General features: G+C 43.8%; 2 protein-coding genes across 7 annotated transcripts; both read right to left on the minus strand.

The window, feature by feature from the left end:
- Positions 1 to 162,707: 162,707 nt before the first annotated feature.
- Positions 162,708 to 868,365, minus strand: LOC137369572 (peroxidasin homolog). The gene is made up of 23 exons (XM_068030861.1): positions 868,187 to 868,365; positions 672,033 to 672,104; positions 501,301 to 501,372; positions 496,458 to 496,529; positions 476,823 to 476,894; positions 470,019 to 470,090; positions 468,354 to 468,523; positions 413,189 to 413,306; positions 374,418 to 374,587; positions 366,072 to 366,344; positions 293,167 to 293,283; positions 288,929 to 289,087; positions 277,125 to 277,237; positions 274,200 to 274,356; positions 273,506 to 273,614; positions 261,198 to 261,355; positions 253,734 to 255,237; positions 231,375 to 231,509; positions 210,698 to 210,906; positions 201,597 to 201,726; positions 197,595 to 197,718; positions 176,092 to 176,205; positions 162,708 to 164,557 (listed from the first exon to the last, which is right to left on the minus strand). Exons 1-23 carry the CDS (start codon positions 868,342 to 868,344, stop codon positions 164,444 to 164,446), a joined length of 4,392 nt encoding a protein of 1,463 aa, XP_067886962.1. The 5' UTR covers positions 868,345 to 868,365; the 3' UTR covers positions 162,708 to 164,443.
- Positions 868,366 to 897,212: 28,847 nt separating this feature from the next.
- pcmtd1 (protein-L-isoaspartate (D-aspartate) O-methyltransferase domain containing 1) lies at positions 897,213 to 996,429 on the minus strand. Of its 6 annotated transcripts, none has more exons than XM_068031822.1 (9): positions 996,314 to 996,429; positions 993,712 to 993,794; positions 993,420 to 993,519; positions 984,714 to 984,904; positions 962,252 to 962,721; positions 935,619 to 935,721; positions 921,680 to 921,851; positions 917,539 to 917,662; positions 897,213 to 899,239 (listed from the first exon to the last, which is right to left on the minus strand). In XM_068031822.1, exons 5-9 carry the CDS (start codon positions 962,556 to 962,558, stop codon positions 898,869 to 898,871), a joined length of 1,077 nt encoding a protein of 358 aa, XP_067887923.1. In that variant the 5' UTR covers positions 962,559 to 962,721; positions 984,714 to 984,904; positions 993,420 to 993,519; positions 993,712 to 993,794; positions 996,314 to 996,429; the 3' UTR covers positions 897,213 to 898,868. The 6 variants fall into 6 exon arrangements, with proteins under 6 accessions (XP_067887923.1, XP_067887921.1, XP_067887924.1 ...); XM_068031820.1 differs by having other exon boundaries at positions 993,712 to 993,815; XM_068031823.1 differs by lacking the exon at positions 993,420 to 993,519 and having other exon boundaries at positions 993,712 to 993,815.
- Between the last annotated feature and the right edge of the window lie 157,004 nt (positions 996,430 to 1,153,433).

Consider the following 1,153,433-nt stretch of genomic DNA (forward strand, 5'->3'; position numbering starts at 1 on the left):
ATTAGTCGGCCAGTCTTGAGACATAATGAGTATCGGGCAAGAAAAGAGTGTTCTTCATTAACTGCAAGTAAAGGTTCCAAAATCTTTTGAAAAGTATTTTTCAAAAAGACATGTTACAGAACTATTTACTACCAAAATACATTGATTTTCTGTGTCGAAAACATGATAAAGGCTGAAAAATATGATTTATTTCTAGTGTACGGACATTATGATTTGTACCCATGATAAAAGAAAGACAGTAATGCTAACAGTCATTGCTGTTTTGGGGAATTTGTTGTGTGCAAATTGGTTGCTGCATTTGTTAAGTTACAACTGTGACTACACTTCTAAATTCCTTCATTTTTGTTACGCCAATGTGTTTTGATGAATGATAATTTTCTTTGGTCCACTGGCTGAAGATCTGAATTTGTATTTAAAAAAAAAAGACATTTTAAAAATACAAGCTGCCAGCAAATAATTCCTTTCAGTTTAAGATGATCATCTAATTTGCAACACTGTAACACTGTAAGCAACACCGCAATGCTTTTGAAGAGAGAAACAAAATGTTTATGCATTTCCCAGCAAAAACCAAGACCCAGGAAGTTTAAAGGAACTACCTGTTCTCTCAGCAAGAGGAGAAATACTGCTAACTGCTATTTTTGAATCACTGAATGACTGTCATGTGACAAGCCCCTCCCCATCTGTGGTTTTAAGCTGGTGATTTTCTCTGCAGCAGAGGCGAAGCAACTGGAATCTGACATGAGCAGACCCTAAGTAGAGGTTTTTCTCTCTGTCTCTCTTCATTCCAGCTTGAAAGCTTTCAAATCCTGCTTGTTGACTGACTACCTTTGCATACTCCGGCTACAATCAGAAACCCCATTGGAGGAAATCATCCGCACTGCTATCTCCAAGAGACTTGCCAAACCAGTCATCTACCTCTTCAAACTAAAATCCTCAGGACCACTGAATTCAGCTAGAAGCCAGACGAATCAACAAACTTCCATTTTTTTTCTATGGTATCAAACACAACCAATCTCCCTTCCTTTAATCTGTAACCTATTTGTGTGTGTGTAAACCTCGAGTCTGTGTGTGAGAGTGAAAGTTAGCGCATTGTTTATTATTTTATTAATTCGGTTTAGGTACAATAAAGTTAACCTCTTTCTTTGTTAACTCAAGACAACCTGTCCGATTGGTTCTTCTTATGATCATAGCGAGTAAGTAATCAAACACCTATTGAATTGGCCAGTACATCCACTTTAAGAAAGAATTAAAACTGTTGTGGTAAAACAAGGAGAGGGAAAAGAGGGAAGTCCTTCGACCCCCTCCTCACTTGACCATAACAATTTTTTGTAAAGCATTTTGGGGCGTCCTGAATTTGTGAAAGTCACTGTATAAATGCAAGTTTTTTTTTCTTTCTTTAATGGCATTATTCAGAATAAGGCTTTTATATAATACAGATTGGGGAAAATGAACTGACAAAAATGTCCTTGCTAAGGATTGAATTATGAAAGTAGAAGTGATCCCACGTAATTTCTTCTCTCATGGGATGTTGGCAATATTCTATTTTTGTATGAAGACTGAATCAATAGTCCAAAACACTTTCATATATTTTAGACATTGTTTCCCAGTGTACACAATTCAGTCAAAATAAATTATGTCCCAAAGATTTTTCATTTTAGAAGCTTATGTTTTTGTCTTTTCACAACTTTAGTAGAAAATGCACATGCACACGTAAAGCAGAGAGCATCATTTACACACACATCAATTTTTCTTGCTAAAAATAGCAGATGTAGGAAATATATTCCATAGTTTTTTTTGCAGGGAGAGTGTGGTCAGATTTTTGCAGCAACAGATGATTGTATTGGTTGTACATAAACATGTTTAAGAGATTGGATTGACTGAGTCCTGGCTGATTTATCTTAAACTTAAATTAAGAATAAAAGGATAGATTAAGTAAAATAGGGTATATTTGTTAGAAAGAAAAGTGAAAGTACATTTAAATAAAACAAAAATAGGAGAAAAATTAAAAAATTGAAAGAAAAAGTTAAAGTTGAATAAGAAGTCATATTTAGCTCTTTACATTGATTTTAAAAGTTTATTGTTGTAAGATGAGAAGAATGTTATAGAAATACTAGTCCTCTTGACATCTCAGAAGCTTTCTTACTGTAGTATTAGAAATTTGTTTTCACATCAGTGGGTAAATTTTATTTTTAATAATTGATGAATCCAATGAGATTAAAATTTCCCAGATCTGTCAGCAGTTTTAGGGTTAAGAGATTTGTGGGATGTATTTGGATCTTGTCATCAATATATAGACTCTGAAGTCTGGATGCATCTTAAAGTGATTGTTAATATATTAATTAAATAGTAATGATCATAACAAAGAATTCTAATGGACTCAGTGCGGAATTTTAAGCAAAGATCTACTGAGACTGAGTGATCCGCTCCTTTTACTGGTGTACAAATGCCAACTTGGCAGGTGGTCACCATACGTGTTGCATAGTGCTGGGGCTAGATTTATTGCCAAATCAGCCAATGAGCAAAACCTAGCTACACTTTAAAAAAGGATTTCTGCCCCTGAATTTTCTCTTAATATCATATAGATAACTGCAGTGGCTTAAGAAGGTGACTGACCACCACCTTCTCAAGGGAAAATAAAATGGGCAATAAGTGCTGGCCTTACCAGCAATGTCCAAATTCCAAGAATGAATAACAAAAAAGATGTATGATTGAGAAATGCTTCAAAACTGTATCTTTCATCCTGGCTCTGTTTTTATAAGCATCTGCCTGGATGATATATCAGACCTATTGGCGGGAAATAAGCCTGTACCTCACAACAGCCTACATCACAACTACACACAGCGCGGGCACAAGTTCAAGTACATCCAACCCAGGGATTTGATGTCAAGATGAGGAGGGATCACAGAGTGAAGCACTGGGCATGAATAAGGAAACACAAGTAAAGGTGCACCAACAGTAAAATAGAAACCAATTGGCCAGAAAGACAGGTCAAAACCTTGCTCAGCTGCTAATATCAGGGACTGTCACCTCGCAGGCCTTGCGTATAAAGGAAGGCATGAATAAGAGCATGAATGCTTCATGCAACCACATGTGAATGTGTATAGCACCTGGTAATGTCTGGCAATGAGTGTAAAATTTACTACACACATGTGCAGCCGTGTATGACTATCTTATTGGACTGCAGACTATTAAGATACATGTGACAATGGCGTGGCCATTTGTAGCAGAGTCCCTGGTGACAGTGGGCCTGAGTCCAGTCATAATTTTTCTCTTGATTGCTGTGGTTGAGGCTATTGAGATTGTAAGCTCCAATGTGCAGCAGTCGCTTAAGATAGGATTCAAAATGTTGGGGATTGAATTAAGAGAAAGTTAACACAGGGCTTCGCACACACACCTCACTGCTGGTCAGCAGTCCATTACCAAACATATCACTGGCTATGCGGAGGGAGTACCTGGCAGATAGGGCATGGCATAAATAAAGAATTGCCTTTATATTCCACCTTCACCATCCTGAGGATATCACAAAGTGCATCACAGCCAATGAATTACTTTTATTTTGTTTTTTATTGTTTTTTAGACATATTGAGGCTGCTGCCTCTCAGGATGATGCCACATCCATTCCATAAAATAGATCTTCACAAATGGCAAAATATATGTCAGTGTGCAGGTGCAGGAAACCATAGCAGTATTAGGTGTGCCACTAGCAACTGTAAGTTGTTGGAGGGTATCAAGTTCATCTCAAGAAACATCCACAGACAACCAGCAGCCAGTCAAGATACTTCCTCCAAGCGCTGGGGTAACAGCAAAAGGAGCATTGTATTGGACTGCAAAAGACACACACCTTATAGTATTACTAGTGGAAATCACAAAGGTAAAAATCATGTACTGTTCATTTGTAGGAAATGTTTTCACTTTATTTTAGCTTTGTTCAGAGAATTAATTTCTGATGGGGTGAATAAAGCAACAATAAACAGAATGATGGATGTTCATTATAGTAGAGGTAGGGTAGATGATTATGATTGGCATGGTATTTATTCCACTACAGCATGATCTGCAAATAGATGGCTGTGCATTGAGCAGCTTTACTACTTAGGGAAATGCATTCTCAATGTAAGGCTGGCACACTTGTATTTCTGGCTGCACTTATTCAGCCTTATTCTCATTATCCTTCTCTGCTAGGTTTTCTTGTCCTCTTATTACAAGATAGCTCCTTTCTATATGGTGAAATTGTTCATAGTATGATGCACTGCTTTCAATTTGAAGATCTTAACTGGGCCAAACTGCAGGAAACCATTGATTTATTCAAGCGTAACCTCTGCTTTAACAAGTCAAATATATTTTCAACAAGCATTCCGGAGTGTGCATGTGACTCATTATATCAGTGCCCTCCTGTTGTTCATGAATATCTTAAAGGGGCTATCATACAGGACTCTAGATGATATTCACAGTCCCCAAGGAGCCATCTGTCCATTATCCCTCCTCGATCTGGTAATGGTAGCACAATTAATTGCCATAAACTATAAGTATCTTAACTGCCACCAGAGTACTGGGTATTGAATTGCACTATTACATACTCATGATCACAGACATTGAAGCCTCTTTTTCTGTCCTTGCCCAGCTTTCCTGCAACTCCATGTTTGAACCTCTCCCATTTGTTTTCCGTCATGCCACAACACTAACATATCCCTAATCAAAGTCACAAATGATATCCTTTGTTACTGTGACTGTGATGTAGTATCTCTCCTCAACCTTCCTGATCTGCCTCTGGCCTTTATCACCGTTGACCACATCATCTTCCCCCCAACATCTCTCCCCCATTGTTCAGTTGACTGGGACTGCGTCCAAATAGTAGCATTCTTAGCAGTCCAGAGAATCTTCTGAAATGGTTTCCCTTCCCACCCCCACACCATTACCTTTGGGAGACCCTAAGGGTCTATTCCTGGCCCCTCCTATTTCTCATCTACATGCTGCCCCATGGCGATATCATCTAAAAACATATTAGGTTCCACACATACGCAGAAAACACACAGCTCTACTTTACCACCACCTCTCTTGATTCCTTCACCACCTTTGCATCATCAAACTGCTTGTGTGACATCTAGTCATGGGTGAACCACAATTTCCTCCAATTAAACATTGGGAAGACTAAAGCCATTGTCTTTGGTCCCTGCCAAAAACTCCGCTCCCTAGTTATTGATTCCATCATTGTCCCAGGCCACGTCTCAGGGTGTCCACAACCTCAGCATCCTAATTGGCCCTCAGCTGAACTTCCAACCTCATATCCTTTCCATCACAATGACCGCCTACCTCCACCTCTGTAATATTGCCCATCTCTGCCCCTGCCTCAGCCCTTCTGCTGCTCAAACCCTCATCCATGCTTTTGTTACCCCCAGGCTAGACTATTCCAATGCTTTTCATTCCGTCTTCTCCTCTTCCATGATTCATAAACTTAAACTCATCAAAAACCCTCCTGCCCACATTGTCATGTGCTCCAAATCCATTTCACGCATGACCCCTGTGCCCACTGACCTACATTAACTCCCGGTCCAGTAAACTTTATTCAAAAATTTCAAAATATTCTTCATGTTCAAATCCCTCCATGGCATTGCGCCTCCTTATCCCAGTGACCTCCTCCAGGCCTACAACCATTCAAGAACTCTGTGTTCCTTCAACTTGGGTCTCTTGTGCATCTCCTGTTTCCTCTGCTCCACCACTGGTAGTCATGTTTTCAATCACCGAGCCCCTAAGGTTTGTGGTAACGACCTATTTGGCCACATTCAAGTCATCTATAATGCGCTACACTTCACGAAAATCTTCCATCAGCAAAAATGCTTTATCCTCATGTGCTGCTGGTACTTTTCCATGGGGAAACTGATGAAAAGATCTTCATCATCATAAATTAGAAGGAGACTGTTTGGCCCGTTGTGCTTTGCTGACTCTCTGAAAGAGCTATCCAAATAGTTCCAATGCTCTGTTCTTTCCCCATAACCCTGATTTTCCTGGCAATCAGCTTTTCTGTGAGCTGCTTGATGCATTGGCACAGAGCAGACTGAGATTTAGAAAATATAACAGATAATGGCTAGGTCACATAGAAATTCAAAGTTGTAATCACTTTCTCAGCCACTACCAGAGCTGTCTATAGAATTAATACTGTCTGAAGGGCCACATTAAGGAAACAGCATAACTCAACTATTGGATCCTCCCAAAGCATAGGTGGTAAGGGCAGGTCTCCTCTTGCATGACCAGGTAGATTTGTTTGGGTCTATAAGCCCACCAAATCTCTTGGGTGCAAGATGAGTATCTCAGATATTTGGTTGCTGCAAACAAAACAGTAGCTGGCAGCAGTACTGTCATTGTAAAAGCATGTGGGAATCACGGAGGGAAAAATCAAGAAAGAACTAAACAAAAAGTAATGCTTTAGCAAAAATGTAGCAAAAGGCATCTAAAAATGTGGTAATACCAACTCCAACAGTAAAATGTACAGCACTCCTTTAAGAATCCAACTTTCAAAAGCCAGAAAAAGTCTTCCCTTCAGCATTCATTTTACATGGGTTTGCAAATCTCTCGGCATATTCCTAGTAAAATAAAACACGAGAAATCACACTTATAAGCACGGACATTAACTTACATTGTAATTAAGTCTTTAATGAGTATCTTGCAGATTTCATATTGGAGCACTCCACTGCAACCAGAAAATAGTGCACCATGTGACCTACTCATCCAATTCTCCAAGCCCAGCTCATTCATGGGTGCCTGTGCTACCAGTGCATTGACCTGAATTTCAGGGCTTTTTCCAAATCTAGTTGCCGATTCAAGATTTCCAAGACAGTCTTGTGGAAGAGTTTCTTTCTGGTTGCCAACTCTAATTTTTGATATCAAGAATTTCCTGTCTTTCCCTATTCTTCCAAACTTTTCAGCTATAACAGGCTGTGCTCACTATCCTATTACTGGCTTGGTTCAGTGCTCTCCAGTCAGATTTCTTCTGTGATCTGGACTAATGGGGCGTGATTTTCGATGGCTCGTTCAGGTGTTAAAGAGCCTCCAAGGTGGCCAAGCTGGGATGTTCAGCTGAAACGAAAACGGAAGATGCTGGAAATACTCAGCAAGTCAGGTAACAATTGTGGGGAGAAAAATAGAATTAATGTTGATAGTCTGTGACCTTTCATCAGAATTCTAATGAAAAATCAAAGACCTGAAACATTGGGCTGGATTTTAACACCCCTCCACCGTCGGGGTCAGTGCCGGGGGGGGCAATGAAGATCGGTGCGGTGGAGGCCCGCCACCGAACCCAATGGCAGCAGACCCCGTGCTGATCTCAGCGGTGGCGGCAAGGCCTTGTGGTGGCCGCCCCACCACTCGGCAACGGGACCCACATTTAAATATGTAAACTAATTTACATTCCTGATTAAATGAGGGTCCTGTCGCCTCCATAATCGCCGTACCGATCTTCATTCGGGCGGCCGACAATGCCGTGCCTTTGAAATGAGGCACGACACCTGTGGGAATGGGAAGGAGCATTTTTCTCTATGCGGGGTGTGGAGGGGAACGGGGTAACAACGATGTGGATTAGTGGGGGGGGGGGGGGTGATGGGCAGGGGTAAAGGGCAAATTTGCCTAACAATTTGGCGGGGGGTGGGGTGCAGGTGTAGGTCAAATTCACAATATTCGAATACCTGTGGGGAAAAAGGGCATGAGTATCTGGCAATGCCATTGGGGCAGGGGAGAGGGAGGGTAGGAAAATGCATTTAAAGGTCATTTATTTGTGTTTTGTGGAAATCTAACTTACCAGGCCCTTTAATTATTAAATCTCCATTGAGGGCTGTGAGCCCTTTAAAAATGGCACCTGCGCATTGGCACCAGACGCCATTGCCGGCAACGGCTCACCCGCCCTTTCCACGTCAGCGCAAGGGGGAGGCTCCGCAGCCATGCAAATGAGCCACCGCGATTTCAATCGCGGCGGCTCCGTGCCGCGGTGCCCATGCGGGCAGGGTGCATTTTTTTTACATCCACTGCCTACTTCGGCAGTGGACTCTTAAAATGCAGCCCATGAACTCAGTTTTTCTCTCCACAGATGCTGCCTGAGTATTTCCAACATTTTCTGTTTTTGTTTCAGATTTCCAGTATCCACAGTATTTTGTTTTGTCTTCAGCTGAAATATTGGTTTAGCCTGTGTTTCACGCAAGACAACATTTTGGTAAAGGAGTTGAAGCTGATTGCCACTTAAATTGCCTGCTAGCGCTCATTAACGAGACTGCACAGCATTTTGGTGGCTAGTGGCAAACCTAATGCCCTCTTGTGACAGCAACTATCTGATTGAAAGTCAACTTATAGGTATATCATCTTTTACTGTTCAGTTGCTGCTGGAGGTGTGAAAGAACTTTTGAAACACATCAGAAGGCCCTCTCCTATCAACACCTTTACTTTTGTTATCTCTTGCCCCACCCCCACTTTATTTGCTTAAAACCTATTACATTTCTAACCTTTGCCAGTTCTGATGGTCACTGACCTGAAACGTTGACTTTGCTTCTCTCTCCACAGATGCTGCCAGACCTGTTGTGTATATCCAGCACTTTCTGTTTTATTTCAGATTTCCAGCATCCGCAGTATTTTGCTTTTATTATTATAGGATATTTCCTGGGACAGTTTTGTCAAGACTTCACCAACGCTCTAGCAACATTTATGCTGGAAATTTCCTGAGGACGTCACATAAAAAGTGCAGTGGTAGTTTACCTTATTGGACACCGTATAAGTTACAAGGAGAAAGGGAGTGCTTGGTCATGGGCATCTTGCTAGAGGAGCCCCCTTGGGCTGCAGGACAGATGGGAGGAGATGAGGCCAGGCAGAGCAGCATCAGCTGCTGCAGGAGAAAGGGACAGCAAGGCAAGATGAGCTCCTTCCACACACCCCCCAACCACCCCACTGTGGGTACAGGACATCCCTCCTCCACTGAACCTCCTCCACCAGGACCTCCAGTACTACATCTGAGAGCCTATGTGCCCTCTCCCTCAGACCCTGAATGTCACTGTATGTCAGTCAGCCCACTCCAAACCATCAGTGGAAATGGATGCATGGAGCCTGCATATACTACTCCATGAAAATTGGGTCAAATTAGCGCTTGAGTGCTAAACCTGCAGGCATCTGTTTTGGCACCTCCAGGCAAGTACAAATTATGGTAATCAGCAATTAGTACTAAAATTTCAGGCTAAAATCAGACTTTCAAACACAGATGTCTTATTAGCACAGCACTCATTTAGTCCCTGTTTTCAACCTTTCACCAAAATAACCCCATGGACTTAAAAAAAAAAGCAGATAGTAATGTGGCAAAGCTATGAATTGGGAGAGACATTTTTTTCTTCCTTCTTTAAAATACTTTCTACACAATCTGGTCATCAGTTAGTTTGTGAACTTTATTTCAATTTCATGGTTTCTCTCTTTCATTTCCCTCTTCATCCCAATGATCAGTGTACATTTGTGGTCTGCATAAGGAGACGGATGAATTTACATATGAGCCAAATTACTATATTTTGGAATATCTCTCAGAGGGGACAGTGCTACCACTGATTCAAGTTGAGATCATCATGGGAAAACCATAAAATAGAATGCCGGAACTGTGTAGTTAGACAGATCTGGCAGAAGCAAGGGACAGAAGATAAAATTTTTTAAAATGGACAGCTGCTTGAAAGTTCTTTTTCTAGCTTCCAATGGTCAGAAGCTATAATCAAGTACATACAAACATACGAATTAGGAGTCAAATACCTTTGCAGTTATTCCCCTATACTAGGTCATAGTAAACTACACATTCTTAATGTCTAAGCATTTTTCTTTCCAGTTTGATTCTTTTATCTCATGGACTTGAATATTTCTCCAAGTCAGGATGGTGTGTGGCTTGGAGGGTAACTTGCAGGTGGTGGTGTTCCTGCACGTCTACTGCCTTTGTCCTTCTAGATGGTAGAGGTTGCGGGTTTGGAAGGTGCTGTCGAAGGAGCCTTGGTGTGTTGTTGCGGTGCATCTCGTAAATGGTACACACTGCTCCACAGTGCATTGGTGGTGGAGGGAGTAAATGTTTGTGGATGGGGTGTCAATCAAGTCGGCTGCTTTCTCCTGGATGGTATCGAGTTTCTTGAGTGTTGTTGGAGCTGCACCCATCCAGGCAAGTGGAGAGTATTCCATCACACTCCTGACTTGTGCCTTGTAGATGGTGGACAGTCTTTGGGAAGACAGCAGGTGAGTTACTCGCTGCAGGATTCCTAGTCTCTGACCTGCTCTTGTAATCACAGTATTTATATGGCTACTCCAGTTCAGTTTCTGGTCAATGATACCCCCTAGGATGTTGATAGTGGGGGATTCAGTGATCGTAATGCCATTGAATGTCAAGGGGAAATGGTTAGATTCTCCCTTGTTGGAGATGGTCATTGCCTGGCATTTGTGTGGCACAAACGTTACTTGCCACTTATCAGCTCAAGCCTGGATATTGTCCAGGTCTTGCTGCATTCCTACACGGACTGCTTCAGTATCTGAGGAGTCACGAATGGTGCTGAACATTGTGCAATCATCAGCGAATATCCCCACTTCTGACCTTATGATTGAAGGAAGGTCATTGATGAAGCAGCTGAAGATGGTTGGGCCTAGGACACTACCCTGAGGAACTCCTGCAGTGATGTCCTGGAGCTGAGATGATTGACCTCCAACAGCCACGACCATCTTTCTTTGCGCTAGGTATGACTCCAACCAGCGGAGAGTTTTCCCCCTGATTCCCATTGACTCCAGTTTTGCTAGGGCTCCTTGATTCCATACTCAGTCAAATGCTGCCTTGATGTCAAGGGCAATCACTCTCACCTCACCTCTTGAGTTCAGCTCTTTTGTCCATGTTTGAACCAAGGCTGTAATTAGGTCAGGAGCTGAGTGGCCCTGGCAGAAGCCAAACAGAGCATCAGTGAGCAGGTTATTGCTAAGCAAATGCCACTGGATAGCACTGTTGAGAATCCCTTCCATCACTTTGCTGATGATTGAGAGTAGACTGATGGGGCAGTAATTGGCCTGGTTGGATTTGTCCTGCTTTTTGTATACAGTACATACCTGGGGCAATTTTCCGCATTGCCTAGTAGATGCCAGTGTTGTAGCGATACTGGAACAGCTTGGCTAGGGGCACGGGAAGTTCTGGAGCACAGGTCTTCAGTACTATTGCTTGAATGTTGTCTCAACTTGCTCACCTCAGCAATCAATTTACTTAGACATGATACAGATTTGCAATACTTCTAGTACCTCTGCAGTTTCCCTGAGAAATGCACAAGTTGAAGCCCAGGGGAAAAGTGGTTGAACTGCTGCCAGATTCCATAAATGGGAATCTGAGACAGTCATCAGCAGATATATGACTCTGCCCTGGGCACAACTCATCCTCTGACTTTCTTCATCCTGTGAAGAAGTACCTGCCTGCTCTTCAGTGCCTTGTTATGGTAGGACAACTAAGGTTAGGAACTCAATCATACAGGAGACTGACCAGCATTTTTCACTCCTATGATGCTGTGTGCTAATTCTATTTTACTCTGTGCTACAACACCCATAACACAGCTATTTATTATGAACAAAAGCAAGTTACAATATATGCATCATAAAAAAAGATGAACTGGAAGAATATTTACAGTGGGGGGTTGTGGTGTTTGGTTGGCTTGGGCTTGTTTGTGGTGTGGATTGCTGTCCAAATCAATTCAAAACTCCATGCAAAATGCAAACTTGGACAGTCGTGTGAAATTACTGTTATATTCAGCTGCACATCTTCAAGGTAAATTTGAAACACAAAAGAAATGCTGTCACAAAGGCTCAGTGTAATTTAAAGCTTCAGAAATCCTACCTGCAGGCCTTTTTTTTGTAGTTCATTTCTTAGTATGTGCACCAGACGTATATCAACAGGGTCATAAATCAGGTATACAGTGTCTGACTGAAAACGAATTGTCCGTGCTCGAATATGCCAGCTTTCCTAGAGACAGACAATTGATTTTAAACAAAATGCATTTGAATGTGTTGTCACATAGTCACATACAGAATAATGTTCACAAGTGAAATGATAAAGCATTTACCTTAAAATAGAGATTAAAAGAAAAAGAATGCAAATGCCAAAAACAAGAACTGAACTGTAAAAATAGATAACATGTCAGAAAAGCATCGGAAAAGAGGATAACATTTTGGGTTAAGACTCTGTTGGAGCTTTACTCTAAAAGATCAAGGAATGTTACACTGAAGATTGTATCAAGCAATCTTTTCACCCCACAGAATTCAAATACCACTATTCAATATACTGTCACCCATCATTTCCTTTATTAATAGGGAAGATAGTGAAGGAAAAAAAGGGGAGGGGAGAACATTGAGCAAATAAACTCCCTTAGAAGGTGAGACTGGTGAATTAATAATAGGAAATGAGGAAATGACAGAGGCTTTGAACAAGTATTTTGTATCTGTCTTCACAGTAGAAGACACAAAAAGCATTCCAAGAATTGTAGAAAATCAGGAGGCAAAAGGTAGGGAGGAACTTAGAACTATCACTATCACTGGAGAAAAAGTAATGGGAATACTAATGGGACTCAAGGCTGACAAGTCCCCTGGACCTGATGCCCTGCATACAAGAGTCTTAAAGGATGTGGCTGCAGAGATAGTGTTTGCATTGGTTGTAATCTTCCAAAATTCCCTAGATTCTGGAAAGGTCCCAGCGGTTTGGAAAACTGCAAATATAACACATCTGTTGAAGAAAGCTGGAAACTATCTGTCAAATATCTGTCATTGGGAAAATGCTAGAATCCATTATTAAAGAGGTAGTAGTAGGACAGTTAGAAAATCACAATACAATTAGGCAGAGTCAACATGGTTTTGTGAAAGGGAAATCATGTTTGACAAATTTATTAGAGTTGAGGATGTAGAAAGCAGGGCAGATAGGGTAGATGCAGTTTATTTGGATTTCCAAAAGGCATTCAATAAGGTGCCACATAAAAGGTTACTACACAAGATAAGAGCTCATTGTGTTAGGGGTGCTATATTAGCATGAATAGAGGATTGGCTAACTAACAGAAAACAGAGAGTTGGGATAAATGGGTCATTTTCAGAATGGCAAACTGTAACTAGTGGAGTGCCACAGGGATCAGTGCTGGAGCCTCAGCTATTTACAATCTATATTAATGACTTGGATGAAGTAGCCAAATTTGCTGATGATGTGAAGATAGGTAGGAAAGCAAGTTGTGAGGAGGATACAAAGAGTATGCAAAGGGATATAGATAGGTTGAGTGAGCGAGCAAAAATTTGGCAGATGGAAGTATAATGTGGGAAAATGTGAGGTTGTCCACTTTGGCAGGAAGAATAGAAAAGCAGAATATTATTTAAATAGAGAAAGACTACAGAATGTTGCGATACAGAGGGACCTGGGAGTCCTTGCACATGAATCACAAAAAGTCAGCGTGCAGGTACAGCCTGTAATTAGGAAGGCAAATGGAATGGACCTACATTTGTCTTCACTAATCTTTTTCTCTTCACATAATTTATAGAAGCTTTTACAGTCAGCTTTTATGTTCCCTGCAAGTTTACTCTCACACTCTATTTTCCCCCACTTAATCAACCTCTTTGTCCTCCTTTGCTGAATTCTAAACTGCTCCCAATCCTCAGATTTGCTGCTTTCTCTGGCAATTTTATATGCCTCCTCTTTGGATCTAATACTATCCCTAATTTCTTTTGGAAGCCACAGTTGAGCCACCTTTCTGGTTTTATTTTTGCGCCAGACAGGAATGAATAATTGTTGTAATTCATGCACACGTTCTTTAAATATTATACATTGCCTATCCGCCATCAACCATTTTAGTAAAGTTCCCTAATCTACCATAGCCAACTCATGCCTCATACCTTTGTAGTTTCCTTTATTTAGAATCAGGACCCTAGTTTTGGATTCAACCACTTCACTCTCCATCTTAATGAAGAATTCTATCATGTTATGGTTGCTCCTCCCCAAGGGACCCCGCACACATGATTGTTAATTAATCCTTTCCCATTGCACTATACCCAGTCTAGGATAGCCTGTTCTCTAGTTGGTTCATCAACATATTGGTCTAAAAAACCATCATGTACACACTCCAGGAAATCCTCCTCCATGGTATTATTGCTAATTTAATTTGGTTTGACCAATCTATATGCTGATTACAGTTGTACCCTTATTGCATGCATCTATAATTTCCTGTTTAATGCCATCCCTTACATTTACACTACTGTTTGGGGGCCTATAGACAACCCCCACCAATGTTTATTGTCCCTTGGTGTTTCTTAGCTCCACCCATACAGATTCCACATCATGATTCTCTGAGACAATATCCTTCCTCATTATTGCATTGATTTCCTCCTTTACTAACAACGCTACCCCTCCTCCTTTCCCTTTTTGCCTGTCCTTCCTAAATATTGAATACCCCTCGATGTTCAGTTCCCATCCTTGGTCACCTTGCAGCCATGTCTCCGTAATCACAACTATATCATAACCGTTAATATCTATTTGCGCTGTTAATTCATCTACCTTATTGCGAATGCTTCATGCATTAAGACACAATGCCTTTAGGCTTGTCTTTTTAACATTGTTAGTCATCTTAGCTTTATTTTGCACTATGGCCCCATTTGTTTCTCGCTGTTGTAACTAGTAGAATAGATAAGGGAGAACCAGTGGATGTGGTGTATTTGGATTTTCAGAAGGCTTTTGAGAAAGACCCACATAAGAGATTAGTGTGCAAGATTAAAGCACATGGAATTGGGGGTAATATACTGGCATGGATTGAGAATTGGTTGACAGGCAGGAAACAGAGAGTATGAATAAATGGGTCTTTTTCCGGGTGGCAGGCAGTGACTAGTGGGGTATGGCAGGGATCAGTGCTTGGGCCCCAGCAATTCACAATATTTATTAATAACTTGGGTGAGGGAACTAAATGTAACATTTCCAAGTTTGCAAATGACACAAAGCTGGGGGAATGTGAGCTGTGAGGAGGATACAAAGAGGCTCCAATGTGACTTGGACAAGTTGGGTGAGTGGGCAAATGCATGGCAGATGCAGTATAACATGAATAAATGTGAGGTTGTAAAAACAGAAAGGCAGATATATATCTAAATGGTGATAGATTGGGAAAGGGGGAGGTGCAACGAGATCTGGGTGTCCTTGTACACCAGTCGCTGAAAGCAAGCATTCAGGTGCAGCAAGCAATTAGGAAGGTGAATGGTATGTTGGTCTTCATTGCAAGAGGATTTGAGTGCAGGAGCAAGGATGTCTTACTGCAGTTATACAGGGCCTTGGTGAGACCATATCTGGAGCATTGTGTGCAGTTTTGTTCTCCTTATCTGAGGAAGGATGTTCTTGCCTTGGAGGGTATGTAAAGAAGATTTACTTGGCTGATTCCTGGGATGGCAGGATTGACGTATGAGGAGAGATTGGGTCGACCAGGCCTATATTCACTAGAGTTTAGAAGAATGAGAGGGGATCTCATAGAAACCTGTAAAATTCTAACAGGACTAGGTGGACTAGATGCAGCTAGGATGGTCCCGATGGCTGGGGAGTCCAGAACCAGGGGTCACAGTCTCAGGATACAGGGTATGCCATTTAGAACCGAGATGAGGAGAAATTTCTTCACTCAGAGGGTGGTGAACTTGTGGAATTCTCTACTGCAGAAGGCAGTGGAGGCCAAGTCATTAAATATATTCAAGAAGGAGATAGATATATTTCTTAATGCCAAAGGGATCAAGGGATATGGGGAGAAAGCGAGAACAGGGTACTGAATTAGACAATCAGTCATGATCTTTTTTGAATGGCGGAGTAGGTCCGAAGGGCCGAATGGCCTACTCCTGCTCCTATTTTCTATGTTTCTATGTATAGCCATCCTAATGCCATTAAAACACAATCTGATTTAAAATGCATTTCTCCCTATTTAGTGAGATACCTGGCATTGTGTTTGCTTGCAGAAGTAGTCAATGGCTGCCCGCACACTTGATGTAGCGATTTGGAGAATCCAGACAGATGTTTCTCTCCCCTCTCACTCTCTTTCTCCCTCCCTGTGTCAATCCCTATCCCCTCTCTGTGTCCATCTCTCACCCCTCTCTCTCTCTCTCTCCCCCCCTTTGTGTCCATTTCTCTCCCTGTGTCCAACCCTCTTCCACTCACTCCCCCCTCTCTCTCTCCCCCTCTTTCTCTCCCTCCCCTCTGCCCTTTGTCTCTCCCATCTCTCTCTCCCCCACTCTCTCTCCCTCCGTCTTTCTCTCTCTTCTCTCTCCCCCTCTCTTACCCCCCTCTCTCTCTCTCCTCCCCCCTCTCTATTCCCCCCCACCCCTCTCTCTGTGACCATTGCTGAGAGCGGGAACAGCAGTTTCTGAACTTTAGACAGATTCGGGGTTTACCAGCGGGCTTTTAAAAAAAATTTGGAACCCACCGGAAAACCGTGAAATTGTGCAGCTGACCGTGCAATTTGTTTTTACAGCCGTTCTGGTCAGAAAGAAGAAGCCAATGGGAAATTTCTCATCCCTGAAATTACCAGTCACGGACCTCAAAATCTTTTACCACACACTGTTGACCCCTGGGACAGTGGCAGTGAGGATATAAAGTTGACTAAGGTACAGACTGCAGAGTAGTGGTGAACGTTTGTTTCTCTGGGATGTATACAGCGGTGTCCTCCAGGGATTGGTGTTAGGACCAGTGCTATTTTTGATGCATATTAATGATCTGGGCTGAGTATACAGGGCATAATTTCAAAGTTTGCAAATGACACAAAACTCAGAAATGTAGTAAACAATCAGGAGGATAGCAACAGACTTCAGGAGGGCATAGATAGACTGGTGAAATGGGCGGGCACATGACAGATGAAATTTAATACAGAGGAGTGTGAAGTGATACATTTTAGTAGGAATAATGAAGTGGAGCAATGTAAACTAAATAATATTATTTGAAAGGGGGTACAGGAGAGACCTGGGGGTGTATGTACACAAATCTATGAAGGTGGCAGAACAAGTTGAGAAAGCTGTTAAAAAAGTATATGGGATCCTTGGCTTTATTAAGAAAGGAATAGAGTACAAAAGCAAGGAAGTTCTTCTATACCTTTATGAAACACTGGTTAGGCTTCAGCTGGAGTGTTCAATTCTGGGCACCACACTTCAGGAAGGATGTCAAGGCCTTTGAGAGGGTGGAGAAAGATGTACTAGAATTGTACCAGATGTGGGACTTCAGTGACATGGAGACACTGGAAAAACTGGGGTTCTCTTTACAGCAGAGAAGATTAAGAGGAGATTTGGTAGAGGTGTTCGAAATCATGAACAGTTTTAATCAAGTAAGTAAGAAGAAACTGTTTTCTGTTGCAGAAGGGTCAATAACCAGAGGACACAGATTTAAGATGATTTGCAAAAAGAACAGACCCAACATGAGGAAACATTTTTTACATAACTAATTGGTATAATCTGGAATGCATTGCTTGAGAGGATGGTGGAGGCAGATTCAATAACAACTTTCAAAAGGGAATTGGATAAATACTTGAATGAAAAACATTTTCAGAGCTATGGGGAAAGAGCAAGGGAGTGGGACTAGACTCGACCAAAGAGCCACCACAAGCATGATGGGCCAAATAGCTGCCTTTTGTGCTCTATCATTCTATGGTTAAAGATAAACGTGCATAAAAAAAGCAGAGTATAATGCTCATTATTTTGACATACCTAGACTATTCTGCTTGGAATAGCTGGAAAGATTATTTTGGGAAGTCATTAAGCTTGAAATTATAATAAGAAAGTGCTGTTTGATTATATATTCTACCAGTTGATTCCCGTAGTGTTCCTCACAGACAAAATATTCCATCTGTAATTCTTTTTGCTTTCTTCCATCTCTATTTTATTTTTTCTTTCTCTCTATGTTTCTTGCACACTTTTGTTTCCATCTCATTTGTTTGTGAGTTTTCCCTTAACTTTCTTTAACATTCCCCTTTCTTCTGACTCTCCATTTTGACTCCCAATATCTGAATGTTTTTCATGTTTTTTCTCTCTCTCTGTCCATTTCTGTGCTTATATGCTCTCTCCCTCATTTACTTACTTTTTAAATAGCCAACTGTAATCAGAATAGGTAGTCTCATACCAATACTACAATATGCAACTCATATATGTTAAAATTAATGTGATAAAATTTAATATTAGAGATTAATTCAGTCAACTTTATCTTTCATGGAGATGTACCCACACAGTTGAGTGATAGCAGCACTCAAGAAAGCACTTTTTCAGAATTGAACCAATGATAACACCTAATCCCAGGTGAGACATAACACAGGTCTGATAGAATGCAAACATACGCTTAGCACTGTGCCTAAATCACAGATACAGAAAGGCACCTGCAGTGCTTAGTGCAGCAATATCATTTCTCAGACTTCTTATCTGTATGTTTCTTATCACCAAATTAGTGACTACAGTGCAAAATAGTAAGGCAGGTTTTTTTTTGCTGTAGTTCAAAATCCACTGGAAACTACACTGAAATGGCAAAATTTCATTTCCAAGGATAATAAAACTTAAATGGTAGATAGCATCAATTTAGGTAAAGTACCAAGGTCACATGTCATTAATTTATCTTTTCATTTTCACAACAGAATTTCAGGTAACCCTCCAGCGCTCATCACTCATGTATCAGTTACTGCACAAAAGGCAAACCTGTTTGGAACTCCATAATCCCATATTTTATTTTATTTTTTAAAATTTTATTTAGAGATGCAGCACTGAAACAGGCCCTTCAGCCCACCGAGTCTGTGCTGACCAACAACCACCCATTTATACTAACCCTACAGTAATCCCATATGTTACATACTTTTGTGTATGCCCATAAAAGAAATGCATAAGAGACAAAGAAAAGAGGACATATACATACAGGAATACAGCAGGGCAGCTAACACTAATTTATTGTCCCAAAATTTGCTGCAGTCTTGATACTGACAACAAATCCTTTGAGTTAAGCCATTGTGCTCCCCGATCTACCAGTGGCGAATTCACATCAAAATTTATTTGGTACGCAACTAGAATACGCCGCAGCAAGCATAGTAATAGATCAAAAGCAGCATGACCAATGGCCAAAATAAACACACATTGCAATGTGATGCTACTCAGGCCCAAAAGTGTTTAAAATTTGCAAAGGTACAATGGGCTGAATTGATTTCTTCTGTTCTATAAGATTCTTATGATTCTATGAATTGATATTTGAACTGATGGACAGAAAGGAGCATGAATTCAAATTATAGAGAGCTAGTTCACCTTAAGGATTGCTTTTATATCTGTCTGGTTAGTTCATTAAATAGAACAATGACCTCACCCTTCCTATTGGGTTTGAGCGAGAAACACAGAAACCAGAGGATAGAACATAGAACATTACAGCGCAGTACAGGCCCTTCGGCCCTCGATGTTGCGCCGACCTGTGAAACCATCTGACCTACACTATTCCATTTTCATCCATATGTCTATCCAATGACCACTTAAATGCCCTTAAAGTTGGCGAGTCTACTACTGTTGAAGGCAGGGCATTCCACGCCCCTACTACTCTCTGAGTAAAGAAACTACCTCTGACATCTGTCCTATATCTATCACCCCTCAACTTAAAGCTATGTCCCCTCGCGTTTGCCATCACCATCCGAGGAAAAAGACTCTCACTATCCACCCTATCTAACCCTCTGATTATCTTATATGTCTCTATTAAGTCACATCTCCTCCTCCTTCTCTCTAACGAAAACAACCTCAAGTCCCTCAGCCTTTCCTGGGAAGACCTTCCCTCCATACCAGGCAACATCCTAGTAAATCTCCTCTGCACCCTTTCCAAAGCTTCCACATCCTTCCTATAATGCGGTGACCAGAACTGCACGCAATACTCCAGGTGCGGCCTCACCAGAGTTTTGTACAGCTGCAGCATGACCTCGTGGCTCCGAAACTCGATCCCCTTACTAATAAAAGCTAACACACCATATGCCTTTTTAACAGCCCTATTAACCTGGGTGGCAACTTTCAGGGATTTATGTACCTGGACACCAAGATCTCTCTGCTCATCTACACTACCAAGAATCTTCCCATTAGCCCAGTACTCTGCATTCCTGTTACTCCTTCCAAAGTGAATCACCTCACACTTTTCCGCATTAAACTCCATTTGCCATCTCTCAGCCCAGCTCTGCAGCCTATCTATGTCCCTCTGTAACCTACAACATCCTTCGGCACTATCCACAACTCCACCGACCTTCGTGTCATCCGCAAATTTACTAACCCACCCTTCTACACCCTCATCCAGGTCATTTATAAAAATGACAAACAGCAGTGGCCCCAAAACAGATCCTTGCGGTACACCACTAGTAACTAAACTCCAGGATGAACATTTGCCATCAACCACCACCCTCTGTCTTCTTTCAGCTAGCCAATTTCTGATCCAAAGCACTAAATCACCTTCAATCCCATACTTCCGTATTTTCTGCAATAGCCTACCGTGGGGAACCTTATCAAACGCCTTACTGAAATCCATATACACCACATCCACGGCTTCCGACAACTTCCTCCCTGCCTGACAGGTACATACTTATCAAGGACACGCAGTAGCTGCTCCTTGAATAAGCTCCACATTTCGATTGTGCCCATCCCCTACAGTTTCCTTCCCCATCCTACGCATCCTAAATCTTGCCTAATCGCATCATAATTTCCTTTCCCCCAGCTATAATTCTTGCCCTGCGGTATATACCTGTCCCTGCCCATCGCTAAGGTAAACCTAACCGAATTGTGATCACTATCACCAAAGTGCTCACCTACATCTAAATCTAACAGCTGGATGTTGGTCTTGAACTGCTTAAGGAGTCTTTAATTTGAATGCTATTTTTGATTTACTGCTTGTATTTAAATAAGGTGTAAAAGGCTTACTGTGATCACTTATGAGCACATTCATAATGCATAGAATTAATGATCCAAAGTATTTTTTTAAAAAGTCATATTCAGATGTAGTTTAAGGCTGGGAATCAGCAACACACACACACAAGGGAATGGATTTTGTTCTCCCTCAGGCACGGGTTCCGTGGCAGGAGGGCCTGAAGATGGCTCCAGATAAGGCCTGCCACAGCCCGATCCTCCCGACGGCAGCGGGGCTCTGTGGCGACCCCCCTCACCCCACCCCACCCCCACTCTTGCTGGCCAAAGGGACCTCAATTAAAAGATACAAATAAATTAAATGAATACATTTAAATAGACCTAATAGCGATCTTGAGGGCCCACCGTGATTTAAATGAGCCACCATTTAAATGAACCAACCCAAGATATACATAATTTCTGTTACAACAGTGTCATTGACTTTCAAATGTTCCCCTCACCATCCTCCAAAGCACCACCCTACATAAACACCCGTTGCACACTATGTCCCAGTTCCCTATTATCCCCAACTTCACCAACCTCCATTGTCTCCCTATCCCCAGATGAAATCAAGGTCTTTGTTCATGTCTACAAATCCAACCATGGTTTTGCATCCTTAACTCTGCAACTTTCTCCAGCACTATGAGTCAGTAAGTTCTCTCTCTTCTTCTGACTCCCACAGATCTATTTTCAATGACTGTCCGCCTTGGCCTCACATTCTGAGGGCTGAATTTTATCAGCCCATCACGGGATCTGGCGACAGCACTGGATGAGGGTGGTGTTGCTGCACGTCACTTGTGTAGCTGGCCGACTGCGATCACATGGCAGCTGGCCCATTTGAAAGCAGGAGGCGTGGGGATCGTCGCATTGAAGGTCAGGGATGGACGACAAGACGGCAATGACATCAACAGCTGAGATGAACACAGGTGCTGGCGCCAGAGTTAAAGCGCTGCCAACCCTGCTTGAACTGTTGCGTCTCTTGGTGAGTTTGCTGCTGCTTTTCCTTTGTGCGTCTGTAGCTGCTGTGCGGCTGACTGGAGACCCTGTGCTGCTGTTCTCCCTGGCTTGAGTCCCTGTGCTGCTGATCTCCCTGGCTTGAGTCCCTGTGCTGCTGACACCCTTGGCTGGATTCCCTGTGCTGCTGACCTGCCTGGCTGGAGTCCCTGTGCTGCTATGCTGTTTGTCCCCGCTCACTGCAGTCCCTGTGCTGCTCTGATTTTGACCCCCACCCCGCCCCCCACCCCCCCCCACCCCCATCTGGAGTCCCTGTGCTGCTGTGCTGCTGACCAAGGCCTCATATGGCCGAGCTGACCAGAGATCAAGACGAACCATGTCAGGGTGGAAGACACTGGGTGGCCTCAGACTTCAGCAGTCCCTCCCTGCGGATTTTCCTCCAGGCTATAAGGGAAAGGCGGGAGCTCCTCTTGCTAAGGAATGGCACGAAGAGACCCACCCGCCTGACCAAGCAAGCGATGGAGGTTGCAGAGGAGGTCAAAAGCCATTGGGTCACCTTCCGAAACTGGGTCCAGTGCCACAAGAGGGTCAATGAGCTCCTTCGCCGTGCCAAGGTGAATCCACCATACATATCTCATCATTGGGCATGCATATGGTCACCCAGGAGGGCGAGCGACATGGTCAAGGCATAGATGCAAAGTGGGTGAAAGATCACAGACCTGAAATTTTAACTCTGCTCATCTCTTCACAGATGCTGCCAGATCTGCTGAGTATTTCCAGCACCTTTTGTTTTTATTACACCTGTATTTATACTAGCTAGAATTCTGCAGAGCTGAGTCATGCACTGCTGGCTAGAGAAACCAGCTCTAAATAGCTACCCAATGAACTATCTGCTTGCTTTTCCAGTAGGAAGCTTGTTTAACAAAGAAAAAAGAACAAAGAACAGTACAGCACAGGAACAGGCCATTCAGCCCTCCAAGCCTGCACCGATCTTGATGCCTGTCTAAACTAAATCCTTCTGCACTTCCGGGGACCGTATCCCTCTAATCCCATCCTATTCATGTATTTGTCAAGATGCCTCTTAAACGTCGCTATCGTACCTGCTTCCATCACCTCCCTGGCAGCAAGTTCCAGGCACTCACCAACCTCTGTGTAAAGAACTTGCCTCACACATCCCCTCTAAACTTTGCCCCTCGCACCTTAAACCTATGTCCCCGAGTAACTGACTCTTCCACCCTGGAAAAAAGGTTCTGACTATCCACTCTGTCCATGCCACTCATAACTTTGTAACCCTCGATCATGTCGCCCCTCCACCTCCGTCGTTCCAGTGAAAACAATCCGTGTTTATCCAACCTCTCCTCATAGCTAATGCCCTCCAGACCAGGCAACATCCTGGTAAACCTCTTCTGTACCCTCTCCAAAGCCTCCACGTCCTTCTGGTAGTGTGGCGACCAGAATTGCACGCAATATTCCAAGTGTGGCCTAACTAAAGTTCTGTACAGCTGCAGCATGACTTGCCAATTTTTATACTCTATGCCCCGACCAATGAAGGTAAGCATGCCGTATGCCTTCTTGACTACATTATCCACCTACGTTGCCACTTACCTCACATTTGTCCAGATTAAACTCCATCTGCCATTTCTCCGCCCAAGTCTCCAACCGATCTATATCCTGCTGTATCCTCTGACAATCCTCATCACTATCCGTAACTCCACCAACCTTTGTGTCGTCCGCAAACTAACTAATCAGACCAGCTACATTTTCCTCCAAATCATTTATATATACTATAAACAGCAGAGTCCCAGCACTGATCCCTGCGGAACACCACTAGTCACAGCCCTCCATTCAGAAAAGCACCCTTCCACTGCTACCCTCTGTCTTCTATGACCGAGCCAGTTCTGTATCCATCTTGCCAGCTCACCTCTGATCCCATGTGATTTCACCTTTTGTACCAGTCTGCCATGAGGGACCTTGTCAAAGGCTTTACTGAAGTCCATATAGACAACATCCACTGCCCTTCCTTCATCAATCATCTTTGTCACTTCCTCAAAAAACTCAATCAAGTTAGTGAGACACGACCTCCCCTTCACAAAACCATGCTGCCTCTCTCTTTACTCCTGCCTCAGACTGAAAGAAGCTTGACCATAACAGTAAATAGTAGTTAAATGCTTTTAGAAAGAGTTTAACCCTTAAAATTAGCCCTTAAAATTCCCGCACTTACCAAATTCCCAAGTTCGCACTCTGTGCTGAATTTAATGGGATCCCTGAGATGGGTTTGGAGGAGGGGGCCCAAGGAATTGTGATAGGAGGTGGGGGGCAGAAGGCCCGTCATCTCCCTTTTGCAATGCAATTTTGTCAGGGGCGGGATAGGCCGAAGAAGGTCTTCCCACCCAGTGACCTATTGAGGCCTTTAAGTGGTCTATTAATGGCCACTTAAGGACCTCTTTCTGCCACTACTGGGATTTAACCAGTGGCAGTGGGAGAGGGGGCCTCTACCAAACAGGCAGGTCGCTCACTAAAACAAGGTGGCCTCCCTGCTGGCTTGAGTGCGGGGGAGGGGAGTTGCCCTCCTCTGTGGGCAATCTGTGACCCACGGAGGGCCCCCACCAGGAAATACTGCACCTTCCTGAACCACCCTCTCCCTGCAATAAACTCGCAACCCCCCTCCCCCACCATGGCCTGCCGGTGTGGCGCCAGTGAGCCCACCTCACTTATCTCGGATCCGGGTTTAGTGTTGGGCTCCAGTCCAAGGCCTTTTGCAGTACTGTCAGTGGCCACTGCTCCTGGTGTTGCTGATACTCTGACCTGCCAGTCCCATGATTGGCTGGCAGCTCTTGAAGGTGGAATCCCCGTCTTTATGGGATCGGGATCCCAGTACCAGGCTATTAATTGGCTCAGCGCCATAGAATCGGTCTAGGGGAGGGGGTTGGGCCTCCAGCTGGCCGAAGCGTGATTCCCCCTGCCTTTTCGGCCTGCTGCCAGTAGCCTGCCATGGGCACAAAATCCAACCCTCTGTGTTTCGCTGCACTCAGTTACAAACTGCTACCATTGTGCCTGCTTCGTGATCTGGGCAGAGGAGGAGGCCCTGGAACTAGCGAGCTCCCAGGGCAACCATTCCATAGCAGATGGAGGGACTGGATTGTTCACCCAAGAGAGTGAGGAAGCATTGTGTTCTGTTCTGTACAGCTGCCGCATGACTTGTCAATTTTTATACTCTATGCCCCGACCAATGAAGGCAAGCATGCTGTATGCCTTCTTGACTACCTTATTCACCTTATCCACCTGCGTTGCCACTTTCAGACCTGTGGACCTGTACGGCCAGATCTCTCTGCCTGTCAATACTCCTAAGAGTTCTGCCATTTACTGTATACTTCCCACCTGCATTAGACCTTCCAAAATGCATTACCTCACATTTGTCCGGATTAAACTCCATCTGCCATTTCTCCGCCCAAGTCTCCTCAAAAAACTCAATCAAATTAGTGAGACACGACCTCCCCTTCACAAATCCATGCTGCCTCTCGCTAATAAGTTTATTTGTTTCCAAATGGGAGTAAATCCTGTCCCGTAGAATCCTCTCTAATAATTTCCCTACCACTGACGTAAGGCTCACCAGCCTATAATTTCCTGGATTATCCTTGCTACCCTTCTTAAACAAAGGAACGACATTGGCTATTCTCCAGGACTGCAGCCAGGACTACAGGTAAGTTAGGGTTGCCTCGCCGGGGTGATCAGTCGCGACCCGACGAGGCAAGGGTAGGCGTGCGGGCGGAAGGGAGGGCATCTCGGGTCCTGGGGGTGGTTCAGGAAGCAGGGGCTGTCCTCAATTGGGCACCCTGTGCCCATTTGTCAGGGCCCCCCCATCCCCATAGGGTGCAGAAACGCTGCCAGCTTTCACTGGGCTGCTTTTCACGTCTCCCGGATGCCCACTTGCCGCAGGTAAAACCCCTGTGGAGGTAGGCGAAGGCCCTAAGTGGCCGTTAAGTGGCCACTTATGGGCCTTGATTGGCCTGGGGTGGGCAGCCCATTTCTTGCCCTGCCCGGTCCATGTAAAGTGAGATTAAGGCGGGAGCGGGTTGGGAAGGCCTCCTATTCAATTTTACGCCATCCCCCCGCCACCATCTGGCTCGCTGGGCTCCAGCCATTGACTTTGAAAGAGGCAACCTCCTCCAAGTGTGGATGGACACCATGGGGCATAAAACACCTTAAATTTCATTAGAAGATTCCAGGAAAAACCTCATTAAAAACAAAGGGGTTTGATAGAACCATGTGACTGCTTATGCAGCTCTGAAGAGTCTGTGAGTTTTGACACAGACAGCAGACAGGCAGTAACTGAAAATACAGCAACGAAGCAGGCAACTGTCTCCCCAGAAAATATCAAGGAAAGAGCCGGCTGCAACTGGGAACCGCCCCAAGCCTACAGACCACTACAACCAGCAACCAGGGGAAGGGAAGAGAATCAACCACCCATTCTGCTTTCAGGAGCCGTGAGCAAAGCCAGCCAACCACAGTGCATGCGGCCCAGCGAGGACTTTAAGACGACAACCTCAGCTGAGGGCTATAGGACTTACATACTGTATTTAAATTCCATTTATCGTGGACTTTAAACCAACAACCAAATCTGTTTCCCTCTGTAATCTCTTTGTGTGTGTGTGACTCTCATGTGAATGTGTGTGTGAATGTGTAGTGTATTTTTAGTATTTTAAATCGGGTTAGAGTATACCTCTTTCTTGTTTAAACACAAAAAACCCTGTCTGATTGGTTCTTTTGCAATTACATTAGAGGAACCAGGTCAAGCAATCACAGAGGTGATAAGCACAACCACTGTTTTAAAAAAGGAATAAACCCTGCTGCGGTCAAATGAGAGGAAGGGTGAAAGGGAAGCCTGAGACCCCCCTCCTCACCTGGATGTAACAATAAAAATGTAAATAAACAGAGTTTCTTTTTGATCTACTTACAGGTAGTTTCCTTTCGTTTTCGACAACAGCTAAGATTTGACGCAAGATCTTCCACCTCACAGCACGATTATCAATACCTATAAGATACAGCAAGTTAGTATTTTAAGTAAACTGCACTGAACAATGTAGACCTGAAATGATAAAATTCCACTCCCAGCATGGAATCTAACTTGATGGGAGCACTGTCCAGAGATGCGTGTGCTTGAGACCAGCTTGCCTGACTTGTGGCATTCCCGATTTTCTACCCATTAAAATCAATGGACAAAAAAATTGTGATAAACATAAATTAAAAGTGTTGACCTCTGAGCATGATCCTCAATTCCAAAACTGGAAAGAGTGTTTCAGAATAATATGTTTTGTTTCAAAACAGTCAGGTTCCTTTGATTTATTATTGTGTTGTTCTTTACTAAGTGATATTATGACCTCAGTAGAGACTGTTAACTTTAAAACAAGAGATATGAACTCCCAGACCGATTAAAGAATTACACCTCAAGATTTCACTTTTAAAGATTTTTACTATCACATCAAAACTAAAAATCAACATTAACTGAACAGTACTTAGTAGGTAGCTAATACACGAAATCACAGAGAAAGGTATTTCCCATTAACACACTTGAAAACCCCACACCACATTTATACGTTACACAGTGTTCTCATTGAAAAGGTACCCTTGCAGTTACAAGTCCCAAACTCCTCCCAGCTGCAATGGGTTGGATCTCCCAGTCCTTCTCAAAACTAGTTTCCTCTTCGCTCACTTCTCCCAAGGACAGTCAACTGGTCTTCTGTTAATAAGACGATCTCTGGTGACCCTAGTGGTCTTTTCTCCTCCACAAGCCTAAACTTTCAAATCAGGTTCAAGTTGTAGCAGCCTTTTACTGTATTGGTGATCTGAGAGCAGCTGTTTCTTTCTCTCTCTCTCTTTTGAGGCTGCTGGTGACTGCTTGCTGGTCTTCCTTTCTTCCTTACAGCCTGCCAAATCTCGGAAAGCATGCTAAATGTATTCAGATCAAAAGTCAATCGTCTTTTACCTTCTACAATTCTCAGAGTCCATAAGTCTGACCGTAGCAAAACCTCGGATCACTGCATAGAAGCTTCCCTTGAAAATGAGTGTGATCCTGGATCCCTTATCACTTTGCTGCTGATTAATATGGAGGTGTCTATGCCCAATCTACAGCCTTTTGATATGCATTCAGAGCCACCATCCATATCCCCAGTTTGGCAAAAGTGGCTGCAACGTTTCAAAGGCACGATGGCAGGCTTTGCAATCACAGATGACACAAAGAACAAGGCTTTACTTCTACACTATGGAGATGAAGAATTAGAACATATCTTTCAGTCACTTACTCTGGAGCAAAATGACTACAACTCAGCACAAAAATGCACTAATGACCTCCTTCAAGCTTCAGAAAAACAGCAAATACAAAACTATTGTCTTCTGACACAGTAAGCAAGAAGCAAGCAAGAGAATTGACCAATACTGCATGTGATTGAGGCAACTAGCAACCAGATGTGACTTTGGTGATGTTAAACATGTCGAACAGGAAATCAAAACACAAATAGTCGAAGACTGTCTCTCCAGTCAACTATGCCGAAAAGCACTCGAGAAAGTCAGAAAGCTGTCAGAGCTGCTGGAGTTAGCAAGATCATTATCACTCGCAGAGTCTAGAGCTACTGAAGTTGATGCTGGTAACAGTGACTACCACACCCCAAGTTCAACTTCTGTGAGCACTCATCATCACTCATGTGTCATGAAGTAACAACAGCTATCTCACAAAAGGAGTTGTGACTTATCCAAAGAATGTTTCCACTGTGGCGGTGCCTACCCACACCTGACAAAGTGTCCTGCTACTGGTAAACCATGTAAAGCTTGTGGAAAACCCAACCATTTTGCTTGTGTTTGTCGCTCATCAGCAAAATCAACTAATAAGACCAATACCAACAGAAGGATGTCATGTGTGTGTACCACAGCAAAAAAGCGAGACAGCGTAGCCAAAGTAGAGGCAGACGACCCTGAACATACTTTTGTCCCCTCTCACAGACACAGCAAACAGCCATGTGTGACAGTGACCATCGACTGCTCAGACATAGATGCTCTCATAGACACAGGAGCGTCTGTCAATGTCATGGGAGACAAACTTCAGGATTGCTCCATTCTCTGCAAACTAGGGCATACAAAAATGTTCTCTTACGACAAACCACTGAAATTCTCAGAGCTTTTTAAATGCCAGTTTCATTCAAAGACACTACAACAAATGCTCTATTCTGTGTCAAGATCTGGAGAATATGACACGCTTACCAGTTTCCACACAGCAATATGATTGCAGTCACATACACGATCCCTTTGCATAACAAAAACATTCTCAAACTGTGTGCTGACTGCTTCACTGGTATTGATAAGCTGAAATGTGTGACATGTTCCCCCAGTTGCATATCAATGGCGACGAATACCATTTCATGTCATGAAGCAGACAGAGAAGGAACTTCAGTGCCTACTTGACCTTGACATTATTGAGAAAGTTGGGAATGAGCCAAGCCCTTGGATCTCACCAATACAAGTCATCAAGAAACCCAAGAATGAGAGCCAGATTCGAATCTGCATTGATATGTAATCACCAAACCAAGCCATACAATGAGAAAGACATTTAACACCGACAATCGAAGGCATCAGAGAGTGAATGGTTCTAAACACTTCGCTAAACTTGACCTCATTGCAGAATACCAACAAATCGAGCTTGCAGAAGAATTGAGATATCTAGTGTATACTCTATTCACACCAGACTTTTCCAATACAAGAGGCTCAACTTTGGAGTCAGCTCTGCAGCTGAGGTTTTTCAGCATTTGATTCAGTCTGCAATTCAAGGACTAAAGGCACGCTGAATATCAGTAATGACATTCTCATCTAACTAAAAAGGAACTTGAGACATGTCTACATGCATGCCTACAATGTCTCAGAGAAAGTAACCTCACCTTGAACAAAGACTAGTGCTTGTTCAATGAAAGATAAATTGAATTTTTTGGTCATCTGTTCAGTGGTGAAGGAGTATCATCAGATCCACGGAAAGTTGAAGCCATTGCAAATGCTGCTGATCCTACAAACATGCAAGAAGTCCAGAGTCTGCTAGAACTCATCACATACTGCAGTCACTTCATTCCTGATCTCGCTATGCTATCTGGCCCTTATGCAAGCTGACAAAACAGACCACCAATTGGAAATGGATTAAATCACACAAACAGGCGGTAAACTAGATCAAACAACAATTGTCAGTAGGTTGCACAAATGCCTTTCTCAAACCTGAGAAAACCACCCAGCAAGTCATGGGTGCAAGCCCGGTTGGCTTAGGCACAGTTCGTGTACAGAAAGATAAGACAGGTAACCCATCAATCATTGTGATGGCACGCAAATCATTAATGCCTATAGAGCAACGCTATTCGCAAACAGAGAGATGCACTCTCAATCATATGGGGTATCTTACACGTTCATCTCTACCTATATGGAAGCGGACTTAAAGTAATAACCAATCAAGTGAGCTTCTTCAACAATCGACATAGCAAACCACCCACTTGAATAGAACGTTGGATACTCAAACTACATGAATACAAGTTCCAAGTTGAATATCAGCCAGGCAAACTCAATCCAGTGGACTATCTTTCATGACATCCGTTGCTGACTGTCAGTCATACTAGTCGTGAGGTAAAGGTTGCTGAACAACATCTTAACTATGTAAGCATAAATGCAGTGCCAAAGTCACTAAAACTAGCCGACATCAAAGCAGCAACGAAACAAGATGAGACTTTGCGAATACGTATGGAGGCTATGGAATCACAAAACTGGAAAGATGTGATCGAGAGAGTGTCAACTAATGATATCGCTCACATACTACAAGGTCTTCACAATGTTGGAAATGAGCTAAAAGTTAGAACCACATTTGATCTTGTATTATGAAACAACTGTATTGTCATTCCACACACATTGAGGGAATGTGTTGTCGACATAGCATATGAAGAACACCAAGAAATTGTCAAAACCAAAAAGCTCCTTAGGGAAAAGATATGGTTCCCAGGAATTGACCGCATGATAGAGCACAAAATCAATCAGTGTTTGCCATGTCAAGCAACTACAATGTCAAATCTTCATGATCCTCTCAAGTGTCCAAACTATCTGCAGGACCATGGATTGAAGTTAGCGTAGATTTCACAGATTTGCCCACAGCTGAACACCTACTTGTTGTCACTGATGACTACAGCAGATTCCCAATCATGGAATTAGTTATGTTAACTTCAACAAAAGCAGTCATCCCAAAGCTTGACTAGATATTTGCCTTGTTTGGAATCCCTCAAATGGTAAGAAGTGACAATGGATCCCCATTCAACAGTGATGAGTTCAGTAAATTTGCGAACTACCTAGGTTCACTCATAGGAAAATCACACCACTTTGGCCAAGAGCTAATGGAGAAGTCAAGAGATTTATGCAAACTTGAAAAAAGTGATGCGTATAGCTACAGCTGAGGACAAGTCATGGAACAAAAGCTACATCACTTTCTTCACAATTACAGAGTGACTCCTTACTCGACTACAGGAAAACCTCCAGCTACCCTCATCTTTGCACATCCTATGTGCACACGTCTATCTGAGCTACCCTGTGGAACTAAGATTAACATGTACCTGAATGCAATCGAGAACAGAAGGATCTAATGAAAGAGAATGCAGAGCAAAGCTTGAAATTAGATAAAGTAGTTGTGAAATGTGATGGTCATATTGAAAAGCAGACAATCCCTAATGACATCCAACCATTTGTTGTGACCAACATAAAAGGATCCATGATCACTGCTAAGCGCGATTCACAAGTCATCATAAAAAAAAGTCATTCTTCAAAGCACTGAAAACACCACTCGCAAGCTTTGAATCCAATTCCGATATCGAGCTCTCAGATGAAAAACGTGATTTAAATGAGACTAGACTTGATGTCAGACGATATCCTACTCATGAGAGAAAACACCCACAATAATTAAGTGACTATGTTACAAGATGAACTATTTATCATTTGTTGTTTACAGTTTTGGAAACAAACCATTGAAACATATTATGACTCTCATTTACTAAGAAGGGGAGGGATGTAGTGTTTTGAAATTCCAATTGTATTGTGCACTGTATACTCTAGAGGCTGCTCTAGAGCACACATGCTAGCAAAGGGAAACTAAAACAGGCAGAATAAAGGAGAATTCTTTGTTTTTCTGTCTTTGCTTCATATCCTATACCAAACTCAGGTAAACCTCACTCAAGTCCTAAGGAGGTGTTACAACCTTGCATCCTGCTTTGATCTGGGTTCTTTATGTTCGTGGTAACCAAATCCCTGGCTTGTCTCTGGGCAGAATTGATGTGAGGTCACATGTCTCCTCCGAATCCACTTTACACTGCATTAAATATCACAGTTTTTAAAACATAACCATACTACAAAGTCCAGCATTCATAACAATGATGCCATGTTAGGACTTGATAAATGAGTTAATAAATTTAACAAATGTAAGAGTTACTCTTTTTAACCTCTGAAACCTAGGGCAGGATTTTCTGACAGGCTTCAGGACCGTGTCATCAGGACCAAATGGGGGCTCTCAGCCCATACATCACGGTAGCAAGTGCGGCATTGTAATATTCCCAGAGATGGCCTCCTAACTGGCCTCCTTCATGCTCGCTGTCCTATGAAGCTCTGGAGCTTCAGCATCCCCACCAGGAGAGGTGGGTACTGCTGAGGTAGGTTGAAGAGCATGAGGGCACCTCAACATGGTGGTGCCCATGCTGGGCTGCACAGCATTCAATAAAGAACCCAGATTTAGACCAGTAGGTCAAGCAGGGGGGAGGAGAAAGCTCGCCGCTGGATTGTTATCAGCTGCTACTATGGCCCTTTATAAACGCAGCCTGCTCGGTGTGACATGAAGTCTCCAACTCCGATGACCCCCCCCCCACTCCACCGCCCAGCCTGCTACAGGGAGGGTGCCTTCAGTGAGCTGGCAGCCTGCCCACGAGTGTCACTCTGCCACCAGCAAAATGCTAGCAAGCCCAAAAAAATCTCCTCCATTACCTTGAAGCCAAGGGATCAATCCAGGTTCAATGAAGAGTGCAGAAGGGCATGTCAGGAGCAGCACCAGCCATACTTAAAAATGAGGTGACAACACAGGACTTCTTGCATGCCAAACAATGGAAGCAGATGCCATAGACAGAGCCAAGTGATCTCACAACCAATGGATCAGATCAAAACTCTGCAGTCCTGCCACATCCAGTCATGAATGGTGGTGCACAATTAAACAGCTAACAGGAGGAGGACACTCCACAATATCCCCATTCTTAATGATGGGGCAGCCCAGCACATCAGTGCAAAAAAAAACCTGAAGCATTTTCAACCATCTTCAGCCAGAAGTGCCAAATGGATGATCCATCCTGGCCTCCTCCTGAGATCCCCAGCACCACACATGCCAATCTTCAGCCAATTTGATTCACTCCACGTGATGCCAAGAATTGGCTAAAGGCCATGGGTTCTGACAACATCCTGGCTGTAGTACTGAAGACTTGTGCTCCAGAACTAGCAACGCCACTAGCCAAGCTGTTCCAGTACAGCTACAACACTGGCTTCTACCCAACAATGTTGACAATTTTCCCATGTTTGTCCTGTCCACAAAAAGCAGGATAAATCCAATCCAGCCAATTATCACCTTATCAGTCTACTGTCAATCATCAGCAAAGTGATGGAAGGTGTCATTGACCGTGATATCAAGTGCCACTTAAACAGCAACAAGCTGCTCACTGACGCTCAGTCGCAGCTCTACCAGTGTCACTCAACTCCTTACCTCGTTATAGCCTAAGTCCAAATATGGACAAAAGAGCTGAACTTAAGAGGAGCGGTGAGAGCAATTGCCCTGGATATTAAGGCAACATTTGACCGAGTGTGGCATCAAAGAGCCCTAACCAAATTGAAGTCAATGGGAATCAGGGGGAAAATGGTTAGTCATACCTAGCATGAAGGAAGACAGTTGTGTTTGTTGGAGGCCAATTATCTCAGCCCCAGGACATTGCTGCAGGAATTCCCCAGGCTAGTGTGCTAGGCCCAACCACATTCAGTTGCTTCATCAAGGACCTTCCCTCCATCATAAGGTGAGAAGTGGGGATGTTCGCTAATGATTGTATGATGGTTCAGTTCCATTCGCAACTCCTCAGATACTGAAGCAGTCCGTGCCCATATGCAGCAAGACCTGGACAACATTCAGGCTTGGGCTGATAAGTGGCAAATAACATTCACGCCACACAATGACAATCTCCAACAAGACAGAATCTAACCATCTCCACTTGACATTTAACGACATTACCATCGCTGAATCCCTTCGAGCTGTCATGAGTTTCTTTGTGTTATCTGAAGCAATATGATGAGATACATGGATTCCAGTTCCTTGAAGATCTCTATAAGGTTTATTAACAGATATACAATACAGAACAAACTATATACAGAACCTTTGCCCAGGATGTTACAGTGCAGACTGAAAATGGCTTCTAGTCACATGACTACATACTGGTACTTCTCATTAGCATACTGAGTTCTTAAAGGAACATCACTCTTAAAGCAATCATACAACATCCCCTTTCTTTCCAAAGATAAATCTTGTACGCTGCAAGTAAAAACACATAAAATTGGATAACATCAAAATTAGTTATACAGGGATAGAGATTCTAAAATTTACAAGTATAAGGATAGGGATTGTGAAATTTACAAGTGCAGAAGCTTAATAGTCCATATGTCGTTTTGGTGGTTTGACAACTCTTCCAGATCTTGTTACGGTATAAGCTTCAGGGGATGTGGATATCACCCTTGGCTGTCCTTGGCTGGCAGATGTGTTGTTAATGTGTTGGTTGTTGTCCTGTTGTTCCGCCACATCCTCATTTCGGAGTGTGTTCTTTTGAGTCTGCTCTGCTCAATTGGAGTATTGCACAATTCTCTCAATTGGCTTTGGTTCCTCCTCAACATTGCTCCATTAGATGTTGTAACCTTGTAGGATGTAGGCTCACTGCATACTTTGGATACCTCTGCGGGTAACCATGTTCTCGTTGTGGGGTGTATAACCCTAACCTTTTGTCCAACGTTTAGCTGAGGTAGTTCCACCCCTGCATGTTGGTCATGCACCATCTTCATTCTCCCTTGTTTTTCGAGCACTGTCTCCTGCATCTCGGAGAATTTGGACAGATGATGGCTTAGCAGAATCGTTCTCACTTATCTGCCAAACATGATCTCTGCTGGTGACAATAAGCCCATATCCATAGGTGTAGCTCTGAGATGTAACAAGGCAACACAAAAATATTGTTTCATTGTCTTACACTTCAGAATAAGTGATTTAACTGTGCGAACCATTCGCTCGGCAAGACCATTAGATCTAGGGTAATGTGGCGAGGATGTCACATGGTTTATGCCCCATTTGGCGCACATATCCCTGAAAGGTTTGCCCATATGCTGTGGCCCATTGTCAGAAATAATTTCTTCAGATACACTGAATAGACTGAATATGGCACTCAATGTGTCTGTGGTGACCATGCCTTTTATCTGATAATTGGAAATTTGAAGAAATAATTGGTGACTCAGATAAAGTCATCTCCATTCACGGAAAATAGATCAGTGGTGATTTTGGAACAAGGGACTAACGGAACCTTGTGAGGTTGTAGAGGTTGTTTACGTTGTTGTGGCTGGTGGCGCTGGCATGTCTCACACATCCTCATTAACTTTTCGATGTCACTGTTGATCTTTGGCCAATAAACAGTGTCTCGTGCCAGTCATCTCATTCGCTCTATGCCCATATGGCCTTGAAGTTGTAACATGATGTCCTGTTGGAGAGCTTTGGGAACAATCACTTCTTATCCTTTGAAGGTTATGCCTCTCGAGATACCGAGTTCATCTCTATAAGGCCAACAGCATCTGAAGGTTTCTGGCACCTCTTTTATCAAATCAAGCCATCCTTCTATGGTGACTCTCTACATTGCCTTCAGTTCTGGGTCATTGGCTGTTTCTGATTGCAATTGGGCACATTTGTGCTGACCAAAATGCAATAAAATTGATTTTGAGCACATCTTCCACCTCGATGTCCATGCAGTCCAGTTGTAGATCCAGTGGGATTTCATTCTCATTCAGATTTGGCAATCTGCTCAGCATATCCAAGGTGACCATTTTGGTACCTGGTTTGTAGAAGACGTTGAAGTCGTACCCCTGTATTTTCACTAAAAGTCACTGTAGTCGCGGTGGTGTGCTTGTCAATGGTTTGCGCCAGATAACCTCCAATGGTTTGTGGTCAGTTTTCACAGTGAACTGCTTACCGAACAGGTAGGTGTGGAACCCTATCACCCCATACACCAAAGCAAGTGTTTCATGCTCTATGTTTAAGTAATTGGATTGTGCTGAGGATAGATATTTGGATCCATTTGCAATTGGTTTGTTATCCTGCAGGATGCCTGCTCCTAGCCCTTTCTGTGAGGCATCAACTTCCAGGATTGTCTTCTTCCTTGGAACGTAGTACTACAGGGTAAAGGTTTCTGCTGACAATGCTTGTTTGAGAGACTCAAACATATACTGATGGTCCTCCTGCCATACATATTGTGTGTCTTTCTGTAAGAGCTCTCTCAATGATGATGCTTTGTCAGAAAAACTTGGAATGTATGGTGCCAAGAAGTTGAAAAACCTAAGACATATGCACTGAGTGTGAAGAAGGGAATTTGGTAAGTGAATGAATTTTAAGGGCGGCACAGTGGCGCAGTGGTTAGCATCGCAGCCTGACAGCTCCAGGGACCCGGGTTCGATTCCGGGTACTGCCTGTGTGGAGTTTGCAAGTTCTCCCTGTGTCTGCGTGGGTTTTCTCCGGGTGCTCCGGTTTCCTCCCACAAGCCAAAAGACTTGCAGGTTGATAGGTAAATTGGCCATTATAAATTGTCACTAGTATAGGTAGGTGGTAGGGAAATATAGGGACAGGTGGGGATGTTTGGTAGGAATATGGGATTAGTGTAGGATTAGTATAAATGGGTGGTTGATGTTCGGCACAGACTCGGTGGGCCGAAGGGCCTGTTTCAGTGCTGTATCTCCAATCTAATCTAAAAAAAAAGGGTAAATCCCTCAAGACCAGTTCTTGTTTTGATTACATCTAACATTTAATTGAAATCCCTGTTTCAGTTAAGAGGTAAGTTAGGCTTCTTGAAGTTTTCAACAGGGTATACTAACACTCTGAGAGTAGCTGTAGAGAGTTAATTAGGTAGCCAGCTTAAACTGGTTTCTGAGCTCTAGCAGAGTTTACACAGCATTGTTTTCAGAGTATAAATTCAGGGGACTCGCAATGCTGCTTGTCTGCATTGAGTGCCGCTGGAAGGCACAGAGTGTTAAAAAGGGAGTTTGGTAATTGAGGGAGTTCGGTAAGGAGGGGATCTATAAATTAAGATGAAAATAAATTTGAGTGCACAGAGTGTAAGGTGGGAGTTTGGTACGTGTGGGAGGGTCTCCTTTCTTTCTTTCTTTCTTCTAACTTTTTTCAACCTCCAGTAGCTGCCTCTCTCAGGCACAGGGGAAGAGGTTGATTGGTGAGTAACTGGGAAGCTATGTTACTTCTCATTTTAATAAAACATTTTTAAAGTTATGTTATGGCAGATCAGCTCGGCCAAGTGGAAAGTATGTCCTGCAGTATGTGAGAAGTCATGGACATACCACGTGTCCTGGACAACCACAGCTGCAGGAAGTGTTACAGGCAGCAGAGGCTTGTGCTCACTGTTGTGCATCCATGAGGCAGAAGACTACATGGATAACATATTAAGGGAGGTGGTCACACCGTCGGTTAGCAGCATGCAGGCAGAGAGGGAATAGGTGACCACCAAGCAGTCTAAGAGAACCAGGCAGGCAGTGCAGGAGTCCCCTGAGTCTATCTTGCTAGCTAATCAGTTTTCCATTTTGGAAACTGGTGAGGGCGATGGTTCCTCAGGGGAATGCAGCCAGAGCAAAGTCCATGGCACTACGGGTGGCTCAGCTGCACAGGAGAGGAGGAAGAAGAGTGGAAGAGCAATAGTGATAGGGGATTCGATAGTCAGGGGATCAGACAGGCATTTCTGCAGCAGTAAACATGACTCCAGGATAGTGTGTTGCCTCACTGGTGCCAGGGTCAAGGATGTCACGGAGCGGCTGCAGGGGGAGGGTGACAGCCAGAGGTTGTGATCCACATTGTTACCAATGACATAGGTGGGAAGAGGGATGAGGTCCTGAAAGCAGATTTTAGGGAGTTAGGAAGGAAATTAAAAAGCAGGACCTCAAAAGCAGTAATCTCAGGATTACTCCAGTGCCACGTGTCAGTGAGCATAGAAATAGGAGGATTGATCGATTGAACACGTGGCTGGAGAATTGGTGTAGGAGGGAGGGCATCAGATTTCTGATGCATTGGGACTGGTTCTGGGGCAGGTGGGACCTGTACAAGATGGACGGGCTACACCTTAACAGATCGGAACTAATATCCTCACAGGGAGATTTGCTAGTTCTGTTGGGGAGGGTTTAAACTAGCTTGTCAAAGGGATGGGATCCTGAGGGGTAGCTCAAATTGGAAGGAAGTAAAGCTGGTAACAGGAGGTAGAAAAGTAGCAAGTGACATTAGATGGCAGGCAAAACAAAGGCAAGCATTAACTAGGTTTAGAATGCAGAGTAATGTCAAGAAGACAAGGTTAAGGGCACTCTACCTGAATGCACGCAGCATTCACAACAAGGTAGATGATTTAAAGGCACAAATGGAGGAAAATGGATATGATCTAATTGCCATAACAGAAATGGGGCTACAGGGTGACCAAGACTGGGAACTGACATTTCGGAAGGACAGGTAAAAAGGAAAAGTAGGTGGTGTTGCACTGATAATAAGGAATGGGATCAGTACATTAGTAAGGGAGGATCTCAGATCTGAAGAACAAAATTAAGGTCATGATAGGAATATAGAAACATAGGAGTAGGAGAAGGCCATTCAGCCCATCGAGCCTGCTCCTCCGTTCAATACAATCATGGCTTTTTCACACACTATCCCCATATCCCTTTATGTCATTTGTTTTTAGAAAGCTGGAAATCTTTACCTTAAACATACTCAATGACTGAGCTTCCACAGCCCTCTGGGGTAGAGAATTCCAAAGATTCACAACCCTCTGAGTAAAGAAATTTCTCCTCATCTCTGTCCTCAGTGGCTTCTGCCTTATTTTGAAGTTGTGACACTTCCTGCAGATGCATTCATGACTTCCCACATATTGCAGGATGTACATTCCACTTGGCTGAGCTGACCTGCCATAAAGAAACTTTAAAAACTATTTATTACAATTGGAAGTAGAACTTACCAGTTACTCACCAATTGGCTTCCTCCCCTGTACCAAAGAGACAGGCAGCTGCTGAAGGCTGAAAAAAGGAAGAAAAAGAAAGGAGCCCCTCCCTCACTGAATTCCCTCACACACCAACTCCCACTTTACATTTTGTGCACTCAAAGTAACTCTCAGTGAAGACAAATGTATTTTTCTAATTAATTTATAGTTCCCCTCCTTATGGAACTCCCTCACTTACCAAACTCCCTTCTTCACACTCTGTGCCCTCCAGCAACACTCAGTGATGTTGATTCAATCATCCACAATAAATTCATGGATGCCAAGGGTCTTGTTCACAAGTGAATGAACATTCTGGAGGGAGTGGCTTGGAGGGTAGCGAGAGCTGATCTGCTGGCAGTGTCCACAGGTTCAGCAGTGGGAGGGGTGAGTTGGACTGGATGAAGATTGGTCAGATTAGCCCTCAGTGCACAGCAGGAAGTTCGGCAAGAGAGTAGGATAGGGCAATTTGAGTTATTGCTTGTAATGAGCTAGTGCCAAGTGCCTCGATGAGCCCTTCGGAGGATGCCAAGAAAGGCAGAGAGGAAAGCTGTAGGCTTAGCTAAAACGGAGTCAAGTCCAGAACGGTGGCAGTAGACCAGAAAGGTTGAGGAGTACTGAAGGGTTGGGGTATGGAATTGGGAGGGCAGAGGGCCTGAGAGGGGAGAATTGAAAGGAGACATGATATTTGAAAATAGTGGTCTAGGAGGGGTAAAGAGAAAATAAGTTAAAGAAAGAGAAAAAAAGTGGAAATAGAAGTGATGGGCTCAGATCTGGAGCAGCAGCCAAAATACCCATGTGAATGGACACAAGGAAATCTCAAGTTACATAGACCAGATTACATAAAAATTAGGTTGCATAAAATCGTGATAGTAAATGGGAACTATATAGGAAATAATAGGAAGGGCTGCATCTTTTATTTAAAGTTTTCAGGCCTTTCAAAGGCCCTTCATATTATTTTGGTGGACTGTTATTTTCTTGCTGGAACTTAAATGTTCAAGAGCCTTTGTGCCAGTTGTCATTTTTTTTTTTGCCATGGCTTCCAGTATTGGCACCAGAAAATATTTCAGTATCATAGAATGATACAGCACCGAAGGAAGCACTTCAGCCTATTGTACCTGTGCCAGCTCTTTGAAAGAGCTATCCAGTTAGTCCCACTGCACTACTTTTTCCCCAACAGTGCTGTGGGAGTTCTCTAGTCCTGATCAATGGGATGGTGATGTACTCTCCTCACAATTATTGCATGCAGCATCACTTTGATTCGAACAGCCATCAAAGGTCAGGGGATGTGTCAGCAGTCAGCTACAGACTCATGTCTTTCCCTTCATCTTGGCCTAGCACATCTCAATTCCCTACCACTGATGGGTTGCGATGCATTTTAAGGTTCTTGCAAGCTTCCTGAATTTTGTTCTCCAGAGCAAAATTCCCCTTTAATTCTCCTTTTAAGGTAGACTTGCATAAAATGTTCCTCTCCGACTAGTGTTGCCATTCCTGTAATAAAAGCAAAATATTGCGGATGCTAGAAATCTGAAATAAAAACAAGAAATGCTGGAACCACTCAGCAGGTCTGGTAGCATCTGTGGAAAGAGAAGCAGAGTTAACGTTTCGGGTCAGTGACCCTTCTTCGGAACTAGCAAATATTAGAAATGTCAAAGGTTATAAGCAAGTGAGCCGGGGGTGGGGAAAGAGATAACAAAGGAGAAGGTGTAGATTGGACAAGGCCACGTAGCTGACCAAAATGTTATTTGGGGAGTTAGGGAGTTATTAGGAATAACTATAGCTTAAGCGCTTAATTAAAGTTTATGCCTTTTGCCTGTGTTAACACTGTCAATGTGTTAAAACTGTATTTAGAATGAATGCTGGAGCCAGAGAGAAATTCTCTCCTGACAAGAAAACTGTAATCTGGTTGAACACAGTCTTAGTAGGCCCATGATCACACTATTCTTGACAACCTTCCTGAAAAGAGAGAGGGCTGAATTTTACTGGTCCCCCAATGTTGGGGGGTCATGGCGGGAGGTCCGGAAAATGCCTCAGGGAGAGGCCCGCCATGGGCCTCGACTCCGGGAAGGCCTTGCCCGATATTACTGGTGCAGCTCACAGAATCACAGAATAATACAGTGCAGAAGAGACCCTTCGGCCCATCGAGTCTGCACCGATGCATTAAAGACACCTGACCTGTTACCTAATCCCATTTGTCAGCACTGGGCCCATAGCCTTGAATGTTATGACGTGCCAAGTGCTCATCCAGGTACTGTTTAAAGGATATGAGGCAACCCGCCTCAACCACCCTCCCAAGCAGAGCATTCCAGACCGTCACCACCCTCTGGATAAAAAGGTTTTTCCTCAAATCCCCCTTAAACCTCCATGCCCCTCACCTTAAACTTGTGTCCCGTCGAAACTGACCCTTCAACTCAGGGGAACAGCTGCTCCCTATTCACCCTGTCCATGCCCCTCATAATCTTGTACACCTCGATCAGGTCACCCCTCAGTCTTCTCTGCTCCAGCGAAAAAAACCCAAGCCCATCCAACCTCTTTTCATAGCTTAAATGTTCCATCGCAGACAACATCCTGGTGAATCGCCTCTGCACCCACTCCAGTGCAATCACATCCTTCCTATAATGTGGCGACCAGAATTGCACACAGTACTCCAGTTGTGGCCTTACCAAAGTTCTATACAACTCCAACATGACCTCCCTGCTTTTGTAATCTATGCCTCGATTGATAAAGGCAAGTGTCCCATATGCCTTTTTCACGACCCTATTAACCTGCCCTTCTGCCTTCAGAGATCTATGGACAAACACGCCAAGGTCCCTTTGTTCCTCGGAACTTCCCAGTATCAGGCCATTCATTGAATACTTCCGTGTCACATTACTCCTTCCAAAGTGTATCACCTCACACTTTTCAGCGTTAAATTCCATCTGCCACTTTTCTGCCCATTTGACCATCCTGTCTATATCTTCCTGTAACCTACGACACTCAACCTCACTGTTAACCACTCGGCTAATCTTCGTGTCATCTGCGAACTTACTGATCCCACCCCCCACATAGTCATCTATGTCGTTTATATAAATGACAAACAATAGGGGACCCAGCACAGATCCCTGTGGTACGCCACCGGACACTGGCTTCCAGTCACTAAAACAGCCGTCTGTCAACACTCTCTGTCTCCTACAGCTAAGCCAATTTTGAATCCACCTTATCAAGTTACCCTGTATCCCATGTGCATTTGCTTTCTTGATAAGTCTCCCATGCGGGACCTTGTCAAAGGCTTTGCTGAAATCCATGTAAACTACATCAACTGCACTACCCTCATCTACACACCTGGTCACATGCTCAAAAAATTGAATCAAATTTGTTAGGCATGACCTCTCTCTGACAAAGCCATGCTGACTATTCCTAATCAAATTTTGCCTCTCCAAGTGGAGATAGATTCTCTCCTTCAGAATTTTCTCCAATAGTTTCCCCACTGGTCTGTAGTTCCCTGGCTTATCTCTACAACCTTTCTTAAATAAAGGGACCACATTAGCTGTTCTCCAGTCCTCTGGCACCTCCCCTGTGGCCAGAGAGGAATTAAAAATTTGGGTCATAGCCCCTGCAATCTCCACCCTCGCCACCCACAACATCCTGGGATACAAATCGTCCGAACCTGGAGATTTGTCCACTTTTAAGCCTGCCAAAACCTCCAATACCTTGTCACTCCCTATGACAATTTGCTCAAGAACCTCACAGTCTCTCTCTCCGAGTTCCATATCTACATCCTCATTCTCTTGGGTGAAGACAGATGTGAAGTATTCGTTCAACACCCTACCAATGTCCTCTGGCTCCACCCACAGATTTCCCCCTTGGTCCCTAATGGGTCCTACTCTTTCTCTGGTTATCCTCTTCCCATTGATATAACTTATAGAATATCTTGGGATTTTCCCTACTTTTACCAGCCAGAGCTTTCTCATATCCCCTCTTTGCACTCCTAATTGCTTTCTTAAGCTCCATCCTACACTTTCTGCACTCCACTAATGCTTCCGTTGATTTGCTTTCCTTGCATTTGCTAAAAGCCTCTCTTTTCCTTCTCATCGTACCCTGAATGTTTCTGGTCATCCATGGTTCTCTGGGCTTGTTGCTCCTACCTATTACCCTAGAGGGAACATGTTGGGTCTGTACCCTCCCCATTTCCTTTTTGAATGCCCCCCACTGCTCTTCTGTAGATCTCCCGACAAGTAACTCTTTCCAGTCTACCTTGGCCAGATCCTGCTTTATTTTACTAAAATTCACTCTCCCTCAATCCAAAACCTTTTTTTGCAACTTGTCTATTTCTTTCTCCATAACAATCTTAAATTGTACCATGTTGTGGTCGCTATCACCAAAATGCACCCCCACCAACACATCAAACACCTGTCCGGCTTCATTCCCCAGAATTAAGTCCAGCACTGCACCCTCCCTTGTTGGATCCTCTACATATTCAGCTAAAAAGATCTCCTGTATACATTTTAAGAACTCCACTCCATCTAAGCCCTTAACACGATGACTATCCCAATTAATGTTGGGAAAGTTGAAATCACCGAATATAATTACCCTATTATTATTTTTACACACCTCTGCGAACTGCGCACATATTTGCTCCTCAATTTCCCAGTGACTATCTGGGGGTCTATAATAAACACCTAGCAATGTAGCTGTCCTTTTTTTATTCCTAAACTGCACCCATAAAGCTTCATTTGATGCTCCCTCCAATATATAATCTCTCCTTACTGCAGTAACTGACTCCTTAACTAATATTGCAATGCCCCCTCCTCTTTTACCCCCTCCTCTGTCTCGCTTGAAGATTCTATATCACAGGATATTGAGCTGCCAATCCTGCCCCTCCCTCAACCATGTCTCCGTGATGGCTACTATATCACAATTCCACGTGTCAATCCTTTCCCTTAACTCATCTGTTTTACCTGTAATACTCCTGGCATTAAAGTAGAGGCCATCCATCCTGGTCTTACTCCCTTGAAACTTACTTCTGCTGTATTCCCTCTGACTTGTTTGCTTTCCTGTGTTTAGCTGTGTCCCTATTCTACTCGGAGTCTGCGTCCCCTCCCCCTGCCAAATTAGTTTAAACTCCTCCCAACAGCACTAGCAAACCCGCCAGCAAGGATGTTAGTTCCCCCTTTGGTTCAGATGTAGACCGTCCCGCTTGTACAGGTCCCGCCTTCCCCAGAAACGGTCCCAGTGGTCCAGGAATCTAAAACCCTCCCTCTTGCACCAACTCTAGAGCCACGCATTCATCTGTGCTATTTTCCTAATTCTATACTTGCTAGCACGTGGCACTGGGAGTAATCCAGAGATTACAACCAAAGAGGTCCTGCTTTTTAGTCTACTGCCTAACTCCCTGAATTCTTGATGCAAGACCTCATCCCTCTTTCTACCTATGTCACTAGTACCAACATGTACCATGACCTCTGCCTTATCACCCTCCCCCTTCAGGATGCCCTGCAGCCGTTCAGTGACATCCCGGACCCTGGCACCAGGGAGGCAACACACCATCCTGGAGTCACGTTGACGGCCACAGTAGTGTCTATCTGTTCCCGACTATAGAATTCCCTATTACTAATGCTCTTCCTCTCTTTCCCCCTTCCTGTGCAGACAGGCTGCTTGTAGTGCCAGAGGCTTGGCTCTGTCCGCACTCCCTGGAGGAACCAGCCTCGTCAGCCTCCAAAATAGAATACTGATTTGCAAGCGGGACCCCAGGGGACTCCTGAACTACCTGCCTGATTCTCTTGGACTGCCTGGTGGTCATCCATTCCCTTCCTTCCTCAAGTCCCTTCAGCTGCGGTGTGACCACCTCTCTAAACGTGCTATCCACGATGCTCTCAGACTCGCGGATGCTCCACAGTGTTTCCAGCCGCCGTTCCAGCTCTGAAACCCGAGCTTCCAGGAGCTGCAGTTGGACACATTTCTTGCACACATGCTGGTCCCGGGGACTGGAAATGTTCCCGGATTCCCACATGCAGCAAAAGGAGCAAACCATGGCTTTAGGCTCTCCTGCCATGACTAAACCCTTTAGATCTAAAACTTTAGAAGACTATTATAATAAAAAAAAAACTAAGTCTTGCTAAAACAATGACTTCCAATTCAATCCAGTTTGAAAAATACCCACCAGGACTTACTCACCAGTCAGCTGTGCTCTTTGGAAACTCTCGGCTCCCCTCACGCTCTTTGAGGATAGGTAGGAAATGAAAGGAGCTCCTCACTCCCTCCTCACTGAACTCCCTCAGTGACAAAACTCCTACTTTTGCACTCCAGTGCAAATGAAGTCAGCACTGTAAGATGGCCCACTTTTATACTGTCTGACTCTGGCCCCTGAAAACTGGTTCAGCCAGTTATCTAATTAACAAGGTGCAGCTGCAAGCAGAGCCTGAGTGAACTCTGTTTAAAGCTGGTCTAAAACTCACCTTCTCCAACTCAAACAGCAACTGTTAAGTTAATTGGCTAAATAAAAGAAAGACTCGACTTGAGATAAAACTAGCCCTTCATTACCCTCAGTCACAAAACTCCCACTTTAGCACTCTAATGCAGCCCCAAGTCAGCACTCCAGTGCAAACGAAGTCAGCACTGTAAGATGGCCCACTTTTATACTGTCTGACTCTGGCCCCTGAAAACTGGTTTAAGCCAGTCGACAGGACATCCATTTGAAAATGTTAAAACATAAAAATGAAGGAATAATGACTTACCTCGTCCCGATGACCATCCGCTTCGATATTATGGTCGGTGCCCAGCACTCCCACGCTGTCGAACCGGAGATCTGATGCGGGACACAAGGTGGGGAGGAGGGAAGTATTTTAGTGTGGGAGGGGGGACCAGAGTCAAACTTGCCTGATTGGTCAAGAGGGTGATGAGAAGGGGTAAAGTTAAATGTTCTTGAAATTTGTGGGGGGGGGAGGTCAGGTACTGAAAGTAAGTATTTTGCGGAGGAGAGGGCAGGAATGACATGGAAGGCTATTGGAGGAGGGGAGAGGGGCTGGAAAGATTTCAAAATTATTTTTAGTACTTTTAAATGCACTGCTTCTTTAAAAAATGTAAATTTCCATTTAGGGCTCTAAGCCCTTTAAAAATGGTGCCGGCGCCTGTGCAGTGATGGCGGATGCCATTGCCAGGGACAGAGCGCCTGCCCCCTCCACGGGGAGGGGGGGGGCGTGGAGGAGGTGTAGTCCGCCCCGGCCATGTAAATGAGCTGCCACATTTAATATCGCAGCGACTTCGTGGAGCAAACCCCGCGCATGCGCCCCGTCATCTTTGAAGCTAATAAAATTCAGCCGTCTCTAGAGTTGCATTGCCCAGCTTCATCCTAAGCGCTGAGGGCAGAATCAGAAATTTTGGAATGTACAATAAATAGGATATTGCAGAGAGGAGGGGACTTTCGGAGAGAGGTAAGTTATATTTGTGGATTACTTTCCATGGATAGTTTGTACTAAACAAATATTTCTGACTTTGTGAACTAGTACAGAGACACAAAATCAAGCTCAGCATGTTTTTTGGCGGTGTTGTGGCGAGTTCCTGAATTTGGCAGGGACTATTGCTGCATCCTGACAGGGAGAGCAAAGGAAAGAAAGGATGGAAGGAAGGACGGAAAGAAGGACAGTGAAGGTCATTAGGCTATTTGATTTTATGATGAATTTCAACAAACCCAACACTGTCCTTAGCTGCCAATCACACATGCACACTTCCAGCAGATGTCACTGGATAGCAATCAGATTTTTTTCCTCCTTAACCCAGCAGTGCGAAGGCCAATACAACTGTGCCAGCTAGGGTCAGCCAGCTCAGCACAGATCAGGAATATACAATTTGATTACTCACTACCTTAACCAGCCAAACCATAGTAGGAAACATTAAAGACTAAGACAGAATGGTTCGTTGCAGTGATTCTTTTTCTAAAAAAAAAGAGTAAGTAAAATCCAAGACTTACTTTGAATATTTTTCAAAGTATTATGCAATCAGTTACTCACAATTTAATTGCTGAGCATTCAGTATGTTAGGCCAAGCTCTCTTACAAAGTGAACAATATTAAATTGCTTACTATATATAATTATTTTTCATTTTCAGGCTTCTAGTGACATATGAAACTAGATAGACATTGTCCCTGAGCATGTTTGGACAGACACAGCAATACTGTAAAGAAACCAGTTACTATAGTGATGGAAAATAATCCTTGGCAAGCAAGCATCAGTTGTTCACTTCTGTGAAGCTAATGGTTACTGACAAAGACATTTAATCCACTGATTTTTGAACATATCTACAAACAGAATAATCTTACAAGAATTATTTCTGTAATATAACTATGCAAATGAAATGTGTTAGAGAAGAAAATAGAACAACATTCCGATATATGGGTTCTTCGTTGTCAGCATTTTCAATTGTAATTTCAGCTTCGACTGAATGCCAACATAAAAAATGTATTCAAAGCAACACTCCCTAATTTTGCAACAGAGAACTGAAAACACAGTGATTAAGAAGGTGAACGAAGAGTTTAAATAAAACTCCCTAAAGAATTATATTGTTTTATCGCAGAGAAATACTTTACTAAATATTACATATACTGTGCATATTAGACAGAAATTATACCAATTTGCAATTTGCCATGTCAATATTATTTAAAATTTCTATTAGCTATGAGATGTTAATTGTATGTTAATTGTGTTTAATTGTATGCAGGTGGTGGGCATTGTGGGAATATGGGTTCACACTACCCATGTATTTCAATGTATCTCATTGTTTGTGGAATCAGCACACAATGAGTTAAACAGCTTTCAGTTCTGCTGAACAGAGATGTTTTGGTAAGATTGAGGAGCTGAAGGAATGGGAAGAGTACTTATCCATGTCTTGAAGATCTGGGACCTGTTGCTTGGTCACTGTTTACAGTAATAAAGAGTGATTGAAGTGCTTATGTGAACCATATAACCATGGTAACAGAATCATTGAAAGAAATTGATGAACATGACTGTATCTTCTTGGCTCCATGTTATCTGAATTCTGCTTTGTCTGTCTTTTAACATATTGCAGTTTAGTGTTGGTATACATGGAATGTAGAGCTCAAAGGTAGAATTGGTACAAGTCTTTTGAACAACTCATTGCTGCTGTAGACAGCTGGAATTGTGAAGCTTGGTGCCTGAGTTCTTATAATGAATTGTGAACTCAATAATAAAGAATCATGTAATCAAATGTTTGATTTGATTGAGTACTCATGTTGGACTGTATAACATGAGCTCATTAAATACAAGGATCTGATTCTGTGTTTATTACAACTGATGTCTGTGGTAAAGTAACAAATGAAAATAGAACTGGAAAGCAGTCCTATAGGAATTAACTGGGGATTCACTTGAGCCCCTATAAATAGACATAGACTAAAACTGTGGTTGTTGGGTTAGGAGGTGTATGCTTGCAATGTGTAACTCTGTAAATAAATGAAGAAGTGTGTAAAGATTGTCCCCAGTTCTAACCTTCACCAACTGGATTTCTGGAATAGAACATGGAAGCAAAGGATGGTTGCCTAAAGGTGAAGGTTAGAAGCTGAGAAAAAAAAATCAGAGAGAAAACTACAATCCTAGTAGCCATTGTGAAAACTGGCAGAAAGCAAGTGTAAAATGTCAGTGTATGATTACCCTTCAATGTTCTTGGAGTCTAAACCATATGACCAGTGGAAGAATGAAGTGTATATGTGGACATGGGTTACAACCCAATCAAAGAGGAAACAAGGTATCACCTTGGTTTTGTTGCTTCCTACCAGAAGTAAAATCAGAAGTGAAGTATTTTTGAGCTGTATGTCCATCAGTTGGATAATGATGAATGATTGGACCTTCTATTAGAGTTCTTGGATGAAATTTACAAGAAAGATGATCTGTTAAATGCCTATGAGGCATAGTCAGATTTTGATAGATTTTGGAAAACAGATGGTCATTCTAGGGAGTAGTATATCATGGACTTTAAAAATTTTACAAAAGATTGAAAAAATTCAATTTGTGGATTGTCAGATCAGTACGAGTGTATATTTTTTAGATTGTGTTAAGGTGTCTCATATGGACAGGCTCCTGGCTCTAACTGGCGTTTGGTTTTCAGAGAGGGAGAACCTGTTGGATCAGATGTCCGCTTCCTTAAAAAATTCCTGGAGAACAGTCATTTCCTTCAGTCTTTGTGGAATAAAATTGAATGTTCCATGGTGAAACAAAAAATAGAGGACTCAGTGATGGTCGAGATACTGACGCAGGCATTAATACAATGGAAGGGTTAAAGACAAACAGTGTGAGGATGAAAGTGCCTTTAGCAGACCTGGCTATTACAGCAGGGGATGGCATTGGAACAGCAAAATTAGATGTATGAATCTCAGGAATGTCCAAGGAACAGTTAATAGGTGCTTCAGGTGTGACTCAAAGTATTATTATGTGGTAAACTGCCCAAAGCAAAGAGGCAGGATCTTTGAAATGACACATGATGCAGAGAATTCTGGGGAAGAGGATGAAGATAATGATGAATCTGAACAAATTATAGTGATCACTAGGAGTTTTAGTCCTGTGATGAATGTGTTGGTTGCAGACTCGTTTAATTATGGTGTTATACAGAGCTTGCATTTCGAAAGTATGTGGACCAGATTTGTTAAAATGTTACCTTGATTCACTAAGTAATGAGGATCAATGCAAGGTTAAAGAATATAAAAGTAACTTGCTTTAGGTTTGGTGATGACAACACATTGAGGTCACCAAAGAGAGTTGTAATTCCATGTCAAATAGCTGGAGTGAGCCATTTTATAAATACTGATGTAATCTCCAGTGAGATATCTTTGCTGTTGAGTAAACCTTCCATGGAAATGAAACTTGACATGGAGTATGTTAAGGCAATTATTTTGGGAAGTCAGTGGATCTGCAATTTACCCAGTCAGGGGATTATTGTATCCCCTTAACAAAACCTGATGTTTCTCATCCAGGTATTAAACAAGTATTAATGGCATCAGGTGATGAGAATCAGACAGGAAAAAAAGAGCAAATTGTCTAAAAAAGCTAATTGCCTTAAAGTTACTGTTACAACCTGGTGAGGAAGGTGTCTAGAGGTCTCTCTCAGCCTTCACCTGGTCTTACCATACCAGGGTTTAATTTTAAACACACTGTTTTTAGCTCCCCCTTGGTGAATCCTTGTTCACTGCTTTCCAATTATAAGGCAAAGAAATCAGCACAAACAGGTTTTCTTAGGTTTAAAGAAGAAAAGCTGGAATTTATTAAACTTGAACTTAAACTCTAATTTAGTTGAAACCCATGGATACACGATGCACCCACGCTAGCATGCAGATGCGATACACACATGCAAATAGAGACAGAAAAGAGTCGAAAAAAAAATAAAGTGGAAATGTCTGAGGCAATATCTGAAGAGTTTTGTTACGGTTCTTCGAGCTCACTGTAGAGTCGTTGATTGTATTTTGATCTTGCTTTTTGTTGGGGCCCAGTATTCTTCTTATTCTCCTCCCTTCCCCTGTCAGCATTACGAAGGGATCATTCCCTCCGCGACACCCTGGTCCACTCCTCCATTACCCCCACCACCTCGTCCCCGTCCCATGGCACCTTCCCCTGCAATCGCAGGAGGTGTAATACCTGTCCATTTACCTCCTCTCTCCTCACTATCCCAGGCCCCAAACACTCCTTTCAGGTGAAGCAGCGATTTACTTGTACTTCTTTCAATGTAGTATACTGTATTCGCTGCTCACAATGTGGTCTCCTCTACATTGGGGAGACCAAACGCAGACTGGGTGACTGCTTTGCAGAACACCTCCGCTCAGTCCGCAAGCAGGACCCTGAGCTTCCGGTTGCTTGCCATTTCAACATTCCCCCCTGCTCTCATGCTCACATCTCTATCCTGGGCTTGCCGCAGTGTTCCACTGAACATCAACGCAAGCTCGAGGAACAGCATCTCATTTTCCGATTAGGCACACTACAGCCTGCCGGACTGAACATTGAGTTCAATAATTTCAGAGCATGACAGGCCCTCCATTTTACTTTTATTTTTAGTTATTTTTTCTTTTTCCTTTTTACATTTTTTACAAATTTTTTTCTTTGTTTATTTCATTTCATTGCAGTTTGTTCAGTTTGCTTACCCACTGTTTTTTTAAAGTTTGTACTTGCTGCTGCTTAATCTTCAGTTCGTTAACACCCTATCTGTACTAATGCTTTGTCTTTCAACACACCATTAACATATTGTTTGCCTTTGCTCCATGACCTCTTGGTCAGCTATTGGGCCTTGTCCAATCTACACCTTATCCTTTGTTATCTCTTGCCCCAGCCCCGGCTCACTTGCTTAGAACCTTTGACATTTCTAATATTTGCTAGTTCCGAAGAAGGGTCACTGACCCGAAACGTTAACTCTGCTTCTCTTTCCACAGATGTTGCCAGACCTGCTGAGTGGTTCCAGCATTTCTTGTTTTTATTTCAGATTTCCAGCATCCGCAGTATTTTGCTTTTATTCTTCTTAAACATTGTTCACTGTAGGAGACTTTTCTCTCTTGGGGTTCATGTGTCTTCAGTGGATTCAGAGGCTTGTGAGAATGAGATGGGAGCAGACTGGAGAGATATTCTCAGTCCAGGAGCAAAAAGTCTTTCTGAGTTAAAACTCTCTGTGGCCAGTTCACAGGAAAACCCTGAAACAGCCAGTTAGTCATGTGACCAGCTGGCCTAACCAGTCCTGGCCCTTGTGGATTGTATCCTCTTTAGCAGGCCCTGGAATGCACTTCCTTACCTTCGATGTCTGACAGTATGTAAATGTTTTTTTCCAGCCATGCCTGATCTGTTTAACAAGGCATTTCCTCATTCCAACAACAGTTAAAAATCAATGTTCATGACAAAATTGATGTGCCTCATTCTTGGCAGGTGAGGGCTTTGCATGACATTGCATAGACAATTTGCCCATCCTACTTGTCAAAAGTTAAAAATCCTGCTAAAAGATGTAGGTGTGGTTGACAAAGTGTATATGAGGCTAACGGAAGAGATTGGTGAGAATTGTGAAATCTGTAAAAAGTATTGGAGAGTGCTGCCACATCCTATTGTCAGTCTTCCCTTAGCACACGACTTTAACAAAGCAGTTCCCATGGATCTAAAGATAGAAATATTTTCAATTAACATTTTGTAGGCCTGGCAACCAGATATTTTAGTCTTTATGCAATAATATTTAATAAGGACAAAAGGAAAACAAAATCATGGAGAAATGAATAGGGACTGAACTTGGGGCACCAGCAAAGTTTCTGACTGATAATGGAGGGGAATTTGCCAATGACGAGTTCAGAGACATGTGTGAAAACATGAACATTATGGTCATGAATACTGCAGCTGAAAGTCCTTTCAGGAATGGACTCTGTGAAAGGAATCCTGCAGTGATTGATGAAATGCTGCGTAAAATTTTAGCTGATCAACCAGACTGCAAGTTGACAACTGCCCTGGAATGGGCAGTTCATGCAAAAAGTTAACTCCAGATGGTTGGAGACTATAGTTGTTATAAATTAGTATATGGGCAAAATCCCAAATTGTCTTTTGTGCTGTGTGATGGTCCTTCTGTTTTAGAAGGTACGACAATTAGTTCAATTTTTTCCTGTAAATTTGAATGCTTTATATGCAGGAAGATAAGCTTTCATCAAGGCTGAGGTCTCAGAGAAGATTCAGAGAGTTCCAAGGAATCATATAAGATCATTCGAGACAGAACTTAATTCAGGAGATTTTGTGTATTGTAAAAGAGAAGGTCATAGGAATGGAAAGGCCCTGGTCAGGTAATAGATCATGATGGCAAGATAGCACTTATTAAAAATGGCAGTCAAAGTGTTCAGGTTCATTCCTCATGATTAACTGGAATTAATTATAAAATCTCAGACTCTGAGCAGCTGATAGAAGTAATGATGCACCTTGTTCCTCAAGTGCTCAGATGTTTTGTGATGAAGGTCCTAAGTAACAGAACAACGCATATCAAGGGCTGGATAGTGGTTATGTGTGTGATCATGGTACACAGGATACAGCTATCACATCCAAAGGTCAATTGCCCAGAGTGGGTACTCGGGTGACATATATTCCAGAAGGGTCTAATGAATGGAGCAATGCGACAATTGTAGGACGTTCAGGAAAAGTTACTGGCGAGTTTAAATATTGGTTGAATGTTCAGGATGATGGCCTACAAACGAGGTTCATGGAGTGGCAGAATGGGATGAATGAGTGTAGAGTAGGAAAATGCAGTGCAAGTCCTGATAGTGGGTCCAGAAGTGACGCTTGTGTCAGAAAACAATCACGTACCAGAGGAAGAACTTCCAACAGTGCATGAGGGCGATCTCGTAGTTGCAGCCCCAACAGATGTAAAAGTGCAAGTAGAAGTCATAGTTTGAATAGATTAGACAATGAAATGAAGGCCACAGAACAATCTTGGAACAGAAATAGAAGCTGAAGTCCTCATGATCATAAAGCTTTAGTGGCTGTTAATAAACTTAAGGATAAACTAATAAGATTGGCAAAATGGGGAATTAGATAGTTGGAGAGAATTGGAGTTTATTCTGAGGTATCCAATAAATGCAACCAGCTTTCTCATAGGTGGATTTGACAGAAAATGTCCTTGCTGATAGCACTTATAAGGCTAAAGAGAGGTTATTTGCTAGGTGTTTTGAAGAGCGACTGGGTGATACATAACAGTATAAGAAATAGGAGCAGATGTAGGCCATATGGCCCCATGAGCTATACAACAGGATCATGGCTGATCTGATCTTGGCCTCAACTCCAATTTCCTGCCTGCTCCCCATAACCCTTGACTTCCATATAGTTTAAAAATATGTCTATCTCATGAATATGTAACTTTTATGTTTCATGTATGAGGGCACCCAGATTGCTCTGTTCTGCAGCAGTCTGTAGACTCTCTCCATTTAAATAATACTTTGATTTTTTTTATTCTTCTTCACAAAGTGGATAAGCTCACATTTTCCCTGATTATACTCCATCTACCAAATTTTTGCCCACTCACTTAATCGATCCATGTCCCTCTACAGACTTTTTGTGTCCTCCTCACAACTTGCTTTTCCACCTATCTTTGTATCGTCAGTAAATTTGCCTACAATACACTCAGTCCCTTCATCCAAGTCATTAACATAGATTATAAATGGTTGAGGTCCCAGCACTGATCCCTGTGGCACTCCACTAGTTATAGTTTGCAAATATGAAAATGACTCATTTATCCTGACTCTCTGTTTTCTTTTAGTTAGCCAATCCTCTATCCATGCTAATGTATTACTCCCAACATCATGAGCCCTTATTTTGTGCAGTGACCCTTTATGTGGCACTTTATCGAATGCTTTTGGAAATCCAAATACACTATAACTATTGGTTCCCTTTTATCTACCCTGACTGTTACACCCTCAAAGAACAATAGTAAATTTATAAAACACAATTTCCCTATCATAAAACCATGTTGACTCTGCTTGATTGTCTTATGACTTTCTTAATAATGGATTCTAGCAATTTCCCAATGCCAGATTTTAGACTGACTAGCCTACAGTTTCTTGCTTTCTGTCTCCCTCCGTTCTTGGATAGGGGTGTTACATTTGCAGTTATTCAATTCACTAGGACCTTTCCAGAATCTAGGGAACTTTGGAAGATTATAACCAATGTATTCACTAACTCTGCAGCCCCTTCTTTTAAAACCCTAAAATGGAGGCCATCAAGGGGGTCCAGTTGTTAGAGTGGACTCTCCCATTGCTGGAAAAGTAATCTTGAAAATCCTTTTAGTTCTTTGGGCCACACATTCAAGGAAGTGTAGATCAATCAAAAAAATCCATGTTTCTGCAGGGTGATACTTTTCAGAGAGAAGTGTTTCTGAAAACATCCAAAGAAGCAGCAGATGCAAAAGGAAAACTATGGAAATACATGAATGTGTCTCTGGCCTGAATGAGGCTTCTGGGGTGTCATGTTTTCTGAGACATCTGTTTTGCTGAAAATAGGTTGTGTTCAACTAAAAGCAGATCCCACGATGTTTTATTGAGTTTTTGAGAACAGGAGTAGAGAAGTTTTGCTGCAATTGTATAGAGCCTTGGTTTGACCGCATCTGGAGTATTATGTACAGTTTTGGTCTCATCTAAGAAAGGACATACTTGCCATAGAGGGAGTGTAAGGGAGGTTCACCAGACTAATCCCTGGGATGGTGGGATTGTCTTATGAGGAGAGAGTGCAGAAGTTGGACCTATATTCTCTAGAGTTCCGAAGAATGAGAGGTGATCTCATTGAAACTTACAAAATTCTTACAGGGCGTGACAGAGTGGACGTAGATAGGATGCTTCTCCTGGGTGGTGAGCCTAGAACTAGGGGACATAGTCTCAGAATAAGAGGTAGGCCATTTAAGACTGACATGAGGAGGAATTTCTTCACTCAGAGGGTGGTGAATCTTTGGAATTCTCTACCCCAGAGCGCTGTGGAAGCTCAACCATTGAGCATGTTCAAGACAGAAATTGATTAGATATCTGGATACTCATGACATCAAGGGATATGGGCTAGCATGGGAAAGTGGTGTTGAGGTAGATGATCAGCCATGATCTAATTGAATGATGGAGCAGGCTCGATGGGCTGAATGGCCTACTCATGCTCCTATGTTCCTATACAGGTAAACTTTCAGGTATCTTCATGATGCATGTTAATAATTTCTTATGGGGTAGTACTGCGAAATTTGAGAAATGTGATATTAATAAGATTAGAGCAGAATTTAAAATTGGAAGTCAGGCTTGTGGTGCTTTTAAATATATTGATTTAGATATTAAGCCGATTAGGTCTGGAATAACTGTAAATCAATACTCTCGCTAGAGATTGTTACTCCTATCCCGGTTAATCATACTAGGTCATCACAGAAAGATATATTACATCTAAAGAAGAGACAGAGCAATTGGAAAGTTTGATTGGTCAATTGAACTGTTTGGCTACTCAGACTAGATCAGATGCTAATTTTGATTAATTGGAATTAAATACTACAACAAAACACCCTCAATTTGAGAATATTTTAAGGGCAAACAAAATATTAAAAATTTTGGGCGGTAATTATACTCTCCCCCATGGTGAGTTTGGAGGCGGGGAGGGAATTTAATCGGCAGGATAGTGGCAAGAAGGGACCGTGCCACCTTCCCACCTCCATCCCGATTAATTCTGTGGTGGGATGGCCCATGGACGCCCTGCTGCTGATTGAGGTCCTTAAGTGGCAATTAATGCTCAATTAAGGGCCTCTTCCTACTGCCACTGGTATTGGCCCAGCGGTGAGCTGGCCTATTGTCACGCGGGGAGCATGACATGCAAACTCATGCAGGGTTGCTTATGGTCTTCTGGGGGCTCCCTCGTTCAAAGGTACTGAGTGTCTGATTGAGGGACCTGGCATCGGGAAGTGGAAGGGGGTGCCTGCTGAGATTCACCCACCAGCCCTTAGCCAACCAACCCCCCATACACCCCTGCCACATGATCCCAACCCCACAAAACTCCTCCTGCCATCACTTATCTGTGGCCAGAGTTGCTCCTGGGCCTCTGCTGGGTGCCATTCCACTGCCTCTCCGGTGACGCTGCCTGATTGGCTCTTGATACAGCGGCCAAGACTCCCGTCATCTCCATAAAATCCCCCCCTCATTATTTCTGGAGAAATGCGTACATAAGTTCCCATTCTTAGGTGACCCAAATAATATGAGACTAGTCCTTTTTAGCAATGCTTCATATGCTAAACTTCCTGATGGATACTCTAGTACAGTAGGTTTCATACTATTTCTTTTGGGTGAAAATGAGAAATGCTGTCCTTAACTTGGGAAATTAAGAAAATAAAAAGCATTTTTAAAAGCACGTCAGCTGTTGAAACACTGACTCTTGTGGAGACAGTGGATATGGGATTCTATTTGTCAAATATATTAAGTGAGATTCTGTACAAGGGGAGTACTGAAGACAGTATACCCATTGCATGTTTTGTAAATAATCATTCATTGTGACATAATGTACATTTTACAAAAAGTGGGAGTGAGAAAAGATTACGGATTAATGGTATTAGCTTGTAACAAACACTGGACAGAAAGGATATATGTAAAAAGAAAGGGACATATGAAAGTCATGAACCATCTGATGATCATTTTACAAAAAGCAATGCTTGTATGAAGAAATTATTGGGGTCCTAGAGGAGGGGTGTCTTGCACTGTAATGCTTTGTACAGAATATGGAGGTTTTTGATTACATTTGTTTTGATACTTGTTTTGAAATTTTTAGTTGCACACATTAACTCTAACTTTTATTTAAAGAGAGAGAAGGAAATTTGTTAATTGTATGTAGGTGGTGGTCATTAAGTGGGGATTTACTTAACACCTATAAATAGACACAGACTAAAACTGTGGTTAATTTGTTAGGTGGTTTATGCTTATAATGTATAACTCTGTAAATAAATATAAAAAGTGTGTAAAAATTGGCTCCAATTCTATCCTTCCCTGACTGGCTTTCTGGAGGTGAACATTAGATTCTTACTTTACTTCAGCAGTTTTTTTTTCAATTCAATGAAAATCCTTTATTTTAATCAAGAGGAAAGAGCAACATTTTGGTAGATTAGTACGTGACCAGGTTTGAAATGCAATTGTGAGAGGACCTTTTATTGGTAACTCAATTAGCTCTAATGGAGAGGTACAGATGGTCAAGAGTTGACTGGAAATATTGTCAAGGAGATGATAATTACCATGGCAGCATAAAAATATTTTTATCCTAGTTATGTGGAAAACACTAATTAGCAAGAAAATGATTTTACAGAAAAATTAGTTTTAAGGTACTAAATCAAAATGATTTAAAAAAAAAAATACTTACGGGAAGATTTTCAGACAACATATTTCCATTTAAAATACTGTATAACCTAAAAGAACCCAGTAATGCAGTTGGTCAACTTCATTTTTATGTACAATTGAAGGCAATAGTACAAGGTAATCTTTATATTCCATTTTATATTTCTCACAAAATGATTATTGTTGACATTCTGCTACATGCAACTATTACAACTATAACTTATAGAATACAAGGCATAATAGATAACTACAGGTCGCCATATACTAGAGAGCTTCAGATTATATCATGAACCATTAAAGACTTGAAATTTGCACTGTTTATCTTATGCCTGAAAACACTATGAAATATGTTTCAATTTGTAAATACCATTTTCCACTGCAGTGATTCACAGGTGTAAAACAATTATTTTCGTCCTCTGTTGAAAGATCTAACTGGTTCATTGGAACAACATAGCTATCAAAACCGAATTCTGATTGGTCACAGATTTCCTCTTGTGATTCAGCAAGTCCAGAATGACTTGTATGTAAAATAGAAATGTTGCATCACTGCAGTTCAAGGTTTCTTCCAATACTGGAGCTTTGGGGCTGGATTTTTGTCACGGATTGGGAAACAGGAGCCAGGTCTGGTTTTGGTCAGAAACCCGCCTCCAGTGGGAAAATGATTCAGGTTCAGATTTTCAAATGGGGAAGCCCTTAATTGGTCTGGAGATAGGTTTCATGTCCACTTATAGCCTGTGGGGACAGGAATGGAGGTGAGGTCAGATGAAGTATGGGACTCATTTAGACTCCCCACAGCAGGCACCACTGAGGCTGCTGGTTGTCCTGAGGGAGAGATCTGCAGTTTGTGCCAAAGCCTTCCACTGCACCAGAGGGAAGCGAGATGTCATAGGGGAGCCAGAGGCCCGGCAGGGCAGATCCTCGCTTCATTGATACTGACCTGAATTTAATGCTGGAGGCTGTGAGGGAGAGGAGGGTGGTCCTCTTCCCAGAAGGTGGCAGGAGGAGGCCACCCCGTTGTGCAGCAGGGGCACCTCTCTGTTCAGTATTATCTCCCTCCACCTCCCTTCCTCCTCCTCCTCTCCTACCTCCTGCTCCTCCCCCAATGAGTTGTCTTTTTCCAGGCCCTCACTGTCCTCAAGGTCCACACCTCTCTGTAGGGCCATGTTATGGAGAGTGCAGCAAACCACCATAATGACAGAGATCCTTGCAGGATGGTATTGGAGGGCACCACCCAACAAGACCAGGCATTGGAATTGCTTCTTCAGAAGCCCGAGGGCCAGCTCAATGGTTGTCCTGCTGATCATGTAGAATTGTTTGTATCATCTCCGTGCCTCTGTCTGGCGCTCCCATTGAGGGGTCAGTAGCCATGTCTTCAAGGTATTTCCCTTGTCCCCTTGAATTCATCCACACACTTCGGGGGTTGGAGTGAAATCCAAGGCAGCCTGGACTGGAAGAGGATGGAGGAGAGTCATAGCAATAGTCAGGAAAGTGAGCGCACACATAGAAAAAGTTCTTGTTGTGGTCATGGACCAGTTGGACGTTGAGGGAGTGGAAGCCCTTCCTGTTGATGGATCTCACTGGCCAATCGCTGGGTGCCTTGATGGTCACATGGGCACAAGCAATGATGTCCTGAACCTGGGGGAATCCAACAATGAAGGTAAATACCCAATGCCCTCTGTGCCTGTGCAGGCCCATCTGTGTCAAAGTGGATATAGTCCCCCACCCTCCTGAATATAGCATCTGTGATCTGCCAATGGCATGATCAGCTGATCCCTAGAACAGCCCGGTTGCATAGGAATTCAAGGTGATGGAGACCTTGATTCCCAAGGAAAGGAACAGCCATAGGGGACGCGAGGCCTCAGGTCACTGTGGATCACAGCATAAATGTCCAAGGCCATCTGCCTGGATCAGCTCAGCCTCTTATGGCACAGGCACTCTGTCATTTTCAGGTAGCTGACTCTTAGGCTGTGCACCCACTGTCTTGGGTAGCGCCTTCTTCACCTTGCAGCCTCTGACTGTGCTCCTTTGGCCTTGTACTGTCCAGTAGGTTACATCTGATGAAGCTTATCCTGGCTGCTCTGTCTAATGTCAGAGTACCTGTTTCCATCTGAACTCCCTCAGTTGGACTTTGTGCATTCACCAGGCCTTCCCCTGCCAACCCCAGCTGCCCCAGTGATGCCAGCAGGATTGCATCCCTCTTCAGATTCCTACCACTCAACACTGAGGAAACCAAGCCTTACAGCTCCAGCAATGGCTATTCTGTGGCACTTTTAAGCAGCTGAGCTTTATTCTTGGACCTCTGCATTATGTTAATCAGCCCTTCCCATAGCCCTCATGGCCCTCCACTTGTTCAGGTCTTTTACACCCTGCCATGCTCCAGGCATGGCATTCTCTTGGTGCCCTCCCTTTGAAAATCCCAAACTGCTGCGACAAGCCTGTTAATGAACGCTACAATGAGCTCAACAGGTGTTAGTTGGAGGCATGCAGACTTACAGTTACCTCCATCCCAGCATCCCTTTAAAAATAGCTTGGCATTCTGGAGGTGGGGGGACACTGTGTTGACCTCCGAGAACACAATCTTCAAATCGCACATGCACCTACTTCCACTCCCAACAGGCTTTGAAAATCTGGCCCTTGGTTCTTGTTTCAGGAAAAGGGAGGCTTTTCTAAGCCATCACTGACTAGACGTCTGAAATATACTATCCTATTAAGAAGTAAAATTTACCCCTACTTATACCACTCTTTGAAAAAGACAGTAAATTAATTTTACCTTAAATTTCAAAGCACCCAATTCTAAATGTGAACCTAGACAATGGATATTCACCCCTGAAAGTCTCTAACTGTGGGTTTGGAAGGTGCTGTCAAAGGAGCCTTGGTGAGTTGCTGCAGTGCATCTTATATATGGTACACACTGCTGCCAATGTGCATTGGTGGAGAAGGGAGTAAATGTTGAAGGTGGTGGACAGGGTACCAATCAAGTGCTTTGTCCTGAATGGTGTCGAGCTTCTTGAGTGTTGTTGGAGCTGCACACATCCAGGCAAGTGAAGAGTATTTCATCACGCTCCTGACTTGTGACTTGTCGATGGTGGATAGGCATTGGGGAGACAGGAGGTGAATTACTTGCTGCAGAATTCCTATTCCGAGTCTTTGACCTGCTCTTGTAGCCACAGCATTTATGTGGCTGGTCCAGTTCAGTTTCTGGTCAATGGTAAGCCCCAGGATGTTGATAGTGGGGGAATTCAGCGATGGTAATACCCTTGAACATCAAGGAGAGATGGTTAGATTCTCTCTTGCTTGAGATTGTCATTGCCTGGCACATGTGTGGCGCGAATGTTGCCCGTCACTTATCAGCCCAAGCCTGGATGTTGTCCAGATCTTCCTGCATCTGGACACGGGCTGCTTCAGTATCTGAGGAGTCGCAAATGGTGCTGAACATTGTGCAATCATCAGCGAACATCCCCACTTCTGACCTTATGATGGAGGGAAGGTAATTGATGAAGCAGCTGAATATGGTTGGGCCTAGACTGCATATAACTCATGGTTAAAATTAAAAAGAACACGGGACAAAATCATTGCAATCCTAAAAGTGAATGTTAATAGCATGAAGAATGCAACTTCCTAAGTTATCAGCTGTTGGCACAAAGTACACTGAGGTCTCAAAGATACAGCAAATAACTATTTCTATGACAATAGTGATGCCTTTCATAAATTATTCAAGCTTGCCTGTATATAAGTAGGCTATGCTCAACAAACGTTTTCTGTACAAGTGGAGCTATATTTAAGGATGGGAACTTGCAAATCTTAATTCCTGTTCAGCTTCCTCTCTGTCCATTCCTTGACTCACTGGTTAGTGATGATGTTTTGAGAGCTAGCTTTATCTTTCTCACTTCCTCCCTCTTATGAAACCAGTGTTTATAGGTCTTAAAATAAAAGCAGATAAAACTGGAACTATGCAACATGTCAGTCAGCACATTAAAGAGAAAGACAGGTTAAAGTTTTGCATAAGAACCTCTATCAGGCGGTTACAACATAAACTTTCTAATCTCAATGTTTTATGGGTGTATAATGAGTGCAATGACGCCAAATTATGGGGATTAAATTTCTATGCCTCAAGAATGCCAGAGAAACATTCAAGCCAATATTGGGTCAGATCATATTTTAGGGATCTGGGTGTGGCCACCTAAAACAAGCATTAGGCCCTTTTCATATAATAAAGAAGGGCCTAACTCCTTAAATAACATTGCAACATTTAGTCATCTCCATCCATGTTGCTCTGGTGTCCTGCTCCTCTGTATAAGGTGACAATGTGGTGGGGAATCTCCTGCAGCAGGATCTCTAATGTAAGATTGCTCAGTCCTGCCATTCTGCCCCCAACTATTTTTTTGGCTCCAAGCACAAGCACTACCTTAAGAACAGCCAGCAGCCCTGAAAGAGTTTCTGGCATAGAAAATCCTATAGGCATCGGCCCTTGCCAGCCTTGGCACATCATTAAGTTATGCAAATGAGCTGGCGCCACATTGTAGTCTGACATAAGCCTGTTGGCCCATCCGCCCCTATAAAGCTTATATACATTTAAGGTTTGCATCCAAGTGCAAATATATTTGGTTTGACTGTAAGTTATAAAGAGCAATTTCACTCGAGACTTGGCATTGCATATTCTGTTTGAAAAAGACCATGAAATAAGATGACCATCATTTACACAATTTTGTTGGCATATCTCAAATAAAAATGAAGTCGGTTTATACTAAGTATTACTAGTCAGTTTGGGGAGTTGCAGAAATTATGCCATGTCTTCAATTGCTTATGAATGTCTCTGCATTCACAAGATGCAAAGAAATTATTCATTTGTAGTACTGATTAATTTAACATTTTAATGCTTTGGAATTATGTATCATTTGTAACTTAGTACATAGATGCAATACTGCCATCAAAATTTATTTTCTTTTGTTTTGGAGACTAAGAGACAGGCAGCTATGTACAAGTTTAACTCCCATCTTGTCTGAATGGCATCTTGTATTCTAGTACTACTGGCTTGTTTTCTTCCTTCCTTTCCTTTCCTGAAGGCATTGTGGGTGATTTTCCTTGGATACTTTAGCAATGAAGAGCCTCCAAGGTGACCAAGATGGGGCCTTAAAGCTGAAACATCAGTTTAGTCTGCATTTAGTGCCAAACGCCATGTTGGTAAAAGAGTTGAAGCGCTGCTAGGAAGAGCTGGCCAAAGGATCTTTAACTTAAATTGCCTGCGAGTTCTCATTAAAGAGGCTGCATGGCATTTTGGTGGCTAGTGCTGCACCTAACACCTTCTCCTGGCAGCAACAGTTGTGAGTAAACTAGTTGTTGCAGAGAATTTCAAGCGATACTTAGAGGTATATTCCTTTTACTGTTCACTTATTACTGGAGGTTTGAAGAGATCTTTAAACATATTGAGAGACTTTTGGGACACTTTTTCAAAACTTTACCAACACTGCATCAACATTTATTTTGGAAATTCTCTGAGGACTTCACCTGAAAAGTATAAGGGCTATGCTACTCTACCTTAAAAGAGTCACCAGAAGAAAAGTCATCGACATCTTGCTAGGGGTCTCCCTTGGTCTGCAGGAGGAATGGGAGAAGGATATGAAGCCAGGCAAAGCAGCACCAACTGCTGCAGGAGAAAGGGACAGGGCAACAAGCTGCACACTTTCCCACCTGTGGGTAGAGGACATCGTTTCTCATTTGGACCTCCTCCATCAGGACCTCCAGGGCCGGATCTAAGAACCCGTGTGCCCTCTCACTCAGTCCCTGAACCATCCTGAAATTTGCCATTGTGTGTCAGCCAGCACCTTCAGTGGAAGTTGGTGCATGGAGACCATACACATGGCTTCTTGAAAATTGTATCTTATCAGTGCTTAATTGCTAAATCTGAAGGTTGCTTTAGCAACTCTCGGGCAATTCAAAATATGGTAATCAGCAACTAGGACCAAAATTGTGTGCTAAAATGGACTTTCAAACAGCTTAGTCTTATTAGCAAAGCATTCATTTAGTGGCTATTTTAACCCTTTCACCAAACTAATTCCCATTGATTTTTTGCTGTGTTGCAGTTCTCATGAGAGATCCACGCCTAAAACAAAAAAAGCTTTGCATTTATCTGGCACCTTTTACAAACTCAGGACATCCCAAGGTGATTTACAGTCAATGAGATACATTTGAAGTGTAGAAAACATGGCAGCCAAACTGTGCACTGCAAACCCCACACAAAAAGCACTGTAATAATGACCAGATAATCTGTTCTTATGATGTTGATTGAGGAATAAATATTGGCTAGAACACTGGGGATAATTCCAATGCTTTTCCTCAAAATAATGCCATAGAATCTTTAATCTCCACCTGAAACATTAGACAGGGCCTCTGTTTAATGTGTTATCTGAAAGACGGCACCTGCCAACAGTGCAGCTCGCCCTTAGTCCAGCACTGGAGTATCAGACTATAATATTGTGCTCAAGTCCAGAAGTGGGGACCGTTTTTTATTCAATCATGGGATGTGGGCATCGCTGGCTAGGCCAGTATTTATTGCCCATCCCTAATTGCCCTTGAGAAGGTGGTGGTGAACTGCCTTCTTCAACCACTGCAGTCCATGTGAGGTAGGTATACCCACAGTGCTGTTAGGGAGGGAGTTATTAGCGAGAGACAGCATGGTTTTGTGAAGGGGAGGTCGTGTCTTACTAATTTGATTGCGTTTTTTGAGGAAGTGACGAAGATGATTGATGAAGGAAGGGCAGTGGATGTTATCTATATGGACTTCAGTAAAGCCTTTGACAAGGTCCCTCATGGCAGACTGGTACAAAAGGTGAAGTCACACGGGATCAGAGGTGAGCTGGCAAGATGGATACAGAACTGGCTCGGTCATAGAAGACAGAGGGTAGCAATGGAAGGGTGCTTTTCTGAATGGAGGAATGTGACTAGTGGTGTTCCGCAGGGATCAGTGCTGGGACCTTTGCTCTTTGTAGCATAAATAAATGATTTGAAGGAAAATGTCGCTGTTCTGATTAGTAAGTGTGTGGAGTTGCGGATAGTGATGAGGATTGTCAGAGGATACAGCAGGATATAGATCGGTTGGAGACTTGGGAAGGAGAAATGGCAGATGGAGTTTAATCCGGACAAATGTGAGGTAATGTATTTTGGAAGGTCTAATGCAGGTGGGAGGTATACAGTAAATGGCAGAACCCTTAGGAGTATTGACAGGCAGAGAGATCTGGCCGTACAGGTCCACAGGTCACTGAAAGTGGCAACGCAGGTGGATAAGCTAGTCAAGAAGGCATACGGCATGCTTGCCTTCATCGGTCGGGGCATAGAGTATAAAAATTGGCAAGTTATGTTGCAGCTGTACAGAACCTTAGTTAGGCCACACTTAGAATAATGTGTGGAATTCTGGTCGCCACACTACCAGAAGGACATGGAGGCTTTGGAGAGGGTTCAGAGGAGGTTTACCAGGATGTTGCCTGGTCTGGAGGGCATTAGCTATGAGGAGAGGTTGGAAAAACTCGGATTGTTTTCACTGGAACGACGGAGGTGGAGGGGCGACATGATAGAGGTTTACAAAGTTATGAGTGGCATGGACAGAGTGGATAGTCAGAAGCTTTTTCCCAGGGTGGAAGAGTCAGTTACTAGGGGACACAGGTTTAAGGTGTGAGGGGCAAAGTTTAGAGGGGATGTGCGAGGCAAGTTTTTTACACAGAGGTTGGTGAGTGCCTGGAACTTGCTGCCAGGGGAAGTGGTGGAAGCAGATACGATAGCGACGTTTAAGAGACATCTTGACATATACATGAATAGGAAGGGAATAGAGGGATATGGGCCCCGGAAGTGCAGAAGGTTTTAGCTTAGGCAGGCATAAAGATCGGCGCAGGCTTGGAGGGCCGAATGGCCTGTTCCTGTGCTGTGCTGTTCTTTGTTCTTTGATTTTGACCCAGCGACAGTGAAGGAACGGCAATATAGTTGCAAGTCAGGATGGTGTGTGTCTTGGAGGGTAACTTGAAGGTGGTGGTGTTCCCATGCATTTGCTGCCCTTGTCCTTCTTGTTGGTAGAGGCCACGGGTTTGGAAGGTGCTGTCTAAGGAGCCTTGGGGTGTTGCTGCAGTGCATCTTGTAGATGGTACACACTGCTGCCACTGCATATCGGTGGTGGAGTAAGTGAATGTTTGTGCATGGGCTGCCAATCAAACGGGCTGCTTTGTCCTGGATGGTGTTGAGCTTCTTGAGTGTTGTTGGTGCTGCACCCATCCAGGCAAGTGGAGAGTGTTCCATCACACTCCTGACTTGTGCCTTGTAGATGGTGGACAAGCTTTGGGGAGTCAGGAGATGAGTTACTCGCTGCAGGATTCCTAGCCCCTGACCTGCTCTTATAGCCACAGTATTTATATGGCTACTCCAGTTCAGTTTCCGGTCAACGGCAGCCCCTAGGATGCTGATAATGGGGGATTCAGCAATCATAATACCATGGAATGTCAAGGGGAGATGGTTAGATTCTCTCTTGTTGGAGATGGTCATTGCCTGGCACTTGTGTGGCGCGAATGTTACTTGCCACTTATCAGCCCAAGCCTGGATATTGTCCAGGTCTTGCTGCATTTCTACACGGACTGCTTCAGTATTTCAGGAGTTGCGAATGGTGCTGAACATTGTACAATGATCAGCGAATATCCCCACTTCTGACCTTATGATTGAAGGAAGGTCATTGATGAAGCAGTTGAAGATGGTTGGGCCAAGGACACTACCCTGAGGAACTCCTGCAGTGATGTCCTGCAGCTGAAATGATTGACCTCCAACACCCACAACCATCTTCCTTTGTGCCAGGTATTATTCCAACCAGCCGAGAGTTTTCCCCCTGATTCCCACTGACTCCAGTTTTGCTAGAGCTCCTTGATGCCATACTCAGTCAAATGTTGCCTTGATGTCAAGGGCAGTCACTCTCAACTCACCTCTTGAGTTCAGCTCTTTTGTCCATGTTTGAACCAAGGCTGTAATGAGGTCAGGAGATGAGTGGCCCTGGCAGAACCCAAACTGAGCGTCACTGAGCAGGCTATTGCTAAGCAAGTGCTGCTTGATAGCACTGTTGATGACACCTTCCATCACTTTACTGATGATTGAGAGTAGATTGATGGGGCGGTAATTGGCTGGGTTGGACTTGTGTAGCTTTTTGGGCACAGGACATACCTGGGCATTTTTCCACATTGCCGTGTAGATGTCAGTGTCGCAGCTGTACTGGAACAGCTTGGCTAGCGGCAGGGCAAGTTCTGGAGCACAGGTCTTCAGTACTATTGCCGGAATATTGTCAGGGCCCATTGCCTTTGCAGTATCCAGTGCCTTCATTCATTTTTTGATATCACACGGAGTGAATCGAATTGGCTGAAGTCTGGCATCTGTGATGTCGAGTGGTCCTGCATTGTAGCTTCACCAGGTTGACACCTCATTTTGAGGTATGCCTGGTGCTGCTCCTGGCATGCCCTCCTGCACTCTTCATTGAACCAGGGTTGGTCTCCTGGTTTGATGGTAATTGTAGAGTGGGGGATATGCTGGGACATGAGGTTACAGATTGTGGTTGAGTACAATTCTGCTGCTGCTGATGGCCCACAGCACCTCACGGATGCCCAGTTTTGCATTTCTAGATCTGTTCAAAATCTATCCCATTTAGCATGGTGGTAGTGTCACACAACACAATGGAGGGTATCCTCAATGTGAAGGCAGTACTTCGTCTCCACAAGGGCTATGTGGTGGTCACTCCTACCAATACTGTCATGGACAGATGCATCTGTGGCAGACAGATTGGTGAGGATGAGGTTGAGTATGTTTTTCCCTCTTGTTGGTTCCCTCACCACTTGCCGCATACCAGTCTATCTACCACCAGTCTAGCAGCTATGTCCTTTAAGACTAGGCCAGCTCGGTTAGTAGTTGGATTGCATCACTTCCTGTGATGATGTATACTAAAAGGTGACAGTAACTGCCCTTGACATCAAAACAGCATTTGACCGAGTATGGCATCAAGGAGCCCTAGCAAAACTGACGTCAATGGGAATCGGGGGAAACTTTCCATTGGTTGGAGTCATAGCTAGAGTAAAGGAAGATGGTTGTGGTTGTTGGAGGTCAATCATCTCAGCTTCAGGACATCAGTGCAGGAGTTCCACAGGGTAGTGTTCTCGGCCCAACCGTCTTCAGCTGCTTCATTAATGACCTTCCATCAATCATAAGGTCAGAAGTGGAGATGTTCACTGATGGTTGCACAATATTCAGCATCATTCGCGACTCCTCAGATACTGAAGCAGTCCGTGTCGAAATGCAGCAAGACCTGGACAATATCCAGGCTTGGGCTGATAAATGGCAAGTAACATTCACACCACACAAGTGCCAGGCAATGGCCATCTCCAACAAGAGAAAAGTTAACCATCTCCTCTTTACATTCAATAAGAACATAAGAACATAAGAAATAGGAGCAAGAGTAGGCCATTCAGCCCCTCAAGACTGCCCCGCCATTCAATAAGTTCAAGGCTGATCTGTCCCAGGCCTCAACTCCTCCTTCGGGCCTGCTCCACATAATCCTCGACTCCCCGAGATTTCAAAAATCTGTCTAGCTCCTCCTTAAATACATTTAGTGACCTAGCCTCCACAACTCTCTGAGGCAGAGAATTCCAGAGATTCACCACCCTCTGAGAGAAGAAATTCCTTCGCATCTCAGTTTTAATTGTGTGACCCGTTATTCTGTAACTATGTCCCCTTGTTCAAGATTCCCCCACCAGTGGAAACATGTTCTCAACATCTACCCTGTCAATCGCCCTTAGAATCTTATATGTTTCAATAAGATCACCTCTCATTCTTCCAAACTCCAATGAATAAAGGCCTAACCCGTTTAGCCATTCTTGATAAGACAACCCCTTCATCCCAGGAATCAGCTTAGTGAACCTTTTCTGAACTGCCTCCAATGCTAGTATATCCTTCCTTAAATATGGGGACCAAAACTGTTTGCAGTACTCCAGGTGTGGCCTCACCAACATCCTGTACAGTTGTAACAGGACTTCCCTATTTTTAAACTCTAACCCCCTCACAATAAAGTCCAAAATTCCATTGCCTTCCTAATTACTTGCTGCACCTGCATGCTAACTTTTTGTGTTTCATATACAAGAACACCCAGAACCAGTGGATGACCTCATGCTTTCCCACAGTGAACTCCATCGGCCAAATTTTTGCCCACTCACTTAACCTATCTATATTCCTTTGCAGGTTCTTTGTGTCCTCATCATAACATGCCTTCCTACTTATTTTTTTATCGTCAGCAAATTTGGATACTCTGCACTCTGTCCCTTTCTCCAAGTCATTAATATAAATAGTAAATAGTTGAGGCCCTAGGACCAATCCTTGTGGCACCCCACTAGTTACGGCTTTCAAACCTGAAAAAGACCCATTGATCCTGACTCTCTACCTTCTGTGTGTTAGCCAATCCTCAATCCATGCCAACACATTACCCCCAATACCGTGAGCTCCTAACTTGTGCAATGACCTTTTATGTGGCACCTTATCGAACGCTTTCTGAAAATCCAAATACACTACATATAACAATTCCCCTTTATCCACTTTGCTTGTTATATCTCAAAGAACTCTAACAAATTTGTCAAACACAATTTCCCTTTCATAAAACCATGTTGACTCTGTTTGATTGCATTATGTTTTTCTAAACATCCTGCTATTTCTTCTTTAATAATGGACTCTAGCATTTTCCCAATTACAGGTGTTAAGCTAACTGGTGTATAGTTTCCTACTTTCTGTCTCCCTTCTTTCTTGAATAGAGGCGCCACATTCGTGGTTTTCCAATCCACTGCTACCCTACCAGTGAGTTTTGGTAAATTACAACCAATGCCTCCACTATCTCTGCAGCTACTTCTTTCAAAACACTTGGATGCAAGCCATCAGGTCCTGGCAACTTGTCTGCCTTTAGTCCCACCCGCTTGTCAAGCACCTTTTCCCTCGTGATAGAGATTGTTACAAGTTCCTTCCTCCCATTTACACCTTGTTCATCTATTATTGTTGGGATGTTTTTAGTGTCCTCCACCGTGAAGACTGATGCAAAATATTCATTTAAATTGTCTGTCATTTCCCTGTTTCCTGTTATTAATTCCCCAGTCTCATACTCTAAGGGCCCCACACTTACTTTCGCTACTCTCTTCCTTTTTATATACTTGTAGAAGCTCTTACTGTATGTTTTTATATTACTTGTCAATTTACTCTCATAATCAATTTTCTCCCTCTTTAGTAGTTTTTCCGTCATCCGCTGCTGGTTTCTAAAAAATTCCCAATGCTCTGGCCTACCACTAGTTTTTGCCGCTTTGTACGCCTTTGTTTTTGTTTTGATACTCTCCTTAACTTTCTTTTTTATCCACGGGTGATTCATCATTCTCATCGACTCCTTCCTTCTGACTGGAATAAATGTTTGCTGAATGTTATGAGGTATCTACCTAAAAGTCTGCCACTGCTCATCTACTGACTTTCCCTTTAGTCTATCTTCCCAGCCCGCTTTAGACAACTCTTTCTTCATACCTCTGTAATTGCCTTTGTTTAAGTTGAAGACACTGGGTTGAGACTCAAGTTGCTCATTCTCAAACTGAATTTGAAATTCTACCATGCTATGATCACTTCCTCCTAGAGGATCCTTAACTACGAGATCTCGTATTAATCCTACCTCATTACACAATACCAAATCTAAAATAGCCTGTTCCCGGGCAGGTTCTGCAACGTATTGTTCTAAGAAACCATTCCTGATGCACTCTATAAATTTGTCTTCCATGTTACCCTTGCCAATTTGATTTGTCCAGCATTACGATCACTGAATCCCCCACTATCAACATCCTCGGGGTTACCATTGACAAGAAACTGAACTGGAGTCGTCATATAAATACCGTGGCTACAAGAGCAGGTCAGAGGCTAGGAATCCTGTGGCGAGTAACTCACCTCCTGACTCACCAAAGCCTGTCCACCATCTACAAGACACAAGTCAGGACTTGCCTGGATGGGTGCAGCTACAACAACACTCAAGGAGCTCAACACCATCCAGAACAAAGCAGTCTGCTTGATTGGCACCCCATGCACAAACATTCACTTCCTCCATCACCAACGCTCAGTGGCAGGAGTGTGTACCATCTACAAGATGCACTGCAGCAACACACCAAGGCTCCTTAGCCAGCACCTTCCAAACCTGTGACCTCTACCAACATGACGGACAAGGACAGCAAATTCATGGGAACACCACCACCTGCAAGTTCCCATCCAAGTCACACACCATCCTGGCTTGGAATTATATCGCCGTTCCTTCACTGTCGCTGGGTCAAAATCCTGGAACTCTCTTCCTAACAGCACTGTGGCTGTATCTACCTCAAATGGACTGCAGCGATTCAAGAAGGCAGCTCACCACCACCTTCTCAAGGGTAATTAGGTTTGGGCAATAAATGCTGGCCTAGCCAGCAACGCCCACATCCCAGGAATGAATTTAAAAAAATCAGTGATATGTTAACTCATTTAAAAGCCATTAAAGCAAAATCACAACATCCCCCTTTCCTTAAATGGAAATTTACATAAGTTATAATCTATATACATACTGAAATAGGATAATTGTGAACAGTATTTACACATGTATGAACTCTTACATTCAGTAGTCAAGTGTCTCTGAAAATATAGGTGGTTGGCTGACTCAACCTGATCTGGTCACAGTGAAACTTTGCTGAGATCTGGAATTATCAATTCTTTTCTCTTGACTTATAGGTTTAGACAGACAATTATCTTGCACTTGAGTGTTGCATGTGTCATTTTTCTGTACTTCATTCTCAGAACTTGAATGTGAACATGTTCTTGATGCTACAGGAGTGTCAGGTATGATGCTGATGTATAACTCTCAGCTGACATCTATTTGTTCTCAACATCACTCCATTTGGGCTGTGTACCTCATATGACCATGGATCATAACAGATCTTCGACACTTCTGCAGGGAACCATATCTTCTCTTGCAGGTGGATCACACTGACCTTCTGTCCAACCTGCAGAGGAGGCAACTCCACACTTGATTGTTTGTACTGTGTGACTTTCATTTTCTCTTGTCTTACCAATCGTTTATCTTGGACTGATAACAATCTGATCCAATGATGACTTGGAAGAGTTGTCCTGACTTGACTTCCAAACATGATCTCTGCTGGAGATGGTAACCCTTTATCTAGGGGTTGCTCATAAATGCAACATTGCTATTTGGATGTCTTGATTGGTCTCCTTACACTTCAAAATTTATGGCTTTACCATCTGCACTATCCTTTCTGCTAGTTCATTCAATCTTGGATAGTGTGAAGATGACATAGCATGATTTATAGCCGACTTTTGCACATTTCTTGGAATACCATACTGTGGACTGTTATCTGACATTGTCTCCTCCAGGGAACCAGAAACACTGAAAATTGCACTCATCATGTTTGCTATCAATACACTTGATGTATCCCTCAGTTGCTGAATAATCGGAAATTTGGAGAAGCAGTTAGTAATTAGTAAAAGATTATCACCTTTAAAAGCAAATAAGTCAGTAGCTATTTTTGACCATGGATGTGATGGAACATCATGAGGATGGAGTGGCTCTCTGTGTTGACTCATTTGATGAACTTGACATGTATTGCACATCCTCATTGCTCATTCTATGTTATTATTGATCCCTGGCCAATAAACTGTCTCACCTGCAAGTTATCTTGACCTTTCAATGCCCATGTGACCTTGATGTAATTGTGTAAGGATATCGTCACAAAGTGTTTTTGGTATCAACACTTGTCTGTCTTTAAAAATGACTCCACTTGAGGTCTGTGGGAACCTTTTGCATTGGATCTGGCCACCCACTGATGATCAGCAGCCAGAATGCCCTTAGGACAGGATCTATGGAAATCTCTTCCTGGAGCTCTTCACATTTCTTCTGTCCAAAATGCATTGTTCAATATTGTACACGTCTTCTCGCTCTACATCTATTACATCTACTTGGACATCTAATGGTACATCTTCTGTCTTCTTGGGGTTGGATAATCTGCTCAATGTGTCAGACATAGCCATGCGTTTTCCAGGTAGATATCAAACCTCGCAATTGTACCCCTATACTTTAATTAGTAGTCTTTGAAGTCGAGGTGGCGAACTGGTGAGTGTTTTTAACCAAATCATTGCAAACGATTTGTTATCAGACTCGGCAACAAAGTGTTTGCTAAATAGGTAGGAATGGAATCTGGTGATACTGAATACTAATGCTAATGTTTCTCATTCAATGCTTGAATAGTTCACCAGAATGGGTGAAAAACTTTTGGAACTGAATGCCATTGATCTATCTTCCTGTAACAGACATACTCTGAGATCTTTTTGTGAAGCATCTACTTCGAGTGCAGTTTCTTTCCTTGGGTCATAATATTGTAAATATGTTTCAGCAGAAGGTAACTGTTTTAATGAATCGAATGCGTGTTGATGATCTTCGTGCTACAAGAATGGCGTATCTTCTTGAGAAGTTCATGCAGTGATGATGTTTTCTTAGAAAAATTCAAGATATATGATGCTAAACTGTTAAATAGGCCCATACATCTCTGTAAATGTTCCTTGTCTTGAGAGTTGGCATTAATTGTACATCTTCAACTTTAATGTGATCCGGTCATATTCCAATGTCAGAATAAATTGAATTTTAAAAAATTGATCTGTCTCACATTGATAGCACATTTTTTTCTATTAAACACGAGGACTTCTCTTCTAGCCATCTCCATTAGAATGTGAAGATTCTTGTCATGCTGTTCTTTGTTACTTCCCATGATTGCTATGCAAATATAGCAAGGAACACTCTCAGTAATGCGATCCATTTGCTGTTGGATCAGGTCTTGACTTACTGACAGACCAGATGGTAACCATAGAAAGCAATACCTCTCAAATGGTATTCTGTAAAAGGTGAACTGACCAGTATCCATATTTTGCATCCAATTTTGAGAAGAACTTGGCTTTAGCAAACCTTGGGTTAAGCTCTTCTAAAGTAGGAATCTTGTGAGGACATCTTTTGAGTGCTCAATTCAATCTTTTTGGACCCAGGCATGCTCTAATGGTACCATCTTTCTTAATTACAGTGGTTATAGTGTGTTGCTGAACACGGTGAATAATCCCTTGTCGTTGCTTCGTGTCAAGCTCAACCTTTAGCTTGTCATTTATGTGGACACTGCACTTCAGTGGTGGATTTATGGAGGGAACTGTGTCGCCTTTCAGATGGAGAACAGCATCTCCTATAAAACTGCCCACGGTGTCAAATCTATCCAGGTATTTTTTACAAATCTTGAATAGACCCAATAGGGTCACATTTGTCTCGATTATCTAGCATTGATGCTTTACTGATCTCGTGAATCATCACAATCTGGAGTTCACTGCAAGATGGTAGTCCTACTACCACTGGACCATTGGTGTCAACAGCATAGAAGATTTGTGGTGACCATGCAGAACTTCCATATCTGCTCTTCAATGTCAATGCTCCCAAGCAGCAGATTGGTGAACCATTAAATGCGGTGAGTCTCGCTCTTGTTGGCTGTAACACAGACTCCTCCTTCACTAGGTATGTGTCTTTGAGTATCAGCAGTGGTAAAATGTTGGCACAAGCTCTAGTATCAATCTTCAGTCATTGTTTGTGCTTGCCACTTTTGCTAGGACATATGACTTCTATTGTGATGAAGGCTTCCAGTTGCGTCCACTGCATCCATGTGCTGTATGACTGTCACTGTATGGAAAGCTTGTTCACCTACCGTGCCTTCTTTGCTGTCCAGGTCCTTGCCTACCTCCTGGACATGCCTGTGCTTGAACAGGCACTTGAAAAACCTGTTTTTATTCTTGCCACTAGGTGGCGTGTTTTTTATTGAGCTATGGCTTCTGACTACTTCTTGGCTGCCAGATTTTCTACACAGTCTTGCCCAGTGTCCCTTTAAACCATACGCCTTGCAGGTATCACTGAATACAGGCCAGTTAGCAGAGACAAATCTCCTCCTTTTGATGTCTTATGTTCTCTCGGAGTACCGATTCTTAAGGGTGGTTTTCAAATTCGGCCTTACATTGTGCTACCACTGTTTCTTCCAGCTATTTTCAGTGTTGTGCCAGGCTTTTATGGCTTCATACAGGAGAAGCCATTATTCACGATGTTGCGCTTGTGATCGCTTTCACTGTGTTGAACGTTGCTTCTAACTGTTACGATCAGTGAGGAGGGGTCACAAGGCTCCCCTCTTGTCCTTCCTCTTATTCAATCACAACAGGGTCTATTCCTTTTTAAACAGTGGATGTGCTTATCACTTCAGTGAGGGTTTACCGTTTACCTTTGTTGTGAGCGTATAGGTTTTCTTGAGTTTAAACAGGAAAGCAGTGAATTTATTTATTTAACAATTTAAACCTGATCTTAAAAAAAAAGTAAAACTACGCTACAGATTCACGCAAACACTCACATGAAAATCACACATGCACAAATAGATTTGAGTGATGAGGGGTAGATTTGTGGTTGGATTAGAGTCCAGAGCAAATAAAAATGAATAGTCTGTGGTGTTGGATGATTCTGTTGTTTTCTGTCTGAAGTTGTGTTCCTGAAGTCTTTGGCTGGTAAATGTGCAGTTTGTGGCTGGCCCATCTGGTTCAACCTTTACTTGTCGGCAGAATTGTAGGTGGCCTCCTTCCCCTGGTGTCTTTGTCTTGGATTCAGAAACCAGTAAGTAGGCTTTCCACACCCCCCCACAAGGTCTTCTGGAAAAAGAGACCTTCTGGCTTCTGCCCAGAATCAGTCACTGGCTTGTCTGCTTTGTCCAAGGGAAAACTCCCAGCTTTCACAGAGATGGACAGACAGTCACATGACTGCCTCAGTGTATTGTCTGGAACCTTCTAATGAGATTCAAGTTTAGGAATTTCAGTCCCTTAGGCCTCAGGATGTTAATGTTTATACCTGGAAAGGTTGGCCCTTTCAAGGTTAATGTGCCACGATGGCTTTGAATGTCCCGCTAATGAATACAATCTCCTGTGGTTCACTCAATATCGCAAGCCATTGTCTTGGGTACCGGCTCATCAGACATGTGTCTCCTCTTTGAGGCTTTAGAATCTGTAGCGTGTTCAGATGCAAATTGTGGTGGCCAACTTGGCTGCTAACTTTTTTTTAAAAAGTTAACTGTAGAATTCCAGTTCTTTCTGTTTCATTAAAAGTTTTGTGTAGGTTTCCAATTGATGAATTAAAAAAATTCCCCTTTGGCATAGCAAGTTTTCTTGACATAGCACATTGCACACCTCTGCATTGCTGCTAATCTATTGTGCTCCACTGCCACCATACTGTGTTGTTGGGTTCTTTAATACAGAATAACAGAATTACAGGAGAGCTCTTCAATACACATGTTTCCTGCTGAATAACACTTTTCCAACTATTGTATTACATGTTGGCTTGCATCACTTCCTGTGATGTATACTAAACTATTTACATATCCAGTCGTATGTTAACTAGTGTTAAAACAGTTAAGGCAATATCACAACAGAATCTAGGTCGATTTTTTTCCCCCTTTCTATCCAAGGGGTCAGTTCTCCTTGTAGGGAATTGTGAGTTAGGCTAACAACACACTTGTGTAAAAAGGGTCTTTGTTAGAGAAACAACCCAGAGAACAAATTGCTGGCCATAAAATAGTGAAACATACAAACATATGAACATACAAATTAGGAGCAGGAGGAGGCCACTCAACCCTAGAGCCTGTTCGGCCATTCAACAAGATCATGGCTAATCTGATTGTAACCTGAACTCCACATTCCCGCCTACCCCCGGTTAACCTTTCACCCCCTTACTTGTCAAGAATCTATCTACCACTGCCTTAAAAATATTCAAAGACTCTGCTTCCAACACCTTTTGAGGAAGAGAGTCCAAAGACTTACAACGCTCCAGGAGAAATAATTTCTCCTCATCTCTGTTTTAAATGGGCGACTCTTTATTTTTAAACAGTGACCCCTAGATCTAGGTTCTCCCACAAGCGGAAACATCCTTTCCACATCCACCCTGTCAAGAGCCCTCAGGATCTTATATGTTTCAATCAACTTGCCTCTAAACTCCAGCGGATACAAGCCTAGGCTGTCCAACTTCTTCATAAAACAATTTGCGAATTCTAGGTATTAGTCTAGTAAACCTTCTCTGAACTGCTTCCAAAGCATTTATATCCTTCCATAAATAAGGAGACCAATCTGGATGTGGTCTCACCAATGCCCTGTATAGCTGAAGCACAACCTCCCGACCTTTGTATTTAATTCCCCTCGCAATGATAACATTCTATTAACTTTCCTAATTACGTGCTGTACCTGCAGACTAAGCTTTTGCAATTCATGCACTAGAACATCCAGATTCCTCTGCTTATCAGAGTTCTGCAATCTCTCACCATTTAGATCATATGCTTCTTTTTTATTCTTCCTGCCAAAATGGACAATTTCACATTTTCCCACATTATACTCCATTTGCCAGATCTTTGCCCATTCACTTAACCTATCAATATCCCTTTGTAGCCTCTTTATGTCCTCTTCACACCATACTTTCCTACCTATCTTTGTGTCATCAGCAAATTTAGCAACCATACCTTCATCCAAGTCATTTAGATAAATTGTAAAAAGTTGAGGCCCCAGCAGTACACCACTCGTGACATCTTGCCAACCAGAAAATGACCCATTTATGCCTACTCTTTGTTTCCTGTTAGCTAGCCAATCTTCTATGCATGCCACTATGTTACCCTCTACACCACGTGCTTGTATTTTCTGCAATAATCTTTGATGTGGTACCTTATCAAATGTCTTCTAGAAATCTAAGTACAGTACATCCACTGGTTCCCCTTTATCCACAGCACATGCTATCTCTTTAAAGAACTCCAATAAATTGGTTAAACATGATTTCTCTTTCACAAAATCATGTTTCCCCAGCCTGATTACGTTAAATTTTTCTAAATGCCCTGCCATAACATTTTTAATAATAGCTTCTAATATTTTCCCTATGATAAATGTTAAACTAACAGGCCTGTAGTTTCCTGCTTTCTGTCTCCCTCCCTTTTTGAATAAAGGAGTTATATTGGCTATTTTCCAATCTAATGGAACCTTCCCTGAATCTAGGGAATTCTGGAAAATTAAAAACAATGTATCAAATCTTTCACGACCCACTTCCTTTAAGACCCTGGATAAAGTCCATCAGGACCCAGGGACTTGTCAGCCCGCAGCTCCAGCAATTTGCTCAGTACCACTTCCATGGTGATTGTAATTTTCTTGAGTTCCTCCCTCCCTTCCATTTCCTGATTTACAGTCATTTCTGAGATGTTATTTGTATCTTGTATAGTGAAAACCAATGCAAAATATCTGTTCAATTCATCTGCCATCTCCTTATTTTCCATTATTAATTCCCCAGAGACACTTTCCACGGGACTAACACTCACTTTGTTAACTCTTCTTTTTTTATATACTTATAGAAACTCTTACTGTCTGTTTTTATATTTCTAGCTAGCTTTCTCACATACTCTAATTTTTCCCTCTTTATCAATCTTTTAGTCATTCTTTGCTTTTTTTTATATTCTGTCCAATCTTCTGACCTGCCACCCATCTTAATGCAATGAAATGCTTTTTCTTTAAGTTTGATGCTATCTTTAACTTTTTTAGTTAACCACGAGTGGTGGATCCTCCCCTTGGTATTTTTCTTTATAGTTGGAATGTATCTATTCTGTGCATTCTGAAATATCCCCTGAAATGTCTGCCAATGCATCTCTATTGACCTATCCCTTAATCTAATTTGCCAGTTCACTTCAGAAATGGGTTGCCTCATATGCCATTAGGCATGGAAGAGAGGAAGAACCATGGGGCACTGAGGCTACAACTGTCTGAGATCAGTTAATTCAGCACATACAGTGGAACAAACCTGGGACCTCCCTAGTCTGCACAATACAGTTACACACTGTCTAAGTTATCACTAGAGCTCCGATAATCATAACTTGGCTGACCCAATATCGAGTATCGTGCTCTAATAACCAAATCTACAGTTTATAGCAATCACATTAGTGATTTAGGGTTAGTAGAAAATAATGTTATGTGAAATATTGTCATTTCCTTATTAATATTGCATATTTTGTTAATTCTTTCAAAAATTTGCCACATCTGTACATTTGTCCTAAGGAAAATCCAGAATAATTCAAATATTTTCAATGTACCAAAATAAAAATGATTTCCTAATCCAGTTTATTAAAATTATATAAATCTTCTTTGAAGTAATATGATTTGCTTATTATAAGTATACAAATTATAACAAGTGGAAACTAACACGTCATACATTAGATCATTACAATAGTAAAAACCATTACTGCAGTCATTTTCTTTATTTTTGTATCAATAATTAACAAATTAATGAGTTTTGTTAGGTAAGATTTCAATCTTAAACATTATGCTTTTAAACAACTGTTCCAAGGTGAAGCAACATCTAAACTCAAGAATGCGCTAAATATCTACCTCATAAACAGTTCCCAGGAGTACTGTTTAAACTGCACTTTTACATTTTATTGCACTTTTTCCACAAAGATTCATCACCAGCTCCACTAATTACAACAGCACACTTGACAGGTTGTAAAAATGTTCTCAGGCAAAGGCCTTTGTAAGCATGCCACAAATCAGAACACAAAGAGGAAAAAAGATATTTCCCAAGGATAAGAAGGTGTACAGGAGAAACTTAGGCCCATTTTTAGATGCAGAATAGGCAGTATGCTTGTAGTGTGTATCTAATCACATGGGAGCAAGGAAATCACCAAATTTCCACCTTCCTCCTTAGCCTAGAGCAGATGGGATGCCAGTGCTACTCTCACTGTTTTTAAAAATTCATTCATGGGATGTGGGCGACGCTGGCTAGGCCAGCATTTATTGCCCATCCCTGATTGCCCTTGAGAAGGTGGTGGTGGTGAGCTGCCTTCTTGAACCGCTGCATTCCAGTTCACCTCATGAGGGCGGGAATATAGGGCATCTTTGAGGCCATTTACAGGGGAGGTGCAATTTGGCTACAATTATCTCCAAGCACTGATTAAAAATGGCCCCTCATTTTTTGAACACAGCATTGGAGGTGCTGGTGGAAAAGGAGTGCTGGATCAGGGATATCCTATCTCCTTCCAGCGGCAGCAGGCTATCCAAGCAAGCATCTCTGCAAACAGTCTGAGGTGGCAGAGCAGATAATTGCATAAAGCATTACACCCAAGACATATCTCCAATGTGGAAAGAAATCCAATGATTTGACAAGCGCTGCTAAGGCAAGGCTTTTAATTTATACCTCTCATTACTCTCTACTTAACCCTGCGCTACCTATAGCAGTAGCACTCAGAGCCCTTCTCAACCCAGATACACATCACTGTTTTCCAGCCACTACCACACATGTCCCACAACCTACTTTTGCTACTACTGCAACACTCTACACATGTAATAAAAAATAGAAAGTGCTGGAAATACTCAGCAGGTCAGTCAGCATCTGTGGCGAGAGAAGCAGAGTTAATGCTTCAGGTCAGTGACCTTTCATCAGAACTGGCAAAGGTTAGAAAAGATTTAGGTTTACGCAAGTGAAGGGGTGGGGGGGCAGGATGGTGGGGAAGAGTACATGTCCGACCCATTTCCCGCACTTCTGCCCTCACCCCCTTCCCCTCCCTCCCAGGACCGCACATGGGTCCCCTTGTCCTCACCTTCCACCCCACCAACCTCCACATACAAAGGATCATCCTCCACCATTTCTGCCACCTCCAAACATATCTTCCTTTCCCCTCCCCTGTCAGCATTCCAAAGGGTTTGTTCCTTCCGTGAAACCCTGGTCTACTCCTCCAACACCGCGACACCTCGTCCCCTTCCCATAGCACCTTCCCATGCAATCGCAGGAGGTGTAACACCTGCCATTTTACCTCCTCTCTCCTCACCATCCAAAGCCCCAAACACTCCTTCCAGGTGAAGCAGTGATTTACTTGTACTTCCTTCAATTTAGTATACTGTAGTCACCCCTCACAATGCAGTTTCCTCTATATTGGGGAGACCAAACACAGATTGGGGGACTGCTTTGCGGAACAGCTCTGCTCAGTCTGAAAGCATGACCCTGAGCTTCCGGTCGTTTGCCATTTCAACACCAACTACCCCTCCATCCCCCCTGCTCTCATGCCAACATTTCTGTCTCTGGCCTGCTCAAGTGTTCCAGTGAACATCAACGCAAGCTCGAGGAGCAGCACCTGATCTTTAGATTAGGCACTGTACAGCCTTATGGACTGAGCATTGAGTTCAATAACTTCAGAGCATAACTGGCCTTTTGTTAATATTTTTACATTTTTTATTTTATTTTACTTTTATTTTTTAACATGTGCCTGTTTTTCATGTAGACAGAGCTCCTCATTATTCCACTATTAACACTCTCTCTGGATTCATGCTTCGTCTTTCACCACAAGCATTAACACACTCTTTTCCTTTGCCCCAGGACAGCTTTGATATTTAATCTCTCCTGCTCTCTGCCTTATCACACACCTCCCCTTTGGTTCTTTTCCCCACCATCAGCCCCACCCGCCCCCCCACCCCCTTCACTTGTTTAAAACCTAATTCTTTTCTAATCTTTGTCAGTTCTGATGAAAGGTCACTGACCTGAAATGTTAATTCTGTTTCTCTCTCCACAGATGCTGCCTGACCTGTTGTGTATTTCCAGCACTTTCTGTCTTTATTTCAGATTTCCAGCATAGTGTCATAGAGTCATTTACAGTACAAAAGGACACCATTCAGGCCATTGAGTCCATGCCAACTCTTCACAGAGCAATCCAGTTAGTCCCACTCCCCTGCTCAATCCCCATTTATTTCCTTCAAGTGGCCATCCAATTTGTTTTTGAAATCATTGTTTTCATTCTGCAGTATTTTGCTTTTACTCTACACATGCACCTCTCCTCATTATTACTCCCCTCACATCCACACATCTTTGCGATCTTTCATACATCTCGATACTACTCTATCCTGATACATATCTCCTTAATACATCGCATTCGGCTACTACTAACAAATTGCCTTCACCACACTGTCTTCCTTCTTGCAGGAGGAGCTGGCATGCAATATGAGGCAACATATGAGGACAGGAGGAGAGTGTGGGTTCATCCATGTGCTTTCTCCACTGAAAAACCAAGGATTAGTGGAGATGGGCGTTAAGAGTCTGCTGACTGACAAGGCTGCAGGACATGTGCTACAGCATTTTGCACCATCTTACCCTTGTTCATTCCTCACTGAAATATAACCTTCACAAATGATGCATGACTAAGAGCTGCTGCTTTGAGCAGCCACTCATCTGTTTCTGTTCATAGTTGCCTCTAAATGCTAACCGTGTCCCTCTCTTCCATTTCTAGTCCAGCAGTTCAACATGGAACTGAGGGAACAAAGGAAAAAGAGGGCAGAAACACTAGAAGATGTTGACCACTTGAACTTATCCTTGCAAGCACCAGCCCAGAGTTTGGTACTCCATGAAGATCAGAAGGTAGGCTAGAACAGTCTGCACTGGGAAATGCACAGGAGCAAGGAAATGGCTGAGGAAGCATCTCTCTGGAGTGGGAGCTTGTAGTCTAGCCTTGCTGCAGGGTCCCCAGCTTCAGCTTCTGGCCCAATTCCCACTCCAAGCCAGATAGTGAATCTTAGCGGGTGTCAGGCGGAAGCCAGGGAAATTTTATTTAAATGGCCTCCACATCCTCAACCTGTTCCGGTGTGCCACCTGCTAACTGGCTCATGTACTCCTTTCCCACTCCCACTAGCCCCCCACTCCCTTTTCTCCTCCATAAAAATTGAGGCCTTAGGCACCACTCGGCTACTTAGTGGCAAAACTGAGATCAGCCACTTCAGAACTAGGAATCACTGACAAAGTCAGCATCTACTATTCTGTGACACAGCGTATCAGAGCATTAATATTCTACTTCACCACACCAACTAATCATTAATGATCAACGGTAATTAAGTCAGCTTAATAGCAGATTAACAACATTGTCCAGAATGTCAGAAGTGCAGTCGAGGGCTATTAAAGATCACTAGCAACAAGACAAATCACAATTCCCTTTTACAGAATAATCATATTTCCCATAATCCTCAGAGTTACTGGCTGAAATATGACAAATTGACACTTCTACACACTATATCATCAATGTCCAGCTTTCTTGGAAGCTCAAAGATATCATTAAGCATAATAATTCCATGCAATCCTGTCCATTTTCCTTCTTTCTGTCACAATCAGTTGAAGGAATACTGGACAGAGGAATTTCAGGAGAATGCAGTAAACTTTCTACACTGATATTTAACAAGCTTAATTTAAATGTCTCTGCATGAGAGATACACAAACGTGCACTGAAGGATTCCTCTCAATGTTTACTTACTTACACAAAAGATACTTAAACTATATTCTCAATAGGTTCATCCACAAATTGATCTCAGGATGAATGTTTGCTTTGCCAGATCTAGTGTGAAGTGGCACTCTCAGTTACCCAACCGATAATATCTTTTTTGATCATCTTATGTTGACCAGAAAATATCTCTGTAGAGTTGCTGTGATAGATTAACTTCTTGCATCTGTTTTTTGTTTTTCTGGTAAGCACAAAGACTGAGACTCATCTATCAATACAGCCTCGTGGTATGAAGACTCTGATTGCCAGTAAGTAGGTGAAAGGCTGGTAAGCTCAGAACCTAGCTATTAATTGCACAAAAAAGGCAATGCAGGTTTGAATCTGAATATATGGCACAGAATATTTGGCTTTATTGATGCTTGAAAGGTCTAAAATGTGTATTTATTTACTAGTTATGTCCTTGAAGTTTATTTGGAACTCTTAAAGAAAATGGAAGAATTCTGCATAAGAGTTCACAGAAGCAAATCTATGAAAAGAATAAATTCATCCCATATAAATTCATCCAAATGCACACCAAAAATTGCTTTACCAAATACACCATAGACAACAGAGTACAGTACGGCTCCTTTTCAGCATCCTAGATCCCTTTTGTAATTCATCATACCAATTAGTTGTTGAATAATTTTCTGCTTGCAACATCGAATTTTCCAGATGCACCTATCTATTTTGCACTTAATTATTTAGTGCATCTTTAACTACACATCTATTCATGCTGTTTGGTAACCAAAATGTGCTTGAGTTAATGCTATTGAATCAGCTAAGGTATTTAGTCTAGCGGAAGCTTAACCTTTTCCCTAAGATTCAATTTGCTACTTCTTTCAGAGACACAATCATGCCCAGACGACCATTACAACAAATACACAGGGGTTCATTAAGTGAGATCATTCTTCAGCTGCATCTTCGAGTCATCCACATTTCCATCACAGACATTATAATTTATAAGGGACAATCTTTGTTTCTTTTTCCCATCAGTAAGAGCTTTTAAAATTCCAATTACAGGAAACATTGAGCATTAATACCTCATACTTCAGAACAGTTGATGCATCACTGGACTGATGATCTATATTAGGTTCCTTAGCAATTAAATGTACATATTCCCTCAATTCCAAAACCACTTGAGATGACATAGATATCTTTTGACTTTCCCATTGAGACTGAACATTAAAACATATTTAGAAGACTATGAGTCAACAGACAATTGCCACCTGTTTACGAGCATGCACTACCCTATACAAGACTGCATTGATTCCCAAGATTGGCAGACGCTGAAATTGGTAAAAATCAGAAACCCTAGGCCTGACTGTTTAGTCGCAGATATAACGCCATTACTCCCTACGGACCCACAGGGAACAGACTTATATAGCACTGTTAACAGAATTAAAGTCTCAAGGCACTTTATAAAAAAGATCAGAGACATAGGAACAAACTTCGGAGGGAGGATCAGGGAAGAGGACTGAAGGTGCAGTTGAAGACGTAGGTTTTGGGAGGCTTTTGAAAGTGAGGAAAGATATTCAGAAGAGAACTACAACATGCTGAGGTGGGACATAAATACTGAAGGCTGTGACATTGATGGTGCAACAGAGGATGCATATAACTAAAGGCAATAAAGCAGAAGTGTAAGCTGGAACTTAGGGCTGAAGGAGGTTGCAGAGGTTGCATGCAGCAAGTTCTTGGAACAGTACCATAATCAGCACCTTGGTAGATTTTACTGTGTTAATGTCTCAATAAAACTTCTTGTCTTTTCCCTGTAGGTCAGTATACAGACAGTGCAGCAAAGACAGAGGTAATGCATCAATGCAATTCAATATGACATAAGATGTGGACAGCAGAATCTTAAATGAATTAGAATTTGTGAAGGGTGGAGCTAGAGAGGTCAACAGGAAACTAGTGAAGTCCCAACCTTGGATATGAAGTCACAGAGCCACTCATTATACCAGGAGAATGACAGGGCTGCAAGACCTTGTGGGGCCAACAGCAAAGATCCTGATGAGCAGCTTCATGGTGGAAGTATTGTTGCAATAGGCGATGGACTAAAAAAGATACATACCCAAACTTAGTTTGTCAAGGATTATAATCTTCAAACTAAACCATAAGGGATCAAATAAATATACATTTGTAGATTGTCATGCTCGGAAGGAGCTGTGATGAAATAAACAATGAACTAGAGAAATTGTGAAATACAAAATCAACTGTTAAACTGAACCACAGGAAAATGGGCACATTTGTAGCACAGACAAAATGGTGTAGAGGTCAGGTGATCCCTCCCTCTTGTACTGGCAATAAGCAAGCCTGTCTGCAAAGACAAAACTCATTAACTGCATATGAATTAGCTCTGGGGAGATCCTATTGAAATTGAAAGGAGTCCATTTCATGTCAATGGCTCCTACCTACAGGAATGGGACTAACAAAGGTTCTGTAAAACAACTGACTCCACAGCCCAAACTAAAATTAATAGATGTGAAGTAGCAGCATTGTAATAGAATGGTCCCAATCCAGACGCCATCTGATAGCAATTGTTTCCATATCTTGGACCATTGTGTGGTCACTTCAGGTGAGAGGGCCCTGTGTCACCTGATGAAGACTCAAATGTGATGGATTTTTATCTTAAAAGGTAGCCCTCTAGAGAGAGAGAGAGAGGGGAGATCAAGCAAAGACCACAAAACGTCAGGTCCAGCCCAGAGTTTGTGAGATTCAGTCCAGCCAAGGAAGAAGCCCTATTATACTTCAACTTGCTGCAATCGAGAACTTAAAAAAGTGACCACCACCTCCAGACTGAAATTTTAACCACTAGAAATCTGCAACACCTCCGCGACTTCATGACTGCACACAACCAGGCCTCGACCCTTGGCAAAGACTTCCCTCCCGAGAGGATTCAAAAGGTTTCTGTGAACCACGAAGCCTTACATCACTTTGGAATCCGTCTGTCCGTCCATTCTTGTGTATGCATATGCGTGTGTGAATGCGTGAATGGGTGAAGGTTGCGACCAATTCGGGTTTTGCTGTTTAAATAAAAATTTAACCTTCCTTTTTTAAACATATGAGAAAACCTGTCATTTGTCTGATTATTTGACCTAAAGAACACTCAGGACTCAATTTTACCAGCCCCTCAACGTCGGGGGTCGTGGTGGGGGGGGGCCATAAAATTCTGCTGGGAGAGGCCCGCCTTGACCCCCGATGACGAGAAGGCCCTGCCACTCCCCTATTGTCCACTCAAAACTGCGCACAGCCTGTGGCATCTCTGCCAACTCCAGTATGCTATGTCCTGCCAACAACCGAGGGTCAGCAGTAGCCTGGGTCTCAGCATGGGCCTGGCGACTCACAGTCCTCCAACTGTCAGAGGCCTGCTCAGACACATGTGCAGCGCTCTCACCAGATTATGATTCACACTCTAATTCTGAACAGATACCCACCGAGGTGACTGTATCTGCACTGGTGTAAGGTGCGTTAGTGTCATGTGATGCTGCTTCCTCGGAGAATGGCTCTTCCTCCGAGGTGTGGGAGGCCACCCACACAGCTCATAGCTTGCATCTAGAAGACATAATGGGAATAGGACATTATTCTCGTCTTGATGGAGAATGTTTCACAATTAGAACAGCGCTGCATCGCAGAACCGAAATTCAACATTGATCATCGTTCATATCAATTGGAAGTTTGTTCACCATGGACCCTGATGTCCAATTGACTAAATGAGCAGGGCAACTGGCTTGCTGCTAACTCAGGGCCTCCTCCTCAGCATCTGTGAGCCTTTGTATGTCTGTTGTACCTCCACCGGTGCGGGTAGCCTCCCTCGAATTGTGGGCCCTCTTCGCCTAGAGGAGCAAGGAGGCAGATATTAAGGATGGTGTTTCAACAGCACAACACATGTCAAAAGAGGGGTGCTGGCCACAAAGGTGTTCAGCCTTTGTGGACACCGGCCCCTCCACCCCTCTGCCTATGAGTCAAGCTCCAGCAGCCGCGACGTCTGAGGACAGTTCTGTGATGACGCAGGATTCCCCCAGCCAGCAGGGCCCTCCAGGCCTTGTACGTCCAGAGGACGACCACTGAAGCCATCCACAGCCAAAGAGCAATCAGATCAGCAGCCTTCCTCCAGTCAAGCTGCTGGCGCTGAAGTTGCACCGATAAGGGACACTCGCAAGCGTATAAAGAAAACACACTGAGTGATCCATTCATGTAGATGCCATTCTGAGCACCAGGCAAGGGTGCGTTCTGTCATATACACTGCACCATTCATGTCACTTCTTTACTCCCAGCCCAATATCCCTTTCTCCGGCATGGCAGTGTCATTGGAGTATCATAGGGTACATCCAGTTTCAGTGGAGCCCTGATGTGAACTGATACTTATTCTTGTGGCTCTTAGCAGGTCGGTCACCCTTTTATGGCACTGCACCCAGTACAAAAGCAAAGAGGTTATGATGAACCTGTATAAAACACTGGTTCAGCCTCAACTAGAGGACTGTGTCAATTCTGGAAGGATATGAAGGCATTAGAGAGTGTGCAGAAATGATTCACGAAATAGTTCCAGGGAAAAGGGGACTTCAGATAGATTGGAGAAGCTGGGGCTGTTCTCCCTGGAGATTGAAAGATTAGGAGGATATTTGACAGAGGTGTTCAAAATCATGAGTGATCTAGTCAGAGCAGATCGGGCGAAACTGTTCCCATTGGCAGAAGGGTCGAGAACCAGAGGACACCAATTTAAGGTGATTGGCAAAAGAAGCAATGGTGACATGAGGAAAAGCTTTTTTTATGCAGCAAGTGGTTGGGATCTGAAATGCACTGCCTGAGAGTATGGTGGAGGCAGATTCAATTGAGGCTTTCAAAAGAGAATTGGATAATTATGAGGAGAAACAATTTGCAGAACTATGGGGAAAAGACGGGGAAGTGCGACTAGATGAGTTGTTCTTGCAGAGAGATGGCACAGACACAATGGGCTGAATGGCCTCCTTCTGCATTGTAACCATTCTATGATTCTATTATTTATTTGTTTTAAGGATTACAAGTGTCTCCAAGCACTATATAGACTGAATTTAAGTTCAGGTGGTCAAAAATAAATTTACTAAACCTATACAACCTGAGGCTTCAATTTGATTTCACATTCATCTCTACTACAAGATACATGTACATTTTTTCCAATTTCCCTTTCCTGCCCTCTTTCTTGAACACAATGGCTCATACTGAAGTGTGGTAAGGAAATGTCCACAGCCTTCCAGTAACTTGCACACGTGACCATTGTTCAAAGATATTTGAACTCACAGAAATCCTTCTGAGCAAAATGTATTGATAGTGAAGGTGGAAATTATTTAAAAGTGAATTAAGAAAAATGAGTGGAAAATTCTGTTACGACCAGGTGCGAAATGTGTCTAGGGGTCTTTGGCTGACTTTACCTGGTCTTATTGTAACAGGGTTTTATTTTTAAACACACCGTGTTTTGAGCTCTCTCTTTGTGAATTCTTGTTCACAAATTTTCACTTATAAGGCAAAGAAGTGAGCACAAACAGGCTTTCTTTGGTTTAAAGAAGAAAGATTAAATTTATTAAACCTTAAACTTAAACTCTAATACGGTTCATGTCTACGGATATACGACATGCCCACACTAGCATGCACATATGATATAAACATGCAGATAGGGACAGAAAAGAGCAGAAGAAAAGATAAGTAGAACAGTTTGAGGCAATATCTTGTTACTGTTTCTCGAGCTCGCTGTAGTCCTTGATTGAAGATATGGTGTTGCGTTTCATTGGGGCCCAGTAGTCTTCTTAAAACCTTGTTCACGTAGGAAAACTTTCTCTCTTTGAGTTTCACATGTTTTCACAAGATTCAGTTCCGTGGCAAAAGATGAAGGCAGGCAGACAGGAGAGGAGATATTCTCAGTTCATGAGCACACAGTGTTCTGTGTTCCAATTCCTTTGTCAGGAGTTCAAATTCAAAAAAAATTCCCAGCTTGTCCAACAGGTTAGTCATGTGACTAGCTCCTTATATGAAACAGTCTGTTCAAAATCTTTTGTTGGAAGTTCAAATTCTCTGCAACAGCCAGTTAATCATGTGACTAAAATGGGTCTGATCACTTCTGTGTATTGGGGAAATAACTGCTGGGTCTCTTTTATTCCAACACTGCTAGTTCTATGCAAATTTCCTTCCAGTCAGGATCTTGCAATTTTAAGTTTTAATGATCATGTTGTGAAATCATGTGTGCCTCAGTCTTGGCAGGTGGGGGGTTTCCCTGACACCTCCACACCCAGGGGAATGAAATGCAATTTGAAGAAAAACGGCGCATTTCATTACAGAGTTTGAGAGAAATATAAGATACAGAAAGAAACCATGCATTTCTCTCATTCATTTTCATTCATTCACCAATCTTAAGCTTATTAAAAATGGTCTTTTCTGGATACCAGGGTTGCTTTAATTTCCCTTTTTTTTCCCTCAGGAGAGTTAGTAGGGGGCTGGGTCTATCCTGAACTCCCTGATTCATGTAAAGACTTTTGGCTTTGGGGGATGGGTGGTTCCCTGTTCCTTTGACTGTGGAGCAGGAGTCTCTGTTGCTCTCCCCTTTGTTCTCTGGGACACTCCTACCTGCAGGTATTTGTGCAGACTTAACTGCATTCTCCTGTGACACTTCGACTAGGTGAGGCATTACCTTCATGGTTTCTCTGCCCCCTAGAGGTCTCTCTTTGTCTCCGCAGGTTCCTGTAAATGCTGTTAGCAAATCTGGTGGGGTGCTTCTTGAGTCTGCATTTACATAGGAGGTTATGGGGTCTAACGTTTCACATTTTTCTGCGTTGGTTGACCGGTTGGTAGGGGTTTTCATCCGGGATTCTTCGCGGACTTCCTTTAACCTGACCTCTTGTACACTTTTTCCCCGTCTCTTTCTAAACGTTTGCCAGCCCATGTGCCTGCCTGTCCCCTTTTCTTCTCAGTGGGGGTCCCTTACAGTTCACCAGCCCTCTGCTGGAGGGTCCTCCTAACACCTGTACAGGACTTAGGGGTGCAGATTTCACTGTAAATTGGGGTTTCCCCTCAACCTGGCATATGTGGCAATTCCTGCAGTACTCCACCACATCCTTGTGGAGATTTGGACAGTGAAACTGCTGTCTCATGCAGGTTTTGGTCTTTTGTATACCGGCATGGACAGCCACTGCAGTCTCGTGGGCCCTTCTTAATATTTCTCCCCAGTACCTCTGTGGCACCACTTACTGGTGAACTACTGTCCACTCCTGGCCCTCAGGTCTGTGAGGAGAACTCCATTTCCTCATCAGTACCTCATTCTTTAAGAAGTAGCAGTCAGCGACTCCCTCTGCTTCACTTTCAGATTGGGCAGCCTGTGTTAACTCTCGCAATGCTAGGTCGGCTCGCTGAGCCTCAGTTAGGGAAAATCCATTTAATTCATTCCCTGGGCCTCCTAACTTTCCAACGAAAGTCTCGGACAGGCAGACCTCATGGTCATTTGCCTGCAGTGTCAATGCTGTCTGCTCTGGGGGAGCTGTTTTGATCATGGACTGATCCATTACACATTCAGAGAAACTGCAGAGGAACGTCTCCTGTCACTGCCCTGTCTCTCTGACCTGCTGCGGTCTTTCTTTCACTGGTGGGAAGGCTACCACATTCACCCCTGCCAGATCATTACCTAGGAGCAAGTCAACCTCGTCCACAGGCAAACTAGGGACAATCCCTACGGTCATCAGTCCCAAAACAAGATCGCACTCCAGGTGCACCCAGGTGTACAGGTACAGGCATACACTCCCCTCCAATACCATTCACCACTATTCTGGTGTTCAATGCACTCTCTGGGGAATAGGTCAGGCCTTTTCCCAGTAAAAGGGATTTAGTGGCGCCTGTGTCCCTGAGAATCACTATGGGCTTGCTTGCCCCACTTGAGGGATATGGGGTTACTTTCCCTTCAGATACAAAATCCTGATAACCTTCAGGAATCCTATTAACTTTTCCTGCACTGGCCGTAGTAAGCTTCCTGAATTGCACCCTTACTACAGTCAAAGCCACAGCCCGTTCCATGTTTTCCATCAGGCCCTCGTCTTCACTGAGCGGGTGTGCCCTGATTAACCTACCGGTTTACCATTTAGTTTCCAGCAGTCAGCTTCTAAATGCCCTGCCTTGTTACAATGAAAGCACACAGGTCCCCAGGTCTCACTTTTGCTCACAGCACCTTCCTTTTTGGCTTGAGGAGGGCCCTCTGTGTCTCCTGCTTTCCTTTCTCTTCTAGGACTGCCTGGGCTTCTATCACCTTCCCACCCATTGTCCTTTTCAGATTTGTGGGGATTAGGAAAGGTTCTCCCATGGGAAACCGACTTACAAATTAAAGCAAACTCATCGGCCAGAATGGCCACTTGCCGGGCTCCCTGAACCCACTGCTCCTCGACATGAATTTTTATTGTGAATTGCACAAAGTTTTAAAATTCCTCTAACAGGATTACTTCTCTGAGAGTCTTAAAGCCCTCAGCCACTGGTCAAAAGCCAGCTGCTTACTTTTTTCAAGCTCCAGATACGTTTGATTGGCTTGTTTTTTAAGGGTTCCAAACTTTTGGCGATAGGCTTCGGGTATTCATATGCCCCGAGGATAGCATTTTTGGTCAGTTCATAATTTGATGAACTCTCATCTGGCAACAAGGAATAAACCTCATGGGCTTTTCCAGTTAGTTTGCTTGCAGTAAAAGAGACCAGGTCTCAGCTGCCCATTTTAACTGCCTTGCCAGTTTGTTGAAGGGCACAAAAAAAGCTTCCACATCTTCCTCTTGAATTTTGGAATTAGTTGGGCAAGTTTTAGCAATCTTGTACCCAGTCCTGAATTCTGATCCTCCATATTGGCCATGCTTTCACTAGGGTTACTCTGTCGCCCCCTAGCTAACTCAAACCGCTTCAGCCTTCGCTCTTCGGATTCTTTCTGGAATATTCTTTCTCTCTCTCTTCTCCTCTCTCTCTCTTTCCTTCTCCTGTCTTTTTCTCTCTCTCTCCTGACTTTCACTTTCTTCATGTTCCTTTTGGAAGGCCCTCTCTTTCTCTTCCCGTTCCTTCTGGAAGGTTCCCTCTTTCTCCCTCTCCCTTTCCTCAAATGCAAGTTTCCTTTGTTCCAATTGTATCTTTGCTAACAATACCCTGTCGGACTTTGCTTCTCAGCCTGTTTCTGCCTCTTCAGATTCAAGGGAAAAATGGTTGGCCACTAGCCTTAGGAGTTCAGACTTCCTAGCCTTGCCACGTACAGTGATCCCACACTGCTCAGCCATTTTCCTCAACTCCTCCATAGACAGTGATTTTAACTTACCCCAAGTTACTTCACCCTGGTTTGGAGAGCTATGAGCTTCAGTTGCAGACATGTTAGTATTCAATCACACACAACCACAAGAAAACTTGTATTGATTTGCTTTTTTTGATTGGGAATAATTTGGCTTCCCACTTCAATTTTCACTCATTTGTCTGTGGGTAACAATCCAGATGCTAGCATGCAAAGTGTGTCGAGGGGTCTTTGGCTGTCTTCACCTGGTCTTATTATACCACGGTTATATTTTTAAACACACTATGTTTTGAGCTCCCCCTTTGTGAATCCTTGTTCACAAACTTCCAATTAGAAGGCAAAGAAATGAGCACAAACAGGCTTTCTTTGGTTTAAAGAAGAAAGATTAAATTTATTAAACCGTAACAAACTCTAATATGGTTCACGCCTACAGATACATGATGCACCCACGCTAGCATGCACACACGATATAAACATGCAGATAGGGACTGAAAAGAGCAGAAAAAAAGATAAGTAGAACAGTTTGAGGCATTATCTTGATTCTGTTTCTCTGTTCCATGTTGAACACCACTTGGAGGAAGCACTAAGGATGGCAAGGGTACAGAATGTAATCTGGGTTGGGGACTTCAATGTCCATCACCAAGAGTGGCTCAGTAGCACCATTACTGAGCTGGCTGAGTCCTAAGGGACATAGCTGCTAGACTGGGTCTGCGGCAGGTAGTGAGGGAAGCAACAAGAGGGAAAAACATACTTGACCTCGTCCTCACCAATCTACCTGCCGCAGATGCATCTGTCCATGACAGTATTGGTAGGAGTGACTAATGCACAGTCCTTGTGGAGATGAGCTCCTGCCTTCACAAGGAGGATACCCTCCATCGTGTTGTGTGGCACTACCACCATGCTAAATGGGATAGATTTCAAACAGAATTGTACTCAACGACAATCTGTGACCTCATGACCCGGCATATCCCCCACTCTACCATTACTATCAAGCCAGGAGACCAACCCTGGTTCAATGAAGAGTGCAGGAGGGCATGCCAGGAGCAGCACCAGACAAACCTCAAAATGAGGTGTCAACCTGGTGAAGCTACAAACCAGGACTGCTTGTGTGCCAAACTGTGTAAGCAGCATGCTATAGAGCTAAGCGATCCCACAACCAACGGATCAGATCTAAGCTCTGCATTCCTGCCACATCCTGCCATGAATGGTGGTGGACAATTAAACAACTAACTGGAGGAGGTGGCTTCACAAATATCCCCATCCTCAATGATGGAGGAGCCCAGCATATCAATGCAAAAGATAAGGCTGAAGCATTTGCAACAATCTTCAGCCAGAGTGCTGAGTGGATAATCCATCTCTGCCTCCTCCTGATGTCCCCAGCATCACAGATGCCAGTCTTCAGCCAATTCAATTCACTCCGCGTGATATCAAGTAAAGGATGAAGGCACTGGATACTGTAAAGGCTATGGGCCCTGACAACATTCCGGCAATAGTACTGAAGATCTGTGTTCCAGAACTTGCCGCGCCTCTAGCCAAGCTGTTCCTGTACAGCTACAACACTGGTATCTACCAGGCAATGTGGAAAATGGCCCAGGTATGTCTTGTACACAACAAGCAGGACAAGTCCAATTACCACCCATTCAGTCTACTCTCAATCATCAGTAAAGTAATGGAAGGTGTCATCGACAGTGCTATCAAGCAGCACTTGATTAGCAATAACCTGCTCAGTGACGCTCAGTTTGGGTTCCGTCAGGGCCACTCTGCTCCTGACCTCATTACAGCCTTGGTTCAAACATGGACAAAAGAGCTGAACTCAAGAGTTGAGGTTAGACTGACTGCCCTTGACATCAAGGCAGCATTTGACCAAGCATGGCATCAAGGAGCCCTAGCAAAACTAAGGTCAATGGGAATCGGGAGAAAACCCTCTGCTGGTTGAAGTCATGCCTAGTGCAAAGGGAGATGGTTCTGGTTGTTGGAGGCCAATCATTTCAGCTGCAGGAAATCACTGCAGGAGTTCCTCAGGGTAGTGTCCTAGGCCCAACCATCTTCAGCTGCTTCATCAATGACCTTCCTTCAATCATAAGGTCAGAAGTGGGGATGTTCGCTGATGATTGCACAATGTTCAGCACCACTCGCGACTCCTCATATACTGAAGCAGTCTGTGTCGAAATGCAGCTAGACTTGGACAACACAGTGGGTGGCACAGTGGCGCAGTGGTTAGCACCGCCGCCTCACAGCTCCAGCGACCCGGGTTCAGTTCTGGGTACTGCCTGTGTGGAGTTTGCAAGTTCTCCCTGTGTCTGCGTGGGTTTCCTCCGGGTGCTCCGATTTCCTCCCACAGTCAAAAGACTTGCAGGTTGATAGGTAAATTGGTCATTATAAATTGCCCCTAGTATAGGTAGGTGGTAGGGGAATATAGGGCCAGGTGAGGATGTGGTAGGAATATGGGATTAGTGTAGGATTAGTATAAATGGGTGGTTAATGGTCAGCACAGACTCGGTGGGCCGAAGGGCCTGTTTCAGTGCTGTATCTCTAAATCTCTAAAAATCTCTAAAATCCAGGCTTGGGCTGATAAGTGGCAAGTAACCTTCATGCCTCACAAGTGCCAGGCAATGATCATCTCCAGCAAGAATGAATTTAATCATCTCCCATTGACGTTCAATGGCATTACGATCGCTGAATCCCCCACCATCAACAGGCTGGGGGGTTACCATTGACCAGAAACTGAACTGGAGTAGCCATAAAGATACCATGGTTACCAGAGCAGGTCAGAGGCTAGGAATCCTGTGGCGAGTAACTCACCTCCTGACTCCCCAAAGCCTGTCCACCACTTACATGGCACATGTCAGGAGTGTGATGGAATACTCTCCACTTGCCTGAATGGGGGCAGCTCCAACAACACTCAAGAAGCTCGACATCGTCCAGGACAAAGCATCCTGCTTGATTGGCATCCCATCACAGTCATTCATTCCCTCCACCACCGACGTACAGTGGCAGCAGTGTGTACCATCTACAAGATGCACTGCAGCAACGCACCAAGGTTCCTTAGACAGCAGCTTCCATACTTGCAACCTCTACCACCTAGATGGACAAGGGCAGCAAATGGATGGGAACACCACCTCCTGCAAATTCCCCTCCATCCTGATTTGGAACTGTATCGCCGTTCCTTCACTGTCGATGGGTCAAAATCCTGGAACTCCCTTCCTAACAACACTGTAGGTGTCCCTACCCCATATGGACTGCAGTGGTTCAAGAAGGCAGCTCACCACCACCTTCTCAAGGGCAATTAGGGATGGGCTTAGCCAGCGACGCCCACATCCCATGAATGATACTTTTAAAAAAGAGCTCGTTGTAGTCCTTGATTGAAGATATGGTGTTGCGTTTCGTTGGGGCCCAGTAGTCTTCTTCAAACCTTGTTCAGGTCGGAAACCTTTCTCTTTTTGAGTTTGACATCTTTTCACGAGATTCAGTTCCGTGGGAAAAGATGAAGGCAGAGAAAAGGACACACATGTTGGTGAGGAACATTTCGTGAAAGACGTATTTACATTGCTGTGGCACCCATGCATTCCCATTTGTGTCAGTGTGTTCTCTGTAAACTTCTGTAATACATTTTATGGTCTATTTAAGTCTCACGTCCTGGAATGTGCAAAATTATGATTATTCACCCAGGTGCGACACGCCTCCAAGAAGGAATGTTACACTTGAGTGGGAGAAAAGTATCGCAACTTCACAGGACACTGGCTCACAGAGCAGGATAAGTATGTGGCAGCAAAGCGGAAAGTGCTGGGGTCACTCAGCAGGTTAGGAAGCATTTGTGGAGGGCTAAGGTAAAAAGGGAACTTTTATATTTCACTAGGTGGCAGTGAACGGGCACATGTGCAAATGCAGCCTTTGCCACTAAAACGTTACAGACTGTGACATTCAGGCAGCTGCCAGGACTAAAGATGCCGCTGCTCAAATAATCACACAAAGGCAAAGTAAACACATGGCAGCACACATTGGCCAGAGAGAGAGAGTGAACGAGCAGGCAGGAGGAGAGAGCAAGCGAGCTTGGGTGGAGGGGGGAGAGAGCGAGCAAGTGGGCAGGCGGGCAGGGGCGGAGAGTGGCCGGGCGGACGGTGGGGAGAGCAGGCGGGCGGGCGGTGGAGGGAGAGGAAGCAGGCTGTGGGGGGACGCTGAGCAGGAGGGGGGAAGGAGAGTGAGCAGGCTGGGGGTGGGGGAAGGAGGGGGAGAGCACCCCCGCACCCGCTACCACCAAGGTCTTCAGCCGCTCTCCCACCCACATCCCCCGCGCTTCCCCACATAACGCGATGATGTCATCTGCGCATGCACCAACCAGTCCTGGCAATCCGGAACACAGCGCACGTGCAGAGAGCAGGAGTCCGTTTGCGCATGTGCACATCTTGGTGCAGTCCAATGACGTCAGCAGCTGGCTGCATTGTCAAGAATCACTTTGGTTGTGGAGAGAGAAGCAGAGTTAACTTTCAGGTCTGTGAACTTGGACAAGTTAACTCCGTTTCTCTCTCCACAGATGCTGCCTGACCTGCTCGATTTCTGCAGCATTTTCTGCTTTGCTGCCAGATTGATAGCAGCCCCACTCTTCAGCAGTCAGGTAAGTATTTCTTTGACAGCTGTCAGGAAGCAGGTGCTGGAGTGCTCAAAATAGGGCCCCAGCACCTTATGCACAACTGTCAAAGACTCTCTGACTGCGCCGAATGTCCCGCCTCACCCCACATAATATGGGGAGGGCGGCTCGCCCCCGCGATTAATATCACAGGGGCTCAGCGGTGGCCGGCGAATGCGAGCACCCCGCCGAGTTCAGTGTGCCGCCGCAAACGGCGGCGCCCCAGTAAAATTCAGCCCATTGTCTTTGGTTTTGCTTTGGACAGTGAGTTGGGATATGGACAATGGTTTGAAAAGACAGTTGGAGAAAACTTACCAAGGGAACAACATCCAGCTCAGTCTATTCCAGCTCTTTGAAAAAAACTTTCTAGTTTTCCATCTCTTGAAAAGCTGTGAAGCAAGTGTCAGAAACTGCCTGAAACCCCGGTTACTGCATTTTCCCTGGAAAGCTTGCCCAAACTGATCTTCAAGGTAACCTATCTAGAACTGTTCTAGGAAGATCCTAGTGACCTCTGTCTATACGTAATTGAGGCACCAAACCAGAAAAGGACTTTTGACATCTTTTCATATCTTCCCTTTTTTCCTTCAAGAATTAGTAAGTATTTTGGCAAATGTATTATTTTAGGGTTTTTTTTGTACTAGAGCTCTAAAGAGTAAATCTCTTTATTTTTTCAGTTAACCAGTGTATGGGTGTGTGTGTGTGTGAGGGGCTAAGGTAAAAAGGGAACTTTTATATTTCAATCTGTGTGTTTATGCTTTGCCACATTAATGGTTAAGACTTGGTTTATAATAAATTGATAAATTTGTTGTTTATTAAAGAAACCTGGTTGGTGTGTTTTATTCTGGGATAAAAATAGAGTCAATGATTAATCACATTAGTAAGTGGGAAAAAGTTTAAATGTATGCTCTGACCTGTGAAGAAGTGGAACTAGAATAAATCGTGCATCCTTCCTGCCTCGGTCATATCAGTATTCTGGCCTTTCCCTGCACCTTGAAGCACATATTACCCTCTTTGTCCTTAATAGGCCCCATTACACCTTTCACTACCCGCTTACTATTTACATACAGGTAGAGGATTTTTGGGTTCCCTTTTATGTTAACTGTCATTCTATTCTCATGTTCTCTCTTTGCCAGTCTTAACTTCCTCTTCACCTCCTCTCTCAACGTATTGCATTTCCCCTGCTTTTCATTTGAAGAGTTCACCTTACATGCATCATACATCCTCTTTTTTGATTCATCATAATCTCTCCCCTGTCATCCAAGGATCCCTGTTTTTAGTTCCCCTACCTTCTGCCCGTTTTGGAATGTACCTAGCCTCTACCTGAAGCATCTCTTCCTTAAAGATAACCCATTGTTGCATTCCAGTTTTTCCAGTCAGTCTCTGGTTCCATTTTACCCTGGTTAGATCCCTTCTCATTGCATTGAAATTAGCCCTCTTCCAATCTAGATATTCTACCTTATCTTGTATTAATACAAAATCTTAGTTATTGTAGTACTGGGTTAAGCAATAAGTAAAATCATCTGCTGTGTGTGCATTGCATTGTTGAAAACCTTCTCAATTAGTAGTGAGAGGAATTTGGTACGTGGATATTAAACATTCAGACAATAACAATACCAATTGTAATTTCTACCCTTACCAGTTGAAGCACACTTGATGTTCATGATGGATTAGTTACCATGTTATTAAAGCATCGACAACTGTTAATCTCCATTCTAGTGGTTCATTAAATTTTCAGGCTATGACACTAATATTTATCACAATCTTAGTAAATTTCAAAATGGCTTTTGATTTCACAGAAGCTGGATCCTAAATTTTTAACTTGCCTTCTTTTTTGTACTATATTTGTACTAATGGGTTGAAAGATGCATCAATAATTCATTGCCACATTCCACTATACTGGAGTCACCATTTGAAGTTCAGTGGCAGGCAGCCTTGATATTTTAAAGTTTGATGTTGAGTATCTGCTTTGGGCACAATCAGGAAATCGCACTCAAAACACGCTGTAACTTGTGCTGGTTAGATTACAATTCAAATTTCCACTAAAATTAACTTGCATAATCACAAATGTAAAATCATCCATGAGCAGGCACAATCGGGCATATAATGTTTCCTCCATTAAAAGGGATCCTTGATGTATTTAAGAGAGATATCTTCGTGCAGTTTTATTAATACAACTGAACGTCGTATCCATTGGGTCTCCTGATTTAAAAATCACTGAATGAAATGTCTTCCAAAGGTATACCGAACCATTTAATCGTTTCATTGGTGTACACCAGTCAATTTTTTAGTAATATAAATATTCTTTATGAATTAGTGTTTAAGACGTACCCCCTTGTGCCTATGCGCCAAAGAAAATAAGCACAATTTATAAAGCTTTCCCCAACCAGCAATCGAATTTCACAGTTTCAACCTGGAGCCATAGTCAGTTTTGAGGGCAGGGCCTGCTCTGGGTAGAATCTTGAACCAGTGTAAAAGATCAGGGAAAACACTAATGTAAGTGGTTTTAGATGTAACTCACTTCCGTTTGAAATTACTCCATCTTTTGCATTGGTTCAACCAATGCTACCTTAACTGCACTGATATTATTAGCATAAACAGGTGGAAACTCTACCCCCTGGTCTTTATGTACAATAGGCGTATACTTAAATTGCTACTGCAGATAAATGCACACGACACATCCATCGTTCATAGGCTGTACTGAGGCAACATTTGTTTTAAAATATGCTTTTATAAAAGCTTCATTTTACTAAGGCTGCCTTTTGGTCAACATTTCAACCTTTTAAAAAAAGTTTTGTCAAGGCTGAGGCTTAACCCTTTTGAAGAACTGTGAATCTTGACTTAATTATTGGAAAGGCGATAATTTTGTTGGAGCTGCTTTCACTCCACCGTAACAAGCACTGGGCAGGCAGGACGGAAGCAGCTCCAAGGAAACTGTCCAAATAAATTATCGGAAAGACTATATGTATCTCGATGTAGAAATATAAACCACGGTATCACATGATATTTCGTCAGCACCTAGGCAATAGAGCAATCCCATGCGCCTTCACTGATCCCGCTAGGTCAATTTGTAGCAAACGTGGTGTCAGGAATGTAAAGTTTCGATATATACATGCTGTGAAATGTGAGTAATTGGACCTCACATGAAAAGGTGTTGGATAAACATTCTTGACTTTGTTTATAAACATATGATACAATCATGTAAATCATGTTGAAACATGTTGCGCTGGTTTTCCTGTAATGCCAATGAGGAAAATGTATTGTGTTACAAAATCATAAACTAATTGGAAGAACGGGTTTATGATTTCCTTACACAATGCACAGAGCAAATATTCTTCCATTGCGGCCAAAGTAATTTGGATTTTTGGATCTGTTTCCTCTTGAAATAAAATTAAAATCTTGGAGATAGTTGTCCTCTAATTATTAAAATATTACCTAGATATTGTGAAAGATCTTCATCTGTAATGGACAGGAGAAGAAAGCCATCCACCATGTACTCTGCAAGTGGCATTCGGTAGAACTCCTTGATGCCCAGATGGTGTAGCCATTCCTGGACATCACTAACTGTCCAACCGCATAATCTCTTCATCTTAAACTGCGTGTTGAATTCCAAAAGTGGTGTTCGGCTGGTTCGGAAAGATACTTTAATCAGAGAATAATCTTCCATCGTTTCACTCAGATTGCCAATCACTAGTGAACTCTTCTCGGCCAAGCTGTTCCTGGCTACCATTGCACCCGTCAGATCCACAACTCCATCCAATAACTGTGCCAGGCCTTTGGGGACCTTCACAGTATTGTACAGGACAGGGAAAATCTTAACAGCTTTCTCCGATGATCTTAGTCTCTCTAATAATATTTTACCCTCCATCAGAGAGACGGGGCATTCAAAGTAACTTTCTGACAAGAAAATGACGGCGGCCTTACACTTCTCAATGGCTTCAACCCGTTGAGGCAAGCAGAGAGGGGAAGCTACGTCCACTTCATCCTTGTCAAACCAGGTGTCCTCCCTTAAACTGGTTTCCTTTAGTTGTTTCACAGTTTCGCAGACAAACTTTCGCTCCAGAAAGCTTGCATCGGGTGAGTAAGAAATGTAAATGGGCTTTGGAGCCTTTCTGCTCGTCAGTTGTCTGGGAGTGAACTGACTGGATGATACCTGCTCACCATTTGGTCCTTCTTTACTCGGACCAGGAGAATCAGTTCGGACATGGTCCGGCAGCCCCTCATTCACACACACAGCGGCTTTGGGGATCCCGTTATTGCCAACAATGGTTTCGTTCGTTTCTGCTGACTTTGGGGTTCGAGTTTTGATTGCTGGTCTGATTTCGACGCGAATGGGACTCATTCGCAGATCAAGCGTCGTTTCCTCCATGGTGGTGCGCTTCCAATATCTGAAATTGCATCGTCCTCAACCAACACCCCAGGTTCAGCTTTAGTTTCACACAAATTAAACTTCGAGTCAGCTGTAAAACTATTGTTTCATAACAGCTGTACCACTGCAATCAAATGCAGGAATTGTAGTCAACAACGAATGGGTAAAACTGACCTTTCTACAAAACTGACCTTCTGCTTGATCTGTAGAAAGCTTGAATCTTTGATCATGCTACTGTATATATCTATTGATCTGTCACTGTTGGGCTGCGCAAATATGTTCCTAGGCATTGAAGAGGTAACGTGATGCTTAGTTACTAAGTGGCGAAGTAAATAAAGTGACAGCTGAACAGCCTCCTCAAAGTCCATAGTGTATTTGATTATACCCTGTGCTGAGATCATGTTAACCTGTGGCAGGATCTCTGCCTTATGCTGTCAGGTTGGTGTTCATCCTTGATTGCTACATTGGACAGACTTGTTCTTAATGCTGTATGGCTTTTAGTACTGTGCTGCATTTATACCTTCTCCTTTTCCTTCCTTTATGGCCTCTTTGTCTCAAGAGACAATGGGTAAGCGCCTAGAGGTGGTCAGTGGTTTGTGGAGCAGTGCCTGGAGTGGCTATAAAGGCCAATTCTAGAGTGACAGACTCTTCCACAGGCGCTGCAGGTTAAGTTGGTTGTCAGGGCTGTTACACAGTTGGATCTCTCCTTATACTTCTGTCTCTTTTCCCGCCAACTGCTGAGTCTCTTCGACACGCCTCTCTTTAGCCCCACCTTTATGGGTGTCCGCCAGCTCTATCAATTGCTGGCAACTGGCTCCTACGACTTGTGGTCAATGTCGCAAGACTTCATGTCGCGTCTGCAGATGTCTTTAAAGTGGAGACATGGACGGCCAGTGGGTCTGATACCAGTGATGAGCTCACTGTACAATACGTCCTTGGGCATCCTGCCATCTTCCATGCGGCCAAGCCATCATAAGCGCCGCTGGCTCAGCAGGGTATATATGCTGGGGATGTTGGCTGCCTCAAGGACTTCTGCATTGGAGATATAGTCCGGCCACCTGATGCCAAGTATTATCTGGAGACAGCGAAAATAGAATGCTTTGAGACGTCACTCTTGGCTGACATACGTTGTTCAGGCCTCGCTGCCGTAGGGTAAGGTATTGAGGACACAGGCTTGAAACACTCGGACTTGTAAACCGTGGCGCAGAGTCAACTCCCCCTTGTCCCCTTTATTCCCAATACCCAATTGATCCTGGCCATCACGTGGGACTGAAGTCCTCTTAATTCAGGCTCAGGCTGGGTGTTTGGGATATCAGGTTACAAGAGAGCTACCCTCCAGCTTAATCCACAGCTACAGTTAATGGCTTAGTAGAAAGAGGAGGAAACTCAGTCCTTTCTTTAACTATCAACTTACTTTATTCACCTTGTTGTACAATGTAAGAATAAGGCTTATACACTTAGTTAGACAAAAGCATGCAACTCCAACTGAGTTATACAGTTAATAACAAAACTAGCTAGAATTCATAAGCACACCCATTAGGTTCCTCTGACCTTTCCCTGACCGAGTCATAGAAAACTTAAGCATGATACCCGAAAAAGGGAGAGTTAACACTGGCCAGGCGTTCCATTCTCTCTCTCTTCTATGTCGTCGCTGCGTTGCTCACGCAGGGTCTTCCACTTCCACGATTGTTGGTCTCCGGAGTTTTTGCTGGCTCTATGCCCAAAAAGCTCTATTCTTATCCTCACTCTTATCTCTCCAAATCTGAGCTGTGTCTTTCTGGTTGGTTTAAGCTTGCTCACCTCGTTCACATCTCTTAATTGGCCCAGGCCCAAACACCCCAGTATCACACTGTGTCCAAATAAGACTGTTTTCCTGTGAACAATCCTTTGTCTTGTCTCATAAAGTAATTAGTTCAAACTGGTTTTTACCAGCACAGGCCAGTGTCCGAGCTCCAGGTTACTGCAGGTCAAACAATCCCAGCAGTTTGTAACTGATTCTGTGTTTCTTACAGCCCCTGGCCAACATCTCCCCCCTCATGATCCAAAGATACTTATCCTAGGTTCATCAAGTTTCCCTGCTCCGTGAACCATTCCTGAGAACGTCATTGTCCCCCAATGGGTGTGCAATACTGTTACATATAAAAAGATACGTTATAAAACTTAATATATACAGTTGTGTTTTCTTTTACGGTTTTTGTTTATATTGATAACCGTTCCTTCTGTTTCATTATAGTCCCATCATCCAATCTTCGCAAAATTTCAGTTTTCCACCTTCTAAGCTGATATACATTGAGTATAACAATTATTAGCGCACATAGAATCACTATGACAGCAATATGTGATGCAATTCTGACCCATGGATTTATTTGAACATTAGATCCCCAATTCCAAAACTTACTCCAAAACCTTGGGTCACGCAACAGTTCATTTGCCTTGGCGGCATGAGTTCTAATTGTTTTAGTGTGCTTGTTCGATTGATGAATTATCTCTTTTGCCGCTTCTGTTATTTGTTCCCAATCCTCTGTTAGGTGTGGGATGGGTGGTAATTCGGTGGCAATATATTCCCGTACCTCTTGATCTGTATCAGTACATTGGACCGTGAGATTTTCCTTTATCACTATCCTCTTTATTGGCTTAGGCAGTACTTGTCCACCAACAACCAAGTCCGAGGTAACATTGTGAATGGCTACATTGTGTCCCTCCAGAGGGCACTGTTTCCATCCCTTGTTGTAGTTCATAGCAGCCATGGCTATGTAATACATTTGCCCCACAAGGGCATATTGTAAAAAGCTCTGGTTATTCGCAGGCAAAATGGACAATGAACAATTTTCATAGGTGCGGAGCCCGCAATTTGTAAGTTTCTGTCTCGTTGTCTCTTCCGGACAGGCCCAGTGATTCCCCCCTTGATGACAGTTTGACAAATCTACCCCTTTCTCAACACCATCCATTACAATAGCATGAGATGGTGGGTTACTTAAAGAAATCCAAATACCCTCTTGGTACTTGCCCACGTTATGGACTCTCTTTAAAGGGTACGTCAAATTGCTCCCATGTCGGGGAATATGAAACACTGCCCCAACTTCCTCTATCCTCGTCACAGATACCTAACACTCTGTTAGTTAAGGTTAAACTTTTATTCCCTCCAGTATACCCAATGTTTTTCCCGGGCACGCCAACCCATCTACTCCTGCATAATACAAATTTAAATCTTCTCGCTGTCCTTTGTTGGTTTGAACTATCTTGATCTGCCGAGCAAAGTTGTTTCTGGCCATGGGATAGTCTTCCCGCATCGACACTGCTTCAGGCGTGTTCATTCGTCGTGATAGCTCTGATGCGGGTTCACCTATAGTCCCAAATATGGTCAATCCAATTGCAATACAATGTATCACCCTCTTTATTGTGGGCTGGACCTGTAATATACAAGTGTAATTTCTGCTCTTATTTACAGTTTCTTTCTTATCGTATTTTAAGTCCAGTCTCTCCATACACTGAGCCAGACTGTCTATATCTTGTTCCCAATTTGTTCTGATTCTAACCTTCCATTTCTTCTGGCCCACTTACTTCCCCTGTTTTCTTTATTTTTCTTTTGTTTTTTCCCTCTATTTCCCTCTGTATGTGGATGTACAACTTCAGGTTATCTTTCATACACTTCCGCTTGGATCCGCAGTTGATCCTGCTCTTGATCTCCCTGAACTTCGATCGGAACATCGGTAGCATCAAGCATCACATGCCAACTGTGATTATCTTGTTTTTCTCCTACTAACTTTAACTGATTAATGTGATACCAGCCACTCTTATCCGGTGATGTCAATACTTTGTATACAGATGGACTAGCTTTATCTACTATCTCACAGGCGAACTCTGGACTCAAAAATGAGGTGGGCTGGTATATTCTGATCATTACCCTTTGTCCGGGGCTCAACTCTATTAGGCTGGCTTTCACATCGAAATAAGCCTTGCTTTGCTGTCTCTTCTTTCCTTGTTGGTGAGCTGCCACGTAATTTGCTTCCCTCACTGTTTCTACTAGTTGTTGTACCCATTTTTCTGATATAATACTGTCCACCTCGGGTTCGGACAAATCCAAACCTACCAATCCCTCCATTCCTCTCATGTCCCTTCCCGTCATGAGTTTGTAGGGAGTATAACCTGTTGATGAAGCTACGGTATTCCTGATTACCATCAACACATAGGGCAGAACGACCTGCCAGGTCGTCTTGTGCTGCTGTACCATTTTAGCTATCATGTTTTTCAATGTCCGATTCATCCTTTCCACAATTCCACTAGACTGTGGTCTATAGGATATGTGGAATTTCTGTTTAACCCCAAAGAGGGTCATGACATTTTGCAATGTGTTCCCTGATCTGATTCTATGCTTCGGGGTAAACCCCACTGAGTGAATACCCTTTCTAACAGAATGTTCGCGGTGACTTTGGCTGTATTTGTTCTGGTTGGGAAAGCTTCCACCCATTTGGTAAACGTATCTACTATTACTAGAATGTATTTAAACCCTCCTGGAGTGGGGGGTAAGGGTCCTACATAGTCTATCTGTAAATTAGTCCAAGGCCCTTCCACTGGTCTAGTATGTCGGAGGGCCCCTTTCTTGACATTCCTATCGGGGTTGTGTTGTGCACAGATCAAACAATTCTTGACATAGTGTTCCACGTTACCTTTCATTCCAGGCCACCAGCACACCTCCTTTATCCTTTCCAGGGCACTCTCTGTCCCTGTATGTCCCCATAAGTCATGGTACCAGTGGATTATCCGGTTTTGTCCACAACAAATTTTCCTTCACATAAAACCACTCCGTCCTGAATATATATCCCCTTGTACTCTTTGTATGTGTCTGACTCTACTCCTTCTATCAGTTTTTTCAATTCTCCATTTTGCTTCTGCTCCTCTGTTAAATCCATTACCTTAACCTGTTTTCCCTTCTGTACCCCAATGTCCTCAATCGGTGGCTGCCATTCCTGCCCACTAACAGCACCTTGTTTGGCTAGCTCATCTGCTTTCCTGTTCCCTTCCGGAGTAAGTTTTGAATGAGATTTTACCTTCGTGATCCCATATCCTTTCCCCTGTGCTCCTTCAAAGATGTATCTTAATAATGGAGCCGATGGAAGGGGCTTCCCATCCGCTGACAAAACCTCTCGCCTCCCATAACGGCAAATGTTCCGTGAGGCTATTACAGACATACATGCTATCAGAATACATAACTGATCTGGGTGGGAAGTATTTTGGGTGGCCAACCACATATGTGACGGCTGCCAATTCTGCCGCCTGCGCGCTCATGGTTTTAGGCAATTTTAAGGCTGCGCTAAACTTTTCCTGACCATGTTCGTCTTCTACATATATCCCACACCAAGTCCTCCTCTCACCATCCTGTACTGATGAGGAACCATCCACAAAAATTTTTAAGTGGGGTTCTTCTTTTCCCTTTGCATCGTTGCTTTCGGTCCCTGTTGCTTTCTCCAATCCACTCCTACCGCCTCCTTTCTGTTTTGATACAAATGGTCCCTTGGGATCATTTGCTATCATGACTTGACACTCGTGTTTCTCTCCTTGATGCACTAGGTTGTCTGCCAACATAGTGGTAGTTTTTACTCCTTTTACGCTTATGTTTCTTCTCTGCAACACCTAGCAATTCGGTTCTGACTTACTGACCCATCTTTGATCCTACCGTCTAATAGTAACTGTACGGGGGTATGTTCTGTCAATATTGTAAGTGGGTTCAGTCCCACTATGTAAGTAAAATACAGTACTGCCCAAAAAACTGCTAACAAATGTTTCTCGCATGTTATATACCCCTGCTCTACTGGTGAAAGCATACGCGAGGCATACGCTACTGGTCTCAATTTCCCGTGTGTCTCCTGTAACAGAACTGCTGAGAGGATGGTGTCTGTGGTAGCTACCTCCAATGAAAACGGCTCAGTTGGATTTGGGGTTTTCAGAGCAGGCACAGCAGCTAGTGCCTGCTTTAAATCTGAAATGGCCTGTGTGTGTTCAGTTTTCCACTCCCACACCACATTCTTTTTCAATAATTCCATTAATGGGGCTGCTTTCGTAGCGAATCCATCAATGTGGTCCCTGCAATATCCCACCAAACCCAAGAAAGATCTCAACCCTTTTACATCCCTCGGGACAGGGAGTCTGCCAACCGCTACTACCCTTCGTTGGTCAATTTCTCTCTTTCCTGGTGTCAAGATCATTCCCAAGTAAGTAACCTTCTGTTTCATAATCTGCGCTTTTTTAGGGTTTACTTTTAGTCCCAATTCGTGTAACAATTGTAGTAATTCACTTAGTAACTGATAATGTTCCATTTTCCGTTTCAGTTTGTAGCAGTAAGCCGTCTACATACTGCACCAAACATTCAGGCTTTGAGAACCTTTTTAACCCTTCCCTTAAACGTTGGCGAAATATAGACGGGGAATTATGAAATTATGGAAGGTAAACGCAAATTTATATTGGCATTCTTTCTCCAGTGGAATAAACCAAAAACCGTTACTTATATCTAAAACAGTGAACCACTGTGCGTCCTCATGTTGTTTAACTACCGTCTCTGGGCTAGTTGCTACGGTAGGGGCCATTAACGGGGTTACCTTATTTAATTCTCGATAGTCTATCGTTAGTCACCAGCTACCATCCGGTTTCCTCACCGGCCAAATAGGTGAGCTGTTAGTGGAGGCTATCAGTCTTAATATCCCTTGTAGCAACAAACTCTGTATCACCTTTCCCACCCCCTCTTCTGCCTGTTTCTGAAAACCATACTGCTTCTGTGGTTTGGGGTCTGGGCCCTGTATACACACACTCCCAGTCATTTTCCCACAATCATGTTTATGTCGAGCAAATACTACTGAATTCCGTGTGATAATTTGTTGTACTTCACTATCGCTACTCATTTCTTCTGGTCTTGTCCACAGTTCCCCGAACGTGCATATCCTATCCTGGTATTCCCCCACCGGGACGGGTGTGTGATCTATACTATCCATGCCCAAGGGCCAAGGGCATTTGCCAAATCGCGCAATTAACAGGGTCAAAACAGAGTCCCGCTTTAGCCATGTAATCACCCCCTAATATATGTTCTTGTTCTCTGGGTAACTGAATGAGAAGCACTGAGTGCTCTATTGCTACGTCCCCCACACTAACTTCCAATGGTACGCTCACATATCCCACTTGTGAATGTCCTGTAAATCTACGTAAAACAAGTTTACTTTGAATTTTCCAAACTATTTTACTAACATTGGTGGTGTTTATGGTGGTTCGGGATCCTCCAGTGTCCCAAAGGAATGTGACAGGGCGGCCTCCAACCCTACCATTCACTCGGGGTCTCCCTGTGTTATCCCACCACGTGTCACACATCCATAACGGAGAGGCCTGCGATCGTCATTGTGGTTCGGGGTACAGCCCCGAAGACGGTGCTATCTCTATTATATAACATTGAGGATTTGACCTATAGGGTAGGCTCTGGCGTTTGTTCTGGCCTCCTCCCCGACCTACATTTTCTCGTCTCAGGTTTGGGCATTCTCTTTTGAAATGTCCCTCCTGGCCACAGTTAAAGCAGTGGGTCGGCCCGCCCGGAGTTCTCCCTGTTCCTGGGACGGATCCTCTCCCAATACCTCAACCCCTTCCTCCTGTCTGAAAGGCTGGGTGGGGTGCCCCTTGTGCAGTTCCCCTCCCTTCATTTCTCCAGGTTATTGTCTGATCTTTTACAGGCATCGCCTTTCCCCCAGGGGCCTTGGAGAATTTTGTTGTTTCCTTCTCCCATGCTCTAACCATCCTCCTGAGTACCCAAGCCTCTGTGTGCGTGTCATCAGAGGGATCAAATTGATCTAGTGCCCTTCTTGACTCCTCAGTGCCATGCGACACCAGCGTTCTCAGCCATCGGTTTCTAATCTCTGCCGTTGAATTGGCTCTATCTAGGTTCGCGCCATATACCCCTTGAAACACTGCTCAGATGCGAGCCGCAAACGCGACAGGGTGTTCACCTTTTCTTTGATAGCATTTTGTTAGCGCCTTCACTGGGTCCCCTCTGTTAGCACCCATGACATTTAATACTTGTTCTTTTAAATCCTCATTTGTGCCTCTACCGAGTTTTTGTTCCTCCGGTAGGGCGGAGTGTATGTGTTGGTGTAGGCACATTATAATTAATTTTCTTTCTTCAGCATCATCTAAGCCGTGTATTCCTCTCTGTTGACTGACCGCTTGGAACAGCTCCCTAGGATCATCCCCAGGTGCACACGTCCCAATATCTTTTGCAATATCCCTCAATTGCTGTACCCCCATTGGAGTGGAATATGTCATACGTGGGCCAGCTGCCACCTGGCCATCTGCCCCGATCGCTGCCCTAGTGGTCACAAGGGGGGCCATGGGGACCAATGACTCCTTTGGCTCTGGCTCATATGCTGGCGGAGGATCCTCGGGTAGAGGGTCTCCGTCATCATGGCCGTATCTAGCCGCTTCATCTGCGAATTCATTCCAATCTATGCCCCCTTCACCATTCTCCTCACTTCCTTCGGGTGCAAAAGCACAGATTATACCTCTCCGCATGGCTAGCTGCTCTTACAGTCTCGCTATGTATTTTTGACACTTTGTGTGATCACCTGAATTACTTCTCTTTTCCTGAGCTGCTCTCTGAATCACATTCATGGCAGTTTTTAAATCACTACATTGCTGTTTCCATCCTTCCACCTCAGCTTTAGCTGCTTGGGCTTCTCCCTCTCGCCTACTTTTTTCCGTAACTAGTTTTTCACACTGTAACTGATATTGGTTCATATGCATCAAATCCGCACTTCTCTGTCTCTGCAAATCAGTTACTTTTTCACTGAGGTGGGCTGCCTCCTTACGGAGTTTTTAAATCTCTTCCTCTGGTCTGTTCTGCTCATTTTTAGCCTGCTGTTGGCATTCTATCCATTCCTCAAGTAAACAGCCGATAGCTACTGACCTCTATATCTTTTTAAATTTCCTAGCTGACATCTTTGCCTGTGCAATCTTCCAAAGGGCTTCCCCTACGGGTTTTCTTTTATCGCTAGTGTGACCGGCATATTCTCTATATTGTGACCACTTCGCTATTACGTATTTTTGGAGGAATCCCTTCCAATCAAAACAATCCGAGTCTCCAAGGTTTGGAGATTCCCTTTGTTTCGTCATCTTATGTTAGTAGCTACAAATTAACCCCTAAGTTCCTGTTCTCTCTGTACTTTGCCAATTCGGTTCGGCTTGAGTCTCCCGCTGATTCAACGGAGAGATTTATCCTTGAGCCCACCCAGGGACGCCAATTATGTAAACCGTGGCGCAGAGTCAACTCCCCCTTGTCCCCTTTATTCCCTATACCCACTTTATCCTGGCCATCACGTGGGACTGAAGTCCTCTTAATTCAGGCTCAGGCTGGGTGTTTGGGATATCAGGTTACAAGAGAGCTACCCTCCAGCTTAATCCACAGCTACAGTTAATGGCTTAGTACAAAGAGGAGGAAACTCAGTCCTTTCTTTAACTATCAACTTACTTTATTCACCTTGTTGTACAATGTAAGAATAAGGCTTATACACTTAGTTAGACAAAAGCATACAACTCCAACTGAGTTATACAGTTAATAACAAAACTAGCTAGAATTCATAAGCACACCCATTAGGTTCCTCTGACCTTTCCCTGACTGAGTCACAGAAAACTTAAGGATGATACCTGAAAAAGGGAAAGTTAACACTGGCCAGGTGTTCCGTTCTCTCTCTCTTCTACGTCGTCGCTGCGTTGCTCACGCAGGGTCTTCCACTTCCACGATGATTGATCTCCAGAGTTTTCGCTGGCTCTATGGCCAAAAAGCTCTCTTCTTATCCTCACTCTCATCTCTCCAAATCTGAGCTGTGTCTTTCCGGTTGGTTTAAGCTTGATCACCTCGTTCACATCTTCTCTTAATGGCCCCAGGCCCAAACACCCCGGTATCACACTGTGTCCAAATAAGACTGTTTTCCTGTGAACAATCCTTTGTCTTGTCTCATAAAGTAATTAGTTCAAACTGGTTTTTACCAGCACAGGCCAGTGTCCAAGCTCCAGGTTACTACAGGTCAAACAACCCCAGCAGTTTGTAACTGATTCTGTATTTCTTGCAGCCCCTGGCCAACAGACTTTTGTGTTCTGTGTCAGTGCGCCATTTTCCCACACCCTCTTGGCCAGTCTGGACATAGCAGCGGACGCCTTTCCCATGCGCTTGTTGATTGCTGCATCAAGAGACAGGTTGCTGGTGGTGGTTGAGCCTAGGTAGTTGAACTCTTGAACCACTTCCAGAGCATGGCCGCCGATATTGATGGATGGAGCTTTTCTGACGTCCTGTCCCATGATGTTCGTTTTCTTGAAACTGATGGTTAGGCCAAATTCATTACAGGCAGCTGCAAGCCTGTTGATGAGTCTCTGCAGACACTCTTCTGTGTGGGATGTTAATGCAGCATTGTCAGCAAGGAGGAGTACCGTGATGAGGACTTTCCATACTTTGGTCTTCGCTCTAAAACAGGCGAGGTTGAACAACCTGCCATCTACTCTTGTGTGGAAGAAAATTCCGTCTGAAGACTTGAACGCATATGAGAGCAGCAGAGAGAAGAAGATCCCAAACAGTGCAGGTACGAGAACACAGCCCTGTTTCACACCACTCAGGCACCGTTATGTTGAATTGTGCCTTTCATATTGTCATGGAATGAGGTGATGATGCTTAGTAGCTTTGGTGGGCATCCAATCTTTGCTAGTAGTCGGAAGAGACCACGTCTGCTGACGAGGTCAAAGGCTTTGGTGCGATCTATGAAAGCAACGTAGAGGGGCATCTGTTGTTCGTTGCATTTTTCCTGTAGCTGGCGAAGGGAGAACAGCATATCAATAGTGGATCTCTGCTCGAAAGCCGCACTGTGCCTCAGGGTAGATACGCTCAGCCAGCTTCTGGAGTCTGTTTAAAATGACTCAAGTGAAGGCTTTCCCCACTGTGCTGAGCAGAGAGATTCCACAGTAGTTGTTGCAGTCACCACAGTCACCCTTGTTCTTATAGAGGGTGATGATATTGGCATCGCGCATGTCCTGTGGTACTGCTCCCTCATCCCAGCACAGGCAAAGCAGTTCATGGAGTGCTGAGAGCAGAGCAAGCTTGGCACACTTGATTATTTCAGGGGTAATGCTGTCCTTTTCAGGGACTTTTCTGCTGGCTAGAGAATCAATGACTTTACTGAGCTCTGATTTTTTTGGCTGTTTGTCCGGCTCATCCATGACTGGCAGAGACTGGCCTGCATTGAGGGCGGTATTAGTGGCATCAATTTCCCTGGAATACAGTTTTAGGTAGTGCTCCACCCAACGGTCCATTTGCTTGAGGTGGGCGATCTTCTTGATGGTTGGCCCAAAAGCTCTCTTAATGCTATCATACATTCCTCTGATGCTTCTGGTGTCGGAGGCCAGCTGAATACAACTGCACTTATACACACTGCCATTTATCACATATGGCACCAAATCATATTCACTTGTGATAAGCTCACAGTAGACTGCGGTGAAAGCATGCTTTGCCAACGATTGCTCACACTCTTTTAATTGTAATAGATTTTTTTATATATTGGCAGCATTTTTACTTTGCCAGCTTTTGGTAGATTGAAGAATAGCAGAGACATGTAGCTTGACTTCTAACATTACAGCCACCTAATTTGCACACATGCCAACTAGAAGAATGTCAACTTCAAAAGGTATTCAGATCAATTAAGTGGATGCATTAAGGAATGGAAAATGGATTTAACTGTAGGTATATATAAGGTTATGTATTTTGGATAATCGTGAAATGGTGTACACAATGAATGCGTTATTTTTGCAGTAGGCCAATAGATTTGGGGATTGTAATTAGGATACTTCATCAGTGTTCTCCTTCACAAAGAGGGCATTAGGAAAACAGGAAATAATTAGCTATTCCAAACCAACTTTAAGAAAACAAAAATAAATAAGTTTAGATGGTAAGGAAGGGGAAGAAAAAAACAAAGATTGCATGGAAAATGTGATATATTTGGGTGGGACTAACAGTCAAGATGGACACCAAAAATGGCCAGTTCAAGGAAATATTTATTGAAATCATATCATTAACATAGTATATGAATACATTACACTGCTTCTTGTTTCAAAAGAAAAATATTTTTCACTACCATTAACAATATTTACAAACCAAGTTTAATAAGAGGTTTACAAAGTCTTTCTGATCTCCATACAAGTTTTGGTGTAGAGTCTGATTTTGGCTTGCTTGGTTTTGGTTCAGTAATTAGAGAAGATCTTGTTTTTTTTCATAAAAATTGTTACTTCAGACACTGAAGTTTGAACTGGTTCAAACTCTGGCACGAACTCATGATCAAGTGGTTTGTGCTCATGTTTTGGTTCATCCCTTGCTGGGATCATGTGATCTACATTATCAGCATCCTGAGGGTTACCATTGACCAGAAATTGAACTGGACCAGCCATATAAATACTGTGGCTCCAAGAGCGGGTCAGAGACTGGGAATTCTGCAGTGAGTAACCACACCAGGTGGACGGCATTGGTTCATGAATGCGACTCACCACCACCTTTTCAAGGGCAATTAGGGATGGGCAATAAATGTTGGCCTTGCCTGTGAGGCCTGGATGGTTAAGAGGAGTGAGGATATGTTTGATACCATTTTGCTTCATGAAATTTTGGAACGGAGTAGAATGAAATTGAGGACCATTATCTGAGACAAGCTTCTCTGGTAAACCATGGCAAGCAAAAATAGACCTTAACTCGTCTATTGTCCGTTCACCATTGGTGTTTTGACACGTGCTTGACTTTGATTCACTTCGAGTGCCTATCAATGAGTACTAAGAAATTATCATTTCCCTTCTCACAAAAGTCTATATGAGCTCTTTAAAATGATCGCATCGAGCATGACCACAATTGCAAAGGAGTTTTAGGTGGCTTGTTTTATAGTTTTGGCAGATAGTACGTTTGCTAACCAATGATTCTGGGTCACTGTCTAGACCAGGTTACTGAACAAAACCTTTAGTTATGGACTTTATACTGACACTTATGTGTTCAGTGTGGAGTTCTACCAGAATCCTAACTCTCAAAGAACTCAGTGCTACCACTCCATGATTCCACTTACTGCAGTCCTGTTCATGTGACTCCTTGTATCCTGTGGGACAGCATTTATTTCCCATCCCTAATTGCCCCTGAGAAGATAGTGGTGAGTTGCCTTCTTGAACGGCTGCAGACCTTGTGGTGTAGGTATACCCACAATGCTGTTTCAGAGGGTATTCCAGGATTTTGAACCAGTAACAGTGAAGGAATGGCAATATATTTCCAAGTCAGGATGGTGTGTGGCTTGGAGGGGAACTTGCTTCCCCTTGACATCAAGGCAGCATTTGTATGAGTGTGGCATCAATGGGCCCTAGCAAAATTGAAGTCAATGGGAATCAGGGGAAAACTCTCTGTTGGTTGTAGTCATACCTAGCAAAAAGGAAGATGGCTTAGTTGTTGTAGACCAATCATGCAGTTCCCACACATCTGCTATCTTTGTCCTTCTAGGTGGAAGAGGTCACAGGTTTGGAAGATGCTGTCGAAGGAGGTGTGGTGAGTTGCTGCAGTGCATCAGCCAATATGGGCTGGTGGTGAAAAGAGTGAATGTTTAAAGTGGTAGATGGGGTGCCAATCAAGTGGGCAGCTTTGTTCTGGATTGTGTCGAGCTTCCTGAGTGTTGTTGGAGCCGCACTTATCCAATCAAATAGAGAGTATTTCATCACTTACCTGACTTGTGCCTTATAGATGGTGGACAGGCTTCAGGGGGTCAGGAAGTGAGTTACTCACCACAGAATTCCCAGCCTCTGACCTGCTTTTGTTGTCACAGCATTTATGTGGCTGGTCCAATTAAGTTTCTGGTCATTGGTGACCCCCAGGATGTTGATGGTGGGGGAATTCAGCAATGATAATGTCGTTGAATGTCAAGGGGAGATGGTTAAATTCTCTCTTGTTGGAGGTGGTCATTGCCTGACACTTGTGTGGCGTGGATGTTACTTGCCACTTATCAGCCCAAGCCGGAATGCTGTCCAGGTCTTGTCGCAGGCAATATCTGCGAAGTTGCGAATGGTACTGAACACTGTGTAATTTTCAGCAAACATCCCCACTTCTGACCTTAAGATAGAGGGAGGGTCATTAATTAAGCAGCTGAAGATGGTTGGGCCTCAGACAATACCCTGAGGAATTCCTGCAGAGTGGCCTGGGGTTGATATGATCCGCTAATTGGTCTACAACAACCACAGCCATCTTCCTTTTTGCTAGATGTGACTCCAACCAGCGAAGAGTTTTCCCTCGATTTCCATTGACTTCAATTTTGCTAGGGTTCCTTGATCCCACACAGATTCTAGTGTTGCCTTGATGTCAAGGGCAGTCACTCTCATCTCACCTCTGGAATTTCGCTTCTTTGCCCATGTTTGGACCAAGGCTGTAATAAAGTCAGAAGCTGAGTGGCCCTGGCAGAACCCAGGCATCAGTGAGCAGGTTATTGCTGAGTAAGTGCCACTTGATTGCACTCTTGCGACACCTTCCATCACGTTGCTGATGATTGAGAATCAGCTGATGGGGCGGTAATTGGCCAGATTTGATTTGTCCTGCTTTTTGTCGAGAGGACATAGCTGGGTAATTTTGCACATTGTTAAGTCGATGCCAGTGTTGTAGCTGTACTGGAACAGCTTGGCAAGGGGCATGGCTTGTTCTGGAGCACGAGTCTTCAGTACTACAACTGAGATGACATCAGGGCCCATAGCCTTTGCTGCGTTCAGTGCCTTCAGCCATTTCCTGATATCACATGGAGTGAACCAAATTGGTTGAAGGCTGGGAACTGTGATGTTGGTAACCTCAGGAGAAGGCCAAGAAGGAACTTGGCACATTTGGCTGCAGATGGTTGCAAATGCTTCAGCCTTGTCTTTGCACTGATATGCTGGGCTCCCCCATCATTGAGGACAAAATGACAAAAGGGATGATGGTGCTAGGCAAAAAGGGATGGTAATAGTAAAGAAAGATGGGTATAGAGGATGTGTAAATGGAACATCAGAATCATTACCAGCAGCTGCTGTCTGAAAAAATTTGAGTGGTGGTTACGGTCTGAAATTTTTGAACACCCGCTGTTGAGTCAGGAAGGCTGTAAAGTGCCTAACTGAAAGATGAGATGCTGTTCCTTAAACTTCCATTAAGCTTTATTGGAACAGTGTAGGAGGCCAAAGACAAAGAATTCAGAGTGGACGCCAGTGAAGAATTAAAATGACAGGCAACCAGAAGCTCAGGGTCAAGCTTGAATGGATGTGAGCAGTGAACCTAGCATACTAAACTGTAGGAAGTACAACAAATTTCTCACTGGAAGGAGGTTTGGGTCCCTGGACAGCAGGAAGAGAGGATGTAAAAGGGCTGTAAAACATATCGGAAGCACTGGTATGGAAGGTGGCATTGTCAGAATAGATGTAATGGAAATTAAGAAATAGGGAGGATGGAATAGAGTTCTTACAGAAAAGTGAGTGGGAGGAAGTGTAGGAGTCAGTGGTATTGTAACAGATATTGGTCAATAGCCTATCCCAATAGATGGAGATAGAGAAGTCAAGGAAGGGAAGGGAAGAGTTCGAGGGGGGACCATGTGAAGGCGAGAGAAAGGTAGAACTTGGAAGCAAATTTTTCAAGCATCTGTCGTATTTCATTTTTATATTGTCTCACCACAGATGCTGCCTGACCTACTGAGTATTTCCAGCATTTTATGTTTCTATTTCAGATTTCCAGCAGCTGCGGTATTTTTTTTGTATTCATTTATCCTGTCCCTGGACCCATCTTTTGTTACTTTACTTGTCCCATTATCATCCTGTTTTGACTTGCACCATTATCCCTTTTGTCATTTAATCTTTTATCTTTTAGGTTTAGATTTAGGATCTGGATCGGCGCAGGCTTGGAGGGCCGAAGGGCCTGTTCCTGTGCTGTAATTTTCTTTGTTCTTTGTATGCCTCCCATCCTATCACAGAGCTTCTCTTTTGTTCTTTCCTCCCCTCCCTGCCCTTTCCCCTATCTCTTTGCTTATTTAAAACCTGTTACATTTCTAACTTTTGTTAGATCTGATAAAATAGCATTGACCTGAACCATTAACTTTTTTTTCTCTCTCTACAGATGCTGCCTGACCTGCTGAGTATTTCCAACATTTTCTATTTTTATTGCAGATTTCCAGCATCTGGAGTATTTTGGTTTTGTATTCAGCCCTCCTTCCAATCTCATCCTTTGCCGTGCTTTCACCACCACCTCTGATCTTCCCCTTTCTGACTCTGAACATTCAGTCTTCAGCAAAGGCCTCAGTTTCACTCCCTTACGCACCCACCTCAATGAATTTGGAGCTCAGCACGATGCTGAGTTCTTCTTCTGTCACCTTCTCCTCTGTGCACACTCCTTTGGCCAGAAGTCTTCTCCCTGCACAGTAGATCTTTTCTTCCATCTTCAGAATTCTTATTCCACCGCTTCCCTCCTTCTGGCCTCCTACACTCACTAAATCATTTTATTGGGAACCCTGGTGTTACATTGGCCATCTCAATTTTTCTACACTGCTCATACATTCTAACTTACCTTCACTGGACTTGCAGCACTCCATTCTCTCAGATCCAGCCCAGCATTTACTTTAAACTTACTGACGAGGATTATGTTGTTGTTTTTTGCTGAACCAACCTCTATGTTGTGGAGGCTGAGCACCAACTGTATGATACCTCCTCCTACTTCCCCCTGGACCATGACCCCACTACCAAACATCAAACCATTGTTTCTAAGACTGTCACCAACCTCATATTCTCTGGAGACCTTCCCTCCACAACCTCCAACCTCACAGTCCCCCAATGTCACACAGCCCACTTCCACCTCCTTCCCAAGATCCACAAACAGGTAGATCCTAGTAAACCCGTCATTTCAGCACTGATCTGATTTCTTCCTATCTTGTCTCTTTTTTCCCCCTTGGTCAGTCCCTTTCCACCTATACCTATGACTCTTCTAATGCTCTCCACCCCTTTAACAGTTTCTATTTCCTTGCCCTAACCATCTTCATTTCACCATGGATGTCCAATCCCTCCAAACCTTCAACCCCACCAGAATGGTCTGAGTGCTCTTCACTTATTCCATGAACAGAGGTCCAACCAGTCCCAATTCACCAGCACCCTCCTCTGCCTGACTGAACTTGTTCTTACATTGAACAACTTCTTCTGTGACGCCACTCACTTCCTCCAAGTAAAAAAGTGCTGCTATGGCAATCCATATGGGTCCTAGCTTCCTTTTTGTGGGATATGTGGAATACTCTTGGGTACCTCGCTCACCTCTTTTTCCGGTACATTTATGACTGTATCAGTGCTGTTTCCTGCTCTCGCTCCAAACTGGAAAATTTCATCAGTCTTGCTTCCAATTTCCATCATTCCCTCACCTTCACATGATCCATCTTTGACTCTTCCCTTCCCTTCCTTGGCTTATCCTTCTCCATCTATGAGGGGAGACTGTTGACCAATATTTACTATAAACCCACAGCAACTCAACTACACTTACTCCCACTCAACTTCCTATAAGCACTCTACTCCATTTTCCCAGTTCCTCCATCTCCTATGCATCTGTTCTGATGATGCCACCTTTCATACTATTGCTTCCGATATGTCTTCCTTTTTTCTCAACCGAGGAATGCCGCCCTCACTGTGGTTGACAGGGCTCTGGACCATGTCTGTCCCATTTTCTACAATTCTGATCTCATCCCTTCCCCTCCCTCCCTTATCCTTACCATCCAGATCAAAGGATCATCCTCTGCCATTTCTGCCATCTCCAGTGCAATGCTACCACCAAAAAAACTCCCCCTCCTCTTTCAGCATTCTGAAGGGGCCATTCCCTCCACAATACCCTGGTCCACTCCTCAAGCACTCATAACACCCCCTCCCCTTCCCACAGCACCTTCTCATGAAAGCGCAGTAATACAACACCTGCCCTTTTACTTCCTGACTCACTGTCCAAGGCCCTAAAACACTACTTCCAGGTGAAACAGCCATTTACTTGCACTTCTTTAAATTTAGCATGCTGTTTTTGCTGCTCATGATGTGGTCTCCTCTATACTGAAGGTAGTCGGTGGCGTAGTGGTATTATCACTGGACGAGTAACCCAGAGACCCAGGGTATTTCTCTGGGGACATGGGTTCGAATCCGACCACATCAGAAGGTGGAATTTGAATTTAATTAATAAATCTGGAATTATAAGCTAGTCTAATGCTGGCCATGAAAACATTGTCGATTGTTGTGAAACCCTATCTGGTTCACTAATGTCCATTAGGGAAGGAAATCTGCTGCCCTTACCTGGTCTGGCCTACATGTGACTCCAGACCCACAGCAATGTTGTTAACTCTTACATGCCCTCTGAAATGGCCTAGCAAGCCACTCAGTTGTACCGAGCTGTGACGAATGTTAATAAAAAGGAATGAAACCGGACATCAACCGAGGCAGCGGAAACGATAATGGCAAACCCAGCCCTGTCGACCCTGCAAAGTCCTCCTTACTAACATCTGGGGGCTTGTGCCAAAGTTAGGAGAGCTGTCCCACAGACTAGTCAAGCAACAGCCTGACATAGTCATACTCACGGAATCATACCTTACAGACAATGTCCCAGAAACTGCAATCACTATCCCTTGGTATGTCCTGTCCCACCGGCAGGACAGACCCAGCAGAGGTGGTGGCACAGTGGTATACAGTAGGGAGGGAGTTGCCCTGGGAGTCCTTAACATCGACTCCGAACCCCATGACGTCTCATGGCATCAGGTCAAACATGGGCAAGGTAACCTCCTACTGATTACCACCTACCGCCCTCCCTCAGCTGATGAGTCAGTACTCCTCCATGTTGAACACCACTTGGAGGAAGCACTGAGGGTGGCAAGGGCACAAAATGTACACTGGGTGGGGGACTTCAATGTCCATCACCAAGAGTGGCTCGGTAGCACCACTACTGACCGAGCTGGCCGAGTCCTAAAGGACATATCTGCTAGACTGAGTCTGCGGCAGGTGGTGGGGGAACCAACATGAGGGAAAAACATACTTGATCTTGTCCTCACCAATCTGCTGCTGCAGATGCTTCTGTCCATGACTGTATTGGTAGGAGTGACCACCGCAAAGTTATTGTGGAGACGAGGTCTCACCTTCACATTGAGGATACCATCCATCGTGTTGTGTGGCACTATCACCGTGCTAAATGGGATAGATTTCGAACAGATCTAGCAATGCAAAACTGGGCATCCATGAGGCGCTGTGGGCCATCAGCAGCAGCAGAATTGTACTCAACCACAATCTGTAACCTCATGGCCCGGCATATCCCCCACTCTACCATCACAATCAGGCCAGGAGACCAACCCTGGTTCAATGAAGAGTGCAGGAGGGCATGCCAGGAGCAGCACCAGGCATACCTCAAAATGAGGTGTCAACCTGGTGAAGCCAGAACACAGGACTATCTGCGTGCCAAACTGCGTAAGCAGCATACGATAGAAGAGCTAAGCAATCTCATAACCAACGGATCAGATCTAAGCTCTGCAGTCCTGCCACATCCAACCATGAATGGTGGTGGACAATTAAACAACTAACTGGAGGAGGTGGCTCCACAAATATCCCCATCCTCAATGATGGGGGAGCCCAGCACATCAGTGCAAAAGATAAGGCTGAAGCATTTGCAACAATCTTCAGCCAGAAGTGCCGAGTTGATGATCCATCTCGGCCTCATCCTGAAGTCACTAGCATCACAGATGCCAGACTTCAGCCAATTCGATTCACTCCGCGTGATATCAAGAAATGACTGAAGGCACTGGATACTGCAAAAGCTATGGGCCCTGACAATATTCCGGCAAACGTACTGAAGACCTGTGCTCCAGAAATTGCTGCACCCCTAAACAAGCTGGCATCTACCCTGCAACGTGGAAAATTGCCCAGGTATGTCCTGTACACAAAAAGCAGGACAAATCCAACCCGGCCAATTACCGCCCCATCAGCCTACTCTCTATAATCAGGAAAGTGATGGAAGGTGTCATCAACAGTGCCATCAAGCAGCACTTGCTTAGTAATAACCTGCTCAGTGACGCTCAGGTTGGGTTCCGCCAGGGCCACTCAGCTCCTGACCTCACTACAGCCTTGGTTCAAACATGGACAAAAGAGCTGAACTCAAGAGGTGAGGTGAGAGTGACTGCCCTTGACATCAAGGCAGCATTTGACCGAGCATGGCATCAAGGAGCCCTAGCAAAACTAAGGTCAATGGGAATCGGGAGAAAACCCTCTGCTGGCTGGAGTCATGCCTAGTGCAAAGGGAGATGGTTGTGGTTGTTGGAGGCCAATCATCTGAACTCCAGGGCATCACTGCAGGAGTTCCTCAGGGTAGTGTCCTTGGCCCAACCATCTTCAGCTGCTTCATCAATGACCTTCCTTCAATCATAAGGTCAGAAGTGGGGATGTTCGCTAATGGTTGCACAATGTTCAGCACCATTTGTGACTCCTCAGATACAGAAGCAGTCCGTGTAGAAATGCAGCAAGACCTGGACAATATCCAGGCTTGGGCTGATAAGTGGCAAGTAACATTCGCGCCACACAAGTGCCAGGCAATGACCATCTCCAACAAGAGAGAATCTAGCCATCTCCCCTTGACATTCAACGGCATTACCATCGCTGAATCCCCCACTATCAACATCCTAAGGGCTACCATTGACCAGAAACTGAACTGGAGTAGCTATATAAATACCGTGGCTACAAGAGCAGGTCAGAGGCTAGGAATCCTGAGGCGAGTAACTCACCTCCTGACTCCCCAAAGCCTCTCCACCATCTACAAGGCACAAGTCAGGAGTGTGATGGAATATTCTCCACTTGCCTGGATGGGTGCATCTCCAACAACACTCAAGAAGCTCGACACCATCCAGGACAAAGCAGCCGCTTGATTGGCACCCCATCTACAATCATTCATTCCCTCCACCACCGACGCACAGTGGCAGCAGTGTGCACCAGCTACAAGATGCACTGCAGCAATGCACCAAGGCTCCTCAGACAGCACCTTCCAAACCAGCGAGCTCCACCAACTAGAAGGGCAAGGGCAGCAAATGCATGGGAACACCACCACCTGCAAATTCCCCTCCAAGTCACACACCATCCTGACTTGGAACTATATCGCCATTCCTTCACTGTCACTGGGTCAAAATCCTGGAACTCCCTTCCCAACAGCACTGTGGGTATACCTACCCCAAATGGACTGCAGCGGTTCAGGAAGGCAGCTCACCACCACCTTCTCAAGGGCAATTAGGGATGGGCAATAAATGCTGGCCTGGCCAGCGTCGCCCACATCCCATGAATGAATTTTAAAAAAACATAGATCGGGTGACCGCTTTGCGGAGCACCTCCATTCAGTTCACAAGCATGACCCTGAGTTTCCAGTTGCCTGTCATTTTATTTATCTGTTTAATTCCTGCACTGAACTCTCTGTCCTTGGCCTCCAACACAATTCTAATGAAGATCAATGAAGGCTCAAGGAATAGCATCTCATCTTTCAATTCGGCACTTTGGAGCCTTCCAGAAACATCATTGAGTTCAGATTATAACTACAGCTCCCATTTTGTTCCAGACGGCAGCTGTTGGTAATGATTCTGCTGTTACATTTACACCTCCTCTAGGCTCATCTTTTGTTTCTTTACTTGTCCCATTACCATCCCCTCTTGCCTTCCACCATCATCCCTTTTCGCATTTAATCTCTCCTGCCTTCCAACCTACCCTTTTGATTTTTGTTTGCTCTTACCACCTTTTTCCCTACCTCTGTACTTGCTTAAAACCTGTTACATCTCCAAATTTTTCCAGTTTTTATAAAAGGTAATTGTCCTGAAACATTGGCTGGAATTTTGCATTGGGGCAGAAGCCCCTCCCACCGGCTTAAAAGTTGGAGGCGAACTCACCTCCGCCAGGCCTGGGAGCCACACAGAGATTTTATGTGGCCCAGGCCTTTAACTGGCCTCAGGCAGGACTTCCACCCCTCTGAGGCAGAAAGTCCCGCCTATGTGAGCTGCTGGCTGATCACCGGGCCTGGTACGAAAATGGTAAGTGAGGTTTCGGGCCTCGCCTAGGACAATCAACTGGGCCCCAGTGAGGGGATCGAACAGGAGTGAAGGGGAGGTGCAGCATTGGGGATGGCAGGAGCTGCTAGGGGCCTTTCCATGGGGTACAGCGTGCCTGATCAGGAGGCCCCACCTCTTGGGCCCGCAAGGAGGCCACCAGGTATTACTAGGTGGCCTCCACAGCTGACAATGTGCCTGTCCACTGCTAGTAATATATCAGTGGCGGCAGCGGGAGGAGGCCCTTAAGTGGAAATTGATTGGCCACTTAAGGGCCTCAATTGGCCTGGGGCAGGCAGGCCATTTATCACCTCCAAGCTACTCTTAAAATTGCAGCCTGGGTGGGAAGGCGATGGTAATGTCACCCCCACATCCCACACAATTTTTTACCCCTTTCCCCGCCTCCTGCCTCCATCCTGTTCCCGCGGCGGGCATAAAATTCCAGCCATTAACTTTGTTTCTCTCTTCACAGAGTCTTCCAGTTACCAAAAATGTCCAGCTAGCCATTGTGTATTGTTGACACAATTCTATTTCACAATGGGCCAGTTGTCGGTATGGATGTGCATCTCCTGTGGTCCATGCTCTGGTTCTCTCAGGTGTACAGCAATGGCATCACGTCAGTGCTTCAATGAATCAGAATTTGTAGGATGGCATGACATCTCCTGATGATGTTCACTCTACAGAGAGCCTGAGCCTCCTACTTTCCCAGCAGAAACCTGGAGTAAGTGCAAATTGGGTGCAATACCTGGGAAATGTAGTTTACCATCTACTGTGAACTCAGGAGAAGAATTTCCTCCCCAGTATAAATGTAGTGTAGATATCATGTCATTTCTGTTATTTCTTTAATAGATGAATTTCTAAAGTATACATTTACTGGTGCTAACCTACTAGTTATCATCGATATACAAAGGTACTGATAGGAGTCAGGAACTTCAGCCTAATGGCAACTGAACAAGTGTGTAAAAGATGAATAGCCAAATTCACACCTTTTCCTTATTTCTTTTTTCTGCTTAAACCTTTTTTTTTTACAATGACATAGAAAAATATTTTTGCTCTTACTAAATCTAGGAAACAGTTACAGTGTCTTAATACTGCAATAGCCAGTGTGGTTGTTTCTGTGACTGGGCACAAGGAAATCAACGGACCCTTTCTCGTTTCAGCTGCACTGGTCCAAGCAAATGGATTTACCATTTAGGTCTCATTGCAAGTAATAAACCTAGAAATTATTGATGGCATTAGATCAAATGCATGTCTTAACTGAGGACTGTATGTGGTGTGCAGTGTAGTGCACAGTTCCCATCAGTTTATTTTGACCTGTCAAATTTCAAGTTGGAGGGTGTGATGTCTGATGCTATTCCTGAACTCATGTGTCAGACAATTAAGCTTATTTTGCCAGCATGATAAAAAAGGTGAAAAGCACATTGTTGGAATATTTTAAAGTGTTTTAACTGGTTAAAATATCCCAGCATGCTTTGGCATTGTGGCCAGAGAGTGAATGTGAAGAAAAAAGGAGGCTTTTCATTTCTGTGTGAACAAAATGAGCTGAGCGATGAGAAATAGACACAGAGATAAAGGGGCTGTTGCTAAGATACCACATATCACACCATAGCACTGAGATACTGCGAAGGCAGTCAGAACTATGAAGGCTTGCAAGACCATTTGGCCCAAGCTTTTACAGTACAACAAACAAAGCTTTTAGAAGAGAGGAAGTCTGATAAGATTAGAAATGAGGTAAGCGTTTCAAGCATGATGTCAGTTGGGTGGAATATTGCTATGCAGCCTCAGGTAGCCAAATAGTATAAGGTAGGACATGCTCCCTCGCAAAAGTTAGAGTGCTCTTGGAACAGTCAGAAGTCCACTCACCATAAAGGTGACCAACCAAAGATAAAAAGCCTGATCAGCTTGAAAGGGACTTCATGAAGAAAACAGGTGTATTAATTGCTCGCCATTTAATGTAATAATGTAGAACAGTAGTATAATAAACAATACACTTAGTGGTCAATGTATATTAAAGCTAATTGTTTAAAACCACTCGGGCCTGAATCACACAGAGGTTATTGTTGGAAATATAGCCATGGTAAATCCGCTAACCCACATCTTATTCCAAGACAAAATGCCCGTGCAATAATTAGCTCTCACATGAAACCAGCATTGCTGAAGACGCTGCATTTTGCCTAAGAGTTCTGATGTGCAAGCTAAAATGTACAGGTTTTGTATAGAGAGCCATTAGATTTACTGGCCCAGTAGCAATCTAATTAGTAAAGGTGGGTCAGAAAGAGCTCTCCCAATATGGCAGATGGCACACAGGTACAGCTTTCTAGAAACAATGAATGAAGGGCAACAAAAGAGGCTAAGGTTTAGCAAGTTCAGGAAGACCTTCAGAAAGATTCTTAGACAGAGGAAGCATTAATACTGCACTGACAGTGACTGTCAAAGTCAACCTGGCAAACAATTTTTATCAAAGGCCCTTCCTAGCAGGAGGTTTGCTGTCCACAGATGTATAAAGTTGTCAATGAAGCATCATTCATCACATTCAACATCTTCATCACTGACCAACAATATTTCAGATATGCCAGTTTTCTGAGAATGAAGGTAATTGATTGCAATAAGAACCTGCTTCCTCTGTGCAGCATCTGCAACAATGCCAGTTTCATGTGAGAGTTAATTATTGTGTGGGCAATGTGTCTTGGAATAAGATGTGTAATAGTGGATTTTCCATGGTTATGTTTGCAACAATAACCTTTGTGTGATTTGAACACTATCCTTAACTTCATTACTTAGCCACATATACACATATTATTCTTCTCAAAAAATCTTTCTTTCTCACTGGGATAAATCTTTGCTGAGAGTAAAATATCTCCTTAAAAGTCTGCCACTGCTTCTCCACTGTCCTACCTTTTAACCTAGTTTCCTGGTTCACTTTAGCTACTTCTGCCTTCATACCCTTGTAATTACCTTTATTTAGTTTTTAAAAGTTAGTCTTAGACCCACACTTCTCACCCTCAAACCAAACGTGAAATTATATCATGTTAAAAATACTGTTGTTGAGAGGCTCCTTTACTATGAGGTCATTAATTAATCCTGTCTTATTACACATTACCAGGTCTAGAATAGCTTGATCCCTAGTTGGCTCTAAAATGTAATGCTCTAAGAAATTGTCCTGAATACACTCAATGAACTCATTTTCCAGGCTACCTTTGCCAATCTAATTCGCCCAATTTACATGTAGATTAAAATCACCCATGGCTATTGTGGTACCATTCTTACACACCCTGTTTATTTCTTCCTGTATAGTCTGTCCTACAATGTAGCAAATAATAGGGGGCCTATAAACTACTCCCACATGTGACCTCTTACATTTCTTATTTCTTATCTCTACCCAAACTGTTTCTACATCTTGCTCTTCCGAGCTAAGGTCATCTCACGCTACTGTACTAATGACATCCTTAATTAACAAAGCTACCCCACCATTTTCCCTAGCTTCCTGTCTTTTGCTAGCGTCACTCAGGAGGGTTTAAACTAGTGTGGGAGGGGGGGTGGGAACCAGAGCAGTAGGTCAGCAGGTGAAATAACTGAGGGGGAACTAGTAAATAAGGCCAGTAAGATTAAGAAGAAGAGCAGGCAGGGAGATGTTGCTGAGCACAGCGGGACTGGTGGTCTGAAGTGCATTTGTGACAATGCGAGAAGTATAACAGGCAAGGCAGATGAACTTAGAGCTTGGATTAGTACTTGGAACTATGATGTTGCTGCTATTACAGAGACTTGGTTGAGGGAAGGACAGGATTGACAGCTAAATGTTCCAGGATTTAGAAGCTTCAGGCAGGATAGAGGGGGATGTAAAAGAGGTGGGGGAGTTGCATTACTGGTTAAGGAGAATATCACAGCTGTACTGCGGGAGGACACCTCGGAGGGGTCATGCAGCGAGGCAATATGGGTAGAGCTCAGGAATAGGAAGGGTGCAGTCTCAATGTTGGGTGTTTACTACAGGCCTACCAACAGCCAGCATGAGGTAGAGGAGCTGATAGGTAGACAGATTTTGGAAAGGTGTTTTTTTTTTATTCATTCATGGGATGTGGGCGACGCTGGCCAGGCCAGCATTTATTGCCCATCCCTAATTGCCCCTGAGAAGGTGGTGGTGAACTGCCTTCTTGAACAGCTGCAGTCCATTTGGGGTAGGTATACCCACAGTGCTGTTAGGAAGGGAGTTCCAGGATTTTGACCCAGCAACAGTGAAGGAACGGCAATATAGTTCCAAGTCAGGATGGTGTGTGACTTGGAGGGGAACTTGCAGGTCGTGGTGTTCCCATGTATTTGCTGCTCTTGTCCTTCTAGTTGGTAGAGGTCGCTGGTTTGGAAGGTGCTGTCTGAGGAGCCTTGGTGCATTGCTGCAGTGCATCTTGTAATTGGTACACACTGCTGCCACAGTGCATCGGTGGTGGAGGGAGTGAATGTTTGTAGATGGGGTGTCAATCAAGCGGGCTGCTTTGTCCTGGATGGTGTCGAGCTTCTTGAGTGCTGTTGGAGCTGCACCCATCCAAGCAAGTGGAGAGTATTCCATCACACTCCTGACTTGTGCCTTGTAGATGTTGGACAGGCTTTGGGGAGTCAGGAGGTGAGTTACTCGCCTCAGGATTCCTAGCCTCTGACGTGCTCTTGTAACCGCGGTATTTATATGGCTACTCCAGTTCAGTATCTGGTCAATGGTAGCCCCTAGGATGTTGATAGTGGGGGATTCAGCAATGGTAATGCTGTTGAATGTCAAGGGGAGATGGTTAGATTCTCTCTTGTTGGAGATGGTCATTGCCTGGCACTTATGTGGCGCGAATGTTACTTGCCACTTATCAGCCCAAGCCTGGATATTGTCAGGTCATGCTGCATCTCTACACGGACTGCTTCTGTATCTGAGGAGTCACGAATGATGCTGAACATTGTGCAATCATCAGTGAATATCCCCACTTCTGACCTTATGATTGAAGGAAGGTCATTGATGAAGCAGCTGAAGATGGTTGGGCCCAGGACACTACCCTAAGGAACTTCTGCAGTGATGTCCTGGAGCTCAGATGATTGCCCTCTAACAACCACAACCATCTTCCTTTGTGCTAGGTATGACTCCAGCCAGCGAAGGGTTTTCCCCCTGATTCCCATTGACCACAGTTTTGCCAGGGCTCCTTGATGCCATACTCAGTCAAATGCTGCCTTGCTGTCAAGGGCAGTCACTCACACCTCACCTCTTGAGTTCAGCTCTTTTGTCCATGTTTGAAACAAGGTTGTAATGAGGTAAGGAGCTGAGTGGCCCCGGCGGAACCCAAACTGAGCGTCACTGAGCAGGTTATTGCTAAGCAAGTGCCGCTTAATGGCACTGTTGATGGCACCTTCCATCACTTTACTGATGATTGAAAGTAAGCTGATGGGGTGGTAATTGTCCGGGTTGTTCTTGTCCTGCTTTTTGTGTACAGGATATGCCTGGGCAATGTTCCACGTTGCAGGGTAGATGCCAGTGTAGTAGCTGTATTGAAATGGCTTGGCTAGGGTCGCGGCAAGTTCTGAAGCACAAGTCTTCAGTACTATTGCCCGAATATTGTCAGGGCCCATAACCTTTGCAGTATCCAGTGCCTTCAGGCATTTCTTGATATCATGAGGAGTTAATCGAATTGGCTGAAGTCTGGTATCTGTGATGCTGGGGAACTCAGGATGAGGCCGAGATGGATCATGAACTCGGCACTTATGGCTGGAGGATGTTGCAAATGCTTCAGCCTTATCTTTTGCACTGATGTGCTGGGCTCCCCCATTGTTGAGGATGGGGACAATTGTGGAGCCATCTCCTCCAGTTAGTTGTTTAATTGTCCGCCACCATTCCTGGCTGGATGTGGCAGGACTGCAGAGCTTAGATCTGATCCGTTGGTTATGGGATCACTTAGCTCTGTCTTTCACATGCTGCTTGTGCAGTTTGGCACGCAAGTAGTCGTGTGTTGTAGCTTCACAGGTTGACACCTCATTTTGAGGTATGCCTGGTGCTGCTCCTGGCATGCCCTCCAGCACTCTTCTTTGGACTAGAGTTGGTCTCCTGGCTTGATGGTAATGGTAGAGTGGGGGATATGCCGGGCCATGAGGTTACAGATTGTGACTGAGTACATTTCTGCTGCTGCTGATGGCCCACAACCCCTCAAGGATGCCCCGTTTTGCATTGCAAGATCTGTTTGAAATCTATCCCATTTAGCACGGTGGTAGTGCCACTCAACACGATGCAGGGTATCCTCAATGTGAAGGCGGGACTTCGTCTCCACAAGGACTGTGCGTTGGTCACTCCTACCAGTACTGTCTGGGCAGATGCATCTGCGGCAGGCAGATTAGTGAGGATGAGGTAAAGTATGTTTTTCCCTCGTGTTTCTTCCCTCACCATTTGCCGCAGACCCAGTCTAGCAGCTATGTCCTTCAGGACTCAGCCAGCTCGATCAGTAGTAGTGCTACCGAGCCACTCGGTGATGAACATTCAAGTCCCCCACCCAGAGTACATTCTGTGCCCTTGCCACCCTCTGTCCTTCCTCCAAGTGGTGTTCAACATGGAGGAGTACTGACTCATCAGCTGAGGGAGGTTTCCTTGCCTATATTTTACCTGATGCCATGAGACTTCATGGGGTCCGGAGTCAATGTTTAGGACTCCCAGGGCAACTCGGTCCCAACACTATACCACTGTGCCACCACCTCTGCTGGGTCTGTCCTGCCGGTGGGACAGGACATATCCAGGGATGGCAATGGTCGTGTCCGGGACCTTGTCTATAAGGTATGATTCAGTGAGTTTGACTTTGTCAGGCTGCTGCTTGACTAGTCTGTGGGACAGCTCTTCCAACTTTGGCACAAGCCAGGGTTTACAGGGCTGGGTTTGCTGTTGTCATTTCTGGTGCCTAGGTTAATGCCGGGTGGTCCGTCCGGTTTCATTCTTTTTTATTGACTTTGTAGTGGTTGGATACAACTGAGTGGCTTGCTAGGCTATTTCAGAGGGCATGTAAGAGTCAACCACACTGTTGAGCGTCTGGAGTCACATGTAGGCCAGACTAGGTAAGGACAGCAGATTTCCTTCCCTAAATGACTAGCTTTTAATTCCAAATTTTAGTAATTCTATTAAAATTCCATCTTCTGCCGTGGTGGGATTCAAACCCATGTCCCCAGAGCAATACCCTGGATCTCTGGGTACTGACACTTTAGGTATAAACCCATTCTCAACTGAAAATATTATGGCGAAATCACAATTAAGAAGGAACAGACAAGGGCACAAATGAACTTATGAAACAGATGGCGGGAAAAGAACAGCTGACCACCAAGCCTGTCCCATACTATGATGTCCGCAGCACCATGACTAAACAATTCTTCCCTCTCTTCTGCCCCTTTTCCTCCCATTTTCCCTCACTCTGCAGCCCTGTAATAACCTGGTAAAGGCAAAATAAAACAACAAAAAGACCTGGGGCCAATAAGCGAACAAGCACTCTGGAAAAAAATTCTCTAATCTCTCACTCAGGAAAAGACATAGAATGACCTGTGGAGTGGTACGGTGGGGATTAGGAAATGGTTAAAGGGTAGAAGTGATATGTGCATCGAGTCAAAGAAGGCCTAACATGAGAGAAATTTTAAAAAATATAAGTGCTTACGAGACACTGAGAGTGTGAAAAATAAACTAATGAGGAATAGATAAGTGGAACTGGAAGCATGAAAAATTGGCAAAGTGGAGCAGTTTCCAGAAGCCTAGGAGTCTGGCAGAAGAAAAAAAATTAGGTTGCTATCAAGGTTTAAATCAAAAAGATCATACATACATAGCAGGCTCATCCAAGCAGCTGAACATTAAATCAGTTCACATCCCTGATTAAATGCGATATACTGCATCATTAGTCAAAAAGCAGAAATGCACCAACACAGTGTTCCAATGGATGGGGTTCCCACCCCTATAAACTACTCATTTGCCTTCTTGAGCCATGAAAATGCTGGAACACCCATCTACATTGCCAGCATCTACTGCCAAAGAGAAAATAGGAGCAGTGGTTAAGGTCTGAAATTATTAAGCTCGATAATTCAAGCTAGAGGGTTGCCTGTTCCTCCAGCTGGACCAGTGCAGAAAGCCAAAGACAGAGGTCAGAGTGAGAGTGGGAGTGAGACAGAGAATTGAAGTAGCAAGTGACAGGAAGTTCAGGATCGCTATGGCAGACAGAATAGATATTATGCAAAATTATACCAAACTGTAAGAGTCAAAATCAGATCCTGATAAGTACAGACAAGTGTTCCAATGCTTCATGTGAAAGTTCATAGAAGTCATAGCAATTGAGACACTATTACCACATTCCAATCACAAGCTGCAGTGTTGATTCTGTGATCGCATGCACCTCATTCTAATAGGGATTAAGGACAGGATAGCGCCTAATTTTTTCCCACTGAGGTGTTAAAAACAATTATATCTCAATGACCAACAACCAAAGTGGAATGAATTAACTCAGCACAGATCAGAGATCAAACTTGCATTCTTCCTGATCCAAATGGCCATGTTCTATGCTGGGCAGTGTATTTTCTAACTAAAACCAGTAGATTAACTTTCTCAGCTGCAGTCCAAGTGCATCAGGGTAACAAGAGAATGGGGAACAAATGAAAGCTTTTCCTTATCTTAGACTGTTAAGTTGTACCTTTGCCTAAAGTTTAGTTTAGTTTAGTTTAGAGATACAGCACTGAAACAGGCCCTTCGGCCCACCGAGTCTGTGCCGACCATCAACCACCCATTTTTTTTTATACTAATCCTACACTAAGCCCATATTCCTACCACATCCCCACCTGTCCCTATATATTTCCCTACCACCTACCTATACTAGGGGCAATTTATAATGGCCAATTAACCTATCAACCTGCAAGTCTTTGGCATGTGGGAGGAAACCGGAGCACCCGGAGGAAACCCACGCAGACACAGGGAGAACTTGCAAACTCCGCACAGGCAGTACCCAGAATCGAACCCGGGTCCCTGGAGCTGTGAGGCTGCGGTGCTAACCACTGCGCCACTGTGCCGCCCCTTTAGAAAGTACTTAGTATATTTTTCATTTATTCTGGGGATATGGGCGTCATTAACAAGGCCAGCATTTATTGCCGAAGCCCTGTTACCCTTGAGAAGGTGGTGGAGTTTTGCCTTCTTGAGCCACTGCTGTCCATTTGGTCAAGGTGCTCCCAAAGTGTTGTTAGGTCGGGAGTTCCAGGATTTTGACCCAGTGACCTTGAATACATGATAATATATGTCCAAGTCGGGATGGTCTATAAATCGGAGAGAAATTCGGAGAGGATGGTGTTCCAATTTTGAGCATCCAAGAACAGAGTTATAATTTAAGTGAAGTCCGATGTATGATCAAATATGTAACTGAAAATAATGACTGAACAATTCCGCGACTCTGCTGCCATTAGCTTGTCAGAAGGCAGCGGAAACCCCGTTTATGCATGCAAACGAGGTATCTGATGCACCTCCGGCGAAGTAATGCTGGAGGAGTAGGAGCAAAGGTGAGGAATTCCCCACTTATTATATACCTTCATTTTTAGATAGCTAAGGCTGACTTTTTTTTTTAGCACTTTACACCAAAAAGGGCAATAAAACTATGCTGTGGGAGTGTAGCATGTTTGGGAGGTAAAGGGTGACATTGGACCAGACCTTCGAATATTACCTGTAGTGATATGTGGATGGAACTTGCGGTCTTTAAACATCCTCCGTTGTGTGCTTGTGCATGCTTTACTACTAATGCTTTCTGTTCAGGTTACACTTGTAAGCTATTGTATCAGCCACTTCAATCTACAGCAGAAGTATCCAGCTCATGTTAGCAGACTGCCAATTGAATTGCCACCAGCTGTGTAAACAGGGTAAGTGAGTCAGTTTTTGGATGCTTGGTTGTGGGAGAATTTTTCCCTGTCGTTGCAGAACTCCATGCTGTCTTGTTGGCAAGCATTCGATCATTCTATAAAAATGTCAGCATTTCTTTGGATGAAAAAATGATATTTTAATTAGAGAAAAATAAGATTTGTATTCAGATTGCGGCTTTCTCAGCAGTGTCACGAGATTCTTTCACTCAAAATCTGAGCATATTAAGATATGTTTTGCCTGAATAAAAATGTGGATTATCTTCAGAAAATTAAAGAATTAGCATGGGACGTTATTTTGATGGCTTACTACAGTTGTAACGCTACCTTTGTAAGTAACTTTAATTAATAAATATCACAAAATTCATTTAGATAAAATAAGCAAAAATTGTTTCTCAACTTCTTTTCATGAAAATGGTTATTTTATAACCAGTAAATAGAATCATAGAACGTTTATGTCACATAAAGAGGCCACTTGGCCCATTGTGTCTGCACCAGCTGAAAAATGAGCCACCCAGCCTAATCCCCCTTTCCAACATTTGGCCATAGCCCTGCAGGTTATGGCACTTCAGGTGCACATCCAGGCACCTTTTAAATGAGTTGAGGGTTGGTTTCTGCCTCTACCACCCTTTCAGTCAGCAGGTTCCAGACCCCCCCCACCCTCCAGGTGAAAAGATGTTTCCTCATCTCCCCTCTAATCCACCGATCACTTTAAATCTATGCCCTCTAGTCACTGACCCCTCTGCGAAGGTAAGTAGGCCCTTCCCATCCACTCTATCCAGGTCCCTCACAATTTTGTACATCTCAATCAAATCTCTCCTCAGCCTCCTCCATTCCAAGGAGAACAAGCCCAGCCTATCCAATCTTTCCTCATATCTGCAATTTTCCAGTCCTGGCAACATCCTTGTAAATCTCCTCTGTACCCTCTCTAATGCAATTACATCCCTTCTGTAATGAAATGATCAGAACTACACACAATACTCAAGTTGTGACCTAACCAATGTTTTATATAGTTCCAGCATAACCTCTCTGCTCTTATATTCTGTGCCTTGGCCAATAAAGGAAAGGATTCCATATGTCATCTTACTGCCTTATTGACCTGTCCTGCTATCTTCAAGGATCTATGGTCATTCACTCCAAATTCCCTCACTTCCTCTACACCTCTCAGTATCCTCCTGTTTATTGTGTATTCCTTTGCCTTGTTTGACCTCCCAAATGCATCATCTTACACTTCTCTGGGTTGAATTCCATTTGCCACTATTCTGCCCACCTGACCAGTCCATTGATATCTTCCTGCAGACTATAGCTATCCTCCTCGCTATCAACCACGTGGACAATTTCTGTGTCATCTGCAAATGTCCTGATCATTCCCTCTACATTTATGTTCAAATCGTTAATATATACCACAAAATGCAGGGTATTCAGCATTCAGTCCTGTGGAACCTCACAAGAAACAGCCTTCCAGTTGCAAAAACACCCGTCAACAATTACCCTTTGTTTCCTGCCACTGAGCCAATTTTGTATCCAGCTTGCTACATTCCTGTGGACCCCATGGGCTTTTATTTTCTTAACCAGTCTGCCATGTGGGACCTTGTCAAAAGCCTTGCTGAAATCCATGTAGACCACATCAACTGCACTACCTCCATCAATCCTCCCTCAAAAATTCAATCAAGTTAGTCAGAAACGACCTTCCTTAACAAATCCACACTGACTATCCCTGATTAACCCGTGCCTTTCTAGCTGCCTCTCAGAATTGATTCCAATGATTTGCCTACTACAGTGGTTAGACTGACTGGCCTGTAGTTATTTGGTCTATTCCTTGCTTCTTTTTTAGACAAAGGTACAACATTAGCAGAACTCCAATCCTCCGGCTCCACACCTGTATCCAGTGAGGATTGGAAAATGATAGTCAGACCTTCTGCTATCTCCTCTCTGGCTTCTTTTAACAGCCTGGGGTACATTTCATCCGGCCCTGGAGATTTATTCATTTCAATGATGCTAATCACCTTAGTACTTCCTCTCTCCCTATGTTTATCACATCCAATACTTCACACTCCTCCACCTAACTACAATGTCTGCATCTCCCCCTCTTTTGTGAAGACAGATGCAAAGTACTCATTAAGAACCATACCCACATCTTCCACCTCCACACATAGGTTACCTTTTTGGTCTTTTATGGGTCCTACTCTTTCCTTAGTTATCCTCTTATTCTTAATGTATTGATAAAACATCTTTGGGTTCACCTTGATTTTGCTTTCCAATATTCTTTCATGCCCTCTCTTTGCTTTCCTAATTTCCTTTTTCATTTCACCCTCCACTTTCTATATTGTGAACTCGGTGTCTGGCATAAGATTTCCTTTTCTGCCTTATCATACCCTGTTAGCACCTTGACATCCAATCTGACTGTAGTAGTGGACAACACTTTGTTTGAGCTATACTTCTCGCCTTGAAAGTTTCTCTATGCTGTAGTAATAATTCTTAACAAAGCCAATGCAATCAGTTTAAGTGATTCTGATTTATTCATATATGGCATAGTGTGTAATTTGCAATTCAATTTTTATGAGGTCACCCTTTATATGTTGTATAATACTTCTCAAAGGACTAACTAAATTACATTGCAATACTATATGCCACCATTGTGTCAATAAATCAAAACAAGAGTGGCATTGGCCCAATGGCAAAGTGCATTGGTGTTTAACACTGTGGTAGAGTGTAGATGATCACAAGGGAAATACAGAGGAGTTCTGAAAAGTGAGAAGGTAAAGAATTTGCATTTACATCAGAATGAAAAGGTGTCAATAAACAGCTGTACATTTGCTTGCACTAGCTCAAGAATAACGGTGTAGTATAAAGTTACCAATTCACTTTCTCAGACAGTTAATATTGTGTGCTACAAGGGTCCTGGAAAATAGGAGAATGATGAAAAACAACTTGAAGTACCATGAAAATGTAGTTAAGAACCAGAAAATAAAGGTTTTATGTGGAGAAAAAGAGGTTAGATCAATAGAATTCATCCATAAATGCCATTTAGTTTTCATACCACAAGCAACAAATCATCACAAAAGTACATTGCAAGACTGGGTATTGTACTGAATGTGTATGGACACCTGCTTGTAATTTTTATTATTACAACTGTTACATGGTTTGATGAATGTCATATATTTTTATTGCAATATTAAAGACAATTATTAAGGATATATGGAAATGAAAGAATGTGAAGGAGGTTGCCAGGTGAGATGAAGTGGCAGAAGGCGATCTCAAAAACTTAAATAAAAGGATAGCATGACAGGTTTCTGTTAACATAATTTAGGGCAATAACATTTCAACCATTTTAAGATTGGAATAGCTAACAAATGCTGCTGCCATCACGCCTTTTACTCAGATTCATCTTTTATCAGTAATCTAAAGCATCATTTATACTTTGATAGAGTGATCCAGAGTGTAAATAACTCTCAAAATTCTAGTTTATTCATCTTAGTAAAAGTTCTTGGGTGGAAGATCAGGCTTGGTAGTGCCTATTTTCTGGATACTACAACTGCCCTTAGGTCTAGAAAATGGCATCTGCAGTACTTGTGGGCACTTGTGTACACATAGTGCACCGGACACCATATCGGTACAGGTATTAGCACATGTGCAATGAATGTCTGCTGGAAGTATGCAGAACAGGGAAATCATGATGTCAGTTAGCATGCAGTGCTGATTTGATGCCAGCGCTGTCATTTTGGAGATCAACACTTCAGCTGACACCTTCTCTTAAGCTCATATTGCTGAACATGGGTTAAGGAATGTAATATATTCAGGTGAAAATGGTCACTGAGCATGGCAAGGCCAAGGAAGTGTTTATTTAAATCATTTACTTTATCACATCATTACATTATCACATCATTACATCATTAACATACTATACAAATAAATTACATTGCTTCCCCTTTCAAAGGAAAAGTATTTTTCATCTTGTTTCTCTTCAATGAACTATATCTACAAATCAAGTTTTGTAACTGGTTTACGAAGTCTCTCTGATCTTCTCTCAGGTTTTGGTGTAGAGTCAGGTTTTGGACTGCATGGTTTTGATTCAGTGCTTATCGAAGATCGTGTTTCTTTCTCAGAAATTGATATTTCAGACACTGAAGTCCGAATGCGTTCAAACTCTGGCATGAGCTGCGATCAAATAGATTGTGCTCATGTTTTGGTTCATCTCTTGCTGGGATTATGTGACCTACATGAACGTTCCTCACCTTTCCATCAATTTCCACCAAGTATCTTTTGGTTCCACTCACATCCACGACCTTTCCAACACCACACTTGTGTGACTTGTGAGGGGGAACTCAAACCTCTAACACGCTCATTTTGCCTGAAACGGCATTCTCTTTTTTGTGTAATACTGACGTTTTTGACTGAACTGTTTGTGTTCACCTTTAGCAGTCAAGTTTGGTGGGACCATACTCAAATGTAACCTTAACCTTCTCTTCATCAAAAGCTGAGCAGGTGTAAACCATGTAGTAGAGTGTGGGGTTATACTATACTTGAGCAGGAAATTGGCCAACCACTGTTTCATACTGAAATTTGAACATCCATGCAGCACTTGTTTCTTGAGTGTTTCTTTAACTATCCTCACGGCTCTTTCAGCTGCTCCATTTGATGTTGGAAGTTAGAGCAGTGAGGGTATGTTTGATACCATTTTGCTTCATAAAATTTTGGAACGGAGCAGAATGAAATTGAGGATCATTATCTGAGACAATCTCCTCTGTAAACCATGACAAGCAAAAATAGACCTTAACTCATCTATTGTTCCTTTAGCATTGGCGTTTTGACACATGTGCTTGATTTTGATCCAGTTTGAGTGGCTATCAATCATGTGCCGGCTGGCCAATTAAGGAAGGGGAGGCATGGGGCTTTTACAATCTAGGGTCTGAGGCAGGGAAGGGGACAACGATGGCACCATCATTGCATGCAGTTAAATACTGGCACCATATTTAAAGGGTAGCCAGCCCGGCATTCATTCCTGCCTGGATGGGAAACAAAGCTTTCAGAGTGCCCTCTGTTCCCCTTGGACCTTGACTGGTGCCTGTACAGCCCCTGGACCTTGGCTGCTGCCTTTGCTGCTTACTAGGCAAGGCGCTGATCGCGAGCCTGCACAGGCCATGGCTGAATGAAGACCCCGGGTGGCCCCGCGGGTTAGTGATGCCTCCCTGCAGATTCTCCTCCAGGCTGCAAGGGCAAGGTGGGACGTCCTCTTCCCATGGATGGGAGGAGGAGACTTGCCCACGTGACCAAGCAAGCCTGGATAGAGATTGTGGAGGAGATCATTAGCCGTGGGGTCACCTCCAGGACACTAATCCAGTGCAGGAAGTGGATCAATGACCTTATTAATGCTGCTAAGGTGATAATTTCCAACATTTTGGACCCTTTGGGCATTGCATGTGGCTCAGCGAGAGGGAACAGTTGTTTTTAAGGGAGTGGCTACCCAGTTATATTAATTGGGGAAGAGCATGAGGACATGATGCCTGTGGCTGGGCTGCATCTCGGCAAGGGGCGCACATCAGTCATTACTAGACCATACACAGTCTCTCTAGAAGGCCCGCATGCAGGAGGCATATGTGTGCCACCATCATGACCCGCTGGACTATCACCATCAGAGCTTGGGGCTTTTTCCCGTTGGGAGACTAAGTTTATCCATAAATGTGTCTGCAGAAGAAGGTAACCCACAACAGGAAGGAGCCTGCCAAGACCAGTAGTACAGTGCCTTATCCCCATGTCCTCATTCTGGTGGAGGAGGCCATGGAATTGGCAGGGCAACAAGGCGGCTGCTCCATAGCTGACGGTACCTGCCCAAGAGAGTGAGTGAACATCTCCTGGGGCACAAGTGTGTATCTGGTACCAAAGAGCCATGCTGTGCATGTGATCACCACTTCATCAATGAAGCTGCACAGTTGGGATGGTTGGAATGTCATGACGGGCAGACCCTAATTCTTCAATGTCTATGATTTCTCATGCAAGTCAAGATGAATGACAAGGAAAAGGAGCTGAAGAGGTTGAGGGACAGGTGGCCACCTCTCAGGAGGAGGAGGAGGCCTCAGAGGGTGCACCGTCACATCATTCCCCCGCACCCTCAACCAGCACAGATACTCTCATGTCGGTGGGTATTCGCACACATTTAGATTCGGACACAGAATCTGGTGAGCACATCACTGACGCACCAGGGCAGCTGACAGAGGCTGTAACTGCCCAGGCCACTGGCAGTCGGAGGACTGTGAGAGGCCCAGGCTGATGATGTGCCTCTTGTGTGGGTGGAAATATGGGAAATGCTGCAGCTACGGCGAGAGGTCAGGCAACATCTGGTAGAGATGCCAGAGGATTTGCGTACACAAGCTCAGACGATGGAGGAATCCATCCAGGCCTTGGGTTCTGCACTGTCTCTGCTGATTGGTTACTCTCATGGAGAACCACATCCAGCAGACCAATCTATGGCTGATATGCGCACAGACCTGCACAACATCACTATGTCCATGAGCTCCATTCAGCGGTGGCAAGGCAAGAGGGGGAAGGAGGCACCTGGAGTCTCCATCAGGTCCACATGCCTCTTAGGTTAGCTGGGAGGTACAAGTGTGCTTTATAAGGGGGGGAGGAATGGCTGCCTGCTGCATCTGGGGTTCCTCTCAGTGTGCTCCTGGTGTGGACAGGAGCTCCAAAGCCCCTCTGCCAGTGACAGCAGCGCCTCCATCGTCCCCGCTGACTGAGGTTGTCCCTGTACCTCAGGCAGCCAGAGGACGGCCGCCAAGGTCATCCCAAGCCAGTGGGCAGCAAGGGGGCACACATATGCCTCCTGCATGCAGGCCCTCTAGAGAGACTGTATATGGTCTAGTAATGACTGACGTGCGTCCCTCGCCGAGATGCAGCCCAGCCACAGAAATCATGTCCTAATGCTCTTCCCCAATTAATGTAACTAGGTGGCCACTCCCTTAAAAACAACTGTTCCCTCAGCTGACAGTACAGGGGGAGCACCAGGCAGGAGCACCCAGAAAAGATTTAAGAAGAGCACATAGATGCACTTTTGTGATCGCAGGTGAAGCTGCATTTGAATTTGGTAGTAGTGCGTTTGGTGTGACACGGATTAAAATAACGATGTTCATTCAACACATCTTCTTTCTTTTGTTAATTCCCTTCAGGAATTTAAACCCTTCCTCCCAAGGGCTGGAAACGAGCGGCCAAGCCCTGAGCGCTCAATGCTTCAGCCTTGCCACTGTGCGAAGTGCACTTGGGTGCTGCAGTACAGAAGGATGGAGGCAACAACAGGGCTGCTTAAATGTAAGGTTTTATTGGTGCGGTTCCAGAAGGTGGTAAGGGTCAAAGGAGACGTGAATGTTTAAGGGTGTCTCGTGCCTCCCTTGGGCGTATCTCATGGCGCCTTTCCTGCTGTGCCTGGGGTCCTTCATCTGGCACTGCCTTGGGCAACATCCTCCTCTGCATCTTCATCATCGGAGGAGGCATCGCACTGCATGATATCCTCACTGGTCAATGCCTCCCCTCGCTGTAGTACCATGTTGTGCAGGGCACAGCAAACTACTACGATACGCGAGACCCTCACTGGGGCATACTGCAGGGGTCCACTGGACCGGTCTAGGCAACTAAATCTCTTCTTGAGTAGACCTATGACCTGCTCAATCGTGGTTCGGGTTGACCCATAGCAAGTCTTGTACCTCTCCTCTGGATCCATGCGTGGGTTCCTGACAAGCGTAAGTAGCCATGTCTTTAGTCGTTAGCCCCAAGGATCCTCCCTGATGGCACGCGGGAGCACAGAAAAGGTCTGGTACCTGGGACTGCTGCCTTAGTAAGTAGGTGTTGTGGCTGCTTCCCGAGAATTGTGCACATACCTGAAAAATCGGTTTGTAGTGGTCGCAGACCAATTGCACATTGAATGAGTGGAAGCCCTTCTGGTTAATATAGACAGCAGACCAATCTGTGGGAGCCTTGATGGCCACATGTGTGCAGTCAATGACACCCTGTACCTGGGGGAATACAGCAATGCCCCGAATCCTAAAATCATATCAGCTTGGCTGTTTGGATCGGTGCAGAAGTGCACGTAGTCACCGGCCCTCCTGAACAGAGCATTGGTTATCTCCTTGATGCAGCAATGCACCACAGACTGGGAGATTCCAAACATGTCTCCAGTGGACCAGTGCCATGATGATCTTCAGTGCCACTGACATCGGGTGCCCATCAAGTCCCGTGGGACTCAGTTCATCCTGCATCACGGTACATAGATCATTGACTGCCTCCCTGGAGAGGGGCAGTCTTTGGACACATTGTTGTTTGGACATCTGCAGGTGGTTGAGCCTCGGCCGGTAGACCCATTCTGGAGGATAGATTCTTTTGCACACAGGAGGCAGCTGGTGTGCCCCTCTGCATCCTTCTCCAGCCTCCTGTGCCCGAGGCTGGCCCTCCTGTGTGCCCCCAAATGGAGGTGGTGCCCTTGCTGGTTCATGCTGTTCCCTCCCTCTCTGCTGCCCCTCCTTAAAGGAGGCCTCGAAGCCAAGGTGAATGAGGCCCATAAGAGATTGCCTCTCCCTGACCACAAGACCTTCAAGCCAAACAGATCCTCCCCCTTCCCTTTACTTGTGACCTCCAATGAGGTGGCACTGGCCCAATGGCTCTTCCGCGGTGCTGGTCCCATTCCTGAGAGTGTTTCCCAATGACCCCCACTTCCTTACCTAATGGCTTCCCACTGAAGCTTACATTGAGCTCCCATCTCCTTGTTGCCCCCTTTTCTCCAGGAGAGGCCCTGAAGCTCCGTGGTTCCTGTGCTCCATCAGATAAATTCAAAACAGATTATAAAATTGCAGTGTATTGTGATGTTAAATACCTTAATTAGCTTCCCGCCTTGTGAATGTGTGAGGTCCACCCTCCATGTTGGCCGTCGAGAGTAAAATCCAGCAAAGGCATCATGACATCAGACTTCCTTTCTGGCGTCTTCTGTCTCTATATTATGCCCACCAAACCACTCCCCCCACCCTCCCAGCCTCTGTTCCCATCTCAAACGATCCCTTAAAATTCAGCCCCATTTGTCCACACATTTCTAACACTAACATCAGAGTAGATTTTCAAGTGGACTGTGCTCTCATTTAGAGGTACATCACTGAATTTGTACATATCTCTACTCTACAGTCATATCGCTGCACATGTTGATGTACTGTTAATTTACCTTTGTACAAAAGTCTCTGTCATTTGAGTGATTGCTAATGACAGAAATGCTGTACATCCCTAGCTCCTCTTCACTTAGGCACTCTGGATTCACTTCAAGATTGTGAACTCCACCCTTGTGATGTTACTGTTTTCCATTACCACTGGAATGCGATCCCTTTCCAGCTTTGGCCTTCACTCGGCAAGCTGTTACAATGTTGCCTATTTTTGGCAAATAAAACATGGAATTTCTGTACTGACAAAGATAACAAGACACCAAATCACTATCATCAGCTATCTTCTGACTAGGTGTCTCCACATCAGGTTTGGCGAAAACCTTCTGATAGTGGACAGAAGCTGTACTAGTCACTAGCATAGGATGAAATTCCCAAGCTTTCTTTGATTCGATCTCCATAGAAAGAGCAATTTTACATGCGAGCTCAAATGTAAGATTTTGTGTGTTTAGTAACTTCGATTAGATTCTTTCATCCACCAATCCACACTAATTCCTGTCCTGTAATGCATGGTCTAAGAGTGTGCCAAAGTTGCAATGTAGTGATAAATTCTTTAGTGCCACAATGTACTCACCAACTGTTTGACTATTTTTCAGTTTTCTGGTTCCAGATTTGTATATTTCTTCTACCCCTAGTGGCTTGGAGTTGAAATGTTCCTCCAACTTGGCGATTGTTTTGTCACATCTTTTGCCTTGTTTGGAGCAAGAAGGTTTGTTAGTGTGCCATATACTTCCAGGTCAACTTCTGTTAGCAAAATTGCTTTTATACATTGAAGAATTGCCTAATTCTGAGTCTTGACCTCTTCACTATCACCTTCAAGCTCCAGAATGCTTTTAGCTCTGAAAAACATTTCCATTCTTTCAATATATGAACTAAATGGTTCTCAAGCCCTCTCATATGTTCCTAGCCTTCTGATGTATCCCCTGAGTACAGCCATATTGTCCCGTTTCCAAATTCACAGCTGTCTGTAACTGTGAGACGTAAAACCAGTCTAGTTGGTGGTTGAAAACATTCTCTTAGCCAATAGAATCCAATGCACAGTAGGACCCTGTGGCACCCAATCAATTGAAGAGACAGTTTGAGGCTCAGTCTTCGCATAATCCAGCCAAAATCCACACCATCTGAGCAGGTAGTTCACCTGGAGCTGGCTGATCTTGCTCACTGCAGTCCCTGCTGCTATTTGCTGCCCATATTTACAGATTTTGATCTCATCTTCATGGCCATATAATTTAATATATTCGTACTAGCAGAGAAAATGGATGACCAGTTAAAGGAAGTGTTTATGTCATTATATCATCATGTAATTATCTGATCATATCGTTATGTCATTAGCATAATATACTAATACATTACAAGCAGCTCCCCACCAGCACATTTAAAGGGACTAGCAACTAATTACAGGTTAGTTGTTCATTGATTTCTTCTGGCTGTTGCTACAATTTTACAAATACTTGATGCTTTCTATAGTTGTTTCAAGTTTCAAAAGTCTCCAGGCTCTGGTGTGGCAGATGGCGAAGTACCTTTGGTGACTTCTTAGGCTTTTGCACAAATCAATTACACCCAGATGTCGGGTCACTTGTCGGCATTAAACTTGGAATACAGCATGACTTGGAGAATGAGCAGGCCACACAGAGCAGGACAAGCTGCTGGAAGAGGAAGGGGAGGAGGAAGGTGTTCCATATGGTGTATTAAATGGCGACTAGCTGAAGCCTTTTTTTAGATATCATGACATCAGAGGTCACATGTGTACGGCAAGCCAAAGTATACAAAATTATTTATCCAAACATCCCCCTTTTCATGAAAAAATCTATTCTTTCTTGTCCTTTCAAATTTGTCTGTCTCAACACACATGTTTCACACACAATCTTTAAAGTGTTCGGGTCATTTTATAGCACACATGTGATTCTTTATTAGCTGTTTGTCTGCTAGTTCGTTGGATAACGTTGCTGTTCTTTGTCTGGGGAATGGTGTTTCTGTAATGATTGTTGCTGCTCATATGTTGTGCAGGTCGGATTACAGTTGACCTCTGGGACTGATGGTCATTCAGTTTCTTGTTCAGTTGGTGAACTCAGATCTGTCTTGTCAGCTGTTTGCTGTGAAGGAGCAGCTGCTCCGATTGAGTGTGGATGTCTGCAGTTGCGATGATAGATCTGGCCTCGACCTTTCCATTCTACTGGGGATAGTGTGAAGATGACGTGTAGTGCTGAATTTTCCAATTGTTCATGAAGCGTCTGAATTCTTCACTTGTGAACTGAGGGCTATTGTCACTCAGCACAATTTAGGGAATGCCACTGGTAGTTGTTGATGTCAGCTGGCCTAACTCCCAGTGATCTGAATAGTAGTTAACTCTGACAAGATAATCAGTTTCAATGAGAGTGAAGAGGTCTACTCCAAGCTTCATCTCTCTGGAATATCATGATTCATGAGAGGCTCTTTAGCTTGCTCAGCTTGATGTTCATTGCAAGCACTGCACTGGCTGATGTTGTCCTTAATCTCATTGCTTATGGTTGGTCTATAGAGCACTTATTTTGCCTTTCTCAGACTAGACTCGATGCCTTGATGGCTTGCATGGATGCGTTTCAGAATCTCTTTTCTTATCTTTTTTGGGATAATGACCCTAGTTCCTTTGTACAAGATGTCATCTGGGGCAGTCACTGCATCTCTGTATGCCGAATACTCTCTTACAGCAACAAGTGTGTCCTTGATGGTTTCAGGCCATTCTTTCATCTAAACTTCTTGTAGCACTTGAAGAGTTGCATCTCATTGTGTAGTTTGCTTGATCTGAGCAAGATCCTTGACTGTCAGAGTCAATGTTTCTGCTGGGTTGATGACTTCCAGAGCATGTTGTGCTGTTGTTTCTTGTTGAATCTGGAAGATTTTGCACTCTTTACTAGCATCATCAACTTCCTTCAAAGGGAGCGTAGCTCTCAACAGCATGTTGGTGATGTACATCTGCTTCCCTTGCTTGTACTTCACTTCCAAATGATATCTCTGCAAACAAAGTAACGTCCTTTGCAAAAGCTTTGGAGAAGATAGAAGTAGTTTGAGAAATATGCTTTGAAGTGGCTTGTGATCAGACTCTACCATCACTTTCTCTCTCCCAAACACGTACTTGTGAAACGCTCACAAGCAAAGACAATAGCCAGACAATCTTTCTCGATAACGTTGCTCAGTTTGCATTAACGCTGTAGATGCAAATGCAACTGGTTCTCCTTGCTGCATGAAGGTAGCTCCAAATCCTGTTTCACTGGCATTACACTGCAGGGTACTCCCTTGTTGACATCATAGTACCTCAGCACTGGTGTTGTCGTTACCAGTTGTACGATGCGAGTGAAAGCTGCTTCTTGTTCCGTGCCCCAATACTACTGAACATGCTTTGCAGTGAGTTTGCATAGAGTTTCACACACGGATGACAGATTGGGCAAGAACTTGCTAGGTAGTTCACAAATGCAACTATTTGTTGTAAAGTGGATTATAATACTAGCCCCTTTTTGGGACAAATCCAGATCAGGCATACTCCCCAGATGATCACTCTCACATAAGGTTGAGAAAGTCAGATCTCACACACTTGAATGGGTCTGAAGAACTGATTTAACTCTCCCCGAAGGAAAGAAACCTGTTGAGAATATTACTGTCTTCCAGGTAGCCTTTTTAAACAAGATTTAGCCAGATTATAACAACCTAGATTCTGTAAGTGTCTGGGCATCTATCATGCAGGCCCCCATCTGCCAGAAATGAGGCACACATTATTTCGCCACATGAACATTAAAACTTAAAGTTGCTGTTGGGAAGAAAAGAGGGCTTATCACAAAGAATTGCCAGGCCCCTCACCAGAAAGACCATTTTGGCATGCTGGCAGACAGTGTTGGAACAAAGAACCCAGTCCCTGCTTTTCCAACACACAGAAGACCTGGTCAGACCAGTTTCGTCACAAGACTAACTGGCTGTTTGAATCTGAACTTGCCACAGAGTGTTTGAAACTCAAAAAGCTGTTTTCTCCTGGACTGAGTACGCCTCTCTCCCGTCTGCTCCCATCTCTTTCTCACGGAACTGAAGACCCATTGAAGACATGTAAACCCCAAGAGAGAAAAGTCTCTTAGAGTGAACAAGGTTTAAGAAGAATACTGGGCCCCAATGAAAAGCATACCTAAAATCAAAGACTACAGCGAGTTCGAAGTACACTAAAAACCCCTCTTCAGAGATTGTCTCAAACCTCTCCATTTTATTTTTCTTCTGCTCTTTTCTGTCCCTATTTGCATGTGCGTATTGCGTATGCATTCTAGCGGGGGGCACGGCGTGTATCCATAGGTGTTAACGGAATTTGAGTTTAAGTTTAAGTTTGAATAAATTTCACTTTTCTTCTTTAAACCTGAGAACACCTGGTTGCGCTCATTTCTTTGCCTTATAATTGGAAAGTGGTGAACAAGGATTCACCAAAGGGGAACTCAAAACACAGTATGTTTAAAATTAAACCCTGTTACAGTAAGGCCAGGTGAAGACAGTAAAAGACCCTTAGACACCTTTCTCACCTGTTTGTAACAGCATCTCTCCTCAATAATGTACCTCTCCAATAAAGAGTGTACAGAGATGGGTTCTCGAGTTTGTGATACAGTTTAATCGTGCATCGCAAGCCACATGCCCATTTTCAGGGAATCTAATTTAGCCCCCCTGGAAATTTGCTCTAGTTAATACTAACTACACATTTAGTAGATTGTTCTTTTTGTAAATCTGATTACCTACATCAATCTACATCAATTTATAGTAGTCTTGCATCGAACATAAGCCCATCATAATTTATGTTATGTTCAGCATTTGATAGAGAAAAGAAATATTAATATTTTCTGTAGAAACTATATCTCAGAGTATTGAAAGAATGGAATTGTGGTTTGGATGAGTTCTCACTTTAGCAGATTTTAAAATTCTATTCTCGATTAATTAGACTTGTTCAGGGTAATGGATTTATTTTATTTGTTGTGCTGAGATATGGCTCACTAATTTTAAAACAACTGATTAACTGTCTCTACAATTAATAAATAAAATACTTTCACTGGAATTTTTCTGAGATGGCAGAAGTCCCACCGCCGGGGCTGAAAGTGGGAGGTGAGCCCGCTTTGGCAGGTGGCAGGACCCGAAGCTGCATTTTACCAGTGGCAGCCAGTTGACTGTCGCTGGGGCTGCTGTCCTATAAAGGACAGTGGTCCACCCCCAAAAGCCGCCAGCCTAATCAGAGGACCAGCAGCCTCAGCAGTGCCACAGCGAGTGGTGGCTGTTGCTGAGGCTGCAGCTGCAAGATAAGGGCGCCTCAATGGCCAAGCACTCTTGAAGAGGAATAAGTGGGGTTGAGGGTAGCCGGGGCCTGGCAGGCAAGTAGCGTGATCGGGAAGGGTGGTATTGGGAGGAGTCGCTGAGGGCAGGTGATACCATTGCCACAGGGTGGCCATTGCTGCTAGGGGACCCCTCTGTGGGCCATTGAGAGCCCCTAAAGGAGGGCCCCTGGAATCCACTTGGAGACTGCCAGCTTTCACTGGATGGTCGCCCCATGCTGGTGCAGGCCTTCCCGACGTGGGAAAAAGTGCTCACGGAGGCGGGAAGTGGCCCTAAATTGATCACATAAGTGGCTCCATTGGCCTTCCAGCAGACAACTGATCTGCCAGCTTTCCTGCCGCTGGCAAAATGGCATGGTGACAAGAAGACATTGGGCACCCCTGATACCTTCCCATGCCATTTTTCCAGCCTTCCTGCCACCCAGCCTGTCCCCAAAGGACTGGTAAATTTCAGCCCTTTATCTCCACTCAGCTAGCTAGGTGGAGTTCTGACCATTGCTGTAAAATAGCAACTGCATCTTTTGAAAACACACATGGATGGAAATATCTTTTGTGCTGCACATTAACAGGGCAAGGGCGCAGAATGTACTCTGGGTGGGGGACTGCAATGTCAATCACCAAGAGTGGCTCGGTAGCACCACCACTGACCGAGGTGGCCGTGTCCTAAAGGACATAGCTGCTAGACTGGGTCTGCGGCAGGTGGTGAGGGAACCAACAAGAGTGAAAAACATACTTTACCTCATCCTCACCAATCTGCCTGCCGCAGATGCATCTGTCCATGACAGTATTATTAGGAGTGACCGCCACACAGTCCTTGTGGAGACGACGTCCCACCTTCACATTAAGAATACCGTCCATCGTGTTGTGTGGCACTATCACCATGCTAAATGGGATAGATTTCGAACAGATCTAGCAATGCAAAACTGGGCGTCCATGAGGCGCTGTAGGCCATCAGCAGCAGCAGAATTGTACTCAACTTCCAGAAGGCATTTGATAAAGTCCCATATAAGTGACTGTTAACTAAGGTAGAAGCCCATGAAGTTGAGGGCAAATTATTGACATGGTTAGAAAGTTGGTTGAGTGGTTGGCAACAGAGAGTGGGGATAATGGGTAAGTACTCCAATTGGCAGGATGTGACTAGTGATGTCTCCCAGGGATCTGTGTTGGGGCCTCAATTATTCACATTATTCATTAACGACTTGGATGATGGCATAGTAAGTCATATATCCAAATTTGCTGATGATACAAAGTTAGGCAGCATTGTAGGCAGTCTAGATGATAGCATAACATTGCAAAGAGATATTGACAGACTAGGTGAGTGGGCAAAACTGTGGCAGATGGATTTCAATGCGGGCAAGTGTGAGGTTATCCATTTTGGACCATAAAAGGATAGAGCAGGGTACTTTCTAAATGGGAAGAGGTTAAGTACAGTGGATGTCCAAAGAGACTTGGGGGTTCAGGTGCATAGATCTTTAAAATGCCACGAGCAAGTGCAGAAAATAATCAAAAAGGCTAATGGAATGCTAGCCTTTATATCTAGAGGACTGGAGTATAAAGACACAGAGGTTATGCTGCAGCTGTACAAAACCCTGGTTAGACCCCATTTGGAGTACTGTGAGCAGCTCTGGACACCGCACCTTAGGAAGGATATATTGGCCTTGGAGGGAGTGCAACGTAGTTTTACAAGAATGATATCTGGACTACAGGGGTTAAGTTACGAGGAGAGATTACACAAATTAGGCCTGTTTTCGCTACAATTTCGAAGGTTAAGGGATGATCTGATTGAAGTTTTCAAGATATTAACAGGAAAAGACAGGCGAGATAAAGATAAACTATTTCCACTGGTTGGAGATTCTAAACTAGGGGGATAGTCCAAAAATTAGGACCAGACCGTTCAGGAGAGATATTAGGAAGCACTTCTTCACGCAAAGTGGGATAGAGGTTTGGAACTCTCTCCCACAAACAACAGTTGAAGCTGGAATAGTTGTTAATTTTAAATCTGAGATAGAAAGATTTTTGTTAAGCAAAGATATTAAGGGATATGGGCCAAAGGCAGGTATATGGAGTTAAGCCGTGGATCAGCCATGATCTCATTGAATGGCAGGACAGGCTCGAGGGGTTGAATGGCCTACTGCTGTTCCTATCTTCCTAGAACCACAATCTGTGACCTCATGGCCTGGCATGCCCCCACTCTACTATTACCATCAAGCCAGGACACCAACCCTGGTTCAATGAAGAGTGCTGGAGGGCATGCCAGGAGCAGCACCAGGCATACCTCAAAATGAGGTGTCAACCTGGTGAAGCTACAACAGAGGACTACTTGCTTGCCAAACTGCATAAGCAGCGCGCGATAGACAGAGCTAAGCGATCCCATAACCAATGGATCAGATCTAAGCTCTGCAGACCTGCCACATCCAGCTGTGAATGGTGGTGGACAATTAAACAACTAACTGGAGGAGGTGGCTCCACAAATATCCCCATCCTCAATGATGGGGTAGCCCAGCACATCATAGAGAGATACAGCACTGAAACAGTCCCTTCGGCCCACCGAGTCTATGCCGACCAACAACCACCCATTTATACTAAACCTACATTATGGGGCAGGACGTCAGAAATGCTCCATCCATCAATATTGGCGACCACGCTCTGGAAGTGGTTCAAGAGTTCACCTACCTAGGCTCAACTATCACCAGTAACCTGTCTCTAGATGCAGAAATCAACAAGCGCATGGGAAAGGCTTCCACTGCTATGTCCAGACTGGCCAAGAGAGTGTGGTTAAATGGCGCACTGACACGGAACACAAAAGTCCGAGTGTATCAGGCCTGTGTCCTCAGTACCTTGCTCTATGGCAGCGAGGCCTGGACAACGTATGTCAGCCAAGAGCGACGTCTCAATTCATTCCATCTTCGCTGCCTCCAGAGAATACTTGGCATCAGGTGGCAGGACCGTATCTCCAACACAGAAGTCCTCGAGGCGGCCAACATCCCCAGCTTGTACACACTACTGAGTCAGCGGCGCTTGAGATGGCTTGGCCATGTGAGCCGCATGGAAGATGGCAGGATCCCCAAAGACACATTGTACAGCGAGCTCGCCACTGGTATCAGACCCACCGGCCATCCATGTCTCCGCTATAAAGACGTCTGCAAACGCGACATGAAATCCTGTGACATTGATCACAAGTCGTGGGAGTCAGTTGCCAGCATTCGCCAGAGCTGGCGGGCAGCCATAAAGACGGGGCTAAAATGTGGCGAGTCGAAGAGACTTAGTAGTTGGCAGGAAAAAAGACAGAGGTGCAAGGGGAGAGCCAACTGTGCAACAGCCCCGACAAACAAATTTCTCTGCAGCACCTGTGGAAGAGCCTGTCACTCTAAAATTGGCCTTTATAGCCACTCCAGGCGCTGCTTCACAAACCACTGACCACCTCCAGGCGCGTATCCATTGTCTCTCGAGATAAGGAGGCCCAAAAGAAAAGAAAAGACATTAATCCCATATTCCCTACCACATCCCCACAATTCTCCTACCACCTACCTACACTAGGGGCAATATACCATGGCCAATTTACCTATCAACCTGCAAGTCTTTGGCTGTGGGAGAAAACCGGAGCACCCGGCAGAAACCCATGCGGTCAGAGGGAGAACTTACAAACACCTCTGCCCAGAACTGAACTGGGGTCACTGGAGCTGTGAGTCTGCAGTGCTAACCACTGCACCACTCTCAGTGCAAAAGATAAGGCAGAAACATTTGCAACAATCTTCAGCCAGAAGTGCCGAGTTGATGATCCATTTTGGCCTCCTTCTGAAGTCCCCACCATCACTGATGCCAGACTTCAGCCAATTCGATTCACTCCACATGATATCAAGAAATGACTGAAGGCACTGGATACTGCAAAGGCTATAGGTCCTGACAATATTCCAGCAGTAGTACTGAAGACCTGTGCTCCAGAACTTGCTGCGCCCCTAGCCAAGCTGTTCCACTACAGCTACAACACTGGCATCTTCCTGGCAATGTGGAAAATTGCCCAGGTATGTCCTGTACACAAAAAGCAGGACATGTCCAACCTGGCCAATTACTGCCCCATTGGTCTACTCTCAATTATGAGTAAAGTAATGGAAGGTGTCATCAAGCAACACTTGATTAGCAATTAACCAGGGCCACTCAGCTCTTGACTTCATAACAGTCTTGGTTCAAACATGGACAAAAGAGCTGAACTCAAGAGATGAGGTGAGAGTGACTGCCCTTGACATCAAGGCAGCATTTGACCGAGTAAGGCATCAAGGAGCCCTAGCAAAACAGAAGTCAATGGGAATCGGGGGAAAACCCTCCACTGGTTGGAGTCATACCGAGCACAAAGGAAGATGGTTGTTGTTGTTGGAGGTCAATCTTCTGAGCTCCAGGACATCACAGCAGGAGTTCCTCAGGATAGTGTCCTGGGCCCAACCATCTTCAGATATTTCATCAATGACCTTCCTTCAATCATAAGCTCAGAAGTGGTGATATTCTCTGATGATTGCACAATGTTCAGCATCATTCGCGACTCCTCAGATACTGAAGCAGTCCTTGTAGAAATGCAGCAAGACCTGGACAATATCCAGGCTCGGGCTGATAAGTGGCAAGTAACATTAGCGCCACACAAGTGCCAGGCAATGACCATCTCCAACAAGAGAGAATCTAACCATCTCCCCTTGTCATTCAATGGCATTACCATTGCTGAATCCCCCACTATCAACATCCTCAGGGCTGCCATTGACCAGAAACTGAACTGGAGTAGCCATATAAATACTGTGGCTACAAGAGCAGGTCAGAGGCTAGAAATCCTGCAGCGAGTAACTCACCTTCTGTCTCTGCAAAGCCTGTCACAAGTTAGGAGTGTGATGGAATACTCTTCACTTGCCTGGATGAGTGCAGCTCCAACAACACTCAAGAAGCTTGATACCTTCCGGGAGAAAGCAACCCACTAGATTGGCACCCATCTACAAACATTCACTCTCTCCACCACTGACGCACAGTACCGTCTACGAGATGCACTGCAGCAAAGCACCAAGGCTCCTTAGACAGCACCTTCCAAACCCACGACCTCTACCAACTAGAAGGACAAGGACAGCAAATGTATGGGAACACCACCACTTGCAAGTTCCCCTCCAAGCCATACACCATCCTGACTTGGAACTATATTGCCGTTCCTTCACTGTTGCTGGGTCAAAATCCTGGAACTCCCTTCCTAACAGCACTGTTGGTGTACCTACGTCACATGGACTGCAGCAGTTCAAGAAGGCAGCTCACCACCACCTTCTCAAGGGCAATTAGGGATGGGCAATAAATGGTGGCCTAGCCACCGATGACCACATCCCATGAATGAATAAAACAAAAGCAAATATTGGGGCTGAGAGTCTATGCGCTTAGTGGCACCCTCATGCCATAAATCTTCTGGGAATATGGTGCAACTTGGGACAGAAATTGGGCCAGGACCCAGCTTACCCATGTATGTTTAGTATAATCAGGACTTTTTAAAACTTTCCTTACCAGTGGTGGCAGGTGAAAAACTAGAGGCGAACCAGCACTACGTTACCTGACCCCCACTTCTGCCAAATGTCTAAGTTTCACCCAGAGTGATGCATGGACTACAGGCAGTATGAAAAAATAGTGACTGCCCCTGAATCCAAATGCAGTTCCATCGAGAGTGAAGATCAGCAGCAGATGTTCCCAGCAGTTACGCCAGCAACATATTTCCATGGATTTTCAGGGCCACAGTATTAAATTATGCAGTGAAAACAACAGAATACGAGTCAGAGATAAATCACCAGCCAATAAATTATTCACACTTTTCTTTCTAAGCTCCTCATTGTTGCCATCTACAACTCAATCTTGTGTTTCAATCAGACCAGTAAAATGGCTTCACGGCAGATTCCTCTGCAGTTTCAACAATGTTGCTTTATATCTGCTGACAGGACTTGCATTTCTCTTCCTGTCTCTTCTGACTTTTTGAAGTGAGATACCTCTTGTGCAATGTTCCATCCAGTGGATCCAATTCAAGCAGAAAAAGCAAAATTTCACTTTGTGAAAGCACGACAGCTAAAATAACATTTGAGGATGCATATTCTCAGCTCTTTGAGTTGAGACTTGTAATGCACTGCTCAATTATGAAACCCATCTGGCTGTTTAAATTAACATTTTGGCTTAGCTTCTTTTCTCTAAGCTGTAGTTTTGGCAGAGTGGTAATTCAACCCACCCCTCCATGTCTGCTTCAGTGGAGACTTCACTGTTGCACCAGAAGATCCGATGAACAACTTAAAGGGGCAGAAGCACCCTGAAGACTGAAATAAGGCCTCTGACTAAAGAATCCAGCAGGAGGAAGAGGAGGACTCCACAAAGTTTTGTCCCTCTATTTGGATATTTATCACAAATTTCTGGGCACTACTGCCACCTTCATGACAGACCTGGGAAGTGTGGTAAGTGTGGCAGAGAGCAGATAAGTCCATTGGGACCTCTGACTCAGCTACTATTTGTGTGTGATGGGTGGAGGAGTGGGAAATGGCAGTCCCAGCCGAAGGGGCAGTGAGGGTTTGGGGCACAGAATCTTATTCAGGCAGTAAGGCAAATGTAGGCCTTACAGTACAAATATTCCAACAGTCTCCACTGTGATCACATCTGATTCACCACATTATATTTGATGAACATATTTTGTTGTTTGCAAAGGGAACATAGGTATCTGTATAATGCATTACATCCACACTTCTATACTTTTGACTGCGGATACATGACCTTCAAAATCACAGGTGTCAATCTATGACAGCTGATTATAATTTTTAAAGTCCATTCTCCCCCCTTAAAAACCTCAACATGATTATTTGTTTGTAAATTTCTTTTTATTCATTCATGTGGGCATCACAGGCAAGGCCAGCATTTGTTGCCCATCCCTAATTGCTTTAGAGAAGGAAATGGTGAGCCGCCTTCTTGAACACCTCAGTCCATGTAGTGCAGGTACGTCCACAGTGCTGTTAGCAAGGTAGTGCAATGATTTTGACCAAACGACAGTGAAGGAATAGCATTATATTTCCAAGTCAGACTAGGGTGCAACTTGGAGGGGAACTTGCAGGTGGTGGTGTTCCTATGCTTCTGCTGCCCTTCTCCTTCTGGGTGGTAGAGCTCCTGGCTTTGGAAGGTGCTGTCAAAGGAGCTTTGGCGAGTTGCTACAATTCATTTTGTATATGGTACGCACTGCTGCCACTGTGCTCCCATGGTGGAGGGAGTGGATGTTTAAGCTTGTGGATGGGGTGCCAATCAGGCAGCTGTCATGGCTACAGATACCAATGTTCAAAGGGGCTTGCAGGGTGTCACAGCAGTCCAGCAATCTGTCCTCCAGCAGATTACTAGGATTGCTGAGGCACCACCCCAGGGTGTGGAAGTGGCTCCATGTAGCACAAACCTCTCTCAGGATGACAGCATTCGTCCTCCCACCACTGCCACTTCGCCAGTACCCTTGTGGTTGTCTGTTAGCCAGCAGCCCAATCTGCTGCTGCCAATCGCAAGATGATGCAGTCCAAAGAAAGGCCTCCTAGGGCTAGAACTGCTTGTGGATGTCCTTCAAGGTCACTAGTCTCCTCCTCTGAAAATCAGCAGCCTTCCACCAGCCATGCTGAAGTCACTGGGGTAACACTGCATAGGAGCATGAGGACAGGAAAAGGCACACGGAACATAGGCTGTAAGGGAATGCACATGGGTGATTAGTTTACAATAGTATGCAATGTGGTATTGTTTGATTTAAAATTTGGTTTGGAATGTTAATTTTGTGATGGTTTTTATTTTTGCATTGTGGCCAGGAGGACACTGTGATGATCAATAACAGAGGGAACATAAGCTTTGGAACTGTTGGTGACTGGGGAATTGAATTGTGTTTATTGCTACTGCAGTCGAATGACTCGATCATGAACAGCGCAGCTGGAAAGGTGTTGACTGCCTCTTCCCTTCCCCTTCCTCTTTCTCTTCCTCCTGCTCAGCTGCTTGCTGTGGCAAAATGTGTGCCCTCTGAAGGTGAGGTTGTGAAGCATGCAGCAGACCACCACAAAAGTCTTGATATGCACTCAGAGCCATCCAGGCAGCTGAAGCATGGCCCATGTATGTGTGGGTTGCTCACGTGAACAGGAGCCATGTCGTCAAAGGACAAGCCTGCTGCCCAGTAGCCACCTTCTGGTTTTTCATGGTGTTTCAAATGCAGATGGCACATCCAACTGGCACAGAATGAAGATATTATGGCTGCTGCCAGGATACCCAGCATTGACCAGCATGATACACTGAGTACAGTCACACAATAGCTGAATGTTGAGGGAATGGGATTCCTTTTGTTTGTGGTACATCTCAAAATTGACATGTGGCACCCAGAAAGTGACATGCATGCAACAATGGCACCCTGCACCATGGAGAAGCCTGCAATCCTCCTGAAGATGTGTGCTCGCACCATCTGCTTCTTAGTCTGGGAAGAGAGAATGAAATGTATTCAGCTCTCCTAGAATAAAGAGCCTTAGTGGAACAAATGGAAAAATGGATTGCAAACTGGGAGATTTTGCAAATATTGCCAGCTGCAGCCTGGAAGGAGACAGGCACATGAAAGTTCATCACTACAGTCACCTTCACAGCCACTGGCAATGCCGTCCTTGCCCTGCTCTGAGGCTGAAATTGTGGCTGTAGCAGGTGGCAGATTTCAGTGAGGACTTCCTTAGTGAAGTGGAGACGTCTAACACACTGGGCTGAATTCTCCCAACGTAATCTTTTTCGGTTGTCGGGACCATTTTCACATCACTAATACGATTGCTTTAGCAGCGGGCTTCCAGTTGGTCTTTGCCAGAGTAAACCAATTAAGAGCCCACCACTGGGCTTCCTGACCAATTAGGGAGGACAGGCAGGATGATTTGGCTGTTTTGTCAGAGGATGGATTTCTAATTAAAGGAATCACAGCATGCTGCTGAGGAGCTCATCAGGACTAAGATTTTCTAGGCTGCAGCAACTACAGGAATGGTGAGGATACCCAGGAAGGCTGGCCCCCAGGACACCCACTCTTTTGAGGAATTCCACCTAAGGGAGCTGAGGGGCTACAGCGAGAAAGCTCTCCTAAGAGCAGGAGGCAGAGGACAGGTTTTTCAACCAAGAAGGCATGGTTGAAAGTGGCCCCTCTAACCTGGAGACAGTGGAGCAGGAGAATCTAGGACCTTTGGATGTGAGAATAACTGACAAGGCCAGCATTTATTGTCCATCCCTAATTGCCCTTGAGCAGGTGGTAGTGAGCCGCCTTCTTGAACTTTTGCAGTCGCTGATCAGATGTTCAGATTGTTGGCCCCACTATCAACATCCCGGGGATTACCATTGATCAGAAACTGAACTGGAGTAGCCATATAAATACCATGGCTACAAGAGCAGGTCAGAGGCTAGGAATCCTGTGGCAAGTAACTCACCTCATGATTCCCCAAAGCATGTCCACCATCTACAAGGCACAAGTCAGGAGTGTGATGGAATACTCTCCACTAGCCTGGATAGGTGCAGCTCCAACAACATCAAGAAGCTCGAGACCATCCAGGACAAAGCAGCCTGCTTGATTGTTACCCTGTCCACAAACATTCACTCCCTCCACCACCGACGCACAATGGCAGCAATGTGTACCATCTATAAGATGCACTGCAGCAATGCACCAAGGCTACTCCTTCTAAACCCGCGACCTCTGCCATCTAGAAGGACAAGGGCAGCAGATGCATGGGAACACCACCACCTGTACGTTCCCCTCCAAGCCACACACCATCCTGACTTGTAACTATATCATCGTTCCTTCACTGCCACTTGGTCAAAATCCTGGAACTCCCCTCCTAATAGGACCTAGTACCCATATGGACTGCTCACCACCACCTTCTCATGGGCAATTAGTGATGGGCAATAAATGCTGGCCTGGCCAGCGATGCCCACATCCCATAAAACAAATTTTTAAAAGTCCAACCAGTGTGGGTACAGCCACAGTGTTGTTAGGGAGGAGTTCCAGGATTTTGACCCAGTATCAGTGAAGGAAGGGTGATATATTTTCAAGTCTGGATGGTGTGTACCTTGGAGGGGAACTTGCAGGTGGTGGTGTTCCCATATGTCTGTTGCCCTTGTTCTTCTGGGTGGTAGAGATTGTGGGTTTGAAAGGTGCTGTAGAAGGAGCCTTAGCGAGTTGCTGCAGTGCATCTTGCAGATGGTACACACTGCTACCACTCTGTGATGGTGGTGGTAAATGGGGTGCCGATCAAGTGTGCTGCTTTATCCTGGATGGTGTCACGTTTCTTGAGTATTGTTGGAGCTGTACTTATCCAGGCAAGTGGAGAGTATTCCATCACTCACCTGACTTGTGCCTTGCAGATGGTGGACCAGCTTTGGGGAGTCAGGAGGTGAGTTACTCATTGCAGAATTCCCAGCCTCTTACCTGCTTTTTCTAACCACAGTATATATATATGGCTACTCCAGTTCAGTTTCTGGTCAATGGTAGCACCCAGGATGTTGATGGTGGGGGATTCAGTGATGGTACTGCTGTTGAATGTCAAGGGGAGATGGTTAGATTCTCTCTTGTTGGAGATCATCATTGCCTGGCACTTGTGTGGTGCGAATGTTACTTGCCACTTATCAGCCCGAGCCTGAATGTTGTTCAGGTCTTGCTGCATGTGTACACAACCTGCTTCAGTGTCTGAAGAGTTGCGAATGGTACTGAACACTGTGAAATCATCAACAACGATCCCCACTTCTGACCTTTGGATGGAGAGAAGGTCATTGATGAAGCAGCTGAAGATGGTTGGGCCTAGAACATTACCCTGAGGAACTCCTGCAGTGATGTCCTGGGGCTGAGATAATTGGCCTCCAACAACCAATCTTCCTTTGTGCTAGGTATGACTCTAACCAGTGGAGAGTTTACCGCTGATTCCCATTGACTTCAATTTTGCTAGTGTTCCTTGATACCACGCTCGGTCAAATGCTGCCTTGATGTCAAGAGCAGTCACTGTCACCTCACCTTTTGAATTCAGCTCTTCTTTCCATGTTTGTACCAAGTCTATAATGAGGTCTGGAGTTGAGTGGCCCTGGAGGAACCAAAACTGTGCATCGGTGAGCAGATTATTGCTGAGTAAGTGCACCTTGATAACACTGTCGATGACACCTTCCATTACTTTGTTGATGATTGAGAGTAGAGTGATGGGGCAGTAATTGTCGGAATGGATTTCTACTGCTTTTCGTGGACAGAACATACCTAATCAATTTTTCACTTTGTTGAGTAGATGCTCGTGTTGTACTGGAACAGCTTGACCAGGGACACAGGTAGTTCTGGAGCACAAATCTTCAATACTACAGCCAGAATGTTGTCAGGCCCCATAGCCTTTGCTGTATCCAGTGCCTTTCAGCCATTTCTTCATATCATGTGGAGTGACTCAAACTGTCTGAAAACTGGCATCTATGATGGAAGGGACCTCAGGAGGAGGCTGAGATGGATCACCTACTCAGCACTTCTGGCTGAAGATGGTGGAAAATGCGTGAGCCTTGTTTTTTGTACTGACATGTTGGGCTCCCATCAATGAAGATGGAAATGTTTGCGGAACCTGCTCCACCACTAGTTGTTTAATTGTCCACCACCATTGATGACTGGATGTGGCAAGACTCTCGCGCTTGGATATGATCTGTTGGTTGCAGGATCGCTTAGTTCTGTCTATAGCATGCTACCTCCAGTGTGTAGCAAAAATGTAGTCCTGTGTTGTAACTGCACCAGGTTGGCACCTCATTTTTAGGTATGGCTGGTGTTGATCCTGGCATGCTCTCCTACACTCCTAATTGCACCAGGGTTAGACCCCTGGCTTGATAGTCATAGTAGAGTGAGGGATATGCGGCGCCATGAGGTTACAGATTGTTGCTGAATACAATTCTGTTGCAGCTGATGGCTCACAGAGCCTCGTGGATGCCTAGTTTTGAGCTGCTAGATTTGTTCTGAGTCCATTTCATATAGCATAGTGATAGTGCCTCACAACACCATGGAGGATGTCCTCAATGTGAAGATGAGACTTTGTCTCCGCAAAGACTGTGCAGTGGTCGCCCCTACCAATACTGCCATGGACAGATATGCCTGCGACAGCTGATTGGTGAGGATGAGGTCATGTCAGTTTTTCTCTCTTCTCGGTTCTCTCACCACTTCTCTTAGGAGTCTGGAAGCTATGCTCTTCAGGGTAAGGCCAACTTGGCCAGTTGTAGTGCTACTAAGCTACTCTTAGTGATGGGCATTGAAATCCCCCACTCAGATTCTGTGTCTTTGCTACCCTCGGTGCCTCTTGCAAGTGGTGTTCCACATGGAGGTACACGGATTCATCAGCTGATTGAAGATAGTAGGTGGTAATCAGCAGGAGGTTTCCACGTCTGTGTTCGACCAGATGCCATGGGTCCAGAGTCAATGTTCAGAACACCTAGAGCCAGTCACTCAGTTTTGGCACAAGTCCCCAGGTCCCTTTGAGGAGGACTTTGCAGGGTTGACTGGGCAGGGTGTGTCTTTGTCATTTGCGGTGCCTCAGTCAATGCCAAGTGGCTTCATTCTTATTCAACTTTTCTGTAGCAGTTTAATACAACTGAAGCGGCTTGTTAGACTATTTCAGAGGATAATTAAGACTCAACCAAATTGCTTAGAGTCATGTGTAGGCCAGACCAGATAAGGACGACAGATTTCATCCCCTGAAGAACTTTAGTGAACCGGATGGGTTTTTACGACAATCGTTTCATGATCATTATTGAGACTAGCTTTTTTTATTCCAGATTTATTTATTAATTAAATTGAAATTTCCCCAGCTGCTGTGGTGGGATTTGAACTCATGTCTGTGGAGTATTAGTCCATTATTAATTGACAGGCTGAGCCTCATGAGGCACTGAAAACCAGGCACTACAAGGCTGAATTTCACAGGCCTATGATTCTATTCTGTGATTCTATATAACCTCATATAAATACAAACATTGGGGGACGTGTTTTTGTATCAGTACTGTTACTGCTTTGGTCACAGGAAGTGAAAATAAGAACTTACCTGCATCGTAAATTATTGAGGTACAGATATTCAGCTTTATTTATAATAGTAATGTGTTGCATTTTAATGTGATGCTTCAAAAATAGTGGCTCAATCAAAAACTGCTTGTTTTTCAAATGTTCCCAAGAAAGCACTACAGCTGCTTCACATTAAAATTGTTTAATGGTCTCCATTTTGCTGACACTACAGACAAAATGCAATCACTGAAATGTACTTAGACCAAGTATAATTTTCAAAGACAACATCAGTGTCATAGTACCATTGTACCTTTATAAAAAGTTGCATAAATCTAACAGTATACTTTGTTGTACACTACAGCCATAGCTGGAATGCAGAGGACTTCTACATTATGCAAAAAAAAACTCCCAAAGCAAGTGTTTTGCCAATGGCACACATCACTGAAATGAAACGGCACAGATTAACCCTTTAATTCTGAATGTTTTTTGGAACTTGTACATTTGTTAACTGCCAAAATTGAAAAATATACACAAATGTTATTACATAGAATTAACAACATAGAAACAAGCTATTCAGCCCAACAAGTGTATGCTTCACATGAGCTTCCTCCTACTTCACCTAATCCTATTGGCATATCCTTCTATTCCTTTCTCCCTCGTGTTTATCTAGCTTCCTCTTAAATGCAACAATGAGGAGAGACTTGAGATACTGGGATTACTATCAGTGGAGCAGAGAAGGCTAAAAGGAGAATTAATAAAAGGCATCAGCTGTGGGAGCACTCTCACCACTGAGTCAGAAGGTTGTGGGCTGGAGTTTCACTCCAGAGACTTGAGCACAAAAAAAGGTGGACATATCCCATGGCACTGTTTCAATGAAGAACAGGGGCATTCTTCCCAGTGTCCTGGCTAATACTTATCCATCGACCAACATCGAATGGTGAAGCAGAAAATGTTCTGTATTCGATACTGTTTATATCTGTATGATTACTGACATTAATTTTTTTTAAAACACATTTGAAAATATGAACACCATATACTCTAAGGGGGTTACATCAATGTCTGATAACGCTTTTTCAGATCTTGATTTTTATTTGGTTGTGTGCATTAAAAGTTATAAATAAAATTACTATTTAAAATACAATCATTCATGAATATATAAAGATGATTATAATTTTCAACATATTTCACCTACAATGAAAGCACAAAAAGAATTAAATCTGGTGTATAAATGGCTTTCACTGCTGATAACTGCTGATACCAAATATCAACAAATACTGAAATTCTTAAAGCACCAAGATCTCCTATACCACTATGCCCATAAACTTAGAACTCTTTAAAATATCAATTATTCTTCAAGAAAGAACTAGACTGTTCTGTAGCTGTAAATTGCACTTGTGTGCAGCACCATAGGTCACATAAAACATGTTATTAGTGTTTGTGAAATATAGGTATATTGATGTATTTTAGTGACATTTTAAATATTCACTATACAATGTTTAAAATTCTAATGTAAAGATTTGTTATTTAATTACCTTAGTAGGCTTTATAATTGAGCATCTCAAATGTTACATCAAATCAGTGTTATATTTGGTACTATGGTTGAATTGTTACAAAACTTAATACAAAATTAGAAAATAAAAATATAATCCAACAATAATTAATTTTTGAGGCATAATGATCAGCACCGTATTTGTGCACAATACATCCCTGGCTTTGTGAAGGTGTGAGGTACATTTGGTAGAATGAAGACAATGGGTCTTTACACAATCACCATCATGGCTTTTGAAACTTCGTCAAACAATACAATGAGTACACAGTTGGAAAATACAGTTGGACAGTGTATGTGAAGACGACATAATCACTTCTCAGTGAAATTTATCTTAATATTTATCACTGCTTCAAAAAATAAATTAATCAAAAATGCAAACCATAACTGCAGTATCTATGTAATGAGTTTTTAAATGATAAGATGTCTTGACACAATGATAAAGAATGATGCTTTTCAGAAAAAAATCACTGCTCCTTTATGCAAAAGCAAAATACTGCGATGCTGGAAATCTCAAATAAAAACACAAAATGCTGGGGGTACTCAGCAGAACAGGGATCATCTGTGGAGAGAGAAACAAAGGTCATGGCCCATATTTTGCAGCAGTAATGACAGTGAAACTATCAGCATTCACTGTCATTAATCCTAGGAAACTGACAGCAACTTCTGGAGTATGCATGTATGCAGTTAAATGTGGAAATCCTGAGGTTGCTGTAAGTGATTCTCCGCTACTCCATTGGGTATGGTGTTGAAGTCCCCGTAGACTGCAATCAATTAGAAATCGTTGAACTGTGAAGAACTTTTCCTTTTACTCAATTGGACAAGTGAAATAACACTTGAAAATTTTACACCTAGATGAATGAGGTGTGACTAGGTTTTTAAATGGCGTACTAAGTTTATAATTACTGCCTGAAAACCTCTCTCGCCCTGAAAAACTAATTTTATATTTTTAGAATGTCAAATTTCTTCATAATGATAAAAAAAATTCACATTTTTATAATAATTATTTTTTAAAAGTTTGTTTGTTTCAGCTTTTCCTTAATCCCATGTGCAAGTCCCAATCATTTAGTTCAGCCTCTATAAAATGTAATTAAAAGTGAAGGACAATCAATGCATTTTACTTCCTGATTTGCTGCCTGTGGGAATACTTCAATGTGATTGGCTGCTTACTCTGCTTGATGACATCACTGTTGCTGGATGTCTGGAGATTTTCTTGACTTGGCACCAGATTCAAAATAACATTGGGAAATTGGAAATCCAGAGAATGCTAGATCTTGTGGGCAGCTTCCATCCAGATCAGAAGCAAGTGCCATCGCTTTGCTGCAATATCCGGCCAGCATTTTAGACTCTGTTCCCCTATCTCTAACGAAAAGTCATCGACCTGAAATGTTAACTTCGATTCTCTCACCACAGATGCTGCCTGACCTGCTGAGTACTTCTAGCATTTTCAGTTTTTATTTTATACTACATTCTTGTAGTGTGAGCAGTTAAATACTTGAACTGCAAGTAATTTTAGTTTCATAAATTCATTACTGAGGGCCACCTTAGTACTTTGAGTAAACGGACTCATTCTCTCAAATGAAACATTGCTTAAAGTGAGAAAAGGGACTAGTGCCGAGTGCCAGCAATTGCCAAAATGTGACCAGAAAGCTTTTTCCCCATCTGTATTTGTTATCCAGACATCAGTAGACGATGCAAGAGTACTTTTTTTTTCCAAGTGCTGCTTTCTTTTTCCCAAAACCACACCAAAGTTCATTTTCTGCTTGGTGACTTCATGCAGACAGGACAACATCTCCCTTTCTTTTTGGTAGATTTGGTGCACTTGAGAAGGGAGCATTTCTCCACATAGCAGGTCACCTGGCCATTCTAGAGAACAAAGAATCAGCAGGATAAGCGCAAAGACTTTCCAACAGTTATATTAACTCTCAACACCTATTGGACATTCCTTTGAGAAAATAGCATTTCAGTCACATGGCCTAGTTGTCAATTTTCATTCTTCAAATGAGTTCCACAGTGGGAATTTATTCATGGCTACTTTTCAATGTATTTTTACCAAGTGTATATTGAACCTGAATTATTAGTTAGCCAGATTAATTCTTCATTAACTGATTTCAAAGGGACTATGTTCTCCTGTCTCTGGAGATTTTATGAGCATGCTAGCTGTCTAGAATAAACTACACCGTTAACCATAGACAAAGGATGGGGGTTAGTGGGGGGGACAGGGGGAAATTTTGATTGCTAGCTGCCCATTTCTTGTCTGAAAAATTGTCAGCCAGCAATTGAAAATTGAGGGTGGGAGAGTGTAGTTCAGCTTGCCAGCACAAGACACGTGTAATACAATTTTAGAGATGCCTGTAAACAAACAGCTGTTCAAATATGCAAATTGGGATCTTATGCCATCGTAAGACCTCACCTATAATTTTGAAGTACAAATGGGCACAGCATGAACTGCCCGTTGGTAGCAGGTGGTAAGCAGATTAATCAGCAGTTCATTAAAGGGCTGTAGGTGGTCGCTACACAAAAAGATACCAAACTGCTGACCATCTCAGTGTGGTAGCCAATTGATTTCCCACCCTTCTACAGTCGCAAATTGTAGTGGAGTGTCCACAACACCTCAGAAACGTTCAAATGCAAATCACGCCTGAAAATGGCTACAAACAGTAGTGTATGTTGTTTGTCCATTGATTCCGCTGATCTTCCACCAATGTTATAGCAGTTGATCGGAAGACCCTTGGAGAATTTCAGGGTGACTATTTTCGTACATAGGTGAGACAGTTGTCCTGTCCACCATGCAAAGTCCCATTATCAATGATAGAAACGGAAAATGGAACTGAAAGCTGGTCTCAAAAGAACAATGAACTGAAGGTGGGTTGGAAATGCAAGTCTTGGTGTTAAATGATGTTAAATTTGACACCCTGCAAGCTGCATTGCCCTCCAGCCTTTGGAACTCTGGTAGGGCAGGCAAAGCCTCTGCATGCCCACGTGATATTGACAAAACCGATCACATTTTCCAGTCAGAAACCAGGTGGGCATGGGTTCCACCCTGTAGGTGAACTGCCTGGGTTTTGCCCTCTCCCACCCCAGGAATTTTGGTCTCATCAAATTTATCTGCAGTAGGTTTTTAAATTTGATGGGTGGAATTTTCAACTGATGGTCCCTGCTGAAATGACCAGCGGGATTTGCTGTGGCTCTTTAACTGACCGACAGCATTAGCATCTGCCTTCAGGTTCCCTGACTAATCAGAGAGGGCAGGCAGGATGACACACCAGATCTGTCAAAGGAAGCATTTCTAATTAAAGGGACCCCAGCCTGGGTTGGAAAGGTTCGACTATACATTGATTTTTGAAGCTGGAGCAGCCACAGAAATGGACAGGAGAACTGGGAAGGCTGCCCCTGGGTGTCTCACTTTTCCCTGGAGGTCCTGCTGTGGGATCTGAGGGCCTAAAGTGAGGTGATTTTTCCTAAGGATGGGAGGACGAGGCCAACCTTTCCAACCAAGCAGGCATGCATGGATGTGGCCAAGGAAGCCAGCAGCAGGAGTGTGCTCCCTCCAAACTGGAGACAGTGCATCAAGATGATCCAGAACCTCAGAGGGTAGGAAAGGGGAGTGGCCAAGCCTCTCACTGTGACTTTCCCAGAATTCTTCTGCACTTCACTGCTCAGTCAGAACAAAGCTTGCAGCTGCACCAGCAACACCTTATATCCCCATCTCAACAGCAACACACTGTTACGACCAAGTGAGAAGGGGTCTAGGGGTTCCATCTCAGCCTTTGCCTGGTTTAACTGTAACAGGGTTTAATTTTAGAAACACCGTGTTTTTAGCTTCCCCTTCAGTGAATCCTTGTTCACTGCTCCAATTGTAATGCAAATAAATCAGACAGGTTTCCTTAGATTTAAACAAGGGGTAAGTTTATTCATCTTAATCTCTAATCAGGTTAACGACTACGAATATGCGATGTGACCATGCTAGCATGCATATGTGATAAACACACATGCAGATAGAGACAGAAAAAGCAGAGAAGAATAAAGGGGAAAAGTTTGAGGCAATATCGGGATTATAATTATAGTCCTTTAAGTTCAATGTGGAGTCTTTGAATGCCGGTAAGTCCTTCAATTTGTTGGGGCCCAGTGCACGCTTCAACTTGTTTCGATGTCGGAGTCTTTTCTCTCTTGAGATTTATGTGTCTTCTGTGGGTCTGGTGGCCTGGGAGAAAGCGAGAGAGAGACAGCCAGGAGAGAGGCTTTCTTGTTCTAGCTTCAGTTGCAAACTGCCTTCCCAATTCAAACTGTCCTTTGTCTCATTCAAAAGCCTGGATCAACCGGGCAGTTATGTGACCAGCTGGTTTAACCAGTCCTGCCTTTGCGGATTTCAAAGCTCTCAGTGTAGGGCTGTCTCTTACCAACAAGATGTGGAACCATTTCCCAGACCAATCTCTGTTAATAGTATCAATGAGCAATTCTTTTGTCTCCCCAAGCACTGTCTCTTAGTATACAAATGTTCTTCCAGTCAAGTATCTGGTCATCTTCAAACAAGTCATTTCATCACTCCAGCAACAGTTTAAAATTAATGTTCATATGGCAGGTGGGGTTCTGCATTACACCTCCACACCCAGCAGAATGAAATGTGATTTTTTAAAAGAGCATTTTAGTAAAAGGGACTAGAGAGAAGATAAGGACAGGAAAACACACATGCATCTCTCTCATTCATTCAGAACCCTACCAATTGTTACAGCCTGTCTTTTCTTGGTAGCAGTGCTGCTTTAACAGCCCTTTTTGGCATCCCAATAAATATGTGGCTTTTGGGGAAGTTTTTTCAGTTTGCACATTTCCATGATTGCCTAGGGTCTCTTTGTTCTTGTTGAGGTCTGCAGGGGGAGGGTTAGATTTAATTAGCCCTAGGTTGGAGTTCTGCTCAGGGGCAGCGGCAGTGGGCGGTTCCACTCTGAACTCTCCTTCAGTGCTTTGATGAGTCATGCAAGGGCTTTTTACCTCAGGGGATGGCTGGTTCCCCTTTTTCCTGACTGCACCTTTTGAGAAACTGACAAGGCAGTTAAAGTGGTCAACTGAGTTTTGGACTCTGCTGATACAGAGCACATTAGTAGGAAAAGCTCATGAGGATTATTCCGTGTTACCAAATGAAAGTTCATCAGATTATGAACTGACAAAAAATGCTATCCTCGGGGCATATGAATTAGTACCTATCGCCAAGTTTAGAACCCTCAAGAACCAAGCTGATCAAACTTATCTGGAGTTTGAGAGAAGTAAGCAGCTGGCTTTTGACCAGTGGCTGAGGGCTGTTAAAGTACAGCTTAGCTTTAAAAATCTCAGAAAAGTAAATTTGTTAGAGGAATTTAAAAACTCTCTCCCACTCTCCATAAAAAGGAAGGCTCTCTCACACCAATGTCTCAGTGACCTTCCACAAATTCCCTCCTCTCTACACAATCCATTTCTAATACTCGCATCTGTATGCTTTCTCTCCTTGCAGAAGAGAGTGCACAACTTCAGGGAAAAGCAGAGACCTGGGGGGTTGGGAGGGTGGGTGGTGGTGTGGGGGCTGGTGCGGCGGTAGCAGTGGAAAGGTGGCAATCCAGTTTCAGGCAACTTGACAGCCACTGACAATGTATACCCACCTGGTACAATGGGAAGGAGGCCTTGTTCTGGGAGACTGCAGAGATCAGCAATGCCCTGTTGTGAGAAACTGAGCCTCCAACGGCAGTGTTCCTCAGAAATATTAAGAGAGCTGATCTACTGCCTGTAGACCCGGTGTTGCACATCTCTCCTCTTTGGAGCTGGATCTCTGTGTCCATCCCCTCTACCCTGTGGAGGAACATACGGCTAAGGCTAAGGCAGCTGGTGCTGTTGCTCCTGCTGTTCTTGATGCTGTTGGTGTTCCTCTTGATCTTCATCAGAGGTGCAAGGTGGAGCTGTATAGGTTGCTCCCATGCTGTGTTGAAGGCTGAAGCAGGGAAGTGCAGCTGAAGGTGAGTGAAGTGCAAGACAGGTGAAGTGACTTCCAAGAAGTTAGCAATCACCTGTCAAGCACTGAAAGCACTCTATGAGAAGGAGTGCTGTGAGCAGCAACCTCTCAACTGGCCATGGCTGGACCTCTTCAGTGTAACTGATCAAAGGCTTTCCAGCCTGTCAGTTTCACTGAAAAAGCACTCCCTGCTGTGCACTCACCTTAGGGACCCTGGTAAGTTACTGAAAGTTCAGGATATAAGTGCGCTGGCTATTAAAGTCAAATCCTTGTTTAAGACAGTACTTAATTCCTTATTACAATATTTAAATACCTGACAGCTGTATGGGGGAATCCTTACTTGCCTTCAAACCCAGTCAGCTGAAACCCGGATGTGGACGGGTTGAATTCGGATCCCAACCCAATGTCACTTTGAGGGAATTTAACTTGCCACATGTACCCAAATCTGCCTCCCAATGCCTGGGAAAATTCCATCCCCCATATGTTGATAGCTGGATAAGGGACAGCCATCAAGCCAAAGAAAAATTTGCTTGCACAGAATGGTTGAATTAGAAATAATGAATTTGGCAACTTAAATGAGATTGCAAACTCTTCTACATCTATTTCAAAAGAGAATGACCCAGATATTCAGTAACCTTCTGACAAATAATTTCTGAATACTAGCAACATTAACAAAGAAAACCCTCTTGGACAGATGGTGCGGGATATTATTCAATGCAAGGGTGGGAATGGGCGGGTCACTTCAAACTGCCCCTTGGGTCAGTGTGCCAATATCCCAATGTGAAACTGACATACACAAATTTTAAAAGGCTCCACTGAGAGCCAGAGGAGCCAACTCATCCCAGGTCAATAAATAACCAGTTAAGCCACATAACAAGCTTGTTCGCTCATTAAGGGCTAGTTTTGAATTTTCATTCGGAGGCACGTAGGGTGCGAACCATGACAGGGAGGAGGAGGCGTAAGCAAAGTAGGAAGCCACTCAGAATGGCATGAAAGCAGCAAGAGGCTGCATTAAAGATGGAAGGCTCAGGAAAGGCCCTCATTCACAGTTGTACAGGGAAATTATCTGTCATAATTCCACACTTTTGACAGGGGCATTTTGTGGGGAAGGGCTTGGGGGGTTCGATGAGTCCTTCTGCTTATAGGCTTCATAGGTTCATGAGAGTGTGGTTCAGAAAGACTGCACATTCCCATGAAGGGAAGGAAGGACATAACAGGGAATGGGATTAAATCACTCTGAGATAGGATCATCTAAGTGAAGAGGAGCAGCATCTCCAGGAGCAGAGGAAGACGCCTGGGAAACAGGAGCACAGGATTGAGAAACAAGGGGCAGGAAGGCAACATAAATGATACCTTCAGCATTGTGTCTATTGCCAAAAAAGCTACCTGGAGCATCAGTGCCGCAGAAGGCTGCACCTGTCCAGCTAGATGGTTGCTCATTGTGCGTCTTTGTTAAGGGTCATCCGAGGGTTCGCAAGAAGCATTGCCATGGCCTTCCAGTGGTTGTAAAGGTCACAAGGGCCTTGCAATTTTTGCAACCAGGTCCTTCCAAAGAGCGGACATTGGTGGCATCTCGCAGGCAGCAGCGCATCATGACATCATGGAGGAAATGGATTATCTGTTCGAGAGGGCAAGGGATTACATTTAATTCAAGGTTGTTAGCGGCACTCAAGCTCAAAGGGCAGTGGGATTTGCCTCAGTCACCAGATTCCACCAGGTGCAAGGGATCATTGATTGCACCCATGTGGCACCAACTGACCAACCAGGAGGTTCCTCAACAGGAAGGGATTCCACTCCCTAAACATTCAGCTGGTATGCGAACATAGCAAGAGCTTTATGCAGGTGCGTGTATGCTATCCTGGAAGCTGTCATAATGCCCTCATCCTTCTGCAATCACAGGTGCTGCAGCTCTTCATAGAGCCATTGAAAATCCATGGATGGCTGTTAGCGGATAAGGCTTATCCCTTGAAGAATACAGCTGATGACTCTGCTGCATTACCCAGGCACGGAGGCTGAGAGACACTACAACCAACACCACCTGAGCACAAGGGTCATCACTGAATAGGCCATCGGCCTCTTGAAGATGAGGTGTGAAGGAATCCGGTCATGATACGGGGTTATAATGTTAAAAGAGTTATTCTCCTATGAATTAGGGATTAAAAATTAAAAGCAGAACTTCATCTGCCTGGAAGGGTAGAAGGGGTCCAAATCAAACATGTTCAAGGACATCAACATCCTGTGGCATGTTAACTTTACCTCCTCATACAAAGGCAGTTTCTGAAAAACAGGAACTCACTTCTAAAAAACATAACCATATCTACTTCAGAGGAGTACTGACAATACATGTCTTAAGTAATCCTTGTAATTTACCACAATCTAACAATGGATGATATTATTTTCTACAGAAGTAGTTAACTCACCAGTCAATTGAATCTAGGAAACTGAATTATTATCTTAAAACACTATTATGTAGTTAGGAAGTGCACCATTAAGTGAAACCTTCACTATCCTACTAGCTTTAAAGGTATTGACCTACATCTGTGCTCACAGCTTCCTGCTAACTCAGCCTTTCCTTAGAAATTAAATAATGTGGATTTCAACTAGAATTTGACAATTATACAGACTTATTTGAGAAATAGAAGGGAATTAACTTACTTGCAGGAGAGGTAACACTCTCATACGTAAAAAAAAAAATACTAGTTATGCAGCTTAGAAACAGTAAAACTATTGGAACCACACAGTTGATCGTTAGAATTGTTGGATTCATTCCAGCCTTTCTCACGGTAAAGGTACGAGCTACCTCCTACAGCGATGATAGTTCTCCCCTTAATTGGGATAGAGGTATCTCACTAAACTCTGTAGCTTTCTACTTAGGGCTTTAAGGTAAATGTTGCTTTAAATATTGATGGATATCTTAAATCTTTTACTGTAATATTAGTTATACTTAAGACTTGGATTTTCTACAAGGAATAAGATTATACTTTATTTTCCTAGAACTATTAAGGTTGTGATTGTTTTATCCATCAAAGTGTGAATTGCATTTTCGGTTCCTGAATAAACTTTTATATAATTTAGAAAATATATTGTCTCATATTGACTGAGTCAGCGGCGCTTGAGATGGCTTGGCCATGTGAGCCGCATGGAAGATGGCAGGATCCCCAAAGACACATTGTACAGCGAGCTCGCCACTGGTATCAGACCCACCGGCCGTCCATGTCTCCGTTATAAAGACGTCTGCAAACGTGACATGAAATCGTGTGACATTGATCACAAGTCGTGGGAGTCAGTTGCCAGCATTCGCCAGAGCTGGCGGGCAGCCATAAAGACAGGGCTAAATTGTGGCGAGTCGAAGAGACTTAGTAGTTGGCAGGAAAAAAGACAGAGGCGCAAGGGGAGAGCCAACTGTGCAACAGCCCCAACAAACAAATTTCTCTGCAGCACCTGTGGAAGAGCCTGTCACTCCAGAATTGGCCTTTATAGCCACTCCAGGCGCTGCTTCACAAACCACTGACCACCTCCAGGCGCGTATCCATTGTCTCTCGAGATAAGGAGGCCCAAAAGAAAGAATTATCTCATATAGTCTTCTGTATCTCAACTCAAGAGCCAATCTCCATTCACTCTTCAGTGGGAGGTATATTATTGAAGAGAGATGCCTGGACCTTCATAATATCTGTGGTTGTTAAAATCTGACTAAAACTTGTTAAAAAGTCTATCTGGAGGACGGTAATATCTTCAGCTGGTTCCTTTCCTTTGGAGAAAGTTAGATCAGTTCTTCAGACCCATTCAAGTGTCTGTAGAATCTGTCTCTCTCAACCTTAACGTAGAGTGATCATCTGTGGAGTACACCTGATCCGAATGGTCCCAAAACGGGGCTAGGCTTATCACTTCAAAAGTTCAGGTGCCTTGACCGGTCAGGTGATGTCCTCCAGTACACTACCCAGAGGCTCTTGCACATTCAGCAGTCTGCTGTGTGCTCCATAACATGGCTCTCCAGTATGATGTGGACCTTGAGGAGGTAGAACTGTTGGAACAGTATAGCTCCTCAGAGGAGGAAAAGGAGGAGGCTGAAGCAGAACTGGAGAATGGTCATCATACTTTGTAAGGATGTCACCATGGTAGGCTCAGGAGGTGGTGTGCTCATCAGGACAGCAGGGAAACATGAACAACTCTGATCCAGACACCTTTCACCTGAGTAATTCTCAAGTCTACAGGATATTTGGAGAGGAGAGTCTCCTCCATCTGAGTGAGAGCAAGTGTCTGTTGAGAGTAAAAGTCAGCAACCTTTCAAAGGCACAATCACTGCAAGGCTCCAGATTCTCCACCTGGCATGCTCTTCTTTTCTGATGCTGATTTCCCCTTCCCCTGCCTTTCACCATGATGAAATGAAGACATACGAGTCTGCCTTAGTGCAACAACATGCCCAGTGCTTTATCAAATTACAGTTCAATATTAATTATAACAGACACGTGCAAGTGACCCACAAATCAACATCACCGAGGCGGTGGCCTCCGCTCATGGCCACTCCTACAAGTTGCTCTCCTTGTGGCTGAGGATGAGGTGGAGACAGACTACTTAATAGTGGCTGTCTAGGACTGAGACGACTGTGGCCCACAGCCTTGGCGTGGAGGTGCTGGGTGGCGGGGACTGGGGGGTGGTGGGGGGTGGTGTGGGGCACCTACAAATGCTGCTGCACTGGCATCACTGCAGAAGAAGCCTCTGTCACGGGGCATAACTCTACAGATGTTTGACTGTCGGAGGGGCCATGGAGGCAGATGATAATGATGGAGCTCCATGCGGCCTGGCCCCCTCATCACCATCTGTCGCCACCTCAGCCCTTTCATGAAGTCCTTAATTGCGAGAGACAACCATCAGCTGGGGTACAGATGGCAACCAGTCCATGTCCCACTGAATGGTCAATGCTACAGACTACAATATGCATTCTGTGCATGTCAGTGCGCTGTTCTTGCATCCACTCTGAGTGATGCCACATATGACTCTCCATGAGGTTGGCCACTCTCTCAATGGAGAAGCTCATGTGCTCAAAGCACTGAGACATTGTGGACCGCAAGGTGAATGAACTCCTCCATTCTCATTCCATGATTCCACAGTGCCTCAGGTTACTGTGACATGTGGGTACGCATCTCGCACTGGTTTTCCAGGTAGAGCTGCCTGTTTTGTGACTTCCAAAGCTCTGCATCTCTGCCCTGCTGAGCAGGGCTGCGCTTGTCCTCCATCCTCCAAGGGGGACCGGCCACAGCTGACCCTGCCTCCCCATATCCTACTGCTGTAAGGTGATGTGTGCTTCACCATGTACCACCTTCTCTAATAACATGCAGGGGCCCACAAAGGTGGGGGCATCTGCACTGGTGGAGGGTGTAAGATGTGAGGATACAGGCTCCGAGGTGTTTTCGGTCCACTGACTCCTTGGACTATGTTGTTGTGTTGTGGACTCCTGCACCTCTGCAGCTGGCCCTGTAGGAGACATAAAAGAAGGTGGTAATGAGAGATTGGCACAGTCAATAGATGCTTCTGCTACTTAAAATGATAAGGTGACTGCTTATGCATTGACAGATCATTGCACAGGCAGCATTGCCATGCAGCCCCTGTACCTGGAGATGCTGATATCGTTTCGCGTCTATTGTGGACTCCCATTTCTCTGTCTCCAGGGTCCTTATGGCTTGTCATTCTGGCCAGATGGACCAGCTCCTCAAAATATGTCAGTGCCCCGAGCCAGGGCACCCCACCATCCAGATGTGTCATCTCGTTCTCTCTGGCATTCATTTCCTGTTTGACCTGCAAGGTGAAGAAAGATGCTGTTCGGACTCTGCCTCTCTCCCTCACCACTTGTCGCTTTTCATTCGGATAAGATATTGCCATCTGCACTCCAGCCTCCTGTCCAACAGCATTACAGTTCTGACCTATGCTTATGGGTCATCACGGCTGCTCAGCACACATCTCTCCCATGGTCAGAACTATTGAGCCCTCAGGATGCCCCTCACTTTTGCATTCTGGCGACTGGTGACCAGGAGGGATGCCATCTGGGTCTATCTTTGGACTCACCTTACCAGACCTAAGCAACTTATTGAAACATTTTCTGCACTGGACCCAGTTTCTTATCACATTAAATTCCAGTTGTCATTCTTAAGTTTAATTATTCCCAATCCATTTGAATGCAGAGGATTTCTCTACATGAATTATATGGCTACACAAATTAGTGTCATTGGCAAACACAGGGGCCGGAATTTTACATGGGTGGAAGGCCACGTCCACCGGCCAAAAAGTTGGGGGCGAGCTCGTCTCTGTCGGGCTTGGGGAGCCAAGCTGGGATTTTATGCTCCCCAGGCCCTTAATTGGCCTTGGGCAGCACTTCCACCTCTGAGGCAGGAAGTCCTGCCTAATGGAGCTGTTGGTCACTCAACAGGCTGGCAGCTCTTAGTCCCAGCAGTGCCACCGCTGACTCGGACTGCACCCTGCCACAGCGGCAAGAGGGACAATGGCACTAGAAACAATCCGCTGGGCCCCAGGGGACGGTTGGGGGTGGGGGGAGGGGTGGCTTTATTTCAGTTGGGGCAGTTGGGACTTCGGGGGGGGGGGGGGGGCCTCTGTGGGGCACGGGGTGCCTGATCAGGAGGGACCCCCAGCCTGCCAGGAAGCTGACAGGTTTTACCTGGCGGCCTTCTGGGGGCCTGAGCCACCTGTCCACTGCTGGTAAAATACCAACGGCAGTGGGAGGAGGCCCTTAAGCGGTAGCTAGTTGGCCACTAAGGGCCTTGATTGGCCTGGGGTGGCCGGGCCATTTCTCATCACTGTCACCCCTCATAAAATTGTAGAAGTTGCAGGAAGGCGTCAGGAGTGGACCCCTGCCTGCCTCCCACTCAATTTTACAGTCATCCCGCCACTAGCCCGATCCTGTGGGGCGGTGAGGGGGGGGCGGGGGGGGGTTAAATTCCAGAAAGAGGTACTAAACTGTAAGCAGAGAGCCTAAGACAAAGTCCCCAGTAAATCTAGTAACTAATTCAGGAGAAACTACCTTACTCAGAGAGTGGTCATAATGTAGAACTTGCAATCACATGGAGTAATTGAGATGCATTTAAGGAGAAGCTAGAATAGTACTTGAAGAAAGGAATAGAAGGGTGGAGCATAGGCATTAGCATAGACCTGTTGGGCCGAAAGGCTAGTTTCTGTGCTGTAAATCCTATGTAATACTATATAATATGAAAGACAGATATTGTGAAAATTTACAGTCTTGAATAACTGAACAGCATTATTTTAACTCTGTCATTAACAGGTTTGAAATGATTGAGTTAATGTCAGCTGTAAAGTAACGCTGGCTGAAATATCTAGGATTACTACTCTGTGAATTGATAATACTTCAAATGCTCTGCATTAGGCAACTGAAGTTTACCTGTCGCCTTATACATACCTTACAGTGACACGTAGTGCAGTCTTCCTTTTCCCAATGATCATTTTCATTCATATGATTTCCCTTTTCATCTGTGCAGCCATTTTGCTTCAGACTTGACTCCAGTTGGTTGATCTTTAAGGAAAGTTGTGATACATAAACATGATATAGGCTAACTGGACTTCATTGAATTGTTAATGGTCATTATATACATCAGAAATGGTTAATACTATAAGAATTCTTGAGACTTGTAATCCTCTCACAAATCAGTCTATGTCTACATAAGTTTTTTTTTAAAAAACAGCAGCATTGCTGCAAGGATATAATTTCTGAAACACTGTGGAGACTGAGCAGTTCTATTAGTTCTTCAGCTTTTATTTCAAATTAAAAAAGAATTCTGCATGTTTTTTCTCTATTTCTGCTAATTGAACTTGCCTTACAAAATAAATAGGAACAATTTTGCAACGATGTGACCCTCAGCACATTGCAAAACAACGTTTCCGTGACAGTATTCTGCACTATAGAGAAAGCAAAACTTTAATTACTTTTCCAACAGTGACAACTTCTCTCCTACCTCTTGCACCTGGCTGGTAAATATTCATATCCCTTTAGCAATGTTTATTGATTCATTATCTGGAACTTGAAATTATTGCTATGATATTGATAGGAAGGGAGTGGGGGAGGCAAAAAGCTGGGGATGTGGTGGTCCTGCCAAATCTAACAGCAAGACCTCATTATCACTATTTGATTCAGTTTCCCACCGGGCAGCTGGCCAAATTGACAGGCTTGAGATCCCGAAGGCTTCCTTGATGGGCCAGGGAGCATTCTGGCAGCAATTAAATTTAAATTAAGTTGTACTATGGGAGCCGAACCTAAATATGATAATGAAGTGCCCCACCTCTTCAAGTCAGGACACTCACTTGCCTCGCTACCCACTGGCCTAGAAAATGGCAGAAGGTGCATAAGTGTCGGCTTGGGGTCATGTTTTACATTTTTAGTGTTTAACCCCACCCTGACTACCTCCCGCCCTACATGGAGGTTAATATTGAGGCTCAGAAGTTCGCTGAAAATAGCTTTGCTTTATTTCATATTTCATTAAATAAGTAAACATTGGGAGGGAATATTAAAACATCAACCACAATATAACCATAATTTGTTATATATGCAGGTTAACAGCTCAGTGTCAGATGGTTTTCTGTGTTATTTGTGACACCAATTAATAACGGCTAATGATAGTATAATTAAGTAGACCATAATAATGTAATTAACCTGTCTAGATTAAATTTCAAAGCTGACAAATTAGGTATTAGGTAAGCAGTTCTGATGAAAGTTCACAAACCTGAAACGTTAACTCTGCTTCTCTCTCCACAGATGCTGCCTGACCTGCTGAGTATTTCCAGCATTTTTTTGTTTTTATTTTATATTAGGCATTAACTACCAGTATTAAGTACTATAGACTTTCAAAATTGGGTAAAGTCAATTATTTAGAGAATATCAAAAAATTCTCTTGCAAAAAAACATGATTCAAGCATAGGCCATTTATGTCTGCTATTATGTAGGACACACATCTAATTGATTTGATACTGCACAGCACCAGAACTATTCTTTAATCCATTATTTATAAGTCTCTGTCCTACAATGTTTCTTTCACACCACTTGTTTATGTGTCACTACGTAGTGTCAGACCATATTGGACTCTTAGGTCAAGAAATTGGTTGATGTCACAGGCATAAAACAACCACCAATGTGTCCAATATGGTAGATATCATATGTGCGCACATTCCCCCTTGGAATACGCTGTTTCTTATTAGGGTAAAGACAGAAAAAGAGATGTCCAGGGAATTAACCACTTTTCACATTCCACTAGCAGCCTAACATCTGTATGAAGATTCTTTTGAAAAATAGGGCTGCCTTTGACACAGCTGGCACTGATTTGGCTGCATTCATGAAAATGTAGTCGACATGCAGCCTAACCAGCAGTCCTCAAAAGAAGGGCTGACAAAAATTTGTTTACAAATACTTACCTTAATGTGGAACCAGGAGGAGCAGGAGTGAAGTTCATGAGTTCCTAGATGCTACACTGATATCGCTGTGCCATTACCCTATTGATGTTCATGCAATTTGCAGCAAACATATACTGCAATGTTAACAGTGAGCTAAAAAGTACAATTAACATTAATCACCATGATTTCTGCCATTGCAGCAACTTCTGTCGCATAACATAATGAGCTGATTTTTCTAAGGCCTCTGGCGTCGGGGGCCGTGGCGGGGAGAGCCTGGAAAATTCTTCCGGGAGAGGCCCTTCACAACCCCTGACACCAAGAAGGGCCCGCCGCATTTTACTGGCGGCGGTGGCGAGGCCTCAGTGTGGCGCCCCCACATCCAAGCGGCGGGACCTACATTTACATATTAAAATCAATGGAAATAAATTTAAATCAAATTACCTTGTCCTGGTGGCCATCCCACTCCGATCTTACGGCCACCGGCTGGAAGTCCCGCGCCTTCGGAACTCCATTCGGAGCTCCGAGGCGTGACACTGGTGGGGAAGGGGGAGGAGGAAGGAGTGAAAATTTCAGGATGGTGGGGTGGGAGGGGAGAACTACTGTAATTGGTTGGTGGGAAGGGGTTGAGGGTCAAAGTTGCTGAAGGTGGTGGGGTGAAAGGTGAGCATATTAAATAGCGGTTTCACGGGGGAGAGGTCATTTCATTTATGATGAACTCAGTGGGGAGGGGGGGTGAGGGGTGTGAAAGAGGATTCAAAGTTTAAATAAAAGTTTATGTTCAATTTTCGTCCAGCGCGACCGTGAACATTTTAAATTAAACTGCAGGGCTTGAAGCCCTTTTAAAATGGCGCCGGCGCTTGTGAGGTGGCGCCAGACACCAATGCTGGAGATGGAACGACCGCCTTCTCTACATCATCGGGGGCGGCCGCTTCACCCCCTCCATTTAAAAGTGCCCCAGCGCAAAATATCACCGGGGCTCAGCGACGGCGCATCCACGCCAGAAGGCTGCCGACTTCAAAGCATGCTGCTGCGATTTGCGACGTGCGAATAAAATTCAGCCCAATATGTTTTTGCTATTTGTTGGGCTGTAATTGATGGCATTCGTGTATTTATGAATGTTAACAGGTAGGGCGGCACAGTGGCGCAGTGGTTAGCACTGCAGCCTCATGGCTCCAGTGACCCGGGTTCAATTCTGGGTACTGCCTGTGTGGAGTTTGCAAGTTCTCCCTGTGTCTGCGTGGGTTTTCTCCGGGTGCTCCGGTTTCCTCCCACAAGCCAAAAGACTTGCAGGTTGGTAGGTAAATTGGCCATTATAAATTGTCACTAGTATAGGTAGGTGGTAGGGAAATATAGGGACAGGTGGGGATGTTTGGTAGGAATATGGGATTAGTGTAGGATTAGTATAAATGGGTGGTTGATGGTCGGCACAGACTTGGTGGGCCAAAGGGCCTGTTTCAGTGCTGTATCTCTTTAAAAAAAAAGCACCCCCTTACATGAATTGTCAGGAGCATTACTGTATATTAAGACTGGTTGAAATTATTTTAAAAAAGCACCTGGGAATGAGAGAGAGAAACAGACACGGGAGTAAAATTTGTTTTCAATGGTAGCACAAAATAGGTGATAGTGAATCGGCAGCTATTTTACAACTCGCTCAATTTCCTTTTCCATTGACTCTTACCGAAACTCAAATAAAATGGACCCGAAATTCTGCAGAGGGTCTACCAGTCTCCCACTTGGGAGAGGAACAGAACCACGATAGAATTCCAGGGCCAACAACTTCAAAGAATTTTAAAGAGGTGTAACAAGGGAAATGACTGCAGCAGAGTGAGACTGTCAGTGATGCTTTACAAGAGAGAATTATTTTCCTACAGTATTGTTACGACTTATTTTGTTTCTTTCTTGGCTCTTAAAGCAATAAAGAAGTCAAAACTATTTTCTCAGCATACTCCTTACTTGCTACTATAGAAAGATGACCTAACCAAATTGGATTTTGTTTGTGAACTTAAGAATTTGGAAATTACCAGGGAAACTGCAAGTATTGTTGCTGTGGAATTGTCCAATTAAATGCTTACATAATTCTCAAGCTGTTGAAACATTGTGAGAAGAGACCTCTTCATATATCGGGCTGATTTTCCTAGCTCTAGTGCCAGAGGGGCACCTGTAAAAGAAATATGATCAACTGAAAATATGGGCAGAGATTTGCAATGCCGGGCATCTGATCCAAAAGCACTTCACATGAACCACCTAAAAACATAGAAAATTTACAGCACAGTAGGAGGCCATTTGGCCCATCCTGCCTGTGCAAACTAGAAAACAGCTATGCAGCCTAATCCCACTTTCCAGCTCTTAGTCCATAGCCCTGTAGGCTACAGTACCTCAAGCGCATACCCAAGTATTTTTTTTAATGCAGTGAGGATTTCTACCTCTACCAGCCTTTCAGGCAGTGAGTTCCAGACACCCTCCCCCCACCCTCTGGGTGAAAAAAATTCTCCTCAACTCCCCTCTAATCTTTCTACCAATTACTTTAAATCTATGCCTGCTGGTTATGGATCTCTCTGCTAAGGGAAATAGATCCGTCCCATCCACTCTATCTAGGCCCCTCATAATTTTATACACCTCAATTAAATCTTCCCTCAGCCTCCTCTGTTCCAAAGAGAACAACCCCAGCCTATCCAATCTTTTGTCAGAGCTAAAATTCTCCATTCCTGGCAACATACTTGTAAATCTCCTCTGTACCCTTTCTCGTGCAATCACATCTTTCCTGAAATGCGGTGACTAGAACTGTACGCAATACTCTAGCTGTGCCCTAAATAGTGTTTTGTATAGTTCTAGCATAATCTCCCTGTTCTTATATTCTGTGCCTCAGTTAATAAAGGAAAGTATCCCGTAAACCTTCTTAACCACTTCATCTTTCTGTTCTGCTATCTTTGGGGATCGGTGGGCACGCACTCCAAGGTCCCTCTGTTTCTCTACATTTCTTAGTATTCCACTATTTATTGTGTAATCCCTCGCTTGTTTGCCTTCCCAAATGCAATACTTACACTTCTCTGGATTGAATTCCATTTCCACTTTTTTTCCCATCTGACCAGCCCGTTGATATTTCCCTGCAGTCTTCCTCACTATCAGCCACACTACCAATTTTTGTATCATCTGCAAATTTCTTAATTATTCAAGTCCAAATCATTGATGTATACCACAAAAAGCAAGGGACCCGGTACTGAGCCCTGTTGAACTCCACTGGTAACAGCCTTCCGTTCACAAAGAAACCCATCGAAAATTACTCTTTGCTTCCTGTCACTGAGTCAGTTTTGGATCCAACATGCCGCTTGTCCTTGGATTACATGGGCTCTTACTTTTCTGACCTTGTCAAAGTCTTGCTAAAATCCATATAGACTACATCAAACACACTACTCTCATCTATCCTCCTCAAAATATTTCCATCAAGTTAATCAGACACAACCTTCCCTTAAATCCTTTCTGACTGTCCTTGATTCATTCATGCCTTTCTAATTGACAATTTATACTGCCCCTCAGGATATTTTTCCATTTATTTACCCACCACCGAGGTGAGACTGACTGGTCTGTAATTACTTGGTATATCCCTTCCTTGCTTTTTAAACAACAGTACAATGGTAGCAGTCCTCCAGTCCTCTGGCACATCTGTAGTCATTGATACTGACAGTGTCCATAATGCTGTGGCTCAGGGAAATGCAGTAATGAACATCAGGAAGCTTTCATCATGTTTATGATACCATAGGAAGTTGTGCCCTGACTTGCAGGCACAGCAGCAGTTGTGGGCAAGGCGTTCCCGAGAAGAGGGTGTATTGTTAAAAGACTATTAGGGTGTTGGAAGGCCTGACAGGAGATTTGGGAAGGTAAAGCAAGTCATTTGATCTTGTGGTTTGTGTTGCTGCTTAAAGAGGCATTCATTGGTGATAGTTTGTCCTGCTATTTATTGCACAAGAAAATATGTTTCAATGACTGAAGAGTTCATGAAGATTGTTTTTTTCATTGCATGTCTGACGAATGACCATTGTGAGGGTATAACATTGAAACGGAATAAATGGAAATTAAAATTCTGAGGTTTATTCTTGATCTATGCCTTTTTTTTAGTGCTTCAAAATTTATTGCATTGTAAATTACCTGCACAATATACTTTACTAATTGGCTTGTGGCAACTGCTACAAAGAAAGTCCTGCTTCTCTATTGAGCACAAAGTTCCACTTAAAGTATCCAAGTACCTGTTAAATTTTAATGCTGGTCACACTGGCTCTCAGTAAACTGTGAGAATGCATTTTATAAAGTTTCTAGGTAGTCTGGATAGAAATTATTAAATGTAATGGAACAGACTTACCAGAATTCAAAGGTCCTACTCACACAAGGCCTCACATCAATCCATTATCAAGAACAGTTGATTGAGCTATCGGCTGGAATTTTATGACCTCCCCCACCCCGGGAGTGGGTTGAAGGTGGGGGTCACGTAAAATCGAGTGGGAAGTGGCGGGTGTTGTTCCTAGTACCGACCCACCCCACTGGCATTTTACCTGCAGCGAGGGAGGTTAAAAACGTCCTGCACGCCCCAGGCCATTTGAGGCCCTTAAGTGGCCAATTACTTGCCACTTAAGAGCCTCCTCCCACTGCCGCTGGTATTTTACCTGAAACTACAGTGCCTATGGAGGCCGCCTGGTAAAACCAGGTGGCCTCCTTGTGGGCCCAACGGGGTTTTGGATGGGGGGGGGGGGGGGGAAATGGGCACCCTCCTGATTGGGCACCCTGTGCCCCACAGAGGGCCTCCCCGGCAGCACAGCTGTCCCTAATGGAGCACCATGCCCTGCCCTCCTGAACAACCCCCACCACCCTCTCTGGGGCCCAGCCAATTGTCCCTGGTGAGGCCCAAAACCCCACTCACCTTTATGGAGGCTGACATCCATGGTCCTCTTCTGGCTGGGTGCAGTCCTAGCAGTGGCTACCGCTCCTGGTGGAACTCCTGGGACTGAAGAGCTGCTGGACTACTTATTGGATGGCAGCTCTTGGAGGTGGGACTTTCTGCCTCAGAGGGGTAGAAGTCCCGCCGAAGTCCAAATCAGGGCCTGGACCACGCAAAGTCGCTGCGTGTCTTCCAGGCCCAATGGAGGCAGGCTCGCCCCCAAGTTTTAAAGCAGTGGATCTAGTCTCCACCGCTACGTAAAATTCCAGCCATCCTGACCAGTACCCCATGATTCCTCCCCACACCCCTCCCCCAACGCCCCTTCCCCCACTTTTGTTGAAATTGGACACCCAACAGACTTACATGAGACAACCTGGATAGACCTCACATTTTAAAAACCACTATTCCACCAATGACTCTAATGGCAACTGTCTAAGATTGAGAACACAGCACGGACTATGGATCAAATCGAATGACAAATAAAGATTTACAAAATGCAAATGTCACATGCATACAAAATGATCTCACAGTCATGCTATGTGCCAACATTTCTTCAAAATACCCTTTAATTACCTGAGACAGCAGTATCAATGCTCACCAAATATAGACCTGGATTTAGCAGTCAGTGTCAAAGTGACGGTGCTTGCAGCTGACCTCAAAGAAAGCTGCCCATAAAGAGCTGTGGCGGGGATTTCACCTTTCCTAAAGCAAATTTGAATCTGACACCAAGTCAAAGGGATCTCCAGGGTTAGGCATCCACTTGTTTCTTAAATTCTATGGTTCGTCTCCACCACTCTGTTCAGTAGTACATTCCAATTGTTCATCGCTCTCTGCATGAAGAAGGGCTTCCTAATTTCAGTCCTAAAATGATCTTTTACTAGTTTGAACTTGTGCCCACTTGTCCTAGTCCTACTCTGACTGCATAACATAAAAGAGGATTAGGATTAACCATTTCCATTCCATTTATTGTCTTATCTACCCCTATATGATCATCTTTAAAATGCCTCTCATTCTGGTTGAAAAGCCCAAATCTTTTCAGTCTCTATCAGAACTCATACCAACAAAAATGTTATCATCAAGTAGAGTAAGAAGCCAATCACATTGAAGTATTCTCATATACAGCAAATCAGGAAGTAAAAAGAACTGATTATCCTTCACTTTCAAAACATTTTACAGAGAGCGAAATAAAGGTTAGATTTATACATGGGATTAAGGCAGAAACAGAAATATCATAAACAAACTCTAAAAAAAGTGGAATTTTTTTTATCATAATGAGGAAATTTCACATTCCACAAAAGGCGTCATGAAAAGTCACTGGCAAACAGGATTAAAGAGCAAGAGGGTAACCAGGGAAAGGGTTGGCCCACTCAAGGACAGAGAAGGGAATCTATGTGTGGAGCCAGAGGAAATGGGCGAGGTGCTAAATGAATACTTTGCATCAGTATTCACCAAAGAGAAGGACTTGGTGGATGATGAGCCGAGGGAAGGGAGTGCAGATAGTCTCAGTCATCTCATTATCAAAAAGGAGGTGGTGTTGGGTGTCTTGCAAAGCATTGTACTGCGCTGTAATGTTCTAATTCTAATTCATTAAGGTAGATAAGTCCCCAGGGCCTGATGGGATCGACCCTAGAATACTGAGGGAGGCAAGGGAGGAAATTGCTGGGGCCTTGACAAAAATCTTTGCATCCTCATTGGCTACAGGTGAGGTCCCAGAGGATTGGAGAATAGGCAATGTTGTTCCTTTGTTTAAGAAGGGTGGCAAGGATAATCCAGGAAATTATAGGCCGGTGAGCCTTACATCAGTGGTAGGGAAACTATGAGAGAGGATTATTCGGGACAGGATTTACTCCCATTTGGAAACAAACGAACTTTGTGCCCACAGAGACAGCATGGTTTTGTGAAGGGGAGGTCGTGTCTTACTAATTTGATTGAGTTTTTTTAGGAAGTGACGAAGATGATTGATGAAGGAAGGGCAGTGGATGTTATCTATATGGACTTCAGTAAAGCCTTTGACAAGGTCCCGCATGGCAGACTAGTACAAAAGGTGAAGTCACATGGGATCAGAGGTGAGCTGGCAAGATGGATACAGAACTGGCTCGGTCATAGACGACAGAGGGTATCAGTGGATGGGTGTTTTTCTGAATGGAGGGATGTGACTAGTGGTGTTCTGCAGGGATCAGTGCTGGGACATTTGCTGTTTGTAGTACATATAAATGATTTGGAGGAAAATGTAGCTGGTCTGATTAGTAAGTTTGCAGACGACACAAAGGTTGGTGGAGTTGCGGATAATGATGAGGATTGTCAGAGGATACAGATCGGTTGGAGACTTGGGCGGAGAAATGGCAGATGGAGGTTAATCCGGACAAATGTGAGGTAATGCATTTTGGAAGGTCTAATGCAGGTGGGAGGTATACAGTAAATGGCAGAACCCTTAGGAGTATTGACAAGCAGAGAGATCTGGACATACAGGTCCACAGGTCACTGAAAGTAGCAACGCAGGTGGATAAGGTAGTCAAGAAGGCATACGGCATGCTTGCCTTCATCAGTCGGGGCATAGAGTATAAAAATTGGCAAATCATGTTGCAGCTGTACAGAACCTTAGTTAGGCCACACTTAGAATATTGCGTGCAATTCTGGTCGCCACACTACCAGAAGGACATAGAGGCTTTGGAGAGGGTACAGAGGAGGTTTACCAGGATGTTGCCTGGTCTGGAGGGCATTAGCTATGAGGAGAGGTTGGAAAAACTCGGATTGTTTTAACTGGAACTACGGAGGTGGAGGGGCGACCTGATAGAGGTTTACAAAGTTATGAACGGCATGGACAGAGTGGATAGTCAGAAGCTTTTTCCCAGGGTGGAAGAGTCAGTTACTAGGGGGACATAGGTTTAAAGTGCGAGGGGCAAAGTTTAGAGGGGATGTGCGAGGCAAGTTTTTTTTTTACACAGAGGGTGGTGAGTGCCTGGAACTTGCTGCCAGGGGAAGTGGTGGAAGCAGATACGATAGCGACGTTTAAGAGACATCTTGACAAATACATGAATAGGAAGGGAATAGAGGGATATGGGCCCCGGAAGTGCAGAAGGTGTTAGTTTCGGCAGGCATCAAGATCGGCGCAGGCTTGGAGGGCCGAATGGCCTGTTCCTGTGCTGTACTGTTCTTTGTTCTTTGTATAACATTCGTTTTTCAGGACGAGAGAGTTTGTTCATCAATAATTATGAACTTGGCATGCTGTTAAAAATCCAGTTACACCTAATTTAACAAGATGTAATTTTTTTCAAGGGTTTTTGCAGTCAGATTAATTGTATTGAAGTGAACGTTCTCTCATCAGTTCAGTGATTTCTAATTGATTACAGTCTGAGGGACTTCAACAGCACAGTCTGTGAAGAAGTGTAGAATCACTGACAGCAACTTCTGGATTTCCGCATTTAACATGGTGCAGACTCCAAAAGCTGCTGTCACTTTCAGAGGAATAACAACGGTGAATGCTGACAGGTTTACTATCATTACTACCGCAAAATTCGGGCCTAGTTTTTTTTTTAAAAAAGAGATACAGCACTGAAACAAGCCCTTCGGCCCACCGAGTCTGTGCCGACCAACAACCACCCATTTATACTAATCCAACATTAACCCCATATTCCTCACCACATCCCCACCATTCTCCTACCACCTACTTACACTAGGGGCAATTTTTGGCTGTGGGAGGAAACCGGAGCACCCGACGGAAACCCACGCAGACAGAGGGAGAACTTGCAAACTCCGCACAGGCAGTACCCAGAACTGAACCCGGGTCACTGGAGCTGTGAGGCTGCGGTGCTAACCACTGTGCCGCCCACTGTGTTATGATCAAACTATATACTGCTCTGATCAGATTGAAACTTGAGTACTGGCCGGAACCTTTCGTTGGGTGGGGCGACCCCGTCCACCAGCCAAAAAGTCGGTAGCCAGCCCGCCTCCACCGGACCTGGGGAGCCAGACCAGATTTTATGCTCCCCAGGCCCTTAACTGGTCTTGGGTGGGCCTTCCACCTCTTTGATGCCTCAGCTGCCCACCTGCCAAGCGTAAAATACCCATGGCGATGGGCGGAGACTGTTTAGTCGCAGTTAATTGGCCACTTAAGGGCCTTGATTGGCCTGGGTTGGGTGGGCGGTTTCTTGCCGCCGCATCTTCGCATAAATTTGCAGCGGAGGTGGGAGGGGTTTGGGAAGGCCCCACCCCCACTCCATTTTACGCTCCCCTTGCCACCAATCTGCTTGTTTTGGGGGTGTAAAATTCCAGCCATTGTGTACGGTTCTGGTCGCTGAGAAATAAGGGAGATATTCAAGTGCCAAAGGCAGTGCAGAAAAGAGCTTCGCGGCTGATCTCTAGTATCACAAGTATGAGTTCTGATAGAGACTGAAGAGATTTGGGTTTTTCAACCTGAATGAGAGGCATCTGAGAGATGATCATATAGGGGTAGATAAGACAATAAATGGAATGGAAATGGTTAATCCTAATAGTATTTTGTGTTATACAGTCGGCATAGGACTAGGACAAGTGGGCACAAGTTCAAGCTAATAAAAGATCATTTTAGGACTGAAATTAGGAAGTTCTTCTTCATGCGGAGAGCGATGAACTGTTGGAATGTACTTCTGAGCAGAGTGGTGGAGGCGAACCGTGGAAATGAAGAAACAAGCATAAGCACATCAGAAATAGGAGCAGGGGTAGCACATATGGCCTCTCGAGCCTACTGCTCTTCATGGCTGATCTTCTGCCTCAACTCTACTTGCCCACCTCTCCCCATATCCCTTGATTGCCTAAAAGATCAAAAATCTATCTATCCCAGCCTTGAATATATGGAGAATCTACAACCCTCTCGGGTAGACAATACCAAAGATTCACAACCCTCTGAGTTGAGACATTTCTCCTCATCTTAGTCATAAATGATCGATCCTTTATCCTAAGTCTGTGCCCCCATTTTCTAGATTCCCCAGCCAGGGAAAACAATCTTTCAGTGTCTACCCTTTCAAACCCCTTCAGAATCCTGTATGTTTCAATGAGATCACCTCATTCTTCTGAAGTCCAGAGAGTATAGGCCCAATTTACTCAGCTTCTCGTCATAAGACAACCCTCTCATCTCAGGAACCAATCTAGTGAACCTTCACTGTACTGCCTCCAAGACAAGTATATCCTTCCTTAGGTATGGAGAACAGAACTGTGCACAGTACTCCACATGTGGTCTCACGAAAGCCTATACAGTTATAGCAAGAATTCCTTATTCTTGTACTCTAATCTCCTTGCAATAAAGGCCAACATGCCATTTGCCTTCCCAATTGCTTGCTGTACCTGCATGCTAACTTTTCATATTCCTTGTATGAGTACACCCAAGTCTCTCTGAACACCAACATTTAGAAGTTTCATGACTTTTAAAAATATTTTGTTCTGTTCTTATTACCAAAGTGAATAACCTCACTCTTCCCCACATTATATCTTTCTCCATCTGTCACCTTGCTGCACACTCACTTAACCTGTCTATATCTCTTTGCAGTTTCTTTGTTTCCTCCTCACAGCTTACATTCCCAACTAACTTTGTATCATCAGCAAACATGGATACATTACTCTCAGTCTCTTTGTCCAAGTCATTAATACAGATAATAAATAGCTGTGGCCCCATCCTTGAAGCACTCCACGAGTTAGAGCCTGCCAACTTGAAAATGCCCCATTTATCCCCACTCTCTGCATCCATTAACCAGTCCTCTATCCATGCTACTATATTACCCCTAACTCCATGTGCACTTATCTTGTGTATTAAACTTTTGTGTGGCACCTTACCAAATGCCTTTTGGAAATCCAAGTATACAACATCTACTGGCTCCCTTTTATCTACCCTACTTACATCCTCAAAAAACTTTAATAAATTTGTCACATAATTTTCCTTTTGTAAAATCATTTTGACTCTGTCTGATCATACCATGATTTTCTAAGTGCATTGTTAAGGCTTCCTTAATAATAGATTATAGCATTTTTGAGGTGACTGATGTCAGGCTAACTGGCCTGTAGCTCTGTTTTCTCTCTCCCTTTTTTCTTGGATAGAGGTGTTACATTTGCTGGGATTGTTAAAATCTAGGAAATTTTGTAAAATCATAACCAGTGCACCCATTATCCCTGCAGCTGTCTCTTTTAGAACGCTAGGTCCTGGGAATTTTAGTTCCTTAAGTTTCTCCAATACTTTTTCTCTGCTGACATCAATTACTTTAAGTTTCTTTCAGTGCAGAAATGTGTCTGGGGTGGGGGGTGGAGGTGTATGCTCCTCTGTTCCTATGTGTAGGGTTGTTTTGGATGGATGAATTAAGAAGAACCAAATGGCCTTCCTCATTCATAAGTATTTTATGATCAAGCATGCTTAAATGTCAGTTTGGTTCATTGCTGCGAATTTTGCTTCTGAACCTGAAAGTTTAGGACTTGATCACAATCTAAACTGATATTCCAAAGCAGCACTGAATGAGTGTTGGTGATGCAATCCTTCAGACGAGATGCCAAACCAAGCCTCCATCTGCCTCTTTTTTTGGCTCAAAGATCCCACACCACTATGTGACGGAAACATATTAATTTTGGCATATGGAACATTAGTTTTGAACTGTTACTGGACTTGAAATAACTTGTTTAAAAAAGACCACAACAGTGGCTGAAAACATGGCTGCATGTTTGCATTCTAAAAGACAGTTGCATGAAGAAGTCAATGGGAGATTCTCCCTGATTCAATTAGCCAGATGGATTTTTGTCAATGGTGATGATCAAGACACATTGAAAGCCATTGAGCCAGCATTCACCCCCCCCACCCCCCCCACCCCCACTGAGAGTGTCTGGAGCTTGAAGGAATCCACAAAATCTCACAGGCAAGGCTGCTGTAAATAAGGAGCTAGTCGACAAAGCTGCTGGCAACCTGGAGGTTGTTTGAATTGTGCCACACAGCAAGGAACAGACTGCAATTTGAAGACAAAAGAGAAGGAAGGTCTCTCCCTGTCTCTTTCTCTCTCTCTTATGCAAAGTTCCAGGGACCCACGGAAGTAACTCAAGCTTCAAGACAGAAGACCAGCAAAACAAATGAAAGTGTGTACTGGGCCCCAACGAGAACTGCAAGACTTAACTGCAATCAAAGACAGTGCAGTGGCTAGCACCACAGCCTTACAGCTCCAGCGACCTGGGTTCGGTTCTGGATACTGCCTGTGCGGAGTTTGCAAGTTCTCCCTGTGACCTGCGTGGGTTTCCTCCGAGTGCTCTGGTTTCCTCCCACGTGCGGGTTGATAGGTAAATTGGCCATTGTAAATTGCCCCTAGTGTAGGTAGGTGGTAGGAGAATTGAGGGAAAGTGGGAATGTGAGAGGGAAATGGGATTAATGTAGGATTAGTATAAATGGGTGGTTGATGGTCAGCACAGACTTGGTGAGCCGAAGGGCCTGTTTCAGTGCTGTATCTCTCTATGACTCTATGAAGACTTTACATCCCATCCAAAACCAATAACTGAACTCCAGCTTTTACTTCAAACCTTCCCCCCCTTTACTTCTTTCTCCTCCTCTGTCTCTATTTGCATGTGTGTTTATCGCATATGCATGCTAGCATAGTCATGTCACGTATTTCTAATAGTTTTAACTGAATTAGACTTTTAAGGATAATAAACTTACACCTTTCTTGTTTAAATCTGAGAAAACCTGCCTGGTTGATTTCTTTGCCATTACAATTAGAGAGCAGTGAGCAAGGACTCACTGAGAGGGAAGCTAAAACAGTGTTTTTAAAATTAAACCCTGTTACAACCAAACAAGGAAAAGGCTGAGAGGGAGCCCTAGACCCCTGCCTCACCTGGTCGTAACAGCTATTTGAAACAGAAGGGCATTCTTTCAGTGTCCCAATTTCCCCTCCCAGAATAAGCACCACCAAAAACAGATTAACTGGTTATTCATCTCATTGGGTTTTGTGGGATTGTGCTGTAATTGCTTGTATAAAATTTGCTTTATTTCAAAGTATGTATGTAAAGCACTTTGAGAATTTTCAGAGATGTGATACAGCACTGTATAAATGAAATGCTGTAAACATAAAATCAAATGGATAAGAGTGTTATTAAAGTTTTTGCCTGGAGTTTCACTTAAAACGTGGAAAGTCATAGCATAGATAAAATAAAAGTGTTTCAACATTTAATGATGATGACAGCTGCCTATATAGTTACATTATGCTAATTACAATACAATGTGTTTTTCATTGCATTACAGTTTGGCCACCACTTTAAAGGGAACAAAACTCCATTAAATCAAAACATTACCTGTGAAGAAGCAGACATCATTGCTTTTTTTATTGTAAACATTGTATTTTAACAGAAAGGCAGTTAGAATAAGATGAGGGGGAGGAAAATTGTTATAATTGGAAAAGCAAGACAACTTTTTTGTTATGTTAACTCTGCTGAATTAATTCAACCAAAAGGAAACGCTTTATTGTGCTACAAACTCCTAAGGATAGATCTGCATACTTTATGGCTTCTGACGCATTCTGTCTAGACAATGTGGTGATGCAATTAAAATGCCAATAAAATACAGGAATATAGCCAGAAGAGTGGAATACAGGTTTACCGAGGTTATGCCTAAAGCTGTACAATGCAATGACTAGACTAGACTACATTTGGGATATTGCATGCATTTCTGGTTGCCATGCTGTAAAAGGAATGTTAGAGCATTGAAGAAGGTACTAAGAAGTGAAACAAGCAGATAAGAGCAAAATGAATGATTCAACATGGAAGTGAGAATGAGTGACCAGAGAATGTTTAAAAGCTCATTACAGCATAGGAAGATGATGGGGATGACCAGGGAAATCTCTTTGAGGTATAAATATTATAAAATGCTTGAAGTAAGGTAAATCCTGACCATTACTTTAAAGTTAGATGGGCGAAGAGAACCAGCTATAATTATAAATTAGTGAAGAGTAAAATTTATATCCTTAAGAAAAGAGTGGTGAATGTCTAGAATAAGCTGTCAGGTAGGGTAGAATAGATCCAGATTTTTGCAGTATTTAACAGTTAGAAGCCTGTCTGGGAGTGTTAGGTACTAGATGGCACAGCTTCAGTGGCCAGATTACTTTTTCTCTCCTTTCACTTTTCTAATGTTCATGTGTTAGAAATCCTCATGCCAAAATTTTTACCAAAAAAGTTAATGTGGTCTAAAACCCCTCAGATAATTGCACTAGTAATTCTACTTTTCTTCTATTGATGTAATCTATTATCTGCAATGGAAACATTACTCTGAGAGAAGATAATTAATTTTGGACCAACCTGCCATGTATAACTGAACTGTGGTTCAACATCTTTCCTGAACCTATATAGGGATATTTAATTAAGTTGTGTGCCCAGAAGAAATTTCATTTTAAAAATTAACTAAGACACAATTCAATGTCAGTGATAAAAATGACTGAACTTAAAATTAATATATCAGGAACAGAAAGTCCTTAATATGATCCAAATAAATAAAATAATGATAAGAAGTGATTTTACAATTAATCACTTGCAAGGAGTGTATCTCAGGAAATGTGCAGCCCATGATTTTCCTTTCCAAATAGTGAATAGAAAATCATGAGTTGTGAATCTCCAATTGCCCAAGGTATGCTCCCTGGGAGCTCTGAATTGCCAAATCACCCCTATGCACTTAAGAATTTAATTCACTCTGTGCACTATTTTGAGCACACTGGCTAATTAATTTGTGAGACTGCTGCACTCATAGTACACAGTGAGCCAGCAGTGGAAAAAGCTGACCTTGCATCATTTCAAGAGATCAGTTTGCTTGAATAATAGCATGCTACTTCCAAAGATAGATCACTTGATGCTCAGGAAATTTGCTGGGCTGAATGGACACGATATCTGACAACAGCAGTTATTAAAATACTGTTGTTTCTCTGCTAAAGTTGGCATGTACATTATGAATTTTCTTTTCCAGATTGCAATTGGCAATGGCTGCAAGGAAGATGTGCAGCACGGTTATTTTTGAGGAAGCAGTTTTGGACATCTTGCTCCATGCCGTCCTTCATAGAAGGGTGGTCCTCTTAGTAACTGAGTGGCAGCTTCTGGTAATGACAAATGTCTAATTCTTGGGTCAGGAGGCAGAGCATGTCATCCACACACATAACTCATGAGGAAGAAATTTTCAGGATTCAGGAAAGTTGCCAATGTAAGTGCACTCACACTTTAAGTAATTTTAGCATATGGCCGTATGATGAATGTAAACTACAGTCCACTTTCACCTTGGTGCAATATCACAGAAGCAAAATGCACAGTATTTGACCACTGCCCACATTGCATAAGGTCACACTTTGTTGCTGTCATAGAAATATGCTTCTAAGGTTGTACATAAATTTTGAAAAATAGGAGCACTAAGCATACTATCACTCATGGTAGCATTCTTGCCTTTGATCAGAAGGTTACGGGTTCAAGTACTAAGTCATAGATTTGAACACAAAATCTCGGCTGACAATTTAGTCCTGTATTGAGGGAGTGCTGCACTTTTGGAACAGCCGTTAAACTGAGGCCAGGTCTGCCCTCTCAGGTGGACTTAAAAGATCCCATGGAATTATTTCCAAGAGCAGCAGGGGAGTGCTCCCCAATGTTCTGGTCAATATTCAGCCATCAACCAATATTGTTAAAGTAGATTTTCGGGTTGTACGCATTTTGTCTGCTGTTTTTCTTACATTACAAGAGTGAGGTGCATTTTAAAAGTACTTAATTGGCTGTAAAGCACTTTGGGAATCCCCAGGTGCTGTATAAAAATGTTCAAGACTTTTGGAAATCCTACCATTCAAAAAATAAATTAAGTCTCTGTTCTTTGTTCTGTTTCTTATGGCAGAAGCGATAACTTCTTGAATATTGCGAAAAAGAGACACATGTTGCTGAAACTTTTCATCTTGCAGTCATCAGGACAAACACAACAATGCCAAATTTCAAATGATCACAACAATTTATACTACAGGAGAAAAGTGTGCTGATTGGTTGGCAAGTTGACTATAATTGGCTGAGGCATTGAAATTTGGCATTCTAGCGTTTGTCCTGATGAGTGCAAGATGAAAAGCTTTGGGCAACATGTCTCTCTTTTCAGCAATATTCAACTTCTGTATTACAAAGCGACTGTTTGATAACTTCTTGCTTGCCAAACAATGCATATGTCACCTGTTTTATACAGCGATGCATTGCAAACTGATTTTCCTGATGTCCCCTGTGGCTCCCTGGAAAGCATTTCTTAGAAATCACAACACAAAAACAGGCTGTTCAGCCCAACTGGAATAACCTCAAAGCAAACATTTTCTAAGGCAGCTGTTAACGTCACTGCCATTAGCAGCTCTGTATATGCCCTGGAATTCAACTGAGGGTCCTCCTGCAGCAAGTTACACAACTCTTCATTGCTTCCATGGGGAATTGGAGCTTTCAAAGGCACAACTCCTCTACTAGAGCCAGATAATTCCTTTGTGGCCAGTATATTCTGTTGTCAGAGTAACAGCAAGTAGAAGTTTTGCTTCTGCAATGTTGTAGCACTTCATTCACATCCAAAAGTTCTTATTTTATGATTTATTTCCTCCTTTCTTTTTTAAGGATCTTTTGTCACCACTATGTTTAGCTTCTTGGCTTCTGCTAATAACGTATTTGAACCGGCCATCAGAATTTATATCCTGGCTTTCACTGAGAATACATTTTTAATTCTTTAAAATAGAAAAGAAAGATTTTAATATTGAAAATATTATCAGATCTCTTGCATTAGTGACTTCGAATGTAAAGTAGACTGTAGTTTGCCATGAAATCTTAGTGAATATGACAGCTGTTAAATACACACTTGTGGGAGGGTAGGAAGTGCAAGGGAAGGGAAACATTTTTAACCTAACCCACCTGGCCTTAGATTGCTGCCTGTTGTACACCCAGGGAAATGTTACTTTTCATTGACTCTAATGGAAGGTTGAGTTAAAATTATCCACTTGCTTTTTCAACAACAACTTATATTTATATAGCACTTTGTAATAAGACATCCCAAGGTGCTTCACAGCAGCTATACAATAAAGTATAACACTGAGCCACAAAGGGAAATATTGGGCTGGATTTTACCTTAGGCGGATGGGAATTCGCCACCAACGTAAAAGTCAGTGGCAAACCTGCTTCCGCCTAGCCCGGGGATCCATCCCGCATTTTACGGGTCCCTGGGCTTTAATTGTCCCGAGGCAGGAATTCCACCCGCTTGAGGGAGGCGGTCCCGCCTCAGTGAGTTGCCGGCCAATCAGTGGGCCGGCAGCTCTTAATCCCAGCAGCGTCACCGGGAGCGGTGGCCACTGCTGGGACAGTAGCCCAGCCGACCAGATGGATCCATGAGGGAAGATCAGTTGGGCATGCCTCACCAGGGAGATCAGTCCTCCCCTGGTGAGGCTGGGGTGGTCGTTTGGGGGGGGGGGGGGGGGGAGGGAAGGAGGACATCCTTGGTCCCGGGGGTGGGTTGGGAGGTGGGGGCAGCCCTCAATCAGGCACCCTGTGCCCGACTGCCATGGCCCCCCCCCCACCCCAGGGCACGAAAAGGCCGGCAGCTATCGCTGGAAGGCCTTTCACATCCCCAGCGCGGCCACTTGCCACAGGTAAAATACCTGTAGAGGTGGACGAGGGCCCTTAAGTGGCCGTTAAGTGGCCTCCCAGAGCCTCACGCTCAATTTTACGCCACCCCCATGCCACCATCCGACCCCCTGGGGCGGCGTAAAATTCAGCCCATTAGGTCAGATGACCAAAAGCTTAGTCAAAGAGGTAGGTTTTACAGAGTCTCTTAAAGGAGAAAAGCAAGGTGCAGAGGTGTAGGGAGGATATTCCAGAGCTTGGGGCCGAGGCGACTGAAGGCACAGCCACCAATGGTGAAGCAATTAAAATCAGGGATGCACAAGAGGCCATAAGTAGAGTCGTCCAGATATCTTGGAGGGTTGTGGGCTGGAGGGGATTATAGAGATAGAAAGGGGTCAAGACGTGGAGGGAATTCAAGACAAGGATGAGAATTTTCAAATCAAGACGTTGCTTGATCGGGAACCAATGTAGGTCAGAGAGTACAGGGGTGATGGGGGAACTGGACTAGGGTGAGTTAAGACATGGGTAGCAGAATATCCTCAAGTTTACAGAGAGTAGAATGTGGGAGGCCAGCCAGGAGTGTGTTGGAATTGTCAGGTCTAGAGGAAACAAAGGCATGAATAAGGGTTTCAGCAGCAGATGCAGGGGTGAAGTTGGGCAATGTTATGGAGGTGGAAATAGGCAGTCTTAGTGATTGCACGAATATGTGGTCAGAAGCTCATCTCAGGGTTAAATGTGACATTAAGGTTGTAAACAGACTGGCTTAATCTCAGACTGTTGCCAAGGGGAGGAATGGAGTTGGTAGCTAGGGAATGGAGTTTGAAGTGGGGATCAAAAATAATGGCATCAGTCTTCCCAATATTTAATTGGAGGAAACTTCTGCTCACCAGTACTGGATGTTGGAGAAGCAGTCTGATAATTTAGCAACAGTGGAGAAGTGGAGAGAAGTGGTGGTGAGGTAGAGGCGAGTGTCATCAGCATACATATGAAAACTAATGCTGTGCTTTTGGATGATATCACCGAGGGAAAGCATGTAGATGAGAAATAGGAGGATGCCAAGGATCTATCCTTGCGGGACAGCAGAGGTAATTGTGTGGGAGCAGGAGGAGAAGCCATTGCAGGTGTTTCTCTGGCTACGATTAGAAAGATAAGAATGGAAGCAGGAAAGAGCAGTCTGACCCAGCTGGACAAAAGTGGAGGGGCTTTGGAGGAGGAGGATGTGGTTAACTATATCAAAGGCTGCAGAAAGATCAAGGAGGACAAGGAGGGAAAGTTTATCTTTCTCACAATCACATAGGATGTCATTTGTGACTTTGGTAAGAGCTGTTTCGGTACTGTGGTGGGGCAGAAACCTGATTGGAGGGATTCAAACATGGAGTTCCAGGAAATATGGGAACGTATTTGGGGGACAACATGTTCAAGGACTTTGGAGAGTAAAGGGAGTTTGGTGATTGGATGGTAGTTTGCAAGGGCAGTGGGGTCAAGGGTCATTTTTTGAGGAGAAGGGTGATGACAGCAGATTTAAAGGAGACAGGGACAACACCTGAAGAGAGAGAACTGTTAACAATATCAGCTAAGATGGTGACCAGGAGGGGAAGTTGGCCGGAGTTGGCCTAGTCTGGCCTACATGTGACTCCAGACCCACAGCAATGGGGTTGACTCTTAATGGCCCTCTGAAATGGCCTAGCAAGCCACTCAGTTATGAAGGGCAATTGGGGATGGGCAACAAATGCTGGCTTTGCCAGCGATACCCAGATCCCATGAAAGAATTAAAAAAGTTTTGTAGGAGTAGGATTGAGGGAACACAAGATGAGTCTCATGGACAAGATGAGCTCAAAGAGGGCATAAAGGGAGATAGGAGAGAAACTAGAGGAAGATGCGAAAGTATTTGTCAGCAAAATATGTGTCTCCCTCAATCAGGTATATATATGTCTGGGATTATCTACAAGTCTACCACTATCCATATCTAAATACACTGACATCATAACTGCGCTTCAGATTATTCTTCAAACCTGATTCCGAAGGGAAGCAATAGTCTTTTGCACTTCAGCCACAAAGCTGTTGAAATCCTGAGGAGCCGCATGATTATTGGGGAAAAATGTTGAGTTCACAAATTCATTGAAGTCTTGCTTGTACCTGGTATTCATAAAAAGAGTTCATCTTTTAACATACAAATAATCAGTTATAGTCCTGAACAGATGAAATAGATATACTATAGTCAGTAAATTCTTCAACTGATATCTAGGTTTTTTTGAAATACAGTTTCTCAGATCAATTAACAACATAAGAAAATAGTAATGCTGTTTTTCTTCTGATAAACCCCAAAACAAATAGACACATAGATACACCTTTATTGAAAGAGATAAAATATTTACTTTTTGCGTGGATCTTTTTTAAACTGACTCAACAACTTATTTTTTCCTTTTCTTCCTTATCCACCTCTTCTCTCCTGAAGGCGGTGACTTATTCAGTGCTATGCTGTGATAACCATGGGATGCCTGCAGGCCTACAGTGTGTGTGAGAATCTCAACAGCAATGTTCTGCTTTTAGGGGCATCCAAATTCAGCTTGGTGTGGTAGTGGGGATGTTATAGTTGGCCTCAGCATCTTACTGCTAGGCAGGCAGAAACCCAGCTTGCTGGAAGATCATATTTAGGGACATCAGCTATGAGCAAATGCTGAAGAGATATAAAGATATGGTTGGGGCAGTGGGGAAGGGTGGGATTTGAATTTTCATCACCAGGCAAAAAATGAGCAATGGCAAATCAGTGATCATTTTTACACCACCCCCAATTTTCATTTCCATTGTCTTCACTGGAAATTATAATCAGGTACAGTGTAGTACAGCGAGTTGATTTGCCTTCACCTATTTTTTGCCTGGTGATAAAAAAAAATAATTACCCCCTCCTTACTACACTAATCTTTAGCAAAATATACATTCTAACCATTTTCTCATTAATAAGCAACTAGTCAAGAATCTGTGTTTTAGGTCTGCCTACAATCTTTTACTGCTCATTCCAAAGATAAAATGTTAATTATGGATGAGGAAGGACACTCAGTACATCTTAATGCATCCATCTAGAGAGATCCCAGCATCGCCTCATTTTAGCATCCAATTGTTTCTTAAAGAGTTCCAGGATTTGTGCCTGCATGTCTCTATCTGGAAGTTTATTCGTACAATGATCATTGTGTGAAAAATAATTTCCTGACATCAATCCTAAACTTAGTTTTTTTACCAACTAGAATATGTGCCTACTTACCCTGGAGTCACAATTTAATTTAAATTAATATTCCAGACTAATCTGTTCCATTGTTTTAAACTTATATTTTAAATAGCTTTATACGATCACTTCTCACACTTTTTAGGTCGGAAAAAAGAGTGGGTCATTATTTTTTTTTGATCAATGGGCAAAAAATATCTAAAGGCGAATCAACCGTCAGTATTACACTGTACCCGATTATAATTTCCAGTGAAGACAATGGAAATGAAAATTGGCTGTGGTGTCAAAATGGCCATTGATTCATTATTGCCCATTTTTTGCATGGTGATAAAAATTAAAATTCCACACCAGAGCAGGGAGGTTATGATGGAGCTATATAAAATGCTAGTTAGGCCACAGCTGGAGTACTGTGTACAGTTCTGGTCACCACACTATAGGAAGGATGTGATTGCACTCGAGAGGGTGCAGAGGAGATTCACCAGGATGTTGCCTGGGCTGGAGCATTTCAGCTATGAAGAGAGACTGAAAAGGCTAGTGTTGTTTTCCTTGGAGCAGAGAAGGCTGAGGGGGGACATGATTGAGGTGTACAAGATTATGAGGGGCATTGATAGGTTAGTTAGGAGGAAACTTTTTCCCTTAGCGGAGGGGGTCAAGAACCAGGGGGCATAGATTTAGGGTAAGGGGCAGGAGGTTTAGGGGAGATTTGAGGAAACATTTTTTCACCCAGAGGGTGGTTGAAATCTGGAACACACTGCCTGAAGAGGTGGTGGAGGCAGGAACCCTCACAACATTTAAGAAGTATTTAGATGAGCACTTGAAACACCATAGCATACAGAACTATGGGCAAAGTGCAGAAATATGGGATTAGAATAGTTGGGTACTGTATGGCCAGCATCGACATGATGGGCCAAATGGCCTGTTTCTGTGCTGCATAACTCTATGACTCTATGACCAACACCACCTCCTCACCCTCCACCCGACCATATCTTTATATCTCTTCAGCCTTTGCTAGACTCTGAACTGCTCTCTGAATTAGCCTTTCACACTATTTAGTTCTGGGCAACGAGGAATGGGTAATAAGTGCTGGTCTTTCTAGTGACGTCTACATTTCAAGAATAGATATCAACCCTATGGCTTTCTCTCCACTGGCTGAAGCATTTGAATGTCATTCTTGTGTCTTGATGACCAGAACTGGACACAATACTTAAGGTGCAGTCTGACCAAAGCACTATACATTTTGGTTACGACTTCCTCTGACTTGTATTAGCTATGCTGTTCAATATTCTATTGGCTTTATTGATTGTTGCTCTGCATTGATTGGATATGTTGGACATCAAGTCTGCTAAGACTCCTAAGCCCCTTTCAACATCCTTCATAGCTTTTTATTGTCATTCATAGATTATATGTATAATTTTTCTTCTCAAATGCTGTATTTTATATTTGTCTGCATTACATGTCATCTGCCTTTGTTCCACCCACTTACATATTTTATCCCACTCACTGTCATTTCTGAGTGGACTCCTCCTAACCACTATCCCTTTCAGTGTGGTATCATTTGCAAATTTGACTTTTTTGCATTTGGTTTCCGTAGATGTAAATTAGAAACAATAGTAGCCCCTGCATCAAAACCTAGTGGGACCTCGCTCAGTATTTTCCAACACCCCAAAATAAATTCTTTAATGAGTAGTCATTGCTTAATAACTTTCAGCCAAATTCTTATTCATTACTGGCATTTACCCTGAATTCCTAATAGTCTTTCATGCAGAAGCTATTTACCTCATATTCAGATTACCATTCACTCCAATACTAGGTACCAACACAATCTTCAGGCTTATTATAATTTAATGTAGCTACCGAAAATATTTTGTTGCAGTTCATCACAAAATCAGGTCACCTCATCAGTGTGAGTGGGCCACAAAATCTAAGGCCGGATTTTGTATTCTTGCCGCTGGGAGCGGCGGTGGGCACGGAACATGGTGGCCGTCCCCCATGGGACTGTATCGCCACACTGACGCGATTACAGAGTGGTTGGCCATTTTATATATTCACAGCGGCTGACCCCTCCCCCAATCCCGTGGTGGGGGCAGCCTTGGCAACACCGTTCAGTGTCACCAGTTGAAGCAGCAGGTGTTGACGCCATTTTTAAAAGGTTGCCAGCCCTGTAAACAGTACACCATAATGCAGAGTTCACCCCTCCCCCCCCCCACCTATCAGAGTACAGAGTTCACCCACTCCACCCCTACCCTCCCCATCAGAGTTCACCCCTTCCCCACCTCGGTGGCACCAGCTTTCCCTGGACGGGAAAGTGAATGTGCGTGAATGCCGCTCGTGGCGCTGAGGATCAGGAACTGAAGGCAAGATCGCTGCGGTTTATATTTTAATTCAAGCAAATATGTTATTTAAATATGCTAAGTCAGGTTCTGTTGCAGAGTGATGGAGGGGCCGCCACGGAACCTTCCCGCTGCTGGGAAGATTGGGCCCGACAATCCCGGTATCGGTTTCTGAGGTGGCCGCTGCCACTCCAATATTCCGGCCCTTACCCCCGCCCCACCCCACCATGGAACCTGACATAGGGCTGGGAACAAATTTCAGCTCTTAGTGTAAGGTTCACAATTTGCAACTGGCATGAGTAAATTGCTGGTGATTGAACTTTATTTTATCCAATTTGGGGTTACTTTTTGGTTCAAAACCATGATATGGAATCAGAGCATTGGCTGGCTGGTACTTCATTGTTTAATTTGATTACATCCCCTCAAATACCATCTTTCAGAACCTCCATCCGTAACCTGCATACCTTCCTTGTCGCTTATCAGATGTGGCTTCAGCATCCCTTGTACGCTTATCTTCTGGATAACTGAACTCAGGTGAACGTTTGCTACGGAACTGGTGTGAAAGAGCAATAAACTGTCCTCGTGTTCTACAATCTGCACAAACAAAGAGAGTTCATTTTGAAGCACTGCAAGACATCAACCATCAGCACATGTTTATCTCGCCATACCAGGGATCTGTACTAACCACACAGCAACAGTACATCCCTTTCGTACTGTCATGAATATCATATTTCTATATTTGGACTAAGCCAAATATTTCACACAAAATTTACTGTATTATGCAAAGATCACCTCACACTTGGGGCTGAAATTTAGAGACCCCCCCCCCCCCCACAATGTTGGGGGTCATGGCATGAGGGGTGGTTGGAAAGTGCCTCCAGGAGACCCCACCATGGACCTTGATGCCCATATTGCTGGCAGCGGCAAGGCCTTGTGGCGGACCCCCCACCACTGCTCAGTGACGGATGCCCAATTTAAATATGTAAATTAATTTAAATAAATGAATTAAATACTGTCATGCTCCCGCCGTCCATCCTGGAGTGATATTGGTGCCGATGGCCGGCACTCCCACACCTTCGGATCCCTGTCCGGTTGGCGGGGGAGGTGGCTCAAAATTATCTGATTGGTGTGGGGGATGGTGGGAAGGGTTACAGTGCACAGTTTATGAACTTTGTCGGAGGGATGATCAGGTGCACAAGTATTTTGGGGGAGGGGAGAGAGGGCAAGGAATTAATTCTATGGTTATTGGGGTGGGTGGGTGGGAGAGATAAATTTATTTTAATTTTAAAAAAAATCAATCTAGCTTTAAATGGTTAAATTGAAATGTAGAGCTCAAAGCCCTTTAAAAATGGCATCAGTGCCTGAGCAAAGGCGACTGACGCCCTGGCCAGGGATGGACAGCCTGCCCTCTCCACGTCATCCGGGTGGGCGGTCCGCCCTTGCTATTTAAATGAGCCGCCGCACTTAATATCGCGGCAGCTCCACTATGTGCAGCCCGCACAGGCGGGCCGCCATGGTTTACATCCACCGCCATATTTCAGCCCTTGTTTTCCTGGTATCTAAGTGTATCAAATATGTGATGCACTTTGCAAATTAGGTAGATTTCTTTGCATACCAAGAAATTTGAAAAGCATTGCTATGCAGCTTTTATTTAATAAGTGGCACATTGAGACCAAAACAAGGAGAAATTCACCCTCTGAAGGCATAGTCTCTCATTCTATTCATAAGACTGGGAAGTTCCTTGGAGCTGCTCCTGCTCTGCTGCCATAACTTCATCAGAAGTGTATTGGAAACCCCATTTACACATGATCAAGGGGCTTCCACTGCACTTCCCGTAAAGTTATGGCGGTGGAGTGCGAACAGCTCTGAGGAAACTTTGGGCTTATTCACAGGCCAGTGGAGGGTACAGATAATAACATTGTAACCTTGCAGAGAATTTTAGAACTTTTAAAAATAAAAAAAGTGAAAGGGTCAGAATGTCTGATTATCTGCTCCATGCAAAGAACTGTTTCTATCAGTCTCTTAAGGTTCCAAGGGCCCAAGATCCTGCTGCTTGTAAACAAAATTATAAAACAGATGTTACTGTTAATATGTTACTTGTCTTTCAATTGTTTGATTATATGCAGGTGGAGGGTGTTAATTGGGGTCTTACCTGCACACTAGAAAGCAAACACTTACTGAGATTAGTGGAGAGTTTTGAGTGAGGAGCTACATGTTTGTAATCCTTTTATTCTGTACAATAAATGTGAAACTGAATTTAAAAAAAAATTAGCTTCATGTTCTTTGGGTCACCCAAGAATGGGAACTTCAGTATACAGTTTCTAGATATATATTTTAATCTCTGAAGTTACGCAACTGCTGTTTTGCCTTTAAATGAATTGCCCTGCTGAACAGGAACATAAAAATCACAAGCAAGATCAGCTTTTCACTTACCTGACATCTCGGCTGCAGACCGTGGTGAAATTTTCTGTAGTCAGCCTCATTATTCTAATGTTGATAGGTTCCCAGTTGTAGGACAAAGTGTGTGTGATTGTGGGGGTGGGGGTGGGAGGGGGATTGGGGGAGGTGTGCCAACTGCATCTGGGTTGCTGTAAAGGAGGGCCAGATTATGAAGAATTTTGAAATGTCATTGGGTACAGGAATCTAATTGATAACCCTATCACTGATTGTATTCAATTCGGCAGCCTTTAAATGTTTATACTTCTCTGCTAAAGCAATGCCAACGTCTGCACCAAGTTGTCGTTTATCCATCCAGTCTTGCTATGGCATGAATGATGGAAAGGATGTTGTGTGATGTCATTCTGTCGTTACCACACAATTTCAATATGTCAATCCATATTTGGGAAGATGTATACAACAGTCACTGTCACTTCAAGGGGAAAATAGCAAAATAGTAGAATCGTTCCCGGGCGAAACTCCCCCCCCGCCCCCAGATTCTGATGAAAGGTCACAGGCCTGAAATATTAACTGTTTTTTTCCTCCGCAGATGCTGCCTGACCTGCTGAGTATTTCCAGCATTTTCTATTTTTGCTCCAGATTTCCAGCATCTGCAGTATTTTGCTTTTGTGTTTGTGTCACCGCACCCCCAGATTTGCCTGATTTTGGCTTGACATTGCATGAGACCCATACTAGTGCTGCAGGCTTCCTGAAATGCAACTCTTGTGAAGCCAGCTGCAAACCAAATGTACACATGATAAGATTTGCAAAACTGGTGGCCTGAAAGTGTTGATGATTGCTGATCTTACAGTGGTTTTACATTTGACTTGCAGCTAGATATCTGTGCAAGCCCTACATTTGTGGAACACAATGATATGAGTATGGATCTCTCAGTAGGGGCAATCCATCTGGACTTGTAAGCAAGGTCCCTTTGGCGTCAAGGTGGTTCCAAGATCACAGGTCTGTGAGTAGATGGTGGGAATCAAGCCAACCCTCTTGGCAGACTCAGTAATCTGATACCTGATTCAGGCAAATCTGCAGTACTCCAGGGCACTTTTGTAGGTTTACCAACCAGTCTGGTTAACTAAGGGAATCTGAAGGGATACATCTTTCACTAAGGATTGGTATTCTTCCCAGTTGGCTCCCTACAACCAGTGCTATGGCAGAGGATGTTCAAATTGTGACCAATGAGCTCCTTTTATCCAACCTATAGTTCTTTTCTTTGCAAATATTCCCACAATGCCAGATTTCAGCTTTAGCTGTTTCAACTTCACCAGCCTGGAGAAGTAGAAAAAGTTATTCCCTGATTGGTAGGAGCAACCTTTTGTGCAACATTCAAGAAGCAAACTTTACCATCGTCCACGCCCTGAAAGTTGAAAGGGCTAAAGTGACAACTTCCAAATTAACAATGGGTATGTCGGCAGTGATGGGAAAGGCAATGGCAGCCAGAAAGAAAGGCACTGAGTGACATTCATCATATTGGCTGGCAGTAGGTCAAGCCATAGAAGAATCATTACCAGTACCTGCTGTCCAAAAAAAACAGATCATAACCACTGGTCCCTTTTTTTATGCTGTGGCCCTCTACACCTCCTATAGACTCACCTTTTGTTTCTGTACTTGTCCCATTACCACCCATTTTTCCTTGCACCACTAACCCTTCGGTAATTTCATCATTCCTGCCTTCTACCCTATCATAGACCTTGCCCCCCCCCCCCCCCCACAACAACCCCCTCCCCACCTTTTCCCATCTCTGGACTTGCTTAAAGCCTATTACATCTCTAATTTTTCTAGTTCTGATGAAAGGTTAATGACTTCAAACGTTAACTCTGTTTCTCTCTCCGCAGATGTTGCCAAATCTGAATATTTCCAGCTTCTGCTTTGAGATTTAATTATGTTAAAGATAATCTAAGCATAAAATTAAATTCAAAACTCAGTCTTGAATGAAAATATTGATTTTCATACTGTAATCTCCATCAATGGAATATAGACAAGAGTGAAATCAGCCTTCGAAAACAAGCACAGACAAGATGAATTCAACACGGACAGACAGCTGAAGATACAGGCATGCATTTTAGTGAAAAGGCTTCATGTTAAATTGATTTTTAACTGTAGTCTGTACATTAAGCTTATTTTGTTGCACAGTCTGAAAAATTACTTTACAAATGGCTGTTTTGCTATCAGATGAAACAGATTTAGAATTATCTCTAAACTGCTCACTTTTAATCAGAAGATTCAGCTTCATCAATGTCTGAATATACTATCTGAACATTACTGTTTTAAAGTATTTAACATTAGCCTTGATGTTGATTTGCTCTTCAATAAATAAATGTTGATATATATCAATGCTGTATGCAAAAGGAACATAATCAGAATTTAATCAGTTTATATTTCATACTTGCTTTTTAACAGAAAGTGTTACTTTCTAGCCTATTCTAGACTTGTAAAAGATTGCTCACAATTAACTCTTTGCCAACAACAGCAGTCAGAAAGTGATATTTTCAGCAAAAACTGAAAAGCAGTTATTGTTTTTTTTGAAAGGATTGAAGATGCAGTTCAATAATAATCATGTAAGCCTGACAGAAATATATTCAATATATTTCAATGTGTTCTGCATTGAAGTAAATCTTTGATTTCCATATCAAAGATGTCTGACAGGGAACTGAAATGCTTCTGGATAATATTGTTTTTATATATTTGCATTTGTTCCCTTTGATAAAATGCATGAATATTGAAATATATTTTTTAATCATTTTTTTTAAAAAAGACTCGCCTCGAACAACAGGTTTTGATACTATCTCCTCGAGATAAGTCACCAGCCTAGACAGTCTTATGAGTTGCTGACGCATATGGTAAAATGGCTCCCGCAAACCTGGAAATGCAAATGAATCAAGTGAACTGCACAGCTTTACTGTACACATTTAGCAATCAATTCATTGAAGGAAAGATTTTCATTGCTACATTAAGCTTGAATATGTCTAGAGTAGTCTTTAAATTTCTTTGTGCATGTTCTTTTTGCATCCTTGAATTGCAAGTCTTGAAAATATTAATTCTCCCTCAAAGTATGAAATAGAATTTTGGGCATTGAACTATGAGGAATTCATTCCACTTAGGGGGTAGAGGTTATATGTTAGAAACCTCAACAGTTTATCTGCAGCAGTTTCCAGATATCATCTAAAGCTTGAGATGGGATTATTACCTTTGTAGACCCTGATAATTATCTTTGTACCTTGCCAAATATATTTATTCGAAATAGTTAAAATCTCTTTTAAGTATGTGGCATTTCTAGAAATGCTTTTAGAAGTTTAGTGAAAATTTGTGTGATGAAACAGCCTTTTTTTCCTATCTATTTTAGGATGTGGTTATTGCCAGCAAGGGCAGCATTTATTTCCCATCCCTAGTTGCCCTGATATGGTGGTGGTGGGCCTGCTTGAAATGCTGCAATTCACTTTGTAGCGGTTACTGTGCCATCTCAAAGAGCAGTTAAGCGTCAACCCCTCTAATGTGGGACTGGAGTCACATATAGGCCAGATCAGGTAAGGACGGCAGATTACCTTCACGAGAGAAATCGTGCAGGCACAATTGGGTAAAGTATCAATGAAATTTACCTCATGAGTAACAGCACCACAGGAACAATATTGCAGTATGACAACAATGAGTGGGTAATTTTCACCATCACAGCTTGAGTGGTAAACCAGCCAAGTGGAAGTTAATGGAAAGGAAAAGGGTTCGGTTTGTATAATGGATAAGTAATCCTCTCCACCAGTTCACAGCCCGAGCAGCAAAGGTGAAAATTAGCCTGGGCTTTTTGGTAGGTTGTCACAGTATAACAGCAAAATACCTTAGATCTCAAAATATTTGAATTTTGACATGTTTTGTTGTATACCCTTGATGCTTTACTGTGTTATTCTTAACTGAACCAAGCATCATAACAATGTTCACCTCTCCACCCTGTAAACTTTATACTAGTTGGAAATTTTACAGAAACTCGCCTCTCTTCTTGTAATTACGAACACGGTGGTAGACACGATTGTAGCGCTGGATAAGCAGTGATGTGCGATTATGGAAATCACGAACTTTAGAGACAAGACCTGAAAGAAGAGCTTACAACAAATAAATAAGGTAACGGAAGGAGAAACAGACAGAAAACATGGAATTCTTGTCACAATAGCGTAAAGACAAAGCAAAAGAAGGCACATACAATAGACATGAACATGACTCTCAAAATATGCATACAAACAGATGAAGGACATCAATGATCACAAAAATGCAGGGTAGTACATGACAGTATTTTAGGAAAGTAAGTATAAATCTTTATGAAAACAGACGAACAAAACATTTTTCAAGGAGGAAAATCAACTGGAAGAATTGTTCATCATTTTGATACAATGTTATCATGGAGACTTTTTTTAACTCGCTTCAGTGCAATTCAATAGATCTCAGATTTCATAAATTATCGAAAATCTTTAGAAGTAGGTTTTGTTTGTCATTCCTAATTTCTCCAACATATGTGCGCTGAAGAATTATCATACTTACTTTTGCAGAGGTTTACATTCTTAGTTTTACTTTAGAAGATTATAATTAATCATAGAAATTATTTCAAATAGGATGAATTTCCTTTTTTTCAGCGATATTGATTTTGTGCTCTCTCTGGCAGTGTACTTCTCCATACTTCTGCTACGTTCAGACTCAGCTAATAAAATGCTCTCCTAGCTGGCTTCCATAAACTCAATCTCATCCAAAACTTGGTGTGAGTTTGGATGCACAAAGCCAAGTTCCATTCACTCATCACCCATGTGCTTGTTGACCTAAATTATATCCTGGTCCAGCAAAGCCATGATTTAAAAACTCTCATCCTCGTGTTCAAATCTCATATTAGCCTCACCCTTTCTTGTCACTCTAACGTCTTCCATTCCTACAACCTTTCAGAATGCTCCATTCCTTCAATTTTGACCTCTTCTGCATCCCCCATTTCATTTGCCATACTGTTGCTGGCTATGCCTTCAGGCATCTAAGCCCTATGCTCTGTAATTCCCACCCTAAACCTCTCCACCTTTCTACCTCTCTCTCCTCCTTTAAGACAGCTCTTAGAACTTTCCTATTTGGTCAAGCATTTGTTCACCTGTCCTAATGTCTCTTTCTTTGACTTGGGGTCAATTTTTGTCTGATTATGGTCCTGTGAAGCAACTTGGGGCATTTTACTACATTAACGTGCTATATAAATTCAAGTTGTTGTTGTAGTATTGTCAACATTGGTCCTTTTTTGCACATCGTCACACCATGCAATCCAAACTTATGAACTATAAAATGAACTTATGAAGTAAACCCAAAACAGACACTTTCCTTGTAAACAAAACGGAGTGAGGTCAGGTGATCTTTCCCTTCCTGCCAATACATATAGAACTACAAAACCCTGAGCTAATTTTCATGTCTGGAGAAGTCTTGGAGAAACCATTAAAATGCAAATGACCTTTCTGGACACATCCCTGAGAAATCATTAAATTGCACATGACCCTTTCTGTGGCAATTGCTGCTTCTCTACAACTGATTGGGTTGACAGTACTGTCACAGATTTTTGGACTCTAAACTCAAATTCCAAAGAATGGGTGTGAAAGGCCCTACTTTATCAAGGTAAGATGAGGATGAATGATACCCAGACTCCAGTATCTAACAATGGCCTAACCATCAGAAAACATTTATGAGGACAATGAAAAGAGAAATCATGGTCACATGACAGAAACTAGGTTTCTGATAAGGATCTTTGATAAAGGTATATTCTGGGCTGACAAAGGAGATCCATCTATGACATCGAAGAGAAAGGACCCTGCCTGAGATTACCAGTTTTGAATTACTTGAAGGCAGAGATGGGAATTGGCCTTGAACTCTCTACCTGAGAAATCGTACCATGACTTCGCCATTGACCTTTGACTGGAATATAACAAGAGCAGTCTGCAACAGCATGTCCGTCTTCCTGAACGTCCCAAATCTTTCTTCAGTGAACAAGGAAAAAGATTATAGGCCTGCACCATTTCATTTCTTCATCCCAGGGAAAAGCAAGTTTAACAGAGAAATCTTTAAAAACGTCAGATCTAAATATATCTTTATAATCTTTATCTTTTCTTGAGTGTGTGTGTATTTGTAGGAGTATGAGAGTGGGTGTCGTTGTGTATATTTCGGGTGTTGTTTAATAAACATTTATCTTTTAACCGTACAAGAAAACCTGTCATTTGTCTGTTCTTGACAAATAAAGCACTCAGTGGTTAAAAAGCACCGTTTTCTTTTTAAAGTACATTGTCTTCGGTCAGTTGAGAAACCATCCCTATCATCTCTCACCTGCCCAGAACAACGTGTAGGGCTCGTTTTCAATCTTTTACCTGGGGTAGAAAATCAACTAATTTTGACAACAGGTCTCTTGATATTTTGAAAGGAATTAAGCAAAAAAACTGATATTTCATTATGAAACACACTAAGAATGACTTGCATTTATATAATGCCTTCCATGACCTTAGGATGTCCCAATGTGCTCGATAGCCAAAAAAGTATTTTTGAAATGTAGTCTTACATCACAATGTAGGAATAAAGGAATGCCTCAGTGCCACTGAGGTAATTAATATCCTGTCATTCTAAGGCAAATCCCAGATTGCAATGCAGTATAAAAGGTTCCATTAAACTTTGGGTCTCTGCTATCAATAATCCATGAGATCAAGACAGATACATTTCCATGCATTAGACATTTTGGTACTAGTCATTCAAAACTAAATATTGGTAATGCCACTGAGCTGTATATGTTTCACAATATAGCTTTTAAGAAGTTCAAAAACTCCCTAGCAAAGCCAATTGGATTTGTATATTTTTAGTAAAATGCTTAATGCTGTAAAAAAAAGGTCTTTAATCTTTACTTTATTTGAAAAACTTCCAAGGTCATAATAGCCCTGGTTTCTAAGAAAGGAAAAAAAAATAGTATATGAGTAAATCTTAGAAAATCCAAAGACATTAGGCAGTATTCCTTATGAAAGTCAATTTTGCTTTCTTTTCCTGTTCTACACAACAACAATGATCCAACATTAATTGAAATGAATCAATTGTTAGAAGCAGTACAAGCTACATTAATTTATACCAGGATTGAGCTGACCTTCACAACAATCTTGCCATATGCGCAAATCAATTTTAGGAATTTCATCACAGGTTACGTATCCTTGAGGGTACTTTGCTTTTAAAAAGACATCCGGCTGGACCTGCTGAATGTCGTCACCATTGTTGCAAAGCACACTTGCTAGAGAACTTTGCTTCAGCTGTATTACTTGAGCTGGGGTAAATACCCCTGGATTCTCATACCAGAACCTAAGGTGATACATAAAAAGATCTATGTGTTACTTTATTTTCACATTAAGTATAACATTTAATCAAATTAAACATTATTTGAATCAAATATCTGCAGTATAAAATGTTAAAAGCTGCAGCTTAACAGTCCTTGGCCTGCTCCAGTGTTCCTGTGAACATCAACGCAAGCTCGAGGAGCAGCACCTGATCTTTCAATTAGGCACTCTACAGTCTTGCAGACTGAACATTGAGTTCAATAATTTCAGAGCAGGACTGGTCTTTTTTTTTTTAAAAACAGTTTTATATTTTTTATTTTATTTTTTACCATGTGCCTGTTTTTCATGTAGACAGAGCTCCTCATTATTCTACTATTAACACTCTGTCTGGACGAATGCTTTGTCTTTCACCAGAAGCATTAACACACTCTTTGCCTTTGTCCCAGGACAGCTTTGTTATTTAACTCTCCTGTGCTCTGCCCTATCACACACCTTCCCTTTTGTTCTCTCCCCCACCAACGCCACCCCCCACCCCCCCACCACTTCACTTGCTTAAAACCTAATTCTTTTCTAACCTTGGTCAGTTCTGATGACAGGTCACTGACCTGAAACGTTTACTCTGCTTCTCTCTCTACAGATGCTGCCTGACCTGCTGAGTACTTGCAGCACTTTCTGTTTTTATTGCAGCTTAACAGGGCTTTGTTTTGGAGTCTTGCTTTACTCTAAATCATTTTGTTCATTTTCAGGGACTGGAGGCTAGGATCCCCAGTCATTTGGGAATTCTATGTCACAAAAGTGATTTTGAGCCTACTTCTAATTAAATTCGACTCAGGAAAAATATTTGCAGTAGAATAAAACACAATGTAAAAACAATCTCACAAAAGTAAGGAGACATGGTTTGGAAATTAACAGAGGTGGGTTACATAGATTGTGGGGGGAGGGATGGGTGATTGAATTTCGGATGGGAAAACCAGAAGTTTGGGTTTACCTGCATGCAGTTTTAACTCCACAGAATGAATCATATGCCCTTGACAGATTCCCCACCCAGAAGTCAGCCTGATTGGCAGGCTTGACTTACAGTTGGGTGTGGAGCAGTACGGAGCAGGCCTCAGCACCAGGCATGTCCGATCTACTACCTGGAGGTGGGGTTCAATCTGATTCCTGACCTTGCAGGCTTTTGTACAGTGGGAGTAGCTTGTGAGACCAGGGAGAAGCACTCGTCCTCCTTCCTGCCCACAAATAGTGCTGCAAAAGCACTTACTTTCCTCACCTCTCTATAGATGCTGGGTTTCCCCAGGTCCCGGTTAAATCAGAGGCTGCCAGCCTCAAAGTATTTAAATTGCCAACCCATCTCCTGGAAGCAGGTTGACTGTCCAACCGTTGTCCTGTCTCCATTAAACTGGAAAGTCGATGAGTTGGAGTCAGGTTTGAGATTTTTAAAATTTTAATCTCTGACCTAATCCCAGCCCACCTGTTTTTGGGCATTAAAATTCAGCCCAGTCTCCATGCACAAGTCTTTCTGCAAAACTTCTCGTTTGTTTACTTACATATGACAGAATTATCTGGTAGAAAATAATTCGTGGATTAGGTACATACAGCAACTATAGTTAATTCCCAGGTACTTCTCTTACAGTACCCACCTACCTCATCATTCTGGTGTGTTCTTCCTATAACCAGCCCTTAGCTATCTGTGCTGACTCCCCCTTTCCTCATACTCATTCAAGACTCACCATTGCTGTTTTCTTGAATTACACATAAAGCCCTATAATCCTGATTTTATGAGGCTTCGCTGTCAGCATGAAGGCTTGTGGGGGCAAAAGAAGCTCATAAAATCAGAAGCTTGGCTTCAGTGCCCAATTCCATCCCCAGCAGGCTGGATGTTGAGACTATCAATTTTAGGGAGAGTCACTGGCAAGTGCAAGTCTCATTTCTGTGAAATATGTCATCAAGTGAGGTTCCAGGCCAAATTTCACCAAGTTTACATAAGTTGTGCCCTGGCATTCACCTTGCCTATGATAAATGGGCACATAACTGACCCAAAGGCCTTGTCACCTTTAGAGTATCTTGGTTTATTGGATAATTAAGCAAAGAATTACTTACTTTACAACTTTTCATTTGATTCCGAGTGAATTTTGTAATTAGCATTCATTTGTTGCCTCTGCAAATTTCCCGTGCCCAGCAAATGGCACTGCTGGTTAAGTTCCCTGCAGCTGGTTTTCCTACATAGCAAGCGTATTACAAGCAGCAGGAGGGCTTGCCTCATAGAACATAGTAAGGTCAGTTCTCCTTATTCCCAGCGCATGTACAGACGTGAATAGCTTGAATTTTTTGGAGCCTTAAAATCAGAGCTAAACTTCATATCATAACTTATCCTATATCTGCCTTTCTAAAAGAAATGGTTTGATAAATGATCTTCCTGAGAACTAGTTAGAAAGCCATCAGTTTCGAGATACTGATAGTTTCCTGGTTTCTGTACAGTGATCCAACTCTATTTTGTAAAGGAATTTGCATTTTTATAGATTCTGCAATACAGGAGGCTGGCAGTTGAAAATCTGGCACCATAGCCACTCCACTGATGCTCAGTGCCTGCCTGATGCAATTTTCACATAGGCCTGTAAATGGGTGAGCAACACACCTGCCTGTTTCCAAGAGGAGAATGCTCAAATATGCAAACTGGGACCTACACTGGTTGCAATCATTAGGTACAAATCAGTGGAGCATGCACAGCCCATTGTACCAGTGAATGAGCAGCCTAACCAGTGGTCTTTATATGGACTGCTGGAGGCCACTCAAAAACAGCTGCTGAAATTTGCAATTGTTCATTTTTATTGTTGTGGACCCCAACCCCCACCAAGCCTGAACAGCCGACTGACTTAATAAATAAATTGACCAATTTCCCAGCCTCCCAAAACACTGTGATACAGTGTGGCACCTGCTTTGCACCTGGAGTTCGCCAGTGACATTTAAATGAGGCCCATAGCTGAAAATGGTTTGTGTGTCTGCTGATGTTGGCTTCATGCTTGTTTCGGGCTGAGGTCTAAAATCATCCCCATTATCTCACCTGAAAGACGACATCACTGACAGTGCAGTGCAAATTATGCACTCAAGTCTTGGAGTGTGGCCTCAACTCACAACCCCATGAACCAAAGGCAAGAGCGTTACCAACTGAGCAAGCCTGAAACTTTTTGTTCCTTCCCTCCTTGTCTTGTTCAATTCTCACAGTTTTCGGTTCTGATGGAAATATCTGCATCTGAAATATTAACTCATCTCTTCTTATTTTAGATGCTGATTAACCTTCTAATTATTTGTAGCTTTCCCCATTCATAATTCTGTTATCTCATGACAGCCAAATGTACTGCTATTGCTCACAAAGTAGCTTTTGGTTAATTGCGTGATTTCTATATATTAAACAAGATTACCTACAGTCAGGAGATCTTTATCTCTTTTAAATTTAAACAATTTCACTATTCTGCTCTGGCAGAACAATAAGAATCATAGATATGGCTCTATTTCATCTCCTCTGTGTAGCTGGGTGATTTTTTTCCAAGTGGCTTGTTTAAGGCTGGGAACCATATACTTCAGTCAATTCAATCTCTATTTTCTAATGTTCTAATCTCTTCCATATATTTTGTTGAAAATTTCATGGTGCATTATGAGTATGTTTTAAAAGTAACCCATCTGAAACCATGGCCAGAATTTTACGCCGCCCCAAAGAGCGGGAAGGTGGCGGGGGGTGGGGACGGCAGTGTAAAATGGAGCATGAGGCTCGGGGGCCCTTCCCGACCCGCTGCAGCTCCCGCTTCCGCCGCCACTTAACGGCCACTTAAGGGCCTCCGCCCGCCGTCATGGGGATTTTACCCATGGCTAGTCGGGTGGGCCAGGCTTGAGAGAAGCTGCCTGACAAAAGCAGGCAGTTCTCTGATGGCCTGGGTGGGGGGTGGGGGGGGAAGGGGGGGCGCTCATGATTGGGCACCCTGTGCCTGACAGAGGGCCGTCTTCGCTGCTCCAACCACCCCCAACATCCAACAAGCCCCCCCCCCCCCCAATCGACCACCCCTGCCCCACCGGAGCCCGACTGATCACCCCCCATGAGGCAACAAAAACTTACCTTTGTTCCGGGCTACCTGACATCATCTTCACGAAGCTGGGCTGCAGTCCCAGCAGTAGCCACTGCTCCTGATGGCGCTGCTGGGACTAAGAGCTGCCAGCCCGCTGATTGGCCAGCAGCTCCATAAGGCGGGACTTCCTGCCTCAAACAGGTGGAAGTCCCACCTCAGAACAATTAAAGGCCGGGGAACCGCAAAATGCGGGTCGGATTCCCAGGCCAGGCGGAAGCGGGTTCACCACTGTCTTTTCAGTTGGTGGACAGCTCCCGTCCGCCAAGGGAAAAATCCCGGCCCATAATTTTCTCTGCCATATCCCCAGTATAGCTTGAGTCTGGCATCCAGCTTTGATTTTTCTTGCTATTCCTGTGTACATTTACCATGATCAGATTACAAATCTCACCCTCTTGATATCTATTCCTTAGCTCCAGATGCTGATTTGTAGCAGCCAGAATGATTTGAAAATATCACATATGAGTTTGTCTCTGTTTGAAAGCTACATTTTAACTTTGACAAGAAAACTAGTGGTTATTCTGTCCCAAGGGCACATGAAAAATTGCATAGAAGAGTCTCAAAGCACAAAGGTAAAATCTTTTTATTCTATGAGGCATTTGTCAATATCTTAAGCTTCAGATGAGGCATATGGTATAAATGTGGAAAGAGTTTCTAATACGATGCATGTGAAATCTCTCAGGCAATCATAAATCATAATCCTCTTTCATTCATACCTTCCTTCAAAGGTACTCATTGATCATGAGGCATATGCTGCTGCTAGCCATTGTCCTTGCAGAACCTCTGTAGTCGGGAAGTCTCTAGTTCTTATTAGAGAACACAGCTTTGTCTCCAGGGACCTATATCATCTGTATGGTACTTAGGAAGTAATTTGGTGATCAAATTGGAAAGCTGTGCTTGAAGGGAGCACAAGTCAAAGATAGACGAACATTTGGAAATTCTTGGTGATTAGTACTTCATATCCGGTTTTGCTTTTAATCATGAGGTCCCACAAAGGAGAATTTTTCTTTTCTACCATTCTCAGGAAATTGCAAAACTCACTCATATTTATAGGTGGAGGCCTCTTCAAGATAGCCTGAGTTTTGTCCAGGTCCAAACATCTCCAGAATATTTTACTAACATCAACAGTACATTCTTTGAGTTGTTTTTTCACAGGGTCAGTGCCCAGTTGTGAGGAAAACCTAGCCATGGTGAGTATACTTGTGCTATTGGAAAAGTGTGTTGACCCTACTAGATTCTGCCAGATTCACTAATTAAAATATTTTAAGCACACTCGCTGCACAACTGGAGCCTTGCACATGGACCATTTTGAAGGGAGGCCTGTGGAATCAGAAGCATTTGACCTTTAATAGGAATTCTGCTTAAAATTAAAAATTATTGACTGCATTTGTGGGAATTTTTTGTGTTGCAAAGTTTAAAACTAAAGGCAACAGTTTTGAGCCAAAGGCTGTAGGTACAGGGGAAAAGAATGGCGTGTATGTGTCCAGAAAGATAGGCAGTATGGGCTGAACTTTACAGCCCCCTGATGTCAGGGGTCATGGTGGGACAGCCGGAAAATGCCTCCAGCAGAGGCCGCCATGGGCCTCAATGCCGGGAAGGCCCAGCCCTATATTGCCGGCGGCGGCCAGGCCTCGTGGCGGCAACACCCCAGCTCCTTGGCCGTTCGGGGACAGGAGCAAAATTTGCATATTTATTAAAATAAATGAATTGATTACTTACCTGCTCCCACCATCCGTCTCGGTGTGATACTGGTGTTGGTGGCCGGCACTCCCACACTTCGGATACCCGTCCGCGAATCCGAGGCGGAACACTGGTGGAGAGGTGGTAGCAGGTAAGTTTTCAGTGCGGGAGAGGTGGGAGCGGGGTCAAACTAATCTGATTGGTGTAAGGGTGGTGGGAAGGGGTAAAGTTTAGTTTATGCATTTTGGTGGGGGGTGGGGGAGGTCAGGAGCACAAATGTTTTTGTGGTGAGAGCGAAAGTAATGAATTTTATGGTTATGGGGGAGTGGTGGGAGTGGGTCAGGATCACTTAATTAAATTTTTTAAAGTCTGAATTTCTTTAAATATTGTAATTGCAATGTAGGGCTCGAAGCACTTTAAAAATGGCGTCAGTACCAGTGTAAAGGCTGCTGACGCCATTGCCGGGGATGGACCACCCGCCCCTCCACCCTTCAGGGGGAGAGCCGACCCGGCCATTCTAATGAGCCGCTGTGTTTAATATCACAAAGTATGGCTTGCGCGTGCGGGCGGCAATGCAACATCCAGCCCTATAATATGGAGACACAAGATAGGGTCTGTGAGCAAGTGACAAAGTGGTGCTTCCCCACTTCACAACCATCCACATTTAATGGATCATGGGGTGACTCATTCTATTGCTTAAGAGGTTGTGAAGAACCTTGTCCTTTGGAATTCCAGGCAAGTCTCCACCAAAGATGGCAATGTACCATACTTAGTAGGTGATGCTGACTACAATTAATCTATAGTATCTGGAAACAGATGTGGGTTTCGGCAGCACAGTTTTAAAAAAATCTGGAAAGCCAAGGTAACTAGCAGTATCTTAGACGAGAAAAATGGCAGACATTGGCAAAGGCATTACCTGTTCCACCTTTACTCATGTACATGCAAACCTTTCACACAATCTTATAATTGTTATGCACAGTCAACTGCAACATAGTTTTGACACATTTATATCTTTCAAGGGCTTCAGATTGGATACATCATATCATTGACACCCTACACTTTGAGAAATGCACCAATGTGGTGATATTGGCCATGGTTATTGGAAAGGAGATAAAAAGGCTCTCTATGCTGAACAACAGCTTTTTGAGGCATACATGGCCTATATATGACCTAATGTTTCAGTAATAAACAGGAATGAACCATAGGTATAATATTTAAGGATTTTGCCAACCAATGGCCCCAATGTTGGAAGTTTCCTGCCAGTGTCTTTGCTCTGTCCTGCTAACTGGTAGCACGTTGAGAAATGTACTTGGTTTTCATTTAAATGTTTTTACATTAAAGCTAAAACTATAATGACACTCATATAGGAAATGGCATGAGCACTTTAGCTCAGTAATAACAAGCACAGAGAATTGCAGCTCAGAAAGATTTTGGCTCAGGGATTTAATTCCTTCTGCTTCAGTTGTACCAACACTCTCCCAAATCAGGACTGCTATACAGTTGCTACTTGTGGGAACATCTACACGATAAAAAGAATGGCACAGGCTAGGTAAGCTGCATCTAAATCAAATATGAACAGAGACTCCTGAGGAATATTGATGCAGCAATTAAAAAAAAGGTGAGGAGGGGCAAGGATCATAAAATGGAACAGTCATAGGGTGGAAGGTAGTCAACAGATAGACATAGGGCTGAACTTTATGGGGCCCGCAGGAGCGGGACAGGAAGCCGCGGTGGGGAAAGAGGAACCGAAAAATTAGGAGGGAGGACAGAGGTGGCATGCCCGTTCTTCCTACTGCCATGGCACTTTTCCAGCAGTGGGGAAGGTGAAGGACTGCCCTCCTGCCCAGCCGCCAATTGTACCATTTAAGTGTCCAATTAAGGGGCACTTCCTGCCACTGCTGGCATTGTACCAGTGGCAGGTGGGCCCTCTGCCATGTGGAAAGACTGCCTGGTGGACCCTGGTGTCCTCCCAGTAGGCTCGGGGGCGGGGGGGTGGGGGAACCTCCTAATCAGGCACCCTGTGTCCACAGAGGGAGCCCTCACCGGCACTGACCACCCCGCAGCAAAATCTCCCCACCCCCAGACCTCACCATCTCCCCCCACCCCCACCTTCACTCCTACCCCTTGCCTGGGCCCGCCTGACTGGCCCCAGCAACCCCAACCCCACTTGTCCTCTTTTGAAGGCGGTGTCCATGCTGCTTCTCCCAACTGGATGCAGTCCCAGCAGTGGCCACCCTTCAATTGGACGGCTGCTATTGGAGGCAGGCTATTGTGCCTTAAAGGAACAGCAGAACTGACGGCAGCTCATTAGCTACTAGATTGCCATAGAATCTGGTTGGGGGTCCCCCAAAGAGCTGAGGTGGGGTTGCCCCCAGCTTTCCAGCCCATCATCAGGGTCACCACTTCCCTGACAGAATGCAGCCCATAGAGTCATTACATCACAGAAGGAGGATCTGTCCCTGCACACTTTTTAGAACTATGCCATTGTCTATATTGCCTCTCCCTATCCCTTCTGCCAAAATACATCACCTCACACTTCTCTGTATTAAATTCCATCTGCCACTTGTCTGCCCATTCTGCTAGCCTATCTATGTCCAGTTGCAGTCAATTGGTATCATCTTCACTTTTTACCACACCTCTAACTTTGGTATCGTCAGCAGATTTTGAAATTTTGTTCTGTATTCTAATATCCTAGTCATTTATATATAAAATAATGGTCCGAATACTGACCCTTGGAGAACACCACTGTCTATCATCTTCCAGTCTGAAAACCAATCATTTACCACCACTCAGTGTTTTCTGTCCTTAAGCCAATTTTTTATCTAAGCTGACACTGACCGTCCGATTCCTTGAGTTTCAATTTTATTAACCAGCCTTTTATGCAGTACTTTATTAAAAACTTTATTAAAATCCATATAAACGACATCCACTATATTTCCTGCATGGTCACAGTAACCTAATGTAACATACATGTACAAGTGCTCAGGGAAAAGCAGATACTGGGGACATAAAAGGCAGCAAATCTACATTAGGAAACTTACATGAGTAGCAGATGCATTAGAAATAAGATGACAGAAATGGAGGCTGGTATGACAGGAGAAAACCATGATGCACTAGGAATATCAGAAACATGGCTAAATGTAGAGAATGGAAATTAATTTTATATTCAGGGAGTTTCAGTGGTCAGGAAGAACAGAAGGGATAGAAAAGCAATTGGTGAAACTATAGACATAAGGGACAACAAGTAGGCAAATAAAGTTAATCCTCTGGGAGTGGGTAAACTATATAAAGAATTACTCTAGACAGAAACCTCTAATATGAAAAAATCCAATCTAACACAAAGGGTATGTTACAAACCCTCAGGTTAACACAAAAAGCAGGAGTATTTGCTCTGGACAAATAAGATGGGTTTGTGTAAACAGAAAAATTGTTTTAGTGGGAAACTTCAACCAATCAAATATAAATTGGGAAAACCAAAGTGGCTTAAAGTCAGAGTTGTTAAATGTAATGCATGGGTGCTTTATGACTTAATGCCTAAGGGAAATCACGAAAGGTAGGGATCACTTTTATCTGGTATTTATAAAAGAAATTGAAGCTATAGCAATCCTAGGGGATTGTGACCCCAGAATGATCAAGTTTTACATGATCTGGGATTTATTTGTACCAAAGATGAGGACAAGTTTTAAAACTGAAAAGGACTAAACTTAAAGAAATAAGGGATGATTAAAATAGATGCATTGCAGTAGAATGTTTCAGTAGAAGGCAAATGAATGCCTTTAAAAGAATAACAACAACCTAGTAAACAGCAGTCAATATAGTTTTAGAAGAGAAAGATCCCTTCTGACTAATCCTGGTTGATTTTTTTTTGGAGTAAATTTACACCAAAGTAAATGGCAGTAAACCCTATGATGTTGTTTAGTAAGGGGGTGAATTTCCATTGGGGTTCTCCCACTTGCCTGCCAGACTTCCAAAAGGTGTTTTGATACAGTTCCATATGAAAGGTTACTAGTTAGGCTGAATGTTTTGGTATTCACAGAAAAACTTTGCAATGGATAAGAAATTGGCTAAAGGTTAGAAAGCAGCAGGTACTAGTTAGAGGTTTAATGTCAGGATGGGAGATAATTATTGAGCAGTGTCCCAGAGCTCCTTGCTGGGAGCATGACTGTTTCTAATGTACAGCAATAGCTTAAGGGGGGAATTTTAACTCCTTTCACCTGGCAGAAATCAAGGAGTTGCAATGACAAAAACTACTTGCATTTATATGGCACCATTAACATGGTAAAATGTCCCAAGATAGTTAAGATGGAAGCAGTATAGTGACTGTACGATTCCTGCCCTTGATCATTTTAACATTTTTTTTTCCTACGAGTGGCACCCATCTGAGTCAGGCAGGAACTTCATAATTTGATGCAAATTGGGCTTCTATCATTTAGATTGAGTCCTGATGCATTTTTAAGGTCATGCTGAGTGCAGCAGTTGCCATGGCACCACATTTGGTGTGTAGAAAGTAGAAGTCCTGTCAGATAAGTTTTAAAATTTTCTTTGTGGGTCAGGAGGAGCAGTATAGGTTGGTTGTTGGTATCTCCTCTGGCAGGCAAATCCAGAGCAAGGGGTCATAATCTTAAAATTAAAGCTAGACTAGTTGGAGGTGAAATCAGGAAGAATTCTTTTATAAACCCGGCATTCACTCACCTATATGGTGTGAATGCTGGGTCAATTGAAATCTTCAAAGCTGAGATTTTATAAGGTATGGGTATCAAGGGATATGGAGCAATGTCAGGTAAATGGAGTTGAAGTACAGCTCAGCCATGATCTGATTGAGTGGTGAAACTGGTTCGAGTGCTGAATAGGCTACTCCTGTTCCTATATTCCATTCACATAGTCTGAGAGTGAAGTGAGTAAAATTCAAGGCAAGTGCACACTGAGACAGAAGTGAGAATAACTGTAGACATTTTAGCCTGTGACTGAAGTCAATGGAATAGATAGGTAACAAAATAACCTATTTTAAATCTTTGCTCATAAGCAATATCTCAGAAGATGAACTTGTATGGTGTAGGGGATTTCTTGGGGTGTAAAAAATGTGTTCAACTTGACAAATTTAAACTCAAACTGACCTATACATTTGTAACAGAAGTGAACACATGAGATGTCTAATATGTGTGACTCTTATGCTGACTATTAAGAGGCCCTTTAAGTAACTGTGTTTGTTTCCAAGCAACAGGACTAGTGCTACAATAAATACTTTGAAAAGATTTGTTTTGAATATTTAGTCACAAATGTATTCAATAAAAATTAGCATGGATCAAGGCCAAAATACAAAGCTGATTTGAATTTAGCTGGGTCAGCCAAGCCAAAACAAAACACTGAAACTAAATTTCATGAGAGTTCACTATTTTATATTCAAGATAAAATGTTATTTAGATAAGGGAGGTGGAGAAAGCAAAGTAGACAGAGGCTAGAATAGGAGAAGGTCTGAACAGGGATAGGTACTGGATGAAGTTGCAGAGCAAGAAAACAGTGAGGCTGTGGAGAGATTTATAGACAAGAATACTGATTTTGACTTTGTGATGAGAGATGGGCAGTGAAGGTTTGCAATCATAGGGGTTCTACATGAGCAGGACTTGTGTAGGTGTTTGCAAAGGGTGTAATGCAGGAGACCAATGAAGACAGTATTGGGATAGTCGAGTCTAGGGTGAAAGACATAAATGAGGGTTTCAGCAATGAAAGTGGGGAGGGAAGCAGATGAAATTTCAGAGGTGAGAGGCATGTTAATGATGCACTGAATGTGGGTTTGAACAGGAGATCAATCTTGGCAGTATCTGGTTGAGCTGAAGCAGGCATCCAGGAAGGAGAATGGAATCATAGGCTAGAGTATGAAATTTCTGATGAACTAAACAAGATGGCTTCAGTCTTGCCATGTTCTGGCTCATCCATAATTGGATTAGGCAATCAGGCAGCACAGCGATGGTCATAGAATCAAAGGGTGATCAAGGGGAGGTAAAACTGAGTATAAAAAAAGAACTCAGCGCATCCCAAAGTTGTTACGGCCAGGTCGGTGATGGCATAGCTTGTTCCCACTGATCATAGCAAATGTTTTGGTTGCTAGGGTTTTAACCTCTTCTATTTTATTTGTCAAATAAACAGACTGTGACAGGTTTTCTTGTAGGTTTAAAACAGAAGATTAACTTTATTGAACAATATTCATTCCCTAAATGGTCGCAACCGCACCCACACATGCACAAGCGGATAGCGAGGAAAAGGGTAAGTGGTTTAAAGTGTAGTAGGTGTTTGGGGTTCACGGTTAACCTGTTGAATCTTCTTGGAGGACAGTTTCTTTAAAGTTGCAGGCCTGGGTGTTTGTAGTTTTCTGGCGGTTAAGACTTTGGATTGGAGGCGGTTGTCACTTCCTGTTCTCTGCTGCAGTTGAAGTGTAGACTTCACAACAGGCCTTCTTTCTTGTTTTGGCTGGCCTTTCCACAGCCACTGGCTGGAACTCCTTTTTGTGATGTTCCTGTGTGTGTCCTTCTCTCCCTTTTTAAGGTAAAAATCTTTCACATTAGCTTCTGCTGGGAGACGCATGGTCCAGGATGTCGCTACTTCACACTATCTTTGTTTCAGAATAACCCATTCAATTCAGGAATGTCTCTTGATGGTTTCAGGATGGGTGTAATTGACACCTCCTAGCCTGGAATGTATCCTTTTGTCCTTAACAGACAGTGAGACAGTTTGAATATACAGGCCAAATCAGTCTGAACTTCAGTAGCTATTTTGCAGCTGTCATGAAGATGCCCTACCTGCTAATAATGAGGCATATTAATTTCATCATATGAACATTATCTTTAAACTGTTGTTGGAGTAAAGCGATGACTTGTTTAAAGAGGTCACCAGACATTGGCGGCACAGTGGTGCAAGGGTGGCACAGTGGTGAGCACTGCAGCCTCACAGCTCCAGGGACCCGGGTTCGATTCCGGGTACTGCCTGTGTGAAGTTTGCAAGTTCTCCCTGTGTCTGCGTGGGTTTTCTCCGGGTGCTCCGGTTTCCTCCCACATGCCAAAGACTTGCAGGTTGGTAGGTAAATTGGCCATTATAAATTGTCACTAGTATAGGTAGGTGGTAGGGAAATATAGGGACAGGTGGGGATGTTTGGTAGGAATGTAGGATTAGTATAAATGGGTGGTTGATGTTCGGCACAGACTCGGTGGGCCGAAGGGCTTGTTTCAGTGCTGTATCTCTAATCTAATTTGGCTGGAGGATATTTGCATACTAAGAGATAGTTGCCTAGGAAAAGACAATGGGAATGCTCACTGATTCATTTAACAGAGATTGGTCTGGGCAATGGTGATCCACATCTTGTTGGTGTAAGAGACAGCACTACACCACCCCACCCCACCGAGAACTTTGAAATCCACAAACCGCAGGAGCGGCTGTTCCAAATAAGGGGTTAGTCACACGATTAACCTGCTGGCCAACTTGGAGTTTTGAAGACAGTTTGAAGCCAGATGGCAGATTGCAACTGAACCTGGAACAAGAAAGCCTCTCTCCCGGCTGGCTCTCTCTTGCTTTCTCACAAATCTCCGGACCCACTGAAGTCGCTTAAACCTCAAGAGAGAAAAGACTCCTACATCGAAACAAGTTAAAGCGTGCACTGGGCCCCAATGAACAGCAAGACTTACCAGCAACCAAAGACTCCACATTGAACTCAAGGGACTGTAAATACATCCAGCTATTGCCTCAAACTTTTCCCCTTTATTCTTTCTACTTTTTCTGTCTCTATCTGTGTGTGTTTATCACGTATGCATGGTCGCATCGTGTACTCATAGTTGTTAACAGAATTAGAGTTTAAGGTTAATAAACTTCCATCTTTCTTATTTAAATCTAGGAAAACCTGTCTGATTTGATTTCTTTGCCTTGCAATTGGAAAGCAGTGAACAATGATTCACTGAGGGGGAGCTAAAAACATGGTGTTGGTAAATTAAACTCCGTTATGGTTAAACCAGGCAAAGGCTGAGAGGGAATTCCTAGACCCCTTTCTTACCTGGTCGTAACACAGCACATTGTCCACTTTTTAAAAGGAAAAATCACTTTTTATCACTCTTCAGTTTGGATTTTTATTTTCATCGCTGCACTTTTAGTGACCGTGACAAAGTGCGTTCCTTCCAATGAAGTTTAGTCACTGTAGTGATGTAGGATATGTGACAACCACTTTGCTGTTTTTGGGAGCTTGTTGTGCACAATGAGAGAATGACCAAATGATCTGTTTTAGTGATGTTAGTTGAGAGATAGATATTGGCCAGGAGAACTCCCCTATTCTTCAAAAGAGTGCCATGGGATCTTATACGTCCACTTGAGAGGACAGGCAGGGCCTCAATTTAACATCTGGTCTGAAGAATGCCCCCTCCTTCAGTGCAACATTTTCCTAGTAATACAATAGAGTGTTAGCTGAGATTGTCGCTCTGTATGTAAATGAAAGCTAAACTCATATTTGGAGATAAATTTGAGATGCAGCATATCTGAGAAATAGCATAAGGATAAAAATGGAACTTTAGGACACACTAGAGCTGGCTGTGTGGTTAATTAGAAATGGAATCATGTATGGGAAGTATCACAGAAGAGGACCTGAGGGGAGGTAATGGAGGAGGATAGTGTAGGTGACTGTTCAATGCTGCAGAGTTGAGGAGGAGGAATGATACCATACAGTGGTGAAGTCACAGAGAGTATCACTGGTAATTTTGACTGGGGTGGTCTCAATGCTGCGGGCATTTTGGAAACCAAGTTAAAAGAATTTGAAGGGGGAAATGGTGAGAGAGGTATGTAGTGAATTGGTTGGGAGGCACATGTTCCAGGATCTTACAGAGGAAAGGAAGATTTAATTGGTGTAATAGCTGGAAAGAACAGAGGCTGAAGGGGGAAGAATTCTTTTTGAAGCAGGGTGATTATAGCAGTTTCAAGTTTTGAAAAGGAGTGGGGGACAAGCAGTAGCTGAAGTGAGGGAACAGTTGATAATGTTGGGGATTATTGGTCTGATGAGGAGCAGTTTAGTATTTGAGAGCTGAGTCAGGAAGGGATAAGGGAGGACAAGTTGGATCAGACTCAGATGATGAATCTGTTAAAGGTTACAATAGAGATGAGCTCAGATTAGGAGTGAAGAGTGGCCTGTGTGTGGTCAGGCAGAGTAGAGAGACTGTAGGAGGCTGAGGCAGCTAAGTGGATAGCATCAATATTTTAGAGAAAGAAATGCATCAGCTCCTTGCATCTGGGATCTAGAAAGACCAGGGGAGAGAGCACAAAAGCAGCAATTTGTTGGGGATAAGGAGTTTTGGATTTCTTTTGCCTGTTTGGATCAGCCTAGAGTAATAGGATGAATTGACTTTGCAGAAGCAATTATTTTTTCAGTTTTTTTGAGTTGGTCCCATGATGGCTGATCAGGCAAGTCATGTGCTATGTTGGTCACGCCTACAGCTGTCAGGTTTGTGGATGTGAAAGTAACAATGAAGATTCTGGCCTTGGTTAATGGAAATTGGACTGAATCAAATCTCTGCAGTTGGTCAAAGTAATCACTATTATTCAAAATGCATCATGCATACTTGCTGTTCAAAGCTTCAGGTCTGCCTTTGATATTGCTTTCTCTCTCTGAAGAATGCCTATAATGCCCAAATTCTAATAATAAAATAGCATAACCCAGGGGTATAATGATAGGACATCTTTGCAATCTAAATTGGATATTGTCTTCGACACATACCCTTAATGTGCACTTATTCAAAAATAGATTGAAAGAGAGCTGATGAGATGAGGCCATATATTTCACAGAAAGCAAGTTACCACACAGAGTAATAGTCAAATCCATGTATTTAGCTCAATCTCTCAAGAAAAACACATGGCCCTGCATTTTTTATGGATAGAAGTACATTTGTAAAGTATACAAAAATTGAAAAATACAAAAAAAAAATACAAAAAAGAAAGAGACGAATTTCTAACTGTAAAATCTGATCTCCTATAATTTTAGCTTCCAACTCCAGGCCTGCACTTGTAGTCACTTGTTTAAAACCTGACAATCCATGTATTGATAGAAATCACAATCAGCAATTTTTTATAACTGGAAGCTGAACCATAACCCCCGTTTTAAACCTGGGATGCAAGGTGGAAATTTACCCCAATATTTATTAAGTTCATTTTGTCTGAGAGTTAATTAAGATAGCTAAGATTCTGTCCATATCCACTGTCAAAAGCAAGGCACATTTCCATCCACCACAAGAAATCAAGAAAAACAATTCTCTGTTTAATAAAGCCAAAAAATGGCAAAATAACCTTTTTATATGCAATTTTTGTCCTTTTGACTAATTCTTAACTAGAGAGTTGCACATCTACTATATTGGAGGTACAGATATTTGATACAGCTGAACATAGTGTGTACATTAATTTGTAGGGTTCTATTACTTGTTTTCAAAGCAAAAGACTGTCATACAGGCCCCCACCTGCCAAGAATGAGGCACATTAATTTCACCACATGGACATTAAACTTCAAATTGTTGCTGGGAAGAAAAGAGGGCCTATAATAAGGAATTGCTAGGCCCCTAGCCAGAAAGACATTTTTGTATACTAGTAGACAGTGTTGGAACAAAGGAACCAGACCCTGCTCCCAATACACAGAACGGACATGGTCAGACCAGTTTAGTCACATGACTACCTGGCTGTTGCAGAGTTTTGAAGTGAGAGTTTTAAATTGGAGAAACTGTGTGATTGAAGACAGAAAGCTACTGGCTCCTGAATTGAGAACATCTCTCTCCTGTCTGCTCCCATCTCCTTCTCACCAGCTTTGGAATCCCTTGAAGACATATGAACCCCAAGAGAATAAAGTCTCCTACGGTGAACAAGGTTTAAGAAGAATACTGGGCTCCAACGAAAAGCAAGAATTACATACAAGCAAGAACTACCTACAAAAGGACTCTACAGTGAACTCAAAGCACAGTAACAAGAAACTCTTCAGATATTGCCTCAAACCTCTCCACTTTATTTTTCTTCTGCTCTTTTTTGTCCCTATCTGCATGTATCGTGTATGCATGCTTGTGTGGGTGCATTGTGTATCTGTAGGATTTAACTGAATTAGAGTTTAAGTTTTAATAAATTTCACTTTTCTTCTTTAAAACTAAGAAAGCCTGTTTGTGCTCTTTTCTTTGCCTTATAATTGGAAAGAAGTGAACAAGGATTCACCAAGGGAAAGCTCAAAACACGGTGTGTTTAAAATTAAACCCTGTTATAGTAAGACTAGGTGAAGGCTGAAAGGGACCCCTACACACCTTTCTCAACTGGTCGTAACACAGACATTTTAAGCTTCAACCCAGTCTGTATTTTGATTATTGTGTATTATGATATCTTGGGCTGAATTTAATAGAGCCCCCAACATTGGGAACAGTGGTGGGGGGGCATGAAGATTGCTCTGGATGAGGCCCGCCACCAACCTCAAAGCCGGCAGGGTCCATCCCAATCTCGGTGGTAGCGGTGAGCCCTCGTGTCAGCACCTTTCCCCCCCCCACTGACGGGACCCGCATTACAATATGCAGATGAGAACTTACCATTCATTAACATTCCGGCCACTGCAATTCAGATAGCAGGTTGAGATCTTCATCCTGGCGGCTGGCATCGTGCACCTTTGGATCCCCATCTGGGGAAACGAGGCATGACTCCTCCGGGGGAGAGGGAGGAGGCACTTTTTTCAGTGCGGGAGGGGGAGAGCGGGGTCAAACTTTTGGATTGGTTGGAGGGATGATGGGAAGGGATTGAGGGTTAGAGTTTATGAACTTGGGGGGGAAATCATGTACTCAATTAAGTATTTTGGGGGGGGTGAGTGGGCAAGGATTAAATATAAGGTTATGGGGGGGGGCCGTTGGTGGGAGAGGGGATGGAAAGATTTTTAAAATTATTTTTAAGACTTTTAAATTAAATGTGCCTTTAAGATTTGAAACGGTCATTTGGGGCTCTAAGACCTTTAAAAATTACGTCAACACCTGCGCAGTAGCGATGGACACAGTTGCTGGGGACGGCTTGCCCGCCCCCTCCACATCATCGGGGGACGGGCGTCCCGGGCATGTTAACGAGCCGCCGTGTTTAAGATTATGGCAGCTCTGCGACGTGCAGCCAGAGTCTGTGGGCCGCCAGTTTTTTCGCCTGCTGCCTATTTCGGCGGTGGACCTATAGAATGCAGCCCTTTCTAAGTCGTTAAGAAATAAATTTCTATTGTTGAGATATCTGGTGCCTATGACCAGTCACAATGATCTCTTCAGTTACATGGTGTCTTACCTCAGGATGTACTTCGTTACTCTTGAGGCTGGATTTTACCAGCCCTTTGGGGATGGGCTGGGAGGTGGGAAGGTGAGTGGCATGCCTGTCATCTTACTGCCATGCCATCTTGCCAGCAGCAGGAAAGGTGGCAGATGGGCTGCTTGCCCAGAGCTCAATTTAGACACTTAAGTGGCCAATGAAGGGCCTTATCCCACTTCTGGCATTTTACCAGAGCTTGGGGCGGGAGGTGGGGGGGGATGTTGGGGGCAGACCTTCATGTGGGGAGATCACCACGTAAACCCTGGCAGCCTTCCAATGGGCTCTGGGGGTGAGGGGTCTCCTTTTCAGGAACGCTATCCCCCCCAGAGTGGCCCCTGGCAACAAGGCCCCCCCACCTCTCAAGGGGCCACCTGCCCTCAGTGACCGACCACCCTCCACCTACTTCGTGTAGCCAGTCTACCTGTCTGACTGGCCCTGGCCCCCACCCAGATCCCACTTAATCGATTTTGAGGATGCACTACCATTGATACACCCTCATCCTCCAAGTACAGCTCCAAGCTCCAGTAGTGGCCACTGCTAGCTGTGGTGCTGCTGAGCTGCCGCCCCTTTAACTGGCCAGCTGCTCTTGGGGTGGGCCACCATCCTTAATTGGGACAGCATCCTTGGTGGCAGCTGCTTAATGGGCTGCCACCGACAAGATACAGCCCCAGGTTCTGCTGACTGCTGAAACAGGGTCGCCTTCCACTTTCAGCCCAGCAGCAGGATCCCTGCCGCCTCCATAAAATCCAGCCCATAGTTTCACTTACCCTGGCCAAGTTAAAATGTTTATGACATTGTATTGCCATTTGTGGAGTAGTTATGCCTTCCTGCCTTGTCTTCCAAACAACTCTGCAGATGTTGCTTTTATCTCTGATCATCATCTTTCTGGAAGCCAACAAGAATTTTGAGCCCTGACCACAAAAGACATCCCTGATGCTGGTCCACCTTCTGCCATCTCCCTCCGTCCCTATCTTAACAATTAACATTCAGCAGTGAGATTCCCAATCTAATCTCCCCTCAAGAAAATAAAGTTGGATGCTGGCAACATCACATGGGTGGACACTAGTCCTAACTTGCCATATTTCCAACTGACAAAGGAACATCCACTCCCAATTGTTTCTTTCTGTAATGCGTACTTTAAAGGCCCTGTTCTGCTCCCACCAAAACTTCAAATCAGTAGCTGCAGCTGTGCACTTGCGGTAAATTGGGGATTCAATTCCATTTGAATTTTTTAATAATTTGTGCCCAAGCTATTGCCAAACACTTAATATCTGGGCTGACTGTGTTTTAACTGTCCTGACTAAAGTTATCAAACTTCAATGGGTTGAAAGCATTCTGTGTGATAATAAGATCATCAGAGTAAACACCAAAATTATTTCATATAAATGCATTAATAAATTTCATAACATCTTAATTCTTCACTAATGCCGTGATTTCTGATCAAAAGAAATAGCTGTAAACAGAAAGTAAAAACCAACTAATATGCGATCAGCAGCGCACGAGAAATACTTCAACTCAGTGGTTATCAATACAACTGATTTACTGGGCTGAATTTTATCAGCGCGCCGCACTCCGCGATGGTGCGCTTTGAAGTCAGAGGCCTTCCGACACAGTGCGGGGGGCTTATTTAAATGGACGGGGCGGAACTGGCCGCCCCTGATGACATAAAGGGGACAGCTGCCACGTCCCCGGCCATCACGTCCGGCGTCATTTTTAAAAGTGCTTCAAGCCCTCAGAAAAAATGTACATGTTTAAAGGTACCTCTTTGTTTCAGGGATGTATTTATAATCTGTGCACACCTGCAATCCCCTCTCCCACCATCCCCCCGCCAATGAATGAAAATTTAATTTTATGTCCCATCCACCAAAAAAATTATTTCTCATTTACGACCTTTCTCCCCCAAACTTTAATCCATTTGACCCTAAACCCTTTCCCACCATCCCCACAGTCAATAAGGATTGTTTAGCCTGCTTCCCCACCCACCCGCCCAGATAATTTGACTCCTTCCCCCTCCCCACCAGTGTCTCGCCTCAGAACTCCATACAGAGCTCCGAAGGCAAGCGGGTTGCAGCTGGCGGCTGTAAAATCGGCGTAGGACAACCGCCGTGGCCAGGTTAGTTCATTTCAATATTTATTCAGCTTATTTTAATATTGAGATGAAAGCCCCGCTGCTTGGTGGCGGTGGGGGGGGGGTGGGTGAGGCCACACCAAGGCCTCGGGCCTTCTCGGCGTTGTGGTTGTTGGCGGGCCTCTCCCGCAAGTATTTTACGGGCCTCCCCGCCACGATCCCCGACATTGAGAGGTTGGTAAAATCCAGCCCACTGACTTTGTTACCTACCATTGATACATGACATATCTTCTATTCATTTTAGAAGTGTCCTACCTGTCACCATCCCTCAGTCTTTTGAACTGAGTTACAAACAGACACATGAGGGTGGGTCCCACTCTTGTACCAGGAATTATATCTTCAACCATCAGTGCTGGCCACAGATCAATATTCTGTGGTGTACCATACAACCTGAAAAAATAAAATATTTGACATTGAACAGTGTAACGCATAAATGTTTCATGATATATCACATGATTTAAAGTCTTACAACTGGCATGCTTTCAGAGGCATCATACCTCAGTTCAAGATGTCATACATTCCTTGGACAAAAATGAACAATTAGCAGCAAAAATCAGCAATGAGATTAAATAAATAAATTACCAATTAAATAGGTTTGAATAAACCCGAACAAATTGAAAGCAGTTCAATTCAATAACTAGTGATGGATTTCACAGGCTATACAATCACCCTTAACACCCATTCTTTCCCCATTTGAATAACTACAGATTCAATTTCAATTTGCACAATATTATCTAATATGCTAAAATTGAGCATTTTCTTCACAATTACGAATCCTGAACTGATTGGTCAAATCAAATAATTTTCTGACATTGATTTGAGCTGCCATTTTGCAGCTGAATTTTGAAGCTAGCTATCATATATCCACATAAGCAATATTATACAATATAAGAATTCCATACAAATTCAACAAATTAGCTTATCTTTTTTACTCTGCATTATCTGTATATTGTAAATACTTAAACATTCTCTTGCAGAGGACTACTCTTACATTGAACCTGGAGCTCAAATTGAAATACTTACTGTGCACCCATCAATATCATGTTTGCTTATCTATCAACAGTGACTGTATTTCAAAAGTAATTTACTGATTATGGAATGCTTTGGAACTCCTTGTGATGTGGGCTGGTTTTGGGGGTATGGAAGTAAGGCAGCAGTAGTGATGCATCTCCAGTGAAAGAATTTGGAAAGAAGTTTAAGACTGCTACAGAGAGTCAATGAAGAAAGTGTTTGAATGATCAGTATAAACAAAATAATGTGATGGTGTTTTCATTATCAGTCTGTCTTTCTGTCCCCTTCTTTCAGCAACATCTCCCTCTCAAGAAAAATAAATATTGAAACTTTAACCTAAATGGAGGAAATACTCAGCAGGGCACGAGGCATCCGTGGAGAGAGAAGCAGAGTTAACATTTTAGGTCTGTGACCTTTCATCAGAACTGCACCTGGACCCCTCCTTCTGGCCTGTTACCTACACTTGATCTTTTCCTTGAGAACTGTTGGTGTGACATCAGCCCTCTCAATTTCTCCACTCCTCTCGCTCACTCTAACCTGTCTCCCTCCAAATTTGCTGCATTTCGTTCTCAGGTCTAATCCCAGTACTGATGAAAGATCACAGACCTGAACCATTAACTCTGCTTCTCTCTCCACAGATGCTGCCTGACCTGAATGTTTCCAGCATTTTGTGTTTTGATTTCAGGTTTCCAGTATCTGCAGTATTTCACTTTTAACCTAAGTGGAGGAATCATTTTACAAGTTTTTTTTTCAAAAACTATTTCCAGTTTCCAAAAAGACTCATGCTGGGAGATTCTCCACAACGCAAACCTCCAATATCCTAGGAATGGCAGCCAGAGTTGTTGTGGATAACTACCTATAGCTGACAGTGCAATGTCTTTTGGAAGACGACCCAGGTTTTTGAGAGAAGCTGAGGCCTCGATATGAAAACATTAATAAAGATGTACAAAGCAAAAAGTTATGGTATGATGAAGTATATGTCTTTATTACACAATTTGACTCCTGGATAGGAGTTGTGGGAAAGAAAAATGAGTAATGAAAAACATTTTGTGCAGTTGGATTGATTCAGTTTTTTTTGGCTTAGTAGATTTTCCTGACTTGCCATAGTTACTGTGTTCTGGTCAGTTTGACAAAATTCTACCTAAGTAGCAGAATAAAAGATTTTGTTACATGACATAATGCACCTATCATAAAATAACAGTCCAAGTGATTTACTGGCCAGGCCAAGCTTTTGGCAAAGCTGGTGCACTGGTAGACCTTAGGTGTGCACCACTTTCACTCACTAAACATGTGCACTACTGACACAAAGATTCTGGGGACAGTTAATTTGCAGATCGGTGGACTCCATCAGATATTTGCCAGGAATGCAAAGGAGGGGCAGATATTCATGGTTGGGGATACCATTCAAAGGACTGAGTGCAGAACAACAGAAGCCAAAAGGGTCAGATGGAGAAAATCAAGGCAGTTTGAAGGAGGTCTGTAAATTACACTTGATGTGGGGTGGAGATGTACTGCAGCAAGTGAGCAGAAGAAAGGAGATCTTATCCAGCACCATACAATCTTGTGCATATTTGTGCTTCCTCATGTCTGCTTCTAATTCTCCAGTATGAGAGCCAGTGGATAGCCCAGACTACTGTGAACATCACAGGACATCTGGTATTTATAATTTTCATAAATAAATTATATCATATCCAGACAATTGGAAATTGATGCAAATCTCCTTATACAAATTTCTCACTTTGTCAGAATTTTAGTTGTATGTTACGCAAGACACTGGCCCACATTTTGCATTGAATGCAACAGGGAGGCTCTCAGCATTCACCATTATTATGAAGCAAATCAGATAGCAACTGTACTTACCCACCAGTTACCCACTAAACACAGCAGAAAAATTAGGATTTGTACATTCAGGAAGTGAATTTTTAACGGCATTGTAAATCATAATGACTGCCAAACAACTTCTCTGGTATTAGAAATTTAGTTTTAGAAGTGTGGAGTCTCATTCCTTTAGAATTGAATTAGTGTTGCAGATTAAAAAAAAACACTTTTTCAATTAGTCTTTATATCTCTCTCTCTCTCTCTCCCAATCCCATCTTTCCTTCCCAATCTTGATTTCATTTTCTGTACATGATTTAAATCTAATTCATACTTCCTGGGTTAGACTCTGCGGGCTGAATTTTACCAGCCACTAGACATCAGGGGCCGTGGCAGGGGGGCCCGTAAAATACTTGTGGGAGCGGCCCGCCATGACCCCCGACGCCGAGAAGGCCTCATCACATCTTACTGGCAATGGCGAGGCCTCGGTGCGGGCCCCCTGCCGCTAGGCAGCAATCCTTCATTTTCATATTTCAATTAATTGAAACAAAATGCAAATTAACTTATCTGGTCCCAGCGGCCATCCCATGCTGATTTTACGGCTGCCAGCCACACCTCACGTGCCTTTGGAAAGCTAGTCAGCGTTCCAAGATGAGACACTAGTGGGGAGGGAGAGAGGAGGAGTGAAATTATCAGGGTGGGAAGAGGGGAGTGCAGGGAAAACACTTTTTATTGGTTGTGGGGATGGAGGGAAGGGGTTGAAGGGCAAATGCGAGAAGGTTGCAGGGGGAAGTTTGGGTTGTAAATAAAATAAATTTTCTGAATATAGGGCAATGAAAAACTCATGGGGGGCGGGGGTTGTGAAAGGGCCTCCAAATTCTAATTATTTTGTATAAGCAGATGAAAAGTCATATACCTTTAAAAATTAAAATTTTTGCTGAGGGCTTGAAGCCCTTTAAAAATGGTGCCAACGCCTGCGCGGTGGCACCAGACGCGATTGATGGGGACGGTGTGGCCCCCCCCTCTACGTCATCGGGGGAGGCTGTTCCGCCTCCTCCATTTAAAGGAGCCCCTTTGCGAAATATCGCGGGGGCTCAGCGGCGGCGCTATTGTGTCGGATGGCTGCCGAGTTCAAAGCGCACTGCCGCGACGTGCAACACGCTGATCAAATTCAGCCCTGCGTGTCTCAGTGTGGATTCTTCACTGTGGTTGAAGAGCCCCACTGTTTTTTGACCTGCCCACCAGATGCCGGAGATGGCCTGCAGAGGGTGTTGCGCTTGACCTGATGACATCAACTTTCCTCTCAAAAGCCTGTGAAAACTGTGTGGGCAGTCATCAGTGCAGTAAACAGTGAGTGCTGTTCCTTCGTCACTCATCCCAAAATCTAAGCCACTGTCAACTGTGCTCCTGCTTGGGTGAAGTGCTTGTCTCCTGCTCTAACCTTAGAAGAATGTCCTGTGATAAAGAAAATAATCAATATCTTCCTCTCTCAATCAGTTTGAGGCATTTATAACAAAAGGTTGCCATATGAAGTGTCAAATTCCAGAATGTTGACTTCACATCACATGTTGGACAATACTTTATATAGGGAATGTAAGAGACTGTTCATGATGGGAAAATAGACTAGCATTTAGGGGTCAAACGACACACATTTCTCTCTGTAATTCCTTGAAATGGGATTGTGGCAGAAATGGCAGGAAAGTGGACAGAAAAGCCTGCGGTTGCCCTCATATGTAAACTCTATTTGCCTTCTCTCATTCCCCACTCCTGACAGGACCACGGCTCCACTGGCAGCCGCTTAACTTGCCTCCCACATACAGAGGAACATGAGGAGTAAACCATTCAGTCCTTTGAGCCTGCTTTGTCATTTGAATAAATCATGGCTGATGTGTACCTCAACTCCATTTACCTGTCTTAGCTTCGAACACCTGATACCCTTAACTAACAAAAATCTGTTTATCTCAGTTATGGAAACTCCAATTTTCCAAGCTTCCAGTCATTTGGAAGAGAGAATTCCAGGTTACGACGACCCTTTGTAGTATAATGTACATAAGCTGTTGCTGGGTAGATTATGTATATAGACCTTAAGCACCATGTGATGTCACGACTCTGAACCTCGTGTGACTCTTTTTTTAATTTCCAAAATATACTTTATTCATAAAAATCTGTAAAAAAATACATTACCAGTTTCAAAGAGCACCAAGTCAAAAATTACAAACAGTGCAAAGGTGATCAGTTTACTTCAATACAATCATGAGTTGCCTCACAACCCTTCCATCTCATTTGTCATGCCATTAACATTTTTACATTTAACAGCAAATGAAAATTTTTCCGATACAGTTCGAGGGGTTTCCCATGGATCCAGCCCCTCCGTTCAGCTTGGTGGGGGGACCTTACACAGTGGTCTTTCCCGATTGGGCCTTTGCTGTGGCTGCCCCAAGCTTTAGTGCTTCCCTCAGCACGTAGTCCTGGACCTTGGAATGTGCCAGTCTGCAACATTCAGTCGTGGAAAACTCTTTGCGCTGGAAGACCAGCAAGTTTCAGGCAGACCAAAGGACATCTTTCACCGAGTTGATAGTCCTCCAGCAGCAGTTGATGTTTGTCTCAGTGTGTGTCCCTGGGAACAGCCCGTAGAGCACAGAGCCCGTGTTACAGAGCTGCTTGGGATGAACTTCGACAAAAACCACTGCATCTCTTTCCACACCTGCTTTGCAAAGACACATTCTAGGAGGAGGTGGACAACTGTCTCTTCCCCACCACAGCCACCACAGGGGCATTGTGCGGAGGGGGCGAGACTTCGGGTGTGCAGGAAGTATCTGACGGGGAGGGCTCTTCTCACCACCAGCCAAGCTACATCCTGGTGCTTGTTTGAAAGTTCTGGTGATGAGGCATTCTGCCAAATGACTTTGGCGGTCTGCTCGGGGAACCATCCGACAGGATCCACCATCTCCTTTTCCATCAGGGCCTTGAGGACATTCCGTGCAGACCACTGTCTGATGGATCGGTGGTCAAAGGTGTTTTCCCGCAGAAACTGCTCCATGAAGGTTAGGTGGTACGGCACAGTCCAACTGCATGGAGTGTTCCGCGGCAATGTTTCGCAACACCGTGGACAGATAGAACCTCAGCACATAGTGACACTTGGAGTTTGCGTACTGGAGGTCTACACACAGCTTGATGCAGCCGCACACGAAGGTGGTCATCAGGATGAGGGCGACGTTGGGTACACTTTTCCCGCCCTTATCCAGAGGTTTGAACATCGTGTCCCTCCGGACCTGGTCCATTTTGGATCCCCAGATGAAGCGGAAAATGGCTCGGGTGACTGTCACAGCACAGGAGTGGGGTATGGGCCAGACCTGCGCCACGTACAGCAACAACGTGAGCACCTCGCACCTGATGACCAGGTTCTTACCCACAATGGAGAGAGATCGCTGCCCCCACATGCTCAACTTTTGTTGTACCTTGGCTACTCGCTCCTCCCAGGTTTTGGTGCACGCCCCGGCCCTTCCGAACCATATCCCCAGCACCTTCAGGTAGTCTGACCTGACGGTGAAGGGGACAAAGGATCGGTTAGCCCAGTTCCCAAAGAACATGGCCTCGCTCTTGCCGTGGTTAACTTTGGCTCCCGAGGCCAGTTTGAACTGGTCGCAGATGCTCATCAGTCTGCGCACGGACAGCGGATCTGAGCAGAAGACGGCGACGTCATCCATGTACAGAGAGATTTTAACCTGAGTGTCTCCACTGCCTGGGATTGTCACCCCTCTTATGCTCGCATCCTTCCTAATAGACTCAGCAAAGGGTTCAATACAGCAAACAAACAAGACCGGGGAGAGAAGACAGACCTGTCGGACTCCAGATTGGATCGGGAAACTTTCCGATTCACCACGTGTGACTCAGTGTTAATGTAGATCCCTTAGAAATCAGAACCCTATAAATAAACTCCTGTTACTTTGACCCAAAGTCTACTGTCTCATTTAATATTAACAGCACACTGACCAGTATAGGGCATCCTTTGTATGAAAAAGTGCTTCAGACTTCCCTCCGAAATAGCTCATCTATAATTTAAAGATAATGTCCCCTCATTCTTGATTTTCCCCCAGCAGAAATTATGGTTTCTCTGCATCCACCCTAACAATCTTTTTAATATTTTAAAAACCACAATCAGTTCACCCCTCAATCTTCTATACCGAAGGGAATACAAGCCATGTTTCTGCAACCTGTCCTCAGAATTTAACCGTTTTAGCTTTATCATTCTGGTGAATCTGCACTGCATCTCCTTCAAAGCCAATATATCCTTCCTCAGAACTGAACACAGTGGCCGGAATTTTATGCCCCCTTCCTCCAATGGAGCAGACTGGAGTCGGGAGGGAAACGTACAATTGAGTGGGAAGCGATGGGGGTGTAGGGGGTGCTGTTTCTGTCGCCTACCCAACCCCATTTTACCAGCAGCAGGGTGGGGGGGGGGGGGGGGGAGGGGAAAGTTGAAAATGGCCCGCCCTCCTCAGGCCAATTGAGGCTCTTAAGTGGCCAGTTCATTGCCATTTAAGGGCCTCCTCTTCGTTGGTATCTTACCAATGGCGGCTGGGCACTTTGCCACATGGAAAGGCCTCCTTGCGGGCTTGGTGGGGGGGATGCCCTGCTGTTCAGGCAGCTTATGCCTAATGGAGGGCCGCATCCACGGCACAAGGCACCCCCACTGAAGCACCTCCCCCCTGCCCTTCAAACTGACTCCCACCCCTCTCACTGGAGCCCAGCCTGAAACCCCACTCACCTTTCCATGATGGTGTCCATGGTCCTGGCTGCTCCCAGTGGCGCTCCTGGGACTGTGAAGCTGCCAGCCTGCTAATTGTCAGACAGCTCCTGGAGGTGGGACATCCTGCCTCAGAAGGGTGGAAGTCCCACCGAGGGTCTTTAAAAACGAAGAAAGCCCGTTTGTGCTCATTTCTTTGCCTTATAATTGGAAAGTGGTGAACAAGGATTCACCAAGGGGGAGCTCAAAACACTGTTTAAAAACAAAACCCTGTTACTGTAAGACCAGGTGAAGGCTGAAAGGGAACCCTAGACACTTTGCTCACCTGTTCGTAATAGAAATTTGAGTGTTAGCATCTGGGATTTTACCCACAGACAAATGAGAGAAACTGTAAGTGAGAAGCCAAATTGTTCCCAATCAAAAAAAAAAGTGCAAAATTAAAACAGGTTTTCTTGTGGTTGTGTGTGATTGAATATTAACATGTCTGCAACTGAAGCGAGTAGCTCTCCAAGCCAGGGTGAACTAACTTGGGATAAGTTAAAAGCACTGTCTATGGAGGAGTTGAGAAAAATGGCTAAACAGTGTGGGATCACTGTATGTGACAAGGCGAGGAAGTTTGAACTCCTAAGACTAGTGGCCAATCATTTTTCCCTTGAATTTGAAGAAGCAAAAGGCAATAGTAGAAGTAGACCCAGACAGGGTACTGTTAGCAAAGATACAATTGGAACAAAAGAAACTTGAATTAGAAGACAGGGAAAGAGAAAGAGAGCGAGAGAGAAACAGGAGAGGGAGAAAGAGAGAGCATTTCACAAGGAACGGGAAGAAAATGAAAGGCAGGATAGTGAGAGAAAAAGACAGGAGAAGGAACGACAGAGAGCGAGAGAGGGAGAGAGAGAGAACAAATATTCCAGAAAGAATCTGAAGAAAGAGCTGAAACAGCTTGAGTTAACTAGGGGGCGACAGAGCAACCCCAGTGAAAGCATAGCCAATATGGAGGAGCAGAATTTAGGGCTGGGTACAAAATTGCTGAAATTCACTCAAATGATTCCAAAATTCAATGAGGAAGATGTGGAAGATTTTTTGTGTCTATAGAGAAACTGGCAAGGCAGCTAAAATGGCCATCTGAGACCTGGTTCTTTTAGTACAAAGCAAGCTAACTGGAAAAGCCCATAAGGTTTATTCCTTGTTACCAGATGAGAGTTCATCAAATTATGAACTGCCCAAAAATGCTATCTTCGGGGCATATGAATTAGTACCCAAAGTCTATCGCCAAAAGTTTAGAACTCTCAAAAGCAAGCCAAACTTAGCTGGAGTTTGAAAGAAGTGAGCAGCTGACCAGTGGCTGAGGGCTCTAAAAAAACAGCTCAGCTATGAGACTCTCAGAGAAGTACTTCTGTTAGAGGAATTTAAAAACTCTCTCCCAGTCTCAATAAAGACCCATGTAGAGGAACAGCGGGTTCAGGGAGCCCAGCAAGCAGGCATTCTGGCTGATGAGTTTGCTTTAATTTATAAGTCAGTTTCCCAGGGGAGAACCTTTCCTAATCACCTCCACAAGTCTGAAAAGGACAAAGGGTGGGAAGGTGATATCAGCCCAGGCAGTCTTGGGAGAGAAAGGAAAGCAGGAGACACAGGTGGCCTTCCTCCAGCCAAAAAGGAAGATGTTGTGAGCAAGAGTGAGACCCAGAGACCTGTGTGCTTCCATTTAAAAGCTGACTGCTGGAAACTAAAGGGAAAATCGGTAGGGTTAATCAGGCCACACCCGCTCAGTGAAGGCGGGGACCTGATGGAAAGCACAGAGAAAGCTATGGCTTTAACTGCAGTAAGAATGCAACCCAGGAAGCTGACTACAGCCAGTGCAGGAAAAGTTAATAGAATTCCTGAAGGTTATCAGGGTTTTGTGTCTGAAAGGAAAGTAACCCCATACCCTCGAGTGGGGCAAGCAAGCCCATAGTAATTCTCAGACACAGGGGCCACTAGATCCCTTTTACTGGAAAAAGGCCTGACCTTTCCCCCAGAGAGTGCAGTGAACACCAATATGGTGGTGAATGGTTTTGGAGGGTAGTGTATGCCTGTACCTGTACACCAGGTGCACCTGGAGTGCAACCTAGTTTTGGGACCGGTGACCGTAGGGATTGTCCCGAGTTTGCCTGTGGACAGGGTTGACCTGCTCCGAGGCAATGATCTGGCGGGGGTGAAGGTGGTAGCCTCCCCAGTAGTGAAAGAAAGACTGCAGGAGGTCAGAGAGACAGGGCGGTGGCAGGAGACAGTCCCCTGCAGTTTCCTTGAATGTGTAGTGGATCAGGCCATGATCAAACCAGCTCCCCCAGAGGAGACTGCATTGGCACTGCAGGCAGATGACCATGAGGTCTGCCTGTCCGAGACTTTCTTTGGAAAGTTAGGAGATCCAGGGAATGAACTGAATGGATTTTCCCTAGCTGAGGCTCAGCGAGCTGACCTCGTATTATGAGAGTTAGCACAGCTGCCCAGTCTGAAAGTGAAGCAGAGGGAGTCCCTGATTAGTAGCTCATTCTTTAAATAGTATCAATGAGGAAATGGAGTTCCCCTCACAGACCTGAGAGCAAGGAGTGGACAGCAGTTTACCTGTTAGTGGTGCCGCAGAGGAACCGGAGAGAAATATCAAGAAGGGTCCATGAAACTACAGTGGCTGTACATGCTAGTATACAAAAGGCCAAAGCCCGCATAAGACAGCAGTTTGACTGGCCAAAACTCCACAAAGATGTGGTGGAGTACTGCAGGAGTTGCCACATGTGCCAGGTTGAGGGGAAACACCAACCTACAATGAAACTTGCATCCCTAAGTCCTGTACCAGTGTTAGGAGGACCCTCCAGCAGAGGGCAGGTGAACTGTAAGGGATCTCCGCCGAGAACAAAAGGGGACAGGCAGGCACACGGCTGGCAAAGGTTTAGAAAGAGAAGGAGAAAATGTGACCAAGAGGGCAGGTTAAATGAAGTCCGGGAGGAATCCCGGATGAAAACTCCTACTGTCCAGTCACCCAACCCCAAAAAATGTGAAAAGTTAGACCCCCCATCCTCCTATGTAAATGCAGACTCTAGAAGCACCCCATCAGAGTGCATTTACAGGAATCTACAGAGACAAAGAGAGACCTCTAGAGTACGCAGAAACCATGAAGGTGATGCCTCATCTAGTCTAAGTGCCACAGGCGAGTGCAGTCAAGTTTGCACACATATCTGCAGGCAGGAATGTCCCAGAGAACAAAGGGGAGATTAACAAAGAATCCTCCCCCACTGACCTCCTTGGAAGTGGATAAATCGCCAGGGCCGGATGGATTGCATCGCAAATTGTTAAAAGAAGCCAGGGAGGAAATAGCGGATGTGCTGAGGATCATCTTCAAATCCTCACTAGATACAGGAGAGGTACCAGATGATTAGAGGTCTGCGAATGTTGTACCATTGCTTAAAAAGGGTGCGAGTGATAGGCCAAATAATTATAGGCCAGTCAGTCTGACCTCGGTGGTGGGTAAACTGTTAGAATCTATTCTGAGGGACAGGATAAACTGCACTCAGAAAGGCACAGATTAATCAGGAATAGTCAGCATGGATTTGTTAAGGGAAGGTCAGTCTTATCAATTTGATTGAGTTTTTTGAGGAAGTAACAAGAAGAATTGATGAGGGTAGTGCAGTGGATCTGGTCTACATGGACTTTAGTAAGACATATGACAAGGTCCCACATAGCAGACTGGTCAGTAAAATAAAAGCCCATGGGATACAGGGCAATGTGGCAGGTTGGATCCTGAATTGGCTCAGGGAAAGGAAACAAAGGGTAGTAGTTGACAGATGTTTTTGTAAATGGAAAGCTGTTTCCAGTGGCATTCCATAGGGTTCAGAGTTGGGTCCCTTGTTGTTTGTGGTATATATTAATGATTTGGACTTAAATGTGGGAGGCATGATTGGGAAATTTGCTGACGACACAAAAGTTGGTCGGGTAGTTGATAATGAAGAAGATAGCCGTTGACTTCAGAATGATATCAATGGTTTGGTCGTGTGGGCGGAAAAGTAGCAAATGGAATTCAATTCAGAGACCTGTGAGGTAATGCATTTGGGGAGGGCAAATAAAGTGAGGGAATACACAATTAACAGGAGAATATTGAGAGGGGTAGCCTTGTATGCTATGGATTATGAGAGTAAATTGGCAAGAAATATAAAAATAAACAGTAAGAGCTTCTACAGGTATATAAAAAGGAAGAGAGTAGCGAAAGTAAGTGTGAGACCTTAGAGGATGAGACTGGGGAATTAATAACAGGGAAATGGCAGACAATTTAAATCAATATTTTGCATCGGTTTTCATGTTGGAGGACACTATAAACATCCCAACTATAATAGATGAGCAAGGTGTCAATAGGAGGGAGGAACTTGTAACAATCTCTATCACGAGGGAAAAGGTGCTTGTCAAACTGATGGGACTAAAGGCAAACAAGTCACCAGGACCTGATGGCCTGCATCCAAGGGTTTTAAAGAAGTGGCTGCCGAAATAGTGGAGGCATTGGTCGTAATTTACCAAAACTCATTGGATTCTGGTAGGGTACCAGCAGACTGGAAAACCGCTAATGTGACACCCCTATTCAAGAAAGGAGGGAGACAGAAAGCAGGAAACTATAGACCAGTTAGCTTAACATCTGTCATTGGGGAAAATGCTAGAGTCCATTATTAAGGAAGAAATAGCAGGACATTTAGAAAAACATAATGCAATCAAACAGAGTCAACATGGTTTTATGAAAGAGAAATCATGTTTGACAAATTTGTTAGAGTTCTTTGAGGATATAACAAGCAGAGTGGATAAAGGGGAACTGGTAGTTGTAGTGTATTTGGATTTTCAGAAGGCGTTTGATAAGGTGTCACATAAAAGGTTATTGCACAAAATAAGAGCTCAGGGTATTGGGGGTAAGGTGTTGGCATGGATTGAGGATTGGCTAACACACAGAAGGTAGAGAGTCGGGATTAATGGGATTTTTCAAGTTGGAAACTAGTGGGGTGCCACAAGGATCGGTCCTAGGGCCTCAACTATTTACTATCTATATTAATGACTTGGAGGAAGGGACAGAGTGTAGCGTATCCAAATTTGCTGATGATACAAAAATAGGTGGGAAGGCATGTTGTGATGAGGACACAAAGAATCTGCAAAGGGATATATATAGGTTAAGTGAGTGGGCAAAACCTTGGCAGATGGAGTTCAATGTGGGAAGGTGTGAGGTCATCCACTTTGGTAGGAAGAATAAAAAGGCAGATTATTTAGATGGAGAAAACTACAAAATACTGCAGTACAGAGGGATCTGGGTGCTCTTGTACAAAAAGTTAGCATGCAGGTGCAGCAGGTAATTAGGAAGGCAAATGGAATTTTGGCCTTTATTTCAAGGGGGTTAGAGTTTAAAAATAGGAAAGTCTTGTTACATCTGTACAAGGTGTTGGTGAGGCCACACCTGGAGTACTGCATACAGTTTTGGTCCCTGTATTTAAGGAAGGATATATTGGCATTGGAGGCAGTTCAGAAAAGGTTCACTAGGCTGATTCCTGGGATGAAGGGGTTGTCTTATCAAGAACGGTTAAACAGGTTAGACCTTTATTCATTGGAGTTTAGAAGAATGAGAGGTGATCTTAGTCATAAGTCATAGAGTCATACAGCATAGAAACAGGCCCTTCGGGCCCACCTCGTCCATGCCGACCATAATGCTTATCTATACTAATCCCACCTGCCTGCATTAATTCCATATCCCTCTATGCCTTGCTCATTCAAGTACCTGTCCAGATGCCTCTTAAACGTTGCTACTGTTCCTGTCTCCACCACCTCCTCTGGCAGCTCATTCCAGATACCCACTATTCATTGTGTGAAAAATTTACCCCTTTGATCCCCTTTAAACCTCCTCCCTCTCACCTTAAATCTATGCGCTCTAGTTTTAGTGACCCCTACCAAGGGAAACAGAGTCTGGCTATCTACCCTATCCATGCCTCTCATCATTTTATATACCTCCATCATGTCCCCTCTCGGCCTCCTTTGCTCCAGGGAAAACAGACCCAGCCTATCCAATCTCTCCTTACAACTCAAGCCCTCCAAACCAAGCAATATCCTTGTGAATCTTTTCTACACCCTCTCTAGCTTAATCACATCTTTCCTGTAGTGTGGCGACCAGAACAGCACACAGTACTCCAAATGCGGCCTAACCAACGTTATGGACAACTGTAGTATGACGTCCTAACTCTTGAACTCAATGCCATGGCCGATGAAGGCAAGCATGCCATATGCCTTCTTCACCACTCTGTCAACCTGTGTTGCCACTTTCAGGGAACTATGTACTTGCACCCGAAGGTCTCTCTGCTCAACAACACTCCCAGGGCCCTACCATTCACTGTATATGTACTGCCCTGGTTTAACTTCCCAAAATGCATCACTTCACACTTGTCTGCGTTAAATTCCATTTGCCAATCCCTTGCCCACTTTCCCAGTTGATCTATATCCTGTTGTAACGTTAGACAACCTTCTTCACTGTCCACTATACCACCAATTTTGGTGTCATCTGCAAACTTACTAATCATGCCCCCTACATTCACATCCAAGTCATTAATATATATGACAAACAACAGAGGGCCCAGCACAGATCCCTGCAGCACACCACTGGTCACCGGCCTCCAATCTGAAAAATGACCCTCCACCCCGACCCTCTGCCTCCTATCACCAAGCCAATTTTGTATCCAATTGGCTAGCTCACCCTGGATCCCATGTGTTCGCACCTTCTGGACCAGCCTACCATGCAGGACCTTGTCAAAGGCCTTGCTGAAGTCCATGTAGACAACGTCCATCGCCCTGCCCTCGTCAATCCTCTTGGTCACCTCCTCAAAAAACTCAGTCAAATTCGTGAGACATGATTTCCCACGGACAAAGCCATGCTGACTATCCCTAATCAGACCTTGGCTTTCCAAATGCATATCTTATTGAAACATACAAGATTCTAAGGGGGCTTGACAGAGTAGATGTTGAGAATATGTTTCCACTGGTGGGGGAATCTCGACCTAGGGGACATAGTTACAGAATAAGGGGTCACACATTTAAAACGGAGATGCAGAGGAATTTCTTCTCTCGGAGGGTGGTGAATCTCTGGAATTCTCTACCTCAGAGTTGTGGAGGCTGGGTCACTAAATGTATTTAAGGAGGTGGTGGAGAGATTTTTGAAATCTCGGGGAGTCGAGGGTTATGTGGAGCAGGTCCGAAAGAGGAGTTGAGGCCTGGGACAGATCAGCCATGATCTTATTAAATGGAGGGGCAGGCTTGAGGGGCTGAATGGCCTACTCCTGCTCCTATTTCTTATGTTCCTATGTAACAAGGATTCACCAAGAGGGAGCTCAAAACACAGTGTTTAAAAACAAAACCCTGTTACAGTAAGACCAGGTGAAGGCTGAAAGGGACCCCCAGAGTCCTGTCTCACCTGGTCATAACAGTACCATTCCTCTTAATTTAGTTCTGATCTTTAATAAAGTTCTATTCATTCATCTAAGTCATTAATAAATATGGTGAAAAGTTGAAGCCCCAGAACGGATCCCTGGGGAACACCATTTTTCACAGCCTTCCAATTTGAGTATGTATCTTGTATTCCCACTCTGTCTTCTATCTTATAACTATTTTCAAAACCAAGTCAAAAGACCACCTCCAATTCTGTGCGATCTAATTTTTATCAATAATCTTTTATGTGGAACAATATGGAATGTGTTCTGGAAGTTGATATAGATAACATCCTTGTATACTTTATTACTAACTGCCTCAAAAAGATTCAACTAGATTAATCAGATATGACTTACCTTTAACAAAGCCACAGCCTCTCTGATCAGCTCATGGGCCAACGGGGAAGCAGGGCCCAGGTTTGTGGCAAATTTTCCTTCCATCCACTCCACTTACTACCAGTCCCTGGGACTGCTTGGAGTAAGAAGGCAGTCGGCCAGAGTAAGATGGCAGTAGGCCGGAGTAGTGGTGATCATGGCTCCAATGTCTCCTGATGGAGAAAGAAACTTGGTAGAAGTCACCTCCCCCTGCAATTTAGCCTTCAGCACTTACATTTATAATCTTCCATCTCTGCCGAGGCCTAAAAAACCTGCAGGTTTCTGTCATCTGGCAAGTAGTTCTGTCCTTTTAAGGTCTCCTGCTGCCTCTTCTGGTTTTGCAGGATAATGGATCTGGGTCAGGGCAGGGTTGGAGGGCTTAGCAGAAGTCCTGCCATGGCATTACCCAGCCCCAGAGGGCAAATCCAATCCAAAAATATAGAACAGTCCAAGATTGCCACTTAATTAAATATATTTCTAGCCACTGAATAGCATATACTTTTATATGGCACCATAAACACATGCATTTTTCACATCCACAGATTTTACACATGAACCAAACAACTCTCTCTTCTCAAACAGTATGGTGTGAAAAGCTGGTAAAGTCTTTGCTCATTTTCATTAAAAAATTCAAGTTTTGAAACTTTTGATCATTCATTGTTTGCTGACAGATAAATCATCTTCAAAAGCTTTTAAAAAGACACTTTTTTTGAACTAGAGTAATTCATCTTTAAGTAGAATTGAAAAGTCAGCAGGTTGCTGTGACCTCAGAATGGGTAACCAGTACAATCCATTTTCATTTCAATATTTCCACATTACAGTTTGCTGGATGGAATCAGAAACTATTTGTGTCTATTTTCACTGGTCAGCTGGAATTTTAGATCGTGTAGACAAACAATTGGTGATTTAATTTGCATGTTATTTTTCTAGTTGTATAAACAGAGAAGCACAAATCACTTAACTGGTAATTTGAATAATTGTGCCATATCACTAAATTAACTCTTAAAAATATTTAGGTGTATTTTTATAAATTCTATCATAAAAGCCAAATCAACATAGGCTGTGGTACATCAAGTTAAATTAAGACTATGGGACAATGGGAAAGAAGTATAATCTATTTAAAGGCATATGCAGGAATCATGTCAGGAAGTACTTTGTTGTGATTAATACCTAAAGCAGGCAAAACTACACTCAAGACAAGGTTTGAGCTAGATGAGCCAAACAACCTCTCTTACCTATACTTGACTTAGTGATACTGCAGCAGGAGAGCAATGTTCGGCTGCAGTTGTGCCTCAGAGTCATTGCGGGGGGAGTGAATTTGGTTGGCTGGGACACTGGCTGACTGGTAAAGCCAGGAAAGTGCAATTGAGATGAAGCTAATTGGTGGCTGACAGACTCCTGCAATTTCAACATGGACTCAGCAGGAGCAGAAGCGCTTCTCCTGCCTCTGTTAAGATAAAAATTATTAGTTTTTAAAAACTTACCTTTTTCGTGGCCACTTCCAGCAAACCCTGTTTAGGCTGATCATATTTAGAGCATGTAATCCTGAATGCAGTAGGCCCAATGCTATGTTCAGGGTAAACTGTTTGATGATTTGAGTCTTAAAACAGGTGTTTGATCCCTCTGTAGTTTTTTTTCAATGAGCCTAACAACTGTTTTATCAGCTACCAGTGACGCCCTAAAATGGCCAAATTATATAATCATAGAATGGCTTCCTGCTGTGCTATAACCATTCAGCTCATCATGTCCGTGTTGGCTCTCTGTAAGAGCTAGTCCCACTTCCCTGCCTTCCCCCCTCCCCTGTACCCTTGCAAATGTTTTCTCTTCAGATAACTATCCAATTTCCTTTTGAAAGCCATGATTGAATTTGCCTCCACCACACTCTCAGGCAGTACATTCCTGATCCTAACCACTCAATACATAAAAAAAGTTTTTCCTCATGTTGCCTCTATTAATTTGCCAATCACCTTAAATTGGTGTCCTCTGGTTCTCGACCATTCTGCCAATGGGAACAGTTTCTTCCTATCTTCTCTGTCCAGACCCCTCATGATTTTCAACACCTCGATCAAATCTCCTCTCAACCTTTTCTTCTCTAAGGAGGACAGCCCCAGCTTCTCCAATCTCTCCATTTAACTGAAGTCCTTCATCCCTGGATCTATTCTCACAACTCTTTTCTGTACCCTCTTGAATGTCTTCACATCCTTCCTAAAGTGTGGTGCCCAGAATTGGATACAAAACTCCAGTTGAGACCGAACCAGTGTTTTATAAAGGTTCACCATAACTTCCTTGCTTTTGAACTCTATGCCTCTATTTAAAAAGCCAAGGATCCCATATGACTTATTAACCACTTTCTTAACCTTCCCTGCTACCTTCAACGAATTCTGTCCCACTGCTCCTGCACCCCCTTTAGAATTGTATCCTTTATTTTATGTTGCCTCTCCTCATTCTTCCTACCAAAATTATTACTTCACACATCTAATATGGTATTGGATATGTTTCCGACGTTGTTCAGATACAAGAAGTTGACTTTCTAAATTAGGCTTTTTCCACCCATTTTTCGCCTGGAAAACAGGCACAATGAGGTCCAATTTCACCTCTGAGTCTTTTGATTAAGCTTTTCCAGGAACTGATGTTACCCAAAGAATTCCTCCAAACCACATGATGGCCCTTTAAAGGAAACATTAATCTAAGTCAGAACTTTTATTGTATTGTTCATTTTGCTCTCCATTTAGTTTATAACATTTGTCAGCTGTTTCCTATTACTCTTGTCAGAACAGTCTATAATGATTTATTTAGACCCCCTAGGTTGTCATATCTTTCTTCCTGTTTAGAATGTGGCATAAATTACTTCAATGAAGTCTTACAGGCCACTCCCTAAATGTATTACCATCTAAGTAATGAAAAACTAGAGGGTTGATTTATACAGGAACTGTGCTTCACTGGGGGCATCATTTATCCTTAATTCAACATGCAATAATGGCAATCCACATGGCCTAAATAAAGTAATTACAGATGGAATTCTGTGATCCAAATGAATAAGAAACAGCTGAGAAAGATACGCCATAACTAAATAGAGAAAAAAATAAGAATCCTGTTTGAATGTAATGACTTCATCACTGTAGGTTTAGTTCCCTTTAAGATAACATTTTCCACATCCGTTTCTAAGTTTGAAACAGCATTTACATTTTGCGACACAGAGCTTTAAAGTTACTGCAAATTAGTTTTATCAGCAATCATTTTCCTGAGACTGAAACTATGGGTCAGATTATCCTTGTTACATTTGGATCAAGACCCCCACAATTCTTTGTTTTTGTTTCACATAAGATTTCTGTTCTCTCACAAGCCGCAAGTATTAACGAGGGACACAAAGGCTTACACAACACTTAGGTTTTTAGATCCAGAATGAATATGTAATGTTTGTACTCCTTTTCTACCCATAAATTATTTTTGACAGAAACTTCAGATTTAGATATTAAGAAATATTTGCATAACCTCCAGATTGAGGCAATTTCTTTTAAAGCCATGCTTTATGAGGAGTTTGCAGCTTGCAAGCCTAAAACTGTCATTCATGAAATTATGATGTACAGAGCACCTGATTACCGTTCTGGGAGACAACAGGGCTGAACATGCATTGTACGCATTCCGTTCAATTTTACCTTTTGGTACAATGACTATTATATAGCATCTTTAACATAGTTAAAAAGTCCCAAGGTGCTTCAAAGGAGTGTTATCGAACAAAATTTGACACCAAGCCACATAAAATACTAGGGCTGATGACTAAAAGCTTGGTCAAAAAGGTAGGTTTTAAGGCATGTCTTAATGAAGGAGGGAGAGGTAGAGAGGCTGAGGGGTTTAGGGAAGAAATTCCAGAATTTAGGGCCTAGGCAACTGAAGGCAGGAGCACCAATGGTGGAGCGATTGAAATAGGAACGCGCAAGAGACCAGAATTGGAGGAGCACAGAGATCTTGGAGGCTAGTAGGACAGAAGGAGATTACATATATAGGAAGGGGCGAGGCCATGAAGGGATTAGAAAACAAGAATGAGCATTATAAAATTGAGGTGTTGCCAGACCACGAGGCAATGTAAATCAGCGAGCATAGGGATATGTGTGAATGGAACTTGGTGCAATTTAGGGTACAACCAGCAAAGTTTTGGATGAGCTCAGTTTATGGAAGGTGGAAGATCGGAGGCTGGCCAGGAGAGCATTGATCAGTCAAGAGGTAACAAATGCATGGATGAGGATTTCAGCAGCAGATGAGTTGAGGTGGGGCGCAGTCGAGCTATGTTGCGGAGATGGAAGGTCTTGGTAATGAAGCAGATGTTTGGTCAGAAGCTCATCTCAGGGTCAAATACAACACCAAGAATGTGAAAGTCTGCTTGAGTCTTAGACTGTTGCCAGAGAAGGATGGAGTCAATGACTAGGGAACAGAGATTATGGCAGGGACCGAAGGTGACAGAAAATGATAAGTTTAAAATTATTTTCGTGAGGCCAGAGAAGCTGGAATGCTGCTCTGAGATCGACAAGAATAATGTGGGCTGCTGCTGCCCCAGTTTGCTCCGTTCCCCAGCTCCACTTCCCCCATGTCTCTGGATCTACCTTGCTGATATAATGCTGCACTAGAGATGGCTAGCTGCAAGGAGCGTCCATTTGGTGCCTGCATCCACTGGCAACATGAGGCTGAAACCTCCCACTGACAATATCAGGTGGACAGCCGACAAGCTTTACCCATCAATGACTCAATAGTTACAATTAAGCCCCACATTTTATTTTGCATAAGCACCTAGAAAGGAAAAAATATTGGAGTAATCCTGCTCCTCTTGGTACTCAAGGAAACCTTTAAAAAAATAAAAATAGCTGATCTTTTCATCTACACCAGGATCTCCCTCCTTTCTTCATCACCTCAGCCTGGGCTTCCAACTCTGCATCACAGAATCTGAGTGCCCTCTCTAAACCTTTTTCAGACATTTGTACATTTCTGAAGTTGTCTGCAGCCACAATGCACCTCCCCTGTAAGAGTGAAACCTAATTTCCTGCCCCCTCCAAACGGTCGCATAGCCAACAAGTAGCACTGATTGTTGCGTGATCCATTATAGTAAGCTCCCAGCATGAACTTCATATTGTCCCATTCACATTGAGTGGTTTGAGACATGACATGGGGTCAGTGTAACATGTTTGGGGGGAAGCAGTGCATCTGGACCTATGGTTCCCAAAGCTCTCCACCACTGTTGTGTTCCTTATGTTATAACTGTTTTTTTTTAACTAATTGGTAGAGATTGATTACCATCAACAGCTCCATTATCATTGTATCATGTGAGTACCAGGACAGTAGAAGGCAAATTAGATGGAACATGGTCCTTTTTAGTTTAACATTTTCCATGTTCCTATGTCCCATCACCCACATGAACAGATGCATGCACACCTGTTTTCAGGCACGATTGAATTTCTAAACCCAATGGTATCACGCTTTCACTATTTATGACATTTTTACACAGGGTTGGGGAAGGTTTCCTGTGTACCGCATTTCTATCAAAATTATAAACATGAATATGAAGACTGGGTTTAAGATTTCATTACAAATAGTGAACAGAAGAGATCTTTCCCCAATGACTAATTTGTTTCTTTGAGAGGAACTTAAAGTTTTGCAACAGAAAATATGCCAGCAGACATTTGTTTTGGTACTGACAATCTAAATAATAAAAGGGGCTCATAATTTAACTGAATAAAAATCATACCTAAAAGCATTAAAATCACTGGATCAGTTTTGTGGTAATCTTCACCATTTCAAGAGACCAACACCATAGGCCCAGTAGAGTGCTGCAGCAGAACCTGCCCAGAAATTAGTCTTGTTCCTTCCAAAGGAAGATGTGACCTCCAGTATATTAAACTTTTATGTTCCTCAAATTTTCTTCATTAAGTTTAGGAAGGTTTTTTGAGTTTATTTTACTTGTGTACTGCTTTAAAAAAAAACAGTTTTTGCCAGGAGTATTTGCAAGCCCTGCACAATTGATGCCAAACTGCTCTGTAAAAAATAAATAACCCAAACTAGGATGTATGGCATGTGTGCTGTATTGTGCCATACTGTAATTGTGACAAAACTAGCAAGTACATAATTTGAATAGCAGCTTTGGTGTCAGTTAGTCCCATGAGCTGCAGATTTGTACATGGCACTTACATTAAATCTGCCCCAACACCATTTTGGCACAGTCTGGAATATAAACAAACATTCACTCCTGCCACTCTCATTTGACTCTCGCATTCCATGATAGTGTTAACAACTTATTTACATAGCTTCCAATAAAAGACACAGAATCCTAGAATCATAGTAAGTTTAAGGCACAGAAAGAGGCCACTTGACCCATCATATTTGTGCCAGCCGAAAAACGATCCACCTATTCTAATCCCACCTTCCAGCATTTGGTCCGTAGCCCGGCAGATTACGGCACTTGAGGTGCAGATCCAGACTCCTTTTGAGTGAGTTGAGGGTTTCTGCCTCAACTATCCTTTCAGACAGTGAGTTCCAAACCCCCACGTCTGGGTGAAAAAGTATTTCCTCATCTCTCCTTTAATTTTTCTACCAATCACTTTAAAGCTTTGCCCTCTCGTCACTGACCTCTCTGCTAAGGTGAATAGACCCTTCATCTCCACTCTATCCAGGTCCCTCAAAATTTTGTACATTTCAATCAGATCTCCCCTCAGCCTTCTCTGTTACAAGGAGAACAACCCCAGAATATCCAATCTTTCCTTCGTAAAACTCCTCTGCACCCTCTATTGCAATTACATCCTTTCTGTAATGAGATGACCAGAACTGCACACAGTACTCAAGTTGTGGCCTAACCAATGATTTATACAGTTCCAGCATAACCTCCCTGCTCTTATATTCTACACCTTGACTAATAAAGGAAAGGATTCCATATGCCTTAACCACCTTATCGACCTGTCCTGCTATCTTCAGGGATCTGTGGACATTCACTCCAAGGTCCCTCAATGGCTCTACACTTTTCAGCGTTTTCCCATTAATCATGTATTCCTTTGCCTTGTTTGACCTCCCCAAATGCATCACCTCACACTTCTCCAGGTTGAATTCCATTTGCCACTTTTCTGCCCATCTGACATATTCTTACACGTTTGAACATTTCAGTAAAGGAAATAGCCTTTCCCCTCCCCCATTCCTGTATTTTTACAATAGGATAGAACTCACCTTTTAAGTTTGTCTCTAACTGTTGGATTCTTGATTTCATTTTGTAAGTCCTCAAAGTTCTGGACAGTACTCATATTACAAAAAACTCTGTAGTCAGTATATGAAGGGATGCCATGATCACGACCTCTCTGGATATTCATTGCTGCCAAGTCTAAAGCTACAGCGTGAGCCATGGAAAAGAGCCTTTCCGTCAGTTCCAAATTGAGAACCTCTGAAGGGACTCGCATTTTCCCTGCAGAAGCAAACAGACCACGGAGAAGTGGATCAATGCCCCCTTCTTGAATAAGTCTGAAGGGAGAGAAGAAAGCCTTGTGAAGAGGAAGGTGTCCTTCTGGAATTGGTTGAAAAGAACTGTTCAGTCGATGGAGAATAGGATTGATTAAAGTGTGACCAAACCGAAAGGCTGCTGTGGCAAAAGCATTAAAAATTGCACCATTTACATTTGGATTGTAGCTGTTATATGGTCCCATCATTGTCATCCCGACATCTCCCAGGATTTTTGGGAGCCAGTGGTTGTATGTGATGTGCTGCATCTGTGCTCCAACAATTTTTCGTGCTTCATGATAAACGGTGTCCCCATCCCAGTGAGGATTCAATCTCAGTAGTTCAGAGGCAATACGATTATGTTCACGGAACCACAAGGTATGCATGGCTGTGAGTGCAACCTGCTCATTCGCCCTATGATCTCCTGCAAGGAAGCAAGGGATTGGGCTTTCATTCTCATCCCTCAAGCATTCTATTGATTGTCCTGTGGCAAAAGGCAACATGCGTTTACCAGATCTTGGCACAACTTCACCTTCTTTTAGCAGACCATGCTGATTTGTAAGGTCTCTAACTTCCATGGATTCATGATCAGTACTACCATATACATTAGATGCATCTATATATGATGTTAGGTGATTAATCTGCTCTCTGGCATACACTGACTTCATCAGTAAGGAAGTCATACCGCTGCCACAAACTGGACTGGAGCGAACAAAAAACATGCATCTAGCATTTCTTGCTCGAGGATCATTTTCTGGAATCATAATTGGAAAGCAAGGGGGATCATTGTTGCATGTGGAGCTGCAAGACTGTCCATCAGAAAACCGTGACATACTGAGAGCTGGCACAGTTAGATCCAAATCATGGTCCAAGAACTGGCCCCACTGCATGAGAATGTGTGTAAATCTGTCATCTGGAGTTATTGTCTCTGTCCCAATCATTGTTGTTGAAACAAGGCGAGGGAGGGGTAAGGGATGGCCACTGTATAAATGATTGGATTCAGTACCTCTGGGGAGGCTAAAACCATTTTCATAAACTGGTTTTAGAATTCTCTCAAAAGCTGTGAGTGATGCTCCCCACATTGGATGCTGGAGATTGTTACATGTGCCATCATGACTTCGATATTTTTGGTGATAACATATGTCTGAGCAGTTCGGGAACCGCCTATGAGCTGTACACCCAGAGAGATTAGCTATTAAGTCCAGATAATGTGGAGAAACAAGATCATTGTAGCGGAAGTCTGAAAGAAATAAAAGAACAAAGATGGTTAGCATAAGCTACTGAAGCATGGAGATTAATTTCTCTCAATAATTTTGACATTTTCTCTTTCTTGACCCAATGTCTTCCCCCTATCATTTAAAATAGAAAACCTGTGCATGCAAAAAAGTGTGGAAGCAGCAAAATAAGTGCATTTTCTTACAGGTAGAAAAAAGTCCTAAATTAAAAGAAAAATGAACTGAGATCCTATAACTCATTCCAACTGGTTTTCCAATCAAGAGCAGCCATAAGTACCCATAATTCCCAATGTATTCAGTGGAAATTACTAACATATTCTGGAAGCTGTTTGGACACAGCTCAATTTCAAATGGCTGAATATTTTCCCTTTGGTATTAAACTGTCCAAGATTATTTTCTAAATAGCAAACAAATCTGGTAACAATAAGCTGCTGAAGTCATCATTTCTTAGCCCAGTACATGATTTGGTGGAGAAAAGAATCAGACAACACTGCAAGAACTGGAAGGAAGGCATAATGACTCAGTTCACCTATCAGGTGATGCTGGCAATTCTAACCTGGCTGGAACGTTTCCAGATGAAGAAGTGGATCACAAGTCAGTAGAAATGCAAAATGTTTAACATTATTGAAACTAATTCTTCCTTGAGAAATTCATATAAAGAGAATATTCAAAATAAAAATTATAAATCCACACCTCTTAACAATTTACTCACACTGCACCAAACTGCACTGGAACTAAACCACAAAACATTAAACCCATCTCTTTGGCTAACTTAACCAAAGTGCATGATCAAACTCATGGGACATGACTTTGGCACTAACTCAATGGTGACAACTCAGTCCAATTGTGCAATTTAGATCATATCTCAAAAATCATTACAACCTACCTTTATCAAGTGCCAGGTAAAACACCATGGCATAATTATATTTGTAATAACTAATAATTTATAAGTCATCTACTAATACATATCCCCAGAGTTTTCCCAGATGTTTCCGATAAGGAATGTCTTCTGAAATGTAACAGTACATGGCATTGAGAGAACTAAAACTGTATGATCTAATTGCTAACTTATGAAGGATTAATTGGTATCCTTTGCTGTATTTGCTATGTTCAGCAGAAAAAATTGGCTTCAGTGCAAAACAGATTCCCTGCTTTATAGTCCTGATTGATTTCACCGTCTTTAATAAATAGATGAACTTATAGCCCACTATTCAATATATTTTATATTTGATGTGAGGAGCTTTGCTGAGAATTTTGAACAAGTTCCCTTACAGTTTTCAACAAATTTATTTTCCCTTCGTATCAAGCTAGGATAATTATCTGGAATAACACAGAAACAACATTAGCATTTCTAATAGGTTTTCGTCATTGAACGTGAGAGTTACATTAAGTATATAATGTGGTGCATTTCTGAAGAACATTTCACCCACAATGATCAACAGAAAGCCATTCTGCAATAAATCATTGTGTTGGTTGACATGCCATGAAAATTCTCTTGCCAAGTTTTGAGGCCATAGAAAACATTTGCTAATTGTGGAGAAAGTAAACCTTAGCAGTAACTATTGTTTAATACAAACAGCATCATGGCACCCATTAGTTACTGCCATTAACTATTTTTCTCCCTACATCACTACCCAAAAATGCAAATCAAAATTAAACTTTCAACTCACCAGAGTTATGCCAGGATGCTAACATCAACTGTCAGCAGAGCCATGAGCCACGGCTCTGTGACATCTCATTGCTGGCTTTCATGAAATGTATTTAAGGTCTAAGCACCTGGAAAAGAAGAGCAAAGTGAATGGCTGAATATTTTAGCCTGGAAATTACGCAATAAAAATTGCATATGTTGAACGTAATTATGGTGTGGATTGGGAAAAGTTGGAAAAGCAGCTAAAACCTGGACCTGCCAGGATTTTAACATCCCCCTCCCTAAAAAGTTGCACTTATTTTGAGGTGATGGGGGGTGGGGGGGGATGGGGGGGTGGGGAGGTGGAGCGTGGAAGGCAATGGTACATCTTCTGCCCACCCTTCTGTCCATTGTAGGAGCAGTTTGAGGGCATCTCTGGATCTATTCCTGGGTTACTTTGAGAATTCTGACAAAAATGTTCTTGGTAGGCACAGTGGCACTTTAATCTGCTGAGAGGAGTCAAACATCTGATTCTGAGCCTAAAATTGGGTTTGAACTGGAAAAGACAAACAGAAATCAATCCCATAAGGATCATTTGCTGTTGCTATAGATGCTCAATGGATCTGAAAGATAAAATACAAAAATCTTGGCTCTTTTTCTTCAGCCTTATCTGGGATTAGAGTGTATCACTCATAGTCCTATTACTTCCTTGGGACAAGCGCTTGTACTGTGCTGCTACAGGCATGGGCATCTGCTCCCAATCTTTAAATAACCTTGTCCTTGGAATATTGGAGGTTGTCAGGGTGAGGTGGCAACAGCAGGCAGAAGCCTTTAGCCATTTGTTCTTAAAAGTCGTTTAAAAATGAAAAGAGAAAAAGTGATAACTTTAAAACTGAAATAAGTTGTAAAAAGCTGTGAGAGAAAAATACCCATAAGAAAAATAAACTATGGGAACCGGGAGCACCAACCAAAACAAACACTAGTTATTTAATTACACTTTAATACTCAGATCCCAAACTTATGAGAATCCAAAAGCAGACCCAATGCTCAGCTGGTCAGGTGAGCATAAAAGAAAACTCCAGAACCATACTGAAAGCAAAAATCACTTAGGTAGATCCTCATAAAGTATGTACCCAAGAATAAAAGTATAATGATTTATAAGTGTTTTATTGGATCTCTGGTACAGGTTACCTTTGGTGATTTGACAGGTAGTTCTCTCAGTAAATTCTTACCAGTCATTTCAAATTTAAACTAATGTCTTCTGCCCATTCCATTTTTAGCTAAACCTCCTTAAAAAAAGACCAGAAAAATTCAGCCATTTATTTTTTCTTCTTTTTCAGTTAATACTTAGCTTTCCTCCTGGGAGCCAGCAATGATATATCTTCAAGCTACTACCCTCCTGGATCTAGTAACATTTGAAAGGAGAATCTAGACAAAACTTTCATTTGAATGGTGTTTTCTGGTTATGTGGTGAAATAATAGCAATGAGACTCCCTTAAACTTGACGTTTATTCACACAGACTACAAATTACAAAACAGAGTAACTTGCCTATTTTATTGTCTGGAAAAAAAAATTCCCCTTTCTGATTTGATTTCAAAATTTGTACCTAATAATATAAGCAACCAACCATTGACTCACCAGACATTTTTCTTCCTGAGGAAGGGACCTACTCTCCACTTGTTATTCTCTTCAACTGAATAGTCAAGTTTGGGACCTCACATGGTTCAGAGTTGCAGGCCCACAAAACTATGATCTTCCATTTTGTGGCATAAAATATTGGAATGGTAATATGCTACACTGCTGTAGTTTCATATTTCATAGCTGTGAGATTATCTAATTCTAATACAAGGTTATAAATCCATTAAAAAGAAAATAAAGACTTGCATTTATATAAGTGCCTTATCATGTTTCAAAGGACTTTACACAACTTACTTTAGAAATGTTTTGATGTATATCAAATGTAGCAGTCAAATTGTACATTGCAAGATTCCACAAACAGCATTGAGATAAATGCCCAAATAATCCGACTTGGTGCTGTTGGTTCGCATAAGTCTATTAGCCAGGCTATCAAAAATCTCCTTGCTCTTCTTTGAATCATGCCATGGGATATTTTAGTTCAATCTGAACTATACCAATTGAGCCATGCTGACAAGCCATGTGCAATGTCAAAAAAAATGTCATGAAGGTAAGTGCTGAGAGAGTGTAAATTAAGGGGAAGTCAGTGGTGACCGGAAGGGACTGATTATAGGAAGAAAACATCTAACTGGGAGTACAGATAGAAACTAAGAGAAGCAGCTGGGATAAAGTAAATATTCCAAGATGCTCCAGGCTCAAACTAATGAAAGGCAAATTCAGGACTGATGTCACAAAAGGGATTGTTTTAATTTTTATCGCCGGGACAAAAAAGAATTGGATGAGGTGTAAAATAGGTTGCCAATTTGCTATCATTTTTACCTGGTGATAAAAGTTAAAATGGCACCTAATGAATGATAAACATGGGGAAAGGAATTTTGGGTAGGTCACTTAGATCATTTAAGAAACAATTGCTGTGATCAGGGATCATAGAGTTTTTTGGATGGATGACTTAGAATGTGTTGAGTGGGTTCCTCATCTATATCTGCTTAGTAATCATGAAATAGTTTATTTTTCACTTTAATACATATGCTTAATATTTGGTGAATATGATTTTTAACATAACTTCAGAGGAAATCATGATTGGTTCAAACATTAATGATCAAAAAAGCAAAATGTTGTTTTAATAATTGTAAATGTAAAAATAATCCTCATTGGTGATGTATTTTATCATTTTGGACATCTCAGCTATGTTTGGCAACCTCTCATTACTTTGGCTCAGATTTTGCAGTTCTAATGTTGGCCAAACTGTTGGCATTCACTGTCATTACTGCACTAAAATTGTCAGCAACTTTAGGACACTCACGAGCACAGAATATCACAGAAATCCATAAGTTGCTGTCTGTGATTCTACAGGCTGAATTTTCCCAGCCCTATGGTGATGGACTGGTAATATAGTGGGGGAAAGAATTGGGAAGGGAGTTCGATGCCTTCCCACCGCCAGGGCATATTTCCAGTGGTGGGAACATCGGTGGTGCAGCTGTCCACCAGGCGGCCAACTGACCCACTTAAGCATCCAATTAAGGGCCACTTTCTGCCCCCATCAGCATTATGCCTGCGCTGGGAGGGCCAGCTGCAGTGTGTGGAGACCACTAGGTAAACCCTGGCATCCTCCCAGCGGGTTCTGGGGGGACCCTCCTTTAATGCCGCTCCAAGGTCCATGGAGGGGGCCCCCACCAGCGGCAATGGCCGCCACCCCCCTGGCTATGGCGCTGCTGCTGGAATATGCCCCACCCACCCCAGATTGCCAGGGCCTGGGTGCTCAACGAAACTTACCTGGTCTTCGAGGGTGCCTTGGCATTGAGGCATCCTTTCTTACATGCTGCAGCCTCAACAGTGGTCACCACTAGCAGTGGCACTGGCAAGGCTGCTGAGCTGACGGTCTTCTGATTGGACCAGAAGCTCTTGGGGGGTGGGACAGCAGCCTGGGCAGTGGCCTGTTTTTTTGGCTGCCACTGGTAAAATAACACCCCAGGGGTCCCGTTGCCCACCAGCATAGGACTGGCTTCTGCTTTCAGTTCCAGCAACAGAACTTCACAACTTGTGAGAAAATACAGTCCTATGATTCTCCAGAGGTGGCACTGTTGAAGTCCCCTCAGACTGCAAACAAGGGGAAATCTTTAAATTGATGAGAACATCTAGTCATAAGCTGTTAGTCTCGCTGTAAAAACCCTTAAAAAAATTACACCTTGTTGAATGAGGTGTAACTAGGTTTTTAATGGTGTACTAAGATTGTAATTACTGTTAAACACCCTCACTGGCTCTGAAAAGCTAATTTTATTTTTGTGACATGTCAAATTTCTCCATTTTGATAACCATTCACATTTCTAAATTTTTTTTAAAGTTTCATTATCTTTGATTTCAGATAGAAGCTAAAATAATCATAATCTTTTATTTTGCTATATCAAATTTTAAATTAAAAGCAAAGGGATTTAGTGCCTTTAACTTCCTGGTTTGCTGTTTGTGAGAATACTTCAATGTGATTGGCTGCTTATCCTGCTGTCCAACATCACTGTTGAGGAATGCCTGGAGACCCCTTTGACTTGTTGCCAGATTTAAACTGCCATCGGGAAAAGGGACGTCTACACCACAAAAATTGCTAGATCTTTATGGGCAGCTTTGTTTGAGGTCAGCAGCAAGCTCCATTGCTTCGCTGCTGACCGCGATATCCAGGCCTATGCTTCTCTTTTAACATGGGACCATACCTATGTCATTGAAGTCCACAGTTAAGCCTTGCTTGACATGGTTCTGTATAAGCTGCAAAGTCCGCTCAAAGATCTCTCCTGCTCTTGCTGTCTCCACAGTGAAGGGATCCCGTGGATAACGGAACAAAGCCAGCAGGTCATTTGGACTAAGTGGTCGTCTAGAAAGAAAATGTACAAGAAAAGTCAGGCAGTGTCTCAATGCAATGCAGATAGAACTGTCTAATTATTAATACTATTTAAACCATGTAATTCCTTTAGAACTGCAGTTTTTCAGATTTTAAATACAGTAAAAGGCATTTTTGATCCATTTGCCTCAAATCAATTACAGTCCAGCAACAATGTAATGACAGGATTCACTTCACAATTCGGCATCAAAACTACACCTGTGGCTATCAAATTTGGATTTTCTCAGCTTTTTTTAATTCTTTCATGGGATGTGGGCATCGTTGGCAAGGCCAGCATTTGTTGCCCATCCCTAATTGCCCTTGACAACTGAGTGGCTTGCTAGGCCATTTCAGAGGGAAGTTAAGAACCAACCACATTGCTATGGGTCTGGAGTCACATGTAGGCCAGACCAGTTGAAGACAGCAGACTTCCTTCCTTAAAGGACATTGGTGAACCAAATGTGTTTTAACAACAATTGAAGATAGTTTTATGGTGCCATTACTGAGACTAGCTCTCAATTCTAGACTTATTTTTTAGCAATTAATTGAATTTAAATTCCAGCAGCTGCCATGGTGGATTTGAACCAGTGTCCCCATTGCATTAGCCTGGGCTGTTCGATTACTAGTTCAGTGACTTTACCACTATGCTACTGCCTCCCCGGGATGTGTACTTTTCTAACCTTTTTTCTTTGCTTTGCAAATATGGGTGTTTTGAAAAGCTCAACAAAGCAATTTTTCAAAAAAGCTTAGCACACTATTAATAAAATTCTATTAATTAGGAACCAAAATTATCGACCTGATTATAACCCTACCTGCCCAGGTGCGTAAGCCTTTAAAATTGCAAAAATTGATTTGCCGACCCATGGGAAACAGGCGTATGCCTAATAAATACATGCAAATCAGGGTCCCATGATTTACTTTTTGTTCGATAAAGGTATCAAGTAATATCGATTAATGATGTGTAAATGAAGTGGAAGTACAGATCAGCCATGATCTGACTAAATGGCAGAACAGGTTCGAGTGGCTGAATGGCCTACTCTTGTTCATATGTTCCATTTAGTTATTTTAACTGGGCATAATTATCAGACAACTCACTCAGTAAAAGCTCAAGGGATTGGTCTCAGAAACTGACAGACAATAGTTTAGTTTAGTTTAGTGATACAGCACTGAAACAGGCCCTTCGGCCCACCAAGTCTATGCTGACCATCAACCACCCACTTATACTAATCCTACACTAATTCCATATTCCTACCACATCCCCACCTGTCCCTATATTTTCCCTACCACCAACCTATACTAGGGGCAATTTCTAATGGCCAATTTACCTATCAACCTGCAAGTCTTCGGCATGTGGGAGGAAACCCACGCAGACACAGGGAGAACTTGCAAACTCCACACAGGCAGTACCTGGAATTGAACCCAGGTCGCTGGAGCTACGAGGCTGCGGTGCTAACCACTGCCCCACTGTGCCGCCCTATAGTTGCTAAAGACTTTAAAGGGGAACTTACCTGAAGCCAGAAGTTTACCGAGATGCTTGTGCTGCACAACTTATTGAATTTCCGAACATTGGTAAGCTGCTACATGATATTGTTCCTACTTTTTGCTTTTACTCACTCTGACTAAGAACTCTGCTAGTTGTGACTCCCAATATTGCTTATGTACTCTGGTTGAAGTAACAGTTGGAGGAAGAGGAGCAACAGCCTCACCAACCAGACTGAGGAGCGTCTCAGCCTGTTAGAGCACTAAAGGTGACGTAGCAGCTAGAGAGGCCGGGAATCAGTTAATACATAAGCCCTGTTTTTAATGTTCTCAATCCACTAGACTGAAATGTGACAAAAAAAACCCTCTGTTTTAATAATTGTTGTTGTCTCCTTCCCCACTCCCTTCATTCTGCATTAAAGAACAGAGAAACTATTCTGCCAACCTCTATCAGTGACATTCTGGGCTGAATTTTATGAGCCCTCTGGTGTTGGGGCTCGTGGCAGGGGGACCTGGAAAATTCTTCCGATGAGACCCGCCACGTCCTGAGAAGACTCGTCGTATTTTACTGGCGGCAGCAAGGCCTCGGTGCGGTCCCTTCATTTTAATATTAAAATTAAGTTTAATAAATGCAAATTAACTTACCTTGTCCCAGCTTCCGTCCCACACAGATATTCCAGCCGCCACCCATAACTCCTGTGACTTCAGAACTCTGTATGGAGTTCCAAGGGGTGACACTGGTGGGGAGGGGGGAGCAGTGAGATTATCAGTGCAGGAGGGGGGAGGGAGCAGGAAAAAAAAAAGTTTTTGGCTGTGGAGAATAGTGGGAAGGGGTTAAAGGCCAAATGTTACGAGGTTGGGGGGGCAAGTTTGAGTTGGGAATAAAGTTCATTTTGTTGATATTGCCCCTAAAACAAACATTGGGGCAGGGGGGTGGGGGGGGGGGGGGGGGGGGGTGGTGGTTGGGTGGTGGAGGGGGTTGCTGGGAAAGGGCCTCCAGTATTTACTTAAATTTGTACAAACAATGCACCACAATATAACTTTCAAAATTAACATTTCTTCTAAGGGCTTGAAGGCCTTTAAAAATGGGCCACCCCCGATGATGTTATTGGGGGTGGCCATTCCGCTCCCTTCATTTAAATGAGCCCTCAATCGAAATATCGTGGGGGCTCAGCAGCGGCAAGATCCGTGTGCGCCGTGCCTTCTTTTAAGCTCGCTGCTGAGTACGGTGGTGAGCTTATAAATTTCAGCCCTCTGAATACAGACCAGCTCCAATGAAAAGAGACTAGACAGCAAATTTCCAAAAGTGAAAAGGGCAATGAATTTATTTACAAACAGAAGATTGAACTAAAATCTTTTGACACTTAAGTGCTCAACCCGTAGTACTTTTCTTGCATAATAATATTTAAAAAAATAGGAGCAGGAGTAGGTTACTGTGCGGCCATGCAGTTTGGAGGGAATATTGCTCACAACCCTCTGAGTGACGAAATTTCTCCTCAGCTATGTCCAACATGGCTGTCCCTTTATCCAGAGCTAAGCCCCCTAGTTCTCGACTCTCTAGCCACAGGAAACATCCTCTCAGTAACTACTCTGTCAAACCTGCTCAGAATCTTATATGTTGCAATGGGATTACCTCTCATTCTTCTAAATTCCAGAGAATATAGGCCCATTCCACTCAATCGCTCCTCATAGGACAACCCCCCCACCCCCTCATCTGAGTAATCAATGTAAAGAACCTTCCTTGCCCCACCTCTAAGGGGCGGCACAGTGGCGCAGTGGTTAGCACCGCAGCCTCACAGCTCCAGCAACCCGGGTTCAATTCTGGGTACTGCCTGTGTGGAGTTTGCAAGTTCTCCCTGTGTCTGCGTGGGTTTCCTCCGGGTGCTCCGGTTTCCTCCCACATGCCAAAGACTTGCAGGTTGATAGGTAAATTGTATATTATAAATTGCCCCTAGTATAGGTAGGTGGTAGGGAAATATAGGGACAGGTGGGGATGTGGTAGGAATATGGAATTAGTGTAGGATTAGTATAAATGGGTGGTTGATGGTCGGCACATTCGGTGGGCCGAAGGGCCTGTTTCAGTGCTGTATCTCTAAACTAAACCAAACTAAGTAGATCCTTCCTTAGGTACGGAGACCAAAACTGTACAGTCACAGATCTGTACAATTGCATCAAGATTTCCTTGTTCTTGTACTCCAGTTCCCTTGCAATAAAAGGACAATATGCCATTTGTCTTCCTAGTTGCTTGCTGTACCTGCATAATAACTTTCTGTGTTTCCTGTACCAGGACACCCAAATCTCTCTGAGTTCAGATGCAAGGTTGTTGACCTGAAATGTTAATTCTGTCTCTCTCTCCACAGATGCTGCCAGACCTGTTGAGTATTTCCCGCTTTTTCTGTTTCAATTTCAAATTTCCAGCATTCGCAGTACCTTGCTCTTGTAACAACATTTCATAGTTCCACACCATTTAAAACAAAATTCTGTTTTTCTATTCTTCCTGCCAAACTGAATAACCTCACATTTCCCCACACTATAATCCATCTGCCACCTTTTTACCCACTCACTTAACCAGTCTATATCCCTTTGCAGACTCTTTGGCTGGATTTTCAAATTGGGGTTGGAACTCTTGCCCGGATAATTTCAGGTTCCTGATCTTGCGTCCCACCAGTATCCCTGATGAGATGCGTTTTTAAATTCAAAGTTGGCCTTGGGTCAAGTTCGATGCCCAACCAGCAGCGTTGGGAGCAACTTGGAGGTAGGGCATGGATCTGGAGGACCCTTTCAAGAGGCATGTGTCAGCCATGACTGGGCTTGCTGTCTGGTGAGGACATCTCACAGGAGAGTGCTGAATGGGCTGGCATCCACGGGCAGCACCAAAGCTTTCCAATGCCTCTCTTGAGGCGTTGGTGGAGGCAGTTGCCATGAGGCGAGAAATTCTCTTCACGGCTTCCAGTAGAAGAAAGGCACCTCAGGAGACCAAAAGGACCTGGATGGATGTCTCCATAGAGGTCAGCAGTAGAGCTGGATATGACTGGATGTGGAAAGGATATTTCCTCTTGTGGGTGAGTCCAGGACTAGGGGGCACTGTTTTAAAATTAGGGGTCGCCCTTTTAGGACAGAGATGAGGAGAAATAATTTCTCTCTGACGGTTGTGCGACTTTGGAACTCTCTGCCTCAGAAGATGGTGGAAGCAGTGACATTGAATATTTTTAAGGCAGAGGTAGATATATTCTTGTTAGGCAAAGGAATCAAGGGTTATCCGGGGTAGATGGGAGTGTGGAATTCGAAACACAAACAGATTAGCCAAGATCTAATTGAATGGCGGAGCAGGCTCGAGGGGCCGAATGGCCTACTTCTGCTCCTAATTTGTATGTTCGCATGAAACTAAAATTCACCTGCTGAAAATTGGCCTGGAGTAAAAATCATGGCCTAGATCTAGAAAGCCTGAATGGTGGCACTTTGCTTATCTGCTGAATTGGAGGCTTCCTTCCTCCCACCTCCCCCACCACCCCCCCAGTGGATAACAGAGATTGGCAGTTAATCAGTGTTTCACTGGAATGGAGCAGCTGTATACAGCAAGAAAAAGGAATGCACAGATCAGCTGTTCAGAGACACTGGAGGACACGTGTGCATTGTGCTCTTATAAATAATTTGTCAGTTCAAAAATAACTCAATATAATGGGTGGAAATAAAATGTAAGGAGAGTATAATGCAAAAGGCTCCTCTTCTCCCTCCAGAAAAGCTGATCACTGTGCTCCTCTCTTTCACAGCTCTTTACTGTACTGTAACTTGTTCTCCTTAACTATAAACACCAAGAAAACCGTGGTCATGGGACAAGATGTTGCATCTCTGCCCCTGATCACACTAAATAACACCCCACTGGAAGTGGTTAGCAAATTCTGCTATCTTGGGTCCACGGTGACAGACAATCTATCCCTTGATGCACAGCTCGATACATGTATAGGGAAAGCAGCTACCACCGTTGCCCGACTCGTGAAACGTGCATGGGATAACACCAAGCTGACCCTTAGAACCAAGCTGATATTTTAAAAAGCCTATGTTTTCAGCACTTTGCTATATGGCTGTAAAACATGGACAACTTACATCTACCAGGAATAAAAGCTCAATAATTTCCATCCTTGCTGTTTGCGGTGCTGTCATGCAGGCCCCCACCTGCCAAGGCTGAGGCACACATTATTTCGCCACATGAACATTAAAACTTAAAATTGTGGCTGGGAAGAAAAGAGCATCTATCACAAGGAATTGCCAAGCCCCTGACTGGAAAGACATTTGCATGCTAGCAGACAGTGTTGGAACAAGGGACCCTTGTCCTTGCTTACCCAATACACAAAATAAGTGGTCAGACTAGTTTTAGTCACATGACTAACTGACTGTTGGAGTTTTTTTAATTTTAACTTGCTGAAAGAAAGAAATTCAGAAAGCTCTTGGTTCCTGGACTGAAAAGACCTTTCTCCTGTCTGCTCTCATCTCACTCTCACCAGCTTCGGAAACGATTGAAGACATATGAACCCCAAGAGAGAAAAGTCTCCGACAGTGAACAAGGTTTAAGAAGAATACTGGGCTCCAATCAAAAGCAAGACTACCTACAATCACGGACTACAGCGAACTCGAAGCACAGTAAAAACCCCTCTTCAGAGATTGCCTCAAATTATTTTACTTTATTTTCTCTTCTCTTTTCTGTCCCTATTTGCATGTGCATATCATGTATGCATGCTAGCGTGGGACACAACGTGTATCCGTAGGCTTTTACCATATTAGAGTTTAAGCTTACGTTTTAATAAATTTCACTTTTCTTCTTTAAACCTGATGTGATCATTTCTTTGCGTTATAATTGGAAAAAGGTGAACAAGGATTCACCAAGGGGGAACTCAAAACACAGCGTGGTTAAAAATTAAACACTGTTACAATAAGACCAGGTGAAGACAATAAAAGACCCCTAGACACCTTTTTCACCTGGTCATAACAGGCGTATTATGGGTATATCCTGGCAGGACAAAATCACAAATGCAGCAGTCCTCTCAAAGGCAGAGTTCCCAAGTGTGTTGGCACTAATCAAACAGAGGAGACTTTGGTGGACTGGACAAGTCTGCAGGATAGAAGATGGCTGCATACCCAAGGACCTTCTGTGTGATGAGGTAGCCAGGGCCAGACAACCAGTGGGGCGCACTAAGCTTCGCTTCAAGCATGCTTGCAAGCATGACATAAAGGCACTAAATATCAACTATCTCACCTGGGAATTACTAGCTGGCGAAAGAAGGAAATGGTGGCACATCCTGTGGACTGGTCTGCACTACCACAATGACCAGTTGCTACAGCAGCTTGGCAACAGGTGCCACTGTCCAAAACAACAACTCACAACGTCACTTGGCAGCTTCATGTTCAGCACTTGTGGCAGAACCTGCCTCTCAAGGATTGGCCTTCACAGCCATCAGCAAAGGTGCACCAAGAGAAGACTAATCTAAATGGTTTATTTGCTGCGTGTCCATCATCTTTCATAGATGGAAGGATGCCAACCATTATTAACTACTGTGCAATCTGCTGATCTCCTGCCTCCCCAGAAAATTCTCAAAAATAAATAAGAATGTATTTAGTTGGGGTGCAGATAATCAATATTATACTATACCTTATTTACCTTTCGAGAGTCCCGCTATAGTTATATCTGATGGGCATCAAATGTAACAGAAAGCAGTCATGAAAAGTGCACACATGATTAAAGAGAGGCTAATCTCTGAGTCACAGTTATATAAGTTTTGTCAGCTTGGCTGCTGGCAGATTGCCTCATGATAGTCAACTAATTAAAATTCACCTCACCTCATTATAAATAGGTCCCTGGCTGATTGCTTAAAGATTCAGGTCTGGAAATTTCTGTGTAGGCAAATCCCAGAAGTCGGACTCAAAATTACATGCATTTCTGTGCCTATTGTGTCGATGTCAAGTTACACTGAAATTATCTTCCAATCCTATTAACATATGCTCGAAATGTGAAATGAATGCAAATCAGTGTAACTAGCCAGCATGGTTTGAATGCAATTGGAGCAGAAGCAATGGAGACTCAAGATGTTCGGGTGAAGAACTACAAAAGTGGGGGATTCTTTTTCCCTTCGAGTAAAACTGGAGGGTGCAAAATAAATAGCACACAACTCTCTGTCATAAAGGTTATAATTAATTCATGTTACGATCAGGTGAGGAGAGGTCGAAAGGCTCCCCACTTGTTCCTCTCCTTGTTTGATTGCAACAGGCTTTATTTCTTTTAAGCAGTGGATGTGCTTGCCAATTCAGTGAGCATTTAACCCTTTTAGGTGCTATGACCTGAAAATAACCAATCAAACAGGTTTTCTTGAGTTTAAACAAGAAAGAGGCTAGTTTCTTGTACTTCCAATCAAAACCCAAACTAAGTAAAAATAATAAACTGCACTCCAACTTTCACACACACACACACATGAGAATCATACACACACACAAATAGGTTACAGAATGATGAAGAGTAGATTGGTTGGATTAGAGTCCAGAACAAACAAAAGAATATATGATATGTGGAGTCTGGTAATTCAGTGGTCTTCCAACTGAACTCATAGTCCTGAAGTTTCTGGCTGGTAGAGGTGGCCACATGGTTCAGGATTTTCTTGGAGACAGTGATATAGAAGGCTTTATCCTCAGAGCCTCTGTCTGCAGCAAAGATAGACTTGGATGTTATGCAGCCTGCAGACAGGGTTCAAACTTACTGCAGTGCCTGGAGAGAGAGAGAGAGAGAAAGAGAGAGAAACCATTGGGTCCTGCACTGGATAAAACTCGGAAACTTGTCTGATGTGTCCAAACGAAACGTCAAGTTTTCACCTAAATGGAGAGACTGTCACATGATTGTCCCAGTGTATTCTATTTTGCAATTTAATGAGAGGCAAGTCTAGGAATTCCAATCTCTCTCAGGTCTTATTGTTTGAATGATTACCCTTTGAGGTTCATCTCCACTAGTGTTAATGTCCAAGATAGCTTTGAATGTCTTGTTAACGAATGTGATACCAGATAGCTCTTTCAAACTGCTCAAGCCATTGTTGTGGATGAGGGTTATTCAGACGTGCGTCTCCACCTTAATACATTGGAATGTGAGGTATTTCAATGCAAATTGTGCTGGCCATCTTAGCTGCTTCCTTTTTAAATGTTGAATTTAGGTTTCCAACTTTCTTTTTAAAAGTCCAATTTAGGTTTTCAACCAATGAATTAAAAATCATCATTCAACACAGCACGTTCATGACATCATTTACATTGCTTTGTAAAGAGACTCCAAATTCTTCTGAAGTCTGCAGGAAGAGGGCCTTCAACTTTGCAGAAGACAACCTGCTGGATATGATGAAAGGAAAACAGGATGGGATGTGCAGCTCCCCCAATTCTAAGCCCTCACATGCGATTAGGAGACAAGTAAGAAAGGATATGGCACAGACATTGAGTGCCACATCCATAGCATACAGGATAGTGGAGAAATGCTGTAAAACATTTAACTATCTGATCAGAGCAGGAAAGGTAAGACACATGCAGAGAGACATGGACAACATTTGGACTCGGGCTGAGAAGTGGCAAGTAACATTAACATTGATACTGTGGCTACAAGAGCAGGTCAGAGGCCGGGTATTCTCCTGACTCCCCAAAGCCTCTGTACCATCTACAAGGCATAAGTCAGGAGTATGATGGAATACTCTCCAGTTGCATGGATGAGTGAAGCTCCAACAATACTCAAAAAACTCAACACCATCCAGGCCAAAGCAGCCCACTTGATTAGCCCTCCATGCACCACTTTAAATATTCACTCCTTCCACCACTGGCACGCTGTGGCTGCAGGGTGTTCCATCTACAGGATGCACTGCAGTAACTCACCAAGGTATCTTCAACAGAACCTCCCAAACCAACAACCTCTATTGCCTAGAAGGACAAGGGTAGCAGGCACATGGGAGCAACACCACCTGCAAGTCTGCTCCAAGCTACATACCATCCTGACTTGGAAATATATTGTCGTTTCTTCTTCATGGCTGGGTCAAAATCCTGGAACTCCCTCGCTAACATCATTATCCGTGTACCTTCACCATATGGACATCAGTGGTTCGTGAAGGCAGCTCACCACTACCTTCTCAAGGGCAATTAGGAATGGACAATAAATATTGGTCTTTCCAGCAATGCCACAGCCCATGAATGAATTTAAAAAATCTCATGATGCTCTCCCTTTATTCTTCTCTCACTGTGTGAACCAGACTCACATCTTTGAGGCAGAATTAGTTGATCAATGACCTTGCAGCTGAACCTCCTGGAAAAATGAATACTAGTAGCACCTTCAATTGCTCTTGTTTTCAAATCCCTCCATGGCCTGGCCCCTCCGTATCTCTATAATCTCCTCCATCCCTACAACTCTCTGAGATTTCAGCACTCCTCCAATTCCTGCTTCTCGTACATCCTGATTTTAATCACTCCACATCTGGTGGCCATGCCTTAAGCTGTCTAGGCCCTAAGCTCTGGAATACCCTCCCTATATCTCTCTGCCTCTCTACTTCTCTTTCCTCTTTAAGATGCTCCTTAAAACCTATCCCTTTAACCAAGCTTTTAGTCATCTACCCTCCTTATATGGCTCGGTGTCAAATTTTGTTTGATAACACTTATGTAATACCTTGGGACATTTTACTACATTAAAGGTGATATATAAATACAAGTTGTTGTTGTTCCACATATTTGAATGGCGGCAAGTCCACTTTTTTTCTAGGTGCAGAGGATCATTGCCCATGTTTTGTCATCTACAACCCAATGAGTTACTTGACTACTTTCCTTGAAGAGTACCGGAAAGGAATAATTCCTGAGGATGAAGGCATCAAGCCAACTTCTAGGAGATGTGGCACTGATGTTTATTACAACTGGTCACACACAGTTTAGACATTCAATAGCTGGGACCTTTTTTTTTAATTAAGAAAGTTAAAGGAGTTTGCTGTAAGAGCTTAAAATGCAACATACACACCATTAATTGCACCCTGTGATTTGGACAATCCAACTGGATGGGCTTATCACACTATTGCCTTGCTGTCTTTCCAAACTGTATGAATTCCTCACCACTCCTCAAAAATGTGTCACTTATCTGATGCATCCATGCTGGCTGGCAACCTGGTTGATAGTAACATAGTTCCCTGTGACTGCCTGAAATGAACAAGTTGCGTAAAAGTTGAGTGCCACGGCAACATTTACTGTCACAGGCTGAGCTGTGATTTTGGCTGATGATTTTGGCTGGAGGTCTTGATGTAGAAACTATTAGAATTCTCCTTTCACTTCTCTGATGAAATGTCCTCTTCTCATACATCACTGAGTTCTTCATATGATGTGTATGGCTTGTAAATTCTTTGGGGAAAGGATAAGGCCTTGTAGGGCACTTTCCCCTTAAAAAGGTGCCTCGTGCTGCTTTCCTCCATCCTATTCGGCTACTCCTGCTCCATTAAAATAGAGAACAAGTGAATATCCATTAGGAATACAAGAGCTCTTATGCAGAACCGCTCACTGGCTTACTGCAGGCAAAGGGAAACAATATCCCAATGGTCGCACAGGCTATCAGGTTGTCAGAGGCAAGGATAGCCTAGTCCAGATGCAATTCAAAAAAACAAGAGCTCAAAAATCTCTTCTGTAACTCAAGTAATCACTCTTCAAAGCTTCTTCAGGTTGCAGGTTCCAAACAAAGCACATCTGCCAGTATGAGCCTACATCACTTTAATTTAATTCTACATTCCATTTGGTGTATTGATGACACAAGACATGGGCTTTATCCACTTCTACGCTGTTCTTTTTTATTTATTAAAATGAATGCTGGGCAGTATTGGCACATAAATTACAGTGTGTTGCAGACCCACCTGGAAATAGCCGTGCAGCCATTAGGGGTCAAAACATGCATTAAGGGGTCCAGCCCAATATTTAGATCTCAAAATGTTAAAGCTTGATTTCAGTGCCAATGAAAAGCTGGAAGTGGCATGTAAAATCAGGACACATAAACCTCTGACTGATATCTACCGCCAGCCTTCCAGAATCTCTCTGTGTATCAAAATCACTTCATCAGTGAAGCAGAGATTAGTAAAGTTGTCAAATATTAATAACATCCAATTTACATACACAGTACAAGAAGCTCATTCATAGATACAACTTATGTCAACTAGATGCACCTCAAATAGTAATATATTTTATAGCAGTATTTTATTTTTCCAACTCGTTTTGAGTTTAATTGCACAGACTTTCATCAAATTACTTTCATTTATCCAGTGATCAGCTGAGCTGTGCAGACCAAGGTTTGATCTCTGGTCAATGCTGAGTTAGTTGCTCTCAGCCAGGACACCAGTAAGGATGCTACAATTGGCCTCAATGCCTTAGATTAAGAAAAGTAAAAAATAGCCATAGTTCCCAATTCTAATAGTTATCCAATGACTGCTGCTGGAAACTTGTATGTGTGGTTGTCATGCCGAGAATAGGATCAGGTTCACCTGTGATATCTGCCACAGTTAAATAGCCTGCTGATACTCACCATCATTGCACAGCTGGTGTCCATCATCTATGGAATCATACCCAACAAGTAATCAACACCTCAAGAAAATGAGGAGAGGGAGTGGGAAGAAAATTGGTGAAAGAAAAATAGCCTACTTGTTAAATAATTTCTTGCGTGTGGAATTAATTGCACTGTCAATGCTATTAATAGCTTCACGAATGGAAGACTCAACAAAGTTGTCACCAGTCCGACCCCTCTCCGGAACTGTGAGGGAAAAAAAACAAGTCGGAAAGAAATGAAGCATTCATACATACAAAAGGGCTCAGATATTTCAATCATTGTATGTGGAAGAAGTACTCCTGATAGTAACACTTCACACAGTAATGTCAAGGTGATAAGAGAAATCCACAATGCTGCTGTTTACCATGACCCTGGATAAGGCAACAATCCATGAGACTCATACAAAGAAATGAGATTTCAGTTACACTAACCATTTACCTGATACTCTAGCTTCTACTAGGAAAAGATAAAGCCAGATAGAAGCTCTTATTATCTCCACAATGACAAAATAGTCTGCTCAGGGCACTGTAACTATAGGTATCCAACCATACTTGGGAGGAAAAGAAAACCAAAAGTAAACTTTCCAAAGATCTTTATCCCATGCAGAAACTGAAAACCTCATTGCATAGATAAATAATCACCAAAAGTCCATAGTACATACTCACATATGTTTGCAGTTATTCTCAACAGACTCATATGGCACAATTATAATCAATAACATTAAAACAATAAAGAAAATGAATTAATCTGAGATCAAATAGATGCACTATTGAAAAAGAAAACACTTACCAGTCACTCTTAGCAGCATATTTGTTGTTGCTTGGCCAATCATGTTCCGTGCAGCACACTCATACCTTCCTTCATCTGCTTGCCCAATATCCCTGATATCAAGTGTCCCTTCTGCATGAACATGGAACTTCCCACTTTCTGTAATTTGAACTCCATCCTGTTCAATAAACATATTTATTTCTAAGATACTGGCAAACCCTATTTCTGCAACAAATGTTATATTTTCATTGAACACTTTTCCCTGTAGAACATCAATTTTTCCTTCACAAAATTAAGTTCCATAAAGGAAGGAAAAAGTTCATCTTCTACCAAGAATAGCTGCCAGCAACAAGTTCATTTGTATGTGAAAACAAACAAGGAACAAAACATTTATAACCATTAATTTCTGAAGCAGCAATAAATAGACACTCTTTGGAACCCATTAAAAGGGAAACCATGGATATGTTATCTCCCATGGAGTTCCTGTTTGGTGGTAAATATTGGGCTGGATTTTCCTCCATTCTACCACACAAGGCTGTGTGCTACAGCAGAGGATAATCAGACTGGCAAGCCTACTGGTACATCGCATTCTTTATATTCACTGACATGAAGTTCCTTCACTCCACTTCTGTGGGTAGTAGGACACCTGAGCTCAGACTGCCTCAGGAGGTGGATTACCTGCTGCAGAATTCCCTGTCTCTGACCTACTCTTGTAGCCACAGTATTTATGTGGCAGCTCCAGTTACATTTCTGGTCAATGTTAACCCCCAGGACGTTGATATAAAGGATGTAAAGGTTATTAGGGAGGCAGGACTTGGATACCTAATTTTCCTCTCTGTCACGGCCATTGCCAAGTCCAATGACCACCAGGAAAGTGGTGATAGTACATGCTGCTGCAGCAGCGACAAACCCTCTCTAAGAACGTTGGAGGAAACTGCCTTAGAGTGGGCTGTTCTGTTTCACTTCAGGCACTTTAGCTCTTTGGTGTGGGCCCTTTGCTCATGGAAAGCCTTGTTTGAAATTTTAGAAATGAATCTTAAGGGATCTCCTGGTCCTTTATATGTGGCTCACTCACAATTGTGGTGCCATGGTGGGTGTCTCACTGCAGTAGTGCAGAATTTTGCTTTCTGACAGCAGTGAGCTTCCTCTTGGCAATAAAGATCCCACCCTGCATAGATAATCATCCCAGGCACAGGAAAATGGCTGTGTGACATGGCCAGATTGTATTGGCAGATGCATGTCCCAACCTGACCCTTATCTGCAGGGAAACTGCCAAAAGGAAAATTCAGCCTATTCCCAAGATTCTCTTCAAGTACTAGCAGATCTTTCATGGTATTGTTCATGGGTGATTTAAGTCTGAAGCATGGTTGTGATTAATTACTAAACTAGCCTGTCTCTTTAAGGCCAGTACTCAGATACTTCCTGTGGGGAAGTATCTAAATGGGACCTGAAGTCAATCAAAGTTTAATTGATCTTTGGGAGGGGAAGCGTGCAAACTGTCAAGCACTTGTAAATTTCTGGGTTAAAGCCAAAACAAAGTTGCATGCCTTTCCTTTTATGAATACTTTTGAACTTTGAACTATGAAATCTGGTGTGGGATAGATGCGCACTAGATACAAGATCATATGGGGCCGACTTTCCTGTAGAATGCATCTAGGGAACACTTATTCTCAGGCACAAAGTACAGGAAATTCTGATTGTTATTCTGATGGCATGCTACTGAAAGCTTATTTAAATATTAAGGTTAGTGAAGAGGACTCTCAAAGTCATAGGAAGTTGAGTATTACCTTTGAGAGTGACCTAAAATGCAAAATCCACAAAATCTAAAGCAAGAGAAATAAAGATCTTCAAAATATAACAGTGATCCTGTAAGGAATTTTTATACTGAATGTTTGAAGAATTACAGATAGTGAGGGACTATGAGTCTTTCAAAGTGTTCACCAAAATAAACTTATTTTCAGGCCTAAATTTTATGCGACCTTTGGGGTTGGGCTCGGAGGCAGAAAGGCTGGTCAGTGACGGGAAAGGTGGCAGACAGGCTGCCTGCCCGGAACCCTATTGAGCCACAGACAGTCCTCTTCCTGTCTGCACTGGCACTTTACGTTCCACTGTGTGGGGAGACTGCCCGGTAAAAGCTAGCGGCCCCCAGTGGGCTCTGGGGGTAGGGGTACTCCTCTTTGGGCACTCTTTGGCCTACAGAAGGGCCCCCGGGCAGTAACGGCCACCCCATGGCATCGGCACCCTCAGTGACCCCACTGTCCCCACTCGCCGGGCCTGCCTGACTGGCTCCAGTGTCCCCCGTGCTCTCAGTGGCACTGCTGAGGCAGCTGAGCTGCCAGCCATCTGATTGGGGTGGCAGTTCTTGGGGCGGGCCTGGCAACAGCCATTTAATTGGCTGCTGCCCATATAATGCGGCCCCGGGTCCTGCTGCCCGCCAAAGTGTGGTCGCCCCTCCGCTTCTGGCCCAGGTGGCGGGACCCCTGCTGCCTCGGCAAAATCTGGGTCTAAATTTTTGCAAGATGTGGCTTTCAAGTTGTATAGTGAAGAAGAATTTTGTTGATTGAAAGTAACATGGTTAGTGAGTGTGTTGCTGCTTATGATTACCAATGTGACAATCTGATAAGTTTGCAGTTTAATCCATGTCACTCAAGAAAATCTTGAGCTGCGGTCAGATCCATCCCTACAAGGAGGACAGAATTGAAAATTAGATGGAAAGACAACTTGGGCCATTGGTCATATTTCATAGTGATTAGTTCAAAAATATTATTCAAAGTCTTGGAGGAGGCAATTGATCTGAATTTGCCTCTTTTACACTTTGACCGAAGTTGAAGATTACAGTGTTTTTATACAAATGGTATTCTTTAGTTTAAAAGTTCAGAAAAGATTCTATTCTTCCGATAGTCAGAATATATTTATTTGCCTTTATTTCCCCCACCCGCCCCTTACCTTAGTCCAGGTGATTGTGGGATGTGGTTCTCCCTGAGCACTGCAGGATATCGCTACATCTTGACCAACTTCTGCGGTGATATCCCGTGGTACATCAGTAAACACTGGTATCACTGAGTACAATTGATAATAGTTAGAACTTCAGACAAGATTTTTATGCTGTTGTTACAGATATAGCATTAATCTAGTTATCCCTACATTTCACAGTTCACCCTGGGTATTTGATTTTTGTAAATGACAATTTCTTGATTCCTGAAAGGTAGGAGCTGTCATGTTTGATGAACTATTTGTTTATCTCTCTACAATTATCCCCATAACCATCAATGTTATTTTTGAACAGATTCTGATTCATCCAATTCTTTTTGCCCTCTTTTTTGACATTCCTCTTCTGAAGCCAGTGATTCATGAGGTGGTACATATTCATGGGCAGTGACCACCCTTCAGTACCTTGTTCAAGTGTCAGCATGGACAATATTAATGAATATGGGATATCACAGCCAATCCTGATCCAGTCATCACCTGACTGCTACAAATGTGCATTTACCAGCAAGGGTCACTGAATAATAATCAGGAGTGAGAACCCCGATTCCTTTTCCCTTCTCTTACTTGCTCAGATCAATTGCAATGCCAACTCTATTGCCCCAAAGAGATTGTTTAATTATACACACTGTAATTATACCACAGAGGGTGGTGAGTGCCTGGAACTTGCTGCCGAGGGAGGTGGTGGAAGCAGGTACGATAGCGACGTTTAAGAGGCATCTTGACAAATACATGAATAGGATGGGAATAGGGGGATATGGTCCCTGGAAGTGCAGAAGGTTTTAGTTTAGGCAGGCATCAAGATCGGCGCAGGCTTGGAGGGCCGAACGGCCTGTTCCTGTGCTGTACTGTTCTTTGTATATAATCTAAACTAATCAGAAATTCCCATTGGCCCAATTAGATTGAAAAAAAACCTCAAAATCTGGCAACCATTTAAAATTTCATTTGAGGCATGAAGACCACATAAATTTCAAATTCAGTAACATATTAATCGGTATCTTTTGGATGAGATGTTAAACCGAGGCCATGTTTGCCCTCTGAGGTTGATGTAAACAATCCCAAGACACTATTCTGAAGAAGCGCAGGAGAGTTCTCCCCAGTGTCCTGGCCAATGATTATCCCTCAATCGACATCACTAAAAACAGATTATCTGCTCATTTATCACATTGCTGTTTGTGGGAGCTTGCTGTGTGAAAATTGGCTGCTGTGTTTCTCACATTACAACAGTGACCACATTTCAGAGCACTTCATTGGCTGTAAAGCATATTCGACCACCATGAGATTGTGAAAGGTGCTGAATAAATGCAAATACTTTCTCTAACTCTACACAGATGAAGGAAGAACTTGGAACCTTCTTGATTTCACCACGTGGTCCACACATTGATTTAACGACACCATAAAAAGTCACTTGCTTCCACATATATCTGAAGTGTAAGAAAACCAATTGCCCGCTCCCCCCACCGCTGCCTTCCAAAATAAATCCACATTTAAAAACCTTGTTTGCCAAATCTTTTTCAATTTGCTTACAACCGCACAATGCATTATTTCAAATCAATAATGAAGTGCATCATTACATCTCTTTCCAATGATATCACATAACAAGAATGATTCACAGTTATTCTTACTTTTTTCAACAAATATAAAAAAGTTTGGCAAGCACTTTTTCCATGAAGACCCCTTAAAAGGCCAACTGTGTCATAAGTAATCAAAAAAGTATCTTTTGTTAATGTTTGTGTTAGTCAGGGCAATTTCTTGAAACACAAGTCCCAGGCACATTCCTGTTCCTTTATAGACATTTATTATATTCCAGCAATTCTTGTAATCGTAATTGTAAATGAAACATATGAGGCCATATGGACCTGTTTCAAATTAGTCTTTTGCCAAAAGACAACAAAATTAATGATTCAATTCAAGATCAGGTCCAAGCATTCAACAACAGGACGGTTGGGAATTTGACAGGACACCAACGTTTTGCATAAGTAACCTACAATCACAGTCTTCATATGCAGAATATAACTGATTTCATTTTTAATTGATTTTTATCATGAGATTGTCAAAGTTGTTATCGTCTGAAACTTTAGGGGATTTGGAATCCTTAATAGATGGAAATAGAAATATCATAATACCCTGAATTATACATAGAAACATAGACATAGAAAACAGGAGCAGGAGTAGGCCATTCGGCCCTTCGAGCCTGCTCCGCCATTCATTATGATCATGGCTGATCATCCAACTCAGTAACCTGTTCCTGCTTTCGCCCCATACCCTTTGATCCCTTTAGACCCAAGAGCTATATCTAACTCCTTCTTGAAAACATACAATGTTTTGGCCTCAACTGCTTTCTGTGATAGCAAATTCCACAGGCTCACTACTCTCTGGGTGAAGAAATTTCTCCTCATCTCAGTCCTGAAAGGTTTATCCCGTATCCTTAGACTATGACCCCTGGTTCTGGACTCCCCCACCATCAGGAACATCCTTCCTGCATCTACCCTGTCAAGTCCTATTAGAATTTTATAGGTTTCTATGAGATCCCCCCTCACTCTTCTGAACTCCAGCGAATGTAATCCTAACTGACTCAATCTCTCCTCATACGCCAGTCCCACCATCCCAAGAATCAGTCTGGTAAACCTTCGCTGCACTCCCTCTATAGCAAGAACATCCTTCCTCAGATACATAGGAATATTAAATACTCGAACACAGAGGGAATGATTAAGTTGTAAATACAGTTTTTTTAATTTCTGTTAAGCAAAGGATATTATGTATAGGTTTACATGTAAGCTGCAGCATGATACAGAGCTTGAAAAAACACTAAGAACAAGCATTTGTCAACATTATCGCCACTTTCAAATTGCATTATATCCTTGACACAATGGACTATTTTTATTATATCTGCAAGCAACAAGTCCCCACAAATAGATCACATGATCTGACTACAGTGCTATTGTACCCGATAAATGTTACAGTGGAAGATCCCACCTAGTACATATTACCGTATATTTTGATATATTCAACTTCAATATATTGAATATCTTGATATTAAAGTATTGGCCTGGATTCTTGAATAAAATTGTACAGAATTTTATTTTAATGACATCAAACCATGACATTAATATAAATCCTCAAAATGCCAAAGTAATTTTATGACTATATTTACTTTGAATACTCTAGCCATTCTCCACTGGCAGCAGAATTCTGCATTTACCTGCACTGTACATAAAGCACACCTGCCTTCTCGGCTATAACTTCTGAGGTTTTCCCCCGCCTCGCTCACTAGTGCTAGTCGTTCCCTCACTCTCTAATTTCTGAGCTCTTGAAAAATGATCTGACTTTTATGATCCTGGGTCTATGACATTTGAACAGTGTTATGGACAGGGGAGAGATGATAGGGATGGCTCCCGCCTTTCACCTCTTGACTGACCGAAGACAGCGTGTTTAATAACTTTTTTAGCTCCTGAGTGCATTTATCGTCAGGAACAGACAAATGACAGGTTTTCTCATAAGTTTTAAAAGAAAGATAAATGTTTTTTGTTAAATACCCGAATATATACACAACTACACCCATTCTCACACTCATACAGCTATGCATACACTCAAGAAAAGATGGCGATTATAAAAGTAGCATGTGATTAGGCTTTGTGATTTCAAGAGTTCTCTGTTACACTTGTTTTTCCCCAGGGTGAAGTCTTGAAATGATGCAGGCCTGAAATCCTTTTTTATCCACTGAAGAAAAGCTCTGGAGGGTTAGAAGCACAGATTCGCTGTTGTTTTATGTTCACAATTGCAGATTTTTCTTGCTCTACTCTATTTATTTTTATTTAGAGATACAGCACTGAAACAGGCCCTTCGGCCCACCGAGTCTGTGCCGACCAACCATCTAGTCAAGTTTAAATGGTGAAGTCCTAGTACAGTTCCACAACTGAGAGTTCAGGATCAACTCAAGTCTCTGCCCACATGTGGCTTAAAGCTGGTGGTCTTTTCTGCTCGCTGGCATAGATGTTTTTCTGCCTCTATCTGTCCAAAATGTGCCTTATTAAAACCCTTTATCAGAAACCTAGTTTCTGCCATGTGACCAGAGCATCTCTTGTCATTGTCCTCATAAATAGTTTCTGATGGTAGGCCATAACCATACAGTGGAGTCTGGGTATCACTCATCCACATACCATCCTGATAAAATAGAGCTTTTCAGATCCATTTTCTGGATTTCAAGTTTGGAGTCGAAGAGTCTTCAGCTGTATTTTATTTATTTAGAGATACAGCACTGAAACAGGCCCTTCGGCCCACCGAGTTTGTGCGACCATCAACCACCCATTTATACTAATCCTACACCAATCGCATATTCCTACCACATCCCCACAATTCCCCTAGCTATACTAGGGGCAATTTATAATGGCCAATTTACCTATCAACCTGCAAGTCTTTGGCTGTGGGAGGAAACCGGAGCACCCAGCGAAAACCCACACGGTCACAGGGAGAACTTGCAAACTCCACACAGGCAGTACCCAGAATTGAACCCGGGTCGCTGGAGCTGTGAGGCTGCGGTGCTAACCACTGCGCCACTGTGCTGCCCTACTGTGCTACTGTGCTGCCCTTTTGAACCCAGTTTTTTTAATTAGTTGGATAAATGCAGCCATTACCACAGGAAGGGTCATTTGCATTTTAATGACTTCTCAAAGATATGTCCCGACATGCCAATTAGCTCGGGGTTCTTGCAGTTCCATGTATATTGGCAGGAAAGAAAAGGTCACCTGACCTCTCAACTTTTTTTTTTACAGGAAAGTGTCCATTTCGGGTTTATACTTCATAAATTCATATTTATATTTCATAAGTTTGTATTGCATGAACATGACAGCAGGCATAGATAAAATTACACTGCTGATGATTCCAACATCCTGGACTCACATTGATTGATCTGTGACGAGGACAGCATCGCAGCACTGGACAGTGCAGGAGTTAGCCACAGAATTTATAGTGAGAGAGTTAGGCCAGTTTTAAACAAAATGCAGCTATGTGTAGGATCCTATGAGAGAAAATCACCAGGTGAAAAGAGCTGAGCCAAGAACAAAATCTTGATATTGGCCCTGATCATGAAGGGCTACGTGCAAAGTTCTTGCCTTCCCTTTGGACCTTAAGTTATCAAGGCCTAGAAATTGAGTTGGGTTGTGCCCATTTTACAGGCATAAATCAGCATCGAAGAGTCCAACAATGGTAGGCAATGTGCATGTGTCCATTCCACACTCGAACTATATTTAAGGTTCCTCCCCAAACATCCAGGGCACACAGCTGAAACAGGTGTTAGGCCCTTTGCAAAATTCGATTGTGCAGGTCTGCAGCATGCATGGTTTCATCAAGCACTTAGCAGTTAAATCAATGGTCCTTAGAGGCTGCCCCTCTAAATTGGAGCCAAGATCCAATTGTGCATCAATCTACAATTTTAACACCATGACATGCATGGGACCCAATTAAATTTTAACCAGCTCCTACAGGAAGACCAATTAGACCCAATTGGGTAAGTTCAAAAACTTTTCCCAAGTTTTTATTTACTAACAAAGTCTAGGCCTCTGTTCCCACCATCCCACCCAACCCATCCCAATAAGAACCGGAAAACAAAGCCTTCCCAAACTTACCTTGCTGCAGTGGGACTTCGTCCAGTGCTAATGGATGCCCGCCTTTTTGGGCAGCTGTTGTTTTCTGACAGAATCGGCTGAACAGTTGACTGGCGCAATTCCAAATGAAGCTCATCAGTTGAAATCTGCTGGATCTCTGACTCACAATCCTATGTGGATTGCTGTTTGCTCTTGCTAACCTCCCATTCTCTTTGCACAAGAGATAGCTTTCTCTGTGGGCACACTGCTCAATGCCATCATAATGGAGGAGGACTTGCAACAGTAGTGTATCTGGGACAGGAGAATGAAGCAACATGGGAGAGGACAGCAGCCCACCAAGTATAACCCATTGACACCACCCCACAATGTGGGCTGAATTTTGTGAGCCTGCTGCTGGTAACAGCAGCAGGCCCGGAAATGGGCATTGTTCCAGAATGGGATGCGGGCGGCCAGTCCACTGCATTCACGTGGTGACCTGCCATTTTGCATTCTGGAGGCAATGGTCCTGTCCAATCACATGGCGGGTGGTAGGAGGTGAACCAGTGATCACAGGATCACATGACTCCAGAGCAGGTGCTGGTGCCATATTTAAAGGACTACCAGCCCTGCATTCACTCCTGTCATAGAGTCACTGAGAGCTTTCAGTGTACTGCTGAAAATCTTACTGAGCTCATTTATGGAACTCCCAACCCCCCGAGGAGAGAAGAAGACGTTGCCTGAGACGAGTCACCAGGTGGCCCCAGGGTTCAGTGATGCCTCCCTACAGATTCGCCTCCAAGCTGCAAGGGAGAGGTGAGAAGTTCTCTTCCCCAGTGATGGCAAGAAGAGGTCCTCCCGCCTGGCAAAGCAAGCCTGGGTGGAGATCACTGTGGAGGTCAGCAGCTGTGAGGTCACAGACCAGAAATGGGTCCTGTGCAGGAAGTGGGTCAAGGGCAAGGTGAGTACTCCATGCCACTCTCTTTTTTGGGGAGTGCATGTGACTACGCGGGAGGGTGCGCAACATGGGGAGGATATCACTGCAACAGTGATAGCTGAGGGGCTAGGGTATTATCTCATCCTGATGGATGCATGGCTGCATCTTGGCCACAGGCCACCTTTCTTCATAGCTCATCCTCATAAACTCCCCTAACAGTGAGTGTCAGCATGATATATATCAGATCCCCCTGTATGGAATGAGAAGCTGACATTAGCAGGACTGTCATGTTGATCTCTCTGTTATTCTCTACTATCTCCATCTTTCCTTTTGCAGGACAAGAGGGCCCATAACAAGAGGGTGATGGCCTGGACTAGTGGAGGAGTTCAATCTGTGTCCACTCACCTCCGCTGAGGAAGAGGCATTGAAGCTGCCAGGCACCCAGGGCGGCTGTGCTATATCGGATGGGGAGACTGGAGTCCCTGCGCTAGACCATGAGGATTGGCTCCCATCAGCATGCGCATTAATGTTGGAGACCCACATCATGCATGGTTGACATGACGAGATCTGCAAAGCCTAACCCACACATGTTTGCGTTTTCTTATGCAGGTGACCACAGCTGAAGGGGAACAGTTGCCAACCTCTGAGAAGGAGGAGCACTCAGAGGATGCACCACTCCATGACTATCCTGCACCTTTCACCAGTGCAAATACTTTCACCTCGGTGGATATTTGCTTAGCATTAGAATCAGGGTCACAAGCTGGTGAAAGCACCACACATGCACCCGAGCAGCTGGCTGAGGCTGAGATAGCTGCAGCCTCTGACAGTCAGGTGGCCAAGCTAATGCTGAGCCCCAGGCTGATGACGAGCCTCTGGTGTCGCCAGCACAGGGCATGCTGGAGTTGCAGAGAGAGGTGAGGTAACATATGGCGGATGTGCCAGAGGCCATGCACAGCCATGAGCGAATGATGGAGGAGTCGACTCATGCCATGAGTGCTGCCACATCTCAGGCATGTGAGCGCATGGTTTCCTCCATCGAGAGGTTGGCAACCCTCATGGAGAGCCAGATCCCACAGATTTGCACAGACCTGCACACCTTGAGCTCAAAGCAACTTTGGCAAGGTGAGTTAAGGAACAGGAAGCTGGAAACTATTCCTGCTTCTGGTCCTTCTCGGGTAGGCAAGGAGGTTCAAGTGAGCCTTCAAAGAGAAGAGGAGAGGCTGCCATCCACATCTGGGGCCCCACTCAGGGCGCTGTGAGTGTGCCCACCAGCTCCTTAGCCCCTCCACCAATGAGTTCAGCTCCAGCAGCCGCGACATCTGATGAGAGTCCTGCACCAGTCCAGGATACTCTCAAACAGCCAGGACCTTCCAGGCTTCAGGCACCGAGGGTGCCCACCAAAGTCATCACAGGCCAAGGGGCAGCCTGGCCAGCAGCCTGCCTCCATCCCAGCTGCTGTTGCAGGGATCACACCGTATAGGAGCACCCGCAAATGTATTAATAAGACCACCTTGCCACACTTTGAGTCTCACGGGTGTCTCTAATATGTTCTGTAGTAATTAATCAAAAGTTCTTTTGTCCAAATCATTAGCCATCATTGTCTGAAAGCCATGTGCCTTAATTATGATCTGCTGAATTTCCCTTCCCCCTTAGAACAATGCTAATGTGATCACAGCCCTCATTAACATGCCAATGTGATGAGAGCCCTTGTTAACAATATGGTCTCCCAGGGGCGCATTGCAAGCAGTGTCAAGACAGGGGAAACAAATGGAAAGGAGGTGACAGAGTTAATGCATTAAGGTGATTGCTTATTTGACTCTCTGTGAATGGACATCAAGGTGGCTAGAAACGGGACATTATGAGGTTCCTCTTGCCTCCTTTGCATGTCGCTCAACCTGCCTGGCCTCCTGTGAAGGGTCTTCACCATCCATTACTCTCTCCTCTCTCTGCTCTGTGTCCTCCTCATTTGTGGATGGAAGTTGCTAAGGTATATCTTCCTCATGTAAGGCCTCCCCCTCTGCAGTGCTAGCTCATGCAGAGCACAGCAGACCGTCACGATATGTGAGACCCTTGCCGGGGCATACTGCCGGGCTCCACCACATCAATCAAGGCAGTGGAATCTCATCTTCAGCAGCCTAATGGCCTTCTCATTGGTTGCTTGGGTGGAACTGTGGCAATTGTTGTAGCTCTCCTCCGCTGCATTGTGAGGGTTCCTCACAGGCTTAAGAAGCCATGTCTTCAATGGGTATCCCATGTCCATCCCTGAAGATGAGTGGGGGGTCTGAAAAGCTGTGGCACCTAGGACTGTCAAAGTATGTAGGTGTCATGGCTGCTTCCTGGGAAGCAGGCACACACCTGCAGGAATTGCTTTCGGTGGTCACAGACCAGTTGAACGTTGATTGAATGTAAACCCTTCCTGCTGATGAAGGCGGCTGGCTAGTCAGTTGGAGCCTTGATGGCTACATGCATGAAATCTATCACACCTGGCACCTGGGGGAATCCAGAGATGGGCCCGAGCCAGATGGCCCTCTTGTCCTAACTATTAGTATCGATCTGGTAGTGCACATAGTCACTGGCCCTCTTATGCAGCAGTGCCCTGCAGCCTGGGAGACACACACATGTCCCCAGTAGATCTCTGGAAAGATCCAGATGCGTAGAAGTTTAGTGCAACAGTGATCTTCAGGGCCACTGGCATAGGGTAACCCCTAATTCCCAGAGGTCGCAACTCATCCTGCAGCGTGGTGCACAAGTCAGTCTTGGCTTCTTTGGAGAGTCATTGTCTTCGCTGACAGTGGCACTCAGACATCTGGACATAGCTGATCTGAGTTTGGTACACTCTGTGGCACTGCTGGGTCATTTTTGGCATGGCCGGTTGGTGTTGCTCTCATCGCGGAGCTTCACCTGTTATCCCTCCCTCCATTGAAGGTGCTGTATCATGCCACAGGGGTCCAGAAATAGAGGGTGTATGACACCCATGCCAGGTGACCTGTGGGCCTGCAGATCACTGTTGATGCAGAAATGATCTTGCCTTGGTTACTGAAGTTCTGACAATTTTCTCGGCAGAGTTACTTATGGACCTCAGAGTCCAACCCTGCTCATGGCTCACTCTCTGTTCAGGCACTGTAAGTGACCAAACACATCACACAGCAGTTTTTCAACCCTATACTGCACCCCCCAATCCATGGAGCACCCAAGACCCCAGACCCCTTGCAAAGCCCCCGAGACCCTGGACCCCCTTGCAGAGCCTGCAGCAACACAGTCCCACAATGGCCTCTGAATCCCCCTCTTCCCTGTGCAGCAATGCTCAGGGCTGCCTACCCATCACAGCAATGTGGTCTCTTGCTTCAGTGTCACCAAGCTTTAACGGTCATGAACCCGAAGGCACGTGAGCGCTGCCGACCATTCACAAAATCAAGGACCAATCATTAAATCGGAATTCATTACATGTAAGTACATGTAAATCAGCAGTTTAGCAATTTAAAATAGCTTCCCGTTGCATTGGGGTGGCAATGCTGCCACGGTGCTTTCCTGCCACTGATAAAACCTGGAACTGACGTCACGACACCAGATTTCCAGGCGGATGGTTCCAACGTGATTCTTCATCCCGCCATGCCATCATACCCGTCTTCGACAGCCGCATTAATTTCAGCCGTGTGTGCAGTCCGCACCAGTCTTATGAGAATTTATCTGAGGAACTGTGGAACTCAGCACACCCAATTTGTAATACTCCTAATTTTCCATCCATTTAAATTAAGGGTAGAAAATTCTGAGTCTGAAAATCTAGTGTGCTGACCCTTGAACACAATTTCCTGGTTTGCACTCCTGTCAAGTGAGATTGTCTCGCAATTTGAAGGCTTTAATGGAAAACACTTTATGCTTGTATTACCAATGTGGAACTTCAAGGTAAATTTGGCACCTAAAGTACCGGAAAAAACTAATATTGACAGTAATGCTCCAATAATAAAGCTCAGAAAATATATAAATTGCAATAAGAAAATGTGAGTGGTTTTCTTTTAAGATTATAACACACAGGACATTTGTGATAATAGTTAATGTTGTTCACACCACTCAAATGTGACTTCCTAACACACGTGCAGCCATTGTATAGTGTCATGCAAGCCCCCACCTGCCAAGAATGAGGCACATTAATTTTGCCACATGGACATTAAACTTCAAATTGTTGCTGGGAAGAAGAGAAGGCCTGTTACAAGGAATTGCCAGGCCACCCCTGCACCCCACCCCACCACCCCCACCCCGGCCGGAAAGACATTTTTGCATTAAAAACAAAAAAAGCTGGAAATACTCAGCAGATCTTGCAGCATCTGTGGAGAGAGAAGCAGAGTTAACGTTTCAAGTCTTCTGAAACATTAACTCTGCTTCTGTCTCCATAGATGCTGCCAGACCTGCTGAGTATTTCCAGCATTTTTTGTTATTTTTTCAGATTTCCAGCATCTGCAGTATCTTGCTTTTATTTAAGGCATTTTTGCATATTAGCAGATGGTGCTGGAACAATGGAGCTATCCCCTGCTCCCATGCAATGCACAGAAGAGACCTGCTCAAACCAGTCGCTCACGTGACCACCTGATGACCAACTTGGGGAGTTTTAAATTGGAGAAACAGTGTTTGAAGACAGAAAGCTCTTGGCTCCTAGATTGAAAACAGCCTCTCCTGTCTGCTCCCATCTCTTTCTCATGGAACTAAAAGAACGACTGAAGACCCAAGAGAGACAAGTCTCCTGCAGTGAACAAGGTTTATGAAGAATACTGGGACCCAACAAAAAGCAAGACCATACCTTCAATGAAAGGACTCTACAGCGAGCTCGAAGCACAGTAACAAAAAACTCTCCTCAGATATTGCCTTAAACTTTTCCACTTTATCTTTTCTTCTGCTCTTTTCTGTCTCTATTTGCATGTGTGCATCGCGTATGCATGCTAGTGTGGGCACCTCATGTATCCGTAGGCATCAACCGAATTAGAGTTTAAGATTAAGTTTTAATAAATTTCAATCTTTCTTCTTTAAACCTAAAAAAGCCTGTTTGTGCTCGTTTCTTTACCTTATAATTGGAAAGCAGTGAACAACGATTCACGAAAGGGGAGCTAAAAATACAATGTGTTTAAAAATTAAATCCTGTTACAGTAAGATGAGGTGAAGGCTGAGAAGGACCCCTAGACACCTTTCTCACCTGGTCGTAGCAATAGAAGTGACAACATCAAATGTTAATATAACAAATCATTTGTAAATAAATGTACCTTTGGGCCGTACTTTTAGCTGCACTGGAACTAGTTTAACTTGTACGACACTAATAGCCTGGCATTCATATTGGCCCTGATCATGGGGGGCTACTTCCACAATTCTCAGTGTCCCTGTGGGTAACACTGCATGTCTTCTGTCACTGGGGAGCTGACCTCCTGTAAAGTAGGAAACAGTGAAACATTCCTTCAGTCAGTGCAAAGAAAAATTGTTGTAATTATAAATCATTAAAACAGCAATAAATGTAAAGCTCTTTTCTATTGATGCTACGGGGTCTTTGCTCCATAATAATCATTGCTGAGAACATTTTCATTATCACGATGATTACAAAGAGGAGAATAAGTTCAAAATAATTGTGAATGATTTGGCATTCCTGTGCAGGATAACATGATCAGCATTGCACTCTTGCTGGATGTTAGTAGAGTAGAAACTTTTCCTATTTATAAAATTGAGGCAGTTATTATGTGGGATTTTGAGTGCTACATGTTCTATTGATTGTTCGTTGCAACTGTGAAATCCAGCCAGTCCGCAGATGGCTCTCCCTCGTTGTCTGCATCTGTTAGTAAAGGTATGAATTGTGCAGCCTTCCACAAAAGGAACTTAGGAACAGAGTAGGCTTCTTGCACCTGTTCTGTCATTAAGTTAGATCATGGCTGATTTATAACTCAACTCCATTTACCTGCCTTTGATCTGTACCCTTTGATATGCTTACCTAATTAATAATCTAGCAACCGCAATCCTGAAAGTTTCAATGGACCTCGCATCTACAGCCTTTTGAGGGAGAGAATTCCAGATTGCTGCTATCATTTATGTGAAAAAGTGCTTCCTGATTTCATCACTGAATCGCCTAGCTTTAATTTTAGGATTGCGCTCTTTTGTTCTGGATTCCCCTTGCAGAGAAAATAACCTTGCTGTTTCTACTGTATTGAATCCTTTTATCATTTTAACACTTCAATTAGATGATCCCTCAACCTTCTATACTCAAGGGAATACAAGCCAAATTTATGCAACCTGCCATAACTTAACCCCTTCATTCTGGTAAATCTGCTTCGCACTATTTTCAAGGCCAATATATCCTTCCTGAATTGCAGTGTCCATAACTGAACACAGTTCCCCAGATGGGGTCCCTTCAATTGAAGGATGACACTGAGATAAACGCCAACATTCCATTATCGGTTTTGATGACTTTTAGTATCTGTGTACTAGTTTTCAGTGATTTATGTACCTGGACATCCAAACACTTTTTAAAAAGAACAAAATACTGCAGAAGCTGGAAAGCTGAAATAAAAACAGAAAATGCTGGAAATACTCAGTAGGTCTGGCAGCATCTGATGAGAGAAAAAGAGTTCTTGTTGCAAAGTCATTGACCTGAAATGTTGGACTGAATTTTGTGGAGAGGGCAGAAGTCTGCTGCTGGGCCCAAAAGCAGGAGGTGACCCAGCTTCAGTGGCCCACCCCCAACAGCTGCCAGCCCAATCAGAGGGCCAGCAGCTCAGCAGCCTCAGCAATGCCACTGCTAACGGTGGCCAATGCTGAGGCTGCAGCTGCAAGGAGAGGGTGCCTCAATGGTGGGGTGCCCTTGAAGAGAGATAAGTACTGCTGGGGAAGCTGGAGCCAGGCAGGGAAGTCCCGGCGATTGGGGAATCAGGAGGGTGGGATGGTGTCCTGGCATGGCAGCAGAGACATATGCACGGGGGCAGACATTGCCACCAGGAGCCCCTCCGTGGGCCATGGAGTCCCCACAAAGGAGGACCCCCCCCCCACCCCACCAGAGCCCACTGGGAAGCCGTCTGGTTTCACTGGGCCGTCTCCCCATGTGGCGGCGGGCCCTCCTGACATGGGCAAGATGCCTGTGGAGGTGGGAAGTGGTCCTTAATTGACCACTTAAGTGGTTATGTTGGCCATCCAGCAGGTGGTTGATCCGCCAACTTTCCCTCTGCTGGCAATAAGGCATGGCGGCGGGAAGACGTTGGGCTCCCTTCCCAAAACCATCCTCGGCCATTTTGTCAGCCTTACAGCCTCCCAGCTCATCCCCAAAGGGCTTGGAAAATTCCTAGCATTATCTCTATTTCTCTCTTCACAGATGCTGCAAGACCTATTTCCAGCATTTTCTGTTTATCACCTAAATCCCTTTTCACCTCCACAGTTCCCAGTTTCTCATCATTAAGAAAATATTCCGATTTATCTTTCTTGGAATCAATGTGGATGGCCTTACATTTACCCATATGGAACTACATCTGCCATAGTTGTGCCCGCTTAATCTATCTATGTCCTTTTATAACTTCCTTATCGCATCTACTCAAATTATTGTGCATCCCAACTTAGCGTCATCTACAAACTGTGATATACAACACGCTATTCCTTCATCTACATCATTGATATACATGGTGAACAACATGCCCTGCCAATCAGGGTACAACCCCTTTATCTCTACTCCCTGTCTCCTACCACCCAACCAGATACCAGCTTGTATTATTCCCCAATTCCATGGGCTTCATTTTTTTGATGATAATTTCTTGTGTAGAACCTTATCAAATGTTATCTGGATAAGCAAAATTCTTAGACACTCCCCTGCCCGCCACATTAGTGACCTTCTCAAAAACATTCAAGCATCAGGACCTCCTCGGTGTAATGGAGAGCAGCTATCTGACTTATCTGGCTTAGACAAGCTAATGCTGCCTGGAAGAATCCAACCCCAAACAAACTCAAGATAGTGGTGACTGTGACGGGTGCAGACAGTGCTATTCTCGTGGTGGAAATGAGCTGCGGGTTTTTAGCCAGCAGTTGATGCATTTTCCGAATAATCCTCGGGGGTAATGACAGCCTTTGAGGCACTGACGGTCAGAAAAATCTAAGCAAAACATTCTTGGTCTGTAGAGTCTGGTCAGTGGGTATGAGACTGGAAGGAAGAGATATGTTCTATCGTGTCTGATTCCAAGGGCTTCAAATCTAGCCTCTTTCATATCCTCCTTCTCATAAGAATGCCTGTATTCCCATTGGAAAAATCCATATACCCAATGTAAAGCAGTTTTTTGAGCAGAGATAAGTTAAATTAGCAACTGGATGTACAAAGTGCAAAACTGATCAATATGCTGGCCATAATAGCATTTAAAATGGCCTCCACAATGTGCTACTCAACTCAGGAATACCTGCCTATAGCTCCTACCGCTACTTATATCATGGCAAAAATTACTTGCAGTGAGTTTGGGGCATAATTTAACAGAAGTAGGTCAAAGGAGTTAGCCACACCATCTTAACTCCATTTGCATGGAGCAGATTGGGTCCTAGCAAGTCTTAAAGGGGGATGGGATTCTTGAGAAGGGTACTTAAGGTGAAATATTTTAGTGGAGGACTTGAGGCAGTAACCTGTAAGAACCCAGTTTAATATCCATAAATGGGTTGCAAAAGGAAATCCAGGTTCCTGCCTCATTTTATAAGTTACTTGGCAACTATACAGTCAACATTTTTGCACACCTGATATTTTCCTTTATTCCATTTTCTTCAAGAAGCACGAAATGCATCTGAATGGAGCTCCAACTTAAATGTAGCAAGTTTATATTTCTTTTGCTGAGCATTTCATTTTTTTTTCAAAATATTTTCTTATCTATTACCAGCACTAGTGCCAATAAAATCTTGTTCTGTTTTATTCAGTTTATTATGCATCCTATCACCATATGAACCAAGTTGTGTTAATCTTTGCATCTTTAAGACTACCTCTGCATCTGCACTTAATTTTCTCCTCTATCTTGAAATAATCAAGGACAATGGAACAACATCTTCTATTCCAGACCTCTTGCAATGCTTTCTTCCCATCCAGTTACATCCAGGCCCCCATGTAAGACCTGAGTTTATGCTTTAATTTCAATCTTCACTCTCTTCTGTACTCAGTTCAACTTTAAAACAAAGCTCTCAGATTGCTTGTGCTGAAGTTAAATAAAATAGGTTTTATCAGTTTTACAAGACTTTTTTGTGTGAACATAATCTGTGAATGATAATCAAAACCTTAAGAGAAGGAAGTTTTGAAATGTTGAATGTTAAAATTTACAAAAGGTAGAAGTCGTCCGTGAAGCAAGTATTTGATTTGAATGATATTACTCTTGAACACACTTGCAGATAGTTTATTAAGTTGAAATGAGACAGTCTAAAATTCAAGTGTAAGACATTATTACGAATCAATTATAATACAACCCAAAATGTGATGTACAAAAATTGTGAAGGTCCACTTTGTGTAAAATACCTGCTTTGGTCCAAGCAATGACTGGAGTTGGATTCCCTTCAGCTGCACAGCCAAAATCTACAGTACGCCCCTCAATGACTTCCTGGTCTTTTGGAAGGACCGTGAATCTAGGGGGAGCTGGAGGTAAAACAAACATAATCATTAACACTGAATACTATCAATAGATAAATGGGGAGAAAATAAATCAAATAAAGATAAACTCGCATGTTGCGATGCTTCTTTAGGTTTATGTAAATCTAATGAAGCATTGCAGTATAAATAAAACATGACGTGCTATCCAACCCTGCAGAGAATCTGTACACAGATAAATTAATGCATACCTAAAGATTGAACAGAATCACTTTATTGTTCCAGACTTAACAGCCATATAAGTGAATGGAATTGGCTGTGAATAATATTGCAATTGCACAGTCATTTCAAATAGTACGCTAATTAACATACTTGTAGTGTGCTCATCTGTCCAATTTAATCAGTGTTATCTGGTAAATCATACACTTAAATGCATTTGGTATGAGAGTAAGGCCCAGATTTTTCAGACCAATCAGGTTAGGATTTCTGCCTGCTCAGATGATCCCACCATCCCATTTTGCTTGTGAGGGGTGGGAGCTAACATCAAATGCAGGCCAGGTTTAGAGTGGGAATCTTGCTCATGAACGATTCTCTGCCACTAAGAGGAAGGGAAAGTGCAGAACATACTGCAACTTAAAGAGCCAGGAGCACAATATTTCCAAGACTCATTAAAGCTCAAGTAACAATTCCAAAGGCAGAAGATGGAGCAATATTGAGTGGGTCTGCAATTACCAAAGCCTCGATTTTCTAAAGCCCTTTCAGAGATCATGTTGGCAGAAATAAGGGCAAGAGGAGAAAAGCCCTTTGATACCCCGAAAAGGAGGTCCTCGTAAAAGTGGTTCAAGAAGTTTGGAGGAAGGTGGCTAAGGCAGGCAGTGACACCTCACCCACCCCACAAACGGCTAGTCAATGCCATAAATGTTTTAATGATCTCTTCAGGTTGGCCAAGGTGAATGAATTCTTAAGTATCCATATAGATACTCAATTTATAGGAAACTCAATTTCACACCATTTCAGTATAAGAAGAGATGAATGAGACTGTTACCAAACACAATGTATGCTCACCAAAACACCCCACTGCCCCCACTCATTTGTGGTCACACATCCCACTCCCATCATTTCACTGGCTCCTCAAATTTCTTGTCGTGCTGAGTGAAAATTGAAGAGATTGCTAAAAGATTGCTGCACCTGAAGAATTATCACAATAGAATGTCTACATATAAGTGGGAGAAATTAATACAGTAAATTAGTCAGCTGCCTGTCAACATCTCCATGTTCTTTGTGAAGAAGAAGCAACATACAACCAAAGACAAAGAAAAACACCAAGATGCTGGCTAGATATGAGGAGGAAGCTCTACAACTCCTGGGCATATGCACTAAGGAGACAATGAACTGTCGGGTTCAGGTTTGGAATGGGGATTGAGGTCAGCTGTTGCTCAGTAGGTAGCACTCATGCCTCTGAGTCTGAAGATTGTGGGTTTAAGTCCATGCTAGGGGCTGAATTTTATCTTGACGGCAGGGGTCCCGTTGACGGGACGTAAGGCAGGGAGTAACCCGAGCTCGGCCCTGTTTTGGAACCCCGGCTGAATTCCACAGCAGACAGCCACTTAACTGTCAGCTGTCGGGGTTCCCAACCCTTTAAGGATGGGGATCCCAGCCCCAAGAGCTGCTGGCCAATCAGAAGGCTAGCAGCTCTATAATACCAGAGCTGCCAGTCAATTGGATGGCCAGCAGCTCTGTAGTACCGCCAGCAGTGGCCAGCGCTGGAGCCCGAGACCTCAGTAAATGTGGCAGGCTCGCTGGGGGCAGCCCGGCAGGCCGTAGCGAGGTGAGGGGGGAGGGGTGTCGTTGGAGGAAAGTGGAGGTTGCCAACCCCGTCCCCAGCCCACAGGGAGGCTGCCTTGTTCTGCTGGGCAACCTTCCCACATGGCGGAGTTCCCACCAGCTGCTGGTAAAATACCAACAGTGCAGGAAGAGGCCCTTAAGCTGCTATTAATTGGCCACTTAAGGGCTTTAATCGGCTTTCTGTGCCCCTGACAAAATCATATGGCGTTGGAAAGGTGACGGGCAAACCACCCTTCCCTCGTTATTTTATGGACCCCTGCTCCATCTCCCAGCCTGTCTCCCAAGGGCCCATAAAATTCATCCTAGGACTGGAGCACATTATAATATACAACACTTATTTTAATATATGCAACTTAAATCACTTAGGTCTATCGCAGAAAGGGCCAAAAAGCATGAGGGAACTAGAAGCAATTTTACAGTGGGACAACTTATTTTCAATTTTTGTCACAGAAATTTAATTGCCAGCTTAACTGGAAATGTGCTGAAAAGAATGAATAAACTGACTCCTGCAATCCATTAAAATCGGTTTAATCGGGACCAGAGAATGGACAATGACTCAAACTTTGTTCCCGAATATTTTTCATTAATGAGAAAAACAGAGGGTTGTAAAGTATATCAGAAGCAAACTCCATGGGCTGAAATTATACTTCCGCGCGTAAACAATGGCAGTCCGCCCGCATGGGCCGCACATCGCGGAGCCGGGCGATGTTAAACGCAGTAGGTCATTTAAATGGCCAGGTCAGACTGCAACCCCCACCCCACCCCCTCCGATGACGTGGACATGGTGGGCGGACTGACCCTGGCATTGGCGCCAGCTGCCTTTGCGCAGGTGTTGATGCCATTTGTAAAGGACTTCGAAACCTCACTTTCAATATAAATATTTAAAGGTATGTTTTCTGAAAAAATTTAAATCCATTTAAATTGCCCCTTCCCATCCCACCCAATAACCATAAAATTCATTACTTTCCCAGCCCACCTAAACTATCCCACCATTCCCTACACCAATGAGATGAGTTTGACCCCACTCCCCACCCACTCCCTCACCGAAAAACTTACCTGCTCCCCCCTCTCTACCAGTGTTCTGTCTCAGATCCCCAGATGGGGATCCGAAGGCGTGGGAGTGCTGGCCACCAGCACCAATATCACACCGGGTCAGATGGCGGAAGCGAGAAGGTTATTTATTCATTCATTTAAATTAATTAACATATTTATATTTGACTCCTGTCGCCGAGCGGCAGGAGGGGGGCCACCACGAAGCCTCATCACCGCCGGCAATATCGGGCCGGGCCTTCCCAGCATCAAAGCCTGTGGCGGAACTCTGCCGGAGGGATTTTCCGCCTCCCCCACCCCTCTCACCACGACCCCGGCGTCAGGGGTCTGTAAAATCCAGTCCTATATATTATCTTTGAAGTTAAAATTTGCATCTAGCATTTAAAATTTTACCTCAAAGGATATGTAACTGTAGAAAACTTTCTTTGAGTAGGAAAGTTGGAAAGGACGGACAGCTTGAGAACACACCCAAATGTCATTATGGCCAGTATGGTTCCAAAAGTAGACAACACCTTGATGTGGAGTGTTCCAAATGTTCTTGTTACAGTTGAATGTTCTAAGTAAATAGTGTTATAATTGTCAAAGTTCTTATATCTCATAAAGTTTGGTTGTTCATGGACATATTAATGTTATATTATATGGGTTTGTTATTTAAGGGAAGGGGGATGCTGTGATAGGGTGTTTGTTAGTATGTTCAATAGAATCATTTAAATATATGTTTATGCTAATCTATATGTCATCACAGGAAGTGATGCAATGATAAGTGATTCAGTTCTCCTGCACCATCTGTTAGCACATGTAAGCTGAAGCAACAGCAAATCTCCATTAAAGCTCTGCATTCTAAATTTTTATGCCTGCCCTTCAGCTTTGTTTGTATTAGTCTAAAAAAACTAAGATAATTAATGCTGTGTTTTTGGATGGATGATGTCGCTGAGTGGCAGCTTGTAGATGAGAAATAGCAGTGGGCCAAGGATTGATCCTTTGGGGTGACACCAGAGGTAACAGTGCAGTAGTGGAAAGAGAAGCCATTGCAAGTGATACCCTGGCTGCGATTAGATAGATAAGAATGGAACCAGGTGAGAGGAGTCCCACCCAGCTGCCTAAAATCCTTAAGAAAATGAATAAAACGTAGGGGAAAAATTTGTTTGTGTTGCACCACTTCTAGCAGTGCTACGCAGACTTTGAGGATTTGATAAGCAAGCTGGATAAAGGGGAAACAAATAGATGTAGTGTATTTGCATTTCCAAATGGCATTTAAGAAGGTGCCACATTAAAGGTTACCACACAAGATAAGAGCGCATGGTGTTGAAGGTAATATATTGACATGAATAGAGGATAGGCAAACTAACAGGAAACAAAGCAAATATGTCATTTTCAGGTTGGCAAACTGTATCTAATGGGGTGCCATGGGGATCAGTGCTGAGGCCTTAACTATTTACAATCTATATTAATGACTTGGACGAAGGGTGTATTGTAGCCAAATTTTCAAACAATACAAAGATAGGTAAGAAAGCAAGTTGTGAGGAGGACAGAAAGGGCTGGATTTTACTTTTAGGCCACAGGTCCCGCCATCGAGACCGGAAGCAAGTGCGGTCTCCGTTGGGGCAATGAGCTGCAGGCCAAACGCAATTAAGAGCCAGCTACCAATTAAGAGTTGGGAGGCCATCCAGTGAGGGGACAGAGGCGGCAGCAGAAGCAGCAAAGGCAGCATCAGGTGATGCCGTGGATGCTCAAGACACAATATTTAAAAGGCTGACGGTTCTACACTCAGCAGTGCCTGCTCTTCCAGATTTCCTGCCTGACTGCTGCCTGCTTTTCCAGTGCCCCTGCGTTCAGTACTGTCAAGTATCTCATCGGAAGCCTGCAGGCAGACTGGCAGAAGGAAAACCCTGGGTGGTCCCACGGTTCAGTGATGCCTCCGTCCAGAATCTCCTCCAGGCTGCTAAGGAAAGGTAGGAGATTCTCTTCCCCAGGGATGTGAGGAGGAGACCAGCCTGCCTGGCCAAGCAAGCCTGGACAGAGATAGCGGAGGAGATCAGCAGCCAAGGACCTGGATCCAGTGCTGGAAAAGGGTCAGTGGCCTGGGTTGCCAAGGTGAGTGCTCCATACACTTCCCACCCTTAGGTTCTCGCTTGTGGAAGAGTGAGAGGTGGTGTTTGGTGCAGAGGGAGTGACCACCCAGCTGTGGCAATGGGGTTAGGGAATTGGAAATGCCACCTGAGACATGGCTGTATCTCAGTGAGAGGTGTCCGTCTGTCAGTATATTCCCCTCCACAGTCCCTCGAGAGTGGCCACATGCAGGCCCCCATCATAGGCCGATGAACTACCACCAGTGTCGATTCTGTGCCTGTCGCTGCTGATGGAATAACATTGCATCTCTTTACTTTTGCAGGAGAAGACAGCACACAACAGAAAGGAGTGGGCTAAGGCGGTGGCGGTTGCGGTGGCGGTTGCAGTGGCTGTGTGCCTTATCTTCACGTTCTGAGTACAATGGAAGAGCAGGCGATGGAACTGGCAAGGCAGCAAAGCAGCCGCTCCATAGCAGATGGTGAGATGGGGTGCCCGCCCAAGAGGGTGAGTGTGGATGTTCTGGGGCAGAAGGGTATATCTGGCACAAACAAGCCATGGTGCTCATATGTCCACCACTGGAGACATGGAGGTCCACATTAGGGGTGTTTGGAATGTCGTGATGGGAACCCCATAACCCTTCAATCTATCTGTTCTCGCATGCTGGTCATGCCCATGGACAGTAACAAAGAGCTGGAGAGACTGGGGGACACCTGGCTGCCTCTGACGAGGAGAAGGGAGCCTCAGAGGGTGCACCATCACATCATTCTCCCATACCCTCCACCAGCACAGATGGTGGGTGTCCGGTTGCAGCTCAATTTGGCCACACAACCTGGTGAGCACATCACAGAGACACGTGAGCAGCAGACAGAGGCTGTGACTGCTGAGGCCACTGGCAGTCGGAGGACTGTGGGAGGCCAGGCCCTTGCTGAGCCCCAGGCTGATGACGTGCCTCTGGAGTCATCGGCAACATGGGAGATGCTACAGCTGCAACGAGAGGTAAGACAACATCTGGCAGAGATGCCAGAGGTGATGCATGCCCAGGAGCAGATGGTGGAGGAGTCCATTTAGGCCTTCAGTGCTTCCATGTCTCTGATGGGTGCATATCTGACTTCCTCCATTGAGAGATTAGCGACTCTCATGGAGAGCCTGCTCCAGCAGACCAATCAGTGGCTGCCGGAGATGTGTACAGACCACACCATCACCTTGTCTATGAGCTCAATGCAGCAGTAGCAAGGCATGAGGGGGATGAGATACCTGGACTCTCCCCCAGGTCCTCGACCCTCTCAGGTCAGCAGAGAGGTGCAAGCGAGCCTTGCAAGGGAGGAGGAGTGACTACCTCCCTCATCTGCGGGCTCCTCTCAGGGTTCCCCTGGTGTTTCCAGCAGTTCCTCAGTCTGTTTGTTGGTGATTCCAATGATACCTCCTTCCCCAATGACAGAGGAGGGTCCAGCACCTGTGCAGGAGAATCTCAGTATGCCGGCGCCCACTAGGCCTCAGGCAGCCAGAGGAATGCCGCTATGGTCATCCCTTGCCGCGGGGCAGCAAGGTCAGCAGCCTGCCTCCACTTCAGCTGACAGCTCAGAGGGTGCACCATGCAGGAGCACCCAGAAAAAATTTAAAAAGCGCACCTGGATGCACTTAGGGGTTCACGGGTGAAGGTACATTCCAGAAGAAAGAGGTTGCATTTGGTGTCACGCGGAATAATAATATGCATTGTTCTCAGTTCGTCTTCTTCCTATTGTTGATGTCCATGGCAACTTCAGGTAGACCCTGCCTCTCAAGGTGTTGGATGCGAGTGCCCAAGGCACAGGTGTTCCTCGCTACCACCTTGCCATGTGCAATGTGAAGCCGGGCGCTGCAGTGCAGAAGGAAGGAGGCTACAACAGGGCTGCTTAAAGATAAGGCTTTACTGGTACAGTTCCAGTAAGTGGTAAGGGTCTTAGGAAAAGTGAATGTATAAGGGCATCTCGAGACTCTCGTGTGCATATCTCATGGCGCCTTTCTTGCTGTCCCTGGGTCCTTCATCTTGCAATGCCTGGGCAGCATCCTCCTCCACATCCTCTTCATCAGAGGAGGCATCGTACTCCACGATCTCTTCAGTGGTCAGCACCTACCCACCTCTGTAGCACCAGAATCTGTAGTGCACAGCAGACCACCATGATACAAAAGACCCTCACTGGGGTATACCTGAAAGGTTACACCAGTTGAATCCAGGCAACAGAATCTCACCTTGAGCCTCTCTCCTGTCTGGTCTCATCTCATTCTCACCAGCTTCAGAAACCACTGAAGACACGTAAACTCAAAGAGAGAAAAGTCTCCTACATTAACAAGGTTTAAGAAGAATACTGGGCCCCAACAAAAAGTTAGAGCTGCCTACAATCAAAGACTCTACAGCGAGCTGGAAACACAGAAACAGTAACAAGAAACCCCCTTTAGAGACTGCCACAAACTTCTCTACTTTATTTTTCTTCTGCTCATTTCTGTCCCTATTTGCATGTGTGTATCACGTGTGCTTGCTAGAGTGGGTTCATCGCATATCCGTAGGCGTTAACTGAATTAGAGTTTAAGTTTAAGTTATAATAAATTTCACTTTTCTTCTTTAAACCTAAGAAAACCTGGTGTGCTCATTTCTTTGCCTTATAATTGGAAAGTGGTGAACAAGGATTCACCAAGATGGGAGCTCAAAACACAGTGTATTTAAAAATTAAACCCTCTTACAATAAGACCAGATGAAGACGGTAAAAGACCCCTAGACACCTTTCTCACCTGGTCGTAACAGTGTCCTCCTACATGAATCACAAAAAGTTAGCATGCAGGTATAGCAAGTAATTAGTAAGGCAAATGGCCTTTATTGCAAAGGGGATAAATGTCCTTAAGTTTTGCTACAACTGTACAAGACATTGGTGAGACCACACCTAGAATACTGCATACAGTTTTGGGCTACTTGGAGGAATATACTTCCATTGGAGGCAGTTCAGAGAAGGTTCACAAGGTTGATTCCTGGGATGAAGGTGTTGTCTTATGAGGAAAGGTTGAGCAGGTTGGGCCTTCAAAAGAATTTAGAAGAATAAGAGGCGATCTTATTGAAATAGAAGATTCAGAGGGGTCTTGACAGGGTAGATGCTGAGAGGATGTCCAGAATATTACTCCCTGCAGCAGGAGCGGGCTAGTGGCGGGGGGTCATAAAGTTGAGTGGGAGGTGGGCTGTTCCTGACGCCTTCCCGCCCCCGCTATAATTTTATGAGAGGCAGCGGCAGCAAGAAACGGCCTGTCCACCCCAGGCCAATCAAGGCCCTAAGTGCCAATTAAATGCCACTTAAGAGCCTCCTCCCACCACTACTGGTATTTTACCCGTGGCAGGCGAGCAGCTGACGCCCTTCAGCAGTCCACCAAGTAAAACCTGGTGTCCTGCTTGCGGGCTGGGTGGGGGACTCTCCTGATTGGACACCCTGTTCTCCACACAGGGCAGCCGCCCCCACAGCCCAACTGCTCCCCCTTGCCTCGCCAAGACCCGCCCAATTGTCCCCGGCGAGGCCCCAGCGACTTACCTTTTTACTGGACCGGCTTCCATAGTCCTGCTGTGGCTGGGTGCAGTTCCAGCAGTGTCCACCGCTCCCAATGACACTGCTAGGACTGAGAGCTGTCGGCCCGTTGATTGGCCAGAAGCTCCATTAGGCAGGACTTCCTGCCTCAGAGGGGCAGAAGTCACGTCTGAGGCCAATTAAGGGCCTGGGGAGCATAAAATACTGGCATGGTTCCCCAGGCCCAGTGGAGGCTGGCCCGCCCGTGACCTTTCGGCCAGTGGGCACCCATGTAAAATTCCGGCCGATGTTTCCATTTGTGGGGGTATCTAGAACTGGGGGCACAGTTTCAGACTAAGGGGCCTCCCATTTAAGACGGAAATGAGGAAGAATTTCTTCTCTCAGAGGGTCATGAACCTTGGGAATTCTCTTCCCCAGAAAGGCTGAGGTAAACAGATTTTTGAGCAAAAAAAGATTCAAGGATCAAGGGGAGCAGGCAGGAAAGTTGAGTTGAAGCACAATCATAATCTATTGCATGGTGGAGCAGGCGCAAGGCATCAAATGGCCTATTCCTGCTCCTATTTCCTATGTTCCTATTTCTTATGTTCTTATGACTACATCAATTCCTCAGGAGCAGGAAATGCCTCGAGCCGCTAACTGCGTGGCCTGCACAGATTTCCCCACTGATATTGTTGAAAAATGCCATGCGGGCTGCGCAAGTAGCGTCCGACAGCACTGCCTCCCAAGGTGAATTGATGTAGCCTGCTTGGCATTGCTCGAAGTGGCACTACACGAATGAATTTCTCTCCCAGAAAGTGATAGTAAATTATCAGGGATCCTAACTGAAAATAATTAGTGTGGGTAATGAGTTCTGGACCTCAGTGATTTAATGGTCATGAAAGTTCCTTACTGCTTTGTATGTGAAAATTTCAGATCGATTAAAAAAAATGTCATTGATTATAAATTTAATAACTAAAGATGTGAGGATCGATGAAAGAATATTTATTTGTGCTTTAAGTGGTGACAAATAGTGTGGTTGCTGAATTGGAACTAATATTTGTGCATCCTTGCAGGTTTACAGGGAGGTTCAACATTCCTTATTTTTCCAGAGTCGATTTTCGTGTTCCTATTGCTCAAATACATTTGCCAACAGTTAAAGCATTGGTTGTCAGTATACAGTACACACAATCTGTTATATGTGGCAATTTATTATAGGCACAGAAATACTCTTATAGTTTCTTCTTTTACGAAAAATACATTTTAGAATTCATATTTAATAGACAATAGAATTATTATTTAGATTTCTACCCATTCAGTAAGGAACTTTTAAGTGAGAAACTGGTCTGAAATGCTCTACAATCCTTTTGATGGCTTGTAGAACAAAGGAAACAATTGCCCTAGACTGATGAGCCAAACTCCTTTACTCTGACTTGATTGAAACAATTTGATCAAACCACAAGTCGTGAGCAATGTGTTCAGTCATCTATGGAAAAATGTATTTTTATTAGTCATGGGGTTATCTTTTCAATTTCAGATTTATGGCCAATTGTAGCAGTTTATGTGGTTTTGAACGACAATCTTATGCAGCTGTGATATAGTCTGTGGATTTTTACTCATTCTAGTTCAGAAGAAATAGCTGGGCAGTAAAATATTTATTTATTTATTCATTCATTCATGGGATGTGGGCATCGCTGGCTAGGCCAGCATTTATTGCCCGTCCCTAATTGCCCTTGGGAAGGTGGTGGCGAGCTGCCTTCTTGAACCGCTGCAGTCCATGTAAGGTAGGTACACCCACAGTGCTATTCGGAAGGGAGTTCCAGGATTTTGATCCAGCGACAGTGAAGGAATGACAATATATTTCCAAGACAGGATGGTGTGTGATTTGGAGGGGAACTTGCAGGTGGTGGTGTTCCCATGCAACTGCTGTCCTAGTCCTTCTAGTTGGTAGAGGTCGCAGGTTTGGAAGGTGCTGTCTAAGGAGCCTTGGTGTGTTGCTGCAGTGCATCTTGTAGACGGTACACACTGCTGCCACTGTGCATTAGTGGTGGAGCGAGTGAATGTTTGTTATTGGGGTGCCAATCAAGCGGGCTGCTTTGTCCTGGTTGGTGTCGAGCTTCTTGAGTGTTGTTGGAGCTGCCCCCATCCAGGCAAGTGGAGATTATTCCTTCACACTCCTGACTTGTGCCTTGTAGATGGTGGCAGGCTTTGGGGAGTCAGGAGATGAGTTACTCGCCACAGGATTCCTAGTCTCTGACCTGCTCTTGTAGCCACGGTATTTATATGGCTACTCCAGTTCAGTTTCTGGTCAATGATAACACCTAGGATGTTGATAGTGGGGGATTCAGCAATCATAATGCCATTGAATGTCAAGGGGAGATGGTTAAATTCTCTTTTGTTGCAGATGGTTATTGCCTGGCACTTGTGTGGCGCGAATGTTACTTGCCACTTATTAGCCCAAGCCTGGATATTGTCCAGGTCTTGCTGCATTTCTACACAGACTGCTTCAATATCAGAGGAGTCGCGAATGGTGCTGAACATCAGCGAACATCCCCACTTCTGACCTTATGATTGAAGGAAGGTCATTGATGAAGCAGCTGAAGATGGTTGGGCCTAGGACACTATCCTGAGGAACTCCTGCAGTGATGTCCTGCAGCTGAGATGATTGACCTCCAACAACCAGAACCATCTTCCTTTGTGCCAGGTATGACTCCAACCAGCGTAGAGTTTTCCCCCGATTCCCATTGACTTCAGTTTTGCTAGGGCTCCTTGATGCCAGATTCGGTCAAATGCTATCAAGGGCCGTCACTCTCACCTCACCTCTTGAGTTCAGCTCTTTTTTCCATGTTTGAACCAAGGCTGTAATGAGGTCTGGAGCTGAGTGGCCCTGGCTGAACCCAAACTGAGCATCAGCGAGCAGGTTATTGCTAAGCAAGTGCCGCTTGATAGCACTGTCGATGACACCTACCATCACTTTACTGATGATTGAGAGTAGACTGATGGGGTGGTAATTGGCTGGGTTGGAGTTGTCCTGCTTTTTGTGTACAGGACATACCTGGGCAATTTTCCACATTGCTGGGTAGATGCCAGTGTTGTAGCTGTACTGGAACAGCTTGGCTAGTGGCATGGCAAGTTCTGGATGTTAGATTTAAAGGTTTTCTTCTTTTTAAAGGTGTGGGTTTGCATAACTTGATGGAGTGTTTCAGCCTGGTACAATCCTTCCTCTCACACATTAAAACTTTGCAACTCTCACACATTATGGGCTGGATTTTGTGTTGGAGGCGGGGCTCCTGGCACCGGGCCAAAAAGGCAGGTGGAACCTTCGCCTCTGTCTTTTTGTGCCCCTCGGAGCAATCCTCCAGTCTGTTTACATCAAAGTTTTAGGAGGTGAAATCCCCATCCCTTTAAAGAAGGGGATCCCGCCTCCATGAGCTGCCGACCTATCGGAGGGCCGGCAGCTCAGCAGCATCTGCAGTGCCACCAGGAGCTGCAGAGGCCTCAGACCCAGGCCCAGCACTGGAACTCCAGAGAAGGGATAGGTGAGTCGGGGTCGCTGGGGCCAGTCCAGAAGGCCCTGGCAAGGGAGGGCTTGGGGGTGGTCTTGCCATCCTGGGGAGAGGGTCCCAGGCGGTGAATCAGTTACTGGTAGGTGTCCTCTATGGGCAACAAATTGCCCACGGAGGAGGGACCCCCACAAGCCTGCAGGTAGGGCGCCTCGTGTTACCAATTTTACGTGGTCCTTTCGCACATTTGTTTCTGCACAACAGTTACTGCACTTCTGTGTTTAAGCTCGAATTCGGGTGTGAACCAATTATTTAACTTTTTACTTATAACTGACTGTTTTGCCTTTGCTTGCTTTATTCATCACATTTCCATACATCAGTTGGATTGGCAGACCAAGCAGTTTAGTTTTAATGGCTCTACAAACAACTGTTAAAAGTGCACTGATATAAAGAAGATGGATATACACAAATCTAAGTTCGGAAATGCCAGTCATTCTCACATTTTTGGTATTTTAAAAAAATCTACAACATCTGGCCATATTGTCCTGAAATAACGAGATTGGCAAATTAGGCACTCAGCACTGCCCTAAGTGCTGCAGTGATGGCATATTCATCATTGGAAGCCACAGAAGTGTTTCAGTAAATGGAAGTGTAGCTTATTAAATAAACTTTATCTATAATTAATGTTTGTATTAAACACTGACCTCCTCCTATAATACTCACGCGCCCAAGACAGAAAGCTTAAGAAAAATAACTGACTCAATTAAATAAACAAAAAAGTAATAATGAATTTGGTTCCTTTTTGATTTGAGGCAGATAGAACTTTCTCAGGATAGGCATCATCACAAAATGATGGGACAAATTTCCATGTAAGGCATAAATAACAATGTGGAATACCATTTGATCTCGGCTGTCTGTTTTCCATATCGTTCTTGGAGGAATAAATCTTGCCGCTGTCAGGCTAACAACACAATTATTTTAAAGTCTAAGTGCCAGTGGAGTGAAAACTGGCATAAATGCTTTTGAATTTAATGGGAGCAGGGCTATGATAATTCTACATGTTTTTGGTGAGAGTAATGGTGGAGTGGCATAAAAATCCTAGCATAATTAATGGCGTAAGTCACTTACTCCATATTTTCCTCTTTCTTTTGCACAGTTCAATGGTCCCTATGGCATAGATGTTTTATTACAATGGTTAAAGTCCCCAGGAAAATCTGCGCCATTGGGTCATAATTTGCTGTGGCAGGACATGTTAATGGCATCTACCGTTAGACTTGACCTTACATGTTTAGGTATTTAAATGTTTTGTGTGGTATGTTGCTGAAAGTGCACACTGATAATAATGCAATGAGGGAATGGGGGGGGGGGGGGGCGGTGCAGGATTTTGGGTTTTGGGTCAGAACCCCGATGCCGGGGTCAAATGGGGTTCACAACCCCACACTGTGTGGGAATAGTCACCCGGCAGGGATTTTTCCCGAATAGACAATTAGTGGCCAAAGGGCAGGCTCACCATCCAATTAAGAACAGTGGGCAGACTCTCGAAGCTGGAGGGTCAGGGACGGGATGGTGGTGGCAAACTGGGATGCCTATCAGCGGTGCAAATTTTCATATCCACCTACCTCTATGTTTGCCTCCCATCGGGGGGCCAAAATCTTCCCCAGGGTATCTGGGACCTGAGTGAACAGCCAGCAAGTGCTTTTCTCTTTAACCGATGAGATTAAAGGATTGTGAAATATGCAGTGCAAAGGCTGAGAAGGAAATGTAGATTCAAGCGAGTGAATTCAATGTCGAATCAGGTGCAGAAAAAGAAACAAAGGCAGGAAAAAAGATTGGTTTAAGAGAGAGAGGGGAAAAAAAAGACAAAGGAAAAGTAAAATATATTTTCAATTCAAAATTTAACATTTTAAAATCTTCAACAATAATTAAAACCTGAAGGAATGAGACTCCGCACTTATAATAGTTAATTTTCAGTACCAGAGAGTTTGATTGGCAATAATTAACACATATCATAATGTTAAAGGGATAGTTATACTGAAATAGATGAGACTTAATTTTCTGTGGTAAATTTAGTTTGTAACTGTGGAAATGGTACAATCTCACGGCATTCAATGGTGAGGCAGACAGCGAGGTGACGTTTTCAAGAAATTAACGGTGAAGTGACGCAACTCAGACAGCAACTTTTGGATATTTGAGTTTAACTGTACATCTACACTTCGTCTGAAGTTACTGTATCTTTTCTGCATGAATAACGGTGAGTACCATTCATCTCAACATTATCTTGACAGCAAATTATGGCTCATTATTTCTGACATTAGCCAGATAGGAACCAGACAAATTACCCAGCAAACAGATTTGCTTGTCATTAGGCATAGCAGTTAGTAACAAGAAGCGCATTTTGTTAGTATAGACATTGTTATAATAACTGTATTCCACAGAGTGAAAGTGTTCAAAATCTCAAAAAAATTTTTAAATGGTTCCTGACATGTTCCACATTAGCATAATGAAATTTAAGAAGAAAATGGTCAATGCTTGATTGACAAAAATAAGAGTTTTAAGTGAAAACGATGCAAGCCCACACAACGTTATTTTTAGATATATTTTAGAACTCTGGTAATTATTAAGGCTGCTTTAAGCAACGGATTATTGTGCGGCATTGGTTTTCAGTTAACATGCCACCTTAAAGTAAAGAATTTTACTCAGATACGCAAGTTTGTCTTTCCTGTGCCAATTTCAGTGAAGAGGAAAGAAAATCTAGGGATGTATTTTTTGTCTAAGTATGATCTTACAAAAACAAGGGAGTGGAAAAGACCAGCTGGCCCTTCAACCCTGATCTATATTGTCATAATACAACAACTTATTATACCCAATGGAACTGATACATTACCTTCTCCATTAAATATAAACCTACTACTAAACCAGATGGAGACAGAGTTTGGAATAGAAAACCATGGGGACCATTTGGAAACCTGGACATACATTCTGTTAGATGACCTAGACCACCAAAAAATTCACACATCCCTTCAACTCCAAAATGAATTAGGGTTAATTTCAACTCCCAAATATGGGTGGTTTGGGGTTGTGTGAGATATAACAATTTTTAAAATCTGAAACCTGACTCCAACCCATCTGCAACCCACCCACTTCGGCATTTAGCAGAGGCAGGACAGGGGCAGGCAGCCAAGCCGCTCTCAGAAGGCAGGTTGTCCATTTAAATTTTATAACAAAGTTGGGAGCCTCACATTTAACATGTTTTATAGGTTTAATCCTGGCCACCAGACTTTCTCAGGCCTCAAGAAACCCAGCAGCTAAAGGAAGGCGAGGACAGCTTAGGGAAAAGGTCGGTGCCCTTACAAGACTACCTGTGGTCCAGGAGAAGTAAGAGTGCTTACTCCCAGCCCACCATGACTCCCTTCTTCACTTCCATCAGATTTACTCCCCACCAGCCATCAGAACACCTCATCCAAAGAACCCCGGTGTCAGGAATCAGATCCCATCTCCAGTTCAGATGCCCTAACGGGGGCATGGATTCCACTCATACAGCCTTTCTTATCCGTCTGGGAGCAAAGCTTGGCTTCTGGGCGGGGATCCTGTAGAAAAGAAAAAGACGCATGCTATGGAATTAAAATTCCACAGCATCTTGACTGAAACTCCTTCTCCCGCCCCTGCTTACGAAACCTGCTCTTGTTGGGACCAATATTAGCCAAAAGAGATTCAGATGATAAATCATATTAAAAACTAGGTGGGAGACTCATTTTTGTCTTTACTGCAGGAGTAGTAATCTGGCAGAACAGATTGCCATCCATAAAGGAACCCATACTAAATGGCTGGTCCGGTTTGCCAGGTAACCATCCATGTGGTGAAGATAAGAAAATTATCCCATTATCTCCATTACAGCAAAGTATTTGAGACTAAAGAAGCCAACATCATGATTGCATTTGAACCTATTTTTCGTTAACAAATAGCTCATTTGTTGATTTTTATGACCATCTGCTAGCTTTCTTTAACAATTTGCAGAAAGCCTGCTCTGTAAATTCTCAAAGTAACATTAAATGTATTGTGCCCAGCTGCATTAAAGACAAGTTGTCTTCCTGAAATTGTTAAAGGTTCTCTAAATTGTCCACTGGAATACCAGTGAAAGATGAGCAGAAACATTAGAGAAATATGATAACTGGCCATTTACAGAATTTCTCTGGGGTTTTCGCTTATCTTTAAATAGTGTTATAGTGGTTGTTTGAGAGAATCCCCATAGAAATTCTGACTCTATGTGTTCAAATTTTGGCAGGTTGAAGTTTAGAAATTTTGGAAGAATGTATTTTAACTTTGGTTATCATAAATTTGGACATTGTTGACAAATAAACACAGGAATCAGATTAGGATGAAGCCAATACTCTTTACTTCCACAATGGTTTATCCTCGCATATTGTATGAGTTAGTAGTTAAAAATAATATTAAATCAATAAAATTCTGCCTTGTTGCATAATTTAAACTTTTACTTGGCTGTTGTATCTTTAATTGCTCCAGAAATCTGCTGACAAGAAATAATTTCATGTCATAAAAGGAAGATCGTCTCAGTAAGATAACCAATAAAATCTTTGAACTCCAACATAACTACGTATTTCAACTGCACAGAGTACACAACCATGCAATCTTGTGCTCCTCTAGTACCATTTTGCAAGCTGTCAGAATATCAGTGTACATGTTAGAAATTTGAGATCCATTGTCCGAAACATATTTATCCATTTTAGAACAAAAATGTATTTTTGGTAACATAGTACCTACACTGCCTTATAAATGAATTAAGAGACAATCTACACTGAGACTTGCAATTCCCCAGGACAGTTTGCCATCTATACGGATGAACTGAAATAGGGAGGAAAAGCAGAGGCATATAGGGGAGTGGCACTTTTGGGGTATACTGCACTAGATACTCCCACAGTTTCAGCATTACTGGCACCACCCCAAAGCAAATGGCCTGATATTACAGGCGATGGCGAGGCCTCGTGGCGGCACCAACCACCACACCTGCGCCGCCCCCCCTCCCGCCCCGCACCGCTCGGCGATGGGACCCCAATTTGAATATTTAAATAAATTAAAATGAATTTATTAATGAAGCTCATGGCAACGCCGGATGTCCCGCTGCGATCTTCAGCCCAGTGGCCGGCACCCCCATGCCTTTGGATCCCCATCGGGGGGAACGAGGCACCACATTGGTGGGGAAGTGGGAGGAGGTAAGTTTATCAGTACGGGATGGGCGGAATGGGTTCAAATGAACATCATGGGTGTACGGCATTGTGGCAAGGGTTGTGGTTGAATTTGTGCAGTTTGAGGGGGATGATCAGATGGTAAAGGTAAGTGTTTTGGGAGGGGGGGGAAGGGAAAATAATTAATTTAATTCGGATTGGGGGGGTGGCAGAGGGGCAAAAAAAATGTATTTATTTTAATTTACTTTACCTTTAAATATATAAATTAGCCGGTAGGGCTAACAGTCCTTTAAAAATGGCATTAACGCCTGCACATGAGGCAGATGACACCATTGCCGAGAATGGGCAGCCCGCCTCCTCCATGTGATCGGGGGAGTGGTCCGTCTCGGCTATTTAAATAAGGCGCTGCACTTAGAATCGCATGGGTGGGCCGCCGTTTTTCTCGCCAGCGGCGGACACATAAAATTCAGTCAGTTGTGTTTTCTACAATCCTCCAGAATGCACCTTCTCTGCCCAATAACTAGTTCAATGGAAGAATGATCCAGAGATCAACAGAAAACTGTAATAATATGTGCTGCCATGTGAATTCTCCTCTTTTTATGGAAGGTGGACTGAGATAGGGCATAGGTTCAGACCATTACTTGGTTTATTTACATTAAACACAAAAATGAACAATATACTGTTTTCAGCAAGTAAATTGAATCTTCCTATGATACACGAGCTCTCCATGCAGGCTTACCTCTGCATGTAAGCCTTTTAAACGTAAGCTGGCTCAGACTTTTAAAACACAACAGCCTCTTACTGCTGCTTTGAGAACATAGAATCCCCACATTACACGTTAATATGCTTCAAAAGCACTTTATTGACTGTATAATACTTTGGGGCATCCTGAAGTTGTGAATGTGAATGCAACTTTTTTGAGAAAGAAAGCCCACCTCAGAACCTGTAAGATAGAGGGGTCTGCTTACTGAGCTGTCAATCACAGTTGCTACTTGTGGGGAATGCGTACTATTTGATCTGAGAGTAGGGGGATCCCATATGTTGACCTTAGCTAAGGTTCCCCCAGCATGGTGCCAATGAAACTTAATGACACTGAGACCCACGATAGCCAAAATGAGTAATTGTCTCACAGCAGCATATAATGTTTGAGACGATGCACAATGATCCTTCCACATATTATTGGTTAAAACATCAAAACAATTTTGCTGACACAAATTCCAGGCTGCTGGCTTATTCTTAAAGAAACATACCGAATTTCATATTAATATGATAAGTTAAAATATCCAGCGAATTCCAATTAGCTACCAGGGGTTTACTCCTCAAATGTGCCCACATAGAAAGAAATGAATGAAAGTATGGATTGATGACACTACCATTTTTGAGACTTGGACCTCATTAGCATGCTGCCAGCGACCTGCAGCATCAAGCATCAAGTGCCCCATTGCGGCTCGCTGGGTCTGGAATAGCAGGAAACCTGATGTTTCCCACTGCTGAGCCAGCTGTTATACGGGAGGTGATCACAAGGGAAGGTGCACAAATGAGTCAGAAGAATTTATTAGGAGCCCCAGGAGGACTACCTCCTGAGGGCACCAAGAAAAGATTGAAAGCTTCCTTGGCCGTTTTTTGAGTGGACACCTAGGCTGGAATTTTACACCACCCCAACGAGCCGTATGGTGGTGGGAGGGTTGGCATAAAATGGAGCGGCAGGCTCCGGGAGGCCTTCCCGACCTGCTCCTGCCTCTGCCCCACTTTACGTAGGGCGGGTGGGGGGGGTCGAAAAACAGGCCGCCCACCCCAGGTCAATCAAGGCCCTTAAGTGGCCAATTAATGGCCACTTAAGGGCTTCACCCGCCTCCATGGGGATTTTACCCATTGCAAGCGGGCATCCTGGAGCCTGGAAAGGCCGCCCGGTGAAAGCTGGCGGCCTCTCAGCACCCCGGGGGTGGGCCCTGACAAACCGGAACAGGGTGCCCAACTGAGGCCGTCCCTGCTTCCTCAACTACCCCCACTACCCAAGACGCCCCCCCTACCCCCCCAAACGACTACCCTTGCCTCGCCAGGGCCTGACTGATTATCCCTGGCGAGGCAGCCCAAGTTTACCTGCACTCCTGGCTCCATGTCCTCGGCTGGGCTGCAGACCCAGCAGTGACCACCACTCCCGGTGGTGCTGCTGGCACTAAGAGCTGCCCGTCCGATGATTGACCGGCAACTCAATGAGGCGGGACTTCCTCCCTCAGGCGGGTGGAAGTCCCGCCTCAGAACAATTAAAGCCTGGGGACCTGTAAAATGCGGGATGGATCTCCAGGCTAGGCAGGAGCGGGTTCGCCACTGACTTTTACGTCGGTGGCCAGCTCCCGTCCGCCCGACATAAAATCCAGCTCCTACAGTCCCTTTTAGGGCCTTTGGTTGAGACAGTCAATGCTTGGTACAACTGGCCAGAGCACTTAACACTTTTTCCTGTTTTAATACAAAACATATAGGGCTGGATTTTATGTGGGTGGATGGAAGATGGCCACCGAAGTAAAAGTCGGTGGTGAACCCTCTTCCACCTCGACTGGGGATCCATCCCGCATTTTCCCGGTCCCCAGACTTTAATTGTTCCGAGGCAGGACTTCCACCTGCTTGAGGGAGGAATTCCCACCTCATTGAGCTGCCGGCCAATTAGCAGGCTGGCAGCTCTTAGTCCCAGCAGCGCCACTGGAAGCAGTGGCCACTGCTCGGACTGCAGCCCAGCTGTCCGCAGAGGAAGACATGGAGCAGAGATTTCAGATGACTTTTGGTTGCCTCACCGGGGGTTATCAGTCGGGCCCCAGCAAGGCAAGGGTCGTCGTTTGGGGGGAAGAGGGGGTGTGTTGGGTCCTGGGGGTGGTTGGGGATGCGGGGGAACCCTGTGCCCGATTATCAGGGCCCACACCCGGGGCACTGAGAGACCGCCAGCTTTTACCAGACGGCCTTTCCCAGCTCCAGGATGCCCACTTGCATGGAGGTGGGCGAAGGCCTTTAAGTGGCAACTTAGGGGCCTTGATTGGCCTGGGGCGGGCGGCCCGTTTTTCACCCCCCCCCATCCTATGTAAAGGGGGGGGGGGCAGAGGCGGGAGCGGATCGGGAAATTTTAAATTCCTCTCTGGCCACGGGGGAGGTGCCAGAGGACTGGAGAACAGCTAATGTGGTTCCACTATTTAAGAAAGGTTGTAGAGATAAGCCAGGGAACTACAGACCAATGAGTCTCACGTCAGTGGTGGGGAAACTATTGGAGAAAATTCTGGAGAAAATCTATCTCCACTTGGAGAGGCAAAATTTGATTAGGAATAGTCAGCATGGCTTTGTCAGAGGGAGGTCATGCCTAACAGATTTGATTGAATTTTTTGAGCATGTGACCAGGTGTGTAGATGAGGGTCGTGCAGTTGATGTAGTTTACATGAATTTCAGCAAAGCCTTTGACAAGGTCCCACATGGGAGACTTATCAAGAAAGCAAATGCACATGGGATACAGGGTAACTTGATAAGGTGGATTCAAAATTGGCTTAGCTGTAGGAAACAGAGAGTGATGACAGACTGGAAGCCAGTGTCCAGTGGCGTACCACAGGGATCTGTGCTGGGTCCCCTATTGTTTGTCATTTATATAAACGACATAGTTGACTATATGGGTGGTAGGATCAGTAAGTTCGCGGATGACATGAAGATTGGCCGAGTGGTTAACAGTAAGGTTGAGTGTCTTGGGTTACAGGAAGATATAGATGGGATGGTCAAATGTGCAGAAATGTGGCAGATGGAATCTAACCCCGAAAAGTGTAAGGTGATACACTTGGGAAGGAGTAATGTGACACGGAAGTATTCAAAGAATGGCCTGACACTGGGAAGTTCCAAGGAACAAAGGGACCTTGGCTTGTTTGTCCATAGATCTCTGAAGGCAGAAGGGCAGGTTAATAGGGTGGTGAAAAAGGCATATGGGACATTTGCCATTATCAGCCGAGGCATAGATTACAAAAGCAGGGAGGTCATGTTGGAGTTGTACAGAACTTTGGTAAGGCCACAGCTGGAGTACTATGTGCAATTCTGGTTGCCACATTATAGGAAGGATGTGATTGCACTGGAGGGGGTGCAGAGGCAATTCACCAGGATGGTGCCTGGGATGGAACATTTAAGCTATGAAGAGAGGTTGGATAGGCTTGGGTTGTTTTCGCTGGAGCAGAGAAGACTGAGTGGTGACCTGATCGAGGTGTACAAGATTATGAGGGGCATGGACAGGGTGGATAGGGAGCAGCTGTTCCCCTTAGTTGAAGGATCAGTTACGAGGGGACACAAATTTAAGGTGAGGGGCAGGAGGTTTAAGGGGGATTTGAGGAAGAACTTTTTTACCCAGAGGGTGGTGACGGTCTAGAATGCACTGCCTGGGAGGGTGGTAGAGGCGGGTTGCCTCACATCCTTTAAAAAGTACCTGGATGAGCACTTGGCACGTCATAACATTCAAGGCTATGGGCCAAGGGCTGGCAAATGGGATTAGGTAGACAGGTCAGGTGTCTTTAATGCATCGGTGCAGACTCGAAGGGCCGAAGGGCCTCTTTTGCACTGTATTATTCTGAGGTTCTGGGAAGGCCTCCCGCAACCTCCCGCTTCATTTTACGCCACCACCCCCCAGCCACTATCCGGGTGGCGTAAAATTCGGCCATAATATTTCTCAGGCATAGCAACACTGTATGAAACAATGCAATGAAAAAGACAAGAAACAAATGACAAACTTTCAATGCAAAAAGCTAACTGTGGTTAAGCATTTCCCTCTACTAATAAAGTTCTAAATGGAAGCACACACATAGTAACTCCTCCAAAACAATAATGCTTTGACAAGGCCTTACTGTGTACCTTTAAAACTATAAGTCTGGTTACTGAAATCAAGCAATTTGTAAAGTAACTGCTAGACCATACCCAGTAATACTTGCAGGAAGTTGTTTGAGCCGAGTCTGCCCACCTGGAACTCTAAAACAAAAAAATGCATATAAATAGTGCTGTGGGGATCCTAACGGTGCACTGAGGACTGGTTAAGTTTTATTACTCTATGGCACATTTGCTATCATTACTTTTCTCTTCACTTTTATTTGTCAATTTCAGTACATCTAAGTTGCTACAAGTTTCACATAAGGAAGCATTTACTGGCAATTATTGAAACAGCATACCTACGCTGTGTACTTTAAGCTTTAATTTAAACATTATGGGGAAGCAGAAAATAGAGCAGCCCTATTACGTGCTCTGTGCACAGCATCATAGAGTTGCTTGTTAAATAGTAAGACTCAAATAAGAGAAGAAAATAATCGATAATAATAGTTTTTGTCTGCACTTTTCCGATTGTCGGTGGGTTGATTTAGTGGGCGGAGCCTGCCGCACGCAGAGGCGCGTGGAGCAGGCGGAGGACTGGAGCACATGATGTATGTATGGGTGCCAACGACTGGTGGTGGCGGGGTTGGGGGGTTGGTGGAGAAAAAGACAGCAGTAGGTAAGGGGACTCCAACCACAAAGTTACCTTGGCTATTGGGGAGGGGATGGGAAATGGCACAGGAGGAGCAACAAAGTAGGAGAGGCAGGCAAGATGGCATGGGTGGGTGGGGGGTGGGGGGAGGAATAGCATGGAGGGAAATGACATGGGGGTATGTGGAGAGTGGGCAGTGGTTTGGCATTGGGGAACAACATGGTAGGGAGGGAATGGCATGGAAGGGACGGCATGGGAAGGAGTGGGGGCTGACATGCAGGAGTGGACAGCATAGGGGGGAAAGGCATGGGAGAGATAAAATGGGGGATGAGGATGGTATACGAGGAAGGGGTAGGATGGGAGAACTGATAGGGATGATATGAGAGGGATGAAAGGAATAGGATAGATATAGCATGAGAGGGATGGCATGGGATGGAATGTGAATGGCATTACAGGGAGATGATGACTTGGGATGAGGATGGCATGGGAGGGAGGGGATGGCATGGAAGGGATGGGATAGGGATGGCATGGGAGAAGTGAGAAGGGAAGATAGTGGAGGGGTGGCATGGGAGTGAAAGAATGGCATGGGAAGGAAGGAATGGCATGGGATTGGATGGCTTGGAAGGGAGGGGATAGCATGGGAGGGATGCCATGGGAGGGGTGGATGAGATGATAGAATTGGTTAAATACAGTAATTTGACAGCAAATCTTTTATGGGTCAATGATAGTAATTAAATTAAATACTTGAAATAGGATGAAGTGTTTTAAGTTAAAGGTCCCAATATTACTTGTCTTTTTCAGTGAGTTTGGGATGTAAGTACAGCACACCAAGAATTTTTGGGGTGCATTTTGGGGTAGCATGTATGTCTTCCTGGTTTCCATTCTATCATGGTTGCAGTGACATTTCTGTTCAGGTAAAGGCCCTTTTCATATCCTTTTTTTATTTGTTCGTGGGATGTGGGCATCACTGGCTAGGTCAGCATTTATTGCCCATTCCTACTTGCCCTTGAGAAGGTTGTGGTAAGCTGCCTTCTTGAACTGCTGCTTTCTTTGGGGTGTACGTACACCAACAGTGCTGATAGGAAGGGAGTTCCAGGATTTTGGCCCAGCAACAGTGAAGGAATGGCAATATAGTTCCAAGTCAAGACGGAGTGTGGCTTGGAGGAGAACTTGCAGGTGATGGTGTTCCCATGCATCTGCTGCCCTTGTCCTTCTAGGTAGTAGAGGTTGCAGGTTTGGAAGGTGCTGTCAAAGGAGCCTTGTTGAGTTGCTACAGTGCATCTTGTAGATGGTACACACTGCTGCCACTGTGCGCTGGTGGTGGAGGGAGGGAGGGAATGTTGAAGGTGGTGGATGGGGTGCCAATCAAGCAGGCTGCTTTGTCCTGGTTTGTGTTCAGCTTCTTGAGTGTTGTTGGAGCTGCAACCATCCAGACAAGTGGAGAGTATTCCATCAAACTCCTGACTTGTGCCTTGTAGATGGCGGACAGGCATTGGGGAGACAGGAGCTAAGTTACTCACCGCAGAATTCCCAGCCTCTGACCTGTTCTTGTAGCCAGGGTATTTATGTGGCTGGTCCAGTTCAGTTTCTGTTCAATGTTGGCCCCCAGGATGTTGATAATGGGGAATTCAGCGATGGTAATGCCATTGAATGTCAAAGGGAGATGATTTGATTCTCTGATTTGAGATAGTCATTGCCTGGCACTTCTGTGGCGTGAATGTTACTTTGTGTGTGTATATTTGTATGTGTGTACACGTGCAAGTGTGTGAACCAATGAAAATGATGGTGAACGGCATATGAGTGACCAAAACCCGTAACTTACGCTGCCAATGCACCATTGATAACGTAATGCTTATCTGATACTGGCAGAAGTGCTTTACTTTGAAACTTGCAGCCCGGAGAAGCTTTAGAGTAATTTCTTGAATATCAGAAGATATTTGCAAGTGTTATTCATTTATTTTGTAATGGAGGAGCAGTACAAGAAAAGGACAGTAGGAGAGCATTTAAAGAAAATGCACCCAACAAGATACTGCCTCCTCTAAAGAATTCATGGAGAACACAGATCTTATGAACATCTCAGTGAGGAGCTCTCCATGAGAGTAGTTTGCTTCACCAAAGAGGCTATAGGAGAGTTGTACCAGTTTCTGGATAAGACCTGTAATCCAGATGATATATGCCTGGCCAACCCTGTCTGTGGCTGCAAAAATTATCACCACAATCAATCTCTAGGCTATCCTTTCCATTTAAACAACCATAGGGGAGCTGTGTAATATCAGCCAAGCTACCAACTGCGTAGGCATTCATCAGGTAATTGACAGCACTTTTAGGAGAGTTGAGGAATTCATCCAACATGGAATGAGAGCACAGCAGCAGCATACAGTTTTATCATATTGCTGGGGCCACCACCTCGGAACTTCTTTGTCCAGGCATTTTTGGAGTACATAGTTGAGAAGGGCACAGCAAGTTACCACTATGTGCGATACATGATTGGGAGCATATTGCAGGCTCCCTTCTAATATAGAATTTCACAGAAGGAGACCATTCGGCCCATCATGCATGCACTGGCTCTCCGAAAGAACAAATTACCTAGTGCCACTTCCCTGCCTTCTCCCTGTAGCCCTGCACATTTTTCCTTTTTAGATAACAATCCAATTCCCTCTTGAACACCTCAATAGAACCTGCCTCCACCACACTCTGAGGCATTGCATTCCAGAACCTAACCACTCACTGCGTGAAAAGGTTTTCCTTGTGTCACCATTGCTTCTTTTCCCAATTACCTTAAATCTGTGCCCTCTTGTTCTCAATCATTCCACCAATGGGAAAATTTTTTTCCCTATCTACTCTGTCCAGAACCCTCATGATTTTGAATACCTCTATCAAATCTCCTCTCAACCTTCTCTCCTCTAAGGAAAACAGTCCAAACTTCACCAATCTATCCACGTAACTGAAGTTCCTCATCCCTGGAACCATTCTTGTGAATCTTTTTTGCCCTCTATCTAGTGCCTTCACATCTTTCCTAAAGTGTGACGTCCAGAACTGGACACAATACCCCAGTTGAGGCCGAACCAGTGTTTTGTACAAGTTTAACATAACATACTTGCTTTTGTACTCTATGCTCCTATTAATGAAATAAAAACAAGAAATGCTGGAACTACTCAGCAGGTCTGGCAGCATCTGTGGAAAGAGAAGCAGAGTTAACGTTTCGGGTCAGTGACCCTTCTTCGGAACAGTCACTGACCCGAAATGTTAACTCTGCTTCTCTTTCCACAGATGCTGCCAGACCTGCTGAGTATTTCCAGCATTTCTTGTTTTTATTTCAGATTTCCAGCATCCGCAGTATTTTGCTTTTATTTTAGTGCCCCTATTAATGAAGCCTAGGATACTGGATGCTCTATTAACCACTCTCTCAACCTGTCCTGCACCTTCAATGATTTATGCACATATACCCACAGGTTTCTCTGCTCTTGCACCCCCTTCAGAATTGCACCCTTGATTTTATATTGTGTCTGTGTGTTCTTCCTACCAAAATGAACCACTTCACACTTCTCTGTATTAAATGTCATCTGCCACTTGTCTGCCCATTCCACTAATCTGTCTGTCCTTTTGAAGTTCTACAAGTTCACAATGTTTTTAAGTTTTGTATAATGCTCAGATTTTGAAATTGTGCCCTATACACCAAGGGCTAAGTCATTAATATATATCAGGAGCAAGGATCCTTAACATCGAGTCTTGAGGAACTCCATTACAAACCTTCCTCCAGTCCAAAAAACATCCATTAGCCTCTCTGAATCCTATCACTCAGTCATTTTTGTATCTATGTTGCTACTGTCCATTTTATTTCATGAGCTATAACTTTGCTCATAAGTCTGTTATGTGACACTTTATCAAATGCTTTTTGGAAGTCCATGCACACCACTTCAACAGCATTACCCTCATCAACCTTCTCTGCTCCCTCATCAAAAAACTGCAGCCAGTTGGTTAAACATGATTTGCCCTTCACAAATCTGTGCTGACTTTCCCTAATTAACCCATATTTGCCCAAGTGACTTTTAATTTTTTCCGAATTATCATTTCTAGAAGCTTCCCCACCATTGATGTTAAATTGACTGGCCTGTAGTTGCTGGGCTCATCTTTACACCCTTTTTTGAACAAAAGTGTAACATTTGCAATTTTCTTGCAACTCGTAGAGGGCTTTTTATTCTAGTACTGGATGAGCAGAAATTTCCTGCAATTAAATATCAGGAAGGCTGAAGCCATTGCCTTCGGTTTCCATCACTAACTCTGTTCCCTAGCTACCAACTCCATCCCTCTCCCTGCCAATAGTTTAAGGCTGAATCAGACTGTTCACAGTCTTTGTGTCGTATTTCACCACATATCCACTCCAACACCAAGACTGCCTACTTCCACCTCCGTAACATCCCCCAACTCCCTCCACCTCACCTTATTTGCTGCTGAAACCCTCATCCATGCCTTTGCTACTTGAACTCATCCAAAATTCTGCTGCCCGTATTCTAACTCACAACAAATCCCATTCACCCATCACCACTATGACCTATATTAGCTCCGACAATGCCCAATTTTTAAATTCTCATCCTTGTTTTCAAATCCTTCCTGGGCCTTGCCCCTGCCTATCTCTGTAACCTCCTCCAGCCCCATAACCCTCCCAGGTGTCCGTACTCCAGAAATTCTGACCTCTTGCACATCCTAATTTTAATCATTCCACCATTGGTGGCCCTGCCTTCAGCTACCTAGGCCCTAAGCTCTGGAACTCCCTCTCTAAAGCTCTCCAGCCTTCTCTTCTTCTTGAAAATAGTCCTTAAACCTACCTCTTCTACCAAGCTTTTCGTTGCCTGCCCTGATATCTCCGTATGTGGTTTTGTGTAAAATCTTGTTTGATAATGCTCCTGTGAAGTGCCTTGAAACATTTTATTCCCTTAAATGTGCTATATAAATGCAAGTTATTCTTGTTGTTTTGGTAGCAAAAAAGGGTACACTTTGTGGCCAACAAGCTACTGGTTACTTAACTATATTCCTTGACAACATCAGGAAAGGCATAATTCCTGAGGATGATGAGAGTATGACAACTTCAGCAAATTTGGTATTGAGATGGAGAATTCTTTACATCTGGTCATACGGATCCTGCTCCGTCACGTCTGGATTGACTCTGAGAGTCAGTGTCGCAAGAAGTGGTTGGCTGCTGTTATGGTACAAAGGGCTCACTGGATTGAGGCTGCATTTCCCTCATGGCAGCTTGATCCTAAGGGACTACTATGGGTTACAGTTCTTGAGCTTGCACGTGGGCAACTTGGACTCACTTCTCATGTGCCACTCGCTTGGTGTTCTGAGGAGATAAGTAGGATGAGTGGCATTTTCTGCTGTCCTGAGAAACACAGCCTCATGCAAGTAGTCTTTAGATGTCACCATGCTGCTGGATCCTGTATCTTCACATCCACTAATCAGTGGGATGTCTGATTTAATAGCCACTGTAGGATCTGTATATACCTGATAAACAGTGGCTTGCATCCAGGGAGGAGGAGCAGGTACTACTGGTCCACAGCTGCTTCTGGGATAGGGACTGTCACAGACTCCAATGATAGCTGCAGGATGGAAAATACTTTATTCATGTTACTGCAAATGTACACTCTTTTCAGCAGCTACAGATCCTTGGTGCTTGCATATAGGATGACATCATGTAAATACCCATCTTGTAGCCTTCCTTGGAAAGCTGGTACATTCTCACTGACTCCCTTGTGCTCTGTGTATCAACCAGTGCCATATCCCCATTTACACTATTTATACGTGTAGGTAAAAGGTGCTTGGAAGTGAAGAAGCAAGTGATGCATGATATGATGTTCACAGAGCTGGGATTAAAGAACATGGTGCAGAATTATGATCCAGAACTTGTGTTGCTGCTCATCATCATTCTCTTTATCAGTATCGTAACAAGGAAGGCATTACTTCTCATTTCACCTTATCATCATACTCCTTTTCAGCTTCTGTCAACCCTTCCTGGTATTGAACTGGAGGTCATAAAATATGACTGGGTGAGCATAACTTTTACATTAAGTAGTTAGTGAATGGTGTGGAAGCTTCTAGCTGTTTGCACTGAGTGTGAAGAAGGGAGTTTGGTAAGTGACAGACTAGTCTTTGTTTTATTTACATCTTGCAAATAATTGAAATTCATGTTTCAGTCTAGAGGTAAGTTAGGTTTCTTGCAGTTTTAAACATGGGTATATTAACACTCTGAGAGTAGCTGTAGCTAGTTAATTAGGTAGCTATATGAAATTGGTTTCTTAACTTTAGCAGAGCTTCAGCGGAGATGACACAGCATTGTTTTCAGAGTATAAATTGAGGGGACTCTCAGTGTTGCTTGTCTGTATTGAGTACTGCTGGAGGGCACAGAATGTGAAGAACGGAGTTTGGTAATTGAGGGAGTTCGGTAAGGAGCGGAACTATAAATTAACAAGAAAATAAATTTGAGTGCACAGAGTATAAAGTGGGAGTTTGGTGTGTGAGGGAGGGGCTCCTTACTTTCTTTCTTCTACCTTTTTTCAACCTCCACTAGCCGCCTCTCTCTTTGGTGCAGGGAAAAAGGTGATTGGTGAGTAACTGGTAACTTATTTTACTTCTCATTGTAATAAAAAGTTTTAAAGTTACGTTATGGCAGGTCAGCTCGGCCAAGTGGAATGTACGTCCTGCGGTATGTGGGAAGTCATGGACGCACCACATGTCCTAGACGAACAGATCTGCGGGAAGTGTCACCGGCTGCAGAAGCTTGAGCTCCGGGTTTCGGAACTTGAGTGACGGCTGGAGTCACTGTATCACATCTGCAAGGCAGAGGAATACATTGATAGTACGTTTAGGGAGGTGGTCACATGGCAGGTTAGGATCATGCAGGCAGAGAGGGAATGGGTGACCACCAGACAGTCTAAGACAACCAGGGAGGCAGTACAGGAGTCCCCTGTGTCTATCTTGCTTGCTAATCAGTTTTCCATTTTGGATACTGGTGAGAATTGGTTCCTCGGGGGAGCGTAGCCAGAGCAAAGTCCGTGGCGCCACGGGTGGTTCAGCTGCACAGGAGGGTAGGAAGAAGAGTGGAAGAGCAATAGTGATAGGGGATTCTATAGTCAGGAGATCAGACAGGCATTTCTGTGGCAGTAAACATGACTCCAGGATGGTGTGTTGCCTCCCTGGTGCCAGGGTCAAGGATATCACAAAGCGGCTGCAGGACATCCTTCTGGAACAGCCAGAAGTCATGGTCCACATCGGTACCAATGACATAGGTAGGAAGAGGGTTAAGGTCCTGAATATTAGATTTTAGAGAGTTAGGAAGGAAATTAAAAAGCAGGACCTCCAAAGCAGTAATCTCAGGAATACTCCCAGTGCCACGTGCTAGTGAGCATAGGAATAGGAGGATTGATCGATTGAACACAGTGCTGGAGAATTGGTGTAGGAGGGAGGGAATCAGATTTCTGAGGCATTGGGACTGGTTCTGGGGCAGGTGGGACCTGTACAAGATGGACGGGCTACACCTTAACAGTACCGGAACTAACATCCTCACAGGGAGATTTGCTAGTGCTGTTGGGGAGCGTTTAAATTAGCTTGTCACGGGGATGGTAAACTGAGGGGTAGGAAGGAACTAAAGCTGGTAACAAGAGGTAGAAAAGTGGCAAGTGACATTAGAAGGCAGGCAAAACTACATTCTAAGCATCAAGTATGCTTAGAATGCAGAATGTCAAGAAGACAAGGTTAAGGGCACTCTACCTGAATGCACGCAGCATTCGCAACAAGGTAGATGACTTAAAGGCCCAAATAGAGGTAAATGGGTATGATCTAATTGCCATAACAGAAACGTGGCTACAGAGTGACCAAGACTGGGAACTGAATATTCAAGGATATTCGACATTTAGGAAGGACGGGCAAAAAGGTAAAGGAGGTGGTGTTGCACTGATAATAAGGGATGGGATCAGTACATTAATAAGGGAGGATCTCAGATCAGAAGAACAAAATGTAGAATCTGTTTAGAAAATGTGATATTTGTTTTGGAGCTAAGAAACAGCAAAGAGCAGCAAACATTGGTAAGAGTTGTTTATAGCCACCAAACAGTAGTGGTAGTGTGGGATAAAAACAAGAAATGCTGGAACCACTCAGCAGGTCTGGCAGCATCTGTGGAAAGAGAAGCAGAGTTAACGTTTCGGGTCAGTGACCCTTCTTCGGAACTAGCAAATATTAGAAATGTCAAAGGTTATAAGCAAGTGAGGCGGGGGTGGGGCAAGAGATAACAAAGGAGAAGGTGTATGATTGGACAAGGCCACATAGCTGACCAAAATGTCATGGAGCAAAGGCAAACAATATGTTAATGGTGTGTTGAAAGACAAAGCATTAGTACAGATAGGGTGTTATTGGACTGAAGATTGAACAGCAGCAAGTACAAACATGAAAAAAAAACAGTGGGTAAGCAAACTGAACAAACTAAGATGAAATGAAATAAACAAAAAAAAAATTGTAAAAAATGTAAAAAAGAAAAAAAGAAAAAATAATTATAAATAAAAGTAAAATGGGGGGCCCGTCATGCTCTGAAATTATTGAACTCAATGTTCAGTCCGGCAGGCTGTAGTGTGCCTAATCGGTAAATGAGATGCTGTTCCTCGAGCTTGTGTTGATGTTCACTGGAACCCTGCAGCAAGCCCAGGGGTAGTGTGGGCATGGCATTAATCAGGAGATTAGAGAAGCATGAAGCTTGGATAATACAGTAATCATGGGTGATTTCAATCTGCACATAACTGGGTAAACCTAATGAGCATTAATGCTGTGGAGGATGAGTTTCTGGAATGTGTTAGGGATGGTTTTCTAGAGCAGTATTATGAAGGTATGAGGGGCAAATTGGCTGAGGTGGACTGGGAAAATACATTAAAAGGTATGACATAGGCAATGGATAGTCTCTAAAGAAATATTAAATAATTTACAGCAACGATACATTCCTTCAAGACACAAAACCCCAAAAGTAAAGGCAGTCTACTGCACATAACAAAGGAAGTTAAGGATTGTATAAGATTAAAAGAAAAGGCCTATAAAGTTGCCGGAAATAGTAGTAAACCTGAGAACTGGGAGGATTTTAGAATACAGCAAAGGAGGATGAAGAAACTGATAAAGAAAGGGAGAATAGAATATGAATGTAAGCGAGCAAAAAAATATAAAAACGGACTGTAAAAGCTTCCACAGGTATGTAAAAGGAAACATTTGGCTAAGACAAATGTGGGTCCTTTACAGGCAGAGTCTGGAGAATTTATAATGGGGAATAGAGAAATGGCAGAGATTACTTTGTGTCTGTCTTCACTGAAGAAGATACAAAAAATCTCACAGAATTAGAGATCTAAGGAATTGGGGGGAATGAGGAATTGAAGGAAATTATTATTAGTAAGAGCGTTGTATTGGAGAAATTAATGGGGCTGATAGTTGATAAGTCCCCAGGACCTGATATTCTACATCCCAGAGTGTTGAAAGAGGTAGCTATGGAGATAGTGGATGCATTGGTGATCAGCTTCCAAAATTTTATAGATTGGAAGATCACAAATGTCACCCGACTATTTAAGAAGGGAGGGAGAGAGAAAACAGGGAATCACAGACATGTTAGCCTCACATCAGTTGTTGGGAAAATGCTAGAATCTATTCTAAAGGATGTGATAAATGGACACTTGGATAATAATGATCTGATTGGGCATAGTCAACATGGATTTATGAAATGGGAAATCATGTTTGACGAACCTGTTGGGAGTTTTTTGAGGATGTTACTAACAGAATTGATAAAGGGGAGTCGGTGGACGTGGTAAACTTGGATTTTCAAAAGGCCTTTGATAAGGTCCCCCACAGGAGGTTGGTTTGCAAAATTAAAGCACATGGGATAGGACGTAATATACTGGCATGGATTAAGGATTGGTTAACAGGCAGAAAATAGAGAGTAGGAATAAATGGGTCATTCTCTCGTTGGCAGGCTGCGACTAGTGGGGTACCACAAGGATCAGTGCTTGGACCCCAGCTCTTCACAATATAGATCAATGATTTGGATGTGGGGACCAAATGTAGTATTTCCAAGTTCACGGATGATACAAAACTAGGTGGGAATGTGTGTTGTGAGGAAGATGCAAAGCAGCTCCAAGGGGACTTGGACAGACTGAGTGAATGGGCAAGAACATGGCAGATGGAATATAATGTGGAAAAATGTGAGGTTATCCACTTTGGTAGGAGGAACAGATGTGCATAGTATTTCTTAAATGGTAAGCGATTAGAACGTGTAGATGTACAAAGGGACCTATGTGTCCTTGTCAATAAGTCACTGAAAGCTAACATGCAGGTGCAGCAGGCAATTAGGAAGATGAATGGTATGTTAGCCTTTATCGCAAGAGGATTTGAGTACAGGAGTACAAGTCTTGCTTCAATTGTATAGAACCTTGGTTAGACCACACCTGGAATACTGTGTTCAGTTGCTTGAGCACTTGAAATGCTATGACCTAACCTTGTGTTATTTTGCAAAATACCTCCTTGTACAAACTGGCAATGCACCCAGTGCACAGGCATAAATCGAAGGGGCACAAATTATATTTCACTAGCCCTGAAAAGGCCGTTGGTCACCCTAAAACTGTGCTGCTATGAAGGTGTAGTAATGACTGTCGCTAGAGCAGGACGAGAAACAACACCATTCCTGAATGCAGCTTTGAAGTTCTTGCTATAGAGGGAGTGCAGCGAATGTTTACCAGACTGATTCCTGGGATGGTGGGACTGACATATGAGGAGAGATTAAGTCAGTTAGGATTATATTCGCTAGAGTTCAGAAGAGTGAGGGGGGATTTCATAGAAACCTATAAAATTCTAACAGGACTTGACAGGGTAGATGCAGGAAGAATGTTCCCGATGGTGGGGGAGTCCAGAACCAGGGGTCATAGTCTAAAGATACGAGGCAAACCTTTCAGAATGGAGATGAGGAGAAATTTCTTCACCCAGAGAGTGGTGAGCCTGTGGAATTCGTTACCACAGAAAGCAGTTGAGGCCAAAACATTGTATGTTTTCAAGAAGGAGTTAGATATAGCTGTTGGGTCTAAAGGGATCAAAGGGTACGGGGCGAAAGCGGGAACAGGCTACTGAGTTGGATGATCAGCCATGATCATAATGAATGGCGGAGCAGGCTCGAAGGGCCGAATGGCCTACTCCTGCTCCTATTTTCTATGTTTCTATGAAGGTCTTGTTGCAAGAGGTGTCGGGGAGAAGGGTTATCCTTTTTGGAGTGTTGGGGTAGTCTCTTCTGAACTGTAACATGAAAGCATTCTCAATGGAGTTGTTTAAAACAATGAATGCATTTTTACCTGTAACCAAATCATGGGAGCAGATGAGGAAAAAATTTGTGATTTGCAACAAGGTAGGTGTACTGATGCTTTGCTTAATTTTACAATGTTGGCTACAGGAGGTGAGGTGAGAGTGACTGCCCTTGACATCAAGGCAGCATTTGACCAAGTATGGCATCAAGGAGCCCGAGCAAAATTGGAATCAATAGGAATCAGGGGAAAAACTCTCCTCTGGTTGAAGTCATACCTAGCGCAAAGGAAGATGGTTCTGGTTGTTGGAGGTCAATCATCTCAGCTCCAGGGCATCACTGCAGGAGTTCTTCAGGGTAGTCCTAGGCCCATTGATCTTTAAGCTGCTTCATCAATGATCTTCCCTCCATCATAAGGTCAGAAGTGGGGATGTTCACTGATGTTTGCACAATGTTCAGCACCTTTCGCAACTCCTCAGATACTGAAGCAGTCCATCTAGAAATGCAGCAAGACCTGGACAATATCCAGGCTTGGGCTGATAAGTGGCAAGTAACATTCGTGCCACATAAGTACCAGGCAATGACAATCTCCAACAAAAGAGAATCTAAACTATCTCCCCTTGACATTCAGTGCCATTACGATCAATGAATCCCCCACAATCAACATCCTGGGGGTCAACATTGACCAGAAACTAAACTTGACCAGCCATATAACTATCGTGGCAACAAGAGCAGGTCAGCGGCTAGGAATCCTGCGGCAACCATATTAATGATTTAGACGTGAATATAGGAGGTATGATAAGTAAGTTCGCAGATGACATGAAAATTGGTGGTGTTGTAAATAGGGAAGAGGAAAGCCTTAGATTACAGGATGATATAGATGGGCTGGTAAGATGCGCGGAGCAGTGGCAAATGGAATTTAATCCTGAGAAGTGTGAGGTGATGCATTTTGGGAGGACCAATAAGGCAAGGGAATATATAATGGATCATAGGACCCTAGGAAGTACAGAGGGTCAGAGGGACCTTGGTGTACGTGTCCATAGATCACTGAAGGCAGCAGCACAGGTAGATAAGATGGTTAGGAAAGCGTATGGGATACTTGCCTTTATTAGCCGAGGCATAGAATATAAGAGCAGGAAAGTTATGATGGAGTTGTATAAAACGCTAGTTAGGCCACAGCTGGAGTACTGTGTACAGTTCTGGGCACCACACTATAGGAAGGATGTGATTGCACTGGAGAGGGTGCAGAGGAGATTCACCAGGATGTTGCCGGGGCTGGAGCATTTCAGCTATGAAGAGAGACTGAAAAGGCTAGGGTTGTTTTCCTTAGAGCAGAGAAGGTTGAGGGGGGATATGATTGAGGTATACAAAATTATGAGGGGCATTGATAGGTTAGATAGGAAGAAACTTTTTCCCTTAGCAATAACCAGTGGTCAATAACCAGGGGGCATAGATTTAAGGTAAGGTGCAGATGGTTTAGAGTGGATTTGAGGGAAAAAGTTTTCACCCAGAGGGTGGTTGGAATCTGGAATACACTGCCTGAAAAGGTGGTAGAGGCAGGAACCCTCACAACATTTAAGAAGTATTTAGATGAGCACTTGAAACGCCATAGCATACAAGGCAATGGGCCAAGTGCTGGAAAATTGGATGAGAATAGTTAGGTATTTGATGGGAACACCATCACCTGCAAGTTCCCCTCCAAGTCACACACCATCCTGACTTGGAACTATATTGCCATTCCTTCCCTGTCGCTGGGTCAAAATTCTGGAACTTCCTTCCTAACAGCACTTTTAGTGTACTTACCCAACACGGACAGCAGCAGTTCAAGAAGGCAGATCACCACCACCTTCTCAAGGGCAATTAGAGATGGCCAATAAATGTTGGCCTAGCCAGCTATGCCCACATCACATGAAAACAATTTAAAAAGTATACCTTAACGAGATTTCACTGATCGCTGGCTTATCACTCTGGCAATTATTCATCTACATTACAAATGCACAGGAATACTAATGTTAAGAAAGAAAAGGAACAACTTCCATTTATATAGTTCCTTTCGCATCCTCAGGATGTCCCAGAATGCTTCACAGCTAATGAATTGCTTTTGAACTGGTGTAATGTAGAGAAATACGGCAGTGAATTTGTACCCAGCAAGGTCCCACGAGCAGCAATGAAATAAATGATCAGATAATCTGTTCCAGTGACGCTGGTTGAAGGATAAGTGTTGGCCAGGACACTGTGAGAACTCTCCTGTTCTTCTTTGAATAAGGCCATGAAATCTTTTACATCCACCTGAGAGGGGAGATAGGTCCTTGTTTATTCTGAAAGAAGACATTCCATGAGTGCAGCACCTCCTTAGCACTGCACTTGAATATCAGCTTAGCCTATCTGCTCAAGTCTCTTGAATGGGGTTTGAACCCACAACTTCCTGGCTTACAGATGAGAGGACTACTTCTGAGTATAAGTTGACACTCACCTGTGGACGAGAAATAGTGATTTACAACCTGCCCATGCCCGTTCAGGACGAGGTGGGTAGCATGTTATTTTGTTGCACCCACTTCAATTCCATGATTGTAGTCTGTGGCTGAGTGAGTCATGCGCTGTTTCCTCCTTCTTCACCTGCTAACTGTATCTATGCTCAGCATGAGGCCAAGCAGTGTTGTGCAGAAACCACTTGGTGCAGCGAGTCTGTTCTTCTTAAAGACAGGCTGCCCCTCTTAAAGGGAAGCTGCACTGAATAATATTGGTGGAATTTAAATGATGGAAAATGGAACAGCAGGGTTCCAGGGTGATGGATACAGTGTGGGAGGCATTATTGGTGGAGCTGGCCGGAGGAGAGACACCATAGTTCTGTGAGGAGCCAGGACCAAGGATTACCCTTACAAGGGAGCGGCAGCAGGTGGCCAGGGAGGTTAATTAACTGCATCTGGACCCAAGTTCCACAAGAAGTCAAATGACCTCAAGTGGATTGTCAAGGTTAATGAATGCATCTTCACATGACCTCTCCTATCCACCACACCACTAATGTCTCAATGCACCACACCCAGCAGCACTCCTTGGCACCCAGAACTCATACTGACGATCCAGATACCTGCATCTCTTGAGTTCTACGGAGAAGATGGGTCTCAGCATCATGGAGCCGGCTGAACAATGCTCGAGCCATCTGGCAAAACTGAGAACATTGAGGATGACAGTATGTTCCTGCCTTAAGTCCTTCTTTTCTGCCAACACACCCTCATCCTGCTATCAGTCATTATGAGCAACCTGATGATCGTGTGACTATGGACCTCCTGCTTCCCACCCCACTCCTCTTCCTTCACACCAACCTTCCCTTCTGAATTCTGTAGTATAATGTGATATTGTGGGCATTAGGTTGTTACTGGGAAGATTATGTAAATAGACTGTGTGCATCATCACAAGAAGGGATGTGAGATAATCTGTACAGAACCTTGTGGAGAGTTGTGAAGGAAACCATAGATGTAAGATGTATTCAATAATCTCCTATTATTCTAACTGTCAGACTCTTACATATTCTGTTCTAAGCCTTAATAATTATCAGAATATTACAAGTTCCTGCTCTGGGTCACCCAAGAACCGCTGCCTTTCAAGCCACAGCACACTCAAGGAGAAAGAGAGAGAAAAACAGCACAGCACTAATGAAGAGGCCCCATTACTTGATCTGACAATCACAGCCACCAGCTCAGATCATAGTGCTGCACATACCTTGGAGGCTAATATAGAGTTGTGATCAGTACATGCTGAGTCATGTGGGCATAAGTGGGCTGCAGCCAGATTGGAGTAAAGGACAGTTCATTTGCCATTTCCCGAGAAGGTGAGGTCACAGATGGGTTCTGTTGCAGAAGACTCAGATGAGGATCTCGATGGGGTGGCATACAGGAGAGTGCTGAATGGGCATGCACACCTAGATGCTGGGTGCATTGGCTGGCTTGCCAGACAGCCTTCTGTCACTTTCAAGGAGTATGGAAGATCCGGCTCCAAGTTGACAGAGGGCATGGTGCAGAACCTGCTCCATCTCCCTGTCAAACTGCAGAACCAGAGGCAACGTCACTGCTGCCCCCATACCTGTTGCAGCCTTTGTGTGGACAGGTCACCTACTCCTTTGGCATCCCTGTGAGGATGCAGCAGCACACCCTGGCATCACAACACCTCCAAAAATACTCCTGAGTACTTCCAAAGAGTTTGCAATAGCAGAAGTTCTTAAAAGTTACCTCACCTGCAACTTGGGTGCCTGGCCCTTTGAGGAACATTCGTGCAAGGTCCGTCTTGCAGCTTCATGTTTATCATTTGCTGAGTAATTGACAATTTCATTTCCTGGACATGCATATTGGTATCCTGACCCCTGTGTGCAGGGTGGGATAGTGCATATTCACAGCCTTCTGGTGCATGCCAGGAACACCCCTGTGAGCACCCTTTTCCTGATAGAATGCCATGTGAGCAGCAGGAAGTGGCCAGCAGCACCATGTTCCCCAGCAAGGCAGTGCTAGCTTTCCATAACATTGACTCCTGAGGCGCTACGTTAATACATTTTGCGGCGTATATTTTGAGCATTGCTGTCTGAATTGTGGTGCTACATTTCATCCACCCTTGGAGACGGGCTGGGAAGTGAGGGCAGGGTGGGGGCACACAAAATGGCATGGGTGGTGTGGGCTGGTTTCAGGCGGCATGCCCAATGTTCTCCTGTCCCCATGCCATTTTGTTCGATGTTGTCCATGTGGTGGATGCAAAGACCACTGGGAGGCCCATTAAGCAACGTAACTGGCCAGTTAAGGGCCACCTCCCACCTCCGCTGGGATTTAGCCAATGTTGGAGGGTCGTCGCTACGTGGAGACACCGGCAGGGGAGACCTGACAACCTCCTAATGAACTAGGAGGAGTAATCCCACCCCCCGGCAGTGATCCATAACCCATGGAGCAAGATCCCGCACTTCCCATCAGCAACCCCCCCTGCAGCCTCACCCCAGGGCTTGGCGACCCTGACCCCACTTAGCTTGGTTCCAGAGTCTCCTCCATCTTTGCTGCTCCAGGCCTCCTGCAGTACTGGTAATGCTGAGCTGCCAGCCCTCTGATTGGCCAGCAGCTCTTGGGGTGGGACTTTGTCCCTTAAAGGGATGGTGTCCCTGACGGCGGGAAGCTAATTGCCCGCCCACCATTGAATTCGGCTGCGAGTCTGATAGAGGGCCAAGGTGGGATTGCCCCCTCCGCCCTCCGGCCTGTCGCCAGGACCCCCGTCACCAATATAAAATTTAGTCCGTGATCTTTTCTCTATGGTGCATGAAATGTCATAAGGAACAAACAAACACCACAAATGCAGCTAAATCACAGCGTTTGCTTGCTGCATTTTACAGACTCACATCAGGTGCCCTATTCTGCCATTGCTTGAAGCAAGTATTCTTCCTTCCTACCTGTTGTTTAGCAATTGTGTTGTCACAATTCTGTTCAGGCATTTAAACTGTATTTTTGGGCAAGCAATTCAAAAATATTTTGAGGCCTTAATGAGCATAGCAGATGCCTTGTATGCAAGTTTTCAACAAGACAGGCAATTACCGACTACATTATCCCATGGTCTGCTAAATGTCTGCACAGTAGGCCTCATGTCACTTGGGCCCCACAGACATCAGCACTATGGGCAATGGGCATCACATTATTTGCTACACATTTAAATGATTTTTTCCCCCTTTAAATGTGACTATTTATTTTCAAACATCTCATAAATTCAAGACCTCACGAGAAAACTATTAAATGTAATTAAAATCTTTTTATAGAGGTTACATTTAAAACAATTTTATCAAACTCTTTCCTTTGGATATGGTTTCCACCTTACTAATTTGCCAGTTCTCTGTGAATGGTGTCTTTGTAAAGAAATATATAGCTGCCAGTCTTCACATTTGCATTGGGACCTCATTGCATGCATGCCTCAGTCTCAAATGCATCTGATATGCTTTACGTAATGTTTTTAATCTGATGTGTTTTATTCAGTTTGAAACCTAGAGACATAGGGCGGAATCTTGCCGCCTTAGTTTTCACAAAGGCGACAGGTTCATTTCCAGGCCAGAAATCTGGAGGCGCAAGTCGCAGCCCTTCCAGTTCAATCTTCCAGAAGGCGCCCAATTAGTAACCTGCCTTTGGGATCGCTGTCTAATTAGGGATGGCAGGCGGGCTAACAAGTCGGGAGCTTGAATGAGCTTGCAAGGCTTAAAGGTCCTCCATGAGCCTTCACAGTCGCTGCAGTGTGATTACTGCTGAGTTGATTTGGAGAAGCAACTTCTGTAGGAAATTGAAGCAAAAGGGGGAAGGGCTGCACCACGCTTCCCCAACGCCTGCATGGAGTTATACTAGAGGAGGTAAGAGTTAGAGAAATATCCAAGCCTGTTTGTGAAGACACTGAGACTAGGATGCTTTGGTGGAAATTGTTTATTGCTTGCCACACAGCTTACTTCTGCTCTCCAAACAACACCCACAGCCAGTGCTGGCTGGCTCTTCTTCATGTATACGCACTTGAATAAATTTAACTAATTGACAGCCAACACCTGTTCACCCTATTATCTTGAACTACCAGGTATTTATCATCCATTAACAGAACTTCAGACCCGAACAGATTCCCCCTTTTTTCTTTAAAGTAAATACATATATATATATTTATTTTTTTTTGGCCTCCTTATCTCGAGAGACAATGGGTAAGCGCCTGGAGGTGGTCAGTGGTGTGTGGAGCAGCGCCTGGAGTGGCTATAAAGGCCAATTCTAGAGTGACCGGCTCTTCCACAGGTGCTGCAGAGAAATCTGTTTGTCGGGGCTGTTACACAGTTGGCTCTCCCCTTGCGCCTCTGTCTTTTTTCCTGCCAACTGCTAAGTCTCTTCGACTCGTCACACTTTAGCCCCACCTTTATGGCTGTCCGCCAGCTCTGGCGAACGCTGGCAACTGACTCCCACGACTTGTGATCAATGTCACAGGATTTCATGTCTCCTTTGCAGACGTCTTTAAAGCGGAGATATGGACGGCCGGTGGGTCTGATACCAGTGGCGAGCTCGCTGTACAATGTGTCTTTGGGGATCCTGCCATCTTCCATGCGGCTCACATGGCCAAGCCATCTCAAGCGCCGCTGACTCAGTAGTGTGTATAAGCTGGGGATGTTTGCTGCCTCGAGGACTTCTGTGTTGGAGATACGGTCCTGCCACCTGATGCCAAGTATTCTCCGGAGGCAGCGAAGATGGAATGAATTGAGACGACGCTCTTGGCTGACATACGTTGTCCAGGCCTCGCTGCCATAGAGCAAGGTACTGAGGACACAGGCTTGTTACACTCGGACACTTGTGTTCCGTGTCAGTGCGCCATTTTCCCACACTCTCTTGGCCAGTCTGGACATAGCAGTGGAAGCCTTTCCCATGCGCTTGTTGATTTCTGCATCTACAGACAGGTTATTGGTGATAGTTGAGCCTAGGTAGGTGAACTCTTGAACCACTTCCAGAGTGTGGTCGCCAATATTGATGGATGGAGCATTTCTGACATCCTGCCCCATGATGTTCGTTTTCTTGAGGCTGATGGTTAGGCCAAAATCATTGCAGGCAGCCGCAAACCTATCGATGAGACTCTGCAGGCACTCTTCAGTGTGAGATGTTAAAGCAGCATCGTCAGCAAAGAGGAGTTCCCTGATGAGGACTTTCCATACTTTGGACTTCGCTCTTAGATGGGCTAGGTTGAACAACCTGCCCCCTGATCTTGTGTGGAGGAAAATTCCTTCTTCAGAGGACTTGAACACATGAGAAAGCAGCAGGGAGAAGAAAATCCCAAAAAGTGTGGGTGCGAGAACACAGCCCTGTTTCACGCCACTCAGGATAGGAAAGGGCTCTGATGAGGAGCCACCATGCTGAATTGTGCCTTTCATATTGTCATGGAATGAGGTGATGATACTTAGTAGCTTTGGTGGACATACAATCTTTTCTAGTAGTCTGAAGAGACCACGTCTGCTGACGAGGTCAAAGGCTTTGGTGAGATCAATGAAAGCAATGTAGAGGGGCATCTGTTGTTCGCGGCATTTCTCCTGTATCTGACGAAGGGAGAACAGCATGTCAACGGTCGATCTCTCTGCACAAAAGCCACACTGTGCATCAGGGTCGACGCGCTCGGCCAGATTCTGGAGCCTGTTTAGAGCGACTCGAGCAAAGACTTTCCCCACTATGCTGAGCAGGGAGATTCCACGGTAGTTGTTGCAGTCACCGCGGTCATCTTTGTTTTTATAGAGGGTGATGATATTGGCATCGCGCATGTCCTGAGGTACTGCTCCCTCGCCCCAGCACAGGCATAGCAGTTGATGTAGTGCTGAGAATATAGCAGGCTTGGCACTCTTGATTATTTCAGGGGTAATGCTGTCCTTCCCAGCGGCTTTTCCACTGGCTAGAGAATCAATGGCATCACTGAGTTCCGATTTTGTTGGCTGTTGTCCAGCTCATCCATGACTGGTCGAGGCTGGGCTGCATTGAGGGCAGTCTCAGTGACAACATTCTCCCTGGAGTACAGTTCTAGGTAGTGCTCAACCCAGTGGTCCATTTGTTTGCGTTGGTCAGTGATTACGTCCCCTGATTTAGATTTGAGGGGGGCGATCTTCTTGATGCTTGGCCCAAAAGCTCTCTTAATGCCATCATACATTCCTCTGATGTTTCCGGTGTCGGAGGCCAGCTGAATATGACTGCATAGGTGTTGCCAGTAGTCGTTTGCGCAGCGCCTGGCTGTTCTTTGTGCAGTGCTTCTGGCTGCTTTAAGTGCTACGGATGTTAACTCACTGGGGGCTTTCTTGTAGTTCAACAGTGCAATGTGCTTAGCGGCTATGACAGGTTCCAGCTCTTCATTATGAGATTGAAACCAGTCTGCATTTCTCTTCGCACTTTTGCCGTAGGTGGTCAAAGCTGACTCATAGATGGCGTCTCTGATGTGGGCCCACTTGGTCTCAGCATCCCCTGTGGGAGTGTTTTGAAGGGCTGTTACAAGTGAATTTAGAAATTTTTGTAACAGCTGTGGGTGAGAAATTCTGCTCGTGTTGATGCGCGGGTGGCCCTTCTGCTTGGAATGATGCAACTTCTTTGGTCTGAGTCTAACCTTGCTGCACACCAGGGAGTGGTCGGTGTTGCAGTCCGCACTGTGGAAGCTGTGTGTGATTTGAACACTGTTTAAGGAGGCTCACCTTGTGACAATGAGCTCTAGCTAGTGCCAACGACGCGATCTTGGGTGCCTCCATAAAACCTGGTGACAGGGTTTAGTGTGAAAGAACGAGTTGGTGATGCAGAGGTTATGATAGGTACACAACTCAAGCAGTCTCTGCCCGTTCTCATTCATCCTTCCAACGCCATAGCGCCCAAGGTAGGAGGGCCATGAGTCATGGTCGGCCCCAACCCTGGCATTAAATTCCCCCAGCAGGAATAGGTGTTCGGTGTTGGGGATGCTGCTAATGATCTTATGGAGTTCCTCGTAGAACTGGTCTTTAGCTTCAGGTGGGCAGCAGAGTGTTGGACCACAGATGCTGAGTAAGTGTACTGGACCAGAGGTGGTGAGCAGTCGGATGGACAGTATGCGTTCCAAGCCATTTGAGGGAGGCTCTATCATGCTGAGCAAGGAGTTTCTGATGGCAAAGCCCACTCCATGCTGTCTTGGTTCTTCAGGATCCCTGCCCTGCCAGAAGGTGTATTCTTGCTCTGCGAGAGATCCACTCGCGGGGAGGCGTGTCTCCTGAAGTGCTGCAATGTCTACATTGAGTCTACTGAGTTCGTTGTTAATGATGGCGGCCTTCCGAGAATCATTGATTTGTGTGAGGGCTTCCGACAGGCCAGGATACATAGTTCTGAGGTTCCAGCTTGCAAAGCGAAGGGCTGGTACCTTCTTTCCTTTTTTCGTGTTGTTTGGTGCGGTGTTTCAGTCCACCTTTCAGGCAATGACCCTGAGCTCCAAGCACCCATTGAAGCAGGTAGACTGTGGCGGGACAGAACCTTATTGACCGGGGGCTGCCCGGTTTGAGGCGGGCAGTAGCTGTCCAGTGAGGTGCGATGACCTCTCCCACCGACAAAGGCAACCCGTGGCGCCCAGTTTCTACGCCAATTTATCTGGACTTACAACCTGTAACTGCTGCCTTCCGTGTTGTTTCAGTCGCTGTGAGGCAACTATGGAGTGACCTCTCCATGGCGCATGCCTGGGTGAATTTATGGAGGTTGAGAGTTGCCCAGTTGTCAAACCCCCCCTCTCGGCCTTTCTGGTGGGGTCTAAAGGAGTGCAGAGCACGACGTGTGGCACTGGTATGGCTGCAGGAACTGCCGGAAACATGCCAAAGGTGACACATGACCGCCTACAGGGTTCCGCTCCAGATTTTCTGTTAGGGTTTACTCCCTTAGCCTTGGTCTCTCCCGAGACGCCCACAAGGCAGTGGTGTTGTTAAGACCCCTACACAGGTGTAGGATGATGCCGGTGGGAGGAGGGGGTGCGAGGGGGAGGGGTGGAGGGATGGGGTTGCTAGGGGGAGCTGGGAAGGGGGCTGTAAGGGGGTGGGGGGGTGCAGGGGGAAGATGGTGCGAGGGGGGGGCTGGGATGGGGTTGTGAGGGGGTGAGCTGAGAGGGTGGAGCAGGGAAGGGGGGGGTGGAAGGGGGGGAAGGGGGAGGGGGAAAGCGGGTGCAGGTAATAAGCCATTTCCTCAGTTCCCACCATCGACGTCTGGAAAGCTCTTCCGCATCCTTCAGGCGGTGAAGCATCTTTTGGCAGACTTACAAAGGTGATTATATTCACTAAGGGTTTTTTGATGTGGTTTATATTAAGGCATACAGCATTGCCGACAGTGCGCTACAGATGCTCTCCGAGCCATCTCCCGCGGGCGCTTTGAAGTTGCGGTCGAGGAGCCGTTCGTGGATTTTTGGGTGTTCGGGGCACCTTTTCGCAAGGCTTCCCTCGGGTCCCGCTGCTCCTTCTTCTCTTCAATGGACTTACCGCACGCCGTGGCCGCGGACACTCTGGGCGGTGAAGACAGCAGGATCAGAGATCAAAGTATCTATATATATATATATATATATATAATGTGTGTGAATATAAGAAAAATAAATAAAAAGCAAAATAATGACACATTTTTCTTTACATTATTTATTAACTTTCAACAGCACCAGCCATTACCATGCCGTATATTCCCCCTTTAAAAAAACTTTTATTAAAGAAAAAGCGATCTTATCGGAAAAAAACTTTCCATGTTTTCCTTTATAACACAATACGACCCTCTTTGAGGATATCCAACAATTTTTTCGAACAAGCACCATTCTTCGTAAAAAAATCTGACAACTGATGACTTGCGTCAACCCATTTTATTTTGGGAACTTCTTTTCTTTCCAACATTTCTTTTATACTCGCGAGATCAATGCTCAACCTCTTTTTTGCTACATTTTTTGTCGAATGAACATTGTCTCAGAGAGATTGGTTATCCATGTAGCATTCTATAGGAAAACTTTTCTCTGATTGTCCTTTATATGAGTTCCTTTAAAATACTCAATAAATACATACCCACATCTATTGCTTCTATCAGTGCAAGTGTCTCAGCAGCTAAGGTGCTTTTAACTATCCTCTTTATTTTCTTCAATTCCCAGGCTAACGGACAACATTTATCATTTCTTCCCACCAAAAATATAATGAACCCTGCTGCACTCAAATAACCATCGGGAAGATTAGTGTGTGAGGTGTCACTGAAAATAACCAATTTAATTTCTTCTGGGTCACCTAATGTTGGAAACTTGAGTGTACATTTATCAAAACTCAATCTCTTCAATGTCTTATTTGCTTTCAGCTCTTCCCCAACAGTAGCATGTTTCAGCATGGTGTTCAATTCTAATACGTCATAGCAAGCATCCGGCCTAGTTTGTGTGCACAACCAGTTCAACTGCCCGATTACGCTCCTTAACTTGCCTACTTCTTCATTGGTTACAGAGTCTTCCTTTTGTGAGGCTCTGGCCCAATTTATTGGGATCCTATTAACATTCTCTAGGTAAGACTGTTGATTTAGGGTTACCGCCAACTCAATCTGCCTAATATTCAACCCTATATATTTAAAAGCTCCGGAAGCCTGACTTCCAATTTTAAATTCCTGCAGAACTTTATCAGCCACAAATTTCTCAAATGCCTCAGATCCTCCCCACAGAAAATTGTCCACATGCATCAAGAAAATGCCTGCTAGTTTTACTTCATAGTACCAATAAAACATTGCCGGATTCACCTTTAGTTGAATACAACCAGCTTTTAGTAGGACTGATCTAACTGAAAAATACCACACCCTGGATGCTACATTTAGCCCATAAACACACTTGTTTAGCTTCCATAATTTCCCTTCTATATGTCCAGCTACTTTTGGTGGCTTTAAAAGCACTTCCATTTGAAATTTCTCCCCTTGCAAAATGCTGCTTTGATGTCAATGGACTTACATTCCCATGAGTGTGTCGCTAAAAGGGCTAGGAAAATCCTCAAACTTGCTTTTCCTGCTACTGGGGAGGCCAGTCTAACTTCCTGGTCATTCTGCAAATCCCCGAGCTACAAGTCTGGTCTTAGCTTTATACGTATCATTGGGAAGTACTTTCTCTGTACAGATCCATCCATGGGACAGTGCTGGTTGTCCTCTATCTGGCATCTCTGCGTATATGCCAACCTCTCTTCAACTGTTAAGCTCTTTTTGCTTGGCATCCTTTATCAATTTACCATCTAACTTGTTAGTAGCCACTAGAGCTTCTCTATCATAAGGGCTCCTACTTCTTGTGGTGCCCCTCGCCCTCTCTCTGGTCCTTGATCTAGTGAAACCACATCCCCTACTAGAGTTCCTATCCCTTTCTTGTCTACTACTACTTGACCTGTCCCTCCAACAACCAAACTTCCTTTCACAAGTTTGTGACATTTTCCTCGGACTATGATTATCTTCAGGCCCACTGTCCGAACTTATACTACGTTTTCTGGCCTTCCACATTTTCACTTCCTTCTGCCAATCTATAGATCTGATATCCTATCCCTTGTTTTGTACATTCAGCCAATGTTTGTATTTCCCTGTGGCTTTTCCTGCCCTTCCTAGAATGCTGGCTTCCCTCCATTTACTGGTCCCTTCTGGCATATATATCACTCTAGTCCCAACCTCCGGTAGTTGAACTTTGGGATAAATGGCCTTATCTGGATCTTCACTATCACTTGGTTCACTCTCAGTCAGCCCATTATCTGCCACAATCTGTTGCTCGCACAGGTCCAACATATGTTCATGCAAAGTACATGGTGTATCATCAGTGTCCATCATTTGTTAAGATTCATGGAAACATAGAAAATAGGATCAACAGTAGGCCATTCGGCCCTTCGAGCCTGCTCCGCCATTCATCATGATCATGGCTGATCATCCAACTCAGTAACCTGTTCCTGCTTTCGCCCCATACCCTTTGATCCCTTTAGACCCAAGAGCTATATCTAACTCCTTCTTGAAAACATACAATGTTTTGGTCTCAACTGCTTTCTGTGGTAGAGAATTCCGTAAGCTCACCACTCTCTGGGTGAAGGAATTTCTCCTCATCTCAGTCCTGAAAGGTTTACCCTGTATCCTTAGACTATGACCCCTGGTTCTGGACTCCCCCACTATCGGGAACATCCTTCCTGCATCTACCCTGTCAAGTCCTGATAGAATTTTATAGGTTTCTATGAGATCCCCCCTCAGTCTTCTGAACTCCAGCGAATATAAGCCCAACCGACTCAACCTCTCCTCATTCGGCAGAACCACTATCCCAGGAATCAGTCTGGTAAACCTTCGCTGCACTCCCTCTATAGCAAGAACATCCTTCCTCAAATAAGGAGACCAAAACAGCACACAATATTCCAGGTGTGGTCTCACCAAAGCCCTGTATAATTGCAGCAAGATGTCCCTTCTACTGTACTCGAATCCTCTTGCTATGAAGGCCAACATACCATTTGCCTTTTTTGCCGCCTGTTGCACCTGCATGCTTACCTTCAGCGACTGGTATACCAGAACACCCAGGTCTCGCTGCATATTCCCCTCTCTCAGTTTATAACCATTCCGATAATAGTCTGCCTTCCTGTTTTTGCTACCAAAGTGTATAACCTCACATTTATCCACATTATACTGCATCTGCCATGCATTAGCTCACTCACTCAACTTGTCCAAATCACCGTGAAGCCTCTCTGCATCCTCCTCACAACTCGCCCTCCCACCCAGTTTTGTATCTGCAAATTTAGAAATATTACATTTGTTTCCCTCATCTAAATCATTGATATGTATTGTGAATAGCTGGGGTCCTAGTACCGATCCCTGCGGTACCCCACAAGTCACTGCCTGTCATTCGGAAAAAGACCCATTTATCCCTACCCTTTGTTTCCTGTCTGCCAACCAATTTTCTATGCATCGCAATACACTACCCCCAATCCCATGCGCTTTAATTTTACATGCTAATCTCTTATGTGGGACTTGGTCAAAAGCCTTCTGAAAGTCCAAATAAACCACATCCACTGGCTCCCCCTCATCAACTCTACTAGTAACATCCTCGAAGAATTAAGTAGATTTGTCAAGCATGATTTCCCTTTCGTAAATCCATGCTGACTCTGTCCGATTCTACCACTGTTCTCTAACTGCTCTGCAATAAAATCTTTGATACTGGACTCTGGAATTTTCCCCACTACCAACATCAGGCTGACTGGTCTATAATCCCCTGCTTTCTCTCTACCTCCCTTTTTAAATAGTGGGGTTGCATTAGCTACCCTCCAATCTGTAGAAACTGTTCCAGAGTCTGTAGAATCTTAGATGACCACCAATGCATCCACTATTTCTAGGGCCACTTCCTTAAGTACGCTAGGATGCATACCATCAGGCCCTGGGGATTTATCGGCCTTCAATCCCATCAATTTCCCCAACACCATTTCACGACTAATACTGATTTCCTTCAGTTCCTCTCTCTCACTAAGCCATGTGTTCCCCAACATTTTTGGTATGATATTTGAGTCCTCCTTTATGAAGACAGAACCAAAGTATGCATTTAGTTGGTCAGCCATTTCTTTGTCTCCCATAATAAATTCCCCTGTTTCTGACTGTAAGGGACCTACATTTGTCTTCACCAATCTTTTTCTCTTATAGAAACTTTTACAGTCAGTTTGTATGTTCCCCGCAAGCTTGCTCTCATACTCTATTTTCCCCTTCTTAACAATCCTTTGGTCCTCCTTTGCTGAATTCTAAACTGCTCCCAATCCTCAGGTCTGTTGTTTTTTCTGGCAAATTTATATGCCTCTTCCTTGGATCTAATACTATCTCTAATTTCCCTTGTAAGCCATGGTTTGGCTACCTTTCCCGTTTTATTTTTGCGCCAGACAGGGATAAACAATTGTTGTAGTTCATCCATGCGCTCTTAAAATGTTTGCCATTGCCTATCCACCGTCATCCCTTTAAGTAATGTTTCCCAATCCGTCATGGCCAACCCGCGTCTCATACCTTCGTAGTTTCATTTTCTAAGATTCAGGACCCTGGTCTCAGAATCAACTACGTCACTCTCCATCTTGATGAAGAATTCTATCACATTATCGTCACTCATCCCCAAGGGGTCTCGCACCACTAGATTGTCAATTATTCCTCTGTCATTGCACAATACCCAATCTAGGATGGTCTGTTTTCTCATTGATTCCTCAACATATTGGTCCAGAAAACCATCCCATATACACTCCAAGAATTCCTCCTCTACAGTATTGTGGCGAATTTGATTTGCCAATCTATATGCAGATTAAAGTTACCCATAATTACAGATGTTCCGTTATCACATGCATCTCTAATTTCCTGTTTAATGCCATTCCCAACATCACCACTACAGTTTGTGGGTCTATATACAACCCCCACTAATGTTTTTTGCCCCTTAGTGTTTCTCAGCTCTACCCGTACAGATTCCACATCATCAGAGCTAATATCGTTCCTCACTATTGCGTTAATTTCCTCTTTAACCAGCAATGCAACTCGACCGCCTTTTGCTTTTTGTCTGTCCTTCCCAAATACTGAATACCCCTGGATGTTCATTTCCCATCCCTGGTCACCTTGCAGCCATGTCTCCGTAATCCCGACTATATCATACCCGGTTACATCTATTTGCGCGATTAATTCATCCACTTTATTGCGAATGCTCTGCGTGTTAAGGCACAAAGCCTTAATGCTTGTCTTTTTGACATTACTTGTCCCCTTCCCACTATTTTTCACTGTGGCCGTTTGATTCTGGCCCTTGATTTCTCTGCCTATCACTTTTCTTATTCCCCTTACTGTCTTTTGTTCTTGTCTTTAATTCCCCCCTCCTCTGACTCCTTGCAAAGGTTCCCATCCCCCTGCCATTTTAGTTTCAACCCTCCCCAACCACTCTAGCAAATACTCCCCCTCGGACATCAGTCCCGGTCCTGCCCAGGTGTAACCTGTCCAGTTTATACTTGTCCCATCTCCCCCAGAACCGGTCCCAATGTCCCAGGAATTTAAAACCCATCCCCTCACACCATCTTTTCAGCTACGTATTCATCTGCTATATCCTGCTATTTCTACTCTGACTAGCAGATGGCACTGGTAGTAATCCTGAGATCGTTACCTTTGAGGTCCTATTTTTCAACTAACTTCCGAGCTCCCTATATTCTGTTTTTAGGACCTCATCCTTTTTTTTAAAACCTATGTCGTTTGTACCAATGTGTAGCACGACCACTGCTGTTCACCCTCCCTCTTCAGAATGTCCTGTAACCACTCTGAGACATCCTTGACCCTAGCACCAGGGAGGCAACATACCATCCTTAAGTCTCTTTTGCAGCCACAGAAACGCCTATCTATTCCCCTACAATTGTATCCCCTATAACTATTGCAATCCCACACTTTTTACTCCTGCCCTGTGCAGCAGAGCCAACCATGGTGCAACGAATTGGGCTGTTGCTGTTTTCCCGAGAGGCCATTCCCCCCAACAGTATCCAAAGCAGTATACCTGTTTTGCAGGGGTATAGCCACAGGAGGTTCCTGAACTGCCTGCCTAGTCCTCTTACTCTGCCTAGTGGTCACCCATTCCCTTCCTGCCTGTGGAGTCTGAGCCTGCGGTGTGACCACATCTCTATACATTCTATCCATGATACTCTCCGCCTCATGGATGCACCACAGTGTTCCCAGCTGCTGCTCCAGCTCCGAAACCCCGGCTTCCGGGAGCTGCAGCTGGAGACACTTCCCGCACACATGCTGGTCCCGGGCACTGGAAATGTTCCCCGCTTGCTTTCCTACCTATCTTTATATCGCCAGCAAATTTGGTTACAATACACTCAGTACCCTTCATCCAAGTCATTAATATGGATTGTAAATAGTTGAGGCCACGGCACTGATCCCTATGGCACACCCAGCCAACACTTCAATAAAAACTGACCACAGCCGCCAGAGCACCATTGTGGAGGAGGAACCCCTTCATAGGGTGGCCTGCACTGAAGCTACATTTATAAAGTCACAGCTGTGGGGTGGAGTGACCCGTCTGATGCTGGGAAGCCACCTCCATCCAGGTTCCAGTCACCATGGGGGGGCCCGCCTGCTGACTGGAAAAGTCCAGTAGGCAGTGGGACAGGGGCCTTAATCTGGTCTGAAAACATGCCTCATTGGCTACTCTCCTGTAAGCCTGTTTTCCACTCGAACCAGCATGTTCTGAAATGGCCCAGAGATGGGAACATGCCAGCAAACCGGTTGAAAATTCTTCCCCGCAGCCTCTGGAACTCCCTCCCAGTGGAGCAGCAGGGCATACATTGCCAGTGACCATTAAGGTGCATGTCACTGGAAGGCCCCCCTGCCCGCCTGGGTCTCTGCCCCTCCCTGCGTAGGTGCATTCTCTTCTCCTGCAAGGAGAGAAAGCAGAGAGGTGTCAGTGTTCATAATGACTTATGTGGTGTGGGGGGGGACCAACATTTGTGGACGGTGACTGTGAGGTATGGGTGCAAGAGGGAAATAGAATAAGGGTGAGTGTGACTATTGGCTGTTCAGATGGGATGTGAGGAGGTGCCTGGAGAGAGAGGAATAAGTGGAGCTGCAAGGTGTGTTGGTCTGGGAAAGTGTTGTGCAGGAGAATGCTGGAAATGTCAGACTGTTCATCTTGGCACTTGAAAGTGCTATGAAACTCACCTTTCCCAAGCTCCTGAGGTCCTGGAACCTGTTGGGGCACTGTCTCCAGATTGGAGGGACCACATTCCTGCTGCTGACTTCCTTGACCACTCCCATCCATGCCTGCTTGGTTGGAGAGGCTGTTCTCAGTGCAGTCCCTCAGAGGACCTCCAGCTAAGAGTGAGACCTGGGAGGCAGCATTCCCAAGCCTCCACTTCATTCCTGCGGTTGTTACAGCCTCAAAAATCCATGTGTAGTTGAAACTTTTTCAACCCTGCCGGGATCTCGTTCATTAGAAATCCTTTCTTTGACAGACCTGGCGCGTGATCCCACTCCTCTCTGATTAAGTTCGGGAATCTGAAAGTAGGATTCTAATGCCATGGCTCTTGAACTGAGAAACCCGCTCCTTCCCCATTTAGGTTTCTGACCCGCTACCGATCCCGTCGTTTTGGCAGGGATTAAATTTTGAAAACTCTGCCCTATGTGACTCCAGATCAACAACAATGTGGTTGCCTCTTAACTGCCCTCTGAAATTGCCTAGCAAGTCTGTCAGTTGTATCACATCATACAAAAAGTCTGAGAATAAAACTGGACATGACAAAGGCACACCCATTACATTTGGCTCTATAAAGTCACTAACATCTGGGACTTGTGCCAAAATTGGGAAAGCTGTCCAACTGACTAGTCAACAGCCTGTTATAATCATACTCAAAATATCCCTCTCAGCCAACATCCCGGAATCCTCCATCACCACACCTTTTTTAATTCATTCATGGGATTTGGGAATCGCTGGCAAAGCCAGAATTTGTTGCTCATCCCTAATTGCTCCTGAGAAGGTGGTAGTGAGCTGCCTTCTTGTAGCTTGTAGCACAATGATGAACTATAAATAAGGCATGGTCATCAAAATGGTACGGGCCTCTCACCAAGAACATTGGATGGGCAAAATGATCGCACCAAAGTGAAAATCAGCCCTTGCATTGATTGTGCATTGCTTCTCTTATTCATTTATATTTGCTTTATGAATTGAGGCATAGAGTACAAAAGCAAGGAAATTATGATGAACCTTAATAAAACTTGGGTTCAGTCTCAACTGGAGTACTGTGTCCAATTTGGGCACTGCACTTTAGAAAGGATGTGAAGGCTTTAGAGAGGGTGAAGACAAGATTCATGAGAATGGTTCCAGGGTTGAGGGATTTCAGTTATGTGGATAGATTGGAGAAGCTGGAATTGTTCTCCGTAGAAGAAAAGGTTGAGAGGAGATTTGAAAGAGGTATTCGAAATGATGAAGGGTCTGGACAGAGTAGAAAGGCGGAGGGATCGAGAACCAGAGGATAGAAATTTAAGATGATTGGCAAAAGAACTTAAGGCGACATGAGAAAACATTTTTTTATGCAGCGAGTGGTTACAATCTGGAATGCACTGCCTGAGAGTGTGGTGGAGGCTGATTCAATTGTGGCTTTCAAAAGGGAATTGAATATATACCTGAAGATAAAAATTTGCAGGGTTATTGGAGAAATGGCAGGAAAGTGGGACTAACTGAATTGCTCTTGCAGAGAGCCGATGCAGACTCAATGGGCTGAATAGCCTCCTTTGGTAAAGTAACCATTCTGATTCAACTTGATTACTGTATTTGTCTTAATGTTTTCATGACTCCCTTTTGATTTAAATGTTTCTATTACTTCCACTTGGCATTCCTCTGTCTTTTTATTTGTGCTTCTTGTGTTTCCCCATGAGTATATATTATATCGTGCAGCTATTGATTTATGATCCTTATTAATCGATGCTTGGTGCACAGCTGAGATAAATTGAAAACTGACATTATTCTCGTGGTAAACGATTTTTTTTAAAAACCCAGTGGACAACATACAGCGGGTGGGTTTAAACTAATTGTGCTTTATTTAAGGGAACAGGCAGAGATAAAAATCACCTTTTGAGAATGATGAAGACAAACTGGTGGGGAGAATTTCAAAGGGAAGAGTGCAACTGTTCTAAGATATAAAGAAATTTTAGACTGCCATAGAGTTACTGGGTGATAACACAAAGAGACCAAAGTCTGTTTCAATTTCACTGCACACACTGGGCTGAATCTTACATGTCCGCCACCGATATCGGCGGCGGGCGGCAGGCCGCACGTCGTGGAGGCACTGCAATCCTAAGCGCGGCGGCTCACATAAATAGCCAGGGCTGGCTGCCACCACCCGCGCCCCCACCCACCGATCAAGTGGAGGGGGGCGGGCTGTCTGTTCCCAGCAATGGTGTCAGCTGCCTGTGCGCAGGCGTTGACGCCAATTTTAAAGGGCTTTGAGGCCTACGGTTAAATTTATATATCTAAAGATACTGTGAATGAAAAAAATTAAATACATTTAAAGAAAATGTTTTAAAAACTGAAACAGGCCCTTAAGCCCACCGAGTCTGTGCCGACCATTAACCACCCATTTTATTTTGTCCCTCTCCCACCACCCCCCCAATAACCATAAAATTAATAACTTGCTGTCACCCTCCCCAAAACACATACCTTGTCCACCTGACTTTCCCCCCCAAAGTGCATAAGCTTTAACCTAAAACACTTCCCACGATCCCCTCCACCAATGATGTTACTTTGACCCCATTCCCCACCTCCCGCACCAAGAAACTTTTTCATCTCACCCCTCCCCACAAGTGTTCCTCCTTCATTTTCCCAGACGGGGATCCGAAGGTGCGTGAGTGCTGGCCAGCGGCAGGAAGATCGCAGCAGGATGGAAGGTGGTGGAGTAGGTATGATTAATACATTCATTTTAATTTACTTAATTATGCAAATGATGTCCCATCGCCGAACAGCGGGTGGGGCTGCCAGGAGGTCTCGCTGCCGACAATACCGGGCTGGGCCCTCCTGGCGTCGGGGTGCGTGGCAGCCCTCTCCTCAAGGCATTCTCCACACCGCCCCGCCCCCCACCCCACCCCACCGTCCCCCGCCATGAAACCCGACATCAGGGTTGTCTGTAAAATCAAGCCCATTATTTTAGAAATATAAAATCTAATCAACCGCACACTTTACCATGAAGAACCTAATGGCATATGTAATGTGGTGCATCAGCGTGTTAGGGACTGACGTTCTGTTAATGGATGATAAATACCTGGTATTTCAAGATAATAGGGTGAACAGGTGTTGGGTGTCAATTAGTTAATTGTATTCAAGTGTATGTATAAAGAAGAGCCAGCCAGCACTGGCTGGCGGTGTTGTTTGGAGAGCAGAAGTAAGCTCTGTGATAAGCAACAAACAATCTCCACCAAAGCATCATAGTCTCAGTGTCTTCTTCACAAACGGGCTTGGAGATTTCTGTAACATAGCATTCACTATAATCAGATATGACATCCTCAACTAAGAAAACCTAAAAATAGGTTTTAATACAAAGCTAGGTTTTAATCAACATTAAAATGGGCATTGGCGGAACTCGTATTTACTCTGGTAACAAAATATTCTGTTAAATACAGCATATTAAATAAACATCATCCCTGTTTATTCCATTCTCAACATGCCACATTTAAAGTAGCTGTTTTGTTATTATCTTATGAGCAATGCAATCTACTGTAGATGTTAAAAATAAACAAAAACAATAAAAATATCTATTTGTCGCAGCTATTTCCAATGTAGAATATTATAATTCTGTCAATCTCTGATGCAAAAAGGACTACAGAATAAATGTTACTGTTTGGAATATTAATGTACAAATTCAATGCATTTATATGCCAATCCTTTGTCCATTGCATTAGCAAAGGTATTGATCAATTTAAACTAAACTGGTTAAGTGGACGATTAGAATAGCAAGCAAAAAAAGGTAATTAACCATTTGGACACTAATTTACAACATTCATTTCTAGGATAGTGCTTCCCAGAAGCTATATGCAGCTCTGCAAAGGAATATGCTTCTTTTTTCAGATAATCTACAATAGCTCAATGTGCACACAACTATGAATTTACCTCTGATGGACAAATTCTCAATATTGTGCATTTCAGGAGCTCAGCAGCCTGAGATTGGGCATTGCATCGAAAGAGGCTTGGTGGGGAGGGGGGCCAGGGATGATAGAGAAAAAAGATGCTGTTGGGGAAGGAGAAAGGAGAGGAAGGGATTCCCTCTTAAAGCATGAATGGGCAGACACACATTTGAGAGGAGGAATGTGAGAGGGAAAGACAGATTGAGAGTGTTTTAGTGACCCAGTTGAAGATGGTGCAAAGAAAAAGACATTGGGATAGATCTTGACTTTGTGTGATAGTGCATAATGGGTGCTAGTGAGTCTTCAGCCTATTTTACATCTCCTCCAATTTTTATTTCCATTGACTACACTATCGCACAGTTAAGATTTACCCCTCTGCATTTGTGGGGTGCGAAGAGATACAGAGAAAGGCCCTTTAGGGTTGAAAAAAGAGAGAGAAATTAGAGATCCAGCTGAGCATGCACAAAAAGAGACAGGGAGAGATACTTTGTTGGCATGGAGACAATCTGTTCTGTTAGAGGGAGAGAGAGAATAAGAGAGTGTGAGAAACCTTGATGCAGTTGAGGTGGGTTCTCTGGCTCTGCTGGGAGCAAGGACATTTGATGTCACAGGCTAATAGCATCCAACATCATGAGCAACTCCACATGAAATCTACCAGTAGTAATAATACATGCAATTCTCCTTGAAAAAAAAGGAATTGATGTCACAGGGACTCAGTCTACTGTTTATCTCAATGTTGTAATAGTTCTTTAAGTACTTTTTATTTTGTTTGTTTGAAAAAAAATTATCTCAGCTAGAAAAAGACCTTGCCAGTACATAGCCATTCCTCACATATAAAATACAGCTTTTGTATAAAGCTTTTGAAAGTGTCTGTCACACTTAAGACACCACACTTTGGGAATAATTTCCCAACCATAGATTCCCAGTGGGGACACTTATGGAATAATTTCCCAACCATAGATTCCCAGCGGGGAACTTCACATGCTGGCAGCATATGTTGAAAATTCACTGTGTACAATTTCTGACGTGTGTGTGAAGTTGTAAAATTACTCCTTTTGTGAAATACAAAAACTATCTTAAAAACAAGCACAGAAAAAGAGAAATTAAGTTATTTCCTGCTGTTATTTCCGACCTTCAGAAAACAAGGAGAGATTGTTGAGGCAATGACAGCAGCCAAGTTGTTTTCAACCCATGGAAACTTACAAAAATAATCAGCTTCAAATTGATATCAGGACCTATGACTGGTCCCCAGTGACATTGTAAGCTATTCCCTCTCCTCAGACACTGTTTCCCTCTTTTGCAATTGCTGCCAATACCTCTCTCCTAAAAAAAACTACCCTTGATGCCTTTGTCCTCATTGACTGTTGTCCCATCTCTAGCCTTCTTTTCCTTTTCAAGGTCCTTGAACATGTTGTTGCGTGCCATATCCTTGTCTCCCCACCTCCTGACAAATCCCTGTTTGAATCCTTCCAACAGGTTTTTGCCTTTCTCACGATACAGCAACGGCCCTAATCCAATGATAAACATTCTCTGTAATTGCAACCATGATGCAGTAACCATTTTTTGTGTTCCTCAATTCACTGTAACTGTCAAAAGTGTCCAATCATAACTCCAATGCCTCTACTGTTATTGGGTTTAGTCTCTTGGTTCCACAATTAGATATCAAAGTGTAGTTAGTGCACCATCAGGATGGCTTTTTTTGCACTTGTATTGTCACCTTGGCCCATTCCTTTTCCTCATCTACATATTGGCCTTTCGTGACATCATCCATGGTTATGGAGGCAGCCTCCACATGTACATTAATCACATGAGGTTCTAACTCTCCACCACCTTTATCAACCCCTTTATTGCCCATTTGAGATTATTTCCTACCTTAAAGATGCGATAATAATGCAAGTTGTTATTGTTACATTGTGATCACTCTCCTAAAGGGAGTATTTGAGCACTGGTAATGAAAATTTTACAACTTTACTCCAGAATAACCTTCCCCTAGCAGCACAATGCAGCTAAAGATCATCAAGTAACAATGTGAGAAAAAGTGGTTATTCACTTTGGGTAATGCATGTCTCATGTAGGGTGGTGGAATGTTAATTTGGCACCAAGCTTTGTCACTTGGGTTGTTGGCTGGTTTGTTACTTAGATTAAGTCCAAGCATTATAAGCTAGTTTTGGCACTCAATTGCAAACCACAGAAAGAAATGACTTCAGTGCTTAGTTTGCCAACTAGCTCAGTTATTTTGAGGAATACAATACCAAGTCCCTTATGAATTGACGTCCCTTGTAATTCTCTGTACTCCATGTGAGCTGACAGATTTGTGCTGCATGACTGTATTTAGCTCTGTGCTTGTTTAGTTGTGTAACTAAAACAATTTTTGCACATCTGGGACTCATAAAGACAAGAAATTCAATAACAAACTAAAAAGTGTGATCGCTTGCAATGTCAAGTGTGACCATTTCCCCTGCCCCCGCCAACCCCCTGTACAGGGCTGAAAGGGAGGTCACACTGAACTTACAGTCTTGCTTAGCATTGACTTTACTAAATTCTATGCAGTACCTTTCATTGGTTTCCAGGATATATCAACTTGGTTAATTTTCACATACCATTACTCATTACATTACATTATCCATACATTCCAAAAGTTTTCTCTTCGCACAACATCAGTGCTTTGAATCCTTGTTTATGTTTCCCATTCTCTGAGAACTAGAGGCCATTAGTTTTTGAATTTCAGGCTGATTTACAGTTGTAAGGCCTTTTTTTTTTGAGTTGCCATCTTTTTTGATACAAAAAGGCAAAATACTGTAGATGCACTCAGCAGATCAGGCAACATCTGTGGAGAGACTGGAAAGGTTAACCCTATATTTCTCTCTGCACAGATGTTGCCTGATCTGCTGAGGCTTTCCACAATTTTCTGTTTTTATTCAGATTTTATTTTAACTATTTGTCAGCCTTTCCAAGTTTTGTAGACTGGCATGTATGGTTAGCAAGGAAAAACTTGACTATGATACTGAACCACATTGACTTTTAGTCTGGTATATTTGAAAAAGTATTTGGGTTCCTCATTTGTTAAAAATATTTTGTTCATGTTAGGTAGAAAGAAAAAAAGAAAAATTTGCATTTATATAACTTGTTTCATGATCTCAGGACACCCCAAAGCACTTTACAGCCAATGAATTACTTTTGAAATGTAGGACTGAGTTTTCCCGTGGTCTTCGGGAACTCGAATCAGGACTATTTTTGGGTCCCAAGCCCACGCATTTCAGTAGGACACTTGTCGGCTTAACTTTATGAGAGGCCGCCAAGTAACAGGCTGTAGGATCAGAATCCCCTCCAACTGGGAAAATTTATGGACTATAAAATTCAGACCCACAGACATGCTTTGACCTCATGTTTGGATTACAATACAAAAAGCCAAGCTGCAGCCAGCAGCACAGGCTGGGCAGAAAAGGGTTAATTTGGACATTCAGAAAATACAGTGGCTCATCAAAAGGAATTCATACATTGACTGAGTGCTTTCAATGGAACAATGGTGCCAAAGGAAAAGCCATCATCTACCATCGGCTAATGCAATCAATAGACTGATTACCCTGCACAATGGTATAAGGGACATGCCTTCGATATGATAGTAAGGCTACCAACATAGACAATAGTACTGGAATCTGGCCACTAATTTATCTCGAGGAGAGGGATGAGACATTCACACCTTCCAGCAATTTCAGAGCCAGGTGCTGTTAGTGTATTGCCTCAAAACAGCAGGAGAATTTGCTTAAACAACATGAGAGTTTGAAGATTTTGCTTGAGTTATTTCTGCCATGACAAAACTGTATTGTTGGCACTGATCAGATGTCTTGAAGATTTGTTTGAGTTATTTCTACCATGAAAAAACCTGCATTGTTGCACCCTGTATGAATTAATCATATTCGTCTGGGCTAGGTGTGAAATAAACTAAAGGATGTTTATCTGCTGAACACAGCACAGCATGAACAATAGAACATATGTCTTAGAAGTTCTGAGTCATTATAAAAAGCAGCCACATCGGAGTGACTGTGCTGCAGTCAGGAAGAAGGGTCAAGATTGGTCATCTTGACTCAGGACCTACAATCGACCAGCCGTGTTGGGGATTGAAGTATTTCAGCCAAATAGTAGAGATATTGGACTGAGGGCTGGAACAAAAGCGTAGTGTTTTTTCCCGTATTTGTATTCAGCCAATTTGTAGTGATATTGGTCTGAGGGGTAGGGACAAAGCATTGTGTTTTGCCCATATTTGTGTTTCAGCCAAATCGTTGTGATTTTGGTCTGAGGGTTTTGGGATAAAAGCATAGTGTTTTTGCCTGAAATTTGTAAGTTTGAGCCGAGTCATAGTGACTTTGTTTGGGTAACTGGGAACAGTGGTCAAATTGCTGAAGGGTTCAGCTGGGATTTGGGGTGTCAATTTTAAGTTACTGAAGGAGGTTTTATACTGAGGGCAGCTTTGTTTTATTTTTGTTTCAACTAACTGTAGAGGTATCTGTATTAGGAATATTATTGGATTCAACAAACAACAATTCATGGTTAAGCCAAACCCTGTGTCGTGTGCAATTTTGTTCTTGTAATTTCTAAAGTCCAAGAACTGTAGTAAGGGAGTACGGGAACAGAACCTCTTACAAGGCCACAATCCATGGTTGTGTCCAATTAGCAAGGTCCATTTCAAGGGAGGCTGGCAGCCCCATGGTGTAACCAAAAGGAGTGCTGCTGAGGCTATAGTAGCAGGAATGGCAGGGAAGCACTGCAGCTGCCATCAGCATCAGGGGAGAGGACGAGACATCATGAGGCTCATGGGGATTGGAGACATCCATTTCCATGAATTCCTCACTCAATGGCAAGGCTATGAGTTGGGAAGGCAGCATCCTTGCCATTTTCTGCCAGTATCAGTTAAATCTCAAACATATGCAGCAAAACCTCCACCTCCTGCTGTGCAGCTGCGTCTTCTTACTTGGCAGGCTGTGGGCACAGCAGGATCCTGGGCAACACTGGCAAGATTGCAGTCCACTCACAAAATGACCACTAAGTACCTCACTAATTGGTTGAGCCATCTGCCCATTGCCTCCGGGTATGTTGCTATTGCCGGTGCGCTTCCACCCCTGGGAAAAGCACGAGCTTGATGCTTTCATTTCAAAATTCCATGCTGCCCCACCTCCAATGCTGCCTCCACAGGCTAGGAAAATTACAGCCATAGTCACTGTTTCAATAAAGGAAACACAAACAGCCTAGTTGCACACAATATGGCTCCACAAACAACAATGTGATAATGACTGGATACTCTGCTTCAGTGATGCTGGTTGACAGATAAATATTATTTAGGACTCCTGTCCTCTTCTTTGAAACAGTGCTATTGGATCTTTTTTGTCTACCCGAGAGTGAAGACAGTGCTTCAATATAGCTTTGCATCCAAAAGATGGCACCCCTAACAATGCAGCACTTCCTCAGTACTGTTTTAGAGTCTCAGCCTATATTTTGTGTTCAAGGACTGGATTTTGCAGCTGGGGTTGGGAAACTGATGTCAGGACTGTTTCCAGGTCCCGACCCTGACCCAGGGAGAAGTAGTCACAGCCCACGATTTGTGTGGAGGCAGGCCGCTAATTGGCTGGAGGGTTGGTTGGAGGCCCAATTCGTGGCAATGGGTGCTGGATGGAAGCAGGACTGCTGAAATGCTTGCCTCATTTCAAGCCATTTCTAAGGCAGCCATTACTGAGGCAGCCTTATGAAAGAAGAAATGCAAGAACCAAGGAGACAGGAAGCGGGACAGAGGTCTGGCAACCATGGATAGGGCTGCCCTTCCCTTCTTAGATTCTGACCTTGAGGTCCTTTTGGAGGTTGCCTCAGAGAATGGCGTACAGACACTGCCATACTAATGGGTGCAGATGCAGGGCCTCAAGAGTCACAAGAAAGGAGGCTCTATTTAGACCAGCAGCAACAGATGTGTACCCACATGTCACAGTTCCCTGAGACAGTGTGGGGTCATGGGCTGAGAATGGAGGAGCCACTCATTTGTGTCACAATGGCTCAGGGCTTTGAACACATCAGCTCCTCCATTGAGGGTGGCAAACCTCATGGAGTGCCATATGCAGCAGCACTCTGAGTGGATGCAGGAGCTGCATACTGACATGCACAGAATGCATGCAATGCTCTGTAGCATTGACCGGTCAGTGACGCTGGTGGCACAAAGATGCATTGAGTGGATGCCAGTTGCTCTCCAATTGATGCTCCCCACCAGCCATCCGGAGTGATAGCCAAAGGCTGAGGCAATCACTGATGATGATGAGGGAGCCTCCCCTCATGGCGCCATCAACATCATCAGCCTCCTTGGCCGCTCTGACACAGGGACCATCTATGCAGCAGGGCCCCTGTGACAAAGGATGCATTTGCATTGACACCAGTGCAGCAGCCTCCTGGAGGTGCTCCCAATGGTAGCTCCACGACGAGGCCGACCACCATGTGCATCTCAGCCACAAGCAGACACAAGCGAGCAGGCTGCCACCACTCATCAGAGGCCACAAGAAGAGCACCATGCAGGATCGCCAGAGAGCAGAGGCCACCATGCCAGGCAGAGCACTGAGTGGTTCACTGGGGTTTGCTTCACTTGTAAATGTGCACTTTGTTCCTTTTGGAACACACAAAGTCATGAGAGGTCCAGACAGAGTAGATAGAGAGAAACTGTCCCCATTGGAAGAAAGGTCGAGAACCATAGAACACGGATTGAAAAAGACTAGCAAAGGAATTAACAATGAGATGAGGAAAAACTCTGTTACTCAGTGAGTGGTTAGAATGAACTGTCTGAGATTGTGATGGAGGCAGATTCAATCATAGTTTTTAAAAGGGAATTGGATATTTAGTTGAAGAGAAAAAATGGGGAAATGGAAGGAGAGTGGAACGAGCTGAATAGCTCTTACAGAGAACTGCCATGGACACGAGGGGCCAAATGGGCTCCTTCTGTGTTGTAACCATTCTATGATTCTAAATATTGACACATGACTCCAGATGTGTGAGCTTCCATTCTTCAGTGGTGAAACTGAAAAAGAGGGAAGAACTGGTGAAGAGAAGCAAAGGTCTTTGAAGGGAGACTGTGAGACTGCTGGACAGATCTGCATCATTCATTGGCAGTAAGAATGGATTCATTCAAGGCTGCACCTCTAATCAAACTGTTCTCACAGGCAGCTCAAAGTGTCTTCCAGAGCATGCTATCCTTCTGAGTTAGAAGGACTCAGCTGAATTGTGTCTGGATCAGATGCTTCCTGACATTTATAGCATCTTGACGAGACCCTCGAGTCCTGTGCTGGCCCTGGCCACCAGTCTACGCAGCTAGAGCACCTCTAGGAAGTTCTGCATCTTCCTCTTCCACCTCCTCCTCCTCTTCCTCCTCCTCTTCGACCTCTGGTTCCTCTTCTTTCTCCAATGATCTGTGTCATTCCAGGGCCTCACCCTCATTAACATCCACAGTTCTCTGGAGGGCCACGTTATGGAGAGGGCAGCAGACCACCACAATGCGCAAGATCATTGCAGGAGTGTATTGCAGGGCACTAGAACCATACCTTCAGAAGCTTGATGGCCAGTTCAATAGTGATGCTTGTGAGCAGATAGTTTTGGTTGTAGACCCTCTGTGGCTGTGTCTCAGGGTCACATAAAGTGGTGAGGATCCATCTCTTCCTGTCTCCTAGAATCCATCCACGCAGTTTGGGGAGGTGGAATAAAGAGCTGTGGCAGCCTAGACTGCTGAACAATGAAAGAGTCATGGCAGCTGCCAGGAAGGCGAGCGTACACATGCATGAAGCTCTTGTTGTGGACATTGAGGAAGTGGAAGCACTTCCTGTTGATGAATCTCACTGGCCGATCACTCGGCGGCTTGACGGCCACATGGGTGAAATTGATGATGCCCTGCACCTGCGGGAATTCAGTGATGCAGGCGAATCCCAATGCCCTTTGTGCATGCAAGGCCCCACATGTTTGAAATGGTATGTACTGTCCAGCTCTCACAGATAGGGCATCAATGACCCGCAAGCTGCAATGATAAGCGCGACACCACCAAGTTTCGCTGATGATCTTTGGAAGAAGCCAGAAGGGATGAAGCTCAAAGCCGCTGTAACTTTAACGGTTACTGGCAGGGTATAGTGAGCAATGCTGCGAGGTGTGAGGTCTTCTGCAACGAAGGCACAAATCTCAGTGATCATCTGCCTGCATGCAGTCTCCTGTGGCACTGGTTCTGTGACATGTCCAGGTATTTCCATCTTCAGTGGTAGATTCTATGCTGAGGGTATGGCCTCTGTTGCCTTCTTGACTCTCATCCCTCTCCTCTGCCCTTCTCATGCCCGGGTCTTGCCTCTGCTGCTGAGGATATTGATCCTCATCACCACTTGACCAAACATCTCGGAACTGTAATCCCATTATCAATTTTTGCCTTACTTGTGCTCATCTGCATTCATAATAATTTCTGGAGCACTAACCCCTTCTTCTTATGCCTCCACGATGCTAGGAGGGTCACGATCCCCTCCACTCCCCGAACACATATAGACTACTCTCCCTGCAACCTCTACACACCTGATGGTACATGTGCGTCGATGGCTGAGTGACCCTTTCAACTGTGCTCCTTTTTTTGGGCCCACCTAAGTTCATAGCGCAGCTATGACTGGCTTCCCACTGTGTTTCTGCCTTAATGCGCCTGGCCTGTCCCTGATCCAGCGTGCAGCCCATGCACCCAGACCAAAATTCCATACTGGCCCTTAATGAGCTTACATTGAGCTTGTTCACAAGAGGAATTGGTCTCATTTCCAAACTGTGGGGTGGGGAGGAGTCTCCGTGGCCTACCTTCACCCGTGCTGAGGAAGATAAGAATGGTGATGTAAAACTGGCACGCCGGCTGCCAGTGCTAATTTTCGCACCTGCCTGCATGGCTGCTCCCAGCAGGGCCCTAAAAATCTTGCCAGAAGTCTCTGGAGAGTGATTTAACCCACAACCTTCTGACTCAGTGGTGAGAGTGCTACCAACTGAGCCACAGTTAACACTTTGCATTTAACAGTTTTCAATAATTTATATACTTTAATAGCATGTAGAAACACATTTAACTCTTTTTTAGGATAGAAGCAAACACACCTTCCATTCTTCATGACACTTTCAATTCTATGCTCACACATACTTTCTACATCCTCACAAAAACAGTGAAGTACTCATACCCATTAACACTAACAGCATCTGCTTTTCAGTATTAGCAATTTTAGATCATGTCGGATACTTTTGTGCACAGGGTCTTTTCAACAAATACTGTTTGAAATGCTGGTTTACCACTTTAAACATCACTCTTAGCCAACTGAGCTGATCAAATGAATCATATGTGTTTGTACGTGCAGTGACAGATGATGACAGATTGGCCTCAATGAGTTCCAGTTATCTTGTAAATGCATCAAAAAGATTAAATTTATGATTTGTTTTATAGTGACCACAGCAATGGAATACATGGATCCAGTAACATCAAAATGAGTACATGCTTAGAATTCCATGACAATTCCTCAGGTTTTAACATATACATTCTTCATTTATTAGGACACTTTTGAAAAACAAACGATATAAGTAATGACAAATGACAGTGACATGATACCATTGCATTGCCAATGACATGCCACTAGAAATATTATCTTTTTTCTTATTTTTAATAAAAGCAAATTTAAAACCACTAAACCCCACTCCATGATGGTTTAAGCTGCAATAAACTTCCTGGTCCTAGTGCAGAGGAGCCGAAATCAATCACAGCAACTAAAGTTTTCTCTGAAAGCTGTGAAGACTAGCCTCACACTATTGTGCAAGATGAAAGAATTTAAATGTTTTATCTGAGCTCCCAGCCGACCTTACATCTGCAGGTAGAGCTCACTGAGGTGGGAGGAGATAGTGGTAGGGCACTGTGAGATCTGCCGAAATACTAAAAGGGATGGGGGATATATTGCTTGAGCTTTACTACGGCTGAAAATTGACTTGAAAAATTTGCCAGCCTTCACAAATGTATCAAGGTGAAAGAAATGACAGGCAAAAATCAAGGGAGGGCAAAAACAATGTGAATGCAAGAAACAGAGCGGGTGATCAATCATTGGAGCGGCGCAGCATTCAATTTCCATCTGATGGCTGGTGAAGTAGAAGTGTTGCTTCATGAGGTGAATCTGAGGAGAGTTTCCCTGCTTGGAATTCCAGGAAACACTGGCCAGCGGATAGCAGTGCAACCTCCCTCACAGGTGCTGGCAGCCCGAGTCAATGGGCTGGATTTCACAGACCCCTCCGACATTGGGGGTCGTGACAGGGCAGGGAGCGGAAAATGCCTCCAGGAGAGGCCTGCCACAGGTCTCGACACCGGAAGGCATGGCTCAATATTGCCAGCGGCAGCGAGGCCTCGTGGCCAATCCCCACCGCACAGCAATGGGAGCCAAATTTGAATAGGTAAATTTATGTAAAGAAATTAATTAATTACTTACCCTTCCTGACGTCCATTCTGGTGCATATTGGTGGTGGTGGCCGTCATTCCTGCGCCTTCTAATCTTCGTCCATACAGCTGATGAGGGACATTGGTGGAGAGGGTGGAGCAGGTAAGCACTTCAGTGTGTGGGGGGGGGGGGGGGGTTGGTGGTGGTAGTGGGGTCAAACTAATCTGATTGGTGTAGGGGATGGTGGGAAGGGGTGAAGTTAAAAGTTTGTGAAATTTGGTGGGGGGAAGGTCAGGAACACAAGGTAAGTATTTTGGGGGAGCATAGAGGGCAAGGAATGAGTGTATGGTATTGGGAGGGTGGGAGAGCAGCGAGAAACATTTATTTAATTTTTAAAAATACGTATTACTGCACTTTCGCTTTAAAACTTTAACTTGTAATGTAGGGCTCAAAGGCCTTTAAAAATGGCGTCAGCGCCTGCGCAGTGGCGCCTGACGCTGTTGCCAGGGACGTATTGCCCCCCCCACCTCATGTAATTGGTGAAGGGGGAAATCCGCCAGGGCCATTTAAATGAGCCACTGCGCTGAAAATCGGTCCGCCATTTTTTAAGCTCGCTGCTGATCTCGCATTGAAATTCATATATCACATTACTCATTTGTATGATAGGCAGAAGCCTGGACAACGTATGTTAGCCAAGAGCGATGTCTCAATTCATTCCATCTTCGCTGCCTCCGGAGAATACTTGGCATCAGGTGGCAGGACCGTATCTCCAACACAGAAGTCCTCGAGGCGGCCAACATCCCCAGCTTATACACACTACTGAGTCAGCGGCGCTTGAGATGGCTTGGCCATGTGAGCCGCATGGAAGATGGCAGGATCCCCAAAGACACATTGTACAGCGAGCTCGCCACTGGTATCAGACCAACCGGCCGTCCATGTCTCCACTTTAAAGATGTCTGCAAACGCGACATGAAGTCCTGTGACATTGATCACAAGTTGTGGGAGTCAGTTGCCAGCGTTTGCCAGAGCTGGCAGGCAGCCATAAAGGCGGGGCTAAAGTGTGGCGAGACTTAGCAGTTGGTAGGAAAAAAGACAAAAGCGCAAGGGGAGAGCCCACTGTGTAACAGCCCCGACAAACAAATTTTTCTGCAGCACCTGTGGAAGAGCTTGTCACTGTAGAATTGGCCTTTATAGCCACTCCAGGCGCTGCTCCACACACCACTGACCACCTCTAGGTGCTCACCCATTGTCTCTCGAGATAAGGAGGCCAAAGAAGATGATAGGCAGAACATCATTTTGGCTTGACCGCAGCATCCTGTTAGTGATGAACACTCCACATGTTGCGACTGCATGGTAGCAGCGTGAAACAACCAGTGCGATGCTAGGTATATAGGCCATAGGTCCCAAAGACTGACGAATCATATCAAACATGTCCATTCTGCTGTTCGCAAAGGGCAAGGTACAGACTGTTCCCAACCAGCCCTTGCTTGCAAAACTCAAAACACAGTGTCCAACATTAGATATGATTCCGCAATTGCTAAATAATCTTTAGTGTGCTAAGAATTACGCTGACAACCAATTTAAGATTGTCAGTCGGGTTCGCAATGTGGCACATTTGCATGTCCTGGAAGCTAAATATATTGATACAGAGGGCCCTGTTCTTTGCAGACAGAAAGAACATGTACACACATTGTGCCTGTTTCAGCTAAACAAAATAAGTGACAGCCATTCGCTGATTCATTCCTCAGGGCAATGCCTCGACCAATTAGAGTCAAGCTGCCCGGTTTAAATTTCAAACAAAACTTGGCAGTTAACTGTCAGTCACCATAAACTGATGCATTCTCCATGGTAGCACCTCGACCAAACAGAGTCCACTTGCCAACCAATCAGCACTCTCTTCTCATTGTTGCTTTCCCTCACATTGGTTATTCTTGCAAATTGTCCTGATGAGTGCAAGACGAAAAGATTCGACAAATGACTCTGTTTTCAGCAATACTCAAGTTCTGTACGACCAAATGACTATTAATGTACAAATAATTAACTTACAATAAATTCAACTAGAATTACTGCTCAATCAGCACATTGTTTGCTTAGCTCTTTCTCACAAATTCTTGGTATGTCACAGTGACTTGTCGTATTATGCAAACCACCTGCTAATATAATCCACTGCACCCAAACCTTATTATCACCACAGAACTTCTAAACCCTGAAAGGTCATAGTATCTATATTTTTAATTTGTTAAAGATGGAACTGATAACCAATCATCATCAAAGGAAGAATGACACAAACTTAAATCATAATATCATGATTGATAACGATCCAATAGAAGATTAATAAACAAGTAAATACACATTGGGTTGGAGTTTTTCAGGCTGGCGGTGGCCCAGATGATGGGCTGGAAAGCCGGGGGCAACCCCGTCTCAGCTGTTTGAGGGGATGGCGGTTGTATTTTAGGCCTACCCTGCAGCTAATGAACTGCTGTTGGGGCTTCCGTCCCTTTAAGAGACATGAGCCAAGAGCTGCTGGAGGTTTGGAGGTTTCTCAGCCCCAGCAGCGCCATCAGGAGCGGTGATTCAGCGATGGACACTGGCCTCACAGTAAGGTAAGTGGGGTCGGAGTTGCCGGAGCCAGCCAGGCAGGCCCCTGTGAGGGGATGGGGGGTGATAGGTGAGGGTGGGGGGACGGTTTGCTGCTGTGAGGGCAAACATTGCCGCCGGCAGTGGGGACTGCCCTCCTTGGGCCACAGAGTGCCTGATTAGAAGGGCCCCTCCGGGCCCACAGGGTGGCCGCCATGGTTCATTAGGTGGTCTCCCCATGTGGTGGAGGGCCCATCCACCGCTGGTACAATTGCAGTGGGAAGGGGCCCTTAATTGGCCACTTAAATGCTTCAATTGGCTTCTGGGCAGGAAGGTTGTCCTCCACCTTCCCCACCACTGGCAACATGCTATGGTGGTGGGATGACAATGGGCATTCTATCCCCGGCCCTCCCTCTGATTTTTCACCCCAACCCCCACCTCCTATCTCGCTCCTGCAAGCTCCATAAATTTCAGCTCAATGCCTGAGGTCTGAACTGTCCTTACACACAGTAGCTCAGCATTCCTAAGATGAAACAGCGATGAAAATGATTCTATTGTCAATACAGACATCAGTTAACTAACCAATGTCATGTGAACTATCTCTAAGCACTTAAATATACTAGTTGATAGAGAATGCAGGATTCATACTGTTTTGAACAATTTGTTACCTTTGAAAAAGCATTAGCTAATCATATTAGTTGTCATGAATCAGTATAAACCTTTTGAAACATGAACAATCAAGCATGAAATCCAAAAACAAAACCTTCAATGTAAGAGTTTCTATAGATATTTAAAAAAGAAGAGTTCACAAAGTGAGTGTTGGTCCTATAGAAAATGAGTCTGGGGAATTAATAATGGATAATAAGGAGATGGCAGATGAATTGAACAGATATTTTTGTATCGGTCTTCACTATTGAGGATACAAGTAACATCCCAGAATTAGCTGTAAGTCAGGAAATGGAAGGAGGGCGGAACTCAAGGAAATTACAATCACCAGGGAAGTGGTACTGAACAAATTGTTGGAGCTGCGGGCTGACAAGTTCCCAGATGCTGATGGACTTCATCCTAGAGTGTTAAAAGAAGTGGCCAGTGAGATGGTTGATGCGTTAGTTTTAATTTTCCAAAATTCCCTAGATTCGAGGAAGGTTCCATTCGATTGGAAAATTGTGAATATAACTCCTTTAATCAAAAAGGGAGAGAGAAAGAAAGCAGGAAACTACAGGCCAGTTAGCTCAACATCTGTTTTAGGGAAAATGTTAGAATCTATTAGAAAGAGGTTATAGAGGGCATTTAGAAAAATTCAAGGTAATCAGGCAGAGTCAACATGGTTTTATTTATTTATTTAGAGATACAGCACTGAAACAGGCCCTTTGGCCCACTGAGTCTATGCTGACCATCAACCACCCATTTATACTAATCCTACATTAATCCCATATTCCTACCACATCCCCACCTTTCTTCAATTCCCCTACCACCACTAGGGGCAATTTATAATGGCCAATTTACCTATCAACCTGCAAGTCTTTGGCTGTGGGAAGAAACCGGAGCACCCGACGAAAACCCATGTGGTCACAGGGAGAACTTGCAAACTCCGCACAGGCAGTACCCAGAATCGAACCCGGGTCGCTGGAGCTGTGAGGCTGCGGTGCTAACCACTGCGCCACTGTGCCGCTGTGAAAGGGAAATCATGTTTAACCAATTTATTGGAGTGCTTTGAAGAAATAACATATGCTGTGGATTAAGGGGATGTATAGTACTTAGATTTCTAGAAGGCATTTGATAAGGTGCCACATCAAAGGTTAATGCAGAAAATAAAATCTCATAGTGTAGGGGGTAACATATTGGCATGGATTGAAGATTGGTTAGCTAACAGGAAACAGAGAGTAGGCATAAATGGGTCATTTTTTGTTGGCAAGATGTAACGAGTGGTGTGTCATAGGGATCTGTGCTGGGGCCTCAACATTTTACAATTTATATAAATGACTTAGATGAAGGGACTGAAGGTATGGTTGCTAAATGTGCTGATGACACAAAGACAGGTAGGAAAGTAAGTTGTGAAGAGGACATTCTATCTTCTATCTTTATCTATATACCTTCTATCCATATACAAAGGGATACCTAATCTGTACTAATGCTTTGTCTTTCAACACACCATTAACATATTGTTTGCCTTTGCTCCGTGACCTTTTGGTCAGCTATGAGGCCTGGTCCAATCTAGACCTCCTTTGTTATCTCTTGCCCTACCCCCACCTCACTTGCTTATAACCTGTGACTTTTCTAATATTTGTCAGTTCCGAAGAAGGGTTACTGACCCTTGATAAGGGTTAACTCTGCTTCTCTTTTCACAGATGCTGCCAGACCTGCTGAGTGGTTCCAGCATTTCTTGTTTTTATTTCAGATTTCCAGCATCCGCAGTATTTTGCTTTTATTACAAAGGGATATAGATAGGTTAAGTGAGTGGGCAAAGACCTGGCAAATAGAGTATAATGTTGGAAAGTGTGAAATTGTCCACTTCAGCAGGAAGAATAAAAAGAAGCATATTATCTAAATGGTGAGAGATTGTAGAGCAGTGAGATGCAGAGAGATATGAGTGCCTAGTGCTTGAATCAAAAAAGGTTAGTATGCAGATACAGCACATAATTAGAAAAACAAATGGAATGTTATCGTTTATTGCGAGCGGAATTGAATACAAAAGTAGAGATGTTATGCTTCAGCTATACAGGGCATTGGTGAGACCACATCTGGAGTACTGTGTACAGTACTGGTCTCCTTAATTAAGGAAGGATGTAAATGCGTTGGAGGCAGTACAGAGAAGGTTTACTAGACCAATACCTGGTATGGGCAGGTCTTACAAGAAAAGATTGGACAGGCTAGGCTTGTATACGCTGGAATTTAGAAGAGTAAGAGGCGACTTGATTGAAACATATAAGGTCGTGAGGGGTCTTGACAGGATGGATGTGGAAAAGGTGTTTCCCATTGTGGGAGAATCTAAAACTGTTTAACATTAAGGGGTCACCCATTTGAGACAGAGATAAGAAATATTTTCTTTCAGAGAGTCGTGAATATTTGAAATTCTGTTCCTCAAAAGGCGGTGGAAGCAGAGTCTTTGAATATTTTTAAGGCAGAGGTAGATAGATCCTTGATAAGTAAGGGGGCGGAAGGTTATCGGGGGTCGGTGGAAATGTAGAGTAATCACTTCAGCTATGAACTTATTGAATGGTGGAGAAGGCTCGAAGGGCCGAGTGGCCTACTCCTGCTCCTAATTCGTATGTTCGTATGTTTGTATAGCAGGCTTGGTGTCAATCCTAACTTCCACAGGAGGAGCATTGGAGTGCAAGTTCCGGCCACTGTCCCAAACCTGCCATAAATCTAACCTGATTTCTTAGTTGGGGGCTCATTTCTTCGACAGGTTGGGTTCCTGGCAGATTGTCCAAAAGCGGCATTGAAGCCTTCCATCCCTGCTCCAGGGACGACTGCCAGGAAAATTAGTTGAGTCGTCAGGCCCTCTGCCATCATTTACATGGAGTGGTGACTAGGTGGCCGGCAGCCTTTCCTACTGTCTCAGGTGATTAAAAAGCAGGTTAGACTGGAAAGGGATGTGAGGACTTGGTTTCCCCAGCCCCCTGCCCTCCCCACCCTGCCACTCCACTGGCCAAGTTTGGAAAACACAGCTTAGAACACAACATTTACCTTCAAAAATAAGTCAGCATACATTTCCCAAGTTGTAAGAATCCTTTTTGAGCAAAGAACAGCAAAGTCACACTTACCTTGTACAATGATAGATGCTGAGGATTGGATGGAATCTTGATTATTACTGGCATGACAGATGAACTGGCCATGGTCCTGGAGGGTAACATTCCGAATAAATAGGCCACCTGAGGAAGTGGTGGTGTACCTGGAGTGCGTAGGGAGCAGCTCTCCATTTCCTTTAGTCCACGTAACTCGAGGTTGCGGATGTCCAATGGCACTGCACTCCAAAGTGATACTTGATCCAACTAAAACCTCAGTGTTCTGTGGCTGAATCACAAAACTGGGCTTGGCTAGAGCAGAAAAATGGCACAGTAAAATATTTGTTTTAAATACTTTGGTTGATTAACATTCTTTCACCACCAAATTAAGAAGGCTAGATGTACAGTTATTTCGGGTTAATGTGTTAGGGCTGGATTTTTATCTTCTCAGTGGGGCCCTACTGCTATAAACCTGCCTTAACGCCAATCCATTTTCTTACATTGGGGTAATTTGGAATAGAAAATTCTACAAGTGATTCAGGGGGACCATTGCTTCAGCACCTGAAGAGGTGGCTGGTCTGTTAAATAGGGCTTCTATAAGAGCTCCAAAAAGGACAATAACTCTTTCTTTCGGCTTCAGCCAAGACTGATGCCTAAACGATTGGTGCGGAGGGCCATTATGGAGCAGGCCACTACTAAACCCCCTCGTGAATTGAATTTTGGGACTTACCCATATTATCTCAGGAACTATATCCAACTTTCTACTGGCTGTTGCTGAGGTTGTTGGAGACAGTGGCAGTAAGGAGTGAAATTGGATCGTTACGACTAGGTGAGAAAGGTGGAACAATTTGGCTTCCCACTTCCAGTTTCTCTCGTTTGGCTGTGGGTCAACTCTGGACGTTAGCACCCAAATTTCTGTTACAACCAGGTTAGAAAGGTATCTAGGGATCCCTCTCAGTCTTCACCTGCTCTTACCATAACAGGGTTTAATTTTAAACACATCGCATTTTTAGTTCCCTCTTGGTGAATCCTTATTCACTGCTTTCCAATTATAAGACAAAGAAACCAGCACAAACAGGCTTTCTTAGGTTTAAAGAAGAAAATTTGAAATTTATTAATCTTAAACAAACTCTAATTCAGTTGACGCCTATGGATCCAAGACGCCCATGCTAGCATGCATATGCGATACACACATGCAAATAGAGAAGAAAAGAGCAGAAGAAAAACAAAGTGGAAATGTTTGAGACAATATCTGAAGAGTTTTTGTCACAGTTCTTCGAGCTCACTGTAGAGTCCTTGATTGTTGGTAGATCTTACTTTTCGTTGGGGCCCAGTATTCTTCTTAAACTTGTTCGCTGTAGGAGACTTTTCTCTCTTGGGGTTCATGTGTCTTCAGTGATTCGGAGGCTTGTGAGAAAGAGATGGGAGCAGACAGGAGAGATCTTCTCAGTCCAGGAGCAAACAGATACTCTCAGTTCAAACTGTTTGTACAATTCAGAAAAACCCAGGTTGCCAAGCAGGTTAGTGATGTAACTAATTGGTCTGACCACGTCTTGGATTGCGTTACTTTAGCAGTCTCTGGAATGCTCCTCTTACATACAATACCTGGTGATCAAGGTTCATTGTGGGTTGAATGTGTCAGGGGATGGTCCTTTGACCTTCCAATCACCATCTGTTAATGTGTAAATGTCTTTTCTAGCTGATCTGTTAAACAAGTCCTTTCTTCACTCCAGTAACAGTTTAAAATCAATGTTCATGACAAAGTAATATGCCTCATTCTTGGCAGTTGGGGGCCTAGCATGATACCTCCACACCCAGCAGAATGAAATGCAATTTGAGAAAATGTGCATTTCATTAAAAGGGTCGAGAGAAAATATAAGATTCAGAAAAAAAAACATGCCTTTCTCTCATTCATTCCCATTCATTAATAAATCCTAAAACTTATTAAATTTTCCCCTTTTTGGCGTCCCAATAAACATGTGTTTTTTGGGGGGAAAGTCTCTCTTCCGTTTGCCTATTTCCATGGCTGCTTAGGGTCTTTGTTCCTGCTGAAGTAATTTTGTTTTCAAGAGAGTCAGTAGTGATCGGTCTATCCTGAACTCTCTTTCGGTGCTTTGCTGAGTCATGCAAAGGTTTTTGACTTTGGGGGATGGGTGGTTTTCTTTGGTTCTGACTGTGGGGGAGGATTCTTTGCTAATCTCTCCTTTGTTCCATAGGACGCTCCTGCCTGCAGGTATTTGGGCAGACTCTACTGTACTCCCTTATGGCACTTTGACTAGGTGAGGCACCACCCTCACAGTTTCTCTGCCCCTGAGAGGTCTCACTTTATCTCTGCAGCTTCCTGTAAATACTGTTAGCAACTCTGGTGAGGTGCTTCAACTGTCTGCATTTACCTAGGAGGATATGGGGTCTAACTTTTTACATTTTCTGGGGTTGGCTGACCGGACAGTAAGGATTTTTATCCGGGATTCCTCCCCGACTTCCTTTAACCTGCCCTCTTGGTCACTTTTTCCCCTTCCCTGCTTAACTTTTTGCCAGCCTTGTGACTACCTGTCCCCTTTTGTTCTCAGCAGGGGCCCCTTACAGTTCACCATCCCTCTGCTGGAGGGTCCTCCTGACACCGGTACAGGACTTATTACAGGCAATTCCTGCAGTACTCCATGACATCTTTGTGGAGGTTTGGCCAGTCAAACTGCTGTATTATGCGTGCTTTAGTCTTTTGTGTACCGGCATGTACAGCCACTGTAGCCTCGTAGGCCCTTCTTAATATTCCTCTCTGGTACCTCTGTGGCACCACTAACTGGTGAACTACTGTCCACCCCTTGCTTTCAGGCCTGTGAGGAGAACTCCATTTTCTCATCAGTACCCCATTCTTTAAATAGTAGCGATCAGGGACTCCCTCTGCTTCAATTTCAGACTGGGCAGCCTGTGCTAACTCTCGCGATACTGGGTCGGCTCACTGAACCTCAGCTAGGGAAGATCCATTTAATTAATTCCTTGGGTCTCCTAACTTTCCAAAGAAAGTCTCAGTCAGACAGACCTGGTCATCTGCCTGCAGTGCTAATTCAGTCTCCTCTGAGGGAGCTGGTTTGATCATGGCCTGATCCACTACACATTCAGGGGAACTGCAGGGTACCATCTCCTGCCACTGCCCTGTCTCTCTGACCTCCTGCGGTCTTTCTTTCACTGCTGGGGGGGCTACCACCTTCACCCCCACCAAGTCATTACCTAGGAGCAGGTCAACCCCATCCACAGGCAAACTAGGGACAATCCCACCGGTCACTGGTCCCGAAACTAGGTCACAGTCTAGGTGCACCCGGTGTACAGGTACAGGCATACACTGCCCCCCAATACCACTCACCATCATTTTAGTGTTCACTGCACTCTCTGGGGGAAAAGTCAGGTCTTTTTCCAGTAAAAGGGATCCGGCGGCCCCTGTGTCCCTAATAATTATTATGAGCTTGCTTACCCATTCGAAGGGTATGGGGCTACTTTCCCTGCAGACACAAAATGCTGAAAAACTTCAGGAATCCTATTAACCTTTCCTGCACTTGCAGTAGTAAGCTTCCTGGGTCTCACTCTTACTGCAGTTAAAGCTACAGCTTGTTCTGCTGTGCTTTCCATAAGGTTCCCTTCTTCACTGAGTAGGTGTGCCTCGATTAATCCTACCAGTTTTCCCTTAAGTTTCCAGCAGCCAGCCTTTAAATGCCCTGCTTTATTACAATGGAAGCACACTGGTTTCCGGGTCTCACTCTTGCTCACAGCACCTTTCTTTTTGGCTAGAGGAGGGGCCCCTGTGTCTCCTGCTTTCCTTTTTCTCCCAGGACTGCTTGGGCTCCTATCACCTTCCCACCCTTTGTCCTTTTCGGATTTGTGGGGGTGACTAGCAAAGGTTTTCCCCTGGGAAACCGACTTACAAATTAAAGCAAACTCATCAGCCAGAATGGCCACTTGCTGGGCTCTCTGAACCTGCTGCTCCTCTGCATGGGTCTTTATGGAGAGTGGGAGAGAGTGTTAAAATTCCTCTAACAGAATTACTTCTCTGAGATTATCATAGCTGAGCTGTACTTTAAGAGCCCTCAGCCACTGGTCAAAAGTCAGCTGCTTACTTCTTTCAAACTCCAGATAAGTTTGATTAGCTTGCTTCTTGTGGGTTCTAAACTTTTGGTGATGGGCTTCAGGTACTAATTCATATGCCCTGAGGATTGCATTTTTGGTCAGTTCATAATTTGATGAACTCTCATCTGGCTACAGGGAATAAACCTCATGGGCGTTTCCAGTTAGCTTGCTTTGTAGTAAAAAAGGCCAGGTCTCAGCTGGCAATTTTAGCTCCCTTGCCAGTTTCTCAAAGGATACAAAAAATCCTTCTACATCCTCCTCATTGAATTTTAGGATTAGTTGAGCTAGTTTTAACAATTTTGTACCCAGCTCTGAATTACACTCCTCCATATTAGCTATGCTTTCACTGGGGTTAATCTGTCACCCCCTAGTTTATTCAAGACACCATAGCTCCCTTTCTTCGCATTCTTTCTGGAATATTCGTTCTCTCTCTCTCTCTCTCCTCTCTCCCTCGTTCCTTCTCCTGACTTTGTTTTTCCTCATGTTCCTTCTGGAAGGCTCTCTCTTTCTCCCTCTCCTGTCCTTCTCATACTCTTTCTCTTTCCCTGTCTTCTAATTCAAGTTTCCATTGTTTCAATTGTATCTTTGCTAGCAGTACCCTGTTTCTGCTTCTTCAGATTCAAGGGAAAAATAGTTGGCCACTAGTCTTAGTAGTTCAGACTTCCTAGCCTTGCCTCGTACAGTGATCTCACACTGCTCAGCCATTTTTCTCAGCTCCTCCAAAGACAGTGCTTTTAACTTATCCCAAGTTGCTTCACCCTGGCTTGGAGAGCTACTAGCTTCAGTCGCAGACATGTTAGTATCCAATCACACACAACCACAAGAAAACTTGTATTGAAATCTTGCTCTTTTTTTGATTGGGAACAATTTGGCTTCCCACTTCTGATTTCTCTCATTTGTCTGTGGGTCAATTCCGGATGTTAGCACCCAAATTTCTGTTATGACCAGGTGAGAAAGATATCTAGGGGTCCCTCTCAGCCTTCACCTGCTCTTACTATAACAGGGTTTAATTTTAAACACATCGTGTTTTTAGCTCCCCCTTGGTGAATCCTTGTTCACCGCTTTCCAATTATAAGGCAAAACAAACAGGCATACTTGGGTTTAAAGAAGAAAAGTTGAAATTTATTGAACTTAAACAAACTCTAATTCAGTTCACGCCTACGGATCCACGACGCCCACGTTAGCATGCATATGCGATACACACATGCAAATAGAGACAGAAAAGAGCAGAAGAAAAACAAAGTTGAAAAGATTGAGGCAATATCTGAAGAACTTTTGTTACAGTTCTTCGAGCTCACTGTAGAGTCCTCGATTGTTGGTAGATCTTGCTTTTCGTTGGGGCCCAGTATTCTTCTTAAACCTTGTTCGCTCTTGGGGTTCATGTGGATTCAGAGGCTTGTGAGAAAAAGATGGGAGCAGACAGGAGAGTTCTTCTCAGTCCAGGAGCAAATGGACACTCTCAATTCAAACTGTTTGTATAATTCAGAAAAACCCAGCTTACCAAGCAGATTAGTGATGTGACTAACTGGTCTGACCACGTCTTGGATTGCGTCACTTTAGCAGTCTCTGGAATGCTCCTCTTACACACAATACCAGGTGATCAAGGTTAATTATGGGTTGAATGTATCAGGGAATGGTCCTTTGTCCTTCCAATCACCGTCTGTTAATATGAAATCTCTTTTCCAGCCACAGCTAATCTGTTTAACAAGTCCTTTCTGCACTCCGGTAACAATTTAAAATGAATGTTCATGACAAAATTAATGTGCCTCATTCTTGGCAGGTGGGGGCATAGCATGACAGGATTGAAACCCAAGACCCACAAAATCTGTTGACATTTACATGCAACAAGTGGGAACAGGGAAAATCACAACTATTCTAGTAGGTGGAGGGGAAGTGAAATTGAGGTACAGGTGTAAACACAGTGGGTTTGGCTGCTTCTTTCCCTTTCTATCCTGTCAATTTTAGATGAAGAAGCAGGGGAAAATTCAGCTTTGGGCTGGAATTTTATCAAAGCCTGGGTTGTCGCGGACAGAAGGTGGGACCCTGGGTGGCCTTTTACTGGCAGCAGCCAATTAAAGGCCACTGCTGGGACCGCCATCCAATTGAGGATGGCGGCCCAGCTCCCAGAGTTGTTGGTCCAATCAGAAGGCTGGCAGCTCAGCAGACCCAGCAGTGATGGAGGTGGCCACTGCAGAGGCTACAAGAAGAAGAAAATGGTGCCTCCATGTTGAACCGCCCTTGAAGGCCCAGGTACGTTTTTTTACTAACTCAGAAGAGTGCACTCTCTAGAAGCAGCACCAGAGTTCCAGGGGCACTCTTTGCTGCTGGGGGGGGGGGGGGGGGGAGGTGGGGGGGAGATGGGGGGGTGGTGTTGGGAGGGGCTCCTCCGTGGGTCATGGAACAAATTGCCATAAAGGAGGACTGCCCATCCCGCACGGTTTGGCTGGTAGTCACCCCACATATCAGTATCCCCTCCCGACATCAGTAAAATGTTAGCAGGGGCAGGAAGAGGCCGATAACTGGCCAATTAATTGGTTAAATTAACCATCCATCTCTGGTCAGTGGGCAGCTGCGCTACTGAAGTTCCCGCCCCTGTGAATATCCTGTGTCAGTGGAAAGGTCTTGGGCTCCCCTCACGGCACCTTCTGCCACCATTTTATGAGACCTTCTGCCTGCCCAGCCCATCTCCAGAGGGCTGGTAAAATCCAGCCCATGGTTGCTGATCCTCTCCCATTTGATTACAAGCACAATAACATAAAACACATTTGAAAAAGACATTCCGTTTCTTATGTGCTCTCTTATTATGGTTAAAATGATACAAAGAACTGATTAGTCTATTCCAAACCCAAACAGAAAAAAAATTGAAGAATATTTTTTGAAGAAACTGAAGGTTTAAAAAGAATGTGATCAGTCAGCAGCGACTTTCTATTCATTGTTCCTTTCCATGAAGATTCAAGAAATTAGATGCCATTAGATTTAAATAACTTTGAATTGCCTCACCTCAGACTGGAAGCAAATGAAACAGAACTTTAAAGAGATGAGGATAGTACCTGGCGTAACTGTAAAGCTCCTCATGGGTGAACAGCCCACTGCAATTCACTTACACCTTCCTCCCCCCCTTTAATTAAAAAGGGCTTTACTTTTCCTTCAACGAAAGGGGAAGGAAAGAGTAAGCAAGGTGCTTTTCAATCATTTACAATGTTCCATATTATCTTTGTTGCTCATTTTTATATTTGAATTTAAATATTTGTCCCAATATATCAGCAAATTTTCTTTAAGCAACCACAATCATGTAAATTTTACAGTGAAATTCAGACTTTTACTGTAACTATATTTTAGGGTGTATCTGAAAAAATTATCACATTTTAAGAGCATAGTGTAAACTATATGGCAAACGTTGGGTTGTGTGATTGTATGCAGTTACAATGTATTTTAGTGTGTTTCAAGCTTAAGGTCTGTGGGCATGACTCGAATCAGGAATATACCTATACTGCCAAATACCTAATTATACAGTGTAATGATAAGAGCATTTGTGATCTAACCTAGACATCTTTGTCATTAACTTTTATGGGGTTCTGTTGATTGTCCTCCGTTACTTCAGTGTAAGATCCATGGAAACCACAGAGAAATGATGGAAAATCCATTTAAGTTGTTTCTCAGGAGTTTCCATGGATCTTCCACTGGAGTTATGCCAAACAATTGGGAGGACCACAAATTCATCGCCCTTATCTTTTACACGTGCCCTCACATGTGTTCCTCCAGTTTTTCTAAAGGCAGAATAAAACAATTTGGTGAGATGAGGCCAGAAATGAATCTTGAATTGCTTTATTTTACTAACAGCAAGTGAATGTACATATTAACAGATCTAATCAAACTTTACTTTTATTCAACTGATGTTATCCTCAAAATAAATAAGGGTATCCTGCCTCAGTCGGCCTGGGTGACCAACATTGTATCTGTTACAATAGAGTGTGAGCTGGGATTTTCTGCAAACTGGTTCATATGGTTTTAATGTACATCTTCAATGCCTGTATCCTATGACCTTAGTTTTAAATCAGTGCAAAGTCAGTTTATTTTAAAATAAAACACTAACTTAATCTCAAATCGTTTCCATAAAAAAGATCCTGAGCCATGAAACTAATCAATTTGCAACTTTTTCACAATTCAAAGTAAAGCTGCTGTGAGAACAGAACTTAAAACAAGAGCATATTGAATAAATAAAACAGAAAAGAAATAAAGAATAAATTAATGTGGATGATTTCTTACTTGGAGTACCAGAGTGCCGGAGTAAAACACCTTGAGTTGTGGCTTCTCCCACTACATTTTTGGCCATGCATTGGTATGTCCCCTGGTCAGATTCCTGTGTGTTTTGGATCATCAAAGTACCATCATCTAGTAAATTTAGACGAACGTCATTCTTCATGTGTAATTCATTGCTGGAACAAAATGGAGATGTAAACAGTCAACACAATCTCAGACGAAGTGAACAAATGGCTGTATTACTGCTTTGTGAGTCATTCTGCTTAACTTTGGGGAAAATACAAATATCAGAGGAAAGAATTCCCCTTGTTGCTGTGTGTAGTAAAATTGCAAGTATATTAGAATCAAAAATATGGCTATTTTGGCATATTCCCAAGTGTAACTTCAGTGGGAATGGATCGCAAAGGTGAGAAAGTAAGTCAGAATAAAGATATACTTTGGTGTAGAAATTTGGGGGGTGCAGAGTGGAATCTATACACCTGAATGATGAAGCCTGAGGCATCCCTTATATTGGAACTCAAACCTCAGTCGCCAAAAAGTAAACAAAGGTTGGGCTGCTACTGGCAGGTTTGGGAGGGAGAAATGGAGGCTCGGGAGGGGGGCAAATCCAAATCTGGGGCAAGTAGGGTCATTGGAGGTCATGTCAGATCAGGAGATCAGAAGCTGGAGAGGGGGCTTGGAGAGTGGAGAGGGGAAAAGTGGAGGCCTAAGAGGGGGAATCAGAGACCAGGGAGGAGGATCAGAAGCAACATCTGGAGAGAGATGGGAAGTCAGGTCAAGGGTAATGGCAACAATTGGGTGTTGGTGGAGTTTAAATGTGGAGTTGGGAGGAGCACTCCTACTTCTCCAGCCTTGACATTCAAATAAATACATTTCAAAAACATACGTTTTGGGCAGCATGCAGTCCCAAAGTCAAGCTTTGAATGGCAAAGCAGGTACGAGGGTCTGAATGGCCTATTCGTGCCCCTATTTCTTATGATCTTATGTAGCCAGTGCTGGCATTCACCCCATAAGGCGTTGTATTTTTTAAAAGAAAATATGTTCTGCTGAATTACCACGTAATTCTAAATATTATAAAGGGAGATATCTGAACTCCTAGTGGTATTGTGATGACACATAGGTATAATAGACTTACTTAGGTAAAATTTAGATATAATTAATACATTATACCTTTTAGAATTAAAGATTGAATAAATGGCCAGTTTTCAAGACTCGCTGAAATTCCCTTTGAAGAGCAGAGTTAAAAATCTATAAACATCCCTGTTACAATAGAATGTGAAACAGAAACACCTTTTAAGTTAAAAAAATCCATTCCAAGGTCTCTGCTACAATGGAATTAGAAGATGAAGTACATTGGGATATCCTATGTGAGGTCAGTACTGATAACTATAAACTTAATTAGTTGATAGTATTAGTGATATAGACAGACTGACTCAAGAGGATGGAACAAGGTACTATAAAAAGACAATTACAGATGGTAAATTACGAAATGAAATGGTACTTACAAAAATAGATGCCAAATAAACCCATTAAAAACATTTTGACCAGATAAAAGCTCACAACTTCAAGAAAAGGGAACTTCCAGCAAATACAATAGGTGGGAATGGTAGCTCATGATATTACCATATATAGATCTCAAAAGCAGGAAAAACACACACAGAAAGGTAACACCTACATTCTAAAAGATGAGATGCTAGATTAGAAACAGTATAAACATGAGAGTTTTGAATAAAAACAAACAGAAATATTGAATTCCCCATCAATGCTTCTCAACCTATGGTACTCAGGGAATTTAAGGTAAAAGTTTACTTTAAATTTTGTTGGATATTCTAAGATATTTTGCTGTAACATTGTCAAAGTTAAACTTTTGGATTCTATTTTGGAAATAAGATTATGTTTTACATCTCTTAGTAATCTTTGTTATTCCTTAATACTTAGCCACTAAGTATACAATACATAGTGTATTGCATGTTCAACTCTTTAATAAATATATAAAAGTTAATAAATTGTCTCATGTAGCATTCTGTATACAACTACAAGTTCCCGCTCTCTGTGCCTCCTTAAGTGGGGAGATACTTATTGAAGAGAGTTTCCAAGACCCTTATAATATCTGGGATATTTATGACTTAACGATAATTATTTTTAAAATAGGCTATCCAAAAGGTAGTAATATTCTCTGTTAGTTTTCTTTCTTTGAGGGAAGACTAGTTCAGTTCTTCAGACCCAAACAAGTGTCTGTAGGAATCTGTCTGATCTGAACTTAATTAAAGGAGACCTGTAGGGATGTACGCTTGATTTGGTTTAGTCCCTATAAGGGGTTAAAGTCATAAATCACTTCAGTAATTCTTAGTTGTCTTTTCTTATATTACATTATATTTTAGAACTGATGGCTAGAATGGAGAAACTCTATATTGAATTCTACTCTCATGTGATATTGTGATGTCTCCCTACCTTGATGAAAATTTATAAGAGAGTTGGATAAATATTTGAATGGTAAAACTTTGCTGGAGTATGGAGAAAGACCAGCAGAGTGGGATTAATTGGATAGCTCTTTCAATAGGCTGGCACAAACATGATGGGCTGAATGATCTCCTCCTGTGGTGTAAGATTCTATGATTCTATGACTTTATGAATCAGAAGAGAACTGTGCTTCCCTTTCATGTTGTCATTAGAAATAAACTTTATGATGGTCACATAAGAAAGAGTTCTATCTGACATTTAATTCCAAACTTTATCTATGAGCATATCAACACAGTAATAGCAAAAATATGTATGGCATCATTCAGATTTGGCACTGACAACTGCAATTTTTGCAGGGGTTCTCCTGATCTCAATAATGATTTGCAATTTTGCTGGAAGATCAGTGGAAACCCCAGAGATGCAACATAAACAGTGTATACAATCCCATCTTATATCATTAAACAGTAAAGGTACCTTCACAGGATTAAAAGGACATAGTTTCCGTTATGGCATTGCTGGAAGAATATATGGGACATGCCAGTTGAGACCCTTGTCCAAAGTCTTGATATCCCTTCCTTTTTAATGTGGTTATGTAGTAGAAATGCTATGGGGAACATGCTAAGCTGCCTCTCATCCACAACAAATTTATGGCCCATGAGTTGCAAAAACATGCTACTGGCTAGATTTCACACCCTGCAATTCAAAAGATTGGCTTGTCCTTAACTTACCTAATATGCCACTGTCACTAATGATTTAATTGAACTTAATCACTGTCTCTATGCGCTGTTGAATTATATTAGTAGCATAAAAGAATATTTAGCCTATATTTTTTTCAAAACTAAGCATGCTGGCAAATAAAGCAACTAAATGAGGCTTTCTATGATTTATTTGCTTAAATGCAGGAGAACAAACACCACATTAGTCTGTTTGACCAGAAGAGACCATGGAAAGAGTCGACTGAAGAGATTTCACTCTGGAAATTAAATACATGCACATTGGCTATGAAGAACCTCCTGAGGTTAAATTCAGAATAGAATGATGAATGGAGAGACTCCCTCTGGACATTTCATAATCAGATAACATGCTGTACATACTAAAGAAAAATGAATCAGTTTATGTAGTCCCACTTCCTATAATTTGTCATATTGATGGCTTTATTACCACATTGACATTATTTAGGTCATCGTAAGTTCTTTAGGAAACAATTATGAAGTTGTGTGTTTAATTAACAGACCATGCACATGCCAGTCATTATATATGAGATTAAATTATTTTGAGAATTGCTGAAAATAGAGACATGTTGTCGAAGCTTTTTGTCTTGCACTCACCAGGACAATACACAGGAATAACCAATGTAAGGGAAAACAACAACCTATGCTGCATGAGAAGAGAGTGCTGATTGGTTGGCAAGTGAACTCTGATTGGTAGAGATGTTGCCATTGAGAATGCACCACTTTACGTTGACTAACAGTTAACAGCCAAGTTTTGTTTGGAATGAACCAGCAAATGGCTGTCACTTATTTCATTCAGCTGAAACAAGCGCAATGTGTGCACATGTTCTTTCTGTCTGCAAAGAACAGGGACCTGTGTATTCATATATGTAGCTTCCAGTATGCGCAAATGCACCACACTGCAAGCCCGACTGACAATCTTAAATTGGTTGTCAAAGTAATTCTTAGCACACTGCAGATTATTTAGCAAATGTTGTCCAATCACAGAATCACATCTAATGTTGGACACTGTGTTTTGAGTTTTGCAAGCATAGGCTGGTTGGGTACGGCCTGTACCTTGCCCATTGCAAACAGCGGAAGGGATATGTTGTTTGATACGATCTGCCAGTCTTTGGGACGTACGGCCTATATACCTGGCATCACACTGGCATTAGAATTCATATATCACATTAGTCATTTGTGTGATAGGCAGGACATCGTTTGGCTTGACGGCAGCATCCTGTAGTGGCAAACACCACATGTGTTGCGACTGCATAGTAGCAGCATGAAACAGCTAGCTTCGCCTATTGCTCAAATTTTTGGGATACATTACCTTTCCAGGGTAATTTGATGTAGACTGGGCACTTTTCAGGACCAAAAATCATGGCGTTAGGCCTGTTCCTAAGTTTGTGTGATATACAGTGAGAAATTATCTGATCAGGGTAGCCATTGTCACGCAGGATGTCTTTGATTTGCACTATTTCGCCATCAAGCTTGCATGGTGAACAAATGGCTCGGGCCCTATTTACGAGGTTGCTGATAAGGTCAATCTTATAGCATGTGGAACTGTAAGATATTTATAAGATACCTGTAGATATTTGTGCTACAGCACTGTATCATGGCAATCTACACCCACTACCATTGTGTGAATCAGTATTCATTCAACCTATAAACTCAGCAACTTGCGCAGTTGAGTTCAATTTTAATGACACCATGTATGCCCAAATAGATGGTGTTGCCATGGGATCCCCTCTAGGCCCAGCTGTCGCAAACATCTTTGTTGAGTTCCATGAGAAACGTGTCTTTGAGGGAATGACACCTAACTTCCTTCCTCTTGCCTATTTCCAATATGTAGATGATACATTTGCTATATTTGAATCCGTAGCTGCATGCAAGAATTTCCTTGCATGTCTTAACGGGCTCCATCCTGCACTCAAATTCACCATTGAAATGGAGCAGTCAAATGAGCTCCCTTTCCTTGACGTACTAGTTGAGAAATCTGTTAAGGTGTCTCTACCACAGTCTACCGCAAACCTAGCTTTACTGGTCAATACACGCGTTGGGATTCTTACAGTTCCACTAGCTATAAGATTGGCCTTATCGGCAACCTCGTAAATAGGGCCATTTGCTCACCATGCACGCTTGATGCTGAAATAGGGTGAATCAAATATATCATGCGTGACAATGCCTACCCTGATCAGATCATTTTTCGCTGTATATCGCACAAACTTACGAACGGGCCAAAGGCCGTCATTTTCAGCCCTGAACTGTGCCCAGTTTACATCAAATTACCGTGGACGGGTAATGTTTCCCAAAAATCTGAGCAACAGGTAAAGCTAGCTGTTTGACATTGCTACTATGCAGTAGCAACACGTGTGGTGCTCGCCACTAACAGGATGCTGCCGTAAAGCCAAAAGACATCCTGCCTATCACACAAATGAGTAATGTGATATATGAATTCCAATGCCAATGTGATGCTCGGTATATAGGCTGTACATCCCAAAGACTGGCGGATCATACCAAACAACATGTCCCTCCCACTGTTCGCCATGGGCAAGGTACAGGCCGTACCCAACCAGCCCGTGCTTGCAAAACTCAAAACACAGTGTCCAACATTAGATGTGATTCTGTGATTGGACAACATCTGCTAAATAATCTGCAGTGTGCTAAGAATTACTTTGACAACCAATTTAAGAATGTTAGTCGGGCTCGCAGTGTGGCGCATTTGCACATACTGGGAGCTACATATATGAATACATGGGGTCCCGTTCTTTGCAGGCAGAAAGACCATGTACACACATTGTGCCTGATTCAGCTGAATGAAATAAGTGACAGACATTCGCTGGTTCATTCCTCAGGGCAATACCTCAGAGTCAAGCTGCCTGGTTTAAATTTCAAACAAAACTTGGCTGTTAACTGTTAGTCAACGTAAAGTGGTGCATTCTCAATGGCAACATCTCTACCAATCAGAGTTCACTTGCCAACCAATCAGCACTCTCTTCTCATGCAGCATAAGTTACATTGGTTATTCCTGTGTATTGTCCCGATGAGTGCAAGACGAAAAGCTTTGACAACATGTCTTATTTTCAGCAATTCTCAAGTTCTGTACTACTAAACGACAACTTATTTTGATTTGAAAATGCAATCTGCTGTACTTTAATATCTTTTCATTCATAAAAAAAGTAACATGTTTAGGTACATGGGTTCAGAGGAAAACATGAAGTTCTTAAGAGAACCTGAAATGGCAAATGTAGATCATTATGGATGTGTACCTGATATAGTATATTGGAAGTAAAAATGGGAGCTAAATGTGCTGCATGGGTAGTGCCTAGGGTTATTAGTTGAGTCATCAGTTACCATGTCCAAACAGTGTGAACATTCAATTATCTAATGTCACTTAATGTATTTTCCAGTATTTTAGAATGTATATAATCTGATATGTATACTGTTCCAAAAGAGACACCATTAGGCTGAACTTAAAACTATAGCAATGAATTATGTGCACAGTGGTAAACCATCATTAACAGAATAATATACTTGTTTCCTGCTACACCATTGTATTTTCCAGGCTAGAAATTACTGTTTGTGATAGTAGCATGACATTCCTCTAACTACTGTTTTAGTGAAGATATTAGCCCATTAATAACACAGTTAAAATCGCAAACCGATGCATGTGATACAAACACATCAGGATTTGTTCTCTAATATTGCCAGCAGTAATTTTGAGGCTTTGACCTCAGAATAAATTAGTGATATGTAATATATTACATTGCATAACAAACAGCTCTTCTCAGAGAACTTAACAATATTCATTGAAAAATGCCTTGTGTCACTTTTGATTGTGTGCAGTTACAACTAAGACCTTTTCTTCTAAAGCTGAAGAATAGAACAGTATACTTACAAATACATGCTGACAAAAGATCTGAAATTCTTTCATTGGTCATGACAGCTAAATAAAGTCTTAAAAAGGGTAATAACATTTTGTGTTTCATAAATAGCAGCAAAGATTACAAGAGGAAAAAGCTAATGACAAAGGTGCAGTAATATATGCAGTTTTAAGTGCACCTTTATAGAAGTCAAAGCATTGAGAGCACTTCGAGTGAATCATCAGAACAAAGCCAGGGATGAGAAACAATGCTAATGAGGAGAGACTTGAGATACTAGGACTATTTCCTCAGGAACAGAGAAAGCTAAAAGGTGATTTAGTAGGACTTTGATGGGATAGATGATATTTATTCTAGAATTCTAAGAGTGAGACTAAGCAAGGGATCTTTAAAGCATTGTTGACGATGATCAAGGAGTCAATGGACACTGGGGAGCTGCCAGTAAATTAGAAACAAGCTAATGTGGTGTCCTTATTCAAAAAAGGATAACAAACAGGCACAGAAAAATAAACCCTGCAAAATATTGGAATTGATCATCAGAAGTAAACTTGAGGATTATCTGTATAATAATAATCATGTAAGCAGCAATCAACATGGATTCAGAAGGCAAACAACATGCTTGATCAACCCTTTTAATCTCTTTGAGGAATTGGCAACCTAAGTAGACTGTGTAAAGCCCTGCAACATGCTGTACCTGGTCTTTCAAAGACACTTGGCCAGACATGAAAATCTATTAGTTAAGCTTAAAGATGTGGAAATTCATGGTAAATTGTCTGAAGGGCAGAAAACAACCGGTACTTATTAGAGGAGTTATGCTAAGATGGGGAAAGTGAAAGTACTAATTGTAGTGCCCAAGAGAGTGATATTAGAACCACAACTTACTTACATCAACAAATTCTGGATTCTGAAACTCAATGCAAGATGGTAAAATATGCAGATGACACCAAAGAAAAGAAGGGCAGTGGAATTGAAACTGTTTAGAAATTACAAAATGAATTGAAGGCATGTACCTGCATAGAAAAATGGTAGATAAAATTAAATGCAAATAAGTGCAAAGTATTGTAAATATGAAGAAAAAATGAGCTCCACATGTACTCAATCAGTGGTTTTGAAAAAGCTAAGCATGAAGCTGAAAAAACCTTAGAATTCTTAGTAATTTGATCAACATGTCCAGCCAATACAGAGCAGCAATCAACACAGCTAATAGAATAAAAGCAAAATACTGCGGATGCTGGAAATCTGAAATAAAAACAAGAAATGCTGGAACCACTCAGCAGGTCTGGCAGCATCTGTGAAAAGAGAAGCAGAGTTAACGTTTCAGGTCAGTGACCCTTCTTCAGAACAGCTAATAGAATGTTGATTTACATAGCAATGCAGTACAATAAAAGTCAAAGAAAGTCATGATCGAACTCTGTAATGTTCTGGTTAGACTACACTTTGAACACTGTATCCAGTTTGATCACTGAGACACAAGGGTGACAATATAAGCATTGGAGGCAGTTCACAGAGAAACCACAAGCCTTATCCCTGGTATCAAAGGCCTGAGTTATGACGATAGGTTAGAGAATTCTGGGCTGTTCAGTGCTGAAACTAAGGTGCCTGAGAAGTGAATTTCGAGAATTAATATAAGATAATTAATAGTACTTAAAAACTTTAAACTAAACTGTGAGTAGGGCAAAAAGAGGCACGTTGAAACAAGAAAAAGGTAAAACAGAATTGATATCACACAAAGTTCTTTTTCACACAAAGAATGATCACTACATGGATCAGATAGAGCAGCAGATGTGAAAAGTCTTGATTAATTTAAGAACGAATTAGAATTTGTAATGGTAGGGTTTTAGGAAATTCCGAATAGAAGACGTAGAAAAGCTAAAGGGTCTTCCTCATAAATAACTATCTTGTGATTTTATGAAAAGCGAAAGGCTATTTCCTCTGGTATGGGAGACACCAACAAAGGGTCATCAATATTCGAATAAATTTACTAAGAAAGTATATATATTTATTAGCATCTAGGTCTGATGAAAAATATCAATGATCTGAAACATTGGGATGAATTTTAACTTCCAAGTGGAGGCAGGTTCAGTTAGGGACATGGGTGAAAACCCCGAAAAGTGGTGTCAGGTCAGGAATCCAACATGATCCCGCCCATCTCTGGATTCAACCCAGGTGGATAAATAATTTCAATATATAGAGAAAGAATGAAAAAAAAATAGATCCCCAATTAACTGAGAATTTATGCTAGTATTCTGGCTTTAACAACCGAGCTGTGTGGAACATGCCAGGGTCACCCAGGCAAGAATACAGTGGGGAGAGCTTGTTCAGTGAAACTGGTAGGCTGGGAAGTTTTTAAGAAGTGAAACTGAATGGCTGCAGCCATGCCTAGGTGAAAGGCTGGTGTTCATAGGACTTCTTCTGAAAATGTGCTTTTAGTGCTTCACAAGCGATTTCCAACTTCCAGGAAGTCAGTTCGACTGTCTTGGACTTCACTCACCTTGATCTGCATTTCCCAGTTGTCAGTCCTCACTGCAGCATGGGTGCCGCTTATACACCTCTCTCTACCTTGCACCTCTGATGAAGAGCATGAAGAGCAGTGCCAATAACAGCAGGAGCAGCAGGAGCAACACCAGCTGCCTTCTCCTCAGCTGCATGCCGTTTCAGAGGATAGTGTGGATGGACACAGAGATTCAGCTTGAAGGAGATGAGATGAGACTGCCCCCCGACACAGGGTCTACAGGCAGAGAGGATCAGCTCCTTCGACATATCTGAGCACCAGTACCTCAGGAGGCTCAGGCTTTCACAGCAGGAGATTGTTGATATCTGCAGCTTCCTGGAACAAGACGTCCTTCCCAGGGAACCTAGTGAGCACACACTGCGAGTAGCCATACAGATGGCTGTCACTGGAGGGCTGCCCCCCATCTCCCTCCCCAGTTCTTTGTCTCTTCCTGGAGTTGTGCACTGCCTTCTCCTGCAAGGAGAGAAAGCAGAGAGTTGTGAGTGTAAGAAATGGTATGTGTGGGGAGAAGGGAAGGACAACATTTATGGAGGGTGACTATGAGGCATGGGTGTGATAGGGCACAAAGGTAAGGGTGCGTGTCAGTGTTGGCTGTTCAGATGGGGATGTGAGGACAATCCTGGAGAGAGAGGAATGAGTGGAGCTGCAAGGTGTGTTGGTTTGAGGAGTGTTGTGCAGGAGAATGCTGGGAAAGTTAGAGTGTAGGGCTTAGCACCTAAAACTGTTATGCCACACACCTTTCCTGCCCTTCTGGGATCCTTGAACCTCTTGGGGCACTGTCTCCAGGTTGGAGGGACCACAGTCCTGCAGCTGACTTCTTTGACCACTTCCATCCATGCCTGCTTGGTTTGACATGCTGGTCTTCCTCCTGTCCTTTGCAAACTTTACCTTATTGCAGTCCTTCAGATCTCACAGCAGGACCTCCAGGTAAGAATCAGAGATCTGGGGGCAGTCTTCCCAGGTCTCCTTTCCAGTCCTGCGTTTGCTGAAGTGTCAGGAATCAATGTACAGTTCAGCCATTCTGACCCCTGCCAGGATCCCTTTAATTAGAAATCCTTCCTTTAACAGATTCAGTACATCATCCTGCCCAAATCCTGTGATTGGTTGTGAAACCTTGAAGTGAGATATTAATGCCATGGTTGAATTCTAGAACCATGGCCCAGTAATGAAGTTATCGGGTTCCCGATCTGCTAGTGGCCCCTCTGCTGCGAGTATGTTCGTTGAAATAAAATTCTGCCCACTTACTCTGTTTTTCTCTCCACAGATGCTGCCTGACCAGCTTGTTGTGATATTCCTTTAATTGCTTTAATGTGGGGAGGCGGTGGCGTAGTGGTATTGTCACTGGTCTATTAACACAGAGACCCAGGGTATTGCTCTGGGGACATGGGTTCAAATCCCACCACAGCAGAAGGTGGAATTTGAATTCAATTAATAAATCTGGAATTAAAAAGCTAGTCTAATGATGGCCATGAAACCATTGTCGATTGTCACTAATGTCCTTTAGTGAAGGAAATCTGCTGCCCTTACCTGGTCTAATTTACAGGTGACTCCAGACTCACAGCAATATGGTTGACTCTTACATGCCCTCTGAAATGGCCGAGCAAGCCACTCAGTTGTATCTAACCACTACAAAGTCAATAAAAAGGAATGAAACCGAATGGACCACCCGGCATTGACCTAGGCAGCGGAAACGACAACGGCAAACCCAGCCCTGTCGACCCTGCAGAGTCCTCCTTACTAACATCTGGGGGCTTGTGCCAAAGTTGGGAGAGCTGTTCCACAGACTAGTCAAGCAACAGCCTGACATAGTCATACTCATGAAATCATATCTCACAGTGTCCCAGACACTGCCATCACCATCCCCGGGTATGTCCTGTCCCACCGGCAGGACAGACCCAGCAGAGGTGGCGGGACAGTGGCATACAGTAGGGAGGGAGTTGCCCTGGGAGTCCTCAACATTGAGTCTGGACCACATGAAGTCTCATGGCATCAGATCAAACATGGAAAAGGAAACCTCCTGCTGATTACCACCAACTGCCCTCCCCCCCACTCAGCTGATGAGGCAGTACTCCTCCATCTTGAACAGCACTTGGAGGAAGCACTGAGGGTGGCAAGGGCACAGAATGTACTCTGGGTGGGGGATTTCAATGTCCATCACCAAGAGTGGCTCGGTAGCACCACTGCTGGCCAAGTTCTAAAGGACATATCTGCTAGACTGGGTATGCGGCAGGTGGTGAGGGAACCAACAAGAGGGGAAAACATACTTGACCTCGTCCTCACCAATCTGCCTGCCGCAGATGCATCTGTCCATGACAGTATTGGTAGGAGTGACCACTGCACATTCGTTGTGGAGACGAAGTCCCGCCTTCACATTGAGGATACACTCCTTCGTGTTGTGTGGCTCTACCACTGTGCTAAATGGGATAGATTTCGAACAGATCTAGCAATGTAAATCTGGGCATCCATGAGGCACTGTGGGACATCAGTAGCAGCAGAATTGTACTCAACCACAATCTGTAACCTCATGGCCTGGCATATCCCCCACTCTACCATTACCATCATGCCAGGAGACCAACCATGGTTCAATGAAGAGTGCAGGAGGGCATGCCAGGAGCAGCACCAGGCATACCTCAAAATGAGGTGTCAACCTGGTGAAGCTACAACACAGGACTATCTGCGTACCAAACTGCGTAAGCAGCATGCGATAGACAGAGCTAAGCGATCCCATAACCAATGAATCAGATTTCAGCTCTGCAGTCCTGCCACATCCAGCCGTGAATGGTGGTGGACAATTAAACAACTAACTGTAGGAGGTGGCTCCACAAATATCCCCATCCTCAATGATGGGGGAGCCCAGCACATCAGTGCGAAAGATAAGGCAGAAGCATTTGCAACAATCTTCAGCCAGAATTCCCGAGTTGATGATCCATCTCGGCCTCCTCTTGAAGTCCCCAGCATCACAGATGCCAGTCTTCAGCCAATTCGATTCATTCCATGAGATATCAAAAACGACTGAAGGCACTGGATACTGCAAAGACTATGGGCCCTGACAATATTCCGGCAATAATACTGAAGACCTGTGCTCCAGAACTTGCCGCGCCCCTAACCAAGCTGTTCCAGTACAGTTATAACACTGGCATCTACCCTGCAATGTGGAAAATTGCCCAGGTATGTCCTGTACACAAAAAGCAGGACAAGTGCAACCCGGCCAATTACCGCCCCATTAGCCTACGCTCAATCATCAGTAAAGTGATGGAAGGTGTCATCGACAGTGCTATCATGCGGCACTTGCTTCGCAATAACCTGCTCAGTGACACTCAGTTTGGGTTCCGCCAGTGCCACTCAGCTCCTGACCTCATTACAGCCTTGGTTCAAACATGGACAAAAGAGCTGAACTCAAGAGGTGAGATGAGAGTGACTGCCCTTGACATCAAGGCAGCATTTGACCAAGTATGGCATCAAGGATCCCTAGCAAAATTGAGGTCAATGGGAATCAAGGGGAAAGCCGTTCGCTGGCTGGAGTCATACCTAGCGCAAAGGAAGATGGTTGTGGTTGTTGGAGGTCAATAATCTAAGCTCCAGGACTTCACTGCAGGAGTTCCTCAGGGTAGTGTCCTTGGCCCAACCATCTTCAGCTGCTTCATCAATGACCTTCCTTCAATCATAAGGTCAGAAGTGGGGATGTTCGTTGATGATTGTACAATGTTCAGCACCATTTGTGACTCCTCAAATGCCGAAGCAGTCCGTGTAGAAATGCAGCAAGACCTGGACAATATCCAGGCTTGGGATGTTAAGTGGCAAGTAACATTCGCGCCACACAAGTGCCAGGCAATGACCATCTCCAACAAGAGAAAACCTAACCAAATCCCCTTGACATTCAATGGCATTACCATCACTGAATCCCCCAATATCAACATCCTGGAGGCTACCTTGACCAGAAACTGACTGGAGTAGCCATATAAATACCGTGGCTACAAGAGCAGGTCAGAGGTTAGGAATCCTGTGGCGAGTAACTCACCACCTGACTCTCCAAAGCCTGTCCACCATCTACAAGGCACAAGTCAGGAGTGTGATGGAATACTCTCCACTTGCCTGGTTGGGTGCAGCTCCAACAACACTCAAGAAGCTCGACACCATCCAGGACAAAGCAGCCCACTTGATTGGCACCCCATCTACAAACATTCACTCCCTCCACCACCGTCGCACAGTGGCAGCAGTGTGTACTATCTACAAGATGCACTGCAGCAATGCACCAAGGCTCCTTAGAGAGCACCTTCCAAACCCGCGACCTCTACCAACTAGAAGGACAAGGGCAGCAAATGCATGGGAACACCACCACCTGCAAGTTCCCCTCCAAGTCACACACCATCTTATCCTGGAACTATATCGCCGTTCCTTCACTGTCGCTGGGTCAAAATCCTGGAACTCCCTTCCTAACAGCACTGTGGGTATACCTACCCAAATGGACTGCAGCGGTTCAAGAATGCAGATCACCACCACCTTCTCAAGGTCAATTAGGGATGGGCAATAAATGCTGGCCTGACCAGCGAAGCCCACATCCCATGAATGAATCATAAAAAAATACCGATTAACATATTACCGAATTTGTAAATAGTTTATTGTACATCATCACAGGAAGTGATGCATGTTAACATGTGATACAGTATTTGGAGCAGTGTTAGTCAGCAGGTAGCACATGTATTGAAGAGCTCTCCTAGAATTCTGTTATTCTTCGATAAAGAACCCTTTGTTTAGTTTACCAATCATTGCTATAGTGTTTGGTACGTTTTGTTAAGACCAATAACACAACACTGCTCAGTCATTCCAGCATCTTCTATTTTTACTTAGATTTCCGGTACCCACAGTATTTTGCTTTTGTATATTTATCAGTGGCCCAGGTATTTCGCAGCCAATTAATTACTTGAAGTATAGGCAAACGTGACAGTCAATTTGTACACTGTAAGGCTCTATAAACAGCAAAGAGATGAATGACCAGTTTATCTGTTTTGGTATTGTCGGTTGTAGTTTGTGGAATTAATGTTGGTCAAAACAGTTGTAAAACCCACTAATATTCTTTGAAAAAATGACTTGCAACCTTTTATACCCATCTGAAGAGGCAAACAGGGTCTCAACTTAAAATTCTCATCTAAAAGATGGCACCTCCAACAATTCACATCCCTTAAGAAGTGTATTTCAACAATGCAGAGCTCTCTCAGAAAAACACTTAAGTGACAACCTAGATTATGTGCTCAAGTCCTTGAATGAGGCTTGAGCCCCAAACCTCTTTCTTAAAGGAACGATTATGACCACTGAATTAACTTATCATATGCATGAGGGGAGAGAAGAGAAATTTCTTTATGCATCGAGCTGTTCAGAAGAAGGAATCTTTTGCTACATGGGATCGTTGAGGTAGTGATCACTGTTTCTTTTAAGGGAAGAGTAAATAAAATGTGTAGTTTCATATATAGGGCCAAAGTCTGTGATGCTGCCACAGATCGCTCACATATTTTACCAAGATGAATTTTAGGCTGTGGAGTTGCGGAAGTAATCCTGTGCCATCTGCTCTAGAGGATGTTAAAGGTATCTGTTGGTGGCAGTGCTGCTTAGGCTGCAATGACCAGATTCCTGAGTGGCACCTGGTCTGCTCAATCCAAACTAACTTCAGCAAGGGGTTCTAAAATAACCAGTTGAACTAGTCTTTACGTATGTAAGGTGCCTAAGACTTAATTTAGATGGTCGTCCAGAAAACCTGCAAAACATTTACCAATATGACAGCATCCATATGCAAGGGCAGATCAGGCATAAGACATTGTGCCCTGATATAGGCCCTTTTGCCCTTGTTTTTCACCCAGAAAGTAGGTGCAATAAGGACCAATTTCTGCCTAATATCTGCATATAGAATTTTATCAATCTCCACATGGCTTGTTTTATGATAAAAATAGTGTGATACTGAAGAAATATTTAGATTGTTAATATTACAATAGCTATTAGTTTTACACAGTACAGCCACTGGAGCTCATACACAGTGAGGAAGACTTTCCCTATTCACTATTTGTACTGAAATTTTAAGCATGTGTATCAAAAACATGATAATGTGAGAATTTATCACCATGATCTGACATATATTTATTTTGTTATGGACAGGTGGTAAGGGGTGGTTCCCACTGTTCACCTCCCAACTGACCGCAATTGTGTTTTGTTAAAATGATGCTTTAGCCAATAAGTGTCTTTAGAGTTAAATAAACTGACAGAAAACAGGTTTCTCATAGGTAAAAAAGGAATAGCTACTTTGAAACAAATCCCGAAAAGATCGCAACCTCACTCACACACATTCACCCACACATACATACATACATAAGAATAGTTAGATGGAGAGAAAAGGGTAAGAGGTAGTTTAAAGTCCCAAGTGAGGTAAGTGTTTGTGGTTTACAGAAGATTATTGAGTCTTCTTGGGAGGAAAGGTCTTTTCTTTTCAAAAGTTGGAGGCTTGATTATCTGCAGTCTTGAACTTGCGGAGGTATTGTAGAGCTCTAGTGGTTGTAATACAGCCCAAATCTGGTGGTGCATAATTTTTTACCTTCACAGATGTTCAGTTTCAAAGTTAGTGATGTCTTTGCTGTGGTGGCTGTTTCTGATCAGCAGGGTTCTTCTCTTGCTTGCTGGATGTCTCACAGGCTTTCTGTGATGTTGGTTTGATCTCTCCCCTCTCTCTCTCACATAAGAGAACTATCTATTTCAGGTCAAAATCTCTCACATTAGTTTCTGTTAGGAGATGAATGGCCCTCTCCCCTGTTGTGAATACACAATGTGCCAAGATATGATAACCATGGCCATTGTTAGATGTTTAAATGGGCATCATTTTGTTATGGATATTGCTGCTTCACACCTTATTCATCTTGATTTGTCTGTGAGCCAGACTGTCTCCAGCATCCTCTGTTAATCCATTGATGTCAATCACAGTCATTAATATGCAATAGCTCCTTTCAATTTCAAAGGTGTTGTCCCCAGAGCTAGTTCAGACAAGGTTAACAAGCTCCAGCTTTGCAAACGAGTTTGTGGATTTGCAGTAAAGGAGGAATCACATCTCCATTTTGACTGTGTATGAGTGTCCATGTTCTTGTGATTTGGTTTAGCAGTTGACTTTTTAAATTCATAATGCTTCCATTTCATTGTTTATTTCATTACAGCTCCTTCTGTGCATGACAATTTTGTAATCGTGCCATTTCTCTCAAGAAGGGACACAAAGTTGTCCTTGGACAATTGTTGTCCACTATATGGTGGATAACTTTATACTAGCAAAGGCAGAAGTTAATGAGTAGACCACTTGGTTGATGTGGAAATTGAAAGTCACAGGAAGATCTAAACCACATGCACTCTGCCCACTGGTCCTGCATGCATAGTGGCTCGACCAATGATCCTTAAAGAGATCACTGAAGATAACTTTGGAAGCAGCATGGAGAAGTTTTCTAAGTGATATTCATTGAGTCAGGAGGAGCATGAATATTCCTCCTGGTGCCACAAAAAATGTCTGGCTTGATACCAGTCTTCATGTGCCCCGCAGAGCCTAGGATTGTCTCCCCACTTTAAGCAAGCTATTCTGGTTTGACTTTAGGAGAGAGCTGTCAGATTCCTCATTCCCCCAGTTGGTGAGATGCCAATCAATGCTCCTTGAGTGTGAGCACATGACTGATATTATCTAGTTGTGGCTCAACCATCAAAATGGTCAGGCGTCCCATTGTTGCCCTCAAGCAAGCGTAGCATGCACCCCATTCACAGCCTGTTCCATTTGTCACCAGAGTATTAACTGTTACCATGTCAAACATTAAATCAAATATTCAGTTTAAATCTGGAAAGAAATTTGAGTTCATCAAAAAAAGTCCAAGCAGGATGATAGCTATTTGTCTGAAAGCATTGGAAGGGAGATCATGTCTACTGAAGAGTCCAAAACTACTTAGCAGGAAGATAAAGCAGGTTAAATGGAATGAAAAACACATAATTATTCATTATTTATACTATATGTGTGGACAAAATTTTGATTGTTTACTTGCAGTGAATTATTTGTGAAACTGGTAGTTATTTCTAAATTCGTGTGATGCATAAGCTATATACAAGAATAAACAACAACAGGCCTTTTGCAGCTATTTTATCTCACAAAAGCACAGTTTTGATTATCATGTGGTCTATATATCAGGTGGCTGGTGAGCAGGGCACCTGCACTGTCTGCCTGTCAGTCAGATGCCAATTCAATTTTTGTGGCCAGGCCTGATTTGTGTAGAACTGGCAAGCTGTTAGCACTAATCATGCTTCTTACAGGCAACTTATAGATTGGGAGGATGGTAAATCAGATGGGGCACTGCCACTTAAAGGCAGACTACAGTGCATAAAGGGGAGGTGCACTTTTCATAGGTGGAGCAAGTTGTTAAAGCAGCAACCCCCACTCCCAACAACTTTCCAAAGCAGCAGTGAAGGTGATTGTGGAACGAATGGTTCCCCATCAAAATAGTTCCCGGCAATGGAGAGAGGTGGCTGAGGAGGTTCATGTCAGCAGTATATTTCCCAGGGCTTGGCTCCAGTGAAGGGAGAAATTTAGATGACCTGGCCAAGACTCTCCCATCACATCTTTGTAATTTTCTGTACAGCGCTGCACCAGCCTAATTTAGCTCTAGTGCTATCAAGCCTCCCCTCATCGCTTGCTATGTCTATGCTCCAGTCACAACAAGACACTTTGCTCTTTCCACTCACACATTCAACACTACAGTCAACTCTAATGTTCCGTCTAAGCTGTGGGTGTGTGGCCATACAGCAATTGGGAATGTGCTACGTGGGGAACAACAGGCCATGCAAAAGCAATGTTCCCTTTAAGTTGCACACATGCGTGGCCACACATCAATTTTCAAGGGGCCATGCAGTGCAACAAGCCAGCCTCGCACAGCAAACAGAAGTTAGAGGGAACATTGCTCAATACTCGCTACTGCCTTCCAGACTATTTCTGACTCTTGCCCACTCCTGCTACTGTGATGAAACATCGGTATAATAGGCTTAATTAGGTAGAATTTAGATATAATTAATACATTATACATATCAGAATTAAAAATTGAATAAATGGTCTGTTTTCAAGACTCACTGAAATTCCCTTTGAAGAGCAGTTAAAAATCTATAAGCATCTCTGTTACAATAGAATGCGAACCAGAAACACCTTTTAAGTTAAAAAAATCAATTCCCAGGTCTTCCAAGGTCTCTGCTACTATGGAATTAGAAGATGAAACACACTGGGACATCTTATGTGAGGTCAGTACTGATAGCTATAAACTTAATTAGTTGATAGCATTAGTGATATAGAGAGATTGACTCAAGAAAATGGTGCAAGGTACCATAAAAAGACAATTACAGATAATAAATTACAAAATGGAATGGTACTTACAAAAACAGATGCCAAGTAAACCCAATTACAAACATTTTGACCAGATAAAAGCTCACAACTTCAAAAGAAGGGAATTTCCAGCAAATACATTAAGTGGGGATGGTAGCTAATGATATTACCATATATGGATCTCAAAAGCAGGAAAAACACACACAGAAAGGTAACACCTACATTCTAAAAGATGAGATGATAGATTAGAAACAGTATAAACATGAGAGTTTTGAATGAAAAAAACAGAAGTATTAAATTCTCCATCAATGCTTCTCAACCTATGGTACTTGGGGAATTTAAGGTAAAAGTTTACTTTAAATTTTGATGGATATTCTAAGATATTTTGCTGTAACATTATCAAAGTTAAACATTTGGATTCTATTTTAGAAATAAGATTATGTTTTACATCTCTTAGTAATCTTTGATATTGTAGTATACTTAGCCACTTAAAGTGTATTGCATGTTCAATTCTTTAATAAATATATAAAAGTTAATAAATCATCTCATGTAGCATTCTGTATACAAATACCACAGCCCCCTTTCTGTGTTTCCTTAAGTGGGGAGATACTTATTGAAGAGAGTTTCCCAGACCCTTATAATAACTGGGATATTTATGACAGCTATAATTATTTTAATAATAGGCTCTCCAAAAGATAGTAATATTCCCTGTTGGTTTTCTTTCTTTGAGGGAAGACAAGTTCAGTTCTATAAACCCAAACAAGTGTCTGTAGGAAATAAAAACACTTGTATTTCGGATTTCCAGCATCTGCAGTATTTTAATGTTATATAAGTGTCTGTAGGAATCTGTCTGGTCTGAACTTAATTAAAGGAGACTTATAGGGATGTACACTTGATTTGGTTTAGTCCCTATAAAGGGTTAAAGTCATAAATCACTTCACTACTTCTTCTTCTCAGCATGCACATTATGCCAAGCTGCCTCACACATCTTCAAAGCCATTCAACGGGACACATACTAACTGCCTGCTGCTCTTCTTGCAGAAGGGAGAACCAAATGGAGACTTCAAGAACAAAAGGATGTTCGACTACACAGCAAACTCCAACACTGATATAATATAGAGCCTCGCACAGACCCAATCTGGAGTAATGTATTTAGTTGGGAACTACATCTCAGGAAGGATATAATAGGTTTGGAGGGGGTGCAGCACAAATTCACCGGAATGATACTGAAGCTAAAAGGGTTAAATTATAAAAACAGGTTGCATAAGCTTAGCTTGTATTCCCTTGAATATAAAAGACTGGAGAGTGATATGTGAGATCTTTAAAACTATAAAAGGATTTGACAGGCAAGATAAAGAGAAACAATTTCCTCTGATAGGGAAACCAGAACAAGGGATTACAATCATAAAATTAGACTTCATTCATTCAGTAGTGAAATTACAAAGAGTAGTTGAAATCTGGACTCTCTCCACAAAATGGATGTGGATGCTAGGACCATTGGAGCTTTTAATAGATAGACATTTGTTAGGTAAGTGTATTCGGGGATTTGGAGCAAAATTAGGAAAATCTATTTGAGGAGCAGTCAGCCACAAACCAATTGAATGGTGGAGCAGGCTTGAGGGATCGAATGGCCTACTCCTGTTCCTATTGTGGAAGGCTGCATCATTCACATCCATCCAAATAGATACAGAGGAACTACTTACCAATCAGCTAATTTGGGGTTTGGAGTCAGATTTCTAGCATCTTCAGTATTTTGCTTTCATACAACCTCGTCAGTCTACTGTCAACCATCAGCAAAGTGATGAAAGGTGTCATTAACAGTGCTATCAAGTGACACTTACTCAGCAATAACCTGCTCACCAAAGCTCAGTTTGGGTTCTGCCAGTGGCTCTCAGCTCCAGGCCCCATAACTGCCTTGGTCCAAACATGAACAAAAGAGCTGAATTCCAGAAAGCATTTGACAGAGTGGCATCAAGGAGACCTAGTAACATTGAAGTCAATGGGAATCGGGGGGAAATTCCTCACTGACTGGAGTCATACTTAGCACAAAGGAAGATGGTTGTGGTTGTTGGAGGCCAATCATCGCAGCCCCAGGATATCACTGCAGGAGTACATCAGGGCAGTGCTCTAGGCCCAACCATCTTAAGCTACCTCATCAATCACCTTCCCTCCATCATATGGCCAGAAGTGGGGATGTTCGCTGATGAATGCACAATGTTCAGTTCCATTCACAAATCCTCAGATAATGAAGGAGTCCGTGCAACAAGACCTGGACAACATTCAGGCTTGGGCTGATAAGTGGTAAGTAACATTCACACCATACGAGTGTCAGGCAATGACCATCTCCAGCAACAGTGAATTTAACCATCTCCCTGTGACATTCAACATTACCTTCGCTGAATACCCCACCGCCAACATCCTGGGGGTCACCATTGACCATAAAATTAATATAAATTAGTATGTTTACAAGAACAGGTCAGAGGCTGGGAATTCTGCAGTGAGTATCTCACCTCCTGCTTTCCCAAAGCCTATCCACCATCTACAAGGCACAAGTCAGGAGTGTCTTGCCTGATGAGTGCAGCTCTAACAACACTCAAGAAGTTCAACACCATCCAGGACAAAGCAACCCATTTGACTGGCATCTCATCCAGCACTTTAAACATTCATACCCTCCACCACAGATGCACCATGGCAGCAGTGTGTACCATCTATAAGATGCACTGCAGCAACTCCCCAAGGCTTCTTCAACAGCAACTTCCAAACCCACAATCTCTACCACCTAGAAGAAGGGGAACAAACGCATGGGAACACCTCCACCTGCAAGTTCTACTCCAAGTCACTCACCATCCTGACTTGGAAATATATCACTGTTCCTTCACTGTCGCTGGGTCAAAATCCTGGAACTCCCTTCCTAATAGCACTGTGGATGTACCTACAGGATATGGACTGTAGTGGTTGAAGAAAGTCACCTTCTCAAGGGCAATTAAGAATGGGTAATAAATGCTGGCATTGCCAGTGATGCCCATATCCCATAAACAAATAAAAATAGATAATTTGGACATGAGCATAAGAAGCACATTTCCAAAGTTTCATGATAACACAAGAGTAGATGGTTTGGTAAATAGTGAGGACTGTAAAAGACTTCAGGAAAACATAGGTTAGTGGGATGGGCAAGAAACTGGCTTATGCAATTTAACCTAATTAAGTGTGTACTGCAGTATTTTGTAGTCTTTCTCCATCTAAATAATAATCTGCCTTTTTATTCTTCCTACCAAAGTGGATGACCTCACACTTTCCCACATTGAACATCATCTGCCAAGTTTTTGCCCACTCACATAACCTATCTATATCCCTTTGCAGATTCTTTGTGTCCCCCTCACAACATGCCTTCCCACCTATTTTTGTATCATCAGCAAATTTGGATACACTATACTCTGTCCCTGCCTCTAAGTTATTAATATAGATAGTAAATAGTTGAGGCCCTAGGACCGATCCTTGTGGCACCCCACTAGTTACCTCTTTCCAACCTGAAAAAAGACCCATTGATCCCGAACAAAGGTATGGTCTGCGGGGCACAGAAAAAGATAAATGAAAAAGGAAAAATAGATTGCATTTATACAGCACCTATCAAATGTCTCACAAAAACACTTCAGAAGAAATTTTCAACAGTTCATTTAGGTGTTAAGGATCCTCCAAGGTGGTCAAGATGGTATTGAGCTGAAAGCCCAGTTTAGCCCATATTTAGTTCAAGATGCCATTTTGGTGAAGGAGTTGAATTTTGTGCCAAGAAAGGTTGCCTAGAGGATCGTTAGGGAGATGATTGCCACTTGAATTGTTTGCCAGCAAGGTTACATGGCCTTTTGGTGGATAGCACTTATCTAATGCTCTCTCTTAATGACAACCAGCTGACTGGAAGTAAACTAGTCATTGCTGAGGATTTCGAGTGTTAGTTAAAGCAGTTTCACTTTTACTGCTCATTTGCTGCTGGAGGTTTGAAGAGCACTTTTGATTCACATCGGAAGACTTTCTGGGACACTTTATCAAGACTTCACCAACACTATCAACACTTATTCTGGAAATTCTCTGATGACTTCATCTAAAAAGAATGAGTGCTGTGCTACTCCACCTTAATGGATGCTTTATAAGATCACCAGGAGAAACGGAGTGCTTGTCATCGGCATCTTGCCAGGAGTCCCTCTTGGTCTGCAGGAGGAATGGGAGGAGGACGTGAAGCCAGGCACAGTAGCACCAGCAGCTGCAGGAGAGAAGGACAGGAGGGCGAGGCGGATTTCTTCCTACAATTACCCAGAGCATTGGTGAGGCCACACCTGGAGAACAGTGTGCGGTTTTGATCTCCATACCTACCCTAGAGGGAGTGCAATGAAGATTCATTGGACTAATTCCTGAGATGAGGGAATTGTCCTCTGAGGAGAGATTGAGTAATCTAGGACTATATTCTCTGGAGTTCAGAAGAATGAGAGTTGGTATAATTGAAACGTATAAAATTCATAAGGGGCTTGACAGGGTAGATGCTGAGAAAATGTTTCCCCTGGCAAGGGGAATCTAGAACACAGGGCCACAGTCTCCTCTGGACTGCCTGCCTCCAACAGGACCTCCAGGACCCTCTCACTCAGTCCCTGAGCCATCCTGAAATCTGCTGTTTTGTATCAGCCAGTCCAGTCCACACCAGCAGTATAAGTGGGTGCGAGGACCTTACATTTCCTGCTCCACATAAATTTTGTCTAATCAGCACTTGAGAGCTAAACCTTCAGGTGTCTGTTTTAGTACGTACAGGCAAGTTAAAATTATGGTGTACTGCAATTAGGATCAAAATTGTATGCTAAAGCCAGACTTTTAAACAAGTGTTTCTCATGAACACAGCATTCATTTAGTGCTTTTTTCATCCTTTCGTCAAAATTCCCCCCTGCATCTACACAACAAATTAAAATCAAATAAGATAAAATACTCAATGGCGTTTTTAGTGGACTTAGTGCCTGACAGGTTAAGTGCAGCAACATTTTGGATAAGTTGGAATTCAACATCAATACTTAGTTTATTTACATGATACACACAGAACTCGAGAGCAAAGTGGAAATTAAGCTCAACGATTGCATGTTTCCAGATGCTGAAAGGGGCCCAGGTGAACAGTGGAAGCAGCTGCGATCAGTTCTTCAGGAAACTACTGCAAAAATGGTCAGTTACTCAGTGAGAAAAAACAGGGAGTGGTTTGACAAAAACGACTCTGGAATCCAAGATTTGCTCCAAAAGAAATGCTCCTTCTTGAGACCGGTGACCAATCTGCAAAAGCCGCTTATAGGGAAGACTGCAGTACCCTACAAACCAAGCTTCGAGTTATTCAAAATGACTGTTGACAAGCACAGGCAGAAAAGACACAGCGTTATAGAACATAGAACAGTACAGCACAGTACAGGCCCTTCGGCCCATGATGTTGTGCCGAACCTTTAACCTACTGCAGAGAGCAATGACATAAGATCTTTTTACGAGTCCTTGAAGGCCATTTATGGACATTCCCACCTTCGGCAGGCACCACTGCAATCGTCTGATGGCACAACCCTGCTTACTGACAAAGAGGTCATCATGATTTGATGGTCAGAGCACTTTAAGAGCCTTTTTGGGGATGAAAGGACGGTGCAGGAAGCTTCGATAGCAAGGATACCAAAAAGGGAAATAAAGTTCGAATTGGATGAACCCCTGACCCACAAAGAGATCATGAGTGCTATAGCACTATTTAAATCCAGCAAAGCCTTGGGAATACACAGTATTCCGGCAGAGGTCTACAAGCAGGGAAGAAGCGCATTTATCGCCAAGCTCACAGTGCTTTTTACAACTTGCTCGGAGCAAGGGACAGTGGCACAGGATGCAGTGATTGTCGCCCTCTACAAAAACAAGGGGGAAAAGTCAGACTGCTCAAATTACAGAGGAATTACCTTGCTCTCCATTGCAGGCAAAATCTTAGCAAGGGTCTTGCTTAACAAACTTGTAGAATAATTGCTGAGGAAACTCTGAGAGTCAGTGTGGATTTAGGCCAAGCAGAGGAATCACGGATATTGTCTTTGTACTGAGACAGATCCAAGAAAAATGCAGGGAACAGAACATGGGCCTATATGTTTCCTTCATGAACATCACAAAGTCTTCGATACCATCAGCCAGGATGGACTCTGGGAGATAATGCCCACTGATGTTCTTGGAGCCTGGAGATACTCTAACAGCTGCATGTAGGACAGAGAGGTCAGGTGAAACTGAATGGAGCACTCTCTGTCAGGTTCCCTATCTCCAATGGTATATAACAAGGATGTGTTTTTGCACCAACCCTCTTTTCCATCTTCTTCAGCATGATTCTTTAGGAGGCCGAGAGATTTGACAGATGGTATTTATATCTGCTTCCAAACAGATGGCAGTCTTTTAAATCTACAACGATTCTTGGTGCTTACAAAGACCTCAGAGGTGCACATCTTGGAACTTCTTTTTGCTGATGATTGTGCACATAGGAAGCACTACAGCTCAGTGTGAAATGTTTCTGAGAAGAAGCAAAGGCACTCGGCTTTACTGTCAGCCTGAAGAAAACAAAAATGCTGTTCCAACCCCGATCCCAAGAAAATTACAGCCCACCACAGATCAATATCGATGATGAAAGTCTCAACACTGTTGATCAATTTACATATCAGGGCAGCATTATTTGTGTTCGGAGCTGTTGTTATCACTACCCTCTTGAACGACTCACAATCTTGAGTCCTGTACAGTAAACAAATTAAGCTATTTGAATGCTTTCATCAACACTGCTTGCGCTCCATCATGAATATCAAATGGCAGGACTATATTACAAATATTGAAGTCCTTAGAAGAGCAAATTTACCCAGCATTGAGAGCATTCTCCTGCAACGACAGCTGCACTGGACAGGCATAGAGGATACCAGAAATGCCAAAAGCAGTGCTATATGGAGAACGGTGCCTCATAATTGAGGTGCGCTGTGAAAACGTTTCAAGGACCAGCTGAAGAAACAACCCTCCTTGCCTGACATTGAACAATGGACGTGGGAGCAGGAAGCTACTTACAGGAACAAATGCCGCTCAAAAATCAGGAATGCTACTCACTGGATTGAGTCCTTAAAATGCAAAGCTATAGGAAAGAAGTGTCAAAAACGGAAAGAAGCTGCTTCTGCCCAGGTTCCCCCAGGTCAAGAATTCTTGTGCCCCAAATGCTCAAGAGCCTGCAGATCTAGAATTGGACTGTTTAGCCACCAGCGAGTGTGCCAGCGCCCATTCAGCTAAATCTTCCCTTGATTTTTATCTGCCAAGAACTAGCCATCCTCACATGCAATACCACATTTGATTCATTTTTGGGATTATGGAGTAGTTATATCAAACTTCTCTTAAGGAAATGAAATAAGTGGGATAGACTCCACGATTGAGTTGGTCAGACATGGTTGGAGAAAGTAAGTTTGATGGGTTCCCATTCCAAGCATTGAAATGTTGAAAGGTTATGTCTATTAATGCAGGCTGCAGTAATGGTCATAGTTTATCAATGAAGGCTATGAATCTGATGACTGAAATGCAAGAAATTTAAATTTACCTTGATTATTGCAGAGGTTTATGGAACAGGAAATGCCTGTTCTTATATATGTTAACAGAAAGGAGATACTGATTTGTTCTCTGTTTAATATGAACACTTAGAAACATAGGAAATTTTGTTTACTAAAAGAATGTTTTTCTTAAAAAGCTTTAAATGTATCAAAGAATGCTAGAATGTTTTCATCATTTGATGTTAATTGTCCTAATTTAGAAAAATCAGTGAAAAACATATTGATTTGATCCGTGGGCATCTGGAAAAAATCATTTTAGGTTTTATTGAACAAAACCTGTTATTTTTGTTTCTGAATTTGTTTATGTGGATTATTGTTGGCCTTTTTAATAGTCACTCCATTTACCACTTGTCATTAAAAATAATTGATAAATTAAAGGAAGAAAAACGGTATTTTATGAATGAGATTAATTCCAGAAATTACAAAGTAGGATAAAAAGTGTTCTTCGCGAACACATTGAATATGTTATACACAGCATTTTACTGCTATAATATTTTTCTAAATGTAAATTGCAAACTATTTGGGGAAGGTTTCATCCAAAACCATGAGATAAGATGTGCATAACTGAGATTGTTTTCTGATTTAAGAAGAAAAGGTTCCATAACTTTAAAATACAGAGAGGTAAACAAACTCTGAAGGAGAAGGTGTATACAAAACAAGACAATTCAGACTCAAGTTTCAAGCATGAGTATAGCTTTAAAGGCTTTAGCTCTGAATTTCCATGAGCTACGACTCTAGCACTTATATCAAGATCGCTCATCAGATTAATTATACAAGTCCTTTAATTATCCACTAATTGTAGTCCTATCAGCAAAGTGAGGGAAGTACTGTGGAATCTCCCTGCTCAGCATAGTGGGGAAAGTCTTTGCTCGAGTCGCTTTAAACAGGCTCCAGAAGCTGGCCGAGCGCGTATATCCTGAGGCACAGCGTGGCTTTCGTGCAGAGAGATCGACCATTCACATGCTGTTCTCCCTTCGTCAGATACAGGAGAAATGTCGCAAACAACAGAGGCCCCTCTACGTTGCTTTCATTGATCTCACCAAAGCCTTTGACCTCGTCAGCAGACGTGGTCTCTTCAGACTACTAGAAAAGATCGGATGTCCACCAAAGCTACTAAGTATCATCACCTCATTCCATGACAATTCAGCATAGCGGCGCCTCATCAGACCCCTTTCCTATCCTGAGTGGCGTGAAACAGGGCTGTGTTCTCGCACCCACACTGTTTGGGATTTTCTTCTCCCTGCTGCTCTCACATGCGTTCAAGTCTTCAGTAGGAGGAATTTTCCTCCACACAAGATCAGGGGGCAGGTTGTTCAACCTTGCTCGTCTAAGAGTGAAGACCAAAGTATGGAAAGTCCTCATCAGGGAACTCCTCTTTGCTGACGATGCTGCTTTAACATCTCACACTGAAGAGTGCCTGCAGAGTCTCATCGACAGGTTTGCGGCTGCCTGCAATGAATTTGGCCTAACCATCAGCCTCAAGAAAACGAACATCATGGGACAGGACGTCAGAAATTCTCCATCCATCAATATCGGCGACCATGCTCTGGAAGTGGTTCAAGAGTTCACCTACCTAGGCTCAACTATCACCAGTAACTTGTCTCTCGATGCAGAAATCAACAAGTGCATGGGAAAGGCTTCCACTGCTATGTCCAGACTGGCCAAGAGAGTGTGGGAAAATGGCGCACTGACACGGAACACAAAAGTCCGTGTGTTTCAAGCCTGTGTTCTCAGTACCTTGCTCTACGGCAGCGAGGCCTGGACAACGTATGTCAGCCAAGAGCGACGTCTCAATTCATTCCATCTTCGCTGCCTCCGGAGAATCCTTGGCATCAGGTGGCAGGACCATATCTCCAACACAGAAGTCCTCGAGGCGGCCAACATCCCCAGCTTATACACACTACTGAGTCAGCGGCGCTTGAGATGGCTTGGCCATGTGAGCCGCGTGGAAGATGGCAGGATCCCCAAAGACATATTGTACAGCGAGCTCGCCACTGGTATCAGACCCACCAGCCGTCCATGTGTCCGCTTTAAAGACGTCTGCAAACGCGACATGAAGTCCTGTGACATTGATCACAAGTCTTGGGTGTCAGTTGCCAGCAATCGCCAGAGCTGGCGGGCAGCCATAAAGGCGGGGCTAAAGTGTGGTGAGTCGAAGAGACTCAGCAGTTGGCAGGAAAAAAGACAGAAGCGCAAGGGGAGAGCCAACTGTGTAACAGCCCCGACAAACAATTTCTTCTGCAGCACCTGTGGAAGAGTCTGTTACTCTAATATTGGCCTTTATAGCCACTCCAGGCGCTGCTCCACAAACCACTGACCACCTCCAGGCGCTTACCCATTGTCTCTTGAGACAAGGAGGCCAAAGAAGAAGAAGAAGAAGTAGTCCTATCAGCAAAGTGAGGGAAGGAGTCATTAATAGTGCCATTAATTAGCACTAACTCGCTGTTAACTTGCTAACTGTTGCTTGTTTTGGATTCCACCAGAACCACTCAACTCCAGATCTCACCAAAGCCTTGATCCTGATATGGATGCAAAAAGAGTAAGGTAGCAGAGAGGAGAAAATATCTGCCCTCAACAACAAGACAGCTGAATATCACACCATGGAGCACTAAGAGAATTGGGATCAATGTTTGGGGGGGTGGTCAGGAAGGAAGTATCAAGGGGAAAATTCTCCAGTGGCTAAAGCCATACCTGACAAGCAGGAAGAAGGTTGTGATTCTCAGAGGCCAATCAGCATAGTCCCAGGATATTGCTGTGGAGATCACATCGTATTGGATAACACTTACAGCACAGAAGCACGTCATTTGGTCCAGCAGTTCCATGCCTATCTTGATGCTCCACATAAAGCCCCTTCCCACCCTTCTTCATCTAATCCCATCAACATATTCTTCTATTCCTTTTTCCCTCATGTGATTGTCTAGGTTTCCCTTAAATGCATCTATGCTAGTCACTTCAACTACTCCTTGTAGTAGTGAGTTACACTTTCTAACCACTCTCTGAGTAAAGAGGTTTCTCCGGAATTTCCTATTGAATTTATTAGTAACTATCTTGTATTTATGGCCTCTAGTTCTAGCCTCCCCAAAAGTGTAAACACCTCTCTACAACTACACTATCAAACCCTTTCATAATCTTAAAGATCTCGATCGGGTCACTGCTCAACCTTCTCTTTTCAAGAGAAGTGAACCCCAGCCTGGTCAATCTTTCTGGATAAGTATAACCTTTCAGTACTGGTATCATTCCAGTAAATCTGTTTTTCTCCTTCTCCAGTGTCTCTCTATCCACTTTTTATACTATGGAGGCCAGAACAGTTCACAATACTCCAAGAGTGGTCTAACCAAGGTTCTACACAAAGTTAACATAACTTCTCTACTTTTCAATTATATCACTTGGAAATAAACACCAATGCTTTTTTACTTTTTTGTTTGCTTTTTTAATGACTTTATTAACATTCAGGACTACCTTTTAATGATTTGTGTATTTGTACCCCCAGATCCTTCTATTCTGTTTAGGCACTTATTTTCCAAGGAGTATGTGTCCTCATTATTTCTACCAAAATGTATACCTTTCACATACCTATATTGAAGTTTATTTGCCAATTACACTCTCATTTCACAAGTTTATGAATGTTTTCCTATATTTTGTCACAGTTCTCTTCTGTATTACCTACGTCCTCAATTTGGTGTCATCTGCAAATTTTCAAATTTTACTTTAGATTCCTAAGTCTAAATCATTTATGTAGATGGCAAACAACAGTGGTCCCAAAACCAATTCTGTGGAACACCACTTTCCACCTTGGAGCAGTGTTCATGACCCAACCATTTCCAGCTGCTTCATCCATGACTTTACTCCATCATATGGTCAGGAGTGGGGCTGTTGACTTATGAGTCTCTTGTGTTCAGCTTCATTCATAAGTCCTTCAATAGTCTGACACCATCCAGGCTAGGGAAGTGGTAGGTAAAATTTGCACTGCATAACTACCAAGTAATGAACATCTCTAACAATAACAAGCCAAATAACCTTTCCTTGACTTTCAATGGCACCTCCATTGCCACGACCCTCATCATCAACATCTTCAGGATTGCCACTGACTAGAAGCTTAATTCAACTTGGCATATCAATACGATGGCTACGGGGGCCAGGGCAGAGGCTGAGTGCTCTGATGAATGGTTCCTTTTCTGACCCCTGAAAGCCTCTTCCCATCTGTAAAGTTCAAGGCAACAGTGTGATGGAAAATTCACCATTCATATGGATAGGTGCAATTGCAACACTCAATTCAACAAGCTTAACACCATTCCATGCTTCCAGAGTCAATTTCTACTCTCTCCGCTACCAGAATGTTGAAAAAGAGACTTGCATTTATATAGCACCTTTCACGATCAAAGGATGTCCCAAAACACTTTACATCCAATGACATACTTTTGAAGCGTAGTCACTGTTATAATGGAAGAAATGCAGCAGCCAATTCGCATACAACAAGCTCCCACAAAGAACAATGTGATAATGACCAGATAATCTGTTTTGGGGATGTTGATTGAGTAATAAATATTGGCCAGGGAACCAGGGATAAATTCCCTGCTCTTCTTTGAAATAATGCCAGAGGATCTTTTACATTCACCTGAGAGAGCAGATAGGGACTTGATTTAACATCTCATCCAAGAAACAACACTCCCTCAATACTACACTGGATTGTCAGCCTTGATTTTTGTGTTTAATTACTGGAGTGGAACTTGAATCCAAAATCTTGTGATTTAGGAACAAGTGTACTATCAGCTGAGCCACAGCTGAAACTGGAGCGTCGACCTGCATTATGTGCAAGATACACTGCAGAAGATCACTACAACAACATCTCCAAGCCCACAACATCTACCACTGAGAAGCATAAGAGCAAAATAGTCATGGATAACTCATCACAGTGCCCATGGAATATAGACAGCAGTGGCAGCATGGATATGAATTTGGCTGGTGGTGAATGCTTGTTTTTCAGACTGGAGGAAGGTATACAGTGGGGTTCCTCAGAGGTCAGTATTAGGACCCCTGCTTTTCTTGATCTATATTAATGACCCAGACTAGGGTGTGCTGGGCACAATTTCAAAATTTGCAGATGACTCAAAACTTGGAACTGCAAGCGAACATAGATTGGCTAGTAAAATGGGCAGATGTGGCAGATGAAATTTAATACAGAGAAGTGTGAAGTAATAATTTTTTGTTGGAAGAGGTGAAAAGGCAATATAAAATAAAGGATACAATTCTAAAGGGGGTGCACAGGGACCTGGGGGTATATGTGCACTAATTTTAACAAAGAATGACTCAAAGAATAATGAGAGAGAAATCAGAGTCTGAGAGAAAGATAGCTAGAAATATAAAAACGAAAAGTAAGAGTTTCTACAGGTATTTAAAACAAAAAGAGTAAGTAAGGTGAGTGTTGGTCCTCTAGAGAGTGAGTTTGGGGAGTTAATAGTGAAAAGTAAGGAAATGATGGAGGAATTGAACAGATTTTTTGCATCTGTCTTCACTGGAGTGGATACAAACAACATCACAGAAATAATTGTGAATCAAGAGTTGAAAGGGAGGGAGGAACTTCAAACAATTACATATCACCAGGGAAAGGGTACTGAGAAAATTATCAGAAACAAACGCTGACAAGTCACCAGGTCCTGATGGACTTCATCCTAGGTTCTTAAAAGAAGTGGCTGCTGAGATAGTAGATGAATTGGTTTTAATTTTTCAAAATTCCCAAGATTTTGGAAAGGTCCCATCAGATTGGAAAATAGCAAATGTAACTCCTCTATTCAAGAAAAGAGGAAGACAGAAAGCAGGAAATTATAGGCCAGTTAGCTTGACATCTGTCACAGGGAAAATACTGGAATCTATTATTAAGGAGGTTATAGCAGGTAATTTAGAAAATCTCAATGTAATCAGGCAGCATCAACGTGGTTTTGAGAAAGGAAAATCATGTTTGATGAATTTATTAGGATTCTTTGAGGAAGTACCAAGCAACTGGATAAAGAGGAAGCTGTGGATGTGGTGTATTTGGATTTCCAGAAGGCATTTGACAAGGTGCCACATGAAAGGTTACTAAACAAAATACGAGCCAATGGTATAGGGAGTAACATATTAGAATGGATAGAGGATTCGTTAGCCAACAGAAAACAAAGAATAGGCATAAATGGGCAATTTTCAGGTTGTTAAGCGGTAACTGGTGGAGTCCCACAAGGATCAGTGCGGGGATCTCAACTATTTACAATCTATATCAATGACTTGGATGAAGGGACAGAATGTATGGTTGCTAAATTTGCTGATGACACAAAGATAGGTAGGAGAGTAAGTTGTGAAGAGGACATAAGGAGTCTGCAAAGGGATATGAATAGATTAAGTGAGTGGGCAAAGATTTGGCAGATGAAGTATAATGTGCGAAAGTGTGAAATTGTCCACTTTGGCTGGGAACATAGAAAAGCAACATATTATTTAAATGGAGAGAGATTGCAGAACTCTGAGATACAGCGGGATCTGGGTGTCCTTGTACACAAAACACAAAAAGTTAGTATGTAGGTACTGCAAGTGATAATGAAGACAAATGCAATGTTGTCATTTATTGCAAAGGGAATGGAATATAAAAGTAGATATGTTTTGCCTCAGTTGTACAGGGCATTGCTGAGACCACATCTGGAGTATTGTGTACAGTTTTGGTCTCCTTACTTAAGAAAGATAAAATTGCATTGGAAGAAGTTCAGAGAAGTTTCACTTGACTGATTCCTGGGATGAGAGGGTTAACTTTTGAGGAAAGGTTGGACAAGTTGGGTCTGTATTCATTGGAGTTTAGAAGGATGAGAGGTGATCTTATTGAAACATATAAGATCCTGAGGGGACTTGACAGGGTGCATGTTGAAAAGATGTTTCCCCTTGTGGGAGAGAGTAAAACTATGGGACACAGTTTAAAAATAAGGGGTCTCGTATTTAAGACAGAGATGAGGAGAAAGGATCACGAGTCTGCTGAACTCTCTTCCCCAGAGATCGGTGGAGGCAGGGTCACTGAATATTTTCAAGGCAGAAATAGACAGCTTCTTGACAAACAAGGGAGCCAAAGAGTATCAGAGGTAAGCAGGAAAGTGGAGTTGAGTCCACAGACAGATCAGGCATGATCTTATAGAATGGCGGAGCAAGCTCAAGGGGCCGAATAGCTTATTCGTGCTCCTAGTTTGTATGTTGATAAATTGTTGAAGGTAGCACAGCAGGTTGAGAACATGGTTAATAAGGCATATAGGATCCTGGGCTTTATAAGTAGAGGCATAGAATGGAAAAGCAAGGAAGTTCTGGTGAATCTTCAGAAAACACAGTTCGGCCTCAAGTGGAGTATTGTGTCCAATTCTGGGCATCACACTCTAGGAAGGATGTGAAGACATTGGAGAGGGCGCAGAAAAGATTTACAAGAATGGTTCCAGGAATGAGAGACTTCAGTTATGTGATTAGATTGGCAAAGCTGGGATTGTTCTCCTTAGAGAAGAGAAGATTGAAAGAAGATTTGATAGAGGCGTTTAAAATCATAATGGGTCTGGACAGATTAGATAGGGAGAAACTGTTCCCATTGGCAGAAGGGTTGAGAACCAGAGGACATCGATTTAAAGTGAATAGCAAAAGAACTAGAGGTGACATGAGGAATAACTTTTTTTATGCAGTGAGTGGTTAGGATCTGGAATGCACTGCCTGAGAGTTTGGTAGAGGCAGATTCAAGTGTGGCTTTCTAAAGGGGATTAGATAATTATCTGAAGAGATAAAATTTGCAGGACTATGGGGAAATGACAGAGGAGTGGGACTAGGTGAGTTGTGCTTGCAGATAGCCACTATGGACATGACAGATCCAAGGGCTCCTTCTGTGCTGTAATCATTCTATGATTCTATGGTTCTACCTCTAACTGACACCAAATGACTTGACTACGTATGGAGTGAGTTGAGGGAGGAAGTTGGAGTTCAGAGCCAGGGTAGATCAGGGAGCCCAGGGTGGGCGCAGCAAGATTAAAGTTCGGAGCAAGGGAAAATCGTGAAGATCAGAGCAGTGGGTGATTGGGAGACAATCAACATTAGGGAGGACAGAGTCAAGGGATATTGGACATCAAAAGTAGATCGGAGGCATGCTTTGAAAAGTCTGCCTTAATTTCTTGTATACTGGCTCTTTACCAGCATATAATAAAATCATTCTTGCAATTTGGAGAAAAAAATGATCATTTAAATGTAATTCAAAATATGGCTGTCTTCCCAATTTCTGATTGCATTTTATTGCCAACATTACAAATCCTTGGCGAATTCCATGAGCTAATTTATAATATTGCCTGATATGCTATTTTTGATTAAGCAAATAAATATAAGCAATTTCCAATTCAATAAAGGCATAGAAAAACAATCTGTGAGTCAGCACAGAAATTAAAGAACTGTACCATCTGAATACAAAAGAGACAATTCTGTCTTCACTGGCTCTTCTTCTAAGGTATCCAACCCCCTGAAAAGAATAACAGACCTAGCCAAGACAGACTAAAGTCTCTTTTGCACCCCTTGATTTCTGATGTGACGCATGGTCCATGTTCCAGCGTACACTGCATCCTAAAATTTAACGCTCATTGAATGTGTTACATTGCACAACACCTATGACAGCTTTCTTTTTATTCCAGGATTCCTACCCCTGCCTGAAACCCATGATCAATATTATAAATGCATCAAATTTTCAGCTACTCATTCTGGTAGCTAAAACACAGGATGCTGCATTATGACCCAAAGTACATAATCCAAAATGCCAAGACTGTTCATGAACTGACATTAATTGGAGAATAGGACACATAGGTCCAACTTATAGTATTCTTGATTTTCCAGGCATTAAATTTACGTATCTTCTAACTGTTTCACAATCAATCTTTGTCAAACATTTGTTTTTTCCAATTTCCTATCATCTTTGTTTTAATTAATAGAAAGGAAAATGAAGCATTTTTCTGTTTCCTATGGAGTTGTTTAAAAAGACTGATATTTTAATTGTTTTTTGTTTTGCCTTTGTTACAGTCAAACAGCTAATTTTTTAATAGTTTCTCAGATTCAACCCCAAAAAATTTATCTTTATTTTAAGGAATGGATCAAAGCAACAAAAACTTTCATTTAACTAATTCCTTTACCATAGCAAAATATCCTACAGCCCTTCACAGGAGCATAATTAGATGCAAAAACTGACACTGAGCCCAAGAAAGAGATATTAGGACAGGCGATCAAAAGCTTGATCAAAGAGGTAGATTTAGAGGTAAAAACCCTGGCCTGGATGGATTGCATCCATGCACTTTAAAATAACCTAGGGAAGAAATAGGAGAAGCACTATTACACATCTTTAATATTTTGTTAGAAAAAGGTATAATGCCGGAGGACTGGTGGACAGCTAACATTATACCTATATTTAAGAAAGATAAACATCAACAGGGAATTATAGACCAGTCAGCTTAGCATTGGTAGCAAGAAAAATAATTCAACCCTATTAGAGGAGAAAATAGAAAAATACTCTAGAAACCAAAAATATAATGAGCTGAATTCTATTCGGGTGCCACGTTCTGCGGCGGCATCCTTTGAATTCAGCGGGGTGCCTGCATTCAGAGGCCGCCAAGGATCCCCCACGATATTTCGCGCAGGGGCTCATTTCAATAGTGGGGGTGGAGCGCCTGCCCCAATGACCATGTAAGGGCGGCCTCCACGTCCCCGGCAACGGTGTCTGGGACCGCCGCGCAGGCACCAGTACCATTTTTAAAGAGTTTTAAGCCCTGACAATTAATTTTAATTTTTAAAGTGATTTTTATTAAATAGTAAAGTGATGGAGACCCTTCCCCAACCCCCCTCCCCCAATGGTCATTTCATTGCATGTTCAATTGCATGAAATGACCATTAATTGATATCTCGAATACCTGAACTTTACCCCCCCCAACCTTCTAACATATGGTCTCTAACCCCTTCCCATAATTCACACAACAAATTAAATTTGTTTTCCCTACTTCCCCAGCCCTTGCATCCTGACATTTTTATTACTCCCCCCTTCCCACTAGGTTCTCACCTCGGAACTCTGTGCGGCGTTCCGAAGGTGCACAAAGGCTGAATGGAGGCCATAAAATCATTGTGGGATGGCAGGTAATTTACTTTGAATGTATTTAGTGGTAATCTGCACATGGAGATGTTGGGCCTGCCGCCAGGCGGCGGGGGGTGTGGGGTGGGTGGTGGGGGCCGCGCCGAGGTACTCCTGCTGCCGGTAATATGCGGCAGGCCTTTCTTGACGTCGCAGGCCAAGGCAGGCCTCCCCCCACAGTATTTTACTGGCCCCTGTGCCGCGACTCATGGCGTTGAGAGGCAGGTAAAATTCAGCCCAATGGGTAGTCAACATGGATTTCAAAAGGGAATGTCCTGTTGACCAACCTCATTGAATTCTTTGAAAGGTAGCAGAGAGAGAGAGAGAGAGATTAGGCAAGGGTACTGTAGCAGATCTAATATATCTAGATTCCCAATAGGCTTTTGATGAAGTACCACATAATAGACTAACACAGAGCCAGAGAAAAGTAGCAGAATGGATAGCAAGGTGGCTGCAAGACGAATGTAGGGTTAAAGGGTAGTTATTCAGAGTAACAGAAGGTGATAAGAGGAGATCAGTGCTGGGACCCTGTTGTTCATCATTTATCATTGGAATCAAAAACACAATTTCTAAATTGGCAGCCGATGCAAAATTGAGAGGGGTGGTCAACACTGAGGAGGACTGCAAGAAATTACAAGAATACAAGAACGAAAAATACAAGATTACAAGAGAACAAACTTGCAGTATGGCCATATAGTTGGGAAATGAATTTCAATATGGATAAGTGTGAGGTATTACTTATGGTAAGAAAAGTAATGAATTCAAATCCTACTTTCAAAATAAGAATCGAAATGGGGTACAGGAGCAAATGAATCTGGGAGCACAAATACACCAATCACTAAATGTTGTGATGCAGGCCAATTAGGCCAGAACAGAAACAAACCAAGCACTAATGTTGAAAAGTAGAGAGATTATGCCAAACATGGTTAGATCACACTTGGAGTACTGTGTACAGTTTTGGTTACCATATTAGAAAAAGGGTATAGAACACTGGAGAGTGTGCAAAAAAGGATGATACCAGAACTGTGAAGTTATACCTATCAGGAAAGGAGAAACAGTCTGGGTCTCTCTTCTCTTGAAGAGAAGTCTGAGAGGTAACCTAATAGAGGTCTTTCAAATTAAGAAAGGTTTGATAGTACAGGTACGGAGAGGGTGTTTCCATTTGTGGGGAAGAGCAATCCTAGAGACCATCAGTACAAGATAGCCACCAAGAAATCAAATAGGGAATACAGAAAAAACTTCTTTATTCAGAGTGGTGAGAATGTGAAACTCGCTATCACAAAGAGTAGTTGATGCATTTAAGGGGAGGCTAAATAGGCATGTGTGGGTGATGGAAATAGAAGGTTATGCTGATAGACTTAGATGAGGAAGGATGGGAGAAGGCTCGAGTGGAGCATAAATCCCAGCATGGGCTGAATGGGCCAAGTCGCCTGTTTTTGTGCTGTATATTCTACATAATTTCATTTAATTTTATGGCAGGTCTTAAAAGAGCAGAGAGAGGTTGAAAGACAGAGAGGTTTAGGTTGGGAATTCCAAATCGTTGGGCCTAGACAGCTGAAGGCATGGGGAAGAAATTTGGTTTAATTCAAAATAAGTTTGTCAGTGCATGGAATGTTTGCTTTTTGATAAATTTTTAAGACCAAAAATTTGATGAGAAAGTTAGTCAATGTAAATATAGGGCTACATTATAAAGGTCAGCTTCAGTGGGTCAAATGGTATTTCTGCTTTTTTAATTTTTCCTAAGCCCTTTTTAATAGCGAATTGAAAAAATACTTGTTAAATATATGTTAAAAAAGTCTTTTACTTCACCCTGACTGTGCTTTGTTTTCACAAAAACAGTTTAGTTTACTTAATGTGATTGATTCTCATACTGCTTGAATTCATCGCAAAGCTATGTTAGGTTGTATTTCAACACAATTTCAATTCAATGTTAGCAATTTCCTCAGAGCACATTGTAATGGTTACCAGCAAATCTCTACATTTGAAAAAAATCAGAAAGCGGAGTGTGTGCCAATGAACAAAAGTTATGTTTACCAAGGGTCATTTACTGTCAGATCTGAGCATCAAACTCATAACTCAAAGGTTTTCCTGTCCAAACTCACTTATTGTGCAGCCAGACAATTTTAGGCTTGGGGTTCCCCTCAGCTCTGCAGGTAAAGTAGACAGTATTTCCTAAGGTTACATCCACATCCTGGGGTTCAGAAGTAATGCGTGGTCTCTCTGGAAAGAAAAAGTTACATTACACACAAATTAAACAGTGTACTTATTCAGAACAAAAATATTTAATTTCTTTGCATTCATAGATACTGACGCTTGAAGATGGTATTTCTCTCATGTAATTAAATGTTAGCAATGGGAAGTGGAGTATCATCTGAGCAGTACTATTTGTGACGCTGCTTGTATTTTTTTCTACTCGATTAAGAAAATTAGCCTTGGTTTAGCCATTCAGTTTTAACTAACCAAAATCACTTAAATCTATAGAAAACACATATTGTGTACTGCATGAAAAATTAACTGAAAAATACAAATATATAAGAAATAACACAATAGGAATAATGCTTCACCCATACTGCCACTTTAATATCATGCAGGTATGCATCAAGACAAAAATGACTGCACAACAGTGGAGTCAAGCTCTCACCTAATCCCAGAAGGCACTGATAACTTGCCCTCGCAAAGGACCTGGCTCATTGCTTAAGCCCATTCTCCCAGTGGGAGCTACATGGGGTTAGGATAGGATGATGTTATTCATCCTGAATTTCATGACTTTCACCTTCCCATCCACCCTTGAGAATGTGTGCCGTCATTTAAAAGTCTTAGTTTGGCAGGATCTGTTCATCAAGATGGAAGTTCAAGGGCACCACTCAACTGAAATTGCTTGTGGCGACTTTTGGCCATATGTTGGGACTCTGCAGCTATTTGGCAAAAAAATCACTTGGAAAGCTCTCCCCTACATTCTGTGTCACCCTTGGAAAACATTACAGAGAATTTAACTCCCTCTGCTTGGTTAAAACTGGCAGGATGGGAGTTAAAATCAAAATGATAGACTTGACACTGAACTTTTGTTTCACCACCATCTTCCTGCCGTTTGTTTAATTAGCAACTGATTTGCCAGACTGACTCAGGCAGGTGCTTCATGAAGATACTTAAATCATGTTCCTATTATGTATATAAGACCCTAAGATCATTTTAATGGTCTACTTGACAGAATGTCTGCTGTGGATGCTCCATTCAGTCGAGCCTAATGGCTAAGAAGCAAAAGCCCTGAAAAGGTGAATTTTTTTTTAATGGAGTTAGGAGGAGCAGGGTTGTTATGAACATAGGAACATATGAATTAAGAACAGGAGTAGGCCATTCGGCCCTTTGAGCCTGCTCCGCCATTCAATACGTTCATGACTGAACACACTACTTCACATTTCCACCTGTCCCAGATATCCTTCTACCCCCTTGCTTATCAAGAATCTATCTACCTCTGCCTTAAAAATATTCAAAGAATCTGCTTCCACCACCTTTTGAGGAAGAGAATTCCAAAGACTCATGATCCTCTGAGAGAAAGAATTTCTCCTCATCTCTGTCTTAAATAGGTGACCCCTTATTTTTAAACAGTGACCCCCTAGTTCTAGATTCTCCCACAAGGGGAAACATCCTTTCCACATTCACCCCGTCAAGACCCCTCAGGCTCTTATATGTTTCAATCAAGTCACCTTTTACTCTTCTAAATTCCAGTGGATACAAGCCAAGCCTGTCTAATCTTTCCTCGTAAGACAGCCCGCCCATTCCAGGTATTAATCTAGTAAACCTTCTCTGTACTGCCTCCAACGCATTTACATCCTTCCTTAAATAAGGAGACCAGTACTGTACACAGTACTCCAGATGTGTCTCACCAACGCCCTGTATAACTGAAGCATAACCTCCCTACTTTTGTATTCAATTCCCCTCGCGATAAATGATAACATTCTATTAGCTTTTCTAATTACGTGCTGTACCTGCATACTAACCTTTTGTGATTCATGCACTAGGACACCCAGATCCCTCCACATCTCACAGCTCTGCAATCTCTCATCATTTAGATAATATGCTTCTTTTTTATTCTTCCTGCCAAAGTGGACAATTTTACACTTTCCCATATTATACTCCATTTGCTAGGTCTTTGTACACTCACTTAACCTATCTATAATCCCTTTGTAGCCTCCTTATGTCCTCTTCACAAGTCCCAGAAAATTTACCTGGGCCACTGCTGCCCTAAGCTCCCCTACCCTACACTACCCATTTCGGGACTTATCTGTCTGCTAGAGGAGTAGCCTCTGGTTGGCTCAATATTGTTAGAGTGGACATGTTGCTGGTTCTATTTAAGTGAGATTGGGGTCTCCTGCTACACCTCCTGATAGATCAGCTCATGACTTCTACTATTTGGCCACCCAAATGATAATTTAAAAAAACCCTTATAGTTCAGCACAATTGGTGGGATAAGATCTGAGCGTTGCTCAATGGGCTTTCCAGTGGGAATGTATATGCTGGTGGAAGAGGAACAGATTAATCAGGCAGCATGAGGGGAGAACCAGACCATTCTAGCACTACCCGTTCATCAGGATGTATAGATTCAGGCCCATTTTCTTTGACCTTTCCCAGGAACTTTATCTCAGGACACTATGCTTCAGTTCTATAAATGTATTGGTCCAAGAATACATATGCAGGAGCTCTCTCCTGTTGTGTAAATTGTTGTTACAATCCTACCCAGTACACAATATAATGATGATCATGCTAGTTAAGCTTCACACAGGGCTGAATTTTACCGGCCCCTTGACGCTGCGGGGTGAGGCGTGGGGACCAGTAAAATGTTGCGGGGAGAGGCCCATCTCAACCCCTGACGTCGAGAAGGGCCTGCCGTATATTACCGGTGGTGGAGGGACCTCGGTGCAGTCCCCCTGCCGCCTGATGGTGGGCCCTTTATCTGCATATTTAAATTGACATTAAATATATTCAAATTAACTTACCTGCTGTCCCACACTGATTTTACGGCCTCCGTTCAGCCTTTGTGTGCCTTCGGAACTCCGCACGGAGTTCTGAGGTGAGAACCTGGTGGGGAGTGGGGGAGTAATACAAAATTCAGGGCAGGAGGGGTGGAGGAGTGGGGAAATCAATTTTTATTGGATATGGGGATGGTGGGAAGGGGTTATCAGCCAACTGTTAGACGTTTAGGGGGTAAAGTTTGGGTAGGGAAAAAGGCATGTGTTGGTCAATTTGGACATTGAAAGGACCATTGCGGGGTTGGGGAAGGGCCATCCACACCTTTCTTATTTTTTAATAAAAATTTAATACTGCTGGACCTTTAAAAATTAACAGGAATTCTAAAGGCTTAAAGCCCTTTAAAAATGGTGCCAGCACCTGCACGGTAGCACCGGACACCGTTGCCGGGGATGCGGAGGCCTCTCCTACACATCATTGGGGGCTCCGGCCCCACAATTTAAATGAGCCCCCGTGCAAAATATCACAGGGGCTCCTCAGTGGCCCTTCCGCTTCAGAAGGCCACTGAGTTGAAAGCATGCCACCAAGGACCGTGGCGCGCAATTAAAATTCAGCCCTGTACCTTAGTGTCATAGGGAGATACAGCACCAAAACAGGCCCTTCGGCCCACCGAGTCCCCGCCGACCATCAACCACCCATTTATACTAATCCTACATTAATTCTATTTTCCCTCTCACATCCCCACCTTCCCTCAATTCTCCTACCACCTATCAACACTGGGGGCAATTTTTACACTGGCCAATTTACCTATCAATCCGCAAATCTTTGGCATGTGGGAGGAAACCGGAGCACCCGGAGGAAATCCACGCGGTCACAGAGAGAACTTGCAAACTCCGCACAGATAGTACCTTCTGGTCTTAGGCGGTTTTGCAGCCTGAACTAAATGCATCTGTGCATGCTCATGTGCCATGTTCATTACTACTGTTAGTGAATGTGAAGAATAGTAGTTTGTGCAATGGTACAACTAAAATGTTGGGACTTTTGCTGGCCAGTGAAAGTTCAGCTAATTTATTTATCTAAATCTCAAAGGGCTACAGCATTCCAAAGTGATGTTAAATGGGGTTTTCAGGTGTATACCAGCTAACAATGATGTCTTCATGATGTTGTGAAAAGCAGAGCCTATGGAATGTGCTACAGATAGAGCTTTTGTTATGTTTAAGAACATACACAGCTGGCACTGGGATTAGCCTAAGAAAAAATAGAAATGAATGTTTTTCAAGAAGAATTTTTATGACTGAAGATTGAAAATTACTGTAATATTGTAGACAACAGAACGGGGAAGAAAGTATTTGAGATAAATTTCAGTAACTGAACTTTGAAAGCAATTTTTTTTAAAGACTATAATTGTATATTTGCAAAAAGACATCAAACAGTACTTTCAAGGTTGGGAATAAATTTATTAGTGTCTGAAAGCACTTTGAAATCTCAGTAATTTTAAGGTTGGAAATGTGCTGAGGGAATACTGGCAGCTGACATTTGGTAATTCTATATTTTTACAATACAATGGTACTGCTAATAATGAACCACACTTGGAAGAACCTTAAAAGGAAATGATATTCTGCTGAATTACACAGAATACTAATTATAGTTAGTAACGTTGCCTCTCAGTCCTAACTTTTTCAAACAGCTCATAAAGAAAAGCCTGGGAAAGGGCATTTTGTGAAAAATTCTAAAAAAGTATTCTCCGTACAATAGTATCATAACATTTTTATCCAGTGACTGAATAATGGATTGTTGGCAGTTCTCTCAAGTGGCATGGCCAGTTGAAAGAAATGTTATTATGTCACTGGTAAAGTTAACTTTTATTATTTGCTCACAGGATGCAGATGAGGCTGACAAGGCCCATATTAATTGCCCAGCCACACTGGTTCTGAGAAGGTGGTGGTGGGTGTATCTGATCCTAGTGTTCTTGAAGCACTGCAGTGTTTGTGGTGTTGGTTATCCCATAATGATGCTAGTTAGGGTGCTCGAGAATAGTGATCCAGTGACAATGAGGGTGATAAATTTCCAAGTTCAGATGTTGTGTAACTTGGATGATAACTCAAAGGTGATGGAATTCTCGTGACATTGCTTCTCTTGTCCTTCTTAATGATAGAGTTCAAGGTGCTGTCAAAGTAAGCTTCATAAGTTGCTGCAGTTTATTCTGTAGATAGTGTATACTGCAGCCATAGTGAAGTTGGTGGAGGTGGATGTTGAGTTCCATGCCATTCAAGCAGACTGCTTTATTCTAAATGGCATCAAGCTTCTTTATTGTTGTTGCAGCTGTACCCATTTGAGTGATTGATGGACACTCTATCACATTCCGGACTTGAATCTTATAAGAAGCTTTGAGGGGTCAGGAGGCACAAATCACAGAGTGCCCAGATTCTGGTCCACTGTCACAGCGATAGGTAAGCTTATGATCAGCAGTAATCCTCAAGATGTTGATGATGAGGTACATCACAATGATAGTGCAGTAAAACATTAGAGAGATGTGTTTTGGCCTTTTCTTGTTGAAGATGGTTATTGCCTGTTATTTATGTGGCATCGATGTTACCTGCCATTTGTCATCCTGCATGTTGTCCAATTCCTGCTTGTAGGCTGTCATGGGCTACATCATTATCAGACGAATTGTGAATGGAGGCGAGTACTGTGCAATCATCAACAAACAGCCTCATTCTTTACGTTATAACAGAAGGACCCAGCTGAAGATGGTTTTGCGGAGGATGTTGTCCTGAGAAAATCCTAGACCAATGCCCTACATCTGCAATAATAGGCCTCCATCATCCACGACCATTCACCCATTCTCAGGTATGAGGCCAGCTTTGCTATGGATTCTTGGTGCTATAATTATTATAGAGGCATGCTGTTGAAGCTTTTCGTCTTGCACTTATGAGGACAGATGCAAGAATGCCAAATTTCAAAGGGAGCTACAATTTATATTGCATGAGAAAAGGGTGCTGATTGGTTGGCAAGTTGAATCTGATTAGTCAGGACATTGCCATGGATGATGCAGCAGGGAACTATTGTTCCCCAAACTTTTGTTCAATTCAAAAAAGCACAATGCCTGGACATGGTCCTTTTGCCTGCAGAAGACAGATCCCTGTGTGTGAATATATGTAGCTTCTAGCAAGCATAAGTGAGCCACGTTGCAAGTCAGACTGATAATCTTAAATTGATTGTTAGTATAATGCAAAGCACACTTGGGATTGTTCAGTAAGTGCTGTCCATCGTGGAATCACATCTAACGTTAGACATTGTATTCTGAGTTTTGCAAGTATGGGCTGGTTGAACATTAGCCAATGTGGGATGAAGTGCTGATCCTTTTGCTTTCGTTGCTTATCACCTCAAAAGATAAGGAAATGCTACAACAATGGGACCTATACTAGCTCTCATAGGGCAAATGAAAAGACTCTATTAAGACAACTATTGGAGGAACAGTTCTATCTTTTTGTTCTCTTCCTGTGTGCCTGCCTTCACTTGATCACTGCTCACAGCAGCATGGCTAATTAGGAGCTCACAATGTGGGGAACTGCATATTCATTCAAGATAGTAATCCAAAGGCCTAGAGTAATGCTCTGGGAACCTGGATTTGAATCCCACCACAGCAGATGGTGAAATTTAAGTTTAACAATAAATCTGGAATTAAAAGATAATCTAATGGTGATTATGAAATCGTTGTTGATTGTTGTAAAATCCCATCTAGTTCACGAATGTCCTTTGGGGAAGGAAATCTGTCGTCCTTACCTAGTATAGCCTACATGTGACTTCAGACCTGCAACAATGTGGTTGACTCTTAAATGCTCTTTGAAATGCCCACAGTCCTTGTGAAGTCCCATCTTCACATTGAGGATACCCACCATCGTGTTGTGTGGCGCTGCCACTGTGCTAAATGGGATAGATTTTGAACACATCTAGCAACTCAAAACTGGGCATCCATGAGGCGCTGTAGGCCAGCAGCAGCAGAATTGTACTCAACCACAATCTGTAACCTCATGGCCCAGCATATCCCACACTTTACCATTACCATCAAGCTGGTGGACCGACCCTGCTTCAAAGAAGAGTGCAGGAAGGCATGCCAGGAGCAGCACCAGGCATACCTCAAAATGAGGTGTCAGCCTGGTGAAGCTACAGCAAAGGACTACTTGTATGCCAAACAGCGTAAGCAGTGTGCAATAGACAGGGCTAAGCGATCCCACAACTAACGGATCAGAGCTAAGCACTTCAGTCCTGCCATATGATGTCGTGAATGGTGGTGGACAATTAAAAAACTAACATGTAGAGGAGGCTCCACAAATATCTCCATCCTCAATGATGGGGGAGCCCAGCACATCAGTGCAAAAGACAAGGCTGAAGCATTTGCATCCATCTTCAGCCAACTTGGTCTCCTCCTGAGGTCCATGTGGAAAATGTCATGTACACAAAAAGCAGGACAAATCCAATCCAGCCAATTAGTTCCCTATCAGTCTACTTTCAATCATCAGCAAAGTGATGGAAGGGGTTGTAGACAGTGCTATCAAGCAGCACTTGCTTAGCAATAACCTGCTCAGTGACACTCAGTTTGGGTTCCACCATGGCCACTCAGCTCCTGACCTCATTACAGGCTTTGGTCCAAACATGGACAAAAGTGCTGAACTCCAGAGATGAGGTGAAAGTGACTGCCCTTGACATCAAGGCAGCATTTGACCGGGTATGGCATCAAGGAGCCCTAGCAAAATTGGAGTCAATGGGAATCGGGGGAAAATTGTCCGCTGCTCAGAGTCATACCTAACACAAAGGGAGATGGTTGTGATTGTTGCAGGTCAATCAACTCAGTACCAGGGCATCATTTCAGGAGTTCCTCCGGGTAGTGTCCTAGGCCCAACCACCTTCAGCTGCTTCATCAATGACCTTCCCTAAGGTCAGAAGTGGGGATGTTCGCTGATGATTGCACAACATTCAGCACCATTTGTTATTCCTCAGATATTGAACCGGCTTGTGTCCAGATTCAGCAAGACCTGGACAACATCCAGACTTGGGCTGATAAGTGGCAAGTAACATTCGCACCACACAAGTGTCAGGCAATGACCATCTCAAACAAGAGAGAATCTAACCATCTCCCCTTAATGTTCAATGGCGTTACCATCACTGAATCCCTCACTATCAACATCCTGGGGGTTACCATTGACCAGAAACTGAATTGGACCAGCCACATAAATACTGTGGCTACTACAACAGGTCAGAGGCTGGGAATTCTGCGGTGAGTAACTCACCTCCCGTCTCCCCTGTGCCTGTCCACCATCTACAAGGCACAAGTCAGGAGTGTGATGGAATACTCTCCACTTACCTGGATGGGTGCAGCTCCAACAACACTCAAGAAGCTCGACGCCATCCAGGGCAAAGCAGCCAGCTTGATTGACGCCCCATCCCCCACTTTCAACATTTATTCCCTTCATCACCGACACGCAGCGGCAACAGTGTGTACCATCTACAGGATGCACTGCAGCAACTCACCAACGCTCCTTTGACAGCACCTTCCAAACCCACCACCTCTACCACCTAGAAGGACAAGGGCAGCAGATGCATGGGAACACCACCACCCGCAAGTTTCCCTTCAAGTCATATACCATCCTGACTTGGAACTATATCGCCATTCCTTCACTGTTGCTGCATCAAAATCCTAGAACTCCCTTCCTAACAGCACTGTGGGTCTACGTACACCTCAATGACTGCAGCGGTTCAAGAAGGCAGCTCACCACCACCTTCTCAAGGGAAATTAGGGATGGGCAATAAATTCAGACCTAGCCAGCAATGCCCACATCCCATCTGACCTCCAACAGATTACTAGGATTGCTGAGGTGCCTCCCTGGGAGAGTGGTAGTCACTCAGAGGAGCACTAGCTTGCTGTCCTCTCTCAGAATGATAACATTTATTCTCTCATCCCTGCCATTCCACCAGTGCTCTTGCTGTTGCCTATCAGCCAGCCAGCCCAGACTGCTGCCACCCATGTCTATGTGGTGCAGTCCAAAGCAGGACCTTCTCAAGGCCAGAGTTGTTGGAGGGAAAGCCAGCACTGTTCCACCAGCCATTCTGCATAGATTGGGGTAGCACTGCATAGCAGCACTAGCGCAGGCAAAGGCACATGGGAGACAGGTACGAAGGGAATGCACAAGGATGATTAGTTGACGTTTGTGTGCAGTGTGACATGGTTTGATTTATAAATTTGTTTTACAATGTTTATTTTGTGGTGTTTTTTATTTTGCCTTGTGGCCAAGAGGATACTGTGGTAACAAAAGGGAAGATACGTTGTGGAACCATTGTTAAGTGGGGAATTGGGGTTGTGTTTACTGGCAGTGCAGTCAGATGAGGTGATAGCAGACAGCTGCCCAGAAAGGGGCTGTGTTGATTGCCTCCTCCCTCCCTCCTCCTCCTCAGCTGCTCACCATATAGCTGGTGGCAAGAACTGTGCTTTCATGATGACTAGGTTGTGCAGCATTTTTTTTTTACCATGTGATTGGTAAAAACTTTTTGTTACTTTTTCATTTATCTAAGTTAAGCTTAAGATTAAAAATGGCAGGAGATCTCAGAACCGTGTTATGCTCCTCTTGCTCAATGTGGGAGCTCAGGGACACGGCTGATGTCCCTGACTCCTTCACGTGCAGGAAGTGTGTCCAGCTGCAGCTCTTGTTAGACCGCATGACGGCTCTGGAGCTGCGGGTGGACTCACTTTAGAGCATCCGCGATGCTGAGGAGGTCGTGGATAGCACGTTTAGCGAATTGGTCACACCGCAGATTAGGATTGCTGAGGGAGAAAGGGAATGGGTGACCAAAAGGCAGAGAAAGAGCAGGAAGGCAGCGCAGGTGTCCCCTGCGGTCATCTCCCTCCAAAACAGGTATACCGTTTTGGATACTGTTGAGGGAGATGGCTCACCAGGGGAAGGCACCAGTAGCCAGGTTCATGGCACCGTGGCTGGCTGTGCTGTTCAGAAGGGCGGCAAAAAGAGTGGAAGGGCTATAGTCATAGGGGATTCGATTGTAAGGGGAGTAGATAGGCGGCTCTGTGGTCGAAAACGAGACTCCTGAATGGTATGTTGCCTCCCAGGTGCACGTGTCAGGGATGTCTCATGATCGGCTGCAGAACATTCTGAAAGGGGGAGGGTGAACAGCCAGTTGTCGTTGTGCACATACGCACCAATGATATAGGTAAAAAACGGGATGAGGTCCTACAAGCAGAATTTAGGGAGTTAGGAGCCAAGTTAAAAAGTAGGACCTCAGAGGTAGTAATCTCAGGATTGCTACCAGTGCCACGTGCGAGTCAGAGTAGAAATGAAAGAATAGTCAGGATGAATGCGTGGCTTGAGACATGGTGCAGGAGGGAGGGGTTCAGATTTTTGGTACATTGGGACCGGTTCTGGGGGAGGTGGGACTATTACAAATCGGACGGTCTACACCTGGGCCGAACTGGAACCAATGTCCTTGCAGGTGCTTTTGCTAACGCTGTTGGGGAGGGTTTAAACTAATGTGGCAGGGGGATGGGAACCAAATGAGGAGGTCAGTGGACAGTAAGGAGGTAGTAACTAAAGCCTGTAAGGAACTAGATAATGAAGTCAGCGTGACTAAGGGAAAGAGTAGGCAGGGAGCAGATGATGAATGCAAAGGGACTGGTGGTCTGAAGTGCATTTGTTTTAATGCAAGAAGTGTAGTAGGTAAGGCAGATGAACTTAGGGCTTGGATTAATACCTGGGAGTATGATGTTATTGCTATTACTGAGACTTGGTTGAGGGAAGGGCATGATTGGCAACTAAATATCCCAGGATATCGATGCTTCAGGCGGGATAGAGAGGGAGGTAAAAGGGATGGAGGAGTTGCATTACTGGTCAAAGAGGATATCACAGCTGTGCTGAAGGAGGGCACTATGGAGGACTCGAACAGTGAGGCATTATGGGCAGAACTCAGAAATAGGAAGGGTGTGGTAACAATGTTGGGGCTGTACTACAGGCCTCCCAACAGCGAGCGTGAGATAGAGGTACAAATATGTAAACAGATTATGGAAAGATGTAGGAGCAACAGGGTGGTGGTGATAGGAGATTTTAATTTTCCCAACATTGACTGGGATTCACTTAGTGTTAGAGGTCCAGATGGAGCAGAATTTGTAAGGAGCATCCAGGAGGGTTTTCTAGAGCAGTATGTAAATAGTCCAACTCGGGAAGGGGCCATACTGGACCTGGTGTTGGGGAATGAGCCCGGCCAGGTGGTTGAAGTTTCAGTAGGGGACTACTTTGGGAATAGTGATCACAATTCCGTAAGTTTTAGAATACTCATGGACAAAGACGAGAGTGGTCCTAAAGGAAGAGTGCTAAATTGGGGGAAGGCCAACTATACCAAAATTCGGCAGGAGCTGGGGAATGTAGATTGGGAGCAGCTGTTTGAAGGTAAATCCACATTTGATATGTGGGAGGCTTTTAAAGAGAGGTTGATTAGCATGCGGGAGAGACATGTTCCTGTGAAAATGAGGGATAGAAATGGCAAGATTAGGGAACCATGGATGACAGGTGAAGTTGTGAGACTAGCTAAGAGGAAAAAGGAAGCATACATAAGGTCTAGGAGGCTGAAGAAAGACGAAGCTTTGAAAGAATATCGGGAATGTAGGACCAATCTGAAACGAGGAATTAAGAGGGCTAAAAGGGGTAATGAAATATCTTTAGCAAACAGGGTTAAGGAAAATCCCAAAGCCTTTTATTCATATATAAGGAGCAAGAGGGTAACTAGAGAAAGGATTGGCCCACTCAAGGACAAAGGAGGAAAGTTATGCGTGGAGTCAGAGAAAATGGGTGAGATTCTAAATGAGTACTTTGCATCGGTATTCACCGAGGAGAGGGTCATGACAGATGTTGAGGTTAGGAACAGATGTTTGATTACTCTAGGTCAAGTCGGCATAAGGAGGGAGGAAGTGTTGGGTATTCTAAAAGGCACTAAGGTGGACAAGTCCCCAGGTCCGGATGGGATCTATCCCAGGTTACTGTGGGAAGCGAGAGAGGAAATAGACTTAACAGATATCTTTGCAGCATCCTTAAACACGGGTGAGGTCCCGGAGGACTGGAGAATTGCTAATGTTGTCCCCTTGTTTAAGAAGGGTAGTGGGGATAATCCAGGTAATTATAGACCGGTGAGCCTGACGTCAGTGGTAGGGAAGCTGCTGGAGAAGATACTGAGGGATAGGATCTATTCCCATTTGCAAGAAAATGGGCTTATCAGTGATATGCAACATGATTTTGTGCAGGGAAGGTCATGTCTTACCAACTTAATAGAATTCTTTGAGGAAGTGACAAAGTTGATTGATGACGGAAGGGCTGTCGATGTCATATACATGGACTTCAGTAAGGCGTTTGATAAGGTTCCCCATGGTAGGCTGATGGAGAAAGTGAAGGCGCATGGGGTCCAGGGTGTACTAGCTAGATGGATAAAGAACTGGCTGGGCAACAGGAGACAGAGAGTAGCAGTGGAAGGGAGTTTCTCAAAATGGAGACGTGTGACCAGTGGTGTTCCACAGGGATCCGTGCTGGGACCACTGTTGTTTGTGATATACATAAATGATTTTGAGGAAAGTATAGGTGGTCTGATTAGCAAGTTTGCAGACGACACTAAGATTGGTGGAGTAGCAGATAGTGAAGGGGACTGTCAGAGAATACAGCAGAATATAGATAGATTGGAGAGTTGGGCAGAGAAATGGCAGATGGAGTTCAATCAGGGCAAATGCGAGGTGATGCATTTTGGAAGATCCAATTCAAGAGTGAACTCTACAGTAAATGGAAAAGTCCAGGGGAAAATTGATGTACAGAGAGATTTGGGTGTTCAGGTCCATTGTTCCCTGAAGGTGGCAACGCAGGTCAATAGAGTGGTCAAGAAGGCATACGGCATGCTTTCCTTCATCGGACGGGCTATTGAGTACAAGGGTTGGCAGGTCATGTTACAGTTGTATAGGACTTTGGTTCGGCCACATTTGGAATACTGCGTGCAGTTCTGGTCGCCACATTACCAATAGGATGTGGATGCTTTGGAGAGGGTGCAGAGGAGGTTCATCAGGATGTTGCCTGGTATGGAGGGCGCTAGCTATGAAGAGAGGTTGAGTAGATTAGGATTATTTTCATTAGAAAGACGGAGGTTGAGGGAGGACCTGATTGAGGTGTACAAAATCATGTGAGGTATAGACAGGGTGGATAGCAAGAAGCTTTTTCCCAGAGTGGGGGATTCAATTACTAGGGGTCACGAGTTCAAAGTGAGAGGGGAAAATTTTAGGGGGGATATGCGTGGAAAGTTCTTTACGCAGAGGGTGGTGGGTGCCTGGAACGCATTGCCAGCGGAGGTGGTAGACGCGGGCACGATAGCGTCTTTTAAGATGTATCTAGACAGATACATGAATGGGCAGGAAGTAAAGAGATACAGACCCTTAGAAAATAGGCGACATGTTTAGATAGAGGATCTGGATCGGTGTAGGCTTGGAGGGCCGAAGGGCCTGTTCCTGTGCTGTAATTTTCTTTGTTCTTTGTTCATGCAGAAGACCACCATGAATCTTGACACATGTTCTGCCAATTATTGCAGGGCTTCTCCTGAGTGGTCCAGGTGGTGGAAATGTTCTTAATCACCCCAACGGTCTTCTCTATCAGATTTTGTGTGGCAGCATGGCTTTTATAATATGCATGCTGTCCACATATGCGTGGGTTTTGTGCCAATGCCATGAGCCTTATCGTTAACAGATAGCCTTTGTTTCACAGTAGCCACCCTTTGGTTTTACATGGTGGGCTGAATGCAGACCACACAGCGGCTGTGCAGAATAGAGGCATCATGACTGCTGCCAGTATATTGAGCACTAACCTGCATGGTACACTGCATATTGTCACAAACCAGTTGCTCATAGAAGGAGTGGAACCCCTTTTGGTTGAGGTACATCTCAGCGTTGAAATACCATGCCAACAAAGAAATGTTCATGTAGTAAATGGCATCGTGCAGAAGCCTGAAATCTTTGTGAAGTCGCGTATCCACACCCTCTGCTTCTCTCTGGCAAGAGAATCAGAAATATTTTCAGCTCTATTGGAATAAAGAACATCAGTGACCTCCCTGTGCAACAGTGGATGACCAACTGGGAGATGTTGCAAAAATCTCCTGCTCCGGCCCGGAAGGAACTGGACACATAAAATTTCATGGCCATGATCATCTTCACAGCCACTGCAATGCCATCTTATGCCTGCTCTGAGGCTGCAGTCGTGGCTGTAGCATGTGGCAGATTTCAGTGAGGACCTCCTTAGTAAAGTGAGACAACTGATATACTGTTCCTCCCTGAGGTTTATCGAATGGAATCACAGAATGATAACAGCACAGAAGGAGGCCATTCAGCCAATTGAGCCTGTACCGGCTCTCTGAAAGAGCAATTTAGCTCGTCCCACTCTCCGTTTTTTCCCTTGGTCCTGCAATTTTTTTTTACCTTCAGGTGCTTATTCAATTCCCTTTTGAAAGCCACGAATGAATCTGGCTGCTCCACCCTTTCAAGCAGTGCACTCCCGATCATAACCACTCACTGCACAAAAATTCTTTCCTCAGGACACTTTTGCTTCTTTTGACAATCACTTTAAATCAATGTCCTCTGATTCTCAACCTTTCCACGAATGAGTACAGTCTAATATGTCCAATTCCCTCATGATTTTGAACACTGTTATGACCTCAGGGAAATAGTTAATGTGATAAATACGAGATATGAACACCAGACCAATTTACTGAATTACACAAAATTTCATGTTTTAAGACTTTACTCACAACTAAACTAAAAGAATTCCCCAGTTAACTAAATAGTACTTTGTAAGTAGCTGTTACCTCAAATTACAAATAAAGGTTTTTTTTTACTTACTCAAACACTTGAGAACCTCACACTGCACTTATACATTACACAGTCCTTTTTGATGATGTAGTCCTTTGCAGTGAGAAGTCCCAAACTCCTCCCAGTTGCAATGGGTTGGATCTCCCAGACTTTTCAATAATCAATATCCTCTTCACTCATTTCTCCGAGCACTTCTGACCTGGACATCCATGGATAATGTGATTTCTGGTAATCCTGTGGGTCCTTTACTCCTCTGCAAGCTTTGACTCACAAAACAGGTTCAAGTTTTCACAGCCTTTCACTATATGTCTTTAGAGAGCCGTCATTCTCTCCCTCTCTATCACTCTCCAGCTGCCACTGCTGGGTGTCTTCTCTCATAGCTTGCCTTGAGGCTACACCCTGATGGGTCTCTTCTTACAGCCTGTCTTGAGGCTACAACTGTGGATTTATTTCTCTTACAGCCTGATTGCCTTCAGAATGTCCGTTAAATTTATCTGGGCTGAGAAGTCAAAATGCAGAGACCACAAGTCTGAATTCATAAAGCCTCTCAGGCCTTTCTATTGTCCCCAGGTGTTCACACCCTGCCTGGTTCATTTGCAATTTCTCAATTACTGACTCCTTATTTTATGACTCAAAAGCCTGGAAGGGCAAAACCTATTATTCTTCAGGTGTTAGTACTGTTGTTTCTGTTTTTCAGACAGCAGTCTTTGATCTGTATTCTCTGTTCTCCTGGTAACCTTTCGCAGAGTGGAGGTGAGGTCAGCTGACCTTCTGGACTCCATCTTGAACTTTTAAAAATCACTCTTTTTATGGACATAATCTTGTTCCAAGGTCCAGCATTTATAACAAACACCATTATCAAATCTCCTCTCAACCTTCTCTTCCCGAGGAACAACAACTCCAGCTTCTCCAATCTATCAATGTAACTGAGGTCCCTCATTCCTGGCATCATTCTTAGAATCATAGAGTCATTACAGCACAGAAAAGGCCATTTGACCCATCAAGTCCATGCCTTCTCCAATCAGTCCCATTTATCCACTCTGTCCCCATTGCCCTGCAAGTTTATTTTCCTTAAGTACCCACCCAATTTCCTTTTGAAATCATTCATTGTCTCTGCTTGCATCACCCTCATAGGCAGCGAGTTCCAGGTCATTACCATATGTTGCATAAAAAGTTCTGACTCACACCCACTCGCACCCCCACCCCGCACCCCCTCCTCCCCCCTGCCACCACCCCACCCCCCCCCCCAAGTTCTGATGAAAATTCTGAGTTCCAATGGAAGGTCACAGACCTGAAACATTAACTCTGTTTCTCTCTCCACAGATGTGCCTGACCTACTGAGCATTTCCAGCACTTTATTTTTATTTCAGATTTCCAACATCTGCAGTATTATGCTTTAATTTCTTTAATGTTGTATTTGCCCTCAAACCCTCAATTGTAGCATGTTTTATCCTAGTACTAAGTTCCAACACATCAGGCCTTGTCCGAATACATAACCAATTTAACTACCCAATCAAACTTCTTAACTGCTCTGTTTCTTCTTTGAATGTAAGATCATCTTCGTGACAACCTGGCCTGATTTAATCAGGATCCGCTTAACACTTTAGATATGATCGTTGATTCAAGGTTATTCCTGACCTATTCTGATTAATGTCTAACCCTATATAATTAAAGGTCCCCTGAAGCTTGACTTCTAATCTTAAATTCCCCTTTTAACTTATCTATAACCAATTGCTCAAATTCCACAGAATTTCCCCATAGAAAATCATTGGCATGCATCATAAAGATGCCTGCGAATTTCTCTTTGTGATACCAGTAGAAAATTACTGAATCTGCTTTCAGCAAGACAGATCTAACCAAGAAATAGCATACTCTCGCCTCATCATTCAACCCATAAACACATTTGTTTAATTTCCACAGCTTCCCTTCTACATCACTCATTTCTTTAGGTGGTTTCAAAAACACTTCTCTTTGAAATTTTTCACCCTGCAAAAATGTGCCTTTTATATCAATCGATCTACATTCCCACAAGTATGTGACTAAAAGAGCTAAGAAAATTTTCAAGATCACTTTTCCTGCTGTGGGTGAGTCCACTCCCACATCTTGATCACCAAAGTCTCTCTTTGAAACCCCGAGCTAGTCTCACTTAGTCCCATCTGGGAGTATTTTTTCTATACATATCCAACTGTGTGATAAGGCTGTCTGTCCCATATCTTGCACTTCAGAATAGACACCAAACTCCTTCCAAATTTCCAACTTTTTGTTTAACCTCTCATTAATTTTTCTTCCAACTTGTTTGCAGCTACCATAACTTCTTGATCATGAAGGCTTCTACTTCTAGTAATGTTGCTAAATTTTTCTCTAGTCCTTATTCTATCACATACCCTAGACAAGCGACAGCCTCTACTTGCCCTCTTATCTCTTTCTGGGCTACTGCTCTAGAATCTCTGCCTTCCACGATCAGAGGTTCTGGCGCCAGTACATGATAGTTTCCTAGTGCCAGAGTCACTCTCAGACTCACTATGGGGACTTGCAGTGTTTTTTTATTGCTTTCCACCATTTCACCTCATCCATTATAGTCCATAGCTCTTACTTCTTGTCCATCATCTTGGAAGTTTAGCCAATGTTTGAATTTGCCAGTGGCTTTCCCTGCTCTCCCTACAATAGTCACATCCCTCAATTCAGTGGACCCTTCTAGTAAGTATGTTACCCTAGTACCAACTTTAGGCAATTGTCTTTTGGGTAAAACAGCCCTATCCTGTGCGCCGGTACTTCAGCATCCAGCCCTTTATCTACTCTATAATAAAAACAAAAAATGCTGGAAATACTCAGCAGTTCTGGCAGCATCTGTGGAGAGAGAAGCAGAGTTAACATTTCAGGTCAGTGACCCTTCTTCAGAACTGACAAATATTAGAAATGTGAAAGGTTATAAGCAAGTAAAGCGGGGGTGGGGCAAGAGACAACAAAGGAGAAGGTGTAGATAGGGCAAGGTCACAGGATAGCTGACCAGAAGATCATGGAGCAAAGGCAAACAACATGTTAATGGTTTGTTGAAAGACAAAGCATTAGTACAGAAAGGGTGTTAATGGACTGAAAATTGAACAGCCGCAAGTACAAACATGAAAAAAAACAGTGGGTAAGCAAACTGAACAAACTAAGATAAAATAAACACAAAAAAAAAGAAAAATGAAAAAAATAACTAAAAATAAAAGCAAAATGGGGGGCCCGTCAGGCTCTTAAATTATTGCACTCAATGTTCAGTCCAGCAGGCTGTAGTGTGCCTAATCGGTAAATGAGATGCTGTTCCTTGAGCTTGTGTTTATCTACTCTATTCTGTTCTCATAACTGTCAAACATGAGTATGTGAGGTACAGGGTGCCTCATCACTTTCTATTAATTGTTCAGATTCTGCAAGTTTATATTCAATCCCGATTAACCTAGATGAATGGAGCTGAATAGCTTGACTACCATATTGGAGAATCACAGTCTTCCCATCACACCCTATCACTTTGCTCGGTCCTTTCCACTCTTTCTGACCCTCTCTTTTATCGTATACTAAATCCCCAGGATTAAAGTTTATCTCTGACAGTCTTATACGATGCTGTAAGGCTTGCCGAATTTTCTCTGTGACTCTGCCTTGATGAATCCCTTTCTCCTGCATGTAGGGCATTCAACTGCACAGAAAAGATGGAACTTAATGTAGTCCCTTCTGAGGCTTAGGGATGATCACACAGCACAGAAGGTATTTTGGGATTCCTCCCAAAGACCACCTGATACAGACTATAGCCCCTGATTATTTGATGCAAATTCTTCGCCTGGACTGCCCACGCCAGGGCAGATGTTAGCTTGGAATTTGGTTTTTCGATTAAGATCTTTTGGAGCATCTCATCAATCACTGTGTGATTTATTTCACAGAGTCCATTACTGAAAGAACTTTCAGCTGCAGCGTTCATTGCTACAATGTTCATATTTTAGCACATGTCTCTGAACCCTTCATTGGCAAATTCCCCCCCATTGGCAATTAGGAATTTAGCCAGTGCCCCCAGTCCAGTCCCTATTCATTTTTTCATAACTTTATCTACAATCACATTTATCTTTACCATGTATTTCTGTGGAAAGACTGAATCTTGTTGTCATGTCTATGAAATGCAAAATGAAAATGTTTCTGACCTCGTCCTAGACTTTAAATCCATATCTACCACTTCATTAAAGTCTCTTGCTAATGGAAGGCTTACAATAGGCCATGATGGTGTCCTCCAATACTTTTGTATATATTACATCTTTCACTTATCGCTTCAATAAGCTTTGTGTACCCAACATCAACCACCCCTGCATCTGTTAGTAGGGTTTTTAATTTGTGGCAAGAGGGCTGAGCAAATCGTCGAAGCAACTAAGACAATTTGCTTTTTTCTCTCAAACTTCTGATGCTATTAATACTTCTTTAACAGTCCCATTTAGAGATGCTAGGTTTTGTTAAAGGGACACTATCATGTCCTGATTGGAAAGTCAGTAGATTTGCAATCTACCAGAAGAAAATTGCTTTATCCTGTTCCAAGTCCAATTTCATATGTGCCTTTTTCATGGAAGGTTTGCTCAGTAGAAAGGGTATCTCACTCGATGCCCCACATCTGTACTAATAAAGTGGCTTACTCCAGCTATTTTGCATGGAATCACCACCTTTTCAGTGACTTTAATGTGTTGTCATCAACTAACCAAGTTGAACTTTCATACTCCCTGACTTTACTTCAATTCTTACTACTTAGAAATGACATTTGAACCAATCCATTCCACATACTGTGGTTGTACAACTACTATCCAATACGATACAATAAAATGAATTCACAACTAGTACACTCATTGCCGGACAGAAGCTTCTTGTGACCAGTACAATTACCTCAGACTGATCAACATCATCTTCCTTTTCCGAAACTTCTGTGTCATGCCTCGAAAACCCTGTTGTTCCGTTTTGAACTGTTTACCGCATAATGATATTTTGAATCACATCTGAAACACCTGTTAATAATTCCCCGGGTGTTCCTGGGATTCAATTATCTTTTATTGTTCCTCCATTCCTGTTGTCTGCCAGATCTGCCAAAAATGTTTCCATCCTCATTTCTTTTGTCTGTGAATCTTCTGCTGTATTGATGCCTGTGCCCATATCTAAACGATCCCAAAATGCTGCGACCATTGAGTCCTCCATCTTCTGTGACACCACCAGATGTCCCATTTGTGTCATGAAGGACGCTGGAAATGACTGTTTTCCCAGGAATTTTTTTTAAAGCATCACACACCTGATCCAAAAGCGTGTGTTTTTCCTGAGAATCCAACACCAGTTACGTCCAGGAGCCTTTCCATGTGCGACACTTCAGCACAATTCAAGAATTTAAAAGCGAGAACTGAACAAGGAATTTTCAAATAGAATTTCTGCAAATTTTTAAATAGTGTGTTAAATGCCTTTAAGACCAGGACAGGTTGAGAGAGCAGTTAATAAAGCACGCAGATCCTCGGCTTTATTAATAGGAGCATAGAGTACAAGAGCAAGGAGGTTATGTTGAACTTGTATAAGACACTAGTTCAGCCTCAGCTGGAGTATTGAGTCCAGTTTTAGGCACCGCACTTTAGGAAAGATGTGAGGGCATTGGAGAGAGTTCAAAAAAGATTCGTGAGAATGGTTCCAGGGATGAGGAACTTCAGTTATGAAGATAATGTCATGAAGGCCCCATCTGCCAAGAATGAGGCATATTAATTTCATCATATGAACATTAATTTTTACTGTTGCTGTACTGAAGAGATCAGCAGTGGCTGGAAAAATTTGCATTCTAAGAGACAGTTGCCTAGGAAAAGACAATGGAACTGCTCCCTGACCCATTTAACCCAAATGGATTTTGATCACCAGACATTGAATGTGGAAGAAGCCTGCATTCTATTTCCACCCCCTCTCCCACTGCACCCCGCCCCCCCACTGCGGGTGTCTCCTAAGATGAAAAGAATCCACAAAAATGCAGGAGAGTTTGCTGAAAAAAACAACTAGTTACATGATTCACCTTCTGGCCCAGGTTTGGTTTTGAATGGCTCACAGAACAGTTTGGGCCAGACTGTAACTGAACTTGAAGAAAGAGCCTCTCTCCTGGCTGGCTCTCTCGCTCTCACGAATTTCCAAATTCACTTATGTCACTTAAACCTCAAGAGAGAAGACTCCTACATTGAAACAGGTTTGAAAGCGTGCACTGGGCCCCAACGAAACGGCAAGATATAACTACAATCAAAAACTCTACACCGAACTCAAAGGACAGTAAATGAACCCCAGCTGTTGCTTACTCCTTTTCTGTCTCTATCTGTGTGTTTATCGCGTCCGCTTGCTAGCATGCTTGTGTCACGTATTCATAGTAGTTTAAACGAATTAGAGTTTTAAGGTTAATAAACTTACACCTTTCTTGTTTAAATCTAAGAAAGCCTGCCTGGCTGATTTCTTTGCCTTACAATTGGAGAGCAGTAAACAAGGATTCACTGAGGGGGAGCTAAAAACACAGTGTTTTAAAAATTAAACCCTGTTACGGTCAAACCAGGCAAAGGCGGAGAGGAACCCCTAGACCCCTTTCTCACCTAGTCGGAACAATAAATTGGAGAAGTTGTGACTGTTTTCCTTCGAGAAGAGAAGGCGGAGAGGAGATTTGATAGAGGTATTCAAAATCATGAGGGGTCTGGACAGTGCAGATAAGGAGAAATTGTTCTCACCCATGAAGCGATCAAGAATGAGAGGGCACAGATTTAAAGTAATTGGCAAAAGAAGCAAAAGTGTCATGAGGAAAATCTTTTTCATGTAGTGAGTAGTTAAGGACTGGAATCCACTACCTGAGAGTGTGGTGGAGGCAGATTCAATCGAGACATTCAAAAGGGAATTAGATTATCTGAAAAGGAAGGATGTGCAGGGTTACGGAGAGAAGGTAAATTGTTCATTCGGAGAGCTGATGCAGACACGATGGGCCTCCTTCTGTGCTGTAACAATTCTGTGATTCTGTGATGCCTCGTATGCATTTAATAGATCATCTTTCTTATAAATTTTATCCATAAAGCTTAATAGGTACTCCAGATCTTCAGCAGTGTCCAATTGCACCTGATCTTGCTTTTGTAGAAAGCGACAGAGCCAAAGTCATACCTTGTTTTCTCTTCAGTAAGGAAGTAACCCAAGTACATTTTTAACTTACGAACATATGAATTAGGAGCAGGAGTAGGCCACTTGACCCCTCAAGCCTGCTCTGCCATTCAATAAGTTCATGGCTGAACTGATTTCTCCACATTACTACCTACCCCCGATAACCTCTCACCCCCTTGCTTATTCAAAGACTCTGCTTCCACTGCCTTTTGAGGAAGAGAGTTCCAAACACTCACGACCCTCTGAGGGAAAAAAATTCTCCTCAACTCTGTCTTAAATGGGTGACCCCTTATTTTTAAACAGTGACCCCTTGTTCTAGATTTTCCCACAAGAATAAATATCCATTCCACATCCACCTGTCAAGACTCTTCAGGACTGTGTATTAATTTCTATTTGTTCTGGATTCTAATCCAACCATAAATCTACTCCTCATCACTCTGTAATCTATTTGTGGGTTTGTGATTCTCGTGTGAGTGTGAGTGTGAATGTGAAGCATAATTTTATTATCTTATTTAGTTTGGGTATAGATTGTTAAGTATAATAAACTCAACTTTTTCTGATTTAAACTCAAGAAAACTGCCCAATTGGTTCTTTTGCAATCACCACAAAGGTAAAAAGGTAAAACACCCACTGAAATGGTAAGTACATCCACTGTTTTAAAAAGGAATAAGCCCTGTTGCGGTCAAATAAGAGGAAGGAAAAGAAGGGAGCCTTGTTACCCCTCCTCGCCTGGCCATAACATTGTGTGTGAGCAAGTTCAGTGAAGAAGGGAAGGAGGTGCTCCTTTGTCTCCTTTTCTTTTTCTGCCTTTTTCGCCTCTAGTATTTGGTTCTTACTTTGATACAGGGAAAGAAGTTGATTGGTGAGTAACTGGTATGTTATTCTACTTATTACACTAACAATAATTAGTTTGTAAAGATAAGGTATGGCAGGGCAGCTCGGCTGAGTGGAATGTGCCTCCTGTGGTATGGGCGAACTCTTGGACGCACCATGTGTCCTTGACAAACACATCTGCAGGAAGTTTCACCAGCTACAGAAGCTTGAGCTCTGGGTTTTGGGTTTTGGAACTTGAACAGTGGCTGGAGACTCTGTGGTGCAGCCTTGAGACAGAGAAATATGTGGATAGCATGTTTAGGGAGGTGGTCACACCACAGGTTGAGTGTACAGGCAGAGAGGGAATGGGTGACTGCCAGGCAGTCTAGGAGAACCAGGCCATTAGTGCAAGAGCCCCCTGAATTGATCTCGCTTGCTAACCAGTTTTCCATTTTGCATACTGGTGAGGGCGATGGTTCCTCAGAGGAGTGCAGCAAGAACCAAGTCCATGGCACCATGGTTGGTTCAGCTCCACTGGAGGGGAGGAAGACGAGTGGAAGGCAATAGTGATAGCGGATTCGTTAGATAGAGGAACAGACAGGTGTTTCTGTGACCGCAGACATGACACCAGAATGGTATGTTACCTCTCTGGTGCCAGGGTCAAGGATGTCACAGAGCGGCTGCAGGACATTCTTCTGGAGGAGGGTGAAGAGCCAGAGATCATGGACCACATTGATACCAAGGACATAGGCAAGAAGAGGGATGAGGTCTGAAAGCAGAGTTTAGGGAGTTAGGAAAGAAATTTAAAAAGCAGGACCTCAAAATCTCAGGATTACTCCCAGTCCCATGTGCTAGTGAGCATAGGAATAGGAGGATTAAGCTATTGAAAATGTGGCTGGAGATTTGGTGCAGGAGGAATGGCATCAGATTTCTGAGGCATCGGGACCTGATCTGGGGTAGGTGGGACCTGTACAAGATGAATGGGTTGCACCTTAGCAGGACCGGGACTAACATCCTCATAGTGAGATTTGCTAGTGCATTTGGGGAGGGTTTAAACTAAATTGGCAGGGGGTTGGGAACCTAAGAGGGAGCTCAGATTGGAGGGAAGCAAAACTGGTCACAGGAAGTAGAAAAGTAGTAAGTGAAATTAGAAGGCAGACGAGACAAAGGCAAACATCAAATAGGATCAGAATGAGGAATAATGTTCAGACAAAGTTCAGGGCACTCTATTTGAATGCACGCAGCATTCCAAACAAGGTAGATGATTTGAAGGTACAAATAGAGGTAAATGGATTTGATTTAATTGCCATTACAGAGATGTGGTTGCAGGATGACCAGGACTGAGAAAAGAATATTCATCATTAAGCAAGGATAAATGGAGGAAAAAGGAGATGGAGTAGCACTGTTAATAAGGGACGGGTCAGTACATTAGTAACAGAGGATCTTAGATCGAAGGAGCATGATGCAGAAACAGTTTGGGTGGAGCAAAGAAACAGCAAGGGGCAGAAAACATTGGTGAGAGTTGTTTATAGGCCACCAAACTGTAGTGGTAATGTTGTGCACAGTATAAATCAGGAAATTAGAGCTGCATGGAGACTGGAAAATACAATAATGATAGGCAACTTCAATTTACATATAGATTGGGTAAACCTAATTAGCACGAATACTGTGGAGGATGAATTTCTTGAGTGTGTACGAGATGGGTTTCTGGAGCAATATGTTGAAGAACAAATTAGGGATTGGGCTATTTTAGATTTACTATTATGAAATGAGAAAGGGCGAATTAATAACCTTGCTATAAAGGAGCCATTAGGAAATAGTGACCACAATATGATAGAATTTTGCATTAAGTTTGAAAGAGACATAGTTCATTCTGAAACTAGGGTCTTAAATCTGAACAAAGGAAACTGTGAAGGTATGAGGGGCAAGAAATTAGAGTATGAGAGGAAGCTAGCTAAAAATGTAAAAATGGATAGCAAGAGTTTCTACAGGTATTTAAAAAGGAAAAGAGTAAGTAACTTGAGTGTTGGTCCTCCAGAGAGTAAGAATAGAGAGTTAATAGTTGATAATAAGGAAATGGTGGATGACATGAACAAATATTTTGCTTCTGTCTTCACTATAAAGGATACAAAAAACATTCCAGTAATAGTTGTAAATCAGGAGGTGGAAGGAAGAGAAGAACTTGCTGAAATTACAATCACCAGGGCAGCAGTACTGAGCAAATTGATGGAGCTGCAGGCTGACAAGTCCCTGGGTCCTGATAGACTTCATCCTAGGGTCTTAAAAGAGGTGGCTAACGAGGTAGGAGATGCGTTGGTAATAATTTTTCAAAACTCTCTTGATTCAGGAAAGTTCCATCAGACGGGAAAGTAGCAAACATTACCCCTCTATTCAAGAAGCAGGGGAAGGCAGAAAACAAGGAACTATATGCCAGTTAGCTTGACGTCTGTCATGGGGAAAGTGTTAGAATCGGTCATGAAGGAGGCTATAGCTGGGCACTTAGAAAAACTCAAGGTAATTGAGAATAGTCAGCATGGTTTTGTGAAAGGGAAATCATATTTAACCAATTTATTGGCGTTCTTTGAAACAGTAGCATGCGCTGTGAGTAAAGGGGAGCCCGTTGACGTACTGTACCTGGATTTACAGAAGGCATTTGACAAGGTACCACATAAAAGGTTATTACGCAAAGTAGGAGCTCATTAGGTAGGGGGTAATGTATTAGCATGGATAGAAGATTGGCTGGCTGGCAGAAAACAGAGAGTATGCAAAAATGGGTCCTTTTCTGATTGGCAGGATGTGACAAGTGGAGTCCCGCAGGGGTCTGTGATGGAGCCTCAACTTTTTACAATTTATATAAATGGTTTAGATGAGGGTTGTGATGGCATGGCAGCTATATTTGCAGATGACATAAAAATAGGTAGGAAAGTATGTTGTGAAGAGGACATAAGGAGGTTGCAGACCAATATGACAGGTTGAGTGAGTGGGCAAAAATCTGGCAGATGTAATATAATGTAGGAAAATGTGAAGTTGTTCACTTTGGCAGGAAGAATAAAAAAGCAGAATATTACTTAAACGGGGAACGACTACAGAATTCCAAGGTGCAGAGGGATCTAGCTGTTCTAGTGCACGAATAACAAAAAGTTAGTATGCAGGTACAGCAAGTAATAAACTAGGCTACTGGAATGCTATACACAAGAATTGAAAATAAAAGTAAGGATATTAAGCTTCAGTTATACAGGGCATTGGTGAGACCACATCTCGAATACTGTGTGCAGTTTTGGCCTCCTTATATAAGAAAGGATGTAAATGCATTGGAAGTGGTTCAGAATAGGTTTACTAGATTGATACCTGAATGAGGGGGTTGTCTTATGAGGAAAGGTTGAACAGACTGGGCTGGTTTACACTGGAGTTTAGAAAGGTGAAGGGAGACTTGATTGAAGTATATAAGATCCTGAACGGTCTTGACAAGCTGAATGTAGAAAGGATGTTTCCTCTTGTGGGTGAGTCCAGAACAAGGAGGCACTGCTTTAAAATTAGGGGTCGCCCTTTTAGGACAGAGACAAGGAGGAATTTTATCTCTCAGAGGGTTGTGCGACTTTGGAATTCTCTGCCTCAGAAGGTGGTGGAGGTGGGGTCATTGAATATTTTTAAGGCGGAGGTAGATAGATTCTTGTTAGGCAAGGGAATCAAAGATTATCGGGGGTAGATGGGAATGTGGAATTCGAGATAGAAACAGATTAGCCATGATTTTATTGAATGGCGGAGCAGGCTTGATGGGCCGAATGGCCTACTTCTGCACCTAATTTGTATGGTCGTAAGTTGGCTATGGTGGATTGGGAAAATACATTATAAGATTTGATGGTAGACAGGCAATGGTTAGCATTTAAAGACTGTATTACACGGTTTACAACAAATATACATTCCTTGAAGACACAAAAACCCAACAGGAAAGGTGAATCAACTGTGGCTAACAAAAGAAGTTAAAGATTGCATTAGGTCAAAGGAAGTGGCTTATAAGGTCACCAAAAAAAGTGGTAAGCCCAAGGATTGGAAAACAATTTAGAATCCAACTAAGGAGGACCAAGAAACTAATAAAGAAAGGGAAAAGAGATTATGAATGCAAGTTAGCTGAAAGGTGGACTGTAAAAGCTTCTTTAGGTATGTGAAAAGGAAAAGATTACCAAGGACGAATGTGTGTCCATTGCAGGAGGAGACAGGAGAGTTTGTGGTGGAGAATGAGGAAATGGCGGAGAAGCTAATCAGTAACTTTGTATCTGTCTTCATGGAGGAAGACACAGAAAGTCTCCCAGAAATACTAGGGAACCAAGGGACATGTAAAAATGAGGAACTGAAAGAAATTAGTTTTAATAAAGAGGTAGTACTCAAAAAAAAATAATTGGACTGAAAGTTGATAAATCCCCTGGACCAGATGGGCTACGTCCCAGAGAAGTGAAGGAGGTGGCTATGGAGATAGTGGATACATTGGTGATTATATTTCAAAAGTCTATAGATTCTGGAGGGATTCCTACAGACTGGAAAGTAACAAATGTAACCCCACTATTTAAGAAGGGAGGGAGAGAGAAAACGGGGAACTACAGACCAGTCAGTAGTAGGGAAAATATTAGAATCGATTATAAAGGATGAGATAACTGGACACTTGGAAAATAATGATATGATTGGGCAGTCAACATGGATTTATGAAAGGGAAATCATGTTTGGCAAACCTGTTGGAGTTTTTTGAAGATGTTACTTGTAGCATAGATAAAGGAGAACCAGTGGATGTGGTGTATTTGGATTTTCAGAAGGCTTTTGATAAGGTCCCACACAGGAGGTTAGTAAACAAAATTAGAGCACATGGGATTGGGGGTAATATACTGCGAAGGATTGAGAATTGGTTAACAGCCAGAAAGCAGAGAGTAGGAATAAATGGGTCATTCTCAGGATGGTAGGCTGTAACTAGTGGGGTACCGCAAGGATCAGTGCTTGGGCCACAGCTGTTCACCAGCTATATAAATGATTTGGATGTGGGGACCAAATGTAACATTTCCAAATTTGCTGATGCCACAAAACTAGGTGGAAATGTAAGTTGTGAGGAGGATGCAAGGAGGCTTCAAGAGGATTTGTACAGGCTAGGTGAATAGGCAAGAACATGGCAGATGGAATATAATGTGAATAAGTGTGAAGTGATTCACTTTGGTAGAAGAAACAGAAAAACAAAGTATTGCTTAAATGGTGAGAGGTTGGGAAGTGTTGATGTCCAAAGGGATCTGGGTGCCTTGTTCATGAGTCACTAAAAGCTAGTATGCAGATGCAGCAAGTAATTAGAAAGGCAAATGGCATGTTGGCCTTCATTGCAAGGGGATTTGAGTACAGGAGTAAAGATGCCTTGCTGCAAGTGTATAATGCCTAGGTGAGAGCACACTTGGAGTATTGTGTACAGTTTAGGTCTCCTTATCTAAGGAGGATATACTTGCCATAGAAGGAGTGTAATCGAGGTCCACCAAACTAATCGCTGGGATGGTGGGATTGTCTTATGAGGAGAGATTGCAGAAACTGGGCCTGTATTCTCTAGAGTTTCGAAGAATGAGAGGTGTTCTCACTGAAATTTATAAAATTCTTACAGGGCGTGACAGGGTAGATGTGGACAGGATGCTTCCTCTGGCTGGTGAGTCTAGAACCAGGTGACACAGTCTCAGAATAAGGGACAGGCCGTTTAAGGCTGAGATGAGGAAGAATTTCTTTACTCAGAGAGTGATGAATCTGTGTCATTCTTGACCCCAGGGGGCTGTGGAAGCTCAATCATTGAGAATGTTCAAGACAGAAATCGATAGATTTCTGGATATGAATGACAAGTGATATGGGGACAGTGGAGAAAAATGGCATCGAGGTAGATGATCCGCCATGATCTGTTTGAATGGCGCAGCAGGCTTGATGGACCGAATGGCCTACTCTTGCTCCAATTTCCTGGGATGTTTATAGTGTCATCCACTGTGAAGACCGATGCAAAATATTGGTTTAAATTATCTGTTATTTCCCTGTTGCCCATTATCAATTCTCCAGTCGCATCCTCCAAGGGTCCCAGGCTCACTTTAGCTACTCTCTTTCTTTTGATATACCAGTAGAACCTCTTGCTGTTTGTTTTTATATTTCTTGCCAATTTTCTTTCAGAATCAATTTTCTCCCTCTTTATTAGCTTTTTAGTCATCTGCTGCTGGTTCCTAAAAAATTCCCAATCCTCTGGTATACCACTAGTTTTCGCCACTTTGTATGCCTTAGTTTTTGATTGGATACTCTCCTTGACCACCTTTGTTAACCACGGGTGGTTCGTCCTTCTCATCGAGTCCTTCTTTTTGACTGGGATAAAGTTTTGCTGAGGGTTATGAAATATCTGCTTAAATGTCTGCTCCAGTGACCTTCCCCTTAGTCTATTTTCCCAGCCCGCTTTAGACAACTCTTTCTTCATAACTTCGTAATTGCCCTTATTTAAGTTGAGGACATTGATTTGAGACCCGAGTTGCTCACCCTCAAACTGAATTTGAAATTCGCCCATGTTGTGATCGCTACCCCCTAGAGGTTCCTTAACTATGATATCTCTTATTAATTCTACCTCATTACACATTACTAGATCTAAAATAGCCTGTTTCCAGATAGGTTCTTCAATGTATTTCTCTAAGTAACAATCCCTGATGCCCTCTACAAATACGTCTTCCATCTTACCTCTGGCAATCTAATTTGCCCAGTTAATACGCAGATTAAAATCACCCATGACAATTGTAGCGCCCTTCTTACACGCCTTCATTATTTCCTGATTTATATTTTGTCCTACAGGGAGGCAACTCTTCGGGGGCCTATAGACAATTCCCACCTGTGACTTCTTCCCCTTGCTATTCCTTATTTCTACCCAAACTGATTCCACATCATGATCTATTGCACTTATATCACTACTCACCGCCAGACTGATACCTTCCTTTATTAACAAAGCTACCTCACCTCCTTTTCCTTTTTGCCTATTTTTCTGGAACGTGGAATACCCTTGAATATTGAGTTCCTAGTCTTGGTCATCCTGCAACCACATCTCTGTAATAGCTATCAAGTCATATTCATTTATTTCTGTTTGTGCCGTCAACTCATCTATCTTGTTACATATGCTATGTGTATTAAACTTTGACTTTTTACCATTATTACTCATTCTAATTCTAATTTCTGCTGCACTCTTCTGCTTATATTTTCTGTCCCTTCCTGTCACACATTGATTACCGTTCATCTCCTCACTACCCTGCACCTCTGCTCTCTCATTTCTTTTTGATTTTTAAACTACCCTTCAATTGAAAATAAATCCCACAATAACTTTTAAAACACTAGCAGTGGAAATGGCCACTGCAAATTACATTTTTAAAAATTCATTCATGGGATGTGGGCGTCGCTGGCCAGGCCAGCATTTATTGCCCATCCCTAATTGCCCTTGAGAAGGTAGTGGTGAGCTGCATTCTTGAACCGCTGCAGTCCATGTGAGGTAGGTACACCCACAGTGCTGTTAGGAATGGAGTTCCAGGATTTTGACCCAGCGACAGTGAAGGAACGGCGATATCGTTCCAAGTCAGGATGGTGTGTGACTTGGAGGGGAACTTGCAGGTGGTGGTGTTCCCATGCATTTGCTGCCCTTGTCCTTCTAGTTGGTAGAGGTCGCGGGTTTGGAAGGTGCTGTCTAAGGAGCCTTGGTGCATTGCTGCAGTGCATCTTGTAGATGGTACACACTTCTGCCACTGTGCGTCAGTAGTAGAGGGAGTGAATGTTTGTAGATGGGGTGCCAATCAAGCGGGCTGCTTTGTCCTGGATGGTGTCGAGCTTCTTGAGTGTTGTTGGAGCTGCACCCATCCAGGCAAGTGGAGTGTATTCCATCACACTCCTGACTTGTGCCTTGTAGATGGCGGACAGGCTTTGGGGAGTAAGGAGGTGAGTTACTCTCCGCAGGTTTTCTAGCCTCTGACCTGCTCTTGTAGCCATGGTATTTATATGGCTACTCCAGTTCAGTTTCTGGTCAATGGTAGCCTCCAGGATGTTGATAGTGGGGGATTCAGCAATGGTAATGCCATTGAATGTCAAGGGGAGATGGTTAGATTCTCTCTTGTTGGAGATGGTCATTGCCTGGCACTTGTGTGGCGTGAATGTTACTTGCTACTTATCAGCCCAAGCCTGGATATTGTCCAAGTCTTGCTGCATTTCTACACAGATTGCTTCAGTATCTGAGGAGTCACGAATGGTGCTGAACATTGTGCTATCATCAGTGAACATGCCCACTTCTGACCTTATGATTGAAGGAAGATCATTGATGAAGCAGCTGAAGATGGTTGGGCCTATGACACTACCCTGAGGAACTCCTGCAGTGATGTCCTGGAGCTCAGATGATTGACCTCCAACAACCACAACCATCTTCCTTTGCACTTGGTATGACTTCAACCAGCGGAGACAAAGAGACAAGTAGTAACTGAGTGTGCAGCAGCAGAAAGCTGTGTGCTTCCCTTTCCCTCTCTCTGTCTCCCCAGAAAACATCAAGTTTGAAAACCATCTGCGACTGGGGGACCCTCAAAGCCTGCACACTGCTACAGCCAGTAACCAGGGGAAGACAGCCAAATACAATTCTGCCTTCAGGAAAACCCTGAGCAAAGCAAGCCAGCCAAAGTGCACTTTGACCAGCAAGGACTTCAAGACTACAGCTTCAGCTGACGACTACTGGATCATCCACTTCACAGACTGTGTATTTAAGTTCCATTTATTCTGGACTTTAATCCAGCCACTAAATCTATTTTCCCCTCTGTAATCCATTTGTGTGTGTGTGATTCTCCTGTGAATGTGTGCATGAATGTGTAGCGTATTTTTAAAGTATTTTTAAACCGGGGTTAGAGTGTTAAGAATAATAAACTTTACCTCTTTCATGTTTAAATTCAAGAAAACCCGTCTGATTGGTTCTTTTCACTATCGCAGTAAAGGTAAAAGGTAAAACTCTCATGCACTCACGAAGGTGGTAAGCGCAACCACTATTTAAAAAGGAATGTGGTCAAATAAGCGGAAGGGCAAGAGGGGGCAACTGTGAACCCCCCTCCTCACTTGGGCCGTAACAGGCCTGGAATTCGCAGGCATCTGGGTTGACAGCAAGCTGTCAGCATTCACCATCATTCCCCCTCTGAAACCGACTACAACTTCAGGATGTGGGGCATGTGCAGGTTAGTGTGAAAATCCTGAGGTTGCAGTCTGTCACTCAGGGCTCCAACAGAGGCTGCACTGTGGACACCACCCCACCAACCTCCCAAGACTGCAATCACTGAAATCAATGAGAACTTCAACTTTCCTGCTTTCACATCGCTGTTAGAATCTCCTTTAAAAAAATTACACCTTGTTCAATCAGGTACAATTGGCTTTTTAACAGTGGTGTGCTTATTAAAATTTGATGAAGAGCAGAAATAGCCCTGAAAAAATATATATCCATGGAGTGCTGTTAAATGATTAATGAGTCAATTTTTTAAACTAATTTTTAAAAATAATTTTTTAAAAAGTGTTCTTTCAGATTTTTTTAGTTTCTACCTTGATCCTATGTGTGCATCCCAATCTCTAATTTGCTCTATGTAAAGATTTCTCAGTGAATTTATTTTACTGCTTTTTGATTCCTGGTTGAGTGTCTGTGAAAATCCTTTAATGTGATTGGCTGCTTGGCCAGTTTGATGACATCACTCCAGCTCCACGTTGTGAATGCTCAGTAAAGAACACTACAATCACCACTGCACGGCGATAGGTGAAATTCTTACCAGAGACTTATTTCGAGATCAGTGGCAAAGCAAAAGCGCACGCCACTGACACCAAACTCGAGGCCAAAACATATTCTTGAAGCCAGTGCCTCTTTAATAAAGTGATTAAAACCAAAATAATCTTGAAGCTGTCCCAATGTCTCATTTGTTTATCAACAAACAATTGTAGTAAAATGAACTTGGTCAAACATGAATTCACTCAAGTATCTGATCTGGTTTTTCACTCATCCTTGCTAAGCATATCAGTCACACAGAGCAGGAGACGTGACTTACATTCCAATGTGATTTATATGCAGCAATAAACTTTACATTCAACACAAAAAAATCATTTTGTAAGGGAATGACATTTTAAATGAAAATAAATGCATTAAGAAAATAGACAGCATGACTTACAATCAGGTATCATATTTTCCATGAACATTAAGAGCACAAAAAAATTATTGTCAGTATTAAGCTTGCTAAGCGAACACTATGCCTCTAGTATTTTTCATCTTGTGAATGAAAGACCATAATTTTGTAAAACACGCCAAATAGAAGCTGCCATAAGATGAAATGGGTGTGGGGGTTAATCTCAGAGTGTTTCATTATTACCAAATGCAACAGCAACAACTTGAATTCATATAGTGCGTTTAACGTAATAAAATGTCCCAAAGCACTTCACAGGAGTGTTGCAAAACAAAAATTTAACACTGAGCTACAGAAGGAGATATATGAACAGATAACCAAAAACTTGGCCAAAGAAGGAGATTTTAAGGAATGTTTTAAAGGAAGTAGAGAGGTTTAGGGAGGGAATTGTGGACCTCAGGGGAGAGGCAGCTGAAGGTACGGCCGCCAATGGTGGAGCGATTAAAATGAGGGATGCTAAAAAAGAATAAGGAAGCATGGAAGCCTGTTTTCATTCATTTGAGCTGAGTTTTGCCTTCACTAAGTATGAACAAAAAATATCAAATTAAAACCAAATAATAAACTCAATTAATATATACCATGCCATAATGTTCCTTTAGATTTCAGGCAAAAAGTTTAGAATTTATTGAAGGAATAAACTGACACCTGTTATAGACCAGATCATCCCAAGGGCTTTCTTTAATTGTAGCTCTGATACAGCTGCAAATGGTCTAACAGTCTGCCAGTTGATGCAGTATTCATATTTTAGTGGTGTAAATTGCCATGTTTGGTTGAAAGTAATTTGTGCTTTCTGTTAAACACTAACAGCTGTGAAGTGTTCTGTGTACTCTTTCATCACTCATGTTTAAAGACAGACTGAGTTACTTCTCACTTATATTCCAAATAAAGAACTCCTTTGCCTAAAAATCTTGAAAAAAGTTACCACATGCATCTCTACAAAGAAATTTAGTATTAATATGTGTTATACTAAGCAAGGCCACTTGCGTATATAAGCATAAATTCTATATCACCATGACATTTCAAACTGAAACACTTAGCTTCAAAAATTCTGCAGTCTTGACTCTAATGCCGCAACTCTGCAAGATGGTGACTCGTCTCAAATCTCGGGAATGGGTTATAAAAATATTCAGGGCAGATGGCACATGCCTGTAGAGGTATTGCAGAGGCACCCACGATGATATGCTTCAGATAGTCAGATCAGCGTCCTAAGGGTTAAGAGGGCTGAACATAATGTTTTTTCCTGCTTCAAAGGGTGCAAATGGGCATCATCAAAGGGAGCCACTGATTTTAGGTTTAATTACCTTCGTTTCAGCAGTCTTGATGCCTTCCTAAAGTCTAGAATGGACGTACATCAACTCGCATTTGGACAGCTTCCTGCTGAGTGGAGCCTATTGGTGACATTCTGGGCAAAATTTCTGGGTTAGCCGAACAAATGCCTCCAGACATGGCCCCAAAGCTTCCAGCGAACTTAGGTGGAAGATGGGTTAACTTCCCTAGAAGTATTTGGGCCTTCAGACATACAGATTTGCAACTGAGCAGATATGGATACTAGCCCAAAATCCTTTCTATGCTCATATATGATCGGCCCAACAGCCACCCTCCCATTCCACTTTAATTTGAAGCCTGAGTAACATTATGTAAGAACAGAGGAAGATATTAAACATAAAAAGGACATCTGACCCATTAAATGTACAGATTCCACAGGCTATATGCAAATTGAGGTGACCTTGTGACCTAGGCCAGTAATTGGGAGGTGGGAAATAAAGATGGGGATGAAGGCAACATTCTCTGATTGGCAGGATGTGATGAGGGGTATTCCCCAGGCTCTGTCCTGTAGCCTTAACTTTTCACCATACATAGTAATGGGCCTTGGATGAAAGAATAAACTAACAGTGCTTTTCCAAGCATGCGAATGACACTGACTTAGGAGGCACAGTAAATTGTATGACAAGGACAGACAGATAGCTGGGATTTCATATGGACGCCTGAGGCGGGGGGGCATGGAGTATTGTGACAAGTGAGGGTGGTGGGAGGGACAGAGGGCCCGTTGACTCTCCATTAACAAGCGATCTACTTGGGGCAGGATAGGCCAATGACAGCCTTCACTCCCAGAAGCCAATTGAGGACCTTAAGTGGCCTATTACTGTTCAATAAAGGGCCTCTTCCCACCACCACTGGGATCTTACCAGTGGTGGGGGATGCCTCTGCCATGTGGGTAGAACACCTTGTAACACAAGAAGCCCTCCCTGCAGGCTTGGAGAATATGGTCTCTCCCCTGTGAACAATTTGTGGCCCACGGAGGACCCCCTTTGGAAACCAGTCTACCCACTGGGACTGCCCTCCCTCTGGACTGCACGACCACCCATTCTCCCTCGCTGGGGCCTTCCGGACTGGTCCCGGCGACCCCGCCTAACTTACCTGATGTTCAGGGTTCCAGTGCTGGGCGTGGGTCTAAGGCGTCTGCAGTATGGGCAGTGGCTTTAAAGGGACAGGGATCCCAGCTCCTGAAACTTAAATTTAAAAAGAATGGAGGATTGCACCGGGGGGTGAGGGGGTGGCACAGAAAGGCAGAGTTGGGGTTCCCCCCACCTTTTCGGCCTGGCGCCAGGAGCCCAGCCTCCAACACAAAACCCAGCCCTTTGTGTGTGGGTAAATCTAAGGCAGATAGATTTCAATGTGGAGAAGGGTAAGACCATCCACTCTGGATTTGAGCAAGGCACATTGGAATATTTCTTTAATGGTGAGAGACTAGGAGTTATGTAGGAGCAAAGGGATTTAGGTGACCACATACACAAATCACAAACTACCTGGCAGGTACAAAAGCAATCAAAAAGGCTAATGGAGTGTTGGCCTTTACCTCAAGGGAATTGGAATTCAAAGGTGAGGAGTTACAGTGCAGTTGTAAAGAACATGGCTCTGGAAAACTGAGGTCAGTTTTGGGCACCTAACTTCAAGGAAGAAAAATGAACCCAGGAGTGGATACAGCCCAGATTCACCAGAATCCAAGCTTAATGGGTTAAAGTATGGTAGGTTGCATAAACTTAGCTTGTAATCATACGAACATAAGAATTAGGAATAGGAGTAGCTACTCTGCCCTTCGAGCCGGCTCCACCATTCGAGAAGTTCATGGGTGAACTGATTACTCTATATTTTCACCTATCCCCGATAACCTTCCACCCCCTTGCTTATCAAGAATCTATCTGCATCTGCCTTAAAAATATTCAAAGTCTCTGCTTCCACTACCTTTTGAGGAAGAGAATTCCAAAGACTCATGACCCTCTGAGAAAAAAATTTCTCCTCATCTCTGTCTTAAATGGGCGACCCCTTATTTTCAAATAGTGACCCCCCTAGTTCTAGATTCTCCCACAAGGGGAAACATCCTTTCCACATCCACCCTGTCATGACCCTTCAGGATCTTATATGTTTCATCAACTCGCCTCTTACTCTTCTAAATTCCAGCAAATACAAGCCTAGCCTGTCTAATCTTTCCTCGTAAGACAGCCCACCCATTCCAGGTATTAGTCCAGTAAACCTTCTCTGTACTGCTTCCAATGCATTTCCATCCTTCCTTAAGTAAGGAGACCAGTACTGTACACAGTATTCTGGATGTGGCTCACCAATGTCCTGTATAGCTGAAGCATAACCTCCCTACCTTTGTATTCAATTCCTCTTGCAATAAATGATAACATTCTATTAGCTTTTCTAATTACGTGCTGTACCTGCACACTAACCTTTTGTGATTCATGCACTAAGATATCCAGATCCCTCTGCATCTCAGAGCTCTGCAATCTCTCACCATTTAGATAATATGCTTCTTTTTTATTCTTCCTACCAAAGTGGAAAATTTCACATTTTCCCACATTAAACTCCATTTTCCAGGTCTTTGCCTACTCACTTAACCTATCTATATTCCTTTGTAGCCCCCTTATATCCTCTTCACAAGTTACTTTCCTACCTATCTTTGTGTCATCAGCAATTTAGCAACCATACCTTCGGTCCCTTCATCTAAGTCATTTATATAAATTGTAAATAGTTGAGGCCCTAGCACTGATCCCTGTGACACACCACTCGTTACATAATACAGTGCAGAATAGGCCCTTCGGCCCATCGAGTCTGCACCGATGCATTAAAGACACCTGACCTGTCTACCTAATCCCATTTGCCAGCACTTGGCCCATAGCCTGGAATGTTATAACGTGCCAAGTGCTCATCCAGGTACTTTTTACAGGATGTGAGGCAACCCGCCTCTACCACCCTCCCAGGCAGGGCATTCCAGACCATCACCACCCTCGAGATAAAAAAGTTCTTCATCAAATCCCCCTTAAACCTTCTGCCCCTCACCTTAAACCTGTGACCCCTCATAACTGGCCCTTCAACTAAGGGGAACAGCTGCTCCCTATCCACCCTGTCCATGCCCCTCATAATCTTGTACACCTCGATCAGGTCACCCCTCAGTCTTCTCTGCTCCAGCGAAAACAACCCAAGCCTATCCAACCTCTCTTCATAGCTTAAATGTTCCATCCCAGGCAACATCCTGGTGAATCGCCTCTGCACCTCCTCCAATGCAATCACATCATTATGTAGCAACCAGAATTTCACACAGTACTCCAGCTGTGGCCTTACCTGTGGATAAATCTCCAGGGCCTGACCAGGTGTATCCTAGGATGCTACGGGAAGCAAGGGAGGAGATTGCTGGGGCCCTGGCAGAGATTTTTGTATCATCGTTAGCCACCGGAAGACTGGAGGATAGCTAATGTTGTGCCTTTATTTAAGAAGCGCAGCAGGGATAAGCCAGGGAACTATAGGCCAGTGAGCCTTACATCAGTGGTGGAAAAGTTATTGGAAGGAATTTTGAGAGACAGGATTTATATGCATTTGGAAAGGCAAGGTCTGATTAGGGATAGTCAGCATGGCTTTGTGCGTGGGAAATCATGTCTCATGAATTTGATTGAGTTTTTTGAGGCGGTGACCAAGAGGATTGATGAGGGCAAGGCGATGGACGTTGTCTTCATGGTCTTCAGCAAGGCCTTTGACAAGGTCCCACATGGTAGGCTGGTCCAGAAGGTTCGAACACATGGGATCCAGGATGAGCTAGCCAATTGGATACAACATTGGCTTGGTGATAGGAGGCAGAGGGTGGTAGTGGAGGGTTGTTTTTCAGATTGGAGGCCGGTGACCAGTGGTGTGCCGCAGGGATCGGTGCTGGGCCCTCTGTTGTTTGTCATATACATGAATGACGTGGATGTGAATGTAAGGGGCATGATTAGTAAGTTTGCATATGACACCAAAATTGGTGGTATAGTGGACAGTGAAGAAGGTTGTCTAAGGTTACAACAGGATATAGATCAACTGGGAAAGTGGGAAAGGGATTGGCAAATGGAATTTAACGCAGACAAGGACGGCACAGTGGCGCAGTGGTTAGCACCGCAGCCTCACAGCTCCAGCGACCTGGGTTCAATTCTGGGTACTGCCTGTGTGGAGTTTGCAAGTTCTCCCTGTGTCTGCGTGGGTTTCCGCCAGGTGCTCCGGTTTCCTCCCACATGCCAAAGACTTGCAGGTTGATAGGTAAATTGGCCATTGTAAATTGCCCCTAGTGGGTGGTAGGGGAATATAGGGAGGTGGGGATGTGGTAGGAATATGGGATTAGTATAGGATTAGTATAAATGGGTGGTTGATGGTCGGCACAGACTCGGTGGGCCGAAGGGCCTGTTTCAGTGCTGTATCTCTAAACTAAACTAAAACTAAACTAAGTGCGAAGTGATGCATTTTGGGAAGTTAAACCAGGGCAGGACATATACAGTGAATGGCAGGGCACTGGGGAGTGTTGTTGAGCAGAGAGACCTTGGGGTGCAAGTACATAGTTCCCTGAAAGTGGCAACACAGGTAGACAGGGTGGTGAAGAAGGCGTATGGCATGCTTACCTTCATCAGCCGAGGCATTGAGTACAAGAGTTGGGACGTCATGTTATAGTTGTACATAACGTTGGTTAGGCCGCATTTGGAGTACTGTGTGCAGTTCTGGTCGCTGCACTACAGGAAAGATGTGATTAAGCTAGAGAGGATGTAGAAAAGATTCACAAGGATGTTGCCTGGTTTAGAGGGCTTTAGTTATAAAGAGAGATTGGATAGGCTGGGTCTGTTTTCCCTGGAGCGAAGGACGCTGAGAGGGGACATGATAGAGGTATATAAAATGATGAGAGGCATAGATAGGGTAGATAGCCAGAGTCTGTTTCCCATGGTAGGGGTGATTAAAACTAGAGGGCATAGATTTAAGGTGAGAGGGAGAAGGTTTAAAGGGGATCAAAGGGGTAAATTTTTCACACAAAGAATATTGGGTATCTGGAATGAGCTGCCAGAGGTGGTGGTGGAAGCAGGAACAGTAGTGACATTTAAGAGGCATCTGGACAGGTACTTGAATGAGCAAGGCATAGAGGGATATGGAATTAATGCAGGCAGGTCGGATTAGTATAGATAGGCATTATGGTCAGCATGGACGCGGTGGGCCGAAGGGCCTGTTTCTATGCTGTACGACTCTATGGCTCTATGACTAATTCCTGTGTCAAGTGTGATTCTAATTTCCTCATGAAGTTAAAAGAAATTTGAAGGAGTTGCAAATCAAATGTATGGGAGCTAAACCCTTGTTGCTGTGTCTGCCTGGAGAGAGAAAAAGACTCCTCGAGAGAGAAAAGACCCAGGAAAAAAGGAGTTGTTACACTCTATGGAGAAAAACTGCTTTGCAGAGAGGAAGTCCTTCATTTTTAAAGGTAGCAGATTCCTATTGCCTCCAGTTTCTGAAGAATGCCTGCCTCGAGAGTGATTTCTGATGCCTTTTGTGTTTTGGGAGATCCTGAAAGCTCAAGAAAGCTTCTATTGCTAAACTGTTACTTTAAAAATCCAATTAGACCTGTTGCTATGCTCTTTGCTGAAATATATTTGTGCCTGCTGCAGATGAATTGCCTTGAACGCCTACCCATCACAGACTGTTCACCAATCTCGCCTGGTGAGACTTTGTGTGGCATCTGACTATTCAACTCTGGGACACCTCACTAATCGACAATATCCTACCAGACCGTGACAACCAATTATTTTATTATTCCTAAGAAACTGTTGCAAATCAAAACATCCTTTTTCTCCAGTTAACCAGTTTTTGAATGTATGTGTGTATGCATGAGGGTTAGGAAGAATAAGGAGTTATAAAATCTTTTCAAAGATAGATTTATTTCAATATTATTTAAAATTTAGTTTATTAATATAATAAGTAGTTAATTTAGTTGTTGTTTAAAGAAACCTGATTTGGAATGCTTTATTCCGGGGGATAAATAAAGTGTTTAATTTGACTATTTTCTGGTAGGTGAGAAACTGATTGTAACTAATTGACTGCAGCATTGGCCTGAGTGCGGCCAGCACTGTTGACTGCCTGAGTTCTCAGTAGGGGGCCAAGCAGCGAGCGCTGATAGCACATGATGCAGCTAGCCTGCTCCTCATAAAGGCTGTCTGCCCTCTTAAAGGGGAGCTGCATTCAGTTGAAGGGAGCTGCTCTGACTGCCTGTTCTGACACTGGCTACATGGAGGACCTGCACAAATGGAGCAATAGGGAAGAGAGAAGGCTCTTCGGTTCATTGATGCGGTGCTGGAAATCGTCATCATGGAAGTGGACCGGACGAGGACAAGGAAGCCATCAAGCAAAACCCTCCGTAACAGATGGCCAGGGAGATCAATACCTAGAGCCTGGCCCAGAGGACCTGGCAGCAGTGACACAAGAAGTTTAATATCCTTATGTGGGTGGTCACAGTCAATGAATGCATTTTCAAAGGACCTCATTCCCACCACACCACCAACCTCTCATGCTGCTCAATGCACCACACCCTCATCACTCACCCATCAGTAGTCTCTGGCAGTCAGGACTCACACTTAACATCCAAATATTTCACCTCACCCTTGCACACATTCCAACGATGCCAGCCTCACATCCAGCTCCTGTGTTTCCAGATACCTCCAGCTATGGCAGGCAAATTACTCAAATACAGTGCTATACAATCACCAACATTCTGCCCGCTCTCTTGCAGGACTAGGTTGCACATACTGCTGGGAGCAGAGCAGGACAGGTGTATTCCAAGGATGATATGGTTCTCCACATCATGGGGCTGGAGGTGACAGGGCCCAGGGTAGCCAGAACCTCTGAGAACATTGAGGATGATGGTATGTTCCTGCCTTATGCCTCCTCTTAACTCCTAGCTTACCATCATCTTGCTGTCTGGTATGATGAGCAAGCTGCTGATGGCATTACCGTACACTGCTTTGTTTCTCCCCGTCCCCCAACTTCCCTCACCCCCAACCTTTCATTTTCTGATTTCCTGCCTCCAGACACTCAAGAGCTGTTGCCCGGCTGGCCGCAGTATACCCAGGAGGAGGAGACAGAACAGTACCACAGCACTGGTGAAGAGGCCCCATCCCTTGATCTGACACTCACAGTCACAAGCTTAGATACTAGCACTGCATTTATTTTAGAGACCAGTGTAGAGTTGGGATCTGCACATGATGAGTCATGGGCATAAGTGGGCTGCACCCAGGCCAGGATAAAAGGATAGATCATGTGCCAACTCACTGGAGGGTGAGGTCACAGGCACATTATGCTACAGGGGAGTCAGATGGGGATTCTGATGGCGTGGCATATAGGAGGACACTGAGGATGCACACCAAGATGCTGGGTGCATTGGCTGGCCTGCCAGACAGCTTCCAGCCACTGTCTAGGAGCATGGAGGAATCCGGCTCTAACTTGGCAGAGGGCATTACACAGAGCATCTCCTCTCCAAAGCCTCTGCTCCATGTTCCCGTCATGTTGCAGGCCCAGAAACTCTACAACTGCAGGTCCCATACATGTTGCAGCCTTTGTAAGGCCAGGTCACAAAATCCTTTGACCTCCCTAGAGGATGCAATAACACTCCCTGCCAAATCCAGTAACTCACCACAACATCTCCAAAAACAAGCCACAGTACTTCCAGAAACGTTGCAATTGCGTAAATTAGTCTAAATCAACTTAGCTATAAGTTGGGTGCCTGGCCCTTTAAATAACATAGAAAATAGAAAATAGGAGCAGGAGTAGGCCATTCGGCCCTTCGAGACTATTCCGCCATTTATTATGATCATGACTGATCATCCAACTCAGTAACCTAATCTGGCTTTCTCCCCATACCCTTTGATCCCTTTAGACCCAAGAACTATATCTAATTCCTTTTTGAAAACATACAATGTTTTGGCCTCAACTGCTTTCTGTGGTAGCGAATTCCACAGACTCACCACTCTCTGGGTGAAGAAATTTCTCCTCATTTCAGTCCTGAAAGGTTTACCCCATATCCTTAGACTATGACCCCTGATTCTGGACTCCCCCACCATCGGGAACATCCTTCCTGCATCTACCCTGTCAAGTCCTGTTAGAATTTTATAGGTTTCTATGAGATCCCCCCCTCACTCTTCTGAACTCCAGCGAATATAATCCTAACCGACTCAATTTCTCCTCATATGTCAGCCTCGCCATCCCAGGAATCAGTCTGGTAAACCTTTGCTGCACTCCCTCTATAGCAAGAACATCCTTCCTCATATAAGGAGACCAAAACTGCACACAATATTCCAGGTGTGGCCTCACCAAGTCCCTGTATAATTGCAGCAAGACATCGCTGCTCCTGTACTTTAATCCTCTCGCTATGAAGGTCAACATACCATTTGCCGTTTTTACCGCCCGTTGCACCTGCATGCTTACCTTCAGCGACTGGTGTACGAGAACACCCAGGTCTCATTGCATATTCCCCTCTTTCAGTTTATAGCCGTTCAGATAATAATCTTCCTTCCTGTTTTTGCTACCAAAGTGGATAACCTCACATTTATCCATATTATACTGCATCTATAAGATCACAAGAACTAGGAGCAGGAGTAGGCCATCCGGCCCCTCGAGCCTGCTCCGCCATTCAATAAGATCATGGCTGATCTTTTCGTGGACTCAGATCCACTTACCCGCGCTCCCACCGTATCCCTTAATTCCTTTATTGTTCAAAAAGATATCTACCTTAGCTTTGAAGACGTTTACTGAAGAAGCGTCAACTACTTCACTGGGCAAGGAATTCCATAGATTAACAACCCTCTGGGTGAAGAAGTTCCTTCTTAATTCAATCCTAAATCTGCTCCCTCTAATCTTGAGGCGATGCCCTCTTGTCCTAGCTTCACCTGCCAGTGGAAACATCCTCTCGAGTTGTATCTTATCTATTCCCTTCATGATTTTATATGTTTCTATAAAGATCCCCTCTCATTCTTCTGAACTCCAATGAATATAATCCCAATCTACTCAATCTCTCCTCATAAGCCAACCCCCTCAACTCCGGAATCAACCTAGTGAACCTCCTCTGCACCCTCTCCAGTGCCAGTACATCCTTTCTCAAGTAAGGAGACCAAAACTGCACACAGTACTCCAGATGCGGCCTCACCAGTACCTTATACAGCTGCAACATAACCTCTGCTTTTAAACTCAATCCCTTTAGCAATGAAGGACAAAATTCCATTTGCCTTCCTAATTACCTGCTGTACCTGCAGACCAACCTTCTGCGATTCATGCACAAGGACACCCAGGTCCCTCTGCATAGCAGCATGCTGCAACTTTTTACCATTCAAGTAATAATCCTTTTTACTGTTACTCCTACCGAAATGAATGACTTCACATTTATTAACATTGTATTCCATCTGCCAGACCTTTGCCCACTCACTCAATGTATCTATGTTCCTCTGCAAAGTTTCACAGTCATCTGCACACTTTGCTCTGCCACTCGTCTTAGTGTCATCTGCAAACCTTGACACCCTACACGTGGTCCCCAACTCCAAATCATCTATATAAATTGGAAATACTTGCGGTCCCAACGCCGATCCCTGAGGCACACCACTAGTGACTGATTCCCACCCAGAATAGCACTCATTAATCCCCACTCTCTGCTTCCTGTTAGTCAACCAATCCTCTATCCATGCTAATACTTTACCCCTAACGCCATGCATCCTTATCTTATGCAGCAGCCTCTTGTGCGGCACCTTGTCGAAGGCCTTTTGGAAATCTAGGTACACCACATCTGCCATGCATTAGCTCACTCAACTTGTCCAAATCACCCTGAAGCCTCTCTGCATCCTCTTCACAACTCATTCTCCCACCCAGTTTTGTGTCATCTGCAAATTTGGAGATATTACATTTAGTTCCCTCATCTAAATCATTAATGTATATTGTGAATAGCTGGGGTCCTAGCACCGATCCCTGCAGTACCCCACTGGTCACTGCCTGCCATTCGGAAAATGACCCATTTATCCCTACTCTTTGTTTCCTGTCCGCCAACCAATTTTCTATCCATCTCAATACACTACCCCTAATCCCATGCGCTTTAATTTTATATGCTAATCTCTTAAGTGGGTTTTTGTCGAAAGCCTTCTGAAAGTCCAAATAAACCACATCCACTGGCTCCCCCTCATCAACTCAACTCGTTACATCCTCAAAGAATTCCAGTAGATCTGTCAAGCATGATTTCCCTTTCGTAAATCCATGCTGACTCAATTCTACCACTGTTTTCCAAGTGCTCTGCTATAAAATCTTTGATAATGGACTCTGGAATTTTCCCCACTACCGACGTCAGGCTGACTGGTCTATAATTCCCTGCTTTCTTTCTATCTCCCTTTTTAAATAGTGGGGTTACATTAGCTACCCTCCAATCTGTAGGAACTGTTCCAGAGTCTGTAGAATCTTGGAAGATGACCACTAATGCATCCACTATCTCTAGGGCCACTTCCTTAAGTACTCTGGGATGTATACCATCAGGCCCTGGGGATTTATCGGCCTTCAACCCCATCAATTTCCCCAACATCATTTCTCCACTAATACCTATTTCCTTCAGTTCCTTTCTCTCACTAAGCCCTGTGTTCCCCAACATTTCTGGTGTGATATTTGTGTCCTCCTTTGTGAAGACAGAACCAAATTATGCATTTAGTTGGTCATCCATTTTTTTATGCCCCATAATAAATTCCCCTGTTTCTGACTGTAAGGGACCTACATTTGTCTTCACCAATGTTTTTCTCTTCACATATCTATAGAAACTTTCAAAGTCAGTTTTTATATTCCCTGCAAGCTTGCTCTCGTTCTCTATTTTCCCCTTCTTAATCAATCCCTTGATCCTCCTTTGCTGAATTCTAAACTGCTTCCAAGCCTCAGGTCTGTTGTTTTTCCGATCAAATTTATATGCCTCTTCCTTGGATCTCATGCTATCTCTAACTTCCCTTGTAAGCCATGGTTTGGCTACCTTTCCCATTGTACTTTTGTGCCAGACAGGGATAAACAATTGTTGCAGTTCATCCATGTGCTCTTTAAATGTTTGCCATTGCCTATCCACCATCATCCCTTTAAGTCACGTTTCCCAATCTGTCATGGCCAACTCACGCCTCATATCTTTGTAGTTTCCTTTACTAAGATTCAGGACCCTTGTCCCAGAATCAACTACATCACTTTCCATCTTGATGAAGAATTCTATCATATTATGGTCGCTCGTCCCCAAGGGGTCTAGTGCCACGAGATTGTCAATTATTCCTCTCTCATTACACAATACCCAGTCTAGGATGGCCTGTTCTCTAGTTGGTTCCTCAACATATTGGTCCAGAAAACCATCCCGTATATACTCCAAGAATTCCTCCTCTGCGGTATTGTGACTAATTTGATTTGCCCAATCTATATGCAGAATAACGTCACCCATAATTACAGATGTTCCTTTATCGCATGCATCTCTAATTTCCTGTTTAATGCCATTCGCAACATCACTACTACAGTTTCGGGGTCTAGATACAACCCTCACTAACATTTTTTGCCCCTCAGTGTTTGTCAGCTCCACCCATAAAGATTTTTTTTTTTATTCATTCATGGGATATAGGCGTCACTGGCCAGGCCAGCATTTATTGCCCATCCCTAGTTGCCCTTGAGAAGATGGTGGTGGGTTGCCTTCTTGAACCGCTGCAGTCCATGTGAGGTAGGTACACCCACAGTGCTGTTAGGAAGGGAGTTCCAGGATTTTGACTCAGTGACAGTGAAGGAACGGCGATATAGTTCCAAGTCAGGATGGTGTGTGACTTGGATGGGAACCGGCAGGTGATGGTGTTCCCATGCATTTGCTGCCCTTGTCCTTCTAGTTGGTAGAGGTCGCGGGTTTAGAAGGTGCTGTCTCAGGAGCCTTGGTGCATTGCTGCAGTGCATCTTGTCGATGGTACACACTGCTGCCACTGTGCATCTGTGGTGGAGGGAGTGAATGTTTGTAGATGGGGTGCCAATCAAGCGGGCTGCTTTGTCCTGGATGGTGTCGAGTTTCTTGAGTGTTGTTGGAGCTGCACCCATCCGGGCAAGTGGAAAGTATTCCATCACACTCCTGACTTGTGCCTTGTAGATGGTGGACAGGCAATGGGGAGTCAGGAGGTGAGTTACTCGCCGCAGGATTCCTAGCCTCTGAGCTGCTCTTGTAGCCATGGTATTTATATGGCTACTCCAGTTCAGTTTCTGGTCAATGGTAGCCCTAGGATGTTGATAGTGGGGTATTCAATGATCGCTATGTCATTGAATGTCAAAGGGAGATGGTTAGATTCTCTCTTGTTGGAGATGGTCATTGCCTGGCACTTGTGTGGCGCGAATGTTACTTGCCACTTATCAGCACAAGCCTGGATATTGTCCAGATCTTGCTGCATTTCTACACGGACTGCTTCAGTATCTGAGGAGTCACGAATGGTGCTGAATATTGTGCAATCATCAGTGAACATCCTCACTTCTGACCTGATGATTGAAGGAAGGTCATTAATGAAGCAGCTGAAGATGGTTGGGCCTAGGACACTACCCTGAGGAACTCCTGCAGTGATGTCCTGGAGTTCAGATGATTGACCTCCAACAACCACAACCATCTTCCTTTACGCTAGGTATGACACCAGCCCGCAGAGGGTTTTCCTCCTGATTCCTATTGACCTTAGTTTTGCTAGGGCTCCTTGATGCCATACTCGGTCAAATGCTGCCTTGATGTCAAGAGCAGTCACTCTCACCTCACCTCTTGGTTCAGCTCTTTTGTCCATGTTTGAACCAAGGCTGCAATGAGGTCAGGAGCTGAGTGGCCTTGGCGGAACCCAAACTGAGCGTCACTGAGCAGGTTATTGCGAAGCAAGTGTCGCTTGATGGCACTGTTGATGACACCTTCCATCACTTTACTGATGATTGAGAGTAGGCTGATGGGGCGGTAATTGGCCGGGTTGGACTTGTCCTGCTTTTTGTGTACAGGACATACCTGGGCAATTTTCCACATTGCAGGGTAGATGCCAGTGTTGTAGCTGTACTGGATCAGCTTGGCGAGGGGCGCGGCAAGTTCTGGAGCACAGGTCTTCAGTACGTTTGCCGGAATATTGTCAGGGCCCATAGCCTTTGCAGTATCCAGTGCCTTCAGTCGTTTCTTGATATCACGTGGAGTGAATCGAATTGGCTGATGTCTGGCATCTGTGATTCTGGGGACTTCAGGAGGAGGCCGAGATGGATCATCAACTCAGCACTTCTGGCTGAAGATTGCTGCAAATGCTTCAGCCTTATCTTTTGCACTGATGTGCTGGGCTCCCCCATCATTGAGGATAGGGATATTTGTGGATCCACCTCCTCCAGTTAGTTGTTTAATTGTCCACCACCATCCACGGCTGGATGTGACAGGACTGCAGAGCTTAGATCTGATCCGTTGGTTCTGGGATCGCTCAGCTCTGTCTGTCGCATGCTGCTTACGCAGTTTGGCACGCAGATAGTCCTGTGTTGTAGCTTCTCTGGGTTGACACCTCATTTTGAGGTATGCCTGGTGCTGCTCCTGGCATGCCCTCCTGCACTCTTCATTGAACCAGGATTGGTCTACTGGCTTGATGGTAATGGTAGAGTGGGGGATATTCCGGGCCATGATGTTACAGATTGTGGTTGAGTACAATTCTGCTGTTGCTGATGGCCCACAGCGCCTCATGGATGCCCAATTTTGCATTGCTAGATCTGTTCGAAATCTATCCCATTTAGCACGGTGGTAGTGCCACACAACACAATGGAGGGAATCCTCAATGTGAAGGCGGGACTTCGTCTCCACAAGGACTGTGCGGTGATCACTCCTACCAATACTGTCATGGACAGATGCATCTGCGGCAGACAGATTGGTGAGGACGAGGTCAAGTATGTTTTTCCCTCTTGTTGGTTCCCTCACCACCTGCCGCAGACCCAGTCTAGCAGATATGTCCTTTAGGACTCGGCCAGCTCGGTCAGTAGTGGTGCTACCGAGCCACTCTTGGTGATGGGCATTGAGGTCCCCCACCCAGAGTACATTCTGTGCCCTCGCCACCCTCAGTGCTTCCTCCAAGTGCTGTCAACATGGAGAAGTACTGACTCATCAGCTGAGGGAGGGCGGTAGGTGGTAATCAGCAGGAGGTTTCCTTGTCCATGTTTGATCTGATGCCATGAGACTTCATGGATCCAGAGTCGATGTTGAGGACTCCCAGGGCAACTCCCTCCCTACTGTATACCACTGTGCGGCCACCTCTGGTGGGTCTGTCCTGCCGGTGGGACAGGACATACCCGGGGATGGTGATGGGAGAGTCTGGGACATTGTCTGTCAGATATGATTCGATGAGTCTGACTATGTCAGGCTGTTGCTTGACTAGTCTGTGGGACAGCTCTCCCAACTTTGGCACAAGCCCCCAGATGTTAGTCAGGAGGACTTTGCAGGGTCGACAGGGCTGGGTTTGCCGTTGTCGTTTCCGGTGCCTGGGTCGATGCCGGGTTGTCTGTCCGGTTTCATTCCTTTTTATTGACCTCGTAGCGGTTAGATACAACTGAGTGGCTTGCTAGGCCATTTCAGAGGGCATGTCAGAGTCAACCACATTGCTGTGGGTCTGGAGTTACATGTCGGCCAAACCAGGAAAGGACAGCAGATTTCCTTCCCGAAAGGACATTCGTGAACCAGACGGGTTTTTACAACAATCGACAATGGTTTCATGGCCATCATTAGACTAGCTTTTTAATTCCAGATTTATTAATTGAATTCAAATTCCACCTTCCACTGTGGTGGGATTTAAACCCATGTTCCCAGAGTAATACCCTGGGTCTCTGGGTTACTAGTCCAGTGACAATACCACTACACCACCGCCTCCCCATTCCACATCGTTAGAGCTGATATCTTTCCTCACTATTGCGTTAATTTCCTCTTTAACTAGCAATGCAACTCCACCGCCTTTTGCTTTTTGTCTGTCCTTCCTAAATACTGAATACCCCTTGATATTCATTTCCTATCCCTGGTCACCTTGCAGCCATGTCTCCGTAATCCCGACTATGCCATACCCGTTTACATATATTTGCGCGATTAATTCATCCACTTTTTTGCGAATGCTCCATGCATTAAGACTCAAAGCCTCAAGGCTTGTCTTTTTAACATTACTTGTCCTCTTCCCACTATTTTTCACTGTGGCTCTGTTTGATTCTGGCCCTTGATTTCTCTGCCTATCACTTTTCTTCATCCCCTTCCTGTTTTTTGTTCTTGTCTTTGATCCCTCCTCCTCTGACTCCTTGCAAAGTTTCCCATCCCCCTGCCATTTTAGTTTAAACCCTCCCCAACGACTCTCGCAAATACTTCTCCTGGTACATCAGTCCTGGCCCTGCCCAGGTGTAACCCATCCAGTTTGTACTGGTTCCACCTCCCCCAGAACCGGTCCCAATGCCCTAGCAATCTAAAACCCTCCCCCTCACACCATCTCTTCAGCTGCGCATTCATCCGATATATCCTGCTATTTCTACTCTGACTAGCAGATGGCACTGGTAGTAATCCTGAGATCACTACCTTTGAAGTCCTATTTTTCAACTTACATCCTTGCTCCCTATATTCTGCTTTTCGGACCTCATCCTTTTTTTTGCCAATGTCGTTTGTACCAATGTGTATCACGACCACTGGCTGTTTACCCTCCCCCTTCAGAATATCCTGTAACCGCTCAGAGACATCCTTGACCCAAGCACCAGGGAGGCAACATACCATCCTGGAGTCTGTTTTGCGGCCACAGAAACACCTATCTATTCCCCTCACAATTGAATTCCCTATAACTATTGCATTTCCATACTTTTTACTCCTCCCCTGTGCAGCAGAGCCAACCGTGGTGCAACGAATTGGGCTGTTGCTGCTTTCCCCGAGAGGCCATTCCCCCCAACAGTATCCAAAGCAGTATACCTGTTTTGCAGGGGTATAGCCACAGGAGATTCCTGAACTGCCTGCCTAGTCCTCTTGCTCTGCCTGGTGGTCACCCATTCCCCTCCTACCTGTGGGGTCTGAGCCTGCGGTGTGACCACCTCTCTATACGGGCTATCCACGATACTCTACGCCTCATGGCTGCTCCACAGTGTCCCCAGCTGCCGCTCCAGCTCCGAAACCCGGGCTTCCGGGAGCTGCAGCTGGACACACTTCCTGCACACATGCTGGTCCCGGGCACTGGAAATGTTCCCGGCTTCCGACATGGAGCACGAGGAGCACACCACAGTTTTGAGCTCTCCTGCCATGACTTAACCCTTTAAATTAAATTAAACTTTTTGGAAGATCTTAATGCCCAATAATATCAGTTACTCTAGGGCCCTTCCCTGGTCTTCGTTACTACAGAACTCCCTAAAAAAAAACTTACTATACTATACTTACTACTTACTATATTTGAAATAAACTTTATACTTTTAAACTTTTCTTACCTGAGATACTTCCCCAGCTATTTAGAGCTATTCCCTAACAGCAGTGACTCACCAACCAATCACCTTGCAGCTCTCCTGTGACGTCTCTGTTAGCTTTTCTTTCAAATCTCTGGTGCGCTGGAAGAGGTCCGACTGCTGTCTGCTCCGCTCCTGGAAGGTAAGAGACTGGGCCTCGATCCTCGGGCTCGAATTATAGGATCCGCTCTCGGCGTTCTCCCCACAGGTCCACTCCTCTCTGCCCCGAAGGTAACAGTCATGCTAGGTCCCTCTTGCAATTGAACGAATGGTCTTTAGTGAGTGACAAGCAAATACATTGAGTGGACCTAAAAGGTTCAAGTTCATAAATTGTGTGTCAAGTCGGCCGGTAAGGCTGTTTAATGTCATGACCTGACCAGTTGGGAAGCTTGCGGCACGTGCACACAACACCCACTGAACTCCCTTCCTAACATGGGGTGCAACACTCGCCATGCTGGAAGTGGCCAGAGTCACTGCACTCCCTATTCAGACGGAGTCTAGCTTTCATATCTCTGGCTTCAGCAGCACCACTGAAAACAATTTTATGCTCCAAGATTTTTGCTGGAGTTTCTGAATTGCATGTGGACTTTAATTGCCAGTGGTGAAAATATTGATCATTCCTGTACTATTTCAGCTCTTCTCACCAGCACTGGTGGCTTGCCAAACTCAGTCAGTATCAGAATCTTAAACTACAGTCTTGATTAAAAAAGTATATTTCTGCCTCTTTACAGCAGGATGAATAATTTTCATAATTTATATCAATTGTGGTGTGGATTTTGTTTTATGCTCAGTTGGATTACATTGAGATACAAAATATTCATATATGCTTTCAAATCCACAAGGTCAATTTAAATGTAATTGTGTGCGTGGATAACTGGTGCTACATCAGTGAATAATGTGCCAATGACATTATTCCTAATCAGTAAGTATGCAATGCAAAGTGTAATCAAAGGGGAAAACTATTGGAAATTCAATATTCTGCATTTTTGGTTATTTTGTGCATAAAACTAATAATTAATTAAATATAATTACTTTACACACAGTATAAACTCTGGCTTGTACAAAATACAGCTGCCAGAATCCCATCTCCCAATGAATTAGGTTTCAGTTCCTCAGCTTCAAATCCCTCCAGCCACTTTTACAATGTCTTCCAGACATAAGCTCACTCAAACATCTTTCAGTCTCTGACTCTGGTCTCCTGTGCATTGCCCATCCCTTTGCCTTAACATCTGTTCCTGCTCTCTGGAACTCACTTCCTAAAACCTGCCACCTTTGCATTTCTCTCTCCTCCTTTAGTAACCTTCTCAAACCTACCTTTCCTACAAGCATTCAGTCAATCCTCCTAAACTCTCTCTCCCCAGCTCAGCATTTAGGTGGTCCTCCTATAAGGCACTGAGAAGTGCCTTGGGACATTTGTTACAACTGAGGAGGGAGGAGTGCACTGTCTATTCTTGTTCCATTTCTCCACTGGTCACAACATATATTTAAATGTTTACCCAGTTACCAATACAGCCAATCACATACTCTATTTTTTATCCCAGAATAAAATACACCAGGTTTCCTTAATAAACAACAAAATTATCAGTTTATTATGAAACAAGACTTAAACAGTAATGAAGCAAGGCTTAACCAGTAATTAGGCAAAGCATTAACACACAGATTGAAAAATGCAAGTTCCCTTTTTAATTTGCCCAATTACACTCACACACACACACTGGAAAAAATATAGAAATTCTCTCTGTAGAGATCTGTTACAAAAAAAGCACAATAAGGCTACTTTGGCCAAATACTTGCTAATTCTTGGTGAAAAGAAGAGAAGATATGGAAGGATGTCAGTTATTTCTTTTTTGGTCTGCGTCTGGATATATGGAGATGGGTCACTGGTATCATTTCAGAAGCAGTCCGTTTTGGAGATGTCGAGAATTATTCTAGTAGGCTTTCTAGGAGAAATATGGCATCAGGGTTTTCCACACACTGGAATTGCAGGATTTTTTTCAGCTTCTCAGGAGCAATGCAGCATCAGGGATTTTAGCTCTCCCACACTGGATCTTTGCAGGATTTCTTCACAGAGGTAGAGAAGGAGGTGAGCTGGGTGGTTTCTTTTTTTTTTCCCCAGGCAGGAAAACACCAACTGTCTTCCAGAAGTTCACACCCCAACTAAACTGAAAACAATGTCCAAACCTCAAACAGAGAATCAACCTCCTGTATGATGCTTCTCTGTAACCATTTTTCCCCAGATCACCGAGCGTTCTGTTCTTTACTGAGCCCAAAGCACATGACTTCCAGCACAGATGTTTTTTCAAACAACATCTCAAGTGTCCTTTCAGTAAATTTGGTTAAAAAAACACATCCATGGAATCTTTTTAGTTTTAACACAATTCCTCAAAAAATAAAACATTAAAAAAGGAAGCACTTTTGTAACACATTTTACACGTTAAAGACACCATGTAAATGTGTAAAAAGTTGCTGTTATTGCTGTGAAGCATAAACATGAGACAAAACTCAGCAATACACAAAAGGCTGCATTTGCTGACAACGCAACCACTAGGCAGCGCTGTACTAGCATATATGTGCAAATGCAGCCTCTTACACTGAAACATCACTGTCTGCAACAGCTCAGGCAGCCACCAAGATAAAAGATGGCGCTGCTCAATTTATCACAATAAACAAATTCAACCCAAAAATTCCATCAATGTCTGCCATTACCGCCTCCATCGAACCCCCAACAGTCCCCCACTTCTCTTTGCCGCTTGATCCTGTCTTCTCGCCGCTGGCTCCCTGTTCCCTGTTACTTGCTCCGGCCTCGCTGCTCCCCCCCACCTCTGGCTGCTCGCTCCCTGCTTCCCTCCACCCCACTCTCTGGCCACTCGCTACCCGCTTCCCCCCTCCCCCCCAGCTGCTCACTCCAGACCTCACCACTGCTCCCCCGCATCTGTCCACTCCCCTCGGCCAATCATACCCCACTCCTTGCTTCCCCCCCAGCCACCACGCTCTCCCCCACTGCCCACCCTGCTCTGCGGCCGCTCGCTCCCCGCTTCCTCCCCTCTCAGCCACTAGCTCTAGGCTGTGCCGCTTTGCTCCTCTCCGCCACTCACTCCCATGTTCGGATGTTCTCCGCAGCGCCACCCAAAGAAGTAAGGTGGGCCGCAAGGGGTGACGGGATGATATAGGAGCAAGTGGCCGAGAGGAGGAAAGCAGCGTGACCTGAGCTAGCGGCTGGAGGGACGAGGGGCAACGGCCAGTGGGAAGGTGAGGGGGGAGTAGAAAGTGTCGAGGGTGGAGAGCGGTCAGTGGGGCGGTAGCGTGTAGCTGAGGGAAGGCAGCGGCATGGCGGGGTGAAGCGGCGATTGAAGCAGGGATGGTGGAAGGGTGTGGGTACTGCTCGGGTGAACGGAACTGTCTATTGAGGGGTGAGGACATCATTGCATGGTGACGTTATGCGCACGCATGCGAACATTCATACTGGCAGGCTGGCAAATATTTGCACGCATTGATGACGTCCGCGATTTTCTGCGATCACTTTGTACACCAAATATCTAACGCTTTATAGTTGAATAAGGGACTCGATGCACTGATTCAATTGCCATCTAGTTTTTTTTAATCACCCGCAACTCTCTTGGAATCTTCCTGAAAATACACCATAAAAAATCCATTTGGTAAACAAAAATAGCCTCTTCATTCACTCTAGAAAAATCACAACCAGCTGATATTTTACTTGATGCTCATTTATATCTACAGGAAATCCCCGACAAAAGGAAAATACCCTGTGTCTTTAAAAGGACAAGTCTATTTAAATTGTCTTCCATAAAACACAGCGATTCCATTAAGGGCATCAAGCAAACAAGTGTGTGCCTAAGCACATGTTTCTTGTAAATGAATATATAAAAGAATATAGTCATTAACTAACATATTTGGTCCTTCCAAGCACCCAAGTATTTAGTTTTATGGAAACTCATGCATAACATTTCTCCCTCATTCATAGGATGAATTACACTCTGAAACAGGGAATAGGACATTAGCCTACATTCAAACACCAGACCTTCTTTAATAGAGGCACTAACCCTGTAAAATAGTGGATAAAGAAATGCCATACAAAGACAAGGGTTCATCCACTATTATTGGAAAACATTTTTTATCGGATATTGTTTAACTGACATGAAGACCTCGATTTTTACTCTCTGTCAGTGTATGGGTTTTGAGTGAGTTAAAATCTTGTCTGAAGAGTTCACACTTCAAAATACCAAAGGAATTCAAAACAATCTGAGAAGAAATTTCCTAACAAGTATAAGCCAATATCATTGACTTTCAAAGTAATTATAACATTAATGCTTTAATGAGTTTGGTTTTATTTCTTATTAATTCATTTTCTCTCTTTTATGTGCAGCTTTGAAGCCAATAAAAGAGGTAATTTAGCACTGATATGTAGCAGAGATTGTCTATTATGCTAATAAAACTTACCACAGTTAAACTCCTCTGTTGTTACCGAGGCAACTGATCTGCCCTGTAATTTTTTGGGATATTCGCATGTTGCAGCAGCTTGTGTGTTGCCGCTTTGGGCATAGTTCTTCAGTAATTCTCCAAGCCACATTAGCTGACAATCACATACCAGGCCATTGGAGTCCAAGCGGCTGCAGCCATGTAAAAACAAGGACAGAATTAGGACACTTCTGTTTATCTTGCAGAACATTCTGCACAAAATTATTGTTTCCATTGTGCATTGAGCACTTAATTCTAACTTTTTCCTTTTTCGAACAGTGTTATCTCCTTTCTTCCTGCTCTCCAGAAAGTCCACGGGGACCAGCAATTATCTAGTACCTCACCAAAGTGACCATTCTTGCATGAGTATAGACAGTGAGGGTCCTCAGGCTATTTGCCATAGTGTCATCACAGCCAAAACCAATCCTGGGCTCACCTGATCCCATATGTTCATTTCCAACAGGGCCATTGTATAGTGATTAGGAGGGATAATTCTGGACAAAATTCCCCTCCCCTAGCCTAGTGTACTGAGGTTAATTTGAGATCTCCTGCCACTGCCTCGTTGAGGTTAGCTAACTCAGCACAGTGAATGATCAAACCTAGGATCTTTCTGGTCAGCACAGTTCAGCTACTCATTATGTTAACTAGTCAAACTATCAGCAAAGATCGGAGTCACTTCATATCACAAATACAGAAAAGCTATCCTTATATGATGTTTCCATGCTTTACTAATGGGAAAAGAAAGGAAGAAAAACAAAGAAAGCCAAAAAAAACTTTAAATTCACCACGTATAGGAGATTTACTCTTTAAAAGAACTGTATTCTTTGGCGGAAGATAGATTTTGGTATGCATATGTTGAAATGTTGAAATGACCAATTGGAACAGCAAGTCTGGGAGGAGCGTCATGTGCAGTATAAACAGCAGCATAGACCAGTTGGCCAAATAGCCTCTTTCTCATTGATGTAAATTCTATGTAATTCTATGTGTTCAGCACTATGGCTGGAATTTTATGAGCCCTGTAGGAATGAGAACGGAGGTGGGGGGCACATAAAATTGCAAGGGAAGGTGGGAGGGGTGGAGTGTCTGTCACCTTCCTGATGACGTGGAATTTAGTCCGGGGCGGGAAAGATAATGTCAACTTCTTCTTTCGTTTCCCTTCTGTCTCTTATTCCCTCTAAATCCAGCCCTTCTCTACCTGATTTGACACTGAGTCAGCCCTTTAATTCATGCTCCTCCTCAGTCCTTATGTGTTTGTTTCCCAGTCATTAAATCTGATTGGTTATGGAGATACACTGTCAGTTGCCCTGTTCACTCAGGTCCCTCATGCCCTGCTTCTCTCACTGCTCACATTTTCATCAAATTTGTGAGCAAATATTTTTGAGCTGTAAGATGCAAGGGCAATCTAACTAATGACAGAAACTGTTAGATGCCCTGCTACAGCAGAATCTTGTCCAATATAATGTAAACATATTACTGGTGAATCCAGTAAACCAGTGGTTACCTATATAATGATAATACTTGCATTATATAGCAAATCAGCAATTCAAACATCTCAAAACACCTACAGAATATGTGACTCAAATATCTAAATACTAAAATAGCAGAATAAGCTATATTGAACAAATAGATAAAGTTTGGAGCACTTACAGTCTTTTTAGTGAACTCAAATGAGAGAAAGTTCCAGCAGGAATTCTTGATATTTTGTTATTGTGTAAGAATCTGAGAAATGAACAAGACAAATTAATAACATAAGAAATCAGTTTTTGCATCCGGTTATTTCATTTTTCCTCATGCAATATGCTCAATAATTATATTTCTGTATTAATCTGCATGATTTACTACTTCTATTATGCTTTCTTTAATCTCATAATAATGCATTGTCTATGGAAAACTGCCTGTCTAAAAAGAAGTTTGTTAGTTTCATCTTATCCTTTATCTGTCTGGGGATTTGATGACAACATCGATTCTCGTGTGCTTTGACTACACAATCTAATCTGATAGTCTTGGTGCATCAAGTGTTTCCAACAGTTTAACGTGTAGCTTCTGAAATATCAATCCAATATGTACTGTCTAATTTACCACTCTCTGATCAAGTGATCAAGTGTCAGCTTTATTCATTTGGTAACATTCTTGCCTCAAAGGTTTTGGGTTCAAGGCCCATTCCAGGACTTGAGCACATAATTTAGGTTGACATTTTAGTGTGGAGTGTTCAGGGTGTGCTGCATTGTCAGAAAAGCTATGCTTTGAATGGGATGTTAACCAAGTCCCTATTTAACGTTCTAATGGATATTAAAAATCCAATGGCTTATTCAAAGAAGAGCAGAAATTCCCCTACTGTCCTTGCCAATTAAAACAAACATGTGAAAGATTGTTATCAGCAGGGCATCATTATGCCTACAATGGCAGCCCCATGTGTCTACTTAACAGCAATGGCTGCACTTCAAATCAGTTAATTATTTGTATAGCACTTTGGAATATTTCTGAGACTCTTGATGAGGTACTAAATAAATGAAAGTTCTTTCTGTCAGTGTAACACATATCTGATCTGACAATTCTCCTGCACTCTGACTGGTCTGACATACTAGTGTTTGCTATCTGATCTGAAGACTAATGTGTGTTCTGTCAGGCTAATGTTTGGTATCTGATCTGAAAGGGGCGGCACAGTGGCGCAGTGGTTAGCACCGCAGCCTCACAGCTCCAGCGACCTGGGTTCAATTCTGGGTACTGCCTGTGTGGAGTTTGCAAGTTCTCCCTGTGTCTGCGTGGGTTTCCTCCAGGTGCTCCGGTTTCCTCCCACATGCCAAAGACTTGCAGGTTGATAGGTTAATTGGCCATTATAAATTGCCCCTAGTATAGGTAGGTGGTAGGGAATTATAGGGACAGGTGGGGATGTGGTAGGAATATGGGATTAGTATAGGATTAGTATAAATGGGTGGTTGATGGTCGGCACAGACTCGGTGGGCCGAAGGGCCTGTTTCAGTGCTGTATAACTAAACTAAACTAAAACTATTGGTGCCTGATCTGCAGTCCAGTGTATAATGCCAATTGGGTGCAACTTCAAATTCAGATCAAATTCTGTACCCTTGTCATTGTTTCCATTGGCCTTTTTAGGCCATTGTCTTTGGTGCTAGATTAATGCAAGTGGTTGTTATCTAATTTTTGTCAATCTAATAGGAGATCTGCAATCATTATTAGCTTAGTGATGAGATTCCACTTCCCGGCAGTTTAATAAGGAGCATCTAACTCTCATGGCAAGTATGCATCCTTTTAACTAAGTAATGCCATAGGGGAACATCAAATTCCTACAGCTCTTGAGGTAGATGATGCCTCCATTTACTCAAGTGATCTCAGTATGTTGTATAGTGTAGTAAAGCAAAAAGTTAGTACCTGACCATTGGGAGTTTAATTCTCCTTTTTGTACTATTCAATGCTTTCACATAAAGAAAGAAGAAATTATCAACCTCTATTTATTTAGCACCTTAGGCCACCTCAAAGTGCTTTCCAGCCAATTCATTGCTTTTGATGGGTATTCACTGTTATTATGTAGACAAAAACTACAATCTGTACTGTTTTAATAGTCATAAACCAGTTTCAAATAATTGCATTAATGACTGTATTAAATACTATAAACAATAATTTATGAGAAAACAATAGCTGGCTGACTAAAAATAATATGCAGCTGGAACTAAATCAACTGGCGTGAAGGTGAATGTTGTATCTTGCAGTATAATATGGGAGTTTGTCTATGTTGTAACAAGACTTATATTCCAGCCAGTGTAAATAGGGTCAGACTTCAGGCTTGAGACTAACTAAAGTTTAGAACTCTTGAAGCTAAAGAAAGCCAAATCCTAAAAAATAAATCCTAAATTCGAAAGAATAAAAACAAAAAGTACTGAATGGACACCCTCAGCAAGTCAAGAAATACCTAAGGGGAGAGCAGAGAAATTAAAGTTTTGGGTGTGGGCCCTTTGTCCAAAACCTACATTCTCATCCCTGCAAAGTGTTGAATCAGTAAGCAGATGTCAAATCCTACCTTTATCTATCCTGGTCTAATAAAACAAATTTGTGCACACAAGCCTTCATACTGAGCTTTTGAAATAGGTTTATTTGAAAATTAGAATAGAGTATAATTTAGGTAATCTTCATATGAAATTATATTTTCTCTTTTATCCAGTCATTGTACAGTAATGTGTTCTAGGAACTGTACAAGCGATGGGCTACTGTAAAATTAACCATAGGTACCATACAAAAATGCATGAGTAGATCACTGCTTAATAGATACTGCAAAGCCACTAATCCTATCATCCATCTTTTATTTTCCAACATTTTCTAATGAAAATGTAGAAAGGTCTTTTGTATTGGGAGTATTCCAACCATGTGCACATGAAGTGGACAAGCTTGTCAGAACCATTGCCTGTCAGATATTTTGAATCATTAGCAAACCTGTTTACTCCAGGTACATTATGCAAAAATTTGCAAAATTATTGCATTTGTGAACTTCGTTTTGGCAGTTTCAAGGCAGAGGCAATTTGCTGCTCAATTTGAGAAAATCAAAGACTGCAAAATGTGCCAACTGAAGATAAAACTATTAGTCAGTTTAAACGTAACTACTAAGCAATTCTTGCTCAATTGGCATCAGTGGCTCCCTGGATCTTTCAGCAGCTTTATCCAGTGAGTGGCTGAACTGAAACAAGAAATTCTGGAAATACTCAGCAGGTCTGGCAGCATCTGTGGAGAGAGAAGCAGAGTTAACGTTTCAGGTCAGTGACCCTTCTTGAGAACTAGCAGATATTAGAAATGTGAAAGGTTTTAAGCAAGTAAAGCAGGGGTGGGGCAAAAGATAACAAAGGAGAAGTTGTAGATAGGACAAGGTCACAGAGAATAACCGACCAGAAGGTCATGGAGCAAAGGCAAACAATATGTTAATGGTGTGTTGAAAGACAAAGCATTAGTACAGATAGGGTGTTAACGACTGAAAACTGAACAGCCACAAGTACAAACATGAAAAAAACAGTGGGTAGGCAAACTGAACAAACTAAGATAAAATAAAATAAACACAAAAAAAGAAGAAAAAAGAAAAAAAATAACTAAAAATAAAAGTAAAATGGGGGCCCGTCATGCTCTGAAATTATGGAACTGTAGTGTGCCTAATCGATAAATGAGATGCTGTTCCTTGAGCTTGCGTTGATGTTCACTGGAACACTGCAGCAATCCCAGGAGAGGTGTGAGCATGAGAGCATGGGGGAGTGTTGAAATGGCAAGCAACCAGAAGCTCGGGGTCAGGCTTATGGACTGAGCGGAGGTGTTCCGCAAAGCGGTCACCCATTCTGCGTTTGGTCTCCCCAATGTAGAGGAGACCACATTGTGAGCAGCGAATACAGTATACTACATTGAAAGTACAACAAGTAAATCACTGCTTCACCTGAAAGGAGTATTTGGGGCCTAGGACAGTGAGGAGAGAGGAGGTAAATGGGCAGGTATTACACCTCCTGCGATTGCAGGGGACGATGCTGTGGGATGGTGAAGAGGTGGTGGAGGTAATGGAGGAGTGGACCAGGGTGTCGCGGAGGGAACGATCCCTTCGGAATGCTGACAGGGGAAGGGAGGGGAAGAGTGGCTGAACTGTACAGATCAGCAAGATTGCAGGTTAGATCCCTTGTCAGTGTTGTGTTGCTGATCCCAGCTGGGATGATGTAGGGGTGTTATAACTGACAGCAGCACTTATCGATTTTCAAGGGGTAAGTCATCCAGGATTCTCTCTCATAAGCATGATCCAGCAATTCTCTTCTGCAATGGCATGTGCATATTTTAGGTAAGGAAGAATCAGGGTTAGTTGGGATGGCCCCTGCAGTTGAGTAGCAAGTTGGCACTGACTTTCAAGGTTTCACATGTAAAAAATAGCCACTTGGGAAGTGGATGGAAGGCACATGTCTCCTGTGGAACTATACCCACAAAAGTCAGTGCCTTCAGTAGAGGAGTGCAGGGAGAATATTGGCAAGAAAATCAATAGAAACTTAAAATCCTGAGTTTATTCAAATAGTTGAAATATCATTTTTGGAGGACATTATGATACCGTACCTGAGGTAGTCATTGCACACCCAAGCTAAACATGTAATGATCCTAATGCAAGAACAAAATAATTATTTCAAATGGATTTGGCCTTGTTGTGATTTCTTTGGTACAATGCCACTACTGTGAAGGTCTAGCACTTACTAAATTTAAAATGCGGAATTCCAAACATGTTCCTGTTAAGCTGGCTAATGGTCAGCAGTTGAGCTGTTGGGCTTTATGTACACCTTAGTTTCTGACTGGTTATTTTGATATCTCCTGAGGGTTTGAGAGTTTTAGCTTGAGTATTTAGAGATGTTTGTTAAAGGTGCAATTTAGCAGTGGTAAAGTATCAAAAATCCTTTAACATATTTATGCATAGAAGAGATTGAGTTTGCAGTAACGCATTTGATGCAGTTATAACATTGACTGTATTTAGCCTTATAGATTAATTTACTTAACTAAAAATAGGCCTACAAATACAAAAATCAAATTGTAAAAGTGTTGCAGTATGCAGTTATTCAACTAACAAGCTGACTATGTGATGTTTTCAGAGCAAATAGTCCTTATTTTTCCAATAGTACAGCTGTTCAAAAGCTCTTTGCCGGGGAAACATGATCCCATTACATCAGTCATTGGCTCTAGCATTTTGCTCTTTAAATATCAGGAGAAGACATTGTCACATAAATTGAGAAATGGTTGAAGTGCATCTTTCATCTCACCTTTAGCACCTTCCATTTTACCAGTGTAATGTTCAGATTGATTTCACTGTGGACATATCTACAGTGCAAAGTGGGCAATAAATGTACAGACTGCTCAATTTTGCAGCCAGGTTAGCCATGTGATCTTTGTACTTTAGGGAACATAATTTTATCGTGTTTTCTCAATATACTTATACCTAAATGCAAATAAAATCATACCCATGTCCCCTGCGTTAGTGAGGAGCAACTAGTTTATAATAATACCCAGATTTACAATACCAACATCTGAGACATAAATGTCCTGAAACACATTTCATTATTCTACAGAGCATATGTAGAAATTGAATGTCATACCATTTTATGAAAAAAATCATTCACTGAGAATCAAACAGATTGCTGGTTCATGCAATTATGTCAAGCAAGTCAAACAGCAGTGAAATGATACTTTATTTCCTATATAAGTCCATTATGGGAGTTAATTCTCAAGCAAGAAAGCCTCACTTTACTGTATTATGAAGAAACTCTGTAATATACCAACAGTAGTGTGTTTTATTTGTTGCATAGACCCTTGAAGTGCATCCTAAGTTGTGTGAAGCAATCCAGTGACTTGGTTAAGTTATAACTATCTTGAGTTAGATAGCTTTATCTTTATTGCAGTTAGTTATGTTTCCAAGCCATGAAGACATTTTTGATGCTGTGCGAAATATTTATGCTAAAATTTTAGAAAAGTATTACTGAAAGCAAAAAAAGAAAAATTATACATAAAGGCCATGCTTCAATTTTATTCTGCAATTACAATCTATTTAACAACCCCACTAATTGGAAGTTTTGCATGTTTAATTGTCCTGGTCCTAGTGCCTGATTTCTGACTTTAATGCATTGTTATGAGCTATTATTGCAGTTGTATATAAATATAGTGCTAACACAAAATGTGCTTTTTCTAAGTTATGAATAATTCCAATCACAATTGTTTTTGTCTGATAAAGTTAATTGTGTTCAGGGAATCTCAGATTATTTCCTTTCATTACTGTTTCTGGAGCATTCTTCAAGACACAAGCATATATTCTATAACCTTAACTGAAAAGTTTTAAACAACAAAAATATTTTTAAAATCTCTAAAAAATGGAATATTTTAAATGAAATTAGATGCCAACTTTGGCACATGTAAGGCACTTCTACATCAATAGGGTAACATTCACAGTAAGTACCTGATTCTTCTGCCACTGACTGCACTCTCTGCAATCTCAATGGCATTAGAGACACGCATTTTCATGGACCCACAATATCTCCAACGATCTTAGAGAGGCGTCATCTCCAATGTACACATTCACATGTACAACAATACATGTATGTGCCCAAGTTTGCAAATACACAAGTCAGGGCACCCACAGAGATTCAGCCTCCGTTTTTAGCTTCCAGGTGTCTACAGTTTGAGGGGCAGCATGACTCTTATTTAAATAGGGGGAGTGTTGCACATGAGTTTCCATTTGAGCACTGCTTTCCTGTGGTCAGTAATATAAAAGTGCCTATTGGATGGCATTGTTAAAACTGGTTGTAGACTTCATTGAAATCTAGTTGTTTAAGGGATATGTGGCTGGAACTATGTTAGTTACCAACCCAACGCAAAAAGCAATTAGCTTGATCAGTTAGTTCAACAACAAAAACACATAGCAGATTAAACAGCAATCCATGCAGCACTTACAATCTCTCTAGTTTGGGAAGATCGCTAAAAGTTTCTGGCTCTAGTATCTCTATGTGGTTGAAGTGAATGTATCTGTTGAAAGAATTCACGTTAAGAGTTAGTATTTGTAGTTGCTGCCTGGGATGTGGTTTGTTTTCAGAAACCAACCCAAGCTACTGTAAATTGGTGATTTCTCTTATTACTAGCTTTCCTGTGTAACTAACATTAAAAGCCGAATACAAATACCATGCGTTAGGCAATAACTCTATCATATTGGCCTTTCTACTGTATCCACACATATTTTTAAAGTGTTTCACACAGAGCACAAACTCAACAATCCTAACAGCTGGGGCTGTTTCCAATTTCTCTGAAGCTATGACAGAATTCCACAAATGACTATTAATAGCTAACAGTCAGTCCTCCTGCTCTGTCATAGCATTGACAAGATGACTTCATACATGCGAAACAGAATTTGTAATTTCCCGATATCTAAAGCAATTGGAATCTTTCTGCCCATTCAATGTCATTGGCCTCTTTAATTGCCACCATTGCTGTCACTGACTATGGTTGCAACCCAATTGCTCATAGTCCAGCCAAAACTCTGAAAGTTATTTTAAAAATTGTCGGAAAACCCCAAAGTAGGTAAAGGATTCCATGCTAGGAATTGACAGATACTTATTTTTTATCCAACATTTAAAGATTACTTGTCCATTCGCTCAAGCTGTATTGCTAATGCATTCTGGTTTTCTGCTCAAATTTCAAACACATGAAATACCCAAAATTATATTCCTGGTATGGCATCCTGTTGGATAGAAATTAATTGATGGAATTCTATCATCATAGAAAAATGAAGTAGCTCTTCTAATCAATGATTTTAGTTGTTATATCTAGGATTCCTTTCAGTTACAGTCAGAATCAAACATTATTCCAAAGGGTGGGCATGATATTCTGTGACTAACCTCTAATGAGTTTCCATGGTTAGTTAACCTGCTAACTTTCAAAATACAAAAAATTACTAACTAGAAGAAAACCTCCCAATTTACAGTAGTAGGAAACAGAAGAGGGAACAAAGCACACAGCAAAAGAAAATCTAATGAAGCTTTTGTTAATTTTGCCCCAATACTTAATTCTAGAATAACATGCTAATTGCCTCAAGTTGTTTAAGGAAACATGTTCTGTGCTTTCCCTCTTCTGCCCAGTCAGTATTCAATAATGTGCAACTGCCATAAAATTCAATCCTTGACAGGCTACATAATACATGCCAATGAATGGGCAACCTGCCAACAGAAATTTGTGTAAGATGGTCAATTCTGCCTCAGGAACTTTAATTTCTTTGTTTATAGGAATAATTGGAACAGGGAATAGTCTGTTTGCCACTAAGGTGTTCCCATAAGAGACTTTATTGTACTCATATACTCACCTGATAATAAACATAAAGATACATGTAGCTAGACTTCAATATGAACAATTGCAGAATTTCTAGCCATAACATGAAAGAAAAACAATGAAACTGACAATCTTTCACAAGTAGTTGAAATCTTATACTAATTGCTCAGGGTGGAACTGAGCCTAACAAATCCAGAAATACCAGTCAATCTCCACTCTGCTGAGCTGATTGATTTCAGCAGGGGTATTATAATGAGCCTTTGGGAATAGCAGGGGAAAAAATCAGAGTTTCAACTTTGGTTGAAATCGCTGCTGGAAAGAGAGTGTTGTATGAGACCAGGTTGTGTTCAGTTATGATGCCTTGCATGTTCAGAAGGGGTGCTAATACTATCTGGGCTCACACAGCACTTTAGACGTGTGAGTGAGCCAAGTGTAGAGAAAGCCAATAGCTGCAGGGCTACACTGAAGCATCTTCAGGAGAGGAAAGGAGCAAAAGTGGAATAATAACATAATCATCAATAAGTAGCCTCTGACTTTTTAAAAAGTTATTTTATGACAGTAATAGTTATGAACTGTAAACAGTTTACAAACATTTTGAAACATTGTAGCAACTAAATATATATGTTAGTTAAAAAAGTACATTAATATTATCAAAATATTCTCTTCCTGCCACATGTGCTATTTTTCAGGAAAAGCCCTGATCTGCAATTATAATTTTGTTCTTAAAAAAAAAGCAAAGCAGGAGAATAAAATTTGCACTTTTCCCACAATGTAATGTAAATCACACAACAAAAACTGATACACCAAAGAAAACTCAACAACATTAAAGACTCCAGTGGAAAAAATCAAAAGCAAATGCTCACCAGAACCAAAACTTGGAAAACCTCTCGTAATTTTTTTTTTGATATGGCCTGAAAGTGTGTGGGAGACTATCAATCTTCCTCTTCTACTTAGGCTGCACAGCTTTAACTGCAGTCAAATTCTGTCTGTGCCAACTGATCTTGCTATGTGAAAGTCCTTCTCACGTGCTGTTCATCTCATCCTTGGAAAGTATTTCAGTTTCTGTCCATTTCACTTACCTATTGAATTATCATGTTGACTATTGGATAAATAAGTTCTTCTCTGCAGATGCAAGTGAGCCTAGAGATTGGACTTGGGTTTTTTGATTGTAATGCCGATGGCACCTCATTAAATCAAATGAACTGCTGCTGACAGTGCAATCAGGAAACCTAGACCTTGTCATCTGCAGCACATCATTAAATCCTGAAACCATTTAATCTCTAGGTTTGTTGATGTGAATGTTTCAGAACAGTGGAGAAGGCAAACTTTTTAAGATCTCCATATACATAAATAAAGGTTCAAAACATAGGAAACAAAATTATGTGCTTCTTATAAAATACTACCAAGTATTTAACCCATGAATTAAAGAAGGCTGTGACTTTGTTATAATATCTTAACACAACCAAAGGGTTCTGATAGCATCAGAATAGTAGTTTCAAAAACTCAAGACTGTTTCATCCAATAAAACACCTAACTTTCTCTTGTACCTTTTATAGAATCATAGAGTCATAGAAATGGTTACAGCACAAAAGGTAGCCCTTCAGCCCATCATGTCTGTGCTGGCTCTCTGTAAAAGCAACTCACCTAGTCCCATTCACCTGCCTTTTCCCCGTAGCCCTGCAAAGCTTTTCTCCAGATAATTAAACTGTTCTCTTTTGAAGGCTTTGATTGAATCTGCCTCCACCACACTCTCAGGCAGTGCATTCCAGATCCTAACCACTCGCTTCGTAAAAATGTTTTTCCTTGTGTCGCCATTTCTTCTCTTTCCAATCAATTTAAATCAGTGTCCTCTGGTTCTGGATTCTTCAGCCAATGGGAAAAATTTCTCCCCATCTACTCTGCCCAGACTGCTCATGATTTTGAGCACCTCTATCAAATCTCTTCTTATTCTTCTCTTCACTAAGGAGAACAGACCCAGCTTCTCCAACCTATCCACATAACTGAAGTTCTTCATCCCTGAAACTATTTCTGTGAATCTTTTCTACACCCTCTCTAATGCCTTAGCTTTTATGTGATATAAAACTTTCCCATCAAAGCTCAGTTCCTTGCATAATCTCTATTATTGCAAAATCTTGCACTCCCGGACACAAGTTAAAAACACATTGTCTGATGGGGCAATTTCTTTCTCACCATTAGCCTCCAACCTTTCCCTCAGGCTGCATTTTGCAACTTCCACATTTCACCCTATTTTATTGGTACTACCAAAGTCAGTTCTGCTCTGAATTTTCTCCATTGTTCCTTCTAAACTCTCAATAGACTACCCAATGGGATCTTCATTCTCCCGCCATAGTGAAATCAAAGCTCATTGTAGAGTGATTTACTCAACTCCTTCTTTCTGAGGACTTGTAAACTGTGGAAATCTTCACTCCCTCATTCTTTCTGTCCACCCATAAGTATAGTTAGTTAAATCACAAGTTTGGCATTACCTGCTCCTTACTTCTTTATTGATACTGCCTTCTAGTTTATACAGTTTAAGCTTGGTGCACTATGACCCTTGACCTTTCATTTTGGTTTCTCAATTAAAGAGAAAATGTTTACTGTTATCATTGCCAACCAACACCATTTTGCAAATGAACTGTATTGTGACACTATATGACAGGAAGAGGGACAGAATTGATAAAATGTGTGGTCCTGTCATTTAATCAGCAGGAACAATCTTGCTGAAAAGTAAACCTTCATGTTTGAGCAGGGTATTCTCCATCATCAAATGATATACAACTTACAAAACTCTCACTGTGCTAGGCTCCAACAGTAACACTGAAATTGATTTTCTATAAATAATTAACTTGGTTATTTTTAAAAGTTGGCATCCAAAAAAATGATGAAGTAATAATAACCCAGGACGCCTGTGAACACAGAACTATAACCAGAGTTCATAAATGTTTAAGGACATTGTGTAAGCATGCACCATTAATTTGCAATAACCATGATTTATGAAAAATTTAACATGTTATCACATTCAAGGGATCTCATCAGCTCTTCATCCTGAACCATGTTAGACTGAAAACACCAGGCATCACTGAACACTGAATCATTTTCAATACATGTCTGAGCAAATACATGGATTAAGCAACTGTTAACTCATGTATAGCATAGCTCATGGAATTTATTTCACTTAACACAATAGGAGAATTCAAAATTCAACAGCTGCTCATAATCTTTAGAAATAATATTTACTCTTTGTAAAAGACAGATAAAAATAATGGAAACTTTAAAAACAAACACTATCTCTGAGATAAATACTCAATGGAGAGCTGTAGAAAACAATCATTGTTCCACTCAGAGAAATACATTGGGCTGGATTTTATTTTCCCGCAGCTGGGAGTGGCAGTGGGCGAAACTGCCGTGATTTTGAGCACGAGGGTTCATTCAAATATGCAGGGCAGCTGCCCCCTGCAATCACATGGTGGGGGTGACCTAAGCGACACCGTGAGCGGCATCAGCTGTCTCTGCGCAGGCACTGGCGCCATTTTAAAGGGCTGCCAGCCCTGCACAGAGAATGCAGTTACCCCCATTACCACCCCCCTTCCCCCGCAGCCCACACTAAAAATAAATGATTGGCCCATTCCTCCTTCCCCAATACACTGACATTGCAGAGTTGACGCCTTTTCCCCACAACTGTACAAAGTGCAGAGGTCAGCCCTTCCCTACCCACACTGAAAATGCAGAATTGACCCAGTTCCTCCCACCACACCACCCCCGCCCCCCCCAACCCCCCACCAATTACACTAAAAATGCTCTGATCCCCGTTTCTTCACCTCGGTGGCACCAGCTTTACCTGGACGAGAAAGTGAAGGTGCGTGAGTGCTGCCTGTCATGCTGAAGATCTGGATCCAATGGATGTTAAGATTGAGGGGAATTGGGTTTCAAATGTATGCATAAATTTAATTTCAATATTTAAGGACAGATCCCATCACCAAGCGGCTCAGGGGCCTCACCACCGCCAGGATGATCAGGCCCAGCAGTCCCGGCGTTGGGCTCCATGGCGGGCCGCTGCCGCTGCGATCCTCTGACACCCCTTCCGCCATGGAGCCTGATGACGGGAGCTGAAAAAAATTCAGCCCATTGATAATTCTTTGATGCACTTTCTTTGTAAGTATTTTTACCTATCTGAGTCTTGTAATGATAGCACAATGAAAGTTCTGATCTGAAGCAGCTATTGCATTATAATTAATTTAGAGCTTGTTTAAAATTACATCTATAAGATAGGTTTTGTGGCATGGGCCAGGATTTTGCCTTGGCAACAGGGGTCTCGGCCACTGGCAACAGTGCCGGCGAGAGCCCCGTGTCGCGTACTCTGGGGAAGGCCTGCCAAATCAAGTGCCAATTAAGCACATAAGTGGAGAGCAGCGGCCTTCCCCGGGATCAAGAACCCCGATGAAGGAAGTCCTGCTTGCTGAGAGCTGTTGGCCAATCAGAGGCCACGAAGGCAGTGGCTACTGCCGATAGTGGACACACCCAAGGCCCTGGAACTACGACACAGTTAAGTCACAGTGGGAGGGCAGGGGATGGCTTTCAGCAGGGCCCCCACTTCCTGATGCAGAGTGCCTTGTTCAGGCCCTAAATGCCTTTTAACGAGGGACGCCACCCCCCCCCCCCCACCCCCCACACCTCCATCCCCAGAGCTTGCAAACAACCCGCAAAGGTTTTCTTGGCATGCTCCCCGTGCAGCGAACGGCCCATCCACTGCTGGGCTAATTTCAGCAGCGGCGGGATAAGGCCCTTAAATGGGCATCAATTGCCCACTTAAGGGCCTCACTTGGCAGTGGGCCAGGAACACCATTCATAGGCCTTCCCACCCCAGACTTAATTTGGGTCGAAATGGGAAGGTGGTAGGATCCCCCCTCCACCATCACACCTGATTATATGCTGTCCCTGCCTCCAAACCAGATGTGGGGGAGAGCATAACACCTACCCTCCATCATGTGCAGTGGGTTTCTACAAAAAAAAGTTTATGAAGTACTTTTAACATAATAAAATACCACAAGGCACATCACAGGGACATTACAAAGCAAAAGAGCATGGTAATCAATGCTAGTGAGTGAATTTCCCACCCATGGCAGAATGGGCACAAATTTGGTTTCCACAGCACCGCTGCGTAAGCCTGTACCCTCCTGGAGATATGTGCTATGCCACGAGCTCTTTGCAGCCTAGCCCTCCTACTGTTTGACATCTTGTCCTGTAAGAGAGAGAGAGAGCAGAATGTCAATGATTGTGTACCACTGTGTTTAGATGATGTGCCTGCCTTAGCTGAATTGCTGGAGGTATGTTGAAGCAGTGAGTGGTGGATGTGAGGCTGGCAGCAATGGTAGGTGTGTGAGGAGAAGGTGGAATTTGTGGATGCTAGGCGTCAGTCTGGAATTACAGGGAGTGCTAACAAGTGATTGATGGAGGTGTGTTGTATTGAGCAGCATGGCAGGCTGGTGGTGTGGTGAATCGGACAAGTTGTGTGAAGCTGCATTCACTGACCTCGTCCACCCACCTGAGACCATTAGATTTCTTATGGCACTGCTGCCTGGTCCACAGAGCCAGATGCCAGGAATCTGGGAATTGACCTCACTGGCAACCTGCTTTCACTCTATTCTGAGGGTGGTCCTTGAAGGCCTACTGGTCCCCCATGGAACCATGGTGCCTTTCCTCCTGCCCACCTCTATCACTAATACTTCCAGCTCCACATCCATCAACCTGGAACCCTCTCTCTGCCCTGGTGTTCCAAGTTCTATACTTGAAAATGCCACAATATTATTGTCTGTAGCTTCCTTTAAGAGGGACAGACTGCCTTTAAGAGCAGAAGGCTGCCTGCACTGTGTGCTATTAGTACAACATTGCTGGACCCTTGCAGTAGGTAGAGGCAGCCAACAAAGCAAATGCTCAGCCTTACGCTGAGGTGACAGCACCAAATTTATGTGCTGCTCACCTCCAACGGAACCAGCATAGGCAGGTCGCAAATTGTGATACCCATGCCCGAGAAAAATAGTAAGCCATTTTTAGCCCAATATGTATGAACCAATTGTAATGGGCCTCATATAAATCCCATTCCAAGTGGTGGTGGTGGATAATTGTGAAGCCACAATGATAACTGGCAAGATCTGCTGCTGCCAGGTCATCCCACAGTGATCAAGTCATTGTCGGAGAGAGGGGGTGGGGGTTGGAGGTCGGCAAAATCATGACTGGGGAGGCCCAAATTACTTTATGGGCCAGCAGGTGCAATCCTGCTTGTCCACCCCCCAGAAATAAATAAAAACAACCCTTTTAAACTTAGTTTAGACTAGAAAAGTATTCTCTTTTTAATTTTCCATCAACCCAACACATGATATTCTATTTGGACTGAAACACAACACCAAGTAGTTCAACTAGCCACTCCTGGAAAGCATTAATGGAATTGCCAGACTGAAATCCTAAACACCATCCAATGGAAACACTCTTAATAATTATAGATGCCAATGAAGAGCTGGAAAGCTAGAGTTAGGATTTTGTCTGACATTCTTTGACAATGCGGAGATCATCATTGAGACAGATACCTGGCTCAACTTGATTAACTAGATGAAAAGAGAAAGTGCTGAGGTCTGTTGTAATCACACTTATTGCTCGAAGTTGTTAAAAGTGCATTTAACCATTATAAATCCTTTATTCATTACTATCTGCATCAAGTAGTCCAGAGAAGATAACAAAACCTGACCCAAAACTAATACTGGTATTGCTGCCTTGAATTGAATATGCTGACTCGAAAGCCATATTTCAAATGCCCTGATTTTGCCATCAGCAGCAAAGTGACGGCACTCCCTGCTGACCTCAAAGAAAGTGTGAATTTCAGGATGTTAGTACTGGAAGAAAGAAAACTTCATGTTAAGTGGTGTTTGAGGTCATGCAGATGTACCTAAACACTGACAACTGTCCAATGGAATTATGTTTTGACAACACATAAACCCTTGATTACAGACACTAATGGTAATGTGAGTAGATCAACTATTTGTTTTTTATTCATGTTGCACAATTCTTCAGATATTCTGCACCATACAACTAAATGTGCCAATCTTTGTATAACTACCATCATGTTTTGGCAAACTGAATATAGTTCTGGTGTTCTGTTATTATGTGTTATTTTCTAAACTTTTACTAGAAACATGTTTTCATGAATCTTTGTGTCACCGCATGTAAATATAGAATTAAGAGTCTAGATTTTCCAATATGGGTGCAGTTTATGCCCAAATAGCTAGAAAAGGGTTTTCGACAGACTCAGGTGGAAGTGTGTTGATCATACCTCATTTTCTGAGGTCAGTTTACCATCATAATTATGCAGTTTCAGGTTTGGCTTTGGGCAAATGCAGGGAACAGACTAGTGCTGGGAGATGAATGCTGTATGTAAGTGGAATTAAAAGGGAATATGACAATTAAAGGAAAATATCACAATAAGTTGGCAAAAATTCTAAAATCCTTCAGAAGGATTCAAAAGATAGCTCAACCCAGTACCATCCTTTGTCCAGTCAGAAGGAGGAGGTGACAGAGAAGTGACAAACAAATGAAAGAAAAGGAACTGCAAAGTGCAGTTATAACTCTGAAGGCAAGTGATAGAACAACAGTTAGGGGGAGGCGGTGACACTGGACTAATAACCAGAGTCCCAGGCTAATGCTCTGAGGATATGGATTCGAATCTCACCATGTCAGATGGTGAAATTTGAATTAAATTAATAAAAAAATCTGGAATTAAAAAGCTAGTCTAATGGTGACCATGAAACCATTGTCGATTGTTGTTAAAACCCATCTGGTTCACTAATGTCCTTAAGGGAAGGAAATCTGCCATCATTACCTGGTCTGGCCTACGTGTGACTTCAGACCCACAGCAATGTGGTTAACTCTTAAATGCCCTCTGAAATGGCCACTCAGCTCAAGGGTAATTAGGGATGGGCAATAAATGCTGCCCTAGCCAGCAACACCCACATCCCATGAACGAATCAAAAAAGCACGTTTCCAATACCCTGTATGATGGCTGCTGAAAGGGAGATGGCGCTGCATTAGATGTTTACAAGGAAGTTTCTCACTGTGGAACCCCATGGCACCATCCTTGTTAGCATTGCAGCAAGCCTGGAAAAAGATAAAGATAAATTTCAAGCAGCATTTGACTACTACTGTTATTGGATGTGCTGCTTCCATGCTGCATAGCAGCTACAGGTGTCTTACCGCAGATGGTAAGTTCTGCATCTGGCTCACAGATGTTAGAAAGGGTAATATTATTTTAATTGAAATTTGTGGTCGAGACTTAGAAGGCTATCCAAACCAGGAGCATCGATAGTTTAAATGAAATGCAGAATGCTGCTTGCTTTAGGCAGGTGTACAGAAACTGACCAAACCTTACCAGTTTGCATTGCGAAGGACAAAAGGCTTTTCAAACTAAAGAACCTGTTAAAAGCTGTAGGCTTTTTTTTTGACAGATAGAAAGATCACTGGTCTGTGATGAAAAACAACATTTGCAAAGCTAAAGAATATTTAGCAAGAGGCCCAAGGGCCATAAATGGGGTTAAAACCAATAAATAGCCATACTTCAAAGCTTTGATGCAAAGTTAGAACCTTAGTGAAACTTCATGTTTGATAAGTTGGATAAGAAATGAAACTGGACACAAAGAACATGGAGTCATAATGTCTGTTCTGGAGGGGGAGGGGGGAGGGTTGTAAAACCCAACCACAGAGATAGAGTCATAGAGTCATAGAGTTATACAGCACAGAAACAGGCCCTTTGGCCCATCATGTCCATGCCAGCCATCAAGCACTTATCTATTCTAATCCCATTTTCCAGCACTTGGCCCATAGCCTTGTATGCTATGTCATTTCAAGTGCTCATCTAAATGATTCTTAAATGTTGTGAGGGTTCCTGCCTCTACCACCGCTTAAAGCAAAATGTTCCAGATTCCAATCATCCTCTGGGTGAAATTTGTTTTCCTCAAATCCCCTCTAAACCTCCTGCCCCCTTACCTTAAATCTATGCCCCCTGATTATTGACACCTCTGCTAAGGGAAAAAGTTTCTTTCTATCTACCCTATCTATGCCCCTCATAATTCTGTATGCCTCAGCCCCGTTCAGCCGTCTCTGCTCTAAGGAAAACAACCCTAGCCTATCCAGATGGAAACATAGAAACATAGAAAAAGGTAGCAGGAGTAGGCCATTTGGCCCTTCTAGCCTGCTTTGCCAATCATTATGACCATGGCTGATCATCCAACTCAGTAACCTGTTTCTGCTTTCTCCCCATATCCTTTGATCACTTTAGACCCAAGAACTATATCTAATTCCTTTTTGAAAACATACAATGTTTTGGTCTCAACTGCTTTCTGTGGTAGCGAATTCCACAGACTCACCACTCTCTGCACACAATATTCCAGGTGTGGCCTCACCAAGGCCCTGTATAATTGCAGCAAGACATCCCTGCTCCTGTACTCGAATCCTCTCGCTATGAAGGCCAACATACCATTTGCCTTTTTTACCGCCCGTTGCACCTGCATGCTTACCTTCAGCGACTGGTGTACGAGAACGCCCAGGTCTCGTTGCATATTCCCCTCTCTCAGTTTATAGCCGTTCAGATAATAATCTGCCTTCCCATTTTTGCTACCAAAGTGGATAACCTCACATTTATCCACATTATACTGCATTTGCCATGCATTTGCCCACTCACTCAACTTGTCCAAATCACCCTGAAGCCTCTCTGCATCCTTCTGACAATCACCCTCCCACCCATTTTTGTGTCATCTGCAAATTTGGAGATATTACATTTAGTTCCCTCATCTAAATCATTAATATATATTGTGAATAGCTGGAGTCCTAGCACCGATCCCTGCGCTACCTGACTAGTCACTGCCTGCCAGTCGGAAAAAGACCTGTTTACTCCCACTCTTTGTTTCCTGTCTGCCAACCAATTTTCTATCCATTGCAATACACCACCTCCAATCCCATGCACTTTAATTTTATACACTAATCTCTTATGTGGGACTTTATCGAAAGCCTTCTGAAAGTCCAAATAAACCACATCCACTGGCTCCCCCTCATCAACTCTACTAGTTACATCCTCGAAGAATTCTAGTAGATTTGTCAAGCATGCTTTCCCTTTCGTAAATCCATGCTGACTCTGCCCGATTCTACCACTGTTCTCCAAGTGCTCTGCTATAAAATCTCTTATGATGGACTCTAGAATTTTCCCCACTACAGACGTCAGGCTGACTGGTCTATAATTCCCTGTTTTCTCTCTACCTCCCTTTTTAAATAGTGGGGTTACATTAGCTACCGTCCAATCTGTAGGAACTGTTCCAGAGTCTATAGAATCTTGAAAGATGGCCACCAATGCATCCATTATTTCTAGGGCCACTTCCTTAAGTACTATGGGATGCATACCATCAGGCCTTGGGGATTTATCGGCCTTCAATCCCATCAATTTCCCCAACACCATTTCACTACTAATACTGATTTCTTTCAGTTCCTCTCTCTCTCACTAAGCCCTGTGTTCCCCAACATTTCTGGTATGATGTTTGTGTCCTCCTTTGTGAAGAAAGAACCAAAGTATGTATTTAGTTGGTCAGCCATTTCTTTGTTCCCCATAATAAATAATAAAAGATAGGCATGGCTGATCATGTTTAAAAATGCTAATTCTGCTGACTGAAGTGGTGCACAGAATCTTTTGAAAGTCATAAGAAATTGGCAAAAGCTGACATTAATTGATGTCGTCAGAGTTTGTCTTTTTTTAAATGCAGAGCAGCTGATTCCACAAGCTAGTTTTACCGAAAAAAAGTTTAAGAAACATGAAACTTATCAAGATGGGATTTAACCCTATAGTTTAAATAAAGAATTCAAAATATCATTGGACAATTGTAGCTTAAGGTGGATTTTGATAGGACAGTACAATCCTGTCAACGACATGTCCATGCTCACCTTGGAAAGACACAAATAAAGATCATTGTAAAGAGTGATTCAGGGCTACAGCCAAGCAACTTAGTCAGTTGCTGAAGAGTACGATCAACAAGAAGTGACCGTTCACCGGGGTGATTGTATGTACAACCTCTTGTAACGTATTTGTGACTAACGGGGTGTATTGCCTTGCTAATGGGTGTATTGTATTGCTAATGGTATTCCTACCAATCTTAGTGGAGACTTTAGTGTTTAATTCTGGGCTTTGAGTGTTTCTCGTAATTCTCATATTCGAACCATAGAGTAACTTGTCAAGGGTAGAAGGTTATGACTTACACAAATAACTGAGACACCTGTAAAGACAGTTCACACGTTCATCACTTTGTGGGTGTCCCGGAATCTGCAGATGTGTTGTGTGTCATCTTGATTGGTTGGGCTAATCAGAGTGTGCTGGCTATTGACCACATTGGCATGCCTTCTTTCATACAGCGTCACCAGAAGTATGCTTCCTGAGGAAGCATCCAACTTTACACTTAATAATGGTTAAAAATATAAAAAAATGGGCAGCCCGACACCAACCCACCTACTTCCAGTTTTAAAGGAGACGAGTCGGGAGCATCGACCGATTCACTCTCGGGATGTGGGCTGTCCTTAAGATAGTTTAAGGAGGCTGTGTGCTTCCATGTGAATGTTGCTTTTATTTTTACCACCTGCAGGCTGCGTTTCCCGGGCTTTGGAAAACCCGACAACTGAAGGGATATGTAAAGTGCCAGATGGAACAGACAAGTGCCTTTAGCACTGTTTTTGAGCCAGGAGGAGCAGGAGTGTTCCTCCTGGTCCAAAAAGCAAACCTGCAATAGGTTAGCCTAACATCAGTAGCAGGCAAAATGCTGGAATCTATTATTAGGGACATGATAACAGGGCATTTAGAAAATCATAATGTGATTAAGCAGCGTCAACATGGATTTATGTAATACGTCAGAGTTTTTTTGAGGATGTAACTAGTAGGATGGATAAGAGGGAACAAGTGGATGTAGTGTATTTGGATTTTCAAAAAGTATTCAATAAGGTGTTACACAAGAGATTATTACACAAAATTAGAACTCATGAGATTGGGGCTAATATATTAGCATAGACTGAGGATTGGTTAATAGACAGAAAACAGAGAGTAGGAATAAACAGGACATTTTCGCAGGCTGTAACTAGGGGTACCGCAAGGATCACTACCAGGTCCTCAGCTATTTACAATCTATATTAATGACTTAGATGAGGGGACTGAGTGTAACATATCCAATTTGCTGATGATATAAACCTAGGTGGGAAAGTAAGTGGTGAAGAAGACGCAGAGAGGCTGCAGAGAGATATAACCAGGTTGGGAAAGTGGGCAAGAACATGGCAGATGGAATACAATGTGGTGAAGGGTGAAGTTATTCACTTTGGTAGGAAAAATAAAAAAGCAGAATATATTTTGAATGGTGAGGCTGGGAACTGTTTGCATTCAAAGGAACCTGGTTGTCCTTATACATGAATCACAGAAAGTTAACCTGCTGGTACTGCAAACAATTAGGAAGGCAAATGGTATGTTAGCTTTTGTTACAGAGATTGGAGTATAAGAGTAAAAAAGTCTTATTACAATTATACAGAGCATTGGTGAGGCCACCCCTGGTGCACTGTGTGCAGTTTTGGTCTCCTTACATGCCTAGAGAGAATGTAATGCAGGTTCACTAGTCTGGTTCCTGGGATGAGGGGTTTGTACTATGAGGAGAAATTCAGTAGATGAGGCCCATATTTCCTGGAGTTTAGAAGAATGAGAGGTGATCTAATTGGAACATATAAAGTTCTTAAGGTGCCTAATAGGGTAGATGCTGAGAAAATGTTTCACCTGATTGGGGAATCTAGAGCACAGGGTCACAGTGTAAGAATAAGTGATCGGCTATTTAGGACTGAGGTGAGGAGAAATTTCTTCACTCAAAGAATTATTAATCCTCTGAATTCTCCATCCCCTATATTCTAGACAGAGGTCAATATATTTTTGGGTACTAAGGGAATTAAGGAATATGGGGATAATGCAATAAGATAGAGTTGCGTTAGAAGACCAGCCATGATCTTATTGAATGGCGGAGCAGGTTCAAAGGCCCAAATGACTTACTCCAGCTTCTATTCTTATGCTCTTATGTAATTTCCACTTCCCCCACCCAACCAACTGCCTGACCCCCATGTTCCCTGCAATTTGACCGACCACCCCCCTGGGATCTGTCTGCCACCCCACCTCCCCCCACAGTCCCGATGATTGACTCACTCAATTACTTATCCCCTCACCAATGACAGATCCCTGGCTATTGCCTGGAGCACTAGGCCTACCCATCTGACAGCCAGCCAGCCTTCAATCTGCCTGACTGCAGATGGTAAATGGAAATGAAAAAAAATAAAATCAGATCCTGACGTTAAATACAGCAGGCCCTCTGGAATCCCGTACTTTCAGATTTCCCGGCTGCTAAACCTCCCCAGCCCCATCCATTCCTGCCTGTTTGTTATTATCAGGGCCCAATTCACATAGGCATAAACATGACTGAATGTTGTACATGTTCAAATCTTAGGAAAAAAACAGGCAAGACATTCCTGACCATGTTTTACTATTTAAGGGAATTTCCTGCCTATTTCAGACAGGGTCTTGCTTTTCCTGATAAAGTAAACACCAGAAATAGAAATGACACATAACAATGGGTAAAGATCCAGCATTCCTATCAGGATATAAATTAGGCAGACCTGAAGGGAAAATTCAGGCTAATTCATTTGTTGTGAAATGTATCAATATGGAAGGGATGAGTGAAAACATAATATATAATAAAGAAATCTGTCAATTTGCTCTAAGGCATTTAAATCGTGTTTTATGTAAGATAATGGCAGGATTTTGCAGTCAGCGGTGAAGCAAGGGTGTTCGCTGCTGGCCACAAAGTAAGTCTCACTGAGAGATCTAGCAATCCCTCTGGCAAGAATTTCACCTCTATCGCCATGCAGTGCCACTGCAACTGATTGCAGTGTTCTTTAATGGGCATTCCCACTGACTCCAAGCAACCAATCACATGAAAGGATTTTCACAGGCACCCAAACAGGGAACAAAAAGCAGGGAAATAATGTCACTTAAAAAAAAATCTTTACATGGAGCAAATTCAGTCTTGGGACATACACATTTGGGAGGAAATTTTATGCTCTCTGCGCGACACCCAAATTAAGTCCAGGGTAGGATGGCAGTGGGGGAGGAGGGGGGGTTCCCCGCCACTTGGCCGCCTCCACCCAAGTTAAGTCTGGGGCAGGAAGGCCCATGGACGGCCTTCCTGCCCCACCATCAATTGAGGCCCTTAAGCGGGCAATTAATGGTCAATTAAGGGCCTCATCCTGCCACTGCCGGTATTAGCCCAGCTGCAGGTAGGCCTGTTACCACACGGGGAGCATGCCAAGCAAACCCATGTGGGTTGCTTGCAGACTTCGGGCAAGGGGGTCCCTTGTTAAAAGGCAATTAGTGCCTGATTGACGGATTCAGCATGGGGAAGGGGGTGTCCACTGAGTGCCACCCACTCTCCTTGCTGCCGACACCCCTACACCCACCTCCCCCATGACCTCCACCCTGAAAAACCTTTCCCACCCTGACTCACCTATGGCTTGGGCCCCTTGTCTCCAGTGAGTCCAGTATTGGCAGCAGCAAGCGCCTCCATTGTGGCGCTGCTCAGTGAAAGAGCTCAGAAGGCATGACTTCTGTCACCGAGGTCCTTAGTCCCAGGGAAGGCTCACGGTCAATAGGCAGTGGGAGCAGATGGCTGTGGAGGTCAATGCTAGGAGTCAAGCCCCGAGGATCTGGATGTAGTGCAATAACCTCATGCGAGTCGTCAAGGCCAGTGAATACATCTTCAAATACCATATCCTACCAACTGCACCACTAGCCTCACACAGTGTTCAATTCACCACACCTCCATCACTCATCTACCAACAATCTCTGTCAATCAGGACTCATTGCAGCTCAAGCAGCAGCCACCCAACATCTGAACAGTGGAAGCTCAGACTGCTGTCATGCAAGGTTGGATTGCTGGCATCATGACTGTGGATTAATGAGTTCAAAGGAGCTTGCAGGGTGTCATAGCAGTCCATCAATTTGTTCTCCAACAGATTACTAGGATTGCTGAAATGCTGCCCTGGGAGAGTGGCAGTGGCTCCATGGAGCAGAAACCTTTTGTCCTCTCTCAGGATGATAGCATTCATCCCTTTACCCCAGCAACCTGCCACTGCCTATGCTGTTGCCTGTCAGCCAGCTAGCCCAGACTGCTGCCACCCATATTGAGATGGTGCAGTCTTCAGCCAGGCTTTCTAGGGCCAGAGCTGCCCAAGGTCGGTCTCCAAGCTCATCTGTAATCTCCTCCTCTGAAAGTCAGCCTTCCACCAGCCACACTGCAGCCACAGGGGTATCACTTTTTTGGAGCACTAGGAAGACAGGCACTAAGGGAATGCACAGGGCTAATTAGTTGATTTTTTAATGCAGTATGGCATGGTTTAATTAAAAAATTTGATTGGTCAAGTGGATGCTGTGATAGTCAGTTACAGAGGAAAGGAAAGGTGTGGAACTGTCGATGAATGGGGAGTTGGGGTTGTGGTTACTGGTGCTGCACTCAGATTTGTTGTTCACAGACAGCCCAGACAGAAAGGGACTGTTTAAGTTGCCTCCTCCCTTCCTCTTCCTGCTCCTCCTCATGCTCCTGCTTCTCAGCTGCTGGTGGCAAGGGCTATCCCTTCATGATGGAGGGGTTATGCAGCATGCAGCAGACCAGCACGAATCTTGACACCTGCTCTGCCGAGTACTGTAGGGATTGTTACGACCGCAGCGGGAGCAACGCACTGTGGATCCAGCCCCATCACTCCACAGGTCACAGTATATTATTTAAGTTTTCACACCCAACCGGAAAACAGTCAAATTAAACACTCTAGTAATCCCTGGAATAAAACAGAACAAACCAGGTATCTTTAGAGAACAACAAATTAACTATATATTAAAAACTAAATCTTAAGCACCATTAAGATAATCCTATGTCTAAAGACCTAATAACTTCTTATTTAATCTAACTTTCCCATTCACACACATACACTCAAAAATAACAGCAGATAACCAGTTTTAAAAATGGTGTTTTTAAAAATTAGCTGTTTCTTTATAAATAGCTGTTTCTTAAGAATAAATAAATAAATAAGTCTTTGTGGGTTACATGCCTGATGAATGAGGTATTTTAATGTGAAAATAATCAAAGGCCGCTCGAAGTCTTCACTTGGATTTGATGAAGCAGTATGTGTTTGATAGGCATTCAAACTCTTTGGCTGTGGCAGGCATCAAACAACAGTGAATTCCAGAAAATACAATCAGTCAAGACAGATTCAATCTTGAAGCAAATACTTCCTGGCTTGGAAGTAAAGAAAAGGAGTTCTGCAATACAAACGGTCTCTTAAAAGAAGGCCTTTTTTTTCTTTTGGCAATTAATTCAGCCTGTAGCTCCTTACAGAATTTCTGCTGAGAGAGAATGTACAGCTCTTTTCTCTTCACTACACTACGCTGGAAAGTCTCTCCGAACAAAACTGGTTCGGACCAGTTTTTGCCAGTTTTACACACAGTTAAGTGAAAACATTATACCAAGTGACCTCCCTCTCCTGCTGTTGCCTAGGGTAACAAGTGCAGTTGTGGCACACTGTCCCCAGAAATTCATAACTTCTCTCCCTGTCTTCTGAGAGCACTTACCTCTTCCTCCTCCCTCTTCTAGTAGCTTGTCTTGCTCTCTGTGACCTCTGCTCAGTCTCCCAATTATATAGCGAATCCCTACTAGTGTTCCCATGTCTGGGAGAAACTGCTTTGTGCAGAAGCCTTGAATTTATCAAAATGTCCTTCAGCACCTGCCATGAGGACCTTTGCAACTTGAAAGAACTATGGAAAGCAGCAAAACCTTGTAAAAGTCGCTACAACAGCCAGAAGTAATCAACCAGCAAACAGCAGCTAATGTGTAAGTAGTTGATGATCCTTTTAAATAGCACCGGTGGAAGTTCCTTCCTTCTTCTTAACACATGTTCAGCTGTGTGAGGTTAAGGGAGGGCATTGGCTGGAACATTGAGCTTCAAAATGGCAGCATTGGTGTCAAATCAGCTTTCCATGCTGATTGACATCACGAGCTGCTTGCTCTGGATACTTCCAGTGGATTGTAGCTATGTACATGCTAATGGCCTCACCAATATGGTGGATGATGCGAGTTGCCCCAAAAGTGTGCATGCACACAGCAGACACCATTTTGGTCCCCGAACAGCATGAGTAGCATCCGAGCTCAATTTTGCACCCCTTAACTCTCCCTATGGCAAGTTACCCTTTGCCGCCGCAATATTGAGGGTAGGGTCGAGTATAAGCTTAGGAAGAGTACAGAGTGAGGGAATTAGTGAGTCACTGATTGGAACTTGGAGAGCCCTCCAAGTGAGGAAAAGAAATATAATTGCATACAATGAATTATGGAGCAGCATCTCTGACTGGAACAATTGCCTTCCCTATCTATGTACGGCAAATACTTAAAACAGATAGGAGAAATGAATTAAAAGCAGAGCAAAAACAAAGGGCCTGAAATTCCTGGGGCTGAAAAGGGTAGAAAGTCTGATTTCTGCCAATGGTGACCAGGAATCAGGGGTGAAGTCCAGTTTTGCCAAAATCCTTCCCAATTTGCTGTAGTTTTTTAAAATTCCTGAGGGGCCGGGACATGGGTGGATTTACTTCAAGGAGACACATCTTGAGGATTTTTAAGGCTTTCTTGGGAAATTTTATCTAGGGCATTTCCTAATAAGTCAAACGGAACCAACACCTGTTGATAGCAAGCAATTGTACCATGATGGGCCTAATAAAGACCCCCAAATTCTTCTAGAGTACTGTAATCAATTCCAAAGCAGATTATTTTAACCAGCCCTGGAAGCATAATAGTCTAGTTAGGAGTGAAGAATGTTTTCTTCATGTATTTTCTGCAGCCTAGAAGGACCTAGGGACACTTCAAGTAGGACAAATGTGGGCATGTCGAGGCAAACATTGCTGAAGTGCCCTTACATGTGTCTTTCACTTGTCCTAGTTACGTACACAACCTCACTTTCAGGATTTGTGATTGGGACTCTGGCTTTGGGCTAGAGCAGTCAGAAAATCAGCTCAAAAAACTTGCACTGATGGAACAAACTCCTGGGAATTTCAGGGCCAAAGACCTTAAAAGGTACAGAAATGTATTATTAACATAACAAAGATTCCTAAAATATTTGAAAAGTATGTAGTTTACTTACAGCTGCTCCAGTGACACGAGCCCGTTAAATGCTTGCCTGTCAATTGTACGAATATTGTTCTTGTACAGGTAGCTGAAAATAAATCAGAAATTGAACCACAGAAACATTGGTACAAAAGAACCCATTTGGTCAATGTTGGTGCCAGCTCATCTGCCATAGTTATCTGCAGTAATTCAATTTATCTGTCATTTCCCTGTTTTATTTCTATTTTTTTCCACACAAGTCTCTATCTAATTTCTCAGCATCCTCATTCTGACTATCAGGAGCCCTTTCACCCATAGCTCCATATTTATTCCACATTGCTGTGCAATATATAGCAAGCCACAATGATGTATGAGGGGTTCACTGGTCTGTGTTGCAGGAAATCACCAGCCCTGGTCATTCATTTGTATCTCTGCTTCACAGTCTTTTGGTGTGTTTAATGTTAGTTTTTGTTGCTGCATGGACCTCATTATACCTGTCTTCAGCAGGTGTATGTGAAAGCCCCACACTTATTGTAAACCAGGGATGTAGTGGGTTGCCTTGCTCTGTAAGGGTACTAAAGCTGCACTTTTTTCATGATCAAACAGAAGATTATTGTAAAATAAAGGTGTTATGACTACTTATAGGAAAGTGTGCACTAATCAGCACAATCTATGCAAATGGCACAAACTAGCCACACCTTGTTAAGAGGGAAACCTTGTGGTTCATGAAGTCTTCTCTACTATGGACTGTACACACAGGGCTATGGCTGTGTAATTAATGATACCATGGGCTTTGGGAAATAGTGTAACCCAGGCAAAATCCAGGGCCCTTTTCTGTTGTTTCTGGTTGTTCATTTGGAAATTGATGGTGTTGTTTGTTGTGGCAAACGATGCAACAATTATCTGCTTTATACTTGAATGGACTGCAGATTGTCTAATGTTACTAATATGCCCTGTGGGAAACTGAGAGGAGCCTAAGTCAATAACCTAAATGTTGCTGCTTGATGCAAGCACATGCCAGGCATCTGGTCTTCCCCCTCAAAGCAACATACAAGCTCCAGAGATGCAGCTAGCAGTAGCTTCCTCTCAGTACCTAAGTTTCCATGACAGGAGAGTTAATTAGGTCCCCTGACACTTTTGTAACATGGAAACACTCAACCACCTCTCATGATAATTGTTCTTTGGTTACACTTAAGAGGCATAATAGAATAGGAGAAAGAAAGGCATGTTCAGAAACCCAGGGAGAGTGCGTCCAAGACCAAACGTTAGACAGGTACTCTGCCAGCACAGCAGTGGTGAAGAGATAGTGTTGGGTGTGAGCAGCACATATGTGGAAGCTGATCCACTGTAGACGGTGTTGCCAAGAAGCTGCATGCAAATGAGATAGACAAGGGGGACAAGAATAGATCCTTAGATGGGTCTTGCTGTAATGGTGTAGGAAAGGAAAAGAAGACATTACTGAAGATACTGTGGCTCTGATCAAACAGGTAAGAGTTGAACCAAGTGAGGCAAGTCCACTAAGTTGAGAATGGAGAAGAAGCATCAGATGAGGATGATGAGGTTGATTGTGTCAAATGCTGCAGAGAGGTTAAGGAGTACAAGGAGGAATAATGAACCACTATCATAGTGACAGAGATCATGACTTTTGTTAGGGATATTTCAAGGTTGTGGGTGTGGTGGAAACCTGGTTGAAGCAATTCGAATGGAGTTGCTAGAGAAACGAGCATGAATTTGGGAGTTGACAACACATTCAAGGGCTTCTGAAAGGAAAGAGAGGTTAGACATAGGATGGCAATTTTCAAGGACAGAGGGTTCAAGGGTGCTCCTTTAGAGGTGGTGGTGGGGGCTGGAAGTGGCGATGATTTTCATTTTGAAAGGGAGAAAACAGTGCTTAAGGAGAAGAAACTATTTACAAAGTCAGCTAACATGGAGATCAGGAAGGGAAGTTAAGTCATCAGCAATTTAGTGTGAATGGGGTCAAGGGTAGCAAGGAAGTGGCTTTCATGAACAAGATTTTCTTGGAGAGGGCATGGATAAAAATGGAAGGGAACTAGTGAGACAGTGTTGGTTAAGTGTGAGGGTAGGGAGCTCTGGAGAATACTTGGTTCACTGGGCAATGGATAGGGGAAATGCAGCATAGGCTTGCATAATTCAGCATGCAGAATGGATGGTGTCTATCTTGGTGAAAATAAAGTCCATTATACATATCACCATTCCTTCATTACTGAGTCAAAACTCTGGACTTCCCTACCAAACACCAGTGTGGGAGCATCACAGGATTACATTTGTTTAAACAGCTGAATGCGGTTAAAGTACTGAGCAGGTTCCTGAAAGAAGTCCTAAAATGTTTAGAACATTATAAGAACATAAGAACTAGGAGCAGGAGTAGGCAATTCAGCCCCTCAGGCCTGCTCCGCCATTCAATACAATCATGGCTGATCTGATCTCTGCCTCAACTCCACTTTCCTGCCCGTTCTCCATAACCCTTCAACCCATAGCTGGAGTACAAGGGAGATGTCATCACATGCAGCAGTACAAGCCATGTGGAAGGAGTTGGCTGTGGCTATGGACCCTTTGAAATCTGCAACCCAAGGACCCCTTTGCAGTGTCAGAAGAAAGTGAATAACCTCAGTAGATCAGCAAGGCAAGAATGATTTCAGATTAATAACAGGGCGGTTAAACTGAATCACAAAGAAGAACATACTCAAGAAATGCCCTTTGAAATATCCTATGGTACCATGTTCCTTATCCCAGAAGCAAAGTCACTTGGTAGCAGTCATGCTAAAGTTTTCTATCCTATAATGCACACTAGCACATTCAAGTCTCACAACTTAGGCCCTTGTTCCTTACATCTATCATTGCCACCATCCAATCCCTGAAACCTGACTGATTATATAAGCACTTGTTCAGTATGCCCTGAAAATCCATAGAATTTATACCAGGTAATTTCTCCAGAGGCGCCCTGATCTATATTGGCCTTGTCAGAAATGTCTGGTGCTGCAAAAGCCATCCTCCAAATCATAAATTTTGGGGCCAATGATTCTAATGCTGATAGGCCCAGGGGAATATCTGTAGAAGGCAGTAGACTGGGTTTGAATGGTTAAGTTGTGGGGATTACATTTTTCCAGTGGTTTTCTTGATAAGCTTTCGGAGTCAGGGTGACATACATTCTACGAAAGGCAACATAATTTATGGTTTATGGAAGAAGCAGACTTGTTAAATAAATGCCTCCGTCTTGTTTCCTGTTTTGGGTTCTAATGTTGATGTGATCAAAGGAAACCGAACTGATTTAATGTACCATTGAGCTATTGAGAATGCTGGAATTGCCTAATATGAGGAAGGCACATGCTTCCCATGGCATCAACTGGAAAACCTAATTGATTCATTACAATTTCATCAAATTAGAGAGGCACCATCATGGATCATACCACAGGAACCAGCTTCAATGAAGAACGAAACAAAGGAACATTAAGAAAGTGAGTCAATGAGCAGAACATCAAATAAATGGTGTGATCAACAAACTTAATAATTAAAGCAAAGATCATACTGGGTAGATATCCATGTTTTAAATTTATGCACTAGAAATCATTAAAGAAGTTTATATACCAATAAGTAAAAGTAAGCTAGAGGGAGGTAATTGTAGCCCTGGTCACAGCAAAGCAGCTGGAAGGAGCACGTCAGTAGGCTGGGCAGGAAGAGTCAGAAACTTGGCCACAGAAAGTGAATAACAGAGAAGAAGCATAGAACTTTAGAAAAATAAAAGAAACCACAAGAGGAAATAACTGTTCTGGTCACTACAGCCCTAATTTTAACCGAGCCTGTCCAGCAGGAAAGGAGCAGATTCAGGTGTGATGCCCTTTTTCTGCCCCACCCAATTTTATGCCATGCTGAACTCAATAGAGTGTAAAACCGGGTGGGATGCAAAACAGGCATCCAATCCAAACCAAACCTGACAGCTAGGTTAGGTTACAGTCAGGGTTTATGTGTAGCTAAATTGTAAACACATTTGGCCTGAATTTCCATGAGTGCTCTCTTACAGGTGCTTGGAGGAATCTCCAGGGAAACACCTTAAAAGGCTAAAAAGGTAGGCAGGAGATTGCGAGAACGCAGCAGAAACCCAAAGCAATTAGATTTGAATGCATGCATTAGATCTTAACCCAGAAGACAAGAAGAATCAGAAAAAGAAAACGGCAGAGGATAAGCAAAGATACTATGAAGAAGAAAGACAGAAGCAACTTGAGGGAGATCAATAAATTATAAATAATATGATATAACTTCAGATTTAAAAAGATTGTTATGCAAGCTCGCAAAACGATTAAAATATTATGCAATTAGTTTTGCTGTTTCCATGCCTTCTACCTTGTTTCATTTACACTCATGTATGAGGCACAATTTTTGTGATCTACTGGGCAGAACATGCGCCGTGGAAGCTCCACTCACTCAAACCTAATGGGTAAGGGGAAGTGGCCCAAAAAGGGCAGTGTTAAATATATTTTTGTGCATCCAGGAGAAGCAAAGGTGATCCTCCAAGTTCCACAAGAATAATGTGGGCCACTGTCACCCTGAGTTTCTCTCCATCCATAATTGCACACCACGCAGATTCATCTTTTTGTCAGGCGGGTCAGCCCGGGGTTACCCGATATTGCATCGGTCTGGAGCTGGCAAATTGAAGAGTGGTGTTCATATAATGGCCACAGCTTACTGATGTGATAATAAGGCCCAGCCCTAAAATTGGACCAGACCATCTGCCAGCATAATCAGACAGATAGCTATCGTGCTTTGCTGGTCAATAGTCAAAATCAACACAATATGGAGCACTGAAATAGGTGGCTGGAAGCCCACACGTATAATGACATTAGCATTCAAATTTCAGCACTTACAGGTATTTCAAGTTGTCCAAGTCCTCAAATGCTTTTCTTGGTATTCTCTTGATTTGGTTATTGTTCAATAATCTGCATACATACATAAAAAAAATCTTGATTTTCACAGCATAGAATGTGTCAACAATGAGGAACATTCCCTTTATAAATAACAGGTTCATGTTACACATAATACATGGAAAAAATCTTCCCCTTAGAGTAACTCAGTAGTTAGGCATATTTTTTCTGAATCCATGCCAGTAGTGAGTACCTCATCCACTGCTGCTGCATATTGTGAAATTGCATAAGGCTGAAGTACTCACTGCTGGTGTGAACTCCGAAATTTAATCTTAAGAATTAACTCAGTGATTAACTTATCTTTGTATATAAAGCCTCAGACGTTGATGACGTTACATTTGGTGCCTATGAATGTCTGCTGACACCTGAAATGGCTGCCACCAATACAAATCTATATTTTATTACTAGACATAAACAGTACTTTGCTATGAAGGACAGACTGGTATAGATTTTTAACTTGCCAGCCCATTTTAGAAACCACCTGATTTTTATTTCAACTATTACACCTAGGGAGCATGTTGAAAATCCACCTCATTGTGTCTTGGATCATCACTCTAGCAAAGCTAGCAGTTGGCAGTCTTAAAAATGAAGCCTGATGGTGAGTCACACTCTTCAATATTTGAGGTTATCAATTTGCTGTGTTCCCATGAACTTTGTTCAATCAAGGATAATGTAGGTTGAGTCAAATCTTTCTTCTCACGTGAAAAATGTATATCCAAACAAATCTCAGCTCGCTTTAGTTTGATTACCTTTGTGAATCCTATTCACTGAACTGGGAGTACATACAATAGTCACAGGATCATTTTCAGAGTAGTAGTTGACCCACAGCTCATTGGATGGTGGAAATAGTGAAAATGGTGACCATCTCTCAAGAAATTTAATTTCAGATGAAAACAATTTTCTGCCATTTTACTCCATGATAGTGCTTCAGTAGCTGAGCTCATTTAACCGTATGTGTTAAATTCCAGAAAGTTTGGTTATGGAAGGATGATGCTGGAGCCTATCTTTGCTCAGTTTCACATTTATTGTACAGATTAAAAAGAATTGCAAACAAGTAGCTCCTCACTCAAAACCTCCACCATTAGTGAATGGCTCCTTATAAGTGCTCAGGACCCCAATTAACACCCTCCACCTGCATTAAATTAAATAATTGATACACAATTAACAATATGTGCAGAATTGCCACTCCACACATTATTTTTCCCTTTCCCCCTCAAACCCCCACAAGCCATTGTCTATCTAGATATGAAAAAGCATGCACTGTTGCACATAGCATTGATATGACCACTTTATGTCATTGTGGTAGGAATCACATTCAATTACAGTTTACGGAAATGCCGAAATGGGAACATGACGCTACTACATAGCAGAATGTTTTCATCATTTGAAATTTAATTTATCCTGGCCAAAATACATTCCTTCCTCAGGCACAGATTAACTAGTCATGAACCTCATTTGCTATTTTTTGGACCTTTCTGTGCATAAAATGACTGTAGCATTTGCTGACATAATGACAGTGGATTAGATTTCAAAAAGTATTTCATTGGATGCTAAGTATTTTAAGGTTTCCTGAGGACATGATGAGACACAATATGAATTAAAGTTCTTTTCTTCATTTGCTAAACTAGTGACATGGGGATGAAATTCATCCTCAGTGGGAGTGCAAGATGGACAGCAGCAGACTGGCTGCCATTTTCCTTTCCATCCGTTAACACCCATTTTATATTGCAGTCAACACTGAAGGTTTGACACAGTGCTAACCAACTGTTGTTCACTTTCTTCTTTTTCTTATCACTTGAGATAATCAGATGAAGGAAGCAATTTTAATGTATTTGTACACAAGGGACATACCGTGTAATTTTAAGGGGCCTGTGGTGATGGGCTGGGAGTTGGGGTGGCAGACAAAATGGTGTGGGGTAGCGTCAGGTGGCATGCGGGCACTGTGGCGGACAGGAAGTCTGCTTGGAGGTCAATTGAGTCACTTAAGTGGTCTATTAAGACCCACTTAAGAGTTGCCCCTCACCTCCACTGGCATTTAGCCAACATCAAAAGCATCAGCTGGTGGTGAAGACACCACCAAGTGAAACCTGATGGACCCCTAGCAAGCTCGGGGTGGGGTGGCAGCAAGGGAAGGCCTCATGATTGGACACCCTGTAGCCCATTGAGGACCTCCCCCAGAAGCGAGGGCCCACCCTGACAGACTTGTCCTATTCTCAGTAACGACCGCCTCCCCCTTCTGTCTGAGTCACCCCAGTGGGCCCAACCCCACTCATTTGTCTTCTGGGGCCTCGTTGCTGCTCTGGGCCTACTGCAATTCCAGCAGTGGCCACTGCTCCCAGTGGTGCTGCTGGAACCGCTGAGCTGCCGGCCCTCTGCTTGACTGGCAGCTCTCGGGGTGGGATCTTGTCCCTTAAAATGGACAGCATCCTGGATGGCAGGCAGTTAATTGCCTGCCCACCATTAAATTCAGCTAGGATTCCGATAAGGGGCCAAGGTGGGGTCTCCCCCTGCCTTTCAGCTTGTCGGTGGGATCCCTGCTGCCAAAATAAAAATCCAGCCCAGTGGGGTGAATTTTATGCTCTGCCCTGCAGCATGTTCGGAGGTGGGTGAGCATGTAAATCGGGTGGAATCGTGGCGGGGGGCCCCCGCCTCCAGTAAAGTTAAGTCCCTGAAGTAGGCAATCAATGCCCAATTAAGGGCCTCATCCCAGCGTCGCAATTAACCATGTGGTGGGCAGCCCTGCCGCTGCACAGGAAGTACGGTACAAAAAACTGTGTGGGCTGCTTCCAGGCTCCAGGGTGTGGGGGGGGGGGGTGGTGCGGTCTCTCGTTAAAAGACACTCAATACCCGAAAAAGGCATCCGGCATTGGAGAGTGGAAGGATGGCTGAGAGCCACCTCCCTGCCCTTGCTGCTGACCCCTGCTACACACCCCTCCCTTGTGACCCCCACCCCACACGACCCCTTCTGCCCTGACCTACCTGTGGCCCGGGTACAGCGCCGCTCCAAGGCCTTGGGTGGGTGCTCCATCAGCAGCAGCCACCGCCTTCACAGTGGCGCTGCTCAGTTAAAGAGCTGCCAGCTTCTGATTGGCCAGCAGCTCTCAGAGGGCGGGACTTCCGAGACTGGGGTCTTTGATCCAGTGGAAGGCCTGCTGCTGTCCACTTAAGTGCCTTGATTTGGCGGGCCTCTCACAGAAGGGGCGACCCGGGGTTCTCGGCGGTGCATTTGCCGAAGGTTGAGATCCCCGTCGTCCAGATAAAATCCCGGCCACCATGTGGGTTGGTCAGCGTTCAGCCATCATCATCTACAGTTCCAGCAGTGGCCACCACTCTCAGTGGTGCTGCTGGGACTGGAGAGCTGCCAGCCCACTGATTGGCCAGCTGTTCTTGGAGGCGGGTAGCTGTCCATAAAGGGGACGGCAGCTAGAGGCCTGCTACCCAACCCGAACCCGACGGGACCCGACGACACATGTCGGGTTCGCGTCGGGTTGGGCCCATCTTCCGGATATGACTTTCGGGCTCGGGTCGGGTCGGAACGCGCCGAGTCCAGGTTGAGTCGGGTTAGGTCATTCAGACACACATGGTAAGTGCTCTGCTGGTAAGTATTAAAAATAAAAAACTTACCTGAGCAGGGAGTCCAGGACGAAACTGAGTCTGCGTAGTGAGTGAGTGATGTCACTATGACGTCATCATGCATGCACTGCAGCTTTGTGGAGCTTCCGAGTGGGAAGGTAAGTAAACGGATGGTCGGGACGGGCTTGGGGTGGGTCGAGTCGGGGCAGGTTCGGGTCGGGTCGGGTTGGGCTCCGGCAAAATCGGAGGGACTCGGGCCTTGTCCGCTGTGGTTCAATCGGGTTCGGGTCAGGTTCTTTTTTCCTGACCTGAGCAGGCCTCTAACGGCAGCCCCGATAGCAGACAGTTGCCTTTGCTGCCATTGAATGTCAACTGGGGTCCAACAAATGGCCAAGGTGGGGATCCCCCCTCTCACCACCCCCCACACAACCCCCCCCACCCCACTTTCTGGCTCATCACCAGGACCCCCTCCACCAGAATCAAATCCAGCGAACTAAAGCTGATTCATTGTTTCATAGAAAATATACTCAATCATATATTAGTTCTGTTTTATGTTGCTTTAAGTGGAAGCTGGAAAACATAATTATGTCAATAACTTATGCTCTTTATCTATTTTCCTTAATATTATGCCCAGAATCATTGTTATTTTCTGAGGAACAGATATATCTGTGCAAAAAATTATTTTCTCATTATCCCCATTTAAAAAAAGGATATAAGTTTTGAGTTCTTTGAAGACATGCATCTTCAAACTTCAGTATTGCAAATATTGAGAATTTGAGAAAAAAGTAGAGTAAGACTGCAAACTCACTGAAATGAATACTAATGTGGATGATTTGTGAAACTATCAAATATAAATTCTGGTATGCAGACATGTAACTGGTGAAGAATGTTAAAATTGCTCTCAGACAGGACTTTTTGCAGAATTATAATCTGAAGAAAGGGACAAAGAAGGCTATCCTACATTATTGCAGGATGGTCTTCAGAGGGCTTGAGAGCTTTGATTTTGAACAGTTAGATCCTACAGCAGTAAATCAGAGGTTTGCTGGTTTCTAGTAGTGTGGTGAATAGATCAGCCAATGTGTTGAGAAAACTTTAATCAGCCAAACTGCAATGTCAATGTGCCTGTGGGTAAAACCAAGCTGCATTTCATCATGCTGAGGTGTAAATAAGGATCAAAAAAGTTAATCTTCGCAAACTCAATTTCTGAGCAACTAAATAAAACAGAACTATTTCAAGGAATTACATAGGAACATAGGAAGATAGGAACAGGAGTCGGCCATTCAGCCCCTCGAGCCTGTCCCGCCATTCAATGAGATCATGGCTGATCCGCGGCCTAACTCCATATACCTGCCTTTGGCCCAGATCCCTTAATATCTTTGCTTAACAAAAATCTATCTATCTCAGATTTAAAATTAACAACTGTTCTCGCTTCAACTGCTGTTTGTGGGAGAGAGTTCCAAACCTCTACCACCCTTTGCGTGAAGAAGTGCTTCCTAACATCTCTCCTGAATGGTCTGGTCCTAATTTTTAGACTATGCCCCCTAGTTTTAGAATCTCCAATCAGTGGAAATAGTTTATCTTTATCTAGCCTATCTTTTCCTGTTAATATCTTGAAGATTTTGATCAGATCACCCCTTATCTTCTAAATTCTATTGAAAATAGGCCTAATTTGTGTAATCCCTCCTCATAACTTAACCCCTGTAGTCCAGGTATCATTCTTGTAAACCTACATTGCACTCCCTCCAAGGCCAATATATCCTTCCTAAGGTGTGGTGCCCAGAACTGCTCACAGTACTTCAAGTGGGGTCTAACCAGGGTTTTGTACAGCTGCAGCATAACCTCTGTGTCTTTATACTCCAATCCTCCAGATATAAAGGCGAGCATTCCATTAGCCTTTTTGATTATTTTCTGCACTTGCTCGTGGCATTTTAAAGATCTGTGCACCTGAACCCCCAAGTCTCTTTGGACATTCACTGTACTTAACCTCTTCCCATTTAGAAAGTACCCTGCTCTATCCTTTTATGGTCCAAAATGGATAATCTCACACTTGCCCGCATTGAAAACCATCTGCCACAGTTTTGCCCACTCACCTAGTCTGTCAATATCTCTTTGCAATTTTATGCAATCATCTAGACTGCCTACAATGCGGCCTAACTTTGTATCATCAGCACATTTGGATATATGACTTACTATGCCATCATCCAAGTCGTTAATGAATAATGTAAATAATTGAGGCCCCAACACAGATCCCTGCGGGACACCACTAGTCACATCCTGCCAATCGGAGTACTTACCCATTATCCCCACTCTCTGTCGCCTACCACTCAACCAACTTCCTAACCATGTCAATAATTTGCCCTCAACTCCATGGGCTTCTACCTTAGTTACCAATCTCTTATGTGGGACTTTATCAAATGCCTTCTGGAAGCCCATATAAATAACATCCATAGACATTCCCCTATCCACTACCTTAGTCACCTCTTCAAAAAATTCAATGAGATTTGTCAGGCATGACCTTCCCATCATGAATCCATGCTGGCTGTCCCTGATTAACTGAAATTTTTCTAGGTGTTCAGTCACCCTATCCTTGATTATAGACTCCAGCAACTTGCCCACCACAGATGTCAGGCTAACTGGTCTGTAATTTCCTTGGTTCCCCCTTTCACCCTTAAAAAGTGGAGTGACATGTGCAACTTTCCAATTCAGAGGGATCACTCCTGAATCTAGGGAACTCTGAAAGACGATAGTTAGGGCATCGACAATGTGCTCCCCTACTTCCTTTAACACCCTCGGATGGAAACTGTCAGGTCCTGGGGATTTCTCACTCTTTAGTTCCATTAATTTCCTTGTTACTGATGTTTTACTTACGTTAATTGTATTAAGTCCCTGTCCCCTATCGGCTATTAATTTTTTCAGGACTTCCGGCAAGTTATCCTCCTTTTCAACTGTAAATACTGAGGCAAAGTAATTGTTCAACATGTCTGCCATTTCCTCATTATCAATGACAATATCTCCATTTTCAGCTTTTAGTGGGCCTACATTGCCCTTGACCACCTGCTTTCCCTTTATGTAACTATAAAATTTCTTCTTATTGATTTTGATGTCCCTTGCAAGTTTCCTTTCATAATCTCTTTTAGTAGCTCTTATAAGCTGCTTTGTGACCCTTTGCTGGTCTTTGTATCGATCCCATTCGGCCGGATCTGTGCTGCGTTTTGCATTTTTGTAAGCCATTTCTTTTTGTTTTATGCTATCCCTAATCTCTTTAGTTGTCCATGGCTGTTTTTTCTGTGAAGTGGAGCTTTTTCCTCTCAGGGGTATATACTGACTCTGTATTTTTAAAAATTTTTCTTTAAATATTCTCCACTGTTCTTCAGTCGTTTGACCCATTAACAGATCTACCCAGTTTACCGTGGACAGTCTCTGTCTCATCCGGTAAAGTCAGCCTTACCCAAGTCTAAAATTCTAGTAGCTGATTCGTGCTTTTCACTTTCAAACGCTACCTTGAATTCGATCATGTTGTGATCACTATTTGATAAATGTTCACACACAGTTAGGCTACTAATTAAATTTGGCTCATTGCTCATAACTATATCTAATATTGCCTGTCCCCTTGTTACATCTGGGACATATTGCTGTCGGAAACTATCCCGGACACATTCCAGAAATTCACTACCTTTCTGAATTACATTTCCATTCTGATCAATGCTGAGGTTCAGTGAAGGATAAACATAAATATATTATTTTACAAAGTATAAAAAGCATGAAGTATGAATTAATATCTAAAACTAGGGAAGGACATTCAGTGTATTTCACCCATGTTAACCAGAAACCATCAACCATACCCACCTTAGGAAGACAACCATTCCAAGAATGTTAGGACCTGCAAAGGTTTCCCTGGCTTTTCACTGACATTGGCACAGATGCACATTCTACATTACTGGATCGCAGTCAGCAGTGGAAGCAGGAGTTTTTATTCTGGGACCTTCTGGCTTATATGGTTTAACAACTTACCAGATTGAGCATTCATTCACTATGCCATTTGGGAAATAGTGCCATAAACTTTCTAATGCTTTGCTTACTAGGACACAAGGAGCATGGCAGCATAGGAGGGAAAAAAACCCCTAGGTGTACATAATAAATGGTTCTTGCAGATCTAAGCATTTCTGACAAATGAAATTGAGTGAGGTATGAAGCGATATTGATGTATTCTTCCATCTGTTATCAGCCTGACAATGTATTCATTTAAGAAGATAGTGAAAGAGAAATGGTAAAGAGTTGAACTGCTGGATGAAATGGGAAAAACATCACAGATGTATAGGAATTTGAAAGATTTGAGCAGTCAAGGAGGAAGATCTCCTCTGTTACCTTTTGTAAACTGTAACCACGTTTACAATAAATATATTTATGAGTTTGTTGTAAACAAACAGGAAATCTTTCTTTGTGGCTTGTTTAATGATAGAGTGTAATGCTTTTAGAGTGCAGCTGGTATGGTGTGGAACACATGGAGAATGCAGTGCATAGAAAATAGAGTGTGTGGCAAATGTAACACAGAAAATGCAGTGTATGGAGATTGTAATCCATGCAGAGTGTAAAGGATGAAAGTGAATGTGCAGACAATGCAATGTATGGAAAATGTAACATCGGGTTTGTAGTGTATTGTGAGCGCAGCACATGGAGTGGCAGTTGGTGCCGTCCAAGTGCAGTGTATTGCGTGTAGGGTGCAGTACATTGACAGTATAGTGCATAGATGAAATTCTGAGGCTTTGTTATTGATTGTACCCAAAAATAACAGAACAGGAAACTAAATATATTATACATGATTAAAAATTCTATCTTGTGTTTGGAAAATAGAGCACAAGACTTAGAAAATGTAGAATGGGAAAAAGGCTGTTCCACTTTTTAAGCCCACATCTTTCAACAGCACATGCACAAATTGCACTGTCTTGAAAACAACTCAAATTATTATAGGGACAGTGCTTCCATGAAAAAGTTGTTTTCCAAAACTTCCCTGGTTTAAAAAGGGAAGTCTCACAGGCTGTTTTGTTGAGGCATTGCTTGTTTAAGCAACTAAGAAAAGCAAATAATCATAACATAGGGACAGGAGAACGCCATTCAGTCCATCAAGCCTGCTCCACCATTCAATACGAGCATGGCTGATCATCCACTTCAATGCCTTTTTCCTACACTATCCTCATGTCCCCTTATGTCATCGGTATTTAGAAATCTGTCAATCTCTGCTTTAAACATTCTCAATGACTGAGCTTCCACAGCCCCCTGGGGTAGAGAATTCCAAAGATTCACAACCCTCTGAGTAAAAGGGTAGCTAGGGAGAGAGTAGGTCTCCTTAAAGATCAGTGTGGTAACCTATGTATGGAGCCACGGGAAATGGGTGAAGTCTTAAATGAATACTTCTCGCCTGTATTTACCGTGGAGAAGGTCATGGAAGCTAATGACCTCAAGGGAGGGAACAGTGATATCCTGGAGCATATCAACATTACAAAGGAGAAGGTGTTGGAGGTTTTGAAGTGCATTAAGGTGGATAAATCTCCAGGGCCTGACCAGGTGTATCCTAGGATGCTATGGGAAGCAAGGGAGGAGGTTGCTGGGGCCCTGGCAGAGATTCGTTAGCCACGGGTGAGGTACCGGAAGACTGGAGGATAGCTAATGTTGTGCCTTTATTTAAGTAGGGCAGCAGGGATAAGCCAGGGAACTACAGGCCGGTGAGCCTTACATCAGTGGTGGGAAAGTTATTGGAAGGGATTCTGAGAGACAGGATTTATATGCATTTGGAAAGGCAAGGTCTGATTAGGGATAGTCAGCATGGCTTTGTGCGTGGGAAATCATGTCTCATGAATTTGACTGAGTTTTTTGAGGAGGTGACCAAGAGGATTGACGAGGGCAGGGCGATGGACGTTGTCTACATGGACTTTAGCAAGGCCTTTGACAAGGTCCCACATGGTAGGCTGGTCCAGAAGGTTCGAACACATAGGATCCAGGGTGAGCTAGCCAATTGGATACAAAATTGGCTTGGTGATAGGAGGCTGAGGGTGGCAGTGGAGGGTTGTTTTTCAGATTGGAGGACAGTGACCAGTGGTGTGCCGCAGGGATCGGTGCTGGGCCCTCTGTTGTTTGTCATATATATTAACGACTTGGATATGAATGTAGGGGCCATGATTAGTAAGTTTGCAGATGACACCAAAATTGGTGGTATAGTGGACAGTGAAGAAGGTTGTCTAAGGTTACAACAGGATAGAGATCAACCATGAAAGTGGGCAAGGGATTGGCAAATGGAATTTAATGCAGGCAAGTGCGAAGTGTTGCATTTTGGGAAGTTAAATCAGGGCAGGACATATACAGTGAATGGCAGGGCCCTGAGAGTGTTGTTGAGCAGAGAGACCTTGGGGTGCAAGTACATAGTTCCCTGAAAGTGGCAACACAGGTTGACAGGGTGGTGAAGAAGGCATATGGCATGCTTGCCTTCATCGGCCATGGCATTGAGTACAAGAGTTAGGACGTCATACTACAGTTGTCCATAACGTTGGTTAGGCCGCATTTGGAGTACTGTGTGCTGTTCTGGTCGCCACACTACAGGAAAGATGTGATTAAGCTAGAGAGGGTGCAGAAAACTTTCACAAGGATGTTGCCTGGTTTGGAGGGCTTGAGTTACAAAGAGAGATTGGATAGGCTGGGTCTGTTTTCCCTGGAGCGAAGGAGGCTGAGAGGGGTCATGATAGAGGTATATAAAATTATGAGAGGCATAGATAGGATAGATAGCCAGAGTCTGTTTCCCATGGTCGGGGTAACTAAAACTAGAGGCCATAGATTTAAAGTGAGAGGGAGGAGGTTTGAAGGGGATCAAAGGGGTACATTTTTCACACAAAGAATAGTGGGTATGTGGAATGAGCTGCCTGAGGAGGTGGTGGAGGCAGGAACAGTAGCAGCATTTAAGAGGCATCTGGACAGGTACTTGAATGAGCAAGGCATAGAGGGATATGGAATTAATGCAGGCAGGTGGGATTAGCATAGATAGGCAATGTGGTCAGCATGGACGCGGTGGGCCGAAGGGCCTGTTGCTATGCTGTACGTCTCTATGACTCTATGACTAAAGACATTTCTTCTCATCTCTGTCCTAAGTGCCTTCCCCCTTATTTTGAAATTGTGTCCTCTGCTTCTAGACTCCCCACCCAGGGGAAACATCTTACCTGCATCTACCCTGTCTATCCCTTTAAGTATTTTGTAGGTATCAATGAGATCACCTCTCATTCTTCGAAACTCTAGAGAATACAGGCCCAGTTTCCCCAATCTCTCTTCATAGGACAGTCCCACCATCCTGGGAACAAGACTGGTGAACATGGAACTCTCTCTGTGGCAATAATATCATTCCAAAGGTAAGGGGACCAAAACTGCACACAGTACTCCAGGTGTGGTCTAACCAAGGTTCTACACAATCGAAGCAAGATTTCACTACACCTGTACTCAAATCCACTTGCGATAAAGACTAGCATACCATTCGCTTTCTTAATTGCTTGCTACAGTTGCATGTTAGCTTTCAGTGACTTTTTGACAAGGACACCCAGGTCCCTTTGTACATCTACACTTTCTAATCGCTTACCATTTAAGCAATACTCTGCACATCTATTCCTCCTACCAACGTGGATAGCCTCACATTTTTCCACATTATATTCCATCTGCCACATTCTTGCCCACTCACTAAGTCTGTCCAAATCCCCTTGAAGCCGCTTTGCATCTTCCTCACAACACACATTCCCACCTAGTTTTGTGTCATCCGCAAACTTGGCAATATTGCATTTGGTCCCCACATCCAAATCATTGATATATATTGTGAACAGCTGGGGCCCAAGCGCTGATCCCTGCGGTACCCACTAGTCACAGCTTACCAACACGAGAATGACCCATTTATTCCGAAAAAAATTGGGAATAAGTAAATCTTATGTAATTTATTATCTTATGTTCGTTTTTTTGTATTTGTTCGGGAGATGTGGGTGTCGCTGGCGAGGGCAGAATTTATAGCCCATCCCTCATTGCCCTCAAGAAGGTGGCTGTGACCCACTAAAGTCATGAAGTGAACAATTCCATTATTCAGACTTGGGTGGATGTATTCCACAGATGGCATTTACTTGGTCTTAGTAGCACTGGAGCAATAATTACCCTAGACATATTTGATAATAATTTTTAAAAATTTGTTTGTGGGATGTGGGCATCGCTGGCGAAGCCAGCATTTATTATCCAACACTAATTGCCTAACTAAGTGGCTTGAATCGCCATTTTAGGGGCATTTAAGAGTCAACCACATTGCTATGGGTCTGGAGTCACATGTAGGCCAGACCAGGTAAGGACAGCAGATTTCTTTCCCTAAAGGACATTAATGAACCAGATGGGTTTTTACAACAATCGACAATGGTTTCATGGTCACCACTAGACTAGCTTTTAATTCCAGATTTATTAATTGGAATAAAATTTCAGCATCTGCCATTAGCCTGGTCCTCTGGATTACTAGTCCAGTGACATTACCACAAAGCCACTGCTTCCCCAGTTGTATGTTGTATCACATCTGGTCTAGGTCTTGTCAGAATATATGGGAATGTCATCATCACTCAGCTCTGAATCCTCTCAAAGCATCAATAATCTTTTGCTAGGGCGGCCAAAACTACACATTATGAGCAATGTGGGCTTACAAATTACTTATAAAGGCGTAAAATAGTTTGTTATGAATGATAATCTTAGTTCTTGGTTAGTCTTGATGACAACAACTTTACTTTGAATAGATATTTATATTGTTTGCACTTAATGTTCCTGTCAGTACAGATTTTTAAACTGTGTAGTCTATTTTATGTGCTTACAAAGCAATGAAAGACATCTCTGCTGAGGTGTTTATACATGAATGCAGGAGGCAGTTATATCCATCCATTTGCTAAAATCATTGATACTCAGATTACCAGAGGACTGAGCTCTGCATTGGGGCACTCAATGTGATCCGTCGTCACTAATGGGGTTCTTATTCAGATTATCTTTAGTAGTTAATCTGAGCTGGGACATCCGAAACAGCTTTGTTTTCTCCCATTCCAACTTTCTCCCTTTCTTTCCTATAGATGCTACCTCCTCGCCAGTCATGCAACAGGCCAGACGGATTGCACCTGAACTGAGCCGGGACTGAGTTCCTTGTGGGACGTTTTGCTTGTGCTGTTGGAGATGGTTTAAACTAGTTTGGCAGGGGGATGGAAACCTGAAGGTCGACTCAGTTGGGACAAAATCAAAAATGAAAATGGAAGGCAGAAAATTAGTGGACGAGTCAGGAACACAGAGAAAACAAAGGTTAGAAAATAAAAAAGAAGAATTTGGCAGTGCTCAAGAGTATCAAGTTCAATGCAAGGAGTATAGCAAATAAGGCAGGCAAGCTGAGAGCACAGATAGACATGTGGCGGTATGATATCATAGCTATTACAGAAACATGGCTTAAGGAGGGTCAGGAATGGTAGCTCAACCTTCCTGGTTACAGGGTTTTCAGACGCAATAGAGAGGAGGGTAAAAAAGGAGGGGGGTGTGGCAATTTTGGTCAAAGAAGCAATTACAGCTGTGAGGAGGGATGATATGTTAAAAGGTTCATCAAATGAGACCATAGGGATTAAACTTAGGATCAAAAAAAGGGCAAGCACACAGCTGGGAGCGTACTATAGACCCCCAAACAGTTAGAGGGAGATAGAAGAGCAGATATGTAGATAAATCCCAGAGAAGTGCAAGAACAATAGGGCAGTAATAGTTGGGGATTTTAACTACCCCAATATTAACTGGGATAGTTTTAGTGTGAAATGAATTGAGGGAGCAGACTTCTTGAGGTGCATTCAGCAGAAAGGAGCCGAAGCCAGAGACCAGAAGCAGCAGCGAGAGTGGCGGCTGCGAGAGCGGGAACAGGTGAGAGGAGCCGGGAGATAAAAGGAGCCGAAACCAGAGACCAGAAGCAGCAGTGAGAGCGCTCTGTTCTGTTCTGTTCTGTGGACCTGCTTGACCATCAAAAATTGAAGTGTGACGTCACAGGAAAGCTGGTAAGTGATTGGCGGGTATTTCTTTCTTCCATTTGAGCAGCGGGAGCGGTGAGAGCGCGAGCCAGGGGGCAGCCGGGAAGGTATGTTGAGCAATAAAGTACTTACCTCGTGATTCGGTGGACGCGGACACGGGGACTGCTGGGTAAGTGAACTTATATATTCGGGCAGTGGCTAAACCCGAAACACTACACGTGTAGTATCTCCCACCCATCCTCCTCCTCTAACCAAAAAAAAAAGGACTCTTGTGTGGAGGGTTTGGTAAGGTAAGGTTTTCCTTTATTTATTTTTTAAAAAATCTCTTTTGTCAATTTAGTGCAGAGGGGATGGAAGCTAGGGCAGTTGCATGCTCCTCTTGCAGGATGTGGGAGGTGAGGGTCACCACTGGTGTCCCTGCTGACTTCACCTGTGAGAAGTGCCCCCAACTCCAGCTCCTCACAGACCGCGTCAGGGAACTGGAGCTGGAGCTGGATGAACTTCGGATCATTCAGGAGGCTGAGGGGCTAATAGAGTGCAGTTATAGGGAAGTAGTGACACCTAAGTTACAGGATAAAGGTAGCTGGGTGACCGTCAGGGGAGGGAAAGGGAAAAGGCGCACAGTGCAGGGATCCCCTGTGGTCGTTCCCCTCAATAATAAGTACACCATTTTGGATACAGTTGGGGGGAACGACCTACCAGAGGAAAGCCACAGCGGCCAGGTCTCTGGCATTTGAGCCTGGCTCTGTGGCTCAGAAAGGAAGGGGGGAGAATAGGAGAGCGATAGTGATAGGAGATTCAATGGTTAGAGGAACAGACAGGAGATTCTGTGGTCACGAACGAGACTCCCGGATGGTATGTTGCCTGCTGGGTGCCAGGGTCAGGGATATCTCGGATCGAGTCTACAGGATTCTTAAGGGGGAGGGGGAGCAGCCAGAAGTCGTGGTATACATCGGTACCAATGACATAGCTAGGAAAAGGGATGAGGACCTGAAAAGCGAATATAGGGAGTTAGGTTGGAAGCTAAAAGGCAGGACGAGCAGAGTAGTAATCTCAGGATTGATACCGGTGCCACGTGCTAGTGAGGCTAGAAACAGAGAGCGAGTGCAGCTGAACAAGTGGCTACAGAGCTGGTGTAGGAGGGAGGGCTTCAGATATGTGGATCATTGGGATACCTTCTGGGGAAGGTGGGACCTGTACAAGAAGGACGGGTTGCATATGAACTGGAGGGGCACCAATATCCTGGGCGGGAGGTTTGCTAGAGCTCTTCGGGAGGGTTTAAACTAGTTTGGCAGGGGGATGGGAACCGGAGCTACGGATTAGTGGATGGGGTAGCTGTTGAACAGGCAGATACAGAGTGCAGAGAGTCTGTGAGGAAGGTTAGACAGTTGACAGGGCAAAGTTGCAGCCAGTATGATGGGTTGAAGTGTGTCTATTTTGACGCAAGAAGTGTCAGGAATAAGGGTGATGAACTTAGAGCATGGATCAGTACTTGGAGCTACGATGTTGTGGCCATTACGGAGACTTGGATATCACAGGGGCAGGAATGGATGTTGGATGTTCCGGGGTTTAGATGTTTCAAAAGGAAGAGGGAGGGAGATAAAAGAGGTGGGGGAGTGGCATTGCTAATCAGGGATAGTATCACAGCTGCAGAAAGGGAGGTCGTCGAGGAGGGTTTGTCTACCGAGTCATTATGGGTGGAAGTCAGAAACAGGAAAGGAGCAATCACTTTATTGGGAGTTTTCTATAGACCCCCTAATAGCAACAGAGACACGGAGGAACAGATTGGGAGGCAGATTTTGGAAAGGTGCAGAAGTAACAGGGTTGTTGTCATGGGTGACTTCAACTTCCCTAATATTGATTGGAACCTCCTTAGTGCAAATAGTTTGGATGGAGCAGTTTTTGTCAGGTGTGTCCAGGAAGGTTTCCTGACTCAATATGTAGATAGGCCGACAAGAGGGGAGGCTATGTTGGATTTGGTGCTTGGCAACGAACCAGGCCAGGTGGCAGATCTCTCAGTGGGAGAGCATTTCGGTGATAGTGATCACAACTCCCTGACCTTTACTATAGTCATGGAGAGGGACAGGAGCAGACGGGATGGGAAAATATTTAATTGGGGGAGGGGGAATTACAATGCTATTAGGCAGGAACTGGGGAGCTTAAATTGGGAACAGATGTTCTCAGGGAAATGCACGACAAAAATGTGGAGGTTGTTTAGGGAGCACTTGCTGCGACTGCTGGATAGGTTTGTCCCGATGAGGCAAGGAAGGGATGGTAGGGTGAAGGAACCTTGGATGACAAGAGATGTGGAACAGCTAGTCAAGAGGAAGAAGGAAGCTTACTTAAGGTTGAGGAAGCAAGGATCAGACAGGGCTCTAGAGGGTTACAAGGTAGCCAGGAAGGAACTGAAGAATGGACTTAGGAGAGCTAGAAGGGGACATGAAAAAGTCTTGGCGGGTAGGATTAAGGAAAATCCCAAGGCGTTCTACACTTATGTGAGGAACAAGAGGATGGCCAGAGTGAGGGTAGGGCCGATCAGGGATAGTGGAGGGAACTTGTGCCTGGAGTCGGAGGAGGTAGGGGAGGTCCTTAATGAATACTTTGCTTCAGTATTCACGAGTGAGAGGGACCTTGTCGTTTGTGAGGACAGCGTGAAACAGGCTGATATGCTCGAACAGGTTGATGTTAAGAAGGAGGATGTGCTGGAAATTTTGAAAGACATGAGGACAGGCCAGACGGGATATACCCAAGGTTATTACGGGAAGTGAGGGAAAAGATTGCCGCGCCTTTGGCGATGATCTTTGCATCCTCACTGTCCACTGGAGTAGTACCAGATGATTGGAGGGTGGCAAATGTTATTCCCTTGTTCAAGAAAGGGAATAGGGATAACCCTGGGAATTACAGACCAGTCAGTCTTATGTCGGTGGTGGGCAAATTATTGGAGAGGATTCTAAGTGACAGGATTTATGATTATTTGGAAAAGCATAGTTTGATTAGCGATAGTCAGCATGGCTTTGTGAGGGGCAGGTCATGCCTCACAAGCCTTATTGAATTCTTTGAGGATGTGACAAAACACATTGATGAAGGAAGAGCAGTGGATGTGGTGTATATGGATTTTAGCAAGGCGTTTGATAAGGTTCCCCATGGTAGGCTCATTCAGAAAGTAAGGAGGCATGGGATACAGGGAAATTTGGCTGTCTGGATACAGAATTGGCTGGCCCATAGAAGACAGAGGGTGGTAGTAGATGGAAAGTATTTAGCCTGGAGCTCGGTGACCAGTGGTGTTTTGCAGGGATCTGTTCTGGGACCTCTGCTCTTTGTGATTTTTATAAATGACTTGGATGAGGAAGTGGAAGGCTGGGTTAGTAAGTTTGCCGATGACACAAAGGTTGCTGGAGTTGTGAATAGTGTGGAGGGCTGTTGTAGGTTGCAATGGGACATTGACAGGATGCAGAGCTGGGCTGAGAAGTGGCAGATGGAGTTCAACCTGGAAAAGTGTGAAGTGATTCATTTTGGAAGGTCGAATTTGAATGCAGAATACAGGCTTAAAGACAGGGTTCTTGGCAGTGTGGAGGAACAGAGGGATCTTGGGGTCCACGTCCATAGATCCCTCAAAGTTGCCACCCAAGTTGATAGGGTTGTTAAGAAGGCATATGGGGTGTTGGCTTTCATTAACAGGGGGATTGAGTTTAAGAGCCGCGAGGTTATGCTGCATCTCTATAAGGCCCTGGTTCGACCACACTTGGAATATTGTGTTCAGTTCTGGTCGCCTTATTTTAGGAAGGATGTGGAAGCTTTAGAGAGGGTGCAGAGGAGATTTACCAGGATACTGCCTGAACTGGAGGTCATACCTTACGAAGAAAGGTTGAGGGAGCTAGGGCTTTTCTCATTGGAGCGAAGAAGGATGAGGGGTGACTTGATAGAGGGGTACAAGATGATGAGAGGCATAGATAGAGTGGATAGTCAGAGACTTTTTCCCAGGGCGGAAAGGGCTATCACCGGGGGGCATAATTTTAAGGTGATTGGAGGAAGGTTTCGGGGAGATGTCAGAGGTAGGTTCTTTACACAGAGAGTGGTGGGTGCGTGGAATGCACTGCCAGCGGTGGTAGTAGAAGCAGATACATTAGGGACATTTAAGCGACTCTTGGATAGGTACATGGATGATAGTAGAATGAAGGGTATGTAGGTAGTTTGATCTTAGAGTAGGTTAAAGGGTCGGCACAACATCGTGGGCCAAAGGGCCTGTACTGTGCTGTACTGTTCTATGATCTATGTTCTGGAACATTTTTGGCCAGTATGTAGCAAGTCCAACAAGAGAGAATGCAGAAATAAAAACAAGAAATGCTGGAAATACTCAGCAGGTCTGGCAGCATCTGTGGAGAGAGAAGCAGAGTTAATGTTTCAGGTCAGTGACCCTTCTTCAGAACTGAAGCTGGCAGCTGGCAGCTTCAGTTCTGAAGAAGGGTCACTGACCTGAAACATTAACTCTGCTTCTCTCTCCACAGATGCTGCCAGACCTGCTGAGTATTTCCAGCATTTCTTGTTTTTATTTCAGATTTCCAGCATCCGCAATATTTTGCTTTTATATAAGAGAGAATGTAGTTTTAGCTTTAGCTTTAGGAAATGAAGATGGGCAGGTGGAAGGTGTAGCATTGGGAGAGCATTTTGATGGTAGTAATGAACGTTCAGTCAGTTTTAGCATAATTATGGAAAAGGACAGAGATAGAACAGGAGTTAGAGTTCTCAACTGGGGCAAGGCCAACTTTACGAAGCTGAGGACTGATTTAGCAAAAGTGGACTGGAAACAGCTACTTGAAGGTAAATCAGTGTTAGAGCAGTGAGAGGCATTCAAACGGGAGATTCAAGGGGTTCAGAGTGAACATGTTCCCACAAAGAAAAAGTGTGGGACAGCCAAATCTAGAGCCCTATGGATGTCAAGGAGTTTACAGTGTAAGATAAGGCAGAAGAGGAAAGCTTACCAAGAAAGCCGAGAGGAGTATAGTAAGTGGAGAAGTGAAATCAAAAAGGAAATTTGGAAAGCAAAAAGAGGGCATGAAATAATATTCGCAAGCAAAATCAAGGTGAATCCAAAGATGTTTTATCAATACATTAAGTGTAAGAGGATAACTAAGGAGAAAGTAGGGCCCATAAAAAGACCTATGTGCAGGACCGAAGCTGTTGGTATGGTTCTTAATGAATACTTTGCATCTGTATTCAAAAAAGAGGAGGACAATGCAGATATTGTAGTTGAGGAAGAGGAGTGTGAAGTATTGGATGTGATAAACAAAGGGAGAGAGGAAATACTAATGGGATTAGCATCCTTGAAAGTGGATAAATCACCGGGCCAGATGAAATGTACCCCAGGCTGTTAAAAGAAGCCAGGGAGAAAATAGAGGAAGATCTGTCCATCATTTTCCAGTCCTCATTGGATACAGGTGTGGTGCCGGAGGATTGGAGGTCAGCTAACATTGTACCTTTGTGTAAAAAGGGAGAGAGGGATAGACTGAATAATTACAAGTCAGTCAGTTTAACGTTGGTAATAGGAATATGATTGGAATCAATTCTGGGAGACAGGATAAACTGCCAGTTTGAAAGGCATGGATTATTCAAGCATAGTCAGCATGGATTTGATAAGGGAAGGTCCTGTCTGACTAACTTGATTTAATTTTTTGAATAAGTAACAAGGAGGATAGATGAGGGTAGTGCAGTTATTGTGGTCTACATGGATTTTAGCAAGGCTTTTGATAGGCTAAAAAAAAAATCTCATGGGATCCAGGGATTTGTAGCATGCTGGATACAAAATTGTCTCAGTGGCAGGAAACAAAGGGTAATTATTGACAGGTGTTTTTGCAATTGGAAGGCTGTTTCAAGTGGGGCTCTGCAGGGCTTATTAGTAGGCACCCCTCCTATTGGTGGCATATATTAGCGATTTGGATGTAAATGTGGGGACACGATTAAGAGGTTTGCAGACAACACAAAAATTGGTCATGTGGTTGATAGTGAGGAGGATAGCTGTCGGCTGCAGGAAAATATCAATGGACTGGTCAGATGGGCAGAAAAGTGACAAATGGAATTCAATCCAGAGAAGTGTGAGGTGATGCTTTTGGGGAGGTCAGACAAGGCAAAGGAATACATGATTAATGGGAGCATACTGAGAGGTGAGGGACATTGGAGTGAATGTCCACAGATCTCTGAAGTTAACAGGATAGGTTGATAGCTGGTTAAGAAAGCATATGGAACCCTTTCCTTTATCAGCCGAGGTATAGAATGTAAGAGCAGGGAGGTTATGCTGGAACTGTATAAATCATTAGTTAGACCACAACCTGAATACTGTGTGCAGTTCTGGTCACCTCATTACAGAAAGGATGTAATTGCACTAAAGAGGATACAGAGGAAATTTACAAGGATGTTGCCAGGACTGGAAAAATGCAGCTATGAGGAAAGATTAGATAAGCTGGGGTTGTTCTCCTTGGAACAGAGAAGGTTGAGGGGAGATTTGATTGAAATGTACAAAATCGTGAGGGGCCTGGATGGAATGGATGTGAAGGGCCTATTTACCTTAGCAGAGAGGTCAGTGACTAGGGGGCATAGATTTAAAGTGATTGGTAGAAAGATTAGTGGGGAGATGAGGAAACATTTTTTCACCCAGAGGGTGGTGGAGATCTGGAACTCACAGCCTGAAAGGGTAGTAGATGCAAAAACCCTCAACTCATTCAAAAGGTGTCTGGATATGCACCTCAAGTACAGTAATCCCCCAGGGCAACAGACCTAGTGCTTGTTAGCTTGTTTTTCAGCTTGCACAAACATGATGGGCCAAGGGGCCTCTTTCTCATAGAGGGATGCAGCACTGAAACAGGCCCTTTGGCCTAATGAGTCTGTGCTGACCCTCAACCACCCATTTATACTAATCCTACATGAATCCCACTTTATTTCCCTCTCACATCCCCACCTTCCTTCAATTCTCTTACCACCTACCTACACTAGGGGCAATTTTTTTTTACAATGGCCAACTTACCTATCAACCTGCAAGTCTTTGGCATGTGGGAGGAAACAAGTGCACCCAGAGGAAACCCACACGGTCACAGGGAGAACTTGCAAACTCTGCAGAGGTGGTACCCAGAACCAAACCTGGGTCACTGGAGCTGTGAGGCTGCGGTGCTAGCCACTGTGCCGTAAACTTTCGGTGCCATAAACTTTCTATGATTCTAACAGGATCCTTCCAAGTGGTTATTCTTTATGTGCGACTTTGACAGGGAATGTTGGCATTCAATCTCAAAGGATGTAACATCACATCCTCATTATGTTCTTACCCAGCACCCATGCATTGTGCACTTGCCACATAGGTCACTGGTTCGTAATCAAAAAGGGAACCAAGGCTGGGTTTTTCCTTGATTGCCCAGGGTGTTGAGAACAAATATGCTGTCACACTGTCTTTCAACATACCATTAACATATTGTTTGCCTTTGCTCCGTGACCTTTTGGTCAGCTATGTGGCCTGGTCCAATCTGCACCTTCTCCTTTGTTATCTCTTGCCCAACCCCCACCTCACTTGTTTATAATCTGTGACTTTTCTAATATTTGTCAGTTCCGAAGAAGGGTCACTGACCCGAAACATTAACTCTGCTTCTCTTTCCACAGATGCTGCCAGACCTGCTGAGTGAATCCAGCATTTCTTGTTTTTGCTGTCACACTGGCTGAGTTCAGCATAGACAAGAGATTGAACTTGGGGCCTTTCGCAGTAGTTAATATAATCAACACATGTGAATGGTGTTGAAGTAACTAAGGATGAAGCTGAAGAAGAATTGGAAGTCTAAGTCAACATCAAGTCTACATTTCCAACCAATGCAAAGCAGCAATCAACAAAGTCAATAGGCTTTTGAACTGTTTAGCCAAAACAGCAGAATACAAGTCAGAGAAAGTTGTGACCAAGCTGTCAGACCATGTTGCCAAGATATGAGGGTGACACTGAAATACTGGAGAGCTATGAGGCTGATCTCCAGTATCAAAAATCTGAGTTATGAGGCAGGACTGGAATAACTGAGCTTTTCAGCCTGGATAGCAGGCTTCTGAGAGATGACCTTATAGACGTGCCTGTTGTTACAACCAAGTGAGAAAGGTGTCTAGACGCCTGTTAGTATCTTCATCTGGTCTTATTGTAACAGGGTTTTATTTTAAACATACTGTGTTTTGAGCTCCCCCTTTGTGAATTCTTGTTCACAGCTTTCCAATTATAAGGTAAAGAAATGAGCACAACAAGCTTAAAGGTTTAAAGAAGGAAAGTGAAATTTATTAAACTTAAACTTTAATACGGTTCACGCCTACGGATATATGACATGCCCACGCTAGCATGCACACGTGATATACACATGCAGATAAGGACAGAAAAAAGAGAAGAGAAGATCAAGTGGAACAGTTTGAGGCGATATCTTGTTACTGTGCTTCAAGCTCGCTGTAGTCCTTGATTGAAGATATCGTCTTGCGTTTTGTTGGGGCCCAGTATTCTTCTTAAACCTTGTTCACGTAGGAGACTTTTCTCTCTTTGAGCTTACACGTCTTCAATGGTTTCCAAAGCTGGTGAGAGCAAGATCAGGGCAGATGGGAGAGAGGTCTTATCAAACCAGGAGCCAGGAGCTTTCTGAGTTCAAAATCTGCTTTTCCAATTTAAAACTCTCCTAGTTGGCCAGCAGGTGGTCATGTGACTGACTGGTTTGACCAGGTCTCTTCTGTGTATTGGGGCAGGGAGTGGTTCCCTTTGTTTCGACACTGTCTGTTACTATGCAAATGTCTTTCCAGTCAAGGGCTTGCAATTTTTAAGTTTTAATGTTCATGTGGTGAAATAATGTGTGCCTCAGGCTTGGCAGGTGGGGGTTTGCCTAACACTGTTTATGAGCTTTCAGGGAATGGAACAGGTAAATCCAGAATATTACTTGAATTAAATTATGATGGTAATACAATGAGACATAAGTTCAAGCCAGCAAAAGTTGAATTTAGGTCTAATGTTGAAGTGAAGTCTTGATATGCCATAATTCCTTTTTTACATTTGGAGATTTTTTTTTATCAGTTTATACAAACTTATATGGTACTGCTTCCTATAGCTATCCCTGGTTCACCAACACTACCTCTGCTTGATACACTATGAACACCAGATGGAATGCATCAGTGCACAAGGTTTTTCCATTATACATGTGTTGAAATCCAGCCAGTACAATGAAATGCAATGCAGATACTTCAGTAGGAAAAAAATACCTGTTATCGACTTCAGTTGCCATGTATGGATTTGCAAGTAACAGTGCAAATCTCCAAGTATCATTGCAGCATAAGAATGGGAACACCTACAGGGATTTAGAGCTGATTCGTAATCTGTAAATTGTTACTGGACATACATTTGACAAATATCTTGCTACACTTAAGGCCATCAGTCTTATCATGAGAGACTAATGTTATGTTACAAAGTTTAGTAAAATTGCTATGAAAAAATACCAAACCTGGTTGAAGTGTTTATTTGTGCAGCAAAGCATTTACAAGCTGACTCATGAAAAATTAGTCATATTTGGCTGTAATCAGTTTCAATCCCTTTATTAAAGGGACATTTATTATCATGTTTAAAAAATAACAGTTTTTCTCTTAGTTCCAATAGAACTTGACACAATGTGAGATCATAACTGCCAAGGACACAATTATAGATGAAGGTATCCATTTGGCCTATCTCAAAGACATGACATAACAAAACAAGCAGGCAGGGAGGGCTCCCATTAACATTGACCTATCACTACATATTTTGGCAAGTCAGCCTCTGAGCAAGTTCACCTCTTTTCCAAAACCATTACATTAGGTGTTTGGTGATGAGGAAACCTGGAACGTGGCACTGGACTTGAAAGTTTGGAGCATCAAGGTGGCTGGCACAACGTAACTTGTCCTGGATATGTCCAGCATATGGAGGTTGGACACTTGGGATTGCTCCAAGAAAACATTATCTAACAACAAGATCTGAGAATGTGCATATATCTATGCATATATGAGGCACCGACTGTCCATCCAGTCAGGGATCAAACCCATGCTTGTCACTTGTCTAATGGTCAATTAGTGATGACCGTCTTCGAGGCACATAAACAGGGTCTCTTTGGGGGTTGAGATATATCCAAAATGCCTGCTGATGAAATTTCACAACTAAGTCAACCCTCTGTGGCAGATTATGTAATCCAATACCTGAGCGAGGCATCTCTATTGATGATTAACCAGTTGGGAACTGGATTCTTCACACTTGGCTCAAGATAACCTTGCAAGCCAAAGACGTAATGATTCTAGCTGGACAAACTGTGGAAAGTTTACCAGTGCTTTGTACTATTAAGCTACAGGGTTTTAGTTGATTGAAGTCCAGCAGTACTCATGCATACACTTGGTAGTTTCTAAGCCATCATATATCTAAACTCTGTGAACTTGGAGGAGTGGGCTATGTCAGCCATATGAATAGACTTTGCACTGTCTATCTAAATTCTATAGATATAGATTTCTCAATCAGTTGGTTTGGATACTCTCAAACATGGTAATGGGCTTCTTTGGGGCAGCACAGTGGTGCAGTGGTTAGCACCGCAGCCTCACAACTCCAGGGACCCTGGTTCAATTCTGAGTACTGCCTGTGAGGAGTTTGCAAGTTCTCACTGTGACCGTGTGGGTTTTCGCCGGGTGCTCCGGTTTCCTCCCACAGCCAAAGACTTGCAGGTAACAGGTAAATTGGTTTTGTAAATTGCTCCTAGTGCAGGTAAGTGGTAGGGAATATGGGATTACTGTAGGGTTAGTATAAATGGACGGTTGTTGGTCGGCACAGACTCAGTGGGCCGAAGGGCCTGTTTCAGTGCTGTATCTATAAAATAAAAAATAAATAAAAAACGTGTGTCAGGTGTTCCGTTAGAATCATAGAAATTTACAGCACAGAAGAGGGCCATTCAGCCAATTGTGCCTGTGCTAGTTCTTTGAAAGAGCAGTTGTGCTTTGTCCCACATCCCTGCTTTTGTCTGTAAGCATGCAAGTTCCGCATCTTCATGTACCTGTCCAAATCCCTTTTAAAATTATTTATTGAATCAGATTCCACCACCTTTCCAGGTAGAGCATTCCAGATCCCAACAACTTTCTGAGTGAAAAAATTCTCTATCCCCTTCAGATCTTTTGCCATTGATTTTAAATCTATGACCTGTGGATATTGGCCATACTGACCCACTTGCCAGAGGGAAGTCTTTTTTTCTCTATTTGGTACTAACGACATGGGCGGGAAGGGAGATGAGGTCCTGCAAAGTGAATATAGGGAGTTAGGCAGAAGGTTAAAAAGCAGGACCTCTAGGGTTGTAATCTCAGGATTACTCCCTGTGCCACGAGCTAGTGAGGGTAAGAATAGAAGGAAAAGGCAAATGAATGCATGGCTGAAGAGCTGGTGTAGGCGGAGGGGCGGGGGTGGGGCTTCAGCTACTTGGATCATTGGGATCTCTTCTGGTGCAGAGGTGACCTGTACAAGAGGGACCAGTTGCATCTGAACTGGAAGGGGACCAATATCCTTGCGGGGAGGTTTGCTTGTACTACTCGGGAGGGTTTAAACTAGTCTGGCAGGGGGGTGGGACCCAAAGGAGTAGTCTCTCCGATGAGATAGTTGAGGCAAATGTAGAGGTTAAAGCAAGCAAGTCCAGTAGGCAGGCCGGGCAGGGGCCGGACAGGGAGCGTGGAAGTTCTGGTAGGCTAAACTGCATTTACTTTAATGCAAGAAGCCTTACAGGTAAGGCAGATGAACTCAGAGCATGGATCGGTACATGGGATTGCGATATTCTCGCTATTACGGAAACGTGGTTGAGGGATGGGCAGGACTGGCAGCTCAATGTTCCGGGGTACCAATCCTTCCGGCGTGACAGAGGTGGAGGTAAGAGAGGAGGGAGAGTTGCACTATTGATTAGGAAATACATCACGGCAGTACTTAGAGAGGATATCCCAGGGGGAACATCCAGCGAGGCCATATGGGTAGAACTTAGAAATGAGAAAGGAGTGATCACTTTGATGGGATTATACTATCGGCCCCCCAATAGTCAGAGGGAGTTGGAGGATCATATATGTAGGGAAATCATAGATAGGTGTAGGAATTATAGGGTTGTAATAGTAAGTGATTTTAACTTCCCTAATTTTGACTGGGACTGCCTTAGTGGTCAGGGATCAGATGGGGAAAAATTTGTTAACTGTGTCCAGGACAGTTTTCTGAAGCAGTGTGTGGATGGCCCTACTAGTGAAGGGGCTACACTCGACCTCCTCTAGGGAAATAAGGCTGGGCAGGTGGTTGATGTGTCAGTGGGGCAGCACTTTGGGACCAGTGACCAAAACTCTATTAGATTCAAGATAGTTATGGAAAATGATAGGACTGGTCCTCAAGTTGAAGTCCTAAATTGGGAGAAGGCAAATTTCGATGACATCAGACAGGAACTCTCAAAGGTTGAATAGGAGAGGTTGTTTACAGGTAAAGGGATATATAGCAAGTACGATGCTTTTAAAAGTGAGATAGGAAGAGTTCAGGGCTGGCATGTTCCTGTTAGATTGAAGGGCAAGGCTGGGAAGTTTAGGGAACCTTGGTTGACGAGGGATATTCAGCGTCTGGTCAGGACAAAGAAGGAGGCATATGTCAGGTATAGGCAGCTGGGATCGAGCGAGTCCCTCGAGTTGTATATGGGATGTAGGAGTACAATTAAGAAGGAAATTAGGAGGGCGAAAAGGGGCCATGGGATTTCCCTGGCACATAAGATAAAGGAGAATCCTAAAAGATTCTATATGTATATTAAGAATTCAGTGGTGGGAAAGTTATTGGAAGGGATTCTGAGAGACAGGATTTATATGCATTTGGAAAGGCAAGGTCTGATTAGGCATAGTCAGCATGGCTTTGTGCGTGGGAAATCATGTCTCATGAATTTGATTGAGTTTTTTGAGGAGGTGACCAAGAGGATTGATGAGGGCAGGGTGATGGATGTTGTCTACATGGACTTTAGCAAGGCCTTTGACAAGGTCCCGCATGGTAGGCTGGTCCAGAAGGTTCAAATACATGGGATCCAGGGTGAGATAGCCAATTGGAGACAAAATTAGCTTGGTGATAGGAGGCAGAGGGTGGTAGTGGAGGGTTATTTTTCAGATTGGAGGCCGGTGACCAGTGGTGTGCCGCAGGCATCAGTGCTGGGCCCTCTGTTGTTTTTCATATATATTAACGACTTGGATGTGAATGTAGGGGCCATGATTAGTAAGTTTGCAGATGACACCAAAATTGGTGGTATAGTGGACAGTGAAGAAGGTTGTCTAAGGTTACAACAGGATATAGATCAACTGGGAAAGTGGGCAAGGGATTGGCAAATGGAATTTAATGCAGGCAAGTGCGAAGTGTTGCATTTTGGGAAGTTAAATCAGGGAAGGACATATACAGTGAATGGCAGAGCTCTGGGAGTGTTGTTGAGCAGAGAGACCTTGGGGTGCAAGTACATAGTTCCCTGAAAGTGACAACACAGGTAGACAGGGTGGTGAAGAAGGCGTATGGCATGCTTGCCTTCATCGGCCATGGCATTGAGTACAAGAGTTGGGACGTCATGTTACAGTTGTCCATAACGTTGGTTAGGCTGCATTTGGAATACTGTATACAGTTCTGGTCGCTGCACTCCAGGAAAGATGTGATTAAGCTGGAGAGGATGCAGAAAAGATTCACAAGGATGTTGCCTGGTTTGGAGGGCTTGAGTTATAAAGAGAGATTGGGTCTGTTTTCCCTGGAGCGAAGGAGGCTGAGAGGGGACATAATAGAGGTATATAAAATTATGAGAGGCATAGATAGGATAGATAGCCAGAGTCTGTTTCCCATGGTAGGGGTGATTAAAACTAGAGGCCATAGATTTAAAGTGAGAGGGAGGAGGTTTGAAGGGGATCAAAGGGGTAAATTTTTCACACAAAGAATATTGGGTATCTGGAATGAGCTGCCAGAGTAGGTGGAGGCAGGAACAGTAACAACATTTAAGAGGCATCTGGACAGGTACTTGAATGAGCAAGGCATAGAGGGATATGGAATTAATGCAGGCAGGTGGGATTAGTATGGATAGGCATTATGGTCGGCATAGACGCGGTGGGCCGAAGGGCCTGTTTCTATGCTGTACGACACTCTGACTCTATTTACTCTATCAAAACCTCATCATCTTGAAAACCTCTAATAGTTTCTCTGTTCCAAAGAGAACAGTCCTAACTTTTCCAACCTCTCCTCATAACTGAAGTCCCTCATCCCTGGTAATATCCAGGTAAACCTCCTCTGTGCCCTTTCTAAGGCCATCTTTCCTGAAGGATGTGCCCTGAATTTTCCACAATACTCCAGCTGAGGCATAACTAGTGATTTATATAACACTAGCATGATCTCTTTGCTTTTATATTGTAGCCCTCTACTTATAAATCCAGTAAACCATATGCTTTTTTAACTACCTTATCAACCTGCCCTCCCACCTTTAAGGATTTGTGCACACGGGCATCAAGGTCTCTCTGCTCATCAACACTTTTAAAATCATGCCATTTATTGCATATTCTTTTTCACATTAGTCCTCCCAGAGCGCATCAATTCACACTTCTTTGCATTGAACTCCATCTGCCATGCGTCTGCCCATATCACTATCCTGTTTATGTCATCCTGAAGTCTACAACTATCGACTACATTGCCAAGTTTTGTATTATCTGCAAACTTTATATTGCTGCTTCCTACACATGAGTGCAGATTGTTTGTAAAAATTTAAAAGTTTAATGAATCCTTATAAATACCAAGGACAAAAAGGGATATGGGGATAGTGTGGGTAAAAGACATTAAAGTGGATGATCAACTATGCTCCTATTGAATGGCGGAGCAGGCTCGATGGACTGAATAGCCTACTCCTACTCCTCTGTTTTTCTGTTCAAAGTTGACCCTTGGGTAAAACCACTTCAAAACACCTCCCGGTCTGAAAAATATCCATCCACCTTTCTTCCCGTCAACTTTGTATCCATACTGCCACATTCTCCATAATTCCATGGGCTTCCATCTTCTAAATAAACCTCCTGGATGGCACTTTGTTGAATGCCTTCCAAAAGTCTACATATACAACAGCTACTGCACTACCTTGATCATCAAACAGTTCAGTTAAGTTAGTCAGACACGATTTGCCTTTACGAAATCCATGCAGACTTTCCTTAATTAAACCAGGCCTTTCTAAATGAAACTTTATTTTGTCCTTGATAATGATTTCCAGTAACTTCCCATTATCGATGTTAGGCTGACTGGTCTATAATTTCTCAGTTTATCTCTCTCCCATTTCTTGAATAGTGGTATAATAATAGCAACTCTCCAGTCCACTGGTACTACTACTGTACCCAATGAGAATTGAAAGATTGTGACCAATGCCTCTGCTGTTTCTACTTTTGCTTCTTTCAGCAGCCCAGGATGCATTCCATCCACTCCAGGGGACTTAACCATTTTCAGTCATGCTAATATTTTTTAGAACATCTTCTCTATCTATTATAATTCTGTCCATAACTTACCTCTGCTCTTTAAGTGTCACCTTGACATCATCCACTTCCTTTGTGAAGACAGATTTAAAGTCTCATTTAATACTTTTTTCATGTAGCTGCCTCTATATGAAGATTTCCCTTTGGGTTCTTAATAGGCCCAACTTTTTCCCTAACTGCTTATGCTTTATATGTGTATATATTATAGTTGACCAAAAAAATTCTCGTTACTTGAAATAAAGCACTAAAATATTAGGGAATAATGAAGGCCAATTTAAAATTAGGAGAAAATTTCACTTTTTGCTTCACTTATTGAATAGACATTCCTACAGGAAGGCCATTAAAAATGCATTGGATCACTTCACATTATGCCTCATTTTTCTGAAAATAATTACATTGTTTTTGATAGAAACATCATTTTCTCTTCCATTGCGAGCTGCTCTGAAAAAAAATCAAAGAAGTCACCCTCATACTTTTGTATGTTTTGTGATTGCCTCTTATGGTGTTCTAACCTCAGGAAGCTAAGCTGTGTATACATTCTTCATTGTAGCTTTGCAGTGCACAACCCTGTAAACCAAGGTGCTGCCAGATAAATCACTAGAAAACAAAAGACAAAGCCTGCAAAATTCAGCTCTGTGGCACCCATAGTTCCACTGTCAGAAGGTAAGGTTGGTGTGTGATGACACTCAGCACATCAGGCAGGTGAATGCCCAGTATGCTGACAGCAGTCATAAAACCTTTTTTCTGAGCTAGTCCGCTGGTTCGTCAGTATTTGAGCAACCACATCAAACAGGAGGGTGGCTTCTGACCATCTGGCTCATGACTCCAGTGCATTACTGAACCACACAAGGCCAGCATCCACATAATGAGATCATGCTGCCTCATGAAATATCATTGAGCAGACAATTGGAGTGCTCAAGCAATGCTCACAGTGTCAGTATTGCTTTGGAGGGGCCCTGCAGTATATTCTGGAGCATGTGCCACAATTCATTGTGGTCTGCTGTATCCTGCATAACCTCACCATCATAAGGACACAGTCCTTGCCAACAGGGATACAGTGAGAAACTGAAGGGGAGGAAAGGGAGGAGGAGGAAGAGGGAAAGGAGCATGCAGAAGAGGAAAAAGTGAGGACGAAATTAACTCATCTCCTTACCAGCCAGACTGTCGATGATTGCCTCATCCAAATACGTGATCAGTGAACACAGCTCCAAAGAGGATTGGTGAGTGGAGCAGTGTGTGAGGTTAATGGTTCATTTGTAAGTCTATGGCATTTGATGATGCCTTCACTGACCTTGACCACTTGTGTGAGGTCATTGAACTTCTTCCTGCACTGCATCCAGGTCCTCGGAGCTACACTACTTGCAGATGGCAATGGGTATCTCTGACTGTCTGGAGGGCCTCCTCCTCATGCTCCCCATTGGTCGAGGATCACTCTCCTCCTGTCCACCTCCTGCAACAAGGCCTTCAATGCTGTGTCAGAGAACTTGCTCAGATTCTCTTGCACAAACAGCTCCAGCACCTGCTGCAGCCAGAATGCACATCCCCTTTTAAGAGGTGCAGGTTTGCTTTAAGTGGTGCAGGATAGCTTTAAGTGATGCACGAACTTGGGCCCCCCTGCTGAGGCGGGCAGCCAGTCAGCAGTGTTTTTAATGGTGGGCTACACATTACTATCACTTAAATTAGCAGGCAGCATGCACTAACATGCTGTCTGCATCACAAGGTTAATCGCATATTGTGATCTCTGCACCCATTTTTGGGCCTTATCTAATCTGTTCCTCAAAACCTTGCAGAAATCCAAACACAAAATAATATATACTGATTGTGGCAAATGTAAATGTGACATCAATTCAACTTTGATACTGGTTACAGGAATGTCAATAAAAACAGCAGGGGCACATTTGTGTTCATATGCCAAATACAGAATGTTGTCTGCGAGTCATTAATCCTCCTGAAATAGATTCAATAAGATAGCATAACTGCTGGATTGAAACCCATTTGTTAACAATGTCCCAAGTGTAATAGATGTCAGCACTAATACTTCTCCCTCAATTAATGTTTTTCTTAACTGGAATGTTAATTTGAAGAGATTGTTTCTGCTCACATTGATTCCAATAATGGTATTTTAATTCTATGTATTTCTGGGTTAATGTTAATTTTTAAAACCAGTTACCTTAGTTATCCATTTCATTCAGGCTTTCTCTTCTCTTTAGACAGTTCGAATTGTGGCAGAATTATGTTACGTTTTCTGAGCACAAGCAGCTTTAGGCACTGGTAAAACATATTGCTGGGCCAGATTTTGCTGGAGTGGCGCATCTTGCAAGGTACCCCGTTAGTTAAACTTTTTGTTGCATTGGAACACAGAAAATAGGAGCAGGAGTAGGCCATACCTTTTTTCTTATCTTTAACATCAGAAATCTATCGATCTCTGTCTTGAATATACTCAATGACTGAGCCTCCACATTCCTCTGGGGTAGAGAATTCCAAAGATTCACCATCCTCTGAGTGAAGAAATTCCTCCTCACCTTAGTCCTAAGTGCTCTACCTCTTATTCTCAGACTGTGTCCCCTGGTTCTAGATGCCCCAGCCAGGGGAAACATTCTTCCTGCATCTACCCTGTCGAGCCCTGGAAGAATCTGAAGGACTGAGAAACAAACACCGGAAGGACTGAGAAAGAACGTGATTTAGATAGAGTGGGTGAATTCACTGTCAAATCAGTTACAGAAAAAGAAATAAAGAGGGAAAGAAAGATTGAATTAAGAGAGTTGAATAAAGAGACAAAAAGGAAAAGTAAGAGAAAAAGAAAATAATGTAAAATTTTCAGCATTTGAATTCTCTTAGAAAAATTAACTACATGCAGGAATGAGGCCGAATAGTTTAAATTGTTCTGTTACTGGACATTTTTTAAATCTCCTAAAACAATTCACAAGCTATTAGTTTACTCTAATTTGGCAGGGGTTGGGTATCAGGAGGAAGCATTAGAGAAGAGATACAGGGTTGAATTTTGTCAGCCTGGCATGGTGCCCACTGGTGGCACCAGAGGTTGGTGCAGTCTCCACATGTCACATGTGTAGCCGGCCAATCACGATCATGTGGTGGCTGGTCCATTACCATAACCAAGGCACAGACTCAATCCTATTGCAGTTCAGGGGCATTGATGGTGGCATTAGATGAAAAAACAGGTGCTGGTGCCATCTTTAAAATCTAGTCAACCCTGCTTGTACAACTGCCTTTCACTGATGCAGTGAACCTGGAGTGCTGCTAGATGACGCCCCGCCCCCCCCCCCCCCCCCCCCACCTCACCACTGCTGTTACTCCTTAGATCCTCCCACCTCCCTCTACTGCTGGTGTTACTATTGGACCCTTCTGCCCCCCAACTGCTATTGCTGCTGGACCTTGGCACCCCTGCAGCAGGATTGAGAACCCAATAGACGGGCCTGGAACCAGTGCCATAAGAGAGTCACTAAGGTGAGTCCTCCATAACGATCTCCTCTTTGGGGTTTACAATGTGGCTATTGGGGCAGGAATGCTACACTGGGGAGGGAGTGACCAACCACAGTGGCAAGGGGGTGAGGCATCACCACATCTTGTCAGATCCATAGCTGCATCTTAGCGACAGGCGATCTTCTATCAGAGCTCACTCACAGTACGATCCCTGAGTGTGGACATAAGGAGGAGCCATTTGGGAGACCCCATCAGGGAACGAGGGGCTGCCATTCGCATAAGTGTCCTGTTGTTATTTGTGCAATATGTAACTGTGTTCCTCTTTCCACTTGCAAGAGAAATGGACCCATAACACCAGGGAGACATCGAGAACTGGTAGTGAGATCCCCGATGTGCATCCTCTGATGTAGGCAGAGGAGGAGGCTCTGGAGCTAATGGATGCCCAGGGCAGCCAAGCAATCGTGGACAGTGAAACTGGAGTGTCCGCATAAGAGAGTGAGGAGACACTGTGTTCATGTGTCCTCCACTACACTTCTGAAGATGCATATCACACATGATTGGCATGATGAGGTCTGAACAACCTAATCCACAAATGCTTGTCTTATCTCATGCAGATCGTGGAACATTGGAGGCAAACACAGCCTCTGGGATGAGGGCCTGCTGTCGATCTCTGCGGAGGAGGAGGAGGAGCAGTCAGAGGATGCACTGTCACACTAATCCGCTGCACCTTCCACCAGCACAGTGGGTATGCACTGAGGCTTAGATTCATTGTCACAAGCTGGTGAGAGCACCACACATGCACTCGAGCAGTGTGACAGCCATGGTCATTGACAATTGGAAGACTGTGGGTGTCCAGGCCCACGCTGAGCTCCAGGCTGATGATGAGCCTCTGGTGTTGGCTGCACATGCTACAGCTGCAGAGAGAGGTAAGGTAACATCTGGTGGAGCTACCAGAAGCAATGAGCAGCCATGAGTGGATGATTCAGGGGTCCATCCATGCCATGAATGCTGCCATGTCTCAGGCATGTAAGTGCATGGCTTCCTCCATCGAGAGTTTGACAACAATCTTGGAGAGCCAGATCCCTTAGACCCGTGCAGACCTGCACACCATCGCCTAGGTCATGAGCTCAATGCAGCAGTGGCAAAGTGAGAGAGGGACAAGGCATTTGGAGTCTTCACCAGGTCGTCATCCATCTCAAGTTAGCAGGGAGGTGCAAGTGAAACTTGAAGGTGAGGAAGTGAGTCTGCCCTTAACATCTGGGGGCTTCTCTCAGGGCACTTCCCTCAGGGCATTAGGAGTGTGGACAGTGACTCCTCAACCCCTCCGCCAGTGACCCCAGCTACAGTAGCCTCGATGACTGAGGAGGATTGTGCACCTGTGCAGGAATTCCTCAGCCAGCCAGGGCCCTCCAGGCTTCAGGCAGCCAGAGGATGCCCACTAAAGTCATCCCAGACAAAGGGGCAGCCTGAATAGTAGACTGTCTCCACCTCAGCTGCCAGTGCAGGGGTCACTTGAAAATGTTTAAAGAAGGGCATCTAGACACGCTTGGGGTTTCATGGGTGTGTTCATTTTGGCCTTGTCATTGGTTGCTCCAAATTGTGTGACTAAATGGAGGTCAGAATCATTGCTGTAAATGGTTCATGCTTTCATTGCTGCCTTGTCAGATGCAACCTTCACCCTTGCTCCTTCAATGGGCTGCCAGTGTAGGCACAGGCCATGTTTGGTCAGCGCCTCAGATGTGTAAGAGCACCCTGGTGAAGCTGGGCGCTAGGTACTGGACTGCGATAGGAAGGACACGACAGGTGGAATACAGTGAGGTGAGTCTTTATTGAGTTCACTTTGACAGGCCATCATGACGGCAGGAACTGGTTATGTATGAGATTGTCTTGTGCCTCCCTTGCATGATTCTCAATGGTCCTGGCTTCCCGAGCAAGAGGTGAACCTGATGCAGTGATGCCTGCTGATTAGCCTCCTCCACGTCTTCCTCGGCAGATGAGGACTGGCGATTAATCATGTCCTCTTCATGAAAGGCCTCCCCCCTCTGCAGTGCTAGATTGTGCAGAGCACAGCAGCCACCATAATACCTGAGACCCTCACTGGGACATACTGCAGGGCTCACTAGATCAATTCAGGCATCGGAATCTCATCTTCAGCTGACCAATGGTCTAATTAATGGTTGCTCATGTGGACCTGTGGCAGGTGTTGTACCTCTCCTGTACTGCAGTGCAAGGGTTCCTCACAGGCGTGATTTGCCATGTCTTTAATGGGTAGCCCTTGTCCCCGAGAATTCATCCCTGAAGGTATGCAGGCAGCCTGAAAAGCTGTGGGATCTGGGTCTGTTGAAGTGTGTAGGCATTGTGGCTGCTTCCCGGGAAGTGGGCTCAGACATGCAGGATGCACTTCCGGTGTTCGAAGACCAGTTGTACATTGAGTGAATGGAAATCCTTCCTGTTGATCCAGGCTGCTGTCTGCTCTGTGGGAACCTTGATGGTCATATGCGTACAGTCAATGACACCTGGGGGAATCCAGCAATGGCCCCGAAGCCACTGGCTTTCCACCTGACTGTCAGGGGGTAGATTCATTATCCCTCTTGAACATGGCATTGGTTACTTTCTTGCTGCAGTGGTGGGCTGCTGCCTGGAAGACCCCACAAATGTTCCCAGTGGATCCCGAGAAAGAGCCAGATGTGTAGATGTTGAGTGCCAAGGTGACCTGCAGGGCCACGGGCATTGGGTGGCCACCGAAGCCCATGTTCACAGCTCATTCTGAGGCATGGCACATAAGTCGGTGACAGCCTTCCTGGAGAGCTGCATTCGTTGCTGACACTGCTGCTTGAATATTTGCAGGTAGGTGAGGCAAATCTGGTACACTCTCTCACACAGATAGGCCATTCTTGGCATGGCCGGCTGCTGCCGCTCCCCTATTCGAGCTTTACGGGTGTGCCCAGCCGGATCCTGGGCTTTTCCTCCCATTAGACCGCTGCTGCACAGTACAGGGGTCCCCAAAGATTTGGTGGATGAAACCAATGCCAGCTGGTCTCTGCCCCTCCCCCCTCCCGTGCACTGTTTTTGGAGAATCGATCTTGCTTTGGGACCTTCCCATTACCATTCTCCTCTGAAGACATGCTAATGCCCCTCAGTGCCCACCCTTGCAGAGAGTCCAGCACCCGATAATGTGCTCATCCTTGCAGAGACCCCAGCACCACAGGCCGACAATGGCCTCCGCTTTACCCCACTTACCCTATCCACTGTTTACCATGGCTACCGTCCCGCAGCGGCACTGCGGCTTCGCTTCGGTGCCACCACCTTTAAATGGTTGGGGATCTGAAGGCAGTCGAACTCCATGGGCTATTGACTAAATTTGAAATCGCCAATAAAATGGCAGTCTAAGATAGGTTTGAAGTGCAGCAAGCAGTGAATAAGGTTGGTGAGCTTCAGGCACAAGTTGCCACATTAGATTATGATATAGCGGAAATAGTGAAGACCAGGCTCAAACAAGGGGAGGAATAGACATTTAATATTTCTGGCTAGAATGCATTCAGGAAAGATAAGATAGTATAAAAAGGATGGGGGTGACAGCACTAGAATGGGATGATCTACTTGAGGTTTCAAGGACAGAATCTATTTAATTAAAATTAAGGAATGATCGAGGATTGATTATGCTGCTGGGTGTATACCATAGCTTAACAAATTGTGGAAAGGAGATAAAGAACCAAACTTGCAGGTAAATTTCAGAAAGATGCAAGAACTAGAATAGTGATAATTTGAAGTTCAATTATCCTAATATAGACTATGAAAATAACAGTGTAAATGGCTAACAGAGGGAGGAATTCCTGAAATGTGCGTAAGAGAGCTTTCTTGAAGGGTATGTTTCCAGCCCAACAGGAAGGAAACAGTGCTGGATCTAGTTTGAGGAATGAAGTGGAGCAAGTGGAGCATGTTTCAGTAGGAGAACAGTTGGGCAACAATGACCACAATAACATTAGGTTTAGAATAAATATGGAAAAGGAAAATGAAAAATCAAATGTGAAAATACTCAATGGGAGTAGAGCTAATTTCAGTGTGTTGTAAAGGGTTCTGGTTGAGGTAGATTGGAATCAAAGATTGGTAAATACAACAGTAAATTACCAATAGGAGGCCTTTAAGAAGAAGATAGTATGGGTACAGACTAGACACCTTCCCATGAGGGGAAACAAAAATGCATCCAAATCTTGAGCTCCCTAGCTGACTAAAGATAGAGAAATTAAATTGAAACAGGAAAGGGAGGCTTATGTTAAACGTAAAGATCATAATTCAGTAGAGAATTAAAGTTCAGCGGAGAACGAAATATGGAAATAAGAGGGACAAAGAGAATGTATGAGAAAAGATGGTAGGTAATGTAGAAGGGAACCCAAAAGTATTTTATAAACTTATAAATAGTAAAAGGAAGGGTAGGGCTTATTAGGGACCAAAAATGAAATTTCTTGAGGAGGCAGAGGGCATGGCTGAGGTATTAAATGAATACTTTGCATCGACCTTCACTAAAGAAGAAGATTCTTTTAATGTCACAGTAAAGGAGGAAAGGGGTAGTGGAGAAGTTCGATAAGATAAGAATAGATCAAGAGGAGGTACTTAAAATATTAACAGTTCTCAAAGTAGAAGCATCACCCGGCTGGATGGGATGCATTCTAGGTTGCTGAAGGAAGCAAGTGTAGAAATGGCTGAGGCTCTGGCCACCACCTTCCAATACTCCTTAGATATGGCAGTGGTGTCAGAGGACTGGAGGAATAGAAATGTTACACATCTGATAAAAAAAAAGGGGAAAGGGGTAAACCCAGCAACTACAGGCCTTGACGGTATTTGAGAGAATAGCCCAAAACAAAATGAATTGGCATTTGGAAAAATATGAGTTAATAAATGAAATCCAGCATGTATTTGTTAAAGACAATTCATGTTTGATATATTTAGTTGTTATTTAATGAAATAATGGAGAGAGTTGATGAGGATAGTGCAATTGATATGTATATGGATTTTGAAATGGTATTTGATCAAGTACCACATAATAGACTTGTTAGCAAAATTACAGCCCATGAGATTGAAGGGACACAAAATTTCTTAAGTGACAGAAAGCAAAGAGTCATGATGACTGTATCGGTGCCATTTCCTGCTCCTGTCCCGAACTGGAAAACTTTATCAACTTTGCTTCTAATTTCCACCCTTCTCTCACCTTTACATGGTCCATCTCCGACACTTCCCTTCCCTTCCTCAACTTCTCTGTTGCCATCTCTGGGGATAGGCTGTCCACTAATATTCATTATAAGCCCACTGATTCCCACAGCTAACTCAACTGCACTTCTTCACACTCTGCCTCCTGTAAAGACTCCATTCCATTCTCCCAGTTTCTCCATCTCCGATGCATCTGCTCTGATGATGCAACCTTCCACAACAGTGCTTCTGATATGTCTTCCATTTCCCTCAACCGAGGATTCCCCCCCACTGTGCTTGACAGGGCCCTCAACCGTGTCCGGCCCATTTCCCGCACCTCTACCCTCACCCCTTCCCCTCCCTCCAAGAACCGCGACAGGGTTCCCCTTGTCCTCACTTTCCACCCCACCAGCCTCCACATCCAAAGGATCATCCTCCGCCATTTTCACCACATCCAACGTGATACCACTACCAAACACGTCATCCCCTCCGCTCCCCTGTCAGCATTCTGAAGGGATCGTTCCCTCCGCGACACCCCGGTCCACTCCTCCATTACCCCCAACAACTCGTCCCCGTCCCATGGTACCTTCCCATGCAATCGCAGGAGGTGTAATACCTGCCCATTTACCTCCTCTCTCCTCACTATCCAAAGCCCCAAACACTCCTTTCAGGTGAAGCAACAATTTACTTGTACATCTTTCATTGAAATGAAACCAGACGGACCACCCAGCATCGACCTAGGCACCGGAAACAACAACGGCAAACCCAGCCCTGTCGACCCTGCAAAGTCCTCCTTACGAACATCTGGGGGCTTGTGCCAAAGTTGGGAGAGCTGTCCCACAGACGAGTCAAGCAACAGCCTGACATAGTCATTCTCACGGAATCATACCTGACAGACAATGTCCTGCCTTCACATTGAGGATACCGTCCATCGTGTTGTGTGGCACTATCACCGTGCTGAATGGGATAGATTTCGAACAGATCTAGCAATGCAAAACTGGGCATCCATGAGGCGCTGTGCGCCATCAGCAGCAGCAGAAATGTACTCAACCACAATCTGTAACCTCATGGCCCCGCATATCCCCCACTCTACCATTACCATCAAGCAAGGAGACCAATCCAGGTTCAATGAAGAGTGCAGGAGGGCATGCCAGGAGCAGCACCAGGCATACCTCAAAATGAGGTGTCAACCTGTTGAAGCTACACCCAGGACTACTTGCATGCCAAACAGCATAAGCAGCATGCGATAGACAGAGCTAAGCGATCCCATAACCAACGGATCAGATCTAAGCTCTGCAGTCCTGCCACATCCAGCTGTGAATGGTGGTGAACAATTAAACAACGAACTGGAGGAGGTGGCTCCACAAATATCCCCATCCTCAATGATGGGGGAGCCCAGCACATCAATGCAAAAGATAAGGCTGAAGCATTTGCAACAATCTTCAGCCAGAGGTGCCGAGTGATCCATCTCAGCCTCCTCCTGAAGCCCCCAGCATCACAGATGCCAGACTTCAGCCAATTCGATTCACTCCACGTGATATCAAGAAACGACTGAAGGCACTGGATACTGCAAAAGCTATGGGCACTGACAATATTCCGGCAATAGTACTGAAGACCTGTGCTCCAGAACTTGCCGCGCCCCTAGCCAAGCTGTTCCAGTACAGCTACAACACTGGCATCTACCCTGCAATGTGGAAAATTGCCCAGGTATGTCCTGTACACAAAAAGCAGGACAAATCCAACCCGGCCAACTACCACCCCATTAGCCTACTCTCAATCATCAGTAAAGTGATGGAAGGTGTCATCAACAGTGCCATCAAGTGGCACTTGCTTCGCAACAACCTGCTCAGTGACGCTCAGTTTGGGTTCCGCCAGGGCCACTCAGCTCCTGACCTCATTACAGCCTTGGTTCAAACATGGACAAAAGAGCTGAACTCAAGAGGTGAGGTGAGAGTGACTGCCCTTGACATCAAGGCAGCATTTGACTGAGTATGGCATCAAGGAGCCCTAGCAAAACTGAGATCAATGGAAATCAGGGGTAAAACCCTCCGCTGGCTAGAGTCTTACCTAGCACAAAGGAAGATGGTTGTGGTTGTTGGAGGTCAATCATCTGAGCTCCAGGACATCACTGCAGGAGTTCCTCAGGGTAGTGTCCTAGGCCCAACCATCTTCAACTGCTTCATCAATGACCTTCCTTCAATCATAAGGTCAGAAGTGGGGATGTGCGCTGATGATTGCACAATGTTCAGCACCATTCGTGACACCTCAAATACTGAAGCAGTCCGTGTAGAAATGAAGCAAGACCTGGACAATATCCAGGCTTGGGCTGATAAGTGGCAAGTAACTTTCGCGTCACACAAGTGCCAGGCAATGGCGATCTCCAACAAGAGAGAATCTAACCATCTCCCCTTGACATTCAACGGCATTACCATTGCTGAATTCCCCCACTATCAACATCCTAGGGGCTACCATTGACCAGAAGCTGAACTGGATTAGCCATATAAATACCATGGCTACAAGAGAAGGTCAGAGGCTCGGAATCCTGAGGCGAGTAACTCACCTCCTGACTTCCCATTGCCTGTCCACCATCTACAAGGCACAAGTCAGGAGTGTGATGGAATACTCTCCACTTGCCTGGATGGGTGCAGCTCCAACAACACTCAAGAAGTTCGACACCATCCAGGACAAAGCAGCCCACTTGATTGGCACCCCATCTACAAACATTCACTCCCTCCACCACCAACACACAGTGGCAGCAGTGTGTACCATCTACAAGATGCACTGCAGCAATGCACCAAGGCTCCTCAGACAGCATCTTCCAAACCCGCGACCTCTACCAACTAGAAGGACAAGAGCAGCAAATACATGGGAACACCACCACCTGCAAGTTCCCCTCCAAGTCACACACCATCCTGACTTGGAACTATATCGCCGTTCCTTCACTGTCGCTGGGTGAAAATCCTGGAACTCCCTTCCTAACAGCACTGTGGGTGTACCTACCCCACATGGACTTCAGCGGTTCAAGAAGGCAGCTCACCACCACCTTCTCAAGGGCAACTAGGAATGGGCAATAAATGCTGGCCTGGCCAGCGACGCCCACATTCCATGAATGAATTTTAAAAAAAATTTAATATACTATATTTGCTGCTCACAATGTGGTCTCCTCTACTTTGGGAGGCGAAACGCAGATTGGGTGATCACTTTGTGGTACGCATCCAGTCAGTCCGAAAGCATGACCCCGAGCTTCTGGTTGCTGGCTATTTCAACATACCCCCTTGCTCTCATGCCCACATCTCTGTCCTGTGATTGTGTTCCAGTGAACATCAACACAAGCTCAAGGAACAGCATCTCATTTACCGATTAGGCTACAGCCTTCCGGACTGAACATTGAGTTCAATAATTTCAGAGCATGACAGGCCTCCCTTTTAATTTTTCATTATTTTGTCTTTGTTCTTTTTTCTTTTTTATTCGTTTATTTTATTTTAGTTTGTTTCTACTGTACCTCCCCACTTTTTTTTCATGTTTGTGCTTTGGGCCAGGGCTGTTCATTTTCTGTCAATTAACACCCTCTCTGCACTAACGCTTTGTCTTTCACCACATCATTAACATATCATTTGCCTTTGTTCCATGAGATTCTGGTCAGTTATCCTCTGTGACCTTGTCCTGTCAACACCTCTTTTGTTATCTCTTGCCCCACCCCTGCTTTATTTGCTTAACACTTACTACATTTCTAATATTTGCCAGTTCTGATGAAGGGTCACTGACCTGAAACATTAACTCTGCTTCTCTCTCCACAGATGCTGCCAGATCTGCTGAGTATTTCCAGCATTTCTTGTTTTTAGGTCATGATGAAAGATTGTTTTTCCAATTGGAGGGAAGTACACAGTGGTGACCCCCAGAGGTCAGCAATAGGACCACTGCTCTTTTTAATATATATTAATAACTTGGACTGGGGTATACGGGGCATAATTTCAAAGTTGGCAGAAAATTGAAAATGTAGTAAATCATGAGGAAGATTGTAACAGACTTCAGGAGGATGTAGACTGGTGAAATCGGCACACATATGGCAGATGAAATTTAACACAGAGAAGTGTGAAGTGCTACATTTTGGTAGGAAGAATGATGTTAGGCAATAAAAACTAAATGTTACAGTATTAAAGGGAATGGATCGATTTGGGGATGTATGTACACAAATCTTTAAAGATGGCAGGACAAGTTGAGATGGCTGATTAAAAATAGCATATGGGATCCTTGGCTTTATTAATAGATAAATAGCGTACAAAAGCAATGAAGATATCTAAACCCTTATAAAACACTAGTTCGGCTTCATCTGGAATATGGTGTTCTATTCTGGGCACCACACTTTACAAAGGATGTTATCATGCCCAGTACAGATATGTCATGTTCATAACTTTAACATGGACTATATTCAGCATAACAACTTTTGGAAATTAATTTTCCTTTAATTTTAAATGAACCACAATGGACATTAAAATTGGACATGGGCTGCAAAGATGGCCACTGAAGGTCAGCTGACTTTTGGCTTGTGTATTCAAGAAATGACTCACTATTTGAAAGGACAGAACAATACCTTCCAGACTAAGAGGTGTCATCAATGCCCATCCTGGAACCATAGGAAGACATTATTGAATTGAATGGTTTTCGCCTGAACAAAGAAGGTGATTGTCTTACCCCTCTTCAGGGTGAATGTCTTAGAACAATATACAGGATGAGGCTAATCAACCCAGACCCCCACCATATTTGGAAAGGGAACTGTGGGAATTCACATGGTCGGGCAGCCATGTTGGTCTCCTTTTAAAAATCTTTAAAAATACAGACTGCAAAAAAAAGCAGCTCACAGACAGACCAGGTAGTATCATCATGCCTTAAAAGAATTAGAGACGGTAACATCTTAAGGTCTCCCAACCTGTTCCTTTTCAAGTCCACCAGTACAGAAAATCAACCTCCTAGTGATAAGTTTACAAACAACTTAGTGACCTGCTGAAAATCCACCTCTTCGAGAAAATCCTATATCGACTTCAACATGCAACTCCGGCTATTGAATTCACCTAACTATACTTCAGGAGTGAAAATGCCTTCTTTACTGGGCCCACAACTCATGCTTTTTCCCCCAAGACGAGCCAAATCACATGACTTACAAACTATTCCTTTGTTTGAAATTTGTCAACGTGCACTATCCTCTTTAATGGCTTTCTTTCTCAAGTGTCTGTGCATGAGTGGTGAGTGAGTGATGTCGCATTAGATTTTCGGGGTGAACTTCGTTATTTAAACCCACGAAAAGCGTACTGCTGCTTATTCAAATTGGCCATACGCTCAGGGTTAAGAAACACATAATCTTCCTTTTCAAGCCACACTGATTACGGACAGAAAAGGGAAAAAAAGAACCGGGGTTTCAGTTCTCTCTTAATTCTGTCCGTAACCATGTTAACATTTTAGAGAGGGCGCAGAAGAGTTTACTAGAATGGTCGCAGGGATTAGGGGCTTCACTTATGTGGAGAGACTCAAGAAGCTGGGGTTGTTCTCCTTGGAGCAGATAAGGTTAAGTGGAGATTTGATAGATGTACAAGAATGTGGCGGGATGCATCAAGGAGAAGGGAAACCAGGCGCTGCTGTCAATCCTCACAGCAGAACCGCTCTTCATGCCATCATCACAATGCAACCGGCTGGTGACAATCCACCTCTACAACCCCCATGTTCCTGTCGTCGATGTGCTCACCTTCCTTGCCAGGTACGTTGAGGTGGCCGACAGCAGCACCACGGTCAAGGACTCCTTTGGGATTTGGACAAGCAAGCGGCAGGTCAAGGTCGCCTTGAAGAACGACGCCAATAGAGCCATCAACCGTCCACCCTCCAGCTTTGCTATTAGGGGAAGTCAAGGCTTCTTGGTCTTTGCGGGGCAGCCCAGAGTTTGTCGGACCTGTTGCAAATCGGGTCATGTGGCGGCCAACTGCAGCAAAGTTGTTTGCAAGAACTACAAGCAGGAAGGCCATCAGACCAAGGACTGTAAGCAGACTAAGTGCTGCAACCTGTGTGGTGGGGCATGCCACCTCTACAAGACCTGCCCCAAACGCTGCCTTAGTTATGCACAGGCGGTAGGATCCAAGAAAAGGCTGGATGAAGGAATGGAAAACGCTCCTCGTGCTGCAAAGGAGACCAGCAACCCTCCCCGCAGTGAGGAAAATCCATCTGAGAAGGAGAGGAAAAGGGAGGTAGCTGCAACTAGCGACGCAACACATACCCTGTGCCTGGAAACTCCTCCTCAATACACAGATTCCATGGAGGAGGAGGCAGCAGTGGGACAATCGGATGAATGAAAAGTAGTCAAAAGGAAAACCACAAAGAAGAAGCCCCAAAAAAAGGAACAGGTCACCACCCAAACCAATGGCAAGAGGAGGCTACCATCTGAGACAGACTATGGCAGCTACTCCTCATCGGACAAGGAAGGGCTGGAAAGATAGCACATGCAAAAGAAGTGGCAGAACGCAAAAGAGCTGGAAGAGAAAGCCCCCGAGCTCCATGGCACTGGAAGCAGCGATGAGCCCAACGTGTGCCAATCCCAAAGTGCTGAACCCAACGAGATGCCCATTGCACCCCAGCTCCAGGAGACCAAGAGCAGCGAAGCGTGGGGCGCACTCCAGCTCCCGGAAGTCGGGAGTAGAAACGTCCTCGAGGAGGAACAGAAGGGAAAGACACCATCAGCAGAGGACAGTCCAAACCTCGCTGCCTACACGATCCCGCACCCCACCCCCACCCGATGTCACCCCAGTGCAGCAAACCCTCCGTGAGTGATCAGAAGGGTTTTCTGAGCCCAACGCATGTGCAACAGCTTGTGTACACTGTGGGTATGCAGGAAAATACCCAAGGACTGGGACTAGTAAGGACACCTGGTGTGGTAAGCAACATCCAGTTTTAAATGGGTATAAAGATTGCTTATATTAACATGTGTACCATTAAATCCACTAGGGTTACCTCGCCAAGGTCAAAGCCGACCTACTGTTTCTACAAAAGTGTGGGATACTGCACCTCAGCACTTACAAGCAATGGTTGCGATGGTGGTCCCACAGGCCATAGATCTGGTTGGGAGAAATGATTCCCATTTCTCTGGCCTGGGTATTCTGCTGCGGGGAGGCAGCTTTAACATCTCCGAAGTTAAGGAGATGGTGGGCAGTCACCTCCTCGTAGCAGACGTAATGTACAACAAAGCTGTGCTCCGGTTAATCAACGTGTACGCCCTGGTTCAAGACAGCGAGCAGCTGACCGTTCTCCAGCAGCTCCCACTGCTGCTGGTGACATACTAGCCGGTCATTCTAGGCAGTGACTTCAACTGCATTATCGATGCAGCTGGATGATCCGCCAGTGACGTACTGGATGCAAACTGGACGCTACGTCCAGATTCCTAATGGAAACAGTAAAAGATGTAAAGCTGCACATCTTCAGCAACCCTGCAGACAGAGCGCAGTGTAGATACACCTGGTCAAGACCAGACAGGTCTGCCTGTTCCAGGATTGACTTCCTGTTTGTGTTCCGTGCTTTCACAGTCAGATCCACCAACATCAAGCCGGTGTTCCTTTCTGACCACTGCCTCTTACTGGCTGACTGTCACTTATAGGACGATCAGCGGTTTGGCAGAGGAACATAGAAGCTGAATGTAACACTGCTAACCCCAGAAAACATTGGGGAACTCAAAAGGGATTACAAAGGTTAGAGAACTGTGAAACCCCTCTTTGAGCCTCCGGTGCACTGGTGGGAAGCGATCAAGGCGAACATCAAGAGGTTCTTTATCCTTAAAGGTGCAAAGAAGGTGAGAGAGAGAGACAGGGGGAAATGTCCCGACTCCAGAAAAGAATGCAGAATCTGCTCCAGCTACAGTCGATGGGGGTCGAGGTCAAGGAGGATCTGCAAGAGGTGAAGAGCCATCAGACCTCGCTCTTTGCCATGGAGGCCTCCCAAGATCATCTTCCGGTCCAGAGTCTGCTCCGTTGAGCAGCATGAAATGTGTTCGCGTTTCTTCTTCCAAAAGGTACACGGAGAAAGCTCTGTGATCGGCAGCCTGAAGGAAGAGGATGGCTCAGTAACGTCATCGCAGTCTGACATACTAAGGATCAGCAATTCTTTTTATGCTGGGCTGTACGACATGAAGCCCATGAACAGCACGGCTTCCCAGTCTTTCCTGTCATCTATCACAGAGGTTTTAGATGACAGTACAAGGGAGAGTATGGACAAACCGTTAACTCTGGATGAGCTGACAAAGGCCTTCATGTCCTTTGAGATGAGTAAAACTCCCAAAAGCAACGGCTTACCGTTTGAAATAAAAACAAGAAATGCTGGAAATACTCAGCAGGTCTGGCAGCATCTGTGGAGAGAGAAGCAGAGTTAACGTTTCAGGTCAGTGACCCTTCTTCAGAAGAAGGTTCTGATGATGAGTCACTGACCTGAAACGTTAACTCTGCTTCTCTCTCCACAGATGCTGCCAGACCTTCTGAGTATTTCCAGCATTTCTTGTTTTTATTTCAGATTTCCTGCATCCGCGGTATTTTGTTTTTATTTTGGCTTACCGGTTGAGTTGCATTTGACTCTGTGAGACTGGATCGGCCCAGACCTGCTGGAAGTGTACGAGAGAGTGCTTCTGGCCGGCAGCATGTCAGAATGCACGAGTAAAGGTATCATCACCCTCATTTACAATCAGAGGGGAAAGAGTGCGGAAATAAGAGGTTGGCAGCCCATCTCACTGCTTAATGTAGACTACAAGATTCTCTCCAAAATCATCGCCAGTCCGTTCAAGTCTGCTCTGGAGTTGGTGATTCACCCCAATCAGACCAGCACTGTACCTGGCAGGAAGATCTCTGATAGCCATGTGCTTTTCAGGGATACGATCGTCTATGTACGGGACAGAAGGGTGGACACCTGCCTCATCAGCTTAGACCAGAAGAAGGCTTTTGACAGGATATCGCACACCTACATGATGGACATGCTGGGGAGGGAATCTGCAATTGGATCCAACAGCTTTACACAAACATCAGTAGCGCAGTCTCAATCAATGGGTGGGAATCAGAAAGTTTCCCAATCAGATCTGGAGTCAGGCAGGGCTGTCCTCTCTCCCCTGTCTTGTCTTTTTGCTGTATCAAACCCTTTGCTGAGTTCATTAAGAAGGATGTGGGCATAAGAGGGGTGACAATCCCAGGCAAAGAAGGCACTCAGGTCAAAGCCTCCCTGTAGATGGACAATGTCGCCGTCTTCTGCTCGGATCCACCATCTGTTCACAGACTGATGAGCATCTGCGACCAGTTTGAACTGTCCTTGGGAGCCAAAATAAATCATGGCAAGAGTGAGGCCATGTTCTTTGGGAACTGGGCCGACCAATCCTTTGTCCCCTTCACCGTCAGGTCAGATTACCTGAAGATGCTGGGGATATGGTTCGGAGGGATCGGAGCATGCGGCAAAACCTGGAAGGAGCGAGTAGCCATGGTGCACCATAAACTGAGCATGGGGGAGCAACATTCTCTCCCCATTATGGGTAAGAACCTAGTCATCAGGTGCGAGGCACTCAGGCTGTTACCGTACGTGGCGCAGGTCTGGCCCATATCCCACTCATGCGCCATGGTGGTCACCCGAGCTATTTTCTGCTTTCTCTGGAGATCCAAAATGGACCTTGTCCGGAGGGACACAATGTTCAAACCTCTGGATAAAGGGGGAAAAAATATACACAACGTTGCCCTCATCCTGATGGCCACCTTTGTGTTTGGCTGTATCAAGCTGTGTGTAGAGCCCCAGTACGTAAATACCAGGTGAAACTATGTGCTGAGGTTCTATCTGTCCCCGGTGTTGCAAAGGATGGGTCTGGTCACATTGCCGCGGAACACTCCATCTAGTTGGACTGTGCCATACCACCCATCCTTTGTGGGAAAGTTTGTGCAGAAAAACACCTCTGACCACCAATCCATCAGGCAGCGGTTTGCACGGAATGCCCTCAAGGCCCTACGGGAAAAGGAGATGGTGGATCCTGTCGGATGGTCGGAAAGTTATCTGGCAGAATGCCTCATCACCAGAACTTTCAAACAAGCACCAAGAGGTAGCTGTACTGGTGGTGAGGAGGGCCCTTCCCGTCAGATCCTTACTGCCGCCCGGAATCTCACTGCCTCCGCGCGCTGCCCTCGAGGTAGCTGTGGTGAGGAAGAGACTGTTGCCCACCTCCTTCTGGAATGTGCTTTTGCAAAGCAAGTGTGGAAAGTGATGCAGTAGATTTTGTCAAGGTTCATCCTGAGCAATTCTGTAACACAGGAGTCTGTGCTCTATGGTCCGTTCCCAGGGACACACACCGAGATAAACATCAATTGCTGCTGGAGGACCATCAACTCGGTGAAAGACGCTTTTTGATCTGCCCGAAACTTACTGGTCTTCCAGCGCAAAGAATTGTCCTTGACTGAATGTTGCAGACTGGCACATTTCAAGGTCCAGGACTAAGTGCTGAGGGACGCACTAAAGCTTGGGGCAGATGCCGCAAAGGCTGAATGGGGAAAGGCCACTGTGTGAGGTCCTCCCGCCATAGTATACCGAGGGGCTGGAACCCTTGTAAAACTCCCCGGGCTGTATGTACCAAAATATGGTTTTGCTGTGTAATGCAAAATGGAATGGAAGGGTTGTGAGGCAACTCACGTTCTGTATTGAAGAAAACTGATTTATTTTATTTAGAGATACAGCACTGAAACAGGCCCTTCAGCCCACTGAGTCTGTGCCAACCAACAACCACCCATTTATACTAACCCTACAGTAATCCCATATTCCCTACCACCTACCTACACTAGGGGCAATTTACAATGGCCAATTTACCTATCACCTGCAAGTCTTTGGTTGTGGGAGGAAACCGGAGCACCCGACGAAAACCCACACGGTCACATGGAGAATTTGCAAACTCCACACAGGCAGTACCCAGAATTAAACCCAGATCCCTGGAGCTGTGAGGCTGCAGTGCTAGCCACTGCGCCACTGTGCCACACATATCAACTTGGAACTGTTTTGAACTATTTTGTAATGTATTTTTTACAGATTTCTATGAATAAAGTATATTTTTGGAAAAATAAGAGATTTGATAGATGTATTCAAAATCATGAATGGCCTTGATAGAGTAAAAATGGAGAAAATGTTTCCAGCAGCAAAAGAGTCAGTAACCAAAGAGCACAGATTTAAAATGATTGACAGAAGAGGCAGAAGTGACCTGAGGATCTTTTTTTTTACGGAGTGAGTTGTTATCTGGAATGCAGTGCCTGAAATGGTGGTGGAAGCAGACTCAACAGGGAACTGAATAAATACTTGAAGGAGAAAACAATTTACACTGTTTGGAGAAAGTCCAGAGGAGTGGAACTAATTGGATAGCTCTTTCAAAGAACCGATTGGCCAAATGGCCTCCTTCTGTGCTGTATTCTCTGATTCTAACCTGAAAGAATGAGACTGCACACTTATAATTCGTACTTTCTAGACAAGAGAGGTTGATTAGCAGTCATTCACAACTACCATGTTGTTAAAAGGTACTTACACTGTTAATTACTGCACTTAAATTTCTGTGGTGAGTTTAATGGGCTATTAAAGTGCAAATGCAACAAGTTCTGAAAATCATGTGGAAGTAAAGCACAAAATGTCGTTTTTGTGAAGCTAATGGGGCTAATCGGCCAGCAACTTGCACGATTTGCAGTTCATGGGGATTTTCTCTTACATACAAGCTTCTGGCTGATTTGTGTATTAATAACAGTGTGTTGTCATTTATATGCCATTTTTTTTTCAGCAAAGCCGGTCCATTGCTGTGGAGTGGCAGGAATGGAGATTGTGCACAGGCAGCTCATGGCACATTATCCACAATCTGCTACAACTTTGTGGCACAGTAAAAATATTTTTAGAACATTATACTGCATGAAAACACCTACTATTTTCAGCTGCACATCCGAAGTGACAACGGCACAGCAGGATTATCCCCCAGGAATTTGAACAACTATACAAATGAAACCAAGCAATATTTGATTTCCAGTACAACTCAAAAAGAATTACATTTTAGGGGATGCCAATCTCATTGCCTAATGATTTTTTTTATAATATCTGCAGTTTCCCATGAATGTATTAATAATTAAATGTTGAACAGTATTAGGATTGAACGAGCCAAGCGATCAACTGCTACATGTTTGGGAAGTAAAGTGCAACATTTTAAAATAGTGACTTATTCAAATCAAGATAAAACTGATAAGTAAAATTTTAGCCAAATGGATGAGAGGAAAAAAGGAAAGATGAATAGAGGAGTAAGAAATGAAAGAAGTGATATGAAGCACCAAGAACATTTTTTCAAATTGTTTTGTGACTTTATCTACATTACTTTATCTTTATGTTTGACAATGAAGAGAAAAGCAGTTAAACCATTTTGTATGGAGGAAAAGAAGCTCCATAAAGCAGATAATTAGAATTCTATAGCTACTATTTCCAGTAATAGTCTTGCTTCAAACTTCCTTCCTATGTTTTCACTTCCAAGGGCTTCACCAAAGGTTTCACTGTTTTCCTATTGAATGCAAATCCAACCCCAAGCACAACAAGGCACTTATCTCAGACTTGGGATGCTTTCCATCTTTATTTTAATCGTGGAGTGATTTTCTCCCCATATTTTCCTTAAGTGTGTACCCATGACACTTCACACTGTGAATGGTGAAGGATGATTACTTGAAACCAGGAAATATTGGGCTGGAACTTGCTGGAAAATAGTGGAATGTTAACGACAGACACATTATTAATGTACAAATCAGCCAGCATGTTCAAACGACTGAGTTTCCAATTTCTAGAACTTGGTCAATTTACACTACCTGGCCATTCGCTTTGCACGAACAGCATCTCACGCTCAGTCTCCCATTATTTTTAATAACTTTCTGGATTTGCACGTAAATTGCCCATGAAGCTTGCTGCAGAAAGTTAGGGCGGGTGTTTAAGAGCATAGGTACGCTTTTAACAGTGTGATAATTTGAGTATTGCTGAAAAAACAGACATGTTGTCAAAGTTTTTGGTGTTGCACTCATCAAGACATTTGGCAAGAATATCAATGTAAGGGAAAACAACAACTTTATACTGTATGAGAAGAGAGCGCTGATTGGTTGGCAAGTGAACGCTGATTGGTAGGGGTGTTGCCATGGGGAATGCACCAGTTTACAATGACTGACAGTTAATTGCCAGTCACCGTGAACTGGTGCATTCTCGCATTACCCGTGGCAACATCTCTACCAATCAGAGTTTACTTGCCAACCAATCATCACTCTCTTCTCATACAGTATAAAGTTGTTGTTTCCCCTTACATTGGTATTCTTGCCAATTGTCCTGATGAGTGCAAGACGAAAAGCTTCGACAACATGTCTCTATTTTCAGCAATACTCAAGTTCTGTACTACCAACCGACTATTAGTGTGATAATTATTAATACAAAGCCAATTACATTGTTTTCTTTTGTTCTTACTTTTCTATTTCTCTCTTTATTTCTCTTTCTGTACCTGATTTGATTCCATTTCACCCACTCTAATTCACCCTCCTGCTCCATTGTGGCTCTGTTTATTTCTCAATCCTCAAATCTCATCAGTTAAGGAGATACACTGTTGGTCGAGACCCAGATGCCCATTGCTTTCGCAGCACTGTTATCAGTTCGTACTTCCAGGAAATTACGGCGCAAAACCTTTTTAAGCTAAAGGTGCAGGAAAATGTCTAACCAACGGCATATTTCATGAGATGCTCCGCTCCTGAAAGATGTGTCCCACTTAGTATAGCCTGAATGAGTTATAAGCTATTAATCTTATATACTGATTTTGGTTCCCCATTATAGTTCCATCTTAATATTCAAAATGTTATACTGGAAACAGCTATAGAAACATTCTGGAGCTGGTTTTATATTTGTATCAGTACTGTTGCAATCATCATAGCCCTACACCTCTGATTAAGCATTTTCTTTCTCTTTCTTTTCCCCTGTGTACTCTTTTGCCATATACATGTTGCTGCCAAGAAATTGGGCAACCTGATTTTCCAACGTAAACCACGATTTCTTCAATTGTGCCTTAGAAAGAGCTAAATACCCTTATGATACTTCTCTTGAATAAAAAGATAAGGGTCAAAAAATGTTGATTGAAGTTCATCTTTCAAGATTCATAACTCCCCCATTATAGGATCTAGCTGAACTTTAAATATTTCTGATATGCCTGCTTAAAGAATGTTTATCTGTCTCAGAGTAAAATCATCCATTATCTGTTTAAAATCTGTTTTTCACTAATTTAAATTTATGTTTTCATAGACACGCTTAGCCCCTGATCCTTACTCAGCGGGATGTGTAATTGAATTTGTGTTCCTCACTCTCACAGTGCAGAGCATTGGGGTGCTGACACACTGTCACACATCAGTTGGCTAAATTGAGCTTTAAAATGTATATAATTAAATGACATATTCAGGTATGAATTCCTTCACACCTTCCAAAAGTGTCACATCTGAAAGTGTGGCCTCAGAGGAATCACATGTCAAACCTCAAGGCACAAGCATGTATAAATTCTAATCATGTAAATAACAAGAAAAAAGGAGGATTTGGGGGAAAGAGAAGGAAAGAATAAGTGCTTACACATTGGGCAAATTACCCAAATCCACCATTATACAAAGCAAATAAATTGATTAAGAGATTTTGAGGAAATAGGAATAAGGTTGCTTGCATCGTAAACTAGTTTGTAAAGTGCTAAGTAAATAAGATTACAAATACAGTCTGCACTGTTTAAAGAGGACACATTGATGTTAACACTTCTGCCCACTATACACGTTAAATGGTTTATACTTCAAAATGTTCTTTTTAAAGCTTGTTAATCTCCCCCATCATCAACATTAGTACAGATCAATCTGCTGTAACATTCTTCAATTTGCAGGAAAAAAAACTCAGTTTGTAACATAATATTTGATTAGTGTATTAGCAAGGTTCATTGGGCGGCAGAGTGGTGCAGTGGTTAGCACTGCAGCCCCACAGCTCCAGCGACCTGGGTTCAATTCTGGGTACTGCCTGTGTGGAGTTTGCAAGTTCTCCCTGTGTCTGCGTGGGTTTTCTCCGGGTGCTCCGGTTTCCTCCCACAAGCCAAAAGACTTGCAGGTTGGTAGGTAAATTGACCATTATAAATTGCCCCTAGTATAGGTAGGTGGTAGGGAAATATAGGGACAGGTGGGGATGTGGTAGGAATATGAGATTAGTGTAGGATTAGTATAAACGGGTGGTTGATGGTCAGCACAGACTCGGTGGGCCGAAGGGCCTGTTTCAGTGCTGTATCTCTAAACTAAACTAATATGTAAATCGAAGAGGATTATGTTGCAAAATAAAAGTTGAATTATATCTGTGGTTGGCAAATGGAATGACAGGAACCAAGTAAGTTCCTAATATGGGTCAGAATTAATTGTTTGCTAATTTTAGAGCCAAGTAAGTTCATTGTTTAGTTCCAAGCTTTTCCTTTGTTTCATATGGCCTTTTCTTGCCATCAGCAGAATATGATAAATACTCCGGCTATACATGTGACTAGTTAGCTGAACTGTCAGTCATAAAGTTTTAAGTGTTGTTTGAGTCACTAACAATCAAAACACTTGGATCAGCATAAGAGGGTATCATTATCAGATGTAACAGCTTGGGTCCAAGAACTCTGTATTGTAGCTAGTTCAGTCATTTTCTATTTTTCTCCTGAGTTGGGTCAATTAGTGTATAGTGCCTCATAGATTTATAAATTCCACTCTTTATGCCATCCAGAATATTCAGGCTAAACTTCCTACAAACTTATCAGTGCAATATGGGTTCCTTTACCTCTGGGATCTGCTTTTGACTCTACTACAGCCTCATTACAGAGGGCCTAAATGTAATGAGTTTAAACAGTGCCAATAAAACCCTAATCCACAGCCAAATCTGGTCATAATTTGACGTTAATAGGCATTAAATTGGCATTCTCACCGGAGGCCACACGAAACCTTGGTGTCAATATGGGCTGGTGTAGTTGGGGATTTTGACAAATACTGCAGTTGAAATATAGTTTTGGAAATATAAAGGGAGCTTTATTCTGCAAACAACTACTCATTGCTTAATCTGTTAGTTGTTCACTGGATGTAAAAAATAGGAAAAACTAGTCTCCAATCTCCAGAGCTGACACCTTTTAGCTGAGAAGCAAAAATCCATACTTTGCGCCCAAAAAGGTTGGCAAACTAGATATCTGTATAGCAGTATTAAGATTATTCAATGCTATATGAAATATGATATACTTGTTTAAGAATGAATAATTCTTCATTATTTGCATATTTGGCTTGCATTACATTTTTGTAGCATTCTCACCAAATATTATTAATGTTACTAAATTTTCAGCTACGTAAATGAAGATTACTGATTAGAATACTGACCTGAACAATAAGTTACTACACTGTTTCTCAGGGTGCTCAGTGTACATGAAAGTGATGGTCATGCTAGGCCCCCACCTGCCAACAATGAGGCACATTAAGTTGGCATGAACATTGATTTTAAACTGTTGCTGGAGCGAGGAATGACTTGTTAAACAGCTCAGCCATGGCCAGAAAAGATATTTGCATATTAACAGACAGTGCTTAGAAGGACAAAGGACCATTCCTGAACACATTCAATCCACAATGGACCTTGATAACCAGGTATTCTGCATAAGGGGAGCATTCCAGAGACTGCTAAGGTGATACAATCCAGGACTAGTTAGACTAGCTGGTCACATGACTAACTGGCTGTTCCAGGGTCTTTTGAACTAGCCACAGAGAGTTGGAACTCAGAGTGTCTGCTTGCTCCTGGATTGAAAAGACCTCTCCTGGCTGGCTCGCCACAGCCTCTCCTGTCTGCTCCCATCTTTTCCTCACTGAACTCCAGATCCACTGAAGACACATGAACCCCAGGACAGAAAAGTCTCCTACAGCGAACAAGGTTTAAGCAAGATCTACCTACAATTAAGGACTCTACAGTGAGCTCGATGATCCATAACAAAAACCCTCTTCAGAGATTGCCTCAAACTTTTCCACTTTATTTCTTCTGCTCTGTTCTGTCTCTATCTGCATGTGTGTATCGCGTATGCATGCTAGCGTAGGCGCGATATGTAACCATAGGCGTTAACAGAATTAGAGTTTAAGTTTAATAAATGTTAACCTTTCTTCTTTAAACATAAAAAAACCTGTTTGTGCTGGTTTCTTTTACTTATAATTGGAGAGCAGTGAACAAGGATTCACCAAGGGCGAGCTAAAAACATGGTGTGTTTAAAATTAAGCCTTGTTACAGTGAGACCGGGTGAAGGCTGAGAGGGACCCCCTGGACTCCTTTCTCACCTGGTCATAACAGTGATCTACAGAATTATTTCACTGTATGTGCCTGAAGGATGAGGAACTTGCTGATCATGACTACTCCATGGCAGATGGGATCATATTCCGCACAAACAAAAGATAAGTTTAAAAAAAAAATGCATTGTACAGAAAGCATTACCAAGCCTTTATAACTGATGAATTTTGCTTGGCTCGCAATGGGCACAAGTTAGAAGAGTGCATTGAAAATCCTAAACTGTAAGAAAAAGACTGTAGCAATTTAAGAGTTATATCAAACTTAAATATTAGATTACGTATCAATTACCTCAATTATTCTCAAGGAATAAGTGTTCATAGTGCCAGATAAAGATGTAGGATTAGCAAATTAAGTTTTGATGAAGCCATTAGGCAGACAGTAGCTCAAGTTAGGCAGTTTACAATAAGGTAATTAGAGAATTGGAAGTCTGAAAGATATGGATCCTGCAGGCTGGAAAATACCAGTTAAGTTGGAATAAAACATCTTGAAAGCACCTCTTGGCAAATTTGATTGTCAGCCCATAGCCAGATTGAGGTATAATTGCAAATACAACCTTTGGGCTTTCTCTGCCTCCTTAGCTGTGATTTATTGGATGCAGGGTCATAAACATTCCCTTCCAGCTCTGACTAAAATGGCAGTCTCATTCAGTGCTCCAAAAATGTCATCCCAAAGAACACCAACATTTTCATTTAATGGATTAAATGATGAAAAAACAAACTTAATTTTTGATCTTTTGCCCAGCACCCACATGTCACAGTTGTTCTTTGCAAATTGGTTGTCAAAGTACACCCTGGATATTCTAGTTCAATGGAATAAAGGTGACAACTTACTGCCTGTAATACATCTGTCTTTCTCACACATACACACAAAGTTTCTTTATTGGAGCTGTAGCTCCCCAGTTTAGTTCTGCTATTGTCATGTTGTGCAGCTTGTTGTGCTGCAGTCTTTGTATTTAGTTCCACTGGAAGATGGTGACAATTAAAATTTACATAATAGACCAGATTTTGCATTCATAAAACTACCCCCCTCACCAGGGCCCAGCCGATTTTCCCTGGTGAAGTCCAAACGACACTTACCTTTTTGAAGGGCGACATCCATTGTCCTCTTCTTGCTGTGTGCAATTCCAGCATTGGCCACTGCTCTCAGAGGTGCTGCTGGGACTGAAGAACTGCCTGCACTCTGATTGGCTGGCAGCTCTTGTAGGCAGGACTTGCTGCCTTAGAGGGGCAGAAGTCCCAACCAAGGCTGACTAAGGGCCTCTTCTTTGGTCTCCTTATCTCGAGAGACAATGGATAAGCGCCTGGAGGTGGTCAGTGGTTTGTGAAGCAGCGCCTGGAGTGGCTATAAAGGCCAATTCTAGAGTGACAGGCTCTTCCACAGGTGCTGCAGAGAAATTTGTTTGTCTGGGCTGTTACACAGTTGGCTCTCCCCTTGCACCTCTGTCTTTTTTCCTGCCAACTACTAAGTCTCTTCGACTCGCCACACTTTAGCCCCGTCTTTATGGCTGCCCGCCAGCTCTGGCGAACGCTGGCAACTGACTCCCACGACTTCTGATCAATGTCACAGGATTTCATGTCGCGTTTGCAGACGTCTTTAAAGCGGAGACATGGACGGCCAGTGGGTCTGATACCAGTGGCGAGCTCGCTGTACAATGTGTCTTTGGGGATCATGCCATCTTCCATGCGGCTCACATGGCCAAGCCATCTCAAGCGCCGCTGACTCAGTAGTGTGTATAAGCTGGGGGTGTTGGCCGCCTCGAGAACTTCTGTGTTGGAGATACGGTCCTGCCACCTGATGCCAAGTATTCTCCGGAGGCAGCGAAGATGGAATGAATTGAGACGTCGCTCTTGGCTGACATACGTTGTCCAGGCCTCGCTGCCATAGAGCAAGGTACTGAGGACACAGGCCTGATACACTCGGACTTTTGTGTCCCGTGTCAGTGCGCCATTTTCCCACACTCTCTTGGCCAGTCTGGACATAGCAGTGGAAGCCTTTCCCATGCGCTTGTTGATTTCTGCATCTAGAGACAGGTTACTGGTGATAGTTGAGCCTTGGTAGGTGAACTCTTGAACCACTTCCAGAGCATGGTCGCCAATATTGATGGATGGAGCATTTCTGACGTTCTGCCCCATGATGTTCGTTTTCTTGAGGCTGATGGTTAGGCCAAATTCATTGCAGGCAGCCGCAAACCTGTCGATGAGACTCTGCGGGCACTCTTCAGTGTGAGATGTTAAAGCAGCATCGTCAGCAAAGAGGAGTTCCCTGATGAGGACTTTCCGTACTTTGGACTTCGCTCTTAGACGGGCAAGGTTGAACAACCTGCCCCCTGATCTTGTGTGGAAGCTGACTATGGGCCTAGGCCACACAAAATTGTAGCATGGTTTCCAGGCCTGGCGGAGGCGGAATTTCCCCGACATTTTAGCCGGTGGGAGGGGCCACAACATAGAATTCTGGCCCTTGTAGTAAAGGAGCCTCAATGGAAGAGTGACCACAATATGGTAAAATTTTATATTGAGTTTGAAAGTGATTTAGTTAATCTAAAACTAGAGTTTTATATCTAAACAAAGCAAACTACCTAGGTTTGAGGGGCAAGCAGGCCACGCTAGATTGGGAAACTATTAAAAGAAATTATAGTAGACAAACAATGCTAGCATTTAAAGTATTAATACATAATTTGCAACAGATGTGCATCCCTTTAAAGCACAAAAGCCCAACAGAAAAGGTGGTCCCACTGTGGTTAACTAGACGAGTTAGAGATAGAACTAGATCAAAGGAAGAGGTTTACAATTAAAAGAATAAGAAACCTGAAGACTGGAAGGATTTTAGAATTCAGCAAAGGAGGATCAAGAAATTGATAAAGAAAGAGAAAAGGGAATATGGAGTAGACTAGCAAGAGGCATTAAAAGATTGTAAACATTTCTATAGAGTCATTGAGTCATTGAGTTATACAGCACAGAAACAGGCCCTTCGGCCCATCGTGTCAGTGCCGGCCATACAGCACCCAACTATTCTCAACCCATGTTGCTGTTGGAAACACCCCAAAAAGTTATGCCTCGTTAATGAGGTGTATCTGGATTTTTGAACAGCGTATTAAGTTATAACTATTGCTGAACTACCTCTGCAAACCTGGAAAACTAATTTCATATGTATAATGTTAAATTTCCCCATTCTAATAAAAATCCTCTCGTCTAATAGAGATTATTTTGAAGTTTGATATTTCAGCTTCTCATATGAATATACCAATCTTTATTTTGCTCTCTGTAAAATTTTTTAAGAAGTGAAGAATAACCGGTGCATTTTACTTAAGATCTGTGAAAAGGCAAGATTAGTCGAAATAATTAGTCCAGACTGGCCAAGAGGGTGTGGGAAAATGGCGCACTGACACAGAACACAAAAATTTGAGTATTTCAAGCCTGTGTCCTCAGTACTTGCTCTACGGCAGCGAGGCCTGGACAACGTACGTCAGCCAAGAGCAACATCTCAACACATTCCATCTTTGCTGCCTCCGAAGAATCCTTGGCATCAGGTGGCAGGACCCTATCTCCAACACAGAAGTCTTTGAGGCAGCCAACATCCCCAGAATATACACCCTACTGAGCCAGTGGCTCTTGAGATGGCTTGGCCTTGTGAGCCACGTGGAAGATGGCGGGATCCCCAAGGATGCATTGTATAGCGAGCTGATCACTGGTATCAGACCCACCGGCCGTCCATGTCTCCGCTTTAAAGACGTCTGCAAACGCGACATGAAGTCCTGTGACATTGACCACACGTCGTGGAATTCAGTTTCCAGTGATCGCCAGAGCTGGCAGACAGCCATAAAGGCAGGGCTAAAGAGTGGCGAGTTGAAGAGACTTAGCAGTTGGCAGGAAAAAAGACAGAAGCGCAAGGAGAGAGTCAACTGTGAAACAGCCCCGACAACCAATTTATCTGCAGGGTCTATGGAAGAGTCTGTCACTCTAGAATTGGCCTTTATAGCCACTCCAGGCGCTGCTCCACCACCTCTAGGCACTTACCCATTGTCTCTCGAGACAAGGAGGCCAAAGAAGAAAGAAGAAGTGAAAATAAACATGGATCCATTCGAGGCAGAGACAGGTGAAATTATAATGGGGAATAAAAAATGGCAGAGACATTAAACAATTAATTTGAATCTGTCGCCATGGCAGAAGACGCAAAAAACATTTCAGAAATAATGGGTAACCAAGGGTCTAGCAAGGATGAGGAACCTAAAGGAATCAGTATAAGTAAAGAAATAGTACAGGAGAAATTAGCAGGACTAAGTGGCAATAAATCTCCTGAAGCATCTTAGGGTTTTAAAAGAGGTAGCTGCAGAAATAGTACATGCATTGGTTTTGATCTTCCAGAATTTCTTAGGTTCTAGAACCGTTCATAAGGATTGGAAGGTAGCAAACATAATCCAGTTATTTAAGAAAGGGGAAAGAGAGAAAACGGAGAATTATAGGTCAGTTAGCCTAACATCAGTCGGTGACAAAATGCTAGAATCTAATGTTAGGGACATGGTAACAGGGAATTTAGAAAATCATAATATGATTAAGCAGAGTCAATAAGGATTTATGAAAAGGAAACTGAGTTTTTTAAATGTATTCAATAAGGTCCCTCACAAGAGGTTATTACACGAAATTAGAACTCATGAGATTGGGGCTAATATATTAGCATGGATTGAAGATTGGTTAATAGATAGAAAACAGAGAGTAGGAATAAATAGGACATTTTCAGGTTGGCAGGCTGCAACCTCCGGGGTACTGCAAGGATCAGTACTTGGGCCTCAGCTACTTACAATCTATATTAATGACTTCGATGAGGGGAAAAAGCATAACGTATCCAAGTTTGCTGACAATACAAAGTTAGGTGGGAAAGTAAATGGTAAGCAGGATGCAAAGAGGCTGCAGAGGGTTATAAACAAGTTGGGTGAGTGGGCAAAAACATGGCAGATGAAATACAATGTGGTGAAGTATGATGTTATCCATTTTGCTAGGAAACATGAAAAATCAGAATATTTTTTGAATGGTTAGAAATTGGGAAATGTTTGCAGTCAGAGGGAGCTGGTTGTTCCTCACATGTACATGAATCACAGAATTACAGAATCACAGAATAATACAGTGCAGAAGAGGCCCTTCAGCCCATCAAGTCTGCACCGATGCATTAAAGACACCTGACCTATCTACCTAATCCCATTTGCCAGCACTTGGCCCATGGCCTTGAATGTTATGACATGCCAAGTGCTCATCCAGGTACTTTTTAAAGGATGTGAGGCAACCCGCCTCTACCACCCTCCCAGGCAGTGCACTCCAGACCATCACCACCCTCTGGGTAAAAAAGTTCATCCTCAAATCCCCCTTAAACTTCCTGCCCCTCACCTTAAACTTGTGTTCCCTCGTAACTGACCCTTCAGCTAATCACAGAAAGTTAACATGCAGGTACAGTTAGCAATTAGGAAGGCAAATGGCATGTTAGCTTTTGTTACTAGAGATTGGAGTATAGGAGTAAAAAAAGTCTTACAAGAATTATACAGGGTATTGGTGAGGCCACACCTGCAGTACTGTGTGCAATTTTGGTCTCCTTGCCCAAGGAAGGTATCATGAAGACCCCCACCTGCCAAGAATGAGGCATATTAATTTTAACACATGAACATTAATTAAACTGTTGCTGGAGTGGAGAGATGACTTGTTTAAAGAGATCATCAGTGGCTGGGAAGAAAATTGCATTCTAAGAGACAGTCGCCTAGGAAAAGACAATAGACACTGCTCACTGATTCAATTATCAGCGACGAGTCTAGGCAATGGTGATCCACATCTTGTTTGTGTAAGAGACAGCACTACACCCCCCCCACCCCACCCCCCCCCCCATACAGACAGCTTTGGAATAAACATACACAGGAGTTTGTCAAAACAAAACAAGTCACATGACTAACCTGCTGGCCCAGGTCTGGTTTTGAACTACTCACAAGACAGCTTGGGTCAGACTGCAGATTGCAACTGAACTTGGAACAAGAGCCTCTCTCCTGTCTGGCTTTCTCTCTTTCACTAATCTTCAGATCCACTGAAGTCACTTAAACCTCAAGAGAGAAAAAACTCCTACATTGAAACAGGTTTTAAAGCGTGCACTGGGCCCCAACAAAACAGCAAGACTTACCGGCAACCAAAGACTCTACATTGAACTCAAAGGGACCGTAACTAAAACCCAGCTATTGCCTCAAACTTTTCCCCTTTATTCTTCCTACTTTTTCTGTCTCTATCAGTGTGTGTGTTTATTGCGTAAGCACACTAGCCTGGCCATGTTGCGTATTCGTAGTCGTTAACCAAATTGGAGTTTAAGATTAATAAACTTCCACCTTGGGCAATGGTGATCCACATCTTGTTGACGTAAGAGACAGCACTACACCACCCCACCCCCTGCCCCCCCTTCCCTCCTCCCCCACCCCACCGAGAGCTTTGGAATCCACGAACGCAGGAGTTTGTTTTAAAAAGCAAGTCACGTGACTAACATGCTGGCCCTGGTCTGGTTTTGAACTACTCACAGGACAGCTTGGGTCAGACTGCAGATTGCAACTGCAGTTGAGGTAAAAGATCAGCCATGATCTTTTTGAATGGCGGAGCAGGCTTGAAGGGCCAAATGACCTACTCCGCCTCCCATTTCTTATGTTCTTCTTAAAATGTTAGCATTCACCATTATTACACCTCTGAAACAGTCATCAACGTTTGAAGTCCATACAAGTGCTATCAAACATGGAAATTCAGAAGTTTCTGTCAGTGATTTCCACAATTCCCCATAGGGTGCACTGTTGATGACCCCCAGACAGCAATCAATTAGAAAATCACTGAACTGAACAGAACTTGCCATTTTATGCTATTAGTCTTGTAAAAGCCATTGTAAAAGTTACAAGTTAGATTTTTAATGGCATACCAAGTTCATAATTTCTGCTGAAAAATATTTTTGGCCCAGAAAAAACGAATCTTATATTTGTGGAACATCAAATTTCCCCATTATAATAAAAGAAATGCATTTTTAATGCTTTTTTTAACGTGTGATGAAGACCACACCTACCAAAAATGAGAAATATTAATTTCGTCATAAGGAAAGTTAATTTTAAACTGTTACTAGACTGAAAAATAGCTTTGTTTAAAAGACCACTGAAACATGGCTGCTCATTTGCATTCTAAATGACAGTTGAAAAAGAGAGACAATGGAACTGCCCACTGATTCAATTAACAAAGATTGGTCTGGGCAACAGTGATGATCCATATCTTATCTGTGTAAGAGGCAGCACTACCCCTCCCACCACTGAGTGCGTCTAGTAATCTTTGAAATCCACAAACTGCAGGAGCGGTTGTTCCAAAGAAGGAGTTAGTCATATGACTAACCTGCTGGCTGGCTTGGAGTTGCTTGAATTGTGCTCACAGTACAGTTGGAAAAGAAACTGCAATTTGAAGACAACAAAGAAGGAAGGTCTCTTCCTGTCTCCCTCTCACTCTCTCTCACGAAGTTCCAGGGATCCACGGAAGACACTCAAACCTCAAGAGAGAAGACTCCTGCAGCTAAACAAATTTTAAAGTGTGCACTAGGCCCCAACAAGAACTGCAAGACAACTGCAATCAAAGACTTTACATCAAGCCCAAAAGCCAGTAACTGAACTCCAGCTTTTACTTTAAACCTTTCTCCTTCTTTCTCCTCCTCTGTCTCTGTTTGCGTGTCTGTTTATCACGTATGCATACTAGCATGGTCGCATTGTGTATTTCTAGTAGTTTTAACCAAATTAGAGATTTAAGGTCAATAACCTTTCTTGTTTAAATCTAAGAAAATCTATCTTTGCCATCACAATTAGAGAACAGTTAACAAGGATTCACTGAGGGGAAGCTAAAAATACGGTGTTTTAAAATTAAACCCTGTTACAACCAAACCAGGCAAAGGCTGAGAGGGGAGCCCTAGACGCCTGCCTCACCCGGTTGTAAGAAACACTTGTGATATTTCTATCCTATCTTAATCCCAATCATTTTTTTTCACTCACTGTGAAATAATATTGGAAAGTGAGGGATAATCAGTGCATGTTACTTCCTGGTTTGCTGTCTATGAGAATACTTCAATGTGATTGGTTGTTTATCCTGCTGAATACCTGGAGATCCACTTGACTTAGCATCAGATTCAAGCTAACTTTGGGAAAGGGGAAATCCATGCCACAGAATCACTCGATCTTTGTGGGCAGATTTCTTCAAGGTCAGTAGTGAGCACTATCATTTTGCTGCTGACTACAAAATCCAAGCCAATGTATTTTTCTCTCTCATGTACAATTTGTTAGAGTAGCTGAAAATCCCCAGCACAAGCCAAGGTGAAATTTCTAATCTGGGATCTAACACAAGTGTACACCTATGTACAGGAAACTTTTATTAGGCATTTCTAAAATTATTTGGCTAATTTTCAGGATAATTTTAATGATTTTTAAAATTAAGACATTTTTATATTTTGTTATATAAATTTTTTTTGTTTATAGCTGTATATGCTGACCTAAATGAAGAAGGAAACTGTTGGCTGAAAATATTGAAGAAGTATTTTGAGGAATTCAGTTTTTGGTTCATAAATTGTAGCTTGGAAAAAATTGTAGACTGACTCAGTTTTTTGTTGGTTACTCCTTCTGCATTGATAATTTTAATACTTTTGATTCAGTATTTATTCGGATGTTTGGCTGGTAATTTAACAGATTAATGGCTGTTTGATGTATGATGCTTTTAGGTGCGAAATTTCTGAGATCACTCTTTTTGTTGCGATACATTTTGAAAGGTGTGGCATTATAAATGTGTCCTAGACATGAGGCTTTAATTGTATAATTATACATTTGTATTTTAAATTGTTAAGATTGGTTCTTAAGGCTTTTTGCATCAACTATAGGAAAGCCAAATGGTTAATGTTGTAATAACTACTAAATAAAAAAAACAACTCATCACTGAGGAATCAAAAATCTGATATTCAAAGAAAGCTAGTTTTAAGCAACAGTGTAGCATTCATTTTCTAATCATCTCTCTATATGCACTTCAAACAGATTGGGAAATCTAAGTGCTCCAGCATTAAAATTAAGAAAGGAATGTAGAATAGTATGACAAGGAGTTAAACTGCGAATTATATGCCCAGTGCAGGAGATGACAGCGGTGTAATATGAGTATTCTTTGAACTTTGACCCATTTCAGGGTATATTTCTCATGGACATGGATTTTCTCTCATATAAGCACCATTTGTATTAGAAACAAGAGCAATTCAAATTAAAGTGACTGCCTTATTTTTGAATTAATTTTAAGTTTCATAAGCAACAATGCACAGAAATGTGTTTATTGTTCGAATTAAGGAAAATAGTACAGCACATAGTTTTTTGCTATAAAAATGTTTCTGTTGAATTAAAGTTATTTACATTACTTCAGTTAATTACAGAATGCAATATTTAGCCATTGATGCTTCTTGTTACAAATTTATCTACGCAAATATTCAACCAATGAATAAAACTGTGTTACACGAGGCACTTATGTGAGGAAATAGTTTCCTAGAAACCCATCCAAATTTAATTGAAGTAAACATTCTTCACATTACCATCTAGCTACAGCTGTAGTGACTTGAGCTCAATTCCTGACTTTTCCTGACTTGTGCTCATCGTGGTTGCAATGCCTATTTGGTCCTGGACCTCAGTGTTACACCAGAGAAGCAGAAGATAAAGGGCACAGGATGATAACATAAATTTAGCATTTAAGATCAATTTTCTGAAGCTATGCTTGCTTTCACTAACTATGAAAATCTTACTCAAAAAAGAAACCTATTAATCATAGAATCATAAAATGATTGAGTGCAGATGGGCACTGTTCAGCCATTATTCCTGAGCTGGTACAACATTTTCTCTCCAGTAAGGATGAGAAACAGTGACTGTTTAGAACCTTTCTTTTAATAATTTTAGCATCCATGTAATCCACAGGGGACAAATTTCTCTAGTCACTGTACTATTATGGAGGCAGCTTTAGCACACTCTGTTCTTCCTAACTCCACAGCAAGGCAAATAAACCAGTGGTCCTTTTGAAGACCATCAGGGGAATTTTATGCTCTCCACCACATCAGGTTTGGAGGCAGGTAGAGCATAAAATCTGCTGGATGGTGACAGGGGAAGGGGGTTCCCGCCACCATCCCACCACTGTTAAAATTTAATCTGGGGCGGAAACGCCTGTGAACGGCCTTCGCGCCCCACCGCCAATTGAGGCCCTTCATTAGGTAATTAACCCTCACTAAGGGCCTCTTCCGCTGTAAACGCAATTAGCCATGTGGCGGGCAGCCCGGAAAACCGTGCTGGCTGCTCAGGAGGGGGTCCTTCATTCAAAGGCACTTAGTGCCTGAACAAGGGACCTGGCATCAGGAACTGGGGGCCCGCTGAGATCCACCTCCCTGACCTTGCTGCCGACCTCCCTACTACCCCACAACTCCCACCCTGCAAGACCCCTCCCCCACTAACCAGCCTGAGTCTTGGATCCAGCGACGATCCTTGGCCTCCAGGATGGTCACCTCCAGCAGCAGCCACCGCCTCCGTGGTGGTGCTGCAGCTGTCAACCTCTGATTGGCTGGCAGGTTTCCAAAGGCATGACTTCCGGTGACGGGGGAGGCATGCTGCAGTCCACTTAAGTGCCTGAATCGCACTGAATTCGGCGGGCCTTCCGGAAAAGAGGTGCCACGGGGATCTCAGTGTCAGATTCTCCTGCCACCAGGATAATAGTTCTACCCCATAGGTCTCAGTAGACCCCAAGAAACTGACTGAAGCATGCAGAGAGCATGTGCAATGTCTTTTCTGCCCAGTTTTTGGCAAATTTAGGGGCAGGGTCCTAAAACAGGCTTTAAGCCCCCGGTTAGCATTGCAGTCAAGCATCCTTGACACTTAGAAGTTGCTGGTTTTCAAATTGGCAGCTGGTGCATTTTGGGCATGATCCCTAAAGCAGTTAATGCTCTGAAATCAGATGCTTTTTCACTGTACCCTCTCTCCCCCCAACACTACTGCATGTTATTAATATTTGCCAAAAGTATCAAACAGAGGAAATTTGCACAAATCTTTTTACATCATCGCTACACATCATGACCAGAAGAATTCTGACCCTTCCCCCCCTTTTACTGGTGCTAAAATAATTTCTATTTTATAATTTTAAAGCTGATACAAAATGATTTTGTGTCATGATAATGTGTTACACATAATGGTGCCAGAGAATTTAAAATTAAGGAACAGGATACCTAAAGATATACATTACATTTTGTTCAGAATCTAAAAATGCAAATTTAAGATGATAAATACCAGGAAATTGATCTTCAGTTTAGAAGCAGTGAATCCAGAGGTTCTTGTTTCATGCAGATAACAAAATGGGAGCTGCAGCATTTGTTTGAGTTGAAAGGTACATTCTGGTAATCTAATTGCCTGCAATGTTTGCATCCCCAGAACTGTGCAAAAACCATCTTTGGTGTATGACAGAACAAGTAGGAATATAAAGTGTGCCCTTATTTTTCGGTGAGCAAATAAAAATAAACCTTGAATTAAATTTAAAAAAGATGGGGAATGCTGAACATCTGAAATAAGGGCAGAATATGCTGGCCAGGCACAACAGGTCTGTCAACATCTGGTAGAGAAAACTGATTAATATATTGAGTGGGCGCTTCATCAGAAATGTGGACATACAGCTCTCTTTTAGATGCTGACTGGCCTGTACATTATCAGTGTTTTCTGTTTTTGTAAAGTAGGAATCTAAAGCATTATTTTTACAACATATGTAAGTGTACAAAAAGGTGATAACATTTGCGTAGTCAGTGAAAGCAAACAGTTCTTCATAAAAGAGATCTTAAATTTTACACAGGCATATTTTAACCATCAGCTGGCAAAGCACACAGACCATTGTCCGATCCCTCCGGTGGGATGTCTAGGTCCATGTTGAGGGTGGGACCTCATTAACAGACCACTGACGAGCTGCAGCTCCAAGCTGGCACAATATCAGGTGGTCCGTGGTCTGAATCCACCAGCAGGAAGGTAGATCCAGATGGGCCTAGATCTTGAGGAATTTGAGATGCTATTGGTGGGTTGGTGCTGGGGCAATTCTGGGGTGACAGCAGTACATATTATTCTTGGGTGCTCAGAGGAGCACTCTTAGTCCTCCCAACCCTGCAAAATAATCTTAGACTTACCTTTTTGGCACCTCTTCCTCTTGATCGCATGTCAGCACACATCCGTCCAGTAGGTTCTCAAAACTGCACTGGAATTCTATGTGCATCATAGGATTTCAATTGGCATTGAATAGTTTAACTCCTACCTGAATCAGTTGGGTGCCTGGGTAAACTAGCCGAAGGCCCCAGGAAATATGATGGCAGAATGCTAACCGGGTGGCAAGTTGACCACCTTGATTTCGACACTGGTACCACTCAATTTCCACTGGGCACAGGAAGTTTAAATCTTCCCTACAGCATCAAAAGTGTACTTACAACCTATTTTTATTCTTATTTATATGCCTCCAGTGACTGAATGGATACATTTACTGTATGGTGTGATACTAAGTCTTACAGAACAGGAAAGTCACACAGTCATTTCACAGCTAATGCTAAGTAAAATGATCTCACCAACCAATGGAAGTGTGTAATTGAACTTAGTTTGCACAAACAGTAGAGGGAATAATTGGTCAGAGTGCCTAATTCCAATCAATATTCAGGGAATTTTGCTGGAGTTACAGAAAGATGTTGAATAAGAACAGCATTAAATTTGACTGTGATGCAACCGCCTCCCCCACCCACCAACCCTTACCCCCCTGCAACCCCCTCCCCAGTCAAATAGCCTGTAACATTCACACTGTCCAGGAGCATACATAAAGAATAGCCATTTAGCTGCTTCTGGAACAGCAGCTCAGCATGAATCAGAGCAATAAATAAATAACATTCTGACAAGTCAACATATTTTGTAGAGGTTGCACTATGTATCATTAAAATTTCATGTTCCCTCCCTTCTGGCACAGTATTACAAGTTGTAACTTTGGCAAAACTAATGATATTTGATGAACATTTTAAGTACACTCTATTGTTTAAAGTTTAGAAAGTATCTACCAAGTTTATTGTTCCATCTCCCCTCCACAATCTATGGTAGAGAACTAAAGGTTGGGAAAGAAAATAGACAAAGCGCACTGTTGATCATTGTTCGCAATGGTCTGTTAGCAGCTTGCTCTAACATGCTGGCATGGATTGTCATGATAGGAATATGTACAGCTAAAAGTTGTATTTACCATTCAGTAAATAATGTTCAGCACATAGAAAATTATGGGAACAGGAAAAGGCCACTTGATCTACCAGCCTGACATTTTTTGTGTTCTTCCCCCTACCTTCCCAAATTCTTATCATATCTCTCAATCCTTCTTTTACCAGAAACTTCAGTTCCTTTAGTTCATTTATACTAACTGCTTCAATAACTTCTAATCTATTACATATGGAAATATTTCAATATGTATATTACCCATCGTTCTTAACCAAGCTATCTAAATAGCCAATTCACTCTGAATTTTCTATATTTTTAAAATTATGTTCTCTTCTTTTTGAGCCTTCACCCAAAATTCATGAGATATTTTATAGATGAGCTGATCTCTCTCAGCAATGCTTATGATAGTCTGGGTCGAGAGTGTGGTTGTAATGTTTAGTATGGTCGTTATTCTGACTCAGGAATACAGCACAGCTGTTGAGGCCATAAATAACTAAAACTTTAAGAGAAATATGTGTTTGTCCTGGTAATCCTTTAGGTTACCATTAATTTTAAAAGAAACTCAGATAACTACCAGAACAGTAAAAGAAAATCCTCACTTATTTAATGCAGCTCCACAAAAATCTGCAGTTTAATTACCATTTGGAATGCTCCAGATACCCTCAAAGCAGAGATGTGCCCTCAGAGCACAGACAGCACACTGCCAATTTACAGAACATGCCACAACTTTCTGTCTCTATTGTCCTCGTATCTCAATTTGAACAGAAGATGGCAGCCTAAAGCTGCATTCTGGGATATGTACTCCATCAGAGTGACCCTTGCACAGCCTGGAGGTTGCTGTCTATCAAACCAACAGCCTTTTGGGAGCTGTACTGCACAGAATGGCAGGAACAGAGTGACACTGGCACATTCTGGGAGTTGTACTGAGTTATCTGACTGAGTCTCCATGTTGACATAATTTAGGAAAAAGTCCATAGCAAATCTATTTGGGCTCTTTAGTTTTGACTTGGACCCAGAAATCTGCACTGAAATCACCCACTGATTGACTTCTCAGTTTATAAGTAGAAATAATGACTTTGATTTGTCTATTTAGACCACTTGCCTCAGAAAGTGGTTCACACTGACCTTAAGGGATAGTAATCTGACATTACAATCCTGCCTCTACTACCTGTGATAAATTGTATGGAAAATCTGCTAGTATTTCATGAAAGCCAATTAACAGAAAAACTACAGTTGAAAATTTCCTGTGGCAGATGCAGTGTTTTCACTGCATCATATATTCTTGCAAATCAGTAATAACTACTTTAATAATTGACTTGGTGCCCTATTCCTTCTTGGAATCTTCTATGGTCCATTGGCCTCCACATTAATCCAGCACTAACATTGTGCTGTGTTCAATCCATTGATCATAAACCTTCCACGTCTGTGGTCAAATTCCTTTAATTAAATCTATTCATTTTAAGTCTACGGTATAATCCTAAAGAGTTTCCATAAATGTCAACAACCCAAATTTGGGAACAATATAGATGGATGTTTAACATCTTTTTTCAGTGAAAAAATAATTCTTTAGCCTCACTAAATTGCTGTAAAGTGCCTCAGGAACTCATTCCAATGTGTCCTCTAACAATGCATCTTAACTTAGGACAGTTTAAAAGTCCTCTACATTGAAGAGATAAGGTATAGAGCTAGGCATTTAGAGATAAATATCAATCCTAGGAAACCTGAAATCCTAAAACCTATGGCCAACCATTTTGAGATTGTAACTGAAGAACTGGAGACAGGCATAGCATCTGTAACAGACAGACTAGCGTTAGCCAAGATACAGCTGGAACAGCAGAAACTAGAGCTAGAATTCCAGGAACAAAAGGAGGAGAGAGAATTCCAGCAAAGGGAGAAAGAAAGAGCTTTCCAGAAGGAGAGGCAGGAAAGAGAGTTAAGGCAGCACAAACTGAATAGCGGAAGACTCAATGTACCCACTGAAGTTACCGCTAGTGAGGGAACTAGCCCTAGCTCAGGACCAAGTGCTGAGCTCTTAAAGTTCTCCCAAATGATACCAAAGTTCAATGAGGGGGATGTGGAAGCATTTTTCATCTCATTTGAAAAGCTTGCAGAACAGTTGAAGTCACCAGTGGAGGGCTGGACCCTGCTACTGCAAAGGAAATTAACAGGAAAAGCCCATGAAGTTTATTCCCTATTGTTCGATGAGAGTTCATCAATATATGAGATGACCAAAAATTCTATCCTAAATGTATGAGCTGATAGCAAAGGCGTACTGCCAAAAATTCCAAACTCTGCGAAAACAACTTGAACAAACTTACATCGGGTTTAAGAAGGTTAAGCAACTCACTTCCCCTTTCCATAAAAAAAAACACGTGGAGGAACAAAAGGTTCCAAAAGCCAGGCAGGCAGCAACCCTGGCTGATGATTATATGCTTGCCCACAAGCCCTTGCCCCAGCAGAAACTCTTCCCTACTCACCTCTAAAAACCTGAAAAGGATAGAAGGTGGGAGAGTGATAGGAGGATGAACAGCCATGGATGAGAAGGGAAAGTTGAAAACACAGGGGGCCCTCCTCAAGCCAAAAGGTGCTGAGAACAGGAATGATACCCAAAAGCCTGTATGTTTCTATTGCAATAAGGCAGGTCACCTTGAGCTGACTGCTGGAAGTTACAGGGAAAACCCATAGGATTAGTTAAGGTACACCAGACAAGTGCAGGAAAAGGGACCCTGATGGAAAGCACAGCAGACCAGGCTGTGGCTCTAACTGTGGCAGTATGTCTCTGTAAATATACCGCTGTGAGTGCAGGTGAACGTAACAAAATCCCTGAGAGTTACCAGAATTTTGTGTCTAAAAGAAAAGTGACCCCATACCCTTCGAGTGAGGCAAGTAAGCTCATAGTCAAACTTAAGAATACAGGGGCCACCCAATCCTTTCTGCTGGGTAAAGGCATGACCTTTCCCCTAGACAGTGCATTGAATGCCAAGGTATTAGTGAACGGTATCAGGGGAAGGTATATGCCCATACCTTTATATCAGGTGCACCTGGAGTGCAACCTCATTTCAGGACCAATAACCATGGGGATTGTCCCTAGTTTACCTGTGGGTGGGGTCGACCTGCTCCTCGGTAATGACCTGTCAGGGCTGAAGGTGGTAGTTTCCCCAGTGGTCTTAGGCTGAAAAAGGTCAGGGAGACAGAGCAGTTACAGGACAATGTCCCTGGTGTTTTCCCTGACTATGACCTATGGCTAAACAAGCTCTGTCAGAGGAGGTCGAACTGGCACTATAGCTGGATGACCCTGCTGTTGGGTTAACCAAAACTTTCTTTGGGAACTTAGAGGACGCAAAGAAAGTATTAAGCAGGTCTTCCTTGGTCGAGGCTCAGCAAACTGACCCAGTGTTAAAAAGGTTAGCACAGACTGCCCAAACTGAAGCTGAAGCAGAGGGAGTTCCAGAGTGCGACTACTTAAAGGATGACGTGCTGATGAAAAAGTGGAGACCTCTTCACAGTCTTTCTGACGAAGAGCGGACTGGGTAGTGGTGCCGCCGAGGTACCATAGGAAAATATTGAAAATAGCCCACGAGTTCCAGTGGCTGGGCATGTCAATATTCGAAAAACCCAAGCCCGCATAAGACAGCATTTTCACTGGCCACAACTCCACAAGGATGTAGTGGAGTTCTGTAAAACTTGCCACGGAAGCCCCAGCATGCAATAAAACCTGCATGCCTAATTCCCATACCTGCTTTTGGGGAACCATTCAGCAGAATGCTGGTGGATTGTGGTGAGGACGCTACCGAAAACAGAAGGGTACAAACAAGCACAGGTCTGTTAGGCAATCAGGAAAGAGGAGGGCAAGAGGAACAATGAGTTAGACGGAGGCCTGAAGGGTTCTCAAATCGAACCCCCTACCATCTGGTTAGCTAACACAGAAACATTAGAGAGATTTTTTTTTTATTCATTCATGGGATGTGGGCGTTGCTGGCTAGGCCAGCAGTTATTGCCCATCCCTAATTGCCCTTGAGAAAGTGGTGGTGAGCTGCCTTCTTGAACCGCTGCAGTCCTTGGGGTGTAGGTACACCCACAGTGCTATTAGGAAGGACAGTGACAGTGAAGGAACAGCAATATAGTTTCAAGTCAGGATGGTGTGCGGCTTGGAGGGGAATTTGCAGGTGGTGGTGTTCCCATGCATCTGCTGCCCTTGTCCTTCTAGGTGATAGAGGTTGTGAGTTTGGAAGGTGCTATCGAAGGAGATTTGGTGAATTGCTGCAGTGCATCTTGCAGATGGTACACCCTGCTGCCACTATGTGTAGGTGGTGAAGGGAATGAATGTTGTAGATGGTGGATAGGGTGTCAATCAAGTGGGCTGCTTTGTCTTGGATGGTGTAGAGCTTCTTGAGTGTTGTTGGAGCTGCACCCATCCAGGTATGTGGTGAATATTCCATTACACTCCTGACTTGTGCCTTGTAGATGGTGGACAGGCATTGTGGAGTGACGAGGTGAATTACGTGCTGCAGAATTCCCAGTCTCTGACATGCTCTTGTAGTCACAGTATTTATGTGGCTGGTCCAGTTCAGTTTCTGGTTAATGATAACCACCAGAATGTTGTTAGTAGGGGATTCAGCGATGGTAATGCCATTGAACATCAAGGGGTGATGGTCAGATTCTCTCTTGTTGGAGATGGTACTTGTGTGGCCTGAATGTTACTTGCCACTTATCAACCCAAGCCTGGATGTTGTCTAGGTCTTTCTGCATCTGGACATGGGCTGCTGCATTATCTGAGGAGTCGCAAATAGCGCTGAACATTGTGAAATCATCAGCAAACATCCACACTTCTGACCTTACGACTGAAGGAAGGTCATTAATGAAGCAGCTGAAGATGGTTGGGCCTCGGACACTACCCTGAGGAAGTCCTGTAGTAATGTCCTGGAGCTGAGATGATTGACCTCCAACAACCACAACCATCTTCCTTTGTGCTAGGTATGACTCCAACCAGCAGAGAGCTTTCCCCCAATTGCCATTGACTCCAGTCTTGTTAGGGCTCCTTGATGCCATACTCGGTCAAATGCCGCCTTGATGTAACTCTCACCTCACCTCTGGAGTTCAAATCTTTTGTCTATGTTTGGACAAAGGCAATAATGATTTCAGGAGCTGAGTGGCCCTGATGGAACCAAAACTGAGCATCAATCAGCAGGTTATTGCTGAGCAAGTGCCATTTGATAGCACTGTCAATGACCCCTTCCATCACTGATGAATGAGAGCAGACTGATAGAGCAGTAATTGGCCGGGTTGGATTTCTCCTGCTTTTTGTGTACAGGACATACTTGGGCTATATTCCACATTGCCAAGTAAATGCCAGTGTTGTAGCTGTACTGGAACAGCTTGGCTAGGGACGCAGCAATTTCTGGAGCACAAGTCTTCAGTACGATTGCTAGAATGTTGTCAGGGCCCGTAGCCTTTGCAGTATCCAGTGCCTTCAGTCGTTTCTTGATGCCACAAAGTGAATTGGATTGCCTGAAGACTGGCATCTGTGATGCTGGGGACCTTAGGAGGAGGCCAAGGTCTCACTTGGCACTTCTGGCTGAAGATGGATGCAAATGCTTCAGCCTTGTCTTATGTACTGATGTGCTGGGCTCCTACATCATTGAGGATGGGGATATTTGTGGAGCCTCCTCCTCCTGTCAGTTCTTTAATTGTCCACCACCATTCACGACCACATATGGCAGGACCACAGATCTTAGATCTGATCTGTTGGTTGTGGGATCACTGAGCCCTGTCTATTGCATGCTGCTTCTGCTGTTTGGCATGCAAGTAGTCCTGTGTTGTAGCTTTACCAGGCTGAAACCTCATTTTTATGTATGCCTGGTGCTGCTCCTGGCATGTCCTCCTGCACTCTTCATTGAACCAGGGTTGATCTCCCATCTTGATGGTAATGGCAGAGTGGGGGATATGTCGGGCTATGAGGTAACAGATTGTGGTTGCATACAATTCTGCTGCTGCTGATGGCCCACAGCACCTCATGGATGTCCAGTTTTGCTTTGCTAGGTCCATTCAAAATCTATCCCATTCAGCAGGGTGGTAGTGCCACATAATAAGATGGTGGGTACCCTCAATTTGAAGACTTGACTTTGCCTCCACAAGGAATCTGCAGTAGTCACTCCTACCAATATTATCATGGACAGATGCATCTGCAACAGATAGATTGGTGAGGACAAGGTCAAGTAGGTTTTCCCTCTTGTTGACTTCCTCACCACCTGCTGCAGACCCAGTCTAGCAGCTATATCCTTTAGGACCTGGCCAGCTCACCAGTAGTGGTGCTACCGAGCCACTCTTGGTGATGGACATTGAAGTCCCCCACCCAGAGTAGATTCTGTGCCTTTTCTACCCTTAGTGCTTCTTCCAGTTGGTGTTCAACATGGAGAAGCAATGATTCATCAGCCGAGAGGTGAAGGTAGGTGGTAATCAGCAGGAGGTTTCCTTGCCTATGTTTGATGTCATGAGACTTTATGGGGTCCAGAGTCAATGTTGAAGATTCCAAGGGCATCTCACCCCCCACTGTATACCACTGTGCTGCCACCTCTGGTGGGTCTGTCCTGCCGATGGGACAGGGCATACCCAGTGATGGTGATGGTGGTGTCAGGGACATTGTAAGGTATGATTTGGTGTGTATAGCTATGTCAGGCTGTTGCTTGACTGGTGTGTGGGACAGCTCTCCGAATTTTGGCACAAGCCCCCAGATGTTAGTAAGGAGGATTTTGCAGGATCGACGGGGCTGTGTTTGCTGTTGTTGTTTCCAGTGTCTAGGTCGATGCTGGGTGGTCCGCTTTGTAGTGGTTTAGTACAACTGGGACATTTAAGAGTCAACCATATTTCTGTGGGTCTGGAGTCACATGTAGGCCAGACCAGGTAAGGATTGCAGACTGTAACATTTGGAAGAGGGTTTGCAACTAGTCTAGGTCATCCCCAGGTGTCACTGTATACTAACTGATCATCCAGGTACACTACACAGTTGGGTAGGCCAGCCACTACTTGATTCATCAGCCTTTGGAAGGTGGCTGGGCCATTTCTTAATCCAAATGACATTAGTAGATCTTGTCACCCCAGACGGCTTAGTCCAGTGCCAGGTGATTCCAAAGTTAAATGAACCATTAGCGGCTGGCCAATAGGGCACTAGTGAACCAGATGGATTTTTACAACAATCGACAATGGTTTCATGGTCACCATTAGACTAGCTTTCAATTCCAGATTCATTAATTGAATTCAAATTTCACCATCTGCCGTGATGGCATTCAAACCCATGTAGCAACAGCATTAGTCTAGGTATCTGGATTTCTAGTCCAGTGGCATTACCAATATGTCACCATCTCCCCTGATTAGACACCGTACTTTCCTATTTAAACGCAGAACAGAGACATAGCAAGGCTGCTCACAGCATTTAAAGATCTCTGCCAGGACAAACCAGGGTGTACAACCCGAGCAATACATGATATGAATGGAGAAGAGATCCCTCCCATAAAGCAAAATCCCTATCGCCTAGGTCCCAGGAAACTGACCCAGTTGCAGGAGGAAATTCAGGACATGCTGGAGCACAAGCTGACTGAGCCCAGTCAGAGCAGCTGGATTTCCCCAGTTGTGCTCATTCCCAAGCCCGATGGCTCAACAAGGCTCTTCATTGATTACAGGAAGGTTAATGCAGTAACCAGAGCTGACTCCTACCAAATTCCCTGCCTGGAAGACTTTACTAATTAGAGTAGGAAACATTCCCTGCATAACAAAGATAGAGTTGCTAAAAGAATACTGGTAGGTTCCCTTACCACACCGAGCCAAAGAGATCTCGACTTTGGTAACCCCAGACGGCTTATTCTAGTGCCATGTGATGTCATTTGGATTAAGAAATGCCCCAGCCATCTTCCAAAGGCTGATGGACCAGGTAGTGGCTGGCCTACCCAACTATGTAGTGTACCTGTGTATTTGCGAGTGGAAGCCTGTGACCAGTGGTGTACCAAAGGGATCGGTGCTGGGGCCCTTGCTGTTTGCAGTGTACATTAATGATTTAGATGCAAATGTAGGAGGTATGATCAGTAAGTTCACAGATGACACAAAAATTGGTGGTGTCGTAAATAGTGAGGAGGAAAGCTTTAGATTACAGGACGATATAGATGGGTTAGTAAGATGGGCGGAGCTGTGGCAAATGGAATTTAATCCGGAGAAGTATGAGGTGATGCATATTGGGAGGACTAACAAGGCAAGGGAATATACAACGGATAGTAGAACCCTAGGAAGTACCGAGACTCAGAGGGACCTTGGTGTACTTGTCCATAGATCACTGAAAGCAACAGCACAGGTAGATAAGGTGGTTATGAAGGCATATGGGATACTTGCCTTTATTAGCTGAGGCATAGAATATAAGAGCAGGGAAGTTATGATGGAGCTGTATAAAATGCTAGTTAGGCCACAGCTGGAGTACTGTGTACAGTTCTGGTCACCACACTATAGGAAGGATGCGATTGCACTGGAGAGGGTGCAGAGCAGATTCACCAGGATGTTGCTTGGGCTGGAGCATTTCAGCTATGAAGAGAGACTGGATAGGTTAGGGTTGTTTTCCTTAGAGCAGAGAAGGCTGAGGGGGACATGATTGAGGTATACAAAATTATGAAGGGCATTGATAGGTTAGATCGGAAGAAACATTTTCCCTTAGCGGAGGTGTCAATAATCAATGGGGCATTGTTTAAGGCAAGGGGCAGGAGGTTTGGAGGGGATTTGAGGAAAAATTTATTCACCCAGAGAGTGGGTGGAATTTAGAATGCACTGCCTGAAGGGGTGGGAGAGGCAAGAACCCTCACAACATTTAAGAAGCATTTAGATGAGCATACAAGGCTATGGGACAAGTGCTGCAAAATAGGATTAGTATAATTAGGTGCTTGATGGCCGGCACAGACACGATGGGCCAAAGGGCCTGTTTCTGTGCTGTACAACTCTATGACTCTATGACTGTATGACCTGGATGATCAGTTAGTATACAGTGACTCATGGGGGGGACCACCTAAACCAGTTGGAAGTCTTCTTCTGAAGGTTGCAGTCCGCTGGCCTAATGGTAAATCATGCAAAGAGAGTGTTCGTTAAAGCTCAAGTAACCTACCTTGTTGTGGGTCAAGGGTGGGTGCTGTCCAGAGCAACAAAGGTACAAGCATTGATGGATTTTCCCTTCCCCACAACCAAACGGGAAAAAATGCAATTTTTGGGGATGTGTGGGTTTTACCGCAAGTTTGTCCCAAACTTCAGCACTATAGCCACCCCACTAACAGACTACTGCAGAAAAGAGCAAAGGTAGCATGGTCAGAGAGGTGCCAAACAACTTTCAAGAGGCTGAAAGCTATCTTAACCAATGAGCCGGTGCCAGCAGCTCCAAACTTTAACAAATCATTTAGAGTGGCAGGTGATGCTAGTGACCTAGGGGTAGGTGCCATTCTGCTCCAAAAGGATGAGTCCGGCATTGAGAGACTAGTTGGGTATTTCTCCAAGAAATCAAACAGATATCAAAAGAGATACTCTACTGTGGCAAATGAAACTCTGGGACGGTTACTGGTGTTCAAGCACTTTGAAGTATATGTCCGAAATTGATATCAAGAGACCGTAGCTTATGCCAACCACAATCCTCTAACATTTGTGGAGAAATTCAAAACCCAGAATGCAAAGTTAATTTGATGGAGCCTCTTTTTGCAACCTTACCACCTAAAGATTACCCACATTGCAGGGCGAAACCATATGATAGCTGATGGTTTATCCAGAGTCTAACTCAGCAGAGAATCATCCTGGATGAAAACTAAATCAGAGTATAGATATAGAAGTGTGAGATTGATAAGTGAGTGTTTGAGAATGAGTGTGTGTGTATATTTTTTTTATATTCTTATAATTTTATACTGAATGCTTCTATCATCGCATTTCATTTTGCGTGGTGTGGAAGTGTCACAAAACCATGCTAGGTCAAAGGATAATTTTTTAATCAACTGGAAACCTGAATATTAAACTGGAGACGAACCACTCAAGCCTTGCAAGCTTCGGACTCTGTCTGCTGACTGTGCTTACTTACTTAAGCCTGATGGGGGAAGCTATTGTTGTAGAGAACTTTCCAGAAAGAACAGCTGGAAACCTCCTTCAGCTACACAGTTCAATTTTCCAGAAAGAACAGACAGAGATCTCCCTCAAAGGAGTTCAGTCAGATTGCTGTCTCCTGAAGAATCATTGGATCAGCATCTACCCTGTCACCTATCTGTATGTATGCGTGTGTGTGTGTGTGAAAGTTGGAGCATATTTTATTATTTTTACTTAGATTGGTTTAAGTACAATAAAGTTAACCTCGTTCTTTGTTAAACTCAAGAAAACCAGTCCGATTGGCTCTTTATGATCATGGTACATAAACAGTTAAACACTCACCGAATTGGCAAGTATATCCATTTAAAAAGCAAATAACTCTGTTGTGGTCAAACAAGGAGAGGGAAAATAGGGGAGCTGTTCGATTCCTCCTCAACTGATTGTAACAATAATATATCCAAGGACAACAATAACTTGCATTTATATAGCATCTTTAATGTAGTAAAGCATCCCAAGGTGCTTCACAGGAGTGTTATCAAATAAAATTTGACACTGAGCCACATAATCAGAGATTAGGACAGATGGCCCAAAGCTTTGTCAAAGACGTAGGTTTTAAGGAGCATCTTAAAAGAGGAGAGGGTGGTGGACTGGTTTAGGGAGGGAATTCCAGAGCTTTGGGCCTAAACAGCTGAAATCATGACCACCAATGGTGCAGCAATTAAAATCAGGGATGCACAAGAGGCATTGTACTTTAGTATAATTATACATTATACATTAGTATAATTCAGATATTACAGCAAAGGGTTTACTCCACTATTAGAAACAGGGGTATGCCCTGATTCATTTTCACTTGTTTAAATAGCAAATATATATATGAAATGCTTTAGGTATGACATTTAAAAATGTAACTCCAGCATACCTAATGCATTCCAGAATTGTATTTTTTCCAAAGTTGCCTTGAAAGGTAATGGAATTTAGCAATGATGGGTAGTTGTGTAGGAGTATAGTTAATTGTAATTGAGTACAGACAGCTTGATGAAAGGACAAGACAATGGATTGTCTGTTAATCAAAATATCTGCCTTCAATACAAATCTGTTGCTGCTTCAGACATTGCTCTCAAAACAAGTAGTCATATAGAGGCATGTTAAATTTGCACCAAGCAATTTGCACCAAGAAAACTTGATTTTAAAATTCTCAGAGGATACTGGATACTCCGCAATGAATTACTATCTGACGTTCAGAAAGAGGTACAAGGTGCCATTTATATAGACACATGACTATTGTAAAATTAATTTTCTTAGTGATCATTTCTTAAAGTTTCAATGCATCTGTTGGGTCATACCAACTTAGGACCTTAAGGAATGCCAGTTATGTGATGTGGGGCTTCTATGAATACTGGGATTTATTTTTTATTAAATTGCACTGTCTGTTAAGGGGCTATGGGAATGTGAACTGTGGAATTTTGAATAATGCAGATTGTAATGTTATGCTAATACTCTGGAGTTTTTTGATCAAATCTGGAGTTCAGGGACAAATTTCAGCTTTCTTTGCTTTGAAGTCTTCGGTATGATTATTCACTGTCCCAGGAAAATAAATGTTTGGAAGAATCTACAGCAGTGCAAGTTGTACATAATCCATTTGCAGAAGCAAGTTCAATTATCTAGTTTTTATATTTGTTCTGAATTACCTTATTTAGGGATTTGCTTTATTTCCAATTGAAAGAAATACAACTGTTTGAGAACCTGGTTAAAAAGCCAGAATACTGTTATCTATACTTTTGGAGTGCAACAGCCCTGTTCCTGCCCACCGGAGGTCCCAAAAATGTCCCAATGTCTTAGTCATTGTTAAAGTCATCATCAATATGACAAAAGTGTCATATTTAAATTCCAGTAGAAGTACTTCTACAGGAAGTACTGAGCATAGCATGTGCATCGTGTCCAAATTTTATTTAGTGTATATGTAAGGTGATATGTTTGTGTCCCATTGATTTTAAATAGGTTTTACAAAAACATTTGACATATAAATTTTAACAAGGGCTTATGGAATTCAGAGCAGTGTAACTTAGACACGACCTGATAGAGGTCTATGATACAATTAAAGGACTAGGTAGCATGCCTATTGTGAGACTATTCCAGTTTAACAGATTGATGAGAACCAGGGTACATGAGTTTAAATTGTACAAGAGTATGAATAAACTGATTGTGAGGCAATTCCTCTATTCCCAGAGGGTAATGAGCCTCTGGAATGCATTTCTGGCTGGTATTGTGGCTGTTAATTCTCAGTATGTCTTTAAGAGGGAGCTGAACTGGTTCTTGACTGGGGTAGAGATTGCATCATAGAAGGAAAATGTCTTATAAATAAAACTTGAGCCAGAATTTTATGCCCCCTGTGGGACCTGACTGGAGGCGGTGAGGGTGGGGAGAGAGGGTGTTGTAAAATTGAATGGGAGGTGCCGCTCCTGTTGCCTTCCCACTCCCGCTGCAATTCTACAAGTGGCAGGGGAGGTGAAAAATGGCCCACCCACCACAGGCCAATTAAGGCCCATAAGTTGCCAATTAATTGCCACTGAAAGTCCTCCTCCACTGCTGCTGGGATATTACCAGCGTCATATGGGCAACTCAGCACCTCAGGAGGCTGCCCAGTAACACATGGCAGCATCCTTGCAGGCTCTGGGGGGAGGGGGGGGGCCTCCTAATCAGACACCCTGTGCCCCATGGAGGGCTCCCCTCATGGCACAAGCCAGCCCTGCTAGAGCACCTCACTCCCCCCCCCTCAACCGACCCCCACTCACCCCATCGCCAGAGCTCAGTCGATTGTCCCTTGTGAAGCTCTGATTCCAGGGCCTCCTCCATTGCTGCTTCTCTTGCTGGGTGCGGTCCCAGCAGTAGCCACCGCTGGGAATGAAGTGTGGCCCACCTAGTGGCTGGCACCTCAGGGAAGCGGGACCTCCTGCCTCAGAGGTGTGGAAGTTTAAGGGCCTGGGCCATGTAAAATCACAGCATGGCTTCCAAGCCCAGCTGAGGCAGACTTGCCTCTGACTTTTTGGCCAGTGGGCAGGGCCTCTACCCCAATGTAAAATTCTGACTTTGGTCCATGTTCATCTCCTGGACTGGTTTTTATTGTCTGATAGAGGGCAGAGAGGAATTTTCCAGAGTATTGTCTCCCTTACTGACCCTGACATTTTTCTCTTTTTTTTGCTTCTGCCAAGAGATTAAATGCTGCAAGAGGCAGGAGTGGGAGGGTGTTTTGGGTACACAAGTGTCTGGTTAGGATGCTCCAGCCATTATGAGGTGTGCTGCAGGCTTGATGGACTGGCTAGTCTTATCCTGCCCATTCATTTTATATGTTTGTATATAGTTAAAGCTTTGATTACTGAAACTAAACAAAGCGACATGCAAGGAGAAATAATGGCATTATCTGTCCAGATAAGGATTACTGATAGCCAGATGTTAACACTAATTTATAGCTTATTGTATAATTAATTATCACAATGCTGTAACGTGAAATTGCTTAATAGCCCAGAATTGATAAGTGGGTAGTTTCTGATTAGCTTAAATATAGTTGCCACATTGCACATGCTTTATAACTTCCATACACAGAACTATGTGATAACTAACCTAAATTTGCTAAATATCACCAAAAGCAAGGCTTCAAATTGGAGTAACATAGCTGTTTGAACATATTATTCTGATGTCGCCATACGCATGTGTTCAGGGAAATAGGAATTGAGGACTCAAAAAAAAATATTTTTTTCCCCTTCCATTCTCAAAGGTGCTGTGTTTTACAAAAGTGCAGTTCATGAGCATTGGCAATTCACTGGTACCTCATCTAAATGGCCATTCATTATGTGTAAGCCGATTCATTGAATATCAGCTGACAATTCATCCATGGACATCGCCGCTACGCCTAATCCCATCTTAATCTAACATCAATACCTGCATTCTTTCCAACAAAAATTCTGATAACAATCAGGAAAATAAACCCTAACTATTTTTTTCACTCCTTAACCCAAGTTTCCTTTGACCAATTGTAGCACCTCAACTAAAAGCAAAATACTGCGGATGCTGGAAATCTGAAACAAAAACAAGAAATGCTGGAGTCACTCTGCAGGTCTGGCAGCATCTGTGGAAAGAGAAGCAGAGTTAACGTTTCGGGTCAGTGACCCTTCTTCGGAACACAGTTCGGGTCACTGACCCGAAACGTTAACTCTGCTTCTCTTTCCACAGATGCTGCCAGACCTGCTGAGTGACTCCAGCATTTCTTGTTTTTGTTGTAGCACCTCAACTGCTGCTCCACTGAAATCACTCAGCTTAGCACAAACCAAAGGTTAAACCTTGGACCTTCCAATTTGTATAGCTTAATAGCAACAAACTGGTGCATTTACCTATTAAACGATTGAGGATAAATCCAGTTCGGCCTATGTCATCAGATTTGCAATCCATCTTACCGTAATAATAAACACAACAGTGTTCATTTCAAATGAGATTCCAGTTGGTCCCTCTGTAATGAACACATCTTCATCAATTTGAATGGTTTTGTAATTAATATGTCTCATTATATGAACATAACGATGAGCATTCCAGTGATCTTAAAATCTATAATAAATACAGCTTCATGTATTTCAATAGATTTATCAATTTCATTAAAATTCTACTCATTTCAAGGAGCTTGCGATCTGCCTCTGTATGATAAACTGATTTGTCATCCAGTTAATTTGCAACTATTGTTTTTTTCTTGCAAACCCTTGATAGTGTCTTGACAATGGCAACAATTTCAAAACCTTTCTTCCCTTGACCTGTAAAATGCATTATAATTGACTACATCTATCCTGCATACCATGTGTATTATTAGGAACACTACATTTTGTTTAAATGATTAACTTAGTTTCCATATATGTAAGAAATCCTACATATGCAGCCATGCTCCATGGATTTACTGGAGATTCAAGCTCTCTCCCAGTTTTGAAATTCTGGCAATAGATTCTAGATCCATTACATTTAGTCTCTTAATCTTAATGTGGTGTATTCATTCATTCAACAAGTACTTTCTCGAATTGGTATAGAAATAATGAATGATAATTGCAATTTTGAGTAAAAAGAGTTGATAAACTGCCAAACTGATGAGTATTGCACAAATCGTGCCCAAGTACACCAAGTTTAATATCTAGGTAATTATTTTGCTTGAACAGAAAATATAAATTGCATTTAGAAAAAGAAAAATCTTAATTGTTCAGTTTTTTTGTAAGGTATCTTTTCCATTCATAAAACACGTTGGTGAGGACATTTATTGACATAGCTCCGCTTCTAATGATGCTACGTAGACTTACATTGATTCCACGGAGGCATGCGATGCCATGGGCCATTACCTGCCCGGCTTGTGTGGCATTCTCCATTGATATCATTGAGTAAAGTCGCGGGGTCAGACAGGTAGTGGCCCACGGCACTGCATGCCCCTGGTAATCAACGTAAGTCTGCAAAGCAATGTGACGCAAACAAATTTTTCCCCCATTTTATTGATGGAGTCCAGTTTCAACTTTCTAGAGACCAGAGAAAGAGGCAGTCTCAATGTCAATACTGCATTAATTTAATGACAAGCAGCGTAGCCTGTGAATTATAATGGCATTAATAACATGTCATAATATTTCCATTTCTCCAGTCTGTAGCAAGTTTCACTTAAAGAATGAAAACGAACAAATATGTATTAATATAGTGCCTTATTACATTCTCATGACATCTCAAAGTGCTTCACAACCAATGACTTACTTTTGAAGTGCAATCACTATTGTTACATGGGTAAGTTAATCCCTATCTTTCCAGTTTCAGTTCCCTTACAGCAATAGTAACTGAACTTCAAAGTAACTCATTGTATGAGAAGTAATTTGCAGATTCTTGAAAGGCAGGATAAGGGGATATAAAGGTAATTTTTCTCCTATTGAATATCCTAAAGGATTATTAGACTGTTAAACAATAAGCAGCAATGACTCTGGTAATGCAAGAGATATAAAGTCCAGATTGATCTTCATTCTTTAGGACAACCTAGAATCAAGCAAATCATTTTTAATTTATGGTCATTAAGGATAAGTTGTTTTAAGGCTTCCTTGGAAGAGTTTGATTGGAAGACTGAATAGTCAAGGGTCAACCTCTGTTCTCAGGTAATAATTTCAGAAACAAACTTCAAGATATATTGTTAATGCTTTACTGTGCCTATTCTTCCTTCTCCTTCAACTAGCAAAGTCAATCTGACTGTTTATTTTCTGCTGCCCTTTGCTGGGATCGAGAAATCTGATCACCTGTCCATAGGCCTAGAAAAAGGGCAGATGGCACTTCCAGGTTAATTTCAGATATATTTTCGGAATGCTATTGTAAAATTGTAATGTGAAGCCAAGATATGAGTTCGCCTCAAAACATAATACTATATAATTGTCTTTATAATATTTATACATTATGACTTATACTGTGATAGAACTTATATTGACATGCGTGCAGAAATTAAATAGTTAATGATATAACATAGTTGATACCATGCAATTAAAAATAGTTGTCACAGGATAATGGGTTATGTGCGATATCAACCTTAACTTTTCTGCAAGTAAATGGCATCATTTGTATATTTGTAATGGCTGTAGAGGTTGATTCATGAGTGGCAATCCCTTCTGTAGCTGGCACAGATAAATAACGTTGGCCTGAGGTCAATTGATGTTTTCTCCTTCCGCCGGGCTCTTTTTTCTGCCATTTGGGTGTTTCTTTTGTCCTCTGCTTTGTCCATGCTCTTCCTTGCTGTTTGTCTCCAGGAACTCTGGTCAGCACCAAGAACTTCCCATGCATCAACTCCAATCCCAGTCAACTTGAGATCTCACTTGCAGACATCCTTGTCTCACAGACGTGGGCAACCTCTTGGTCTTGTGCCAATAGCAAGCTCACCATAAAGCATGTCTTTGGGGTTGCGGCCATCATCCATTCGGTTCACATGACCCAGCCAATGGAGTCGCTACTTATTCAAGGGCAACCATGCTGCGGATCCTTGCATGCTGGTGTACTTCCTTATTCAGCACTCTGTCCTGTCAGGAGATGCCCAATATTCGTCTGAGGCAGTGGAGGTGGAAGCTGTTCAGCTGCTTTTCTTGGCTTGCATAAATTTTCCATGCTTCGCTATTCTAAAGGAGTGTGCCAAGAACACAAGCCTGGTACACGTGGAGCTTTGTATTTTTGGCTAGTTTGCTGTTCATCCACATCCGCCTTCTCAACTTTGGCATGACAGCTGCAGCCTTGGCAATCCTAATGTTGATTTTGGCATCAAGGGACAGGTTGCTGGTGATTGTTGATCCAAGGTACATGAAGCTGTCGACGACCTCCAGAGTGAGGTTGTCGATGTTGATGGAAGGTGGAGTCTGTACATTCTGGCCCATAACTTTGGTCTTCCTGATGCTGATTGTCAGTCCAAACTCCTTGCAGGCCTGGGAGAACTGATCTACAAGCTGTTGCAAGTGAAATTCAGTATGGAATGCCAGCACGGTGTCATCAGCAAAGAGCAACTCACGGACTAGGACTTTACGCACTTTGGTCTTGGCGTACAGTCTTGCCAAGTTGATCAGCTTGCCATCAGCTCTGGCATGCAGGTAGACACCCTCATTTACATACAATAGCAGCATGGAGAAAAATATGCCAAAGAGAATTGGCGCCAGGACATAGCCCTACTGCACGTCGCTGCTGATCTTGAAAGCATCTGATGTTGTTCCATTGTAGCTGATGGAACAGTGCATGCTCTCATACAAAGAAGAAATGACGCCCAGGGGTCCAGGAGGGCAGCTTATTTTCCACAGCAGTTTAAAGAGTCTGTCTCTGCTGTTGAGATCGAAGGCCTTGGTGAGGTCTATGAGACAATGTAGAGTGGTCTATGCTGTTCACGGCACTTCTCCTGTAACTGCCGAAGTGAGAAAATCATGTTGACTGTCGATCTGTCAGCTCTAAAGCCTCACTGAGACTCAGGATAGATGTGTGAAGCCAGGGTTTGCAATCTGGTCAGAGCAACGTCAGCAAAGACTTTCCCCACAATACTTATCAAGGAGATGCCTCAGTAATTGTTGCAGTCACTGCGATTCCCCCTTGTTTTTGTACAAGGTGACTATGTTTACATCATGCGTTTCTTGAGGAGCAGATCTTTCCTTCCAACAGAGACACAAAATTTGGTGCAGATGCTGCAGAAGTGCCACTGTTCCACTTTTGATGATTTCAGTGGGATGTCATCATTTTCAGGGTTCTTTACCACTGGTGAGACTGTCAATGGCCTTATTGAGATCTACTATGGTGGGCTCACTGTCCAGCTCCTCCATAATAGGAAAGTCTGGAATGGCGCTGAGAGCTTCTTCAATGACAACTTTCTCCGTTGCAAAGAGTTTGAGGTAATGCTCCACCCTCCCTTTCATCTGCTTGCTAGGTTCAGTGATGATCACTGCTATCTTTGTCTTCAGGGAGCAGATTTAGTTACTGCTGGGCCCGTTGCTTTCTTAATTCCTTTACACATCCCTCTAGCATCCCTGGATTCAGTAGCAGATTGTATGCTGTTGCAGAGTTTCAACTAATATTGATTAGCGCAGTGCCGAGCGGTCGGCTGAGATTTGATTCTAGCAGCTCTGAGATTATCTGGGTTTTGTTTGCTGGGGACTTGCTTGTAGTTCAAGAGGGCTCTCCTCTTGGTTGCAGTAACTGACTCCATTTCAGTTCAATAAACCTCAAACCAGTCTCTTTTCCTGTACACAGTGAGTACAGAGTTATAGATGGTGATGCGTAGATGATCCCATTTTGACAGCAGACTCTGACCTTGGGCATTGTTGTCTGAAAGAGCCTGATCGAGGATGTTGAGGAACTCCTGGGTCTTTTCTGGGTCAGTGGTCTGACAAGTGTTGATCCAAGGATGACCTTTCTTCTTGGACTGGTATAGCTTCCTTGGTTGAAGCCTGACCTTGTTACACACCAGGGAGTGGACAGTGTCACAGTCAATGCTGTGATAGTTCCGGGTGATGAGGACACTGTTCAGGGTGCTACAGCTGGTGATGATGAGGTCTAGTTAGTGCCAGTGGTGTGATCTCTGATGTCTGCAGGACACCTTGTGGCATAGCTTGGTTTGGAAGTAGCTGTTCATCACGTAGAGTCCATGGTATCTCATAGAACTGATCCTTGACATCTAGTGTGAAAGTGAGTGTCGAGGCATAGATGCACATGAGATTAACTGGACCCGTGCTTTTTGACAAGCGAAGAGTAAGAAGTCTCTCTGAGCCTTCTGTGGGGGGTTCAATCATCACAAGTAGTGTTTTTTTTTCTGCGAATCCCACTCCATGCTCACATGTTGCCTGTTGGGCTTTCCCTGCCAGAAGAACGTGTAGTATTTCTCTTTGAGTGAGCCTAGTTTCTTGCAGTGCTGCAATGTCCACATTGAGCCTTGTAAGTTCTTTGTCAATCACAGCTGTCTTTCTTATGTCATCGACCTGCAGAAGGTCATCGGTAAGACCAAGATGCATGGTCCTTATATTCCACTTTGCGATGCAAAGGACTGGTGTCTTCTTTGTTGAGTTTGTCTTGCCTGGTGCATAGATTATCAGCCCACAGTCATCAAGAGATGACTCTCTAAGCTCCAAGCAAGCAATGAAGCAAGCAGGCCATGTTGAGACAGCACCTAACTGACTGGGAGCTACCCAGCTTGGGGCAAGCAGTAGCTATCCAATGAGACACAATGATCTCCCCCACTGTCAGAAGTAACCCCTGGCGCTCATGCTGTATGCCAATGGAGTGACAGTTTATAACCGGTAACTGTTGCTTCCCATGTTGTGCCAACGTAAACCACAGAACTGGAGTGTCCTCTCCTGGTCGAAGGCCTGGATAAATAGTTTAGAGACCCTGAGTTGCCCAAGCATCAGGACAGCCTCCCCCCCCCCTCCCCCACCGCTCCCTCAGCATTGCTAGTATTGTCCAAGAGAAAGGGGGAAAAAACAGTACTGTTTGATATCAGCTCGGCTGCAGGAGTTGCCAGAAAGCTGCCTGACAAATGACAGATAAACGCCTGTGGGAATTCACTCCAGATTTTCTGTCAGAGTTTACTCCTTTAGCCTTCTTCTTTCCCAAGACACCCAAGAGACAGTGAAGCTATTTGGCTATAGCTGGGGGACTGGTTTGTGGGCACGAGGGAGGAACCACATGCCGATGGGCCTGCATACCACATGTCTGGGGCCCAGGCCTCCTCCGAGTCCTCTGCAGTTTAGCAGGGACTGCGAGGTACCTAGTTTATGTATGTCACGACAGGGCTTGCTGATGGAGAGGCTATGTATTGGCAGGGAGAGGCTCACACACTCAGCTCTCTTTTCCTCAATGCTTGTACTGCTAGCCAACAGAGAGAGCTGAAAGCGAGAGGTGACAGCAGACTAACTGCAATGCACCATCCACTGCTCTAACACACTTGATGCATCACATCATCCAAATATTGTAAGTCAAAGGACCATTGGCCTATATATCCAGCCAAGCCCATTTGTTGATTGCTAATTGGCCTACTAAGCTCCCATGGCAGATATAAACTGTACACAATTCCCAGGTTGAATTGCGCTGTCCGTCATACTGGAAAAAGAAAAAGAATCTTTGTGCAGTGGTCACACCTCAAACTGGCATTAGGACTATTACATATGCAAATAAGTGGTCTAACACCTGTTTGAGATCTCCACAGCAGGTTTGGTTGCCCTGAGACAGCTGGCAGTAAAGCTAGAACTTGGGACCTCCTGCTACCAAAAGCTTACTTTTAAAAAAAATTTCCTTACCTGAATGTGAAGCCTGTGGGAGCAGGAATTCTCCTTCTAACCCCACCTTTAAAGTATGTGGACCACTGTGACCTCTCTCCCACTAGCCCCAGTAACCCTTGTACCCTCCACACTGATTGACACCGCATCCGCGTGCCCAACATTTGATTTCCTGACCCAGCCTCCAATCACTCTCTCTGGCTGCCTATCTCCTTCCTGACCCTGCTTCCAATCCCACCTCTTGGCCTCCAATCCTTTCTCCCCACCTCTGCAGCCTGGACTATGTTTCTTTCTCCCCTGCCCTCCCTTGTCTGAGGGCCAATCTTTGTTGATTCTTCTCCAGCTGGCTGTTTATGCCATGCCTGAGGCCCATTATCAGGGGTGCCTTAGGCATCACCTATCACCATTAATGCACCAGGAATGCACCCAGCCCCACTCTTCCACCCCATCCAAAAAATGGATGTCCTATGATTTTCACTTCTGGAATAAAATCATATTCAACACCTTTCTTTGCATTATTCTGTGTGTATGTGTGTGCTTATATGAGAGTGAGAGAAGATTACTGCACTGTGAGCAGGCTCTCATTGGGCAAAATTCTCCTAATCCCGGTTTGGCAGGCTTGGACATGGGGGAATGGGGCCAGGAATATAGCAGGGAGCCATGTTGGGATGTCTACCCGAAGCACTCCCACCGCCAGGGTAATTTGCCAGAGGCAGGCCGGGATGTGGATTGGCTGCCCGCTGAATGGAACTGGGCAGCCAATTTAAATAATTCAGGCCCAAAGTGGGGCAATTATTTTTTGGGCTTGCTGGCATTTTGCCGACAGTGGAGCAGCACCACACCCCCCCACCCCACCACCAAGCCACCATGTGGCAAGGTCATCAGCTCAATAGATGTGGCCTCCCTGCAGTAGTCTCGGTGACTATCAGAGCTGGAGACTCTTTCCCCCAAAGCGGGGACCGTAGGCAGGAAAGGCAGCCCCCGCAGCCCCAACGATCCCCCGGTGGGCTTACTCCTACGTTCTGTGGGGTTTGCCGCCTTGCCTCCTCTAAAAACTTTAATTTCACCCCTCTGAGAGCATCTTCATTTTGAGGCGTGCTTGCTTCTACCTGCCTCTGCTGCCCCTACCTCTCGTGGTGGGGCTGCTGAGTCTCTAGAGCCACTGGCTCTGTCACAGGGCCAACAGCATTGGGAGTCCGCCCACCATCCTTAATAGGACCGCAAGCACGGATGCAGTCAATTAGGAGGCTGTCTCAAAGAAAACAGCTCCCCTGGTTTGGCACCCAAAAAGTAGGATACCCATTTGGTCCCGATGTCAGGGTCCAGAAGGCGACAGGAAAACCCTGCCCATTATTTCCAGAGAGAAGTTTCAATGAATCATATTATAATATGTACAAGATCCTTTCTGTTAATTTTTCTTTAATTTTACTAAATCCGTAAACTGCACACATAGCACACCACACCATTAGGAAAGATTGTGATTGAAGATAATAACCAGTACAGGGGATAAACACAAATTGCAGTCATTTTACTCTTGTCATTCATTTAGTTGGGATGAATGAAAATGGAAAGCAAATGGACTTTTAATCAGACCAGCTGCTGCAGTTTGGACTGGTGACAATTTCAGACTGAATCATAGTCATATAGTTAAGGTCACACAGTCATTTAAATATTTTGCATAACAGAATGTCTTTCAAAAGGCAGCTTGCTGCTTTTTCTCCTAAATATCATTCCATTGCAAAATTAATGGAAATAAGGAAATATGCAAGGTACAGGATTACTTCAGTTGGCTACCTTAATTGTTTTCTTTAATTGTTCGCATGTAAATTTAAAAGTCCCTTCCTGAGTGCTTTTAATTATGACAAAAGTAAAGTTGGGTAACAATAACAGTGCTATACTTAGAACGAATAGCTTAAAAATTGGATTGCACCAGATTGGGTGCAAGGCATAGCAAGCCATGAGTATGTGTTGGGGTAATGCTAGAGTTTAGCTGGCAAAAATAATATGGCCACCCGCACTGAGCACTGGTAAGCTTCATGTTGCTTGTCCAATTAGGACCACACTACCTATTTGGACTTTAAGGATTATATAGAAATAAATAGGAGGAATTCCAGCCCCTAGAATCTTTCCAGGTATTTGGTCACTCAGTGACAGTGTCCTGAAGTGCTAATCACTTGACTTGTTCAGGTATTGGAAGAAAGAGCCTACCCCAAAGATTAACTTGGTTCCAATCTTCCGTCACCAGGAGTGTCAGTTTGAAATCTACTCAACTCCATAAAGACTTCCACCACCTACCCCCCGCCCCCCAACAATTACTTAAAGGGAGAATAGTTACCATACTTTGCAGTTGTTATGCTTGGGAGAAAACCTAGCCAAAAAAAAGTAAGTATTCTATGCAGTGCAGGGGTTTATAGATTCATCTGAGCATTTAAGCCTGGAAACTCTTGGCAGATGAACATTTAGCATGCTCCTGACATTTCCTTGTCTGCTATTTCAGTGGAGGCATTAATGCCTGCGTGAAAATAGCAGTCAAAGGATTATCATACAAATCCAATAAATGGTTGCTCACTAAAATTGCTTTTTAGTAATTTCTAAATTGTAGCTTTTCTAAATACATTTCTTTAGTTTCTAAATTGTTCAATTAAAAGAAAGTGCTAAAACACTTACTTCATCCAATTATCCCCATTGAATACCTTCATGTGATTGAAATGTAAGTTTTTTCAATCATTATTCAGACTTCTTGGGCTTGCTTAGTTAAGCACATCTTTTTGATAGTAACTGTTAATAATTTTTTTTTTTATTATCCACTTGTTAGAGTGTAATTATAAACTTTTACTGAGCCACTTCACATTGTTTATGAAAAGAATTAACCACTGGGAGATTTAATGGTAAGGACTGTCCATGTATCCCTGCAAAGTCATCCTTTCATATGTTAATAAGTTTGAAATCAGGTTCTGGTTTCCTGGCCTGAATTGAAAAAGACTCTAATTTTTGACAAATATTAGAATAAAAATGGTAAGAATGAAACTAAGTCACTCTGGTAACAAGAAATTTTATGAAGGTCATGCGGGTGAGGCCAATAAGACAGTCCAAGGACTTGACAAGGCTGAGGACATGGAGGTCCTGCCAAGCTTAACAGCAGGACCTCACTATCATTTTTTTCTGTTTCTTTAGCAGAGCCTCATGCTCCCATGGTGTGTATTAGAAATACAGGCCTGGGTTTCCCATAATTTTTTGTCTACTGAGATGCTGATAAATGTGCTGAAAGCTTCCATTATAGCATTTAGGATTATCTAATATTTTAGTAGGAAAGGTGTGCCAATCGGACGCCAGTGTAAAGTGATACACTACAGTTTGCCTAGATGCAAAGCTGAAATTGTTATGTGTGGTATGAGGAACCTATGAAAAGTGTGGAATTTGCAGGGAAATTATACAGCTCCATTTACTCATCTAGAACAAAGATTGAGGCTTCAAATCTGAGTGTGTGTGTGTTGGGGGGTGGTACAGGAAGCATACTGATGACCTTTGCCCCTCAGCTGCTTCTCAGTGATATCGTTGGCAAACACATTAGCTTCCACAAGGATGCTGCCGACACCCGCCTTTACCTTACCGCCACCTCTCTTGCCCTCTCGATTGTCTCTAAACTGTCAGACTGCTTGTCCAACATCCAGTAATGGATGAGCAGAAATTTTCTCCACGTAAATATTGGGAAGGTCAAAGTCATTGGGCAGAATTTTCTCACCTTAGGCCCTGGTCTGGAACATGACTGGAATGGCATGTCCGGCAGTTACTCTTCACCAGAGCAAACCATTTGTCATCCCGCCTCCAGGCTCCCCAACCAATTAGAGAAGGCAGCTGGAATGACATGTCCATTCTGTCAAAGGAGGGATTTCTAATTAAGGGGACTGTGAAACGTATCAGAAAAGCTCACCGGCACTTGAATTTTTCAAGCTACAGCAACCACAGGAATGGAGAGGAAAGTTGAGAAGGCTGCACCTTAGGTCTCTCACTCTTACCTGGAGGTCCTGCTGAGGGATCTGAGGGGCAGCAGTAAGGTGAGCTCTACCAAGGGGCGGTGGAAGAGGATAACTTCTGAATGAAGCAGATGTGATGGAAGTGGCCGAGAAAGTTAGCAACAGATGTATGATCCCTTCAACCTGGAGGCAGAACACTGAGAGGATCTAGGACCTCAAGAGGGCATCTCAGGTGGGTGGCATAACACTCTTCGGTGCCAAGCCCCACACATTAACTTGCTCAGCAGTCTCCTGCATTGCACTGCTCTGGACAACATACCTTGCAGCTCCACTCATTCTTCTCGCTCTCGGCCCTCCAGTGACTGACACCTTGTTGGCCATTTCAATACGTGCCCACCTGGTCCACGTGGAAGGAGGTCTTGTTCCAGAAGGCTGCACATGTCAGTAACAATCTGCTGAGAGTCTGAGCCTCCTGATGCACTGGTGCGCAGACATGTCGAGAAAGCTGATCCTCTGCTTGTACACCTTTTTTTTGGTGGGGGGAGTGGTAACACCTCCTTCCAGCTAAATCTCAGTGCCAATCCCATTTTCCCTGGGATGGTGTATCTCCTGCTACTGCTAGCACAGTTGGTGGTGGTCTGGCTTCTGCTCTTGACCCTCAGCACAGGTGAAAGGTGCAGCTGCATGAGCTGCTCCCATGCTGTATTGAAGGCTGGCAGCAGGGAAGTGCAGCTGAAGGTGAGTGAAGTGCCAGACAGGTGAATTGCCTTCCAAGAAGTTGGCAATAATCTGTCAAGCAGTGAAAGCACTCTCTGAGAGAAGAAGTCCTTTGAACAGTAATCTCCCAATAGCCATGGCTGGAGCTCTTCAGTGTAACTGATCAAAGACTTCACAACTTGTCAGTTTCAGTAAAGAATCTGTTCCTGCTGTGCAGTCACCTCGGGTGATCCTGGTGAGTTGCTCACAGGTCAGGAAAAAGGTTCCATGGCTGGAAAATCTAGGATTCAGAGCTAAAGCAGCAACCTCAACAACTTCTTAATTACTTACCCAACGGATCTAAGGGGGTTTCCTGCCCGCCTGCAATGCCGCCCTGGGGAAAGCCAGAAGAGGGCAGGATGATGTTGGGATCCCGACCCATTGTCAATTTCCGGGACTTTCCCACCCTGCTTGTCCAGGAACCCGCCTCCAACGGGCTGGGAAAATTCTGTCCATTGTCTTTAGCCCCCCAGCAAACTCCGTTCCCTAGCCACTGACTCCATTCCTCTCTGAGACTGAACCAGACCTTTTGTAATCTTGGTGTCGTATCACCAGGACCGTCTGCTTCTACTTCGGTAACTTCATCCGACTTCACCCTGCCTCAATTCAGCTGCTGCTGAAACCCTAATCCATGTGTTTGTTACCTCTAGGCTTGACTATTCTCATGCTCTCACAAAAAAAGCAAAATACTGTGGATACTGGAAATCTAAAATAAAAACAGAACATGCTGGACATATTCAGCAGGTCAGGCAGCACCTCTGGAGGGAGGAACAAAGTTAATGTTTCAGGTTGATGACCTTTCATCAGATGTGGAAAAAGTTGGAGATATAACAGATTTTAAGCAAGTACAGAGGCAGGGAAAGGGAGAGGAGGTACAAAACAAAAAAACTGAAGGTCTGTGATAGGGTGGGAGGCAGGAGAGATTAAATGACAAAAGGGATAATGGTGCAAAGCAAAAGGAGATGGTAATGGGACAAGTAAAGAAACAAAATATGGGTCTACAGGACTGCAAATGGCAACAGCTGAATCATTAACAAAAACTAATGTCCAAAAAAAAGGAGCAGTGGTTATGATCAGACCATCCCTTTTGCTTTGCATCATCATCCCTTTTGTTATTTAGTCTCTCCTGCTTTCCACCTGCACGTTCCCTCGCTGCCACTGTGCTTGCTTAAAACCTGCTACATCTATTACATTTTCCAGTTCTAATGAATGGTCATGGAGCTGAAATGTTAACTTTGTTTCCGTCTGTAACTGAACAATGGGCTGCCTTTAAAGAGGAGATAGTTTGGGGACAGTCAAGGCACATTCGCATGAGGGGGAAAGGCAGGGCAAAAAGATCCAGAGCTCCCTGGATGACTAAAGAGAATGAAGCAGAAAAAGGGTGCTTATGACAGATGTCAGGTGGATAATACATTTGATAATACATATCCGGCTGAATATAGAAGGTTCAGAGGGAAAGACAAAAAGCAAATAAGAGAAACAAAGAGACAGTATGAGAGGGGACTAGCAGCTAACATAAAAGGGAACCTAAATGTCTTCTATAAGCATATAAATAGCGAAAGGGTAGTAAAAGGAGGAGTGGGGCCGATTAGGGACCTAAGAGGAGATTTACAGATGGGCCAGGATTTTGTGCAGAGACAGGGCTCCCGGTGCTGGGCCGAAAAGTTGGGGGATCCCTGAATCTGCATTTTTTCTGAACCCCGGAGAAACCTTCTGGTCTTTTGAGGTCAAAGTTTAAAGAAGCGGGATCCCCATCCCTTTAAACAGTTAATAGGGATGGGGATTCCGCCCCCAAGAGCTGCCAGCCAATCACAGAGCTGGCAGCTCAACAGTATCGGCAGCGCCACCAGCTGGTACTGCTGAAGTCTCAGACCCAGGCCCAGTGCTGGAACCACGGAGAAGAAGTAGGTGATGCGAAGTCGCCAGGGCCAGTCCGGAAGGCCCCGGCAAGGGGGGATAGGGGCTGGGCGTTCAGTCCAGGAGGAGGGGGATCCTGGTGAGGGTTCTCTGTGGGCCACAAATTGACCATGAAGGAGGGATCCACTCCCAAGCCCACAGGGAGGGTGCACTGTTTTCCAAGACATCCTCCCCTGTGGCAGAGACCCCCCCCCCACCCCCTCCCCCCCCGCCACTGGTAAGATCCCAGCAGTGGCGGGAAGAGGTGCTTATTTGCCCTCCGGGTGTGCAGGTTGTCGTCGGCCTATCCTGCCCCCGGGAGAATCACAACTGGGATTCCTGGCTTGTGTTCTGTGGTGGTTGATTCTCCAGCCACCCCCTCTCCACTGCCAGAAAACCCATCGTTGGGATGAGCACAAAATCCGGCCCCTGGAGTTAGTGGACATGGCTGAGGTACTAAATGAATTCTTTGCATCTGTCTTTACTAAGGAAGAAGATGCGGCCCAAGTCATGGTGAAAGAGGAGTTAGGTGAGACACTGGATGGGCTAAAAATTGATAAAGAGGAAATACTGGATAGGCTGGCTGTACTTAAGATGATAAGTCACCAGGACCAGATGAGATGCATCCGAGGATACTCAGGGTAGAAATTACAGAGGCACTGGCCATAATCTTTCAATTCTCCTTTGATACAGGAGTGGTGCCAGTGGACTGGAGAATTACAAATGTTACACCCTTGTTCACAAAAAGGTGTAAGGACAAGCCCATCAACTACAGGCTAGTCAGTTTAACCTCGCTTGTGGGAAAGCTTTTTGAAACGATAATTTGGGACAATATTAAGTCACTTGGACAGATGTGGATTAATTAAGGAAAGCTAGCACGGATTTGTTACGGACAAATCGTGTCTAACTAAAATAAAAGCAAAATACTGCAGATGCTGGAAATCTGAAATAAAAACAAGAAATGCTGGAAATACTCAGCAGGTCTGGCAGAATCTGTGGAGGGAGAAGCAGAGTTAATGTTTCAGGTCAATGACCCTTCATCAGAACTGCCAAAGGTTATTTATTCGTATCTAACTAGCTTGCCTGAGATTTTGATGAAGTAACATAGAGGGTTGATGAGGGTAATGTAGATGATGTGGTGTACGTGGACTTACAAAAGCCATTTGATAAAGAGCCATATAACAGGCTTGTCAGCAAAGATAGAGCCCCTAGAATAAAAGGGACAGTAGCAGCATGGATACAAAATTGGCTGAGTGATAGGAAACAGAGAGTAGTGGTGAATCGTTGCTTTTCAGACTGGAGTTCCCCAGGGGTCAGTGCTAGGACCCCTGCTTTTCTTGATGTATATAAATGACATAGACTTGGGTGTACAGGCACAATTTCAAAATTTGCAAAACTTGGAAGTATTGTGAACTGTGAGGAGGATAGCAATAAACTTCAAGAGGACATAGACAGGCTGGTGAAATGGGCGGACAAGTGGCAACTGAAATTTAATGCAGCAAACTGTGAAGTGATTCATTTTGGTTGGAAGAATGAGGCTAGGCAATATAAATTAAAGAATACAGTTCTAAAGGGGGTGCAGGAGCAGAGGGACCGAGGCATATATGTGCACAAATCATTGAAGGTTGCAGGGCAGGTTGAGAAAGCAGTTAATAAAGCGTACAGGATCCTGGGATTTATAAATAGGGACATAAAGTACAAGAACAAGGAAGTTATGATAATCCTGTGTAAAACATTGGTTCGGCCTCAACTGGAGTATTGTGTCCAGCTCTGGGCACCACACTTTAGGAAAGATGTTAAGGCATTAGAGAGGATGCAGAAAGGATTCATGAGAATGGTTCCAGGGATGAGGAATTTCAGTTATGTGGATAGGTTGGAGAAGCTGGGCCTGTTTTCCCTGGAGAAGGAAGATTAAGAGGAGATTCGATAGAGATGTTCAAAATCATGACGGGTCTGGACAGAGTAGATAGGGAGAAAGTGTTCCCATTGGTAAAATGATCCAGAACCAGAAGACACCAACTTAAGGTGATTGGCAAAAGAACCAGAGGTGAAACGAGGAAAAACCTTTTTTACTCAGCGAGTGTTTAAGATCTGGAGTGCTCTGCCTGGAAGTGTACTAGAGGCAGTTTCAATCAAGGTCTTCAAAAGAGAATTGGATAATTATCTGAAGAGATAAATTTGCAGGGCTATGGAGAAAAGGCCGGGGAGTGGGACTAAGTGAGTTGCTCTTGCAGAGAGCCGGAACATACAGGAGGGGCTGAATGGCCTCCTTCTGTGCTGTAGACATTTTATGATTCTATGAAGACACTCCTTAAACCATACCTCTTTAGCCAAGCTTTTGGTCATCTGTCTTAATATCGCCTTAAGTGGCTCAATATCCAATTTTGTTTAATAATGCTCCTGTGAAATGCCTTGGGATGTTATACTATGCTAATGGCACTATATAAAGTTGTTGTTTTTGCCTTGCCAGGTCACTGACAGATTAGCCCATGGCCCTGACAGGCACTTCCGCCATTAGGGATGCTACTTAATCACTGGTCTTCCCCATGGCCACAAAGAACAGCAGGCAGAAGAGGCAATTGGTCTGTCAGCCCCATTTTTTCAGGTGCCAATGTATGGCCCACCAATAGGTCCAACTTCAGGTAGCTAGCCACAATTCCTGTCTAGACTGCTACTTGCAGCTGATGTGTGCACTTTGATGGCCTGGTATGCTTGATTTCACCAGATGTAGCACTGCCAATGTAACGCCATGTCCTCGCGAGGGCTGAGCTTAAGGACCTTGTGGTGCATCAATGGCCTTTTAAGGTTAGCAGCATCAAACCTAGTGAAAATCCTGACATTGGACTGGTACCTCAACTGGGACCAAGTGTGTCTGAGAATTTTTGGCTCCCAAATCCCTACATATCATGGTTTTGGTATCAGTATTTGCACTACCTCACAATGACAGCAAAAAATATGCTTGGAAAGGAGCAACAATACTCTTCTAAGTATCTGCCATGTAGTTTTATTGGTGGTAATGCATTGAGATCCTACAGCGCATCATGTGCCTATCTCACAGGGTTTAATTTATCCAAATGGGAAGACGAATAAAGTTAAGATCTTTCACCCAGTAAACATCAGCATCATTAACTTTTTGAAGTGTTTTGTAAGACTGAAGCCATTTTCTGAATCATTGTGTATGTATTCCTCGTAAAATATACACATAAAAACAAAGATGTCAACAAAATAGCATAATAAATAATTTATTGATAATACTGTAACTACTTTTTCAGAACAGTAAGTTACTGATGTCTTATTAACTCTGAAGAAAGTCAAGCTTGCCCCAGCCACAGGGAGTTACACTGGCAATAAAAAGCACCATAAAATTACTCAAGTTATTGACTTTTTGCAGCTGTAATATGCTTTCCAGCCTTTACTGTCTCTGTTTCAATGTTGTTTTTACATAGCAACTAATTTCTTGTGCATGAATGGTCAGGACGGCAGCTAGGTGTGCCTAAAATACCATGTGGTCAAAGTTATGATTTAAGATTATTTCTAAGTTGTTACTGAACTGCATTTGGCAGAGTTTGAGTGAAACTCTGAAATTTGGATGAGTTTGAAGTTTGGGAGTTTGGTTCAATGATTACTTTGATTATTTTGCTGATATTTCCTTGTTCATGTATTGGCAGGAGCATGCAAAATTTACTTGTTATGCCTTGCTTTATTTTCTATCTTCCAGTCTTCCTTTCTTCTTTTTTGAATATCGTGCAGTGGCTCCCAGATACAGTTCTAGACACTAGTAACTTTCTAATACCATAATCAACTGACCATTATCTCCCCTTAATCTCATCCTTTACATAAACTTCCCATGAAATCTTGGCAATCCCTTCAATTTAGTTTTCCTGAACACTTCCTCACCCCCTTACTACCTAGATCTCCCAATCCTCCTCAAACATTTCTCACAATTTGCCCATGGCAAAAAGGTTTCCCCTACTTCCCTCACAAATTTATATACAAACTGCCAATGATCTCATCATGAGCCCCATCCCACCATCCATCATTCCACATATTCTGCTGTCAACCTGCTTAACCACGCCCTTGCATCTGCCTTTGATGTTTTTGTTTTCAGCAGATCAATCACTTATGGTCACCCACCCTTATCACCAGCCCTCTAGTCGAGCTCCCAACTTTGCTGCCTCAAGTCAGAGGGGCACAAACTCAATCATACCTAGTGTACAACTGATATTAGTTACCTTAAGTTCCTCACCCTTATTAGCCACTCAGTTACCCTTTATTTACAGTATGCAATTTGTGTCTTCTACTGTGAAGACATACATAAAATATTTCCTCACTGTTTCCGCCATCACATCATTCCCCATGATTTCTTCTGACTCTGCCTTCAAGGGACTAATGTTTACTTTCGCTATTCTCCATTTTATATACTTGTAAAAGATCTTACAATCTGTTTTTCAAATTCCTGGCTAGTTTACTCCCATATTCTGTTTTTTTCCCCCCTTTTTGTTAATGTTTGGATTACGCTTTGCTGGTTCCAAAAATACTCCCAATTCTCAGGCTTACTATTATTCTTTGCAACATTATAAATCCCTTCTTTTAATCTGATACTATCCTTAACTTCCCAAGTAAGCCAGGGATGGAGTCAATGTAGCTAAAAGGACATTTTAAAAATGTCTATTTTTGTTTATTCAGCATAATTTTAATTATTTTCGGTCTGTATTACATATGTTTTCTAATATTTTACTTAATTGCCTTTACAAAGTCGATTAACGATAGTTTCCTTGAAAACTGCCATTGAGCTAAAATGCAGCTAATGGTTTTGTGACATGTATATCAAAGACATGTACTTCTTCGGCCATCTGTTTGCATGAATGAAAATCACAACAATAGAATTGACCTTTGACTATTTGTTAAATATATAGTAAAATACCTGACAAGTATAGGAAAACTATGAAAATAATTTGTACTGAACAAATTTGAGAAGGCAATAACATACTATTTTCCCTTAACTTCATCAAACCATCAAATTGTACTTTTTCAAGTCTATAGCAACAAAATATGTTTCATAGTTAGATTATGGATCCTGGCATTTAGGCAGTTAAATCAGTTTGCAATAATGGAATAAAACATGCCAAGGTGCTTTACAAGAGTGTTATGAGGCAGAAATTGGACACTGAACAACATAAGGCAATATTAGTGCAGATGACCAAAAGATTGGTCAAAAGGTAGGTTTTATGGAGTGTCTTAAAGGAGGAAAGAGAGGTAGAGAGGTGGAGAGTTTTAGGGTGGGAATTCCAGAGCTTAGGGCCTAGGCAGCTGAAGGTACGATTACCAATGGTGGAGCAATTAAAATCAGGAATCCTCAAGATGCCAGAATTAGATAAGCACAGACATCTTGGAGGTTTGTGGGGATGGAAGAGATTACAGTGAAAGGGAGGGGCGAGGTCATGGACGAACTTTAAAAGAAGGATGAGCATTTTAAAATGATAGATTTTTGTTGTCCAAAGATAAGGGGCAAAAGCATGCATATGGAGTTAGGTCACAGATCAGCCACTGAATGGCAGAACATACTCGAGGGGCTAAATGGCCTACTCCTATGTTCTTACTATGGTACTTGGGTAGGCCATAGAGACTGAGGATTTTAAATGAGAGTTGAAGGGGGGAACAAAGTGAGGTGCTCAAAGGAGGAGAAAGTGCCAGAGGAGTAAAGGGACAGACCAAGATGTAATTTGGTGATAAGATCCACATCACTACTGCAATGGTGTGGGTGCAGCAAGTGGTGGAATGTATAGTCATGTGGAGAGGCTTCAGTTAAAGGGAAAATGTCAACTCTCTGCCAGATTTCAGTCAAGGCCATGATATCCAGGCAATTATTTAGTCATTTCAATGTTCATGGTTGGTGAGGTCTTATTCACGTGTGAATAGGCATTCTGGAGGGAGATTTGGAGAAGGGTGATGAGAGTTGATCCATTGGCAGAGTCCACGGGGTCAGCAATGGGAGGGGTGAGTTGGACGGGCAGGAGATTGGCAAGATTAGCCCTCAGTGGGCATGCTGAGTAAGAAGTTTGGTGACAAAGTAGGATGAGGCATGAGGGCTACTGCTTGTAATGAGGCAGTGCCAAGTGCTTTGAGGAGCCCTTTGGATGATGCCAAGAAAGGCACAGAGGGAAGCTGTAGGCTTATCTAGAGGGAGTCACACCTGGGATGGTGGCAAGAGAGTGGGAAGCATTGGAATAGAGATTTGGGAGGGTAGAGTAGCTGAGAGGGGAGAAAGCGAAAGGAGACATAATGGCAGCAGAGAGGAGTCTAGGAGGAGTTTTTTTCCTACATATCCGCCTCTATGTCTTATGAAAAAAATGATTTGACAAACATTTTTGATTTGTTTGTTTGGGGGAACAAACAAACTAGAAAATCTTTGCATTTCCATGAGAGGGAAAGGTAGGGCAACCAAAACCAGAGTTCCCTGGATGGAAAAAGTGATAGAGAGTAAGATGAAGCAGAAAAAGTGGGCATATGACAGATGCCATGTTGATAATGCAAGTGAGAATCAGGCTAAATATAGGAAGTTCAGAGAGGAAGTGAAAAGGGAAGAGGGGTAAAGAGAGTATGAGAATTAGACCATCAGCTAACATTAAAGAGAATCTAAATGTCACCAGGACTAGCTGGGATGCATCAAGGATGCTGAGGGAAGAATGGGTGGAAATTACTGAGGTGCTGGCCACAATCTTCCAAACCTCCTTAGATATGACAGTACTGCTACAGGACTGGAGAATTGCAAATGCTACATCTTTGTTCAAAAATGGTGAAAGGATAAATCCAGAAACTACACGACAGTCAGTTTAACCTCGGTGGTGGGGAAACTTTTGAAAATGATAACCTGGGACAAAATTAACAGTCACTTGGACAAGTGTGGATCAATTAAGGAAAACCACATGGATTTATTAGAGGCCAATCAACTTTAACTAACTTGATTGAACTTTATTGATCAGATAGTGGAGAGAATTGTTGAAAGTAATGCAGTTGATGTGGTCTATGTGGACTTCCAAAGATGTTTGATAAAGTGCTGCATTATAGACATGAGAGTAAAGTTGTATCCCATGGAATAAAAGAAACAGTGTTGCATGAATACAAAATTAGCTAAAGGACAGGAAACAGGGAGTAGTGGTAAATCATAGTTTTTCAGACTGGAAGAATGTATGCAGTGCGGTTTCCCAGGGGTCAGTACTATGACCTCCACTTTTCTTGATATGTATGAATGACTTAGACTTGGGTGTACAGGGTATAATTTCAAAATTTGCAGATGACACTGTTATAACCAGGTGAGGAAGGGGTCTAGGGCTCCCCTCTCAGCCTTTTCCTCGTTTGGCCGTAACAGGGTTTAACTTTTAAAACACAGTGTTTTTAGCTTCCCCTCAGTGAGTCCTTGCTCACTGCTCTCTAACTGTAATTGCAAAGAAATCACCCAGACATGTTATCTCAGATTTAAACAAGAAAGGTGTATTTTATTAACCTTAAAACTCTAACTCAGTTAAAACTACAAAAAATACGTGATACGACCATACTAGCATGCATACGCAATAAACACACATGCAAGTAGAGACAAAGGAAGAGAAAGAATCAAAGGGGAAAGGTTTGAAGCAATTCATGGAGTTCTGTTACTGGTTTTGGGTTGGAGATAAAGTCTTTTTGATTGAAATTAAGTCTTGCAGTTCTCGTTGGTGCCCAGTACACACTTTCAAACTTGTTTCGCTGATCTTCTGTCTTGAGGCTTAAGTTACTTCCATGGGTCCCTGGAACGTTGCATGAGAAAGAGAAAGGCTGTTCCTTTCTGTTCTGTGAGCACAATTCAATTAACTCCAGGCTGGCCAGCAGGTTAGTCATGTGACTAGCTTTTTGCTTGAGACAGCCTCGCCTGTAAGGTTTGTGGATTCCTCACAGCTTACCAGACACGATCAGTGGGGGGGAAGGGGTGGGTGGAATGCTGGCTGTTACACATTCAATGACTCTCAATGTCTCTTGATCATCACTATTGACAAAACCCATCTGGCTAATTGAATCCAGGAGTACTGCCATTGTCTCTCCATGCCACTGTCTTTTACAATGCAAATGTGCAGCCATGTTTTCGGCCACTGTTCTGTGGTCTTTTCAAACAAGTTATGTTCAGTGTCCAGTAAGCGTTCAAATAATGTTCCATATGACGAAATTAATATTTTCCATTTTGCAGGTGTGGTTTCTGTCACACCTCCACATATGGCTGAATGAAATGCGACATTAGGAGGAGCATTTCATTATAACAATAGAAAGAAGAGAAAGTACAGGAAAACACATATTCATTCCTCTCATTCATTCTCATTCGATCGGAAATCTTAAAAATTGTTACAGTTTGCCTTTCCTTTGCTTTAAACTGCTCTTTTTCCCTTGAAGTGAGTCTGAGATAATTATGTGTTTCCGATCGTGGGAGTTGGCAGTGGGTGGATCCACTTTGATCTCTCTTTCAGTGCTCTGATGACTCATGCAAGTGCTTTTCCGTTTAGGGGATGGTTGGTTCCCGTTTCTCCCGAATGTGGGGGAGGAGTCTTTGCTAATCATTCCTTTGTCCTCTGGGACATTCCTGCTTGCAGGTATTTGTCCAGATTCTACTGTACTCCCCTATGGCACTTCGACTAAGTGAGGCATCGCCCTCACAGTTTCTCTGCCCTCTTGAGGTCTTTCTTTGTCCCTGCAGGTTTCTGTAAATGTTGTGAGCATCTCTTGTGGGGGGTGGGGGGGGTGGGGGGGTGGAGGTGGTGCATCTAGTGTCTGCATTTACATATGAGGATATGGGGTCTAATTTTTCTAACATTTTGGGGTTGGCTGGCCGGAGAGTAGGGTCTCCATTTGGAATTCCTCTCGGATCTCCTTTAACCTGTCCTCTTTGTCCCTGTTTTCCCTTTCTTCCCTAATTTCTTGCCAGTCCTGTGACTGTCTGTCCCTTTTGTTCTTGGCAGGGGTCCCTTACAATCCACCAGCCCTCTGCTGGAGGGTACTCCAAATGCTGGTACAGGAATTATGGGTGCAGATTTCACAGTGGGTTGGGGTTTGCCCTCAACCTGGCACATGTGTGAACTCCTACAGTACTCCACCACATCTTTGTGGAGTTTTGACCAGTCAAACTGCTGTCTTATGTGGGCTTTGGTTTTTCGTATACCGAAAATGAAAATTTCAGAAATGAAAATGGAAGGCGGAAAATTAATGGACGAGTCTGGAAGACAGGAAACAAAGGGAAGAAAATTTAAAAAAAGAGTTTGGCAGTGCTCAATGGTATCTACTTCAATGCGAGGAGCATAGCAAATAAAGCAGATGAGCTGAGGGTACAGATTGACGCATGGCAGTATGATATCATAGCTATTACAGGAACATGGCTTAAGGAGGGAACATGAATGGCAGCTCAACCTTCCTGGTTACAGGGTTTTCAGACGTGATAGGGAGGGGGATAAGAAATGAGGGAGAGTGGCAATTTTGGTCAAGGAAACTATTACAGCTATGAGGAGGGATGATATGTTGGAAGGTTCATCAAATGAGGCCATATGGATTGAGCTAAGGAACAAAAATGGGGCAATCACACTGCTGGGAGAGTGCTATAGACCCCCAAACAGTCAGAGGGAGATAGAAGAGCAGATTTGTAGGCAAATCTCTAAGAAGTGCAAGAACAATAGGGCAGTAATAGTAGGGGATTTTAACAACCCCAATATTAACTGGGATAGTTTTAGTGTGGAAAGAAATTGAGGGAGCAGAATTCTTGAGGTGCATTCAGGAGAATTTTTTTGGTCAGTATGTAGCAAGTCCAACAAGAGAGGGCGTAGTTTTTGACTTAGTTATAGGAAATGAAGATGGGCAGGTGGAAGGAGTGGCAGTGGGTGGGCATTTTGGTGGTAGTGATCTTAATTCAGTCAGTTTTAACATTATTATGGAAAAAGACAGAGATAGAACAGGAGTTAGAGTTCTCAATTGGGGCAAGACCAACTTTACGAAGCTGAGGAGTGATTTAGCGAAAGTGGACTGGAAACAGCTACTTGAAGGTAAATCAGTGTCAGAACAGTGGGAGGCATTCAAAGGGGTAATTCAAGGGGTTCAGAGTAAACATGTTCCCACACAGAAAAAGGGTGACGGCCAAATCTAGAGCCCCATGGATGTCAAGGAGCCTACAGGGTAAGATAAGGCAGAAAAGGAAAGCTTATGTCCGACGCTGAGAACTTAATACTGCAGAAAGCCTAGAGGAGTATAGAAAGTGGAGGGGTGAAATCAAAAAGGAAATTAAGAAAGCAAACAGAGGGCATGAAAGAATATTGGCAAGGAAAATCAAGGTGAACCTAAAGATGTTTTATCAATACTTTAAGAGTAAGAGGATAACTAAGGAGAGAGTAGGGCCCATAAAAGACCAAAAAGGTAACTTATGTGTAGGGAATGAAAGATGTTGTATGGTTCTTAATGAATACTTTGCATCTGTCTTCATAAAAGAGGGGGATGATGCAGATATTGCAGTTAAGGAGGAGGAGTGTGAAGTATTGGATGTGATAAACATAGGGAGAGAGGAAGTATTAATGGGATTAGCATCTTTGAAAGTTGATAAACATCAGAGCCAGTGAAATGTACCCCAGGCACTTAAAAGAAGCAAGACACGAAATAGCAGAAGGTCTGACCATCATTTTCCAGTCCTCACTGGATACAGGTATTGTGCCAGAGGATTGGAAAACTGCTAACATTGTACCTCTGTTTAAAAAGGGAGCGAAGGATAGACTGAATAATTATAGGCCAGTCAGTCTAACCTCAGTAGTGGGCAAATTATTGGAATCTCTTCTGAGAGACAGGATAAACTGTCACTTAGAAAGGCATAGGTTAATCAAGCATATTCAGCCTGGATTTGTTAAGAGCAGATCTTACTTGACCAACTTGATCAAATCTTTTCAAGAAGTAACAATGAAGATAGATGAGGGTAGTGCAGTTGATGTGGTCTTCATGGATTTTAGCAAGGCTTTTGACAAGGTCCCACATGGCAGACTGGTTAAAAAAATAAAATCCCATGGGATCCAGGGAAATGCAGCAAGGTGGATACAAAATTGGCTCAGTGGCAGGAAACAAAGGATAATTGTTGACTTAAAAACAATAAATGCTGGAACCACTCAGCAGGTCTGGCAGCATCTGTGAAAAGAGAAGCAGAGTTAACGTTTCGGGTCAGTGACCCTTCTTCGGTGTTTTAGCGACTGGAGGGCTGTTTCCAGTTGCGTTCTGCAGAGCTCAGTATTGGGCCCCTTGCTTTTTGTGGTAATGATTTGGACATAAATGTAGGGGGCATGATCAAGAAGTTTTCAGACGACACAAAGATTGGCCATGCGATAGATAGTGAGGAGGATAGCTGCAGGCTGCAGGAAGATATTGATGGTCTGGTCAGATGGGCTGAAAAGTGGCAAATGGAATTCAACTTGAAGAAATGTGAGGTGATGTATTTGGGGAGGTCAAACAAGGCAAAGGGATACACAATTAATGGGAAAATACTGAGAGGTGTAGAGGAAGTGAGGGACCTTGGAGTGAATGTCCACAGATCCCTGAAGGTAGCAGGATAGGTCGATAAGGTAGTTAAGAAAGCGTATGGAAACTTTTCATTTATTCGCCGAGGTATAGAATATAAAAGCAAGGAGGTTATGCTGGAACTGTATAAATCATTGGTTAGGCCACAACTTGAGTACTGTGTGTAGTTCTGGTCACCTCATTACAGAAAGGATGTAATTGCAATAGAGGGTACAGAGGAGATTTACGAGGATGTTGCCAGGACTGGAAAAATGCAGCTATGAGGAAAGATTGGATAGACTGGGGTTGTTCTCCTTGGAACGGAGAAGGTTGAAAGGAGATCTGATTGAAATGTACAAAATTTTGAGGGGCTTGGAAAGAGTGGAGATGAAGGGTCTATTCATATTTAAAGTGATTGGTAGAAATATTAGAGGGAAGATGGGAAAAGACTTTTTCACCCAGAGGGTGGTGGGAGTCTGGAACTCGCTGCCTGAAAGGGTAGTTGAGGCAGAAACCCTAAACCCATTCAAAAAGAGTCTGGATATGCACCTCAAGTGCCGTAACCTGCAGAGCTATGGGCCAAATGCTGGAAGGTGGTATTGGAACAGGTGGATCATTTTTCGGCCAGTACATACATGATGGGCCAAGTGGCCTCTTTCTGTGCCTTAAACGATCTATGTTTCTATGACATCTACAGCCATTGTAATATCAAATGCCATTATTAATATTTCTGTCCGGTACCTCTGCGGCACCACTAACTGGTGGACCACTGACCTCTCTTTGTCTGAGGAGATCTCCACTTCCTCATCAGTACCTCATTCTTTAAATAGTAGCAATCAGGGACTCCCTCTGCTTCAGTTTCTGTCTGGACGGCCTGTGCTAACTCTCTCAGTACTGGGTCGGCTCGCTGAGCCTCAGCTATGGAAGTTCCATTTAATCCATTACCTGGGTCCTCTAACTTTCCAAAGAAAGTTTCAGACCTCATGGTCATCTGCCTGTAGTGCCAATTCAATCTCCTCTGGGGGAGCTGGTAAGATCATGGCCCGATTCACTACACATTCAGGGGAACTGTAGGGGATAGTCTCCTGCCACTGCCCTGTCTCGCTGACTTCCTTTGGTATCTCTATCACAACTGGGGAAGCTACCACCTTCACCCCTGCCAGATCATTATCTAGGAGCAGGCCAACCCCCTCCACAAGCAAACTAGGGACAATCCCTACAGTCACCAGTCCTGAAACTAGGTCGCACTCCAAGTGCATCCGGTGTAAAAATACAGGCGTACACTGCCCTCCAATAGCATTCACCACCATTCTGGTATTTATTGCACTCTCCAGGGTAAAGATCAGGTCTTTTCCCAGCAAAAGGGATCAAGTAGCCCCCGTGTCCCTAAGGCTTACTATGGGCTTGCTTGACCCACTCGAGGGATATGGAGTTACTTTCCCTTTAGACACAAAATCCTGATAACCTTCAGGAATCCGATTAAATTTTCCTGCACCCGCAGCAATGTGTTATCTGGGCCTCACGACTGCTGCAGTTAAAGCCACAGCTTGTTCACCTAACAGCACCTTCCTTTTTGACTGGAGGAGGGTCCCCTGTGTCTCCTGCTTTTCTTTCTCTCCCAGGACTGCTTGGGCTCTTATCACTTTCCCTCCCTTTGTCCTTTTCGGATTTGTGGGAGTGACGAGGAAAGGTTTTCCCTGGGGAACCGACTTGTATATTAGAGCAAACTCATCAGCCAAAACTACGGCTTGTCTCGCTCGAAGTACTTTTTGTTCCTCCACATGGGTCTTTAAGGAGAGGGGGGAGAGTTTTATAATTCCTCAAGCAAGATTACCTCTCTGAGATTTTCATAGCTGGGCTGCACTTTAAGAGCCCTCAACCACTGGTCAAAAGCCAACTGCTTACTTCTCTCAAACTCCAAGTAAGTTTGATCAGCTTGCTTCCTGAGGGTTCAAAACTTCTGGTGGTAGGCTTCCGGTACTAGGTCATATGCCCCGAGGATAGCATTTTTTGTCAGTTCATAATTTGATGAGTTCTCATCTGACAACAGGGAATAAACCTCATGGGCTTTTCCTGTTAACTTACTTTGCACCAGCTCTCAGCTAGCCATTTTAACTGCCTTGTCACTTTCTCAAAAGATAATAAAATGCTACCACGTCTCCCTCATTGTATTTTGGAAACAATTGGGAAAATTTTTTAAATTCTGTACACAGACCCGCACTTGTGTTTTCCATGCTTTCACTGGGGTTACTCTGTTGCCCCCTAGTTAGCCCAATCTGCCTCAGCTCTCTTTCCTCCCGTTCCTTCTGGAAATTTCTTTCTCTTTTTTGTTCCTCTTTCTCTTTTTCTTTCTCTTTCTCCTGTCTCTCCCTATTTCTCTCTCTTTCCCTGTCTTCTAACTCAAGTTTCCTCTGTTCCAATTGTATCTTTGCTAGCAATACCCTGTCGGAGCCTATTTCTAACCCTCTCACTGCTTCTTCAGATTCGAGGGAAAAATGGTTGGCCACTAGTCTTAGGAGTTTTGATTTCCTAGCCTTCGCATGGAGAATGATCCCACACTGCTCAACCATATTTCTCAACCCTTCCACAGACAGTGCCTTTAACTTATCCCAAGTTACTTCACCCTGGCTTGGGGAGTTAGTGGCTTCAATCATGGACATGTTAGTATTCTAGCACGCATAACCACAAGAAAACCTATATTGAAATCTTTTCTCTTTTTGATTGGATCAATTTGACTTCCCAATTCCAATTGCTTGTTTGTCTGTGTGTCCAATCTGGGATGCTGGCTCTTACACATTCAATGACTCACAATGTCTCTTCACAAAACCCATCTGGCTAATTGAATCTGGGAGTACTCCCATTGCCTCTCCATGCCACCATCTTTTAGAATGCAAATGGACAGCCATGTTTTCAGCCACTGTTCTGTGGTCTTTTCAAACAAGTTATGTTCAATGTCCAGTAAGTGTTCAAATAATGTTGCATATCTTGATTATTTCAGGAGTAATGCCATCCTTTCCAGGGGCTTTTCCACTGGCTAGAGAATCAATGGCATCACTGAGTTCTAATTTTGTTGGCTGTTCGTCCAGCTCATCCATGACTGGCAGAGACTGGGCTGTATTGAGGGTGGTATCAGTGTCAACATTTTCCCTGGAGTACATTTCTAGGTAGTGCTCCACCCAGCGGTCCATTTGCTTGCATTAGTCAGTTATCGTGTCCCCTGATTTAGACTTGAGGGGGGCGATCTTCTTGATGGTTGGCCCAAAAGCTCTCTTCAGGCGGCACAGTGGCGCAGTGATTAGCACCGCAGCCTCACAGCTCCAGGGACCCAGATTCGATTCTGGGTACTGCCTGTGCAGAGTTTGCAAGTTCTCCCTGTGACCGTGTGGGTTTTCGCCGGGTGCTCCGGTTTCCTTCCACAGCCAAAGATTTGCAGGTGATAGGTAAATTGGCCGTTGTAAATTGCCCCTAGTGTAGGTAGGTGGTAGGGAATATGGAATTACTGTTCTTCTTTGGCCTCCTTATCTCGAGAGACAGTGGGTAAGCGCCTGGAGTGGCTATAAAGGCCAATTCTAGAGTGACAGGCTCTTCCACAGGTGCTGCAGAAAAATGTGTTTGTCGGGGCTGTTACATAGTTGGCTCTCCTCTTGCGCTTCTGTTTTTTTTCCTCCCAACTGCTAAGTCTCTTCGACTCGCCACACTTTAGCCCCGCCTTTATGGCTGCCCACCAGCTCTGGCGAACGCTGGCAACTGACTCCCACGACTTGTGATCAATGTCACAGGACTTCATGTCGCGTTTGCAGACGTCTTTAAAGCAGAGACATGGACGGCCGGTGGGTCTGATACCAGTGGCGAGCTCGCTGTACAATGTGTCTTTGGGGATCCTGCCATTTTTTCTGCAGCTCACATGGCCAAGCCATCTCAAGCGCCGCTGACTCAGTAGGGTGCATAAACTGGGGATGTTGGCCGTCTCAAGGACTTCTGTGTTGGAGATACGGTCCTGCCACCTGATGCCAAGTATTCTCCGGAGGCAGCGAAGATGGAATGAATTGAGACGTCGCTCTTGGCTGACGTACGTTGTCCAGGCCTCGCTGCCATAGAGCAAGGTACTGAGGACACAGGTTTGATACACTCGGACTTTTGTGTTCCGTGTCAGTGCGCCATTTTCCCACACTCCCTTGGCCAGTCTGGACAAAGCAGTGGAAGCCTTTCCCATGCGCTTGTTGATTTCTGCATCTAGAGACAGGTTACTGGTGATAGTTGAGCCTAGGTAGGTGAACTCTTGAACCACTTCCAGAGCGTGGTCGCCAATATTGATGGATGGAGCATGTCTGACGTCCTGCCCCATGATGTTCGTTTTCTTGAGGCTGATGGTTAGGCCAAATTCGTTGCAGGCAGATGCAAACCTGTCGATGAGACTCTGCAGGCACTCTTCAGTGTGAGATGTTAAAGCAGCATCGTCAGCAAAGAGGAGTTCCCTGATGAGGACTTTCCGTACTTTGGACTTCGCTCTTAGACGGACAAGGTTGAACAACCTGCCCCCTGATCTTGTGTGGAGGAAAATTCCTTCTTCTGAAGACTTGAACGCATGTGAGAGCAGCAGGGAGAAAAAATTCCCAAAAAGTATGGGTGCGAGAACACAGCCCTGTTTCACGCCACTCAGGATAGGAAAGGGGTCTGATGAGGTGCCGCTATGTTGAATTGTGCCTTTCATATTGTCATGGAATGAGGTGATGATATTTAGTAGGTTGGTGGAGATCCGATCTTTGCTAGTAGTCTGAAGAGACCACGTCTGCTGACGAGGTCAAAGGCTTTGGTGAGATCAATGAAAGCAATGTAGAGGGGTATCTGTTGTTCGCGGCATTTCTCCGGTATCTGACGAAGGGAGAACAGCATGTCAATGGTCGATCTCTCTGCACGAAAGCCACACTGTGCCTCAGGGTAGACGCGCTCGGCCAGCTTCTGGAGCCTGTTTAAAGCGACTCGAGCAAAGACTTTCTCCACTATGCTGAGCAGGGAGATTCCACGGTAGTTGTTGCAGTCACCGCGGTCAACTTTGTTTTTATAGAGGGTGATGATATTGGCATCGTGCATGTCCTGAGGTACTGCTCCCTTGTCCCAGCACAGGCAAAGCAGTTCATGTAGTGCTGAGAGTATAGCAGGCTTGGCACTCTTGATTATTTCAGGGGTAATGCTGTCCTTACCAGGGGCTTTTCCGCTGGCTAGAGAATCAATGGCATCACTGAGGTCCGATTTTGTTGGCTGTACGTCCAGCTCATCCATGACTGGTAGAGGCTGGGCTGCATTGAGGGCAGTCTCAGTGACAACATTCTCCCTGGAGTACAGTTCTAGGTAGTGCTCAACCCAGTGGTCCATTTGCTTGCGTTGGTCAGTGATTATGTCCCCTGATTTAGATTTGAGGGGGGCGATCTACTTGATGGTTGGCCCAAAAGCTCTCTTAATGCCATCATACATTCCTCTGATGTTTCCGGTGTCGGAGGCCAGCTGAATATGACTGCATAGGTGTTGCCATTAGTCATTTGCGCAGCGCCTGGCTGTTCTTTGTGCAGTGCTTCTGGCTGCTTTAAGTGCTACGGATGTTAACTCGCTAGGGGCTTTTTTGTAGTTCAACAGTGCAATGCGGTTAGCGGCTATGACAGGTTCCAGCTCTTCAGTATGAGATTGAAACCAGTCTGCATTCCTCTTTGAACGTTTGCCGTAGGTGGTCAAAGCTGACTCATAGATGGCGTCTCTGATGTGGGCCCCACTTGGTCTCAGCATCCCCTGTGGGAGTGTTTTGAAGGGCTGTTACAAGTGAATTTAGAAATTTTTGTAACAGCTGTGGATGAGAAATTCTGCTCATGTTGATGCGCGGGTGGCCCTTCTGCTTGGAATGATGCAACTTCTTTGGTCTGAGTCTAACCTTGCTGCACACCAGGGAGTGGTCAGTGTCGCAGTCCGCACTGTGGAAGCTGCATGTGATTTGAACACTGTTTAAGGAGGCTCGCCTTGTGACGATGTGGTCTAGCTGGTGCCAACGACGCGATGTTGGGTGCCTCCATGAAACCTGGTGACAGGGTTTCATGTGAAAGAACGAGTTGGTGATGCAGAGGTTATGATAGGGACGTAACTCAAGCAGTCTCTGTCCATTCTCATTCATCTTTCCAACACCATAGCGCCCAAGGCAGGAGGGCCATGAGTCATGGTCGGCCCCAACTCTGGCATTAAAGACCCCCAGCAGGAACAGGCGTTCGGTGTTGGGGATGCTACTAATGATATTATGGAGTTCCTCGTAGAACTGGTCTTTAGCTTCAGGTGTGGAGCAGAGTGTTGGAGCATAGATGCTGAGTCAGTGTACTGGACCAGAGGTGGTGAGCAGTCGGATGGACAGTATGCGTTCCAAGCCAATAGAGGGAGGTTCTATCATGCTGAGCAAGGAGTTTCTGATGGCGAAACCCACTCCATGCTGTCTTGGTTCTTCAGGATCCCTGCCCTGCCAGAAGAAGGTGTAGTCTTGCTCTGCTAAAGATCCACTCGCAGGGAGGCGTGTCTCCTGAAGTGCTGCAATGTCTACATTGAGTCTGCTGAGCTCGTTGTTAATGATGGCGGTCTTCTGAGAGTCGTTGATTTGTGTAAGGTCTTCCGACAGGCCAGGACACATAGTTCTGAAGTTCCAGCTTGCAAAGCGAAGGGCTGGAATATGGGATTACTGTTGGGTCGGCACAGACTCGGTGGGCCGAAGGGCCTGTTTCAGTGCTGTATCTCTGAAATAAAATTTTTTAAAAATTTAAAAAAATAATGCCATCATACGTTCCTCTGATGTTTCCGGTGTCGGAGGCCAGCTGAATACGACTGCATAGGTGTTGCCAGTAGTCATTTGCACAGCACCTGGCTGTTCTTTGTGCAGCGCTTCTGGCTATGTTAAGTGCTACGGATGTTAACTCGCTGGGGGCTTTCTTGTAGTTCAACAGTGTAGTGCGCTTAGCGGCTATGACAGGTTCCAGCTCTTCAAAGTGAGATTGAAACCAGTCTGTATTCTGCTTCTCATGTTTGCCAAAGATGGTCATTGCTGAGTCATAGATGGCATCTCTGATATGGGCCCACTTCGTCTCTGCATCCCCTGCAGGAGTGTTTTGACGGACTTTTTCAAGTGAATTTAGAAACTTATGTAACAGCTGTGGATAAGAAATTCTGCTGGTGTTGATGCGCGGGCGGCCCTTCTGCTTGGAGTGATGTAGCTTCTTTGGTTTGAGTCTAACTTTGCTGCACACCAGGGAGTGATCGGTGTCGCAGTCCGCACTGTGGAAGTTGCGTGTGATTTGGACGCTGTTTATAGAGGCTCGCCTCGTGACGATGAGGTCCAGCTGGTGCCAACGATGTGATGTTGGCTGCCTCCATGAAACCTGGTGATAGGGTTTAGTATGAAAGAACGAGTTGGTGATGAGGTTGTGATAAGTACACAACTCCAGCAGTCTCTCTCCATTCTCATTCATCCTTCCAATGCCATAGCGCCCAAGGCAGGAGGGCCATGAGTCATGGTCGGCCCCAACCCTGGCGTTAAAGTCCCCCAGCAGGAACAAATATTCGGTATTAGGAATGCTACTAATGATATTATGGAGTTCCTCGTAGAACTGGTCTTTAACTTCAGGTGGGGAGCAGAGTGTTGGAGCATAGATGCTGAGTAGGTGTACTGGACCAGAGGCGGTGAGCAGTCGGATGGACAGTATGTGTTCTGAACCATTTGAAGGTGGCTCTATCATGCTGAGCAAAAGGTTTCCGATGGCGAAGCCCACACGATGCTGTCTTGGTTCTTCAGGATCCCTACCCTGCCAGTAGAAGGTGTAGTCTTGCTCTCTTAGAGATCCGCTCGCAGGGAGGCATGTCTCCTGAAGTGCTGCAATATCCACATTGAGTCTACTGAGTTCGTTGTTAATGATGGCGTCTTCCGAGAGTTCTTGATTTGTGTAAGGTCTTCCAACAGGCCAGGACACATAGTTCTGATGTTCCAGCTTGCAAAACGAAGGGCTGGTACCTTCTTTCCTTTTTTTGTCGTGCTGTTTGGTGCGGTGTATCAGTCCACTTGTCAGGCAATGACGCTGAGCTCCAAGCAACCATTGAAGCAGGTGGACTGTGGCGGGACAGAACCTTTCTGACCGGGGGGCGGCCCAGATTGAGGCGGGCGGTAGCTGTCCAGTGAGATACGATGACATCTCCCAACAACAAAGGTAACCTGTGACGCCCAATCTCTACGCCAATTCAGCTGGACTTATAACCCCTAACTGCTGCCTTCATGTTATTTTGGTCGCTATGAGGCGACTATGGAGTGACCTCTCCATGGCGCATGCCTGGGCCGATGTATGGAGATTTTGAGTTGCCCAGGCATCAAAACCCCCCTCTCGGCCTTCCTACTGGGGTCCAGAGGAGTACAGAGCATGACGTTTAGCATCGGTATGGCTGCAGGAACTGCCGGAAACATGCCAAAGGTGACACATGACCGCCTTAGGGGTTCCGCTCCGGAACAGCCAACAAAATCGGAACTCAGTGATGCCATTGATTCTCTAGCCAGTGGAAAAGCCCCTGGAAAGGACGGCACAGTGGTGCAGTGGTTAGCACCACAGCCTCACAGCTCCAGTGGCCCGGGTCCGGTTCTGGGTACTGCCTGTGTGCAGTTTGCAAGTTCTCCCTGTGACCGCGTGGGTTTCCACTGGGTGCTCCGGTTTCTTCCCACAGCCAAAGACTTGCAGGTTGTTAGTTAAATTGTCCATTGTATATTGCCCCTAGTGTAGGTAAGTGGTAGGAGAATGGTGGGGATGTGGTAGGGAATATGGGATTAATGTAGGATTAGTATAAATGGGTCGTTGTTGGTCGGCACAGACTTGGTGGGCCAAAGGGCCTGTTTCAGTGCTGTATCTCTCTATGACTCTATTACCCCTGACATAATCAAGAGTGCCAAGCCTGCTATACTCTCAGCACTCCATGAACTGCTTTGCTTATGCTGGGATGAGGGAGAAGTACCACAGGACATGCGCGATGCCAATATCATCACCCTCTATAAGAATAAGGGTGACCATGGTGACTGCAACAACTACTGTGGAATCTCCCTGCTCAGCATAGTGGGGAAAAGTCTTTGCTCGAGTGTTTTAAACAGACTCCAGAAGCTGGCTGAGCATGTCTACCCTGAGGCACAGTGCGGCTTTCGAGCAGAGATCCACCATTGACATGTTGTTCTCCCTTCGCCAGCTACAGGAGAAATGTCATGAACAACAGATGCCCCTCTATGTTGCTTTCATTGATCTCACCAAAGCCTTTGACCTCGTCAGCAGATGTGGTCTCTTCAGACTACAAGCAAAGATCGGATGTCCACCAAAGCTACTAAGTATCATCACCTCATTCCATGACAATATGAAAGGCACAATTCAGCATAGCGGCGCCTCATCAGATCCCTTTCCTATCCTGAGTGGCGTGAAACAGGGCTGTGTTCTCGCACCTACACTGTTTGGGATCTTCTTCTCACTGCTGCTCTCATGCGTTCAAGTCTTCAGAAGAAGAAATTTTCCTCCACACAAGATCAGATGGCAGGTTGTTCAACCTTGCCCATCTAAGAGCAAAGATCAAAGTATGGAAGGTCCTCATCAGGGAACTCCTCTTTGCTGATGATGCTGCATTAACATCCCACAGAAGAGTGTCTGCAGAGACTCATCGACAGGATGTGGCTGCCTGCAATGAATTTGGCCTAACCATCAGCCTCAAGAAAATGAACATCATGGGACAGGACGTCAGACATGCTCCATCCATCAATATTGGCGACCATGCTCTGGAAGTGGTTCAAGAGTTCACCTACCTAGGCTCAACTATCACCAGTAACCTGTCTCTAGATGTAGAAATCAACAAGCGCATGGGAAAGGCTTCCACTGCTATGTCCAGACTGGCCAAGAGGGTGTGGGAAAATGGCAACTGACACGGAACACAAAAGTCCGAGTGTTTCAAGCCTGTGTCTTCAGTACCTTGCTCTACTGCAGCGAGGCCTGGACAACGTATGTCAACCAAGAGCGACGTCTCAACTCATTCCATCTTCGCTGCCTTCGGAGAATCCTTGGCATCAGGTGGCAGGACCGTATCTCCAATGCAGAAGTCCTCGAGGCTGCCAACATCCCCAGCATATACGCCCTACTGAGTCAGCGGCGCTTGAAATGTAAGCCGCATGGAAGATGGCAGGATCCCCAAGGACGCATTGTCCAGCGAGCTCGTCACTGGTGTCAGACCCACCGGCCGTCCATGTCTCCGTTTTAAAGAAATTTGCAAATGCGACATGAAGTCCTGTGACATTGATCACAAGTCGTGGGAGTCAGTTGCCTGGGATCGCCTGAGCTGGCAGACAGCCATAAAGGCAGGGTTAAAGAGTGGCGATTCGAAGAGACTTAGCAGTTGGCAGGAAAAAAGACAGAAGCGCAAGGAGAGAGCCAACTGTGTAACAGCCCCGACAACGAATTTTATCTGCAGGGTCTGTGGAAGAGTCTGTCACTCTAGAATTCACCTTTATAGCCACTCCAGGCGCAGCTTCACAAACCACTGACCACCTCTCGGCGCTTACCCATTGTCTCTCAAGACAAGAAGGCCAAAGAAGAAGAAGAAGACTGTTGCATATGACAAAATTAATATTTTCCATTTGGCAAGTGTGGTTTCCATCACAACACGAAACTTGGAAGTGTACTGAAAAGAAGGGGCTCAATGGGGTGATTGGCTTCCTTCTGTGCTGTAACCATTCTGTGATGCTGATTATATGAAAAATATGTTTTCTATAAATTAAACATGGTAATGAACTGTCTAGCACTCTCTGCCTAGTAATATATTGCAATATGCCACACTTAAACAGAGATACTTTACAGAGTAGTACAGCATACAGTAGCACAATGGCTAAAACAAGTATTGAGCAAACTTTGTGGGAATTCAAGGAAGGAAACCATTTAAATTATCAACTGATTTAATATTAGCTATAAACCCTGATGATACCTCTTTCCAATTCTTGATAAATGTGCAAGTACAAGATCTTAATAGTTTCATTGGTAACTGTTATCATGCCAACATATTATTTTGCATGATAAATTTTTTTAATCCACTGGTTGAAAACTGAATTTATATTTTTTAAAGAATATAAAAAGGAACAGATGAAAGGAAACATTGCTAGCAGCTTAAGATGGCCACCTAATTTGCAACACTGTATCCTACATTGCAAGGCCTGTGAGGTTGGAGGCAAAGAGTCTGCCCCGTCCCAGCAAGAACCAAGACCTGGCAAATTTAAGGAATTGCCTATTCCCATTAGCAAGGCATCAAGACTACTTGTTAAACAGTGGGATCCTGGTTGTGAGAAAGAAATCCACAGGCATGGGCTGCTTTAGTTGCAAGAAGAAATACACTGCTAACTATGCTTGAATCACTGGGTGACTGTCATGTGACAAGCCCCCCCCCCTCCCTATCCCCGCACCCCAAACTCTGTTTTAAGCTGGTGTTTCTCTGCAGTAGGCTGAGAAGCATCTGGAAACTGACAAGCGCAGACCAAAGTGGCGGTCCCTCCTCTCTCTCTCTCCATTTCAACTTGCAAGTTTCGAACTCTGCCTGCTGACTGACGACCTGTGCATACTCCGGCTACAATCAGAAACACCTTGGAAGAAATCATCCACATTGCTGTCTCCAAGAGACCCATCTAATCAGTCATCTATCTCTTCAAACCAGAAGCCTCAGGACAACCGAATTCAGCTAGAAGCTAGCTGAATCAGAATGTATACCCCTCTTTGTTATGGACTCCAACTCAACCAATCTACCCTTCCCCACTCTATAACCTATTTGTATGTGTGTGAACCTCTAGTGTGTGTGTGTGATTGTGTCAGAAAGTTGGAGCATAGTTTATTATTTTACTTAGTTCCGTTTAAGTGCAATAAAGTTAGCCTCTTTCTTTGTTAAATTCAAGAAACATCTATTGAATTGGCCAGTACATCCACTTTAAAAAAGAATTAAACCTGCTGTGGTCAAACAAGGAGAAGGAAAAGAGCAAAGACCTTCGACCCCTCCTTACCTGACAGTAACAGAAATTTGGGGGCTCACGTCTGGGATCAAACACAAAGACAAATGAGAAATTGGAAGCAGGAAACCAAATTGATCCCAAGCAATAATTTAAAAACTTCAACACAGGTTTTCTTGTGATTTTCAGTGCAAGAGTACTAAAATATACACATTTGAGGTCAGTACCTTCCCAGAACAGAGTGATGTAACTTGGGACTATTTAAAAGCCGTTGAAGAGTTAAGGAATATAGCTAGGCATTTAAAGAGCTAGGAAACCCGAAATCCTAAAACTTGTGGCCAACCATTTTAAAATTGACACTGAATAACTGGAGACAAGCATAGAATCTGAAACAGACAAAATAACATTAGCCAAGATACAGTTGGAGCAGCTGAGACTAGAACTGGAATTCAAGGAAAGGGAGAAAGAAAGAGAATTCTAGGAATGGAAGGAAGAAAGGGAATTCATGTTTTGACAGCTTGAACTGAATAAGGGAAGACTCAATGCACCCAATGAAGGCACCGCTAGCGAGGGAACTACCCCTAGCTCAGGACAAAGTCCTGAGCTCTTAAAGTACTCCCAATTGATACCAAAGTTCAATGAGGGGTATGCGGAAGCATTTTCTTTGTTAAATTCAAGAAACATCTATTGAAAAGCTTGCAAAACTGTTGAAGTGGCCAGCAGAGGCTGGACCCTGCTACTGCAAAGCAAATTAACAGGAAAAGCCCATGCAGTTTATTCCCCATTGTCCGACGAGAGTTCATCAGACTCTGAGATGACCAAAACTGCTATCCTGAGCATATATGAGCTGGTACCAGAAGTGTACCACCAAAAATTCCAAACTCTCTTAAAGAAGCCAAAACAAACTTTCATCAAGTGCGAAAGGATTAAGCAACTTTCCTTCGACCGATGGATACGGCTGCTTAAGATAGACTCCACCTACGAAAACCTCAGACAGGTGATCCCCCTCTCGGAGTTCAAAACCTCACTTCCCCTTACCATACAAACCCACATGGAGGAACAAAAGGTTCCAAGAGCCAGGCAAGCAGCAATCCTGGCTGATGATTATACACTTATTCACAAGCCCTTGCCCCAAGGGAAATCCTTCCCTAGTCACCTCCAAAAACCTGAAAAGGATAGAAGGTGGGAGGGTGATACGAGGATGAGCGGCCATGAGCGAGAAGGGATTGCTGGAAACACAGGGGGCCCTCCTCAGGCCAAAAAGGAAGATGTTGAGAACAGGAGTGATGCCCGAAAGCCTGTATGTTTCCATTAAAAAAAGGCAATTCACCTTTGAGTTGACTGTTGGAAGCTATGGAGATTAGTTAGGGTGCACCAGACCAGTGCAGAAAAAGAGGCCCTGATGGAAGGCACAGCAGACCAGGCTGAGGCTTTAACTGTAGAATTTAAGACCCAGTAAACATACCGCTGTGAGTCTGGGAGAACTTAAAATCCCTGAGAGTTACCAGGATTTTGTGTCCAGAGAAAAAGTGACCCCATACCCCTCAAGTGAGACAAGTATGTCCATAGTCATAATTAGGGATGCAGGGGCCATCCATTACTTGCTGCTGGGTAAAGGCAAGACCTTTCCCCCAAAGAGTGCAATGAACGCTAAAGTATTAGTAAACGGTATCGGGGGAAGGTATATGCCCATAACTTTATATCAAGTGCACCTGGAGTGCGACCTTATTTCAGGACTGGTAACCATGGGGATTGTCCCTAGTTTACCTGTGGACGGGGTTGACCTGCTCCTTGGTAATGATCTGGCAGGGGCGAAGGTGGTTACTTTCCAAGTGATTTTCGAGAGACAGAAAGAGGTCAGGGAAACAGAACAGTTACAGGAAAAGGTCCCTGGCATTTTCCCTGTCTGTGTTGTGACCCAGTCCATGGCCAAACAAGCTCCGTCAGAGGAGGTTGAATTAGCACTGCTGAGAGATGACACTGCAGTCTGGATAGCCGAAAACTTCTTTGGGAAGTTAGAGGAACCAAAGGAAGTGTTCAGCAGGTCTTCCTTGGTCGAGGCTTAGCAAGCCGACACAGGGTTAAAAAAGTTAGCACAGACTGCCAAAACTGATGTTGAAGCAGAGGGAGTTCCAGAGTGCTACTATGTAAAGAATGAGGTGCTGATGAGGAAGTGGAGACCTCCTCACAGACCTGCAGATGAAGAGCAGGTAGTGGTGCTGCCAAAGTACCGTAGGGAAATATTGAGAATACCCCACAAACTTCCAATGGCTGGACATGTTGATATCAGAAAAACCCAAGCCCACATCAGACAGCATTTTCACTGGCCACAACTCCACAAGGATGTGGTGGAGTTCTGTATGACTTGCCGCACGTGCCAGGTTGTGGGGAAGCCCCAACTTGCAATAAAATCTGCACCCCCAATTCCCATACCGGCTTTTGGGGAACCATTCAGCAGAGTGCTGGTGGATTGTGTGGAGATCGTGTCAAAAATGAAAGGGGACAAACAAGCACAGGTTTGTCAGGCAGTCAGAAAAGAGGAGGGAGAAAGAGACAATGAGGACAGGGGAGGCGTTGGCGGTGGTGTAGTGATATTGTCCCTGAATTAGACACCCAAAAGCCCAGGGTATTACTCTGGGGACATGGGTTCGAATCCCACCAAGGCAGAAGGTGGAATTCGAATTCCATTGCATGAAAATCTGAAATTAAAAAGCTAGTCTAATGATGGCCAGGAAGCCATTGTCGATTTTTGTAAAAACCCATCTGGTTCAGTAATGTCCCTTAGGAACAAAGTCTGCTGTCCTTACCTGGTCTGGCCTACATGTGACTCCAGACCCACAGCAATGTGGTTGACTCTTCAATGCCCTCTGAAATGTCCTAGTAAGCCAGTCAGTTGTATCTGATGGCTACAAAGTCAACAAGGAATGAAATTGGACAGACCACCCGGCATTGACCTAGGCATTGGAAATGAGAATGGCAAACCCAGCCCTGTTGACCCTGCAAAGTTCTCCTTACTAACATCTGGGGGCTTGTGCCAAAGTTGGGAGAGCTGTCCCACAGACTAGTCAAGCAGCAGCCTGACATTGTCATACTCACTGAATCATACCTTACAATGTCCCAGACACCGCCATCACCCCAACTCGGGGTATGTCCTGTCCCACCGGCAGGACAGACCCAGAAGAGGTGGCAGTACAGTGGTATACAGTCAGGAGGGAGTTGTCCTGGGAGTCCTCAACATCAACTCCGGACCCCATGAAGTCTCATGGCATCAGGTCAAACATGGGCAAGGAAACCTCCTGCTGATTACCACCTACCGCCCTCCCTCAGCTGATGAATCAGTACTCCTCCATGTTGAACAGCAGATGGAGGAAGCACTGAGGGTAGCAAGGGCGCAGAATGTACACTGGGCAGGGGACTTCAATATCCATCAGCAAGAGTGGCTCGGTAGCAATACGACTGACCGAGCTGGCTGAGTCCTAAAGGACATAGCTGCTAGACTGGGTCTACGACAGGTGGTGAGGAAACTGGTGAGCGACTGCAATATGCTGAGGTTCTATACTCTCCGAGCTACTGCAATACACTGAAGGGCTAGACTCTCAGAGCTTCTGCGATATACTGAAGGACTATGCTCTATGAGCTTCTGCGATATCCTAAAGGATAATACTTTATCAGTTTCTACGATATACTGAAGGATTGCGCTCCATGAGGCACTGCAATATACTGAAGTTCTATACTCTCCGGGCGACAGCAATATTCCATCGGACTCTATCAGCTGGTACGATATACTGAAGGCTTGTGCTCAATGAGGTACTGGAATATGCTAAAGTTCTATACACTCCGAGTTATTGCAAAGTACTAAATAACTATACTCTAAGAGCTTCTGCAATATACTGAAGGACTATGCTCTATCAGCTACTGCAATATACTGAAATCCTATACTCTCCGAGCTACTGTAATATACTGAAGGATTATAGACCGGTTAGCTTAACCTCTGTAGTGGGGAAGATGCTTGAGTCCATTATCAAGGAAGAAATAGCAGGGCATCTCGATAGAAATTGTCCCGTTGGGCAGACGCAGCATGGGTTCATGAAGGACAGGTCATGCTTGACAAATCTTTTGCAATTCTATGAAGACATTACGAGCAAGGTGGACAATGGGGACCCAGTGGATGTGGTGTACCTAGATTTCCAAAAGGCCTTCGATAAGGTGCCGCACAAGAGGCTGCTGCATAAGATAAGGATGCATGGCGTTAGGGGTAAAGTATTAGCATGGATAGAGGATTGGTTGACTAACAGGAAGCAGAGAGTGGGGATAAATGAGTGCTATTCTGGCTGGCAATCAGTCACTAGTGCTGTGCCTCAGGGATCGGTGTTGGGACCGCAATTATTTACAATTTATATAGATGATTTGGAGTTGGGGACCATGTGTCAAAGTTTGCAGATGACACTAAGACGAGTGGCAGAGCAAAGTGTGCAGATGACTGTGAAACTTTGCAGAGGAACATAGATACATTGAGTGAGTGGGCAAAGGTCTGGCAGATGGAATACAATGTTAATAAATGTGAAGTCATTCATTTCGGTAGGAGTAACAGTAAAAAGGATTATTACTTGAATGGTAAAAAGTTGCAGCATGCTGCTATGCAGAGGGACCTGGGTGTCCTTGTGCATGAATCGCAGAAGGTTGGTCTGCCGGTACAGCAAGTAATTAGGAAGGCAAATGGAATTTTGTCCTTCATTGCTAAAGGGATTGAGTTTAAAAGCAGAGAGGTTATGTTGCAGCTGTATAAGGTACTGGTGAGGCTGCACCTGGAGTACTGTGTGCAGTTTTGGTCTCCTTACTTGAGAAAGGATGTACTGGCACTGGAGGGGGTGCAGAGGAGGTTCACTAGGTTGATTCCGGAGTTGAGGGGGTTGGCTTATGAGGAGAGACTGAGTAGATTGGGATTATATTCATTGGAATTCAGAAGAATGAGGGGGATCTTATAGAAACATATAAAATTATGAAGGGAATAGATAAGATACAAGTAGAGAGGATGTTTCCACTGGCAGGTGAAGCTAGGACAAGAGGGCATCGCCTCAAGATTAGAGGGAGCAGATTTAGGACTGAATTGAGAAGGAACCTCTTCACCCAGAGGGTTGTTAATCTATGGAATTCCTTGCCCAGTGAAGTAGTTGACGCTACTTCAGTAAATGTTTTTAAAGCTAAGGTAGATATCTTTTTGAACAATAAAGGAATTAAGGGATACAGTAAGAGAGCGGGTAAGTAGATCTGAGTCCACGAAAAGATCAGCCATGATCTTATTGAATGGCGGAGCAGGCTCGAGGGGCCGGACGGCCTACTCCTGCTCCTAGTTCTTATGTTCTTATGTTCTTATGATGCATTTGGAGCTGCTGCGATATACTGAAGGAGTATGCTGTATGAGTTCCTGCAATATCCGAAAGGACTATACTCAATTAGCCACTACGATATACTGAAGGATTGTGCTCAATGATTGACTGCAATATACTGAAGTTCTATAAACTCCGAGCTACTGCAATATACTGAAGAATTGTGCACTTAGGAGCTGCTGCAGTATACTGAAGGACTATGCTCTGCAAGCTAAAGCAATATCCTAAAGGACTATGCTCTACTGTACTTAAGCAGCTACTACGATATACTGAAGGACTGTGCTCTATGATTGACTGCAATATACTGAATGACTATGCTCTATGAGGTAGTGCAATGTTCTGAAGGACTATGCTTTAAGAGCTGCTGCAATACTCTAAAGGACTATACTGTATCAGTTACTACGATAGGGAACAAGAGGGAAAAATATCATTGGCCTCATTCTTCCCAATCTGCCTGCCACAGATGCATCTGTCCATGACAGTATTGGTAGGAATGACCAACACACAGTCTTTGTGGAGACAAAGTCTTGTCTTCACATTGAGAATACCCTCCATCGTGTGGCACTACCACCGTGCTAAATGGGATAGATTTTGAACAGATCTAGCAACTCAAAACTGGGCATCCATGCGGTGCTGTGGACCTCAGCAGCAGCAGAATTATACCCAACCACAATCTGTAACCTCATGGCCCGGCATATCCCCCACTCTACCATTACCATCAAACCGGGGACCAATCCTTGTTCAATGAAGAGTGCAGGAGATCATGCCAGGAGCAGCACCAGTCATACCTCAAAATGAGGTGTCAACCTGGTGAAGCTACAACCCAGGGACTACTTGCATGCCAAACAGCAGATGCAGCATGCGATAGACAGAGCTAAGCGATCCCATAACCAATGGATCAGATCTAAGCTCTGCAGTCCTACGACTTCCAGTCATGAATAGTGGTGGACAATTAAACAACTAACTGGAGGAGGTGGCTGCACAAATATCCCCATCCTCAATGATGGGGGAGCCCAGCACATCAGTGCGAAAGATAAGGCTGAAGCATTTGCAACAATCTTCAGCCCGAAGTGCCGAGTGGATGATCCATCTCGACCTCCTGCTGAAGTCCCTGGCAATACAGAGGCCAGTCATCAGCCAATCCGATTCACTCTACGTGTTATCAAGAAATGACTGAAGGCACTAGATAGTGCAAAGGCTATGCCTGATAACATTCTGGCAAGAGTACTGAAGACCTGTGCCCCAGAAACTGCTGTGCCCCTAGCCAAGCTGTTCCAGTACAGTTACAGCACTGGCATCTCCCCGGCAATGTGGAAAATTGCCCAGGTATGTTCTGTACACAAAAAGCAGGACAAATCCAACCCAGCCCATCAGTCTACTGTCAATCATCAGTAAAGTGACTCCTTCATCATCCACCAGTCCAGGCTGCTTCAGTATTTATTCCATCCTTGAAAGTGCATGGATGGATCCAAAGGGACAAGGAAAATCCCTTGAAGAGAGGGCTATTTTACAGCTCTACAGGAGCCCCAGACAGAGCCACAGAGGCAAAACAACCAATGCCACCTGCCAGGCAGGCCAACCATCCAATACCCTCCTGCAAGGGTCTTGGTCATTGTGGTGGTCTGCTGTGCTCTCCATAACATGGCCCTCCAGAGAGGTGTGGACCTTGAGGACAGTGAAGCCCTGAAAGGAGACAGCTCATGATGGAAGGAGCAGGAGGTAAGAGGAAGAGGAACGGGGGTGTGGGGGATAACACCGGACCGTCCCTGCTGCATGACGAGGTGGCCTCCTCCTCCAACCTTAGGGAAGAGGACCTCACTCCTCTCCCTCACGGCCTCCAGCGTTAGACTGAGGTAGCATCGATGAAGCAAGGGTCTTCCCTGCCCCTAGTGCCAGGCCTCGAGCTCCCCTGCGACATCTCAATTCCCTCTGGAGCTGTGAAAGTAAGATCTCTCCCTCAGGACAACAAGCAGCCTCAGTGATGGCTGCCGTGGAAGTCCACATGAGCCCCACCCTTTTTTTTCCACAGAATAGTTGCAGAGCAGAAGGAGGCCATTCAGCCCATCATGTCTGCACCAGCTCACTGAAAAAACAATTCACTTAGTGCCATTCCCCCGCCTTCTCCCCGTAACCCTGCACATTCTTCCTTTTAATATAACAGTCTAATTCCCTTTTGAATGCTTCAATTGAACCTGCCTCCACCACACTCTCAGGCAGCGCATTCCAGACCTTAACCACTTGCTGCAGCAGAAAGGACATTTGAGGACTCGTCTACTGAGGTAGTATGGGCCAAGGTTAGAAACAGGAGAGGAGAGGTCACCCTGTTGGGAGTTTTCTATAGACCTCCTAATAGTTCCAGAGATGTAGAGGAAAGGATAGCGAAGATGATTCTCGACAGGGGCGAGAGTAACAGGGTAGTTGTTATGGGGGACATTAACTTTCCAAATATTCACTGGAAATACTATAGTTCGAGTACTTTAGATGGGTCAGTTTTTGTCCAGTGTGTGCAGGAGGGTTTTCTGACACAGTATGTAGACAGGCCAACCAGGGGCGATGCCACATTGGATTTGGTACTGGGTAATGAACCCGGCCAGGTGTTAGATTTAGATGTAGGTGAGCACTTTGGTGATAGTGATCACAATTCTGTTAGGTTTACCTTAGCGATGGGCAGGGACAGGTATATACCGCAGGGCAAGAATTATAGCTGGGGGAAAGGAAATTATGATGCGATTAGGCAAGATTTAGGATGCGTAGGATGGGGAAGGAAACTGCAGGGGATGGGCACAATCGAAATGTGGAGCTTATTCAGGGAGCAGCTACTGCGTGTCCTTGATAAGTATGTACCTGTGAGGCAGGGAGGAAGCTGTCGAGCGAGGGAGCCATGGTTTACTAAAGAAGTTGAAGCGCTTGTCAAGAGGAAAAAGAAGGCTTATGTTAGGATGAGACGTGAAGGCTCAGTTAGGGCGCTTGAGAGTTCCAAGCTAGCCAGGAAGGATCTAAAGGGAGAGCTTAGAAGAGCGAGGAGAGGACACGAGAAGTCATTGGCGGATAGGATCAAGGAAAACCCTAAGGCTTTCTATAGGTATATCAGGAATAAAAGAATGACTAGAGTTAGATTAGGGCCAATCAAGGATAGTAGTGGGAAGTTGTGTGTGGAATCAGAGGAGATAGGGGATGCGTTAAATGAATATTTTTCGTCAGTATTTACAGTAGAGAAAGAAAATGTTGTCGAGGAGAATACTGAGATACAGACTACTAGGCTAGATGGGATTGAGGTTCACAAGGAGGAGGTGTTAGCAATTTTGGAAAGTGTGAAAATAGATAAGTCCCCTGGGCCAGATGGGATTTATCCTAGGATTCTCTGGGAAGCCAGGGAGGAGATTGCAGAGCCTTTGACCTTGATCTTTATGTCATCATTGTCGACAGGAATAGTGCCGGAAGACTGGAGGATAGCAAATGTTGTCCCCCTGTTCAAGAAGGGGAGTAGAGACAGCCCTGGTAATTATAGACCTGTGAGCCTTACTTCGGTTGTGGGTAAAATGTTGGAAAAGGTTATAAGAGATAGGATTTATAATCATCTTGAAAAGAATAAGTTCATTAGAGATAGTCAGCATGGTTTTGTGAAGGGTAGGTCGTGCCTCACAAACCTTATTGAGCTTTTTGAGAAGGTGACCAAACAGGTGGATGAGGGTAAAGCCGTGGATGTGGTGTATATGGATTTCAGTAAGGCGTTTGATAAGGTTCCCCACGGTAGGCTATTGCAGAAAATACGGAAGTATGGGATTGAAGGTGATTTAGTGCTTTGGATCAGAAATTGGCTAGCTGAAAGAAGACAGAGGGTGGTGGTTGATGGCAAATGTTCATCCTGGAGTTTAGTTACTAGTGGTGTACCGCAAGGATCTGTTTTGGGGCCACTGCTGTTTGTCATTTTTATAAATGACCTGGATGAGGGTGTAGAAGGGTGGGTTAGTAGATTTGCGGATGACACGAAGGTCGGTGGAGTTGTGGATAGTGCCGAAGGATGTTGTAGGTTACAGAGGGACATAGATAGGCTGCAGAGCTGGGCTGAGAGATGGCAAATGGAGTTTAATGCGGAAAAGTGTGAGGTGATTCACTTTGGAAGGTGTAACAGGAATGCAGAGTACTGGGCTAATGGGAAGATTCTTGGTAGTGTAGATGAGCAGAGAGATCTTGGTGTCCAGGTACATAAATCCCTGAAAGTTGCCACCCAGGTTAATAGGGCTGTTAAGAAGGCATATGGTGTGTTAGCTTTTATTAGTGGGGGATCGAGTTTCGGAGCCACGAGGTCATGCTGCAGCTGTACAAAACTCTGGTGAGGCCGCACCTGGAGTATTGCGTGCAGTTCTGGTCACCGCATTATAGGAAGGATGTGGAAGCTTTGGAAAGGGTGCAGAGGAGATTTCCTAGGATGTTGCCTGGTATGGAGGGAAGGTCTTACGAGGAAAGGCTGAGGGACTTGAGGTTGTTTTCGTTGGAGAGAAGAAGGAGGAGAGGTGACTTAATAGAGACATATAAGATAATCAGAGGGTTAGATAGGGTGGATAGTGAGACTCTTTTTCCTCGGATGGTGATGGCAAACACAAGGGGACATAGCTTTAAGTTGAGGGGTGATAGATATAGGACAGATGTCAGAGGTAGTTTCTTTACTCAGAGAGTAGTAGGGGCGTGGAACGCCCTGCCTGCAACAGTAGTAGACTCGCCAACTTTAAGGGCATTTAAGTGGTCATTGGATAGACATATGGATGAAAATGGAATAGTGTAGGTCAGATGGTTTCACAGGTCGGCGCAACATCGAGGGCCGATGGGCCTGTACTGCGCTGTAATGTTCTATGTTCTATGTTCTATGTTCTAAAAAGTTTTCCTCATGTCATTTTTGCTTCATTACCATTACTTTAAATCTGTGCCCTCTTGTTCTCGATCCTTTCATGAATGGAAACAGTTTTTCCCTATCTACTCCGTCTAGAACCTTCACGATTTTGAATACCTCTATCAAATCACATCTCAGCCTTCTCTTCTCCAAGGAAAACACGTGCAACTTCTCCAGTCTATCTTCATAACTGAAGTTCTTCATCTCTGGAACCATTCTCCTAAATCTTTGCTGTACTCTCTCCAATGCCCTCACATCTTTCTTAAACTGCGGCACCCAGAACTGGACACAATACTGCAGATGAGGCCAAACTAGTGTCTTTTTTATGTTCAACATAACTTCCTTGCTCTTGTCCTCTTTATCCCCTACTAATAAAGCCCAAGATACTGTATGCTTTATTAACCGCTCTCTCAACCTATCCTGCCACCTTCAATGACTTATGCACATAAACACCCAGGTCCCTCTGCTCCTGCACCCCCTTTAGAATCGTATCCTTTATTTTATATTGTCTCTCCTTGTTCTTCCTACCAAGATGAATCACTTCACATTTCTCTGCAATTGAACTTCATCTGCCACCTGTCTGCCCATTCCACCAACTTTTCTATGTCCTTTTATAGTTCTACACTATACTTCTCACAGTTCACAATATTTCCAAGTTTCATATCATCCGCAGACTTTGAAATCGTGCTCTGAACACCAAGGTCTAGGTCATTAATATGTATCAGGAAAACCAAGGGTCCCAACACTGACTCCTGGGGAACACCACTGCAAGCCTTCCTCCAGCCCGAAAAACATCCATTAACCACTACTCTTTGTTTCCTGTCACTCAGCTAATTCTGCATCCATGTTGCTACCATCCCTTTTATTCCATGAGCTATAACGTTGCTCACAGGTCTGTTGTGTGGCCCTGTATCAAATGCCTTTTGAAAGTCCATGTATACCACATCAGCTGCATTGTCCTCATCAACGCTCTCTTTTACCTCCTCAAAAAACTCCAACAAGTTAGTCAGACATGCTTTTCCCTTAAGAAATCTATGCTGGTTTTCTTTAATTAACTCCCATTTGTCCATGTGACTATTAATTTTGTGCTGAGTTATTCTTGCTAGAAGTTTCCTCACTAAAAAAGTTAAACTGATTGGCCTGTGGTTGCTGGGCTTATCTTCACACCCTTTTTTAAACAAGGGTGTAACGTTTGCAATTCTTCAGTCCTTTGGTGTCCTACACACGCCATCCTCCGTAAGATCCTAATGTGCATATTGTACTTTGACTGCTGCATTTCGGGACCACTGCTTTGCCTTTTTCCCAGCCTGCTGCAAAACTGTGATGAGCCAAACATCGGCAAGGCCGGGCAGGACAGTAATTACTACAACTGGACTTTCGGCACTCTGCCATCCCATTCCCACCTGAAAACAGGATGAAAATTATCCCTACTATGCACCATCATTTGCAAGCAATGAAGAAAGCTATTTTTCATTCAGTTAATAGGTTGAATTCAAAAGCAATACAAAGCAATGACATATCATAAAGTAGCTTGATCATTTTTGAAATCAGGTGGAATTTTTAAAAAGGATTAAAAATTACCCTAACTCAGGCTATATTCAAGCTTTACCATTTTGGTAAAATACAGAAATGCTGGAGCTCGTACTGTTGCCCAATGAGTTTTAGACTTGTATGCTGAATTATTCTGCACTGTTCATTTTAGAGCATTCATGGTTGAAAATTATGTTAGCTTGGGGAAATAAATGTGAGCATTTGCAAACCAATCAACAATTACTTTCTCCATTTGTGACCTGAATCTGATCTAAACTCTAGCCATGGCTGGTATGATTTGTGCTTAATTAAAATAAACACAAAGATAATATTTTACAAGGGGTTAGTGATATATATGATATATCAAGGAATGTGATATATATGACATTTCACTTTCCAATCTAAAAACAGATTCTTGGCCTGAAGAATGTCATTACACAATGAGACAATTTCTAAAAACATTGCAAGTGAGCTGTGGACTTCTGCTGGAAGGCAAAATTCTAATTGGAAATAAGAATTGAGCATCACAGAAACAAGACATTTTATAATCACAGTAAATTGTGATAAATTAGTAACCAACATGCCAACAAACTTTGTACTTGGATTAGGTGTTCTATGTAATTAAATTGAATTAAAAAGGTGTTATAAAACTACATAAGGAAAGAAAAGCTGAAAGAGCCTTTCACCACCTCAGGACATCTCAAAGCACTTTACAGTGAATGATGTACTTTCGGAGTGTAGTCACTGCTGTTATGTAGGAAACAAGCAAGCAAGCTCTGACAAACAACAGTGGAATAGCAACCAAATAATCTGTTCTTTAGTGATGCTGATTGAGGGATAAATATTGGCCAGGACACCAGGGAGAACATCACTGCTGTGCTTCGAAACAGTGTTGTGGGATCTTTTACATTCACCTGAGGGAACAGATGGAGCTTAAGTTTAACGCATCATCCAAAAGATGGCACTTCCAACAGTGCAGCACTCCCTTAGTATTGCACTGGAGTGTCAGCCTAGATTTTGTGCTCTCTGGAGTGCAAACCCACAATCTTTTGTCTCAGAGGTGAGAGTTCTACCAAATGTGCCACAGCTGATTATGTTGGATTTGGAATTGGAAAGTTCTACGGCAGGGCTCACATCCTAAGTCCCCCACACCCCTCCAAAGAAACGAAGCCTGCGGTCAATATCAACCCCCCAACAACCCTCCCCATCCTCAATATCCGTCCCTTATCAAGGGAGCAGACAACACAAACTTAAAAAAAAGTTGCTGTTTGGGGATCCAAGCTGTTTGTTTTTCATGGTGTTTGTTGAAGAACGAATGTTGGCATGCACAGCAGACACGATCACTATTCCTCTTCAAACAAAAGGCATGGACTCTTTTACACTTACTTAAGTAAGCAACTGGGACTTCAGAATTAACATTTCTGGCAACACTGAGGCTGCATAATTCAGCTTTTTAGGGCTCTGTTTTCAGAGCTGTTAACTGATGCTTGGCTTCAAAATGGTGTCCACTGCACGCACACACACTACGGTGGCTGTCCATGCCTGGTGTCATTTTGGGTGAAGGTGTTAGTACGTGCATGGGAATAATCCGCCAATAGTATGTCGAGTTGGAAGATTGTGAGATCAAGCTGTGTTCAACACTGACTTGATGCCAGTGCTGCCATTTTGGAGCTCAAAATTGCAGCTAATGCCCTCTCTTAAGCTTGCACAGCAGCACATGCAGGAACAACTTCCCATCGGAACTATTTAAAGGTTCTTTTTAATTCATTCCTGGGATCTGAGCATCGTTGGAAAGCCATTTGTTTTCTATCCCTAATTGCCCTTGAGAAGGTAATGGTGAGCTGTCTTCTTAAACTGCTGCAGTTCTTGTGGTGTAGGTACACACACAGTGCTGTTAGGAAGGAAGTTCCAGGAATTTGACCCAGCAACAGTGAAGAAATGGCGATATAGTTCCAAGTCAGGATGATGTGTGGCTTGGAGGGGAACTTGCAGGTGGTGGCGTTCCCATGTGTCTGCTGCCCTTATCCTTCTAGATGGCAGAGGTGGTGGGTGTAGAAGGTGCTGTTGAAGGAGGCTTAGCGTGTTGTTGCAGTGCATCTTGAATATGGAACACACTGCTGCCGCTGTGCATCAGTGGTGGAGGGAGTGAATGTTTAAGGTGGATGGGGTGCCAATCAAGCAGCTTACTTTGTCCTAGATGGTGTTGAGCTTCTTGAGTGTTGTTGGAGCTGCACTCATCCAGGAAAGTGGAGAGTATTCCATCACACTATTGGGACTTGTGCCTTGTAGATGGTGGACAGGGTTTGGGGAATCGGGAGGTGAGGTAATCATCACAGAATTCCTTGCTTTTGTAGTCATAGTATTTAGATGGCCGGTCCAGTTAACTTTCTGGCCAATGGCAATCCCCAGGTTGTTGATGGTGAATGATGGTAATGTCATTGAAAGTCAAGGGGACATGGTTTGATTCTCGCTTATTGGAGATGGTCATTGGCTGACACTTGTGTAATGCAAATGTTACTTGCCACTTATCAGCCCAAACCTGAATGTTGTCCAGCTCTTGCTGCATGAGGGCATGGACTGCCTCAGTCTCGAGGAGCCATGAATGTTACTGAACACTGTGCAATCATCAGCACATATCCCCCCCCTTCTGAACTAATGTTGGAAGGAAGGTCAATGATGAAGCAGCTGAAGATGGTTGCGCCTAGGTCACTACCCTAAGGAACTCCTACAGAGATGTCCTGTGGCTGAGACAATTAGGAGGCAGTGGAGTAGTGGTAATGTCACTGGAATAGTAATCCAGAGGCCTAGGCTAATGCTCTGGGGACATGTGTTCAAATCCCACCATGGCAGATGGTGAAATTTTAATTCAATTAATAAATCTGGAATTAAAAAGCTAGACTAATGGTGACCATGAAACCATTGACGATCGTTGAAAAATTCCATCTGGTTCACTAATGCCCTTTAGGGAAGGAAATCTGCTGTCTTTAACTGCTCTGGCCTACATGTGACTCCAGACCCAGAGCAATGTAGTTGACTCTTGAATGTCCTCTGAAATGGGCTAGCAAGCCGTTACAAAGTCAAATAAATGCAACTGGATGGGTTACTCGGCATCGACCTAGGCACTGCAAACAAACCCAGTCCTGTCAACCGTGCAAAGTCCTCCTTACTAACATCTGGGGGCTTGTGCCAAAAGATGAGTCAGGCAACTGCCTGACATAGTCATACTCACAGAATCATACCTTGCAGACAATGTCCCTGACACCACAATCACCATCCCTGGGGTATGTCCTGTCCCACCAGCAGGACAGACCCACCAGAGGTGGTGGCACAGTGGTATATAGTCAAAACGGAGTTGCCCTGGGAGTCCTCAACATTGACTCTGGGCCCCATGAAGTCTCATGGCATCAGATCAAACATGGGCAAGGAAACCTCTTGCTGATTGCCACATACTGCTGCGACCTCACCCCCCACCCACCCCTCCCCAACCCCGACCTTGGCTGATGAATCAGTGCTTCTCCATGTTGAACACCAATTGGTAGAGGCACAGAGGGTAACAAGGGCACAGAATGTACTTTGGGTGGGGGACTTCAATGTTAATCACCAAGAGTGGCTCGGTAGCACCACTACTAATCGAGCTGGCCGAGTCCTAAAGGACATAACTGCGGCCAGTGGTGAGGGAACCAACAAGAGGGAAAAACCTACTTGACCTCATCCTCACCAATCTACCTGTCGTAGATGCATCTGTCTATGACAGTATTGGTAGGAGTGACCACCACACATCATTGTGGAGAGGAAGACCCATCTGCACATTAAGGATGCCATCCATTCTGTTGTGCGGTACTACTACCGAGCTAAATGGGATAGATTTCGAATGGATCTAGCAACACAAACCTGGGCATCCTTGAGGCACTGTGGGCCATCAGCAGCAGCAGAATTGTATTCAACCACAATCTACAACCTCATTGCCCGGCATATTCCCCACTCTACTATTACCATCAAGCCAGGGAACCAATCCTGGTTCAATGAAGACTGCAGGAGTAGCACCAGGCATAAAAATGAGGTGTCAGCCTGGTGAAGCTACAACACAAGACTACTTGCATGCCAAACAGTGGAAACAGCATGCGATAGACAGAGCTAAGTGATCCCACAACCAATGGATCAGATCTAAGCTCTGCAGTCCAGCCACATCTGGTCATGAATGGCAGTGGGCAATTAAACAATTAACAGTATGAGGAGGCTCCACAAATATCCCCATCCTCAACAATGGGAAAGCACAGCAAATCAGTGCATAAGACAAGGCTGAAGAATTTGCATTCATCTTCAGCCAGAAGTTCCGAGTAAATGATCGATTTCAGCCTCCTCCTGAGGTCCCCAGCATCACAGATGCCAGTCTTCAGCCAATCGATTCACTCCTTGTGATACCAATAACTGGCTGAAGGCACTGATACTGCAAAGGCTATGGGCCCTGACAACATTCCAGCAATAGTTGTGAAGACTTGTGCCCCAGAACTTGCTGCACCCCTAGCCAAGCTGTTCCAGTATAGCTACAACACTGGCATCTACCCAGCAATGTGGAAAATTGCCCAGGTATGTCCTGTACACAAAAAGCAGAACAATCCAATCCAGCCAATTACCACCCAATCAGTCTACTCTCAATCATCAGTAATGTGATGGAAGGGGTTGTCGACAGTGCTATCAAGCAGTACTTGCTTAGTAATAAAAACAAGAAATGCTGGAATCACTCAGCAGGTCTGGCAGCATCTGTGGAAAGAGAAGCAGAGTTAACGTTTCGGGTCAGTGACCCTTCTTCGGAAGGGTCACTGACCCGAAACGTTAACTCTGGTTCTCTTTCCACAAATGCTGCCAGACCTGATGAATGATTCCAGCATTTCTTGTTTTTGTTTCAGATTTCCAGCATCCGCAGTATTTTGCTTTTATCTTGCTTAGTAATAACCTGCTCACTGACACTCATTTTGGTTTCCCTCAGGGCCACTCTACTCCTGACCTCATTACAGCCTTGGTCCAAACATGGACAAAAGAGCTGAACTCAAGAGGTGAGATGAGAGTGACTGCCCTTGACATCAAGGCAGCATTTGACCGAGTATGGCATCAAGGAACCCGAGCAAAACTGGAGTCAATGGGAATCAGGGGAAAACTCTCCATTGGTTGGAGCCATACCTAGCACAAAGGAAGATGGTTGTGGCTATTGGAGATCAGTCATCTCAGTCCCAGGACATCACTGCAGGAGTTCCTCAGGGTAGTGTCCAAGGCCCAATCATCTTCAGCTGCTTCATCAATGACCTTCCTTCAATCATAAGGTCAGAAGTAGGGATGTTTGCTGATGATCGCACAATATTCAGCACCATTCACCACTCCTCATATACTGAAGCAGCCCGTGTCCAGATACAGCAAGACCTGGACAACATCCAGGCTTGGGCAGATAAATGGCAAGTAACATTCACGCCACACAAGTGCCAGGCAATGACCATCTCAGACACGAGAGAATCAAACCATCTCAGCTTGATGTTCAATGGCATTACCATTGCTGAATCCCCCACTATCAACATCCTGGGGGGGGTTACCGTTGACCAGAAACTGAATTGGACCAGCCACATAAATACTGTGGCTGCAAGAGTAGATCAGAGGCTGGGTATTCTGTGGCAAGTAACTCATCTCCTGAATCCCCAATGCCTGTCCACCATCTACAAGGCACAAGTCAGGAGGATGATGGAATACTCTCCACTTGCCTGGATGGTGCAGCTCCAACAACACTGAAGAAGCTCAATACCATTCAGGATAAAGCAGCCCGCTTGATTGGCACCCCATCCACCACCTTCAACATTCCCTCCCTCCACCATTGATGCACGGTGGCAGCAGTGTGTACCATCTACAAGATACACTGCAGCAACTCACCAAGGCTCATTCAACAACACCTTCCAAACCCGCGACCTCTATCATCTAGAAGGACAAGGGCAGCAGAGGCATGGGAACACAACCACCTGCAAATTCCTCTCCAAGCTACACACCATCCTGACTTGGAACTATATCACTGTTCCTTCACTGTCACTGGATCAAAATCCTGGAACTCCCTTCCTCACAGCACTGTGGGTCCCCAAGGACTGCAGCGGTTCAAGAAGGCAGCTCACCACTACCTTCTCAAGGGCAATTAGGAATGGGAGAAATGCTGGCCTAGCCAGCAATGCCCATATCCCATGAACGAATAAAAAAAATTGGCCTCCAACAACCACACCCATCTTCTTTTGTGCTAGGTATGACTCCAACCAGTGGAGAGTTTTCCCTTCCATTCCCATTGATTCCAGTTTTGCTAGGTCTCCTTGATGCCATACTCGGTCAAATGCTGCTTTGATGGCAAGGGCAGTCACTTACACCTCAACTCTGGAATTCAGGTCTTTTGTCTATGTTGGGCCAAGGCTGTAATGAGATCTGGACCCTAACTGAGCATTGGTGAGCAGGTTATTGCTGAGTAAGTCATGCTTAATAGCACTGTCGATGACACCTTCCATCACTTTGCTGACGATTGGGAGTAGACTGATTTTGCGGTAATTGACCGGATTGGATTTGTCCTGCCTTTTGTGGAACATCAACTGCTTTCAGGTTGGTTGCTGATTGATTTTTACTGGCTCTTGTGATTAATGAAGTGTTTGGCGGTTTCCAGAGTTGTTTAAAGCTGCTGAAATCTACAGAGAATGGTTTGCATGTGTTGAAGAACTTTTTCCTGACTCAAGGATTCTGCACAAACCATTTGCTCCCAGATATAGGTACAGAAGATTACATACCCATTGGACAAAAATATGGCAGGGAGAATGAGCATAGATGACACAGGGCAGGACAAGCTACTGAAAGAGGGAGAAGGAAATGGCGAGAAGGGATCTCAGCAGAGATGAAATCCACCCAGGGTCTTTAGGGAGCATTATCCTACCTGAACCTCAGTGAGGAATAGCGTGCCAGATGTCTCTGCTTCACTAAGGAGATCTTCACTGAAATCTGCCAGCCACAACTGCAGCCTCAGAGCAAGGTGAGGCCAGCATTGCCAGCGGTTGTGAAGCTGACCGTGGTGGTGAACATTTACCCTTCCAGGCTGCAGCAGGCGATGTTTGCGACATCTCCCAGTTTGTTGCCCACTGTTGCATAAGGGATGTCACTGAGTCTCTGTACTCCAAGAGAGCTGAATAATTTTAGTGGCTCTTGCTGGGAGAAGCAGCTGGAGCAAGCAGATGGCTTCAAGAGTGCTATAGGCTTCCCCATGGTGCAAGGTACCATTCACTACGTGCATGTCGCTTTCCGGGCACCACATTTAAATTTTGTTAGTTATTTTGTTAGAATTACAGCACTGAAACAGGCCCTTCGGCCCATCGAGTCTGTGCCGACCATCAACCACCCATTTATACTAATCCTACATTAATCCCATATTCCTACCACATCCCCACCTGTCCCTACCATCTACCTATAGTAGGGACAATTTATAATGGCCAATTTACCTACCAACCTGCAAGTCTTTTTTGGCTGTGGGAGGAAACCGGAGCACCCGGAGAAAACCCACGCAGACACAGGGAGAACTTGCAAACTCCACTCAGGCAGTACCCAGAATTGAACCCGGGTCGCTGGAGCTGTGAGGCTGCGGTGCTAACCACTGTGCCACTGTGCCGCCCAAATTCTGAGGTGGAACACAACTGGAAAGGATTCCACTCCCTCAATGTCCAGCTGGTATGCGACTATACACAATGTATCATGTGGGGCAACGCCTGGTATCCTGGAACCAGTCATGATGCTTTCAATGTGTGACAGTTCACTGTACCATTTGCATGTGAACCACCATGACAAAGCAGAAGGTGGCTACAGGACTACAGAAGCTATCCGCTGACAACATGGCTCATGACTGCAGTATACAACCTGTAGTTTAAGGGTCTGAAAGGGTTAATGTTTGAGACAGTGACAGTAACCCCTCCCACTGTAGTGATGCATGGTAATAGTCACATGGGCAGTAGGCTTGCAAGGAGTTAGAAGCACCATGAGAAGTACTAGCTAGAGATCCTAATGGAGAGTGTAAATAGAATGTAAATAAAGAGTTGATGTTCAGCCATCTAAAGACTCCAAGACCTTTGTGAAGAACACCATAACAATGTTACCAACAACATACAACGTAGTGACAGCGATATATAACACAGCCCACGCATATGTGGGCAGCGTGCATACAACAAAAGCCATACTGCCGCACAAAATGTAATACAGCAGAGCACTGGGGTGTTTAAACAACACTTTTGCTTCCTGGGCTACAGCCCTTGCAACCAGCTATACCGCAACCAGCTGAGGAGGAAGAAGAGGAAGAGGGCAGACAGAGCCTTGGTTTAAAATTTCATCCAAAAGAAAGGAGCTCTCTGATGGTGTGTCACTCCCCCAGTACTGCAGTGGAGCTTCAGCCCTGATTTTTGTGCTCAAGTCCTGGACTGGGACTTAAACCCACAACTTTCTGTCTAAGAGGCATGAGTGCTATGAACTGAGCCACGGGTGACACTTTAAGAAGGAGGATACAGTCATCTTCGATGGTTTCAGCCCCGCTGCTAATCACTGCGTCGGTCATGGTGGTTCCAATGATGATGAGCGCCATCTTTTCCATAGGGGTTGGAACATGCAGCCATGCATGTCCCTTGTCATTTAGGTGTTGCTGCCTTTAGTTGCAAGAGAGAGGGAAATGTGTCAGTGATTGTGGTGCAATGTGTTTGGGCGGTGTGGTTGCCATGGTTGAATATCGAGCAGTGTGTGAAAACTGTAAAATGTGGGTATGGCTTGCAGAAGTACTAAATGTGTGAGGCTGAGGTGAAGCTATGAATATGAGGTATGAGTCATGATAGAGATTGTAGGTAGGTGAGTGATAGGAGTGTGGACTATTGAGCATTGTGCGAGGCTATTGGTGAGTTGGTAGAATGTGGCATTTAAAGATAAGTTCACTGGCCTTGACCACTTGCATGAGGTCATTGAAAATCTTGCGGGGCTGCATCCAGGTACTTGGGACTAGTCTCCTGGCATTGACTGCCATACCATCTGGTGCCACGCCTTCTCCAATTTTGTCTGGAGGACATCTCTCCTGCTCTCCAGCTCCTTCATCAAGGCCTCCAGTACCACACTGTGAAATCTTGGAGCTGTTCCCTGCCATATGTGTCTTCCTTGTGTCAAACTTGTGTCAAATTCAATTTTACAATGACTTCCAGCATCTTCTCCAGCCAAAATGCACCCCCCCCCCCCTTTAAGGGATGCAGACTGACATTAAGTAGTGCAGGCTAGTTTTAACTTGTGCTAGCCTCTCATGATTTTGCGCCTTACTCTGGTGAGCAGCCACTCCACAGCACGCTTAGCACTGGTTGCACACACTATAATCATTTAAATTAACAGACAGCACAAATTTAACGTGTTGCCTGCATTAGAGCAATGGGCGCAACACTATCCCCATGTCTATTTTTGGATGTTATTGAATTTCATGGCCAGAACCTTCAACAATGCAGTACTCCCTCAGCACTGATCTGAATTTTTTGTTGGCCTAGATTAATTGCTGAAGGCATGCGATCAACTAAGAAAAGTTGACAACTCATCTCACATAGCAGGTTAGTAGCAACTCTATATCTATTCTGAAGCAAAGCTCCACAGATTGGTGAGTTAGAACAGTTCTCTGCCTTTCTGTTGGTTTAGCAACAGCACTGGGGCAGCTTGATGTGGAAAATGGGCCAGAAACCTGCTCTGCCAGATAACTGCCCATTTTTGCCAGCATTACTTCTGCTGGAAGCAGTTGCCCAAATACAGATGATCATATTTAAATAAGTATGTAATAACAGAATAATGTCATTTTTGTCCCAGTACTGCTGGTTGCAACTTGTGCAGGCGGTCCATTATTACTAGCTGATTTGATAATGGGAAGAAAGGTTAAGTAATCGAAGCAGAAATTTTTCTTGAAAAGAGAACCATTATAGCAATTTAAAACCCTTGCCTCTCCAATCTCTAATTGCCTCCAGCCCTAAAACCCTGAGCAGCATTTTCCATTCCTCCAACAACATTCCCGATTGCTGCGTGGGTGCACGGCCATACAGCAATCGGGAATGTGCTATGTAGGGGACAAATAGGCTATGGACAAGCAGCATTCCCTTTAAAATTCGGCATGCACGGCTGCACGGCAATCCCAAGGGGAGCATGCTGTGCAGGAAACGGACCGTGCACAGCCTCCAACTCTGGCCACTTGTCACTCTCTTTCACTTGATCCCTCCTTATAATGTTACTATATCCTATGATAGTACTAAATGTGTTAAGGATCAAGAAAAAATAAAGATTTATATACCACCTTGTCACATTTATTTTGATACACAATTAATGAATTTTCCCCTCCCTAATGTGTAGGAGCTGAACCCAATTATAGCACTCCTACTACAACCCCAGCTGCAATCATAGCACAGGAATTAAACCTAGGACTTTGCTAGTACCATACAACTAGGCTATTCACTGAGCAAACTCACTGAGCCATCAAGGCAGTCTTCAATAACTCTTTTGAAACATGAATTAACATGATCACATCTTCAAACAATTTTGACATTTTTTGTCTGGTAAAACCTGACTTATAGGAAGGTCATTTAAAGGGCTAGCATTCCAGCAACCTTTGGGTTTTGATCAACATGAACTACATGAACATTTGAATTGGGAAAAGAAAACTGCTTTCATCTGTGATTAGTTTTCGACTAATTAGATACAGAGCTTTGCAATATACACATGTAGATATTTGACATTTGACCTTTCTAGTTCACTGCCTCCTTTGTGAATGGAATGTGAACATAGAGTGCATGCTGTTTTCTGGGATGGCTTAATTTACAGAGTTGTGGACAATCAAGACTCGTGAGTAATGCAATTATCAGTGCAGTTTTTAGGCCATTTATAATAGTACCTTGAATCAGAAAATAATAATAATTCCACATTATTTTAGCTTTTTAATTGAGTATGGTTGGTGTTAATGTGGTCACATGGGAAATTCAGTCAGGATACTGGCTGACATTTTGTTATCTTTAATTTCCCGGCCATTGGGTCATCTGAAGCCTAAGACTCCCTGACACATTCTGCAAAAACTAAATGTTTCACGATTTTATGTCCAGTGAACCATGACTATACAAATATTGGTTCTGAAATGTATGTTTATAGAATAATTGCTGGACATTTCTTTCAAACTCCTATGTCATGAATAACAATCTAACTAAGAGTCTGTTAGTGAGTCTTGTCAAGGACTTTCATGTTTTGGCCACCCTTTGCACTTGACCTCCTGTGAAGCGTCTGCTAATTAGTGGTAAGTCTTCCTGGCACGCATGTCACTGCCTGATGACATGGGCGTAGCAGCAGCACCACCATCGTCTGGCAGCTTTCCTAGTACTTCATGCTCCTCCTCCTCTGAGGAGGAGGCAGTGGCTTGCTTAGTGTGGTCCTCTGGCTCCAGCACTACTTCCTCTGGAGCGCCAGGTTGTATAAGGCATAGCAGATGCGGGAAACCCTTGTGGGGACATATTGCAGGCTCCTCCAGATCTGTCGAGGCATCTAAACCTCATCTTCAAAAGGCCAATGACCTTCTCGATGGTGGCCTTTGTAGTGATATGGCAGCATTTGTATGTCTCCTTTGCCTGTGTCGGGGTTGCGTACATGTAATAACCATGTCTTTAGTGGATATCCCTTGAGCCCCTAGGATCCAGCATTAAAGCATTTGGGTGGCCTGAACAGCGGAGGCACTTGGGACTGCCTAAGGATGAAGAATTTGTGGCAGCTTCCTGGAACCTCACGCACACCTGCATGATCTGCTTACATTGATCGCAGACAACTTGAGCATTCAGGGAGTGGAACCCTTTCCTGTTCACAAAAGCAGCTGGCTGCTCTGAGGGAGTGTCGATGGCCACATGAGTACAGTCAATGATTCCCCCACCCCTGGACCTGATGGATTCCAGCCATGGCCCTGAAGACCTCTTGGCCTGATCTGTTGTGAACTTGATGTAGTGGTCAGCCCGACAATACATGGCATCCGTCATTTCCTTCATGCAGAAATGGGCTGCTGACTCAGAGATGCCACGTAGATTTTGAGCCAATCCCTGGAATAAACCACAGGCAAAAAAGTTGAGCACCGCCATCACGTTTACTGCCGGAGGAAATGAGTGTTCGCCAATTCCCAGTGGACTCAATTCCTGCTCCAGAATACTGCACAGGTGCGCCACCACCTGCCTGGAGATACGACGTCTTCTGAGACATTGGTACTTGGACATCTCCGTGAAGCTGAGCCTCTGGCAGTACACACTTTGAGCTGGGTAGCGACCATGATGGTGTGAAGCTGTGTGCAGCTGATGCGGCCTCCTCGTCCACTTTCATCCACTTGCTCTATCTACTGGAGTTCCCCTGTCCCCTGCACAGGCACTCCATGTGACGGCATCCCTACCTATGTGCCAGTTTCCTCCTTGCTGGAGGAATCAAACTCAGAATGTAGAGACCTCATTGGCAAATGAAGCCTCCACTACAAGAGCTCCTCAAGAACTGCATCCTGCTACCAGTTGCTGCTGTTGTCCTGGGAGACACCATTCCATTAACAGCAGTTCACTTTGGCCACACCCTTTGTGTCGAAACTTGGTAACGTCACTTCTTCAATGTATAGTCTGCACACAGCTTCACAGTATGGCTGCCAGTTCCCTTCACCTCTCAACTGCTGCTCAATTGCCGATGCGTATATTAACTCCATCTGCCCACCTTAGTTCAGTAACCCTTAACACTCTTGCCTAACAAAAAGCTATCAATTTCAGTTTTAAAATTTTCAATTGACTTAGTCTCAACATGCTTTTGGGAGAGTTCCAGATTTTCACCGTAGTTTGTAGGAAGAAGTGCTTTTGAGCTCCCCCCTGCCGAGCTCTAAGTTTAGGGCTATGCACTTCGTATTGGACTCTCTCACCAGAGAAAATAGTTCCTTTCTTTTTACCCAATCAAATCTTTTAATTGTCTTTAGCACCTCAATTAGACCACCCCATAATCCTCTATATTCAAGGGAATAAAAGGCTTTTTGTGCAACCTGGTAGCATAATTTAATCCTTTTAGCCATGGTATCATTCTGGTGAATCATGCGCTGCAGTCCTCCAAGGGCGATATATCCTTCCTGAGGTGCAGTGCCAAGTACTGAACACAGTAGCCCAAGTGGGGTCTCCCCAGAGCTCTGCCCATCTGTAACGTAACTTCCAATGCCTTTCTATACAACAATACAAAGTTAGATGGGAAAATAAACTGTGAGGAAGATGAAAAAAGGCTGCAAAGGGATATAAGCTGATTAAGTGACTGGGCAAGAAGATGGAGAATAATGTGGGGAAGCGTGAAATTATCCATTTTGGCAGGAAGAATGGAAAAGCAGAATATTGTTTTAAAAGGTGAGAGATAAGTTAATGCTGATATTCAAGAGGGGCTGAGGGTCCTTATAAATGAATTACAGAAAGTTAACATGCAAGTACAGCAAGCAAATAGGTAGGCAAATGGTAAGCTATCCTTTATTACAAGGGGGTTAGATTATAAGAGTGAGGAGGTCTTACTGAAATTATATCGGGCTTTGTTGAGATCACAGCTGGAGTACTGTGTACAGTTTCGGTCTCCTTATCTACTTGCTTTAGAGGAGGTGCAACAAAGGTTCACGACATTGGTTCCTGGGAGGACAGAGATGTCCTATGAGGAGAGATTGAATAGAATTGGCCTAAATTCTCTGGAAGTTAGAAGAATGAGAGATGATCTCATTGAAACGTAAAATTCTTAGGGGGCTTGACAGGGTAGATGCTGAGAGGACTTTTCCTCTGGCTAGAGAGTATAAAGCTCAGAGTCTCAGGATAAGGGGTCAACCATCTCGGAGATAAGGAGAATTTTCTTCACTCAAGGAGAGTTGTGAATCTATGGAATTCTTTATCCCAGAGGGCTGTGGTTGCTCAGTCAAGAAGTATATTCAAAAAGAAAAACTTGCATTTATAAAATGCCTTTCACAACTAAAGGATGTCCCAAAGTTTTTACAGCCAGCGTTATGACCTCAGTGAGACCATCAACATTAAAACCAGAGATATGAACTCCCCAAATCAATTTTAAAAAGTACATGACAAGATTTCATGTTTTAAGACTTTTACTATAACTAAACTAAAAAAAAAATCAACATTAACTAAACAGTGCTTTGTAAATAGATAATACCCTAAAAAAGGTATTTCCCTTTAACTTATTAAAACACTTGAAAACCCCACACCAAATTTATGTGTTACACAATGTCCTCATTGAAGTTATATCTTTGCAGTTAAAAGTCCCAAATTCCTTCCAGTTGCAATAGGTTGGATCTCCCGGTCCTACTCAAAGTCAATATCCTTTTCGCTCACGTCTTCCGAGCACTTTCAACGTGAACTTTTGTGAATAAGGCAATCTCTGGTGACCCCATGGGTCTTTTATTTCCTTCACAAACCTTAGCTTTCAAATTAGGTTCAAGTCTTAGCAGCCTATTGCTGTATCAGGGTTCTGAGAGCAGATTTTTTTTTCTCTCTCTCTTCTGACAATGCTGGTCTTTGCATCTTCCAGTCTTCCTCACAAGCTCCAGACTTCTGAAAGTCTGTTGAATTTATCCAAAATCAAAAGTCAACAATCATTTGCCTTTTTCAATATGCAGAATCCACAAATCTGGCTTCAGCAGAACCACCCGAGCCTTCCTTTGTTTGTAGGTGTTAAAGATTTCAACTCGGGTTTGCACCTTCAGAGTCCCTGGCTCCCTGTTTACAATCTGTGAGTCTAGGAGAGCGAAACCCGTTGTTCTTCAGGTGTTACAATCTTGCATTCTACTTTCAAAAGGTTCTTTGCTTTTGTGTTCCTTGTTCGCATGGTAACCAGGATCTCTGTCTGGTCTCTAGGTAGAGTTGGTGGAAGGTCACATGTCTCCTGTGAATCCTTCTTACACCACATTAAAAATCACAGTTTTTAAAAACATAATCACACTACAACGTCCAGTGTTCATAACATCAGTGAAGTACTTTTGAAGTGTAGTGACTGTTTTAACGTAGCAAACCTGGCAGCCAATTTGCACACATCAAGGCCTCACAAACAGCAATGTGATAATGACCAGATAATCTGTTTTTGTGATGTTGATCGAGGGATAAATATTGGTCAGGACACCAGGGATAACTCTCCTGCTCTTCTTTGAAATAGTGCCCTGGTTTCTTTTAAGTGGCCACCTGACAGAGCAGACAGGACCTTGGTTTAATGTCTCATTCAAAAGACAGCAACTGTAACAGTGCAGACATGGATTTTTGTGCTCAATTCCTGGAGTGTGTCTTGAATTCACAACCTGCTGACTTAGAGGTGAGAGTGCTACCAATTGAGCCACAGTTGATACTCAAGACTGGGATTGATAGGTTTTTGAGCACTGAAGGAATCAAGGGCTATGGGGAGAGAGCGGGAAAGTGGAGTTGATGTAGAAGTTCAGCCATGATCTTACTGAATGTCGGAGCAGGCCCCAGGGGCCATATGACCTACTCATACTTCTATTTCTTATGTTCTTATGCATTCCATCTCCCTTGAGATAAAAGCCAACATCCCATTAGCTTTTTTAATTATTTTTTTGTACCTGACAACTATCTTTTAGTGGGTTCTTTACTTGGACCCCTAAACCTCTGCTCATTCACAGTTTCTAATTCTCACCATTTAGAAAATCTATTTTTCTTAGGTCCAAAGTGGATGTAAGACAGTAGTTCACCACCACCTTTTCAAGGGCAATTAGGGTTGAGTAATAAATGCTGGCCTAGCCAGCAGTACCAACATCCCAAGGATGAATTTAAGTAAAAGTGGAATAGGAAAGGGTTCAGAGCACTTGAATAATGTGACTTTTTTTTCTAAAAGGTGGAAGGAATTGCCAGCGACAATGCAGCAAGCAAATTCTTAATGAGTCATTTCCCAGCTGTAAAATTACACTTGTTTTGCTGCCTGCCATAAATTCCTGGTGGAGAAAGAACATCTGCTAAAGGCTAAGCCAAACTAATCCATCAATTGGAAATATGTATATACAAAATATGGCAATGTTCTAGGCATTGCATAGTGTATTTTCCATTGAAAATTTTAGGTGAATTATATCTAGGGCTAAGGGTTTGTTGTGGGAAATGTAGCTGAAAATTTTGGACAAATAAAATTGAGAAAATCACATTTCCAGTTACTCAATAATCGAATCTGATATGACTGGCTGTTGCTGGCTGTCACAGTGTTCGGGTTTTCTCAGATGATTTTCCAAGTGTAGAAGTGCCTCCATAAACACTGCAATTTCCTTGACCAGAGATGTAGGCCAGAACTAAAGAGTTTGAAGCCTGCCATCAAGCTGCTCTAAAGCTGATCTTCTAAGCTATGGAGACCAGAATTAAGATCTTCTTGTAAGTAGGAACAAAAATTCTGAACAACAACAACTTGCTTCTATAATGCAGTTTTAATGCAGAAAAACATCCCAAAGTGCATTACAATGATGAGAAAGTGAGGCTGTGCCAAGAAGGAGAGATCAGAATGAGTGACAAAAACCTTAGTCAAACAGGTGCATTTCAAAGGAGATTTGAAGACAGAAAGAGATATAGAGAGGCAGAGGGGTTTAGAATGGGAATTCCAGAGTCCGGGACATAAGTGCTGGAAAGCACAGCCACTAGTGATGAGGTGAGGAGAGAGGTAATGCTTAATAAGCTAGAGCCAGAGGAATGGAGAGCATGGGGGAGGATTCTGTACTTTTCTGGTCAATGAGCCGTTAATATCAAATGAGGATAGTAGACTTTGGGTCAAAGTAACAGGAGTTTATTTACAGGGTCTTATCTCCAAGGCATCTACATTAACACTTAGCAACACAAGGTTCAGACTCGTGACATCACATCCTGTGATGATGCTTAAGGTCTATATACATAATCTATAATCTACCCAGCAACAGCTTATGTACATTATACGACAGGTTCTAGGGTAGGAGGAGGTTACAGAGATAGCCGGGGGAATGGGTTGGGGGGTGGTGAGGCACTGGAGAGAACTAAATTAAAAGATAAGGGTCGCAAAATTTGGCTCCAGAGTTCTGTTGGTGTTGGAGCTCCGGAAGCCCAAAACTCAAAAAATATGAGCCAAAACGCTTCCAGCTGCTTCCAACACGGCACTCCCTGACTGTAAGGCGCAACTGTGGGCATACAGTGCATGTGCCAGAATCATGCAGAGTAGGCAGACTGTGACATTAACCAGCTTCTAATGCTGATTTGGAGCACAATCTGGCATTTTGGACCATGCAGGTCCTGTTAACACCCTGTCTTAATCACTCCCAGCTGAACATGCATTCAGCTGCATGAGTAACACCTCCCCTCCCAAAATTGTGTTATTTCATAGAATAATAGAATGGTTACAGCACAAAAGGAGGTCATTTGGTCTATTGAATCCATGTCAGCTCGCTGCAAGTGCAATCCAGCTAGTCCCACTCCCCATAGCCCTGCAAATATTTTCCCTCCAGGTGCTATTCCAATTTCCTTTTGAAAGCCACAAAAGAGTCTGCCTCTGCCACACTCTCAGGTAGTGCATTCCAGATCACAGAATCGTTACAGTACAGAAGGAGGCCATTCGGCCCATCGTGTCTGCACTGGCTCTCTGAAAGAGCAATTCCCTCAGTTCCATTCCCCTGCCTTCTCCCCGTAACCCTGTACATTCTTCCTTTTCATATAAATGGATGAACTTCAGATCATTCGGGAGGCGGAGGGGGTTATTGAGAGGAGTTATAGGGAGGTCGTCACACCTCAGGTAAAAGAAGTAGGTAGATGGGTTACCGACAGGGGAAGGAGACGGAACCAGCAGGCAGTCCAGGGATCCCCTGTGACCGTTTCCCTCAACAACAGGTATACCGTTTTGGATACTGTTGGAGGGGGCGACTTACCAGGGGTAAGCAATGGGGTACAGGTCTCTGGCACAGAGTCTGTCCCTGTTGCTCAGAAGGGAAGGGGGAAGAGGAGCAGAGCATTAGTCATTGGGGACTCCATAGTTAGGGGAACAGATAGGAGGTTCTGTGGGAACGAGAGAGATTCACGGTTGGTGTGTTGCCTCCCAGGTGCCAGGGTTCGTGATGTCTCGGATAGTGTTTTTGGGATCCTTAAGGGGGAGGGGGAGCAGCCCCAAGTCGTGGTCCACATAGGCACCAATGACATAGGTAGGAAGAGAGATGGGGATTTAAGGCAGAAATTCAGGGAGCTAGGGTGGAAGCTTAGAGCGAGAACAAACAGAGTTGTTATCTCTGGGTTGTTGCCCGTGCCACGTGCTAGCGAAGCGAGGAATAGGGAGAGAGTGGAGTTGAACACGTGGCTGCAGGGATGGTGCAGGAGGGAGGGTTTTGGTTTCCTGGATAATTGGGGCTCTTTCTGGGGTAGGTGGGACCTCTACAAACAGGATGGTCTTCACCTGAACCAGAGGGGTACCAATATCCTGGGGGGGAGATTTGCTAGTGCTCTTCGGGGGGGGTTAAACTAATTCAGCAGGGGGATGGGAACCTAAATTGTAGTTCCAGTGCACAGGATGTTGAAAGTAGGGAGGTCAGGGATAAGGTTACAAGGATGCAAGAGGGCACTGGCAAGCAAGAACTTGGTTTAAAGTGTGTCTACTTCAACGCCAGGAGCATCCGGAATAAGGTGGGTGAGCTTGCAGCATGGGTTGGTACCTGGGATCTCGATGTTGTGGCCATTTCGGAGACATGGGTAGAGCAGGGAGAGGAATTGATGTTGCAGGTTCCGGGATTTCGATGTTTCAGTAAGAACAGAGAAGATGGTAAAAGAGGGGGGGGGGTGTGGCATTGTTAATCAAGGAGAGTATTACGGCAGCAGAAAGGACGTTTGAGGACTCGTCTACTGAGGTAGTATGGGCCAAGGTTAGAAACAGGAGAGGAGAGGTCACCCGGTTGGGAGTTTTCTATAGACCTCCGAATAGTTCCAGAGATGTTGAGGAAAGGATAGCGAAGATGATTCTCGACAGGGGCGAGAGTAACAGGGTAGTTGTTATGGGGGACTTTAACTTTCCAAATATTGACTGGAAATACTATAGTTCGAGTACTTTAGATGGGTCAGTTTTTGTCCAGTGTGTGCAGGAGGGTTTTCTGACACAGTATGTAGACAGGCCAACCAGGGGCGATGCCACATTGGATTTGGTACTGGGTAATGAACCCGGCCAGGTGTTAGATTTAGATGTAGGTGAGCACTTTGGTGACAGTGATCACAATTCGGTTAGGTTTACCTTAGCGATGGGCAGGGACAGGTATATACCGCAGGGCAAGAATTATAGCTGGGGGAAAGGAAATTATGATGCGATTAGGCAAGATTTAGGATGCGTAGGATGGGGAAGGAAACTGCAGGGGATGGGCACAATAGAAATGAGCAGAGAGATCTTGGTGTCCAGGTACATAAATCCCTGAAAGTTGCCACCCAGGTTAATAGGGCTGTTAAGAAGGCATATGGTGTGTTAGCTTTTATTAGTAGGGGGATCGAGTTTCGGAGCCACGAGGTCGTGCTGCAGCTGTACAAAACTCTGGTGCGGCCGCACCTGGAGTATTGCGTGCAGTTCTGGTCACCGCATTATAGGAAGGATGTGGAAGCTTTGGAAAGGGTGCAGAGGAGATTTACTAGGATGTTGCCTGGTATGGAGGGAAGGTCTTACGAGGAAAGGCTGAGGGACTTGAGGTTGTTTTCGTTAGAGAGAAGGAGGAGGAGAGGTGACTTAATAGAGACATATAAGATAATCAGAGGGTTAGATAGGGTGGATAGTGAGAGTCTTTTTCCTCGGATGGTGATGCCAAACACAAGGGGACATAGCTTTAAGTTGAGGGGTGATAGATATAGGACAGATGTCAGAGATAGTTTCTTTACTCAGAGAGTAGTAGGGGCGTGGAACGCCCTGCCTGCAACAGTAGTAGACTCGCCAACTTTAAGGGCATTTAAGTGGTCATTGGATAGACATATGGATGAAAATGGAATAGTTTAGGTCAGATGGTTTCACAGGTCGGCGCAACATCGAGGGCCGAAGGGCCTGTACTGCGCTGTAATGTTCTATGTTCTATAAATGTCTAACTCCCTTTTGAATGCTTCAAATGAACCTGCCTCCACCACATTCTCAGGCAGCGCATTCCAGACCTTAACCACTCGCTGTGTGAAAAAACTTTTCCTCATGTCACTTTTACTTCTCTTACCAAATACTTTAAATCTGTGCCCTTGTTCTCGATCATTTCACGAGTGGGAACAGTTTCTCTCTATCTACTCTATCCAGACCCCTCATGATTTTGCATACCTCTATCAAATCACCTCCCAGCCTTCTCTTCTCCAAGGAAAACAGTCCTAACTTCTCCAATCTATCTTCATAACTGAAGTTCTTCATCCCTGGAACCATTCTCATGAATCATTTCTGTACCCTCTCCAATGCCCTCATGTCTTTCCTAAAGTGCGGTTCCCAGAACTGGACGCAATACTCCAGCTGAGGTCGAACTGGTGTCTTATACAGGTTCAATATAACTTCCTTGCTCTGTGTAAAAGAGGTTTTCCTCATGTCGCTGATGTTTCTTTTGCCAATCACCTTAAACCAAGTGTCCCCTGGTTCTTGACCTTTCCACCAATGGGAACAGTTTCTCTCTATCTAATCTGTCAAGACCCCTTATTTAAACAGCTAGCCATGCAAGCTTCCAATGAGGTGCTTTTGACTTTCTTTGGTGCAGAGTTTGTGGAAGTACTGGGTTGTGTGTCATTAGAAGAGTTTCGTAAACTTTGGATTTACAAGGGAGTAATGCTGGATCTTGACAAGAAGATCAGAGGAGTTGGAAGGCCTGTCAGGAAAAAGCCTGTTTCAGTAATGGGGACTATAGTTGTAGTCACGCTTGTCTGCATCATGACTTGGAAATGGAGCACAGGCAGCAAAGAGGGGAAACAATGCATGAGGGAGGAGGAGGAGGGCTCTAAACAGAAGGCCCTACCTACCAAAGGTCTTTAGGTAGCACTTCTCCTACCTCCACCTCAGCCAGAAGCAGTGTCTGAAGTACCTCTGTTTCACCAATGAGGTGGTCACTGAACTCTGCCGCCTTCTACAACCCAAACTACAGCCACACAGCAGGGCAAGGATGGCGCTGCCAGTGACCATCAAGACCACTGTGGCCTTAGGGTTCCATGCCAGTGGGTACTTCCAGGCAGAAGGAGGTGACATTAACAACATTTTGCAGTACGCCGTCCATCACTGCATCGGGGGGATGACAGAGGCCCTATACAGAAGGAAAAGGGACTTCATCATTTCGGACGAGAAGGAGGAAGAGGAGAAGGAAAAATAGGAGTAGGAGGAAAAGGAAAAGGGTAGGAGGCATCTGGGATCCTTTCACTCTTGACAGGCTGTCCATGAGCAGATACACAGAGTCAGGCTCCCATGAGATCTCATCCACACTTGACAGTTTCTCCATAATTCCCCACCTTTCAATCTATCTGCTGTGTACTATCATAGTTTCCTCAGGTCAAAATACTGAAATAAAAGCCGACAACAAAAACATCATTCCATGACAACTTTATCCAACAACACTTCTAATAATACAAACAAAACTGAAATATTCAACCTTGTGCATTCCCTTAGTGCCTGTCGTGCAGATACCTTTGCCTGTCTGAGTGCTGCTGCACAGTGCTACCCGAGTGGCTACAGCATGGCTGGTGGAAGGTTTCTGACTTTCACTGGGGGAGACTGCAGATGGCTTTCCAAGACAACCTCAAGCATCTCTGGGCCTAGAAGGCCAGGCTAGGAACTGCACCATCGCGGCCCAGGTGGCAGCTGTCTGGAATGGCTGGCTGAAAGGCAGCAGCAAGAGCATTGGTGGCGTGGCAGTGGTGGGAGTATGAATGCTGTCATCCTGAGAGCGGACAGCAGGTTGGTGCTCCAAGGAGTCACTGCCACTCCCTGTGATGGCATCTCAGCAATCCTAGTAATCTGGGGGACAAATTGCTAGACTGCTGTGGGAGCATGCATGCCCCTTTGAGCACCGGTCTCCGCAGTATTACTGACAGCACTCTGAGCCTGCATGGCACCAAGCATAGATCTCATGACCTAAGTCTAAGCTTCCACTGCAGCACTCAGACATTGGGTGGCTTCTGCCTGTGCTGCAATGGAAGTTGAGACATCAGCCACTAGATGCTGCACCATAGGTGGGTTCGCAAGTGCTGACATGGAATTGACTACCACTTCCATGAAGTAAATGAAGGGCTCCAAGCTATGCATGAAGCCCTGTGTCATGTTGGAGCCAAACTCCTCCATGCTCCTTAACAGTGACAGCAGGCTGTGTGGCAGGCCTGTCAGTACATCAAGCATCTCGGTGTGCTTGCCTGTCAGCGTTCTCCTGTACGTCGCCCCAGTGAAATCCTCAGCTGAGTCCTCTGCAGCAAAAATCATCCGTAATCTTACCCTCTGTTGAGCTAGCACTCAAATTACCCTTTCTCCCTTCCCTGGCTGCAGCTCACTAATGCCCAGAGACTCACAACGTGCTGATCCCAAATTTATATCACCTTCCAAGTTAAGCTTTAACATATGAGCAGTGTCAGTATTTGAGTTGGTGGCTGCAAGTGTCAGATCAATTGCTGATGTTTCTTCATCAGAGACCTGGGGTTGCCTCACCTTTCATGATGAGGCAGCACTGGCTGTCCACTTGGAAGTTCTTAGGTATCTGAAAACATAAATGCAGAAGGAGAGGATTGGGGTGAAAGTAGGTGAGTGGAGTCAAATGCAAGAGGTTCGTGGTCATGCCATCTGCAGCTTGTATTTCAGGCCTAGATAGCAGGATGATGGTGAAGTGGGATTTGAGAAGGTGCATAAGGCAAGAACATATTGTCATCCTGAATGAGTGACACTGGGTGCAACGTCCTCACTCACAGCCTGTCTCCTCCAAAGGGCTCAGTCAATGCAGGCTTGCCTGTTCCCTGCTGGTTCACTGCTGATCCCTATGATTATGGACCATCTTATCCTGCAAGAGAAAGGGAAGAATGTCAGTGAGTGTGTTGCAATGTGTTTTGGTGATGTGCCTGTCATAGCTGAATAGCTGGAGGTATGTGGAAGTAGCAAAAGCTGGGTGTATGGCTGGCAGCATTGAATAAGTGTGTGAGGTTAAGATGGAGCCTCTGAATATTAGGCATCACTCCTGATTGCTGATGAATGAGTGATGGGGCTGTGGTGCATTGAGCAGTGTGAGAGGCTGGTGGTGCGGTGGGTAGGAGATGTCCTTTGAAGATACATTCACTGACCTTGACCACCCATGTGAGCTCTTCTAACTTCTTTCTGGCCCAGCAGCCAGGTTCTTGGGGCCAAACTCCAGGAATTGACCTCCCTAGTCACGCTACCATTCCCTTCTCAAGCTGTGTCTTAGGGCCGCCAGGCCCCCTGCAGAAACATGGCATCTCTCTTCCTTTTGATCTCCATCACTGAGACCTCCAGCACTGCATGCAAAAACCTGAAAGACCTCTGTCTGGATTGGTGCTCCATTTGCTGTCCTCTACCTTCCAGCAAAGCCTTCCAGACAGCAAGAGGGGCAGGCCGCTTTTAAAAGCTGCTGGGTAGCTGTGCATCGTGCTAGCTACACATGCACCGGGGCCCATGCTGATCATGCAGCCAATCATCATGTTGATGAGCAGGCAGCACAGATTTTGCATTCTGCCTTCCTCAATGGAAGCATACATGGGCATCACGATCCTCATGTCCTATTCCAATTTTTAGCCCAAGAATTTTACATTTGAAACTTTATGTCAATGGGGATGGGAGTGATGGACGAACTAATCTTGATGTGTGGCAGGATGGAGTCTGTAGGCTTTTGGTTGAGGTTTATGGAGGCTTATAGAATGAGACTTCATCCAGGAGAGCATTGGAGTAATTGAGTCTGGAGATGACAAAGACATGTATGAATGTTTCAACAACAAGTGGACTGAAGTAGAGACAGAAGAAGGTAATGTTATGAAGTTTGAAGTAGACAGAGATGATGACTTCAGGGGCCTAGGTATGAGAAGAAAACTGATTGCCTCGCACAAGCCTGCCAAGAAATTTCAGCTCCGTGGCCGAGCAGGGGAGGCTTACACTTCCCTTGTGGAGTCCAGAGGAGCACTCTTGCTCCTCTTTACCCCACAAAGGGAACTTACCTTACAAAGCCTCTTCATTGCTCCAACTAGGTTGTTTCTATCAGGTGCTCCAATTTCTTCGGGGTAAAGATGCCTTTGGAATCCTATTGATGTTAAAGGCCCTCGATTTGCATGAATATATGAGACTCTCACATGATTCAGGTGGGCGCCTCATGCCTGAAGAACCAGATAGGTATGAATCCCAGCTAAGCAGCAATGGTGTGCGTATTTCACCCACTCCATTTTAAAATTCACCCAAGGTGTAATGGCAAGAGTGCCTAGATTTAGGATGACTACATTTCTGAAGCCATGGAATCTCATCTAGCACTGTATGGCAGTTCTTGGGATACTGCCTTTTCCAACTCCCTTCATACACACTGCATCAACCTTTTATTGGGCATCCTGCCTTCAGTGCCCATCAATCTGCTTGCCCAACTTCTGACAAAAAGACCTCCAGAGAAGTGTTCAGGAATCTTGCAGCCCCCTCCAACTGCTGACACCTTCAAGCCATTCTTGCAGAAGGTCGATACTACCCTTTAACCATCTGTGTACTTTTAAAGGCTGCACCAGAACACAGTATTTCCCTGCCCTTCCAGTGACTGTAAAACTATCAGGTGGTATCACCACTCCAAAGTTTCCTTTTATAACAAATGAAGATCGCAGATGAAAATGGCAGCAGATTAGTAGTAGATTCACATTGGCAGATGGAACTCCCACTTTGCCATTAACCTGCCAAAGGGAGAAAATACCAGACTGCTATCTCGAATCACTTTGCTGCTTCCTAGTATTTCTGAAATTAAATTTAATGTGGTGCTTTCTAAAAAGAAAACTTATTGGTAATGTTCTGGAATAAGTCTCTCATTCATTTTCTTTTTTTTTGTCATGGAATTATTTTTTTTGTTTCCTGCAATCACTCCAATCATATGTCCTCAAGAAATTGAGTTGCCGCAATATCAAATGTAGAAATAACCTTGTGCAACTCTACATCTGTTCCTTTCTGACTTTCACTAACCCACAGGTTATATAGATTTTCCTCACTTTGTTAGTTTATAACAGCCATAGATTGTTGTATATTAATTCTAATAATCCAATTTTTTTCTTCCATGTTGTATGTGCTATATTTTGGTGCACTTTATTATATTATTTGTATATTATATGATTATTTGTATATTATATTATTTATTATATTATAATGTATATTATTTCAAAAAATTCAAAGGTTACTGCTTTTAGGCATTTCTGCTATGTAAGAAATCACTTACTTATCAATATTGAACATAGAAACAGACTGCCAGTGTGTAATATTTACAAGTGTTTTTTTTTTAAGTTATAGCAAGGCTATCTTCACAGATGGTGCTATATGAAAACCACAATAAAGTATTCATTTTTTGGGGAAAGCTTACAGCAGACTTTCAGTTCCCCTTTAGATTGAATTCTGCTGTTGCTATTGGTAACAGCTCAGGCAGTTTTAAGATGTTGTATAATCACTTAACCTCCCTGCAGATAAAAAATAGTTCTTCAAATTAGGGACATGAATATGGATCTCTTAATAGCTCACTGGGGCAATGGAGATATTAAAAATCAACTGCATGATAGACTAGATATGATACAGTAAATACATTTTATCCTTTGTAGTCTTTTGCATTTCATTGTTGAGATCAATTATGTGTTTCCATGTCCTCATAAACATATCAGTAAGTGGCAAGGATTTTAACATTTTTGTGATTTAGAGAACAAAATGATAGGTCTCCAATTCATTACCTTGAACCTGTCTTCTATCTTTGTACATTTCCACCACATTTCAGATCAAATGACCTAATCTTGTAGAAATGTGGCTGTGTGGGAAATGGTGCAATACAAACTCAGTGTTCTGAAGGCTGATCTAACTGTGCTGCATTTGGTAATGAACCTAGAAACATAGAAAATAGAAGCAGGAGTAGGCCATTCGGCCCTTCGGGCTTGCTCCACCATTCAAAAAAGATCATGGCTGATCGTCTAATTCAGTACCCTGTTCCCGTTTTCTCCCCATATCCCTTTATCCCTTTGGCATTAAGAAATATATCTATCTCCTTCTTGAATATATTTAATGATTTGGCCTCCACTGCCTTCTGCAGTAGAGAATTCCACAGGTTCACCGCCCTCATCCCATTGTTACAACTAACCGGCCCCAGAGCACAGCATTCACTCCTATCAATACAGGAGAGAAACCTCTTTCATGGACATTAGATTTGGAGCCTGGATTACCTCACCTTGGTGGAGTTCATTGTTCTCGGTCAGGGAAATCACATCAGCACTTCATGGATCTGTCTGGACCAGGTAGGTAACAGGGGAAAGAGATTAAAAGGTGCTAAGTGCTGACCATCCAGCAGGATAGTTTCAGGAGATGTGTTCATGATATTTCGATAAGGATCATCATAAAAAGGACAAGATCGAAGGATTTGGCACTGCAGTTATGTGAAAAAGGACGGGGACTGGTCATCTCAGGTCCAGACCTACAATCAACATTGGTAATGACCAGCCGTGTGGGTGATTGTAAGTTTTTCAGTTAAATCTTGAAGGGGTTTTCACTGTGGGGGCTGCAGTCAAGAAGGAGGGTCAGGAACGGTCAACCTGGCTCGTGGACCTACAATTCTCACCGGAAGATCCAATCGCATGGAGGATTGGAAGGTTTCAGCCAAATCCAAGGGGTATTTGGGACAGAGAGTTTTAAAATAATTTGAAGTGTAGTAACAAAATCCTAGGAGTATTTGCGTTTTAAATTGAGTGAATTTGGGGCAGAAACATGGGGTTTTGTCTGTTTTTTTTTAAAAGGTTTATTTTATAAGTCATGATGACTTGTATGCTTGGGTGAGCGCCGAGGTTGAATCATGGAGAGATTTAAATTGGACTAACCAATCAAGGTGTCGTGTGTCCTTTAAATTAATTTAGAGGCCTTTGTAACAGGATGTTAGGAGAGTTTTTTTTTAAATAAACAAATTTGTGGTTCTGCCTAACCATGTGTCATGTGCAATTTTGCTCTTGTAATTCCCAAAGTCCAAGAACTGTAGTAAGGGGGTACGGGAACGGAGCCTCTTACAGAAGGTAGCAAACATAACCCAGCAATTTAAGAAAGGAGCAAGAGAGAAAATGTGTAACTATCGGCCAGATAGCCTAACATCAGGCAAAATGTTAGAATCTATTAGGGACGTGGTAACAGGGCACTTAGAAAATCATGGTATGATTAAGCAGAGTCAAAACAGATTGATGAAAAGGAAATCATGTTTGACCAATAGGTTAGAGTATTTTAAGGATATAACTAGTCGGATAGATAAGGAGGAACCAGTGGATGTAGTGTATTTGGATTTTAAAAAGCATTCAATAAGATGCCACACAAGAGGTTATTAGGCAAAATTTGAATGCATAGGTTTGGGGTACTATATTAGCATGGATTGAGGATTGCCCAATGAACAGAAAACAGAGAGGCGGAATAAACAGAACATTTTTCGTTGGTAGGCTGTAACTAGCAGGATACCACAAGGATCAGTACGTGGGCCTCAGATATTTACAATCTATATTAATGATTTAGATAAGTGGACTGAGTGTAATATATCCAAGTTTTCTCACGATACAAAGTTAGTTGGGAAACTCAGTGGTGAGGAGGATGCAAAGTGGCAAGGATGAGAGAAACATGGATAGCTCATTTCAGGAAGTGGTAATGTCACAGGATAAGAGAGCACAGGCAAAGAGGGACTGGGTGGCTGCCAGACAGACAAGAAGGACACGGCAGGTAGTGCAGGAGTCCCCGGAGGGCATCTCAATTTCTAACTGGTATTCAGTTCTGAGTACCGATTGGAGAGAGGGTTCCATTGGCGAGTGTAGCGAGAGTCATGACCAGAGCATCAAGGGGTGGCTCAGCTGTGCAGTGAGGGAGGAGAAAAGACAGGAGAGGAACAGTGGTGGGGATTCTATAGTTAGGGAAACAGACAGGCGTATCTTTGGTCGCAGACATGATTCCAGGATGGTATGTTGCCTCCATGGTGCAAGGGTCATGGAAATCACCGAGCGGCTACAGAGCATTCTGGAGGACAAGGATGCACAGTCAGAGGTCGTGGTCCACATTGGTAACAACGATAGAAAAAGGGATGAGGTCCTGCAGGCTGAGTTTAGTGAGTTAGGAAAGAGATTAGCAAGCAGGACCTCAAAGGTAGTAATATGGGGGAGGCGGTGGCGTAATGTTATTGTCACTGGACTAGTAACCCAGAGACCCAGGGTATTACTATAGGGACATGGATTCAAATCCCACCACAGCAGAAGGTGGAATTTGAATTCAATTAATTAAAAAAAAATCTGGAATTAAAAAGCTAGTCTAATGATGGTCATGAAACCATTGTCGATTGTTGTAAAAACCCATCTGATTCACTAATGTCCTTTAGGGAAGGAAATCTGCTGACCTTACCTGGTCTGGCCTACATGTGACTCCAGACCCACAGCAATGTGGTTGACTCTTACATGCCCTCTGAAATGGCCTAGCAAGTCACTCAGTTGTATCTAACCACTAGCACTGTGGGTGTACCTACCCCACATGGACTGCAGCAGTTCAAGAAGGCAGCTCACCACCACCCTCTCAAGGACAATTAGGGATGCGCCATAAATGCTGGCCTGGTCAGCGATGCCCACATCCCATGAACAGATTAAAAAAAATATGATTAAATTCTTCATCAAGATGGAGAGTGACTTAGTTGATTCTGAGACCAGGGTCCTGAATCTTAATAAAGGAAACTACGAAGGTATGAGGCGCGAGTTGGCTATGATGGATTGGGAAACATTACTTAAAGGGGTGACGGTGGATAGGCAATGGCAAACATTCATAGAGCGCATGGATGAACTGCAACAATTGTTTATTCCTGTCTGGCGCAAAAGTAAAATGGGAAAGGTAGCCAAACCATGGCTTACAAGGGAAATTACAGATAGCATTAGATCCAAGGAAGAGGCATACAAATTCACCAGAAAAAAACAACAGACCTGAGGATTGGGAGCAGTTTAGAATTCAGCAACGGAGGACCAAGGGATTGATTAAGAAGGGGAAAACTGAGTAGGAGAGTAAGCTTGTGGGGAACATAAAAATTGACTGTAAAAATTTCTATAGGTAGGTGAAGAGAAAAAAATTGATGAAGTCAAATGTAGGTCCCTTACAATCAGAAACAGGGGAATTTATTATGGGGAACAAAGAAATGGCTGACCAACTAAATACATAATTTGGTTCTGTCTTCACAAAGGAGGACACAAATAACATACCAGAAATGTTGGGAAACACAGGGTTTGGTGAGAGGGGGCAACTGAAGGAAATCAGTATTAGTGGAGAAATGGCATTGGGGAAATTGATGGGATTGAAGGCCGATAAATCCCCAGGGCCTGATAATCTACATTCCAGAATACTTAAGGAAGTGGCCCTAGAAATAGTGGATGCATTGGTGGTCATCTTTCAAGATTCTATAGACTCTGGAACAGTTCCTACAGATTGGAGGGTAGCTAATGTAACCCAACTATTTAAAAAGGGAGGTAGAGAAAAAACAGGGAATTATAGACTAGTCATCCTGACGTCGGTAGTGGGGAAAATTATAGAGTCCATTATCAAAGTTTTTATAGCAGAGCACTTCGAGAACAGTGGTAGAATTGGATAGAGTCAGCATGGATTTACACAAGGGAGATCATGCTTGACAAATCTACTAGAATTCTTTGAGGATGTAACTAGTAGAGTTAAAGAGGCGGAGCCAGTGGATGTGGTTTATTTGGACTTTCAGAAGGCTTTCAACAAAGTCCCACATAAGAAGTTAGCGTGTAAAATTAAAGCACATGGGATTGGGGGTAGTGTATTGCAATGGATAGAAAATTGGTTGGCAGACAGGAAACAAAGAGTAGGAATAAATGGGTATTTATCGAAATAGTGGGGTACTGCAGGGATCGGTGCTAGGACCCCAGCTATTCACAATATATATATTAATGATTTAGATGAGAGAACTAAATGTAATATCTCCTAATTTGCAGATGACACAGAATTGTGTGGGAGGGTGAGTTGTGAGGAGGATGTAGAGAGGCTTCAGGGTGATTTGGACAAGTTGAGTGAGTGGGCAAATGCATGGCAGATGCAGTATAATGTGGATAAATGTGAGGTTATCCAATCGGTAGCAAAAACAGGAAGGCAGATTATTATCTGAATGGCTATAAACTGAGAGAGGGGAATATGCAACGAGACTTGGGTGTTCTCGTACACCAGTCGCTGAAGGTAAGCATGCAGGTGCAACAGGCAGTAAAAAGGGCAAATGGTATGTTGACCTTCATAGTGAGAAGATTCGAGTACAGGAGCAGGATGTCTTGCTGCAATTATGCAGGGCCTTGGTGAGGCCACACCTGGAATATTGTGTGCAGTTTTGGTCTCCTTATCTGAGGAAGGATGTTTTTGCTATAGAGGGAGTGCAGCAAAGGTTTACCAGACTAATTCCTTGGATGGCGGGACTGACATATGAGGAGAGATTTAGTCAGTTAGGATTATATTCGTTGGAGTTCAGAAGAGTGAAGGGGGATCTCACAGAAACCTATAAAATTTTAACAGAACTTGACAGGGTAGATGCAGGAAGGATGTTCCTGATGGTGGGGGAGTCCAGGACCAGTGGTCATAGTCTAAGGACACGAGGTAAACTTTTCAGGACTGAGATGAAGAGAAATTTCTTCACCCAGAGAGTGGTGAGCCTGTGGAATTCACTACCACAGAAAGCAATTGAGACCAAAACATTGTATGTTTTCAAGAAGGAGTTAGATATAGCTCTTGGGGCGAAAAGGATCAAAGCATATAGGGGGAAAGTGGGAACAGGTTACTGAGTTGGATGATCAGCCATGGTCATAATGAATGGCGAGCAGGCTCAAAGGGCCAAATGGCCTACTCCTGCTCCTATTTTCTATGTTACTATGTTTCTATTCTACGGACTACTCCCAAGGCTACGTGCAAGTGAGTACAGAAATAAGAGAATACACCAAAAGGCTGCATGGCTGGAGAGATTGTGCAGGAGAGAGGCTTCAGATTTCTGGGACATTGGGACCATTTCTGGGGAAGGCGAGACCTGTACGAGCTGGACGGTCTACACCTGAACAGGACTGGGACGAATATCCTTGCAGGAAGGATTGCTGTTGGGGATGGTTTAAATTAGTTTCAGATTGGACAAATTGAGAGCAGGGAACAGGAGGCAGGAAATTAGGAAGTGACTCTGAAAAACAGAAGATGCAAAGGTAAAAAAGCATGCAGCACAGGAATTTGGCAGTGTTAAACGGTATTTATTTAAATGCAAGGAGTACAGTAAATAAAGCCGATGAGCTGAGGGCACAGATAGACACATTGCAACACGGTATTGTCACTATAATGGAAACTTGGCTTAAAGAGGGTCAAAAATGGCAGCTCAACATCCCTGGACATACAGTGTTCAGGCGGGATAGAGAGGGGGATAAAAAAGGAGGGGGTGTAGCATGATTGGTTAAGGAATCAATAACAGCTTTGAGGAGGGATGATATGCTAAATGAATCATCAAATGAGGCAATATGGGTTGAGCTCAGAAACAAAAAAGGGGCAGCCACACTACTAGGAGTGTACTATAGACCTCTAAATATTGAGAGGGAGATAGAAGAACAAATATGTAGCCAAATTTCTGAGGGTAATAATAGTTGGGGATTTCAACTACCCTAATATTCCATTGGAATACAGCAGGCACAAAATTCTTGAACTGCATTCAAGAGAACTTTTTTAGCCAGCAGGTAACAAGCCCAACGAGAGGGGGTGTAATTCTAGATTTAGTCTTTGGAAATGAAGCTGGGCAAGTGAATGGAGTAGCAGTGGGTGACCATTTTGGAGATAGTGACCATAATACAGCTAGTTTTAGCATAATCATGGAAAAGGACAAAGATAAAACAGGATTAAATGTTCTGATGAAAGGTCACTGATCTGAAACGTTAACTCTGCTTCTCTCTCCACAGATGCTGCCAGACCTGCTGAAAATTTCTAGCGCTTTCTGTTCTTATTTCATATTTTTAACATTCACAGTATTTTGCTTTTATTATTATGTAAAAGTTCTAAATTGGGAGAAGGCAAATTTTATGAAGCTGAGAGGTGATCTGGCGAAAGTGGACTGGATACAGCTACTTGAAGGAAAATCAGTGGCAAGCCAGTGGGAGGCATTCAAAAGCGGGATTCTACAGGCACAATGTAGACATGTCCCCACAAAGATAAAGGGTGGTACTGCCAAATCTAGACCCCTCTGGTTATCTAGAAACCTACATGGTAAGGTAAAGCAGAAAAAGAAAGCTTATGACAGTCACAAAAAACTGAATAGTTTAGAAAGCCCAGAGGAGTATAGAAAGTACAGGGGTGAAGTAAAAAAGGAAATTTGGGATGCAAAGAGAGGACACGAAAAGTTATTGGCAGGTAAAATCAAGGAAAATCCTAAGATGTTTTATCAGTACATTAACAGCAAGAGGATAACTAAAGAAAGGGTAGGCCCGATCAGAGATGTACAAGGGAACTTATGTGTGGATGCAGCAGATGTGAGTTTTTTGTCTCTATCTTCACAAAGGAGAGGGATGATACAGACATTGTAGTAAAGAGGAGTGTGAAATATTAGATAACATAAGCATAATGAGAGAGGAAGTACTAGAGGGTCTGACACCTTGAAAGTGGATAAACCGCCAGGGCCAGATGGATTGTATCCCAGGTTGTTAAAGGAAGCCAAGGAAGAAATATCGGATGCTCTGCGGATCACCTTCGAATCTTCACTAGCTACAAGCAAGGATTGGAGGTCTGCGAACGTTGTACCATTGTTTAAAAAGGGTGTGACAGATAGGCCAAATAATTATAGGTCGGTCAGTTTGATCTCAGTGGTGGACAAATTATGAGAATCAATTATGAGAGATGGGATAAACTGTCACTTAGAAAGGCACATATTAATCAAGGATAGTTAGCATGGATTTGTTCAGGGAAGGTTGTGTCTTACTAACTTAATTGAATTTTTTGAAGAAGTAACAAGGAGGATGGATGAGGTTAATGCAGTGGATGTGGTCTCCATGGATTGTAGTAAGACATTTGACAAGGTCCCACATGGCAGACTGGTCAGTAAAATAAAAGCCCATGGCATGCGGGGGAATGTGGCAAGTTGGATCCAAAATTGGCTCAGTGACAGGAAACAAAGGGTAGTAGTCGACGGATGTTTTTGCAAATGGAAAGTGGTTTCCAGTGGCGTTCCACAGGGCTCAGTGTTGGGTCCCTTGCTGTTTGTGGTATGTATTAACGATTTGCACTTAAATGTGGGAGGTATGATTGGAAAATGTGCTGATGACACAAAAATTGGCTGTAAAGTTGATAGTGAAGAGGATAGCTGTAGACTCCAGAATGATAGCAATGGTTTGGCTGAGTGGGCGGAAAAGTGGCAAAAGGAATTCAATCCAGAGAAGTGTGAGGTAATGCATTTGCGCAGGGCAAACAAAGCAAGAGAATACACAATAAACGGGAGGATATTGAAAGGGGTAGAAGAAGTGAGAGACCTTGGAGTGCATGTCCACAGGACCCTGAAGGTGGCAGGACAGGTAGATAAAATGGTGAAGAAGGCATATGGAATGCTTTCCTTTATTGGCTGCGGTTTAGAATACAAAAGCAGGGATATAATGCTGGAACTGTATAAAATGCTGGTTCGGCCACAGCTGGAGTACTGCGTAGAGTTCTGGTCACCACATTACAGGAAGGACATAATTGCTCTGGAGAGAGTACAGAGGAGATTTACAAGAATGTTGCCAGGGCTTGAAAGTTGCAGCTATGAGGAAAGATTGGATAGGCTAGGGTTGTTTTCCTTAGAACAGAGGAGACTGAGGGGTGACTTAATTGAGGTGTACAAAATTATGAGGGGCCTAGATAGAGTAAACAGGAAAGAACTGTTTCCCCTAGCAGAGAGGTCAATTACCAGGGGCACAGATGTAAGGTGATTGGTAGAAGGATTAGAGGGAACATGAGGAAGAAATTTTTCACCCAGAGAGTGGTGGGTGTCTGAAATTCACTGCCCGGATCGGTGGTGAAGGCAGAAACCCTCAACTCATTTAAAAGGTACTTGAACAGGAACCTGAAGTGCTGTAACCTGCAAGGCTATGGACCAAGTGCTGGAAGATGGGATTACATTGGGCGGCTAGTTTTTTCGGCCGGCGCTGACATGATGGGCTCAATGGCCTCCTTCTGTGACGTAACTTTTCTATGGTTCTCTGGCTGCAGAGGGATGTAGACAGGTTGGGTGAGTGGACAAGAACATGGAAGATGGAATAAAATGGGCGAAATGTGAAGATATCCACTTTGGCAGGGAAAATAAAAAAGTAGAATATTTTTTGAATGCTGAAAGACCTGGAAATGTTTGCATTCTGAGGGACCTGGGTGTACTTGTACATGAATCACGGAAAGTTAATATGCAGATACAACTAGCAATTAGGAAGGCAAATGGTATTTTAACTTTTGTTACAAAGGGATTAGAGTATAAGAATAAAGAAGCCTCACTAAACGTGTATGGGCATTGGTGAGGCCACACCTGAAGTACTGTGTGCAGTTTTGGTCTCCTTATCTAAGGAAGGACACATTTGCCCTAAAGGGAATCGAACAGAGGTTCACTGGACTGGTTCCTAGAATAAGGGGATTGTCCTATGAGGAGAGATTGATTAGACTAGGTCTATATTCACTGGAGTTTAGAAGAATGTTCTAATTGAAACTCACAAAATGCTTAAGAGGCTTGACAGGGTGTAACCTGAGAAAATGTTTCTCCTGGCTGGGGAATATAGAATATGAGGTCACAGTTTCAGAATAAGGGGTCGACCATTTAGGACTGAGATGAGGAGAAATTTCTCCACTCAGAGGGTTATAAATCTTTGGAATTCGCTATCCCAGAGAGCTGTGGATGCTCAATAATTGAATTCAAGACAGAGGCTGATAGATTTTTGGGTACTAAGGGAATTAAGGGATATGAGGATAGTGCGGAAAGGCCAAGTTCAGGTAAAAGATCAGCCATGATCTTGTTGAATGGTGGAGCAGGCTCAAAGGGCCAAATGGTCTCCTCCAGTTCCTTATTTTTATGGTTGTATGTTTTTATGCTGCTGACTTTAGTCTTGTATCCTTTAATTTATCATACTGTAGTAGCAAATACATCTTTTCAGATGTATTCATGTAAATTTATGAATTATGTATGTGATACAGAATTCAATTTTGCAATCCATTGCTTCACAAATGCTAAAGATTTCCCAATAATGAATTTTATTGATCTTGCACATGTTAAGAATATTTCTGATACCAATAATAGTACAATATTCTATTTACTTTAGGGGTGCTTCAATCATGCCTTCTGAATAATGGTGCACTGACACAGTCTGTTAGTGCTCCAACATTCTCAGTCAGGCACTGTATCATTACCAATGTCCACAATTCTCAAATGGAGCCCAAGCACAGTACCAAGCAAAAGTTTTGAGGTCGTGCAAAGTGGAACCTATGGAGGAATGTGTGTACTTTGGCACTGCTTCATGATCCTTACTTCAATAATCCATCAAGATTTCCTTTGAAAAATCCAACTGTTGCCAATGCTGGAGTAATAAGGTATACCTTTATATTTGCAACTCTTCACACAGAAAGCTCCTAACCTAAGGCCTGTTCACAGAATGAGACGGTGAACAGAAATCAGGTGAAAGCTGTCATGAGTTCACCTCTGTGCTACTCTTGGCCATCTTCTAATGGCCAGATCAAGTGCAGCATTGGCAAAGGTTTGGGAACAAGCCACCCAGCCACTATCTTAGTCAGTGAGTGTGTAGCATGGGGAAATCTAAAACAACTAAAAAAAAATCTTGATAAGAAAAAGACAAGACAAAACAATTATTTGGAATATGTCTCATGTAGGTCATAGATAGAAACATAGAATCATAGAAAGTTTATGGCGCAGAAAGAGGCCACTTGGCCCATCGTGTCTGCGTCAGCCAAAAAAAAGCCACCCAGCTTAATCCCATTTTCCAGCATTTGCTCCATAGCCCTGTGGGCTACGACGCTTCAGGTACACATCCAGGCACCTTTTAAATGAGATGAGGTTTTCCGCCTCTACCAGCCTTTCAGTCAGTGAGTTCCAGACCCCCACCACACTCTGGGTGAGAAAGGTTTTCCTCATCTCCCATCTAATTCTTCTACCAATCACTTTAAATCTATGGCCCCTAGTCACTGACCTGTCTGCTAAGGTAAATAGGCCCTTCCCATTCACTCTATCCAGGCCCCTCACAATTTTGTACATCGCAGTCAAATCTCCCCTCCAGCCTCCTCTGATGCAAGGAGATCAAGCCCAGGCTATCCAATCTTTTCTCATAACTGCATTTTTCCAGTCCTGGCAACATCCTCGTAAATCTCCTCTGTACCCTCTCTAGTGCAATTACATCCTTTCTGTGATGAGGTGACCAGAATTGCACACAGTACTCAAGTTGTGGCCTAACTAATATTTTGTGCAGTTCCAGCACAGCCTCCCTACTCTTATGCCTCAGCTAATAAAGGAAAGGATTCCATATGCCTTCTTAACCACCTTATTGACCTGTCCTGCTACCTTCAGGGATCTGTGGACATACACTCCAAGGTCCCTCACTTCCTCTACACCTCTCAGTATCCTCCCCTTTATTGTGTAGTCCTTTGCCTTGTTTGACCTCTCCAAATGCATCAACTCAGACTTCTCTGGGTTAAATTCCATTTGCCACTTTTCTGCCCACATGATCAGTCCATTGATATCTTTCTGCAGTACAGAGCTATCCTCCTTGCTATCTACCACACGGCCAATTTTGTGTCGCCAGCAAATTTCTTGATCATGCCCCCTACATTTATGTCCAAATCGTTAATATATACCACAAAAAGCAGGGGATGTAGTACTGAACCCTGTGGAACCCCACTGGAAACAGCCCTCCAATCTCAAAAACACCCGTCAATAATTACCCTTTTTTTCCTGCCACTGAGGCAATTTTGGATCCAGTTTGCTGGTGAGAAGGGGTTGAAGGGCAAATGTGAAGAGGTCGGGGGAAAGTTTGGGTTGTGACTGAACTAGATTTTATTCATATCAGCCAATTAAAAAACATTGTCGGGATGGGGAAAGACCTCCAGCTTTTAATGTTTTTTTTTAATAAAATGACCAGTGTTAAACCTTTAAAAATGTAAATCTATGCTAAAAGCTTGAAGCACTTTAAAAATGGCTTTGGCGCCTGTGCGGTGGCACCGGACGCCATTGCCAGGGATGGATCGGCCGCCCCTCTACATCATTAGGGGTGGCCGCTCCACCCCCTCCATTTAAATGAGCCCCGCGTGAAATATCAAGGGTGCTCAGCAGCGGCGCTTCCATGTCTGAAGGCCGCCAAGTTCAAAGCGCGCTGCCGCGAAGTGTGACGCACCAATAAAATTCAGCCCAAGCTTTCCTTTTCTGCCTTATCATACCCTTTAAGCTCATCGACATCCATGGGGCTCCAGATTTGGCCGTCCCACCATTTTTCTTTACGGGACCATGTTTACTCTCAACCCTTTGAATCTCCCCTTTGAATGCCTACCACTGTTCTGACACTGATTTACCTACAAGTAGCTGTTTCCAGTCCACTTTGCTCAATCACTTCTCAGCTTAGTAAAATTGGCCTTACCCCAATTTAGAACTTTAATTCCTGTTCTATCTCTGTCCTTTTCCATAATAATGTTAAAACTAGCTGAATTATGATCACTACCACCAAAATTCTCTCCCACTGCCACTCCTTCCACCTGCCCATCTTCATTACCTAAAATCAAGTTCAGTATCGTGCCCTCTCTTGTTGGACTTGCTGCATACTGGCCAAAAAAGTTCTCCTGAATGCACCTTAAGAATTCTGTTCCCTCCATTCCTTTCAAACTAACATTATTCCAGTTAACATTGGGGTAGTTAAAATCTCCTACCATCACTGCCCTATTTTCTTTGCACTTCTCAAAGATTTGCCTAGATGTTTGCTCTTCTGTCTCCCACTGACTGTTCGGGTATCTATAGTACACTCCCAGTAGTGTGACTGCCCCTTTTTTGTTCCTAAACTCAACTGATGATCCTTATAACATATCATCCCTCCTCACTGCTGTAATTGCTTCTGTAACCAGAACTGTCACCCCCCCCCCCTTGTTATCCCCCTTTCTATCTTATCTGTAACCAGGAATGTTAAGCTGCCATTCCTGTCCCTCTTTCAGCCATGTTTCTGTAATAGCTATGATATTATATTGCCACCTTTCTATCTGTGCCCTCAGCTTGTCTGCTTTATTTGCTATACTCTTTGCCTTGAAGTATAGACCCTCGAGCACTGCCAAACTCTTTTTTTATTTTCATCCTTTATTTCCTTCATCTTCCATCTCACTCACTAATTTTCTGCCTCCCATTTCCATTTCTGATTTGCCCTGTCTGAGTCTACCCTCAGGTTCCCATCTCCCTGCCAAACTCTTTTAAACCCAGCCCAACAGCACTCACAAACCTCCTGGCAAGGATATTGGACCCGGCGCTATTGAGGTGCAAACCACCCAGCTTGTACAGATCCCACCTCCCCAGAACCGGTCCCAATGTCCCAGGAATCTAACGCACTCCCTGCTGCACCATCTCTCCAGCCACGCATTCATCAGCTCCAACTTTCTATTTCTATGCTCACCAGCACGTGGCACCGGAGAACATGACCTCTGAGGTCCTGCTTTTTAATGACTTACCTAGCTCCCAAAAATCTGCTTTCAGGACCTCCTCCCTCTTTCTACCTATGTAGTTGGTACCAATGTGAACCATGACTTCTGGCTGTTCACCCTCCCCTTAAGAATGTCCTGCAGATGCTCTGTGACATCCTTGACCCTGCCACCAAGGAGGCAACATACCATCCTAATGTTAATTAACTGTTAATTAAATAAGATATAACTTTTATCCTCATTACAGATAGTTATTAAATTGTTGCTCACCAACGAAATTGCTAAAATCAGTTGCATGTATTTCATGTGACATACACACATTAAAAATGCTACTATTATGCCCATCTGCAAACCATATATTTTATAATATTTTCAGGCTTCCAGTGATTTGGAAGGACAATAATTTTAATTTTAATCAACTTTGGCAAATATAAAATTGTTCAAATAATATGATACAATGACAGAAACTGTATACTCCTTCTGACTGTGACCGGACTCAGAATTCTTGTGCACAGCTGCATCTCGATAGTTTTCTTGCAGTATATAAAATGAGGTAAACAAGTAATCACTCACAGTGTGTTCAGGTTCTTCTGCTTTTTAAAGGCTTCTGATGGGATTTCTCTGATCCTGTTAAATCTCAGGTCCCTGCAAGACAATCAGTAAAATTTAGACATTGATCATTATATTGAGCTCATATTGTTAAGCAACATGATTTTAAGTTGCTAGGTACAGTTGCAACACAATAAGGCCACTTTTCTGTCATTGGAACTCCCATTAATACCTGGTTGTGGATATTCTGATGGGGAAGAAATCCTGGTTCCTACTACAGCAGTGCACTGTACACACTTACAGTAGGATGGGGGTAGTGGAAGGAGGTCCAGTCCAGGACCTATTCTGAGATCTCCCACAAATTCTTTCTCCTTTTACACCATGTTTACGCCAACAAAAATAACACTTATATCACTGAGCATCCAGGGCTCCCACATGAATAAAATTAAAAAGCCACAAAGAAATTTCTTGTTTCTATATTAAGGCCTTTGTAGACTATTTCTGTTATAGGTGTATTTGGCAAGTTACTTTTGGGGGGTGGCCCTCCTCCTCCCAGACAGCCATTCCACCACTGCAACCTAGACAGGCAAGTCTTCCAGATGCACCCTTAGTACTATGAGTGGCTGCTATTCCCATTCAAATTAAAGGATCTCCCCTGATGCCAGCAGCCTTGGGAAAGGTCAACGGTGAATGCATGTACACAAGGATGCACTTGTCCATGGATTTGCACCTCCAAAGCATTTGCTTCTGCTGCTAAAGTGCAGATGTGTGTCCTTTCAAGAATATGTCCAGGTCAGTTACGGGTGAGGCTGCAGATCAGAACCATTTTTAGAAAAATCAGTTTAAAAACTGGAGACATTCTGGCTGTGGTATTAAGCAAAAACATAGGTAGTGAGCCCTGACGGATTTTGCGACTGTTAAGATGAATGGATGGAAAATCCAGCAGAGCTTACTGGTCTTGCTTCTGAGCTCCCGATATGTGTTTCTGGCAGACAAATTTGTGTGCCAGGATTGTGAGTTCATAAAATGTACCTTGTGGTATCATGAGTAAAGTCAGATATCAATATTGTGAATGGAAAGCTAACTTATGAACAAAGCCACAAAATAAAAAGATTTACAACACAGAATTCATTCAAAATTAAAGAGCATGAAGTGTGGAATATGGATTAAGAATGAATGTGAAGAAGACCAAAACAATGGTGATAAGCAGAGACCGAACCCTGAAATTGAAAATGGAAGTAAATCGACAAGTCCTACAACAAGTGAAAAGGTTTACATACCTTGGGCAGATTATCACTGACAATGGGAGATGTGATTGTGAGATCCGAAAGAGAATTGAGATAGCCAAGACCAGCTTTGTCAGAATGAAGGACATGTTAACATCAAAGAAACTGAACCTGAATCTTAGGAAAAGAATGCTGAGGTGCTACATTTTGTCATTTATGCCAAATGCCTTGGGGTGGCACAGTGGTTAGCACTGCAGCCTCACAGCTCCAGTAATCTGGGTTCGGTTCTGGGTACTGCCTGTGCAGAGTTTGCAAGTTCTCCCTGTGACTGCATGGGTTTCTGCTGGGTGCTCCAGTTTCCTCCCACAGCCAAAGACTTGCAGGTTGATGGGTAAATTGGCCATTGTAAATTGCCCCTAGTGTAGGTACGTGGCAGGAGAATTGAGGGAAGGTGGGGATGTGGTAGGAAATATGGGATTAATATAAATGGGTGGTTGATTGTCAGCACAGACTCGGTGGGCCAAAGGGCCTGTTTCAGTGCTGTATCTCTCTATGACTATGATTATAGACAACAAACAAAGAGACTATTGATAAGCTGAATGCATTTGAGATGTGGGCATATAGGAAGATGTTCCACATATCCTACACAGACAGAAAGACGAATGAGGAAGTGCTGGAAATGGCTGGAGAAAAGAGGAAATTAGTGCATAACATCAAAGTCAGAAAGATACAATGTTTCAGACACATCATTAGAGCAGAAGGTAGACAAAGACAAGTATTGGAAGGAAAGATTGACAGAAAAAATAGGAGAGGGAAGCAGAGGAGAAAATGGATGATGGATATAATGAACTGGATGCTTTTGACCTATGTGGAATGTGTAAGGGCAGCACAGGACAGACAGAGGTGGAGATCCATGGTAGTCAACCTTCTGTGAAGAAGATGACACCAACAAATGAACAAAACAGCATGAATTAGGAGTTATATTTCAGTGTACTTGTAAACAATTGCATCAAGCATTTTTCACCAGAAGACAAACTATGCAATGGATTTTAGAGGAGAAAATAGCTACGAAAAAGAACCATTAATTCTAGGTCTTTACTCATTGTTAATTCCCATGAATCTAAATCTTGTTGAAAAATGCATTAATATTTACAGTGCATCCCCAAGGAGTCCTTTATATCCTGTATTTTATTCTGTGAAGCGTGATGAAATGTTACCCAAGAGAATGTCCAATGATAATAATTGCAGCATGATCCATATTTACAGACTGGTTACAGAATATTTTTGGCTATTTGATCCTGGAAATTATACTGCCTTGAAATAAATGAGTTCACACCTCCATTAAAATTGTTGGCTGTAGAATTTGATACAAATGTGTTAGTTCCAGGAGTTGGTCTCTTTTGAGTACTTGCTGTGCTTTAGTTGCTTGGCTTAGGTCACCTCATGTGCCCACGCCACAATTTGCCAAGTGTTTTGCAGCATATACAGGGCTTTGCATAGGAGCACAGCAAGCACAGACATTTTTAACTGAAGCAGTTTTCTTTGCAAAGACAAATTTCACTGATAGTACCGATAGAGTTTATATATTTTTATATAAATGACTTGCATGAAGGGACCAAAAGTGTGGTTGCTAAATTTGCTGATAACACAAAGATAGGTAGGAAAGTAGGTTGTGAAGAGGACATAAGGAGGCTTCAAAGGAATATAGATAGGTTAAGTGAGTGGGCAAAGATCTGGCAAATGCAGTGTAAAGTGGGAAAATGTGAAATTGTCCATTTTGGCAGGAAGAATAAAAAAGAAGCATATTATCTAAATGGTGAGAGATTGCAGAACTCTGAGATGCAGAAGGACTTGGGTGTCCTAGTGCATGAATCGCAAAATGCAGGTTCAGCAAGTAATTAGGAAAGCTACTGACTCAGATGAGGGGAGCGATGGTATTGTATCTAAATTTGCAGATGACACACAGATAGGTAGGAAAGTATGTTGTAAAGAGGACATAAGGAAGTTGCAGACCGATATAGATAGGTTGAGTGAGTGGGCAATAATCTGGCAGATGGAGTATAATGTGCGAAAATGTGAAGTTGTTCACTTTGGCAGGAAGAATAAAAAAGCAGAGCATTTCTTAAATGGGGAACGACTGCAGAATTCCGAGTTGCAAAGGGATCTAGGTGTTCTAGTGCATGAATTACAAAAGGCTAGTATGCAGGTCCAGCAAGTAATAAAGAAGGTTAATTGAATGCTATTCTTTGTTACTAGAGGAATTGAAAATAAAAGTAAGGATGTTATGCTTCAGTTATACAGAGCATTTGTGAGACCACATCTCGAATACTGGGTGCAGTTTTGGTCTCCCTATTTAAGGAAGGATGTGAATGCGTTGGAGGCAGTTCAGAGGAGGTTTACTAGATTGATACCTGGAATGAGCAGGTTGTCTTATGAGGAAAGGTTGGACAGATTGGGCTTGTTTTCACTGGAGTTTAGATGAGTGAGGGGAGACTTGATTGAAGTATATAAGATCCTGAACGGTCTTGACAAGGTGGATGTGGAAAGGATGTTTCCTTTTGCGGGTGAGTCCAGAACTAGGGGGCACTGTTTGAAAATTAGGGGTCGTCCTTTTAGGACAGAGATGAGGAGAAATGTTTTCTCTCAGAGGGTTGTGCGACTTTGGAATTCTCTGCCTCAGAGGTTGGTGGAGGTGGGGTCATTGATTATTTTTAAGGCGGAGGTAGATAGATTCTTGTTAGGCAAGGGAATCAAAGATTATCAGGGGTAGATGGAAGTGTGGAATTTGAGACAGTAACAGATCAGCCATGATCTTATTAAATGGCAGAGCAGGCTGACGGGCTGAATGGCCTACTTCTGCTCCGAATTCGTATGGTATGTTATGGTACCATCTACATGATGCACTACAGCAACGCACCAAGGTTCCTTCGACAGCACCTTCCAAACCCGCAACCACTACCACCTAGAAGGACAAGAGCAGCAGATGCATGGGAACACCACCACCTGTAAATTTCCCTCCAAGCCGCACACCATGCTGACTTGGAACTATATTGTTGTTCCTTCACTGTCGCTGAGTCAAAATCCTGGAACTCCCTTCCTAACAGGGTGTACCTACACACCGAGGACTGCAACAGTTCAAGAAGGCAGTTCACCACGAGCTTCTCGAGGGCAATTAGGGATGGGCAATAAATGCAGGCTGAGCCAGCGACGCCCACATCGCAGAAACAAATTTTAAAAAACTTGATTTTCTGACACTGAGGCTTAACTCTACATTCTTCTGGCCTTTCATATTCCAATGGTCTCACAAAGCTCGAAAGGGTGTAATCTAAATCCGTACTGTAAAATCAGCTCTTGTGTCTCTGGGCATTCATTCACAGCTTGATAAACTATGAAATATTGACTGCCAGGAATATTGCACTGGGCACTCTCGTTTTATTGCTGTCACCAAAGAAAAGCCATATTTTTAGGAGATAAAGTTATTCCAACTTCTATACAGCAAGTCAAAGAGCCATCTTAAAGTTCTTAAAGAACATTCTTTAACAGAATGATTGATGTATGCTTTTTTTTTTCACTTCCTGGAAGGGAAATGCCTGACCTCTACTTGGCAACTGCCCACTATGGCAGGATTGAAATCTATAGCTCTCTGTGTAGGCAAACGCAAATGCAGACCTGTGTTCTGTTGCTCCATGTTACAGCCTGTTGCAGCATTCCTAAGAGTAGCCAGTGAACAAGACTTCATTTTTAGCAGTTAACAAACATGCAAGTTCCAAAAGACATTCAGTACTCAGAAAGGTTAATCTGCTCTATTTCATTTCAATGATGTCTGCCAATGGCAAAACACTTGCTTTGGCTGTTTTTTTTATTGCAGTTCACTGCGGTTGTAATTAGTTTACTTTGAACATGTTTTGAAATTATGGCCCTTGACAAAAAGTTATTGAGTAACATTGTTATAATCCACAAGATGTATAATTGTTTCCTGGTGATATTAGTTAAGTTTGCACACGATTAAGCTGACGTTAAAGTGGACTTCATGTTCTAAGTTACTAAATTTTTTTGATATTGGCCATTTAAAACTCATATATGATCATTCTGTAATTATAGAATGGGTTTTATTGTAGCTATTGAAATGCCCACATTCTAAAACTATCTTACCAAACACACCGTTCATTGATACACCTATGTTACATACAGAATATTGGTAAATTCAAGAAAAATGCACAAAATTCTTATGTTATTTATTATACATCAGGCAACTGCTAAAATACTATACAATTTTGCAGGCAATATAATTTATTTTGGTAATATTAGGGAATACTTGTAAAGAATGAGAATTAAATGTATATTTCAGAAAATGACAATTTTTTTATTAATTTATGTTACACTTACACAAATGAAGAACTCACTTTAAAGGCTTTGAAGGAGAACTTGGAAAAGACCTGAAAAGAGGCGCATGGATTATGGTGTGCAATTAACCTGCGCCCATTCATAGCGTTGCAAGCAGCGCATTAAATTTATGCTGCCTGTCCTTATAAATTATTTCTGCATGCAGCCACGCTCCTTGTGCCGTTTATTGACAGCAGGTGGTCCGATAAAGGTAGCCTCTTAAAGGTAAGGTGCATTGGCAAATCCCACCAACCACACATCCATTGTTCAATTCACTGCATCCCCATCACTCATCTGCCAACAATCAGGTGTAAATTGGGACTCAGCCCTAACTTTCATATGTTTTACCTCACCCTCACAGACTTTAGTATTGTTGCAAGCCCACAATTTACAGCTTCCACCCACTGGCAGCTATTCAATTATGACATCCATGTCACCCAAATATATTATTTTCATTCATGGGATGTGGGTGTCGCTGGCTAGGCCAGCATTTATTGTCCATCCCTAATTGCCCTTGAGAAGTTGATGGTGAGCTGCCTTCTTGAACTGCTGCAGTCCATGTGAGGTAGGTACACCCACAGTTCTGTTAGGAAGGGAATTCCAGGATTTTGACCCAGTGACAGTGAAGGAACGGCGATATACTTCCAAGTCAGGATTGTGTGTGACTTGGAGGGGAACTTGCAGGTGGTGGTGTTCCCATGCATTTGCTGCCCTTGTCCTTCTAGTTGGTGGAGGTTGCGGGTTTGGAAGGTGCTGTCTAAGGAGCCTTGGTGCGTTGCTGCAGTGCATCTTGTAGATGGTATATACTGCTGCCACTGTGTGCCGGTGGTGGAGCGAGTGAATGTTTGTAGATGGGGTGCCAATCAAGCGGGCTGCTTCATCCTGGATGGTGTCGAGCTTTTTGAGGGTCGTTGGAACTGCACCCATCCAGGCAAGTGGACAGTATTCCATCACACTGCTGACTTGAGCCTTGTAGACGGTGGACAGGGTTTGGGGAGTCAGGAGATGAGTTACTCGCTGTAGGATTCCTAGCCTCTGACCTGCTCTTGTAGCCACGGTATTTATATGGCTACTCCAGTTCAGTTTCTGATCAATGGTAGCCCCTCGGATGTTGATAGTGGGGGATTCAGCAATGGTAATGCCATTGAATGTCAAGGGGAGATGCTTCGATTCTCTCTTGTTGGAGATAGTCATTGCCTGGCACTTGTGTGGCATGAATGTTACTTGCCATTTATCAGCCCAAGCCTGGATATTGTCCAGGTCTTGCTGCATTTCTAGACGGACTGCTTCAGTATCTGAGGAGTTGCGAATGGTGCTGAACATTGTGCAATCATCAGCGAATATTCCCACTTCTGACCTTACGATTGAAGGAAGGTAATTGATGAAGCAGCTGAAGATGGTTGAGCCTAGGACACTACCCTGAGGAACTCCTGCAGTGATGTCCTGGAGCTGAGACGATTGACCTCCAACAACCACAACCATCTTCCTTTGCGTGAAATATGTTGCATGACACACACTGATGCACTTTCCTCTTTCTTGCAGGATATGATCTTGCATAACAGCCGGCAGCAGCAAAGAACTGGAGGAGGAGAGGTGCGCTTGCATATATTAGCACCCATGAGGGAGATGGTGCAGGCTGTCACGCCAAGGGGTATTGCTGAAGCTGTGGTCACTTGCGATGCTGAGACAATTAATGATGGAGGTATCCATATACCTAATCCTCTTTCTCTCCTAACACTTCTCCCTCATCTTCTGAGCGAAAGGCTGCAGAGGGTGTAAATACAAACTTCTTGCTTTCTTCTATCCCCTCACCACAACCCTACCCTTGTTCTTTTTTCATTTCAGATATGCAAGAAGCTTAACTTGGTGAGACAGTGGAGGAAAAGGAAAAAGACAGTGGGCTGAATTTTACCCCCGTTGGATGGGAACCATCCACTGACTGAAAAGTTGGTTGCAAACCGCCTCCGCCTGCCTGAGGATCCAGATCGCATTTACAGTTCCCAGGCATTTAATTGGTCTGGGATGGGACTTCCATCTCATTGAGGCAGGAAATCCCACCTAATGGAGCTGCAATCAGCAAGCCAGCAGCTCCCTGTCCCAGCAGCGCTACTGGGAGTGGTAGCCACTGCCGGGACTGCAATCCAGTTGAAGGCAGAGGCTGTCGGGGAGCCCCTGAGAACAAAGGTAAGTTTTTGGGGCCTTGCCAGAGGCAATCAGTCGGGCTCTAGTGAGGTAGGTGTGGTCAATTGGAGGGACGGGGGTTGGGGGGGGGGGGGGTGGCGGTGTGTTGGGCATTGGGGATGGTTCGTGCATTGGGGGCAGCCCTCCATCGGGCACAGGGTGCCTGATCAGGAGGGGCCCTCCCACAGGCCATCAGAAAGACACCAACTTTTAACAGGTAACTTTTCTCGGGCTTGGGCCGCCTGCAGGCACAGGTAAAATCCCCATGGCGGTGGGCGGAGGCCCTTAAGTGGCCGTTAACAGGCCACTTAAGGGCTTTGGTTAGCCTGGGGCAGGCGGGCTGTTTTTCGCTGCTGCCACCCTACGTAAAGCAGTGGTGAAGATGGGAGCAAGTCGGAAAGGGCCCCCCGAGCCTCCTGCTCCATTTTACGCACCCCCCAACCCCCGCCGTTCCCCCGCCACCATCCCGCTCTTGGAGGGGTGGGTGTCAAATTCTGGCCAGTGAAGATAAAGAGACACTGCCACTTAATCTTACACCTGCAGCTCAGTTGCTGACACAGCATGTATTTTAGACAGTAGAGGAAGGATCTGCATGTGGTGAGACACTGGGCATAAGTACGCAGGAGACACAAGGGGAAAGGATAGTGCAGATGTCAGCTTTCCAGGGGGTGATATCACACACTAATTCTGCTGCAGAGGATTCAAATGAGGACCTTAATGGGCCAACCTACAGAAAAATGCTTATAGATGTATACACCTAAATACTTGGTGCACTGCTAGAAAGCCTGGGGTTGGTGTCAAAGAGCATAGAGGAATCCAGAACAAATATGGTACAGTCTTTGTGCAGAGTTGGAGCCTGAGCTCTCCAGCATGGAATGGGTGGTCACTTCCATCAGCACACCTGTGAGATTAGCACGATCCAACGGTCAATGTCTCAGCATTCACTATAGCACACGCAGCTTCTGAGTGCTGCAGTAGTAGGTCAGCCTCTTGCCATCATGGATCTGGATACCAGTGTTCCAATGGGCATCCTTTCCAGCATGGAAATGGTGGCCAACTTTATGAGAACAGTTGCAGACCCAATATGATGTAGTGTCTGGTGGATGATGTCTCAGCTTTCATTCCAGTCCAGCATCTGAGTGCTGCAGTGGAAGCTCGGACTGAAATCATGCAAATGCAGTTTGTTACCATGCACACTCAGACTACTGTCATCATCATAGCTGCAGATACAGTGCTCAAGGGACTTGTAGGGTTACACAGCAGTCCATCAATCTGTTCTCCAGGATTGCTGAGGTGCCACACCAGCAGATAGGCAGTAGCTTCATGGAGTATGAACCTGCTGTCCTTTCTTAGGATGACAGCATTCATCCTCCCACTTGGCCTCTCAACCAGTGCCCTGGCTGTTGCTTGTCAGCCAGCCAGCCCACATTGCTGCAGGGCAAATTGAGATGGTGCAGTCTGAAGCCAAGCCTCCTAGGCGCATATCTGCTTAAGGTCGTCCTTAAAGGCCAACTGCAGTCTTCTCAATCGAATGTTGCAGCCACTGGAGAAGCACCTCATAGGAGAACTAGGAAAAGCAAAGGCACATGGAGAAAGCAGTAAGAGAATGCACATGGGTGATTAGTTTATTTTTGTTTGCAGAATGTAATGATTGAGTTTATAAATTTGGGTTTGAATGTGCATTTTCTGATGGCTTTTACCTTTGTGCTGTTGGATAAAGGACAATGTGATGGTCAGTGATACAGGAAAAATAAGGAGCATTGGACTGTGATGATTGGGGAGGTATGATTTTGAGGTTACTGATATCGCTCATGAATTATTTAATCATGCAAAATCCTGGCAGAAAGAGTCTGTCTGTGTTCTAGCCTCCCTTCCTCTTCCTGTACCTCTACTACCTATTGCAGTTGCTCCTCCTCCACTTCTTCCTCCTCCTCCACTTCCTCTTCTCATGCTCCTGCTCTGCAGCTTCTCACCTGATAGGTGATGCCGAGGGCCAAGTTGTACAGCATGCAACATACCATCACAAATCCTGAAACCGTCTCAGCTGAGTACTGCGTTGCTTGAGGCTGCCGATGGTGTGCTCAATAATGTTCCTTGTGACAGCATGGCTCTTATTGAATTCCTGCTGCGCGCATGTGGCTGGGTTCCAGACTGGAGTTATGGGGCTCAATTTAGTGAGCCCATCGCAGGTCCTGGCAGTGGACCCAGAAGTAGGCACCACCCAACTCGGCACATGTGCAGCCAGCCTACCACGATCACGAGGTGGGTGGCCAATTATAATAATGGAGGTGCTGGGCCCAGCCAATTACATGACGCGGGTGGAATTCGAGGGGCTGAATATGGTGTCAGAAGACTCCAGAGCAGGTGCTGGGTCCATATTTAAAGGCCTGCCAGCCCTGCATTCACTCTTGTCTGGTTCAAAAGAGTGCCTTCCTGAGTGCCCTGTGATGCCCTAGGACCCCTTCTGCTGCCTCTGCTGCCTGATGGAAAAGTAGCTGAAAGCGAGCCTGCAACGACCATGGCTGAAGGAAGACACCAGGTGGTTCCACAGTTTAGTGATGTCTCCCTGCAAGTTCTCCTCCAGGCTGCAAAGGAAAGGCGGGAGGACTTCTTCCCCAGCGATGGCAAGAAGAAATCCTCCCAGCTGGCCAAGCAAGCCTGGATGGAGATCACAGAGAAGGTCAGCAACCATGGGGTCACCACCCCGCCCCCCACCACCGAACGTGGGTCCAATGCTGCAAGAGGGTCAAAAACCTCCTTCATTCTGCCAAGGTGACTGTATCTTACCTCTTTCCTTTTTAAAGATTACATGTGACTACACAAGAGGAAGCAGGACATGGGGATAGAGGCACCACAGAGGCACTGGCACATGGGGTTAGCCATCACTTCATCCTGACAGATTTATGGCTGCATCTCGGCCACAGGTCACCTTCTTTCACAGCTCACCCCCATAACCTCCCTGAGAGCTGACGAGAGGATGAGCTATATAGGATACCCCAGTAGGGGACAAGAGGCTGCCACTAGCAAAACTGTCATGTTGATCTCTCTGCGAAGTATGACTATCTCCCTCTTTCTACTTGCAGGACAAAAAGGCCCATAACAGCAGGGAGACATTGCAGGCTGGTGGAGGAATCCCAGAATTCAGGGTTTCTCCATGGCTGAGGAAGAGACAGTTGAATTGGCAGAGACCTAGGGTGGTCGCTCAATAGCAGATGGTGAGACTGGAGTCTCCACGCAAGACAGCGAGGATTGTGTTCCATTGACATGCAGTTCACTTTTGGAGACCCATATCGTGCGTGGTTCACATGACAAAATCTGCAAAGGCTAACCCACACATGTTTGTGTTCTCTCATGCAGGTTGGCGTCAGTAGGAGATTCCAGCTGAAGGGGGACATAGTTCAACCTTTGAGGAGGATCAACAGTCAGAGGATGCACCATCACATGACACTCCTGCATCTCCCACCAGCGGAGATACTTTCACCTCGGTGGGTTTCTCCTCGGTTGCAAAATTAGGCTCACAAGATGATGAGAGCACCGCCCACACACCCAAGCAGCTGGCTGAGGCTGAGACAGCCGAGGCCACTGACAGTCGGAGTACTGTGGGTGGCCAGGCTCATGCTGAGTCCCAGGCCCATGATGAGCCTCTGGTGTCAACAGCACAGGAATTATTGTCATTGCAGAGAAGGGTAAGGCAACATCTGGTGGAGATACCAGGGGTCATGTGCAGCCATGAGCGGACGATGGAGGAGTCCATCCATGCCATTAGTGTTGCCATATCTCAGGCATGTGAGTGCATGCTTTCCTCCATCAAAAGGTTGGTGACTCTCATGGAGAGCCAGATCCCACAGATGCGTACAGTCCTGCACAACATCGCCTTGGCCATGAGCTCAACTCAGCAGTGGTAAGGTGAGGCAAGGATGGGGAACCTGGAGTCTTCTCCAGCTCCTCATCCTTCTCTGGTCAGCAGGAAGGTTCTAGTGAGCCTTGAAAGGGAAGAGGAGAGGCTGACTTCGACAGCTGGGGGCTCCCCTCAGTGAACTCAGAGTGTGCACAGTGCCTCTTCAACCCCTCCGCCAGTGAACCCAGCTCCGGTAGCCACAATACCTGGGAAGAGACCTGCTCCAGTACAGGAAACCCTCAGGCAGCCAGGGCCCTCCAGGCCTCAGGCAGTCAGAGGATGGCTACCAAAGTCATCACAGGCCAAGGAACAGCCTGATCAGCAGCCTGCCTCAAGCTCAGCTGCTATCGCTGGGGTTTACACCTCATAGAAGCACACATAAACATATAAAGAATACCACCTGGACACACTTGGGGTTTCACGGGTGTTTGGCTATTGCCTTATAAAGCTTTTCCATTTTTTAAATTAACTTTCATTGTATAAAAGTGATTATTCTATCAAGCTGTAATTGTAAGCTGCTGACTTCACCCTTCCCCCTTAAAGGCTACTATCATGCAGGCCCCCACCTGCCAAGAATGAGACACATATATTTTGCCACATGAACATTGATTTTTAAACTGTTACTAGAATAAAGAAAGAACTTGCTTTTTAAAAAAAAAATCACCAGACCTTTGACTGGAAAGATATTTGCATAGTAACAGATAGTACTTGGAAAGGACACAGGGGCCACTCCCTGCTCCAATTTAATCCACAATGGACTTTTGATTACCAGACGTTGAAGGTGGAGAAGCTAGCATTCCAGGTTAACTGGCCGAATACACAAACAGATGTGGTCAGACCAGTTTAGTCACATGACTAACCGGCTGTTGGAGTTTTTTTGAATTTGAATTTGCCACAGAGTTTTAAAACTCAGAAAGCTGCTTGCTCCTGGACTGAAAAGATTTCTCTCCTGTCTGCTCTCATCTCGCTCTCACCAGCTTTGGAAACCATTGAAGACATATGAACCCCAAGACAGAAAAGTCTCCTACAGTGAACAAGGTTTAAGAAGAATACTGGGCCCCAATGAAAAGCAAGACTACCTACAATCAAGGACTCCACAGCGAGCTTGAATCACAGTAAAAAAACCCTCTTCAGAGATTGCTTCAAACCTCTCCACTATTTTACTTTTGCTCTTTTCTGTCTTTATTTGCATGTGCATATCACGTATGCATGTTAGCATGGGGCACAGCATGTATTCGTAGGCGTTAACCAAACTAGAGTTTAAGTTTACATTTAATAAAATTTCACTTTTCTTTAAATCTAAGAAAGCCTGTTTATACTCATTTCGTTGCCTTATAATTAGAAAGTGGTGAACAAGAATTCACCAAGGGGGAGCTCAAAACACGCCGTGTTTAAAATCAAACCCTGTTACAATAAGACCAGGTGAAGGCTGCAAAAGACCCCTAGACATCTTTCTCACGTGGTCATAACAGCTACCAATGTAGGCACAGCACTTATTTGATTAGTGTCTCCCATGGGCCATTGCGCATGTTTAAGCTGGGAACTAGGCACGGAAGACAAGTAGAAAGGAGGTGACAGACTGAATGCATTGAGGTGAGTCTTTATTGATTTCACTCTGAGAGGCCATCATGGTGGCTGGAAGTGTGTAGTATGAGACTGTCTCTTGCCTCTTTCGTCTGTCGCTCAATGTGCCTGGCCTCCAGTGCAAGGGGTTCAACATTCAGTGCTGCCTGCTCATCACCCTTCTCTGCATCCTCCTCGTCGCTTGAGAAGTGGCAGTCAATGATGTCCTTGTCATGCAAGGCCTCCCCCTCTGCAGTGCTAGATTTTGCAGAGCACAGCAGACCACCATGGGCAGGCACAGCTGCTTCCTGGCCCTCTATCCGTCAGAGGTACCACATCACCCCACGGTGGTCCAGAAAGACAGGGTGTATGACACCCATGCCAGGTGATCAGTAAGCCTCCAGAGCGCTGCCTTGCAGAGACGATCCTGCCTTAGTAGCTTCCTCTTTGCTACTTCTCTTGGCAGACTCATTAATGGCCTCAGTGCCCACCTTGGCTGATAGCCAACCCTCTCACCGGATAATATGGCCACCCAACCCTCTCACCCAGCAGTATAGGCACCTGATAATGCCACCCAACAGTATGGGCACCTGGTACTGCCACCTGAGACCAAGCCTCCCTTGCAGACCACCCGAGGCCAAGCCCCCCTTGCAGAGCACACAGCGCTGCAGTCCAACAATGGCCTCTGCTTTCCCTATGCAGCGCTGGTCAAGGCTGCCTAATCATCGCAGCCTAAGTGCCTCCAGCTTTCAATGGCCAGGGATCCGAAAGCATGTAACTAGACTAGTCAAACTTTAGGCAGATATAGGACAGCTATAAAAACATGTACCTAATTGCAAATAACCTGTAAATAGTTTATGATCCCTTTAAGCAGTGCTGGTGGGAGGGGAGGTGGTTATTCACACTGTTTAAAGTCATGTTCAGCTGTGGGAGGTTAAGAGAGGGTGTAGGCTGGAGTATGGCATTCAAAAATGGCAGTGCTGATGTCAAATCAATGTCACACACTGATTGTTGTCATAATCTACCTACTCTGCATGCTGCTAGGGGCTGTTAAGTATGTGTGTGAAAACTATCGTACCAAATGGCATCCAGCACACTTCCCTTCGAATGTGTGTACACCTAGGACCTGATTTTCGACCTTTCGGAGGCCAACTAGTGCCTAAGAAAATGGGTACTCGAGAGCCCAATATGTCCCCCATTGTTTTGCAAAGTAAAGACGTGGAAATCCATCTGAGTTTATTTTTGGGCCCAGAATCAGCACCATGCAGGCTTTAAAAAGAAGGTACAAGCTTGGCCCAAAATTGAGTCTCGGGCCACATCAGTTTTTTTTGTGCTGCCACTGGTGCCTTTCACATCTCCACATAAGCACTTTACACAGATGAATATCGAGTCACTTGCCTTGCTGACAATAACCTAAAGGTAACACCCAGGAAAGGGGTTGAAGTGAACAACGTAGGGGAGGTAATCACGAAGACTGCAGTGCTCTTGCTCCACAGGAATTTTTTAAAAAAGCTTTGCTGTCCATTTCAGTGAAGGGGGGGCCTCAATTACAAATGCCAGTTTTAGGTGGCTACCAGGAAAGCCTGAAAAATAGCCCATCCCAATTTTGGATTGGATGCTTTTCAGGCATCCTTGAGGCACAGCATGTTGATCCCCAAAATTGGGTCTGATTGCACTTGTTTTATACTCGTAAAGCAGGTGCAACAAGATCCATTTTCTATCTCAAAATTTCACCATTAAAATATTTTCAGAGTGGAATTCTTGGTGGTACAAGGTGTTACCAACTGGCCTTTTACATCTGGTTTTAAATCCAATCCAGATTGAAGGGACAAAAATATATTTTATCCATTGGCTGCCTTTGTATAATATGTCAAAAATTCGCCATATTTCAGTGGCCATTTATCAGGGGGCTGAATTGCTCATCATTTACCTGCAGACTCATACCTTCACTTTGCTTGAGTCTGGGATTTTCTGCATTGGTGGAATTCTGGTGTATCTTTAGCAGTGAGGAACATCTAAATATTTGGGTGTAAACTGCACCCATGCAGTAAAATCTAAACTGCATGTTTACAGTTCAAAAGCTTTGAGCAGTAATGATTCGGTCAGTAGTTCTCCCTGATTTATACATCTGTAAGTCACTTGTTGATCTGCTCCCCCCGGAAGTAAAAGAATGTCAGGACTGCACTTACTTTTGTTCGCCATTTCCATATAAGAATGAAGGTTTTCAAGTGTAAACACCAAACATATTGAACTTCCAATGATCCCATTAACAGTGCAGCATCTTGTGCTACAGTGGCATTGCTTTACTATATTCTGTATGCGTAATCAGTAGACCAGTATTCTAATCCTTACAAGTTATGCACCATGTCCTTATTGAGGACATTATAGGTCATGTATCTGTATTGACATATAGAGAACTACTCTATTTAGAAGAATGGGAATGGACAAAAGTCTGTAATTTACTCCAGGGGTCATAAGACACAATGCCAAAACTCATGTTGTTTACGATGTCAATTGAATATAGGGATTAAATTATGCATGCATTCACTCTCTCCCATCTGCAATTTTAACAATATATTTGAAACACAATTCTAGAAAAAAATGGCATAATGCCAGGAGATTCCACTGACTTTTCTTACTGTCAGCATTGAGCAGTTTCAGTTCAGTGTCAAATCCCTGTTTTGTTCAATTCTGCCCTTAAACAGTATCTTCTATAGAGCCAACAATCATTCTCTGTGAATTTGCATTAAAGCAGCAGCTTTGTTCTGTGCCCCAAACCCCATCTCCAAAAGAAAACCTATTCACATTCACTTTATGTGGGGCAATTACTGACAGTGGAGAGAAGAAATCATTAGCACTGGGCAGGATTTAAAGCAAGCTTGATAGCCACCAGTGTATTTATTACTTGTATCTTATCGATACAGGACTTTAGCTTCCATATTTATAAAGGTATATTATAGTACCAAAAGTAACAACAAAGCACAGTATGGACACAGAGTGATTGACCTTCCCTCCAGAGAGAACCCTAAAGTTTAAAGCATTACTCAGTTAACAAATTATAGACTTGTTTCCACTCATCAGCAATGTATGAGACTATTAATATTTTACAAGAAGTTCTTTTAAAGAGTGACTTTTTGTGGCTATTTAAATTATTTGTGTAGTTTTTGCATGAAACATTCCAGGAACTTTCTTCACTTATTTTACAAAGTGGTACTTTTCTGAACACCTATATCTTGATAGTTATAAAACTCTCCAAGAGGACTATTTAATGTGTACAATTACATTTACCGTGTGCAGCTGTAATCTGGCAACTGTTTTCATTTGCAGACTGATATCTGCTTTTCAGTGCTTTCATACATTCAGCCTGATGTTTTGAGTGAGATTAAAATTTCTTTAGAAAACCAGTGACGGAAAAGAGATGTGTTGCAGCTGTATAAAACAGGATGGGGTAGAAATTAGTTGGAGCTTGTCCTCAGGTCTCATCTGAATAATTGGTGTGAGTTGCCACACTGGTTCTGCCTCCATAGACAGCTCGCCTGATGAGAGACATTAATTTTGAGCAGTGGCCCTCGGGTAAATCCTGGAATGGGGGATTGGAGTGGGCTACTGGAGGGGGTGTGATCGCATGCTTGTGGAATCAGAATAGTATTGCTGCTCCTGGCTCCACAGGAAGGCATTTCTAAAAAAACATACTTACTTTAAATTGTTGACCAAAGGGGCTGCTGAAGTATCCTGAGCATAGTCGACTTGACGCCAGCTCATCGGTGACTAATTTCCTAAAGCGCCTTTTTAACAGCCATTAGGATCCTAATTTACACATTTGAGGGGCTTATCCCTGTTTTAGGCAATGTCCTAAATTGGACTGTGCAAATAGGGTGGAATCATCCCACAGTTAAGTAAGTATGCTTTATGTCAGTTTTATGCACAAAAAATGAATGCAACACATATTAATTTCTACCCCAATGGTTTTTTAAAAACAAATTAAATATTTTTTTTATATAGAAGAAAGCTGTTGCTTTATTGCAAAACTGCAGGCTGCTGTGGGCTGAACAACTCTTCTCCTTTTGTCCTTGCATGCTCTCTGACAGAACTTTGCTGAGGACCACTGCCTGTAAGGAAGCCACCTCAAATTGATCCCATGATGACCCACCTCTGGAGGCATGACAGGCATCTTCAGCTTACCACTATTATTAAGATGAGGCCCAATTCCAGGCAAACTTCAAGTCTCTAGCTTCTGGCACAGTCTGAGAGAGCAGCAACAATTTCAGGCATGAATGCAGGTTATAAACAATTTCTAGCCAAAGATTTGAAAAGGTAAATTCACACTCATATTGCAATTGGGATAAAGTACATATTTTGCCTGAAGTTCTACTCTTGTATAATTGTCCTGCTGAAAAAAGATGAAAGATAAGATTTTTCAAAATCCAAGTTTAAGCTCAGCTTCTGCCTTCATTTTTATTCCTTATAGTAATAAAACAATAGCTTCTGAAATGTATCTGCTCTAAGGATTCCAATCAGGACTAATATCAGACCTCCTGAACTAAAAGAAGATTTACAATGAAATCTGGCAACTCTAAAGTGCTGGGAGAAATAATTAACTGATTTCAAACTTGTTTAAATAAGGAATAAAGAACAGATGGATTAAACCCAGCATGTGTAAGCCTGCAATATTCTGATCCACTGTCATATGTGCGATTCATTGTGTTGTCTGTCCAGTTACCCAGTTCACTGTCATATCTTACATGCTTTGTTAGCCACTTTTCACTACCAGTTCATTGTTCAATTTCCTATAATAAATAATGCAGTTGCACACAAATAGAGGTACACAAATACTATAGTTTGTGCCTTTAATAGAATGGCTTCTGTGGAATATAAATAAAGTTACCCTGAGGTCGCTGGTTCAGTACAGCTTGAAATAAGTCAAGATTAATATGAATTCTTCCAGTAAAGGCTAGTCTTTTCTATCTAGCACACCTTAAGACTTCTTCTGCCATCCTGCATTTTAGAATTTGATAGTTTTAAAATAGGCTGTGTTTGCTGACAACGCAACCGTTAGGAGGCACAGTACTCGCAAATACAAACATAGAAAATAGGAGCAGGAGTAGGCCATTCGGCTCTTCAAGCCTGCACTGCCATTCAATACGATCATGGCTGATCATCCAAACTCAGTACCCTGTTCCCGCTTTCTCCCCGTATCCCTTCAGCCCGAAGAAATACATTTAACTCTTTCTTGAATATATTTAATGATTTGGCCTCAACTGCTTTCTGTGGTAGAAAATTCCACAAGTTCACCACTCTCTAGGTGAAGAAATCCCTCCTTATCTCAGTCCTAAATGGCTTACCCCTTATCCCTATATTGTGACCCCTGGTCTTGGACTCCCCCGTCATCATAAACATCCTTCTTGCATCTAGTAAATCATGCGCAAATGCAGCCTCATGCACTGAAACGTCACTGTCTGTGATGTTTGTGGCAGCTGCCAGTAGTAAAGATGGTGCTGCTCAGTTTATCACAAAAACAAAAGCAGATGAAACTCAAATCCCCAGTGGCTGTGAACGCTGCTTCCATCCCACCCACAACAGAACCCCACTCACACGCTTCTCTTCGCCGTTGCTTCTCACACCTGCTTGTTCCCCCTTTGCCACTTCTCCACACCCCACCCTCCAGCCACTCGCTGCTGATCCCCCACTCGCCTTGTCACCTCCTCCCATCTGCTCTGCTCCCCGCTCCCTCCCGCTTCTACTCCTGGTTTCTGTTCCCCACTCCCTCCCGCTTCTGCTCTCTGCTCCCTCCCACTCCTGCTCCCTGCTTCCTCCCACTTCTGCTCACCACTCCCTCCCGCTCCTGCTCCCCACTCCCTCCCGCTCTGCTCCCCGCTTCTTCCCCTTCGGGTCCCCGCTCCCTCACGCTTCTGCTCCCCGCTTCTGTTCCCCGCTCCCTCCCGCTTCTGCTCTCTGCTCCCTCCCTCTCCTGCTCCATGCTTCCTCCCACTTCTGCTCCCCACTCCCTTCCACTCCTGCTCCCCAGTCCTTCCCGCTTCTGCTCCCTGCTTCCCGCTCCCTCTCACTCCTGCTCCCTGCTCCTGCTCCCTCCCGCTCCTGCTCCCCCCTCCCTGCCTTTCCCCAGCTTATCTTGGCACTCTCTCTCCCCCGCTTCCTCCCTGCGGGGAAGAGAGACAGTGATTGCGGGAGGGAGAATGGAGTGGGGAGCAGGGGCAGAGCAGAGTGTGGAGAAATGGTGAGGCCGGGAGCGAGTGGCCGACAGGTTGTGGGGGTGGTGGGGAACAGTGAAGCGGAGAGCGAGTGGCCAGTAGTCATTGCTGCATGCGAATGACGTTTTTGCGCGCTTGCGCAAATTAGTCCTGGCAAGCTGGGCGCTCACATAGGCTGCGCTTGCGCAGCACCATGCTGACAGCAAGAGTCCGTTCTGCAAATGTGCGAATCTGGGAGTGCTCTGATGACGTCGGCACAGGGTTGCGTTGTCAGGAATCACTTTGTTGAAAATAACGTACCAATCCTAAGGTGCCAGTAGTAGCTTTTTCACCTCTGAGGTACAAAGTTGTTGGGTTCATGTTCCACTCCAGGATTTAAGCTCATAATCGTGGCTGACACATTAGTGCAGTTTTCAGGAAGTACTGCACTGGTGGAGGTGTAATCTTCTGGATGAGGTGTTAAATTGGACCCCCACCTGCCCTCTGAGATGGATGTAAAATATTCCATGGCACTATTCAAGGGGAGTTCTCCTGGTGCCTTGGACTGCACCTACCCCTCAAATAACCCCACTAAAATAGATTATCTGATTATTTATTTCATTGCTGTGCACACATTGGCTGCTGTGTTTCCCAATATTGCAAAGGTGATTGCACTTCAAAAATACTTCATTGACTGTCTAGTTTAGTTTAGTTTAGTTTAGAGATACAGCACTGAAACAGGCCCTTCGGCCCACCGAGTCTGTGCCGACCATCAACCACCCATTTATATTAATCCTACACTAATCCCATATTCCTACCACATCCCGACCACCTACCTACACTAGGGGCAATTGCTAATGGCCAATTTACCTATCAACCTGCAAGTCTTTGGGATGTGGGAGGAAACCGGAGCACCCGGAGGAAACCCACGCAAACACAAGGAGAACTTGCAAACTTCGCACAGGCAGTACCCAGAATTGAACCTGGGTCGCTGGAGCTGTGAGGCTGCGGTGCTAACCACTGCGCCACTGTGCCGCCCCATGTCATGTACTTTGGGATATTCTGAGGTTCTGAAAAGCACTCCTCTGGGTGCTCCGGTTTCCTCCCACATGCCAAAGACTTGCTGGTTGATAGGTTAATTGGCCATTATAAATTGCCCCTAGTATAGGTAGGTGGTAGGGAAATATAGGGACAGGTGGGGATGTGGTAGGAATATGAAATTAGTGTAGGATTAGTATAAATGGGTGGTTGATGGTCGGCACAGACTCGGTGGGCCGAAGGGCCTGTTTCAGTGCTGTATCTCTAAAACTAAAAACTAAAACTAAAAGCAAACTTTTTCTTTGAAAATAAATATTACCTCTTTCTGAGGTCATAAATTGATGCCAAAGGGATATGCTGAAGGGTTACCATCCAACTCTGTCAAGAAGCTCCCTTTCAACGTAAGAGAACAACAATAACTTAACATTTATACAGCACCTTTCATGTAGAAAAACTTCCCAAGGCACTTTACAAAGGCATATTCAGACAAAAATGGAAAACGAGCCGAGGAAGTAAATATTAGGATGGGTAACCAAAAGCTTGGTCAAAGAGATGGGTGTTAAAGAGGGTTTCAAAGGAGGAGAGGAAAATGAAGAGGCAGAGAGATTTAGTGCGGGAATTCCAGAATGCCGAGTCAAAGTGGCTGAAGGTATGGCTGCTAATGGTGGAGTGAGAGAAGGAAGGGATGCACAAGAAGACAGAGTTGGAAAGATAGGTGGGTGGGGGTTGCACGGCTGAAGGAGGTTAGAGAGATATGGTGGAGTGAGGACATGAAGAGATTTAACTGGGAAGATGAGAATTTTAAATTGAAGGTGTTGGAGGACCTGAGGCTGTTGTTTGTTTGCCTGTTAAATATAATCATTTAAGTATGTGGTCATTGTTGCAGTCAAGTGAGGAGGGGTAGAGGGGCTTCCCTCTTTTCCCTCTCCTTGTTTGACTACAACAGATTTAATTATTTCTTAAAGTGGATGTACTGGCCAATTCAATAGGTATTTGATTACTTACTTATGATCATAAGAACCAATCTGACAGATTTTCTTGAGTTAACAAAGAAAGAGGTTAACTTTATTGTACCTAAACCAAAATAATAAAAATAATAAACAATGTACCAACTTTCACTCACACACACACACACTCTGGAGATTTACACACACACAAATAAGTTGCAGAGTGGGGAAAGGTAAATTGGTTGGATTAGAGTCCATAAAAAGGTTATACTGTCAGTGGAATTTGCTGATTTGGCTGGCTTCTAGCTGACTTCAGTGGTCCTGAGGCTTTTAGTTTGAAGAGGTAGATGACTGGTTCGGTTTGTTTCTTGGAGACAGCGATGCAGATGATTTCCTCCAACGGGCTTTCTGATTGTAGCCAGAGTATTCAGAGGTGGTCAGTCAACAAGCAGGATTTGAAATCTTTCAAGCTGGAATGGAGAGAGAGAGAGCGAGAAACCGCCACTCGGGTCTGCACGTGTCAGAGTCTAGTTGCTTCTCATTTGCTGCAGAGAAAACACCAGCTTAAGACCACAGATGGGAAGGGACTTGTCACATGACAGTCACTCAGTGATTCAAATATAGCAGTTAGCAGTATTTCTTCTTGCTAAAATAAAGAGAACAAACAGTTCCCTTAGAATTCCTGCATCTTGGTTCTTGTTGGGAAATGCACAGACATTTTGTCTCCCTCCTCACAGTCCTCTGCAATGTAGGATACAGTGTTGCAAATTAGGTGATCATCCCAAGCTCCTATCAAAGTCATCTTTTTTAAATGTCTTTTTAAAAATGGCTTTAAAAAAAATACAATTTCAGATCTCCAGTCAGTGGATTAAAGAAATTATCATTCAACAAAGCATAATGGTGTAACACCTCCCCACCACGTGAAATAAAATGTGACAACAGGAACATTTCATTATGAGGCCACAAATTAAGAAAAAAACTGTACACACACACTCGTCAGTCTCATTGTCATAACCATACTCTGGTTTATTATTTTTTTATCCGGAATTGAGTACGAGCACAACTGGGGAACCCCAACTGCTTTGGCTGGGCTCAATCAGCTTGTGCTCCAGCATATACTGAATTTCCTCTTGTATTTCTACAATATCTTCCTTTTCCAGTTTCTCTAGATCAGTGAACTCAACCCTGGATTCAAAGTTGTTCACAACTTTGTGAAGATCATCCAGTGCTTTTTGTACATGATTTTATGGTTTTTCCTTGCTCCCCAGGCCAACAGCTTGCTTTGTAGAGCACTTTGCAAACCAATTGTCACCTAGTAAAACGGTGACTTCATTTGTGTGGATTAGCTGTCCTGGCATAAATGCAAATGGGCCAAATGGCACCATAATATCATAAGACACTTCATCAGTTTTAAGTCTGCCTTGAAGTTCTTCATAGTCACTTTAACCTAGTGCTGGATTTTTTCCTTGCAGCTTGAGACCACCTATCAATTTCATCCTGCATCTCTTCCTGTTATTCCAGCTCATCCAGCCTGGCCTACAATTCCTCCTCAGTTAGGATACTTGACTTGCAGTCACCACTACCATCACTACCCTCCAAATCTGCCACAAAAACCTTTTTGGGCTTTAAGCTTTCCTTTGGCTTATGAGCTTTTTTGTGTCTCCCTTCAGAATTTAAATCTTTAATTTCTAGGTCTTCAGTCTGCAACTCCTCCCGAACCTGGCTCAGTTTCCTGGGACCTAGGTGATAGGAATTTGGTTTTATGGGCAGGGTCTCTCCTACATCCACATTATGTAGGGTTAGGGTTGTGCACCCTGGTTTGTCCCTGCAGATCCCTTTAAATGCTGTGAGCAGCCTTGTTAGGTCTCCTCTCTGTTCTGCATTTAAATAGGAGAGTACGGTGTCTAATTTCCCTAACGTTTCAGTGTGAGCTAACTGGATGGTAGGGGGTTCAATTTGGGAATCCTCCCAGCCTCCCTGTAACTCATCCTCACTGTCCCTTTCACCCTCCTCTTTCCTGAGTGCCTGACAGACTAGTGCTTGTTTGTTTCCTTCCTGGCTGTGATAATGTTTTAGCATATTGATGTGGCACAGCCTTTGCTTTTTCCTACGATCTGGGGTGTCAATTATATAATTCACTTGGCTAATTCACTTTATTACTCTATAGGAGCCATTGAACCATGCTTTTAACGGGTATCCCTGTATTGGTAATGGCACTAACACATGGTCTCTTGGCTGAAATGTTCTGGCCTTGGCATGTTTATCCACCTGCATTTTCATAGCTTTCTGGGAGGTTTTTAGGTGTTCCTGAGCCACCACTCTCATGAACTGTTCTCGGAACATGGAGATGTAGTTTTAACAGGGAAGATTTGTCTCTGAGTCCCAAAAACCTCTCCTTGAATAGTTTTAGAGGCCCTCTCATCTCGTGTCCATAAACTAATTCAAAGGGACCAAAGCCAGTGGACTCACTGGGTGAGTCACTGGTAGCAAACAGGAGAAATCCCAGCCCTTTGTCCCGGTCATGGGGGTACTCATAGCAGTGTGCCCTGATCATTGTCTTTAGGGTCTGGTGGTACTGCTCCAAAGCCCCTTGTGACTGTGGGTGGTAGGCTGAGGAATTTAGCTGGGTTATGCCCAGATTACCCATGACCTTACGAAAAATACTGGACATAAAATCTGTGCCCTAATCTGACTGGATCTCAGCAGGCAGCCCATATCGGGTGAAGAATTGGGTTAGTCCCTCCACCACTACCTTACAGAGATAATTCTTAGAGAGATAGCCTCTGGAAATCGGGTAACCACATCCATAATGGTGAGAAGATACTGGTAGCCCCCTTTTGCTTTCGGCAGGGTCCCACACAATCCAGCAACACTCCATTGAACGGTTCCCCAAAAACCAGTATGGGAAGTAGGGGTGCAGGTTTTATTGCAGGTTGAAGCTTCCCCACAACCTGGCACGTGTGGCAAGTCTTACAGAACTCCACCATATCCTTGTGGAGTTGTGGCCAGTGAAATTGCTGTCTGCGATGGGCTTGGGTTTTTCTGATACTGACATGTTCAGCCATTGAAATCTCCTGGGCTATTCACAATATTTCCCTACCATATCTCAGTGGCACCACCACCTAGTGAACCACTGTTCACTTTTCGTCTGTAAGGAGGTCCCCACTTCCTCATCAGCACTTCATTCTTTAAATTGTAGCACTCTGGAACTCCCTCTGCTTCAGCTTCAGTTTGGACAGTCTGTGCTAACTTTTTAAACCCTGTATCAGCTTGCTGAGCCTCGAACAAGGAAGACCTGTTTAACCCATCCTCTGGGTCCTCTAACTTCCTAAAGAAGGTTTCAGAGGACCAGACAGTAGGGTCATGTGTCTGCAGTGCCAGTTCAGCCTCCTCTGATGGAGCTTGCTTGGCCATGGTCTGGGTCACCACACAGTCAGGAAAACTGCCAGGAACCTTTTCCTGTAACTGCTCTGTCTCGCTGACCTCTTTTGGTATCTCTAAAAAAACTGGGGAAGCTACCACCTTTGCCCCCACCAGATCATTACCCAGGAGCAGGTCGACCCAGTCCAGAGGTAAACTAGGGACAATCCCCATGGTTACCGGTCCTGAAACAAGATTGCACTCCAGGTGCACCCAGTATAAAGGTATGGGCACATCCTTTCCTCTGATACCATTTACTAGCATCTAGCATTCAATGCATTATCTGGGGGAAAGGTCATGCCTTTTCCCAGCAGAAGGGATTGGGTGGTCCCTGTAACCCTAAATATGACTATGGGCTTAGTCACCTCATTTGAGGGATATGGCGTCACTTTGCCTCTGGACAAAAATCCTGGTAACTCTCATGGATTTTGTTAAGTTTTCCCACACTCTCAGTGGTAGGTTTAGTGAGTTTTACAGCTGCAGTTAAAGCCACAGCCTGGTCTGCTGTGCTTTCCATCAGAGCCCCTTTACCTACACTGGTCTGGTGTACCCTGACTAAACTTATGTTTTTTTCCCATAACTTCCAGCAGTCAGCCCAAAGGTGATCTGCCCTGTTACAGTGGAAACATACAGGCTTTTGGGCGTCATTCCTGTTCTTAGCACCTTCCTTTTTTGGCCTGAGGAGGACCCCCTGTGTTTCCAGCTCTCCTTTCTCTCCCATGGCTGTTCATCCTCCCATCGCCCTCCCACCTTCTATCCTTTTCAGATTTTTGGAGGTGACTAGGGAAGGGCTTCCCTTGGGGCAAGGGTTTGTGAATAAGTGTATAGTCATCAGCTAGGATTTCTGCTTGGCGGCTCTTGGAACTGATTGTTCCTCCATGTGGGTTCTTATGGCAAGGGGAAGCAAGTTTTTGAACTACTTGAGGAGGATCACCTCTGAGGTTTTCATAGGTGGACTCTATCTTAAGTGCCTGTATCCACCGGTCAAAAGCAAGCTACTTTTATCTCTGTCAAACTTGAGGTATGTTTGTTCCGGCTGCTTTCGGCGAGTTCAGAATTTTTGGCAGTATGCCTCCGATACTAGCTCATATGCACTCAGCATAACATTTTTAATCATCTCATTGTCTGATGAACTCTCATAAGGCAACAGTGAATCAATCTCATGGGCTTTTCCTGTTAGTTTGCTTTGAAATAACAGTGTCCAGCTCTCTACTGGCCACTTCAACTGTTTTACAAGATTTTCAAAAGAGGCGAAAAATACTTCCACATCCCCCTCATTGAACTTTACTGTCAACTGGGAGAACTTTAAGAGCTCAGCACATAGTCCTGAGCTAGGGGTAACTCCCTCACTAGCGCTGCCTTCACTGGGTACATTGGTTCTTCCCCTATTCAGTTCAAGTTGCCCTAATTTTCTTTCTTTCTCCCTTTCCTGGAAAGTGCTTTCTTCTTCTTGGAATTCCAATTCTAATATCCTCTGTTCTAGCTGTATTTAGCTAATGTTATTTTGTCTGTTTCAGATTATATGCCTGTCTCTGGTTCTTCAATGTCAATTTTTAAATGGTTGGCCACAAGTTTTAGGATTTCAGGCTTCCTAGCTTTTGGATGGATAGTAATCTCTAACTGCCCAGCTATATTCCTCAACCCCTCAACAGATAGGGCTTTTAACCTGGCCCAAGTTATTTCACCCTGTTCTAGGAAGGCCTCGAATGTGAACATTTTAGTACTGTAGCACTGAAAACCGCAAGAAAACCTGTATTGAAGTTTTTTAATTATTGCTAGGAATCAATTTGGTTTCCCACTTCCAATTTCCCATTTGTCTTTGGGTTTGATCCCAGACGTGTGCACCCAAATTTCTGTTACGGTCAAGTGAGGATTACTTACTTGCATTAAAAAGTCGGTTTAAGATCAAAGTTAATTTCAGAGAACACCACCCGGAACTTATGCAGTATAAACAGAAAGCCAATGAGAGCTTGGACAACTTTGTTAACCAATGCAGAGAGAAAGCAAACAAATGTGACTTCTCTGATACAAGTCATGGAGTTGGTTACCGCCTCCACTCCGATTGAGGCATTCCTGAAGGACCTCCTGGAAAAGCCAACGGGACACGGCACGGGGTGCATACTACAGGATGGATGCAGATGTGAGGCAATTAGTGCAGGGAAACAGTGTTTGCAAGCCATAGAGTCTGAAACACCTGGCGGTACAATATCCAAGGCACCAAGGCAGAACAAGTTATGCAGTAACTGCAGGTTCTCCCACCAACCTAGTAGATGCCCAGCAAACCACAGAACTACGCCACTAGAGGTGAAGAGAGGTGAAACACTTCCGGGCATCGCCAGAAGTATAGACCCATCCATGAAGTGGGGGAACAGCTGACTAAAATGGATGAGGTAGGTTGAGGTGAAGACACTACAGGTGAAGAGCTATTTCACACGTTCGCCTTAGTGGAATAGGTCCATTCCTTTAACAAAGTGGAAGCTTTTGCAACACTCCAGATGTCAGCCCCAGTAAGGCTGGATATCATCGACTGACAGTGAAGATTGCCACAGTTGCAAATGCCAACACTCTACCTTTCTGCATTGTCAAGGACATGTGCCATGAGGCATGGAAGTCTGTTGCCCAACCCACAAGCGTGAAGCTTGCGGCATACAATGAGTCGACAATAAAGTACCTGGGTTCCCTAGATCTGGAATGCAGGCACAAAGAGTCAACATGGTCTATTCAGATATTCTACACAGTGGATGTGTCAGGACCAGCAGTAGTAGTGCTGCCGGCCTGCAACTAACTTAACATGGTCACCATCCATGAGCTGACCTAGTCAGAAAACCACATCAGTCAAAACAGGTGCACACCCATTGGATCAGTACAAGACCTCCAGAAGTTGTACCCGGACCAGTTTGATACAGTTGGGAATTTCCATGGGGATGCAGACATAAACTTTAAAGAAGATGCAATGCCGTCAATTGACCCGCCACAAAAATGCAGCATGCACATTCGAGAAAAGTTGAAGATGGAACTGGATGAAATGGAAAAACAAGGCATCATTCGACGATTGTAACATCACACTGACTGGTGCAGTTCTATCACTACTGCAACCAAAAAGGACGGTTCAATTCAACTATTTTTAGACCCAGCGAGGCTAAACAAAGTCTTAAAGAGATGTCCTCATAAGATACCAACGCTGGAAGAGTTAAACCCACCTGCAAACTCCCCTACAAACCACACACCATCCTGACTTGGAACTATATCGCCATTCCTTCACTGTCGTTGGGTCAAAATCCTGGAACTGTCTTCCTAACAGCACTGTGGGTGTATCTACCCCACATGGACTGAATCAGTGCAAGAAGGCAGCTCATCACCACCTTCTCAAGGGCAATCAGGGATGGGCAATAAATGCTTGCCTAGCCAGTGATGCCCACATCCCATGAATGAATTTTAAAAAATGTAGACCTCAGGTGCTTTGGTCAAAACAAGAGAGAGGAATTCCAGAGGGAGACTTCCCAAGACCCCATACTCTGAGCTCTGTGACAAATCATTGTAGAGGGTTGGCCCGAGATAAGAATGCATTGTCCACGTTGAGACAAAATCAGCATATCTGATGCAGCATTATTCAAAGGACGCCAAGTACTCATACCAGCGACACTTCAATCTGACGTACTTGGACAGCTCCATCAAGAACACATGGGAATAGAAAGGACAAGACAGCTTGCTCATGAGTCTGTATTCTAGCCTGGCATCAGCAAGGACATTGACTAGATGGTGAGATCTTGTGGTGTCACTGATCTAGTGATCCAGAAGCCCAGGCTAATGCTCTGGGAACATGGGTTTGAAATCCACCATGGCATAAAGTGAAATTTGAATTCAATTAATAAATCTGGTTTTTAAAGAAAAAGCTAATCTAATGGCGACCACGAAACCATTGTCGATTGTTGCAAAAACCCATCTGGTGCACTAATGTCCTCTAGGGAAGGGAAATCTACTGTCCTTACCTGGTCTGGCTTACATGTGACTCCAGACCCACAGCAATGTGGTTGACTCTTAAAATGTCCTCTCTGAAATGGCCTAGTAAGCCACTCAGTTTCTCAAGGGAATTTGGGATGGGCAATAAATGCTGGCTTAGCCAGCGACACAGTGGCGCAGTGGTTAGCACTGCAGCCTGACAGCTCCAGCGACCCGGGTTCAATTCTGGATACTGCCTGTGTGGAGTTTGCAAGTTCTCCCTGTGTCTGCGTGTGTTTCCTTTGGGTGCTCCGGTTTCTTCCCACAAGCCAAAAGACTTGCAGGTTGGTAGGTAAATTGGCCATTATAAATTGCCACTAGTATAGGTAGGTGGTAGGGAAAATATAGGGAAAGGTGGGGATGTGGTAGAAATATGGGATTAGTGTAGGATTAGTATAAAATGGGTGGTTGATGGTCGGCACAGACTCGGTGGGCTGAAGGGCCTGTTTCAGTGCTGTATCTCTAAACTAAACTAAACCCATGAACGAATCAAATATATAGGAATACCAGGCTAGTCAACAGAAAGAGCTTCTCCAACTGCATGGCATATGATCATCACCATGGATCAAGATGGCAACATATCTGTGCTCTGTCGACAGAGAAGACTATCTGCAAGTGACTGACTATCACTCCAGATTTTCTATTGTGCAGAAGCTTTGCGACACATCAGGTACAGCAGTGGCCAACACTTTTTAGTGCCTTGGTAGAAGTGATATCCAACAACAGTCCGCAATACACAGCGAAATTGTTCCAGGACATGTTTGAACGATTGTCCATCAATCATGTCACATCATCACCCAGATATCCTCGTTCGAATGGGATGGCTGAATGTATGGTCAAGACAGACAAATCGCTGATTAAAAAGTGTTTAGAAACTGGGCAAGATATCCAAATTGTGTCATTGCATCTTCACACAATGCCATTAGACTCCCGATTGCCATCACCTGCTGAGGTTATGTTTGGTCAGCCGGTAAGAACCACACTACCAAGTTATCATCTCACCGAGTCGCCCTTGATCACAGACCAATTACATCAGAAACAAGATCTGATGAAAGGTGGGGTGGCAAAGTGGTGCAGTGGTTAGCAGCACAGCCTCACAGCTCCAGTGACCTGGGTTCAGTTCTGGGTACTGCCTGTGTGGTTTAGTTTAGTTTAACTTTAGTTTAGAGACACAGCACTGAAACAAGCCCTTCGGCCCACCGAGTCTGTGCCAACCATCAACCACCCATTTATACTAATCCTACACTAATTCCATATTCCTACCACATCCCCCCCGTCCCTATATTTCCCTACCACCTACCTATACTAGGGGCAATTTATAATGGCCAATTTGCCTATCAACCTGCTTGTGGGAGGAAACCGGAGCACCCGGAGGAAACCCATGCAGACACAGGGAGAACTTGCAAACTCCACACAGGCAGTACCCAGAACTGAACCCGGGTCGCTGGAGCTGTGAGGCTGCAGTGCTAACCACTGCGCCACTGTGCCGCCCCACAGTGTTTGCAAGTATTTGCAAGTTCTCCCTGTGACTGCGTGGGATTCCACTGGGTGCTCTGGTTTCCTCCTACAGCCAAAGACTTGCAGGTTGATAGGTAAATTGCCCCTAGTGTTGGTAGGTGGTAGGAGAATTGAGGGAAGGTGGGAATGTGGTAGGGAATATGGGATTAATGTAGGATTAGTATAAATGGGTGGTTTTTGGTTGGCACAGACTTGGTGGGCCGAAGGGCCTGTTTCACTGCTGTATCTCTCTATGACTCTAAGAAGGAATGTCTTCTCTCAGAGGGTGGTGAATCTCTGGAATTCTCTACCTCAGAGAATTGTGGAGGATATGTCACTAAATGTATTGAAGGAGGAGGTAGATAGATTTTTGAAATCTCGGGAAGTTAAGGGTTATGTGGAGCAGGTCCGAAAGAGGAGATAAGGCCTGGGACAGATCAGCCATGATCTTATTGAATGGTGGGGCAGGCTTGAGGGGCTGAATGGCCTACTCCTGCTCCTGCTTCTTATGTTCTTTATGCCTGCCCTTCAGCTTTGTTTGTATTAATCTAGAAAGAGAATCTACAACAGAGGCCAATGTAGTATGGCATCAACTCAATGAGAAATATTGTGTGATATTTTATGGCAATTAGAGCTTATTTAAGAGGATATTATGTTGCTTGATTTCATTAGTTTGTATTATAAAGCCTGTTGCTTGGGAGAACCAAACAGAAGGGGCTCAATTCCTTTTTAATATACAACAGATGACATAATACTTGGTTTCAAAATACCTGCACTCAGCCATGCCTAAGTAGTTATAGCAAGTATATGCAAATGAATGTACGAACAACATGCATCCGTATTACTTCCAAAGTCAATATCACGTGCATAAACAGAATGGATGAGTTAATCATAGTCATGTTAAGAGTCAAAAGCCTGAGTAATTTCATTGATTTTCACCAAAATGAAGCTTTATCGTTGAACTTGGTCTTTGCCATTAGCGCAAAGCATGCTTACAATGTATCAGTTTGTGTATGTTGCCACCTTATCAAATGTCAAATATTCATACTAGGGCAGAGATCTGGATGCAGTAACAGTCAGCCTCTGTAGAATCAACAGGATAGGCACTTCAGATGTAGGTACTAACCAAGAATTTTTAATGAATAGTTTTTAAACTTTGTGATTGACTGTAGAAAACTGAAATCAAATACTAGGTACTGTGGGCTGAAGCTATTCATTCATGTTCTTTAGTTTTCATGCTACTGACAAATAAAAAATCAATACAAAAATAAATTAAACTCTTGGCTGGTTCAATTAGTCACTAACACTTTCATTAATCTTCCTCCTTAGTATTTTAGTTGTAGTATTTGTTATGCAGTCTACAAATGTTAGAGATAGCCTGTAATATGGACTGCTCATTTTTAATCAAGTTGTCCTTTTCTGATGGGATGAGAAGAATTCAGGGGCCCACACTTCTGTGTGTTATCAACAGACTGCTGCTGGAAAAGAGCATGTATGGACTTTGAATGAGGACTGGATTAATCAAGATGTCTACTGTGATTTAGGAGCCTGCAAACAGTCCTGTCGAATAGCTAGCATTCCTCTTGGCACCTACATCTTCAGAATTACAGCATGGTGAGACTCCTACTTACCCCATGCCTGGACCCCTTATCCTGAGCTCAGAGTAATCAGAATAAGTTGGGGGTAGGCTCCTGGCAGAATTCTCAGGGAAGGAAGACTTTTACTGCTGCAAACCTCGGGAGCCAGCAGCACTATTTTTCCCTGTTCATTCGTGGCATCATTGGCCAGGCCAGCATTCATTGCCCATCCCTAATTGCCCTGGAAAATGTGATAGTGAACCACCTTCTTGAACCACTGACGTTCATGTGGTATAGGTACACCCAAAGTGCTGTGAGGAAGGAAGTTCCAGGTTTTTTCAGCAATGATGAAGGAATGGCAAAATATTTCCAAGTCAGGGTGGTGTGTGACTTGGAGTGGAACTTGCAGGTGATGGTGTTCCCATGCAGCTGCTGCCCTTTTTCTTCTTTGCGCTAGAGGTCACGGGTTTGGAAGGTGCTATAGCACAACAGTGGCCTCCACAGTATTGTAGCACAGCCAGTGACATGTGCAGCAGCTGAAATTGTATTTTCTTTACTTCAAACAAATTGGGGCATTGTAATCAATTGACTACATTTCTTTGGGGCATTTAACATTGAAATTACCCTAACCCATAACATAATAAGAATGATAAGAGTGTTATGACCAGGTGAGAAACAGGTCTAAGGTTCCCTTTCAGCCTTCACCTGGTCTTACTGCAACAGAGTTTAATTTTAAACACACCATGTTTTTAGCTCCCCTTTGGTGAATCCTTGTTCACCGCTTTCCAATTATAAGGAAAAGAAGCCAGCACAAACAGGTTTTCTTAGGTTTAAAGAAAAGTTGAAATTTATTAAACTTAAACTTAAACTCTAATTCGGTTGATGCCTACAGATACACGACGCGCCCAAGCTAACACGCATACGCGATACACACATGCAAATAGAGACAGAAAAGAGCAGAAGAAAAATAAAGTGGAATAGTTTGAGGCAATATCTGAACAGTTTTTGTTATGGTTCTTCGAGCTCACTGTAGAATCCTTGATTGGAAGTAGATCGTGCTTTTCGTTGGGGCCCAGTATTCTTCTTAAAGCTTGTTCGCTGTAGGAGACTTTTCTTTCTTGGGGTTCATGTGTCTTCAGTGGATTCAGAGACATGTGAGAAACAGATGGGAGCAGACAGGAGAGATCTTTTCAGTCCAGGAGCAAACAGACACTCTCTGAGTTCAAACTGTTTATATAATTCAGAAAAACCCAGGTTGCCAAGTAGGTTAGTCATGTGACCATGTCTTGGACTGTATCACCTTAGCAGTCCCTGGAATGCTCCTCTTACACACAATACCTGGTGATCAAGGTCCATTGTGGGTTGAATGTGAAAGGTCCTTAGTCCTTTCAATCACCGTCTGTTAATATGCAAATGTATTTTCCAGCCATGGCTGATCTGTTTAACAAGTCCTTTCTTCACTCCAGTAACAGTTTTAAAATCAATGTTCATGACAAAATTAATGTGCTTCATTCTTGGCAGGTGGGGGCATAGCATGACAAGGGTATTCACTATGGCCACATGGAGGAAAATTTCAATGAGGCCCATTAGCAGGTGAGGGGATCATGATGCTCAATTGTCCCAATTGTTGATGGTGTGCCTGCTCATCAACATGATTGTGGTTTGCAGTCCACTGTGAAACGCATTGCTGACTGGCTGCTTCCTCAGCAGGGGGCCCAGGTCGATGCACGGCTAGTACAATGTACAGCTATCCTGCACTTCTTAAAGGCAGCCTGCTCCTCTTAAAGGGGAGGTGAACTCAGGCTTCAGCAGCTGCTGGAACAGCCTCAGAAAGTCTTTGATGGAAGAGGACTGCAAATGCAGCTACAGGCCAGAGAGAAGACTCTCAGATTCTCTAATGCAATGCTTGAGGCCTTAGTCCAGGAGGTCAAAAGGAGGAGAGGTCCTCATGGCATACCCTGAAAAGGGAATGGGAGCAGGTGACAAGGGAGGTGAATTCTCAGAATATGACCCTGAGGACCTGGCTGAAATGCCAGAAAAAGTTCACACAAGTGGTAAAGGGCAGTGAATACATCTTCAAATGCCATCTCCACCAACCTCTCACACTGCTCAATGCACCACAGCCCCATCATTCACCCATCAGCAATCAGGATTCATGCCTAACATTGAGATACTTACTTCACCTTCACACACTTACCAATGCTGCCAGCCTCACACCCACCTCTTGCAGCTTCCACATACTTCCAGATATTCAGCTATGAAAGGCACATCACCAAACACATTGCAACACATTCACTGACATTCTTCCTTGTCTCTTGTTGGACAAGAACACAAATAACCGCCCTGTCCACACAGCATCTCCTCTCTGCTCCCTGTGCTCCATCTCCCTGTCATGTTACAGCCCAGGAGGGACTGCAATTATAGCCTCAGTGCAAGCCGGCCTTCTCCTGACAATTCCTCTGACTACCACTTGCTTGTGAATCCAAAATCTTTTCCAAACTCCTCCACTAACAACCAACACAGTACTTCCACTCACTCTGCAGCAGCAAACGAAAGGCAAAAGCATCTCATCTGGAAGTCCCGTAGTGATCCTTGAAATAGCACATGTTGGCGGGGGATGGGGGGGTGGTTTTCATGTAGCTGGATGCATGTTCAGCTGGGAGTGATTAGCAGAGCGCATTAACAGGACCTGCAAGATCTAAAATGGCAGGCTGTTGTGTCAAATCAATATTAGATGCTGTTTGACGTCACAGCCTTCCCACTCTGATCCTTCTGGCACGCACACATAGCACAGCCACAACAGTGTCCTTACAATCATGGCACAGGCCATGCCAGAAGCTGCCAACAATTATGGAGTTCTGGGCTTCCGTACTACTGGCACCAGATGAATTTTGCGGTCATGATGTTCTCAGCATTCAATGGAAATATATCATAGGATGGGTTCCACTTATTTGCTTCTAACATACATACGTACATACAAATATATGAATTAGGAGCAGGAGTAGGCTACTTGGCCCCTCCAGCCTGCTCCACCATTCAATAAGTTCATGGCTGAACTGATTTCTCCACATTTCTGCCTACCCCTGACAACCTTTCACCTTGCTTATCAAGAATCTATGTACCTCTGCCTTAAAAATATTCAAAGTCTCTGCTTCCATCATCTTTTGAGGATGAGAGTTCCAAAGACTCATGACCCTCTGAGAGAAAAAAAATTCTCCGCATCTCTATCTTAAGTGATTCTAATAATCTGATTAATTAATTAATTTTATTCTCAGATGCCAACTCTGGGCAGATGTTTTGGACACCCCCTCTCACTTCCAGCAGGAAATCCCAGAACTGGTCTCGAATTGCCATGACACTGGAGGACAATCTGCCACTCACTGCCTCAGCTCCCATATTAAAAAAGGGCACTTGGGTGATATGCCATTGGGCTGCCTTTGCCCATGCAACCTTATTTCAGGATGATCATCGTTTACAGGGGAAGAGGATTGAGGGAAGGAAGCAAAAAACAGACTGAATCAAAAATCCCTCCGTACAAGCAATAGTTTCAAATAGAGTAATAGAAATATTTAATGGACTATTTATGGATTATTAATGGACAGTTGCTGAAGTTCACAAGTCAAATATACTGGCAAGTAAATGTCCTTTTACTAGATATGTCTAACTTTTAGCTTAATTAAACTCAGCAGAACAGAACTGGAATAACTTAAATCTGATAACAGTTACTAAATCTGACAGAAAGAAATTAAGAAAACATTTTGCAGTATGGTCTCAAAGCCTCGTCTCTAGCCCTTTGTTTTTATTTATTCATTCAGGGGATGTGAGCGACACTGGCAAGGCCACAATTTATTGCCCAGCAATAATTGCCCTCGAGAGGGTAGTGGTGAGCCGTCTTCTTGAACCACTGCAGTCCATGTGGGGTAAGTATACCCACACTGCTGTTAGGAAGGGAGTTCCAGGTTTTTGACCCAGTGACAGTGAAGGAACAGCGATATAGTTTCAAGTCAGGATGGTGTGTGGCTTGGAGGGGTGTTTGCAGGTAATAGTGTTCCCATGTGTCTGCTGCCCTTGTCCTTCTAGTTGGTAGAGGTCGTGGGTTTGTAAGGTGCTGTTGAAGGAGGCTTGGAGAGTTGCTGCAAAGCATCTTGTAGATGGTACACACTGCTGCCACTGTGTGCTGGTCGTGGAGGGGGTGAATGTTGAAGGAAGTGATGGGGTGTCGCTCAAGAGGGCTGTTTTGTCCTGGATGGTGTCAAGCTTCTCGAGTGTTGTTGGAGCTGCAGTCATCCAGGCAAGTGGACAGTATACCATCACACTCCTGACTTGTGCCTTGTGGATGGTGGACAGGCTTTGAGGAGTCAGGAGGTGAGTTACTTGCCGCAGAATTCCCAGCCTCTGACCTGCTTTAGTAGCCACATTATTTATATGGCTGGTCCAGTTCAGTTTCTGGTCAATGGTAGCCCCTAGGATGTTGATAGTCAGGGATTCAGAAATGGTAATGCTGTTGAACATCAAGGGGAGAAGGTTAGATTCTCTCTTGTTGGAGATGGTCATTGCCTGGCACATGTGTGGCACAAATGTTACTTGCCACTTATCAGCCCTAGCCTGAATGTTGTCCAGGTCTTGCTGCATTTCTACACGGACTGCTTCAGTATCTAAGGAGTCGCGACTTGTACTGAACACTGTGCAATCATCAGTGAACATCCCCGCTTCTGACCTTATGATGGAGGGAAAGTCATGATGAAGCCTAAGACACTATCACTCAGCTATCATTTAAATGTCCCCTGAAATTTCATTAGAATGAAAAGAAAAGAACTAAACACAAAATTAAATTAAAAAATTAAACACCATAGAGCTATAAAATCCCTTATTGAGTTCATTTAAACTGTAATTCAAAAGCAGCAAAAAGGCATGTTGCCATTACATGGAGGAATTTCCAATTAAGCTCAGTTCAAATAACAGTTGAATTTGAAAATTCTGCTGTAATGATAATTGTGTTGTTCACCAGGGTAAGATTTTGGTGCTGTAAGCACCTGATTCAAATGAGCCCTGCAAAATTTGAAATTTGGATTTTATTTTTATGTCAACTGTTGGCCATGAAGAGATAATATATTCTGATTCCAACCCTGTCAAGACTGAGAACATATGTCTTCTGTGCAATGTCGTCAACATTGTTGAATAATATAGACTGTGATGTTGGATTAATATTCTTGAGTTATCCATGATTACCTTTGGGGGTCATGTCGAAGTTTCACAGTTTCCTTGTGGAAATTTTACTTGTAATATTCACCTCCTCCTGATGATCCAATAAGTTGGGTAGACTTCATGATTCTGCAATCTATACTTGATCTATTCGAAGTGGTGGTCTGAAGGGGCTGAAAGAATTCTCCTTGTCCTATGCTTTATGTTCTTATATCATAGATTACATCATCAGAAATCCTCTGTTCAAAGCCAAGTAAATTGTCATGTGATTTGTCAATGTTACTTGTACACCATCCATTTGAAATAAATGGGTTAATTCCTATGTTAAAATATGTCTGGTTGGATGATCTAGGCCAATATCCCTTTAAACAGCTCAGGGAGGGGGGAGGTGGGGAATGTGGAAGATGGGAGAGGAAGACAGTGTTGTGATGTGAGGGTCTCACAGCTGTAGCTGCAAAAGGGTGGAAGATGGCATTGCGAGTGTCTCATGGCTATGCGGTGCAGAGTAGGTGTGGGGGTGGGGGCGGGGGCAGGAGAAGGGAGGAGTGAGTCTGGGGTGGCAGAGACCCAGACTTTCCTTCTGAGGCACAGACTAGCAGTCCTGCCCTTCCTGGACCCCTAATGATAGTTCTTTTGACACCTACCTGGCTCAGGAACAGATTAAAATGCCATTGGTTTCCCATGTATGTCATAGGATTTATTTGCATTTAATAATGTGGCTTCTGCTGGAATCCAGTACCTGCCTCACCCGCTGTCAAAATCAACAATGTTAAAATGGAGAATGGGCGGGAACAGAGCAGGAAATTGGGCCAATATAATGATGATGCTGTCAGCTTGTGTGCTGGTTAATATTGTCTCTGCCCTTGCTTCAGCAAATGTTAGCAATTAAATATGAATCCGCTATTGGGTGAGGGGAGAATAGTTATTAATCTGGATTTGTATCAGTTCTTTGAAAATAGCAAATTTGTTTTCATCACTGTGAAAAAAGCAACAAAATAATATCAGATTTTTGTCTTCATTCCTCTTTATACTATGATGAAAAAATATATTTGTGGAATCTGGCATAATTGGTAATGCAATGATATCAAGTCATTGTCGCTGTCACCATTGTGCCTGCCTCAGCATGCAACTCTCTGACATGTCATCTGGTGAATAGTAATGTTTTGTCCACTAATTGTCGCCCTTTCTCTCCTGAAACTGGTGATTGCTTCTGGGGTACGATTGCAAGGATGCGTGGTACCTTGCACAAATGACCATTCTTCAGGTATGATCTTAGACAAAAAAAGGCCATGGAAGGCATTACAACTGAGACTGATCCAATCCTCGCCTGATACTCGCACATACACATGCCAGTAGTGTCTGTACTGAAGCAAGAATCCTGACTGATTTTGTTTTTTCTTCAATAGCCCAATAGCACTGAGGCCAACTATACTGCTTCAACTGCTGCCCCGACATAACTTCAATGTCACCTCATTGTTGGAGATGATGTTGTTATTCCAGTTTGTTTAAATCAAAGTCACATTTGACAAAACCTAACCTGTTGCCTCTGCTCACCCAAATGGAAAGTGTCTGGATTCCAGATTGACCAAGTCTGAAACATAAAGAAGGTTTCCACTTTCCAAGCCAAAACCATGAATGCAATGAGCATACGTTTTGGTGTGCACAAAAACTGCCTTTCCTCACTGACATTTATTTTACTGCACTGAATTCAGGAGGAAATTAACTTGACACCAAGCAAATGTTTTTTTTTCAGTCTCTTTAGTTCCTCTAACTGAGGATCAAAGTGAGAAGAAAAATCACAAAGACAAACACAAATACTTTCCTGTGGCACTGACATTCTCTGTTATCTGCTCAGTCATGTCAATTGGCGTGGAGCTGAACAGGTCAGCCTGTCAATTCAGTTCATTGTTTTATAAACAAAAGCAGAGTCAGTGGGCTGGAGTCTGTACAGCCTTTGACATCGGGATCCGACGGTGGGGTGGAGTGGGGTGGGGGGTGGGGGGGCCTGAAGATAGCCCAGCATGAGGCCTGCCACGGACCTCGACACTGGCAGGGCCCGTCCTGATATTGCCGGTGGCGGCGAGACCTCGGAGCGGCTCCCCTGCCGCTCGGTGACCGGACTGCAAGTTAAATATTAAAATAAATGACAATACCTGACTTCATAACTTTCCCATCACCGCCTAATGTCCTACCGTGATCTTCACCCAAGCGGCCGGCACTGCCATGCCTTCGCATCCCCGTCTGGGGAACCGAGGTGCAAGACTGGTGGGGAGGGGGGTAGGTAAGTTTCTCAGTGCGAGGGTGGGGGACGAATGGGGTCAAATTAGCATCAGGGTATAGGGGATGGTGGGAAGGGCTAAAGTTTAAATTTTGTGCCGTTGGTGGGGGGGAAGGTCAGAGGGTAAAGGTAAATGTTTTTTGGGGGGTAGCCAAATAAATAATTAATGTAATTGTTATTGGGGGGGATGGGAAAGGGGCAGAAGACATTTCTTTTTCATTTAATCGATCTTTAAATATTTAAATTTCCTGGTAAGGCTGACAGCCCTTTAAAAATGGCGTCAGCGCCTGCACAGAGGCAGCTGACATCATTGCCGAGGACAGACAGCCTGCCCCCGCCACATGATCGGGGTGGAGGGGCAGCCAGCCCCAGCTATTTAAATGATCCGCTGCACTTGCAATTGTGGCAGCTCTTTGGCGTGCAGCCCGCACAGGTGGGCCGGCATTTTTTTCGCCCGGTGCCGGTTTCAGCAGCAGGCTTATGGAACTCCGCCCAGTATGTGGGAAAGCCTTGCATCTGCCTGTTTCTTTGCATTTTATATGGACGTGCAGTCAGAAAGCAGTTAACTGCTCCTAATGTGAGTAATTAATAAAAGAAAGCATATAAACTAACAAAACCGCTTGCCTCACTTTGGTTTATATCGCAATTAATGATCTGTGTGCAAGTGGAGTTTTAACCTTAATTTTCTATATGGGTAAATCATTGTAAGTGGTACATTAAGCCCAATATCTTAATGGCCTGCAGTATCTCATAAGAATAGATAAACTGCACCATAAATCATTCCTTTGAAATGTAGCATGACCTAAGAGCAAAAGAAGCATTGATGTACTGGATAATTAAATTGAATAAAATTAAGCCTTGTTAAGGTTTCTGTTAAAAGTGAAAAAAAATACATAATTTCCCTTTCCACCTTTTCTTCCTTCCTCACCCTGCTTCTCCCTTTTTCTCCTTAAGGGGCTGATAACGTACTGGGGTATAATTCCATAAACACACTCAAATTTAATATTCAGAAGTCACTGACCATATTGCATGGCGTCTCAACAGATGTCTCATTGTCAAGATGGAAAGTACCAGGGCTGAAGAAGGAAATCCACCCCAAAAGGTGGTGATAGATATAAAATGTGCAGAAGAGCCCTGAAGATGAAGGGAGCTGCGGTTTTGCAGGCGTTGGAAGAAACCTAAGCCGACAGAGTTAAGTGCTAGAGGCAATATTGGAGGGAGAGAATGCCTCTACTAAACTGGGCTCCATTTATTCCACTTCCATTTACATGAAGTAGGCAGGCTAGGGGCAGCCAGCAGTGGCCCTGATGAGGAGATGAAATTTGAGATTGAGGTGGGCAGTCAGCAATAAGTCTCACTACCTCATTTTCCTACTCTTTCTGCCATTAGCCTGTTCAATTTTAGGCAACAGAGGAAAAAAGGTTAGTGTAATCAGACATCCAAAAGGCATTTGGCAAAGACCAAAATAAAAGATTATTAGTCAAATTCAAAGCTGTGGGGATTCAGGGCAAACCTTGCAAATGGATAAGAAACTAGCTGAAGGGAAGGAAGCATCAAGTAATCATTAGAAAAGATATGTTAGGAGGGATGTCCTAAGTGGGGCTCCCCAGGGCTTAGGACAATTGCTGTTTCTCATTTGCATAAATGACCTTGTCTCAGATGCCCAAAACAAACTGCTGATGATATCACACTGGGAAAGGCAGTGGACTCGGAAGAAGCCACTCAAAATTACTGAGTGAGTTGGACAAAATAATTATGTGGGCAGATGAATGGAAGATGAAATTTAAATCAAGATAAGTACAAGGTACTAAACATAGGATGGAAGAATAAGCAACAGATGTACTTCCTGCATCATGCTGAATTAGTTAAGGATGAATTGGAAGGAGACCTTGAGGTACCATGTATTAGAATATACAATATACATTAGAATATGTAATATATATTATAGTATGCAATATATATTAGCATATGTATTGATATATTAGAATATGTACTGATATAATAACTTGCATCTGTAATGTAGAAAGATGTCCCAAGGTGCTTTACAAAAGTTTATCAAACAATATTTGATACCCAGGCACATATGGAGATATTAGGACAGGTGACCAAAAGGTTGGTCAAATAGGTAGATTTTAAGCTTAGGGGTTAGGCAATTGAAGGCACAGCACTCAATGGTGGACTGCTGAAAATCAGGGATGTGCAGGAGACCAGAATTGGAGATGTGCAGTGATCTCAGAGGGTTATAGGGCTGGAGGAGGTTAGAGACAGGGAGCAGCAATGCCATGGAGAGATTTGAAAACAAGGATGAGAATTTTAAAATCGAGGCGCTGCCAGCCTGGGAACAGAAGAACACAAGAAATAGGAGCAAAAGTAGACCATATGGCCCATCGAGCCTGCTGATCATGGCTGATCTTGGGCTTCACTTTGGGAACCAATGTAGGTCAGTGAGCACAGGGGTTTTGGGTGAACAGGACTTGGTGCAAGTTAGAACTTAGCAGCAGAGTTTTAGATGAACCCATGTTTACAGAGGGTGCAAGGTGGGAAGTAGGTGAGGAGAGTATTGAAATACTCTCGAGGTAACAAAGGCAGGGATGAGAGTTTCAGTCACAAATGAGCTGAGGCAGGGGTGGAGATGGGCAATGTTATGTTGGTGGAAGTAGGCCATTTTGTTGATGGAGAGGGTATAGTGTCAGAGGGCTGAATTTTTAGCACTCAAAAATGGGTGGGTTGGGCTTGGGTCAGATGTCAAAGTTTGAACCCCAACTGCAAATCACTTAACTCTGGCTTTTAAGGAGCTGGAACAAGGGATGAGCAGCTAATCTGTTCCCAGGCGTCAATTTCAATGAGGATGGCATCCTCTGGGTTAACATGCTTTACAGGTTTAACAGTGGCCAGCTGGGTATTTCAGGTTACCCGACAGCTTAACTGAGGCAAAGACAGCTTCGGGGAGAAGGTAAGTGCCATTACAGTACTGCTTGTGGGCCAGGAGGAGCAGGAGTGCTTCCCCCCCACCCCACCCCCAATAAGATCCCCCAATCAGATCTCCTCCTTACAAAGATTCCCTGGGTCGAGGATCAGAACCCCTCCAGAATTGGGGATTGATCCCACCATCCCCCCTGCCACAACCACAGGACCCCTCCTGGGGGTCAGAAATCAGACTTGCGGGTTGGAGATTGGACTATTCCGTGTATCGCAACCCCTTCAACCCTACGGGAGTCGTGGATCAGACCAACCTGGTCCTGTGGCCTGATATGGGATATTCCTTGCTTGAGTTGAAGCCAAGTCTGTCAATCGGGCTGACTGCCAGGTGGGAAATCTGCCAGGGTTAAAAGACACACACAGTGGCATTAAATCTCCACAACATGCAGGGAAATCCAAACTTCTGGGTTTCCTGTCTGAAACTCCATCCCCGTTAATGTCTAGGCCAGAATCTCAGGTCAGAGTCAAATCAGGCACCAAGATTGCAAACTGTCTGATTTAACCTCAGACAGTGGCCCGTGAATGGAGTTTGTGATGTATATGTATTATGTATTGGAATATGTACTGAGAAATTTGCTGCCCTCTTCCAACAGGCCTGATCTGTTGTACTGCCTTCCACTGTTCTGATTGTCACAGATAAATTGCTTCTGACTTTGCCTCCGGTGCTTTTTAATCCATAGCTCCCTGAATGGTGCAAGTAGGTTGCTCAGTAACTGCTCTAAATCAGGGAATAGCTTTTATTAATCTTCAAGGCCTGGGATGTTTAAGGAGCTGACTGAGGCTGAGCCAAAGTGGAAGCAGTAATTGCACACAAATGTGAAAAGAAGGAAACGTAGGCTGGGTAAAAGGTACTTGTCAGTCTGTGGGTTGCAGCTTAGACATCCTCACTCTTAAGGTATTAAGTTACTCTGGTCATGCATGCCGACTACAATGCATAGACTGTTTACAGAGCAGAGAAGAGAAAAATAATACTGGCATTCCTGCTGTCATTCGGCATCATGGTAATCATTATCAGTGGAATGTTTTGGGACTTATTGGTAAAAATTATAAATTTCTAACAAACATGGATATGATGCAGACAGAACTCTCTCTCTCTCTCTCTAACTAATCACTGTAGTAACACCTAACCCGAGGAATTCACACTATAGGCAGAAAATGTCAAACTTGGAGTAGTTATTGGCAGCCCAGTGAGTAAACTCATCCATAGCACACAAAGGTTTAAATGGATTTGAAATTTATGACTAGAATCGTCACAACAGACCTCTTGTTATGACAAATGTTTCCTGTTGTTCTTGAGTTTTCACAATAATCAGTAAAGGAACTTGAATCTTAATGAAACAAAAGAAAGATGGTACAAAAACAAGAAATGCTGGATTCACTCAGCAGGTCTGGCAGCATCTGTGGAAAGAGAAGCAGAGTTAACGTTTCGGGTCAGTGACCCTTCTTCGGAACCCGAAGAAGGGTCACTGACCCGAAACGTTAACTCTGCTTCTCTTTCCACAGATGCTGCCAGACCTGCTGAGTGAATCCAGCATTTCTTGTTTTTGTTTCAGATTTCCAGCATCCGCAGTATTTTGCTTTTATAAAAGAAAGATGGTATTTTGCTTTCAGCCAAATTAATGACAATTTAAAAGAAGAGACCTCACTGTTGGATTTACCATATAGTTATATGGCAAAATAAAATTTACTACATCATGCCTGCTAGGGCATACCAATTGAAATATTCCTTTCCAGGTTGGCACTAAAGAGTGACGATTCAGGGTAAAATCATCTTCTAACATAAGAGGGAACATAAGATCACAAGAAGTAGGAGCAGGAGTAGACTATATGACCTCTCGAGCCTGCTCTGCAATTCAATACCATCATGGCTGATCTTCTGCCTCAACTCCACTTTCCCACCCACTCCCCATATCCCTTGATTCCCTGAGAGATCAATAATCTGTTTATCCTAGACTTGAATATACTCAATGATGGAGCAACCACAACCCTTTGGGGTAGATAATTCAACGATTCATAATACTTTGAAGAAATGTCACCTCATTTCAGTCCCCTTATTCTGAGGCTGTACCCCTGTGTTCTAGATTCCCTAGCCAGGGGAAACAACCTCTGAGTGTCTACACTGCCAAGCCCTTCAGAATCTTGTATGTTTCAATGAGATCACCTCTCATATTCATATCTTATATTCAGGGTACTACATACAAACACAGATTAAAGGAGCATCACAATAAGCTGATCATAAAACAGTTAACTTTTAATGATTCCTCTGATAAATGCTTTGAATATAAATCCTGTTACCCATTTGCCTTGATCTATTCCTTGAAGATGGATTTCTCATAGAATTCAGGCATTTCCATCCATTAAAAAAAATCAGCAGAATAGTTACCCAAATATCTGAACAACTAGATGATAATCACAAAGACCAGGTAAATCACAAGAAAGCAAGTTTATTTTTCTGTCTCTAAGGATATTTGAGAATAGACTGCACAGGTTTTTTTTGTTTAAGCAAAATCTACTGCCATCTTCAGTGGATATGTGTGGAAACAAAACTGCGGCATCGGCAGATAGATGTAATGAATGCCAAGCAGATGAGACACACAGATTTTTTTTTATGCTACTGTGGTGTGTGGATCACTGTTTTGCATAATTATAGCACATCACATTACAGATTCAATTAAATAACTGTGGTACATAATGGGCACAACATTTTTAACTTATCTACCTGCAGTGAGCAAGGAGAACTGTGCATAATTTAAAAAAATGACTTTCCTTATAAGTTTGAATGAAAACATGGAGAGATAAGAACTTAATTAAGGAAAGCAGGACATTACATTGGCGAGTTTAGAATGCACAACGTTGCCTTAAATAATTAACATAGCCTTTCACACAAATAAATTTGGTCCACAGGGATCAGTGCTGGAACCTTTGCTGTTTGTAGTATATATAAATGATTTGGAGGAAAATGTAGCTGGTCTGATTAGTAAGTTTGCGGACGACACAAAGGCTGGTGGAGTTGCGGACAGTGATGAGGATTGTCAGAGGATACAGCAGGATATAGATCGGTTGGAGACTTGGGCGGAGAAATGGCAGATGGAGTTTAATCCAGACAAATGTGAGGTAATGCATTTTGGAAGGTCTAATGCAGGGTGGGAAGTATACAGTAAATGGCAGAACCCTTAGGAGTATTGACAGGCAGAGACATCTGGGTGTACAGGTCCACGGTCACTGAAAGTGGCAACGCAGGTGGATAAGGTAGTCAAGAAGGCATATGGCATGCTTGCTTTCATCGGTCGGGGCATAGAGTATAAAAATTGGCAAGTCATGCTGCAGCTGTACAGAACTTTAGTTAGGCCACACTTAGAATATTGTGTGCAATTCTGGTCGCCACACTACCAGAAGGACGCGGAGGCTTTGGAGAGGGTACAGAAGAGGATTACCAGGATGTTGCCTGGTCTGGAGGGCATTAGCTATGAGGAGAGGTTGGATAAACTCGGATTGTTTTCACTGGAACGACGGAGGTGGAGGGGCGACATGATAGAGGTTTACAAAGTTATAAGCGGCATGGACAGAGTGGATAGTCCGAAGCTTTTTCCCAGGGTGGAAGAGTCAGTTACTAGGGGACATAGGTTTAAGATGAGAGGGGCAAAGTTTAGAGGGGATGTGCAAGGCAAGTTCTTTACACAGAGGGTGGTGAGTGCCTGGAACTTGTTGCTGGGGGAGGTGGTGGAAGCAGGTACCATAGAGACGTTTAAGAGACATCTTGACAAATACATGAATAGGATGGGAATAGAGGGATACAGACCCCGGAAGTGGAGAAGGTTTTAGTTCAGGCAGGCATCAAGATCGGCGCAGGCTTGGAGGGCCGAATGGCCTGTTCCTGTGCTGTACTGTTCTTTGTTCTTTGTTAATATGCTTCTGATTATGTTATATAGAGCAACCTGTTAAGTACTGGTTTAATTAAATAATTATCTATTTTTTCACTGCAGTAACTATGCCTTTCCTGGGCTATGGAATTGACCACAACAATTACAGACAGAAATAAAGATCTTTCAAGTAATTGCTTGTAGTTCAATACAGGAACATTATTGGAAAATGACCAAGATGTAATCAGTTGAATCAATTATAATGAGAGCTTGAAAGAATCTTTTAATTAGTCAGTTTCCAGCTGTTCCCTCGGGAGTAACTCAATGTGATTTCTTAATATCCTGTCATTTCAAAAATTGTGATTGAACATTCAATTAATCTATAATTGATGTTTAGATTTAAAGTATGCAAAATTTTGACCAACACTGAAATATAAATAAGTAAGGCCAGTATGCAAATAGAGGAACACCCACTCCATCACCAAAAAGTTAGGAAGATAATTTAAATAAGCTAAGCACATACTAGCATCCCATTTTAATCCTCATACTCATCAATAACCTGATGAATGGCGTTAAAGAAATTCCATTCAAAGTTCTTCTTCTTCTTTGGCCTCCTTGTCTCGAGACACAATGGGTAAGTGCCTAGAGGTGATCAGTGGTTTGTGGAGCAGCGCCTGGAGTGGCTATAAAGGCCAATATTAGAGTGACAGACTCTTCCACAGGTGCTGCAGAAAAAATTGTTTGTCGGGGCTGTTACACAGTTGGCTCTCCCTTTGCGCCTCTGTCTTTTTTCCTGCCAACTGCTAAGTCTCTTCGACTCGCCACACTTTAGTCCCGCCTTTATGGCTGCCCGCCAGCTCTGGCGATCGCTGGCAACTGACTCCCACGACTTGTGATCAATGTCACAGGACTTCATGTCGCGTTTGCAGACGTCTTTAAAGCGGAGACATGGACGGCCGGTGGGTCTGATACCAGTGGCGAGCTCGCTGTACAATGTGTCTTTGGGGATCCTGCCATCTTCCATGCGGCTCACATGGCCAAGTTACTTAACTCCTTTTCTGGAAGAAACTGACTTACTGCGGATAGATATAGATGAACTGAGCAGTGGGTGGGCAAACAATGTTATTTTTAATGCCATAAAGATCTATTCAACAGCTTTGTCCTAAATGTTTCTATTCTATAAAGGTTGCCAACTTCCTTTAGTTACTCTTTGTCTTGGATCAGCATTTGCATTTTAGTAAATTAAACTTTGGCTATATGATTGTCAATCTTTCCAGCTGTAAAGCCCCATGTGAATGCGCACATGTATTATGGGCAGAAATGAGGAATGGAGATCATCAACATCAAGTCCCTGCCCCTTTTGCACTTCAGGCTACCAAACAGACAGGTGAACGAAGCTCTCCTGGGAGGAATGTTCTGATTTCTCCCATGTCTATTTTTTTTCCAAATACACCAGCTATCTGAGATGCTGGAAAGAAAGCAATGAGGACAGACTGAATGCTCATATCAGCCATTGGACAACAACTTGATTTTCTAATGGTTGGTCTCATAAACATTTCACAGACATGAAGAGTCATAGAGTCATTTACGGCACAAAAGGAAGCCATTCAGCCCATTGAGTCCATGCCAGCTCTCCACAGAACAATCCAGTCAGTCCCACTCTCCCACTCGATCCCCGTAGCCCTTCAAGTTTATTGCCTTAAAGTGGCCATCCAATTTCCTTTTGAAGTCATTGATTGTCTCCGCTTCTACCACCCTTGTGGGCAACGAGTTCCAGGTCATTACCGTCCGCTATGTAAAAAAGTTCTTCCTCAAAATCCCCCTGCATCTCTTGCCCAAAACTTTTAATTTGTGTCCCCTAGTCCTTGTACCATTAGTTAATAGAAACATTTTTTTTTCCTTATCTAACTTATCTAAGCCTAATCTTGTACACCTCCATCAAATCTCCCCTCAATCTCCTTTGCTCCAAGGAGAACAAACCCCAACCCTGCTTTTCCAATCAAACTTTGCAAATAAAATCCCCCATCCCTGAAACTATTCTGGTAAATCACCTCTGCACCCTTTCAAGATCCTCACATCCTTCCTAAAGTGTGGTGACAAGAACTAGAAGCAATACTCCAATTGGAGCCTAACCAGAGCTTTATAAAAGTTCAGCATGACTTCCCTGCTTTTGTACTCAATGTATCTATTTATGAAGCCCAAGATTCTATATGCTTTGCTAACCATTCCCTCAATATGTCCTGCCACCTTCAAAGATCGATGCACGTGCACCCCCAGGTTCTTCTGTCCCTGCACACTCTTTAGAACTGTGCCATTAAGTACATATTGCCTCTCCCTATTCCTTCTGCTAAAATGCATAACCTCACACTTAGTTGTATTAAATTCCATCTGCCCATTCTGCGAGCGTGTCTATGTCCTGTTTCGGGTGGTTCATATCATCCTCACTGTTTGCCACTCCTCCAAGTTTGGTGTCATTGGCAAATTTTGAAATTCTACTAAGTATTCCAAGATCCAAGTCATTTATATATAACAAAAAAGCAGTGGTCCCAGCACTGATCCTTGGGGAACACCACTGTCTACCATCCTCCAGTCCGAAAAGCAACCATTTACCACGACTCGCTGTTTTCTGTCCTTAAGCAAATTTTTTTTATCCGATTGGACACTGACTCTCCTGTTCCACAAGCCTCAATTTTATTAACCAACCTTTTATGTGATATTTTATCAAATGCTTTCTTAAAGTCCATAAAGACAACATCCACCGCATTCCCTTCATCAACTTTCTCCGTTACTTCATCAAAAAATTCAATTAGATTTGTCAAGCATGATCTGCCTTTTACAAATCCGTACTGGCTCTCCTTAATGAACTTAAACCTCTCCAAGTGTCGATTTTTACCCTGATTACTGTTTCTAAAACTTTAATCATCCCTGATATTAAACTAAATGGCCTATGGTTGCTAGGACAGCCCTTACGCCCTTTCTTGAATAAGGGTGTCACATTTGCCACTCTCCAATCCTGTGGCACCTCCCCCGTATCCAGGGAAAATTATGACAAGCCCTTCCCCTATCTCCATCCCCACTTCCTTTAGCCACTGGGGATGCAAACCATCCAGACCAGGTAACGTATCTACCCTAAGCATAGCCAGACTTTTCAGTAACACCTCCTCTCAATTTTTACCCTATCCATTGCCTCTACTCTCTCCCCTGCTACTGATGTTTTGTCAGATTCCTCTTTCTTAGTAAACACTGATACAAAGTACTCATTAAGTATTTTAGCCTTGCGCTCCGCCTCTAAGCATATATTACCCTCGACCTCTTACTACCCACTTACTATTTACATGCCGGTAGAAGATTTTTGGGTTCCCTTTTATGTTGACTGCCATTCTATTCTCATGTTCTCTCCTTAAGTACATAAGAACTGGGAGCAGGAGTAGTCAATTCAGCCCCTTGAGTCTGCTCTTCCATTCAATACAATAATGGCTGATCTCATCTCGGCCTCAACTCCACTTTCCTGCCTGTTCTCCATAACCCTTCAACCCATTACTAATTAAAAATCTGTCTATCTCCTCCTTAAATTTACTCAATGTCCCGGCATCCACCGTACTCTGGGGTAGTGAATTCCACAGACTCACGACCCTTTGAGAGAAATAATTTCTCCTCATCTCTGTTTTAAATCTGCTACCTCTTATCTTAAAACTATGACCTCTTGTTCTAGATTGCCCCACCAGAGGAAACATCCTTTCTACGTTTACTTTGTTAATCCCCTTAATCATCTTATATACCTCAAATAGATCGCCTCTCATTCTTCTAAACTCTAGAGAGTAAAGGCCTAAACTGCTCAATCTCTCTTCATAAGACAAACCCCTCATCTTTGGAATCAATCTAGTGAACCTCCTCTGAACTGCCTTCAATCCAACTACATCCCTCCTCAAGTCAGGGAACCAAAGCTGTACGCAACACTCCAGTCCAATGAACTCCCCAGTCTCATCCTCCAAGGGACTAACATTCACTTTAGCTACTCTCTTCCCTTTTATATGCTGATAGAAGATTTTGCTATCTGTTTTTATATTTTGCGCTAGTTTTTTTTTCATAATTTACCTTTGCTCTTTTTATTACTTTTTTAGTAACCCTTTGTTGATCTTTAAAAGTTTCCCAATCTTCCAGCCTGCCACTGGCCTTTGTAATACGGCATGCCTTAGTTTTTGTCTTTATGTTATCCTTAACTTCCTTGCTTAGCCATCGATGTTTTTTCCCCCTCTTACAATCTTTCTTCCTCTCTGGAATACATTTTAGCTGGGAGGAATTGAATATCTTCTTAAACATCTGCCACTGCTCATCAACTGTCCTACCTTTTAGTCTTCCTGCCCAGTCCACTAGGGCCGAATCTGTCCTCATTCCTATGTAATTACCTTTGTTTAACTCCAGAACGCTCGTGTGGGACTCCAGTTTCTTGCCCTTAAACCGAATTTGAAATTCTAGCATGCTATGATCACTCTTCCCTAGAGGATCCTTAACTATGAGATCATTAATTAATCCCACCTCATTACACAATACCAAATCTAGAATAGCCTGCTCCCTGGTTGGTTCCACAACATATTGCTCCAAAAAACAATCTTTAATACATTCAATGAACTCTCCCTCGAGGCAACCCTTGCCAATATGATTAGTCCAGTCTATATGCATATTAAAATCACCCATGATTATTGCCGTACCTTTCTTACAAGCCCCCAGTATTTCCTGGTTTATACTGTGCCCCACTGTGGAACTACTGTTAGGTGTAGATTACTCCCACCAGTGTCTTCTTTCCCTTGCTATTTCTTATTTCTACCCAGACTGATTCTATGTCTTGATCTCCAGTGCCTATATAATTTCTCACTACAGCACTGATCTCTTCCTTGCCAGTCTTATTTGCCACTTCACCTCCCCTCTCAACTTATTGCATATGGCCTGGTTCTCACTTGAAGATTCACCTGACATGCATCATACATTCTCTTTTTTTTGTTTCATCATAATCTCTATCTCCCTTATCATCCAAGGAGCCCTGTTTTTGGTTCCCCTACCTTTTGCCCTTGTTGGAATGTACCTAGCCTGTGCACAGGCAGAAGCAGAAGTCATAATTCATGACTTTCAAACCATTGCACGTGCACAATGTAAATGAGATGGGTTTCTCAGCATGATCAGTCCCTTGAAGTGGGTCAGAATATAAAGTGGGCATGAAACCGATGCAAGCATCCATGACTCTTCTGATACCCTCCATCACTTTAACTGTTTCCAGCTTCATGGCCCTAATTTTCTCCTCTTCACCAAGGACATTGTTATGATCAGGTGAGGAGGAGTCAAAAGGCTCCTCTCTTGTTCCTCTCCTTGTTTGACCGCAACAGGGTTTATTTCTTCTAAATAGTGGATGTGCTTACCAATTCACCGAATGTTGAACCCTTTTATGTGCTATGATCATAAAAGAACCAATCGGATAGGTTATCTTGAGTTTATTGTACTTAAAAAACAAAACCCGATCTAATTAAAATAATGAACTACGCTCCAACTTTCACACGCTCACACACATATACACACATGAGAATCACACACACACAAATAGGTTAGAGAGTGAAGAAGAATAGATTGGTTGGATTAGAGTCCAGAACAAATAAAATAATATACTGTCTGTGGAGTCTGGTAATTCAGTTGTTTTCCAGTCAAACTTGTGGTCCTGAAGTTTCTGGTTGGTAGAGGTGGCCACCTGCTTCAGGGTTTTCTTGGAGACAGTGATGCAGATGGTTTTCTCCTCTGGGATCTCTGTCTACAGCAATGATAGACTTGGATGTTTTGCAGACCGCTGGCAGTGTAGGCATGGAGAGAGAGAGACAGACAAACAGCCCCACTTGGGCCCTGCACTGGTATAAAGCAAGTGCTTGTCTGTTGAAGCCAAAAGAAACTGCCAGTTTTCCCACAGATGGAGAGACTGTCACATGATTTCCCAGTATATTCTCTTTTGCACTTTAATGATATCCAAGTCTAAGAACTCCAATCTCTCTCAAAGAACAAAGAAAATTACAGCACAGGAACAGGCCCTTCGGCCCTCCAAGCCTGCGCCAATCCAGATCCTCTATCTAAACATGACGCCTATTTTCTAAGGGTCTGTATCTCTTTACTTCCTGCCCATTCATGTATCTGTCTAGATACATCTTAAAAGACGCTATCATGCCCGCGTCTACCACCTCCGCTGGCAACGCGTTCCAGGCACCCACCACCCTCTGCGTAAAGAACTTTCCACGCATATCCCCCCTAAACTTTTCCCCTTTCACTTTGAACTCGTGACCCCTAGTAATTGAATCCCCCACTCTGGGAAAAAGCTTCTTGCTATCCAACCTGTCTATACCTCTCATGATTTTGTACAGCTCAATCAGGTCCCCCCTCAACCTCCGTCTTTCTAATGAAAATAATCCTAATCTACTCAACCTCTCTTCATAGCTAGCGCCCTCCATACCAGGCAACATCCTGGTGAACCTCCTCTGCACCCTCTCCAAAGCATCCACATCCTTTTGGTAATGTGGTGAGCAGAACTGCACGCAGTATTCCAAATGTGGCCGAACCAAAGTCCTATACAACTGTAACATGACCTGCCAACTCTTGTACTCAATACCCCGTCCGATGAAGGAAAGCATGCCGTATGCCTTCTTGACCACTCTATTGACCTGCGTTGCCACCTTCAGGGAACAATGGACCTGAACACCCAAATCTCTCTGTACATCAATTTTCCCCAGGACTTTTCCATTTCCTGTATAGTTCACTCTTGAATTGGATCTTCCAAAATGCATCACCTCGCATTTGCCCTGATTGAACTCCATCTGCCATTTCTCTGCCCAACTCTCCAGTCTATCTATATTCTGCTGTATTCTCTGACAGTCCCCTTCACTATCTGCTACTCCACCAATCTTAGTGTCGTCTGCAAACTTGCTAATCAGACCACCTATACTTTTCTCCAAATCATTTATGTATATCACAAATAACAGTGGTCCCAGCACGGATCCCTGTGGAACACCACTGGTCACACGTCTCCATTTTGAGAAACTCCCTTCCACTGCTACTCTCTGTCTCCTGTTGCCCAGCCAGTTCTTTATCCATCTAGCTAGTACACCTTGGACCCCATGCGCCTTCACTTTCTCCATCAGCCTACCATGGGGAACCTTATCAAACGCCTTACTGAAGTCCATGTATATGACATCTACAGCCCTTCCCTCATCAATCAACTTTGTCACTTCCTCAAAGAATTCTATTAAGTTGGTAAGACATGACCTTCCCTGCACAAAACCATGTTGCCTATCACTGATAAGCCCATTTTCTTCCAAATGGGAATAGATCCTATCCCTCAGTAACTTCTCCAGCAGCTTCCCTACCACTGACGTCAGGCTCACCGGTCTATAATTACCTGGATTATCCCTGCTACCCTTCTTAAACAAGGGGACAACATTAGCAATTCTCCAGTCCTCCGGGACCTCACCCGTGTTTAAGGATGCTGCAAAGATATCTGTTAAGGCCCCAGCTATTTCCTCTCTTGCTTCCCACAGCAACCTGGGATAGATACCATCCGGACCTGGGGACTTGTCCACCTTAATGCCTTTTAGAATACCCAACACGTCCTCCCTCCTTATGCCGACTTGACCTAGAGTAATCAAACATCTGTTCCTAACCTCAACATCCTTCATGTCCCTCTCCTCGGTGAATACCGATGCAAAGTACTCGTTTAGAATCTCACCCATTTTCTCTGACTCCATGCATAACTTTCCTCCTTTGTCCTTGAGTGGGCCAATCCTTTCTCTAGTTACCCTCTTGCTCCTTATATATGAATAAAAGCCTTTGGGGTTTTCCTTAACCCTGTTTGCTAAAGATATTTCATGACCCCTTTTAGCCCTCTTAATTCCTCGTTTCAGATTGGTCCTACATTCCCGATATTCTTTCAAAGCTTCGTCTTTCTTCAGCCACCTAGACCTTATGTATGCTTCCTTTTTCCTCTTAGCTAGTCTCACAATTTCACCTGTCATCCATGGTTCCCTAATCTTGCCATTTCTATCCCTCATTTTCACAGGAACATGTCTCTCCTGCACGCTAATCAACCTCTCTTTAAAAGCCGCCCACATATCAGATGTCATCGTTTCAGTGTTTTCCCCTTGGGGTTCATCTCCACCAGTCAATGTCTTTGAATGTCTTGCTAATGAAGGCGATATCAGGTAGCTCATTCAAACTGCTCAAGCCGTTGTTCTGGATGCAGGCTAGTCAGTCATGCTGCTCCACCTCAATATCTTGGTATGTAGGGTATTTTGCTGCAAATTGTGATGGCTATTTTAGCTGTGAGCAGTGAGCTTATCAGTTCTTTCTCTCTTGTTTTTTTAAAAGTTTAATTCAGGTGTCCAACCGACGGATTTAAAAAAATCTTTTGGCGTAGCACGTGTTCATGACAACATCCAATTCCTCAACACCTCCAACCCCCACCAGGATGGTCTGAGAGCTCTCTGCTTCTTCCTTGAATGGAGTCCCACCCAGTCGCCATCCACCAACACCCTCCTCCACCTGGCTAAACTTGTGCTCACATAGAACTTTTCCACTCACTTCCTCCAAATAAAAGGTGCTGCTATGGGTATCTGCATGGTTCCTAGCTATGCCTGCCTTTTTGTGGGATATGTGGAACATTCTTTGTTCCAGTCCTACTTCGGCCTCTCCCTCACCTCTTTTTTAGGTACATTGAAGACTGTATCCTTGCCGTTTTCTGCTCTCGCCCCAAACTGGAAAATTTCATCAACTTGGCTTCCAATTTCCACCCTTCACTTGCCTTCACATGGTCCATCTCTTCCCTTCCCTTCCCTTACTTGACTTCTCTGTCTCCATTTCTAGGGATAGGTTATCAACTAATATTCACTATACGCTAACTGACTCCCACAGCTACCCTGCTTCCTCTAAGGACTCTATTCCATGCTTCCAGTTTCTCTGCCTCCGTCGCACTGATGCTGCAACCTTCCTTACTAGCACTTCCGATATGGAGGATTTCCCCTTCCCACCATGTTTGACATGGCCCTCAACCGTACCCATTCTATTTCAATCACTTCTGCCATCACTCTTTCTCTTCACTCCCAGAACCACAATAGTGTTCCCCTTGTCTTCAGCTTCCACCCCACCAGCCTCCATATTCATCCGATCATCCTCTGCCATTTCTGCCACCTCCATCATGATGCCACCACCTAACACATCTTCCCCTCCCCTTTCAGCATTCCAAAGGGACCATTCACTCTGTAACACTCTGGTCCACTCCTCAGTCACCCTTTTCTATGGCGTCTTTCCACGCAAGTGCAGAAGATGCTACACCTGCCCTTTTACCTCCTCCCTTCTCACTGTCCAAGGCTGCGAACACTCCTCCCAGGTGGAACAGTGATTTATTTGTACTTCTTTCAATTTAGTATACTGTATTCACAGCTCACAATGTTGTCTCCTCTGCACTGGTGTTATGACCAGGTGAGGAAGGGATCTGGGGCTCCACTTTCGGCCCTTTTCTGGTTTGGCCATAACAGGGTTTAACTTTTAAAACAGTGTTTTTTCAGCTTGCCCTTAGTAAGTCCTTGCTCACTCCTCTCTAATTGTAATTGTAAAGGAATCAACCAGACAGGTTTTCTCAGGTGTACAAGAAAGGTGTATGTTTATTAACCTTAAAACTCTAACTCAGGTTAAAACTACTAAAAATAAGTGACACAACTATGCTAAAATGCATAAGCGATAAACACACACACAAATAGATACAGAGGAGGAGTAGGAAGAATTAAAGGGGCGAAGGTTTGAAGTAGTAGATGAAATTCAGTTACTGTTGTTGGTTTGGATGTAACAATCTTGATTAGAGTTAAGTCTTGCAGTTCTCACTGGGGTCCAGTGCACATTTTCAAACTTGCTCCGCTGGTACCAGAAGGCTGCAGGGGTCTTCTGTCTTTAGGTTTAAGTTACTTCCATGGTCCCTGGAACTTTGCATGAGAGGGAGAGAGAGAGTTAGACCTTGCTTCTCTTGGTCTTCAAAGTTGCAGTCTGCCTCAAAACTTTACTGTGAGCACAATTCAATCAATTCCCATGTTGGCCAGCAGATTAGTCATGTGACTAGCTCTTTGTTTGAGACTGCATCACCTGCGAGGTTTGTTGATTCTTCAATGCTTACTAGGCACACTCAGTGGAGTGGTGGAGTACTGGCTCTTACACAGACAATGCTTCTCAATGTCTTTTGAGCATCACTAGTGACAAAACCCATCTGGCAAATTGAATCAGGGAGCACTCCCATTGTCTCTCCAGGCAACTGTCTCTCAGCATGCAAATGTGCAGCTATGTTTACAGCCACTCTTCTGTGGTCTCTTTTAAACAAGTTATGTTCAAGGTCCAGTAATAGTTCAAATAGTGTTCCATATGACAAAATTAATATGTTTCCATTTGTAGCTAAAGTAAACGTTGGTCCCTTAGAGGTAGAGACATGAGAAATTATCACAGGGAATGAGGAAATGGCAGAGCTATTGAATAAATATTTTGTGTATGGCTTTACAGTAGAAGGCACAAATTGCGTACCAGATATAGAGGGTAACCAAGGAGCTAATAAGAGTGAGGAACTTAAGGTAATTAATATCAGCAGAGAAAAAGTATTGGAGAAACTTAACAAACTAAAATCTGACAAATCCTGAGGACCTGATGGTTACATCCTGGGGTTCTAAAATAGGTAGCTGCAGAAAAAGTGCTTGCGCTGGTTATGATTTTCCAAAATTCCCTAGATTCTAGAATGGTATTAGTGGATTGGAATGGGTGAGGACATGATTAGATGCTGCTGCCTCTGATTATGGGCCACCCTGCCCTGTACGAGAGAGGGGAATCTGTCAGTGAGTATGGTGCTTTGGTGATGTGCCTGGCACAGTTGAATAGATGGCAGTTTGTGCAAAATATGAGATGTGAGTTGTGTGGTTTGCAGCAGTGTGAGGATGTGATGAAGCTATGAGGTATGAGTCATGGCTGATAAGAGATTGTTGGTAGGTCAGTGAAGCGGTGTGTGAGGCTAGTGGTGCAGCTGGTACAATATGGCATGTGAAGATGGCCTTGATCACTTGTGTAAGTTCATTAAACTTGGTACGACCAGGTGAGAAGGGGTCTAGGGGGTTCCTCTTAGTCTTTGCCTGGTTTAACCACAACAGGGTTTAATTTGAAAATACCATGTTTTTAGCTTCCCCTTAGTGAATCCTTGTTCACTGCTCCAATTGTAAGGCAAAGAAATCAAACAGGTTTCCTTAGATTTAAACAAGAAAAGTAGAAGTTTATTAATCTTAAACTCAAATCCAGTTATCGACTACGAATATGCGATGCGTCCACGCTAGCATGCATACATGATAAACACAGATGCAGATAGAGACAGAAAAAGTAGAAGGGATAAAGGGGAAAAGTCTGAGGCACTAGCTGGTAGTTACAGTCCTTTAAGTTCAATGTGGAGTCTTTGGTTGCTAGTAAGTCTTGCAATTCGTTGGGGCCCAGTTCATGCTTCAACTTGTTCCGATGTAGGAGTCTTTTTTCTTTTAAGGTTTACGTGTCTTCCATGGGTTTGGTGGCTTGGGAGAAAGTGAGAGAGAGAGAGAGAGAGAAGGGTTTTCTTGTTCCAGACTCAGTTGCACACTGCCTTCTGAATTCAAACTGTCCTGAGGCTTGTTCAAAAAACCTGGACCAGCCAGTTAGTCATGTGACCAGCTGGTTTAACCAGTCTTGGCTCCGTGGATTGTATCGTCTTAGCACGGCCTGAAATGCACTTCCTTACACCTCCAATGTCTGGTTGTCAAAATCCATTTGAGTCAATTGGAGCAGGGAATAGCCCTTTGTCTCCACAAGCAGCGTCTCTTCGTATGCAAATGTCCTTCCAGCCCAGTGTCTGGTGATCTTCAAACAAGTCATTTCTTCACTCCAGCAACAATTTAAAATCAATGTTCATATGACTCCAGATCATTGACAGCAAACAAAAGCCACTCATCTCAGCTAGAGCAAGTCTAAAACTTGGACTGGTAGCCCTCAACGTGCAAAAAGATATTTGCAACATTTTCCAGCACACTAAACCATTGACCGCTGAACAGATCCTAGAGGAGTACAATTATGTGTTGGATGTCTTCCTGGAGAATATCATCTCGAAGTAGATGAGAGGATAAGACCAATTCAGCATCTGCCGAGCAAAGTTCCAGCTGCCCTCAAGGCCCGCCTGAAAGACAAGATAGAAGGGCTGGAAAAGAATGGAGTAATCAAGAAAGTGATGACCCCTACAGAATGGATTAGCAGCACGGTAGCTGTGAAACAACCTGGAAAGCTGAGAGTATCCATCGACCCAAAGGATCTAAATAAAGCTCCGAAGAGATCTCACTATCCCATGCCAACCATCAAAGGAATTTTGCCTACATGCGAAGGATGGTTACTGGCAAGTGAAGCTGGGTGAAAGCAGTAGCTTTCTAACTACATTCTGGACTCCGTTCTGGAGATACAGATGGCTGTGCATGCCGTTTAGTATTTCCACGGCTCCAGAGGAGTATCAACACAGACTGCGTGAGATAGTTAGTGATCTTCCCAGAGTGGAAGCTATAGTGGATGATCTGCTAGTTTATGGATGCAGAGACACAATGGAAGAAGCCATTGGTGACCGCGATCAAAATCTGGTGCGATTGCTGACAGAGCTCACCAGATCAACCTGAAGCTGAACAAGAAAAAATCGCAATTAAAGATGCCCAAAATCAATTACATAGGTCATGTACTGACAGCAAAACATCTTTGGCCGGATCTCGAATAGATGAGAGCAGTAGCAGTGATGCGGCAACCAACAGATGTAAAAGCAGTGCAACAATTTGTTGGTTTCGTCAACTATATGGCAAAATTCTTGCCCAACACTCATTGGAGTGTAAACCATTATGCCAACTCACTGCCAAGGACGTGCAGTGGTATTGGGGCACAGAACAAGAAGCAGCATTCACTAAAATCAAGCAACTAGTGACGGCAGTGCCAGCGCTGAAATACCATGACGTAAATGATGAAGTCACCCTGCAGTGTGACGTCAATAAGATAGGACTTGGAGCAACCCTAATGCAGCAAGAACAACCGATTGCGTTTGTATCCAGGGTGTTAACGCAAACGGAACGATGCTACGCTCAGATCAAGAAAGAGTGCCTGACCATTGTCTTTGCCTGTGAACATTTTCATCAATACCTACTTGGGAAGAGACAAAGTGATAGTCGAGTTCGACCACAAGCCACATCAAAGCATTTTCCTCAAGCCAGTACTATCTGCTCCAAAGCGTCTGCGAAGAATGTTACTCGAGTTACAGAGATATCATCTGGACATGACATACAAGCAAGAGAAACAGATGTACATCGCTGACATGCTGTCAAGAGCAGCACTCCCTATGAAGAAAATAGAGGATGCTATGGCAGAGTGTGAAATCTTCCAGATCCAACGAGAAGCTGCAGCTCAACATGCTCTGGAGGTCATCAACTCAACAGAGACATTGAATCTGACAGGCAAGTGACTTGCTCAGATCAAGGGAACTACCCAAGATGCAACTCTCCAAGTGTTGCAAAATGTAGTGATGAAAGGATGGCCTGGAAGCATCAAGGACACTCCTGTGGTCACAAGAGTGTATTGGGCAGACAGAGATGAATTGCCAGCCTGGTGGAGGCGGGCTCACCACAAACTTTTTGGCCAGTGGATGGGGCCTCCAGCCCAACATAAAATTCCGGCCTATGTTTCTAACCAATGATTTGAATAGGATGATCATAACCATTTTGCTTTTGCATTATATGCTCCTATTTATAAAATCTAGGATCCCATATATTTTTCTATTAAAAGTATTTAGCCTGGGTTTCCATGTCTATATTTTTAACAGAATAAACTTCCATCAAAAGAAACATGGTTTGTTTATAATCAAAAAGATATGATTCATTGTGGAAATGATTGTGATTTCTGATGAAGTATCCACACTCGAAATGTTACTTGCCTGTTTGGTCCACAGATTCTCCGTAACCTGCTGAGTGCTTCCAGTATCTTTTTCTTGTTTCAGATTTGCAGTATTTTGCTTTAGGTGATTATTGTCATTGGGAAGGGACAGGTATGCCTGCTCTCTTGGAGTTGAGGTGGACTCAACATGACACGCATGGCAACAGAAGATTGAAATTGAATGATTTCCCTGTGGCAGATTTAGCAATTTGATTGCCGTATCAAGGAGCTTTCAGTGCTCCAGGGTACTGTTCCTGCTGCCTAGCTCATTAACATAACCTACAGTCACATCCCTGTCAGCCAGTGATCAGATTCTTCTCACTCAGCTCTAGATAACTCTGCAAACAAATCTCCTAATGGATAGGATGTCCTGGCTGGATAAGCAGCAGGAAGCTTCCCAGTACTGGTAACTTGCATAGCTTTATTCAGTATTAATTAAATAGCAGCAATCCCCTTTGCTCATAGTTTGGGGTCCCTAAAACTTGATTTTGCCAAACTTGTCTAAATCCACAGGATTTAAGTAAGTGAGGTGTGTCCCAATAGGGATAAATGTGTACTTCATATTGGGTAAACAGAAACCAGTGTGGACTTGGAGATTCTTAAACATGGTTATGGGGTGCCACACAGGTCAAACACAGATTGATAAAAAAAAATTGTTAACTAGAATGAGACACACTGTAATAAAGACAGAAATGCTAAAAACAGAATAGGTCAGTCAGTATCTGTAAAGAAAAATGACAGCTTACTGTTTTGTGTACAGAACTTTTGTCAGAATACCTCTGACCTGTTCTTGTAGTCAAGGTATTTATATGGCTACTCCAGTTCAGTTTCTGGTCAATGGTAAACCCTAGGATGTTGATAGTGGGGGAATCAACGATCACATTGCCATTAAATGTCATGGGGAGATGGTTAGATTCTCTCCTGCTGGATTCTCTTTGTCCCTAGCCAAGCTGTTCCAGTACAGAAACAACACTGGCATCTTCCCGACAATGTAGAAAATTGCCCAGTATGTCCTGTACACAAAAAGCAGGACGAGTGCAACCCGGCCAATTACCACCCCATCAATCTACACTCAATCATCAGTAAAGTGATGGAAGCTGTCATCAACAGTGCCATCAAGCAGCACTTGCTTAGCAATAACCTGCTCAGTGATGCTCAGTTTGGGTTCTGCCAGGGCCACTCAGCTCCTGACCTCATTATAGCCTTGGTTTAAACATGGACAAAAGAGCTGAACTCAAGAGGTGAGGTGAGAGTGACTGCCCTTGACATCAAGGCAGCATTTGACTGAGTATGGCATCAAGGAGCCCTAGCAAAACTGAAGTCAATGGGAACCGGGGGCGGGGGAAAACTCTCCACTGGTTGGAGTCATACTAGGGCAAAGAAAGATGGTTAAGCTTGTTGGAGGTCAATCATCTCCATCCCAGGACATCACTGCAGGAGTTCCTCAGGGTAGTGTCCAAGGCCCAACCATCTTCAGCTGCTTCATCAATGACCTTCCTTCAATCATAAGGTCAGAAGTGGAGATGTTCGCTGATGATTGCACAATGTTCAGCACCATTCGTGACTCCTCTCTTGCCTTTCCAAATGCATATAAATCCTGTCTCTCAGAATTCCTTCCAATAACATTCCCAGCACTGATGTAAGGCTCACCGGCCTGTAGTTCCCTGGCTTATCCCTGCTGCCCTTCTTAAATAAAGGCACTAAAAACATTAACTAATAAACATTAGCTATCCTCCAGTCTTCCGCCTCACCCGTGGCTAACGATGGTACAAAAATCTCTGCCAGGGCCCCAACAATCTTTCCCCTTGCTTCCCATAGCATCCTAGGATACACCTGGTCAGACCCTGGGGAATTATCCACCTTAATGCGCTTCAAAGCCTCCAACACCTCCTCCTTTGTACTGTTGATATGCTCCAGAATATCGCTGTTCCCTCCCTTGAACTCATTAGCTTCCATGACCTTCTCCACGGTAAATACAGGCGAGAAATATTCATTTAAGACCTCGCCCATTTGCCATGGCTCCACACATAGATTACCACACTGATCCTTAAGGGGATCTACTCTCTCCCTAGCTACCCTTTTACTCTTAATATACTTACAGAATCTTTTAGGATTCTCCTTTATCTTACCTGCCAGGGAAATATCATGGCCCCTTTTCGCCCTCCTAATTTCCTTCTTAAGTGTACTCCTACATCCCCTCGAGTGATATTATAGCTATTACGGAAACGTAGCTGAGGGATGGGCAGGACAGGCAACTCAATGTTCCGGGGTATCAATGCTTCCGGCGTGACAGAGGTGGAGGTAAGAGAGGAGGGGGAGTTGCACTACTGATTAGGGAGGACATCACGGCAGTACTTAGAGAGGATATCCCGGAGGGAACGTCCAGCGAGGCCATATGGGTAGAACTTAGAAATAAGGGGTGATCACTTAGATGGGATTATACTATAGGCCCCCCAATAGTCAGGGGGAATTGGAGGAGCATATATGGAGGGAAATCACAGATAGGTGTAGGAATTATAGGGTTGTAATAGTAGGTGATTTTAACTTCCCTAATATTGACTGGGACTGCCTTAGTGCTAAGGATCAGATGGGGAAGAATTTGTTAAGTGTGTCCAGGATAGTGGATGGGATGGTACTAGCAAACTGGCATGCCACCTGGCAGCGCGACCTTTTGCACTCACCCGTCTCCATACTCGCCCTCAAAGGGACGAAAATGTTGCCATGTGTATTTATTTCAGATTTCCAGGATTTGTAGCCTTTTTCTCTTTTTACCTCTGGAGTGAAAAGAACTGTATGCATTATGCATGTTTCCCATTGCAAAGTATAGAAATGCTAATAATATTTTAAAAGGCAGCTAACGGGTTTAGCAGCCAGTGAACAGATTTTGACCTTTACCAGTCATGAGGCTGGATTTTGTGCAGGATGCAGGGCTCCCAGCACCTCTGCATTTTTTCAGCCACCCAGAGCGATCCTCCGGTCTTTTGCGGTCAAAGTTTAAGGAGGCGGGATCCCCGTCCCTTTAAAGACTTTAGAGAGACAGGGATACGCTCCCCCCACCCCTCCCCCGCGCCCCCCACCAAAAGCTGCTGGCCAATCAGAGGGCCGGTAGTTCAGCAGTATCATCAGCACCACCAGGCGTGGAGGCCATTGCTGGTACTGCAGAGGCCTCGGACCCAGGCCCAATGCTGGAACCCCGGAGAAGAGGTAGGTGAGGCGGGATCACCAGGGCCAAAGCGGAAGGCTCTGGCAAGGGGGGGGGGGGCCACATGGGGGGTGGGCATTCAGTCCAGTGGGAGGGGGCTCCCAGGGGGTACAGTTGTTCTCGCAGTGGGTACTCTGTGGGCCATAAATTGCCCATGAAGGAGGGACTCTCCCAAAGCCCGTAGGGAGGACGCCTCGTTTTACAAGGCATGCTCCCCGCGCAGCAGAGGCCTCCGCACCCCAGCGGCGACAGGAAGAGGTCCTTAATTGGCCGCCAATTGGCCTCTGGGTCGCCATTGGCCGATCCCACCCCCGGGAGAATAAGAACCGGGAATTGCGGTGTCAGGTTGCTTGGTGAGCAATTCTGCCCTGATTCTCCGCCCCCCCCCTACTGCCACGAAACCCAATGTCAGGAGGAGAATAAGATCTGGCCCATTGTCTCTTCATCTCTGTTTCAGTAACTTCTGTCTTCCTATATCTATTCCAATGTAGAAGGACTATTTGCTGGGGTAGAAGTGTTTAAAATCATTAAAAGATAGAGTAAATACAGAGATGTTATTTCCTCTGGTGGGGGATTCCAGAAAAAGAGGGCACAATCTTAAAATTAGAGCTAGTCCATTCATGAGTGAATGCAGGAAGATCTTTTTCATAGACAAGGTAATGGAAATCTGGAGCCCTTGCCCCAAAAGGCTGTGGATGATGGGACATTTGAAATTTTCAAGTCTAGGATTGATTGACTATTGATAGGTAAGGCTATCAAGGGATATGGAACAAAGGCAGGTTAATGGAGTTGACGTACAGATCAACCATGATCTAACGGAGTAGCAGAACAGGCTTGAAGGGATGAATGGCCTACTCCTCTTCCTATGCAGCTACATATTTTATTTATTTTTATTTATTTATAGATACAGCACTGAAACAGGCCCTTCAGCACATCGAGTCTGTGCCGACCATCAGCCACCCATTTATACTAATCCTACACTAATCCTATACTCCTACCACATCCCCACCTTCCTTATATTCCCCTACCACCTACATAAACTAGGGGTAATTTATAATGGCCAATTTACCTATCAACCTGCAAGTCTTTGGCTGTGGGAGGAAACCGGAGCACCCGGCGAAAACCCACGCAGTCACAGGGAGAACTTGCAAACTCCACGCAGGCAGTACCCAGAATTGAACACGGGTCGCTGGAACTGTGAGGCCGCGGTGCTAACCACTGCGCCACTGTACCGCCCATATTGTACTAGTGAATCAGCTGTGGTAGCATTCACACCTCTGAGTTAGGAGATTGTGGGTTCAAGTCCCGCTCCAGGACTTGAACACAAAATCTAGGCTGATATTCCAGTGCAGTACTGAGGAAGTGCTGCTCTGGTAAAGGTGCCGTCTTTGTGATGAGACATTAAGCTGAGGCCCCATCTGCCTCGATGGACGTAAAAGAACTCATTGCACTATTGGAAGAACAAGAGAGTTATGCCTGGTTTCCTGGCCAATATTTATCCCTCAATCAATTTCTCAAAACAGGTTATTTGGTCATTATCACATTCTGTTTGTGGGAGTTTGCTGTACACAAATTGGCTGCCATTTTTCCTACATTACAATAGTGACTGCACTTCAAAAAGTACTTAATTGCTTGTAAAGTGCTTTGGCACATCCAGTGGCCATGAAAGGCACTTTATAAATACAAGTCTTCTAAGATCACAAACTATGAATGTTAATTAAGAGATGCATTTACACTGCAACTTTTGCTTCAAGTTAAAGCTGTTCTTCTTTGCACCAATACCAAAGTTTCAGTATAATGCCAGAGTCAGGCAGAGTGTGAGCTGACTCTGGAAAGAAACAGTGTGAAGCTTTAGAAAGGGTAGTCCCAGACCACTTGGGTTTGATAGCCCATGGGGTGTAATTTGTGTGTTATCAAACTGGGTATAAAAAGTGTCCATCAGATTATTTCAACCTCTTTAGCTCTTTTAAAGCCTACCTAGAGTTGATCTAAATGTTTAGATAATGCAGATACTGCCTTCTTTACTTCCTAAAGATTTAGGTTTTAACAGCTGAGATGGGTACTCTCTCCGGAGCAGGAGAATTGGAGTTCCAGGCAGACAGTCGGCAGGGAGTGTAAACATGGAACTGGCTGGCTGTAATTAATACTGCAACTACTAGTCTAAGACAGGCAACTTATCAGAACCCTGTATAGTTGATTTTAAGTTCATTGTTTTTGCGCTTCTCTTGATGGCTTATGTATAAAATGCACTGCATGGTTTTTCTTTGAGTCTTCTCTTAAAGACACAACATAAAATCTGGTGTAAAAGTTTGACCTTCATGGACTATGCCGTCTGAATATAATCGAGCGAGTTTCTTTTTAAAAAATCAAAATGGTAATTATAAAGGAAGTAACTTATATGGGTAATTTCATCCATCCCATGCGCTTAATGGAGAGCAGTGCTCAGAGTTGCAGCCCTATTTCTGACCCATGCTCCTCTTGAGTATGGCTCCCTGCTGGGACTGCAGGATCGATGAAGTTAGCCTAAATGGTAAAATGAATAATGTACAGCTTTTACAATTACATCTGAATCTGAAGTGAGGTTAAGATGTGACAAGGCTGCATTGACAGAGCTGTGAGAAGTGTTGTTTCACATAATAGCGCAGCATACAATATCAATTTCTGCATCTAAGTTGAAGTTGATATGCATCCAATGAGCAGCCTCTGTCACTTCCCTTCCTTCCATTAGTCTAGTGGACCAAACTTCCTCTAAGATTTCCCATGGCCCTAGCCCTAAACTCACATCATTCTCTAGTTTCTCTCCTAACTCCCCTCATGCCCTCTCCTAGCTCATCTTTTCCATGAGATCGATCTCCTGCTCCCTCAAACTTATTCCCACTAAACTGCTGACCTTCCTGGCTTCCACATTAGCTAATATTATAAACAGTTCTCTCTATTCAGGTTCTGTCCCCCTCTCCTTCAAACCTGATGTCATCACACCTGTCCTCAAGAAAAAACAACCTTTGACCCCTCCATCCATATAAACTACCACCCCATCGCTCACCTCCTTTTCATCCCCAAAGTGCTTGAATGTGTTGTCCCCAAACAAATCTGGGCCCATTTTCCCAGAACTCTATGTTTGAATCCCTCCAACCAGGTTTCCAGTCCTGCCGCAGTACCAAAACTGTACCTGCCATCACTAAGATCGCCATTTACATCTCCGTAACATTGCCCAACTCTGCCGCTGTCTTAGCTCACCTGTTGAAACCCTCATCAATGCTTTTGTTACCTCTAGACGTGAGCATTCTAACAGACTCATGGGCAGCCTTCCATGTTCTACCATCCAAAACTCTGCTGTCAATGTCTTAACTCACACCAAGGACAGGATTTTCCTGTGAGTTTCAGACCCCAGCCATTAGGCTCAAATGGGGGTCAGAAGCCCGCACTGTGTGGGAAACAGTCACTCACCTGTGATTTTCCCGAATTGACCAATTAATGACCAGCAAGCAGGCTCACCATCCAATCAAGCATGGTGAGTGGGCTCTCAAAGCTGGAGGGCCTGCTTGAAAGCAGCAGCAGGATGCCACGGCAGGTAAATGAGGGAGAAGGTGCCCCAAAAAGAAGGTGCCCTTGCTCCAAATTTTTCTAATTTAAAAAAAAAGGTCTTTGCAGCTGGGCCACCACTGTTGGAGGAGGAGGAGGAGCCCATCAACAGGGATGCCTGCAGCGGCTGCAGAGCACAGGCAGGCAGGGAGGTCAACCACCAGTAGGCTACCTCCAGGCAGTTGTACTGTCCCACGTCGCCTGCAGGGACCTAGAGGCCAGCTGGAAAATTCTAGTCGTCCTCCAACAATTGACCTTACCTGCGCTTGCCGACGGGCAGCCCTGCTGTCCCCCCCCCCATCTGGGAATATGCCCTGGGGGCGGATGGCACGGGGGAACCAGCACGCCAGCAGGCGGCAGATAATTCCAAGCCTGTCCACCTCAATTCCCGCCCCTGGCAGGGCCTACAAATCCAGTCTTGTTCGCCCATCACCCCAGTGATTTTTTAAAATTTATTCATTCGTGGGATGTGGGCATCACTGGCTATGTCAGCATTTATTGCCCATCCCTAATTGCCCTTGAGAAGGTTGTGGCGAGCTGCCTTCTTGAACCACTGCAGTCCTTGGGGTGTAGGTATACCAACAGTGCTGATAGGAAGGGAGTTCCAGGATTTTCACCCAGCGACAGTGAAGGAACGGCGATATAGTTCCAAGTCAGGATGGTGCATGGCTTGGAGAGGAACTTGCAGGTGGTGGTGTTCCCATGCATCTGCTGCCTTTGTCCTTCTAGGTGGTAGAGGTCATGGATTTGGAGTTACATTGGCTCTTTATTAAGCAACGGCTTGATTTTAAAATTCTTATCTTTGTTTTAAAACCCTCCACGGCCTCGCCCCTTCCTATCTCTGTAATCTCCACCAGTCCCACAGACATCTGAGCTGTCTACTCTCCTCTAATTCTTGATGTTAATTGCTCCATCATTGGTGGCCATGCATTCAGCTGCCAAGGCCTTAAGATCTGGAATTCCCTCCCCAAACTTATCTACATTTCTTAGCTCCTTTAAGACACTCTTCAAAAGCTATCTCTTAAACCAAGATTTTGGTCATCTGTCTTATACCTCCTTATGTGGCTCAGTGTCAAATTTTGTTTTATAACACTCCTGTGAAGAGCCTTGGGATGTTGGGTGCTATATAAGTACAATTTCTTGTTGTTGAAGTTTGTCTGCAAGCCCATATGTATACATTCCCAGCTGTGAGAAGCTGTCAGCAAAATAATTTTGGTGGCACTTGGGTGGTATTGCTCATTTAAAAGTACTTAAGTTTGGATTTTGGATTTGCATTTTGAGCTTCCCCACCACCCTGTCTGGCTGGAACTTTAACTATCCTGTAAAAGACCCATTTTTTTTTTCCAGGCCTGGATACTTGCATGATCAAGTGTCAAGCACTATCTTACAAGAGTTGGACATTTAAGTGTTTCGAGAATTGAGAGAGGGATGAGTCATCAAAATCAAGTTCAAGTAAATTTACAAAGAGTCCATGGAGTCCAATGGACTTATACTCAAACCAGAGCAGTGTGAAACTACCCCCTCCTGGGAGTCTCATTTTGCTTCATTCCAGAGTCAGGTTTTTCCAGTTTGTTATGCCAGTTTACTGATGGTATAGAGCTGAAATTATTTCACACTGATGTAAAACTTGCAGTATAAATGCACCCTTAGTTACATTACAAGCAATTACCTGACATTTAATTCCTCAAACACATATGTATTGTTTTTTTCAGAGCTAAATATATCGGGCCCCACTCATACTATTTTTTAAAAATCAACATGTAGAGTTTTTGAAAGTTGCTATTTGAGAAATGTGCCAAAATACACACACTGAAAGAGTATGAGTGTTAATTAGACTGTATGACCATGCTGCCTAATTGTCCAAAAGAAATTAGGAGTTTTACAGATTGAAAATGGACTGTTCACTGTGATAATGGATAATGGATAGATTGTCAACTAACCGCACTGGCGGAAAGCTAGCGTTGTGAGTTGGTCACCTATTGTAGACACCACCCGATTTTGCCATTGATTTCAATTGAAATGAAGATCAGGCAGTTTCAATAAGAGGCAGCCAATCCACAACATCAGTTTCACACCCAGGCAGCAGGTTGAAAAACATTCATAGTGATGAGGGTTACTTTTGAATAGCATCAGAAGATTACTCTGGCATAAACCTAGGTCCTACATGGATTGTGGGAATTCATTACATGCCCATGTGTGAAATCTGGATTCATTCATTTGCAACCGTCTCTTTCCCCAAAACATTGCAAAAGAATCCTTTGACCTGAAAGCATTTTTGGTAGAGATTTTAAATTTATAACTCTGTAATCAGCATGAAGAAATCGAATGCAAGATTTTCTTTTCTTGCACCCTGTCACATTGCCAGTTCCTAGATAAGAAGTGTAGGCTAATTCACTACATGAATTAGATGTAGACCTCTCTAACACTGTGCCCTAAAATATGCCCCAATCCAAACTTCGAAAAGGTAAGGATCAACTAAACAATGAGATATTTCAATTTGACAAACTCACCATCCTTGTTTCACAAAACTTACTCTGTGCACAGGCATATTTCTCATCTTACAGAAAAATCCATCTTTGACAGAAGATAGAGCACAGGCAAGTGGAAGGACACAGCACGTCAAACCGTTCAGTGCCTTCAAATATGCTAATGTGAAACTCATCAGCTGAAAAATTGTACACAGATGAGTGCCCCATAAACTGGAGGAGAATATTACACTTCAGATATGTGTAATTATGATTGTATACATCCAACATTCTTGGAAGACAGACGTCAGACTCCTGAACAGATAACCAAGAATGAAGGATTCAGAAACCTCGTAGAAGTACAATGTTCTGTGCTGATGTAAGGACTTGGCCTCAACCAGGGTCATGCAAAAAGGAAACTAAAAACAGAGGTATAAATGGATGGCTCTCTAGCTATCACCAGTTCCTTGTCTGTAAATACCTCTGAACGATTATCAGAAGAAATCCCTTAAAGCAAGCAAAACCATGCAGCTAGAACAGGATAGGCTTTCCCTGGCACAGAGCAAACAGGAAACCTCTTAAGAAGTGTCTATCATATTCCTTCCAGCAGTATATCATATAGGAGGAGCTCAATAGAAAGGTGACAATGCACTTGTACACATATCACAAGGGGGAGGCTTGACAGCACATTTTACTGCGCCTTCATTATTATTTTCAATAAAAAGACAATTTTACAGATATTGTTCATTTTTGAAATTAACATTTTCTACATGAACAGTAGGACTGATGAATAGTGTTTATATTTACACAAGAATGTTGGATAGATATAACAACAGACCTTAGGGAGCAAACCTCCGTGTTGGAATTTCAATGTAATTCAATATAATTTCTCTCATGGGCAAGAAAAAGTGGGATAGCTGCCAGCAGTTAATCATACAACACATGGTCATTGCAACGCATGCTCAGACAGGAGAGGGACAACATCGCCAAGAAGCAATATTGGAGATGCAAAAGCAAGGATTGATTTTTTTTTAAATTAAAAAGTAAAAAGGGAGCAGCTATCTTTCACATTTAAAAGCCATATTTTAATTGTGATTGTAATACTAAATTGTAACATAACTCAGATATTGAAAACCAAAGACATTCTTTGTTGAACAACAAATTATGGAAAATTCATTGAGTAAATGAGCAGAAACAACTTCAATACATATCTTGTTAATAGTTAGCTGCAATTCAGCAACCTTTCTGGCTAGCTGAAAGAAGACAGAGGGTGGTGGTTGATGGCAAATGTTCATCCTGGAGTTTAGTTACTAGTGGTGTACCGCAAGGATCTGTTTTGGGGCCACTGCTGTTTGTCATTTTTATAAATGACCTGGAAGAGGGTGTAGAAGGGTGGGTTAGTAAATTTGCAGATGACACTAAGGTCGGTGGAGTTGTGGATAGTGCCGAAGGATGTTGTAGGGTACAGAGAGACATAGATAGGCTGCAGAGCTGGGCTGAGAGATGGCAAATGGAGTTTAATGCGGAAAAGTGTGAGGTGATTCACTTTGGAAGGAGTAACAGGAATGCAGAGTACTGGGCTAATGGGAAGATTCTTGGTAGTGTAGATGAACAGAGAGATCTTGGTGTCCAGGTGCATAAATCCCTGAAGGTTGCTAACCAGGTTAATAGGGCTGTTAAGAAGGCATATGGTGTGTTAGCTTTTATTAGTAGGGGGGTCGAGTTTCTGAGCCACGAGGTCATGCTGCAGCTATACAAAACTCTGGTGAGACCGCACCTGGAGTATTGCGTGCAGTTCTGGTCACCGCATTATAGGAAGGATGTGGAAGCTATGGAAAGGGTGCAGAGGAGATTTACTAGGATGTTGCCTGGTATGGAGGGAAGGTCTTACGAGGAAAGGCTGAGGGACTTGAGGTTGTTTTCGTTGGAGAGAAGGAGGAGGAGAGGTGACTTAATAGAGACATATAAGATAATCAGAGGGTTAGATAGGGTGGATAGTGAGCGTCTTTTTCCTCGGATGGTGATGGCAAACACGAGGGGACATAGCTTCAAGTTGAGGGGTGATAGATATAGGACAGATGTGAGAGGTAGTTTCTTTACTCAGAGAGTAGTAAGGGCATGGAACGCCCTGCCTGCAGCAGTAGTAGATTCGCCAACTTTAAGGGCATTTAAGTGGACATTGGATAGACATATGGATGAAAATGGAATAGTGTAGGTCAGATGGTTTCACAGGTCGGCGCAACATCGAGGGCCGAAGGGCCTGTACTGCGCTGTAATGTTCTAATTCTAATTCTAATTCTTATCTCAAGTAATAACTCAGGATATTGATCTAACAAGTTGTTACTTGTCTCTCAGATTAAAGATGAAAGACAAATTCCTCTATGAGAAGCACAGAATCAGCATAACTAGCTGTAGTTCTGGACAGAGAGATAAATCTCCTGGGAAAACAGACATTGAATCAAAGGAGGCATTGACCTGAAATTATATATTCTACTTGTAATATCCCTGTATATGACATGATATGTAGATCTTTGAAAATAGTTTGCGTAAATGGTTGTTGATAGATTTACTTCCATGGCTTGTGAGAGTCTCTGAATGTATGTGAGTACTTTTTGAACTAAATGATCAAAGGCGTTGCCCATATCTTTTACGAGCCATCTTTATTATTTTCAAAGAAATTATCTAATTTTATTAAACTACTTCTTTCCTAAATGTACACAATTTCTCCTCAGAGATTTCAAAAAAAGCTAAGCTTTGTTTTGCAGCCAAGGCAAATGTGGCAGTTGACTTTACTGAAGTAACATACACACAGGAAAAGTTATGGTTCCTCCAGAAATTGGAAAGAGATTTATCCCAGGATTTACAGACTTTCTGACTTCAGCTGAAACACAGAATGAAGAAGGCCTCCTATGGTCCAAAGTAGTCATTCTCAAGTCCGTGGGACAACATTTCACATCTGATATTCAAGTTACAGGGGTAATTTTCACTTATGAAAGCGGCCTATCCTCTTGAAGATGACACAAATAAAAACCAGAAAATGCTGGAACTACTCAGCTGTCAGGCAGCATCTGGGGAGTGAAAAACAGAGTTAACGTTTCAGGTCTGTGGGATCTTTCAACGGAACTGGTGACCACAAAACCAGAATGGCTGGAAATAGGCAACAAGCAAGAAGCTGGAGGCTGTTCACTGTTCTAAGGTAAGTGCAGGAGACAGGGATTCCAGTGGGAGTGGGGGGGGTCAGCAGTTCAGGAAGAGGGATGAGAGTCCAGGCAGGAGAGGTGAACACTTTCCTTGTGGGATCCTCCTGGGTCCACAAAGGGAAGTTTTAAACTTACTTTTCAGGGCACTTTGCTGCTCCAACCAGATTGCCATTGTTTGGGTTACATGCCATCAGGGCTTTAATGACTTTATTATACCATGATTAACATGAATATATCAGACCTTATATGCCTAAAAAATCAGCTCGGTAAAAATCCCAGCTGAACAGTAACGCTGGGCTGGATCTTGTTCTCCCGCTCCCGGGAGTGGTGGCGGGTGCAGAAAATGGCAGCTATCATGCATGGGCCCTGTACCGCCACACTGCCGCAATCTTGTGTCTGGCAGGCACTTTGCAAATGCACAGTGGCCACCCCCTTAATCACATGGCAGGGGCAGCCTCGGCGACTCTGTTCACGGAATCACCTGTTGAAGGAGCAGGTGCTGGTGCCATTTTTAAAAGGCTGCCAGCCCTGCAAACGGCACAACAAAACACAGAGTTGGCCCCTTCCCACTCTCATACACAACAGAATGCAGAGTTGGCTCCATTCCCCGCCCCCCCCCCATACAGTACATAATGCCAGAGTTGACCCCCTTCCCCACCTGGTGCAGCTTTCCCTGGGCGGGAAAATGAAGACGCGTGCATACCGCACATCGCGATGAAGATCTGGAACTGAAGGTAAGAACGCTGTGGATTACATTTTAGTTAATGTAAAGATGTAATTTAATTATGCAAACTCGGATCCTGTCACAGAGGGGCAGAGGGGCCGCCACGGAATTTCCCCGCCGCCGAGACGATTGGGCCCAGCAATCGCTGGGTTTCATGGTGGGCCGCTGCCACCCCGATTTTCCAGACACCACCACCCCCCCCCCCCACCCCACCCCACGGAGTCCGACGCTGGGAGGAGAACAAGATCTGGCCCGCTGTGGGTATTTCACCCTCTCCATTTTAATTGCTCCTTCCCAGTTTCTGCCAGGCAAAGGGAGATAAAATTCACCCCACATTATCTAAACATTGTGAAATCCCAAGTACTTTTCAATGCTTTAATATGGTTTGATTTATATTATGATAAACAATATGAAATTGAAGTAAGTTTGTTCCGACAGTGATGGCAACATTATTCATAATATAGAACATGGTTCAGTAAAGCTATTTTGCTTGACATTAGATTTAAATGTGATATCCGTAAGGAATATGATATATAACCTTACCATTCTTATTAAATTGGGGCAATTATAAAATCTAGAATGTTATGGCACAAAATAAGGCTATTTGGCCAATGTTTTCTACATGTAAACTACCTAAACTAATCCCATGCTCTAGTTCAATTCCGATACCCTCTAATATTCTTCTTTTTCACGTAATTATTTAATTACTTTTAAAATAACTATTTAAATTTGCTTCAGAAGTAGTTTGTGCCAGAGAATTTATTATTTTAACCATCGTCTGTGGAAATAAATGTTTTTAGCCCCATTCCCTAATTCATTTGGGATCATTTTAAACTTAAGCTTTCTTGTTGCCATGTTGCTGACGGGTGGAAACATTCTACTACAATTTCATTTATCAATACCCATCATAATCTTCAAGGGTTCTATCAAGACACCTCCCAACTTTTCTTTGGTTGTATGTAAGAATCTTAACACTGGGATAATAGGGTCATCTGCTAGGCCAGGTGCCCTTTCTCCAAAAAGTTTTAAATTAATTAATGCTCTTATTTTAATTTATTATTAAAAACATCATTTTGGAAAAAATAAACTGCTGCATTTTTCTTTCCTATTACAGCAGATTCTTCTACTCCCAAGTAATATACCTGCACTTCATGGTTATCACTCAACAGTCACTTTTACTTTCAAAATAATGTCTGCAAATTATTTTTCCAAGCGCTTATTTTTGTCATCTGCCAAACCTGAGGGTGATAGATTAGTTATCCATAAGCTAATCGAAGAGACTTACAGTGCTATGTCTATCAAGGTATCTGTATTAGCTCAGACCCACTGAGCTATAAAGAAATAATTCAAGCAGTTCCAGTTTGGAATTTTCTTCTTAATGGAAATAATGCTGCAGACTTGTCTGAGTCATGCAAAGGCATGGGCTAAAACAAATGAATGAATTCTTCAATCACTGCCTTGAACGTACAACACACATCATTTCACAGCTTTCCAAAGAAAACAGGAAAGTAAAGGTTAAAGTGTCGCTTCCGTTTGTACAGTAAGTCTTGCCCAGACTGTAATTGAAACCCACAGCCCTGAAGCTGTCCTGGTGCATTTGGAAAGGCTTGATTAAAACCACTTTACTCAAGCTAGGTTTATTCCCAAAAGTGAAACTGATTCATTTTGATTGGTGTGGGATATATGCCACATCCCTCCCTCCCATTCTTGTGGTTTTATTTACCTAGACAATTTACATCAATTTAGCATGTGCCCAGATATCTTCAACTGGCATTAGCATTAACTCAGTGGTAGCACTCTTGCCTCTAAATCAGAAGGTTATGGGTTCACGTCCAACTCCAGAGACAAGCACATAATCTAGGCTGACACTTTGGTGCAGCAGTGAGGGAGTGCTGCACTGTTGGAGGTGTTAACTTTCAAATTGTGTGTCTCCTCTCAGATGGATGTTAAGATTCCATGGCACTATTTGACGAAGAGCAGGGGAGTTCTCCCAGTTACTGGCCAATATTTATACGTCAACCAACATCACTAATCAACACATTATCTGGTCAATTATTTCATTGCTGTTTGTGGGACCTTGCTGTGCATGAATTGTCATATGTCCTTACATTACAATGGTGATCAATTGAGGGGTAAATGTTGGTCAGGACAAAGGGATGTTTCTCCCACTCTTCCCTAAACGGTGCCATATGATTATTTACATCCACCTAAGCTGGCCAGGACCTTAGTTTAAATCTCATCCAAAAGATAGCACTTCTGACAATGCATCAATTCTTCAGTAGTGTATTGAAGTGACAGCCTCGATTATGGGGGAGAATATCTGTGGATGTTTTCCCCCTTGTACACCATTACCTCAGTGGAAGAGTCTCAGAAACACTGGAAATTCACTTCTAATGTCCTAACATCCTAAAATCTTTTGAGTGGGGTTAGAACTCACAACCACCTGGCTCAGTGGTAAAATTACTAATAATAAGCCTGACAGAGTGAGACATGTGTTGGTGTGGCTCCTGTAGTAGTTGAGTTAAGTTATAATAAAAACCCACACATTCTTTGGATATTATTTGTAGTCTGGTGAATCATACAATAGTTCACATACCAAAGGAACAAGTAATATTATATGGTGGCAATGCTTGGGAAATATTTTTCTGAAGACCACCAAATGTAACATCATGGCAAAGTTTGTTTTTTTTCTGAAGAACACACTAAAAGAGAACACAGAACAGCTGATTGCTTACCACGATGAAGCTGGCAGGGGACCCGACAACAGTGCAGCAAGCTAGGACTGCAGACAGGACCCCGAAAGGCATTAAAACTCTTTGAGTACAGTAGGGAATTTGCCAGGGGATCAGAGCTTTCAACTAATCTGGCAGTGGGTCGAAAACTTTGAAAGGTAGTACAATCATAACTGGTTTAGTTTTCCTGGGGTTTTTTGCTTATCGGGTGGAGCCTAAGCCAAAAAGAGCAGGAAGGACTCAACAACGCTATTGGAAGTCCAGAACAAAGTAAAAGGCTGGTTATAGCAGCTGCCAGTATTGCAAGCTACAGCTCTCTGCAGAGAGAGAAGCCTGAGAGAAAAAAAATGCTCTCCTAGTTTTAAAAGAAATTGAAAAAGCTCTGTAAATAAAGAAAGCAGCAGTCATCCCACTCTCAAAAGGTGCAGGCCTGCATAAGTGAACCTGTGTAAAAAATGAAACAAAGAGCTGCACCTTTTATACAGAAAAGCTGTACATAAGAGAGCCTGTAAATTAAGTTTGCCTATGAAAAGAAAAACCTGTAAAATTTCCTACATTTATAAAAGAACAGGATCATCCAGAAAATGAATTTCGGGTAGAAGGCATCAGAATTAGTGTCTGAATTTAAACTGTTTCAACAGTGAATGGAATGTAGTTCCTAGATCAAGAAGTGAGCAAACTAGAGTAACAAGCTGTAAAAATCAAGATCGCACTGGACAACAAGGGCCTGCAATGGATTAACACATCAGGATTGTCAGCTGATGATCAGAAGGTCTCCGGCAAGCTCTGGACATTCCTGGAGGAGAAACTCAAGGTGAAGCTCAATTTCCGAGTACGTAGGCTTAAGCCAGCAAAGGCAAGATGAGTCCATTGATCAGTTTGTTGCAAGGTGCCAAGACAAAGCTCAGAAATGTGACTTTGCAGATATCGAATTGTCAGAATGGGTTATAAAGCTAGTAATTGCATCTGCTCCACTCGAGGCCTTTCAGAAAGAGCTGTTAGAAAAGAAGAAGCGACACACCGTAGATGCACTCCTTAATGATGAAAGGAAATTTGAAGCCAACGTGGCTGGGCACCATCAGTGACAAGCATTGGGGGCGGCTACAACAATTGATATGGTAACCAAGGCTCAGAGGTTTGCTAAGCCTTGTGACAAATGCAGCTTGACTCACCCAATTCGCAGTTGTCCAGCATAACAGGACCTGTGCAAAACTTGTGGCATGCGAGGATATTGGGCAAGGCATTGCAGAAGGCCGAGCTCAGATACTGCACACAGGAATGGTGGCAGATCACATGTGGAGTGAACATCTGCAAGACAGGATGGCAAATGCAACAAAAGGTTTGCTAACACTCAACAAAAGTCCAAGCAGGTACTTCAGTTCAGCAGAGAGACAGATTGTCAGGAGGACACGGATGAAGAATGTACAACTCTAGTTTTATACCCACCTGATTTTACTCTTGTTTAAAGTCAATGGAGGGTAATATTAGGTGGGGTGTAAAATCTGCATTTCATTCATTGCGATGGGTTTCCCACCCAGCAAGTTAGTTTAAAATTACCCCATTACCTATTGGTCTATAATTCTGTTCTCACAAGTTTTCAATTCTCGTGCAAGCCAATTTCTCGGGATTCATTTCATTTTCTGATTAGAGTCAAGCTTATTTTAATCATTTTAGCAAGCTTTAGTCATTGGAAACAGCGCTCATTGGGAGTTCTCCCATTGGAAAAAGGGTGTGAAATATTATGTTCCTACCTGTTATAAAAATCTGCAGCAGCTTACAGAGCCAGCTAACATGTCAGTAGTTTTTGCTGCATGAAAGAAATCTCTACCAAGGCAGATAGATAGAGTTAAGGTACAGATTGGCCATGATCTAATTGATTGGCAGAACAGGCTCATGGGGCTGAATGGTTTACCACTGTTCCTACATTCCTTCCTATGTTCTTACCCTACAGAATGTCTGAAGGGTCTGCTGCACGGCTTAGTGTTGTGGATTCTGCTGTGGAAGTGCTGCTGCTGCAGGAGGTTAGGCAGAGGAGGGAACCATCTTGGAAACACAGAATCACAGAGCTCCCAAAGAAATCTATTCAGATCAGTGGAGGAATCAGTGCCAACTCCAACTCTCCATGCATGGCCTCTTTTTGCTGGAAAGCGTCTAAACAATCTGATCAAGTCAGGCGAGGAAAGAGAAATAAATCACGCCTTCCAAGAATTAGCTGCGTACAATGATCCCTCCCCCCATCAACTGCCCCCCCCACCCACCAGTGTGATAGTGTTTACTGTCAATGCCTAGGCAACAACACCTGCCCCCCCCCCACCCCCAGCTTTCATCAAGAAGTCGTTCTTTCATTTATTTCTTATATGCAATGACCCCACAAACACCTTAGTTGAGAAATCGTGGATCCACAGTGCAGGGTTTTTTGTTCATTATTTTAAATGAACAGAAAATGAATGATGGGATTTCAAATATAAAGGGCCCCTCTTGAGCTTCCTACTTGGGGCAGAGGATAAATGGAGTGCCCTACATCGTAAGGAGTAACTTAGGCCAGGGTAAGTCATAGGCTTTAGCCCCGGGCTGTGCTGAGTTGGTTGAGCTCAGCTACTGCAGAATTCTGGGTGCTACAACTGGCCTCAGTGCCCCCAGAGTGAGGGTGGAGAAAAATCAGCGAGGTTTTCCAATTGAGCAGAGTATGACAAAGCTGCTAATATCCATGGCACTGTGTAGCAGTATAAGTCAGAACTTCCAGGAAGCAAGAAAACTCAACAATCTTTTCTTAATAAACTCCCGCTTATACTAAAAACTATTTTTAAATAAAAATGTATCAGTGCAGGAGTACCTTGGCAATTATATTGTGAGTGTAAACACAAAATGCCACAGTTTAGTTACACACCATGGGAAGCTAACCTTTATTTGATACTCTAAAGACATTATGGGCGGCACAGTGGCACAGTGGTTAGCACTGCAGCCTCGCAGCTCCAGGGACCCGGGTTCGATTCTGGGTACTGCCTGTGCGGAGTTTGCAAGTTCTCCCTGTGACCGCATGGGTTTTCACCGGGTGCTCCGGTTTCCTCCCACCGCCAAAGACTTGCAGGTGATAGGTAAATTGGCTGTTGTAAATTGCCCCTAGTGTAGAAAGGGAACATGGGATTACTGTAGGGTTAGTTTAAAAATGGGTGATTGTTGGTCGGCACAGACTCGGTGGGCCAAAGGGCCTGTTTCAGTGCTGTATCTCTAAATAAAAAAAATAAATATGTAATTATAATGCTGCAAATGATTTAACACCAAAGGAACATCTGCTGTGTCATGTCGGCTGAACACCATAAGAGGTTTGCATATAACAAGTGCAGGACAAACCAATGTGATTGTTGTTCTTTATGAGCATAAAAAAGAAGCTATTACTTCCCAACATCATTGATTTTTTTATATTATGGAAATGACAGCATATGAAGTGGTGATCTGTGCTAGTATTGGTTCTTCAACTGAAGGCATCTACTCTAATCCCATTTGTTGTCTCTTATCCCCTACCCTTTTATAGTCATCCTTTTCAAAGACTTGCCCATTTTCTTTTTAAATGGCATAATACTTTTTGCCGAATAACCACATAGCCCTCGATGGAGAACAAAAGAAATCTTCCAGCTTCACTCTTCATTTTTCCAGCAATGAGCCTGATTTTATGCCCTGTTATTACCAATTCACAAATGAGTGAAACAACCTTTCACTAGTTTCCCCTCAAAAACATTCATATTTGAAAAACCTCCATTAAATCCACACTGAATTCCTTTGTCCTTACTAAATTACTGCAACATCTCTAACCTCCCTTTTCTCTCCAACGTCCTTGAACATGTTGTTGCTACCCAGACCTTTACTCATATATTCTTTATATCAAGTCTGTAAAGCTTAGATATGTAATTTATGTATGCATGTTCTTCATTTTGCAGATTTTTGTTGTATTCTTTCATGGGATGTGGGCTTCGCTGGCTAGGCCAGCATTTATTGCCCATCCCTAATTGCCCTTGAGAAGGTGGTGGTGAACTGCCTTCTTGAACCACTGCAGGCCATGTGGGGTAGGTACACCCACAGTGCTTTTAGGAAGGGAGTTCCAGGATTTTGACCCAGTGACAGTTAAGGAACGCCGATATAGTTCCAAGTCAGGATGGTGTGTGACTTGGAGGGGAACTTGCAGGTGGTGGTGTTCTCATGTATGTGCTGCCCTTGTCCTTCTAGTTGGTCGAGATCACGGGTTTTGAAGGTGCTGTCTAAGGAGCCTTGGTGCATTGCTGCAGTGCATCTTGTAGATGGTACACACTGCTGCCACTGTGCGTCGGTGGTGGAGGGAGTGAATGTTTGTAGATGGGGTTCCAATCAAGCGGGCTGCTTTGTCCTGGATGGTGTCGAGCTTCTTGAGTGTTGTTGGAGCTGCACCCATCCAGGCAAGTGGAGAGTATTCCATCACACTCCTGACCTGTGCCTTGTAGATGGTGGACAGGCTTTGCGGAGTCAGGAGGCGAGTTACTCGTCTCAGGATTCCTAGTCTCTGACCTGCTCTTGTAGCCACGGTATTTATATGGCTACTCCAGTTCAGTTTCTGGTCAATGGTAGTCCCTAGGATGTTGATAGTGGGGGATTCAGTGATGGTAATGCCGTTGAATGTCAAGGGGAGATGGTTAGATTCTCTCTTGTTGGAGATGGTCATTGCCTGGCACTTGTGTGGCGCGAATGTTACTTGCCACTTATCAGCCCAAGCCTGGATATTGTCCAGGTCTTGCTGCATTTCTACACGGACTGCTTCAGTATCTGAGGAGTCACGAATGGTGCTGAACATTGTGCAATCATCAACGAACATCCCCACTTCTGACCTTATGATTGCAGGAAGGTCATTGATGAAGCAGCTGAAGATGGTTGGGCCTAGGACACTACCCTGAGGAACTCCTGCAGTGATGTCCTGGAGCTCAGATGATTGACCTCCAACAACCACAACCATCTTCCTTTGTGCTGGGTATGACTCCAGCCAGCGGATGGTTTTCCCCCTGATTCCCATTTACCTCAGTTTTGCTTGGGCTCCTTGATGCCATACTCGGTCAAATGCTGCCTTGATGTTAAGTGCAGTCACTCTCACCTCACCTCTTGAGTTCAGCTCTTTTGTCCATGTTTGAACCAAGGCTGTAATGAGGTCAGGAGCTGAGTGGCCCTGGCGGAACCCAAACTGAGCGTCACTGAGCAGGTTGTTGCTAAGCAAGTGCCGCTTGATGGCACTGTTGATGACACCTTCCATCATTTTACTGATGATTGAGAGTAGGCTAATGGGGCGGTAGTTGGCCGGGTTGGATTTGTCCTGCTTTTTGTGTACAGGACATACCTGGGCAATTTTCCACATTGGCGGGTAGATGCCAGTGTTGTAGCTTTACTGGAACAGCTTGGCTAGGGGCACGGCAAGTTCTGGAGCACAGGTCTTCAGTACTATTGCCGGAATATTGTCAGGGCCCATAGCTTTTGCAGTATCCAGTGCCTTCAGTCGTTTCTTAATATCACGTGGAGTGAATCGAATTGGCTGAAGTCTGGCATCTGTAATGCTGGGGACTTCAGGAGCAGGCCGAGAGGGATCATCAACTCGGCACTTCTGGCTGAAGATTGTTGCAAATGCTTCAGCCTTATCTTTTGCACTGATGTGCTGGGCTCCCCCATCATGGAGGATGGGGATATTTGTGGAGCCACCTTCTCCAGTTAGTTGTTTAATTGTCCACCACCATTCTCGGCTGGATGTTTAATATATAGACCTATAAAGTACAGGATAGCATCTATATGGTTACATAAATGTGAACTCCCTGTTTGAATCACTCCAATCAGGTCCCTGTCTTCCCACAGCACTGAAACGGCCCTAACTAAAGTCACAAATAACATTCTCTTGTGACTGTGAACAGAACATTATTGATCCTCACCCATCATCTTTAGCCCTGGCAGAAACGCTGTACCCTCACCACCAACTCCATCACCAGTCACTATCTCAGGTTGAATGGGACTGTTTGCAACCTCAGCATCCTGAGCTAAGTTTCGGCCCCAAATTCTCTCCATCACAAAGGTAATTACTCCACCTCAATAGCATATATCTGAGCCCATCTGCTGGTGAAACTCTCAATCATGACTTTGTCACCTTCAGATGTAAGTACTCTAAAATGCTCTCCTGGCCAGTCTGCCATCCTCTACCCTCCACATATTTCAGATCACCTAGAACTCTGCTATCCTGCACCAAATACTGTTTGTTAATCACCTGTGTCCTGGCTGAGAGACAATAGGTCCTGATCCTCCAATATCTCAAATTTAAAATTAGGAACATAGGAATTGCTGGACGGAGAAAAAAACAAAGGCCATTTAGTTCTACCGGCTACCACTATGGTAGTCAGATGCCACAACAAAAAGGAGTTGATAACTAATCATGGTAATTACAGAATCACAGAATTGTTACAGTACAGAAGGAGACCATTCAGCCCGTTGTGTCTGCACCGGCCCTCTGAAAGAGCAGTTTACCTAGTACCACACCCTGGCCTTCTCCCTGTAGCTCTGCATATTCTTCCTTTTCAGATAAAAATCCAATTCCCTCTTGAATGCCTCAATTGAACCTGTCTCCACCACAATCTCAAGCAGTACATTCCAGATCCTAACCACTCACTGTGTAAGAAGTTTTTCCTCATGTCGCTATTGCTTGTTTTGCCAATTATCTTAAATTGGTGCCCTCTTGTTCTCGATCCTTCCACCAATGAGAATAGTTTTTCCCTATGTATCCTGAGCAGACCCCTCATGATTTTGAATACCTCTATCAAAACTTCTCTCAACCTTCTCTTCTCCAAAGAAAACAGTTGCAACTTCTCCAATGTATCCACATAACTGAAGTTCCTCATCCCTGGACCATTCTCGTGAATCTTTTCTGCACTCTCTCTAATGCCTTCACATCTTTCCTAAAGTGTGGTGCCCAGAACTGGACACAATACTCCAGTCAACACCGAGTGAGTGTTCTATACAAGTTTAACATAACTTCCTTGCTTTTGTACTCTATGCCCCTATTAATAAAGCGTAGGATGCTGTATGTTCTATTAACCTAGTTCTCAATGTGTCCTGCCACCTTCAATGATTTGTGCACATATACCCAGAGGTCCCTCTGCTCTTGAACCCACCTTAGAATAGTACCCTTTAATTTATACTTTTTAATTTACAATTTAATTTATACTTGTTCTTCCTACCAAAATGAATCACTTCACACTTTTGTGCATTAAATTTCATCTGCCACTTGTCTACCCATTCCACCAGGCTGTCTATGTCCTCTTGAAGTTTATCACTATCCTCCCTACAGTTCACAATGCTTCCAAATTTTGTGTCATCTGCAAATTTTGAAATTGTGCCCTGTGAACCCAAGTCTAGCTCATTAATATAGATCAAGAAAAGCAGGGGTTGGTTCTGCAGTTCAAATTAACTTCCTGCACTCCAAAAAACAACCATTCACAATTACTCTCTGTTTCCTGTCACTCAGCCATTTCTGTATCCAAGCTCCTACTGTCCCTTTTATTCCATGGGCTCCAACTTTGCTGAAAAACCTGTTATGTGGCACTTTATCAAATGCCTTTTGCAAGTCCATGTGCACTACATCAACTGCATTACCCTCATCAAACCTCTCTGTTACCCCATCAAAAATCTCAAGCAAGTTACTTAAACACGACTCACCCATAACAAAACCGTGCTGGCTTTCCTTAATTAATTTGTCCAAGTGACTGTTAATGCTGTCCCAAATTAACATTTCTAAAAGCTTTCCCACCACTGACTGTCCTGTAGTTGCTGGGCTTATCTTTACACCCTTTTTTGAACAAGGGTGTAACATTTGCAATTCTCCAGTCCTCTGGCACAACCCCTGTATCTAAGGAGGATTGGAAGATTATGGCCAGTGTCTCCACAATTTCCTCCTTTACTTCCCTCAGTGTCTTTGGATGCATCACATCCGGTCCTGGTGACTTATCAACATTAAGTACATGAGCCTATCTAATACCGCCTCTTTATCAATTTTTAGCCCAACCAGTGTCTCAACTACCTCTTCTTTCACTGTGACTTGGGCATCATCTTCTTCCTTGGTAAAGACAAATGCAAAGTATGCATATAGTACCTCAGCCATGTCCCCTGCCTGCATGCATAAGTCCCCATTTAGGTCCCACTCCTCCTTTTACCACTCTTTAGCTATTTATATACCTATAGAAGATATTTGGATTCTCTTTTATGGTAGCAGCCAGTCACTTCCCATACTTTATCTTTGCTTCTCATAGACTCATAGACTCATCGAGAGATACAGCACTGAAACAGGCCCTTCGGCCTGTTCAGCTTCGCTTCTGAATCTTTTATATTCGAGTTGGTTCTCTATTGTATTATCCACCTGACATCCATCATATACATCCTTTTTCTGCTTCATCTTACTTGCTATCTCTTCATCATCCAGGGAGCTCTGGATTTGTTTACCTTACCATTCCTCCCCATGGGAATGTACCTTGACAATACCTGAACTATTTCCTCTTTAAAGGCAGCCAACTGTTATAGTTTTGCCTGCCTATCTTTGATTCCAATTTACCTGGGCCAAGTCATAAAGTCATAGAATCATAGAGTTATACAGCACAGAAACAAGCCCTTTGGCCCATCGTGTGTGCCAGCCATCAAGCACCTAACTATTCTACTCCCACTTTCCAGCACTTGGCCCATAGCCTTGTATGCTATGGCGTTTCAAGTGCTCATCTAAATGCTTCTTAAATGTTGTGAGGGTTCCTGCCTCTACTACCCCTTCAGGCAGTGCGTTCCAGACTCCAACCACCCTCTGGGTGAAATTTTTTTTCCTCTAAACTTCCTGCCCCTTACCTTAAGTCTATGCCCCCTGGTTATTGACCCCTCCACTAAGGGAAAAATTCTCTTCCTATCTAACCTATCAATGCCCCTCATCATTTTGTATCCCTCAATCGTGTCCCCCCTCATCCTTCTCTGTTCTAAGGAAAACAGCCCTAGCCTTTTCAGTCTCTTTTCATATCTGAAATGCTCCAGCCCAGGCAACGTCCTGGTGAATCTCCTCTGCACCCTGTCCAGTGCAATCACATCCTTCCTATAGTGTGGTGCCCAGAACTGTACACAGTATTCCAGCTGTGGCCTAACTAGCGTTTTATACAGTTCTCACCTCATTGAAGTTGGCCCTCCCCTAATTAATTATTTTTACTCTGGATTGCTCCTTGTCCTTTTCCATAGCTAACCTAAAGCTTATGATGCTATGGTTCCCCCACTGACACTTAATTTACTTGACCCACGTCATTCCCCAGAACCAGATCTAGCAATGCCTCCTTCTTCGTTGAACTGGAAACATACTGATGTGGAAAATTCTCCAGAACACACTCTAGAAACTCTTGTCCCTCTCTGCCCTTTGCACTATTACTATCCCAGTCTATATTAGGAAATTAAAGTCACTCATTACTCTATAATTCTTGCACCTCTCTTTAATTTCATTGCAAATTTGTTCCTCTAAATCTTTTCCACAAGTTGGTGCCCTATAGAATGCACCCAGCAATGTTATGGTACCTCTATTGTTTCTTAGCTCTAACTAAATAGATTCTGTCTTTGACCCTGCTAGGACATCCTCTCTCTCCAGGACTGTAATGTTCTCCTTAATCAATGCTGCTATCCCTCCTCTTTTCTTTCCTTCTCTATCTTTCCTGAACACCTTGTATCCAGGAATAATTAGTATCCAGTCCTGCCCTTTTTGAGTCAGGTCTCCATTATCACCACAACATCATATTTCCACGTGGTCATCTGCCCCTGTAGCTCACCAACCTTATTTACCACACTCAGTGCATTCACATATATGCACAGTAAACCTCATTTAGATCTTATTATTCTCTCTTACTCTGATGCCACCTAATACTTTACTATTTCCTACTATAGTGCTATCTGTCTCTTCCAATTCTCTGTGCACCTTGGTTTTTCTCTTTAATATAACCTCCTGTTTCCCACACTCCTGCCAAGTTAGTTTAAACCCTCCCCACAACACTAGCAAGTCATCCCGCATGGACATTGATCCCTGCTCAGGAGCAACCCATCTGACCTGTAGAGGTCCCATCTCCTCAGAACTAGTCTCAATGTCTCAGGAATCTAAAGCCCTCCCTCCTGCACCATCTCTCCAGCCACACATGTATCTGCTCTATCCTTATATTTCTATACTCACTTGCACATGATACTGGGATTACTGCCTTTAAGATCCTTCTTGCTAGTTTCTTTTCTAGCTCCCTAAACTCTGCCTACAGAACCTCATCCCTCTTTCTACCTATATCATTGGTACCAATATGGACCACGACCACTGGCTGTTCACCCTGCCCCTCAGAGTGCTCTGTAGCCGCTCAGTGACATCCTTTACCCTAGTACCAGGGAGGCAACATACCATCCTGGATTCATATCTGCAGCCATAGAAACACCTCTCTGTTCCCCTAACTAATGAATAATGTATCACTATTGCTTTTCTAATCTTCCTCCTGTACAGCTGAGCTAGCCATGCTGCTGTGGACTAGGCTCTAACTGCACACTCCAGATGAACCATCACTCTCACCTGCATTCAGAATGGTTGGAGAGTGACATGCACTCAGGGAACTCCCGCATTACCTGCCTGCTCCTTCTTGCCTGCCTGACAGTCACCCATTCCCTCTCTGCCGCATACACTTAAGCTGTGGTATGACCACATCAATAAATATGCTATCCATGAAACTCTCAAACTCATAAAACTGCTGCAGTGATGCCAGCTGCTGCTCAGGCTCCAAAACCTGAAGCTTGAGCTGCTGCAGCTGATGACACTTCCTCGACATGTGGTTATCCAGGACATGAGAAGCGTCCCGGAGTTCCCACATGGAACAGGATGTGCACTCCAAGTCCAAGCTCCCCTGCCGTATCTCTATTTATTAGACTATTAAACATACTACTTAAATAAAAAAGACTCATCAGCTGCTCACTAATCAGCTGCTTCTCCTGTGCCGACGTTATTTTATTTTATAGAGAGGTTAACTGAAATGTTTTTATTTTACTCTTAATATTAAAAAACTTTAGATTTGAACTGACTGAAAAAGTCAGACTTCTTTAGTATTACTATCCCCTATTATTTAATTTTTAACTTTATCCCCTAAATCGGATTGACTAATTGAGCACTGATTTTAATTTTATGATAAATCATCAAATTGTCTTTAGCTTTTAGTTTTTATACTAATTATTCAACCAAATCTAAAATAAATAGCCTCTATTCCCTATTTTACAATCAGTTAGTACCTTGTTTAAACTATTAATTTAAATTATTGCCTCTAGACCTGCACTGCACTAATACTCTTATCAACTTATTCTTGATATACATAGCCCGATTGAAATTTTTAATTTCTTGGTTCCAAGTTTGAATGAATGCCCTAGTTTAGTGAGCAAAAAGAGAAATATTCATGAACCAATCACTTAGCTCCTTTCCTGTGATGTCCCATTTTGATTTTATTTTTCCTCTTTATCTTGATCGCTGTCGCTCTGCTCCAAAACACCCCAAGCTCTACAACCCTGCCGGTCTCACTCTGCTCCAAACCACCCCAAGCTCTTCATCCCCGCCATTCTCACTCTGCTCCAAACCATCCCCAGCTCTTCATCCCCACCGGTCTCACTCTGCTCCAAACCATCCCCAGCTCTTCATCCCCGCCGGTCTCACTCTGCTCCAAACCATCCCCAGCTCTCCATCCCCACCGGCCTCACTCCATTCCAAACCATCCCCAGCTCTTCATATCCACCGGTCTCACTCTATTCCAAACCATCCCCAGTTCTTCATATCCACCGGTCTCACTCCATTCCATCCCCAGCTCTTCATTCCCGCCAGTCTCACTCCATTCCAAGCCACCTCGAGCTCTTCATCCCTGCCGGTGTCACTATTTGCCCGTGCTGGTCTTGCTCTGCTCTGCCGCTGCTCTTCATCCCCACTGGTCTCACTGTGTTCCTGCTGCTGGTCTTGCTCTGCTCTGCCGCTGCTCTTCATCCGCACTGGTCTCACTGTTCCTGCTGCTGGGTTGCACTCTGTGCTGGTCACTGCTCTTTATACCCGCTGGTCTTGCTGTGTTCCTGCTGCTGGTCTTGCTCTGCACTGGTCACTGATCTTTATACCCGCTGGTCTCACTGTCTTCCTGCTACTGGTCTCGCTCTGTTCTGCTGCCCTCTTTATACCCGCTGGTCTCGCTGTGTTCCTGCTGCTGGTCTTGCTCTGCTCTGCTCTACTGCCATTCTTTATATCTGCTGGTCTTACAGTGTTCCCGCTGCTAGCAGGGTTTGGGTTGGCTGGAAGGGGCTCTGGATGCTGGGAGTTCCTGCTTCCCTTACCTTAGCATGATCTGAAATAAAGTTTTAGAGGAAAATAAGCCTAATGAGATAAGCATTACGAGCCTGCAGAAGGGTGTAAGTGGGCCCCAACTTATTGTCCAGGCCAGGGAAGCAGCTCAGATCCCTGAATAACAGGTAGATTAAAAAATATATATAACCCACCCCCTCCCTGATTTACAAAGGAAGTAAAAGGATACTGAAATTGTTTGGCTGGTGGGAGGGAAGGGAACCAGACATACCTTCTGTTGTATTATCTGGGGCTTTAGACTAATACAAACACAGTTGAAAGGCTGTCACAGAGGTGGAATACAGAACTTTATTGGGAGGTTTCTTTTTGCTTCGACTTAAGTGCTACTGACTGAGAAATACGGCTGCAACACGTGATAGTACATATATTCAAATGATCATACATTTTCTATCAAACATATTACCTTAACACACTAACCAATCTACTATCACAACATGCTCCACCTGCACCCAGCATCAGAACAGCAGCAGAATTATCTAGGCTATGTGGGCTGGTGAGTGCCTGAGGTGTACCCATAGTGGATTGGGTATGAGTCCACCTGTGTAATTGGGTTTCAATCCCACTGACCCCAATGCTGAAATATTATGATACTAAATATATAACAAAAAGAAAAATCTACACAAAACAAATACATGCCAGAATAGTGCCCCATAAATTGCCCAAAGAGTGCCTCAGGATCTGTAAAGGAAGCGCTTTGCAAACTCCTAAAATGTGCCTAAAATAGAGATTTAAATTTGAAAGTTATTCAAAAATCCCATTTGCCAACACTTGGCCCATAGCCTTGAATGTTATGACGTGTCAAGTGCTCATCCAGGTACTTTTTAAAGGATATGAAGCAACCCGCCTCTACCACCCTCCCAGGCAGGGCATTCCAGACCGCCACCATCCTCTGGGTAAAAGAGTTCTTCCTCAAATCCCCCTTAAACCTCCCACCCCTCACCTTAAACTTGTGATCCCTCATAACTGACCCTTCAACTAAGGGGAACAGCTGCTCCCTATCCACCCTGTCCATGCCCCTCATAATCTTGTACACCTTGATCAGGTCACCCCTCAGTCTTCTCTGCTCCAGCGAAAACAACCCAAACCTATCCAACCTCTCTTCCTGGCTTAAATATTCCATCCCAGGCAACATCCTGGTGAATCGCCTCTGCACCCCCTCCAACGCAATCACATCCTTCCTATAATGTGGCGACCATAATTGCACACAGTGCTCCAGCTGTGGCCTTACCAAAGATCTGTACAACTCCGAGATGACCTCCCTGCTTTTGTAATCTATGCTTCGATTGATAAAGACAAGTGTCCCATATGCCTTTTTCACTCCCCTATTAACCTGCCCTTCTGCCTTCAGAGATCTATGGACAAACACGCCAAGGTCCCTTTGTTCCTCGGAACTTCCCAGTGTCAGGCCATTCATTGAATACTTCCGTGTCACATTACTCCTTCCAAAGTGTATCACCTCACACTTTTCAGCATTAAATTCCATCTGCCACTTTTCTGCCCATTTGACCATCCCATCTATATCTTCCTGTAACCTAAGACACTCCACCTCACTCTTAACCACTCGGCCAATCTTTTTGTCATCCGTGAACGTACTGATCCTACCCCCCTCATAGTCATCTATGTCGTTTATATAAATGACAAGCAATAGGGGACCCAGCACAGATCCCTGTGGTACTCCACTGGACACTGGCTTCCAGTCACTAAAACAGCCATCAGTCATCACTCTCTGTCTCCTACAGCTAAGCCAATTTTGAATCCACCTTATCAAGTTACCCTGTATCCCATGTGCATTTGCTTTCTTGATAAGTCTCCCATGTGGGACCTTGTCAAAGGCTTTGCTGAAATCCATGTAAACTACATCAACTGCACTACCCTCATCTACGCACCTGGTCACATGCTCAAAAAATTCAATCAAATTTGTTAGGCATGACCTCCCTCTGACAAAGCTATGCTGACTATTCCTAATCAAATTTTGCCTCTCCAAGTGGTGATAGATTCTCTCCTTCAGAATTTTCTCCGATAGTTTCCCTACCACTGACGTGAGACTCACTGGTTTGTAGTTCCCTGGCTTATCTCTACAACCTTTCTTAAATAGTGCTTGAATGCGGCTGGGAAACAGTTCTTCTCATTAGGCCAAAAGGCCTCCTTTTGTGTTGTAAATGACTCCATGACTCTAAATGACGCTATTTCAAGCTATGGACATTCCGGGTCAATTAGACCAAAAATCTCTACCTTAATTACACCAGGAAGATTTATGGATATACAAGACATTCCTTAATGGTGTCATAAATATCATTTGGAAAACTCTAACCACTTAGTGATACATAATTTAACATAAATGTGTCACGTCTCCCCATTGAGAAATGTAAGACAAATAGGGAAAGAGGCCATAAAGCTGTAGACACAGATTGTGCTAGGATGAGATCATGCTCACTGACTTTTCATTTATCAGGTTTGATTGGCAGAAAGGGAAGGGATGATGAAACCTTGTGGCATAGGTGTCACCATGATTAGTTAAGCAAAGTAAGGACATTTTCCTTTGAAAGTAAGATACAAGATAGAAAACTTTTACACCCCTCTAGTGTAATAGTAATTTGCAGGAGAGTAGAGTAGCAAGAGTTAAGTTTCTTTGGCTTTGTTAGAGGCCAACTCTTGTAGATATAGTATGCTTTATTAGTTAAGAGTTCCTTTTATGTTTTCTAGTCTTCTTTAAAAAACTTTTACCTTGGAGATTTAAAAAGGGCACATTTGCACATGCTTTGAGGACAGATAGCATGTTATCAAGGTCAAATTAAGCAGCCAGTTATAGGCAGAGATAAAAGTGTTGTTTAATTGCATGTGATCTGAGATGGGAAATGTGAGAGTGAAGCCAGTTCCAATATCATCACTCATGTGTAAGGTGGGTTCAGCTGGAACTAAATATCCAAGTGGAATAGATAAGCTCACTATCAAGGGGGCTTGTCGACTCAAAGCTCCAGAAATTAATGTCTACACCAGGAAAGGAAGGAGATTAACCACATCACTAATAAGGAAGACATTGTGTGAGCTCTGATACAGGGCTGGCTATCAATACCAAGATAATGACTGTCTAATAGATTGGTTATTCAAACTTGATAGCTATCTATGGATTTAACTCTAAACTAACCACAACAATTATAATAATCTCAAACTTCGATCACTGCTATAATTAATACCCAGTGTTCATGGATACTGATTTGCTGTGATACACTGATTTACTTGTGGACTTTCAGCTACTCATTTTGTTGAGTAATTCTGTCCATCAATGGATTGCTATTCAACTGCTAAACACCTCTGGCTACAACCATTCATACTTAGTAAGCATTTGTGTACCTAATTCAGTTGTGATTTTGGTAACCAATAAATATTTTTCCAATGCATGACCAGTTGTCTATCTTCTTCCTTGATGATTTGATAAGGAAGCGTTAATTCATACACTCAGTAGCTTGCAAGTATCCTAATTTAATCCGAACTGTAAGTGTAAGGACAATTAGGACAGCTAACTGAGGCATCACTCACTCCTTAAGAAACTTTAAGGTCCACTCTGCCTCTTCTGCTGCTGCAGCAGTGTCCCTGCTCGAGCACCACTGGTATTTTCCATTCTTGCACTGGCAAGCTCTCTCTTGGTGGCAGTATTCCTGCCAAAAGACCCCCACACAGAATGAATAACCCCTGACTCAGGGAAGTAGGTAAGGGTGGATCCAGAGGAAATATTGGAATTCGCACCCAACCCATCCTGCCTCCAGAACTCAACCCCTAGAGAATCCTAGCACTTATGTTTTACAATGTATGCTGCCCAAGTCTTTCTAAAGCAGCATCTTATCTAATTCACTATGGAGTAGTATAATGGGAGATTTACTAATATTTGAAACAATAAAAACATAGGATATCATCACAATAAATTGAACTTCTGAGGTCAAAGTCCTGGAATTTGTTTCAAATTGGTTTAAAAGTTTTACTTTTTTTTGTTGGAGAGAGGTGGAGAATCCAACGGAATGCACATCCTTGCATTCAGTCCCACAGCTTCATTGAGAACAGGGATTATGTCTCCCCAGAGATCTTTATTTTAAGTCAGGAAAAGAGTTGGAAGCATGGCAGTGGCAACAGTAGGAGATCTAATGTGGAGAATGGGGTAAGCATACCATATGAGTAAAGAAATCAATTATTGGGAGTACCCAAAATTTCAAGATGAACAGAATGACAGGCTTCAGGGTGTAATTGTAAACGTAAAAGTGCAAAGGTCCTTATAAGGCAATTCTCAATGTTCTTTCATTTGGGCAGATACTATAGTAAAAGAACCGATTCATTCCATTTGACCCTACATGGTTAAACTTTCAAGATCAAATATGGGCAAAGATACAACATTCATCGGTGCATATTAGTTTAAATGTTATGTACTGCCAGAATTTGGAAGAACAGTTCCATTCCTTGTACAAGGTTTTACAAGCATTGCATTCATATTCTTGCTATGAATATTTGTAAGAAGCAGAGATGAGACTAAAATGGATTCAGAGCATGATTTGAATGTTTGGCCCAAAAGCATTAGATTAAATAGATGATCTTGCAAATATGCATCTGATGAAATAAAAGCTAAAAGTAAATTTCTTTAAGAAAGAGGAATGCTCATAAATTTCACCAAGACTGAAAGAGCACTCTGTCCATTAGCTTTCTTCAATGTTACAATGTCATATGCAATACAAACTTGCATTGAAAGAAAACAATTATGAAAGAAGGATCTGAACCGACTGTAAGATTCAAATCTGTATGGTAAGTCCTGAGTCCATCATCTGTTGTTAATCTTTGCTATTGGAGTGCAATCCTATGAGAGGATCGGTGACACAATGCGATTATTCTAACAGATCAGAGCAGTCAGAGTATTTCTCATATTTAGGGGTTGTGTTTTGTCACAATTTCAAAACCCTCTGAAAATATTTTTTATGTGAAGGTTTAAATGTATTTGTCGCTGTTTTTATGCTGAAAATCAGCTTTCTATCTTTACAGAACAAGGACTTCTCACTTATACACCAAAAGTGTTTTAGAGTGTTAAAGCTTTAAAGATCTTTCTACAGGGTAACAGATAAATTGTGACTAGTATGGAAGTTAACTTCTGGATGTAAAATGCTATTCACATTCTTTTAAACAAAAATGCGTTTTTCCAACAAAATCATATGATATACAAAGGAGAAAGATGAGTTAGCCCATCCTAACACATCCTTCTCAAAAAGGACTTAATACCTCCCTCATTACTGAATACAGCTGCTTCCTAGATGATTCAAGGAGTTTTCTTCCGCTTCCCTTTCTGGAAGTCCATTCATTTGTTCAAGTGTTCTCACAAAGACCAGAGCCTTTACCTAGCCTCCCAATAAAAGCATAATGTAATATACCTTTTCTTAAAAAGCAGCATATCACACAACTTTCTATGAGTATTGCTATAATATAAAACTAGGATTAATGTGCACACTTTTTACCCATCACATCACAGTTATTGTATCACACCTTGGTATGATATTTCAGGCACCATACTTAATTATAAACAAAAACCAAACAAATTTCTTTTACACTTGTTGGGCTGGATTTTGTGCTGGAGGTGGGGCTCCCGGCGCTGAGCCAAAAAGGTGGGGGGAGCCCCGCCTCTGCCTTTTCCACCCCCGGGGAAGTTGCTGGGCAACCGGGAGGTGACAGGCCCTCCGCCATCCCCCACCGCCCCCGCCACCTGTGGTGAATCTCTGTGCCCACCTGCATCCAATCCCACCTCGGGGTTGCCTGCAAAATCTCGGCCAATATTCTTTAGTTGATATGCAAATTTATTCCAACTCCTTGAAATTTCTTCAAGCTGTTAAATTTATGTACAAATTTCTTAACTGATTTACTCCTGCAAATTTCCTAAATTAAGTTTAGGTTTTACCAACCCTTTGGGTGGCAGCAAGCCTGGCAAAATGGCACAGGAAGGCATTGGGTGGCATGCTTGTCATCTTCCCATTGCCATGCCATTTTGCCAGTGGTGGGAAAGGTGGCAGACAGTATACCCACCCAGAGCCCAACTGAGCCACCTCTTCCCACCTCTGCCGGCATTTTACCAGCCCCAGGTGGGCCCTCTGCCACGTGGGGAGACCGCAAATTAAACCTTGGCATGCTCCCAGCAGGCTCCGGTGGGGGGGCCCCCCTTTTTGGGCACTCTGTGGCCCACGGATGGGCCCCCAGTGCCATCTTCCCTCCATGATCCCCCCGCCATCGTGGGATCTGCCAGACTGGCCCCTGCGCCCCCAGAGCCCACATACCTGACTTTGAGGGCGCACGTCCATCAATGTGCCCTCATCCTCCAGGTGCAGCACCAGCAGTGGCCACCGCCGACAAATTGCAGCCCCCGGGTCCTGCCGCCCTGCTGACCCACCCTGCACCACCCCCCCCCCCCCCACCCCCGTCCGCCGCCAATATAAAATTCTGGCCAATGGAAAAAATGTTTCATTCTCAGTATAAGCAAAATATAGCACACAACTTCTAAACCCCTCACTCCCCTCTCCTGTAAAACCTATGATGAATTTTGGAATTTATCTGAAGCAAAGTTTTTCAAGAATGGAGGAGTAAAATTGCAAATGAAAAAAATACTTTTTGATCAATTACTTTGTGTCGGTCTTCACAATAGAGAAAGAGAATAATATACATGGGGCTTGATTTTAAGAGCCCGATGCCAATCTCGGTGGTGAGCTCAAACAATGGTGGCCCTCCCGCATGGGCCGCATGCCAAGGAAACGCCGCAATCTCAAGTGCAGTGACTCATTTAAATAGCCGGGGCGGCCTGCCAACTCCAATCTGGTGGTATGTGGGGGGTTGAGGGTGGTGGGCTGCCCATCCCCGGCAATGGTGTCAGCTGCCCATGCATAGGCGCTGGCGTGATTTTTAAATATATCCCCTCAAATTTAATAAATATATTTTGTATGCCCCTTTCCTACCCCCCAATAACAATTATAATAAATATTTGCCCTTCCCACCTTATATTTGACCTTCCCTCCCTGCAAACTGCACGAAGTTTAAGGTTCAACCCTTCCCACCATCCCCTACACCCATTACGTGTATTTGACCCCATCCACCCGCCACCCCCCACCCCACACTGATAAACTCACCTCCTCCCTCACTCCCCACTAGTGTCATGCTTCATTTCGCCAGACAGGGATCTGAAGGCGTGGGAGCGCCGGCCACCATGCCGAAGATCGCGGTGGGCCCTCAAGATCTCAGGTAAGTGTATTTAAATGTATTAATTTTATTGATTTAATATGTTGATTGTGGTCCCGTTGCCCAGTGGTGGGGAGGGGGGTTGGTGCCACGGAGCCCCCCCCCGCGCCCGCCTCCCCACTGCACAGATGACAACGTTGAGGCCTTCTTAAAATCCAGCCCATGTTATTCAAGGGAAATTAATAATGAATCAAGGCCTGAAACTCCTTAAAGTTAACATAAGCAAGAAAACAGTATTCGAAAAAATAATGGCACTGAAGACTGACGTATCTCCAGGACTTGATGGTTTCCACCCTAGAGTTTTTAAGGCAGTTGGTGAAGAAATTGCAGATGTTTCAGCCATAAACTTCCAAAGCACTCACAATTCAGGAATTCTCCCATTAGGTTGGAAAATTGCAATTGTAACTCCATTATCTAAGAAAGGTGAGAGAGAACACCAGGAAATTAGACTGGATATTCTAACATCTAATGTGGGCAACTTAATAGAATCTATCACTAATGGACAGAGTGACCGATCACTTTGAGAAATTAGAGCTGATTAGAAAGAGCCAACAGATCGATGACTGATGAAAGAAACTGATGAAAGGTTACCTACCTGAAACATCAACTCTGTTTCTCTCTCCACATATGGTGCCAGACCTGTTGAGTATTTCCAGGACATTTTTTTAAAATTTCTGATATCCAGCATCTACAGTATTTTGCTTTTATAGAAAGGAGGCAATGCTGGATCTGGTGCTGGTAAATGAAATGGGTCAAGTGGGGGAGCACTTGGGTAAGAGTGATTATCGTATCATAAGGTTTAGACTAGTAATGCAGAAAAGCAAGAAACGATATAATGTAGAACATCTAGATTGGAAGAGGGCTAATTTCAATGCATTGAGAAGGGATCTAGCCAGGGTAAAATGGAACAAAACACTGACAGGAAAAACTGTAGTGGAACAATTGGTTAGCATTAAGGAAGAGATGCTTCAGGTACAGGTTTGGTACTTTCCGATAAAGGTGAAAGATAGGGGAAGCAAAAATAGGGCTCTTTGGATGACGAGGAAAATAGAGATTATGATGAAACATAAAAAGAGAGAATATGATGCATGTCAAGTGAATTCTTCAAGTGAGTACCAGGTCAAATACAATAGATTGAGAGGGGAAGTAAAGAGGAAAATAAGACTGGCAAAAATAGAATATGAGAACAGAATGCCAGTCAACATAAAAAGGAACCCAAAAATCTTCTCTGGCGTGTAAATATTAAGCAGGTAGTAAGAGGTGGAGTGGGGCCTATTAGGGACAAAGAGAGTAATATCTGCTTCAAGGCACAGGGCAACGTTAAAATACTTAATGAGTACTTTGTATTGGTGTTTACTAAGCAAGAGAAATCGGAAAAATTATTGGTAGAAGCAGAGAGAGTAGAGGCAATGGATAGGGTAAAAACTGAGAGGGAGGAGGTACTGGAAATGTTGGCTCTGCTTAGGTTAGATAGGAACCTGGTCCAGATGGCTTACATCCCAAGTTGCTAAAGGAAGTGGGGTGGAGATAGAGGACAGGTTTTCCATAATCTTCCAATCTTCTCTAGATAAGGGTGAGGTGCCACAGGATTGGAGTGTCAAATGTGACACCCATTCAAGAAAGGGTGTAAGGACAGTCCGAGCAGCTACAGGCCAATTAGTTTAACATCTGTGGTGGGTAAGGTTTTAGAAACAATAATCAGGGAAAAAAATCAACAGGCACTTGGAGAGGTTTGAGTTAATTAAGGATAGCCTGTTCAGATTTTTAAAAGGCAAATGCTTGACTAATCTAATTGAAATTTTTGATGAAGTAACAGAGAAGGTTAATGAAAGGAATGTGCTGGATGTCGTCTATATGGACTTTAAGAAAGCATTTGATAAAGTATCACATAAAAGGCTGGTTAACAAAATTGAAGCTCAAGGAATAGGAGGGTCAGTGTCTAATTGGATAAAAAATTGTTTTAAGGACAGAAAACAATAAATGGTTATTTTTCAGACTGGAGGATGGTAGACAGTGGTGTTCCCTAAGGGTCAGTGCTGGGACCACTGCTTTTTTGATATATATATATGATTTGGATCTTGGAATAATGAGTAGAATCTCAAAATTTGCCAATGACACCAAACTTGGAGGTGTGACAAACAATGAGGATGATATGAATACCCTACAACAGGGCATAGATAGACTGACAGAATGGGTAGACAAATGGCAGATGGAATAAAACAGAAAGCTGGAAATACTCAGCAGGTCAACCAGTATCTGTGGAGAGAGAAGCAGAGTTAACGTTTCAGGTCAGTGGCAGATGGAATTTAGTACAGAGATGATGCATTTTGGCAGAAGGGACAGGATGAGGCAATATAGATGTAATGGCACAGTTCTAAAGAGTGTGTAGGAACAGAGGGACTTGGGGGTGTATGAGCATCAATCTTTGAAGGTGGCAGGACATATTGAGAGAGTGGTTAGCAAAGCATGTGGGATCTTGGGCTTCATAAATAGAGGCACAGAATGCAAAAGCAGGGAAGTTATGGTGAACCTTTATAAAGCTCTAGTTAGGCTACAACGAGAGTACTGTGTCCAGTTCTGATCACCACACTTTAGGAAGGATGTGAGCTTCTTTGAGAGGCTGCAGAGGAAATTTACCAGAATGGTTCCAGGCACGGGGGATTTTAGCTACAAGGTTAGGTTGGAAAAGCTAGGGTTGTTCTCCTTGGAGCAAATGAGACTAAGGGGAGATTTCATGGAGGTATACAAGATTATGACAGGCTTAGATAAGGTAGACAAGGAAAATCTGTTCCCGTTAACTGATCGTACAAGGACTAGGGGACACAGATTGAAGGTTTTGGGCAAGAGATGCAGGGGGAATGTGAGGAAGAACTGTTTTTACACAGCGGAGTGGTAATGATCTGGAACTCACTGCCCACGAGGGTGATGGAAACAGAAACAATCAATGATTTCAAGAGGAAATTGGATGGGCACTTGAAGGAAATAAATGTGCAGGGCTATGGGGATTGAGCAGGGGAACGGGACTGACTGGATTGCTCTGTGGAGAGCCTGCATGGACTCAATGGGCCAAATGGCCTCTTTCTGTGCCGTAAATGATTCTATGATCATTGTCAGCTGGTTTGTTGACAATGTTAGGGTTGGACCTGAGACAATGGAGTGCTGCAAGTTCAGAGCAAGATAGATCAATGTGAGTGAGAAGAGTAGAGAAATTGAGATAGCCACTGTCACGCAGGTAGTTCTCAATGAAAATATCTAGAGAAGGAAACAGGCCAGTGGGAAGAGTCCAGGTGGAGGGAGAATATTGGAGATGGATAAAAGGGTCCGCTTTATGGGGGGGGTGGGGCAGGTCTCCTGATCAAAGAAGTAGGTTCAGAGGTGAAGGCGACAGAAGAAGAGTTCAGCGTTGTGCCAAGCTCGAAATTCATGGAGAAGGGGATGAAGCTAAGAAGGATATACTTGCCTTGGAAGCAGTACAGCGAAGGTTCACCAGACTGGTTCCTAGGATGAGAGGGTTATCCTATAATGAGAGGCTGAGTAAATTGGTTCTATACTCTCTGGCATTTAGAAGAATGAGTGGTGATCTCATTGAAACACTCAAGATTCTGAAGTGGTTTAACAGCGTAGACACTGAGGGCTGAATTTTAACCTTGGGGTGGAAAACAGTCATGCTTTGGAATTTTAACCAGGCTCCCCCTCAACTAGCATGCAGAAAGGTTCTCTGTCCAATTAAAGATGGCGGGCAGACTCTGGAAACTGGAGGGCCAATCAGAGGCTGTTCAGCTTCAGAGCAGCACCCAGCTGCAATGAATGGTAAGTAACACTTTAACGGGAAGGTGAACTTTCAGCCACTTTAAAAAAAATTTAATTTAAAAAATGAGAAAGTAGCCAGGCCACCACTGGTTTGGGGTTGGGGTGCAGAGTGAAATCCCCTCTACAGGGCAGTCTTTGGCTACATCCCCACCCATGTAGGTAGAGATGGCCTCTATGCCTGCCTGGAGTGCAGTAGCCCAGCCTGCAGCTGTGTACCTGCCTCCATAAAATTAAACTGCCCCCATCACGTCGGGAGGCTGATTGGTTTGGGGAAGGGCTCGTGGATTATAAGGCAGCAGCACTTTATTTGTAAATATATCTTAAGAAGAAGTTCAGTAGTGCAAAGATTATCCCATTTCTTCAAAGATATGATTGAAATTCTGATGAAGAAAGTGAGGTGCATGTAGTGTTTTGAAAATTGCATTGTGCATATTTCCACTTAAGGCTACCATACACACATATGTGTGTGGGGGTGGGCGGCACAGTGGCGCAGTGGTTAGCACCGCAGCCTCACAGCTCCAGGGACCCGGGTTCGATTCCAGGTACTGCCTGTGTGGAGTTCTCCCTGTGTCTGCGTGGGTTTTCTCCGGGTGCTCTGGTTTCCTCCCACAAGCCAAAAGACTTGCAGGTTGATAGGTAAATTGGCCATTATAAATTGTCACTAGTATAGGTAGGTGGTAGGGAAATATAGGGACAGGTGGGGATGTTTGGTAGGAATATGGGATTAGTGTAGGATTAGTATAAATGGGTGGTTGATGTTCGGCACAGACTCGGTGGGCCGAAGGGCCTGTTTCAGTGCTGTATCTCTAATCTAATCTAATATACCAGCAAAGCAGTTCTGTAAGAGAATAAAGGAATCCATGTTTTTAACAGCATGCAGAAGTTCTGTGTCTTACTAACTCTGACTGAATATTACTGTTTAATCCTAAGAATATCACAGTACAGCAGTGAGATTGGGTGGGAGGCAGTTGGGGGGGTGGGGGGTGCTATCTAGTGGTTCCAGGCAAGCTGCCCATTAAGAAAGCAGGAGGAACTAACTGGAAGTAGTTTAGGAAGACTTTGATTACCTTAAGTCACCCTATTTCAGGGAAACCATTGTTACATCCATTAATTCCATGCACAAAAGCCCATATGACAGATACAATTACCTACCCTTACCCTGTTTTAAGTTACGTTTTATGCTTGCCATAAATACTTGTCGAATATAGGCTTCGCTTAGCACCACTAACCTTCCCCTGGAAGAATTTCCTTACTCACGTGTATTCAGGCCAAAGAAACGAGCCCATCTAATGTAATTACATCATGTTACATCATATCATCACACCCACTGTTGATACATAGGGACAAGACAACTGGAATCGCTCTCTTCTACTTTGCAGGAGCAGACAGCCCATAACGAGAGAAAGAGAACACCCATAGTTTGAGGACTCAAAGTATTTGGGGGAAGCCTTGAAAATCCTTGGAAGAGCAGCCATTGAAGCTGCTGATATGGGGAAGGAGGGTTACTGGTCTCAGCTCAGGGTTCATGCTAAACCATTTTCTATTTCTAATTCTTCTCACCCTATTCCCTCATTCATGCGCTGGCAGAAGTGGCATCATGCATACAAAACCTCTGCCTAAATATGGGTACGAGTATTGTAATAACACCCAAATGAAAGCCACATCTCATTTGGCATATTTTCCATCATTGGCGCATTAGCAATACGAGGTGCCACAATACTCTTTAGGTAGGCTTGCTAATGGAGGCAAAATATCCACCAAAATAACCAAGGAAGCTGAAGCCAAATGTAGCAGCTCAGTTGCTGCTCCAACTGAGTTTATTGTTAAATTGAAATTGTATTCACTATATAAGCATTGATTGTGCCACAAAGACAATGCTAATCCACCATATAAACAAATAAATAAAAAATTCTGATGCAAATTGCTGACTTTATCCTGACTATACCACAATTAGCAAACCAGGCAAAACATTGTCACCTTGTAGCTGATATTGAAGGTACCACCAATATGAGAAATAATGCAATATAAGGGAAAATCAAACAAAGAAGTTATATTTCTTATACCATGTTTGAATATGATCATATAATAGTTATTCCTGTTTTGTAATCCTGTAGTCATTCATCATTCATTTGGAAAACAGATGCCTTTTTAATTCTCAGCCTTTTTCTATGAACCAGGACCAAACCAACTAATTAGTAACATCTGGAAATGTGGAAAATTGCTTAACTTCACTGGAGTAATTAGATCACACTTAAAATGTTATTTTTAGGATTATATACTTGTATTGCTCGCCAGAGTATAGCTAGCCAACTATAAAATCTCCAGTAACAGTTCCACGGATTCTTAAAACACCAATTGTTTAAGGAAATTTAGGTACTCAAAGAACCTGTTTTCCATTGAATTTCTTTCTGCAATTTTATTCCTGATAACTCTACCCAGACTTCAGAATCCAACTCAATGTCAGGCCACAAAATACTGCGGTGATGTTAAACATCACCATACTGACATCTCCTGTTCTTCAGAACAAAAGAACAGAAATAAGCATCAGATTCTGTTGTCACTACAGAGCTAAATTTACACTGCATTAACAGTGGGTTCAGAATTTTATAACATGAGATAGGCTAATGTTACAAATTTTCAGGGTTTGGGTTAGACAGTCACTCATGTTCAGCATCACTGGTAACTCCCCTAAATTAACTTCATACCTTCTATAATCCCAAGTGCATCCTTGACTGCCAAATATCTAGTGAAATTATATGATGACCCAGAAACTGTAAGACAGAACCCTGATTATAAATGCCAGCTATTGTAATTTTGCATCACAGAAGGCAGACTCAAAAAATCATCTTAGGAATCTGTGAATGAAGAGAATTTAGTTTTCATAGTAAGATTTGACAATTATTTTTACCACTCCCTATTCCATAAAAAGAAGAATAAAAATGAATCTTTTCAAGCTAACTGAACGCAAGTTAACCAGCCATGTATTTCTCTGGGACAGGCTGCACACATCCAGCCTGGTATGTCTCTAAGAGAAAGAGTTCTTTTGTGTTCTGTATTAAGTCTACTTGCCTACAATATGACTTTTTAAAATTTAATTAACCTACAATGAATACTCCATGAGTACTAACTGAAAACAAAGAAGACCATCTTTCCTGATGGTCAAAGATTTCTCTTAGTGATATGGCCAATTTAGCTAGCTGACCTGGGTCTTTCCTGGGTCCCAAAACTATATACAGTTGCATTAGGAAAAAACTTCATGGCTCACCTGCCTGGTGTTCCCTGGGAACTATTCTAATACCATGGCTTGGAGTGCTAGGAATTGTACTGAGCAACTCCCAACGTTTTCCAGCAAACATCCCAAATTACTGTGGCAATGATCTGGTTTCCATGTCATCTAGATTTGGGAGTTAACCTCTCATAAGCTGAATCTAATCATAAAGCAACATTGTGACATAAATTAAAACCAAATCCCTTACAAGTCCAAACAGATAGAAATTCAAAATACTACAGTAAGTTATTGAACTAGTTTGGAACTGATACGAAGAGATTAAATGAATCGCTTTCATTCTGGATTGAAACCTTACCAGATATACCCACAACAAAACTGCTGGTATAAACAAGACTATGTTGGATATAGTAGCTATCGGTTAAGAAACACACACTTCAGCTTCATCACTAGTTTATATCACCCAAATATGATGTATTCATTTGCAATACAGCCTAGAATAAAAGATAAAGACACAAGATTAACACATTAGTCAATTGTTTCATTCATGGAAGAAGCAATTAAAAGCACTGACATTTTAAAGATTAAAACATATGTGTGTGTGTGTTACCTTTTACAAACATTTGCTTACACAGTTAAAGTGACTGAGATAAATAACTGATTGGAAATTACCCAGAGAAATTCTTGTTTATGAACAAAGCTTGTATTTTAAATGGAACAAAAACAAGAAAGAAGATAGTTTAAATGCTTTTTAACCCTCTGGCTCATCGGGCTACGTTTCTTCTCTATTTCTTAAACCCAAAGTAATAGTGGTTTACTGACTATATGACTGTGGCAAAGCTAAGCTATCTCTCCCCATCCTGCTCAACCTGGCTGCAGCCTTTGACATGGTTCACCACACCATCCTCCTCCAACGCCTCTCCACTGTCATTCAGCTGGGTGGGATTGCACTCGCCTGGTTCCATTCTTAACTATCTAATCATAGCCCAAGTATCATTTGCAATGGCTTCTTTCCCACTCTGTTATCTCTGGTGTCCTCCAAAGATCCATTTTTGGCTTCCATCTATTTCTCATCTACATGCTGTTCCTCGGAGATATCATCCAAAGGTACACTGACAACACCCAGCTGTACCTCACCACCACCTGCTTCAACTTCCCCACTATTGCTAAATTATCAGACTGCTTATCCGACATCCAGTACCAGATGAGCAGAAATTTCCTCCAATTGAACGTTGGGAAGACTGAAGCCATTGTCTTCAGTCCCCACTCCAAACTCCATTCCCTAGTTACCGATTCCATCCCTCTCCCTGGCAATAAGCTGAAACTAAGCCATACTGTTCGCAACCTTGGAGTTTCCGTTGACCCTGAAATAAGCTTCCAACCACATATCCATGGCATAACATCACCCGATTTAGCCCCTGCCTCAGCTCATCTGCTGCTGAAACCCTCATCCATGCCTTTGTTTCCTATAGATTTGACTATTCCAATGCACCCCTGGCCTCCCACATTCTACCCTCCATATACTTGAGGTCATCCTGTGTCCTTACTCATACCAAGTCCTGTTCACCTATCAACCCTATGCTTACTGCCCTACATTGGCTCCCAGTCAAGCAACGTCTTGATTTTAAAGTTCTTATCCTTGTTTTCAAATCCCTCCATGGCCCCCTGTAATCTCCTCCAGCCCCACAACTCTTCAGAATATCTGCGCTCCTCTAATTCTGGCCTCTTGAACATCCCCGATTTTAATTGCTCCACCATTGGTGGCCGTGTCTTCATCTGCCTAGGCCCTCAGCTCTGGAATTTCCTCTCTGAACCTCTCTGGCTCTCTATTTCTCTTTTTCCTTTAAGATGTTCCTTAAAACCTATCTCTCTGACCAAGCTATTAGTCATCTGTCCTAATGTCATCTTATGTGGCTTGGTGCCTAACTTTGCTATATAACACCCCTGTGAAGTGCCTTGGGACACTTTATTATGTTAAATGCACTATATAAATGTAAGTTGTTGTTGCTGAGTATCATATGATGTGACTCAGTTTGACTCCTGTTCTGTGCTGAGATGATTTATCTTAAATAGAAAACAAATAAATTAGCCCTGATTTGTGCTTCTGATTGCAATCAAGTGTTAAGTGCTGGAAAGTGAGTGTTATAAAGCGAGGACAGGATTGGGCTTGTTTTGTTTACCAACCCCTTGAATGATAAAGAGAATAAGTAAAAAAAGCAGATGTGGTTAAAAGCAGATGTTTTATGTCATAACCTTCAAGCTATACCCTCATATCTCAGTTAATCACACATGTTGCTGCATCCTCAGGCCGCTTACTCTGGAAAAAGATACGGAATGGGCTGGAATTTATACTTCCGCCACTGTAAACAATGGTGGTCTGCCCACGCGGGCCGCACGTCAAGGAGCCGCCGTGATATTAAGCGCAGTGGCTCAATTAAATAGCTGGGGCAGACCGCCCACCCAGTGATGTGGAGGGGGCGGGCTGTCCGTCCCTGGCAATGCCATCAGCTCATGCCATTTTTAAATATTTAAAGATAGATTGAAGTTAAAAAATTATATAAATTGATCTTGCCCCTCTCCCACCTCCTCCAATAACCATAGATTTAATTACCTGCCCTCTCCCCCACCAAAACACTTACCTTGTGCACCTGACCATCCCTCCACAAAGTGCATCAACTTTACACTTTACTCCTTCCCACCATCCCCTACACTAATGAGATGACTGTGACCCTGCTCCCCCATCCCTTCCCAACCCCCGCACAGAGAAACTTACCTGCTCCCCTCTCCCCACCAGTGTTCCGAATCGGATCCCCGTCCGGGGATCTGAAGGTGCGGGAGTGCCAGCTACCGGCACAAATATCGCACCGGGACAGACAGCGGGAGCGTAAAGGTAATTTATTCCTTTATCTAAATTAATTTACATATTGAAATGGGGCTCCCATCGCCAAGCGGCAGGGGTGGTGGTGGGGGGCACCATGAGGTCTCGCCGCCACCAGCAATATGGGGCTGAGCCTTCCCAGCATCAAGGTCTGTGGCAGGCCTCTCCCAGAGGCATTTTCTGCCCCCCACCACCCGCCACAACCCCCATGTCGGGGGGTCTGTAAAATTCAGCCTAATGTTTTAATAATGTAGATTGAGAACAAGAGTGGATCAGCCTCAAAGACTTTAAGGCAATGGTATTAGCCAGTCACATAGGTTTTCATGTTGTAAAAGAAAACAGTAATGTCCACATGAAAAATTTATTGAAGCTAGAACTTTAGCATCTTGAGGTGATTAAGATTTCAAACACGGTAAAACGCTGGAAAGGTTGAACAGTACAAAATTATGAAAAATGACTTATTTCATAAGGGAGGGATATGAGCTTGTAAGTTTCTTATAGGGAAGATACAATCATGGGAAATGTATATTAACATCATTTGAAGTTTTTTTTGTTTTCCCAAACTGAAAATTTTGAATCAGTCATCAGTTTTTGCTTCAGAACTTTAGAAGATGCTGTCCATTCTGAACTTCAAAAAGAAACAGCAAAATTGCTGTCTGCCTGGTCCCATGTGTTTCCCTACCTCCTGGGCTCTAGCCATACCTCAGTGATCCAGCAGCCTGATTTCATAGAGTTTGCTTCCAAAGAAAGCACTGCTCATTAAAAGTGCTACTCAATGACTGGACTAAATGTGTTGAGAATTTTAGCCTAGACTGACAGGTGGGCCTCCTCATTGACTTTTCTCTCAAGGGTGCATTTAAGAAGGTGAAGGGCTATGACAGATTGTTTTACCCTACTTCAAGAATTCCTCTCGTTAGCTGATCACAACCAGAATCAATGGTCTGACCTATCCCAGAAAAAAAAGCTGAGGCCTCCTCAGAATATGCATGACATCTATCACTGGTGCTGCAGACAATGCAGTGCCTTCACCACCACCGTAGAGTTCATTATCAATTATTAAAGAAATATAGACCGGTTAACAACAAGCAAATTGACAGTTGAGAATGGATCGAAGTCTGGAAGATATCAACACTAAAACCTGGAATGTGGTAGTTAGAATCTCCCTGTTTGGCTGCTTTATATTATAACTTAAAGTATTAGGGCTGCCAGTGCTAACAATTATTACTTCTTCATTTATTGTGTGCATGACACAAATAGGGAAGGCATTACCCATTTAATTCCTGGTGTTGCGCATAGTGCATCCTTCGTAACACTCTAGAACATAACTAGAAGTGCAGCATGAAAATGTGCTGCAAGTATAATTCCAACCAAAACATCCTTCCATAAATGCAAAGGTCTGCATTCTGCTACTGAATGATACATGCTAACGTAGTAACACTATGGTTAATCATTCATGGAAGTAAAAATGCTGCTGAATTACCCTTCTCATTTTCTTCACAGCATATGTGAAATTTGTAAAGGGTTCCTCTGCTTCTATGTTATCCAATATTGCATCAGCTCAGGAGTAAATCCATTGTTTATACTCCAAGGAATAGGGAAATTTCTATAATCAAAATTTTTTTTTTTATTCATTTCATGGGATGTGAGCATCGCTGGCAAGGCCAGCATTTGTTGCCCATTCCAAATTGTTCTTGAGATGGTGGTGGTGAGCCACCTTCTTGAACCACTGCAGTCCATCTGGTGCAGATGAACCCACAGTGCTGTTAGGGAAGGAGTTCCAGGATTTTGATCCAGAGACAGAGAACGAACAGCAATATATTTCCAAGTCAGAATGGTGTGTGGCTTGAAGGGGAATTTGCAGATTGTGGTATTCCCTTGCATTTGCTGCCCTTGTCCTTCTAGGTGGTAGATGTCCCGGGCTTGGAAGGTGCTGTCAAAGGAGGCTTGGCGAGTTGCTGCAGTGCATCTTGTACATGGTACATGCTGCTGCCACTGTATGTCGATGGTGGAGGAAGCGATTGTTGAAGGTGGTGGATGGGGTGCTGATCAAATGGGCTGCTTTGTCCGGGATGGTGTTGAGTTTCTTGAGTGTTTTTGCAGTTGTCTTCATCTAGGCAAGTGGACAGTATTCCATCACACTCTTGACTTGTGCCTTGTAGATGGTGGACAGGCTGTGGAGAGTCAGGAGGTGAGTTACTCACCACAGAATTCCCAGCCTCTGACCTGCTCTTGTAGCCACAGTATTTATGTGGATGCTCTAGTTCAGTTTCTGGTCAATGGTAACCCGCAGGATGTTGATAGTAGGGGATTCAGTGATGGTAATGTTGTTGAATGTCATGGGGAGATGGTTATATTCTTTTTTGTTGGAGATTTTCATTGCCTTACACTTGTGTGATGCAAATGTTACTTACCACTTATAAGCCCAAGTCTGAATGTTGTCCAGGTCTTGCTACATATAGGCATGGACTGCTTCAGTAACTGAGGAGTTGTGAATGGTACTGAACATTGTACAATCATCAGCGAACATGCCCACTTCTGACATTAGGATGGAGGGAAAGTCATTAATGAAGCAGCTGAATGGTTGGGCCTAGGACACTACCCTGAGGAACTCCTGCAGCAATGTCCTGGGGCTAAAATGATTGTCCTCCAACAACCATAACCATTTTACTTTGTGCTAGGTATGACTGCAACCAGTGGAGACTTTTCCCCCTGATTCCCATTCAATTTGGCTAGGGTTAACAGATCTGGTTACTACATGATCTCTGGTTGAGCTAAAGTCAAACATTTTGCATCACTAATTATGAATGCAGTTTATCATTAGTATGGTTACCAGTTGTATTTCTGTGCCCAAATTAATTGAGGCCATCCTTCCTTAACAGTAATGAATGGCAACTCAATCATTGATGTTGCTTCTCCTGCGAGGCTGCAGCTACCAGTGGCCAGATTGACCTTAATAACAGGCCAGCTATATAATCTACCACTTTATCAGTCTCGGACAAAGCCTGTACACCAGGAGCCTACTTCAGCCATTAATTCCACCCAGGTTAGCTATTTGTGAAAGGTAATTATGACTGCTGTTCTACCAATAACTTTCACTTGATCTAAAGGCACATCAGAGATTCTTGGCTCACACATGAGACTCATCTAGCTTTTCATAAAAACTAATAGATGTCTCATGACAATGTTCATGTTAACTCAGAGGAAATGTTGTGTAATGACAGGAGTAGTGTAGAAAATAGGCACATCCTGAGTTCAGTAGCTGGCTATTGCTGTTTCTGAGGAAAGTTTAGGTGTAGATTGACAACTGTAAATCCCCAACTCTAGCCTGAGAGTAGACTCCATGTTATAAAAGTAAAAAGCCACAGGTAGGAAATAACTGACATGCATTCTTTTTAAAAACACTTTATTTTTCAAAATATTGCTCCCGATTGCATAATTAACTCTTGAGAACCAACCAATCCGGCACTCGCAGTGAGGAATGGCACACCCAGGGAGCATAGCACAGGAAATTGTATACCTACACAGCTCTGAGCTTTTTTATTTGGACATCACAGTTTTAGGAGCCATGATTTCCCACTGAATGCTTCTTGTGCCCACTGCTTCATGTAGGAGAAGCTGACCAGGGAATCAACACTTTCAGCTCTTTAGTTTTGATTATTTGAACATGATAAAGAGTGCCTTAAAATTTGTAGGTCTGACATTTATGCTGTGGTGTTTAAGGGCATGGCACTAGTATGCTATTTGACAAGTCATTTAAAGTTATTATATTTTAAATAAAAGTATATTTTGGAAGAACAATGTGTTTCAACATTCAAATGACAGGAATAAAGGTCACAGGCATGAACTTTGACATTGTGGTTTTCTGGTTAATGGCTCCTTCCGTGAGTGTTTTTTACATACAGTCTTTTTAAAGAAGACATGACTGATGATGTTGAGGTGTTACTGAGCTCTCCTCTATTTATTAACTGGTAATCAATGCTCTTTGATACTATGGAATGTGGAGGGTGTTCACTTGCAGATATCGAATAAATTGTGTCACATAACACTAGAGTAATTAATTTGTTTCGGCTGAACTCTCCTCAACATCAGGTTTTTCCCCAAATTGCCAACTTCATGGAAATTGTAATTCTCATAATCCTTAAGGACTATTTGCCTGAATTAGATATTGTATTTTGGCAGAGCATTTTTCATCTATACTTGATATGGAAAGCTGAATGTGTAATGCTCAATACACATGTTTTGTGTCTGAATCACTTGAAAGCTGTCCACATTTCTACGCTCGGTAATTTGTTATGGCTCTGCTGTGATTCCAGCTACCCTAAAAGTCTGTAATATGAAGAGACTGTGAAATATATGGAATAGAGTTTACCAGTATTTATTGCCACATTCTTCACAATTATAAAGCCTAGTTTACAGCTGGAGATTAGCAATAATATTGTCCTGTCTTTATCTGGGTTTCCCTGTCATCGAAACATGGCCCAAAGCCAAGAACATATCACTACAAAATGTAATACTATCTAGGTCTACATGTAAAATTTCCCTCCACTGGCATAATCTACATTTATTCTCACAAGTTCAGACTAGATACTTTCCAAACTGCAACCAAAAACTATGTGGGATCATTGAGGGTGAAATTGGTCTTCAGCGATAATGCTGCCAGGTGAATCAGCAGCCCGTTTTACACCCATTGGATTTTCTTTTCTATTAACGTCATAGAAAAGGAAACCAGGTGGTTGTTGGAGGCTGGGGAGACTGAGAGGACTGAGTAACTGGCTGTCGATTTTCTGTTGGCCGTTCTATTACCAAATACCAATTTTACCATCAAAGGGATTAATTTTCACTTTTTCCACTGGGCAGTAAATGGACACTCGTTGATCAGTCACCCATCTTATACCCGCCCATTGAAGTCAATAGGAATAAAAATGGGCTCCCAATACACTACCACTTGTTTCACACCTGACAATAAAAGTAAAAGTTCACTCTATTGTGTCCAATACATACCTTTCACAGAGCTCCAACTCACTTACAGAGTGATAACATAGGCCGCTTAAAAGAACTGGAGCACATTTTGCATAGTGCAAATATTTTATTTTTTTATAATAAGTTATAAGCCTGCAATTTTACTTCAAATCACATCATACATCACTTTGCAGGGTCCTGTCTTGGCTTGAAATAAGAAGTACATTGTCTGTAATTTAAATTTCTATAATTATGTCATCCAAATTATAGACTTTTGCTACACCAGTTGCAGAAAAGGGAATTTTGGTTTTATGTCTCTCAGTAGTATGTTATTTGTTCTGGATGAGAAAGTTTAGGTTATCGTTAAAGATGACACAATACTGGGAAATTGGAATTTTTTCCACTTGCATTAATGAACATTTTGGTTTAAATGTATGCATAGCTTTCATATTGGGAAGAATTTCTGTTATCTTAAATTTTGATAAGAATACCTGCCCTCAAAAAGGAAAACAATCTTATGAGCAAGGCAAGTACAATGAAAATGCTTGATTGATGCACCTTGAAAAAAAGTGCTTTGTGGGAATATTCACAGACATTGACTGAATACCTTAAAGTCAATCAATTGTCCCATATTTTCTTTTTAAAAGTAAACTACATGCCAAATCACTGATGACCATCTGAGGTTTGCCAATGATGACAGAGAATTCACCCTTAGCTTGGAAATAAGAGAACGACTTTAACTTACTAAAATAACAGGAAAATGCTTTCAGAAAATCAGCAACCCCAGGCTAATCTATTGGTGAGCTCAAAGAGCTGTTGTATTATATAATTTGTCTATTTCATCTATACATATATTCATGGATAAATTTCCCATTTTACAATCTTTGACATTGTATTGAAATGAGTTCTTGCCCCCAAGAAACCATGGCGAAGAATCGTGCTCTGTTATCAGCATTTATATTCAAATCAAGCAGGTGGGAAGAAAATCTTAGACTCTCAAAGGATCTATTTAGTGTCTTAAAATCTTGATTCTACTATGGTTATATATTCACATTTGTTGTGAATATGCAAATATTGGACTTTCATTAACTTTTCAGTTTGAAGTAAAAGCACATTTTTCCAGGAAACAGAATTTAGCTTTGCTGCAAAGCTGAAGATTCACATCAGGACTGTGCAGATGTCAAAAGAATTTCTTCTATCACATCTTCTGCCAGGTAAACACTTGATAGTCATGCTGTGAGCTGCTAATTTAGCATCACCAGTGGATAAACTAATTTAAGGCACAGGTAAGAACAAATACTGGGAGACGCTATGCAGTCTAAAATGAATTGATAGGAAACTTAGTTTTAAAAGTATCATCAGTAAAATTAATTTGGACTGACTCAGTTCACTGTAAACCCACCTGCCAATTTTCCAGACAGTATGGGCTGCATTTTACATTCCCGCCGGGACGTAAACAATGGCGGTCCACCCGTGCAGACTGCACATCGTAGAGCCACCACAATATTAAACACGGCAGCTCATTTAAATGGTTGGAGCAGACCCCCCCCACCATTGACGTGAAGGGGGTGGGTGGTCTGCCCCCGGCAATGGCATCAGCTGCCTTTGCGCAGGCGCTTATGCAATTTTTCAAGCCCTACATTGTAATCTAAATATTGAAAGCTACATTGATCTTAAAATATTAAATAAATTGATCTTGACCTTCTCTCATCCACCAATAACTATAAAATTAATTATCTGCCCCTCCCCCCCCCCCCTACAAGACACTTACCTTGTGCACCTGACCATCCACACCCCCAAAGTTCATAAACTTTACCCCTTCCCACCATCCCCTACACCAATGAAAGGACTCTGGTGCCATTCATCCCCCATCTCGCACTGAAAAGCTTACCTGCTCCCACCTCCCCACCAATGTTCTGCCTCGGATCCCCGGTCAGGGACCCAAAGACATGGGAGTGCTGGCCACTGGCACCAATATTGCTCCGGGATGGACGGTGGGAGTAAGAAGATAATTTATTCATTAATTTAAATTCCTTTCAATATTTAAATCTGGCTCCCGTCGCTGAAAACGGTGGGGGGGGTGCCACCAAGAGGCCTCGCCGCAGCCGGCAATATCGGGTCAGGCCTTCCTGGCTTCAAGGCCCGTGGGGGGCTTCTGCCATAGGCATTTTCCAGCCCTCCCCCCCCTCCCCCCGCCACGACCCCCGACGTCCGAGGGTCTGTAAAATTCAGCCCTATGCATGCACCACAGAACAACCTCCCTCCTTCCATTAGTAATCTTTAAATTATGGAAGAGGCATAGAAGAGCGTTAAAAAGTAAAACATTTTTATTTCTCCATGCAACTGATTACGCAAAGATAATTTCAGCTTTCAAAGAATGTGTCTCCTTATTGCATCTAACATCTGCCAAAATGATTTTTAGGTTTTTTTTTAGTTTTAGAGATACAGCACTGAAACAGGCCCTTCGGCCCACCGAGTCTGTGCCGACCATCAACCACCCATTTATACTAATCCTACACTAATCCCATATTCCTACCACATCCCCACATGTCCCTATATTCCCCTACTACCTACCTATACTAGGGGCAATTGCTAATGGCCAATTTACCTATCAACCTGCAAGTCTTTGGCTTGTGGGAGGAAACCGGAGCACCCGGAGGAAACCCACGCAGACACAGGGAGAACTTGCAAACTCCACGCAGGCAGTACCCAGAATTGAACCCAGGTCGCTGGAGCTGTGAGGCTGCGGAGCTAACCACTGCGCCACTTGATGCAAGGTAATATAGCACTAGCTAAATAAACAATCATTGCATAAGTCTCCATGTTAATAGCATAAAACAAGCACATTGTAAGCTTGTTATGATTATTTTTTTGGAGGAGAATCTTACGCAATTCTGTTAGAGGTAAATTCAGCATCTTGCATATCTCGTGTTGAGCTCCACTCAAATAGATCATGGGCTAGAGGGTTAGTGTTACAGTGTTGAACTGGGAGTTTACCTTCAAATGTTCCTTAGGTTAGGTATATATACTGTGCAAATTCAAACTGGAGTGAGGCTGCCTCCTGAAACTGGTCTTACCCTCAGGGTTTTAGTACACTTAGTAATTTGTTGAATTATACACCAGCACATTTGCACTGATATACACCTATGTTCTTGATCCTTGAGTGAGAAAAGTCTACTGAGTTCACCGAGCTCATTTCATTGTTCAAGCTGTATTCATTACCAGATCAGACCATTTCTGTCTCTCTTTCTTGGAACATATTGATATCTCCTAATCCCTGTTGATTTAGTAATCTATTCATTTCATTTTAGAATGATTCAACGATATTTATTTTAATGGAAATATCATGGGAGAGAAATTCAACTCATAGTGTAAAATCAGTGGTAGACCACCGCATTTTACAAACTTTGCTGAAAAGTCACCAGATGCCAATAATTTTAGTCATTCAGGATGTCTGCGTAAATGTAGTAAGGGCCTAATAAATATATGTAAATAATATATCATAATATATATAAATAACTATATATAAATTGGAGGCCTGGACCTGGCTCAGGACCCAACTGCCAAATTGACTTTGGGAGCCCTGTATTTGTTCACTCTGAAACCCACCTATAAATCCTTGGCAAGAACATTTGGGAAGGAGACTGCACCAGTGTTATTTAAAGGGATCCTCAACTGCATTCAGATAAATCTTTGGTTAATCATTTTAACCAGACTACTTTGTGGCCTTTTATGCCAATTTCTGGCTGCATTGGCTGCTCTTGCTGAGTTTAAAAACTGTTTTTTTTTTGGAGCCGCAGCACAATCATTGCCTATGGGCGTGTGAACAAAGTTACTCTCCAAACATGGTTGTGCTGCTCAGTCTGCCATTGGGTCTAGTGATGAAAGTAGCAAGTCAGACTGCAGAGACGTATAGTGTTGGGGCAAGAGGGTGATGGCAACGGGGTGGGGGGGAAGAGCACAGGAGGCCTTATACCATGCCAGTGTAAGAACCAGAATATCTCACCTCCAGCTAACTAAGGTGCAGTGTTGACTGGTTCTGCTCTACCAGGGAAACTGTGACAGCGCTATATCACCTGTTGTAGCACCAACTGTAGCCCCACACCAGGTCACACATTTAACTGCCTGTGGCTCCTAGGTCATTGTGGCCCTGAATTTCAACACCTCAGGGTCAATCCAGGCAGTAACAATGACATTAGCGACATCAGACAATTGCAGAGTTTTACTGCATTAAACAGCTGTTGGATATATTCCTCACTATGCTGAACAAATTCATCACTTTCAAAGCAGAAAGACAAAAACACTTCCCTCTTCCTCACACCCCACACACACACACACTCAAAATGTTCCTACCATCAGATACAGGGCAGTAGTGCTGTTGTGACACAGCCCCATGCAAGTTGCAGTGGCACCAGGGGATGGCACATGCTGTACTCTCCCCACCTCTCCCTCAGCTAGTGCCAGAATGCCAACTGACACACACTGGCCCAGTCGTAACCTTGTCGTATATGCACCTGGGCCTTTCTCCCAGCAGATAAAAACTATCAACTTTCACATTTACTATTACTTCACTAGGCATGGTCAAATGAACTCCAATCGAAAGAAAACAGTGTCTACCATGAAATGGGTCCAAAATGGTCCATTTTACAAATAGGAAACAAATAACTTTGAAACCAAAAAGTCACCCTAGTCCAAAGCACTGATGCCTATCTTAAGTGTTATTCTGGCTAATCTTGTGCTTCTCTGAGGTGCTACCCCTATGACTACAACATGAAGATGATCATCCACAAAGAGCAGTTCAGATGGCCATGATGGATGACCTCAAGGAGCTCTGGACTGAAAGGCCAAGGTGCACATACGACTAGGTTACGACTGGGCCAGTATGGCTCAGTTGACATTCTGGCACTAGTTGAGGGAGAGGTGGGGAGAGTACAGCATGTGCCATCCCCATGGTGCCACTGCAACTTGCATGGGGCTGTGTCACAGCAGCACCATTGCCCTGTAGGAGAGCAGCCTGTAGGAGTAATGTGGCAGTTTGGAAGTCATTATCCTTGCTTAACCTCATGCCTTGCCAACTGCAGAAGATGTCGGAACCCAGACCCAGAATGGCAGCAGTCTGAGCTTTTAATAAAGTGATTAGAGATATAACTAAAGGCTCTATAATTGAGGACCCAGTTGCAATTTGCACAGAGGTGACTGCATACTCTATGGTAAACTGTATTGTTTCCTCTCCCTTCATTCTGTCCCTAGCATTTATCTTCTGTGTGTCTGGATGATATCCAAAACCTACGATGGGACATTGCCTCAAATTATCAGGGTGTTTTGTCCTTGCTGCAGCATCAGAAGAGCCAGAAAAAGATCTTAAAGTGCCAAAATCCTGCTCTTGTCACTGGGAGCCCGCCACGCATTAGAAAGTACTCTGACTCAGAGAAATTAGTCCAGCTTGGGGCAAATTGAGGGAGATGGATAAAACTCCTGCTACGTTAGCACTCCATCTTGAAGAGGAGAATACAGACCATTGGATTTGGAGAGAAATGGGTAGCAATATGATTTCTGGTATTAGGTTCTTGAACTACAAGCAGAGTATATGAAACTTGCAATGTCTTTTTGAATTATTGAAGATCTTAAGGTGTATAGGCAAACTGAACCTGAATAATATGTTGAATGTAGTAGCAAACACCACAGCAAAGGACAGTACACTTAAGCTTAGAAGAGAAAAGGTGAACAGTTAGATTGAATTACTTTACAAAGAAACTAGTGAATATGTGAAATAGACTGCCATAGATGAAATCGGTAAATTGAAAAGAGGAGGATGAATATTTGATGAGGAAAGCAGTTGCAGGGTACAAGAGATACAGTGGTACATGGAAATCTACATAGTTTGAGACTGGTCAAATGGACTGCAGTTGTCTTTTCTAGGCATGTACTGCCTGTGTTCTGATGTAGGCACATAGAAATATAACCAGTGTTAGTCTTGTGATTGGTCTTTGTCATAGATACAATGTAATATTATGTATGGCTTCTTCAGCAACAAAATCAAAATGTCTTCTCTTTGGCAATCTCTTCTCCTCGTCTTCCCATCATGTATTTAAGTCTGTTGATTATTACATGTGTTGATTTGTTTGAAGCTTGTTAATCCATCATCTTCTAATAGTTCTGCTCAATTTCACACCATATATTTGCCCTATATTCTGTATAAATGCTAATGTTTTATTCAGTAGTTATATTAATTCACAGAACTATCTTTTTAGAAAATAAAGTCAGATTATCCTGTTCCTGTGGAATAAGACTAGCAAAAACCACAGGGGCACCTGTTTTAAAGTAAATACGTTGTGAAACCATTCAGTACATCTTATTTTCATTCCTGAGGTCTGTCTGGGATGAGGTTTTTAGAAGCCAGTCATTTTTTTACAAATTGTGTAGTCTATGGGAAAAAATGAATATTCTTTTGCGAGTCAAAAACAGCAGCACACAGAAACTTTTTAGAAGTATGAGTGGATAAAACAAAATGTCTGCTAAATAATAATTTCTTCAGAAAGACCAATAATGATTGAATAGTATTTTTGAGAATGAATAGTAAATTCATTCATTGTGCCATGAGTACTTCCCTCTGAATTATTTTGTATTCCTGCTTTCCTTTTTCATTATGTAAGAGTACAAAATCTGTTGAAAAGTATTTATTTGTGTGAAAAAATAAATAGCACGTTCTAAGATTTCAAAAGGCAATGCCATAAGTTAGCCCAATGAGTTAGCACAATTGAATTTCTGTACTACCAAATATAAGATATGAATTTAAATCTATGAATATAAATCTCAGCAAAGGAAACTATGAAGGTATGAGGAATAAATGGGCTATGATGGACTGGGAAACTATGTTAAAGGTATGACGGTAGACAGGCAATGACTAACATTTAAAGAACGAATACATAGTTTACAACAAAAATACATTCCTTTAATGCACAAAAACCCAGCAAGGAAAGTGTTCCAACTGTAACAAAATAAATCAAGGATTGTATTAGATCAAAGGAAGAGGCATTTAAAGTTGCCAAAAAATGGTAAGCCTGAGGATTGGGAGCATTTTAGAATTCCGCAAAAGAGGGTCAAGAAAAAGATTAAGAAAGGGAAAATAGAATATGAGAAGAAACTAGCGAGGAAAACAGACTGTAAAAGCTTCTATAGGAAAAGATCAGCAAAAACAAATGTGGGTGCATTACAAGTAGTCAGGAGAATTTATAACAGGGAATAAGGAAATGGCAGAGAAACTAAAAAATACTTCCTGTCTGTCTTCATGGAGGAAATACTAAAAGCCTCCCAGAAATAATGGAGAATCAAGGGACTCATGTAAACGAGGATTTGCAAGATATTAATATTAGTAAAATAAAGTACTAGGGAAATTAATGTGACTTAAAGTAGATAAATCCCCCGGACCTGATGATCTACATCCCAGAGTGTTGAAAGAGGTGGCTATAGAGATAGTAGATGCATTGGTGGTCATCTTTCAAAATTCTATAGATTCTGGATTGGTTCCTGCAGATTGGAAGGTTGCAGTTGTGACCCAACTATTTAAGAAAGGTGGGAGAGAGAAAACGGGGAACTACAGACCTGTTGGTCTAACATCAGTTGTAGGGAAAATGCTAGAATCTATAATAAAGGATGTGATAACCGGACACTTAGAAAATAATGGTAGGATTGGGGCAGAGTCAACATGGATTTATGAAAGAGAAATGATGGGTTGAATTTTACGAGTGTGCCACAGTTCGCGGCAGTGCACTCTGATGGCGGCGTACATCCCACGCGGATGCCTCATCCCTGAGCCCCCGTGATATTAAGCGCGGCGACTGATTTAAATAGAGGCGGCGGAGCGGCCACACCCGATAACATAGAGGGGGCACAACCGTGTCCCTGGCAATGGCACCAGAGCCAGTGCCATTTTTAAAGGGCTTGAAGTCCTTAACAAAAATTAGAATTTTTAAAGGTGTATCAGTTTTAATTTTTATTAAATAAAAACTTATGCGATGGAGGCCCTTTCCCAACCCCCTCCATGGTCATTTAATTGCCCAAGATAACCAAAGAATGCCTTTTTCCCTAATCGAACTTTACCCCCCAACCTTCTAACTTTTTCCCTTCAAACCCTTCCCACCATCCCCATATCCAATCAAAAGTGTTGTCCCCGCTCCCCAACCCCTAAGTACAGAGTTCCGAAGGCATGTGAGGGGCGAACGGCAGCTGTAAAATTGATGTGGGATGGCTGCCACCTGCAGGTAGGGTAATTTACATGTCGTTACTGTGCATTTAAATATTTAAATGAAGACCCGCCGCCAGGCGGCAGGGAGGCTGCACCAAGGTCCCCCCGCCGCCAGCAATATGCAGCGGGCCCTTCTCGACATCGCGGGTCGAGGCAGGCCTCTGCCCACGGAATTTTACCAGCCAAACCAACACGACCCGTGGTGCCAAGGGGCTGGTAAAATTCAGCCCATCATGTTCAACAAATCTGTTGGAGTTTTTTGAGGATGTAAACTAGCAGAATAGATAAGGCGGAACTGGTGGATGTAGTATATTTAGATTTTCAGAAAGCTTTTGATAAGGTCCCACACAAGAGCTTAGTAAACAAAATTAGGGCATATGGGATGAGGGAGAATATACTGGCATGGATTGAGAACTGGTTAGTGGATAGAAAACAGAAAGTAGGAATAAATGGGTCATTTTCAGGTTGGCAGGCTGTGACTAGTTGGGTACCGCAAGGATCAGTGCTTGGGCCACAGCTATTCACAATTGATATCAATGATTTGGATGTGGGGATTAAATATATTATTTCCAAGTTTGCAGATGACACAAAATTAGCTGGAGGTGTGAGTTGTGAGGAGGATGCAAAGATGCATCCGTGGCGGCACAGTGGTGCAGTGGTTAGCACCGCAGCCTCACAGCTCCAGTGACCCGGGTTCAATTCTGGGTACTGCCTGTGTGGAGTTTGCAAGTTCTCCCTGTGTCTGCGTGGGTTTCCTCCGGGTGCTCCGGTTTCCTCCCACATGCCAAAAGACTTGCAGGTTGATAGGTAAATTGGTCATTATAAATTATCACTAGTATAGGTAGGTGGTAGGGAAATATAGGGACAGGTGGGGATGTGGTAGGAATATGGGATCGGTGTAGGATTAGTATAAATGGGTGGTTAATGGTCGGCACAGACTCGGTGGGCCGAAGGGCCTGTTTCAGTGCTGTATCTCTAAATGCTTCAAGGGGATTTGGAGAGGCTAAGCGAGTGGGCAAAAAATTGGCAGATGGAATACAATGTGGAGAAATGTGAGTTTTTCCACTTTGGTAGGAAAAACAGAAATACAGAGTATTTCTTCAATGGTGAGAGGCAGCGAAGTGTTGAACTTCAAAGGGACTTAAGCAGCCTTGTTCATGAGTCACTGAAAGCTAACATGCAGGTATAGCAAGCAATTAAAAAGGCAAATGGTATGTTGGCCTTTATTACAAGAGGATTTGAGTATAGGAGTAAAGATGTCTTACTGCAATTATATAGAGCCTTGGTGAGACTGCACCTGGGGTAATTGTGTGCAATTTTGGTCTCCTTACCTAAGATATAGTTGCCATAGAGGGAGTGCAACAAAGGTTCACCAAACTAATTCCTGGGATGGAGGGATTGGCCTATGAGGAAAGATTAAATCGACTGGGCCTTTATTTTCTAGAGTTTAGGAGAATGAGAGGTGATCTCAATCAAACATACAAAATTCTTACAGGGCTCGACAGGGTAAATGCAGGAAGGATGTTTCCACTGACTGGGGAGTCTAGAACCAGGGGACACAGTCTCAGAATAAGGGAAAGACTATTTAGGACTGAGATGAGGAGGAATTTCTTCACTTAGAGGGTGGTGAATCTTTGGAATTCTCTGCCCCAGAGGGCTGTCGAGCCTCAGTCGTTGAGTTTGTTGAAGACAGAGATCGATAGATTTCTAGATATTAAAAATATCAAGGGATATGAGGATAGTGCAGGAAAATGGTGTTGAAGTATATCAGCCATGATCTAATTGAAGGCTCGAAGGGCTGAATGGTCTATTCCTGCTCCTATTTCTTATGTTCTTATGTTCATATTTAAAAACTAGTCTTAACTGGATTCACACTCACAGAGCTGTATTTCTACCATGGAGGCGGGAAACAGCAGCCAAGTTTGTTTCTGGGTAGGAAACCCACCTCCAGTGGTAAGCTGATTAAGATTTTCATGTGGGTAAGGCTTTAGTTGCTATGGAGATAGGTTTCCTGTCCACTTAGGGGCCAGGAATGAAGGCGGGTTAGATCATGTGTGGGACTCATTTAGGCTCCCATGGCACTCACCACTGAGACTGTTAGTAGTCCTGAGGCAGAGCTGTATGGTTAGTGCCAAAGCCTTTCGCTGCACCTTAAGAACATAAAAAACATAAGAAATAGGATCAGGAGCAGGTCATTTGGCCTCTCATGCCTGCTCTGCCATTAAATAAGGTCATGCCTGATCTGATTGTGCCTTAACTCCACCTTCCTGCCTATTCCCCATAACCCTTGACTCCCTTGTAAACATCTGTCTAGACAGTCTCCACTGCTCTCTGGGGTAGAGAATTCTAAACATTAACCACCCACTGAGGGAAGAAATTCCTCCTCATTTCCATCTTAAATGGGAGACCCCTTATTTTGAAACTGTGCCCCTAGTTCTAGATTCCCCTAGAAGGGAAAACATTCCCTCAACACCTACCCTGTCAAGCCCCCTCAGAATATTACATGTTTCAATAAGACCACCTCTTATTCTTCTGAACTCCAAAGAGTATAAGGCCAATCTTTCCTCATAAGGCAACCCCTTCATTCCAGGAATCGGCCGAGTGAACCTTCTCTGCACTACATCCAATGCAAGTATATCCTTTTAATAAGTAGACCAAAACTGTACACAGTACTCTAGGTGTGGTCTCACCAACCCCATGTGCAGTTGTAGCAAGACTTCCCTACTTTTATACTCTGTTCCCCTTGTAATAAAGCAAAAGGGAAGTGAGATATCACAGGGAAGCCGGAGGCCTGGCACCCAGGGCAGGGCAGCCCCTCGTTTATTCGCTGCTGACCTGGATCTAATGCTGGAGGCCATGAGAGAGAGGAGTGAGGTCCTCTTCAGGGAAGTTGGCAGGGAGAGGCCACATCATTTTTCGCAGGGGCACCTCTCTGTTTACTGTCATGTCTCTCCATCTTTTCTTCCTTGTATTCTCTCACCTCCAGCTCCAGCTCCTCCCCGATGAGCTGTCTCCTTTCAGGGCCACATTATTCTCAAGGTCCACACCTCTCTGGAGGGCCATGCAATGGAGTGCGCAGCAGACCACCACAATGACCGAGATGCTTGCAGGAGGGCATTGGAGGGCGCCACCCAACTGGGCCAGGCACCGGAATCACACCTTCAGAAGCCCAATGGCCTGCTCAATGATTGGCCTTCTGAGCAAGTGGCAGTGGGTCTATCACATCTGAGCCTCTCTCTGGGGCTCCTGTAGAAGAATGAGAGGCCACCTCTTCAATGGTATTCCTTGTCCCCTAGGATCCATCCACACACTTTGGGATTGGAGTGAAGATCTGAGGCAGCCTGGACTGGTGGAGGATGAAGGAGTCATGGCAGCTGCCAGGAAAACGAGCACACACATAAAGGATGCTCTTGTTGTAGTCAGAGACCGGGTGGACATTGAGGGAGTGGAAACCCTTCCTCTTGATTCCTTTATCTGAATGTACAAAGCATTTGTAGTAAGATGGATGAACTAGTGACACGAATAGAGGTAAATGATCTAGATCTAATTGCCATTACCAAGACATGGTTACAAGGAGATCAAGGTTGGGAAATGAATATTCCAGGGTACATAATATTTTGGAGAGACAGGCAGAATGTCAAAGGAAGTGGGGTAGCCCTGATAGTAAAGGATGGCAAAAGGACATTAATAAGAAGGGATCTGGCCTCAGAAGATCAGGAAGTAGAATCAGTTTGGGTGTAAATTAGAAATAGAAGGAGTCAGAAAACACTAGTTGGAGTAATTTACAGGCCCCCATAACAGTAGTTATATTGTTGGACATAACATTAAATGGGAAATTATCGGACGATGTAAAAAATGTAATGTATTAATTGTGGTAGACTTTAATCTGCATATCGACTGGGACAATCAAATTGACAACAGTGGACTAGAAGATGAATTTGTAGAATGCTTTCATGACAGTTTCTTGGAGCAATACATTGTAGAGCCGACTAGGGATAAAGCTATCTTAGGTCTCATATTGTACAATGAAGCAGGATTAATAAGCAATGTCATAGTAAAAGATCCACTGGGAAATAGTGATCAGAATACCATTGAATTTCATGTTAAGTTTGAAAGTGACACCTTTCAATCACAAACAAGAATCTTAAACTTAAACAAAGCCAATTATGAAGGTATGAGGACAGAACTGGCTAAGGTTAATTTGGTGACAGACTGGAAGGTATAGCAGTAAATGAACAGTGGGAAACATGGGCGGCACAGTGGCTCAGTGGTTAGCACTGCAGCCTCACAGCTCCAGCGACCCGGGTTCAATTCTGGGTCCTGCCTGTGTGGAGTTTGCAAGTTCTCCCTGTGTCTGCGTGGGTTTCCTCCGGGTGCTCCGGTTTCCTCCCACAGCCAAAGGACTTGCAGGTTGATAGGTAAATTGGCCATTATAAATTGCCCCTAGTATAGGTAGGTTGTTGGGGAATATAGGGACAGGTGAGGATGTGGTAGAAATATGGGATCGGTGTAGGATTAGTATAAATGGATGGTTAATGGTCGGCACAGACCTCAGTGGGCCGAAGGGCCTGTTTCAGTGCTGTATCTCAAAATCAAAAAAAAAAATCATTTAAAGAAACAATTCAAAGGGTTCAACAAATGTACATTCCGTTCAAAACAAAAACTCGTTACAAAAGACCCATCCGTGGCTCACTCAGGAAGTTAAGGAGTGTATTAGACTAAAAGAAGAGGCTTACAATGTTGCAAAAAATAATAGCAAGTCTGAGGATTGGGAGTGTTTTAGAAACCAGCAAAGGGCCACCAAAAAGTTGATAAAAAGGGAAAAAAATAGAATATGAGAGTAAACTAGCCAGCACTATAAAAACAGATTGTAAGAGCTTTTATATGTACATAAAAAGAAAGAGAGTCGCTCGAAAGTAGACGTTGACCCCTTAGAGGCAGAGACAGGCGAAATTATCATAGGAAATGAGGACATGGCAGAGGCATTGAACAAATATTTTGTGTTTGTATTCACAGTAGAAGTCACAAGTTCCACACCAGAAATAGGCAGTAGCCTAGGTGCTAAAAAGAGTGAGGAAATTAAGGATATTGATATCAGTTGAGAAGACGTATTGGAGAAACTTGTGGGACTAAAATCTGACAAGTCCCCAGGACCAAAATCTGACAAGTCCCTGGGACCAGATGGCCTACATCCTAGGGTTCTAAAAGAGATAGCTGCAGAGAATGTGGATGCGCTGGCTATGATTTTCCAGAATTCCTTAGATTCAGGAATGGTCCCGTCAGATTGGAAGTTGGCAAATGTTACACCGCTTTTCAAGAAAGGAGGTTGAGAGAAAGCAGGGAACTACAGGCCAGTTAGCCTAACATCAGTCATTGGGAAGATGCTGGAAACTATTATCAAAGAAGTCTTAACATTGCACTTGGAAAAGCATAGTATAATTAGAACAAGTCAGCATGGTTTTACTAAAGGGAGATCCTGTGTGACAAACTTATTAGAGTTTTTTGAGGATGTAACTAATTGGGTAGATAAAGGGAAACCAGTAGATGTACTATACCTCGATTTTCAGAAGGCATTCGATAAGTACCACATATAAGATTAATAGGCAAGATAAGGGCTCATGGTGTTCGGGGTAATAAATTAGCGTGGACAGAGGATTGGTTAACAGACAGGAAGTAGAGAGTGGGCATAAATGGGGCATTTTCAAGTTAGCAGACAGTGAATAGTGGGGTGCCTCAAGGGTCAGTGCTGGGGTCTCAGCTATTTACACTCTATATTAATGACTTGGATGAAGAGACAGAGAGAAATGTATCTAAGTTTGCTGATGAAACAAAGCTCGGTGGAAAGGTAAGCTGCGGGGAGGATGTGGAGAGGCTGCAAAGAGATATAAACAGGCTAAGTGAGTGGGCAACAAGATGGCAAATGGAGTATAATGTAGGGAAGTGTGAAGTTGTTCACTTTGGCCGTAAAAATATAAAAGCAGAATATTTTTTTAAAAGTGTGAAACTGGTAAGTGTTGATGTTCAGAGAGACTTGGGGGTACTCGTACAAGGAATGCACAAAGTTAACATGCAGGTGCAGCAGGCTATTAGGAAGGCAAATGTTGGCCTTTATTGCAAGGGGATTGGAGTACAGGAATAAAGAAGTTTTACTAAAATTGTACAGGGCTTTGGTGAGACTGTACCTGGAATACTGTGTGCAGTTTTGGTCTCCACATTTAAGAAAGGATATACTTGCACTGGAGGCATTGCAGTGAAGATTTATTAAATTGGTCCCTGGGATGAGGGGGTTGTCCTATGATGAGAGGCTGAAATTGGGCCTATATTCTCCGGAGTTTAGAAGAATGAGAGGCGATCTAATTGAGACATACAAGATTCTGAAAGGGCTTGATAGGGTAGAAACTGAGAGATTGTTCCCACTGGTCAGGGAATCTAGAACATTGGGACACAGTCTCAGGATAAGGGGCCAATCATTCAGGACTGAGATGAGGTTTGGATGCTCCATCATTGAATACATTCAAGGCTGGGATAGACAGATTTTTGGTCTGGCAGGGAATCAATGGATATGGGGAGTGGGCACGGAAGTGCAATTGAAGCCCAAGATCAGCCATGATCGTACTGAATGGCGGAGCAGGCTCGAAGGGCAATATGGTCTACTTCTGCTCCTATTTCTTGTGTTCTTGTGTTCTTGAAGGATCTCACTGTTCATACGTTGGGTGCCTTGATGGCCTCATGGATGAAACTGATGATGCCATCTACCTGAGGGAATCCGGCGATGGAGGTGAAACCCAATGCCCTTTGAATGTGCTGTCCAACTCTGGCAAAGAGGGCATCAGTGACCAGTGGGATGCAGTGGTGTGCAGCCATTTTTGAGATGCAATTAAGGTCCACAACTAATTCTTGGAAGGAGCCAGAAGTGAAGAAGTTCAAGGCCACAGTGACTTTGACAGCACTGGCAGGGCATGGTGACCAGTGCTGTGAGGTTCAAGGTCTTCAGTGACAAGGACACAGATATCTGTGGCCATCTGCCTGTAGAGTCGCAGTCTCTATTGTGTAATGAAGCAGGGTTAATAACCAATATCATGTTCAATAACCAATATTCCCCTCCTGTGCCCTCCTGATGTCCAGGGTGCTGCCTTCCTGTGGAGGGTGTTGTCCCTCATCATCACTGGCTACAAAATCTGACAGTCATGCCCCCATTGCCAGCTGTAGCCTTCCTTCTGGGCAGGTGGCTGGCCAATTATCCTTGGCAGCCTTATCCCCTGCTCTTCTGCACCCACGATGCCAGGGGTAGGTGCCGACCCCTTTCAAATCCCAAGCACTGAGTGCCCACTCCCTCTGCCACCTGTGCAGCACCAAGGGAACCCCACCCCTTACCAAGTACCCAGTACCCTTTTGCCTCACTGACCCTCTTATGGGACTAGTGTGATTCCCTGGGGCAGCCATGACTGGCTACCACTCTTTACCCGCTTCCCTTCAGATGATCAGTTTCTGAAGGTGTGGATAACTTGTGCGTCCCTTTAAAAATTTAAACCTCAAAGCCTGACAAGCTCTTAATGAGCTTTTAAAGAACTTTAATTAGCCTCAATTGAGAGGAAAGCAGGATTCCTGTCCTGGCCTCAACCTGTCCTGATGATTATTGCCGGCGCCGGGATCAGTGCCTTGAAATTGACATCTGCTCAGGGCTGGAGAGGAACTTACAGTGGGAGTGGGAGGATCCAGTCATCGTGGTCCATGTAGGTACCAACGACATAGGCAGGACAAGGTAAGAGGCTCTGCATAGTCAGTATGAGGAATTAGGCACTAAATTAAGAAGCAGAACCTCAAAGGTAATAATCTCTGGATTAATACCTGAGCCATGTGCAAATTGGCATAGGGCAAATAAGATTAGAGAAATTAATGCGTGGCTCAAAGACTGGTGTGGTAGAAGTGGGTTCCGGTTCATGGGGCACTGGCACCAGTACTGGGGAAAGTGATGGCTGTACCGTTGGGACGGTGTGCACCTGAACCGTGCTGGGGCTGGTGTTCTAGCAAGCCACATAACTAGGGGAGTGGAGAGGGTTTTAAACTGAATAGTGGGGGCAAGGGATCAAATTTGGGAAGATATGGTAAAGCAATGAGTAGAGACAAGGCAAGAGAAGAAGGTATTAATATGGGAAATGATAGACTGTGACAGGAAGGACACAGCGTACAAATCTAAGAGTTAATCAACAGATAAGGCTAGAGGTTACAAAAATAATAAAAGGACAAAACTAAAGGCTCTGTATCTGACTGCATGAAGCATTCGAAACAAAACATATGAACTGAGAGTGCAAATAGAAATAAATAAGTACCATCTGATAGCTATTACAGAGACATGTCTGCAGGATGACATAGATTGGGAACTGAATATTGAAGGGTACATGGCAGTTAGAAAGGACAGGAAGCTAGGAAAAGGTAGAGGGTTAGCTCTGTTAATTAATGATGGTATTAGCGCAATAGAGAGGGATGACCTAAGTTCAGGAAACCAGGATGTAGAAGCAGTTTGGGTAGAGATGAGAAATCATAAAGGCAAGAAGTCACTTGTGGGAGTGGTGTACAGGCCACCTAACGTTAACCACACTGTAGGACAGGGTATAAAGGAAGAAATAACGGCAGCTTGTCAGAAAGATGCGGCACTGTCAGTCGGGAGAAGGGGAAAAGTTGACAGAACTGCGGGGGCATACATGCAGAGTGGCATCTCGCAGCTGGGAGTTGTGTGGGTAAAGCAGGGTTTTAAGAGGCGCTGGAGACTGAGTGAATCTACATACCATGGGACCTCATTCACTCAGGTTTCGATTCCTTCATTGAGGAGGAACATCAGTGAGGGAGAGAGCTGCAGTCACATGCAGTGGGACAGCAGCAATCAGAAGGGCAGCAGCAGCACCAGCTTTGGGGAAGGGGGGCGAAGGAAAAGGGTGCTGACGAGCACACACCCAGCCTCCTGTGCGAAGAAGAGGTTGCCCACTAGAAAGGGTAATGTCCAAGGCTCGGCTATCTTCAAATGTTGGAGTCCAAGTGTCGCCAAAGACTCCACCTCTTCAGTGAAGCCATCACAAAGCTATGTGTCATGATGGAAGAGGAGCTGAGCCTTATGGAAAGTGGTGGCCACCCAATGCCAGTGGTGCTGAAGGCCTCCATTGTGCTGAATTTCTATGCCTCAGGATCATCCCTGGGATCCACTGGAGCCAATGCATCCAGTTTCGTACAAATGTGGACAGCCAGACTGAGAGGGCATAGGATTCAGGACCATCGCTGAATACCCCCAGGAGCCGGGTGTCATCGACTGCAGGCGTGGCCATCAAGGCTCCCTCAGACCAGCCAGCAGTCTTCATCAACAGGAAGACTTGCGCAATGTACAAATGGTCTGCAGCCACCACAAGTGCTTCCTGCAGGTGTGTGTGCACAGTTCTGGGAAGCAGCCACAACGACATACTAAGGCAGTCCCTGGTGCCAGACCTCTTCAGATGCCCTGCGTGCCTTTAAGAATGGGTACCGGGTGACAAGTGCTGCCCAATGAAGACATAGCTACCGGCACCTGTGAGAAACCCTAGCACTGCTGCAGAGGAGAGATACAACACCTGCCACAACACAACTCGAGCAACCAATGAGCAGGCCATTAGGCTTCTGATGATGTGGTTCAGATGCCTCGATCGATCTGCTGGCACCCTTCAGTATGCCCCAGAAAGGGTCCTGCGTATCATGGCAGTGTGCTGTGCTCTGCACAACCTGCTGCAACAAAGGGGAAATGACTTGAACAGTGAGGATATCGTGGAGAGCAATGTCTCCTCTGACATTGAAGAGATGGAGAAAGATGATGACCAAGCGTAGGATGCTGAGGAACCCCAGGGACCACAGGCAAGGCGCCATGACATATGCGCAAGGGAGTCTTGGAAGTGTTAATACAAGCATGGTTCACATGATCCTTACTGACAGATCTATGCAATGCAATAAAGCTTCAGCACTTTGCAGTCCTGTTGCCGCCTCCTTCATTGACCTTGCCATTTCCTTGCACCCCGTAGCACATTACACTGTGGCATGGGGAATGCCTCGACCTCATGTGGTGTGGTCCCACCCATCACACCATTTGATGGAGCCAGGGTGCTCCTGAAGTTCCAGCGGCCCACAACAAATGCAAGGAAATCTGATGCCTTGCCACAACATGCACATATTGGCGAACATAAAACTACAAGGCTGCATGCTTCAAAAAGATATTCACCCATGAAGCCCGAGTGCAATTAGGTCAGACTCTGCTGAAAAATTCAGCCGCTTATGTTCTTATGTTATTATCTTCAGTTCAACAGCTTTGTAATCCAGATTGACTTTTCCCTTATGGAAAGCTCCATACAAATCCAATACATCTTCTATCAGCCTGGGAGAATCAGAACACGCATTGATTTTCTGCTGAAATTCTTCAGCCAATTTTAATTCGGCCACTGGCCGGTCGTGGAGTTAAAATAGTTGTGGCAAACATCCCATCCCATTCCCATTCACCTGCTATATTTAGTGGGGTCCTCTGCTGAGCAGCCCAACGGTCTACCTGAAACAAGTGGGAGCTTTGTTACTGTTTGCACATCAGGGATCCCATGATGTACACAGGATCCCAATTCAATTTTGAGGGACAATTCAGCAGAGCCTGAGCTGTGTCCGCTGGTCATACCAGGGCAGCGAAGAGGAAGAGCTACAAAAAATCTAAATGAAAAATTATTTTTGCGGAGCCAGGAGGAGCAGGAATAATGTGAGCCACCACCATTCCAGGCTTTCTTCTCTCCTTGATCAGTTCCCCTACCTGGACCTATGTTCCCAACAGATGGGTCAACCTCAGAGCCATTGGAACAGAAGTAGGCCATTCAGCTGCACAAGCCTGTTACACCATTCAATCAGATTAGAGTAATGGAGAGATACAGCACCAAAACAGGCCCTTTGGCCCACCGAGTCTGTGCTGACCAACAACCACCCATTTATACTAATCCTACATTAATCCCATATTTCCCACCACATCCCCACCATTCTCCTACCACCTACCTACACTAGGGGCAATTTACAATGGCCAATTTACCAATCAACCTGCAAGTCTTTGGCTGTGGGAGGAAACCAGAGCACCCAGCGGAAACCCACACGGTCACAGGGAGAACTTGCAAACTCCGCACAGACAGTACCCAGGTTGCTGGAGCTGTGAGGCTGCAGTGCTAACCACTGCACTGCCCTATGGTTGATCATTACTTTAACTCCATTTACCTGGTTTGATCCATATCCCTCAATAACCTTACCTAACAAAAATCCATTGTCTCAGTCTTGAAAATTTCAATTGACTCAGCATCGACAGCCACTTGAGGTAGGATTTGTAGGCAGAATTTTACTGTTTTAGCCTTGCCTTAAGGGCACCTTGTTAAGGATACACCAAACTCATCATTTATCACTGCTGTTGGGGAGCATGAGAATAGAACAAACTGTGTGGCATAAGAATAGAAAAAACTTTGTTACCACAGATGCTGTTCTTTGGCACTGCTAATGCCCTAGAGTTGTGCTCAGTGTTTCTCGTCAAAGCCAGATTATAATGATGACTAGAACTATTGGAGTTTATACACTGGTCTTCTGTAATTTTGCTGTGCAAAAGGAGATTTTTCACAGACTATAGTGTTTACAGATCCTGTTCCATATTGAAAACAAAACTTGTTTACTGTAAAGTAACATGTTCTGCTTATTCGTTTCCCCAACAAATTATTTCAAGTATCCAACATATTCTAGTCCATTGCAGAAATCTGTTTTTGACGGTTTCTCACTGTAGTGAAAGAATGCCACAAATGAAAAAATTCCACTGCACCGCCCCCCCACCACCCCCACCCCCCACTACCAAAATTACCATAGCCACAAGGCACAATAGCATGGAAAGATCTGGTCTGTGAACATGGGTGCCAGAAACGCCAATCGATTCCTCACCACAATCCTGCAGGAGCAAGATGCTGCCTGTCAGTCTCTCACAACAAAATATAGCAGAAAATGCTGGAAAATACAGCAGACCTGGCAACATCCAAGTACAGAAATGATAGGTTAATGGTTTTTGAGTGTAGATCAGTATTTTCTGTTTCAGATTCAGCTTGCCAAATTTCTATCCAGTTACCTTTTGAGTTGCTGAGTCTATCTAACAAACATCAGAAACACAAAGATAACTTTAAAAAATAGACCAACCTAGGATCAGAATCATCATGATGTCTTCCATGCAGAAGTTCCAGAACCAAATGTGACAAATGGGACATTGGGAGAAAGACGTTGAGCAAGTACATGCAGGACTACCAGACACCCCTTCATCCATCGCAGCACCCTTAACAACAGTCTCCTCTCCTGAAGTTTAGATTGTCTGAAAAAGGTCATGAAACAGATAGGCTTGGACTGGAAATTCAGGAGCTCTGTGAGTTGGGCATACTGTCCTGTACCTAATTTTCCAACCTATAGTTCAGCTAGCAAAAGACTACACCGAGATTGTAGCTTTGCAAAATTTACTCCTGCGAAGCACTTATAAATGTGTTTATGAGCGAGAACAGAAAATTAAAAGTGAGGATATAAGTGTTGGTTTGTGCATGCATTTGTCACTTTTTAAAAAGTTTATTTCAAGAAATCAAAAATCATGAAGAATGTACAAGTTGAAGGAGCATAGCTGGAAAAAAATAATTAATGGTCCAGCTACAAAAAAAGTAATTCTGTTAAAAAGGAGAAAAATTGTACACTGGTTTTCATGTTGATATAGTATTACCATACATTTTTACAGAGTATTTTCAGGAGGGTACTCACCAAAGCCTTTGACCTCGTCAGCAGACGTGGTCTCTTCAGACTACTAGAAAAGATCGGATGTCCACCAAAGCTACTAAGTATCATCACCTCATTCCATGACAATATGAAAGGCACAATTCAACATGGTGGCTCCTCATCAGAGCCCTTTCCTATCCTGAGTGGTGTGAAACAGGGCTGTGTTCTCGCACCCACACTTTTTGGGATTTTCTTCTCCCTGCTGCTTTCACATGCGTTCAAATCCTCTGAAGAAGGAATTTTCCTCCACACAAGATCAGGGGGCAGGTTGTTCAACCTTGCCCGTCTAAGAGCGAAGTCCAAAGTACGGAAAGTCCTCATCAGAGAACTCCTCTTTGCTGACGATGCTGCTTTAACATCTCACACTGAAGAATGCCTGCAGAGTCTCATCGACAGGTTTGCGTCTGCCTGCAATGAATTTGGCCTAACCATCAGCCTCAAGAAAACGAACATCATGGGGCAGGATGTCAGAAATGCTCCATCCATCAATATTGGCGACCACGCTCTGGAAGTGGTTCAAGAGTTCACCTACCTAGGCTCAACTATCACCAGTAACCTGTCTCTAGATGCAGAAATCAACAAGCGCATGGGTAAGGCTTCCACTGCTATGTCCAGACTGGCCAAGAGAGTGTGGGAAAATGGCGCACTGACACGGAACACAAAAGTCCGAGTGTATCAGGCCTGTGTCCTCAGTACCTTGCTCTACGGCAGCGAGGCCTGGACAACGTATGCCAGCCAAGAGCGACGTCTCAATTCATTCCATCTTCGCTGCCTTCGGAGAATACTTGGCATCAGGTGGCAGGACTATATCTCCAACACAGAAGTCCTTGAAGCGGCCAACATCCCCAGCTTATACACACTACTGAGTCAGCGGCGCTTGAGATGGCTTGGCCATGTGAGCCGCATGGAAGATGGCAGGATCCCCAAAGACACATTGTACAGCGAGCTCGCCACTGGTATCAGACCCACCGGCCGTCCATGTCTCCGTTATAAAGACGTCTGCAAACGCGACATGAAATCGTGTGACATTGATCACAAGTCGTGGGAGTCAGTTGCCAGCATTCGCCAGAGCTGGCGGGCAGCCATAAAGACAGGGCTAAATTGTGGCGAGTCGAAGAGACTTAGTAGTTGGCAGGAAAAAAGACAGAGGCGCAAGGGGAGAGCCAATTGTGCAACAGCCCCAACAAACAAATTTCTCTGCAGCACCTGTGGAAAAGCCTGTCACTCCAGAATTGGCCTTTATAGCCACTCCAGGCGCTGCTTCACAAACCACTGACCACCTCCAGGCGCGTATCCATTGTCTCTCGAGATAAGGAGGCCCAAAAGAAAGAAAGAAAGAAACATTGACAGCATAGCTGTGCTCATGTACAATAATTTAACAAGTCGGTCGTGGCTGGCATAGAGAACAATACCGCCAGTGGAGAGTGTACATGGACTACCCCACCTTTTCTATTGATATTTTTGGTTTGGTCACTCTTTCTGTATCTGATGAAGTATTAGAGTATCTTGCAATGATAAAGAATAATTTCACTGATTGAAAACACCATTATGGTTCCACCTCCTACTGGTGTTTATCAAGGATAGAACCACAAGATACAATTGGCTGAAGTTTGCTCTGGTTGAAACGACCTAAATCTTTCTGCATTTCTGGGTTCAAATCATTTAAAAAGGCTCAAGCTCTGATAGGAGCTTTTGCTTAGAAGGGGAGGAAGAAATGATTCACTGTTACAGGCCTGAGAGACAGCAGTAATGGCGGGTGGCAGCAAGATCTCTTGGCTTTGTCCAATTACTGAAGAAGAAGTATTTATCTTCTGCCTGGCTCCAAAGCTGACATTCAGGTCCTTTGATCTAAAATGGCTGAACGCAAGGCCTGAGACCTATTGAGAACGTGCAAATAATTGTTGCGTGGCGCTGACCAAGGACAATGAGTTGGAAAGTGCTTTTATGAATCATTTCATTCAACACCTCTTTTCCTTGAGCTTCGCAAGCTTGTGGCTGCTGTAGGACCTGGTGCTGTGCCCCCTACTTGGAATCTCCAGGAAATATCAAATGGTTGAAAAAATGGTGCAGATCCAGCATAACAGTTTCCACCCCTTTTTGTTCTGTTCTGTGCCTGGGAACTGAGTGTTCCTTGGGCACAAACCAGAGGAAAATTGACCCAGCAGTGTTTCTTGCTAGTTCAACTGAGAAATTTATAAATCACTGTTTTCTCATTTTGGTTATTAATTATGTATTCTAGATGGATCACAAAAACACGAAATAAACTAAATAGTGGGGTCAAGGGATCAAATTTAGAAAGATGTGGGAAAACAAAGAGTAGAGACAAGGCAAGAGAGAAAAGTATTAATATGGGAAAAGATAAACAGTCCGTGACAGGAAGAAATAATGATTTCAAATCTAAGAGTAAATCAGCAGACAAGGCTAGAGGTTACAAAAATAATAAAAGGACAAAACTAAAGGCTCTGTATCTGAATGCGTATAGCATCTGAAACAAAACAGATGAACTAATTGCGCAAATAGAAATAAATAAATATGATCTGATAGCCATTACAGAGACATGGCTGCAGGATGGCATAGATTGAGAGCTGAATATTGAAGGGTACATGACATTTAGGAAGGGCAGGATGCTAGGAAAAAGTGGAGGGGTGGCTCTGTTAATTAATGATGGTATTAGTACAATACAGAGATAATGTAAGTTTAGGAAACCAGGATGTAGAAGCGGTTTGGGTCGAGATGAGAAATCAAAAAGGCAAGAGGTCACTTGTGGGAGTGGTGTACAAGCCACCTAATGTTAACCACATGGTAGGGTGGGTATAAAGGAAGAAATAATGAGTGCTTGTCAGAAAGGTACGGCGATAATCATGGGGGATTTTAATCTACATATAGATTGGAAAAATCAGATGTGCAAAGGTTGCCTAGATGAGGAGTTCATAGAATGTTTTCGGGATAGTTTCTTAAAACAGCACATTCTGGAGCCAACCAGAGAGCAAGCTATACTAGACCTGGTATTGTGCAACGAGAAAGGATTCATTAATGACCTCATAGTTAAGGCACTCCTAGGCAGCAGTGATCATATATGATTGAATTTTACATTCAGTTTGAGGAAGAGAGAGTGGGTCTAAGACGAGTATTTTAAACTTAAATAAGGGCAATTATGAGGGCATGAAAGCAGAGCTAGCTAAAGTGAACTGGCAAAGTAGGTAAGGGATAGGTCAATAGAGATGCAGTGGCAGACAATGAAGGGGATATTTCAGAAGACACAGAATAGATACATTCCAACGAGAAAAAAAAATTCCAAGGGGAGGACCCACCATCCGTGGTAAACTAAAAAAGTTGAAGATAATATCAAACTTAAAGTTAATGCATATAATTGCGGAAAGATGGTTGCCAGGTTAGAAGATTGGACAGAACATAAAAAGCAGCAAAGAATGACTAAAAGATTATTAAGGAGGGAAGAATTAGCGTACGAGAGAAAGCTGGCAAGAAATATAAAGACAGGTATTACGAGTTTCTATAGATATTTTAAAAAGAGTTAACAAAGTGAGTGTTGGTCATATAGGAAGTGAGTCTGGGGAATTAATAAGGGAAAATAAGGAGATGGCAGATGAACTGAAAAGGTATTTTGCACCGGTCTTTACCATAGAGGATACAAGTAACATCCCAGAAATAGCTGTAAATCAGGAAATGGAAATGAGGGAGATTTGGGGAAGGTTCCATTAGATTGGAAAATTGCCAATGTAACTCCTTTATTCAAAAAGGGAGGGAGACAGAATCAGGAAACTGCAGGCCAGTTAGCTTAACATCTGCCATAGAGTCATAGAGTTATACAGCACAGAAACAGGCCCTTCGGTCCATCGTGTCTGTGCCAGCCATCAAGCACCTAACTATTCTAATCCCATTTTCCGGCACTTGGCCCGTAACCTTGTATGCTATGGCGTTTCAAGTGCTCATCTAAGTACTTCTTAAATGTTGTGAGGGTTCCTGCCTCTACCACCTCTTCAGGCAGTATGTTCCAGATTCCAACCAACCTCTGGGTGAAAAAATGTTTCCTCAAATCCCCTCTAAACCTCCTGCACCTTACCTTAGATCTATGCCCCCTGGTTATTGACCCCTCCGCTAAGGGAAAAAGTTTCTTCCTATCTAATCTATCAGTGCCCCTCATAATTTTGTCCACCTCAATCATATCTCCCCTCAGCCTTCTCTGCTCTAAGGAAAACAGCCCCAGCCTTTTCAGTATCTCTTCATAGCTGAAATGCTCCAGTCCCAGCAACATCCTGGTGAATCCCCTCTGCACCTTCTCCAGTGCAATCACATCCTTCCTATAGTGTGATGCCCAGAACTGTACACAGTACTCCAGCAATGGCCTAACTAACGTTTTATACAGCTCCATCATAACCTCCCTGCTCTTATATTCTATGCTTTGGCTAATAAAGGCAAGTATCCCATTTGCTTTCCTAACCACCTTATCTACTTGTGCTACTGCCTTCAGTGATCTATGGAGAAGTACACCAAGGTCCCTCTGACCCTCTGTACTTCCTAGGGTCCTACCATCCATTGTATATTCCCTTGCCTTGTTAGTCCCCCCAAAATGTATCACCTCACAATTCTCAGGATTAAATTCCATTTGCCACAGCTCCGCCATCTTACCAGCCATCTATATCGTCCCGTAATCTAAGGCTTTCCTCCTCATTATTTACGACACCAACAATTTTCGTGTCATCTGCGAACTTAATGATCATACCTCCGAAATTCACGGCTAAATCATTAATGTACACTACAAACAGCAAGGGTCCCGGCACCAATCCCTGCGGCACACCACTGGTCACAGGCTTCCACTCGCAAAAACAACCCTCGCCCATTACCCTCTGCCTCCTGCCACTAAGCCAATTTTGGATCCATTTTGCCAAATTGCCCTGGATCCCATGGGCTCTTACCATGCGGGACCTTATTAAAAGCCTTACTGAAGTCCATATAGACTACATCAACTGCTTTATCCTCATCTACACATTTCGTCACTGCCTCAAAAAATTCAATCAAGTTAGTCAGACACGATCTCCCCTGACAAAGCCATTCTGACTATCCCTGATTAATCCCTGCCTCTCCAAATGAAGATTAATCCTGTCCCTCAGACTTATTTCCAATAGTTTCCCAACCACTGATGTTAGACTAACCGGCCTGTAATTACCTGGTTTATCCCTGGTACCCTCAAATAATGGTACCACATTCGCTGTCTTCCAGTCCTCTGATACCTCTCCTGTGGCCATAGAGGATTTGAAAATTTGTGTCAGAAGCCCTGCAATCTCCGTCCTTGCCTCACATAACAGCCTGGGATACATCTCATCTGGGCCTAAGGATTTATCCACTTTTAAGCCTGCTAAAACAGCTAATACTTCCGCCCTTTCAATTCTAATATGTTCAAGTATATCACAATCCCCCTCCCTGATCTCTACACCTACATCATCCTCCATAGTGAACACATGAAAAGTAATCATTTAAAACCTCACCTGTGTCCTCTGGCTCCACACACAGATTGCCACTTTGGTCCCTAATGGAATCTACTCTTTCCCTGGTTATCCTCTTGTCCTTCATATACTTATAAAACGCCTTAGGATTTTCCTTTATCTTACCCGCCAGTGTTTTTCATGTCCCCTCTTCACTCTCCTAATTACTTTTTAAAGTACCCCCCCCCCTACACTTTCTATATTCCTCTAGTGCCTCCACTGTTTTCAGCACTCTGAATCTGCCATAAGCCTCCTTTTTTTTAGTGATCCAATCCTCTATATCTCTTGACATCCAGGGTTCCCTGAACTTGTTAGTCCTACCCTTCACCTTGATGGGTACATGTTGGCTCTGAACTCTCACTATTTCCTCTTTGAATGACTCCCGCTGGTCTGATGTCGACTTTCCTACAAGTAGCTGCTCCCAGTCCACTTTGGCCAGATCCTGTCTTATCATCTTAAAATCGGCCCTCCCCCAATTCAGTACCTTTTTTATCGGCTCATCTTTGTCCTTTTCCATAACTACCTTAAATCTTACAGAATTATGGTCACTATCCCCGAAACGCTCCCCACTGACACTTTTACCACTTGTTCGGCTTCATTCCCTAGGATTAGGTCCAGTACTGCCCCTTCTCATGTAGGACCTTCTACCTACTGGCTCAAAAAGCTCTCCTGTATGCATTTTAAGAATTCCGCCCCCTTAAAGCCTTTTGCACTAAGACTATCCCAGTTGATGTTGGGGAAGTTGAAATCCCCTACTATTATTACCCTATTATTTTTACACCTCTCTGAGATTTGCCTACATATCTGCTCCTCTATCTCTCCCTGACTGTTTGGTGGCCTGTAGTACACTCCCAGCCAAGTGATTGCCCCATTTTTGTTTTTATGTTCTACCCAGATGGCCTCATTTGAGGAACCTTCTAAGATATCATCCCTCCTTACTGCAGTATTTGACTCCTTGATTAACAGTGCAATGCCACCTCCTCCTTTACCCCCTCCCCTGTCATGCCTGAAGATTCTATACCTTGTAATATTGAGCTGTCAGTCCTGCCCCTCCCTCAACCATGTCGCTGTTTTAGCAATGATATCATAATGCCAGGTGCCAATCAATGTCGTCAATTCATCTGCCTTACTAGTAAGACTCCTTGCATTAAAATAGATGCAATCCAGCCTTGCATTTTTCACTTGTGCCTTAATAGGTCTATATTTGCTCTGCCTTCCAGACTGACTCATTTTCTCTTCTATATTTGATATAGGTGTGCATCACCCCCTACTGTAACTCCACTCTATATCCCATCCCCCTGCCAAATTAGTTTAACCACCCACCCCCCACCCCCCCCAACAGCACTAGCGAACCTCCCAGCAATGATGTTGGTCCCCTTCCGGTTCAGGTGCAACCTGTCCAACTTGTACAGGTCCACCTTTGCCAGAAACAGACCCAGTGATTCAGGAAACTAAAGGCTTCTCTGTCATAGGGAAAATGTAAGAAGCTATTATTATTAGAACGTTATAGCAGGGCACTTCGAAAAATTCAAGTTAATCAGGCAGAGTCAACATGGTTTTGTGACAGGAAAATCATGTTTATCCAATTTATTGGAGTTCTTTGAAGAAGTAACATTTTCTGTGCATAAAGGGGAACCATTGGATGTACTGTACTTAGATTTCCAGAAGGCATTTGATAATGTGCCACATCAAAGGTTATTTTAGATTAGATTAGATTAGAGATACAGCACTGAAACAGGCCCTTCGGCCCACCGAGTCTGTGCCGAACATCAACCACCCATTTATACTATTCCTATATTCCTACCAAACATCCCCACCTGTCCCTATATTTCCCTACCACCTACCTATACTAGTGACAATTTATAATGGCCAATTTACCTGTCAATCTGCAAGTCTTTTGGCTTGTGGGAGGAAACCGGAGCACCCGGAGAAAAACCCACGCAGACACAGGGAGAACTTGCAAACTCCACACAGGCAGTACCCGGAATCGAACCCGGGTTCCTGGAGCTGTGAGGCTGCAGTGCTAACCACTGCGCCACTGTGCCGCCCTTTATTGCGGAAACTAAAAGATCATGGTGTAGGGGGTAACATTTTGGCATGGATAGAAGATTGGCTAGCTACAGGGAACAGAGAGTAGGCATAAATGGGTCATTTTCTGGTTGGCAATATGTAATGAGTGGTGTGCCACAGGGATCTGTGATGGGGCCTCAACTTTTTACAATTTATATAAATGACTTGGATGAAGAGACCGAAGGTATGGTTGCTAAATTTGCTGATGGCACAAAGTTAGGAATATAGGAACATAGGAGCAGGAGTTGGCCATTCAGCCCATCGAGCCTGCCCTGCCATCCAATATGATCATGGCTGATCATCCACTTCAATGCCTTATTCCCCATACTTTGCTCATATTCCCTAATGTCATTTGTATTTAGATATCTGTCAATCTCTGTTTAAACATACTCAATGACTGAACTTCCACAGCCCTCTGGGATAGAGAATTCCAAAGATTCACAACCCTCTGAGGAACGAAATTGCTCCTCATCTCTGTCCTAACTGGTTTCCCCCTTATTTTTTAATTGCATCCTCTGGTTCTAGACTCCCCAACCAGGGGTGACATCTTCGTGGCATCTACCCTGTCTATCCTTTAAGTATTTTGTAGGTTTCAATGAGAGCACCTCTCATTCTTCAAAACTCTAGGGAATACAGGCCCACTTTCCCCAATCTCTCTTCATATCCTTCCTAAGATAAGGGGACCAAAACTGCACACAGTACTCCAAGTGCTGTCTAACCAAGGTTCTATACAATTAAAGCAAGAATTCACTACTCCTGTACTCAAATTCTCTTGCAATAAAGGCTAACATACTTTTAGCCTTCCTAATTGCTTGCTGCACCTGTATGTTAGCTTTCAGTGACTTATTGACAAGGACACCCAGGTCACCCTTGTATTCTATACCTCAGCTAATAAAGGAAAGGATTCCATTTACCTGCTGAACCACTTTATTGACCTATCCTGCTACTTTCAGTGATCTGTGGACATTCACTCCAACATCCCTCACTTTCTCTACGCAGTTCCGTGTTCTCCCATTAATTGTGTAACCCTTTGCCTTTTCTGACCTCCCAAATACACCACCTCACACTTGTCCAATTTGAATTCCATTTGCCACTTTTCTGCCCACCTGACCAGTCTATTGATATCTCCCTGCAGTATATAGCGATCCTCCTCGCTATCAACCACACGACCAATTTTTGTGTCATCTGCAAACTTCATTATGCCCTTTACACTTATGTCCAAATCATTAATATATACCACAAAAAGGAGGGGACCTAGTTCTGAGCCCGGCGGAACATCACTGGAAGCGGTCTTCCAGTTGCAAAAACACCCCGTAACCAATTCCTTTTGCTTCCTGCCACTGAGCTAATTTTGTATCCAGCTTGCTACATTCCCCTGGAGCCGATGCGTTTTTATTTTTTTTAACCAGTCTGCCATGTGGGACCTTGTCAAAAGCCTTGCTAAAATCCATGTAGACCACATCAATTGTGCTATCCTCACAATTCTTAAGTTACTTCTTCAAAAAATTCAATCAAGTTAGTCAGACACGAGCTTCCCTTAACAAATCCACGCTGACTATACTTGATTAATCTGTGCCTTTCTAAGTGATGGTTTATCCTGTCTCTCAGAATTGATTCTAATAATTCACCCACTATTGAGGTGAGGTTGGCTGGCCTTTAATTATTCGGTCTATCCCTCGTTTCCTTTTTCAGCAATGGTGCAATGTTAGGAATGTGAAGAGGATATAAGGAGGCTACAAAGGGATATAGGTAGGTTAAGTGAGTGGGCAAAGATCTGGCAAATGGAGTATAATGTGGGAAAATGTGACAGGGAGAATGAAAAAGAAGCATATTATTTAAATGGTGAGAGATTGCAGAGCTCTGAGATGCAGCAAGATCTGGGTGTCCTCATGCATGAATCGCAAAAGGTTAATATGCAGGTACAGCACGTAATTACGAAAACTAAAAGAATATTATCGTTTATCACGAGGGGAATTGAATACAAAAGTAGGGAAGTTGTGCTTCAGCTATACAGGGCATTGGTGAGACAACATCTGGAGTCCTGAGTACAGTATTGGTCTCCTTATTTAAGGAAGGATATAAATGCATTGGAAGCAGTTCAGAGAAGGCTTACTTGACTAATATCTGGAATGAGTGGGTTGTCTTATGAGGAAAGGTTGGACAGGCTTGGCTCGTATCTGCTGAAATTCAGAAGAGTGAGAGGCGACTTGATTGAAATATATAAGATTCTCAGGGGTGTTCACAGGGTGAATATGGAAAGAATGTTTCCTTTTGTGGGAGAATCTAGAACTAGGGGTCACTGTTTAAAAATAAGGGGTTGCCCATTTAAAACAGAGAAGAGGGACGTCTTTGGAATTCTCTTCCTCAAAAGGTAGTGGAAGCAAAGTCTTTGAATATTTTTAAGGCAGAGGTAGATAGGTTCTTGATAAGCAAGAGGGTGAAAGGTTATCAGGGATAGGCAGGAATGTGGAGTTGAGGTTACAATAAGATCAGCCATGATCTTATTGAATGGTGGAGCAGGCAGAGGGGCCGAGTGGCCTCCTCCTGCTCCTAATTTGTATTATTTGGAAGATTTCAGGAATTCTGCCATGCTGCTCCACTGCCTATGAATTATTACTGTAATATTTTGACAGATGTTCTAGAATTCTTCTGTACACAGTCTGCAGTGTATTTTTTTAAAATCTTAAACTTATATAATATTAATCAAATAACCATGGTACTCCAAAGCTTTTTTTTTTCCGAAGTGAAGCCTATAAAGTTCAAACAGTAACTCTGGATAACAATTGGGATTGTCTTTTATAAAATAAATTCTTTTTTTCTGCTTGACTGAACTACATATCCAGTTGGATAGTAAGAATTATATTAAAGTTTGCCAGAGAGTAGAATACTTGGATAAGGAGAATACTTGGATCAAGGTTTGTAGAGACTTGGTAAAAAATCTTAAAACGGCTGATTCATATTATTTGTACATCAGCCTATTTACTTACATTTTGGGCAGCAATTGAATCTAGATTAAGGGACTTCATTATTCCAAAGCCTGAGGTTGTGAGTATATAGAAAGAAATGAACAGTATGCACATGACTAAGAGTAATCAGTGTGCTGAGGAATGAAAACACATTGAGGTGCATTTTATACTTGGATCAGGAATATATGCTGAGATATTTGGCTCAGGAATTCCACATAATGGGAATTGATGGGAAGCCATTTGGTTCACTGGAATTCTAATGTGGTTGGATCACAATTTTGCTTGGATCAACAATGCATTTCTCAGGCATTAACTGCAGTGTGCTTCCATCCACCTTCAAATAATACCCACCTTTGCAGTATTTTAGTTTGTTTTCTTTAAGAAGGTGATTTTCCCTTATGTTAGCAAAAAAACCTACAAACAGCACAGTTTCTTTGAGAAAACGGCCAGGCTACTCTAACTTCAGAGACTACTTTTTCAAAGATTAGTTCCTGTTGTTTTTGTAGGTAAATTCAGTAGGCAATTTGCACACAGCTGGTTCCACAAAACATGAGAGATGAATGTAAAAGCAAAATACTGTGGATGCTGGAAATCTGAAATAAAAACAAGAAATGCTGGAAATACTCAGCAGATCTGGCAGCATCTGCGGAGAGAGAAGCAGAGTTAACGTTTCAGGTCAGTGACCCTTCTTCAGAACTAGCAGATATCAGAAATGTGAAAGATTTTAAGCAAGTAAAGTGGGGGTGGAGCAAGAGATAACAAAGGAGAAGGTGTAGATAGGACAACGTCACAGAGAATAACTGACCAGAAGGTCATGGAGCAAAGGCAAACAATATGTTAATGGTATGTTGAAAGATAAAGCATTAGTACAGATAGGGTGTTAATGGACTGAAAACTGAACAGCCATAAGCACAAACATGAAAAAAACAGTGGGTAGGCAAACTGAACAAACTAAGATAAAATAAAATAAAATAAACACAAAAAAAAGAAAAAAAGAAAAAATAACTAAAAATGAAAGTAAAATGGGGGGCCCATCATGCTCTGAAATGATTGAACTCAATGTTCAGTCCGGCAGGCTGTAGTGTGCATAATTGGTAAATGAGATGCTGTTCCTTCAGCTTGCATTGATGTTCACTGGAACACTGCAGCAATCCCAGGACAGAGATGTGAGCATGAGAGCGGGGGGAGTGTTGAAATGGCAAGCAACCGGAAGCTCGGGGTCATGCTTTCGGACTGAGCAGAGGTGCTCCGCAAAGCGGTCACCCAGTCTGCATTTGGTCTCCCCAATGTAGAGCAGACTACATTGTGAGCAACGAATACAGAATACTACATTGAAAGAAGTACAAGTAAATCGCTGTTTCACCTGAAAGGAGTGTTTGGGGCCTGGGATAGTGAGAAGAGAGGAGGTAAATGGGCAGGTATTACACCTCCTGCGATTGCAGGGGACGATGCTGTGGGAAGGGGACGAGGTGGTGGGGGTAATGGAGGAGTAGACCAGAGTGTCGCGGAGGTAATGATCCCTTCAGAATGCTGACAGGGGAAGGGAGGGGAAGATGCATTTGGTAGTGGCATCACGCTGGAGGTGGCGGAAATGGTGGAGGATGATCCTTTGGATATGAAGGCTGATGCGGTGGAAAGTGAAGACAAGGGGAACCCTGTCGTGGTTTTGGGAGGGAGGGGAAGGGGTGAGGGTAGAGGTGCGGGAAATATGCCGGACATGGTTGAGGTTAGAATATGTTAAACGGTACTTATCGCTGCAGATTATGCAGTCGGCGCCTCTCCATGGACATTTCCTGATTTTACTTTGAACAGGCGGCTGTCACATGCCGTCCCATTCACGATTAGAAAAGCCAGCACGTCATCAGAGGCAGAAGGTTTCACAACAGTAGGTAAGTTCTATTTTCAGGGGTCCCACTCTGCATATTGGAAGGGAGAAGGGAGGGGGGGGATACTCAGGGTCTCACTCTGCATTCTTAAAGGGAGGAGGGAGGGTGTCTGGGATTACTGGAGGACAGCCCTGCAGGCATGAAGGGAGGTACTGTGTACCCTCTCTCCACATAAACAATGTATGTTCTGCATTTGTTTGTGTTTTTAAAAGAGCAATGGCTTTCTAGTCACACTGTGTGTGGGGAGGGTGCCAGAAAGGGTAGGAGCATTAAGGTTATATGCATGGTGGGAACAATCGATGCAGTTGGTAAGGTCTTGACGTGGTCATGCTGTGCCACATTGAGTGTTGGCCAGATGGGCAATACCATGGCATGCCACATAGTTGATCCATGAAAGCACCTGATGTACCCATGAGCACCAATCCCTGCCCTGTTAGGACCCTTCGAATACATGAAGGGTTCAACTTTATTTATCACATGGAAATAGGTATGGCTAATCCTACATTGTGTGATCCTCTGCTCCTGAGGATCTGTATGCGCCAGATGCAAAACAACAGGCAGGTGCAATCCATGTACAGCCCCCAAGGGGAGCTCGCCATTATGACTGCCATGCATCTACAGGCTCCACATGACATGCCATCGGATATCAGAGCACCAGTGTCAGAGGTTATTGTGCATGTAGAGAGGGTGGTGACATATCTCTGTGCCCTGCTCAAAGATGACCTGCAGCCCATGGGCTTCGGTGGACATCTTATGTCTTTGGTCCTCATAGTGGCAGCGATTCTTAAGCTTGACACCAATGTAGCTTTTCAGGGGCCCACAGGAGACCTTTGTGGGGTCACACAGTCAGCAGTGCACTGCTGCATCAGGGAGGTCACCAAGGCCCTGCACGGGAGGGCCAGTGAATATGTCCGCTTTAGGGTGAACTCTCACAGCCAGGCCCAGAGGGCCATCAGTTTTGGCACCATTGCCTGAGGACCCGAGGTTGTCATGTTCATAGACTGCACTCATGTAGCCATCAGGCCCCCCGCCAGGCTACCACCTGCAGACGTCACCATTAAAGGAATCTTCTGTATCTCGGTGAAGCTGGTATGTGATCACTGCAAGTGCTTCATGCAAATCTGTGACAGCTTCTCAGGCAGCTGCCATGACCCCTGGGACCTGCGGCAGTCCTAGCTGCCACCGCTGTTCACTGAACTGGCTCAGATGGAGGGGTGGCTTTTTGGAGATAAGGGCTATCTTTTGCACACATAGCTCCCAAAACCGATGAGAGACTCCACCACTGCTGCAGAGGAGAGATACAACGCCAGCCACTGAGCTACAAGAGCCACCACTGAGCAGGAGATCGGCATGCTGAAAGAGCGCTTCCAATGCCTGGATGGATAGGGTGATGCCCTGTACTACAGGCTGAAAAGGCCAGCTCCTTTCTTTGCTGCTCTGCACAACTACACACCCAATAGGAGCCAGGCCTGGCATGATGAGGAGAGACGTCAACAGGATTCCTCCTCGGACTATGAGGACGCTGAGGACCTACAATATGAAAGACGCATGGGAGGGAAGATGGCACCCAGGCTCTGCATGCAGGGAGCTAAAGATGTATGGCAGTGGCTTATAAAAAGGACCTCCCACCTTGACCACACAGCCTGGAGGAGAGTGAGCAGGGAGGCATCGCTGAACTGTGAGGCCACCCTAGATTCCCCCTCTGCCATCCTCGGCTTTTGGTGTGGTGCTTTAAATGCAAAGGTGACTCCACCGTGTAACTGCTCTAACTTCTGGCTGCAAGGTTTGTCTTGCACATATTTGAAAACCAATGCAGGACTGGTGAGGAAAAATGTGCTGTTGTCATGGTTTTTCAGCTATTACACATCGACACATGTTCACAAACATTTTGCTTCTGCAGCAGCTGATCATATTTATTGGTGTAATATTTCTAATTGGCAATGTAACTAGAATATGAACGTATTTTCCTGTTTTTTTAACAAAGATTGTATAATTGCAGTTACATGTACTTTCACATAACAGTCAGCAGATAAATGAATACAGATTCCAAATGCATATTTGTCTAAGGCTTTTCACAGTTAGTGGATTAGATGCTCATAGTAGGTAATTATTCTTCAATTATGGTTTTATTTCTGTTGTGTATTTGCCTTTTATGGTATATTTAAGGCTCAAATCCTGGAATGTGCAAAATTAAGATTATTCATCCAGGTCCGGCACGCCTACAAGAAGGAATGTTCCACTTGAGTGGAACAAGAGGATCGCAACTTCACAGGACACTGGGACACAGCAGGGTAAGTATGTGGCAGCAAAGCAGAAAGTGCTGGGGTAACTCAGCAGGTCAGGAAGCATCTGTGAAGAGAGAAGCAGAGTTAACTTTCAGGTCTGTGAACTTGGTCACATTAACTCTGCTTCTCTCTCCACAGATGCTGCCTGACCTGTTGAGTTTCTCCAGCACTTTCTGCTTTACTGCCAGCTTGACAGCAGCCCCACTCTTCAGCAGCCAGTTAAGTATTTATTTTACAGTTGTTAGGAAGCAGGTGCTAGGGCGCTGTTCAAATGTCTCTCACAGCGGCGAATGGTCCCGCCTCTCCTCCCGCAGTGCGGTGCCCGAATAAAATTCAGTCCAGAGTTTCTAGCTGGTTTAAATGTTATTTCCAAGTGTTACTGTATATTAGTACATCATCGAGATACACTACACAATAGGGAACACTGACTGCCACCTGATTCATTAATATTGAAAAATGGCTGGGGCATTTTTTAGCCCGAATGGCATCACCCGACACTGATAAAGACCATTCGGTGCGACAAAAGCTGATATTTCTTTAGCTCGAGGAGTCAAAGGAACCTGCCAGAATCCCTCTAACAAGTTGATCTTTTTAGGAAACCTAGCACTGCCCACTCTGTCAATACAGTCTTCTAAGCGAGGAATTGGGTAGGAGTCTGCCTTCTTTACTGCATTGACTTTTCTATAGTCTATGCACAGGTCGAGTTAACCCGTCAGGTTTAGGCAGTAAGACTATTGGTGAACTCCAACTGCTTTGACTAGGTTCAATTAAGTTGTTTTCCAGCATATATTGGATTTCTGCTTTTACTTGGGTCTGTTTGTCTGGACTTAAGCGGTAAGGATGTTGTTTTAAAGGAACAAATTCCCCTATATCCACATCATGGCCTGAATTTTATTCAGGCGCCACGTTCCACAGCTGTGCCCTTTAAACACAGCAGTGTGCCCGCATTCAGCGGCGGCCACTGAGCCCCCGTGATATTACTCGCAGGGGCTCATTTAAATAGAGAGGGCGGAACGGCCGCCCCCAATGATGTAGAGGGTTTTAAGCCCTTACAACTAATTTTAATTTTTAAAGGGAAATCATTAGTGATTTTTATTCAATATAAAATTAAGTGATGGAGGCCCTTCCCCAAACCGTGTGGAGTTCTGAGGGCGTAAGAAGGCCAAACGGAGGCCATAAAATTGGTGTGGGACAGCAGGTGAATTAATTTGAATATCTTTAATATCAATTTACTTATGGAAATGAAAGGCCTGCTGCCAGGCGGCAGGGGGGTGGGTGGTGGCGGGTGCCGCACCAAGGTACCCCCACCGCCGGTATTATGCAGCGGGCCCTTCTCGACGTAACGGTCCTCTCCGCGCAGAATTTTACCGGCCCCCGCACTGCGGCCTGCAGCGTCGAGGGACCGGTAAATTTCAGCCCAATGTGTGGCTAAGGTTGTACATTCTGGCTTAGCCCTACAGACTCTTTTAAATGTTGTGAAAAGCCTGGTTAGGTCTCCACATTGTTGTGTATCTCTGTACAAAAGCATGTTGTTCAATTTTCCTAGCCATTCTATATTCGCTAACTGGATAGTTGGAGGTTCAATCTGAGAATTATCCAGGCCTCCTTCTGCCTCATCCTCGCTATCCTTTTTCTTCTCAACGGTCCCCATTATCTGACATACCTGTACTGGCTTATCCTCCTCCCTGCGATAATATTGCTTTTACAATCCATTTGGTGAATCTCTGGTGGCAAATAAAAGAAAGTCTAGTCCTTTATCTCAGTCATGCGGATATTTGTGACAGTATGCTCTAATCATTGTTTTGAGAGTTTGATGGTACCTCTCTAAAGCTCCCTGTGTCTGTAAGTGATATGCTGAATATTTCAATTGCTTGATACCCAAATTGCCCATTGCCTTAGACATGAAATTAGAATCTTGATCTGATTGAACTTTAAGTGGTAATCTATATCTCCTAAAGAATTGGGTTAACATTTCTACTACTATTTTAGCAGTAATTATCCTCAAAGGGATGGCCTCTGGCAATCGAGTAGCCATATCCATGATAGTAAGTATGAATTGATGTCCCTATTTTGTTTTTGGCAAGGGTCCTACACAGTCTACCAATACCCTGCTAAATGGTTCCTCAATCACTGGTATGGGAATTAGCGGTGTCAGTTTTATGGTAGGTTGCAGTTTTCCCACCATTTGGCATGTATGGCATGTCCTACAAAATTGCCTCATGTCCTTTGTAAGGCTAGGCCAGTAATAATGTGGACTTATACTTGATTTAGTCTTCTGAATCCCCCTATGTCTTGCAAAAGGAATGTCATGTGCTAACTTTAATAATTCCTGGCGATATTTAGGTGGTACCACTATCTGTCCAATAACTGCCTAGTCTTCATCTGCAGGTCTATGAGGCGGTCTCTATTTCCTCCTCAAAACCCTGTCTTCAATATAATAGCCTTCTGGAACTCCTTTCACCTCAGCTTCTGTCAGAGCCGACTGTGCCATTTTGAATAACTCTGGATCAGCTTACTGTGCTGCAATTATAGAAGATCTGTTAAACTTTTCATCTGGATTATCTAAATCCCCAAATAAGGTTTCAGATACACAGCTATTTGTGGTGCCAATTCTACCTCCAACAATGGATCCTGTTTAGCCATTGCCCGGGTTACTACACACACAGAAAATATTACTGGAACTTGTTCCTGTAATTGTTCCATCTCTTTAACTTCACTTGATTTCTCTGTAATTATAGGAGAAACTGATACTTTTGATCCAGCCAAACCATTTCCTAGGAATAGATCAATTCCCTCGACTGGCAAACTATGGACAACTCCTACAGTTACCATCCCAGGTATTAGGTCACATTCTAAGTGCACTTTATATAAAGGTACGGGTACATACTTCCCGCCAATTCCATTCACTAAAACTTTAGTGTTCAGGGCACTCTCTGGTGGAAACGTTGTACCTTTTCCCAGCAAAAGTGTTTGGATCGTTCCTGTGTCCCTGAGTATATTGATAGATTTTCCTGCCTCACTTAAAGGATATGGAGTTACTTTTCCCTTTGACAAGAATTCATTATAACTTTTGGGGATCTTATTTTTAACCTCTACACACACTTTAGTTTTTATGTCTGGTTTTACAACTGCTGTTAAAGCTACAGCCTGGTCTGCTGTACTCTCAGTCAGAGCTCTTTTCTCTGCATTAGCTTTGTGTCCTATGGGTTTACCTCGCAACTTCCAACATTCTGAACGAAGATGACCTATTTTGTGTCAATGATAACACTTCGGCTTGCGGACCTCACTTCTACCCTCAGCACCTTCCTTTCTGGCCTGAGGAAGTGATCCTGGGGCATTCCCAGCTGTTCATTCTTGTCCCCAGATACGTGCCTTCCTTTCACTCTCCCACTTTCAGGTTTATGGGGGTGACGGACAAAAGGTTTTGGCATATTCACACGCCCAAAGTAATCAGCAATTTCTGCTGCTTGCCTAGCTTTAAAAACTTTCAGGTTATCTACATGAGTTCTCACGACTGAAGGGATTGAATTTTTAAATTCTTCCAAAAGAATAGAATTCTCTAAGGTTCTCATACGTGGTTTCCACCGTTAATGCCCATATGCAATGGTCAAAATTAATTTGCTTTACTCTCTCAAATTCTACATATGTCTGCCCAGCCAATCTCCGTAAGGTCCGGATGTTCTGACGATAAGCTTTAGGGACTAACTCACATACAGTGAGAATAGCCTTTTTTGCCATCTCATAATCTGCAGAAGCCTCTTCAGGAAGAACGGCATAAACTTCATGAGTTCTGCCCATCAACCTGCTTTGCATAAGCAGTGTCCATCTTTCCTTTGGGCATTTCATTTGTTTTGGCTACTTTTTCAAAAGATATGAAAAATGCCTCTATGTCCCTTTCCTCAAATATAGGGAGAGCTTGTATGAATTAAAATAGCTTTTTGCCGGGCCTGGGCTGAATTTAGATTCTTCCAGACCAGAATTTTCCCTGGGGTCATGACTACCCCTTTGTCTTAGTTCCAATTCTTTTAACCTAAATTCCCTCTCTTCTCTTTCACTTTCTCTCTGAAGTTCAAGTTTTCTTAATTCCTTTTCAGCCTCAGGTTTTGCCATTTCTATTGCTTTTTCTTTTTCCTGTTGAAGCTCGAGTTGCCTCAACTGTAACTGAATTTTAGCCAATTCTAGTGCATCACCCTCTGACTTACTGACTGGAATTTTATGCTGGGCGAACGGGAGCCGGACTCCGACGTAAAAGTCGGTGCTGATCCCGCTCCCTCCCAGCCTGGGGATCCGTCCCGTATTTTACACATCCCCAGGCTTTAACTGGCCCGAGGCGGGACTTCCACCCATTTGAGGGAGGAGGTCCCGCCTCAGTGAGCTGCCGGCCAATCAGCAGGGAACGGTGGCCACTGCTGAGACTGCAGCCCAGCCGACCGAGGAGGACGCAATGGAACTGGGACAGAAGGTAAGTTCGGGCAGCCTCACCAGGGGAATCGGTCGTGCCCTGGAGAGGCTAGGGTGGCCGTTTGAGGGGAGGGGACTGGTTCCTGGTTCCTGGGGTTGGGGTGGGAGGTGGGGGCGGCCTGTGCGCAATTGCCAGGGGTGGGAAAGGTTGGCAGCTGTAGCTGGGCAACCTTTCATGTCCCCGGCACACCCGCTTGCCACGGGTAAAATACCCGTGGAGGCGGGCAAGTGCCCTTAAGTGGCCGTTAAGTGGCCACCTAAGGGTCTTGATTGGCATTGGGCGAGCGGGCTGTCTCTCAACCCCCCCGCCCCCCACCGGACCAAGGTAAAGTTGGTCGGAGATGGAATCAGGGCGTTGATGCCACCCGAAGCCTGCCGCTCAATTTTACGCTGCCCCCATGCCAACATTCGACCCACTGGGGCGGCGTAAAATTCCGGCCACTATCTTCTTCTTCGTCGCTGTCCAATATTAGAGGTTGGGCTATAACATCAATTATCTCTGCTTTTTAGCACCTGATTTCAATTCTAACCCCAATTGCGCTGCCAATTCTTTTAATTTAACCTTAGTTAAAGTTGTCAAGTCACTGAGGGACACATTCTCCTTTCCCAGAAAAACTACTGCTAATACCATTCCGATGGTACAGCCTTGACCCTATTATACAAGAAACCTGGTTCCTTTTATTTTTTCTCTTTCAAATTATTTCTTTCTTCTTCTTCTTTGGCCTCCTTGTCTCGAGAGACAATGGGTAAGCGCCTGAAGGTGGTCAATGGTTTGTGAAACAGCGCCTGGAGCGGCTATAAAGGTCAATTCTGGAGTGACAGACTCTTCCACAGGTGCTGCAGATAAAATTGGATGTCGGGGCTGTTACACAGTTGGATCTCCCCTTGCGCTTCTGTCTTTTTTCCTGCCAACTGCTAAGTCACTTTGACTCGCCACACTTTAGCCCCGCCTTTATGGCTGCCCACCAACTCTGGCGATCACTGACAACTGACTCCCACGACTTGTGATCAATGTCACAGGACTCGATGTCGCGTTTGCAGACGTCTTTAAAGTGGAGACATGGATGGCCAGTGGGTCTGATACCAGTGACGAGCTCGCTGTACAATGTGTCCTTGGGGATCCTGCCATCTTCCATGCAGCTCACATGGCCAAGCCATTTCAAGTGCCGCTGGCTCAGTAGGGTGTATATGTTGGCCGCCTCAAAGACTTCTGTGTTGGAGATACGGTCCTGCCACCTGATGCCAAGGATTCTCCGGAGGCAGTGAAGATGGAATGAATTGAGACGTCGCTCTTGGCTGACATACGTTGTCCAGGCCTCGCTGCCATAGAGCAAGGTACTGAGGACACAGGCTTGATACACTCGGACTTTTGTGTTCCGTGTCAGTGCGCCATTTTCCCACACTCTCTTGGCCAGTCTGGACATAGCAGTGGAAGCCTTTCCCATGCGCTTGTTGATTTCTGCATCGAGAGACAGGTTACTGGCGATAGTTGAGCCTAGGTAGGTGAACTCTTGAACCACTTCCAGAGCGTGGTCGCCAATATTAATGAATGGAGCATTTCTGACTTCCTGTCCCATGATGTTCATTTTCTTGAGGCTGATGGTTAGGCCAAATTCGTTGCAGGCAGCCGCAATCCTGTCGATGAGTCTCTGCAAACACTCTTCAGTGTGAGATGCTAATGCAGCATCGTCAGCAAAGAGGAGTTCCCTGATGAGGATTTTCTGTACTTTGGTCTTCGCTCTTAGACGGCAAGGTTGAACAACCTGCCACCTGATCTTGTGTGGAGGAAAATTCCTTCTTCTGAAGACTTTAATGCATGTGAGAGCAGCAGGAAGAAGACGATCCCAAACAGTGTAGGTGAGAGAACACAGCTCTGTTTCACACCACTCGGGATAGGAAAGGGGTCTGATGAGGCGCCACTATGCTGAACTGTGCCTTTCATATTGTCTTGGAATGAGGTGATGATACTTAGCAGCTTTGGTGAACATCCGATCTTTTCTAGTAGTCTGAAGAGACCACGTCTACTGACGAGGAAAAAGGCTTTGGTGAGATCAATGAAAGCAACGTAGAGGGGCATCTGTTGTTCGCGGCATTTCTCCTGTAGCTGCGAAGGGAGAACAGCATGTCAATGGTGGATGTCTCTGCTCGAAAGCTGCACTGTGCCTCAGGGTAGACACGCTCGGCCAGCTTCTGGAGCCTGTTTAAAGCGACTCGAGTGAAGACTTTCCCCACTATGCTGAGCAGGGAGATTCCACGGTAGTTGTTGCAGTCACCGCAGTCAGCCTTGTTCTTATAGAGGGTGATGATATTGGCATCGCGCATGTCCTGTGGTACTGCTCCCTCATCCCAGCACAGGCAAAGCAGTTCACAGAGTGCTGAAAGTATAGCAGGCTTGGCACGCTTGATTATTTCAGGGGTAATGCCGTCCTTCCCAGGGGCTTTTCCACTAACTAGAGAATCAATGGCATCACTGAGTTCCGATTTTGTTGGCTGTTCGTCCAGCTCATCCATGACAGGCAGAGACTGGGCTGCATTGAGGGCGGTCTCAGTGACAACATTTTCCCAGGAGTACAGTTCTCGGTAGTGCTCAACCCAGCGGTCCATTTGCTTGTGTTGGTCAGTGATTGTGTCCCCTGATTTAGATTTGAGGGGGGCGATCTTCTTGATGGTTGGCCCAAAAGCTCTCTTAATGCCATCATACATTCCTCTGATGTTTCTGGTGTCGGAGGCCAGCTGAATATGACTGCATAGGTGTTGCCAGTAGTCATTTGCACAGCACCTGGCTGTTCTTTGTGCAGCGCTTCTGGCTGCTTTAAGTGCTACAGATGTTAACTCGCTGGGGGCTTTCTTGTAGTTCAACAGTGCAATGCGCTTAGCGGCTATGACAGGTTCCAGCTCTTCAAAGTGAGATTGAAACCAGTCTGCATTCTGCTTCACACGTTTGCCATAGGTGGTCATTGCTGAGTCATAGATGGCGTCTCTGATGTGGGCCCACTTGGTCTCTGTATCCCATGTAGGAGTGTTTTGAAGGGATTTTTCAAGTGAATTTAGAAACTTATGTAACAGCTGTGGATAGGAAATTCTGCTCGTGTTGATGCGTGGGCAGCCCTTCTGCTTAGAGTGATGCAGCTTCTTTGGTTTGAGTCTAACCTTGCTGCACACCAGGGAGTGGTCGGTGTCACAGTCCGCACTGTGGAAGCTGCGTGTGATTTGAATGCTGTTTAAAGAGGCTCGCCTTGTGACGATGAGGTCCAGCTGGTGCCATTGACGTGATCTTGGGTGCCTCCAAGAAACCTGGTGACAGAGTTTAGTATGAAAGAACGAGTTGGTGATGCAGAGGTTGTGATAGGTACACAAATCCAACAGTCTCTGTCCATTCTCATTCATCCTTCCAATGCCATAGCACCCAAGGCAGGAGGGCCATGAGTCATGGTCGGCCCCAACTCTGGCATTAAAGTCCCCCAGCAGGAACAGTTGTTTGGTATTGGGGATGCTACTAATGATATTATGGAGTTCCTCGTAGAACTGGTCTTTAGCTTCAGGTGGGGAGCAGAGTGTTGGAGCATCGCTGCTGAGTAGGTGTACTGGACCAGAGGCGGTGAGCAGTCGGATGGACAGTATGCGTTCCGAGCCATTTGTTACTCCCCTTATAATTCACGTAATTAGCGTTGGATTTGGATCCCGAACAATCGAGCCCCTAATTAATATGATCCCGAATGACAGCCCCAATTAATATGTTATGACCAAGGCAGGTGTATTGCACTGTCAATTCAGTCCCATTACTCCACAGAACACAGCATATTATCAAAGTTTCCCACCTACTGGAAATTAGCCAAATTAAACACTTTATTAACCCCTGGAATAAAATGCACCAAACCTGGCATCTTTAAACAACAAATTAACTATTTATTAATAAACTAAATATTAAACAATACTGAGATAAATCTATGTCTGAAAGACTTTATAACTTCTTATTTCACCGAACCCTCATGCACACACACCTACATTCAAAAAACAATGGTTAATCAGTTTTAAAATGGTTTTTTAAATTAGAGCTGTTTCTTAAGAATAATAAAATAACTGGGTTGTAAGTCTTGGTGTGTTACATTCCTGGATCAGTGAGGTCTCCCAGAGTCAACTAGTCAGATGCCAATCGAAGTCCCCTGGTAAGTTGATGAACAGTCTGTAATGGATGGGCACTTTGGCTGCAGCAGGCATTACACAGATCTTTCAACAAGGAGTATAGCAACAGGTCTATTTGGATTTTAAATTCGCAGTTTAACAGTAGAAACTTTATTGAGAATTCCAGAACTCCCAGAAAAGCCAAAGGTAACAGAAATTCACTCCTGAGGCAGTGACTTCTTAGAGGGTAAAATGTAATTTGCTACCTCCAACAATGCAAAGATTCCTTTTCAGGGGTATTTTCCTCTTTCGGGGAAACACAGACCAATGTAGATTTTCTGCTGAGTAAGACAAATTCTTCCTTCAGGGGACAGCACACTTCACTGGTCTGCCAGATCAAACTGGTTCCAGCCAGTCTGACACACAGGCAAACTGATACAATATGGAATGTGACCTCTCACTCTTGCTGTTGCCTAAGAAACAGGCTTGCAGCTCACACACACTATTCCCAGAGAGACAAACAGCTCTCAGGCTTAAAGGCACACAGACCCCTTTAGTCTTTAAACAACAAAAGAAATTCCTCCATGACAACAGCCTTGCTCCAAATATAACTAAAGAGTTTTGAGTGACTATCCTTGACATCAAGGCAGCACTTGACCAAGTGTGGCAACACGGAGCCCTAGTAAAATTGAGGTCAATAGGAATCAGAGGGGAAAACTCTCCACTGGATGGTGTCATACCTATCATAAAGGAAGATGGTTGTGGTTATTGGATGCCAATCATTTCAGCCCCAGGATGTTGCTGCAGGTGTTCCTCAGGGAAATGTCCTCGGCCCAAACATTTTCAGCTGCTTCATCAATGACCTTCCTTCCATCAAAAGATCAGAAGTGGGGATATTTGCTGATGATTGCACAGTGTTCAGTACCATTCACGAAGCCTCAGATACTGAAGCAGTCTGTGCCCGCATGCAACAAGATCTGGACAACATTCAGTCCTGGGCTGATAAGTGGCAAGTTACATGCAAGACAGACAAATGCCAGGCAATGACCATCTCCAACAAGAGAGAATCTAAACATCTCCTCATGATGTTCAAGGGCATTGCCATTGCTGAATCTGTCACCATCAACATCTTGGGGGCTACCATTGACAAGAAACTGAACTGGACCAGCCATGTAAGTGCTGTGGCTACAAGAGCAGCCAGAGGCTAGGAATCCTGTGGTGAGTAACTCACCTCCTGACTTCTCAAAGTCAGTCCACAGTCCACAGGACAGGTTTACAGTTTTTTTAATATAGTAGGTATTTTTATTTTAGGGAATCAAGGTCCCTAGTATAAATAATCAAATTTTGGGTAATTTAAGGGGATAAATTAAGGGTAGGTCATGGCAGGACAGCTCAGCAATGTGGAGTGCTCCTCCTGTGCAATGTGAGAAGTCAGGGACACTTCCAGTGTCCAGTGCGAACACGTGTGCAGAAAGTGTCTCCAGCCGCAGCTACTCAAAATCCACGTTTCTGATCTGGAGCGGCGGCTGGAGACACTGTGGAGCATCCGCGAGGCTGAGATCATCGTGGATAGCACGTACAGAGAGGTGGTCACACCGCAGGTAAAGACTGCTCAGGCAGAAAGGGAATGGGTGACCGCCAGGCAGAGTAGAAGAACCAGGCAGGTAGTGCAGGAGTACCCTGGGTCCATCTCCCTATCTAACAGATTTTCCACTTTGAATACTGTTGGGGGGGAGATAGCTTCTCAGGGGAATGCAGCAACAGCCAAGTCTTGACACCACGGGTGGCTCAGCTGCACAGGAGGGGAGGAAAAGGGGTAGAAGAGCTACAGTAATAGGGGATTCTATCGTCTGGGGTACAGATAGTCATTTCTGTGGCCACAAATATGACTCCAGGATGGTATTTTGCCTCCCTGGTGCTAGGATCTAGGATGTCACGGAGCGGCTGCAGGACATTCTGAAGGGGGAGAGTGAACAGTCAGAGGTCGTGGTACACATTGGTACCAACGACATAGGTAGAAAGAGGAATGAGGTCCTGCAACAAGAATTTAGGAAGCAAGGTAGCAGATTAAAAAGCAGGACCTTAAAGGTTGTAATCTCTGGATTACATCCGGTGCAACGTACGAGTGAGTATAGGAATAGGAAGATAGAGCAGATGAATGCGTGGCTGAGAAGATGGTGCAAGAGGGAGGGCTTTAGTTTCCTGGATCACTGGGTCTGTTTCTGGCAAAGGTGGGACCTGTACAAGTTGGACGGGTTGCACCTGAACCGGAATGGGACCAATATCCTTGCTGGGAGGTTTGCTAATGCTGTTTGGGGAGAGGGTTAAACTAATTTGGGGATGGGATGCAGATTGGAGGTACAGTAGGGGGTGATGCACAGTCAAATATAGAAGAGAAAATGAGTCAGTCTGGAAGGCAGAGCAAATATAGACCTATTAAGGCACAAGTGAAAAATGCAAGGCTGGATTGCATCTATTTTAATTCAAGGAGTCTTACTAGTAAGGCAGATGAATTGAGGGCGATGAATCGCACATGGGATTATGATATTATTGCTATCACAGAGACATGGTTGAGGGAGGTACAGGACTGGTAGCTCAATATTCCAGGGTATAGAATCTACAGGCATGACAGGGGAGGGGGTAAAAGAGGAGGTGGCATTGCACTGTTGATCAAGGAGTCAAATACTGCAGTAAGGAGGGATGATATCTTAGAAGGTTCCTCAAATGAGGCCATATGGGTAGAACTTAAAAACAAAAAGGGGGCAATCACTTGGCTGGGAGTGTACTACAGGCCATCAAACAGTCAGGGAGAGATAGAGGAGCAGATATGTAGGCAAATCTCAGAGAGGTGTACAAATAATAGGGTAATAATAGTAGGGGATTTCAACTTCCCCAATATCAACTGGGATAGTCTGAGGGCAAAAGGCTTAAAGGGGGCGGAATTCTTAAAATGCATACAGGAGAGCTTTTTGAGCCAGTACATAGAAAGTCCTACATGAGGTGGGGTAGTACTGGACCTAATCCGAGGGAATGAAGCAGGACAAGCGGTAAAAGTGTCAGTGGGAAGCATTTCGGGGATAGTGACCATAACTCTGTAAGATTTAAAGTAGTTATGGAAAAAGACAATGATGGACCAGAAAAAAAGGTACTGAATTGGGAGAAGGCCGATTTCAATCTGATAAAACAGGATCTGGCCAAAGTGGACTGGGAGCAGCTCCTTGTAGGAAAGTCTACATCATACCAGTGGGAGTCATTCAAAGAGGAAATAGTTAGAGTTCAGAGTGGGGTACTTAAAAAAGTAATTAAGAAAACAAAGAGGAAACATGAAAAAACACTGGTGGGCAAGATAAAGGAAAATCCTAAGGTATTTTGTAAGTATAACCAGGGAAGTGCAGGGCACATGAGGGACCAAAGTGGCAATCTGTGTGTGGAGCCAGAGGACATATTTGAGGTTTTAAATGATTACTTTTCATCTGTGTTCACTATGGAGAAGGACGATGTAGGTGTAGAGATCAGGGAGGAGGATTGTGATATACTTGAACATATTAGCATTGAAAGGGAGGAAGTATTAGCTGTTTTAGCGGGCTTAAAAGTGGATAAATCCCCAGACCCAGATGAGATATATCCCAGGCTGTTATGCGAGGCAAGGGAGGAGATAGCAGGGGCTGTGACACAAATTTTCTCTGGCCACAGAACAGGTACCAGAGGATTGGAGGACTGTGAATGTGGTACCATTATTAAAGGAGGGTAGCAGGGATAAACCAGGTAATTCAGGCCGGTGAGTCGAACATCAGTGGTTGGGAAACTGTTGGAGAAAATTCTGAGGGACAGGATTAATTTCCACTTGGAGAGGCAGGGATTAATCAGGGATAGTCAGCACGGCTTTGTCAGGGGGAGATCATGTCTGACTAACTTTATTGAATTTTTCGAGGCAGTGACTAGATGTGTAGATGAGGATAAAGCAGTTGATGTAGTATACATGGACTTCAGTAAGGCTTTTGATAAGGTCCCGGATGGGAGATTGGTTAAGAAGGTAAGAGCCCATGGGATCCAGGGCAATTTGGCAAAATGGATCCAAAATTGGCTTAGTGGTAGGAGGCAGAGGGTAATGGGCGAGGGTTGTTTTTGCGAGTGGAAGCCTGTGACCAGTGGTGTACTAAAGGGATCGGTGCTGGGACGCTTGCTGTTTGTAGTGTGCATTAATGATTTAGCCGTGAATATAGGAGGTACGATCAGTAAGTTCGCAGATGAAACAAAAATTGGTGGTGTCGTAAATAGTGAGGAGGAAAGCCTTAGATTACAGGATGATATAGATGGGCTGGTAAGATGGGCAGAGCAGTGGCAAATGGAATGTAATCCTGAGAAGTGTAAGGTGCATTTGGGAGGACTAACAAGGCAAGGGAATATACAATGGATAGTAGGATCCTAGGAAGTGCAGAGGGTCAGAGGGACCTTGATGTGTTTGTCCACAGATCACTGAAGGCAGGAGCACAGGTAGATAAGGTGGTTAAGAAGGCGTATGGGATACTTGCCTTTATTAGTCAAGGCAAAGAATATAAGAGCAGGAAAGTTATGATGGAGCTGTATAAAACGCTAGTTAGGACACAGCTGGAGTACTGTGTACAGTTCTGGGCACCACACTATAGGAAGGATACTGGAGAGGGTGCAGAGGAGATTCACCAGGATGCTGCCTGGGCTGGAGCATTTCAGCTATGAAGAGAGACTGAAAAGGCTAGGGTTGTTTTCGTTAGAGCAGAGAAGGCTGAGGGGAGACATGATTGAGGTGTACAAAATTATGAGGGGCATTGATAGGTTAGATAGTAAGAAACTTTTTCCCTTAGCGGAGGGGTCAATAACCAGGGGGCATAGATTTAAGGTAAGGGGCAGGAAGTTTAGAGGGGATTTGAGGAAAAATGTTTTCACCCAGAGGGTGGGTGGAATCTGGAATGCACTGCCAGAAGAGGTGGTGGAGGCAAGAATGCTCACAACATTTAAGAAGTATTGAGATGAGCACTTGAAAAGCCACAGCATACAAGGCTACGGGCCAAGTGCTAGAAAATGGGATTCGAATATTTAGGTGCTTGATGGCCGGCACAGACACGATGGACCGAAGGGCCTGTTTCTGTGCTGTATAACTCTATAACTCCACCATCTACAAGTGTTACAACCAGGTGAGGAAGGGATCTAGGGCTCCCATCTCAGCCTTTTCCTGGTTTGGCCGTAACAGGGTTTAACATTTAAACCACAGTGTTTGTAGCTTCCCTTCAGTGAGTCCTTGCTACTGCTCTCTAATTATAATTGTAAAGAAATCAACCAGACAGGTTTTCCCGGATTTAAACAAGAAAGGTGTACATTTATTTACCTTAAAACTCTAACTCAGTTAATACTATTGAAAATACGCAATGTGACCACACCAGCATGCATACACGATAAACACATGTGCAAATAGAAACAGAGGAGGAGAAAGAATTAAAGGGGAAAGGTTTGACGTAATAGATGGAGCTCAGTTACTGGTTTTGGGTTGAATGTAAAGTCTTTGATTGAAGTTAAGACTTGCAGTTCTCGTTGGGGCCTTGTGCACACTTTCAAACTTGTTTCGCTGGTCTTCTGTCTTGAGGCTTAAGTTACTTCTCTGGGTACCTGGAACTTTGCGTGAGAGAGAGAGAGACAGAGAGAATGAGACCTTCCCCCTTGAAGTTCAATTGCAGTTTCTTCCAAAAACTATTCTGTGAGCGCAATTCAATTAACTCCAGGTTGACCAGCAGATTAGTCATGTGACTAGCTCTTTGTTTGAGACAGCCTTGCCTGCGAGATTTGTGGATTCCTCACAGCTTACCAGACACTGTCAGTGGTGGTGGGGGTAGAGGGTGATGATGGTGGAATGCTGGCTCTTACACATTTAATGACGCTCAATGTCGCTTGATCATCGCTATTCACAAAACCCATCTGGCTAATTGAATCCGGCAATACTCCCATTGTCTCTCCATGCAACTGTCTTTTCGAATGCAGATGTGCAGCCATGTTTTCAGCCACTGTTCCTTGGTCTTTTTAAAAACAAGTTTTGTTCAATGTCCAGTAAGTGTTCAAATAATGTTCCATGTGACAAAATTAATATATTTCCCTCTGTCAGGTGTAGGTACGGTGACACAAGACTCAAGTCAGAAGTGTGATGGAATACTCTCCACTTGCCTGGATGAGTGCAGCTCCAACAACACTCAAGATGCTTGGCACAATTCAGGACAAAGTAGCCCATTTGATTGGCACTTTAAACATTCACTCCCTCCACCACTGGCACAGAGTGGCAGCAGTTTGTACCATATACAAGATGCACTGCAGCAACTTGCCAAGGCTCCTTCGACAGCGCCTTCTAAACTCACGACCTCTACCACCTAGAAGGTCAAGGACAGCAGTCACATGGGAACACCACCACCTGCAATCTCCCTTCCAAGCCACACACCATCCTGACTTGGAACTATATCGCCTTTCCTTCACTGTCACTGTGCCAAAAACGTGGAGCTCCCTACTTAATAGGGTCTACCTACACCTCATGGACTGCAGCAGTTGAAGAAGGTGGCTCACCATCACCTTCTCAAGGGCAACTAGGGATGGGTAACAAATGCTGGCCTTGTCAGCAATGCTCATATCCCATGAATGAATAAAAAATAGCATCAGCAGGACACTCAGTATCACAAGTGGCCAGTGCTACTTAAATGCAGCCTGCACCTCTTCAAGGTGAAGTGCACTGTAGCTGCAACAAGTGGTGGGAGTATTTACAAAAGTCAATCTGGACTGTGATACTTTGAGCAATGGCTGACCATATAGGAGAGCAGGCCCAAGCTTTTCAGACCATGCACTGGAAACTTTGATGGAAGAGGGAGAAAGAAGGAAATATATTCTGTACCCTCAGTAGGGCAGCAGGCCCTCCAGACATTTTCTCAGGACGGTGTGGGAACAAGTAGCAGTGGAAGTCAATGCCAGGAGTGCATCTCCAAAAACACTGCTGCAGTGTCAAAGTGAGTGACTTCATCTTCAAATGGCATTTCCTACCAAATGCACCACTGGCATCATCCACTGCTCAATTCACCACACCTCCACCCCCATCATCTACCTACCAATAATCACTATTAGTCAACCGGTCAATTCATATGCTTTACCTCACCTGAACACTGCCTCACACCCAAAACTCACAGCTCACACACATTGTTAGCTATTCAAGCATGACAGTCACATCACTCAAACATTTTGCAGGACATTCACTGACACATTTCCCTCTTTCTTGCAGGAGAAGGTGACACATAGCAGCAAACAGCAGGAAAGAACTGGAGAAGGATCAACATTCCTGCATGTTTTAACCTCCAAGGAGGAGACAGTGCTGTCCGTGATGGGAAGAGCCATCACCAAGGCTGTGGCTCGCAGGAGCATGAGGATAGGCAAGGGTACACAGAAGAGGCATTGAGGAATGCATAATGGTAATTAATTTATTTTTCTTTGAATTACATCATGATTAAATTTATAATACTGAATAAGAACATGCATTTGCTGTATTTTTATTTTTTGTGTTGTCAGAAGGAGGACAAAGTGATGGTTAATGATAGAGAAAAGATAAGGAGTATGGCACTGTTGGTGAATTGGGAGGTGTGGTTGAGGTTACTCTTATCACTCATGAATTATTTGATAACATACAGCCCGGGCAGGAAGGAGCTGTCTATGTTGTAACCTCCCTTCCTGTTTCTCCGCTTCCTGTGTACTTCTTCCTCCTCCTTGTGCTCCTGCTCTTCAGCTGTTTGTTTAATTGGTGATGGCAAGGGTTGTTCCCTCATAATGACCAGGTTGTGCAGCAACTACAAATCTTGTCACCCACTGAGCTGAGTACTGCAGAGCTCCTCCAGGCAGCAGAAGCATTGTGCTTGAGAGCGCAGGTGGAGTGCTCTATATTGTTCCTTGAGGCAGCCTGGCTCTCATTGTGGGTCTGCTGTGTATATGTGCATAGGTTCAGACTGCAGTCATGAGACACATTATAAATCGATAACCCTTGTCACCCAATATCCAGGATTTGACTTGTCATGTTGGTCAAATACAGGCCACACAGAGGACTGCTGCAGAATGAAGGAATTGTGACTACTGAGAGGATAATGGATGCTAATCTGCATGATGTACTGCCTGTGGTCGCACATCAGCTTCACTTTGAGGGGATGGAATCCCTTTTGGTTCATGAAAATGGCCAAGTTCACACGAGACACATGCAAGGCAATAAGCATGCAGGAAGTGGCACCCGACACCATGGGGAAACCCACAATTCATGCAAATCCTCAGGCTCACGCTGCCTGTTTGTCTCTGACAAGAGGAAGTGAGATGAAATGGCCTTCTGTGTATAGAGAGCCTCAGTGGCCTCCCTTATGCAGAAAACTGTGAGATTTGTTTATATCTCCAGTAGCAGCCTAAAAGGGGTCCATTGCATAAAAATTAAGAGACATGGCACCTTGACAGCCACAGGCAATGCTATCTTTGCCCTACTTTGAGGTTGCAGTTGTGGTTGTAGCAGTTAGTAGATTTCAGTCACAACCTCTTTTATGAACCAAAGGCATCTCAAGCATTGGTCATCGCTGAAATTGAAGCAAAAGAATTGTGCCAAATGACTCTCAATGATTATGGCCTCCTGCTGAGAGCCCTTCCCCCCCTCCTCCTCCCTCCTTTTGTAGCAGCTTGTCCTGCTTTTCATAGAGACTCTTCATTCTCTCAGTCATGCTCAATTCCCAGAAGAAGCCCTACCAAGTCCCTTGTGTTTGGAAGCAACTTGCTTCATTGTAAGCTTTTAAATTAATAAGAAAGTACTTCAGCAGCAACCAGAGCACTCCCTATAGACTATTCAAATTTTAGACAAGTATAGGACAGCTCCAAAAATGTGTATAATTGCACCAGCAGCCAGAGGAAACAATCCAGCGACTATCCTTTAAGTAGTTCATGACCCTTCAATTGGCGCTGATGGGGGAGTCCTTCATTTTGTTTAACCTTGTGTTCAGCTGTGCGAAGTTAAAACAGGGTGTAGGCCGGAGTGTGGAGTTCGAATATGGCAGCACTGGCAACAAGTCAATGTTGCACTCTGACTGACATCATAATCTGCCTGCTTTGCATGTTGCTGGTGGCCGTTAGGTGCACATGCGCACAGCTCCCTTTACCAACATGATCTCTGCACACTTCCTGTCGGACGTGTGTACGTATCTGACATCCCATTTTTAAGTGTTAGGAGGCCATGTAGCACCTACAAACTACAGAGCCCAATTTCTCCCCCATTGACTCCAACAATGCAGCATTCTCTCAGCACTGCATTAAAATGTCAGCCTAGATTTGTGCCAAAGTCCTGATTTAGAGTGGGACCCCTCCCAGAAAGCTGCCTCACACTGATTCAAGTTCATACAGGTTGCAGTATATCTCAAGTCTAGTACAAATTCGTATTTCGAAAGTTCCTAAGCAGTCTACTGACCCAAGAAACTAAATTTTTAATGATTATTTTTAATGTTTAAACAAAGCAGATGGCTCTCTTTTAACATTCAGATTAGCTGCTAGAGGAGTCTACATGCATCCACAAAGCGTCATTGTCACTGCGTTACAGTGTTGGCCAGACTGTGTTCAGTCTGCAATATAACAAAGTCTGCCAACTGCATAAAGTAATCAGTTGATACAAGTTTTAGATCAGTCGAACCAGAAGAACTATGATTCTGATGAAGTCTGCCAAAGTACTGAGAAAAATTCCCTCTTGACCATGATAAAACTAAAACAGTTCCTCCTTTAGAATAAACTTCAATAGATATTGATATTTAAACTCAATGTATATATTTTTGTTGGTGCAATACCATTCCTTAACTTCTACTTATTATACATTCATGTTTACTTGCTGTGGGAGACAGAAGAATAAATAAAGCTATTCTATTTGATGATGATTATGTTTTCTGAGAGTGATTAGGAATAACAAAACAGCCATTAACAACTCAATGTGGTACCAAGCATAAGAAGTCAGTTCTGACGAAAGCTCATTGACCTGAAACTTTAACTCTGTTTCTCTCTCCACAAATGCTGCCTGACCTGCTGAGTATTTCCAGCATTTGCTTTGTACATTTAAATTATCTTAATGTGGGTTAAGCAACATTATAAGACACTAGAAATAAAGGAAAGCCACAATAATAATGAAGGCATCTTAACCCTCTGAATAATCTGTTTGAATTGAAGCCTTTCGGCAATCACTTACGAGCTTAATCTGTCAGACAGACAAATATCACCAATTCTTTATGCCTGATAGCATAGCTATTATGAACGCTTCAATATCAGGAGTAGAATAAATAAATAGATTATCTTTGAAAAGTGTGTTGAGAATAAGAAAACTTAAGTCTGAATCTTAAATTTAATACGATTCTAATGGCAGGATTTTTTAGCTCCTAGGAGGGCAATTCACTCTGCCAGCTGGCAAGACAGTTTGCAGGCACCATCACACCCCGGGCCCTATTTCTGGAGGCGGGATGGGCGTCGATAAGGCTACCTGCCTGCAAGCGGCAAGTCACAAATTAAGGGCATTAAATGGCCACTTAAGGCCTATTGTCAGACGCCGACAGGAATTTTCCAGTTTGCCTGCGGGACCCTTGAGGTGTCAGGGTCTAGACCAGCTGCCTAGAGGCCTTTGAGCTGCAGCCCTCACAGCTGCAGCCACAGGCTGCCCTGTGGAGGGCTTCCCCTCCAAAGTGATGGCCCAGCTACTGAGGGAATTGTTAAATTAAAAAATGTAATATGTTGCAAAGAGAGTGCCACAAAATGGAGGCACCCTCCCTCTCTCTTACCGGAATTTCAGGCTTCATCTCCTTCTGAGCTGCAGGGCCTCCTATTGGCCCTCCAACTTTGAGAGCGCCCACCGTACTTAATTGGACAGTGAGCCCACCCCTTGGCCACTAATTGGCCAATTTGGGGGAAATCACTGCCTCGTGACTGTTTTCCACATAGTGCGGGATTGTGAACCCATTTGATCCCGACGTCGGGGTCCCAACCCAAAGAGCAAAATCCTGCCCTAAATGTTTTAACTCTCTGTCAGTCCATTGATGCAATGCAAAGTGTACAGTATTTTCTTAGGTTTTCTGTGTGTGTTTTGTGTTGCAGTACATGGAATGCAGGCTGGTTTAATATGTGCTTCTTGTGGAAAAATGTGCAGGGGAAGAACAGGGGAATGGAAATAATTGGACAACACATTCAATGGACATCACAGACACGATGGGCCAAATGGTGTTCTTCTGTGCTGTATGTTTCTGTGAGTGTATAGATTTATTCAGTTTTTGTGTCATGCTTGATGGCATTTCAGTTACAGGAAGTAAAATAAAATAACATTTTAACTGTCAGTTCTATATTTGGCTGAGCAGTGAAACCATTGTAGCACACGCAGTCCTACATTATTTCTGTTAAAAGTGAAGCCACAAAGTAAAAGAAAATATAGATGTGATGAATCTGAAGTCAACCTAATTCCACAATCATGACATAAATGACATGACTTATTTCACAGGTGACAGCTGGATACTGGTGTGCTGTTAGCAGACTTTATCAAGAGAGGTGGCAACAGTAAACAATAGGTTAATCACCTTTTAAAATAATAGCAGAGTAAATAGGTCGATACAAAAAAAAAGACCTTCCAGTGACAGATCACAACCATTAAAACAACCACAACAAGAACTTCTATTTATATAGTGTCTTTAACATAAGAGAAGGTTCCAAGGCACTTCACAGGAACATCATGAAACAAAATACGACACCAAGCCACATAAGGAGATATTGGGCTGAATTTTACTGACCGGAGAGAGGCCCGCCACACTCCCTGATGCCGGGAAGGCCCCGCCCCATTTTACCGGCGGCAGCAGGGCCTCGGAGCGGCCACCCCCCCCCCCACCGTTCAGCGGTGGCACCACAATTACCATATGTAAAGCGCTACTTACTTTGCCCGTTTATGCATGCCGCTGCCTGTCACTCCACAGTTCCGCATTTCTTGTTGAATGGGTGGCTGTCACGTGCCATCCCGTTCCCAAATGAGAAAAGCCAACAGGACAGCAGAAGTAGGAGAACTTTCTTACAGTGCAGGTAAGTTTGGATATACCAGTGTCTCAACTCTGCATACTGGAAGAGAGGTGGGAGGGGGAATGGGATTACCGGGGCCTCAATTCTGCATACTTGAATGGAGATGGGAGAGGGATGGTATTACTGGGGGCACAGGTCTGCAGGCATGAAGAGAAGTACTGCGTACCCCCCCTCCATAAATGGTGGCCACTCTGTGCCATTGTTTGTTTGTGTGAGTGAAGGAGCAATGGCACTCCAATCACCCTGTGTGTGGGGAGGATGCCAGAAACAGTCGGTGTGTAAAGGTTATCTGGCTGGTGGGGCAATTGATGCAGCTGTAACAATCTTAATGTAGTCATGCTGTGCCACTCTAAGTGGGAGCTAAGATGGGCAATGCCATGCTACACCACAGAGTTGATGCATGAAAGCAGCTGATGTACCAGTCAACATCAATGGCTGCCCTGTTAGGAACCTTTGAAGACGTGAAGGAACCGAGTTTAATTACAACTTGGAGATGGGGCTGGTTCATCCTAAATTATTTGATCCGCTTCTAGTGAGGATCCATATCTGCCGCAGGCAAAACAAGCAGGCAGGTGCAGCCCACGTGGAGGCCCCCGGTCGTGAGCAGCAGCTGTCCCCAAGAAGAGCTCGCGCCTGCAGATCGCCGCGCATCTGCAGGTCCTGCATGACATGTGTGCAGATGTCTGAGCGCCAGTGTCAGAGGTGACTGCGGATGTCGGGAGAGGCAGTGACACATCTCTGTGCCCTGCTCAACGATGACCTGCAGTACATGGGCTTCGGTAGACATCGTATGCCTGTGGCCCTCAAAGTGACAGCGGCTCTTAACTTTTACGTCTCTGCATCATTTCAGGGGCCCACTGGAGCCCTTTGTGGGGTCACTCAGTCAGCAGTGCACCGCTGCATCAGGGAGGTCACCGATGCCCTGTACCGGAAGGCTGGTGACTATGTCCACTTCACGATGGACCCTGGGAGCCAGGCCCAGGGGGCCATTCAGTTTCAGCTCCATCGCACAATTCCCACAGGTGCAAGGGGTCATAGACTGTACCCACGTAGCTATCAAGGCTCTCACTGGGCGACCAGCTGCATAAGTAAACTGTAAGGGATTCCACTCGCTCAACGTACAGTTAGTATGTGATCACCGTAACCACTTTATGCAAATCTGTGCCCGCTTTCCAGGCGGCTGCCATGATGCCTTCATCCTGCACCAGTCCCAGCTGGTGCTGCTGCACACTGAACTGGCTCAGATGGAGGGATGTCTTCTTGGATACAAGGGTTACCCCTTACAGACATGGCTCCTGATATCAGTGAGAAACCCCACCACTACTGCAGAAAAGAGATACAATGCCAGTCACGGAGCTACAGGAGCCACCACTGAGCAGGTGATTGGCATGCTGAAAATGCGCTTCCACTGCTTGTATAGATCGGATGGTGCCCTGCAGTACGAGCCGAAAAGGGTAGCTTGCATCGTTGCTGTTTGCTGTGCTCAGCACAACTACGCACTCAACAGGGGGGAGGCCTTGCAGGATGAGGACAGACATGAGCAGGACTCCTCCTCGGATGATGAGGACACTGAGGACCTGCAGCAGGAAAGGCGTATGGGAGGACAAAGAGCATCCAGGCGCCATATGCAGGGCGAGCAGCGAGCAAGAGATGCACGGCAATGCCTTATTGATCAAAGGTTCTCCACACCATAGGATCTACTGTGGGCTCTGCAAGCCACATAGAACCCTTGTTCACCTGTTGTGCAGCAGTCCGCATCTGCAACATCTTTGCATCCACCATTACGGGCTGCAGCAGACTGAGCTATTGTTCACATTACTACATCTGTGGAGACGCATATGAGTAATACTGGCATGGAAATGATGTTATTCCATACATTGGCAGTTCTGAAAGGCCAATGATGTAATGGGAGGAGCCATGATCGGTACACACTGGTACACTTTATTCACACAGTAAAAACAACACACACATTAGTGAAGAAGATTTAGAGATTGAACTTTTTACAGTTTTGTGCCACCCGTGCTGACCTATTTGTGTCACGGTAGTTTTTGGAAATGCTTGCAGGTGCTCCTTCGCAGTGCTACTGCTGTGCTAGCAACCTGACTGGAGGAAGGCTGCTGATCAGATTGCCCTTTGGCTGTGGATGACTTTGGCGGTGATACTCTGTGTGCATGAGGCCTGGATGGCCCTGGCTGGCTGGGGAATAATCGTTCACCCTTTTCCAGCATTGGACCCTTTAACGCCGGATGGCCCCATGGCGACTTACCTCCTCTGCCACCTCTAGCCAGGCTGCCTTGGGCAGGTGGGAGGGCCTCTTCTTACCATCGCTGGGGAAAAGGACCTCCTGCCTTGCCCGCAAAGCCTGGAGGAGAGTGAGCAGGGAGGCATCGCTGAACTGTGGGCCACCCTGGAGCACCGCTCTTCCCTCTTCGGTTTTTGGTCTGATCCTTTCTATGCAAAGGTTATTCCTTTAACTTCTGGCTGTAAGGTTATTTTGTACATGTTTTAAAACTAATGCACGGCTAGTGAGGATATCTGTGCTGTTGTCCTGGTTTTTCATCTCTGTCAGATAGACACAGATATACATGTTCACATACACTTTGCTTCTGCACCAGCTGATCATAATTATTGATGTCCTATTTCAGGTTTGCAGTGCAGCAGAAGAGAAACATAATTTCCTGGTTCTTTAAGAGATAGTTTCAATTCCCGTTCCATATCTTTTCACATAACAGTTAGCTACGAAATGAATACAGATTCCAAATGCATATTAGTCTGCAGCTTTTCACATTCAGGAAATTAACAGCCCATAGTATGTTATTAAATATTAATAATGATATTATTAAATGATGCTTTTATTTTTTCCCGCATCCAACCCGACCATCAGTTAATTTACCTTCCGTTTTTCACTTTGTTGCTGATCTGCACAAGCTTAAAATAACTGTAACAAAACCACCTTTCTAGTCCAAAAATTAAATTAACATTGAGCCACTTACCTGTGATAGAGCGTGTCCGATCCGGCCCAACCCAAGCCCAAATGCTGGACCCGGAAGTGCGACCCAACCCAACCCGAACCCAACACATGTCATTGGGACCCGTCGGGTTCGGGTCGGGTAGCCGGCCTTTAAATTGGAGACAATCTTTACACACATTTATATTTAGTTACAGAGTTACATATTACAAGCATACACCTCCTAACTCAACAAACACAGTTTTAGTCTGAATCTATTTATAGGGGCTCAAGTGAATCCCCAGTTAATACAATTAAGCCCAATTAATGCACAATTAATAGGCAGCAGAGTTTTGGATGACTTCAGGTTTACAGAGGGTAGAATGTGGGAGGTCAGCCAAGAGTGTACTGGAATAGTCACATCTAGAGGTAACAAAGGCATGAATGATAGTTTCAGCAGCAGTTGAGCTGAGGCAGGGACGAATTCGGGTGACATTACAGAGGTTGAAATGCATTAGTGATTGCATTAAAAAGTGGACAAAAGTTCATCTCTGAGTGAAATATGACACCAATGTTGTGAACAGTCTGGTTTAGTCTCAGGCAGCTTCCAGGGAGAGGGATGGAGACAGTAGCTAGGGAATGAAATTTGAAACGGGAAACACAAAGAATGGCTTTAGATTTCCCAGTATTTAATTGTAGGAAATTTCTGCTCATCCAGAACTGGATGTTGAAGAAGCGGTCACAAGAGCTTGTAGTGAGGTAGAATTGGGTATCATCAATGGACACATGAAAACTATGGCTCCACTTACGGATGATGTCACTGAGGGACAGCATGTGAATGAGAAATAGGTGGAGGTCAAGCATAGATCACTGGGGGACACCAGAGGTAAAAGTGCAGGAGCAGGAAGGGAAGCCATTACAAGTGATTCTCTGGTTCCGATTAGATAGCTAAGAATGGAACCAGGTAACAGCAGTCTCACCAAAATGGACAACAGTAGAGAGGCATTAGAGGAAGATGGTGTGTTCAACTGAGTTAAAGGTTGCAGGCAAGTCTAGATGAATGAGGAGGGATAATTTATCTTTGTCACAGCCACACAAGTGCCAGGCAATGACCATCTTCAACAAGAGAAAAAAAAAAATCTCCCTATGACGTTCAACAGCATTCCTTTGCTGAATCCCCCACTATCAACATCCTGGGGGTTACCACTGACCAGAAACCTAACAGGACCAGTCATATAAATATTGTGCCTACAAGAGCAGGCCAGAGGCTGGGAATTCTGCGGCGCGTAACTCATCTCATGATTCGACAACGCGTGCCCTGCTTCTACAAGATAAAAGTCAGGAATATGAGGGAATACTCTCCACTTGCCTGGATGGGTGCAGCTCAAACAACACTCAAGAAGCTTGACACCATCCAAGCCAAAGAAACCCGCTTGATTGGCACCCCATCCACAACCATAAACATTCACTCACTCCACCACTGATGCACAGTGGCAGCAGTGTGTACCATCTCCAAGATGCATTACTGCAACTCACCAAGCATCTTTGTTAGCACCTTCCAAACCCACAACCTCTACCACCTAGAAGGACAAGAGCAGCAGACACATGGGAACACCACCACCTGCAAATTCCCCTCCAAGTCACACACCATCCTGACTTGGAACTATATTGCCATTCCTTCACTGTCACGGGGTCAAAATCCTGGAACTCCCTTCCGAACTGCACTGTGGGTGTACCTACACGCCAAGGACTGCAGCAGTTCAAGAAGGCGGCTCATCACCAACTTCTTGTGGACAATTAGGGATGGGCAACGAAAGCTGGCCTTGCTGGCAATACTCACATCCCATGAACGAATAAAAAAAAGGATGCCATTTGTGTCTTTGATAAGAGTAATTTCTGTACTGTGGCAGAGCGAAAAACTGATTGGAGAGATTGAAACATGGAGTTCCAGGACAGACAGGCACAGGTTTGAGAGGTGACAACATATTCAAAGACTTTGGAAAGGAAAGGGAGGTTGGAGATGGGTTGGTAGTTTGCAAGGATGTTGGGGTCAAGTGTTCTTTTGAGGAGAGTGTTGAAGATGGCAGATTTAAAGGAGTGAAGACAACACCTGAAGAGAGACAACCATGAACAATATCAGCGAACATGGCAACCAGGTGGGGTAGTTTAGTGGGAATACATATTGTTACAACCAAGGCGAGAGAAATGCACTGTTAATTCAGTCCCACTTCTCCATGGGTCACAGCGTATCAATCAATTTTTCCCACCTACCGACGAAGAGCCAATTAGACTCAATTTGTCCCCCAGAATAAAGCACACCAATCAGGTTTCTTTAAACAACAACAACATTAAGTATTTATTAGGAAAAAAATAATAAGTCTTAATCACTAATGAGATAAATCTATATGTCTGAAAGCTCCTTATTTCCCTAATCTTCATACACACACACATACATAAAAAAAGGTTATCCAGGAAAAAAAGGGTTTTGTTTTACAGCTGTTTCTTAGGAATAGAAGGAATAATAAAATAAATCAATTTGTCACATTCTGGTAGGAAATTCTTTGGTTGGGTGAGGTGTCCCAGAGTTGAATAGTTGGATGCCACTCAAAGTCTTTCCAGGCGAGGTCGATGAACAGTCTGTGATGGGTAGGCATTCACATATGCTTTTCAGCAGAGGTGTAGCAACAGGTCTGCTTAGGACTCACAGCAGCAGTATAGCAGTAGAAGCTTTCTTCAGGTTCCAGGATTTCCTAAAACACAGGAGGCAACAGGAACCACACTGGATGCAGGTATTCTTCAGAGGCAGGAAGCAATAGGAATCTGCCATCTTTCAAATACAGGGTTTCTTTTCAAGAGATGCAAGTTTCCTTTACAGAGAGAGGTCTTTTCCTCTAGTTTCCAGGCAGGTCAGGTCTAAGTTTCAAAATTTCAAATGCCTGCTCTTTCTCCAACTCACTAACTTTTAAAAGGGTCCAAAAAAAAGTAAACCTTCCTCAGCCGATCACATGAGCAGACATAGTGTCTCCCCTGTCAATCAAAGTGTTGCTCTGAGGAGGTCAAAAACCGCTGGCTGGCTTCCTTGAAACTGCTTGCTTTTCTTACATAAAAAGTCAACATCCAAAAATTTCAGCTATTTGCAGATGTCCATGTCCACTGAAAATCCTTTTTTCAGTTTTGCAGTCCAGGGGGACTGGAGTCCCAGGGGGTGAATTAGTTCCCAGTGTGGGTTGTCCATAGGCCACAAATTGCCTACTAAGGGACCCCCCACACCCCCAAGCCCGCAGGGAGGGTGCCTCATTTTCCAAGGCGTCCTCTCTGCACCGCGAAGTTGGCCCTTAATAGGCCACTTATGCCTCAATTGTCCTCTGGGCAGGTAGGCCATTGTCTGCCTTTCCTGTTCCTGGGAAGATCGCTGGGCGACAGGGAGGCAACAGGCCCTCCAACCCAATGCCTCCCCCCACCCTGCCCCCGCCACCCGTCACGATTCTCAGTGCCCGCCTTCCCACCTCCAATCCTGCCTCTGGGGGGCCCGTAAAATCCCAGCCATAATTTCCGGCAATTCTGAATCATGATCCAATGGACTGAATTAAATAATGTTTAAAGCAGTGAAATGAGAAATATTAACTAGTGAGTTAAGACCAATAGCTAATGATCAGAACTGCAGCAATACACAACCATTCAAACTGTTTTAGACCCTGACCTGAAGGGTCTTGACAGGGTGATGTGAAAAAGATGCTTCTTCTTGTGGGAGAATCTAGAACTAGGGGTCACTGTTTAAAATTTAAGACAGAAATGAGGAGGAAATTTTCCTCTCAGAGGGGTCGTGAGTCTTTGGAACTCTCTTCCTCAAAAGGCAGTGGAGTCTTTGAATATTTTTCAGGCAGAAGCAGATAGATTCTTGATAAGCAAGGGGGTGAAAGGTTATTGGGGGTAGGTGGGAATGTGGAGTTAAGGTTACAATCAGATTGGCCATGATCTTCTTGAATGGCAGAACAGGCTCAAGGGGCCGAGTGGCCTATGCCTGCTCCTAATTCGTATGTTCGTATGTATGTTCGTATTTTATATTAAGTCACAACAGGAGATTAACTGAAAGTGATTTATATTCAATTCAAACATTGCACCTCAAAAGGCTTGAAAAATAATAACTGATTGAAGTATTTCTACAAACTGCATACTAAACCAAACTTGAAAATTGAACTGTCAGATTAGCACCCACATTTTGGTATTGAAGTTAAGCTTTAGCTCACAGTTTCTGATAGTATTGTGCTGACCGCAGAGTTATTACAGGAAAGGTTTATATACTTGAGCTTTAATACATTCCAGATTAATAGTTTCATGCTCATTCACTTGCTGTCAGATAATTCCCATTAATGTTTTCAAATGCTTTTTAACACTGAGCATATGTTGAAAGATAGGCATCTCATTTCAGTGTGCCAACACTCTTCTCTTCAGAAGATACTCAAACCTCTGTAAACTACTGTAATATGCAAAATAACTAATACGGGTACAGTGTTGTCTCCCATTATCAGTCTACTAGCCAGTTGTTTGATACTCTCTAAAATAGACTATGAAACAAAAGAAGAGGAAAGCAATAATAGAATAAACTTGAACTAAGTAGAATTCATGCTGCATGCTTCTACTTTAATATCATATTTACACAAATGGAAGTGACTATACAGCATACAAGGTGATTGCACAGGGTCCATGTGTTGGGCAACTTGTAGCCATAATGCATGCAGACAAATTATGTAAAGCTCATTTGCCTGTGCTCAGCTTCACTCGACAAGAGCACAAGAGAATCAGTCATGAGGTTAGTGTATCTGATTTGTGGCTATCTTAATTTTCCACTAGAAAATTGAGTGCATCATGATTGCTCCGGGGGGACAAAAAGGCAGAGGTGGGGTTCCCCCTACCTTTTTGGGCTGGCACTGGGAGCCTGCCTCCAGTTCAAAATCCAGTCCTATATCTAGGCAATGATATGTATTCCCACTAAATCGCCTGGTCGCCATGTTAGCTGATATTGTTAACGGTTCTCTCTCTTCAGGTGTTGTCCTCTCTCCTTTAACTCTGCCATCTTCAACCCTCTCCTCAAAAAAACAGTTGACCACAACATCCTTGCAAACTACCAACCCATCTCCAACCTCCCTTTCCTTTCCACACCCGATTCTCTAATCAATGCTCCTGTCAAATGAGGCTTCAAGCCAAGAGAATAGCTTCTCAAAATCTACCCTGCAGTGTTGACGCTATGAGTTCCACAAAACGCTGCCCCTTCTGTTGCACAACAGAAGTTTCCTCACTTTGGACTTCTTGCCTTCTCCTTAAATTAAGAAATGGCTTTGTGTTTTGAAAGTCTTTGTCGAATGAGATTACAGTATAAAGTACTATGCTAATAAAAGGGTTTCCTATATGCATTATCAAGATTAAAACCCCTTACTTTGCATCTAGGCCTTACATGTTGGAACTTTCAACTTTACTGGGACATAAAATGGAAGATGAAAAGGACAATCGGGCAGGATATGTAACAAGTGGCAAATCCAACATCCCCTTGTTTTGCTCCCACCATTAGTTGAAAGTTCCGTCTATTTAGTCTAACTTTGTCACAGAAGCATGGAAATCTCATCACAGGTGGTCAGCCCATCATGCTTGTATCACTTCATACCAGAGCTAGCTACTATAATCCTCTCAGTGGTGAAGGAAGGGCATTTACAGTGCATTGTAGGAGCTATGTGTGAATGGGAGCAGAAAATTACAAAAATGTAGTTTAATTAATGGAAGATGTCATTCACAACAAATGGATTCCAGAGCTGTCCACGACTTCACTAGGGGTACACTTTTATTTTCAGTAAAAGCTTGTTGTGGCATATTGTATCACAATGATTTTGTAGTGCAGTATAACGTGACATATGTTGTGGTTTTTCATTTTCCTATTTATGTATGGGCATTCAATGAGAAAGAAACAAAAGAAAAATTAAAAATAAATAGTATGACATACATAACAAATTCCCTTCTCCTAACTAAAGACATGCATTTCACGAATGGACACATTTAAAACCATTTGTTTCTTAGATATTTCTATATGACCAATGATTGATGCAATGTCAAACTATTGCAATAGCTAGCAAAGTCTGGTATTGCATTCAGTCCCTTCCAAGCACATTTATCACAGAGCTGAAATTGGTTAATTATTAGAAAGATACAGAGTTACTAGCTGACCTGGATCTAATGTTGGAGGCTGTGAGGGAGAGGAGGGAGGTCATCTTCCCGGAGGGTGGCAGGAGGAGGCCACCAGGTCGTGCAGAGCACTAAGTGGGTCACCTGGGTGTGCTCTTACTGTCTCTGTCTACTGTTTTCCTCTCTTTGCACTGTATAAATGATGACACTTTAAGTCATACATCTGGGACTCCTTTTGTTGCTGCCATGACAGGAAAAGTGGCATGAGGTGATGAAAGAGATAACAGATCCTCCACGGTGAGGGCAAAGCCTCTGTCCAGATGTGCTTCCTTCATTGGTGGTAAGTGTTTAGATGTTCCAGGCTGCGTCTTCCATGCATGTGTTAGCACAGGTATCTCAGACTCCCTTCCATGGCATGCCCCTCAACCTGGGTGAGAGAGGCTCAGATGAAACATTCCTGAATCAGGATATCCCTAACATTCATGGTATCCTCATAAGCCCTTCATGCCCTGAGCAATGCTTAGCCACCTCGTTGTACTGCCATTGGCGAGATGCCACCAAAGTCTGCTGCTGATACTTGGAAGAAGCTAGAGGTGAAGAAGTTCAAGGTCACAGTGACTTTGATGGCTCCTGACAGGGCATGGCAAGCAGTGCTACAAGGTGCAAGGTCTTTGGCGGTAGATCTCATAGTGAGGATATGGCCTCTGTTGACTTCCAGCCCGTCTTTCCACTCCTGTGCCCTCCTACTGCTCAGAGTTCCACCCTCCCTGAGGAGGGCATTGCCCTTCATCACCACTGGGCCCAAAATCTCACAAGCGTACTCCCTTAACAGCTGCAGTCTTCCTTTTGAACAGGTGGTCACTCTATTGTGATTGGCAGCCTTGCCTCCTGCTCTTAAAAAAATCAAACACGCCCCTTAAAAGTCATTTACGGCACAGAAGGAGGCCATTTGCCCCATTGAGTCAATGCCAGCTCTCCACAGAGCAACCCAGTCAGTCCCACTCCCCCACTTGATCTCTGTAGCCCTGCAAGTCTATTACCTGCAAGTGGGCATCCAATTTCCTTTTGAAATCATTGATTGTCTCCACTTCCACTACCCTTGTGGGTCATAGCCACCCGCTGCGTAACAAAGTCCTTTCTCACATTCTCCCGGCATCTGTTGCCCAAAACCTTCAATCTGTATCCCCTAGATCTTGTACAATTAGTTTGCCTTGTCTAATTTATCTAAGCCTGTCATAATCTTGTACAATCCTATTAAATCTCCTCTCAATCTCCTTTGCTCTAAGCACCAATGCCAGCTTTTTCAACCTAATTTTGTAACTAAAATGCCCCATCACTGAAACCATTCTGGTAAAACTCATCTCCACCCTCTCAAGGACCCTCTCAAGGTGACCAGAACTTGAAGCAATACTCTAGTTGGGGCCTAATCAGAGCTTTATAAAGGTTCACCGTAACTTCCCTGCTTTTGTACTCAATGTCTCTATTTTTGAAGCCCAAGATCCCATAGGCTTTGCTAATCACTCTGTCAGTATGTCCTGCCGCCTTCAAAGATCTATGCGCATCCACACCCAGATCCCTTTGTTCCTGCACACTCTTTGGAACTGTGCCATTAAGTATATATTGTCTCTCCCTATTCCTTCTGTCAAAATGCATCACCTCACACTTGTCAGTATTAAATTCCATCTGCCACCTGTCTGCCCATTCTGCTAGTCTATCTATGTCCTGTTGCAGGCGGTTCATATCCTCACTGTTTGCCACATATCTAAGTTTTGTGTCATTGGCAAATTTTGAAATTCACCTCTGTATTCCAAGATCCAGGTCATTTATATGTAGCGAAAAAAAGCAGTGGTCACAGCACTGACCCTTGGGGAACTCCAGTATATACCTCCAGTCTGAAAGACAACCATTTACCACAACTCACTGTTATCTCTCATTAAGCTAATTTTGTATCCAACTTGACACTGCCTCTCTTATTCCATGAGCCTCAATTTTGTTAATCAGCCTTTTTGTGATTCTTTATCAAACGTTTTCTTAAAATCCATATAGATTGCTGTGTGTGTACACCTTTAAGAGGTGTGGCTACAAGATCACGTTAATTATGTCAGAACTATGATGTAGCACACCATGTGATTCTGAGTGTTATTTCAGTCTTGAAGATACACCTGTACAGCTACCATCTCAATATAATAAAAGCAAAATAATGCAGATGCTGGAAATTTGAAATAAAAACAAGAAATGCTGGAAATATTCAGTAGGTCTGGCAGCATCTGCGGAGAGAGAAGCAGAGTTAACGTTTCAGGTCAGTGACCCTTCATCAGAACTGGCAAATGTTAGAAATGTAATAGATTTTAAGCAAATAAAGTGGGGGTGAGGCAAGAGATAACAAAAGGCAAGGTGTTGATAGGACAGAGGGTCACAGAGAATAACTGACCAGAAGGTCATGAAGCAAAGGAAAACGGTATGTTAATGGTGTGCTGAAAGACAAAAGCGTTAGTGCAGAGAGGGTGTTAATAGACAGAAAAATGAACAGCTCTGGCCCAAAGCACAAACATGAAACTAGAGATATGATGGGTTTTGATTAAATCATGAGAGACTCTGCTGAACATTTGACAGCAGACACCCAGGGCTGGATTTTACCATAGGCAGACGGGACTTTGTCACCAACGTAAAAGTCGGTGGTGAACCTGCTACTATCTAGCCCGGGGATCCAACCCACATTTTACGGGTTCCCAGGCTTTAACTGTCCCGAGGTGGGACTTCCACCTGCCTGAGGGAGGAGGTCACGCCTCAGTGAGCTGCCGGCCAATCAGAGGGTGGCCACTGCTGGGACTGCAGCCCAGCTGACCAAGGCGGATGCCATGGAGCCGGGTTCCAAGGTAGGTTGTCGATGCCTCGCCGTGAGAATCGGGCACGCCCCGACGAGACAAGGGTGGTTGTTTGGAGGGAAGGGGGGCGTCTTGGGTCCCGGGGGTGGGTTAGGAGGCAGGGGTGGAACTACCATTGAACCCCCCCCCCAGCACACCTGCTTACCACGGGTAAAATACCCATGGAAGCGGGCGAGGGCCCTTCAGTGACTGTTAAGTGGCCGCTTAAAAGCCTTGATTGGCCTCAGGCAGGTGGGCCGTTAACCCCCCACCCACCTGCCCGACCGCCTTAAAGTTGGTTGGAGGCGGGAGAGGGGCGGGAAGGCCTCCCGGAACCTCCCACTCAATTTTACACTGCCCCCATCCGCCCCCACCTGCCCCACACCACCATTCGACCTGCTGGGGCAGCGTAAAATTCAGCCCCCATTTTCAGTTTTGCGATATCTATCATTATATTGAAACAACTGTTGTTCCAAACAGCTCATGTGGTCCTGGCACAGAATCATATTTCTCCTCTCTCATTATGGGAATACTGTCACCATTTAAGGGTGCACCTTCCAAAAAGATGTTTTAAATGGAAAACAATACACTTCGGATTGATTGCACTTCTTTACATTTTATCTACATATGTCTTACTCTTCATCTTTCAGGTAACTGCATTACTGCATCCTACTAATTAATACTCGAAAACTGTAGAACTCATTGTCCAAGACTCCCTGTACAAAGAAGTAATTTAATTGATCAAGTAAACAACCATTCCTGTTTAATAGAAGCCTAGATTCATAGAACATGGTTGAAGTTCCAAACTTCAAATTCTTAAACTGCCACTATTACTTTACATTTGCTTCTGTCCCATGTACTAATGATTATAATGACTGTTCAGGCCTATTTTAAGTTGGAATATAGGGCTTTGTGCTGATTAAAGCACAAGGCATTATGTGTTTCTCCCTGTTCCAGTATAAAGCATGCTGGAGCATTCATTAGAAATTCAATTGGAGATTGTTACACTGGAAAAGTGACCTCATCAAACCATTATACTGTAAATAGTATATTAACCTTTTCTAATACCAACAGGACTAATCCAGAGAATGGTCTGTTGATGTGTCTATTTTTCCTGTGTAACAATCTCTTATATCTTAATGAATGCATCAGCATGTTTTATCCTTGTGCCTCCTCATTATAACGGCCAAGAATATTAATATAATAAAAAGTTCTACTGTAATGTGAGTCTCATTAAACAAATGCCCTTAATCATTAAAAGAAAACACAATGAAATGTATATATTTTGATTCCAGTTGCAGTCACATATTCTGTAAGTGCAAATAAATTAATAATACTAATCTATTTCTAATAGCTGAATTGCACAACGTGACTGCAAAGTATAAAACTGGCCTACTACACACTTCCAGATTGAGTTCACCATGTGAAAAAAACAGTAGTCACTCAAATGACCATAATAATAGTTATCTATTTCTGATCAGCATTCATTGCACAGGTCAGAAGACTCAAATTGTAAGTTAAACCCTGGCTGTTTCTTTTCAATAAAGTACTTCAGCTGTGGGTTCAGGGCTCAACATCATCCCACATTGTTAGGACAAAAAGATATGGTGATGCCTGTATGGCTCCTAAATGAAATGAGTTTGGGCAGACTCAATCTTGTTCCTGGTGCACATGTGTTTTATACCAAAAAAGCTCTCTAAAATGTGGCCGTCTGGTATGTGAGGTAGAAAATATAACTTTAATGCTTCTCTGAAACTGAAGTCAAGGCACATTGCTGGAGTAATATCCATAGCCATTTACCTGGCCAGAAATACCTATCGTTGTCAATGATTGTGGCAAAATATTTATTTTTCTGGTACTGACATCCATGAGCTCAGGAAAATAGCTCCCCTCTCCAAAAAAATTGGAAACCACTGAGAACAAACTAATCTAATAATGCATTACATGCAGCAGAAGTTAACACCATTGATAATGGGAAGTGTTCAGATTTGTCCTGAGTTCCAATCTGGACAATATGATGTCGTGTAGTTCCATGACTATGTAGTAATCATAGTCATGTTTGAAAGAAATTTTGAGCCGAGGTCATGGTGCCTAGCTTCAGCATACATATTGAAAAACATTGGGCAGAATTTTCCCGTGAGCTTCAGGACCCCGACATTGGGACCAAATGGAGGTCCCAAGCCCACATTTGCTGGCAGAGAGACCGGTTCAATGATATTTTCAGAGGCTGCCTCCTAATTAGCCACCTCCGCACTCCAATTAAGGATGGCAGACAGGCTCCCAGTGCTACCAGCCCAAGCAGAGGGTCGGAGCTCTAGAGCCTCAGCAGTTCCATTGGGAGCGGTGTGCACTGCTGAGTCAGGTCGGAGACCTCGAGCATGCCTCAACATGGAGATGCTATCATAGGCGTAAAATTATATTAATAAGTTCGGGGGAAAGGCCATTTGGATCGGAGGGGAAACCCTTCCAGTTGGATCGTTGGGGACGTGGGGGCTGCTTTCATGCCCATGGCCCCCTCTTTGGTGGATGCAGTCTCTAGCTCCAATGGCTCCCTGGTCTGCTGCAGGGAGGCCATCACCTCCATTGGACTAACAGCCTCTGCATGCAGCAGGGGGTGGGGGTGAGGGGGGGCATCTGCCTAAGCCTGCAAAATCACCCCTAAATGGGACCTTAACTATGTAAATTGGTTGCCCGCCTCCGTGGTACAGGGCAGCTGATCCAGATCTCTGCCCTTTCCTGGGTAAGTTCCCTGGTGGCAGGAATAAGAACAGAAGAACACAAGAAATAGGAGCAGAAGTAGACCATATGGCCCATTAAGCCTGCTCCACCGTTCAATACGATCATGGCTGATCTTGGGCTTCAATTCCACTTTCCTGCCAGCTCCCTATATCCCTTGATTCCCTGCCAGACATAAAATCTATCTATCCCAGCATTAAATGTATTCAATGATAGTGCATCCACAACCTTCTGGGGTAGAGAATTCCAAAGATTCACAACCCTTTGAATGCAGTCATTTCTCCTCATTTCAGTCCTGATAGATTGGCCCCTTATCCTGAGACTGTGCCACCGTGTTCTAGATTCCCTGACCAGTGGGAACAATCTCTCAGCTTCTACCCTATCAAGCCCTTTCAGAATCTTGTACGTCTCAATTAGACCGCCTCTCATTCTTCGAAACTCCAGAGAATATAGACCCAATTTACTGAGCCTCTCATCATAGGACAACCCCTTCATCCCAGGGACCAATTTAGTAAATCTTCGCTGCACTACCTCCAATGCAAGTAAATCCTTTCTTAAATGTGGAGACCAAAACTGCACACAGTATTCCAGGTGCGGTCTCACCAAAGCCCTGTACAATTTTAGTAAGACTTCTTTATTCCTGTACTTCAATCCCCTTGCAATAAAGGCCAACATGCCATTTGCCTTTTTAATAGCCTGCTGCACCTGCATGTTAACTTTGTGCATTCCTTGTACGAGTACCCCCAAGTCTCTCTGAACATCAACACTTACCAGTTTCACACCTTATAAAAAATATTCTGCTTTTCTATTTTTATGACCAAAGTGAACAACTTCACACTTCCCTACCTTACACTCCATTTTTCATCTTGTTGCCCACTCACTTAACCTGTCTATATCTCTTTGCAGCCTCTCTACATCCTCCCCGCAGCGTACCTTTCCACCACGCTTTGTATCATCAGCAAACATAGATACATAACTCTATCTCTTCATCCAAGTCATTATTATAGAGTGTAAATAGCAGAAGCACCAGCACCGATCCTTGTGGCACCCCACTATTCACTGCCTGCCAACTTGAAAATGCCCCATTTATACTCACTCTCTGCTTCCTGTCTGTTAACCAATCCTCTATCCATGCGAATATATTACCCCCAGCACCATGAGCCCTTATCTTGCCTATTAATCTTTTATGTGGCACCTTATCAAATGCCCTTTGAAAATCCAGGTATACTACATCTATTGGTTCCCCTTTATCTACCCTACTAGCTACATCCTCAAAAAACTCTAATAAATTTGTCAAACAGGATCTCCCTTTAGTAAAACCATGCTGACTTGTTCTAATTATACTATGCTTTTTCAAGTGAAATGACTTCCTTAATAATAGTTTCCAGCATCTTCCCTATGACTGATGTTACGTTAACTGGCCTGTAGTTCCTTGTTTTCTCTCTACCTCCTTTCTTTAAAAGCAGCATAACATTTGCCAACTTCCAATCTGATGCGACCATTCCTGAATCTAAGGAATTCTAGAAAATCATAGCCAGCACATCCACTATCTCTGCAGTTATCTCTTTTAGAACCCTAGGATATAGGCCATCTGGTCTCGGGGACTTGTCAGATTTTAGTCCCTCAAGTTTCTCCAATACTTTTTCACGACTGATATCCTTAATTTTCTCACTCTTTTTAGCCCCAGGTTACTGCCTATTTCTGGTATGGAACTTGCGTCTTCTACTGTGAAGACAGACACAAAATATTTGTTCAGTGCCTCTGCCATTTCCTCATTATGATTTCTCCTGTCTCTGCCTCTAAGGGATCAACGTCTACTTTAGCGACTCTCTTCCTTTTTATGTACTTATAAAAGCTCTTACAATCTGTTTCTATATTGCTGGCCAGTTTACGCTCATATTTTATTTTTTCCCTTTATATTAACTTTTTGGTGGCCTTTTGCTGATTTCTAAAACACTCTCAATCCTCAGATTTGCTGCTATTTTTTTCAACGTTGTAAACCTCTTCTTTTAATCTAATACTCTCCTTAACTTCCTAAGTGAGCCACGGATGGGTCTTTCTGGACCAGTTGTTTTTGAACAGAATGTACTTTTATTGAACCCTTTGAATTGTTTTTTTATTTGTTTCCCACTGTTCATTTACTGCCATTCCTTCCAGTCTATTTACCCAATTAACCTTAGCCAGTTCTCCCCTCATACCCTCGTAATTGGCATCGTTTCAAGATTCTTGTTTGTGATTGAAATGTGTCACTTTCAAACTTAACATGAAATTCAATGGCATTATGATCACTATTTTCCAGCGGATCTTTTACTATGACATTGCTTATTAACCCTGCTTCATTATAGAATACAAGATCTAAGATAGCTTTATCCCTAGTTGGTTCAACAACATATTGCTCCAAGCAACTGTCACAAAAGCATTCTACAAATTCATCTTCTAGACCACTGTTGCCAATTTGATTGTCCCAGTCTATATGCAGATTAAAGTCCCCCACAATTAATACATGTGTCAGGGAGCAGTCCCAACATGGCTCCCCTTATTTCCACCGCTCCCCTCCCCACTCCATACCTGCCACCACGGGGCTAGGAAAATTTAGCCCATTATGTGTATAAAGATGCAAATTCAGTCCAAAATTTTCTTACAAGCCAGCAGTTTTGCATTTGAATAGATAGAAATAAATCCATGTCTGAATAGCTGTAGTCCTTAAAGTACAATTGTATTAATAGCATTCCTCGTAACTGATGAAATATGCAGACAAAAATAAGCTGATTACCCTGGACCTATGAAAACCATCCATGTCAATTGGATTAGCAATGACCAGTTCAAATCAGCGTGAAAACAATGTTTGGCACATCTCTTATAGAAGGGTCTGCTTCATTTCCTGCACAATAATGCCACGTGCAAATGACATAATGATGTAGTCTGACATAATGTACATAATCATATTATGTATTAAACTAATGGGAAAATAGCCAAGAACATTTCCCACAAAGGCAGCATTCCGTCATGGCATAAACTGTAGCTAATATGGTTTGCTGGACTCAGTGTTCTGAGAAAAGATCTGTGATGGATTTGGAAATTCATCTCTTACCACTGGTCAGAAATGTGCCTTTTATTTAGAACTGATAGTCTTTTCATTTTCAAGGTACTTTTTAGTGACTCAATTTGCTTACAAAAACATGAATATGGTGCAGTCAACATAATTGGAAAACACAAACTTTTTCTTCAATATTTGTCATAACAGCAATATAACAATTTCTCTATTTTGAAAGTAAAATTGAAACCTGTGCCGTGAGCAAACTATTTAGCAGAAACCAGCTTTTAAAACAAAATTCTTGATTACAGCAGTCACCATGTATAGTGGGAAAACTGCATGGACACTAAAGTGCCTGCTATAAGCACTGGGACTGTACTTTGAATGTATTTGTTATATTAATTCAAGTTTCAGATATAGTAATATCTTTCTGTCTCTCTATGCATCATTAGTTACAAAAAGGTACTATTCTTCTCTCCCTCCCCCTAACGTGCATAACCCTTCCCAAAGCAAAATATGCCAGTAGGAAGAGGTGATGCATGGCTTCTGCTGCAGTTCAAGAAGAAGCAGGTAGTCCAGAGCACCTTCCTGGAGGCCCAGGCTAGTATTTTCTTTCCAACAAACAGAAATCCAACCTCCCACACTGCAGCCTTCCCCACTTCCACCCCAAAGGAAAAGTAGATCAACATGGGAAGAACAATAAATTAATTGCAGTCCTACACCCCAAGCTAGAAGTGATGAGCTAATACTGTAAAACTGCCAATCCCTGCAGGCAGAATCCCATTATTTACTTGCCCACAACCATAGCTCAAATAATCCTAAGGGCTCATAACTAAACAAATTGATTCATCACTTAAAAGTACACTGCCCCTGCAAATTTATAATCCATGCCAGAAATCCTAATATAGTCATCCATTCTCCCAAAATACTGATGTATCCTCCTATATGTATTGTGTAATACAGTAACTTTACAAATATATGTATGTAATCTTATTGGCATAAATAGATTTTTTTTTAATTCATTCATGGGGTGTGGGCATCACTGGCTATGCCAGCATTTATTGCCCATCCCCAATTGCCCTTGAGAAGGTTGTGGTGAGCTGCCTTCTCGAACCGCTGCAGTCCATGTGAGTTGGTACACCCACAGTGCTGTTAGGAAGGGAGTTCCAGGATTTTGAACCAGTGACAATGAAGGAACGGCGATATAGTTCCAAGTCAGGATGGTGTGTGACTTGGAGGGGAAATTGCAGGTGATGATGTTCCCACGCATCTGCTGCTCTTGTCCTTCGAGGTGGTAGATGTCACGGGTTTGGAAGGTGCTGTTGAAGGAGCCTTGGTGCGTTGCTGCAGTGAATCTTGCAGATGGTACACACTGCTGCCACTGTGTGTCTGTGGTGGAGGGAGTGAATGTTTGTAGATGGTATGCCAATCAAGCGGGCTGCTTTGTTCTGGATGATGTCGAGTTTCTTGAGTGTTGTTGGAGCTGCACCCATCCAGGCAAGTGGAGAGTATTCCATCACACTCTTGACTTGTGCCTTGTAGGCTTTGGGGAATCAGGAGGTGAGTTACTCACCGCTGGATTCCTAGCCTCTGACCTGCTCTTGTAGCCACGGTATTTATATGACTACTCCAGTTCAGTTTCTGGTCAATGGTAGCCCCTAGGATGTTGATAGTGGGGGATTCAGCGATGGTAATGCCATTGAATGTCAAGGGGAGATGGTCAGATTCTCTCTTGTTGGAGATGGTCATTACCTGGCACTTGTGTGGCACAAATGTTACTTGTCACTTATCAGCCCAAGCCTGGATATTGTTCAGGTCTTGCTGCATTTTTACACTGACTGCTTCAGTATTTGAGGAGTTGCGAATGGTGCGGAACATTGTGCAATCATCAGCGAACATCCCCACTTCTGACCTTATGTCTGAAGGAAGGTTATTGATGAAGCTGCTAAAGATGGTTGGGCCTAGGACATTACCCTGAGGAACTCCTGCAGCTCAGATGATTGACCTCCAACAACCACAGCCATCTTCCTTTGTGCTAGGTATGACTCCAACCAGCAGAGAGTTTTCCCCCTGTTTCCCATTGAGTCCAGTTTTGCTAGGGCTCCTTGATGCCACACTCGGTCAAATGCTGCCTTGATGTCAAGGGCAGTCACTCTCACCTCACCTCTTGAGTTCACTTTTGTCCATGTTTGAACCAAGGCTGTAATGAGGTCAGGAGCTGAGTGGCCCTGGCGGAACCCAAACTGAGCACTGTTGATGACACCTTCCATCACTTTATTGATGATTGAGAGTAGACTGATGGGGCGGTTATTGGCTGTACAGGATGTACCTGGGCAATTTTCTACATTGGCGGGTAGATGCCAAAGTTGTAGCTTTACTGAAACAGCTTGGCTAGGGGTGCGGCAAGGTCTGGAGCACAGGTCTTCAGTACTATTGCTGGAATATTGTCAGGACCCATAGCCTTTGCAGTATCCAGTGCCTTCAGTCGTTTCTTGATATCATGCGGAGTGAATCGAATTGGCTGAAGTTTATTTATTTTTATTCAGAGATACAGCACTGAAACAGGCCCTTCAGCCCACTGAGTCTGTGCTGACCAACAACCACCCATTTATACTAACCCTACAGTAATCCCATATTCCCTACCACCTACCTACACTAGGGGCAATTTACAATGGCCAATTTACCTATCACCTGCAAGTCTTTGGCTGTGGGAGGAAACCGGAGCACCCGGCGAAAACCCACGCGGTCACAGGGAGAACTTGCAAACTCCGCACAGGCAGTACCCAGAATCGAACCCGGGTCCTTGCAGCTGTGAGGCTGCGGTGCTAACCACTGCGCCACTGTGCCGCCCTGGCATCTCTCTGACATCTGTAATGCTGGGGACTTCAGGAGGGGGCCGAGATAGATCATCAACTCGGCACTTCTGGCTGAAGATTGTTGCAAATGCTTCAGCCTTATCTTTCGACTGATGTGCTGGGCTCCCCCATCATTGAGGATGGGGATATTTGTGGAGCCACCTCCTCCAGTTAGTTGTTTAATTGTCCACCACCATTCACAACTGGATGTGGCAGGACTGCAGAGCTTAGATCTGATCTGTTGGTTATGGGATCACTTAGCTCTGTCTATTGCATGCTGCTTCTGCAGTTTGGCATGCAAGTAGTCCTGTGTTGTAGCTTCACCAGGTTGATACCTCATTTTGAGGTATGCCTGGTGCTACTCCTGACATGCCCTCCTGCACTCTTCATTGAACCAGGGTTGGTCTCCTGGCTTCATGGTAATGGTAGAATGGGGGATATGCCGGGCCATGAGGTTACAGATTGTGGTTGAGTACAATTCTGCTGCTGCTGATGGCCCACAGCACCTCATGGATGCCCAGTTTTGCATTGCTAGATCTGTTCGAAATCTATCCCATTTAGCACGGTGATAGTGCCACACAACACGATGGACGGTATCCTCAATGTGAAGGCAGGACTTCGTCTCCACAAGGACTGTGCGGTGGTCACTCCAACCAATACAGTCATGGATAGAAACAGCTGCAGCAGGCAGATTGGTGAGGACAAGGTCAAGTATGTTTTTCCCTCCTGTTGGTTCCCCCACCACCTGCCGCAAACCCAGTCTAGCAGCTATGTCCTTTAGGACTCGGCCAGCTCGGTCAGTAGTGGTGCTACTGAGCTACTCTTGTTGATGGACATTGAAGTCCCCCACCCAGAGTACATTTTGTGCCCTTGCCACCCTCAGTGCTTCCTCCAAATGGTGTTCAACATGGAGGAGTACTGACTCATCAGCTGAGGGAGGGCGGCAGGTGGTAATCAGTAAGAGGTTACATTGCCCATGTTTGACCTGATGCCATGAGACTTCATGGGGTCCGGAGTCGATGTTGGGGACTCCTAGGGCAACTCCCTCCCTACTGTAGACCACTGTCCCGCCACCTCTGCTGGTTCTGTCCTGCCGGTGGGACAGGACATACCCAAGGATAGTGATTGCAGTGTCTGGGACATTGTCTGTAAGGTACGATTCCATGAGTATGACTATGTCAGGCTGTTGCTTGACTAGTCTGTGGAACAGCTCTCCCAACTTTGGCACAAGCCCCCAGACGTTAGTAAGGAGGACTTTGCAGGATTCACAGGGCTGGGTTTGCCGTTGACGTTTCCGGTGCCTAGGTCGATGCCGGGTGGTCTGTCCGGTTTTATTCCTTTTCATTGACTTCGTAGCAGTTAGATACAACTGAGTGGCTTGCTAGGCCATTTCAGAGGGCATGTAAGAGTTAACCACATTGCTGTGGGTCTGGAGTCACATGTAGGCCAGACCAGGTAAGGACAGAAGATTTCCTTCCCTGAAGGACATTAGTGAACCAGATGGGTTTTTTTTACAACAATCGACAATGGTTTCATGGCCATCATTAGACTAGATGTTAAATAAATAATATGTAGTAGCTAATTAAGGGCGGAATCTTCTGGCCTTACTCCCCACTGGAACAGCAGGACAATTTTTGGGTTGGGAACCCAATTTACTAATGGCCGGGCTTTGCTGTGGCACTTTAACTCAGCTACAGCATTACCATCCCATCTCCGGGTTTCCTGGCCAATTACGAAAGGCAGGTGGCATCGATGTGCCATCGCACATTCATCCTGTCAATGGAAGAATTTCTAATTAAAGGAGCCATGGCATGAGTCACCAACAATTGGATTTTTGAGGCTGCAGCAACCAGAGGAATGGAGGGGAGACCTGAGAAGACAGTTCCCGGTTTTCTCACCTGGAGGTCCTGCTACAAGATCTGAGGGGCTGCAGTGAGGTGAGCTCTCCAAAGGACAGGAGGAAGAGAACAACCCATCCAACTAAGCAGGCATGGATGGAAGTGACTGAGGAAGTCAACAGCAGGAGTGTGCTCCCTCCAATCTGGAGACAGTAAAGCAAGAGTGTCCTGGACCTCAGGAGGGCAAGACAGATGTGTGGCATAACAATTTCAGGTGTCAAACCCCACACTCTGACTTTCACAGCATTCTCCTGAACAGCACTCCTCAGGACAAGACATCTTGCATCTCCACTCATTCCTCTCTCTGGAGGCACCTCGCATCCCTATCTGAACAACACTCACACTGACCCTCAGCCTATTGTCCTCACACACCCATGAATCATATTCACCCTCCAATATGTTGTCCTTCCTTCCTCTCTCAACACAAGCCATTATGAACACTCACACTTCTCTGCTTTCTCCCCTTGCAGAGAGAAATCAATTTAGTGAGAGGCAGAGACCCAGTAGGGGAGGATGGGGGGGGAGATGGTTGGTGGTGGGGGATGGGGGTGGAGTTGGGGGCTTAGGGTGGGGTGGCCCGACAGTGACAGGCATCTTGTTGTCTATGTGGCAATGCATGCCCACCTGCTCCACTGGGAAGGAGGTCTTTTTCTAGGAGGCTGCAGATGTCAGCAATGACCTGCTGTGAGAGACTGAAACTCCTGAGGTTCTGATGATCAGACATTTTGAGAGACCTGATCCTCTGCCTGTAGATCCTGTGTCAGGGGTCTTGCGTTCTTCCAGCTGGATCTTGGTGTCCATTCCACCTGTCTTGTGGAGAAGGCAATTGGTGCTGCATGCTGGTGGAGGTATGGCCTCTGATCCTGAATCTCAGCAGAGGTAAAATGTGGAACTGCATAAGCTACTCCCATGTGGTGGTGAGGGCTGACAGCAGGGAATTGCAACTGAAGGTGAGTGAAGTGCTAGACAGGTGAATTGCCTTCCAAGAAGTTGGCAATCATCTGTCAAGCAGTGAAAGCACTCGCTGAGAGTGCTTTGAACAGCAGTCTCGCAATGGCCATGGTTAGAGTGCTTCAGTGCAACTGATGAGAGCCTTCCCAGCTTGTCAGTTTTGCTTAAGAAGCTCCTCCCACTGTGTACTTACTCAGTAACCCTAGAAAGTGGCTGATATGTCAGCAAAAAGGTCCCCTCACTGGGAAATCCAGAAATGAGTGTTGAAACAGTTCTTAAATAGCTTTTTAATTCCTTTAAAAACTTACCCAACAGATCCAAAATGTTTCCCCGCTCGCCTTCAATCCAGCCCCTCAGAGGAGTGCAAGGTGGTTTTGGGATCCCAACCCAACATCAATTTCAGGGATGTAACTCCCTGCATGCAAGCAAACCCACCTCCACTTGCTTGGGAAAATTCCTCAAGTGTTTAGATCTTGTTATAGTTAAATCCTAATGAATAACATATTTGTCAAGAAATGTTATTTTTGGATCATGGTTACAGTATTCTTGGATCTGGAATTTTATAGTGTTTGAGTTAGGATTATTGTGCATTGGAATTCTATGTATGGCTTACCTATATGTATTTGTTTGGAATCTACTGCACAACACTTTCTTAGGTCGAACTGAGAAATAACATTGTGGCCCTCCATAGTGAACGATAAATTGTACTTTCTTATAATTATACCTTCACTTCAAAATTAGAACCCAAAGTAGTACCATTTAAATTAATAGAAAAATTCCGTGGTGGCATTGACTGTAAAACTACAAACACATTTTAACTATCACTATTATATCTCACAGCTACAATTTCAGGACACTGTGCTTGAATTCTTGGTAGATTGGTAGCTGCAGCTGAATTATTAAAGAAGTCTTTGCTCCTGAATTGTTACAAACATACAATGACAGACAGGAAAAGACCATCTGATCCATCCAGCCTGCCCCACACAATTGTATATCACAATATATACACACCCCAGCCGACTTGAAACCACGTGATCTCCTGGGAGAGGTGAAAAAGCAGATAAAATCCTTGGCCAATTTGTGAGGGGATAAACTAGTCCAGGAGATCACTCAATTACAGTATATTAAATGCTACAAAGCAAGCGTGTTCATACATTTGCCTCCCTGAGCTACATAGGTGTGTAACATGAGGCTTATGGAGTGGTATATACATCTGTGATTTCTGCAGGGATTGTCCCAATCTCTTGCTCCAACCTCAGCAGAAACTTCAGAGAAATAGTGTTAACAGCCGTTTGCCATTTCTCTCAGCTTTCTGCTGCACTTCCTCCAAACTTATGGCAGATGATCAGGGCAGCCCCAGTGGAATTCTATTGTATAAATTTTAGCTCCAAGTTGCCATTAATTCTGAATTAGGATCTATCCACTAATAGGGCAATAGCATTAGAAATAGTTCTTTTTTATCCTCCAGTGCCACAAAATTCAAACAGAACAAACTAGCAAGTAAGAAATAAGCATAACCGGGGGCTCAGGTGTTCGGACTTTGAGAGCCAATTGACAGCAGCTGCAAATAGCCCTCAGACTACAAGTTAAACACCCCTGTTATAAAGTACACTGATGAGGGTCTCTGATATATTTACCACTGCACAGAAAAACATCTATGAATAATAGATGAATAAGACTATAAAATGTTTGAACTATTCTGTTCTTACTAAACCTTGCTCCCATTGAACAATATATGAAAGAATAAGAAAAAATCTTTGTTAAGGCCTTGTAAAATTGCAAACAAGGGAAACTACTGCTGAATTGTGCAGGGAGGAGGTTATAATGGGACTAGAGCACTGCACACCAATTCAGATTTGGTGAATGTTCCGATTGGTAATTCACAGAATAACTCTTTCTTGCCAGAAGTTGCTGGCCAATTTGTGCTGTTACAACCAGGTGAGGCAGGGGTCTAGAGCTTCCCTCTCAGCCTTTTCCTGGTTTGGCCGTAACAAGGTTTAATTTTTAAAACGCCGTGTTTTAGTTCCCCTCATTGAATCCTTGCTCACTGCTCTCTAATTGGAATGGCAAAGAAATCAACCAGACATGTTTTCTCGGATTTAAACAAGAAAGGTGTAAGTTTATTAACTTTAAAACACTAATTCAGTTAAAACTACTATAAAAACACAATGTGACCATGCTAGCATGTATATGCAATAAACACACACACAACTGGAGGCAGAAAAGAAGAAAGAATCAATGGGGAAAGATTGAAGCAGTATATGGAATTTAGTTACTGGTTCTGGATTGGATGTAAAGTATTTGAAGTCTTGCAGTTCTCATTGGGGCCCAGTGCATACTTTCAAATTCATTTCGCTGGTCTTCTGTCTTGAGGCTTGAGTTACTTCCGTGGGTCCTTGGAACTTTGCGTGTGAGAGAGAGAGAGACAGACAGATAGGTGCTCTTTTCTGGAAGTTCAGTTGCTGTCTCTTCCAAAACTGTTCTGTGTCAGGCACAATTCCAAAAACTCCAGATTGGCCAGCAGGTTAGTCATGTGACTAGCACTTTGTTTAGAGCAGCCTCGCCTGTGAGATTTGTGGATTCCTTCAAGCTAACCAAACACTCTCATTGGGGGGTGGGATGCTGGCTCAATGACTCGCAATGTCTCTTGATCATCACTATGGATAAAATCCATTTGGCTAACTGAATCAGGGAGTACTCCCATTGTCTTCTTCATGCAACTGTCTTTTAGAATCAAAATGTGCAGCCATGTTTTCAGCCACTGTTGTGGTTTTTTTAAACAAGTTATTTCAAGTCCAGTAACAGCTCAAAAATAATGTTCCATATGATAAAATTAATATGCCTTATTTTGGCAGGTGTAGTTTCCATCACAGTGCATTAATAATGGCAAGTGTTGATCAGACACAGTTTTTTTTCAGCAAAATTTGGCCCGTTATGTTTATCTGCTATTTTTGTGTAAAGAGATTTGTGAATTTCTGCATTGTATTGGTGTATCTATGCCTTATTTCTAAATACTCCTCTAACTTAGGAAGGCATCTTGTGCATGGTTACCTGATGATAAAGAATAGCCACTGACATTACTGTATCTCTCAACTGCTCCTCTATTTTTTCATGCATGTACTAATGGAAAACCTGTCATCCTGAGACCCACAGAGTGTTAAACAGTGATCTTTCATTAGGACTTTGAATACTTCACTTAAGGTTGTCCATGAGCATTTTCTAAATAAATCAAATCAAGCCTAGGCCTGCTAAACACTTGATCAATGACAACCAATGATGGGCTTTAAGTGCACTGGACCTCTGCCCTGCATCTTACAATTACATATATCAAACTTATAGCACAGTAACAGGCCATTCGGCCTGACTGGTCTATGCCAGAGTTTATACTCCACATCAGCCTCCTTCCAGTCTTATCCCTCCATGATTTCTCTCTCATATATCCATCAAGCCTTCCTGCAAATGATTCATAACTATAGACTTGAACCACTCCATGTGGTAGCAAGTTCCACATTCTCACCACTCTCTGTGTAAAGAATTTTCCCCTAAGGTCTTCATTTAATCTGTTAGTGGCTAACTAACTTATATTTATGCTCCCTTGTTCTGCAGCTTCCACTTCTTTGAGGCCTTGGTACCTGCACCTTTGGTATCATCCTGGACTAGTTGATGTAACGTAAGCTACAAATCAAACAATATCTAAATATTATCATATATTCTATGGTGTGCACCTCGTCCCACCTGAGTAGGTACAAAGGTTAATGTGCTAAATGCACTTAAAATTAGTTAAAGGCTTCTCCTTGTGAAGGTCCACTAGCTGTGCAATTCTTATCCTATGTGCAAGTTTGACCTTTATCAGGGTGTAGATTAAGACACAATGAAGAAATTGCACAATTTTCAGGACTTGTTTTTGTCATCACATTACATGTGATGTAATTTGCGTTAACTTGATGTTTTCAACTGTTCTTACAGTGCACTTCTTACCATGTCAAAAAGCTCATTGGTGGTCTGTGCTGGAGGCTGAAAGATCAACCCGTCAGCAATAAAAAGTAAAATGGTGATCCTGACAGCAAGTTCCAGCAATGGCAGTGAGTTACTTTTGTTACCAACAACACTTCCCCTCCACAGGCATGCAGCAAAACTGCTTCTGATATGTCAAATACACTCAGGAAGTGCCTCTAATAGCATCTGTGCTATCAGAACCAACAATATAAGGTAAGTAGGATATGGGATCAGTGGCATTTACTCCCCTGCAGAGCAGAGCTCTTCATTCCAGCTGTGCTGGGGTGGAGAAGGATGAGTGTACAGTGACATAAAGTGCAACAAAAGTTTTCTGTTTCCCAGGCTTACAGAGCACATCAAAGCTTCGTCCCACGTAAGACCAGGAGCTTGTTTATACGACACTTATGCAACATCCATAGCAATAGATTTAGTAGGATGCGATTGTGTACCACCCAGGCTGATATTAATCTGAGATGCTTACAAAACAAAAGGTTCATTTCTGAGTGGGGTGGAGTCCCCACTGGCCTCACTCCAGCACAAACTATGCTGCATAAATTATTGCTATTAGAGGGTAGTAATAGCTCAACCATGTCTGCTCTGGTCCCAAGCCCAATATACTCTCATTTTAAAGTTGTTGAGAAAAATGATTTTTATACAACTATAGCTATGATTTTCAATTCCAAAATATAGGAAACGGGTCATTCCGCTGAGTTTACTAAAACTCACAAAAGGGGCAGATGAAAACTTCACTCAGAACGAGTGTGATTCCAGACCACAGTTCCAGAATCCCTCCAGCACATAATATATTCATTTTTCAGAACTCATCAATATTTCCAGAAAGCTGCACTTCCAAATATCAAGGTACCCTTACAGAATAATAAATTAACCCCTAGCATGTCCAGAAGTTATTATTATTTAAGAGGGGTTTGTAATTTAAGCCATTAGCAAATAAAGTACAATTTCTCCACAATTTTCAGAAAATACTTGACAATTTCCAGACAATGACTATGCCTTTCTGCAGATAGTTTTAAGAATATTTTTGCCTTACTTAGTAAAACATATTTTCAGTAAACTGAAATCAACTGGAGGTAATATTTATATAGGACTAATCCAAACACTGTAGTTTTGTCTTATTCAGTTCACAAGATGAAATAATCTAGCTTCCATCAGTTCACTACAAACTAATTCTGCAGCTCTTTTCACATACAACATTAACTGTGCAAGAAATAACCCAAAAAATCTCAGCAGGTGCCAATAAACTGGCATTTCATCTTATTGGCATCCTTCTCGTACTTCTCCATTCATTTCAAAGCAGTCACTTAACATCAGTTATATTATGGAAAAATCAGAGATGTTACAGCAGATAGCTTTCAAAACAGAGGTAAAACTAAAACTTTTCAGCAGCACATAACAAGCTTTGAATTAATTCCTGAGATTAATTTGGCCCACTTCATAAAAGTAATTGCACTTCAGACTTAATAGTTCCTTAGACTGCATGATTACCATAACAAGTCAGAAGTTAACTGAACTCAGCTTGGGTAACAAACTTTCAAAACAGTTCTAAAAATTCTGCACTTACAGGATAACAGTCTGCGGTGCTACTTTGGGGATATGATCCAGCATCAAGTGCATACAGCGGACAGTGGTTCTGAAGCACAGACATCGGCTTGGGCAGGAGGAGAGTTCAAGGAAGAGAAGAAAGAAAATGGTTACAAAAAGGAAACATTTGCGTCCCATCCTGAGAGAGATCAGAGCACTGCCGTGCCTGGAGCTGCAGAATCTGAACTGAAAGAGTGAGTGGGGTCTGGGCAAGTTTAAGTCGGTCTGAGCATCCAATCAGACCATAACTAGGATCATATTACAGCACAGGGAGCAGAAAGAATCCAGCAACTTTATCCACAAAATACTGCCAAGATTAGGGTAGTCCTAATGCTGCAATTTAAATACACAAAATTACCAGTACACTTTCTACAAAATAAGGGAAGAGCCAGGGTGATTTTAGGGAGGGACAAGATGAGATTCACTTCAAAGCGGGACCTGTAAATCAATGTCCTTTATACATCCCACACTTATATACTGTAGAGTATGGAATCTTCCACATTACAGTCAAGCCTAAGCATTTATTCATCTTGGTATCTAGCGCTATAAATGGGGAACATTAACAGATTAGATTAGATTTAGATTAGATTAGAGATACAGCACTGAAACAGGCCCTTCGGCCCACCGAGTCTGTGCCAAACATCAACCACCCATTTATACTAATCCTACACTAATCCCATATTCCTACCAAACATCCCCACCTGTCCCTATATTTCCCTCCCACCTACCTATACTAGTGACAATTTTTTTATAATGGCCAATTTACCTATCAACCTGCAAGTCTTTTGGCTTGTGGGAGGAAACCGGAGCACCCGGAGAAAACACACGCAGACACAGGGAGAACTTGCAAACTCCACACAGGCAGTACACGGAATCGAACCCGGGTCCCTGGAGCTGTGAGGCTGCGGTGCTAACCACTGCACCACTGTGCCGCCCACTTTACCTTTATGATTTGGCCTTTTCTTGTCCTTCCTCTCTTGCCTCTGACATCAGATACTGTGAAAACATTTTGGAAACTAAAACTGGACAAGGTGTTCTTGATGAATTTTGGCAATGATTGAAGATAATACAAATGTGATACACGCTACCTACATTCTACCTATATTAATGAGGTTTTTATTTATAACACTAATCATGGGAAATTTAATTTAAATACTAATAAATATTGTTGCACAATAAATTAAGCTAAATATAATTTCTAAAATGTACAAACATATGAACTAGAAGCAGCAGTAGGCTATTCATACCCTTGAGCCTGCTCCACCATCCTATAAAAGCATGGCTGATCTGTTTGTGGACGCAAATCCACTTTCCTGCCTACCCCCAATACCCTTAGATTCCCTTGTTTTTCATGAATCTGTCTACCTCTGCCTTAAAAACATTCAATGACCCTGCCTCTACCACTCTCCGGGGAAGAGAGTTCCACAGACTCACAAATCTTTGAAAGAAAAAAATTCTCCTCACCTCTGTCTTAAATGGGAGACCTCTTATTTTTAAACTGTGCCCCCTAGTTTTAGACACTCCCACAAGGGGAAACATCTTTTCAACATCCACCCTGTCAAATCCCCTCAGGAACTTATATGTTTTAATAAGATCACCTCTCATCCTTCTAAACTCCAATGAATAGAGACCCAGCCTATCTAAGCTTTCCTCATAAGATAACCTTCTCATCCCAGGAATCGGTTGAGTGAACCTTCTCTGAATTGCTTCCAATGCAATTATATCCTTTCTTAAGTAAGGAGACCAAAACTGTACATAATACTCTAGATGTGGTCTTATCAATGCCCTGTACAACTGTAGCAAAACGTCTCTAATTTTATATTCCATTCCCCTTGCAATGAAGAACAACATTGCATTTGCCTTCTGAATCAGTTGTTGTACCTGCATACTAACTTTTTGTGTTTCGTGTACTAGGACACACAGATCCCTCTGTACCTCAGAGTTCTGCAATCTCTCTCCATTTAAATAATATGCTGCTTTTCTATTTTTCTGGCGAAAGTGGACAAGTTCACACTTTCCCACATTATACTCCATCTGCCAAATTTTTGATCACTCACTTAGTCTAGCTATAACCTTTTGCAGACTCCTTATGCCCTCTTCACAACTTACTCCCCTACCTATCAGTGTGTCATCAGCAATTTAGCAACCATACTTTCCGTCCCTTCATCTCAGTCATTGACATAGATTGTAAACAGTTGAGGCCCCAGCACTGATTCCTGTGACACTCCACCAGTTACAGCTTGCCAACCTGAAAATGACCCATTTATGCCTACTCTCTGTTTCCTGTTAGCTAACCAAACCTCTATCCATACTAATATGTTACCCTCTGTACCATGGGCTCTTATTTTGTTTAGTAACCTTTGATGCGGCACCTTGTCAAACGCCTTCTGGAAATCCAAGTACACCACATCCACAGGTTCCCCTTTATCCATGTTGCTTGTTACTTCCTCAAAGAACTCTAATAAATTAGTTAAACACGATTTCCCTTTCACAAAACCATGTTGACTCTGCCCAATTTCATTGAGATTTTCTAAATGACCTGCTATAACCTCTTTAATAATAGATTTCAGCATTTTCCCGATGACAGATGTTAAGCTAATTGGCCTGTAGTTTCCTGCTTTCTGTCTTCCTCCTTTCTTGAATAGTGGAGTTACATTTGCGGTCTTCTAATCTGATGGGACCTTCTGGCAGGATGTTGTTTAATTGCTTAGATTAATACTATAATATCATTGCTGTTCCTTTTAGGAACTAAAGTATCTACATATCTAACTTTAAAAAAAAGTCTCTCCCTTTCCTCCCTTCCTCTGCTGACATGCTGAAGTTTATATATGCAGGCAGCAAACATCCTGTAGTACCTTGTTCAAGTGTTCTTTCTTCATTTATGAGGCTAGATACTACATGTTGGTAGGCTATCTTATGGCGGTCATCACAGTTAAATCTGATCCTAGCTTAGCTTCATGTTCACACATGTTAACTTTCCAGGTAACACTGTATATGGATTTACAATAAGAATCCTGACTGAACTTTGCCCTCCAGAAGCAGGATTACGGGTCTAATTGTAAACCCTGTAACTGTCACTGCAGTTTAATACTGATCAGAGATCAAACGGAACCTTCCTGATCTGTGTAACTCAGCATCACCTGGGTGCTGCACTGCTGCATTGACTCACTAAGTCATTGAAGAACCAATTTCAGTTTTTTTTTCACCAAAACATTGTAGGAATGTACACATTTTGCTTTATCTTAAAATAACACGAATTGTTTTCCTCTTTGTTTCCAATTGTACTTCATTTTGTAATTTTAAATATTTGTAGAGATCAAACCTGGTCAGGTTCAAAGCAACACTGAGGGTTTAGATGGAGGTTTTATTGAAGTGGTGCAAAAGATGGAGGAAACTAGGGTTTTGCATATACATGGGTGTAAGTCACATATGCTCAAACTTTTCCCAATCTTTTATGCTGAAAATTGGAGTAACTTCATGCTTGCACACATAGGCCAGGATTTTGTGTGGCCCCCTGAGGCAGAGGGGCACGGAGTATCGCGACAGGCGGTGGGGGCGCGGAGTGGGGGGGGGCGGGAATGAAAGGCCCATCACCTCTTCGTTGCCAAGCGATCTACCCGGGGGCAGGATAGGCCAACAATGGCCTTCCCGTCCAGAGGCCAATTGAGGCCCTTAAGTGGCCTAGTAACGGCCAATTAAAGGCCCCTTCCACCGGCACTGGGATCCTACCAGCAGCAGGGGGGCTTCTGCCATGTGGGGAGGTCATCTGGTAAAATGAGGCACCCTCCCTGTGGGGTTGGTCGGGGGGTGGGGGGGGGGGGGTCCTTCCTCTGTGGGCAATTTGTGGCCCACGGAGGAACCCCACCAGGAACCAGTTTACCCCCCAGGAGCCCCCTTCCCCTGGACTACACGACGACCCCCCCAGTGCCCAATGCCAGAGCCTTCCGGACTGGCTCCGGAGATCCCGCTTCTCACCTCTGGTCTGGGGTTTCAGCGCTGGGCCTGGGTCCAAGGCCTCTGCAGCACCAGCAATGGCTACCGCTCCTAGTGGCACTGCCGATACTGCTTAGCTGCTGGCCCTCTGATTGCCCAGCAGATCTTGGTGGCAGGATTCCCCATCTTTAAAGGGACGGGGAATCGCGGCTCCTGAAACTTTTGATTTAAAAAGACCAGAGGATTGCTCCAGTGGGGGGAGGTGGGGGGGTGGGGGCATGAAAAGGCAGAGGCAGGGTTTCCCCTGCCTTTTGGCCTGGTGCCGGGAGCCCCGCCTCCAACACTAAATCCAGCCCATAACGTCTGAGGAAATACTGGGACCACACATTCCTTCGTAATTCAATTAAGAATAATATATCAAGATTCAGAGGAATTGACTTCAGGGCAAATACATATCTAGGCCAAGTTACCAAGCAGACTCAAATGTGCTTCATTTGGCAGGACGGAGCCAGAATAGAACATTACTGTTCGTGGTTCATTTCTGGTACTTTATGGAGAAAAAAGTTGTTTTTGCCAACTTCTTTGTTAAGCAACAAAATACTGTCACCGTCATAAGGTTGACAGAGCAATATGGTGACTGAAGAACCTTGGATGGACTGTTGTATGTCTGCCAACCCAGCTGAACTTGAAAAGCAAGAATATCACTCATTTGCAAAGATTGCATCATCTGTTCAGTAAACCTGCTTTATCAAAAGTTAAAGGGTTGAGTGTCCACGTGAGAAACACAGCATTGAAATCTTTATCTGGAAAACCTGAAACATTTCAGGGTCAGGAAAGACTGGAACGTTGGCCATCTCAATGGTGTAGTGAGAAGTCACTGCAACAAAATCCCAGGACGAACAAAATCTTTGGAGGCTGTAGGTCTGGGAGTTGAAGTAGGTGATGTGGTAATTGGAATCAATAATAGTTCTGTAATGGAGATGGATGGTTCAGTCTTCTGTACTAAGATAAATGGTTAACTCCTGGAGTATTTGAAAGAAATTCTGCATAGTAGAACCGAGAGAGTTTGATTGAGAAATATATAATTAGTTTGTACTTAAACAAACCAAGCTGTTGTACTTGTCCCTATGGAGTTTAGTCTATAAAAGGTATTTGTGGAATATTATCAAAGTTTTCTGTTCATGCTTAATGTCTGAGTGTGAAGCCCAGACTCTGGTTTGTTTTCCTTTTTCAGTGTTCTTATCCAAAGTGCATTAAAATATTTAACTTTGAAATTTCTGACTAAAGTTACAAGAGATACAAGAAAGTGTTCAAATTGTACTCACATATTCTGTTCTGGAGTCAGACTGAGATAAGAACAGCTTCAAAGTTGACCCACATGGGGATTTAATTTCTGATCTTCATTTGATAATGGTTGGACTGCTTTTGTTATGCTTTCAAAATATATATTCATTATAATTATTTATAACATAGCAAAGAAGATAACAACATGTAACTATATAAATGTATTAAAATCATATTTCTGGCTCTCAAGGAGTTAATGTAGAACTGTACAGATGCAATTGGTTGTATAGTCAATTGACCTCTGTTTTAGACATATGATTGCTCAATCATATAGTTTCTCTTTTTTCAAAAAATACACTTTCCTTATGAGGGTTGGTTATAATATCAAATAAAATCTTACTATAAAATCACATTTCAAATTTGTGGGGACACAGTTTTTCTTATCAGGGAATCAGACTAGTTATGCACAAATTCCTTTCAGTTTTTAATAATGTCTTTGTTCATAGCCTGAGAGAAGTTTGTTGTAGTAATAATGAGGCTCTATTAGATGTTTCGAAGGATAATTACATAATTTAATTAAACCTATTAAAGATCATTTATGGTTCTTTAAATATGGGTTATATAACAGCATGTAATATCTCGAGCATTATCAAAAAAATTGCATTGTGTGGAGCTATTTATCATAACTTTGTTGCATATTTTATCTTGAATTAATTAAAATTATATCCAACTTTTAGTTAGAATATGTGAGTACTGTTTGAAAAACACATGACCTAAGCACATGAATCTTACCTTTTGGCTGTTTTTTGGATTTGATAGTGCGAGAAGTTTAATAATTAATGCAGAGACAATTATAATCACTCAAAAAAAAGTTGGCCAAAGCTGATCATGAGCATAGATTAACCACAGAGCTATAAAAACAGAAACTGTTTAATATAGTTGCAATGAAAATGGCTTGTAACTTAAGAGTTAAAGTAGCAATCTATTTCAGATCACAAGCACAGTTGTTATTGGTTACATACACTTGGTGGCTGTCATATCTACAATGTGACTACACTGAATCAGATACAGTATACACAGATATTGTTTAACAGTTGCCATATTGAAGGAGAATGCAAAGAACCAGGTGCAAGATAAGCAAGTGCAAGTAGTTGGGAACAGAAACAGCAGCACAATGTAACTTGATAAGTTATCTCCTGTGACCAATTCTACCAGCAGCAATGAAGACTAATTGCAGATTAACCACAGATATTGAAGTGATATGGTGTGATCTACCCACTGCTAACTTTTATTAAACTACGTCACATCATAATCATATCGGAACAGTCTGCACAGAAAAGACCAAAAAATTTACAGCAATAACTTTTGAATTAGCTTTAGGCAACTCGGAGGGATGTCAGTAACCCTGTTAATATCCTGTACCATCACAGTATACCATCTATGGGTTTATGTCTTACATGTGTTCAGAAGTCACAAAGCCAAACTATTTGTCACATTGTACCAACATTAATGTCTCAATGACAGACTGGTTTGGAGTGCCAACACTATCCAAATACAATAGCTGTAATGTTACTAAACACAAAACCTTTATTATTTATTCCAAACTCTTGTGCCTAGAGAATTTCTATAATACACCACACAAATGATTCAAGTAATATCAGAACATCGCACTTATGAAACCATTAAGATCACATTAATTCCTAGTTAAAATCAGCTTAGCAAAATATCTGATTACTATTCTGGTTATGAATAGTTTTCAATACTTTCAAAGCTCATGTCAGCAATAATAAAACACACAAAGGGCCAGATTATATCGTGAAGACGCCAGTCCCGCCATTGGTACTAGAAACGGGTGTGAGGCAAGGCGGGAGCAGGTGTGGCCGGCTGCATGCGAAGTAGCAGCAGCTGGCCATTGAAACTCAATGAGGCAGGGGGCCCAATCAGTTGCATGGTTGGAGTCGGGTCTGGAGGTGTAATATGTGGTATCAGCTGATGCCTCAGCAGTTGCTGGCACCATTTTTAAAGGGCTGCCAACCCTGCAGGTAATTTTGCAGTCTGTAGGCCTGGGAGAGGTGGAGGTCATAGAGGATACTTAGAGATGGCTGAGAGTAGACACTGGGCAGCCCCACAATTCCCTGATGGCTCCCTCCAGGTGCTCCTACAGGCTGCCAGGGAGAGGAGGCGCATTCTATTCCCGAGGGATTGAAGGAGGAGACCTGGCAACCTAACCAAACAGGCCTGGCTTCAGATAGCAGAGGAGGTCTGCAGCTTAGTGATGCTAAGGAGCTGGATCCAGTGCTGCAAGCAGCTCAGTGACCTCATCCAGGCAGTGAATGTGAGTACCTCAATGCCTTTATCCTCTTGGGCCTTACATCTGGCGAAGCAGGAGGGTGCATTGGGTGGAGAGGGATTACCCATCTAGACATGGGCAAATGGTCAGGGGGTGCATGCAAACTGACTGCAGCATGGCGAAGTGGCCCTGAAAGGAGGCCACCTGTCAGAGCAGATCCTCGCGAGGTCCCTGGAAAGGGGCTGCATGCAGGAAGCATCTGTGTGTCCCCATCAGTGGCAGCTGGACCACCACCAGCATATGTTTTGGGCTAGTTCTCGTTGGGTGACCCACAGCTTTGTTCCTTTTGCCTGCAGAAGAAAATAGCACACAATCGGAGACAGTGGGCCAAGACCAGCGGTGGGGTGCCCATTCTCCATGTACTAACCCCCGATGGAGGAGGCCACGGACCTCAGGACAGCCAGAGCTTCGCAAACAGAGAGGCGGGGCACCTTCCCAAGACAGTTTGTAAGGTTGCCATGGGGCACCAGGCTGCATGCTGCTCATCAGGTATCTGGTGCCCACAGGGGTCTGCACCGTGGAGGTGTGTGCTATGTCGGGAGGAGAGGCTCTTGACCCTTACACGTCTTTGTTCTCTCATGTAGATCAAGCAGTGCATACTCAAACAGCCTCTGAGACCGCAGGGAGCCTGCCAACTCTGAGGGGGAGGACAGTGCCTCAGAGGGTCCATAGGAATCTCATACTCCAGCACCCTACCCCAGTGCAGATATCCACATGTCGGTGGGTTTGAACACGCAATTAGATCTGGGCACACAACCTGGTGAGCCAGCACTGGCGCGCCTGAGTAGCTGACAGACACTGTGACAGCCCAGTCCTCTGACTGTCGAAGGACTGTGGAAGGCCAGGCCCATGCTGAGCCCCAAGCTCTTGATGGGCCTCTGATGTCAGCAGCATCACGGGAAATCCTGCAGTTGCAGGAGGAGGTCTAGCAAAATCTGGCAGAGATGCCAGTGGCAATGCATGCCCAAGCGTGGACAATGGAGGCGTGCATCCAGGCCTTGAGCTCATCATTGTCTCTGACTGGTGCACAAGCGCCATCCTCCATTGAGAGACTGGTGGCTCTGATGGAGATCCACAGTGTCTGCAGGACATTCATGCAGATCTGCACACCGTTGTCTTGACCGTTGGCACAAGGCAATAATGGCAAGGTGAGAGGAGGCAGGGGACTTGGAGTACTCACCAGATCCTCTGCACTCTCAGGTCAGCAGGAAGGCACATGCCTGACATGATAGGGAGGAGAGACGGCTGCCTTCCATAGCTGGGGCTCCTGCCAGAGTGCTCCTGGTGCGGGCAGCTGCTCCTCTGCCAGTGTCATCAGATTGTCCTTCATCCCTGCTGACAAGAGGGTGGTATTGCTTCTGTGCAGGAGGCTCTTAGCATGCCAGGGCTCCCCAGGCCTAAGGCATCCAGAGGACAACTGCCAAAGTCAACCCTAGCCAAAGGACAGCAAGGCCAGCAGGCTGCCTCCACTTAGCTGACAGCGCAGGGCCAACACATCATAGGAGTTCACACAAGAGAATAAAGAAAAACACATAGAATCACGAGGTTATCACGGCTGATTGTGCGCTCTACATGCAAAGGATAGGGTCTGATGTAAATGTGAATATATTGTTTCTTTAAAACATAGATGACCTTCCTCCTCTTCCAGCCCTTCGCTGCAATAAAGTCTGTGAAGAGGCTGCGGGTGAAATATCATGCTGCTAGGGGTTAAACCTGGAGCCAGACCAGCTCAGCACTGCGCAAAGGATCAATAAGTGAGTGCCCCCTGAAGGAAGAAAGGAAGGAAGGGGACAACATGGCTGCATAAAGTTAAGTCTTTATTGGTCAAGGTACAACTGGCAGTAAGGATCAAAGAAAACGGGATTGTATAAGGGCTTCATGAGCCTCCCTTATATATATCTCATGGCCACACTCACGTTGTCCCTGAGGTCCTTCATCTAACATGGCTTACCTATCTTTCCCCTCCGCACTCTCATCGTCTGAAGGGCCAGTATGCTCCTCACTATCCTTGTTGATCATTGGCTCCCCCCTCTGCATCGCATAGCAGACCATCACGATACATGAGACCCTTGCATGGGCATACTGAAGGGCTCCAGCGGCCCAATCTAGACACCTGAATCTCATCTTGAACAGACCAATGGCTTGCTCTTTGGTCGCTCCTATTGTCCTGTGGCAGGTGATGTAATTCTCCTCCGCATCCATGCGTGGCTTCCTTACAGGTGTCAGAAGCCATGTCCTCAGTGGATAGCCTTTGTCTCCAAGGATTCACCCCTGAAGGTAGGAGGGAGGCCTCAAAATGTAGGCATCATGGCTAATAAGTCCTAAAAAGTGTGCACAGATCTGCAGGATCCATTTACAGTGGTTGCAGACCAGTTGGACATTGTGGGAATGGAAGCCCTTCCTGTTGATGAAGGCCACTGGCTGGTGTTCAGGGGCCTTGCTGGCCAGATGCGTGCAGTCAATGACACCCTGTACCTGGTGGAATCCATCGATGACCCCGATCCCAATGGCCCTCTCAACCTGAGAGTTGGGATCTGTGCAGAAGCACACAGTCACCTGCCCTCCTGAAAAGGGCATTGGTTACCTCCTTGATGCACCAATGGGCCACTGACTGTGAGATTCTATACCTGTTCCCAGTGGATCCCTGGAACGATTCAGAGGCATAGAAGTTCAGTGCCACAGTGATCTTCAGCACCACTGGCATTGGATTTACACCAAGTACTCTGGGGCACAGCTCATCCTGCACCGTAGTGCAGAGGTCAGTAACGGCATCCCTGGTGAGGCGGTGTCTTTACTGGCACTGCCTCTCGGACATCTGCAGGAAGTTGAACCTAGAGCTGTAGACCCTCTCTGGAGGGTACTTCCTTCTACATGGGGGAGCCACCTCTCTTTCTACTCTGTGCCCTTCTCCATCATCTGGAGGCTGCCACTGACCCTTCTGCCAGCAAACAGGCCGTTGCGGTTCGACTGCAGGTGCCTGGTCCTCCCTCCCAATCTGCTTCACCTCCTCTTCGCTGGGGTCCCTGAAGCCTGGAGAAATGAGCCTATGATAGTTGGCCTCTCCCTGTATGCTAGTCCTTCAGTCCCAGTGACACCCCCCGTTACCTTGCCCACACTTGTGAGCTTTGACGACGTGGCACTTGCCTATTGCACCCCTTGCAATGGCTACCCGGCAGCTCAGATACCCTTGCCCTCAATCCTCACACAATGCGTGCAGCCCTCCCTTCGCCACCCTGCCTGGCAGTTGATGGTTGCATTCCCAATGGCCTCCCCAATGCCAGACATGCTCGCCTGCCTCCAGGAGGCAAGCCTCTGAAGCCCCGTGAAACCTGCATGCTGTTTATAAAATCCAAACCTGACCATAAAATCGCTTTCAAATTGGCCTCTTAATAATCTTAATTACCTGCCCACCTCATCATTGTCTGATAGCCGACCTCCATCTTTGCCTCCATCAGTAAAATCGGGATGGGACGTCACGACGTTGGACTTCCTGTCCGACATGTCCCATCCCAACTTTATGTCCCCCACACCTCCGTCCCTTTGGTCCGCTTAAAATTGGACCCCAAGACTAGGATTTTACCGGCACTCCGTGTCTCCCGCTGCTGGGACCAAATGAGGGTCCCAAGCCCGCACGGGCAAATTGCGGGACCACGGAGGGGATATTACTGGAAGTGGCCAACTAAGAGGCTGCTGCTGATCCTCTGATTGGGCCGGCAGCTTGGCAGCCTCGGGAGTGCTGACAGAGGTGGTCGCTGCTGACGTTACAAGAAGGAGAGGATACCTCCATATTGATCCACCCTCAAAGGACTGGCAGAAAAAGTATGCTGCGGTTAGGCAGGCAGGCCCCAGCGATTGGAGGGGTGAAGCCTCCAGCACCAGCCTAGGGTCCGCGGGGGCAGCCATTGTTGCTGGTGGGCCCCTTTGTGGGCTATGGGGTCTTGGGAAAGGAAGGCCCTCCCGGGAAGCTGCTAGGAGGCTGCCTTGGTGAAGTTGAGGGACCGTTTCGATGCTGGTAAAATGCCAGCAGGGTCATAATATGGCTGTCAATAAGCCAATAAATTACCTTAATTGGTCGCCTGCCTCCAGTTGGCAAACGCTCTGCTGCTGATCCCACATTTGGTAATATCCGGTGGTGGCAGGAACACTTCGGGCTTCCACCGCCATTTTACAACTCTCTCACCACCCAGCCTATCTCCAAAGGGCTGTTAAAATTCCTGCCAAAGAGTCACAAAATGTTTTATGTACTATAAAGCTGGGAAAGATCAGTGCTGATGCGACTGTTGCATGAAGCTAAGATTATTAGTGATCTGGTTGACAGTTAAAATACCTGGTGTTTATAAGAGAATCACAAGTCGTGGGAGTCAGTTGCCAGCATTCGCCAGAGCTGGCGGGCAGCCATAAAGACAGGGCTAAATTGTGGCGAGTCGAAGAGACTTAGTAGTTGGCAGGAAAAAAGACAGAGGCGCAAGGGGGGAGCCAACTGTGCAACAGCCCCGACAAACAAATTTCTCTGCAGCACCTGTGGAAGAGCCTGTCACTCTAGAATTGGCCTTTATAGCCACTCCAGGCGCTGCTTCACAAACCACTGACCACCTCCAGGCGCGTATCCATTGTCTCTCGAGATAAGGAGGCCCAAAAGAAGAAAGAAAGAAAGAAAGAATAAGAGAATATATACAACTATTGTGTCAGTACAGTATTGGACTCAACTCTAACGTCTTACTTTTCCATGACTTACTAATGAAACTAAGAGGTTAGAAATTCTGAAGCGCAATTTGAAGCCACCCGATTTAAGATAAATAAAGTGACCCACTGATTGGAGAAATGTGCAGTGTTCTTTATTTTGTGTTATAATATGAATAAAAGATACTGTGATTGAATGAAGTGAGTCCAAATCATAACTCTTGCTTTATATATTCACCTTACTATGAAATAAACAGCTTATTGATTCATATTAACCATTGTCGCCAAATATTTGCTTGGTGCTCTTTCAGAGAGGTTGAAGAAATACAGGTATACAGGAAATAAATATTCAGTCCAAGTCGGAATGGAGTACTGTTGTTACGCCCATGGGTTATGATATTGTGCAAGTTGATATAGGGCAATGTGAGTCCACTCCTATCAAAATTAAAAAGCTCAAACTGCTTACGGAATCAATTGGCACCAGGAAACTCGAGAAAGTATCTACTACAGCCTGAATCTATAACATACGTCAACAACTATCTTTTCTGTATTGTACTATACTGTACTATATACTGTACTGTATTCACTGCTCATGATGAGTCTCTACTATATTGGGGACACCAAACACAGATTGGTTGCCCGCTTTGCAGAACATCTTCATTCAGTCCGTAAGCATGACCCCAAGCTTCCGGTTGCCCGTCATTTTAATTCTCCACCTTGCTCACATTCTGACCTCTCTGTCCTTGGCCTTTTGCAGTGTTCCAATGATGTTCTATGTAAGAACCATAGAAAAATTACAGCACAGAAGGAGGCCATTCAGCCCGTCGTGTCTGTGCCGGCTGAAAAAACTAGCCACCCAATTTAATCCCATCTTCCAGCAACTGGTCCATAGCCTTGCCAGTTACAACACTTCAGGTGCATGTCCAGGTACCTTTTAAAAAAACTGAGGGTTTCTGCCTCCACCACCATTCCTGGCAGTGACCAGACACTCACCACCCTCTGGGTGAAAAGGTTTTTCCTCATGTCCCCTCTAATCCTTCTACCAATCACCTTAAATCTGTGACCCCTGGTAATTGACCTCTCCACTAGGGGAAACAGGGCCTTCCTGTCTACTCTATCTAGGCCCCTCATAATTTTTTACACCTCAATTAAGTCACCCCTCAGTCTCCTCTGTTCTAAGGAAAAGAATCCTAGCCTGTCCAATCTTTCCTTGCAGCTGCAACTTTTGAGCCCTGGCAACATTCTTGTAAATCTCCTCTGTACTCTCTCCAGAGCAATTATGTCCTTTTTGTAATGTGGTGACCAGAACTGTACGCAACACTCCAACTGTGGCCTAACCAGCATTTTATACAGTTCCAGCATTACATCCCTGCTTTTGAATTCTATATCCCGACCAGTAAAGGAAAGCATTCCATATGTCTTCTTCAACACTCTATCTACCTGTCCTGCCACATTCAGGGACCTGTGGACATATCCTCCAAGGTCTCTCACTTCTTCTATCCCTCTCAACATTCTCCCATTTATTGTATATTCCCTGACTTTATTTGCCCTCCCCAAATGCATTAGCTCATACTTATTTGGATTGAATTCCGTTTTCCACTTCTCCATCCACTCAACCAAACCATTGATATCTTTCTGGAGTCTACGGCTATCCTCTTCACTTTCAACTACACGGTCAATTTTTGTGTCATCAGCAAATTTCCCAATCATGCCTCCCACATTTAAGTCCAAATCATTAATATATGCCAGCAACAGCAAGGAACTCAACACTGAGCCCTGTGGAACGCCACTGGAAACAGCTTTCCATTCACAAAAATATCCGTCGACTACTACCCTTTGTTTCCTGTCCTTGAGCAAATTCTGGATCCAACCTGCCACATTGCCCTGTATCCCATGGGCTTTCATTTTACTGACCAGTCTGCCATATGGGACCTTGTCAAATGCCTTACACATCCACTGCACTACCCTCATCAATCCTTCTTGTTACTTCCTCAAAAAACTCAATTAAGTTAGTAAGACATGGCCTTCCCTTAACAAATCCATGCTGATTATCCCTGATTAATCCATGCTTTTCTAAGTGGCAGTTTATCCTGTCCCTCAAATTAGATTCTAACAATATACCCACCACCAAGGTCAGACTGGCCTATAATTATTTGGTTTATCCCTCGCACCCTTTTTAAACAATGGTACAATGTTCGCAGACCTCTAAGCTCGAGGAACAGCACTTCATCTTTCAATTAGGCACTCTATAGCCTTCTGGACTGAACACTGAGTTCAATAATTTCAGATCACAGCCTCTGCCCCTGTTGTTTCCTCTTTCTTTCCTGATTTTGTTATTGTTCTCTTTTTTCTTTTTTGTTGTTTTTAGACGGCAGTTGTTCATGGTTCTACCATTCACACCTTCAGACACATTCTTGGTTTCTTTACTTGTGCCATAACCACTCCCTTTTGCCTTGTACCATCAACCGTTTCAATTAATCTTTCCTGCCTTCCACTCTATCACAGACCTTCCCTTTTGTTCTTTTTCCCACCCCTCCTCCTTGCACTTACCTAAAACCTATTACCTCTAACCTCTGCCAGTTCTGATGAAAGGTCAGCAACCTGAAATATTAGCTCTGTTTCACTCTTCACAGATGCTGCGAGACCTGCTGAGTATTTCCAGCATTTTCTGTTTTTATTTCAGATTTCCAGCATCTGCAGTATTTTGCTCTTGAACAACTATCTTTTACCTAGATGAAGTAGCAATCAAAACAAAATCATCTTTCCTCTTGTAAAATATATATTTAACCTACGTGTGTCAATTTCAGTCCTATTTTCTGCACCAAAAAACCTGTAAACAGGTACAAAACTATTTTATAAAATATTTGATTTTTCTTTGAAAGGCATATTGTTGCTGTATTGGGAAGTTTTCTAGTTGGATACATTTATTTGAACAAGCAAAACTGCTCCTGAAAACATCACACAAAATGTCTCCTGTCGATTGCCAAAGTACAGTGCACTTTTATTGAGATTTTATCTTAGGCTTTAATATAAACTAAAAATCATTGCTATTGCATTTGTGTTTATTGAAAGCTGGTAAAGTAACTTACATAATTTTTTACCTCTCCTCGCAATTTTCTTGAATTTCTATACTTCTCCTGAAGGCAGCTTCTCATTGATCAGCTGGACAGGTACCTCCCAAGAGCCATTTTTAATGTGTGACCCCAGACAGAGATCATAAAAATAAAAATAAACATTACAGCCAAGCTCAAACCATCCTTGCCTGCAGTCCACATATTCTTCTAGCATGGGTCACTGGATAATAATCAGGAGCAGGTTAGTTGGGACTCAGTAGAATCAATGCAATTGCAGCTATTTTGAAATCAGTGGCTCTTAATCAGGATTTATTTTTATTGCACTCATGGTACATGAGCTTAAATTCAATGTAAAACCTCCATGTCAACAAAGACAAGTGGAGTAATATAGCTCAGACTGCACAATTTGTAGTGCAAACATTTATAAATATTGATGTCTGGGTAAATACATAAATATTTACAATTATGACACCAGCTACTAATTAATCAAGGAAATGTATTCTGAAAATAAATGTTCGCAATATTGTTAAAACCTTATTGGTATTCCCAAAGTCAACACTACCCTCTGCAGGTAGGATTCTGTAACAACAGTTTTGGGATACTCGACCACAAACTCGGTTTCAGTTTATCTGTGTTTCCTTGCCATTTGCATTGCTTATATTTGAGTCATTTTTAATTTTCATAAACATTTTACTAGTGTTTTCAATTTTCTTTGGGGAAAACAGAATAAAATATGGCAAAGTGACTACTGATGAACCAAAACCTGTCAATAGCCTGTTGTTCACTAACTGATTAGGTTAAACTTTTTGAGACCCAGCTGGGCCTGTAGGCTTATTGGGAAATCACACATGAACAATGAAAGCAAGAGATGGAAAATCGCAGGATATACACTTATGATTTTCTAGTACAAGGCCCCTTGTTCTCATCAAGTAATTGTAAGTACAGATGCTTCACCACAATTCATCCCATAGGAAATTTTAAATGTTATCTACAATTTAAAAAAGGTTTCCATCATAGACATAGTGGGCTACATCTTTGGTACATTGGACAGACATGTTGGTAACATCTAAGCAAAACAGAAACATGTGTGTCAGAAAATGTGGCAGACATCAATCTTACTTGAACTAAGTCCATTCTGCACTTTGCATAAGGTTGTAGTTAGGCCTTAAGGCAGAGCTAAGGAGCTCCTAGGTGAGAGCTTTATTTGAGGATTTACAGCTATGGCAATGCATATTAGTGCACATGCAATTCCTCATGGCTGTCATTCGAAATGCACTGTATGCTGAATTTGCAGATATAAAATTATTCATGAGGCAGTCACGGTCTGGTTTCATAGGAATTCAGCATTTAAAAGAAAACTGATGTTAATTTTCAATTTTGCCCTCTATTGCAACAATTCAACTAGATACCATGTGTATGTTTAGGACCTTCCACATGGAGAGGGGTTGGAATGGGCTGATGATGGCCCTGGGATTGCCAAGTGAATCACAAAGTACAAGTGAGCAAGAGAAAGTGGTAATGCAGGATGAGGAACCTGCTGCTCGAGGGTAAATTCTTGCTCTACTCAGCTGCCGAGCCCAGGCGTTTTTTATTTGTATTTATTAATTCACAGGACGTGGGTGTTATGTCTTGTGGTTCCCAGAGCTTCTTAAATAATCACACTTTAGACACAGCTACTGAAGTTTGCATTGAATATATTTTCACACATCTCTCCATGTGTGGTAGGATGATACAATGGGTGTGTTTGGTACATAGGTTGTAGTGCAGTAGTGAGTGATGTGACATTGTGGAGATATATATACATAGGCTTGATCAATGTAGTTCCTAAGTCATTTTGGATAATATAACAATATAACTTCCCTCTTTCTTTAAAAAAAAATGTCATTGCCTTTTACTATTAACGTAACTTTTCCAAACATTAGTTTATCACTGTATTGGCGGTGTTGTACGTGTTGCTCCTGGTGTTGTAGAAGTTGTGCTTGATGCTGGGGATGTTGTGTTGCTTGCTGGTCATGTTGCTGATGACCTTCTCTGTTTTACCAGTTCTGGTGTATGCCGAATATGGACTCTGTTCCTTCTCATCTGCTTACTAGTTTCAGTCTTGATGGCGTATGATCTTGGAGTCTCAGTTTTACCAACAGCTTTTGCTGGGTTCCAGCTTTTCAGCATTGGAGCTTGCACATGCACAATTTGTCCTCTCAACAATTCAGGCAATGATTTGGCATGTTTGGTTTCTTTTAATTCTCATTTGCTCTGTTGCTCTGTCTCTGGTAATTCCATTATCATCTACTTTCTTTGTGTTGCACATCTTTTCCCAGTGATCGGGCTATCCACAAGTTCTGCAGTTTGATCCGTATGTAGGACATTTCTTTCTGTCTGTGAAATTGTAGTCATCCACATCTCTTGCATATCACTGCATCAAACCTGCTTCTTTCCCCTTGACTTAATGGAAGGCTAGCCATCTGGGTAATCAACATCTTCATCTGTCTATTCGTGGCTTACTGTGCTCTGGCAATGTCTACAGCCTGCGATATTGTAAGCTTGTCTTTCCAATTAAAGCTTTTTGTACATCAGGGTGTGCAAAGCCCCAAATGAGCTGATCGACCAGTCTTTCATCTGTGTCTTTGAATTTACACTTGCTGGCTACATTTCTCAATCTCGTTAAGAAATTGTCAATAGACCCACCTGATTCCTGTCTCAGGCTCAGAAATTCATAACAGTGGATCCAATGGTTTGACTTTGGTTGAAGATGTGTGCTGAATTCTCAAAAATCTTGTTTGGATTTTTACTGTTGTCCTCATTCTTTTCCCAGCTATTGACAAGGTCTAACCCTTTCTCTCCCGTCCACAAAAGGATGTAGTTCACCTTTTCCTCTTCACTAATACTTTTCAGAAATCGACTGAATGTCAATTTGCACTTTTGCTTAAACTTTTTGAATGGCTCCACGAAGTCATCAGCCTCCCAATTGATCATGGGCTGGAACTGCCCATTCATTGCAGCTGCGGCCACCATTTTGTTTTTCTTCATGATTTACACAGTGTTTTTCTCCTGGCACTAATTCAGGTTGTTTTTCACAATCAAATTCAGCAATTATATTATTCATATTACAAACACCTTGCTGCCACGATATTACGTCTTATGGTTCCCAGTGCTTCTTAATAATCACACTTTAGACACTGATACTGGAGCTTGCATTGAGTTTATTTTTTTTCACATCTCTCCATGTGTGGCGGAATGATACAATGTGTGTTTGATACACAGGTTGTAGTGATTGATGTGGCATTATGGAGATATATACATATACGCTTGAACAATGTAGTTCATTAGTCATTTTGGGTAATAAATCAATATAACCATGGGTGTCACTGGCAGAGCCGGCATTAGTTGCCTATCTTAAACTGCTACAGTCCATGTGGTATGGGTACAACCACAGTGCTGTTAACTAGGGTGTTCCAGGATTTTGTGAGTCTTGGTGGGGAACTTGCAGGTGATGGTATGCACCTGCTACCCTTGTCCTACTAGGTGGTAAATGTTTTGGTTTTGAAAGATGCTAAGAAGCCTTAGCAAGTTGCTGCAGTGCATTTTGTAAATGGTCCACACTATTGCCAATATGTGTTGATGGTGAAGGGTGGTGGTGGACATGGTGCCAATCAAGCGGACTGTTTTGTTCTGAATGGTGTCGAGCTTCTAAAATGTTGTTGGAGCTGCACTCATCCAGGCAAGTGGGGAGCATTCCATCATCGTCCTGACAGATGTTAGACAGGCTTTGGGGAGTCAGGAGGTGCGACACGCATCGCAGAATGATCACCCTTTCAGTTGCTCTTGTAGCTACAGTATTTATATGGCTGGTCCAATGTGGTTGGGTGACCACCCCCCCACCACCACCACCCCCCCTGCCCCACCACCTAGAATGTAGATGGTGGGGGATTCAACAATGGTAATGGCATTGAATGTCAAGGGTGGTGGTTAGATTTTCTCTTGTTGAGATTCATTGCCTGGCACTTGTGTGGTGTGAATGTTACTTTCCGCTTATCAGCCCAAGCCTGCATGAAGGCATGGACTGCTTCAGTATCTAAGGAATGGCAAATGGGATGAACACTGTGCAATCATCATCGAACATCCCCGCTTCTAACTTTACAATGGAGAGAAGGTCATTAATGAAGCAGCTGAAGATGGTTGGGCCTAGGACACTACCTTGAGGAACTCCTGCAGCGATGTCCTGGGGCTGAGATGATTGGCCTCCAAAACTAATTATGTGCTAGGTATGACTCCAACCAGTGGTGTACATACACTACATATGGCCTACATGTATAGAATGTGCGACCTGAGCATCAACATTTCATTTCAGAGTGCATAGAGCACCCTGCAAAGTCCGTCAGCAATTGCAGCCTTTGTTTACTTTTACATGAAGAGTTAACAGAATGGCACCAAGTAACATACAGCAACTAGAGGACCACCTGAAGCACAACCCCATCCTAATACATGACACAGTATCGCAGGGATTCTCAAATTACTTCTATAGAGAGGTGGGCTCAAATTTACAAAAGGTTCTTCTGTCCAAGTTCAACATGAGGGGAAAATCAGATGGAGAGAGCTATTAAACACAGCTTCACTTACCTAGAGGTCTGTTCCTACACAGTTTACTGGACATACTAAGGCAACGCCCTGCAAAAGTGGGCATCACTTGAGTAGGGACAGATGTTGTTTCTGCTGCTTGGAATTGCAATATCCCAGACACGTGCTTCCTTGGTCCTCAAAGGAGTCTTTGGCCTCCTGTGTTGTTCATGGCCTTTCCCCCACCCAAGCCCTGATCTCTGGTCTTCCACCCTCACAATTTCTTCCCTCTTCCCCCTCACCCCAATTTCTACCCATTCCCCACTCCTGATTGCTTTTTCCTTCCCCATCCCCCCAAGCCTTGATCTGCGGCCTTCTTTTCCACCTTCTTCCGATTGCCGAGGACCAGCCCCAATGATGCTTGATTGTGGCCTCCTGTCACTTCTTTGCCCATCCAGAAGCTGGCCAGCCTTTCAATTTGGAAAAAATTATAATGATGATCTCACAAGATTATTGGACTTCCAATTTCCCAGGCCCTCATGCCCAGAAACCATCCAGCGGGATCTTCCTTACCAATTGAAAATCAACCTTTCCAAGGATAAGCTTTCTTTTAGCATAAATGGAGTTAACTTTCATTTGTATTCCCAAAACGAAATTGTAAATTTGATTTTAAAAAACAGTGGCGCAGTGGTTAGCACCGCAGCCTCACAGCTCCAGTGACCCGGGTTCAATTCTGGGTACTGCCTGTGTGGAGTTTGCAAGTTCTCCCTGTGTTTGCGTGGGTTTCCTCCGGGTGCTCCGGTTTCCTCCCACATGCCAAAGACTTGCAGGTTGATAGGTAAATTGGCCATTAGCAATTGCCCCTAGTGTAGGTAGGTGGTAGGGAAATATAGGGACAGGTGGGGATGTGGTAGGAATATGGGATTAGTGTAGCATTAGTATAAATGGGTGGTTGATGGTCGGCACAGACTCGGTGGGCCGAAGGGCCTGTTTCAGTGCTGTATCTCTAAACTAAACATATTCAATTTGGCAAATGAAATATAAATCTGACCAAAACTGATAGAAGAAAACAGAGAAGGTTGATGAAAGGAAAGCAATGAATGTTGTCTATATGGATATTAAGAAAGTATTTGACAAAGTACCACATAAAAGGCTGGTCAACAAAATTGAGGCTCATGGAATAAGAGGGTGAATGTCCAACTGGATAAAAAAATTGGCTTCAGGACAGAAATCAGCGAGTCATAGTAAATGGCTGTTTTCCAGAACTGGAGGATGTTAGACAGTGGTGTTCCCCAAGGGTCAGTGCTAAGACCACTGCTGTTTTTGATATATATAAATGTCTTGGATCTTGGAATACAGAGTAGAATTTCAAAATTTGCTGATAATACCAAACTTGGAGGTGTGGAAAAGAGTGAGGAAAATGCTAATCGAATGCAACAGACATAGATAGGCTAGCAATTGCCCCTAGTGTAGGTAGGTGGTAGGGAATGTAAAATTTAGTGGAAGGCAGGGAATGCTGTTCCTGTCACCTTCCCGGCTGCCCAGTAAAACCTGGTGGCCGCCTTGAAGGCTGTGAGGGGCCCTCCTGTGCCCAACAGAGGACCTCCCCAACAACATCGGAAACTTGAATATTGAAGGGTGCATGACATTTAAGAAGGACAGGAAGCTCGGAAAAGGTGGAGTGGTGGAACTGTTAATTACTGATGGGTATTAGCACATTAGAGAGGGATGATCTAAGTTCAGAAAACCAGGAATGTAGAAGTAATTTGGGTAGAATGAGAAATTATAAAGGCAAGAAGTCACTTGTGGGTGTGCTGTACAGTCTCCCTAACAGTAACCGCACAGTAGTAAAGAGTATAAAGGAAGAAATAATGGGAGCTTGTCAGAAAGGTACGACGATAATCATGGGGGATTTTAATCTACTTATAGACTGGAAAAACTAGATGGGCAAAGGTAGCCTAGATGAGGAGTTCATAGAATGTTTTCGAGATAGTATCTTTGTATAGCACATTCTGGAGCCAACCAGAGAGCAGGCTATACTAGACCTGATATTGTGCAACGAGATAGGATTAGTTGATGACCTCATCGTGAAGGCACCCCTAGGTAGCAGTGATCATAATATTATTGAATTTTACATTCAGTTTGAAGGAGAAAAAAGTGGGTCCAAGACTAGTATTTAAAATTAAATAAGGGCAATTATGAGGGCGTGAAAGCAGAGCTAGCTAAAGTGAACTGGAAAATTTGGTTAGGGATAGGTCAATGGAGATGCAGTGACAGACATTTAAGGGGATAATTCAGAATACACTGAATGGATACATTCCAACAAAAAAGAAAAATTCAAGGGGAGGACCCACTATCCCACTATCCATGGTTAACTAAAAAAGTTAAAGATTGTATTAACTTAAAGAAAAGGCATATAATTGCACAAAGATGGCTGGCAGGTCAGAAGATTGAACAGAATATAAAAAACAGCAAAGAATGACTAAAAGGTTGATAAGGAGGGAAAAATTGAGAGTACAAGAGAAAGCTAATTAGAAATATAAGAACAGATAGCAAGAGTTTCTATATATATTTTAAAAAGAGTGAACAAAGTGAGTGTTGATCCTATAGAAAGTGAGTCTGGGGAATTAATAAGGGAAAATAAGGAGATGGCAGATGAATTGAACAGGTATTTTGCATCAGTCTTCAGCACAGAGGATACAAGTGACATCCCAGAAATAGCTATAAATCAGGAAATGGAAGGGAGGGAGAAACTCAAGAAAATTACAATCACCAAGGAAGTGGTACTGAGCACATTGTTGGAGCTATGGGCTGACAAGTCCCCGGATCCTGATGAACTTCATCCTAGGGTCGTAAAAGAGGCTAGTGAGATAGCTAAAGCATTGGTTTTGATTTTCTGAAATGTCCAAGATTCGGGGAAGGTTGCATTAGATTGGAAAATAGCAAATGTAACTCCTTTATTCAAAAAGGGAGGGAGACAGAAAGCAAGAAACTACAGGCTGGTTAGCTTAATATTTGCCTGAGGGAAACTGTTAGAAGCTACTATTAAAGATGTTATAGGGCACTTAGAAAAAATCAAGGTAATCAGGCAGAGTCAACATGGTTTTGTGCAAGGGAAATTATGTTTAACCAATTTATGGAAATTCTATGAAATAGTAATGTGGATAAAGGGTGGATGTTCTGTACTTAGATTTTCAGAAGACATTTAATAAGGTGCCACATCAAAGATTGTTGCGGAAAGTAAAAGTTCATGGTGTAGGGGTAACATATTGCCATAGATAGAAGTTTGGCTAGCTAACAGGAAACAGACAGTAGGCATAAATGGATCATTTTTTGGTTGGCAAGATGCAATGAGTGGTGTGCCGCAGGGATCAGATCTGGGGCTGCAACCTTTTACAATTTATATAAATGAATTGGATGAAGGGACTGAAGGTATGGTTGCTAAATTTGCTGATGACACAAAGATAGGTACGAAAGTAACTTATGAAGAGGACATAAGGAGGCTACAAAGGGATTATAGATAGGTTAAGTGAGTGTGCAAAGATCTGGCAAATGGAGTATAATGTGGGAAAGTGGGAAATTGTCCATTTTGGCAGGAAGAATAAAAAAGCATATTATCTAAATGCTGAGAGATTGCAGAGCTCTGAGGTGCAGAGAGATCTGGGTGTCCTAGTGCATGAATCGCAAAAGGTTAGTATGCAGGTTCAGCAAGTAATTAGGAAAGCTAATGGAATGTTATCGTTCATTGCGAGGGGAATTCAATACACAAGTAGGGAGGACAGGACTGAATTAACAGTGCATTTCTCCCACCACAATTAGAATCGTATATTTTGATTGGGGGCTTTGACTGGAGCAGTCGGTCGTAACAAGCTACAGTGCTGTTAGGAAGCAAGCTCCAGAATTTTGACACAGCAACAGTGAAGAAACAACGATATAGTTCCAAGTCAGGAACATGAGTAACTTGGAAGGAAACTTGCAAGTGGCAGTGTTCCCATGCATCTCCTTGTCCTTCTAGGTGGTAGAGGTCGTGGGCTTGGAAGGTGCTGTCGAAGGAGCCTTGGTGAGTTGCTGCAGTGCATCCTGTAGATGGTACACACTGCTGCCACTATGTGTCGGTGATGAATGGAGTAAATATTGAAGGTGCCAAACAAGTGAGTTGCTTTAACCTGGATGGTGTTCGGTTTCTTGAGTGTTATTGGAGCTGCACTCATCTAGGCAAGTGGAGAGTACTCCAGACTTGTGTCTTGTAGATGGTGGACAGGCTTTGAGGCGTCAGGAGGTGAGTTACTCACTGCAGAATTCCCAGCCTCTGACCTGTTCTTGTAGCCATAGTACTTACATGGCTGTTCCAGTTCCGTTTCTGGTCCACTGATAAACCCCAGGATGTTGATAGCAGGGGATTCAATGATGGCAGATGAATTGAACAGATATCTTGCATCTATCTTCACTGTAGAGGATAAAAATAACATCCCAGAAATAATTGTGAATCAGGAGGTGAAAGGGAGTGAGGAACTTTAAGCAATTACAATCACCCGGGAAAGGGTACTGAAAATATTATTAGAATTAAAAGCTGACAAGTCCCCAGCTCCTAATGGACTTTGTCCTAGGGTCTTAAAAGTGGCTGCTGAGATAGTCGATGAATTGGTTTTAATTTTCCAAAATTCTCTAGATTCTGGAAAGGTACCATCTGATTGGAAAATAACAAATGTGACTCCTTTATTCAAGAAAGGAGTGAGAAAGCAGGAAATTACAGATCTTAACATCTGTCATAGGTAAAATGCTAAAATCTATTATTGAGGTTATAACAGGGCACTTAGACAATCTCAATGTAATCAGGCCGAGTCAACATGGTTTTATGAAAAGGAAATCATGTTTGATTAATTTATTGGAGTTCTTTGAGGAAGTAACAAACAACGTGGATAAAAGGGAACCTGTGGATGTACTATATTTAGACTTCCAAAAGGCATTTGACAAGGTGCCACATCAAAGGTTACTGAGCAAAATAAGAGCTCATGGCGTTGGGGGTAACATATTAGCATGGATAGAGGTTAGCTAACAGGAACCAGAGATTAGGCATAAATGGGTCATTTTCAGGTTGGCAAGATGTGAGAGTGGAGTGCCACAGGGATCAATGCTGGGAGCTAAGCTATTTACAATTTATATCTATGAGCTGGATGAAGGGACCAGATGTATGATTGCTAGATTTGCTGATGACACAAAGATAGGTAGGAAACTACATTGTAAAGAGGACATTAGGAGGCTGCAAATGGATATAGATAGGTTAAGTGAGTGGGCAAAAAAATTGGCAAATAGAGTATAATGTGGAAAAATGTGAACATATTCACTTTGGCAGGAGGAATAGTAAAGCAGCATATTATTTAAATGGAGTGAGATTGCAAAAGTCTGAGGTATCGAGGGATCTGATGTCCTGGTACATGAATCACAAAAGACTGGTATGCAGATACAGCAAGTGATTAGGAAAGCAGATGGAATGTTCACATTTATTGCAAGGGGAACGGAATATAAAAGTAGGGTTGATTTGCTACATATGTAAAGGGTATTGGTGAGACCACATCTAGAGTACTGTGTACAATATTGTTCTTCTTTAAGAAAGAATATAAATGCATTACAGGCAGTTCACAGATTGATACCTGGGATAAAGGGCTTATCTTATAAAGAAAGGTTGGGTCTGCATCCATTGGAGTTTAGAAGAATGAGAGATGATCTTATTGAAACATATAAGATCCTGAGGGGACTTGACAGGTTATATGCTGAAAGGATGTTTCCCCTTGTGGCAGAGACTTGAACTAGGGGACACAGTTTAAAAATAAGGGGTTGCCCATTTAAGGCAGAGATGAGGAGAACTTTTTTCTGAGGGTTGTGAGCCTTTGGAATTCTCTTCCTCAGAGAGTTATGGAGGCAGGGTCATTGATTATTTTTAAGGCAGAGGTAGATAAATTCTTGACTAACAAGGGAGTCAAAGGGTTTCGGGCATAGGCATGAAAGTGGAGTTGAGGCCACAATCAGATCAGCCATGATCTTATTAAATGGCGGAACAGGCTCAAAGGGGCCGAATGACCTACTCCTGCTCCTAGTTCGTATGTTCGCATTTATGAATCTTAGTATTTGCAACCAAGAAGTTTGGCTACTTAAATAATAGCTCAATTTGCACTGTAATATTCTCAACTATAAATGAGCAATCAGACCAATGTATTTTTCCAAAATCTTTAAATACAAGAGAAAGAGGCAGATCCGCCTGCTTGAAAACCTGTATAGTAGCCCCTCGCAATGCTCACCCCTAAAAATTATGGATAGTTGCTGGCTTTAGCTAATTTGATTTCACTAGAGAATCTTACTGTAGCCTTTTTTTCTAAATTCAGTTATGGGATGTGGGTGTTGCTGGCAATTTATTGCCCATTCTTAATTTCTCTTAAGATGGTGGTGAGCTATCTTCTTGAACTGCTGCAGTCTGCTTGGTGTAATTACACCCATAATGCTGTTAGGTAGGGAGTTCAGGATTTCGAGCCAGGGGCAATGAAGGAATGGCGATATATTTCCAAATCTGTATGCTGTGTGACTAGGAGAGGAGTGGTGTTCCTACGTGCCTGCTGCCTTGGTTCTTCTAGGTGGTAAAGGTTGTGAGTTTGGAAAGTGCTGTCAAAGAAGCCTTGACAAGTTGCTGCAGTGCATCCTATAGATGGTACTCACTGCACCCATGTTGCACACATGGTGGAGGGATTGAATGTTTAAGGTGGTGAATGAGGTGCCAATCAAGCAGGCTGCCTCGTCCTGCATGATGTCAAGCTTCTTCACTGTTGTTGCCGTTTTTTTGTATTATTCGTTTATGGGATGTCGGCACCGCTGGCTAGGCCAGTATTTACTGCCCATCCCTAATTGCCTTTGAGAAGGTGGTGGTGAGCTGCCTTCTTAAACCACTGCAGTCCTTGAGATGTAGGTACACCAACAGTGCGGTTAGGAAGGGAGTTCCAGAGTTTTAACCCAGCGACAGTGAAGGAACTGTGATACACTTCCAAGTCAGGATAGTGTGTGGCTTGGATGGAAACTTGTAGATGGTAGCATTCCCATGTATCTGCTGCCCTCGTCTTTCTAGGTGGTAGAGGTCACGGGTTTGGAAAGCAAATTGCTGCAGTACATCATGTCGATGGTACACAGTGCTGCCACTATGCGTCAGTGGTGGAGGGAGTGAATGTTGAAGGTAGTGGATGGGGTACCAATCAAGTGGGTTGCTTTGTCCTGGATGGGATCAAGTTTTTTGTATGTTGTTTGAGTTGCACCCATCCAGGCAAGTGGAGAGTATTCCATCACACTCGTGACTTGGTGCCTTATAGTTGGTGGATAGGCACTGGGGAGATAGGAGGTGGGTTACTCGCTGCAGAATTCCCAGCCTCTGACCTGCTCCTGTAGCTGTACTTATCCAGGCAAGTGACGAGTATGCCATCATACTGGTGGCTGAAAGGCTTAGTGAAGTCAGGAGGTATGTCGCTTGCCACAGAATACCCAACTTCTTGTAGTCACAGTATTTATGTGAGATCCAGTTAAGTGTCAGGTTAATAGTGATCCTCAGGATGTTAATGATGGGGACTTCAACAAAGGCGATGCCATTGAATGTCAACCGGGGGTGGGGGGGGGGCGGTTGTTTGACTTCCTCTGGTTGGAGATGATCAGTGCTGGACTCTGAAGCAGCAATAATATTTGTGCCGCACATCAGCCAAACCTGGATGTTATCCAGGTGTTGCTGCATACAGGCACAGGCCATTTTATTAAATCTGACAAACTGTGAATGGAACTGAAAACTGCAATCATCAGCCAACATCCCTGCTTCTAACCTTATGAAGAAGAGAAGGGCATTGATGAAACAGCAGAAGATGACTGGGCCTACGACACTGCTGTGAGGAACTCCTGCAATGTCCTGGAGTGGGGAATGATTGGTCTCCAATAACCACAACCATCTTCCTTTGTGCTAGGTATGACTCCAGAAAGTGAAGAGTTTTCCCCCTTATCCCCATTGACTTCAATTTTACTAGGGTACGTGGTGCCACACTCAGTCAAATGCTGCCTTGATGTCAAGGGCACTCTCAACTCACCTCTGGAAATCTAATGCACACAATGCAGTTAAAAGTCTCTCTGCACTTTATTTCCCCCATGACTATTGTGAACTGCTTTTCATTTTTTAAACTATTAATTCCCCTGCCTCTTCTAACTACAAAATCTTAAGCATGTTCCTTCCACATATATCTCTGCTGATCAAATAAGTTACCTACTCTGACAGCACTGTTGCTCCATGGATGCTTTCAAGTTAATCAACTCCAATTTCCTCAGGGCATGTGATGCAATTATAGGTCAAAGCAAAGTGGTGAGCAGCCTGGCAGGGGTAGGAAAATCAGGTAGTATGCAGAAATAGTTCATTTCCATATGGAGAAACAAAGGAAATTCCTGCTGAAAGCTCAATTTACTAAAGTATGCACCGCCAGCAGGGTGATATAACCTGTGACTCCTGCCGCTTATCTGCCCCACATCAGGTCCATAAAAGGGTGTATGTGGGGTCCAAAATGTCTTTAGGCCTAAATGGCACTAGAATTGAGCTTTGAAAATTTCTTTGGCCAAATAATTGATCAACAACATTTTGTGCAGGACTGCCAGCAGCATCTTCAAGTGGCTGTATAGCACTGCATCTTGCTCCCCGCCTGAACCTCTAATGGCTGCTACGATACATCCATGTTAGCACAGGCATTCTGCTATTAAAATTAGGTAACCCTATTCAGACCTCAGATACTCTAACAGGATCAGTTAGGTGTGCTGGCCACAGCCACGCTGGGATTTTTGCTTCACCACCATTAATATAGCAGAGCGGGAGCTCTAATTTGATTCTGCTCCCTTCCAATGTGGAACACTTTACCTCATTTGAAAACGAATAAGACAGATCACACACACTTTAGTGCTGGTTGCTGGCTAAAATTTGCCTACAGACAGTGTTGTGAAGAAAGTACATTAGCTATTGCCTTAATAGTTACTCTGTAAAGATTTTATTCGATAACTATCAGCATTTTTAGAAAATGGAATAGTTCATTAAAAGGAAGACCATCAAATTCACTCATTTTGTTGTTGCCATTCTGCAGATACTTCTTTTTTGAAATAGCGGTGCATTTTATTTAAATCCTAGCAATTAAAAAGCAGACATTATATACTTGTCACTGTATGGTTACAAAGAATATCAATTTTATTGCAAAATATTTCCCCAATAAAAGTATACAGAAGCAAATGGATTCATTTAAATTGAGCTTTCATAGAACTGCTAGTGTTTACAATTAGTAATTCTATGAAATGAAGCAAACCATATTTTCAACATCAAAAAGCAATACTTCTAAACACAAATTTATATTCCTTGATCAAAGTTGCAGAAAATTACATATCTATGAAAATACATCTATCGTTTCTGTTTTACTACGGTATATAATAGATCAAATGACAAAGTGCAGAAAAAAGATTATTCAATATCTGTACAAAAAGTCTAATATTTACCTGAAAAATCACTCCAAGTATCATCACCAAATTCACATTCCACCATGGATTAATCACCTTGGTACACTAGTACAGCCTACCGTACATGTTATCAAGAAAATATCCCTCAGTATCCTCTCCCTGAGCAGGATACAAACTGTCTAAGGATTCAGGAGAGGTGCAAATGAGCAAAGTACTACAGTAAGCAAATCAGTGGCCATGGTATATTGCCTTACTTTTTTGCAAATTTGCTACATAATCCCTAAGGTCCCAGAGTATTGTTTAAGGGTATTTACTATCCCAAAGTAATTGCAAAATGAAAAGGTAACAGCATTTTCACTGTTCTAACACTTGAAGAACAGAGCTCAAAAATAAGTCACAAAGCAAATTTTTGTCAGAAATATTTAAAAGTCTTGGCAAACTTAAATTTTCCAAAGTTCTAAAGTGCATCTGCTGTATAAGCACACACAATATTTTGAGTCCAATCATTATACATCCTATTAGTAATTAGAATATGAAACCACTACTTGGGTCCATGTCCAATTATAGGACCTGCCAGATATTACTTGTGGCCAGTAAACACATTATGTAGTGATACAATGACCAATTACTGCTGGTATAACTAAATCCATACTTTTGAACTGAACTGCTCCAAGAGGCCATATCTTTTTTTGCATTGCCATAGAAAATCTTTCCTTAGGTTAACACAGTTCTCAAAGTTAAACAAATGCATTGCTTTATTTCTGTTATTTATTGTATGGTTGCGAGTGCATGACTTACAAAGGGAAGTGGTAATATAGTAAGTAAAAATTGCTAATTGCACTAGCAAATCTGATTAATCAAGTTATATTAAATGGTACTCACCACTTAAATATTAAAACCTTTATGCAACTTTAAAAATAACCTACTTTTCATTTTTTCATAGAAAATGTGAAATCCTTTGCCTCAAAATGTTCCTATTGTGCCATCAGAAGTCTCAAGATTTGTGTGTTCAATCTGAAGGAGTATTCTGCTTGAATCTTCAAGTTTGCACTCAGCATCTGAACATAACCTTTACCAGTGAAGGGAATCATTAAGTTATTCATACGCAATGAATTACAAGTAATCAAGTCAAATCAATTTAATTATTCTTTTAATATTTTAAGCCTGCTTTCTTTAGATTCAAGCAAATGTCTTTTTTGGAATGATTATTCTAGAAAATGCTCCATTTGAGAACTTGAAGAAAAACCAGTGGACATAGTTACCTTTAGCATTATTTTTGTTCAGTGCTACTTTTGTCGATAGAATGTTAGGTATGCTTTCAAAGATTCTGGTAGTGGCAGACTCAAAATTCTTTCTCGAAGCAAATTTGGAGGAGCCTCTTCCTGTTTGAGGCCTTCATTCATATCTTTTTCTTCGTCCTCTCTAGTTTCTTCTTCCATTTTATCATCCTCATCACTGTCAAATGGCTGAGGTATCAACTGATTGCCTACAAATACGTAGGTATCAATTTTGCGCCTGCGGAGCTTCTTGCGTTTTCGTTTTGGTCCAACTTTCTGAGAAACACCTTTGGCCTGAATCTCTTGATTTATCAAGTTTCTAAGATTGCGACGAATGTAAATTCTTGCTAAGTCCTGCAGACAACGTACAGTTACTGGTGCTAGAAAATAAACAAAATATCGCATTCTTATTTAATTGATATATACAAGTTGATCACCCATGGCGCTGCGCATGGCGAGTCAGGACTATGTATAGTCTTCAGCTGAAATGGGGGTTAGAGGGTGGGCGAATAATAAGTCCAGGCCATTCAGATGTAATTTAGCCTCCATTTTAAAGTAATTCATTCTGTCTTTATATTTATATTACTAGTATAAATTCCTATACATGGAAACTGGCCATGTAAACTTGTCACACTATTTACACTGTCCTGATGGCGGTAGTGATGGGCAGAGGACGAGATTACAGCTCGACAAGATTACACAACCACTTTCCATTTAAATGTGGAGATAAAAATTTTGCACCCGTCCAAAATTCTTATTTTGTTAATAGATAGTTAAGTTAGACAAACTGGAGACTGAAAATAACAATTTAGTTACTAAAGTATTTAAAATTATTTTTGATAATCTACAATACACTAAGGAAGGTGGTTGAGAAAGTAGATGAATTCAATGGCAAGGGATGATGCAGACATTGTAGTTAAAGAGGAGTGTGAAATATTAGATAAGATAAGCATAAATGAGAGAGGAAGTGCTAGAGAAATAGCGGATAAAAACAGGAAATACTGGAAATACTCAGCAGGTCTGGTAGCATCTGTGGAGAGAGAAGCAGAGTTAATGTTTCAGGTCAGTGACCCTTCTTCAGAGCAAATGCACTGAGGATCATTTTCAAATCCTCACTAGATACAGACGAGGTACCAGAGGACTGGAGGTCTGCAAACGTTGCACCATTGTTTAAAAAAGGTGTGAGGGATAGACCAAATAATTATAGGTCAGTCAGTCTGATCTCGATGGTGGGCAAATTATTAGAAATCAATTCTGAGAGACAGGATAAACTGTCACTTAGAAAGGCACGGATTAATCAGGGATAGTCAGCATGGATGTTAATAGAAGGTCATGTCTTACTAACAGAATTGAATTTTTTGAGGAAGTAACAAGGAGGATTGATGAGGGTAGTGCAGTGGATATTGAGTGCATAGATTTTAGTATTGCATTTGACAAGGTCCCACATAACAGACTGGTCAGAAAAGTAAAAGCCCATGGGACACAGGGGAATGTGGTGAATTGGGTCCAAAATTGGCTCAGTGACAGGAAACAAAGGGTAATGTTGACGAATGTTTTTGCGAATGGAAAGTGGTTTCCAGTGACGTTCCACAGGGCTCAGTGTTGCATCCCTTGCTTATTGTGGTATATATTCATGATTTGGACTTAAGTGTGGGAGGCATGATTGGGAAATTGGCAGATGACACGAAAATTGGCTGTGTAGTTGATAGTGAAGAGGATAGCTGTAGACTCCAGAATGATATCAATGGTTTGGTTGAGTGGGTGGAAAAGCAGCAAATAGAATTAAATCCGGAAAAGTGTGAGGTAATGCATTTGGGGAGGGCAAACAAAGTAAGGGAATACACAATAAATGCAAGGATATTGAGAGGGACAGAAGTGAGACACCTTGAAGTGCATGTCCACAGGTCCCTGAAGATGGCAGGACAGGTAGGTAAAGTGGTAAAGAAGGCATATAGAATGTTTTCCTTTATTGGCAGAGGTATAGAATATAAGAGCAGGGATGTAATCCTGGAACTGTGTAAAACGCTGGTTGGGCCACAGCTAGAGTATTGCGTACAGTTCTGGTCACCACATTACAGGAACGCCATAATTGCTCTGGAGAGAATACAGAGGAGATTTACAAGAATGTTGCCCAGGCTAGAAAATTGCAGCTATGAGGAAATATTGGATAGGCTAGGGTTGTTTTCCTTAGAACAGAGGACGCTGAGGGGTGACTTACTGAGGTGTACAAAATTATGAGGGGCCTAGATAGACAGGAAGGACCTGCTTCCCCTAGTGGAGAGGTCAATTACCGTGGGGCACAGATTTAAGGTGATTGGTAGAAGGATCAGAGAGGACATGAGGAAAAACTTTTTCACCCAGAGGGTGGTGGATGCTGGAATTCGCTACCTGGATCGGTGGTGGAGGCAGAAACCCTCAACTCAAAAGGTACCTGGACCTGCAACGTGCGAGGCTACGGACCAGATGCTGGAAGGTGGGATTAGAATGGGCGGCTAATTTTTTTCAGCCAGCGCAGACACGATGGGCTGAATGGTCTCTTTCTGTGCCGTAACTTTTTCTATGGTTCTATGGGAGAAAATTCACAGCAGAGGCCAAAATTGATGCCATCGGTTTTCCCAATGTTCAGTTGTGGGAATTTTTGACTTACCTGTGAATTTTTGTCAGAGGCAATGTTCCCTCTAAGCTGTGCAGGTGGGTGGCCGCAGCAATCAGGAATGTGCTGCACAGGGAACCAACAGGTCACACACAAGCAACTTTCCCTTTAGAAGTGCGCTTGCAGGGCCTCGTGGCAATCATTAAAGGGACAGAGATGTACAAGCTGGCTGCGCGCAACAGATATTAGAGCAAACATTGGTCAGAAGCAGTCATGAGGTCATAAGAACATAAGAAATAGGAGCAGGAGTAGGCCATTTGGCCCCTCAAGCCTGCCCCGCCATTCAATAAGATCATGACTGATCTGCCCCAGACCTTAACTCCTCTTTCGTGCCAGCTCCTCATAGCCCTCAACTCCCTGATATTTCAAAAATCTATCTACCTTCTCTTTACATACTTTCAGTGATCTAGCCTCCACGACTCTCTGGGGTAGAGAATTACAGACATTCACTACCCTCAGAGAAGAAAGTCCTTCGCATCTCAGTTTTAAATGAGTGTCCCCTTATTCTGTAACTATGTCCCCCAGTTAGAGATTCCCCCACTAGTGGAAACATCTTCTCAACATCTACCCTGTCTAGCCCCTCAGAATCTTGTACATTTCAATAAGATCACCCCTCATTCTTCTAAGCTCTAATGAATAATGGCCTAACCTGTTTAGCCGTTCTTGATAAATCAACCCCTTCATCCCAGGAATCATCCTAATGAATCTCTTTTGAACTGCTTCTAATGCCAGTATATCCTTTCTTAAATACGGGAACCAAAACTGTACATAGTACTCTAGGTGCGGCCTCACCAACACCCTGTACAGTTGTAACAAGACTTCCTTATTTTTAAACTCCAACCCCCTAGCAATAAAGCCCAAAATTCCATTTGCCTTCTTAATTACCTGCTGTACCTGCATGCTAACTTTTTGTGTTTCATGCACAAGAACACCCAGATCCCTCTGTGCTGCACTTTTTTGGAGTTTCTTTCCATTTAAATAATAGTCTGCCTTTTGAATCTTCCTACCAAAATGCATGACCTGACACTTTCCTACATTACACTCCATATGCCAAGTTTTGCCCACTCACTCAACCCATCTATATCCCTTGCAGATTCCTTATGTCCTCATCACAACCTGCCCTCCCACCTATTTTTGTATCAGCAGTAAATTTGGATATATTACACTCTGCCCCCTCCTCCAAGTCATTAATATAGATCGTAAGTAATTGAGGCGCTAGGACTGATCCTTGTGGCACTCCACTAGTTATGCCTTTCCAACCTGAAAAAGACCCATTAATCCTGACTCTCTGTTTTCTGAGTTAACCAATCCTCAATCTTTGCCAATACATTATCCCCAATACCATGAGCTCCTATCTTGCACAATAATCTTTTAAATGGTACCTTATCGAATGCCTTCTGGAAATCTAACTACACTACATCTACCAGTTCCCCTTTATCAACTCTGCTTGTTATATCCTCAACTCTAGCAAATTTGTCAAACATGATTCCCCTTTCACAAAACCATGTTGACTCTGTTTGATTGGGTTAAGCTTTTCTAAATGTCCTGCTATTTCTTCCTTAATAATGGACTCTAGCATTTTCCCAACGACTGACATTAGGCTGACTGGCCTATAGTTTCCTGCTTTTTGTGTCTCTTCCTTCTTGAACAGGGGCATCATATCAGCGGTTTTCCAATCCGCTGGGACCTTTCCGGAATCCAGCGAGTTCTGTAATATTTTGGCCAATGCCTCCACTATATCTGCAGCCACATCCTTTAAAGCAGTGGAAGAGTACAGCTTGGTATCAGTATACACATGGAAACTGATTTCATGCCTATGAATAATATCACTGAATGGTAGCATGTAGATGAAGAAGTTGGGTTGGCCAAGGAGTACCCTGGAGGTAACTAAATATGGGCAGAAAGAGAAACATTACTGGAGATGCACTGACCTCTTTTGGACAAGCAGGAGTGAAAACATGCAAGGACATACTCAACATTCAAACACAAAGCTTGGATTTTAGCCCAGAGGCACATTCCATGCATGGGGATTATTGTGAAGTCGGGAGATCCAGAAGAATGGGTTTTCCAAACATCTAACTGCGGGTTCTAACTGCAGGACCCCTTTAAAGTCTTCTCTGTTGGTTTGCTGCACACAGGCAAACTGATTGACAGGCCAGAGAGCTGACGTGGGGTGGGGAGGAGAGTCTACATTACAAGGCTGCCGCCAAGGAGAACAGGTAGCTCTAGTAGACAGGTGGTGAGCGGATAGTGGTCGGGGGAAGGGAGCAGACAGATCACACGGATTGTGGTGCGGGAGGGCGGTATGGCTTACTGAGTAGCTTGTTGGGCCTGGAGGAAAACACTCCTGCTCCTCCTGACCCACAAATAATGCAATAAAGGCACTTGTCTCAGCTGTTATTCCCTCCATTCAACTGCCAGATTTCCCCAAAGCCTGGTTAAGAATAGAATGACTTAAAATGAAGGTAAATAGCCTCAGTATAATATTTAAATGACTAATCCACCCCTTGTCCCACCTCCATTAAAGCCAAAAGTGGCAGGTTTGAGGCGGGTTGGGTTCCTGCTTCAGTTTAAAAATAAAACTTAACCTGACAAGATCCCGACCCACCAAATTTTGCGAGTTATGATTCAGCCCTAAATATTGATTGGTAGGATCCATCAGAGCATGTAGTGCTTTCCTGGCAGCATGTAGTGCTTTCTTCTGGGCAACTACTTTCTGTTTTAACGTTTCTGTGCTGAGGGTTTCTTAGTAAATTAACAAACACAGTCCTAAAACCCATAAGCAGTCAATTCCATGACTAGAAACAGCAATTCTGGCTTCTATTAGACATATGAACATACGAATTAGGAGCAGGAGTAGGCCACTTGGCCCCTCAAGCCTGCTCCGCCATTCAATAAGTTCATGGCTGAACCGATTACTCCACATTCCTGCCTACCCCCGATAACCTTTCACCCCCTTGCTTATCCAGAATCTATCTACCTCTGCCTTAAAAATATTCAAAGACTCTGCTTCTTTTGAGGAAGAGTGTTCCAAAGACTCACGACCCTCAGAAAATAATTCTCATCTCTGCCTTAAACGGGCAACCCCTTATTTTTAAAATAGTGACCTCTAATTCCAGACTCTCCCACAAGAGGAAACATCCCCTCCATATCCACCCTGTCGAGACCCCTCAGGATCTTATATGTTTCAATCAAGTTGCCTCTTACTCTTCTAAACTCCAGCTGATACAAGCCTAGCCTGTCCAACCTTTCCTCACAAGAAACCCACCCAATCCAGGTAATAGTCCAGTAAAGCTTCTCTGAACTGCTTCCAATGTATTTATACCCTCCCTTAAAGGAGGAGACCAATACTGTACACAGTACTCCAGATGTGGGCCAGAGCTTTGCCATTGTCGACGGTTCAGAGTTCAGGGAAACGAAAGCGGGTGAGGAATTCGCTCCAGCTCAGCGCCTCGCTGCTGCTGCTATCGCACGCGAGGCAGCCAATTAGTGGCCCCACTGCGCATTTCTGAATGAAAAGTGTGCGCCCAAGCAAGAGGCTGAGCGTCGGCGGGAGCGGGGCAAAAGCCATTTAAAAAGGGCTTTCAACAACCTCTGTGGGTCCGAGAGACTTACCTGCAGCAAGTAGGACGTTGGGAGGAGCAACTGCGGCAAAGGAAAAACAAGAGACTGAGGGTGAAAGGGCTGGAGGAGGACTTAAAGTGCCCTCCAATCCAACAATTGAAAATAAAACAGAACCCCACCAGAACCTGCTTGCAGCAATAGAAGGGAGAAGTGGCCGCATGGCCCCCGCTTCTCAGAGGACTCCTTGCATGTCCTCCTCCAGGCGGCTAAGGCAAGGCAGGAGGCTCTCTTCCCATCCGACGGAAGGAGAAGGCCTGCCCAGGTTACCAAGAAGATGTGGCCAGAGGTAGCGGAGGTGGTCAGCAGCCGCAGAGCAGTTAGGAGGACATGGCTCCAGTGCCCCTCTTCTTCATCTGTATCACCATTCTCATCTGAGGATGCCTCCCGCTGAAATACATCATTCTCCAGGACCTCGCCCCCTTTCCGTCGCCAGGTTATGTAAGGTACAGCAGATGGACAATAATTCTAGAAACCCTTGCTGGTGAGTACTGGAGGTCTCCACCTGAGCGATCAAGACACCTAAATCTCATTTTGAGACAACCTATAGTCTGTTCTATGGTCACTCTGGTGGTCACATGGCTCTCATTGTAACTTCCTCTGCCTCATTCCTTGGGTTCCTCATCGGTGTCATCAGCCATGTCTTCAGCGGATAACGCCTGTCGCCAAGTATCCATCCTTGCAGGCATGTAGGAGGGCGAATAACGCTGGCACCTGAGAGTTCCGGAGAATTAATGCATTGTGACTGCTTCCAGGATAACGAGCACACACTTGCAATATACCCTTACGGTGGTCACAGATGATTTGAATATTCATTGAGTGAAACCCCTTTTGATTAATGAAGACCCCTGACTGACCTGTCAGTGCTCTAGTGCCACATGAGTGCAGCCAATTATGCCTTGGACCATGGGGAACCCAGTGATGGTGCTGAACCCTCTGGCTCTCTCGGCCTGACTGGTGGCGTCCATCTTGAACTTGATGAATTGGTTGGCATACCTGAATATGGCATCAGTCACAACCTTAATGCAGTGATGCGCTGATGCTTGGGAGACTCCGCATATGTCTGCCGTGAAGCCTGGAATGAGCCTGATACATAGAAATTTAGTGCTACTGTTAGCTTCAGTGTGACCGACATTGGTTGGTCACCCACGCAGTTGGAAGCGGCCTCTCGACCTCTGCTGCCAGCATCTCACACAGAGATGTGACAGCAGTCTCCTGTGACAGACGCAGTTTTCTTCGGCACTGGCGCTCTGACAGTTGTAGAAAGCTCAAACGAAGGAGGCAGACCCTGCCTGCTGGGGAGGCTCATCTCATAACAGGTGGTTGCACCCAGGCCACTCAGTCACCTTCTCCTTCTCCCCCCTTCCCCATTATGAGGCTGTACAGGGCCAGCAGGTTTGGGTTCCCCTGGGTAGTTGTCCTCCTCTCCGTCCTTGGAGCGTAGTCCTCCTCATTAGCCACCTCTAGAGTGCACAATTCCCATTAATGCTGTATTACAGAGATGCAATTAATTCAGGTATTACCAGCCTTCTGTAAGGACAGGCACACACAACCTCCTCCCCTCACCCAATAAATTAATACTGCTGGGGCCTGACCAGGAGTGACTAACACTCAGATTACTCCTGCTGAACAAGCAGAAACTACCCCAAACTGTAAAGTCATGCAAAGAAATATCAATGAACAAAGAACCAAAAAAATGTACCTCCAACTCATTCATACAGACACTGCCTGCTGCTCTTTTAAAGCTGCCGGGTTCCCAACATGTCCTTCAACTCGTTTTGCTGCCGTAAAATCTGACAGCCGATGTAAAATGGCCGTCAATTGTTTTTTTTAAAAAAAAACTCAATTGGCCTTTAACTGACTCTAAGCTGGACGGCGAGCGGCACCTCGATGTCACCCACCGTCCGACCAGCGTAAAATAGCATTTGGGCGTCATGACTTCTCGGAGGACTCCCGTTTTTACACAGTAAAATTCCAGCCATGGTTTCACCAATGCCCTGCATAGCTGAAGCATAACCTCCCTACTTTTGTATTCAATTCCCCTCACAATAAACAATTAGCTTTCCTAATTACTTGCTGTACTTGCATACTAACCTTATGTTTGTTTAATATGTTCAATAAATGCATCTTTGAACACAGGCAAGCAGTAGCGACCTAAAATTAAATTATAAACTGGCTTGTATGTGTCTTTTTTTTTAAACCTGTTTATCCCATATTTACAGCCTTCTCCAGAAATAGTCTAGGTCCATCTTGATGATCTTCACCAGGAAGCACATTTGGCCAATATAGGAAATAATCCTCCAATACTATTAAAACAACCAAAGACTTGAATTTATGAAGTACCTTTAATGCAGAAATATGCTCCAAAGGTGCTTGAAAGAGTGCAAGGACAAAACCGGATATTAAGAGGGGTGACCAAAAGCTGGTTCAGAGGGGTAGATTTTAAGGAGGATCTTAGAGGACAGAGATCTGGGAAGGCAGAAGGATTTAAGGGAGTAAATTCCAGAGTGTGGAACCATGGCAACTAAAAGTATGGAAAAAGAGGGAAAAGGTCACACAAGAAGCTAGAGTCAGATACACAAAGATTTCTAAGAGGGTGGGTTACAGCACAGGGGCAGGTGAGAGAGATTGGCCAGAGGTGGGGCATGCTTTATGCCATGGTGGGATTTAATCACAAGGATGAGATTTTTTAAATCTGACAGTGGGGGACTGGAAGCCAATGTAGGTTAGCAAGCAAGTAATGGGGAAGCATTATTTCGTGTGGAATGAAATATAGGCAGCAATGTCGTGGATGAGCTGAAGTTTAAGTCGGGTGCAGGTTGGGAGGTCAGTCAGGAAAGCAGAGTCAACTCTTCAACTGACAATGGCCCAGGTGAGGATTTTAGAAGATGATTCTGGGAGAGCCGTAGGGAGCCAAAGTAATTGAGGTCCAAGTACACAAATTTTATGATGGAGGGATTTGCAGCCAGCAGCTCAGTTCAGGGTTGAATAGTATGATGAGGGTTTGATACTTCAACAAGGTAGCTGGTTGGACAATTAGAGCATCGCTTTTTAAAGTGAGAAGTATACATGCTTTTCAACTGCTCTACTTATTAGGAGGACGCAGCTTTAAGATGCAACACTAATGTAACAGAGTGTCCTGGCGTATCAAATAAATAGAGCAGTAGATAGGGTTTTAAACTAAGATTGCAGATAAGGATAAGTTTTTAAAGTCTTAAGAGAAAAGTCAAGGCTGTACTGCAAAGTAGACAAAGTAGGTTTGGGTAAAAATCAAGCAGATTGGGACTAGAAGGGACAAAGAATTTAACAACAATATTAACAGCATTCACAACTAGGGCCACTTTAGGGAAAAGTAAAAAGTTAAAATTAAAAGCACTATATTTGAATGTACAAAGCATTTGTAGCAAGATAAATTAATTCATGGCACAAATAGAAATAAATGGGTTTGATCCAGTAGCCATTACTGAGATGTGGCTGCAAGGTGACTAATGGTTTTTAATTCTTCCAGAATACTTGACTTTTAGAAAAGATAGACAAGGTGAAAAAGGAGGTAGGGTAACCTTGGTAATAAAGCAGCTAAAGACAGTGGGGTAAAAGGATCTCAGCCCAGAAAATCAGGATGTAGAATCAGTATGGCAGGAACCAAGGACGAACAGAGGGCACAAAACACTGATGGGAGTAATTTATAGGCTCTTTAACAGCAAACGTAGTGGGGGGAAAAGAGTATAAATCAGCAAATGTGGGGAGGATATAACAATTGTGGAGACATTAATCTTCATATAAAGTGGGCAAACCAAATTGGCAAAAGTAGCCTGGAGAACAAGTTCATGGAATGCATTCAAGAGTTTTCTAGAACAAGATGTTGAGGAACCAACTAAGGAACAGGCTATTTTAGACCTAGTATTGTACAATGAACCAGGGTTATTTTGTAATCTTGTAGTAAAGGATCTTCTGGGGTAGAGTTATCATAATAGGATTTTAATAAGTTTGAGTGTGATGTGGTTACATTCTGAAACTAGGGTCTTAAATTTAAATAACGTCAACTACAGAAGTATGGGAGCAAGTTGACTAAGGTAGATTGGGAAATTATATTTAGATGTTTGCCATTGCTTATCTTTTAAGAAATAATTCACAACAAATATATGTTCCCTTGAGGAATAAAAACTCCACTAGAAAGTGGTACAGCCATGGCGAACTAGAGAAGTTCAGGATAGTGTTAGATTAAAAGAGGAGACTTACAATGTTGTCAAAATGGGTAGCAAGCCTAAGGATTTGTGCGGGGCGTGGTGAGAGCGGGTTTAAAAATCTACAAGGGATGACAAAGAAACTGATAAAGAGGGAGAAAATAAATTAATATAAAAAGACAAATTTTAAAGAGCTTTTACAAGTATGTAAAAAAAGCAGATATTACCAAAAGTAAGCGAGAATTCTTTAGGAGGTAGAAACTGGAGAAATTATAATGGGGAATAAAGAAATGGCAGAGACAACAAACAAATGTTTTGAGGGAAATTATGGCTTTTTGACCACCGGAAGTGGAAGAGCCCGGAAAGTGTGGGAACCTGGAAGTTTCACCAGCACTTTGCCAATGGCTTTTTAATCCAACCACTGCATTTACATCTGACTTCTGGGTTTCCTAAACAATTAGCACAAGCAGGCATAATGATGACCTGCATGAGACTACTCTGGGTAGACTTCAGGTGAACTACTGAAAGGAGAAGTGTGGAGGTGGGGGAACAGAGCAAACAACTATGAATGAACCCCCAACTTCGTAAGGCTACGCCTCAGTTCACAGATGCCTCCCTAGATCTAATGCTGCGGTATGCAAGGGCCTGCAGAGAAATACTGTTCCCTGCCAATGTCGGGAGTGGGTAAGATGTCAGACTCAGAGAGCAAGATGTTGTGGCTGGAGATTGCTGAAGCGGTGGCATAGTGGTATTATCACTGGACTAGTAACGCAGAGACCCAGGGTATTTCTCTGGGGACATGGGTTCGAATCCCACCACAGCAGAAGATGGAATTTGGATTTAATTAATACATCTGGAATTAAAAGCTAGTCTAATGATGGCCATGAAACCATTGTCGATTGTTGTAAAAACCGATCTGGTTCACTAATGTCCTTTAGGGAAGGAAATTTGCTGTCCTTACCTGGTCTGGCCTACATGTAACTCCAGACCCACAGCAATGTGCTTAATTCTTACATGCCCTCTGAAATGGCCTAGCAAGCCACTCAGTTGTACCTAACCGCTACAAAGTCAATAAAAAGGAATGAAACTGGACGGACCACCTGGCATCGACCTAGGCACCGGAAACGACAACGGCAAACCCAGCCCCGTCGACCCTGCAAAGTTCTCCTTACTAACATCTGGGGGCTTGTGCCAAAGAGAGCTGTCCAGCAGACTAGTCAAGCAACAGCTGACATAGTCATACTCACGGAATCATACCTGACAGACAATGTCCCAGACACTGCCATCACCATCCCCGGGTATGCCCTGTCCCACCGGCAGGACAGACCCATCAGAGGTGGTGGCACAGTGGTATACAGTAGGGAGGGAGTTGCCCTGTGAGTCCTCAACATCGACTCCGGACCCCATGAAGTCTCATGGCATCAGGTCAAACATGGGCAAGGAAACCTCCTGCTGATTACCACCTACCGCCTTCCCTCAGCTGATGACTCAGTACTCCTCCATGTTGAACATCACTTGGAGGAAGCACAGAGGGTGGCAAGGGCACAAAATGTACTCTGGGTGGGGGACTTCAATGTCCATCACCAAGAGTGGCTCGGTAGCACCACTACTGACCGGGCTGGCCGAGCCCTAAAGGACATAGCTGCTAGACTGGGTCTGCGGCAGGTGGTGGGGGAACCAACAAGAGGGAAAAACATACTTGACCTCGTCCTCACCAATCTGCCTGCCGCAGCTGCTTCTGTCCATGACTGTATTGGTAGGAGTGACCACCGCACATTCCTTGTGGAGACAAAGTCCCGCCTTCACATTGAGGATACCGTCCATCATGTTGTGTGGCACTATCACCGTGCTAAATGGGATAGATTTCGAACAGATCTAGCAATGCAAAACTGGGCATCCATGAGGCGGTGTGGGCCGTCAGCAGCAGCAGAATTGTACTCAACCACAATCTGTAACCTCATGGCACGGCATATCCCCCATTCTACCATTACCATCAAGCCAGGAGACCAACCCTGGTTCAATGAAGAATGCAGGAGGGCATGCCAGGAGCAGCAACAGGCATACCTCAAAATGAGGTGTCAATCTGGTGAAGCTACAACCCAGGACCACTTGCATGCCAAACTGCGTAAGCAGCATGCAATAGACAGAGCTAAGCGATCCCATAATCAACGGATCAAATCTAAGCTCTGCAGTCCTGCCACATCCAGCCTTGAATGGTGGTGGACAATGAAACAACTAACTGGAGGAGGTGGCTCCACAAATATCCCCATCGTTAATGATGGGGGAGCCCAGCACATCAATGCGAAAGATAAGGCTGAAGCATTTGCAACAATCTTCAGCCAGAAGTGCCGGGTTGATGATCCATCTCGGCCTCCTCCTGAAGTCCCCAGCATCACAGATGCAAGACTTCAGCCAATTCAATTCACTCTGCATGATATCAAGAAACGACTGAAGGCACTGGATACTGCAAAAGCTATGGGCCCTAACAATATTCCGGCAATAGTACTGAAGACCCGTGCTCCAGAACTTGCCGTGCCCCTAGCCAAGCTGTTCCAGTACAGCTACAACACTGGCATCTACCCTGCAATGTGGAAAATTGCCCAGCTATGTTCTGTACACAAAAAGCAGGACAAGTCTAACCCGGCCAATTATCGCCCCATCAGCCTACTCTCAATCATCAGTAAAGTGATGGAAGATGTCATCAACAGTGCCATCAAGCGGCACTTGCTTAGCAATAACCTGCTCAGTGATGTTCAGTTTGGGTTCCGCCAGGGCCACTCAGCTCCTGACCTCATTACAGCCTTGGTTCAAACAGGGACAAAAGAGCTGAACTCAAGAGGTGAGGTGCCCTTGACATCAAGGCAGCATTTGACCGAGTATGGCATCAAGGAGCCCTAGCAAAACTGAGGTCAATGGGAATCAAGGGGAAAACCCTCCGCTGGCTGGAGTCATACCTAGTGCAAAGGAAGATGGTTGTGGTTGTTGGAGGTCAATCATCTGAGCTCCAGGACATCACTGCAGGAGTTCCTCAGGGTAGTGTCCTTGGCCCAACCATCTTCAGCTGCTTCATCAATGACCTTCCTTCAATCAAAAGGTCAGAAGTGGGGATATTCGCTGATGATTGCACAATGTTCAGCACCATTCGTGACTCCTCAGATACTGAAGCAGTCCGTGTAGAAATGCAGCAAGACCTGGACAATATCCAGGCTTGGGCTGATAAGTGGAAAGTACCATTCACGCCACACAAGTGCCAGGCAATGACCATCTCCATCTCCAACAAGAGAGAATCTAACCATCCATCTCCCCTTGACATTCAACGGCATTACCATCGCTGAATCCCCCACTATCAATGTTCTAGGGGCTACCATTGACCAGAAACTGAACTGGAGTAGCCATATAAATACCGTGGCTACAAGAGCAGGTCACAGGCTAGGAATCCTGAGGCGAGTAACTCACCTCCTGACTCCCCAAAGCCTGTCCACCATCTAAAAGGCACAAGTCAGGTGTGTGATGGAATACTCTCCACTTGCCTGGATGGGTGCAGCTCCAACAACACTCAAGAAGCTTGACACCATCCAGGACAAAGCAGCCCGCTTGATTGGCACCCCATCTGCAAACATTCACTCCCTCCACAACCGACGCACAGTGGCAGCAGCGTGTACCATCCACAAGATGCACTGCAGCAATGCACCAAGGCTCCTTAGGCAGCACCTTCCAAACCCGCGACCTCTACCAACTAGAAGGACAAGGGCAGCAAATACATGGGAACACCACCACCTGCAAGTTCTCCTCCAAGTCACACACCATCCTGACTTGGAACTATATCACCATTCCTTCACTGTCGCTGGGTCAAAATCATGGAACTCCCTTCCTAACAGCACTGTGGGTATATCTACCCCAAATGGACTGCAGCGGTTCAAGAAGGCAGCTCACCACCACCTTCTCAAGCAAATTAGGGATGGGCAATAAATGCTGGCCTGGCCAGTGATGCCTACATCCCATGAATGAATAAAAAAGGTTAGCAGCAGTAACGTGATGCCATGCTCCTGGATAGTGTTCGAAATGGTTTAATGACCTAATCAGGGCAGAAAAGATGAGTGGCATGGCACATTCAACTGTGTGTGTCTGTGTCTGTCACCCCACCCCCCTCACTCTGCCTTCCCAAGTCTACTCCTGAACATCACTCCTCACACCAACTTACCTTGCAGGCGCACCCATCCACACATCCCCATCTGTCCAGCCACCATCATGATACCATCATAATGTAATATCAGACCTCTCCTTCATAGTTACTCTCAACAAACGTTCATCCAACTGTTTGATGAATTCCATTACCATTACTTACAGTTCTCTTCTTTCCCTCCTTACAGGACAGCACAGAAACCAAAGAGAGGAAGATAACCGTAGATGGCCCTCCAACCACCTCCATACTGACAGCTGCAGAGGAGGTGGCCCTAGAAATAACCCGAGTCTCAGTGCGCCTGGCCATTGCAGATGGAAAGATAGGGGCACCTCCCAGCTAACGGGTGACAAAATTAAATGTCACACAGCCACATGGCATACAACACTCACTCACGTTGACCTGATGTCAGCAGCCAGTGAAATATGATTACGTGCACAATGCCGACTTGACACCTTCTTACCTTGACAGTTCCAATTCATGTCTTTAACCTCCCATAAGCCCATCAAGTGGTCCGCAGGAGGTGGTGCAGGAGGACAAAGACTTCTCAGAGGAGGTCACTCACTCTGAGAATACAATGTCACAAGACTCATGCAGACCATGCACCAGCTCAGATATACACATTTTGGTGGGACCGGTAAGACAGATAGCTGTGTTTTCATTTGGTGTTTCTCACATCATGACTGAGAAACAGCAAATGATGGAGACAGGAGCAGTAGTGCAGAGTCCATGTTTGATGGTTGTGGGGAGGGGTGGGGGGAGGCGTGGCCTGCAGGATCTCCAAGTTTTCCTCAGCTGGCAGCTGATGCTGAACCTTTGGGCTGTCGACAAAGTGGATAATTCTGGAACAGTAGCAAAAAAAAAGATACTGGCAGGCTTTCCAGCCATACCATGCATGCTTGCAGAGAGACTGGAGGAGTCTGTCTCAAGTATGAGTGGCACAATGTCGCAGGCCTTTGCGATGTCTTCGTCCAAGGAAAGAATGGCCACCTGCATGATGCATCAAATGTGACAAATCAATAGAGTGCATTCTCGCCCTCATCAATGGGTTGCACAATCTGAATGTCACAGAACTGATCAAAAACCTAGCCTTGGCCCTTCAGCACCCCACTGGTGTGCAGCAAAGTGCTCTATAGTTCATTGCTAGTAGGGAAGGGCAATGGGTGGGCCACGAGAGGGAAGAGGTGAGGGGACAAACAAGTGAAGACTCTGTTCAAAGCACTTCCACTTTTCACTCATTGATCCCCTCCCCCTACCCCCAGTCAGTACTCCGCATTGTATCGGTGTCCCAATAGCCAAGTTTGCCCCTGCACAGGAGATATTGGGACATTCTTTGGTGGGGTCCTCATGGGCTGCAAAACCCAAAGAACATCAGCCAAGAGCATCTCAGCAGTCAGAGCAAGTTTCTAAACTACCTGCTTCATTCTCTGCAGAAGTCACGGAGGTTTCACTACATAGGAGCAGCAGAAAAGGGTAAAGCAAAGACTGGTAATTAAACAGGAGTGTCTTCCACAATGTTATATTGTTAAGTTTCTGTCTAGTTTTTGAGTCACTTAAGAATTATTTGTTTGCACCACTTTCCCATCTTGTCCATTTTTGTCTTGTGTCTGTTAAGTAACCTTTCCACTTGAAGTGAATGGTAAGACAGGACCTGAAGCCAAGCTATGGGATACTTTATTGACTGTAATATAGCTGACAGATGGATGCATAGGTGCTAACTAAATCTTGCCATAATGAGGGAATTCCAAGTAATAGCATGCGCCACTGCTGATGCCATGACACCAGTGATTATGCAACAGATGAAAAGTGGAGACTAAACGTAAAGAAAGCAAACTCTCAGAACAAGTACTGTGAGCAAATGTTTTTCATTTAGGCAAGGAAGCAGGTGCAAAGTGGCTTATAGGGATTTTTTGCCCCTCCATTGCCACTGTGCTCTCACCTTGTTTTCACTGGTGAGTTCAAGGATGCCCGAGAGACCTGTACACCCACAGTTAAAGTTGAAAACCCTTGTTAAGAGTTAATTAATAGCTATTTTAATGTATTTAAATTGTTAATCTGCCTCTCCCAAGGGGATTTCTCAAGTGCGGCCAAACACACTGCAGTTGAATGTGGAAGTCGGGGTACTGGGGCCGGCTTCCTAATGTGCTATTTCAGTGCTTTTAACAACACAACCACTTCTACGTCCACTCACTCTTCGAAGTTAAAATGCCCCCATTTGTGTCCAACTTCATAAGACATAAAGAATGTTGTAGGGAACCACCAATCTAATGAGATTAAGAAAATTAAAGTAATTAATGTTAATAAAGAAAAAGTACTGGAGAAATTAATGGGACTAAAAGCCAAAAAAAAAACCCTTGGACCTGATGGCTTATTCCTTAGGGTTTTAAAAAAAGTGGCTGCAGAGATAGTGGATGTGTTGGTTTTGATCTTCCAGAATTCCCTAAATTCTAGGATGGTCCCTGTGGATTGGAATGGCAAATTTAATCCAGCTGTTCAAGAAAGGAGGGAGAGAAAACATAGGGAACTGTAGGCCAGTCAGCCTGACATTAGTAGTAGGGAAAATGCTCAAAACTATTAATTGTATCAGGGCGCTTGGAAAATGACAATATGACTCAGCATAGTCAACACTGTTTTATGAAAGGGAAAGATTGTCTGACAAATCTATTAGAGTTTTCTTGAGGGTGTAACTGATGTGTTAGGCAAGTGGGAATGAGTGGATGTAGTTTTTTTGGATTTTCAAAAGGCATTCGATAAGGTGCCACAAAATAGGTTGTTTCACAAGATTCAGGCAATTAATTAAAATAGTACAAAAATGGTACTGGATAGTGAAGCATCAAAAGGTTGAAGATTACTGCAAGACTGCATTGTTAAATGTAACTGAGGGCCAAACATCCATAGGTTATTTTAAAAAGTGCAAAGCTTCCTGCATAAATGATTTTGCCAAAACCTGTAAAATTGCATAAATTGCAATTGCTAAATCAAAAATAATCATTTTAATTTTAAAAATCCCAATGTAATCGTACAAAGGTTATTTTGGGCTTACAAAAATAAAGAATACAAATAAAATACAGGTGAAATAATTTACAATACAGTGAATGCCTGTTCAGTTGAATGATTAACTTTTAACACTGGAAAAATTTTCAGCCAAAAACACAATATAAATAAAAGCACTGTATTTTGACAATAATGGAACTTGGAAGACCAATGCCTATACCAGTTTGCATCTTAATAATGAAAAAAGTTAAAACGATTAGTACTGTGTGAAAGAAACATTCTGAGTAGCAATCAGAACACTGCTCGGCACAGTTAAGGTTGGAGATAACAGATTACTCATCTTTTTAATAATCAAAATGTAGTCAAAGTGCAAAATCTTAAAAGGAAATATGAACAATCTTAAAGCATTCTACTAGAAATGTAAAGTTTAAACTAGTAAATTTACTCTTAAAAAATAAATGAAATGAATGGAAAAAGTGATTTTTGGTAAAATTAAAAAGGTAGTTAGATTATGAACCCAGTAATCATTCACCATCCCCTCATTGATTTCTGCATAGAAAATTGACAGTGTCTGCTTCATCCTGTCCCCAGCTAGTTTCATATCCATTGGAGTTCCTGCTGGAAGTTATGGGTGATGTCATAAATCCAGTGGGCATATTAAAAAGATAGGCAAAGGGTAGAAAATATGTTATCCCATAGAAACACCTGGTGCAAGGAACACTTGTTCATCCCTGGTGTCCAAAATCGCTAGGGTAACGGAGGGAGGAATTAAACTTTAAAATATAGAGTGTTGGTGCAATTGCTTGCAGTGATCAATTGTACAGGGTAGATTAGATTCAACAACTTTTATTTATTTATTTTTTAAAACAGTGAATCCCAGATGATAAAGTACATTTATTTATTTATGCTGAATGCCTGCTATTATGGATGAGCTGCATATTATTGATATAACACTCATCCTTCACTGCTTGAACCGTGTGAAATATTAGCTAGGCGCAAGTAACATTATCCTCCCTTTCTGAAAAAAAAAGAACTTTGAATACTTACGTAGCTTTACATTCTCTGACTTGAAGCAATCTGATTTATTTGGTTGAACAAGAGGAGCAAATGAAACAGCCAATATGTTTTTGGTTTCCCATGTGTTTTGTCCTGTGCGTATTATCTGAGTAAGCTGCAGAGAAGGATGGCACTGGATAAGTGATGCAATGTCTTCTACAGAATGTTGTATTTTGTACAAAATACATTTTTCACAGTATACTGGTTCATAAACAGAGGCACACTCTAATCCCATTTAGGACATAGCAAATAAAAGTACTTTGCTATCTACTGCTATTATAAACATGCAAGTAATGCCTATTATTAAACTCCAATTTTTTTTTTCATCAGGAGCCTATGAATGCAGAGCCAGTCTTTGGCAATTTAAGACTATTTAAGCAGTAGGAGTTTTGAACTCTGCAACATACAAATGCCTACCCCTAAGTAAGTCATTTCTATTTATGGACTGTCTAAATCTCAAACTCAATGGACTGCGTTTGGGTATGGACAGTTGCATTAATGAAAAGGTCATGAAAACTAAATGAATGAGGACATTAAAAAAAAAACTAAGAAATGCTCTCAGGCAGGATATGAGGCAGGAGCAGTTGCATCATTAGTTCCCATTAAAGAATCCGAAATATAGATTACAAATGTTATACAATGCTTATTTCTACATTTATAGATCATTTTTATGTTTATATCAATGCTTAGGTAATGGACAATTCTTTTCACTTTGATACACTAATTGAATCAAGCACTCTAATGTAAAGTAATAAAAACAGAAAGTGCTGGAAATACACAAGTCTGGCACTATCCGTGGAGAGAGAAACAGAGTTAACGTTTCAGGTCTGTGACCTTTCATCAGAACTGGCAATGGTTAGGAGGGGTGGGAGGGAACAACAAAAGGGAAGGTCTGTGACAGGGTGGTGGGCAGGAGAGAAATGAAAAAGACGTCATGGAACAAAAGGCAAAGGGAGTAGTAACAGCCGTAGTAAAAGACAAAGCATTTGTCCAGAGAGAGTGTTAATGGCAGAATAATGAACAGCTCTCTCCGAAAGCAAAAAAATGAAAAACAAGGTTAATACTGGCACATGGTAAAAATCAAATCAAAATGGCAGTCATAGTCTGCAGTTGTTGAACTCAATGTTGACTCCAGAGGGCTGTAGAGAGCTTAATTAGATGATGAGGTGCTGTTCCTCAAGCTTGCGTTGAGTTTCACTGAAACACTGCAGCAGGCAGAGGATAGAAATGTGGCGTGACAGCAGGGTAGTGAAATAAAATGGCAAGCAACCGGAAGCTCGGGGTTATGCTTGCAGACTGGGATAAAGTACAGGCATGGGCCTAATCTGACAAATCCTATTTCATCAATGTGATTTTCCTCCTACCAATACAGTTACTAAATCAGTGATCTAGGCAAGATGGTCTGAAAGTTTAATACTAATTAGTGTTAAATTATAGGCAAGCTTATCCAGTAGATATATATCAATTAGGAACTAAATTGAGACTGCCCAAACTTATTTTAGGTGGAAGCATTCACATTTGTAAACTCTGGATTCAATTTGAACCTAGGCCCAAGATGAGAGCGAGATGTGTAAATAAACAAACACGTTCATCAGTAACATCATTCCTCATTTGATGTGAATTACAATATAATTTTCATACCTTTCCAGTGAATGAAAAAATTAGCCAATACAGTGCTTTTCTAATGTATTCCCCTAAGGCTCCACACTTAACAGCATTCAGTCAGAAAACTGGCAAAAACTTCTTCGGATAAATTAAAGTTTGAAGTAGCTTGGAATCAGAATAGTTCTGAGCAAAGAGCAACAAGGAACAAACTTCATTTTGTATTCTGGGAAAACTTCACTTTTCAAGGAAAGAAATTTGACATGGCATAATAATGCAGACTCAAAAAATGAATGATAAATGGGGAGCTGGAGGAAGAAAAAAGAAAAAAGCAAGATGAGAAGATGGAAGGCTATTTGGGGCCATAATGAGCCCATATTGAAAAATCTAGGCTGTCAAGTACTAAAACTACACATAATACCCTATTTTGCACAGAAAGTTCATTTGAACTGAAGCACTATTCCTACAGCCTCACCTCTGTGAAGTTTCACTGGCAGTAAGAAACAGTATATCCAGAGAACCTACATTTTCCATGAGAATTCCTTTCTCCCACTGCTTAAATAAGTTAGTAATTGGCAAAGACTCTCACTCTACATGATTCACAATTGCATCTCAACATAACAATCACTTTGATTACCTGTGGGCCAACATATTCTGTCAGAGACATCCAAAACTAAAAGATTAGCAGATTTACTAACTAAAACAAGCTAAAAATCAATCAAAAGAAATTTGGGAAAGAAAGGTCCCGTCGTGCAAAGAAAATTCAGTCTGCACACATATGCAGCAATTAAAAAATACAAGACAAACAGCTTCAAAAGAAATTTTATAACTCTCAGCAAAGGCTTATCCCTGTGAGAAAGAAAGATTCTGTCAGAAGGATGCATCATCCGTGGCTAAATAAGGAAGTTCAGGATACTATCAGATTGAAAGGAACATTGTACAAATCTGCAAAGATTCGTGGTAGGTCAGAAAATTGGACAGATTTTAAGAACCAGCAATGAATGACGAAAAGAAAAGAGGGAGAAAGCACAGTATGAAAGAAAACTAGCTAGTAATATAAAAACAGATAGTAAGAGTTTCTACATGTATTTAAACAGGAAAAGAGTAACTAAAGGTAGGGTTGGTCCTCTAGAGTGTGCGTCTGGGGAATTGATAATGGAAAACAAGGAAATGGCAGAGGCGTTGAACAGATATTTTGTGTCTGTTTTCATTGTAGAAGACTTAGAAATCTTCTCAAAGACACTCGAAAATCAAGATATGAAAGGGAGGGAGGAACTTAAAACAATCACCATCACCAGGGAAAAGGTGTTGGGAAAACTATTAGACCTAAAGGCTGACAAATCCCCAGGACCAGATGGCCTGCATCATAGGGTCTTAAAAAAATTGTCTGAAGAGATATCAGAGGCTTTGGTTATAATCTTCCAAAATTCCTTAGATTTTGGAAGGGTCCCAGCGAATTGGAAAATATTGAACGTAACCACCCTTATTAAAGAAAGAAGGGAGGCAGAAAGCAGGAAACTATAGGCCAGTTAGCCTTATATCTGTCATAGAGAAATTGCTATTAAGGAGATTATAGCAAGATACTTAAATCATAATGGGATCAAACAGAGTCAACATGGTTCTGTGAAAGGGAAATCGTGTTTAACTAATTTATTAGAGTTTTTCGAGGAAGTAACTAGCAAGGTGGGTAAAAGGGGAACCTGTAGATGTGGTATACTTGGATTTCCAAAAGGCATTTGAGAAGGTGCCACATCAAAGGTTACTACACAAGAGCACATGGTGTAGGGAGTAACATATTAGTATGGATAAAGGACTGGTTAGCTAACACGAAACAGAGAGTAGAAATAAATGGGTCTTTTTCGGGTTGGCAAACTGTAACTAATAGAGTGCCACAGGGATAAGTGCTGGGACCTCAACCATTTACAATCTGTATCAATGACTTGGATGAAGGGACAGAATGTATGGTTGCTAAATTTGCCAATGACACCAAGATAGGAAGGAAAGTAAAAACAAGAAATGCTGGAAATACTCAGCAGGTCTGGCAGCATCTGTGGAGAGAGAAGCAGCGTTAACATTTCAGGTCAGTGGCCCTTCATCAGAAATGTTTACCCACAGTGCCTGATATTCAGTTGCAATGCAGTCAGCAGCCAATACTGCCTGTTTTGTGGCACCGTCAGAGATGAATTTCTACATAGACTTTTTCATGGTAGGTAACATCAGCAAGCTACTGTTGACAACAGGGGGATAAGGGACTGTAGAAGCATTATGGACCAAGGCCCTTACACACTATGCATTTGAAACAAGGAATAAGTTAGGAAAGAGAACAGCTCAAGGCGACAGTTTGCAAAATACTTCTGTACTTTCAGTTGAGGGATGTTAGCACTGGGAAACAGAACACTTCCCAATTCTGCCATGCCATTAGAAATGGGCTTATGGGTGCTAAAACTCATTTTACACATGATCCTTGCTAAGGCAACTTTCATTTATGGAATAATAAATTGTTGAAGATTGCATTAAAGGGCAACATCACCTGATCTTCCATAGGCATAACAAGAATTCCACCAACTTTCAGAAAGATTTTCATGTAATTCTCATGATCCTTTTGGACTCCAGCTCCACAATAAACACGGTCATACTGAAGACTGTCTGCCAAAACATCTAAGCAGTTCCCAACCACAAAGACTGGCTCACAGAATTCAAACCTAGAATTTAAAAATAATTAAAAACAAAATGATGAAAAAGTTACGATGCTTGTGGTAAATGAATATAAGCACACCATTAAATCATATGTACATACGAATTAGGAGGAGCAGTAGGCCACTTGGCCCTTCAAGCCTGCTCCGCCATTCAAGAAGTTCATGGCTGAACTGATTACTCCACATTTCCACCTAGCCCCGCTAACCTTCCAACCCCCTTGCTCATCAAGAATCTATCTACCTCTACCTTAAAAATATTCAGACTCTGCTCCCACTGCCTTTTGAGGAAGAGAATTCCAAAGACTCACGACCCTCAGAGAAAAAAATTCTCCTCATCTCTGTCTTAAATGGGCAACCCCTTATTTTTTAAACAGTGACCCCTAGTTCTAGATTCTTCCACAGGGGAAACGTCCTTTCCACATTCACCCAGTCAAGATCCCTCAGGATCTTATATGTTTCAATCAAGCTGTGTCTTACTCTTCTAAATTCCAGCAGATACAAGCCTAGCCTGTTCAATCTTTCCTCGTAAGACAGCCCACCCATTCCAGGTATTAGTCTGGTAAACCTTCTCTGTACTGCCTCCAACGTATTTACATCCTTCCTTAATTAAAAAAAGAGCAGTACTGTACACAGTGCTCCAGATGTGGTCTCACCAATGCCCTCTACAGCTGAAGCAAAATCTCCCTACTTTTATATTCAATTCCCCTCTCAATAAACGATAACATTCTATTAGCTTTCCTAATTACATGTTGTACCTGCATACTAACCTTTTGCAATTCATGTATTAGGGCACCCATATCCATCTGCATCTCAGAGCTCTGCAATCTCTCACTATTTTACATAATATGCTTCTTTTTTATTCTTCTTGCCAAATGGACAATTTCACACTTTCCTACATTATACTCCATTTGTCAGGTCTTTGCCCACTGACCTAATCTATCAATATCCCTTTGTAGATCCCTTATCCTCCTCTTCACAAGCTACTATCTTTATGTCATCAGCAAATTTAGCAACCATATCTTCGGTCCCTTCATCCAAGTAATTTATATAAATTGTAAAAAGTGGAGGCCCCAGCATAGATCCCTATAGCACACCACTCATTACATCTTGACAACAAGAAAATGACCCATTTATGCCTACTCTCTGTTTCGTATTAGCTAGCCAATCTTCTATCCATGCCAATATATTACCCCTTAAACCATCAGCTTTTACTTTCTGCAATAACCTTTGATCAGGCACCTTATCAAATGCCTTCTGGAAATCTAAGTACAATACATCCACCGGTTCCCCTTTATCCACAGCACATGTAACTCCCTCAAAGAATTCCAATAAATTGGTTAAACATAATTTCCCTTTCACAAAACCATGTTGACTCTGCCTGATTAACTTGAAATTTTCTAAATGCCCAGCTAGAACGTCTTTAATAATAGATTCTAACATTTTCCTTAAGACAGATGTTAAACTAACTGGCCTATAGTTTCCTGCTTTCTGTCTCCCTCCCTTTTTGAATAAAGGAGATACATTCGCTAGTTCCCAATCTAATGGAACCTTCCCTGAATCTAGGGAATTTTGGACAATTAAAACTAATGCATCAACTATCTCACTAACCACTTCTTTTAACACCCTAGGATGAAGTCCATCAGGACCCAGGAACTTGTCAGCCTGCAGTTCCAACAATTTGCTCAGTACCACTTCCCTGGTGATTGTAATTTTCTTGAGATCCTCCCTCCTTTCCATTTCCTGACTTACAACTAATACTGGGATGTTCCGAAGAAGGGTCACTGACCCAAAACGTTAACTCTGCTTCTCTTTTCACAGATGCTGCCAGACCTGCTGAGTGGTTCCAGCATTTCTTGTTTTTATTTCAGATTTCCAGCATCCGCAGTATTTTGCTTTTATAATACTTGTATCCTCTATAGTGAAGACCAATGCAAAATATCTGATCAATTCATCTGCCATCTCCTTATTATCCATTATTAATTCCCCAGACTCACTTTCGATAGGACCAATGTTACTTTGTTAACTCTTTTTTAAAAAAAATATTTATAGAAACTCTTACTGTCTTTATATTTCTTGCTAGCTTTCTCTCGTACTCTAATTTTACCTTCCTGATCAATCTTTTAGTCAAACTTTGCTGTTTTTTTATATTCTGTTTAATCTTCTGACCTGCCTCCCAGCTTTGCACAATTACATGCTTTTTCTTTAAGTTTGATACTATCTTTAACTGTTTTAGTTAACCACAGATGGCAGGTCCCACCTTGGAATTTTTTTTTCTTGTTGAAATGTATCTATTGTGTATTCGGAAATATCTCCTTAAATGTCTGCCACTGCATCTCTATTGACCTATCCCTTAACCTGATTTGCCAGTTCACTTTAGCTAGCTCTGCTTTCATGCCCTCATAATTGCCCTTATTTAAGTTTAAAATACTAGTCTTGGAACCACTCTTCTCTCCTTCAAACTGAATGTAAAATTCAAACATATGATCACTGCTACCTAGGGGCACCTTAACTAGGAGATTAATTACTCCTATCTTGTTGCACAATGCCAGGTCTAGTATTGCCTGCTCTCTGGTTGGCTCCAGAACATATTGTTCCAGGAAATTAGCCCAAAAACATACTATGTACTCCTCATCTCGGCTACCTCTGCCCATCTGATTTTTCCAGTGTATACATAGGTTAAAATCCCCCATAATTATCGCTGTACCTTTCTGACAAGCTGCCATTATTTCTTCCTTTATACCCTATCCTACAGTGTGGTTAACGTTAGATGACCTGTACAAGTGACTGTACAGACCATTCCTACTTTACAGGTAACTTCAAGTTGACATATAGCAGAACAACAATCAATTTTGATGCTAACTTTTTTTTTACAAAGTAAATGCAGTCAACAGTAACTTGTAACACATTATGCAAATAACCATTAAAGGGAGAACGGGATTGTGCCTTGTTGTGATACGCTCCATAGTTGAACATGGTGTTGACCATTTTGGCTCACGCATAAAGATTGGCTACTAGCATATTGCACAGCAGGGACTGAATTTTACCAGCCCTCCAACGTTGGGGGTCATGGCAGGGGGGAGGCCCGGAAAGTTCTTCCGGGAGAAGCCCGCCACGCCCCCCGAAGCCGGGAGGGCCCCGCCACATTCCACTGGTGGTGGCAAGGCCTCGGTGCAGTTCCCCTGCCGCTCAGCAGCGGGGCCTTTATTTACACACTGAAATCAATTCAAATATATACAAATTAACTTACCTTGACCGACTGCTGTCCCACGCCGATATTCCGGCCGGTGACTGGTTCAGAGATCTGAGGCGTGACTGGTGGGGGGGGGGGAGGAGTGAAATTTTCAGGTTGGTGGGAGGGGGTGGGGATGCAGTGAAAACTGTTCCGATTGGTCGTGGGGATGGTTGGAAGGGGTTGAGGGTTAAAGGTGAAGTTGGGAGGTGAAAGTTCAGCATAGCAAAATGTGATTTTTGGGGGGCACAGGTCATTTTATATGTTGTTCACTCTGAGAGACAGTGGGAGAGGGGTTTCAAAGCTAAATTAAAATTTCATTTCCATGTTTATTGCAGCAGGACCTTAAAAAATTTAAATTACTGGTAAGGACTTGAAGCCCTTTAAGAATGGCACTATGGCACCAGACACCATTGCCAGGGACATAGCGCCCGCCCCCTTTCCGCCATCGGGGGCAGGCAATCCACCCCCTCCATGCTAATGAGCTGCCACGCATAATATAGCGGGGGCTCAGTGACCGGCGATCCGCAAGGGCGGACCGCCATCTTCAAAGCGCGCTGCCCATCGCTTGTAAAATTCAGCCCCAGGACTGCTGCTGTCAAAGCGGAGGTGGGGCAAGAGATAGCAACAGAGGTGTTGATAGGACAAGGTCACAGAGAAGAACTGACCAGAAAGGTCATGGAGAAAAGGCAAATGGTATGTAAGGAAGTGTGTTATCTTATCACCATCTACAGTGATAGTGAAAATCCACTTGAAAAGTCTGAATTACTTCTCAACAAGTATGGATACCAGTGTTCTATTTGTTTTGGTCATCCAGTGCAAAACTTTAAAAATAGATAGCAGAGTCAAGAGGGGTGAGAGTACATGATTCTCAAACCATGGGGTTTCTGCTTGGTTACATCATCAAACTGATGTAACCTGTGTTGGCAGCAACATCATTTATACAGTGTCTTAAATGGAGAACAAATATCTCAATGTACTACACATTAAAAAAAAAATGTATGCTGAGACAAAGCAAGATGTAATAATAGGGGCAGGCAATCAAAAGCTTGGTGAAAGAGGTGGGTTTAGGAATGTTCTTAAATGGATGAGAGGAAAGTTTGAAAAAAAAAGCAGAGTGAATTCCGGAGCATCAGGCCTAGGCAACAGTGAGACGAAGGAAATCAGGGAATGCACAAAAGGTCAGAATCAGAAGATTGGAGAGTTTGCAGCGAGTGGGTAGGATCGTAAGGCTGCAAGAGATCACAGAGATAGAAAGAAGAGCGAGGTCATGAAGGGATTTACTGCAAGACTGAGAATATTAAATGTGAGAATTTGAGGGACCCGAAGCCAATGTAGGTTTGTGCAGGACAGGATATGGGGAGTAGTTTTGAATGGACTGAAGTTTACAAAAGGTGGAGATTGGATGCTGACTCGGATACAATTAGAAAAGACAAGTCTGGAGGTGACAAAAGGATAGGTAATGGTTTTGGCTGATGGGCTTAGGACCCAAGGCTAGACAGTTTGCAAGTAAGTGAATTTGGAGGCGAGCTTTTCTTAAGAAATGTACACAATGAATTGATGGATCCGCAATTTTAAAAAAAAAACGAGTATTTCCAATGAGCATTACGTTCTTGGAAACACATTTGAATCTTTTTTTTTTAAAACGGAATTTAGTACAGCATGCAGAAAATTTGCACAACAGCATTTGCCATGCCGCACCTCAAAACAACCTACACTGCAAAATTTGCAATACTGGAGAAAACGTGGCTATTATTTCTTTTCATGCGGAATGCACACTGTTATAACCAGGTGACAAAGGGGTCTAGGAGTTCCCTCTCAGCCTTTGCCTGGTTTAATTTTTAAAACACTGTGCTTTTAGCTCCCCCTCAATGAATCCTTGTTCACTGCTCTCCAATTGTAAGACAAAGAAATCAACCAGACAGATTTTCTTAGATTTATACAAGAAAGGTGGAAGTTTATTAACTTTAAACTCTAATTCAGTTAACGACTGCGAATACGCGACCCGGCCACGCTAGCATGCATATGCTAAATCATAAATCATCGTGTCCGTGCCGGCCATCAAACACATAAGTATTCTAATCCCATTTTCCAGCACTTGGCCCGTAGCCTTGTATGTTATGACGTTTCAAGTGCTCATCTAAATACTTCTTAAATGTTGTCAGGGTTCCTGCCACCCCTACAGACAGTGCGTTCCAGATTCCAAACACCCTCCGGGTGAAAATTGTTTCCTCAAATCCCCTCTAAACCTCCTTCCCTTTACCTTAAATTTATGCCCCCTGGTTATTGACCCCTAAGGGAAAAAGTCTCTTCTTATCTAACCTATCAATGCCCCTCATAATTTTGTATACCTCAATCATGTCCCCACTCAGCCTTCTCTGCTCTAACCTATCCAGTCTCTCTTCACAGCTGAAATGCTCCAGCCCAAGCAACATCCTCGTGAATCTCCTCTGCACCCTCTCCAGTGCAATCACATTCTTCCTATAGTATGGTGCCCAGAACTGTACACAGTACTCCAGCTGTGGCCTAACTAATGTTTTATACAGCTCCATCATAACCTCCCTGCACATATATTCTATGCCTCGGCTAATAAAGGCAAGTATCCTATATGCCTTCCTACTAACCACCTTATCTACCTGTGCTGCTGCCTTCAGTGATCTATGGACAAATACACCAAGGTCCCTCTGACCTTCTGTACTTCCTAGGGTCCTACCATCCATTGTACATTCCCTTGCCTTGTTAGTCCTCCCAAAATGCATCACCTCATACTTCTCAGGATTAAATTCCATTTGCCACTGCTCTGCCCATCTTACCAGCCCATCTATATTGTCCTGTAATCCAACGCTTTCCTCCTCACTATTTACAACACCACCAATTTTCGTGTCATCTGCAAACTTACTGATCATACCTCCTATATTCACATCTAAATCATGAATGTACACAACAAACAGCAAGGGTCCCAGCACCGATCCCTGTGGCACACCACTGGTCACAGGCTCCCACTCGCAAAAACAACCCTCGACCATTACCCTCCATTTCCTGCCACTAAGCCAATTTTGGATCCAATTTGCCAAATTGCCCTGGATCCCATGGGCTCTTACCTTCTTAACCAATCTCCCATCCGGGACCTGATCAAAAGCCTTACTGTAGTCCATGTAGACTATATCAACTGCTTTACCCTCATCTACACATCCAGTCACCTCCTTGAAAAATTCAATCAAGTTAGTTAGACATGATCTCCCCCTGACAAAGCCATGCTGACTATCCCTGATTAATCTCTGCCTCTCCAAGTGGAGATTAATTCCTGTCCCTCAGAATTTTTTCCAATAGTTTCCCAACCACTGATGTTAGACTCACCGGCCTGTAATTACCTGGTTTATCCCGGACACCCTTTTTGAATAATGGTACCACATTCGCTGTCCTCCAGTCCACTGGCACCTCTCCCGTGGCCAGAGAGGATTTGAAAATTTGTGTCAGAGCCCCTGCTATCTCCTCCCTTGCCTCACATAACAGCCTGGATACATCTCATCTGGGCCTGGGGATCTATCCACTTTTAAGCCCGCTAAAACATCTAATACTTCCTTCCATTCAATGCTAATATGTTCAAGTATATTGCAATCCCCCTCCCTGATCTCTACACCTACATCGTCCTTCTCCATAGTGAACACAGATGAAAAGTAATCACTTAAAACTCGCCTATGTCCTCCGGCACCAGACACAGATTGCCACTTCGGTCCCTAATGGGGCCTACTCATTCCCTTAATAGACTTATAAAACGCCTTAGGATTTTCCTTTATTTTGCCTGTCAATGTTTTTTCATGTCCTCTCTTCGCTCTCCTAATTACCTTTTTAAGTACCCTCCTACACTTTCTATACTCCTCTAATGCCTCCGCTCTTTTCAGCGCTCCGAATCTGCCATAATCCTCCTTTTTTTCCTGATCAAATGCTCTATATCCCTTGACATCCAGGGTTCCCTGGACTTGTTGGTCCTCCCCTTCACCTTAATGGGTACATGTTGGCTCGGAACCCTCACTATTTCCTCTTTGAATGACCCCCAATGGTCTGATGTAGACTTTCCTACAAGTAGCTGCTCCCAGACCACTTTGGCCAGATCTTGTTTTATCAGATTGAAATCAACCTTCCCCCAGTTCAGTACCTTTATTTCCGGCCTATCTTTGTCCTTTCCCATAACTACCTTAAATCCTACAGAGTTATGGTCACTATCCCCGAAATGCTCCCCCACTGACACTTCTGCCACTTGTCCAGCTTCATTCCCTCGGATTAGGTCTAGTACTGCCCCTTCTCTTGTAGGACTTTCTACCTACTGGCTCAAAAAGCTCTCCTGTATGCATTTTAAGAATTCCGCCCCCTTTAAGTCTTTTGCACTAAGACTATCCCAGTTGATATTAGATAAGTTGAAATCCCCTATTACCCTATTATTTTTACACCTCTGAGATTTACCCTCATATCTGCTCCTCTATCTCTCCCTGACTGTTTGGAGGCCTGTAGTACATGCCCAGCCAAATGATTGCCCCCTTTTTGTTTTTAAGTTCTACCCATATGACCTCATTTGAGGAACCTTCTAAGATATCATCCCTCCGTACTACAGTAATTAACTCCTTGATCAACAGTGCAATGCCACCTCCTCTATTATCCCCTCCCCCGTCATGCCTGAAGATTCTACACCCTGGAATATTGAGTTGCCAGTCCTGCCCCTCCCTCAACCTCAATTGTGATAGCAATAGTATCATAATCCCATGTGCTAATCAATGCCCTTAATTCATCTGCCTTATTAGTAAGACTCCTTGCATTAAAATAAATGCAATCCAGCCTTGCAATTTTTCACTTGTGCCTTAACAGGTCTATATTTGCTCTGCCTTCCAGACTGACTTAGTTTCTTTTCTATATCTGACTGCGCATCACTCCTTCCTATACCTCCACTCTGTATCCCATTCCCCTGCCATATTAGTTTAAACCACCCCCCAACAGCACTAGCAAACCTCCCAGCGAGGATGTTGGTCCCATTCCGGTTCAGGTGCAACCAGTCCAACTTGTACAGGTCCCACCTTTGCCAGAAACAGACCCAGTGGTCCAGGAAACCAAAGCCCTTCCTCCTGCACCATCTCCTCAGCCACACATTCATCTGCTCTATCCTCCTATTCCTATACTCACTAGCACATGGCACCAGCAGTAATCCAGAGATTACAACCTTTGAGGTCCTGCTTTTTAATCTGCTACCTAGCTCCCCAAATTCTTGTTGCAGGAAGTCATCCCTCTTTCTACCTATGTCGTTGGTATCAATGTGTACCACGACCTTTGACTACTCACCCTCCCCCTTCAGAATGTCCTGCAGCCGCCCCGTGATATACTTGACCCTAGCACCAGGGAGGCAACATACCATCCCGGAGTCACAGTTGCAGCCACAGAAACGCATATCTGTACCCTTTACGATAGAATCCCCTATTGCTACAGCTCTTCTACCCCGCTGTGCAGAGCCATCCGTGGTGCCACGAACTTGGCTGTTGCTGCTCTCCCCTAGGAAGCCATCCCCCAAACAGTATCCAAAGCAGTATATCTGTTTGAGAGGGGGTTGGCCACAGGGGACTCCTGCACTACCTGCCTACGCCTACTACTCTGCCTGCTGGTCACCCATCCCTTTTCTGCCTGTGCAGCCATGACCTGCGGTGTGGCCACCTCGCTAAACGTGCTATCCATGACACCCTCAGCATCGCACATGTTCCACAGTGAATCCACCCACAGCTCCAGCTCCGTAATGTGGGTAGCTAGTAGCTGCAGATGGATATACTTCCTGCACACATGGTAGTCAGGGACACCAGAAGTGGCCCTGATTTCCCACGTAGCGCAGGAGGAGCATATCACGGGTGCAAGATCTCCTGCCATGCCTTACCTTTAAATTAATTTGTTACTCCCTTAATTAGAAAGTACTAATTACACTAGGGGTCTTGTTCTACTCCAAACACTACCCACTACAAAATAAGTCCATAATATATTACACCAAATTAAAAAAACACTTTAGTAGTACTCACCTTATCACTTGAGGTTTTTTTAAAAAGGGGAAAGTTTTTTTATGAAGTTATTTAAATATACCAACAGATGTTATTTACCCAACCAATCACCTTGCAGATTTCCCGTGATGTCACTAAGTCTTTTTTTTTTCCTCTTTCGCGTTTCAGCGCGGTACAGAGAGAGAACCAGCCGCCGCTCCAGATCAGCTTCCACCCAGGTCAGCCAGCTGCCACTCCGGTCTTCAGGTCATAACACTTCAGAGACAAGTGCAGCCACGGAGACTGCGGGGGCCTTCTGTCAATCTCCGAGGCGGAATAGAGGATACACAGTGACATTATTCCCCTACACCCTCCACCAGCTCAGATAATTTCACGTTGGTGGGAATGCGCTTAGATTCAGGGTCACAAGCCAATGACAGCACCACACATGCGTCTGAGCAGCTGACGGAGGCAGTGACAGCTGAGGCCACTAAACAATCAGAGGACTGTGGGTGGCCAAGCCCATGCTGAACCCCAGGCTGATAATGAGCCTCTGGTGTTGGCAGCACAGAAGATACTAGAGTTAGAGAGAGCAGTAAGGCAAAATCTGTGGGAACTGCCAGAGGCAATGTGCAGCCAAGAGCACACGATGGAGGAGTGCATCCATGTCATGAGTGTTGCCATGTCTCAGGCGTGAGTGTGCATGGCTTCCTCCAACAAGAGGTTGGCAACCCTCATGGAGAGCCAGATTCCACAGATGCGTGCAGAGCTGCACATCATGCCTTGGTCACGAGCTCAACGCAGCAGTGGCAAGACGAAAGGGGGACGAGGTACCTGAACTCTTCTCCACGTCCTCGTCCTTCTATGGTCAGCAAGGAGATTCAAGTGAGCCTTGAAAGGGAGGAGGAGAGGTTGACCTGCACATCTGGGGGCTCCCCTCAGGGCGCTATGAGTGTGTACAGCGGCTCCTCAGCCTCTCCACCAGCAACCCCAGCTCCAGCAGCCGCAATGACGGAGGAGACTCCTGCACCTGTGCAGGAACCCCCTCAGCCAGCTGGGGTCCTCCAGAGGACAGAGGTCAAAAGTCATCCCAGGCCAAACAGACAGCCTGAGCAGCAGCCTCCACCTCAGCTACCAGTGCAGGGGTCACACCTCATAGAAGCACACTAAAGCATATGAAGAGCACAGATATACTTGGGGCTTCACAGGCATATTAATTATGACCATTGGTTCCTACAATTGTGGTAATAAATAGGTTAGATTCATTGCTGTAAAAGGCTCATGGTTTAATTATTCCCTCAATGGGCTGCCAGAAGAGGCACAGGCTGCATTTGGTCAGCATCTCAGATGTGTCAGAGTGCATGGTGAAGCTCATGAAGGCGAGCCTTTATTGAGCTCGCTTTGAGGCGCCATTACGGTGGCAGGAAACAGGTATGTATGAGATTGTGCCATGCCTCCCTTGCACATCTCTCAATGACCCTGGCCTCAGGTGCAAGTTAGGCAAGATCCAGTGCTGCCTACTCAGTAGCCTCCTCCATATCCTCATGAAGATGGCAAGCAATCATGTCCTCTGAATGCAAGGTCTCCCTCTTCTGCAGTGCTAGATTATGCAGAGCACAGTAGAACACCACAATACGACAGATCCTTGTTGGGGCATATTGCAGGGCTCCACTGGATCAATCTAGACACCAGAATCTCAGTCAGCAGCCCAATGGCCTGCTCGATGATTGCTTGGGTGAACCCGTGACAGGTGTTGTATCGCTCCTCTGCTGCAGTACAAGCGTTTCTCACAGGCATGAGTTTCCATGGCTTCAAGGGGTAGCCCTTGTACCCGAGAAACCATCCCTGAAGGTGTTGGGGGACCGAAAAGCTGCGACACCTGGGACTGTCGAAGTATGTAGTTATCGTGGCTGCTTCCTGCTATGTGGGCACACACCTGAAGATTGTGCTTCCGGTGGTCGCAGACCAGCTATATATTGAGCGAACGGAAACCTTCCTGTTGATGAAGATTGCTGACTACTCCGTGGGAGCCTTGATGGCCACATGTGTGCAGTCGATGACACCTTGCACCTGGGGGAATCCAGCAATGGTCTCGAAGCCAATGGCCCTCACCGCCTGAATGTCAGTGTCGATCCAGTGCTACATACAGTCACCGGCCCTCTTGATTGGTCACCTCCTTAATGCAGCGATGGGTTGCTGCCTGGGAGACCCCACACAAGTCCCCGGTGGATCTCTAAAGAGCCAGGCGTGTAGAAATTGAGTGCCACTGTGATTTTCAGGGCCACAGGCATTGCGTGTACACTGAAGCCCATGAAATCGCAAATTGCAGCATGGCATATTATGGACTGGTGGCAAGTGGTGGGGGCGGCTTCCACTTTTCACCTCCCAACTGACCGCAGACTTTCATTAGAGACGAAGAAATTTTTTCTCTGAGGGTTGAGAGTTTTTGGAACTCTCTTCCTCAAAATGCAGTGGATGTAGAGTTTTTAAATATTTTTAAGGCAGAGGCAAATAGATTCTTAATAAGCAAGGGAGTAAAAGGTTATCAGGGGTAGGTGGGAATGCGGAGTCGCGGTTACAATCGGATCAGCCACGATCTTATTGAATGGCGGAGCAGGCTCGGAGGGGCCGAGTGGCCTACTCCTGTTCCTAATTCATATGTTCATATGTTAGTTCCCGACTGTTTTTTTTAAGGGTCAAATAAACAGACAAGCGACAGGCTATCTCGTAGGTTAAAAAAATAACTATTTAATTTTGAACAATTCACGAAATGGTTGCAACCTCACCCACACATGCACCCACAAGAATAGATAGATACAGAGAGAAAAGGGGAGGATGCAATTCAAGTCCAAACTGCCGTACAATATTCCGTTGCTTAAAAAACCTTCAGAGTTTCTTTACTGAGGAAATGTTATAATGGTTTTGCAGGCCTGACTGATCCTTGTCTTGGAGTTGCTGATGTGTTGCAGTCTTCTGTGGTTAAAACACAGCCCAAAATTGGTGCTGTGAATCCTGGTTTACTTTCAAAGATGGGGAATCTCAATGTCACCTTGCAATTTCTATACTGCAGTGGTTGTTCAAGTTGTTATTCAGCAGGGTTCTTCTGCTTAGCTCGACCTTATCTCACAGCCTCTGGCTGTGGTCATTGCTTGATCTCCCCTCTCTCTCTCTCTCTCTCTCTCTCTCTAGAGAGCTACCATTATAACGGGGCTACTTCACACCTATTCATCTTGGTTTGGGCTGTGAAGTCAGTCTGTCTATAGAGCCTTTGTTAGTCCCATTCCTGTAGGTAGGAGACCTTAACATGAAATGGGCTTCTTTCCATTTCAAATGTGTTTTCTCCAAAGCTAATTCAAACATGAGCTTAGTCTTTGCAGACAGGGCTGTTTACGGACAGTACAGGGGGGCGGGTGGGTCACCTGACCTCTACTCCATTTTGTCTATGGTACAAATGTGTCCATTTTATCGTGGTTCAGTTCAACAGTTGACTTTTATTTCATAATTCCTCCAGTTCATTGTTCATTTCATCACAGTTCCGAGCAGAACAGACATAAGTTGGTGACTGCCTCCCTAGAGAGCCGCAGTTTTCACTGATACTGCCACTCAAGACATCTGGAGGTAGCGGAGACGAGTCCAGTACACACTCTAGTGCAGATAGCCCTTATTGGCGTGGCCAGCTGCTGCTGCGGTACTATTAGAGCTTCATGGGCAGGCCCAGCAGATCCTGGCCCTCCCTCCCCTTGAGCTGCTGCTGCATGGCACAGGAGTCCATAAAGACTGGGTATATGACACCGATGCCAACTGATTTTTCCACCTCCTGTGCGCTGTCCTTGCAGCGACTAATTTGCCTTGGGACCTTCCTGTTGCTAGTCCCCTCTGAATAATTGCTAATGCCCCTCAGTGCCCACCCTTGAAGAGAGCCCAGCACCCGGGACTGTGGCCACCCGACCCTTGCATCCGAGATTGTGGCCACCCTTGCAGAGAGCCCAGCACCGCGGGCTGGCAATGGCCTCCGCGAACCTCCCCTTCCCCAATGCTCCCCATGGCTGCCTTCCCACCTTTAAGCATCCAGAGATCTGAAGACACATGATCCCTGTGAGCCGTTTACTAAATCTGAAAGCTCACAAAAATTTGCTTCAATTCAATGCAAATGCATTCTAACTAGCTGTTCACCAACTCTAATTGCAGTCCTGCTGCTTCATGGCGGCAACACTGCCTTGGAGCTTTTGTGCCGCTGACAAAATCCGGAATCGACACAGGTTTCCAAGTGGGCGCGCCATCCCAATTTTTCAGCCCCCCACCCCTCCACATCCGCTCCTGCTGGCTGAATAAAATTCAGCCCAATAATCAGCACATTACTACAAGAATGTAGTGCAATAATGCTCCTTCACACAAAGGTTGCACTTGCAAAACCTGGAATTTATGCAAAACCAAACACAAAAATCATTCAATGAAAATTTATCCACATAATGATGTGTACCCAGATTTTAGGGGAGAAAAAAGGCTGTTGTCAACAAACTTGAATCAAATTTTACTTACTTATCAAAACTGTCACTACTTTTTATAAAATTGTCCAACTTTTCTGTGGCGTAATCTACAACATCAGCGTGAATCTCAACTCCATGGTTTATCCCAAAAGGGCCTATAAAGCAAACGATTAAAAAAAAAAATCAGATCATAAACTTTGATAAATGCAACAATCTCTTTTCACAACAACACAATTTAGACCTGCATGAGAAAAGCCAGTTAATCTATTTTATCTTATCAATTCAGAACAAACACAATACCTAAATTATTTCAAAAGATCACCTTGACTCAGTGCTAGTATGTTCAGAGTCAGAGATTGTGGGTTCAAGTGCCACTGCAAGGCTTGAGCAAATGATCTAGAATGACACTCCAGTGTGATAATGTGCAAGAACTAAATTATTGGAGGTCTCTTTATGAGTGAGACATTGAACTGAGGTTTCATCAGATCGAAGATCCTCGGAGACTCTTTGAAAATAAGTTGAAATTCTTCTCGTGTTCTACCCAACATCACCTTCTTAATCAACATCAAAAATAGATTAAATTATCCAGGAACAAATGAGCTGCTGCCTACATAACCACATTGACCACACAATAAAAATATTAATTGGTTATTAATGACTTTGGGGTGACCTGAACAGGATAAGGTGCTGTAAAAATGTAATTCTCTCTTTCTTGTCTCACTCCACTGCCCTGTCCTAAAGTCTATTCCTTGTGCTGCTAACTCTAATATTGACATTAATCCTAAATTTGCCTTTCACCAGTTTGAACAGATGTACCCTTGACATTTTAGCTTGAAGTAGATTTGTTTTTTCTAACCACTTACTATTCTAAACTTCAATGGGGTCTCTTGTCAGTTGCTTCATTTCAAGGCTGAAAAAAATCTATGTATCTAAAATCTTTCCTCATAATTAAGTTGCTCTGATGTTAGGGATCAGTCTCATTGTTCTATCATACCTCCAGGGCTTGAATGTCTAATTTGCACTACTTAAATCAAAACTGGATATTGTACTCAGATGCCATCCAACTAGAGAATAATACAGCTTCAGCAGGACATCCTCTGATTTATACTCTACTGATGTAGCTAACCGTTGTTAACGATTCAGACTTGTCAGGAACAATTTCTAAATTTGTGAAGGACACCAATTATTTTTGGGTGGGGGAGGTGGAGGATTGCATCAAATTATAAGGCAACATTAATAAACTTGCAAAATGGGCATATAATTGGCAAATGAATTTCAATACATAAGTGAGTGTTATTAGATTTTATTAAGAAAAATAAGCAGGTCACATATTGCTTGGAAAAGAATATAAATGGGATAGAGGAAGAAGGGGATCTGGGAAAACAAATAGACCAAAAAAAACCCCACAAAAGCAACTAGTTTAATAAGGCCCTTTAAAGTAAAGCCAACCAAGCTCTAGGGTCTATTTCTAGGGGGATAGAATTTAAAAGTACAGAAGTTATGCTAAACTTCCAATGAACCTGAGTTAGACAACACATAGTACTGTGTATAGTTCTGGTTGCCATATTACCTATCATGAAAACATAAATTGCCAGAGTCTCTTTTCTCGTGAAAAGAGAAGACTGAAGGGTGACCTAATGAAGTTCTATAAAATTAGAAAAGGTTTGATCGGGTAGGCAGAGGGCTGAATTTTATGAGCGCGCCGCATTTCACTGGTCTCATCTAGTTGCTCTGCTCGCATGGATGCGCCATCGCTGAGCCCCCACAATATTTTGCGCGGGGGCTCAGTTAAATGGAGAGGACGAAACGGCCGTCCCTGATGACATAACAGGGCGGCCGTTCCATCCCCGTAAAAGCCATTTGGCACCACCGCACAGATGTCATTTTTAAAGAGCTTCAAAGCCCTTGAATCTCATTTCAATAATTAAAAGGTGCCACTTCACCAGAACCTGCCGAACACTTTTATTTCAATTTAGATTCCCCTCTCCCGCACCCACCCCTTGCACTGCATCCTCATGTATTAGTGACATATCCCCCCCCAAAAAAGCACCTTTTCATTTTGTGAACTTTCGCTCCTAACTTCAGAACCTTTGACCCTCAATCCCTTCCCATCATGCCCATAACCAATTGCAATAGTTCTCCCCTCTCCACCCCTTCCCGCCCTGAAATTTTCACTCCTCCCCCCTTCCCACCAGTGTCACACCTCGGAACGGCCGCTGGGACAAGGTAAGTTGATTTGCATATTGTTTTAATTAATTTAAATAATTAAATGAAGGCCCCACCGCAACCAAAATGTGGCTGGGCTTTCTTGGAGTCGGGGGTCATGGTGGGCCACTCCCACAAGTATTTTACGGCTCCCCCCCCCCCCCCACCACGTCCGCCGACGTTGAGGAGCTGGTAAAATTCAGCCCAGAGTGTTTCCACTTATGAGGAAAAGCATAACTAGAGGTCATCAATATCAAGATATCTAAGAGTGAATTCAGAAGAAACCTCTTTACCCAGAGAATGGCAAGAATGTGGAACTCGATACCACAAGGAGTGGATGAGGCAAATAATATAGATGATTTAAGGTGGGGGGAGGGGGGGGATGAGAAACTAGATAAGCATATGAGGGAGAAGGGAATAGATGCTGAAAGAATTAAGGTAAGCAAAGTCAGAAGGAGGCGCAAGTAGAGCATGAACACTGGTCTGGACTGATGGGCAGAATGGCCTGTTGGTGTGCTGCATACTTAGTTTATTTACTTTGCTGTTGCGGTTCTGCCATGACTGGACAGGTTTTCCTTTGCAGTTCTGTCAGCTTCCTTGTGTAACTGTACCAGGCAGGTACGCATCCAGTTAGCTTCCTAACACAGTACAAGTAGCTCTCCACTTCTAATCGAACTCTTAATCTCCCACAAGTTCCTGATATGTACAACTGCACCACCTGCTTTCCTACCTGCTCTTTCCAAACATCTATACCATGTGTGTTGCAATTTTTCATGGTCAAATATTCCTACTACTTCATAGTTCCCAGCTGCCACAACAGCCTAAAGTTCATCTTGTTTCGAAGGCCTGTAGCATTCATATGCATACGCCTTATAGAATTTCCATCTCTCTGTTTTCAATGCCTGCATGTTACTGATGACTGGTTCTGGTGTTATTCTGACTTGCTGTGTTCCTACTCATCTGTAAGGCAGCATCCAATCATTGATTTGGAATCCAATGTTCTCCCTGCTCTTTCCTTTTCCTCATCTCCCCCGTCTCACCCCTCAAAATTATAGAAAGGCTTTACTGAAACATTAACGCCGTATTTCCTAGATTAAGGCTCGCGCCCATCCAACAAAAACATGCAACTATCTTATGGAAATGGTAAAGCGATCATGAATAGAATTTTAAAAAATGGATACACCAAATATTGAGAAATTGGGAGGGGTATGGGAAGGGATTTGAACCTTGGATGCATGAGCATTTAGGGTTGCAATGAATAAAACATCATTCATTGATTTTAGCACCACTTTTGAAAAGGAGCCCAGGTTAAACAGGATCTAATAGAAATTTTCAAAATGATGCAAGTTTTATGAAAGACTGCAGCATTCAGACAAGGGCGTGTGGCTTCCATGAAAATAAAAATCAACAGGAACTGGATTTAGAGGTGCCGGGAAGCTGATAGATAAATAAGAAAGTCAAAACCTCAGAACTATCACTAACAGAACAAAAGGGGGAAGTTGGAAGAAATTCTATTAACACAAAAGGGTTAATAAAACATGGAAAAATTTGCCATAAGTAGCTAATAAAACAAAAACTGTAAAAATTATACAAGAGGGAATTGGGCAAGTATTAGAAAAGAAATACAATCAATCAGATACAGGAAATTGATAGGAAATGTAATTAGAGAAGACAGCTCCTGCTGAAAAGCTGGCACAATGTGCTGAGTGGCTTTCTTCTGCAGTGCAATTTTATCATCCTAATATTTTTATGATTTCAATAAAGATGGTCAATATGCTTTAATGTTTAATTTATAAACCAGAAGTCTTCTATATAAAAGCAAGTAATCAAATGTGTTTGCTGTGCTGTAATGCCAACTCTGGAAGGCATGATATATTATTTACTTCAGTATTTTTACAATCAATTAAAATTTTAATAAGTCATCAATTAGGGCAGCTCCTCTAACCACGTGAACAACTTGTGCCAATAACTATATACTTTGGAAATAATGATGACATATTACCAAAAGTATCAATATCAAACCCAACTGAATCAGTGAACAATAAATAAAAGCAAAACACTGCTTTTATTTCAGATTTCCAGCACCTGAAAAGTGCTGGAAATACTCAGCAGGTCTGGCAGCATGTGTGAAGAGAGAAAGAGAGTTAATGTTTCAGGTCTGTGACCTTTCATCAGAACTGACCAGAGGACCCATTCACCCGCCTCCAGTATTCTCCCGCCATCTAGACCCCTCCCTCCGCCCCCTACTGGCTCTTGTTCTTTTCATTGAACACTGTCGGCGTGACATCGGCCGTCTCAATTTCTTCACTCCCTTGGTCACTCTAACCTGTCTCTCTCTCAACTTACTGCACTCCGTTCTCTCCGTTCCTACCCTGACATTATGTTATGATCAGACCTGCTAACAAGGGTGGTGCTGTTGTTGTCTGGAGTACTGATCTCTACCTTGCAGAGGCTGAGTGCTCAGACACTTCTTCCTACCTCCCCCTGGACCATGACCCCACAACTGAACATCAAGCCATTGTTTCCAAGACTGTCACTGACCTCATCTCTTCTAGAGATCTTCCCTCTACAGGTACCCAACTCATAGTCCCACAATCCCAAACAGCCCACTTTTACCTCCTTCCCAAAATCCACAAACAGGACTGTCCTGGTAGACCCATTGTTTCAGCCTGTACCTGTCCCATGGAACTTATTCCTTCCCATCTTGGGTCTATTTTTTCTCCACTGGTCCAGCCTCTTTCCGCCTACATCCGTGGCTCTTCGGATGCCCGGCGTCATTTTGACAATTTCCAGTTTCTTGGCTATAACCGCCTCCCCTTCACTATGGATATCCAATCTCTCTATACCTCCATAACCCACCAGGATGGTATGAGGACTCTCCGCTACTTCTTTGAACAGAGGCCCAACCAGTCATCAGCCACCACCACACTCCTCCGCCTAGCTGAACTCGTTCTTACCTTGGGCAACTCGTCCTTCAACTCCACTCCAGTTCTTTGTTTTTAATTCGTTCATGGGATGTGGACATCACTGGCTAGGCCTGCATTTATTGCCCATCCCTAATTGCCCTCAAGGAGGCGGTGGTGAGCTGCCTTTTCAAACCGCTGCAGTCCTTGGAGTGTAAGTACACCAACAGTACTGATCGGGAGAGAGTTCCAGGATTTTGACACATTGACAGTGAAGAAATGGCTATATAGTTCCGGGTCAGGATATTGTGTGACTTGGAGGGGAACTTGCAGGTGGTGGTGTTCCCATGCATCTGCTGCCCTTGTCCTTCCAGGTGGCAGAGGTCACAGGTTTGGAAGGTGCTGTCTACAGCCCCTTGGTGAGTTGTTGCAGTGCATCTTGCAGATGGTACTGTCTCAGGTTAGATGCAACTTTATTTCTATCTGGTTATGAATCTGTGACAGGTGGTTGCTGGTGTACTCATGTAGCAGATATGCAATGCAATCTAGGAACTTTTCTTTATACTTAATTTTAAGGAGTTTTCACCCAAGCAAGATGAAATGGATATGCGGGTATTCCAAACTATTAAACAGAGTTTTCGGTCTCTAGACCTGCTAGCAGTGCTTCAGAATTTGATATCCACAGTGCAGGAAGCATAATTATGTTCAGACCAGAGAGCTGAAATTGCATGATGGAGCGCTGGCATCCCGGGCTGTGCGTTGGTGGTGGAGGGAGTAAATGCTGAAGGTGGTGGATGGGGTGCCAATCAAGCAGGCTGCTTTGTCCTAGATGGTGTCAAGCTTCTTGAGTGTTGTTGGAGCTGCACTCATCCAGGCAAGTGGAGAATATTCCATCACACTCCTGACTTATGCCTTGTAGATAGTGGACAGGCTTTTGGGAGTCAGGGGGTGAGTTACCCATCACAGAACTCCCAGCCTCTGACCTGCACTTGTAGAAACAACACTTATGTGGCTGATCCAGTTCAGGTTCTGGTAAATGGCAACCCCTCAGGAGGTTGAAAGTGGGGGTTTCAGCAATCGTAATGCCATTGAATGTCATGGGGAGATGATCAGATTCTCTCTTGTTGGAGATGATCATTGTCTGGCACTTGTGTGGTGCGAATGCTACTTGCCACTCACCAACCCAAGCCTGGATATTGTCTAGATCTTGCTGCATCTGGACATGGGCTGCTTCAGTATGTGAAGAGTCGTGATGGTACTGAACATTGTGCAATCAGCGAACACCCCCACTTCTGACCTGATGGAGGGAAGATCATTGATGAAGCAGCTGAAGATGGTTGGGCCTAGAACACTACCCTGAGGAACTCCTGCAGTGATGTTCTGGGACTGAAATGATTGTCCCCCAACAAGCACAACCATCTTCCTTTGTGCTAGGTATGACTCCATCCAGTGGGAGAGTTTTCCACCCCCACCTCCCCCGATTCCCATTGACTCCAGTCTTGCCAGAGCTCCCTGATACTATACTCTGTCAAATGCTGCCCTGATTTCAAGGGCAGTCACTCTCACCTCACCTCTGGAGTTTAGATCTTTTGTCCACGTTTGGACCAAGGCGGTAATGAGGTCAGGAGTTGAGTGGCCCTGGTGGAACTCCAGTTCTGATGAAAGGTCACAGACCTGAAACATTAACTCTGTTTCTGTCTCCACAGATGCTGCCAGACCTGCTGAGTACTTCCAGCACTTTCTGTTTTAAATCAGTGAACAAACTGTTCATGTGAAAACCACCTTACCATGAGTAACATTTTTAGTCCGCAGAGGGCCAAGTACAAGATTTCTCAGAGGGTGTTCATCAAATTTAGGTCGACAACAAAATAGCACAAGGGAAAGAGATTCTGGCAACAAGCATTAACACACAAACTAGGAAAGCCCTAATGATAGCAAGGCAACAGAAGAACAACTACCAAATATGGCACAAGATTTAATTATGTATTAAAATTCCAATTTCATCCACTTTTGGCTTCTATACACAAAGATAATATCCTTAATGTAGTAGACCACTGGAGACTAGTGGCTATATAATTAAATTTATAAAAGCAAAATACTGCAGATGCTGGAAATCTGAAATAAAAACAGAAAGTGCTGGAAATACTCAGCAGGTCAGGCAGCATCTGTGGTGAGAGAAGCAGGGTTAACATTTCAGGTCTGTGACCCTTCATCAGAACCCCATGTTCTGATGAAAGGTCACAGACCTGAAACCTTAACTCTGTTTCTCTCTCCACAGATGCTGCCTGACCTGCTGAGTATTTCCAGCACTTACTATAATTAAATTTGTTTGTTCAGTATTTTATTATTTTTATCTCATCAGTAAAAACAGTCAGGACAAAAACATGCTACCTTAAAAACAAACATCAAAATAATAGATAAACTTAAAAGAAATTATCCTTCAACAAGAGCAGACTAAAACAAAAACACTGCTGAAAAAGAGATTACCTACCTTAGGGTCTTCATTTTTTGAATGATATTTAAATTTTCCAACCACCAGAGAAGTTAAGCTTAGCTTGATTAGCTTCCCAGAAACCATGTGATTTTAGTACATAAAAATTTATCATTTTATGGTTGGTCAGAGTCACATGCTATCTCCTACCATTCAATACAGCTGTATTGTTTGTTTCGATTTGAGATGAAACACTTAATAGATTAAGTAGTCATAAGCCCCAAAACCTGTACCTGTGGATCTCTACTTTTGTACCTCAGGTGAGTGGAAAATGCATATCAAAGAATAAAGATCGAACAAGGTAAATAATTCACCCTCTAACACCATAGGTACATCAGTAAAGGATGGCAGGGCCCCTGACAGAAAATCCAAAATACCCAATGCCAGACATGCCTGTGACATGATCTCACACAACAGTCAACCTTAGACAATAATTCTCAGCAAACATGTGAATTATTCCAGGTGGTTGCCTTGCAACTATCAATTGGAACTTGATCTAAAAATACTAGGAAGCTGTAGAGAGTGGATGGAAGTACCTTTAACCTGACTATCGTGCTCTTTCCTGAAAGATGATACCAGTGTAAAATACCGTTTACCCATCATTTATCCACTGCTCAGTTATGAGCATACCTTGAATCTTTAAGCTTTAGGAAACAAACAACGGGTTGGACTTCTGAAAATACTCAGTATAGGTGGCACAGCAGCTTAAGGCTCTGAGCATCGTCACAGTGAAACCTACAGATGTAGTTGCAAATAAAACACAGGAAAAATTCCTTTACTCGACAACTTATTGGAATTGTAAATCATATTACTCAGATTCGGACAGGGCTCACATATATTTTGGGGTCTTTTCTACCCTATTCTAGATTCTTCAGCTTCTTCTACCCTATTCTAGATTCTTCAGCTTCTTTATCTTTCATCACTCCCACAAATAAGTCTTAGTTCCCTGCACCTCAATAGTGAAGAACAAACAGAAAACCTTACTGCTAACTGGGTCTCTGTGCCTGCCCAGGCAGTTATTTACTTCAAAAAGTATCACATCATACCTTAGCTAAAATTTAAAACTGTCGTAAAATGAATTTATTGAACAATAGATGAACAAGTAAATGTATTATTTTTGACACATTTATACCTTGTAGAAATCAGCTACTCCAATGAAAGATAAAAAGAATCTACATGTTAAGCTATTATTTTGTGAATAACTTCTTTATCTGCAATTCTTTTCTGGTAGTCTTTTCTAGACGCAGAATTTAGCTAGACTAACATACCTTTTTCTGAAGGTTCCAACTGACGTGACTCAACTCAACTTGTTGGAACAGTTTCAGCTTATTAAATACCCCTGAAAACAGTTGGCAAGGCTTCCTGGATTTCAACTAACTGCAAGATACATTCAAGAGTAGGAGTCAGTCACATATATTATGCAGCAAATCACATGGTGCATTTGTTTGAATGAGACTTGGCTGCTCTCCTCTCAGTTAGAAAGCCAGATCAAACTGTCTTCAACAGCTGTACCAAATTGGGCTGGGAGATGGAATGTAACCACAGTGGATTTTAAAACTACTTGGCCTAGATTTTCTGATCTGGCTGCATTATTGCCAGATTGGCAGCAGGCAAAGTGCCCATCTCTTGTGAGCACTGATGCTGACAGATCTTCTAGGTTTAGGTTCATTTAATATTTTGGGGGGGAAGGGGGATGGTGCTTGGTGGTATTTTTGTAGTCACCAGGTCATGCATCTCAGATGAAGGGGAAGGAAATGGCTGCAGCATCAGCATAAAAAGTGACCAGCAGTCCTGAGATGAAGGGAAAAAAGATTTTATTTTTTAAAAAATGCACCTTGCCTACTACCCAAAATTAGGCATTACTGAGGTAGAAAATCCAGGCTTTATATTTTGTGACTACAGTCACACTCTTTGTCCTCAATACACATTTGTTTTGTGCCCACAGACAATGTGTGTTTTCTAACCTGAGCGCACCATGTCTGCTATAGCCATCTGTCACGGAGAAGATTGCTGCAAGGGAATCCTTGCAAAAACATTATTCTCCTGAAATCACAACCAAAGATCCAGAGGCTAAGCCTGCATAACGTTTACCAACCAAGAAATGAGAGGCATTCAGAAAAAACATGAATTAAGCAGGTTCATTTAAAGCACCTCAAACAACCAGAAGTCAAAGACGGTACAATGGTGCAATGATTATGTTATCAGACAAGTAATCTTGAGGTCATGGCAATTTAAGAATTTGAATTCAGGTTTAAAAATCTGGAAATATAAAGCTGGTATCAGTAAAAAGGTCTCTGTGAAACTGTCAGATCATCATAAAAACCCAACTGGTTCAGAAATGTTCCCCAGAACAGGAAACCTGGGGCTGAAATTTTTAGTGGGCTGAGGAGGCAGGTGTTCAGACAATTTGGTACTGGAGAGACGTGTGCCTGTTTTCTGGCATGTTCCTGCCTCCATATCATTTTAGTACAGGCTGCTTCACAGGGAGGGGGTGACAGCGACCCACCGCTTCCAATTAGGCTACTTAAAAGGGCCTTTAAGGCCTCTCTTCCAATTCTGACTGGAATTTTCTGGTTGGCATGCGGGCACCCCGCTGAGGCCGAAACCCGGTCGATGGATGCAGGTGGCCTCCTGGCAGCAGACCAGGAAGCCAGCGCTCCATCATGCAATTTCAACTCTATGGTCTGAATATACTTATGCTTCCTGCATTGAGGATATCAAATTCTGAAGCACTGCCAGCAGGTCGAGAGGCCGAAAACTCTGTAAATAGTTTGGAATACCCCCAAATCCATTACATCTTGCTTGGGTGAAAATTCCTTATAATTAAGTATAAAGAAAAGTTCCTCGATTGCATTGCATATCTGTGTTTTCCAGCCTGAGCGCACCATGCGACCAGCAACCACCTGTCAAAGATTCATAACCAGATAGAAATAGAAATAAAGTTACATCTAACCTGAGACATGTAGAAAACATTTTGCGAATGTACTTGGGTGCTTAATGCAAGCTAAATAGGTACACCTTGTGCTACTAGCTTTGTCCTTGAAACCAGAACCCAAGAAATTGTAGTGCCAAGCACAGAACCATATTTCCGACCTTTGGAACTGTAATAACGAGACAGTCACCTGAACATACTACGAATAATCAAATGCAAGGCATAAATATCATAAACCTTTCTCTTTTGAGAACTAAATAAAACAAGTATTAACATAGTGCTTTTAAAGTAGAAAAATATCCCAAAATGCTTCATGGAAACATAAATCAAAAACAGAAGCCGAGCTAAAGGTGGAGATATTACAGTGTGGCCATAGCTTGGTGAAAACAATTTTGAAGGAGGTTCATAAAAAGGAGAGGGCGGTGGAAAGGCAGAGGAGTTCACGGCAGGAAATTCCAGAGCAGGGGCTGTGTCAGCTGAAGCCACAACACCAATGGTGGGACAAAGAGCAGGGAGGAAGATGCACAAGAGGCCAGAGTCAGATGAACAGTGTGTTCAGAGGCAGGTTGATGGGCTGTGAGGAGGGAGGGGAAGCTATGATCGGATTCGAACAAGATGTTGACAATTTTAAATTTGAAGTGTTACAGGACTAGGAACCACTCCAGGTCAGTAAAGACAGCAGTAACTGCTAAGAATAACTTAGTGTAGCACAAGATATGGGCAGCTGAGTTTTAGATGAGCTGAAGTTAGAGGTTGGAAGACAGCTAGGAGAGCAATGGAATAGTACATGGAATACCTGGAGATCCAATATCAGGTGAAGTCCCTATGCATTTCTGGAAACTACCAAGTACTGGAAGAGATCACCTCCCTTTTGCTTGGAATGAGCTCTTTCCATTGTTCCGAATGATAATAGTTTGCCAATTTTGGTAAACACTACTGCTACCATAGGAAGATCTCGTAATTTATTTTTTTTAATTCATTCATGGGATGTGGGCATCGCTGGCTAGGCCAGCATTTTTATTGCCCATCCCCAATTGCCCTCGAGAAGGTGGTGGTGAACTACCTTCTTGAACCGCTGCAGTCCATGTGAGGTACGGAGTTCCAGGATTTTGACCCGACAGCGAAGGAACGGTGATATAGTTCCAAGTCAAGATGGTGTGTGACTTGGACAGGAACTTGTGGTGGTGTTCCCATTCATTTGCTGCCCTTGTCCTTCTGGTTGGTAGAGGTCATGGGTTTGGAAGGTGCTGTCTAAGAAGTCTTGGTTTGTCGCTGCAGTGCATCTTGTATATGGCACACACTGCTGCCACTGTGCATCGGTGGTGGAGGGAGTGAATGTTTGTAGATGGGGTGCCAATCAAGCGGGCGGCTTTGTCCTGGATGGTGTTGAGCTTGAGTATTGTTGGAGCTGCACCCATCCATGCAAGTGGAGAGTATTCCATCACACTTCTGACTTGTGCCTTGTAGATAGTGGACAGGCTTTGGGGAGTCAGGAGGTGAGTTACACACCACAGGATTCCTAGCTTCTGACCTGTTCTTGTAGCCATGGTATTTATATGGATACTCCAGGTCAGTTTCTGCCATTGAATGTCAAGGGGAGATGGTTAGACTTTCTTTTATTGGAGATGGTCATTGCCTGGCACTTGCCACACACAATCAAATGCTGCCTTGATGTCAAGGGCAGTCACTCTCACCTCACCTCTTGAGTTCAGCTCTTTTGTCCATGTTTGAAACAAGGCTGTAATGAAGTCAGGAGCTCAGTGGCCCTGGTGGAACCCAAACTGAGTGGCAGTGAGCAGCTTATTGCTAAGCAAGTGCCGCTTGATAGCGCTGTCAATGACACCTTCCATGACTTTACTGATAACAGAGTAGACTGATGGGGCAGTATTGGGCCAGGTTGAACTTATCCTGCTTTTTGTGTACAGGACATACCTGGGCAATTTTCCACATTGCAGGGTAGATGCCAGTGTTTTTGTTGTACTGGAACAGCTTGGCTAGGGGTGCAGCAAGTTCTGGAGCACCGGTCTTCAGTACTATTGCCGGAATATTGTCAGAACCCATAGCCTTTGCAGTATCCAGTGCCTTCAGTCGTTTTTGTGATATCATGCGGAGTGAATTGAATTGGCTGAAGTCTGGCATCTGTGATGCTGGGGACCTCAGGAGGAGGCTGAGATCATCATCCACTCGGCACTTCCGGCTGAAGATTGTTGCAAATGCTTCAGCCTTATCTTTTGCATTGATGTGCTGGGCTCCCCCATCATTGAGGATGGGGATATTTGTGGAGCCACCTCCTTCAGTTAGTTATTTAATTGTCCACCACCATTCACGGCTGGATGTGGCAAGACTGCAGAGCTTAGATCTGATTCGTTGGTTATGGAATCGCTTAGCTTTGTCTATCGCATGCTGCTTACGCCGTTTGGCAAGCAAGTAGTCCTGGGTTGTCGCTTCACCAGGTTGATACCTCATTTTGAAGTATGCCTGGTGCTACTCCTGGCCAGCCCTCCTACACTCTTCATTGAACCAGGGCTGGTCTCCCCCAAGACCATGAGCTCTTACCTAGTGTATTATTCTTTTATGTGAATTTATTGAATGCCTTTTGGAAATCCAAATAAACTACATCTACTCGTTCCCCTTTATTCACCCTGCTCATTACATCTTCAAAGAGCTCAAATAAATTTGTCAAATATGATTTCCCTTTCATAAAACCATGTTGACTCTGCTTGATTGCATGATGATTTTCTAAATGTCCTGCTACTACTTCCTTAATGATGGATTCCAGCATTTTCCCAATGACAGAAGCTGGGCTATCTCGCCTATAGTTTCTTGCTTTCCGTCTCCCTCCTTTCTTGAATAGGGAAATTACATTTGTGGTTTTCCAATCCAATGGGACCTTTCCAGAATCTAGGGAATTTTGGAAGATTACAACCAATACAGTCACTATCTCTGCAACCATTTCTTTTAAGATCCTAGGATGCAGGTCATTGGTCCAGGGAATCTGACAGACTTTAGTCGCATTAGTTTTTCTAGTACCTTTTCTCTAATGATAATTTTTGCTCCTTCCCTTTTGCCCCATGATTTTCTACTATTACTAGGATGCTTTTAATGTCTTCAACTGCGAAGACAGACACAAAATACTTCAAAGTCTCTGCCATTTCCTTGTTTCCCATTAATTCCCCAGTCTCATCTGCTAAGAGACCAACGCTTACTTTAGCTACTCTTTTCCTCTACCAGTGAAGAAGTTCAACCGCTCTTCCATCAAATGATTAAGGACCCTGATGCCTGGGTGGGCACTGGATGTGGGTGTGGGGGCAGAAACATTCCCTTCCCCCATATATAACAATTTTATGCCCATGTCCCCAGAGTGAACGAACCCAATTGAGAATATTCTGTCTCCCTACCTTTCAAGGACTGCTCAACCTCAGAATCAAAGAGGGCTTCAGCACCTCTCCCCATACCAGTTACTGTCCGATATCATCACCAATAACCACTATACGAACACCATAAACAAAAAGGACTGGATAGGACACAGTAGTTAGCCTCCAAATCATACAAAAGAACAGCAAATCAGCAATACAGATTAACAAGTATCCTCTTTTCACCCTCAAGACAACGATCCCTGTATCAAATAGTTGTTTTGCAATGATATATGGTTAAATAAGTATCATAATATAACTCTATACACTCAAGGTGAGCTCTCCTGCATTAACATTCCTTTCACCTGCCTCCCACATGAAAGACACAGAAATTATGGAAAGAGCAATTAAATATCACCTTCCAGCTCCTAGCAGACATGGCATCTACTCAACAATGTGAAAGATTGCCCAGACATAGGCACCAACGACATAGGTAGGAAGAGAGATAGGGATTTAAGATAGAAATTCAGGGAACCAGGGTGGAAGCTTAGAGCGAGAACAAACAGAGTTGTTATCTCTGGGTTGTTGCCCGTGCCACGTGATAGCGAAGCGCAGAATAGGGAGAGAGAGGAGTTGAACACGTGGCTGCAGGGATGGTGCAGGAGGGAGGGTTTTGGTTTCCTGGATAATTGGGGCTCTTTCTGGGGTAGGTGGGACCTCTACAAACAGGATGGTCTTCACCTGAACCAGAGGGGTACCAATATCCTGGGGGGGGGGGGGAAGATTTGCTAGTGCTTTTCGGGGGGGTTTAAACTAATTCAGCAGGGGAATGGGAACCTAAAATGTAGTCCCAGTGTACAGGATGTTGAGAGTAGTGAGGTCAGGGATAAAGTTACAAGGACGCAAGAGGGCACTGGCAAGCAAGAACCTGGTTTAAAGTGTGTCTACTTCAACGCCAGGAGCATCTGGAATAAGGTGGGTGAGCTTGCAGCATGGGTTGGTACCTGGGATCTCGATGTAGTGGCCATTTCGGAGACATGGGTAGAGCAGGGGCAGGAATGGATGTTGCAGGTTCCGGGATTTAGATGTTTCAGTAAGAACAGAGAAGATGGTAAAAGAGGGGTGGGGGGGTGTGGCATTGTTAATCAAGGAGAGTATTACAGCGACAGAAAGGATATTTGAGGACTCGTCTACTGAGGTAGTATGGGCCAAGGTTAGAAACAGGAGAGGTGAGGTCACCCTGTTGGGAGTCTTTTATAGACCTCCAAATAGTTCCAGAGATGTAGAGGAAAGGATAGCGAAGATGATTCTCGACAGGGGCGAGAGTAACAGGGTAGTTGTTATGGGGGACTTTAACTTTCCAAATATCGACTGGAAATACTATAGTTCGAGTACTTTAGATGGGTCAGTTTTTGTCCAGTGTGTGCAGGAGGGTTTTCTGACACAGTATGTAGACAGGCCAACCAGGGGCGATGCCACATTGGATTTGGTACTGGGTAATGAACCCGGCCAGGTGTTCGATTTAGATGTAGGTGAGCACTTTGGTGATAGTGATCACAATTCGGTTAGGTTTACCTTAGCGATGGGCAGGGACAGGTATATACCGCAGGGCAAAAATTATAGCTGGGGGAAAGGAAATTATGATGCGATTAGGCAAGATTTAGGATGCGTAGGATGGGGAAGGAAACTGCAGGGGATGGGAACAATCGAAATGTGGAGCTTATTCAAGGAGCAGCTACTGCGTGTCCTTGATAAGTATGTACCTGTGAGGCAGGGAGGAAGTTGTCGAGCGAGGGCGCCGTGGTTTACTAAAGAAGTTGAAGCGCTTGTCAAGAGGAAGAAGGCGGCTTATGTTAGGATGAGACGTGAAGGCTCAGTTAGGGCGCTTGAGAGTTACAAGCTAGCCAGGAAAGATCTAAAGGGAGAGCTAAGAAGAGCAAGGAGAGGACACGAGAAGTCATTGGCGGATAGGATCAGGGAAAACCCTAAGGCTTTTTATAGATATATCAGGAATAAAAGAATGACGAGAGTTAGATTAGGGCCAATCAAGGATAGTAGTGGGAAGTTGTGTGTGGAATCAGGGGAGGTAGGGGAAGTGTTAAATGAATATTTTGCGTCAGTATTTACAGTAGAGAAAGAAAATGTTGTCGAGGAGAATACTGAGATTCAGGCTACTAGGCTAGATGGGATTGAGGTTCACAAGGAGGAGGTGTTATCAATTTTGGAAAGTGTGAAAATAGATAAGTCCCCTGGGCCAGATGGGATTTATCCTAGGATTCTCTGGGAAGCTAGGGAGGAGATTGCAGGGCCTTTGTCCTTGATCTTTATGTCGTCATTGTCGACAGGAATAGTGCCAGAAGACAGGAGGATAGCAAATGTTGTCCCCTTGTTCAAGAAGGGGAGTAGAGACAGCCCTGGTAATTATAGACCTGTGAGCCTTACTTCGGTTGTGGGTAAAATGTTGGAAAAGGTTATAAGAGACAGAATTTATAATCATCTTGAAAAGAATAAGTTCATTAGCGATAGTCAGCACGGTTTTGTGACAGGTAGGTCGTGCCTCACAAACCTTATTGAGTTTTTCGAGAAGGTGACCAAACAGGTGGATGAGGGTAAAGCAGTGGATGTGGTGTATATGGATTTCAATAAGGCGTTTGATAAGGTTCCCCATGGTAGGCTATTGCAGAAAATACGGAAGTATGGGGTTGAAGGTGATTTAGAGCTTTGGATCAGAAATTGGCTAGCTGAAAGAAGACAGAGGGTGGTGGTTGATGGCAAATGTTCATCCTGGAGTTTAGTTACTAGTGGTGTACCGCAAGGATCTGTTTTGGGGCCACTGCTGTTTGTCATTTTTATAAATGACCTGGAAGAGGGTGTAGAAGGGTGGGTTAGTAAAATTGCGGAGGACACTAAGGTCGGTGGAGTTGTGGATAGTGCCGAAGGATGTTGTAGGTTACAGAGGGACATAGATAGGCTGCAGAGCTGGGCTGAGAGATGGCAAATGGAGTTTAATGCGGAAAAGTGCAAGGTGATTCACTTTGGAAGGAGTAACAGGAATGCAGAGTACTAGGCTAATGGGAAGATTCTTGGTAGTGTAGATGAACAGAGAGATCTTGGTGTCCAGGTGCATAAATCCCTGAAAGTTGCTACCCAGGTTAATAGGGCTGTTAAGAAGGCATATGGTGTGTTAGCTTTTATTAGTAGGGGGATCGAGTTTCTGAGCCACGAGGTCATGCTGCAGCTGTACAAAACTCTGGTGAGACCGCACCTGGAGTATTGCGTGCAGTTCTGGTCACCGCATTATAGGAAGGATGTGGAAGCTATGGAAAGGGTGCAGAGGAGATTTACTAGGATGTTGCCTGGTATGGAGGGAAGGTCTTATGAGGAAAGGCTGAGGGACTTGAGGTTGTTTTCGTTGGAGCGAAGGAGGAGGAGAGGTGACTTAATAGAGACATATAAGATAATCAGAGGGTTAGATAGGGTGGATAGTGAGAGTCATTTTCCTCGGATGGTGATGGCAAACACGAGGGGACATAGCTTTAAGTTGAGGAGTGATAGATATAGGACAGATGTCAGAGGTAGTTTCTTTACTCAGAGAGTAGTAGGGGCATGGAACACCCTGCCTGCAACAGTAGTAGACTCGCCAACTTTAAGGGCATTTAAGTGGTCATTGGATAGACATATGGATGAAAATGGAATAGTTTAGGTCAGATGGTTTCACAGGTCGGCGCAACATCGAGGGCCGAAGGGCCTGTACTGCGCTGTAATGTTCTAATTCTAATGTCCTGTCCATAAAAAGCAGGACAAATCCAATCCAGACAAGTACCTCCCCATCAGTCTACTCTTGATCATCAGCAAAGCAATGCAAGGTGTAGTTGAATGTGTTATCACGCAACACAGTGCTGTATCTCTAATCTAATCTAATCATCAACACCTACACAGCAATAACCTATTCACCGATGCTCTGTTTGGGTTCCACCAGGGCCATTCAACTCCAGACCTCATTACAGCCTTGGTCAAAACATGGACAAAAGAACTGAACTCAAGAGGTGAGCTGACAGTGACTGCCCTGGACATCAAGACAGCATCTGATCATGTGTGGCATCAAGGAGACCTGGCAAAATTGAAGTCAACAGGAATTGGGAGAAATCTCTTCACGATTGGAAGTATAACTAACACAAAGGAAGATGGTTTTTAAGATTATGAAACAATTTGATAGGGTAGGTGAAAAGAAGTTTCCACAAAGATGGTTGGGCCTCGGACATTACCCTAAGGAACTCCTGCAATGATGTCCTGGGGCTGAAATGATTGGCCTCCAGCAACCACAAGTCTTCCTCTAAATGGCTATAGATGCTGGGTCGATTGAAATTTTCAAGACGGAGATCACAGAGATTTTTCTTGGCTAACAGCATTAAGGAATATGGTAGGTAACTGGAGTTGAGATAAATTTAGCCGTGATCTAATTGAATTGCCAAACAGACTTGAGGGGTTGAATGGCTTGCCTGTGTGTGTTCTTAAATAAATCTGAACATGGCGGAGGATCGGGTTTGGAGCATGAGCATGATACGTCATTGCAATCCAACCACAAGAATTTTTTGTGGATAATACATTTCATGAGGTGGTCACCTACAGCCCAAGAGTGCAGACAAAGAGGAACTGGGTGACTGCCAGACAGACAAAACAAAAAAAGCAAGGAGGTAGTTCAGGAGACCCCCAATAACATCTCTCTAACCAGTATTTGGTTCTGAATATTGATAGGAGAGGGGGTTCCTCTGGGGGGTGGGGGGGGGGGGGGGCGGGGTGCAGCCAGATCCAAGACCATAACACCATAGGTGGCTCAGCTGTAGAGGGAGGGAGGAGAAAGGTCAAGAGAGACATTGTTATAGGGGAATCCATAGTTAGGGGAGCAGACAGGTATTTTTGGTAGCAGACGTGATTCCAGAATAGTATGTTGCCTTCCTGGTGTCAGGGTCAAGGATATCACCGAGCAGCTGCAGAACATTCTGGAGGAGGAGGGTGAGCAACCAGAGGTCAAGGTCCGTATCGGTACCAATGACAGGTAGAAAAAGGTTGAGGTCCTGCAGGCAGATTTTAAAGGAGTTAGGAAAGAATAAACTGGAGCTCAAAAGGTAGTAATCTCAGGTTTACTTCCAGTGCCACGCACTAGTGCGTACAGAAATAGGCTAGAGCTGATAATGAATGCTTGGCTGGAAAAATGGTGCGGGAGGGAGGACTTTACATTCTTACAGCATTGGGACCAGTCCTGGGGAAGGTGGGATCTGTACAGGCCAGACAAATTGTACCTCAACAGGGCCGGAACTAACATCCCTGCAGGCAAGTTTGTTACTATTGTTTGGAAGGGTGTAACCTATCTAAGCAGGGGGATGGGAAGTTGAGCATAGATTCAGAAGGCAGAAAAGCAGAGCTGGAAATGAAAGGCAGAAAATTAGCAAGAGAGGTTGGAAGGCAGGGCAAACAAAGGCTGGAAAACAGACAAAAAAAAGAGTTCAAATGTGCTTCTTGGTATAAACCTAAATACAACAAGTATAGTGAATAAGGCAGATGAGCTGAGGGCAGACTGACTTGTGGAAGTATAATTTGTTTTTGGCTATTATTGAAACATGGCTTAGAAAGGGGCAGGATGGCAGCTTAACATTCCTGGTTACAGGGTTTTCAGAAGAGATAGAGAGGGGGGAATAGAAAAAAAAAGAGGAAGGATGGCAATATTGATTAAATAAACAATTACAACCATAAGAAGGAATATGTTTGAGGGATCATCAAATGAGCTAAGGGGTTGAACTAAGGAACAAAAAAAAAAAAGGGCAGTCACACTGCTGGAAGTGTACTATATATACCTCCAAACAATCCAAGGGTGATAGAAGAGCAAATTTTCAGACAAATTTCTGACAAATGCAAAAACAATAAAGGCAGTAATATTTGAAAAAAGGATTTCAATTACCCCAATATTAACTGGGATACAGTCTGTGTAAAAGGTAGAGAGGGCTCAGAATTACAAAATTGCACTCAGGAGAACCTTTTTTTTAAGCCAAGCAAGCCCAACAAGGTGGGGAAGGTTGTAATTCTAGATTTAGTTTTAGGGAATGAAGCTGAGCAGGTGAAAGGAGTATCAGTGAGAGTCCACTTTTTTGGTAGTGATCATAATTCAGTTAGATTTAGCATTTTTATGGAAAAGGACAAAGATAAAAGTAAAGGTTCTAAATTGGGGGGGGGGGAAAAGGCCAATTTTACTAGGCTGAGCAGCGATTTAGCAAAAGTGGACTAGAAACAGCTACTTGAAGGTAAATCGGTCAGAGCAATCAGAGGCATTCAAGGAGATTCAAGGGATTCAGAGTAAAAGTTCTCACAAAGAAAAAAAGTTGGACAGCTGAATCTAGAGCCCCCTGGACAACAAGGTGCATAGAGGGCAAGGTAAGGCAAAAAAAGGGTCAGACACAGAGAGTTTAATACTGCAGAAAGCAGAGAAGAGTACAGAATGTGTAGGAGTGAAGTTAAGAGCGAAGATAGGGAAACATAGAGGGCACAAAAAAAATACTGGCAAGTGAAATCAAGGAAAAGCTAAAGATGTTTTATATGACCATAAATAGCAAGAGGATAACTAAGGAAAGAGTAGGGCCAATTAGAGACCAAAAAGGTAAAATGCATGGAGGCAGAGGATGAGGGTATGGTTCTTCATGAATACTTTGTGGCTGTCTTCACTAAAGAGGGGGCCAATGATGATGTCATAGTTAAGAAAAGTGTGTGAAATATTGGATGGGATAAACATCATAAGGGAAAAAGTGCTAAAATGATTTGACGTCTTTGAAAGTAGATAAAATCACCAGGCCTGGATGAAATGTATCCCGGTTTCTAAAAGAAGGGAAGAAATTGCGGAGACTCCGACCATCAAATTTCAATCCTTCCTGGTAACAGGATTGGTGCCAGAGGATTGGAGGACTGCCAACATTGTACAATTGTTTAAAAAGGGAGGAAGGGATAATCCAAGTAATTATAGGCCAGTTAGTTTAACTTCAGTTGTGGACAAATTACTAGAATCAACTGAGGGACAGTGTAAACCTTCATTTAGAAAGGCACAGATTAATCAAGGAAAGTCAGCATGGATTTGTTAAAGGAAGGTCATGTTTGACTAACTTGATTGAATTTTCTGTGGTGGTGACAAGTAGGGTTGATGAGGGCAGTGCGGTGGATGTGGTCTACATGGATTATAGCAAGGCTTTTGACAAGGTCCCACAAGGCAGACTGGTTAATAAAAGCCCTTGAGAGCCAAGGGAGAGCAGCAAATTAGATCCAAAATTGGCTTAGCAGCAGGAAGCAAAAGTAATGGCTGACATGTGTTTTTGTGACTGGAAGGGCATTACCAATAGGGTCTGCAGGGCTCAGTTGGGTGTTTACCTTTGTAGTTTACGTTAATGATTTAGACTCAAATATCGGGGGCACGATAAAAGAAGTCTGCAGATGATACAAAAATTAGCCATGTTGCTGACTGTGAGGAGGAAAGTTTAAGACTGCAGGAAGACACAAATGGTCTGGTCAGTTGGGCAGAAAAGTAGAAAATGGAATTCAATCTGGAGAAGTGTGAGGTAATGCATTTTGGGAGATGCAACAAGACAAGAGAATACACAACAAATAGGAGGATACTAAGTAGTGTGGAAGATCAGAGGGATCTTGCATTGTATGTTCACAAATCCTTAAAAGGTAGCAGGACAGGTCAATAAAGTGATTGAGAAGGAATATGGCATGCTTTCCTTTATTAGTAGAGGCATAGAATGTAAGAATAGGGAGGTTATACTGGAACTGTATGCAACACTAGTTAGACCACAGCTCGAGTACTGCATACAGTTCTGGTCACCACATTACAGGAAAGATGTGATTGCACTGGAGAGGGTGGAGAGGAGATTTAAGAGAATGTTGCCAGGACTAGAAACTCTTCGCTATGAGGAAAGATCGGATAAGCTGGGGTTGTTTTCCATGGAACACAAAGGCTGAGAGGTGACTTAATTGAGGTATACAAAATTATGAGAGGTCTAGATAAGGTAAATAGCTCACCCATATTTAAACTAACAGAGGGGTGAAAAACTTGGGGGCATAGATTTAAAGTAATTGGTAGAAGGATTAAAGAGGGGAGGTGGAAACATTTTTTTCACCTAGAGGGTGGTGAGGACCTGAAACTCACTGCCTACAAGGGCGGTAGAGGCAGAAACTCTCCATATTTAAGTAGTACTTGGATGTCTACTTGAAGAGCAGTGACCTGAAGGGCTACGGATCTGTGCAGGAAGGTGGGAATAGGCTGGGTAGCTCTTTGCCGACCGGCATGGACAGGATGGGCTAAATGGCCTCCTTCTGTGTCATAAATTTTCTATGCTTCCCATATTGAACTCAGCTTCAGTGGGCTGGGAGGTGTAAGGATGCAGACATGCTATCTCTTAGGATAGTGCTGCTAGGGTGCTCTCTTGATAGCCCCTCAAAAACTGCTGCAAATAGAAATCAGTGAGTGTCAGGTTGGCCTTGTGAGAGTTGCAATTAACAGCTGGTCCTTTTGGGTTCCAGCTGCTTTGTGAGGCTCACCTCAGTCTCAGGAGGCTTCTGCTGTAATGCTTTAACCTGTCACTTCTAAACCTACTTCAACAGAGTGAGCAATGGAGGAAAAATCAAAGGTTAAAGAGCACTAGGTAGGCAAGGATACACATGGTGGACCAGGAAATAATTTAACTGTTTTTGTTGTATTAAAGTATAACTTCCTCTGATCACATTTCTTCTGATTAATGGGGAGAATGCAAATATGCTTTATACACAGGATTTGTGCTAGAGCTGCTCAAGAACACATCATTGAGATGAAGCTTTTGACATGCAGGTCAGCATAAAGGTAGCACTATTAATGATTAGTGCTTGGATCTTAGTCAGGCAATGTTGTCTCCAATGAGTTGCTGCTGCTTCTATACAGTATTGGAGAGCTGTTTGACCTCCACTTCCATGTTGTCAACCTACTGAACCTAACTGCTATTGCTTCCATACACAAGCTCTTTGGAATCACTAATGACACTGTGCAATATACAGCAGGCAACTGTGATGGGGGAAATCATTACTGTATGTACTAGAGAGTTCCTTCTGATCTAACCAAGCACCCTGAAGTATCATGATCCTCACTGTACATTAGCTGCTCAAACATCCTTGGGCTTAACAGTGCCATCAGAAGCCACTGCTACTGAGGGTAGTCCATGCCAAACAGGCCTGCTGGGTAAGGTTTTTTAAATTTATTCATGGGATGTAAGTGTTACTGGCAAGGTCAGCATTTTTAATGCCCATCCCTGCTGTTCACCTGTGTATAGGTGAATTTCCTTAACATGAAGGCATCATAGCAGCTTCCCAGATAGCATGCATTTATATGTACTGATATTCCTGGCATCATATACTATCTGCTTATCTGGCAATGCGGGCCCCAAGGACATGGGGAAATTCCGCCGCTCTGAAAAACCATATCACTCTCGATGTGCCAGGTTCATAATCGAATTGGAAGAACTGTGCTGATCTTGGAATAAAAAGGTAGTGAGTGGCCAATTGACTACTGCTACAAATGTCATCCAAAGCTGCCTGAAAGGAATGTACTGATTAACTTTTATTGCCACTGGTACTGCAGGAAATCTGATGGAGGTGGATTCCAGGTCTGAAGCAACTGTGCTGTGTATATATTAGACATATTTTTAATTCCTTAGTTGGTCCTACCTGTTTTCTTGCTCAAAATACTAATAAAAGATGGAATCCCAAAGGAAAGATCACAGTAAAATGGGAGGCCAACGGTTACTGCTCTTAAAAACAAAGTAACAGAACCACCACTGTAGATATGGTTTCATCAACATCCATACAACTTGACCAGCTGCAGCGATCAGTGGCCATTATCAAAGAAAATAGAGAAATCCTGTGACTTGGGACAAACCGCTGGTTCAGAAGTGAGTGAGGGAGAGGCAAGAAAACAGCAACACGAATTAATAGTGCTGCAAACCTGGTAGCAGCCCTTAATGTCCAGTTTCTTTCCTCATAGCACCAGAAACAAGCCACAAGAAAGGAATTAAATATAACTTTTGTTCTAAAGGATACAACATCTAACAATTTTAGTGCAAATTACAACATTCAACATACTGAGAAATCTTCAACTCAATACCAGGCTTGATAAACTTACAAACAACCATTGATAACCTCACAGTTGACCAACACAAAAATTCATTGCAAGTATAAAGTTTATGCGATAACTCAAACTCACACAGGATTTTAAAATCACCAGCATATATAGGAATGTTACACTGACACCCTTGAGATGTATGACCAGATTTCTTTTTTTTTTAAACAAAAACTTCAGGGATCACAAGAAATATTTTGTAGAGTGAACAATTATTTTGGACAGACATTTTAAAATGCAGCGCTTTTGTTACATAAAAGGCTAATTTAGAAGAAATTTATGCCAGCTCCATGCATAATCAATCATGCATTAAATATTTTCAGTTGCACTGGCTGCAGTCTTTGAAGAACTACATCTTGCACAGATCTGTTGTGTATTTTTTGCTTCTACCTTGTTCATAACACAAATTTCAACATCAAAGGAATAACAATAACAGAATTTATCCAATGAATGAGCAAATGACTGAAGACCGAATGGTTCCCAAGTAATAATACTGCAAGCAAACAGGATAGGTCCAGCCCATGAGTGGAAGAAAATCATTTAGAATATTGTGGGTTTTGGCAACATATTAAAACTCTGCACCTATTTATTTTAGCCTGGGCTATTGCAATCTTCAATACAAAACAGGCTTCAATATGCTAGTCTATCCAATTGTTTTCATCTCTTTTTGGTCTTACATTCTGAAAGCCTCATTCAAACAGGATTAAACTTAAATTATTGGCTAGTACAGCACAATTGTAGATTTTAAGCAAGGTATAGAATCAATTTAAGATTTCTAGTTGCACCATTTTTGGCACTTTAAATATCACAAGGATATAAAAACTTAGAAACAAATGTAGCATTAGTGATCCTGTTAATGACCATTTATTACTGTTATGCTACATCTTCACTCATTTCACAACTACTCAATTCAAAATATAATTAACTTTACACTGGAGATAACATTTTTGAAACATGCACTTTTTGCAGAATTGACTGGAATGAAGTGTAGATAGTATAGAGGCAGGTTAAAAACAAAACCCTTATTGCACATGAAGGGCAGATCAAATTCTGTTCAGATTTAATTCATCGGCATATTAGCTAGCAATATGAAATAATATGATTCCACCAGCCAGTATCTTCATCTAAATATGAAAAACTGTACATCTATATAGGACCACCAACATAGGTATTGGTGAGTATTATGGAACCGATAAAGTGCACGAACTTAGTTATTCTATATTTTACACTGAATAGCTGTGAATTGTTGCACAACTATTACATAGAAATTGCTAGAGGAAGACCAAGGCCCAATAAGATCACTTTCTACCATCTTGGCATGCATATGATGCAATAATAGTTGTTGTCATCTAATCATAGCAATAAATCCAGATCAATTACTCTACAACATCCAGACATGAGGCAAGGAAACTCCCAGTGATGAAACGCTTTGGGAATCATAGGTCCAGTTACCTATTCATCCCGAGTATGTTATATTTACCATATGACTAGTCTCAAAATTACTCACACATTGCATCCCAAAATATTATTTTCTGCAAGAAAGCCATCTAATTTACATTTGAATTAATCAAGACAATCTGCTTCTACCATCTCCCCAGGGAACCTGTTCTATACATTGACGACTTACTCAATGTGGAAAAAAAATTTCCACAGAATCGCTTCGAATTCCCCCCAGCCCCCACTTCGAACACAGGCTCTTTCGAATACTTGACATTTTTTTTTTGAAGAATACACCAGCCCAGAATCCTGATGGGGTGCTTTAAGGGCACAATTGCAGGCTTGGAAGAGGGTAATAGATTTAGATTAGATTAGATTAGAGATACAGCACTGAAACAGGCCCTTCGGCCCACCGAGTCCGTGCCGAACACCAACCACCCAGTTATACTAATCCTACACTAATCCCATATTCCTACCAAACATCCCCACCTGTCCCTATATTTCCCTACCACCTACCTATACTAGTGACAATTTATAATGGCCAATTTACCTATCAACCTGCAAGTCTTTTGGCTTGTGGGAGGAAACCGGAGCACCCGGAGAAAACCCACGCAGACACAGGGAGAACTTGCAAACTCCACACAGGCATAATGTTCCAAGAAGTCATGGCAACTCTATCCAATACACCACAAGGTCATGTAAAGTCCCCTACCTGAGCAGCAGGAAGGACTGAAGGTCAAAGCAAACAAAAACAATTAATTTTCCATTGATGTTTTTCTCATCCCTCCTTTTACAGCAGTATTAAAGAAGCAGGGAAAAAAAACTCTTAAGCTCTGTGGCTACCACTTTGATGACGACCACCACCCCTACACAGTTGGGCAGACACCTTCGTTGCATTAAACAGTTGTGGGTTGGGAGGTGATCAACACCTTTGACTTGAGGCAAATAGGAGTCCCATTGAACCAGTAGAGCAGAATACAACACAGAATTTGGAGCCCATCATTTTTACCTAAATCAGAAGACTAACCAACATAGTTTAACCAATCGATATATATTTTAGCACTAGATTTTATAATAAATTATTGCTCACCATCTTAATATTACTAGGCAACTCTTCACAATGACAACTTTGAATTTAAATTTTAAAATGGAACCTGAAAAATATAAAATTGAATTACCTAAAATTAAGCCCACCATTGTACTCAAATAGCCAGTTCCACTGCCAAGGTTCAGGAAAGACAATCCTGGTTGAAGTTTTAGTGCTTCCATAACTTCAGAGTAGATACAAGGTGCTGACAGGTGTATGTTGCCATGCTTCCAAGCCAAGTCCTTATAAGCACTGTCCCTGTATCCCTCCAAATAATAATCTGCACGATCAATGGCCCTGAAGGCTCGTTCCACTTTCTCAGTACGAATGTACTGGGCCTCTTTTAAGTTGTCAATTAAATCATCATTGTCTTCACCAGCACTCACAGCTCCTCCCATGATGTCTTGCGTTGGAAATCAGATCAGACCCACAAAATGTTAGAACACTGAGTGCAATGGATAATGCATGAACAGACGATGACAACAGTGTATCACTTCACAAGCCTGGATACTGCGGCCTTAGTAGAGCATCGCTGTGCTGCAGAGTGTAACGAGTAGAAACCTGTAAAAGACAATTACAGTACATGAAAATGAATCTAATTAAATGCATTCAAATTACAGTAGTGAGGATAAAATATGCTGAGCCTTACACAACAACCTGGATTGCCTCTCATCATTCCCCCTCACATTTTGCAAGATGTTTTCTAGAAACCTCTTGTATGCTATTCCTGACGAACAAGGTATATGAAAGAAAGTCCTGAGCTTAGGCAGCTGAAGACAGTCATCAACTGATCAACTGTGGGGTAGAGCAGTGGGGGAGGGAGCTGATGCACAAGGGTGAAGGGATGGAGAAATGAAGAGTTTGAGGGTACAGCAGTGCAAGTACAAGAGCCAATGTAAATCAGCAAAGACAAAAGGTTTCCAGGCAAAGAGGACTTGGTGTAGAATGGGTGACGGGCAGAATTTTCACTGAGCTGAATTTTACAGCAGCTTGGTTGGTCAATAAAGCATTGAATTAGTCAAACCCACAAGTGGCAAAAGCATGCACGTGGGTTTCAACGGAAGAACAAGAAGGGACAGAATCAGGCAGTGGTAAAAAGGTGGAAATGGATCTTTGTGATGAAGAAAATATGGGTTGGCTGTCCAGCTCACGATTGAATAGCATACTAAGGTAATGAACAGCCTGCGGCAATGACCAAAGTATTGATGGAAAGGTAACGTAATGGGGGCATCATATAAGAGCCCCAGTCTTTCCAATATTTAGCTGCAAGTAATTGCAGCTCATTCAAAACTGGATGTTGAATATGTAGTCCAACAACACATAAGCAGCAGAGGGGTCAAGAAAGGTGGTAGAGAGGTAAAGCTCAGTGGCATAAGTATAAATGTGGAAGTTGATTCCATGCCTATGGATAGCAGTGTTAAGAGACTGCTTCCGTTTCTTTTGTAAAATATGTCTTAAAGAACTTTTAGTTGAATTCTGGACATCGAGTCATATTCAGATTGCTGCACTCTGTGGTTTAAAAAATAAAAGGGAAGGTCATCAAAAGGTTGGTGAGTAGGCAGGTCTTACTGGAAAGCATGTTTTTTCATTCATTCATGGCATTTGGGCATCACTGGCTAGGCCAGCATTTATTACCCATCTCTAGTTGCCCGTGAGAAGGTGGTGGTGAGCTGCCTTCTTGAACCTCTGCTGTCCATGTGGGGAAGATACACCCACAGTGCTGTTAGGAAGGGAGTTCCAGGATTCTGACCCAGTGACAGTGAAGGAACTGCGATATATCAGGATGATGTGTGGCTTGGAGGGGAACTTGAAGGTGGTGGTGTTCCCATTCATTTACTGCCCTTGTACTCTAGTGGTGGATGTCACGGGTTTGGAAGGTGCTGTCTCAGGAGCCTTGGTGTGTTGCTGCAGTGCATCTTGTAGATGGTACACACTGCTGCCAATATGCGTCGGTGGTGAAGGGAGTGAATGTTTGTGGATGGGGTGACAAGAAAGTGGGCTACTTTATCCTGGATGGTGTCGAACTTCTTGAATGTTGTTGGAGCTGCACTCATCCAGGCAAGTGGAGAGTATTCCATCACGCTCCTGACTTGTGCCTTGTAGATGGTGGACAGGTTTTGGGAAGTCAGAAGGTGAATTACTCGCCACAGGATTCCTAGCCTCTGACCTGCTCTTGTAGCCATGGTATTTATATGGATACTTCAGTTAAGTTTCTGGTCAATGGTAACCACCAGGATGTTGATCGTGGGGGATTCAGCAATCGCAATGCCATTGAATGTCAAGGGGAGATGGTTAGATTCTCTCTTGTTGGAAATGGTCATTGCCTGGTACTTGTGTGACTCCAATGTTACTTGCCACTTATCAGCCCAAGCCTGGATATTGTCCAGGTCTTGCTGTATTTCTACACTGAGTGCTTCAGCATCTGAGGAGTTGCGAATGGTGCTGAACATTGTGCAATCAGCAAACATCTCCACTTCTGACCTCATGACTGAAGGAAGGTCATTGATGAAGCAGCTGAAGATGGTTGGGCCTAGGACACTACCCTGAGGAATGCCTAGAGTGATGTCCTGGAGCTCAGATGATTGACCTCCAACAACCACAACCACCTTCCTTTGCGCTATGACTCCAACCAGCAGAGAGTTTTCCCCTTGATTCCCATTGACTCCAGTTTTGCTACGGCTCCTTGATGCCATACACGGTCAAATGATGCCTTGATGTCAAAGGCAGTTACTCTCACCTCACCTCCATTTCAGTTCTTCTGTCCATGTTTGAACCAAGGCTGTAATGAGGTCAGGAGCACAGCGGCCCTGGTGGAACCCAAACTGAGCATCAGTGAGAAGGTTATTGCTAAGAAAGTGCCGCTTGATAGCACTGTTGACGACAGCTTCCATCACTTTACTGATGAATGAGTCTTCACTTACTGAAGACTGATGGGGCAGTAATTGGCCGGGTTAGACTTGTCCTTCTTTTTGTGTACAAGACATATCTGGGCAATTTTCCACATTGCAGGGTAGATGCCAGTGTTGTAGCTGTACTGGAACAGCTTGGCTAGGGGCACGGCAAGTTCTGGAGCACAGGTCTTCAGTACTATTGCTGGAATATTGTATGGGCTCATAGCCTTTGCAGAATCCAGTGCCTTCAGTCGTTGCTTGATATCACATGGAGTGAATCGAATTGGCTGAAGACTGGCATCTGTGACGCTGGTGACTACAGGAGAAGGCCGAGCTGGATCATCGACTCGGCCCTTCTGGCTGAAGATTGTTGCAAATGTTTCAGCCTTATCTTTTGCACTCATGTGCTGGGCTCCCTCATCATTGAGGATGGGGATATTTGTGGAGCCACCTCCTCCAGTTTGTTGTTTCATTGTCCACCACCACTCATGACTTGATGTGACAAGACTGCAGAGCTTAGATCTGATCCATTGGTTATGGGATTGCTTAGCTCTATCTATCGCATGCTGCTTACGCAGTTTGGCTCGCAGGTAGTCCTGGTTGTAGCTTCACCAGGTTGACACCTCATTTTGAGGTATGCCCGGTGCTGTTCCTGGCATGCCCTCCTGCACTCTTCATTGAACCAGGGCTGGTCTCCTGGCTTGATGGTAATGGTAGAGGGGAGGATATGCCAGGCCATGAGGTAAGAGATCGTGGTAGAGTACAATTCTGCTGCTGATGATGGCCCACAGCACCTCATGAATGCCCAGTTTTGCATTGCTAGATCTGTTCGAAATCTATCCCATTTAGCATGGTGGTAGTGCCACACAACACGATGGAGGGTATCCTCAATGTGAAGATGGGACTTTGTCTCCACAAGGACTGTGCAGTGGTCACTCCGACCAATACAGTCATGGGCAAATGCATCTGCGGCAGATGGTGAGGACGAGGTCATGTATCTTTTTCCCTCTTCTTGGTTCCCTCACCACCTGCCACAGTCCCAGTCCAGCACCGATGTCCTTTAGGACTCAGCCAGCTCGGTCAGTAGTGGTGCTACCGAGCCCTCTTGGTGATAGACATTGCAGTCCCCCACCCAGCATACATTCTGCATCCTTGCCACCTCGGTGCTTCCTCCAAGTGCTGTACAACATGGAGGAGTACTGAGTCATCAGCTGAGGGAGGCGGTAGGTGGTAATCAGCAGGAGGTTTCCTTGCCCATGTTTGACCTGATGCTATGAGACTTCATGGGGTCTGGAGTCAATGTTGACAACACTCTCCCCACTGTCTACCATTGTGCCGCCAGCTCTACTGGGTCTTCCGGTGAGAGAAGACATAACCGGGGATGGTGATGGCGGTGTCTGGGACATTGTAAGGTATGATTCCGCGAGTATGACTATGTCAGGCTGTTGCTTGACTAGTCTGTGGGGCAGCTCTCCTAATTTTGGCACAAACCCCTAGATTTTGATGAGGACTTTGCAGGCTCCACAGGGCTGGGTTTGCTATTGTCGTTTCCAGTTCTGAGGTCGATGCTGGGTAGTTCGTCTGGTTTCATTCCTTATTGACTTCGTAAATACAAATGGGTGGCTTGCTAGGCTATTTCAGAGGGCATTTAAGAGTCAACCACATTGCTGTGGGTCTGGAATCACATGTAGGCCAGACCAGGTAAGGACAGCAGATTTCCTTCCCTAAAGGACATTAGTGAACCAGATGGGTTTTTACAACAATCACCAATCGTTTCATTGTTAGATCGCTAGAATAACTTTTAATTCCAGATTTTATTCATTGAATTCAAATTCCACCTTCTGCGGTGGTGGGATTTGAACCCATGTCCCCAGAGCAATACCCTGGGTCTCTGGGTTACTAGTCCAGTGACAATACTACTACACCACCGCCTCCTCTTGCATCGGTTTGTGTTTTGACCTGAAGAGCTATTTACAAAGGAAATGACAAGTCAGGATTCATGGTGATCATAGGACTTATTTCTGGAACAAGTTGGTTTCATTTTTGAACTGTTAAAAGCCAGTTAGTTTTTGGCCTAAAAACAGAAGGAACGAAGAAGTTGCTGTGCGTCTGCCAGAAGACAGCTAATATCTTTCGCTCTTTGAAGAATCCCTGCATCAAGTTGTTCTGTTTCCCCCTGTAGTTGAAGAAACCTTTCCAGCTATATTGCTGCTATAAAACCCAAGAAAAATCCTTGTTGCTGCTTTCTGCTGTAAAGCCTGACTAGAGCTTTCTGTGCTGAATCATTTGGAAGTCTACCAAAAACTGATCACCTGGAAAGAACTGTTCTAGGAAGATTCCATTGACAGCCACCTATTCATTTTTGGGACACCTCGCCAAAACAAAAGGACCTCCATACCTTCTTTTCAGCCTAAGTGTTTTTTATGCTTTCTATTTCTTTCGAACAGTTGTAAGCAAAAATCTCTTTTTTTCCCCAGTTAACAGATTGTGCATGTGTGTGTGCGCGCGCGAGGGCAAGGATAAAGTAAGGGGCTTTAATATTTCCATTAAGAGTCATAGAGTCATAGAATCGTACAGCATAGAAACAGGCCCTTCGGCCCACCGCATCCATGACGACCATAATGCCTATCTATTCTAATCCCACCTGCCTGCATTAATTCCATATCCCTCTATGCCTTGCTCATTCAAGTACCTGTCCAAATGCCTCTTAAATGTTGCTACTATTCCTGCCTCCACCACCTCCTCAGGCAGCTCATTCCAGATACCCACTATTCTTTGAGAGAAAAATTTACCCCTTTGATCCCCTTTAAACCTCCTCCCTCTCACCTTAAATCTATGCCCTCTAGTTTTAGTCACCCCTACCATGGGAAACAGACTCTGGCTATCTACGCCTCTCATAAATTTTATATACCTCTATCATGTCCCCTCTCAGCCTCCTTCGCTCCAGGGAAAACAGACCCAGCCTATCCAATCTCTCTTTATAACTCAAGCTCTCCAAACCAGGCAACATCCTTATGAATCTTTTCTGCACCCTCTCTAGCTTAATCACATCTTTCCTGTAGTGTGGCAATCCCAGAACTGCACACAGTACTCCAAATGCGGCCTAACCAACGTTATGTACAACTGTAACATGACGTCCCAACTCTTGTACTCAATGCCTCGCCTGATGAAGGCAAGCATATCATACACCTTCTTCACCACCCTGTCGACCTGTATTGCCACTTTCAGGGAACTATGTACTTGCACACCAAGGTCTCTCTGCTCAACAACACTCCCCAGGGCCCTGCCATTCACTGTATATGTCCTGCCCTGGTTTAACTTCCCAAAATGCATCACTTCGCACTTGTCTGCATTAAATTCCATTTTTGTGCATGTATTACTTCATTATTGGTTAAGACCTGGTTTATCGTGAATGGATAATTTAGTTATTAAAGAAACCTGGTTGGCATGCTTTATTCTGGGGGAAAGACAGAGTATCTGATTGACGGTTTTAGTAAGTGGGAATACTTAAATAAATATTGGTGACCTGTGGAGAAGTGGGACTGAATTAACAGTGCACTTCTCCCACCTCAGTCATAACAATAGCAACAAGGTATAGTAGGTAGATGAAGATGATTCTGAAACCTTGAGTGACAAGATCTACAAATTAGATAAAGAGAACAGTGATGCAGACTTGCATCCTAGGAATAAAAGATCTGCATAAATCCTCAATCCCAGGTTGATTATATTAAACATTAAGGAAAAATAGGCTACAGCAACACCTGTTAACTGTTTTGGCTTGCTTCATGAGCTTAGAAACATCAGTTTTTTTTTTAAATGATAGTTTGTTTGGACCTTTCCTACAAAATGTGCAACGCACTGATTTGTACATCAAGTATCAAAACACGGAAGATACTGTACAAAAATAACAATCAGCTTTATGGGCCACAATATACATATTAAAAAATCTTATATAACTTTTCAGTTGGAATCTTAGCCAATATAAAAATAAATTCCCAAGCCCATAAGTTTAAATAAAGCATAATGTTACAGTCTACATGAGAACAATGTAAACATGGAAGACTGACCAAATGAGGTTACTATATAAAATGATCACAAAAACTAACTTAGTCCGGACACACTCGAGAAATTCACTATCTTTCTGACATCCGCTAGTCTGTCTACCCCAATATATATGAAAGTTAAGATTCCCCCATTAAAACCACTCTGCTTTTGCTACATGCTTCTCTAATCTCAGCAATTATACAAGCTACGATTTCACAGCTACTACCAGGGGGCCAATGCACAACTCCCACTAGTCTTAAATCCTTTTCTATTTCTTAATTCGATCCATAAAGTCTCCAATGCCTGTTTACCTCTTGTTATATTCCCTTTATCATTATAGTGATTTCATCCTTAATCATTAAAGCTACTCCTTCCCCCCTCAACCAATTTCCTCATCAATTCCTATAGACATATCCTGGTATATTTAGTTCCCAGTCCTGTCTGTCTTGCAGCTGTGTCTCAGTCATGGCTGGAACGCCATGCTCTCCAAGTTTAATTTGTATGTGTAATTCATTCCAATTGCTCCTTATGCTCAGAGTTTGTAAAAAGAATGCTTATTTGGGCCACACACCCTAACCTGTTCTTCAGCTCTACTGTTTTAGTCACATGGTTTCTTAATTCTCTCTCCTGGTTTAATCATTTTACATCTTTTAGTTTTCCCATTTTCCAATAGTGCCTTCAACACAATTTGACTTTTACTCTACTTTCTTGCCTTTCATTTGTTTTTGAACTATCAATACTACCTTTCCCACCCAAAGCTACTGCCCAGCACCCACCCACCACCCCCCCCCCCACCCCTCCCGCCACAACACTCTCCCCTTACCCTCTGCCCCCCACCACCCTAGTGATCCTCTTCACTAGGACTCTGGTCCCAGCCTAGTTCAGACAGAGCCTGTCCCAATGGTACAGTTCCTTCCTGCTCCAATACTGGTGCCAGTGTCCAATGAAATGGAACCCCTTTCACACCATTCCTTCAGCCACAAGTTCACCTCGCCAATCTGTTTATCTCTATGCCAACCTGCATGTGGTTTGGCAATAATCTATTGATTATAACCCTTGAGATCTTGTTCTTTAATTTAGTGCCCAATTCCTGGCACTCTCCAAACATGACCACTTGCCTACTCATTCCTATGTTGTTGGTCCCAACATGGATCACAATGATTGGATCCTCCCCTCCTTCTCCAATACCCTTTTAAACCAGTTCAAGATATCCCTCACCCTGGCACCAGGCAAGCAACATACAACACACTCGATCATACTTAAAAAAGATGCTGTCTGTCCCACTTAATTATTGTACTTCCTATAACTACTGCGTTACCCTTCTGTTCCTCCTCCTCTCCCCCAATCCCGCCTTTGCGAAGCCTCCTACTCCATAGTTTGCATTCTAGCCGTCCTTCCAGTCCTTATCCTTATAGGTAGCAAGTACATTGGGTTGAATTTTACATCCCCCCAAAAAGAGTGGGATGGTGGCTTGGGGGGGGGGGGAATTAAATGGAGCAGGAGGCTCGGGGGGCCCTTCCTGACCCACTCCCGCCTTCATTTTACGCAGGGCGGTGGCAGCAAGAAACTGCCCGCCCGCCTCAGGCCAATCAAGGCCCTTAAGTGGCCACTTAAGGACCTTCGCCCACCTCCATGGGGATTTTATGCGTAGCAAGCGGGCATCCTAGACCAGAGAAAAACCACCTGACAGCTTTCTGACTGCCTGGGGCGGGGGGGGGGAGGCTCTCCTCATCAGGCATCCTGTGCCCGATGGAGGGCCACCACTGCTGCCCCAACCACCCCCCATCCCCCCAATCGACCATCCTTGCCTCGCCGGGGCCCGACCAATCACCCCCGCGAGGCAACAAAAACTTACTTTATGCTACGACCAGATGAGAAAGGTGTCTAGGAGTCCCTTTCAGCCTTCACTTGGTCTTACTGTAACAAGGTTTTATTTTTTTAAACACACCATGTTTTGACCTCCCCCTTGGTGAATCCTTGTTCACTGCTTTCCAATTATCAGGCAAGAAATAAGCACAAACAGGCTCGCTGGTTTAAAGAAGAAAAGTGAAATTTTATTAAATATAAACTCTAATTCGGTTAACGCCTACAGATACATGATGCACCCACATTAGCATGCACACACGATACACACATGCAAATAGGGACAGAAAAGAGAAAAATAAAGTGAAAATGTTTGAGGCAATCTCTGAAGGGTGTTTGTTACTGTGCTTCGAGCTCGCTGTAGAGTCCTTGTTGATTGTTGGATCTTGCTTCGCATTGGGGCCCAGTATTCTTCTTAAACCTTGTGCATTGTAGGAGACTTTTCTCTCTTGGAATTCATGTGTCTTCAATGGGTCTTGGAGTTCTGTGAGAAAGAGATGGAAGCAAACAGGAGAGGCTGCGGTGAGCCAGCCACAAGAGGTCTTTTCAGTCCAGGAGCAAACAACTTTCTGCCAGTTCAAAACTCTGTGGCAAGTTCAAATTCAAAAACCTCAGGTGGCCCAGCAGGTTAGTCATGTGCCTAGTGGGTGTGACCACGTCCGTTTGTGTATTCAGCCATCTTAGCAGTCAACCGGGAATGCTAGCTCCTCCACCTTCAACGTCTGGTAATCAAAAGTCCATTGTGGATTGAATGTGTCAGGAAATGGTCTTTTTTCCCTCTTTTAAGCAGTCTCTAAATATACAAATGTCTTTCCAGTCAAGGGTCTTTTTTTTAAAGCAAGTTCTTTCTTTACTCCAGTAACAGTTTAAAATCAATGTTCATGTGGCGAAATTAATACACCTCATTCTTGACAGGTGGGGCCCTGCATGACACTTAGCCCCGGGTTCCCTGACATCATCTTCTGCAGGCTGGGCTGCAGTCCCAGTAGTGGCCACCGCTCCCAGTGGTGCTGCTGGGACAGAGAGCTGCTGGCCCGCAGCTCTATTCGGCAGGACTTCCTGCCTCAAGCGGGTGACAAAATTCTTATAGAGCTCAACAGGGTAAATGCAGGAAGGATGTTTCCCCTGGCTGGGGAGTCTAGAACCAGGGGGCACAGTCTCAGAATAAGGGACAGGTATTTAGGATGGAAACGAGGAGGAATTTCCTCACTCAGAGGGTGGCGAATCTTTGGAATTGTCTGCCCCAAGAGGGCTGTGAAGGCTCAGTCATTGAGTATGTTCAAGACTGAGATCGATAGATTTCTACATATTAAAAACATCAAGGGATATGGGGATAGTGCAGGAAAGTAGTGTTGAAGTAGATCAGCCTTAATCTCATTGAATGGTGGAACAGGCTTGAAGGACTGAATGGCCTACTTCTGCTCCTATTTCATAAATTCTTATATTGATAGTTTTGTCCATTTACTTAATCTATGGCAAATGGATTTAAATGCAGGCAAATGTGAGGTCATTCACTTTGTACCCAAAAAGGATAGAACAGGATACTTTCCAAATGGTAAAAAGCTATAAAACAAACAAAGTCAAGATCCAAACAGACTGGAGGGGGGTCCAGATAGATAGATCATTAAAATGTCATGAACAGGTACAAGAAATAAATCAAATCATTTAATGGAATGCTGGCCTTTAGAACTTGAATAGAGGGCAGAAGCCATGTTTCAGTGATTCAGAACCCTGGTTAGACCACACCTGGAATACTCTGAGCAGTTCGAGCAAACACACACTATGAAGGATAGATTGGCCTTGGAGGGAGTGCAGCATAGATTTACTACAATGATAAATGAACTCCAAGCGATAAGCTATGAGGAGAGATTACAGAAAAGAGCGTTATATTCCATGGAATTTAGAAGGTTAAGGGGTGATTTGATCAGACTGTTCAAGATATTATGCGGAAGAGATAGTTTCTCCCAATCTACCCTATTTCCACCAGTTGATGAGTCTAGGACGAGGGAGCAGAGTCAAAAAATTATACGAACATACTTACTAGAAGCAGTAGTAGGCCACTCGGCCCTTCGAGCCTGCTCCACCATTCAAGAAGTTCATGGCTGAACTGATTACTCCACATTTCCACCTACCCAGATAACCTTCCACCCCCTTGCTCATCAAGAATCTATCTACCTCTGCCTTAAAAATATTCAAAGATTCTGCTTCCACTGCCTTTTGAGGAAGAGAATTCCAATGACTCATAACCCTCACAGAAAAAATTTCTCCTGATCTCATTCTTAAATGGGCAACTCCCTATTTTTAAATAGTGACCCCTAGTTCTAGATTCTCCCACAAGGGGCAACATCCTTTCCACAACCACCCCGTCAAGACCCCTCAGGATTTTATATGCTTCAATCAAGTCGCCTCTTACTCTTCTAAATTCCAGGGGATACAAGCCTAGCCTGTCTAATCTTTCTTCGTAAGACAGCCCACCCATTCCAGACATTAGTCTAGTCAACCTTCTCTGTACTGCCTCCAATGCATTTACATCCTTCCTTAAATGAGACCAGTACTGTACACAGTACTCCAGATGCGGTCTCACCAATGCCCTGTGTAGCTGAAGCATAACCCGCCTACTTTTGTATTCAATTCCCCTTGTGATAAACGATAACATTCTATTAGCTTTCCTTTACTTGCTGTACCTGCATACTAACCTTTTGCAATTCATGCACCAGGACACCTAGATCCCTCTGCATCTCAGAGTTCTGCAATCTCTCACTATTTAGATCATATGCTTCTTTTCTATTCTTCCCGCCAAAGTGGACAATTTCACACTTTCCCACATTATACTCCATTTGCCAGGACTCTGCCCACTCACTTAACCTATCTATATACCTTTGTAGCCCCCTTATGTACTCTTCACAAGTTACTTTCCTACCTATCTTTGTGTCATCAGCAAATTTAACAACCATACTTTTGGTCCCTTCATCCAAATCATTTACATAAATTGTAAAAAGTTGAGGCCCGAGCAGATCCCTGTAACACACCACTCATTACATCTTGCCAGCAGAAAATGACCCATTTATGCTACTCTGTTTCCTGTTAGCTAGCCAATCTTCTATCCATGCCAAAATGTTACCCCCTACACCACAAGCTTTTATTTTCTGCAATAACCTTTGATGTGGCACCTTATCAAATGCCTTCTGGAAATCTAAGTACAATGCATCCACTTGTTCCCCTTTATCCACAGCACATGTAACTCCCTCAAAGAACTTGAATAAATTGGTTAAACAGGATTTCCCTTTCACAAAACCATTTTGACTCTGCCTGATTACCTTGAATTTTTCTAAATGCCCTGCTAGAACATCTTTAATAGCTTCTAACATTTTCCTTAAGACAGATGTTAAACTAACTGGCCTGTAGTTTCCTACTTTGTCTCACTTTTTGAATAAAGGAGTTACTTTGCTATTTTCCAATCTAATGGAACCTTCCCCAAATCCAGAGAATTTTGGAAAATTAAAACTAATGCATCAACTATCTCACTAGCCACTTCTTTTAACGCCCTAGGATGAAGCCCATCAGGACCTGGGGACTTGTCAGCTCGCAGCTCCAACAATTTGCTCAGTATTACTTCCCTGGTGATTGTAATTTTCTCGAGTTCCTCCTTCTCTTCCATTTCCTGACTTACAACTAATACTGGGAAGTTACTTGCATCCTCTATAGTGAAGACCGCTGCAAAATATCTGTTCAATTCATTTGCCATCTCATTGTTCATTATTAATTCACCACACTCACTTTCTATCGGACCAATGCTCACTGTTAACTTTTCTTTTTGAAAATATCTATAGAAACTCTTACTATCTGTCTTTATATTTCTAGCTAGCTTTCTCTCGTACTCTAATTTTAGCTCATCTTTTAGTCATTCTTTGTTGTTTATATTCTGTCCAATCTTCTGACCTACCTCCCATCGTTGTACAATTATAGGCTTTTTCTTTAAATTTGATATCATCTTTACCCGTTTTATTTAACCATGGATGGTGGGTCCCACCTTGGAATTTTTCTTTCTCGTCAAATATATCTATTCTGAAATATCCCCTTAAATGTCTGCCACTGCATCTCTATTGACCTATCCCTTAATCTGATTTGCCAGTTCACTTTAGCTATCTCTGCTTTCATTCTCTCATAATTGCCCTTATTTAGGTTTAAAATACTAGTCTTGGACCCACACTTCTCTCCCTCAAAGCGAATGTAAAATTCAATCATGTTATGTTCGCTGCTACCTTGGGGCGCCTTAACTAGGTGGTCATTAATTACTCCTATCTCATTGCACAATACCAGGTCCAGTATAGCCTGTTCTCTGGTTGGTTCCAGAACGTACTGTTCCAAGAAATTATCCCAAAAACATTCTATGTACTCCCCAGCTAGGCTACCGCTGCCCATCTGATTTTGCCAGTCTACATGTATGTTAAAATCCCCCATAATTATCACTATCTTTCTGACAAGCTGCCATTATTTCTTCCTTTATACCCCATCCTACAGTGTGGTTAATGTTACGTGGCTTGCACACCAACCCACAAGTGACTTCTTGCCTTTATGATTTCTCATCTCTCCCAAAACTGCTTCTACATCCTGGTCTCCTGAACTTAGGTCATCTCTCTCTATTGCGCTAATACCATCCTTAACAGAGCCAACCCTCCACCCTTTCCTAGCTTCCTGTCCTTCCTAAATACCACAGACCTTTCAATATTCAGGTCCCAATCTATGTCATCCTGCAGCCATGTTTCTGTAATGGCTATCAGATCGTACTTATTTATTTCCATTTGCGCTCTCAGTTCATCTGTTTTGTTTCGAAGCTACGTGCATTCAGATACAGAGCCTTTAATTTTGTCCTTTTATTATTTTTGTAACCTCTAGGCTTATCTGTTGATTTACTCTTAGATTTGTACGCTCTGTCCCTTCCTGTCAGTGTTCATCATTTCCCATATTAATACCTTTCTCTCTTGCCTTGTCGCTACTCAATATACCATATCTTCCCAAGTTTGATCCTTTGTCCCCACTATTCAGTTTAAAAAACTTCTCCACTTCCCTAGTTACGCAGCTCACTAGAAGACAAGCCCCATCATGGTTCTGATGCACACCATCCCAATGGTACAGCCACCACTTTCCCCAGTACTGGTGCTAGTGCCCCATGAACTGGAACCCACTTCTACCACACCAGTCTTTGAGCCACGCATTCATTTCTCTAATCTTATTTGCCCTATGCCAATTTGCACGTGGCTCAGGTAATAATCCAGAGATTATTACTTTTGAGGTTCTGCTTCTGAATTTGGCACCTAGTTCCTCATACTGACTATACAGAACCTCTTTCCTTGTCCTGCCTATGTCTTTGGTACCTACATGGACCACGACGACTGGATCCTCCCCCTCCCACTGCAAGTTCCTCTCCAACCCCGAGCAGCGGTCCCAAACCCTGGCACCGGGCAGGCAACACAGCTGTCAGGACTCTCACTCTTTGCTGCAGCAAAGAGTGTCAATCCCTTTACTGTCCCCTACTACCATGACATTCCTTTTTCTCCCTCCACTTGAATGGCTTCCTGTACCATTGTCAGGTTGCTCATCCACCCTGCAGCCCCCACTCTCATCCAAACAAGCTAAAAGAACCTCAAACCTGTTGGACAATCGCAAAGGCTGAGGCTCCTGCACTCCTGCCCTCTGGGTCCCCTTACCTGGAGCCAGGTCCTTCAGGACTGAAATTAGGAAACACTGCTTCATGCTAAAGTTGGCAGAAGTTTGGAACTTTCTTCCACAAATGGCAAAATGCTAGATCAATTGTCAACTTCAAATGAGATTGATATAGATTTTTATTAAACAAAGATATTAAGGAATATGGGGCAAAGGCAGTCATCTGGGGTTAGGTCGCAGATCATTCATGATCCCACTGACTGGCGGAAGAGGCTCAAAGGGCTAAATGGCTTATTTCTGTTCCTAAAAATCTCAAGAGAAATGCATCTCTTAAGATCACCCCATCTCCATTAAAAGGAATAAACTGGGAACAAATATAAAAACCTACCATATCTAAGCTACAGAGAAAAACTATATCCTAGAAATTCCCATATAAAAACATACCAGCATCTGACAAGTGACCAGTTAATCCTTCAGATTGAAAACGATACCAAGGCCCCGTCAGATCCTTTTCCCCCTTCATTTTCCTCTGACCCCATCCCTTCTTCCAATCTCATCCCATGCAGTGTCTTCACTATCCCCTCTAACCTTCCCCTCTCTAACCCTAAACTATTAGTCCTCAGCAAAGGCCTCAAGCTTCATCCTCTTACACACCCACCTCAATAACTTAAGTTTGGCAGGATGCTGAGCTCCTCCAATGCCTTCATATCCACGACCATTTCTTTTGCCAGGACTTTTCCCCGACACACTCGGACTTCAGCCTCCGGCACTACTTCAATGAAGCTCAACGGAAGTTCAAGTAACAGCAAATCATCTTTCTATTAGGCACTTTACAGCCTTCTGAACTCAACATGGAGGTCAATAATTTCAAATCACGATCACTGCTCCCATATTTTTGGGTACTTTCGAATGGCAGCTATTGGTAATGATTCGGTTTTCCCCATTTACATCTCCTGCAGATCCATCATTTGTTTCTTTACTTGTCCCATTACCATCTCCTTTTGCCTTACACCATCATCCCTTTTGTTATTTAATCTCTCCTGCCTGCCACTCTATCACAGACCTTCCTGTTAATCCCCAACAACTGCGCTCCCCTCTACACCCCCCCTTGCTTCTGTACTTGCTTAAAACCTGTTTCTTTTCTAACTTATTCCAGTTGATGAAAGGTCATCTGAAACATTAATTCTTCGACCTTCACAGATGCTGCCAGATCTGTTGAGTATTTCCAACATTTTGTTTTTATTCCAGATTTCCAGCATCTATAGTATTTTGCTTTTGTAGTTTAACAAAAAGGCTACACTATTAGCTGAAAAAAAAATACAACTGAAACTTAGGCCCAGGGAAACATGAGATTCCTAAGCCTGCTGTCAGCCTAAGGATTGGAACTATTATCTAATGTGCTATCACCTTTATAGATAAGCATTTTGCCATGGAGTTGACAAACTTGAGAGTCAGCTGAAGATCTGCTTTAGCAGAAACCTGAAAGGAGGTCATGGAATTATTTCTTTACCACTTTCACAACCTGATTTTAATCACTCCACCATTGGTGGCCGCACCTTCAATTGCCTAGGCCCCAAGCTCTGGAATATCCTCCATGAACCTCCCCACCTCTCTACCTTGTTTTCCTCCTTTAAGACATGCCTTAAAACCCACCTCTTTGACCAAGATTTTGGTTACCTGTCCTTATGTGGCTCAATGTCATTTTATTTCACAATGCTCCTGTGAAGTGCCTGGGGACTCTATTACATGAAAGATGCTTTATAAATACAAGCTGTTGTTACAGGTCTGCCTCCAAGAGGTGGCAGATTTCTGTGAGCATCTCCTTCGTAAAATAGAAATGACATACACTGTCTTAGGTTGAGGAAGAGAATTGCTCCCAGAAGGCCCTGGGTGGATATGACCTCCTGCCGAGAGCCCTTCTCCACCTCCTTCTCCCTCTATGAGCAGATAATCGTCTTTTGTGCTGCCTCTGCTCAATCTCCTTCATATGCTGAATGCCAAGAGGGATAGTAACTACAGTACATTTGACTGGGAGCAATTGGTCTGACCAGAACCCTTGAAGTCAGAACCAAGGCCTTTTCCACATGCAGAACCATAAGCAGTCAACTTCTCCAACTTTACCACCACTGGAAGCCACCTACAAACTCAAATTACTCAACAACTAACCTCATAGTTGATTATCCCTTTAAATGGTCGTGGGGGAGGAGGGTGGGTGTCCTCCATGCTGCATGTTCAGCTGTGCATAGTTAAGAGAGGGCGTTAGCTGAAGCAGCAAGGTCGAAAATGGCAGCGCTGGTGTCAAATGACCTTTACACACTGATTGACATCACAATCTGCCTACTCTGCATAATTCCAGTGCGCAGTCCTAATGCCCACACTGCAAACCTTCCCAAAATGGTAAATGCGTGCAACGCAGACTAAAGGCCTGCTACCCGGCCCGAACCCAACGTGTCGGGTCAGGCCCCTCTTCCGGGTCCGGCAATCAGACTCGGGTTGGGTCGGGCCGGACACACATGGTAAGTGCTCTGTCAGTAAGTATTAAAAAAAAAAAAAAAACTTACCTAAGCTGGGAGTCCGGGACGAAACTGAGTCTGTGCAGTGAGTGAGTGACATCACTATGATGTCATCACGCATGAGCTGCAGCTTCGTGCAGCTTCCCAGTCGGAAGGTAAGTAAAGGGATGGTCGGGTCAAGTCGGGGTCGGGCGGTCGGGCTGGGGGCGAAACTTTAGGGCCGGGTTAGGCTCGGGTCCGCTGTGGATCGGTCGGGTTCTTTTTCCCGACCTGAGCAGGCCTTTAACGCAGACACCATTTTGGAACCAAAACAGCACCCACAGAGCTGAAACTATGGGCATCACAGATCCAAATTTCTAATTTCCATGTTCAAGCAGTTAAATTCTGCTCGGGATGCTGGAGGTTAAAATGCATGGCAATGCTAAGCATATTTCTTAGATCAAGTGGAAATCCTCCAAGATTTAGAAATGGTTCCACCTATGCCACGATGTTAATGGATGCATACATACATGTATATCAATATAAACACACTAGATCACATTCACACTACACAATTTTAAATAGTTTATCCTGAAGCCAGGCAAAACCCTTGTGTTAATACAAATCCACCTACCAGTAGCAGTATGCATGTTATAGTAACTGAAAATAACCAAATGGGAAAAAGAAATCAAAACAAATACAAGAATAGATGGAATGAAATGAAGGAGCAGCAAAAAAAAGTGATAAAATAAAAGAAAGTCTGGAAAATAGTCTTGTGTGCAAATCCAATAATCATTGGCCACTGTTATAAACTATTAATCTCACTTTCAAAATTATTTTTAGGATTACTGTAGTTATAGGCCCATCTCACGTTTGCCTCTCCTACTACCTGTTGACTTAAATTATGCACATGTTGGCAGCATAGCAATAAACAAACTACAAATTTCAGAAGTACTGGCCATTATTGGACCACTTTTCTGGAAACATCAATTCAAATTGCAGGTTCCAATTGGAACAAAGGCTGCAATTAAACTAGTCAGAGCCCAGAAGCTGTAGGTCCAATTTCAGCCAGGCATTATTTTTATTTTTTTTTTTTTAAAACACTGCCTAGCTGTAACCCTAATTCTACTGCCTACAAAAGCATCCTACACATGGCTACCAACATTCAGTTTTGGACATACTGGTGTTGGAGAGGATGCAGTACAGATTCCCCAGAATGATATCTGAAATTAAAAGTAGTTAAATTGATCAGAGGCAAACAAGCTTCAGAAATCTCTAAAGATCCCATGAAGGGGTAAGACAGCATTGAATTGACTTGCTCTTCCTGAGAGAGCTGAAACTCACCAAGTGCAGAATCCAAGAGGTGAATTTATATTTTAAAATGCCCATGGCAAAACATGCTCGTGACCAACACATCTGCACAACTCAACTTGTAGTTGTTACTAAGGAACTAATTAATAGCTCACAAGTCAGTCTCACACACAGTAATAGAAAATGTTCTCCAGGAGAAGGCATGATCATGTCAGAGAATATCACTGCAGTCAGTTTCAAGATCCTTTATCTTTTTATGTCTATCTTTATAACATTCAGTACTGTGAACCAAAGCACATGAAGCACTGCACTGCCCCCAACAGCAGAGCTTATGCATACTACAAATCTGCCCGGCAAGTTTAGTTGCTAGGCACTTTGCAATGTCTGAAGAGCTGCCACTATGCCTGCAGGGCTTATAGTGGAAATGGATCCTTATGGGGTGCATATATTGACATCACTATTCCCAGCTAGAAAGAAAATGATTGAGTAATTTTCCCCATCAATCACACCTAAACACCACACTGCTCTAAGTGACTGTGATTGGCTTTACATACATAATTAAAATTATGTAACTATCCTTCACTCACTGCATTTTGCTGGGGAAATTGCTGTGCTTTTAGTAGAAGTTGCTGCAACTTCAGTCAGGACTTCTGTTTAAATCGACTTTGCTCTAAGTCCTGCCATAAATCCGACCCGGACTCGACCTCATTGGCTGACACAATGGTGTCAATAGACATTCTAATCCTTCAGTGAGGGACAAGAATCATAAATACTTTATCTTCCAGTAGTCAACTGCGAATTATAACTTGATAAAACTGCATCGATGATTGCAGTGAGCCATACAAATCAGTAATATCCTAGCCTCAAATTCTGATATTTGTTGAAATTGCTGATTTTAAACCAGACACTCCACGCACCCTTGGCATTTCTGGGCTGAATTAGCTACAGTAGCCAATATTCCCTGGCTTTATTTTGTTGGTAGGTGTCACAGGCAGTTTTCATGTCAATGTGCTCCTAATGCAGAGTACAAACATGTGAATGTCAGGAGTACAGAATAAAATTCATGTGTGATGCACAATAAATTGCTGGTCAAACTTTAGTATCTAGTTACATGCATGAAGAATAGCTATTTAAATGAAGTACGAGAGGGCAGATGGGGCCAATGGAATCACACACTAGACAAGGACAAGAAAGGAGAAAACTGGAGAAATGAAAGCTTGTGATTAATGACTGATAAAATGCCATGATGAAAGTCATCGCATATCAGCATGCATAATGGCATGCCACCTACCAGCAAAATAAGACAGGAGAATATCCAATTTGTTGTAGCACAAGGGAGGCTGAGACTGCAATTTCAAATTTAATGGCACAGAGTAAGGAAATGGAATCAGCACTGATCAAGGGACTCATCATGCAGCAGGCAGGTTAAGCAAGGAGTTAAGAGGTATTTTGTGGCCAAAAAAGGGAAGACCAAGTATGGACAAATTGGAAGAAGTTAATTTGCATCATTAAGATGGCCACATTATGGGCCAATTTAACTATGCAAACGACTAAAGCTATTTTAAGGAAAACAAAGAATTAGCAATGTAAATCAGAATTAAAGTTTTTTTTGTCTTATTCAATAGTGCTCGTTTTGCCAAATACTTTCATATTATTTATTACATAATTAACTGTTTGCAAGAGGATCAATATCAGCCACGTGTGCACAATGCCAATTTTTACTTTTGCCCAGTTTCTAGCACCTCAGCTAGAAAGCAGAAATAGTCAATGACAGCACCTGGGCAGCGCAGTGGTTAGCACCGCAGCCTCACAGCTCCAGCGACCCGGGTTCAGTTCTGGGTACTGCCTGTGCGGAGTTTGCAAGTTCTCCTTGTGTCTGCGTGAGTTTCCGCCGGGTGCTCCGGTTTCCTCCCACCTCCAAAAGACTTGCAGGTTGATAGGTAAATTGGCCATTGTAAATTGCCCCTAGTGTAGGTAAGTGGTAGGAGAATGGTGGGGATGTGGTAGAGAATTTGGGATTAATGTAGGATTAGTATAAATGGGTGGTTGTTGGTCGGCACAGATTCGGTGGGCCAAAGGGCCTGTTTCAGTGCTGTATCTATAAAAAAAAATAAAAAAAAATAAAAATAAGCTCCACATCTGTTGCAGAAACATAAAATTTTAAAAATTATATAATGTGGGAAAAGGCTTCCTTACTTATCCACATCTGAAAACTTGGTAAGGTTATCAAAGAAGGAAGAAGTTCATGTTACGAGCCATGCTTCTTTCTTTTACCCTGATCAAATTGAACATGCTTTAACACGCACATTATTGGTACGTGCATTTAACTTGCAATGCACCCGAAACTACCTTCTATGATATTGATATATGCTAAAATAATTTAGTTTAGAAAAAAGAAAATTGAAAAATCACACAAAGCAGTTCACTGGTTATTGCAGCTTCAACAATGACTGACAAATTCACCAGCTGAACATACTTGTTTTCAAAAAAACTGCACTTCCACTTGTTTCAATACATTGACTTTGCAAGTTCCAACATGCAGAAGAACCCACAATCACAGCTGTTACTAAAGTTAAACAAGCAGCTTGGTAATACCATCTGCCTGGTTCAACATAGCTAATTAATCACGAGTCTCCATTCAGAAATGGTACAACAGTATGTGGGCATCACTAGAATGCATTGGGCTGTAATTTTGCCAAACAGTCCTGATCCATTCTGTAAGTCATTTAGAACAAAAGCAGCAAATTGCAGGCTGGTATCACAAGTGAAGTGCCATCTTTTAACAGTCGTTTTTAGTTTGCTCTAAAATAGAGCTTTCAATCATTTTTAAACCTTTACGCAACTTTTATTTCTACAAAGAGAGCATCTGCAAGCTATTCATACTGTAGCATCACTACAATAAAGTGTTTTGTATACTGGGGCAGCAACTAGTTTGTTCTGAGAAGGTAACTGTAGTAGTTTATCCATTGACCTGCGTCAGCTGCTAACTGCAGCAAGTACACAAGTCGACCTAGAAAACTAGTAATAGCAGATCAACAGCTTCAAAAAAAAAAGCTGACACAGATCCCCCCCCCCCACCCCGCCAAAACAACTATAAACTCAAGAATGGCCCAACAAGCAAACAGAAGTAGTTGCACAAGCTTGGTAACTGGCTACATTGTCAGAAGTGCTATCTTTTACATAAGATATAAAACTGAGGCCCCATCTGTCTATTGAGGTGGATGTAAATGATACCATGGTACGTCAAAGATAAGGAGCCTGTACTTATTGTAGGCAAAGGTTATGATCTTCCCATTTGTGAAAACCACCAAAATCCTGGGCAACGGAAAGTGGATATAGACTAATGATCACGGAACCACAAACCTATACTGAAATCCAGTTACATAAGGTGGGCTCAGCATTCCGCATTGTTGATGTTTGCAGTGTAGTTGTTGCATTTACATTTTGGCTAACACCATCCCGGTTCTCCCACAACCTGATCTTTTGTACATATTTACCATAGCAATTTAAAAACAAACAATCTACACACACACAAAAAAAATTAGTAGCCTTTGCTACCTTGCTCTAGTGGCTATGTTTTATGTGTGAACCTAGCAAGCTATTAAACTAATTTTGCCCTCATTCAATGCCTTCACATGCATGCTTCCCAGCAGTGCAACTAGATAGAAAAGAACTGTGACCAATGTTACCCTTCTCGAGCCCCCAGAACTGAATCCAACTGTATTTTGCTCATTTGTTTTTTTTTTTTTAAAAAGGCTACATTTCTGCTCTGCTTGGTATTTTTCCACCTGTCCTCTCTACTTTCCCTATTCTCTGACATTTAGTGGTTTAATTTAATATTTCTGACTAACTTTAGTTCTAAAATCCAATTGCTCAGTTGAAAAAGGCAACATACAACTAAATATGCAGACTCAAAAGTCCCAGGTTCGATTCCAAACATCTTTATTGGGCCAACATATAGATTAGTCAGTTATATATAAGCATTCGTAACAACTCAGGATGGCATATGCAAGGTGGATAGTTGCTTATTGAAGAGTGTTCAAGTTGTTGGTAGTAGCAAGAGGGTGCATTTGTAAATAACTTACTTTTGGTAATGTGAAATCTAATCCACATTGGCATAAATGAGAAAAACGATCCACTTACAACACTGATGCTTAGTGAGGGAGAAATACATCAGGTATGCATCAACATTTGATCACTAAAACAAAATAAAATTGAATGATGAAAATATTAAAATGTAAGAACCATTTGCGAGGTATCTTGGAATTGAAAATACTGTGAAACTTACCCCTGAAGCAGGTTAAGATTATTGCCAGAATTGATGTGAAGAATACAGAATTAGGCTAGTACTGGCAAACAGGAATTCTATTTAGGCAGACAGTAAGCCTGCTTCCACATCCAAAGGCCAATGCAAGCGATTCCCAAAATTGAGTTTCTGAGAACTGTAGGAGCATTTCTACAGCACTGCTACTTGTTTCACTGCAACAAAAAAAACACAGTTAAGTTCATTCTAATACAATTAAATATCTTTTACTTCTGCACATTTGTTTAGGTAACAGTCATGCTAAAAATCTTGTAGTGAGGCAATGTATAAATACATACATCAAATATAAATATAGCAACAAAAAAAAAAAAAGGGGGGTCTAATGAGGATTTTTATTTTCAGACACTGGGAGAAGCAGAACAATTCAAGTAGTAAAGCTAAATGAATTCCCAAAGGCATTCAGGATAGTTTTCTGGAACAAAATGTTTTAGAACTGACAAGAGAATGGGCTCCATTTCTGAGGTTAAGCCATCAACCAATATCTGCTTTTAGCCCAAAGATTCCCACAGTTACCTTGTTTATACTCCACCCACCTGGCTTCCTGTAAAAGTCTATTTTATTCACCCAGTTCCTTCGTCTGTCACATCTGTTCTGACAATGCCATTTCACACGCCAGCACTTCCAATATGTATTCCTTTATGTCCAACTGAGGATTCCTCTCCACCATGGTTGATAGGGCCCGCAACCGTATCAGACCCATTTTCCACATTTCTGCTCTGACTCCGTCACCTTCCTGCCCAGAACCATAATGGGGTTCCCCTTTTCCTCGCCTTCCACCCCACCAGCCTCCAATTTCAACAGATCATCCTCCTCAATACCAAACATCTTTCCCTGTCCTCCTGACACTTGCAAAGGGACCGTTCTTTCTGCAACACTTTCATCCACTCTTCAATAACCTGCTCCTCTTCCCGCAGCAGGAGATACAACATTTGCCCTTTCACATCTTCCCTTTTCACTGTCTAGGGCTCCAAAAACTCCCTCAAGGGTGAAACATTGATTTACTCATACTTCTTTCAATTGCGTATCCTGTATGCACGACTCACAGCTGGGGAGACCAAACACAGATTGGCTTACACTTTGCGAACACCTCCATTCAGTCCACAAGCACGACCCAGAGCTTCCGGTTGCTTGCAATTTTAATTCTACATCCCACCGTGACCGCTCTGTCCTCAGCCTCCTAAGCTGTCCAATGAAACCAAACCATTAGCACACTCCCTTTGCCTTTGTCCCATGACATCTTTGCCATTTAATTTCTCCTGCCCTCTGCCCGATCACACACCTTCCCTTTGGTTCTCTACTCCCTCCCCACACCTCCACCCCCCCCCCCCCCCCCACCAAGCAACCTCCCCTTCACTTGCTTAAAACCGATTACATTTCTAACCTTTGCCAGTTCTGATGAAAAATCACAGACCTGAAGCATCAACTCTGCTTCTCTCTCCATAGATGCTGCCAGACCTGCTGACTATTTTCAGAACTTTGTTTTCATTTCAGATTTCCAGCATCTGCAGCATTTTGCTTTTATCTTCTGTTTATTTACTTGTCCCATTACCACCCCATTTGCCTTGCACATCAACCCTTTTATCATTTAATCAATCATGTCTTCCACCCAATCACAGGCCTTCTCCACCCCCCCCCCCCAACTTTTTTTCCTTCCCCCACTTGTACTGCCTCTGTACTTGTTAAAGATCTGATACATCTCTGATTTCTGCTAGGTTTGATGAGAGGTCACGGACCTGCAACGTTAACTCTATTTGTCTCTTCACAATTGTTGCCTAACCTACTTCAGTAGGTTTCCAGCATTTTCTGTTTTCATTTGGTAATAAGTAACAAACCAGAATTAGTTACCAAGCTGACAGTAATGCGACATCTTTCAAATAGTGGCCATAATGAGCTGGACATATTAGGTAGACTTGTCCTTGTACATTTTTGTGAGATAAATTGCTGAAAAAGAGAGCAAGCTGATAACAGCACAGTGAAGGAGATGGGCATCTAGGATCTGGAGTGAACAGGGCAAGCCACTGTGACTCCTTAACTAATTAAAGGATTAAGAAATAAATAGCACCAGAACTGAGAAGGAAATATAAATTAGTGTGGTGAATTAAATGTTAAATCAGGCTCAGAAAGACAAAAAGACAAGGAAAGACTGGATGAAGAGAGAGACAAAAAGGAAAAGTGAATATAAAAATTTTAAGTTTAACATTTCTAAAATCTTCACAAACAAGTAAAAGTTTTCAATGCCAGACTTCACCTGTGAGAAGTGCACCTAACTCCAGCTCCTCACAGACTGTGTTAGGGAACTGGAGCTGGAGCTGGATGAACTTCAGATCATTCAGGCAGCTGAGGGGGTGATAGAGAGCAGTTATAGAGAAGTAGTGACACCTAAGTTACAGGATAAAGGTAGCTGGGTGACCATCAGGGGAGGGAAAGGGAATAGGCGCACAGAGCAGGGATCCCCTGTGGCCGTTCCCCTCAATAATAAGTATACAGTTTTGGATACGGTTGGGGGGGGGGGGGGGGGGGGGGGGGAAACGACCTACCAGGGGAAAGCCACAGCGGCCAGGTCTCTGGCACTGAAGGGAAGGGGGGAGAATAGGAGAGCGATAGTGATAGGAGATTCAATGGTTAGAGGAACTGACAGGAGATTCTGTGGTCGTGAACGAGACTCCCGGATGGTATGTTGCCTCCCGAGTGCCAGGGTCAAGGATGTCACGGATCGAGTCTACAGGATTCTTAAGGGGGAGGGGGTGCAGCCAGAAGTCGTGGTACACATCGGTACCAATGACATAGCTAGGAAAAGGGATGAGGACCTGAAAAGCGAATATAGGGAGTTAGGTTGGAAGCTAAAAGGCAGGACGAGCAGGATAGTAATCTCAGGATTGATACCGGTGCCACGTGCTAGTGAGGCTAGAAACAGGGAGCGAGTGCAGCTGAACACGTGGCTACAGAGCTGGTGTAGGAGGGAGGGCTTCAGATATGTGGATCATTGGGGTACCTTCTGGGGAAGGTGGGACCTGTACAAGAAGGACGGGTTGCATCTGAACTGGAGGGGCACCAATATCCTGGGCGGGAGGTTTGCTAGCGCTCTTCGGGAGGGTTTAAACTAGTTTGGCAGGGGGATGGGAACCGGAGCTACGGATCAGTGGATGGGGTAGCTGTTGAACAGGAAGATACAGAGTGCAGAGAGTCTGTGAGGAAGGTTAGACAGTTGACAGGGCAAAGTTGCAGCCAGTATGATGGGTTGAAGTGTGTCTATTTTAACGCAAGAAGTGTCAGGAATAAGGGTGATGAACTTAGAGCATGGATCAGTACTTGGAGCTACGATGTTGTGGCCATTATGGAGACTTGGATATCACAGGGGCAGGAATGGATGTTGGATGTTCCGGGGTTTAGATGTTTCAAAAGGAATAGGGAGGGAGGTAAAAGAGGTGGGGGAGTGGCATTGCTAATCAGGGATAGTATCACAGCTGCAGAAAGGGAGGTCGTCGAGGAGGGTTTGTCTACCGAGTCATTATGGGTGGAAGTCAGAAACAGGAAAGGAGCAGTCAATTTATTGGGAGTTTTCTATAAACCCCCCAATAGCAACAGAGACACGGAGGAACAGATTGGGAGGCAGATTTTGGAAAGGTGCAGAAGTAACAGGGTTGCTGTCATGGGTGACCTCAACTTCCCTAATATTGATTGGAACCTCCTTAGTGCAAATAGTTTGGATGGAGCAGTTTTTGTCAGGTGTGTCCAGGAAGGTTTCCTGACTCAATATGTAGATAGGCCGACAAGAGGGGAGGCGATGTTGGATTTGGTGCTTGGCAACGAACCAGGCCAGGTGGCAGATCATTTTGGTGATAGTGATCACAACTCCCTGACCTTTACTATAGTCATGGAGAGGGACAGGAACAGACGGGATGGGAAAATATTTAATTGGGGGAGGGGAAATTACAATGCTATGAGGCAGGAACTGAGGAGCATAAATTGGGAACAGATGTTCTCAGGGAAATGCACGACAGAAGTGTGGAGGTTGTTTAGGGAGCACTTGCTGCGACTGCTGGATAGGTTTGTCCCGATGAAGCAAGGAAGGGGTGGTAGGGTGAAGGAACCTTGGATGACAAGAGATGTGGAACAGCTAGTCAAGAGGAAGAAGGAAGTTTACTTGAGGTTGAGGAAGCAAGGATCAGACAGGGCTCTAGAGGGTTACAAGGTAGCCAGGAAGGAACTGAAGAATGGACGTAGGAGAGCTAGAAGGGGACATGAAAAAGTCTTGGCGGGTAGGATTAAGGAAAATCCCAAGGCGTTCTACACTTATGTGAGGAACAAGAGGATGGCCAGAGTGAGGGTAGGGCCGATCAGGGATAGTGGAGGGAACTTGTGCCTGGAGTCGAAGGAGGTAGGGGAGGTCCTAAATGAATACTTTGCTTCAGTATTCACTAGTGAGAGGGACCTGGTCGTTTGTGAGGACAGCGTGGAACAGGCGGATATGCTCGAACAGGTTGAGGTTAAGAGGGAGGATGTGCTGGAAATTTTGAAAGACATGAGGACAGATAAGTCCCCGGGGCCAGACGGGATACACCCAAGGATATTACGGGAAGCGAGGGAAGAGATTGTCACGCCTTTGGCGATGATCTTTGCGTCCTCACTGTCCACTGGAGTAGTACCAGATGATTGGAGGGTGGCAAATGTTATTCCCTTGTTCAAGAAAGGGAATAAGGATAACCCTAGGAATTATAGACCAGTCAGTCTTACGTCGGTAGTGGGCAAATTATTGGAGAGGATTCTGAGAGACAGGATTTATGATTATTTGGAAAAGCATAGTTTGATTAGAGACAGTCAGCATGGCTTTGTGAGGGGCAGTCATGCCTCAAAAGCCTTATTGAATTCTTTGAAGATGTGACAAAACACATTGATGAAGGAAGAGCAGTGGATGTGGTGTATATGGATTTTAGCAAGGCGTTTGATAAGCTTCCCCATGGTAGGCTCATTCAGAAAGTAAGGAGGCATGGGATACAGGGAAAGTTGGCTGTCTGGATACAGAATTGGCTGGCCCATAGAAGACAGAGGGTGGTAGTAGATGGAAAGTATTCAGCCTGGAGCTCGGTGACCAGTGGTGTTCCGCAAGGATCTGTTCTGGGTCCTCTGCTCTTTGTGATTTTTATAAGTGACTTGGATGAGGAAGTGGAAGGCTGGGTTAGCAAGTTTGCCGATGACACGAAGGTTGCTGGAGTTGTGGATAGTGTGGAGGGCTGTTGTCGGTTGCAATGGGACATTGACAGGATGCAGAGCTGGGCTGAGAAATGGCAGATGGAGTTCAACCTGGAAAAGTGTGAAATGATTCATTTTGGAAGGTCGAATTTGAATGCAGAATACAGGCTTAAAGACAAGATTCTTGGTAGTGTGGAGGAACAGAGGGATCTTGGGGTCCATGTCCATAGATCGCTCAAAGTTGCCACCCAAGTTGATAGGGTTGTTAAGAAAGCGTATGGGGTGTTGGCTTTCATTAACAGGGGGATTGAGTTTAAGAGCCGCGAGGTTATGCTGCAGCTCTATAAAGCCCTGGTTCGACCACACTTGGAATATTGTGTTCAGTTCTGGTCGCCTCATTATAGGAAGGATGTGGAAGCTTTAGAGAGGGTGCAGAGGAGATTTACCAGGATGCTGCCTGGACTGGAGGGCATGTCTTACGAAGAAAGGTTGAGGGAGCTAGGGCTTTTCTCATTGGAGCAAAGAAGGATGAGGGGTGACTTGATGGAGGGGTACAAGATGATGAGAGGCATAGATAGAGTGGATAGCCAGAGACCTTTTCCCAGGGCGGAAAGGGCTATCACCAGGAGGCATAATTTTAAGGTGATTGGAGGAAGGTTTCGGGGAGATGTCAGAGGTAGGTTCTTTACACAGAGAGTGGTGGGTGCGTGGAATACACTGCCAGCGGTGGTAGTAGAAGCAGATACATTAGGGACATTTAAGCGACTCTTGGATAGGTACATGGATGATAGTAGTATGAAGGGTATGTAGGTAGTTTGATCCTAAAGTAGGTTAAAGGTTCGGCACAACATCATGGGCTGAAGGGCCTGTACTGTGCTGTTCTAGGTTCTATGTTAAGCCTTCTCACTTGTCCTGCCACCTTCAACAATTTACATCCATACACCCCCCAAGTGTCTCTGTTTCTGCACCCACTTTAACATTTATACAATTTAGTTTATAGTGCCTCACCCCATTCTTGCTACCAAACTGCATCACTTCACACTTGTGTTAAATCTCATCTGCCATGTGTCCGTTTAATCAGTCAGTCTATGCCCTCCTGAAGTCTGGTACTATTGTCCTCATTACTTGTCACATTTCTAAATACTATATCATCCACAAATTTTTAAATTATACCTTGTATAACCAAGTCCAGGTCATTAATATACATCAAAAATAGCAGTGGTCCTAATAACTGCCCCAGGAGAAAACCACTGTATACTTCCCACCCCCCACCATCTGAAAAACCATTCACCACTACTCCTTCTGTGCCTTAACCAATTTTGTATCCACAATGCCACTGCCCCTTTCATCCTATGGGCTTTAATTTTGCTAACAAGTCTATTATGTGGTACTTTGCAAAATGACTTTTCAAAATCCATATACACATCAACTGCACTACCCTCATGAACCATGTCCATTATGTCATCGCAGAACTCAATTAAGTTACTCAAATAGGATTTGCCTTTAGCAAGTCCCTTTCATTTATTAGCCCATACTTTTCCAAATACCAAATAATTTTGTCCCGGATTACTGTCTTTACATTTCCTTACCACTGATGTTAGGCTGACTGGCCTATAGTTGCCAAGCTGATCTCTCTCCACTTTTTCCAAAAAGCGGCAGAGTCAAATCTGCAACTCCATTCCTCTGGCACCACAGCATATCTAAGAGGGACGGAAGACTGTGGCCAGAGCCACCACAATTTCCAATTCTCTCAGTAACCTTGGATGTGGCCCATCTGGACCTGATGACTTTTCTATTTTGAGGACTGCCAACTTTTAAAGTACCTCTTCTATATGTATTTTTATCCTATCCAATATTACTACCTTCTCCTTTATTGCTACATTGACAGCATCCTCTGATCTACTAAAGGCAAAAGCAAAGTACTCATTTAGTACCTCTGCCTCCACAAGAATAGCACATTTTGATAATTTTTGCAATGGGGACTAAAAAAGAGAAATGGAATACTGGTTTTGATGTCAGAGATGGAATACAAAAAAAAGAGGAAGTGATGCTTCAGTTGTGTAGCTTTGCTCAGACTCCATCGGGAGTACTGCATTCAGTTTTGGGCATCAGGAAATATATATTGACCTTGGAGGTACAGCACGGATTCACCAAAATAACACAGAGATTCAAAAGGCTAAAATATGAGGGTAGGTTGCATAAACTTGGTTTGTATTCCCAAGTTTAGGAAGTTGAGACCCCTAAAATGATAAAATATTAAGAAACTATTTTCTCTGGTGGAGAATGCAAACAAGAAGGCATAATCTTAAAATTATACCCAGGCTATTTAGGAGTGAAATCAGGAAGTACTTTTTTCACACAAAGGGTAGTGGAAATCTGGATCTCAACAACAGCAACAACTTGCAATTATATAGCAGTTTTAACATAATGAAATATCCCAAGGCACTTCGCTGGTACATACTCAAACAAAATCTGGCACTGAGCCATGTAAGGAAATATTAGAACAGGTAAAGCTTGGTCAAAGAAGTAGGTTTTAAGGTGTGTCTTAAAGGAGAAGCGAGAGCTAGAGGGGTTTAGGGAGGCAATTCCAAGCTTAGGGCACAAATAACTAACAGTAGGGTGAGGATGGATAAGCAACATGCCAAAATTTGAGGAGCGCAGAGATCTCAGAGATCTAGAGGTGCAAGGAGGCCTTGGAGAAATTTAAAAACAAGACTGAAAAATTTAAAATCAAGCCATTGTCTGATGAGGAGCCAATGGAGGTCAGCAAGCACAGAAGTGATAGGTGAACAGGACTTGGTGATAATTAGGATAAGGGCAACAACATTTTGGATGAGCTCAAGTTTACAGAAGGTACAAGGTGGGTTGCCAGCCAGAAGAGCAATGGAATAGTTGAGCCTAGAGGTAACAAGGACAATGGCTTTCATCTGCCCAGTATTTAACTGGATGAAATTTCTGCTCATCCAAGATTGGATGTTGGACAAGATGTAATGGTAAATCAGACAGTGGATCATCAGATGGTACCGAGAGCTGGGTGTCGTCAGATAGATGTGGAACCTGTCCTGTTTTCAGATGCTGTCGACGAGTGGCAGATCACCAAAAAGATTGTGGACGTGGATCAATCCTGGGATTAACGGATTTATTTGGACAAGGGTATTAAGAGATATGGAAAAAGGTAAATATAGGTACACATCAGTCATGATCTCACTAACCTATTTGAAGTGTATAAAATTATGAAGGGTCAAGAGTGGGTAGAAAGACGTTATTCCCCTTGGTTGATGGTCCATAACCAGGGGGCACAAATTTAGGGTAAGAGGTAGAAGATTTAGAGGAGATTCGTGGGGAAATCTTTTCACCCAGAGGGTAGTGGGGATCTGGAACTCACTGCCTGAAAGAGTAGTAGAGGCTGAAACCCTCATAACATTTTTAAAAAGTCCTTAGATATGCACTTGAAGTGCCATAACCTACAAGGATACAGACCAAGAGCTGAAAAGTGCGAATAGGCCAGATGGTTACTAGTTGGCTGGCACAGGCATGATGAGCCAAATGGCCTCCTTCCATGCTGTAAATTTCTCTGATTCTAGGAACAGAATGATAGAACAGGTTCAAGGGGCTGAATGGCCTACGCCTGTTCCTACGTTGAAAGTTGATTATGAATTATAGTATTCAAAGGCTTTAGTGACATCAATTTAGATTTCAAATTTAGTTGCCACAATGTAACAAATGGTTCCTATTAAAAAATTGTATGTGCAATATTCAGTTTTACACTTGCCTGTCCAAAGAAACAGTGTCTGCCAATTCCTTCCCCTTCAATGTTCAGTCTCCAGCTTCCACCAGGATATATTTTTATCTAAACTTTTAGTATGAAATAACTGCCTGTAACAGATCTTACAGATTTTAGTGCTGGAGTTATCATAGACTACTTATGGGTTACTTTAAAAACTATATCTCAAGGCTCTTTGCAATGCATTTTCTTTATGCCATAGATTTAAAAAGAGAGAAAAGTTAAAAGCAAAAAGTTTACAGTGCACTTGTCAATTTTTTTTTTGCCAGAACAGGTTACTGCTGTGTAGTGAGAATGTTTATTCTTTTCAATTAGATTTCCATAAAGCATTTTGTGATTAGAAGGCAATGACATCTCCACAAAACATTAAAAAATATTCCATGAAAAGGACAAAAGTGTAACACACACAAGAGTACAGCAGTTTATACTAGCAATGATGTATCATCAGAACAAACTACATCGTCCACAGCGAATTTGTCCTGGTTAAAACATCTTTATTTCTGATTTCTGGATACTCTGATGTCACCATGCATAACAAAGCCTTTGGCTCAATGCACACTGCTAACCTGACCAAAATCTATGAATAATTAAAGTTCTTTTATTCCCCCATTATCACTTCAGACTTTATTTTCTGTAAACTGCCTTTTCCTGAAGTACATTCTCCATTTATTCCATTTTGAGTAAAACTTCCTTCTTGCAAGCTGCAATCTTACCAGAATGTTTTAAGCACTTCACAATATGTGTGATCCCAAACTACATCGGAACGCAGGGCTTAAGTGAGTAGATACACTGCTCCCCAAAATGTTCAAAAATATGGATCTTTTTAAAGGCATAAAACCCCCTAATCATTTTATTTTCCAGATATTAGATATTAATGCAGATTCACTGCATTGTTCTTCTTCTCCTTCCATATTTCTCTCTAACATTGTGATATTCTCCCTCGTTATAGTGATGCATGGAAACAAATCATTCCAAACTGAAGCAACTTCTGAGACTTACAAAAAGAGAAAACTAAGTAACAAACTTAACCATCACTTCAATCCCCGAAAGAAAGCACTATTTCTCTCCAGGGTACAAACATGGGTCAATATTCTCAATGTGTGTCCATGTTGCACCCTTGCTTGTTGACAGCACACTTCAGGAAGCTGCAGGTGTACTGTCCACCATTTTCCAGCATGGAAAATAATAGGAATGGTGCCTGCAATTTTCCAATATGTACTCCAAGCAGGTGAAGCTCCAGGTCAGAAATACATGCAACAACTAAAATTGGCCCTTCATAGTTTTTCTTTCTTCCCTTTGTCCCTAAAGGCATGACCTCTGGACTTTTGGCAACTTTCTACTAATATCCAAACAATCATTCTTCATGGGAGTCCTAATAATGATTTGTTGATAAACTGCTTGACTGAAAGAGGAACACAGCAGGATCATTAGGTAGCAATCTGAATTCCAACCTGTGTATCTTCAAAAGCATTCCAACCAGGATCAGACAGGGCTTTTCAGAGGGGCTCTTGTGATTATAAAAGAGTTTTTTATTTAAGTGCACATTAGGATGCTAGTTGAACTGTTACACACATTTTCAACATGTGAACATAAATTCAACAAGCTTTAAGTGAAAAACTCCTAATACATTACATTATTGAGAAAAATGCATACAAAATCTCAGCCATAACAATATCAGTAAATGCAGGCTTGTAAGGGTTTCATGTTCAAAATTGGTCTATGATTAACAACTGTTTAGCCTTGCAAGATGTATGCCAGAAAGTTTGGAAGCAAGTCTCAAAAGCAGTTTTGAAAAAAAATCAACAGCATTCCTATGCAAATCTTTCTTCAAACTTGGCCAAAAATAACAAAACAAAAAAATCTCGATTTTCTAGTTTAACGGCAAAAATCATAGAAAGCACGTCTTCAAAACTGTTTTCCCCTGAATTTGTTTTGAGTACTGCTTGAATAGTAAAATAAACAAGTAAGTCCCTTTAAAAGTTTAACTCCTCAAGTACCACTTTTGAGATCTTTCACGAAAAAACAATGACGACAGCATCACAGGCCAAGGCAAATCCATTTTAAATACAAAGTTTGCTGCACAATTTTGGTGCTCGGAAATGGAGTGCACAACTCGTGAAAAGAAAGCGTTAAGACTCATATTTCTACCAGATACGATCAAATACAGAAAGGAGGCCTTTGTGGAACAATTTAAAATAATTGACCTGGTCTGTGTGCAGAGATCACACTGGACTTTGATAACCATTCTGAAGCATCGTGCACCAAACCAGACAAAAGGAGCCTGTGTGTCTGCGCTTCGCACTTTCAATACCCGGTGCGCGGTCTACAGGCCCCGGTATGTTTTTAAAATGCAAGTCGCCGCCTGCCTTCCCAAGGGGCCGCCCAGCAGCGGATTCTACTACCCACCACCGCCCCCCCCACCACGGCCCCCCGCGCTGATGGTCCACCGCACCGACTCCAAAACAACCCAAACCCCAGGATTAAACAGTGAAGGCCGGGAAAGAGGGACTCGGCGACTTTGCGCCTCTCTCCTAACAACACCTGAACCAGCAGCCGGCGCCGGAGAAAGACCGTCTGAACACAGCTGTACCAGCATCAAAACAATGCGCAGCTTCTCTGTCTCGATGTCGGCCACCTCCGCCGCTGCTCTTCCGGAACACAGCCGCTCTCCAACAGCTGAGGATGTAAACACTACGTCACGTGACATCCCCCCCCCGGCAAGACGCACGGACTGAAAAGCTCCGCCCCCTTTACCCAGCACCTCACAGACCCACTCTGCAACCTGCTGATCAAAACACTGGTACTGCACAGACTCACTCTGCATCCTGCTGATCAAAACACTGGCACTGCACAGACTCACTCTGCATACTGCTGATTGCAGCATTGGCACTGCACAGACCCACTCTGCATCCTGCTGATCAAAACACTGGCACTGCACAGACCCACTCTGCATCCTGCTGATCAAAACACTGGCACTGCACAGACTCACTCTGCATACTGCTGATCAAAACACTGGCACTGCACAGACCCACTCTGCATCCTGCTGATCAAAACACTGGCACTGCACAGACCCACTCTGCATACTGCTGATTGCAGCATTGGCAGTGCTCAGACCCACTCTGCATCCTGCTGATCAAAACACTGGCACTGCACAGACTCACTCTGCATACTGCTGATTGCAGCATTGGCAGTGCTCAGACCCACTCTGTATCTTGCTGATTATGGCACTGCGCAGACCCACTCTGCATCTGGCTGATCACAGCACTGGCACTGCGCAGACCCACTCTGCATCTGGCTGATCACAGCACTGGCACTGCACAGACTCACTCTGCATACTGCTGATTGCAGCATCGGCAGTGCGCAGACCCACTCTGTATCATGCTGATTACATCACTGGCACTGCGCAGACCCACTCTGCATCCTGCTGATCAAAACACTGGTACTGCGCAGACCCACTCTGCATCCTGCCGATCAAAACACTGGCACTGCACAGACCCACACTGCATCTTATTGATCACAGCACTGGCACTGCGCAGACCCACTCTGCATCTGGCTGATCACAGCACTGGCACTGCACAGACTCACTCTGCATACTAAAATAAAAGCAAAATACTGCGGATGCTGGAAATCTGAAACAAAAACAAGAAATGCTGGAGTCACTCAGCAGGTCTGGCAGCATCTGTGGAAAGAGAAGCAGAGTTAACGTTTCGGGTCAGTGACCCTTCTTCGGAACTGACAAATATTAGAAAAGTCACAGATTATAAACAAGTGAGGTGGGGGTGGGGCAAGAGATAACAAAGGAGAAGGTGCAGATTGGACCAGGCCACATAGCTGACCAAAAGGTCACGGAGCAAAGGCAAACAATATGTTAATGGTGTGTTGAAAGACAAAGCATTAGTACAGATTAGGTGTGAATACACTGAATATTGAACAGCAGCAAGTGCAAACCTGAAGAAAAACAACCTGAAAAAAACAGCGGGTAAGCAAACTGAACAAACTAAGATGAAATGAAATAAATGCAAAAAAAGATTGTAAAAAATGTAAAAAGGAATGTAAAAAAAAAAGGAAGAAAAAATAACTAAAAATGAAAGTAAAATGGGGGGCTGTCATGCTCTGAAATTATTGAACTCAATGTTCAGTCCGGCAGGCTGTAGTGTACCTAATCGGTAGATGAGATGCTGTTCCTCGAGCTTGCGTTGATGTTCACTGGAACACTGCAGCAATCCCAGGACAGAGATGTGAGCATGAGAGCAGGGGGGAGTGTTGAAATGGCAAGCAACCGGAAGCTCAGGGTCCTGCTTGCGGACTGAGCGGAGATGTTCCGCAAAGCGGTCACCCAGTCTGCGCTTGGTCTCCCCAATGTAGAGGAGACCACACTGTGAGCAGCGAATACAGTATACTACATTGAAAGAAGTACAAGTAAATCGCTGCTTCACCTGAAAGGAGTGTTTGGGGCCTGGGATAGTGAGGAGAGAGGAGGTAAATGGGCAGGTATTACACCTCCTGCAATTGCAGGGGAAGGTGCCCTGGGACGGGGACGAGGTGGTGGGGGTAATGGAGGAGTGGACCAGGGTGTTGCGGAGGGAACGATCCCTTCGGAATGCTGACAGGGGAAGGGAGGGGAAGATGCGACTGGTAGTGGCATCACGCTGGAGGTGGCGAAAATGGCGGAGGATGATCCTTTGGATATGGAGGCTGGTGGGATGAAAAGTGAGGACAAGGGGAACCCTGTCACGGTTCTGGGAGGGAGGGGAAGGGGTGAGGGTAGAGGTGCGGGGAATGGGTCGGACACGGTTGAGGGCCCTGTCAACCACAGTGGGGGGAAATCCTCGGTTGAGGAAAAAGGAGGTCATATCAGAAGCACCGTCATGGAAGGTAGCATCATCAGAGCAGATGCGTCGGAGACGGAGAAACTGGGAGAATGGAATGGAGTCCTTACAGGAGGTAGGGTGTGAAGAAGTGTAGTCGAGGTAGCTGTGGGAGTCGGTGGGCTTATAATGGATATTGGTAGACAACCTATCCCCAGAGATGGAGACAGAGAAGTCGATGAAGGGAAGGGAAGTGTCAGAGATGGACCATGTAAAGGTGAGAGAAGGGTGGAAGTGCACGGACCCACTCTGCTGATCACAGCACTGGCACTGCACAGACCCACTCTGCTGATCACAGCACTGGCACTGCACAGACCCACTCTGCTGATCACAGCACTGGCAGTGCACAGACCCACTCTGCTGATCACAGCACTGGCACTGCACAGACCCACTCTGCTGATCACAGCACTGGCACTGCATGGGCCCACTCTGCTGATCACAGCACTGTCACTGCATGGACCCACTCTGCTTATCACAGCACTGGCAGTGCACGGATTGACTCTCCTTATTGCTGGTCACAGCACTGGCACTGCAGGCGCTCACTCTGCTGATCACAGCAGTAGCACTGCACAGACCCACTCTGCTGATCACAGCAGTAGCACTGCACAGACCCACTCTGCTGATCACAGCAGTAGCACTGCACAGACCCACTCTGCTGATCACAGCACTGGCACTGCACAGACCCACTCTGCTGATCACAGCACTGGCAGTGCACGGATTGACTCTCCTTATTACTGGTCTCAGCATTGGAACTGCAAAGACCCACTCTGCTGATCACAGCACTGGCACTGCACGGACCCACTCTGCTGATCACAGCACTGGCACTGCATGGACCTACTCTGCTTATTGCTGATCACAGCACTGGCACAGCATGGACCTACTCTGCTGATCACAGCACTGACACTGCATGGACCTACTCTGCTTATTGCTGATCACAGCACTGGCACAGCATGGACCTACTCTGCTTCTTGCTGATCACAGCACTGGCACTGCATGGACCCACTCTGCTGCTTACAGAGCTGGCACTGCACAGAGCCACTCTACTTATTGCTGAGGACAGCACAAGCACTGCACGGACCCACTCCCTTTATTGCTGATCACAGCATTGGCACTGGAAGTCAGCAGCTCACAATTAAGGCATAATGGAATATGGCATTCAGACATTGTGGCTAATGATTTGCACAAACAAACTTTTAATTAATCACTATATTACATATTTCCTACACCGATAAGACCCAAAGTGTGGCTAAATGGTCTTCTGAACACTTGCAGGTCCTCCTACACAGTATGATTCATGCGACAGCAGCTGGACTGGAGGCAGGCTGCTGATCTGTCTGCCCCTTGGCCTGTGATGACTTTGGCAGGCGTCCTCTGGCTGCCTGAGGCCTAGACGGTCCTGGCTGCCTGAGGGTATCTAGACTGGTGCAGGACTCTCCTCAGGCATCACAGCTGCTGGAGCTGGGCTCATTGGCAGAGGGGCTGATGACCCAGTGTCCACACTCGGAGCACCCTGAGGGGAGCCCCCAGATGAGGAGGGCAGGCTCTCCTCCTCCCTTTGAAGGCTCACTTGAACCTCCCTGCACACCAGAGAAGGACAGCGAATGGAAGAAGTGTCCAGGCTCCTGTTCCTTCCCTCGCCTTGCCATTGCTGCGTCGAGCTCATGGAAGGCGATGATATGCAGGTCTGTGCGCATATGTGGGATCTGGCTCTCCATGAGGGTCACCAACCTTTCAATGGAGGAAGCCATGTTTCACACTCCTGAGACATGGCAGCAGTCATGGCATAGATGGATCCTCCGTTGTCCACTCAAGGCTGCGCATGGCCTCTGGCATCTCCACCAGATGTTGCCTTACATCTCCCTGCAACTCCAGAATGCCCTGTTCTGTCGACACCAGAGACTCATCATTGGCCTGGGGCTCAACATGGGCAAGGCCATCCACTGTCCTCTGACTGTTGGAGGCCTCGGCAGTCTTAGCCTCAGCCAGCTGCTCGGGCATATGTGCAGTGCTCTCAAAAGCTTGTGACCCTGATTCTAATGCGGAGCAGTTACCCAACGAGGTGAAAGTATCTGCACTGGTGGAAGGTGCAGGAGAGTCATGGGACAGTGCATCGTCTGTGTAGTCCTCTGCCTCAGAAGTTGATGGCTGTACCCCTTTAGCTGCAGTCTCCTGCGCACATCGACCTGCATGAGAGAGTACAGACATATGTGGGTTAGCCTGTGCAGATCTCGTCATGCTAACCATGTGTAATATGGGTCTCCAACATTAATGTGCATGCCGATGGGAGCCAATCCTCACTCTCTTGCACAGGGACTCCAATCTCCCCATCAAAAATTGCAAGGCTGCCCTGGGTCCCCACCATTTCCAAGGTTTCTTCCTTGACGGTGGTGAGAGGAGGCAGATCAGGGACTCCTCCGCCAGTTCGGGCTATCTCCCTCCTGTTGTGGACCCTCTTGTCCTGCGAGAAGAAGGATAGAGATAGTCATATTTCACAGACAGATCAACATGAAAGCTCCGCTAGTGTCAGCCCCTCATCCCCAACTGGAGGATCTGATGTCTCTCAGCTGTCACACACCATCAGGGGTGTTAGTGGGGATGAGCTGTAAAGGAAGGTGGCCTGTGGCCAAGATGCAGTCGTGCATCTCAGGATGAGGTAATACACTAGCCACTCTGCCATTGTCATTATAGTGCTAACCTCCCCGTGTTGCGCACCCTCCCGCATAGTCACATGCAATCTCCAAAAAGGAGAGTTGTATAGAGCACTCACGTTGGCAGAACAGGGGAGGCCATTGACCCTCTTTCAGCACTGGACCCAGTTCCAATGGGTTTCTCCATGGCTGCTGACCTCCTCTGCGATCTTCACCGAGGCTTGCTTGGTCAGGTGGTGGGAGGACCTTTTCTTACCATCGCTGGGGAAGAGAACCTTTCCCTTGCAGCCTAGAGCAGAATCTGCCGGGAGGCATCACTGAACCGTGGGGCGACCCTGTGTGTTGCCTCAACCACCGTCTGCTGCCCTCCTTGGTGGGGAGGGGGGGGGTACTGTGGGAGGGTCCAGGAACCAGTCACACAAAGCTTTAAGCTGCACAAAGCTACATAGACTTTAAAGCAGGAGTGAATGTAGCGCTGGCAGCCTTTTAAATATGGCACCCAGCAGCTGTACCGGAGTCATCTGATGCTGTAATCGGCGACTTGCATCCTGCACCCACCACATGATTGGGGTGCTGCGCCTCCAGTACGCAAAAGGCCACCCGCCACATGATCGCAGTGCGGTGACCACTCACATGACAGACAGGAACGGCGCCCACTACCGGTATCGGCAGCGGGCTCATTAATTGCAGCTGACTGACTCTATTGATCGCAGCACTGGCACTGCATGGACAAAGCCTGCTTATTACTTATCACGCAACACTGGCACTGCACAGATAGACTCTGCTTATTATAGCACAGGCACTGCATAATAAACTCCATCCCTTTTTCCCAGTACTGCATGGTCTGCATGCACCTCCAGCACCACATGAATCAGTTCTGTCCCCTTACTCAGCATTGCACTGACTGGCTCTATCCACCTTTTCCCTAAGCACTGACACTGGCTCTGTCTCCACAGCATCAGCATGCAAAGATCAGCATTGCCTCCTTTTGCTTGCAATGTTGGCACGACATGGACTAGCACTATACAAACCTGTATCATTCCAAAACACTGGAATGTCACTGGTGAGTTCCACATTGGCAGCAGCATTAGCATTCTCCAGACCAGCTGTACCCCAAAAGCACTAGCACGGTATGGACTCCCTCCACCTCTAGAGCACTGTATAGACTAACGTCACACCCACTACTCTGCAATAAATGGGCCGTGTTCAACAAGCAGTATTGCATAAATCAGTTTTACCATACGTACACTGTTACTGCATGAACTGGCTCACTCATCACTACCTTGCAGAGCACTAGCAGATCAGAGATTGGTTCTGCTCTTTAGCACTCTGGTACATCAAGCACAAACTTGGCCCTTCAACATATAGGGAACATACCAGTGTACAAGTAAAGCAATGTTTTGTCATGGCACAGTTCCATAGTGCAGCGACTGACATAGCATTACATAGCTGATAACACCCAGAACAAAGAAGGATATTAGGTCCTCTTGCTGAAGAAGGACATTTGTTTGTCTTAAGATATGTAATTCCATTACACCTAAATAAGATCAAATCTTATTATCCAGTTGAAATTATCTGTAACCTGTGAGATTGGGAGTCTGTAAAGTTCCAAAAAGTTCTCGTCTTTAAGTTTTTTCCAAGATTTTTGATATATTCTTTATTTTGTCTTAATTTAAAGGCTGGGTTAATTTTTATCCTGACAGAGTTTTGTTGATAGACCAAACTACTGAAATAGCCTGGTTTGAAACTGCTGCTGTCTGTGGTCAATGACAAGTTTGCACTGTTCCTGATGTATTTTACAATGTATTCTCTCCATTTTCTTTCAGCTGGGATTACAACAACAACTTGCATTTATATAGTGCCTTTAACATAGTAAAATAATCCAAGGAGCTTCACAGGAGCGATATCAAGCAAAATTGGATACTGAGCCACACAAGGGAATATTAGGTTAGAGAATGAAAAGCTTGGTCAAAGAAGTAGGTTTTATAGAAAGTCTTAAAGGAGGAGAGAGGGGTAGAGAGGTGGAGAGGTTTCGGGAGAGAATTCCAGCGCTTTCAGCATAAGCAGCTGAAGGCAGAGCCACCAATAGTAGAGAGGTTAAAATTGGAGATGTGCAAGAGGCCAGAATTGAAGGAGTGCAGAGATCACAAAGGTTTGTAGGGCTGGAGGAGGATGCAGAGATAGGGAGGCGCGAGGTCATAGAGGGATTTGAAGACAAGGATGAAAATTTTAAAATTGAGGCATTGCTGGAGCGGGAGCCAATGTAGGTCAACAAGCATAGGAATAATGGGCAAATGGAACTTAATGCAAGTTAGGATATGGGCAGCTGAGGTTTGGATGAGCTCAAGTTTATGTAGAGTGAAAAATGGGGGTGTGCTGGCCAGGGGAGCATTGGAATACTCAAGTCTTGAAGTAATAAAGATGTGGATGAAGGTTTCAACAGCAGATGAGCTCAGGTGGGGACAGAGTAGCATGATATTTCAGAGGTGGATGCTGGCTGTCTTCGTGATGACACAGTGATGTGGTCAATAGCTCATCTTGGGGTCAAATATGACACCAAGATTGTGAATGGTCTTAATGTGAATGGTTTAACCTCAGTTACCAGAGAGATTGGTGAAGTTAGTGGCTAGGGAATGCAGTTTGTAGCAAGGACCAAAGACAGTGGCTTTGGGTCTTCCCAATAGTTAGTTGAAGCAAATTTCTGCTCATCTAATACTGGATGGTGGACAAGAAATATGACAAATCAGAGATAGTAGAGGGATCAATAGAGGTCATGGTGAGGTAGAGTTGGTATTGTTAGCTTTCATGTGGAACATGATGCTATGTTTTTGGCGGCATGTAAATGCGAAATAGGAGGGGGCCAAGGATATGTCCTTGGGGGACTCCAGTGCAAATGATGCAGGAGCGGAAAGAGAAAGCATTGGTGCAGACAGGTCAAGAAGAATGAAGAGGGTTCATTTACCATGGTCACAGCCACAAAGGTTGTCATATGTGACTTTGATAAGGGCTGTTTCTGCAGTATGGTGGGGCAGAAACCTGATTAGAGGGATTCAAGCATGGAGTTGCAGGAAAGATGAGGTGCGAATTTGGAAGTAGACAACACACTAAAGGATGTTGGAGAGGATAGGGAGGTTGGAGATGGGACGGTAGTTTGTGGGAACAGAGGGATTGTCATGCAGGCCCCCATCTGCCAAGAATGAAGCACACATAAAATTGCTGCTGGGAAGAAAAGAAAGCCTATCACAAGGAATTGCCAAGCCCCTCACCAGAAAGACCTTTTTCGCATACTAGCAGACAGTGTTGGAACAAAAGAACCAGTCCCTGCTTCCCCAATACACAAAAGACGTGGTCAGACCAGTTTAGTCACATGACTAACTGGCTGTTGGAGTTTTTTTGAATTTGAACTTGCCACATAGTTTTAAAACTGAGAAAGCTGTTTGATCCTTGACTGGAAAAGACTCTCTCCTGCCTGCTCTCATCATGTTCTCACCAGCTTCAGAATCCATTGAAGACATATGAACCCCAAGAGAGAAAAGTTTCCGACAGTGAACAAGGTTTAAGAAGAATACTGGGCCCCAACAAAAAGCAAGATCTACCTACAAGCAAGGACTACAGCAAGCTTGAAGCACAATAACAAAAACGCCTCTCCAGAGATTGCCTCAAACCTCTCCACTATTTTCCTTCTGCCCTTTTCTGTCTCTATTTGCATGTGCGTATTGCATATACATGCTAGAGTGTGGCGCGGCGTGTATCCGTAGGCGTTAACCGAATTAGAGTTTAAGTTTTAATAAATTTCACTTTTCTTCTTTAAACCTAAGAAGGCCTGTTTGTGCTCACTTCTTTGCCTTATAATTGGAAAGCGGTGAACAAGGATTCACCAAGAGGGAGCTCAAAACAGTGTGTTTAAAACAAAACCCTGTTACAATAAGACCAGGTGAAGGCTAAAAGGGACCCCTGGACAAATTTCTCACCTGGTCATAACAGGGTGAGCATTTTTGAGGAGGCGGTCATTGTGTCAGATGTGAAGGGGAACGGAACAGTATCTCAGAGGAAACTATTAACAGCGTCAGCTAATGCGGCTAGGAAAAGAAGTTTGGTGGTCAGCAGTTTGGTGGGAATAGGGTTGAGGGAGCAGGATATGGGTCGCATGGACAAGATGAGCTCAGAGAAGGCATGATGGGAGATAGGAGGGCAACCAGCGAAAAATCTGAGTTTTGGGCTAAGGCAAGGGAGAACCTTAGAGGAAATTTAGTCCAGTAGGCTAGGAGAAAAGAGGAAAGCAGCAGAGGCATCTGAATGAATGGTCTCAATCGTTTTGATAAAGAAGCCCATGAGCTCCTCGCACCTGTTGGAGGTGAGGGTGGGGAGGCGGGCGAGAGAGGTTTAAGAACTTGTAAATTCTTGTAAATCAAGAGGTGAAAGGGAGGGAGGAATTTTAAACAATTACAATCAAGAGGGAAAGGGAACTGAGAAAACTATTAGAACTAAAGGCTGACAAGTCCTCAGGACCTGATGGACTTCATCCTAGCATCTTAAAAAAAGTGGCTGCGGAGATAGTAGTTGCATTGGTTATAATTTTCCACAATTCCCTAGATTCTGGAAAGGTCTCATCAGATTGGAAAACAGTGAATGTAACTTCTCTATTCAAGAAAGGAGGGAGACAGAAAACAGGAAACTACAGGGAAATTGCTAGAATCTATTATTAAGAAGGCTATAGCAGGGCACGTAGAAAATTTTAATGCGATCAGGCAGAGTCAACATGGTTTTGTGAAAGTTTGACCAATTTATTAGAGTTCTTTGAGGAAGTAATAAGCAATGTGGATAAAGGGGAGCCTGCAGATGTGGTGTACTAGACTTTCCAAAAGGTGTTTGATAAGGTGCCACATCAAAGTTTTCTACACAAGATAAGAGCTCATGGTATAGGGGATAACATATTAGCATGGATGGAGGATTGATTAACTAACAGGAAGCAGAAAGTAGGGATAAATGGATCCATTTTCAAGTTGGCAAGCTGTGACTAGTGGAGTGCCACAGGGATCAGTGCTGGGGCCTCAACTATTTACTATCTACATAAATGACTTGGATGAGGGGATCGAATGTGTGTTTGCTAAGTTTCCCGATGACACAAAGATAGGTAGGAGAGTATGTTGTGAGGAGGATATAAGGAGGCTACAGAGGGATATAAACAGGTTAAGTGAGTGGGCAAAAATTTGGCAGATTAAGTATAATGTGGGAAAATGTGAACTTGTTCACTTTGGCCGGAAGACTAGAAAAACAGTCTACTATTTAAATGGAGAGAGATTGCAGAACTTTGAGGCATGAGGGATCTGGGTATCCTGGTACATGAATCATAAAAAGTTAGTATGCACGTACAGCAAGTGATTAGAAAAGCAAATGGAATGTTGTAGTTTATTGCAAGGGGAATGGAATATAAAAGTAAGGAAGTTTTTCTACAGTTGTACAGAGTATTGGTGAGACCACATCTGAAGTACTGTGTACAGTTTTGGTCTCCTCACTTAAGAAAGGATATAATTGCATTAGAAGAAGTTCAGAGAAGGTTCACTCGACTGATTCCTGGGATGAGGTGGTTACCTAATAAGGAAAGATTGACAGGTTGGGCCTGTATCCAAGAACAAAGAAATAGGAGCAGAAGTAGACCATATGGCCCATCGAGCCTGCTCCACCATTCAATACGAACATGGTTGATCTTGGGCTTCAATTCCACCTTCCTGCCCGCTCCCCATATCCCTTGATTCCCTGTGAGACCAAAAATCTATCTATCGCAGCCTTAAATGTATTCAACAATGGAGCATCCACAACCCTTTGGGGTAGAGAATTCCAAAGATTTACAACCCTCTCCTCATCTCAGTCCTGAATGATTGGCCCCTTATCCTGAGATTGTGACTCGTGTTCTAGATTCCCCAACCAGTGGAAACAATCTCTCAGTTTCTACCCTATCAAGCCCTTTCAGAATCTTGTATATCTCAATTAGATCACCTCTCATTCTTCTAAACTGCAGAGAATATAGGCCCAATTTACTCAGCCTCTCATCAGAGGTCAACCCCCTCATCCCAAAGGACCAATTAAGTAAATCTTCGCTGCACTACCTCCAGTGTAAGGATATCCTTTCTTAAATGTGGAGACCAAAACTGCACACAGTATTCCAGGTGTTGTCTCACCAGACCCCTGTACAATTTTAGTAAGCCTTCTTTATTCTTGTACTCCAATCCCCTTGCAATAAAGGCCAACTTGCCATTTGCTTTCCTAATAGCCTGCTACACCTGCAAGTTAACTTTGTGCATTCCTTTGGAGTTTAGAAGAATGAAGGGAGTTCGTATTAAAACATAGAAGTTCTTGAGGGGACTTAACAGTGAGGCTGCTGAGAGGATGTTTCCCTTTATGAGAGAGACTAGAACCAGGGGACACAGTATAAAAATAAAGAGTCTCCCATTTAAGATAGAGATGAAGAGAATTTTTTTTCTCTCAGAGGGTCGTTAGTCTGTAGAATTCTCTTCCACAGAGAGCAATGGAGGCAGGGTCATTGAACATTTTTTAAGGGTAAGTTAGACAGATTCATGATTGACAAGGGAGTCAAAGGGTGTAGGGGATAGACAGGAAAGTAGAGTTGAGGCCACAATCAGATCAGCCATGATCTTATCAAATGGCGGAGCAGGCTTGAGGGACCGAATGGCCAACTCCTGCTCCTAATTCGTTTGTTTGCATGTATGTCGTTAAGAAGATGGTTCGTAAGCTCGATGTTATCTTTGCATTCCAGGATGACCCTGCAATAGAGAGCAGTTTTGGCATAGGTGAGCAGGACCTGATAGTGCTTTGTTATGGTACAACCAGATCTGGTTATGAATGGTCAAAACAGTTGTCTAGATGTTCGAGTCTGCATTCCTTGGACCTAAGAGAGCAGAGATGAGTGTCATACCAGGGGAATGACCACATAGAATGGTTTTCTCCTGTAGAAATTAATTGACATCTGCAAGCAAGTGTAGAAATCTCCAGTGGTGAAAATAACATCAAAAAGGACAACATGCACCTGACCACCAGCCCCGCCGCCGGGATAAAATTGTGGTCTTGAACTCAATTCCACATGTCCCTTTTATTTCGGGATGGCACTTTCTTTAACTGTAGTCTTTTTAAAAATCCTGCTGCCACATGTCAGGCTGGATTTTATGGGCCCGCCTGAGTCAGGGTCAGAGGCAGAGGGGCATGGAGAATCGCGAAGGGTGGCGGGGGAGGTGGCGGGACGGAGGGCCTGTCACCTCCCCGTCACCAAGCAATCTTCCCGGGGGCAGGATAGGCCGATGACAGCCTTCCCGCCCAGAGGCCAATTGAGGCCCTTAAGTGGCCTTTTAACAGCCAATTAAGGTCCTCTTCCCGCTGGCACTGGGATCTTACCAGCAGCGGTGTGTGTTTCTGCCATGCAGGGAGGAGGCATTGCAACATGAGGCACCCTCCCTGTGGGCCTGCAGGAAGGCCCTCCTTCATGGGCAATTTGTGGCCCATGGAGGACCCCCACTGGAAACAACTATACTCTCCGGGATCTCCCTCCCCCTGGACTGCACGACCACCCTTCACCCCAATTCACCAGGGCCAGTCCAGAAGCCCCCAGTGACCCTGCCTCACCTACCTCTTGTCCAGGATTCCACCGCTGGGCCTGGGTCCGAGGCCTCTGCAGTACCGGCAGTGGTCACCGCTCCCGGTGGTGCTGTCAATATTGTTGAGCTGCTGGCCCTCTGATTGGCCGGTGGTTCTTGGAGGTGGGATCCCCGTCTTTCAAGGGATGGGGATCCCATGTCCTGAAACTTTGATTTACGGAGATAGAAGGATCGCTCCGGGGGTCACAAAAAGGCAGAGATGGGGTTCCCACCGACTTTTCAACCTGGGGCCGGGAGCCCCACCTCCAACACAAAATCCAGCCCATCATGTCAGAAAATGGTGGCCTGTCCCTCAATGATGCATGATTATGTTAACAACAAAATTTTGATGACAGCATAATCACCACAATTTTCAGATGAGAATCAAAAATTGCTTTTCAAGAAATACAGTAATACTATTCATGCTTAATGTATTATTATATCAGAAGTGAACGGAACGTTGTTACGACCAGGTGAGAAAGGTGTCTGGGGTCTTTCTAAGCCTTCACCTGGTCTTATTGTAACAGGATTAAATTTTTAAACACACCATGTTTTGAGCTCCCCCTTGGTGAATCCTTGTTCACCGCTTTCCAATTATAAGGCAAAGAAACTAACACACCAGGTTTTTCTCAGGTTTAAAGAAGAAAAGTGAAATTTTATTAAATTTAAACTTAAGTTCTATTTCAGTTAACGCCTATGAATACACACCATGCCCCACTCTAGCATGCATACGCAATATGCACATGCAAATAGAGACAGAAAAGAGCAGAAGAAAAATAGTGGAGAGGTTTGAGGCAATCTTTGAAGAGGGTTTTTTTTACTGTGCTTCGAGCTCGCTGTAGAGTCCTTGATTGTAGGTTGTCTTGCTAATCGTTGGGGCCCAGTATTCTTCTTAAACCTCGTTCACTGTAGGAGATGTTTCCCTCTTGGGGTTCATATGTTTTCAGTGTTTCTGAAACTGGTGAGAGCGAGATGAGAGCAGACAGGAGAGAGGTCTTTTCAGTCCAGGAGCAAACAGCTTTCTGAGTTCAAATTCTCTGTGACCAGTTTAAAACTCCCCTAGTTGGCCAGCAGGTGGTCGTGTGACTGATTGTTTTGACCAGATCTCTTTTGTGTATTGGGGAGCAGGGACTGGTTTCTTTGTTCCAACACAGACTGCTTGTATGCAAAAGATGTCTTTCCAGTCAGGGGCTTGGCAACCGCTTGTAATAGGCCTTCTTTTCTTCCCAGCAACAATTTTAAAATTTAATGTCCAGGTGGCGAAATCTATGTGCCTCATTCTTGGCAGGTGGGGGCTTGCATGACAATGTTAACACTTTAGTTATAATGGATTTCCACCTAACATTCACAACCTGAAATTGTGAAGTCCATTATATGATATAAGCATAACATGATGGGAAACCTAGATAACTGTCCTCTCTGACACAATGATTTTAAATAAGCAACATTTTTTCATCTACGCTACAACAACCATTTTTTTTTAAAAAAACTACTTGTATTAAAAATAACAATTTGGAGGTGGAGAAACATTGAATACCCAGGGGCAGGCATGCTGTGGGATGTTATCTGTGCAGCCTGCATAACGCTCTTCATTGATATCAATGGAGAATGCAGTGCAGGCTGTGCATGTGGCGGCCACGCTGCCGCCTTCCCCCAGGCGAATCAATGTAAGTCTGCATAACGTGGCTTTCATGCATGAATTTCTCCCCTTTGGACTTTCTGGTAATTGTTTCTAGTACTGCATAGTGTTAATACCAGCCGTCTTATTTCCAAAATTAACTCAACAACCTAATGACTGTTAGTCTTGGCTCAATGACCATACTCTCGCCTCTGAATTAGACAGTTGTACATTCAAGCCGCTCTCCAGCAATTTGAGCATATAATCTAGGCTGACAATTTGGTATTGAGAGATTGCTGTACTGTTAGAGCTGTCGTCTTTTAGGTGAGGCACTGGGGGAGAAATCAGATAGACAGCGCAAAGAGGCACAGGAAGAGGTCCCTGTGTATGAATAGGTGAGAAGGACCAGGTAATGATGGCAAAGGAAAAAAAGGAATTAGTTGCCGAAAGGGCCAGATTACATTCTTTCCCTACTGTAGAGGACAGGGAAATGGACCTCATTGGCCCAGCTTGTAAGAGAAAGCTGCTTTCTGAGAGTGATAGATCGCTGGTAGCTTTGGACAGTTTTTTTTTTTGTTTTTGGGCCTCCTTATCTCGAGAGACAATGGATACGCGCCTGGAGGTGGTCAGTGGTTTGTGAAGCAGCGCCTGGAGTGGCTATAAAGGCCAATTCTGGAGTAACAGGCTCTTCCACAGGTGCTGCAGAGAAATTTGTTTGTTGGGGCTGTTGCACAGTTGGCTCTCCCCTTGCGCCTCTGTCTTTTTTCCTGCCAACTACTAAGTCTCTTCGACTCGCCACAATTTAGCCCTGTCTTTATGGCTGCCCGCCAGCTCTGGCGAATGCTGGCAACTGACTCCCACGACTTGTGATCAATGTCACACGATTTCATGTCGCGTTTGCAGACGTCTTTATAACGGAGACATGGACGGCCGGTGGGTCTGATACCAGTGGCGAGCTCGCTGTACAATGTGTCTTTGGGGATCCTGCCATCTTCCATGCGGCTCACATGGCCAAGCCATCTCAAGCGCCGCTGACTCAGTAGTGTGTATAAGCTGGGGATGTTGGCCGCTTCAAGGACTTCTGTGTTGGAGATATAGTCCTGCCACCTGATGCCAAGTATTCTCCGAAGGCAGCGAAGATGGAATGAATTGAGACGTCGCTCTTGGCTGGCATACGTTGTCCAGGCCTCGCTGCCGTAGAGCAAGGTGCTGAGGACACAGGCCTGATACACTCGGACTTTTGTGTTCCGTGTCAGTGCGCCATTTTCCCACACTCTCTTGGCCAGTCTGAACATAGCAGTGGAAGCCTTACCCATGCGCTTGTTGATTTCTGCATCTAGAGACAGGTTACTGGTGATAGTTGAGCCTAGGTAGGTGAACTCTTGAACCACTTCCAGAGCGTGGTCGCCAATATTGATGGATGGAGCATTTCTGACATCCTGCCCCATGATGTTCGTTTTCTTGAGGCTGATGGTTAGGCCAAATTCATTGCAGGCAGACGCAAACCTGTCGATGAGACTCTGCAGGCATTCTTCAGTGTGAGATGTTAAAGCAGCATCGTCAGCAAAGAGGAGTTCTCTGATGAGGACTTTCCGTACTTTGGACTTCGCTCTTAGACGGGCAAGGTTGAACAACCTGCCCCCTGATCTTGTGTGGAGGAAAATTCCTTCTTCAGAGGATTTGAACGCATGTGAAAGCAGCAGGGAGAAGAAAATCCCAAAAAGTGTGGGTGCGAGAACACAGCCCTGTTTCACACCACTCAGGATAGGAAAGGGCTCTGATGAGGAGCCACCATGTTGAATTGTGCCTTTCATATTGTCATGGAATGAGGTGATGATACTTAGTAGCTTTGGTGGACATCCGATCTTTTCTAGTAGTCTGAAGAGACCACGTCTGCTGACGAGGTCAAAGGCTTTGGTGAGATCAATGAAAGCAATGTAGAGGGGCATCTGTTGTTCACGGCATTTCTCCTGTATCTGACGAAGGGAGAACAGCATGTCAATAGTCGATCTCTCTGCACGAAAGCCACACTGTGCCTCAGGGTAGACGCGCTCGGCCAGCTTCTGGAGCCTGTTCAGAGCGACTCGAGCAAAGACTTTCCCCACTATGCTGAGCAGGGAGATTCCACGGTAGTTGTTACAGTCACCGCGGTCACCTTTGTTTTTATAGAGGGTGATGATGTTGGCATCGCGCATGTCCTGGGGTACTGCTCCCTCGTCCCAGCACAGGCATAGCAGTTCATGTAGTGCTGAGAGTATAGCAGGCTTGGCACTCTTGATTATTTCAGGGGTAATGCTGTCCTTCCCAGGGGCTTTTCCGCTGGCTAGGGAATCAATGGCATCACTGAGTTCCGATTTGGTTGGCTGTATGTCCAGCTCATCCATGACTGGTAGAGGCTGGGCTGCATTGAGGGCAGTCTCAGTGACAGCATTCTCCCTGGAGTACAGTTCTAGGTAGTGCTCAACCCAGCGGTCCATCTGTTTGCGTTGGTCAGTGATTATGTCCCCCGATTTAGATTTGAGGGGGGTGATCTTCTTGATGGTTGGCCCAAGAGCTCTCTTCATGCCATCATACATTCCTCTGATGTTTCCGGTGTCTGAGGCCAGCTGAATATGACTGCATAGGTGTTGCCAGTAGTCGTTTGCGCAACGCCTAGCTGTTCTTTGTGCAGTACTTCTGGCTGCTTTAAGTGCTGCGGATGTTAAATCGCTGGGGGCTTTCTTGTAGTTCAAAAGTGCAATGCGCTTAGCGGCTATGACAGGTTCCAGCTCTTCATTATGAGATTGAAACCAGTCTGCATTTCTCTTCGCACTTTTGCCGTAGGTGGTCAAAGCTGACTCATAGATGGCGTCTCTGATGTGGGCCCACTTGGTCTCAGCATCCCCTGTGGGAGTGTTTTGAAGGGCTGTTACAAGTGAATTTAGAAATTTTTGTAACAGCTGTGGGTGAGAAATTCTGCTCGTGTTGATGCGCGGGTGGCCCTTCTGCTTGGAATGATGCAACTTCTTTGGTCTGAGTCTAACCTTGCTGCACACCAGGGAGTGGTCGGTGTCGCAGTCCGCACTGTGGAAGCTGCGTGTGATTTGAACACTGTTTAAGGCGGCTCGCCTTGTGACAATGAGGTCTAGCTGGTGCCAACGACGTGATCTTGGGTGCCTCCATGAAACCTGGTGACAGGGTTTAGTGTGAAAGAACGAGTTGGTGATGCAGAGGTTATGATAGGTACACAACTCAAGCAGTCTCTGCCCGTTCTCATTCATCCTTCCAACGCCATAGCGCCCAAGGCAGGAGGGCCATGAGTCATGGTCGGCCCCAACCCTGGCATTAAAGTCCCCCAGCAGGAATAGGTGTTCGGTGTTGGGGATGCTGCTAATGATGTTATGGAGTTGTTCATAGAACTGGTCTTTAGCTTCAGGTGCGGAACAGAGTGTTGGAGCATAGATGCTGAGTAGGTGTACTGGACCAGAGGTGGTGAGCAGTCGGATGGACAGTATGCGTTCCGAGCCATTTGAGGGAGGCTCTATCATGCTGAGCAAGGAGTTTCTGATGGCGAAGCCCACTCCATGCTGTCTTGGTTCTTCAGGATCCCTGCCCTGCCAGAAGAAGGTGTAGTCTTGCTCTGCTAGAGAGCCACTCGCAGGGAGGCGAGTCTCCTGAAGTGCTGCAATGTCCACATTGAGTCTACTGAGCTCGTTGTTAATGATGGCGGTCTTCCGAGAATCGTTGATTTGTGTAAGGTCTTCCGACAGGCCAGGACACATAGTTCTGACGTTCCAGCTTGCAAAGCGAAGGGCTGGTACCTTCTTTCCTTTTTTCATGTTGTTTGGTGCGGTGTATCAGTCCACCTTTCGGGCAATGACCCTGAGCTCCAAGCACCCATTGAAGCAGGCAGACTGTGGCGGGACAGAACCTTATTGACCGGGGGCTGCCCGGTTTGAGGCGGGCGGTAGCTGTCCAGTGAGGTGCAATGACCTCTCCCACCGACAAAGGCAACCCGTGGCGCCCAGTTTCTACGCCAATTTATCTGGACTTATAACCCGTAACTGCTGCCTTCCGTGTTGTTTCAGTCGCTGTGAGGCAACTATGGAGTGACCTCTCCATGGCGCATGCCTGGGCAAATTTATGGAGGTTGAGAGTTGCCCAGTCGTCAAAACCCCCCTCTCGGCCTTTCTGGTGGGGTCCAAAGGAGTGCAGGACACGACGTTTGGCACCAGTATGGCTGCAGGAACTGCCGGAAACATGCCAAAGGTGACACATGACCGCCTACGGGGTTCCGCTCCGGACAGTACCCCAGCAGGATTCAACACATGGCAACTTGTGCGGAGGATTCCACAACACACATTGATTTCTAACGTATGGCACCAAGATTTTGCAGTTTGCATGGAATATAATAATCACAGCTGGGTCATTTGCAGCAGAGCCCCTCATAACCAACCCCATAATGCATCTTACTCCAATGCCCATACTGTTACCATACAAGCCCTGAACTATATTCTTTCCTTTTACTTGGACAGGAACTATATTCAGCTCGATGCACTCCAGATGTTTTCTGTCCCACAGATTAATGGGCATGTGAAATAAAGGCATAGATAAAGAGCAGGTACTGAAAAGGCTGGCAGGGCTCAAAGTGGAAAAGACACGCACTCCAAATGGAATGCATCCTAGGTTTCTGAGGAAAGTAAGGGTCAAAATTGCGGAAGTTCTGGCCACCGTCTTCCAATCCTTAGGTATGGGAGTGGTACCGGGGGAATGGAGGATTGAAAATGTTACACACTGTTCAAAAAAGGGGAGAGTGATAAACCCAGCAACTAGAGGCCAAAGAATATAAGATTAGAGGTGGGAAACTATCAGAGACAATATTCTGGGACAAAATAAATTGTCACTTGGAAAAATATTGGTTAATAAATGAAAACCAACTTGGATTTGTTAAAGGCAAATGATGTTTGACTGGCTTGATTTAGTTTTTTGATGAAGAAGTGAAGAGGTTTGATGAGGGAAGTGCAGTTTTTTTTTATTTGTTCCAGGGATGTGGGCGTTACTGGCTAGGCTAGCATTTATTGTCCATCCCTAATTGCCCTTGAGAAGGTGGTGGTGAGCTGCCTTCTTGAACAGCTGCAGTCTAAGTGGGGTAGGTACCCCACAGTGCTGTTAGGAAGGGAGTTCCAGGATTTTGATCCAGCGACAGTGAAGGAACGGCGACATAGTTCCAAGTCAGGATGGTGTGTGGCTTGGAGGGGAACATGCAGGTGGTGGTGTTCCCATGCATTTGCTGCCCTTCTCCTTCTAGGTGGTAGAGGTTGCAGGTTTGGAAGGTGCTTCGAAGGAGCCTTGGTGCGTTGCTGTCATGTAAATAGGTTTTCAAAAGGTGTTTGTTAAAGTACTACATCATAGACTTGTATTCAAAATTAAAGCCCATGGGATTAAAGGGGCAGTGGCTGCATGAAGATATAATTGGGTAAGGGACTGAAAACAGAGACTAGTGATGAATGGTTGTTTCTCAGATTGAAGAGTTTAGAACTACTGTTCATTTTGATTTATATTAATGACTGGGACTTGGGCATACAGATCATAATTTCAAAATTTGCATATAACCTGAAACTGGAAAATGTAGTAAACAGTTGAAAGGATTTACTTATTTAGAGATACAGCACTGAAACAGGCCCTTTGGCCCACTCAGTCTGTGCCAACCATCAACCACCCATTTATACTAATCCTACATTAATCCCATTACCCTCTCACATCCCCACCTTCCCTCAATTCCCCTACCTATACTAGGGGCAATTTATAATGGCCAATTTACCTATCAACCTGCAAGTCTTTGGCTGTGGGAGGAAACCAGAGCACCCGGCAAAAACCCACATGGTCACAGGGAAAACTTGCAAACTCTGCACAGGCAGTACCCAGAATCAAACCTGGGTGGCTGGAGCTGTGAGGCTGCGGTGCTAACCACTTCACCACTGTGTCGCTCATTGTAACAGTTGTAACAGACTTCAGAAGGACATAGACCAACTGGTGAAATGGGTAGGATTGTGGCAGATGAAATTTAATGCAGAGAAATGTGAAGTGATTTTTTTTGGTAGGAAGAATGAGAAGCGAAAATATAAACTAAATAGTGCAATGTTAAATGGGGTGCAGGAACTGAGAAATTGGGTGGTATATGTACACAAGTCTTTGAAGGTGGCATGGCAAGTTGAGATGTTAAAAAGGCAAATGGAATCCTTGGCTTTATAAATGGAGGTATAGCGTACAAGAGAAAGGAGGTTATTCTATATCTTTAAAAAGCACTGATTGGGTCTAACTGGAGTATTGTTTCCAATTCTGGGCACCACACATCACACATTTGGAAGGATGTCAGGGCCTTGGAGAGGGTGCAGAGGAGATTTATTGGAATGGTAGCAGAGCTGAAAGTTATGTGGAGAGACGCGAGAAACTGGGATTGTTCTTTTTAGAGCAGGGAAGGTTAAGGAGAGATTTCTTAGAGTTGTTCAAAATTGTGAACAGTTTTGTTAAGAGTAAATGAGGAGAGACTATTAGCAGTGGCAGAAGTGTTGGTAACCAGAAGACACAGATTTAAGTTAATTGGCCAAACAAAACAGAGGAGACATGAGGAATAGATAATTTATACAGTGAGTTGTGATAATCTGGGATGCATTGCCTGAAAGGGATTCAATAATAACTTTCAAAAGGGAATTGGATAAATTCTTGAAGTTGAAAAAATGCAGGGCCATGAGGAAAGAGCAGTGAAAATGGGACTAGTTGGATAGCTCTTTTAAAGAGTCAGCACAGTCCACGAGCCAAATAGCCTACTACCGTTCTGTATCATTCTATGATTCTATGTTGAGTCAGAGTCCAGTAGCAGGGACTGTTTTAAAAAGGCCATGATGATATTGTTGTTTCTCTGGATGACAACATCTCTGTACCTTTGAGCTCTCCTCAACTAGTGCCTTCACAGGTAACAAAACAAATGCAGACCCAGACTCTCCTGGCAGCCACCGAAGTGGAGCAATCTACACCTAGGCCTATGATTACAGATATCGACAATTATTCTCATCTCAGGAGTTTTTCAGTGAAAAACAGCAGTCTGCCAGATCTCAGGCCTCAACCAATAGAAGAACACCTCATAGAAGCATCTTAGAGGTAGTGAGCATCAAGAATAAACATTGGAGAGATAAACAATAGCACTGTAAAGCAAAAGAATCAGTTATCACTTCATTTCCAATATGTCCAGAGAATACAAGTCACTATTCCTGTAGATTAGAAAGCAAAGTAAAGTAAATGCTTTGTTTGACAATTATAGAGTGGATGTTACTTGTGGAGGGGAGGGCACATACTTTCAGGAATTGGATAACATGGTTAACAAGGAACCTGGTGGCATTATGTGAAGGAATCATTAATCATATGTTGCTAGATGGCTCTGGCAGTTGACAACTGTCATTCCTCAGCAACATCCAAACATACAAATTAGAAGCAGGCATAGGCCACTCGGCCCCTCAAGCCTGCTCTGCCATTCAATAAGATCGTGGCTGATCTGACTGTAATCTCGACTCCACATTCCCACCTACCCCGATAACCTTTCACCCATTGTTTATCAAGAATCTATCTACCTCTGCCTTTAAAATATTCAAAGACTCTGTTTTCACTGCCTTTTGAGGAAGAGAATTCCAAAGACTCACGATCCTCTGAGAGAAAGAATTTCTCCTCATCTCTGTCTTAAATGGGCGACCCCTTATTTTTAAATAGTGACCCTTAATTCTAGATTCTCCCACAAGGGGAAACATCCTTTCCACATCCACCCTGTCAAGACCCCTCAGGATCTTATATGTTTCAATCAAGTCGCCTCTTACTCTTTTAAGCTCCAGCAAATACAAGCCTAGCCTGTCCAACCTTTCCTCATAAGACAACCCGCCCATTCCAAGTGTTAGTCTAATAAACCTCTCTGAACTGCTTCCAACGCATTTACATCCTTCCTTAAATAAGGATACCAATGCTGTACAGAGTACTCTAGATGTGGTCTCACCAATGCCCTGTTTAACTGAAGCATAACCTCCCTACTTTTGTATTCAATTCCCCTCGCAATAAATGATAACATTCTATTAGCTTTCCTAATTACTTGATGAACCTGCATACTAACCTTTTTCAATTCATGCAGTAGGACTCCCAGATCCCTCTGCATCTCAGACCTCTGCAATCTCTTACCATTTAGATAATATGATTCTTTTTTATTCTACATGCCAAAATGAACAATTTCACATTCTCCCACATTGTACTCCATTTACCAGATCTTTACCCACTCACTTAACCTATCTATATCCCTTTGTAGCCTCCTCATGTCCTCTTCACAACTTACTTTCCTACCTATTTTTGTGTCATCAGCAAAGTTAGCAACCATACCTTCGGTCCGTTCATTCAAGTAATTTTATAAATTGTAAAAAGTTGCAGCCCTAGCACTGATACCTTCAGCACACCACTCGTTACATCTTGCCAACCAGAAAATGACACATTCTGTTTCCTGTTCATAGCCAATCCTCTATCCATGCCAATATGTTACCCCCTACACCATGAGTTTTTATTTTCCGCAATAACCTTTGATGTGGCACCTTATCAAATGCCTTCTGGAAATCTAAGTACAGTACATCCACTGGTTCCCCTTTATCCACCGCACATGTTACTGCTTCAAAGAATTCCAGTAAATTGGTTAAGTATGATTTCCCTTTCACAAAACCATGTTGACTCTGCCTGATTACCTTGAATTTTTCTAAATGTCCTGCTATAGCATCTTTAAGAATAGCTTCTAACATTTTTCCTAAGACAGATGTGAAGCTAACTGGACTGTAGTGTCCTGCTTTCTGTCTCCCTTTCTTTTTGAATAAAGGAGTTACATTCACTATTTTCCAATTTAATGGAACCTTCCCTGAATCTAGAGAATTTTGGAATCTTAAAGTCAAATCATCAACTATCTCACTAGTCACTTCTTTTAGGACCCTAGGATGAAGTCCATCAGGACTTCAACCTTGTCTGCATTCTCAATGGTGCAGGCTGAAGGTCTTTCTTTTTTGGCTGTTACATGTGCAGTCCTCATTGCATAACAAAGTCATACAGCATGCAGCAAAACATGATGATGTATGATGTTTTGGCTTGCTGCATTGTAGCAATCCCCGAGACCATTCAGGTCATAACAGTTGTTGCTTCCCAATTCCTATTGTGCTGTTTATGATGGCTTTCAGAGAACATGTATCTCATTATACTTCAGTTCAGCAAGTGCCTTGGATGTCTCACAGATGCAATGAACCAGGACTGCATTGGGTAACTTTAGTCTCCAAGGAGTCAACTTTGTACTTGTTATCAAGAATCAAACAAAATAACGGCATCATGATGGCTGCCAGAAAGATTACTTGCATGATTTTGTGCAAATGTTGCAAAGTATAAACCCTTGCAATTCAAGAAGAATAGAATATTGTGCAAATGTAAAAATAGGGCAACAAGTGTACAATCTATGAAGCCCTGAAATGTGGGAAATCCTGCAATCCATGCAAACCACATGTCCTTTCCTGCTTCTTCTGGACAGCCAGAAGCAAAGTGATGAAGATATTTAGTCTTGCAAACAACACATCAGCCATCTGTCTAATACATGCACGGATTGCAGATTGACTGATACTATTTATTAATAGTCTCTGTGGCAGCTTGCAACATACCGGAGGCAAAAGAGCTCAAAGATCTTTATGGTAATGTCAGGGCTGTGCTTACTCTGTAGGAATCTGTCACTGCCACCCTGGAGAAGGAGAACCTCCTCAGGCACCACCCTTCAGTCAACTCAAGGAATCATCTTGCTCTGTTCACTCATAAGTAGCCCACTTTATCTATGAGATGCAATATCCATAATCATTATGCAAAAGATGGCACTTCAGGTAAATTGCTTTGCTTTGGAAATTATTTTCGCAATAAAAAAATAATTGTTTGGATGCACTTGCTGGAGAGGTCATGCTGACCCTACTAGAGTTTGTGAGGTCAGTGGGAGGTCACCCCATTTGCATGGCCTCAGTGGGTGCTCGCTCACAGGATCCACATCTCGGGCACATAGCTCCCTCCTGCAACTGCATAGTGTGACAGAATTGCCCATCTGTAGACAGGATGTCCAGCATCTCTCCCCAGAAAGTAGTCTTTCCTCCCAAAAAATTGCTCAATCTTTGGGAATCAAGGCCCTGAACCTGACCATGTGTCCTTCGACAGCCAATGTGCTCTTAACAGCTGTACCACAGGTATTCCTCCACTAATAATATGTTGGGCGCCTCTGAAGGTCAAGGACATAGGTATTTCCACTGTTGGGAGTTGCAACCCCCAACCTTGCATCCTCCTGCATATATGAACTTGTAAGGGGTGCATGGAGACTCCATGGAAATTCTGACATTAGACCCGAAGCCAGAATTTCAGGTCTGACCTATGTTATGATTCTGTTAGATGCCGTTAACTTTTCTTTTAATTAATTAATTTATTTTTTAATTTTTATTTAGAGATACAGCACTGAAACAGGCCCTTCGGCCCACCGAGTCTGTGCCGAACATCAACCACCCATTTTATACTAATCCTACACTAATCCCATATTCCTACCACATCCCCACCTGTCCCTATATTTCCCTACCACCTACCTATACTAGGGGCAATGTATAATGGCCAATTTACCTACTAACCTGTAAGTCTTTGGCATGTGGGAAGAAACCGGAGCACCCGGAGGAAACCCACACAGACACAGGGAGAACTTGCAAACTCCACACAGGCAGTACCCAGAATTGAACCCGGGTCACTGGAGCTGTGAGGCTGCGGTGCTGAGCACTGCTCCACTGTGCCAAGAGTCGAATTCCCAGTTATTACTGAAAGAAATATGCCACAATATTTCACATTTTCACCAAAAGACTCTATGGTACAAGAGTTAAACAAAACAAATTATGACCAACTTAACACTGCAATTTGGAAACACTTATATTTTAAACTTAAAATCTTAACAGAACATGAAGACATATACATCAAACTCTAAATCTCAATAGAACACTCATTGTTGATTGCTACTTCCACCCCCAGAATTTTCCTATACATTGCAGGATCTTGACGGTTTGTTCACTTCTCCGTGGACCAATCCAATGTGTACCACAGCTCTTTAGAATTCACTTTGATTTCCTTAATTTCTTAGCTATCTTCTGAGGTACCAGATCTCCTGGATCTGGGCTTCCCAGCTTGAGCATGGGCTTTACTCAAAACAGAAACATCCCTGCTTCCCTATGCTCCTGAGTCCAACTGACTTCCAAAGGTTAACTCTTTTCTTTTTTATGTGATTCTTTTATTTTAGTTTGTTTAGTTTGTTTCAACTGTGCCTACCCACTGTTTTTTTTCATGTTTGTGCTTGGGGCCAGGCTGTTCAGTTTTCTGTCCATTAACACCCTCTCTGTACTAACGCTTTGTCTTTTACCAAACCATTAACATACCGTTTGCCTTTGCTCTATGACTTTCTGGTCAGTTATTCTCTGTAACCTTGTCCTATCAACACCTTCTCTTTTGTTATCTCTTGCCACACCCCCACTTTACTTGCTTAAAACCTTTTACAGTTCTAATATTTGCCAGTTCTGATGAAGGGTCACTGACCTGAAACATTAACTCTGCTTCTCTGTCCACAGATGCTGACAGATCTGCTGAGTATTTCCAGCATTTCTTGTTTTTATTCCAAAGGTTAACTGCTTATAGTGAGAAACGATTTAGGCACTGGAGATCACGGCCTAGGATCAGTCTGGGTAGAAATAAGAAATAGCAAGGGAATGAAGTCCCTGGTGGGAGTAATCTATAGGTCCTGAAACAGTAGTTCCGCAGTGGGGCACAGTATAAACCAGGAAATACTGGGAGTTTGTAAGAAAGGTACGGCAATAATCATGGGTGATTTTAATATGCATATAGACTGGATTAGTCAAATTGGCAAAGGTAGCCTCGAGGGAGAGTTCATTAAATGTATTAGAGATTGTTTTTTGGAGCAATATGTTGTGGAATCAACCAGGGAGCAGGCTATTCTAAATTTGTGTTGTGTAATGAGGTGGGATTAATAAATGATCTCATTGTTAAGGATCCTCTAGGGAAGAGTGATCATAGCATGCTAGAATTTCAAATTCAGTTTGAGGGCGAGAAGCTGGAGTCCACACAAGCGTTCTGGAGTGAAACAAAGGTAATTATATAGGCATGAGGACAGATTTGGCCCTAGTGGACTGGGCAGGAAGACTACAAGGTAGGACAGTTGACGAGCAGTGGCAGATGTTTAAGGAGATATTCAATTTATCCCAACTAAAATATATTCCAGAGAGGAAGAAAGATTCTAGGAGGGGGAAAAAAATATTCATGGCTAAGAAAGGAAGTTAAGGATAACATAAAGACAAAAACTAAGGCATACCATATTGCAAAGGCCAGTGGCAGGCTGGAAGATTGGGAAACTTTTAAAGATCAACAAAGGGTTACTAAAAAAGTAATGAAAAGAGCAAAGGTAAATTATGAAAGAAAACTAGTGCAAAATATAAAAACAGATAGTAAAAGCTTCTATAAGTATATAAAAGGGAAGAGAGTAGCTAAAGTGAATGTTGGTCCATTGAAGGATGAGACTGGGGAGTTAATAGAAGGGAACACAGAAATGGCAGAGACATTAAATCTGTATTTTGCTTCGATTTTCACGGTGGAGGGCACTAGTACCATCCCAATAGTAACAGGTAATGCAGAGGTTATAGAAAGGGAGGAACATAGAACAATCATCATCACTAGGGAAAAAGTACTGAGCAAACTATTGGGGTTGAAGGCAGACAAGTCCCCAGGGCCTGATGGTCTACATCCTAGGGTCTTAAAGGAAATGGCAGTGGAGATAGTGGATCCATTGGTTACAATATTCCAAAATTCTCTGGATACGAGAAAGGTTCCAGTGGATTGGAAAAAAGCTAATGTAACGCCCTTATTCAAAAAGGGAGCGAGGCAGAAAGTAGGAAACTATAGACCAGTTAGTTCAACATCTGTCATTGGGAAATTGTTAGAATCCATTATTAAGGAAGTAATATCAGGACATTTAGAAAGTCAAAACACAATCCATCAGAGTCAGCATGGCTTTATGATGGGTAAATCGTGTTTGACTAATTTGCAAGAGTTCTTCGAAGATGTAACAAGCAAAGTGGATAATGGGGATCCTGTAGATGTAGTTTATCTGGACTTCCGGAAGGCATTTGATCAGGTGCTGCACAAAAGGTTAATACACAAGGCAAGTTCACATGAGGTTAGGGGCAATTTATTAGCTTGGATAGAGGATTGGCTAACAAACAGAAAACAGAGAGTCGGGATAAATGGGTCTTTTTCTGGTTGGCAAGATGTAACCAGTGGGGTACCACAGGGTTCGGTCCTCGGGCCCCAACTATTTACAATCTATATTAATGACTTGGATGCAGGGATAGAAGGTACTATAGCCAAATTTGCAGATGACACTAAAATAGATGGGACAGTAAGTTGCAATAAAGAAATAAGAAATCTACAAATGGATATGGATAGGTTAGATAAGTGGGCCAAAATTTGGCAGATGGATTTTAACATGGATAAGTGTGAGGTTATCCATTTTGGTTGGAAGAATAGAAAGGCAAATTATTATCTAAATGGAGAGAAGCTTCAGAGTGCTTCGGTTCAGAGGGATCTGGGTGTCCTCATGCATGAATCGCAGAAAACTAGTTTGCAGGGTACAGCAGGTGATAAGGAAGGCAACTGGAAATTTGGCATTTATTGCTAAAAGAATAGAGTATAACAGTAGGGAAGTGTTGCTGCAACTGTACAAGGCATTGGTGAGACTGCACCTGGAGTATTGCGTACAGTTTTGGTCCCATTACTTGAGATAGGATGTAGTTTCATTGGAGGCAGTTCAGAGGTGGTTCACTAGATTGATTCCAGAGATGGGAGGTTTGTCTTATGAAGAGAGATTGAGCAGTTTAGGCCTTTACTCTCTGGAATTTAGAAGAATGACAAGAGATCTAATATAAGATGATTAAGGGGATTGACAAAGTAGACATAGAGAGGATGTTTCCTCTTGTGGGGCAATCTAGAACGAGAGGTCATAGTTTTAGGATAAGGGGTAGCAGATTTAAAACAGAAATGAGGAAAAATTACTTCTCTCAAAGGGTCGTGAATCTGTGGTATTCACTACCCCAGAGTGCGGTGGATGCCGGGACATTGGGTAAATTTAAGGAGGAGATAGACAGATTTTTAATTAGAAATGGGTTATGGAAAACGGGCAGGAAAGTGGAGTTGAGGCCAAGATGAGATCAGCCATGATCGTATTGAATGGTGGAGCAGGCTCGAGGGGCTGAATTGTCCACTCCTGCTCCTAGTTCTTATGTTCTTGTCTGAAGCTAACAGCTTTCCAAAAAAACAATTGCTTATTCAAAAGCCAACTGACTGACTGTGTCAGCAAGCACACAGATCAAAAACCCAACAGGCGCCCCCTGCATAATCTATCTTCATAGAAATGTGGTACACGTGCAATGTCCCAGATAGCAATTTAAATTAATTATTTCCAACTCCAAATCTTCTCTTTGTTCTAGAAACTCCTATGAATAATTTAATCCCCTGACTGAGGCAGCTGCAGACAGGCCATCTCCATTAAGAAATGTGGGATTGGAATTCCCCCCCCCCCCCCCCCGCCAACTGGACTTTAAAACTGGACTTTGTGAAGTATGGGGAAGGAACCCCAACCCCCATGCACAATAGTACTGTGAATGAGAGCCAAAACTCAACACAAAGCACACAAAGGCAGGCTGCATTCCAATGGGGCAATTTCAAACATTCCAACATCACAACAGAATTGATACTGTTAAAGGCCTGGAATTTGGGATATTATCATAACAGTGACACAGCATAACTGCCATCATGTAGCCCAATTAAGTAATTGAGGAGACCATTGCTACAACTAACCAGCCCCAGACCATTGTATTCACTCCTGTCAAGACAGGAGAGAAACCTTTTTCATGTATATCAGCTCTGGAGCATAGAATACCTCACCTTGGTGGAGTTCATTGTTCTTTCAGTCATGGAAATAACATCAGCACTAGGTGGATCTGTCTAGATGAGGCAGGTAACAGACAAAAGAGATTCATAGGTTCTAAGCGAAGACCATCCAGCAGGATGGCTTCAGGAGATGTGTTTATGATATTTCATCATAAAAAGGACAAGATGGAAGGGTTTGGCACTGCAGTGAAGAGGGAGGGTCAGGAATGGTCAACTTGGCTCATGGACCTACAAATTCTCATTGGAAGGGCCAAATGCATGAACGATTCTAAGTTATCAGCCAAATCTGAGAGGCATTTGGGGCTGAGAGTTTAGCGCAATTTTAATTGTAACAACCAAATCCTGGGGTTTGGGGTTTTGTATTGAGTGAGTCTGGGGCAGAAAACATGGAGTTTTCCCTGTGGTTTTAGGAAAAGGTTTATCTTATAAGTCGTGGTGACTTGTGTTTGGGTGGGAGCTGAGGTTAAATCGTGGAGGAATTTAAATCAGACTAACCAATCAAGGTTTCATGTGGTGTCCTTTAAATTAGTTTAGAGGTCTTTGTATCAGGGTGTTAGGAGGGTTTTAATAAACAAGTTAGTGGTTCAGCCCAACCCTGTGTCTGTGCAATTTGTCAAGAACTATCAGTAAGGGGGGAAATGGGAGTGGGAACCTCTTACAGAAGTTAAGAGGGGTTCCCATTGTGTAGGGTTTTCACGCTTCCCATTATGACCTACTAAATAAACATACACTATCCTTGAATTTGTCGCCACCCTGGGTTTGTTTGCCAGCTTCTCAAACCAGGTGTTTTCATTTGTCTTGCATGAAAAAAATCAATTCCCAAATTAAAAGTTACCTCTAGAAAATTAATACAAAGCATGACATAACAACTAATTATGTCCTTCCTGCACCCTATAGCTGCAGTTATGGCAGTTGAGTGTCAGCTATGTCTCATTTAGTGGCACTCTTGCTTCTGAGTCAGAAGGTTCAAGCCCTACTCCAAAGACATGAACACAAAAATCTAGGCTAATAGTCCATTGCAGTACTGAGGGAGCACTGCACTATTGGAGGTGCAGTATTCTGGATGAGATGTTAAACCAAGGCCTTGACTTCTCTCTCAGGTGCACATAAAAGATCCCATAGAGTTTTTAACAAAAAGATATAAACGATCTCATGGCACTTTTTCAAAGAGCAGTGGAGTTCCCCTCAGCAGCCTAGCCAATATTTATCCTTCAATCAACATCAGTAAAAAAAACAGATTATCTGGTTATTATGCCCTTTGTCATTAAAAGCAAATACTGCAGATGCTGGAAATCTGAAATAAAAACATGGAATGCTGGAAACACTCAGCAGGTCTGGCAGCATCTGTGGAGAGAGAAGCAGAGTTAACCTTTCAGGTCAGTGACCCTTCATCAGAACACAGGTTCTGAAGAAGGGTCACTGACCTGAAACGTTAACTCTGCTTCTCTCTCCACAGATGCTGCCAGACCTGCTGAGTGTTTCCAGCATTTCTTGTTTTTATGTCATTTGTCATGTACGGAAATAGCCATGATGAGATAAACAATGAAATAGAAGAATTATGAATTTAAAAAGTCAACTTCTGAACAAAGCCACAAGAATGTGTACACTTATACAATAGTCAAAATTGAGTAGTGGTCACATGACCCCTGCTGTACTGGAAATAAACAAATTTGTCTGCCAAGATGGAACTCATTAACTTCACCTGAAATAGCTCTGGGGAGAACCCTTTTGATATTGAAAGGAGCACTGTTACATATTAATGACTCTTAATTGACATGAATGAATGAATCAAGGGTTCTAGAGACAGACTGACTGACAGCCTAAACCAAAGTGAATAGGTGTGAAGTAGCCACATCATAACAGAATGGTACCCATCCAGGCATCAATAGATAGCCCTGGATTCCACATCCTGGTCCATTGTGTGATCACAAATGGGGAAAAGGCCATGTATCTCCTAACTCTAATGTGATGGATTTTTACCTCTAAAGGTAGCCCTCTGGAGAGAGAGAGAGAGAGAGAGCGATCAAGCCAACATCACAGACAGCCTGTGCAGCCAAAGACTGTCTGAAGGATCCAGATAGTCAAAGAAGAAGCCCTACTGCTAATTCTGCACTTCAGCTTGCTGCAGCAGAGAACTTAAAGTGACCATCACCTCCAATCAGAAGTTTTAACCACCAGAAAATCTACAACACCTCAATAAGTTCAAGATTACAAACACCCGGTCTTCAAAAAAGTTATGCCTGTCTTTTTGTGGGATATGTTGAACATTCCTTGTTCCAGTCCTACTCAGGTTCCCTCCCCCAACTCTTTTTCCAGTACATTGATGACTGTATCAGTGCCGTTTCCTGCTCCCGCCCCGAACTGGAAAACTTTATCAACTTTGCTTCTAATTTCCACCCTTCTCTCACCTTTACATGGTCCATCTCTGACACTTCCCTTCCCTGCCTCGACTTCTCTGTCTCCATATCTGGGGATAGGCTGTCTACTAATATCCATTATAAGCCCACCGAGTCCCACAGCTACTTTGACTACACTTCTTCACACCCTGCCTCCTTTAAGGACTCCATTCCATTCTCCCAGTTTCTCCGTCTCTGACGCATCTGCTCTGATGATGCTACCTTCCATGACAGCGCTTCTGATATATCTTCCTTTTTCCTCAACCGAGGATTCCCCCCCACTGTGGTTGACAGGGCCCTCAACTGTGTCTGGCCCATTTCCCGCACCTCTACCCTCACCCCTTCCCCTCCCTCCCAGAACTGCGACAGGGTTCCCCTTGTCCTCACTTTCCACCCCATCAGCCTCCATATCCAAAGGATCATCCTCCGCCATTTCTGCCACCTCCAGCGTGATGCCACTACCAAACGCATCTTCCCCTCCCTTCCTCTGTCAGCATTCTGAAGGGATCGTTCCTTCCACGACACCCTGGTCAACTCCTCCATTACTCCCACCACCTCGTCACCTTCCCATGGCACCTTCCCCTGCAATCGCAGGAGGTTTAATACCTGCCCATTTACCTCCTCTCTCCTCACTATCCCAGGCCCGAAACACTCCTTTCAGGTGAAGCAGCGATTTACTTGTACTTCTTTCAATGTAATATACTGTATTCGCTGCTCACAATGTGGTCTCCTCTACACTGGGGAGACCAAACGCAGACTGGGTGACCACTTAGCAGAACACGTCCGCTCAGTCCGCAAGCATGACCCCGAGCATCCGGTTGCTTGCTATTTCAACACTTCCCCCTGCTCCCATGCTCACATCTCTGTCCTGGGATTTCTGCAGTGTTCCAGTGAACATCAATGCAAGCTCGAGGAACAGCATCTCATTTACCAAGTAGGCACGCTACAGCTTGCCGGACTGAACATTGAGTTCAATCATTTCAGAGCATGACGGGCCCTCCATTTTACTTTTATTTTTAGTTATTTTTTCTTTTTTCTTTTTTATATTTTTTTGTATGTTTATTTTATTTTATTTCATCTTAGTTTGTTCAGTTTGGTTACACACTTTTTTTTCATGTTTATACTTGCTGCTGTTCAATTTTCAGTCCGTTAACACCCTGTACTAATGCTTTGTCTTTCAACACACCATTAACATATTGTTTGCTTTTGCTCCATGACCTTCTGGTCAGCTATTCTGTGACCTTGTTCTATCTACACCTTCCCCTTTGTTATCTTTTGCCTCACCCCTGCTTTACTTGCTTATAACCTTTCACATTTCTAATGTCAGTTCTGAAAAAGGGTCACTGACCTGAAACGTTAACTCTACTTCTCTCTCCACAGATGCTGCCAGACCTGCTGAGTAATTCCAGCATTTCTTGTTCTTATTTAAAAAAGACCGTCCTGCTGAGAAAAATCAACAGGTTTACCGTAAACCATGAACAACTGCCTCACTTTGAACATTAAACCACTTACCTTTTTTCTCTCTGTCCATCTATCCAGGTGTGTCTGAGTGAATATATCCATGGAAGAGATTGCAACCATTTCGGGAAATGTATAAAAATAGTTATCCTTTTCTAACCTCCTAGAAAATCTGTCATTTGACTGTTTATTTGACCTTAAAAACACTCAGGAACTAACTCATCATTTCTAACGAAACACGATTGCGGTCATTTGGAAGGTGAACAGTAGAAACCACCCACACCCCTTTCCACCTGTCCATAGCATATTGCTGTTTGTGGGAGTTTGCTGTGCTCATATTGGCTGCCCATTTCCTACCTTACAACAGTGTCTACAATTCAAAAGTACTTAATTGGCTGTAAAGTGCTTTGGGATATCCTTAGGTTGTGAAAGGTGCTATATAAATTCAAGTGGATTTTTTGTTGCAGGAGTGTGCCGAAAAGGCAAAGGATCTTTGGTTTCCTGGTATTTAGTCATTTTATAGACTTTAATGTTTAATACAAAAATTTCTGGATGTACCCATGGGGTGATGTAAACAAAACTAGATTAAGCATGTTGTTGCTGTGCATTAATCCAGCCTTTCTAACTTGCACAGGGGTAGTTATCATATTGTATGTGATGTATCCTGTTTGTCTTCATGTGTCGTCAATTTCCATCAGTGAGATATATTGATAACTTTTGCTGGAACTCTGTACTTAATTTGAAATTAATTTTTCATTGTTTGTCTTCCTGACAATTATGTTAAGTTTAATGATTTGCTTTTGGGCTTTGTGGTTGTGTCGTCATGAACTCTATTTTGCTAGTGTTGCTGTAAACATTGCAGCAATAGCTGACTGCTTCCTCCCTTCTGCTTCTGCAGCAAGATATAAACAAGCATTGCTGCAGCTTTATGTTCCTGCTCATTCCTCCAGTGAAAGGTTGATCAATCTGTTAATGGGTTGTGTTCTACTAGTGTGTTTCTAATAGCTCCATGATCATATACTGTTAAGAATCACAAATAACATCAACAACAGCTGTTACATGAAGTAGTAGCCTTGGGTATAGAATGAAAAAACAGTTGATAAAAAGTTGCTGCTACATTATACAAGATTTGTACCGTGCAGTCGATCCTTGAAGCGCAAGTCTTGCACAGCCAGTTGTAAGCTGAATGTAAAACTGCTGTGATTCCCTAAACCAGCTGATTGGAAGACCATATTTAGTGTGTCTTCCGAACTGCTTGTCTTAGTAAGTCTCAGCTGCTTTACATTCTTCATGAGTCCCATACTCTACAAAAGTAGCTCACAATTATAGTCACCAAATCCTTGAAACTTCTGTTATTTCAGCATATGAAATAATGCATCCATATGAAATTCCTTAATTGCTTTTTAAAAATAAATACGGTAACATCTTCTCTAAAATAATAAACAAGGGAATGTTAAATGACCATGTTAGGTGTTGATATAGCATAATTTCAAGCTCGAGAGAGAAAAACACTGGAACATTCAATAACTCAAGGGAGATTTAGTCAATTGCACTTTTTTGCATCTAAACTAAGGGAAGTGATAATCAAAAGTGCAATTTATCACGGACAATGTTTAAAAGTTTGTTTTTGGGATGGGTGATGCTGGCAAGGCCACATTTATTGCCCATCCTAGTTGCCCTGAGAATATGGTGATGGGTCTTCTCTTTGAACCACTGTGGTAATGATGATTCCACAATGATGTTGTGTAGTGAATTCCAGGATATTGGCCCAGCAAACTGCTCGATCCCAGATTGTGGTAGGTTTCTTGAGTGTTGTTGCAGCTAAAGCCATCAAACCATGAGCCTCATAGATGGTGGAGAACTTTGGAGAGACTGGAGGTGAAGCAGTAATCACAGAGTACAAATTTGCTGCCTTGCTCTTGTAGTCACAGTGTTGGTATAGCTGGTCCAGTTCAGCTTCTAGTTAACAGTGAGCTGCAGGATGCTAATGGTAAGGTCTCGGTGATGATATTGCCATTGAAGATGGCATTCCAAACCTCTCAGAATGCGATAGCCATCATTCTCTTCAAATGGTCTCCCAAGGCCTGAAGTCCAGTGGTCACAACACTTACATACAATGCACTGACTGGTCTGTCCTGCTCTCTGTCAGTTGTTCCTAATGCAGCCACTAGCTTTAGGTAGTGCTGTGTAAAATCCTTCTCAAATACTGGCAATTTGGAGCCTATCTCCCACCCCTGCAGGAGCTTACTGTTCTTGGTGTATCTATGCTATTGCTGTGCATTTAGAGTCTGCATACCTCTAAGTATTTAAATTAACTGACCTTCAATTAATGCCAACATCACAGCCGCAACCTCAAGGAAGTCCGATCCTATGTCAGTTCCATGGTGCAACAATAATTTAGGAATTTCAAGCCATTTCAAGGAAATGGAATGGTTTACTATTTTGGTTGGCCAGTAACAGTGTCAGGCATGGCATAGTTGGTGTGGAGTAAAGTTCTGTCTGTTTTGCTCCAACAATAGGTATCAACCCCAATCACAGAAGTGCCAACTAATGTACCAGTGTGACATTTTATCATTCCATATGTTAACTCTTCCTGGCCTTTCTGAGTGAAATTGTCATTTCTTGCTCAACCAGAGGCTATTTTGTGCTGTGGCCCTGGGCTTGAACTGCTGTAGGTTGTTTATGATAAGTAGAGGATGTGCAGATTTATAACAACAAGAGCACTTTACCATGCAACACACAATTCTTCAGACAGGATGGGCCTCTGTTTAGTCCAACATTTCCGTATAAGGCCACAAAGACTCAAGGGCCAAATTTTCTGAGCAACTGCTGCCCAGGTACTAGACAGGAGCAATGCACCAGGAATGCACCTACCGAGCTGTGGAATTGTCTGGATTTTCTTCGTCACTCAAATGGCCCAAGAGCAGCTCTGGCACAGGTCCAACTTATAGCACCAGAGATAGGGTCTGAAAAGTCAGCATCCGATGCAGGATATTGTGATATTTTTCTGGACACGCCTGTGCTAATGCACTCAGCAAATGTGGAGGACAGGAAATGAAGTAGGAGGCTGAGAAATACCTTGTTATCTCAGTACAGTAGGTCATCTGGCCTGTGTCTACCTCAGGCACAGGCCAAGCTTCATTCTCCACTATTCTCCCCAAAGACAGCTCAGGAAATTCTTGGGCTGTGTTAAAGTGGTGGAAACCCACCAATACAAGTGTCTGGAATGCTGTGCTAATGTAAGTTAATGTAAATAGATGGCACAGGTCATGGAAGGACTATACAATGTAATGGCCTGTAGCTGAGAGTATAATTAACATACCATTGTAAAGCAAAGTTAGTAAAATCAAAAGTTGGCTACCATGCTATTTAGCTCAGCATGTGTAACGTGAGATTTTCTGAAGCTTTCACATCCCTACGTGTGTTGCAAGTGAGTATCATTTCCTCTAATAAATCTATAAGGAAAAGATACGCCATTCCGGAATTCTTATTCCTGGCACAGTCAATAGCTCCAAACTTCCCTCTTTTATAAACTCATTATTTAAGCCAGCAACAGATTTCACCTGTATGAAACATTCAACTGTATGCCCTGCTAAACTTCTCTTTTGTACATAATATATAAATTTATCTTTGGTGCCAGTAAGCCAGCAAGAGAGGAATTTCTTAAAACATACCTTCTCCTGAGCATTGACTAAAGTCAGTCTTGGAAAAGAATTGAATATTTTCAGTTCCCTCCTTCCTGAAGATGAATAAATTATATGAGTCAGAGACTTATATAACAAAAAAGCTTTCAACGGTCTGTGTTTCCAAATCATTTATTCTATATTCTAGTTTTATACAACATCAGCTAAAGTTATGGAATCCTATTCAGCAATAGATTCCAAAGGCAATGCAGCCATCATTCATTCCACACTACAAGAGAACAGGGCCACAAAATTGGGTTCCATAGTGCTGCTGGTGTTCACACTACTGGAGCCCAGAATCCGGAAGGTGGCATTTATGGCATAGCCTGCACAGTGCGCTATGCTTGTAAGGCCGCCAGTATGGGTGTGCTGTGTGTGCGCCAGAAGCACGCAGAGTGGGCAGATCTTGACATCACTCAGTGTCTAATGCTGATTTAGCACCTGACCTGCCACTTTAAATTTCTCAGCTCCTGTTAACACCCTCTCTTAAAGACTCTCAGCTGAAGATGCATTCAGCTGCACGAGGGAACCCCCACGAGTGCTATTTAAAGATATCAGCAAGAGACTTTCAGGTGAGGTGCTTTTGACTTTCATTTGCTGCTGCAGATTTAGTACAAGTACTGTCAACTGTGTTGTTGGAGAAATTCTGAAAAGCTGTTAGAGTCAGAAGGGCTGGGTTTTTCCAAGGAGTTTGAAAGCCTGTCGGCAGAAAGGCTGCAATCACTCATGGGCGCTCTAGGAGGAGGAGGGCTCTCAAAAGAAGGCCACACCCACCTAAGGTCTTCAGGAAGCACTTCTCCTTCCTCCACCTCAGCCAGGGGCAGTGTCTGAGGCAGTTACCATTCACCAAGGAGGTAGTCACTGAACTATACCACCTCCTTCAACTGGATCTACAGCCACAGAGCAGGACAAGGACTGTGATGCCAGTGAAGATCACTTTGGACCTCAATTTCTGCACCAGCAGATTCTTCCAGGTGGGAGCAGGTGAGATTGCCAACATCTTACAGTTTGCTGTGCATTATTGCATCAGGTAGGTGACAGAGGCACTGTACACAAGGCGAGGAGATGTCATAGTCTTCTCTGTAAGCAGGAGAAGTGGGCATGTGGCTTTGCCAGGGTAGCTGGATTCCAAATGGTGTAGGGAGTCATCGAATGCATACATGTGGCTCTGTGCGTACCACGGCCTGAATTTTCACTCTGGGATCAGTAACTCGGTGCCCGGAACATTTCTGGGTCCTGACCCCACACCACACCAGCTTCGCTGACACAATGCTATTTTTAAATGCACACGTCCTAATTGGCCAAGGGTGAGTGTGGCGCCCGATTAGCAGTGCTGGGACCAGCATGGAGGCGCGACTTGGAAATGAGGGCCCTTTGGAAAGGTGAGCGACAGCTATGGCAAAACTTACCGTTTGCTGAAGAAATGGGTTCGCCAGGGACTGAAAGGGCCAATGCTGTCGCAGGCAGGTGTCCATGGGCAGTCCCACTCTTCTTTGATGCCTCCATTGAGGCATTAACCAAGGCAGTTGGGGGCAGGTGACGTATTTTCTTCCTGGCATCTGGGAAAAGGAACCCTCCAAGAGATGCAAAGAGGGCCTGGATGGAGTTGGCGACGGAGATCAGCAGCCGAGCAATGACCTAAAGGATGTGTCTGCAGTGTGGCAAGAGATTCAATGACTGATAAGGTCTAGAAAGGTGAGTGACAAGCGGCACCCGGGTGACAGGACACCAACTCTGTATATCGCAACATGCAGACAAGCTGAGCTCACAGACATAGTTCTCCCCAACATTGAGAGGTCAGGTTTCCAGTTATATCACTGAGACGCAGCCACCCTCACATATAGAGTCATAGAGAGATACAGCACTGAAACAGGCCCTTCTGCCCACCGAGTCTATGCCAACCAACAACCACCCACTTATACTAATCCTACATTAATCCCATATTCCCTACCACATCCCCACCATTCTCCTACCACTTACCTACACTAGGGGCAATTTACAATGGCCAATTTACCTATCAACCTGCAAGTCTTTGGCTGTAGAAGGAAACCGGAGCACCCAGTGGAAACCCACGCGGTCACAGAGAGAACTTGCAAACTCCGCAGAGTCAGTACCCAGAACCGAACCCAGGTCACTGGAGCTGTGAGGCTGCAGTGCTAACCACTGCACCACTGTGCCTCCCCATGTGGGGTGGGGTAATTCCCTGGTGCAACCATTACTGGCTCCCCACTCTGTACCTGCCTCCCTTCAGCTGAGCTGCAACAGACAGTTCCTGAAACCTATGCACGCACCTTCAAAATCCCACCCTCCAACTCTAACAAGCTCTTAATGAGCTTTTTAAGTACTTTAATTGGCTTCTGTCGGGAGGTGGATGAGATTGCTGTCCCACCCTCCCCCACCCTGGTGAACATTGCCAGCGCCAGGAACGGTGCTACGAAACTGACACCTCACCTCCGTTCTTGACCTCAGAAGGTCCGAAAATTCAGCCCGTGTACTTTAACCTTTCTCAGAACTCCCGCAACAATATCCTGGGGCTGAGATAATTGGCCTCGAAAGACTACAACCATCTTCCTTTGTTCTAGGCATGACTCGAGCCCATGGAGAAATTTCCCTGCCGATTGCCATTGACTTCAATTTTACTGGTGCTCCTTGATACCACATTCAATCAAATTCTGCCTTGATGTCAAGGGCAATCACTCTCACCTCACATAGGAACATAGGAGCAGGAGTAGGCCATTCAGCCCATCGAGCCTGCCCCCCCCATTCGATACGATCATGGCTGATCATCCACTTCAATGCCTTTTTCTTACACTATCCCCATATCCCCTTATGTCATTTGTATTTAGAAATCTGTCAATCTCTGCTTTAAACATACTCAATGACTGAGCTTCCACAGCCCTCTGGAGTAGAGAATTCCAAAGATTCACAACCCTCTGAGTCAAGAAATTTCTCCTCATCTCATCCTAAGTAGCTTCCCCCTTATTTTGAAATTGTGTTCCCTGGTTCGAGACTCCCCAACAAGGGGAAACATCTTCGCTTCATCTACCCTGCCTATCCTTTAAGTATTTTGTAGGTTTCAATGAGATCACCTCTCATTCTTCGAAACTCTAGAGAATACAGACCTAGTTTCCCCAATCTCTCTTCATAGGACAGTTCCACCATCCTGGGAACAAGTCTGGTGAATCTTTGTTGCACTCCCTCTACGGCGATAATATCCTTCCAAAGGTTCCTAAGGGGACCAAAACTGCACACGGTACTCCAAGTGCGGTCTAACTAAGGTTATATACAATTGAAGTAAGACTTCACTCCTCCTGTGCTCAAATTCTCTTGCGATAAAGGCTAACATACCATTAGCCTTCGTAATTGCTTGCTGCACCTGCATGTTAGCTTTCAGTGATTTATTGACAAGGACACCCAGGTCCCTTTGTACATCGACACTTTCTAATCTCTTACCATTTAAGAAATACTCTGCACATCTATTCCTCCTACCAAAGTGGATAACCTCACATTTTTCCACATTATATTCCATCTGCCACGTTCTTGCCCACTCACTAAGTCTGTCCAAATCCCCTTGAAGCTGCTTTGCATCTTCCTCACAACACACATTCCCACCTAGCTTTGTATCATCCACGAACTTGGAAATATTACATTTGGTCCCCACATTCAAAGCATTGATGTATATTGTGAACAGCTGGGTCCCTGTGGTACCCCACTAGTCACAGCCTGCCAACACGAGAATGACCCGTTTATTCCTACTCTCTGCTTTCTGCCTGTTAACCAATCCTTAATCCATGCCAGTGTATTACCTTCTATCCCATGTGCTTTAATTTTGCTAACCAATCTCCTGTGGGGGACTTTATCAAAAGCCTTCTGAAAATCCAAGTATACCACATTCCACCGACTCCCCTTTATCAATTCTGTTAGTAACATCCTCAAAAAACTCCAACAGGTTTGTCAAACATGATTTCCCATTCATAAATCCAAAATGATTTCCCATTCATAAATCCAATAAATACATTTTCAATTTCCAATCAATAAATTTTTGTATATTTGTTGGTAAAATGGTAAGATGAAAAGCAAAGTGTGAGTGTTTTTTGATCATTGTGGGTGATTAGTTCCTTGGTTACTGAATGGCAGTAGGTGTTTATTAAGTAAATATGCACATGAAATATATTTGTCTTTTTTGTGTAATTGTATCTTCAATGCAGTTTTGGGCACCGCACCTCAGCAAGAATAAATTGACCTTGGAGGAGGTGCAATACAAGTTCACCAGAAAGATAATGGGGCTTAGAGGGTTAAATTATGAGGTGGAATTGAGTAAAATCAATGGGCGGCACAGTGGTGCAGTGGTTAGCACCGGAGCCTCACAGCTCCAGCGACCCATGTTCAGTTCTGGGTACTGCCTGTGTGGAGTTTGCAAGTTCTCCCTGTGTCTGCGTGGGTTTTTGCCGGGTGCTCCGGTTTCCTCCCACAGCCAAAGACTTGCAGGTTGATAGGTAAATTGGCCATTATAAATTGCCCCTAGTATAGGTAGGGGAATATAGGGACAGGTGGGGATGTGGTAGGGATATGGGATTAGTATAAATGGGTGGTTGATGGTCGGCACAGACTCGGTGGGCCGAAGGGCCTGTTTCAGTGCTGTATCTATTAAAAAAAAAGCTAGGTTTGTGTTATAAAACAGAAGATTATGACAAAAACCGTTGTGAGTTTCCCTTATTTCTTGAGTTACAATTGTAGACTATTGCGGAAATTTATTGATCACACATTGCGCACAGTCCACAATTGATGCAGACGTAAATCATTTTGAAGGCATTTGCATTTGATAATCAGTAAGAACTACACTCCTCCCACAAGCATAACCCCGAGCTGGCACTCTTGTTGTTAGTTGCTGCCAGCACTGCTTACTCTGGAAAGAATTTTTGTGAAATTGGTACATGATGTCCGAAGCATGCAGCAGCACCAATTAGAACAGGAGTGTCACTTTGAGAAAGCGGGTGGGCAGAGGAAGTGCATTTGGAGTGGGTGGTGTGCAGGTGCACTGTTGGTGAAAGAGGAGATGGTGAGGGCTGCATTTTTGTGGGTTAGGAGAGAGGTTATGAACCAATGGATATTGATTTGTCAGGTGAGAGAGGGAGATATTTCAAAGTAGTGTTTTGGGATAGAGAAAAATTGGAATGGTGCTTGGTGAGGGAGAGAGACAGGAGAAACTGGAAGCATCACTAAGGAGGGACAGAGCACAGAAAAAAAAAACTGCAAGCAACATTTTATGGGGGGAAAAGGAGGACAAAAGACATGAAGAGTAGTTTGTGGGTGAGATACTGAGAGCAGAGCTTGGAAGGAGAATGGAAGAGATCGAAGAGAAGCTCAGAGCACTACATTTAGGAAGATAAACTGAGAGCAGTACTTTGAAGGTGATGAGGTATCAGCATTAACTGGGGAGTCAGGGGAGTGTGGGATCGGAATTCCTCCCCCCAACTGGACTTTAAAACTGGACTTTGTGGAGTATGGGGAAGGAATACCACGGACACTATTACTGAGAGCCAAAACTCAACACAAAGCACACAGAGGCAGGCTGCATTCCGATGAGTCAATTCTCAAACATCCCAACATCACAACAAAACTGTTAAAGGGCTGGAATTTGGGACATTATCATAACAGTGACACAGCATAACTGCCCTCATGTTAAGTGATTGGGGAGGCCATTGTTACAACTAACTGGCCCCAGAGCACAGCATTCAGTCCTATCAAGACAGGAGAGAAACCTCTTTCATGGATATCAGCTCTGGAGCCTGGATTACCTCACCTTGGTGGAGTTCATTGTTGCCAGTCCTGGAAATCACATCAGCACTAAATGGATGTGTCTGGACCAGGTAGGTACAGAGGAAAAAGATTAAAAGGTGCTGGCCATCCAGCAGGATGGCTTCAGGAGATGTGTTCATGATATTTTGATAAGGATCATCATAAAAAGGACAAGATCAAAGGGTTTGGCACTGCAGTTATGTGAAAAAGGACAGGGATTGGTCATCTCAGGTCCAGGCCTACAATCAACATTGGTAATGACCAGCCATGTGGGTGATTGTAAGTTTTTCAGTTAAATCTTGAAGGGGTTTGTACTGTGGGGGCTGCAGTGGAGAAGGAGGGTCAGGAACGGTCAACCTGGCTCATGGACTACAATTCTCACGAAGAACCAACTGCGTGGAGGATTATAAGTTATCTACCAAATCCAAGGGGTATTTTGGGCTGAGAGTTATAAAAGAATTTTAAGTGCAGTGACCAAATCCTGGGAAGGTTTGGGTTTTGAATAGAGTGAATTTGGGGCTAAAACATGGGATTTTGCTTGTGTTTTTTTTCTGAAAAGGTTTATTTTATAAGTCGTGGGAACTTGTGTGTTTGGGTGAGCGCGGAGGTTAAATCGCGGAGGGATTTAAATCAGACTAAACCAATCAAGGTGTCATGTGGTGTCCTTTAAATTAGTATAGAAGTCTTTGTAAGGAGGGTTTTTGTATTTTTTTAAATAAACAAATTTGTGGTTCAGCCTAACCCTGTGTTGTGTGCAATTTTGCAATTCCCAAAGTCCAAGAACTGTAGTAAGGGGGTACGGGAACGGAACATCTTACAGGAGGGATGGAGGAGAGAGCAACTTGAACTGGAGGTGGAAGAAGAATGATAGCTTATAAAAAGGGAGGAGGGGTTAGAGGAGGAGAGGAATTTTTTATTCTTTCAAAGGATGTGGGCGTCGCTGGTTAGGCCAACATTTATTGCCCCATCCCTAATTGCCCTTGAGAAGGTGGTGGTGAGCTGCCTTCTTGAACCGCTGCAGTCCATGTGGGGTAGGTACACCAACAGTGCTGTTAGGGAAGAAATTCCAAGATTTTGGCCCACTGACAGTGAAGGAATGGCGATATAGTTCCTAATCAAGATGGTATGTGGCTTAGAGGGAAACTTGCAGGTGGTGCTGTTCCCATGCATTTGCTGCCCTTGTCCTTCTAAGTGATAGAGGTCGCAGGTTTAGAAGGTGCTGTTAAAGGAGCTTTGGAGAATTGCTGCAGTGTATCTTGTAAATGGTACACACTGCTGCCACTGTGCGTCGATGGTGGGTGGAGTGAATGTTGAAGGTGATGGATGGGGTGCCAATCAAGTGGGCTGCTTTGTCCTGGATGGTGTTGAGTTTCTTGATGTTGTTGGAGCTGCATCCATCGAGCCAAGTGGAGAGTATCCCACCACACTCCTGACTTGTGCCTTGTAGATGGTGGACAGGCTTTGGGGAGTCAGGAGGTGAGTTACTTGCCGCAGAATTCCCACCCTCTGACCTAATCTTGTAGCCACAGTAATTATATGGCTGGTCAAGTTCATTTTGTGGTCAATGGTAACCCTCAGGATGTTGATAGTGGGAGATTCAGTGAAGGTAATGCCATTGAATGTCAAGGGCAGATGGTTAGATTCTCTCTTGTTGGAAATGGTCATTGCCTGGCACTTGTGTGGTGCGAATGTTACTTTTCAGTTACCAGCCCAAGCCGAAATGTAGTCCAGGCATGTTGCATTTCTACACAGACTGTTTCAGTATCTGAGGAGTCCCAAATGCTGCTGAACATTGTGCAATCATCAGCAAACATCCCCACTTCTGACCTTATGATGGAGGGAAGGTCATTGATGAAGCCTTTGGAGATGGTTGGACCTCGGACACTGCTTTGAGGAACCCCCTGCAGTGATGTCCTGGGACTGAGATGATTGACCACTAACAACTACAACCATCTTCTTTTGTGCTAGGTAAGACTCCAACCAGTGGAGAGTTTTCCCCCGATTCCCATTTGCTAGGGCTCCTTGATGCCAAAGGCAGTCACTCTCACCTCACCCCTGGAGTTCAGCTCTTTTGCCAATGTTTGGACCAAGGCTGTAATGAGGTCAGGAGCTCAGTGGTCCTGGCAGAACCCAAACTGAGTGTCAGTGAGCAGGTTATTGCTGAGAAAGTGCTGCTTGGTAGCACTGTCGATGACCCCTTCCACTTTACTGATGATTAAGAGTAGAGTGATGGGGCGGTAATTGGCTGGGTTGGATTTAGTCAGAGAGCCATAGAGTCATAGAGTTATACAGCACAGAAACAGGCCCTTCGACCCACCGTGTTTGTGCCGGCCATCAAGCATATCTATTCTAATCCCATCTTCCAGCACTTGGCCCATAGCCTTGTATGCGATGGTGTTTCAAGTGCTCATCCAAATACTTAGTAAATGTTGTGAGGGTTCCTGCCTCTACCACCCCTTCAGAGAGGGTGCTCCAGATTCCAACCACCCTCTGAGTGAAAATATTTTTCCTCAAATCCCCTCTAAACCTCCTGCCCCTTACCTTAGATCTATGCCCCTTGGTTATTGACACCTCTGCTAAGGGAAAAGGTTTCTTCCTATCTACCCTATCTATGCCCCTCATAATCTTGTATACCTCAATCAGGTCCCCCTTCAGCCTTCTCTGCTCTAAGGAAAACAACCCTAGCATATCCAGTCTCTCTTCATAGCTGAAATGCTCCAGCCCAGGCCATATCCTGGTGCATCTCCTCTGCACCCTCTCCAGTGCAATCACATCATTCCTATCGTGTGGTGACCAGAACTGTACACAGTATTCCAGCTGTGGCCTAACTAGCATTTTATACAGCTCCATCATAACCTCCCTGTTCTTACATTCTATGCCTCGGCTAATAAAGACAAGTATCCCATATGCCTTCCGAACCACCTTATCTACCTGTGCTGCTGCCTTCAGTGATCTATGGACAAGTACACCAAGGTCCCTCTGACCTTCTGTACTTCCTAGGGTCCTACCATCCATTGTATATTCCCTTGCCTTGTTAGTCCTCCCAAAATGCATCACCTCACACTTCTCAGGATTAAATTCCATTTGCCACTGCTCCACCCATCTTACCAGCCCATCTATATTGTCCTGTAATCTAAGGGTTTCCTACTCATTATTTACGACACCACCAATTTTCGTGTCATCTGCAAACTTACTGATCATACCTCTGATATTCACGTCTAAATCATTAATGTACACTACAAACAGCAAGGGTCCCAGCACCGATCCCTGCAGTACACCACTGGTCACAGGCTTCCAATCGCAAAAACAACCCTTGACCGTCACTCTTTGCCACTAAGCCATTTTTGGATTCAATTTGCCAAATTGCCCTCGATCCCATGGGCTCTTACCTTTAGATTTAGATTTTTTTAGATTCAGAGATACAGCACTGAAACAGGCCCTTCGGCCCATCGAGTCTGTGCCGACCATTAACCACCCATTTATACTAATCCTACACTAATCCCATATTCCTACCACATCCTCTCCTGTCCCTATATTCCCCTACCACCTACCTATACCAGTGGCAATTTATAATGGCCAATTCACCTATCAACCTGCAAGTCTTTTGGCTGTGGGAGGAAATCGGAGCACCCAGAGGAAACCCACGCAGACACACGGAGAACTTGCAAACTCCACACAGACAGGACCCAGAATTGAACCCGGTTCGCTGGAGCTGTGAGGCTGCGGTGCTAACCACTGCGCCACTGTGCCGCCCTTCTTAACCAATCTCCTATGTGGGACCTTATCAAATGCCTTACTGAAGTCCATGTAGACTACATCAACTGCTTTACCCTCATCTACACATCTAGTCACCTCCTCAAAAAATTCAATCAAATTTGTTAGACATGATCTCTCCCCGACAAAGCCATGCTAACTATCCATGATTAATCTCTGCCTCTCCAAGTGGAGATTAATCCTGTCCCTCAGAATATTTTCCAATGGTTTCCCTACCACTGATGTTAGACTCACTGGACTGTAATTACCTGGCTTATCTCTACTAACCTTCTTAAATAATGGTACCACATTCACTGTCCTCCAGTCCTCTGGCACTTCTCCTGTGGCCAGAGAGGATTTGAAAATTTGTGTCAGAGCCCCTGCTATCTGCTCCCTTGCCTCACATAACAGCCTGGATACATCTCATCTGGTCCTGGGGATTTATCCAGTTTTAAGCCTGCTAAAACATCTAATACCTCCTCCCTTTCAATGCTAATTTGTTCAAGTATATCACAATCCCCCTCCCTGATCTCTACACCTACATTGTCCTTCTGCATAGTGAACACAGATGAAAAGTAATCATTTAAAACCTCACCTACATCCTCCGGCTCCACACACAGATTGCCACTTTGGTCCTTAATGGGCCCTACTCTTTCCCTGGTTATCCTCTTGCCCTTAATATACTTATAAAAAGGATTTTCCTTTATCTTGCCCGCCAGTCTTTTTTCATGCCCCCTCTTCGCTCTCCTAATTACTTTTTTAAGTACCCCCCCCCCCCCACACACTTTCTAAACTCATCTAGTGCCTCTGCTGTTTTCAGTGCTCTGAATCTGCCATAAGCCTCCTTTTTTTTCCTGATCCAATCCTCTATATTCCTTGATATCCAGGGTTCCTTGGTCTTATTGGTCCTACCCTTCACCTTTGCAGGAACATGTTGGCCCTGAACTCTCACTATTTCCTTTTTGAATGACTCCCATTGGTCTGATGTACACTTTCCTACAAGTAGCTGTTCCCAGTCTACTTTGGCCAGATCCTGTTTATCATATTGCAATCAACCTTCCCCCAATTCAGTACCTTTATTTCCAGTCCATCTTTGTTATTCCAGAGCAACCTTAAATGATCACTATCCCAGAAATGCTCCTCCACTGACACTTCTACCACTTGTCCAGCTTCATTCCCTAAAATTAGGTCCAGAACCGCCCCTTCTCTTGTAGGACTTTCCACGTGCTGGCTCAAAAAGCTCTCCTGGATGCACTTTAAGAATTCTGCCCACATTAAGCCTTTTTCACGGAGACTATTCCAGTTAATATTGTCCTGCTTTTTGCATATAGGACATACCTGGGCAATTTTCCACATTGTGGCTATCCTGGAACAACTTGGCTCGGGGCGCGGCTAGTTCTGGAGCATAAGTCTTCAGTACTATTGCCAGAATCTTGTCAGGGCCCATAGCCTTTGCAGTATCTAGTGCCTTCAGTTGTTTCTTGATATCACGTGGATTGAATCGAATTGGCTGAAGACTGGCATCTGTGATGCTCGGGACCTCAGAAGGCAGCCGAGATGGATCATCAACTCAGCACTTCTGGCTGAAAATGGTTGCAAAGGTCTTGTCTTTTGCACTGATGTGCTGGACTCCCTCATCATTGAGGATGGGGATATTTGTGGAGTCTCCTCCTCCAGTTAGTTGTTTAATTGTCCACCACCATTCACGACTTGATGTGGCAGGACTGCAGAGCTTAAATCTGATCTGTTGGTTGTGGGATCGCTTAGCTCTGTCTATTGCATGCTGCTTACGCTGTTTAGCATGAAAGTAGTCCTGGATTGTAGCTTCATCGGGTTGACACCTCATTTTGACGTATGCCTGGTGCTGCTCCAGGAATGCCCTCCTGCATGCTTCATTGAAGCAGTGTTGGTCCCCTGGTTTGATGGTAATGGTAGAGTGTGGGATATGCCGGGCCATGAGGTTACAGATTGTGGTTTGATACAATTCTGCTGCTGCTGATGACCCACAGCGCCTCATGGATGCCCAGTTTTGAATTGCGAGATCTGTTCAGAATCTATCCCATTTAGCACGGTGGTATTGCACACAATAGATGGGACTTCACCTCCACAAGGACTGTGGTGGTCACTGTTATTGCCAGATGCATCTGCAACAGGTCGATTAGTGAGGATGAAATCAAGTAGGTTTTTCCCTCTTTTTTGCTCCCTCATCATCTGCCACAGATCCAGTCTAGCAGCTATGTCCTTTAGGATTTGGCCAGTTCGGTCGGTAGTGGTGTTACTGAGCCACTCTTGGTGATGGACATTGAAGTCCCCTATCTAGAGTACATTCTGTGCCCTTACCACCCTCAATACATCTTCCAAGTGGTGTTCAACATGGAGGAGTACTGATTCAACATCTAACGGGGTGGGGTGGTAATCAGTAGGAGGTTTACTGTAGGTGGGACAGGACATACCCAGGGATGGTGATGACGGTGTCTGGGACATTGTCTGTAAGGTATGATTCAGTGAGTATGACTATGTCAGGCTGTTGCTTGACTAGTCTGTGGGACAACTCTCCAAATTTTAGCACAAGCCCCCAGATGTGAGTAAGGAGGACTTTGAAGGGTCGACAGGGCTGTGTTTACTGTTGTTATTTCCGGTGCCTAGGTCAATGCCGGGTGGTCCATCCGGTTTCATTCTTTTTTATTTTTATTAGATACAACTGAGTGGCTTACTAGGCCATTTCAGAGGGCATTTAAGAGTCAACCACATTGCTGTGGGCCTGGAGTCAAATGTAGGCCAGACCAGGTAAGGACAGCAGATTTCCTTCCCTAATAAACATTCGTGAACCAGATGGGTTTTTGCGACAATTGATTCATGGTCACCATTAGTGTGATGAGCTTTCAGATTCCAGATTCATCAATTGAATTTGAACCTGTGTCCCCAGAGCATTAGCCTGGGCCTCTGGATTACTAGCCCAGTGACATTACCACTAAGCCACCACTTCCCCCAAGGATCTCCAACTTCAATTGAAAATGGTCTGTGAACTGAGGTTTGAGAGATCAAATGCTTCTTTGAACTGAGGAGAAGTCAAAAGTGTCAGTGACTGCAAGGGGCAGAAAACATTGGTGGAAGTTGTTTATAAGCCCCCCAACAGTAGTTGTAGTGTAGGGCAGAATATAAATCAGGAAATTAGAGTTGCATGTAACAAGGGTAATACAGTAATCATGGGGGACTTTAATCTTCATTTGGACTGGGCAAATTAAATTTGCAGTAATAGTGTGGTGGGGGAAATTTTATGCTCTCCCTACATTGGGTTGGTGGTGGGGAGGGCCACACCCCTGCCCTTGCTGCCGACTCCCATGCATCCCCCTCCACCACCACCCCATGAAACACCTCCTGTCCTGACTTACCAGTGGCCTGGTTCCAGCACCTCGGTTCATCGCTCTACTGGCAACAGCCATCGCCTCTGCAGTGGCGCTTCTCAGTTAAAGAGCTACTGGCCCCTGATTGGCCGCAGGTGGAATATCTGTCGCTGGGGTCCTTGATCCCGGGGAAGGCCAACTGTTGTCCACTTAATTGCCTAATAGGCATTGATTTGGCGGGCCTTACCCAGAGGAGGCGATGCACAGCTCTCGCCAGTGTTTTTGCCAGGAGTCCGAAGCCCCCATTGCCAGGACTAAATCCAAACCATGGTGTGGAGGATGAGTTCATGGAATGTATACAAGGTAGTTTTCCAAATCAGTATGTCGAGGAACCAACTGGGGAATAGGCTGTTTTGGACATAGTATTGTACAATGAGAAAGAATTAATTAATAACCGTGTTGTAAAGGGGTATCTAAAGAAGATTGACCATAATATGTTAGAATTTTATATTGAGTTTGAAAGTAATTTAGTTCAGTCCAAAGCTAAGGTCTAAAAGCTAAACAAATCAAACTACGTAGGTATGAGGGGTAAGTTGGCTAATGTAGATAAGGAAACTACATTAAAAGATATGATAGTAGATAAGCAGTGGCTAGCATTTAAAGAAGTAATAGAAAATTGGCAACAAATACACGTTGCTCTAAGGCACAAAAACGGCACAGAAAAAAATGGTCCAACCGTGGCTAACAAGAGGAGTTAACGATATTATTAAATCAAAGAAAGAGGCTTAGAATATTGCCAAAAAGTATAGTAAGCCTGAGGATTTGGAGGATTTTAGAATTCAGCAAAGGAGTACCAATAAATTGATATGGAATGGGAAAAGAAATTACGAGAGTAGACTAGCAAGAAACATAAAAACCTATTGTAAACGTTCCTATAGGTATGTAAACAATAAGGGATGAGAGAAAGTAAATCAGATGCAGAAGCAGCTGAAATTATAATGGGGAGAAAGGAAATGTCATTGACATTAAACAAACACTTTGGCTGCTATTTTTAATTGCTGGTGGGGTCAAGAAGGGTTGCGTACGCGATTTGAAAATTGTGTTCCCAGAAGGTGGCACTGGATCTTGCTGCCACTGGAATGCAACACAATTTTCAAAGGGATGGTGGGTGTGGAATGGGTAACCTGCTTGCCTCCAATTAATGGTCCATTAAGCTCCTTGAAGAGCTTGTTAAATGGGCTGGGGAGGGCGAGAAGGCAATTTTCGAAGCAGAAATCGCCAAACCCGAACAATCTGGTGCATGTTAGTGCATGGCTGTCAGGTTCAAAGCAGGCAGTAGGTACATCGTTTTTTATTGAAGCTGAACAATTTCAGGAGCTGGGGGATCTTGCACCAGGTTGTGAGCTTTACCTTCCCATTGTTCTCTTTGGCCACCTTTGTGCTTGTTGAGGCTGCTGGCCCTCCGAGGTGCTGCCTACTCTCTTCTGCAAGGCAGTGGCAGGCCCCGTCGCGGCTGCTGTCTGCCTTTGCTGCTCACGCTTTGCAGCATCTCCCGCCTCCTGGTTATGCGCGGTGCCACTAATTGGGCACCAAGCTTGCCACCGGCCCAATTAGGGCATTTACATTTCAAGATAGCATTGCATGAGGGACACAGTTGCAGCACGGAGTTGGGACCCAGAAATAATCCAGGCATTAGGTTCCCAACCCCGATTTAAAAATCCAGCCCTTTGTATTGTCTTCATGGTAGAAGACACAAAAAAAATAATGGAGAACCAAGGGTCTAGCAAGATGAGGAACTTAAAAGAAATCAGTATAAGTAAAGAAGTAGTACTGGAGAAATTAAGCAGTGACAAATCCTCTGGACTTGACAACCGGTATCCTAGGATTGCAAGCGAGGTCACTGCAGAGATAGTGAATGCATTGGTTTGACCTTCCAGAATTCCTTATATTGCAGAACAGTTCCCAAGGATTGGAAGGTAGCAAACATAACCCCACTATTTAAAAAAGGAGGAAGAGGATTTTTGAATGATGAGAGACTGGGAAGCGTTTGCATTTTGAGGGACCTGGGTATCCTTGTACATGAATTACAGAAAGCGAACATGCAGATACAGCAAGCAATTGGGGAGGCAAATGATATATTAGCTTTTGTTACAAAGGAATTAGAATATAAGAGTAAAGAAGTCTTACTACAATTATACAGGGCATTGGTGAGGCTGCACATGGAGACTGTATTTGGATCACTGATTTCCTGAAGGATGGTTCCTCATTTAGCACTGGCAAGCACAATGAAAAAAAAGTTGCAAGGTCATAAAACAGAATCATCTCTTATCTCCTGATCTTTTTTATACATTGTCCAAAAATTACCTGGACTCTAAGAGGACAGTCGGTATATGCTCCAAGTTACATGTGCGCAACTCGGGCGGCACAGTGAAGCAGTGGCTAGCACCGCAGCCTCATAGCTCCAGCGACCTGGGTTCGGTTCTGGGTACTGCTGGCGTGGAATTTGCAAGTTCTCCCTGTGACCGTGTGGGTTTCCTCCAGGTGCTCCAGTTTCCTCCCACGTGCCAAAGACTTGCGAGTTGATTGGTAAATTGGCCATTGTAAATAAATTGCCATTAGTAGTGGTAGGAGAATTGAGGGAAGGTGGGGATGTGAGAGGGACAAAATGGGATTAATGTTCTTCTTTTCTTTTGGGCCTCCTTATCTCGAGAGACAATGGATACGCGCCTGGAGGTGGTCAGTGGTTTGTGAAGCAGCGCATGGAGTGGCTATAAAGGCCAATTCTGGAGTGACAGGCTCTTCCACAGGTGCTGCAGAGAAATTTGTTTGTTGGGGCTGTTGCACAGTTGGCTCTCCCCTTGCGCCTCTGTCTTTTTTCCTGCCAACTACTAAGTCTCTTCGACTCGCCACAATTTAGCCCTGTCTTTATGGCTGCCCGCCAGCTCTGGCGAATGCTGGCAACTGACTCCCACGACTTGTGATCAATGTCACACGATTTCATGTCGCGTTTGCAGACGTCTTTATAACGGAGACATGGACGGCCGGTGGGTCTGATACCAGTGGCGAGCTCGCTGTACAATGTGTCTTTGGGGATCCTGCCATCTTCCATGCGGCTCACATGGCCAAGCCATCTCAAGCGCCGCTGACTCAGTAGTGTGTATAAGCTGGGGATGTTGGCCGCTTCAAGGACTTCTGTGTTGGAGATATAGTCCTGCCACCTGATGCCAAGTATTCTCCGAAGGCAGCGAAGATGGAATGAATTGAGACGTCGCTCTTGGCTGGCATACGTTGTCCAGGCCTCGCTGCCGTAGAGCAAGGTACTGAGGACACAGGCCTGATACACTCGGACTTTTGTGTTCCGTGTCAGTGCGCCATTTTCCCACACTCTCTTGGCCAGTCTGAACATAGCAGTGGAAGCCTTACCCATGCGCTTGTTGATTTCTGCATCTAGAGACAGGTTACTGGTGATAGTTGAGCCTAGGTAGGTGAACTCTTGAACCACTTCCAGAGCGTGGTCGCCAATATTGATGGATGGAGCATTTCTGACATCCTGCCCCATGATGTTCGTTTTCTTGAGGCTGATGGTTAGGCCAAATTCATTGCAGGCAGACGCAAACCTGTCGATGAGACTCTGCAGGCATTCTTCAGTGTGAGATGTTAAAGCAGCATCGTCAGCAAAGAGGAGTTCTCTGATGAGGACTTTCCGTACTTTGGACTTCGCTCTTAGACGGGCAAGGTTGAACAACCTGCCCCCTGATCTTGTGTGGAGGAAAATTCCTTCTTCAGAGGATTTGAACGCATGTGAAAGCAGCAGGGAGAAGAAAATCCCAAAAAGTGTGGGTGCGAGAACACAGCCCTGTTTCACACCACTCAGGATAGGAAAGGGCTCTGATGAGGAGCCACCATGTTGAATTGTGCCTTTCATATTGTCATGGAATGAGGTGATGATACTTAGTAGCTTTGGTGGACATCCGATCTCTTCTAGTAGTCTGAAGAGACCACGTCTGCTGACGAGGTCAAAGGCTTTGGTGAGATCAATGAAAGCAATGTAGAGGGGCATCTGTTGTTCACGGCATTTCTCCTGTATCTGACGAAGGGAGAACAGCATGTCAATAGTCGATCTCTCTGCACGAAAGCCACACTGTGCCTCAGGGTAGACGCGCTCGGCCAGCTTCTGGAGCCTGTTCAGAGCGACTCGAGCAAAGACTTTCCCCACTATGCTGAGCAGGGAGATTCCACGGTAGTTGTTGCAGTCACCGCGGTCACCTTTGTTTTTATAGAGGGTGATGATGTTGGCATCGCGCATGTCCTGGGGTACTGCTCCCTCGTCCCAGCACAGGCATAGCAGTTCATGTAGTGCTGAGAGTATAGCAGGCTTGGCACTCTTGATTATTTCAGGGGTAATGCTGTCCTTCCCAGGGGCTTTTCCGCTGGCTAGGGAATCAATGGCATCACTGAGTTCCGATTTGGTTGGCTGTATGTCCAGCTCATCCATGACTGGTAGAGGCTGGGCTGCATTGAGGGCAGTCTCAGTGACAGCATTCTCCCTGGAGTACAGTTCTAGGTAGTGCTCAACCCAGCGGTCCATCTGTTTGCGTTGGTCAGTGATTATGTCCCCCGATTTAGATTTGAGGGGGGTGATCTTCTTGATGGTTGGCCCAAGAGCTCTCTTCATGCCATCATACATTCCTCTGATGTTTCCGGTGTCTGAGGCCAGCTGAATATGACTGCATAGGTGTTGCCAGTAGTCGTTTGCGCAACGCCTAGCTGTTCTTTGTGCAGTACTTCTGGCTGCTTTAAGTGCTGCGGATGTTAAATCGCTGGGGGCTTTCTTGTAGTTCAAAAGTGCAATGCGCTTAGCGGCTATGACAGGTTCCAGCTCTTCATTATGAGATTGAAACCAGTCTGCATTTCTCTTCGCACTTTTGCCGTAGGTGGTCAAAGCTGACTCATAGATGGCGTCTCTGATGTGGGCCCACTTGGTCTCAGCATCCCCTGTGGGAGTGTTTTGAAGGGCTGTTACAAGTGAATTTAGAAATTTTTGTAACAGCTGTGGGTGAGAAATTCTGCTCGTGTTGATGCGCGGGTGGCCCTTCTGCTTGGAATGATGCAACTTCTTTGGTCTGAGTCTAACCTTGCTGCACACCAGGGAGTGGTCGGTGTCGCAGTCCGCACTGTGGAAGCTGCGTGTGATTTGAACACTGTTTAAGGCGGCTCGCCTTGTGACAATGAGGTCTAGCTGGTGCCAACGACGTGATCTTGGGTGCCTCCATGAAACCTGGTGACAGGGTTTAGTGTGAAAGAACGAGTTGGTGATGCAGAGGTTATGATAGGTACACAACTCAAGCAGTCTCTGCCCGTTCTCATTCATCCTTCCAACGCCATAGCGCCCAAGGCAGGAGGGCCATGAGTCATGGTCGGCCCCAACCCTGGCATTAAAGTCCCCCAGCAGGAATAGGTGTTCGGTGTTGGGGATGCTGCTAATGATGTTATGGAGTTGTTCATAGAACTGGTCTTTAGCTTCAGGTGCGGAACAGAGTGTTGGAGCATAGATGCTGAGTAGGTGTACTGGACCAGAGGTGGTGAGCAGTCGGATGGACAGTATGCGTTCCGAGCCATTTGAGGGAGGCTCTATCATGCTGAGCAAGGAGTTTCTGATGGCGAAGCCCACTCCATGCTGTCTTGGTTCTTCAGGATCCCTGCCCTGCCAGAAGAAGGTGTCGTCTTGCTCTGCTAGAGAGCCACTCGCGGGGAGGCGAGTCTCCTGAAGTGCTGCAATGTCCACATTGAGTCTACTGAGCTCGTTGTTAATGATGGCGGTCTTCCGAGAATCGTTGATTTGTGTAAGGTCTTCCGACAGGCCAGGACACATAGTTCTGACGTTCCAGCTTGCAAAGCGAAGGGCTGGTACCTTCTTTCCTTTTTTCATGTTGTTTGGTGCGGTGTATCAGTCCACCTTTCGGGCAATGACCCTGAGCTCCAAGCACCCATTGAAGCAGGCAGACTGTGGCGGGACAGAACCTAATGTAGGGTTAGTATAAATGGGTGGTTAATGGTCAGTGCAGACTCGTTGAGCTGAAGGGCCTGTTTCGGTGAGGTATCTCTCTATGATCTAACTAGTCCTGGCTATTACTTGACTGAGCTCTGTAGCCCAATCACAATTGTAACTTACTAACTCAATGTTCTCCCCGAGCTACTTATGACTCATGATCCAATAAAGCTGCTCTTTCTGTCACAAAGTTGACCCATATTAACAGTAATGAAACCCAGTGGTCAGAAAAAGGCATTCAGCCAGCAGGAGAGAGAGCCACAGATCTAAGTATAATAAAAGCAAAATACTACAGATCTATGTACATTGTAGTTACATTCTATATAACTTCAAATTTGCTGCTGACCTTACAACTGAGGGAGTCATCTGTTGTTATCGCACATATGTGCAGAACACATGTGCTGTGCTGCTAATGAGGTAACTTTGGGACATCAAAAAAAGCTAAAAACCACACCGATCTTTGGCAACAAATGCGAATGAGGCACACTGGGTGCTAAATGCTGATTGTCTTCATAAAAAGTCAATTCTTGGCACGTAATCCTGAAATCAGGAAATAATCCATGGAAAGGGAGAAATCAGGGCAAACATATTTTTAGATTTTTTTTTTGTGTAAGTGTTACACTCATCGAGATGATGAACAACAGTGCTGGGAAATGAAATGTTCTTTGATTTGCCTTGGCATCAGTTTCAAGACAGCTCCAGATGCAGAATGAATTTCTTTCCACGCTCTATCAATAGCAGGACAGAATTCCTCTGTTTGCTATTAGTAGCAAAATTGTAAATGCATTCCTTATAAATGCATTAAAATTTTACTACAACTAGTGAACTGAAATAATGATAAATTTCGGTATTCAGTACTCCCACTGCAGAGTTTCACACATCAGCATATTGGGAATTGAAGTGCACATCCCTCAGAATGAATGAGAATGAAAGTCATTCCCATAAATATCCCCTAATGTGGCTAACCCCAGCATTCGGAGAGTGCCAGCATAACATTTCTACTCCTTGTACGAGCCGTCATTCCGACCTCTTAGGAAAATTGCTAGTTGAGTGCTAATTGATGTCATATTATGGACAGCATATACTGGGAAGTGGACCAGATCTAGCCAAACAATAAATTAAGAAAACTCATATTATTCTTATACCTAAGCTGCTGATATGAAACTCAGTTGTTAAGAATGTTACTTCAGTTAAGGGTAAAATGTTCCAATGAGGAAACTTTCCTCATTGAACAGCAGTTAAGCTCTGGGTGACCTCACATACGTTTACCTACAGAAATTAGATGTTATAGCCTGAAAAGAACAGATGATCTTAATATAAACAGTGAAGTACAAATCGTCTTGAGTAGTACCACAAAATGAGTAACAACGAATCTATAGCCTGTTCTCCACTTAGTCCTATTTTACTTTCCACTGAGGTCGACACGCTATTGGCCTTTTAGCATTAGTGCCCAAGATGGATTTCTATTCCAATGCACCGTGGCAACAGAATTATATGTATTTTCAACTGCCGCCTGTTCCTCATCTGAGAAATGGGCCACCAGCGGAGGAAAATGTGTGGGCCCCTTTAAGGTCTACCTGATTCAATTTTCAGACAGGCCTTTAAATGAGCTGCCAATACCTAGATATGCAAGTTGGTGTTCTATGCAGATTAAGGATCCTCATCGCAAATTGCGCATACTAAAGGAGGGCGTGTGTGCTGTGAGTGCTAGGGGCGTGCGCCAAAACATGGAAGGGGCGAGTAGACAGGATACACCATAAGCTGAGCATGTGGGAGCAGTGATCTCTTTCCATTGTGGGTAAGAACCTCATCATCAGGTGCGAGGCGCTCACGTTGCTGCTGTACGTGGTGCAGGTCTGGCCCATACCCCACTCCTGTGCCGTTGCGGTCACCCGAGCCATTTTCCGCTTCATATGGGGATCCAAAATGGACCGGGTCCGGAGGGACACGATGTTCAAACCCCTTGATAAGGGCGGGAAAAATGTACCCAATGTCGCCCTCATCCTGGTGACCACCTTCGTGTGCAGCTGCATCAAGCTGTGCGTAGACCCCCAGTACGCAAACTCCAAGTGTCACTACGTGCTGAGGTTCTATCTGTCCCCAGTGTTGCGAAGGATGGGTCTGGTCACATTGCCGTGGAACGCGCCATCCAGTTGGTCCGTGCCATACCACCTGTCCTTCGTGGAAACATTTCTACGGAAAAACACCTTTGACCACCAATCCATCAGGCAGTGGTCTGCACGGAATGTCCTCAAGGCCCTACGGGAAAAGGAGATGGTGGATCCGGTCGGATGGTTCCCTGAGCAGACTGCCAAAGTCATTTGGCGTAATGCCTCATCACCAGAGCTTTCAAACAAGAACCAAGATCTAGCTTGGCTGGTGGTGAGAAGAGCCCTTCCTGTCAGATCCTTCCTGCATGCCCGGAGTCTCACACACTCTGCACAATGCCCTCGAAATGGCTGTGGTGAGGAAGAGATGGTTGCCCACCTCTTTCTGGAATGTGTCTTTGCAAAGCAGGTGTGGAAAGAGATGCAGTGGTTTTTGTCAAGGTTCATCCCAAGCAGTTCTGTAACACAGGAGTCTGTGCTCTACGGGCTGTTCCCAGGGACGCACACCGAGACAAACATCAACTGCTGCTGGAGGACTATCAATTCGGTGAAAGACGCCCTTTGGTCTGCCCGAAACTTGCTGGTCTTCCAGTGCAAAGAGTTGTCCACGACCGAATGTTGCAGACTGGCACATTCCAAGGTCCAGGACTATGTGCTGAGGGATGCACTAAAGCTTGGGGCAGCCGCGGCAAAGGCTGAATGGGGAAAGACCACTGTATAAGGTACCCCCCCACCAAGGTGAAGTGACCGGCTGGACCAATGAAAAACCCCTCAACTGTATCCAGAAAATATTTGGTTTGCTGTAAAATGTACATAGCATGTAAAATGAAATGGAAGGGTTGTGAGGCATCTCAGTCCTGTATTGAAGGAAACTGATCTCTTTTGCACTCCTTGAATTTTTTGACTTTGTGCTTTTTGGAGCTGTTTTGTAATGTATTTTTTACAGTTTTTTATGAATAAGTATATATTGGAAATTTAAAAAAAGCTAGGTTCAATAACAAGCATTGAGTGGTCTAACAAGCAGTCCTTAAGGAGATCAGTGCAAGCTTGTCAGGAAAAGGTAAGCTTTTTTGTTAAGGCTCATGCACCCCACAAAAAATTTCTGACCTGCTATAGCACATACTCGCTCTCCCCAGAATTGGCTCCCCTCCAATGCCCCCAACAAGTCTGAGCTACTGGCTGATTCTGCTTCAAAACTGTGAGTTTCAGTGAAACACTCCTTCGGTATCCACAGCTCTCCTGCATAAACAAATGAAAATGATTCAGGCCTTTTGTCTGTGCCTTTGGGTGGGTGCCGTTGATGCCATAACCATTTCCGCTTGTTTTGATGCAGGTTAAAATTTGCCACCATTGTGTCTTACAAGTTATAATATTCCTTTTATTATTAAACATTTATCACCCAATCACTTGAGCAAAACCATGGGAGAACTATTCTAATGGACCAAATAAAACTTGTTTTTAAGAAATAATTAAAATAATTTTTGCATGATTTGCTTTTATAGTAATTGCAGGTAACATTCTGTAATGCTGGTTTACAGTTATGCTCCCTGACTCATGGGCAGTAAGGTGAATTGTAGAGTCTCTAGTAACATTCCAGATGAGATCAGTTAACTCCGCACAAATCTGGACATGTTTTTACTTATTTCAGATTTTGGCATGCTAGCTGTGTTTATTGGCACCAAGTATTCAATATGCTCAAGCATGTAGATAACACAGCACTGTTCAGTAAATGAAACTGTATATAGAACAATAATTTAAAACAATCATAGAATTGGTGAAATATTTTTGAATTACCATATTGTTGGGTATCTTCTGCATGATGAAATGGCAGGATTTGGCTCCGTGGCAGGATTTTTGCTTATTGGATCAGAAGCCTCTTGAGCTCATAGTCTCAGCTAGCAGTTCAGTGCATCACTGAAGGAGTGCTGTAATTTCAGTGGTGCCATATTTCAGATGAACTGCCTGCCTGTTTAAGTGTATATAGAAATCTTATGGCACTATTCAAAGTGGAGCAGGGAGTTCTCATGATATCTTAGCCAACATCTTCCCCTCAATAAACATGATCAAAACAGATTAACTAAAAATTTACCTCATTTGCAACTGTGGAAGCCAGGGACTGAATTTTAATAGCTCGCTGCCTATCTCGCCAAGATGACACAGCACACGCACGAGATGTGCGCTGTGAAGCCGCCGCGATATTTCGATTTGTCCCCAGAAACGCGTCTGGTGCCACCGCACAGGCGTCAGTGCCATTTTTAAAGGGCTTCAAGTCCTTACTGGTCATTACCATTTTTAAAGAGGAATGGATGGTACAGTGAAATGAAAAAATTTAATAAAAGATCAGCACCCCTCTCCCACCACCACCGCCCCCCCCACCCCAATGACCACACAATTTATTTATGATCCTCTCCCCCCAAATAAAACTTTTCTTCCCAACCCGAACTTTCCCCCTTGAACTTCATCACATTTGCCCTTCAATTCCTTCCCACCATCCCCTCAGCCAATGGTAAGAGTTTTACCTGCTCCCCCCACCTTCCGCCCTGAAAATTTCACTCCTCCCCACTTCCCACCAGTGTTATGCCTTGGATCTCCAAATGGAGATCCGAAGGCGTGAGACTTCTCGCCACTGGCTGGAATATCGGCATGGGACAGCCAGCGCTGCAAAGTAAGTAATTATTCATTAATTAAAATTTATTAACATATTTAAATTAAGGTTTTTGCACTGCACAGCATGGGGGATGCCCCAAGGCCTCGCAGCCGTTGGTAAAATGGGGTGTGGCCTTCCAGGTGTCAAGGCCCGTGGCAGGCCTTTCCTGGTAGTATTTCTCAGGCCTCCCCATCACAGCCCCAACATAAGGGGCCTGGTAGAATTCAGCCCCTGTTGTGTGCAGCTTGGCTGCAACATTTCCCTATATAACAGCCATGGCTGCACTTCCAAATTAATTCATTAGATATGAGGCATTTAGATGAAATTAGAGACAGTTTAAATAAATGCAATTTCATCCTTTCTATACCTCCCCAAAAATGATGCAATACAGCGGCAGAACTGAAGTTCTGCTGGGCCAGGGATTTCTGTGCTGCACTTGACAGGCCATGATTTTCTAGGCCATTAAAATGATTGGTCAGGAACACTGTGAGCTGGTAATTTCATAAATGGAAAATCTTGGCTATTGTGCAGCGGTATATTAGTGCTTGCTTTCAATATGTATTCACAATAGCTGCAATGATAATATAACCCAGGAAGAGCATTCTCTTCTGAGCAAAACATTCTCTTGCAGGTAAATCAGAGCACATGTTTTATTTTTTGATAAAAAGCCAAGGATAAAATTCTGTTGTCTACTTTATTTAAAATGATGAACACATTCCTTGTTAACTCATTTATTAAAATATAGAGTATGAATTTCACCCAAGCACTTTAACCAATTGTTTAAATATGCTGCTCCAAGGACTTTCTACCCAGGTCAATTATCAGATTTTTTTTGAAAGAAAGTCTTCTGTCAAAATTAAGCCACTTCCACTTGAGATAGCAGACGGGATCTCGATTTAACGTCTCATCTGAAAGATGGCACCCGTGCCAACATAGCCTCAACTGAAGTGTCAGCCTAGATTATGTGCTCAAATTTCACAGATTGGGGCATGAACCCACAACCTTCTGACTAAGAGCAAGAGTATTACGAATGAGCCTAATAGTGGTTACAACAGGTGAGCGGCGGGCATGTTCTGCTCACCGACTGTTCACTATGTTTCAAAAGTCAAAATCATTATCATAGAGCACCATATTCCATTGCTAACACCTCACAGTTGCAATGTATTATTAGTCCTCATCCTGAACTAGTGCTGTTGCAGAGGCTGCAGTTTATGACCTGAAGTCTTCAAACCTGAACTTCTGCCTACCTTAGTTGAAACGTCAACTTTTTGCACACTATAAAGGTTGCATTTTGTGACCCACTAGCAATTAACTTGACAGAGGAGTTGCAGAAAGAGTGAGAAAGGGCTGCATTCCAGCCTTGGTTCAAACATGGACAAAAGAGCTGAACTCAAGAGGTGAGGTGAGAGTGACTGCCCTTGACATCAAGGCAGCATTTGACCGAATATGGCATCAAGGAGCCCTAGCAAAACTGGAGTCAGTGGGAATCAGGGGGAAAACTCTCCACTGGTTGGAGTCATACCTAGCACAAAGGAAGATGGTTGTGGTTGCACATTTTACAGCAAACAAATATTTTCTGGCTAGAGTTTGAGGGGTTTTCCATGAATCCAGCCCCTCAGTTCACCTTGGTGGGGGAACCTTACACAGTGGTCTTTCCCCATTGAGCCTTTGCCGCGGCTGCCGCTAGCTTTAGTGTGTCCCTCAGCACGTAGTCCTGGACCTTGGAATGTGCCAGTCTGCAACATTCGGTCATGGACAACTCTTTGCGCTGGAAGACCAGCAAGTTTCGGGCAGACCAAAGGGCAGCTTTCACCGAATTGATAGTCCTCCAGCAGCAGTTGATGTTCATCTTTGTGTGCATCCCTAGGAACAGCCCGTAGAGCACAGACTCCTATGTTACAGAGCTGCTTGGGATGAACCTAGATAAAAACCACTGCATCTCTTTCCACAGGGCAGGCGGGGTTTCGTGGGTGCAGGTCGAGGGGGAGAGGGGAGTAGAGGGATCAGCAGCAAGGGCAGGAGGTGGCTCTCAGCAGGCCCCTTCTTCCTGATGCCGAGTCCCTTGATCAGGCACTAAGCACCTTTTAACGATGACTGCACCCCCCTACCCCGGAGCCAGCAAGCAACCCACATGGATTTTCTTGTCAGGCTCCGCAAGTGGGTACAGGCCCACCCGCAGCTGGGCTAATGCTGGCGGCAGCGGGATGAGGCCCTTAACTGGGGATCAATGGCCCACTTAAGGGCCTCAATTGGCAGCGGGGCAGGAAGGTCATCCTTGGGCTTTCCCACCACGGACTTAATTGGGGTGGAGGTGGGAAGGTGGCGGGGTCCCTCCCGCCACCATCACGCCCGATTAATTGCTCTCCCCACCTCCTAACCTGCCAAGGGGAAAGCATGAAATCCATCCCCCCATCCCATTAAGTTAGCTGGGAAGCTGTCAGGTGATGAGAAATCTCACATTTCCGTTAACAGTTCAGTTGCTATAGAAGAGTTTAATAATTTGATTTTTGATGACTTGGTTATTATTTTGATTTCATAGAAGTTGCTGCCACATATCACCAAATGTTTTAGTGTTTCTGTGCCCGCCCACCTCATGCCCCAATTTCAGAATGGGGACAAGCCTGAGGGTGTTTCTGCATTCCTTGGGAGTCTTGCCAGATGTGCTGCTCTATAGCCAAGTGTTACCTACATGGACAGTAAGCAGGCCTAAAGGCTATTCTGGGCTGCATGTGGGCCAGACAATGGCAAATTCAATGAAAATTGATCCGAGAGAGTTTGACCTTACAGCCTGCCATCCTAAACATAGAAATACAGACGGTAAGTGCATCTAAATCTTCTGCCAAACCAGCCTGTGGCCCTCCATCCTCGATGCCCATCCAAGGCTTCATCTGCTCCATTGGTTGAGGAAAGCTATACTTTTGCTATTGGCATGGGAACCCTCTCCCATTGAGTTTTTAACCTTAATGACTCCAACTCTGAGACTTGTGGCAGGGACATGGCAGGACAAGAGTTGAAGGCAGACCTTCTACCCACTGCATAAGAACATAAGAAATAGGAGCAGGAGTAGGCCATTCAGCCCCTCAAGCCTGCCCCGTCATTCAATAAGATCAAGGCTGATCTATCCCAGGCCTCAACGCCTCTTTCGGGCCTGCTACGCCTAACCCTTGACTCCCCGAGAATTCAAAAATCTATCTACCTCCTCCTTAAATACATTTAGTAACCTAGCCTCCACAACTCTCTGAGGCAGAGAATTCCAGAGATTCACTACCCTCTGAGAGAAGAAATTCCTTCGCATCTCAGCTTTAAATGTGTGCCCCCTTATTCTGTAACTACGTTCCCTAGTTCGAGATTCCCCCACTAGTGGAAACATCTTATCAACATCTACCCTGTCAAGCCCTCTTAAAATCTTATATGTTTCAATAAGATCACCTCTCATTCTTCTAAACTCCAATGAATAAAGGCCTAATCTGTTTAACCGTTTTTGATAAGACAACCCCTTCATCCCAGGAATCAGCCTAGTGAACCTTTTTTGAACTACCTCCAATGCTAGTATATCCTTCTTTAAATACGGGGACCAAAACTGTATGTAGTACTCCAGGTGTGGTCTCACCAACACCCTGTACAGTTGTAACAAGAATTCCCTATTTTTAAACTCTAACCCTCTAGCAATGAAGGCCAAAATTCCATTTGCCTTCCTAATTACTTGCTGCACCTGCATGTTAACCTTTTGTGTTTCATGTACAAGAACACCCAGATCCCTCTGTACTGCAGTATTTTGTAGTCTTTCTCCATCTAAATAATAATCTGAACTTTTGTTCTTCCTACCAAAGTGGATTATCTCACACTTTCCCACATTGAACACCATCTGCCAAGTTTTTTCCCACTCACTTAACCTATCTATATCCCTTTGCAGATTCTTTGTGTCCTCATCACAACATGCTTTCCCACCTATTTTTGTATCATCAGCAAATTTGGATGCACTACACTCTGTCCCTTCCTCTAAGTCATTAATATAGATAGTAAATAGTTGAGGCCCGAGGACCGATCCTTGTGGCACCCCACTAGTTATGGCTTTCCAACCTGAAAAAGACCCATTGATCCTGACTCTCTGCCTTCTGTGTGTTAGCCAATCCTCAATCCATGCCAACACGTTACCCCCAATACCCTGAGCTCTTATTTTGTGCAATAAACTTTTATGTGACACCTTATCAAATGCCTTCTGAAAATCCAAATACACTACATCTACTGGTTCCCCTTTATCCACTCTGCTTGTTATATCCTCAAAGAACTCTAACAAATTTGTCAAACATGATTTCCCTTTCATAAAACCATGTTGACTCTGTTTGATTGCATTATGTTTTTCTAAATGTCCTGCTATTTTTTCCTTAATAATGGACTCTAGCATTTTCCCAATGACTGATGTTAAGCTAACTGGTCTGTAGTTTCCTGCTTTCTGTCTCCCTCCTTTCTTGAATAGGGATGTCACATTAATGGTTTTCTAATCTGCTGTTACCCTACCAGAATCCAATGAGTTTTGGTATATTATGACCAATGCCTCCACTATATCTGCAGCCACTTCTTTTAAAACACTTGGATGCAGGCCATCAGGTCCTGGCGACTTGCCTGCCTTTAGTTCCATCACTTTGTCCAGCACCTTTTCCCTCATGATAGAGATTGTTCGAAGTTCCTCCCTCCCATTTACACCTTACTCATCTATTATTGTTGGGATGTTTATAGTGGCCTCCACCGTGAAGACCAATGCAAAATATTGGTTTAAATTATCTGCCTGTTCCCTGTTATTAATTCCCCAGTCTCATCCTCTAAGGGTCCCACACTTACTTTAGCTACTCTCTTCCTTTTTATATACCCGTAGAAGCTCTTACGGTTTGTTTTTATATTTCTTGCCAATTTACTCTCATAATCAATTTTCTCCCTCTTTATTAGTTTTTTCGTCATCCGCTGCTGGTTTCTAAAAAAAATCCCAATCCTCTGGCCTACCACTCATTTTCACCGCATTGTACGCCTTTGTTTTTGATTTGATACTCTCCTTAACTTCCTTTGTTTTCCACAGGTGGTTCATCGTTCTCTTCGAGTCCTTCCTTCTGACTGGAATAAATGTTTGCTGAGTGTTATGAAATATCTGCTTAAAAATCTGCCACTGCTCATCTACTGACTTCCCCTGTAGTCTATCTTCCCAGCCCGCTTTAGACAACTCTTTCTTCATACCTCTGTAATTGCCCTTGTTTAAGTTAAAGACACTGGTTTGAGACCTGAGTTGCTCACCCTCAAACTGAATTTGAAATTCTACCATGTTATGATCGCTTCCCCCTACAGGATCCTTAAATACGAGATCTCTTATTAATCCTACCTCATTACATATTACCAAATCTAAAATAGCCTGTTCCCTGGTAGGTTCTGCAATGTATTGCTCTAAGTAACAATCCCTGAGGCACTCTACAAATTCGTCTTCCATGCTACCCTTGCCAATTTGACTTTTCCAGTCTATATGCAGATTAAAATCACCCATGATAATTGCAGTGCCCTTCTTACACACCTCCATTATTTCCTGATTAATAGCTTGTCCGACAGAGAGGCAACTCTTAGGGGGCCTATAGACGACTCCCACCCGTGATTTCTTTCCCTTGCTATTCCTTATTTCCACCCAAACTGATTCTACATCACGATCTATTACACCTATATCATTACTCACAACTGCACTGATCCCTTCCTTCAGTAACAAAGCTACCCCACCTCCTTTCCCTTTCCGCCTATTCTACCGGAGCATCGAATATCCTTGGACATTAAGATTCCAGTTCTGATCATTCTGCAACCACGTCTCAGTGATAGCTTTCAAATCATATTCATTTATTTCTATCTGTGCCGTCAGCTCATCTATCTTGTTACTAATGCTACGGGCATTCAGATAAAGAGCCTTAAGCTTTGACTTTTTACCATTTTTACCTACTCTGGTTCTAATTTCTGCTGTACTCTTGTGCTTGTATTCTCTGTCCCTTCCTGTCACTCTCTGATTAATGTATGCTCCTTCACTATCCTGCACTTCTGCTCTCTCGTTACTTTTCGACTTTTTAAACTTCCTTTCAATTGAACCTCCGCTTCCACCCACCCACCCCACCCACTTCCCCAGTACCACTATTTAGTTTAAAGCCTTGCATTTCTCACGGTGCAATGGCACCATCAAAATTTCAAGACGTGTACATTCAGGCCAGTTTAGCCATTCTAGACTGATGCTTGGATAAGGGATTGGCTTCATGCAGGATCTTCACCCGCTTTATCTTGGTCCAGCAATCCTGGACTATGTGAGGGTTCGAGCAAAGTTTGTACTTAAAATAAGGTGGGGTGCAGGGGAAGCATTCATTTTCCTGTGTTTTTGCAAGTCGGACATCCAAGTGCAGGATTTGCTGGGAGAAGACCTTTTCCTGGGGCGCCTTAGGGGATTGAGGGTGCCAGAGAGTCGTTGGCCTAACCTGTTTTAAAGGGTCAGGCTGATTTTGGTGCCTCGAGATTTCCTTGCTGCTATTCTCTCACATTAGCAGGGTTAGGTTGCATCCCTGCTGCACTGGACATGCTAATGGCTCAATACGTCAACTTTGGCTGCAGCTCAGCCTGGATAGATATGCTACACAACATGGGATCGTGCCCTCGCCTGATGTTAACGAGGTGATAACAGCCTCAAAATGGGACCCATTGACATCGGCAATGAGGCTGGCTGCATTTTGAAAGGAGTTACTGCCAGGTGTTCAAAGTGCTTGCCTAGCTTTAGGCCCCTTTTAATATGGAAATTGGGGATGGAAATAATACCCCAATTGCCATTTTAAGTCAGAGCCTGTTCATTGCAAGCTTCAATCAGTTCCACGGGAATTGGTGGAGAAGAGGACTGCTAAAGGTAAGTAACCTGGGATGCTGCCACCCCTGGATCCACATGCTCCACAATCGCAGCCCCATATCCCCAAGCCCTTGGAACTCAACTTGTTACTTCAAGACTCAACTATTCCAATACTCTTCTGGCTGGCCTCCCATCTTTCACCCTTCAGAAGCTTCAGCCCATCCAAAAATCTGCTGCCCACATCCTATCCCACATTACTCCTTCCTTGCTGATGAACATTGACTCTAACATTTCAAATTAAAAATTCTCATCCTTGTGTTTGAGTCCCTTCATGGCCTTGCTCCTCCTTATCTCTGTAATCTTCTTCAGCCCTTTAATCCCTGGACACTCCATTCTTCTGAAACTAGCCTCCTGTTTACCTTGCCCTTCACTCTTCAATCCAATGTTAATGACCATGACTTCAGCTATCCAGGTGACACACTCAGGAAATCCCTCCCTAAACCTCTCTGCCTCTGCATCTCCCACTCCTCCTTTAAAAACATCCATAAAACCCACCTCTATGACTAAGCTTTTGGTCACCCCTCCTAATATCTGCTTTCTTGGATTGGCATCCATTTTTTGATTATGCCTCTGCAAAGTACTTTGGGAGATTTTCCTACATCAAAGGCAATATCTAAATGCAAGTTGTTGCTGTTGTTGTGGGAGGAATAGTTAAAAGGACATGCAGCTGCAATCTGAAACTTCAAGGCACCCTTCCAAAAGGATACCAGGGCACCATTCATGACAGCAGCTTAATGCTATATTCAGTCCTTACAGAATCTAGATCCAGATAGAGAAGAAGCCAGTATACATAAAGGAATGGCACAAGGAAACAGCAACTGGCATTACCATGTATCTTGTGGATAGCCTGAAGATTGCGTCTCATGAAGTATTGTCCATTCCGAAAGTACTCCTTGCCCAGGACACGCCTTCATTCAACCTTACAGCTCATTCTTTGCAGGTCATGTTTACCCATACTGCAAGAAGGCACCCCTCCAAAATATAGTGCAGAGATAGAAACATTGCCACACGCAAATCTTTTAAGATCGTAAGACCTCAAATCATTTTATAACAATGTAGCTGCATGACACAGAAGCAATTCCTTACACTGAGATTTTACACATATCATGACTGCAGGTTGTACATGTGTGTCATTGTGAATCTTCTTCAAATTCCAAGCCTACAAGACGATTTTTCTACTGGTACAACTAGATGCTAGCTTGTGGGTTCTATCCCCTTCAAAGAATGGACTCACTCCACCATTAACTTGTGACATGCTCAAGCAGTCCTGGTAGGATCTGTGCATCAACCTACCTGGGTAATGTGCTGTCTGTCTCAGGTTCAGGCAGATGCTAAACATCCCTCTGATGAATCATCTAGAAATCCACATCCATCAGCTCCCAGAGGATGAGAGGAATTCCAAAGGAATGCCCATTCTACCAGCAGAGGTTGTCACATGACAACAGAGAAAAAGGAAAAATAAAAATTTAACAGTCACTAAAACAGCAATGGATAAAAAATGGCAGAGAAGATACCCAAAAAGTAAAAAAAAATAACACTTTCCTATAGCTTTAAGATAGCATAATCAGGTTTGTTATTTTGTAATATCTTTCATGACCTCAGGATGTCCTAATGCACTTTCCAGCCAACTAAGTACCTATTTGTGCACAGCAAGCTCCTATGAAGAGCAATGTGATAATGACCAGATAATCTGTTTTACTGATGCTCATTGAAGAATAATTAAATTGACCAGGATGGTGGGGAGAATGCCCCTGTTCCATGGGATCCTTAACATTCACCTGAGAGGACAGAAGGGCCTTGGTGTAACACCTTGTCCAAGTGATGGCATCACTGACAGTGCAGCACTGGAGTGTCAGTTTAAATTATGCACTTAAGTCTCTGGATTGTGACTTGAACCACAACCTTCTGACTCAGAGGTGCGAGTAATACCATTGATGCACAGCTGGCACTATGAGAGCTGAGGGAAGGCACTTTCAGTGGTTCTATGATGGCATGATGTTTGAGATTCTCTGCACATGCCACCAAATGCATAGAATCCTTTCCCCTGCTTAGAGTCATGGAGTCATTGAGTCGTACAGCATAGAAACAGGCCCTTCGGCCCACTGCGTCCATGCCGACCATAATGCCTATCTATACTAATCCCATCTGCCTGCATTAATTCCATATCCCTGTATGCCTTGCTCATTCAAGTACCTGTCCAGATGCCTCTTAAATGTCGCTACTGTTCCTGCCTCCACCACCTCCTCAGGCAGCTCATTCCAGATACCCACTATTCTTAGCGTGAAAAATTGACTCCTTTGATCCCCTTTAAACCTTCTCCCTCTCACCTTAAATCTATGCCCTCTAGTTTTAGTCACCCTTACTATGGTTAACAGACTCTGGCTATCCACCCTATCTATGCCTCTCATAATTTTATATACCTCTATCATGTCCCCACTCAGCCTCCTTCGCTCCAGGGAAAACAGACCCAGCCTATCTAATCTGTCTTTATAACTCAAGCCCTCCAAACCAGGCAACATCCTTGTGAATCTTTTCTGCACCCTCTCTAGCTTAATCACATCTTTCCTGTAGTGCGGCGACCAGAACTGCACACAGTACTCCAAATGTGGCCGAACCAATGTCATGTACAACTGTAACATGACGTCCCAACTCTTGTACTCAATGCCTCGGCCAATGAAGGCAAGCATGCCATACGCCTTCTTCACCACCCTGTCTACCTGTGTTGCCACTTTCAGGGAACTATGTACTTGCATCCCAAGGTTTCTCTGCTCAACAACACTCCCCAGGGCCCTGCCATTCACTGTATATGTTCTGCCCTGGCTTAACTTCCCAAAATGGATCACTTCACACTTGTCTGCATTAAATTCCATTTGCCAATCCCTTGCCCACTTTCCCAGTTGATCTATATCCTGTTGTAACCTTAGACAACCTTCTTCACTGTCCACTATACCACCAATTTTGGTGTCATCTGCAAACTTACTAATCATGCCCCTTACATTCACATCCAAGTCATTAGTATATATGACAAACAACAGAGGGCCCAGCACTGATTCCTGCTGCACACCACTGGTCACCGGACCCCAATCTGAAAAACAACCCTCCACTACCACCCTCAGCCTCCTATCACCAAGCCAATTTTGTATCCAATTTGCTAGCTCACCCTGGATCCCATGTTCTAACCTTCTGGACCAGACTACCATGCGGGACCTTGTCAAAGGCCTTGCTAAAGTCCATGTAGACAACGTCCATCGCCCTGCCCTCGTCAATCCTCTAGGTCACCTCCTCGAAAAACTCAATCAAATTCGTGAGACATGATTTCCCACGCACAGAGCCATGCTGACTCTCCCTAATCAGACCAGGCCTTTCCAGATGCATATAAATCCTGTCTCTTAGAATCCCTTCCAATAACTTTCCCACCATTGATGTAAGGCTCACTGGCCTGTAGTTCCCTGGCTTATCCCTGCTGCCCTTCCTAAATAAAGGCACAACATTAGCTATCCTCCAGTCTTCCGGTACCTTACCCGTGGCTAATGATGATACAAAAATCTCTGCCAGGGCCACAGCAATCTCCTCCCTTGCTTCCCATAGCATCCTAGGATACACCTGGTCAGGCCCTGGGGATTTATCCACCTTAATGCGCTTCAAAACCTCCAACACATCCTCCTTTGTAATGTTGATATGCTCCAGGATATCGGTGTTCCCTCCCTTGAACTCACTAGCTTCCATGACCTTTTCCACGGTAAATACGGACGAGAAATATTCATTTAAGACCTCGTCCATTTCCTGTGGCTCCACACATAGATTGTCACACTGATCCTTAAGGGGACCTAATCTCTCCCTAGCTACCCTTTTACTCTTAATATACTTATAGAATCTTTTAGGATTCTCCTTTATCTTATCTGCCAGGGAAATCACATGGCCCCTTTTTGCCCTCCTAATTTCCTTCTTAAGTGTAATCCTACATCCCCTATACTGCTCGAGGGACTCGCTCGATCCCAGCTGCCTATACATGACATATGCCTCCTTCTTTGTCCTGACCAGACCCTCAATATCCCTTGTCAAACAAGGTTCCCTAAACTTGCCAGCCTTGCCTTTCCATCTAACAGGAACATTCCGGCCCTGAACTCTTCCTATCTCACTTTTAAAAGCCTCCCACTTGCTAGGCGTCCCTTTATCTGTAAACAGCCTCTTCCATTCAACTTTTGAGAGTTCCTGTCTGATGCCATCGCAATTAGCCTTCCCCCAATTTAGGTCTTCAACTTGAGGACCAATCCTATCCATTTACATAACTATCTTGAAGCTAATAGAGTTATGGTCACTGGTCCCAAAGTGCTCCCCCACTGACACATCAACCACCTACCCATCCTCATTTCCTAAGAGGAGGTCGAGTGTAGCCCCTTCTCTAGTAGGGCTATCCACATACTGCTTCAGAAAATTATCCTGGACACACTTAACAAATTCTTCCCATCTGATCCCTTAGCACTAAGGCAGCCCAGTTAATATTAGGGAAGTTAAAATCACCTACGATTACAACCCTATAATTCCTACACCTATCTGTGATTTCCCTACATATATGCTCCTCCACTTCCCTCTGACTACTGGGGGGCCTATAGTATAATCCCATCAAAGTGTTCACCCCTTTCTTATTTCTAAGTTCTACCCTTATGGCCTCGCTGGACGTTCCCCCCGGGATATCCTCTCTAAGTACTGCTGTGATGTCCTCCCTAATCAATAGTGCAACTCCCCCTCCTCTCTTACCTCCACCTCTGTCAGGCCAGAAAGATCGGTACCCCGGAACATTGAGCTGCCAGTCCTGCCCATCCCTCAACCACGTTTCTGTAATAGCAATAATATCATAATCCCATGTACCGATCCATGCTCTGAGTTCATCTGCCTTACCTGTAAGGCTTCTTGCATTAAAGTAAATGTAGTTTAGCCTACCAGACCTTCCACACTCCCTATCCTGCCCCTGCCCGGCCTGCCTACTGGACTTGCTTGCTTTAACCTCTACATTTGCCTCAACTATCTCTTCTGAGAGACTACTACTTTGGGTCCCACCCGTCTGCAAGACTAGTTTAAACCCTCCTGAGTAGTGCTAGCAAACCTCCCCACAAGGATATTGGTCCCCCTCCAGTTTAGATGCAACCCGTCCTTCTTGTACAGGTCACCTCTGCACCAGAAGAGATCCCAATGATCCAAGTAGCTGAAGCCCTCCAGCCTACACCAGTTCTTCAGCCACGCATTCATTTGCCTAATCCTCCTATTCTTACCCTCACTAGCACATGGCACAGGGAGTAATCCTGAAATAACAACCCTAGAGGTTCTGCTTTTTAACCTTCTGCCTAACTTCCTATGTTCACTTTGCAGGACCTCATCTCTTTTCCTGCCTATGTCATTAGTACCAATATGGACCACGACCTCTGGCTGAAGGAAATTAGGAGGGCAAAAAGGGGCCATGTGATTTCCCTTTCAGAATGTCCTGCAGCCGCTCCGAGACATCCTTGACCCTAGCATCAGGGAAGCAACATACCATCCTGGAGTGTCGTTTGTGGCCACTGAAACGCCAATCTGCACCCCTTACGACAGAATCCCTTATCACTATACCTCTTCCAACCCTTTTCCTTCCCTGCTGTGCAGCAGAGCCCTCTGTAGTGCCACGAACTTGGCTGTTGCTGCTTTCCCCTGGGAGGTCATCCCCCCCAACAGTATCCAAAGCGGTATATCTGTTTGAGAGGGGGATGGCCACAGGGGACTCCTGTACTACCTGCCTGCGCCTACTACTCCGTTTGGTGGTCACCCATCTCTTTTCTGCCTGTGCAGCCATTACCTGCGGTGTGACCACCTCACTAAATGTGCTATCCACGACGTCCTCAGCATCGCAGATGCTCCGCAGTGAATCCACCAGCAGCTCCAGCTCTGTAATGCGGGTAGTCAGTCGCTGCAGATGGATACACTTTCTGCACACATGGTCGTCAGGGACACTGGAAGTGTCCCTGATTTCCCACATAGCGCAGGAGGAGCAGATCACGGGGCTGAGCTCTCCTGCCATGACTTACCCTTAGGTTAATTAGTTACTCCCTGAATTAAAAAATACTAATCATACTAGGGGCCTTGTCTACCCACTTCAATCTAAAATTCTTTAAAATAAAAACACTTTAGTAGTACTTATCTCCAGAGGTTTTATTTTCAACAAAAAAAAACTTACCCCTTATTTTTTAAGATATTCTAACAGCTGCTACTCACCAACCAATCACCTTGCAGCTCTCCTGTGATGTCACTGTTGGCTTCCCCTTTCAAAACTCAGGCGCGCTGCTGCTGCTCTTTTTAAACACCGCTGGTCTCACTCAGTCTCCTTCTTTCCCGCTGCCGCTGCACTTTGTAAACACCGCCAGTCTCACTCAGTCACTATGTTGGACTAGCCTCCTGCTCCTTCAATGCAGACTTAGTGGAAAACCTGGGACAAACACAACAGGGGCAAGGCCTCTGCGTATGAGCATGGGAGCTGCATTTCAGTCCTGTACACAATAACAAAACTTCAGTTACATAATCATCAAATAACCAAGAAATGCTACTTTGTTTCACATTCGCTGGAGGCTCGAATGCATTTCAATGCTTTGGAAATTCAATATAGTTGTTAACCAGATCTTTTTGGCAACTTATAAACACCAGAATATAGAAACATCTGCATGGAAATTATGACTTTTCCGTTCAACTGGCCAGGAAAAATGACCCCTTCTCAGGAACGATGAAGCCCAAGGCTCACTTGATATTGGGTCTTGGGCCTCATTTAAATGAAATTGGCCAATCAGCATTGGATTTCAGGCCACAATATTGGCAGCAGTGGGCCTCAGGAGTGTCCTGGGAGAGGGGGAAATGATTGGGAAGAAGGGGCAGCAATTGGGAAAGGGAGAATACCATCAGGAGGGAGGGGGAGATTGGGACATTAGGTTAGGCCACACTTAGACCACATTTACCTGAACATTGCCGGCCCAGCGCCAGTTGCATTGAGGGCAGTCAGCTTCTGTAAAGGAGGCCCCAGACAGGTATGAGACAACCTATTTTTGTAAATGTGAAGATACTAATGTCTGATTCAAGTGTGAGCTCGGGATGCTTCTTTTTCTGCCCTTATCAATATGACAAGCAATGCTGTTCAGGCATGGAATGTGCACAATCATGCTGCACACCATACTGGATGCTTTGGTACTCAGTTTATGACTGTAAAACAGGCATGGTATCAACCAATTACTAGGCCTATGTTTGTGCTGGGCTCTGTAACATCTCAGCAACATTAGATACACTGACTAGACTTATCGAGCCGGATTTTGTGTAGGAGGCGGGGCTCCCAGTGCCAGGCTGAAAAGGCGGGGGGGGAATCCCGCCTCTGCCTTTTCCTGCCTTGCCACACCCCGCCCCCCCGCCCCCCCACAACTCCCAGAGCAATCCTCCAGTCATTTTCCATCAAAGTTTCACAAGTCGGGATCCTCGTCCCTTTAAAGATGGGAATCCTGCCTCCATGAGCTGTCGGCCAATCAGAAGGCTGACAGCTTAGCAGTTTCAGCAATGCCACTGGGCGCGGTGGCCACTGCTGGTACGGCAGAGGTGCAGACCCAAGCCCAGCATTGGAACCCCAGACCAGAGGTAGGTGAGACAGGGTCTCGGGGGCCAGTCCGGAATTGCCTGATGAGGGTGGGGGGGATGAGGGGGTAGCAATCCAGGAAGAAGGGAGTCCTGGCGGCTGAAGTGGTTCCTGTGAGGGACCCCTCTCCAAACCTGCAGGGAGTAAGATCCCAGCAGTGGTGGGAAGACACCCTTAAATGGCCATTAATCAGCCAATTAATGTCCTCAATTGGCCTCTGGTTGGCCTATCCCGCCCCCCGTAAGATCGCTTGGCAATCATCGCCTCCCCACCACCCGTTGTGATTCTCCATGCCTCCCCTGCCTCCAACCCTGCCTCAGGGGGCCCATAAAATCCAGCCCATTCTGTGAGGAGCCCAATTATTTTCACATGAAACAGAAACACTTTACATTATGTTATGACCAGGTGAGAAAGGTGTCTAGGGGTCCCTCTCAGCCTTCACCTGTTCTTACCATAACAGGGTTTAATTCTAAACACACCGTGCTTTTAGCTCTCCCTTGGTGAATCCTTGTTCACTGCATTCCAATTTCAGGCAAAGAAATTAGCACAAACAGGTTTTCTTAGGTTTAAAAAAGAAAAGTTGAAATTTATTAAACTTAAACTTAACACCTACAGATATACAACATGCCTATACTAGCATGCATATGTGATACACACATGCAAATAGAGATAGAAAAATGCAGAAGAAAAATAAAGTGGAAAGGTTTGAGGCAGTATCTGAAGAGTTGTTGTTACGGTTCTTTGAGCTCACTGTAGAGTGTTTGATTGTAGGTAGATCTTGCTTTTCATTGGGGCCCAGTATTCTTCTTAAACCTTGTTCCCTGGAGGATACTTTTCTCTCTTGGGGTTCATGTGTCTTCAATGGATTCAGAGGCTTGTGAGAAAGAGATGGGAGCAGACAGGAAAGATCTTCTCAATCCAGGAGCAAACAGACTCTCTCATTTCAAACTGTTTGTACAATTCAGAAAAACCCAATTTGCCAAGCAGGTTAGTCATGTGACTAACTGGTCTGACCACGTCTTGGATTGTATCACCTTAGCAGTCTCTGGAATGCTCCTGTTACACACAACACCTGGTGATCAAGGTCTATTCTGGGTTGAATATGTCAGGGAATGGTTCTTTGTCCTTCCAATCACCATATGTTAATATCCAAATGTCTTTTCCAGCCACGGCTTATCTGTTTAAGTCATTTCTTCACTCCAGTAACAGTTTAAAATCAATGTTCATGACAAAATTAATGTGCATCATTCTTGGCAGGTGGGGGCCTAGCATGACAATTATCTTGTTTCCAAGTTCACTAAGACCACAGAAGCTGTCTGGAATTTATTAATTGAAAGTTATTGAACCAGGCATGGGATTATTTTCATGACTCAATCAAATAAGTTTCTGGAGAGAGAAGTGATTGAAGGTTATGCTGAGGAGGCAGGCTGGTGAGCTTGACCTGTCAAGAAAGGAAGATCTTTTTGGGCATCTTTTTATCCAGTTACTAATTGATACTATGAACCTGCTGTAAATCTCTTTGAAATACCAGTATATGAAAATAACAGCAGGAAATGATCAGTTGGTCTATCAAGCCTGCCCTACACGAATGACTAGAAAAGTTGAAAACCTGATATTTAATATTTACTCTTTGGAGCAGTTCTCAAAATTAATTTGTGACAATTGCAACATAATCTAAAAATCACAGAGAGATCATTTGCATTGATTATAGTAGTTATTGCTATCTAGTAACATGTTGTATTCTGCTTATGAAGGTGTGGTCAGTGCAATACAGAATGCATGGTTACAGAAATCAAATTCACCATTCTGTCCAATAGAAAGATGTTTTATATTTGTTCAGAGCATCAGACAAAAGTATCAGTTTTTAAATGTCTTTATTATTAACATCTGTATTATTAATGTCTTTGTTATTACTGTCTTTATTAAATCTGTTAATTAATCAAATCATAATATTCTACCCTAACTTTTGTATTCATCTACTGAAGGCCTCTTTGTTTAATGTCTGGCTTCAGGCAGTGAAAGAACTTGGCTTGCTGTATCCACCACTGAGTCAAACAGCTTATTGTGCACTTATTTCACCACACAGTTACAGCAACAACGCTGCATTCATTTTTAAGGTAAAGATGAGGACAACTTGATCATGCTCTGTGCCAAAAATAATGAGTCAAACCACCCAGTTATGTATGTGCAAATTGAGCTAATACACATCAAGCAGTAAGAATGTCTTTATTTCAGATTTACTAACACAGTACTGATTTGCTCTGGGATTGTTAAATAGACTTTTATAGATACTTAGTTGTACACAAAGCGTGGCACTGTGTTGAATGATTCAGAGTTGCAAAAATACTTTCCTATTATAAACAAAAGACATAATGAACCTACAGAAATCGAACTACAAATAATTACTTGTGACGGTCAGTAATGAGTAAAGAGGATTTTATTCACTAGGTAAACAATGTCCATGACCTAGTATTTGTTTATCATCTGTTGACAGTGGAAAATTAAATCAGTTACGGTGGTGACAGCAGTCTCTTAACAAAGCTATAAAATGGATTTTGCCATTGAAGAGAAACCCTTACTTTTAAAGGGAATAGCTGCCACTGCAAAAACATGTAGGATCATAATTTGTATGTAGCACAGTTGTAATTGTAATGCGTATTTATGCTCATGGAATATTCTGGCATAAAAATGTGTTCACTCCAGAACAACAGCACTGGCTTTGGCTGCCTTCCAAATAGCGATCCATAACAGTAAACATCACAAAGAGGATGACAGAACTACAAATGAAAGCAAACGAGAGTGAGAAATATTATCTGTGCCTTATGACTCTGCAACTTTTTCTTAAAATCATCAAGGAATGTTATAGATTGCATTCCTTCAAAAAAATATTCACACTAAGAAATTAATGGCCCAGAATTTGCAGTTGTAATGATGCCAAAACTGTGATGTGTAAAACTGACAGCAAAATCTGGGTCCACACGTGCACAATTAAATGTGGAAATCTGGAAGCTACTGTCAGTGATATCCTGCTCTTCCACAGGATGTACTGATGCTGTCTTTGCAGATGCAATCAACACGGGATCATTGAATTGACAAGAGTTTCAACTTTTTCAGACTATTCCTGCTGTAAAAACCAAGAAAAATATTAAATCTTGTTTAATCATGTGTAACTGAGTTTTTAACAATGTACTAACAACAGCTCTGGACCTACAAAACTAATTTCACTAGTATGAAATTTCATTTCCTCAAAAGAACATTTAAAAATTAGATGGTTTTTAAAATAATGAAAAATAACTTTTTAAAAATTAAGTGTGTCTATGACACACTTCAATTCCGGGTACTGCCTGTGTGGAGTTTGCAAGTTCTCCCTGTGTCTGCATGGGTTTCCTCCGGGTGCTCCGGTTTCCTCCCACATGCCAAAGACTTGCAGGTTGATAGGTTAATTGGCCATTATAAATTGCCCCTAGTATAGGTAGGTGGTAGGGAAATATAGGGACAGGTGGGGATGTGGTAGTAATGTGGGATTAGTGTAGGATTAGTATAAATGGGTGGTTGATGGTCGGCACAGACTCGGTGGGCCGAAGGGCCTGTTTCAGTGCCGTATCTCTAAACTAAACTAAACATAACAGCACTGTGGGTATGCCTACACCACATGGTCTGCAGCAGGTGAAGAAGGCAGCTCACCACCACCTTCTCAGGAGCAATTAGGGATGGGCAATAAATGCTGGTCTAGCCAGCGATGCCCACATTCCAAGAACAGAAAAAAATTCTGCTTCAACCTTAATCTCATGAGTGTGTCCCAATCTTTATTTTGCTTTCTGTACAATGATTAAAATACGAATTGCAATCCTTGATTTTTACTTCCTGCTTTGCTGTCTGTGAGAATTCTTCAATCTGATTGGCTAATTAACTAACTACCTGCACTGCTGCAGGATGTCACAGAGGGCACCAAGTATAAAATCATTTCAGAAGAGAGGAAATCCATGCTCTCGAGCCTGCTAAATCTTTGGGCTGAATTTTGTGCTCCCAGTGCAGGGTCAAAAGGCAAGGGGGAATCCCACCTCGGCCATTTGGAGACCCCCCAGCGCGATTCTACTGTGTAAGGCCAATTAACAGCCCTATACAGATTGGGGATCCCGCCTCCAAGAACTGCCAGCCAATCACAGGGCCGGCAGCTCAGCAGTATAAGCAGAGCCACTGGGAGCGGTGGCCACTGCTGGTACTGCACCAGGCCTCAAACCCAGGCCCGGCACTGGAGACCAGGTCCTGAGGTGTGAAGTGAAGTTGCCAGAGCCAGTTAAGCAGGCCCTGGTGATGGGGCTGGGAGGGGACGGTGGGTATTCAGCACAGAGGGAGGGTGTCCAGGGAGGTGGGTTGTTTGCTGGTGGAGGCCCATCGTGGGCCACGGACTGCCCATGGAGGAGGCCCCCCCCAAGCCAGCAGGAAGATTGCCTCGTTTTACTGGGTGAGCCCCCCACCGCACCCTGGCTGTGGGCCTAATGTCAGCGACAGGGGGAAGAGGTCCTTAAGTGGTTGTTAATAGGCCTCTTAAGGGCCTGTATTGGCCTCTGGGTTGGAAGGACATTTTCGGCATATCCCGTCGCTGACAAAATTGCTGTGTGATGGGAAGGCAATGGGTCCTCCGCTCCCCACCTCCTGTCGCAATTCTATGGCCACCCCGATACCTACCTCATCTCCAGGGGACCCATAAAATTCAGCCCAAAGGTGTACAACTGTTTTTGAGGTCAGCGGCAAGCACTGTCCCTTTGCTGCTAACTACAAAATCCAGGCCAATAATTTTAAGATTTGGGTATGTCACCCACATATTTTATCATGTGAACGTTTGGACGATTGCCAACCATTTATACTTTATTCAACAACAATCGGTGACCAACACGAGCAAATGGACTGTTGGGTGGAGCACTACCTAGAACTGTACTCCAGGGAAAATGATGTCACTGATACCGCCCTCAATGCAGCCTAGTCTCTGCCAGTCATGGATGAGCTGGACGAACAGCCAACAAAATTGGAGCTCAGTAATGCCATCAATTCTCTAGCCAGTGGAAATGCCCCTGGAAAGGACAGCATTATCCCTGAAATAATCAAGAGTGCCAAGTCTCCTATACTCTCAGCACTCCATGAACTGCTTTGCCTGTGCTGGGATGAGGGAGCAGTACCACAGGACATGCGCAATGCCAATATCATCACCCTTTATAAGAACAAGGGTGACCGCAGTGACTGCAGCAACTACCGTGGAATCTCCCTGCTCAGCATAGTGGGGAAAGCCTTCGCTCAAGTCATTTTAAACAGACTCCAGAAGCTGGATGAGCATGTCTACCCTGAGACACAGTGCAGCTTTCGAGCAGAGAGATCCACCATTGACATGCTGTTCTCCCTTCGCCAGCTACAGGAGAAATGCTGCAAACAATGGACGCCCCCTCTACGTTGCCTTCATAGATCTCACCAAAGCCGTTGACCTCGTCAGCAGACGTGGTTTCTTCAGACAGCTAGCAAAAATCGGATGTCCACCAAAGCCATTAGAAATTCAGCCAGAGACTTGCCAGGGAGAGGAACGGCTGGGTAACGTAATTTGTGATGAGGAGTGAAGACAATGGCTTCTGTGTTCCAATATTTATTGGGAGGAAATTTCTGCTCATCCTAGTATTGAATATTGGACTAGCAATCTGACAATTTAGAGACAGGTGAGGGGTCAAAAAAGGTAGTGGTAAGGTAGAGCTGGTGCTGTCATCGTGCATGTGAAATTGACTCTGTGTTTTCAAATAATGTCACCGAGGGGCAGTAGATATATATAGGAACATAGGAAAAAGGAGCAGGAGTAGGCCATTCGGCCCTTTGAGCCTGCTCCGCCATTCAACTAGACCATGGCTGATCTTCGACCTCAATGTCATTTTCCCGCATTATCCCCTTGATATCTTTAATATCTAGAAATCTATCGATCTCTGTCTTGAATATACTCAATGACTGAGCCTCCACAGCCCTCTGGGGTAGAGAATTCCACAGATTCACCACACAGAATCACAGAATCATTACAGTGCAGAAGGTGGCCATTCAGCCCATCGTGTCACACTGGCTCTCTGAAAGAGCAATTCCCTCAGTTCCATTCCCCTGCCTTCTCCCCATAACCGTGAACATTCTTCCTTTTCATATAACTGTCTAATTCCCTTTAGAAAGCTTCAATTGAAGCTGCCTCCACCCGCTAAGTGAAAAAAATTCCTCCTCATCTCTGTCCTAAAAAAGCCTACCTCTTATTCTGAGACTGTGTCCCTTGGTTCTAGACACCAGGGTAAACATCCTTCCTGCATCTACCCTATCAAGCCCTGTAAGAATTTTGTACGCCTCAATGAGATCACCTGTCATTCTTCTAAACTCTAGACAATATAGGCCCAATCTCTTCAATCTCTCCTCATTGGACAATCACGCCATCCCAGAAATCAGGCTGGTGAACCTTTGTTGCACGCTCTCTATGAGAAGTATATCCTTGCTTAGGTAAGGAGACCAAAACTGCACACAATATTCCAGGTGCGGTCTCACCAAGGCTCTATACAATTACAGTAAGACCTCTTTACTCCTGTACTCAAATCCTCTTGCAATAAAGGCTGTCATACCATTTGCCTTGCTAATTGCATGCTGCACCTGCATGTTACCTTTCAGTGACTTATGAAGAAGGATATCCAGGTCCCTTTGGACATCTAAAGTTTTAAATTTAAAGGGTTTAGTCATAGCAGGAGAGCTTAAAGCCGTGGTTTGCTTCTCTTGCTGCATGTGGGAATCTGGGAACATTTCCAGTCCCTGGGACCAGCATGTGTGCAGGAAGTGTGTCCAGCTGCAGCTCCTGGAAGCTCGGGTTTCAGAGCTGGAACGGCGGCTGGAAACACTGTGGAGCATCCGTGAGTCTGAGAGCATCGTGGATAGCACATTTAGAGAGGTGGTCACACCGCAGCTGAAGGGACTTGAGGAAGGAAGGGATTGGGTGACCACCAGGCAGTCCAAGAGAAACAGGCAGGTAGTTTAGGAGTCCCCTGGGGTCCCGCTTGCAAATCGGTATTCCATTTTTGAGGCTGATGAGGCTAGTTCCTCCAGGGAGTGCGGACAGAGCCAAGCTTCTGGCACCACAAGGAGTCTGTCTGCACAAGAAGGGGGAAAGAGAGGAAGAGCAATAGTAATAGGGGATTCTATAGTCAGGGGAACAGATAGGCACTACTGTGGCCGTCAACGTGACTCTAGGATGGTGTGTTGCCTCCCTGGTGCCAGGGTCCGGGATGTCAATGAACGGCTGCAGGGCATCCTGAAGGGGGAGGGTGATAAGACAGAGGTCATGGTACATGTTGGTACCAATGACATAGGTAGAAAGAGGGATGAAGTCTTGCATCAAGAATTCAGGGAGTTAGGCAGGACCTCTTGGGTTGTAATCTCTGGATTACTCCCAGTGCCACGTGCTAGCGAGTATAGAAATAGGAGAATAGCATAGATGAATGCGTGGCTTAAGAGTTGGTGCAGGAGGGAGGGTTTTAGATTCCTGGACCACTGGGACTGTTTCTGGGGAAGGTGGGACCTGTATTTGCGGGACGGTCTACATCTGAACCAGAGGGGGACTAACATCCTTGCTGGCGGGTTTGCAAGTGCTGTTGGAAGGAGTTTAAACTAATTTGGCAGGAGGAGGGGACGCAGACTCCTAGCAGAATAGGGACACAGCTAAACACAGGAAAGCAAACAAGTCAGAGGGAATACAACGGAAGTAAGTTTCAAGGGAGTAAGACCAGGATGGATGGCCTCTACTTTAATGCCAGAAGTATTACAGGTAAAACAGATGAGTTAAGGGCAAGGGTTGACACGTGGAAATGTGATATAGTAGCCATCATGGAGACATGGTTGAGGGAGGGGCAGGATTGGCAGCTCAATATCCCGGGATATAGAATCTTCAGGCGAGACAGAGGAGGGGGTAAAAGAGGAAGGAGTGTTGCAATATTAGTTAAGGAGTCAGTTACTGCAGTAAGGAGAGATGATATCTTGGAGGGGGCATCAAACGAAGCTTTATGGGGAGAGTTTAGGAATAAAAAAGGGACAGCCACATTGTTAGGTGTTTATTATAGACCCCCAGATAGTCAGAGGGAAATTGAGGAGCAAATATATGCGCAATTCGCAAAGGTGTTGTAAAAATAATAATAGGGTAATTATATTCGGTGATTTCAACTTTCCCAACATTAATTGGGATAGTCATCGTGTTAAGGGCTTAGATGGAATGGAGTTCTTAAAATGTATACAGGAGAACTTTTTAGCTCAATATGTAGAGGATCCAACAAGGGAGGGTGCAGTGCTGGACCTAATTCTGGGGAATGAAGCTGGACAGGTGGTTGATGTGTTGGTGGGGGTGCATTTTGGTGATAGCGACCACAACATGGTACAATTTAAGCTTGTTATGGAGAAAGAAATAGACAAGTTGCAAAAAAAGGTTTTGGATTGGGGGAGAGCGAATTTTAGTAAAATAAGGCAGGATCTGGCCAAGGTAGACTGGAAAGAGTTACTTGTCGGGAAATCTACAGAACAGCAGTGGGGGGTATTCAAAAAGGAAATGGGGAGGGTACAGACCCAAAATGTTCCCTCTAGGGTAATAGGTCGGAGCAACAAGCCCAGAGAATCATGGATGACCAGAAACATTCAGGGTACGATGAGAAGGAAAAGAGAGGCTTTTAGCAAATACAAGGAGAGCAAATCATTGGAAGCATTAGTGGAGTACTGAAAGTGTAGGATGGAGCTTAAGAAAGCAATTAGGAGAGCGAAGAGGGGATATGAGAAAGTTCTGGCTGGTAAAAGTAGGGAAAATCCCAAGATATTCTATAAGTATATCAATGGGAAGAGGATAACCAGGGAAAGAGTAGGACCCATTAGGGACCAGGGGGAAATCTGTGGGTGGAGCCAGAGGACATTGGTAGGGTGTTGGATGAATACTGCACATCTGTCTTCACCCAAGAGAATGAGGATGACGATATGGAACTCAGAGAGATAGACTGTGAGGATCATGAGCAAATTGTCATAGGGAGTGACAAGGTATTGGAGGTTTTGGAAGGCTTAAAAGTGGACAAATCTCCAGGTCCGGACGATTTGTGTCCCAGGATGCTGTGGGAGGCGAGGGTGGAGATTGCAGGGGCTCACACCCAAATTTTTAATTCTTCTCTGGCCATGGGGGAGGTGCCAGAGGACTGGAGAACAGCTAATGTGGTCCCACTATTTAAGAAAGGTTGTTGAGATAAGCCAGGGAAGTACAGACCAGTGAGTCTCACGTCAGTGGTAGGGAAATGATTGGAGAAAATTCTGAAGGAGAGAATCTATCTCCACTTGGAGAGGCAAAATTTGATTAGGAATAGTCAGCATGGCTTTGTCAGAGGGAGGTCTTGCCTAACAAATTTGATTAAATTTTTTGAGCATGTGACCAGGTGTGTCGATGAGGGTAGTGCAGTTGATGTAGTTTACATGGATTTCAGCAAAGCCTTTGACAAGGTCCCACATGGGAGATTTATCAAGAAAGCAAATGCACATGGGATACAGGGTAACTTGATAAGGTAGATTCAAAATTGGCTTAGCTGTAGGAGACAGAGAGTGATGGCAGACGGCTGTTTTAGTGACTGGAAGCCAGTGTCCAGTGGCGTACCACAGGGATCTGTGCTGGGTCCCCTATTGTTTGTCATTTATATAAACGACATAGATGACTATGTGGGGGGTAGGATCAGTAAGTTCGCGGATGACACAAAGATTGGCCGAGTGGTTAACAATGAGGTTGAGTGTCTTGGATTACAGGAAAATATTGACGGGATGGTCAAATGGGCAGAAAAGTGGCAGATAGAATTTAACCCAGAAAAGTGTGAGTTGATACACTTTGGAAGGAGCAATGTGACACGGAAGTATTCAATGAATGGCCTGACACTGGGAAGTTCAGAGGAACAAAGGGACCTTGGCGTGTTTGTCCATAGATCTCTGAAGGCATAAGGGCAGGTTAAAAGGGTGGTGAAAAAGGCATATGGGACACTTGCCTTTATCAATCAAGGCATAGATTACAAAAGCAGGGAGGTCGTGTTGGAGTTGTATAGAACTTTGGTAAGGCCACAGCTGGAGTACTGTGTGCAATTCTGGTCACCACATTATAGGAAGGATGTGATTGCACTGGAGGGGGTGCAGAGGCGATTCACCAGGATGTTGCCTAGGATGGAACATTTAAGATATGAAGAGAGGTTGGATAGGCTTAGGTTGTTTTCGCTGGAGCAGAGAAGACTGAGGATTGACCTGATCGAAGTGAACAAGATTATGAGGACAATGGACAGAGTGGAAGGGTCAGTTACGAGGGGACACAATTTTAAGGTGAGGGGCAGGAGGTTTAAGGGGCATTTGAGGAAGAACTTTTTTACCCAGAGGGTGCTAATGGTCTGGAATGTAGTGCCTGGGAGGGTGGTAGAGGCGGGTTGCCTCACATCCTTTAAAAAGTACCTGGATGAGCGCTTGGCACGTCATAACATTCAAGGCTATGGGCCAAGTGCTGGCAAATGGGATTAGGTAGACAGGTCAGGTGTCTTTAATGCATCGGTGCAGACTCGATGGGCCGAAGTGCCTCTTCTGCACTGTATTATTCTGTGATTCTGTGATCAACACTTACCAGACTCTCACCATTTAAGAAACACTCTGCACTTCTGTTTTTCCTACCAAAGTGCATAACTTCACATTTTCCACATTATATTTCATCTGTCATGTTCTTGCCCACTCGCTTAGCCTGTCTAAATCTCCTTGAAGCTTCTTTGCATCCTCCTCACAACTCATATTCCCATCTAGTTTTGTGTCATCAGCAAACTTGGAAATATTACATTTGGTCCCCACGTCCAAATTATTGATGTAGAATGTGAACAGCTGGGGCCCAAGCACTGATTCTTCCTGTACCCCACTAGTCACAGCCTGCCAACCTGAGAATGACACCCATTTATTCCTACTCTCTGTTTTCTGTCCAATACCCAATTCTCGATCCATGCCAGTATATTGCCCCCAATCCCATGTGCTCTAATTTTGCTTGCTAACCTCTTGTGTTGGACCTTATCAAAAACCTTCTGAAAATCTAAATACACCACATCCACTGATTCCCCCTTCTGCATTTTGCTGGTTACATCCTCAAAAACTCCAACAGGTTTGTCCAATATGATTTCCCTTTCAGAAATCCATGCTGACTCTGCCCAGTCCAACCACTATTTTCTAGGAAGGGGCCAAGGATAGATACTTGGAGGACACCAGAGGTAACGGTGCGAGAGTAGGGAAAGAAGTCATTGCAGGTGATTTTCTGGCTATGACTGGATAGATAAGAATAGAACCAGGCAAGTGCAGTCCCAAGCAGCTGGACGATAGGGTGGAAAGGTGTAGGAGGAGAATGGTGTGTTCAACTGTGTCAAAGGCTGCTGACAGTTCAAAAAGAATGAGGAGGCATAGTTTATCTTTTGTCATAGTCATATAGGATGTTATTTGTGATTTTGATAACAGCAGTTTTGGTTAGAGGGATAGAAACCTGATTGAAGGGATTCAAACATGGAGTTCCAGGAACAATGAAAACGGAATTGAGATGCAGTAACACATTCAAACACTTTAAAGAGGAAAGGGAGGTCGGATATGGGGCAGTAGTTTGCAAGAATGAATGGGTCAAGGGCTGGTTCTTTGAGGAGAGGAGTGATGAGAACAGATTTGAAGGAGAGAGGAGCAGTACCAAAGGAGAGAGAACCATTAACAATATCACCTAACATGGGAGCCAGGAAGGGAAGTTGGGTGGTCAGCAGTTTATTGGGAATAGGGAGGTGAGCAGGAGGTGGGTTGCATGGATAAGCTGAGCTCAGAGAGGGAATGAGGGGAGATAAGAGAGAGAGTAGAGTAAGATGCAAGTTCAGGGCTAGGGCAGGGGGGAATTTTAGAGTAAGCTTGGCCTGGTGGGCTAGTGGAAAGGAGGGAAGCACCAGAGACAGCTGATTAGATGGTCTCAATCTTAGTGACAAAGAAGTCCATGAGCCGTGCACGCTGTTGTCAGAGGTGTGGGTGGATGAGAAAGGGGAGAGGGGTTTAAGAATATGGCTTGCAGTAGAGAGAAGAAGGCAGGGTGATCAATGCATTCCAGGATGATCCTAGGATAATGAGCAGTTTTGACAGATGACAGCAGGATCCATAGCGCTTTATGTCGTCCAGCTAGATCTGGTGGTGTATGGCTAAACCAGTTGTCCAAGTCTGTGTCCCTTGGACTTAAGGGAGCAGAGATGAGGGCTGTACTGGGGGAATAGCCAGAGTGAGAGAGAGTAATGACTTTAAAGGGAACTAAAGCATCAAAGGTAGAGTTGAAGGTGTGGTTGAGCAATTCGGTTTCTGCAGAAACGTTGTGGTTAGTGAAGAGTCAAAGTCTAGACAGTTGGGATTTTGAAACGTCAGTTGTAAGTAAATTGGGAAAGAGTTTTTTCCAAGGGTGGACATAGAAGCAAGTGGCGTTGGGAAGGAGAAGGGAGATATGGTCCAAGAGCAATACAAGAAAGTGATCAGAGACAGCTTTATTTGTGATTGGCATAATGGGATTAGCAAAGCCCCGTGAAATGAAAAGGTCAAAAGGTAGCTGTGCATATGGTTTGGGAAGTTTATACGGAGAAGAGATTAAGGGAGGATAGGAGGGTGGTGAACTCAGAAAGAGGGCATGAAGAATTGAGATGGAGGCTGAAATTACTGAGGATCAAAAATCACTCTTACGTTGAGAGAGGAAAGCAGTGAAGATAGCTAAGTGAGAACATTCTATGGTGCTTGGGTGGGCGGTAAAGAATGAAGATTTTAAATAAGAGATGAGAGCAGTGGAGCAAGGTCAGATGCTAAAAGGATGAGAACGTGCCAGAGGAGTAGGACAGACCAAGGCATTATTTAGTGATAAGAGCCACACCACCACCTTGATGGTCTTGGCAGGACAATAAGTGGAAAGGATAGGCGGAAAGGCTTTATTTAGGGGTAAGGCGTCATCACCCTCCAACCAGGTTTCCATCTAAGCGATGATGTTGAAAGGTGGCAGAGTGGTGCAGTGGTTAGCACCACAGCCTCACAGCTCCAGCGACCCAGGTTCAGTTCTGGGTACTGCCTGTGTGGAGTTTGGAAGTTCTCCCTATGACAGTGTGGGTTTCTGCTGGGTGCTCCAGTTTCCTCCCACAGCCAAAGACTTGCAGGTTGATAGGTAAATTGGCTATTGTAAATTGCCCCTAGTGTAGGTAGGTGGTAGGAGAATTGAGGGAAGGTGGGGATGTGGTAGGGAATATGGGATTAATGTAGGATTAGTATAAATGGGTGATTGATGGTCAGCACAGACTTGGTGGGCTGAAGGGCCTGTTTCAGTGCTGTATCTCTTTATGACTCTATGATTCAATCATCTATAATGGGCTCATGGGTGGCAAGATCCTTGTTCACAAGTGAATGGACATTCTGGAGGGAAATGCAGAGAAGGGCTGTGATAACTGATCCACTAACAGAGTCCACAGGGTGAGCACTAGGAAGGCTGGGTTGGATGGGGTGGAGATTAGCAAGATTAGCTCGCAGCAGGTCTGCATGAGAGTAGGTTGGGCAGTTAGGTTTGCTACTCAGAAGAAGGCCTCAAGGGGTCTCCAGAGGATGCCAAAAGAGGTCCAGAGGGAAGCTGTAGGTCTATCTAAAATAGAGTCAAGACTGGGACCACAGCGGTAGAGTAGGAAGATTGAGGAGCACTGAAAATTTGGAGTAGGGATTTGGAGGGAAAAGTACCTGAAAGGGGAGAAATGAAAGGCAGCATGGTGAGGGGAGATTGGAGTTTAGGAGGAGAAAATAAGTAAAAAATGGTAGGAAAAAAAGTGGAAATAGAAGTGATGGGCTCAGATACCGAGCAGCAGTCAAAATGTGCACATGAACAGACACAAGAAAAGCTCAAGTTACAGAGGCCTAGTTACATAGCAATTATTAGGATACATATATCCTGGTGGTAAGCAAGGAATAGAGGGGAGACAATATGAAAGAGTCCAGAGTAAAAGTCAGAGGTCCCGTGGTGATATTAATTTGACATGGAAGGCAGAGTTGGCATGGAGCGCCAGCAAACTGACCAAGTTCGCAGATGGGTGTGGTGAGCGAGTGAAGTCCAGAAGCTATCTGAGGGGTAGAGTATTGGAGGACACACTGATGGAGATATTTCTGTCAGAATGAAGATTCAAGAAGAATGCTGCATGAGCTGTAGGGCAGAAAAACAATGCTAAAAAATCTGGAGGACACCTGAAGGTCCAGAGGCACCAGAGAAATATATTTTGGCCCAGAAGCTCTCACCAGGAACCAGGCTGTAGCTGAGGCTGGAAAACCAGTAGAACCAATGGACCAGTCAAAGGCTTAGCTGATCTGCTGCACACACAGCATTTGCACTAAATCACTTTAAGACAAATCAGAATGTGCAGCTTTCTCCTTTAAATCAGCACCAACATGGGCTCTAAGATCCATCTTCCACATGACCCTTCCCTACAGTGAGAAACCTCCTTCTGTTCAGCATTGCTCACAGATCGCCCTTGCTGCCTTCCCTGCTTCATGCCCTCCATTCCCCCAGTTTATCTATTTCCAGCTGGTACATGGTCCGTCTCATCAATTAGTTCATTACTAATGACCCAAAGATAGATTTGGGTACAGGTAATGTAAGTGGTAAAGAGGAGGAGGGATTTTTTACAATGTGACCAGGACTGCTTTCCAGATCAGTATGTTGTTAAACGAACAAGGAAGGTTGAATCTAGTGCTAGGAAATTAAGTGGGGCAAGTTGGCAAGGTAAGTATAGGGGTACATCTGGGACACAGCGACCAGAACCTAATGAGGTTTATTATAAAAACAGAAAAGGACAGGGAACAGTCAATGATAAATGTACTTTATTGATGCCGATTTCGACAAAAAGGAAAGTAGCCCAGATACATTGGAAAGGAAAGATGGCAAATCAGAAATAGGACAGTGCACAAACCATGGTAAATATTTAAATTGGTAATGATTAGGACATTCGTTCATTCGTTGATGTCATCTTCTTCCCAGAAGGTTGACTGCCATAGATCTCCACTTCTGTCTGTCCTGTGCTATCCTTACACATTCTGCATAGGCCAACTGCATCCAGTCCATTATATCTGTCATCCATTTTCTTCTCTGCTTCCCTCTCCTATGTTTTCCTTCAATCTTTCCTTCCAATAATTGTCTCTGTCTACCTTATGCTCTAATGATGTGATCGAGGTATTTTATCTTTTTTGATGTTATGCGCTAATTTCCTCTTTTCTCCAACCATATCCAACACTTCCTCATTCGTCTTTTTGTCTGTGTCCACAACTGATATGTCCACATCTCGAATGTATTCAGCTTATCAATAGTCTCTATTTTTGTTGTCCATGTCTTCGAAGCATATGAACATACAGACATACGAATTAGGAGCAGGAGTAAACCATTCAGTCCCTCGAGCCTGCTCCTGCGTTCAATAAGATCATAGCTGATCTGTTTGCATTTCGAATTCCACAGTCCCATCTAGCCCCAAAAACCTTTGATTCCCTTGCCTAACGAGAGAATCTATCTACCTTTGCCTTAAAAATATTCAATGATGCTGCCTCCACCACCTTCTGGATAACAGATGACAAAATATAGCACCTCAGCACTCTTTTCTCAAGATTCAGCGTCAGTTTCTTTGATGTTAATAAATCCTTCATTCTGAAAAAGCTAGTCTTGGCTATCTCAATTGTCCTTTGGATCTCAGAATCAGATTTCCCATCATCTGTGATAAGCTGCCCAAGGTATGGAAACTGTTACGGTCAGGTGAGGAGGGGTCAAAGGGTTTCCCTCTTTTACCTCTCCTTGTTTGACCACAACAGGTTTAAGTCTTTCTTAAAGTGGATGTACTAACCAATTCATTGATTACTTACTTTGTTATGAAAGTGCTTCTATTTTAAATTTTTTTTGAGGGCTCGTATCTTAGAATATGGACATTGGTTAATTTGGGAAAATGAAAAGATTCCATGGATTTTTTTTTACAAGGGTCACTGAGAGGTCTTGTTTGAAAACAAACCTTTACTCTAGTCACATGCTTTAAGCTCAATAAACATCAGAAACCTTGGTGACTTGGGGGAGATGTTTACAGAGAAGTGACATGTCAAGATTTATGAGGTTCAGGAGTTCGTTTCACTTTTGAGATATTGTTTTGGGTCAGTTGGGGTTTGTACTATTGCTGCAAGCAATTGGAGATCAGCCTGCCAAGAGAAAAACATCCAGCTCATCTCTTTCCTCCTATCTCTGTGAAACCCTGCAAGGTCCAGTGTGTGAGAGCTAAAAATCCTGATGCTGCATTTTTCCTGAGATGATCCTGGAAGGCCTGCCAGAGTAATTCTCGATGCCGCCTGGAAAGAACTGCTTCAGAAAAGATCCCAGTGACCCATCTAGGTGTACTCGGAATCCAGACTGTCTGCCATTCTGACACAACATATCTCATCCATTTTATTCGAAAATTGACAGGTATTTGGCCAAAATATTTTTTTGGCTTTTTTGTGAAAGATCTCTTCAGAGAGAATTTCTTTACCTTTTTATGTAATCAGTGTATGTGAGTATGTGTGTTGGGTATTTAAAAAGGGAACTTTCATATTTCAAACTGTGTATTTATGCTTTGCTTCTTTACTGTATAAGACTTGTTTTATAATAAACTGATAATGTGGTTATTTATTAAAGAAACCTGGTTGGTGTATTTTATTCTGGGATAAAGAGTGGAGTATATGATTTACTGTATCGGTAATTGGGTAAACATTTAAATATATGTTGTGACCTGTGGAGAAGTGGAACTAGAAAAGACAGTACACTCCTTCTGCCTCAGTCGTAATAACTTGCTATGATCATAACAAGGACCATCAGATAGGTTTGCTTGAGTTAACAAAGAAAGTGTTTCACTCTATTGTACCTAAACCGATCGAATAAAAATAATAGACAACATGCCAAATTTCACTCATATACACATTCTGGAGCTTTACACACACACAAATAGGTTACAGAGTGGAGAAAGGTAGATTGGTTGAGTTAGAGTCCATAAAAAAGATATACAGTGTGTGGAGTTTGGTGATTTGCCTGGCTTCTAGCAAAATTCAGTGGTCCTGAGGCTTTTAGTTTGAAGAGATAGATGACTGATGATTACCTCCAACAGGGTTTCTGATTGTAGCCAGTGTATATAAAGATGGTCAGTCAACTGACAGGATTTGAAAGCTTTCAAGATGGAATGGAGACAGAGAGAGAGAGAGACCCCCATTTAGTGTCTGCTCATGTCAGAGTCCAGTTGCTTCTCCTCTTCTGCAGAAAAAAACACCAGCTTAAAAACCACAGATGGGAAAGGGTTTGTCACATGACACTCAGTCATTCAAAACATAGCAGTTAGCAGTTCTGAAGAAGGGTCACTGGCCTAAAATGTTAACTCTGCTTCTCTCGCCACTGATGCTGCCAGACCTGCTGAGTATTTCCAGCATTTCTTGTTTTTATTTCAGATTTCCTGCATGCGCAGTATTTTGCTTTTATTATAGCAGTTAGCAGTATTTCTCGCTTGCAAAAAATAACAAGCAGTTTCTTTAAACTTCCTGGACCTTGGTTCTTGCTGGGAATTAGCACAGACATTTTGTCTCCCTCCTCACAGTCTTTTGCAATGTAGGATACAGTGTGGCAAACCAGGTGATCATCTTAAGCTGCTAGCTGTCATCCTGTTTCAAATGTCTTTTTAAAATGTCTTAAAAATATAAATTCAGATTCCATCCAGTGGATCAAAGTGATTCATTGTACAAAGCACATTGGCATAACAAAACCTTTTCGCTTGTTCCAGAACTTGTCCATTTACTTCAATTTTCACTTCAGGGGTTAAGTCTCTGCTTATCACCATTGTCTTGGTTTTCTTCACATTCATTCTTAATCCATGTTCTGGACTCCTTGCATTCACTTTGTTCACAATGTCCTGTGGATTAGGGCATAGATATTCCCACAAATCAGGGAGGTGCAGCAAAAATTGGATATAATTGGATGAAAATAAAAATAAAAATAAATAAATAAAATGAAGCATCTGTTAAGTTTAGGGTTAATAATACAAAAGAAAATCAAACCAAATATTGAAGGGAAGCAAAAAATAGAACGGCTGAGGGGGTATGAAGGAAGACTGGCAGGGAAAAAAGGGAATTGGTAAAGAATTTTATAAAGATGTAGAAGAAGTTAAAGACAGGATAGGGCCAATTTGAAATGAAAAGGGAAATCTTTTGGAGGATGAAAGGTTCGCAGAGATGCAACATGAGGATACTGTTTCTGTTTTTAAGGAGCAGGCAATGGCAATACAAAGGTTCAGAGGAGGAGGTGCAGCAATTAGTTCAAAATCCTTTGTTGGAAGTTCAAATTCTCTGCAACAGCCAGTTAGTCATGTGACTAAAACTGGTCTGACCACTTCTTCTGTGTCTTAGAGTCATAGAGTCATAGAGTCGTACAGCATAGAAACAGGCCCTTCGGCCCACCGTGTCCATGCCGACCACAATGCTTATCTATACTAATCCCACCTGCCTGCATTAATTCCATATCCCTCTATGCCTTGCTCATTCAAATACCTGTCCAGATGCTTCTTAAATGTTGCTACTGTTCCTGCCTCCACCACCTCCGCTGGCAGCTCATTCCAGATACCCACTATTCTTTGTGTGAAAAATTTACCCCTTTTATCCCCTTTAAACCTCCTCCCTCTCACCTTAAATCTATGCCCTCTAGTTTAAGTCACCCTTACCATGGGAAACAGACTCTGGCTATCTACCTTATCTATGCCTCTCATCATTTCATATAGCTCTATCATATCCCCTCTCAGCCTCCTTCGCTCCAGGGAAAACAGACCCAGCCTATCCAATCTCTCTTTATAACTCAAGCCCTCCAAACCAGGCAACATCCTTGTGAATCTTTTCTGCACCCTCTCTAGCTTAATTACATCTTTCCTGTAGTGCGACGACCAGAACTGCACACAGTACTCCAAATGCGGCCGAACCAACGTTATGTACAACTGTAACATGACGTCCCAACTCTTGTACTCAATGCCTCGGCCAATGAAGGCAAGCAGGCCATACGCCTTCTTCACCACTCTGTCTACTCGTGTTGCCACTTTCAGGGAACTATGTACTTGCACCCCAAAGTCTCTCTGCTCAACAACGCTCCCCAGGGCCCAGCTATTCACTGTATATGTCCTGCCATTGTTTAACTTCCCAAAATGCATCACTTCACACTTGTCTGCGTTAAATTCCATTTGCCAATCCCTTGCCCACTTTCCCAGTTGATCTATATCCTGTTGTAACCTTAGACAACCTTCTTCACTGTCCACTATACCACCAATTTTGGTGTCATATGCAAACTTACTAATCATGCCCCTTACATTCACATCCAAGTCAGTAATATATATGACAAACAACAGAGGGCCCAGCACTGATTCCTGCTGCACACCACTGGTCACCGGCCCCCAATCTGAAAAACAACCCTCCACTCCCACCCTCTGCCTCCTATCACCAAGCCAATTTTGTATCCAATTCCAACACTGCAAGTAGTATGCAAATGTCCTTCCAGTCCAATCCTTGCAATTTTAAGTTTTAATATTCATGTGGTGAAATAATGTGTGCCTCAGTCTTGGTAAGTGGGGGGTTTGCCTGACATGGGCTGTGACCAACCAGCTCCCCCAGAGGAGACTAAATTGGCACTGCAGGCAGATGACCATGAGGTCTGTCTGTCTGAGACTTTCTTTGGAAAGTTAGAAGAGTCGGAATGGATTAAATGAATCTTTCCTAGCTGAGGCTCAGCGAGCTGATGCAGTAGGAAGGATGCGAGCATAAGAGGGGTGACAATTCCAGGCAGTGGAGGCACTCAGGTTAAAACCTCCCTGTATATCGCTGTCTTCTGCTCGGACCAGCTGTCTGTGCCCAGACTGATGAGCATCTGCGACCAGTTCGAACTGGCCTCGGGAGCCAAAGTTAACCACGGCGAGAGAGAGGCCATGTTCTTTGGGAACTGGGCTGACCAATCCTTTGTCCCCTTAAACCCTGTTATGGCCAAACCAGGAAAAGGCTGATAGGGGAGCCCTGGACTCCTGCCTCACCTGGTCGTAACACTATAAAAAAAGTTCTACATCCTCTAGTACATCCTCTCATGTTCTCATCTCCATCAGTATATGTAAAAACTGATGCAAAATATTTACTTCATATCTCCACAATATCTTCATCCTCCAGAGTTCTGCTTCATTGCTGAATGGTCCTACTTTTTCTTTAATTAGTCTTTTACTTTTAATATGCTTATTAAAGACTCTATTTCATTTTATATTATCTGTTAGGTCTTTTATATTCCCTTTTAGTCCTTCAAATCTGCCTTTTCACCTCCCTACTAGAAATCCCTGCATTACAATAGTGTTGACATTTGCCCACTTGACAACAGAATTTAATTGTCTGTAAGGTGCTTTGAGATGTATTGAGGTTGTGAAAGGAAGTATATATTAATGTAAGCTCTTCCTTTTTTATTGTTTGTTCATCATTTCCTTTAATATTATTGCTTCAGTTTTTTAATGCCTCAATAACAAAAGTAATCTTCTGTTGTGCTGAATGTTTTAACTTATATTTTGTTATGTTAGAATTAGAATGTAAGGGGTTAAAGTAGAATCACACAGGGCATTTCTCAAAGAAGAACACACCTGTTAAGTTCCAGATGGGCTGACTTTCTTTCTTTTCTTTCTTTGGGCCTCCTTATCTCGAGAGACAATAGATATGCGCCTGGAGGTGGTCAGTGGTTTGTGAAGCAGCGCCTGGAGTGGCTATAAAGGCCAATTCTAGAGTGACAGGCTCTTCCACAGGTGCTGCAGAGAAATTTGTTTATCGGGGCTGTTACACAGTTGGCTCTCCCCTTGCGCCTCTGTCTTTTTTCCTGCCAACTGCTAAGTCTCTTCGACTCGCCACATTTTAGCCCTGTCTTTATGGCTGCCCGCCAGCTCTGGCGAACGCTGGCAACTGACTCCCACGACTTGTGATCAATGTCACAGGATTTCATGTCGCGTTTGCAGACGTCTTTAAAGCGGAGACATGGACGGCCAGTGGGTCTGATACCAGTGGCGAGCTCGCTGTACAATGTGTCTTTGGGGATCCTGCTATCTTCCATGCGGCTCACATGGCCAAGCCATCTCAAGCGCCGTTGACTCAGTAGTGTGTACAAGCTGGGGATGTTGGCCGCCTCGAGGACTTCTGTGTTGGAGATACGGTCCTGCCACCTGATGCCAAGTATTCTCCGGAGGCAGCGAAGATGGAATGAATTGAGACGTCGCTCTTGGCTGACATATGTTGTCCAGGCCTCGCTGCCATAGAGCAAGGTACTGAGGACACAGGCCTGATACACTCGGACTTTTGTGTTCCGTGTCAGTGCGCCATTTTCCCACACTCTTTTGGCCAGTCTGGACATAGCAGTGGAAGCCTTACCCATGCGCTTGTTGATTTCTGCATCTAGAGACAGATTACTGGTGATAGTTGAGCCTAGGTAGGTGAACTCTTGAACCACTTCCAGAGCGTGGTCGCCAATATTGATGGATGGAACATTTCTGACGTCCTGCCCCATGATGTTCGTTTTCTTGAGGTTGATGGTTAGGCCAAATTCATTGCAGACAGCTGCAAACCTGTCGATGAGACTCTGCAGACACTCTTCAGTGTGAGATGTTAAAGCAGCATCGTCAGCAAAGAGAAGTTCCCTGATGAGGACTTTCCGTACTTTGGACTTCACTCTTAGACGGGCAAGGTTGAACAACCTGCCCCCTGATCTTGTGTGGAGGAAAATTTCTTCTTCAGAGGACTTGAACGCATGTGAGAGCAGCAGGGAGAAGAAAATCCCAAAAAGTGTGGGTGTGAGAACACAGCCCTGTTTCACGCCACTCAGGATAGGAAAGGGCTCTGATGAGGAGCCACCATGTTGAATTGTGCCTTTCATATTGTCATGGAATGAGGTGATGATATTTAGTAGCTTTGGTGGGCATCCGATCTTTTCTAGTAGTCTGAAGAGACCACGTCTGCTGACGAGGTCAAAGGCTTTGGTGAGATCAATGAAAGCAATGTAGAGGGGCATCTGTTGTTCACGGCATTTCTCCTGTATCTGACGAAGGGAGAACAACATGTCAATGGTCGATCTCTCTGCACGAAAGCCACACTGTGCCTCAGGGTAGACGTGCTCGACCAGCTTCTGGAGCCTGTTCAGAGCGACTCGAGTAAAGACTTTCCCCACTATGCTGAGCAGGGAGATTCCACGGTAGTTGTTGCAGTCACCGCGGTCACCTTTGTTTTTATAGAGGGTGATGATATTGGCATCGCGCATGTCCTGTGGTACTGCTCCCTCGTCCCAGCACAGGCATAGCAGTTCATGTAGTGCTGAGAGTATAGCAGGCTTGGCACTCTTGATTATTTCAGGGGTAATGCTGTCCTTCCCAGGGGCTTTTCCGCTGGCTAGAGAATCAATTGCATCACTGAGTTCTGATTTGGTTGGCTGTATGTTCAGCTCATCCATGACTGGTAGAGGCTGGGCTGCATTGAGGGGTTAAAGTAGAATCACACAGGGCATTTCTCAAAGAAGAACACACCTGTTAAGTTCCAGATGGGCTGACTAAACCATTGTTAATATATGTGAATTGATAAAAATGAGGACAACAGAAAGTTCCAGCTGTCAATTGGCAGATCTGTTGCAATTGCCTTGTGCCATTGTCAAAGATTGTCTTCATTCAATATTGATAAGTCACTGTTTGTTCTAATATATTTATGAGAGGTGCAGTTGTCTGTTGGCCTGGGTGTCGGGACATCTGCAGGAGTATTCAGAACCTCATAGTCACAAAACAAAAGATAGGCCCCATCCTGGGCTAGTGGCTTTGAATGACAACTACTGCTAAGACATTTTCAGATGAGGGCAGGCATTGATTAACTGGAATCTCTTTGATTAAAATCTTAGTAATCAGAGAATGCTTTTGAAAGAGTAACAATGGTAGTCTTTAGTGGGCAGTTAGTGAGTAAAATTCACAGGCAACAGTCAAAGGACTGTTTGTTTAGTTTTAGAGATACAGCACTGAAACAGGCCCTTCAGCCCACCGAGTCTGTGCCGACCATCAACCACCCATTTATACTAATCCTACACTAATTCCATATTCCTACCTCATCCCCACCTGTCCCTATATTTCCCTACCACCTACCTATACTAGGGGCAATTGCTCATGGCCAATTTACCTATCAACCTGCAAGTCTTTGGCATGTGGGAGGAAACCGGAGCACCTGGAGGAAACCCACGCAGACACAGGGAGAACTTGCAAACTCCACACAAGCAGTACCCAGAATTGAACCCGGGTCGCTGGAGCTGTGAGGCTGCGGTGCTAACCACTGTGCCACTTTAAAAAGTGGCAGACTGTTTAGGAGAATTAGAATACATTTCTAATTTCTAACCTAAACAGGTTTGAGGTGCTTGCAACCTGTGTAGAGGAAAGCAAGTTTTGCAAGGTGCATGAGCAGACTGGCCATGGCACCATGGTGCAAGAAGCCATTCAAGCGGGGGGGAGCAAAAAGGAAAGTAGCGGTTGTGGGGGACAGTATAGTGAGGGGGACTGACACTGTTCTCTGCAGCAAAGAGTGAGAGTCCAGAAGGCTGTGTTGCCTGCCCAGTGCCAGGGTTTGGGACATCTGCTCAGGACTGGAGAGGAACGTACAGTGGGAGGGGGAGGATCCAGTCATCATGGTCCATGTAGGTACCAAGGACATAGGCAGGACAAGGAAATAGGTTCTGCATAGTCAGTCTGAGGTGCTAGGCACCAAATTAAGAAGCAGAACATTAAAGGTAATAATCTTTGGATTACCTGAGTCACGTGAAAATTGGCATAGGGAAAATAAGATTAGAGAAATGAATGCGTGGCTCAAACACTGGTGTGGTAGATGTGGGTTTCGGTTTGTGGGGCACTGGCACCAGTACTGGGGAAATTGGGGGCTGCACCGTTGGGATGGTCTACACCTGAGCCATGCTGGAACCAGTGTTCTAGCGAGCTGCATAACTTGGGAAGTAGAGAGGGTTTTAAATTTAATAGTGGGGGAAGGGATCAAATTTGGGAAGATGTGGTAAAGCAAAGAGTTGAGACATGGCAAGAGAGAAAGGCATTAATACAGGAAATGCAAAACAGACTGTGACAGAAAGGGACAGAGAGTAGAGATCTAAGAGTAAATCAGCAGGTAAGACTAAAGGTTACAGAAATAATAAAAGGACGAAATTAAAGGCTCTGTATCTGAATGTACATAGAAATAAGTAAGTACGATCTAATAGCCATTACAGAGAGATGGCTGCAGGATGACCTGGATTGAGACCTGAATGTTGAAGGGTACATGACATTTAGGACGGACAGGAAGCTAGGAAATGGTGGAGGGGTGGCTCTGTTAATTAATGATGGTCGTAGTACATTAGAGACGGCTGACCTAACTTCAGGAAAACAGGATGTAGATGCGGTTTGGTAGAGATGAGAAATGGGCTGAATTTTATCAGCGCACTACGCTCCACGACGGTGCATTGTAAAAGCGGCAGCCTTCCAACACGGAAGTGCCACTGCTGAACCCCCGCGATATTACGCGTGGGGTCTCATTTGAATGGAGGGGGCGGTGTGGCTGCGTGTGATGACGTAGAGGGGGCAGCCGCTGTGTCCACGGCAACAGCGTCCAGCGCCATCGTGCAGGCTGGCGCCATTTTTAAAGGGCTTCAAGCCCTTCGATTTCATTCAAGTTTTTAAAGGTGCCATTGTTCAAAAATTTCAATAAAATGTTAATTCAACTTTAAATCCCATCTCACACCCCCAATGGGTAATCTGTACGTATATTGCCGTCTCCCCATTGAAATAACATTTTATTGATATCCCGAGATTTCCCCCCCGAAATTTGTTTGCTTTGACCCTCAACTCCTTCCCATCACCCCTGCAACCAATAAGAAGTGTTTTCCCCACGCCCCCCCAGCCTTGAAAAGTTTACTCCTCCCCACCAGTTTCTCTCCATATGGAGTTCTGAAGGCACGCAAGTTACGATCGGTGGCCGTAAAATCGGCGTGGGACAGCTGCCGCCAGCAGGTAAGTACATTTGCATCTTATTTATGTGCATTTATATATGTAGATGAAGGCCCTGCCGTCAAGCAGTGGGGGGGGGGTGGGGGCTGCACTGAGGTCCCCCCACCACCGCTAATATGCGGCGGGCCCTTCTCGATGTCGGGGGTTGAGGCAGGTCTCTCCCTGTAGAATTTTACGGCCCACCCACCACCCCCCCCCCCCCCACCCCCCTGCCGTGACCCACACGTCAGGGGGCTTGTGAAATTCAATCCATGATCAAGGCAAAAGTCACTTGTGAGAGTGGTGTACAGGCCCCCTAACACTAACCACATGGTAGGACAGGGTATAATGGAAGAAATAATGGGAGCTTGTCAGAAAGGTACAGTGATAATCATGGGGGATTTTAATCTACATATAGACTGGAAAAATCAGATAGGCAAAGATAGCCAAGATGAGGAGTTCATAAAATGTTTTCGGGATAGTTTCCTGGAACAGCATGTTCTGGAACCAACCAGAGAGCAGGCTGTACTAGATCTAGTATTGTGCAACGAGATAGGATTAATTAATGAACTCATAGCAAAGGTGCTCCAAGGCAGCTGTGATCATAATATAATTGAATTTTATATTCAGTTTGTAGGAGAGAAGAGCGGGTCTAAGACCAGTATTTTAAACTAATATAAGGGCGATTATGAGGGCATGAAAGCAAAGCTAGCTAAAGTGAACTGGCAAATTAGGTTAAGGGATAGGTTAATAGAGATGCAATGGCAGACATTTTAGAACACACAGAATAGATACATTCCAACGCGAAAGAAAAATTCCAAGGGGAGGACTCACTTTCCGTGGTTAACTAAAAAAGTTAAAGATAGTATCAAACTTAAAGAAAAAGAATATAATTGGGCAAAGATGGGTGGCAGGTCAGAAGATTGGACAGAATATAGAAAGTAGCAAAGAATGACTAAAAGATTGATAAGGAGGGAAAAATTAAGAGTACAAGAGAAAGCTAGATAGAAATATAAAAACAGATTGTAAGAGTTTCTATAGACATTTAAAAAAGAAAAGTTAATAAAGTGAACGTTGGTCCCCTAAAAAGTGAGTCTGGGGAATTAATAAGGGTAAATAAGGAGATGGCAGATGAATTGAACAGGTATTTTGCATCAGTCTTCACTACAGAGGATACAAGTAACATCCCAGAAATTGCTGTAAATCAGGAAATGGAAGGGAGAGAAGAACTCAAGAAAATTACAATCACCAGGGAAATGGTACTGAGTAAATTGTTCGAGTTGCGGGCTGACAAGTCCCCTGGTCCTGATGGACTTCATCCTAGGGTCTTAAAAGGAGGGGCTAGTGTGATAGTTGATGCGTTGGTTTTAATTTCCAAAATTCTCTAGATTTTGGGAAGGTTCCATTAGATGGGAAAATAGTGAATGTAACTTCTTTATTCAAAAAGTGAGGGAGGCAGAAAGCAGGAAACTACAGGCCAGTTTGCTTAACATCTGTCTTCGGGAAAATGTTAGAAGCTATTAGTAAAAATAGCCGGGCACTTAGAACCATTCAAGGTAATCAGGCAGAGTCAACATGGTTTTGTGAAAGGGAAATCATGTCTAACCAATTTTTAGAGTTCTTTGAAGAAATTACATGTGCTGTGGATAAAGGGGTCCCAGTAGATGTACTGTACTTAGATTTCTAGAAGGCATTTGATAAGGTGCCACATCAAAGGTTATTGCAGAAAATAAAATTTCATGATGCAGGGGGTAACATATTGGCATGGATAGAAGATTAGCTAGCTAACAGGAAACAGAGAGTAGGCATAAATGGGTAATTTTCTGGATGGCAAATTGGAATGAGCTGAATGTTAATTTAAGCTCTCCTCCACAGCACTCGTTCAGGAAGAACATTGGTTCCATGTTTGTTTAGGTGAAACCTGTAGATGCTATACAGGCCGCTTTTGCCTCAAATTAGTCCCCGTGTCTCACCAGTGTGAGCACTTCCTCTCTAGTCACACATTTGACTCCTTTATCTTGTTATTCCTATGCTGACCAGTGTGTGGCAGTAGGGGTAATCTCAAGATTACTATCCTTGCGATCCTGCTCTTTAACCTGTGTCATGATTCTTAAAATTCCCTTTGCATGTTCTTATTTTTATTCTTCCCTATGTCATTGTTTCCAAGATTAATCATGCCTTCTGATTGTCCCCCTTCTTTCTCCAAAATCTTTTGCACCCATTCATTTATGCTCCCTACTCTGACACCTCAGAGACAGTAATAGACCATTTTAGACTCTTGATTGTTATTACAAAAACCCTGTCTATTCCTTAACTATGGTGTTCTCTATTACAACAGAATTTCTTTATTCCAGATCCCCTTCTTTAGTAATCACATTATTTTGTCATTGCTTTCTTCCTCTAAGTTGTTGCCATTCCAGTCACAGTCAGAATGGTGAGTGCCTTGGAGGAGAATTTTATTTTATTTAGAGATACAGCACTGAAACAGCCCCTTCGGCCCACCGAGTCTGTGCCGACCAAGAACCACTTATTTATACTAACCCTACAGTAATCCCATATTCCCTACCACCTACCTACATTAGGGGCAATTTACAATGGGCAACTTTACCTATCACCTGTAAGTTTTTGGCGGTGGGAGGAAACCGGAGCACCTGGCGAAAACCCACACAGTCACAGGGAGAACTTGCAAACTCCGCACAGGCAGTACCCAGAATTGGACCTGGGTCGCTGGAGCTGTGAGGCTGCGGTGCTAACCACTGTGCCACTGTGCCGCCCAATTTGGAGGTGATGGGTGTTCCCATAATATCACTGCTATTGTTATTCTCATTGGTAAAAATTACAGGGAATGAAATTACTCTTGAATTAATATTGGTGAGTTGCTCCAGTATTGTAGCCACAAGTATGATGGTGGTGGAGGGTGTGGATATTGATTTCAGTGACAGAAGACCAATTAAGTAAACTGCTCCATCTGAGTAGTAGTAAGCTTCTTGAGTATTATTAATATTATTGAAGCTGGAGCCAGCCAGATGAGTAGTGAGTATTCTATCACACTCCTGACTTGAGTCTTGTAGATGGTGGAAAACTTTGAAGAGACAGAAGACGAACCACTCAACACCGAGTACCCAGCTTCTTCCCTGCTCTTGCAGCCATGGTGCCAATATGGCTGGTCTGGTTCAGCTTTGGTCAGTTGTGAGGCTCAGGATTTAGATGGGAACTTGTGCCATTGAAGGTCAAGGGGAGAAAAATTATGACCCAGGCGTGAATTCTATTCAGAGACTGAAATTGACTTGAGATAGTTAAAAATAGTTCCAATACAAAATGTGGTAGTTTCAGAATTATTGTAAATGAAGCTTGGGCCTTTTTTGAGCTTTGAAGCTCTGTGCCATGCCAGGACAAAGCTGCCCGCTTGATTGGAATCCCATCTACCAGCTTAAACATTCACTTCCTCTACCATGGCATATTGTGGCTGTAGTGTGTACCATCAATAAGATGCACTGCAGCAGCTCACCAAGGCTTCTTCAACTGCACCTACCAAACCTGTGACCTCTACCACCTAGAAGGGCAAGGGCAGCAGGTAGAAGGAAACACCATCCCCTCTAAAGTCCAATTCAAGTCACACATCATCCTGAGTTGGAAACAAATCACCATTCCTTCATGGTTGCTGAACTTTATTTTAATTTTTGGTGATTCTCATACAATAGCTATATTTTTGAATCTGCCAATCACAATATTTTTGCTTCAGGTTGTAAGCTTGTGGCCACTTAAAACAGCTATTTTACAACATAGAGTTCAAAGAAGTGTCCTTTCTTATCAATAATTTAACAATGATACTATTTTAATGACTATGCTAAATTCATGTGCATCAGGAAGTTTTATTGACAAATATGTCAAACTGAAGAAATGGCAGTAACTTTCTGTTAAAGACTATACTATAGCTAAGAATAGCACTGTAAACTCAAAGTGTGAAGATGAGCAAATATCTGAAGTGCAGATAAAACAGTGCTTAAAATAAAGAAACAAAGCTGAAACCAATGATGGGCTTTGAGGTCTGTCAGGACCAGTTAGCTCTAGACCGCATTACAGCCTTGATCCAGACACGGACAGTAGAGCTGAATTAGAGAGGTGAGTTGACAGTGACTACCCTAGATATTAAGGCAGCATTCTACTTGTTTTGGAGTCATACCTAGCACAAAGGAAGATGGCTGTGGTTGTTGGAGGCCAATCATCTCAGCCCAGAACATCACTGCAGGAGTTCATCAGGGCAGTATGGTGTACCCAAATGTCTTCAGCTGCTTCATCAATGAACTTCACTCCATCATAAGGTCAGAAATAGGGATGTTCGCTGATGATTACACAGCGCTAAGCTTCATTCACAACTCTTCAGATAATGAAGCCATCCATGCCCGTATGCAGCAAGACCTGGACAACATTCAGGCTTGGACGGATAAGTGGCAAGTAACATTTACACCACATAAGTGCCAGACAATAAATATCTCCAATAGGAGGAAGTCTAACCAGCTCCTCTTTACATTCAATTGCATTTCTATTAACAAATTTAGCATCATCAACATCCTGACGTTCACTACTAACCAGAAACTGAACTGGACCAGCCATATAAATACAGTGGTTACTAGAGCAGGTCAGAGTCTGTGTATTGTTTGGGGTGTGACTCACCTCCTGAATCCCTAAAGCCTCTCCACCATTTGCAAGGCACAAGTCAGGAGTGTGATGGAATACTCTCCACTTGCTTGGATGGGTGCACCTCCAACAACACTCAAGAAGCTCGGTGCCATGCCATGGAACCCCATCTACCAGCTTAAACATTCACTTCCTCTAACCATGGCATATTGTGGCTGTAGTGTGTACCATCAATAACATGCACTGTAGCAGCTCACCAAGGCTTCTTCAACTGCACCTACCAAACCCATGATCTCTACCACCTAGAAGGGCAACAGCAGCAGGTGGAAGGGAACACCATCCCCTCTAAAGTCCAATTCAAGTTACACATCATCCTGAGTTGGCAATAGATCACAATTCCTTCATGGTTGCTGAGTCAAAATTTTTGAACTCCTTGCCTAACAGCACTTTTGGAGCACCTGCACTTTTTGGACTGCTGCAGTTCAAGAAGAAGGCTCACCCCACCCTCTCTACAGAAACCAGTGCTGGGCAATAAATGTTAGCCTTGCAATGCCCCAAAACCCAGAATGAATTTTTTTCCAAATGTGACATCCTGAAGATGGAAGTAGGTCCTAACTTTTAGGTTTTTGAGATGTACGAGTCAAAAATCTAAGTGTGATATGGCTGAATGTTGCAGAATTTTCTTTAGAATGGCAGGGAGTATGGATACATTCTCTCAATATACTATTTGGAATATAAATGCATCCTCTCCTCTAAACTACTATACTCCCTTTCTTAAAGAATGAAACCAGGAATAAGGGACATACTTCATTGCTCAAACATTACAGAGTTGATGGCTCACTAAAAGGTTAGCAGGGACTAGATCCTTCCTTGCAACACCAGTAATTCCTTTGCATACATGCACCACCAAACTCACATTATATGATCTCAACTTCAGTTCTTAAAGGGACAATAAAGATGAAATTTGGAGATGTTGGAGTTCCAGGGGAGAAAGGAGAAAGTTGAGGAATGGAAGTGATATGTATAATAGCTACATCCTGCTTCAATGATACCTCTCTGGATATGCTGCTGGGGGCTGTGAGGAGCCGAATGGTGATAATATTCCCCAGCAATGGGAGAAGAAACCTCCGGCAGAGACCAAGAAGGTGTGGCTGGAGTTTGCTGAGGAAGTCAGCAGCAGGAAAGTAGTGCCATGCTCCTGGATGCAGTGTAGAAAATGTTTTAATGACCTTACCAGGCAAGGGAAGATGAGTACAGTGGCACATCCACCTACATCCTTCTGTGTGCATTACCCTACTCCCTCACTCTGCCTTCTCAACAACAGTACTTTGGGCGTACCTTCACGGTAGTTCAAAAAGGCAGAACATTACCACCTTTTCAAGGGCAATTTGAGATGGGTAATAAATGCCAGCCTTGCTAGCAATACCCACATCATGTGAATGAATAAGAAAACACTATACCCACTCTTGGTTTGTTCTTTCCCTCGTTGCAGGATAAGAAAGCACAGAATACCAAGGAGAGGCAGAAAATAGGAGGTGGCCCTCCAGAGCCTTCTCACAACTCACAAGTGCAGAGGAGGAGGTGCTGGAGATGAGCGCAGTCTCAGCATCTCTGGATGTCAGAGATGGGGAGATGGGGAGCTCCCAGCTACCTGGTGACACATTTAAATATTAAACCATCACATGACGTCATAGCACACTGCAATGATGTCTTCTTGTGTGGATAAACTGACCAACTGCATAGAACATCAAATGCAACACTCACTAATGTCCATGCAAGCCTTGCTCCCACATTAAATAGGATGATCTTAGTCTTGGCCTTGCAGCACTCCACTGATCTGCAGAAAAGTGAAGTGTGGCTAGTCCGTGAAAGGGATGACGGTGAAAGGGAACATGGAAGTGAGGACTGCACTCAAAGCGCTTCCATTTATCATCTATTTTCACCCTACCCCCCCAGTCAATAGTCCACATGCTGCCTTATTCCCTGATGGTCAAATCTGCCCTGCACAGGTGCAGGTGCAACAGTTTTTGGAGGGTTCCTCATGGTCTTCAAAACCCAGAGGATGTCGGCCAATAAGATTTCAGCAGTCAGAGCAAGGATAGGAGCAGGTTTATGAAATTTATAAAGAGAATCCTCTTATTTTAATAAAGCAGCTATTTTAATGGGCTGGGTATAGGAGAATACCACAGCTGAGACCGAGGGAAAGTTTAGGGTGAGACTTGGGTTGACTGACTGAGAAACCGGAGATGAGATTGGGTAGTGTGTCATGCTCTAATGGCACATGACAATTTCATAGCACCACCTACACGAGTAACAGCTATTGTAAGTGATTGTTGACACTTTTGAACACCATAAGAAATAGCTGATGGAGGGGCTTTCAACGTATAGTATATTGTGACTCATCCACTATTTTTAATATTGTTACACTGATGTGCTTTGTTGAATGATAATTTTCTTTAATCCACTGCCTGGAGATCTGAATTTATATATATATTTTTTAAAAAGGCATTTAAAAAAGATGACTTTGTTAGCAGCTTAAGATCGTCACCTAATTTGCAACACTGTATCCTACATGCAAGGACTGTGAGGAGGGAGACAAAATGTCTGCTAATTCCCCAGCAAGAACCAAGACCCTGGAAGTTTAAGAAACTGTTTGTTCTATTTCTTTTAGCAAGAAGAAGAAATATTGCTAACTGCTATGTTTGAATCACTGAGTGACTGTCATGTGACAAGGCCCTCCCCATCTATGGTTATAAGCTGGTGTTTTCTCTGCAGCAAAGGAGAAGCAACTGGACTCTGACACATGCAGACCCAAGTGGGGGTCCCGCTCTCTCTCCATTCCAGCTTGAAAGCTTTCAAATCCTGCCTGTTGACTGACCAGCTACAATCAGAAACCCCATTGGAGGAAATCATCCACATCGCTGTCTCCAAGAGAGCTGCTGAACCAGCTATCTATGTCTTCAAACAAAATGCCTCAGGACCACTGAATTCAGCTAGAAGCCAGTCAAATCACCAAACACCACAGACTGTATGCCCCCTTTTTTTCCCATGGACTCTAATTCAACCAATCTACCTTTCCCCATTCTGTTAACCTATTTGTGTGTGTGTAATCCTCCAGAGTGTGTGTGTGAGTGAAAATTGGCACGTTATTTATTATTTTTATTGGTTCGTTTTAGGAACAATAAAGTTAAACTCTTTCTTTGTTAAACTCAATAAAACCTGTCCGATTGGTTCTTGTTATGATCATAGCAAGTATGTAATCAAACACCTACTGAATTGGCCAGTGCATCCACTTTCAGAAAGAATTAAACCTGTTGTGGTCAAACAAGGAGAGGGAAAAGAGGGAAGCCCTTTGACCCCTCCTCATTTGACCGTAACAATATGTTATAGATAGATCCTTTGCCTGGATAGGATTAAAGTTTCAAGTAGTGTTTTTTAAAAATATAATCATGGAATCATAGAAATGGTGCAAAGAAAGCCATTTTCCCATTATACCTGTCAATCTTGCTCTTACACTGGAGTTATCTGCTCTAATTCAATTTACTCATGCCCTTTAATAGATTTATTTTTCAAGTGTTTATGTAATGCACACTTAAATGTAGTGAACTTAGCTTTCACAACCACTTGTGGTAATGTATTACTTATTCTAAAAATCCTTTTGTGAGAAAATATTCCTAACCTCCCACCTTTTGCTTCAAGTACTAAATCTGAATTCACGCTTCATATTGGTTCATATTGGAAATAATCTTTTAGTTTTTATTCTCTCAAACCCTCATAATTATGAACTCTTCTATTAAATCATCCTTTCATCTTAAATATACCTACAATGCAAAGGACTGGGCCAGGGAGAGAAGGGAGTGGATTATTGTTTTCACATATACTGCCACACAAGGTATCCCTCTCAATGATATTCCAGTAAAAACTTGGCAATGACAATTCTACGCTGCTTTTAAATCTGAATCTGTTGTGACAGCAATCATTTCCTTACTGTTTGGATAAATACTTTTGTACACTTTGGCTTGCTGTGCATATGTGACCTCTGGTGTCATGATATGTAAATAAAGGTTTTTGGCACTGGCCATGTTATGCATCACATGGAACATGGCCCGGGATTTTATTCTTGCGATGGGGGTCTTGAAGTGTGGAAAAAGCGATGCCAAGATCCCCACGTCGCCTCTTCTCCAGAAGACCTGCCGAATTTAGTACCAATCAGACACTTACGTGGACAGCAGTGGGTCTTCCACAGGATCCCATCGCCGGAAATCCCGCCCTTGGAGAGCTGCCAGCCAATTGGAACCTGGCAGATATTCCACTGAGCAGCGCCACCACGGAGGCAGTGACTGCTGCTGGAGGAGCACCTACCGGAGGCTCAGGAGCGTCGCTGGACCCAAGCCACAGGGAGGTCAGAGCGTGAGGGGTCTCGCAGGGTGGGGGTCGTGAGGGAAGGCGGGGAGGTTGACAGCAAGGGCAGAGAGGTGGCTCTCAGTAGGCCCCCCCTCTTCCTGATGCCGGGTCCCTCGTTCAGGCACTAAGTGCCTTTTAACGAGTCAACACGCCACCCACCCCCCCACCCCCCCCCCCCACCCAAAGCTGGGAAACAGTTCACACAGTTTTTTGTGTTGTGCTTCCCATGCAGTGACAGGGTCGTCTGCCACACGGATAATTGTGGTGGCTGTGGGTAGAGACCCTTAATTGGGCTTAATTGCCCAGTTAAGGGGCTTAATTGGCGGCAGGGTGAGAAGGCCGCAAAAATGGCTGCGACAATGAATTACTACATAAATCCCTAACTCCAAATAAATTTGGGCCTAGTAACTCATACAAGCTAGGGAGAGATAACAGGGATGCAGAGGAAGCAGGAATGGGCTCAAGAGAAAAGGAGAGCAGGGAAGGAAAACCCGACCAGTCTCCAACTTTTAAAGGAAGGGACCCAATAGGGATCCACCTGACATGTTTCCAGGGTGGCAAATCTGAGCATGTCCAGGCCAATTGTTGGCATGCCAAAAAACCAGCAGGAGGCACTGCAGTCAAGCCTGTGTCTGTGGCTTTGAAAGTTATAAGCCTGTGTTCTAATATAACACAAGAGCAGAGCACATATCAGAACTTTTCACACAAAAGAAAAATGACTCCTTTTGTGTCCCAGGCACCAGACAAAAAGATAGCCATCCTCAGGGATACCAGTTGTTTTCAGACCCTACTGGCAACCAAATGACAGAAATGCCACTGGAAAGCAGAACAAATTTCATGGTATTAGTAAAAGGACTTACTGGCAAATGCTTGAAAGTTCTCTTAGTTAAAATTCACCTACACCTAGAGGAGCAGATATGTAGACAGATTTTGGAAAGAGGTAAAGGTAACAGGGTTGTCGTGGTGGGTGATTTTAACTTCCCCTATATTGACTGGGACTCACTTAGTGCTAGGGGCTTGGATGGGGCAGAATTTGTAAGGAGCATCCAGGAACAATATGTAGATAGTCCAACTAGGGATGGGGCCGTACTGGACCTGGTATTGGGGAATGAGCCCGGCCAGGTGGTCGAAGTTTCAGTAGGGAGCATTTCAGGAACAGTGACCATAATTCCGTAAGTTTTAAGGTACTTGTGGATAAAGATAAGAGTAGTCCTCAGGTGAAGGTGCTAAATTGGGGGAAGGCTAATTATAACAATATTAGGCAGGAACTGAAGAATTTAGATTTGGGCGGCTGTTTGAGGGTAAATCAACATCTGACATGTGAGAGTCTTTCAAACGTCAGTTGATTAGAATCCAGGACCAGCATGTTCCTGTGAGGAAGAAAGACAAGTTTGGCAAGTTTCGGGAACCTTGGATAACAAGGGATATTGTGAGCCTGGTCAAAAAGAAAAAGAAAGCATTCGTAAGGGCTGGAAGGCTGCGAACGGACGAAGCCCTTGAGGAATATAAAGAAAGTAGGAAGGAACTTAAGCAAGGAGTCAGGAGGGCTAAAAGGGGTCATGAAAAGTCATTGGCAAACAGGATTAAGGAGAATCCCAAGGCTTTTTATACATATATAAAGCACAAGAGGGTAACCAGGGAAAGGGTTGGCCCGCTCAAGGACAGAGGAGGGAATTTATGTGTGGAACCAGAGGAAATGGGCGAGGTACTAAATGAGTACTTTGCATCAGTATTCACCAAAGAGAAGGACTTGGTGGATGATGAGTCTAGGGAAGGGAGTGTAGATAGTCTGGGTCATGTCGTTATCAAAAAGGAGGAGGTGCTGGGCATCTTGCAAAGCATTAAGGTAGATAAGACCCCAGGGCCTGATGGGATCTACCCCAGAATACTGAGGGAGGCAAGGGAAGAAATTGCTGGGGCCGTGACAGAAATCTTTGTATCCTCATTAGCTACAGGTGAGGTCCCAGAGGACTGGAGAAGAGCCAATGTTGTTCCTTTGTTTAAGAAGGGTAGCAAGGATAATCCAAGAAATTATAGGCCGGTGAGCCTTACGTCAGTGGTAGGGAAATTATTGGAGAGGATTCTTCGGGACAGGATTTACTCCCATTTGGAAACAAATGGACTTATTAGTGAGAGGCAGCATGGTTTTGTGAAGGGGAGGTCGTGTCTCACTAACTTGATTGAGTTTTTTGAGGAAGTAACGAAGATGATTGATGAAGGAAGGGCAGTGGATGTTGTCTATATGGACTTCAGTAAAGACTTTGACAAGGTCCCTCATGGCAGACTGGTACAAAAGGTGAAGTTACACAGGATCAGAGGTGAGCTGGCAAGATGGATACAGAACTGGCTCAGTCATAGAAGACAGAGGGTAGCAGTGGAAGGGTGCTTTTCTGAATGGAGGGCTGTGACTAGTGGTGTTCCGCAGGGATCAGTGCTGGGACCTTTGCTGTTTGTATTATATATAAATGATTTGGAGGAAAATGTAGCTGGTCTGATTAGTAAGTTTGCGGACGACACAAAGGTCGGTGGAGTTGCGGATAGTGATGAGGATTGTCAGAGGATATAGCAGGATATAGATCGGTTGGAGACTTGGGCAGAAAAATGGCAGATGGAGTTTCATCTGGACAAATGTGAGGTAATGCATTTGGGAAGATCTAATACAGGTGGGAAGTACACAGTAAATGGCAGAACGCTTAGGAGTATTGACAGGCAGCGAGATCTGGACGTACAGGTCCACAGGTCACTGAAAGTGGCAACGCAGGTGGATAAGGTAGTCAAGAAGGCATACGGCATGCTTGCATTCATCGGTCGAGGCATAGAGTATAAAAATTGGCAAGTCATGCTGCAGCTGTACAGAACTTTAGTTAGGCCACACTTAGAATATTGCGTGCAATTCTGGTCGCCACACTACCAGAAGGACGTAGAGGCTCTGGAGAGGGTACAGAAGAGGTTTACCAGGATGTTGCCTGGTCTGGAGGGCATTAGCTATGAGGAGAGGTTGGATAAACTCGGATTGTTTTCACTGGAACGACGGAGGTGGAGGGGCGACATGATAGAGGTTTACAAAGTTATGAGCGGCATGGACAGAGTGGATAGTCAGAAGCTTTTTCCCAGGGTGGAAGAGTCAGTTACTAGGGGGCATAGGTTTAAGGTGCGAGGGGCAAAGTTTAGAGGGGATGTGCGAGGCAAGTTCTTTACACAGAGGGTGGTGAGTGCCTGGAACTTGCTGCCGGGGGAGGTGGTGGAAGCAGGTACGATAGCGACGTTTAAGAGACATCTTGACAAAGATATGAATAGGATGGGAATAGAGGGATACGGGCCCCGGAAGTGCAGAAGGTTTTAGTTTAGACAGGCATCAAGATCGGAGCAGGCTTGGAGGGCCGAATGGCCTGTGCTGTACTGTTCTTTGTTCTTTGTTTGTTCTTTGTACACAGTACGTTGGTCACTCTGCTAGTGACAGTCAGAATCATTCCGAGCTTACCCATGCAGGGCGTAGACTTTTGCTGGGCAATGACTTGACAGGAAGCACTGTATTGTACCCAGAGGGTCCAGAACAGTCCATGGAGACTGGAGAAACTGAGGGGAGAAAACAAAACTGTACAACTGTAGAGGGCTGGGGAATTCCCAAAAATCACAAAGCGGATGATAGAACCAGAAGGGTCTGAAGGGCCCAGATAAAGCTGAAAGGATTTAAAAAAGCCAAAGACTTGCAGGTTGATAGGTAAATTTGCCATTATAAATTGCCCCTAGTATAGGTATGTGATAGGAGAATTAAGGGAAGGTGGGATTAATGTAGGGTTAGTATGAATGGGTGGTTGATGGTCGGCACAGACTCGGTGGGCCGAAGGGCCTGTTTCAGTGCTGTATCTCTAAATAAATAAAATAATAAAAAAATAAAATAAGCTACGGTAAAATCCAGAAAAGCTGAAAAAAAGCACCTGAACATATTAGCTGAAACATTATTTAAAGATTTAAATAGGGACAAGGAACATTCCCAAACAAGAAAACCAAGCATGAGGGAGATGCCTCACCTAGTTGAAGTGCCACAGGGGAGTGCAGTGGAAGCTAGACAACCATCTGTGAGCAGTAGTGCCCCAGAGGACATGAGGCAGATTAGGGAAACAACTATCTTTGCAGTAAAAGGAAAAGAGAAGGTAACATACCGTCAAGTGAACCACACTTGTGAAAATCATAACAGAACTAAAAGTGAGGTCAGCATGGATCTACCCACTGAAGAATCAAATGACCAGGCTCCAAATCCAAAACTAATCAAACCCAACAATTTAGAGTAAGAATTGTTTATTGATTAGGGGAAGCGGTGGCACAGTGCTAATGTCACTCGACTAGTAATGCAGAGTCCAGGCTAATGATCTTGGGACATGGGTTTGAATCCCACCACAGCAGATAGTGCAATTTAAATTTAATTAATAAAATAAATCTGGAATTAAAAAGCTGGTCAATGACAATCATGAAACCATTGTCAATTGTTGTAAACACGCATCTGGTTCACTAATGTCCTTTAGGCCCAGCCAGCAACACCCACATCCCACAAATAAATTTTTAAAAATACAGCTTATTACACAAGAAGAAATTCTTGTAGGGGCTAAAAAGCAAAGTATCATCCACTATCACCCTAGAAATAAGAACTGCCAATGAAAAAAAAAACACCAACGGGTTAAACTCTAATACAAATACATGGCCGTTAACAGTTTAAAACAACTTTCTGCAACTTTGCACAGAACATTGACAGCTGGGTGTTAAGGCTTTGCAATTTCCAGTACCTGCTCCTAAGGACATGAAGGGAGATTTTAGAGGGAATTGGCAATTTTTCCATTATCAATGGCAGAATTATGAGTTTGCTATAGAGTTGGGCAACAAACCTGAAGAGACAAGAGTAGCAGCTCTCTTATCATTGATGGGGAAGGAGTGTTACAAGTTGTGTTGTACCCTAGATCTCGCTGAAGAGAAGAAGAGCAGGACTACTGGGGCCAATATTCCTGTTTTTAACATTCCATTGTCTAGATATTTGATCACGCAACATTTGATTTTTGGGTGCTAAGTGCCCGCAATATTGCAGGCAGGAAGCACATGCTCATCAGGAAAGTGCTCCTCCTTACCCCACATTCAAACCATTTGGTCTGTTTATTTCCCCTGCATCGCGACCTCGATCCCGCCCGCTCACCATTCCCCTCTCCTTGTACCCATCCTCTCCTTTCAATGACTTAACTGCAGGTGGCTACCGGAAACAAGTGTCTAGATCTTTGAGGCCTCTTCTCTGGCAAGCTGCCTGCCTTCACCTATTTGATGTCAGTTTGTCAGTCAATAATAATGCGGCCCAAGTCCTAATATTATGTATGTCTCTGGCCTGTCCATTCAAGCACAAGCATTGCTCCCTGTGCCCCATATATGCCAGTTTTTGGACTCGTATACCTGTGCACAAGGGATGGAGACATGGATTGTTAGGGTTCTTCTTCTCTTGTGCATGATGTACACTATTGGGCAGGAGCTTCATTATAATGCATAAATGATGTGAGAGTGTACACCAAGCCAACATTAAACAGCAAATGCAAGTAAGTTTAAAGGATGAGAAAGAAGATGGCCTTTTTAGGCCCTTCAAAGTTCATTTTTTCTGCTATGAATCAGCTGTTTTGATTTTTTTTTGCCAACTGTATCAATAAGTTCCCTAGTGGTAATGCCTCATATTCCAGGCAAGGTAGAGGGCACTTGAAGTGCTCTGTGATCAGCCATTGCCACCTGCACATTTCCATTTATAGACAGTGGTAACCACACCTTGTTTTAGGAGATAATTAATGCACATTAAGTCTTCAACTTTGAAAGTTGGTTGTGACAGCAGAACAGATACTTATGAAGGCTTGACTAACTGTTATGCTGGTTGATTCTTCAGAAGCAGCCCAACGACAGCAAGTCATGCTTTATGTGGTACTGCATGAAAAATACATGCAAGGGTGATCATCAGCCACAAAACATATTTGCAGGCATTGTTGCCACGAATTACCAATGATTGTGGTGTATTGCCTTTATGTATATTAGGTATTCAGAAAACCTGATTCAGATCTGTGTCATTTGCTATAAGGATACCTGCTATTAACATGCACCATAGGATTGGGACTGCCAGTGACAAAACAGGTTAGCTGCAGCGTCAATTCTTGCAAGCTGCAATGAGGACCGAGGAGTGGCGCAGTGTGCAACCATCTCATATAACGCCACCTCCACTTCATCAGCCATCAAACATGGTGTTGGGCTACTCACTTACCTGCAGGTTGGTACTTACACTTTGGTTTTCCTTGTCCTTGTTTTTGTCTCTGGTAACTTAATACCTTACCCCTTCAACCTTGACAAAGTCTGTGATTGGGTTAAAATGCCATCAAGTTGAAGTTGCAGAATTGTTGCCACTCTTTTGTGGAACATCCATTTAATGGCCCCCATTCCTTAAAATTCCACTTAAATGCTCCAGTACTGCTCCTCTAATTCTGGCCTCTTGAGCATCCCTGATTTTAATCTTCAGTTTCCTAGGCCCTAAACCCTACACCTTGTTTCCTCACTTTCCTCCTTTAAGCCACTCAGTAAAACCTACCTCTTTGACCAAGCTTTTGGTCATCTGATTTAATGGGGGGAATTTTATGCTCTCGCCCCTCCTGGGGGGTTTGGAGGTGGAGAGAGCATAAGATCGGGTGGGTTGGGGGTGGGGTGGATGGGTGTGTGGGGGGGTTCCCACCACCATCCTGCTTCCACCAAAATGTAGTCCAGGCGGGATGGCCCTTAACTGGGTAATTAATCTCTAATAAGGGGCCTCATTCCGTAGTCACTGCAATTAGCGTGCAGCTGGTGGGTCCAGTTACCGCGCGGGAAGCACAGCACGAAAAACCGTGCGGGTTGCTTCCTGGCTCCAGGTTGGGGGTGGGGTGGTGGTGGAGTGGGGGCTGTCCCTCATTAATAGACACAGTGCCTGAATGAGGGAGCTGGCATCAGGAAAGGGGGGTGCTCGCTGAAAGCCACCCCCTGCCCTTGCTAGCGACACCCCCCCACACCTCCTCTCCCCCATGACCCCCATCCTGTGAGACCCCTCCAGCCCTAGGATACATGTGGCCTGGGTCCAGCGCCGTTCCTGGGCCTCCGGTCGGTGCTCCTCCGGCAGCAGCCACTGCTTCTGTGGTGGCGCTGCTCAGTGGAAGAGTGGCTGGCAGCTCTCCAAGGGCGAGGCTTCCAGTGACAGGGTCCTTGATCCTGCGGAAATCCTGCTGCTGTCCACTTAAGTGCTTAATTGGCATGAAATTCGGAGGGCGTTCCGGAGAAGCAGCAACGTGGGGTTCTTGGCGTTACTTTTTCCAGACGTCGAGACCTCCATCGCCAGCATAAAATGCTGGCCAATGTCTCCTTGTGTGAGTTGGTGTCGTATGTTACTTTACAATGCTCCTGTGAAGTGTCTTGGGATTTTTTATTACATTAAAGATGCTATATAAACATAAGAAAGAAAGACTTGCATTTATATTTGTTGTAGCATTAGCATACTCCCGACACTTAGTCAAACTTGCATCTGGATCTTTCAATAAAAATGAGCAACTCAATAACACTCAGTTATCTAATTAGCACTTCTATTGATGTGCTTGAAGGCACAGGAACTGAAAAGCTGCAGAGAACAAAAAACAATGCAATCAGCTGGACTGAAAAAAGCAATGCACTATTAATTTCAATGGAAAATCATCAAGCTAGGAGAGAAAAGAGAAGCAAAGTACTGGGGAACCGTGAAAGCAGTGATCAGTACTAGAAAGATAAATATAAAGGTTGCATTCATACAGCTATAAGCCAAGACTTCTTCGACAGCACCTCCCAAACCCATGACCTCGAAGACCTATGGCCTATAAGAAGGGCAGCTGGCACATGGGAGCATCAGCAACTCCAAGTCCCCTCCAAGTCACACACCATTGTTATGACCGAGGCAGGAGGAGTGCACTGTCTTTTCTAGTTCCACTTCTCCACAGGTCACAACATATATTTAAATGTTTACCCAGTTACTGATATGGTCAATCATATACTCAAATCTTTATCCCAGAATAAAATACACCAACCAGGTTTCTTGAATAAACAACAAAATTATCAGTTTATTATAAAATAAGACTTATCCAGTAAAGATGCAAAGCATTAACACACAGTTTGAAATATGAATGTGAATAGATATTCCCATCTAGATACACAACACACACACACACACAGAGGTTAGATTAAGAAAAAAAGAAATTTTCTCTGCAGAAAAAAAATACTTTGGCCAAATACTTGTTGATTATTGAAGGAAAAGGGATAAGATATGTTATGACCCAAATGGTTTGGCGTAGGCAGGTCACTGGCATCTTTTCTGGAGCAGTTTTTTTCAGGCGGTGTTGGGAATTAAACTGGCAGGCTTTCCAGGTGCTTCTCAGGAGAAATGCGGCATCAGGGTTTTCAGATATCACACACTGGAGTTTTGCAGGGTTTCTCAGAGGTGGAGAAAGTGTTTCTTTCATCAGGCTACAAACTCAACTGACATTCAAAATAGTCCAGAGAGTCAAAACCTCCTGACCACCATAAATCTTGACATGTCACTTCTCTGTAATAATCTTCCACAAGTCACCAAGGCTTCTGTTGTTTATTTAGTTTAAGGCATGTGTCATCCAGTAAAGGTTTGTTTTCACACAAAACCTCAAGTAGCTTCCCAGTGCCGCTTGTAGCAAAAACCGCATCCATGGAATCTTTTCAGTTTTCCAAATGAACCAATATCCACGATCTTTATCATGTCTTCAAAATATCTTAAGAACGGTGCACTTTTATAATACCATCCAAACTTGGAATTCTATCACCTGTTCTTCATCATCACTGGGTCAAAATCCTGGAACTCCCTAATACCACTGTGAGTGTACCCACACCACATGGACTGCAGTTGTTCAAGAAGGTGACTCACTACCACCTTCTTAAGGACAATCAGAGATGGGCAATAAATGCTGGCCTTTCCAGCAATGCTCACATCCCATAAATGAATTGAAAAATTTTATGTTGTAAAATGTTTATCAATTACATATTGATGCAAAAGTGCCAGTTTAATTCCAGTTTCAGCTCCTGATCTAATCTCAGAATACACTATATATAAGGAATGTGAGACCCCACTAGCAGTACAGCTAGGACTTGGAACAGAGATTAGTATAACTCCAATCCATGATCATCGACCTGAATATCACATGGCTGGGTTACATAGGTGGGATGTTGCAATTGGAGTTAAGGATAGTAAAGCTGTTCACCGCATGCTGTGAAGTTTTAACTCCATAGTGTGCATTTTTTGACCTTGACAGATTCCTTGCCTCGAAGTCAGCCCGTTTGACCTACAGGCTTGGCTTCTGGTCAAGTGGTGAGGACTCCAGAGCAGACTGCAGCATCAGGTCCAATCCACAACCTGAGTGGTCCATATCTGGGGGGATGATGGGGTTGGCGGGGAGGGTACAGGTGTCCCAAAGTGATGGGGGCAGGGGGAAGGGAGGGCGTAAGAATCAATCTCAGGTGTTCTGATCCTCAACCCCAGAGTTCTATGTATGGGATTGGTCGGATGAGAAATGGGATACTTCTGGGGCCGGGGAAACACTTGTGCTCCTCCTGGCCAACAAGACTGGTGTGAAGGCACCACCTTCTCCCCAAAGCTGTCCCAGCCTCCTTTTCAGCTGGTGGGTTTCCTGAGTCTTAGGAAACACGGCCAGCTAGTTAAATCTGTAAAACAGGTTAAATCAGAGACCAATTTTAGTTCCTGGGAGCGGTTAGCTTCCTGCTCACTGTCCCGAGGTGAGGCAAGTTGGTGTCAGGGTTGAGATTTTTTTGCATTTTAACCTTGGACCCAAACCCCAGCCCATCTGTTTTTGGGTGCTAAAATTCAGCCATGGTGTCCTTTAGTTTTATTCTTCCTTATTGGTTCTCCCTGGTCACTGTCTGAGGCTGAACTAGACCATTTGCAACCTTGGCATCCTATTTGACCCTGAGATCACCAAGTCTGCCTATCTCCACCTTCATGACATTGTCTGTCTCTGCCCCTGCTTGAGCTCATCTTTTGTTGACACCCTCATCCATGCTTTTGTTACCTCTCGACTTGATTATTCCAATGCACTCCTGGCAGGCATCCACTCTACATAGAAATCTCAAGGGCAATTCGGAATGGGCAAAAAACGCTGGCCTTGCCAACAATGCTCACATCCCATGAAAGAATAAAATAAATCTTGAACTCAACCAAAACACTGCTGTCCATATCTTAATTTGCATGAAGTTCTGTTCACCCATAACTCCTGTGCTCGCTGATCGACATTGATTCTCTGTCCAGCAGTGTCTTGATTTTAAAATTCTGATCCTTGTTTTCAAATCTTTCAATGTCTTTGTTCCTCCCTGTCTCTATAACCTTCTCCAGCCCTACAACCTCTGAGTTATTTGCGCTCCTCCAATTCTGGCCTCTTGCGTATCTCTGATTTAATCACTTCAGCATTGGTGGCTGTGCCTTCAGCTGCCTGGACTGTAAGCTCTGGAATTTAGAGTCATAGAGTTATACAGCACAGGAACAGGCCCTTCGGCCCATCATGTCCATGCCGGCCATGAAGCATCTATCTATTATAATCTCATTTGCCAGCACTTGGCCCGCAGCCTTGTATGCTATGACATTTCAAGTGTTCATCTAAATACTTCATATATGTTGTGAGGGTTCCTGCCTCTACCACCCCTTCAGGCAGTGTGTTCCAGATTCCAACCACCCTCCAGGTGAAAACATTTTTCCTCAAATCCCCTCTAAATCTCCTGCCCATTACCTTAAATCTATGCCCCTTGGTTATTGACCCATCCGCTAAGGGAAAACGTTTTGTGCCATCTAACCTATCAATGCCCCCCATAATTTTGTATAACTCAATCATGTCTCCCCTCAGCCTTCTCTGCTCTAAGGAAAACAACCCTAGCCTATCCAGTCTCTCTTCATAGCTGAAATGCTCCAGCCCAGGCAACATCCTGGTGAATCTCCTCTGCACCCTCTCCAGTGCAATCACATCCTTCCTATAGTGTGGTGACCAGAACTGTACACAGCACTCCAGCTGTGGCCTAACTAGCGTTTTATACAGCTCCATCATAACCTCCCTGCACATATATTCTATGCCTCGGCTAATAAAGGCAAGTATCACATATGCCTTCCTAACCACCTTCTCTACCTGTGCTGCTGGCTTCAGTGATCTATGGACAAGTACACCAAGGTCCCTCTGACCCTCTGTACTACCTAAGGTCCTACCATCCATTGTTTATTCCCTTGCCTTGTTAGTCCTCCCAAAATGCATCACCTCATACTTCTTAGGATTAAATTCCATTTGCCACTGCTCCGCCCATCTTACCAGCCCATTTATATCGTCCTGTAATCTAAGGCTTTCCTCCTCACTATTTACGACACCACCAATTTTCGTGTCATCTGCAAACTTACTGTTCATACCTCCGATATTCACGTCTAAATCATTAATGTACACTACAAACAGCAAGGGTTCCAGCACCGATCCCTGCAGTACACCACTGGTCACAGGCTTCCACTCGCAAAAACAACCCTCGACCATCACCCTTTGCTTCCTGCGACTCAGCCAATTTTGGATCCAATTTGCCAAATTGCCCTGGATCCCATGGGCTCTTACCTTCTTAACCAATCTCCCATGTGGGACCTTATCAAAAGCCTTACTGAAGTCCATGTAGACTATATCAACTGCTTTACCCTCATCTACACACCTAGTCACCTCCTCGAAAAAATCAATCAAGTTTGTTAGACACGATCTCCCCCTGACAAAGCCATGCTGACTATTCTGCTTTGGCCTCCTTATCTCGGGAGACAATGGATAAGCGCATGGAGGTGGTCAGTGGTTTGTGAAGCAGCGCCTGGAGTGGCTATAAAGGCCAATTCTAGAGTGACAGGCTCTTCTACAGGTGCTGCAGAGAAATTTGTTTGTCGGGGCTGTTACACAGTTGGCTCTCCCCTTGCGCCTCTGTCTTTTTTCCTTGCAACTACTAAGTCTCTTCGACCCGCCACACTTTAGCCCCGTCTTTATGGCTGCCCGCCAGCTCTGGCGAACACTGGCAACTGACTCCCACGACTTGTGATCAATGTCACAGGATTTCATGTCGCGTTTGCAGACGTCTTTAAAGCGGAGACATGGACGGCCGGTGGGTCTGATACCAGTGGCGAGCTCGCTGTACAATGTGTCTTTGGGGATCCTGCCATCTTCCATGCGGCTCACATGGCCAAGCCATCTCAAGCGCCGCTGACTCAGTTGTGTGTATAAGCTGGGGATGTTGGCTGCCTCGAGGACTTCTGTGTTGGAGATACGGTCCTGCCACCTGATGCCAAGTATTCTCCGGAGGCAGCGAAGATGGAATGAATTGAGATGTCGCTCTTGGCTGACATACGTTGTCCAGGCCTCACTGCCATAGAGCAAGGTACTGAGGACACAGGCCTGATACACTCGGACTTTTGTGATCCGTGTCAGTGCGCCATTTTCCCACACTCTCTTGGCCAGTCTGGATATAGCAGTGGAAGCCTTTTCCATGCGCTTGTTGATTTCTGCATCTAGAGACAGGTTACTGGTGATAGTTGAACGTAGGTAGGTGAACTCTTGAACCACTTCCAGAGCGTGGTCGCCAATATTGATGGATGGAGCATTTCTGACGTCCTGTCCCATGATGTTCGTTTTCTTGAGGCTGATGGTTAGGCCAAATTCATTGCAGGCAGCCGCAAACCTGTCGATGAGACTCTGCAGGCACTCTTCAGTGTGAGATGTTAAAGCAGCATCGTCAGCAAAGAGGAGTTCCCTGATGAGGACTTTCCGTACTTTGGACATCGCTCTTAGACGGGCAAGGTTGAACAACCTGCCCCCTGATCTTGTGTGGAGGAAAATTCCTTCTTCAGAGGACTTGGACGCATGTGAAAGCAGCAGGGAGAAGAAAATCCCAAAAAGTGTGGGTGCGAGAACACAGCCCTGTTTCACGCCACTCAGGATAGGAAAGGGCTCTGATGAGGAGCCACCATGTTGAATTGTGCCTTTCATATTGTCATGGAATGAGGTGATGATATTTAGTAGCTTTGGTGGGCATCCAATCTTTTCTAGTCGTCTGAAGAGACCACGTCTGCTGACGAGGTCAAAGGCTTTGGTGAGATCAATGAAAGCAATGTAGAGGGGCATCTGTTGTTCGCGGCATTTCTCCTGTATCTGACGAAGGGAAAACAGCATGTCAATGGTCGATTTCTCTGCACGAAAGCCACACTGTGCCTCAGGGTAGACACGCTCGGCCAGCTTCTGGAGCCTGTTTAGAGACTCGAGCAAAGACTTTCCCCACTATGCTGAGCAGGGAGATTCCACGGTAGTTGTTGCAGTCACCGCGGTCACCTTTGTTTTTATAGAGGGTGATGATATTGGCATCGCGCATGTCCTGGGGTTAAGTTTGTTCGACACGATCTCCCCCTGACAAAGCCATGCTGACTATCCCTGATTAATCCCTGCCTCTCCGAGTGAAGATTAATCCTGTCCCTCAGAATTTTTTCCAATACTTTCCCTAATTTGATCCTCTAAGTGTGCTGAAACCACACCTGCCAAATGGAAACATATTAATTTTGTCATATAGAACACTATTTGTACTTTTACTGGACATTGAACATAACTTGTTTAAAATGACCACAGAACTGAATGGCTGAAAGCATAGCTGCACATTTGAATTCTGAGAGACAGTTGCATAGAGAGACAATGGGAGAGTTCCCTGATTCAATTAGCAAGATGAGTTTTTGTCAATAGTAATGATCAAAAGACATTGAGAGCCATTGTCTGTGTAAGAGCCAGCACTCCATCACCCCCCAACCCTCACCGAGTATGCCTAATAAGCTTTGAAGAATCAACAACCCTCACAGCTGATGCTGTTTCAAACAAAGGGCTGGTCACATGACTAACCTGCTGGCCAACCTGGGAATTGATTGAATTGTGGTTCACAGAAAGGTTTCGTGCAGACTGCAATTGAACTTCAAGAAGAAAGCACTGCTCTCTCTGAGTGTCTCTCTCTCTCCAGCAAAGTTCCAGGGACCCAGGGAAGCAAATTAAGCCTCAAGACACAGGACCCCTTTAGCCTTTTGGTACCAGCAAAACAAGTTGAAAGTGTGCACTGGGCCCCAGCGAGAACTACAAGACCTAACTCCAATCAAGGTCTTTACATCCAAACCAAAGACAGTAACTGAATTTCATTTATTACTCCAAACCACCCCCCGAATTCTTTCTCCCCCTTTGTATCTATTTGTGTGTGTGTTTATTGTGTATACATGCTAGCGTGGTTGCACTTTAACTGAGTTAGAGTGTTAAGGTTAATAAACTTACCCCTTTCTTTAAACCTGAGAAAGCCTGTCTTATTGGTTCATGTACAATTACAATTCGACAGTAGTGAGCAAGGAATCACTGAGGTGAAACTAAAAACACTGTGTTTTAAAAGTTAAACCCTGTTGCGGCCAAACCAGGAAATTAACGAGCGGGGAGCCTGAGATCCCTTCCTCACTCGGTCGTAACAGAAATTTGGGGGCTAGTGTCCAGGTTGAACCCACAGACAAACAAGAAATTGGAAGTGGGAAATCAAATTGATTCCGATCAATAAAAATAAATGATTTCAATGCAGGTTTTCTTTTAGTTGTGCGTGCTAGAATACTAACATGTCCATGACCGAAGCCAGTAACTACCCAAACCAGGGTGAAGTAACTAGGGATAAGTTAAAGGCACTGTCTATGGAAGAGTTGAGGAATATGGCTGAACAATGTGGGATCACTTTCCATGCCAAGGCTAGGAAATCAGAACTCCTAAGACTAGTGGCCAACCATTTTTCCCTCGAATCTGAAGAATCAGAGACAGGGTTAGAAATAGACTCCGACAGGGTACTGCTAGCAAAGTTACAATTGAACAGAGGAAACTTGAATTAGAAGACATGGAAAAAAAGAGAGAAAGGGAGAGAGAGGCGAGAGATAAAGAAAGACAGGAGAGAGACAGAGAAAGAGAAATAAATTTCCAGAAGGAATTGGAGGAAAGAGAGCTGAGGCAGCTTGAGTTAACTAGGGGGCGACAGAATAACCCCAGTGAAAGCATGAAAAATACAAGTGGTGCGGAACTGTGTACTGAGTTTTTTAAATTTTCCCAATTGATTCCAAAATTCAATGAGAGATACGTGGAAGCATTTTTTGTATCTTCTGAGAAACTTGCAAGGCAGTGAAAATGGACACTACTGTTGCAAAGTAAGCTACCCGGAAAAGCCCATGAGGTTTATTCCCTGTTACCAGATGAGAGTTCATCAAATTATGAACTCACGAAAAAGGCATGTGAGCTAGTACTGGAAGCCTACTGGCAGAAGTTGCAAACCCTCAGGAAGCAAGCTGATCAAACTTACTTAGAGATTAAGAGAAGTAAGCAGCTGGCTTTTGACCAGTGGTTGAGGGCTCTTAAAGAGAGGCGATTTTGCTACAGGAATTTAAAAACTCTCTCCCCCTCTCCATAAAGACCCATGTGGAGGAACAAAAAGTACATAGAGCAAGGAAAGCTGCAGTTTTGACTGATAAGTTTGCTTTAATATACAAGTCAGTTCCCCAGGGGAAAGCTTTTCTTAGTCACCCCCACAAATCTGAAAAGGACAAATGGTGGGAAGATGATAGGAACCCAAGCAGTCATGGGAGAGAAAGAAAAGCAGGAAACACAGGGGGCCCTCCTCCAGCCAAAAGCAAGGTGCTGTGAGTAAGAGTGAGACCCAGGAAAATTTAATACAATTCCTGAAGGTTATCAGGATTTTGTGTCCGAAGGGAGAGTAACCCCATACCCTTGAGTGAGGCAAGCAAGCCCATAGTAATCCTCAGGGATACAGGGGCCATGAGATCTCTTTTACTGGGCAAAGGCCTGACCTTTTCCCCAGAGTGCACAGTAAATACCAGAATGGTATTGGAGGGCAGTGTATGCCCGTACCTTTACCCTGGGTGCACTTGGAGTGCGACCTAGAGATTGTCTCTAGTTTGCCTGTGGATGGGTTGACCTGCTCCTAGGTAATCATCTGGTGGGGGCGAAGGTGGTAGCTTCCCCAGTAGTGAAAGAGAGACCACAGGAGGTTGAGAGACAGGGCAGTGGTAGGAGACGGGCCCCTGCAGTTCCCCTGCATGTGTAGTGAATTGGGCTATGATCAAACCAGCTCAAAGAGATTGAATTAGCATCACAGACAGATGACCATGAGGTCCGTCTGTCTGAAACTTTCTTTGGAAAGTTAGCGGACACAGGGAATGAACTAAATGAATCTTCACTAGGTGAGGCACAGCGAGCCAATCCAGTACTGAGAAAATTAGCACAGGCTGCCCAGTCTGAAATTAAAGCAGAGGGAGTCCCTGATTGCTACTATTTAAAGAATGAGGTACTGATGAGGAAGTGGAGTTCTCCTCACAGACCTGAGAGCAATGAGTCGACAGTATTTCACCAGTTAGTAGTGCCGCAGAGATACCAGAGAGAAATATTAAGAATGGTCCATGAGATTACAGTGGCTGCACATGTCGGTATACGAAAAGCCAAAGACAGCAGTTTAACTGGCCAAAACTCCACAAAGATGTTGTGGAATACTGTAGGAGCTGCCACATGTGCCAGGTTGAGGGGAAACCCCAACCTACAGTGAAATCTGCACCCTTAATTCCTGTGCCGGCGTTTGGAGGAGCTTCCAGCAGAGGGCGGGTGAATTGTGAGTGACCACTGCTGAGAACAAAAGGGGACAGACAGGCACAGGGTTGGCAAAAAGTTAGAGAGGAAAGGGGAAACAGGCACAAAGAGGACAGGTTAACAAAGGATTCCCAAATGGAAACCCCTACTGTCTGGTCAGCCAACCCCAACAAATCTGAAAAGGACAAATGGTGGGAAGATGATAGGAACCCAAGCAGTCACGGGAGAGAAAGAAAAGCAGGAAACACAGGGGGCCCTCCTCCAGCCAAAAGCAAGGTGCTGTGAGTAAGAGTGAGACCCAGGAAAATTTAATACAATTCCTGAAGGTTATCAGGATTTTGTGTCCGAAGGGAGAGTAACCCCATACCCTTGAGTTCCCCCCTTGGGGGAAAGGAAATTATGATGCGATTAGGCAAGATTTAGGATGCGTAGGATGGGGAAGGAAACTGCAGGGGATGGGCACAATCGAAATGTGGAGCTTATTCAAGGAGCAGCTACTGCGTGTCCTTGATAAGTATGTACCTGTCAGGCAGGGAGGAAGTTGTCGAGCGAGGGAGCCGTGGTTTACTAAAGAAGTTGAAGAGCTTGTCAAGAGGAAGAAGAAGGCTTATGTTAGGATGAGACGTGAAGGCTCAGTTAGGGCGCTTGAGAGTTACAAGCTAGCCAGGAAGGATCTAAAGGGAGAGATAAGAAGAGTAAGGAGAGGACACGAGAAGTCATTGGCGGATAGGATCAAAGAAAACCCTAAGGCTTTCTATAGGTATATCAGGAATAAAAGAATGACTAGAGATAGGTTAGGGCCAATCAAGGATAGTAGTGGGAAGTTGTGTGTGGAATCGGAGGAGATAGGGGAAGTGTTAAATGAATATTTTTCGTCAGTATTTACAGTGGAGAAAGAAAATGTTGTCGAGGAGAATACTGAGATACAGACTATTAGGCTAGATGGGATTGAGGTTCACAAGGAGGAGGTGTTAGCAATTTTGGAAAGTGTGAAAATAGATAAGTCCCCTGGGCCAGATGGGATTTATCCTAGGATTCTCTGGGAAGCCAGGGAGGAGATTGCAGAGCCTTTGTCCTTGATTTTTATGTCGTCATTGTCGACAGGAATAGTGCTGGAAGACTGGAGGATAGCAAATGTTGTCCCCTTGTTCAAGAAGGGGAGTAGAGACAGCCCTGGTAATTATAGACCTGTGAGCCTTATTTCGGTTGTGGGTAAAATGTTGGAAAAGGTTATAAGAGATAGGATTTATAATCATCTTGAAAAGAATAAGTTCATTAGAGATAGTCAGCACGGTTTTGTGAAGGGTAGGTCGTGCCTCACAAACCTTATTGAGTTTTTTGACAAGGTGACCAAACAGGTGGATGAGGGTAAAGCCGTGGATGTGGTCTATATGGATTTCAGTAAGGCGTTTGATAAAGTTCCCCATGGTAGGCTATTGCAGAAAATACAGAAGTATGGGATTGAAGGTGAATTAGTGCTTTGGATCAGAAATTGGCAAGCTGAAAGAAGACAGAGGGTGGTGGTTGATGGTAAATGTTCATCCTGGAGTATAGTTTCTAGTGGTGTACCGCAAGGATCTGTTTTGGGGCCACTGCTGTTTGTCATTTTTATAAATGACCTGGATGAGGGTGTAGAAGGGTGGGTTAGTAAATTTGCGGATGACACGAAGGTCGGTGGAGTTGTGGATAATGCCGAAGGATGTTGTAGGTTACAGAGGGACATAGATAGGCTGCAGAGCTGGGCTGAGAGATGGCAAATGGAGTTTAATGCGGAAAAGTGTGAGGTGATTCACTTCGGAAGGAGTAACAGGATTGCAGAATACTGGGCTAATGGGAAGATTCTTGGTAGTGTAGATGAGCAGAGAGATCTTGGTGTCCGGGTACATAAATCCCTGAAAGTTGCCACCCAGGTTAATAGAGCTGTTAAGAAGGCATATGGTGTGTTAGCTTTTATTAGTAGGGGGATCGAGTTTAGGAGCCACGAGGTCATGCTGCAGCTGTACAGAACTCTGGTGTGGCCGCACCTGGAGTATTGCGTGCAGTTCTGGTCACCGCATTATAGGAAGGATGTGGAAGCTTTGGAAAAGGTGCAGAGGAGATTTACTAGGATGTTGCCTGGTATGGAGGGAAGGTCTTACGAGGAAAGGCTGAGGGACTTGAGGTTGTTTTCGTTAGAGAGAAGGAGGAGAAGAGGTGACTTAATAGAGACATATAAGATAATCAGAGGGTTGGACAGGGTGGATAGTGAGAGACTTTTTCCTCAGATGGTGATGGCAAACACGAGGGGACATAGCTTTAAGTTGAGGGGTGATAGATATAGGACAGATGTCAGAGGTAGTTTCTTTACTCAGAGAGTAGTAGGGGCGTGGAACGCCCTGCCTGCAACAGTAGTAGACTCGCCAACTTTAAGGGCATTTAAGTGGTCATTGGATAGACATATGGATGAAAATGGAATAGTGTAGGTCAGATGGTTTCACAGGTCGGCGCAACATCGAGGGCCGAAGGGCCTGTACTGCGCTGTAATGTTCTATGTTCTATGTTTGAAAAATTAGACTCCACATCCTCCTATGTAAATGCAGACACTAGAAGCACCCCATCAGAGTTGCTAACAACATTTACAGAAACATGCAGAGACAAAGAGAGTACTCAAGAGGGCAGGGAAATTGTGAGGGTGATGCCTTACCTAGTCGAAGTACCGCAGGGGAGTGCATTAGAATCTGGACAAATACCTGCAAGCAGGAGTGTCCCAGAAGACAAAGGGAAGATTAGCAAAGAACACGCCCCACATTCAGGAGAAAAGTGAATAACCATACCCTAAAGTGAAAAGCCCGAGCATGACTCATCTGAACACTGAAAGAGAGATCACAGTGGATCTACCCACTGCCGATTCTCATGAGCAGAACTCCAAACCAGGGCTAATTAAATCTAATCCCCTGCAGACGTCAACAGGAACAAAGGCACTCTTGGCAATCTGCAAACCTCCCCAAAAATCAAATGTTTATTGGGATGCCCATTCCCAACATATTGAAGGCTGGTACAAAGAACAAAGAACAGTACAGCACAGGAACAGGCCATTCGGCCCTCCAAGCCTGCGCCAATCTTGATGCCTGCCTAAACTAACACCTTCTGCATTTCCGGGGCCCATATCCCTCTATTCCCTTCCTACTAATATATTTGTCAAGATGTCTCTTAAACGTCGCTATCGTATCTGCTTCCACCACCTCACCTGGCAGCAAGTTCCAGGCACTCACCACCCTCTGTGTAAAAAACTTGCCTCACACATCCCCTCTAAACTTTGCCCTTCGCACCTTAAACCTATTTCACCCTGGGAAAAAGCTTCTGACTATCCACTCTGTCCATGCCGCTCATAACTTTGTAAACCTCTATCATGTCGCCCCTTCACCTCCGTCGTTCCAATGAAAGCAATCCGAGTTTTTCCAACCACTCCTCATAGCTAATGCCCTCCAGACCAGGCAACATCCTGGTAAACCTCTTCTGTACCCTCTCCAAGGCCTCCACGTCCTTCTGGTAGTGTGGCGACCAGAATTGCACGCAATATTCCAAGTGTGGCCTAACTAAGGTTCTGTACAGCTGCAACATGATTTGCCAATTTTTATACTCTATGCCCCGACCGATGAAGGCAAGCATGCCGTATGCCTTCTTGACTACCTTATCCACCTGCGTTGCCACTTTCAGTGACCTGTGGACCTGTACGCCCAGATCTCTCTGCCTGTCAATACTCCTAAGGGTTCTGCCATTTACTGTATACCTCCCACCTGTATAGATCTTCCAAAATGCATTACCTCACATTTGTCCGGATGAAACTCCATCTGCCATTTCTCCGCCCAAGTCTCCAACCGATCTATATCCTGCTGTATCCTCTGACAATCCTCATCATTATCCGCAATTCCACCCACCTTTGTTTGTCCACAAACTTACTAATCAGACCAGCTACATTTTCCTCCAAATCATTTGTATATACTACAAACAGCAAAGGTCCCAGCACTGATCCCTGCGGAACACCACTAGCCACAGCCCTCCATTCAGAAAAGCACCCTTTTACTGCTGCCCTCTGTCTTCTATGACCGAGCCAGTTCTGTATCCATCTTGCCAGCTCACCTCTGAACCCGTGTGACTTCACCTTTTGTACCAGTTTGCCATGTGGGACCTTGTCAAAGGCTTTACTGAAGTCCATATAGACAACATCCACTGCCCTTCTTTCATCAATCATCTTCGTCACTTCCTCAAAAAACTCAATCAAGTTAGTGAGACACGACCTCCCCTTCACAAAACCATGCTGCCTCTCGCTAATAAGTTCTTTTGTTTCCAAATGGGAGTAAATCCTGTCCCAACGAATCCTCTCTAATAGTTTCCCTACCACTGACGTAAGGCTCACCGGCCTATAATTTCCTGGATTATCCTTGCTACCCTTCTTAAACAAAGGAACAACATTGGTTTTTCTCCAGTCCTCTGGGACCTCACCTGTAGCCAATGAGGATACAAAGACTTCTGTCAAGGCCCCAGCAATTTCTTCCCTTGCCTCCCTGATGAGACGGTTGAGAGGAGATTTGACAGAGGTATGCAAAATCATGAAGGGTTCGCACAGTGTCAATAGGGGGAAACTGCTCTACTGCTGGACGGGTCAAGAACTGGAGGACACAAATTTAAGGTGCATGGCAAAAGAACCAAAGGCGATATAAGGAAAAACTTTTTTACACAGTGAGTGGTTAGGATCTGGAATGCACTGCCTGACAATGTAGTGGAGGCAGATTTAATCTTTGCTTTCAAGAGGGAATTTGATAATTATCTGAACAGAAATATTTGCAAGACTACTGAGAAAAGGCAGAGGAGTGGGACTAGCTGAGTGTCTCTTCTTTCTTTGCTGTAACCATTCTATGATATTTTTTTAATGGGATGTGGGCATCACTAGCAAGATCAGCATTTGTTGCCCATCCCTAATTGCCCTTGACAACTGAATAGCTTGCTAGGCCACTTCAGAGGGCAGTTAAGTGTCAATCACATTGCTGTGGGTCTGGAGTCACATGTGGGCTAGATTGTGTATGGACAGCACAGCTCCTTCACTAAAGAACATTAGTGAACCAGATGGGCTTTTATGACTATTGATGATAGTTTCATGGCACAATTACTGAGACTTGCTTTAAATTCCAGATTTTTAAAATTAATTCGTTGGGTTTAAAGTCCAACAGCTGCATTGGTGAGGTTTGAACCCATGTCCCCAGAGAATTAGCCTGGGCCTCTGGATTACTACTCTAGTGACATTACTACTACACCACCATCTCCCCCTCGTCTATGATCGTATATGATTCTAAAACTGTACGCACATGCAACTCATTTTTAGATGTATATTAGGCCAGATTGTGGAATATTGATAGCTTTAGATTGTAGATATATAATTGTCCTTATCAATGCTTTTCTTCATGTTCTTTGCAATAAGAATCCGAGGGATTCTGGCTAATTTATTTTCCCCTATTGAAACCAAGATGTGGAGGGCAATTGTGGTACTCAAACTGGCACTGCCACAGTTCAGCTGGCAACAGGCTGCTGATGTATCAGCTCAGCTGAAGCTGGTGCTCGCTTCAGGTAGATCAGGCAGAGCAATGACGTTAGGTAGTTAGAAGGTTTGCTTTCAACATTGAAAGTCCATGCTAACATCAATTTCTGAAATTCTGAATGTGAAAATATAGAAGTACCAAGTTCCAGTGAACAATAGAAAATTTGCTTGCTCAAAATATTTTCAAATAAACTCAAAAGCTTACATTCTTAATTATAATATGATATAGGTGCAGTGATGTGACTACAATACTGAAAAAGCTAATACAAACACTAATCAATGTCAAAGAATGTATTGCATTAATATATCTTGGCTACACTGTGATCCAGTTAGCTGTTCTTTGGCAGGAACTCACTGTAAATAAGCTTTCAACCATAACCAGCTGTAAAAAAATCTCTCATAAATAAATAAGAACAATAATTGTAAATGAAACATTTCTGATATTCCAGGAAGCTTGAATGTCATACAAATAAATGGGTGGATCTTAAGAAGTTAATTTCTTAATAAAAAGAGGTACTATGCATTGAATATCCAGATTGTTTGTGCCCAGAAACAAAGGCCTGCATTTTTCCACAAGCGTGGAGTTGAGTTCGGAGGTGGGGGGGGTGGTGGTGCAGGAAAGTGGCTTAAAAAACACATCGGCCAGCTCGTTGACATGTTCCTGCCTTCATGTACTTATACCGGGGTGGCATCACAGAGCTGACAGCTACCCGGCCAGCAGCTGTGGGAAGCCAATTAAGGGATGTGATTAGGTAATTAGGCTGCATTTTTCTGCACCATTCCAATTTTCTTGGAGGTGACCAGGTCCACCACAGTGTACATGGCTCTCCAGGTCACAGGAGGTGAATGTACAGTGGAAGGACCCAGCAGCTGCAGCTGTACATGAGATTAGCTAATTTCTTCAATGCAGTACACATCCTAGCCATTCACCGCATCTCTGGATTCTTTGCCCTTACTTGACCCTGGAAGTCTACATTGTGCAGTAAAACTACATATGATAAACAGAAATTTTATATAAAAGGTTTATATAAAAGTGGTTCCAGGCAGGCTGTAGCAAAAAGGGCTGCTGATGTGTACATCATGAATGCAACAGAACATCATGGGAAGTTGCAGAATTCTGGACCAGTTGAAGGCCTATATGACCTGGCTGCTTTGCAAACACTCAAAGAAAGCAAATAGCCTGGCAATCAACCCTGGAGTTACGCTTCAAGAAGCCCCAGAGGTGTAGTTCAAAAATCAAAAGGACTATAAAAACCCAACGATGTGGAGAATATGGGTTCTCTACTTTATTGTTCCTTCTACCTTGCTACTTTTTACACATTGCTTCCGGCATGGCTGCCTTGACCACGAGATAAAACCATGCACTACACCACAATCTGTTCCATCAAGACATTTAGAGAGCCTCAGCAAGCCTGAGCTATCCAAGAATATATTAAACTTTCGTTAAGGGATTAGTCTAGAATAGACTTTTGTTTTCTGAAAAGTATATATTTTTGGGAGTCAGAAGGTGTTTTTTTAATTGTTGTGTAAGTAATTCTAGATCATGTTGCCAGGTACTCAGGATTGGCTACTCTGGTCACCTGCTCCCATTCCCTTTTCCGTTCGTGCCCTTTGGCCCCCTGTGGAAACATTGCATCTCTCATTTCCGCCTGTACTAATGTATCCAATGCCACATTGGAAAACCTAGGAGCCCTCTCTCTTGCCTGTTGCTCCATTTGGTTTGTTTCTCCTTGTAGTCATTCCTCCACGGACAGTCTGCAGAAACTTCTGTCTAATGAGTGCAGCTCCTCGTTAATGAGGGGCGGGCTGCCTTTAAGATGTGCAGGCTAGCTGAAACACGTGCTAGCCGCGCATGCTGCTGGGCCCCTTTTCCAGCATGCAGCCTGTTTGTAGCATGCTCTGTGTTGGGTGGCATGCTGCAATCATTAAATTCAGGAGGCAGCATGACGTTTGAGTGCCGCCTGTCTCAACGGGACTGGGCATGAGGTAATCACATGTTATAACCCCTACTCTGAAAAAAAAATATAATCCAATTTTTCCCCTCAGGTGTCCCAATTTGTAGTGGTATGCTGTATTGTCCACAACCTGGCCATTATGAGGGCACAGTACTTGTCACCAGAGATACGGCAAGCAACTCAGGAGGAAGAGGAGAAGGAACAGCAGGAGGAGAAGAAGGAAGGGTGGAGGCAGTTGGTGGACCCAACATCTGGCTGGGTTGTCTGGGATCAATTCATTCAATTCCAGTTCACCACCCCCTTTGCCCCCACTGCCCCCCAGATCTCCATTGTACAAATCTCTATAGTCCTGTAACTTACTATCTCTCTGCTCCTGAATCCACCTGGCCACAATGCTGAAATAAACGCCATCACAAAACAATCATTCCCTATCAAAGTTACCCAACTAAACATCCAATATTCCATACAAGTCACCCAATATATTTCACTGGAGCTTTGCATAGTTTTGTTTCATTGGTGGGTTCTCCTTTAATTCAGTGTCTGCATTCATTATTTACATAATACACTATATGAGTGAACTCCTGATCTCTGTATGTGCACGTGATCAGCAACAGTCAAACCAACTGAATCTGCAATTGGGATGAGACTTGCATTTGGGGCATTAGCCTGAAAAATGGGATTTCCATTGGGGATGATCAACTAATCACCCTTGTACATCACCTGACTGCCTGTTTTCCATGTGCCTTTGTCTGGCCTAGTGTTCCTATGCAGTGCTACCCCAGTGGCTGCAACATGGCTGGTGGAAGACTGCTGACTTTCACTGCGGGAGACTGCAGGTCATCTCACAGGATGACTTCGAGCAGCTCTGGGCCTAGAAAACCCAGCTTTGGAGTATGCCACCTTGGTATGGATGGCCGCAGTCTGGGCTGACTAGCTGATAGGCAACAGCAAAGGCAGAGGCAGTCTGGCAGTGGTGGGAGCATGAATGCTGTCCACCTGAGAGAGGACAGCAGGTTCATGCCCCATGGAGCCACTATCACTCTTCCAGGGTAGTGCCTCAGCAAGCTGCTGGAGCACAGATTGCTGGATGGCTGTGAGACCCTGAAAACTGCTTTGAACACTGGTATCTATAGCCATGATGGCCGCAGTCTAAGCATACATGGCAATAACCAGACTTCCACTGCAGCACTCAGACATTGGGTGGCTTCTACTTGTGTTACAATGGAAGCTGAGACATTGACCATTACACACAGCAGCATGGTCGGGTCCTCAAGCATTCTCACAGAGTTGGCCACCACTTCCACGCTGGAAAGAATGGGTTCTAAGCTCTGCACAAAGCCCTGTGCCAAGTTAGTGCTGGACTCCTCCATATTCCTGGACAGTGACAGCTGGTTTTCTGGCAGACCAATGCACCAAGCATTTCTGTGTGTATGCCCATCAGGGCTTTTCTGTACACTGCCTTATCGAGGTCCACGTCTCAGTTCTCTGCAACAGAACTCCAGTATGATCACACTGTCTAGTGAGCTGGCACCTACCTGATCCTTTCCACCTGGCCTGGCTGCAGGTGGCTTACCATGTGCAGATCCTGCCTCTATGCTACTCTCTAAAGTTCACACAGTGCCAGTATCTGAGCTGATGGCTGTGCGTGAGAGATCAAATGATTGTGTTCATCATCGGTGTCCTGCTCCTCTTGGCCTTCGTGGTCCCGCACCAGTGCTTGACCAGATGGCAGTTCTTGTGTATCTGAAAGGAAAAGTCCAAAGGGTGGGGCTATAGTGAGGGGAGTACCGGGGGGGTGGTGGTTGTTGGGTGGAGGGAGTGAAAGTGAGAGGTGAATGCTAACATCACCTGCAGCTTTATGTCAGAAGAGGTTGTGGGATGAGGTGGATGTCGCATGTGAGATGGTGGATTAGGTAGGAACATATATTATCTTCTAGGGTCTCAGCCCCACTGCTGGCAATGGCCTCAGTGGTGGCTGCTTCAATTATGGCGATCATTGTCTCCACCATGGGGGCGAGGACATGCAGCCATGCTTGTCCCCTCAGCTGATGCTGCTGCTGCTGCCTCCAGTTCTGCACCACCTTGTCCTGCAAGAGAGATGGCATTGTGCCAGTGAGTGTGGTACAATGTTTGTGTGATGTGTCTGTCATGGTTGAATAGCTGGCAATGTGTGAGATGTTGTTGAGACTTATAACAGTGCTAAGCATGTGAGGTTGAAGTGAAGCTATGAATGTGAGGTATGAGTCATGACTGACAGAGATTGCGAGTAGGTGAGTGATGGAAATGTGATGCATTGAGCAGTTTCTGAGGCTAGTGGTATTTGAAGTTGAATTCACTGACCTTGTCATTAAACTTCTTGCAGCACTGCATCCAGGTCCTCAGGACAACACTATTCGCCTTGACCTCTGTTGTTATCTGCTCCTATTCCCTGCTAAGTGATTGGCTGGATGGCCTTCTAGTCCCCCGTGGTTACTGAACTTCTCTCCTCCTGTCCATCTCCTGCACCAGGGCCTTGAGTGCTGCATCAGAAAATCTGGGAGCCCGCTCTATGCCATGTTGCACTATTTTCACTCTTCTGTTGGTCAGACAATCTTCTACAATGACTTCCAGTACCTGTTGCAGCCAGAATGCACCTCCCTTTGAGTAGTACAGGCTAGACTTAGGTAGTGCTAGCCTTGCATGAACTTGGACTGCTTGCTGCGATGTGCAGCCACTCAACAGTGTATTTAATGCTGGGCTGCATGCCATTTTCATATAAATTAGCAAGCAGTGTGAAGTTTGCTTGCTGCCTGCATTACTTTGAATGGCACAAGTTAGTTCCGCATTACAATACCCACACCTGTTTTGGGAGCTATCGAATTTTTAGCCCCAGATGTTCTAATCTCTGCTTCCATAATCTTTACAAATCCAAGATGCCCCCAGTGACCAAACCAGTGGTCAAACCAGTGATCTACACAAGCTCCTTACTAACCTTGGGATTTATATTCTATCCTCTTGCTTTACATCCTAAGTCCTTGCTTGCATCTTTATTGCTGTTGCAACATCTATCATAAAAATGTGAAAGAAAGCAGACAATAGAGGAGCACAGGCTGATCAATTCTCACTCTATCTAGAAACTGCAGACTTAGTACATTCTCAACCACCAGTAATGCTAAAATTCTGGGGGAGGCAACAATACAGATAAAAGCCTGCAGCCAATTTCAGAAAAAAAACTGGGAAATTCCTGCCCAATTCCTAAACACAATGAAGGAATCTCCATGTAACCATGGTTGCTCATATCTAACCCACACAACTCCCAGCTATATAATTCAATATCTGAAGGAACATAATGGGTAATACCATAATCCAGTGCTCAGAGTGAAAAGCAGTGTTGGTGGGCAGTGCATGTCAAAAAATAATGGTTGTATAGCTCATTCTTTCATTTTAAATAATGTGAGCACTATGGATTGCTGTACAATTTTTTAAAAAATTCATTATTGGGATGTGAGCATCACTGGCAAGACCAGCATTTATTGCCCATTCCTAATTGCCCTTGAGAAGGCAGTAGTGGTGAGTCGCCTTCTTGAACAGCTGCAGTCCATGTGGTGTAGGTACACCCACAGTGCTGTTAGGGAGGGAGTTCCAGGATTTCAGTGAAGTAAGGACAATATATTTCCTAGTCAGGATGGTGTGTAACTTAGAAGGGAATTTGCAGGTGGTGGTGTTACCCTGCACCTGCTGCCCTTGTCCTTCTAGGTGGTAGAGGTCACAGGTCTGGAAGGTGCTCTTGAAGGAACCTTGGGGAGTTGCTGCAGTGCATCTTGTATATGGTACACACGGCTGCCACTGCGCGCTGGTGGTGAAGGGAGTGAATGTTGAAGGTGGTGAATGGGGTACTGATCAAGCGGGCTGCTTTGCCATGGATGGTGTCGAGCTTCTTGAGTGTTGTTGGAGCTGCAGCCACCCAGGCAAGTGGAGAGTATTCCATCACACTCCTGACTTGTGCCTAGTAGATGTTGGACAGGCTTTGGGGAGTCAGGAGTCAGAATTCACAGCCACTGACCTGCTCTTGTAGCCAAAGTATTTATGGCTGGACCATTTAAGTTTCTGGCCAATGGTAGCCCCCAGATTGAGGCAGCACAGTGGCGCAGTGGTTAGCACCGCAGCCTCACAGCTCCAGCGACCCGGGTTCAATTCTGGGTACTGCCTGTGTGGAGTTTGCAAGTTCTCCCTGTGTCTGTGTGGGTTTCCTCCGGGTGCTCCGGTTTCCTCCCACATGCCAAAAGACTTGCAGGTTGATAGGTTAATTGGCCATTATAAATTGCCCCTAGTATAGGTAGGTGGTAGGGAAATATAGGGACAGGTGGGGATGTGGTAGGAATATGGAATTAGTGTAGGATTAGTATAAATGGGTGGTTGATGGTCGGCACAGACTCGGTGGGCCGAAGGGCCTGTTTCAGTGTTGTATCTCTAAAATAAAAAGATGTTGATGGTTGGGGATTCAGTGATGGTAATGCTATTGAATATCAAAGGGAGTTGGTTAGATTCTATCTTGTTGGAGATGGTCATTGCCTGACACTGGCATGGCGCCAATACTACTTGCCATATATTAGCCCAAGGCTGGGGGTTGTCCAGGACTTGCTGCATGCGGGCACAGACTGCTTCAGTATCTGAGGAGTTGCGAATGGTGCTGAACAATGCAATAATCAGCGAACATTACATTGGAGGGAAGGTCATTGAAGTGCTTCCTCAATTTTAATTGAATTATGATTTTTTGCACTGCAGTGCTGACTTGGGTCGCATTAGAGTGTTAAAGTGGAAGTTTGGTGACTGAGGATAATTAAGGGTTAATTTTATCTTAAGTCTAGTCTGTCTTTTATTTAGCAGATTAACTTAACAGTTGCTGTTTGGGTTGGAGAAGGTGAGTTTTAGACTAGCTTTAAACAGAGTTCACTCAGGCTCTGCTTGCAGCTGCACCTTGTTAATTAGAGAATTGGCTTAAACCAGTTTTCAGGGGCTAAAGTCAGTCAGTATAAAAGTGAGCCATTTTACAATGCTGACATTGTTTGCACTGGAGTGCTGACTTGGGTTGCAATAGAGTGTTAAAGTGGAAGTTTGGTGACTGAGGAAGTTCGGTGAGGAGGGAGTGAGGAGCTCCTTTCATTTCCTACCTGTCCTAAGCATGAGGGGAGCTGAGAGTCTCCAAGCTGACTGGTGAGTAAGTCCTGGTAGGTATTTTTGAAAGTGGATTGAATTGTAAGTCATTGTTTTAGCAAGACTTAGTTTAAAAAAAAAATTATAATCTTCTAAAGTTTTAAATTTAAAGGGTTTAGTCATGGCAGGAGAGCTTGTAGCTGTGGTTTGCTCTTCTTGCTACATGTGGGAATCTGGGAACATTTCCAGTCCCCGGGACTAACATGTGTGCAGGAAGTGTGTCCAGCTGCAGCTCCTGCAAGTTTGGGTTTCAGAGCTGGAACGGTGACTGGAAACACTGTGGAGCATCCGTGAGTCTGAGAGCATTGTGGATAGCACGGATAGAGAGGTGGTCACACTGCAGCTGAAGGGACTTGAAGGAAGGGAATGGGTGACCACCAGGCAGTCCAAGAGAATCAGGCAGGTAGTTTAGGAGTCCCCTGGGGTGGCGCTTGCAAATCGATATTCCATTTTGGAGGCTGATGAGGCTGGTTCCTCCAGGGAGTGCGGACAGAGCCAAGCCTCTGGCACCGCAAGCAGCCTGTCTGCACAAGAAGGGGGAAAGAGAGGAAGAGCAATAGTAACAGGGGATTCTATAGTCAGGGGAACAGATAGGCACTACTGTGGCCAACAACGTGACTCCAGGATGGTGTGTTGCCTCCCTGGTGCCAGGGTCCGGGATGTCAATGAACAGCTGCAGGGCATCCTGAAAGGGGTGCGTGATAAGGCGGAGGTCATGGTACATGTTGGTACCAATGACATAGGCAGAAAGAGGGATGAAGTCTTGCATCAAGAATTCAGGGAGTTAGGCAGTAGACGAAAAAGCAGGACCTCTCGGGTTGTAATCTCTGGATTACGCCCAGTGCCACGTGCTAGCGAGTGTAAAAATAGAATATCACAGATGAACACGTGGCTTAAGAGTTGGTGCAGGAGGGAGGGTTTTAGATTCCTGGACCACTGGGACCGTTTCTGGGGAAGGTGGGACCTGTACAAGCGGGACGGTCTACATCTGAACCAGAGGGGGACTAACATCCTTGCTGGTGGGTTTGCTAGTGCTGTTGGGAGGAGTTTAAACTAATTTGGCAGGGGGAGGGGATGCAGACTCCTAGCAGAATAAGGACACAGCTAAACACAGGAAAGCGAACAAGTCAGAGGGAATACAACGGAAGTAAGTTTCAAGGGAGTAAGACCAGGATGGAAGGCCTCTACTTTAATGCCAGGAGTATTGCAGGTAAAACGGATGAGTTAAGGGCAATGATTGACACGTGGAATTGTGATATAGTAGCCATCACGGAGACATGGTTGAGGGATGGGTAGGTTTGGCAGCTCAATATCCCGGGATATAGAATTTTCAGAGGAGGGGGTAAAAGAGGAGGGGTCATTGCAATATTAGTTAAGGAGTCAGTTACTGCAGTATGGAGAGATGATATCTTGGAGGGGGCATCAAATGAAGCTTTATGGGGAGAGTTGGGGAATAAAAAAGGGACAGCCACATTGCTAGGTGTTTATTATAGACCCCCAGATAGTCAGCAGGTAATTGAGGAGCAAATGTGTGCAATTTGCAGAGGTGTGTAAAAATAATCGGGTAATTATCTTAGGTGATTTCAACTTTCCCAACATTAATTGGGATAGTCATTGTGTTAAGGGCTTAGATGGAGTGGAGTTCTTAAAATGTATACAGGAGAACTTTTTAGCTCAATATGTAGAGGATCCAACAAGGGAGGGTGCAGTGCTGGACCTAATTCTGGGGAATGAAGTTGGACAGGTGGTTGATGTGTTGGTGTAGGAGCATTTTGGTGATAGCGACCACAACATGGTACAATTTAATCTTGTAATGGAGAAAGAAATAGACAAGTCGCAAAAAAAGGTTTTGGATTGGGGGAGAGAGAATTCTAATAAAATAAGGCAGGATCTGGCCAAGGTAGATTGGAAAGAGTTACTTGTCGGGAAATCCACAGAAGAGCAGTGGGGGGCATTCAAAAAGGAAATGGGGAGGATCCAACATGTTCCCTCTAGGGTAATAGGTAGGAGCAACAAGCCCAGAGAACCATGGATGACCAGAAACATTCAGGGTACAATGAGAAGGACAAGAGAGGCTTTTAGCAAATACAAGGAGAGCAAATCAATGGAAGCATTAGTGGAGTACAGAAAGTGTAGGATGGAGCTTAAGAAAGCAATTAGGAGAGCAAAGAGGGGATATGAGAAAGCTCTGGCTGGTAAAAGTAGGGAAAATCCCAAGATATTCTATAAGTATATCAATGGGAAGAGGATAACCAGGGAAAGAGTAGGACCCATTAGGGACCAGGGGGAAATCTGTGGGTGGAGCCAGAGGACATTGGTAGGGTGTTGAACGAATACTTCACATCTGTCTTCACCCAAGAGAGGATGTAGATATGGAACTTAGAGAGAGACTGTGAGGATCATGAGCAAATTGTCATAGGGAGTGACAAGGTTTTGGAAGGCTTAAAAGTGGACAAATCTCCAGGTCCGGACGATTTGTGTCCCAGGATGCTGTGGGAGGCGAGGGTGGAGATTGCAGGGGCTCTGACCCAAATTTTTAATTCCTCTCTTGCCACGGGGGAGGTGCCAGAGGACTGGAGAACAGCTAATGTGGTCCCACTATTTAAGAAAGGTTGTAGAGATAAGCCAGGGAACTACAGACCAGTGAGTCACGCGTCAGTGGTAGGGAAACTATTGGAGAAAATTCTGAAGGAGAGAATCTATCTCCACTTGGAGAGGCGAAATTTGATTAGGAATAGTCAGCATAGCTTTGTCAGAGGGAGGTCATGCCTAACAAATTTGACTGAATTTTTTGAGGATGTGACCAGGTGTGTAGATGAGGGTAGTGCAGTTGATGTAGTTTACATAGATTTCAGCAAAGCCTTTGACAAGGTCCCACATGGGAGACTTATCAAGAAAGCAAATGCACATGGGATACAAGGTAACTTGATAAGGTGGATTCAAAATTGGCTTAGCTGTAGGAGACAGAGAGTGATGACAGATGGCTGTTTTAGTGACTGGAAGCCAGTGTCCAGTGGCATACCACAGGGATCTGTGATGGGTCCCCTATTGCTTGTCATTTATATAAACGACATAGATGACTATGTGGGGGGTAGGAACAGTAAGTTCGCGGATGACACAAAGATTGGCCGAGTGGTTAACAGTGAGGTGGCGTCTCTTAGGTTACAGGAAGATATAGACAGGATGGTCAAATGGGCAGAAAAGTGGCAAATGGAATTTAACGCTGAAAAGTGTGAGGTGATGCACTTTGGAAGGAGTAATGTGACACGGAAGTATTCAATGAATGGCCTGACACTGGGAAGTTCAGAGGAACAAAGGGACCTTGGCGTGTTTGTCCATAGATCTCTGAAGGCAGAAGGGCAGGTTAATAGGGTGGTGAAAAAGGCATATGGGACACTTGCCTTTATCAATCGAGGCATAGATTACAAAAGCAGGGAGGTCATGTTGGAGTTGTAAAGAACTTTAGTAAGGCCACAGCTGGAGTACTGTGTGCAATTCTGGTCGTCACATTATTTTATTTTATTTTGAGATACAGCACTGAAACAGGCTCTTCGGCCCACCGAGTCTGTGCCGACCAACAACTACCCATTTATACTAACCCTACAGTAATCCCATATTCCCTACCACCTACCTACGCTAGGAGCAATTTACAACAGCCAATTTACCTATCACCTGCATGTTTTTGGCAGTGGGAGGAAACTGGAGCACCCAGCGAAAACCCACGCGGTCACAGGGAAAACTTGCAAACTCCGCACAGGCAGTACCCAGAATCGAACCCGGGTCGCTGGAGCTGTGAGGCTGCGGTGCTAACCACTGTGCCGCCCAAGGAAGGATGTGATTGCATTGGAGGGGGTGCAGAGGCGATTCACTAGGATGTTGCCTGGGATGGAACATTTAAGGTATGAAGAGAGGTTGGATAGGCTTGGGTTGTTTTCACTGGAGCAGAGAAGACTGAGGGGTGACCTGATCGAGGTGTACAAGATTATAGGGGCATGGATAGGGAGAAGCTGGTCCCCTTAGTTGAAGGGTCAGTTACGAGGGGTCACAGGTTTAAGGTGAGGGGCGGGAGGTTTAAGGGGGATTTGAGGAAGACCTTTTTTACCCAGAGGGTGGTGACGGTCTGGAATGCCCTGCCTGGGAGGGTGGTAGATGCAGGTTGCCTCACATCCTTTAAAAAGTACCAGGATGAGCATTTGGCATCTCATAACATTCAAGTCTATGGACCAAGTGCTGGCAAATGGGATTAGGTAGACAGGTCAGGTGTTTTAATGCATCGGTGCAGACTCAATGGGCTGAAGGGCCTCTTCTGCACTGTATTATTCTGTGATGATGTGCCCCTGAGTTTCTGAATGCACTGTTTGTGAGTGCTATTTCCCCACTGGGAGCATCAAGTTGCAAAAGTATCCACTATATCTATCCTACTACCAGTACTTCCAACTTCCTATGCTGTGTCTGTCAGTTGTTAAAGACACTTTGTAAGCAATTCCGATCTGTTGCACCACCATGTGGTGGAAGGTGTGTTTGCACTCAGAATCCTCATGCTGATTTCCACGTTTTAGCTATATCAAAAGAAAACAGCTAATGATAAGCCTCAAGAAAACGAACATCATGGGACAGGACGTCAGAAATGCCCCATCCATAAATATCGGCGACCACACTCTGGAAGTGGTTCCGGTGGTTCACCTACCTAGGCTCAACTATCACCAGTAACCTGTCTCTCGATGCAGAATTCAACAAGCGCATCGGAAAGGCTTCCTCTACTATGTCCAGACTGGCCAAGAGAGTGTGGGAAAATGGCGCACTGACGCAGACCACAAAATTCCGAGTGTATCAAGCCTGTGTCCTCTGTACCTTGCTCTACGGCAGCAAGGCTGACGTACGTTGTCCAGGCCAAGAGCGACGTCTCAATTCATTCCATCTTCGCTGCCTCCGGAGAATCCTTGGCATCAGGTGGCAGGACTGTATCTCCAACACAGAAGTCCTCGAGGCAGCCAACATCCCCAGCATATACACCCTACTGAGCCAACGGCGCTTGAGATGGCTTGGCCATGTGAGCCGCATGGAAGATGGCAGGATCTCCAAGGACACATTGTACAGCGAGCTCGTCACTGGTATCAGACCCACCGGCCGTCCATGTCTCCGCTTTAAAGACGTCTGCAAACGCGACATGAAGTCCTGTAACATTGATCACAAGTCGTGGGAGTCAGTTGCCAGCGATCGCCAGAGCTGGCGGGCAACCATAAAGGCAGGGCTAAAGCGTGGCGTGTCGAAGAGACTTAGCAGTTGGCAAGAAAAAAGACAGAAGCACCAGGAGAGCCAACTGTGTAACAGCCCTGACAACCAATTTCATCTGCAGCACCTGTGGAAGAGTCTGTCACTCTAGAATTGGCCTTTATAGCCACTCCAGGCGCTGCTTCACAAACTACTGACCACCTCCAGGCGCTTACCTATTGTCTCGAGATAAGGAGGCCAAAGATGCAGTAGGCAAAGATAAGGGAAACGTTAGCACACTGTATGTAGTTTTGGATATCCAATTATATTAAAACCAGAGAGAACATAAAGTGTAGATTCACCAGGAAGCTGCCAGGGTGCAGAAAGTTGTGCATGTTGGAGCAGAACTGTTATGAATTTAGTTTAAAGTGGCTAGACAAGGAAAAACTGTTTTCATTAATTGATGGTACAAGGACTGGGGGACACACATTGAAGGGTTTGGGCAAGCGATGCAGGCGGGATGTAAGGAAGAACTTTTTTACGCAGCAAGTGGTAATGACCTGGAACATGCTGCCCATGAGGGTGGTGGAAGCGGAGGTGGTCAATGATTTCAAAAGCAAATTGGATGGGCACTTGAAGGAAATAAACTTACAGGGCTGTGGGGATCAAACGAGGGAGTGGACCTGAATGGATTGTTCTGCAGAGAACCGGCATGGACCTGATGGGCCGATTCGCCTCCTTTATGTCGTAAATGACGCTATGACTCAATGAGGTGTGCCATCATAAATGAAGGTATTGCTCCAGAAGATGCAGCAAAGGAGTCTAGCCACCTTTGCAACAGTGGACCATCCTTTTGCCAAAGTAGAGATCAGGGCAAAAACAAAATACTGGACATCTGAAATAAAAATAGAAATTGTTGGAAATACTCAGTAGGTCAGGCAGCATCTGTGGAGAAAGGAATAGTTAACTTTTCATGCACCTTCTTACCTGTGTTTTTTTTCTGTTTCTCAAAATGTTTTCCTGGCTTTGGTTCGTAGCCCTGCAGATTATGGCAGACATTGGACTCCTTCTCATCCACAGCTTGTCTTCAGCTCTATAAAGGTCTTTTCCAGCTTGTAGGATGGCCCTATTCTGTTTGCAAACTTCAGCCTGTCGTACAACTTAAATGGCCTTTTCCAGTCTAAGGTCTTCCTTGGATTGCAACAGGTCTGACAAGGATTCATCCGCTATGCCGATGACTATCCTGTCTCTTATTAGTTCTGCCTTTAATTCGCTGTATTCACAACCTTCTGCCAATCTATAAAGGTCATTAATATAGGAGTCTACAGATTCGCCAATCATCTGTGCCCGTTTATTAAATTTGACTCTTTCCAAGATTTTATTAGTATGGCGATTAAAATATTTATCAACGGCTTGGAGTACCTCTTCGAATCAGTAGCCTTGTTGATCCCTTGTCGGACAGTTACGTCATCCGCAATCACCCCTACTGATTATGGGAAGGTGTTCACTTGTTCCACTTCAGATTTTCATAGAGTCATATCATAGAAAATTTAAGGCACAGAAAGAGGCCACTTGACCCATCATGTCTGCGCTGGTCGAAAATCGATCCACCTATTCTAATCCCACCTTCCAGTAATTGGTCTGTAGCCTTGCAGATTACAGAACTTAAGGTGCACATCCAGACTCCTTTTGAATGAGTGGAGGGTTTTTGCCTCAACTACCCTTTCAGGTGGTGAGTTCCAGACCCCCACCATCCTCTGGGTGAAAACATTTTTTCCTTACCTCCCTCTAACTTTACTACCAATCACTTTAAATCTATGCTCCCTCATCACTGACCTCTCTGCTAAGGTGAATAGTTTCTTCACCTCCACTCTATCCAAGCCCCTCAAAATTTTGTACGTTTCAATCAGATCTCCCCTCAGCCTTCTCTGTTCCAAGGAGAACAACCCCAGTCTTTCAATCATAGCTGCATTTTTCCAGTCCTGGCAACATCCTCGTAAATCTCCTCTGTACCCTCTCTAGTGCAATTACATCCTTTCTGCAATGAGGTGACCAGAACTTCACACAGTACTACAGTACTCAAGTTGTGGCCTAACCAATGAGTTATACAGTTCCAGCATAACCTCCCTGATCTTATATTCTATACCTTGGCTAATAAAGGAAAGGATTTTGTTTGGAGTTGCAAAGCGATTCTATACCTTAGGAACATTTTTCTCCATTATAGCCAATTTTGAATCTGATTGGGTCCCTCTTGATTCTGGAAACTCTCAGACATTCCCAATTTTGGATCCATATTGCTTTCTTAACAGACTTTTTAGGGTGTTCCCTTTATTTAGGAAATTCTGCTTGTTGTTTCAGGCTTGGTTGCTTTAATAGAGGTGCCCCAGCTGTTTTCAAGAGTTCCCTGTTGTTTTAATAGGCTTTTTTATAGGGTTTTTCCTTTTCTTTAATAAATTCACTTTGTTTTTTTTTCCAGGCTTGATTGCCTTAATGGAGGTGTGCCCAGCCATTTCTGAGAGTTCCCTGCTGTTTTAATAGGCTTCTTAGGGTTTTCTTTTTTCTTTAATAAATTAACTTTTTTTTCAAGCTTGTTTGCCTTAATGGAGATGTCCCAACTGTTTGAGAGTTTCCCACTGTTTTACTGGGATTTTTAGGGCTTTTCCCCCTTGTTTGAGAAAATCACTTTGCTTGTTTTTTTTCAGGCTTGCTTGCCTTAATGGACGTGTCCCAGCTGTTTTCGGGGGTATCCCGCGCTTTTCAGGAGTTCCCAGCTTTTTGGGGGTTTCCTACTCTTGGCCTTTGTGTTCAGCCCTAGTGAAGGATTGGGTTTTTCCCTGTTGTTTTTCCCAAGCACAATGCCTTAAGAAAATTACTGCAAACTTTTCAAAGGCTTTTAACGCGATCCCTGACTGTTAGTGTCATAACTCACTCAATTGCTGGATTCTATTTGCAGGCCACTATGCTTCTGTTCTATGGTGCAGTCTGTATTTCTTTGCTCTGACTCACCACAGCTGCAAAGCTCTTCACAGTCTCTTCTGCAGGTAAGTAGTGTTCTTACTGTAAATGGCCAGTTTTTATCTTTATATTTCTTTATGTTTCTTTCAAAGGTAAGATCTTCAAATTCTCCTGGTCACTTTCACCATTGCCAGCATGTTGGGTTTGCTGTGTTTATTTGTATTAGTATTAGTAGCATTGTAGGGCATTCTAGAGAAAGTCTTAGACTCCGGTAAAAGTTAACTAACAACTCTTTATTATTTACAGTTACTATATATACTCTCCGCAAGCCACCTAAGCTAGCATCCTTCGTGCTGCAATACCTTCTTCTCAATCCTATCTCATGTGGTTGTTACATGATTGCTCATACAGTGGGAGGGATCTCTCGCACTGTCTTCGGTATTAACCCTTTACAAACTTATACTATAGCGGGGGCCAAAGTCAATGGCTTCAGTATCCCAGTATTTAGCTGGAGGAAATCTCTGCTCATCCAATATTGGATGTCAGACAAGAAGTGCAACAAATCAGAGGCTGTGGACAGGTCCAAAGAGGTGGTGGTGAGATAGAGCTGAGTGTTGTCAGCGTACATGTGGAACCTGATGGCTGGGATTTTGAGTCCCATGACATTCCTGATGGCGGGACCGAAAATTGGTAAAACTTCCGCTCTGCCATTTTTCCTGTTTTGCATGCAATTTTCTGTGCAAATCAACGCTGCGGCGACAGGCGCAGGAGACGCGTGCAATCATGCAGCAGGAACGGACTTTCAATGGTGGAACTCGCTGTCACTTGGTCAAACACCATGAGTGCCATGGCAATAAATCATTGTGCATTCCAAGCCTCAAGGAGCAGCAGCCTTCGTGATATGTGAGTGCCTTCAGAGTTACCACAATTAAATCTTTTACTTAGTTTTAAATGCTTTAGCGTTCCTTAATTTTTCAAACCCAACACCAATTCCCTATAATTTTTTTTTCTGATTACAGCAAGAGCAAAAGGAAAGGTCAGCCAGCCAGCAGGTAGCGTCCCACCTATGGTTCAGTGATGCCTCCCCACTGGTCAGGTTCTCCTCCAGGCCATCAGGTAAAGGCGGGTGGTCCTCTTCCCTACAAATGGAATCAGAAGACCCTCCTGCCTGACCAAAATAGCATGGATGGAGGTTAGGGAGGAGGTCTTGAACCATGGGGTGATGCAGTGAACCTGGTTTCAGTGTCGCAAACATATCAATGACTTGCTCAGATCGGTGAGGGCAAGTGGTCTTGTTGACCAGTGGTCCATTGTTTTCCTCCCTGGTTCCGTCTCTTCGAAACAGAGGGCAGACAAGGCATATAGTGGATTGCGTGAGCAGCCTTGGTGCCATACACTGAATGATCGTATGCAAAGTTGATTGGCATCTTTTTATGTGCTTGGATGTATCGTGCGAAAGCCAATCCAGAATGAGTGATGTCGATACAAGTGTAAAATGGGTGTGATGCATCTTTTGACATGTCATTAAATCTATACTGTTTCCTGCAGGATAAATGTGCCCACAACCAGCACGTATGGGCAAAAACAGGTGAAGGTGTCCCAGACATCAGACTGCTGACACCGGCTGCGCAGGAGGCGTCAGAAATAGCGAAAGTGGAGGGATGCAGAGCAATTAAAAATGGCGAGGCAGGATCCTCCAGGCGTAAGGATAAGTGTCATTTTCAGTCTTGCAGCCATATGTGCACACCAAAGGAAAGTGCGTGAACTCATTTTAAGCTGATGCTTAATGTGCCTTTGTTTGTGTCTCCACTGCAGGCACCTGTACTCAAGCGATGGAATGCCATGAGGCACAAGACTCCTCATCTGGGGAGGAAAATGCAAATGCCCAACAGAGTGGACTGTCACCTGCATCTTCTTACACCTCCACCAGTGCAGATACATCCACATGGTTCACGGGGGGCCCAAGATTAGAAACATCGAAAAATAGGAGCATGAGTAGGCCATCTGGCCCTTCGAGCCTGCTCCGCCATTCAATACAATCATGGCTGATCATCCAAACTCAGTACCCTGTTCTCACTTTCTCCCCGTATCCCTTGATCCCATTAGCCCTAAGAACTATATCTAACTCTTTCTTGAATACATTTAATGATTTGGTCTCAACTGCTTTCTGTGGTAGAGAATTCCACAGGTTCACCACTCACTGGGTGAAGAAATCCCTCCTCATCTCAGTCCTAAATGGCTTACCCATTATGCTTAGACTGTGACCCCTGGTCCTGGACTCCCCGTCATCGGGCGCATCTTTCCTGCATCTAGTCTGTCCAGTCCTGTTAGAATTTTGTAGGTTTCTATGAGATCCCCTCTCATTCTTCTAAACTCTAGCAAATACAAGCCTAATCGACCCAATCTCTCTTCATATGTCAGTCCAACCATCCCAGGAATCAGTCTGGTGAACCTTCGCTGCACTTCCTCCATAGCAAGAACATCCTTCCTCAGATAAGGAGACCAAAACTGCACACAGTACTCCAGATGTGGTCTCATCAAGGCCTTGTATAATTGCAACAAGATATCCTTGCTCCTGTACTCGAATCCTCTCGCTATGAAGGCCAACATACCATTTGCCTTCTTAACTGCCTGCTGCACCTGCATGCTTGCTTTCAGCGACTGGTGCACAATGACGCCCAGGTTTCGCTGCACCTCAACCTTTCCAATCTATCGCCATTCTGTTTTTTTGCCACCAAAGAGGATAACCTCACATTTATCCACATTAGACTTCACCTGCCATGTATTTGCCCACTCACTCAACCTGTCCAAATCACACTGGAGCTTCTCTGCATCCTCCTCACAGCTCACACTCCCACCCAGCTTTGTGTCATCTGCAAACTTGGATATATTACATTTAATTCCCACATTTATATCATTAATATATATTGTGAATAGCTGGGGTCCTAGCACTGACCCCTGTGGTACCCCACTAGTCACTGCCTGCCTACTCTTTGTTTCCTGTCTGCCAACCAGTTCTCTATCCATGTCAGTGCCTTACTCCCAATTCCATGTGCTTTAATTTTGCATGCTAATCCGTTATGTGGGACCTTATCGAAATCCTTCTGAAAGTTCAAATACACCACATCTGCTGGTTCTCCCTTATCTACTCTACTAGTTACATCGTCAAAAAATTCCAGTAGATTTTTCAAGCATGATTTCCCTTTCGTAAATCCATGTTGACTTTGTTGGATCCTGTCATTGTCTTCCAAGTGCAGTGCTATAACACCTTTTATAATGGACTCTAGCATTTTCCCCACTACTGATGTCAGGCTAACCGGTCTATAATTCCCTGTTTTCTCTCTACCTCCTTTTTTAAATAGTGGGGTTATATTAGCTACCCTCTAATCCATTGGAACTGTTCCAGAGTCTATAGAATTTTGAAAATGACCAGCAATGCATCTACTATTTCTAGGGCCACTTCCTTAAATAATTAGAAGCAGGGTCACAAGCTTGCAGTCACAACATAGACACATCCCAGCAGCTGAGGGAACATGTGCCATCTGAGATCCTGACAATCGGAGAACTGCTGGGGACCAGGCCCGTGCTCAGCTCCACGCTGATATGTTCCTCTGTTGCACTGCAAAGTCTGCTGGATGTGCAGCAAAGCCATGTTGAAAATATGTCGGAGATGCCTGAGGTCATGCGTGGCTTTGCGCATGCCATGGAGGAGTCTGCCATGCCATCCACCATGTCCCAGGCATATGAGCATATAACTTCTTCAGTCAACAGTCTGGCGAGCTCTTTGGCGAGTCTGGTTGACCATTTGAGCCATATGTGATCTGACCTGTACTCCATTGCTGTTGCCGCGGGTTCCATGCAGCAGAGTCTAAGTGAGAGGTAGATGAGGAACCTACACCTCCCTAGAGGTGCTCCTTCCTCTCAGGGAGACAGGCAGGTGCAATCATGCACCGAGATGGAGGATGAGCGTGCGCTTGCTGCCCAGGGGCTTTTCTCCCAGGACAACCCAAGGTAAGCAGCATCTCGCCCTCACCCCCACCAACATTGACCCTCCTACCTCCAGCAAGCAAACACACGGAATAGTCAAGCACCAATGCTGCAGACCCCCAGTAGGATGGATCCATCAAGGTCTCATTCCTCCAGAGACGCCTGCCACGGTCATCCACAGCAACGAGGCAGTGCACTGAGCAGACTGCTTCCACCTCAACTGTTAATGTCGGGGCAGCACCTAGCCGTAGTGCTGGAAAATGTACAAAAAACAATTTTGATCATGAAGGTAGCACGGGTGTTGTAAATATTGTGCACATATTTATGACATTTAAATACATATTTATTTGTTTTAATATTTGATGCACTCCCATAAATCATTTGTTTTGTTTCAGTTGAAAAGGAAAATGATTATTGGAGTCCTAAGGCAGTAATGCATTGATGCTTGTAATGCATTTCTGAAAGTGTTCAGTGGCCTTTTATCATTGACTATTCAGCCTTCAGTCTTCAAGATTTGCAAGTCATTTTCAGTGAAGTTGATAGCATAAAGGCCAATAGGCACATCTCCATTGTAGATTCACGTGCTGTTGTCAGAAGAGCCCTTCTTTTCGATTACAGCAATTAATAAAACCTCATGCGTATATGAACATATTTGGAGAATGATTTTTTTACTTCTCCCAATGATCCGTTGATCCCTGGAAGACCCTGCTAGCAAAAAAATTGAGTGCAGCACTAACCTTGAGGGCAACTGGCATGGAATTTCCACCAAACCCAAGCGTTTGCAGGTCATGCTGCAGGATCCTACAAATTTCTGTGACCATTTTGCAAGATATCCTTAGGCGTCTCTGGCATTGCTTCTCCGACATTTGAAGATAAGTTGTCCTTGACCTGAGGATCTGATGACATGCCAGTGCCCGTCTTCGATAAGGCCGTTCCTGGATGTTATCATTCTGAGCATCCTCACCTTCTTGTTCTGCCTTTTGCTGGTGTTCATGCATCATCTGTTGAGGGAAAAAGAACCTTTTTTGTTGCTCCCTCTGCTCCTCTTCCCATGTCAGCAGACAAATTGGGTGTATGAGACCCATGTTGTTGCAGCTTTTCAAATAATAAAATGAGCAGTGCGTTCCAAATCAGCCTTCTGTTTCCAGTCAGGAGAACCATCGAGGCAATAAGCAGTTCGCTTTTATGTGCCTTAAAATTACAGCCAGTAGGAAATCTCACCCACCATCATTGGTCTCCTCCCACTCTCCTTGCAAACCTTGAGTGGCCACTTTGGAGAAAATGGGGTGTATGCAATTTAAAGCAAGTTTCCCCACCTTCCAACCTCCTCTGCCACATTCCAGCCTTCACCCTTGGCCCACCCAAAGTAACCTTACACCTTCCCTTCGTTACCACTGAAACTTCCCCCATTACCTTGGCCAGCATCACAATCAATTTATTCTTGCCATCTCGCCCCCCATTCCTACTCTCGTTACCATCCAAATGCCGACTCTGACGCTTGAAGCTCCTCAAATCCACCATAATGCTATAGCGAGTCCATTTCCCTCCCTATGATGCCATAGAATACCCAACCTTCAGTCTTGACCATCCCCCCTACAGAATCCAATTTCCTCCATTGACTGTGACCATTCCCTCTGCTAGCCAGTAGCCTGAATTCACGCCATAGGTTCCAGACTTTGACTTTAGACTCCTCATTGGCCATCTGTTGACTGTAATGCTCTAATCAACCCACCACCCCTGCAGCCGCCCACATCCAGCTTCAGCAGCAATAAGAATGACTACACGCCCTGGATGTTCCACTCCTCCCTCCCCTGCTCCTCCATGTACCCGATAACCCCACACTGTCCTCCTCTGCTCCTCCCTCCCCTGCTCCTCCATGCACCCGATAACCCCATGCTGTCCTACCCGAGTACCCTCCCCTGCTCTTCCATGCATACACCCCCATGCCTTCGTCGTCATCCCCTGAGAAGAATTGCCCTTGCTGGTGCCGAGCCTGAAGGCAAATCTCCATTCCAATGTTGACATTTCTTGTGACCTCAGGCACAAGTGCACAAAGCTGACTGGCGTACTGCATGTTAAAATGAACGTGATGCGGGTGGCGTGGGAATACTGCTCGCCGCTAACTTAATCTGGCAGATAGGACTTAACGTAAACTAAGTGTAGGGTAATGTGTATTGATAGTATGGAAATGAATGCAAATCTGCCATCTGCCACCGTGCAGGGGGAGCCTTGTACTATCGCAAACATGCCACTGACTTAATTGCAATAAAAAAACGCCGTCGGAAATCCGCAAAAACAACTCATGCCTAATTAAATCGCCCACATGCCACCAAAGCCACTCTTGAAAGCTCTTAAAATTCTCTCTGATGTGCTTGTGCATGATGTTGCCAAGGAGTAGCATGTAGATGAGATACAGGAGGGGGCCAAAGAGAGGTCTTGAGGGAACTCCCGAAGTAATGGTGCGGGAGTGGGAAGAAAACCCATTAGAACATAAGAAGATAAGAATTAGGAGCAGGAGTAGGCAATTCAGACCCTCGAGCCTGCTCCGCCATTCAATACGAGCATGGCTGATCTCATCTTGCCCTCAACTCTACTTTCCTGCCTGGTCTCCATTAACCTTTCAACACTTTACAAATTAAAAATCTGTCTATCTCTTTCTTAAATTTACTCAATGTCCCGGCATCCACAGCATTCTGGGGTAATGAATTCCACAGACTCACGACCCTCTGAGAGAAGTAATTTCTCCTCATCTCTGTTTTAAATCTGCTGCCCCTTATCCTAAAACTATGACCTCTTGTTCTAGATTGCCCCACCAGAGGAAACATCCTCTCTACGTCTACTTTGTCAATCCCCTTAATCATCTTATATACCTCAATTAGATCTCCTCTCATTCTTCTAAACTCTAAAGAGTAAAGGCCTAAACCGCTCAACCTCTCTTCATAAGACAAATCCCTCATCTCTGGAATCAATCTAGTGAAACTCCTCTGAACTACCTCCAATGCAACTACATCCCTCCTCATATAAGGGGACCAAAACTGTATGCAATACTCCAGGTGCGGTCTCACTAATGCCTTGTACGGTTGCAGCAACACTTCCCTACTTTTATACTCTATTCCCCTTTAGCAATAAATGCTAAAATTCCATTTGCCTTCCTTATTAACCTGCTGCACCTGCCTACTAGTTTTCTGCAATTCATGCATGAGGACACCCAGATCCCTCTGCACCGAAACACTCTGAAGCTTCTCTCCATTTAGATAATAATTTGCCTTTCTATGCTTCTGACCAAAATGGATAACCTCACACTTATTCACGTGAAACTCCAGCTGCAAAATTTTGGCCCATTCATCTAACCTATCCATATCCATTTGTAAATTTATTTTTTCTTTATTGCAACTTACTATCCCACCTATTTTAGTGTCATCTGCAAATTTGGCTATAGTACCTTCTACCCCTGCATCCAAGTCACTAATATAGATTGTAAATAGTTGGGGCCCAAGGACCGAACCCTGTGACACCCCACTAGTTACATATTGCCAACCAGAAAATGACCCATTTATCCCGACTCTCTGTTTTCTGGTGGTTAGCCAATCCTATATCCAAGCTGATAAATTGCCCCTAACCCCGTGTGATCTTACCTTGTGTATTAACCTTTTGTGTGGCACCTTATCAAATGCCTTCTGGAGGTCCAGATAAACAACATCTACAGGATCCCTATTATCCACTTTAATTGTTACATCTTTGAAGAACTCTAGCAAATTAGTCAAACATGATTTACCCTTCATAAAGCCATGCTGACTCTGATGGATTGCGTTTTGAATTTCTAAATGTCCTGTTATTACTTCCTTAATAATGCATTCTAACAATTTCCCAATGACAGATGTTAAACTAACTGGTCTGTAGTTTCCTACTTTCTGCCTCCCCCCTTTTTTGAATAAGCATTTTTTCCAATTCACTGGAACCTTTCCTGCATCCAGGGAATTTTAGAATATTATAACCAATGGATCCACTATCTCCACTGCCACTTCCTTGAAGACCCTAGGATGCAGGCCATCAGGCCCTGGGGACTTGTCTGCCTTCAATCCCAATAGTTTGCTCAGTACTTTTTCCCAAGTGATGATGATTGTTCTAAGTTCCTTCCTTCCTATAACCTCTGTATTACTTGTTACTATTGGGATGGTACTAGTGTCCTCCACAGTGAAAACTGAGGCAAAATACTGACTTAGTGTCTCCGTCATTTCTATGTTCCCCACCATTAACTCCCCAGTCTCATCCTCCAAGGGACCAACATTCACTTTAGCTACTCTCTTACCTTTTATATACTTATAGAAGCTTTTGCTATCTGTCTTTATATTTTGCGCTAGTTTTCTATTATAATTTACCTTTGCTCTTTTTTTTTAGTAACTCTTTGTTAATCTTTAAAAGTTTCCCAATCTTCCAGCCTGCCACTGGCTTTTGCAATATGGTATGCCTTAGTTTTTGTCTTTATGTTACCCTTAACTTTCTTGCTTAGCCACAGATGTTTTTTCTTTCTTTCTCTCTAGAATATATTTTAGTTGGGAGGATTTGAATATCTCCATAAACATTTGCCACCGCTCATCTTCCTGCCCAGTCTACTAGGGCCAAATCTGTCCTCATGCCTATGTAATTACCTTCGTTTCACTCCAGAGCGCTAGTGTGGGACTCCAGTTTCATGCCCTCAACCTGAATTTGAAATTCTAGCATGCTATGATTACTCTTCCCTAGAGGATCCTTAACTATGAGATTATTAATTAATCCCACCTCATTACACAATACCAAATCTAGAATAGCCTACTCCCTGTTGGTTCCACAGGTGATTGCAGGTGATTCTTGGGCTATGATAATGGAGCCAAGCTAGGGACATCTCCACTCAGCTGGGTGATGAAGGAGAGGTTTTGGAGGAGGATGGCATAGTCAACTGTGTCGAAGACTGCAGGTAGGTTGAAAAGGATGAGGAGTGATAGTTTATCACAGTCACAGTCACAAAGAATGTCATTTGTGACTTTGATAAGGGCCATTTCAGTACTATGGCTGGAAACCTGATTGGAGGGATTCAAATATGGAATTGTGGGAGAGATGGGCATGGATTTGGGAAGTGACAACATGTTTTAGGACTTTGGAGAGGAAACAAAGTTTGAAAATATGGTGGTAGTTTGCAAGGACAGAGGGGTTAAGGGTAAGGTTTTAAGGAGAGGGCTGAGGCCAACAGGTTTGAAAGGGTGGGGGAACCATCCCTGAGGAGAGGGAATCATTAACAATATCAGATAGCAGGTGGTGCAGGAATGGTCGAGAGTTTGGTCAGAATAGGATCGAGGGAGAAAGAGGTGGGTCGCATGGATAAGATGAGGTTGGAAAGAGTGCAGGAGATGGGATAGAATCTAGAGAAAGATGTGAGGTCAGGGCTATGGCAGCAGGGGACATTTGGAGATGTTTGGCCCAGTGGGCTAGGGAGAGAGGCAGCTGAATGGATGGTCTCAATCTTAATGAAAAAAAAGTTCATGAACTCCTCACACTTATTGTCAGAGGTGAGGGTGGTGGAGCCAGGAGACGGTGGTTAAGAAGATGTTTTGTGTGACGAGAAGTCAGGGATTATCTTTGTATTCCTGGATAATCTTTGAATAGTGAGTCGTTCTAGCAATGGCGAGTATAACCCAATCATGCTTTAAGTGGTCCAGCCAGATCTGGAAATGGATGGTGAAACCAACTGTTCATCAAAGTTGTTCAAATCTGCATCCCTGGAACTCAAGAGAGTGGAGATGAGGATATACCAGGGGAACAATTTGAGTGAGAGAGAATAATAGTTCTAATGGGGACAAAGGCATTAAAGGTGGTGACGAGGGTGTGATTTAGCAAATTGGTAGCTGCAGAAATGCCGAGATGAATTGTAAGTCAAAGGCTGGATAGTTGGGAATTTGAAATTGAAGTGGTAAGAGACTTAAGTGAAAGTTTCTGCAGGGGCTGACACAGAAAGAAGTGGTGTTGGGAAGAGGAAGGGGTATATGGGTGGGAAGTGATACAAGGAAATGATCAAAGATTGCCTTATAATTTAGGAGGGAGTCAAGCCTGGGCTGATGGCATGAGAGTAGGAAAGATAATGAGTACTGAATAATTGGGGTTTGTGAAGATAGAGTATCTGAGGGCAGAGAAAGGAAAGAAGGCAGGAAGGGGTAAAGAGAATAGAGGAAAAGATAGAGAAAAGAGGAAATAAAAGTGATGGGCTCAGTTCCAGAGTGGCAGGCAAAACGTGTATGTGACGGGACATGTGGAAACTAAGCTACATAGACAACG

The sequence above is a fragment of the Heterodontus francisci genome, chromosome 5, assembly GCF_036365525.1.
Source record: "Heterodontus francisci isolate sHetFra1 chromosome 5, sHetFra1.hap1, whole genome shotgun sequence".
NCBI lineage: Eukaryota > Metazoa > Chordata > Chondrichthyes > Heterodontiformes > Heterodontidae > Heterodontus > Heterodontus francisci.

Coding starts and splice junctions, on each gene's coding strand:
- LOC137369572 (XM_068030861.1), bottom strand. CDS start 868,344: ATGGGACGCAAATGTTTCCTTTTTGTAACCATTTTCTTTCTTCTCTTC. Junction 366,345..374,417: donor CCGGCACTCTGGTACTCCAA/GTAAGAAATCAT, acceptor TTTCTGCTCTAG/CCAAGCCCAGTTTTGTGATT. Junction 273,615..274,199: donor TATGCTGCTAAGAGTGACTG/GTAAGTGTTTTC, acceptor TTTCCCTCACAG/TTCCGGAGAGGGGTCGGACT.
- pcmtd1 (XM_068031817.1), bottom strand. CDS start 962,558: ATGGGAGGAGCTGTGAGTGCTGGTGAAGACAATGATGATTTAATTGAC. Junction 917,663..921,679: donor TTATGCCTATGGAAGATCAG/GTGATGTTGCCC, acceptor CCTTCTCTGCAG/CTTACTCAGATAATACGCAC. Junction 899,240..917,538: donor GTCAGAGAATGTAAAGCTAC/GTAAGTATTCAA, acceptor TTTATTTTCTAG/CACCAGTAACTGTACGTTGT.